At 44.8% G+C, this 1,119,390-nt stretch overlaps 7 protein-coding genes, 4 long non-coding RNA genes, 3 other non-coding genes and 3 pseudogenes across 36 annotated transcripts; 6 read left to right on the top strand and 11 right to left on the bottom strand.

The window, feature by feature from the left end:
• Positions 1-16,264: 16,264 nt before the first annotated feature.
• Positions 16,265-577,598, bottom strand: KIF26B (kinesin family member 26B). 2 transcript variants are annotated; one of them, XM_005539602.5, is made up of 15 exons: positions 577,088-577,598; positions 575,894-576,295; positions 367,595-368,128; positions 311,075-311,241; positions 188,538-188,718; positions 121,032-121,238; positions 116,132-116,225; positions 114,362-114,624; positions 111,920-112,103; positions 77,571-77,730; positions 34,572-34,734; positions 30,162-33,567; positions 21,094-21,296; positions 20,418-20,568; positions 16,265-17,055 (listed from the first exon to the last, which is right to left on the bottom strand). In XM_005539602.5, exons 1-15 carry the CDS (start codon positions 577,148-577,150, stop codon positions 16,907-16,909), a joined length of 6,327 nt encoding a protein of 2,108 aa, XP_005539659.3. In that variant the 5' UTR covers positions 577,151-577,598; the 3' UTR covers positions 16,265-16,906. The 2 variants fall into 2 exon arrangements, with proteins under 2 accessions (XP_005539659.3, XP_005539663.3); XM_005539606.5 differs by lacking the exons at positions 311,075-311,241; positions 367,595-368,128; positions 575,894-576,295; positions 577,088-577,598 and adding an exon at positions 219,348-219,744.
• On the top strand, positions 480,346-486,999 carry LOC135969518 (uncharacterized). Its single transcript, XR_010584788.2, has 3 exons — positions 480,346-480,480; positions 484,838-484,909; positions 486,880-486,999. It is a non-coding gene; the product is annotated as an uncharacterized lncRNA (long non-coding RNA).
• Positions 575,977-588,369, top strand: LOC141409729 (uncharacterized). Of its 6 annotated transcripts, none has more exons than XM_074033462.1 (6): positions 575,977-576,471; positions 576,738-577,047; positions 577,138-578,323; positions 585,850-585,967; positions 587,766-587,929; positions 588,128-588,369. In XM_074033462.1, exons 2-3 carry the CDS (start codon positions 576,841-576,843, stop codon positions 577,594-577,596), a joined length of 666 nt encoding a protein of 221 aa, XP_073889563.1. In that variant the 5' UTR covers positions 575,977-576,471; positions 576,738-576,840; the 3' UTR covers positions 577,597-578,323; positions 585,850-585,967; positions 587,766-587,929; positions 588,128-588,369. The 6 variants fall into 6 exon arrangements, with proteins under 6 accessions (XP_073889563.1, XP_073889652.1, XP_073889610.1 ...); XM_074033551.1 differs by having other exon boundaries at positions 587,766-587,888; XM_074033509.1 differs by lacking the exon at positions 585,850-585,967.
• Positions 588,370-598,299: 9,930 nt separating this feature from the next.
• LOC123570638 (U1 spliceosomal RNA) lies at positions 598,300-598,462 on the top strand. The gene has a single exon (XR_006694919.3). It is a non-coding gene; the product is annotated as a U1 spliceosomal RNA (small nuclear RNA).
• A 39-nt stretch (positions 598,463-598,501) lies between these two features.
• DRC8 (dynein regulatory complex subunit 8) lies at positions 598,502-767,043 on the bottom strand. The gene is given in 8 exon segments (XM_015431792.4): positions 598,502-602,510; positions 602,513-602,614; positions 644,943-645,009; positions 645,149-645,191; positions 646,309-646,388; positions 669,375-669,447; positions 714,425-714,509; positions 766,741-767,043. Coding segments are annotated over 8 exon segments (609 nt in total). The 5' UTR covers positions 766,766-767,043; the 3' UTR covers positions 598,502-602,376.
• On the bottom strand, positions 671,486-675,438 carry LOC135969659 (uncharacterized). The gene is made up of 2 exons (XR_010585022.1): positions 675,316-675,438; positions 671,486-674,818 (listed from the first exon to the last, which is right to left on the bottom strand). It is a non-coding gene; the product is annotated as an uncharacterized lncRNA (long non-coding RNA).
• On the bottom strand, positions 685,638-685,741 carry LOC123570948 (U6 spliceosomal RNA). The gene has a single exon (XR_006695175.1). It is a non-coding gene; the product is annotated as a U6 spliceosomal RNA (small nuclear RNA).
• LOC123570848 (U6 spliceosomal RNA) lies at positions 706,463-706,569 on the bottom strand. Its single transcript, XR_006695065.1, has one exon. It is a non-coding gene; the product is annotated as a U6 spliceosomal RNA (small nuclear RNA).
• Positions 767,044-781,949: 14,906 nt separating the features above from the next.
• On the bottom strand, positions 781,950-782,406 carry LOC102125263 (ATP synthase subunit f, mitochondrial pseudogene; annotated as a pseudogene). The gene has a single exon (XR_012428361.1). The product of XR_012428361.1 is annotated as an ATP synthase subunit f, mitochondrial pseudogene (transcript).
• A 1,555-nt stretch (positions 782,407-783,961) lies between these two features.
• On the bottom strand, positions 783,962-784,061 carry LOC123570945 (U6 spliceosomal RNA; annotated as a pseudogene).
• Positions 784,062-851,022: 66,961 nt separating this feature from the next.
• On the bottom strand, positions 851,023-871,037 carry LOC123572940 (uncharacterized). Its single transcript, XR_010583315.1, has 3 exons — positions 870,266-871,037; positions 853,455-853,560; positions 851,023-851,361 (listed from the first exon to the last, which is right to left on the bottom strand). It is a non-coding gene; the product is annotated as an uncharacterized lncRNA (long non-coding RNA).
• Positions 871,038-875,418: 4,381 nt separating this feature from the next.
• HNRNPU (heterogeneous nuclear ribonucleoprotein U) lies at positions 875,419-897,834 on the top strand. 4 transcript variants are annotated; one of them, XM_065540265.2, is made up of 16 exons: positions 875,419-876,347; positions 877,238-877,349; positions 877,437-877,510; positions 879,513-879,652; positions 880,593-880,692; positions 881,128-881,240; positions 881,691-881,954; positions 882,242-882,361; positions 883,092-883,220; positions 883,323-883,491; positions 883,797-884,051; positions 884,340-884,524; positions 884,898-884,969; positions 891,037-891,105; positions 893,171-893,273; positions 894,505-897,834. In XM_065540265.2, the coding sequence occupies exons 1-14, from the start codon at positions 875,657-875,659 to the stop codon at positions 891,082-891,084; spliced, it is 2,472 nt and encodes an 823-aa protein (XP_065396337.1). In that variant the 5' UTR covers positions 875,419-875,656; the 3' UTR covers positions 891,085-891,105; positions 893,171-893,273; positions 894,505-897,834. The 4 variants fall into 4 exon arrangements, with proteins under 4 accessions (XP_065396337.1, XP_073889873.1, XP_005539674.1 ...); XM_074033772.1 differs by having other exon boundaries at positions 875,419-876,290; XM_005539617.5 differs by lacking the exons at positions 891,037-891,105; positions 893,171-893,273; positions 894,505-897,834 and adding an exon at positions 885,437-886,549.
• COX20 (cytochrome c oxidase assembly factor COX20) lies at positions 896,511-904,649 on the bottom strand. Of its 8 annotated transcripts, none has more exons than XR_012431872.1 (4): positions 904,138-904,649; positions 897,738-897,852; positions 897,521-897,584; positions 896,511-896,760 (listed from the first exon to the last, which is right to left on the bottom strand). XR_012431872.1 is itself a non-coding variant. In XM_015431942.3 (4 exons), the coding sequence occupies exons 1-4, from the start codon at positions 904,632-904,634 to the stop codon at positions 896,625-896,627; spliced, it is 687 nt and encodes a 228-aa protein (XP_015287428.3). In that variant the 5' UTR covers positions 904,635-904,649; the 3' UTR covers positions 896,511-896,624. The 8 variants fall into 8 exon arrangements, 4 of the variants coding, with proteins under 4 accessions (XP_015287428.3, XP_005539672.2, XP_065396473.1 ...); XR_010585108.1 differs by having other exon boundaries at positions 903,946-904,649; XM_015431942.3 differs by having other exon boundaries at positions 904,263-904,649.
• A 64,222-nt stretch (positions 904,650-968,871) lies between these two features.
• Positions 968,872-978,870, top strand: LOC102128199 (uncharacterized). 2 transcript variants are annotated; one of them, XR_010585120.2, is made up of 4 exons: positions 968,872-969,086; positions 970,797-970,878; positions 977,331-977,556; positions 978,690-978,870. It is a non-coding gene; the product is annotated as an uncharacterized lncRNA (long non-coding RNA). The 2 variants fall into 2 exon arrangements; XR_272846.5 differs by lacking the exon at positions 968,872-969,086 and adding an exon at positions 969,298-969,450.
• A 14,407-nt stretch (positions 978,871-993,277) lies between these two features.
• Positions 993,278-1,058,923, top strand: C1H1orf202 (chromosome 1 C1orf202 homolog). 2 transcript variants are annotated; one of them, XR_006697579.2, is made up of 4 exons: positions 993,278-993,467; positions 994,969-995,569; positions 1,023,398-1,023,574; positions 1,058,562-1,058,923. XR_006697579.2 is itself a non-coding variant. In XM_045390991.2 (2 exons), exon 2 carries the CDS (start codon positions 1,023,875-1,023,877, stop codon positions 1,024,424-1,024,426), a length of 552 nt encoding a protein of 183 aa, XP_045246926.1. In that variant the 5' UTR covers positions 995,095-995,569; positions 1,023,398-1,023,874; the 3' UTR covers positions 1,024,427-1,025,115. The 2 variants fall into 2 exon arrangements, 1 of the variants encoding a protein (XP_045246926.1); XM_045390991.2 differs by lacking the exons at positions 993,278-993,467; positions 1,058,562-1,058,923 and having other exon boundaries at positions 995,095-995,569; positions 1,023,398-1,025,115.
• On the bottom strand, positions 1,005,374-1,006,292 carry LOC102129097 (small ribosomal subunit protein uS5 pseudogene; annotated as a pseudogene).
• DESI2 (desumoylating isopeptidase 2) lies at positions 1,043,632-1,106,886 on the bottom strand. Of its 4 annotated transcripts, none has more exons than XR_012432057.1 (5): positions 1,105,922-1,106,375; positions 1,066,610-1,066,682; positions 1,063,946-1,064,039; positions 1,061,267-1,061,403; positions 1,043,632-1,047,082 (listed from the first exon to the last, which is right to left on the bottom strand). XR_012432057.1 is itself a non-coding variant. In XM_005539622.5 (5 exons), the coding sequence occupies exons 1-5, from the start codon at positions 1,106,643-1,106,645 to the stop codon at positions 1,046,849-1,046,851; spliced, it is 585 nt and encodes a 194-aa protein (XP_005539679.1). In that variant the 5' UTR covers positions 1,106,646-1,106,886; the 3' UTR covers positions 1,043,632-1,046,848. The 4 variants fall into 4 exon arrangements, 3 of the variants coding, with proteins under 3 accessions (XP_005539679.1, XP_005539678.1, XP_065396754.1); XM_005539622.5 differs by lacking the exon at positions 1,105,922-1,106,375 and adding an exon at positions 1,106,604-1,106,886 and having other exon boundaries at positions 1,061,267-1,061,408; XM_005539621.4 differs by having other exon boundaries at positions 1,061,267-1,061,408.
• Between the last annotated feature and the right edge of the window lie 12,504 nt (positions 1,106,887-1,119,390).

The raw sequence follows: 1,119,390 nt of genomic DNA on the forward strand, positions 1-1,119,390 counted from the left end.
TTTTGCACATTGATTTTGTATCCTGAGACTTTGCTAAAGTTGCTTATCAGCTTGGAAGATTTTGGGCTGAGACAATGGGGTTTTCTAAATATAGAATCATGTCATCTGCAAACAGAGACAATTTGACTTCCTCTTTTCCTATTTGGATACCCTTTATTTCTTTCTCTTGCCTGATTGCCCTGGCCAGAACTTCCAACACTATGTTGAATAGGAGTGGTGGGAGAGGGCATCCTTGTCTTGTGCTGGCATTCAAAGAGAATGCTTCCAGTTTTTGCCCATTCAGTTTGATATTGGCTGTGGGTTTGTCATAAATAGTTCTTATTATTTTGAGATATGTTCCATCAATACCTAGTTTATCAAGAATTTTTAGCATGAAGGGGTGTTGAATTATCTTGAAGGCCTTTTCTGCATCTATTGAGATAATCATGTGGCTTTTGTCTTTGGTTTTGTTTATATGCTAGATTACGTTTATTGATTTGTGTATGTTGAACCAGCCTTGCATCCCAGGGATGAAGCCAACTTGATTGTGGTGAACAAGCTTTTTGATGTGCTGCTGGATTCGGTTTGCCAGTATTTTATTGAGGATTTTTGCATCAATATTCATCAGGGATATTTGCCTGAAATTTTCTTTTTTGTTGTTGTTGTGTCTGTGTCAGGTTTTGGTATCAGGATGGTGCTGGCTTCATAAAATGAGTTAGGGAGGATTCCCTCTTTTTCTATTGCTTGAAATAGTTTCAGAAGGAATGGTACCAGCTCCTCTTTGTACCTCTGGTAGAATTCAGCTGTGAATCCATCTGGTCCTGGATATTTTTGGTTGATAGGCTATTAATTACTGCCTTAATTTCAGAATTTGTTATTGGTCTATTCAGGGATTTGACTTCTTCCTGGTTAAGACTTGGGAGGGTGTATGTGTCCAGGAATGTATCCATTTCTTCTAGATTTTCTAGTTTATTTGCGTAGAGGTGTTTATAGTATTCTGTGATAGTAGTTTGTATTTCTGTGGGGTCGGTGGTGATGTCCCCTTTATCATTTTTTATTGCGTCTATTTGATTCTCTCTTTTCTTCTTTTATTAGCCTGGCTAGTGGTCTATTTTGATAATCTTTTCAAAAAACCTGCTCCTGGATTCAATGATTTTTTGAAGGGTTTTTTGTTTCTCTATCTCTTTCACTTCTGCTCTGATCTTAGTTATTTCGTGTCTTCTGGTAGCTTTTGAATATATTTGCTCTTGCTTCTCTAGCTCTTTTAACTGTGATGTTAGGGTGTCAATTTTAGATCCTTCCTACTTTCTCTTGTGGGCATTTAGTGCTATACATTTCCCTCTACACACTGCTTTAAATGTGCCCCAGAGATTCTTGTACATTGTGTCTTTTTTCTCATTGGTTTCAAAGAACATCTTTATTTCTGCGTTAATTTTGTTACTTACCCAGTAGTCATTCAGGAGCAGGTTGTTCAGCTTCCATGTAGTTGTGAAGTTTTGAGTGAGTTTCTTAATCCTGAGTTCTAATTTGGTTGCACTGTGGTCTGAGAGACTGTTATGATTTCTATTCTTTTGCATTTTCTGAGGAGTGTTTTACTTCCAATTTTGTGGTCAGTTTTAGAATAGGTGTGATGTCGTGCTGAGAAGAATGTATATTATGTTGATTTGGGGTGGAGAGTTCTGTAGATATCTATTAGGTCCACTTGGTCCAGAGCTGAGTTCAAGTCCTGAATATCCTTGCTAATTTTCTGTCTCTTTGATCTGTGTGATGTTGATAGTGAGGTGTTAAAGTCTCCCACAATTACTGTGTGGAGTCTAAGTCTCTTTGTAGGTCTCTAACAACTTACTTGATGAATCTGGGTGTTCCTGGATTGGGTGCATATGTATTTAGGATAGTTAGCACTTCTTGTTGCATTGATCCCTTTACCATTATGTAATGCCCTTCTTTGTCTCTTTTAAGCTTTGTTGGTTTAAAGTCTGTTTTTTTGTTTTTGTTTTTGTTTGCTTTCCTTTTGCTTGGTAAATATCCCTTTATTTTGAGACTATGTGTGTCTTTGCACATGAGATGGGTGTCCTGAATACAGCACACTGAGGGGTCTTGACTCTTTATCCAATTTGCCAGTCTGTGTCTGGGGAATTTAGCCCATTTACATTTAAGGTTAATATTGTTATATGTGAATTTGATTCTGTCATTATGATGCTAGGTCGTTATTTTGCCCATTAGTTGATACAATTTCTTCATAGTGTCGGTGGTCTTTACAATTTGGCATGTTTTTGCAGTGGCTGGTAGCAGTTTTTCCTTTCCATATTTAGTGCTTCCTTGAGGAGCTTTTGCAAGGCAGGCCTGGTGGTTACAAAATCTCTCAGCATTTGCTTGTCTGTAAAGGATTTTATTTCTCCTTCGCTTATGAAGTTTAGTTTGGCTGGATATGAAATTCTGGGTTGAAAATTCTTTTCTTTAAGAATGTTGAATGTTGGCCCCACTCTCTTGTGGCTTGTAGGGTTTCTGCAGAGAGATCCACTGTTAGTCTGATGGGCTTCCCTTTGTGGGTAACCCGACCTTAGTCCCTGGCTGCACTTAACTTTTTTTCCTTCATTTTGACCTTGGTCAGTCTGACGATTATGTGTCTTGGGGTTGCTCTTCTCAAGGAGTAGCTTTGTGGTGGTCTCTGTATTTTCTGAATGCAATGTTGACCTGTCTTGCTAGACTGGGGAAGTTCTCCTGGATAATATCCTGAAGAGTGTTTTCCAACTTGGTTCCACCATTCTCCCCGTCACTCAGGTACACTAATCAAACATAGGTTTGATCTTTCCACATCGTCCCATATTTCTTGGAGGCTTTCTTCATTCCTTTTCATTCTTTTTTCTCTAATCTTGTCTTCTCACTTTATTTCATTAAGTTGATCTTCAATCTCTGATATCCTTTCCTCTGCTTGATTGATTCAGCTGTTGATACTTGTTTATCCTTCACGAAGTTCTCGTGCTGTGTTTTTCAAGCTCCATCAGGTCATTTATGTTCTTCTGTAAACTGGTTATTTAAGTTAGCAATTCGTCTAGCCTTTTTTCAAGGTTCTTAGTTTCCTTGCATTGGGTTAGAACATGCTCCTTTAACTCAGTGGAGTTTGTTATTACTCCCCTCTGAAGCCTACTTCTATCTATTTATCAAACTCATTCTCTGTCCAGTTTTGTTCCCTCGCCGCAAGGAGTTGTGATCCTTTGGAAAAGAAGAGGCGTTCTGGTTTTTGGAATTTTCAGCGTTTTTGCACTGGTTTCTCCCCATATTCATTGATTTATCTACCTTTGGTTTTTGATGTTGGTGACCTTCAGATGGGGATTTTGTGTGGAAGTCCTTTTTGTTGATGTTGATGCTATCCCTTTCTGTTTGTTAGTTTTCCTTCTAACAGGCCCGTCTGCTGCAGGTCTGCTAGAGTTTGCTGGAGTCCACTCCAGACCCTGTTTGCCTGGGTATCACCAGCGGAGGCTGCAGAACAGCAAAGATTGCTGCCTGTTCCTTCCTCTGGAAGCTTCGTCCCAGAGGGGCACCTGCCAGATGCCAGCTGGAGCTCTCCTGTATGAGGTGTCTGACGGCCCCTACCAGGAGGTGTCTCCCCGTCAGGATACACAGGGGTCAGGGACCCACTTGAGGAGATAGTTCTACCCTTAGCAGAGCTGGAACCCCATGCTGGGAGGGCTGTCAGGCAGACATGTTTAAGTCTGCTGAAGCTGCTCCCACAGCTGCCCCTTCCCCAGGTGCTCTGTTCCAGGGAGGTGGGGGAACAGCCCCTGACTGGGGCTGCTGCCTTTCTTTCAGAGATGCCCTGCCCAGAGAGGAGGAATCTGGACAGGCATTCTGGCTACAGCGGCCTTGCTGAGCTGTGGTGGGCTCTGCCCAGTTTGAACTTCCTGGCGGCTTTGTTTACACTGCGAGGGGAAAACTGCTTACTCAAGCCTCAGTAATGGTGGACTCCCTCTCCAACCAAGCTCGAGCATCCCAGGTCGAGTTCAGACTGCTGTGCTGGCAGCGAGAATTTCAAGCCAGTGGATCTGAGCTTGCTGGGCTCCGTGGGGGTGGGATCCGCTGAGCTGGACCACTGGGCTCCCTGACTTCAGCCCCGTTTCTGGGGGAGTGAACAGTTCTGTCCTGCTAGCATTTCGGGTGCCACTGGGGTCTGGAAAAAATACTCCTGCAGCTAGCTCGGTGTCTGCCCAAATGGCCGCCCAGTTTTGTGCTTGAAACCCAGGGCCCTGCTGGCCTAGGTACCGGAGGGAATCTCCTGGTCTGTAGGTTGCAAAGACTATGGGAGAAGTGCAGTGTCTGGGCCAGAGTGCACCATTCCTCACAGCACAGCCCCTCATGGCTTCCTTTGGCTAGGGGAGAGAATTCCCTGACCCCTTGCACTTCCCAGGTTAGGTGACGCTGCACCCTGATTTTGGTTGCCCTCCGTGGGCTGCACCCACTGTCCAACCAGTCCCAATGTGATGACCTGGGTACCTCTGTCGGAAATGCAGAAATCACCCGCCTTCTGTGTCGATCTCGCTGGGAGCTACAGACCTGAGCTGCTCCTAATCGGCCATCTTGCCATAGTTTTATACGTATTGCAGAACCCTCCGCTGAGACTTATTGGGAATTAATTATTAAACCACATGAAAGTAAGATTTAGGGATAGTGTGATGTATAGCCCCACCTACTTCTAATAGATGGAAGTCACTGATATTTTTAAAAGAATGGGGCCAGGCATGGTGGCTCACACCTGTATCCCAGCACTTTGGGAGGTGGGTGGATCACCTGAGGTCAGGAGTTTAAGACCAGTCTGGCCAACATTGTGAAACCCCATCTCTACAAAAAATATAAAAATTAGCTGGGCATGGTGGTGGTTGCCTGAAATCCCAGCTACTCAGGAGGCTGAGGCACAAGAATCTCTTGAATCCAGGAGGCAGAGGCTACAGTGAGCTGAGATTGTGCCACTGCACTCCAGCCTGGGTGGCAAAGTAAGACTCCGTCTAACAACAACAACAACAACAAAAGGCCGGGCACGTTGGCTCATGCCTATAATTCCAGCACTTTGGGAGGCCGAGGCGGGCGGATCACGAGGTCAAGAGATCGAGACCATCCTGGCTAACACACTGAAACCCATCTCTACTAAAAATACAAAAAATTAGCCGGGCCGTGGTGGGCACCTGTAGTCCCAGCTACTCGGGAGGCTGAGGCAGGAGAATGGGGAGAACCCGGGAGGCGGAGCTTGCAGTGAGCTGAGATCATGCCACTGCACTCCAACCTGGGCGACAGAGCGAGACTCCATCTCAAAAAAAAAAAAAAAAAAACAAGGTGTGGTGGTTCATGCCTGTAGTCCCAGCTACTTGGGAGGCTGAGGCAGGAGGATTGCTTGAGCCCAGGAGTCTGAGACTACAGTGAGCTATAATTGTGCCACTGCACTCCAGTCTGGGCAACAGAGCAAGTCCCTGTCTCCAAAAAAAGTAACATGAGAGAATGAGGCAGGTGCTGAATGAAGAAACTGTACAGCAGGCACAGTCTAGGAAAGAAGTAAAGGCTGCCTGAGGACTCTTGTTCTAATTATCAGAACAAGTGTATGTTATCCCAGCACCTTATGTCTGTTGAGCACTTACCGGATTATGACCTGGTTCTACACACAGCATCTTCTTTCATCCTCAGAACAAGCCCAGGGGAAACTAGGCAAGACAGACTGGGCTTCACTTCTCTTACACAGATGAGGATTTGGAGCCCGGAGATGCACTGAGACTCCCTCAAAGTCAACTACAAGTTGCAGTTTCAAACAAGCACCCAGGTTTCATGACCCCTCAGCTAAGAGTTCTCAGCAAGGGCTGAGATGCATGTGAGAATCTCCAGAAAAGTGTTTCCAGCATATGGGATATCTATCCTGTGTGTAAAATGCCACTCCCTTTGATAGCTTTGGCCGTCGAAACCTGAATCTTAACTTGATTTTGTGCCCAGCATTGTGTTAACCACAGAGAGCCATAAAAAGAGCTCCTACCCTCCTGATGCCTAATATATATTTATACAGATGTGTGTGTATACAGATGTGTGTATATATATAGATGTGTGTATATACAGATGTGTATGTGTGTGTGTATATATATATATATATATATTTTTTTTTTTTTTTTTAAAGACAGTGTCTCGCTCTGTCACCCAGGCTGGAGTGCAGTGGCGCAATCTCGGCTCACTGCAAGCTCTGCCTCCCAGGTTCACGCCATTCTCCTGCCTCAGCCTCCCGAGTAGCTGGGACTACAGGCGCCCGCCACCACGCTGGGTTAATTTTTTGTATTTTTAGTAGAGACGGGGTTTCACCGTGTTAGCCAGGATGGTCTCAATCTCCTGACCTCATGATCCACCTGCCTCGGCCTCCCAAAGTGCTGGGATTACAGATGTGAGCCACTGCGCCCAGTCCTGGTGCCTAATATTTAAGGACAGATAAACATATCCTACAGTAAAATATGATGAAGGATATACTAAGAACCTGGTGCATCTTACAACAGGAACACTGTCCCATGTTGGAGAATTTTTTTTTTTTTTGAGACGAAGTCTTGCTCTGTTGCCCAGGCTGGAGTGTAATGGTGCAATCTGGGCTCAGTGCAACATCCACCTCCTGGGTTCAAGCAATTCTTGTGCCTCAGCCTCCCAAGTGGATGGGATTACAGGCATGCTCCATCACACCTAGCTAATTTTTGTATTTTTTGTAGAGACGGGGTTTCGCCATGTTGGCCAGGCTGGTCTAGAACTCCTGACCTCAAGTGATCCCCGCCTCGGCCTCCCAAAGTGCTGGGATTACAGGCATGAGCCACCGCGCCCAGCCAGAGCTTCTTAATGTATATTTGTAGAATGAATAAATAAGTGAATCAATGAAATAAAAGTTAAGAGAGGAAGAGATGACTCTATCTGGGGCCATCAGGCAGGCTTCTAATCATCATTGAGATTGGACAGTTTAAAGCACAGCCACTCTCCATGTGTGTAAAATGCCTTGTAATCTTTTATTCCTCTTGTTATAGCTATTTTACTTCCAGGAATTTATCCCTACGGACTTGTCAGAGAGGTTAAAAAAAAAAAGATTTATATTCAATATGTGTTGATTTATGTTCAACAGTGTAACTGATAATCGTGAAAAAGTGAAGCAGTCTTACTGGTTCAAGAGCAGGGAACAGTAGCCGTGCGTAGACGAGCGTCGGTCAGTCTGCGTGATGGAGTATTCTGCAGACGTTAAAAGTCATGTTGTCAGAGCACATGTGCCAATTGGGGAAATAAATATACATGGTAGGATTATTAAAGAGGAAAAGGGTTCCAAAAGGACCATATCCAGGATAATCCAAAATTTGTAAAAGCGCATGCACCTGTGTGTGTGTGTGTGTGTGTGTGTGTCTGTGTGTGTATGTGTGTGTCTATTAAATAATAGTGGTTCTCTCTGGAGTGAGATGAAGGTGATTTTTTATTTTCAATTCCCATATTTTCAAAGTGCAGTTTAAAAAGCAGCAGACTTTCTCCCACTGGGCCTTCAGGGACTTTGCGGGTTTGTAGATCTTTGTGGTCTATAAAGGCCTTTATTCTGAGTTTTTCTTCTGAGCACACAAAAGGTGTGTAATATACATCTGCACCCCAGAACCTGCTGGAGAGCGGAGAGCACAGAGGATGGGCTGAGCGGGGGCAATGTAATAATTTTAAAATGAAAAACAAAGGACATGCTGCTTATCCTGCATGCAGGTGGACCCCAAAGTAGCTTCCTCAGGTAGCAGCGGGGTGGCTGCCCAGGGGACAGTCCCCTCCTCCTCAGCCTCCTCAGCTGGCTGGATGCTCACAGTGCGCCCTTCCTGAGCTCTTGGCAAATGCACGTGTGGAACAGCCTGCTGCGGGAAGAAGCTGGAAGCCTCGGGGGTGTAGGGGAGTGAGGAAGGGCTGGACTTCCACAGGAGAAATAAAGTGACTTGCAAGCAACACTGGCTGTCCCCGTTCCCTCCCTGACTTACTGCCCTCTCAGCCTCCTTCTTACGGGGACTCTTCTGGAGGCGAGGCCTCGCTAAGGGCCCAAATTCTAGGAAAAGGGGCCCCTGAGGAGGGTTCGCCCTGCATGGAGGGGAGCACGTTTGTGTGTTTGCAGCAGCGTTTCTGTGTGCCGCCCCGGCTCCCCAACCTCACGGAGTCTTGGAAGCCTGGAAACGGTTTCATTCACTGCAGCCAGCACAGTGTCTGGGGCAGTGCGAGTGCTGTTCAGTGAGGTTTGTTCAGCGATTGTTTTGTACATGTTGAGAAGGAATCCACGAGCTCGAACATGACTCTTTTTCATCTCTTAGAAACGTGCTTTAGGAGGCCTGAAAACCAAGGCTGAGCCATGGCTGTGGCGGTCACGGTTGTGTGTAATAGGCCCAGGGCATGGGTCTGGCCTTGTGCTCCTTCTCCACTGGGAATTAGGGATTAATCCCAGCAGGCGTTTGCAAATGCAGACCTTTGGTCCTCTTGTCAGGGAGTCTGAAATGTTGCAGACCCCTGCCCAGGTTTTTGTTGTTGTCTCTTCTCCCAAATGTGATTGATCGATTCATTCATTCAGCTAATATTGGTTGAGCACCCACTGTGTTCCAGGTTCTGTTCTAGCTGCTGGGGTTATAGAACAAGAAACATTCATGGGTGTTAGGAGCACTGCAGCCACTGTCGGGTCAATGCATTTACACTCCAAGTGCCCTATAGATTTATAAGGGTTTTCTAGAAACACCACCTTCGGCTGGAAAAATAAGTGGAAGCGTCGGACACTGCAAAGGTTCTGCATCGATGCGGAGGCATTTTCTCCAGCCCGGTGCAGGGATAGCCTGATCTGCCATTGCTGGACAATGACATTGCCTTGTTTTGTTTTTTTATGACCTTCTAGTCTCAGGGGTGTCTGACCAAGTGCACCATGGTGCCAAGGTAGGCAGAATGGCCACTGTCCTCCCTGAGACAGAAACAGGATCAAAAAGTATGGAAAGAATAAAAGAAAGAACAATTTGGATAGTTTAATGGTTTGAGAGACAGATATACCTAAGAATTGTATATTTGGATAGTTTTTTCCCTAATGAGAAGTTACTTCTGATGACCACACAACGCACATCCTTCCCAGAGATGAGAGGCTCTGATGTGAACTGGGGACAAGATGTATTATAGGCTGTGACAGGCCAGCAGAGCACTGAGAGAGTCTTCAACTGGGAGGAGTGAGGGCATTAGAAACAATTCTGTAACAGATGCTGCCTTTCCGTTCTCTTCTCCAAGGGGATGATCAGTTTGGCAGCACCTCCACCTGCTCTTCTAGCCGAAGCTATTATGTGTTTAGAAAATCCTCGCGGCTTCTGCTCGGTCGACCCAAAGGGAGCCCAAGGAGGTCTTGTCTAGGATCTGGGGAGAAGAAAAGCAGGGAGCCTGGGAGATGTGTGTGTCCAGGCAAGCGTGGCGCAGGGGGAGGCAGGGACTCAGAGAGGGGTCTCGCCAGGAGTGAAACGTACTTGCTCTGAGTGGCCACCCTGCCCTATCTCTTGGGGCTGTGGAGCACTCAGTTGATTGGATGAATGTGGCACCAGCATCTGGGAAAGTCCCTCATTGCTGTTCGGAGGGAAATGTCTGCAGTAGAGGGAGACTGTCCTCAAGGGAAGGGGCTACCCTAGGAGACCTTTTTCTAGTTCTGATCTGTTTTTACTTTCTTGCCTGAATGTGCCCAGTTACAACTGAGACCAAGCACCAGTGTAGCAGCGGCCCATGCATCCAGGCCCAAGCAATCTACAATGACTGCAAATTCCCTTATTTTATGTGAGCTCCAGAAACACTGGACTGAGGGAGGCCAACACAAAATATCCCATGGTCAACACAAGCTTCTCCACGCTTTTCCCAGCGTCCAACCCTCAGGCGTGCAGCACAAGTCCAGGGACTCTGGGACTTAGCTGACACCTCCACTCACTCCTGGCTGAGCTGCTGAACTTGTTGGGGGCCAGCTCCACAGGGCGACTAGACAGGCCTCATCCCATGAGGTCCTGAGAGGCCTGGGGGCTAGACTTGGGCCAAGGTGGTGCTGCAGTGAGGAGCACCTAACTCTTGAATTGCTTTCCCCCGAGGTACAGAAGGAGAAACTGGATAGAGGAATTCACGACTCTGGGTAGAATAGAAGTGAACATTTAATGCCACCATAGTTTGATTTTAACACCAGATTCTTTTTTGACAACATTTTACACCTCATATGCCACAGAAAGTCAGAGATCGTAGCCAGCAAACAATGTCTTTACACTGGAAAATGCCACACAGCTTAATGGACTCATGTCACCAGTTTGTGAGAACTATAACTCTTTTTTCTGGACTGTTCTCCAGGGAGCCTGCTCATATTTATCATAATCAAGCCAACACCTAACGTTTATATAGCTTGCAAAGGCCCATGCACAAAACCAGCCTGCCAAGGGGCTGCTGGGACCTGCCCAAGTACAGAAGAGTTGAATTTCTGACTATAACAAATGAGTTTTATTAAAGAATTTTAACAGCACACACTTGTGAACTAATAATGTTTTAAATGGCACCAGTCTTCCATCCGGTTAAACAGTGGATTTCAGACAATAACATTAAGCACTACCATTGAATTGTAAAATAAGATTTTATGAACTTATTTAGGAATTCGCTGTTTCTGGCACGATAAATGCACCTGGGCAGGCCTCGCCTCCACGTTTCAAACGGGCCCGTTTCTACAGATAAGCATATTTATATATACATACATACATTACTAATCATGGAATTCGAGATCCAGAGCTTGAAGGAACCACAAAGGTCATCCAGCACAATGTCTTCCTTTTACAGGTTAGAAAACTTAGTTCCAGAGGAGTTAGGAAGTATATCCCGGACAGGATGACTGGCAAAGCTGGATGAGAACTCAGGTTTGCTGTCCTATGGCCTTTTCACCACATCAGGTATCTCCTGTACACACACATCCATGTATGTACACACACCTTAGAGGAATGATATCTGTTCATGTCCACGTATGCCTGGTGCAATATGATCTAATGGGAAGAATCCAACAAGCTGGACTCAAGTCCCCGTTTTGCTATAAAACCACTCTGTGAACTCGGGCCAATCAATGACTAGACTTCAGTTTCTTCATCGGTAAATGATTACCCCCAGCTCCTACACAGAGCTTTAAAGTCTTCGAAGCACTTCCCATCACTTATACCACTTTCTCTTTATGCTCTCCCAGAAGGGCAGCTGTTCTCACCCCTGGTCTTCCACTCGGGAACCTGAGGCCCAGCAAAGTGAAGAGGCTCGCCCAAGGTTGCATAGCTAGTAACACAACCAAGCTGGCGGCCCAGTGTCCTTGCTCCTAGCTCAAGGCCTTTGCTCCTAGGTTTAGCTACCTCTCAAATGAGATTACTGACCCAGCCCCTCCCTGCCTCTTGGGGATCCAGTGAGGGGACAAAATGCCTTAAGGTTGTAAGACTCACTAAAGTGCTTTGGTTTTTCCAGAGGAAAAACAAAAAACCAAAAGAAAAACAGGTACTATACATATCCAAGCTAAGGAACTCTTGGCTGCTTTCCCAAACTCCCTTCGGTAGCACCAGGGGCTGGATGGGAGTCTTAGGGAATGTAGGGAACTAAAAATGTCAGAACTTTCCTCAGAAATTTAATGTCGAACGAGTGGGAAGAGGCTGGATCCTCTTCCATGCAAGCCGGTGGACGTGGATTTCCAAGCCCATTCTCATCAAATTCAAAATGAAGGGGTCTTTCCCATTTGGCTACTTACTACACAAACAGCTTAGATTTTGAACTAAGCCCTGTGCATTGAGGATTGGATCCTAATCCCTATCCTCTTGATTTATCTGTCCTCAACCCATCCCCCAGCGCATGTCTCCACTAACAGACTTTGCTTGAGTGAGAAAAACATGGAAAAAAAATAGCCACAGACAGATCCAGCAAACCTCCACCTCGATGCACGGCACGTGGATAACATTTCCAACCGCGACGCATACGTAAATGAGAGAACACACGCAACGCTGTAAAACAACATCCTGAGTTCACAAATAAATTTTAACTTCTTCATAAATCAACTATGACAGTGTGGGCTGTTAGCAGGATAGGGAATGAAAGAAGGAAGCTTCTTTAGTGTTGAAGGTAATTTCTATGTATGCATGGAATAGATGTGTGAGTGTGGTGCTTCAGTACTCGCCTCCACACGTGTGGACCTTGGGAGCAGCTGTGTTTAGAGAATAAGAATTGTATGCAATGAAGGCTGGATACTGCCCCAAGCCCCACTGTGTCCAGTGTTAGGACGTTGCTGCAGCTTCCGGCCACCCAAAAGCAGAATGTGTTTGTTTAGAGAGGGATAAATTAGTTTCTAGGAATTTTCAGAAAAACATTTTTCTCAGAAGATGAGCTTAAATGACAATAGCTTCTCCTGGATTAGAATTATGCTTGCATTGTGATGGAAATAATGAACAGCCTGTAATTTTAAAACGTGTCATTTTGTCAGGAAGATTGCTAAGCGATGCACTTTATGAACTGTTACCCACCAATGTTGACAGATACTTTCTGGAGGTGGAAAAAGAGATATTAGAATCCAAAGAAACACTGTGTCTACCGCCTGCCCCCCAGCCCCCCCAAAATCTGAGACCCATTTACTTGCATCAGTGGCACTGAACACCCAGCTTGGTTTCATTTGGTGCAGAGAAAAGTGGGCTGTGTGCCTTTCCTCCCCGCCCAGACTCCCGTGTGGTGGCACTGACGAGTGTCCTCCAGTGGGGGCACAGCTGGGCCACACACCCCGGTGGCAGCATGGAGGCCCCAGGGACGGCGGCAGCAGATGGCTTAGCCTCAGCTAATAGCCAACAGGACTTTCAACCTCTTTCTCACTGGCAAGGTTTCAGGGTTTAAGATGTATTGTCTTTAGAAGCGAGGGACTCTGTGTGTGCTCCAAGAACGGGTTACTAGTCTAGCAGGAAAGAACAATGAGTAAAGGCAGGACTCCTTCGTTTTTAGTCTGGAAATTAACTCATCTTTAGTCATTTTACAGTCTAAAAGTCTTTTTGGAATAAGAAACCTAAAAAACCTAGAAACACTCAATATAATCAGCAGTGGCCAATGATATAGGCGGCTGTGTTTGCACTGAACAAATCCGCAGACTTGCCAGCCTTGCCTTCGATCCAGAGAAGGTGGCTGGTTTACAAGGACATGAGATACACACCCAAGTGAGCACAACTGCATTTTTTGTCAATACAAACAGAACTCTTGAGATTTTGTCAGAAATCTGAGCAGCAAGCGTGAGACTTGTAGGTGCGTATAAGACTTTTTGAACCTCCACTCTGGATGGTAGATGCGGCTGGACTGAAGCCACTGCCGTCTTCTAAGAATATAGTAGACTTCAAGTTTAAGGCTAAATTATGACAAACCAGGCCAGATTCCTGCCTGCCGAATTCCCCACGCTGCGATGCCTGGCTTTTTATCGCAGCTTCTCATGCGGGAGCCCCTTCTCCGGCTCAGGGATTCCCACCTTCGTCAAGACGGACACGTCTCTGCATTTGCATCCTAATGCTCCCCCATGTTAAGAACGGCAACTGGCGAATAAACAACAGGCAGAGTGCTCTGATTTCCAACCCGGAAGAGATGAAAGACACAGCTTCCCCATGATGCAGAGGGGAATTCAAGGACAATAAGATCAAAGTTTGCACTCGCGGTGGGAACTGAAAGCCCGTGATGAAGCAAACGCTCACGCCCTCGCAGCAGGCAGCACCATCCTGCAGTGCGACACGGAGGGACTCCCAGGGAAACAATAGCACCATTGCCTGTTTTCAGATCTTAGTTTTGCTCTGCTGCTAATGCTTCCGCCTCCTATATTTGGAGCAGGGGGTGAGGAGGACAGGTTTTAGACAAGGAATTAAGACCTATGCATCTAAATGTGAATTTCAAATATTTTTTTCTAGTCCTTTCGTTTGTGGGTAATGAAATAGAAATAGGTTCTTTGACATTTTGACATTTTCCCCGTGCCTCCTCGGGTTCTGTGTCACCAAAACCGAGAGGCGACCTGGAACTATCTCACGTCTGGTCACTCCGTGCCCCGGACTGCTTCAGAACGGTCAGCCAGAACTCCCTCCTTCATCATCAACATCGTCCGTTTATAGGCAGAGACAGGAACAAGCACATCATAATGTAAAATGCCCGATTTCTTCACCTGGTTTATCAATATTGGTAAATTAACATGTTTGCAGCTTATTTAGGTCAAAAAAAAAAAAAAGCAAAGAGAAGAGAGAGAGAATAGACAACATCAACATCAACATAAAACATTCTCCTTCACCGCGGCCTGCGGGATCCTGCGAGGTGTCCTGTGATGGGCATCTTGGGAAGCCAGTCTGACTTGGTAAGAGAACTCTTGGTTTTATTCAAGCTTCTGTTATAGCATAAAGTTGCTACAAATGGATAAATTCAGGCAGGAGGCAAGCCGAGTGCCACACGCCTCGGAAGGAGTCCATCGGTTTCAGTCCAGCAAGGGCACCAGGCTCTGTCACTGGCTAAAGAAAGGAGGCACAGCATGGAAGGAACCTCAGGGGAGGACGTGGCAGCGGCGAAAACCAAGCTCACCGATGACCCATCAGATGAGTTTGTTTCCAACAAAAACAGAATATTCACCTTTGAAAATCTCCAATTAAAGACTTTTCATGAACTACACGTTTAAAACCAGCCACCAAAAGAGATTGCCCGACGGAAAACTCGAAGGATTGGCTTCCCTTTGGGTCCAGACGCTTCCAAAGATATTACTCTTAAGCAAACTCACTTACACAAGTGCTGTGAGGGCCAGAGGTGAGCCCAGAGCACGCGACTGTCCTGCAGAATGGGGTCAAGGCGCAGGAGCTTAGGGAGGTCCTGCTTCCTAGGGCAACAAACTTATCAGACTTGGGAGATGCATAGAAGGGAGACTGAGCCATGCCAGAGCAGCCTCTCCCTGCAGTTGAGCCTGTTCAGCTGGCAGATGTGGGCATGTCTCCTGTTTGTACAGAAGCAGACTCTTAGGAAAGGTGCAAAGCCAGACTCGTGACCCAGGAGCTGGCTTCCGCCAACAGGGCCACCTGAACCCTGTTCTGATAACAAAGGAGCAGATCATGTGAAGCTCACAAGACTTTGGTTCCCATTTACCGAGTTCAGCCAGCTGTGTGGGCTGCAGCGTCCAGAGGTACACTGAGCCAGAAATGTAGCGTTTTTTCCCCCCTTGGGGAGTGGCTGGGGCTGAGTTGTTGGTTAATAAAGGCAGCCTAGTTGGAAACAGGCTCATGAAGATGTGCTGCGTTTGAGGGCAAAAGGGAAGCGTACTCTGCAAATGCCTAAGCACTGCCCTTGATGTGAAGGCTGCAGGGACTCCTGGCTTCCAGGCTGTTCTATCAGCACCACAGCTTTGATCAGGCAAATCCCTTGACCACTCTGGACCTGGGGATTCTATCGATCACTAAAATGGGTGTAATTCCTAAGGGAATTGTTACAGGGAGGAACACCTAAATTTGAAGTCCTGAGTTACTGGGAGCCAAAACCTGGACATCCATCTCTTCAGCTATGTTCTGCCTCTCCAGGGTTGTGGGAGTTATGGAGGGGAAGCTCTGCCTTTGGGTAGGGGCAAAGACTGATATCCAGGGTTGTGGGAGTTATGGAGGGAAGCTCTGCCTTTGGGTAGAGGGGCAAAGACTGAGAGGACAAGCCCGTCCCTTCTTGGCGTAGAGGCTTTGGGATGTAGGAGAGCTGAAATCCTTGGACTCTGGACAACAGACAAGATGTACCGTCTCAAGAACCCTTGTTCTAATCCAATACAGGTGAAGTCTCTGAACAAGCCTGAGGAGGTCTCTCAGCTGGGGAAAGTCCTACTTTAGTCAATTCACAACACTAGAAAATACAGCTCTGGTGAACTGGTTCCAGCTTTCCTTCAAGTCTTTGGAATAAAAATGAATACGAATTTTGAGGGCCAGGCAAACTGTGGATTTGTGGGTCAAGGGACCATATGTGTGTGAGGACTTGAGGGGGGCAAACTGTCTACAGAACACACAGCCCACCTCCCAGGAGCAGGGAGGACCCAGGTCGCAAAGGACTCCTCCTCCCCGATGCTGCAGCGTCCGGCTCCTCGCCCGTTCTCTAAAGCACCTGCCCCACAATCAACCTTCTGGGTCTGCCCTGACCACGCTGCTTGTTGGGACATGGCATCGAGGTCACCTGCTGCTCCAAACCTACTTTGGAAACACACACACTGGCTCGTGCCGAGGAAGCCTCTTGTTCTGTTTGAGTGGCCTCACCAGAATAACCATAAAAGACAGGTAACATTTATTCATAAGCAATACTGATTAGGAAATAGCTCTACAAACACAACTTACTTAGAAACAGCAAGTCAGAAATAGGATAAAACACCAAGAGAAAACGAGCTGTGAATACATTTCCAAAATGTTTTTGTTTTGTTGTTTTCATCTTGACTAGCACCATCTGTACACAAGAAAGTATGAACATAAATGTTTGGATAATAATAAAGATTTGCAAGGCACTTAATCAGTCATTCTGGGTCTTTTTGTTGTTGTGTTCACTTTCCACAGCAATCCTACATCCGCCCCGCTCCTCTCTCACGAAAGTAAGAGAAGAGTGAGGTCTCGTTCACTAGCAGTTCTTATGTACAAACAAGGTAAGGTTCCTCAAAGTGCTTTTTCAGTCTCGCAGGGCGGACACCCCTCGGGCTTCCCATCCTTTTCTCCTTCCATGGGTGTTTGACGTTTGCGCCTTTCCTACAGAAAACAAAAGAAAACTCGCCTTCGCTCAACGCTCGCTCCAGACTTGCCACCAACCTTCATCCTCATTCATTGTCTTTGATGCCCCGGCACAGAGGGCCTAGGGGCGTGCACCGTCTCTGAAGTCCTGGGGAGCGGGGAACCGCTAGGACAAGGGGCTGGCTCCTCTACCGGCGCCTGGAGGTGATGTCAAAGCAGGTGATCATCATGAGATGGGCCTTGCAGAAGTTGACACGGCTCTCCAGGCGCTCCGTCACACACTCCAGGGCCTCCAGGTACTCCAGGGAATCCAGCTCCCAAACCTGCTCCAAGTCAACTGCAAGAGAGGAAGAGCTTGATGGAGACACAGAGCAAACAGAGTGCAAAGCATCTCCCGACGGCTCAGCCTGGAGCTGCCGCCCCCACATCTACCCCTTGGTCTAAAGGTCTAACTCGCCTGCCTTAGGCCACCGCAGGGTTCCCTCCTGCCCGATCCTCAGCCTCTTTTGGGTGGAACGGAACACTCTTTACCAGTGTTTAGATCCTTAACGTGTGTTTGAGATTCTACTGACTAACACGGGGACATTCTCGCTTCCCCTACCTCCAGCCATCCCCATCGCAGGATTTGAGAGACTCTACCACGCTATTCACTATCAAGTAAATACTTCAAGCTGAGGTGGGGAGAGTCCCTCCCTTCTGGGGGTCTCAGTTGAGTGACAGTTATACTTCTGCCCCCTTTTATGAAAGGATGTTTCTGGATTATAACCCAGATACCTTTCCTGATGTTCAGGCCTGCACAGAGTAAAAAGTCTGTATCCTTCAAGGCCTGAAGAACAAGTATCTGGAATCAACCCCTTCTGGCATCAAGTCCCCTACTTTGTCTAGAGGTGGCTGGGCAGAGGGATGGGCTGCCTGGCCCAGGCTCCAGGGGTCCAGCAGGCTCCCAGTACGAGGAGGAAAGGCATGGACAGCAGCCAAACCTGGAACCCCAGGCAAGAGACGAGCTCTGGGACCTCCACGTTGGCTGACCCAGTGTCCTTAAAAGGAATGTGAGAGTAGTAATTCCTACCCTGCCTGCCCTGAGTTGCTGTGAAGAAAAAATGAGACAATGAACATGAACTTGATTTGAAAACGATGCCACACTATGGAAACATCGGGGATTAGAGTTGACGTCTGCAGAGTGTCTTCTTTCTGCAGATGAGGTCCCTGAGAGCTGGACAGTGACACGACTCAGAGGCTGATGCAGTTAACCAGGACTAGAGCTGGAAGGAGACCGAAGGCCCTGAATACCAGTGTAATATTTAAAAACCAAAACAAAAAGCAAAAGGAGCCATCATTGTATGACCACATCAGACTACATTACTAGACAACCTTGAAAGTGGCATCAGAACGAAGAAATAGAACTAAAAATGGATCTTTCCATGCCAGTCCCCTGCCTCTTGCCCACAGGGAACAGTCAGCAGGCAGCCTCATTGATCCTTTTTTCCATTACTGTTTTCAATTCATCTTCAAGAAACAATCTGTGTTTCCCCTTTCATGTAGCTTTCTGTTCATTTTCTTTCTCAGCATCAAAAACACAGTGATTTTGACATATGTACAAAGACTAGAAGGAAGCGGTTGTTTCCTGGAAGCAGCTAAACACGTACGTATTAATGTTTCAGCTTGTTCCCATCCTGGGAAAAAACACAACTTTGTAAGATGAAGATAATTTTCAAGTCTGCCCTGGGCATAAACAGTTCTTAAAAATAAAATGTTAATGAAAATAGCAAAAATGAAGGAGAACTGACAGAGAACTGACTGAAATTAGGCCCCTGGGATCTTGGAGTGGCCAGGGATTCCTGAAGCAAGGAAAAGGGTATGCGCAGCGGGGGGGATAAGCACAGGACCCCGTGCGCATGTCACGGGCAGACAGTAACCAATGCCCTTGCCCCGTCTGCCCTCCCCATTAGTGCCCTGGATGAAATGCCCTCACAGGACAAGTTCATGTCTTTGCTCACATTTCTAACGAAGATCCAGCTCAGTGCATCAGGCAAGCAGGCATGAAGGAAATGCCTCCTGTTTTTTATTTGTATTTTTGAGACAGGGTCTCACTCCGTCACCCAGGCTGGAGTGCAGTGACGCGATCTCAGCTCACTGCAACCTCAGCCTCCTGAGTAGCTGGGATTACAGGTGCCCGCCACCACACCCAGCTAATTTTTGTATTTTTGGTAGAGACGGGGTTTCACACCACGTTGTCAAGGCTGGTCTTGAACTCCTGGGCTCAAGTCATCTGCCCACCTTGGCCTCCCAAAGTGCTGGGATTACAGGCGTGAGCCACCGCACCTGGCCAGGAAATGTCTCCTGTTGTTGAACTTTGGGATAATACTAATAATTACTAGCAGATCCTGAGCTCTCATCCTGGGCCAAGCAGTGTAATAAGCACCAAGAGGACCAACAGGTACTGATCCACACCTCACAACTGCCCTGTGGTGTAGTCACCATTATTTTTCCCATTTTACAGCTAAGGAAGTCAAGGCTCAGAGTGAAGTGTCTTTCTTACCCGAGGTCCTACAGCTAGTATGTGAGAGAGCCAGCAGCCAAAGCAGGTCTGTATGCCTGTGGCCACAGCTGCAAAGGCTGCAACTTACTATTACAGGATGCTCCATAGACTGTCCCAAGAATCCAGTGAGTCCTTAGGGAAATGTTAGCACCTTTTTCCTAGGGAGAGGCAGCTGCCGGGAGACTGCGGTTACACGTGGCGGCACGGCCGGGAGGCCAACAAGTCCTGCCACTTTCTTCCGCACCTTGACCCAGGACCGTTTCACCCCAATATCTTTTCAACCAGCTGCTTTGGAACATAAACCTAAGCTTCCAGCCTCTGCCTGCAGGCCCTCCGCACTGGCCAGGGAAGACCGGAAGAGGGTGGGGGCCGTGCGGGGGAGGGGCAGTACAAAGGAGGCCTGCCAGAGGCTGAGGGCAGGATGGGAAGGGGAGGCAGAGGGAACCTGAATGGCAGGAATGTATTTGACCCCACAGACTGAGTCGTCCAGCATTAGCTCCTATATCAGTGTAATAGCTGGGACCAGATTGAAGTTTTATTTTGTGCTAAATGGAATGGTCAGGAACAAATAAGTAAGAGACAATTGAATCCATCTTTCAAAGAGAGCAAAATTGTCCTGAATTGTTATTAGATGGTTACGGTCATCCTGGGCTATTAAATGGAAATAATCCTGTGGCTGTCGTTTTTTTTTTTTTTTTTTTTTTTTCACTCAAAAATGTTTTCCTTGCTTTCTGGGTCCTCTGCGCAGCTTTTCTAGGACGGTGCACTCTAGCCTATTAAGGGCTCTATAAATTCTTGTCTATTTCAGGCTAGATATGCAGTGTGATTTGGGGCCGAGGAGCAGATCTGTAACAGTCTTCATGTCTGGGTGATCTTCCGCCACAAGCAGGGGGAAATATCTCATTTTCAGGTGCTTTGGACTGAGACACGTGAGAAATAATCTTGCAAGAGCAATATTCACCACCTCTTGCTGCCCCGGCCCTCCCGCCCGCCCCCGGGGCAGTACGCTGCTCGCTGGGTGCAACTTCCTCCACGTGGTGGGCATCCTGGGACCGAGGAGGTGGACGCAGCCTCTGTCACTGGCTCCCTGGGCTATGCGCCAGGCCTGGTGAGCGGGGGAGCCCAGTAGTTGCGAGGGAGGGAAGGAACCCCGGCCTTACATTCACTGAGCCACTTGTTGGGATCCAGCATCAGGTACTGTTTGGTCGCCTCCAGCTCCTTCATCAGCCACTCGTACTTGGCGCGGACCTCGGCGATCCTCTGCTGGCGGTGTTCCAGAATTTTCAGCTTGGCGTTGAAGCACATGACCTCCTAGCACACAGAGAGGAGAAAGGGCCCTTCTGCTCACGCCCAGCCCACGCCACAGGGAGCACCTGTGAGTATCGTTGATGGAAAACAGGCTGGGGATGGAGACGTGTGGGAGGGACCCAGGTGATCTCGGCCACATTTCTGCCTCGACAGGCCAGTCAGTTCAGACACCTCACAAGGTAGGACTATGACAGGCCATTCTTGGACTATGACAGGCCATTCTTAAATTGAGAAAGCAGGTGGTGGGTGTTTCAAGATGGACAAAGGCTGGTTAAGACGGGGAGCCTCAAGGAGCCAGAAAAGCCCCCAAGATCATCAGCCCCCACCCCTGGCTTTGGAGCCTTTACAACATTTCAGCAAGAGAAACATGGGGCTCTCTCCACAGCCTCTGTCCAAAGGCCCTTTGCTGGGACAGAAGCCCCCTTCCCACCACCCGAGCCAGAAGCCGGCTGGGAAGCCTGGGTCTGGGCCATCTTCCCCAGGGCCCTGCCTGGGCCCCCGTGTGGGTGGTGGGGGAGGCTGCCTCACCTTGCTGGCGCCCCCTCGTCGCCGCTGCAGGCGCTCCACGTCATCGATTTCATAGACTTTAATCTCAAAGGGCTCCCCAAGGCCCCTCTGGCTGCTCCGCAGAGGGCCGTCCACCCAGCGGACGCCTGTGCTATTGGTGGGTTTTCTCACAGGGGAAGAGGTGTCCAGGGATAGTGCTGGGATAAGCCTCCGTCTCTGAGAACCTGAGGAGGGGATTAAGCCCAAAGAGTTAGTCTTTCTGAATTTCAATTTTTTTTTCTTTTTTTTTGGAGATAGGGTCTTGCTCTGTTGCCCAGGCTGGAGTGCAGTGGTGCGATCATAGCTCACTGCAGCCTTGAATTCCTGGACTCAAGCAATTGTCCTGTCTCAGCCTCCTAAGTAGTTGGGACCACAGGTGACACCACCACACGCAGCTTTTTTTTTTTTTTTTTTTGGTAGAGATGACATCTTGCCATATTGCCCAGGCTGGTCTCGAACTCCTGGCCTCAAGTGATCCTCCCCACCTTAGTCTCCCAAAGTGCTGGGATTACCGGTGTGAGCCACTACACCCAGCCTGAATTCAATCTTTTAAATATTTTGTGGATGTAACAGATGAGGTCATGACAAGCACCCCAGGATCTGAGGCAGGACTAAACACTGCCACTTCCCACCACCCACCTCCACCTCTCCTCCCCTAAGCTGACACTTGGGCTTTAGCTCAGCCAACTCCCGGGGGAATCTTTAGAACTGCCTCCTAGTTCCACCTGTGAAACATGCAGCTTAGACCTGTGAGCCACACTGGCACATCCTCAGCATGGATGGGTCAAAAGGTCCGAGCGTTTGATGTCATTACAGGAGTTCCAGAAAACACCATTGATTTGCTTATAACAGCAGCAGCACTGACATGCGCCGGGTACGTGCCAGGCACTATTTCACATGCTTCACACACTGTGACAAGCACTGCTAGTTCTCTCCCAGTATCTATTCTCTTTCTTTCTCAGCAGGAGACCCTGGGTATTAGTGAAACACAAGGCTCCCGGAATGGAGACTAAACTCTTGCATGGCACAGGGGACTGCAGTGTTGATGAACAAATGTCAGTTGAAGCATGTCTCCTCCAGAAGACAACAAGGAATGCTCACTACTGTGTTAATTTTCTCTATGAAGTGAACTCAGGGATCTGAGCTCCTTTTGCTTCATATTAAATCTCACTTTTTTTGACAGGGAGTCTCACTTTGTCGCCCAGGCTGGAGTGCAGTGGCATGATCTCAGCTCACTGCAACCTCCACCTGCTGGGTTTCCCTGCCTCTGCCTCCCGAGTACCTGGAACTACAGGCGCCGCCACCACGCCCAACTAATTTTTTGTATTTTTAGTAGAGACAGGGTTTCACCGTGTTGGCCAGGATGGTCTCGAACTCCTGGTCTCAAGTGATCCGCTTGCCTCAGCCTCCCAAAGTGTTGGGATTACAGGCGTGAGCCACCACACCCGGCCAAAACCTCACTTTTTAGAGCCCAGATTTGATCTTATGTATACACATACACAATCGCGTTTAGTTTCCAACAAAGTGCAGGCCCCAACTAACGAAACTAAGCAACATCGACCACTGGAATAAAGCAACTGTCTGTCTCCTTAGTGTCTGAGACACTTACCCTGGGAAGTGACCAGAGCAGAGTTTTGGGTTTTTTATTTTAAATCAGTCTGATCAAGCTAGCTGACTGTTGGCAAACTGTTTAGCTTTTCTGTGCCTCAACTCTAGCTTCTGTCCCATGGAAAGAACCTGTGAAACGGCTGGTGGGTAACAAATTAACCCCAAACCCTGTGGCGAAAACAGCAAATATTCATCTCACATATTCCTGTGGGTGGGAATCTGGGAGTAGTTTTCGCCAGGTGGTTCTCAGGTTCTCAGGGCCTCTCAGGAATCAGCTGGGGCTGCACTCATCTGAAGGCTTGACTGAGGCTGCAGCTTCCGTTTCTAAGCTCGCTCATGTCATCACGGCGGGAGGCTTTAGTTCACTGCCACGCAGGCCTCTCCTGCACGGGACTGTTTGTGACATGGCAGCTGGCTTCCCCCAGAGGGAGTGACCCAAGAGAGCACGAGGGGCACCCAGCACAGAAGCTGCAGCGTCTTGTATAACCTGCTTATGAAAGTGACATACCGTCACGCTGCCACATCCCACTCGACACAGAGACCAGCTCTGGGAAATGCAGGAGGGTGTGAAGGCAGAGACCATGGGGGCCATCTTGGAGCCTGGCTACCACTCCATCTCCTGCCAATACCCATGCCAGGGCATCATGTGAGATGGGAGTAGAGAAAGTAAAAACACCTGGAGAGTGACATTTCCCTGGGCTACAACAGCTTCATAGAAATATCCTGGCAGGTATCTAATTCCCAATGCCTCCTTTCCATGCCATCCAGCAACCTGGAACTTCCTCACCACATCGATCCCTCCCAAGGTGGGAAGTGAGTGCCCACTGTCAGGTTAGGTGTGGTTTGGGGGCTAGGAATGCCTTCTTCCTGCACACAAATGAACAAGTGTCTTGGATTTTTGTAAACTTCTGAATTTAGGTACCAGAACATCAGTCCCGTGAATGGATTGATATTCCGTTCCTGCACCTCCAGCTGAGGCTCCCTCTCCCCGCGCCTGTCTCCCTCCAGAGGTGCATGTGAGCCTCACTTAGGTAATGATGAGGGTAAGCCAAGTACTGGGACAGGGGTAATGTGGTCAGGCTGAGGAAATGGAGGGAAGTGCCCTGAAGGCAGTTCAGGGGCAGAGTGGTGCCCTCACGTTACTGGAAAGGGCACAGGAAGCGATGGTACTGATATGCCATCCCTGGGCAAAGACCGACCCGAGGACCTTGGTCTGGGGCCCCATGTAAATAAGTGTTCTTAGATTTTCTGCATGCTCCAGCATCTCCACCTTTCAAGCAGATGCCCGGCTTTCTGCCAAGCCCAGTCTCTGCCAGGGATCCCCTCCTTCCAGGCTGTGAGTGGGGTCAGGTCACCATCAGCTCTAAGAAAGGTGTAGGGGGAGCCCCACCCTGGCGAGAGTCGTGCGGTGCCCCACTGGATGCCACCTGTCTGATCGGGGAGCACACGGCCAGGGCCAGCCTCCTGCTGCTGCTGGTGGGCTGGGCTCCCTCCTGCTTCTCGACCCCTCCCTGCTCATCAGCCTGGCATCCGGTCCAGGCATGTACAAGTGCAGTATGTTCAAAGCACTTAGGCTGATACCTGCCAACATAGATTTACCGCATGAAATGGTCCAGATTTGACCTGAGAAAGTCAACACTGATACTTCAAGGAAACTTCCAACCAGGACCTCTCCCACTAGCAGAGGCTGAGCCCACCCCTCGCCCCTCCCGTTCCAGGCCTGGCCGACAGCTGCGTGCAGTAAGAGGGGTGGCGGACCCATCCCAGTCCATCTTCCTGGATCACCTGCAGCGCTGACAGCCCACGTGAGAAGCTGACACTGGGTCTTCTACTCTCAACATCCCGGAGTCCAGACAGAAGCCCCCACACGAGTCTGCAGATGCTGCTGCTGAGGTTAAGTGTCGGGAAGCATGGGCGTTCTGAGTGCTGAGGCCTCTCAGCTCTCCCTGGGGAATATGCTTCTGCCCCCAAGAGCCCTCCAGCATAGCTTTCTGCTCCATCACCCACTGTCTGCATTCCGACTCAAAGTGTGGGCACTAGGAAGACCGTGAGTCAAAAAAGCACGAAGCACTAATATTGAAAGGAACTGTAGATATCAGAGCAGAGAGAAAGAGAACATGAATCAATACATGTGATTTTATTGACCAGCAAGGAGCCAGCTCCGTGATGAAGAATGATGCTGGCTGTGTGGCCTGCTGTCGTGTTGTAGCTGAAAAGGCAAATGGCGCGTGCCAGGGATGAGAAAGAGGCAAGTTCCCCAGCGCCACAAACTCTCCTCGATGCCGGGCGCGGGCTTCCTCCCATGTTCTCCGAGATTCTGAACCCTGCACCCAGGACCGCAGTGCCACCTCACAGCATCACTGCCACCTACTCTCCTTGGGGTTCTCATCTGAAGAGCTTCCTTGGTGTCTGAGAGAATCAATGACTTTCCTCCTTTTTCCCCAACTGTGTAATCAAAAAGGCTCTCATTCTGAACCTACTCTCAACTGGCTCTAGGCTGGTTCTCTTGGAAACATTCTGGAAATCTGAACTCTGACAGCAAGCGGCTTGCCTTCCTCTGATTTTCATTACGCCGGTGACCACTGTGCTGCTAGAATTTTTTAAAACCAGGATGTGCCTGAGAACCAAATGAACACGAGAGGTTGGCAGAGCAAACCACGGTGCCCTCGGGCCTTGGTGAGGAGCAATTAGTCACAAGTTTTTGTGCAGCACTCTGGGAACTGAAGCTGGTAGCTCAATTCACTACAGGTGCAAGTCACAACTCACAAGACAGGCCCATCAGTCAGTAATGTTGACTCAGCACCAACAGAAAGGCAGTGTCTGATGCTTAGAATGACAAATAAAGTAGCAGATTAGACTCAGCACTTAAAGCACCACCAGCAGAACAAGATACGAGAAATACACAGGAAAAAAAATATGAGCAAACTTCTAGGACTATACTGCCAACCAAGCAGCCAGCCCATCAATGAATCAATCAATAATATCCAACGGTAACCGACACCAGCCCAGTGCTCAGCACCAAGCAGGCTGAGTCAAGTGTAGAACAGGCCTTGCTCACGTCCAGGCAGGTCAAGGTCTGGGGCATTCCAAAGCACCATGCCTCCCTGTGGAGCTTCTCTTCAGGCAGACCCTCCCTCCCTCCCTGCAGGGCTTTTCTGGTGCCGAGCCTCCCTGCGGTGGGAATGAATTCAATTCAGGCCAAGGCGCTCATCTACCGGTCAGACTTCCCCATCCAGTCCAAGAAAAGGAAAGCAAGGGAAAGAGTCCGAGGAAGTAACACACCAGGATGAGGGTGCAATGTCAGGGACTGGAGGAAGACGAGAGAATTGACATAACATATAATGGATGATGGGGACCGGGGAGTGCGAGGATTGGGGGCTCAGGGTAGGGGGCTCGGCTGGTGCAATTATGGCATCAACTGTGTATCACGGATTGACACCCTCAGCTGCTGCCATGCGCACTGGCCAGGACACACATTCCCTCCCCACCTGGGCTCATTCTTGGCTCTGGGCTATACGCAATTTCATGGTGCTGACCATAGAGGGGCTGGCAAGGAACTGTGGATGGAGCAATGAAAATCTATCAATCAAAGCAACATCATTTCTCTCACCTTATCACTTCGTTGGTCAAGAGCCTGCAATGACTCCCCACTGCCACCTACAATAATATGTTGTATCTTCTTATAGAACTATGTAGAATATAATGTGTACTGTTCTTGTAGTTCCCAGATGTTCCAGGTGTGACTTGATCTGGGCTTATGTTTCCCAGTGTCTTGCTCTACTTGTTGGGACTATCCCTTGCTTGAGTTATTCTTACTGTGTTGCCCACAGGCCAGGCTCTTGCTGCTGGGAGCTTGTGGTCCCATTCCTGCCTCAGCCTCAGTGCCCTGCACCCTCTCTGCCTATCCCGCTGTAAGCACCTTCCCGGACCAAGCTCAATCCCAACGTTTCTCTGCAGCCTCTGCCTTTTGCAGGATCCTGCTTTGTCTAAATGCTCTCTCCACTTGGGTCTTCACTTCCCCTCTCAGCATCTGGCAGTGCACTCAGTTCACTGTTCTCTATTCCATGCTTTTCACCCTTTCTCTCCAATTAGATGACAAACTTCTTACGGTGGCCTTGTCCCCTGTGTCGGCTGCCTCCACCTCCACCCACACACCAGAAACTTCCACATCACCAAGCTCTAAGAGCACAGAAGACACCTGGTCAACGTTTAACAACTGAAAATAAATCCCACCGACTACAGATTGCTCTAAGGAAAAGACATCACATGACCATCAATATTATTACACTTATCTGCATAGTCTCCTATGATGTGGGCAGCTCAGAGACCATGGTATTATCTACCAATCCTCTCGTTTGACTTGCATATGAGGAAACTGAAGCTCAAAGAGGACAGTGATTCCCCAAAGGTCACACAGCTCAAGATCCTAAGTCTCCTGCTTTCTAACTGAATTCACTGCACCCTGCTGTGGCCGATGGAACAAGCCCAATCCCGTGCACACGCAGCAACAGGGACCTCCAAGAATGAGAAGACAAGAACGAACCATTGTGATGTCTGGTCGTTCCTGCTGTTACACATCCTACGAAGGAATCAGAGAGGTCCAGGTTATTCTCCCCATCATTCCAGTTCGTTTTTACTAAGGAAATAAGCCGTCTCAGACAAAAGGTGTCCCTCTCTGGTTCCAACGCCTCTCATAATTGTGAACTCCAGCCACTAGTTAGGAATCTCCTTGGAGGAGTTTTATAGCTTCTCTTAAAGAAGTTGCTCTTGATTTATGCTGATCACGTCTGACAGCCACCGTTTCTCTTAATAATAATCATAAATAAGCAAGACAAGGTCACCTAACCTGAAACGAGCACGTCTCCACTGCCACATCCATCATGGAGCCTGGATCTACAGCAGCTCATGACAAAGGTCTTCTCTTGGCACTCCACGTGAAATCCCATTTCTAGCACCTGCCCTGGCATTTTAATTTTACACCGTTTTCCTCCAATAGCCTTACCTAACCAGAGACTCCTAGAGGACAGCATTTACGAAAGCACTTAGCCCAGAGCAAGGGCATACGCGGAGCCTGCTGCCTGCTCGTCAAGCAGCTTTTTTTCTTCCTCTTCACTCCAGTGTAACCGCCAAACCAAAAAATAAAAGTCTTGAAAAAAAAAAAAAAAAAAAACCTGTGAAAGCCACGGAAATAATGAAATGGACTGGTAGAAACAAGACAGTAAATTTGAGTGCATGAAAGCACTGTGGGACACTGAAACATACGTGGCCATGTGGCCACACATCGTCTGGACTTTGAAGACCAAGCCTGCGTGGATTAGAATAACAAGTGTTCATTAACCAGGTACTGGGAAGGCCGGCAGCTGCTTTCCTGCTTGTTATTTTTACTACTATCAATACGTTTCAAGCCCTTGGCCCTGGCCATAAGACACAGCAGCCACTATGTCACATGGAATGGCTCTGCCTTTTCAACTTGTCTTAAATGGGGTTCTGCTCCAAGTGCTGTCTCTGCGATGGAGGGGTGAAGTGAAGCAGAGTCAAAGAGCATCAAAGACTGAAGAACCCCACCTGGCAAATAATAGACGTCAAGGTACTGACAGCCACGATGATTCCCTACCATGCTTACAGCCTAACATCCCCATGGCCAAGCTCTGTCATCTGTGATGAGGTGAGCAGATGGGGCTGTCCATATCATAAAACTACATCTGCATACCTACATGGTCCCTTAAGATGGATTTCTTTGATTCTAGGAAGATGACTGTTTTATAATGTTCACTGACCACAGCCCTTACATTTGGGTTGGAACATTCCAGAGTTTGTGCTCGCCTGTGATGGGAGAACAGGAAGAAGCCACCCCATGACTGACAGAACAAGCCTGTGGGGCAGTTGCTGGAGCAGTAGGAAAGGGGAGACCCTACATCTGTCACTCACCCCATCTTTTACTTCCAAAGATGCTGCGGGCACTGATCCCTGCAGGGACCTGGCTTCTGAGAGCGTGTGAAGAGCCTAGTGTTGCACAGAAGGGCAGTGAGAGGGCAGAGGGCAGGCCAGGAGGGCAGGAACCCGGGCCGCCCTGGCTTCAGCCAAGGCATAGAATTGCATGTGGGGCTCTGCGTAAGTTTCATTTCGTTTTTTTAAGCCCTTAGACTAAAGAATGAGCAGGGGCAATTTCTTTGGAAGCCACTTAAGAGCAGAGATGATTCCAGGCAAAATTCTCAAGTAGCTTCAGTTATTCTTGGTACCTTTTGCCTCTGTCTTTTTCTCTCCTTACCATCCTTTCATTTCACCTACCCCAAGACCTCCAGGGCCACCAGCTGTGACCTGGGCCCTCTTCTCCTTGCCCATCATAACTGACTGTCACGTGCCACCCAAAACTCTAATTAACAAGTCAGTGGGCTTTATATATTAGCTCTTCTGGAGTATGTGCCTTTTGATAGGAGATTCTTAAAAATGGCAAAGACTGCCTGGGTGTAGTGGCTCATGCCTGTAATCCCAGGACTTCGGGAGGCTGAGACGGGTGAATCACTTGAGGTCAAGAGTTTGAGACCAGCCTGGCCAACATGGTGAAACCGCGTCTCTACTAAAGATAGAAAAAGTAGCCAGACATGGTGGTGCATGCCTGTCATCCCAGCCACTCAGGAGGCTGAAGCAGGAGAATCGCTTGAACATGGGAAGCAGAGGTTGCAGTGAGGCAAGATCACACCATCGCACTCCAGCCTGGGCGATAGAGTGAGTCTCTCTCTCTCAAAAAAAAAAAAAAAAGAGAAATGGCAAAAACTGTCTCCAAAATCATGCATTTCAGGTACCATGGTATGTGCAGTGTGGAGGGGGGGCACGGCAGCCCCTGTGGCAGGTGTGCAAACGTGACTGTCCACAAGTATGTTTGGGGTGGAGGTGGAGGAGGGGCCTCGACCATTGCACTTTCAAAGGGACAAACTGTGCTTTATCCACATCTCTGAGAGAGACTGCCAGAGTCTTGGAGGCCACCAACCTCACACAAGGGGCATCTGAAGCCACTAGGTCATGAGGGTGGGTACCCTCACCTGATCCCTCAACAGGCGCTGAACAGTCCACAGGATCCTTGGTTGTGGAGCAGAGGGGCACGGGGTGAGGGAACGGAAGGCAGAAGAGCCAGGCTTCCCCCATAGCGAGCAGGTGTGGGTCACGCTGCCGTGTGCATCAGGGCCCCCGCCTTTCCACCCTGCTGAGCACCAAGGGATTCACGGTCCTAAGGCTGATGACGGCACTCAGTCGGGCAGTTTCTCACAGAGGAACCCTCCGCGGTGATGTCCTGGTGGAGCCCTGCAGGGTGCCGGGCCGTGGGAAAGGAGAGGCCAGGCCTGGACGCCCTCTCCCCACGGGCACGGGACAGCCTGGCAGTGGGGTTCGGGCAGCTCGCCCACCCGCCTCCTTCCTCACCCGCGTCCCTGTGCCCAGCCGCCTACCTGGATTGGAACGTTTCTTCGGAGCCTTGAGGCTCCGGCACCTGCCGCCCACGGAGCTGCTGTTCTCGCTCGTGGAGTCCTGCGCCGAGGACGCGCTGCCGGTGGCCTCGCTGTCCCGCATCATGCTCTCGTAGCCGCTGCTGCCGCCGCTGTGGTAGAACAGGGCCGTCTTCCCCATGGCCGGCGGGAGCTCCCCGCTCAGCACGCTGCTGTTGTCGCTGCCGTGGCCGCTGCTGCAGCGGTGGGGCCTCCGCGGGGGCGTGATCTTGCTGTAGGGCGACGGGAGCAGGTGCGCGGCCGCGGGCTTGTCCTCAGCCAGGGCCGCCCCGCGCTCCTCGGCCTCGGGCCCAGCCCCAGCCCGCAGCTGCAAGCCCCGGGCGCCCGCGCTACCCTGTAGCAGCTCCGAGATGCGCCCATTGACGGCCCGCAGAGGAAGCTTGGAGGCCAGGCCTGAGCTCCGGTTCCTGCTGAGGGACTGCGTGGACCAGGACATGTGCTTCCCGCCGGGGGGCAAGCTGGAGCTCTGGCCCACCGCCTGCGGCAGGGACTTGGTGGAGAAGCTGAGGGTTTTGGTGGTGGAGGTGGACAGGCTGCGCGCCTTGGGGCTGGTCAGGAGGAGCTTGCTCACGGCGGAGATCTTGGACTGGCTGGCCTTGGGGGAGGCCCCAGAGCTGGGGGGCGAGGTCCCAGCGCTGCGGCCCAGGCTCCTCCCCGCGCGGGGCATGGTGCTGTCCTTGCCTGCGTGCAGCCGGGAGCTCACGGAGGACAGGCTCTCGGCCCGCTCCAGGGAGAGGCATTCGTAGTGGCTGACCGTCGCCCTGCCCAGGGAGTTGGTTCTGCTGGCCAGCTGCTCCAGCTTGGCACTGAAGAGCTTGCTGCTGCTGCTGGCGTCCTTCGTCTTGCCGCCAGGCTCATCTGGGAGGCCCGCCAGGAAGGCGGCTGGTTGGTTCAGGGGGCTGCTGGTGCCGCTGCTGCTGGCACTGTGCTGAGGGCTGGCCCGGTTCTTCTGGTCCAGGCTGGACTTTCGGACAGGGGGCAACGGGGGAGTCCCTTTGGGCCGAGCCAGGACACAGTGCTTGGGGGAAGCCACCTTCCTCTCAAGGGTAGCCTTGGAGGGCTGGGCGCCCGAGGCTGCACCTACCCCGTTGGTCTCGGCAGCGCAGTAGTAGAAGAGGCTGTCCGGCTCCTCCTGCCGGCTGGCCTTCTGAAACGCCCTGGGAAGGCTGCTGGACTTGACGCTTTTGTTGGGATGCATGGGGCTCTGGGTGGCCAAACCAGGCAGGGCCATCTCACACCCGTCCGCGACCCTCCTGAAGTTGTCAGTGACGGCGGAGGCCGACACCTCCCCGCTGCTGCTGCTGAGCCTGTCGCCCGGGCTGGGCTTTCTGTCCTGCTCCTGCTCAGCTCTGGTCTCCGCGTTCGAGGCGCCCGTGGCAGTCTCACACCTAATCCCTTCTTCGCTGGGATGAGCATTCTCTTTTTTTACTTCCTCTTCTCTTTTCAGCCAGGGGTCCTCAAATGTCATCTCTTTCTTGCTACTGTTTTCCTTACTCTCCTGGGACTGGGCTAATATGGGGCCTGCTTTGGGGGTGGCAGTGGGGGCCTCGGGCTCTTGGACGTTCCGGGGACTCACGGCAATGCAGGGGTAAACCGTGATGTTGGTCTTCATGGGGATGTACCCCTCACAGCTGCTCAGATTGGCCGTGTTGGAGATGGTGACCATGGCCTTGCCCAGGGTGGATATTTTGCAGCCTTTGATGAGGGTTGCTTTGTTGAAAGAGTCATCTCCCATCTCAGATGGGATGAGCAAGTTGTCGGGGCTGGCCTTGGGCCTCTCTCTGCACACCACAGCGCTGTTCTGGATGCCGCTGACGAACTCCGAGGACGTGGGTTCTGCCATTGCCTCCCCGTGCCCAAAACACGTCTGGGCTATGAAACTGTGGCACGACTGCTCCCCCTCACTGCCCGCACTCATCTCGCTCAGCCAGGAGCTGATGGAAGAGCGTCTGCTCCCTGCCTCCTGGGCCTTCTCCTCCAGGCTCATCTTCGGGAGGGGCAAGAACTGTGTGATGCTGACCTCGGAGACGGGGGCCATGCCGGAGTAGCACTCTAGGTCCTCGCTGATGCTGCTGATGATGCTGACGGGCCGCGAGCCCGAGGCCAGGGCCTGCACAGAGCAGTCGCTGTTGAAGCTGATGATGCTGGCGGGGCGGCCGCTGTCCAGGACCCCGCTGATGGTCAGCTCCTCCACCAGCGTGAACACCAGCTCATCCTCACCGTTTAGCTCCAGCGGCTGCTGCACCGTCACCATCGTGGTGCTCAGGATCTCCTTCTCGGACTCTGGAGGAGTAGCTGCCTGCTGCTCATCATCGACAGGAGTTTCCGGGAACCCTTCGCTCCCAGCAGACATGGATTTTTTCAAAACCTGGGGGCTCATTCCAACCGGGGGCGTACGCACCTCGGGCTGCAGCAAGGACTCACTAGACGCCACGCCAGAATCCTTGCCCGAGGAAGGCAGCGGGGCGGGAGATGGTAGGACCCCCTTCTGGGTGTAGACTTTGCATCTCTGGGAAGGAGAGCCGGGTGGCTTGTACTCCGAGGTCTTGGACAGGCTGGCGATGCCCAGCCTGGGGGAGCCCATGGGCCTGGGCTTGCCTTCCACGAAGCCGCAGGAGTTCAGGCTCTCCCGGCTGCTCTGGAGGCTGCGGCTCTGCATGAGCGGAGAGGCGCTCTGCTGGCTGCTACTGCCTGGGATGCTCCTGGGCGAGGCCGGGCTGGGGCTATGGGCGGGTGCTGCGGTGGGCACAGGTGAGTGACTCCTCTGCATCTTGGAGGCTGGGATTTCTGGGCCTTCTCTGTCGGTCCGCTGACCTTCGGACCCATTATCTTCCTTATCAGACTCAGAGAGTGGGCTTGCCCCAGCTGCTTGGCTTAACGGGGGGCCTCTGCTTGCCTGCTCTGGCCCACACTGAGCAGGCACTTCTTCAAAAGAAAACCTGCTGGGCTCCTCGCTGCCGTCGATGCAGTCCAGCCTCTCCTGCAGCTCAGCGAACGTGTTGCACTTCAGGCAGTCCCTTTCTGACTTGCCGGCTGCAGGCTCTCCTCCCTCTGCAGGCCGGCTGTCGCCCCGGGTCTTCTGCAGGGCTGGCACAATAGGGACAAAGTCTGGGGGGCCCTCGTTGTCGGTGAGCTCCTTGTCAGAGAGGGCCGTGCCGTTGGGCCCGATGTAGATGACGGTGTCGCAGGACTGCTCGCTGCTGGAGGAGTAGTCGGGGTCGCTGGACAGGTGAGCGATGGGGAAGTCGGGGTCCACCGTGGCCCTGGTGTGGAAGGGTCTCAGCTGGGTGGGCCTGCGCATGCGGCCTTCTTCACAGGAGCTCTCCCCGCCGGAGGAACTGGATGTGTACTGTGAGAGAGAGCAGTTAACGTGGCGACCCTGTCATGGCAGTTTCCCCGGGAGCCCAGCTGTGTGTGGCAGGTGGTGGAGGCCCCTGACTGGACGCGGGCTACTGACGGCCACCCTGGTTGACCTCCCACATGTGGGCCACTCAGGGGGTGCCATGCCAGCGTGCCCAGTCTCACATCACTGCTGCATTTGGGAAGGGGAAGCCCTGTGTGGCACACTGGGGAAGCAGAAGCTGCTCAGGAAAGGAGGTGACCATCCAGGCCCCGCCTCACCAGCTAAGGGCTGCTGGGTCACCAGTGTTTGGCACCCTGTGCCATGGAAACTGGTTAGGAAGCACTATTTAAAGATAAAGGTACAAAACGGAGAAGGAGAAAAAAAGGCCCCCACATCAGCAGCTGCCCCTGCCACTGAGTGGCCGCGATCACGACAGTTTCCTCAAATACTGGTCACCCTGCCACTGTCCTGGCTTGGCCTCCGCCTGAGAAAATGAGCCCAGTGATTTCTAGCAGACTCGGTATCATCCAGGAACCACTGACTGCCAGGACAAAAGCAGCAGCCAGGGAATGACTCCTGGACATGCAGCAGGGGAGAGGCCCTGAGAGCAGGGAGCTGAGAATACTCTGGCGCCAACCCCGTGAGGGACACAGTCTCCATCTACACAGGACCAAGGCAGTGCATGAGAAACACAGTATTTTCCATCCCTCCAGTGTTTTTCCTCTTGAGGTAGCAATCCATTTATAATCTAAAAGCGGACCAAGTGCTTCCGGTCAGCGGTCCAGGCTGGGTGACCGGGGCCAGCACCAGGTGTGGGGAGGGGACATGACTTTGTATCAGCCCCAAGGTTTCCCTGCCCCAAAGTGGACCCTGAGCCACGTGCTGTCAGCTCCAAGTCGCATCTCCTGATGCTGAGGGATTGGCAACATTGATTTGGCTTTTTCTGACTCCGTTCCAGGGCACAGCTCCAAAGACTCCCTCATCCACCACACCCCACTGTGACTCCTTACCTTCGTCTTCTTTTTCTTCATCCTCAAGACTCGCGATGCAATCTGGATGGTGGACAAGGTCTCTGCGTAGCTCCCGGCCGCGGCCGAGATGTGTGCGATCATGGTGGTACGGCAGTTCATGTTCCCCAGAGACTCCCGCAGCAACATGGCGAGCTTGCTCTCTCTGCCAAACAAAGTGAATTAGGCTGCATTAGCGGCCATGCTTCCCTGTGGTCCTCAGGGCAGGGCTTCAGGCCTGCACATGGCCATTTTGTTGTGGGTGGTGGTCCCCCCCTTTTTAATGGCATACTAATTAGCATCGTTTTCCAGCATGGGGCCATTTGTAGTTGGCAAGCACTGAGCAAGTGCTTCTAACTCCAGGACGGGATTCATGCAAAGCACCTCCCTTGGCGCTTCTGTCCTGGCTGTGATGGGTGTTCCTGTGCGTGTGTGTCTATGACATTACACATAATGAGGCCTGGGAATAGAAACGAGAGGACGGGATCTGGAGAAACAGCTCTGTGACTGGTGACTCGGCATGCTAACTGCACGTGTGGCCTTTCTCCAGGGTTCCCACACACAAACAATCCCACACAAAAAAGAGTCTCCCTACCAGGGGCCTGGATTGAAGATCTATGGGTTTTTAACACCTGCACAGTTCCTTTAGCCAGGAAGCTGCGGCCACTTTATTGGCATTGTCCCTTAACTCGCATATTTGCACCTAGGAGCAGTGAAAGAAAAGGCATTCCTATTCCTGAAGACCAGGGGAGAAACAGAGAGAGAGGCCCAGCCAGTCACTCAATCCACAACAGAAAGCAGCACTTCCTATGGAAAGGCTTCCTCTGGGGACTCTGCAGGTGCTGTGTGGGGCCACTGCCCTGAGTGGTGATAATGAGGCCCTGGGGTTTGCAGGGAGCGTTGCTAAGTCTTTGAACTGACCTGGAAAAATGGTTGTTTTTCTATTCCTATACTCGTCCCAACATTTTTCCTGCCTTGCCTTTAAAGGCCTCTGCTTATTTCATCATCAGCACTCGTTCTCTCAACTGCTGCCAAATGTCATTGCATCTCTGGCACGTTCCCTGATCCTGAAGGATGAGGAAGCCTATTTCCCATGCCGCGTGCTCATATATCTATGCTGTGTCTGCGATGCCAGATGAGAGGAATTTGTCCCACGTCCATGTCTCATCATCCAGCCCCTGCAAAGCTCCCTGGAGAGGGACGATCCAGCTCAGCAGACACTGAGGGAGACTCAGGCCACTGTCAGCAGAGAGCAGACCATCTTACGTGACCTGCTTCTGGCCTCAGGGAGGGAAGACTGTGGGGTAAGAGCAATAGCTTTTCCTTCCCATCGGGGACCAATTAAGGTGTGAGTTTGGAGACGCTGGGCTCACTAAGGCTCAGTTCCAGAGCAATGTAAGAATATACCAGGGCTTCCCTTCCAGCAAAATGACCAGTGATGAAAGTGGTGAGGTACGGGGTATAGAGGAGGAGCAAGAGCTGTGAACGTTTAAATCCCTTCAAAATGTTGTCTATCTAGCAGAAATTCATGGACAGCACACTCAACGAGGAAGCCAGACCCCATTCCTGGAATACATTTTTTGCAGAGACACTGCACCTGGATGCATCTTGGGCTCTGTCTTCCATATGGGCAGTGGAGGGTGAGTTCTGCTCGGCTGGGTTGTGATCATACAGTCAGGTCTTACATGAGTAGTGGAGGGCGAGTTCTGCTCGGTTGGGTTGTGTTCATACAGTCAGGTCTTACATGAGTAGTGGAGGGCGAGTTCTGCTCGGTTGGGTTGTGATCATACAGTCAGGTCTTACATGAGTAGTGGAGGGTGAGTTCTGCTCGGTTGGGTTGTGATCATACAGTCAGGTCTTACATGAGTAGTGGAGGGCGAGTTCTGCTCGGTTGGGTTGTGATCATACAGTCAGGTCTTACATGAGTAGTGGAGGGCGAGTTCTGCTCGGTTGGGTTGTGTTCATACACAGTCAGGTCTTACATGAGTAGTGGAGGGCGAGTTCTGCTCGGTTGGGTTGTGTTCATACACAGTCAGGTCTTACATGAGTAGTGGAGGGCGAGTTCTGCTCGGTTGGGTTGTGTTCATACACAGTCAGGTCTTACATGAGTAGTGGAGGGCGAGTTCTGCTCGGTTGGGTTGTGTTCATACACAGTCAGGTCTTACATGAGTAGTGGAGGGCGAGTTCTGCTCGGTTGGGTTGTGTTCATACACAGTCAGGTCTTACATGAGTAGTGGAGGGCGAGCTCTGCTCGGTTGGGTTGTGTTCATACAGTCAGGTCTTACATGAGTAGTGGAGGGCGAGTTCTGCTCGGTTGGGTTGTGTTCATACAGTCAGGTCTTACATGAGTAGTGGAGGGCGAGTTCTGCTCGGTTGGGTTGTGTTCATACAGTCAGGTCTTACATGAGTAGTGGAGGGCGAGTTCTGCTCGGTTGGGTTGTGTTCATACAGTCAGGTCTTACATGAGTAGTGGAGGGCGAGTTCTGCTCGGTTGGGTTGTGATCATACAGTCAGGTCTTACATGAGTAGTGGAGGGCGAGTTCTGCTCGGTTGGGTTGTGTTCATACACAGTCAGGTCTTACATGAGTAGTGGAGGGCGAGTTCTGCTCGGTTGGGTTGTGTTCATACACAGTCAGGTCTTACATGAGTAGTGGAGGGCGAGTTCTGCTCGGTTGGGTTGTGTTCATACACAGTCAGGTCTTACATGAGTAGTGGAGGGCGAGTTCTGCTCGGTTGGGTTGTGTTCATACACAGTCAGGTCTTACATGAGTAGTGGAGGGCGAGTTCTGCTCGGTTGGGTTGTGTTCATACACAGTCAGGTCCTACATGAGTAGTGGAGGGCGAGTTCTGCTCGGTTGGGTTGTGTTCATACACAGTCAGGTCTTACATGAGTAGTGGAGGGCGAGTTCTGCTCGGTTGGGTTGTGTTCATACACAGTCAGGTCTTACATGAGTAGTGGAGGGCGAGCTCTGCTCGGTTGGGTTGTGTTCATACACAGTCAGGTCTTACATGAGTAGTGGAGGGCGAGCTCTGCTCGGTTGGGTTGTGTTCATACAGTCAGGTCTTACATGAGTAGTGGAGGGCGAGTTCTGCTCGGTTGGGTTGTGTTCATACAGTCAGGTCTTACATGAGTAGTGGAGGGCGAGTTCTGCTCGGTTGGGTTGTGATCATACAGTCAGGTCTTACATGAGTAGTGGAGGGCGAGTTCTGCTCGGTTGGGTTGTGTTCATACACAGTCAGGTCTTACATGAGTAGTGGAGGGCGAGTTCTGCTCGGTTGGGTTGTGTTCATACAGTCAGGTCTTACATGAGTAGTGGAGGGCGAGTTCTGCTCGGTTGGGTTGTGTTCATACACAGTCAGGTCTTACATGAGTAGTGGAGGGCGAGTTCTGCTCGGTTGGGTTGTGTTCATACAGTCAGGTCTTACATGAGTAGTGGAGGGCGAGTTCTGCTCGGTTGGGTTGTGATCATACAGTCAGGTCTTACATGAGTAGTGGAGGGCGAGTTCTGCTCGGTTGGGTTGTGATCATACAGAGTCATGTCTTGTTATTCATGGTAGCGGTGTTCTATAAAATATTTGTGAACACTGAATTTGTAAATACTGGGCCATTGTTCTTAGGGGAAATATAGTTTGGTGTAAAAGTAATTATGGTTTTTGTCATTTCAATTACTTTTTTTTTTTCTTTTTTTTCCTAAGACAGATTCTTGCTCTGTCACCCAGGCTGGAGTGCAACGGCACGATCTCGGCTCACTGCAACCTCCGCCTCCCAGGTTCAGGTGATTCTCCTGCCTCAGCCTCTGGAGTAGCTGGGACTACAGGTGTGTGCCACCATGCCCAGCTAATTTTTTGTATTTTTAGTAGAGATGGAGTTTCACCCATGTTGGCCAGGCTGGTGTCAAACTCCTGACCACAGGTGATCTGCCCGCCTTGGCCTCCCAAAGTGCTGGGATTACAGGTATGAGCCACTGCGTCCGGCCCATTTCAATTACTTTTGCACCAACCTAATATATGGTTTAGGTTTCTGTGAACCTCTGATGATAAAAGTTTCTTCAATGGGTCAATACATAACCTTGTTAATAAGATGCTTTGTTTAATATGTTTCTTCAAAATAATGAATTATATTCAGTATTTCTCTAAAATAAAACACTAGCCAAGAAGGGTTTAATACTTTCCTGCCCTTTGGTAACATGATTAAATTTCTTTGGAGTCTAGCCTCACACCAATGCTATCTATTGCATTACACTTTCTCAACATCTGATAAATCCACACATTCAATCACTTTTTATCTCTTCCATCGCTTCCTCATGTACTATAGGTGTTACCTTAGCACTTTCCAGAGTGGTCCCACATACAGATGGGCCAAAGGCACATGCCCCTATCTCCACGTGACCCTGTGTAAGTCCCCAAGAAAACATACCAAAGACTGGCCGGGCGCGGTGGCTCACGCCTGTAATCTCAGCACTTTGGGAGGCCAAGGTGGGTGGATCATGAGGTCAGGAGATCGAGACCATCCTGGCTAACATAATGAAACCCCATCTCTACTAAAAATACAAAAAAATTAGCCGGGCGTGCTGGCGGGCGCCTACAGTTCCAGCTACTTGGGAGGCTGAGGCAGGAGAATGGACTGAACCTGTGAAGTGGAGCTTGCAGTGAGTCAAGATTGTGCTACTGCACTCCAGCCTGGGTGACAGAGCAAGACTCCATCTCAAAAAAAAAGAAAGGAAGGAAGGAAGGAAGGAAGGAAGGAAGGAAGGGAGGGAGGGAGGGAGGGAGGGAGGGAGGGAAAGTAAAGGAAGGAAGGAAGGAAAGGAAGGAAGGAAAGGAAAGGAAGGAAGGAAAGGAAGGAAGGAAGGAAGGAAAGGAGGAAGGAAGGAAAGGAAGGAAGGGAAGGAAGGAAGGGAAGGAAGGAAGGAAAGGAAGAAAACATACCAAAGACCGGATAAAAGGATGTAATGTAGTGACATCAAGCTGGCTGCCCTGTGCACTTCTTCTTCCTTTTTCTGGGTGTGCATATTTTTGATTCGTTAACACGAGACCCCCCATGAGCACTGTAGCTCCTGCCTGAAAGAAGCATATCTAACACATAGATTTTCTCCATAAGGCACATCACAGCCTTCTTGTGCTTAGGGACCCTAAATAGGACATCAGCACCATTCTTGGGGGCTGTTTACAGCAAAATCACCACCAGAGAGCACAAAAATATGAAAACCAGCACTCAGGAGACTGCAGAAAGGACATGTGTGCACGGTATGAGAGCCCAACGTGAGGGCAGACCTTCGCGCGCTCCATCTCGGCGGGGAACGCATGCATCTGGTGACTCAGTGTCTTCACCGCTCTGCCTCTGTCCGAGAATGGCTGTGAAACCACTGTCTTGACTTTGGGGTTACAAGTACATTTCAGTGAGTAGGTGAATGTGCAAATACAGAATCTGCAAATGATGAGGACTGCCTGCACTCTGAAGTTCCCCGTGGTCTTGTTAACCCACTGCAGGCAGCTGAAGGCACGTCCCCTGGGTCTCCGTGTGACATTCCCCAGGACGACAGACCGAAGACAGAACTGAGAGAGAACATGGTGATAGCAAACTGCCTGTCCTGTGTATTTCCGCGACTCCCCACGCGTGACTCGATCATATGGCAACATGTTTACGGCGATTTTTTTTAAGCCTACACTGTGGAAAGAAGCAGCGCGTGTATGTTGCTTAGCAACCGGCATTTTAGCTCCTTGTGGAAGGCGAAGCGGTGGAGCTGCTGGTGGGCCCTTCACGCGGGCCTCTGCGGACTCTAAAAGACATCCTTTGGGGAGTAAAACATGGTGTACAGAAAGCCGCAGCTTTCCAAACCCACGACGATCATTTAACGTGGAACAAAGACAACCAAGTAAGGGAGGGCAGGGGAGGGAGGGGCAGGGTACTAAAGGCCGCAAACTGTAGGAGGAACTCGGAATCTTTGGATGGAAAGAGACAGGTTCAAAAGAGTTTCCAGGGCAACGGTCAGCACAGACTTAGCCCACTCTTTGCATCAAGTCTGAAAAGAGAAGAGGGAGAAGAGTTCAGGGCCGCTGGCCACTCGCACCCCAGAGCCAGGCGGGAGGGATGGAGGAAGGTGGTGCCTGGAGGGGGCCGGGTGGGGAGGCCCTGGCTATGGAGGACAGGTTGGGCAGGCACAGGAAGGGACTGGGGACGCAGTGGAGCTGACAGGGGCCTGAGGAAGGACCGCGCTGCTCTTTGAAGTAGCTGTGTTTATGCATACATGTTTCACTTCCCGCCTACACTGACCACACTTGCCTTTGAAAATAACATTTATGCTGGGCACTGTGGCTCACGCCTGTAATCCCCACACTTTGGGAGGCTAAGGCCGGCAGATCACCTGAGATTGGGAGTTTGAGACCAGCCTGGCCAACATGGTGAAAAACCCCATCTCTACCAAAAATGAGTATGGTGGCGAGCGCCTGTAATCCCAGTTACTCAGGAGGCTGAGGCAGGAGAATCACCTGAACCCAGGAGGCAGAGGTTGGAGTGAGCCGAGATTGCACCACGGCACTCCAGCCTGGGTGACAGAGTAAGACCTTGTGTTGAAAACAAAAAACAACAGACTTTTAGAAAAATGTCTTTTTAAAATCAGTTAACACTTTTATTAAACAAGAAAAGGGACAAGAATAGGATAATGAACACATTTTAATAAATAATCATTTTGAAAGGCATGAAAGAGCATGTGGCACAGGGGCTGACCAACCAGGGCCCTTCAGGCCCAAGCCAGCACACTGCCTGCTTTTGTAAATAAAGTTTTATTCAAACACATCCACATCTATTTGTTCACATAGTGTCTGTGGCTACTTTTGTGCTACAGTAAGAGTTGACTGGTTGTTAACAGAGCCTATGTAGCCCACAAAGCCAAAAATGTTTGCTGCTTGGTTCTTTGCATAAGCAGTTTGTTGACCCCTGCTCTAGAGTAACGATGAAACAGTATCGTCCCAGACACTGAACCACCAAGCAGAGAATGCAGGTGTCTCTTGACTTCCTGATGACACAACAGTCCATTGCTTTGGGCAGCAAAAACGGAAATAGGCACATGAACTGTAGGCACGCAGCCAGCCACACACACAGGCATGCTCTTTTCTAGAAAAGGGAGAGAGTTTTGTCTTGCTTTTTTTTTTCTTTTTTTCTTTTTTGAGACGGAGTCTTGCTCTGTCGCCCAGGCTGGAGTGCAGTGGTGCCAGCTCACTGCAACCTCCGCCTCCTGGGTTCAAGCGATTCCCCTGCCTCAGCCTCCCGAGTAGCTGCGACTACAGGCGCCGCCACCACGCCCAACAATTTTTGGTATTTTTTAGTAGAGATGATATTTCGCCCTGTTGGCCAGGATGGTCTCAATCTCTGACCTCTTGATCTGCCCTGCCTTGGCCTCCCAAAGTGCTAGGATTATAGGCGTGAGCCACCGCACCAGGCCTGCCTTGCTTTTTTTTTTTTTTTTTTTTTTTTTTTTTTTTTTTTTACAATACCTTGGTTGAATTTAAGGATGGAAACTACACACACACACAGAATTCTTACATGCATGAGATAGCCAAGATTACAACTAATATTTAAATGCCAAGAGAACACTGACTGGTGCCACTCACACTCTTAAGGCCAGCACACTGAACTACATCGATTCCAGTAAGCATCCCACGCTCTATCCACTTCACCTGCAATGTGCCAGAATGCATCAGAGAGCGATGGAGATGCTGGATGAGGGTCGCCAGGTATCAAGCCAGCCCCAAGAGTTCTGAGCTCCCAGCCCTGGGCCCCAAACCCTGAGCCCTGCATTCACCCTCTCACCACCAGGAGGCGCTGCAGAGTGAAGAGGAGAAGGAAGCAAGACCAGAGGGGGGATAGAACCACGGCTTTGAAATACATGCTGGTTATTCAAATCTCCTCCTCGCCACTGACCCTGCCTCCTTCCTATGTACAGCCAACTATCTGTGAAGATCCTTTTCTTTTGTCCCCTGAAAGGTCACCAGTGACCCTTGGAGACCAGCCTGAGATGCCAGGGACCAGGGTCCCAAGATGCCACCATCCCTGGCCCAGTGCTCCTGGCCAAGGTAGGCAGCATCTCTGCAGTTCCTTATCCCTCATGGGAAAGGCTGTTCTCAAGGGAAACCATCACCAGCTCTGCTGAGGGCAGTTCTGCCCTGATGGGTCTCCTAGGTCTCAAGCAAGCATCTTCATTATCTCTGACAGTGCTGAGTTGCGCCAGACTGAAACAATACCTCCAAGGGGGAAAGTCACTTTATTTTTATTTTACTTGAGTTTACTTATTTCTAAGGGACTTGATGATCTGGCTGCCCATGCCTGCTTCCTGAACATTCCTACGTTTGAGGCAAGACTTTACACACCTCCCCTCTGGGGAAGCCATCTGCTCTGCAGAAGTGCCCTTGTCTTGGCAACATTCTCTTCAAGGATGCTAATGCCTTAGGGCATGAATTCTTTGCTTTGGGGTACTAGAGAAGTACCAGAAGCTTGGTATGGGCTGAGCTATCCTGATGGCATTTTCAAAAGGAAAGGTACGTGAAGTTCAAGTACTTCCTGCTCAATTTCAGGTAGATAGTACGCTGTTTGTACTGCGAATGGCATAAGCAGGTCTGTCCTGCAGGATGCTGGGAAGATGACTGCATTAACATTTGTGGGATAGAGAAGCCAAATTCTCAAGTCTTCTGATGAAGGCGACTCTGGTTTGTATAATAAAGTATTGGCAAAAATAGCCGAGTGCAGCATGCATGCTAGAGGTTCTGCACACACTGTCATTTGGCAGTGTGCCAGACGACCAGTTAGCTCATCGAGGAGAGCTTAGAAGAGGACCCTGCAGAGAACCACCATTCTGGCTGAGGGACCAGCCTTTGTGATCCCACCAGCACGCCTCCTATTATGAGGTCATGTCTTGCTTATCCTAAGACTGCTGGTTGGCAGAGGTCTTGAACCATTAAGAGTGCATGAGGTTAATCTAATTATTTGCTCATAGATCTCTTTTATGAGAGAAACTACAGAACTCTGAGGCAGGATAATGCGTGGGATGGACATGTTCTTCCCCACATCATCCTGGTCATTCGGAACTGGCACCATGATGGCTCTGGAACGTTGGTGGCTGTGCCCAGTTGACAGGCAGGAAAGAAGTGATGGTTCCCCATGGCGCTGCTATTCTTGGTGAAGCAGCAGTTGTTTCCAGGAGGACACGTGTGATGAGCATTCATGAGAGCCCTCAGGGACATCGGAAAATACTGGATAGAAAGAGTTTGCACCAAGTGGAGGTTTTATGTTGCAAGTATGGGCTGGAGCCAACAGGTCTCAGTTATGACTTTAATAGTTACCACTGTACGCAGAGGAGGATGAAGTCTGGATGAAATTCGGGCCGCATGAATCCACTGGATCCTAGATACCAGCATTCTACTTATCTGAATAAGATAAAATTCATGGCAATTCAACCTACTTCTTGAGGAAGACCAGCTGTAGACAGCAAACAGTCTCAATAGAACCTTTTAGGAGAAATATATGATGTAACTCAAATTTATAAATAACAGAAGGTTTCAAGTTAAAATCCTAACCAATCTGCTTTGATCTCATTGAACAAGACTCGCCTGCAATGACTGAAGTGAATATAAAACATGAGTTCACTTATATGTGTCCCATGAGAACTTTTATTACTCATTTATCATCCCTTCTTATCTAGAACAATGAATATCATCTCTGTGATAACCATGCAGAACTAGTAGAATCTGAATTACTCTGGTTATTCTAATTCTTAAGTTCTGCTCAGGAAATGCATATTCATGTCAAGGCCATGGCACTCAGGTATGATACCAGAAATTTTCAAGGTAACTCACATAATGACTTATGAAAGAAATAGTCCACTAATTCCAGAATACAATTCTGTCAAGATTGAAAACTCTGTTTAGGGCCACAGAGTATTAGAGTTGAAAGAATTTGGGAGATTATTGTATTTCCTAATAAAACGCACTGCCATGGTAACAGGTGCTCTGCTTTCTGCTTGAATATTTTTAACTGGGGAGAACGTACCATCTCCCAGGACAGGCTGTGTAATATTCTGAATAGTCTTTATTATTAGAAAGCTCTTCCTTCTATTAAACTTAAATCTTCTTTTTAATAACTTCTAACCCATGGGCACTAGCTTTGTTCTCTAGGATTGTATGGGGTAAAAATCATCCCTGTTGCTCACACAGGCTCCTCACACTTGACAAGACGGTTATCATGTGCTTCTATCATGTTACCGAGACAAGGCCACTTCTGCATGGCCGTGCGCTTATTAAGAAATGCAGTAATCTCCCAAATTTTTCAACTCTAATACTCTATGGTCCTACAAATGTTCTGTTGCTTAAGAACATTCCATGTTCCTTCCATTGCTCTTCAGATACTTAGTTCACCATCCAAGCTCACACTAGCCCCTTTCCACCCTCACAATTTAGCACTTCTCAGGTCAGGCTTGGGTAGTAAAAAATTTGACCTTGCCTAAAGATAGATCTGGCCTTTTCCATGAGCTTCTGGGAGGTAAACTACATCACACTCATTGGGAGTGCCTTTGCTGAAGGTGAGGGTTGGCCACATAAGATCTCAGGGTGGGATGGGCCATACCTGATAGTCTTATGGTCCAAGCTGGTTTCAAGAGAAAGATCAACCATGTGATTTAGGGCAGGGGCTCTGGGGTCACGCAGTACCAGTCAACCTGAAGACTGAGTTAGACCACATGGGAAATCAATCCATCAATCATGCCAGTGTAATGGAACCACAATAACAACTCTGGACACAGGGCTCAGGTGAGCCTCCTAGGTGGGCAGTGCTCCACGCGTACACACGGATGCAGGCAAGGTAATGTAATGTGTCCTGAAGACAGTGGAAGCGTCCCTTTTGGAACCTTCCTAGATTCTGACCCATGTGTCTCTTCCTTTGGCTGATTTTAATCTGTATCCTTTCCAACGTAATAAACTGTAGCCATGAGTATTTTCTGTGAATTCTGTGAGTCCCTCTAGTGAGTTACGAGCCCAAGGCCAAACATGCAGTTGTGGGAAGTGACAGTGGTCGGGGGTGGCCTCTTTCTGCTAACTTGGTAGGTGGACCCTCATTGCTTGCAGTTGGTGTCAGTAGTCTTGGGCAGACTTGGCCGACTGGGGGCCGTGCTCTCAAAGTTTGAAGTTTGGCTGATTCTGAGGAGCTCTTCTCAATAAGAGCCTAAGGACCTTGACTGAAAGAGCTGTGTTTTCATTTTGACTTTTCTTTGTAGTAACTCAGCCAATATGTACGACTGATGAGCTCTAGGTCAGAAAGGAGAAAATCCTATACTTATTTTTATTCAATGTAGCATAATCAGGAGCTAGGAATGTCATCACTTTGATGAAAACCCAAAACAACAACTTAGAAAGTAAATTAGTGGACCTTATAGACAAATAGAAAACAATAGATCCATAGATTTCCCCTGAATCAATAGACTGCCAAAACTTACATATTCTAATGAAGTTAAAGATGAAACGAAGATGTACCGAAAGGTTCGGTAACAAGACCCTGTGCACTTACTAGCATGCAGACTGTTCTTTAATAGATGCGTGCTTATTTGATCCACCTGCAGGATCAGATTAGGAATAATGATGTTTATATCATTACTGCAATTTAGAATGCAAATACGACTCTGACATGTTTCACACTGTCTGAAGTTTCACTTCCTTTTAAATTGTATTTGGCCCAAACCATTATCCTGAGTTATCAGTGCTTTGCAGTAGACATTTCCATAGACCTGTCATTTTTTACAGAGCCTTTGCAATGGTATGTGACGAGCTTTACTTGGGGAGGGATATGGAAACATCTCAGTTATGTTGCATTATAACCATTACACATCTGTTGAGTCAAGATGAGCTCATTGTACTATTTAGAAACTTTGATCTCCTTCAGCTTTAAATCATCCTCAGGTTTAGGAGCATGTGTTAATCCCAATGCCAGAGATCTCTGCAGCAACGCAAAAGGGACTTAGGCACCGCTGGGTGAGAAAGATGGAGTCAAGAGTCACGTTGTCATAGTAACCCAGAGACTCTCCCTTGATTTTTTTCTTACTCTTGTCCTTCCCCGGGGACTTTTCAATAATTCTCAGGAAGAAACAAACTGCAGAGCCAAGTGGAATTCTTGGTATAATGAAATCCTGCCCTAGCTTGGCGGCTTCTCTCAGATCTCTCCTCCTGGCTCGCCGCTGCATCATCTCGGAACCTCCTGTGTTGCCTTCGTGATAAACTTGCATTTGTAGAACATTCCTGTGCTTTTCCATGAGTGTGAGTGTTTGTTTCAGCTAAGAAACATACATGAGGTTTATATTTGATGTGGCACTTTGACAGCACCCCCTTCTGTAATCCAATCTACGACCTCCCTTCAGGGTTGACATTAGAAGTGTGTAGAATCTGGCCTTTGAAAATCTGCAAGTGTGTTCAGCGTTCTTTCAAAAAGACGTGTTTACTAAATAAGGCCAGGAAACACCTGGAAGGGTTTCATTTACTCTTTTTTGCCTCCTCCCTAAGCAAAACCCTAAGATGACAGAGCACAGCGGGGACTGGGGACATTACGGGGCTTTTGTTTTCCAGCTCTGCAAACTCAGGTGGGTCCCTCTAGTGTTCTCCAGGCGGTACAAGATGATGCTTCGGGGAAGAAAATATTGGAATTTCTATTTATATGTATTGATCTCTCTTTTTTAAAAAAAAAATGGAGTTGAGAGATACAGTACGGTATTACCAACCAACTTATTCAGTGACTCTCTTATCCCTCCACGTTCCTCGGAAAGGCGAAAAGGAGGTTAAATAGGATTAGACAAAAGGTCTAGGCTTGGTAATTATACTAGATTACAATTATGACTACTTCCAGCCTCCAGAGTTTGGTAGGGCCAATTGTATGCTCTCTATCCAAATAAAATAAACAGACTGGGCAAGTTTGAGCCCCAAGCAGCCGTTGCATTTGTATTCACTGTGTTCTGAGCTTGTGCACACAAAAGGCAGAGAGGTGTAATCTTGCTCTGCTCAATCAGGCTGCATGTCAGTGGGCAGGCCTTGGGTTACAGGGTGACCTTCCAGGAGAGATGACAGAAACCAGCTCATTAGGCCAGGCCAGCTGCATGGTAACATCACCTTGTCAGGAAGGATTCACACTGGTTTGGGAGGATGGATGTGTTGGTGAAATGTCTTTCTTCCTGTGATTTCACACGCCCGTCTTTCCCTGTGCCGTAGCCTTTCTGTTTAGTCAGCAGCGTGAGGCTTAAAACAGGATTCTGATTGTCAAGGTCAGGGCGCTCCTTCCGCCCCTGCTCCCTGCTCCGGACCCGTGGTCCTTCCAGCACTCAGCTGGGTATCCTGAATATGGTTCCAGGAGGCCTGGCGCAGCGCCGATGCCACCAAGGCTGTTATTCCCTGAGATGGGGCCCCCTGGAGCTTGCCTGATGGGCTCAGACCGGCATGATCGTGGTTTCATGTGTTACTTCATTGACTGGCAGTCTGGAAGGACTCCCCCTTATCAGGTGATGGTGACAAGAAAGATGATTTGGTGACTTTGGACCTGGAGCTGGGCGGCTGAGTGAGGAGGATGAAGGTGCCTTCCTACACATCCCTCCCTGCTCTGCAGGCTCGGGGCACACACCCCTCTATTCACCACGCCCTGAACACGCTGTGAGCTTTCGTGCCTTTCCTGCATCGGTGCTTATCCCAGGTTTCAAGTCAGAAAGGCCCTTTCATCTCTATCTATGGAAATTCTTTCATGTCCTGCTCAAATCCATGGATCCACTGATTATTATCCACTAATAATCTTTGTCATTCAGGAAAACAAGGGGAAAAGTCTGACAGAACTAGCAACTCCAAGGGACTTGTGTCCTTAGAAATCAGCTGCCTTTTCCTATTTTTATTGTGGTGAAATAGACACAAAATTTCCTATTGTAACTGTTTTTAAGTGCACAGTTCAGTGGCATTGCGCCCGTTCACATTGCTGTGCAACCATCACACCATCTATCTCCAGAACCTTCCCAAACAAACTCCACCCATTAATCAGTAATTCCCCACTCCCTACTCCCCTGGCCCCTGGTAACTGCCATTCTACTTTGTGTCTCTATGAATTTGCCTGTGCCAGGTACCTTGTGTAAGTGGAATCATATAATATTTGTCCTTTGGGGTCTGGCTTATGTTACTCAACATGCTTGCAAGGTACATCCACGTTATATTAACAGCATGTGTCAGAATTTCACACTTTTTATGAGTGAATAATATATTCCGTTGGATTTGGAAGCAACCTAAATGTCCATCAACAGGTGAATGGATGAAGAAAATATGGTACATATACACAATGGAATACTATTCAGCCATGAAAAAGAATGAGAGCCTATTGTTTGCAACATCATGGATGGAAATGGAGATCATTTCGTGAAATAAGCCAGGCACAGAAAGACAAACACCACATGTTCTCACTTGTTTGTGAGACCTGAAAATCGAAGCAACGGAACTCATGGGTCTGGAGAGTAGAAGGATGGTGACCAGAGGCTGGGAAAGGTAGTGGAAGAGTATGGGGGATGTGGGGATGGTTAATAGGTTCAACCAGTTTTTGAAAGAATGAGATCTCGTATTTGAAAGTACAACAGAGTGACTATAATAACTTAATTGTACATTTTTAAGTAACTAAAAGAGTGTAACTGAATTGTTTGTAACTCAAAGGATAAGTGCTTGAGGGGAAGGAAACTCCATTCTCCCTGGTGTGCTTATTTCACATTGCATGCCTGCATCCAAACATCTCATGGACCCCATACATATATTCACCTATTATGTACTCACAAAAGTTAAAGATAAAAAGATACATTCTTTTCAATGAAATATATATTCCACTGTATGTACATACCACAAATTATGTACTCATCTGTGGATGAACAATTAGGCTGTTCCTACCTCTTGGCTATTATGATTTTTTTTTTTTTTTTTTTTTTTGAGACGGAGTGTCACGCTGTTGCCCAGGCTGGAGTGCAGTGGCGCGATCTCGGCTCACTGCAAGCTCCGCCTCCTGGGTTCACGCCATTCTCCTGCCTCAGCCTCCCGAGTAGCTAGGACTACAGGCGCCCGCCACCGCGCCCGGCTAATTTTTTGTATTTTTAGTAGAGACGGGGTTTCACTGTGGTCTCGATCTCCTGACCTTGTGATCCGCCCGCCTCGGCCTCCCAAAGTGCTGGGATTACAGGCTTGAGCCACCGCGCCCGGCCGCTATTATGATTAATGCTACTAGGAGCACTGGTATACAAGTATCTGTTTCACTTCCTGCTTTCAATTCTTTTTTTTTTTTAGTGAGACATTTATTTTACTACAATACAAAAAAAGGATAACTAGGACAGATAACAGGTGTGTCACCTAACGTGTTAATCATTTCACAATATGTATCAAATCATCACATAATACACTGTAAACTTACACAACTTTCTCAACTAGCTCTCAAAAAGTCCAGGGGAAATATGAGACATTTAATATTGAAGGAAAGGAAACTAAGTTGGTGACATTAGACATATACATTGTATGTGTGTGCACATATATATGGATATACACACACATACGGTGGAATATTATTCAGCCTTTTTTTCTTCATGCCCAAGTTTATTAAAAAGTATTCTTCTAGAAATAGTTACTGAATTTTTGTGTTTATTTATTTTATTTAATAGCTTTAGGGGTCCAAGTGGTTTTTGGTTACGTGGATGAACTGTATAGTGGTGAGGTCTGAGACTGCAGTGCACCTGTCACCCAAGTAGTATATATTGTACCCAGAAGGTAGCGTTTTAATCCTTCATTCCTTTTCCCCTCCTGAGTCTCCAATGTCCACTCCTCTACTCTGTCTGCCCCTGTGGACTCTCAGCTTAGCTCCCACTCACACCTGAGAACATACGGAATTTCGCTTTCCATTCCTGAATTACTTCACTTAGCATAACGGCCTGCAGCTCCACTGCTTCCAGTTCTTTTGGGTACATACCTAGGAATGGAATTGCTGGACCATGTGACAATTCTATATGTAACTTTTCGAGGAACTGCCAAACTCCTTTCCACAATGACTATGCCATTTTACATTCCCACCGGCAACACACAAGGACGGCAGTTCCTCCACACCCTTGTCAACACTGATTTCCTGTTGTTGTTTTAATAGCTACATCCTACTGGATAGGAAGTGGTACCTTCTTGGGGTTTGCTTTGCATTTCTCTAACAACTAATGATGTTGAATATCTTTTCACATGCTCCTTGGCTGTGCATATACCTTCATTGGAGAAATGTCCATAAAATTCCTCTGCCCATTTGTGAACTGGGTGTGGTGATGGTTGTTGACTTACAGGAGTTCTTTATATATTCTGGATATTAATAGTAGACATATGAGTTACAAATATTTTCTCCCATTCTATAGGTTGTTTCTCAATCTCCTGATAGTGTCCTTTGACATACAAGAGTGCCTTTTCATTTGCAGGCAATACTTCATCAGTCTTAAATTTTAACTGATTTTTTTTTGGCATCTGTGGTTCGGAAGCCTTCTAACATATGCTTTACCTGTGAAGACAGCCTAACAATGAGAGTGGCCCAGGATTCCCTGTGCTGTTTTGTGTTAAAGATACTTGTCCAATATGGTCCTTACTAGACGCTAACCACTCATCTGCGGGGGAAAACTTGAGGGGCGATTGTTAAGTGCATTTTCTGAGTATTGTCGAGGAATCAATTTCTTTTGAAACCAAGCATAACCTATGATAAGGAAGATGATGAAGCCAACTCTATTATGATGCCTTCTGGGTATCACGTGTGGTTTAAAGAAACATGATCCTGGCCAGGCACAGTGGCTCACGCCTGTAATCCCAGCACTTTGGGTGATCCGAGGTGGGCGGGTCACCTGAGGTCAGGAGTTCGCGAGCAGCCTGACCAACATGGCGAAACCCCATCTCTACTAAAACCACAAAAAATTAGCCGGGTGTGGTGGTGCATGCCTGTTATCCCAGCTACTTGAGAGGCTGAGGCAGAAGAATCGCTCAAACCTGGGAGGCAGAGGTTGCAGTGAGCCAAGATTGTGCCACTGCACTCTATCCTGGCAACAGAGCAAGACTTTGTCTCAAAAAAAAAAAAAAAAGAAAGAAAGAAACATGATCCACGATCCTACAGTTTTCACAAAATGCACCAACTGGATTGGCACTCGGCACAAAGAACAGTGCATAGTAATTGGGAGGAATTAAAAGGAAATTAAGTTGAAGAATGCTTTCCATCACCAACACAACTCTGAGAAAAGATGTTACACAGAAGCCACAACTCATACGTTAAATAACTTAAGGGAGAATCAACAAAATTTTAAAGAAGAATGATGTGAAGGCATTATGCATTTCTTGAAAAAGAATTAAGAAAGATTAGAGTTTTTTAGTGATGTTTATTTTATTTGAAAAAAAAGGTAGCTATTGTTGCACAATTCTTGCATCTTTTAAGTTGGTAAGCTTGATAGGCTATTAATTTCTGACATGGGATAAATGTAGTTTGCGTTCAGGCTCTAATCACTTTTATCCCTGCAATACCCTAACTGAGCCGTTTCTCGAAGTCCTGCTGCTGATAAGAAGCTAAGGAAATAGGGGCCGGATGTGGTGGCTCACATCTGTAAACCCAGCACTTTGGGAGGCCAAGGCGGGTGGATCACTTGAGGTCAGGTGTTCAAGACCAGCCTGACCAACATGGTGAAACCCCGTCTCTACTAAACATACAAAAATTAGCCAGGCGTGGTGGCGAGCGCCTAGTAATCCCAGCTACCTGGGAGGCTGAGGCAGGAGAATCACTTGAACCTGGGAGGCGGAGGTTGCAGTGAGCTGAGATCGCACCACTGCACTGTACTCTAGCCTGGGTGACAGAGCGAGACTCCATTTCAAAAAAAACAAAACAAACAAAGCAGCAGCTAAGGAATTAGGAATTAATCACATCTGATTCATGCTACTCATGCCACCTCTTTGGTCCCTGTTGTTTGTCTGTTTTAGTTTTGAAACATCTCAGTGCTTTTCTGGAGTGCTGTGAAAGGACTTGGTGGGTTGCCTGGATGGCCCGAACGCCACTCCTGCTGCCTCCTTCCTGGAGAGCTGCATAGGACGGGCAGACGCCACTTCTTTCTGCATAGCCAGGACCTAACACAGTGTCCAGCACAAATCACCTTTCCGTAAGCATTTAAATAAGTATCTACTGGGTGTACCTCTCCATCAGAAGTCTCCAGCTTCCTAACTCTACAACTTCCAAAGCATCACCTTTTCTTTTCCTTCATAGGAGCCACAGTCAGAATAAAACCAAAGCAGGCTGGGCGAGGTGGCTCAAGCCTGTAATCCCAGCACTTTGGGAGGCCGAGGCAGGCCAATTGTCTGAATCCAAGAGTTCGAGACCAGCTTGGGCAACGTGGCGAAACCCCATCTCTACTAAAAATATAAAAAAATTAGCCGGGCATGGTGGCACGTGCCTGTTGTCCCAGCTACTTGGGAGGCTGAGGCAGGAGGATACCTTGAGCCCAGGAGGTTAAGGCTGCAGTGAGCTGAGATCATGCCACCGCACTCCAGCCTGGGCAGAGTGAGACTGTTTCAAAAAAAGAAAGGAAGGAAGGAAGAAATAAAACCAAAGCAGATGCTGCTGCCTTGGGCTGGAATGAGTGCCCAGTATAAGGCTCACGGTCCCTCCTACATCACAGCAGAGAGACGCTTTCAACCTTCCATCACATCCTAGAGGACATGCCATGGCCTGCTCAGTCTGCACAGCTCACAGTCTCCAAGGGTGAAGACACACAGAGCCATTTTACACCAGCGTTACCATCAGGCTCCTCCTGAGGAAGGTGCACAATGTTGCCCGAAGAGGAACAGTCAGAACCGCTGATGTACCCTTAATTTGGGGCCAAGACTCTGGCGAAGTCAGTCCGTCCCCACTGTTAGCTGTGTCTGGGTTGCCACCCCCAGGCTATCCTTATAGTGACACTGCACAGGTACAAAGGTCTCCAGAGCCAAAATGTTTGATCCCAATGGGACATTTGAGTTAAAAGGGCTGATAAGGCCATTTGGTACAGTCAAGTTAAATACCTCTGGCATGTAAAAGAGATGTTTCAAAAAGGGCCACAAGGGTCATCTCTGCTTGCAGAGGAAGCAGCCGCCTACGTGTTAGCCTTTGGAGGGTCTTGTTACAAAGCCTAAACCTGCCCCATCCTCATTCCTTTGCACTTACACACAGAAAGTCTTATTCAAACAAATAAGCTACCTCCGATTGTTCATTCAACAAGCGTGGATTAAGAACCTAGGATACAGGAACCCCTCCGAGGGCTTTAATTCGGCTGACCAGATGCTCTCACTTGCCCAGAAGTCTCAGTGTATGCCTATTACCCTGCATCCTGTCTGGTTTATTTTGTCCTGGATTTTTCATTTCTTTATTCAAAATACAAGTAGTTATTACTAAGACTTATTAAAATGAGACAGAATTGGGCAGACGTTCACTTTCTACTTCAGTGGTCTCATCTAGAACATGTGAGGTATGTGTAGTGAACAGAGTTAGCACTTTAAGACATAATGTCAGGAGTTCAAGACCAGCCTGGCCAATATGGTGAAACCCCGTCCATACTAAAAACAAAAAAATTAGCCAAGTGTGGTGGCACATGCCTGTAATCCCAGCTACTTGGGAGGCTGAGGGAGGAGAATTGCTTGAACCCAGGAGGCAGAGATGCGTGAGCTGAGATTGCACCATTGCATTCCAGCCTGGGCGACAGAGCAAGACTCTGTCTCAAAAAAAAAAAAAGAAGGACTCAATGTTCCAGCCAGGACTTTGGGAGGCCGAGGCAGGCAGATCACTGGAGGTCAGGAGTTTGAGACCAGCCTGGGCCACATAGTGAAACCCCATGTCTACTAAAAATACAAAAATTAGCTGGGCGTGGTGATGCCTGCCTGTAGTCCCAGCTACTTCGGAGGCCGAGGCAGGAGGATCACTTGAACTCAGGAGGTGGAGGTTGCAGTCCTGGGTGACAGAGCAAGACTCAATCTCAAAAAAACAAAAAATTAAAAAAAAAAGATATAATGTTCCAAGCTGAGAAACTTATGATGCTGACATGCACCTGTAATTGATATACATATGTAATTCATAACTGAGCTTAAACACAGTTCTAATTCTACCCAGAGAAGCACAAGCTGTAGTTGTTGAAATTTGTAAAATTTACATAAACTGAGTGTAACTGAACCACAGAAATTTTTTATGAAGTTTAAATTGGATTAAAAACATTTCATCAGGAGAGTGTGCAGTTCTCTCTGTGCTGCCTGTCAACAGCTGGATTTGAGAAATATTTGACACTTGAAATAATGAAATGATAGGAAATTGCTGACATTAGGCAACTTTTAACTTTCAAACATACTTCATGAGTCAATCCAAATGCTCTACAAAAAAAGTATTCAAGTTTTGGAAACAAGTCATCTACATTTTGATGGCATGTGGTTCAAAATAAGTTGTAATCCATAATCAAGTGTTCAACCAATGAAACACAAAAAGCTCAGCCTCTGAAGCCTGTAATGAATTGCAATGATTAAAAACAAAACTTGCAAACGGGGCCCTGAAATAGAGATGATAAGGGCTCAAACTGTATAGAAGATTAACATGTGAAATTCTACAACTATGCTCAGGAAACTGACTTGTGGGAAGAGCCTTTGAAACTAACACACAATATTCTCACTGAATTGAGAAACATATTTCATTGAAATAAACTTGTAATTGGTGGTGGTACAAATAAATTCACAATTATTATTTTTTTTTTTTGAGACGGAGTCTCACGCTGTGTCACCCAGGCTGGAGTGCAGTGGTGTGATCTCGGCTCACTGCAAGCTCCGCCTCCCAGGTTCACACCATTCTCCTGCCTCAGCCTCCGAGTAGCTGGGACTACAGGCGCCCGCCACCATGCCCGGCTAGTTTTTTGTATTTTTAGTAGAGACGGGGTTTCACCATGTTAGCCAGGATGGTCTCGATCTCCTGACCTCGTGATCCACCTGCCTCGGCCTCCCAAAGTGCTGGGATTACAGGCTTGAGCCACCGCGCCCGGCCAAATTCACAATTATTTTTAACCAAACTGTGATATTCTATCAAGAGAAACAGAAGCCACAGTTATCAAAAACAAATGGTTTGATGTGTTAATGCACATAAACATATATGTAAACATAGAGGTAAGGCAGTTGGATTATGTGAAGAACAAAAAGGCCATGACATTAACAACAGAAAAAACAGTGTTAAGAAAAATGCTACTGAAGTGGTATTATAATAAGATAGTGAAGACAATGATTAAAATATACAAAAGTATATTAAGTGATTATTCTGCTTCTTTTTTAATGTCCAGATAAACAATATAAAGCACTTTTAACCTTTTTCTACTTTGATGCCTGTAGGTATTTTCTTTTTATAAGAAAGCATTTTATGTTTGAAAGTAATTTTTGAATAGAACTATTTTATAGGTTCACCAATATAGATGAATGTGTCAAAAAATATTTCAAAACACTAAAGAATAATAATTAAGTGTCCCTTTTCACTCTCAAAAGTGGCTTGGATAATAAACTATATGACCTCCTTACTTATTTAAAAGGAGGAGAGGTGTGTAACAGAGGGGGATAAAAGGAAAGGAGCAATATGATACGCTCGGTTCCTAGGAAAACCTTCTTACCAAGTACGTTAAATGTTGTGGCCTTTTTTTTTTTTTTTTTTTTTTTGAGATGGAGTTTCACTCTTGTCACCCAGGCTGGAGTGCAGTGGCTCGATCTCGGCTCACTGTAACCTCCACCTCCCGGGTTCAAGTGATTCTCCTGCTTCAGTTGCTGGGATTACAGGAATGCGCCACCACGCCCAGCTAATTTTTGTATTTTTAGTAGGGTTGGGGTTTCACCATGTTGGTCAGTCTGGTCTCAAACTCCTGATCTCAGGTGTTCTGCCTGCCTCAGCCTCCTAAAGTGCTGGGATGACAGGTGTGAGCCACCGCGCCCGGCCGTGGATATTATTTTTAAGTCTTAGTAAATGCATTGTTGAACCTGCAAAAAGGTCAAGAATTCTCAGGCCAAAAAAAAAGCAAGTGAAGCTGGGAACTCAAGATAAATAAGCAGAACAGGCAAGCTTTCTTTCACCCCAAGACATCTGCCCAACCAGGTAACACCCTGCTGAGTTTTACGTGGCAGCAAAGCCAGAGGCCTGCCCCACATGTGAATTTTCACAGGAGAATCAACCCCCAACAACGGTCCATTTTAGGTATTCGAGACATGACTGTCTTGAAATACAGCCACTGAGCAGAGGGGAAAGAAACTGTCCTGAGAATTGGGAACCCTGGTCTGAATTACACGCAGGTTTGCAGGCTTAATTCTCCATATCTGGGTGGTCAAAAATATTTCAAGCTGAGGATGTAATTTAGACTATCCTCAACTGGCACCTGGTAGAAGTAAACACAAATGCTATCTGGAGTAAACTCTCTTTATCCCAGAGCTTTCAGAATTCTCACAAGTAAAATGCCAGTGAAAATGAGTAACCCCCAGACACAAATAAACAAACAAAGAAACACGGCACCATGAGAAAGAGCCAGCAGAAACCACAGATGGCAGAATGAGATGTTCAAACCTAAATCACAAATAAACAACAAAAAGTTGATTAACATGTTAGAGACAATTAAACTGTTTAAAGAAATAAAAAAAAAAAATCACGAATGACCAAATTTCTGCTTCTGGCCATGTTTGAAAAATAGAAACTGGATTTACCCTCTAACCTTAAGCAACTAGAAAACCAAACAAACTATAAGAAAAAAAATAGGTTTCTGATACTGGGTAACAAGCAGCAGAGGAAAGTCATGTTTGAGAGAAGGGAAAAAGAGGAGCTGAGCCTTGTAAGTGCCCCAGCTTACTGCCAGGAGAGAGGTTCCAGGCCCCCAAACACAGCAAGGGACTGAAGCAGAGCCAGGCAGCCATCCTTCTGAACAAGGAAAGTCCAGACTTGGGGGAGGCCAGGGCAGCTAAAATTTGTAGGAGCAAATAGCAGAAGGGAAGAATGGAGAGAGATGCAAAGAAAGAATTGGAGAGAGAGAGGAGGGGAGAGAGAATAAGAAAAAAAAAAAAAAAGATGACCTGAGAGCACGCAAGAGCTCTCTGGAGCCCTCTGGTTGAGCTCTAATCTGCACGTGTACAAAGAAACAAGCAAGGCCACAGAAAGGAGAGTCGGAATAATCCTTGAAGGCAAGAAGGGATTGGAAGTTTGTGTTCAAGCAGATGGAGTGAGGAGATCTGCTCATACCCAGGGCATGCGTGTGTGTTTGTATATGTATATCACTGGATGTGTGTGTGTGTATATATATATGTGGTGTGTGTGTGTATATATATATCATTGGATTATATATATATAGGGTGTGTGTGTGTATATATATATAATTGAGTATATATTTTGGGTGTATGTATATATATCATTGAGTGTGTATATATAGGGTGTGTGTGTATATATATGTGTATATATGTATCATTGGGTGTATGTATGTATTGGATGTGTGTGTATACATATCATTGGGTGTGTATATATATTGGGTGTGTGTGTCTATATCACTGGGTGTGTGTATATATATAGGGTGTGTGTGTATATCATTGGGTGTATATATATAGTGTGTGTATATTATATATCATTAGGTATATATATTGGGTGTGCGTATATATTATATATATCATTGGGTACATATATGGGGCGTGTATATATATATCATTGGGTGTATATATATTGAGTGTGTATGTATATCATCGGGTGTGTAGATGGGGGTATGTGTGTATATATATCATTGGGTGTATATATATATTGGGTGTGTGTATGTATATATATCATTGGGTGTATATATATAGGGTGTGTATATATATATAACATTGGGTGTATATATATTGGGTGTGTGTGTGTGTACATATATAACATTGGTATATATATATTGAGTGTGTATATATAAAAAACATTGGGTGTATATATATATATAGTGTGTGTGTGTATATAGATCATTGGGTGTATATACATAATAGGTGTGTGTCTATAGATATAACATTGGGTATATATATTGGGGGTGTGTGTATATTATATATATCATTGGGTATATATATATAGGGTATATATTATGGGTGTACATATATATCTGAGCGTATGTAAATCATTCCTCGGAGTCCTCAGAAGGGTACTGCCCTAATATTATATATATCATCGGGTATATATATAGGGTATATATTGCGGGTGTACATACATGTCTGAGCGTATGTAAATCACTCCTCCGAGTCCTCAGAAGGGTACTGCCCTAATATTATATATATCATCGGGTATATATATAGGGTATATATTACGGGTGTACATATATGTCTGAGCGTATGTAAATCACTCCTCTGAGTCCTCAGAAGGGTACTCCCCTAACAGTGGGGTCACAGCAGCCCTGCTGTGCTGCACCTGACTTTGCAAGGCTTAAAAGGCTCAAGAGGAACAAACTAATTCCATAAGTTAACTGTGGCAATTAGTAAATACATTTCTAAATAACCCATGGATCACAAAATAATTAAAATGGGCCAGGTGCGGTGGCTGACACCTGTAATTCCAGCACTTTGGGGGGCTGAGACAGGGGATGGATCACTGGAGGCCAGGAGTTTGTGACCAGCCTGGGCAACATGGCAAAACCCCATCTCTACTGAAAATACAAAAATTAGTTGGGCATGGTGGTGGGCGCCAATAATCCCAGCTACTCGGGGGGCTGAGGCAGGAGAATCACTTGAACCTGGCGGACAGAGGTTGCAGTGAGCCAAGATTGTGCCACTGCACTCCAGCCTGGACAACAAAGTGAGATTCTGTCTCCAAAAAAAAAAAAAAAAAAAAAAAAAAGAAGCCTGGGATGGTGGCACGTGCCTGTAGTCCCAGCTACAGGAGGTTGAGGCAGGTGGATTGCTTGAGCCCAGCAGGTCAAGGCTGCAGTGAGCCAAGATCGCACCACTACACTCCAGCTTCAGTGACAGAATGAGACCCTGTCTCAAAACATGATAATAATTTAAAAAATGTGAAATGGAAAATATTTTAAGCAAATGATAGTGAAAATACCTGTCATTACCACAACTTTAGGATACAGACAAAGCAGTACTTAGCGAGCAATGTAGGTGCTTATAGAACAAGAAAGGGAAACTGCTAAGCTATATAGCCACCTTAAGATGGGAGATAAAGAATAGCAAAGTATGGCCAGGTGCGGTGGCTCAGGCCTGTAATCCCAGCACTTTGGGAGGCTGAGATGGGAGGATCACCTGAGCTCAGGAGTTCAAGACCAGCCTGGGCAATGCAGTGAGACCCTGTCTCTACAAAAAAAAAAATTTTTTTTTAATTAACCAGGCGTGGTGGTGCACACCCATAGTCCCAGTTACTCAGGATGCTGAGGTGGGAGGATCACTATTGAGCCTGGGAGATCAAGGCTGCAGTGAGCTATGACCACATCACTGCACTCCAGCCTGGGTGACAAGACCTTTGTCTCCCCCACCCCCCCAAAAAAATAAATAAATAGCAAAGAACAGAAATCAAATGGAAAATGAACATGCCTATAAAGAAAATGAGCAAAGCACAATGTTATTAAGACTGAGGTGATGACGCAGGGCTAGAGAGCCCAGAGACAGCTCCACACAGAGGCAAACACTGAAATGACTGAACGATCGTTCCTGGTCAGTGTGGGCTCAATGAGTGGTGCCTGCAGAAGGTATCCAGAATTTACAAAGAATTCCCATGAATCAATAAACAAAAAGCTAAGCAACTGTACAGAAAAGCAGGCAGAAGACACGAACAAGAGCTATACAAAAAGAGAATAATAAACATGAAAAGATACTCAACCTTAGTAGTCATCAGGAAAATTGCAAATTAAAATTACAATGACATACCATTAAATATTCACCTGATGGCCAAAAACGTTAAAAATCAACCCATACAAATATTGACAAGGTTGGGAATAGTGGGAACTCTCATATGTCATTAGACTCTTATCAGCTATCAGGGTTTGACCGAAGAGAGCACATGACCTTACCACAGGGCTTCATGGGAAGAAGGACCCGCAGGAAAGATGCCTTTTGGGGTATGTATAGAGTCAGTTGAGGCCCAGGGCGTTGGGGATTTGCAACAAGGTGGAGGCAGGAGGATGGGGGTGGAGGGTGGCAGCACGGGGCATTCTTGGAGAGCACGAAGGTACCGGGTACCTGTGGGGTGGGGGCTCAGCACTGAGTGGGGAGGTGGTGACGAGGCCCAGAAATCTAACTTGGCTCATTTACAAGTTTGTCCCTTACCAGTTCCACTATCAGTGGTGAGTCAAGAGTGGCTGCTGGTACTTCTGTTACCTGCATCTGCATGCTCCAGGCTGCTGTGACAAAGGACATTTCGAGGAAACCTACTTAGACGCATTTGTGGTACTGGTCCTACAAGACTGCCGTGAACATGCAATAACTGAGTATATATAAAAACACCGAGTCTAGAGCTTGGCACTAGCAGGTGCTGCACTACCAAAGTTTGAGTGATGATGGCGATGATCATGATGGTAAAGCCGGTGATTTCCTGGCACAGTTTGGCACAGAGAAGTAATGAGGCTGAGAAGTATCAAGAGAAAAAAGAACAACCCTCATGACAAATGACACCACCACAAAAATATCCTCAAAGCATGCAAGTCTGACTTCCAGGCCCCCGAGTTAAAACCATCGGCAAGGTGGCTCAGTTGTCACAAGAGGCTCATCTCGTGGCCCTGCACACCCAGGTGCCTAGGAAACGGGAACAAATCATATCAGCCCAGCCGTGGGGGCTCTGCGTTGTCACCCAGTGAGTAAGATCTCAAAACCGATAGAGCCCAATATGGTTTGGATGTTCGTGCCCTCAAAGCTCATGCGGAAATGGGATTCCCAGTGTTGGAGGTGGGGCCTGGCGGGAGGGGGCTGGAGCATGGGGGCAGATCCCTCCTGAATGGCTTAGAGACATCCCCTGTTGATGATCGAGTTCTCGCTCTGTTAGTTCACAGGAGATCCGGCTGTTTCAAAGAGTATGGGACCTCCCCCTTCTCTCTCTTGCACCCTCTGTTGCCCTGTGACACGCCTGCTCCCCCTTCACCTTCCATCACGATTAGAAGCTGCCTGAGGCCTCACCAGAAGCAGATGCCGGCACCACGCTTCCCGTACAGCCTGTGGAACTGTGAGCCAAAAATAAACCTTTCTCCTTAGAAATTACCCTGCCTCAGGTATTTCTTTGCAGTGAGACAAGAACGGCCTACCACATTCCTTTGGAGTATTGCTTGCAACTGGACTGCCCTGGCCTCAACAGGACAGCGGGAGTTTATGCTCTGGATCTCAGGCTTGGGAGCTTCTGGCTCCAGACATTTTCTACTCAAACGTATATAGCAAGAAGGCTCGGCCTGATGGGATTTTGTCATATGCACTCACAACTTCAGAGACAGTTTGAAATGCATCAGCAACCCCTTTCCTATTGTGGATCCTGGGCCTGGACACGTGGCTGGCACCGCTGTCCTCCAGATTCCGCAGGGAAACACCGGCCCCACCGTCTGGCCCTGTGCAATGGTGCACTGAGGTTTGTTTCACCTGCATCTCTGGTGGCCTACAGGCATTCACGTCCCTTTCCTCATGGAGGAACAAGACGGAGGACAGTGGGTTGAATGTGAGGTTGGCCAGGTTGGCCTGAGATGAAAGCTCAGCTGCCTCTGGACACACAGAGTCTATTTTCAGTGTATTAGAGGATGCTGGCTCGGGTCAAACTTGACAATCAAGAAGGCAATGGGAAGTTCTGGTTTACAAACTTGGGTTCGCTGGTACCACGTGCTAAGCAACTTAGCTGTGAGGTTGGTCATATCCTAAGTGGGAACACCCATGTGCTGGGGTCTATATTATACTATGAAAGGCACACAAAAAATCCTGGAAGAGACTTGTACATCATCGTCATCATTCTCAGAGCTCTTCAGTGTACCAAATGCCTTCATCTGCACGATCTCATTCACTCCTCATGACAGGCTGTCTGCCTGTCTGCAGACAGGCCTCTGCATTTTACAGATGGAGCCTCGGGACTCTCAGGTCACACAGGCAGCAGGCGAGGAGCTGGGGCTGGAACTCAGGTCCCCCCAGTCTGATCTGTGTGCTTTTCCCCACACATCATCCAGGGGTTGATGTGGGGACTGAACGGGAAGGTGCTAGAGCCCGACTGTGTTTGAATCCTAGGGAAGGCGCTGGGGCCCGACTGTTTGAATCCTAGGGAAGGCGCTGGAGCCCGACCCGGTTTGAATCCTAGGGAAGGCGTTGGGGCCCGACTGTTTGAATCCTAGGGAAGGCGCTGGAGCCCGACTGTGTTTGAATCCTAGGGAAGGCGCTGGAGCCCGACCGTGTTTGAATCCTAGGGAAGGCGCTGGAGCCCAACTGTTTGAATCCTAGGGAAGGCGTTGGGGCCCGACTGTTTGAATCCTAGGGAAGGCGCTGGAGCCCGACTGTTTGAATCCTAGCTTACCAGTATTGTACATGGGACGGGGGCTCCTTGTATCCGTTTCTTCATCTATAAAATAGGAGTAATCACAGCATTTATCCCCGGGGTTGACGTGAGGGTGAAAAGAGAATCCTCGTCCTGCAGAGAGACTGGGCTCACCCTGGCAAACACTCACACGCTGGCAGCTCTGCGAGGCTTGTTGCTTTTGTACAATGCCCATGACTCCAAGACCACGTGGAGAGGTCCCTGGACAGAGAACTCAGTGCTCAAAGGTGGACTCTGACTCCAACCACAAGGCTTTTACAGGAATCATCACTTCTTTTCATTCACAGACTATAGGCTCAAATGAAGGACTTTGGTGAAAAAAAAACCCTTGGCTTTCGGAAAGGTCAAACTGAATGGTGTTTCAAGGTGGCTATTACCTTTTTCCCCAAGGATATTGTCAAGCAGGGGCCGTTTCATTATTCCAGCAGGAAATCAAGCCAAGAAGCTTTGCTTTTTCAGAATGTGACTGTCAAACAGGCCACCGTGGGCGAGCTCTGGGCTGCGGATTCCGCCGGTTCCCTCGAGTGGGTCAAGACTGAATGACTCAGAAGAGGGACATGCCAGCAGGCAGGGTCCTGGGCTTGAAAACAGAGAAACTCCCATCTCACTCACTCACAATGGTCTTGCAAAACGTTCATTTGAACAGCTGATGAAACTCCATCCACACATAGCCTAAGTGTCCTTCTTGGCACCAGGCACATGGTGTTCTAGATGTACTTCAAAATTAGGGAGTTCAGTATGATATCAAATGGTAGGCTGCCATCCCAAACCTGGGGACATGAACCAGTGAAGGCCCTTCCTTAGAGCTCTAATGCATGCCCAGAGCTTCCCTGTACTTATATCCTTAGGGCACCAGCGCCAAATCCATGTGATAAATGACTATTACAAACAGGTAGTTTCAGTAACTCAAGCTTTGGGGTAAATTCTATGACATATTTGCTTCTGCCAAATTCTAGACACGTGGAGAGTTGTAGCACTAAATGGGAATCTATACCTGCATCTTGCATTTATTATTATTGCCATAGAAAAAATACTCACAGATGACTTGCTGGAACTTTTTTTTCTGAGATGGAGTCTCGCTCTGTTGCCCAGGCTGGAGTGCAATGGCGCGATCTCCGCTCACTGCAACCTCCACCTCCCTGGTTCAAGCGAGTCTCCTGCCTCAGCCTCACAAGTAGCTGAGATTACAAGCATGTGCCACCACGCCTGGCAATTTTTTTTTTTTTTTTTTTGTATTTTTAGTAGATATTGGGTTTTGCCATGTTGGTCAGTCTGGTTTTAAACTCCCGACCTCAAATGATCTGCCCTCCTTGGGCTCCCAAAATGTCGGGATTATAGGCATGAGCCACTGCGCCCGGCCTACCTGCTGGAACTGCTTACCTCTTTCCTTGAATGTACTTGATAATGTGACTTTTAACTGCTTTATGCCTTGCACTCTAATTTGTGTACTGTTTTCCTCTGTCCTACTGGTGCAAAAGCTCTCTGCATCAGCCCTAATGCTTAGACTAATACTGTATATTTTGTAGATGCTTGATAAATTTGTCAAAATAACCCGGTAGAACAAATGTATTTTTGCTATTTGATCTGGCTCAGAAAATAGGGTTATAGCTTCAGTGCCTCTTCTCATCCCAAACAGGCGACAATACCACAAAACATATACTTTATCCTAGTTTAGAATGGGGTTCCAATGGCCACAGGAAGCCTGCGGGCACAAAGGTGTCCTCTGGGAAGCTGGACAGGCTACCACAGAGTTGAAGGTGGGTGTCAGACTCATATCTATTACTACAGATGCAGGGTTTAGATCAGGCTGGTTTCACTCAGACTAGTGCAAAATCATAAGGAAGCTGAAGAACAAGATTCCATCATCACTATTTTTTTGAGACAGGGTCTTGCTCTGTTCCCCAGGCTGGGGTGCAGTGGCATGATCATAGCTGACTGCAGCCTCGACCTCCCAGGCTCACGCAATCCTCCCACCTCTGCCTGCCGAGTAGCTGGGACTACAGACACACGCCACTATGCCTGGCTAATATATTTTTAAATTTTTTTTTGTACAGATGGTATCTCACTATGTTGCCCAGGCTGGTCTTGAATTTGGGCTCAAGTGATCCTCCTGCCTTGGCCTCCTGAAGTGCTGGGATTACAAGTGTGAGCCACTGCGTGTGGCCTCCATCATTATCTTGATGAGCTCATATGATAGGAGAGATGTATGTAAACAAATATTTAAAATAGAAGTGCCTACATTAAAATACCTACAGAATGCCATTGAGATGGAAGACGGGAACTTTCCTGGAGCAAAGAATTAGGAGGGGGGAAAGGAGATCAGAGAAGGCTTGAGAGGGGAGATAATATTTGAGATCAGCCTCAAAGAATAAGCAGGAAGGAATCCAAGAATTTTTAGTATTATTAATGGAAAACTGATTGGCCTGGCGCAGTGGCTCCCACCTGTAATCCCAGCATTTTCGGAGGCCAAGGCAGGTGGATTGCTTGAGCTCAGGATTTCGAGGCCAGCCTAGGAAACATGGTAAAACCCTGTCTCTACAAAAAATACACACTATTAGCCAGGCATGGTGGTGTGCACCCGTAGTCCCAGCTACATGGGAGCCTGAGGTGGGAGGATCACTGGAGCCTGGGGGTGCAGTGAGCCTTGTTTGTGTCATTGTGCTCCAGTCTGGGTGACGGAGTGACACCCTGTCTCAAAATGAAAACTCATAGTGTAACTGACCATATTAAATGATTAATGGAGGAACCAAGTGAGCATCTCATTAGATGCAGAGATAGGTTCGATTAACTTCAACCATCAGTATTTAAAAACTTGTTAGAAATCCACCAACAGAAGAATATTTTGCAATATCCAAATGGAAAAATCATACAGCAATGAAGATTAAGAACCTGTAGCTGTGTATATCAAAAATGAAATACTGATCAAAAGAAGGTATAGAAGGGCATAGAACAGAGTATGATTTCATTTGCGTAATGTTCAACAGCAGACAAAACTAAACAGTATGTTTTGGGGGAGACACACACTTAGGTCGTAAAACTTATAAGACAAGCCAGGGCATCAAAAACAGAAAATTCGGCACTGTGGTCACCTCTGGAACAGGCAGGAGGGTGACGGAAGGCAGACGATCACACAAGAGCACCTAAGCTAGTGAAATGTTCTATTTCCTAACCCGGGTGGTGGCACACAGATTTTTTGTCATTCTATAGACTGAGCAGATGTGTTTCTACATCTGTATATGCAACACATCTTATAATCAAAACATGCCAAAGACATAAGAAGAATCTCACAAATGGAGGAGGAGCTCCAGTGCGGTACTGGAATAGGGTATGTTCTTGGTAACTATTGATTGAATGAATGAATGAATGAATGAGTGAATGAACAGCCACCGGCAGCAGAAGAAACAGCATCGGCAAAGCACGTGACTGTGAGAGGGTGTGGGGTGTTAAGTCATCTCCATGCAGTTTCTGTGGTCAGAAAGGTGGGTGTGGCCCAAATTTGGAAGAGCTCCATAGGCCACAAAAGGGTTTCAACTACCCTATAGCCAACAGGAAGCCACTGAAGGTTTTAAAGGCTGAGAGACATCAGATTTGCATTTTAAAGGGGCCTTCTGGCAGCTATGTGGAGTGCAAAGAAAACAAAAATCCCGTCTTCACCAAAAAGAGTTCTCGTAAGGAAACAGTGGATATGGCAGGTGCCCTTAACGAAGGGAGCAGTGAACTTTGTTCAGGAAACGATATAAAAATACCTTCAGTGTATACAGCAATTGCAATTAGTTCTCAGCATGGGATTTCATGCTCAGGGATGACAAGTCTCATGGCAGAAACAACCCTTGATAAGTGGTTTGAAAGACAGCAACGCGGTGTTTTAAAGACAGACACATTTGACCCTCAGAAAAATTGGCATGTCAGGGCACAAAACTAAAAAATATGTATGCTTATAAATGGGAGGCTGCCAAATCTAGAAATGCCCCCAAGTTTTCATTGATCTCATCAGTAGGGAGTGAAAAGAAAGAATAGTGAGGATAAAAAGAAACAGCAACTGTGGCCATTGCCCTAAAGAACAGAGTATCATGAAGTCTCTTGGAAGCCTGCTATTCCTCAAACCACCTCTACTTCTTTGGTTCTCCCTTTGTCATATCAAAATGAAATTCAGCTCTGTTTTAGTTACAAAATTACTAGGTACATTAGACGATTTGATACAACTTAACTTCTCCACAAATGTAACTATTCAAAAATTGTTCAATTACACACGAAATGAATTATTACCTCATTTGCATGAACAAAAAAAAATCTGTTAATGCTCAATTGGGCCTGAACCAGTTGTGAAACAGGTGAGAATTTATGGCTGGATACTCTGACTGAAGCTCTATTAATGTTCAAGACAGGTTTTTAATGAATTAATCCCCAACTCATTTATATGCTCCATCCTGTCCAATGCCTAATTGTGCCTAAATCAAGCCATCCTTGAATAATCACAGCCCCCCTGTGGGTGCCCAAGGGCGTCTCAGGCTCTCTGCACTGTCCCTGGACTAACCTAAAGCCCTCCTTCTTTGGCTGCTTTCTTTCTAGTTACGACACAACTTGTGATACGATGATTAGTCATCATTAAAGATCACACTTCGCTGTGGATTCGGAGTCTTCCTTTGGCTTAGTGGTTTGTCATGATTTGTGTTGGATCATCTCTATATCAAAGCAGGGAATGACAGAACAGCTGTGAATGACTCAGGCGTTTAGAGGACTGACTGTGGCAAACTCTGGAAGACACAGATGAGCGTGAGTAGAGAATGAGTGGGACTCCAGTAGGACAGAGCTTGAGAGTCACCGCTCTGGGCAGAGAGCCCTCGTGACATTCCTCGGCACCACCAGGCCCCTTCTTTCCTTAGTGCCGATTCAGCGCTGATGCGCGTGTATCACCAGTCACTAGGTGCTCAGTGTCTGTATCCCTGCTACACTGTAAGTTGCCCAAGAATGGAGATCATCTGTTCTATCCCTGGTGTTTATTGTAGGGACCCAATGCATATTTTTGAATGAATGAGTAAATGAATCAATGGAAAACTTAGATTTCTGCTATACATTTCTCAGAGTATTTTCTCTGTATGTTTGGTGACCTCAATGAGGCTTATCATAGAACCAGTTCCTGAAATTCCTCCCCAGTTCTTTGGGGCCAGAATCTACCTTGCCGATGAGAACAGCACTGAGTTCTATGGATGACAGAGTTCAGTGTTACGAGTCACGTGGGGTGTGAGATGTAAAGTGAAATTTATATCAAAGTTGGCCTTGACAATCTCTTTGAATGAAAACCATTCTCTCACTAAGTCCAACACAGACAAGTTTTACTTCAGCATTAAAAACATGCCACCTCTCTAACTGCACACCACAAGTACTCGGCTTGCTTTCAAAGTACTCGGCCGTATGGAAAAGGAGTATCTTTAAATATTCGAATCACGCCGCAGTCACTGGGATACACAGATACAACTGGGGCTGCAGCAGCATCAGAACCCCGCCACCCCTGACTCATTCTCAGGCCCACTGGACTGTTTGAGGGCAGAGTCCTTTGCCTCCTTACATCATGACTTCACCTCCGTGCAGAGCCTTTAGAATTCTCTTAAGTCAAGTATCTGTATCAGGCAGCCACGCTGTGTGTTAGGCACACAAACTCTTGTTGAATAAATGCATGAGGGTTCATTTCAATAGATGGTAATTATAATCCACTTGGCTAAAAAAAAAAAAAAAAAAAAAAAAAAAAAAGAATCCATACTTTCAAAGTCAAAGAATGCACAGAAGATAGGATGGTGTCAGAATCACGTGGGCTACACGATTCTGAAAGATGATAAAACTGTGACTTTTCTGCCTTTGAAGCAGGTCTCTCTGTCTATCACAGACATCGTCCCATGGAACCTACAGTATGTTTCTGAGGTGGACAAGGAGTAAGAACGATTGGGATTTTGCTGATGGAGAAATGAAAAGCTCGGGGAGGGCATCTGAGTATGTGAGGTTAGCCGTGGCAGGGGCCCTAGGACCCATGTCGCCTGGCCTCAGCTCAGCACTAGCTCTGCAGCGCAGGCTGCAATCCGTCTCTTTAGAAAGCACAGCGATTCCACCACATGTACTTCTCTGGGAGCTCAGTCTGAAGAAACTTCCCAAATTCCAGCTGAGAGGTTGATCATCTTATCTGCCAATTGTGGAATTTCCCAAAGCTTCTATTCTTAGCCAGATGTTTGAGGAAAAGCTCATGATCTCACTCGCCAGCCCTGCCATCATTCTCACCTCTCGCTTATCTCTTCCCTACCTTTCTTGTACTCAGCAAAGCTTCAAGGCACAGCCTGGGTGATAACCTCTCCCGCTCAGACCTGAACCTATTCACTCAGGAAGGCGGCTGCATACCCCGGAGGGGCGGGAGATGGAAGCTGTCTTATCAGCGGGCTGTGCCCAGTGTCTGCTTCTCCACTGTGGGAAATGGTCGCGCTTCTCCTGCAGGAGCTGCCCCAGATAGATCAGGAGGCCTTCGTGGGGGTCCTGGAGCCAGAGAGAGCCTGGTGGAGTCCGGCCGTTTCTGCCATCAGTGCGGCGTGGGAAGGGGCTCCATGAACTGTCAGCCTCTTTCACGAGAAAGATTATAGAGATTTTTTTTTTTTTTTAAGGCTCATGAAATAGGCTGAGACTTTCTGAGAGGACACCTTCCATTGGCGGTACCCAGAACATGGGAGCCAGACTGTCAGGCCCCACTGACAGCCACTTCCTGAGGTTAGGACGCCTTCTCATCTACCTGGAGCCCCGCACACGTTCAAAGTCAGGAGTGTCTCGTTGGTTGTTACATTCTTTTTAATTTTATTTTTTGCCCCCTCTCCCCACCCCTCCTCATTAAATTCTTACCTGGTATTTTTGATTTAGCCCTGACAAGTAGCTTGGGTCCTGAAAGGAAGATTTCTTTCCCTTTTTTACCTTTTGTATTTGACATTCTTCATTGCCATGGGTATCTAGCCATCGGCCTGGCTTAGCAATCACAGAAACAGGTGAATGTATGAATTGGCTACCGTCAGCCCTGCCCCTCGGGTCGGTGCATTCATTCATTCATTCACTTAGAGGCAGGGTCTTGCTCTGTTGTCCAGGCTGGAGTGCAGTGACATGATCATAGCTTACTGCAACCTCAACCTCCTGGGTTCGAGTGATCCTTCCACCTCAGCTTCCCAAGTAGCTTGGACTACAGGTGTGAGCCACCATGCCCAGCTAGTTTTTAAATTTTTTTTTTGTAGAGATGAGGCCTCCTTATGTTGCTCAGACTGGTCTCAAACTCCTGGGCTCAAGTGATCCTCCTGCCTAGGCCTTCCAAAGTGCTCAGATTACAGGTGTGAGCCACTGTGCCCGGCCTGTGCTTTTACTTATAATCAACTACACATGTGCAAGCTTTGCTGGTATGTTTGATCTTCTGTTGTACCCCATTTGTTATTGCAACAGATGTTGACCGAGCACCACAATATTCCAGAAACTGTACTCGGTGGGGGTGATAAGCTGGGAGGCAGTGAGGCCCTGTTGCCTATTAGCTGTGTGAACTTGGACAAGATACTCAACCTTTCTGTGTCTCAGTTTCCCCGTCCGTGATACTAGTATGATTATTACAGTACCTATGTCACAGCAGAATTAAATATCCATAAGGCATTTAGCACAGCTTATGAGGCGCAGTAAGAACAACGCCCGAGCTGTGGTGTCCATTATGTGAAATACTGTCCCCGGGGGCTCATTTATGCACCGTGCTAACTACCTTCAGTGTAGCTGAAATGCAAGGAAATAAGTACTAGACATCATTTTCTCCTCCTCCCTATGGTCGAGCAAGTCCAGGAATTAGGAACTTCTACCCCTTTAGCAAGATCGAGACAGAGTTCCTGCTCTCAGCTCTGCCCTTCTATTCACTTCCTCCACGGGAGGAAGGAAGAAGGTCTGACTGCTGAGGCTGGTGAACGTGAGCCTGGGTGTGACAGCTGGCACTGTCTCTCTGTCCTTCCCCTGCAGGCCACGCCATTCTCTCCTCCACTCAGGCCATGGGGGTTGAGGAAGGGGCTGTCTACCCTTTCCTCCTCTGCTAGGATTAGCAGCGTTTTAATTCCCAATCATCCTCTTGTATCTATTTGATCATTGGTTCAGAATTCGGAAAGAGTTTAATAATAACCTCAGACATTAGACACAAAGGAAGATAAACTTGAAAAGCCAAAAGGGAAAGGAAGACGCCTTGCTAGACACCAGGCCTGAGATCGTTACGTCCCGTTATGCCACAGCAGCTGCTGCAATGGACAGACAAAAACATGAGCCGTGGCTTTGCTGCCAAGAGATGACGACAGAGCTGGGACCTGATATTGTTCCCAATTCAGTGAAGCTCTGAGAGGGGCTAGAGCATGGTCCTCTTGAGAATGAAAAGGACGAGGTGTAGAGTTCATGTGTCAAACCAGCGGCTGAACAACCAAAGCTTGAACCCAGGGCTGGTGACCGCAGCCAATCCCCAGAAGGTGTCACTTCTCCCTGAGTGACTGGCGTGGTTCTCTAATGAGCCTGGCAGAATTAATTTAGTGGCAGCTTCTGCCTCAACTCTTAAGAAAATAATAACAACCTCTCGAGATTTCTATAGCTAAATATGAAGATACCACTAGCCAAGGAAGCAAACAGAGCTAAGAGGGGAAAATAAAAGCAAGTGAGAATGCTAAAAATCTCATAGAAAAGGGACTTCGATGTCCCAGTGACATTCTGAACTCACGTTCTCTGCATCCTAACAGTCATTAAAATGTATAAAAATGAGTATTTCTAAAGCAGCAATACTAAGAATTATCATTGCTGCAGTTGCCTGGCAACCTGAGACTTTGGTTATTTTATTTCTAAACAGGGAGTGCTCTAAACTGGTATCTGGAGTTTGTGCAAATAGTTCTAAATTGATATTCTCCCTGTAAATCAGGAGGAGATAATACAGCATTAATATACATTTAAAGGAGGTTAAATATGCATATGTCTCTCTCTCTGTCTCACACACACACACACACACACACACAGATTCTTACATGCACGTCTCCCTGTTTCATGCTATCTTAAACAAATCTGGAGAACTGATACTCCTTTGCATTTTTCCTGACAAATATCTACTTAATTTCATGGTACATCTAAGTAACATACATCCAAGTCCGGAGGAAGAGCCTTTCGTCTCCTGTGTGAGATGGGAATTGAACGCTGTGGCTCCGCACTCCCTAACATTTTGACCTTTCTGGCACCAGGGACAGGTTTCGTGGAAGACAATTTCTCCATGGACCCCATGGGAGTAGGGAATGGTTTTGGGATGAAACTGCTCCACCTCAGATCATCAGGCATTAGATTCTCACCAGCAGCACACAAGCTAGATCCCTCACACGCACAGTTCACAACAGCACGAAGTTCCTATGAGAATCCAGTGCCACTCATCAGGCAGGAGGCGGCACTCAGGCGGTCGTGCTCCCACTGCTCACCTCCTGCTGTGCAGGCCGGTTCCTAACAGGCCAGGGACCTGTACCAGTCTGTGGCCTGGGGGTTTGGGACCCCGCTCTAGCTAACAGCAATCTTGAGCCCCTTTCCCCAGCTTCCCAGACCTTGAGTACCGGGTTCCCAGTTCTGAGAAAGCAGAGACTCAGCCCAAATCTCCATGGGCTCGAGGAAGAAACGCTTCTCCAGGCAAGGGAGGGGAATGTCCGCATCCTTCAGAGGGGCTCGTCCTGAAGTTCCTGCCAGTGCTGGGCCTGCTGCCACACGTGCGACCCGCAGGTGCCAGCGCCCCACCCTCTCTTGGAAGAGAAGACGCGCTTGCATTTTGAAAAAGCTGCCTCTACTTATGAAGTGTCATTTCCTTTCAAGTCACTGACTTGAACCTGAGCTTCTAGTGCTGCCTGCTGCTTGGAATGAACTGCTGTGCTCCGATGCTACAACTTCAAGATGACTTGGTTCCTGGCTCCTCACTGGGGCCTTAGGAGGAAAAGAGTTCCCATGATAGCCCCTGAGGGTGGGCGTCCTCATCGCTTTGTGGAACACAGGCTTCTGGAAGTGGATGCTGCCTGCGGTGTTTGCTTGTGGCCTGCAGCTTCGGGATCCACCACAGAGAGGAGGAGGCGAGCTCAGCACAGCTGCTGAGACCCAAAGTGCCTCAGTGACTGATCTCAACAAACAAGGATTAGGTCTGGATCTGAACCATAGACGAAACCCGTAAGAGGGAGGTGCCGAGACGGATGGCTATGTAGCCATCATTTCCACGACGGGATGGCTGTGTAGCACCATTTTTCAAGATGACTGGGAGAAGCGTCTCAGGCACAACAGGAGAGGGCCACAGAATGACTTTCATGAGTTCTTGTTAAAGGGCAGCCAAGACATTAGCAACTAGCTGTTGTTTAGAAACAGTGTTTAGAAACACCAAGTTGGCAAATAAGCAAACAGGCCATATGACCCATTAAAGGAATTCTTCCTCCATATGGAGTAGCAGTTATAAATGAAGGTAAATGCTTCAGGGCTTGCAGGAGCCCTGTGTGAAAGGTGTGGTTTCTAAGAGTCCATGCCCTTTGCAAGGCAACATCTAAGAGAACCAGAAATTCTATTTTTGAGAGAAGTGGGTTGCGGTTAGAATCCGAGTCTCGAAAGGCTGCGGTCCTTCAGATGAGCTGGGACGTAACACCCTTTAGCCGAAGCTCAGTTCACCCTGACAGATCCTTGTGGCAGTTCTTCTGGGGGCCAACTCCTGTGGGATGTGCCTGAAACACTGGGTTTTGGCCTGAGAAGTCATTTCAATGCTTCTGCCTATTTTTTCTTATCCATTAAATGGGAAGACTCCTAGCACCTTGGTGCCCAAGAGTGGTAAGGAACAGCAAATGACTGTACCGAATAAAGAAGATTTGCAAATGCACTGTCAAAATGCTCAAACGAGGGCAGGGTTCCCTAGATGTGGAGGCTCTCAAAAATTAGAGCGTAATTTGTGCAGCCTGCCAGTGCAGAACTGATGAGGGGCTGGAGCCCTTGGTGGTCTCCCTGCCTTTCCTGCATGCTTTTCTGAATGGTGCCACTGTTTAGGGCCGACTTACGGCACCTGGACTGGCCGGCAAGCCTGTGCCGTGCAATGTGCCTGTGCCATGTAATGGCTGAGGTTGGAAACCTGCTCCACCTCTCTTGCATCTTCAAGGGCAATATCATTTGCAAAGTCAGACCCATTCAGCGCACATGGAGGGTGCCTGTGGGAATGCCTGGGATGGGTAATGAATCCAAACTCACTTTCCGGCTTTGCTCACATGACAAATAGTCTGGTAAAATGATGAAGAGGAATGAAGACAGGCTACAGCCCCTCTGTGCACATTCCAGTGAATTTCCCAGGAGCAAGCACAAGTAACGCAGGTTCCAAGCACAGAGTTGTCTGGGGAGACAAATGGAGAGGTAGTGGGGTGTCTGTGTTTTGGGGGTAGGGGAAGGAAGAGAAGATGGAATTTGGTTTTCTATCTTTGTTTCTATTTTTCTTCCCCCGTCAGTGAGCAGGAGGAGTAACAGGAAACCACAAGGGCAGGAAACTTCCGTTCTCTAAGGCACCCATTGCAAAGACAAGGTGTGACACCCTGAAGGTGTTTAGTATGCTGACAAAATGCTGCATAATGTGGTTCAGAGTGCTGATGGAGCTGATACCAGAAATCTGGGCCTTCCTGCTGTGCTGGGCTCCCCTGCCGTGCGGAGCAAAGGCAGCTCCGACTTTAGAGAGCTTGATGAGAAGGGGGCGTGGGTCTGCAGCTCTGAACTGTCAAGGCCTCTGAAGCTGTGAAAAGGGAGGCAGTTTGATCCCGCCACCCACTGGCCGGGTGATTTGAGTAAATCTTCACCTTATCTTTCTGTACCTCAAAAGAAGACAGTTTCTAGTTGATGAATCACTTTGTAAATGTAAATTTGCAGATGCTAAATACTGAATCTAGGCTGTGGCCCAGATTCAGAGAAAACATGACAGCAAGGGTCTTTTTAAGATCACGCACAGTAAAGGGCATTAAGGACACTGAGGGGTGGCAGAACAAATGCACCGGCCAATGGATGTTTCGGGGAGGACAGTGCTGGCTGGACAGCCAGGCCGCCATGTTTCCGGCACCAGGCAACCCGGCAAGGTCTCGATGAGGTGTGTTAGGCAGGGCAGGGCAAGGACAGCTGGTGAGTCTATACTCACGCCATCAATAGCTCAACCAGGCCACGGGACAGCTCCAGGACTGGGTCTTGTGCTGACACCGCGTGGATGCTAGTCTGTGCTTGAGACCCAGAAACACTTTAACGATCACTCTCTCGGTGCCACAATAGAAGGAAGGGGACTCCTGGAATGAAGGCAGGCAGCTGTCTGCAGGGACTGGTGAGTGCAGGTGTCTCCCAGGAGCGCAGGCGGCCCGGTGGTAGGGCCAGCATGTTAAAAATATGCTTAATTAACAAGAGGCTTGAACAATTCATACAAATTTTTTCTTTTTTCTTTTTTTTTTGAGACAGGGTCTCACTCTGTTGCCCAGGCTGGTGCAGTAGCATGATCTCAACTCACTGCAGCTCTGCCTCCTGGGCTCAATTGACCCTTCCACCTCAGCCTCCCAAGCAGCTGGGACTACAGGCATGCAACACCACGCCTGGCTGATTTTTGTATTTTTGTAGAGACAGGTTTTTGCCATGTTGCCCAGGCTGGTCTCGAACTACTGGGCTCAAGCAATCCTCCCGCCTCAGCCTCCCAAAGTGCTGGAAATACAGGTGTGAGCCACCACGCTGGGCCATAAAAACAATTTTTAATGTTTCCCTACTCATTTATAACAAAACCCAACTCTAACTAAGTTACTTTAAATTAAAAATAGTTTCATGTTTACATGCATCTATGTTCTCACCATCAATTCAACAACTATTTATAGAAATCATAAAAGCATGTCGCCCTGCAGAAACAGTGGAAAATATTTAAGTAAAATATGTAATCGATGACCTCCTAACAAGGTGCAATCTGGAATTTTATTTACACCATGATCTATGAAGTTATGACATTAACAGGCATGATTCTCATTTTATGGAAACCAGTGAGGGCCAGCAACTCTTCCCTTCATCTCCAACTCCAACGGTTGCCCTCCCCTGCCTTTTCTCCCCACCAGTTGAATTTATTCAACTACAGAAATGACATCAAATGAAACTCTATAATTCTTCAACTTAACAATTTTTTCCTATAGAAAAGTGTTGTTACAAGAGCTGGGAACACCATTTCTGGGTTTATCCAACTAGGATTCCAAATTTCTAGAAATGAGATGGACAGGATTGTAACCACCATTTAAGCTCCTAAAGTCGGTCCGTAGGGTTGAGGGAAAGAACTCCAGCACTCATCCTGAATCTCGGTCATTATAGAATACACTGTTCGACCTTTTCCTCCCACACAAGTAACTTAGGTTTTGTAGGATTTTTACAGATAAAACCATGAATCCACATACAGTTAGTTAATCCTCATGGCAACCTTGTAAGGCCAGTGTTTTTTTCCCTTTAAATAGGTGAGGATAGGCTTGACCAGATAGGTGTTACCAGACTTTCATCATAGGTTATTGGCCATAGTGTCCTAAATTCTACAATAAACTTTTATACATGTTTTATCATTTTGAGCCTTATATTTCTGTGATGTAAGTAACATGTATAGCTTTAGCCCTCATTTTAGGAAGAATGAAGGTTCATGCAGCTAGTAAGAGGCTCAGCTGGGCCTTGGCAGAAGCCCGGCCAGCCAGTCAATGGCCCGCCACCACACGGTCCAATGAGAACGCTTAGTTGGGGTGATGGTGGTGGAGTGGCTTTGTCTCTGCCAGACATAGGAGCGGCTGTAATTTAATTGTCTTGGAGCAGCAATAAAGAGACAGGAAGGATCCTGGAAGTGACTAAACATTTGCATGGGAAGGCGGTGCTAATTCTCCCAGCTTTCTAAACTCCCTAGATGGGGCTGCCAGATAAAATACATGACACCAGGAGTGTCCCACGCAATGTTGGGGTGCATACGTATAATACAACCTTATTTGTTGGTTATCTGAAATTCGAATTTGCCTGGATAGCCTGTATTTGTTTGGTTGAGTCTGGTGGCCCTACCCCTAAGGGTAAGCCAGTCTTCCACCCTCATTCTCATCACTGTGAAACAGGCGTATCTTTCTCATGGTGACAATGGCCCACCCCCTTCAGTTGTGAGTGGGGAACTCAACTGAGATAATTTCCTATTTTCTTCTAACTTGAGTAGCCTCAAGTTAGAACTGGAATAGATTTAAGTATTTCCAAAAGTTTTGAATATGGGAGATCATGCATTACACAACTGTTAGCTAAGGCTGGTCTCTGGCACTGAACTTAGAATGGGGTCCAGGCTGTCCTTCTGTGGCACACCTCTCCCCAGATGGCACTAAGCCAAGCGTCCCACACCATGCTTACCCCCACCGCATTCTTTGAGTAGAAGAGTCACTTACTTGTATGGAATGTGTTTGCTGCCATTGACGAGAGCCAGGATGACATTGCCCAGAGCAGACAGCGAGAGGCACAGTCCTGAGCCTCCTTCTCGATTTTTGCTAAGAGCTTTCACACAGCTGCCGAGATCAATGAGATGCAGGCGGCTGCGACCTCCAGACACTGCCACATAAGAGAAGATAAAAGAGAAATGGTTAAGTTCTGACAAACACTCATCTGTTCTTCATGTAGCTCCTTGGGAAACCTGAGGAAAAATGAAAAGGGGGAGTAAAAGGTTGAAGTTCACGACCTACTAGGAAACCCCAGCAAAATCATGCTGGGGTTGCAAATAGCATTGGTCCTCTTAAAATTCTTTTCACCACACACCACTGACCTTCTAAAGTCTACTGACAGTCACACTACAGATAAATGAATTCAAATAATTCTTGCAGGTTGAACTGAATGAGATTTTGGAGAAAATAAATGTCTAATGATAGGAGGCTACATTTCTACCTAAATGCCATTTGAACAGCAGAATTCTGAAACTCATCAAGTTAAAACCTGAATGGCTCATGAGTGATTACCAGCTTTGGTTGATCATTATACAGAACCCAACCTAAAGCTCAGCCAGGAATCAGGTTGCAAACCAAAGGCAAAAATCAGGAAGAAATAACAACCAGGTGCAGAGACAGGGAAGACCCAAATATTTGCTGAGTATCTGCCAAGTGCCAGGTGCTGTACAAACATCAGCCTCATTCAATTCCCATGATAAAATCATAAGCTACATACTATTATCCTTTCTGTATTGATGAGAAAATAACAGTTCCGAAAAGTGAAGTAACTTGCCCATGAGTACTTCTGCTGCCGAAGTACAGGGAGACAAAGGTGGCAACAATTTACAAGACAGAGTACAGCAGAGGAAAGAACTCTAGAGATTTGCAGAAGGTCCATCAAGGGTTCAACTGAGTGCTGGTCAGCACATCTGATATAGTTTGGATGTCTGTGTGCTCCAAATCTCATGTTGAAATGTGATCCTCAATGGTGGAGATGGGTTGTCCACCCCCATGACCTGAACACCTCCCAGCAGGTTCCAGCACTGAGAATCACAGGCCTGGTGTTGAAATGTGATCCTCAGTGTTGGAGATGGGGCCTGGTGGGAGGTGTTTGGGTCTTGGGGGTGGAACCCTCGTGAACAGCTTAGTGCCCTTCCCATGGTAATGAGTGAGTTCTTGCTCTTTAACTTCATGCAAAAGCTAGTTGTTTAAAAGAGGCTGGCACCTGCCCCCTTCTCTCTCCTGCTCTCTCCTGCCATGTGACATGCCGGCTCTCCTTTCACCTTCCACCATCATCGTCAGCGTCCTGAGGCCTCACCAGAAGCAGATGCTGGGGACATGCTTCTTATATAGCTTGCAGAACTGTGAGCAGAATAAGCCTCTTTATAAATCACCAGCCTCAGGTATCTTGTTACAGCAATGCCAAAGGGACTAACACAACATTCATGTGAGAAAACTATTCAAGGCTCAGAAATTAACCACTTAAGAAGATTGGAGATCGTTTAATTTTACATATATTATTCACAAAGCCAGGAATCATGCTACTTCCTAACAGCCAGCCTGGAAAACTTCACGATTCACGGGGCATCGGGTTGAACACCCAGAAGTATTTTCCATACTTAGCCACAGACTGAACACTGACCTGATCCCATCTCACACATATTAAAAGCAAAACAAAAAAAATGATCAAACTCTTTCCAAGTAACACAACTGCATTCTAAAACAAAGCTGGAGAATATTTGCAAAGTGAAGACTTGGGAAAATGAAACCCATAATGAAGAGATCGTTGAAACCAACTTAGAATTAGCAGAGATGTTAGAATTGACAGAAGCAGCTATTTATTAAAACAGTTATTTCATCTGTATTTCAGACGTTCACAAAGTTAAGTAGAAACATGGAATATATATTTAAAAAGACACAAAACTATCGAGACCATCCTGGCTAACACAGTGAAACCTGTCTCTACTAAAAATAAAAAAAATTAGCTGGGTGTGGTGGTATGTGCCTGTAGTCCCAGCTACTCGGGAAGCTGAGGCAGGAGAATGGCGTGAACCCGGGAGGCAGAGCTTGCAGTGAGCCGAGATTGTGCCACTGCACAATTTGCTCTGCCTAGGCGGCAGAGCAAGACTCTGTCTCAAAAAAAAAAAAAAAAAAAGACACAAAACTGAACCTCTAGAGATAAAAACTACAATGTGTGAGATAAAAAAATACTAGATGAGATGAATGGCAGAGTAGATATTGCAGAATGAAAAATCAGCAAATTTGAAGATCTAGCAATAAAACTATTCAGAATAAAGTATACAGGGGAAAAAACAACAACAAATAAAAAACAGGAAAAAAAGAGCTGTAGGACAACTTCAGGTGTCTGCTATGTGTTATTGGGGTCCCTAAAGGAGAAGACACAGAGTGTGCTACAAATAAAACATTTGAGAAAAATAATGGCTAAAAATTCCCCACATTTAATGAATCATAAACCCATGTATCCAAGAAGCTAAGTGAGCCCCAAGCACGAATGAAGAAACTATATCAAGGCATATCATAACCAAACTGCCCAAAACCACTGATATAAAGAAAAATCTTGAAAAGAGCCAGAGGGAAAAAAGCACATTACATATAAAGGAACAAAGACAAGGATGATGGCAGATTTCTCATTGGAAATAATACAGGTGAGAAGACAGTGGAGCAATGTTTTTAAAATACTAAAAACTGTCAAGTTAAAAATATACACCCAGCAAAAGTATCATTCCAAAACAAAAGGGAAATAAAGATATTTTTAGACTTAAAAATCCTAAAAGAATTCACCATAAGCAAAAACACCAGGAATACAGACGAAGGAAGGAAGAGCTTTGGAAATGATAACCACATGGGTAAATATGTAATTTTTATTACTTTAAATCTCTTTGAAAGATTATTAAAACAAAAATCACAATGTAATGTGTGAGTAACATGTAAAATTAAAATGTTTGATAGCAATAACACACAAGTCAGAGGGGAGAAATGGAAGTATACTATTATAAGGTTTTTATTCCTTATATAAGTGGGATATCACTTTAAATTAAATTGTGGTAACTTAAACATGTATGTTACAAACACTAAAGCAATAATGAAACAATAAAAGTAATAGCTAATAAACCCACAAAAGATAGAAATTAGAATGTTTAATAAATAAATCCAAAAGAAGGCAGAAAAAAAAGAGCACAAAGATCAGATGGGACAAACAGAAAACAGAAAAGTAGTATTTTGAACCAAACGATATCAATAATCACATGAAATTGAAATAGTCTAAAATACCCTTATTAAAAGGCAAAAATCATCAGATTGGATAAAAAAGTGAGGCACTACTATATGCTTCCTATGAGAAATGCACTTCAGATAGAAATAAACACTAGTTTAAACGTGTGAGTGTGGATAAGGCAAACAGTAACCAGGAGAGTTGGAATCTACCAGTATTAGACAAAAGAGACTGAAGACAAAGACCTATCCCATTTACGCGAAGACCTGCGGGGAGGCATGTCCAGCACCTCCTGCTGCAGTCATGGAATATCCTACTGATGCAGTGTCCTCCTGGGAAAGACACACCTTCAGATACAAGACTGGGCTCTCTAGCTTCTGTCCCACAGCAGATCCCAAGGGGGCCCAGTCACAGCTCCAGACCCTCCCTCTGCCGTCAGATAACTATTCTATCTGTACAGGAACTTGCTGGGTGACACACATGCCTCTGAGCTGAGACTGAGCCCTTCAGTATCTGTCCCACAGCAGATCCCAAGGGGGCCCAGATTCTGCTCTAGCTCCTCCTGCTGATAGTTGGGGAACTATCCTGTCTATGCAGGGATTTACTAGAAGATGCATGCCCATTTGAGCCAATGTTGCAGGTATGACAGCCTCCATCCTTTTTTTTTGAGACGGAATCTCGCTCTGTCCCCCAGGCTGGAGTGCAGTGGTGCAATATCGGCTCACCGCAAGCTCTGCCTCCCGGGTTCATGCCATTGTCCTGCCTCACTCTCCTGTGTGGCTGGGACTACAGGCTCCTGGCCAGCCTCCATCTTATAGCAGATGGTGAGGAGGCCTGGTCTTGGCTTTAGCTCCTCCTGTTATGGGTAAGAAACTACTCCACTTGTGCAGAGACTTGCTGAGTAACACATGCCTGTCTCAGCCAATGAGAAAGGCCCATCAGCCTCCTCCTCACAGCAGATCCTGAAGGGGTCTAGTCTCAACTTCTGCCTCTCTTGCTATGGTTGGGGACCCAGCCTACCTGTGCAGAGGCCTGTAGGGAAGTACACTGGTCTGGGACACACCTGTGCAGAGGCCTGCAGGGAAGTACATTGGTCTGGGACACTAGGACAGTCTTCAAGATTCCGGTCCCTGGCGGCCAGTGTTCCCACATAACACAAGTCCTGTCCTTGGATCTTCCTCAGGTCCGTTTGGCCCAGAAAGCCATTGTGAGACTCACAGCAAGCCTGGGAATAGAGTATCCTCTAGTGCTGAGATGACTGTGGTGATCACAGATAGGGAACATAATAGTCAGTGGGCTTAGAATCCCTGGAAGACCCTCTGAAGAGGTGCAGGCACAAACAAAGCCAGACTAGGAAGACTAAAATATTTAATCTCTCAATGTGTAGCTATCATCATACTTCAAGCATCAAGAACATTCAGGGAAATACGATGTCAAAGGGACAAAGTAAGGCACCAAGACTGGCCCTAAAGTGATGAAAATGTGTGATCTCTCAAAAAAATAATTAAAAAGATAGTTTTAAGGAAGCTCAGTGAACCTCAAGAAAGCTCAGAGAAACGTCTCAGAGAAAGTTCAGAGAAAAATTTAAAAAATAAATAGAAATCCTGGAGGTAAAAAATTCAATAAATGAAATGAAAAATGCAATAGAGCATAGCAGAGGAATTGATCAAAAAGAAGAAAGGATCAGTGAGCTCAAAGACAGACTATTTGAAAATACACAGTCAGAAGAGAAAAAAAAAAGACGAAGAAATGAACAAAGCTTTTGGGACCTATGGACCAACATCAAAAAAGCAAATATTTGGGTTAGTGGAGTTAGAGAACTGAGAAAGACAAGAGGTAGCAAGCTTATTCAAAGAAATAACACAGGCCAGGCGCGGTGGCTCAAGCCTGTAATCCCAGCACTTTGGGAGGCCGAGGCAGGTGGATCACGAGGTCAGGAGATCGAGAACATCCTGGCTAACACAGTGAAACCCCGTCTCTACTAAAAATACAAAAAACTAGCCGGGCGAGGTGGCGGGCGCCTGTAGTCCCAGCTACTCGGGAGGCGGAGGCAGGAGAATGGCGTGAACCCGGGAGGCGGAGCTTGCAGTGAGCAGAGATCCAGCCACTGCACTCCAGCCTGGGCGACAGAGCAAGACTCCATCTAAAAAAAAAAAAAAAAAAAAGAAAGAAAGAAAGAACACAGAACTTTCCAAACCTAGAGAAAAATATAAATATCCAAGTACATGAAGGTCAAAAGTCACCAATCAGATTAAACCCAAATAAGAAGACCCCAAGACATATTATAATTAAACTCACAAAGGTCAAAGGCAAAGAGGGTCCTAAAAACAGTGAGAGAGTGAGAAAAAAGCAAATAACATACAACAGACATCAAATACACCTGGCAGCAGACTTCCCAGCAGAAATTTTATAGGCCAGGAGGAGATGATATTATTCAAAGTGCTGAAGGGAAAAAAATTGTCCCCCAAGGATACTGCACCTAGCAAAGTTACTCCTCAGAAATGAAGGAGAGATGACTTTCTCAGAGAAAACTTATCACTACCAGACCTAGCATATGATAAATGCTAAAGAAGTTCTTAAAAGCATAGGAAAAATAATGCTAATGTGATTGTTATATTGTAATCATGGCATTTAAACCATTTATATTTTTATTAAGAAGATTAAAAGACAAAACTATTAAGAATAATAACCACAAAATTTTTGAGGTAGGCAAATTTTGATTTTGTGACATCAAAAATTTAAAATATAGGAACACAAGGAAATTAACGTGTATGTGTTTTTTTCTTTTTGATTTGTTTCTTTTCTTCTGCTACAATAAAAAGTTAAATTGGTATGACTTTTAAATAACTTGTTATAATTACAGGATTTTTTTGTAAGCTTCGTGGTAACCTAAAGCAAAAAATCTATAATTGATATACAAAAAACAAAAGCAGCAAATTAAAACATACTACCAAAGAAAATCACTTAACCACAAAAAATAAAAAAGGAAGTAAGGAGGTACACTACATAACAACTAGAAAATAAGTAATCAAATGGCAGTAGGAAGGCCTTACCTATCAATAATAACATGGAATGTATATGGACTAAATTCTCCAAATAAAAGACATGGAGTGGCTGAATGGATTAATAAATAAGACCCAACTATATGTTGCCTACAATAAACACACTTTGCCTATAGAGACACACATAGACTAACGGTGAAGGGATGGGAAAAGCATTCCATACAAATGGAAACCAAAAATGATCAAGACTAGCTATACTTCGATCAGATAAAATAGACTTTAAGTGAAAAACTACATAAAGAAACAAAGGAAATTATTATATAATAATTCAGCAAGGAGTCAATTCTGAAAGAGGATATAACAATTACAAATATATGACCAAATAGCAGGATATATGTGTGTATATATATAGAGAGAGCAAATATTAGTAGATCTAAACAGGAGAGGTAGACTACAATACAAGAACAGTAAGGAACTTCAACACCTCACTTTTGGCAATGGATGGATCATTCAGGCAGAAAAATCAACAAAGAAACCTCAGAATTAAACAATACTCTAGAGCAAATGGACCTAACAGATATTCACAAAACATTTTACTCAACTGCTGCAAAATACACATTCTTCTCATCAGTACATGAAAATTCTCCAGGACAGACCATATGATAGGCCACAAAACATGTCTCAACAAGCTGTAAAAAGTCAAAATCATATCAAGTATCTTTTGTAACCACAGCAGAATAAAACTATAAATTAATAACAAGAAATGCTAGAAACTATTCAAATACATGGAAATTGAATAACATTGTCCTGGATGACCAATAGGTCAATGAAGAAATTAAGAATGAAGTTTAAAAAGTTCTTGAAACAAATGAAAATGGAAATACAACACACCAGAACCCACGGGATATAGAAAAAGTAGCACTAAGGGAGAGGTCGACAGCAATAAATACCTACATTAAAAATGTAGACTCCAAATATAAACAACCTAATGTTGCACCTCGATGAACTAGAAAAGAAAAACAAACCAAACCTAAAATTAGTAGGAAGAAATGAGTAAAGATGGAGCAAAAATAAATGAAATTGAGACTAAAATAATATGAAAAACCCCAACAAAATAAAAAGTTTGTTTTTTGAAAAGCAACAAAATTCTAAAACCTTCAGTTAGACTAAGAAAAAACAGAAGATCCAACTAAATAAAGTCAGAGATGAAGAAGATGACATTACAACTGATACTACAGGTACACAAAGGATCAATAGCAACCATTATGAGTAACTATATGCCAATAAATTGGAAAATCTAGGAAAAAATGGATAAATTCCTGGAAACATACAACCTACCAAAACTCAACTGTGAATAAATAAAAACCTGAATAGGCCAATAACAAGTAATCAATTGAAACAGTAATAAAAAGTCTCCCATCAAAGAGAAGCCAGGGAACTGATAGATTTACTGCTGAAATCTACCAAACATTTAAAGAATAACTAATACCAATTCTACTCAAACTATTTTTAACAATTGAAGAGAAGGAAATACTTCCAAACTCATTCCACAAGGCCAGCCTGACCTTATTTCCAAAACCAAAGATAACAACAAAAGAAAACTACAGGACAATGTTTCTGATAAAAAGAGGCAAAAATCCTCAACAAAATACCAATAAACAGAAGACAGCAATATATTAAAAAGACCATTTACCATAATCAAGTAGGATTCATCCCTGTGATGCAAAGATAGTTCAACATATGTAAGTTAATAAGTTTAAAACATCACATCAACAGAATCAAGGAAAAAAATATGAATTACTTCAATAGATGCTGGAAAGGTAGTTAATAAAATTCAACATCCCTTTGTGATAAAAATCCTCAACAAATTTATAGAAGGAACATACCTCAACAAGATAAGTATCATATGTGACACGCTCACAGCTTATGTCATACTGAATAAGTTAAAATAGAAAACCTTTCACTAAGATCTGGAATAAGAAAAGGATGCTCAGCAGTGAATTATAAACTGTAATTATTCAATATAGTGCTGGAATTCCTAGCCAGCACAATAGGATAAGAGAAAGAAATAAAGGGCATCCAAATTAGAAAGGAAGAAGTCAAATTATTCTTGTTTGTAGATGACATGATCTTATATTTAGAAAAATCTAAAGATTCCACCAAAAAACTTTTAGAACTGATAAATGAGTTTAATAAAGTTGCAGGATATAAAATAAACACACAACCTAATGTTGCACCACAATGAACTAGAAAGAGAAATCAAGAAAGCAATCACATTTACAATAGCTACAAAAACATACCTAGTAAAAATTCAACCAAAGAAGTGAAAGATCTCTATGAGGAAAATTATAAAACGCCAATGAAAGATATTGAAGAGCACAAAAATGGAAAAATATCCCATGCTCATAGATTAGAAGAATTAATATTATTAAAGTGTCTATGCTACCCAAAGCAATCTACAGATTCAATGCAATCCCTATCAAAATACTCATGACATTCTTCACAGAAATAGAAAAGAAAAATCTTAAAATTTTTATGGAATCACAAAAGACCCGCAGTAGATAAATCAATACTGACCAAAAATAACCAAGCTGGAAACATCACATTATCTGATTTCAAATTATACTACAAAGCTATAGTAAGCAAAGAGTATAGTACTGGCATAAAAACAGACACACAGACCAATGGAATACAATAGAAAACCCAGAAATAAATCCATGCACTTACAGCCAACTCATTTTTGACAAAGGCACCAATAACACTCATTGGGGAAGGGACAATCTCTTTAATAACCGGTGCTGGGAAAACTGGATATTCATATGCAGAAGAGTGAAACTAGATCTTCATCTTTTACCACATTATAAAAATCAACTCAAAATGGACTTAAATTTAAACCTGAAACTATGAAACTGCTGGAAGAAAACACTGGGGAGATACTACAGGACATTTGTCTGGCAAATATTTTTGGGGTAAGACCTCAAAAACATAGGCAATAAAAGCAAAAATAGACAAGTGGGATTACATCAAGCTAAAAAGCTTCTACACAGAACAGGAAACAACAAGGTGAAAAGATAACCTACATGTGGAATATGGGAGAAAAATTTGCAAACTATTTGAAAAGGGATTAATAACCAGAATATATGAGGAATTCAAACAACTTAATGGGCCAAAACCCCAAAAATAATCCAATTAAAAATGAGCAAAAGACCTGAATAGACATTCGTCAGAAGAAGATATACAAATGGCCAAAAGGTATGTGAAAAAATGTTCAGCATCACTAATCATCAGGGAAGTGCAAACCAAAACCTTAATGAGCTATCATCTCACCTCAGTTACAATGGCTATTATCAAAATGACAAAAAACAAATGCTGGACAGGATGCAGGAAATGGGGAATGCTCACACACTTGGTGGGAATGTAAATTAGTACAGCCATCATGGAAAACATTCTGGAGGTTTCTCAAAAAACTTAAAGGTAGAACTACCATATGATCCAGCAATCCCACTGCTGAGTATATATCCAAAGTAAAAGAAATCAGTTTATCAAAGAGGTATCTGCACTCCCATGTTTATTGCAGCACTGTTCACAACAGCCAAAATATAGAATCAGCCTAAGTGTCCATCAGTGGGTAAATGAATAAAGAAAATGTGATACACACACACACACACGCACACACACACACACACACACAATGGAATATTATTCAGCCTTAAAAATAATGGAATCCTGTCATTTTAAGTAACACAGATGAACTTGGAAGTCATTATGTTAAGTGAAATAAGTCAGGTATGGAAAGATAAATATCCCATGTTGTCACTCTTATGTGGGAGCTACAAAAGTGGATCTCATGGAGATAGAGAGTAGAAGAGTGGGTACCAGAGGCTGGGAAGGGAAGGGCAGAGGGTAGGATAAAGATAAATTGGTTAGTAGGCACAAACATACAGTTAGATAAAAGGAATGAGTTTTAGCATTCAATAGGACAGTAGAAGAACTATAGTTAATAATAAACATTCCCAACACAAAGCAAAGATCAATGTGTGAAGTGATGAATATCCCAATTATCCTAATTTGATCACTATACATTGTATACATGCATCAAAATATGTGTACTCCAAAAATATGGACAACTATGATATACAATTTAAAAATGCCAAAAAGACTGAAGATGAAAAATGTTGTTAGAGTCAAAAAAGAATGTTCTATAATGATAAATGAGATAATTCATTATTAAGTGGTCACAATTAAAAAATTTATGTGGCTAATGTTCTAATCCATGAAGAACAATCTGACAGAACTGCATGAAGAAACAGACAAATCTTTAATTATAGTTGGCAATTTCAAATACCCCCATGTCAAAATTGGTATGACAAGTAGCCAGAAAACCATAAGGATATCGATTTGAACAATACTATCAAATATCTACTTGACACAGAACATTCAACCCAACAACAGCAGAACAGACATTCTTTTGAAGTGCACACAAGTCATTTACCAAGATACACAGTATTGTGGTCCACAGAACAAGTCTAAATAAATGTTAAGGATTCGTATCACTCAAAGCATGTTCTCTGATACAATGGAATCAAATTAGAAGTCAATGTAGAACAATATCTGAAAAATCTCCAAATATTCTGAAACTCCACAACTTGGCCCCAAACAGCCTATGGTCAAGGAAAAATTCAAAATGAACATTTTGAAGTGTTTTTCAGTGAATAGAAATGAAAATGCAACCCATCCAAATTTGTGAATATCCCTGAAGATGGGTTAAAACAAAACTTAGAGCATTAAATGCCTGTATCAGAAAGCAACTATGGCTTCAAATCAATGACCTCAGCTTCCACCTTAAGAAATTAGAAAAAGATGAGCAAATTATAGACAAAAATAATAGCAGAAAGGAAAAAAAAAAGCAACACAATAGCAGAAATCAATGAAACAGAAAACCAAAAACAATGGAGAAAAATCGATGTGAAATCAAAAGTTGGTTCTCTGAGAAGATCAACAAAATTTGTAAATCCCTAGCACAAATGATCTGGGAAGAAGAAAGACACAAATGATCAATATCAGGAATGAGATGGCCTAATCTAAAGTTTCTATAGATATCAAAAAGATAATAAACATTACACCAGTAAATTAAGCAATGTATAAGAATGGAAAAATTTCTTGAAAGATACAAAATTCCAGAGCTCACTCAAGAAGTAATATATAATAAAAATGGCCTAGATTCATTAAAGAAATAGAATCTGTAGTTCACAACTTTTCCACAGGTAAAGCTCTAGGACCAGATGGAGGCACTGGTGAATTCTACCCACCATTTAAGGAAGAAATAATAATAGTTCTACTCAAAGTCTTCCTGAAAATAGGAAGAAATACTTTCCAAGTTATACTATACTACTCTGATACCAAAAGCAAACAAATATGTTGTTTGGAAAAAAAAAAAAAAAACAACAAATCTGCAGACCAATATCCCTCCTGAACATTGCCAAAAAATATTCTACATAAAATATTAAAGAGCCATATTAGAAAACTGTATCTAGGGCCAGGCATGGTGGCTAACTCCTACAATCTCAGTATTATGGGAGGCTGAGGTGCTTGAGGCCCAAAGTTCAAGACCAGCCTGGGCAACATAGCAAGACCTCATCACTACAAAACAAGTATAAAAAAATTAGGTGGGCAGAGTGGGGCACACTGTAATCCTAGCTACTTGGGAGGCTGAGATGGAAGGAAGGATCGCTTGCGCTCAGGAGTTTAAAATTGCAGTAAGCTGTGATCATGCCACTGCACTCCAGCCTGGGTGACAGAGGGAGACCCCAACTCAAAAAAATAAGTTGTGTCTAGCAACAAATACAAAGGGTTTTATACCATGAGCAAGTGAGGTTTATTTCAGGAATGCAAGGTTGGTTAACAAAAAAACCTAATCAATATAATTTACCATATTAACAAACCGAAAGGAAAACTATATGATTGTTTCAGTAGATGCAGAAAAAGCATTTACCAAAATTCAGCCATTCCTGACAAAAAATCCTCAGCAATATGTAAGTAGAAGGCAATATCCTCAATTTAATAAGAGGTATCTACTAAAAACTATAGCTAACATCATACTTAATGGTAAAAGACTAAATGCCTTCCATCTAAGATTAGGAGCAAGACAAGGATGTCCACTCTCACCATTTCCATTTAACATTGTACTGGAAGTCCTAGCCAAGTACAATAAATGAACGATATCCAGATTGGAAAGAAAGTCAAATGTTCTTCATTGGTGACATAGTCACCTATAGAAAATCTAATGGATGAAATCCACAAAAAAGTTACTAGAACTAATAGGTAAGTTTAGGAAGGTTGCAGGATATGAGGTCAATAGACAAAACTCAATTGCATTTCTTTATCATAGTAACAAACAATTAAAAATTAAAATGTAAGGCTGGGGGTGGTGCCTCACACCTGTAATCCCAGCATTTTGGGAGGCCAAGGCAGAAGGATCACTTAAGGCCAGGAGTTCAAGACCAGCCTGGTCAACATAGTGAGACCCCCACTGCTACAGAAAAATGATACAAAAAGAAATTAGCTGGGTATGATGTCATGTGCCTATAATCCTGGCTACTCAGGAGGCTGACGTGGCAGATCACTTGAGCCTAGGAATTTGAGGCTGCAGTGAGCTATGACTGTGCCTCTGCAGTCCAGCCTAGGTGTCACTCTGTCACCCCAACTCAAAAAAAATTAAAAATACCATCTACAACAACGTCAAACACATGATTTAGAGATATGACTAACATAAGATGCATACATAAAAACTATAAAATATTGCTGAAAGCTATCCTTAAAAAAAGATGAAATATTGCTGAAAGCTATCCTTAAAAAATGAATGAAAAATAAAAGTCTATCCCAAACAAGAAAAAAAAGGAGGGAATTCACTACCACTAGACAGGCCCTGTGAGTAATGCTTAAGGGAGTTCTACATCTGGAAGCAAAAGGACAATCACTACCACTGTAAGAATACACAAGACTAGAAAACTCACTGGGAGAGCAGATACATGAATGAGAAAGAGAAAGGAGTCAACCATCACTACAATCAACTACCAAATCATCAAGGTAAGCAATAAAAGAGGAAGAAAGGAACAAAAGATATACAAAACCATCATTAAACAGTTTACAAAATAACGGAAGTAAGTCCTTACCTGTCAATGACATCCTTGAATGTAAACAGTTTAAATTCCTTAAATAAAATATATAGATGAGATGGATTTATTTAAAAAAAAAAAAGACCCAACTATATTTTGTCTCCAACAAATGCATTTCATTTGTAAAGATGCACATAGAATGAAAGTATAGCTTTCAAGGGGATGGAAAAAATTATTCCATGAAAACAGAAACCAAAAGTGTGCCAGAGTAGCTATACTTATATCAGACAAAATACAGTGTAAGCCAAAAAACATAAAAAGTGACAAATAAGGTCATTATATTAATATAATGATAAAGGGATCAATTCAGCAGGAGACTATAACAATTGTAAATATATATGCACTCAACACTGCAGCACCCAGATATATTATATAAAACAGTTATTATTAAAGCTAAAGGGATTGACTCCAATGCAGTAATAGTTGAGGCCTCCACCACTCCATTTTATTATTATTTTTTGGTATGGGGTCTCACTCTGTCACCCAGGCTGGAGAGCAGTAGCGTGGTCTTGGCTCACTGCAGACTTAATCTCCCAGGCTCAAATGATCCTTCCATCTCGGCCTCCAGAGTAGCCGGCACTACGGGTGCATGCCACCACACCCAGCTAATTTTTGTATTTTTTCTAGAGACAGAGTTTCACCATGTTGCCCAGGCTGGTCTCAAACTCCCAAACTTGAGTGATTGGCCCACCTTGGCCTTCCAAAGTGCTGCAATTACAGGTGTGAGCCAATGTGCCCGGTCCACCACTCCACTTTAGCACTGGACAGATCAACTAGACAGAAAATCAATAAAGAAACATTGAACTTAATCCGCACTACAGACCAAATGGATCTAACAGATATTTGGAGAACATTTCATTCAAGTGCTGCAAAATACACAACGTTATTATCAGTACATGGAATATTCTCCATGATAGACCATGTGTTAGACCACAAAATAATTCTCAACACATTTTTAAAAGTTGAAATCATATCAAGCATCTTAGACCACAGTTTAATAAAACAAGAAATCAATAACAAGAAGAACTTTAGAAATTGTACAAATATATGAAAATTATAAAACATACTCCTACACGAAAACATGCTCCTAAATGAAAGAATGAAATAAAATCTTTTTTTCTTAAAACAAATGAAAATGGAAAAACACCATTCCTAAACCTATGGGATACAACAATAGCAATACTGAAGGGATTACAGTAATAAATGTTTTCCTCAAAAAAGTAGAAAGATTTCAAATCGACAACCAAATAATGCACCTTTAGGAGCTAAAAAAGCCAAACCAAACTGAGCCAGAAATCAGAAGAAATCATAAAGATCAGAGAAGAAATAAAGACTAAAAAAATTTACAAAGGATCAAGAAAATAAAAGGTTGATTTTTGAAAGGAAACAAAATTGATAAACTGTTAGACTAATCAAGAAAAAAGATCCAATTTTTTTTAAAAAAATGAGAAATGAAAAAAATACCACAGAAATACAAATAATGATTAGAGTCTTATGAAAAACTACACCCTAACAAATTGGAAAGCTCAGGTGAAATGGATAAACTCTTGGACACATACAACCTTACAAGATTAAATCAGGAAGAATAAAATCTGAACAAATAATGAGTAACAAGAATTAATTAGTAATAAAAAGTTCCCCAACAAAGAAAAGCCCAGGACTTTAAAAGTTCAGTAGAATTAAGCAGTAAAATAAAACCAATTCTTCTCAAACTATTCCAAAAAACTGAAGAGGAGGGAAGTCTTCCTAATTCATGCAACCAGGCCAGCATTATCCTAATACCAAAACGAGATACCAATATCCCTGATGAACACAGATGCAAAAATCATCTAAAAAATACTAGCAAACAAAGGCCAGGCACGGTGGCTCACGCCTGTAATCCTAGCACTTTGGGAGGCCGAGGCGAGCGGATCACGAGGTCAGGAGATGGAGACCACGGTGAAACCCCGTCTCTACTAAAAAAATAAAAAAACTTAACCCGGTGCGGTAGCGGCGCCTGTAGTCCCAGCTACTCAGGAGGCTGAGGCAGGAGAATGGCGTGAACCCGGGAGGCGGAGCTTGCAGTGAGCTGAGATTGCGCCACTGCAGTCCAGCCTGGGCGACACAGCAAGACTCTGTCTTTAAAAAAAAAAAAACACACAAAAAAAGATATATATATATATATAAAATACTAGCAAACGAAATACACACGAAAAAGATAATACACCATAATGAAGTGGGATTTATCCTAGGGATGCAATGATGGTTCAATGTATGCAAATCAATAAATGTGCACATCACATCAACATATAAGGGACTAAAACCACAAGATCCTCTCAATAGACACTGGAAAAGTATTTGTTAAAATCCAACATCCTTCATAATAAAACTTTCAATAAGTTAGGCATAGAAAAAACATGCTTCAACATATATGACAAACCCACAGCTAACATCGTAAGTGGGGAAAAGCTAAAAGCCTTTTTTTTTTCTAAGATCTGGAACATGACAAGAACGCCCACTTTCACCACTGTTACTCAACATAGTACTGGAAGTCCTAGCTAGAGCAATTAGGCAAGAGAAAGAAAGAAAAGGCATCCAAATTGGAAAAGAGAAAGAAATTGTTCCTGTTTGCAGATGGCATATAATAATTAGAACAACCTAAAGATTCCACCAAAAAATTCTTAGAACTGATAAATTTGGTAAAGCGGCTGGATACAAAAATCAGTAGTGTTTCTAAACACCAGTAACAAATAGTTGAAAAAGAAATCAAGAAAGCTATCCCATCTACTGTAGCTACCAAAAAATACCTAGGAATAAATGTAAGGAGGTGAAATATCTCTGTAACAAAAACTTCAAAATACTGATAAAAAATTGAAGAACATAGAAAAAAATGAAAAGACATCCATGCTCATGGATCAGAAGAGTTAATATTATTATTATTATTTTTACTTTAAGTTCTGGGATACGTGGGCAGAACCTGCAGGTTTGTTATATAGTTATACATGTACCATGGTGGTTTGCTGTACCCATCAACCTGTCATCTAGGTTTTAAGCCCTACATGCATTAGGTGTTTGTCCTAATGCTCTCACTCCCCTTTCCCTCAACCCCACAACAGGCCCTGGTGTATGTTGTTCCCCTCCCTGGGTCCATGTGTTCTCATTGTTCAACTCCCGCTTATGAGTGAGAACATGTGGTGTTTGGTTTTCTGTTCCTGTGTCAGTTTGCTGAGGATGATGGCTTCCAGCTTCATCCACGTCCCTGCAAAGGACATGAACTCATTCTTTTTTATGGCTGCATAGTATTCCATGGTGTATATGTGCCACATTTTCTTTATGCCGTCTGTCATGTCATTGATGGGCATTTGGGTTGGTTCCATGTCTTTCCTATTGTAAATAGTGCTGCAATAAATATACAGGTGCATGTGTCTTTATAGTAGAATGATTTATATTCCTTTGGGTATATACCCAGTAATGGGATTACTGGGTCAAATGGTATTTCTGGTTCTAGATCCCTGAAGAATTGCCACACTGTCTTCCACAATGGTTGAACTAATGTACATTTCCACCAACAATGTAAAAGCGTTCCTACTTCTCCATAGCCTCACCAGCATCTATTGTTTCTTGACTTTTTTATAATATTACCATTCTGACCGGCATGAGATGGTATCTCATTGTGGTTTTGATTTGCATTTCTCTAATGATCAGTGTGTGATATTGAGCTTTCTTTCATGTTTGTTGGCCACATAAATGTCTTCTTTTGAGAAGTGTCTCTCCATATCCTTTGCCCACTTTTTGATGTTTTGTTTTTTTTTTTTTTTCCTTGTAAATTCAGGTTCCTTGTAGATTCTGGATATTAGACCTTTGTCAGATGGATAGATTGCAAAAATTTTCTCCCATTTTGTAGGTTGTCTGTTCACGCTGATGCTAGTTTCTTTTGCTGTGCAGAAGCTCTTTAACTTAATTAGATCCCATTTGTCAGTTTTGGCTTTTGTTGCAATTGCTTTTGGTGTTTTTGTCATGAAGTCTTTGCCTGTGTCTACGTACTAGATGGTAGCGCCTAGGTTTTCTTCTAGGGTTTTTATGGTTTTGGGTTTTACATTTAAGTCTTTAATCCATTTTGAGTTAATTTTGTATGAGGTGTAAGGAAGGGATCCAGTTTTAGTTTTCTGCACATGGCTAGCTTTTCCCAGCACCATTTATTAAATAGGGAATTCTTTCTCCATTGCTTGTTTTTGTCAGGTTTGTCGAAGATCAGATTGTTGTAGACGTGTGGTGTTATTTCTGAGGTCTCTGATCTGTTCCATTGGTCTATATGTCTGTTTTGGTAAACCACGTTGTTTTGGTTACTGTAGCCTTGTAGTATGGTTTGAAGTCAGGTAGCGTGATGCCTCCAGCTTTGTTCTTTTTGATTAGGATTGTCTTTGCTATATGGGCTCTTTTTTGGTTTAATATGAAATTTAAAGTAGCTTTTTCTAATTCTGTGAAGACTGTCAATGTAGTTTGATGGGAACAGCACTGGATCTATAAATTATTTTGGGCAGTATGGCCATTTTCACGATATTGATACGTGAGGATGAGATGTTTTTCCATTTGTGTTCTCTCTTATTTCCTTGAGCAGTTGTTTGTAGTTGTCCTTGAAAAGGTCCTTCGCATTCCTTGTAAGGTATTCCTGGGTATTTTATTCTCTTTGTAGTGATTGTGAATGGGAGTTCATTCATGATTTGGCTCTCTGTTTGTCTGTTGTTGGTGTATAGGAATGCTTGTGATTTTTGCACATTGATTTTGTATCCTGAGAATTTGCTGAAGTTGCTTATTAGTTCAAGAAGTTTTTGGGCTCGGATGATGGGGTTTTCTAAATATAGAATCAGGTCAACTGCAAAGAGAGACAATTTGACTTCCTCTCTTCCTATTTGAATACGCTTTATTTATCCTGCCTGATTGCCCTGGCCAGAACTTCTAACACTGTGTTGAATAGGAATGCTGAGAGAGGGCATCCTTGTCTTGTGCTAGTTTTCAAAGGGAAATGCTTCCAGCTTTTGCCCATTCAGTATGATACTGGCTATGGGTTTGTCATAAATAGCTCTTATTATTTTGAGAAATGTTCCATCAATACCTAGTTTATTGAGGCATGAAGGGTGTTGAATTTTATTGAAGGCCTTTTCTGCATCTATTGAGATAATCATGTGGTTTTTGTCATTGGTTCTGTTTATGTGATGGATTATGTTTATTAATTTGCATGTCCAGGAATGAAGCTGACTTGATCTTGGCTAACTGCAATCTCTGTCTCCCAGGTTCAAGTGATTCTCCTGCTTCAGGCTCCCAATTAGCTGAGATTACAGGCACCCGCCACCACGCCCAGCTAATTTTTGTAATTTTAGTAGAGACGGGGTTTTGCCATGTTGGCCAGGCTGGTCTCGAACTCTTGACCTCAGGTGATCCGCCTGCCTTGGCTTTCCTAAGTGCTGGGGTTACAGGCATGAGCCACTGTAAGCCACCGTGCCCAGCTGAGTTTTCTTTTTCTTGTTGTGTCTCTGCCAGGTTTTGGTATCAGGATGATGCTGGCCTCATAAAATGAGTTAGGGAGGATTCCCTCTTTTTCTATTGTTTGGAATAGTTTCAGAAGGAATGGTACCAGCTCCTCTTTGTACCTCTGGTAGAATTCAGCTGTGAATCCATCTGGTCCTGGACTTTTTCTGGTTGGTAGGCTATTAATTACTGGCTCAATTTCAGAACTTGTTATTGGTCTATTCAAGGATTGGACTTCTTCCTGGTTTAGTCTTGGGAGGGTATATGTGTCCAGGAATTTACCCATTTCTTCTAGATTTTCTAGTTTATTTGCACAGAGGTGTTTATAGTATTCTCTGATGGTAGTTTGTATATCTGTGGGATCAGTGGTAATATCCTCTTTATCATTTTCTATTGTGTCTATTTGATTCTTCTCCTTTTCTTCTTTATTAGTCTAGTGAGCAGTCTATCTATTTTGTTAATTTTTTTCAAAAAACCAGCTCCTGGATTCATTGATTTGTTGAAAGGTTTTTCATGTCTCCATGTCCTTCAGTTCTGCTCTGATTTTAGTTATTTATTGTCTTCTGCTAGCTTTTGGATTTGTTTGCTCTTGCTTCTCTAGTTCTTTTAACTGTGATGTTAGGGTGTCGATTTGAGAACTTTCCAGCTTTCTGATGTGGCCATTTAGTGCTATAAATTTCTCTCTAACACTGCCTTAGCTGTGTCCCAGAGATTCTGGTACGTTGTCTCTTTGTTCTCATTGATTTCTCCCTTAATTTTGTTATTTACCCAGGACTCATTCAGAAGCAGGTTGTTCAATTTCCATGTAGTTGTGTGGTTTTGAGCGAGTTTCTTAATCCTGAGTTCGAGTTAATATTGTTAAAATGACCATCCTACTCAAAGCAATCTACAGATTCAATGCAGTCTCTAACTATATATGACATTCTTCACAGAAATAGGAAAAACAACCCTAAAATCCTTATGGAAACACACACACACACAAAAACCTTGCAGACAAAGCAATACTGAAAAAAAAAAAAAAAAAAAAAGAACCAAGCTGGAGGCATCACACTAGCTGACTTCAAAATATACTACTAGGAAGCTACGGTAACATAAAACAGGCTGGTATTGACATAAAAAGACACATAGACCAATGGGACACAATAGAGAACCTACAGATAAATCTATCTATTTACAGCCAACTCATTTTTGACAAAGTCACCAAGAACATGCATTGGGGAAAGGACACCCCCTTTAATAAATGGTGCTGGGAACTAGATATCCATAGGTAGAAGGATGAAACTAGACCGCTCTCTCTTACCATATATAAAAATCCACTCCAAATTGATTAAAGGCTTAAATATTAAGACCAAAAACAATAAATCTACCAGATGAAAACACAGGGGAAAGGCTTTGGGACATTGGTCCAGGCAAAGATTTTATGGCTAAGACTTCAAAAGCACAAGTAAGAAAACCAATATTAGAAAGACTGGAGTATGTTAAACTAAAATCGTTCTGTACAGCTAAGGAAACATTCAACAGAGTGAAGAGACAACCTGCAGAATGGAAAAAAAATATTTGCAAATTGTTCATTCAACAAGGAATTAATATCCAGGGAACTCAAAACAGCAAAAAACCCAAACAAATCCATTAAAAATTGGACAAAGGATCTGAACAGACATTTCTCAAAGGAAGACATACACATGGCAAGCGGGTATGTGAAAAAAATGTTCAATGTCCCTGCTCATCAGGGACGTGCAAATCAAAACCACAATGAGATATCATTTCACCCCAGTTAGAATGGCTATTACTAGAAAGACAAAAAAACAAACAAACAAACAAACAAAAAAAACCCACCATGAAATCTAGTGAAGATGCATAGTAAAGGGAACTCTTACACACTGTTAGTGGGAATGTAAATTAGTACAGCCAGTATAGAAAACAGTATGGAAGCTTCTCAAAAAACTAAAAATAGAACTACCATATGATCTAGCAATCCCACTACTGAGTGTTTGTCCAAAGGAAAAGAGATCAGTATATCAAAGGGATACCTGTACCCCTCTATTTATTACAGCTCTATTCACAATAGCCAAGATACAGAATCAACCTAAGTGTCCAGCAATGGACGGATGAATGGAATGGGACTCAAGAAAATATGCTATATACACACAATGAAATACTAGTAGTTATATAAAAAAATCAAATCCTGTCATTTGTAGCAAAATGGATGGAACTGGAGGTCATTATGTTAAGTCAAATAAGTCAGGCACAGAAAGACAAATATTGCATGTTCTCACTCATATGTGGGAGGTTAAAAAGTTGATCTCATGCAGGTAGAGAGTAGAATGGTAGATACCAGAGGCTGGGAAGAATGTGTGTGTGTTGGGGAGGGACAGGGGGGACCAGGGGAGGGGGATGAAAGACGTGGGTTAACAGTTACAAATACACAGTTACCTAAAAGGAGGAAGTGGTAGTGTTTGATAGCAGAGTAGGAGACTATAGTTAACAATAATTTATTGTATATTTTCAAATAGCTAGAAGAAAATAATGAAATGTTTCCAACACAAAGAAATGATAACTGAGGTGATGAATCTTCTAAATTCCCTGGTTGATCATTACACATTCTACGCATGCATCAAAATATGACCCATAAATACATGTAATTATGTATCAATAAAAAAGAAATACATTTTTAAATAATTGCTTTCTCCTACTTTAAAAAATTACTGGAGGGAACTAATAAAAACCTAAACTAGAAAGAGATACTGTGCTTCTGGGTCGGAGTACTCAACACTGTGAGGAGGTCAATCATCTCCAAGTTGATCTATAGCTTCAATGCAATCCCAGTCAGAATCCTGGTAGACTTCCTTGACAGAAATTCTTTCTACATGATCCATTTAGAAAGCGACTCTAAAATTTGTATGGAAACGCCAAATAAACTGAATGGCCAAACAACTTTAAAAAATAAGAACAAAGTTGGAAGGTTAACATTACCTAATTTCAAGACCTATTATAAAGACCTATTATATATCCACCATAATCAAGGCAGTGTGGTATTGGTGTAAAGACAGACAAATAGATCAATGGAACAGAACAGAGTCTAGAAATAGATGCACATAAATATGACCAACTAATTCTTGACAAAGGTAATTTAGTAGAGAAATAATAGTTTTTTACAACAAATGATACGGGAAATTTTGGATACTATATCCATATACAAAAAAAACCCTAACCTCCCACCCCCTCAAAAAAAAAACTACTTGAGTGCTTACATTGCAAAATATACAAAAATTAAATAAAAATTGATCAAAGACCTAAATTTGAAGCCTAAAATTACAAAACTTCTACAGAAGGCATAAGAAGAAACCTTTTTGGCCTTGGGTTTGGCAAAGATTTCTTAGATATGACAGCAAAAACATGATTCATAAAAGAACATATAAATTGGACTTCATAAAAAAATGAATATTTGTTTTTCAAAAGACGCTGTTGAGAATGAAGAGAGAAGCCACAGACTGAGAGAAAATATTTGCAAATAATATATCTTATAAAGGATTTGCATCCAGAATACATTAAAAACTTTCAAAACAATTTCAAAAAGGACAGAAGATTTGAAGAGACATTTCACCAAAGAAGAGGTATGGATGCCGAACAGGCGTGTGGAAGGATGCTCCGCATCATTGATTATTAGCAAAATGCAAACTAAAACCACAACAAGATACTGCTACAAACCTACTATGTAAACAGGCAAAACTTAAAAGACTGACCATACCAAATGTTGCTGAGGGTGTGGAGGAACAGGAACTCCCCACATAAAATAGTACCAGCACTTTGGGAAACAGCCGAGAAATTTCTTAAAAAGTTAAACATGTACCATATGGTACATCATTCCAGTTTTTTTTTTTTTTTTCAAATATTCCCAGACATTGATAAGATTCCAGTTCTATTATAGGTATTTACCCCAAAGGAAAGAAAATATATGTCCATATGTATATTAGACTGTTTTCAGACTGCTATAAATAACCACCTGAGAGTGGGTAATTTATGAGGAAAATAGGTTTCATCGACTCACAGTGAAGGAAGACACATCTTCCCATGGCAGAGCAGGAGAGTCAGGGAGCAAGGGGGGAAGTGCCACACACTCTTAAACCATTGGCTCTCATAACTCACTATGATGAGAACAGCATGGGGGAAATCCATCCCCGTGATCTAATCACCTCCCAGCAGGTCCCTCCCTCAACATTGGGAATTGCAATTCAACATGAAATCCAGGCGAGGACAGAGCCAAACCATGTAACCACACACAGACTTGTGCGTGCATGCTCACCCAGGCTGAAGATCCCTTATCCGAAATGCTTGGAACCAGAGTTTGGAGTATGTGCATATATCTAATGACATATCTTGGAAATAGGACCCAATGTAAACATTAAATTCATTTATGTTTCATATATACCTTATATACATAGCCTGAAGATCATCTTAGACAACATTTTTGATAATTTTGTACACAAAACAAAGTTTTTACTGTGACCTGTCACATAAGGTCAGAGGTGGAATTTTCTACTTGTGATGTCATTTGGTGCTCACAAAGTTTCAGATTTGGAGCATCTCAGATTTTGAATTTTCAGATTAGGGATGCTTAAACTTTAGTACTTTTGTCTGTAACATCCCCAAACTGGGCACAACACAAATGTCCATCAGGAGATGAATGGATAGGCCAACTGTGGTATATCTGGACCATTATGCAGAAATATAAATAAATGAACTATTGATACAGGCAATGACAAGATTACATCTCAAAATCATTACGCTAAGTGAAAGAAGTCACACAAAAGAGTACCGACTGCAAGACATGTTTCCTTTTATATAAAATTCTAGGAAATCCACACTAATGTCTAGAAACTGAAAGTAGATCTGGAGCGGGTCTGGAGACAGCAAGGAAGAGGAGCTGGAGGCAGCAACGGCAAGGCTCCCAAGGAAACTTTTGGGGGTGGAGAATATGTTCATTATCTCGATTGACGATGGTTTCATGGGCATATACATATGATAAAACATCAAGTTATATGATTTAATATGTACAGTTTATTGTAGCTCAGGTATATCTCATTAAAGTTGTTAAAAAAACAAAAAACAAAAAGAAACTTGCGCAGGATCCTGCAGCCAGTAGTAGAGCTAGGACTCAAACTATGGATTGTCTGACTGCAAGACCTGAGCTCTCAGCTACATCCTGTGGCCTCCGTCAGTTCCACGAGGCAGCAGGAGAACAGCACCGCCGTTTGGCCCCAGGCCCCACTCTTCCAGAGTGGTGTGTTTCTGGGCACATCACCCACTCCTCGGCTGTCTCCCTGCCCCCGCCTCAGTCCCAGGCAGCAGCGGCCTCTGGATCCCTGTCTTTTTTGTCTCCCTGCCCCCGCCTCAGTCCCAGGCAGCAGCGGGATGCTGCTCCTCCAGGCCTCTGGATCCCTATCTTTTCAGGTGGCCCAGCTCACAGCCTCATACCTGGCCTGCCTCCTGTTACTTGCCAGGACAGCAGCTCTTCCCTCTGCCTTTCCCTATTCTGCACAGAAGGAAAATGGCAAAGGCAGAGATGGAAACTTCCCAAAGCTGTTGTGGAGGCCAAGTAATTTGGGGCAAGATTGAAAGGTGTTGGTACAAAAAGCGAGCAGAGTGTGTGGGACCCGCGTGTGTCTGGACCACATTCGCAGGCGGCATTCGGGGTGCGTGGGCGGGATCAGGGCGTCCACGCATCTGCAGAACAGCCTGAAGGATAGGACTGACGCAGCACTGCGCATGATGCAGGATGACAATATTCAGGAACCACTGTCCTAAGGCTAATCTGCCTCCACCCCTTCCTACCCTCAATTTCCATATCTAGTACGGAGGAAAAAAGGTGAGAAATATTTACAGAAATATTTACAGAAAGCATTGCAATTCCAGCTCTCCAGCTACTGGCACGTCTATGGCAAATAACTTCTTACATTAAGGATGTTATATTTTGCTTCTCTTCAACTATCCCCAGTAAAACCCCTTAAAGGGGAAGATGTAATGTGTCACTTCTGTTTTATGCTATTTTGTACCCTGCAAGCTCGGGTCACAGCAGCGCGCTAGGGAAATAGTTCATTTTAAAGCAAAATATCATCTGTTTTGCAGCCTAATTATATAGACAGGAGAAGCTCAGATATTCCACATGCACCACAGATTAAAGGGCAAAGACAGGGACCAGTTCAGACTCTAATAGTCCATTTGATGTAATGGAATAAAATGTATAATGTACATGTAGTAAAACACAACACGAGAACAAAAGGCACAGTTTAGACTGTGCTGAGGATAATATTATAAAATACCTATAATTATGCCTGCGTGACTCAAAGTAAGAGTCACATTTAGACAATTGAAAATCTACTCTCTGCTCTATACCCATTGGAGTTTCCATAGGCACAGAATTCTGAATTTCACACACGGTGCTTAACTTGAAATAGTACAAGGTGAGTGAGCACAGGCCATTTGCCACTATCAAGAATTTACATCACTTCCAGTGGCTGGGGAGAAAGCATAGTTACATAGCAAATGAACGCAATAGGCGACAAATAATAGCAGGTGAGAAGCAGGTTCCTCACTGACTTTCCAGATTTTGAGGTCAAGCCTGCAGGGTTAAAGGAACATAACTCAGTCTGCCTTGAGTAATCCTTTAGTTATATTCTAATATGCAATATTTTAAGTCTAGACTTTGACCAAACCAAATTACCCACATGCCTTACTCTACCCACAGGAAATAATATAATGTCTCCTACGCCTGAGTCACACTTTATTAAGCACCTGGAAGGTAGCAGGAAATCCTAAATCTCCTAATATCACTTAATTCCTATAATATCCCACAATGCAGAAATTTAGCCCCATTTTACATATAAGGAAACTGAGGCTCATAGATGTTAAATAAACCACCCAAGATCTCATAGAAAATTAATGCTAAATCTAAGATGAAAATCCGAAGCTACCCAGAAAGCATGCAGAAGTTCTTTTAACTCACCTTCCCGCACCGTAGTAGTTCCTCCCAAACTTTGCTGCACAATGGACTCACCCTGAAATCTTCCGAGAGATACTGGCGGCCTGGCTCCCACTCCCAGGCTTTCTAATTTAATTGGGCTGGAGGGCAGCATGCGCCCTCCAGGTGACTCTAATGTGCAGCTAAGTTTGGGAGCCACTGCCGTACCACCTGGCCAGGTTAAGCAATGCCCTGGGTCACCTGCATCAGTGCTGCCTGACGCCCACAGCACGCGGAGGGCTCGTGGATAGTGGAGGCTGTGGTCTAGTCTGTCTGAGCACTTTTGCTCTAAAAAGAATCAGCTGCATAGTTCTTAATAGGTCAGCTGTGTTTCCTCCTAAACCGGTTTCTGCCACTTGTTATTTTAAATAAAAACATAATAAAATACGATATAAGCCAATGAAATGATTTTGTAAAGAGAGTTCATGTTTTTATAAAAACTCAACTCAATGCTTTGAAAAGATGTGATTAAAAAAAAAAAAATGAGGATTTTCTGGACGGGTGCCATTGCTCCCACCTGTCATCTCAGCACTTTGGGAGGCCAAGGCAGGTGGATCGCCTGAGCTCAGGAGTTTGAGAGCAGTCTGGGAAAAATGGTGAAACCCTGTCTCTACAAAAAAATATAAACTATTAGCCAGGCATGGTGGTGCACACCCGTAGCCCCAGCTACGTGGGAGGCTGAAGTGGGAGGATCACTTGAGCCTGGGAGGCAGAGGTTGCAGTGAGCCAAGATAGCACCACTGCACTCCAGCCTGGGTGACAGAGTGAGACCCTGTCTCCAAAAAAAAAAAAAGTGTTTTTAAAGATGTTGAATTTGGTGTGAATGAGGAATTATAGAGTGGAAAATGTTGTAAGAATCTAGAAAAAGTCTATACCCAGTTCGTTGTAAAGTGTTTTTGAAGAAATGTAAAGTAAAAACTGAACTGTTAACATGAACGTAGTTTGTGGAAGTCAACTTTTGAATTGAAGACTCAATGAGAGAGCCTTGGCCCTTTATGGTTCGTAAGATCAATGAACAAAAATACATTTGTATTATTTAAGTTCAGATAACATCCTTATGACATGAATATATCATTTTCTGTAAGTCCCCCGCTAACCCACTTACCCAGGTAGCTGACCACCTCCTGACTGTGTTGCATTATGAGGCTTCTCTGACCTGATACCATCCGCTGACGTGAAAGACAGTTGGGTGGTCTCACTCCTGAACCACAGAGATTCATTTTTATTTTATTTTTTATTTTTCGTTTTTGAGATGGAGTCTTGCCCTGTCACCCAGGCTGGAGTGCAGTGGCATGATCTTAGCTCACTGCAAGCTCCGCCTCCCAGGTTCAAGTGATTCTCCTGCCTCAGCCTCCTGAGTCGCTGGGATTACAGGTGCCCACCACCACGGCCGGCTAATTTTTGTATTTTTAGTGGAGACGAGGTTTCATCACATTCGCCAGGCTGGTCTTGAACTCCTGACCTCAAGTGATCTGCCGGCCTCAACCTCCCAAAGTGCTGGGATTAGAGCGTGAGCCACCACGCCCAGCCCAGAGATCCTTTTTTTTTTTTTTTTCCCTTCGGAAACAGAGTTTCCCTCTACTGCCCAGGCTGGAGTACAGTGGTGTGATCTCAGCTCATTGCAACCCTGCAACCTCTGCCTCCTGGGTTCAAGCAATTCTCCTGCCTCAGCCTCCCAAGTAGCTGGGATTACAGGTGCCCGCCACCATGCCTGGCTAATTTTTCTACTTATAGTAGAGATGGGGTTTCACCATGTTGGCCAGGCTGGCCGAGGTGGGTGGATCACCTGAGGCAGGAGTTCCGAGACCAGAGATTCATTTTTGAAACCACAGCATGCATTCCATTTGGACAAAGGAGACCTGAGCACTGATGCAGCAGACACAGCCCCAGCACTGTGGCACTCTGTCTCAAGGAACCTATAGTCTAATAGGGCTTGGACAAGCTCACAAACAGCCAAAATATAAGGCAGAGTAAGGCAAAGGCGTTAACATCCCCCACACTGCTGAAATTCAAAGAAGACATTACAAAGAGAGGGGAATCTGGACTCTTTGCGGAGGAGGCGATCAGAGAGGAGCGTGGCAGAGGCAAGGTGCTGTTGTGGTTCCTTTCCTTTCCTTTTCCCTCCCTCCCTGCCTCCTTCCCTTCCTTCTGCAGCCCTGACTTTGGTGGGAGGAAAGGCTGAATACATAAGCATGAAAAGACCACTGATGGGGTCCCAGTTGGTGAGGTCCCAGAAGAGGCAGAAGGGGCAGGAGGAAGAACGCCAGGAGACAGGAGCAGCAGGCCTGTGGGAAGGAGCAGGGGGGAAACTGAGGTACAGGAACCAGGAGACTGTGAAGCCAAAAGGAGAGAAGTTGAGGAGTGCACCAGGTCAGCTCTGTCTTCTCATTGGCTTGGATGCCAGTTACCTGCTGAGAGTGGCCAGGAGGCTTGAGAAGATTAGAAATGGATGCAGTGATGGGAATTCCAGGCTGTACTCTTCAGAACAGTATCTCCTGGCCAACGTTTAAAAACATACAGATTACCTAAACCTAAAAATATGAAACTGCCATTTCATTATTGACCAAGCAGGAGATGAGAGCCCTGCAGTGTGTGGACATCCTTGCTGCACAGGGCTTTGCTGCTAGGGACAGCAGGGGACTGGCTCTGCCTCCATTAGAAGCAAGGTTCTTTCCTAGGCCTCTTTTCCCACATTTGCCAGAGTTATATCCACCACACAGCCCTAAATACAGCATTAGTTGATTTAAGCCATTCCACAACATGTAAAGAAAACATTTGCGTTGTCAAAAGAAAACAGATTAGGCTGGGTGTGGTAATCCCAGCACTTTGGGAGGCCGAGGTGGGTGGATCACTTGAGGTCAGGAGTTCGAGACCAGCATGGCCAACATGGTGAAAACCCATCTCTACTAAAAACACAAAAATTAGCCAGGTGTGGTGGTGGACGCCTGTAATCCCAGCTACTTGGGAGGCTGAGGCAGGTGAATCGCTGGAACCCAGGAGGTGAAGTTTGAAGTGAGCCGAGATTGTGCCACTGCACTCCAGCCTGGGCAACAGTGCAAGACTCAGTGTTAAACAAACAAACAACAAAAACAGATTGAAGAGTCTGATCAGACATGTAGACAGACGAGTGTAGCACAGACGTGTGCCCACATGCACATACATTTGTTTGTGTGGACACACAGCAGACCAGCCTACAAAGCCCTCTCATCCTCCCCAGAGGCAAGAAAGTGAATGAACATATCAGAGAACTGGTGTCATTCTGCACCTCGAGCAACAGTTGCTTGCATGCTTAGATTACTCATAATAGTGGGGCTTTTAAAACTATCTTTGTCAACAGGACAGGTAAGATCTCTGTGTCATTAATGCACCAGCCTGAGGTGTCACTAGTCCAGGCTGAGCATCCCTAACCTGAGAAACCTGAAATCCAAAGTACTCCAAGAATCTCACATTTTTTGAAGGCCAATATGATGCCACAAGGGGAAAATTCCACACCTGACCTCTTGAGGGGTTGCAGTCAAAATGCAGTAAAAACTTTGTTTCGGCCGAGCACGGTGGCTCACGCCTGTCATCCCAGCACTTTCAGAGGCCGAGGCGGGTGGATCACGAGGTCAGGAGATTGAGACCAGCCTGGTTAACACGGTGAAACCCCGTCTCTACTAAAAATACAAAAAAAAAAAAATATTAGCCGGGCGTGGTGGCGGGCGCCTGTAGTCCCAGCTACTTGGGAGGCTGAGGTGGGAGAATGACATGAACCTGGAAGGCGGAGCTTGCAGTGAGCCGAGATCCGGCCACTGCACTCCAGCCTGGGTGACAAAGCGAGACTCCGTCTCAAAAAAAAAACAAAAACAAAACTTTGTTTCATGCACAAAATTATTGAAGATCTTGTATAAAGTTACCTTCAGGCTATGTCTATAAGGCGTATATGAAACATACATGAAATCTATATTTAGATTTGGGTCCCATTCCCAAGATATCATTACATATGCAAATATTCCAAAATCTGAAAACAACCTGAAGCCCGAAACACTTCTGGTCCTAAGCACCACCTTGTTTGAGGTGCCTGGTACATGCGCCGTTACAAGCAGCAGCTCTCTCTGATCAGCAGGGCGTCAGGGTCTCTTTCCCAGTGCTGGGATCCCCAAGGAGGCTCTCAAGCTATCACAGATTTGGCTTAGCAAAGCAGAGGAAGGCCTCCATGATGTTGAAGGATCAGTTCCTCCAATTCCAATGACCTTTTAAACAGGGAGATATTTGAAGCTTAACCTAGTGCTATCTGCAAAACAGGGATACATCAACAAAGACTTTCTATTTTGACTGGAAATGTTTAAAACCTTTTTTTGTCTGTCTACATATGGGTAAAATGCATTTGTGTGTAAAATTATAGGTGTAAAATGCATCTGTGTGTAAAATGTATAAAATGCATGTGTGCGTATGAGATTCAGACGTGCGCACACAGCCTATTTAGTTCTTGTGGCAGAGATCTCTTCTAATGGCTTCCCTGCGGGGTGACTAATTAATAAACTTTCCCCTAATTGGGTTCTGGCTGCCAGGTCCGCAGGGATTATTACTTATATCTAAGTAAACAAAATTTCCATTTTAAACAACGCTCCAAATCTCCTCATAATATTTTAAACAGTTATAAATTCACTGAAGTCAAGCAAGTCCCAGGCGGGGAGGCGGTGTGCACTCTGGCCTGGATCCTTTCCCCTCGAGAGGAGAGAGATGTCCCCCAGGTCTGCCGATCCCACGACCCCTGGACTCCTTCCCTTCTTTGTCCTCATCTACTGAAACACTAGGAAGGACCTAACAGAGGTTTTGGAAGCCACGCGTGGTGTTTGCCTTTTCCTTTAACCTGAATGCATTATTTAAAAGCAATTCTCTTTCACAATTTAAAAATAGGAGATGAGTTGGCTATTAAACATTTAATAAGTGTGCAGGATTCCTTAGGTACTGATTTGGGGTGGATCACTGTGTTTAGGGAATGTCTTGGCCTAAACTTTTGTGGAAGCTGAATTTCAGGTTCCTATATTTGAAGTCATTTTATGAACTGTTTCCTTGTTTTCAAGATTTCTCCCTACTTTCAGATTCCAAGTGGAAAGCAGAACCGCAAAAAAGAAAAAAGTACAAAACCCAAAGCAGAGTTGTCCTCAGTTTGGTTTGAAACCCGGAAGGAGGAGAGATTATCCCACCTCCTGAGTTTTTCTCCTCAGTGCCATTTGGGAGTCGTTTGGCTCAAGATTTAGATGTTTTGCAAGTCACTGTTGGCTGAAAGTACAAGAAAGTACTGCAGGCTCTGATAGTGATGATTATTGACAGCTGCGTAAAAGAATAAACTAAACATTCATCAGACTCTCACATTGACAGGGCGAAGACACTACCCAGGAGAAAACAGGGAGGGCAGGGTTCAAGGTCAACTCCCACACAGTCAGGAGAAGTGTGGATACAATTGTGCTGTTGATTTTAAAGGTCTGGATCTCCTCATCCCTATCCGAATGCCTATTTCCTTCTTGAAGAACGTTATTCTAAGCGGAAGCGCTCTACATGGTGTGAGGCTGTTACCGAGAGTAAATCTCCCGAGAGATGCCCGTTCACCATCCTCAGCTCCTCTCCAGTGAGAGTAAATCTCCCGAGAGATGCCCGTTCACTATCCTCAGCTCCTCTCCAGTGAGACTTTGCCCCCCATCACTGGCTGCCAAGAGAGAGATGACCTCGCGCTGACAGGCCACCTCTCTGGGGCGCCCCGCCCGCTGCAAGTGAGGACCGGAACCTCTGGGTTCGTCACAGCAGCCAGTGGAGGCAGCTCAGGGCTGATTTTCAGAGCCATAAAAAGCGGCCCCCTTAGAGCAACTCCAGCCCCAGCTGCGGATATTTTCGTTCTGTCCCGGTGGCAGGGTAGATAGTCAAGCCTCCAGGCCCAGGCAAAACTAAAGGAGAGGCCGGGCGCGGTGGCTCACGCCTGTAATCCCAACACCTTGGGAAGCCAAGGCGGGCAGATCATGAGGTCAGGAGTTCAAGACCATCCTGGCCAATATGGTGAAACTCTGTCTCTGCTTAAAGTACAAAAATTACCCAGACGTGGTGGTGGGCACCTGTATTCCCAGCTACATGGGAGGCTGAGGCAGGAGAATCGCTTGAACCCGGGAGGCGGAGGTTGCAGTGAGCCGAGATCAGGCCACTGCACTCCAGCCTGGGCGACAGAGTGAGTGAGACTTCGTCTCAAGCAAACAAAAAAACTAAAGGAGCAGGCAGAGCAGGCAGCAGGAACCAGAAGAAACAAGAGACGTGTGCTGCAGCATGGAGGAATCTCAAATGCGTTACACTACGTGAAACAAGCCAGACACAAAAGGCCGTGTCCGGGCCACAAGAGTCCATTCCTGTGATATCCTGGATAAACGCAAAACCAGAACAACAATCAGATCCATGGTTGCCAGGGGCTAGAGGTCAGGGGAAGGGACAAAGGGCAAGAGGGAACTTTAGCCTCGTGCTCTATTTGTATAATGGTGGTGGCCACATGACTGTATAGATGGGCCAAAACTCATCTAAAGACACACAAAAGTGATGTTTTAGTGAATGTAAATTATACTGCAATAAACCTGGATTTTAACAACAATAACTAAGGAGTAGGAAGAGAGTCACTGAGGTGGGGGAGGGAGGAGCTTTTGCTTGGGGGCAACAGGAGCCTGCAAGAGCTCTCCCCCCAGGAGTACTATTTTCCAGGTCTTTTGAGCCACGAGGAGGCTTAGGGAGAAAGCAGGGGGATCCTGTCCGTAGATCCCAGCTGGATGTCATTTTATTTTTATTTTCTGAGACAGAGGCTTGCTCTGTCACCCAGGCTGGAGTGCAGTGGCACGATCTGGGCTCACTGCAACCTCCGCCTCCCAGGTTAAAGCAATTCTCCTGCCTCAGCCTCCCAACTAACTGGGAGATGTGTGCCACCATGCCCGGCTAATTTTTTTATTTTTAGTAGAGTTGGGGTTTCTCCACATTGGCCAGGCTGGTCTCAAACTCCTGACCTCAAGTGATCTGCCCCTCTCGGCCTTCCAACGTGCTGGGATTACAGGTGTGAGCCACCATGCCTGGTCCTACTTGGATGTCTTAATTCTAGGTTTCATCTAGAACAGCTTGGTGGACTGTCTCCGCTTTAGTCAATTAGCTTTACAACTTCCAGTCCAGGGTTAGACTCTTAACTCAGTTTTCTGATTGTTTTTCTGGCATCCAGTGTCTTTGAGACAATCATGCAGAAAGCGCTGGCAACCAGTTACCTGTGTATTGAAAGCCCTGCAGAGCGGGACATGGAGGAACCACGGGAGCCACTGCCCGGCCAGCCCAGCAGCCCTGTTACCCATAACCTGCCTTAGGAACCCAGTGAAATCAACAGACCACTTTGCCCCTGCTCCGAGATCCCCACTGGAGACATTCAGCTGATCTGGTGCTCAACTCTGCTGGGCATAGAGTAAACACTACTTCACAGAAGGCAGAGGATTGCACCCCGGCCCGGGCTGACTTTGGAAACACAGCCAAGAGAGGTGCGTAGGGGCACAGTGTCGGGTTCCTGGCAGGGCAGCTCACTCGAAGAGCGGACACTGTGCCTGGGTTTTGACAGTAAACCTTCACCGGTGATTTGAGGGAGGTAGCCAGGGTCTGGGTAGTTATTCAAAACTCTGATTTCTCTGCTATTTAAAAACACATGGCCCACGTAGTGGCCTCAAGCTAATGATAATAACACACTGCCAGGGTGCCTTGGTGGATAAATGTTGGTCTTGATGAGCACTTTTGGGGTCTGTGAACAAAAAGATACTGTTAGGCAGTTGTTTTCTTTTTGTAAGTTTGACCTCTCACATTCTCAGGAAATTTGTAAATCATCTTTACCAAAGCAAACACCTTTCCCTGGACAGTTCAAAAGTAAACTTCAGCCCAGACACTATAATTATCTTGCATTACGAATCACTGAACTGCATATTGTAGTCTAGTAAGAAAAGTTTGGCTAGGCGTGGCAGCTCATACCTGTCATCCCAACACTTTGGGAGACCAAGGCAAGAGGATCTCAAGACTAGGAGTTCTAGACCAGCCTGGGCAACATAGCAAGGTCGCATCTCTACAAAAATAAAAAAATAAATAGCTAGGTGTGGTGGCATGAGCCTGCAGTCCCAGCTACTTGGGAGACTTAGGCAGGAGGATCACTTCAGCCCAGGAGTTTGAGGCTGCAGTGAGCTGTGAGCGTGCTACTGCACTGCAGCCTGGGTGACAGAGCAAGACCCTGACACACACACACACACACACACACACACACACACACACACACACACACACACGTCGTGGTTGTCCGAGGGGTTTCTGGCTAGGGCCAGAGCCGCTAAGGAGGCAGGAGGGTGGAGTGGTCGACTTACTTCCCCCTTTCCCGCTCTTCTCCATCCGGTACTGGTAGATGTGCAGTGTGAAGAACACGTGTGAGTTGCGGGGGTCGTCCTCATCGCAGTCCTGTTGGTGGCTCCTGCGGGAGGCAATGGCAGCGTCCAGGAAGAAGGCAGCCTTCTCTGCGGTGGGGGCCCGCAGCTCGCTCTGGTTCTGCAACTGGAAGACAGAAGCCAAAAGCTGAGGCTGCAGGCTGAGGAGCGCTTGCTGTCCCTCACGCCTGGGTGTCCCTGGCTCCACTCAGCTGGCTGTGCCTTCTGTATAGTAAAGCCACGTGCCTCTCTAAGGCCAAAAACCCTTCTGCAACGAGGTGCTATGCTCATGTGCAATTCTCAGCTTCATTAATTCGTTTCTGAAAATTAATATTGAGCATACTTATTGCATGAAACCTATTTTTACCTATTTTACAACCTAAGTAGAATCTGGAACTAGTGGGTGTGAAAAACTGGGAGCAGATGGCTCATGATTATCTCTGCAGAGGGCGGCAGACCAACACCCCTCGCTATCTATTTACCTAAGAAAGCAGGAGCGATGTGACTGCATCTCGAGTCCAAAGATTAGATTGTGTGGAGACAGGTAGGTTGCAAGATGTGATTTGAGACCTCATAGCAGTGGTGTCCCAAAGATGTAAAAAAACTTGGTTAGCTTTCATTTGACTCCTAGTTTTTCAGTGATTTAATTAAAGCCAATTTTAGGCCATATTTACCAGCATAGTTATAAATAAGAAGCCAGTGTAAAAGGCACCCTGAAACACTCATGATACTTGAATGTCTCTTCTAAATTTAGGAGATATCTATTTTTACCTTTAGTTCCTGAATCCATGCTCCTAGCATACTCATTAATTGACTAAAGAAAGCATAGAGGGTAATGCATCTAAATCTTATGAAAATACTTGGCAATTATTTTAAATCTGAATCACAACAATCACATTAACAGAATTTAACCAGCACTCCTCTTTTTGGAGAGAAAAGGAAACTCATGTTTCTGATTTGTTCAAAGAACTAATTCGCAATACATGTCTTAAGGTTGGTACAAATTCTGACAATTTTCTACTCTATACAAATAATTTTGAACTGTAAGAGCCAATATTTAGAACGTGAGGCCATCAAAATCCTCAAACTTCAAAGAGAGATTCTTCTGTGTTAGCAATTTTGTCTCGCTATGGAAAAATAAACCAAAGAATTTAAAAGATTTTTCAACAGGAGTTAAAGTGAACATTGGTCTTTTCCTCTTTTGCTTAGCCTTCATTTAACCAGATTTTTCACCCCTTAGTGGAACTTCATCAATGAAGTTCTAAAAGCGAATGAAAGCATATTTGAATGTCGAGAAGATGCCTGGAACAGGAGCAGTGGGTCGCGTCCTCCTGATTCCATCACAGACACTGTGTAGATACTGTCTCTGCACATTTTATGCCTCAGAACAGTGGTTTCCAACATGTGGTCCCTGGACGGGCAGCACGAGCACCTCATGGGAACTTGTTGAAAATGCACATTTTGGAGCTCTGCGCTAGACCTACTGAATTGGAAACTGGGTGGGGGGAGTACCCAGCAATCAGTGTTTAAACAAGTCCTCGAGGTGACTGATACAGACGAAAGAGGACTCAGGGAAATGGAAGGATCTGAGGTGCTTTAAGCAGGGGCAGAGCATGGTCAGGTTTGAGTGACGAGTATAACAGGCCAAGGGAGGGATCCTCACCTGTGCAAACAATCCCAGTTGGAAAGAGGCAGGTACTTATCAAACGGAACACCTATCTACAAAAGGAGGCATCTGATAACACGGGAAAATAAAGCCTACTGTTAGAGACTGGAAGGATTGATTATTCTGGATATGAATTGCAGCTTCCAAGTCATTCCTACATCTATTGTCAAACAGCAAAGGAGAGACCCTCCCAACAGGCATAGCATCCTGAAACGGCGAACTGGAGCTTCTCTCGGCTTCCATAGTTCTAGCAATTATATCATGGTTCTAATTAGAAAGTGGTGATTAGTTTTTCCTGCAGCACTGCTAGTCCGGCTGTAAACCAGTGCCCGACACACAGTTTACAGGGTCATAAACAGCCCCCGTAATGGCTCTAGCTATTTGTGCAGAGCAGTAAATATTTCGGTTTGTTGTTAAACAAAAGGAAGATTGTACTTTTTTTTTTGAAAGGGGCATAAAGAAAGTGAATTCCATTTATCCCCCAAATGCTACAACAATTGAGGTTCCTGCTCATTGTCAATTAGAGTCAAGGTACAAATATTTAGATTGGACAAGCAGATGGCCCCGCAGCTGCAGGCCGTAAAGCTCTAGTCCACTTTAAAGTAAACACCTGTAAGCCCCCGAGTCTACAGGCTGAGTGATTCACGAGTTGAGGTGCCCCAGCCTCTGAGGTGGGGAGGGAGCCACCTTGGGGCGAGCCAGGCTTCAGAAGCAATCACCTGCGTGCCGCAGATGGGGTCCTCGCAGAGGTACACGCCTGGGGACTGGCCGTCCTGCAGGCTGCCCGTGGCCACCTCCGACAGCAGGTCCCGCAGGTTCTCCTCCTTCCCCCACACCTCCACGGCCGAAACCCGGACTGAGAAACGGGCGCCGGTCTTTTCCTTGCGTTCGTTTATGAGCTTGAAGAGCCAAGAGATGGCACAGGGAATGATGCCCAGGTTCTGCATGGAATCGTCCTTTCCGATCATGGTGTAGGATTTTCCTGGGAGAACCAGGGAAGGAAGGAAAGCAAGTTCAGTATCCAGGCATCATTCCGTGGAGTCTCCAAAACAGATGCCAAGGATACAGAAGAAAGGCATGGGGAAGGGGAGAAAAGGGAAGAGAAGGAATGAAAAGATGAGAGAAGTAGTATTTGACAACAACGGAAGGCATTATCTGATATTACTAACTAAATGGCTATAATAAAGAATGCTGGCTGGGCTCAGTGGCTCATGCCTGTAATCTCAGCACTTTGGCAGGGCCAAGATGGGAGGATTGCTTGAGGCCAGGATTTCCAGGCCAGTTTGTGCAACACACTGAGACCCTGCCTCTAGGAAAAATTTTTAAAAATCAGTTGGGTGTGGTGTGGCATGCCTGTGGCCCCAGTTGCTGGGGAAGCTGAGGCGAGAGGATCACTTGAGCCCAGGAATTGGAGGTTACAGTAATCTATGATCATGCCACTGTACTCCAGCCCAGGCAACTGAGAGCCCATCTCTTAAAAAAAGAAACAAAGCAAGAGCCCAGACATGTGACAGGATTAAATCACAATGTACCTTGAGGAGGACCCCAGATATCCCATGCTATCCAGTTCCTGCACTACTTTGCACACAGTAGGAAGGCACGGGTTTTCCATCATCATTATAGTTTTTATAGCCACCCCCCAGATGAAGCCCACATATTCACACTTTATATCCTGTCTCGAGTTAAATGCTGTGTATATTTTTATGGCATGAGCAAATTCCATTAAAATCCAGATCACTGTTTAGATCAAGATCAAGAGGAAGGGCTGGGGAGGGCAGAAGTGCAGAGAGAGGTGATGGCTTTCTGTCCTGAGAACTGGTCTCCATGAGCTCTAGCAAGGCCCCTGTTGGAATCTCTGCCAAGGGACACTTTTTGAAGCTCCTCAATTCACTAAACATATCAAGCGTGTGAGGGCGAGGCCAGCGGAGCAGATGGCCGCAGGTCAGAATTAAAACGGGACTGTGGGGGGATTTATGAACCCCTTGCTGGGGGCTCTGCTGCCTCCTTTCCCAGACACTCCAGTGCTGGAGTGTTCCTGATGTTGTGCACTGCTTTCCCCAGACGCGTCCTGGGCTCTGGGCTTTGCTTGGAGGTTGCTCCTCTGGCTTTCACAGGGGTCCAACCACCAACCCACAGCCTCATGGAGGGGGTAGGGCAAGGGGCCTATCTGCTTCCCAAACAGCGGCTGCTCAGGAAATGAACATTTTCCTTTCTGCCTTCTGGGCTTGGCTCTGACCTGGACCAAGTGGGAACAACCCTGCTACTTCTCTGTCCATCTCTTGGACTTGAAGCCTTTCCTACATGAGTGGGTGTCCGCCTACAACGAACATAGGTGTTTGTCTTATAACTTGTTACTGGTTATTCAGCTCAGCATCTAAGAGAAACGCAGCCCTTCCTGTCATCAGAGAAACTCTGGGAGGGAGACAGAGGAATGCATGGGACGACAGGGAGCCCAGCGAGCCGCATGAGAAAGCGAAACTCTCACGAACCCAGCTTGGCGTGGCCGAAACAGAACACGCAGCCATCCGCCCCGTTGACCACAGACTGGATCACCTCTGCCACGGTGCCTGCACACACTTCAGCCTGTCAGACACAAGAGGAGACACAAGCCATGAATGAACCTTGCAGTGGAGGAATCACTAACAACGAAAGTGAGCCCACCTTCCTGGGGCTTCGGGTGTCAGCTGTGTTCCCAGGTGGGTTGGCCTCTGCCATGAAGTTTTGGAGATGCTCAGAACCCCTGGCAACCTTCCGCCCTTTGCAAGCCTGAGCATTACCGCACGTCCACTGCCAACCACCCTTCTGCTAATCCATGGTGCATTTCAGCAAATGCGTCTGTAGCGCAGGCAGGAGCAGGCTGGAATGGGGCAGTGTGTTCACGGACCTCATTCCCTTCCCTCATCGGACACTCTGGGCTCCCGGACAAGACCTTTAAACTCGCCACTCACCCTCTGCTGACACATGTATACACAGAGTTTATGAAACAGGCTGGGCTTTTTATAGGAAAAAGGTGACCCACCATTTCACAAGACAGACCTTGAGAGATGTGGTAGTCCTCACATAGGCAAGAGGTTTGTGATATATATCTGCTTTCTCTCCCGACCTCTTTCCTCGATTTCAATTCACACCTTCCTCTTTTCTTTCTTTATTTTTGAGACGGAGTTTCACTCTTGTTGCCCAGGCTGGAGTGCAATGGTGTGATCTCGACTCACTGCAACCTCTGCCGCCCAGGCTCAAGCGATTCTCTTGCCTCAGCCTCCCGAGTAGCTGGGATTACAGGCGTGCGCCAGCATGCCCGGCTAATTTTTTCGCATTTTTTTAGTAGAGAGGGGGTTTCACCAAGTTGGTCAGGCTGGTCTCAAACTCCTGACCTCAGGTGACCCACCTGCCTCGGCCTCCCAAAGTGCTGGGATTACAGGCATGAGCCACTGCGCCCGGCCCATCCTCCTCTTTTCAAAACCTGCCTTTTCTTTCTTTTGCTACAGATACATTCAACATATAGAATATCAGTCACCACATGGTATGTTATTAGGTGTTCTTTGGCCTGGTGTGTGTGTGTCTGGTCTCCAATTTGATTATTAAATCCTAGACAAGGACGAGGCTCTCGATGATGTATTTCCCCTGAACGCCCACTAACATAGCGCTCTGCAAGCCATCAGAGCTCAGTCAGTTTTGTGGACTAACTTGGAAATCTGGGAAGCCTCCTTCTCTTTGGTTAGCACCTGAGACTTTTCACAGAAGCATTATTGGCTGTGCCCTGTTGCTTTCATTTCTGTCTCGAGGCTGGATTCAGGGCTCGTGGGAGCTCCGGGAGGCGGTTCTAACATGGGGCTTTGCAGTCCTCCGGCAGTGTGCCTCCCGGTGGGCACCTGGCCCGTGAATGTTGTTATTCAGCTGTAAGTTCCAGCAGCACAATGAACCCAAGTATTTGGAAATCAGTTTTCTCTCCTAAACTAAAAATTGAAAAACCACACTTCCAACAACTGTCACTTGTTCCCGGATGGTCCCCAGCAACTCTGCGGGGGGCGGGGGGCTCCTCCTGGGCCAAAGGGGGTGGCAGGACAGGGCTGCTGTGGGGCTCACAGGACCTTTCAACCCCCCCCAGGACTTAGGCAAGGAGAGTACAGTGCTAACCCTGAGACAGAAGCAGTAGCGTCTTGACGGAATTTGCCAGAGGCGTGTCTGCAGAGCGGGCAGAAGGCTGCCCAATGGACTAAGCCTTCTTTGGACATAAAGTGGGACGGGAGGCAGGAGGCTGAGAAATCATCTTAGCTATACATAAAATAAGCTGTATTTGATTCCTGAGCCGCCTGGGACAATGTTGGCTGTGTGTGGACCACGCTGAGTCACCTGTGCAGAGGCCGGGGTGAGAGGACAGCTGCGGCGCCATCACCCCCCGGCACAGTTCCCGCCCGCTCTCCACTGAGAAGACCATGGTCAGTGTGCTGTCCATCTGGTGTGTGTTAAGAGCTGACGGTGGCCCGGAGCCCCCTTGCTGCTTCCCCGTGGACCTGGAGAGGCATGCGGCCTTCCTGAGCACAGACCCGTGGGCAGGGCCAGGTCTGCAGGAAGCCTCCGCCTGCCCACAAGTCCGGGTTCTCCGGCAGAGCTGTGTCCCCACAGAGGCGTGTCCCAACAAGGGCAGCCAGCGACTGCCGAAGCCACTGAAGGGCCATATGGAGGGCTCTCGAAGGCAACCAGGAACCGGGACTGTTCTAATCATTGCTTAGCTTCAGGAAGCTGATTTCCTTAGAAACCAAGAGAAAGCACGATTTCCAACTGCCTGGGTCACTATGGCGGCTGCAGCTTCACAGGCTGAAAATCAGGACTGGAGAGCACAGGCCCACGCCGCACACTCCCTCCTTTTGGGCTTGGGGGCTCCAGGGGTGCCCACCCCGTGGGGCTGAGCTGGCCCTGGCCGGCAGCATGCTGCTATTATTGACAGTGATAACAGTAAAAATAGCCACATTTATTAAGCACTTGCTGTGTTGCTGGCTCTGCTGGGAGCACCTTATGTGTTGATGAATCACACAGCCTGATGAGGAACACTGTGGTCATGTTCTTATTTGACAGATGAGGACACTGCAGCCCAGAGAGGTTGAGTGACTCGCCTGAGGCCACACTGCTAGGGGTCAAAGATACAATAGGATACCGAGCAGGATACAGAGAGGTCAATGGGGGGAATCCAGGAAGGACGTCTGCTCGGGACAGAGACTTTGAACAGGTGACTTAATCTTTGAGTCTTGGTTTCTTTGTGTGTCACATGAAAACATCAATGCCTCCTTCCTACCCCACTGAATTCTAGGAAGAGTCAAATGCGTTAATGTCTCTGAAATATCTTGAAAACTGCGAATTTACACAGACATGTAAATTATAACAACATTGGAAATTTGAATGAAAGTAAGGCATTCTGAAATGAGTGAAACTCCAACATTGAGCATACTGAGCTCTGGAGCCAAGTGTGAAATGTAAACAAAGGCTAGCAATGAAAACAGCCCCTTTTTCTGAAATAAATCTACAACTCATTAATAGTCCATGCTTAATTTAGGGTTTGCTTTGGAATTCTTACAACTTGTGGAGATTTGCTTCTGAAAAGTTTTAACTGTGTTAATGAAATTATTTGTAGGCCATTTATTAGCCCCAATGTCAGGTTTAAATGACCGAGCCCATTGGGTGCTATGCCACACAAAAAATGTAATAAAGAGAGAAACCGTAGAACTGATTCATAAAGTACTTTGTCTTCTTGGGTAAAACTCTTTGGGGAAACCACATGCTCAACTTCTTAATGAATGGAGCCTGTGACACGTGCTACGTGCCCACAGTGTAATAGAGGAGGCTGTGAGAACATCGCCACCTCCTCTACTCAGATGCAGCCTGGAAGAAATTCACAGAGGCTGCAGATGGTAACTATTTGCACTGTTGTCATCAGGTTCTGCTATAGGTTATTAGTTATTATACTATATACTGTTTAATGTAAATCTTGATAAGCACTAGAAACTTATCAGAAAGATGCAAACTCCAGGCAAAGTAGGCCACTATATCCTGTAACCTGGGTTATTCATTTCTGCAATCAGTTCTACATGTGTGTCCCTGCTCCCTCCCCCACAGGAACAGGTGCTGTTTGGTGCTGCTTAGAGGCCCATCTTCACCAAAGCTCCAGGGCGAATCCAAATGAGAACAGATATCTACTAGAAGCTTTAGTTGCAGCATCTGGTGAGGTCTGCAGTTCACTGGCTGCCCATGGCTCAGTAATCTTGGTACCCTGGGCCCCCAAATAGCCTCCCAATTATGCTCACAGTAGAATAATAAAAATGGCCCCAATTCTCTACCCCAGCCTGGCTGCAACCCCCTTGCAATGTAACTTGGAGCTCATCCAATCATTAGAAGCAATCTCTTCTCCATCTTATGAAGCTGGGCCAGTAGAATCCAGCAGAGGTGATATTGGGTCAATTCTGAGCTTAGGCCTCCAGAGACCTGCATGGATGGGTCCTGGATGCTGCCTTGAAAACTAGCCCAAACTAGCTTGCTGGATGATGACAGACAATGTGGAAGAGAGACCAGCCGACCTGGTCAAGGCTATTCTAGACCAGCGGAAAGCCAGCCAACCCCCAAAGACATGTGCCTGTGGTGTGATATAGCATGATTTTATTTCGCCTGGCTAATATCCAGCCAAGATCCACAGAGCTGCCTACCCAACCCACAGCTGATCATAGACATAACAATGAGCTGAGCTGGGACCAGAAGAGCTGCTCAGCTGACCAATGAGCAATAATAAATGCTTATTGTGTTAAGCACTGAATTTTAGGGTGATTTGTAATGCAGCAATTAAGCAAATATAACACCTATCCCTGAGCCTCTCTTCTTCCCCTTCACTCCACTGAGCCAGGCCACAGGATGCATGTCAGCCTCGGTTTCCCTGCCTTGAACTCCGGTTCCTTACCAGGGCTACAGACTCGCCCTCAACCCCAGTGTGCTTATACTGGGTCCTAGGAGATTGCCTCATTCTAATCAGCTCCCTGAAACATTTTTTTCCCTTCGTACAATGCCCAGGCAGGACTAGGGTCCTACTAGATCTGTCACCAGCCCCTTGACGCATTGTCCTTGTCCCTTTCTGTTATCTTCCTGCTTCTGGGTGTGATCCACTGACTGGCTCGCACTTCCTGCTCCTCAAGGACATGTTTTATTGAAATTCCTGCACACTGATCCTGCCCAAAGTCTGACACCAGTAATTCAAAAGCACTGGACCATTCAATGGAGCTCAGATTGACTCCTGAAGGAACTGGTCCATCCGAACGCTCCAGAAGACACCCTCCCAGCTCAAGGGCCCTTGTGAATGAGTAAACGCTTCTTTAATCAACATTGCTGAGCCTGAGAGGGGCTGATACCCACCTGGGAGGCGTCCTGGGGAAAAACTGCATCGAAGGCAAACATCTTTGGAGGAACCTGGTTGCCTCTCTTTTGGAAGGCATTTTGACCTCCACAAGTCAGGGGATCGTACAAGGTGATCTGCTTCTTCCGTGGGTCCACCTTTAAGAAAGAGCTGGATTCTGAGGTATCTCGAGCCAAGGTGGAACAGATGCGAAGCATGACTTTCACCTGTTAAGAAAAGATGGGCAACAGCACAGATGAAGACAGCTGGGTGTCTTACGAAGGAGCACCCTTGTACACTCTGCGATATAAGTGCACATGGCAGCACTGAACTTTCTCAGGGTAAATTATGAGGAAATGCACAGTGAATTAGCGACATCATCCTGGCTGGGTCATGGGAAAACTGATTTATTTATAATTACCAGGTAGAATATTTTGAAATGCCCATTACTTCAATATGGAGCTGGGACATCATGTTCTTTGTCTTCCTATTAATATAAATTGAATATTAACTGTGCCCTTGTGGCCCAATTATGCAGATGAAAAGGTAGTCTGGACTGCCAAACTATAGGGGCTGGTGCAGTTTCCTTGAAGCTCACAGATCAGTAAACCATGCACATAGAAGTTAGCTCTGTAATTTGCTCCTTGGCTCAGCTCATCACGACTCTGGGAGACAAAAATCCACAGTTATTAGTGTCATCATTAAAGAACCGTGAAATGGCCTGCTTTTAATGGCCAGCATTCGAAATGTGTTCCAAGGGGCAACAGTGATAAAAGACTGGTCTGCAACGTGTTATTTGGGATCCCATTAAGTGAGTGCAGAGAAGTTGTCATTTCAGAGAATGGAAGTGCATTGCTGGAGGGAGCAGGAGGCGCTGCCCTTTAACCCACTTTCTGAGTGACTGAACACTGAGCACCTCTGGTGCCCGCCACCAACACCATCCCGCTCCTGCAGGCAAGTGAGGTGCTGATGGAAATGCAGTTTGCCTTGGGGTCCTCAGGTGAACAGAAATCAGGCTGAGGCCTCACACGGGTCTGGAAGCTACAGTCCTGGGAAAAGGGACAGCATTTGCTCTAACTGGCTTTCTATTTCTGTGTTGTGAGCTCAGTCCAACAAATGATGGGCACTTTGAGCACCTACTATGTGCCGGGCACTGTGCTAGGCATGGGGGATGCAAAGATATGTAATGCACAGAGCGGCAGGACAGACACAGATATGGGTAATTTTAGTAATATATGGAAATTCGGAAGGTATGCACAAGGATTATTTCTCTGTTCCTCTCTGTGCCTTGTCCTCCTTGTCTCATTAGCTGTCAGGTCTGATGAAATCTCTGTCACGCAATTTTGGGGAGGAGGGGTGGTTGTACATTTTTAAATAAAATATTTTCAACATATAGAAATGCTCAGAGAATCATATATGTTGTGCGAGACAGAGATCCTCCTGCCGACCTCGGCTCTCTCTGCTGAGCCATGAGGACTCATGTGCAGCATGCAAAGCTGAAGGTAAAGAATTCCAAGGGCGCTGGGTCCCCAGGTGTCCTGCACTGTGTCCCCGCTCTGCTTGCCTTCTAACTTAAGAACAGAACTCCGCGGAGATCCAGAAGCCGGTGTCCTGGTGGAAGGAGCCCGAGGGTGGGATGCGCACCACCTCTCAGGGCTTAGATCTTGCTTCTTCCACTGTGAGGTCATAGAATGATCCCTGCTGTCATCTACACGATCTCACTGAATCCTCCCCGTGCTCCAGCGTGTAGGTATGCCTGTCGGGATTTTACTCATGAGAAAATGATGTTATGTAACTTGCCCCACATCACTGAACCTGTGGGAGGCTGGACTTGGATCCCACCTCCAACGCCTACGCTTTTTCCATCATGCCGGCTGCTGCCTCCCACAAACAGTCACACTTCACAGAGCCCTGTTTCCTCACCTGTACAGTAGGAATAATGATGCCCGCCATATGGGCAGCTGTGCAGATTCAATGAATGGGCATGTAAAGTGCTGAACATGGCCCAGGCTTGTCTTGAACTCCCACCTCTGCCTCCCAAAGCACTGGGATTACAGGCATGGGTGCCACGCCCAGCCTCAAGCCTTACCATTAATGCTGTGACAGGAAAATGATAGGCTATCATGATCCAGGAGGAGGCAAGTCAAGAGAGGAGGGAGGAAGAGATATAGGAATTGAATGCCCACCACGTGGGCAGAGGTGGGAGTTCAAGACAAGCCTGGGCAACATGGCGAGACCCCATCTCTACAAAAAGTTAATTAAAAAAAATAGCCAGGTGTGATGGTGCACACTCACAGGTACCAGCTACTCGGGAGGTTGAGGTAGCAGGGTCACTGGAGCTCAGGAGTTCCAGGTTCCAGTGAGCTATGGTCACGCAACTGCACTCCAGCCTGGGTGACAGAGCGAGACCTTGTCTCTTAAAAACAAAACAAAACAAAACAAAATGGCTGGGCGCAGTGGCTCATGCCTGTAATCCCAGCACTTTGGGAGGCCAAGGTGGTCAGATCATGAGGTCAGGAGATCAAGACCATCCTGGCTAACACGGTAAAACCCCATCTCTACTAAAAATACAAAAAATTAGCTGGGCGTGGTGGCAGGCACCTGTAGTCCCATCTACTGGGGAGGCTGAGGCAGGAGAAGGGCTTGAACCTGGGAGGCGGACCTTGCAGTGAGCTGAGATCTCGCCACTGCACTCCAGCCTGGGCGACAGAGCGAGACTCCATCTCAAAAAAAAAAAAAAAAAAAAAAAAAAAAAAAAAAAAAAAAAGCCTATAATCCCAGCACTTTGGGAGGCCGAAGCGGGCAGATCACCTGAGGTCTGGAGTTCGAGACCAGCCTGACCAATATGGAGAAACCCCGTCTCTATTAAAAATACAAAATTAGCTGGGCATGGTGGCACATGCCTGTAATCCCAGCTACTCAGGAGGCTGAGGCAGGAGAATCACTTGAACCCAGGAGGCAGAGTTGTGGTGAGTCAAGATTGCGCCATTGCACTCCAGCCTGGGCAACAAGAGCAAAACTCCATCTCAAAACAAAACAAAACATGATAAGGTTTTAAAACTCCTTGCCCTGGACTCTGCATAGCGTGAATCACAAACAGGATACTGTGGGGGATTCCCGACAGGCAGAGCTGGTTATTAAGCACTGCGCCCAATAAGGCTCCTCTTAGTAAAACACAGTCAAATCTCACACAGCCGCTACGTACAGGACAGTAACCACTAGGTGTATCTGCATTCCATTCTGGCAATTTTCTTGTTCACCATGACTTTCTAAGGTCTGATTTCAGTTCCATTCATTCCTACAGATCTGCCCCAGTTACACAGCATGTGTGCTACGAGCGTGTATTCAAATCGCAACTTGTGGAAGGTCCGTGGGACCTTCAGGCTTTCTGTAAGCAAATCTCCTAGCCCAGCCCCTGAGCATGCAAGTCAAGGATGATGCAATGCCAGGCAGAGCTGATGGAGCACATGGCCCACTGCTTTTCTATTTCACAATTTTGCATGCAATTTCTGGGTAACTAGAGGTGCTGAATGTAAAATATGAGCTAAGCCAGGCGAGGGCCGACAAGGAGAAGCGGGAAAGAAGGGTCTGAATGAGTCATCGGTCCAGAAGGAATGCTCCTGCGGCTTAACAAAATCCCGAGCCCGCGGCTCATTTTCTGCAGAGAGGCTGAAGATCCCAGTTGCTGTTCTGGCCAAAGAGATACCCAGTTCTTTAAAAACCCATTGAGCTCCGAGCTGGGGGGAAGGCCACGCTCCATTCTTTTCTTTGCAATTCATCTAAATAAATGGACATTTTTTCCCTTTAAAGGAAGGAAATTGAGTTTTCTGCTTCACCTCCTTTGTATCATTATTCCTTTAGTCCAGCACTCCACTTCCTGCTTAATCCGCTGTAATTAAAGTGCTTAGGAGATGCCACTTGCGATCAAGAAAGTCCCTCGGACTTCTTGCCAGGAGTTCTTGCTTTTGTCACTAACACCCTTAGGTTCTTGGCAACATCTACTCCTGCCCCGCCTCTCCCTGCCGCACTCCAGAGAGGGTCCAGGCAGCTGTTAACATGCACGGCCTTCTCCCCAGCTCTCGGGGTCAAAGGGACAGTCACTATTTCACTCCCAAGCATAAACCGGCAGGGAATGGGATCCAGAAAGCTAAAGGAACAGCCTGAGTGGTGGCCAGGATGGCTTGACACCTGGATTCAAGAAGAGACTGGCATTTCCTGCACCCAAGTCCTCACTGGTGGGAACCCCGCTGTGCCCTGTTTGTTTAATTATTCCGTGGATGGAGCGGGACAACCGTTGCTTTGGGCAGCAGTTGTCTTTATGTCCTGCTGATTAATCAGTTCAGCACCTCGTTCTGGATGGCATTGCGGGATTGAGGGAGAAAGGAACTGTGAGACACTCACCGAAAGAGGCCGAGCCTCGCTCCCAAACTACACGGACTCTCTATCAACATGGAGGCGATCGCTGCCACACAGCCTGATTGGAGGCTAACGAGGAGCGGCCCTGTCATCACTCGCCGTGACCGCTACACGTGATACGGCAGACAGATACTCCTGCTTTTCCCTCATCACAGAGCGCAGCCACATGTGCACACCCAGGAGGCTCTTCATGGCCTGTTTCTCCGCCCAGAAGCTGTCCGGCTAGAGGTTGTCTGCAGACTCTAGGGCTCAGGAGGGCTACAGGCAAATGTGACCACGGGAAGGATCCCTCAGCAATGAGAAAAAGACTGCAGATGGTGAGAAGGTGGCAGGAGCAAGGGAGAGCTCCATCTGTCCTTCTCATGCGCGAGCTTTGTTTCAACTCATTTTGTGGATACCCGCAACGAAGGCTCTCTACAGACACACAGGAACCTGAGTCTTGGCCACAATACATGCCCAGTAAGAGTGTGCAAGTGATGATAAATAGTTTTTACCCCTACAAGATTCTAGGCTACGGAGTTAAATTCACCACTGGCCTCTTCTGACCCCTCATCATCTCTATCTGAACTCCCTTTACACGGAATTTTGAGTTCACGGGTTCTCGAGAATCAGCTCAGTAGAAACTGGTCAAGGTGCAGATGGAGGAACCTAACCAGGAACACCATCTGACATCATTTCTGTCTCAATTCCAGCAGTGTCAGAATCATCTCTAAGCCTTCCACATCTAGTCTTCAGTTCCCCCCAAAAAAGGCTGGAACTCGTTCTCCAAGGTCAATCAGCGGTGAATAAGACAGGGTGATCAACGGGAAGAATGGTGGGAAAAGCAGAAAAAGTAAGATTGCCAGAAGGGATTCTAAAAGCCAAGGGTTCACTGAATGAGACACTCAGCAGAGCCAAACTAGGGAGCTGACCAGCAACTAAGCCCGGCGCAGGGTCCTGCTTCCCCACTGCCCAGGAGGGTGGCAGGGACGGCCGTTCTGGGACCCCTCCGGGAGTGTGAGTCGTGGAAGCGTGGATCATGCTCTCTCTCAGCCTCATGTGGGAGAGAGCCAGTGTGTGGGTAAAAGACTGAGCTGAGAGTGCCAGTCACTCCCGAGGAGAGCCGAGGGCAGAAGTGCAAGGCAGCGCCGTGCTGTCCTGGGTACGCACCAGAAGCCCTTCCTGGTTTCCACATGTTTTTGGATGGGATTCAGCTGTAGAGAGAAAAACTTGGAGGGTCCATTGTATCTCCCTGGGTACAGTTACAGGGCGTGTGGGCACTGCAGTGAGGCAGGAGCAGAGACCGGGTTCTGACCCAAATGTCACCACCATTGAGTGACTGTGTGACCTGAGGTATGGGCTTTGCCTTCCTTACCCCTTAAAGCGGGCCTGTCGTGTGAAGAACCAAAAAGATAACAATATACTATAAAGCCGCATACAGATGTAAAGCATTTTTAACTTTCAAGAGAGAAAGAAAGAGGCCGGGCACGGTGTCTCATGCCTGTAATCCCAATACTTTGGGAAGCTGAGGTGGGAGGATTGCGTGAGCCCAGGAGTTCAAGCCTAGGCAATATAGTGAGACTTTGTCTCTACAAAAAAAATGTTTACATTAGCAGAGCTTGGTGGCTCACGCCTGTAATCCCAACACTTTGGAGGCTGAGGTGAAAGGATCGCTTGAGCCTGGGAGGTAGAAGCTGTAGTGAGCTGAGATCGTGCCACGGCACTCCAGCCTAGGTGACAGGGCCAGACCCTGTCTCAAAAAAGAAAAAAAAGAGAGAGCGAGGAAGAAAGAAAGAATGAGAGAGGAAGGGAAGTAAAGGGGAGGGGAGGGGAGGGAAGAGGAGGGGACAGGAGGGGAGGGGAAGGGAGGGAAGGGGAGGGGAGGGGACAGGAAGGGAGGGGAAGGGAGGGGAGGGGAGGAAAGAGGAGGGAAAGAATGTTGGTTTCATTCTGCAAATTACCTGATATAAAATAGACTTTCTGCATCACATTCACAGCAGAAGTCTTTCTCCTAAATGTTAAAATTAATGTTAAAAATTAAGGCAACAATTCTCATTAACATAAGGCAAGACAGACAAAGAACAAGTACTTTCCCTCCCTCCTTCTCTGACCAAAATTGAAGAATATATGGCCTGCTTGCATTTTTTGTAAAGGTGACTAATCCATGCAAAACGTGATCTGAGCATCTAAAAGCTAAATGTGATATTGCCCACATGTGATTCCCGTCACTTCTGTCCTGATCAAGCAATGCAGGGGAGGTGTTCTCCCTCCTGCTTCGGGTACATTAGTCACTTCAGGAAAATTCCCAACCATTTTAAGTAAGATGATTGGAGAAACAGGACACCTAAACAGTGTACGCTTCTCCACATAGATTCTTCTTAACACTATGCTTTTCTGTTTTTGTTTTTGTTTTTTTTGTTTTTTTTTTTGAGACTGAATCTTGCTCTATCGCCCAGGCTGGAGTGCAGTGGTATGATCTCAGCTAACTGCAACCTCCACCTCCCAGGTGATTCTCATGCCTCAGCCTCCCGAGTAGCTGGGATTACAGGTGTGCCCCACCACACCCACCTAATTTTTTGTGTTTTTAGTAGAGACAGGGTTTCACCATGTTGGCCAGGCTGGTCTTGAACTCCTGACCTCAGGTGATCTGCCCGCCTCTGCCTCCCAAAGTGCTGGGATTACAGGCGTCAGCCACCGCACCTGGCCCATGCTTTTCTGCTCTACCAAGAAATGTAAGAAATGCAGCAACCCTCCCCATCCTTCCTTCTAGGCCATGACATTCTGACAAATCTATCATACAAGATTTCAACGAAGTGCTAGTTTCTAAAAACACACTGCGAGAGATTAAGGGTGCAGTTTTCCAGCCATTATTTAAAGAGTCCTTTTTTAAAAAAAAAAAAAAATAATAATATAACGTAAGGTTCTATTGCTAGCCCATCAGCGGCACATGGGACTCTGTAAGTATGACTGCTTTCCCTTTTTAATTTACCCAATGTGCCTGCTTAATTTGACAGGAGAGATGGGTAACAATGTTAAAGTAAATTAAAACCAGGTTTTGGGTGGCTGGCAAGATGGCCAATAGGAACAGTTTGGGTCTGCAGCTCCCAGCGAGATCAGTGCAGAAGGTGGGTGATTTCTGCAATTCCAACTGAGGTGTTCATCTCATTGGAACTGGCGAGACAGTGGGTGTAGCCCATGGAGGGTGAGCAGAGGCAGGGTGGGGCGTCACCTCACCCAGGAAGTACAAGGGGTCAGGGACCTCCCTCCCCTACCCAAGGGAAGCCGTGAGAGACTGTGCCATAAGGAATGGTGCACTCCAGCCCAGATACCGTGCTTTTCCCATGGTCTTTGCAACGTGCAGACCAGGAGGTTCCCTCGGGTGCCTATGCCACCAGGGCCCTGGGTTTCAAGCACAAAACTGGGCAGCCATTTGGGCAGACACCGAGCTAGCTGCAGGGCAGACACCGAGCTAGCTGCAGGGCAGACACTGAGCTAGCTGCAGGAGTATTTTTTTTTCATACCCCAGTGGCACCCAGAATGCCAGCAGGACAGAACTGTTCACTCCCCTGGAAAGGGGGCTGAAGTCAGGGAGCCAAGTGGCCCGGCTCAGCGGATCCCACCCCCATGGAGCCCAGCAAGCTCAGATCCACTGGCTTGAAATTCTCGCTGCCAGCACAGCAGTCTGAACTCGACCTGGGATGCTTGAGCTTTGTAAGGGAAGGAGCATCCACCATTACTGAGGCTTGAGTAGGTGATTTTCCCCTCACAGTGTAAACAAAGCTGCCAGGAAGTTCAAACCACAGCTAGGCAAAGCCGCTGTAGCCAGACTGCCTCTATAAATTCCTACTCTCTGGACAGGGCATCTCTGAAAGAAAGGCAGCAGCCCCAGTCAGGGGCTTATAGATAAAACTCCCATCTCCCTGGGACAGAGCACCTGGGGGAAGGGGTGGCTGTGGGTGCAGCTTCAGCAGACTTAAACAGTCCTGCCTGCCAGTTCTGAAGACAGCAGTGGATCTCCCAACACAGTGCTCGCTAAGGATCAGACTGCCTCCTGAAGTGGGTCCCTGACCCCTGTGCCTCCTGACTGGGAGACACCTCCCTGCATGGGTCAACAGACACCTCATACAGGAGAGCTCCAGCTGGCATCTGGCAGGTGCTCCTCTAGGACGAAGCTTCAGAGGAAGGAACAGGCAGCAATCTTTGCTGTTCTGCAGCCTCCACTGGTGATACCCAAGCAAATGATCTGCAGCAAACTCCAGCAGACCTGTGGCAGACAGGCCTGACTGTTAGAAGGAACACCAGCAAACAAAAAGGAATAGCATCAACATCAACAAAAAGGATGTGCTCACAAAAACCCCATCCAAAGGTCAACAACATCAAAGACCAAAGGTAGATAAATCCACTAAGATGAGGAAAAACCATCACAAAAAGGCTGAAAATTCCAAAAACCAGAATGCCTCTTCTCCCCCAAAGGATAACAACTCCTCACTAGCAAGGGAACAAAACTTGACAGAGAATGAGTTTGACAAATTGACAGAAGTAAGCTTCAGAAGACGGGTAATAACAAACTTCCCCAAGCTAAAGGAGCATGTTCTAACCCAATGCAAGGAAGCTAAGAACCGTGAAAAAAAAGGTTAGAGGAATTGCTAACTAGAATAGCCAGTTTAGAGAAAAACATAAATGACCTGGTGGAGCTGAGAAACACAGCACGAGAACTTCATGAAGCATACACAAGTATCAATAGCCAAATCGATCAAGCAGAAGGATATCAAAAATTGAAGATCAGCTTAATGAAATAAAGCATGAAGACAAGATTAGAGAAAAAAGAATGAAAAGGAACAAACAAAGCCTCTAAGAAATATGGGACTATGTGAAAAGACCAAACCTGTGTTTGATTGGTGGACCTGAAAGTAACAGGGAGAATGGAACCAAGTTGGAAAACACTCTTCAGGTTATTATCCAAGAGAACTTCCCCAACCTAGCAAGACAGGCCAACATTCAAATTCAGGAAACATAGAGAGCCCCACAAAGCTACTCCTTGAGAAGAGCAACCCAAGACACATAATCGTCAGATTCACCAAGGTTGAAATGAAGGAAAAAATGTTAAGTGCAGCCAGAGAGTAAGGTCGGGTTACCCACAAAGGGAAGCCCAACAGACTAACAGCGGATCTCTCTGCAGAATCCCTACAAGCCAGAAGAGAGTGGGGGCCAATAGTCAACATTCTTAAAGAATTTTCAACCTGGAATTTCATATCTAGCCAAACTAAGCTTCATAAGCGAAGGAGAAACAAAATCCTTTACAGACAAGCAAATGCTGAGAAATTTTGTCACCACCAGGCCTGCCTTACAGGAGCTCCTGAAGGAAGCCCTAAATATGGAAAGGAAAAAACGTTACCAGCCACTGCAAAAACATACCAAATCGTAAAGACCATCGACACCACGAAGAAACTGCTAACGGGCAAAATAACCAGCTAGCATCATAATGACAGGATCAAATTCACACATAACAATATTAACCTTAAATGTAAACGGGCTAAATGCCCCGATTAAAAGATACAGACTGGCAAATTGGATAAAGAGTCAAGACCCATCAGGGTGCTGTATTCAGCAGACCCATCTCATGTGCAAAAACACACATAGGCTCAAAATAAAGGGATGGAGGAAGATTTACCAAGCAAATGAAAAAAAAAAAAAAAAAAGCGGGGATTGCAATCCTAGTCTCTGATAAAACAGACTTCAAACCAACAAAGATCAAAACAGACAAAGAAGGGCATTACATAATGGTAAAGGAATCAATCCAACAAGCAGAGCTAACTATCCTAAATATATATGTGCCCAACACAGGAGCACCCAGATTTGTAAAGCAAGTTCTTAGAGACCTACGAAGAGACTTAGACTCCCACACAATAATAGTGGGAGACTTTAACACCCCACTCTCAATATTAGAGCAACAAGACAGAAAATTAACAAGGATATTCAGGACTTGAACTCGGCTCTGGACCAAGCGGACCTAATAGACATCTACAGAACTATCCACCCCAAATCAACAGAATATACATTCTTCTCAGTGTGACACAGCACTTATTCTGAAATTGACCACATAGTTAGTTGGAAGTTAATGCAAAAGAATGGAAATCATAACAAACAGTCTCTCAGACCACAGTGCAATCAAATTGAACTCAGGATTAAGAAACTCACTCAAAACTGCACAACTACATGGAAACTGAACAACCTGCTTCTGAATGACTACTAGGTAAATAACAAAATTAAGGCAGAAATAAATAAGTTCCTTGAAACCAGTGAGCACAAAGACACAACGTGCCAGAATCTCTGGGACATGGCTAAAGCAGTGTTTAGGGGGAAATTTACAGCACTCAATGCCCACAGGAGAAAGCAGGAAAGATCTAAAATCAACACCGTAACATCACAATTAAAAGAACTAGAGAAGCAAGAGCAAACAGATTCAAAAGTTAGCAGAAGACAAGAAATAACTAAGATCAGAGCAGAACTGAAGGAGATAGAGACACAAAAAACCTTTAAAAAAAAAATCAATGAATCCAGGAGCCAGTTTTTTGAAAAGATTATCAAAAGAGATAGACCACTAGCTGGACTAACAAAGAAGAAAAGAGAGAAGAATCAAATAGACACAATAAAAAATGATAAAGGGGATATCACCACTGATCTCACAGAAATACAAGCTACCATCAGTGAACACTATAAATACCTCTATGCAAATAAATTAGAAAATCTAGAAGGAATAGATAAATTCCTGGACACATACACCCTCCCAAGACTAAACCAGGAAGAAGTTGAATCCCTGAATAGACCAATAGCTAGGTCTGAAATTGAGGCAGTAATTAATAGCCTACCATCCGAAAAAAGCCCAGGACCAGACAGATTCACAGCTGAATTCTACCAGAGGTACAAAGAGTAGCTGGTACCAATCTTTCTGAAACTATTCCAAACAATAGAAAAAGAGGGACTTCTCCCGAATCCATTTTATGAGGCCAGCATCATCCTGATACCAAAACCTGGCAGAGACACAGCAAAAAAAGAAAATTTCAGGCCAATATCCCTGATGAACATCGATGCAAAAATCCTTAATAAAACACTGGCAAACTGAATCCAGCAGCACATCAAAAAGCTTATCCACCATGATCAGGTTGGCTTCATCCCTGGGATGCCAGGCTGGTTCAACATACACAAATCAATAAATGTAACCCATGGCATAAAGAGAATCAATGACAAAAACCACACGATTATCTCAATAGATGCAGAAAAGGCCCTCGATAAAATTTAACACCTAAAAACTCTCAATAAACTAGGTTTCTCTAAATAATAAGAGCTGTTTATGACAAATCCACAGCCAATATCATACTGAATGGGCAAAATCTGGAAGCATTCCCTTTGAAAACAGGCACAAGACAAGGATGCCCTCTCTCACCACTCCTCTTCAATATAGTGTTGGAAGTTCTGGCCAGGGCAATTAGGCAAGAGAAAGAAATAAAGGGTATTCAAATAGGAAAAGAGGAAGTCAAATTGTCTCTGTTTGCAGATGACATGATTGTATATTTAGAAAATCCCATCATCTCAGCCCCAAAGCTCCTTAAGCTGATAAGCAACTTCAGCAAAGTCTCAGGATACAAAATCAATGTGCAAAAATCACAAGCATTCTTATACACCAATAACAAACAGAGAGCCAAATCATGAGTGAACTCCCATTCACAATTGCTACAAAGAGAATAAAATACCTAGGAATACAACTTACAAGGGATGTGAAGGACCCCTTCAAGGAGAACTACAAACCACTGCTCAACAAAGTAAGAAAGGACACAAACAAATGGAAAAACATTCTATGTTCATGGGTAGGAAGAATCAATATCGTGAAAATGGCCATACTGCCCAAAGTAATTTACAGATTCAATGCTATTCTCATCAAGCTACTGTTGACTTTCTTCACAGAATTAGAAAAAAACTACCTTAAATTTCATATGGAACCAAAAAAGAGCCTGTATAGCCAAGACAATCCTAAGCAAAAAGAACAAAGCTGGAGGCATCATGCTACCTGACTTCAAACCATACTACAAGGCTACAGTAACCAAAACAGCATGGTACTGATACCAAAACAGATATAAAGACCAGTGGAACAGAACAGAGGCCTCAGAAATAACACCACACATCTACAACCATCTAATCTTTGACAAACCTGACAAAAACAAGAAATGGGGAAAGGATTCCCTATTTAATAAATGTTGTTGGGAAAACTGGCTAGCCACATGCAGAAAACTGAAACTGGACTCCTTCCTTACATCTTATACAAAAATTAACTCAAGATGGATTTAAGACTTAAACGTAAGACCCAAAACCATAAAAACCCAAGAAGACAATCTAGGCAATACCATTCAGGACATAGGCATGGTCAAAGACTTCATGACTAAAACACCAAAAGCAATGGCAACAAAAGCCAAAATTGATAAGTGAGATCTAATAAAACTGAAGAGCTTCTGCAGAACAAAAGAAACTATCATCAGAGTGAACAGGCAACCTACAGAATGGGAGAAAATTTTTGCAATCTATCCATCTGACAAAGGGCTAATATCCAGAATCTACAAAGAACTTAAACAAAATTACAAGAAAAAAACAGCCCATCAAAAAGTGGGCAAAGGACACAAACAGACACTTCTCAAAAGAAAACATTTATGTGGGCAACAAACATGAAAAAAAGCTCATCATCACTGGTCATTAGAGAAATGCAAATCAAAACCACAATGAGATACCATCTCATGCCAGTTAGAATGGCAATCATTAAAAAGTCAGGAAACAACAGATGCTGGAGAGGATGTGGAGAAATAGGAATGCTTTTACACTGTTGGTGGGAGTGTAAATTAGTTCAACCATTGTGGAAGACAGTGTGGTGATTCCTCAAGGATCCAGAACCAGAAATACCATTTGACCCAGCAATCCCATTACTGGGTATATACCCAAAGGATTATAAATCATTCTACTATAAAGACACATGCACATGTATGTTTACTGCAGCACTGTTCACAATAGCAAAAACTTGGAACCAACCCAAATGGCCATCAATGATAGACTGGATAAAGAAAATGTGGCACATATACACCATGGAACACTATGCAGCCATAAAAAAGGATGAGTTCATGTCCTTTGCAGGGACATGGATGAAGCTGGAAACCATCGTTCTCAGCAAACTAACACATGAACAGAAAACCAAACACTGCATGTTCTCACTCATAAGTGGGAGTTGAACAATGAGAACACATAGACACAGGGAGGTGAACATCACACACTGGGGCCTTTCGGGGGGTGGGAGGCTAGGGGAGGGATAGCATTAGGAGAAATACCTAATGTAGATGACGGGTCAATGGGTGCAACTAACCACCATGACATGTGTATACCTATGTAACAAACTTGCACGTTCTGCACATGTATCCCAGAACTTAAAGTATAATAATTTTAAAAAACACAGATTTTATAAAAGGAAAAGGTATGAATATTTTTATGGTAAAATTTGTATAAATGATCTAAAATTACTTCTTCCAAAGGAAGATCTTTTTGATTCCATATGATTGAAAGGTTCCAGGACTTTTTTGGGAGACCAAAGGAGTCATATTCCAGATGGCAATGATCGTGGAGGTCTCACATAACTCCAATGCCAGGAAATACAGGGGACAACCAAGAAGGCTGTGATCCCTCAATTCAGAGAGAGCTTTTAAACGTATTTTACAAAGCCATTGCTCCATCAACCCATAGTTACCATTACAGAATCACAGACGCATGCAAGGACCCCAGAGATTCTAAGCGCTGTTCGGTTATGAGTTACAGAACAAAAGTAAATTGGCTTAAATTTCTTTGCCCAAACAAAACACAGAATAATAATCCTGCATGACACATTCAAAGATCAAGGGGCTTTATTCACCTGGAGAAAGTCCAGAACCACAGGATTCCACTCTGAGTTTGGGGGAGGGGGGGAAGATGAGGGGGCTGAGGTGCCCTCCAAGTCTACTTTGAGGCAGCGACTGCTCCGTGTTGACCAAATCAATCAATCATCCATCAGCAACACCACCACAACTTCTTTACAAGTTTTACAAATCTTACAGTTTATAAAGACCTTTCTCATATCTTACTTCCATTTGGTTCCCCATAACTGCTTTGTTAAGGAAATATGATTATAATGATTATTACCATGTTTCCTATTTTGAGGCTACAGAGATTGGTTTGCTCAAAGCCAACTGCCTGGCAAAGGGCCCTGGCCCCGGACTGCTCTTCCCTCCATGAGCATCTTGGCTAGTAGCCAGAGTGGAGCCACCTCTCAGGAGACTGGGGCGGGCAGTGGGGCCTGGGCCTGCACCCTGGGCAGCTGGCTTCTCAGAGGTGCCACTGGGTGAGCCCCCTTGGTGCCAGACAGCAAATAATGAGCAGCGATGCCATCAGAGAGGGAAGATTTACATTATTAAAAACTGGGCCGGGAAAGGTGACAAGTGGTGGCACAATAAAGCTAAGTGTGAGGGAGCATGTGCAGGATGGGAGAATGGAGCCCGGTAATGAGATGTACTCAATAAAGAAGTGCTTCGGGGAGCGGAGGGGGAAGGAAATTCCCTAAAGCTCTTCATCAACATGCGTCTGTCACCAGGCAAGCCCAGCAAGGGACTGCGTGCTGGAGGGAGGGAGTCAAAACCAAGGAAGAAAGCCCTTCCCTGTGAGGCACTGCTAATGGTCGGCAGGCTTAGGGGGCCAGGTCCCCCCACCAATTAGCATGCATGGGACAGGGTTGGCCAGGCTGCAAGGATGGAGACAGACACATATCAGGGGCTGGTCTGTCAGAAAGGATTGGGACTCTGACAGTGGCCTAGTTAGAAGAGGCCCCATCCTTAGCTTGTGGTATTAGTGAACTTATTTTAAATGGATGAGCGGGTGTAAAGATGCGTCCAGAGACAGGCGTTCTCAGGTGTGAATGAAGTGGGATATGGGATTCTGAGGCCTGCCTGATGACCCACTCCGATCTCAGTGACACACGCTGTCAGAGCATCCCATTTGCGACTTACATGGCACATGGCCTGGAGCCTGGGGGCACAGGCTCTGGGGACAGGCGGCCTGGGTTTGAGTGCTGGCTGTACATCGATTGGTACGTGCCCATGCACGAGTGTTTAACCTCCTCTGTCCACATCTATAAATCGGCCATAATAACAGTACTGGCCTAGCAGGATGACTGTGATCATTAAAAGAGCAAATGCCCATAACATGCCTTTCCACAATGCCAGTGACATAGTGAGTGCTCAATAAATATTAGCTATTATTACTCTTTACTGAGGCTACCAGAAAGACCACGAACTTTGAAGGCAGAGAGATCCTGGCTCTTGGTCGCTGTGCGACCATGAATATATTATTTTAACATAGTTTCCTCTATAGTAACATGGAGATAATAATGCCTATCTTGAAGGACTTACATGACTATTAAGCCAATAATTATCCTAAGCACTTGGCACAAAGTATGTCCTCAATAAATAATAATCACCATCATATTGAACCCACATCCATGAGAGTGCCATAAGAGCCATTCCTCACTGCTTCCCTGGATCTCCCTTTAACCACCTCTGACCTAAGAGTTCAAGAGACCTAATCATTAGGTTCCAAACCATCCTACACTCACCGAGCTGAGGCAGACATCACACTTGCCCAAGGTCATCCAATGTTTTTTTTTTTTTTTTGAGACAGGGTCTCACTATCACCCAGGCTGGAGTGCACTGCTGTGAGCTCTGCTTACTGCAACCTCTGCCTCCCAGGCTCAAGTGATCCCCCCACTTCAGCCTCCCAGGTAGCTGGGACGACACGCGCATACAACCACACCCAGCTATTTTTTTTTTTTTTTTTTTTGAGACGGAGTCTCGCTCTGTCGCCCGGGCTGGAGTGCAGTGGCCTGATCTCAGCTCACTGCAAGCTCCGCCTCCCAGGTTTACGCCATTCTCCTGCCTCAGCCTCCCGAGTAGCTGGGACTACAGGCGCCTGCCACCTCGCCCGGCTAGTTTTTGGTTTTTCTTGTATTTTTTAGTAGAGACAGGGTTTCACCGTGTTAGCCAGGATGGTCTCGATCTCCTGACCTCGTGATCCGCCCGTCTCAGCCTCCCAAAGTGCTGGGATTACAGACACCCAGCTAATTTTTAAATTTCTTGTGCACACAGGGTTTCTCCATGTTGTCCAGGCTGGTCTCGAACTCCTGGACTCAAGTGATCCTCCTGCCTTGGACTCCCAGAGGGCTAGGATTACAGGCCTGAGCCACTGTGCCTGGCCTGGACACCCAATTTTTATAGATGCGGGTTACACTAAGGTCTTTCAACTTCCACCACGCTCTTTTGCCTGATTTTTGGTAAACACTGGATGAGTGACAACTGGAATTTTTCTGAATACTTGATAGAAACACTACTGTGAGTAGGAATGGTAAATATCCATTTGAAAGATAAAATATTTAATAGCACAGAAGGAATTTTTGAGAAAGCAGCAGTGGACGCTCCTTAATTAGAATTTTTTCAGATGTGTTCAGTTTGAATTTTGGCACTTACTGTCAATAAGAGGCCCATTTCCCACTAAAGCTCACTCATGTGTTCCGACTGTCGTTAAATAGCGAACAGTCAAGGATGCTGTGTCTGCAGACACAGACTCGTCTGTCACCACAGAGATGCTGTTTGGCTTGGAGAACAACAGGACCCAGGGAAAGCTGTTTTCTTCTCTGCAGCTCACTTCACGATCAACATGAAAACCTGAGCCTGCTAACATGGCCCCCGATTTAGTGTCTTCTGTACCTCCTTGCCACATTCTCTCCACTTCTGAGAATTTCAATATCCCACTGCTTCTGGCTTTCACCTAGATCAGTAACGTCCAGAACTCTGAAAAGAAGTAACTCAGTCTGGTGTCTGCCCAGAAATACTAGCTACCAGATCCACCGTGGAGTTCGGCAAAGCACCATAATCAACAACCTAGCTATCTAAAGCAAAGAGGCAATGACCACGCTCGCCTAATAATTAGGTATACTGGATGTCTTTCTGGCGTTGTTCCCCAGAGTCCATTTTCTTTATCAAACTGTCTGAGGAAAACAGTCTGTGCTGGCTCCCAAGTTCCATTAAATGTGTGCAGCTCCCATGAGATGATAATTGTGTTCCTGGCAGTGGCACATACAGGGGAGACCTGCAGAAGGGGCTAGGGGTGACAGCATTAGTCCGCTTCTCAGTGCTGCCTCGGGACAGATGGCAGGCACGCAAGTACAGACTGCATTCAGCTCATCATTAAGGCCTTGCGAGATCACAGCCCGGTGGTGAAAAGAAGGCGTCCTTCTCCAGGCCCACTGCGGAGGCTGGGAAGCCCTTTCTAGAATACCCATGGGCAGTGGCCATTTCTCCTGCCTGGGACTCTGCAGCCTTAGTCCCAGGAAGGAGAGGAAGGAAGAATATAAGAAACTAAGGGAATTGCCCTACTAAGGAAAACCACTGAAGGGATCTTTTGGGTCAAGACGTGGAAATCTGGAACGGTCTTATCTAAAATGTAGGATGTTAGGTAAATTTAACTTTCATAAGAGCCAGACATATACTCAATGGATCACTGCACCAAACTTACGTTCCTGTAACTCCCCCACACTAAAAGAGGGAAGAAGAGGGAGTAAGGAGGAGGAACAGAGAAATAATGCCACTATCCCTGGGCCTTGGTACATCTTAGATATTTTCATTCTCATTCAACCAATAAATAAGAGCAAGAACGTCCAGTAACTGGCCGCAGTTACCCCAATTCTTTCCCCATCAGTTCTTCTAAAAGCTCCCTTTCCAAGGACCGCATCTGTTCGATTCCACTCAGCATGTGCTGAACACACAGTATGTGCAATGCCCTGTGCCAGCGAGGGGCAGGAAGGAGGCCCAGAGGATGGGGAACCAGTTGGGTTTATGCATAAAACAAAAGGGAGATGGTGGCATTTCCATGTAAGAGTTCTTTCAAGTTTTAGGTTTGGAACAAAAGCAACTTTAATTTTTGGCTTAGCTCCTATTAGTCCCAATCATCCTGCTGCCATCTTGTTGGAAGGATTGGAGGGAATCTGAGTGCAGGGGACAGCCTGGGAGAAGTGAAGGGTGGGTTGGTAAGAAGAGGGGCCCAGTGAAGCCCAGCTGGAGGAAAGGAGCAAACGCTAATGAGACGCTCCACCACCTCCCGCCAGAGGCAAGCCACTGACTGCCCTCTAATCCCCTTCACCACCCCTCCGCCTTGGCAGAGAAGTGCTTGCTGGCAGGGGGAGACTCAAAGCAGCAGGAGTTCAAAGCAGAATGGTAAGTTCTAATATGGAGGATCATTAGGAGGATGTGTTTTCTCTTTATTTTCTTCTTAAAATGTGTATATGGAAGATCAGATGGCGGTTAGAGAGGGAAGTACCAAGTAAATGTGAAAATTACCTAATCCCAGTCTGTTCCAGTGTGCATTTCATAAGCACTAAAAAAAGCCCCACCAAATTAAAGTATATGCCATATTCCAACAACGATAATCCCCTCTGCCTGAAAGGCTGGGGCTGTGGAGGAGGCTGAGCGGAGTGTTCCCTTGTTCCCTCTGTAGCTGAGGGGCTTGGAAACCTTTAATAAAAGGCACCTGATCAATAAGGCAGACTTCTGCCTTATTTGAGAACTTACAGGCTCCCTAGCACGCTGTCTGAAGGAAATGTCAGAAGCATTTATCATGTGCTGGGATGGATGGTTTGCAGCTGCCGCTTGCCAAACTATAGACGCTGACTTTGCTTCAGCCCTGCAAATACCCCCACCAGCCCCTTTCTCTTCAATATGGGATCAGCTTTCCTCCAAGACCAGAATGAAGTTGGAGGTTTGATCACGGCTCTGTGGAACAGTCCCCACTACCGGGCACTGCAAGGTGGCCTCAGCCTGAAGCTTTGTTTCAGAGCTCTAGCTTACATAGGGCTGTCTGGTCTCGCCTTCAAGGTGAGCCCATACACTACTCTTGTATTTCCAAAGAACTCAAGCTGCTGTTCCCTAACTGAGGCACTGTGCATACTTCATCTTGTTTGGACTCAGAAACCTCAGTCTAGAAGGAACCAGCCCAAGGGATACAGATGGGACAGAACAATGGCCGGCAGCTCTCCCGGACTCCTGGTCACTCCCCAAATGAGTCTAGAAGATAAGCAACCAGGACAGATCCATTCCTTCCTTCATTAAGCATCTGTTAAGGACCCCTTAATCTGGGCCAGGTACCGTGCAAGGCTCTGGGGTTATAAAGAGCTTAAAAGCCAGCTGCTGTCTTTGATGAGCTTACAGTTTATCAGGTGAGACAATAATAAAACCCCAGTATAACAGAGTGGTACAAAAGAGTTGTGTACTGGGGTTCAGTGAGGACCCAAATGAGGGAAGCATTTCCACGTGGGGCCAGGAAAGGTTCCATAAATATGTTCATGAATAAGATTCGGAAGAGGACACAATGTCAGCTGGGCACTCCAGGTGAGCGGGCAGTGTGGCCGAGCTGTAGGGGGCAGGCTGACTAGTGTCTTGGAACCTGCAAGTAGACATGGGGCTTGGGGCAAGGTGCTTCTGTGAGCCTCAGTTTCCTCATCTGTATGATGGGATGGCAGTAATGCCTCCACCTGAGAGATGCTGTGATGAGGAGTAAATGAGATAAGGCAGGAGAAACAAAGAGCCCGGCACATGGGAAGGGCTCAGTGAGGACTGTTTGATGTTTTACTCTGACTGTAGTTTAGGGTAGAGGAGAAGTAAGAAATTTGGCTGGAAGAATAGAGGAATGACAAATTGTGGAGGGACTCCTTTTCCAAACTAAAAAGTCTGTACTTAACCCAGACAACAGAGGGCCACGGAGGGACAGAGAAGGAAAATAACTGGGTGATTACCACTGCTCTGTAATCACACAACTCCAGGTGTTAATCTCTCCATCTGGAAAATAATGCTAATAACACCACCAACTTTCTTCCAATTTGGAGTATTATGAAGTGAAAGATGGGCCAGGTGGCTCATGCCTGTAATCCTAGCACTTTGGGAGGCCAGGGTAGGATGATTGCTGTAGGCCAGGAGTTTGAAATCAGCAACATAGCAAGACCCCAGCTCTATTTAAACACACATACACACACACACACACACACACACACACACACACACACACACACACAGGTCATGGTGCTGTGTGCCTATAGTGCCAGCTACTTGGGAGGCTGAGGCAGGAGGAGCACCTCAACCTAGAAGTTTGAGGTTATAGTGAGCTATGATCACACACCACTGCACTCCAGTGTGACAGAGCCAGACCCTGTCTCTAAAAAAATTAAAAAACTAAAAAAATTTATTTTAAATGAAGTTAAAGATGAAAATGTTTGTGCAACTTGAGCTTCCACAGTGCAGCATTTTAAAATGTGTTGACTATGTGTTCAGTGAGTTTTCTGCAGGGATTGTGTAGATGACACAACTGTGTAGTTAAGAGCTGTATGCATGCTAGTAGCAGCCATGTGATTGACATGAAGGATAATGAATCAGTCAACCAACAAATGAATATTTATTAAATGCTGATGAGTAATGCACTCTCCTTTACCTAGGAAACCTAAGGATGACAATGTATTTGAATTCATGGAAAGAATCAGAGACAGATCTGTTTCGGAACTCTCGAGAAGAGAAAGCTTGTTTTACAGTAGTATACATAAATCCACAGGATGTAGGCCGCACTCCTCTAGCCATGGAACAGAACATACTGGAGGTAGCTAGGGAGCTGCCTGACAGAGAAACATCTTTTTTTTTTCCCCTAGTGGAGTAAGAACGGCAGCCCTGGCTCCTCCATCCTCAGGATTAATTAGCTCACCGACTAGACCGACATTTCTCTGTCCAGCCTCTGACTCACACTCCAAGTCAGTGATTGGGTTTCTGGCTCATAAGGGAAACAGCACAGACTCTTTACTTTGTAAACTTTTATAAGGCAATTGGCCACCTAATTTGAACTCCCTGGACAGGTTTTTGTTTAAATAACTGTGGCTTGCAGGGAATTGGTTTCACATACGCACACAAAGCAAAACTCTTATTTTCTTACCAAGAACGGTGCATAGTTCAAGCTCTCAGACTTAACTGAATGTGGAAACACAGAGTGCTGGGCTCCCCCGCCAGTGTGTCTGATTCAGTGGGTCTGGGATAGGGCCTCACAATTTGCATTTCTAACAGTTTCCAGCCGATGGGGATCATGCTGGTCTGGGGCCCACACCTGAGACCCACTGCTCAGGAGGCATGTGGGCCAAATCCTTGTGGAATCTTTCCCTCAAAATCCATTGCAAATTAAAAACACAATGGAGGTGAATGTTATATCCTGGGAAAATGCCAATCTTATCAATTTAAAAGATTCTGGTAGCTAAAGAAAGAATGTTTCTATGGTGTCAAAATGGAAGTGGCTTCTGACTCTATTCCTCAGTTGTTCTTGAAACAAATTCTTGAGTTCTAAAGTGAAATAAAATAAATGTTTACCTTAGGAAGGATCAACAGGCTAAAGAATTTTTCTTTTAAAACTTGCACAACTCCTGGATCTGTATTTACTTGGTTTTGTAGCTTTTTTCTCCCATTGCTTTTATTACTATCATAGAAGCATAAACTAACTGCAATAGAACCCAAACCAACTCTTCCTATAGGTTCTTTTCTTTTTCTCTTTCCTCAAATAAACAATTCTTTGGAATCGTATCAAAATTATATTCATTAGGAAGCCAAAATGAAAGGAGACCAGCAATTGCTCTGGGGCCGTCTTTCCTCCTAGGGAACGCTGTTCCGGCACTGAAACCATGTGTGCTTGAGTGCGATGGGTGGGTGTGCACATGAGTGTGTTCGAGGATGATCTTTAGCTCTTCCATTCAACAATTTCTAGAGTCAAGAAGCACGTATAGTTGGATAAGATGGTCAATGTTTATTTCATGTGGAAAACGGTTATTGTATTAGGCCGTTCTTGCATTGCCATAAAGAAATACCGGAGTCTGGGTATTTATGAAGAAAAGAGGTGTAACTGGCTCACGGTTCTGCGGGCTGTGTAAGCAGGACACTGGCATCTGCTCAGCTTCTGGGGAGGCCTCAGGGAGTTTCGACTCAAGTTGGAAGGGAAGTGGCAGCAGGCACATCACGTGATGAGAATGGGAGCAGGAGAGGGGGCAGGAAACACACACTTTTAAATGACCGGATCTTGGGTGAACTCACGATCACGAGGATAGCACCAAGTCACGAGGGAACCATGAGGCAGTCACCTCCCGCCCGGCCCACCTCCAGCACTGGGGATTAACAGTTAACCTGAGATTTGGGCAGGGACAAATACTTGAACTATATCAGTTATTAAAATCCGAAAACTTAGGGTAAGTTCCCCAGGGAAAGATCCTCCGCTTCTACACAGGATCCTTTTGTGGCCTGTGAACTGTGAACTGCTTCACAGTTAATCCAGAATGATGTTTGGATTTGGTGGAAGTATTCCAGAATATGCCAGGCCTTCAAAACAGGAGCCCTCACTGCGCAGGGTAGAGGAGATGCAACGTCATGCTTCGCTGGGTAAGCGAACACTGGCAACCTTCCAACTGCTTTTTCCAGCTTTGATACACTGAAAGTGAGGGTGGAGATGTAACCCAGGCCTACTCTGAAGCTTATTCAGGTACCACGGATCTTATTATGATACCATCCACCTATAATACAGCCCCGATGGCAACAGGTCCTCGGGCAGCCTTGGAGAGGGTTCTCTAGTGAACTCCACCTAGAATAAGCTGATTTAACAAACTCTCATTCATGATAAGAAACATTTATCTAGAAAATGGAGTAAATTAGAATATAATGAATTTCCCCCAGCAGGTCAAGGTCAGGCTTGGATGTCTGGGTGGGGACATGATGGTGGTAGGCAGAGAGAGAGAGTCTCTACCAGGCTTGGCCCCAGGGATGGTATTCAAATCTGGAAGCTTCAGGCTCCAGCAAAAAAAAGCTCATTTTCCAATGTGTAAGACTGTGAGTGCCTGGAAAGCAAGCCTGTGTGTTACTCATCTCCACAAGCCCAGTATCACTCACGGTGCCTTTCGTACAACTGGAGCTCAGTTTGGCAGGACCAGAAGATCTTTAACTTAGGGTAGGAAACTGGAGACATGAGTATTCAGCAGTGGGATCTTCCCTGGGAATGCTCCGGAAATGAAAGGAGATACGAAGGAAGAGAAAGAAAGCTCTATAAATAATAATGACAAATTAGATCAAAGGTTGGAAATGTTTTAAAAGCAATCTGCCCAGATTCTAAATCCTTTCTTCTTCTATTTTCAGGGGGTGGGTAGGGAGTGGCTATGCTGGCTGGGCTGTGTGTGTCTGAGTTGTGGCCACTGCCACCTCTGAGAGTGGGGGGTGGACTTGTTTTGCGGGGTGCAGGGGGAGAGGAAGGATGCGACCACTCTCATGCTCCATGTCACTCATGCATTGGTTTAAATTCAGCACGCATCTACTGATGGCTCACCTCTGCCTTGCTCTGTGGCAATCCTGACAGCTGCCCTCTAAGGTGGGCATATTATTGTTAAGTAGGAGACAGGTTCAAAGGAGCAAAAGGCTTCCCTAGGGTCTCATAAAAAGCAGGTAGCAGAAATGGGATTCAAATCCAGCCCTGGCTCTAAGTCCTGTGCATTTTCCTTTCTACCACAATTGTCTACCTGGGAGGACAAGCATAAATCCTCTCGATCAAGCCCAGCCTACTGCATATAAATTGTGCACAAAACAGACCCCACACTGAATATATTTATGGTTGCTTTGCAAGTTTTATGGAACTCTCTAAAGTCGTTTTTCCCTTGTGCTGCTGTGGTTCAGTAATGCTGAAACATATTTCAGCACTTTTTTTTTTAAAAAAGCACAGGCCATGATTAAGTATATTAAGAGACTTTTAAAACTTAGATTAATGGCCTGATAAGTTGTAAAACAACTCAAAATTGTGCAAATTTGTATTCAGGGATTTTCTACAATTATAAGTTATTGACTTCATACATTGTAACAAGTCCTTTGAAACTGGTCTGCTCCTATTATCCAAATCTTTACTGTGCGGTTTATTGACAGATTGAGGAACACAATGACCCCCTTGGTAGGCACATGGTAAATTCACAACTCCTGTAACTCTCACTGAAGAGGACCTGCTCATCATTCAGCAAACACAGACACGAAGTTTAGCATCAGGCTCCCTGGTGTGTCTGATGGATCGGACTTCCAAAGGCTGTAAAGGTCCTTGCTCAAGTCTCAGCAGTTGCCTGGATGTAGCAGTTACACTGAGTACTCGAGTACTAGTAAAATGGCAGTTATTCCACACTGTTCACTTGGAGAATAACTGCCACTTCATGCTTATTGCTTATTGCCTGCCTGCCTGCCTGCCTGCCTTCCTGCCTTCCTTCCTTTTCTTCCTTCCTTCCTCTCTTTCTCTCTCTTTCCTTCTTTGACAGGGTCTCTCTCTGTTGCAGAGGCTGGAGTGCAGTGGCCCAATCTCAGCTCACTGTAGCCTCGACCTTCTGGGCTCAAGCAATCCTCGCACCTCAGCCTCTCAAAGTGCTGGGATTACAGGCATGAGCTACCACACCCCGCCTTGTTGGGTTTCCAGACAAGGTCCCTGAGACCCAGAAAGGTAAAGTGATACACTAAGTTCAATAATTACATGTTGTGAAGCCAGCGTAGCATCCACACCTCCTCCCTCCCCATTTAATGTCTTTTCACCAGAGAGCTGTGGTTAATGAGGCTGTGGTTGTGGACTCTTATAGGAACCAAAGACCTGCAAGACCCATATCCCAGTTAGCCATCTTACAAACAGAAGCCATTCACTGAATATCGGTCCAGGCAAGAGAACAGGTGGCTGTAAGAAAACTGACCCCATTCTTTGAAACAAACACACACAAGCTTCTTTCCCTATCTATCTACCTATCTTCTATTTCTCTATTAATCTATCTGTCTGTCTGTCTATGTATCTATCTATCTATCTATCTATCTATCTATCTATCTATCTATCTATCTTCATCACTATAATGCTCAAGAATATGTTTGCAGCAAAACCCAACGCTATTCTGATCAAGGGCAAAGCCATCAACAGCTCTTGGTTGGAACTTGGGAAAAAACTGGGGATAGAGAGCCTGGTGAATACCCATCCTGGTGGTACCAATTCTTGTAGGTCTGAGTGTGGACCATGTATCTGAAAAAGCAATTGTTTAAATGTTACTCAAAGGGCTAAAAGGATGGATGTCCAAAGGGTGAGCATTTGATTTCTCCTCATGTGTGGAACTTGCCTTCCAGTGACCTGGCTGATGAGTGGCCAACGCTCTTCCTGTGCCACTGTGTCCCACACAGCCAGAATTTAATCATGCAGGAGTTGCTGGAAAGATGCTCTGTGCAGAGGGAAATGAATGAAATGAATTCAGGGCAAAACCCTCATCTCGGGTCTGTGTCACTCTAATAGCAGAACAAACTTCATGCTGTCAGCAGCAAAAGCGATGACTGGAAATCACCTTTAGCTTTTCCATCCATTATGACAGCATGGGCAGAATGAGGAAGGAGGGCAGCAAACAGGATGAGAACCCACAGGTGAGGTGGCAGGCAGGAGGCATGTGCTGTATCCATCCAAGGACAAAGAGACGTGGTGGGAGCTGAGGGTAAGTAACGAGGGTTTTTAGCTCCAGGGAGCAAAAGACTGTCCTCATCCATGCTGAGCCAATTTTGCTCTGTGCCCTCCAGACTTAATCTCCACCCTTTTCCACTCTCCTGGTGTCCAGAGAGTGGGCTGCCTGCACCGCATCAGCAGAACCCCCTTGCCCTCTGGAGGGAGGAGGCGAGTCCAGAGGCTCTGCCACACCTTCCTTTCCTCTGCCTCTCAACATGGTCCCCTCCGTTTGACACTTTGGAGCTAGGCCATCCTGGCACTCTGCTATGACTAGCGCTGGTGTGTCTAATTAGCCCTTTTCATTTTCTACGCCCCATCCATACTTTTCTAAATAGTCCCGATTCGAGGGTGGTGTCTTTCTCCTGTCAGACTCTGAGGGAAACACCTGCTCACTCAGGTAGTATCTTTTTCTCTGTTTGCATTTGCAAGCAAGAGCTGTTCTTGGGGAAGGAGAGGGAGGAGAGAGGAGAGTCTCATTCTGACGTCCCACTGGCAAAGGGAAGAATGTGCCTGGTGGAGTGCAGAAGGGGCAAATGAATAGGAAATATTGGGTAGGCACATTGGGGGTTTTAGCCTGTTACGACGTGGCATTGTTTTGCAAAGGCAGAGTTCTTTCCCAGCTGTTACAGCAGTTGTGCTCAGAGCATTACAGTAATGACAGCTGACACAGTGATTATCGCCACAGTACAACTAGAAAAACATGGCAGAGGGCAGTGGGCAGAGGTGTCCAAACCTCAGGTACCTCAGGGGCAGACCCTAGAGGAAACCCATGTCTCACAGAATGCTCATGTCTCCTTGGCAGAGAGGGTCAGTCCGCCACCACTGTTCCTCCATGGGGAAACCTTCAGAAATACACACTGGTATTCATGAAAATCAAAGCTCCTTTTTTTTTTCTTTTTTTCTTTGAGATGGAGTTTCACTCTTGTTGCCTAGGCTGGAATGCAATGGCACAATCTCAGCTCACCGCAGCCTCCGCCTCCCGGGTTCAAGTGATTCTCCTGCCTCAGCCTCTCAAGTAGCTGGGATTACAGGCATGTGCCATCACGCCTGGCTATTTTTTTTTTTTTTTTTTTTTTTTTTTAAGTAGAGACAGGGCTTCTCCATGTTGGTCACGCTGGTCTCAAACTCCTGACCTCAGATGATCCACCCACCTCGGCCTCCCAAAGTGCTGGGATTATAGGTGTGAGCCACTGTACCCGGCCAAAGCTCCTTTTTAAAATTTATTTTTTTAGAGTCTGGCTCTGTTGCTCAGGCTGGAGTGCAGTGGTACAATCATAGCTCACTGCAGCCTTGAACTCCTGGGCTCCAGTGGTCCGCCTGCCTCAGCCTCCTGAGTAGCTGGGACTACAGATGCACCCTTTTTCAAAACTTAATTTGTTGCTTTTCTTTTTTTCCTAGAAAATTTCAACTGTAGGAATAAACACTAATTTTTCTTTGTGCAAAGTTTCCAGAATGTTCTTCCTTTAACTGGTGGAAAATAAAGCATTGTGATCCACACACCAAGAGCAATGAAATATAGCTAGCAGAATACATCTAATTTGTTTTTCCCTCTGGATTATGACCAGGTGGCTAGGAAGAAAATAACTCAAAGACAGACAATACCGTACTGTTCATTCATTCAAAAAATAAAAAGGAAATAGGACAGGAAAAGTTTAAAAAGGGTTTTTTTTTTTTTTTTTCCTAAAGCAATGATTTATGAGGATAAAAACCACAGTTTCTAGTAGCATAACCAGAAACTATTTTCTCTCAGTTCATTAACTCTGTTCTTAGAGTCTGTTTTTCCAACCCAAAAGTCATTTCATGTAATAGTTCAGTTTCTATTTTGTTATTTCTGGCATCACTAAGACAAAGACTCAGAGAGTTGAATGACGTTGCTGCTTTGCATGTAGGCACAGCCACTAAATGAAATCCTGTCTAGAGGAAAGGCACCTTGGACCAGCCTGGTGGACCCTTAAGAGCTATAGATGGAGCTCAAAAAACAAATGTTAAAATCGGCTCCATCCACAGCCTCAGTAACAGAATTCTCTTACCTTTATAGAAGGGAAACACAGGTTCATACCTGGCTCCAGAATTAGGCCCAGCAGGAAAACTTCTAATCTCTCAGCTATGAAATCCCTGGAAATTACATTTGTCCTCATCTGTCAGAAAGTGGCAATACCCTGGGGCATTCATTACTTGCCACACTTCTCACGTTTCGTGCTATGTGTGTCCTCTACAGCTGTGACCAGGAGAGAAATGTGAGTCGACTTAAAGGGAAAGACAGAAGGGAGCCCTGTGCAGACTGGCTATTTGTTACAGCTGAAGCAAAAGTGCCAAAGAAACTCTGTGAATCAGGACTTGCACACAAGGGTGGAGGTCAGACCCAAGTTGATGTCTACCTGGGTGAGAATGAGTCACACTTACTATATGAGCCTCATGGAGTCTTTGCCAAGGGGCTAGTCCCAGGTTCTGGGCACGTGGGGGGTCAGCATTCATGGGGAGACATTCCTCCGCCTCTTCTGTTCTCTCCCCTAAACCTGTTAACTCCTGACACACATCTTATGAATTTCTAAACCATATCGTCTAGTAGAAGATCACAGATGTTGAGGTTGCGTTAGTGACTCACTGGGCCAGGTTCTATTTGTAGACAGGGAGACTGGCGAGAAGGGATGCATTGCCCAGAGTTCCATAAAGCTCTTCCGATTAGGGGATGCATCGCCCGGAGTTCCATAAAGCTCTTCCCATTAGGGGATGCATCGCCCGGAGTTCCACAAGGCTCTTCCGATTAGGGGATGCATCGCCCGGAGTTCCACAAGGCTCTTCCGATTAGGGGATGCATCTCCCGGAGTTCCACAAAGCTCTTCCGGTGAGGGGATGCATCTCCCGGAGTTCCACAAAGCTCTTCCGGTGAGGGGATGCATCGCCCGGAGTTCCACAAGGCTCTTCCGGTTAGGGGAATTGCCCAGAGTTCAGCTTTTCCGGTGAGGGGATGCATTGCCGGAGTTCCACAAAGCTCTTCCGTGTAGGGGATGCAGTGCCCAGAGTTCAGCTCTTCCGGTGAGGGGAAGCATCGCCCGGAGTTCCACAAGGCTCTTCCGGTTAGGGGAATTGCCCAGAGTTCAGCTTTTCCGGTGAGGGGATGCATTGCCGGAGTTCCACAAAGCTCTTCCGTGTAGGGGATGCAGTGCCCAGAGTTCAGCTCTTCCGGTGAGGGGAAGCATCGCCCGGAGTTCCACAAGGCTCTTCCGGTTAGGGGAATTGCCCAGAGTTCAGCTTTTCCGGTGAGGGGATGCATCGCCCGGAGTTCCACAAAGCTCTTCCGGTGAGGGGATGCATCGCCCGGAGTTCCACAAAGCTCTTCCGGTGAGGGGATGCATCGCCCGGAGTTCCACAAGGCTCTTCCGGTTAGGGGAATTGCCCAGAGTTCAGCTTTTCCGGTGAGGGGATGCATTGCCGGAGTTCCACAAAGCTCTTCCGTGTAGGGGATGCAGTGCCCAGAGTTCAGCTCTTCCGGTGAGGGGAAGCATCGCCCGGAGTTCCACAAGGCTCTTCCGGTTAGGGGAATTGCCCAGAGTTCAGCTCTTCCGGTGAGGGGATGCATTGCCGCAGTTCCACAAAGCTCTTCCGTGTAGGGGATGCAGTGCCCAGAGTTCCACGAAGCTCTTCCACACTGTTGTCTCCGTTGTCTCCTAAACCCTCTTCTCTCTCTGGAGATCTGTGGAAGTGCTCTTGACTAATTCTCTGAGCTCTGTGTGGGTTGAGAGTTTAATTCTGTTGCCCAACCTGGAAAGGGCAGACTGGGGAGTTGAAACACCCGGGTCCTATGCCTGACTGTCATGACTTAGCTATGTGATCTTTAGCTCTAGGCCAGTAGTTCTTCACCAGGGGACATTTCTGTTGGTCACAACTTGGAGGGCGCTGCTGGCATCCAGAGGATAGAAGCCTGAGATCCCAGGAAATGCCCTACAGTACACCAGGCATACCCCTACGACACAATCATCTGGTCCATGACCTCACTCGTGCCCCGGTGGAAAAACTCTGCCCTAGATTTGTTTTCTCACCTATAAACTGAGAGGTTTAGATTAGATCATTTTAAAAATCATTTTCAAAGACAAAGTTTGAAAAGTCAATGGGGAAGCATATAATTTTACATTAAATTTAGATATGAATCATAAAATAAATGATGCTGAAAGGCAAAAATGAATCCCCCAAAGTATATAAGTGGAATGCAGTAGCTCTTATCAATAATAAGGGACTGTGGCCTTGTGGCTAAGGTAGTCCTTTAAGCTATAAAGATGTGAGAAATGGCATTTTATCAACAAGGTATCCAACAAGGCATTCATTTAGAGACAAGGAAAACAATCCCAATTTCCAAATCCCAGGCTTCCACTTAAGAGAGGCTGGTGGGAAAGGATACACACAAACCCCTCTTGTCTAAACAATGTGCCAGACAGAAAAAGGCCAGAGGTGATTCGTGTGGAAATGGATTTTTAGAGGAGCTGCAATAAAGAACCCCCTTTCCCAAGCCCTACTGAAATGAAATGCTAGCTGTATAATCAATGTCATGAAGCAGAAAAGGCCTGGGGAACGCCAGGGAAATCTGTCTACTGGCCAGGCACACGGAGTGCAGGTCCTGAGCTGGTGAGCAGGCTCTCCCACCACGAAGCATGGCAATCATCTCCTGCTGTGTAGCTTGGGGCCCCCTCCCGCTAGGTTGTCACACTGACAGAGGCTGACCTCACAGTCTTCTTGGAGGGTCTCAGCATTGGTATTCATCCCTAAACAACTCACTACATCTCCACAAACACAGCTGATGGCAAATATGATTACAGGGAGTTCTGGGGGAGCTGAGGAGACGGGAGAAATGTTATGAAAGGGAAAATAAAACTCCCAAACCACTAACAATGACACTTCACATATAGATGGCTGCCCAGTGGAATGGGAACACTGTGTCCTGGTAACTCCAGAGCCCATGTTCAAGGTAGATCTAGATAATTTAGAAATATCAGTCTGGGTTCATGAGTGATCACCCGCGTTTGCGATCCTCTGAGGCTTAATTGTTATATTTCATTCTTACAATTTTCAGGTTGGGAGAAAATGGGACACTCAAGAGCCAGTTGGACTTTTCAAAGGTCAGGCTCTGAAGAGCCTGACGCTTAGACACTGGGAGGGACCCTGACTCTCAACACCTCTGCCGGAGTGGAGGTGCAGGCATGGTGGGTGGGGGGTGTGATCTCTGGCTTAGATACCAGCATGAAACACCCCCAGGAAGCATCAGGAAATGGCTTAAATAAATGTCAGGAAGGGGAGGAGGCAAATGAGAGAGTTCAGGCCACAAACTCCACTGACAATTGTCTCATTTTCATAGTTCAACAAGCCATTCATGAACAATGTCACACACACACACACACAAAATTAATAGAAAAGGTAGTCTCCGCCAACGTCTGCTTTCCTCCGAAGGACATTTATGATATTATGATATTGACAGCACTAATAATATTGTGGATTTTGAATCTTCATTTCCTCAACATTCTCACCCACACGGCAAAGTCCCTGTGATTTGGACAAGCCACTCTCTGAGGTGAAAGTTGGAGAATGCAGAAGTTAGTGCAGTCAGCAACTCCAGCAACCTGATATATCTAAGAGTTGGAATATCGAAGGAAAATCTAAAAACAGGTCAGTGAGTCAAATCCGACCTCTACCTAGCCATGAATAAATGATTGTTTTTATTTTTCTACATTTTTTTTTTTTGAGATGGAGTCTCACTCTGTTGCCCAGGCTGGAGTATAGTGGCACGATCTCAGCTCACTGCAACCTCCGCCTCCTGCCTTCAAACAATTCTCCTGCCTCAGCCTCCCGAGTAGCTGAGACTACAGGCGTGCACTGCTATGCCTGGCTAATTTTTGTATTTTTAGTAGAGACGGGGTTTCACCATGTTGGCCAGGCTGATCTCGAACTCCTGACCTTAGGTGGTCCACCCGCCTTGGCCTCCCAAAGTGCTGGGGTTACAGGCGTGAGCCATGGCCCCCAGCCTACCATTTTCTTTGAAAAAGTTATAAAAAAGACAATCTTCCCTAAAGAGCACAATTCCTATTTTCACCGTTCTTTAAAAAGGAAGATGGCAATGTGCAGGGCACGCTTGGGACAACAGAGAAGCCACCCTGACTCCCCATCACACCCACGACGTTAGTCACAACGTTAGGCAGTGCCTTGCCTGGCCTTTGCAACCAGGAGACTCAGGCAAGAGCAGCAGTCAACGGCCCTGCCATGGAGGGGCAGAAGGTGGACTCCAATGCAGCCTGAACTCCAGAACCTTCCAGGGAAGACACCGGCCCTGAAGTAACCAGCCTGTTCGTGGCTCAGTCAGCCTGGCCACACCTTCCTACTCTCAGATCATCTCGCCTGGCTCAGTCCCTTGGTGCTTGGGCACTTATTCAAATTAAATGGTCTTGGCCAGGCATGGCGGCTCACGCCTGTAATCCCAGCACTTTGGGAGGCCAAGGCGGGTGGACCACCTGAGGTCAGGAGTTCGAGACCAGCCTGGCCAACATGATGAAACCCCATCTCTACCAAAAATACAAAAATTAGCCCGGCATGGTGGCACACACCTGTAATCCCAGCTACTCAGGAGGCTGAGGCTCAAGAATTGCTTGAACCCAGCAGGTGGAGGTTGCAGTGAGCTGAGATCACACCATTGCACTCCAGCCTGGGCAACAGAGTGAGATTGCATCTCAAAAACAAATTAAATGGTCTCTAGGAACTACTGAGGTTGGATCTGACTAGCCAAACCAAACATGCCAATCCTCATTCTCAGGTCTTGCAGCAGTCTCCTCTTACCCACGGTTTTGTTTTCCAAGTTTGAGTTACCCACAGTCAACCTCAGTCTGAAAATATTAAGTAGAAAATTCCTGAAATAAATAATTCATAAGTCGTAAACTGCACACCTTTCTGAGTAATGTGATGAAATTTCACCCCATCTCATTTCGTCCTGCCTGAGATATGAGTCTTCCTTTGGCCCAGCACCTCCTGCTGTCTACACTGTCTGCCTGTAAGCCACTCAGTAGCCACCCTGGTTATCAGATCAGAAAAACAGCATATACAGGGCTCAGTACCTTCTGAGGTCTCAGGCATTCACTGGGAGTCTTGGAAGGCTATCTGAGGATAAGGGGGACTACCTTACAGAGGAAATTGTTCCTTTTTTTTCCTTGGCCAGTTTTCAATGAGCAAAAGCAAACTTCCGCCTCGAGAGGGGTCAGTGAGATATCAAATAACTTAAAAAATAAGCAATAAGATGATCCACAAGGAACTGACTGCAGAGGAAGCTAATCTTCACTTCTTCTTCTTCTTCTTCTTCTTCTTCTTATTATTATTATTATTATTATTATTATTATTATTTGAGACAAAGTCTAGCTCTGTCACCCAAGCTGTATTACAGTGGCTCACTGCAACCTCCGCCTCCTGGGTTCAAGTGATTCTTCTGCCTCAGTCTCCTGAGTAGCTGGGACTATAGGCGCGCACCACAACGCCTGGCTAATTTTTTATATTTTTAGTAAAGACAGGGTTTCACCATGTTGAGCAAGCTGGTCTCGAACTCCTGACCTTGTGATCCGCCCGCCTCGGCCTCCCAAAGTGCTGGGATTACAGGCATGAGCCACTGCTCCCGGCCTCATTAATTTTAAAAGCATTGTGACCTCAGTAAACTTTGGGCCTTTAATGTGAAAAATCCGTATTTTAATGTAGATAAAATTTGCTCTGTGAGTCTCACGTGTAACCCTCTTGGGGACAATGACAGAGCATAACCCTTTGTTTCTGGTCTGTTTTTCTTGGGATTTCTCTTTTGCTTTTGCTTGTTATTCCGTGTGTGTTTCAGTTGGGCAAGAAAGGCTTTATTCTTCCTCAGGTTCTGGGCAAAACGTCAAGAACTCTGTTGATATGTGTATTTATAAAGAATTTTATGCTACAGAATGTGTTCAGAGCAGGTGGCAGGAGGAGGTGAGGGCATGTTTCCCCACTTCTGCATGGGACAGGTGCCCTTGCCAACAGAGTGCGCCTGCTCATTTCCCCGCAAAGACACATCGGAGCCACAAGGGGCCTTATAAGTTGATTTGCTTTTGGGCAGACAGGCGGTTCATAGGGTCATGCTACATAAAAACGGACATGCACTATGTGTAGGTAGTAGATTGTGAAGTAAATGTGGGCATTAGAATGGGATGAATGTGAGAAGTAAGGAATAGTATCATCGGGATGATTCCTTCTAGGAGAGGCAACTGAATATTTCATTTTTAAAATTTCATTTTTAACTTTAATTGTGAGATAAAATTCACATAACATAAAATTTCCCACCGTAACGAGTAGGAATTTTCACTGAGTGTTCACCGGGACACGGTAACGAGTAGGAATTTTCACTGAGTGTTCACCGGGAGGGTCCTCTGTGAGGTCAGTGATGGCTATGGTGCTAGCAGCACAGGAGACCGTGCCTGAAAACGGTCTGGAGAACAAGAGAAGTGTGTCCTGCCACCTTTCCTGGGGTCATACCCTCAAACCAGCCACCTACTCCAGTGGCACTTCTGCTCCCAATAAGAGTTAGGAGCTAAGTGATGAATCCCCCAGAACCTCAACGTCCTCAGTGTCTGAAATGCAAAAGCACGTCTACCTCCTCCTGTCTCCAAAAGGGATCACCACCCTGACCGGCATGAAAGGGTGCTCGGAAACATCCGAGGCCGGACGACATTAGGTAAATAAGTCCCGCGCAAGGGCAAACCATTCCTATGGCTACGTAGTAAGAGTCAGCCTATCCCTGTTGGGGCAGGTACACGGGCTCTTGGTCCTACAGCCTTTGCAAAGCGAGGTCGTGAGATCTGGACTCTGTGCACGTTTGCCACACTTGTCATACTTAGCAGATAAAAGCTATTCCCTGAGGATATTGTTCTAACAGAATCCCCCATTGCTAAGGCCAGCAGCACGCTCATCTTGTCTCAATCAAGGCAGAGTAAAGAGGGAAGCCAGCCATGCGTGTCTGTCACTCGGACGATTAGCCCCTTTGATGGTAGATGCCTTTTTGAAAGGCTGGCTCTTACAAGCGCCTGATTTCTCCAGGAAATAATTTTCCTACGTCTCTCAAGGACAGAGAAGGATGAATGTCCTCATAGGGCGTGAACTAGAGGCTCACAAAGGAATCTGTGTAAACATACCGAAGGTTCCCTGGTAACCTCTGACCAAACCCAAACCTTTGAGAAACAAAAGCCACAATATAGAATCTACTGCCTATACAGACAGCTCGTCAGGGTGACTACCCTCCTGAGCTACCACTTAGATTTCTAAAATCGTGAGAAAGGCTTAATTGATTCAAAAGGAAGGCAAAAGCCACTGGACAGCCACCTCTCAAGAAACGCCAATCAGGCAGAAATTACAGAGCAGCTTATACCACATCACTTCTGATCACTTTCTCATCGGTGAAGGAATAGTGGAGATGGAATGACAAACAGGCAGGCTCTATCTTTCTGGAAATCAGACTTATCTGCCCCTTGATCTAGGGAGCAAATAACTCTTCAGAGCTGGGTACGTGTCTTTCTATCAACAGCGTTGACTTGGAAGTCACATGGTATTGTGGTTGAAAACATAGGTGGGGCTTGGGAGGGGAGCCCTGGTCAGTCCTAACACCACCCTCAGGTACATCACTAACATGAAGAAACACAACTCCCATAGGACCAAAGGCAAGTACAGGGCTTTCCACACAAGGGGTACTTACTACGTGTTTTGCTGAATCACTAAATATGTGAACGAATCCAGGTCTTTGTCATGGAGGGACTTAGGATCTAACTGGAGAAGAGGACATGATGAAAACAAGACAGGTTACGATGCAGCTTTGTTATTTCACATGATGAACATGTGGATTAGAAAGCAGGTGCTATTCTTGCTGATATATTTTCACTCATTATGTTAGATTTTAACATGTTAGAGAGATTTGATGACATCTGGAAGGCAATGTGAACACGGAATCAGAAGAAAGAATATGTGGCTCTAACACATAGCACAATAAGACCAATATATCCTCATTCTGGGAAACAAAATAACATAAAACAAAACCAAATACAACAATTTCAGTGTGAGCAGCAGCTGACTTTTGTGACCTTACATTTAATGATGGGCTGGTGGACTCACACAAATTGTCTACCATCCACAGAGGTCCCCAAGAGCAAACATCAAGAGCTGGTGTGAGTTAGAATAAGGTGTAGGGGACACAGGTATGCTCAGAAATCTTTGAAAAGCCTTTCCTGGCCCATGCCTCTCAGAGCCTCTCCACCTCTGTGCCCACAACCCACGGGGATGCCAAACGAAGGGCACAGACATGAATTCATATTCCCAAGATCCAAAACACTTAGGGCAGGCGTCAAGGAGGCAAGACCAGCATGTGGAAGGTAATGGAAAAATCCAGCATAATAGTCCAGAAAGCCCCAGTTGGTATCAGTGGATGTGGTGAGAAAAATACAGATGCCAGTAACATCACGAGGACAAAATTAACAGAATTTGGTGATGGACTGAGTGTGGGATGTGCAGAAGAAACACAAAAATGATGTTGAAGTTTCCACCTGAGTGGCATCATTACCTGAATTTGAATTCTCTCATCTATAAAGTGGAAATTAAAAATATTTTTCTCTATTAACATGTAGGTTTTCCTCAAGGGAAAGATAAGTGATCATTAAAAAGAAAAAAAAAAAGGCCCAAAGAACAACAAAAGAACTATACTTGGTCATCAGTCAAGGTTTTTTGTTTGTTTGTTTGCTTTGAGACAGGGTCTCACTCTGTCACCCAGGCTGGAGTGCAGTGGTGCAATCACGGCTCACTGAAATCTCTGCTTACTGGCCTCAAGTGATCTTCCCACCTCAGCCTCCCGAGTAGCTGGAATTACAGGCATGCACCACCACACCCAGCTAATTTTTGTTTTTTATTTGTTTGTTTATTTGTTTCTTTGAGACGGAGTCTCACTGTGTCGCCCAGGCTGGAGTGCAGTGGCGCAATCTTGGCTCACTGCAGCCTCTGCCTCCCAGGTTCAAGCAATTCTCCTGCTCACTGCAACCTCTGCCTCCCAGGTTCAAGCAATTCTCCTGCCTCAGCCTACCAAGTAGCTGGGATTACAGGTGCCCGCCACCATGCCTGACTAATTTTTTTGTACTTTTTGTAGAGACAAATTTTTGCCACATTGCCCAGGCTTGTCTTGAACTCCTGAGCTCAAATAATCCTCCCGTCTCAGCCTCCCAAAGTGCTGGGATTACACATCCATCCAATCAAAGGCTTCCTGACTAATGGAAAAGCCGCTAGCTGCATCCTTCAGTTCTGTTACCTTTAAGGGAAACTTTTTCTTAAGGCTCAGTGGGATACTTTGGGAGACAGTCAATGTACAATGGAGTAAACAAAGAGAAAGAAAGAGAACAAAGTGGTCTCTGGTTTCAAATTCCAACAATTTCCAGCAAAGGGCTCCAGATCCTCCTTTAATGATCTATCACAACACTTACTCATTGACGACAAGGAATATTCTTCTTCACAACCAGCCAAACCCTGGTTGCAGCTTAAAGCTAGTTCTCGTCTGAGCCCAGGGAGCATGGGGCAAAACCAGTCACGTTCATCTTAAACCTGGAAACAGCTGTAATCTCCTCCTGCTGAGAGTAGGAGATTCACAGGATTTGATCTAGTTTTAGAATCATTTGAACTGTATTGATCTCGTATCTGTTCTGGTTCTGCCCAATTCAAAAGCACAGCTTAGATGAACCTTTAAGATTCTCAAAGATGATGAAACTCCTGGGATTGTTTATTATTTCCCAAATCCTTGACCCTTGCTGTGACACTAAATGAAGAGTCAGAACACGCAAGACACAAAATAAACTACTCTGTGTTCTCCGTTTCTTTTGAGAATTCTCTTAAGGTACCCCCGTGAGACCCTGTGGCTCCCAGGACCAGCGGTGACGTTGCTGGTTTGGACCAGGAATAAGCCCTCCCGCTGGCTCCCTGTTCGTTTTTATGACTTTGTATATAGCAAAGGAAATGCCCAAACTATGTAAGGTCTCACCTGCCTTTCAAGCCGTTTCCTGTTTCTTTTTTGAGACCAGGTCTCAGTCTGTTGCCCAGGCTGAAGGGCAGGGATATGATCATAGCTCACTGCAGCCTCAACCTCCCAGGCTCAAGCGACCCTCCTGACTTGGCCACCCACCGGGACGACAGGCGTGCACCACCACACCCGGCTAATTTTTTAAAAACATTTTTTGTAGAGATGAAGTCACACTATGTTGCTCAGGCTGAACTCCTGAGCTCAAGGGATCCTCCTGCCTTGGCTTCCCAAAGTGTTGGGATTACATGTGTGAGCCACGGTGTCTGGCTCAGGCCCTTTGAGAGATTTTCTTCTTTTTTTTTTTTTTTGAGATGGAGTTTCACTCTGTTGCCCAGACTGGAGGTCAGGGGCATGATCTCAACTCATTGCAACCTCCACCTCCTGAGTTCAAGCAATTCTCCTGCCTCAGCCTCCTGAGTAGCTGGGATTAACCCCGGCAACTTTTTTTTTTTATTATTTTTAGTAGAGACGGGGTTTCGCCATGTTGGCCAGGCTGGCCCTGAACTCCAGACCTTAGGGGATCTGCCCTCCTCCACCTCCCAAAGTGCTGGGATTACAGGCATGAGCCACCACGCCCGGCCCCTATAAGAACTTTTTATTTCCCTTGAATTCAAACCCAAAACTCTTAGCTCAGGTGAAAATTACTGGACCAGGAATGAAGACAATGGGATGCTCCCCCACGACCCCAGTCTACGTGCACTGTTAGTGGTGAAAAGAACGAGTTTGTCCTGGGATGCGGCCGGACAACACTGGAAGGTTGCAGAGGCCTGCTCATGGGGGTCTTTGGTAAATTAGTTGGTGTTCCCAAGGTTTTCACGGTGGGCTACTGGAGGAGCAGCATGGTTTGGTTGGAGCGAACCTCTCCGTAAGGCCTGTATTCCTGCCACGGGTCACCCCCCAGTGCCTTTGGAGGCCAGAGTAAAATGCCAGCATTTGGATGGGGTGGGATGGGTCACTTCAAGCTGTCATTTCTCTCCCATGGGACCTACTCAGCGACTCCTGGGGATGGGAGGGGTGAAGGGTGCTCGCAAGGGGACAGGAGGCTGGAGAAAGCAAGTAGCCCACTGTTTGGGAAGGTGGGACTCTAGGGCACAGCTTCGTCCATCACTGGACGCTGAAACGGTGTCTGAAGAAGCCTCGAAACATTTCCTGAAAAACCCAGAGTCATTTCTGTGGAAGCTCTTCCACACAATGGCATAAATCAGGAGCAGGAAGAGCGCTGGCATGTCACAGTCCACCCGGCAGCATCTGGAATCTCTCCGGGGAAATATTAATTGCTGGCCTTTGTGGGTCTGCTTATTTCTACAGTCTGGCCTGCAGAGACAATAAACGCTGACTGTCCTAAGACAGGAGCCACTTGATTAATCACCAGTTGCTACTTCTGACCCTTGGCCCCGGCTGGGGAGCAGGGCTCTCCACTCTGGGAACCTGGGATTTGTGAGCACACACACAGCACTCTGCAGTTTAAGCCCATGCTCTTGGCTCACATGTGGCTACAGAAAGGAATTTTATTTTATTTTTTATGTATTCATTTATTTATTTATTTATTTTAGACGAAGTCTCACTCTGTCGCCCAGGCTGGAGTGGAGTGGTGCAATCTCGGCTCACTGCCACCTCCATCTCCTGAGTTCAAGTGATTCTTCTGCCTCAGCCTCCTGAGTAGCTGGGATTACAGGCACACACCACCATGCCTGGTTAATTTTTGTATTTTTAGTAGAGACAGGATTTCACCATGTTGGCCAGGCTGGTCTCAAACTCCTGACCTTGTGATCCGCCCGCCTTGGCCTCCCAAAGTGCTGGGATTAAAGGTGTGAGCCACTGCGCCCAGCCCAGAAAGGAATTTTAAAAATCAACATGTTGCACCTGAAAGCTTTTGTTTGGAGGAAGAGAATAGTAATGTAGCCCTTAATTTCTTTTTTTTCTCTTTCTTCTTTAAAACAAAATCTCAGCACAAGCAACCGTATTTGTTTGGCATTGGTTCAATTTTTCATTCATATTTTACCTTATTCTAGAAAGTATTTTATACAGTGAGCACAATTATCATTTAATTTGCCAGTAGCTGGCAGGACCCTGAAGGAATGCAAAATCCCTGAGGAGCCTGTGATTCTTTTGGGTGAAAAGTAGCACCTGGTAGCAAGCCAAAGCGCGTAAAGTGTGAACTGAAAAGAAAGGAGGCATCACAACCGAGATGAAATCATCTTGCCTCTCTGTTGGGGCTGGCCATGACTGAGAAAAAGGCTCACTGATATCCTGTGGGAAACAAAAATCATCTGGCATGAACTAACTACGGTGATATGGCTCGGATATTTGCCCCTCCAAATCTCATGTTGACATGTAATCCCCAGTGCTGCAGGTGGGGCCTGCTGGGAGGTGACTGGATCATGGCCGTAGATCCCTTATGAATGGCTTAGCATCATCCCTTGGTGATCAGTGAGCTCTTGCTCAGTTAGTTCATGTGAGGTCTGGGACCTCCCCCTTCTCTCTCTTGTTCCCGCTCTTGCCATGTGACATGCCTGCTCCCTCTGCACCTTCTGCCATGATTGGAAGCTTCCTGAGGCCTCACTAGAAGCCAAGGAGATGCTAGCATCATGCTTCCTGTATGGCTGCAGAACCATGAGCCAATTAAACCTCTTTATAAATTACCCAGCCTTAGGTATTTTTTTAATAGTAATGCAAAATGTACTAACATATGAGTATCTTCAAAGTAAGGCCACATAAGTGAATGAAATTATCTCCTTTGTCCCATGTGCATATATTTCAGAGATTGAATAATGGTTAGTACTGACGTCATACCCTTAATCTCTGACCTGAAGAAGAACTCACATACAAGCAACACTGTACAAATGACTGGCAAGAATGCATCAGAGGCTGGGCGTGGTGGCTCATGCCTGTAATCCCAGCACTTTGGGAGGCCCAGGCAGGCAGACTGCTTGAGACCAGAAGTTTGAAAGCAGCCTGGCCAACACAGTGAGACCCCGTCTCTACTGAAAATACAAAAAATTAGCCGGGCGTGGTGGTGCATGCCTGTAGTCCTAGCTACTCAGGAGGCTGAGGCAGGAGAATTGCTTGAACCTCTGGGAGGCGGAGGCTGCAGTGAGCAGAGTTAGTGCCACTGCACTCCAGCCTGGGCAACAGAGCGAGAGTCCATCTACAAAAAAAAAAAAAAAGAATACATCAGAGCCCTCCAATTCAGTGTGCTCTGAGGTCCCACCAATAGCTACAGCATTCCTGACAGTGCTATCAAATTTCACCACAGTAAACTCCAAAAAACTATAAGAACACAAATTTTACTCTTTTTAAAAATTCTTTACAGAGAGGGTCTTGCTCACCCAGGCTGGAAAGCAGTGGCACAATTACAGCTCATTGCAGCCTTGAACTCCTGGGCTCACATGATCCCTACATAACAAATTTTGTTCTTTCTAATGGAGGGGGGGGTCCCCAACCCCCAGGCCATGGACTGGTGCTAGTCGGTGGCCTGTTAAAAAGCAGGCCACATAGCAGAAGGTGAGGGTTACCACCTGAACCCTGCCTCCAGTCAGATCAGCACCAGCATTAGATTCTCATAGAAGCACAAAGTCTATCGTGAGCTGCGCACATGAGGGATCTAGGTTGCACGCTCGAGAGAATCTAATGATAAATGGAAGGCACTGGAATCTTCCTGAAATCACTGTCCCCCACCACCACCCTCAGTCCGTGGGAAAACTGTCTTCCCTGAAACCAGCCCCTGGTGTCTACAGGCTGGGGACTGCTGCTTTCTAATGTGGTCCGGAAAGGAAACATTCCCTGGAGTCTTTGACGTTAGCTGTGATGGGAGGTGACATGGATACACCTTGAGTCTGGATTTCAATGAAAAAGCCTTTGTTGATGCTTCGTCTAACGATGCACAGTGAAAGGAGCCCTTCTCATCCTTTTGGATTACTGCAGACGGTGTTTAACCCAAAACTTTCAGTGAGGTGATGCCGTCCCCTCCCCACCAATCAGCAACATTTGAACAGGGAGAAGAGACAACTATGGCACCACGCTGGCTTCAGAGAATGCAAACATGGCCGCGGCCCCGTTCCTGCTCTGGGGAAGGTCTCCATGTGGTAGAAGAGAGTCCAGAACATACAGATCCCGGCAGAGACAGGAACAAACTGAAGAGCATTCTGCCCAGGTCGAATCTGTTCACAGGGGACGTGACAGTCTGTATCGCAGAAAACGGGGGCAAGCTCATTCTAAGTGGAGGGAACTCAGGGGCAAAGACTCAGAGTCACAAGAGGGTCTGGAATGTTCAGTGTGGCTGCAACACAGGGGAGGTGACATTTTAGGATAGGAAGGGACGTTGGGACCCTGACTGGTATTTGGGATTGGACTATGAGCTCAGCATGACCTGCTTAGCTGTTTAAAAGCAATCTAGTTGTGAAAGGAAATGATCACATTTGGTTTGGCGGAACCTAATTCTGGTGGTTCAGAGGACACACCGAAGAGAGTGCAGAAACAGAAGCATGCACTGCCAGGGAGAGAAAAAAGGAACCTGTAGTGGAGTCCCCATGAAAGATGCTGTGGGCCTGACCCGAGGAGGAGAGCGAGGTCAAGTTCAACACTGTCTCCCAGGTCCTGCAGGAGCCCGCTTCCTTCAGAGGGTCTGGGGTCCTCTCGGGATTGCTGGTAACACAGTGGTAACTGTGTTACATATTCTAAATCCAAATATATCTAATCTAAATCTAAACATACCTAAACATAGAAAAGGTATAGTAAAAACTATTATAATCTTATTATAATCCCATAGTGTTATGGGACCACCATTATACCTGCGATCCTTTTTTTTTTTTTTTGAGATGGAGTCTCGCTCTGTCCCCCAGGCTGGAGTGCAGTGGTGCGATCTCGGCTCACTGCAAGCTCCGCCTCCCGGGTTCCCGCCATTCTCCTGCCTCAGCCTCTGAGTAGCTGGGACCACAGGCACCCGCCACCATGCCCGGCTGCTTTTTTTGTATTTTTAATAGAGACAGGGTTTGACCGTGTTAGCCAGGATGGTCTCGATCTCCTGAGCTCGTGATCCGCCAGCCTCAGCCTCCCAAAGTGCTGGGATTACAGGCGTGACCTGCGGTCCATTCTTAACGAAAACGTCCTTCCCATGGTCTCAAGCAGCCCCACTCCCGAGGCCACTGGCTGTCTTCACAGGTCGGAGTTAGGGGCCTCCGGAATCTATCAGCTGTGTGTTTGAGAAGTGGCTATGAAGAAAGCAGAGAAATGGGACATGTGGAGGAATGTGTGAGAGGGAGAAACTTTCAAAGTGTAACTGGAGATGCAGCAACATCATCTAATGAGCAGGAGTTCTTAATGATTCAGGAGCAAGAGGGTATATGCAAAAGACCAATGATCCCTGAGAAGACAGAACCAACCCGGAAACATGAACCCTTGAAAGAAGGGAAAGACACGTCCCCCACTGCAATAAGAAGGGACAAAAGAAATGGGTGGAAACAGGTTGTTTAGTGAATAACAGAAATGTGTGAAAAACAGGTTGTTTAGTGAATAAGAGAAATGGGTGGAAACAGGTTGTTTAGTGAATAAGAGAAATGGGTGGAAACAGGTTGTTTAGGGAATAAGAGAAATGGGTGGAAACAGGTTGTTTAGGGAATAAGAGAAATGGGTGGAAACAGGTTGTTTAGTGAATAAGAGAAATGGGTGGAAACAGGTTGTTTAGGGAATAAGAGAAATGGGTGGAAACAGGTTGTTCAGTGAATAAGAGAAATGGGTGGAAACAGGTTGTTTAGGGAATAAGAGAAATGGGTGGAAACAGGTTGCTCAGTGATAAAATGGGGGATTTTACATCTGATGGGCTCAGGGGGAGTCTTCAGGAAGACATGCTGACTGGCATTTAATGCAAAGCATTTGAATTGTGCTGGTTTCCACCTTCAGTAGACCCGTTTCAGAATCATTGACTGATGACCTCTCGTTCATTCCCCAAACAAACATGTACTAAGTGCCGGCTCCTGTGCTGGCTGTGCCAGGGAGATGGCAGGATGCAAAGATTAAAAGGCAATGATGGACAAGTGTGGTGGTTTACACTTGTCATTCCATCACTTTGGGAGGCTGAGGCAGGAGGATCCCTTAAGGCCGGGAGTTTGAGACCAGCCTGGCCAGCACAGTGAAGGCCCATCCCTTACAAAGAATAACACAGTCAGGCATGGTGACACATGCCTATAGTCCCAGCTACTCAGGAGGCTGAGGCAGGAGGATCACTTGAGCCCTGCTGGAGTTCGAGGCTGCAGTGAGCTATGATTGCACCACCGCACTCCAGCCTGGGTGACACAGCAATGAGATCCTGACTCTAAAAAAAAAGGGCAATGATTTTTCAAATTCTATACAAAGGAAGGTAACTCACACTACCCAAGGGCTCTGAAGGACTTTGCCAAAATTGAGGAGTTGGCCAGACAGAGGGAAGAGCATGGGGGAAGGGGGGGCGGGGGGCTTGACCACGTGCGGACAGGCAGATTCAGTAACTGTTAACACACGGGAAGTTGACGGGTTGTAACAGACAGTGGGGAAATGGGCGTGCGTAAAAACTGGGAACAGCGCGCCTGGAATCCCGAGGCCTGGTCCTGGTTCTCAGAGTGAGGACGTGCCGTCACCACGGAGCCAAGCGTGAAATTTGGGGTAAATTTCTCCCTGAAGACCCCTTTTAAGCAATGTGAGGGTCCTCCTAGATTGAAAGTATAACCTAAAATTGCGATTTGGGCCCCTAGGTTATGTTTTTTGGAAGAGTCTGCCTGTCATACTGAGTATAAGACATTAAAGCCACAAACCGAATTTCTGTCTTCTAATCCTCTGTATAATTTGTGACCTTCCCCGCCCTCCCCAAGTCCCTCTCTGCCTCCAGCTATGCCAACTACAGCCTTTTAAAGAAACTCACTTCTTTTTCCAAAGGTGCCACTAGCACAGCTGAGAAGTGCTTTAAGCCTGAGGATGGTAAAGTCCCTCCGTGGAGACAGAGTAGGGCTGGAGGATGAGTATCAGTGCTGAGTCTGATGTGGGTACACTGAAGTTTCCCCCCAGCCCATTCGGGCATGAAGCAGCTGCAATCCACAATGGCCCTGGGAGAAACCACTGAAGGATGCCCTTCAGCATCCACAGCAGGAAAATGAGGCCACAGAGAGCTGTGAAGAACCTTAGAGATGGAGGCTGAAGAAGATCCAGATAGACCCCGGATCAATTCTCACATCTAGCTCAGTGATGAGCAGGTGGACTGATGAAACTTCTAGTAAACAAAGCACACTACACTTAGGATAGTTGTTATGGTGTGCACAGACATATGTCTGACCCACATCAAACCATCAGAGGAAGCATGCACAGATGACTCCCTAGGCCTCAGTTTCCTCACTAGTAAAAGAGACAACTTTAATGAGTTGGTATATGCAAATAAGTATGTGCAAATGAAATGAGGTATGCAAATGAGTTGATGTACATAAATGAGCTGATACATGTAAATGATTGATGTGTGTGAATGTATTATGTATGCAAATGAGCTGTTGTATGTAAAGCACTTAGACCAGCACTCAGCACCCAGCCCTAGGGAAGAATTTTCAAATATCAATGCTGAGTCAGAAATACAGGTAATAAGTGCTTGACATAGTTCTTGTCACAAAGAGTGACCCAACCTGACTCCTTAGAAAAACAGTTTCCTAACCTAGTTTTTGTGTGCAGATGACTGCCGTTCTCCTTTCAGGTTTGCTCCTGTCCCAGGGAAGAGGGGAGGTACACACACCAAATGGCTTCCCTCTGTATCTGTAGCTGCCCAGGCTGCTCCCCAAATGTCCAACTTGTCTCAGCCACCCACCTACTTACTGTTGATTTGTGCATGCACTATTGCTGTCTCATTATTAATAAGCCAAGATGAAGCTGGAAACCGTTTTGTGCTGTTGAATTTCAGCACTGCTTCCTGTCTGCCTAATGCCCCTCGTGATAAACAGCCATCCATAGGCTGAAAAGATTCCAGCTCCCAGGGCACCTGGTGACTGGTCTCCGGGGTAGCACCTGTCCTGTCTCTGAGGCACTTTGGTTTCTCCTAAGGGGTCTGGGGCCACCTTCTGTTCCTCGCATCTGCACAGGCTGCTATCAGCCGGGTGTCCCATGGGGCTAGAAGGGGCACGGCCTGTATCACGCCTTAGCACGGCTCCCCTTAGCGGCTGCAGTTTTGGAGGTAAGACCACCCAAATCCAGAATCTCTTCTCTCCAGAGCGCACGGGAGTCTGCAGAGGCTGTCCCTGTGCTGTGGGGACAGACAGTGAGGGGCAGTGATGAGAGTGTGGGGAGCGGAGGGAAGGAGTCTTCAGTGGAGACAGCCCATCTGACAGCAGGTTTAACAACTTGAAATTTACACGTCAGGCTTCCTTGAGAGGGGAGAGACTGACAGGTTGACAGGTTTGCATTTCCCACTTTTCCAGAAACTTATGGGGTCCCTGAGAACCTCCGCGAAGTGCGCTGAGATGTTTTCAACCTCCACACTCTGTGAATGCAACACAAAAGCCAAGTTCCTGCTTTACTCTTTTCCTCATGTAATTAGGAACCGAGAGTATCATAAGGAGATCAACACCCAGTAATCTCTGAATCTTAAAACAACCGCCACAAATGTCACGGCAGAATTAAAATAAAGTAATACCATAAGGTACGTTTTTCTCTCACAGGAAAGAAAGAAAAGAGCAAGCTGTCAGGCAGCACTCCACGCGTAGCGCAACAAGTCTCTCTCCTCGCTCAGGAGAAAGGAAACTCCTGAAAGGCAGGACCTATGTCTGGAGGGTATCTGGGTCTCCTTCCAGAAGGGAAAAAGTCCCTGGCCAATAGCAGATGTTCAGTGAATTGACGCAAATGAGCATCTATGTATCCACATGAATAAATGCAAAAAGGGGCAAGTAAGACACAGCCCCTTTCATCCACAACTCACGGTCTGGAGTAGGGGACACAGGCACGGTGCCTGGAGGAGGGACAAGGGGAGGGTTGCAGGTGGCAGGTGACACAGGAGCTGGGCCTGAGGACTGGGCAGCATGTTTCCAGACCAGAAAAGTGAATGAGAGATGAGCATTCCCTGGCAGAGACGACGGCAGACGAACAGACAGGGAGGCACGGGAGGGCCTGCGCGTCAGAAACGTGGGATGTGCCACTAAAATCTGTCTGGAGCCAAAATATTGAAGATACTGATTGGGGGAAAAAAAAAATAGACCAACAGGAACAAATCAAAAAACCTTGTTAGGCTCGGTGTGGCGGCTCACGCCTGTAATCCCAGCACTTTGGGAGGCTGAGGCGGAAGGATCACCTGAGTCCAGGAGTTCAAAACCAGCCTGGGCAACATAACAAGACCCCCATCTCTACAAAAACAAAAACAGGCTGGGCACGGTGGCTCATGCCTGTAATCCCAGCACTTTGGAAGGCCAAGGCGGGTGGATCAGGAGGTCAGGAGTTCAAGACCAGCCTGGCCAAAATGGTGAAACCCCGTCTTTACTAAAAATAAAAAAATTAGCCAGGCGTGGGGACACGCACCTGTCTCCCAGCTGCCTGGAAGGCTGAGGCAGGAGAATCGCTTGAACCTGGGAGGTGGAGGTTGCAGTGAACTGAGATCGCGCCACTGCACTCCAGCCTGGGTGACAGAGCAAGACTCTGTCTCAAAAAAAACCCAAAAACAAAAACAAAACAAAACAAAAACAAACAAACAAACAAAAAAACCTTGTTACTCACTGTAGTAAAAACAGAATTTCTTAAATTTTAATTAATGAATATTCTTTTTTTGAGACAGGGTCTCGCTCTGTGGTCTAAGCTGGAGTGCAGTGGTACAATCACGGGCTCACTGGAGCCTAGACTTCCCGGGCTCAAGTGATTCTCCTGTCCCAGCCTTAGCTGGGATTACAGGTAGGTGCCACCATGGCTGGCTACTTTTAAATTTTTGCAGAGATAGGGTCTCCCTACGTTGCCCAGGCTGGTCTCCACTCTGGGCTCAAGCGATCCTTCTGCCTTGGCCTCCTAAAGTGCTGGGATTACAGGCATGAGCTACTGTGCCTGGCCAAATTTTAATTTAAATACCCCGTGTCTGCACACACACAGACTGAGAAAACACACGATGAGGTTCAGTGTGTACCATATAACAATGAGCAGTTGTTTTTCTTACACAACTAACAAGAACTCTGCCTTGACTCCGGTCAAGGATTTGAGAGTATCTCCTGTAATACTAAATCGCCTAGACAGAAAAATGCATTCAGTCACTCTCTCCCCATCTTTTCACCACTTCTTAAGCCTGGAGGTTGACGAGACGCTGGGTCTGAGGGGCTTCCGAGTGAAACAGTGTCATGTATTTTGCCTTTTGCAAATAAATGAGTTTTCCCCGACATTATGTTGTTGTCCAGGTAAAGAGTAACTGAAGTGACTCACAGTGAACGTTCAGAGAGGGCAGGCAGGACGCCACAGTGGGTTCTCCCTATCCCTGCAACCTTCTGAGCTCTGATCCCTGTGGCTAGACAAACATGTATCTAGCACCTTCCATCATCCAGGAGGGACCTGGTTCACGTAATCCCTGTCTTCAGAGAGCCCTCAGTCTCAAAGGACAAACTCTACACAGAGAAATCAATGCCCACTTAGAACCCACCAGCGCAAGAGGCCTCAGGGGCAGGAGGGAACGTCCTTGGGGAAGTGGGGTGAAGGAAAAACATCGAAATTAAAGCTTGAAGAAGAAGGATGAATTCAGAGCAAAGGAGGAAGATGGGGAGGGCACTGCCCAGGCAGGTCAAAGGCCTGAAGGTGGGAGAGAGTTGTGTCCTCTTTGCAGCACCAAAAACTACTCACTGAAGTCAAGGGGGCAGGCGAGAGAAGCATGGACTAGAGGCCAGGGAGCTCCCTGCAGCCCTGGGCAGGGGGGGAATTTGGACTTTGGACTGAGGGCAATGGAGAGCAAGGAATGGGGGAGCCATGTGACCAGCTAAACAGGAGTGGAGTGAATAATCTTGGTTGGAATGGAGGCAGGGTGGCCGTGGGCTTCTCCAGGCTCAGTCCTCTACTGAGTCCCCTACTGAGTCCTCTACTGAGCCTGGGAGTCACTCCAGTCCTCTAAAGAGAAACCTACGAGGCTGCAGTTGATCACCCACTGGCCCTGTGTCTCAGCTGTCATCTGTTTCATGCTGCTCCAGCTCTGACGCCAGGACCCTACTTTTCTAAGAATCAAGGGCCTTCGCAGTATCCAGGATGGATTTCTTGCTCCTGAAACCCCAGGTTGCCAGTGACCAGCCTCCTAGTAACCGCTGCCATTCCCCCTCAATTCTACCCTCTGCCTGTTTGAGCTTGGAGGGTGGTTGACTAAATGCCTTACCTCTAGTTAGATGGACATTCCCTGAGATTGGCCTCAATTTGGACCTTTAGCCAAAATTACTGTAGCTCACCCCACTTCTGCGGAGGCACTCAGAGGTATTAGGTGAGTGTTCCTGGGTGACACAGGAAGTTAGCACATGGCACAGATGGAGACAGATGTTCCTTGTCCCTCATTCCCAGTGTGTGTTACATGATGTAACCCTCAGGTGGGGTTAATTTGGGAGAATGGGCCCTTCTGACTGTGAGTTCCACGCTGCTGGGAAAATGGGATGACTGTGGTGAGCCATCGCAAGAGTGGGGAAAGGTAGAAATGAAACATTTTTGTAAAGGTTAATGTGCTTGGCTGGGCACGGTGGCTTGTGCCTGTAAGCTCAGCTACTTGAGAGGCTGAGGTGGGAGGATCACTTGAGCCCAGGAGACCAGTCTTGATGATATAGTGACTTTCATCTCAAAAAAAAAAAAAAAAAAAACCTAATTAAAAACAAAATAAAAACAAAAATGCCAGGTGCAGTGGCTCATGTCTGTAATCTCAGCACTTTGGGAGGCCAAGGCAGGCAAATGGTTTGAGCTCAGGAGTTTGAGACCAGCCTGAGCAACATGGCAAAACCCCATCTCTACCAAAAAAAAATACAAAAATTAGCCAGGTGTGGTGGCACATGCTGGTAGTCCCAGCTACCTGGGGGGCTAAGGTGAGAGGATCGCTTAAATTTGGACGTTGAGCCTGCGGTGAGCTGTGTTCACGCCAGTGCACTCCAGTCTGGGTGACAAAGCCAGACCCTTTCTCAACCAAAAAAAAAAAAAAAAAAAAAAGGAGGAGGAGGAGGAGGACGAGAAGGAGAAGAAGAAAAGATTGATGTGCTAAAATTTGGACATTTTTGTTCAACAGCTGTTTCACAGAGGAAGCAGGTCATAGCATAGCCAGCATTGCCAGGCAGATGTAAGACTGTCTACCCGGAGCCAGTGCCCCCAGCAAGCCGGAGCACTGACTCGGGACTGCATCTCCATCTCTTTGGAAACGATGGGCCTGTTAACAAGTCTCCGATTTTCTTGGCAATGCACCTCTCCCTACTCTACTCCCTGGGCAAATCCCTACACAGTCTCCATTCTCTAAGCTGTTTGTTGAATATGCAGGTCACTTTTCTCCCCTAGAAACTGCAAAATGATTGTGAAATCAGTGGTCCACAAAATGAACCCCCCCAAATCGTCATTTCACAGGCTTTATCTATAATTGATTAAACCCCGATAAACCCTGAGTCAATACTTGGTAAATATGGCTGGGTGAAGGGCTTCCCGCCTCCCCAGCACTGGGTTTGACAGGGGTTGCGTCTGGATTTGAGGCCTGTCATTTTCTGTGTAACTTGGTCTTGGCTTGTTCTCCTAAATGCTCGCTGATGCTTCCTACAAACTATCAAAAAATGCAGGGGCGACATCTGTCTGTCCTTCCGGCCTTCTTGTAGGGTAGCGTGTTCCATGCAGGCAGATGCTCCTGAGCACCCCAGTCCTGGTACCCCCTTCATCTGAGCAGTCGCTTCCTGACCGCCAACCGCCTGCTCATCCGAGCCCCCCCTGGAAGTTCTGAGTTTAGGGCCAGAGAGGACAGGGCTCTGCCAGTCTGCTGGTGGCCACTGTAAGAGAGAAAGCTGTCCTGAAACGAAGAATTAAGCCAAAATGTGGGAAGAAGCACAAATAAGAGACGAGAAGAGAAGCGTCCGGAGCACTCGGGAGATCCTAGTTCCGGGCGTTCATGACCTTCTCGTGCTCTGGTTCCACCAGACATCACAGTTTGAATTTCTATTGCTTGAAATGAAAAGAATTCCCTTCTTTCTCCTTTATTCCCCTCCTCCCTTCCCCATTCCAGAATACAGCACCTTCCAGGACACACGTTATCCAAGAATCCCGCCTATCCCTGGTGCTTCTCGCCTATCATAAGAGGGGCATTCTCAGAGGAGACCAGGAAACACTGGAATTTTGAAGGAGATGACGTTTCTCCCTCTGCGGCAAAAGCACAACAAAGAAGGCCCTGGTGTCGCCATTCGATGGAAGAGCATGGCCCGGCTGAGCGGATGACTTTCTATATGACCGTGAGCAAACCCCTCGCTTCAGCCCAGCACAGAGAGGAAAAGCCCAGCTTCCTCATCACATACATTCAGAGGAGTTCTCTGCAGAAGCAAAGCATGTGTGAGTTCTTTGGAGAGGGGTGTGTACGAGCACACATGTTTTCCACGCCATTGTATTCACGCATGTGAACTAACTGCAGGGCAACCGCATGCAGCACATCAAAGCGCTAAAATGAGAGCACAGGTGCAGCCTTCCCTGGCTGCTGCACTATCGGTTGTCCTCACAAGGCGGTATGAATACTGTAGGAATATTAGCGTCTACTCAGTGACAAAGAAGGAGGGAGAAACCTCACCAGGAAGCCAATTATCTGGGACAAGTTTCAGCCTTATCTGCCATGATAAGCCAGAGTGATGGTCATAATAACAGGTATTTTTAGTTTGAGCTATCTACCTAAAGAAAGATTTTTAACTCTTTCTGACAGCAATTTCTGGAATCCTTAAAGATAGAGACCATGTTTAACTCATCGGGGTATTCCCAAAGTAACTAGCACACAGAAGATCCATAATACATGTCTTCTGAATGAATCAATGGATGACCAGATGGACTAAGAGGTGACGAGTAAATGATAGGGAAAAGCAGGGAAAACGTCATATAAGGACTGTGCTATACTCCACATCTTAGTGTTTTTCAGTTCAGGGAGTTCTGTCGGTCTGACATATGGCTGAGCATTTTCAGGGACATGAATGCAATACGAACAAAGATTCCCACCGTCAAGTAGCCTAAAGACTCAGCGGAGGAGAAAACCTGTACCCATGAAGTGGTGACAGCGACAGAGTGGCAAATGGTTAATGAGATAAATCTGGGCAAGGGATAGTACATGAGACAAAACGGAGAAAAGAGGGGGCTCAGCAGGGGACAGGGGTGGGACACTGGAGGAAGAAGGCACTTAGCCAGATCTGGAAAAGTAGGCGGGTTTGGACACAAGAGATAGAGGGGTCCATGATCAAAGGAAAGTAAAAGCAGAGGCCAGACAGGGAAGAAAGCCATGATGGGCTCCAGAAATGCTCCCTCTCCCAGCAGTGTCCCCACAGACCATGGCTCGACAAATACTCACAACACATCTCTTTAAACAAAAGCTGAAATGCAAACATTTCTGTGGTCACTGTCTGGTGCTCTAGACACAGAATTCTCAATGAAATGGAATCACCCAGGTGCCTCCATATAATCTAGGCTGGGACTAAACAGCCCGTCAGCTCCCGGGGTGTGTCCTCACCTTGGCTTCGGCTCTCAGTTTTCACGACTCTGGAGTAGGGCTAAAGATTCGTGGGTTTTCCTCCCACGGAATTTAGGACTTTTGTTTGTTTGTTGTGGTCTTTCCAAAGTCATTTTGAGTATTAATGTACTTTCACTGGTGTGTTTAGGGCAGGGAAACATAAGTCACGCGGCAATCCATATATAAAAATCCGCATAAAAAATCCATTTATGAAACAACACAGTGACAACCGCAAAGCTATCTGAGATGATGAGGGAAAAGAGCCTGGGACGGTCAGTGGCAGAGGAGGATGACCAGCTTCCGCCTCTGCCACAGCCCCCTGCCTGCCACCCCACCAAGGCAGCTGCAGCACACCAGCCAGAAACATTTGCTTACTGTGCCTCTTCTGCTACCAAAATGACCACATAAGGTGCCTAGAGAGAGACCGTCTCAGGCAGCCGTCCAGAGGACAGGTTCCAGAGTTGGGGTTCATAGCCCAGCTCCACCACAGACCAGGCATGTGATGCTGGGCAGATTCCTTAGATCTGGTCCAGCTTCCTCCAATGTAAAAGAGGAGTGGTGATGGTGGAAGCTTCCCACAGAGGTGTCATGAGGATGGAGCATTCTGAACAGTGCTTGGCACAAGATGAATGGCTCATATGTTGTATGATTTGGAAAAGAACGGTAGAAACAAAGATATGGTGTCACTCTATCCACTCAGAAAAGCGGTGTCACCTCTAGGAATTATTTTGCTCTCTATGAATCTCAGTGTTCTCATCTATGGGCAGCACCTAACAAGCCCCTGCCTCCCAGCACTACCCCACCGCCTACCTCTCAGGGCTTTATTAAAAATCCTGGGAGGCTGGGTGCAGTGACTCACACCTGGAATCTCAACACTTTGGGAGGCCAAGGTGGGTGGATCACTTGAGGCCAGGAGTTTGAGACTAGCCTGGGCAACATGGTAAAACCCCATCTCCATAAAAAATACGAAAATTAGCCGGGAGTGGTGGCATGTGCCTGTAATCTCAGCTACTCAGGAGGCTGAGACAGGAGAATTGCTTGAACCCAGCAGGCAGAGGTTGCAGTAAGCCAAGATTGCCCCACTGCACTCCAGCCTGGGCAACAGAGTGAGACTGTCTAAAAAAAACGAAAAAAAATTCCAGGAAGATGATATAGGTGAAAGGGCATGGAAACTGTGAGGCCTTATACAGATGTGAAGGATCATCGTTACAGATTGGAAACCAATGTCATCATTCCATTCATTCACCTAGTGCGATGGTTAATGCGTCCATTTGGCTGGGCCCCAGTACTCAGATATGTGATCATATTTCTGTGGAGGTATTTTTTTTAGATGAGATGAGATTAACATTTAAATCAGCTGAGTTTGAGTAAATCAGACCACCTTCCATAACGTGGGTGGGCTTCATCCAACCAGTTGAAGGCCTGAATAGAACCAAAGCTGACTATCCCTGAGCAGGAGGGAATTCTGCTGGTCGGCTGCCCACCTTTGGACTCCAGCTGCAGCTCTTCCCTGCGTCTCCAGCCTGCCCGCCAACTTCCACAAGCACAGGAGCTAAGTCCTGAAAATCAGTCAATCTCCCACCCCTACTGTCCACACACACACATCCTGCTGGTTCTGTTTCTCTGGAGAACTCTGGCTAATACAACTAGTGTTTACTGAGCACCTATGCCAGTTGGGCACTGTGTAGTGCTCTGGATTCAAAGGGGAATGAGAGGGACACGGCCCTGCCCTCATGGAGCTTACATTCAATATGTAGACCCACGGAACATGGAATTATGCAGATCAGTCATCTAAAGGGTGATGAATGCAATAAGGAGAAACTGTGAGGGGTTACGGAAGCACATGAGGTGGCACCCAACCTGGATAACCTGGGGTGGGGGAGGCTGGCAGGGAACGCCTCCCCGAGGAGTTGGCGTTTCACTGATATCCACAGGATGGACAGGAATCAGCCAAGCAAAGGCCGAGCAGATCCACCCTGGGAGCCTCCAGACAAGAGCCAGCTTCCTTCTGGGCTTCCGGGATCCATTCCTGGCCACATTTCACCATCTGTTCTTGTAACAGAGCGTGACTGCAGGGTCACAGGGCGTGGACATGCGAATGGTGCGTTATTAGTCCTCCAGCACATCTGAACACCCTGTAGGGTGCTACTTTGCTACTTTTTCACTTTTTATAGAATGGGGAACAAGGTAGAGGAAAGGCCGAGCTACAAACCCTGCTCTCTGTTTTTCTGATTTCCAATGACTAGCTTTTCATGGGTTTCTATAAAAATACCTTCCAGCAAGTATCTTACTGATTGGATTTTCAAAACATTGTCCTTCATAGAAAATCTTCTTGTGCAAATACGATAAAATATGTTCTTAAAATATTTAAAACAGGCCATGTGCAGTGACTCATGTTTGTAATCCCAACGCTTTGGGAGGTCAAGGCGGGTGGATCGCTTGAGTCCAAGTGTTTGAGGCCGGCCTGGTCAACATGGTGAAATCCTGTCTCTACAAAAAATACAAAAATTTAGCAGGGCATGGTGGCGTGTGCCTGTGGGCCCAGCTACCTGAGAGGCTGAGGTGGGAGGATCCCCTGAGCTCAGGAAGTTGAGGCTGCAGTGAGCTGTGTCAGGGCCACTGCACTCCAGCCTGGGTGACGAAGTGAGACCCTGTCTAAAATTATATATATACATAAAACAAGGAGCAGATCAAATGCATGATGACGGGACAAAAATGACTGTCCCCCAGCTCTTCACGGGCTAAGGCCTTCCCAGGGCCCTTTGTCCTGCTTCTCAAACTTGAGGGAGAGGGGCACATGGCCAGGCTGTGAAAGCAAATAACCTGTGGGGAAAGCAAGATTCCCCCTTTTCCTGTGAAAACCTGAGAGTTTCCATTGTTGTAAACTCTTCGGGGCTTCCTGCTTTGAAGTTCACACACACACACACACACACACACACACACACACACACACACAAAAGAGCTTGTAGCAACTTATTACTCATGACAGTCTGTGTGAGGAGTTTACAAATTGGTTCCACACTGCCTGATGCCATTCTTGCTTCAGACTCCAGGACATACACACCACTTTTCCGGCGTGTGCCTGGTCCCCAGCAGCTCCTCCACCAATACTGGCTGAACCAATCTCACTACACGGTCTCAGTTCTCTGCTTTTTGCCCCAAGCTGGCCTGAGCTGCTCCAGCCTAACCACCGCGCTGTGGGTTTTCAGGGTACATACAGAAAGGGTCCTAGATGCAGGGCCGATGCTGCTGTTTGGGGAAGAGACAGCTGAGCATTTATGGCAGGCTGCTGGTGGGGAGCCAGGGACGGCCTGGGAGCAGCCGGGATGGAGCAGGCAAGAGCACTCTTCTATAAGGCATGCCGTTGTGATCTCACACTGCAGGAGAAAAGAACTCAGAGGAAACTGAAGAAGCTAGCATTGGAAAACAGACCAACGTTACCATCACCGATTTCAGCGAGAAATAACTCTATTAGCTACAGCTGCAACAGAGCACCACTAACGAAGCCACCCAGCATTCACTGCTGTTGGTTAAGAGGCCTCAACTGAGCTACAAGGGGGCAAAATTGATAATCTGAATCTTTGGTTGTGGCACAGAACACAGAGGCAGACTGAGGGAACTGGAAGAGAGATTTGGCAGGAAATTACTAGCACTTAGTGCTACTGTAATTGTTCTATTTTTCGTTGTTTTTCCTGTAATCCCAGCACTTTGAGAGGCGGAGGCGGCCGGATCACCTGAGGTCAGGACTTTGAGACCAGCCTGGCCAAAATGGTGAAACCCCGTCTCTACTCAAAGAAAAAAGAATGTATCAGAATTATTCTCCCTCTTCATAATACATTTCGGTTCAATGAAGCATTAGAAAGGGATTCAAATATTTTCTATTTGATACGAACGATTCAGCAGGCAAGAACAGCATTTCCTATTCTGTTTGAGGCACAAAGGAAAACTTTCTAATTAACTCAGCAGTTTGGACTCACCATTTTTTTAATATGAAATATTTCTATCAATCCCATTTTAATGGGATAATTATAACAAATCATGCTTAACTTTCCTTTCATCCATTAACAAGAGAAAGACTACAGAAAGATAAGATGCTGGGAATGTTAGCTTAAAATATACCTACTATTTCCATTCTCTTTATATCAGTAATGGTCTAATTGTGCTGAGCTTAACTAAAATGTGGTTTTTGGACAAAGACTGATCAAAAGCCCTATTCTGGCATCATAATCCATCTTATTGCCCTTTGGTTAATTGAGACAGTAGCATTTATTCCAGAGAGAATTCCCTCATTTTTATCTCATGTTTTTATTCCATAAATCAGGATGCTAATTAGGAATTACAGGTATTCCAGGAGGCCCCAAGGCTGTCCACCAATTATGATAAACGTTGCTAGCTTTTAAAAAGTCCCCTTATAAAAATTATCTTTCTTCTCCTACTACTACTACACACTTACACACACACACGTGCACACACATGTACAAGCCTACCATCTCCATTTAATACCTTAAAATAGAGCCAGTAGAATTGAGATCAAAAGTTGCAAAATGGGCCGGGCGCGGTGGCTCAAGCCTGTAATCCCAGCACTTTGGGAGGCCGAGACGGGCGGATCACGAGGTCAGGAGATCGAGACCATTCTGGCTAACCCGGTGAAACCCCGTCTCTACTAAAAAATACAAAAAACTAGCCGGGCGAGGTGGCGGGCGCCTGTAGTCCCAGCTACTCGGGAGGCTGAGGCAGGAGAATGGCGTAAACCCGGGAGGCGGAGCTTGCAGTGAGCCGAGATCCCGCCACTGCACTCCAGCCTGGGCGACAGAGCGAGACTCCGTCTCAAAAAAAAAGTTGCAAAATGGGGCCAGGTGTGGTGGCTCACGCCTGTAATCCCAGCACTTTGGGAGGCCAAGGCAGGTGGATCACCTGAGGTCAGGAGTTCAAGACCAGCCTGGCCAACAAGGTGAAACCCCATCTCTACTAAAAATACAAAAAATTAGCCAGGCGTGGTGATGGGCACCTGTAATCCCAGCTACTTGGGAGGCTCAGGCAGGAGAATCGCTTGAACCCAGGAGGCGGAGGTTGCAGTAAGCCCAGATTGCACCATTGCACTCCAGCCTGGGCGACAAGAGTAAAACTCTGTCTCGGAAAAAAAAAAAAAAAAAAAATGTTGCAAAATGGGGGGGGGGGGGGAAGATTAAGAATCTCTTATTCAAATTCTGATTTACAGTTTTCCACAACAAATCATCTTTTACATTCAAAAGTTTAAACTTTTGTCTTCTCCCACATAAGTGGGTCAACAAGTTAGTGCCTCTTGCTGCGCCTCAGTTTCCTTATGTGCACAATGAGAGGACAGGACAAGATGGTCTTCGAGAAAATGCCTCAGTGAGGGATGTGGACACTGTTTCCTCTTTGCCAGTGTGTGGCATGAAGCGCCATCTTCTTGGTGATGTAAAACCCCAGGACAACTCACACCCTGGGAAGAGCGGGTGGAGCCAAGGACCACTGGGTTCTGGTCATGTCCATGTTTTCACTGTTTCTGCCTCATTTTCGCAGCTGCCTTTTTCAGGACGGACTCTACACAGTGCTCAATGCCCCATCAAGACTTCACAAGGACAGAATAGAATTTTTTTTTTTTTTTTAAGTTCAACCACATTGAGTATCCTTTCTGGCACTAAGCGGGCACTGAAAGGGTTCAAAGATGAAAAGACGATGTTTCCTCCTCCCAAGAAGCTAACAACCTAGTGAGGGAAACTGAAACGAACATTCCACTAGAAACGTAAGGGCTGAACTCTAGCTTGCCCACAGACACGTCTTGTGGAGTATATGTACACATATCAGTGCCTGGAAGGCGTCATGTCCCTGAGACTTCAACAAGAAGGTGTTCAGAAGAGCCTGTCTACTCATATGGAGCAGGCAGGGGAAGTTCAGAGAAGCAGGAAATGCAGGATCTCCACGGAGAAAGTGGATGCTAAATTCGTTTCTTTACTTGCAGCCTGAAAGCTCAAGAACAGACCTGGGATATAAGATAGGACACTCTGGGCTACAGGACCAAACCGGTCCTTCCTGCTCACTGCAGGCCCTTTCATCCATTTTGCTCTGTGTAGGCATCTCTGGCCAGGAAAGCCAGAAAATGAGTATTTTGTATGTAGCGACATGCCATCCTATCAGAAATCTGATCTAATTAAACTGAAATGTGCTGCTTACCCCTTCTTCTCCATTTGATTATGAAGACAACAGAAAATGATATCCACACATCCTCCTTAGCAGAATTAAAGGCAATCATATTAATAATGAAGAATGAAAATGGCTTCACACTTTTTGAGATGGAGTCCCACTCTGTCGCCCAGGCTGGAGTGCAGGGGTGGCGATCTCGGCTCACTGCAACTCTGCCTCCGGGGTTCAAGTGATCCTCCTGCCTCAGCCTCCCAAGTAGCTAGGATTATAGGCGCCTGTCACCACGCCCGGCTAATTTTTTGTATTTTCAGTAGAGACAGGGTTTCACCATGTTGGCCAGGCTGGTCTCGAACTTCTGACCTCAAGTGATCCACCCGCCTCAGCCTCTCAAAGTGCTGGGATTATAGGCGTGAGCCACCGCGCCTGGCTCACGCTTTCTTTATACATGTCCTCGTGATGACTTTCCTGTCCAGTAACCTCTAATGGAGAATAATCTCCTAATAGTTCCCTCTCTTTGCAAGAATGGGGACTGCTAAGTTCAACAGTGGCGTGGCATAGAAGAAAGCGCCTGTGCCTGAGGTCTTCAGGTTTGCCCCAGAAATAGCACGATCCTTCGGGGCAGCGCCACCTGCGCTTCCTGAGCTCCGGGCGCCTGGGGTGGCGCTAGCGTGCATACTGCGCATGTGCGGCCCAGAGGCTGGCGAAATCTACATCCGTGGGAAAAAAGAACCCGCGAAGATGAATGAGTCAGAACATTTTTCCCAAGACGCCTTTCTCTTGAGATACGGGTTGAAGGAAGGCTCAAAATAAGAAATAAAGTAAGACAGGGAAAACCACCACCACCACCAACTCTACGTAAGCTTAACTAGGGCGTTCAACGTCACATGAGTTGATTTCCCAGAAGAGCTAACAATTTAATTTACAAAGCTATCAGGCTAGCTATAGTGATGAACAGGTATTATTTATGCCGTTCCGGCCCCCTCCAACAGCGAACCAAAATAAAAGAGAACTCACAATTCGCTTTTCCCAACTTTAGTGTTTAAGAATGGAGTTGTGAGTGTAGTGGGATCTAGCAGGATCCAGACTCCACTGGGATCTAGTGGGATCCAGAATTATCCATCACATTTAAATTCTTTATGAATACTTGAAGTAACAATGTTAACTCTGGCTCAGATCTTTTCTCTTCTCTTTGGTCATGCTTCAGGATGAGGAGGGGCAGCAATAATAATGAGGAACTGGACAATCTGTGTGTAAATAAACTGCACCTTGGTGGGCTGGAAGGCATGAGATTTTTCCCCTGGATCCATTCTGGCATCACCTCCTGAACAAGAGAGAGGTATCTCCACTGTTTCTACTTGTTGACTAAGTGAATAACAGCTACAGAAAACAGTATTTTAGGGAGGCTGAGGCAGGAGAATCACTTGAGCCCAGGAGGTGGAGGTTGCGGTGAGCCAAGATCGCACCATTGCACTCCAGCCTGGGCAACGAGAGTGAAACTCCGTCTCAAAAAAATAAAAAATAATAAAAACAAAACAAAACAAACACCACAATATGTTAATCTAATTTTTAAAATCTTGTTCTCCTCTTCCTATAAGCAGAATGTAAACTGAAGAGAAATCTTGTCTTTCTCTTCCACACAGTGTCACAAGGACTTAGTAACTAAATGACTTCTACTCTAAAAATGCTCATACATCTGTACAGGAAAAGGGTTTCTGCTAAAAAGCACACATGGTTGTTTTATTCTTTTTTTTCTATGCTTAGTTTACACACTAAACAAAGGACAACTTAGAGTTAAGCTGAATCTAGACAATAAAAGACCTAATGACATGAAGTACATAGTGCCTAAGTGTGTATATATGTTTGTGAGACAGATTAGCAAACATAAGTTTTAATAGACGCCAGAATATGTTGCTACCAGGTTTGGAAAACAGTGCTGAATAAGAGACAGATTACTTAAAATTAATGATTGAGGAGAACAGAGAATAATGGCTCCTGTTTTTATTGGATAAGAAAGATAATCCGGCCAGACATCCGAGTTTATTTCTAAATTGCAATTCTGATAAGCCCACCAAATTGCCTGCTTTCAGGCTTTACTGCTCAGAGAGGATAAATCTCCATCAAGCACTTCAGAAATACCCAGATGGATGGACATGGGTGGTGGTGGGCATGGGTGGTGATGGGCATGGGTGGTGATAGGCTGGTGATGGGCATGGGTGGTGATGGGCATGGGTGATGGGCATGGGTGGTGATGGGCATGGGTGGTGATGGGCATGGGTGGTGATGGCCATGGGTGGTGATGGGCATGTGTGGTGATGGGCATGGGTGATAGGCATGGGTGGTGATGGGCATGGGTGGTGATAGACATGAGTGGTGATGGGCATGGGTGGTGATGGGCATGGGTGGTGATAGACATGGGTGGTGATGGGCATGGGTGGTGATAGACATGGGTGGTGATGGACATGGGTGGTGATAGACATGAGTGGTGATGGGCATGGGTGGTGATAGGCATGGGTGGTGATGGACATGGGTGGTGATAGACATGGGGGGTGATGGGGATTCACTGTTAACAGACACCCCACAGCTCTTCTGCCCAGATGAGGCTAGGCAGGCATCCTAAGGTTGAGAAGCAGCATTTATGGCCCAGGAGTGCTGGCTGAGGCTGAATGCCCATCAGACATTTTCATGGGAGCCTAGAGTTTATGGAGATCAGGATATATCTTCTCCTTACTGTGCCAGAGCAGCCAACCAGTTCCTGTGTCCTGCCCTGTTCAGTGGCACTTACTACAGTACCTGGAAGACAGCAGGTCTTTATAGTGATTTGCTGACTGAATCAAGTATGATAAGCCCTCCTTGACCTATTCCCAGCTTAATTTTCTACAATTCCTCTTCCTGTTGCTCCATTCAATTTTTTATGTTCCTTCCAAATTCTAGAGCGTCTGTTCTCTTGATGCTAGGATTCACCCATCAGATTTTTCTGATTTTACTCAAATATGTTTGGGGGGAAAAGGGGTAGGTGCTGATCATAGTTGTTCTTTTGAGGCATCTCCGGAGATTGTGAAGAGAAAGACGGCTCCCTTTCCCTTCGTGCTTCATGTATTTTCTTTCAGGTATTCTTCTGGGAAGAGGAGAACCAACCAACCTACAGGTTGATTGTTATCAATCCAATATGACCATCACCATTACCTTCTCACTTTTAAAAATGATGATGCACCATGATGTGGCTGCAGAGCCATACACTTAGCAAGTCAAACAGATAACATGCTTTGCTCTGAAAGCTTGTAATCCAAGACAAAAAGCTCTGACATTAAGCTGTGACATACCAACAAATGAACCTTAAACATGGATGTTAAATAATTGTGCAAACAAATTTCATGAAGAACGTTGACTGACTTAGGAGAAGGAACCGTTTTCAAAGAGATTAGAAGCATCATTTACACATAAGCCAAATCAGTGAAGTATAAATGGGGACTAAGCTGCTTTGATTCACTAATCATCTTTATCTGTTTATTAAGAATATCTCTGTAAGACTACTCAGTAGTATAATTTCTTTATGTAACTTGAAAGTGAGACAGAATCATTTTAAGCCTACAATCCTGACTTTTCCTTAAACCAGATTGTCTTTCATATTGGCCCAAATTGGTGAGCTTTCTAAGACTGACTGGAATAAAGCACTAAGTTATAAATGCCGTAAGGACAGGTGCTCTGCCTTGTCCATTATTTCAAACCTAAGCCTACTGCTCAGCACGGTACCTGACACATAGGAGGTGCTTAGTAAATATTTGCTGTGGGCCAGGCATGGTGGCTCACGCCTGTAATCCCAACACTTTGGGAGGCCGAGGTGGGCAGATCACTGGAGGCCAGTAGTTTGACACCAGCCTGGTCAAGATGGAGAAACCCCATTTCTACTAAAAACACAAAAATTAGCTGGGTGTGGTGGTGCATACCTGTAATCCCAGCTACTCAGGAGGCTGAGGCAGGAGAATCGCTTGAACCCGGGAGGTGGAGGTTGCAGTGAGCCAAGAGTGTACCACTGTACTCCAGCCTGGGGGACAGAGCGAGACTCTGTCTCAAAAAACCAAAAAAAACAAAAACAAACAAACAAACAAAAAATATTGCTGTGTATCAGGAAACACTCGAGGGGCAGAGGATCCTGCGATGTTGTGTGTGTGTGTGTGTGTGTGCATGTGCGTGTGCATGCCTCAACTCCAAGTACAGGGAAGTTACCTCCATTTCTTCCATCTCCATGGCCTCCAGAAAAGCTTTTGCCTCAAGAGGTGCTCAGTGGCCGGCAATGACTCCCTGGTGGTGGTTGGGGAGTGGGGTTGTTGCTGCAAACAGCAGGGAGTGGGAAGGAGGGAAAGGATGGGACAGCACACCTCCCTTCTCCCTCATTCTCTGTATCTATTGTAGGCTGTTATTCCCCTTCCTCCCCCAATCCTGACTCTGAAAAGTATGTCTTTCCCCACTGGACAAAGGCAACTGGTTCCCAACGTTATTGTGCTACCACTGTGGTCCCATGACACTCTTGCCTCTACCTCAAATTGTCAAGGTCATGTTTATCTAGCGACAGCCAGTGATACAGTAGGAAATAAAATGGCCAAAAGGTCCTGACTTCTTGCCCTGCTTCTGGAGTCACTGGAAAACCTGTTAGCTTCACTGGGTCTCAGTTTTCTTATTTACTAAATAAGAAGTTGCTCTAAATAAACCCATGAAATCCATTCCTATGGAGGAAGACCTCCCAGGTTTCCAGAGGAAGGTGGTGGGTGGCCGAGGCCTGAGGGGCAGTGGTCGGGCTGGGTGACAACACGCTCACCTTCAGGGCCATCTCAAGCGTTGGCGATTCCTGCTCCCCTCCTCCTCTCTGGGAGGCTCCAGGTCAGGTTTAAATAATCAATCAACTCGCTTTTGGGAATTCAATCAAACTTGTCTACCTCAAACCTGCTGATTTATATATAGCACTAATTATTTATGTTCTATATTAAACTCCACTGTATTTCTTGGTGATATTAAAATATAAATTATGCAACAGAGATAAATTGATGGAAATTTTTCCACATGGGTATAAAGAACTGCTGTTCCTAATTATGGTGCAATATCAGTGGAGGTGGAAAAAGCAGGAGTCTGGGAAGAAGGGCGTTTACTGAGGTCAGGCAGTTTGGCGTCCATATGGTAGGGCAGAGTAAGAGCCTGCTGAAATGGAAGAACCAGATGCTCTGTGCAGGAACAGGCAGGGTCTTGGTAACTTCTTGTTCCTTTTTTTTTTTTTTTCTTTTTTATTGAGACAGAGTCTCACTCTTGTCGCCAAGGCTGGAGTACAGTGGTACAATCTCTGCTCACTGCAACCTCCGCCTCCCAGGTTCAAGCAATCCTCCTGCCTCAGCCTCCTGAGTAGCTGGGATTACAGGTGTGTGCCACCGTACTTGGCTAATCTTTGTATTTTTAGGAGAGATAGGGTTTCACCATGTTGGTCAGGCTGGTCTTGAACCCCTGACCTCGTGATCTGCCTGCCTCAGCCTCCCAAAGTGCTGGGATTACAGGCGTGAGCCACTGCGCCCGGCCAGCTTCTTGTTTCAATCATGGTACACTTTCTCTCCAACTGTCACTTCCTCCCCCTCACTGTCACCCACCCCCCAGAAGCCTGAGCAGGACAGGAGGATGGACTCAGCTGCCATGTGGCCACTGGTCAGACGGAAGCCACACCTTCTGTTATGTTCTGTGACCCCAGGCCGATGCCCCGCTCCAAGACCCAGTCCCATGGGGGAACTCAGGGCTTTGATTGCATTTTGGATTGCAAATGAGTGACAGATATCTTTAATTTAAAAAAAGTGTGACATGCAAACTTTAGTTTACTAACAAGCATAACTCTTCATTGTAAGGCCCCTTACCTGTGGTCACTACATATGGCACATCATGAAATCAAGATCGGACCAGTGTCCTTTGCCCCCCAAATTATTTTTGTGTCAGTGCTGGGTCATCCCGCTGGCTGGGACACTCTGCTGTTTTGGTCCCTGGCCTTGGCACCCTGATGTCCTCGTCTCAGAATTCCAGGGAAGGCATTAGGGATAGAGGAGGAGAGGTCAGAGCCACCTGAAGATGCATCCACATCAACCCTTTTAGGAACCGCAGACAAGGCCAGTACTGTAGATGCAGGAGGATGGTTTCTGATGTGCTTCATTTTGAGGTGCCCTGGACAGGGCTGTATTGGGGTACATGAGCACCCCAGGTTGGCTAATCATCTGACACCTTTTCAAGGGGATACCACCTAAATATTTGCTCACACTTATTCAGAAGAGAAGTGGGGTGTGGCTCAGAGCACAGGAGGGGAAGGTCGATGCACTGACAGCTTGATTTCACTGTGTCCAGGGCAGTTCAGCTCCGGCACCAAAGTTCCAAATCCCTCTTTGCAAAACAAGAGCGCCCATGTATACGTAAAAGCAGTTGAGATGGCACATTTTATGTTATCTCTATCTTACCACAATTAAAAATAAAAAATGTAAAAAAGAATAGAAGATCCCAGCAGTTACTTGGACCCACCCTCCACAGAAGGCAGCGTATCAACCATCCACGATCACACTCGTGTGCCCCTGTGGGGTACCACGGCCCCTCCTCGAGGGCTCCCACCCACTGAGTCCTCTCCTGGATAGGAGTCCTGGTCCACACTGTTTTGTTCCATCTGCTTCCATGTCCAGTGACGCTGGGGCAGGCCCTACAGACAGCCCAGGCGGTCGCCCTGCCTCCGGTGTTTCTTTACCGCGGGGCCTGGGAAAGCCCTCAGCGAAAACCATCTGCCCTGCCCACCGCCATGGAAACTCTGGGACTGGATGCTTCCCGCCAGAGGAAGGACTGCTCTGTTCAATGTAAGTTTTTTTTAAAAAATCCCAGCACTTTGGGAGGCCGAGACGGGCGGATCACGAGGTCAGGAGATCGAGACCATCCTGGCTAACACGGTGAAACCCCGTCTCTACTAAAAATACAAAAAACTAGCCGGGCGCGGTGGCGGCGCCTGTGGTCCCAGCTACTCGGGAGGCTGAGGCAGGAGAATGGCGGGAACCCGGGAGGCGGAGCTTGCAGTGAACCGAGATCGCGCCACTCACTCCAGCCTGGGAGACAGAGCGAGACTCCGTCTCAATAAATAAATAAATAAATAAATAAATAAATAAATAAATAAAAAATAGAGACACTCTGTGACCCAGGCTGGAGTGCAGTGGCATGATCATTGCTCACTGCAGCCTCAAACTCCTGGGCTTAAGTGATCCTCCCTCCTTAGCCTCCTGAGTAGCCGGGACTATAGGCATCTGCCACTGTGCCCGGCTGACTTTTAAATGTTTTTGTAAAGACAGGGTCTTGCTATGTTACCCAGGCTGGTCTCGAACTCCTGGCCTCAACTGCTCCTCTTGCTGTGGCCTCCCAAAGCTCTGGGATTACAGGTGGGAGCCACTGTGCCCGAACTATTCAATGTAATCTTGACATTTAAACTCTTCTTGGGGAAAAGTACCACATGAAGTTAATACCTTCCCAACAAGGTGGGGAGATTGAGGGTGGGAGAGGATGGAAGGACACGGGAGAAACTGGGGAAGGAGAAAAGAAGAGAGGGTAGAGGTTGTAAGGGGAGACTCCAGAGAGACACAGGCCTTCTGATGCCTGGAGACCCAGGCACGACCGTGTTTGGGAACCCAGGGGACTGGCAGTCTGCAATCTGAACAGGTAGAATCTCAGTCCGCACAGTTTAGTAGTTGCTCTGGAGCTTCAGCAAGACTAGCACCTCCGGCCAAATGCAGCCCAGGGCCGGAGTCACGTTAAGTCTGCAAAGGACCAGTGAGGTCGTGTGCGCCACTCCTATTTTTGATAAAAATGGAAAATAAAACCGCCACCTCTTTCTTTCACTACATGTTTGTGTAAGCCCCGGCTTATTCACCAATGATGAGTAAACCATAAGTTACTTCACCCAAACGCTTTCCTCGGAAGGGAGAAAGAATTTAGAAATGACATTTAAAAATAAAGATATCCCAAATGTAGCTGAGCAATAGCTTGTAAGCATGATCCTACATCTCTTTCTAAGCATTTGTAACAATTCGAAATTGCCCTTGTTGGCTAGAAAGGCATGACTGCAAACGCTCCTCACGAATCCCCTCAGTGTTCTGGTTCAAAGCAGGAGTCGGGATTTCTCTGAAGGGGAAGGAAAAACCCAAAAGTGTCATAGGGAAATTACGACGCCTTGTTACATCTCATTTCTGTACCTTATACTGTGGCTTCCCTCGGTCTCCTGCCCCTGCCTCGATACTTTGTGCCTTTATGTCTTTTCTTTAAATAGCTATGATTCTGTCAAACAATGCCAAGCTTATTTTTCCCACCAAAAGCAAATCAGTTCTCTTACAATTTGCATGTCTTAGTTTACTACTTAGTGTATGCAACACATGACAATTTTCAGGACTTTGAAACGAATTTCATGTTGCCTCCTTCTCTCCCTGGTGCCTTCTTATTTTAATACATTGGAGCCCTCGTTTTCTTCTTCCTGAAACTTGATCCAGAACCTCGCACTGGGCAGATGGCAGGGACGGCGGATGGTCCTACCTTGCCCAGCCCCGGGGTGTCCTTCACCTTGTTGACAGCCCTCAGCAGACAGGGCGGGGCTGGGGGAGGGGAGGTCTGCAGGATCCCACTGAAACTGGTGGCAAAGAGCGGTGGTTCGGCGGCGGAAGAAGTGGGCCGACGTTTCTTCTTTTTAGAAGACAGATTTAACTTCTGGGCAGCTCTGGAGGGGAAAACATAAGAAAGGAACAATAAGGGGAAAATGACTGTACAATCAGATATGCTAGGCTTACTTCATTTTTTTTCTCTTAAAAAACCCCTCGTTCTTACTGAGGCGTAATCATTCCTTCTCTCCTCCTGCTCAGTGTCCTCTATAGCAGTCCCTTACCATAACAGGTGCACTGAACGAGCTACCCAGTCGTTTATACAGCAAAAGGAAAAACAAAGCCATCAAATAGCAGGATTCTGCAATCGCGATTTACAAAGAATTGTTTGTTATCCACCAATGTTGAGCTTAAGCAGAACAAAGCTGGGCATCTTTGGGGATAAACGGCACCCATTACGTTCATCACTCTACCGATGAATCACTTCTCTGGCATACGCTCAAGTGCGAGACCTCATGAGCTAATCAAAAAACTCTAACACCTTGTAAAATCCAAACCAGTCTGATGAAGAACCATGTGGAGACCAGTTGAGGCCTGCTCTGTACAGGGCACTGGAAAAACACAAGCCCCAGCGCAACAGAAACAATCAAACTGGTTTTAGAAATATAACACCAAACCAGAAGGTGAACTCCAGCCAGGGTGTAGGGTGCTGAGACTGTGGGCTGCTCACATAGATAAGAGGATACTGTGCAGGGAGGTCTTTAAATACAAAATGCAATTCATGGGTGACCGCAAGGAGTAAGGGGTCAAAGCACTAAAGGGGGCACAGAGTGTGAAGGCAGGGAAAGGTGGGAGGGGAGGCGGCCAGCATCATTCATAACACAGGCTGTTTAAATGACATCGTACAACATTCAAGTATCCTGTAATACTTAAAACACAATAATCTTGGCCAGGCATGGTGGCCCACACCTGTCATCCCAGCACTTTAGGAGGCCGAGGCAGGCGGCTCGCCTGAGGTCAGGAGTTCGAGACCAGCCTGGCCAACATGGTGAAACCCCATCTCTACTAAAAATACAAAAATTAGCCAGGCGTGGTGGCGTGCACCTGTAATCCCAGCTACTCAGGAGGCTGAAGCAGGAGAATCGCTTGAACCCGGGAGGCAGAGGTTGCAGTGAGCCCAGATAGCGCCATTGCACTCCAGGCTGGGCCACAGAGCGAGACTCCATCTCAAAAGAAAAAGCAAAACAAAACCATGATAATCTTATCACAGAAAAGAAGAAAAGAGGGGAAGGGGCAGTGTGAGGTAAAGGCATTTCACAGACTCTTAATATACTTATTTCTGGATTAATTCTTGATGTTTAAACACTAAACTCCTATTCTAAGAATTCTAATTTCCTCATCAAATGTTCGAAACATTTGAGCTGCCACTTAAAATGAAAGGACCACCCTGACTTTATTCTACTGATTAAAACCTTATAATTCATCCAATGTTCTTACCGACTGCAGAGCACATCATGAGAGAGGCAGGTCGGAAAGACAAAAGCAACACCATTTGCACCGCCTCTCCCTCCCCAGCCCCAGTCTCTTTTAATGATCTGGGATAGTTGGTTTTAATTCTGTGTCATTAAGTGTCAGCCTTTTGACAAATTGCGAGCTAAAAAATTGCCACTGCACAAATATATCAAACGGTGTTACCATTTCAAAGCTTAATTTTTCTCATCTGTAAAACTGAAAATCTATTTCACAAGAGTGAAATACAGGGGATGAGATAAGTGAGGAATTACCGATTTTGATGGGAAGATACCCTAAGTCACTCTATGGAAGGATGATGAGAAAGGGAAAGCACGGGACACTTTCTCTTTTCAACCAGTACGAAGAAAAAACTAGGAATACTTTTTTTCATGATTTCATTGCTACCCTTCCTGGCACTTTCCTTCTAAAATCAAGGGTGAAATGGAATTACTCAATGACTAGTCATTCTTTTTGAGATTCTCTCCCTAAATGAACAGTGACTCATCCCAGGTCAGTCACTGGCACGAGGCATCACGTGGCCTTCTGACACCTGCATGCACCTCTGCTCAGTGATCCGTCCCTGCTGTCAAGTCAGACTGCCTATGTCTCAGAGGACTAGAAGAAGGAAGATGGTGATCTGCTAGGAACTAAAAGGTGCTGTTTATCCATCTACATTCAGGGTTCCTTTTCACAGTGTAAAAAGAACCAGGTGGCCGGGCGCAGTGGCTCACGCCTGTAATCCCAGCACTTTGGGAGGCTGAGGTGGGCGGATCACGAGGTCAGGAGATCAAGACCATCCTGGCTAACACGGTGAAACCCCGTCTCTACTAAAAATACAAAAAATTAGCCGGCCGTGGTGGCGGCGCCTGTAGTCCCAGCTACTCAGGAGGCTGAGACAGGAGAATGGCCTGAACCTGGGAGGCGGAGCTTGCAGTGAGCCGAGATCGTGCTACTGCACTCCAGCCTGGCGACAGAGCGAGACTCCGTCTCAGGAAAAAAAAAAAAAGGACCAGGTGATGGCTATGGTTCCCACTTCCCTACCTGCTGGGGTTCCCAGTCCACATGGAGAGACAGACAGGGGAAGGGAGTGACACCGAAAGGCAGCTTAAAACAAGCAGTAGCCTGATGGCTTTTTCCTTTTCTTATCTCTGCCACCCATGCCCACCCCACACATGCCCTGCTGCGGAGAAAAGCAAGGATCCTTGAAAGTAAAGCACACCCCAGGATATCCCTCCAAGGCTTCCCTCCTCCCTCTCCCTCCTACAAACTTTCACGCGACTAGATCATTCCCAACAGCACGCAGATGTGTTGTTACTTCTCTCATCTTAAAAAATAAAACAAATCCTTCTCCTGATTCTTCTTCCCCAGCCAGCTACTGTTCTACTTCCTTGCCCATCCTGGCAGCAAAACTCAGGAAAAGTGTCATCTATGCTGGCCTTGTCCAGTCCCTCTCCTTCCACTATCGATAAGCTCATTTCATTCAGGCATGGGTCCCACGACTCATCTGAAACCGCCCTTGTCTGGGCTCCCGATGACCACCGTGATTGCTCAAGTTAATGGTTCTCAGCCCCGTCTTGACCAATCAGAGCCCTCAGTAGGTCCTTCCTCCTTGATACACTTTCTGCTAGGTTTCTAGGACACCCTGGCCGTTCCTTTCCAGTTTCCTTTGCTGGTTCCTTCTCTTGTGCCCAGCCTCTTCATGACGGCAGCCTCAGGGCTCAGTCCTCGTCCTCTTTACTGCTGCACTCAATCCCTTGGTGTTTTCTTCCAGGATCATGATTTAAATAACATCCTGAATGCCTAGGATTAGTCAATTTTTATTTCCAGCTTAGATCCCTCTCTGGAACTCCTTATTTATGTATCAAAATTACCTCTTCAACAATTCCACTTGGATATCTAACAAACATCTCAAGCTTGCCATCTCTAAAACTGAAGTCCTGATTTTTTTACCTGCAACGCTGTTACACATTCAGCCTTTCCTGTATCAGAAAATGGCAATTCCATCCTTCTAATGACTTCTTTGATGTTGACCTCTCTACTTCTCACACATCTAATCCATCAGGAAGTTTCGTTGGCTAAAACTTCAAAGCAGATCTATGGTCCAACCACCTCTCACCACCTTTACTACCATCTTGGTCAGAGCCACAGACTTCTCTTGCTGGATTGCTGCCACAGTCTCCTAACTTGTCTCCCATCTTCTGTACCCACTCTCCACCTGTCTATTCACACAGAAGCCAGAGTAACTTTTAAAATTTAAGTCTGCTCAAGGCCCTCCGTTTGACTCTCCATATCACTCAGAGTAAAAGCCAAAGTACTTGCAGTGGCCTATGAAGTCTCCATGGTCTGTCCCCTTCCCCCATATCCCTCAGACCACCTTTCCTACTACTCTCTTCCTTGATGATTCTGCTCCAGTCATCCTAGCCTCCAAATACCCTTGGTCCAATCCCCATCTCGGGGCCTTTGCACAGGCTCTTGTGTCAGCCTGGAATGCTCTGCCCAGATGGAGACGGGCATATGGCTCACTCCCTCATCTCCTTTAAATCTTCGCTCAAATGTTACCTTATCCATGAACCTACCTTGCCCATCATGGCAGACAGTACTTTCCAAAGATGGCTGCATCCATGTGTCTCCCACATGCACTTCTTACAACCTGACACTGATACTCTCCCCTTGACAGGTAGGGGTCTATGTTCCTTCTTGAACCCAAGAAAAACTCTGAAACTGCCCTGGCCACAGAATGTCATGGAAGTGATGCTGTAGAGCTTCTGAGCTTCAGACACAAAAGGCAATAATGGCCTCTCCCCGGATCTCTTTCTTGAGACACTCACCCTGGGAACGCAGTTCCCATGCTGTGAGGAAGCCCAGGTCACATGCAGAGGGTCATGTGGAAAAGAACCGAGGACCACAGAAGATGGTCCTCAACTGCCAGACATACGAAAGAATGAGCCTTTAGATTATTCCAGATGCCATCCTTCAAGTGTTCTGCCTGAGGTCCCGGACGTCATGGGACAGAGATAAATCACAGCCACTAAATCTTATCTGAATTTTAGATCCCCAGCAACTACGAGAGATGATAAATGATCTTTGTTGCTTTTAGCCACTAAGTTTTGGGGATAATTTGTCACACAGCCACAGTAAAAAAAAACAAACAAACAAACAAACAAAAAACAAAAACAAAAACAAAAACCACTCACTCCCAGACTCCTAATTTCCTTTATCTTTGTTGTTCACAACCATGACACCTATTATCTTGTAACACAGCAGATGCTTTACTTCGTTACCATGTGTATTGCTTACTATCTGTTTTCCCTCTAGAATGTAAATTTTAGCAGGGAAGAGAGCTCACGGTATGTTTTGAATGAATGAACGAAGACAGAGGAGCTGGGGATATTTAGCCCGGAGAAAAGAAACCTGGAGAAAGAGGAAGGAAAGAGGCTTTCAAAAAACTGTCTTTAATGAAATGAATAAATGACATGTGGAAGGAAGTATCTTTCAAGCAAGGATGCCAGATACTTTCATAAGCCATTTTTTTGAATCTCAAAAGCCCTTGTGAGCAGAACAATATTACCCCCATTTAACAGACAAACAAATGAAGCTCAAGGCAGTTAAATCCTGAGGCCCTTCTGACCTAGTTTGAACATCCAGCTTCCTAGGTGCTAGGTAGATAATCTTAGGCAAGTTACCTAAATTCTGATAATGTTTATAAAGGCCTAAGCACAGTGCCTGGCACATTGTTGTCACATGACAATGCTATCACCATCATCATGACTATTATAAATATGATTATCAAGCCTCAGTTTCTGCATAGTAAGATGAAGCAAAAATAATACCTACATTTTTAGAGTTTTTATGACAATTTAATGACAGTACATGTAAAGCGTTTAGTACACTAATCAATGATCCTTTGAAAGAATATAATCAATCAGAAGTAGTAGAGCCAAGGCTGAATCTGGTCTGTGTCCTGTATTGTACTGTATTATATCTGAATAGGGGTTAAATCTATATAATACAGGTACCAAAGCAGTAGGTGAAACGTAAAAGCATCTTTAGCTTGATAAGTTAAGAGACATTTTTCCAAAAATTGGAGTAACCCACTAGTGATGCGTCGGCTTCATAAAATAGTGAGTGTTTTTTGTCACAGAAAATATCCAAATGGTGGGTAGAAAACCACTTACCGGGAATATGAGGGAGAGGGATGCGTGCAGTGGGGAACCTGAATGGTTTCCAGTATAGAGATTCTGCAATGACTCCTGGACTCTACTCCATTTAGCAAAGCCTCTGTTGGCTTCAATGCAGAAAAATAGTGATAGAAGAAGTCATCTTGAGAATACATATAAAATTATTTTCCTAAAACTTGTGTATAAAATAAATATATCGGGAAATTTTCAGAATACTAAAAATTAATATAAATCACATTTGTATAGCCATAGATTCTATAATGGCTTTTTATTTTATCTTTGACATCATTATAACCAGCTGTTTGATCTTTATTTTATATATTCCAATTTCTTAGAGGTCAGCAGCTTCTGTTCTTTTCATACAGCACTTCAATGACACAGAGAAGAGAAGGTTAAGGTTGAGAAATCATTCATGTATAATTGTATTATTCAGGGACATAAAGGAGAGGAAGTCATGAAAGAACTGAAAAGGTAAAGATGGCCGGGCGCTGTGACTCACACCTGTAATCCCAGCACTCTGGGAGGCCGAGGTAGGCAGACCACATAAGGTCAGGAGTTTGAGACCAGCCTGACCAACATGGTGAGACCCCCATCTCAACTAAAATCCAAAAACTAGCCAGGCATGGTGGCACATGCCTGTAATGCCAGCTACTCGGGTGGCTGAGGTGGGAGAATCGCTTGAACCTGGAGGCAGAGGTCATAGTGAGCCGAGATCGTGCTGCTGCACTCCAGCCTAGTGACAGAGCAACGCCCCATCTCAAAAAGAAAAATAAAGAAAAGGTAAAGACATTTTGACTAGAAGTATATTTTATGTAATTAATGCCTGATAAGTTCTTTCTTTCATAGGGAAAAAAAAAAAAAAAAAAAAAAAAAAAAAAAAAAAAAAAAAAAAAAACAGACGAATGGGTTGTTTTATGATTTCCAGTAGCAGAAAAAAATAGCTTAAAATCTACCATAAGCAATATTTACTTGTCTTGTTCTTACCAAGGATAGTACAATACATTTCCTAAAGCTATTTATCCCAGCATACATCTTTAAACATCCATTAGCTTCATATAATTATCTGTGCCTTATTTCAAGGAAAAAGTCTCTCTATCAGGATGAAATTAATATTTCCTGAACACCTATTTAAAAAAAAAAAAGTGGGCCAGGAGTGATGGCTCACGCCTGTAATCCCAGCACTTTGGGAGGCCAAGGCAGGCAGATCACAAGGTCAGGAGTTCAAGACCAGCCTGGCCAACATGGTGAAACCCCATCTCTACTGAAAATACAAAAATTAGCCAGGCATGGTGGCGCACACCTGTCCTAGCTACTCAGGAGGTTGAGGCAGGAGAATTGCTTGAACCTGGGAGACAGAGGTTGCAGTGAGCCAAGATCACGCCACTGCACTCCAGCCTGGCGACAAAGCGAGACTCTGTCTCAGACAAAAACAAACAAACAAACAAACAAACAAAACAGTGGTGCCACACTGAGCATTATCAGGCAGTGAGGAGAAGAGCAGTAGCCTGTCCTTGGCTAGAATGTCCCAGTGAACTCAGGCCTTGCCTTCCCTCTGAGTGCCAGTCCTTTCTCTCCATAGCCTCACTCATCTCACACAAAAGACAATTCTCCTAATGCATCAATATGACAATATCTGAATTCAAGGATCAGTTTAGAACTGAAATGACCTTCACAATAGGGTGGTTACTTGCTCTCATTGGCCAGATCTCCCCAAACCTAAAAAAATGAGGTCCATACTTATCTGGTGGATTCAATGGGTTTAAGTGCAGGGAAAGTCTTAGGTCTCGGTCATACAGATTAGAGGGGGAACTCGATTTTGACTTTTTTTTTTGTAATTGTGTAATAGACTATTTGTCAGACTCTTACCCTGGATTGTGAGAATTGCAGGGGGTTAAAATGGAAAACCCCTCATTCTAAGTGCATCTCATGAGAATTAAATTGAAACCTCCTATCCTTAGTGTCTAAAGATTACTAAAATATTGACCTAGCAATCTTTTAAAAATTATTGGCTTCATGAAGAATAGAACTTTCCTTAGGGCACAGACAGGAAAATCAGGCAATACGGTCATTTTTAAGGACCTCTACATCTTTAAATGTTTTAGGAATACTGTGTGTTCCTAACCCTATCCTAAGAATATTTCATCTTGTCTGAGGGTTGCTCAAGTGTGGGATACTCAAATAGGTGGGTAAAATGTTTATAAAAATTAAGAGGTCATTCGAGCTCCACTAAATCCAACCCAGGTAATTGATGAGTGAGATATCACTTGAAAAACCATGAGACTCTCAGAGCCGCTGCACCTGCCGAACAGAAAGGGTCCTGACCAGGACGGGGTGGTGGACGGACAGTCTCCCCTGTCAGCATGCAAAGGACAATCCAGGCTGCCATTTCATGTGAAAATGGTCAGTGCTGCCGTGGGCTGCCATGGCTCACGTACCATTATAGAACTATGTCAATGTTCTGAGGATTAAGGCTATCTGACAATGAGCAACAACATCACAGATTACAGCAGCCCCTAGAAAAACCATCCGGTCAATGACACAGGGGGAGAAGACAATAAAACAGATTATAAACAGCAGGGATAGGTAACAAGATCCTATGTTCTGAGGCAGAGCTTCCAGACACAGTAAAGCTACTCATCTACATGTAACGAACACCATTAATGCTTTATTGTGAAATAACACCTACTTAAAAGTATTTGGGTGTAGCCCAGAAACATGCTAGTCATTCTGGAACTTTCCATATCGGGACTAAGAGCATCAGCCTTCACCTTTGTATTTTCTAATTGGCTGTCAGGGAGGTCATTTCTATGTCTCTAGAGACTGAAAAGCATATGGGGCTGGGTTTTTTTTTTTATTTTTATGCAAATCATCTATTTCATGAGTGCAGGAAAGTAATTCAGGACATGACTTCAAATAAAATGTTTACTGCTAGGAGGCAAACATGGTGACCATTAGCCTCAAACAATATCATGTTAAAATACTACAGCCAGGCACTGTTATCATTTGGAAATGGATTGACATTTGCATGTTAATGCACAGTGTTAACCAGTGGTAATCACTGCTGTGAATTTACCCTTAAAATTTTCCCCTCACGCCTGTAATCCCAGCACTTTGGGAGACCGAGGCGGGTGGATCATGAGGTCAGGAGATCGAGACCATCCTGGCTAACACAGTGAAACCCCATCTCTACTAAAAATACAAAAAAGTAGCCAGGCATGGTTACCAGCTACTCGGGAGGCTGAGGCAGGAGAATGGCGTGAACCCGGGAGCCGGAGCTTGCAGTGAGCCGAGATCGCACCACTGCACTCCAGCCTGGGCGACAGAGCGAGACTCCGTCTCAAAAAAAAAAAAAAAAAAAAAACTTTTCCCCATGCTTCAACGATTATACAAGTTGCCCTCACCAATGACTGCAGCCCTCGTGGATCATTGTCCTTTCCCTTGAAGTCTTACAGCAGTTGTCTTTCTGTTGTTTGTTTTCTTTTGTTTTTTTCTGAAGGACAGGGTCTCGCTCTGTCACCATGCTAGAGTGCTGTGGCACGATCATAGCCCACTGCAGCCTCAAACCTCTGGGCCGAAGTGATCCTAGAGAGTAGCAAGGACTACAGGTGTACAGGCACCATCATGCCTGGCTAATTGAAAACGTTTTTTTTTTTTTTTTTTTTTGGAGAGACAGCATCTCACTTTGTTGCCCAGGATGGTCTTGAACTCCTCGCCTCAAGTGATCTTCTCATCTCAGCCTCCCAAAGTGCAGGAATTACAGGTGTGAGCCACTGCACCTGGCCAGCAGTTGGTCTTGAGATGATCTATCTTATGCTTTAATGCTTAATGAGACAGTGCTTGACCATGTGGCCTTTTGCTTCTGTCTCACCACCGTCACTGCACTGTTCACTTATTCAGGGTCCATGCCGTGTGTTTACTTTCTTCTATAGGTGCACACCTGCCCTCTGGCTCTGTGCCCTCCTGGAGGAGGGCCTCCTTCTCAGTCAATCCAACCTTTGGAATTATACTAACAGACTCAGAGTTCCAAAATTAAGTAGCCTGGAATTCCAGACAATGCTTAGACCTTGGATTTCTTTTTCCTAAAATATTTTCTATACATCATCACATCCATTCTTAACCTGGCCCTGGGAGGCAAGCAGAGAAGGTATTTGTACCACACATTCCAGATTGGAAAAAAAAAAGGAAGAAGAAGAGGAAGGCTTGGCAAGTTCCCTGACTTTAGCCATGGCCACAGGACTGCTGACTCTCAGACCTGGGACTAGGATTCATGTTTTCCATCCTCTAATCCTGGGCCTTTCTACTACATCATGTTAATGTTGGTAAATGAAAGCAGTTATTTTATATTATTTGGGCAAAATAAAACCAAATGATAATCATTTATCTAATAATGAAGAGAAAAAACCATTTACATATTTTTGTATGTAACTCAAATCAAATCATATTATACATAAGCACTTACCAATTACTGATCTGGTTGCTTAGCAACATACCTCCACATTATAGGGGGAAAATGTCTCAGTACAGTGAGTTAGGTCGTGGCCAGAATTAGGATATAAAAGGGAAATTATAACAACTACTACCACCACAACACCACATTATTACAGCCACCTTCTACTGCCTCCTGAACCTCCCTCCACACACAGAGAAAGAATGCTGGAAGCTGCTTAAAACGAATCTCAGAGTTCCAGGAAACTCAGTCCATCAGTATTTATTGAATGATAATCATAGACAAAGAACTATGCAATCAATAAGCTACAAATATCACTACATCAATAAGCTATAAATATCACTAAAGCCATCTTTGGTTCACCCAGCAGCTGCTCTGTATTAGAGTCTACTCCTAAACTGCACAGATGAGAAGCATCTACACCACAAATGTTATTGGTAACTTTATATTGGCTCCACAGCAGAGAGAGAGAACTGGGAGAAGCCTGAAGACACACAGCAGGTAAACCCACTACGGCTGAAGAGCTTTACTTTCTGGCGGGAGCTGAAAGCTTTTCCTGAATTGTGTTATCTGGGCAGCACACGTAAAAACATGTGAAGTTTGTTTTTCTGGGCCTTGCTAATTTTACTTAACACAATGACCTCCAGTTCCATCCATGTTGTTGCAAATGGCAGGATTTCATTCTTCTTTATGGCTGTATAGTACTCCATTCTGTATATGTGCCACCTTTTCGCTATTCATTTGTCTACTGATGGATGCTTAGGTTGCTTCCAACTCTCGACTACTGCGAATAGTGCTGCAATCAACATGGGAGCTTGGCTATCTCTCCCATATACTGACCTCCTATCCTTTGGATAAATACCCAGTACTACAATCGCTAGATTGCATGGTAGTTCAATTGTTAGTTTTTTGAGAAACCTCCGAACTGTTCTCTACAGTGGTTGTACAAACCCACAGTGTACGAGGGCTCCCTTTTCTCCACATCCTCACCAGCATTTGTTATTGCCTGATTTTTGGATAAAAGCCATCTTAACTGGGGTGAGATGATAATCTCATTGTAGTTTCGATTTGCATTTCTATGATGATTAATGACATTGAGCACCTTTTCATGTACCTGTTTGCCATTTGTATGTCTTCTTTTTTTTTTTTTTTTTTTTTTGAGACGGAGTCTCGCTCTGTCGCCCAGGCTGGAGTGCAGTGGCCGGATCTCAGCTCACTGCAAGCTCCGCCTCCCGGGTTTACGCCATTCTCCTGCCTCAGCCTCCCGAATAGCTGGGACTACATTAGCTGGGACTACAGGTGCCCACCATCTCACCCGGCTAGTTTTTTGTATTTTTCAGTAGGGATGGGGTTTCACCGTGTTAGCCAGGATGGTCTCGATCTCCTGACCTCGTGATCCGCCCATCTCGGCCTCCCAAAGTGCTGGGATTACAGGCTTGAGCCACCGCGCCCGGCCTTGTATGTCTTCTTTTGAGAAATGTCTATTCAGATCTTGGGCCCATTTTTAAATCGGATTATTAGATTTTTTTTTTCTATAGAGTTGTTTGAGCTCCTTATATATTCTGGTTATTAATCCCTTGTCAGATGGGTAGTTTGCAAATATTTTCTCCCATTCTGTGGGTGGTCTCTTCGCCTTGTTGATTTGTTTCCTCTGCCATGCAGCAGCTTTTTAACTTGATGTGATCCCATTTGTTCATTTTTGTGTTGGTTGCCTGTGCTCGTGGAGTGTTCCTTAAGAAATCTGCACCCAGTCCAAATGCCCTGGTGGGGTTTCCTCCGTGTTTCCTTTTGATAGTATAAACCAGTCTTTAAATAAAAGCTATTCAGTGTAAAACCTTCTCCTTTGTATAAAGCCAAGTACCTGTGCATATCTGCTGAGCCAAGCTCCCTGTGTGAAATAGACAATTTCATACACAAAAATAAAGCAGAAACTATTTAATTTAAAAAACAGCCACTGGCGTGGAAGGCTAAACAGAAGTACAAAGCATGAGTTTGTTATTTCCTAGCTGCGGAGATCTGGATTTTAGAAAGACCAAATAAATACTCTGTCGGTGGCAGAATCCATGGCCTTGCTGGGGGTTTTTGTCTCAGAAGTTGAAAGGGAAGCACCCTCGGCCTCTGTTTCTGATGAGTGTGTTACTGAGAAACCATCTGATGCTGTGGTTTCTCAGGGCTTGGTGAAGCTGCTGCAATGAATATTGGGATTCAAAGCATGTTAAGAATGACTCTTCCACTTGCCTTGCCAGCGGTTAACCCCTCTCGGCTCATTATACAGCAGCTGCTCAGTACCCCGCTGCCCCCTGGTCTCAGCTCACCTCTGGCCAGATGACAGCAGGATAGCAGCCACTGCAGCTGATCTTCGCAGCTTCCTTTAATAGTTTGTATGACAGGGACTCTGATGGAGCTGCCTTACTAATGACTAAGACGCCATCTGCAAGAGCTGGGCTTCAGGACCCAAGAGAAGGTTACGGACTTGTGTACTAACGAATCTAATTTCGTCCAGAACTTGACAAGTTGGTGCCACACTCTATGGGCACCTAAGAACATATCGACTTTCTCATTGCACTTTTCTATTTCTGTCTGTCCAACAAACCTAGTAAGTCAGACCCAAATACTGCCTAAACAACAAGTTCTAGGTCAAGATCTAGAGAAAAACACTCATTAAAACAGAGAAGTTCTGTTTCTGAGACTTGGATGACCTCAGGAAGGTGGCAACTTGCTTTAACCCACAGCAATCACTCATATTTTTAAGAGAGAGCACGCTCCACATTTTTAAGGACATTGGAAGACGAAATAACCCAAAACATATTCCCAATTCCTGTGGAACAGAAAAGTTCAAAGGAACATATTACCAATGTATAAACTGCCTTTGATGCCGTGTGACATACGTGTTGACATGTGATTCCATAGCTTAGAGCTGCTTTATTGCCCGGGCATCAGTGTTTATCTCCACCCACACCTACCAAGCTACCCTTCCTTTTCTCCCTGCTGTCCTGGAGGGGTGGGCTCCCACCTGCCAGTTCCCAGTCACAAAACTTCAGCAGGGAGGAGAAAAGTGGAAGTACGTTGAATACAGATTCCCTGGACAGTGAGAGGTAAACATTCCCTACCTGAGAAAGCACAGCGGGCAGGATCCCTCACACTATCCTACCTGTGCTGCCTGACCTCCTGACAGTGGCTGTGCACCTGGGTAACTGATGACTGGCCACACCTATACCCCAGTTCTTGCTCTTGTTCCTGCTGTTTAGCCTGTGCGGAGCCTTGCGTCTCGGTCTTCCCAGATGCCCCAGCTTCCTTATTTTAGCTTCCTGATCTGCATCTTGGCTTCTCATTGCTTGCCTGACATCCACTTGCAAGCCTCAGAGCCAGCGCGGGTGGTCTCCCTGACTTTCTTTTTCACCTGCACTTAGGTGCACATGTCCTTTTCCCTGTGCCATCTGACCTTTTGACCATCAATCCTCTCTTATCCGATGCTCCCTGACTGCAGATCTCCATGTTCCTGGCCTGATCTGCCCAGCCCCAAGCCTGCTTTGTACCAGGGAAACTTAGTAGCTTCTTGCCCCTTCCTAAGTCCCACCTATAGTGTGCAATCATGCAAACTGGGCTTAATACATAAATTAAAAGAACTGTAAACACCTAAGACATCAGATCCATTTAAACGTGCATTAAAAACCCGTCCCGAAGCCAGATATAAATGATTGTAGTTCACTGACATTATTGCTATCTTTCATGAACATGAATAACAGCGAACTGGCTGGTCTTATTAAACGGAATTGATGAAACCATGTATCTACAACCCAGCTATTTCAGTTGCCTATAAATATAGACAGAGAAAGACAATCACCGGCTAATTAAAGTCCATTCCTCATGGAATGTCAGTGCCTGATTTTTCGGCTGAGAAGCAATTGTCTATAAAATATGTATGCCTATCTTTTCTGGTTTAAGGACTATCCAACTAAAATTAAGATTCCTTCAAGGGATAAGCATATCCCAGATAATCTGATTTCAAGAATCGAATGAATCTAATGTTCTTTTCATTACACCATGCTGCCTTTTAGATGCTAGCTCCAAGTTTCTAGTTAAATCATTTATACATATGCTAATGTAATGCTAAAAGGAAGAAGCTGAATGGTCTACCGTAAACAGAGAACCCACTTAAAAGCCAAGAGTGACCACTAATTCCTTTAGAGCTTTCCTTAGTATTTATCTTCCTTCGCCGTTTGATAGAAAATTATCTTGAACAGCATGAGAAACCGAAAAGAAGTTGTGCTGTTCACTTTTAATCTCTTTATTTTGAAAAGAAATAGAGTTTTATTCTCGCTTTTCCCATATTTCAATTGTGTGAAATTAAAACCTGACATGAAATTACACACTTCAGATATAATTTGTTGCCTGAAGCAGCAAACCACTATCAAGGTGTGAGAGCTAGAAATGGGCAGCCTTAGCAGAGCAAGTAAAGCCTTTAATCCGTAACTCTTTGCTGGGTACCTGTAGCTCTTTCAGAGCAAAGCTAATTAATCGTCAATGCTGGGTGACATGCTCTGTGGTTTGGGGCTTCTTGGTTAATTAAATTTGAATATAAGAGTCTCATTTGCTAGAGGAAGTAATTTATTTTCCCCCCTTTAATTCCAATATTTTTATTTAACAAATTATTTACTGTAGTTGAAACCTGAAGAAATCAGTAAGGTTATTTCAAAGGAAAACAATTTGCCTGGGACCTCTGCACTTTACAAATATGTACCAGACACAGAAGTAGGTCAGAATTTCTGCCCTTGACTCTGCTGAAAAGCTGGACTGCACCAGGGCCTGGGCAGTCGTTTAGATGGTTGGTACCTTAGCAGCCCCACTAGAGGCAGAGAGGTAGAAATTCACAGCCCCTCCTTTCCTGTCTATGCTACCGTCAAGTTACCTGGGCTGGAGTGTTTGCAGATTGCTGAAAACCATGGCAAAATTACACTGGGCAATAAAGAACACTCATCACAGGCAGGCCCAAAAACTGTGAAACAAGGAAAGGAGGCAGCTTTTGTTTTTCATAGAGAAGAAATCTCCAGGAAGATTTAGTTCAAATTTTGTAGTTAATTGTAAAGAAACTGGGCCCTGTTAAACTGCATATTGAGCTAATGTTTACTTTAATGGACATGTTACTTGTAGGTAGGTGACATTTACAATATGTAAGGGTAATTTTTAATGCTATGGATACTGTTAGTTATTCGAATCCTAGGTTAAATAATTTCCATTTTTTTGGCAGAATATGGAGCAAAATTACATTAGTTTAAGTACCCAGGTAGGTTTAAAATACTATCTCAACTTTACTAACACACTGTTAATTATAACTAATCTACAACACTGAATCCTTGGTTAAGAATAAAATCACTATGCCTTATATTATTATGAGAAAATAATATTTATGTTTTGATGGTGCTTCTAGGAATGGATTGTGTGAAAAGAAAATACTTGTTCTCTAAATCAGAAGCCATCCAGCTGTGTCTGTGAATATATTCAGGGGCAACTGGATAGAATGTAACTCATGTTATATAATCAATCAACCAATCAATTGTCTTTTCCTTGTGTGAATTCCCACGTTTACACAACAGCTATGCTTTGACAAGTTGCCTGTAATTTGAGATTTTATAAATTGAATCTTATTTCACATTGATTTCTATTAAAAGTTCACAGACATCTTATCTGTATGTATGTTATTCAAGTGAGAAGGGCTAAAAACACTTTATCTTTAAATAACTGTGCTTTCTCTCTAGCCTGTCCAACAAATCACTAATAACAACAAACACTGAGTCGTTCAATGCTGTATTTAAAAACACACAGAACTGACTCCTAATATATGACTGACTACCAAGAAATGGCTAAGAAATATATAACATTCTTCACTTCCTACATTAGCCTTTGCCTCCATAGACAAAAATAACTTATTTTCAAGATAGACAATCTCGGCTTAGATCTTCATTTAGAGTATTTGGATATAAAAAAAATTTGATTCTGGTTTTCAGATTTGAGAGCCTTCTGCATGAAGCCGGTGGCTGGAGTTATGCGACGGGGTGAGATGACCCAGGGAGGTACAGAGTAGAAGACGAGCAGAAGGTAACCCGTGACAGGTCCATGAAAATCCTCAATACTTCATGAGTGAATATAAAAAGAGAAGATTATAAAGGAGCAGCCAGAGAGGTAAAGAGGAAGATGGAACAAGTGGTTAATAATGTTAAAAGCCCCTGAGAGACTAAAAAAGACAGAATACAGAGTGTCCATTGGATTAGAATTAATGAGTTCATTTTTGACCTTGAACAGAATCAGAAGAAACACGCAGTACATTTCAGTGGGTTGAGAAGTAAATGGGGGTGGAAGAAGTAAAGATAAGGGGGCCTCGGCTATTCTTTTGAGAAATTAAACTATGAAAGAAAAAACATAAAATATTAAATTGTTAGGTATTTACCTAAATGCTTTAGACGGAATTATGAAGCTAAAATATGGCTTTGTTTTTTATAGAGGTTAATAGTTAACATCGACGAATTCATAAAAAATAGTTATTTAGCTTATAAAATTAAAGAAGATATCCTTCATCTTATTATCCATGCATTTATTTACTCATGTTATTCCATAAACACTGATTGAATACCTACTGTTTATAGGTTACTATGCTTTTACCCAATGTTCTCTACATAGGGATCCAGTTTTTTAAAAATTCTCAAAGGAAGACTAGGTATCTCCAGACAAATCATATGTGTCACTTTATTGGGTAAGAATAATAGAACCTAAACCTAGTAAAAAAAATACATACAGGCTTTGGAGTCAAATAGGCTTGGTTCAAATCCTGCGTCTGCCACTTACTTTGATGTGTATGAAAATAATGGCAACCACCTCAGGGTCTGTTGGGAGAATAAAGGGCATAAGGTATGGAAAAGTGGCCAGCAGAATGATCTGCACACAGTGAGAGCACAATAAATGCTTTTGTTCCCTTCCCTATCTTTTACTCCTTTGTGATCCATTTGCCTTATCGTCCATAAAATTCAGAGCCTAAGAAATGTCCACGTACAATACCCGAGTTGGTCTAGGAACTGGTGTCTTTTTCTCTCTCCTTCTAGCTGGTTCCCAGTATATATTTTAAGATTTAATTTATGTTACAAATATTTAATGAGTTGTGTTACATCATTTTGGGAAAATTGGTAGGTATAAATCTTTAAACGGAAGTTATATGTGACTATTCCGTATTTATTAGTCTTCTAGGTGATTTTTTCTCACACTTTTATCAAGTTGCTAAGAGGAGCTCACATCTAATGGAATACTGTATGCTGACATTGGATTAATCAATCCTTGTTCTTTCAAAGTTAGGTGGGTCAAAAATTAGATGTTGCTATGGTCTGAATGCTTATGTCCCTCTCTGAATTCATAAGTTGAAATCCTAACCCACAAGATGATGGTATTTGGAGATGGGCATTTTAGGAGGTGATTAGGTCATGAGGGTGGAGCCCTGGTGAATGGGATTAGTGCCCTTACAAAAAGGAGCCCAGGGAGCTTGTCTGCCCCTTCTGCCATGTGAAGACACAGCGCGAAGGTACCATCTCTGAACCAGAGCGGGCCCTTACCAGACACGGAACCTGATGTTCTCTTGATCTTTAACTTCTCGGCCTCTAGAACTGCACAAAACAGACTTCTGTTGTTTATAAATTTAGACTATGGTATTTTTGTTGTAACAACCCAAAGGAACTAAGACAGGTATTGTCTGTGATTCGAGATTATCTACAAATACTCTGTTTAACTCAATCTAGAGTAGAGAATTGCTCAAGGGCACTTTTAAGCTGATGATTTCAACAGGGCTCATAAAGTCGAAAATAAAATGTGACTGGAGAAAAGAACTGTGTAAATTGAGAATATGGGACGCAATAAATGCTTTAGCAAACATTATTAATAACAGTACTTTAGTACTTCAGAGTTCTCCCAAGAGTGGCAGAAAAGAGAAATAGTCAAGGGTACAGGATGCGAAGCCAATTACCTATCTTCAAATCTCCTTTCTGCCACTCAGAGCTCTGTGGCCATGGTCAAGTTCTTTAACTATCCTGCGCCACAGTTTCCCCAGCTGTAAAACAGGATGGTAAGAGTGGCTAGCCTCATGGAATTGTTGCGAAGTTCAAATAAGATGATCAGAACCGTTCCTCACTCAGAGTAAACACCCGGTAGGTGTTTGCTCCCATTATTGTTATAATAAAACATTAATATGAAAACTATATCCTAAGTGTCTCTTCTTAGACGTTCTTTCTTATCAGCTTCTTAGAATATGAGTCCTAAAGAGCAAGGTGAAAGGGATGCCTTGGCTCTAAGCCCTACTGCATTGCGAGTCAGCTCTGAAGATTCCCCCACACACTGTCAATATCACAACTGGCTGTAGGACATTGACTCCCATGTCAGTTTCAGGTTCTGGACATCCTGAATATAAGTTTTGGTTGTGCAGTTGGCCGAGAGGGTCTCATTTCTAGCTAAGAAAGGACTGAAAAAAGGACATTCTCAATTTGGGCTGATAAATTGGGGTCTTCCACAGCCTTAAATCAGCTGTCAGGGAAATCTCCTGTTAGTGCAGTTACTTTGCCCTGAAAACCGCCAGCTGAAACTAGATTCTTATGTCAACCATGTGTCTGCAGTTTTTGTGTGCTGGAGGCAATTACTTACTTTGTAGTTCCTCCTCTGACAGTGTGTCCTCATGCCAGATGAACAGGGACAGGACGACTGATTGTCAACCTCACCAGGATGCTGTAGGCTGTGTTCTGAGGCACTTAGAGAGCGTGTGCGCAAAATCAATACATATGCAAAAACAAAATGCTGTGTTAAGCCAACTAACACAGCTGGCCCACAATCTAAATTGCGCACAGGCAGTATCATTTTCCTTAATGCACCGGAAATAAGTTGTCTGTGCTGGTCACAAAGGCTGACAGAGCCTGACTGCTATGTCTCTCACACCAGCCAGGCGTCTACCAGCATGGTACACGGTCAAGATGAAAAATGGACCAGTGGCTCACGCCTGTAATTCCAGCACTTTGGGAGGCCGAGGCGGGCAGATCATGAGGACAGGAGATCGAGACAATCCTGGCTAACACAGTGAAACCCCATCTCTACAAAAAATACAAAAAACTAGCCAGGCGAGGTGGTGGGCACCTGTAGTCCCAGCTACCCAGGAGGCTGAGGCAGGAGAATGGCATGAACCCGGGAGGCGGGGCTTGCAGTGAGCCGAGATCGCGCCACTGCACTCCAGCCTGGGCGACAGAGTGAGACTCCGTCTCAAAAAAAAAAAGAAAAATGGACCAAAAGGGTCCAAAGCACCTTACTGCTTCTTACAATGTGCTATAATTATTTGTGTCTTCCTCGCAAGATTGAACACTTCATAAGGTCAGGAGCCATGTCTATCTTTCCTACAACTGCATTCCCCAAAATTGCCTCGTCTATAGTGGGCACTACACAAATACAGATGGGTGAGTGGATGGTCGGAACTGGCTCAAAATCACTGCCACCACCGAAGAAGTAAGCCTTGCTGCATGTCTTCCCAACAGGGTCAGCCTGGCATCCTTCCAGTCTTCCTAGCCACGGAATGGTTGGGAAACATGGGTCTAGGTGGAGGTAGACTTAGACTCAAGGATTGCTCTAGCTCAGAGGTCTTACAAGGCTATGGTTTGGGATGTATCTGCATGTATAAGTATCTAAATATTTTCCAAAACAAGCCTGTCAGATTATATTAAAAGACTCTTCATCATCTGTAGGGAAGATGGTTATTTTTATTGTATAGAAGCATGCGATTCTGTGTATTGCTTTTTAAAAGGGTACAGCACAGTCCAACCCCTTAAGCATTCCCCAGATTCACCAGTATCCTTGCTTTTCTGCCTCCATATCCACACCAACTAAACTACACCCTACAATGTTGCAATGATGTCATCTTATGGGTTAGGATTTCAACTTATGAATTTAGAGGGAGACACAAACATTCACACCACAGGGAACGTTCATCCTACAATGTTCCCTAACGGAAAGGCATGTGGTCAGGGCTGATCATTAATATTGTCCTTTCTGATGTAAGTTCCATGAGAGTGAGGCCTTTTGTTTTCTTAACTGCCAAGAATGGCATGCTATGCAGTGGATACTCAATAAAACACTTACAGAATGAATGGATGGATGGATGGATGGATGGATGGATGGATGGATGGATGGATGGGTAGATGGATGGATGGGCGAGTGGATGGACAGGTGGGCGGGTGGACAGACGGACGGGTGGACGGACGGACGGACGGACGGGTGGACGGACGGACGGACGGGTGGACGGACGGACGGGTGGGTGGGTGGGTGGGTGGATGGACGGATGGGCGGGTGGACGGATGGGCGGGTGGACGGATGGGCGGGTGGCTGGATGGATGGATGGGCGGATGGATGGATGGGCGGATGGATGGATGGGTGGATGGATGGATGGATGGATGGATGGATGGATGGATGGATGGGCGGATGGATGGATGGGTGGATGGATGGGTGGATGGGCAGATGGGTGGATGGGCAGATGGGTGGATGGGCGGATGGATGGATGGGCGGATGGATGGATGGATGGATGGACGGATGGATGGATGGATGTGTGGATGGATGGATGGATGGATGGATGGATGAATGGATGGATGGATGGGCGGATGGATGGATGGGTGGATGGATGGATGGATGGATGGATGGATGGATGGATGGATGGATGGGTGGATGGGCAGATGGATGGATGGGCGGATGGATGGATGGATGGATGGATGGATGGATGGATGGATGGGTGGATGGATGGATGAATAGATTGTGTTTGTCTTTAAGGTTTGCTGACTTCTTAATGATGACAATGCGTAAAATATTTCTTGGCATGGGTTTCTTCAGGCTATCGTGTTCATAAGACAAATACAATTATTGTGTTCATTGTAATAATTGTTCCACATCGTCATTAGTCTGTGCCCAACATGTGTTTTCCCAAGCCTCTGGGAGAGGGGTTTTTTGAAGTTGCCTGTCGAAGCAGATATGCTCAATGGGTTCTTATGAGTTAAAGGTTGTAGACTTGTGCTTCATAAGGACAATTCCAAAAGTCAATTTAATTCGATTATTTTTTTTTTTTTTCCTATTTCTAGCCTTTAGAAATCACTTGCTGCCAGACTAGCCAGGGAGGGCTCTCTCACTCTCGCTCTCTCTCTCTCTCTCTCTCTCTCTCCTGCAGAGGGGGCTCCAAGCCCAGATTCTCCTTGGCTTCTTCTTGGGGTAGTTCTCAGAATGATGACAGCAGTGTCTTTAGCTATTGCTGACATTTACTGGTAACTAACTGAGTTACCAGTTAGTCTAGTATTTAATTTTAGTTTACACTATGAAAATTTAATTTTAAAAAAAGTAGATATTTTTCAAAATTATATTTTCAGGGTAATTAAATCAATGATATTCTTGTACTTGAATAATATGTTCTTATTAGGCTATCAACTAATGACAACAATTCAACAATTAAATTCTAAACTTGTTCTGCATTTCTTCAAAATAAAAACATGGACTAACCCAAATACAGTCACGCACCATATGATGACGTTTCAGTCAAGGACGAACCACATATATACCGATGGTCCCATAAGATAATCTTATTTTTACTGTACCTTTTCTGTGTTTAGGTATGTTTAGGGACACAAATACTTACCATTGTGTTACAGTTGGCTACAGTATTCAGTACAGCGACACGCTGTACAAGTGTGTAGCCCAGGAGCAATAGGCCTGTCCTCTAGCCTCGGTGTGCAGTAGGCTACACCATCCAGATTTGTGCAGGTACACGCTATGATGTTCAAACAACAACAAAATCACCTAATGGTTCATTTCTCAGAATGCATCCCCATCGTTCAGTGACACATGACTGTACTTAATTTTTTTTTTTTTTTTGAGATGGAGTTCCACTCTGTAACCCAGGCTGGAGTGCAGCAGTGCCACCTCGACTCACTGCAGCCTCTGCCTCCCGAGTTCAAGCAATTCTCCTGCTTCAGCCTCCAGAATAGCTGGGATTACAGGCACCCACCATCACATCTGGCTAATTTTTGTATTTTTAGTAGAGATGGGGTTTCACCATGTTGGCCAGGCTGGTCGTGAACTCCTAACCTCAAGTGATCCGCCTGCCTCGGCCTCCCAAAGTGCTGCGATTACAGGTGTAAGCGCGCTGCGCCTGGCCTCACTGTACTTAATTTTTACCTAATCTTTTTTCTCTGTTGGATACTCAAAGCTTCTTAACTAAAACAAATGAGATTGTATAAATCTGTTACTAAATACAGTAGATATTCTATTACAGGACACAATCATCAATTTCACTTGGAAATAAGTTTCCATCTTCTGAACTCTAATAACTCATTATATTTTTAAAATAACTTCCTATTTATATTCTTTACCTATAGGTCTTTGTTTTTTTTTTTTTTTTTTTTTTTTTTTTTTTTTTTTTTTTTTTTTTTTGAGACGGAGTCTCGCTCTGTCACCCAGGCTGGAGTGCTGTGGCCGGATCTCAGCTCACTGCAAGCTCCGCCTCCCGGGTTCACGCCATTCTCCTGCCTCAGCCTCCTGAGTAGCTGGGACTACAGGCGCCCGCCACCTCACCCGGCTAGTTTTTTTTGTATTTTTTAGTAGAGACAGGGTTTCACCGTGTTAGCCAGGATGGTCTCGATCTCCTGACCTTGTGATCCGCCCGTCTCGGCCTCCCAAAGTGCTGGGATTACAGGCTTGAGCCACCGCGCCCGGCCTTTACCTATAGGTCTTACCTCTTTTCAAAGCTCTAAGCTTCCACGGGGTAAGGCCAGTATCTTATTCAAATATTTATCCTCCATGTTACAAGGGCTTTGTGAACACTGGTTGAATGACAGAAATCATGCACAAATGGATCTGGGAGTGAGTGTGTAAGAATGTGGCAGTCCTCACTAACTAGCTCATGGACTCTTAGCAGCTTCCTTACCCAGAACATCATTCTTCAAAGATTTGAAAATCCACAAACTACGTGATCTCTAAGGTCTCTCCCAGCTCTGAAATGCTTATGCTCTGTAACCACCGTGGCGTTCTGATTCATGACTAAAAGCATCCAAAATGTTGTTCCACACTTCTCCGGTGTTTTAGAAGGCTCATCAGTATTTTTTCCCACTATTGTGAGTTTTGGGAATGTACCTTAATAAAGTAACTGGTACCAGAATGCTGGCAGTCAATGTTTACTACAACTGTAAAAAAGCCTTTGAATTGCCTAAAACATGCTATAAAATCCTGTGCTTTTTACTATAGATAGTTTCCCAGTAGTGACTTAGGACTTTTCAAGTGAAATCAGGTTGTTTAGACTTTATCTCCTCTTCTTTCTCCAGAATAGTTTTTCCTTCTCAAGCAAGGATTTTTAGAAACGGATATACTAATACCATCTTAAGATAGATACAATACATTAACAAGTAGCCTAGGTTGACCCAGTCACAAAACCCAGGTGTGGGTCCATTATTGACCCACGAGCCACTGTTTCCAACCAGCTGTGATCAGTCTTCATCATCGTTATAACATCCTATTTAGGGTGATCTATTACTAATCATCGCCTGTTTTGAGAATCTGAAAAACATGTTGTCTTAGTCATCATGAAATATGAATAAAATTACATGACACCTGCTGGGTGCAGTGGCTCACGCCTGTAATCCCAGCACTTTGGGAGACTGAGGCAGGCGGATCACAAGGTCAGGAGTTCAAGACCAACCTGGCCAAGATGGTGAAACCTCGTCTCGACTAAAAATACAAAAATTAGCCGGTTGTTGTGGTGGGCGTCTGTAATCCCAGCTACTTGGGAGGCTGAGGCAGAGGACTGCTTAAACCCGGGAGGCGGAGGTTGCAGTGAGCCGAGATTGCTCCACTGCACTCCAGCCTGGGCGATAGAGTGAGACTCATTCTCAAAGAAAAAAAAAAAATTACAACACCATTCACTTTCATGGTCCTGTTCATACAAAGAGAATCATGCCAATTCCTCTGTCCAAATGCCCTCCCTTCCCAGCTACCTCCTGCTCATTCTTCTAGACCCAACTCTAATATGACTCCTTCTCTCCGAAGCAGAATTATTCATCTCTTCCGTATGTTCTGAAAGTATTGTGCTAGCAGAGCTGCCTTGTGGTTTATCACAGGCGTTACAGTAGGGTTAGTCTGTGTATTCACCGCTCCTCTCTGATGCACTTCTGAATCCAAAACTTTACACAGCACCTATAATACATTAGGCGTTCAATAAATGTTTGTGTGGCAAATATCTGCTCTGCAGGTCGATATTTTCATATTAAACTGTTGACTGGATTTTCCCTAAACTCCTGATAGAGTTTCAAAAGCATAATGCAACGGAGATTAAAATTTGTATTGATTTAGTCATTGTTGCCAAAAGCTACATGCTGGAAACTATTTCTCCCATTTCCTTTTTTTTTTTTGAGACAGAGTCTCACTTTGTCACCCAGGCTAGAGTGCAGTGGTGCAATCTTGGCTCACTGCAACCTCCGCCTCCGGGGTTCAAGCAATTCTCCTGCCTCAGCCTCCCTGCCTCTAGCTGGGGCATGTGTCACCACGCCCGGCTAATGTGCTCGGATTTTAGTAGAGATGGAGTTTTCACCGTCTTGACCAGGCTGGTCTCGAACTCCTGACCTCAAGTGATCTGCCCACCTTGACGGCTGGGATTACAGGTGTGAGTCACCACACCTGGCCCCATCTCCATTTTTATATTCATGTTCAGCTCTTTTCCTATCCCAGTGCCACAATGCAAAGTTTTGCCTACACTTACTAATTAAATACCAAGAGAGAAAGCCCCCCTCTGACCACGGTCGGGTGGGGATGAAAGCACGGTCGGGTGGGGAGCAGCCAGAGCAGTCAGCCCAGCGCCCCCTCCCTACACCCCCACCCCTCCACAATCACCAGCTTTTAGTCCCCAGTATCCAGGGGCAGTCTGGCAACCGGAACTTTTGTGTTCAGCTGAAGAGAATGTGCAAATGACAGTTCTGGCTGTCAGGGAGCTTATTACCTAAGCAAGGAGCTTACATATTTATGAGCTGACATCTCAGATTTGCGGCTTTGCAGTATTCCTCAATTTCCCTTTAGAGCAGCCAATAGGCACAGACAGGCCTTGCGGGCTCATTACTTCACCCCACATCTCCACCCCCACCAAGACACAGCAGGTGGTTCATTTGTGGAGACATCCAGGGTCAAAGGAAAGTGAAAAATGAGCCTACACAAACTCCTGGGCTGGACCTGAAGAGGTGAATAATAGACCCACAGTGTATTCACTATGGCAAAGGCAGCTGCAGCAGGCGCTCCTATCGATGCATGTAATATTAATACATACAGCCCTACAGAGCTGCCTGTTAGCAAATCACGCTCCCGCACATCATTTCATGTCATCCTCTGCACCATCTTGTGGCTCTACATGAGGACTGGCCATGGGAACGGACCATTCCTATTAAACGTTTTCTTGTTGTTGTTCTGCAAATCACATTTTCTGAAGGAAAAACAAACTCTACCACCATGGAGGAGCTTGTTGCATCACGGACCAGAGTTCAAGCATTGCTATGGAAAATGTATCATTCTGCTGATAAAAAGGATAAATCCAGATACGTCCTGCAAGGTTGGGTTCAGAAAGGGAGAGCAATATGGCGTCATTCTCCTTAGTCTTGGATAGTCCCACCAAGAAAACAAACTCAGGGGAGAGGCAGAATCGAATCCAGATACTCCTCCACGGAGAGGACACGTGAGATGTAACAAAAACCCAAGTATCAGGCTATAGTCCAAACCCAGCTTTGTCAGACTCAACCCTCTGCTGCCTCCGTGATGATTCCTTCTCTGTCCGCCTCTGCTTTTAGAAACCATTTTCCCTTCTCCATCCTCCCAGGCAGGGATCTGAACTCCCTCATTCATACCCTGGGCCAAGCCAAGTGACAGAGTGAGCCCTCCCAGTGCCATTGGCTTTCAGAATCTGACCTCTCGTTTTGAAATGAAAAGTTTTGTTGCTGACCGTTTCAACCATCAGAGGTTCCGGTCCACCTAAAGCCTGGCCTGCTTCTATGACAAAGAATGGGCCCACACTGCAAGAATGGCATGAAAGAGAACACTGTTTTGTTTCACTAAAATGTATGAATCTCAGTATCTGAGAGACCAATTAAAATATTGGTATAAGAAATGCTTTGTCCTCATACTAACTTAAAACTGCAGGCAACTGCACAGCGCTGTACTCATCAAAGCCTTCCACACACATGATTTCACTGCATCTTCACTCAAGACCTAAGGCAGGGCAGAGACTCTTCATCCATTCCTTCTGTCATTTACGCATCCATTCGGCAAACATTCATTGAGTGCTGCCCGGGTCTTGACACCAAAGGCAGAGCTTCAAGACAGGATTACAGTTGAGTGGGAAGGCAGACAGTGATGGCTGCGCGGTGATGCATGGAGAGATGTAGGTGCCCTAGGATGGCAGAGGAGAAGCCCTGACCCTCTGGGGCTCAAGGGATCAGGGGAGGTCTCATAGAAGGAGAGAAGAAAGGAGCCAGCCAGGAGGAGGACCCATTGTGCTGAGGGACCGGCATGAGTCAAGGTGAGGAGAGTGGCGGAGTAAGGAGTAACCCACGTAGGGCTGGAGCTCGGAAGAAGGGTGATCATTTTCTCAACATCACTCAAGTGGTTATGCACAGAGCTGGGACTCAAACACCCAGGTCTTGACTTCTACTCTAGCACGCTTTCCATTCTGTCACACTGCCTCGCTGTCTTCCCAGGTCCCCCGTCATTAAGGATCTGGGTCCTCTGCTGGAAAGTGTCTGAGAGACAGACCTACCGCTGACAGGAGAACATGAGGACAGTCCTGACATCGAGGCTATGACCAGACACTAAGCTAAGCACCATGCATTATCTCATTTAATTCTTGAAAAACCTAATGAGATAAGCTTCGCATGCGTTTTACTGGAGGAGAGAACAGAAGCCAAGCAATGTAGCAGTCAGTAGCTCAAATGGAGATAACAGCGCTGGGTCCTACTACATTTAGATGTTCCCTAATTGCCCTCTTCCACTGCCTCCCAGAGGAAGATAGGAGAAAAAAATGTCTAGGAGAGAAGGCAAGTCCTTCCTTTGATCAGGAAAACTTGCAGAGGCATTTTTCACAGCTCATTCTCCAAAGTTGTTTTAATTTTCTTTTTTAAAACCCTTCATTATACAAAAGTCTATTTTTTATGTTATTTTATTATTATTTTTTGAGATGGAGTCTCACTCCGTCACCCAGGCTGGAGTGCGGTGGAGGATCTTGGCTCACTGCAACTTCTTCCTCCTGGGTTCAAGCGATTCTCCTGCCTCAGGCTCCCGAGCAGCTGGGACTACAGGCGCCCGCCACCACGCCTGGCTAACTATTTTGTATTTTTAGTAGAGACGGGGTTTTGCCATGTTGGCCAGGCCAGTCTTGAACTCCTGACCTCAAGGGATCCGCCCGCCTCAGACTCCCAAAGTGCTGGGATTACAGGTGTGAGCCGCTGCGCCTGGCCTTATTTTTTATTTTTTAACTGACAAGTAGAAGTTGTATCTATTTATCATGTACAACACATTGTTTTAAAATACGTACACATTGTGGAATAGCTAGACTGAGCTAATTAACATATGTATTATCTCACATATTTTTTTATGGTGAGAACACTTAAAATCTCCTCTCTTAGCAGCAATTTTCAAGGATGCGATGCATTGTTATTAACTATATTTACATGCTTCTCCCCTGCAGTGTCTCCAGTGGAAGACGTGGGAAGACGAGGTTCGGACGGGGTGCATTCTTTCAGCATTGCCACAGGCTTTGCAGCAAAACTCACCAGGAGCTTGAGAGTTCTCTGCAGTGTAGATGAAATGAGGGAGGAATGGAGTTTACAGGGAGAAAAATGTGGGCCGATGTAAAACTAAGGCCAATTAGCTCAAAGGGCAAAAGTGAGAACGGGCAATGTGTCTGCTAAGACAAGTGAGGCAGGCCCTGATGGAGGCGCTGTTGTTCAGAGTTCAACACTGAAGGCTACGCTTGGTTTTCACAACACTTCTTGGGCTCCCAGCTTTTCAGAAAAGCACCGGTTGTTAGAAAGACAGCTGTCCAGAGAGAACATACCAGCATAGTAGGATTGTTGAGCAAAGCAAGAACACTGGCGGTGGATCTCAAGCAAAGCTTTCTGGCAGAACATCAGGCCGAAACGAAAGCTTTGTTCCGTGTGTAAGGCACTGATCAGTTTAGAACTTTGCTTGAAACTTTAGAGACAACCCACCTCTCTCTCTCCTATCTTTCTCCTCTCTCTCTCTCTCTCTCTCTCTCTCTCTCTCTCTCTGTCTCTGTCTTTCTCTCCTTTCTTTCACCTTGACTCTAGTATTTTTTTTAATTGCTCAGCAGTTTTCCCGATGCCAATCAGCTGCCTCTCTCAAAGACGGTGTGCAGGTATCAGCATATCTGGTCTCCGCTCATTCACTGCTAAAAAGCACTCTCCGTCCCCCACGAAAACACGTGAGATTCTAGAGGGGGCTGCGGGTTGGAGCTGTCCACCAGCGGTACTCCAGAGGCACAGGCTGGGGGCGTGGAGGAGGGGATGTAGGAGGGTGGGGTTGCTTCCTCTGTCAGTGAGCGGAAACTTGAAAAATGGTTTCTTATTTGCCTTTTCTTTTCTATTTCTGGAGCAAGCCTTCTCCTTAGCTCAAAACCAGGGGCACGATGAAAGACTGTCTGTTTCCCCTAACCCAGGAAGGCTATAACTGGTATCTGCTTTAACAGGGAGCCGCAAACAAGGATGAGAACTGGAATTTGGGTAAGAAAATTATTCCTCTTTTAGTCTTTGTTTTTTAATGATTTTCCTTTCCCCGGCATGATTTTTGCTCTAGGTTTTCCACTCTGCTTCAAGCCTCTTCCAGATGCATGAGTCTCACAGAGTCCACGTAAACAAGAAACCAAAACAAAACAGCACAAGATCGAAAGCTTTTCCCCCTTGTGATACAACCACTTTATGTGCAGAGAGGCGCTCACGTGATGCTGCCAACATGTGTTTTCTGTCTCAGATTTCCCTTGATAACAAAGGACATATTTTAAAAGGCGTGGCCCTAGGTGCATTTGGCCAGCAGGAATCTGAGTGGAGTTTGGGGATTTCATTTGGCCTTAGGCTAATTTCCTCGGGTGCCCAATGCTACAGCCCTTGATGATGTTAAACCCCAATTAATAAAGTTAGGAACACTTTGGGTCAGGTTTGTAAGATATGATCTCATTCTACTGCTTACAGAACTGATTTAATATTCAGGAATCAACTGAGCTCATTCATTTCCAAAACTGGCAGCCCTGCATGTTGCTTTACAGTGCTCCCTCTGTCCAAGGCTAGGCAGGGCACATTAAAAGGAAATCTGTAGAAGAGGCTTTCATGATGTTCCAAGACTCAGAGAGAAGGATGGGGGCTGGGAGACAGGCAGGGTGGACAGGTAGGAGGGGCAGTAGCTCTGCCTGGGGTATGAATGTGATAGAGAGAGAAAGGCAATGATAGCTCAGAAAAACTCATGGCTGTTATTGTTAGAAATCCCACTTTCACATCTATGTAAGTTTTAAGAAGCCAGAAATGCTGCATTAACATTACAGTACGGACTTTTAAAAAAAGTTGCAAATGACCATAAAACATATCAGCCATCTCTTTTGATGACTTATCAAAAGAATGATTTGTGATCTTAAAAGCCTCCTTTAAAATACTGCTTTTTAATCAAGAAAGCTTATGTTACTCTTCCGATACAAAATTCACCTCACTTCAGCTTTCGAAGAAAAGGTAGGTCATATCTTTAAATTTCAATTTCTCATCTTTTAAATAGCTGTTCCTTTCTCTTGTGACATAAACTGATTTTGGTCTTCAAGTGACTTGTTTTTCCTCCCTGAATACTTAGGAATTGAAGTGGTTAAACCGAGCCCTCATACAGAAAGATGGAAAAGTCTTTGACTGGTGTAAACTAGCGATGACTAGCTTTCCACTAGACAGTGGCCTGCAACCCAAGAGTGACCAGACATTGTACTCTAGAATGGGGAGATGTCCAACCTCAAGAAAAGTTGAAATGGACGGGAAACGTAGTCAACATTTGACATTAGTTAAAAAACAAAACAAAACAAACAAACAAACAAACAACCCTCACATTTGTGCAGCCAGAAAGAACCTGTTCTGAAAGCCACAGGCTAACTTCATCTTTATGATCCTGTAAAGAGAATACATTTCGGTTCCGTCTTTGATTCTAACATGAGCCAACGTCAAATATTTCAGCAACTCTGAATAAGCCTGATTAGAGCAATGACTGTCAGTTCAGAAACCTTCTTCCTTTATTGCCCATTTTATTCCCATCCACCGGAGGATGTTTATAGCTTCTATGTCAGTAGTTTGTGTCTCTTCTGATAGAACTAGGTATTCTGCAAGTCCACTGAACAAGAAGAAAGCTCGTACAATCTGGAACCTCCTAACTTCTTTGAAATGCTTTATACATTTTATTTTTACTTTTCTCAAAAGGAAACTGAAAAAGTTAAAGTAGAAAAAACTAGCAAGAAAACAGACCACCTAACTACAGCAACATATATAACTGTGTTACTTACACTGCTTTCCAATCCATCATCACTGATAAGTCATGGCTAAATAATCAAGCGCAGAATCCATTTCTTCACGTCTGCTAATAAATAGCTTCTCTCAAATGTGTCTTGCAGATCTGGGGCCATCTCAGGAGAAAGTAAAATTGTGCGAAGGTGAAGGAGAAAAGGCTGGAAAATTCTAAAATCCATGGGGGTCTGAGAACTCTCAGAGCAGACCCTGGTGAAACATTCTTGTGATTCCAGCCTTTGGCTAAACCATGATCCTGGCCTCACTGAGCTCCCAGCCACCTTCCCAGTGCAGATCAGCCCCTGCTCCAACATTGCATTTCCCTCCAAGAACAGGGCATGGATGGGAGAGGAGCTCACAGAATCCTGCCAATCTGTACATGCAAGCACGCTTCTCAGAGGAAGCTGCACCAGTTTCGCTCTGGTGTCTGCTATCTCAGAGAGAGAGAGGGAGGGAGGGAGGGGCAGAGGCAGGCAGGCAGGGAGGGGTGAGACAGGGAGAGAGAGGAAGAGAGAGGGAGAGAGAGAGAGAGAGAGAGAGAGAGAGAGAGAGAGAGAGAGGGGAGCTCTGCTAAAAGAGACAGCCGAGAAAGAAATACTTGCAACAACTCCCATTAACCCACAGTAGCTTAGGGTTCTTGGCACAGCAGCTGCAAAATATACTGTGAAAATCAAACATTTAAAATCTTTAATTGTATATCCCTATACACATTTAGCCATGTATGTGTAGACAAAGCTGACGGAACCCAGGTTTTGTATATGTCTGTGACTCTGCAAGGGAACACTCATAGACAAACAGATGCAGATATATATCCCCATGAGAATAATATCTGCATGCACATGTTTCGTTTTCTAAGTGAAATTGTCTAGTCTCACAGTTTGCATGTCTTAAAACTATTCCAATGCTCTCGGTAACGAAAGTGCAAACCCAACAAACAGCCCTTTGCCTCTGACAGCGTCTCATCTCTGATCGTGTTCTCCTCAGTTTGGTTTGGTCTGGGTTCCTGTTTCTTTTTCCCTACCTCAGGAAAGAAACCCCCAAAACAGAAGAAGGTAGAGAGGCGAGGCAGGAGCTTTCAGTGTGACTGTCAACTGTGCATGCCCCACCCCATCGTTCATGGCACTGCAACCCAGGTCCCTCCACAGATCCAGCCAAAGCCCAGATGATGCCCACGGGAGGGCGTGGCATGGATCAGAGGCGTGAGACCCACAGACGGGGCTCTGTAATAGCACGGGAACTGGTGAAGATGTTTAAGGAAAAAGAAGCAACAGAGAAGCTGAAGGCAGGAAGGGAGAAGGGAGAAAGGCACAGGTGAGGCAGGCTGGGAGGGGCAGCCGTGGTGGCAGGAAGCACAAGGTTGCCTGTGACTGATTCCTGAGTGGTCTCTCCAACCCTCCCTCTCTTTATGAGGACTCCGTTCACCTGTGTTTCTCCATGTGGAGTCCCAGTCATCTGCACTAGAGATACCTGGACCTTACCCCAAAGATTCTGATTGAGCTGGTGGGACCGTCTGCATTTTACCAAGCTCCACAGATCGTTCTCCTGCAGGCGGGAGTTTCTGGAGACCCACTGCTTCATCGATATTGAGCAAATGAATGGATGAAAAGTGAATGACGTGAGAAGAGATCCTAACGGAACACCTATGGGAATGCCAACATTTATGGAGGATGCGAGAGTTGAAAGGAAACTGAAGGCGAATGGTCAGAATGGTGAGAGGGGAGTGAGGAGGGAGAAAAATCACTGAAATGAGAGAAGGAATGACCTGCCCCTTTCTCAAAGGGCAGTGCTTTTATAGCTCTGGGACTACACGTGCTATGCCGTTCACTAACCCAGAATGCTCATCTCCAGGCAAACCATCCCTTAAAACCCAGCTCAAAAGTCTCATCCTCTTGGAAACTTTCCTAACTCTCCCAGGCAGAGGGAATGGCTCCAATCACATCTTGTTTGTATTTCTCATTGTAAGTACCTCTACACACTGCCCTTCTTTATTGGCTGGTTTCTCTCTTTCTCATTCTAGGATGATGAGCTGTTTTATGTAGACTAGATGATCTCTCAGTCATCACTACATGTCCCCAAATTCTGGCTAAAGTAGCTACTCCGTGTGCACTAACTAAATGGCTAAATCTATCACAAGAGGATTTCTTGACCTGAGGAGCTGGTACATAGACATTTGCTCTACAATTGGTCTTTAAACTGAACATCTGCCTCCATTTCACACGCTATTTTCATGCATGATACACTTCACAGTATCACTTTAAATGTTTCTTTATTGAGATTTAGTCTAGAGAGTTATGACTTAGTGGAGAATGAAGAGAAAACGTTACAAGGAACTAATCTAACAAGGAGGTAAACAAGACAAAAGGCAAAGAAAGTACCAGACTGAGGTGAACTCAGTACAAGGTGCAGCACTGCAGATGTGGTTTTTGATAAACTGATACATTTGGGACTCAGAAAGGTGCCACACTTCCATTAATGGTGACAAAGAAATTGCCTAAACAGAGATAAACTGCTCAAAGTAAAACCAAATGTAGTCACTTCTGGAGAAGGACTACCACATTAAGCCCCAATGTAAGAAAATGGTCACTAAATTTGGTGGAACAGAGTTGGAAATGAAAGATACCAAAATAATTAGCAGAAAACAAATCACCCATCTACTTGCCTTAAAAAAAGATTAGAGGAATTATAGATTAAAAGTTAGGGATCACACAGCACTTTGGGAGGCCGAGGTGGGTGGATCACGAGGTCAGGAGATCGAGACCATCCTGGCTAACATGGTGAAACCCCATCTCTACTAAAAATACAAAAAATTAGCCAGGCGAGGTGGCGGCGCCTGTAGTCCCAGCTGCTTGGGAGGCTGAGGCAGGAGAATGGCGTGAACCCGGGAGGCGGAGCTTGCAGTGAGCCGAGATCGTGCCACTACACTCCAGCCTGGGGGACAGAGCAAGACTCCATCTCAAAAAAAACCACAACAAAAAAGTTAGGCATCACACTAATCACTGAATAGATGAATGAATGAATGAATGAATGAATGAATGAATGAAATGGCGAAGGGTCTGGAACATCCTTGGGGAAACACCAGCATTTGAGGGGCATTTCAAATACTGTTTTCATAGTTTTTAAAGTGTTTCATCACTTGGTGTTGAAACACTTGCTCAGTGTTTCAGAAAAGCTGAATGACTTGCTCTTGGTCACACAGCTACTAACTTCCTGGACGAGATCTGGAACCCGATCTTCCACATTCAATCTGCTACACTTTCCACCGCACCGCATTAAGCCCCAGCATATGAAAATGGTCACTAAACTTGGTGAAACAGAGGTGGAAATGAAAGATACCAACAGGAATCCATCTTGAAACACAAGAGAAAGCCATCTCAAGGAACAACCTACTTGTCCAAACATCGGTTGGCAAGTAGCATGCGTAGTGTTGTGAAGCTGGGAATCCCTAACCAGAAGTTTGGGGTGGCCTGGCTGGGAAGGCTGCCCCCCAGGACTCTCCTCTCCACTGTCTCTCGTGTTCAACGATCCCGGGGTCACGTGGAGGGGACATGGAGATGTGCCTTCTAGATCTTGCTTCAAGGGAGGACTTGTTGCCCCGGCTGTGGGCAGTTGCCCTCTAGCTGACAGCTCCTTCAGGATTTGCTTCCACTGAAGAAAGCCACAGAGGGCTGCAGAAGGCCCAGGGCCTGGCCTTCCCACAGTGGTTCACATCCAAAGACTGTGAGTGTGTAAAGCAGTCTTTGGAGGGCAGTGAGGGTATAAAGGCCCAGCCATCAAGTCCAGCGCATGACACAAGCACAGGCCATTTACGCTCCAGCGCTTCCCTGTGGGGCTGGCCAAGGCTTTGTTAGCCTGTTTGGCGGTTTGACTTTTTCCTCGGCACAATCCTGCGTCCTCCTGGTTTCTACAGGTGTGGATTTCCAGTAAACATCCTGCATGCCCAGCTCCACCTGAGTGCTGGCTTCCAGGGAACCCAACCTGCAATCTTCGGCTCTGTTTCCAGACTTACTACCAGCAATCTCCATATACGTGAACCTCTGCTAATTTCAAAGCTTCTTAGCAACAAAAATGGGCTCTTCTTCCCTCGCCAAAATGTTGGGCAGCTAATTTTATCTCTAGAGGTCTCAGTTCTCTCATCTAGAGGGAATTAGAGGCAATGGAGTTCTCGGGCCTCCTGGGAGGTATAAGGAAGTCAACCCTCCCCCGACCAGTACTGACGGTCTCGCAAGATTTCACTTCAGGCTGGGCACGGTGGCTCACACCTGTAATCCCAGCACCTTAGGAGGCCAAGGTGGGTGGATCACCTGAGGTCAGGAGTTCAAGACCAGCCTGGTCAACATGGTGAAACCCCATCTCTACTAAATACAAAAAAAATTAGCCAAGTGTAATTACAGGCCTGTAGTCCCAGCTACTTGGGAGGCTGAGGCAGGAGAATCGCTTGAACCCGGGAGGCAGAGGTTGCAGTGAGCCGAGATTGTGCCATTGCACTCCAGCCTGGGCAACAAGAGGGAAATTTCGTCTCAAAACAAACAAAAAAATTCACTTCAAATAAGGGGTTTGCAATTAAAATATTTTGGAAAAGCACTGGTTCTGATGATCCCATAGACCCCTCCCTCTGTAATATTCTATGATGCTCTGACTGTCTTCAGAAAACACAAACAAGCAGAATAACAAAATGGTACCTAAGGCCATCCACTAATTTGAAAAACAAATCAACTCATATATAAAGACAAGATCGTAATATAGATTAAGAGAGCGATGGCTTTAAGGCTAAATCCTGGTTTATTGGACAGATAGGGAACTATAAATGATGATGGAATTAAGAATAGTTTCCTGAAGGGGTTTGGACAATTTATTACTTTACAGGGCTATCAGGAGGACTTAAGATGGGTAAAGTAAAATAAAAAGTTTCAGTTAAATGAATCAAATTCCATGGTTGAAGTTTGCAATGATCTCTTCCCTCCTGGCCCCCAAACACAGGAGTGTCTGTGACAAAGGCTAACTGAGGGACATAAGAAATTAGGTCCCACTGTCTCTGTTAATATACCCGAGAGACAGAAGTAGTTTCTTTATTCCCCGCGTATAGGAAAATACCATTCCAAGTAACGGTTAAAAAGAACATATAAGCAGCTAAAACTCTATGGAAACACTTTATGTAAAAAAATATATATATTCATATGCAAGAAAGAAAGTCTAATGGTTACTAAATTGTTATAAATAACGAAAAACTCTAAACAAATCATACCCAAATTACCTTAGAATTTCCCTGTGGGAAATACCAAATGTATGAAAATCCTTAATCATTTAAAGACACCAGGATTAAAATGAATCATCCATATTCTGAAAATACAATGCAGAGATGGTTAAAAAGAAATTTGTAAAATTTGTGCTCCTTTATGTGCTGCACCACCAAATCTACACATTTTAGTAGTGTTTATATTTGGCAATTATCTCTAAAATCCATATTGTTCAGACAAAAGGAATGCAGGTACATTACAGTATATAATGACAGTTGTACATAATGCTTTATGTATGAGCCGCAGTGGCTCAGACCTGTAATCCCAGAACTTTGGGAGGCTGAGGTGGGTGGATCACCTGAGGTCTGGAGTTCAAGACCAGCCTGGCCAACATGGTGAAACCCCATCTCTACTACAAATATAAAAACCAGCAGCGCGCGGTGGCAGGCACCTGTAATCCCAGCTACTTGGGAGGCTGAGGCAGGAGAATCACTGAACCTGGGAGGTAGGGTTTGCAATGAGCCAAGATTGTGCCACTGCTCTCCAGCCTGGGTGACAGAGCGAGACTCCCTCTCAAAAGAATGAATGAATGAATGAATGATTTACATCTTTAAAACTTCAATTGTCTATAAATATAGATCTCAAGTCTGCTAATAAGAAAACTATACACCTGACACTATCTGGAATAGTCAGGTCTTGTGTACACCTATTATAGACTTATTTAAAAAAAATTTGTCAGGCGCAGTGGCTCACATCTGTAATCCCAGTACTTTGGGAGGCCGGGGTGGGCAAATCACCTGAGGTCAGGAGAACAGCCTGGCCAACATGGTGAAACCCTGTCTCTAAAAATACAAAAATTAGCCAGGCATGGTGGCACGTGCCTGTAATCCCAGCTACTTGGGAGGGAGGCTGAGGCAGGAGAATCGCTTGAACCTGGGAGGCAGAGGTTGTGGTGAGCCAAGGCAGAGGTTGTGGTGAGCCAAGGTTGTGCCACTCCAGCCTGGGTGCCACAGCGAGACTCTCTCTCAAAAAAAAAAAAAAAAAAAAAAAAGTACTTTACTGCTTAATTTTCCAACTACAAACCATTATTTAGTTTGTCATTCCGTAGGAAATTAGGGATTTATTCATTTAAAATTCATTAAAATTTCACCATTTCTTTTGTAGCCTTGCTCCCTGTTTTCTATGAGGAGATGGAGCCGGCCCTGACCACAGCTACAATTTTAACTGAGAAGAGAAGGAAGGGAAAGAGCAGAGAGGCTGGGCACAGTGGCTTACACCTGCAATCCCAGCACTTCAGGAGGCCAAGGTGGGAGGATCACTTGAGGCAAGGAGTCCAAGACCAGCCTGGGCAACATAGTGAGACACTATCTGTACAAAAAAAATGAAAATCTAGCTGGGAGTGGTAGCGTGGACCTGCAGTCCCATCTACTTGGGATACTGAGGCAGGAAGATTGCTTGAGCCCGGGAGGTCGAGACTGCAGTGAGCAGTGTTTGTACCACTAGGCGACGAAGGGGTGGCACTTCAGCCTGGGCAACAGAGCAAGACCCTGTATCAAAAAAAAAAAAAGAAAGAAAGAAAAGAAAAAGAAAGAAGGAAGAAAGGAAAACACGAAGGGAGGGAGGGAAGGAGGGAGGAGGGGAAGGAAGGGAGGGAGGGAAGAAGGAGGGAAGGAAGGAAGGACAGAGAAAGAGAGAGAGAGACAAAGAAGGAGAGAGGAAACTTTTGGGGATGGAAGGTGGGAAGGGGTTGGAGGAGAAGCTCTAGAATGGAGCCATCTGAGCCCTGGGGAGATGGAGAGAGCAACGTGTGATGTAAAGCTCCCTACACAGAATAGGGGCCCAGGGCCTCCTCTCTTCCCACACTGCGGCACTGACCTCCTGGCCTTGCCCTCACCCGCTCTACTCCGAAAATGTGCAGAGAAGACATGACAGAAAGCTTGGGAACTAGTACTTTACTCAGCAGCCCCTAGGGGATACGAAAACGACCGCAGCAGGACCAGGTTCCTCCCTTAGAAAACCCTGGTGCTGGCGGCACCAGAGCTCTCAGGAGAGAACAACGTTCTACAGAGAGCCTTCGGATCATGGCTCTGACCAACGCCTGCGAAAGGCCTACCGGGGTAGCTGGAGTCATGTGGCATCAAATCCCATAGCACAGATGGGTTGGCTTTGGAAAAGCCACCAGATCCTTACAGAAGAGACTGAAACTCAAAACTTGCATAAGGCCAGACAGCCACCCTGCGGCAACGCCGAGAGCAAAACCAAGTTCTAGCTCCAAGTCCATGGGTCCAGCCGGTGCTTCCAACACGCCCATCACCACCCAGCTCTCCCATACGGACAGTCATTATCCTTCAGATACGTGGTGCTGGGATGCCCTTGATCTTTAGTCTCATAGACTTAAGAGAGGGTTTTTATCCCTCTCAAAAGAACCGAGAAATTCTCTCCATATAGGACATTTGAGAACAGAGCTCTTTTGTTGCAAATAGTCAGAACATCAAACATTTTTTCAAAAAATAAAAGGTCAAATACCTTTAAAATTTAGTTAGATCTTCATGGAACAAAGGAAGTACTTTCAAGAATGTAAATGGTGCATGTGGGACATGCTAATATCTTAAAAACTCATTTGGCATGAGGTATATACAGGGTGGTAGGCACTACCCAAAAGAAGCTTGGCACTTCATGTAAATCATTTAATTCATGTTATGTACATGAAATGTGAAAATCTATACCTAAAATCTATATATTAATTAGCTATCCTTATGAGAAAAATGATACATGAAAATCTAGATGTAACTTTTAAAAGACAAATCAGGAAATGTTATGTGTCATTTAAAAGTTCACCATGGCCGGGCGCGGTGGCTCATGCTTGTAATCCCAACACTTTGGGAGGCCGAGGCAGGCAGATCACCTGAGGTCAGGAGTTCAAGACCAGCCTGATCAACATGGAGAAACTCCGTCTCTACTAAAAATACAAAATTAGCCGGGGTGGTGGCAGCGCCTGTAATCCCAGCTACTCGGGAGGCTGAGGCAGGAGAATCGCTTGAATCCGGGAGGCAGAGGTTGCAGTGAGCCGAGATCGTGCCACTGCACTCTAGTCTGGGTGACAAGAGTGAAACTCCGTCTCAAAAAGAAAAAAAAAAAAAGTTCCCATAAGCTTCTTTTCCAATTAATACAGAAAGTTTTCAGAGATAGCCCCGTCTCATGACAAAACAGTTGGTACCCACGGATGCTCTTTAACCCTCCTACCATTTTATGGGCCTTTACTTATCCAGAGTCATTTTCTTCATACTTAGAGAATATCTATAATCATAACTATTATTTTCATTCATTCATTCAACAAAAACATACAGAGAGTGCCTGAAACAAGAACAACCTAGTTTTGATCTTCACTGAGCTTATAGTCTAAACTAGTCATGGTTTGCCAAGATAATTGTTGCCTCTTCCTCTTCTTCTTTTTTTTTTTTTTTGAGACAGAGTCTTGCTCTCTCTGTTGCCAGGCTGAAGTGCAGTGGCACGATCTCAGCTCACTGCAACCTCCACCTCCTGGGTTCAAGCAATTCTCCTGCCTCAGCCTCCCGAGTTTCTGGGATTATAGGCGTGCGCCACTACAGCCGGCTAATTTTTCTATTTTTAGTAGAGATAGGGTTTCACCATGTTGGTTAGGCTGGTCTTGAACTCCTGACCTCATGATCCACCCACCTCAGCCTCCCAAAGTGCTGGGATTACAGCCATGAGCCACCCTGCCCAGCCTGCCTCTTCTTTTTAAACATAACATCTCCTCACTCCAACTCATTCTCAAAAAGATGTAACAAAGTATGTAATGTTGTATCTAGGTCTTCATTAAATCTGCGGTTGGAAGAAATCGTGCTGCACTCACCGTCCATATCAAGTAGTTCTAAAACAACAGACAAGATTCCTTTTTTATCAGAAAAGCAAAATCTACTTATCTGTCCACCTATACTACAGGTCTGGTGCCTGTCTCATCTGAAGTATGTGCCGCCTTCGTTGGTTTGTATGAAAACTTTGGGTGGTGAACGGCCAAGTTCTCAGAGTATTCTATAGACGTACAGCTGGTGTTCCATCAATGTGCGGCAGTGCCGTAGTTACCAAAATATCAGGCCAGCACAATATGGGCATGATGAAGCAATTGCCTAGTTCTAAAGACGGAAGTGCAGCAGAGCCAAATTTAGCAAAAGGCTCAACAATCCTCCGTCTGTGTGTTGATAAAGGAATAGAATTATTTCAGACTGCTATATGCCTCTAAATATGTGGCTAGTCTTAGCAAACATGCATTTGTTTATACTTTCGGTCACAAAGTCTAATTCTGATATGAATTCTTACTACCACACTAGCCCAGTGTAGCAATTATCCTCCATTTAAAAAGTGCTCTGCGGATAAAAACTAATCTCTGTGATACCTCTGCAGGCGTGATACCTCTTCTAAAGCAGGCTTATCATCTCTTTGTAAATGTAAGAGAAAGAAGACATTCATCCCACTGGCTTCTTAAGAACAGATGACAAAGAACTCTGACCCTAGCATCAAACTAAACTGGGTTCAAATCTCTCACACAGTAAAAACAAGTTAAGTAGCTAGTCCTTACCACATGCCAGGCCAGGTTCTCGGAGCTGTCTATACATCAACTTATTTTTTTTTCTTTTTTTTGAGACGGAGTCTTGTTCTGTCGCCCGGGCTGGAGTGCAGTGGCCGGATCTCAGCTCACTGCAAGCTCCGCCTCCCAGGTTCACGCCATTCTCCTGCCTCAGCCTCCCGTGTAGCTGGGACTACAGGCGCCCGCCACCTCGCAAAGCTAGTTTTTTGTATTTTTTAGTAGAGACGGGGTTTCACCGTGTTAGCCAGGATGGTCTCGATCTCCTGACCTCGTGATCCGCCTGCCTCGGCCTCCCAAAGTGCTGGGATTACAGGCTTGAGCCACCGCGCCCGGCCTATATCAACTTATTTAACCCTCATGACAACTGTGACATCCACGACACTATTATCCTTAGTCTACAGAAAAGGAAATTGAAACACAAAGAAGTTAAGACCTTTTCTGAAGGTCACATAGCTCGTAAGTGGCAAGGCCAAGATCTGGACCCGGGTGGCCGGGCTGCAGTCTCCTCTCAAACTTTTCACACCAGATTGCCTCGTGTAAATTACTGAAGTTCTCTAAACGACTGTTCGGTCCACGAAATGGGGATAATAATGGTACTGACCTTACAGGATGGCCAGAATGTTTAAAATCATGCATCTGAAAGTCCTTAACACATCACATATGCATAGTAGGTGGTCTTGCTTTTAACGAAGCCTGAGTTCATCATTAGCACTCAGGCTGCCTCGAAAGATTCCTCTTTGATTGTCAGGGAAGGGAGGTGGCGTTTTAGGCAGCTCTGGCAACGCTGCTCACAGACTTACCAAGAAAGGGGCAGGATCTATGGAAGGAAATGAATTTCACCATCCTTACTGCAACTCTTGTATAAGATACAAATCAATTAATTCATCACATTCTTATCCCATTCAGCATCTTGCCCTCAAGAGGCCCCTGCCCAGCTCCTCGGAATTCCTCCTCTAATTCAGCTGTGGCTTCTCTAGTTGGCCGGCGCCCAGCCCTCGCCCTGGTGAAGTTCGAGAGCTACATAAGCTGTCTTGCCTTGGATGTTCTTCTGAGAGTTTGGAAGGAACTCTAATTCAGTTTCTGACAAGTTATTGGCAAAAGGAGAGGAAGCGCTTGCCAATTTGCTTCAGGCACCGAGCATGTTAACAGGTATTACACCAGGTGTTATTAATATATTACTTACAACAAACCCAGGTTTCAACCTATTGTTTGGGTTATACAGAGTTATGAATTTTATACTTTACAAAGTACTGTATTTTTTCTAATCGAGAAAACTTGGAATGTGTGTTGAAGAATTCAGTCCTCAGTGTGAGATGTATTTATTACAAATGAGTCTTATTTCAGAATCAGTTTGTGGGTTAAATGACCAATACCATTTCTTCAAATCGATCACTTGCTAAAGCCGAAGACCGGGACAGGTGTCACTCCCAGGGCTCAGCCAGCCAAGCTCGCAGGAATGAGGTCAGTGCCCTGATGAAATGGCTTCCTTTTTCCTCTAAGGAAAGTTGACCACTTTCTCTCAAAGAAATTTCAGAGCTGGAAGGAATAGCTTTGGATGCTCTACACTTGGGGGCTTAGAAAATGAGTATCTAAGACGCAGTAGTCCTAAAACTCCCACTGTTCTTAGCAAGCACAGGGACTGCCTATAATCTCACTGATGATGCATAGCTATCCAGCCTAAAACAAAGCGCACATTGCAAGTCAGAGAACAGGCAGGAAGGAAACGCTTCCGCTCAGCAAATTCCTAGAAGGGGAGAATATCTCCCTTAGGAAAATGGCCCTTTGACACGTTCCACACTGTGTACCTCGCACCCATGACTGCTTTAGCACTTTACCAGGCATCAGACCTACCAGCCGGAATACCACAAGCAGAAGCCAAATCAAATGAAACAAGGCCTCTGTCCAGCTCTATGGCCCTCCAGGCCCAGGCCCAGCAATTGGCTAACAGAGAGCCATGTGTGCTACTGAGCTCTTTCCAGACAACGTGATTTCTGAAGAAATGCTGCTCACTTTGCCTCTCTATCCCCCTCAGATTACTCTAAAGTAGAGGTCTAGAAAATATGTAAGTGGAAACTTTTTGGCTTACTCAAATTATACTATATAAAGTTGTCTATTTATCTGTGGGCTAGGGTTCCAAGCTGTGTGTCCTCAGCCAAGTTTACCTGTCCTGGAATAATAAAATCAGATTATAATTTCTACCTCACTCCAATAGACTATGGCAGTGCAGGTTAGCTATGAATTAGGGACTCTACCTCTATTTGGCTTTACCCCTAGACTTACCATGTAGCCTTGGCTCAAATACCTGTGTATCTGGGCTGATTTATTTAACCTCTTCAGACTATCATGATGTTGGATTAATCTAGGTTATATTTGTAAAGGATGACCCTCTCCAGGAAAGGAAACCACACACACACACACACACACACACACACACACTTCACTATTATTCTAGTGTTCTCTTACATTTTTAATATTAGTCAATGCCAAGGACATTGAGAATTGTCCTGATTTTGAAGCTCCCATACATCTTTCTCTTTGGACAAAGGTAACATGAGCTGCTTGGCATCACTGAAATAAAAGAGATTTTGTCTAGATAAAAACCGATAAAAAATGCAATCCAAGTTGTTCCTTCAGGACTCATACTAGTCTGGCAACCGGCTGCCTCATGAATGTAACTATGTCTGCTTTTCTTAAAGAACACTTGTTAATTTTCCTCTTCCCTTCTAACACACACACACACACACACACAGCCCTTCCCATTTTCCTCACCCGTTCCTCGACTGCATTTGCCATCTGATGCAAGAAGAAGAATGTGAACCCATCAAAGAAACACAGGCAGGGAAGAAAGAGGAGTGAGAGGAGACTAGCCTCATTGCCTCCCCTTCTCCCCAGGTCCTCTCAGATTCTGTACCTGGAAGGACAAAACCAGGAGGCAGTGGGTGGAGACTGGCCTTTCTCACCGCAGCCTGGAAGAGCAGCTGTTAAATTATTGAAAGTTCCTGGCTAAAAGAAAGTGAAATGTTAATGACCATATTATGGAAAGGAAGACAACTTCACAATCCACATAGATTTAAACTATCTTTTCAGGAAGAAAGCTCAGTATACATGACTGAGTGCCCTCAGACACAGCTTGGAAGAAATGATCCGTTTGCTTATGTGCACGCTCTGATTGCCAACTGCTGCGCTCTCTCCCACCCCTCACTTCTTCTGGTGGTTGCTGTGGATAAACAGTTTTCGGCTACGGTTCATAATTTCTATTTTCAGCATGTTCTTCCTTAACCCAGTTGCCTCTCAGGTGAAGATTTTTGCTGGCAGAGTCAAGGATAACATTCCACTAGCTTCTAATAAAACACACGGAGCCGAGACTGGTAACCTTCGCATCCAGGCTGACTTATCTGAGTTGCCCCTGAGGTCTCTGATTCGATTTCCAGCTTCTCTGACCACACTAAAGCAAACTGGGTTAAAAATACTGGAATATAAAGTGTGGCAGACCAGGCTCTCATCCCACCTACCTCCCTCCGCTCCCAGAAGGAAGACTTCTACACAGAAAGGAGATATGCAGGGAAACGGAACAAGATGGCCATTTGATGGATAATCATAAATGATGTTTGAATGGTTGAAAAATCAACTGCAAGTCACATATACAGTTTGAGATGAATGACAATATGATAGAATAAATATGTTTTCAAAATAGCTTCACCTAAGTGTTGCTTTTTAATAATTGGAAATCTCACCTGAAGTGTTACAATTGTTACAATTATCTCCATTCTTGTCACACTATCAGTAATTTACTTTAAAATACAGTCCTTCAGGCCGGGCACGGTGGCTCACACCTGTAATCTCAGCACTTTGGGAGGCCAAGGTGGGCAGATCACCAGGTCAGGAGTTCGAGACTAGCCTGGCCAACATGGTGAAACCCCGTCTCTACTAAAGATACAAAAATTAGCCGGGTGTGGTGGTGCACACCTGTAATCCCAGCTACTCTGGAGGCTGAGGCAGGAGAATTGCTTGAACCCGGGAGGCGGAGGTTGCAGTGAGCCGAGATCATGCCATTGCACTCCAGCCTGGGCAACAGGGCAAGACTCTGTCTCTAAATAAACAAATAAATAAATTACAGTGCTTCAGTATACATAGTACACTAATGTGTGGATTAGTTATTAATTTACATTATAGGAGTAGTTATTTAATATTCGGAGTGCCTTTTTCAGGAATACATACTTCAGGGGTGATTGGTTAGTTGGCGCTTGATGTGTAAAATTTTCATCATCATTTAATTTCCAACTACTGTCTGAAATCCACTGAAATTTCTTCTTTAACCTATTGGTTATTTATAAGTAGATTGCTTAATTTCTAAACATTTGGTGATTTTCTGATTTTCTAATTTTCTATTTTTATGGTCATTGATTTATAGCTTAATTTCTCTCTGGTCAAAAAAAAATACTCTGAATGATTTTAGTCCTTTGAATTTTGTTAAGAATTGCTTTATGAGCCAACATATGGTCAATTTTGGTTAATGTCCCAGTTGTACTTGGAAATGAATTGTGTCATTGTTGAGACATTCAGATCTTCTCTCCTTCTATGATTACAGACTGGTTTCTTCTTTCAATTCTGCACATTTTTGGGTATTTATCATTAGTGATAAATTAAAGATACTTATTTATTTATTATTTTTGAGATGGAGTTTCACCCTTGTTGCCCAGGCTGGAGTGCAATGGTGCAGTCTTGGCTCACCACAACCTCTGTCCCCAGGGTTCAAGCGATTCTCCTGCCTCAGCCTCCCGAGTAGCTGGGATTACAGACATGCGCCTCCACACCCAGCTAACTTTGTATTTTTAGTAGAGATGGGGTTTCTCCATGTTGGTCAGGCTGGTCTTGAACTCCCCACCTCATGATGATTCTTGAAAAGTCTATTTTCTCTGATATTAGAACTATGCCAGCTTATTTTGGTTGGCATTTACAAAGTATATCTTTTTTTTTTCATTCTTTTATCTTCAACTTCTTTTTGTCCTTAAATTTATGAAGTGTATCTTACAAGCAGTATTTAATTAGATTTTGTTGTCTTTAAAATAGTCTAACAATAACTATCTTCTATTAGAGTATTTAGCCAATTTTCATGTAACTCAATTACAGATATATTTGAATTTATAGCTACCATCTTACAGTTGTTTTCTATTAGTCCACCTATTTTATATTCTCTTTCCTCTTCTTTCTTGAATTCTTTTAGATTAATCATGTATTTTTCATTCTATTTTCCCTTTTATGCATTATTTTACTAGTTGCTCTGCAGATTACATTATGTGTCCTTCACTTATTATAGTCTAATAAAATTCTGAGTTTTAATACTTACAGATGTTACAATTTTATTACACTTTAACTCCATTTATCCCCTTTCACTTCCTGTATTATTTTTGTCATGCATTTAATGCTACATATATTTTAGCGCCCACAAAATCCCATTTTTGTTCTTTTATATGGTCAATGTTCATTTATATTTGCCCCATATTTATTTTCTGAACATTTCACAAAAATAGAATTGTATGGTGAATGCCCATATGCCCTTCAGCCAGATTCTTTAATTTTTCCACATTTCTGCACGTGAAAATTTTTTCTACATTTACTTTATCACATATTTATCCATCCCTCTATCCAGCCATCAATACATCTTATATTCTTAATACATTTCAACTTAACCACATGTTGACCTTTTCTGTCAGCTTTCATTCCTTCCTGCACTTCCGGGATCATTTTCTTCTCATCTGCATACTTCCTTTTACTATTTCTTTCAGTGTTCGTCTACTGGTGATAGATTCTTTCCATTTTTGTCCTGAAATGTCTTTATTTCACTTCAATGTTTGATGAATATCTTTGTTAAGTTTGTAAACTTTTAGGTTGACAGTTACATTCTTTCAATTCATGAATACGACATCCCATTGTCTCTTGGCATCCATTGTTTCTGTTGAGAAACGAATTCCTGTCTTATTGTCGCTCCTTTAAAAATAATCGATTTTTTTCTCACGGCTGTAATCATTTTTCTCCTTGGCTTTTGTTTTCAATGGTTTTACTACATTGTCCCCAGCTGTGGTTTTCTCTGTGTACATCCTAGTTGGGGCAAGCCAGGGCTTCTTAAATCATGTTCTGAAGTAGAATTGTAGGCGTTAGAGGCTGAGAAAGGTAGGAAGGAGAGGTGGATGGGGAGAGGTTCATTAACAGATACCAAATTACAGACCCAATTATAGCTAAGTAGGAGGAAGGAGTTCTGGTGTTCGGCAGCACTTTCAGGCGAATATGGTTAATGATGATTTATTGTATGTTTTCAAAAAGCTAGAAAAAAAGATTTTCAATGTCCACAACACAAAGACATGATAAATGTTTGAGTTGATATATATGCTAATTACCATGATTTGATCATTACGCATTGTATACCTATACCAAAATCATCACTTTTTATCCTATAAATATGTACAATTATTATGTGTCAATTAAAAAGAAAATGAAAAAGACATTGCTTCTGCCCCATTCCCTCTTCCCCTCTTCCCCTCTTCCGGGCTTTCCATTATATGTTACATGTGTTCCATACGTCTCTTCTGCTCTTTTCTGTGTTTTGATCCTTTTTGTTCTCCCTGCATCTCTCTGGATATTTTCAATTGATTTGTATTCCATTTCACTAATTCTGTCTTGTACTAAATCTAACCTGCTATTAGAGCCACTTGTTGTGTTCTTAATATCCATTATTTCATTTTTTAAGCTCCAGAATTTCCTCTTTCTTTTCTTTTCTTTTCTCTTTTGTGAGACAGGATCTCTGTCACCCAGGCTGAAGTGAAGTTGACTCACTGCAACCTTGACCTCCCAGGCTCAGGTGATCCTCCCACCTCAGCCTCCCAAGTAGCTGGGACTACAGGTGTGTGCCACCATGCCTGGCTAATTTTTGTATTTTGTATAGAGACAGAGTTTCACCATGTTGCCTACGCTGGTCTTGAACTCCTGGGATCAAGCCATCTGCCCACCTCAGCCTCCTAAAATGCTGTGATTACACAGGTGTGAGCCACCACGCCCAGCCCCAGGTTCTTTTTATGAATTCCAATTTTCTGGTGAAATTCTGTATTGTATCATTTATCTTCCTGAACATATGAATCATAGATATTTTGAAATTTATGTCTGATAATGCTGGTAAACCACGGGTATTTTTCCAATGCCTATTTTTTTTTCTTTTAGGCCTATTTCTTGGTATGCTTGATCATTTTTGATTGAAACAACTTATGGGAAATGTAGAGACTCCTATCTTTCTTCAGTGATCATTCACCCAGTCCTCTGGTGGGCAGCCTGAATGGGAGTGATCAAGCTACACCAATCCCAGACTGAGCTCACTGAGATTTTGTATTGCTTGTCTACTTCAGGTTCACATCTATTTTTAGGGTATGATTCTTCAAGGATCCCAGTGGGGTATCTCCTAGTGCCTCTTCTCCTCACTAAGCTTTGAATGTGATTTTTTTTGTTGATTTGTTTGTTTGTTTGAGACGGAGTTTGGGTCTTGTTGCCCGGGCTGGAGCGCAATGGCATGATCTTGGCTCACTGCAACCTCCGCCTCCCAGGTTCAAGTGATTCTCCTGCCTCGGTCTCCTGAGTAGATGGGATTACAGGTGCCCGGCACCACACCCGGCTAAGTTTTTGTATTTCTAATAGAGATGGGGTTTCACCATGTTGGCCAGGCTGGTCTCAAACTCCTGACCTCAGGTGATCCACCCACCTCGGCCTCCCAAAGTGCTGGGATTCCAGGTGTGAGCCACCGCGCCCGGCCATGTGATTTTTTTTTTTTTAACTTAGCACTGTGATACTGAAAATGCCACTTACAATGGTTTTTTTGCTTAGTCTCTTGCACTATATACAGCCTAAGATTTGGCAAATGCTTCAAAGGAGAAAACCACTGGAGCATCCAGTTCACTTTTTTGTCTCTTCCTCCCAGGATCTTAATCTCTTAAGTCTTGTCTACCTTGGCAGGTCTGAACCCCAAATTTTGTCTCTTAAACCCCATGATACCACCAAAAGGTCTGCTGCCTTCTCAGCAGATGAACAGGGAGAGAAAAGTGCCTACTCCACTCTCTATAGTTCCCTTCTGTCTCAGATCTTAGCTACACAAGACCTGGTTGCCTCGGCAGCTCTCTGAGACAATTCTGGCTCAGTAGGAAGCTTCTGTACAGCATCAGCTGAGGCCAGAATCTGTTCTGATTGCTCAGTGCCTATGCCAGTCCAAGTTACCATCTGAGAGTCTCATCAGAAGGTTACATTCCGAAGGCTGTTGCCACACTGCTTTGGCTATCTCTATTACTGGTCAACGGCAGAGGTTAACTGGAATCATGGAAGTTAGAAATTATTTTTCTGTGGTGCACATGGTTATGTTCAAGATATAGTGATTGGCTAGAAATATTGAGCAGGCATTCCTGCTCTTATAAAACCCAGCAAGCCCAACTAACCTAGGGATTTGAACTGCTTGGCCCATTGTTCGGGTCATTCCAGGAGCACTTTTCTCTGCTTGACTAACTGGATGATTATTCTGGCTCATGCCATTAGTACAATAACCACACTCACCTCTAGGGAACCCGTTATATAAAGTGCTGTAGGATTACCTAAAAGGATAGGGGCACGGCTTTTCATCAAGCTTACAAAACGAATTGTAGGACTCTTCCGGTCAGCTACACGTGTCTGTAAGTATGGCAGAATTTGGCTTAAGACTTATTTCCTGTCCGGGCGCAGTGGCTTACACCTGTAATCCCAGCACTTTGGGAGGCCGAGGCGGGTGGATCACGAGGTCAGGTGATCGAGACCACCCTGGCCAACATGGTGAAACCTCGTCTCTGCTAAAAATATAAAAATTAGCCGGGTGTGGTGGCACGCGCCTGTAGTCCCAGCTACTCAGGAGGCTGAGACAGGAGAATCGCTTGAACCCGGGAGGCAGAGGTTGCAGTAAGCCAAGATCACGCCACTGCACTCCAGCCTGGGTGACAGAGCGAGACTCCGTCTCAAAAACACAGAACAAAAAAAGAGATTTATTTCCTTTGTAACACAACCTGGAAACAAGGTTTTGTAGGAGAAAACCCATAGCCTCACCTACTTTGAACTATGGCAGGCTAATGATATTTACCAAAAATAACTGCAGATACCAAATTGGCTTAGGTCAATTTGAAAAATGTCCTTTGGTCACAAATTGATGCAAAACTTCAGTGGCCATGGTAGCCTTATTTAGTCTGGCTTGCCACCTTTGTTTTGCTTTTAAAAATATCATATGAACTACTGTAATGCTGGCTTATTTTCAGCCCAGTTTACCCACATTCTCTTATTAGCTCTAGTTACACACAAAGAGAAACTGGGGCTATTGAACGGCCTCCCTAAAGTTGATGGTTGATAGTTGAACACTGTATTTAAGAGAACTAACCTCTTCCCTGTCCCCATCAGAAGAAAGCTTATAAAGCTTGTAGATATCATCTTCAACAAAAAGAACATTAGAGAACCTGATGCTGCTTCAATAAAACACCCAGAGAACCCGGGGAGGCCTCCCAGAGTGGCATTTCTGACCATTGTGAAGGGTTTAAATTGTGTTTTAGGAAAGAGCTGACAGGGCTCAGCCCTTGTCTTCAAGGGTTCAGAGGAACAAGCCCCAAGATGCAGACAGTAAAACAGCATTGCTGCTTGTCCTGCTGTGAAAGCAGACATAAGGAAGGGCCTGGGCACAGAGTATCATGGAATCTTCAAACTCTTAAACTTGGCAGGAACTTAAAGATTTTCTGCCTCGTGTCTCCATTTCAGTCAGAGAAACTGAGGTGAAGAGAAATTTGGTAACTTAGCCAAGGTTACACAGGAGGTAAGATCTGACTCAGAATTCAGTTTACTAGACTTTTTCTTTTCTTTTGAGATAATCTTGCTCTGTTGCCCAGGCTAAAGTGCAGTGGAAGGATCTTGGCTCACTGCAACCTCCGTCTCTCGGGTTCAAGTGATTCTCCCATCTCAGTCCCCTGAGTAGCTGGGATTACAGGCACCCACCACCACACCCGGGTAATTTTTGTATTTTTAGTAGAGACGAGGTTTCACTATGTTGCCCAGGCTGGTGTTGAGCTCCTGACCTCAGATGATCACCCGCCTCGGCTTCCCAAAGTGCTGAGATTATAGGCGGGAACCACTGAACCCAGCCCAGTTTACTAGATTTTTAATCCATTGTCCAGTTTATAGCTCCTTGTTTTCTCTACTCCATGAGGAGCTCCCAGAGGCCAGTGGTTCCCGCTCAGGCTATAGGAACATTCCCTGAGGCTTACTTTATGATCCAGGCCAAGTTAGGTCAGGATCATGCTGAATCTGGCACATGAATTTTAGGCCACCTGTGTCCATCCAGCCATCTCAGACATGGAAGAACATCCCAGGCAAGGAAAACAGAATATCCTTATGTGAGCATAACAGGCAACAATGGCAGTGAGTAGGGTGGGCTACATGGAATTCTGAAATATTGATATCAAGTTATCTTCTTTTGAGAAGAGAAATATGAAAATACTGATGCCAGCAAGACAAAGCCACTTATATATAAGCTTTGACCTAAATTTTTTAGGTCCTACATCTCTGGTTGAAATTCATTTCATTCTTTTGATAATATTGGTAGAGAACAAATATGCTGTCTAAAAAATTAAATCTGCTCAGTGATTTCTCATGGGACAAACGCCAATCTCAGCAACAAAATCAAAGAGGAAAAAATTCTTCAGTACCGAAGAGGTGGGTATGTGTTCAAATTTTCCATAAAAAATGAAGCATTGTGAGGATGTGACTTATTCACTACTATTATGGATATTTCAAAACACCATTTACCTGCACTGTTTTGGTTTCTCCAACCATAAGGAGAGTTAATGTATTTCACAAATACAGAAATCACAAAACACCTGGGATTCCTGATAGAAAGGTTCACATACAGCAATAAATGCAACAGAAAACCGTTATCAGGTATTCTCAAGTATTTTTCAACATACATATCATTTTCTAAGAATTCAGTATTGAGGAAGAAAACAAATCCAAGGTAGAATGAATGGAAAACAGGCACTGCTTTCGGTGAGACACTAATATGAAACAGCTGCTTTTTATTTAACAAGTAGCCTACTGACAGGCTAAACATATGAACATGGACTACGTAATAAACATGTGTTCTACAGGCCGGGCGCGGTAGCTCACGCCTGTAATCCCAGCACTTGGGGTGGCTGAGACGGGTGGATCATGAGGTCAGGAGATCGAGACCACCCTGGCCAACATGGTGAAACCCCATCTCTACTAAAAATACAAAAAATTAGCCGGGCATGGTGGCGGGCACCTGTAGTACCAGCTACTCGGGAGGTTGAGGCAGAAGAATGGCGTGAACCCGGGAGGCGGAGCTTGCAGTGAGCCGAGATCGCGCCACTGCACTCCAGCCTGAGTGACAGAGCGAGACTCTGTCTCAAAAAAAAAAAAAAAAAGAATTTGTTCTACAGAAGCCTGATTGGTATGGGGTCCATGGAGAAGTCTCTCATGGACAGTCTGAGAAGAATCTAATATGGGAATAGTAAGTCTAGTTTCAACATTCTTCTGTACTGGATCTACCTATCTCAGATATCACAGATCACTCCCAACACTATTTCCTGCCAAGTTCAATACTCAAGGGAGAGGCCAGGCAAGTAAGATGAAACTGACTTACTGTTCCGAGGAGTCGAACAAATCTACAAACAGCAGTGCAGTGGTTACAAGTATGGGCTTTGGACGGAAAGAACTAGGTTCACACACAGCTCAGTCATTTATTAGGGAGTGATGCCTGGGCATGTTCCTTACCTGCCCAGAGCCTCTGTTTCTTCCTTCTGTCAAATTGGGATATTAACAATATCTACCTCAAAATGTTTCTGTAAAACTCAAATGAGATAACCGGTATAAAGTTCTTAGCAAAGTTCCAAGCACTCTGTAAGCACTCAGTCAGTGTTAGCTATTATTATGAATAGTAGAAGAATAAGAATAACATCAGCAACGTCTAAAGAGAAAGTGTTCTGGCCCATATTAACCTAAGCCACATCACATGATACCATGACGCCTTCTACCCAGCAAGTTTACTTCTGCCTTCTCATAACCCTGGACTTTACATATACATAGCCCTACGAGGAATCAGAAATTAAAAATAAATCCTTTTTTCTGCATTAAAAAAATCACAAACTTAGCTAACACGAAAACTAAATATTTCAAGAAAAAGGCAGTGCTGTATTTAAAATGTTCTATATCTGAATGTCTGGAAAAATGACAGGTTGAGATACTTGCAGACTATCCCAAAGTCACTTCAGCCTCGTGTAGCTGACACCTCTTAGACTTCTACCCCAGGACTTGACTGTGGATTGCACAATTTTAAAAGAAAATGAGCTATAGGATTTACTTCCAGGAGATACAAATATTGTTCCTATACTAGCATCAGAAGTCCAGTCCGTGTTTATTCATAACTGACACGCAACTGCAAATTTCAGAAATGAAACTGCATCCTCTTATCTGCTCCTGAGGATTGAAAAGGATGTCTGAGTTCTCCTTAGGGGGTTTCCATAAGTTTATTCAAGAAAATGCCAGAAATCCGGGAGGACTGCTTTCTAATGAGTATGTTTCTAATGATCAGTAAGTGGCCTTCACCTAGGTCCTCAGTGAAGCGGTTTAGCTGCCAGACGTGGAGCCGGACCATCAGTTCCATGTCCTGCAGTGATTGGAAGAGATACGAATTTGCTTTCCTGTCCATGCAAATCTGCTGTAAGGGATTCTAGAGTACCAGAGCCTGGAGAGTTCTCTGAGATGGAGGGTAGAGGACATTTGCAAATAAAAGAGCCTGAGGCTTAAGAGTCACTCAAGGAGCTTTAATCTTATCAGCATATTTTGCATCTACCAACTGCAAACCCAGCCTAAGGCATAAAGAATCTAGTCTTGGTCCCTCTGTTATTAAGGACTCACTCACAAAATTAACCTCTTAAAGATCTGCCCTCTGATTTTAGTGTCTGAAATGCAAATGAAGCAGCCCTTCAGTGCCTTGAGATAATTATAATAATCTTCTTAAAGCTAAAATGCTTCACTCAACTCTAAGTCTCCATTATAACCCGGATCCCAGTCTTCAGTTCATCAAAAGCCAGACAGAGGAGGATGGGGCCACAGCAGAGGAGTGACAGGGTCTACGGCTCAGATCTGACTCCAGGGATGGACATGGACCAGGAGGTGCCTGTCCCCGAGGCAGCGAGGGTAATTCATTCCCCAGGGGCTGTTTCTTCAGGAACTGCTCAGACGGGAAGTGACAGGTGTCATGGCTCAGTCCCTTGTCCTTCATATCCTCTGAAACAATCCTACACAGCAAGGATTGTACGATTTGGGTAGAGTTTTCAGAGAGCATATCTATTGTTAGGCTCTGTTGGAAAAATTCTGGCCAAATGTCAGGTGGGTACAAAGTTGTTGATGATTTTTTTTTTTTTTCCCGTATGGTTAGAGGGTTCTTTTTTGAAGCTAAGTGAGCCTAAAAGTTGCTATTAAAACAATGAATGAAGACGCTGTACCAGTGGAAAGTATGGGTTGGCCAGTGTGGTGGCTCACGCTGGTAATCTTGGCGCTCTGGGAGGCCGAGACGGGCAGATCGCTTGAGTCCAGGAGTTTGAAACCAGCCTATGCAACATAATGAGACCTCCATCTGTACTTAAAAAAATACAAGGCCGGGCGTGGCAGCTCATGCCTGTAATCTCAGCACTTTGGGAGGCTGAGGTGGGTGGATCACCTGAGGTCAGAAGTTCGAGACCAGCCTGGCCAACATGGTAAAACCCGTCTAAAAATACAAAATTAGCTGGGCGTGGTGGCCAGTCGCCTATAATCCCAGCTACTTGGGAGGCTGAGGCAGGAGGATCCCTTGAACCCAGGAGGCAGAGCTTGCAGTGAGCCAAGATCACACCACTGTACTCCAGCCTGGGGACAGAGCAAGACTCTGTCTCAAAAAAAAAGAAAAAAAAAATTAGCTGGATGTGGTGACATGCGCCTGTAGTACTAGCTACTTGGGAGGCTCAGGTGGGAGAATCACCTGAGCCGAGGTCCAGGCTGCAGTGAGCTGAGAGTATGTCACTGCACTCCAGCCTGGGCACATGGAGCGAGACCCTGTCTCAAAAGAAGAAAAAAAAAAAAAGGATTAGTAGAGAGTTCAGGCCTCAAGACTACCTGTCCTTTAACTCTTTGCCTTTGATTGTGTCAAAGAGTCGTGTGTAGGCAGCTTGGCAGAAAGCCCAGAAGCAGACCGTGAAGGCACGCTGCGAAGCTTTGACCTGAAGAAGGTCTTGTGCTTTTCCACGCTAGAGTGGTGGCCAGCATGCAGGCCCCACGCTCGGTTGACTACTCTGCTGTTGCTGCATTGACACTTTTAATCATTTTTGAGCTAGAGTCCCTCTGTTTCATTTTGCACTGAGCCCTGCAAATTATATAGTTGGTCCTGGAGATGACATGTTTCTCTTTTAGATACATAAGGGCCACCAATCTATTTAAATCTGTTAAATTTGAAACTGCAAATTCAGATGCAAAAGACCATGTCAGAAAGATGTGGGCATGATCACACAACAACACAAAGAGGTATCACGACACAAGCTACACCGGCACAGCACGTCAAGGGCATCTAACCACGCCCCCCCCATTCTCAATTATCCACAATTAGAGATTCATTCCACATATACAGGGAGCCATGAAGGTTTGCTATCAGGAGCCAGCCCCTTGCAACAAACCCATCCCTCAGGCCCAGGACCTCTGACTTTGGGACAGTTCTGTGGACAGGAATGAAGCTCTGCAAAAGTTTAGTTCTTCCTACAGGCTGGGAGGCCTTGAGCAAGCCACTTATGAAAGCTGAACCACAGCCTGGGAAACACAGCAAGACCCTGTCTCTGCAAAAAGTGGAAACATTAGCCAGGCATGATGGGATGTGCCTGCGGTCCCAGCGACTTGGGAGACCGAGGCGGAGGGACTGCTTGAGCCTGGGAGGCCAAGGCTGCAGTGAGCTGTGATTGTTGCCTCTACACTCCAGCCTGGGTGACAGAGCGAGACCTTGTCTCAAAAAATTTTTTAGCTGGGTGCGGTGGCTCACGCCTGTAATCCCAGCACTTTGGGAGGCCGAGACGGGTGGATCACGAGGTCAGGAGATCGAGACCATCCTGGCTAACACAGTGAAACCCCGTCTCTACCAAAAAAGACAAAAAAATTAGCCAGGCGTGGTGGCGGGCGCCTGTAGTCCCAGCTACTCAGGAGGCTGAGGCAGGAGAATGGCGTGAACCCGGGAGGCGGAGCTTCCAGTGAGCCGAGATCACGCCACTGCACTCCAGCCTGGGCGACAGAGCCAGACTCCGTCTCAAAAAAAAAAAAAAAAAAAAAAATTTAATTAAAACAAAAAATGTAAAATAAATAATGAAATAAAATAAAGCTGAACCTTCATTTCTTCACCTGTGAAGTAATAACTACTTTACTGGATGGCTATGAGCACTAAATGAGATAATATGTCTGAAATTATTTTACACATTTAAAAGCCCTATAATAACTACTTTACTGGATTGCTGTGAGCACTAATGAGACACTATATATGAAATTATTTTACACATTTAAAAGCTCTCTATAAAAACCATTTATATAGCACTATATGTGATGGTCTCCTCTTTTTTTTTTTTCCTCCCTTGAATTGCCAACTCCGTCTTACACTTTGCTGAAACTTCTTCTTTCCTAAAAATGATTTATCAAATTGACAGATGCTTTTCTTCCCTCCTTTGCTCCAAATATGACCCTCATAAAAAGAGGCAGAAGCCTTTTTCTGGAATTTCTCACCGATTTTATAAAATGCTTACTGAAGCAGTTTCAGCCCGGATGGACAAAAGGGAAATATTACAAAAGAAGCCTTAAAGACTCTGTACTTAAATTAGAACCAACATTGCTTTGCTTTGCCCACATTAACCCTTGAGAAAGCATACTGTTTTCTATTTGTAATCAGGAAATATGGATTTCTTTAAAGCTCCTTTAGGAAAGGTCAGGTCCTGTTTGAAAAGAGGGCTCACTTAAGTAAATGCCAGTATCTGCAAGAATAGCAGCTAGAGGAAGGGGTTGCCACCAAGAAAAACACTCATATTTAACCCGAAGACAGACTGACTATTGACCAAGATGCAAAGTAGTCAGGAATCGTAACTCCTTCCTTCGTTTATTCATTCATCACAGCTCTGGAGAAAATGTCAGCATCACTCATGTGAAAGGGCACCGTGTGCTATCTGAAAGCCTTGCCCTGCAGGCTCTGGGATCACAGGAAATGGCTACACAGCATCGCCAGTTTATAGGAAGTGGAAGCGTTTTCTCCTAAGGTTACCTTCACATGCAACATTTTAAAAAGTTTTAAGGCCAGGCGCGTGGCTCATGCCTGTAATCCCAGCACTCTGGGAGGCCGAGGCGGGAGGATCACTTGAGGTCAGGAGTCTGAGACCAACCTGGCCAACATGGCGAAACCCCATCTCTACTAAAAATACAAAAGTTAGCCGGCAGTGGTGGCGGGCGCCTGTAATCCCAGGTCCTTGGGAGGCTGGGGCAGGAGAATCACATGAGCCTGGGAGGTGGAGGTTGCAGTGAGCCGAGATCACGCCATTGCACTCCAGCCTGGGCGACAGAGCGAAACTTTGTCTCAAAAAAAAAAAAAAAAAATTATGATGGCAATATAGTTTACAATTTACCATTTTAACCATCTTTAAGTGTACAATTCAGTGGCATTAAGTGCATTCACAACGTCATGCAACCATCATCACTATCAAGTTCCAAAACTTTTCATCATCCCAAACTGAAACTCTGCACCCATTAAATATGAACTACCCGTTCTCCCTCCCCACATCCCCTGTAATCACTACTTCTGTCAGTGTGAATTTGCCTATTCTAGGTCCCCTATTTAAGTGGATTTATATATTATTGGCCTTTTGTGCCTGGCTTCTTTCACTTAGTAGAAGGTCTTCAAGGTTCATCCACGTTGTAGCTTGTGTCAGAATGGCATTCCTTTTTCATTGCTGAATAATATTCTATTCCATGTCTACCCCACAGATTGTTTACCCATCCCTCTGTTGAATACTTGGTTGGTGTTGTGTTTATTTCTATTTCCCTTGGGAAAACACACTTAAAATACCAAGATGCCTGCTTGACTTTTGTTATTCCACTTAATTCAAAGAAAAGCAACTCTCATGGGCCCAGTCACCAGGCCCTCTCACACAAATCATCTCTCTTGGGAGCTTCTCCTTTGAAGAATTAAAAGAATAATAATAGGAAGAAAAGAGAAGAAGAAGAAGAAGAAGAAAGAAGAAGAAGAAGAAGAAGAAGAAGAAGAAGAAGAAGAAGAAGAAGAAGAAGAAGAAGAAGAAGAAGAAGAAGGAGGAGGAGGAGGAGGAGGAGGAGGAGGAGGAGGAGGAGGAGGAGGAGGAGGAGGAGGAGGAGGAGGAGGAGGAGGAGGAGGAGGAAAGAAGGAAGAAGGAAGAAGAGGAAGAGGAGGAGGAAAGATGAAAGAAGAAGGAGAAGGAGAAGGAGGAGAAGGAGAAGAAGGAGAAGAAGAAGGAGAAGGAGAAGAAGAAGAGGAGGAGGAGGAGAAAAGAAGGAAGAAGGAAGAAGAGGAAGAGGAGGAGGAAAGACGAAAGAAGAAGGAGAAGGAGAAGGAGGAGAAGGAGAAGAAGGAGAAGAAGAAGGAGAAGGAGAAGAAGAAGAGGAGGAGGAGGAGAAAAGAAGGAAGAAGGAAGAAGAGGAGGAGGAGGAGGAAAGAAGGAAGAAGGAAGAAGAGGAAGACGAGGAGGAAATAAGAAAGAAGAAGAAGGAGAAGGAGAAGAAGAAAAGAAGAAGGAGGAGGAGAAGCAGCTCCAGATTGTTGGAACAATATCCAAATCTGCAATTTGGACCAAAGTCCAAATCTCCAATCTCCAAACAATGCTCCAAAATCTATTTCATTTTGCTGCAAAATTCCTGTATCAGTTTAATCTGTGGGGCAGTCTCATATTCCAGAGAGGAATCCATCCCAGAAACTACATGGACGAGTGGAGCGCCTGGTCACCATCAAATGTCTTAGAGAAGTGACAGTGTCCAGCGACAGCGTGAGGAGGGGCCTCTGACAGGTGACCTAGATGGGGAGTCTGACTCCTCACAATCCTGCCCCTTTACTTGCTGTTCAGGGCTTGATATGAAAAGCAGTTATGTGGCTCCACTGAATGTTTGGCTCCTAATCTGCATTTGTAAGAGAGCACAGATAGGTAATGGTGGGACATTTCACTAGCACTTCCTTTGGAGAGATAAGATTTAGAATACTGGCCAAAGTGAGTTAAAGTGTAACCCAGCATTATTAACACTTAATAAGGGGGGCAAGGCAGAGAGGTCACAGGTAAAGGGAAAGACAGAGAAGATAGGAAGGTAAAAATCTTTGAGGTGTAAGTAGAAATCAAACCAGAAGAAGTAAAAACATGGCGTGGTATCAGCCCAGTCCTAACAAAGCATCATTAAAGCAAAGAACTAACAATTCAAGAAAGGGCATTAGATTGAGGAAAAACATAAATGTGGAATGAGGAAACTAACTTACAGATTTTATAAAGACATAAGGAAAAGCATAAAGGTGGAATGAGGAAACTCAGATTTTTATAAACACATTTTACTAATACATTACTAAGAGTAGAAAAGAACGAGGAAAAGCATTTGCTGTACTAAGGTAACAGGAAATATGTTTCCTGATTGATTCCCAAGTAGCTGCCCTGTAAGATTAGAGCTTGGAGGTTTCTCCGCCAAACCTGACAAAAATCTGCAAAATGAATGTTCCAGCACTGAGGTGTATTTAGCTTCTCCTTTTAACCTTCTGCTTCCTCTGCGGTTACAAGTGCACTACCCATGCCCCTCATGTATACGTGTGCATTCAACTGCCCACTTGAATGGTACCGTGGCAACATGCACCTGGGCGGACTTGCTCAATGTGTCTCCCTAAAATTAATTAGCAAAATTTCTTGTTAATGATGTAAACTTCATTTCTGCACTTTCCCCGCTCCCCCGACACCAGCTGTTAAGCAGCTATGGTAAAACCAGTGAGACTGTGACACTGACAGGCACTGAAGCCAGGTCAGGAAGCACAGAGGTTCAGAGCTGGGGCTCTGGGGTCAGGCAGACCTGGACTGCAACCCCAGCTGGGTGACCTCGGACAGCAATTTTGACCTCTCTAAGCTTCGTTTTCCTCATCTATGCACAAGGACACTAGCAGAACCCATGAGGACGAAAAGAAATGGTGCACCCAGCACATGCCTTGAGACAAAGCAAATGCTCTATGCACGTTAACTATTGATCATTATTTTTATTGTGACTGGTTCTGAGACAGCTTCTCCTCACCAGGCCCTTGGATTTCACACTGAACGTCAAACACGGGATGCCAATGAAACCCCCTGAGATCTGGAGGGGATGCAAAAGAAGAGGACTCAGAGCTTTGTCCAGCACCTGCTTCCCTACCTTCCAAAATAAATGATGCCCAGGAGTGTGAGTCCTGGCATCTGCTGCCCGGGCCTCCTCACACCGGAAGGGGAAGTTTTCTCCACTGGCTTGGACTCACTGTTCTAACGTGGAACTGATGAAACGTCGTATTGCCAGAAACTGTGCGTGGTGGCCCGGGATTCATCACACCACCCTCCCAGACCGCCAGGCTCCAACAACAGAGACCACCTGGCCTCCACTGTCTTGTTAGAACTGGAAACTCACAGCACACCTCTTCCTCTGAAATCCACGTAGGGAACACATTTGCCTCAGGGTGAACCATTCACTGGTGGGAACACCAGTCGTGATCATCAGCCCACACTGGCTAGGAGGCAAGCGCGGAATGTATTCATCGAGCCTCCACGGCACATCAGTGAGGTGAGTCCTCCACGGGCCCCTTCCCAACCCTCTCCTACCCAGTTGTGCCCTCGCTTCTTATTTCAAAGGAACGTTTCAGGCAGATGGAACATATCACATGCACGCAAGGCAGGGTACCCTCGGGCAGTTTTTTCCCCAAGCTCTCAAGAACTTCTGAGTTTGGTTAATAATGTTTGTATTCAGTCCTTTGTATTATCATATAAAACAACATGCATTTCTGAATACTCATCTAGTTCTAATGTTGATTATAAAGGATTACTCATTGGAAGGTCTTACTTAAAAATAAGTGTCTTGGCCAGGCATGGTGGCTCACGCCTGTAATCCCAGCATTTTGGGAGGCTGAGGCAGGAGGATCACAAGGTCAGGAGTTTGAGACCAGCCCGGCCAACATGGTGAAACCCCATCTCTACTAAAAATGCAAAAATTAGCTGGGCACAGTGGTGCACGCCTGTAGTCCCAGTTACTGGGGAGGCTGAGGCAGGAGAATGGCTTGAACTCAGGAGGCAGAGGTTGCAGGAAGCTGAGATCACGCCACTGCACTCCAGCCTGGGTGACACAGCAAGACTCCGTCTCAAAAATAAAAAATAAGTGTCTTTCCCCATTGAATTGCCTACCTGACCATCTCCATCTTCAATCAAATCTCCTAGAATCAAATATGCTGTCTCATTTGTTATCTTTATCTTCCTTGGCTCTGGGCTTCACTATCTAGGATGGTAAAAATACATACAGTGCCAAGAAGACTGCTCATTGGTTAGATGCTGCTGTGCTACTGGAGAAGGCGAGGACCGGAGCGTGCTGTCAGGTCAAACTAAGGACTGTTCAAAGTGCCAGGGGACGTTGATCAAGGTCTGTGGGGGAGATTCCCAGCCCAGAGGCGCTAGGGGAATTCTGAAGAAATAAACAAAGCTTAGCACTCGGTAATGATAACATGTGTATTCATCTCTTACAATAATAATCAACGCTTGGCCACATCTGTCCGTCCTCACTTGTTGAAAAAGGAAATCTCTTCCTTGTCTTTATGGTGAGTTGACAGGAGGTTTGACACTCCAGGGAAAGAAAGAATTCTCAAATATTAGCTTCATGCAAAAAGATCAAAGATGTGGGAACAGGAATAAGCATTACAGATCTCTGCAGTCTGCAGACCTGAGCGCTCAGTGATGCTGGATACACATGGAGTTTCCTTGTTTAATGCTGCATTCCCAGCCACCATGCTCCTTTCCCCAGGGGAGGAGTTCAAACACAGAAGCCTGAAATTTTATATTGTCCTTTTTACGTTACATTTGAGCACGGGAATGGTTCAGGAGTTCCATTGTTCTCTAGACAGATTGACCGAAACATGGGAACAGAACCTGCAACCATTTGTTGCCAGCTGGGCTGGTGGCCGCGAGCATTCTCCGAGCCCAGAGAGGGCCACAGAGCTGTTAGGAGGCCCTGTGCCAGTTCTTGTTTATGGAGAAATCCACACAGTAGTCAAGATAAGAGAAAAGCCATTTGGTCTCTGCCATTGGTTCAAAGCAGATGCTTCTTTCTAAACGACAAATATTCCAGAGACGGCACTTACAGGTGGCATTTTAAATAGGAAAATGCACACACAATACACGGCCAGCACAGTGCCTGGCACATTATAAGGACTTCTCATATGGTCATTGTTGCCAAATCTTAAATATAATATAATTGTAGATAAAACACTGCAGGGAGAAATAGGAAGGGAAGGTTTGAATCAACCAACTCATCTGGGGTAAACTGCTATCTGGATCTTGCAGACTCCTTTTTATAAAATGAGGAAATCGGCCCAGATGACCTCTGTGGTCCCTTTCCCTGAGGATATTTAATGATTTTAAGGGTTTGTATCCAAACTTCAAACATTTCTCTCTCTCTCTTTTTTTTTTTTTTTTTTTTTAACATTTTAAAAGTGTTAGGGTTAAACTACTTTAGCACTTGGAACACATAAGATAAATAACATCAAGAATCCCAAGTCCGGCCGGGCGCAGTGGCTCAAGCCTGTAATATCAGCACTTTGGGAGGCCGAGACGGGCGGATCACGAGGTCAGGAGATCGAGACCATCCTGGCTAACACGGTGAAACCCTGTCTCTACTAAAAAATACAAAAAAACTAGCCGGGCACGGTGGCGGCGCCTGTAGTCCCAGCTACTCGGGAGGCTGAGGCAGGAGAACAGCGGGAACCCGGGAGGCGGAGCTTGCAGTGAGCCAAGATCACACCACTGCACTCCAGCCTGGGCGACAGAGCGAGACTCCGTCTCAAAAAAAAAAAAAAAAAAAAGAATCCCAAGTCCTCCACAGAGTGAGAACGATTCAGGTACAGAGAGCAGAGAGTATTTCTAAAAGGAAAGAGCACAAACTCCGTCTGTGCACCCGGCCACTCTGCCAGCTCTGACTCTTGGAAAGCATCAGCGTAACACTTCAACTCTAGATGTACTGGTTACATGGTACCAAGCTGGCCTGTAACCCGCTGAAGAACGAGGGCCTGTTTATGTCACTGAATGCAGAAACCCTCAGGCGCCTGCTGGAAATCTGCTGAGCATCATGGAACCGCTAGGCTGGCAGAGCACTCAGAGGCCCTAGCCCAGTACGGCAGTCCCCCTGTTGACCCCTGACTGCGGGTCACCCGCTTCCACATGTTATGTCAACAGGCTGGCCCATGCACTATGCCCAGACCCACCTTGCACGTAGTTTGGCAGCTTTTTTTTCCCCCCTGAGACAGGGTCTTGCTCTGTTGCCCAGGCTGGAGTGCAGTGGCACAGTCATGGCTCACTGCAGCATTGACTTCCCAGGCTCAAGTGATCCTCCCTCATCGGCCTCTCAAGTAGCTGGGACTACAGGTGCACGTACCACACCAGACTAGTTTGTTTTTGGTTTTGGTTTTTTTTTTTTTTTGGAGAGACAGGGTCACGCCATGTTGCCCAGGCTGGTCCTGAACTCCTGGGCTCAAGCGATCCACCTGCCTCAGCCTCCCAAAGTGTTGGGATTACAGGTGTGAGCCACTGCACCTGGCCAGGGAGCTTTAATTATTTGAAAGTTTTTTCTTATTTAAGTAGAAATTTGTCTATTTGCAGTCCTTATCCACGAATCCTAGTTCTATACAGAGCAACAGAAAAGAAGGCTGTGTCCTTTCAAATATTTGCGTATCCTTTCTACTCTCTCCCCTTGGTCTTCCTCAGGCTGAACTCCCTCAGATTTGCCACAGTTGCTACCTGACATGGTTTCTGGACCAGTCAGCATCCCATATGTCTCCTGTTGTTATTTCTTTCTTTAGATTATTCATTTCTTCTTATTATCCTGTATGAAGAAAGGATTGTTTTCTATCATCCTCTGACTTTCTATCATCCTTGACTGTCAAACTACTTTCTCTGTATGGAAACAATGCAAATTAGCCAAGTTAGGTAAGGTGACTACGTACTATTTGCAAATGTCTCAACCAAACAACCATTCCTCCTCCTTTACACACTGATCACAAACCAAGGTATACATGGGAGAACAAAAATAGAACAACAACAAAACTCGAAAGCATCATTAGAAAACAGCTAACAAAAAAGACTTCACACAATATCGATGCATATGCCTCTAAGATATTAATACATGACTTCTGTAGATATACCGTGGGTGCCTATAGCTCAACCAGGTCGAAATATGTATTTCTGGAGAAGCTTATCTGCGATGTGTGTTTCCAGTGATAACAGGAGCTCATTGTTGGAATTCAATAAATAGAAAAGATTACCACTCTATGTCAACATTTATGTTGTTTTGTCCTTTGAATAAATGATAGCCTTAGTGATCTTACTCAGTTTCAGGTTCTAAATGCCATCTATATGCCAATAATTCCCAAATTTATGTCTGCAGCCCAGGCTGCTTCCTGAACTCCAGACTCATCCATCCAGCCCTCTGCTTGATGTCTCCTCTTGATGTCTGATGGGCATCTCCACCTCTGTATTCAAACCGCGCTCCTGATCCCTCATGGCCCCTCCCCCTCTCATTTAATGGCAGCTCCATCTTTCCAACAGGTTATGCCAAAACCCTGGGACTGATTCTTATATCCTTACTTTCTCTCACAGTAATCAAGAATTTTATTGGCTGTCTTCAAAATACATCCAGAATCTGTCAACCCTTTCACTGCTCCCACTCTGGTCTGATCCATCGTCACTCTCACCCACGTCGCTGCCATCACCTCCTGCCTGGTTTCCTTCCTGCTACTCACTGTTCACCCACAGTCGATCCCAACAGGCAGCCAAAGCGACCCTTTTAAAATGCAAGTCAGGGCCGGGCGCGGTGGCTCACGCCTGTCATCCCAGCACTTTGGGAGGCTGATGCGGGTAGATCGCAAGTCAGGAGATTGAGACCATCCTGGCTAACATGGTGAAACCCCGTCTCTACTAAAAATACAAAAAAATTAGCCAGGCGTGGTGGCGGCGCCTGTAGTCCCAGCTACTTGGGAGGCTGAGGCAGGAGAATGGCGTGAACCTGGGAGGCGGAGCTTGCAGTGAGCTGAGATCCGGCCACTGCACTCCAGCCTGGGCCACAGCGAGACTCTGTCTCAAAAAAAAAAAAAAAAAAAAAAGCAAGTCAGATCCTGGTGAAAACCCTGCGATGGTTCCCATTTCACACAGGAGAAAAAGCAACGCCCAAGTCCTTCCACTCCTCAGCAGACACCCAAGAAAGAAAAACACGCCCCCACAGAAACTTGTATATGAACGTTCATCGCACCATTATTCACAATAGCCAAAGTGTGGGAGAACCCAGATGTCCATCCACGGATGAATGCATCACCAAACAGTGGTCTATCCGTACCATGGAATACTAGTCAGACACAGAAAGGAATAGGTACTAATAATGTTTGTTACCACATGGATGGACTTTGAAATCATGATGTGAAGTGAACGAAAACAGACACAGAAGTTCACATATTGTATGATTCCATTAATATGAAATGTCCAGAATAGGCAAGTCTGTAGAGCCAGAATGTTGATTAGCGGGTGCCAGGGGCTGGGAAGAGGGATGCGTGTGGGCGTGTGTGTTTATGGTATGAAATTGCTTTTTGGGGTGATGAAAACGTTCTGGTTGCACAATATGATGACTATACTAAAAACAAGCAAGTTATACTCTTCAAAGGAGCAAATATTATGGTACACGAATTACATTTAAATTGTTAACAAAGGCCAAGTCCTTACAATGGCCTCCTAGACCCTATAGACTCTGACCCTCCTGAGACTTCACCGACTTGCTCTGCTCCCACTCGGCCTCTTTTCCAGCCAACCTGGACTCCTTGCTGTTCCTTGAACATGCCAGGCCCGCTCTCCCTTCCAACCTTTAACCTTGCTGTTTCCTCTGCTGGGAATGCTTTTCCCTCCGAGATATCCAGACATCTGCTTGGTTCACCTCCCCCACTTCCTCTATGCCTCTGCCCAAATCTCACCATCTTTGGGGCCCTAGCTACTCACGCCACCCACACTATTCCACTTCCGCACCTGCACTACCTTGTTCTTTTTCCTCCATAGCATTTATCACCTTCCAAGCTGCCACGGGATTGACAAACCCACTGTGTTTGTGGCGTATGATCTGTCTCTGCCCCTTCCTATCCCCCACCCCCACCAGGATCTAAGCTCCCTGAAGGCAGGAATCTTCATCTTGGTTCCCCAGTGTGTCTCAGGTGCCTGGACAGGGCCCGGCACACGGTGCATGACTGAAAAGTATTTGCTGAATGCACGAACAAATGAATTTTGTGTCTTGAGCTTCAAAAATACGCTTTCTAAGCCAGGATTTAGAACCAAGTGTTTTTGATTTAGAAAAGAGAAATGGGGCTGAGCTAAGAGGGAGCATCAAGCACAAATGACTAATCCCACATAATTAAAAAATAAGGGTGAAACCAGCTCCAGTTTTGCAGTATAATTTTTACAAACTAGTAGCCTGCTAAAGTCTTTATTTTGCTGAAAATGTATTGGCTCACTCTTAGAAATACCATCTCCCACACCTATTTGAGACTTCCACCCTTCACCTCTCCTCTCAAGGTGGAACAATTCTTTCCATCATTTCAGGGACAAGTATTTTTTCTGTTTTTCTCAGACACATCAACACATATGCTCCATTGTTCCTTTGAGCTATGGGGATGCATGTATTGTTTATACCCTGGTTGTTTATTTACTTCTCCATTAACAAAGTATAAAAGGGATGGCCAGGTGCAGTGGCTCTCATCTGTAATCCCAGCACTTTGGGAGGCTAAAGCGAGCAGATTACTTGAGCACAGGAGTTCAAGACCAGCCTGGGCAACATGGTGAAACCCCATGTCTACAAAAATTAGCTGGGCATGACGGCATGTACCTGTAGTCCCAACTACTCAGGAGGCTGAGATGTGAGCATCACTTGAGCCCGGGAGGTCAAGGCTGCAGTGAGCCAAGATCATGCCACTGCACTTCAGCCTGGGTGACAGAGCGAGACCCTGTCTCAAGTAAATAAATAAATAAATGTGTCTTTTAAGACAGTTTCTTAAAAGCCAAAAACAACATAAATTTGCCCTTCCTTGGATTTTAATATTGAGATAAAAGTCACATAACATAAAGCTCACCAATTTAAAGTATACAACTAAGTGATTTTTAATATATTCACAGAGTTGTGCAATCACTATGCATATGATGATGTGATCATCATGGAACACAGAATATCTTCCTCATTCACATCCTTTCACACTCCCTCCTCCTCTCACTCAACACCCCCAGTTCTAGGCATCCGCAAATGTATTTTCTGTCTCTATAGTTTTGCCTATTCTGGACATTTCATATAAATGCAATTTACTATCTGTAGCCTTTTGTATCTAGCTTATTTCAGCTACCAGAACGTTCACAAGGTCCATCCACACTGCAGCATGCATCAGTAGTTTATTCCTTTTTGTGGCAAATAACTTTCCACTGTGCAAATACACCATGTTCGGTTTATTCCTGCATCAGCTGATAGACCTTAGGGTTACTTCCTCTATTTTGGCTATTTTGACTAATGCTGCTGTACATTCGTGTACAATGTTTGTGTGGATGTATGTTTTCAGTTCTCTTGGGTTTATCCCTAAGAATGGAATTGCTAGATCATTTGGTAACTCTGTGTTTAACCTTTTGAGGAATGGCCAGACTGTGCCACAGTCCAGCTTCTCCACATCCTCACCAACGCTCGAAATGCCCCCAGTGCATTATCTGTCTTTTTGATTATAGTCATCCCAGAGGATTTGAAGTGGCATCTCATTGTGGTTTTTATTTGCATTTTCCTAATGACTAATGATGTTAAGCACCTTTTCATGTGCTTATTGGCCACTGATATATCACTGGAGAAATATCAAATGCATGATTTGTAAATATTTTCTCCCAGTCCTCTGATTTATTTGTAAGAGATAGAGTCTGGCTCTGTTGCCCAGGCAGGAAAGCAGTGGTGCAATCATAACCTTGCAATGATTTTTTTCCCACCTACCCAATGACCTTCTACCCAATGACCCAACCAGGGCCCACTTCAGAATGTCCAGTGGTGCCACAGGCTGTCCCCGTTGTAAACAATGGAACCCTGCAGTTTCCTCCTCACTTGTTACTCAACCAAGTCTTTGCTCAGCAGAGCTAAGGCCCGAAAACCTTCCAACAAGCATGGACAAGCAGGACCTCATCCCCATTCAGTGGCAATGAGGCAGCCAATGTCAGGTCAACTGTCTGAGCAGCTCGGTCCAAAAGGCAGAGATGGCCACAGTCTCAGCAAGGCCCAGCAGATGGGTGTTCCAGTGCCAATCAAAAGACCATCAGTCAGTGAGCAAGGATATATGGACAGAGCTGTTTGTCAGAGTTTTTAATTCTGAATGGGCAAATAGGTAGCACTCTACTCAATGAAAATATTGCTATTCACATTACTTTACAAGTTGTCATTTATATAAGCAGTGAAAACCTTTCCTCCTCCCAATTTTTTGTTGTTGTTTTACAAAATATATTCCAACAAGAGAGGAGCTGTACAACATGCATGGAACTAGAGGTCATTATGGGAAGTGAAATGAACCAGGCACAGAAAGACAAATATCACACGTTCTCACTCATATTTGGGAACTAAACAAGTGGAGCTGGTGAAGACAGAGAGCAGGTTGGTGGTTACCAGAGGCTGGGACGAGTAGTGGGGAGGGGGGATGAAGAGAAGTTGTTTAGTGGGTACAAGTATATGGTGTGCTAGAAGAAACAAGACTAGTGTTTGAGGCCGGGCGCAGTGGCTCACGCCTGTAATCCCAGCACTTTGGGAGGCCAGGGCAGGCGGATCACCTGAGGTCAGGAGCTCAAGACCAGCCTGGCCAACATGGCAAAACCCCGTCTCTACTAAAAATACAAAAATTAGCCAGGCATGATGGTGCGCACCTATAATTCCCGCTACTCGGGAGGCTGAGGCAGGAGAATCATTTGAACCCGAGAGGTGGAGGTTGCAGTCAGCCAAGATCGCACCATTGCACTCCAGCCCGGGCAACAGAGTGAGACTCCTTCAGAAATAAATAAATAAATAAATAAATAAATAAATAAATAAATAAATAATAAAAGGCCAGGCACAGTGGCTCATGCCTGTAATCCCAGCACTTTGGGAGGCCGAAGTGGGTGGATCACAAGGTCAGGAGATCAAGACCATCCTGGCTAACGTGGTGAAACCCGCTCTCTACTAAAAATACAAAAAATTAGCCAGGCGAGGTGGTGGGCGCCTGTAGTCCCAGCTACTCGGGAGGCTGAGGCAGGAGAATGGCGTGAACCCGGGAGGCAAAGCTTACAGTGAGCCGAGATCGCGCCACTGCACTCCAGCCTGGGGACAGAGCAAGACTCCATCTCAAATAAATAAATAAATAAATAAAAGGACCTACGGTTTGACAGATCAGTAGGTGACTACAGTTTACAATAATCTATTGTATATTTCAAAATAGCTAGAACAGAAGAACTCAAATGTTTCTAGCATAAAGAAAGGGGAAACATTTAAGGTGATGGGTATCCTAGTGACACCAATTGGATCTTTACAATGATATGAATGTATTAAATTATCACATGCGCCCCCAAAATATGTACCTCTATTACGTATCAATAAAAAAACAGAGAGAGCAGAGCTGCACCGAGGAGGAGCCACTGACGGGCCCCTGGCCCTTTGCAGGGATTCCTGTTCTCTTGAGCTGGGCAATCCCGGCCCCACCTTGGAACATAGTCTGAAAAGCAGTTATTGACTTGGAAATTCACTATGAGAAAATTGGCAGTATAATCCTATTTGTTGTAAAACCTATGAAAGTATTTCAAGTATATTTTAAAAAGTACTTAGAGTTCTACACCAAGATAATAGTAACAGTTGCGGGCATTGAGTGGGTTTTTCTGCTTGCTTTCGTTTCCTTCTTCCTTTCTGCCCCTGACTCCCATTAAGAATGGATGAATTGTGTCATTTAAAAAGCAAGCAAGTGAAAGAGAAAGACAGTCCCTACAGTGCAGAATATAGAATTCAGCCTCCTTTGTTGATGAGGGCACACCCACCTAGCTTGCCACACCAGGAATGTCACCAACACATTCAGATGGCAATGACAGACATTGGTTGTAAACCTTAATGTCTACTGTGTTCCATGCCAAGATGATGAACATTTAAAGCTTTTGGGTAAATGAGAAACATCAATTAAGAAATTGAAAAACATGAGACCATATAAAAGACACATCATGAAAACACTGCATACCAGCCCTCCAAAACAAAGGGGTTTGCAGCTAACCTTCGGTCAGAGGGCCTTTATTGAGCAAGTCAAAGGAGACCACGGTGATCCACACCTGCTCCCTCTGCCCAGTCTCTTACTCTTGACACCTCCGCATTTCCCCACAGGTCTTGCCTGTATTGATTTGCCAGTGTTCTCTTATTGTTTTACAGATTGTTCATTTTCCCTAAATAAAGGGTAAGTTGCACAAGACAGGGAGCAGAGTCCTAAGGGAACGACACACTACTTTCTACACAGGAAGCAAATGGCCAGGCTTGGTGATTTTCATCTCAACAGAAAACAGTTTTTGCACACCTACCTCTTGGTTACATTTGGTAAATAACTTTGTGCCCAGTCTTGAGGAGTCCACTGTTTAGAGAAAGAGACAGACACATAAATGATCATTTCAGTAACACATTGTAGGTTCTTGCAGGGCCAAGGGAACCCTCCTGACCCAGTCCAAGGGCTCAGGGAGGTTGCTTGGAAGAGTTACGGCCTTGAAAAGTAAGAAGGAGTTCACTGGAGTTATCCAAGCGCAAGAGGGTGAAGTGAGCCCAGGGAAAAAGAGCCAACTATGGCAGCCACTTACTTCTCCCTCAAATCTCTTTGGAGGGAAAGTACTACATATTAGTATACAGGCTGAAGATCCCTAATCCAAAACGCTCCAAAATCCAAAACTTTTTGAGCACCAACATGAAGCTCAAAGAGAATGCCCACTGCAGCACTCTGGACTTCAGATTTTCATTTCAGGATGCTCATCTGATATATATAAGTATAGTATAAATATTTCCAACCACCCAAAAATTCAAAATCCAAGAAACCTCTGGTTTCAAGCATTCTGAATAACGGATATTTCAGATATTACTCAACCTGTAATAAAGTTCTAAGAGCCAAGAGTCCACTGGTAAAGGTTTTACAAGCAGGCCCATGAATACATCCATTCACTCATTTATTCCTCAATAAATATGTGGTGAGAGCCTCCCACGGACAAGGCGCTGTGCGTTTATGTACATCTCACATAAGTGGAGACAGGCCTGGGGTGCTCTCCCTCTAGATCTTTGCCTGGCTGGTTCCCATCACAGCTTTTTGACTGGCAGGTATTTTCTGGTTTATTTATTATCTATATTCCTCTATCAAAATATAAGATCTGACTGGGCGCAGTGGCTCACGCCTGTAATCCCAGCACTTTGGGAGGCCAAGGTGGGCAGATCATCTGAGGTCAGGAGCTCGAGACCAGCCTGGCCAACATGGTGAAACCCCATCTCTACTAAAAATACAAAAACTAGCTGGTTGTGGTGTCGGGCACCTGTAATCCCAGCTACTCGGGAGGCTGAGGCAGGAGAATTGCTTGAACCCGGGAGGCGGAGATTGCAGTGAGCCGAGATCATGCATTGCACTCCAGCCTGGGAGACAAGAGCAAACTCCATCTCAAAAAAAAAAAAAAAAAAAAAAAAAAAAGATCTAAGAGAGCAGGAGACGCGTCTTTATTGCTCTGATATACTCAAGCACCTGGAACCATGCCAAGCACAGGCTGAATGAATTGATTAATACGAATATAATACATCCAGAGAGAAAATGCCGACATACAGCTCTAAGAGATATAGAGATGTGTATGACAAGAAGTCACTCATGAGTATGTTTTCATTAATTTAATAGAACATATTATTGTACAGTAAAATAAAACTTTTCCACCAGATAAATATATATTGAAAACACTGTAACAGCAGTTTTCAACACAATTGTGACTTTGTCTTAACTTCTATATTTTTATAAGTGTCTTTTAGTCATCAAGAGTTAAAAACATAACTATCAGACCGGGCGTGGTAGCTCACACCTGTAATCCCAGCACTTTAGGAGACTGAGGCAGGTGGATCACCTGAGGTCAGGAGTTCAAGACCAGCCTGGCCAACATGGGGAAACCCCATCTCTACTGAAAATACAAAAATTAGCCAGGCGTGGTGGTGCATGCCTGTAATCCCAGCTACTCGGGAGGCCAAGGCGGGTGAATGGCTTGAATCTGGGAGGTGGAGGTTGCAGTGAGCCAAGATAGTGCCACTAAACTCCAGTCTGGGTGACAAAGCAAAACTCCTTCCCAAACATACACACACACACACACACACACACACACACACACACAATCAAAATCTAAATAATAGGTTCAACTTTGGTAATCATTTTTACACTGTCCTGCCTGAATCTATGACAATAAATGTAGAAGCCAAAATAAGAATGGCTTTGGCTCTCTTGAAAATACTTCCAGCTAAACAGGTTCAGAACCCATCTTAAAATTCTTGAGCCAGTCATCAAAAAAAAATATATACTATATACCTATGAGAGGAGAGAGAGAGAATATGAAATTGATGAATTGTACTAGGGAGTCCAGAAGGAAATGAGCATCTGGAAGCGACATAGAGATGATTTCCAATTCTGTACCAATAGCCAGCGAATTACGAAGCCTCGCACGACGGCCTTCTAGTCCTTCTAGTCCTTCAGGAGACACACAGCAAAGACTGGGGTCAAACGGGCATTATGCTTCAGAAAAATGGCTTTTCCAAGCAGTGACTGTTTTGCCACCCCTTGCCAATTCTTCCTTTGTAACTTTCCTTTGTAGACCGCTTTCTGCACCTGCTTGATTGTGCAATATTCCACTGCTTTCTTTTCCTGTCTGCCCGATCCAGATTCTCAGTAAGTCCAATCGAGATGACTGTGATAGCCTAACTCACCTCCCTTCTGCCTAACACACGAGCACCCTGGCACTTAAAATCCTTCAGGGAACCCCCTGTCCTTAAAATCTAAGTCTGGGCACCCTGGCACTTAAAATCCTTCAGGGAACCCCCCTGCCCTTAAAATCTAAGTCTGGGCACCCTGGCACTTAAAATCCTTCAGGGAACTCCCCCTGCCCTTAAAATCTAAGTCTGGGTGTCCATGTCATCTCCAATCAGACCCATCTTCCCAACACGTCCTCTGGCTGAGCAAAACAAACTCTGAACAATCAGTGCATGTGGCTCGGAACGCCATCCCATTCCTCAGGTTTGTCTGAATCCTATTGGTTTTTTCAAGGCCTACGTCAAACCCCATTTCTCCCCTGAAGACTCTCTGCAACCAACTCTGATCTACTGTGACCTCCCGTTCCTTTGAACTCCCACAGAATTCCCTTCCAGTACCACTCATTTGGCATGAATCCATAGACTGCTTTCTGCACCTGTTTGATTGTGCAATATTTTATCAAACGCTACCCTGAATTCCCAGCAATCAGAGACTAGATTGTATCCTCCTCACAGAGCACAGGTAGGCAGGAAAAATGTTTTGATTAATGGTTGAAGTGAGCTGGGTTTGGGATGTGTTGCAATAGGGCTCCAAGTTGTCCATTTCATTAAAATAAATACAGTGACAATTCCATTCAATCAACAATAGACAGAAGCATAAGTTTTTACCAGTTTGTGTGGCAGTTTTTAAAAGGTGTGAGTGATTCAAAAACCACTTGAAGATGCTACCAGACACTCTGAGCTGTGCTTAGCCCCACCTGGAATTCAGGTAACCACAGAAAGCATGGCTTTGCCCTGGAGTAAAGGATAACTGATTAAGCCAGGATAGCTCTCATTATAGGTAGGGAATATTAAGAATGCATATTAAATATTAATAAATACATACTAAATGCCTGACAACTATGTCAATCGGTTCTGCTACCTAACCCCCCATCTTTCTTTATAATGGATACCACTGAAGAAAACTGAACCACAAAATCTCCACATTAAAGCCAGTTAATGGCTTGATTTTAATTGAGATGAGAGGCAAGACAATTTCAAGTCAAGGCAGCTCATCCCTGCCTGACATTCTCCCTGAGTGACACCATTTCTCTGGATGCCACCGTGCAGGAGTGCAGTAGGAAGACTCCAGGTACTGTTTCCATGTGAGATTCTGGCGTTGGTGCTCCAGCCACGCTGGTAGGGAACAAGGGAGGTCATTGACGTTGCAGCCAGAGGTCAGTTGAGGAAAGACTCTTAGCATAGCAACCCTTCTCTTCCTACCCCAGCTGATGTTACAACACAAAACAACAAAAATACACACACACGTACATACACACGAATACATACTGTGCGTAAATATTCAAAAATACATATACACAAGGTATGTTTGTATACATAGTCCCAGTTAAAAACAATTACTTTAGCAAGTAGTTTCACTTGCTAAAGGAATAAGAAGTGTTTCCCATGCAAGAACCCTTCATTTAACAGTCCAGACACAAACTGCCAAAAGAGCACAGCTAGGGTGAAAGAAGACACCCCAGATTGCGCTTTCATTGGCAGTTCTACTGCCAGACGCTATAGCTTCATAATAAAGAGAAACGTCACTCAATTCAACAGCAAGCCCCCCCCCCACCTCTCCCTCTCTAAGATACAAGTATTTCAGACCATAACTTTCTCAGCCCAAACGTCCTCTCTTGGCTAACAGCTCCCTTCTTCTCCGCAAAGGCTTTCTTATGTTTCTGTTCTGTTCTTTAACCTCTTCAGGTTCTCATAAAAATCACAGATGACTCCTGGGACATTGTGCGACAGTTCCATTCTTGGAAGAGTGAAATGCTACTACCGTGATAGGCTGCTGCCTGCTCTATAAAAAGGATGCCTGAAATAAGGTAATTACCTCTTTCGTGATGAGAGTGAAGGGAAGAGAATCCTCAGAGGCAATGAGGTGTCTGGGAAGGGGACAGAGAGGGCATAGATATTCTCCCTTCCTCCTCTTCTCCAAACCAATGACCCCCTCTGTGTGGTTCGATGTCAGCAATTAAGGAAAAGTGGTTTATGGTAACTCTAGTGTTCTGTTTTCCATCTAAGAGTCATTGGAGAATGGGTTCTTACCGAAGATAAAAATAGTCTTATGATGGATAAGCAAGGGTGGAAGGTGGAAATGAAGTTGGTTTGAAAGTTTCTGATCATTCCAAATCATTAGAAAGAAATTTAAAGAATTCTAGGTTGCTGCTTCCCACCCCCACCCCCACCCTGCTTTCTGGGAAAGTTCAAAGGAATAGGAGGCCATAGGTCAAACAGCAAATGCTTTAGGGGTGTTCAACCTGGCTCTCACCAAAGGGCCTAGATCTAACACATGATTTAAGTCATTATTAAAGGCAGAGGCTGCTGTATGTGAAGGCCACTGCCAATCCCCAACCCCCACTTCTTTCTTTTTTTTTTTAAATTTAATGACTCTGTTGCCCAGGCTGGAATGCAGTGGCAAGATCTCAGCTCACTGCAACCTCCACCTTCTGGGTGCAAGTGATTCTCCTGCCTCACCCTCCCAAGTAGCTGGGATTACAAGGCATGCGCTGCCATGGCCAACTAATTTTTGTATTTTTAGTAGAGGGGGTTCACCACGTTGGCCAGGCTGGTCTCGAACTCCTGACCTCAGTGATCTGCCCACCTCAGCCTCCCAAACTGCTGGGATTACAGGCGTGAGCCACCGCGCTTGGCCTCCAACCACTTTTAAACCAGATTAACTAAGATATCAGACAGGTGGGGCCCATTAGGAATTCAGATCCAGAGATTTCCATCTACCAGCCAGCCAAGCAGGGAGGAGCTGAGCCTTGGAGGGCTCATTGTGTTTGCAATCACTCCAGAACTGATGGGCTTCTCTGAGAGAAGATAACCTTTCTCAAGGAACCAGATTTTCACCTCAAACTCTCAGGGCAACCAAAGCCAGGGTTTTCAAGAAATGAAGCCTATCAGGCACCACTGCCTGGAGACGTTCTATGAAGGAGCATCTGAATGGGATGAGACCGAAACACAGAATAAAGAGCTTGCATCATCTTGGTGCCACCTTTTTCCTCATTCTTTTATACGACCACATGGTGGGTATAAATGCCTAAGAGTTAACAGAACTTATTTTATTATGGAATGTTCAAAAACATTAACACTCTAGATGAATCCTCAGTTCCAACAGTCCAAGGTGGAAAGCTCCCTGACCTCCAATCTTATAGTGTTGAGCAAACACGGTCTTTTTTAGCATCTGGTTGGACTCAAGACCTTGAGTGACTTTATTATCTAGATGAATGCAAAAATAAGGCTGAGGTTAGACAGGCCTTCTTCTCAAAGTGAGTGTCAATCATTTAAGAAACCAGAAAGGTTTTGTGGGGGGTTTTTTGTTGGCTTGTTTTTCTTTTTGAGACAGAGTCTCACACTGTTGCCCAGGCTGGAGTGCAGTGGAGCGATCTCAGCTCACTGCAACCTCTGTCTCCTGGGTTCACGCCATTCTCCTGCCTCAGCCTTCCGAGTAGCTGGGATTACAGGCACTCACCACCACGCCATGCTAACTTTTGTATTTTTAGTAGAGACAGGGTTTCAACATGTTGGCTAGGCTGGTTTCGAACTCCTGACCTGAAGTGATCCATCCTCTTCGGCCTCCCAAAGTGCTGGGATTTCAGGCGTCAGCCACCGCACCCAGCCAGAACGAGAGGGATTTAAAAGCATGCATGAGAAAAGGCAGTCAAGTATTTAAGTCAAGATCCTCACAACTGTCTGCCCACACATTCCCCTTTCTTTCAAACGAACAAGTAAAGGAAAATGTTTTTCATTGAAAATCCTTTCCTTCCTATGGCTGCTTTGATTTACCTTGTAAATCCCAGCCACAAATTCTGCTTTAAATAGCCCTCATTTTCAACACTCTCTTAAAATAACTTTGGGTTGCAGTCTCCTTCACCAGATCCTTTCTTCTTCTGGACTTACTTGTTCCCTTGAGATACAGAAACGAGAAAAGAAGCATCTGCTTGCTGGACGTCTGACCTGGGAGCCCGCGTGCAGGCCATTTGTTCGCTCAGCTGTTGCAGACTTAAAGGAGAGCACGAACCCCAAGATATTTATCAGGAGAGAAAAAAAAAAAAAAACATTCCCATCGATCTAAATCAGACTCTTACTCTATAGTCTGGTCCAGAGACTGGCTAAGAGGGGTATATGGATCCCCTGAAAACATATGCCACATTTGGCGTGTTTGGGCATTTTTCTGAGAAGTAGGTCCACTGTTTTCATGAGATGCTGGTGCTGGGCGCCTTCTATGAATACTTGCCCATCTAGGTCCGCTCCTCAATCTCTCTACTCTGCTCTGGGCCAGGAGGCAGACGGATGCAAGCTGCCTCCACAGACTTCCTTCTGGCTTCAGGATGGGCTCAGCCCTTGGAGAGCGCAGGAGGAGATGGGAGAGGACAGGGCGCTTGTCCTCCTGGCTCCTGTCCCATGAGGCCACTAAGCCTTCGTGCCTCTCAGCTGATGCTTCCAGGTCCTCCCTCTCGGGGCTGTGGTCCTGGCTTCCCCTCCTACCCTCAGGCCTCCCCAGTGGCTGGCAGGAGCACTGCGCACCACGGCTTGCCGGCACCTGCGACCGCTTTGTACACAGTCCTTTTCAAAACCTCTTCGTTAGACGGAGGGCGCCATCTGCTTTCTGCCAGGACTCCAAGGATATTCAAGGAGTGGATGACCCTAAAGAGCTATGAATATTTACATGCTAAAGGCACCTGTATAAATGGGAAGGAAACTGAACATAGAGAAAAGCAAAAAACCTAAAAGATATTTTCTCTATGGCTCCTTTCCATCCTTTGGTTGATAGCATCTCTCTAAGCCGTGCCTTTAAGTGAACCCCAAGCATGAGGCACAGGGGCTCCTGCCTGAGCAGGGATGCTTTTCCCCTCTCCCCTGGTCACGAGCTTAAGTGATGGCGCCACCGCCTCTCACCAGCAGCTCCCTCATCTCTCACCCAGGAGACTGCAGCGGGAACAGTCCCCACCTCACAGCGGGCCGGAGGGAGAAATGAGGTAATGTGGCCGGGCGCGGTGGCTCAGGCCTGTAATCCCAGCACTTTAGAAGGCCAAGGCGGGTGGATCACGAGGTCAGGAGTTGGAGACCAGCTTGGCCAACATGGGGAAACCCTGTCTCTACTAAAAATACAAAAATTATCCGGCTGTGGTGGCGGGTGCCTGTAATCCCAGCTACTCGGGAGGCTGAGGCAGGAGAATCGCTTGAACCCGGGAGGCAGAGGTTGCAGTGAGCCAAGATCATGCCACTGCACTCCAGCCTGGGCGACAGAGTGAGACTCAGTCTCAAAAAAGAAAAAAAGGGATGAGGTAATGCAGGTGATCTGCGGATACCTGCTTGGGCCGCTTGCAGCAGTGTCCACGTGGCTCCTGTCCATTCAAACCCCATCCTCTGGCTCCGCACATAGCTGCTGCCCTCTGCTCACTGGTTCCCAATTGATTAGTGACCTGGTCTGGACATGACTTGCTAGATTTCATATCAGTGCCCCTCCAGGACACAACTTCAACTGTCTTCTGGACTCTGGTACCACAACCTCAGCCCAGTCAAAAACAGTGTGTGCCAGACACATACATACACATGCACATACTCACACATGTGCACACACACCCACATACACACACGCACATACCCCCACACACACCCACACCCACACATGCACACACACACGCACACACCCACACCTCCCCACACACACATGCACACACCCACACACACGTGTGCGCACACACACACACACACCCCCACACAGGCACACACGCACACACACGCACACACCCACACCTCCACACACACACATGCACACACCCACACACACGTGCACACACCCACACACACATGCATACACCCCCACACACGTGCACACACCCACACACACGTGCCCACACCCACACACACGTGTGCGCACACACACCCCCCCCACACAGGCACACACGCACACACCCACACACGCACACGCACACACCCACACGCGTGCATACACACATGCGTGCGCATACACACATGCGCGCACACACACGCACACACCCCCACACGTGCGCACACACACGCACACACCCACATACACCCACACACGCACACGCACACACCCACACGCGTGCATACACACACGCGCGCACACACCCCCACACGTGCACACACACATGCACACACGCACACATCCACACATGTACACACCCACCCCACACATCCACACACGCACATACCCCCACACACACATGCACACACACACACGCACACACCCACACATGCACACACGTGCGCACTGGATCGGGGGATGGGACACACATTACCTAGGTCTGGCCCATCCTCTCCTGAGACATGGACTCACCCCTCACTGCTATTAAAACAATCCAGAAGAGTCAGGTCTTTGATGCGTCTTCAGTGGGTCAGCAGTAGCCATGTTTGGAATTAGAGACCAGCATATTTTTTGAACATGCATTTTAAGCTCTTGATGTTTATCTCCTAGTGTTTGACTTGGGCTCCTCTCAGAAACACAGGAACTGGTGGAAGTTTGAAGAAAGACTAGAAAGGGTGGGGATGGCATGATTAAATGTGAGCAAAGTCTGGGCATGTTTTCCAGAGGAGGAGGAGGAGGTGACGGTTTTGAAAGCTCTGTGGCAAAGCAGCAATAAAATATCACTAATTGAGGAATGAATCATCAGGTAAAAAATCATTACAGAGAAGCCTTAGATGAAAAACCTCACAACAAGTATTCCCAAGTAGAAAGTAGCTAAAATGGACTTGTCTCTGAGATGTTTACATGCAATGAAATACAACATTCATCCACCACCAGTTTCCTGTAATCAAGTTAAACTAAACTCATACAACACAAATCACTTCTGTTTCCATGTCCTCTTATACCTTGAATCACAATCCAGACAGGCTTTGGTGGCCCCAGCGATGGACAAACAGCAGCTGCATCACAGGACAGCAGGCAATAGGCGGGACTCACCAGTCGTGGGACAAGTGGGTACCGAGTAACTCCAGTAACCACTGACTGCAAAATCCCAGGACGCCTGTGAGGAGCTGACCTCTGCGCTTCCCAGTGATCCAGATACCTTCACGACCATGGCTCCATCCTGCCACTCTCTGGACCATTCTCACCCCCAGCTGCCCTTTCCCACCAGGAAAAAAGAAAATCCATCATGGTACAGATGCTTATCCAGGGGAGACGCAAGATGTCATGGGAACCTCACAGGATGTGAAGGATGGCCACACCATTGCATGAATCCTGGCTCTGCCACTTCTTAGCCATGAGATCTGGCAAGTAGCTTAACCTCCCTGAGCTGCGGGTTCCTTGTCTATACAGCTGCAGTGGTAATCCCTACCTAGAGGGACTGAGGTGAGGATTGGCGAAGTTGATGCGTGCAGCAGATTGGACACCATGGCTGAAGGGCGGCCGGGAGCACACGTACTTACCCGTACTGGCACAAAAATGGGCAGTGGGTGCTGTTCCTACCAGCTTGGTCAAAGAAGCAGGTTCTCTTCAGAGAAGGGCACCGTTGAGAAAGTATGAGTGGAGGACAGAGGGAATTTCGGCAGTCACTGGACCCACCTCATACTGTGTGCTATCCACGTATTCATTCTGGGGAATTTCTGTGTGTGCATCTCGTAGAAAGCCTTGTCTCCACAACCTGAGCAAAACTGGGCAGAAGTTGTCTCCGCATCTCCCAGAGCCTGCCTGCCTCCTCAGGTCTTACTCATTCATGTATTCATTCGTTCGGTCATTCATCCACGCTGATTCCTTCACAGGAGGTTGCTTGGGGCAAGGATGGAGGGCACAGCCTCTGAAGTCAGTCCACCTGGAGCCCAAATCCCAGCTCTGGCAACTTTTAGCAACTAACTTCATGTTCTGTGCCTCATCGTCCTCCATGGTTACTGTGAGCACGAAACAAGAGTGCCTGTAAAGTGCTCGTGAGCAGGGGATGGACACTTGGGAGCACCTGAGACAGGCTGGCTTCATCACTAACACGGTGGGTACCTGGTGAATACACAGTGAAGATGCTACTAAAGGAATCCACTGCCGTGACAGTCACATTCTCCCAGGACAGTCACTGTCTCCTGCTCCACAAAGGAGTAACCTATTCCTGGCCTTGACTTGCTGGCTGAAATACTCAATAACGTAAACTATGCCCAGTCTATATGGGTTAGGAAGTTCTTGCAAAACTCGACTTTAGCACATTGTAGACGAACTTTTCAAAAGCCTCGCCTAGGGGCAAGCACTAAGCGTGCCTATGTAACGGCGGCATTCTTTCCACATGTCTCGAAGCCATCCCCTGTGATTTGGATTTTCACGTAACACCTCCATTCTCAATGGAATTTCTGAGGAATGAGGTCAACTCACAGAGTTATGCAAAATCCTTCCACCATTAACAGTCAAAATCTCCTGCCTTCAAGATGCCTAAAATTAAATTTCTTCTTTTTTTTTTTTTCTTTTTCTGAGACAGGGTCTCTCTCCATTGCCAAGGCTGGAGTGCAGTGGTGCAATCATAGCTCACCTGTAACCTCAAACTTCAGGCCTCCTGCCTCAGCCTCCTGAATGGCTGCGACTACAGGCATGTACCACCATGTCTGGCTAATTTTAATTTCTTCCTCTTCCTTCTCCTCCTCCTTCTCCTTTTCTTCCTCCTCCTCCTCCTCCTCTCCTTCTCCTTCTTCTTCTTCTTTTTTGGTAGAGACAGGGTCTCACTATGTTGTCAGGGCTGGTCTCGAACTTCCAGCCTCAGGCAGTCCTCCAGCCTCAGCCTCTCTAAAGGTTGGGATTGCTGGCATGAGTCACCATGCCTGGACTAAAATTCAGTGTCGGAGGCAATACTGGAAACAATATCTGCATTCTGTCTGCAATTAAAATACTATCTTTGTCGGAAAAGAGTGCACTGCTTAGCCATTCTTGCAGCCAACACTTCGGAGACTACAGGTGCCCTGGAAGATGCAACATAGAGCTCTCAGCTTCCCCGAGAACCACAGGGCAGCATCCCCAGGCAAGCTCTGATGGGTTCTGGTGAAGGATGATGCAGCCAAAGCACAGAGCTCTCAGCTTCCCTGAGAACCACAGGGCAGCATCCCCGGGGAAGCTCTGATGGGTCCTGGTGAAGGATGGTGCAGCTGGAGGTGATGGGAGCAAAGGAGGGACATTAATTTATTTCCTCCTCAGTGGGTTTCTCTCAACAAATGACCCTGCCCTGCTGTCAGAGGGGCACTGTGACATGCCACTGCATGCTTGCGGGACATGTGATGAGCTGATCTAGTTGGTTATAAGACTGGGAAACCATGGTGGTGTGCTACCGTAATCCCAGCTACCTGGGAGGCTGAGGCGGGGGCACTGCTTGGGCCTGGGAGGTCAAGGCTGCGGTGAGCCCTGCACTCTTGCTGGGGTGACAGAGAGAGACCCTGAAAAAAAAAAGATAAAAATTGGGAAAACTCAGCTGACTTTAAGAGAAAGCACAACCAGAGTCAGTCTGGATTTTACCACATCAGCCGTAGGTCACCCAGGCTTCTCCACAGAGTCCCAAATGATGTTTGGGCATTTGAGGTAAGAATATGTTTTCTTCCCAGTCTGCGTCACCTCCAGAGGGAAGGCAACTATCAGAGGCTTCCTGTCCTCACGGAAAAGCCAGGCTCTTGGTTTCCACTCAGCTGCTCTCACGAGAATGAAAGGAAGATCACACCCCAGAATGGCTGTGCGGGGTCCTCTGCAGCCCTCCCAGGGACAGAGAGCTGCTTCCCCGAGCTCCTCCCAGGGACAGTGAGCTGCTTCCCCGAGCTCCTCCCAGGGACAGAGAGCTGCTTCCCCGAGCTCCTCCCAGGGACAGCGAGCTGCTTCCCCGAGCTCTCCATCAGCCTCACTCCTTCCTATTTGTTGTCAGTTACTATTTGCAAAGCAAGCAGAATCCTTCCCCATCTTTGCGTCTCCTGTTCGGAGCACGGCCTGTATGCAGAAACTTTCCAGAAAAATCTGTTGATTTGAACCATGATGGCCAAAATCACTCTGGACGGGGTGGCATCGTTTTGAGCTGCGTGTAAGCACGCGCGTGTGCAGGTGCACATGCCCACACCCATACACGGGCACGCACACCACGGCCCGAGGTCCTCTGCCGCTGGAAGAAAAGGCAGGTTGGCATCTGTCATCTTTGCATTTCTTTGACAAAACATAAACCTTTTTCTCACAACTTTTCTTTGCCAAGCGATTTTTCAAGGACCTTCCCAAACTGACATTCTCTGAAATCTTTCTTTTTCTGTATTCTAAGGGGTGGGCAAACTTTCTGCAAAGGCCAGGGTGGTAAATACTTTAAACTAGATGATGTCTGTCCAACTTCTCAACTCCTGCATTGTTTCACAAAAGCAGCCAGACAGCCTGTAAAAAATGGGGGTGGCTGTGTTACAACGAAATGCTACAAAAACAGGGGACTCCAGGCTGGATTTGACCCTTGGACCATATTTTGCAACCTCTGATTTAAGACAAAAATGATCCAGAGAAGAGATGTACTAATTCTGAAAAAAAAAAAAAAAAAAAAAAAAAAAAAAAAAAAACACCGCTGGGCCAGGCGTGGTGGCTCTTGCCTGTAATCCCAGCACTTTGGGAGGCCGAGGTGGGCGGATCACCTGAGGTCAGGAGTTCAAGACAGCCCGATCAACATGGTGAAACCTTGTCTCTAGTAAAAATACAAAAACTAGCCAGGCACTTGTAACCCCAGCTGCTAGGAGGCTGAGGCAGGAGAATCACTTGAACGTGGGAGACAGAGGTCGCAGCGAGACGATACCATGCCACTGCACTCCAGCCTGGATGACAGAGCGAGACTGTCTCAAAAAGAAAAAACAAACAAAAAACCTCTGAAAGTCATCTAGAGCCTTTCTTGACTTCCTAATTCTCTTGGGCTGCAGGCAGGGAAAAAAAAGGTTTATGAGGAGGAGAGATCTTGAATCATGTTTTTCACGGGGCGGCATCCTGAATCACAGGTCCACATTTCCGAGACTTTCATCCTTTTCTGTGCCACCATCGAGAAAAGACGCCCAGCTCCAGGTCTGCACTACCGGGCTTTTATCCATGTTCGGCCTCTCTTTTTGCTGCCTGAGAGCTTAGTTCCTGTTTTTGCTTTAGAACTGAGTTCTCCCCGTTCAGGTGACCCCAAAGTACCCATTCACTCCTACATTGACACAGCCAATCCTGAGATTCTTTACAGCTGGGTCATATCACCCACACATCCCACCCTGTCTTCCTAGTGACAAACAGTGGCTGGCACACAGGTGGCTCTGTAGGCCACACCAGTGCAATCTTAAGGAAGGTATAAAGGATTTGGTTGTGTTGACTGTTTCTTTCAATAGATAAGGCTGAACACAGGTAAGATCACAGAAAGCTGCAACTGCAAGCCCTGGTCTGCAGGCAGGTTAGAAAGATTCAAAAAAAAAAAAGAAAAAGAAAAAAGAAAAGAAAAACACACAATCGGGTGGGGATAGAAGAGGAGTTACAGGCCCAACCTGAAAAAAAATAAAACCAAAAGAGGGGAGACAGGTGGACAACTAGACCTCCCAGAAACACTAGTGATTAGACTGCTTCATTTTGTGTTTTGCCAGCACACAGGATAGAAATAATGGGCTGTTTGCAAACAAAATGCAGAAACTGGAAATGCTCAACCTAAAGCTATAATTAGCGTGTCAGTGCTGCGTGTCTGTGATATGTGCACAAAGAGAAATGCATTCCTGCCGAAGGGACTTCCTCTTCCACCTCTGTCTTCTCTTTGCAAAATTGGCTTGAATCATAGAAGGCAAGGGGAAGTAAGTCTGCAGTAAGTCCTTTGGTAAGCATGACTCATGACATGCTCCTATCTACTGAGCTATAAGACCATGAATCGTTTTATCACCAACTGTTCCAAACACTGATGCAAGTAATAACCCCAACAAAATTATAGCATGGGGAGATTTAATTCTATGCCCTTATTTGTAGGCTAAGGACGCTAACATCTCTCCTAACTGGGCTCACGTCATATTTGATGAATGTTCAAACATGATTGTACCAGTAGCATTTTCTCTGAAAATTGCAGTGATTACTCATTAGTAAATGAGGGCCCTTGGGCAAAGAATCTGGTCAGAAGACTGAGTACCGCGTTACCAACAGATGCAATAAATTAATCCGGAAAGTTTGGCTCTTAGAATGGGGATTAAAGTGCTGCAATTAAAATGTACATGTACAAGATGATATCCATTACTACTCCTAAAAAAATTTATTTGACCTTTCTATTACAAGCAGTCTACTCTAGGCTAAAAGACATTAAAAGCACATGAAGATGTAGCTATATGCCTTCAGGAATACACAGGGAAGGAGGGAGCAAGGGAGAGAGGGAGCAAGAGAGAGTGAGAGAGCGAGAGCCAGGGAGCAAAGAGCCTGGCAGCCATATGCATCTACAGCCTGGAATTTTTTTTTTTTTTTTTTGAGATGGAGTCTCACTCTGTCGCCCAGGCTGGAGTGCAGTGGCCCGATCTCAGCTCACTGCAACCTCCGCCTCCTGGGTTCACGCCATTCTCCTGCCTCAGCCTCCTGAGTAGCTGGGACTACAGGCGCCCGCCACCTCACCTGGCTAGTTTTTTGTATTTTTTAGTAGAGACGGGGTTTCACCATGTTAGCCAGGATGGTCTTTATCTCCTGACCTCGTGATCCGCCCGTCTCGGCCTCCCAAAGTGCTGGGATTACAGGCTTGAGCCACCGCCTGGAATTTAGTCTTGGATCTGTCACTGATGGGTAGACCTTGGACACACTGAGCAACTCTCTGGTTCTTCTTCCTATCTGTAGAACCGCAATACTCTAGGAAGGCTGCTTCGGTTTGCTGGAGCTTTCTTACAGGCTCGATAGCTGCTGTCTTTGTATCCCTATAAACTGGCATGGGTAGTGTCTTTCTAGCACCTAGAGCACAGCCTGGGGTTAAGAGAGAGGGCTTGAGAACGACACCGCGGAGGGCTTTGAGTGGGCTCCGGCACTCGCTGTAAGACCTTGGCCAAGATCCTCAAGTTCTCTGAATCTCAGTTTCCTCACTTGCCAAATGAATAGTTGAGGATCACATGTGTGGAATCTCATAAAACCGTTAGGACAGTCCTGGCCCATAGGAAGCACTCACAAATATTCACTGGCATCATTTATGTAAAATATCCTTGGGGGAAACTCAGGTATTTACACAATGCATTAAAAATATGAAAAATGATTTGGCTGTTTCTAGAAAAGAAGGAGATCCATACCTATGACTTAGCAATCAATTTCATTTCCACCGTAGAGAAACTTATCTGTGCGCAAAAGGGAGCATGATCAACAACGCTTGCTGCAGCAACATTTGCAAGAGCAAAATATTGGAATGACCATACGTGAGAGTGAATAAATAAGTTGTGAAATCTCCCCATGATGCAATACTATTAAAATGGATCAATCTTGAATATATATTATTGAATGAGAAAAGAAACATTGCAATAGGAAACAAAGTATGATACCATTTGTATGCTTATGTCATAAAAGCATAAAAGCACACACTCAGATAATAAGCACCATATTCAAAATGATAGCCACCTCTGTTACAGATGAAAGGGGATGAGATAAAAGAAGAAAATGCAGAGGTGTCAACAGTTCTGTCATGTTTTACTTCTTTAAAAACAACAGAAAAAAGTGCCGAAACATGAAGATTTGATAAAATCTTTCTAGTATCATTCTATTTATGTTTTGCATGCATGAAATATCATTCAATTTGAAAAAAGCCTCTGAGCTGTACTTCTGTTCTGATTTGCGATATTTGTCCTCCGTGATGTTCTGCTAACATAAGGTCATATGTGGATGTGGAAAATTGTTTTGGGTTTTTTCTTCCAGCTCCCCTTTCTGGGACAATTCACTCTAAAAGCTTTTCTTATTATAACTCCCAACGGACTCAAAATTCTCCTATTATCTCTACTAACCAACACTGCACATCAATTACGTTTAGACAATAGGTCATTCTCTCATTAAACAAGCATTTATGGGCTGGGTGCAGGGGCTCACGCCTGTTATCCCAGCACTTTGGGAGGCCAAGGCAGGCAGATCACCTGACATCAGGAGTTCGAGACCAGCCTGGCCAACATGGTGAAACGCCGTCTCTACTAAAAATAGAAAAATTTGCTGGGCATGGTAGCATGCGCCTGTGGTCCCAGCTACACGGGAGGCTGACGCAGGAGAATCGCTTGAACCCAGGAGACAAAGGTTGCAGGGAGACGAAGGTTGCAGTGAGCCGAGATCATGCCACTGCACTCCAGACTGGGCAACAGAGGGAGATTCCGTCTCAATAAGTAAATAAATAAATAACAATTTAAAATAAGCATTTACGTAGCCCCTTGGGTATGTGTAGCTCCGTGCTGGGCACAAAGCTGGAATTAAGCATTTACGTAGCCCCTTGGGCATGCGTAGCTCCGTGCCGGGCACAAGAGCTGGCAAACAACAACAGAGTTACCTTATAAAAGGAGATCAGCCACAGCAGCTTTGTTAACATTTAAAATATTTTAGTAACTCAATTTATATTTTAAAATAATAGCATCCTAGAGTTCTTAAAAACCACTAAGAAAAACCCAAATATCCTAATGGAAGGAAGAATAAAAGGCACAGAAAAAAATTAGCAGGATAATTTAAATGGCTGATAGACACATGAAAACATTCAACCAAATGAGCAAGAAAAGGAAAAACTTTTTTTTTTTTTTTTTTTGAGACGGAGTCTCGCTCTGCCGCCCAGGCTGGAGTGCAGTGGCCGGATCTCAGCTCACTGCAAGCTCCGCCTCCCGGGTTCACGCCATTCTCCTGCCTCAGCCTCCCCAGTAGCTGGGACTACAGGCGCCCGCCACCTCGCCCGGCTAGTTTTTTGTATTTTTTAGTAGAGACGGGGTTTCACCGTGTCAGCCAGGATGGTCTCGATCTCCTGACCTCGTGATCCGCCCGCCTCGGCCTCCCAAAGTGCTGGGATTACAGGCTTGAGCCACCGCGCCCGGCCGGAAAAAACTTTTAAAGTGAGGTATACTTTTAAACTCTCAAATCTGCAAAGATCACATTCAGTACTGGCATGGGTTCCAGAAACTGGGCATTCACATAGTGCTGGTGTAGAATTTGTGTATTAAATGCCTTAAAAATATCAAAACACCTTGACTGCTAGAATTAGATACTAAGGAAATAAATGGGGGTGTGTACAAAGATTTGTGTGTAAACATATTCATCGCAGCATCATTTATCACAGCAAAACACTTAAATATACAACAATAAGGTATTCATTAAATAAAATATAATTCACATAATGTAATGATCTAGAGTCTTCACAGATATTTATTTTTCAGTTTATACTAAATGACACAGGCAAATGTTCAAGAGATAATTTAGTGGAGAAAATATTGCATACACATAGGAATCTAATTCTGTAAAATAACTACAGATGTATGAAAAAAGATTAGAAGGAAACACACTAAAAAGCCGCTAATGGTTATCCCTGACTCCTGGAATCATGGGTGTCTTTTTTCTTTATACCCTGATATAGTCCAAATTTTTTTAATGGGCCAGATTTGTAATTAGAATAAAACATGAATTATCAGATAATTACGGAAATTTCGATCTAGAAGGGGCCCTTGATTTTGATAGATGGGAATAGGTTAAGGGAAGGTCATACCAAGAGCGGAGTGGCTGAATGTCCTCGGCTGGGCAGCCACGTCCTGAGGGAGACGCAGAGAAGACCAGCCAGGCCTCTCTGGCCGCAGGGGTGCTGGCAGAACAGAACTTCCCAACCAAGAGTCTAGCATCGCTCGGGGCAAGGGTCAGGCTGTCTGTCTCCTTCACGCTCTCAGGCTTCTTGACTATTCATCCGTCTGTATCCAATCAGGATCATCTCAATGACAGGGAGAAGCAGCCAGCTAAAGAGAGATTTTCTTTTTCTTGGCGTGTCGTCACCTTATGCATTTGCCTACATTGAAACTGTAGGTAGAAACTAATGTAGCATGTTTTTTTGTTTTTGTTTTTGTTTTTGTTTTTTTGAGACAGATCTCACTCTGTCACCCAGGCTGGAGTGTGGTGGCATGACCTCGGCTCACTGCAACCTCTGCTTCCCGGGTTCAAGCAACTCTCCTGCCTCAGCCTCCTGAGTAGCTGGGACTATAGGCACATGCAACCACGGCCAGCTAATTGTTGTATTTTTAGTAGAGACGGGGTTTCACCATGTTGGCCAGGATGATCTCGATCTCTTGACCTCGTGATCTGCCTGCCTCAGCCTCCCAAAGTTCTGGGATTACAGGTGTGAGCCACCACACCCAGCCTGTAGTATGGATTTTAAAAAGTGATAGATGCTGAGGGGTTCAGAAATCATTAAATTCAATTAAAATTGCGCAAGGGGTGGTGCAGGGAGAGATCGGATACCAATGCGAACACGATGCAGAGGCAGCCTGCAGAGGCGCAAACAACAGACCAGCAAGTGGTAGCAAAGGACTCGGAAGCAGTAGGTTGATGAACAAGTATTCAATGTTCAGGTGCTTTAGAAAAAGCTACGCACACAACACCTACCATGTGTTTCTCCTTGAGCTCAAACGCTTGCCCCAAATAGTTTGTGATCATCCAAAGTTGAGAGTCCAGTTTTCCAGAGGGGATATGAGATGTCTGGGCATTTGTCCACATTGGGAGACAAAGCTCAGCCTGAGAGTTATTTTCATTTACAGAGAGTTCCCACAATTCTTACAATAGAGAGGAGAGGAAAAAGGAGAAAGAAAAAAAAATTGGGGTAGGAGAGAGGACTTCTCTTCTCCTGCTGGTGGCTCTCCTGCGAGAGAACTAGGGCAGTTTCTGGGGCAGATCAGATCCTTTCCATTGAGGCCTCCTCAATAGTTTTCTCAATGTTTGCCTGAAGCAGGAGTTTGCTGACAAAGTGCTTTCAAATGCATTGTATGAAGGCTCCCAGTGGAAGGTATCAAAGGAAAAGGTGAAGGTTTGTTCGGCCGGGGCTTTCCTACTCTGTTACTGATGCCTCTGAGCACCTCAGAGGGAGACAAAGGGAAGAAAACCAGCTGGACCAAAATGTGCTGTTTTTCTTTCCCATTCACGTATCAAGATGTGCAGAGAAGCCGTGAGTGCATTTGGAAGGGGCTGCTCAGGCCACAGCTGAGCCATATTTTATTTCCATCCTCGTTTGCATTTACCTCTCTAGATGCTCAGACACAGAAACAAGAACTACTTAGAAGAAAAGTAAGAAGGCAACGTTAAGTGCTGCTGTATTACTTGAAGGAAGCCAGGCTGATTAAGTTAGAGGCTATAAGGTTATGGCAAGAATGACAAAAGGGAAAGATAAGGAGACTCTGTATAGTGCAGTAAAACAACTCCCTTCTTCACTCATAAAACTTCTAGTAGCTCTGAAATGGAGCCCTAGGATCTCATTAAAAACAATATTTCAAATATTGAGTGGGCTGAATCATCCTACTTCAACTGACTGGCCTTCCCTCAGCTTCCATCCTTCGTATTTGTATGAGTTGCAGTCAGCCTGAAGGTTACTGAAACCCGCCCTTCCCAGGCCCTGAGGTGGGTTTGTGGCCCATGCCCTGCTTGAACATGATGAGAATATTGACTATAATTTTTATTTATTCCATTTCAGAATGACATCATTTCTACATGGAAATACGCTGGGTTGTTACTTTAGTGTCAGGATTTAGAAGTAATAAACATTTTTAATTTGATGATCATAATTCTTTCAACTATTGCCAGAGTCCTTGGGCCCTGATTTCATTATTGGTAAACTGGAGATGTGTTAGTGTCTTATCTTTTCCCCTATCGTTTGTGATCCTGGTATCAGACAAGGCAGAATCCATGCCAAAAAGTATTATGACAGATAACACTGTAATACAAAAAGCCACAATTTACAGCAAAAGTAAAACACTTGTGAATATTTTTATACAAGATACATGGCAACCGCTTTCAAAAATGCAAAACCAAATGAGCTGCAAGAAAACATAGACAGAAACACACTCAAATCAGGAGCCTTTACCCCAGGGCTGGGACTACAGTAAGATGAAAAGGCACTCTCCCTGGGCACACAATCAAGGTGATGACAAAAACTCAGGAACCAAAATCAATAATATTTAATGCAATACTTTTAAAAATAACAATAAATGCAAAAAATTATGATGAATAAAATGTGAAAATTTTACATTTTATATAAAAACAAGATGCAGTATTACTGATTTTCCTTTTGCCTCAGGCTTCTTTATGGCTCTTCATGATGCTGCTTGAATCTGCCACTCTTAGTTCAAGGTAATTCAGGAAGATATTTTTAAAAATAAAGCTATAGAAGACTGAAGTAACATGATCAATAAAACAGATCTAGTGTTCTGGGACAAGTGGACTTCTACATGCAAATGAAGTTGGGCCCCTACCTCACACCACACACAAAAAATTAACTCAAAATAGGTAAAGAACCCAAATATGAGAGCTATAACTACAAAACTCTTAGGAGAAAACATACAGGTAAATCTTCACAACTTAGGATTTGACAACAGATTATTAAATATGACACTAAAAGCACAAGCAACAGAAGAAAAGATGAACTGGACTTCACTAAAATTAAAAGCTTTTGTGCACCAAAAGACATGATCAAAAAAGTGTAAAAACAAACTATAGAATGGAAGAATATATTTACAAATCACATATATGATAAATGTTTAGTATCTAGAATGTATAAAGAACTTCTAAAACTCAACAATAAAAAGATAACGGATGAAGGATTTGAATAGCCTTTTTTTTCCAAAGAAGATATTCAAATGACAAATAAACACATGAAGAGATGATCAACATCAACTCTTAGTCACTAGGGAAATGCAAATCAAAATCACAACATACCACCTCATATCTACTAGAATGGCCATAACTTTTTCTTTAAAAAGAAAAAAAGGAAAATAAAGATTGGCGAGAATGTGAAGAAAGTGGAACCCTGGTGTGTTGCTGATGGGTAAAATGGGCAGCTGCTGTGGAAAACAGTTGGACAGTTCCTCAAAAAGCTAAACATACAATTATTGTATGACTCAGCAATTCCACTCATAGTTATAAACCCAAAAGAATTGAACACAGAGACTCAAAGAGATACTTGAACGCCACTGTTCACAGCAGCATTATTCATAATAGCCAGAGGTGGAAACAATCCAAGCGTCTATGAACAGATAAATGAATAAAAAAGTATGGTATATATAATACAAACAATGGTATGCTGTCATTCAGCCATACAAAGGAATAAAATTCCGAGTCACACTACAACAGTGGATAAACCTTGAAAATATTATGCTAAGTGAAAGAAATCAGACACAAAAGGATAAATATTGTATGATTCCACTTTTATGAACAGGCAAATCCACAGAAACAGAAAGTGGACTGGAGGCCACCAGGGGCTGAGGGGAGGAGAGTGGAAAGTTATTGCTTAGTGGTTACAGAGATTGTTTGGACGGATGAAAAAGTTTTGAAAACAGGTAGTGGTGACAGTTGTACAACATCGTGAATGTAATTAATGCCACTGAATTGCACACTTAAAAATGCTTAGAATCACATATTTTAGGTTAAATGTATTTTGCCACAATAAATATTTTTTTTAAAAAGATAGATCTTGGCCAGGCAGGGTGGCTCACACCTGTAATCCCAGCACTTTGGGAGGCTGAAGTGGATGGATCACCTGAGGTCAGGAGTTGAAGACCAGGCTGGCCAACATGGTGAAACCCCATCTACAAAAATTACAAACATTAGCTGGGCATGATGGCAGATGCCTGTAATCCCAGCTACTTAGGAGGCTGAGGCAGGATAATTGCTTGAACCTGGGAGGCAGAGGTTGCAGTGAGCCAAGATCGCGCCACTGCCCTCCAGCCTGGGTGACAGAGTGAGACTCCATCTCAAAAAAAAAAAAAAAAAAAAAAGATAGATCTTCTGGATACATATTATACTTTGTTCCCAGACAAAGGAGAATAAACTTTTCTTTTGTGTATTTGAGAAAGGAGAATTTCACTTTTTCCAAGTGAAATTCATAAACATTGACTATACATTAACTAATTCAAAGAAAATCTCAATAAATTTGTAAATTAAAAAGTAAAAACAATATTATCTGATCATAATAGAAGAAAACCAGAAATAAATAAAAGTAATAAAACAAGAAGGCCATTACCCTTAGAAATTTAAAATTTTTATATTAAATAATTCTTGGGTAAATGGAGAAATAGAAACCCAAGTCGCAGAATTTCTAAAACAAAATGTTAATAAAAACACTATCTATCTGAATACATAAAATACAATTAAAGTACTGAACAGTGGGGCATTCATGATATTTACATCAATAAAATTTTTAATTTAAAAAATTTTTAAAAAGCATTAAATTCCAAATTCTAAAAGTTACAAAAAAGAACAACTTAAAGAAAAGAAAGCAGAAGGAAGGAAATAACAACTTAGAAGTAGAAATAAATGAGGTAGCAAATAGAAAAATGGTAGGAAAAAAAATAAGTCAAAATGTCTCTTCAGAAAAACAAAAGTCAAATTTTCTGTTGTGGGAAATGTAATGGCCATGGGCGTGGGGAATTAGTTTCTGTAGGAAGGCACACCCCAAAGCAGTCGAAATCTAGCAAGACATTACTTAGAAGCACATGTTCTATCTTAAAAATTCATTCACATTTCACATTGTTTTCCATACTATATCTCTTTATTTTTGACTGTTTAAAAAATGGTTCCCCTGTCCCCCACCACCAAATTTTCAAAGAAAAACTAATGTCCTAGGAAGATGTGCCATATTGGAAAGTTTCTTGCAGGACCTGGCACATGGCTCTATATTCCTGGAGGTACAGGTGCCCCAATCGGATAAGATCCCTTTCGTCTTTTAGTATAAAAAACACTTTTGACTCTAAACCCTACCACAGAATACAACTAACCCAAGAGGTGCAACATCACCCATCTCATTTTTCCAATGAGAAGATGAAGTCACAATGAAAAGGAATTATTTACCAAAGGCACCAACAGTGAATTGAACGTAGCAGAAACGGAACAGCAGCCCAGTACCCATCATTATTCTGACACAGTCTCAGGCCTGCTAGACAGTACCCTCAACCTACAGAAAGGATCTTTGAGAAAAGATTAGATCATCTTTCTCATCTAATTAACACGACTCTTTTCTCCCTCTAGCATTAAAACTGAGTGGAAATGATTCATTCCACCTTTGAGAACACCTGAGGCAACAGTGAAAATCTTTTCAAATTCGAATCCCAGTCAATGAATGTCAGGGGCAGCAAGTCCCTCAGCCCTGTGAATCCAGCGATTCGGAAGGCGTCATTATGTTGTTTCCAAGCTAGACAGAGAGAGCAACCTACAGATGGATCCACAAGGAACCACAGAATCAATCCTTGAGTACAGATGTGCTAAAGTAAATGGATAGTTATCAAAATTATTTAAATTATTAAAATTCAAAGTAGTTGTGTTATGCAAAAGAGGATTCAACACTTTGCTTCTAGGTTGTGATGCCAATCCCAAATCTACATGACCATCGAACTCCAGACCAAACTGAGAGGAGTCAAGACGGCGTTTCCAGAACACGCCACATAGAGCTGCAAGGCGTCCTCCAGGCTTTTGAGCGTCAGCCATAACTCAGAAGATCCATGTTAATTCCTTCCTACTAAGATTAGTCCTTACCTTAGTCTAGTCCTGCTGCTATAACAAAATACCTTGGACTGGGTAAGTTAAAAACAACAGACAAAAGTAAGAGAAAATGGCCCCCAAAATACCAAGTCGAGGCAACAGTTGATTGCTCCAAGTGGGTCAACAGAATGAGAACAAGCAAACTCACCACGTGAACCACGTTCCGCCCACGTACACCCCAACTGTATTTTAGACGTCAATGCTGGTGCTTCCCAAGGCAAAGCACGCACATCTAAAGACCACGTTGTTCCACTCTTCTCTCCTCATCAATAAATAACACATCTACCACGTATGGACATTCCTCATGCCACGTAGGGTAAGTTCACTTGCAATGAATCCATTAGCAGAACACATTGGCAATAACTGTGTAAGATAACAAGTCAACTGTAAACAGCACATAGTATGAGGATGTCCTTGGGACAAACTGTCATTTAAAATTCATGTTTTTGTCTTTTGCGTTTGTCTATCGTTCCTCTCCAGCACTGAAGGATCAAGGCTATTTTACCTCCTCGTTCAAATGATGGTTTTAAAGTCATCTTGATTACAGAATTCCATAATCTAGACTAAAATGGAAAAGCCATTCTAATTTCTGTCTCCCGTTTTGTCAAATGTAAAGAGCTTCGGGCTAGCCAGGTGTTTGGTGAACACACTTCCCAGCTTATATTCACTTAACTGATTAACTGTACAAAGTGGAAGTGCACGTCAGCCACCGAGAAGGTGACAGAAACGGAGTTCTTGCGGTGCACTGGATCATGGGAATCAGGTGTGGGGAGAAAACACAGCCCCTCCTGATCCAGCGACAGTGGAAGTGATTACTGGACAATTCATAAACAAATGCAATGCACAGGCCAGCCCTCTAAAGCCTCCTCCAAAAAAACTGTTACTGAGAAAATGCATTTCCTTTGTGGTGTGTCCAGCTTGTTTCTTGGCTTAGGCTTGTATACTGCTCTCACTGGTTTTTAGAAATGCCCTGGGTCTTTTCACCCCACTGTTCTCAGCCTACACGAATCACCTGCATATGACAAGGATCTGTGGGGATATAGAGAGCTCAGTAAAAGCTACATCTTTGATGCTGATGGCAGCTGCAGGCTCCAGCTCCTTCCCATTATCGTGATAGACTGTCCGTTGCTGTGTTCATTTTGGTTCCAAATCCACATGATGTTATTCTGAACTCCCAGGCCAGAAGCTGCAACACAGAATCAATCCTCAAGTACAGATGTGCTGAAGTGAACAGTCTCCTTGCTTCAGGCGTTAGAGGTTCTCTACTGGGCATGCTATGGCTGTGAATATTTTATATTGCTTTAAGGATTTAATAGTTTCTCAGTGCTTCCAGTTTTAAAAATCACAAGCTTAACCAAAGCCTAGTAGACCCCAATATCTGGACTCCATAGATGTTCAAGAAATACATTTTTGAGTAAATGGATAGTTATCAAAATTATTTAAATTATTACAATTCAAAGTAGTTGTGTTATGCAAAAGAGGATTCAACACTTTGCCCCTAGGTTGTGATGCCAATCCCATATCTACATGACCATCGAACTCCAGACCAAACTGAGAGGAGTCAAGACGGCGTTTCCAGAACACGCCACATGGAGAGAGCTGCAAGGCGTCCTCCAGGCTTTTGAGCGTCAGCCATAACTCAGAAGATCCATGTTAATTCCTTCCTACTAAGATTAGTCCTTAACTTAGTCCTGTCCTGCTGCTGTAACAAAATACCTTGGACTGGGTAAGTTAAACACAACAGAATTCAGGCCAGGCATGGTGGCTCACGCCTGTAATCCCAGCACTTTGGGAGGCCCAGGTGGGCAGATCACCCAAGGTCAGGAGTTTGAGACCAGCCTGGCCAACATGATGAAATCCTGTCTCTGCCAAAACAAATACAAAAATTCGCCAGGTGTGGTGGGGTGCACTTGTAGTCCCAGCGACCTGGGAGGCTGAGGCAGGAGAATGGCTGGCACCTGAGAGGCAGAAGTTGCAGTGAGCCAAGATCACGCCACTGCACTCCAGCCTGGGCGACAGAGTGAGACCCTGTCTCAAGGAAAACAAACAAACAAACAAAACACAAATAAAACGGAATTTATTGGTCACAGCTGGAGGCTGGGAAGTCTAAGATCAAGGTGCCAGCAGATTTGGTGTCTGGCGAGGGCCCGTTACTAATGCATAGTGCTTTCAATGTGTCCTCACATGGCAAAAGGTGATGCAGGGCATGTGAGCCCCAAAGTCAGGTGAAGGCCACAGGAGTTCTTGGCTTCCCCAGGTAAAATCTCAAGGGCGAGCTGATGGTAGGGCAGAAGAAAACAGCTTTATTTACGGCTCCAGCAGTGTCACAGTTCCTGGCTGCCCCTGCAGAGCAGGGCTACCCCGTAGGCAGTGTGCTGAGAGCAGCAGCTCAGGGCAGTTTTGCAGTCATATTTATATTTACTTTTAGTTACATGTAGATTAAGGGGGAGCTTATGCAGAAATTTCTAGGAAAAGGGTAGGAACTTCTGGGTCATGGGGTCACTGCCATGGAAAGGGGTGGTAACTCCTGAGTGTTACTGGGACAATAGTAAACTGACATGGCACACTGGTGGGCATGTCTTATGAAAAGCTGCTTCTGCCCCTTCCCTGTTTTATCTAGTCCTCATTTCCGTCCGGTGTCTGAGTCCACCTCCAGAGTCGAGTCCCGCCTCCCATCTCAAAGGGAGGGACAAGTTCCCGCTGGCCTCTTTGATAAGGGCAGCCATCCTGTTCATGAGGGTGGAGCCCTCCAGACCCGATCCCCTCCTAAAGGCTCCACCTCTTAATACTACAGCACTGAAGACCAAGTTTCCCACCTGGGAATTTTAGGGGCACAACACACCAACATTCAGATCATTATCTCCTCCCAGCACTAAGCATATTCTTACTCACTTTGTAGATATGCAAAACAAAAAAGTTGGACTGGATTGAATTAGAACATTAAGACTAGAACATTACCCATGAGTCCTTAGCGCCATCAGTCTCAAGTGACTTTGTGCAAAGCACCGTAAAGCACGGCAGAAGCTGTTAATTCAGACGGGCCACGGGTCCTGCAGCAGCAGCAAGCACACCACAAAGGCACCAGCTTGAGAGGAGCCAGCTCCACCCACCACACAGCGACAGGAGGAGGCAAAGCTAGAACAGAACCAAGAGCTGCACCTGTAGGCAGGTTCACACGCAATCAGTCCATCAGATTATACCCTGAGGGTCTCTAGAGTCCATGGCACACATATATTTACAGAAGAGACCACTGGCTGTAATCAGAAACTCTCTCTCCAAATATGAGAGAAAATGAAACTTACTTGCCAAATCATGGAACCTCCTTTTCTCTTTCAGGACCCACAGCGATACTGGTGGGCACTCCCTGTGATCACAGTAACCATTTGTCTCTATGTAATGCAAGGGGCCAGAGTTCTACTTTGATGCTTTGGGGACGGGTGGAGAGCAGAATTACAATTGTGTCGGACCCTCCACCAGGGAGCCTTCTCTATCATGAGATAAAGAGTTCACATAAGAGTTAATTGCTCTACAATAAACAGGTCTTAGAGTTACTCTATTACTCTTAAATCTAAAGGTTACACTCTAGGTTCCTTGTAATTAAACTCCAGAAACTCCATAATGACCAAAAGGAGATGGCGCTGGGGGCTAAAAACACACTTAGGAGTCTGTAGCCTGGGCCCTCAGACATGATGCCTTCCTGAGCCTGTTGTAGAGCAGTCACCTACACGGCCACTCTGTTTCTGAGGTCATGATGTCTGGGACAAATCGCAGCTTCCTATACGTTGCTTAATTTTCTTATACTTTTTTGACTGACACTATATGAAATTTATCCAAGCTCCTTGTATAGAAGCAGCCAGACCCAGTGCGTACCTTAGTACAGTCATCCATCACAGAACAACGTTTTGGTCAATGACAAACTATATGCGCAACTGTAGTCCCACAAGGTGATAACACTGTATCTTTGCTATACCTTCTCTATGTTCATATATGTTCGGATATGCAAATACTTAGCACTGTCTTACAACCGCCTAGAGCACTCAGTACAGTAACATGCTATACTGTTTGTAGCCAGAAGCAATAGGCTACACCCTATAGCTGAGGTGTGTAGTAGGCTACACCATCTAGGTTTACGTTAAGAACATTCCATGAAGTTCACATAATGACAAAATCACCTAACCATGCATTTCTCAGAACCTGTATGTTATTAAGTGACACATGACTGTATCTTTATGTGAGAAAAAGAAATGTGTTGGGGTAAATGGAATAGTAATAGATGATGCCACTCATATGAACACAGTCCCTGGAATTTATGTTAAGAGTAATTCTGCAAGAAACAAGGGAGGGAAGGACATGAATGGAATTGTTATGCTGGGGGCCTGTGACTGGAGGAGTGGGGTTCTGGGAGGAGAGCAGAGTGATAGGTGTAAAGGCAGCCACAGGCTGGTAGCCAGGCTTCCTCACCATCCCTGTGGCAGAGGCCTTATGGACACCTGGGAGAGTGAGGTGGATACTCGGTGACCAGCCTGGCCGGGCGTTTAGATTCTTCTGGAGGGATCTGTGAGTATAAACTATGTTTATGATCTATTTTACCTATTATTATGGAAAAATTTAAACATATACAAAAATAGAATAGCCTGTGTGGCTGTCACCCAGCTTCAACAGTCATCAATTCATAACAAGTCTTATTCCATGTGTACCCCCTTCACGTGCACACATGCACGCATACACACACGCATCCACGCACACACACGCACTTCTCCCTGTAGTATTACTGTGAAAAAAATCCCATAATCAAAGCATTTCATCTGCCAGTATTTTAGTCTATATCACTAAAGGATGAAGACACTTTAAAAATTATTATTCCATTATCATCATATGAACATTTTCATTCATTGCCTTTTAAAATTGTTACCCATGACCCTTTAATGGTGCTGCCCAGGCTGGGGCTGCCTGGAAGACGAGGAATGCCTGAGACCAGCCTGGCTGCGCTGTAATTCATGATGACAGGCCTTGGATTTCGTTCTAGACTTTCCAAACAGCCCAAGGAGGAGAAAAATGCCTTCTTGTCTCCACTTAGTCACAACACTAAAACCATAACACGCTTGCTTCCAGAGTCCTCAGCGTTGATTGATGACAGATACGAAGTGAGCAAAGGACAGAGTCTGCTATAAATTACACAGGAATTTGGGGTTCATGTTCAGCTGGGATACATGGGAGGGACCCCCAGACTCCCTGACACAGTTGACATTTCTTTAACATGGAAGAAATCTGTTTCCACTTAAAATGTTGCTGCTATGGGTTCATATGCTATATCCTTTTTTTTTTTTTTTACACGTAGCTATTGGTTTCGAAGAAAGACACATGTGGATTTTGGAATCTGTGGCACTTCACGTCACAGCATGGTTTCAGATGGGAAGGCTCCCTGTTTTGGGCAACCCCTCATGTTTCATTTTCCCTTTTATTTTCCCACGTTGTAAGAGAATGTGGAAGTTTATTCAGGAAAAACTTCCCTTCGTTCTCAAGAGACATTAGTCTGCCTTGTCCTATTATATGAAACAACATGAAATAATCCACCTTCTGTTTCATGCTGACTTGGTTTGAAAGTGGCTCACCAATCAAAGGCATCTGAACTCAGTGATGAAAAACCACCCCTAGAATTCAGAAAATCAACACCCTTTCTATGGAAATACAGCAGATGGTGTTGCTTGAAAATACCAGGGGTATCTGGTTAATCTTGCAGCTCTTTTCCCATTTCCTCAGCGCCCGCTTCCTCCTGCGAGGTACGGAGGAGGGCGGGTGTAGGTCACCACACAGCCCTCAGCCCAGACTCCTTCTGTGTGCTCCTTCAAGGGCTTCTGCTTCTAACAGTCAGCCTCTTTCTCAAAGGCTTGCCCTCAGGCCACTGGAGTCTGCTTGACCTGCGGGTCTGGAGAGTCACTGAAAGGGCCTGGGATTCACTACCTGCCTCCTCCCCACTACAACCATCCTAGGTGAACAGTGAGGGAGATGTCCACTCTAGGTGAACGGTGAGGGAGATGTCCACTCTAGGTGAACGGTGAGGGAGATGTCCACTCTAGGTGAACGGTGAGGGAGATGACCGCTCTAGGTGAACGGTGAGGGAGATGACCGCTCTAGGTGAACGGTGAGGGAGATGACCGCTCACCTCTGCTGCCCTCCGTCAGGACAAACCCCCGGAGTTCCCCAGTATGGTCAGGCTGAAGCTAAAAGCCACTCCCCGCCAGATTTTGCCTGCGAATGGACTCATCTTTGGGTTGTCTCTTTCCCTTTCTTGCCTCCTTTACTCCCTTCCCGGTTTCCCTGAGGGCCACATTCTTAATCAATCACTTGCAGAGAAATCTCAGTTCATCAAGATCTGCTTCTGGGGACCCCGACCTAAAACAGAAGTCACCGCGGACCCCCATCACTGCTTCTGAGTCTCCTGGAAAACAGCATCCCTTTTCAACACACCTGTGTGTGAACACCCGGTATGAGCAGACGCAGAAGATTCCACACATACCCAGAGCATGGACAGGAAGCAACTCTCGCCTCTTCCTCCATCGTTGCAGCAACAGGGGAAAGGCCACCAGGCCTGGGGATCTCCGCCTCCCACTTGTCAGCCGTGCGCCCTGGGTTATGTTTCTTAAGGAGTCTAGGGCTCTGTTTGCCATAGTATTGTTTTAAAATGGTAATAGCGACCTCACAGTTGTCAGGATTAATGAAATACCCCAAGCCAGTGCCTGGCACCTAGCAAGTACGCACCGGCTACTCACTAAATCTCAATCTGCATTTTGATGGCGATGCCCTGTAGATCAGAAGTTACCCAAAACCCATCAAACGAGCCAGATGCCTCTGCAGTCGGGCTCCTCCCCTGCTTCCGTCTGCCAGCGCCTGTGGATTCCGTGCACTTGCAGGGACAGCAACCAGATGCTATCATAACTGCATGAAAAAAATGGTCCCTCGCCAAGAAAAAAGGCCCTTGACGGACTTTACTGAGGCTTTATGAGCCATCAAGTGCAACAGCTGTATAGTTCCAGGGAATGTTTCCACCCAACGACTGTTAAGCAGCAGGAGATATTTTATTATCTTTTCCCCTCTGTTTAATGTGTTGTTCACCTTCTGCCGGGATTGTTAGCCCTGATTATCAATCTCCACATAAAAATATAGGAACGTCCCATTCTTGTTCCTCTTCCCGGGGTCTGCGTTGCTCGTTACCGTCGGAATCACACACGTTAGCCGAGCGAACTGGAATCTCCCCTCCCAGGAGCCGGCAGATGAAATGGGGGGAGGACAAGGAAGCAACGCTGGCCACGGAGCACCAGAAAATCCTACAATTACAGCAGACAAGATGCCGGCAACAGAGAAAGAGACTCTCTTATGGAGTTGCAGCTGAGGTACAGATATCTTGGGGAAAAGTCAATATTTTTTTCTAAAGCGTACCCTTCCCTTTTTTTTTTAAACAAAACCTGGTGGCCATTTATTTTGGGAGCTATCAGGCTTCCTGCATCCTTCACTTTCAAATGTGAACTTCACACTCAGCCCCTTCCTGGCGACTGGCAGGGGTGTTTAACGCCTACATGCTCCACACCCGTCTTAATTACGGTGGTAGACACCAGCCGGATTGCTCTCCAGGTTCCAGGCACGCAGATGGCTGGAGTTCACAATCCCAAAGCAGTACCTTTGGAATTCCACAGGAAGCCAAGGAGAGAGTGCCAGGCCGTCACCTGTCCTTTTTCTGAGCAACTGCATGGATCTGGATGTTACACCTTCCTGTCTTGCCTCCTTTCGGGCATGAAACAATCCAGGTGCTTGGGGGAAGTGCCTGTCGCATCTGCTCTGCTCATTCCCACCCAAAACATGGGACACCTGGGGTCATCCTACAGCAGCTTGCCTGTGAGTCTGTCCCTAAAAGGAGGTCCCAGGACGTGTTTCCAATCCGGACTTGCCCAAGGGGCTTCTAGATCCTCGCCCGCTTTCAGCTACCTTCAAGTTTTTATGGCAGCTGATGTGTTACTTGATAAAAATGCTCAGAATAATGGAGCCGCTTTAAAAAATGATGTAGAAAAGACTATTTCAGAAACAGACTAGAATGGCTAGTAGATTGGACAGGAGTCCTGTGGCACTTAGCTGAGAATCCCACCTCTTTCTGTGCAAGAGAGGCAGACTGTGACCCTCGAAGGAGTCAGAAGTGGGGGATATGCTCCCACACACTCCTGGCTTTGTCTAAGAGCTTGCAATCAGCCTGCCGTCTGTGGATTAATCTGGACCTGCAGACTGATATTCTCAGTTGGTACTGTGTCTTAGGATTGGAATACAGCTTGTTTTGTTGTTAAGGCTGCTTCTTCCCAGTCTTAAGAGAGTTCCAAGACTTAATGAATAATCTATCCACGTGCCAAATGAGCTACTCAGATTCCACCCTAGCTTGTCACCGAGACTGGGGAGTTCTTCCAAATGCCTGTTCTCAAATGGGAGTCGCTCTACCCGCTCACTAGGCTTTGCACCCCTTTTATATTTACAAGGTGAACTTGTCAGAACTTTTTTTTTTTTTTTGAGACAGAGTCTCGCTCTGTCGCCCAGGCTGGAGTGCAGTGGCCGGATCTCAGCTCACTGCAAGCTCCGCCTCCCAGGTTCCCGCCATTCTCCTGCCTCAGCCTCCGGAGTAGCTGGGACCACAGGCGCCACCACCACGCCCGGCTAATTTTTTGTATTTTTAGTAGAGACGGGGTTTCACCGTGTTAGCCAGGATGGTCTCGATCTCCTGGACCCAAGTGATCCTCCTGCCTCGGCCTGCCAACATTCTGGGATTATAGGTGTGAGCCACCATGGCTGGCCATCATTTATTGGCTTAGTGAAATGTAACTGATATGTAATAAACTGCACACTTTGATGAGTTTTGTCATAGGTATGACACCTGTGAAACCATCACAATCAAGATCATAAACAAATCCATTATCCCCAAACATTTCCTCACACCCCTTTATAATCGGTTCCTCCCTCCCACCCTCACTTCCCATCCACCACTGATATGTTTCCTGTCACTCTGTTAGTTTCTACTGTCTATCCTGCACCGAGAGGAAATCATAGCATATGTAGACTTCCATCTGTAGAGGTGGGATCTGGTTTCTTTCACTTACCATCATTATTTAAGATTCAGTCATGTTGTGTGTAGCAATCGTTGGAGGATTCTGAAAAGTACCTCACTGAACGGACATCCATGTTTTGTCTATTCATCTACCAGTTGGTGGATATTTGGGAAGTTTCCATTTTGGGGGCTTTGCTGAATAACAGTGCCACGAACATTCACGGGCAAGTCTCGACATGAACAAATGCCTTCGTTTCATTTTTCTTTGGTACGTACCTAGGAGTGAAAGGTCTGGGTGGTATAAGAGTGAAAACTCAATTCCCCCGCTTCTGGCATGACACTTTTAAGGTTCTCTAAAAATCAAAATAAAGTACATCCTCTCTTTCTCCTTTACGCATTTTGTCAAAAAAAGTAAGGGTAGTTCTCAAAAAACAAGATGAAGAAGTAAAATATATGAAGACTTGAAGTTGTGACCGTACTTCTTTAGAACTTTCTTTATCCTCCAGGACTGCTCGGTCTTAACCTCTGTAAAGCGGCACACAGCAGCTACGTGGCCCAGGTGAAAAGCAGTCTGGGGGGGACAGGAGGAAACATGATTTCCTCACTCCTGGCAGCTCTGTGGTGTGCAGGTGCCAAAACATTTAAACGGCTCACCAAATTCATCCACCAGCCCAGCTGCGGTGTATTATTTGAGCACGCGGCAGGATTTATGGCTCAGAACGTAGTGGGACGTCAAGAAGACCTTCCCTGTGTTTGGTCTTCTGATGCTGTTAGATTTGTTTTAAAATTTATGTAAAATTAGAAAAAATAAAACAAGAAAGTGAGAGGAGAGAGAAGAGAGTAATGAGAGAGAAAAGTTCGAGGAAAAAATATAATGGGGCTAAATTCTTAGATTTCTCTGTTTCAGACAAGTCACTTCCTTATCTTGAACAAGGTCAAAGACAAGAGGTGAATCACTGTTTGGATTTCACGGCTGTGGTGGAGATCTTGTTTGAGTTGTCACCCTCAATGGCTCTTTTGTGAAAGGGGCGATCACAGAATTAACGGCATGTAATTTTGAAGCTCCAGGTGTATAGGAAATAGTCTTGTTATTTTTAATTTATGAGCTCTTGTAGCAATAGACTTAAGTTAGGATTTCTCCCCCCTGCCTGTGTAAAGAAATACTAGTAATGTTTAAATTTACTGCAGCTTGAACAACACTTTGCTTCCCTCCTCCCATTCCCCAGCCAAGCATGATCTAGGCTCCATAAATCAACGTTCCTCACATGCCCGGGTTTAAAGAAAATAAAGAACATGCAAAGTAATAAATCCGCCACAGATCTTTCAGACTATGGTTGGCAATCAGCACCACAGGAGAAGCGTAAAGATTAATGGTATCTATTTTTACTTTCTCTATCTTTAGTGTGAAAGCCAAAACCGAATGCTCAGGATCCTAAATAATAAATGATGTGGGATTCTCTGATTTATCCAAAAGACATGGGGATTACATTCAACATGTTAACAGATGGGGACACTGAGGAACAAGGGATGGAAGAAGGAAGCTTGGCAGAGGAGAGAATGGGTGAGCACCACCCGGGAGTCTGCAGGTGCAACACCTCAGTAGCCTGAATACCAACAAATAAGTTCCAGGGGCCAGGTGCGGTGGCTCACGCCTGTAATCCCAACACTTTGGGAGGCCAAGGCTGGCAGATCACTTGAGGCCATCAGTTTGAGACCAGCCTGGGCAACATGGCGAAACCCCATCTCTAGTAAAATTATAAAAAATTGCCAGGCATGGTGGCACGTGGCTGTAATCCCAGCTACTCAGGAGGCTGAGGCAGGAGAATTGCTTGAACCCAGGAGATGGAGGTTGCAGTGAGCTGAGATTATACCACTGCACTCCAGCCTGGGCAACAGAGTAAGACCCTGTCTCAAAAAAAAAAAAAAAAAAAAAAAAAGCGAGAGAAAGAAACAAGTTCCAGGAAGAACCTCAGCCAGTCTCAATATGCACTTGATAAACTGCACTAAATACAAGTTGTTTTCATGTTAAACCTAGCGCTGATTCTTGAGGTGGTGAATTTTATGTGTTAACTTGGCTAGGCTATGGTGTCCAGTTGTTTGGTCAAATACTAGTCTAGATGTTGTTGTGAAGGTATTTACTAGATGATATTAACACTTAAAGTCAGTAGACTCTGAGAAAAGCAGATTACCTTCCATTCGTGTGGGTAGGCCTCACCCAATCAGCTGAAGGCCTTAAGACTCCTCTGGACCCAAGGCTGCAACATTAACTCCTGCTGGAATTGCTAGCCGTACCGATTTTGGACTTGCCAACCCCCACAATCACATGAGTCAGCACACGTGAGTCAGCACACAGATCACATGTGGTTTGCACACCACAGTGGGGAGGATGGTGGACAGTTACCTCTCTGAGCCTGTTTACAAAATGTCTACATTCCAAATTCAAACTCTCCTTTCCACTGCCACTGCTGACAACCAGGGGGTTGTGTAGACACTTGGGTGGTGCATCACTCAGCATCAAGCAAGCCCAGGTGGCAGAGGTAGGAGACTGCAAGGAGTGTCTCATTGGCAGAATCTCCCAACTGAGAGTTTAGAATTCAGTGTACAAAGAAAATAGAGAAACTCAGCAAGCTATTTAGAAGAAAACTCTCTCTTTTTTATTTTTTTATTGAGACAGAGTCTCACTCTGTTGCCTAGACTCGGCTCACTGCAACCTCCACCTCCCAGGTTCAAGAGATTCTCCTGCCTCAGCCTTCTGAGTCGCTGGGATTACAGGCGCATACCATCACACCCGGCTAATTTTTGTATTTTTAGTAGACACAGGGTTTTGTCATGTTGGCCAGGCTGGTCCCAAACTCCTGACCTTGTGATCTGCCCACCTTGGTCTCCCAAAGTGCTGGGATTTATAGGCGTGAGCCACTGGGTCCGGCCAACTCCTTTCAGTTGAATAATTCTTGATGCTAAAGCACTCACCTTAGGGACACACTTGGGCAAGCGTCCTTTGTTCCCAAGGAGCAGTGGCTAGCAGGAAGTCGCCACCTTGGACCCAGGGTGGGCAGCACACTTGCTATCCCTCCTGTCCTGAGCAGAGGCTTCCACAGTGCGCTGGAAACACTGCTTCCAGAGTGGAACTTCCGTATATTTCAACATGGATGAGCTTCCTCCAGGAGGAACAGGAGGAAACTGACAAACTTTCCACAGCAGATGCCTTAATGACTACAAGATGCACTCACCAAATGTTTATCATGCACCAGCCTGGCCCCTCTTCTAAGAGTTGAGGAAGCAACAATGGAATAAGCTAGACAGGTACCTCTTTCCATGGATCTTACATTCTAGGGAAGGGGACAGGCAATAGACTAGTAAGCAAGTGAACCAGTAAGACCATTTCTGGTAATAATAGGCACTGGAAAGCCACCTTTAATTAGTAAACAACCTGAAGACACCGGGAGAGCAATACTGGATGGCTTTACGAATTTTTCTGTCCTGAACCTCCATGTCCTTTCTCACTGTCTTATCCTGGGACTGGCTGTCCTGCTGGACTGAGAGCTCCCTGAGGGTGGTGGCTGTCCTCTTGCTCTCCTCGGTGCCTAACACAATACCTGGCACACAGCATGAGCTTACCAAATGCTTGTTGGATGGGTGGGTGGGTGGATGGATGGATGGATGGATGAGTGGGTGGATAGAGAGATAGATGGATGGATGGATGGATGGATAGATGGATGGATGGATGGATGGAGAGATGGATGGATGGATGGAGAGATGGATGGATGGATGGATGGATGGATGGATGGATGGAGAGATGGATGGATGGATGGATGGATGGATGGATGGATGGATGGACGGATGGATGGACGGACGAAAGAGGATATACTTCCAATATCTTATACCAAGTTCCCTCAGATGTATCCTTGTACAAGGATGAGGGTGCTGGTAGGTTAATGGGAGGTGACTCTAGGTAACAGCCATAAGACAGTGAGGAAGGGAGAAGGGAAGGAAGGAAGATACCACAGTCTGTGTTCTCAAGCACCAACTCCTGCCAGTCTTACCTGGGCCTGCTCCCAAGAGGCATTAACTTCCTGGCACTGGCCTGCCCCCTGTGTGGGTGCAGGGGGCTCCCTTGGGCAGAGTCACAGGTGCTGGGCCTTGAGAACCATAAGGTTTTGTGCAAGTGAATGATGAGGTGGCAAGGGATGGGGGAAGAGGGGGACCAGCAGTATCTGCTATGGCCACTCGGTTCTCCCTGCGTATTCCCAAGGGACTTGGAGAGCGTGATGAGTGATGGAGCTGCAGACACAGGGACAGAAAGGAGGTTCCTGCAGCCCAGCTGGACCCTGGCCAGGTCAGACTTTCGGAAATACTGGAATCACTGACTCTCTTTCACTACCTCTCCCAATTTTTAACCTGATACTTGGGAGTTCCTCAAAGGTCGAAACAAAGGTATTATTTTTATTGTTAAACACTTTTAGGTGGTAAGAGTATGCCTAAGAACTTCAGATCAGTTTTTTCATCCCTAGTAAGTGCCTCTAAAATTCAGGATAGCCATGTTAAAAAATATTCTGTTTTCTACACAAATACCACCTTGCCACTTTGATTGAGCACCAAAGATTGAGTGCCGAAGAGATGACTATGATAATAAATGGAAATTTATTAGAGAAAAATGAGCCACATTTATATTCTGAAGCACCAAAAAGACTGGAAAGAAATTTTGAGTAACGGTTTATATTTGTTCACTTTTTTAAAAAATTCAAAGTGGCTTGCCTGGTACTGATTACATCCCTTTTCACTGAGGACCCCCAAGAGAATTTCTCTCTCTTTGTCACTGCCAAGGCCCTTTCTTTCTATTGCTGGGGTTTAAAAGGACAAGCCATGGACTCTTAAGGCTTTGGTTTTTAAGAATGCCAAGAAAATGACATGGGCTATTATTTCTAGGCTCTTGAAATTCTATTTCCCGAATTTCAGTGCACTTCATGAACAAGCACACCAGGTGCCAGAAAAAAAAGCATCTAATTACAATGTGATGCTAAGATCATTTTTGCATATGCTGAGTAAAATGATAGATGATTATCAGAAATAGTGCACTGCTGAGTCTAACCGTGTTGAAATCAACAATGGAAAATATGCCATTTATCCTTCAGAATTATTTTTATCACTAATACTTGGAATGATGAAAACTCTGAAGCTACACAATAAATTGTGCTGCTTGCAAGCACAATCCCATAACTTCTTACTTCTTCTTCTTCTTCTTTTTTTTTTTTGAGACAAAGTCCAGAGTCTTACTGTGTCGCCCAGGCTGGAGTGCAGTGTGATCTTGGCTCACTGCAACCTCCACCTCCTGGGTTCAAGGGATTCTCCTGCCTCAATCTTCCAAGTAGCTGGGGCTACAGGTGCCCAACACCATGCCCGGTTAATTTTTTTTTTTTTTGGACTTTTAGTAGAGATGGGGCTTCACTATGTTGGCCAGGCTGGCCTTGAACTCCCGACCTTGTGATCCACCCACCTCGGCCTCCCAAAGTGCTGGGATGACAGGCATGAGCAGCCGCACATGGCTCCATGGCTTCTTTTAAATATTTGACTCTCTTGAAAAGCAAGAGAGATCTAAGTTTTCAATCATGGTTGATTCATTCTTTCAACATCCATTTATTAATCTCCTACTAGGTACCAGGCATGATGCTCAGTATGGCGGAGGGGAATTAGACTCAGTTTCTGTTCTTGTGAAATCAGATAAAAATAAAAGAAACATTTGTCACAGAGTAATAGGACAGAAGAAATAGAAACATTCATTATTTTCCTTTTACAGGCAAGGAAACAAAAACCTCGCCTTCAGGGACATCTCTCAGTATAAAAAGCAGGGATGCCAACCAGACCTCTCTATGCCCCGGTTTCACCTAATTCTAACCGAATTATTCCGCAGTTCCCCTTACGGTCCTCCTTCCTGTACCCTCAACAAGGAGCCAGTTTCTTATACAGCTGATAGACAACGGCCCTGGACAGACTGGTGTTTTCATCAACCGTGTGATACATAAGCTCGCCGAGCCTCTACCCAACACCACATAATATCATACATCTTTAGTTTCTATAATGTCTTCCACATGATTTTACCCCCAAATGCTTTACATACTTCACTAAGACAGCTATAGAATTAAAATAATAAATCAAGGCAGGGGGACAGAAAGCAAGGAAGTTTATTCAAGGGAAGAAAAGATGGGTTTTCAATGAGACAGGAAAAAGATGGAAAGCCCTGCTTTGTTTGTGCTAGTCCTGTAACTAATAACTCTTTTCTCTGTTTTAACTCTTTCTTTGGTTTATTGTCACAGGCAGCATCCCTTGTTCCATCCCTCAACAAATCCTCATCTTGAAATGACAGCCAGGCACTCCCACTGTAATAAGAATCTCAATTTCCCAATGCTGCTTTTTATCATGCTTTGTTACAAGGCTATCCCCGCAAAACATCTGAAAGCTAAAAGAACACTTTAATTCCTGAGCATGTGGTGTGAACTGAGTGGGAAAATATACAAACTTCTCCAAGCACTTCAATGCAGGACAGTCTGGAAACTTATCTGCCCATCTCCCATTTGTCTGAGATTCATTCATTCAACAAATATTCCTAATGTAGCAGGTGCCATGTGGGAGGGAGGGGTGCGCAGGTGGGATTATTGTAATTCTAATCAGGGAGGTCACGGAGAGCCTTACCAAGAAAGTGGCATTTGAGCAAAGATCTGAAGGAAGGGCTGGTTAAGCCAAGCAGAAGAACAAAGCCTAGGGAGAAGGAATGGCCTTGGCACTTTTAGAGGAAAAGCAAGGAGGTCAATATTCCTAGAGCAGAGTAAGCAAGTGGGAGTGTGGCAGAGGAAGAGGGCAGGGGACAGACGGTGCGCACAGAGCCTTGTAAGTCACTGAAAAACCTTTTGCTTTTACTGCATGAGACTGGAAGCAATATTTTAGTAACTAACAAAATTAGAAGCATAAAGAGTAGTTGGTCAGGCCAGGCGCGGTGGCTCATGCCTGTAATCCCAGCAATTTGGGAGGCCAAGGTGGGTGGAACACAAGGTCAGGAGTTCAAGACCAGCCTGGTCAGTATGGTGAAACCCCATCTCTACTAAAAATACAAAAATTGGCTAGGCATGGTGGCTCACGCCTGTAATCCCAGCACTTCGGGAGGCTGAGGTGGGTAGATCACAATGTCAGGAGTTTGAGACCAGCCTGGCCAACATAGTGAAACCCCATCTCTACTAAAAATACAAAAAATGAGCTGGGTGTGGTGGCAGATGCCTGTAACCCCAGCTACTTGGGAGGCTGAGGCAGGAAAATTGCTTGAAGCCAGGAGGCGGAGGCTGCAGTGAGCTGAGATCACACCACTGCACTCCAGCCTGGGCGACAGTGCAAGACTCCGTCTCAAAAAAAAAATTATCTGGGCATGGTGGCAGGCACCTGCAGTCCTAGCTGCTCGGGAGGCTGAGGCAGGAGAACTGCTTGAACCCAGCAGGTGGAGGTTGCAGTGAGCCGAGATCGTGTCACTGCACTCCAGCCTGGGCGACAGGGCGAGACTCTGTCTCAAAAAAAAAAAAAAAAAAAAAAATAGTAGTTGGTAAATGCTTCCCGCTATGCTTCTGTGGTGCACTTTGCACCCATTCTCTACTTTAGTCTTACATTGAGACCGTTGCATTGAGACTATGTATTTAATGACCCCTATCCATTGCAACCCATCTTGGGTTTGGAGGCAGGAGAACATGGTGGCTAAGAGCATCATCGAGTTATTCAACAAACATTTCTTGAGTGTTCTTTTAGGTGCTGGAACTTCAGCCAAGAACAAAGACACAAATGCCCCCACCTTGTATCTGGAGCTTATATTCTGGTTTGTGGCCTCTGGAACCAGACGCCTGGCTCAGATACCTGCGCATTGCCTGCTAGCTGTTTGAACTTGGTCAGGTTAGTGCTTCAGTTTCCACGTCTAAACAACGGGATAAAAACACGGCCAACTCATGGGGGCTTCTTAAGATTAAATGTGTGTCAAGAACTCAGAATAGTGTGTGGCATATAAGAAACCCTCAAAAATGTAGGCTATTACGATTTTTTTTTTTTTTTCCTAAGAGAAGGGTCTCACTCTGTCACCTAGGCTAGAGTGCACTGGTGAGATCATAGCTCACTGCAGCCTCAACCTCCCAGGCTCAAGCGATCCTCCTGCCCAAGCCTCCCAAGTAGCTAGTTTTACAGGTATGTGCCACTGCACTTGGTTGCTTTTTAAATTTTTTTCCAGATACAGGGTCTTGTCATGTTGCCCAGGCTGGTCTTGAATTCCTGGCCTCAAGCAATCCTCCCACCTCAGTCTCTCAAAGTACTGGGATTACAAGCTGTGAGGCATGGCACCACCGGGCTGGCCATTATGATTTTTAAATGCGTCAGGGCTGAAGGAAGGAAACATGTTATAGAGGTTCTGTATCAGGGTGGTGGTAGAAGTGTAGACCAGGAAACACATTTACACAACATATGCTAGATAAAATTGCATCCTCTCCTCATCCATTGGTCCCTCCTTCAGTTCACAGGTTTCTACTCTGCTTTTTCTGAATCAACTCCATGTCACCCCATCCTCCCTCTTCAGCCCCCAATTCAGATCATGAGGGTATGCACAAAGAAAGAACACTTCCCCTTTTACTTTTATTCACTGTTTTCGTCAATGTCCACTGTCAGTGTCGTGACAATTCCAGCTTGCTGCCCTTGAGTGAGTCACAAAGTTCTATGGGAACAGAATTCTTAAAGCCCTTCCCCATCTTCTTTTTTCCCTTCAGTCTCTTCCATATTGTATGGGACCAGTTTTTCTAGGGCTATAAAACAACAACAAGGCTGGGTGCAGTGGCTCACGCTTGTAATACCAGCACTTTGGGAGGCCGAGTCGGGCAGATCACCTGAGGTCCGGTGTTCAAGACCAGCCTGGCCAACATGGAAAAACCCCATCTCTACTAAAAAATACAGAAATTAGCTGGGTGTGGTGGCAGGTGCCTGTAATCCCAGCTACTTGGGAGGCTGAGGTGGAAGAATTGCTTGAACCCACGAGGTGGAGGTTGCAGTGAGCCGAGATCGTGCCACTGCAATCCGGGCTGGGAGACAAAGCGAGACTGCATCTCAAAACAAACAAAACAAAACAAAAACCAACAAAAAAATGAAACCTCTTCAAAAGATTTAGAAGTGAACAGTGACCTACCTGGAGCTCTGCTACAATGCAGCTACTTGAGGGCAGGTTTCTCTCTCTGTATGGGTCACTGTTCAATCACCAATGGCATCTAATTCATAATAGGTAAGATTTAAGGGCGAATTGCTCTTCAGTTTCTTCTGTAGGTGGTTTTTGTTCTCAGAGACGTGATACCAGATCTATACAACTGCCACAGAAGGCCTGGACAGTCATTAGACAGACGACAAAGGGCCATCTAAACAGCCTGTAAAGGTGGCAACGAAATGTCATCTACTCAAAAGAGAATGTGAAGAATTCACTGAGGACAGAATGCCATCCTTTTTATAGTGAGGGCCATCTTCGCATTATCTGTAGGATTTAGATGAAGTTTACCAAGTACTATCACATTTTCATTTAATCCTCCCCATAATCCTATAAAGCAGACATGATGATCTCCATTTAACAGAAGCAACGGAAGCTTAGCAAGGTTAAGTTCTTGCCTCAAGTCAGAATGTCAGTATCTGGCTGAGAATTCAAGCCTGGGCTTCTCCAGCTTTCTATTTGCTTATTCAATATCCTTCTCTCTTAACCACTGCCCCCACCCCCACCCCCGCCCCCACCACAGCACCAATTAAAAAAAAAAAAAGCAAAATGTGCAGTAAGAACTAGAATCCTTAAACCTGAGAGTATCTTACAAGAATCCCTGGGATTCTTGAGGCTTGTTGAAATTGCTTTCCCTTCAGACATTCACACCAAGACATGAATTGAGTTTTCAACCTAGGCAAAGCTGTGGAAATGATTCCCAGATGTTGGGAGCCCATTGCCAACACCCCAACCAGCCACCAGTCAGACAAAGGACTTGTTTAATCAGAAAATGCCCCATTTGACCACATTCCCTGCAGCAGAAGATGGGAAGGGGCCGCAAACACTGGCCGTTTTCTTTAGCGTAGCTCACCAACTCGGAGTGCTGTACGCCAAGCCATGAATGCCACTTCTGTTACGGTCCGTACCCCCCACAATAGAACAGTTGGGGGTTGCTGGGGTTGGATGTTAGGGTTATCTATTTGAGGTGTTTTAGGCATGTTTTTAGCACAAGGGTAAACAGTGTCGATGTTAAATTACGGCCACTTTTCCTTCCGTGCTTTCGCTGTCTCATAAGCAACTAAGGAGGTTCGGCTTCACACAGTAAATGCCTGAGACGGTTTTCTAGGGCCCCTGAAATCAGATGGTACTAAATACACCCTTAGTTGCTTCTTAATGTTTTCCTTTCATGAGGTGAGTTAAAGTGAAACCATATTCATAGAACTATGACTCCTAAAAATTCACTTCACCATTATACATGAGTGAGAGTCCCTTCTTTTCCAAGAAATCAATGGAGTATTTTCTAAGCAGAGTAAAGCTACGACCCGTCAGGAATAAATGAATACATAAATAAGTAAATAAATAAATAAATAAGAATCCCAGAGGGCAGGGGTTTGCCTTCCAGTTCAGCCCTTCAAAGATCTAAGCCGTGGCACTGCTTGGCCACCAGTGAAGGAGGCCAGGACGACATGAGCCCAGGCATTACCTGCGTCCAAGGAGGAGAGAAGAGCCCCAGAGGAGGTGGCTCTGCCAGGCTGGTACAGTGTTGGACGGATTTAAGCCCCACTCACGCCTACAATTGGGCGCCCTGGTTCTGTGAATAGATGGCACAATTATGCATGTTGGCCCTGACCACAAGTGTCCCACAGGAAGCTCAATGGTGGCCCTGCTTCCATGGGAAGTCCTGGAATAGGCAGACCGAGAGCTGGAATGTGAGAACGAGGGGATCCACTGGGGGAGGGAGAAAAGAACAGACACCAAGTCAGAACGGGACCGTGGCAAGTAAAAGGAGCTAAGGGTAAGCAAAATATGCTTCAGTGAAAACAAAACAAGAAACAGAAAAAAATAATCATGATACAGTGAAGTTGTACAATATGAGCTCCTAAAAGGGTTTTTTGTTTGTTTGTTTGTTTGTTTTGAGACAGTTTCGCTCTTGTTGCCCAGGCTGGAGTGCAGTGGCGTGATCACGGCTCACCGTGACCTCTGCCTCCCGGGTTCATGCAATTCTCCTGCCTCAGCCTCCCAAGTAGCTGGGATTACAGGCGCGTGCCACCACGCCCAGCTGATTTTGTATTTTTAGTAGAGACGGGGTTTCTCCATGTTGGTCAGGCTGGTCTCAAACTCCCGACCTCAGGTGATCCTGCCTGCCTCGGCCTCCTGAAGTGCTGGGATTCCAGGTGTGAGCCACCGCGCCCGGCCTGTTTGTTTTTGTAAGGCGTCATTCTGTCATAATGGAAACAGTGCTGGACATTAACTGTTTCAAGCTGTGAAACTGGAGGCAGAAACCATGCCCTGTCTCTCCATAGTCAATTGACGCCTAGGAGTTGGATCTCAGACACCCAGCTCAGTTTTTCCTCCGCCTAGATCAAGATTATATATGAAAAGCATTTGCTGAAAGCATCACAGCAAGGCGCTATCTGAGTTGCTTGTCAGCAAGAGTGTGGCAATAATGGTAATCAGACCAGTAACAGCTCTCCATATGGTCACATGAGGATACACAGCACGAAGAGCAGGCCCCACAGGGAACTACCGAGAGAAGCCACGTGGTCCTGAAGGCAGAGCCTCGGAGCCAGGGGTCAGTCCTCTCTGCTCAGCCTAGCCCTGACCCCAGGGCCTGAGCGGGGCTTGGTTTAACACCACGCCAACCTCTGGACCCAAGGGGATACTGGTCAGATAAGTCACACAACAGTCAGTGACATGCTCAAGAGGCTTGAAGAATGCTGTTTAGGTAACACAGGGAGCCATTCAAAAACAACGATGGAAGATACCGCACAAGAGATTGAGATGGACAGAAACACAGTCACATCCTGAGAAAGGAATGCGTTTGGGCCGACGGCAAGGAGTCAGAGGAGTCAGTGGGAGAAAGTGAGGGACAGCTTGGCAAGTGAGGAAGAGAAAGCAGACAACAGGGACCCCAGAGAAATGAATGACAGCGACGCTATAGGGAGATGAACACCAACATTCATCCAGAAAATTCCAGACCCAGGATAGACATTTTTCATCAACAGGAAAACACTGTGTAGAGGTAGGAATCTTCAAGAGCAGATGGAAAAACAGGAAGGGAGGAAAGAAGGGAGGGAGGAGGGAGGGAGGGGAAGGGGGAGAGGGAGGGAGAAGCTCTAACTAATGTGACGGAGTCAATATTGAGAAAAAAACAGAATAAAGGATTTGAAGACAGTGAGTAAGTTCTGATCTGAAGTCATCAGAACCTGTGATATCAGAATGGAAAGGCATTTGTTTATATTAGGAAAATTTAAATAAAATCATGGATAATAAAAAAAATGCCCTTAATATAATTTTACTTGGAAATTTGATTTGAATTTGGTAGAAAGGCTGTCAACTGAACATAAAAGCTGAACACTAAAAACATGACAATCTAGAAGTGCCGTCTGAAGGCAGAACTGGGAGTCTCTGTGCTCCTCAATGCCGTGGAACTGGCCACGCCTGCTCTGCCGAAGCGTGACAGTGTCTTTGTCCATTTTCACCATTTTTCAAACTCTTGCTCTGAATGTAGATGAAAATTCTCCAGAAGCTAATTTTCTCCATGAATGAAAAAACACAGCCGGGCGCGGGGGCTCAGGCCTGTCATCCCAGCACTTTGGGAGGCCGAGGCGGGCGGATCAGGAGGTCAGGAGATCGAGACCATCCCAGCTAACACGTCCCAGCTGACACCCTATCTCTACTAAAAATACAAAAATTAGCTGGGCTTGGTGGGGGGCACATGTAGTCCCAGCTACTCGGGAGGCTGAGGCAGGAGAATGGCGTGAACCTGGGAGGCGGAGCTTGCAGTGAGCCGAGATCCCACCATAGCACTCCAGCCTGGGTGACAGAGTGAGACTCTGTCTCAAAAAAAAACAAAAACAACAACAACAAAAAACAAAACAAAACAAAACAAAACATAAGTTTTAATGGTTATATGGCAAAGAAAATCAATGCAAAGATATGAGGTCACCCAAAAGATTCATTTTCTGTTTCAGGGTTCAATTCTATGCATAATCCAGAATCCACTAACTGCTCTTCAAATATGAATGAAGGTTCCACTGCCTCAACCTACAAAGCTAGGGTTTCACCCGAGAGTTTTTATTGGGTTTCATGCACTTCATACTTTATAAAGTAAAGTACATCATTAAGTAAATCTTTATTCAAAGTGAACCATCAGCAAATGGGAAAATCTAATCATATCCTACTTCATCATTTTCTATTAATGTGAAAATCATGCAAAAAAAAAAAAAGTCCCTCGTTTGAAATGTTCTTGATGTTCAAAGCCAGCACATAACAGTTAACCAACTTGATGATCAATTGTTTCTATCTCTTTTCTGGGTGGCTGTTACTATTTTTTCCAGAAACAGTGTTTTTTCTCAAAAAAAAGGGGGGGTACTGAAATTCTGAAGCAAAGACAGCTACTAAGATGCTGACTGTTGAAAGACAACCGTGAGAGGAAGAGAAGCACAAAACAGGTGCTTCACGCTCCGTCGTCCGCTGTAGCAGTGCATCTCAAACTATCTGGGTGAAGGACCACTTTTTCTTTTACTTCTAGTTACACACAAAATGCAAGCCCTGACTTTTTATTCTTAGATTCAACAGACAGAAAATTATTCCATCAGCAGATGTTTCTAAACGCTTCCTCTCAATTTCTATACTTATCACAGACCAGTAACTGTGTGTGGACCAGCACAGACCACACACTGTTTATTCAAAATTGACATTCTTATTTTATAGGCATTGAATTTGAAATGTAACAAGGTCCACCCACACCTCCACCCACAGTTCTAGAAAGTAAGCATTTTTAAAAAAAGGCTAATTCCACAATATGTACGTATTTCAAAACATATTTTTACTCCATAAATATATACAATGTTTATTAGTCAATCAAAACAATACTCAGCACTTTGTGGGGGGCCAAGACAGGTGGATCACTTGAGGTCAGGAGTTCAAGACCAGCTTGGCCAACATGATGAAACCCCATCTCTACTAAAAACACAAAAATTAGCTGGGCGTGGTGGTGCATACCTGTAATCTTACTCGGGAGGCTGAGGCAGAATCTCTTGAACCTGGGAGGCAGAGGTTGCAGTGAGCTAAGATCGTGCCACTGCATTCCAGCCTGGGAAACAGAGCGAGTGAGACTCTATCTCAAAAATAAATAAATGAATAAAGTTTAGGCCGGGTGCAGTGGCTCATGACTATAATCCCAGCACCATGGGAGACCAAGGTGGGAGGATTGCTTGAGCCCAGGTGTTCAAGACCAGCGTGGGCAACAAACATAGGGAGACCCCATCTCTTCAAAAAATAAAAATAAATGAGCTGGGCACCGTGGTGCATTCCTGTGGCCCCAGCTACTCAGGGGGCTGAAGTGGGAGGATCACTTGAGCCTGGGAGGCTGAGGCTGCAGTGAGCTGTGATTATGTCACCACACTCCAGCCTGGGTAACAGAGTGAGATTCTGTCTCAAAAAAAGATTTTAAAATAAAAATAAATACATTTTAAATAAAGATTAATATCACAGAGAAAAGTGGACATCTGCGACCCTCAACAAATTAGGGGTTTTTCTGTTGTTTTTGTTATTGTTGTTCTACTCATTTTCTCAAACAAATTACAGGGCCTACTAGTTTCAAACCTGTTTTATAAGCAATCATCAGTTCATGATTATGGTGAAAAAAAAAACCCTATAATAAAGTGTCTTACTGTGTCTGTTTAGCACAGATAATAGGAACATGGGCTCTCAAGTGAGAGGAAATGAGGATGGATTTCCCACTCCGCCACTCCCGGCTATGTGGCTCTGGGTCAGTAACTCGAGGAACCATCTTCTTTGTCCATAAAACAGAGAAAATGATAGGCTCTGCCTCACAGGGTTACTGTGAGATGAAGGGAGGCTGAATATGAAGAGGTAGTTAATAGTGAGTGATGCCCACTCAGTGCTTGATATACACCAGCCACATTGGCCACAAATTCGGCAAATGCCATCCCTCCCATATAAAATGAAATGGCCCTCAGCACAGCTGCTTCGCCTTCACCCCTCCCTCCCTCCCTCCCTCCCTCCCTCCTTTCCTTCCTTCCTTCCTTCCTTCCTTCCTTCCTTCCTTCCTTCCTTCCCTCCCTCCCTCCCTCCCTCCCTCCCTTCCCTCCCTCCCTCCCTCCCTTCCTTCTTTCTTTTTTTTTTTGAGACTGAGTCCCACTCTGTCGCCCAGGGTGGAGTGCAGGGGCACCATCTGGGCTCACCGCAACCTACACCTCCCTAATAAAGTCATTCTCATGTCTCAGCCTCCCAAGTAGCTGGGATTACAGACATGCACCACCATGCCCAGCTAATTTTTGTATTTTTAGTAGAGACGGGGTCTCACTATGTTGGCCAGACTGGTCTTGAACTCCTGGCCTCAAGTGATCCATCCACTTTGGTCTCCCAAAGTACTGGGGTGAGCCACCACGCCCAGCCCAGGACAGCTTCCTGAGAGCAGGCCACCCTTGTGTCTTGACTTGGAGCTGCAGGAGAGTTCCAGGGCCCTGCAGACTCAGAGGACTATGTCTCCATTGCAGTCAAGCAGGAAGAGTTGAAAGTGGTGAGCACAGGCTGGAGGTGTAGGAGCTGACTCTGCCCCCAAACCCCTATGAGGACAGACACTTATCAAAAGCTGTCATTACCATCACCTTACACAGCTTTGCTTCAGCTAAAACCAAAAGGCTCTTTGAACTCAGTTTACTGACAGCATAAGCTGGGCAGGTTTTGGCTTATCACATGGACATTTGGGGATCTACATGTCAGATACATCCCTGGTTCTGTCTCTTGACAGTATGGGCCTGAAGCCAGTCATTCACACTTCTGCTTTGGGTGCCCTCAGTGACAGGGGGGTTATTAATATGCTGCCTCCCTCGCTGGGAGGTGGGAAAGCCCAGCTAACAATAGTTCTCATCAATAATGATGAGAATAACTGGGCAAAATATGGTCACCAGTAAAGAGTGGGGGGAAAATCCATAGAAAGATTGTTCTTTTTCACCTGGCACTTGTTTCCCACTGTACAGTATAAACCCTTTGAATACAAACCATGTACTTTTAATGCTTATACCATGAAGCTCCAAGTGCTGTCAGCGTTCACTACACAGAAAGTAATAATGAAGATTTGGGGAGCCTTAGGGATCCTTTCCAGCTCTTGGAAAGCTCCTACTGCAAGCCCTTGTCATGCTGAAGAAGTGAGTTTCAAGTCTTTGTTTGCCGCTAGCATCACCTGCAGGGCCTGCCCCAGTTGACATCACTGGCCCGTACCTTTTAGGTTTTGCCTCAGTATCTCCCTTCCACCCTAGGCTTTCACTAGTGATTTGTCCTTCCTTTCCCTGCTGTGTGTGTGCTTGTTTGTAAATCCTCCCCTGATCTCCAGACCTCTGGCCTCAGGCACACCACTCGTCCAGCACTGCGAGGTTCCCAGGCCCGTCTCATTTCCACATCCTTTCCCCAGCTCCAAACACGCTGCTGGTTTCCTTGCAGCAAGAATTTAAGGAGAACCTGAGTTCCCCTTAAATTCTGCCCATTGGGAACCCTCACCTCTTATTTCTTCCTGCTTCAAATCTTCTTTGGGGTTACTTTGTGAGTCAGTCAACCTTCTGGAAAATTCTCTGGATGGAACTGAACGGAAGACTTTCCACATTCAAAGAATTTCAGGTTAGAAAGGCACATCAGAAGTCAATTCCCATCTGAGCATTGAATGTTCCCTCCAGGATCGACATCAACATAGCTTTGATCTCCCTTACGGACACAAATCTCACTCTCTCCTGAAGCCATTGGAATTGCAAGTTCTTCATTCTAAGCTGGGAGGTCCGTCTCCTCCTCATTATTTAGCCTTTGCCTACATACCTGGCTGCTCTACCGAACCAACCAAGTCTCCATTTATACAATAGCCTGAGAGATAGCTGAGGGCATCCATGATGTACCCCAGAGTCCTTCTCTTCTCCAAACTGAACCTGCCATGCCATATGGCTTCTCGGTCAGCCTCCTTTGGACACGTTCTAATAACCTCCTAGGAGCTTGTGTGCTTGTGACATGTCCTCATAACTGTTCCCTCTCTTCATTCTCTCCCTAAACGGCATGGACATGACCTCCCAGTGAGCTTGGACTCCCCGCTTCATGGTCTGGGACAATAAAGAGATTCACGTCCAGACAGGGCTAACACAATGGTCCCCACTGTTGCGTGGCCAGCCTGTGCATATTTCCTGTTACTTCCCACACATTCAAGTTGTCCCAAGTGTTCACAGGACAATAATCATAGCACCAAAGTACAGTGAAGACCCTCAAAGCCGGTCTTCCAACAAGCCCCGTGTGCTGCCTTTAGGGTCCCATCATCCAGGGTCTTAGCCCTCTGACCTTCTCTGCCTTGCCGCTGTCCTAATCAGAGCCCCTTCCCCACATTTGTGTTCTGGATGTTACCATTCATAAAGATAACAAGCAAAGCCACACAATATTCCTTCTTACTGAAATAGTAGTAACCATTTCTACAGTACTTTACAATTTATCACCACCTTATTTTAGTCTTCAGAGAGACACTGCAGAGTAGGTATTATCCTCATTTTATAGATGGAGAAACTGAGGCAGAACTGCCACTTGAACCCAAAGGGTCTTGTGATTTCATATCTGATGCTATCGTATTTATTCTATGTCCTATTTACTCAGGAGCTTGCAAATCTTAGGCGGAGAAAGTTTTCTAAGGTTCAGTTCTAGGCATCAAATTAAAACATGAGTTATACAGAAAAATGTAGAGGAATCTGGTTTCTATTTCTGGCTGTGCTATAAACTCACTCCTAGTTGAACCTTCCTGGTCCTTGGTTTCCTCGTTCATAAATAAGGAGATGGAACCAGACAATTCCTGAAGTCCCTTCCTGCTCAGCTGTCCTTCGTCTCCCGCCCCGTCTCTGCCATGTTGCTAAAATTAGGCAGAAAACATTGTTGAAATACCTTTCTTTTTTGTTTCTTGTATTTTTAAAGTTCCCAAGATTAGCTGGATAGTATTTGATAACGCTCTGGCTAATCTGTCAAGAAGGGGGGAAAAAACCCGCCATCCATTTAATAGCTTTTAAGCAGTTCGATTTCTGTAACGAGAAGATAAATCTGGAAACCCCCGCCAGAAGAATGCCTCTCCAAAGTCCTTGTGCTGAGGAGGACCATCTGCAGAGCCGCACATCAAGAGAGCCGCGGTTATCAACCCCGGGGTTTCCGACAATGTCTGCAGACATTTGGTGTTCACGACATGAGGAGGGTACTATGGGCACACATCAAGGGGTACAGGCCACGGATGCTGCAGCCCTCCTATAACACACAGGACAGCCCCCACCACAGTCAGCTGGCCCAAGATGTCAAAGTGCCAGGGTTGAAAAACCCTGTTTTAATGAATGATGTCACAGAATGGCCCCAAACTCCTCCTAGTGTTTCAGCTGAGCTAGTCCATGTGAGAGGTTAACCAGGTGGGCTCGTCGGAAAGAACCAAGGATCTGAACAGCTCTCCTACCGTGCAAAGAAGGAGGCGGCCACTGACGTGCCTGTGGAAGTCTCGCTGGCCACGCAGGAGCCCTGGGAGGCTGGGACGCCGCAGGCGGAAGGCTTGTCTGCATTGTAGCGGTTCAGTACTGCTTCTGTCAGCCCCTCCCGGCCACTCTCTGTCATCAGCTGGGAGATCTGACAAAGAAAATGGATACGGAGCTCATTACCTGTGGCTCACCGCACTTCCTGACCACTGACAGCATCTCTCTATTTGGGGGAGGGAGGCAAGAGGGAACAGGTTTCCATCCCACCCGCATTCAGTTACACATGGGTGCTTAGGGCTACTAGAAGGCTGTTTTCCAGCATTTTAGCTAGATACTTCCCCGTTTTCATTAAAAATAATGGTATAAAATTATCCCCTGACATTGTAAGTTTCAATTATGTCTGTGTCTTCCCTCCATTTGGAGGGGAAAACATGAACCATTATCCATGCACTCTTTGCAGCCCAAGACGAGAACAGTAACATTAACTAATGCTGACTTCTTACCAGGAATAGCCCCGAATGCTCTGAAAGGGAGGAGTGTGGCAAAGGCATAGTTTCATTAAGGGAGAAGTAAGCCTGCTCATAAAGAACATAAGGAATCAAAATACAACAGTATTTGGTGGGGTGGTGGTGGTGATTTGCTGTGGAAAGTTAATAAAGCAGGCAACACAGAGAAACTAATAAAAATAAATATAGCCACAATGAATTACCAATTTTTTTTGAAGGGTTGAGATCATTTAAACAGACTTCATTTCCCTGCTGGTTCATTAAGATAAATGGCTTCTGTTTTATTTGAAATGATTGCCTTTATAATGAAAGTTCTAGTGGAAGGAGCTGGGTCCATTTTGCCTAAATCTACATAATAAGCTGTGAAGAACCAAACTTTGGGGCAAAACAAGGATCTTATGTAGAAATATACTTTGGGGCCGGGCGCGGTGGCTCACGCCTGTAATCCCAGCACTTTGGGAGGCCGAGATGGGCGGATCACAAGGTCAGGAGATCGAGACCATCCTGGCTAACACGGTGAAACCCCGTCTCTACTAAAAAAAAAAAACAAAAACACTAGCCGGACGTGGTGGCGGTGCCTGTAGTCCCAGCTACTCGGGAGGCTGAGGCAGGAGAATGGCGTGAACCCGGGAGGCAGAGCTTGCAGTGAGCCAAGATGGTGCCACTACACTCCAGCCTGGGCGACAGAGCAAGACTCCGTCTCAAAAAAAGAATATATATATATATATACACATATATATATACATACATACATACATACACACACACACACACACACTTTGGAAAAGTGCTAAACCACACGGCAAATACAATAATTATGCAGGCAGAGTCTAAGTATTTGGAAAACCTGTTACTTTAAATCTTCAGTCTACTTGCAAAAAAAAGAAAAATGTTAGTTTTTTAAAAAAAGAGGAAACTTTAGTTCAAAAAAAGTCACCAATCTATTCAAACCCTTAAATGCTAAGTGGAAAATGTTTCCAATCACCTACTAAATACAAGTGCAGTAAAGCAAAGATCCGGAACAGTTTCCACTTTGTAACTGAGTAGGCCAGCGAGCCCTAAGAGCAGCGCATTTGTGAACCTTTAAAAGTAAAAACATTTGTACTTTTCATTATTAGCAAAATAGCCATTACTCTGAGTCCCATTGACTGGGAACTTTGCTCCACTGAAATTCATGCTCTTACTTGGAAAGCCTTGGCATTATTCAACGGAAATTCTGCCAGCACACACTTTCTTATTCTCATTCATTCAACGCATTGTAAGGAAACTTGACCCAAGTGAGAGAAACTGGAGACAAGGCTGCAAAGGCAGCTGCTGGCCCAGAGGACATTCCTGCTGACTGAGCAGAGAGCCTGCAGAGCCTCTCCTCGGGCTTCCTTTGCTGCTGTGGGGTGCGGGCTCCCATCCACTGGCTGCTACTGTCCCTGCGGAACGGGGCCCCAGCCTGGAGGGTGCAGCTGAGACAACTGGAAAGCTGAGGACACGCGATGCACACCGTCATCCCCACTCAATAGTATTGATGAAGCTCCAGGGGGTGCATCATGCCTCCTGGACCATGTCCAAAGACAAAACAAAACTCCCAAATTCATGGGACTTTTTTTCCCCAAGAATCTAAGACATACATCTGATTTTTGACACATGGTGACATGTGAAACAAGCCAGTCTGCTTGGGTTGTTTCCTTTCGTTACTGTATTTCTCATCTAAAATTTGGAGGGAAGGGATTCCTTATGCATAAACTGTCTTGCAGGTGCCCTGCAAAGCCAGAAAGAAGCCGCTGGAACGCATGTGGCGAATGGCAGGATGCCTGACACACAGTCACAGCTTTCTGGGTGGGTCCAGATTCCCACATCTGCTCCAGAAGGGATGTGAGCAACCTGTGGGTTCACAGCTTTCGAAAATGTCACCAGGCAGATGAATTTCAATGCACGAGCTTCCTGACTAGAGAGCTACTGGCTGTCTTGTGCCAAGCAAGATTGTTTCTCTTACTTTTAAAGAATCGGGGATTAGTGGGCATGAGACACTGAATTCCCAAGGCTATAAATAGAACTATTCAATCATCAACTGTTTTCAAAAATTAGGATCACAGAATGTTCTAGAGCTAGAAGAGATTTCCAACATCATCATCGTCAAAACTCTTCTCCTTAGATAAGACACCTGAAGACCAGAGAAGCGATTTGCCCAAGCCAATCTGTATCTAGGAGCAGCACCCTGACTCCTAAACCATTTCTAGCACCTACCTCCTTCCTCTAACTGCCCCTCTTCTAATTTAAAAAAAAAAAAAAAAAGTCTTCCCCTTCTAATTAAAAAATGTGATATATAGAAAAAAAAAATCAAACAATAAAACATACACATGTATCCACTACCACCATTCACAAATGTTAACATTTTTTACCTTAGAAAATATTTTCTCAAAGAAACCAAATAGTATGTAAAATTAAAATTGCACATCTTCCTAGTCACGCTGCCTTTCCTGCCCCATGTTTCAGACACAGCCAGTATCACGACAGGGCGGGGGCAGGTCCATGTTCTTATTTTTCATGGTGAGTGCTTCCCATCACACTCTCTCCCTCCTTAGAACCTGACAGCTCATTTTTTTGGTTTCTTTTGTGCATTCTTTAGATTTTGTTCTGCTGGTTCCACAATGGGGAGACGGCATCCCTCCAAATGCCTACTCTATAGACTCTCACCACCTAAAAGATCATGTTCTCATTTGTATTTATGCCTAGTATCCTCTTCAGAGATTACAGACTTTCAGAAATAACAGGCCATGATCTGGCTACAGCAACTGCTAATTTACCTCGCCCTCAGTCTCACACTCCAGGGCTCCAGCCTCCGGCAAGGTCCTCAAACCCACCTCCTGCTCCTTCCGCCGTGGGGCCTTTGCCCTCCATGTGAAACGCTCCTACTTTTCCTGCAGATGTAAGCTCAAGCCTCACTTCCTCCGAGAAGCCTTCTTCCAGCCCATGCTTCCTCGGCTGGATGCTTTTACAGCACCTCAATCTCTTCCCTCAGCATCTCCGCTTTGGTTCATATTATGCATTTATTAGTAAGTCATTTTCTCCCACTACACAAAAGCCCCAGGTCTCTAGGTCTAGGGCTGGTTTGCTCTGTATATCACTGTATACCAAGGTCAGTGCAACGGCTGGCACACAAAGATGCTCAAAACATGTTTGTGGAATAAATCTGAGCTATTCTTTTTCTACTGCTCACATGTATCTACATAAATTTTCTTAAGTCTTTTAAGTAAGAATCATTTCTTTAAAACATTTCATTGCTTTTCTATTTTGTTTGATTCTTTTTTTTTTTTTTGAGACAGAGTCTTGCTCTTCTTGCCCAGGCTGGTGTGCAGTGGCGCGATCTTGGCTCACTGCAGCCTCCGCCTCCCACGTTCAAGCGATTCTCCTACCTCAGTCTCCCAAGTAGCCGGGATTACAGGCATGCGCCTCTGGGCCTGGCTAATTTTTTTTTTTTTTTTTTTTTTTTTTTTGTATTTTTAGTAGAGATGGGGTTTCTCCATGGTGGCCAGGCTAATCTGGAACTCCCGACCTCGGGTGATCTGCCCACCTCAGCCTCCCAAAGTGCTGGGATTACAGGCGTGAGCCGCTGCATCTGGCCTATTTTGTTTGATTCTTAAACTATGACAGTCTTTTCTCGCATCCTCATCATTGTCAAAGTATAGGGTTTTGGCTCCACAATGTTTGGGGATCAAGAGCTGCCTCTTTGTTAGTCTACTAGTTCATTTGTTCATTCATTTGTGTGAACAGCCACGTGTTGGGTGCTTGGTATACGTCAGGCAAAAAAAAAAAAAAAAAAAAAAAAAGTAGATGCTGAAGATTCAAGAGGCTCTAAGAAATGTGTAGACATTTCTTGTCAATATCTTGTGCAAAGACAGTCTGCAAGATAGCTCTCCAAAAGCAACTTCCATTATCTCTGTTTAGCTGCATTTTTATAATTCTGAAAAACAGAAGAGCTAGGCTTGCTGTCAGTAGAAGCAGCTGTAGCTTCTTCAACAATTACAATCATGTCCATTGTAGATGATTCTGAGAGAGAAGGAGCCTCCCTGTTAAACCAAGTGTCGTTTTTCCCACACACACTGGTGTGCAGGTCTTTGGAGTGCTGAGTTTTGATGGATAACTTCTTACCAAGGTGCCATCTTGCTTGCCACCAAGATGCTTGTTAACAGGAATTTACTTTTCCTTAGCTCTGCAAACCCTCTCGAGGGTTACAGGGTTACAATACCATCGGTTGTAACTGAATTGTCCTATTAATCAAAGAAACAAAAACAATGACCTACTGTATGAGATCTGGCTATGAAAGAACCACTCCAATCCAAATTCTTTCTGAAGCTCTCTGAAACAGTGACAGTTTGTCCCTGAGTGGTTTTTATGTCAAGCAAAGAATGGCAGTGATCCATATTCTGTGACAATTCAACAGCCATTCACAGCTTAAGGGATGCTCTCAGATGCGTCTATCCCTTTGCTGCTGATAAACCTCTCCTTCCTCATAGAAGGCTCGTTGGAAACAACATTCAGTTATGTAGACAGGTTGGCTATAGTTTCCACTTCACAGATGAGAACACAGAGGCGAGGAGAGGAGTCCGATGATTGGTCCAAAGCCACTCAGCTGTCAAGTAAGGAAGTTCAGCTGGAAACACAGGCCTCTGATTCCCTTTTTTCTTTTCCCTTCCTTCTACCCCCTGACCTCAGTTACTGAAGTTTACTGAATAACCTGAGCACCAGACAGACTTGGGGGATGACAAAAGGTAAACTTTGCTTAGTCTCTGTCCTCAGGAGATTTGAAAGGAAGGTAGATAAACTTGTAGTCAGCCAGAGACAAACGTTCTCTCCCTTTTCTAAAATGAGAGAGAGAGAGAGAGAGAGAGTGTGTGTGTGTATACAAATATTATCTGTGACTTGGAAATGAGGAAGCTTCCAAAATGTGTTTCTCGCCAAATCCTGAGGTCAAAGAGGCCTCTGTGGGGCCAAGAAGGAAGACTCCATATTCCCCTTCTCAGGTCCCATGCGGGAGCCCCACAGCACTGGGCCTGGGTGCCGAGGCCTGGGGAAGAGGGGGAGCTGAAGCTTGGTCACTTCCGACTGTTTCTGAAGGAAAGAGGCCCTGGACCCACGGCTTCAGCCCTGCTCAGACCAACACAAACGGGCCCCACGCACCTCGGGCCCTCACTGTGAACTCCCTCCACTCTTCGGCCTTCCCACCTCCGTCCCTCCGCTCTTCGGCCTTCCCACCTCCGTCCCTCCGCTCCTCGGCCTTCCCACCCCCGTCCCTCGATTCTTCAGCCTTCCCACCTCCGTCCCTCCGCTCTTCAGCCTTCCCACCTCCGTCCCTCCGCTCCTCGGCCTTCCCACGTCCAGTCGGTTCTCAGGAGTGGCTTCCCCTGAATTCTTGGAAGGATTGATTTGAGGAGTTGACCTCCCGCATCTCACCTCCTCAACAGCACTTCTCCTTTTGGCTTTGGAATTTCATCTCAAGGCAGTGGCCTTTCCTACTAGTCAGTGGACTCTCCACACTTCACAGCAAGTCTTTCCAAGAGGGACCTGCTTCTTGCTGCTACCTATAATAAAGATCACTCTGGATGTTATGCTAACTCTACTGGGCGTGGGGATGAGCTCCCGGAGGAACCCTGCCCCTTCTCCCGCCCCATCTCGGGCCTCCAGGCCAGGTGAGCAGCCACAAGACAGAGCTAAGGACGGGCTTTAGTGGATGCATACAGATTCCTCATTGCAGTCCTGAGGCTGTCACCTGTGGATTCCAAGACAATTCAACCATTTCACCAAAGAGGGAACTGAGGGTCAGAGAGGTTGAGCTTCTTCCCCAAGGGAAACCAGCTAGTAGGAGGAGGAGCCAGGTTTGGAATGGTGATCTGTTCAGCTGAGGTGGCTTCTGCGCGGCGTGTCAGCCCTCAATTCAGTTTCCCTCCCTTCACTATCTCCTTCAGGACCACTTCCTAACTCGAGACTGCCCTCAGAGCCCTCCCTACAGTCCACTATTAGAGGGTGTTCTCCTGAAATTTGAGCCTCACTGCATAATTCTGAATCAAGAGGCTTACTTTTGTTATTTATCTATCTATCTATCTATCTATCTATCTATCTATCTATCTATCTATCTATTTTTGAGATGGAGTCTTGCTCTGTCGCCCAGGGTGGAGGGCAGTGGCACAATCTTTGGCTCACTGCAACTTCCGCCTTCCAGGTTCAAGCGATTCTACTGCCTCAGCCTCCCGAGTAGCTGGGATTACAGGTGGAGGCCACCATGCCCAGCTAATTTTTCTGGTTTTTTTAGTAGACACGGGGTTTACCATATTGACCAGGCTGGTCTCAAACTCCTGACCTTGTGATCCATCCACCTCGGCCTCCCAAGGTGCCGGGATTACAGGCATGAGCCACTGTACCCGGCCAAAAGCCTCATTTTTAAAGGACTATGGCTTACATCTGCATGTTAGACTCTTAGGAATTTATTTCTTCTCTTGCAATACTGTGAAAGATACATGATTCTTCCTGAGAAAACCTCCAAATATCCATCTAACACGTTAGAAAACCCTACAGTGCTGGGGAAAGGCCTCATTATCTTGGTTACATGCATGTGTCACTGTCACCGTCTAAGAGCAGTGGCTGAAAACACACTAAGTGGTCCTAATCACAAGCTTTAGGGGGACTAAATTTTCACCAGCAGATTTTACTTGGTTTAGTTCTGATTGAAACCTGTTTTTAGCTCTCCGTCTTGATTACAGGGGACCATTTCACTCCTTAAGAGTATCTGTTACTTTCCAAACAGCACATCATATCCCTCGGGGTGGTGGTAAAATGAATACGGGTGGCAGCAAAAGGGACTAGGCTGCAGAGACAGGGTACACATGTGTGTTTGCACAGGTGTTAACACGTGTGCACGTGCGTGTGCATGTGACATTCTCAATGTGCATGAGAACTCCATGCACCATTAATGAGCAGTGAAAGTCTGCTTGTCACAGATCACATCGAAAGAAAGCTTCTCCCTCTATTTTAACTTTTAATACACGTCTTTCAACCACATTTAAATGTCTACACTGACACCTCAGTATGAGGAGCTTGGTCCTCATCCCCAAAGAGGGAGAGAATCCCAAATGTGGTTACGATCTTGACCACAGAATCAAGATAAGAGACGTGTGGTTCTTCCTAAGGCTGCCTCCACATCACAAATGGCAGTCTGGAAGCCGCTGACCTTTAGCTTCCATACTGAAGGAAGGACTCTGAGAGCTACTGGAGTGTGTCGGCATGGGCATTCGTCCTCAACGGCATTACTGAGCCAGAAAGCCACCTCCCTCTGACTCGGCCAAGGCAGCAGGGAACACCAAACAGTATCTGTTTCCTGTGTAGAGACATCTACGGAGAGCAATTGCTTCCTACTCAGTCTTTAATTAATGACACTTAATGACATCCTCCCCCTCCTCAAATCCCAGAAAATAACATTTAATAACATTTTCTCTTACACAATTAATATCTCACTGCCTTGGGACATCTTTTATTGCTATCTGCTACCTACACTGTTACCTAATGCTTTTATAGTTTTGTAAACAGTGGGTGCTTCATAAAAATTTTTGATCCAGGTAAGGACAAATCAACTCACGATTATCTTGGAAAAGACCATTCACAGCTAATTTGTAAACCCTTAGTATTGTCTTAGGATGTGTCTATGCTGTCAGTTGTTATGCTCTTAGAATATGCCAGAATAGACTTCTGTATATTCTATAAAACATAAATTATGAAAGTCAATCTTTAAAGGAAGAGATCAAACAAGGCACACCCAGATCAAAGTTCAATAATGTAGAGTTGATCACGCCGAGGTTCCACTGCAGTGAGACACAAAATAGAAAGCTGACGACGACAGACAGCGGGCACCTTACTCCAGTCATCGTGATGTAGTGAGAGTCCACATAAGCCTTATTCAGCTTTTGCTCATAGCAGGGACAGAGAGAAAAAAAATGGTGTCCCTTTCTATGCACGAGTCTTTGCTTTGACTGCAGGATCCCCACATCAAGTCACTTCTGGAGCTGACTATAAAAACGTGTCTGGCAGAGGGGTCTCCAAGAACAGGCTCCCGCTAAGGAGCAGATGTCACCTTGTCACCCCACCAGACCCTTCCTTCCAGGCCAAGGGCAAGCAGCTACAGAGGATTCTTGCTGTGACAACCACAGATACCTGCCTCTCGCTTCAATGCCACTCCCCCAGGGAAGTGAAATGCTCCGTTTTATGAGTTATGTTTATTTCATCCTTGCAGGCAGAGAAACAGATGAAATGACCCACTGAGGAGGGAAGCACTGGGATGCCTCCTAACTGGGGACGGCGTCCTCTTCTGCAGTGTATGTGTCTGTCGGTGTCTCCTCTGGATCAGGCAGGCCTCAGTCCTCACTAAGCGATTCCACTCAACTCTTTCTTACCGTGCTTCCTGACCCCGAGGTATCAGGCAAACCTGTTGATCCATTTAGACTTCACTCTCACCCATGTCTTTCCTTCCCGCACACCGGGGCTACGCAGAACTGCGGTGATGCCTTTCCCAGGCAGGGTCAGGCCTGCGGTGGCATGTCATGAAACTTTCCTAAGCAGAATTTGTGATGAGGGCAAAAGCTGGCATCAGCAAGACACGTTTTGGTTTAGAAGTCTCAGTAGACACTGCAGCAGGTTAACTATTGCTGGGTTCTTGCTTGAATAAAATGTACTAAAAACTAGGGCAATAAAATGGATTTTCCCTGAGCTATCTCATCCAAAGAGTTTTTATTTAAAAATAATACAGAAGAGCAAATATTGTATGATTCCACTTATCTGAAGTACCTGAAATAGTCAAGTTCATAGAGTTATTGTTAACATAGGCCGAGTTTTGGTTTGGGAAGATGAGAAAGTTCTTTTGGTGGTGGATGGTGCTGATGGTTGCATAACCATGTGAATATACTCAATGTCACAGAACTACAGGCTTAAAAATGGTGAAGATGGTAAATTTTAGGTTATATATATTTTACCACAATAAAAAAGGAAAGGCCAGGTGGGGTGGCTCAAGCCTGTAGTCCTAGCACTTTGGGAGGCCAAGGCAGACAGATCGCTTGAGCTCACCCTGTCTCTACCAAAAATACAAAAATTCGCCGGGCATGGTGGTGCACACCTGTAATTCCAGCTACTCAGGAGGCTGAGGTGGGAGGATCTCTTGAGCCAGGGAGGTTGGGCTACAGTGAGCTATGATTGTGCCACTACACTCCAGCTTGGGTGACAGAGCGAAACCCTGTCTCAAAAAATAAGAGAAAGAGAGAGAGAGAGAATCCCACAACACCAGAGAGTTACTTGCTCTTAACTTGTTCCACGTGGCTACACACCTGCTGTGCCATTTTAGAGAGTGTGGTCATAAGGACCGTCAATGGTGAGGCCCGAGTCAAGAGAAGAGGGCCAAGAACCCAGAGTTTCTGTCTTCCAGTGACTGACATGCCTCTCTACATGTTACGAGGTGTGTTCTGCAGGGTGGCCTCAGTGACAAGACCTCACTTTGCCTATGCCCCAGGCCTGCGGGAGGAAGAGCTGAGATGGGAAGGAAACTCAAGAGGGGAGCCAAGCTCAGTGAAGAGGCAGGAGATGGGCAGGGGAAAGCCCCCACACAAACCCAACTCTCTGGTCAAACATCATCTGATTTCTTTATACTTGCATGAGCAATATTTGCGTCCTCTTTATCTTCCCTCATACCTGCCAAGTCACACGTGAATGACCAGTTAGCATTCCTTCCCTAATGTAGTATTCCAGAGCTGAGGTGGTTCAGATCTTTTCTTAGGCTCACGATTTGCTTTTAGGCATTTAAATAAGATATAGCTTTTTCGTGCTGCTGTTGGTATACTGTCTGCAGAGAAACAGCAGTTACTGGCCAAGCTGAAGCCTGCCCCAGACCTGGCCTAGTCCGCGCAGCTCATGTGGACACAAATCACCTCTGAGACTCTGAGACTCTGAGGCTGGCCTTGAGTCAGACAGATAAACTCCTCTCTGTGCCGTCCAGCACCCCCAGCCAGCACCCCAGGCCATGATGGGATTCTTATGTCCCAGGGCTGGACGTTTGATGACCCTTATTATCTTAGCTTGCTTTGGCTATAAATTTTATTAGTGGCCATAAAATTATCCATCCACAGCATTTGACTCAGTGACCTCTTGCAAAAGAGAATTCCACAACTGGCGATACGCAGGGCCTAGGAGGGCTGCCTTTCCTTCACCCTCAATTTATAGCCCTACCTCCAGCGCGCTGCCCTGCATGATGACACTCTGCAAACAGAAGAGGCGCTCATGTTTCAGGATTCCCATTATCGGGGCTCAGATCGGGCCCCTCAGCACCTGATAACTGTTTTCTTTCATCCTTTGTGTTGCCAGAAGGTAAAGGGGCAGGGCCGCCCGCCTGCCTGCTCCAGGAAGGACCCAGATGCCCGATTCAGCAAAGGGCCAACTGCATGTCTGTTTGGGGTTCCTCGCTTAGATTTCTTAGTTCCAGCATGTGCGGCTTCAGGTAGAGATCAAGCTTTTTAAAGAGTCTCCTAGAACAGATGACGCAGTCCCACCGTGAAGCTTGTGGTATTTGCACACATGCATGTGAATTCACCGTGCAGGTGTGCTGGATCTCAATACTTCTTCCTCAGTGATGTTCTGGGGTGCGTTTTCAGTGACACAGCCAGGGTGTATAATGAAACAAGGGGTCCAGTTGACATGATGAGATCAGCTTCAGCCTCAGAGGCCTCTGAAGACGTGAAACAGGCGGCCTCATAGGTCATCATCATCACCATCATTACCACTTTTGAGCACTTACCATGAGCCGGCTTCTGTTCTAAGAGCTTTATATGTATTGTCACATTTAATCCTGACAACAACCCTATGAAGTAAGCAGAACTGGGATGGAGTAAGAGCTTCACTTCTGTCTGCCACGTGGAAAGCCCTGGGGCAGGGAAGGCCCGTGGGCCACATCATCGAGAGAATGTGCAGCTCAAGTACAGCTACCCTCTCCAGAACATGTGCTGACAGCAAAAGATTTTATTTTAAAAAAAGAATCATTTGAGGCTGGGCGCGGTGGCTCACGCCTGTAATCCCAGCACTTTGGGAGGCCGGGGTGGGGGAATCACTTAGGGTCTGGAGTTTGAGACCAGCCTGGCCAACATGGCAAAACTCCGTCTCTACCAAAAGTACAAAAATTAACCGGGCGTGGCAGCGCGCTCTTGTAAGCCCAGCTACTTGGGAGGCTGAGACAGGAGAATCACTTGAACCCAGGAGGCGGAGGTTGCAGTGAGCTGAGATCGCACCACTGCACTCCAGCCTAGGCGACAGAGTGAGATTACATCAGGAAAAAAAAAGAATCTTTTTTTTTTAATCATTTAAATTTTTTAATCATTTTTTTTTTAATCATTTAAGAATCTTTTGAAGGCTGGATGTGGTAGCTCACGCCTGTAATCCTAGCACTTTGGGAGGCCGAGGCGGGCAGATCACCTGAAATCAGGAGTTGGAGAGAGAGAGAAACCCCGTCTCTGCTAAAAATACAAAATTAGCCAGGCATGGTGGTGCACACCTGTAATCTCAGCTACTCGGGAGGCTGAGGCAGGAGAATAGCTTGAACCCGGGAGGCAGAGGTTGCAGTGAGCCGAGATCACACCATTGCTCTCCAGCCTGGGCAACAAGAGCAAAACTCCATCTCAAAAAAAAAAAAAAAGAGAATCATTTGAATAAGTGATCATAATTAGGATTATTTGAATAACTGAGCACAATAGGCTCTCTCTATCCAGTGTTTTGTGATGTTTACAATCAAGTGAAAATAAAATCAAATGGTCTGAATCTGGATGTAATTGTTTTCACTTTCAATTTGCAACTCAGCAAACTCAGACTGAGTAGTCAAGATGAAATCACAACCCTAATCAACTCAACCCTGATGTCAGGGCTGGGCCAGAGGCTACTCCTAGGCCAGTTCCTATGTACAGAATCACCTGAGGGTGGCTCTTCTATTGGGGGAAGGCTACCGTTGTTTCTCACCCCCATATAGTCAACCAAGAGCCAGTGCCCCAGGAAGCATGTCTCGACTGCTTGTTCCCCGGACTGAAGGATCAGCACCACCCTCTTCACAGCACTCCACTGACAGTGGACACTGTCAGTGCAATCCCAGGGCCTACAGCACGTCTTGCTTTGTAACTGCCTGTTGTCAGTCTCTCTCCCCAAGTAAATGGTCAACCCTAGGACCTTAGGGACTATGTCTGTTCTCCTTAATATTACCAGCATAGGACAGTGTCTGGATATAGAGTTTATCTAATAAATACATTAATTCATACATTAACAGATGTATAAAAATAGGAATGGACTTAATTTAGTTGGGTTGGGGTTGTTGGAGTTCTGTTTCTTTTTAAGGGATGAACGTTTGTTTTCACTTGATTTTTAACATGGTGAATAAGGTACAGAAAGCTTTATTGAATAAACTAACATGTTTTGGCATATACGTAATTCAATATAGTGGTAGTAAGACAAATTGCTGGAGTCGGGGAAGAAAGGGCAAACAAGGAACAAAGCGAGACAAGAACAAAAAGAAAGAGAGAAACGGGAGAAAGAAGAAAAAAGAGAAAAGCAAAAAGCAATGTACACAAAGAGGTGAAAATGGGGAGAGAAAACCAGTAATTGTTCACCTCAGTCAGTCTGAGTGTGAGATGTGACAGCCAGAGCTGCAGGGCTGGAATTCTCTGGAACACGGGGCAAGTAAACATAGGATACAGGTTCCAGGAGAGGAGAAACCAAGCCCAGAGGCTAAAGCCCCCCACCCTGCCCTGGTTCTTCCCCATACCAGGCATGAGTTTCAGCTACAACCAGAGCTCTGGGGCACTGGAAGCTGAAATGTACAAACCGACAAATTTAAAGACCCTGTCACAAAATTGAGCCATCCTCTTTCTTTTATCCATTTAAAAAATAGACCTGGGCTGGGCACAGTGGCTCACACCTGTCATCCCAGCACTTTGGGAGGCCAAGGCAGGCAGATCACTTGAGGTCAGGAGTTCGAGACCAACCTGGCCAACATGGTAAAACCTCATCTCTACTAAAAATACAAAAATTAGCCATGCATGGTGGTGCACACCTGTAGTCCCAGCTACTCGGGAGGCTGAGGCAGAAGAATCTCTTGAACCCGGCAGGCAGAAGCTGCAGTGAGCCGAGATCGCACCACTGCACTCCAGCCTGGGCAACAGGGCAAGACTCTGTATCAAAAAATAATAATAATAAATAATAAAATAAAATAAAAAATAGACCTAACCTTTGAAGAAAAGAGCTTGGAATTTTTGACTATTGAATACTTGCTTCATATAACTTTTGCAGAATGGCATTGTTTATTAGTTATGCTGCCAAGGGGAAAGACAATGAGATTAAGAGACTGAACATTAGATTAGCTGGAGCTGCTGCAGCATTTAATTCTAATACAGATCATAGCCTTTTCCATCCATGTTTAATCTGCCATGTCTTTCTTGCCTGTGGAGCCCATCATCATGCATCTCTAGGCGGTCCCTTCCCAGGGCCTACGTCACCTCCATGTCCAAGTTCTTCACCTAAGTCTTGGCTAATGCTTGGGAAACGTTCAAGGCAACCAGCAGAGTGTTATACCCTGAGCAACCCCACGTCACAGCCACGAAGGAGATGCCCAAATGGGAGACAGGCTGGACTAAATCAAATTGTCACTGTAATCCCAGTGCCTAGCAAAGGGTGTGTCAGGCATCAGGCCCGTGGTAAATTTTGCATTAAGTGTTAAGAACTAATTCTGGGCCTGGCTTGGTGGGAGCAACATGGGAAGCTGTGGGCGAGTCATTTCCCCTCTCCTTGCCTCAATTTCCCCAGAGAGGGGAACGTGTGAGACTGCACATAGGATGATCGGAGGCCATGTGGCTGAACATGCCCTGTGCTTCCTAAAGTCATAATCCAATCTAAAGCAGGAACATTTACAGATATTCCCATGACATCTCGAAAAGATGCCCCGACTTAACTTTTGAGTGGCCTTTGTGCAAAAACATACAAACATATCAAAAATGCCAAAAAAAAAAAAAAAAAAAAAAAAAAGGCCGGGCACGGTGGCTCACGCCTGTAATCCCAGCACTTTGGGAGGCTGAGATGGGTGGATCATGAGGTCAGGAGGCCGAGACCATCCTGGCTAACAACGGTGAAACCCCGTCTCTACTAAAAATACAAAAAACTAGCCGGGCGAGGTGGCGGCACCTGTAGTCCCAGCTACTCGGGAGGCTGAGGCAGGAGAATGGTGTAAACTCGGGAGGCGGAGCTTGCAGTGAGCTGAGATCGCGCCACTGCACTCCAGCCTAGGCGACAGAGCGAGACTCCGTCTCAAAAAAAAAAAAAAAAAAATTCGCTACCAAACTGGGAAACACCTCCCACACTGCGCACGGTGAACGAGAACTGTTTCAGAGTCAGCTGATTGTTCCAGAGTAATGCCATGGCTTACATGGCTCCAGTTTTGACTTGACACCAAACTTTGTATTTTGTTTACCAACTGCAGGAATACCAAATCCTACACAACTCAGAAAGCAATTTTTCAAAAAGGAGTTGGAAAAGTCCTTAGATCTATTCTAGGCCGTTCCATGCAGAAACATGAAGACAGAGAAGTTGAAATTGGTGGGGTGAGTGATTCCGATTCACACACCTAGTGCATGCCACAGTCCGTTAATTGCAGCACTTATTCATGCATTTAAAAAAAAAAAAAAAACCAATAGGACAGCAGAACTGTGAAATGACTGAAAATCCTAGAAATACAGAGAGGGAGAAAAAGAGTCTCTGTAGATCAGCCACAAGCCAGAGGCTCGGTTCTACCCAAATGACCAGCTGTGGGACCGTAATAAAGTCAATTAACCTCTCTGCATCCTAGCTTGCAAAATCACAGACCTGCCATAAGAATATTAACCAAAACTCTCCGGCATCTTTCTCCTCAAATGAAAATGGCTTAAGAATCCAAACCAATGCTCTAAAGCCTCTAATTGCAAACCTGCACACGGGCGGGCAAACAGTTGTGGGCTGCTCTCGTGAAGATATTTGAAATTGTTCTTCTGCCTATTCCCTTTGGAGTTTCGGATCCCTTACTCTATAAGGCTCACAATCTAAACTTTCACATCATTCCTACATGTCCAGAATTCAAAGAACAGCTTGTCACGGTTGTTTCCTGGGAAACTCTGTTTCAATAATCCTAATTAGGACTGATCCTAATCTTGTCACCAGACCCATGACAGACTTTGCATCTGATGGTTTTCTATACTGGTTTACCCAAGTGCATTTGGAGGATTAATAAAATACTTATTTACACGTGCATGTTTTCATTTTCTATTTCACTAGTAAAAATACCATTAAGAATGCTTTAAGAAGTATGGTAATGTTTTGACTATTCTCCAAGTCCTTCCTTAAACCTGAATTCTCAAATTTAGGGATACGTAAACATCGTGCACCTCAGAAGATACAAAACTAACCTCCAAATTCATTTTTCGCTGTTGTTGGATTTATTAAGGTCTATACAATTTTCTCATCACTTCCCTGCTTTTTGCATCATTAGCATAGAGACAAAGCTCTTCTGTGAAAGTTGACACCAGAGAATTGTATCATCTCATTATGTCTTCACCAAGTAAATATTCTGCTTTTTTTTTCCCTCCTGTGGCTGTAACATTCCAGCCAGTGTCCTAATTTCTCCAGTTGGTGGTTCTGCTCAAATTTCTCCTCTGTTCGTTTAAGATGCTGGTTTTCTCTTCCATTCTGCATGCTACGGCATCTCCCAAAGCCTGGCTATACTTTCCACTTGTTAGAACTTCATAATATGGGTCAGGTCTGGCAAAGTCAATACCAACGGGCATATTGTGAGCGTATCTAACTAGATTCCCCCAGCTAATAAACGCGAGCCAGCGAGACGCATTCCCCGACACCTCAGGGACCCCAGCCCTCGGGGCGCTCTATTCTCAGAGTTGGACCCGGGAGTTCATCTCTTCCATATCTGCCCTTTCGTGACAAACCTTGAGTCCCTGGAGTCTGCTATTTAAAATAGAGCCAATCTTTTGGGATTCTTGTCTTTCATACACGCTTGAAAAGCTATTCATCTAATCCTGAGTTAAAAGACTCTATGCTGCATTTAAAAAAAAAAAAAAATCAGTCTTGTTGTAATGCCTCAAAAATGAATGATCCCTTAACAACGTTTTGAGAGAAAACAGCAACACTACCTCAGCTAAGTGTGTCCTCTTCCTTCACTGTCCCCTCAACCATGATTCCACCGCTCTAAAAACAAAGGAACTTTGAGGTCTGCAGTGTTTCCACGTGTGTAGGGCAATGATACAAAACCATCAGCTTCTCAGATCCAGAGTCTGGAATCAACCAGGCCAATCTCCGAAAAGAAGCCAGTGGCCCCAAACTACAATTTTTGATACAAATTGAGAATACATTGCACTTGTAGTAAGCCCTTATTAGCATGGACAACAAGCTATCTATTATGAAAGGTCAGTTCCATGAGGGCAGGAAATCAATCCTGCCTTTAGAGTAACTTTTACTTCCCTAAATAGTACCCTTGTAGTAAGTCTTAAAAACTGTGCTATTTGCATTTCTACAGAGCTTAACACCAGCAGAAGTCTAAAACATTGGTAAGAGTGAAACATGTACACATTTTGTAATTAGCTTAGGATTTAGTAGAGGTTTCTTTCCCCCAGAGCCTGAGAGGAAGCCAAAGAAGCACACACATACACACACACACCCATTCACACACACGCGTGCACGTGGACACACACACATGTGCGCACGCACACACATACCCCAGAACTGCTCTTCCAACAGGGAGGAGGCCCAAGCAGAGTTTTTCAGAAAGAATGAAAACTACTCCTTTGGGGGAAAGAAAGCAAAGAAATAGCTTACGAAATATACAAAGACACATTTGAGAATCAGTAAACATGCCCACGGAGGAAATACATAGAATAAAGAACCTCAAGTTGGATTAGTCCTTAAAGGAATGCATCCAAAAAGTGGGGTTGGAGGCTATGGAAGCTCCTTCCTTCTATAAATCTTTAAGAACAATACAACTAGCCAAGTTCAGCAGGGTGGTGTGGTCCCCGTAGTCCCAACTACTTGGGAGGCTGAGGCAGGAGGATCACTTGAGCCTAGGAGTTCAAGTTCAGCCTGGGCAGCATAGCAAGACCCCATCTCTAAAAAAATTTTTTTTTAAATTAGCCAGACATGGTGGTGCACACCTGTACTCCCAGCTACTGGGGAGGCTGAGGCAGGAGGATCATTTGAGCCCAGGAGTTCAGGGCCGCAGTGAGCTATGATTGCACCTCTGCACTCCAGCATGGGCAATACAGCAAGACCCCATTTCTAAAAATAAAAATAAATACAACAAGCCAGCTGTCTAGAATTCACTCTAGTACAGACTTAGAAAATGAAGAGATGTGTCAGATGCTAGGAGGAAAACTCTTTGCAGCCATGAGTTTTTTGATGTGTAAATACTTCTAAAGTCTAGAATCTAAACCACTAGAGCCCCTAATCACTAAGTTGTAATTTCATGAATGTCCTAGACCGGCCTTAGCCCAGAGTAAACCTAGTGCATACCAAACTTGCCCTTTTTTTCAGTTGATTTCCATTTAAGACAGCCTTCAGTGTGACATATCTATAACAATCCTATGTCTTTTATTTTTCAGGCTCATTCAGCTTAAAATATTTCTTGCTCTTGTTCCCTGCGTACATTTAGACATGTCGAACCCTGTCTCCTGAATTTGGGTTCAGGGATCGCGCTCACTCTAGTTTACAGACTATTAATTTTTAACTAGTCATTGGGAAGGAAAAGGCAGTATTTATGAAAGATGCTTTATCTTCAAATTCTAGAAAAACTTCCCTCCAATCCAGGTCACCATGGGAATCGTCCGCCACATCCAAGGGTCAAACATACAAAGGCAGCAGTGAGCATGAGAGGCGTGGGCTCTGCATCCAGCGAGCCTGCCAACCCCCGCAGACAGGAGGGACTCAGATGAAGGCACCCGGTTTAAAGGAACTTTGTTCTGTTTGTGCTTTGTTTAAATCCCAGAGTGGGAGATGACCTACAATAGGCCACTTGAACCTTTTCTCTCTGTAATTCTCCAGTTGAAATACAGTAAGTAGGAGTTCTTTCAATGGTAGCTATGCAAGCCTTTTCAGAAGCTAGATTAGAATATACTCCACAGCTACCAACGTGGAGAACAGCTGCTCAACAACAGGCTTGCAAGCTGAGGGCAGGCCAGCCCAGCCTCACCCTATTGCAGTCCCATCAGGCCTAGGGGAGTCTCAGTCCTCCTTACCCACAGGCCAGGAGCCCCAGCCCTGCAAGCACTGACTCGCTCTTCCCTGTTGACTGCTTCTGTTTGCACTATGGGGTGTTTGTTTGTTTGTTTTTGATTTTGTGGTTTTTGTTGTTGTTGTTGTTTGTTTGTTTTGAGATGGAGTCTTGCTCTGTCTCCCAGGCTGGAGTGCAGTGGCGTGATCTAGGCTCACTGCAACCTCCGCCTCCCAAGTTCAAGTGATTCTCCCACTTCAGCCTCCTGAGTAGCTGGGATTACAGGCATGTGCCACCACGCCCGGCTAATTTTTTGTATTTTTACTAGAGATGGGGTTTCACCATGTCGGCCAGGCTGGTCTTGAACTGCTGACCTCAAGCAATCCGCCCACCTCGGCCTCCCAAAGTGCCGAGATTACAGGCGTGAGCCACCGCGCCCAGCCTGCTGTTTGCACTGCTGCTTATCTATTGGAAGCTGGAGTAATAAGAACAAACTCAGCTAAACTAAATTGGTCCTTTGTTTGCCATTATCATAAAAATTTTATGTAGGAACTAATAAAAACATGCTTTACGTGTGCAGTTACATGGGTTTACATGGGCAATAATATCCAGCCAGTTATATCCATAAATTCAGTTATAGACACCTAGGAATAAATATTTTATCTTTCCCAGTGTTTTTGCTTATTGGAAGGAAGCTGTGAACACAGATGCTTATGGCTGATCTGCGGCTTCTAAGGGCCCTTATGTCTCCCTGGATGCCTGTGAGGTAAGAAAGGTCCTTTCAGAAGTTTCTGGATAATTTTCACACTTCTTTAGCCCCTTCAAAACTCTATATTAATCAGACCTCCAATCCATGTAAATGGAAAGCTTTTTACAAAGCTTTCAAAAAAGAAGTCGCTTTTGAAGTGAGTTCAGGATTTTCTTAGAATTTTTAAATTAAACAAAAAGATTCAATTCTCATCTCAGCTGAGAACTTGGAGCAGATTTACAATAGATTTAATTAAAGAAGATTTAATGAAATCCAAACCTAACCAAGAAAAAAAAATGGGATCATTGGTTGTTCAGTTTTCCCTTCTGCAATTCACTCTAAAATACACTGAATGAATTGGTTTTTTGTTTTTGTTTTTTTCTGTATTTTCTTTCCTTCTAGAGCTGAGTTTTCCAACAGAAATGTAATGGGAGCCACAAATGCAAACCACATATGGAATTTGGGGTTTTCTAGTAGCCACATCAAAAAAGTAAAAAGTAACAGGTGAAATTAACTTTAACATTTCATTTAACCCTACATATCCAAAATATTATCATTTAAACATGTAATCAATATTAAAAAAAGTCTACTAATGAGATATTTTACATTCTTTCTTATGTACCAAGTCTTTGAACTCTAATGTGTATTTTATACAGACTAGTCCCATTCAATTCAGACTACCCATGTCTCAATGCTGAGTAGCCCTGTGCATTGTGGCTGGTGGCTCCCATACTGGAGAGCAGGGGTGTAGAGAATCCTCAAGTAGCCAAGGAAAAGGTAATTAAAAAAAAAAACAAAACTCACTATCTATGTGATTGTTTTATGCCCTGTGGGCATATATCCCTCAGGTTATAATTATGAATTTAGAATACTAGAAACTCAGAAAATATTAAAATAATATGCCATTTTAAGAGTCTAAGTTTTTCTTGTCCATAATGCACGGTAAAATAGGTGAAGGTGAAGTAAATCAGGTGAAAAGGATAAATACTTAGGGCAGCCAAAAAGAAAGCCCACATCAAAGTTACCGGAGTCACATTAGAAAATGTTATCAGTCTGACCATCTACCAGCCTTAGGGTTCCCGCAGCTTCTTAAATACAGACCACAGTGAAATATCTCCTATATAAAACTGCACCCTCAGAAAATGAGAAGCCAATTTTCTTTCCATTTAATTTTTTTTTCTTCGAAGAAGCCATGTACCAGATTTCTACAGCCTTTAAAAAAGGAGTGTCTTCTCCCACTCTTTCGCCATGACTCTTTTTCTTAGCATAGATACTAGAAATCTCTATAAAGGGTATTTTGAACGTAGGGGATTATACTAAGAAAGAAAGGAACTGGACATTGGTATTGTAGCTCTGATGTTTTTTAAAGTAAACTTTGGCAAATCATTCAGCTTCCCTGTGATTAAATGCTGCCATCTGAAAAAATCATCTCGATAATTCTAAGTCTGTATGATAGCCTGTGAGTGCTAGGCATAGGTTTTACTTGATGTGTTATTACATGTAATAATGCATATTGGTGCATCTTAAGCAAGTTTTTCTGGAGGGCAGGGACCAGAACTGCTGAACATACCCTTTACCAAGCTAACCAAAGCTCTGCATGCAGAGAAACGCTTAATTATCACGCGTGTTGCTTCTCATAAGATGCGTGAAAGTGCTGAGATAAGGGCTCTAAGTAAACAGAAAGGTATTTTTGTTTCTAGATTCATAAGAGGGTGTTGTCTTGATATGAAACGAAGATTCTCAAAACGATCCTTTCTTCCTCCTCAAGGATGAAGAAAAGACCTTCTGGGCAATAGGTCGGATTGACAACAGGGGAATTTGAAAATGATCTCAAAGGATCTGATCAGTTTTTGTTTGATTTAAGTGAAATAAAGAAAAGTCAACCGTGTACAAAATGTACACCCAAAATTTCTCACCCACATCGCTTCCACCATACACAGGAAACCACTTCACATAGAACGGGAGTGAGTCTGGACTCCAGAGAACCTAGCCTTCATTTTCGAGTGAACGAAAGGATGATTGTAAATGAAATGTACCCTAAATAAGAAATACCTCTGTCTAACAATTTTGAATAAGCTAATAAGATGACAGGTAACAATCATAATGGTACAGTTAAAAGGGCCTCAAAAAGAGACATGACAACTAAATGCAATCTGATCCCAGACTGGACCCCTCACTGGAGGGGAAACAATGCTATAAAGGACATTATCAGGTCAACTGAAAACAAATTGGAACATGCATGATAGATTACATAAAGGTATTCATCAATGTTAATTTTACTGAAGCTGATAAGTGTACTCTGGCTACACAACACAATATCTCATTTCCTAGGAAATATGCATTGAAGAACTTAAGGATAAAGGCTTATGGTATATGCATCTTACTCACAAATGGTCCAGAAAAAATAGTTAATCGTTAACTGAGTGCAGTGAATAAGGGTGTCCTTTGTACTGTTTTTATTCTTGCAACTTTTCTGTAAGTTATTTCCAGGAAATTTAATATAGATATATAATTTATAATTTTATAAAAATTTCATTTAAAAATTCTATAACTTTATAAAAATTATAATTTATAATTTTTGAGGACTTTAATTTCAACAGTGAGCCCCTGGACTTTGGCCTAGAAAATGCAGAGTGATGACTGGGCTCACATCTGGTAAAGGGCTCGCCTCTCATCAACCCACCCTTCCACTGGCTATGAGCTTGGGTCCCTCTGCTTGACTCCCCCATAGAAAGAAGCCTGGGCTTTGGGTGTTGGGTCTCAGGATCATCCCAGGTGTCTGCCTCCTGCTCTCATGTGTGTGGACAGAGATACAGGTGGAGTCTCTGCCAAAGGTCAAAGCAAGCTTTACGGTGGCTCTGCAAGCTGATAAGGCTCTCGGTAAGGAGATAACCACAGGCTCCACGAACCCCGGCTGCCTCCACCTCCCTCGCAGGCAGCCGGGATTACTTTATCGGGGGTCAAGGGACCCGTGGGAACCACCTGGATCAAAGAGTAAAGGAACTGGTTTGTGAAGGTATTTTTATTGCTTTCCCCCACCTCACCCCTAGAACTCCCTGAAACAACCTAATCCTTCAGTTTAAGATGGAAACCTACAAATAAAAGACAAACATGGAAGCAGAGCAGAGCCAAACCCTTGAGGTCAACAAATCCACCTTCTCTCCCGAGGGAGGAGTGTTTTTCAGGGTATTCATTCAGCCCTTTTTCAGATCCTCCAAAGAGGGAAAGCTCCCTACTTCACAAGGCAACACATCCCATGGTTATTTAACTCTTCTCATTAGAAAGTTCTTTGTGAGTCAGCCAAAAATCACTTCCCTAAAATGCAAGAAATTTGAGAGCAGGAAACTTGTCCTCATCTGGACCTCGTCCACATGTCCTTAGAGAGCAGGTGCATAAGAAATAACTTGGAAATGAACAAATCAATTAACGGACAGTCTATTCATTGGCTCCTATTCTATTCTCAGGAGCAATAAAAATCATGTCTGCTGTCTCTTCTAAACTATAGTATCTCAAATATTTGAAGACACTGGCATGTTCCCCTTCTGTTTTCTCTGATCCAGTCCCAAGTCCCCCAATCTTATAACTATGCCACTTACTACACAATTTTAAAAACATCATTAGTTACTGCCACTGACTTTCCTTCACTCTTTCACAATCATTCATTCATTTATTCATTTTTCTACAAGGAATCTGTAGTTTAAAAAGTGGGAGAGTGTGATAAATACAATAAAGTTAATAAGCTAGAAATGAACATGTGGGCTGGGCGCCGTGGTTCACGCCTGTAATCCCAGCACTTTGGGAGGCCGAAGAGGGTGGAATACCTGAGGTCGGGAGTTCGACACCAGCCTGACCAACATGGTGAAACCCCATGTCTACTAATAATACGAAAATTAGCTGGGTGTGGTGGTGCATGCCTGTAATCCCAGCTACTTGGGAGGCTGAGGCAGGAGAACTGCTTGAACCCGGGAGGTGGAGGATGCAGTGAGCTGGGATGATGCCATTGCACTCCAGCCTGGGCAATAAGAGTGAAATTCCATCTCAAAAAAAAAAAAAAAAAACAACAACAACAACAACAAAAAAACACAAACATGTAGAAAACAGGATCAAGAGGATAAATCTACCAGCTTGGGCAACATGGCAAAACTCCATCTCTCCAAAAAATACACAAATTAGCCTGGCATGGTGGCGCATGCCTGTAGTCCCAGCTACTCGGGAGGCTGTGGTGGGAGGATCACTGGAGCCTAGGGTGGTAGAGCCTACAGTGAGCTATGATCGTGCCACCACACTCCAGCCTGGGCAACAGAGCGAGACCCTGTCCAAAAAAAAAAAAAAAAAAAAGGTAGGAATCTAGCATGTCAAACGAAAAGCTTAGACAGTTCTTACGACTGAAAACAAAACTTGATTCTAACATTCCTCTCACGGAGGTGCTAGGGAAACATCAGGCATTTCACAACTCCTTATTAAGAGGATGAAAATGCCTAATTCCTTAGGAGAGACAAGGTTAGTCCTTGTGTCAAGGACAGATGTCTTGTGTAGGTCAGTGTAAGCCAGGAAAATTGAGCCATGTAATGGATAGTTGGCCCCTATATTCACGGTTCATAGCAGACACTAAAGCAAAAGTCAAATAGTTGTTTCTTTTTCTTTTTTTTTTTGACGGAGTTTCACGCTTGTTGCCCAGGCTGGAAAGCAGTGGCACGGTATCGGCTCACTGCAGCCTCTGCCTCTGCCTCCCAGGTTCAAGCAACCCTCCCGCCTCAGCCTCCTGAGTAGCTGGGATTACAGGTGCCTGTCACCATGCCCAGCTAATTTTTGTACTTTTAGTAAAGACAGGGTTTCTTATAATAATTTGCAATAAAGGTTTGAAGGCATAAGATTGGGACACAATTTTGAATGATTATAAAAAGGATAACACTGATCTTGTCCCAATGTACACATATTTTATTTGGTATTTTAATTTTATTCAAAGGTATAACTTAGAATAGAGAGATAATTTGTGAGTCATCCTTTAAATGACTGCCCCTTAACAAAACTGTTCCTCTCATGGGATTTGGAACACTGGAGAGAAGTCTGCCTAAGATTATATTACCTGTGAGAGTCCAAAGGACACTGATCCCATGTTTTTGATTAAGTGGTTTCATAAATTTTGGAAACCCTATAAACAAAAAGTAAAGTTAGTATTTTGTTATAAAAATAAGGACCCTAAGCAAAGGTGCCACAAGTCTGCTGCCAAACAGAAACAGGCCACAGAGGAACCTACTCAATAAAGCCAGCATTTTCTACAGGACATTGTTTTGGGAGAGCAGCCTGTCACGGTTGTTAATTTTTTACCACACCATTGCTAGGAAGAAATTTTTCCTCCTGTTCTACAGATTAAGAAACTGAAGCTGAGGCTTTCAGAGGTTTGCCAAAGGTCACAGAGCTAGAAGTAGCCAAGGAAGGATGTAAATGTCAGGCTGTCTGGCTCCAAAATCTGCCCTTTGCCTATTCTATCACCTGGACTCCCTGGAGCTCACAGTGCAGTGAATAAATACAATGTCATACGGGTAGGCTGGCGTGATTATGCCACTTTGGGGGGTATATCAAATTGCCCCAAGAGTAAAGTCAGGTCTAGACAGAAGCATGCTGGTTAAGATTTAAACACCAGCTTGCCAGGAAAAAAGGTCCTGATTTCACAGCATTTGCCAGTTTCTGAAGTGTAAATCCTCCCATCATGGCATACACTTGGGCTCCAGCACCCCTCCGGGTCTATCCAGGTCTATCTAGCACCCCGCCGGGTCTATCCGGCACCCCTCCGGGTCTATCCAGGTCTATCCGGCACCCCGCCGGGTCTATCCAGGTCTATCCGGCACCCCGCCGGGTCTATCCAGGTCTATCCGGCACCCCGCCGGGTCTATCCAGGTCTATCTGGCACCCCTCCGGGTCTATCCAGGTCTATCGGGCACCCCGCCGGGTCTATCCAGGTCTATCTGGCACCCCTCCGGGTCTATCCAGGTCTATCCAGCACCCCGCCGGGTCTATCCGGCACCCCGCCGGGTCTATCCAGGTCTATCCAGCACCCCGCCGGGTCTATCCAGGTCTATCTGGCACCCCGCCGGGTCTATCCAGGTCTATCGGGCACCCCGCCGGGTCTATCCAGGTCTATCGGGCACCCCGCCGGGTCTATCCAGGTCTATCCGGCACCCCGCCGGGTCTATCCAGGTCTATCCAGCACCCCGCCGGGTCTATCCAGGTCTATCCGGCACCCCGCCGGGTCTATCCAGCACCCCGCCGGGTCTATCCAGGTCTATCGGGCACCCCGCCGGGTCTATCCAGGTCTATCGGGCACCCCGCCGGGTCTATCCAGCACCCCGCCGGGTCTATCCAGGTCTATCGGGCACCCCGCCGGGTCTATCCAGGTCTATCGGGCACCCCGCCGGGTCTATCCAGGTCTATCGGGCACCCCGCCGGGTCTATCCAGGTCTATCGGGCACCCCGCCGGGTCTATCCAGGTCTATCCGGCACCCCGCCGGGTCTATCCAGGTCTATCCGGCACCCCGCCGGGTCTATCCAGGTCTATCGGGCACCCCGCCGGGTCTATCCAGGTCTATCGGGCACCCCGCCGGGTCTATCCAGGTCTATCGGGCACCCCGCCGGGTCTATCCAGGTCTATCGGGCACCCCGCCGGGTCTATCCAGGTCTATCCGGCACCCCGCCGGGTCTATCCAGGTCTATCCGGCACCCCGCCGGGTCTATCCAGGTCTATCGGGCACCCCGCCGGGTCTATCCAGGTCTATCGGGCACCCCGCCGGGTCTATCCAGGTCTATCGGGCACCCCGCCGGGTCTATCCAGGTCTATCGGGCACCCCGCCGGGTCTATCCAGGTCTATCGGGCACCCCGCCGGGTCTATCCAGGTCTATCGGGCACCCCGCCGGGTCTATCCAGGTCTATCCGGCACCCCGCCGGGTCTATCCGGGTCTATCCCGCACCCCGCCGGGTCTAGAGGGCTGCTTCCAGTAGTGGCATCTAAGAAGGTCTACGTGGCACCTGGTTTGTTCTGCAGTGAACAGGAAAGTTCCCTGTTTTCCTTCACTACCACCTAACTTGTTTTTGAAAGTTATTTCCTAATTTGAGCTGTTTCTGGAAAAGGAAAGGGAAAGAAAGAATGGATTATATAATAACCAAATCAAGAACCTAGGAAAAAACCCAGAGCCAACCTACTCCTGAGTAATATCCATCCTGGAAAACCAGAGTATCCTAAAACCCTCCAAGAGTGAGTTTATTTTCAACATCGACACGCGCCCAAATCTACTCCCATTTGAACCGAGTCGTACATTATGAGAGCTCAGTGTTGGAGCCCAAATCAAACTGCTTACTTTTGAATTAGCTCCATAATGTTGCAGACATAGGCAAATGAAGAAACAACGACGACTTTGTTTAAGAAGGAGGAGGGCCTGAATAAATGCTTCTAACTCAGCAATTTCACCTACTAAGAAAATACCTTGGCCGGGCGCGGTGGCTCACTCCTGTAATCCCAGCACTTTCAGAGGCCAAGGTGGGCAGATCACCTGAGGTCAGGAGTTCGAGACCAGCCTGGCCAAGATGGTGAAACCCCATCTCTACTAAAAATACAAAAAAATGAGCCAGGCCTGGTGGCGGCACCTGTAATCCCAGCTACTCGGGAGGCTGAGGCAGAGAGTCGCTTGAACCTGGGAGGCGGAGGCTGCAGTGAGCCGAGATCACGCCATTGCACTCCAGCCTGGGCAACAAGAGCGAAACTCCATCTCAAAAAAAAAGAAAGAAAGGAAAAAGAAAAAAAAAGAAAAAAATCCTTGAAGGTACTTTTTAACACTTTATATTTTTATGCTTTATTTCTTGAGGCAGAGTCTTGCTCTGCTGCCCAGGCTGGAGTGCAGTGGCACAATCTTGGCTCTGTGCAACCTCTGCCTCCCTAGTTCAAGCAATTTGCCTGCCTCAGCCTCCTGAGTAACTGAGACTACAGGTGTGCGCCACCATGCCTGGTTAATTTTTACATGTTTAGTAGAGACGGGGTTTCACCATGTTGGCCAGGTTTAGTCTTGAACTCCTGACCTCAGGTGATCTGCCCGCCTCGGCTTCCTAAAATGCTAGGATTACAGGCGTGAGCCACGGCACCCAGCCTGCTTTTCAAATGTTTAAAAAAAATACTTCTGGTCAAAGACAGTGGATTAAACACATGCATGGAGCACTGCTCTCTCCTGAAACCCTAATAAAATGACAATAAAGGATTTTTAAGATGGCAAAAACTCACAAGGACAAAGAAAATGGGAGAAGAAGCAACTGCAGCAAGATTTTAAAAGCTGGAACCAAGACAGGTGAGTGGTGACTGACTTAGCAGATCCAAAGATGAGTCTCAAGCTAGTGACAGGCAAAGCTGCAACCAACACAGTTCAGACCCCAAAACTCCCAAAAGGCTCAAGAGTTGATGGCCCCAGATACTGCAGGCAGTGGGGACAATGGTGGAGCTAAGGCCAAGGGGACTGACTGCAACTCTGTTTAAGAAGCAGTTAGAATCCCCGATCCCTTCCTCTCCTCCAAGCAGCTGGGTGACTGTAGCTTCCCACCTGGAAGAGATTAAAGGTTTGTTCTTAGAATAAAACCCTGGGCATCTAGGCTGAAACACACTAGGTTCAGTTAGAAGCAGGAAGCTAAAAACAAGGGAATCGAGTCAAAGTTTACACCCTAAATTTGAAATCTCCCTTGTCTTCTTCCTCTTAGCTCTCAAAAACTGGCAGCCAAAATTTACACTCAGCAAGCTGGAAACTAGAAGAGTCTTCCCTGGGAGATCTCAACAACTCAAAAGAAAAGAACTAAAGAAATGGAAGAAAATGGCTTTTTCAAGTCACCACATGGGTAAGACCACACTCAACAATCCCTTCCATGCTCCTCCTTGAGTTATTCTGTGCCTCACTCCTAAATACGATCAGTCAGCCAAGGATCACCAAGTATTTGAGGAAAACATATGATACAAAAGAGAAGAAAACAAAACACATCTGAAGCCATCGTTGCAGAAAGAGAAACAATACAGGAAGAATAAAACTGAAACAGAACAAAACAAAACCAAGCATCAAACATTCTGAGAGATCAATGAAAATATTGCATCCATGAAGCAAGAACAGAACCTCATAAAAAAGGAAGATGCAGAGACAGTAACAACAAAGAGAAGCTCTCGGAAATTAAAAGTATTATAGCAGAAAAGAACATCTCAACCAATTATTTACAAGATGAAGTTTTTAAAAAGTTTGACAAATAGGAAAGAAAAGACAAAATAATAATAATTATTATTATTATTATTATTATTAATTATTATTTGAGACAGAGTTTCACTCTGTTGCCCAGGCTAGAGTACAGTGGCATGATCTTGGCTTACTGTAACCTCTGCCCCCTGGGTTGAAGTGATTCTCCTGCCTCAGCCTCCCAAACACTGGGATTACAGGCATGCACCACCATACCTGGCTAATTTTTGTATTTTTAGTAGAGACGGGGTTTCACAATGTTGGCCAGGCTGGTCCCGAACTCTTGACTTCAGGTGATCCACCCACCATGACCTCCCAAAGTGCTGGGATTGCAGGCGTGAGCTACTGCACCCGGCCCTCCAAAATTTTTAAATTAGACAATAAGACCAAATAATAGGAGTTACAAAAAGAGTAAAAAAGAAAATGCAAGGAAAAACACTGCCAAAAAATAATTAAAGAATATTTCCTAGAACAGGCCAACATGAATTTGTAGACCGAAAGGACTGCCAAGTGCCAGCACAAAGGATGCCATTAGCTCCACGCCAAAAGACATCCCTGTGAAATTTCTCAACACCAAAGAGACAGGCTTCAGGAGAGGAAGGGGCAGGGAAAGGGGGAGACGGAGATGTTTTACATAAATGATCCAGATTTAGACTTTTCAACAGCAACACCAGAAGCCCTAAGGCCAAAGAGAAATGCCTTCGCAATTCTGAGGAAAATGACATCTAACCTAGAACTCTAATACCAAGCCGAAAACCAGCAATCCAGTGTTAAGGCAAATTAGAGAGATATTTCAGATCCAAGGTATCAAAAAATGTATCCCTTATGTACATTTAAATGAAAAGCCACCTTACATAGCTCAGCTGCAAACAGTCTCTATGTATTCAGAGTAATACTTTTATGTAACCTTTACATAAATCATAACATAGAATATTGATCCAACCCAAATCATGACAAATTGTGAGGGCAATGGGAAGACAAGAAGTGAACATTTCTGTGGCATAGGATTGGGGTGGGTGGTGGTGAAAGAGAATTAAACCTTCACGTTTCATAATTACAGAAGGCCGGTGATTCTCAAACTCGTTTCAGGACCTCTTCATAATCTTAAAAATTACCAAGAGCCCCAAAGAGCTTTTCCTTTATTGTTCAATGTTTTTCTCTTGTTTTTTTTTTTTTTTTCCAATTTGCTTTGTTTTCTATGTATTTATTAGGAATTCCATCCAAAACTCTCCTTGTTCTGTAACTCTGCCCTCAAAATGTTGCAACCCAGGAGTTATAATAATCATTACATCTTTCTGAAGAGTTCTTTCCCAGGGTCTCCTGATCTGCTGCAGCTGGACTAATTTACTCTGTCATAAGAGCAACCATAAATACACTCTATACCTACTGATATTCACCATACTAGAAATTAAATGAAAACTTTAAAATATAGACACATTTATTTATTTTAAAATAATAAACCCATCACATGTTGGCATGCATAACATATTTTATGAAATGTAATTATTTTCTAAACAAAAAATTAGTAAGAAAAGTGGCATTGCTGTTTTACATTTTCACAAATCTCTCTCTCTCTCTCTTTTTTGTTTTTAGAGTCAGCTTCTTACTTTGTCACTCAGGCTGGAGTGCAGTGGCATGATTTTGGAAGGCATGACGGTGAACCCCTGGCCCCAAGTGATCCTCCCAAATTGGCCTCCCAAAGTGCTGGGATTACAGGTGTAAGCTACCATACCCAGCCCACAGATCTCTTTAATGAATTGCTTATATTATTTTGGTTACGTGGTTTATGTCTGGATATGTGGTTTCCATTGACATATATAAAGAAAACCCAGCCTCATAAAGACAAGTAGTTGGAATATGGAAGAGTATTTGAATAGGAGTATTCAGATACCTGTGGACACTGTTCTTAGAAACTACACTAAAAATCAAAAAGTGGTAGTTTCTTAAAATTTCACTGAAATGAGCAATCTGAAACTATTAAATATATCAATAAACTTTTAGTACCACATTATACTAAAATCAATTCGGCTACCTTGTACTTTGAATGGATCTTATGTTGCAAGATTTTGTAACATAATGCAAAGGTCATTTGGAAAATATTGGTTTACTGAGTTATCTGCATCTTCCAGATGTTGACCCATTAATATAGTATCAAAAAATCACATTTGTTAATATCACCACAAATCTTACCAGAACAGTATTTTAGTATTGGAAAGCTTTCAGGCCCATGGTGGTAGAATCAAGTTTTCAAAATTTTTATCTTTTAATTGAAAGCTTATGCTTTCAATTTTATGCTTTTTTTTTTTTTTTAAAGACAGGGTCTTGCTATATTGCCCAGGGTGGTCTGGAATTTCCCTAGACTTGAGTGATCCTCCTGCCTGAGCCTCCCAAATGTCTTGGACTAAAGGCATGTACCACATTCTAGGCCAACATTGTATGATTAATAAACAAACCAACTGTGTTAGTTATTTTCCTTTAAGTGGCAAGCTTGCATTCCTTTTGAAAAAATGTCTTCGAAACACCTAGGTCTGAATAACCATGGTTTCGAAATACCTAGGTCTGAATAACCATGGTTTCGAAATACCTAGGTCTGAATAACCATGGTTTGTTGGTTTGTTATTCCTTTAAGTGAAAAGGTATTCCACTGGTGGAGGGGGAAAGGCTAGTAGAGCTTGCAACTAATGCAACTGACTGTCCCATGCACCCAAGTACTTCACATGTCAACAGACGTTTCTTGATTCAATAAAATTATTTTTACTGCCTCATCAAATAAACTCAAGTAGGCTGGGCGTGGTGGCTCGCGCCTGTAATCCCAGCACTTTGGGAGGCCAAGGCAGGTGGATCACGAGACCATCCTGGCCAACACGGTGAAACCCTGTCTCTACAAAAATACAAAGAAATTAGCCAGGCACCTGTAGTCACGGCTACTCGAGAGGGTGAGGCAGGAGAATCACTTGAACCCAGGAGGCGGAGGTTGCAGTGAGCTGAGATTGCACCACTGCACTCCAGCCTGGCAACAGAGTGAGACTCTGTCTCAAAAACAAAAAATAAAATAAATAAAATAAAATAAACTCAAGTAACACTGTACTTCTTAAAAAAAGAAAAAACACCTCCAAACATCCAAATATATGACAATGAGTAATAGCATGAGTAGCATAGCTTGGTGTGACCACCTTGATTCATGGTAAGAAGCCAGCACTTTTATCCACCATTGCCTTTGCACGATTAGAGCAAATGTCAACACCGTAAAAAAGGCAGACGGCGTCGGAGTATTATACGAAAATAGTTTTGATCTCATAAACCCAATGAAAGGGTCTTAGGGACTCAAATGGTCTGTGGAGCACACTTCGAGAACTGCTGTACTAGGAAACCTATAACTAAGTAAATCAAGAAGCAGCAACCTAAGAATGTGAAAATATGGAGATGAATATTAATGAGCCTTGGGACAGGAGGAAACACCTCACTGCATTCGCAGTGTTGGGCTGGCGTCTTTCATATCAAGTCTTATCAAATGACTTAGCTCTTTAAATTATGTGCATGTACCATTTAATTTAAAAACGAATAGAAAAAACCAACATTTAAAAAAATGGATACTTCATAGGTAACTTAAGCATTCCTCCAAAACATAATTTACTGCGTCAAACGTTCAAGGGAGTACAATATCTTTTCAGAGGGTAAACATGGTTATATGCAGTGAGCTCAAAATATAATTTCATTTTTAATGTTGATGCATTATAAGCTATGGCTCCCTATTAGCCAATTCTAGTAATAAAAATGGACAAAATTTAACTCATTCCAGTTCTGCCAGGAAGGCTGTATACTTGCATGCACATGTGAGTGTGTGCACATGAAAATGGGCTTTTTTTTTTTTTTTTTTTTTTTGGGCCAGCCAGGTGCGGTGGCTCACGACTGTATTCCTCCCACTTTGGGAGGCCGAGGTGGGTGGATCACCTGAGGTCAGGAGCTCAAGACCAGTCTGGCCAACATGGTGAAACCCTGTCTCTACTAAAAATACAAAATTAGCCAGGCATGGTGGCACATGCCTGTAATCGCAGCTACTCAGGAGGCTAAGGCAGGAGAATCGCTTAAACCCAGGAGGTGGAGGTTGCAGTGAGCCGAGGCCGAGCCATTGCACTCCAGCCCGGGCAACAAGAATGAAACTCTGTCTCAAAAAAAAGAAAATGGGCTTTTTTGAGAGTGAACACAGTGTGAACCCTCAAATCATTAAGCACTAGAGCTAACAAAAAGGAACTTTCCTGGCCAGAGAGAGAGAGAGAGAGAGAGAGAGAGGGAGAGAGAGAGAAAGAGAGAGAGAGAGAGAGAGAGAGAGAGAGAGAGAGAGAGAGAGAGAGAATGAATGACATTCTTTGGAATAAGCTTTTACTGCAAGCCTGACTTAAGGGGTGACCCTTCCAGCCTCAGCGACACTGCTCTCTCTTCTGCAATGCTTACTGTCCCAGAGTCAATTACAGGAGACTGGCTTTAGGTGAAGGTGCGCACTCTTCAAATCTCACCCCGACTTTCCTTGAAATATTCCTTCGGCTGGTCCAGTGTTCAGAGACAACCCACCAATTGGGTGTCTTCCGCCCAGTAGGCTCAGAGCAGCACTCCTAATAGAAATACAATTCTAGACAAATTGAATGTAAGGGTCAGATTGATCACAGTGTTGAAAGGGCTATGGGAGGAGGGCTGTTAGCCCTTTCCCCCTTGAGGTGCAGTTTAGGCACCATCTTGCCAGCATGACTTAGATTCACTTCTCTCTAGGGAAGGCGGGAGACAGATGTGGAAGGAACGAGGGATCTACTCAGTCACGCTCCTGTTTATGGTGAAAATATCCTGGGCCAGATTAATTAACATAGTCATTATCTTGGCAGTTTTCAAACACGGCAATAAATGCTAACAGCATTGTATGTGCAAGATGAGAATAAAAGAGGAAATCTGGGCCAATCAGGACCAGGAGTTGATGTGACTTAGCATTGCAAGTAGTTTAGCATTGCAAGTAGTTTAGCATTGCAAGTAGCGGCTTTTGCTCCAGTAATTAAAAGTGCATACTGCAAGTGGTACTTTAGTTTCACTTTTCATCAAAGGAAAAATATATTCCATGTGAGCTGTTTTATATACTTTTCCTATTCCTTCCCTCCAGGAAGAAGTATCCGTCCGGAAAGAAAGTGGTCGTGTAAATCTTCTCCTTAGAACGTTTTTTTAAAAAAATACTACAACCAAAAAAACTGACATGTTCATATCATGGTCCTTTCTCCAATGAGATCAACTCTTTCCAAATACTAATGGAAAGTTTCTGACCCAAAACATCTCTGTCACAATAGCTTCCACGTCACTTCTGAAGACAACGCTCGACTCACAGAGATGAGCACTGAAGAGCCGCCAGGGATACAGGTTGTGACTATGCTGCTCGGTTTCCTAAGGGGAAGGCTGGAACCAGAGGACTTTGTAACTCCGGGTTTCAAAATGGCCTATTCTGGCCTCAAAAATAGAAGCACACATGAGACCAAAGTTAGTAACCGCAGCCCAGGACTGTGAACATTTCCTGGTGAATGACCAGAGGTTGGGGGAAGTGGATGAGGGAGAGAGATGGGACCTGTACTTAGCCTTGACGCCTTCCTATTCTCCCCAGACTCCATGAGTCCACACAGACGTCCAGTTACACTTTGGGCAGGTGTCAGAGCAGCCCTGCCTGCTGCTGGTATTGTGCATATAAGGGAAGCAGAAATAGAGGGGATTTTTTTGTTTGTTGGGGTGTTTTCTGAGATAGGGTCTCACCCTGTTGTCTAGGCTGGAGTGCAATGGCATGATCATAGCTCACTGCAGTCTAGACCTCCAGGCTCAAGCGACCCTCTCACCCCAGCCTCCCAAAGCACTGGACCACAGCCATGTGCCACCAAGCCTGGCTAGTTTGTTTTTGTTGTTGTTGTTGTTGTTGTTTGTTTTTTGTTTTTTTTTTGATAATCGGGTTCTTACTATGTTGCCCAGTCTGATGAATAGTTATAAAGCAGGAATCAAGAGTTAGATCAGGGCTGGGTGCGGTGGCTCACGCCTGTAATCCCAGGACTTTGGGAGGCCGAGGCAGTGGATCACCTGAGGTCAGGAGTTTGAGACCAGCCTGGCCAACATGGTGAAACCCCATCTCTACTAAAAATACTAAAATTTGCCAGGTAGGGTGACAGGCATCAGTAGGGCCAGCTACTTGGGATGCTGAGCCAGAAGAATCGCTTGAACCTGGGAGGCAGAGGTTGCAGTGAGCAGAGATCCTGCCACTGCACTCCAGCCTGTGTGACAGGAGCGAGACTCTCTCTCTCAAAAAAAAAAAAAAAAAGGAGCTAGATCAGATAATACAGCCTCTAGTTCACCCTACCATACAATATTTAGTATTTGTTTCTGGATTACCATTCCTATAAACAGTTCATCTCATTCAAAGCTACGAAGCATTCTTTCAGATACCCAGGGGAATTTGTATCTGGCCTTCGTCTCTGCTCCTCCAGCTGACATCTGTGCCCCTGCCATGGCATGTCCCCAGTGTGACCTGCATCACCAAACACTGCGCTTGGTGAGATCCCTCAAGAGAAGGACTAAGCCTATCTCATCTTTGTCCCCCCAGCCGCAAACACCTGGCACGTGGTGGGCATCCAAAAACATTGAATGAACTAAATGCTTAATAAATAGTTCAATGTTTTATGCTGCACTGCTTTTCTCCCCCCAGGATCAGAGAGTGACAAAATAAGTGGTGACATTTGCTGCAGTTTAACCCGATGAAGTTGTTCATTGCATATCTTATCAATGGAGAGCTGTAAATAGGAGGTTGCTTAAGGAGGAAACGATGCTAATGGCGATCTTGAAACCAGGTTCCTGGAGCCCTCTGAGCCTCGCTGTGTTTACCCACACCATGACCGAGATGTGAGGGGGGGCAAACACATTCCATATGGTGGGTGGTCAACATCTAGCTCTCCTCCACAGTGGAGGAGAGTGGCAACCCAGATGGGCAGCTGGAACCCTCCAGCCCTGACTCCAGAAGACTCCAGAAGCGATCTCCCCCATCGCTCAGCAGAGCCTGGGTCAGAGCCCTCGGCCCCCATCAAGGCACCGGAGTCACTAGGCTCAAAGGGTATGAAGCCTCAGTTAGGAAGAATAAATCTGAGTGTGTGTGTGTGTTTTTTTTTTTTTTTAGATCAATTACACAGCACGCTGAATATAGCTAATAATTGAGTGCTGTGCATTTCAATATTGCTAAATTGATAATTTTCTTTTTTTTTTTTTTTTGAGACAGAGTCTTGCTCTGTGGCCCAGGCTGGAGTGCAGTGGTGCAATCTCAGTTCACTGCAACCTCCACCTCCCAGGTTCAAGCGATTCTCCTGTCTCAGCCTCCTGAGTAGCTGGGATTACAGGTGCGTGCCACAATGCCCGGTTAAGTTTTTTATTTTTTATTTATTTTATTTTATTTATTTATTTTTTTTTTGAGACAGAGTCTCGCTCTGTCGCCCAGGCTGGAGTGCAGTGGCCGGATCTCAGCTCACTGCAAGCTCTGCCTCCCGGGTTTACGCCATTCTCCTGCCTCAGCCTCCCGAGTAGCTGGGACTACAGGCACCCGCCACCTTGCCCGGCTAGTTTTTTTTTGTATTTTTTTTTTAGTAGAGACGGGGTTTCACCGTTTTAGCCAGGATGATCTCGATCTCCTGACCTCGTGATCCGCCCGTCTCGGCCTCCCAAAGTGCTGGGATTACAGGCTTGAGCCACCACACCCGGCCAAGTTTTGTATTTTTAGTAGAGACAGGGTTTCACCATGTTGGCCAGGCTGGTCTTGAACTCCTGACCTCAGGTGATGCGCCCAAAGTGCTGGGATTACAGGCGTGAGCCATCGGGCCCAGCTTAAGTTGATAATTTTCTAATGTTTTTAACACTAAAAAAGTTAAATATCTGAGGTGATGGATACGGTAATTCATTTAATCATTTCATAGAGTATTCAAAAATCATAATACCATATTGTACCCCATAAATATCTATATAACTACAATGTGTTGATATATAATAAATAATTAACGAACTTTTTTTTTTTAAAGGAGCATCATTAAGCTGCCTCCCATCCCAGACACACGTTAGAGCAGATCAAGAAAAGGCAATTAGAACAGCCAACTGCCCCCTCTGATTTCCCTACACCAAGACACACCGGTTACAGGCAGAGCCCTACCTCAAGCGTCGGACGCATGGTCCTTTGCGTCCTCAGGAATGAGCACAAGGCCTGCTTCGTGTCTGCTGAATGAATGAATCCTTGTGTGACCCTATACAGCGGCCAGAACATGGTAACACAGCTCATGTCTGTTACAGTATTGACAAGACAGTGGTACCGTGGAGAGGATCCAGAAGAACTTTAAACTTTAGCTGTAGAATCTCTGACCCATGAGGCTCATCTGTACCCACTTCCGACGCACAATGAAGCCTTGCCTCTGACCAGATGCCCACGCACATCTGTCCCGCACGGGACAGCCCCACAGACGCCCCAGAGCCTATGTGCCCAAAACGGAACTCTTCCCTCGTCTGCTCAGCCTTATTCTTTAGACTTTCTCTGCTCCGGTTAATAGTTCACCGTCCACGCAACACCCAGCACAGAAACCAGAGTATCAGCCTCACCATCCTCTCTCTTCTCCCACATCAGCCTCACCATCCTCTCTCTTCTCCCACATCAGCCTCACCATCCTCTCTCTTCTCCCACATCCAACCAATCTGCAAGGACTTTGGGCTTCGTTCTAAATATCTGTGGCACCTGCCTTCGCACACGCAACCCTTCTGCTGCTATCTTCCTCCTAAGCCAGCGGTCTGCCCACCTCCTTCTCTCCATCTGTTGGAGAAACAGCCTTCCCCACTACCTGCCTGAGTACACGTGGCTTCACGTCGCCTAACTACTAAGGGCCGTGTATGTAGAGCTAAGGGATGAAGCCCATGCTTTGCCCTTTTTAAATGTTTTCCCTTCCTTCTCTGCCTCTTCCCCAGCTCCCAAAAATACCATTTTCATGACAGCTCCATGCCGCCCCAGATTTGCTCTTCTTTCCATCTCTTTATAATCCTGACCCCAGAGCTGCCCTCCCAGTGATAACAAACAGGCATGTAGATTCAGGGCGCTGCAATGTGAAAGTATTCCAGAGAGCGTTTAAATGCATGGTTCTTTATTATTATTATTATTATACTTTAAGTTCTAGGGTACATGTGCACAACGTGCAGGTTTGTTACATATGTATACATGTGCATGTTGGTGTGCTGCACCCATTAACTTGTCATTTACATTAGGTACATCTCCTAATGCTATCCCTCCCCCCTCCCCCCACCCCACGACAGGCCAAGGTATGTGATGTTCCCCACCATGTGTCCAAGTGATCTCATTGTTCAGTTCCCACCTATGAGTGAGAACATGTGGTGTTTGGTTTTCTGTTCTTGCGATAGTTTGCTCAACCAAAATTTGGGTTGGTTCCAAGTCTTTGCTATTGTGAATAGTGCCGCATTAAACATACATGTGTGTGTGTATTTATAGCAGCATGATTTATAATCCTTTGGGTATATACCCAGTAATGGGATGGCTGGGTCAAATGGTATTTCTAGTTCTAGATCCTTGAGGAATAGGCACACTGTCTTCCACAATGGTTGAACTAGTTTACAGTCTCACCAACAGTGTAAAAGTGTTCCTATTTCTCCACATCCTCTCCAGCACCTGTTGTTTCCTGACTTTTTAATGATCGCCATTCCAACTGGTGTGAGATGGTATCTCATTGTGGTTTTGATTTGCATTAAACGAGTGGTTCCAAGCATGATGTGTTTATGGCATCCGCGCACTCAGTAGATGATGTCCATAGAGCGATTACGCTAGCAGCATGTATACCTTATAAAACATTTAATGACTAGTTACTGTAATCAATATATTTGTACCAATTAACCTCAAATGTTGCACTGGTCTATTTTCCACTTAGTCTTATTAGTTAGCTGTTAGGAGCTAATTAATTTCTACTTAGAAGAGGTAGAAAGATTTGCAATGTTCAAATAAGTGACTTTCTTTTTAATTACTCTATTTTAGTTCCCATTTTCTTTTCTGCCAAACCTGTTGGGTAAGTTGCCAATAAATGACAGAATGAACTGATTTTCACCGAGTCCTTTTATTTCTGTTGCCCACCTATTCTCCGAGATGCAAATAAATGGATAAAATCCAAAAGAGGGGTGAGGTGAGGGGAAAAGTATGAATAATTTACAAGCTAGATGATTAGGTCATAGAATGATCAACAGGTGATGCTGTAATTTAACGCAAAAAGACGAAAGAAAAAAGACATAAGATGTGCGGGGAGATGTGAGGTGAATTCAGGCTGAGGACTACAAAACTTAATATGAGCAGTCTAAAACCAAATACATATTCTTACCTAAACCTACACATATATCCTTAACGTCTCGAGTCAGACAAAACCAGATCCCCTAAACAAGTTCACCATTAACATAAAACGTTTTATTAGCTCATGGTATTTACCAGTCTTCTTAATTTCAACCAATAACAAAGTCAATGCTCAATAAAACCGTTGTGGATTAAATGTTTAGGACTCCATAAATATGTGATTCCTCCATGCCAGTGGTGAGGTACTGTCTGTTTTTATCAACTTGTACCTCATTTTCCTTATCTTTAAAATGAGAATGGGCCAGGCATGGTGGCTCAAGCTTGTAATCCAGCACTGCGGGACGTAAAAGAGGGACAACCACTTGAGCCTAGGAGTTCGAGATGGCAGTGAGCCGCCATCGCACCACACTATCCAGCTGGGCAACAGAAAAAGATCCTGTCTTGATGAATTAATTAACCAACTAATTAAAATGGGAATAATATACTTACTTCATAGGAATGCTATGAAGCTTGAATGCATTAAAACACACGAAGCCCTCAGCACAGTGCCTGGCATAGGGTAAGTACCCAAGTGGTAGCTACAATTACTATTTTTGTTACTGTAGTAGTAAGTTAGTGATATTCACAGACGGCCCCCAAAGCTGAGAGACCGTGGACGTGGTAACTTTGGAGAGAAAACCAGCGTCGTAAGCCGCAGCACACCGTCAGGGGAACGGGAAGCGGTAGCTGCTCAAAGGCATCTGCTCCAGGCTGAGAAAACAGGGGCAGCGTGGGGCTTCAGTTTTTCTCTGTGCAGGTGGAAAACCTGCCCAAGGTCATACTGAAAGTGGCAGAAGAGGGAACGGAATTAAGATTTTCGTGTTTTGTACTCTCTTTGTTGCCTGCACAGTTTTCCCCAAGGGAAGGCCATTTCAACAGCTGATACACTTTCTGCGAGTTTTAGCAACCCAGGCACACGTTCAGTAACGAGTCGGCAAATCACCTTCTCAGTGGAGAGATCGGCAGCCCTTTTTCTAGAAGAATAAAGGCTCTAAATGACACTTATTAGTGGACAGCACCCCTTGCCCTCATTTTGTTCAGAAAGCACCGGCAACCACCATTCATCTTTTCTACTCATTATTTGTGTGCAAGAACTTTCATTTCTCCATACCGACCCTTCTCTTACCTCCTAATGAACTCAACAAAGTGGCTGCTGCTTCTAAGTTGCAGTTTCATAAACTATGATGAAGCACTGGCCGTTTGAACAGAGTGTTTGGAGAGAGTGGGCCACCTAGCCTAATAGCAGCAGTTAATCCCTGGAAGCACCTGCTTTCTATCAAAAAGGCTATTTACATGAGAAAGTACAATCTGTCTTCAGAGGAAAACAAGAAATCGTTGTCTTGAACAGAAACTCCAATACACAGTCTCAGCTGCCTTTGAAGTAGGCTGGGAATGAATCTCTAAGCTGCAGAGTGGGCCCTGCACGAAGGCTATGTTCAGGATATTCATCATGAGATTACTGCTAAAAAACAGACGGATACTGTGTTCAGACATGAGGGGTGCCTTGATTTTCCAAATTCACCAATTCCACCACTCTTTTTCAGGGGCATGTTAATTATTTTAGGTATGTCTGCCTCACCTTTAAATGTGTTGTTTTCGGGCTGCAATGAGCAGAGAGCCATGCTCTGTGAGTAATCTGTGCAGGTTGGCTTTATAGAGCTTCTCAGGTCAGATTCTGTGCCTCTCTCTCTCTCTCTCTCTCTCTATATATATATATGTGTGTGTGTGTGTGTGTGTGTGTGTGTGTGTGTATAAAATATATATTCCATTTATTTAAAATTATATATAAATTATATATAAATATATGTAAGTATATATTTAGTAAAATGTGTGACATATACAAAATAATTTATATATATAAATATAGAATATATATATATATATAATTTAAAACCAGTGCTAGCCAGGCACAGTGGCTCACACCTGTAATCCCAGCACTTTGGGAGGCCGAGGTGGGCAGATCACCTGAGGTCGGGAGTTCGAGACCAGCTTGACCAACATGGAGAAACCTCGTCTCTACTAAAAATACAAAATTAGCCGGGCATGGTGGCGCATGCCTGTAATTCCAGCTACTCGGGAGGCTGAGGCAGGAGAATCGCTTGAACCCAGGAGGCGGAGGTGGTGAGCTGAGATTGCACCATTGCACTGCAGCCTGTGCAACAAGAGCAAAACTCCGTCTCAAAAACAAAACAAAACAAAAAACAAAACACACACACACACACACAAACCCCTGTGCTTAGTGCACAGAACTAAAAACAATTTATTTCTTTTAGAATAATGAACTTAATCTTCACAGCAATCTTAGGCCATAGATACTATACTAGGGGATAGATACTATCCCCATTCTGTAGAAGAGGAAATTGAGGCTCTGAGTGATCAACTAATTTACCAAATATTACTCAGCTTACCAATGGCCAAGAGGCACGAAAAGATGCTCAGCATCACTAATAATGAGGGAAACGCAGATCCAAACCACAATGAGATGCCATCTCACACCCGTTAGGATGGCTACTGTGAAGAGGAAACACGCATTGGGGAGGATGTGGAGAAACTGGGACCCGTATGCATTCTTGGTGGGAGTCTAAAATGGGGCCACTACTATGGAAAACAGTATGGCAGTTCCTCAACAAATTAAAAACAGAACCACCATATGACCTAGCTGTTCTACTGCTGGATATATCCAAAAGAATTGAAAGCAAGGTCTCAAAGAAACATGTGCATACCCACGTTCACAGCAGAATTCTTCACAAGAACCAAGAGGTGGAAGCAACTCATGTTGACACATTAATGGATAAACAAACTGTGGTATGGACATACACCAGCATACTATTCAGCCTTTAAAAGGAAGGCAATTCTGACATATGACACAATACGGATGAAACTTGAGGACATTATGCCAAGTGCAACAGGCCATTAACCAAAGGAGAAGTTCTGTATGATCCCACTTATATGAGGTACGTGGAGCAGTCGGATTCGTGGAGACAAAGTGGAAAGGTGGTTGCCAGGGGCTGGTGGGAGGGAGAATGGGCAGTGAGTGTTGAAAGGTGCAGAGTTTCAGTCTGGGGAGATGCAGAGCGTTCTGGAGGTGGATGGTGGTGATGGCTGTTGAAAGGTGCAGAGTTTCAGTCTGGGGAGATGCAGAGCATTCTGGAGGTGGATGGTGGTGATGGCTGCAGTCACGCGAATGTACCTAACGCCATGGAAGACTCAGGGGTGTCCAATCTTTCGGCTTCCCTGGGCCACACTGGGAGAAGAACTGTCTTAGGCCACACTTAAAAAACACTGACACTAATGACAGCTGATGAGTTAAAACGCAAAAAGAAATCACCAAAAACATCCCATCACATTTTAAGAAAATTCACGAACTTGCGTTGCGCTGTTTTCAAAGCCATCCTGGGCCTCACGTAGCCTGCAGGCTGCGGGCAGGACAAGCTTGATGAACTGCACACTTAAACATGATTCAAATGACACATTTTTTTGTATGAGGCATATTTTACCACAATTAAAACAACAACAACAACAACAACAAACATTCCTCAGCCCATCGGTAGGTGAGCCAGAACTGACACGCAGATCTGTGTGGTCTTTCTACCAGGCTGAAACCAAGCTCCATCCTCACGGAAGACCTGTTCAGCCACGGGTCCTTGCTGAAGGAGAGATGTTGGGACACCGAAGTTAACCCTTCACTACTCTGTTAAAGACCATGTTACTGACAGGGAGATGGGCCTGTCTCCTCTTATGAAGCTTAGGACATTGAAATACTTTATGGCGGGATTCTACCAGGGCCATTCGGCTTCTTAGGTTGGCCAAAGTATGTCTCACTAGATGGCAGCATTTGCCCACACAGCCCTTTTTTTTTTTTTTCCATTTTTTGACCTATCTCTGTCTTTCGGTTTTAACCCCACCAACCTCCACACCTCCCAGGGAGGAGATACAACACAGTGCATTGAGTGCTACATTGCTGTGCAGAGGAATAAGACATGAAACCCGGCTTGGAAGTCCTAGGCTCCCCAAATTGCCCCCAAAGGAATCACATCAGGAGTGTGTGTGGTAGGTGACCCTCTCCCGGAGGCCTGCAAATCTGACCTATCTGAGGAATGGGTGCCCTTCCCTCCAGAGAGGGGCAGGGGCAGGGGCAGGTGCACGGGAGACCTGAGTTTGACTCCCACTGCTGTCACTTCCCAGCCACGTGACCTGCCACAGGTCACCTGACAGGCCTGGACCTCAGTTTTGTCATTTGTAATTCATGAGGGCTGCCTTCTAGTCTTGCTTCCGACCATGTTTGTTTGCTTGAACCAAAAGGGAGCACGTCATGAACAAGCGGGTGGGGTCAACCTTCCCGGCCACAGTGCCTCGCAGCCTAATGGATGGTGGGGAACAGCCTAGTGAAGGTGATGGAAACCATCAGGCTGGCTCAGATGAGTCATCTAATTAGACAACTCCCAGTCACAGCCTTCTATACAGATGTGGATGCTGCTGTCTTTGCTTTTCATATGGAATCTGTTTTTCACCCCAGTGTCTCGGTCATGCCCAGGCTCTCAGATGAGCAACAGAGGGATATGTTAACTCCTTGGGGCTAGTGGTGCAGCAGAAATGGACCAAGTCTCCAGAGTCCCAAAAGTCGTGACTAATATGCTTCTCAACACCTAAATGACTCCCTCGGTGTGACTTAAGCATATGATATATATGACTCATTAATCCTCACAAATACCTCTATAAGATAGAGGCATGCTAATTCATCACACTAAAGACTGTTAGCACAGTAAAATCTCAATTACCAATGAATTAGGTGTATGTCTGGGGTGGGGTGGGTGAGGACTTTTTTTTTTTTTTTTTTAAGATGGAGTCTTGCTCTGTTGCCCAGGCTGGAGTGCAGTGGTGCAATCTCGGCTCACAGCAGCCTCTGCTGCCCAGGTTTAAGCGATTCTCCTGCCTCAGCCTCCCGAGTAGCTGGGATGACAGTTGCATGCCACCATGCCCAGCTAATTTTTGTGTTTTTAGTAGAGACAGGGTTTTAGCATCTTAGCCAGGCTGGTCTTGAATTCCTGCCCTCAGGTGATCCACCCGTCTCAGCCTCCCAAAGTGCTGGGATTACAGGCGTAAGCCACCACGCCCAGCTGAGGACATTTCAATTTTCCAATTTATAAAAACTTGCAAATTATATAATAATTTTAAAAGAAACATTTATTTGTATGTATGTATGTATGTATTTATTTATTTATTTATTTATTTTTATTCAGAGTCACACTCTGTCACCCAGGCTGGAGTGCAGTGGCGCAATCTCGGCTCACTGCAAGCTCTGCCTCCCAGGTTCATGCCATTCTCCTGCCTCAGCCTCCCGAGTAGCTGGGACTACAGGCGCCCGTCACCACACCTGGCTAATTTTTTGTATTTTTAGTAGCGACGGGGTTTCACCGTGTTAGCCAGGATGGTCTCGATCTCCTGACCTTGTGATCTGCCCACCTCAGCCTCCCAAAGTGCTGGGATTACAGGAGTGAGCCACCCTGCCCAGCCAAGAAATGTTTATATTTTATAAATACATAAAAGAATAAGAAAGCAAATGTATTAATAGTATACCATAAGCATATAAATAAGGAAACCAAGAATGAAAGGGCTGAGTCCTGTGTTTCAAAGAGTTCAATAAGAATCACAAAACAAAAAAAAAAGGATCATAAACTAGGACTGAATTACTTGATATTTCAAATGAATTCCAAAATAATAAAGTTTGACTTGTTTGGGTTATTTTAAATGTGACCTCTCCACTACACTGTAAAATTCTAAATGATTCGAATCTATTTGCTGCTTTCTCTCCTCCCTTAGAAAGGTCCCCAAATACGGGGGAAAGCTGGTCAATGAGCCTTTCAGTATTTTGTTAATTCACTAATGATAAAATGAGATCACGTCTACTTAAAATGCGGCATTCTCACATGAGATGTGATGTACATATGGAAAGTGGATTTTTTGGCAAATATGTCGAGGAGGGAATGTTTTCGGAGGTGCATGATAACATTTATTTTATGTGCTTGATACTCACTTTATGGAATTGGTGATGTTTTTTCATCTACCACTGGCTCTCACAATGGAAAAGAGGGTCCTGATCCATTTAATTTGAGTCACGTGAACTCGAGTTAAGTAAAAGAAATGTCACTCAAGGAATTCAATGAACTTAACGGAGAAGTTGCCACGTGTCACGCACAGTGCTAAGTGTGCAACTCACACCCTCTCACATGATACCATAACAGCTCTGGAAGTTTCCACTCTGCAGAGGAGAACATTCAGGCACACAGCAGTTAAGAAGCCCGCTCGAGGTCACACAGTCAGCAAGGAAGCTGGTGTTTTATTTCTGGTGCATGAGCAGCAAATCCAGCATGACCCCAACCTCTCGTTGTGTGAGACTTGGATAAAATCATGGATGAGTATCAGCCTCTGAGTTTCTAAAACGATCTGTTTTATTTGTCATTAAAATGAAAAAGAGCAGTAGCTGTCGTTTTCCCCTTGGCCAGCTCACTATGGAGCCTGGATACTCCCTGGCTCTTTTCTTCAACCCATAGGAAACTGAAAATTCAGCCTGAGGGAACAAGGTCTGGGAGGGTGGCTGAGTGAGAAAGGATGTGGGCAGCCCTCTACAAGATAACTGTGAAAAGCATCTACATCTAGGCAATCTTCTCTCTCACCTATTTTACCCCCTGTGCAGCAATGCTCAGCTCTGCCCTTGACCCAAGGTTTGCCTGGGAGGGGAAAATAACTCCTCCCTTGCTTGGGTGATAATAGCCACATTCCCACCACCCCTCCCCACCTAACCCCTCTCACCCACATCAAAAAGGGGGGGGATGGTAACTATTAATAGTAACCAAGAAATTCCTCTTTAAGGCACACAGCATCTTACCAAGTGTTTCTAGCCTGTTTTTGGAGCCTTGATAGGTTACTACAGATAAAAGCAAAAAATACAGACCAAACTATCAGCTTGGTCAGTAGAGAAGGAACAAGGCTCCCCCAGCATCAGTCCGATGAGGCTCACAACTTAAATTTATCTGCTCTCAGGTGATGGTCCAAGAAGTGCTGTTTACGTTTATGCCTGTAGTTGTGAAAGCACAAATGACTTATAAGGTATTCTGTGAGTTCAGAAGAGCCTGAGGCTGTTATTCTACGAAAAGCCCACGCGTGTAGGTTGATCACTGACTTTGTCCCTGAGTATTTTTTCATTTTGTCTGGCTCTGGAGAGGTTCCCCTCCAGTGTAAGGATGTATGCAGATATGACACGTCCCTCCCTCTCTCTGCTTGGCCTGGTTTTCTCTTTTCCACTGGTGCCCTTTTTTCCTCCAAGCAAAGAACGTGCATGGGAATCCCCCACTGCTGACCAGCCGTGGATGCTGTATCTGCTCCTTCTTCAGAAGCGGTTCAGCAAGGAAAAAGCCCACATATACCTTTCACCTCTGCACTCCAACTTCACTTTTCTCCTTTTTATTTATCTGTCTTATCTAGCTAGCTAGTTACCTATCTGTCTGTCTATTTAGAATGTGACCTTATTTGGAAACAGGGTCTTTGCAGATGTAATTATTAGATAGTTGCAAAAGTAATTGCAGAGATTGCTATTATTTTTAATGGCAAAACCCACAATTGCTTTTGCACCCATACAATAGTTAAGGATTGAGATGAGATCCTACTGGACAATTTTTCTACTAAAAGTACAAAAATTAGCTGGGTGTGGTGGCACATACCTGTAAACCCAGCTACTCAGGAGTCTGAGGCAGGAGAATCACTTCAACCTAGGAGGCGGAGGTTGCAGTGAGCCAAGACTGCGCCACTGCACTCCAGCTTGGGCGACAGAGCAGGACTCAGTTTCAAAAAATAAAAAAATAAAGCCACATAGTTAGTAGTAAGTTGTGATGGCAGTCGTAAGAAACAAACACCTGTCTCTCAGCCTCTCACTCATCTATCCACATACATTCATTGTCCTCTTCCCTGTACCTATTGTGCCAGCGCCAGATAAATTCTTTCTTAACGCTGTGGTTCTTGGCCTTGGCCAAGTTCAAACCAAGGCCTCGGTCCCACCTGCAGATACTCTCATTTAATTTGTCTGGGGTGTGGCTTAGGCATTAGGATTTTTTTTTTTTTTTAATCTCCCAAGTAATTCTAGTGTGAAGCCAAAATTGAGAATTCCTGCTTTCAGGCAAAGAAATCTTCCCCTTCCCCTGCTCCGAAATCCCCATTGACTGTCTTCTGCCTACCAGATAAAATGCGATACCAGCACACACTTACACGCTGCTCTACAACTTCCAAAGTGCACCCAAGTGCAGGCATTATGAAGATTTTTACCAGATGAGGGAAGAATTACTGCCGGGGCAGTTCTGTGAAATCTCCTTCTATCAGATCAAAAGGCCCTCTAGCCAAGATGAATTCCTTCTACACGAAATTCAGTGAAGGCTCCTTCCCCTCCGGTTCCTTCCATCCTCCCACCCCCAGCTTGGAATGATTTCCGCAGTTTCAACAGTATGAGCCTTATGTAACTGTAATTACTAGCTACCAATGGAGAGTGGCTGTGGTGTGCTGGTTATTATGATTCTACAACAATAGGGAAATCTGAGATAATCGAAAACCGGCGGTGCAGTATGAGTAACCTCTCATTCTGCGGAGGCACCCAAATGAAAGAATCTGACTTGTGCATGGGCCGGCCGACCCGCAGGGTAATGGGGTTTGTTGTGTGAGATGCAAAGCCCACGTTCTTGGCTGTCCTGCAGGTTTCTGCAGGGACTCCTTGGTCTGTAGACCCCATCCCCCTTCTCCTTACCAAGCTTTTCGGTTAGCCAAAGGCTCACCAGGTGTAATAGCCTCCTATTGCTGCTGAAGCAAAATAGCACACATTGAGCAGCTTCAAACAACATAAACGTATCCTCTTAAAGTTCTGGAGACCGGAACTCAAAAATGGCCCTGCAGGGTTCTTCTGGAGGCTCTAGGGGAGAATCAGACCCTTGCCTTACCCAGCTTCTAGAGGCTCCTTCTTCCATCATCAAAGCCAACAGATTTGAATCTCTCTCCCCTCTGACCTCTGCTTCTATCCTTCCATCTCCTCTCTCTGGTTCTGATCCTCCTGCCTCCCTCTTTAAGGATCTTTGTAATTACATTGAGTCCACCCAGATAGTCTAAAATGATCTCCTTGGCCAGATGTGGTGACTCATGCCTGTAATCCCAGCACTTTGGGAGGCTGAGGCAGGCAGATCACCTGAGCTCAGGAGTTTGAGACCAGCCTGGACAACATGGTGAAATCTCATCTCTACTAAAAATACAAAAATTAGCCAGACATGGTGGTCCATGCCTGTAATCCCAAGGCTGAGGCAGGAGAATCGCTTGAACCTGGGAGGTGGAAGTTGCAGTGAGCCGAGATCGCGCCATTGCACTCCAGCCTGGGTGGCAGAGCGAGACTCCGTCTCAAAAAAAAAAAAAAAATTAAATTAAATTAAATGACCCCCCATCTCCAGCTCCTTAACTTAACCACATCTGCAAAGGCCCTTGTACTGTGTAAGGTAAGACATCCACAGATTGTGGGGATCAGGGTGTGGGCATCATTGGGGGGCCCCTCTTCAGTCTACCACACCAAGCAAATGCCCAGATTGAACGTATTTTTGAATTTTCCCAATGAAGTCTGGGTGCTCCCTTCAGACCACGACCCCATCCATAATCATAAGCTGTGACTACCCTTTTGGAATTTCACCCTGAACACTCTAGCCTTGAGAAATGTCTGTCCATGACCGAATATACAAACTGATTCTCTTTCCTGCGTTCATGATTTGTCAAAAAGCATAAAGATACATAACCGAATATCCCTTTGACCATCTATAAACAGGAGAAAACAAAACCCATGGTCTTCAGAATCTCTTCCACGTCATAGCTTGTCTAATCGTGGCATCTTACACTATTGCCTGGCTGGGCAGAAGCAGCGGCAAGAGGAAAGCAAGTGACCCCAGTGCTGGCCCAGGAAGGGGTGCGCTGCATGTTCCAGGGCACGAGTGGCCGAACGAGCCCTCGAGAGCTGGCCCAGGAAGGGGTGCGCTGCATGTTCCAGGGCACGAGTGGCTGAACGAGCCCTCGAGAGCTGGCCCAGGAAGGGGTGCGCTGCATGTTCCAGGGCACGAGTGGCTGAATGAGCCCTCGAGAGCTGGGAAGAACACGGGTGAAAATCCTCCACTCCTGACCTGCTGGAAACAGCCACCCCGTGCCTTCTTGAAAAGTGGTTCGGCCGGGAAGAGCATGTGTCTACCTCATCTCCCGACATCAGCCATACTAGAAAACATGCTTCTGCTTTCCATGAAGCTGCTATAAGCAAAGCCTCTGAGTACAACAGCACTTGGGCCTCACAGAGCCTCACCTTCCTCCTACAGGGGCGCTCGGAAGTCCGCTAGCACCAAGCTCCCCCAGGGCTTCTGATCTCGGAGGAGCAAGTGTTATGCACTGCAGAGGTCCTGCCATTTAGCAAACCTTGATATATTTTGAGGTTGGTGCTGCTTTTACATCCTTTTGTGCCCATATCTTTCTTTTTTTTTTTTTTTTTTTTTTTTAGATAGGGTCTTGGGTCTCACTCTGTCACCCAGGTTGTAGGCAGTGGTACAATCACATCTTACTGCAGCCTGGAACTCCTGGGCTCAAGGAATCTTCTTGCCTCATCCTCCTGAGTAACTGGGACTACAGGCATGCCACCACGCCTGGCTAATTTTTTATTTCTCTGTAGAGATGGGGTTTTACTATGTTGTCTAGGCTGGTCTCTAACTCCTGGCCTCAAGCAGTTCTCACCTTGGCCTCCCAAAGTGCTGAAATTACAGGCATGAGCCACCGTGCCCAGACTGTGCTCATAACTTAAAATATAAATTCCAGTAATGGCTATGTTTCATAGGCATGGTCGTTCCTAAAGCTGTAATAGAGACTACCTCATAATGATTTCAGCCAGAGTTCAGTCCAGCATTATCTCTCATGTTAATTCCAATGGATGTTTTTAGAGAATGCAGGAAAAATTGTATTGAGAGCATTTTCCTCCAACTCAAGGAATGCACATGGATTCTATCAACGGTCTGTGACAGATTTATTACTTGTATATTAATCTAATATCTTCTGAATTTTCTTGACAAGGTCAATTGAGTGAAGTTCTATGAAATAAAGTCCTTCTATCCTTTCAAATGCCCCTGTATTGAGTGTGGCATCAAAATGCCAGCTAGGTTCTTTTCATTGAATCTAAGGATTTACTAAGTATCATTAAGATACTTCAGGTTAAAGATTAGCTTGGAATCGAATGACTGGTGGTTTCCACCAAAATCCTTGGGTTCTAGATAGGTCTTTGGCCTGGAATTCTTTCCTAAACTATGGTCAGTCATAGAAAGTAATTGTAGTGCTCCCCTGAGATAGGAGCTGTCTCTAATAAAGAACCACATTTTCACGTTAGCTGCTGTGAGGGGCATGAGAATAAAATGAGTCCCTGTTGTCCAAGAGTGTGTGATCTAGTAAAAGGGATTCAGCTAGGATTTAGAAAACTCTAAACAAAAGAAGCTTCAAATCTCTCAGCCTAAGGTTTCTCTTCTGGCAAATGAAAGGGTTGAAATAGATAATTTATACGGTATTCCTGCTTTATAGTTCATAAAATATTTTCACACCTTCTTCTTAATTGTTCCCTATAATCACCCTGTGAGGTAGGAATTTAATAGGTAATGAAATAGACTAAGATGTCAAGCTTCTAAACTGGTTTAATAGTTGGTGGAACTACAGGCTTGAACTAGATAAGACTCTGTCTCCAAATCTCCTACCATGATGCAAAAGCCTACATCCTACAGAGGTGCATTCTAACACCAACATCACCAACATCCTATAATTCTGTGTGTACAGTCTTCCCTGCAGTTATTGACTATAAAAAATGCTGATCAGGCAAAAGCAGCTGCCATTCAAAAAGAGGTAACTAATCTGTAGTTGATTACAAGGAACTAATCTAGACACATCCTTTCAAAGTCACAATTTCATGTGGTCAAATGAAGGTTGTTACACATGGCTACAAAGACGGGCAACAACAGACACCAGGCCTACTTGGGGGTGGAGGGTGGGAGGCGGGTGAGGATCGGAAAACCACCTCTCAAATACTATGCTCGCTACCTGGGTGACAAAATCATCTGTACACCAAACCCCAGTCGCAATTTACCCATGTAACAAACCTGCACATGTACCCCCAAACCGGAAATAAAAGTTGTAAGAGAAAGGATGACGATTCTAGAGCAGTGATTCCCAGCCTTTTCAACACCTGGGACCGGATTCATGGAAGACAAATAGGGGGCGGAAATGGGATAAAACTGCTCCGCCTCAGATCATCAGGCATTAGATTCTCGTAACGAGCGTGCACCCTAGATCCCTCACGTGCACAGTTCACAATACGGTTTCCGCTCCTAGAAGAACCTGATGGCACTGCTGCTCTGACAGGGGATGGAGCTCAGGAGGTAATGCCCACCCATCCGCCACTCACCTCCTGCTCTGCAGCTGGCTCCTTAACAGGCCACAGAGTCATATCAATCTGTGGCCTGGGGTCTGCGGACCCCTGTGCTAGAGAATTTTCTGCTTTCTCTGTGTGTATAGATTATGGTAGATGTCTGCAGATGAACAGAAGAAAGTCTTTCTTTGAAAGCCCATCTTATAATCTTCTATTAAATCAAATTTCTAAGGTATTTAATAAGATTTATCTTTGTGGTTTGTTCAACGTTTTTGATGTCATCTCAGTACTTCCTAAATGACTCTTTTTAAAATCTCTCTGGATCGATTCCTATTTATCTGTGTTGCTTACAGGTTCCTGGGCTTTCTGGAGGTACTTTAGAAATGTGAAGGATATATCAAAAGAGAATCGAGAATCTTCCTACCACAGCCTTTGGAGATTATGACACAGTGGTGTGGGTCACAGGGATTGAGGGATTCGCGGGACCATTCTATCACCCGCGTGACGCGGGTCCCACCAGGCTCACTGCTGGAAGGCCTGTCCGCATCCTCGCTACATCTAAATTGCAGGAGGGAAGAGTCATTTTCTAGAGGCTCGGGTTCTGCGGGTGTGGAGTTGCGCCTGTGGTAGTGACAAGGTCTAGATGCTTCTCTGCCCAGGGAACGGCTCTGGCACTGATCCAGAGGCCATCTGCTTTGTGGGGAGGGAAGTGGGAGTACGGGTGAGCAGGAAAAATGAGGTCAGCTTTCAGAGCAGTCAACCATCTCTGACGAGCTGGCTAGACTGCAAACTGCACAATATTTACTGCAGGGAGATGTCCGCAACAGGAGACACTCAGTCTGGCCAGACCCAGAGCCCCCACCCCGGGGCGTCAGGACGACACAGTCACAACACAGGGGACGCGGATTCATAGCCAGGCACCAAATCTCTTGATCCCAGAGAGATTTCCTCTGGTCCCTTTATTACTCAGGGGAAATGCGTGAATCGGTCTGTTCTCAAGTTGGAAAGAAGCAACATAACGTACCCAGGACGACCACAAGCTGGTGGCTCGTGTGAATCTTGGTTGTATCTGGTTGTGCCACATTGGGCAGGATTAGGAGCCTGTCTGCATGCCCCCAAAGCAGTGGGGCATCTCTTCACCTCTGCACTCACCTGCCTTCTGTCCCACGGTGAGGACCTTAGGACGGGAATCAGGGTTTCCAGCCCACGGTTGCAGCCCCACCCACCACCTAGCACAGTGCCTGGTACTTGGTTAGAGATGAAAAAATACTTGTACAGCGAATTCTCTTTCATCTGAGTTTGGGAAGAAAGAGGAGGAAAAGAATCATTGCACAAATAAAAGAAACGCACAAATAATCCCTAACCAGCCGTTGAAGCAGCATCTTCAGTGTTTCCACCTTACACACAAACTTTCACCTCACTTTGAATATTTTATAGGAAGCACCAGTTTCATGCTCATCTGTCCTCGATCATCAGCCCTGGCGCAGTCGCTGAGTCTTCTAACCGGCCCCTGATGCTTAGCGAAATGGCTGCACAGCCAATGTGCGTGTGACACAGAGCTTCGGGGTCCTGGAAGGTGAAATGTGAGTTGTCTGTGTAACATGAGCATGTGGCTCACACAACCCAGGGATGTGTGGAAACTATGGCCTGGGTAAAAGGATGTTCATCTGAGCATTTTATTTACAGTAGCAAAGACCTAAATTCTAATTAATTGATGTTTGGTTATGTATTAGGTTGGTGCAAAAGTCATTGTGGTTTTTGCTGTTGAAAGTAATGATAGAAACCGCAATGAATTTTGCACCAACCTAATAAATTAGGACATCTCCATAGTGTGGATAATATTCATATAATGAAATACACTACTGCTAAAGAGAATATTTTAGGGAAACATGTAACGGCATGGGGAAATGGACCCAATGGATTCAGTGAAACGCAGGTCACAGAATTGAGCCCGGTCACAATTTTACAAATTGGAAGTGTATGAAATGCTAGAAGGAAGTATCCCCAAATGTTACGTAGTTTGTATCTGGGTGACATCAACTTCTAAAGTCTTATTTAAACTTTCTCATGCATTTTAAATTTTGTTTTACAACAAACATGTTACTTTTTATAATTTTGTAAATGGTATATTTTAAAACTGCAAACAAAAAAAAACGCAAATCATCCCATGATGCAAAGAAGCCCTTCTCTGTTCCTGCCCTAGATGGTTACTTCCAAGACTAGACCGTGAAGCACCCCGCAGGACGCCCCTGGTTCCTCATTATATTTACATACACATCCCAGAAAATTCTATCCAAAAGTCTAGGGGCAGTGAGGCCCCGGCAGGTAAAATGAGTTCTTTTCTTTGTGACACAGGTCTGAAAAGGAACCATATCTGGAAAAGATGTTGACAGCTTACTTTGGGGTAGCCTAGGAAAGTTGGAAGAAGCCGTGGTAGGCAAAGCCACTCCCCGGGTATGGGGAGAGCCAGTGCTGGTTCTGCCGTGGGCTGTGCGGCCATTTCACTAAGCAGCATATTCCTTATCTGTAAAAGGAAGATCTAACACCTGCCCCACCTACCTCATAGGCCTACTGTGGGGTTCAGTGAAATCATGTATATGTTAGATTTTGTAAATTAGAAAGCACCCAGTTAAGTGAAAAGTTCGACAATCCAAGAATGCTAATGTCTTAGGATAATGATCAATGCTTCCCACTTTCTTTCAAGATAGCAAGAGACACGAACACTCTCAAACACTCTAGAAAAAGTCACCAGGAATTTTATCAACCACATTTAACTCACTTCATGTTTCCCTATACCTTGTCCAGCATAACAAAACTATGCTATGTGTTCACTCAACTTGTTCCTTTTTCTCCTGGTCTCATGGGTAGACCGGCTTCCCCAGCTTCCCCAGTGGGAAGGTAGGGTCAAGAGACTAAATTGTCTGTCTATTTCTCTCTCTCTCACGCTTCTTTTTTCCTGATTCAGAGTCTTGCTCTGTCACCCAGGCTGGAGTGCACTGGTGCGATCTCAGCTCACTGCAGCCTCTGCCTCCCGGGCTCAAGCAGTTCTCCCATCTCAGCCTCCCAAGTAGGTGAGACTACAGGCGCATGCCACCATACTTGGCTAATTTTTGTATTTTTAATAGAGACCAGTTTTCTCTATGATGCCCAGGCTGGTCTTCAACTCCTAGGCTCAAGCAATCCACCCACCACAGCCTCCCAAAGTGCTGGGATTACAAGTGTGAGCCACCACGCCCGGCAGAGACTGAATTCTTTTTTTTTTTTTTTTTTTTTGAGACAGATTCGTGCTCTGTCTCCCAGGCTGGAGTGCAGTGGCGCGATCTCAGCTCACTGCAAGCTCCACCTCCCGGGTTCACACCATTCCTCTGCCTCAGCCTCCCGAGTAGCTGAGACTATAGGCGCCCACCCCCATGCCCGGCTAATTTTTGGTATTTTAGTAGAGACGGGATTTCATCGTGTTAGCCAGGATGGTCTCGATCTCCTGACCTTGTGATCCACCCAGAATAAAAATGTAAGCAATGTACATGCCTTCCAGGCAAAGCCGGGCCCCAAATCCTCCTGTGAGATCCTCCACACATGCCTTCTCCCCTCATTTCCCGGCTGGTTACAGAAGGTCTGGTGAAGGACTCTTGAGGCCCCTGGAAGATGGTGACACATTTGGTGGAAGAAATCTGAGTCCTCACGTCACAGCGGAAGGCCACCCACCAAACACCCCCTATGACCTAAGTGAGAAAGAACCTGAGCTCTCTAGGATCATTTGCTCTATATACCAACTATCTTCTCTGACTAATACATCCTTGCCCGTGGCCACCTCTCTATTCCAGTGACGGTCAGTGCTCTCTGCTGCTTCCCACACCACTGATGCAGGGGATAGAGGCCACTTACAGTAAAAATCCAGTCCTCATCCAACAGAAAACTCACCCAGGCAAAATCAGATCATCTTTAGATTCCCTGGGAGATTTAAGACCTGTTTTTTATTTCTATGGGGAAACTTGGGGGCATGTGCTAATTCAAATAACTGAAAAGGAAAATGCACTTTTGGCAGCCCAGTACCAATAGTTCTCAAGGTGAGTTGCAAATAGAAAACAGTTTGGGTCTGTCAAGCGAGGAGAGGTTAAGAAGGGCGTCTATACCTCTTTTGGAAGGTACAGACAAAGGAAGCAGAGTGCCAACACGGATCACTGTTCCTTTGTATATTTTATTCTTAGCAATGTCCAACACTTCCACAGGTTGCTTTAAAACCATGATTCCTGGGACTCACAATATCCTTCGTTCAAAAGCCTCTCACTCATCTGCCTTAACATCTAAAATCTCTGTTAACAGGCACAACAATGATTCCCTACTATATGGCAGATATTGGCCTACATGTCATGCAAACACTACCTTATTTAATTTTCATGACTCACATCCATTTATAAATGAGGGACTTGAGCCTAAGACAGGGCAAACCCCTTGTGACAAGTCACACTGCTAATAAGTGGCCAAGTCGGGGCTTGGACCCCAGTTCAAGGATCTCTGTGGCCTACCTCTTCATGGCTATGCCATGTGGTAAACCTGCTGGCTGGGAAGCTGCTGGCATCGTCTGGACCAGCAGGGTCTCTCAGGAAGGAGACACTGAAGAGTGGAGAAAGGGGAGGTGTGGAAGGTTTGGAGGATACAGCAGCACCCTCTCAAAGCAGGCGGGTCTGGGTGGGGCACCTTGATGAGAACTCTGTGGGGGCCACATGGAAACACTAGGCTTTGAGTTCCCAGGAGGAGGCAGAGGAAGGAAGTGCTGCCCACTTCTCTGCTTTGACTCGAGCCAGCCCTGCTCTTCCTGGCTCACCCAGGCTACTTACCTGGTATGGGTACAGGGTGACCCCGTTGGTTCTCGACAGGGACCAGGTGCCATCCAGGTACTGGTGAGCCTGGATGGCCACTGAATTGAGGATGTTCCCATTGCTTGGACTGGTGGCCATCTGGAGGCTGACCTTGGCCTGGTGGGTGGGGGATCCACTCTTCTTTTCCGCCCCATTGCTGACCCCAAGGCTGCTGGGTTTGCTGCTGTGCTTGTTGACGAAGCCTGTGTAGTTGGAGGTGGCATAGGGGGCAGGCACAAAGGCCCAGTCCCTGGGCTGCTGGAGCCCACCCACGTGCCGGGACCCCACCAGGGTGGGGATGTTGGAGAGCGGTGGCGGGGAGCCGGGCGAGGCGTCGTAGTGCTCACTGCCAGCTGCCTGCTCCAAGGCCAGCACCATCTGGATGGCCTCCTGCTTCAGCTGGTTCAGGTGAGTGGCGCAAATGTCACAGCGGTTGTCCCGGTCATTCCATGCCTTCCGGATGGTGTTGGGGACCTGGAGTTTGTCGTGAATCACAGCCGAGAAAGCAGGGTCCTAGAGAACACAGAAGCAGAGGAAAGGGAGATTCTATAACTCCAAGGCTGCTCAAGAGTTTGATAGTTTGATTGGCATTCAACAGAAATGAGAAGCTACATTGGCAGAAAAGCCTCCATTTTTGATAAACACATTTGACAAATGTAAGAATTTTATAGTGAAAACTTTTAAAAAGAAGTTAAAAAAAAAAAAAGACTTCTAAGTATCTTCTTCGCCAGGCCGGTCAAACAAGTACATTTGTTTGTTTGTTTGTTTGTTTGTTTGTTTGTTTTGAGACAGAGTCTCGCCCTGTCTCCCAGGCTGGAGTGCAATGGCACGATCTCGACTCACTGCAACCTTTGCCTCTGGGTTCAATCAGCCTCCCGAGTAGCTGGGACTACAGGCACCCACCACCACGCCCAGCTAATTTTTTGTACTTTTAGTAGAGACAGGGTTTCACCGTGTTAGCCAGGATGGTCTCGATCTCCTGACCTCGTGATCTGCCCGCCTCAGCCTCCCAAAGTGCTGGGATTACAGGCGTGAGCCACAACGCTTGGCAAGAACATTCTTATTCTTATGTCCACTAAAGAATGATAGCCATCCCTGGGCTCTCCCAAGGTGTTCAGTTAGAAGGAACAAACGTTTGTCCAGGCATGACGCGGGGTGAGTGCAATCTGGACTGCTGCACTGAGGCCCCTTGGCCTCCTGTTACCACAGAAAGTTAGTAGCAGACGGAGGTGCAACTTGCAACCTCGAACAGAGATTGTGTTCTAAGAAAATCTTGGCCTTATCAGCATTGTGTGCTAAGTACCACTGGAACAGAAGCAAACCAAACAGATTCTGGCCCAGAGATCCAGCCTGTACCAGCAGCCGAGCAAACTTGTGTAGATTAACTCATGTTTACTATTTGCCGTAGGGAAGCTGGCCATGTCTCTATCCAGGTATCTGATATTCTAACCCACCAAAGCAAAACAGTCCAAGATAGGCTTTCCCTTCAAACTTCATCTAAAACTACTCTTACAAAGTATCAGCTGGGCACAGTGGTTCAGGCCTGTAATCCAAGCACCTTGGGAGGCTGAGGTGGGAGGACTACTTGACGCCAGGAGTTCAAAGACCTGCCTGGGCAACATAGTAAGACCCCATCTTTATAAAACATTTAAAAATTAGCCAGGCACTGTGGCACACACCTGTAGCCTCAGCCACTCAGAAGCCTGACGTGGGAGAATTGCCTGAGCCCAGGAGTCTGAGGCTGCGGTGAGCTAGGACAGCGTCACTGCACTCCAGCCTGAGCAACCGACATGTCTCTAAAAAATATAATCTTGCCAGGTGCGGTGGCTGGCACCCATAATCCCAGCTACTTGGGAGGCTGAAGCTGAAGGATCCCTTGGGGCCAGAAGTTTGAGACCGGCCTGAGCAACATAGACAGAAAACCTTATAAAATACTATATATTATTATTATTATATATATATGTTTATAAAATGTTTATATATAAAATAAAAATCTAGCTCAGAGACCCCTATGAAAAAGAAATCAGAAAATGGATTTAATGAGAACAATGTCGCTTATTTACTTGGCTTAAGGATTACACAGAGAAACGAGCACGAGGAGTGTTCGTTGAGTATCAGATGGTTTCCAGTTCTGCCATTTGTGACATTGGAGTTCTTTTTTTTTATTTTTATTTTTTGAGATGGAGTCTCGCTCTGTCACCCAGGCTGGAGTGCAGTGGCCGGATCTCAGTTCACTGCAAGCTCCGCCTCCCGGGTTCACACCATTCTCCTGCCTCAGCCTCCCGAGTAGCTGGGACTACCGGTGCCCGCCACCACGCCCGGCTAGTTTTTTGTATTTTTTTTAGTAGAGATGGGGTTTCACCGTCTTAGCCAGGATGGTCTTGATCTCCTGACCTCGTGATCCACATGCCTCAGCCTCCCAAAGTGCTGGGATTACAGGCATGAGCCAGCGTGCCCGGCCCAACGTTGCAGTTCTGTAGTGACCTCAGACAACTCACTTAGCCTCACTGAACCTCTCGTCTGTCACACAGGGCCATGGCCTTTCCTGATGGGAAGGACCTTCCAGCTCCATGACTCCATTCATGGGGAATGGGGAGAGGAGAGTATGGTCTGTGCATACATGAACAGGGCTACAATGCCATTTGGGGGGCTCAACAGTCGTTGCAGGTAATGGATAAAGCTCATCTAAGGGCTTATTTCCCTCTAGGACATTAGGGAGAAAATGGGCCCTTCTGAAATTCACTGTCGGCTTGTATGGGGTAGAAGCCCCATCAGAGCTGAAGGCGGTTTGATGAGCTGTAGGCGGGGAAGGAGCTGTGAGGCAGTGAGCGGGGCAGGAAGAGCAGCAGTTGGGAGGTGGTTCTTAATTATGATCCATCTTGATTACAGGCTCCAGCTTTTTGTTTTCCCTGTTTAACTACCCTGAACAGCCCCTCAGTGTGCACTGATTAATTGATTAATAAATCAAGAGGCCTCCTCACACTGCAGCAGCAAGGGGTGGCTCAGGAGGGAGACACAAGACAGCCAGACACAATGATGGGAAGCGGCGGGAGGTTCAGGTCCAGCGAGCCTCGAATCTCATTGAGGAAGTGATGCCTCGAGGTGACTTCCTCAGTGACAGGGCCAGCGAGTCTCCAATCACAACTCAGAGGTGTAGCAGGACCTGAAAGGGCCCCTCAGGGACCGTTCCAGAACACAGTGTCACCTCAGTTTACAGATACACAGGTCCCAGAGGGTTAAAAGCGTGGACTATGCCTAGACTTCTTGACCACCAGTTCATGATTTTTCACTTTAAGCCAAAGAGCCATATCCATCAACAGATTCCTATTCTCTCACAGACACAGAAGGGTTCCAACCCCATGTTTTCACCAGGAAATGTTCATTCATTCAAACGGGATTTGTGCCCCAATATACGCAAAGATACAGTTTCTTGTTTTTCTCACATAACCAATGGCTTATGCTTTCAAGGCACCAAACTGTTTGGTTTCAAAAAGCCTCAGATCAGTTGCTTATTTAGAATATTTTTGTTAACCCAATCATACGGAGGAAGTGCCACAGAAAGGAGGCAGCTCTAAGAGAAGTCATGTCAGCCGGGCGCGGTGGCTCACGCCTGTAATCCCAGCACTTTGGGAGGCCGAGGCGGGCGGATCACAAGGTCAGGAGAGATCGAGACCATCCTGGCCAACATGGTGAAACCCCATTTCTACTAAAATAGGAAAAAATTAGCCAGGTGTGGTGGCGCGCACCTGTAGTCCCAGCTACTCGGGAGGCTGAAGCGGGAGATTCGCTTGAACCCAGGAGGTGGAGGTTGCAGTGAACCAACATCATGCCACTGCACTCCAGCCAGGCAACAGAGCAAGATTTCATCTCAAAAAAAAAAAAAAAAGAGAGAGAGAGAGAAGTCATGTCTGCACATCACAGTTTATTTTCGATGCTAGACCTTGGAGTCTGGATTTGGCTCTGACCTAGGGACACATCCACTCTCCAGAAATCGCATGAGCCACCCCTGGTTCTGAGGGCCCCTCTTCTCTTTCCTCCCTTGATTTCACTCCTCTCCCTTGAAGCACCACCTTCTTTATTCTGCATATTGCCATTTGTGGCTCAGCTGCTGACATTTAATAAGTAGGTATTTTGGTTTCCAGCATGCCCAGCGTTGCCCCAGGCTGGGGCTCTGAGGGTGCACGAGAGCAATACCCGTTCTCTGGGAGTTCACAGTCCAGGGGGCCTTCTTGATTCCTGGACTACCCAATGCCACATGCCTCTGCTGCCACCTCCAGCCCAGTCTGTAGTGACCCACAGGACCAATCCATACATACATGGAGCTCAGTGCTCCCCCGGGGTTCACAAGACATCAGCACCAACTCCCACCCCTCACACCTGTCCTCCACTTAGGCATCCGTGCCAGCCAAAGCAAGCCCAGCAAGCGCCAACACAGCCATTCAGCACAGCTGGGCCCACCAGCCATACGACCACCACAGACAGCCAGGAAGTAGCCAACAACCCATTCCTCTCTCATCCAGGGAAAAGCTGAGATTGAGAGTCTTTAAAGAAAACACGGTTGCTGGCTGATGTCAGAGGAGTTTTTTCAATGAAGCCACCCTTGATCTAAAACCCTTTGTGAGTTCTTATCATCAAAAGGCCTCAGTAAATCAAGTGCTTCTCCACACATTATACATAAACATTTTAGTACAACTCAGAACTTCAAAAAGGAACGGTCAACAGCCATAGCTTACAGAAAGTAAGTGCTGAAATAAAGAAGATACTGTTGCCCAGGCTGGAGTGCAGTGGCACGATCTCAGCTCACTGCAACCTCCGCCTCCCCGGTTCAAGTGATTCTCCTGCCTCAGCCTCCTGAGTAGCTGGGATTACAGGCACGCACCACCACACCCAGCTTATTTTTGTATTTTTAGTAGAGATGGGGTTTCACCATGTTGGCCAGGATGGTCTTGATCTCTTGACCTCATGATGCACCCGCCTTGGCCTCCCAACGTGCTGGGATTACAGGCGTGAGCCACTGCACCCGGCCCTTCCTCAGGAAGATTTTGTTCGTCGATGCTCATCAGCTCCCTGACCTTTGCACCTCATGTTCCGCCTGTGCTTCATGGGCTGTGAAGGACGAAGGAGACACAGAGTATTTCTCACCCAGAGTATTTCTCACCACGAGACTCTCTTCGCCCCATTACCACGCTGAATCTACACAGCAGGAGTTTACCGGCAGCCGGCAGAATGTCAGTGTCCTTGATTCCTGCTGTTCATGGAGACCCCAGACCTACACACAGGCATGTGACCACTTCAAAGGGAAGACCACCGCAGAGGGAAGACCACCGCAGAGGGAAGCCAGGAACCAATCAGAATGTCTGACAAAGGAATCACGTCCCATGGCTCCGGGTGGGGAAGTCACCACCCTCAGGGTTCTGTCGTTCACACTGACACAACATGTACATGGACGAAAGTCCCCAAGCGGCTCACTCTGATTGGCAAAGAGGACACAAGCACAGTGCATTCTCGAAAGACGGGGAAAGAAGAGGGAGGGATATTTGAAAGAACACAGGGTGTGTTAGAATGAGGGTTTGCTCCAGGTGAGGCCTGAGACAGCCAAAATAACAACTGCAGTAGTGACAGCAATGAGGCCATGCCCTGAGATAGCAGGTGCACCCCTGCACCCCTGCTTGATCGCCTGCACCCCTGCTTGATTAGCATAAAACTCAGGTAGAAACTTCCTTCTGGCCTATCCGGAGTCTGAACCCAAGGTTTGTCGTTGTTCCCAGTCTGCTTTGTAAGCCAACAGCCCTTCACCCAGGATGAGGATCACACACGAACACCGCGCTGAGCACGTGAACGCACTGAATGTAAAGGCATAAAGGCACGCTGGGTAATAAGTTCACGAGACAAAAAAAAAGAAAAAAGTACTCTCCAGAGGAAGAAACGTTAAATGTCAGACCGCAGTTGTTCTACATAAGAAACCGAATTATCCTGGGAGGGAGCGGCTGTGCCCAGCCTAAGTGATTCTGCTCGGGATTACTGCAGAGAGAGGTGGTCCCACGAATGACTTCAGTTTGAATGATCGTGTTCCGCAAGTGAGGCAGCTGGGAGGGCCAAAGGCAGGTGGGAATGCAATTAACAGGGCTGCTTGCTGCAACATGTGAAAAAAGTATTGCGGATGGCAAGACTTTTCCACTTCAAAAGAAAAGGGAGATGTTTAATTAGAACTTAACGTGATTAAGAACAGTTCATAAATTACTCAAAAGAATGGGTGAGGCATTTCTCATCACAACCCCTGAAAATGCTTTTATTGATTGATTTTTGAGATAGAGTCTTGCTCTGTTGCCCAGGCTGGAGAGCAGTGGCGTGATTTTGGCTCATTGCATCAAGCAATTCTCTCGCCTCAGCCTCCCAAGTAGATGGGACTACAGGCGTACACCGCCACACCCGGATTATTGTTTTATATTTTTAGTACCGATAGAGTTTTACCATGTTAGCCAGGCTGGTCTTGAACTCTTGACCTCAGGTGATCTGCCCACCCCGGCCTCCCAAAGTTCTGGGATTACAGGCATGAGCCACTTCGCCCAGCCAGTTTTTATGTCTAGGTCTCATTTTTACCAACTAGATGGTATGGACAGTGTTGAGTACTTTGAAAACTTTTGGTTAAGGGTATGGGAGGTTCAAGTCCTGCCTCTATTACTTGGTAGCTGAGTGACCAGAAGCCATTTTTCACAAATCTATCCAAGCTTCAGTCTCCTTATGGGAGTTGATAATTATACTTATTTTATTAAGTAAGAATTAAATGTGATAATATGTGCAACATTTTTAGCACAGACCTGGTCCTTGGTAAATGCTAAATAAATGGTAGTAATTATTATCACTGTTAAATAAATGGTAGTAATTATTATCAATGTGACTAGTCTCAGTATCTAATACAGTAACTTGCATAAATTTAGAACTTCATATAATGGTGGTGATGAGGATAAGGAGGATGGTGACAATGATTTTAGGGCTTTCTTTTATCTAGGAGGATTTAGCGCTTTGGCAATTAAGAACAGAGAGGATGATAAAGAAAGGAACATATGATGTTCACTTAACCACCTCCTACATCTGATCAAGTCAAAGCCTTCTTGAAAGAAATCAGGCCGGGCATGGTGGCTCACACCTGTAATCCCAGCATTTTGGGAGGCTGAGGTGGGTGGATCACTTGAGGTCAAGAGTTTGAGACCAGCCTGGCCAACATGGAGAAACCCCATCTCTACTAAAAATAGAAAAATTAGCCAGGCGTGGTGGTAGGTGCCTGTAATCCCAGCTACTGAGGAGGCTGAGGCACGAGAATTGCTTGAACCTGGGAGGCGGAGGTTGCAGTGAACTGAGATCACGCCACTGCACTCCAGCCTGGGCGACAGAGTGAGACCCTGTCTCAGAATAAAAAAAGAAAGAAAAAAATCACAATAGGCTGGGTGCAGTGGCTCACACCTGTAATCCCAGCACTTTGGGAGCCCAAAGCCAGGCAGGTGGATCACTTAAGCCAGGAGTTCGAGATCAGCCTGGACAACATGAGGAAAACCCATCTCTACAAAAAAAAAGAAATCAAAATAATACTGGGTTCCTGGAGTTCCTGAGCTGACATCTCTGAGCGTGGCCTGAATGACTCTCAGCTTCCTTCTCTATTTTAAAAGATGAAACACTCCAAGAGGCATTCATTTCCATGGAACTAAGAATCTGATACTTCTCATTGTAACAGCCTACTGAAAATTCCTCATTTCTCCCGCAAGAGTGAGTAATGCTTCATGGGGTCTTTGCTAGATGTCCGATTCGAATCACAGACCCAGCAACTAACTGGTCAGTGTCTCCTAGGAGCTGCCAACCTTTTCCCAGGAGATGTAGAAAGAGAAACCTAGGCCAGATGCGGTGACTCACTCTTGTAACCCTCGCCCTTTGGGAGGCCGAGCAGGAGGATCACTTGAGGTCAGGGGTTCGAGACCAGCCTGGCCAACATAGTGAAACCTTCTCTACTAAAAATACAAAAATTAGCCAGGCATGGTGGTGCGTGCATGTAATCCCAGCTACCCAGGAGGCTGAGGCAGGAGAATCGCTGAAACGCAGGAGGCAGAGGCTGCAGTGAGCCGAGACTGCGCCACTGCATTCCAGCCTGAGCAACAGAGCGTGACTGTCTCAAGAAAAAAAGAGAAACCTGATTTCACATCAGCGTATCTTCAACCCTGAAAATCCTTGTTCTCCAGTCTCTCCCTTGGCTGTGGGGAAATAGGATCCCTTCACAAATAGATTCAGAGCTTACGATGGGAAAGTAGGTTCTTACTACAAACTTAAAATGTTTCCCTTAAAGTTCATGCTCAACATGACACAAAAATAAAGTGCTGAACTATACACATATAAGCACTAATCAAGATTATAGTAGAATGCACTAAAATATTACTTCTAAATTCCTAAAGCCTATCTAGACTAGATGTATTTTTTACATATAGGCTTTAATGCACCAGCAGGCAGCAAATGGAATTATTTTCAATCTGCAAGTAGTTGAATTAGTCTAAGGCTATTAAGGATTCTGTTAATTATGCAATTATGAAATTGCTTACTGTTTCTTTTTCTTTTAATTGATTTCATATGCATGAAATACTGCATAAATGTACTTGGCTGTATTTTCTTGTTTTGTTTTGTTTTTGAGACAGAGTCTCGCTCTGTCACCCAGGCTGGAGTGCAGTGGCCGGATCTCAGCTCACTGCAAGCTCTGCCTCCCGGGTTCACGCCATTCTCCTGCCTCAGCCTCCCAAGCAGCTGGGACTACAGGCACCCGCCACCAAGCCCAGCTGATTTTTTGTATTTTTATCGGAGACAGGGTTTCACTGTGCTAACCAGGATGGTCTCAATCACCTGACCTCGTGATCCGCCCTTGGCTGTGTTTTCTTAAACTTACTACAAAAAGATTAAATATCTAAAATTTGGTGGTGTTGCCATTGTTTTTAAAAGGTAAAATTTTGGCCGGGAGTGGTGGCTCACTCCTGTAATCCCTGCACTTTGGGAAACTGAGGTGGGCAGATCCCTTAAGCTCTGAAGTTTGAGACCAGCCTGGGCAACATGGTGAATCCCATCTCTACAAAAAATACAAAAATGAGCCAGATGTGGTGGTGCATGCCTTTAGTCCCGGCTACTCAGGAGGCTGAGGTGGGAGGATCCCTTGAGCCCAGGAGGCTGAGGATGCAGCGAGCTACGATGGCACCTCTGCCGTCTAGCCTGGGCAACAGAGTGAGAGCATGTCTCAACACAAAAAACAAAAAAGATGGAATGTTAACAAATAAATCATTTGACCATGTCCTACAACAAATTTAAGTACTTGCATCATTCCCCTGTGACCTAACTAACCCTTGTGGCCCTACACAATTTTCTTCAGGCCACCTTGTCACACGTCCCTCACTTCCCCCAGGAGCGCCCGCACCAGCCTCCCTCTGTCCCATGGAAGCCCCTACATTTCCCAGCCTCTGCACCTTCGCGTTGGCTCCTACCCTGATGTTAACTCCCTGTCTCCCTCATCAAGCACGAGAAAACTTTTGGGGGTAATGGATACGTGCAGTATTGTAATGGTGGGGACAGCATCATAGGTGGACACATATGTCCAAAAATACCAAAGTGTACGCTTTAAATGTGTACCGTTCACTGGATGTGAATGGTGAATTATGTACCACACTAAAAAACCAAAGTCTTGTTCGTCCATCCTAAGGCCCAGCTCTTCCGTGAAGTCTGACTCCGAGAAGAGATGTCTCCCTTCACTGCTTCGCTGACTCTCACAGTACTTCTCTGCGTCACTCACGGCACTCAGCAAACATTTCCTTACCAGAGCTGTACATGTTCTATCTCCACCATCACGGTAAATTCCTAGGGGGCAGAAACTGTGCCATAATTTGAATAGTCACGATAACTTCTACTCTTGCCCCCCTGGAGTCCACTCTCAAGGCAGCAGCCGAGGTGATCCTTTTAAATCTTAAATCTGATCCTGGCAGTCCTCGGCTTAAAATCCTCCCCTGGCCCCCACCCTACTTCCTTCAGAGTCAAAGTCAATGTCGCTGCCATGGGTTCTGCAGGACTCAGCCTCCTGGTCCCTCTCTGCCCTCAGCTCCTATACCTGCTCCCTGACTCAGCCTGCACCAGCCACGAAAGCCTTCTGGCTGTTCTTGAACACACCAGGAATGTCCACTCCCAGCTCAGTGATGTACTTGCTGTTCCTCCTGCAAAGAATACTTTCACCTGCAGATATCTGCCTGACCATCTCCTACCAGCTTCAAGGTCTCAAGGATCACCTTTTCAATGAGGCCTTCCTGGATCATCTAATGACAGTTGCAAACTGGCCCCAACACTCCCGAACCACCTTTCTCTGCTTTAATTCTCTCTACAGCATGGCCCCCTTCTAACTAGATTCCGCTCATTGTCTGTCTCCCTCTGCAAAATATAAAGTAGGTGACAGCAGGGACATTTGTCTGTGTTGTCCACTGCTGAATGTGTCATGCCTAGAATAATGCCTGAAGTCAAGTAGGCACACAGAAGCCAAGTGTCGAATGAATCGATGACTCGATGAATCCATTTTCAGTGACAGAGGTTCCCACATCAATTAGCTTCATCTTTCTTAGGAATTTTTTAATTTTTTTTTTTTCTTTTGAGACAGTCTCACTCTCTCGCCCAGGCTGGAGTGCAGTGGTGCAATCTTGGCTCACTGCAACCTCTGCCTCCCAGGTTCAAGCAATTCTCCTGCCTCAGCCTCCCGAGTACCCTGGGATTACAGGCGCCCACCACCACGCCCAGCTAATTTTTGTACTTTTAGTAGAGACAGAGTTTCACCATGTTGGCCAAGCTGCTCTCAAATTCCTGATCTCAGGTGATCCACCCACCTCGGCCTCCCAAAGTGCTGGGATCACAGGCATGAGCCGCCACGCCTGGACTTTCTTAGGAATTTTTATCCCTTTTTGCTTTTGTCACGTTTGCCAGTATAGTTGTCTTTCTTGCTTGTTTCTGCTAGACTTTATAGTATCCTGGGAGGACTGGGAGGGCTTGTGTGTTCAGAAAATGCTCTAGGGCCTGTTTCTCAAAGTGTGACCTCACCACGCCCCCCGTGCAGAGTCACTTGAAAAGCTCACAGTGAGGCAGGTTTCCAGGCCCCCTCCCAGGCCCCTGTATCAGAATCTCTGGGGAGCCGGGCTCTGTAATCTGCATGCTGACGAGCACCTCAGGTGACGGTGTGGTGTGCTGTCACAGAGGAGGGGATGGGAAGGAAGACCGAGAGGAGCAGGGAGAAGGAAGAAGTAGACAGGGACACCTGCCTCTCCTGTTCAAGTACCTAACCCCAGCCGCGGCCTTCAGACAGGAGCTGAGGATTTCAGGAGACACTGCCCTCCACCCAATGAATTGCAACTCCTCCAAACACCTGAGCGTGAGGGCTGCTGCTTTTCATAAAAAATAATTCAAGACGATGATAAACAGCCCTGGAGACACAGCCCGCAGACTAAAGGTAGATGCAGATGTCTTTTCGCCAAATTCTCTCCCTACTCCAGCGGTTCTTTTTCTTTTTTCTTTTTTTTTTTTTTTTTTATTGAGACAGAGTCTCGCTCTGTCGCCCAGGCTGGAGTGCAGTGGCCAGATCTCAGCTCACTGCAAGCTCCGCCTCCTGGGTTCACACCATTCTCCTGCCTCAGCCTCCCGAGTAGCTGGGACTACAGGCACCCGTCACCACGCCCGGCTAGTTTTTTTTTGTATTTTTTAGTAGAGACGGGGTTTCACCGTGTTAACCAGGATGGTCTCGATCTCCTGACCTCGTGATCCGCCCACCTCGGCCTCCCAAAGTGCTGGGATTATAGGCTTGAGCCACTGTGCCCGGCCTCCAGCAGTTCTTAACCGCTGGTAAGTTTTTTAAATTCTTTCTTCTTCTTCTTTTTTTTTTTTTTTTTTTGAGACAGGGTCTCACTGTGTTGCCCAGGCTGAAGTGCAGTGGTGTGATCACAGCTCACTGCAACCTCGCTCTCCTGGGCTCAGATGATCCTCCCACCTCAGCCTCCCAGATAGCTGGGACTACAGCTGCAGGCCACCATGCCCGCCTCATTTTTGTATTTTTTGTAGAGACGGAGTTTTGCCATATTGCCCAGGCTGGAGATAGTGATTTTGATGCTCAGGGGACATCAGGAAATACCTGGAGACATTTTTTGGTTGTCACAACTGGGAGAGGGCTACTGATGTCTAGTGAGTAGAGGCCAGGGATGCTGCTAAACATCTTACGCTGTGCAGAGCACCACCCCCCATCCCAGCACCTGAAAAAACAATCACTGGCTGCGCGCAGTGGCTCATGCCTGTAAGCCCAGCACTTGGGGAGGCCTGCGGGTCACCTGAGGTCAGGAGTTCAAGACCAGCCTGGCCAACAAGGTGAGACCTCCGTCTCTATTAAAAAAAAAAAAAAAATTAGCTGGGTGTGGTGGTGGGTGCCTGTAGTCCCAGACACTCAGGAGGCTGAGGCAGGAGAATCGACTGAACCTGAAAGGCGGAGCTTGCAGTGAGCCAAGACCGCGCCAGTGCCCTCCAGCCTGGGTGACAGAGCAACACTCCGTCTAAAAAAAAAAAAAAAAAAATCATCATCATCATCAAGTCCTAGATGTCTGTGGGGTGAAGGGTGAAACCCGGGCCTAGGTGCTCTCCTCTGATTCCTTCTCACCTGCTCTCCTTGGAGATGAATCCCGATGCAGGACAGCAGGGTGGGTGTTCTAAACCCAGACGCCAAGGCTGGCTCTCCTCTACCTCGGTTTGCCTTCGTGTGGAGGTCCTGAACTCTCAACAGCACGCTCTCTTAAATATTTTGACTCTTGCGTTGTAGCCGGCAATGGGGTTAGAATGGTGGGTGTGTATGGCCACGTCCAAGGTGGACACAGCGCCCCCTGGCTGTGAAAACCCCGCAGGCTGGTGGAAGGCAGATCCTGACTGCCTGGCCCAGCCTCCTACTCCCCCCGATCTGGCTACACAGGCCACTGCCCTTCCTGGTGACAGAGGCACCGCTGACAGTGTCACCAGCTGTTTACGAGAGTGTGGTGGAAGAGACTGATGCGGCCCTGAGGTCCTGGCCATGTGAAACCACGGATCTGGTTCATGGCTTACGAGGCTGGTCACTGGGCCTGTCATTGGCATCTCTGCCTCTTGGCCTGGGTTTGAGAGGGGACAGCTGAGGTGGCTTTTACTATGAAATCACTTCAAGCCTCTGGCTGAATTTTCATCATGGTAACTTTGCAGTTTCCTTCTCGGAGCAGCAAAACCAAAGCCACGATAAGGCAGTCATTTTGAAGATATAATGTGGTACACTTCTAGAGAAAACCAAAAATCGCTTTGTTCCCTCATAAAACCACATTTATGTAGCTCAGCCTTCGTGCCAGACTGTGCCAGGATGGGCTTGGTGGGGGGGTGATGACGCCTTTGGCGGGAGGTGCTCCAGGCTGAGGAGACCCTTAGAGGATAAGGACCTGAGCTGCTCGCTTTTGTTTTCACTCACAAACACCAGAAATAACAACACAGCCTTAAGCAGAGGATGCAAAATCCTGGCAACATCTGAACTTAGGGGTCTGTATTCACAACTAACGACTCCAAGACCCACCTGTGAGGTCCCAAATTTCACCGTCCGTCCTGAGACATCTTGTTTGCTTATTTGGGGACTGATTAATTAACCACAGGCTACTCAGCCATACTTCTTACCCCTCTTTCTTTCATAATCTTTACTGCAAAGGTCTGAACTGAAAATTCGCTGAGATGAGCAAAGCATCACCAAAATAGCTTTAAATAAAGCAGGATGGCGGTGGGGAGGGCAGGAGAGGCAGGAAGCCTTTCTCCAAGAACGTGACCACACCTGTCAGCTCCAGTCAGTGACTGTCACTCCTGAGAAGTCAGTTGCAACCAACTATGACACACCCACAAAGTCAGAGAACCGGCCAGCCATTCTCAGCGCAGACTCCCACCTCATAAATCATGACCTGGGTGGCTGCAGGGCATGAGGATTTCTAGACCTGACCACAAAGATGTGCCATGATCCGAACCTTCCTCAGTGTGTGCCACCCCTACCACCCCTCAAATAAATAAAGCTAACCTCTTTAGAGGCTGCCATCTTCACTGGCTTCTCAGAGGACTTTCATGGTAGGGAGAGCTGGCAGAACATCTTGAGCATCTGAGCAAAGGCTGAGGCTGTTGTGAATGATGCTTCTAGGTGTTCCTGCATCACCTCAAACACAAGCCCAAGTTAGTATGTGAAAGAGGGAGAGAGGGTGAGTAAACCCGGACCCCTCTCCCTGCTGCCTCTAGTCATTCCAACACACAGGAGCCTAGAATTTGACAGAGCACAGCAGTACTTCTCTGCTATACTGTTAAACTGATTTGTCCTCACATTTTAAAAGACAGCCTTCTGACTATCTTTAACTGACCCTATAAGACACAGATTTGAATCAATCAATTCATGTACATTGTCTACTTATGTAAATTAATTCTACAAGAAACTTAAAACAACAGCCACTACAACTCCAAAACCTCTAATGTGATAATCTTATGAAGAATATGAGCAAACTCAGTGGAAAAGAGTAAAAAGCAAAAAAGTCTATGAATGCATTCAGAGTAGCAAGAAAGCTACTTCTCACCTTTTTCCCACTCTCCACACTCACACACACACACACGCACACGTACGTCTCTGTGGGAAGAAACCACTAAGGTAGCCCTCGTCGTGGGGCTGGGGAAACCAGCGTGGGGCTAGGAAGACAGGCTCAGGAGTTGGAATTCCCAAAACTGCGAAGAGAACTCACCTCCCTCGCCCCACCTGCCTCTATCACTTTTCCTTGAATCGATTCTGAAAAAGTTAGCTATAGAAATGTTCGTAAAGTGATGGTTGTGCTCCACAAAAGGATTAAAATGACAAAACTGTGCTCCAAGTATTTCCCTGATGACTTGAAACTCGAAGTAGGTGGGCCAGGCACAGTGGCTCATGCCTAGAATCCCAGCACTTTGGGAGGCCAAGGTTGGTGGATTATTTCCAGTTAGGAGTTCGAGACCAACCTGGCCAACATTATGAAAACCCATTTCTACTGAAAACACAAAAATTAGCCAGGCTTGGTGGAGGGCACCTGTAATCCCAGCTAGTCAGGAGGCTGAGGCAGGAGAATTGCTTGAGCCTGGGAGGCGGAGGTTGCAGTGAGCTGAGATCATGCCACTGCCCTCCAGTCTGAGTGATGGAATGAGACTCTGTCTCAAAAAGGAAAACAAACAAACAAAAACTGGAGGTAGGAATTGCAGAATAAAACCCAGAAGACACTGTAAAATCAATTTTAATTTTGGTTTTGGTTACAGGTTTCAACACAATTTGAGAATATTTGAGAAACACGACTATGGACGGGACTTGGACCTTCCCTATTGATAGACAATCAGAAGAAATGAAAGATTTAGGGAAGATCTCTCCCATACACACAGTCACATTCTAAAACTTTAAATCTCATTTTTTCATGCAATACAAATGCAGACAGGTAAGTTTTTGCCTCGTTAATCTATTCATTCAATATATCCATTCATTCACCTCTTCACTCACTAATTTCATGCATTTATAAAAACACTTATTAGGTGTCTAATTGGGCCAGGTCCTTTTGTAGGTGCTAAAAACAAGCATGGTCTGAACCTTCACGGCGTATTACAAAACAAGCTATAATCAAAGTCTCAAAACAGAAAACAGCTCCTCATCTTCATCTGGGGAGCTGACAAAGGAGTCAACAGACTGGCCAGAGCTCTGGACCTGAATTCTGAAGACCTGGGTTTCAGTCCAAGCTTTGCCTTTTCTAGTTTGACAGCCTTGGCCAAATCATTCAGTCTTCTTGAGCCTTAGTTTCCTCATCCGTAAGACTAGGATAACACTTATCCCCTGCTGTTGATGTAAAGATTAAATGACATCAAAGCACTCTGTGAAGAGCTCTATAAACACAACATGTTATTACAAATGCTGAGTTTTCCCTACGTTTAACACATGACGAGGCATAGCCAGGGAAGAAGCCACACACTTCTCATTCAATGCACTTCACAGTTTGCAACTAGGGAGCTCAAGGCCCACATATCAACAGGGATGACAGGACCCAAAAGGGCTCACCCAAGTAAGCCTTTGTTTGGCTCTAGAGAGAGGCAAAGATCAAAGTAGCAAGCCCAGCTCAATGTCTGGCTCATTTTCCAGACACTCCATGCAGACAGGGAAATGCACTCAGCTAAGTTTATCCCAATGCATAGGTCAGAAAAGATAAAGCCGGAAGTGGCTCAGTGTCTTCCCAGGTCTACAGTAAGATCCATGTCCTGTGTGCTCTGTCCCACGCTTGTGAGGAGTCAATTCCTTGCCCTCCTCCCCTCACTGCTGTGGTGACCAGGAAGAGGAGTGGGATTTTCCAGAAGGACAAACCAACAGAGTCCCACATCATCTGAACTTCCATTATAAGCCTACTTATCAGCCAAGGAAAGAGAAACATTAAATGCTTTGGAGATAGTTACCCATGAAGACTTCACACGCATATACACTGGGATCTTGGAATTGTCTCCAAGCAGCGGATCAAAGACCAGAGATGTCCCCTCTCGGGCAGGTCTGGTGGCTCCTCCTGCACAACCTGTGGTCAATAAAATGGAAAGTACCCCCAGGGCATGGCTGGCTAGAAAAACACTTGGGATGCAGCTTAACCCGGGCTTTCATGGACCCAGGTCACATACAAGAGTCTACCCATCGTCAAAGCTGTGGGGACGGCATTCCTGCTCAGGAGATAGCAGCCCAAAGATGAGAAGGACACTTTGCACTGGGATGAGACTGGAATGAACACGTTCTTCAGGATTGGCAGAATGTTCGGTGGCCCAAGACGTAAGGCAGACTTCAGAAAAGGTCAAAGGGTTTCATGGTGGTCTGTGAAGCTCCATAAGGACCTGCTGCTTGCTGAGCCGTTTGTTATCCAGAAGGGGCTGAACTAACACCGGTAAAGTCACCAGACCTCCAGTAGAAAGAAGGAGAATCTGATTTGGCAAGATCTGTGTCTTCATGTGGCCACTGACCAGATGAATGACTCTGTTATGCCCAGAAGGTCCTCAGCCCTGTACACACCTCTGAACAGGCTCAGCTACCCCAGACTCCGGCGAGCCCACCAACCTGGACAGCTCCAGCCCAGCAGTCTTCAGAACCGCTGGCTGAATTTCCTTAGGGGAAATGTGATGTGCAGTATTTATGTAAAAATATATATATATTCTCTGCACTTTTTTATACTCCCAATGATGTGGTCATGAGGATACCAAGAAGAGTTTTAAAAACTGCTCTAAGACAAAGCCTTTGGGAGTGTGATTTTGTAACTGGGTTTTAGGTGCAATTCCTTACTGATTTTTCACAAAAGCTTGTTCTCAAAGGACTGCAGAATTGTGTTCATTATGCTTCAAACAAAGATATGCTCAATATTAACTCCACTGTGTTTAGAAGCTGAAAATAGAGCCCAGCTATAGACAGTGGCTTGATTAATACTAGATCTTTCCACATTATTATTTACAAGGAGAGTTTTAGTTGCTTTTTCTGCAAATAGTATAACCTGATTTATTGTTAACTATGCCTGGCCATTTTTCTTAGAACCTAATTCATTAAGCCAGTATTACTGAGACATTATGAAAAAACCTTTAAACCTGAGGCAGTTAATATCAGAGTGAGTTTTATTGCGTTTTTGTGTTTTTTTTTTTTTTTGAAGTTTATTTCTCTTAAACAAATCAACATTAATGAGTACCGTGTGTTTCATAGGTTTAGGGATGTGGTAAAACAGGATTATTCAAGTTTGTCTTTTAAAATTATTGTGGTCCTTTAGTAAAACAACCTGTTAATGTTATTATTTAAATTATTTCCATCCATTACCATCAACGGAAAAGATGCTGTAAAATCTTCTGGGATCTTTTATTACAATTTCGGGGACATTTACAAGTGTCTTAAAACTTAAAGGAAGAGGAAAGAAGACATACCTTTATGATTTTATTCAATTGTCAATGTGAATCTATTTACAATCAAAGAAATTTACTTTAAAAACAACCAAGCACATGGAGTTTTGAAAGACATATGTCTATGCCTTCCCTGTGGCAACTTCATTCATTCATTCAACAGAATATTTATTGAGCACCTATTATACCCAGCCGTGCAACAGAGCCATGAACAAATCAAGGTCCCTGCTCTCCAGGAGGTCTCTTCTGGAGCAAAACCAGTAAACAAGCACACGCAGGTCATGTCACGTGTGACCTATGGAGAACAGGAAGGCAGGGCATGGGAAAAGGGGCTCTGCGTATTGGAGTGAGGGCCTTTTCCACAGCATGCTCAGAGTTGGCCTCTCTATTCAGGGACACTTGAGCAGAGACCGGAAGGCAGTGAGGCCATGAGCCACAGCAGGCATCGTGGGGAAGCGACCCAGGCAGGGGGGCAGGTAGACATGAAGGACTGGGTGGGGGCGAGTTGGCACAACTGGGAACAGCAAGAGGCCGGTGTGGCTGGAGTGGGATGAATGAGGAGGGGAGATGGTTGGGCATGAGGTCAGAGAGACCACTGTAAACTGAACGTTGTGTCCCCCCACAAAATTCATATATTGAAACCTAGTCCCCAGTGTGATGGCTGGAGGTTAAGCCTTTGGAAGGTGATCAGGTGATGAGGGCAGAGCCATTAGGAATGACATTAGTGCTCTTATGAAAGGGGACCCAGAGAGCTTCCTCGCCCCTTCCTCTGTGTGAAAACACAATAATGCCCATCTATGAACAAGAGGGCCCTCCTCAGACACTAAAGTTGCTGGTGCCTTGGTCTTGGACTTCCCAGTCTCCAGAACTGTAAGAAATACATACATTTCTGTCGTTTATAAGCTGCCCAGTCTGTGGTGGTTTTTTTTGTAGCAGCCTGAGCAGACTAAGACCAACAGTCTCAAGTTCAGGGTCAAGGTCCAGGCTAGGGATACAATTTGCAAATCAATACTATATTGATAGCATTGGAAGTTACAGGACTGGGAGAGATGACACAGGGAGGCAGTGCAGGTAGAGCAAAGGTCTGATGAATGAGCATTCCAGGATTTATTTAGAGCAGATGAGAGGAAACCAGCACAAGATACTGAGAAGGAATAGGTAGTGAGCTAAAAGGAGAAATCAAAAAGTGATCCAGGAAGGAGGATCCAAAAGTGATCCAAAGAAAGTCATCCAGGAAGGAGGGAATGAGCTACGGGCAAATGCTGCAGATAGATCAAGTATAATGAGGACTGAGAATTGACCATAGAACAGTGACTGGCACATAGTAGGTGGTCAACAAATATTTGTAGAATGAATGAACGTCTTATAATGATCAGATCACAATTATTATCTATTACAAATGTTATTTAGTATTGATTATCATCAGTGACCTTCATAAGAGCTTTTTGTTGAGTGGTGGCAGCTAAAAGATAAGTGGAGTGGGTTCAAGAGAGGATAGAGATGAGAAACTGGAGACAGAAAGTATAAACATGCATTTAAAAAATAAATTTGCTGCAAAGACAATCAAAGAATTGGAACAGGCCAAATGCAGTGGCTCACGCCTGCTATCCCTTTAGGGGGAGGCAGGAGGATTGCTTGAGCCCAGGAGTTCAAGACCAGCCTGGACAATGTAGCAAGACCCCATCTCTCAAAAAAAAATTTAAAAATTAGCCAGGTATGGTAGTATGCAACTGTAGTAGCTACTTTGGAGGTTGATGAAGGAGAATCACTTGAGCCCAGGAGTTCAAGGCTACAGGGCTACAGTGAGCTATGGTTGTGCCACTGCACTCCAGCCTGGGTGACAGGGCAAGATCCTATCTCTAAAAAAAAAAAAAAGAAAAAGAAAAGAAAAGAAGAAAGAAAGGAAATGGGACAGTAGTTAATGAGATGTGTGAGGTAAGAGAACTTTTTTTTTTAAGTTGGGAGTTATAATAGCATTTTTGCTTTCTAAAAGGAGTGATTCAATCAAGAGAGAAGAAATGATACAGAAAGAGGAGAACACTCTGCCAGAGGGTGCTCAAGCCCACTAGAAGTTAATGGTCATAAACTGAAAACAGTCACCATAGCTCTGTGTTTGTTCCACCCAGGCTCAGCTGGACATAGACAGGTACAGAGGAGGTGGGCAACTGGGTTTTACCAAGGCTGTAGTTTCGCAAGGAGAGCGGGATGAAGAGAGAGATGGGTAAAGAAGTTAATGTTATAAGGTACTAAAGCAAGGTAATGATTAGATAATCAAGGACCCCAAACTAGATAACGAGAGACCTGAAGACATGAGGTAGGTGAGAAAGGGGGAAAAGATGATAGGATGGATGGATTTTGCACTTCAGTGAGATGGAAGAATTTTTTTCAGTCAAGGTTTTAGGAGGGAAGAAATAGGCGGTGGTCAGAGAATGGGATGCTGGAAATGAGACGATGGAGCTGGAGGAGTAGCAGATAATGACTGCATTATCAGTCTTTACAACTGGTAATAAGCTCTAGGGTATAGTTACAGAAATGGGTGGCTGAGGTTGAGTGAAGAACAAGGTCATCAGAGAAGAGGAGATTAAGGACCTGAGAAGCCAGAGGACCAGACAGACTGGAAGGACTGTCTACAAAACACTGGAATCACAGGCGTTACTGTCTGACAAGTAGAGTTGGTGTACTGATAGTACTCCAGGAGCCTCAATCTGCAAGGAACAAGGTGGCATGGACCAGAGATGCACAGATGACTGCAACAATGATCTGGTGGCCTGAGATGCAAAGCCAGGGGTCTCCAGGAGGAGGGAAGGATGATCGTGGAGCAGTGATCATGAGGAGCTAGCACCAAACGCGGTGGTTCAGGGTGTGGGGACAAAGCAGATGTTGCTTGAGAGGACTTCGGGGAGCAGTTAGGAAGATAAGGTAAAGGGACTGTATTAGTCTGTTCTTGCATTGCTATACAGAAATACCTGAGGGCCAGGTGCAGTGGCTCACGCCTGTTATCCCAGCACTTTGGGAGGTCAAGGCGGGTGGATCACGAGGTCAGGAGTTCAAGACCAGCCTGGCCAAGATGGTGAAACCCTGACTCTACTAAAAATACAAAAAAAAAGAAAAAAAAAATTAGCCAGGTGTGGTGGCAGGTGCTGTAATCCCAGCTACTCGGGAGGCTGAGGCAGGAGAATCGCTTGAACCCAGGGGACAGAAGTTGCAGTGAGCTGAGATCGCGCCACTGCACTCCAGCCTGGGCGACGGAGTAAAACTCTGTCTCAAAAAAGAAAAAAAAAAGAAGAAAAGAAATACCTGAGACTGGGGAATTTACAAGAAGAGAGGTTTCACTGGCTCACTGCTCTGCAGGTTGTCCAGGAAGCATGGTGGCATCTGCTTCTGGGGAGGCCTCGGGGAGCTTCCAGTCACGGCAGAAGGCAAACTGGGAGGAGACAGCTTACACGGTGAAAGCAGGAGCAAGAGAGAGTAAGGCCGGAGGCGCCACACGCTTGTAAACAACCAGATCTCACCAGAACTCACTCACTATCACGAGAACAGCACCAAGGGGAACGGTGCTTAGCCATTCATGAGAAACGCCCCCATGATCCAGCCACCTCTCACCAGGCCCCACCTCCCACGCTGGGATCACAACGGAACATGAGATTTGGGCAGGGACACAGATCCACACCATCACGAGGACCTCTCAGGAAAGGCGCTGAGGGTGTGGGGAATTTCGCTGATAACGTGCTGTGTGTTCCAATGGAAAGGCGTTGTGAGTAGGAGACAGGTGAGGAGGGGGACAAGGATTTCCCGAGTCCCGGCTTCCTATGAGGAGAGCCCTAAGGGGAGACGCAAGGCTCGCGGTGCTCAGGTCTGACGTTTTCCAGACAACCGTCTGTGAGCCTATGAAGTTGCAGAAGGAGGGAGGGGATGAGGTTTCTACCAGGAGTGGCCTCTGGGGCGCCACCTTCGCTCTAGCTGATGGTAAGGCAGAGGTGGTGAGGGCTTGTGGGCTCTTAGGTGCCCTCTTCATTATAAAGAACACCACCAAGGTAATTACCTGAACATCTCACTTGTGCCTGTGGCCCAAAGATGACATTCAGATATGAGTCAATGGTCACAGGGTTGACTGAGCAAGAGAATGCAAGAGAAGGAATCTTACCCTTGCTGCTGGGGAACCGCTCAGGATATGAATGTAGTGCCATCTCCATGTGTAAAGATACGATGGAGCCCTCCATCTCCTCCAGAAGCAGCTACAGTGTGGATGTGGAGGCATCGGGTGGGGTAGAGAATGAACTCAACTCAAGCCGGGGGATAGAATGAAAGACGCAGTATCACCTGTTTTTCCACGAATCAACATAGATCAGTCCGAAAAATATAACTGTGAGCTAAAAAGTCAAGTTGTCAAGGGATATGCCCAGCCCGATACCACTCACACAGCACATGGCTGCGGTATGCAGTCTGTCTGTATCCTCCAGCTTCTCACACACTGGTAAAGATTATCTGTGCGTCTAAGCGGAACCTAAGGCCGCCTGGCGGAAGGCCAGCATCCCAGCAGAAGAACTGGGAAATAGAGAAGGGGTGGAGCCCAGGAGTGTGGCAATTACTGAAGCAAAAAAGGACTCCAGGGTCATCCAAGAAGCCAGAGTGATAGCCCTATTCCAGCCCAGGGAAGCTCATTATCAACATTCCTGTAGAGGATACATTTCTATGAACTGTTTTTAAAGGGGGATATGACCCTTTTTTTCAAACAAAATTGTACACAGAAGTCCAATGAATGAATGAAAGAGATGGAAGAAAAAGAAAGAATGAGAAAGAAAGGAGAGGGATGAGGGGAGGAGAGAGAGACACAGAGAGAAAATAGGGAGAGAAAAAAGAGAAGGAAAGAGAGAGATAGGGAGGGAGACAGGGAGGGGGAAAGAGAGACAGAGAAACAGAGAAAGAAAGGAAAAAAGAGAAGGAAAGAAAGAAAAGAGGAAGGGAAGGAGGCAGTGAGGCAGGGAGGAAGGAGGGAAGGAAGGAAAAAAAAAATCACAGTAGTTCTAGTTAAAGCAGAGCAAGGCCAGAGCCCCACCTGCACCCCAAGAAAGCCCAGAGATTCTGCTAAGGAAGCTCTTGGCCCTCCCTGAATTGCAGCTACAGAGGACTGGATGTGTATGAAGTATTCTGAATTGTATTATTTTTTAACACTGTTACCTTCATCAGTTGTGACAGCAGAACAAAGGTTTTCTTATTTGTTTTCTGTCTTTCAGCACATAAATCAAAACGATACCTCTGCCAATTCTTCTCCTTTACAGGTGGAAGGTTGCAGCTTCATGAATTATAAGTCAACATCTCATGCCCAAATATATCTATTTTACTTGCGATTTTTCTGGCCTGTCAAAACCGTCAAGCACTGACAAGAATAATACACTGGGTTTTGCAGCTGGCACGAATGAAGTCGTTATCAATTATGAGAAGAAAATTTGCGTTGAAATGTCAATTACAAAGATGACTCCTACCTATAACCTACTGCTAAAAATGTAAAAGCTAAAGTTGAAGAATTTAGCATGAACTTTATGAAAACTCTGTATTCATTTTCACAGCAGCCTTCATTATGCTGATTTGAACACAGACCTGAGTGTATACAGGATAATAATTACCCTGGCAGAGCAGAAGCAGAATGGAGATATTCCTCATAAAGACATAAATCGTGGTAGGAAAAAAAAAAAGATTGTATGGAACTGTTGCAGATTTTAAACAGTTTTTATGTGTTAAAGGCATTAGCCGGCCCTGATCTTAAATCTCACGTGATCCTCATGTAAATTTATTAACTCTCTTCTTCCAACACATCACACCCAAATAACTAGTACACTCCACAGACCAAAGGAAGTTATTTTTCAAATTCAACCATAAACAAACTTAAGGTGAAGACAGACACCTGAAATAAATATTTATGGCTCTCTCTTTCCAAAATAAACACTAATCTAAATTCTTTTTTTTTTGTTTTGAGACGGAGTCTAGCTCTGTTGCCCAGGTTGGAGTGCAATGGTGTGATCTCGGCTCACTACAACCTCCACCTCCCAGCTTCAAGCAATTCTCCTGCCTCAGCCTCCCCAGTAGTTGGAATTACAGGTGCCCGCCACCACACCTGGCTAATTTTTGTATTTTTAGTAGAGACGGGGTTTTACCATGTTGGCCAGGATGGTCTTGAACCCCTGACCTCAGGCGATCTGCCGTCTTGGCTTCCCAAAGTGTTGGGATTACAGGCGTGAGCCACGGCACCCGGCACATTTATCTAAATTCTTAATGTCTGACTCTTCTCCAAATCCTACGTCAGGTTGACGTCTCCCTCCCCTTCTTCTCGCCAAGGCCTCACCGACCTACATCATCACCTCCCAGGGGTCTGCAGTACTGAGTTCTAATCCTGGTAAACTGGACTGGATTGCTGAGAAATTGTAGTCTGGTCTCTTTACAGGCCTCCAGCCCCGGGTCTTTGGGAAAAACAGGAAAAAAACAAAAATAAAAACCAGAATTGAATTCAGAAGAAAGGTAGAGAGCAAAACGACTAGAGACCATAGACGGAGGAGCCACCGGAGGGTGACGGTCCCATTCTCTCCTTGTCCATACTGCTCTCCTTAGATGCTTTAGGCAGCATCAACACTCTTAATTACACAGCAACATACTTTTTGCAAAAGCAAATTTATATAAAAACACCGAAGACTGTCTCTGCACTTTTCTTTCTGCACCCCTGGATGGAGAAAACTACACGGCTCACTTCATCTTGGTGCAATGGTTGCTGGTCTTGAAATAAAAACTCACTGAAGACAAGAAGCCATTTACTTGGTTAAATGTGTGAAAAATCGGTTGGGGTGCATTCTACTACTAATGCACACACAATCTGTATTTAATACAGAATTAAACGTCTACGGCCAAAGACTAACAAGGTTTGGAGATGTTTTCTAGTTAGTCACCTGGTTTGGTTTCCCAAGCACAATTTCTGATTTACGGTTCAAGAGGAAACAAAGGATTGCTTTCAACTTGTAGTCTGAGAATTTGAAAATCCAGAACTGAAGTGAAAAGAAAATCAACATCCCTGTGATACAATGTGATGCTAACCCTTAAGGGGGAGGGAGATGGGCGTAGATGGTGCCACGGGAGCCAAGCGACAGGAGATGCAGGAGTTCAGGCACCGCACAGCTGTGTACCTCCCTCTGAGCTCTACCCCAACGGGTGGCCCTCCCTACCCACCAGCCTGCTCAGGAAGTGAGACACAAATCATTTAGATGCTTTAAAAAAGATGAAGGAACTTTTCAATGTGGCGAACACAGTCTCCTGTGTTGAATCAAGTTTATAAACAAGCTTTTGTTTCCCCATGAGTTTCTCTAAGTACCCAGAGAGTTCACCTTCTCTGAAGACTGTATCTTCTCTGAAGACTGCAACATGCTGGGCCCAGTGGCTCACTCCTGTAATCTCAGCACTTTGGGATGCCAAGAGGGGAGGATCACTTGAGCTCAGGAGTTTGAGACCAGCCTGGGCAACCTAGTGAGATCTTGTCTCTACAAAATTTTGTAAAAATTAGCTGAGAGTGGTGGTGTGCGCCTGTAGCCACAGCTACTCTGGAGGCTGAAATGGGAGGATCACTTGAATCTGGGAGGTTGAGGCTGTGGTGAGCCATACTGTGCCACTGCACGCTAGCCTGGGTGGCAAAGCAAGACCCTGTCTCAAAAAAAAAAAAAAAAAAAAAAAGACTGCATCTTTTTAAGCCCTTGGCTTTTCCAGTTAAAGCTCCCAGGAATAATCCCAGAAATAGACTGAAGAAGCCTTCCCTTTAGAAACCAGGGTCACCAACATTACAGACGCAGCTCCAGAGCTCCCCTGTGAGGACCAGCACTTGACTCTGGAGCACTGAATGGGGTTGAGTGAAACCATCTGGCTTCAGTATAGACTCACCCCAAGAGAAAAATGAGAACATCTGAGGCACTAGGATTGGGAAAGGAGGATGAGAGGATGGACTCTAACTGTAGAAATGAAAAGTATCAATAAAATGATGCTAGTCAATTCCATCTTCTAAATATGTCTCAATTCACTGTCTGCATCCACTGATGTCCCCACTTTGGGCATTGAGGCCACCACCATTTCTCACCTGGATGACTGCAGTGCATTTCCCTGTTCCCTTCCTTAGATCGTGGCTGAAACATCGCACCCTCAGAGAAGCTTCCCCGCCTCCAGACTAAGTCTGGCTCCACATTGAGCCTTTCTATCCAAAACCCCTGCACATTTCTTTCAGTGCACATATCACAAGGGTTGCTGTACAACTCATTACGTAGAGTTGCTGAATGCCTCTTATCTTCATTGGAATGTAAACCCGATGAAAGCAGGGCCCTGTCTATCTTACCTCTGTGTTCTCAGGGCCTGGTGCATGGTGCCGTATGGGTCATAGGCTCTCAATAGCGCCTACAAATGAATGAGTGAATAAATGAATGGTCACTTTGCCCAGGGCCACTTAGAATAAGATGTCAGGGATAGGAGCTACAGAAAAGCAAGGCTAGCCCTATCTATATGTTAATACATACTCAACCATCTGTATCCGTGGCTTCCACATTTATGGTTTCAAACAACCATGGATTAAAAGTATTCAGGGGAAAAAAAAAAAAGATGGTTGCATCTGTACTGAACATGTACAGACTTTTTCCTTGTCATTATTCCCTAAACAATACAAAATAACAACTATTTACATAGCATTTGTATTGTATTAGGTATTATAGGTAATCTAGAGATCATTTAAGATATACAGGAGGATGTACATGGGTTATATGCAAATACCATGCAACTTTATACCTGGGACTTGAGCACTGGTGGATTTTAGTATCTGTAGGAGTCCACTGATACTCAGGACTATACCCTCCAGTGAGACTCTAGTTCAGCTGGAACATTTTCTCGTTTTTCTTACGCTTTCCCTGTTTCCTGTAGTGATAAGGACAGTAAGAAAGAAGTCTCCTCATACCCTCCAGCCAGTACTGGGGGGAAATGGGTTTCCAGAAGGTAGGGAGATTGTTCAAACCCCTGGGCCTGAGGTTATGCTAGAGGCTTGGGCCCTGGGCCTTGGTGTTTTCCAACAAGGCTCAATGGGGAAGAGCAATTCAATATGTATATAAAATAAACTCAGGGGACCTAGGACTGTCATAATCCACACTCAGTAAATCCTGTGGCACACATGCCAACTGGTAAATCTTGACAGAGAATACATATGTGAATCTCTGTACAACTGTAACAGCTACTTTGATGTGGGTTACATAGAATTCTTCAAAATGAACCAATCTTCTTATATTTAAAACAAGGTGAAAATATATATTCATGATTTTGTGACTATACTAAAAATTACTTTAAAAGGTCAATTTTATGGTATATGAATGATATCTCAATAATAAAATGGGACTTACTTCCCCATCCCAAATCCAAATCACATTTTAGTACCTATTTTATGATAATATACATATTTTACCCATAGGAGTCTACAGTCTCAGCAACTTGTCTTCCATCATGAGTTCTGGGCTGCTGACGCTAGAAAATGAACGGAGTCCAGTGACGTATATGAGCTAGGCTGTGCAAGGAGTTTGTCAGAGTGAGCGCTAGTGAAAGCTGACACTAATGTGGTATCAGCCACATCCATACGGAATAACAAACCAGCACGGCCGCCTTAGCAGAAGAAACTTTTCCATTCAGTCAGTGACAAGGGCCACAAGAATAGCCTACAAGGCCAGGGGGCGGTGACTCACGCCTGTAATTCCAGCACTTTGGGAGGCTGAGGCGGGTGGATCACGAGGTCAGGAGTTTGAGACCAGCCTGACCAACATGATGAAACCCCATCTCTACTAAAAATACAAAAAAATTAGCCGGGCGTGGTGGCACACACCTGTAATCCTAGCTACTCAGGAGGCTGAGGCAGGAGAATCACTTGAACCCAGGAGGCAGAGGTTGCAGTGAGCTAAGATTGCACCACTGCACTCCAGTCTGGGTGACAGAGCAAGATTACGTCTCAAAAAAAAAACCCTAAAAGCAAAATTCTACCCAATGAAGCATACCTTTCTTGCCATTGCAGTCAACTTCTAGTACCAGTTAAATATCCCACAAGACCCTACGTAGTCTGGGTTACATAACCACTGAATCCTTCCGACTGCTAGGATCTTATGTAAGCTCTGGGTGTGATTAATATGCCTCTACTCAAGGAGCTATTTGGGGATGGTGAATGTACAGGGAGATCTCTGAGGGGGTACATTTCCCCAGAAAGTCTTTGCCCTTTGGGTCAGAGGTTACAACATACTGCTCCATGCCATCAGCTGACTGCAGCAGAAAGGACTCACAGCTAATTTCTTAGAAACTCTGTTCTAGAACTATGTCTGAGAATGTGGTGCTCACACTTAGTTGTGCTTCCTACCACACAGAAATGCGTATGTGTTCACACTCATGTATATGGATCACTTGGTAATGCATGCAAGTGAATCACATGTATACATAAGTACAAACCAACATACAAGAGGAACCCACCATCTAGATCGGGGACTGGCAAACTTTTGCTATAAAGAACCATTAAATATTTTTGGCTCTGCAGGCCATATGGTTTCTGTCTCTACTCAATTCTGCTGAGGGGAAGGAGGAAGTTGCCATCGGCAACATGTAAATGAATGAGCATGGTTGTTTCCAATAAAACTTTATTTACAAAAACAAGCAGCAGGCTGGATGTGGCCTGCAGGGCACGTTTTCTGCCTCCTAGTGTATATAATGGAAGCCTGTACTCTTTAAGAAACAAGTACACCATTCTGAAGGAATCTTGCTGAAGAATTAGAGTAACTTCATCTTCCTACAAAGTTATGAGATATAATTTAAGCTTCTGATGATTCAGTGTCTACTATGAATGTTAATTAATTTCATTCCATGCCGCACGACATAATTTCCACAGGCACAGTGAAGTGCAAAAAGCTGTTTGCCCTGAACCGACGGCTGTACTTAGAGAATCTGTGTCTGCTTTCTGTCCCCTCTCTTCCTGTCAAGCTGTTAGCTGTCGCTTTGTTGGTTTTGCCTTTGTGATTGTCGCTATCTTTAATTTGCCATTTCTGATCTGCTCCCGGCCACGCACACTATCTAAAGGAGACCTGGCTATGAAGGGTGATAAGTTTCTCTTAAAGAAACACGAGCATGAGCTTTGTCACCTTTACGCAGCCACTGCATGGTCTTTTGGACTTTCTAATTTGTCATTTATTTTAAGTACTTATGGTTGCTCGATAAACGACCTATGAGATGTTACTCGTGTGTGTGTGTGTGCACACCTATAAACACACACACCATAGTCATTTATCCATTCATTTAATAAATATTTATTGAATTCCTATATGTGAGTCAGTTCTAAGAATTTGGAATACAGTCATGAACCAAAGATTGGAAAACCAAAACACATACACTCATACATACACACACACACACACACACACACACACACACACACACACACACACTTCTTAAGTACTTCAAGGTCACCAGGCTAAATGAATGGCCGAGCATGGTGGCTCACACGTGAAATCCCAGCACTTTGTGAGGCTGAGGTGGATGGATCACTTGAAGTCAGGAGTTCGAGACCAGCCTGGTCAACATGGTGAAACCTTCCTGCTACTAAAAATACAAACATTAGCCTGGCATGGTTGGGGCAGCCTGTAATCCCAGCTACTTGGGAGGCTGAAGCAGGAGGATCACTTGAACCCAGGAGGTAGAGGTTGCAGAGAACCGAGATCACACCACTGCACTCCAGCCTGGGTGACAGGGCAAGACTGTCTCAAAAATAAATAAATAGATAGATAGATAGATAGATAGATAGATAGATAGATAGATAGATAGATAAAACTTCTAAATGCTCTCCACATCCTCCCAAACATACACACAGGATTACTTCTACTTGATAAACCAAAATGCCCACTCAGTCCAATTTTCCCTTTGTACCTCATTTCCTGCCTCCTTTCTTCCCATGGGCCCCATGGAAGCAAAGGTAAGTCACCAACCTGCTGAAAGGCAGGAGGCCCAGCCGACTACCCAGGAATCCAAGTGGTCAGCGTGTTCTTGGATCATTTAAAACTGCGTCTTCAACTGTTAATGAGGCAATAAATTCCTGTGATCTGGGAGGTGAACCAAAAATCCTAGCCTGGGTTTTAGTTTCATTTCAAATGGACTAAGTAGCAAAGCGCCAGTCTTTCCAGTTTAATGAAGTTGGATTTCCAGTTCCCGGCCACTTTGGGAAAATAAAAGATAAGAATTCACAGGGTATCGGCTGTATTCAGGTGAGGAAGGCCAAAAAGCATGTTGCTACGGAAGGTGAATAGGAAAACGTGGGAAAGGACTAAACGCGGAGGACGCTTCAGGGGCCCTCCCAAGAATGAGTGCTCACAGGGCTGCCGCCGCACGGACCTGCAGAGAAGCAAACCATTATTCCAGAGAGAACCTTTTCCTGCCAGTCCGTCTAGTCCTGATTCCACGTGTGTGAAGAAAGGCAAAACCGCATCCCTCCCCAGAGCAGATCAAGGTCACTGCGACCTTCACAGAGTGGCCAGATCCACCACGCAGCCGCCAGCCGGAGGCACCGCATACCATCACCCTGTCTTGCACCATGCCCCTAACTCCTACAAGCAGGTCTCTTGCATCCCCGCAGCAGTCCTTTTTCTGATGGTCCATTCACTCTATGCACTCCTGTCTCCTTCCTCTCTCTTCTTTCTGAGAACAGGGGATGGTGCTTCTTCTAGATGGCATCCGTGCAGCAGAAAGGCCAGCAGCTATGCAGAGTGGGCCAGCAATCCCCGCGTGGACTCTTCTTTCCCTACGTGGGACTCTCTTTTCCCTGCGTGGGACTCTCCCTGCGTGGGACTCTTCTTTCCCTGCGTGGGACCCTCCTTTCCCTGCGTGGGACTCTTCTTTCCCTGCGTGGGACTCTCTCTGCCTGGGATTCTTCTTTCCCTGCGTGGGACCCTCCTTTCCCTGCGTGGGACTCTCCCTGCGTGGCACTATCCTTTCCCTGCGTGGGACTCTTCTTTCCCTGCGTGGGACTCTCCCTTCCCTGCGTGGGACTCTCCCTGCGTGGCACTATCCTTTCCCTGCGTGGGACTCTTCTTTCCCTGCGTGGGACTCTCCCTGAGTGGCACTATCCTTTCCCTGCGTGGGACTCTTCTTTCCCTGCGTGGGACTCTCCCTTCCCTGCGTGGGACTCTCCCTGAGTGGCACTATCCTTTCCCTGCGTGGGACTCTTCTTTCCCTGCGTGGGACTCTCCCTTCCCTGCGTGGGACTCTCCCTGCGTAGGACCCTCCTTTCCCTGCATGAGACTCTTCTTTCCCCGCGTGGGGCTCTTCTTTCCCTGCAGGCGTTGGTGGGCAGCAAATCCCATCCTGACTCCTTCCCAAGCCTCCTCCCTCACAGTCCAGACTCCTCCAGATTCTACCTCATTCAGATGATGCAGATTCTCAGGCTAAGAAAAGCAACCTCCTGGTCTGTCCTGTTTGGCACTAGAGTGTGTACATGTGTCTGTGTGTGTCCCACAGGTAAACCACAAGCAGGAGCCTGGGATGCCAGGCCAGGGAGGACGAGGCAAAGCCAAAAAGGGGAAGTGGCAATCCAAGGCTGGATTAGACTGAGAGGGGTGCCATGAGGTCAGCTGAGCCTTACCCTAGGCTGCCGGGCCAATCTGCGGTCTGCAATGCCTCAATGATGCCTTCATTTTTAGCACAGAAGTGCCAGTTGGACCGTAGAATCCCGAGAGCAGACGGACAGTCTGAAGTCCCCAGACGCACGCAGGGCAAAAGGAATTCAGAGACGCTGCACTGGCGCTGGGCCTAAGTGACTGTAGCTGCCTCCTGCTTTCTTACGAGTAACTGAAATCACAGCCCCAGAGGAACACGCTGGCCACTCCAGATTACATCCAGTTCTCACCCGACTTAAGGTCATGAGACCTGGGTTCAAATCCCAACTCCAACACCTAATACATGTGTAGACTCGGTCCAGTTATCTACCCTCTTTACCCTTTGGTCTCATCTATGAAAACGGAATGGCAGTCATACCTACTGTATAGGGTTAGTAGGAGGCTGACATGAGAGCAATTATGGAAAGTACTTGACAGACGTAGACACAGAAAAAATGTTGGAAACATCTCACCCTCAGCAGAAAACAGACACACACTCTAAGTTGCACTGCAGGCTCACTCCTCATTCTTGATTGTTTCTGTTCCTCTGTCTGCCCCGCACCCATATTCCTCTGCAGAAGAAGCCCTTCTCCTCCCTCCGGGGAGCCTGGGTCTGGCCCCAGATGGAGGTCACTCTTCTGAAGGCTCCTGCAGGGCAGCTGGCTTTGCATCCTTCCCGTGCACCCGAGCGGCCTCTCACCTGCATGTTTTATGAGGAGGGACTGGCCGATCGGAATTTCACTCTTTGCAGAAGACATGTGTTTTGAGGGCAGTAAAGACCCAGGTGGCACTGTTTTGAAGGCAAAGAAATGAAGGGCAATTACCTTGCCATTAATCAACCAGGATACAAGGACTGAACAGAGTTAGTTAACACCAGGAATGAACATTTTAATAACATTCCCGGGCATTAGGAATGAGCAAAACACAAATTAAGTTAGTAGGCACCTATGAGATTGCTTGAAACACGTCAGTGTGGATTTTAAAGCTGAATGTAGAATGCAAGATGCTAAAGGGAGTTACCACCACTTCCTCTGAAAAATAAAAACACAGACAGGCCATTGCTGCTCACACACACATTGCTTCTTGTCCCCTGCGGTACGGGTAACAGGAGATGACTAACCTTTTCTGCTTCCTTCTATGCCCCAAATAAACTGCCCGCCCCAGCCCACTTCGCCCGACACCCACTCAGGAGATTTTTTTTTTTTTTGACACGGAGTCTCGCTCCATCGCCAGGCTAGAGTGCAGTGATGCGGATCTCGGCTCACTGCAACCTTCGCCCCCCCCCGAGTTCAAGCGATTCTCGTGCCTCAGCCTCCTGAGTAGCTGGGATTACAGGCACCCACCACCATGCCTGGCTAATTTTTGTATTTTTAGTAGAGATGGGGTTTCACCATGTTGGCCAGGCTGGTCTCGAACTCCTGACCCGAAGTGATCTGCCCGCCTCGGCCTCCCAAAGTGCTGGGATTACCCGTATGAGCCACCACACCCGGCCTGAGGAGATATTGAAGTTAAGGCTCTGGAGAGGTTCAAGGTTAGGATCAAAAGATAAAAAATGGAGAGTTACAAGTGTGTGCATGCACACATGTGTGTTTAAAAATGTAACATTAAGTTTACCCTTTTAATCATTTTTAAGTGTACAGTTCCATGGCATTAAGCACATTCACATGACTGTGTAACCATCACCACCATCCACCTCCAGAACGTTCTGTATCTTCCCAAACTGAAAATCTGCACCCACTAGACACTCACGGCCCATCCTCCCTCCAGCCCTCGGAAACCACCAGTCTACTTTGTCTGGCTTGTCTCTATGAATTTGACTGCTCTAGGTCCCTCATGTAAGTGGAGTCATACAGTATTTGCGCTTTTGTGACTGGCTGATTTGATCTGGCGTCACGTCTTCAAGGTTCATCCAAGCTGTAGCGTGTGAACTTCACTCCTTTTCAAGGCTGACACGACATTCTATTTTATGTACAAACCACATCTTGTTTACCCATTCATACGGTGAGGACCCTGGTGTTGCTTCCCTCTTTTGGCTAATGGTGGCTAATGTGCTGTGAGCATGGGTGTGGGAATATCTGCTGGGCCTTCCAGTATTCTCAGTCCAGCCACAGTGTCTCCGTTCTGCTTTTCTCTTGCACGCTGACTCTGATTTCTTCTTTCCCACCAGTCCTTTGATTCTTGCTGCCCGATAAATCCTTGGCACCACCATGAAGGCTTCACGTTGGCACCCCTACCCTACATTTTGCCCTCTTTCTGCTGGATTTGGAGAGACCCACATTGAAAATACAGTGTCTCCCGGAGACGTTTCTGAGCAGTCCTCTTCTCTTCTGCACTTGCCTCAACTCTGCCATCGGTAGCAAAGCCAGTCCCTGTGCAGAGGGCAAGCAGCAAGACGACATAAAAGCCACAGATACCCTCCCAAAGACCGGAAACTCATGAGCCATGACCGGAAGCCAGGTCACAGTGCTGGGAGCCAGCAAACCCGCCGGCACTCGTCGCTGTCTTGTGCAAAGCATGACACACATAAGGGACACCACCACCCTGAGTGAAAACCAGCAGGGCTGTGACTTCCGGGAGACGACTCACGACATGTCAGCAGTGGGGGTGGGAGTAAGCGGTGGGGGGAAAGGCAAGACAAAGGTGGAGGCTGAAACCAACGGGGGAGAGAAAGGTTAGATCAGACAAAATCTCCCTCACTAAAGAATTTGCTAGGGAAAAATAAAAATTAAAAGAAAGAACTTACTTCTGGCATTCAGAGGCTAAAGAAAGAACATTTCAGACTGCAAATCCAGATTTGGGGAGTGCATACTGATGAATTGTGAGAACCCCCATTCTGACCTGAAATGCTATACCCACCTCTCACCTGCCCCCTGGAGACGGGTGGGGGTTATGTCATTTTTCGTCATCTGCCTGAATGAATTTACAACAGCTCAAAGAAACGTTAACCTACACACTCCTCCAACCACCAATACACAAATGGTCTTAGAAGACAGTCTGCAGCAGCATAATCCAGTTCATAACCATCTGCTGACTGCATTTCCTGATGAGGACTTCATTTTTTATTGTTATGTATTTATTTTGAGACAGCTGGAATGCAGTGGCACCATCTCGGCTCACTGCAACCTCCACCTCCTGGGTTCAAGTGATTCTCCTGCCTCAGCCTCCCGAGTAGCTGGGACTACAGGCGCCGGCCACTACACTGGGCTGATTTTTGTATTTATAGTAGAGATGGGGTTTCGCCATGTTGGCCAGGCTGGTATCGAACTCCTGACCTCAAGTGATCTGCCCACCTGACCTCCCAAAGTGCTGGGATTACAGGCCTGAGCCACCATGCCTGGCCTCCTGATGAGGACTTCCGACCAAAGTAAATCTCACTTTTTAAAAATCCCTGCATTTTCTACATACGAAAGAAGTATACACTATCCCATTTTGTATACTGTCTTGTTACTATGCACTATGTAATAACAGTCCACAGTGAACATCGTACAGGGCTGTCTCTCCCTGTATCATCTACAACCAGCTGTTGACCTAAAATCTCACAGTCGCCCAGAGGTCCATGGAAAATAAAGTCCTTCCTCAGCACCCACGCTCCTCGGAAATCCTATCTCACTTAGAGATGAAGTGGCACAAAGGTGTCCGCCACCGGTAGCACCTTACTTCAGGGTGGACACAATGTTTTGGCAAACGTGGGTACCCCAAATTTCCTTCACCAATTTTCAGGTCTGCATTTTCGTTTAAAGTCTTGGATGACTGCAGGCTTTCCTTAAGAGCTCCTTGAGTCGTTTGGTCCTTTGTTTTAAATATGAAGAAAGAGTATCGGGGGCCGTCATTTTTCTCAGTCTGTGCCCTGCCGCTCCTCCAAGGTGGCTTGTAAGGCTCTTCTGAAGCTCCTGGCTCAGGACCCCCACAACTTGGCACCGTGGCGCTGGGAAGCCTCTGGTCCACATGTGCACCCTCCTCCAGCAAGAGCGCGATCCAGGTTCTGGGTCACTCGCACGGAATGAGAAGCCTGTGCCTCCGCAGCAGGCTCTGCTCTGTCACCCCCAGGCCCTTCGTATCTTATGTCATATCGCAGACTCCCACCACCCCTAACCGCGGCTGTGTTCCTGCTCTGAGGCTGCTCCCTCCTGGATATCAGCGTCTCGGGATCATGGTTTCTCCTCACCGTATGTGCATTTTCCAGCTGGCTTCTCCAGAATCTCTAATTGCCCCCGTTTCTTACTTACTACTTGGGTTCTCTCTTTGCAGGGACTTCCCCCACCTCACTGGTGAGCATGACTTTTTAAAAAATCACTTCATTTGAAATCATTAAAGGAAGCAGTGAATACATCAGATCTCCTCCTACACCCCTACTCCTTCCCCAACTCCCTCTTCCACTCCCTCCCCTACTCTTCCCCCACTCCCTCCCACTCCCCCCAGTCCTCCCACTCCCTCTCCCAATTCCCTTCCCCATTCCCCCACTCCCTCCCCCACTCTCTCAGTCTTCCCACTCCCTTTCCCACTCCCTCCCCCATTCCCCCACTCCTTCCCCCATTCCCTTAGTCCCTCCCTCACTCCCTCTCCCAAATCCCTTCCCCATTCCCTCACTCCCTCCCCCATTCCCCCACTCCTTCCCCCATTCCCTTAGTCCCTCCCTCACTCCCTCTCCCAAATCCCTTCCCCATTCCCTCACTCCCTCCCCCACTCCCCCAGTCCTCCCACTCCCTCTCCCACTCCCTCCCCCATTCCCCCACTCCCTCCCCCATTCCCCCACTCCCTCCCCCAGTTCTCCCACTCCCTCTCCCACTCCCTCCCCCATTCCCCCACTCCCTCCCCCAGTTCTCCCACTCCCTCTCCCACTCCCTCCCCCATTCCCCTACTCCCTCCCCCACTCCCCCAGTCCTTCCACTCCCTCTCCCACTCCCTCCCCCCTCCCCCCACTCCCTCAACTCCCTTCCCCACTTACCCCCAGTTCCCCCTACTCCCTCCCCCACTCCCCCCCCACCACGCCAGTTGTCCCTGCTGCTCATCTTCACACGTGGAACACCAGCCTGCCTATCCATGGCCGTCTGCCTGGGATTCTTTATGGAGAATTTCACATGAGGCTGCAGTGAGCGATGACTGTACCACTGCACTATACAGTCTGAACAACAGAGTGAGGCCTGTCTTTTAAAAAATAAAAATAGAAGACTTTTTTAAAAGAAACACTTTTTTTGGTCTTATTGATTGCATACATGTCACTCTACTATTTATTTAACAACGATTTAGTTAGTGTCTACTATGACATCATCTAGCAAACCTTCACCGTACACATGACAGATAGAGTTGGGAGCCTGGGAGGAGAAGGGGCAGGAGAGTGGGAGTGAATGTGTGTGAGGGTGTCATGGCGGCCTCCAGCCATTCAGCCACTGCAGAAGGAGGACCGGAGGGGTCTGGACCCTGTCCTTCCACACATGGAGGGTTGGGCTACACTTCCAGACTCCCTGGGTGCGACTCATTCCCGTGGCCTCACCTGCCTGTGGTTCAAGTCTAGGGAGAGAAAGTGGGGATGAGCACGGAGCTCCAGAGCTGCCGGCAGGAATGCCACGGTGTCTATGTCAATCCACTCTGTCCTTCCTGCTTGCAGCACGGGTGATGGCCGTGGCCCTCTGACTTGTCTCAGTGGCAGGTGACGGGCGGACTGCCCTGAAAAGCAGATGCTTCCCTGAGGCCTGGCAATTCTCGAGTTAGAACGCAGCCCAATCCTGAGACCAAGTCAACAAACGATAATCGATCCCGACTGGGAAACACACTTTGGAAATATTCTCTAGGGACTGGGGGCCACCTCCTATCCTGTCCCCACCTCCAGAAAACAGAAAATCGCAGCAATGGCTAAAGCTTTTCAAACATACGGCCACTTTGAGAGCCTGTGAATTCAGCTGGTGTTTTCTAGCAATATCCAGATGCCTTCATTTTAATCTACAATTTCATGCCTTTTGCACAGAACTACAAAATGACAGAAAATTAGAGAAAATTACCCTCTAATAGAATATAATATACTAATAAGAACACACAATGAATCACAGAATGTGGGTGGACATAAGAACTGCAACAGAGACACAGTCTCAGTACGTGGATGAATGAACTTTCCCGGCTGATTCCCAGGGTCATTGCTCCCCTGTCTGTCCTCACGAGTTCTTGATGAGCGACAGCTGGAGCTGTCTCAAACCCTGTGTCCCTCCTTGTAAGAGAACAGCCCTATCAGTGTGAAGACCAGGCATTGTGACCAGGAGGGCGGTCACAGTGCCAAAATGAGTGTCGTGCCCTTTCCTGCTCATGGGTGCTAGTCCTTTATAAACCAACTACGGGCATCACCACATTCCCTGGTCTTTGCTAGAAGGAGCCTAGTGTCAGCTGGTGGTCACTCCAGGAATTCTGCAAACCACACCACATCACAGCATGAATTAAGGCAGGCAATGCTTATAGCAAATACACAGGCATTCAGGTTAGCTCTATGCTTGACACATCTGGGTAACTAAAAAATAAAACTAATATAAGGTACCTAAAAGAGAAAGTCTTCCAAGGAGAAATTGCAACTACTAATTCTTTCAATATCTTGGCCTGTATGAGAGATCTATGTTTATGAATATGAATAAATAGAAACAGACTGCAGGCCACAAGGAACCCTTAGTCCCAGCATATTCCCTAATTTTACAAATGGTAGGCCTGGGACCTTCCCACACACAAAATAAGTGGCTCCGCCATAATGACATGCTCCAAATGACACAGGCTCAGGCGCCCCCACCTCCCAGCCTGGGTCTCTCTCCTGCCCTCTCCTCAGCTAAACACAGAAACACAGCCCTATCAGCAAAGCAGCTCACTCGGAGGCCCCCTGCCCACCCTCACCTGTCACTCTCCTGACAGGCCGTGACAGGACTCAGATAGTCCCCTCTCTGCCACTCTTCCCTTCAAGCTGGCTAAGTGTGGACTGGCATGTCTAGGATAAAGACATTCCCTCGGTCCCAGGTCAGAACCATTATTGTTTTCTGGAAGTCACAAGTTCCTGGGGTCTGATAAAGCTCCTTTTGCCACTGAAAATATTACTTTCGTAAGAACATAAATGCTGTCTTTTCCCATTGATGTAATGTCTTCAAGCATTAGAAAGTACATTTCATAGGAAAAAATAGCTAAACATGTGTCCATGTGCTGCAGTGATTTTAGAAGAAAAGATGTCAGAGGCTAGACTCTTTCCTTCCCAATGCTACAAACAGTGGTTCTGGACTCTTCCAGGGTCACCAAGCCTGGAAAAATCTGGCATGCAGGAAGCATTCAATACAGGGGAATGGTCATCATTATGAAAACAAGGCCCTCTCTCAGCACAGTATCAGGGGAGTCAGGCCTCATGGATCGCGGAGAAAGAGCTGCTGCTGCCTCCTCTGACAGATGTCGAATTCCAGAGATGTTTCATAGCTAAAGGTTTGGGGAGGGGAGAGACCAAAACGCAAGGGAAGAAAACAAATGAGAAAGAAAAAACCACGCGAGCAATCAATGCCATAACCAGATGGAATAAGTAAGGTCTGCTGCCACGTATTCTGCGTGCTCCGATCATCCAAAAGGAGCCCACTCCATAAAGGAAGGCTTTCTGACTGAAACCCTCAAATCTGGTTCATTTCATATAGGGCATAAGTAAGGAGGAAAGAAAGAAATCGTAATGGTCCTAACCAGAGACTGAATCACTGTAAAGCTAAAGGAAGCTCGAGATTCAGGGGTCCACACCTGCCTGGGTCCCTTCCAAAGCCACGGGAGGGGCCCCAGCAACACATGTACACGGTCATCTGTGTTCCATTTCCTAAAGAAGGTCCCCCGGATTGTAAAAGGCTTAGGTCCTTTTACAAAACTTGGTTCCAACATGGCTGAACCTGGAATAACTTTTTCAGTTCATCAGATTGTAAGAAGTAGGAAAAGGAAAGAGAGAAGTGAAAGAAAACTATAAGCGATAGGAAAGAAAGACTGAGAGATGGATGTGAAGGCAAGAAGAAGGGTTCCCACTAATCCCTTGGCCTCTTGGGGTCTGATCCTTGACGTCCAAAAGGAGAAACTGGACTGGCCAGATGACTTGGACATCACCTCCTGGTTCTATGATATTTCACAGTTATAACTAAATACATGAATTTTTGAAATCCCGAGTATGGTTCTTCGGAACACAGGAATGTCTGCTAAGTCGGCGGAAACCAAAAGCTTGTCCTCCTGACTTTGCTTCTGTGAGAGGCAAGCACCATAGAGGAGGCCGGGCTGTCCCCTGGTCCTTACCAGCTGCTGCTCCTTCTGCCAAGCCCACAAGCAAAGCCTTGGCACACATCTGAACTTTTCTTGGCTCTTTGTAGAAGTCAGCATTTCTGAGCTTTACGAGGCCATGGAAATGGAAAACAAACAGTGGTCCAGAACCTGTGCCTGGCGGTCCTGGAGTAAACTCGGCAGCCGTTGGCGTTTGAATCTCTGGGCCGAGGATAGGGAACTAGCTGGGTGGGAAGAAATAAAGCCACTTCCCTGAATTTGCGAGAGGCTGAACAAATCTACCACTGTCCAGAAATGCCATTTCTTTGCTGAGTAACCCTAAATAACCCACCTAGTAAATCACGTTAATGCTGTTTCTGTTGGAATATTCTGACGGCTTGTTTTCTTTCTAAACAGAACACCTTGTGACAATAAAAAGGAAGTCAGGAGATACACTGTGGCTGCCTGAGGCCTTGTTCACATTCGGAAAACATCAGTTACATTGACTGCAAGGGTGCTCGATGTGCACTGGGAAGAACTCGCCTTACTTTTACAAGAGTCACATGCACTCAAATCTCGTTAGGTATTTCTCATCTTGACTGTGACATGGTTGCCCGTCTGAGTGAGGGGAGAGGCGTTCTGAGTTCCTGCCCATTGCCCTGCATCAAATCCAGTTGACAATGTTGTTGCTTTCACGTTCCTCATTGTCTCCCTTGTATTCCCTCCATTTGGCAATAAGCGAGGCAGCAGCATTTAGCCTTGCATGCAGTAGTGGGAGGTGATGGTCAAGCCTGCAACAGTAGTTCCAATCAGAAAACCTCCGTCACAACCAATAGCCCCCCCCCCCCAACACTGTACCTGGCACACCAAATGCGCCCCAGGATTCATTGGATTGAATTGATGTTCCTATTCCTAGAATCAGAAGGCTGGATGAAATGGATTTTTTTAATTATTATTTTTATTTTTTTTGGACAGAGTCTCACTCTTGTTGCCCCGAGTGTAATGGCGCGATCTCGGCTTACCGCAACCTCTACCTCCCGGGTTCAAGCGATTCTCCTGCTTCAGCCTCCTGAAGGGATTGCAGGCATATGCCACCACTCCGGCTAATTTTGTATTTTTAGTAGAGATGGGGTTTTACCATGTTGGTCAGGCTGGTCTCAAACTCAGACCTCAGGTGATCCACCTGCCTCAGCTTCCCAAAGTTCTGGGACAACAGGTGTGAGCCACCGCGCCCGGCCAAAATGGATTCTTAAGCCTGTCTTTATGAATTCTCTGAGGACAAGGTGGCATGCAGGGAAATAACGTTGGTTTTAAGCTAACGCCAACAAATGATGCTCACGGTGAAAGTAAGAACTTACCCTCCACTGGACTTTAGGCTCTTACCCCCAAATCGGAATGACTTCCAATATAAAACTAACGATTTTGTCATAAGAAAGGACCTCTAGCCAAGTATCTTAAAACATAAATGCTTCACAAAACTTCTACCTCTGTTGGCTATATCTTAACTGGCAGAGGTGTATAAGTTTGCGATGAATGTGACTCACCTACCTGATTCTGATTTTTTTAAATGCAGTTTTTCCTTCGCTGGATAATTGGCCCAACCAGACATTACGTCATGTAGTCAACAGTATAGGCAAAAGAACCTTTGGCCTGTTTTATGCTTTTAATATTTTACTCATGAAACATCTATGATGTGTCAGGTACTGTGTACTGAATGAAGTAGACACACAGGTAAACAATGAAAAGGTCCCATCCCAACATCAACAGTCCAAATGCCACACCCAGTCGTTGGAACTACATGAAACTGCCGATTTTTGCAGGTCAAGATGGTGAATCTTGGCAATTTCATATGGTTCAATTTAATATGTATATAAAGGAACATGTGTACACAGATGTGGAAAGGATTCACTCCACTCTGTGTATATGTGTAAGGAGGTGGGCAATGAATATCATTGTCTTTCTTCCTTTCTTTCTTTTCTTTCTCTCCTTCCTTCCTTCCTTCTCTTCTTCTTCTTCCTTTTCTTCCTTCCTTCCTTTCTTCCTTCCTTTCCTCCTCCTCCTCCTCCTCCTTCTTCTTCTTCTTCCCTTCCTTCCTTCCTTTTCTTCTCCTTCTCCCCTTCCCCTTCCCGTTCCTTCCTTCCTACCTTCCTTCCTTTCTTTCTTCTTTCTTTTTTCTTTCTTTCTTTTTGAGAAAAGGTCTTGCTTTGTTGCCCAGACTGGAGTGCAGTGGTGCAATCTCGGCTCACTGCAATCTCCACCTCCCAGGTTCAAGTCATTCTCCTGCCTCAACCTCCTGAGAAGATGGGATTACACGTGCGTGCCACTGTGCCTGGCTAATTTTTGTATTTTTAGTAGAGATGGAGCTTCACCATGTGGGCCAGGCTGGTCACGAACTCCTGACCTTAAGTGAGCCACCCGCCTCAGCCTCCCAAAATGCTGGGATTACAGGCGTGAGCCACCGCACCCGGCCCTCATTCTCTTTAGGAACATGGTATCTTGGGTTGTGCTGCTGTGTTAATAAGCTTGCCATATCCCCACAGCCATGTGCCTGAGGGACTGCCATGTTTCATGCCTGGCCCTGTGGTTGGAATCTCAGAATTGGATGCTCCAGAGGCAGTGCAGGGCCCCAAAGCAGCAGGGATCTCAAGGGAAGGAAGATATACAAATGACCTGGGCACAAAGCTAAGGAGAAATAACAAAAGAGGAAAAAGAAGGAATCCCAACCACAAGCACTCAGCTTCATTTTCTTCTCCACAGTCTCTGTAATCCTGCAGTACAGAAAATGTTCTCTGAAGAGATTCCCAAGCCTCTGGCAGAGGCATTTCCATGAATTTCATATGAAACATTGTGACTGTTTATTGTCTCCATGGAAAAAATTCTTCTTCCTCCAGCTAAGACACCTCAAAATTCCATAAGAAGAGGAACCTATGTCTTGAAGATGAGATGTCCTGAACAATATATTCTGATTTTTTTCTCAGCAACTCTGTCCACCATAGGGAGTCTATCCCAGGTCTGAAAATATACTTCCTGCTCAGCCTAAACTGTGCAGAACCCACGTCAACTCCACCTTCAACCGCCCCTGGCAGGGCCCACCCCACCTCCACCTCCAACCACCCCTGGCAGGGCCCACACCAACTCTACCTCTCACCACCCATGGCAGGGCCCACCCCACCTCCACCTCCAACCACCCACATCAGGGTCCACCCCACCTCCACTTCCATCCACCCATGGCAGGACCACACCAACTCCACCTCCAACTCCACCGTCTGCTTCCCCTCTTTATTCCCCTACAGCTGGATGTCCTTGAGGACACACAGTAGGAGCTTGGTAAATGCTTTTGAGAGAATGAGCGAATAAACAGATGGGTCGATTAATTATTTAACACATTAATGACTACATGAACAGGTGGTACCTTTGAGAGTGGGTCTTTTTAGAGCCTTTCTTAACTAACAAATTGGAGTAGCACTTTCCGGTGGATGGAAGGGCACTGTTCTGAGGAGAACCTTCCCCGGAAATCCAATCCAATATACAAATCCGCGGCTCAGTAAAAGATGCTGCTCAGTCTTTCCACCAAGAGAGACCTTTCTCAAAAGGCTGATCTTCTTAATTTTGTTCAATGAATTTCTAGCAGCTTTTCCAAACATGTTCACAATTTGGTTACAAAGGCTCTTGAAACTGTGACCGTTGTCTACAATGACGTTATTTTTCCTATATTTCGGAAACTTGGTAATTGTATCAAGTTTCAGGAGCCATAAATTCTCTCAACCACATTTATACAATGAAAGCAAGAACATCCCCTTCTGAGAGATTGTTGAAAGATCAAATGAGGTAATGTCTGCAAAAAAGCTTTACAAAACTGTAAGACACAAAATACATACGTCCCAACCACACATATCTACACAAATCCACACGTGTATATACATCCATACATGTGAACATTAATAAGATAATAGAAATAGAGATCTTTATATATAAGCTATATAACATAAATATTAATGGCACAATGCTTCAGTCTAGAAGACTACTTGAAGTCCAATACAAAACTCTCAGAATGTATAACCTCATTTGTCCTTAGTCAAAGCCAAGAATCAGTATGACTTGCCCAGGGTCACCCAAATATAGTATCAATAAGAGACTTGGGAGCAAATTGGAGAAACGTTGATCCACGAGCTAGAGTTATTTTCTACTAGACTATGCTGCCACCTAACTTACAAGGTTAAAAACACTCACATTTGACTACATTGGCACTAAAAGAATGAGCATTCGTCATCAATGAATCATCGGTTATCTGATCCTTGGTTATCTTTTTAACAAGGTATACTCTGCCCTTGTTAAAAAGCAAGAAGTGTTTTAAGATGTTTATGGTCCTTCGTCTCTTTGTCACTCCAGGCATCTTTAATAATTATAAACAACCACTACCCAAACAGCAGAAAACACAATAACTTTTAAATATGCCATACAAACAGGTAATCCGTTGTTAAACATCAGTTACTAGACACATTATTTGTTCTTCTGTCCATTATAATGCTGACTTTAGAGTACTGTCTCTTCTATCAACCAATGTTAGTATTCATTTCTTCAGTCACAAAAACATTGTGTGCTGATCTGTAGGACATGTGTCTGAGTTGTTCTATTCCTGGATTTGGAGTGAGAGAGAGATGAGATCTAAATGTACTTTCCTTTTTGTGTGTGATTTTTATTTATTGATTTATTATACTGTAAGTTCTCAGATACATGTGCAGAACGTGCAGGTTTGTTACATAGGTATACATGTGCCATGGTGGTTTCCTGCACCTATCGACCCGTCATCTAGGTTTTAAGCTCTGTATGCATTAGGTATTTGTCCTAATGCTCTCCCTCCCCTTGTCCCCCATCCCCCACAGGCCCTGGTGTGTGATGTTCCCCTCCCTGTGTCCATGTGTTCTCATTGTTCAGCTATTGTTGTTCATATTTGAACATTTTATCTACCATTACCGTTTTCTTTAGAAAATCTATTTGTGTCATTCATTTAGAATGTTACTGTTAACTAAGTGTTTTAGGTATACTATTTTATTTGGCCATTATGATGGTCCACCCCGTGAGGTCAGCCAGCTATTTGTTCCAGATGAGAGACGGAGGTTCAGAGCAGCAATGTGACGTGCACACCACAACGCAGTGCTCAGAACAGCAATGTGACGTGCTCTTGAACTCCTGACCTCAGGTGATCTGCCCGCCTTGACCTCCCAAAGTGTTGGGATTACAGGCGTGATCCACTGTACCTGGCCTGTGTTTTCAAATTTAAACAAAAGGCAATCAAGCAGTGACAGTTCATCTCCTGACTTCATTTTTATTGTCACAAAAGTGTTCTGGTTAGAAAGAAAAAAAAAATCACATATCCACCATTACAGTATCACACAGAGTAGTTTCACTACCCTAAAACCCCGTGTTCTCTATGTATTCATCCTTCGTGCCATCCACCCTAATTCCTGGCAGCCAGGGGTCTTTTTCTGTCTGCACAGTTGTGCCTTTTCCGGAATGTCAGATAGTTGTAACCATGTGCTGTACCTTTACCACCATGTTAAGCTTTGATGTGTTTCCTACACTGGTTTTATCAATAACAATGAACATTCACTAGGTTTCTTTCCATTGAAGTTAAATTTTTTTCATGAAGATATGCGCTTAAACAAGTATCTCTTTTTATCACCATCTCCTAGGCCTATTCTTGCTATTGGTTAGAATGTGGCCAATAGATTCACCTCATGGTAGGTAGCAATGTCCTTGCTGAATATAACAAACTTGATGGTTGTCATCTACCAAGAACCTTGTTTCTCTGAGAAAATCAGCAAAACTCTCATTTCAGTTCTAAAATGATGACACCGAGTCTGTGTTTTTATACTCTCAAATCATTCGCACAGAAGGAATCCACAGCTAAGCTACAACAGAGAAACAGCATGGACTCAAAAATCGTATCCTCAAAATGCTTCCACTCACATAGTCTCCAAGCCACAGGGGTGCATTGTCATGCACAGTCTCCAACCTGATTTTAGAAACACCCCAGAGACTTCATAAGTAGTGCATCACAGTATTAAAGTTATTCACATAAAACCTCCCTGGGAAATGACCAACGATTTTAATCAAGATTTATCCCCAGTAATTAATGGAGACATTTTTCTAGGAAGGACAGAGATTGTGTGAGATGCACACACACATGAGAGGACAAAGCTTGGAGGTCACGGAATAGTTTGTAATCCAGATATAGGAACACATTTAATCAGTGTTTTATTTTGATTTAAACACACACACACACACACACTTAGTGTAGTAATTACTTTGCCAAGCACGAAAGACGTAAGAATGAAGTCACCTCAACAATAATTTTTCACAATCACTTGGTGACAAGTTGTGTTGATGGCTGTTTGTCAGGCCTGGCACATGGCCAATGGCAGAAGACTCCAAGACAAATGCTGAGCGGGAAGTGGCCCAGCAAAATGCCACATTGTCACCCACTCTTCGGCAGGCTGTTATTTATGCTAAATGATGACAGCTGTGAAAAGTCTCAAAGTCAGAGAGCCCAGGAGATGAAAGCACAAGGATGAGAGTTCCTAGAAGCGTGAGCAAATAAGTGAATTGGATCTGGACACATTCTACACATACACATGGCTTGAATAATGTTTGTTCAGCTTGTGTTTTGCTTTCCTGGGAGCTGTAACTTAAAGGAAAAGAATACCCATGGCTCTCTACTGGGTTCAACCTCCTTGGGTCTATTTCCTTAGTGGCAGGGTGACTCCATCAAACCCAAAGCCGTAGGCACCCAAAAATATTGCCAATTTGCCCCATTCTAGCTAAAAGCAAATATCCCTGTGTTCTTCCTGTTTACAAAAGTTTACTTCTTCCTAGGAGTAAAATGCAATAGATTTTGTTGTTTGTTTGTTTTCGTTGTTTTTTTTTTTTTTTTTTTTTTCTCATCAATCTTGGCTCAGGCTGATCTCAAACAGTAAAAGTTTCCCTTGTTATTGAGAAACTCTTCACTCTGTTTAGTTAGATCTTGTCTCATTAGCCCATGTTGACCTACTCTGGCCTCATGAAATTTCAGGGATGACAGACACACAGCAGCCTGGGGAATTGAGTTATGTACAGTTTGCAAAGTTTTCAGAGCCACCTTTCACCCTGGAACTCTGATGCACATGCCAGAGTCTCCCAAACTCATCCTTGCTGCTTTCCCTATGAACTTAGGGAGTCACAGCAAAGTCCCTGCTTGGAAAGGCTAGCATCCAGAGGTCACAACACTGGATGGGATAATTCCAGCACTGCTCTATCTGCAGATCAGGAGCCAAGCAGATATTAATGAGCAAGAAGGCAAGTAGCCCTATCAACTTGTATACTTCTCAGGGCAAAGAAGCCCCTTAGAGGAACAATGGAGGCGTTTGGCCATGCCAAGAAGGATGATCAGGTTGGTGCTGGCAGAATTCTCCCTTCCTCCCTTTCCAGAATCTTCTTCCCTCTTCTTGCTGAGGGTAAGTGGAATTCACACCTGTATTTGCCAGTCATTCCTTGTATTGCCTTTACCCCCCAAGCAATGACAAGCGTTGATGTTGACTAATTGATTTGTCTTGTCTCACAGCGCTCTGTCTGTTGCGTGTACTTAATAAACATTTGCCGCATTGACTTGACTTAAAACCTAATATACGGCCGGGCGCGGTGGCTCAAGCCTGTAATCCCAGCACTTTGGGAGGCCGAGACGGGCGGATCACGAGGTCAGGAGATCGAAACCATCCTGGCTAACATGGTGAAACCCCGTCTCTATTAAGAAATACAAAAAACTAGCCGGGCGAGGTGGCGGCGCCTGTAGTCCCAGCTACTCGGGAGGCTGAGGCCGGAGAATGGCGTGAACCCGAGAGGCGGAGCTTGCAGTGAGCTGAGATCCGGCCACTGCACTCCAGCCTGGGCGACAGAGCGAGACTCCGTCTCAAAAAAAAAAAAAAAAAAAAAAAAAAAAAAAACCTAATATACTTAGGGATCTCCTAGATCTCCTCAGAGTTCTTAGTCCTTGCAACCGAGGCAATCTGAACCGAGAAGAGAAACCATGTTCTCGCATCATCTATGCTTCTAAATGAGGGTGCCTCTGGAGAGAGGTCAGGCGCTGCACTGACCTGGAAATCAGGCGAAGTGTAACCTGTAGTGTTAGAGACATTAGCTTGTTAAAAGTGTGAAATCCCCACGTGTGCCCGATATTTTTCAGGGCCACTGAAGACAGAAAGATAAGACCCAGCGGCCACTCCACGTTAGCAAACTTTTCTTGTTTTAGACCTTAACTCGGCGCATCTGAAAATCTGCAAGTTGCTGGGAAGGAAGGCAACACCTGAGCCATCCATGACGTCCTCTCCTGCCCAGCACACCCACCTCTGCCCAGGCCCCTTGGTCCAGCACCAGGCTGTGGAGGAGCTGGGGCAGAGTGACCAGAAATGTGCAGAGAGGGCTGCAGCTCTGGAATGCAGGTTTTCCCTCTCTGAGGCTTACAGAAACCAATTCTCTTTGGTGGCCAAGCCAGAGGCACTCAGTAGCCTTACGTTTGTCATCATCATTTGGCTGCATGCAGCTTCCCAGGTCTGCCTCCTCATTCCAAACAAAAGCCCAGGCTCCATTCAGTTTCTTTTCAAGTAACTTCATTCCCCAAGGTGGTATTTAGGTGATTAGTCTGTTTTTCTCAGCAGTGCCCAAAACAAACGGCCTCCCTTCCAGCTCTGGCCTCAAGCTTAGAATAAACAGATCAATCAACCCTGGGGGACAGCAACGACCCAGATGAAAACCCACAGACAACGAGCCCTCGGGGCTGTCAGACAGGAAAATGTAAGGGATGTGAGGCCAGTGAAGGCTGTGATTTGTTAGCTAGAATTTCAGAATTTCTACAGCTAATTTCTAAGAAGGGACCTTAGCGCAACTCCTTCCTTCTGCCGGGAAGAGAATTAAATTCTAGCTTTTAAGATCTTTTAATGATACAGAATCAAATACAGGATGTCTATTTTTAAGCAGGTTTCTAGATTTATTTTCCTCTTGTTGAACAGTAAAGTGCAAAACAACACAGCAGGAAAATTCCAGGCAGGGAGTACAGAAAATCCAAATCAACCCTGAAATGTTGAAATCGTATATCACCACCATGTAACAGATCCAATATGCACTGCTGACTACAGCATCCATCACCAGGCCTCGGGAGTCCCTCCACCCAGGCTGGACAACCCAGGCGCCAGGACTCTTAAAGGAAACGCACCAGGAAACACACAAAATGCAGGGGTTTTTTCCCTTGAAGGTGATCATGGGGGTCCTTGTTCCCTTGAAGATGATTGTGGGGGTCCTTGAACTAGCTCTGGTTTGTCAAAAGCCCCACGGAAATCACACTTGTATTCATATTTAAGCATTCTATAAAATGTAGCAGTTGCACCAAATCAATGTAGGGAAACTGGCCATCCAAGCCAGTCAAGGACACCACTGGGTGGTGAGATGTGTCTAGGTATTTTAAGCTTGTGGATACCTGGCAAGGATAAATGATTTGTTACTTTATAAATGCAGGAATAGGAAACAGGCTACAACTATCTCTTAAAGCACATTCTGTCAGAAAAAAAATAAAAGAGGCTGATGATGATTCAAAAATAATTGAAAATCATTGAGGTGGATTTTCACCTTTGGGACAAGAGGTGAGAGAATTTTTCTACTGAGCCAAAATTAGTCTCATTTGGGGAATACTTTTCTGAAATAAGAAGCAGCCAGGGGCCTGGTGTGGTGGCTCATGCCTGTAATCCCAGAACTTTGGGAGACCAAGGCAGGCGGATCACCTGAGGTCAGGAGTTCACGACCAACCTGACCAACATGGTGAGGCCCCGTCTCTACTAAAAATACAAAAAAATTACCCATGTGTGATGGCGGGCACCTGTAATCCCAGCTGCTTAGGAGGCTGAGGCAGGAGAATCGCTTGAACCTGGGAGGCGGAGGTTGCAGTGAGCCGAGAACGCACCACTGCACTCCAGCCTGGGCAGCAAGAATGAAACTCCATCTAAAAAAAAAAAAAAAAGGCCGGGCGCGGTGGCTCAAGCCTGTAATCCCAGCACTTTGGGAGGCCGAGACGGGCGGATCACGAGGTCAGGAGATCGAGACCATCCTGGCTAACACGGTGAAACCCTGTCTCTACTAAAAATACAAAAAAAAAACTAGCCGGGCGAGGTGGCGGCGCCTGTAGTCCCAGCTACTCGGGAGGCTGAGGCAGGAGAATGGCGGGAACCCGGGAGGCGGAGCTTGCAGTGAGCTAAGATCCGGCCACTGCACTCCAGCCCGGGCGACAGAGCGAGACTCCGTCTCAAAAAAAAAATAAAAATAAAAAAATAAAAATAAAAATAAAAAAATAAAAAAATAAAAAAGCAGCAGCCAGGGAACCAAAACTTGACTCAGTCTCAGCAATTTTCCTTGCAGTGCGGTCATCCACTAAGCCTGGTGACCTGAAACAGGCTGTGGTCTAGTTAGGCCACACTCTACTGTGTAGTCTGTGCTCTGAGGACTTACTTTGATTGGTATTCTATTTGCATTTGTGAAATTAAGGATATATACTTTAATAGGAATTTATTTTTATTGTGGCGAAGTATCCATAAAATTTGCCATTTGAACCATGTTTTTCTCTCATCTGTTGTCCAGGCTGCAGTGCAGTGGCACAATCATGGATCACTGCAGCCTCCATCTCTGGGGCTCAAATGATTCTCTCACCTCAGCAGCCTCCTGAGTATCTGGGACCACAGATGTGCACCACCACACCTGGCTGATTTTTCTCTTTTTCTTTTCTTTTTTTTTTTTTTTTTTTTGCACTCTTGTCACCCAGGCTGGAGTGCAGTGGTGCAATCTCAGCTCACTGCAACCCCCGCCTCCTAGGTTCAGGAGATTCTCCTGCCTCAGCCTCCCGAGTAGCTGGGATTACAGGCATGTGCCACCACATCCAGCTAATTTTTGCATTTTTAGTAGAGACGGGGTTTCACCATGTTGGCCAGGCTGGTCTTGAACTCCTGACCTCAAGTGATCCGCCTGCCTCGGCCTCCCAAAGTGCTGGGATTACAGGCGTGAGCCACTGCACCCAGCCTTTTTTTTTTTTTTCTTTTAGAGATGAGGTCTCACTATGTCGCCCAGCCTGGTCTCAAACTCCTAGGCTCAAGCAGTCTACCTTGAACCATTTTGAAGTGTAGGTTTCAGTGTCATTAGGTACATTCCCATAGTTGTACAACTGTTGCCATCATCCATCTCCAGAACTGTTTCATCAGCTCAAACTGAAACTCTCTACCCATTAAATAGTAACTCTAATGGGGATTATAGCCAAATAATTTATTATTATTATTATTATTATTATTATTATTATTATTTGAGATGGAGTTTTGCTCTTGTTGCCCAGGCTGGAGTGCAATGGCACAATCTCAGCTCACTGCAACCTCTGCCTCCTGGGTTCAAGTGATTCTCCTGCCTCAGCCTCCTGAGTCGCTGGGATTACAGGCATATGCCACCACACCCAGCTAATTTTGTATTTTTAGTAGAGATGGGGTTTCTCCATGTTGGTCAGGCCGGTCTCAAACTCCCAACCTCAGGTGATCCACCCGCCTCGACCTCCCAAAGTGCTGGAATTACAGGCGTGAGCCACCGCGCCTGGCCTTAAAGCCAAATAATTTAAGTACATAATGCTAATAGCATTTTACCATTCATTATGTATTATGTGAATCTATACCTTGCTAGATAAATAGAAAATGATTTCATATTAAAATGTAAGCCGTTTCTTCAGCTTTTAAGGAAGAGTGCTGGGATATAAGGCAACTGACGAATGGAAGGCACCATACAGGTAGGCGCTGACACCAAAAGCGAGAGCAATCATGGTCAAAGCTGGAAAATGACCATCCTGACTACAGCTTGCAGCACAGCCAACAGAGGTGAGGGTGAGCCGGGAGACTCGTCCCCTCACCCACACAAGCATTCGACTTCACAGACCTCATTTCTCCATTCACACGGCCATTCATTTGCTTATTTAACAAATCGTAGTCAGTTGCTTCCATGTATTAGCTAAGCCCTATGCTGAATGTAAGGGTTTTTTGTTTGCTTTTTTTTTTTTTTTTTTTTTTTGAGACAGAGTCTCGCTCTGTTGCCCAGGCTGGAGTGCAGTGGTGCAATCTCGGCTCACTGCAAGCTCTGCCTCTGGGGTTCAGGTGATTCTCCTGCCTCTGCCTCCCGATTAGCTGGGGTTCCAGGTGCCACCACATCTGGCTAATTTTTTTTTTTTTTTTGCATTTTTACTAGATATGGGGTTTCGCCATGTTGGCCAGGCTGGTCTCAAGCTCCTGACCTCGTGATCCACCCGCCTCGGCCTCCCAAAGTGCTGGGATTACAGGCGTGAGCCGCCGCCCCCCACCTGAATGTAAGTTTTTAAGGGCAAGTGCTTCCAGGAGTCCCTGTCCCTGACCCCAAAGAGTTTGCCATCTACCTAGGGACTCAGATACAAGGGCAGGCCTCCTGAGACCTGGACAGAGAGGGACATGAGTGAGGAGGAAATATCTCAAAGCAGAGGGAACAGCAGGTGGGGACAGCGAGAGGGGGAAGAGAGAAATGCTCCTTTGAGAGAACTGGAAGGAGCTTCCCAAACCCAGATGACAGGAGGAGTGCTGGTGAAAGAAGAGGTGGGGAGGGTATCCAGGCCCGAATCGGGATGCGCCTCAGTCTTGTTAAGGAGCTTTAACAGTTTCAGGACAAGGTGAGTCACTGGGGATTTAATGACGAAAATGGTATGTGCATCACAGGAACCCCGGTCTTGAGCTGCTCATGTGCAGAGACTTAGGAAGGCCGCACCGTGTATATCTGTGAAATATCTGTTAAACACTGCGATGTTCTTCCCAAGTAATTCCAGGTGGTGTGAATGCTTGCCGCGGGATCTGTGACAGGCACATGGTTAAAGGGGAACCCGCTCCACAGAACGGATCTTTTGGCCGCACAGACCTGCAGACTGTGGTGCTCATGGCTAGTGATCGCCAGCATTTCTGGGTCTTCTCCCCTTCGTACACGCTTGGAAGACACAGTTTCACAACCGCCCGTGCATCGGGCAGGGCTGCGCAATTAGACCTGGCCCACGGGCTGTGACTGGCGATGGACTTTCTCTGTCATTTTTGGGCTGACAAACTTAAACGCCCTTTCGACAAAGCTCTTCAGTCCACTTCCCTCTTCAGTGCGACCTAAGTCCTGCGGACACGGAAGTCATGAGCTCTTCCCTGGAGAGTGACCTGGCCCCACAGGGGACTTTGCATAAACCGGTGAAGCCACAGACATCTGGTGTAGCCACAGCTTAACCCAACTTAGCCTGGCTGACGCAGGCAGGTGCAGTGCCAATCCATCTGTCTGTTTGTTTGTTTTTTGAGACGGAGTCTTGCTCTGTCGCCCAGGCTGGAGTACAGTGGCGTGATCTCGGCTCACTGCAAGCTCCGCCTCCCGGGTTCACACCACTCTCCTGCCTCAGCCTCCCGAGTAGCTGGGACTACAGGCGCCGCCACCACGCCTGGCTAATTTTTGTATTTTTAGTAGAGACGGGTTTCACCAGGTTGGCCAGGATGGTCTCGATCTCTTGACCTCGTGATTCGCCCACCTCAGCCCCCCAAAGTGCTGGGATTACAGGTATGAGCCACTGCGCCCGGCCAGTATCAATCCGTCTTCCCTTGAATTTGTTCTCTTGCAGATACTATTATGGTAATGTTTTTGCATTAGTATCACTAGTATTCATATGAGACAGCCGGTGAGGTAGAAAGAGCATTGAGCCAGCTTCCAAAAAGAACTGGCCTCTAGAACTGACTCTACAATCCACCAGCACATGAACTTGGGGATGTCATGTAACCTCTCTGAGACCTACTTTTTTCCATAAAAAGAGGAAGCAGCACTTGCCCCCGCCCTTAAGAGTTGATGTGAAGTTTCAAGTCCAAAGGGAAAATGTGTGTGAGAATGTTAGGCAAGGTACCACTCCTATGACCATTTTCCTACCGTTGCTAATGAGAGTGTCCTAGAGGAGAAGGAATGAGTTAGAATTGTTTTAATCTCCCCTCCTCTCGCACACACACAAACAGAGAGGCAAACGACTCCTATATTTATGTAGATTAAAAATCTCATTTTGTTGCTCAAATCATTTCAGGTTTCTTGAAAGCTCATGTGAAAGTTGATTATCACATGCAGGCTCAGATAATTTCCCCAGAGAGCCAAACAAATTAAAATATATTTTTTAACTCCAACAAGCTGACACGGGCCATCAGTTGCATCCTTAGGACAAGTTCCATCATGCGGCTTTAATCAGAAGCTGGGTATCTCAGCAATATTTAGCTGGCGGGAAGGGAGGTGGTACAAGCAAGGGGCCACGAAGTGGTTCATCAGGATCCTCCAATTCTAGTGCCCATGATTCCCAGATAGCCATCTCCGTGCTGTAGGTAGACCCAGCTGTGCGTCACATGCTGGGCTCTTTACAGGATGACTAAGCCATCAGCCTACCACCCCCCAGAGAAGGTCCTCAATCTGATATGCATAAAACCTCACCTCGGTTCAGCGTGGCTGATTCTGAGTTAAGGGGTGATTTTTTTTTTCTCCTTTTATTTGAGATGGAGTCTCACTCTGTCGCCCAGTCTGGAGTGCAGTAGTGCAATCTCGACTCACTGCAATCTCTGCCTCCCAGGTTCAAGCAATTCTCTGCCTCAGCCTTCCAAGTAGCTGGGGTCACAGGCGCCCGCCATCACACCAGGCTAACGTTTGTACTTTTGGTAGAGATGGGGTTTCCCCATGTTGCCCAGGCTGGTCTCAAACTCCTGACCTCAGGTGATCCACCCACCTCAGCCTCCCAAAGTGCTGGGATTACAGGCGTGAGCCACTGCGCCTGGCCAAGAGGTGATTTTTTAAATTTATTTTTTATTTTTATTTTATTTTATTTTAGAGACAGGGTCTCACTCTGTCACCCAAGCTGGAGTGCAATGGTGTGATCTCTGCTCACTGCAGCCTCGAACTCCGGGCTCAAGTGATCCTCCTGCCTCAGCCTCCCAAGTAGCCGGGAATACAGGAGCAAACCACCATACTCAGCTGCAGGGAGGTCTAACTTCCCCTAAAAAGAGTAGGCAAGTCTAACTTCCCCTAAAAAGCAGCCTGAAAGCTGCGTAATAGGAGACGATGATACAAGAGGGACCAGCCCGGGCTTCAGCAAGCACAGATCTACACATTCATTGCTATGAGAACGACCCTGCAGACCCAACACGGATCACCCTCCCACAATGCAGAGATAGTGGCCATTGCTGCATGGGTCACAGGCACCCTTGCTGAGCTGAGGTCAGCTCCAAGAGATGCAGGTCATCTGAAAGGAACAATCAGGCGGTGAGAAAAACCGGGGAGAGACCAGTCTAGCTTCTCTCTTCCGCCTTGGCTGTTTAGGAACATCTGTGTGTGTACTTTGCTGCCCCATTTCCTTTCTCCTTCTTCAGCTTCACGCTGATGTTTACACAGATTCCTGATAGAAATTCCTGAGGGGTACAGTTGGAACTGGCAAGACAGTGAAGTGGGGTGAGGAAATCAGAGTTTAGCATCAAACAACTTAAATTTCAATCCCTGCTCTGATACTTGTGAGCTACGCATGACACCAGGAAAGTGCTTTGTAAACTGCAAGCAGAGATGGGAAAATTAGTGGTTCATTTGCAGCTGCAGCTCTGCAGGTCACCTTTCCACAGTGCCAGCCCAGCGCGACTTTGCACACATCATAGCCGCTCTCGCAGACGTCCCCCCTCCCATGGGCTTTCTCCCCACCATCCCGGGTTGCTGCTGCTGCCTGCACACACCACATACACAGCCTTCACTGCACACGGGCCTGCTGCTTCCTGCCTTCAGAGAGCAAAGCCTTTGAGTGCAAAAGAAGGCAACATCTGAATGAGCTTCCAATACAGATCTCTCCCCCATTTTCACCGCTGAGAGTAAATGGAAGACAGTTTTATTCAGATGAGGGCCTTGAAAACAGCACATCATCTCCTAGCTAGGCAGCCTTGAACGAGTTTCCTAAGCTCTGAGTGCCTCAGTTCCCTTAGAATATTGTCACAAGGCTAAGTGAGAGAATATATGTAAAGGGCTTAGAAGTATGCCATAAATGTTATTATTGATATTGGTATTATAGGAATAAAGTTAATGGATAAGGGAAAACAAAGCCCTCCCACCACTCCATGATATCAGTTAGAAAGCCCATGAACCCAAAGGTTTACCTCTTCCAATGTGAAAGAATTCTACAACTAGTACCTAAGACCATGCTCTCTCCCAGCATATGGAATGTTTGCATTCGCCAGAGTTCTCTAGAGAACAGGACTAATAGGATATATATACATATAGGGAGAGAGAGATTTATTGATATATACAGTGAGAGATACATATAGTGAGATATATAATTATTGATTTATTATATATTATATTAAATATATATCATAAATAATTATATACAATATAATATATATTATAATTTTACGACTAGTACCTAAGACCACGCACTCTCCCAGCATATGGAATGTTTGTATTCACCAGAGTTCTCTGGAGAAACAGGACTAATAGGATATATATATATTACACATATATGTATATATCAGTATATATAGTGGGAGATATTTATTATTATATATTATATATATATTATATATAATGAGAGAGTTATTTATTGATTTATTATAAGAAACTGGCTCATGTATGGAGGATGACGGATCCCAAGATCTGTAGTTGGCAAGCTGGCGACCCAAGACAGACTGGGTCACCACAGTTCCAGTGACAGTCCAAAGGGCTGAGAACCAGGAGACCGATGGTGTCCTTCCAGCCCAAAGGGCTGAGAACCAGGAGACCGATGGTGTCCTTCCAGCCCAAAGGCTGGCAGCCTTGAGACCCAGGAAGAACTGATGTTTCAGCTGGAGTCCCAGAGCAGCATGTCCCAGATGGAGCAGTCAGGCAAGAGGAGTTCTGTCTGACTCACGGGAAGGCCGGTTCTGCTGAAGCCTTTGACCGACTGGATGAGACTCACCTGTACTAGTAAGGGCTGTTTGTTCACAGACACACCCAGAACAATGTTTGACCAAATATCTGGGCATCCCATAGCCCAGTCAAGTTGACACAGAAAATTAACCATCACATGTCATTGACAGCATTATTGGCACTAATAACCCTTGGTATTCCAGGCAGTCCTGATGCACGTGAACCCCTCCATCCCTCAGCGATGCTCCCTGCACATCCCACGCGCCCCTCCAGAGCACGATGCACGCTTGCTAGAATGTCCTGATTGTCCATCAAGGGTGAGAACCACATCCTCAGAAAAATGGCTCTCAGGCGTCTGTGCTAGAAATGGCCATTCTTCCTCAGGCAACTGGTTTGCTTTTATCTTAAAAGCTCTAAATTCTGTCACTGATTCTTTTACCCACTGTCTATAAAGAAGCTCATGATGCAAGCTGTGGGGCACTTCTAGCCAAAGCTTCCTGCCTAATGGTACCTATTCTACAGGTTGACCCCGTCTTAGAATTGAACCTGTTACTCCCTCTGATCCTCATCTTCCCTTAACCTTCATTTCCTCACCTCATGATGCTTTCTTGTTCCACTTGTGTTTTTGTTTTGGTTTGTTTTGAGACAGGGTCTTATTCTGCTGCCCAGGCCGGAGTGACGTGGTGCAATCACGGCTCACTGCAGCCTCAAACTCAAACTCCTGAACTCAGGTGATCCTCCCACCTTAGCCTCCCATGTAGCTGGGACTACAGGTGCACACCACCATGTCTGGCCAGGTTTTGTATTTTGTATTTTGTAGAAGCAAGGTCTCACTATGTCACCCAGGCTGTACTCATGTTGTTTTTTTTTTTTAAACACACTTGAAGTTTATTTTAGAACAAGGTAGGTATCTACACAAGGAAGACATAAGAATGTGTCTTCACAGGCACATAGACCCAAGTAGGTTATTTAATCTTCCTCTCTCCACTGCCTGGCACCTTGTCATTTTCCTCAAAACTGCTATTCAGTTGGCCTGATCTGCACTTTGATAGCCTGTTAAATTTCACCATATCCGTCATGTAAAAAATGTTCCAGGTGCCACCAAACTTCTGTATTTCAAAGACAGGGCCACACACAGCCTTCTCACGCCTCTCTCTCTCCCAGAATCCCCAGAGTGTGATGACAAGTGCTTCTCTGTAAGGATCTCTGGGGTCTACACTCCTCCCCTCATGCAGAGGCTGGTTTAAACTCTCTCCGGGAAAAATTCCCATTTAACGGGCTTGAAGGTAGATTGCAGAATTCTGAGATTCTGTTATCTCAGAATAATAGAATATAAATGAATAATAGAAATGACTCAGAAACAGTTTTGAAATAGAAAATGGTCTCAAGAGTTAACAATTGATATCAAAGTTGGACTGAAAGATTAACCAGTTAAAGATTCCTGGTAGACCTGGCTAACACGGTGAAACCCCGTCTCTTCTAAAAAATACAAAAAACTAGCCAGGCAAGGTGGCGGGCACCTGTAGTCCCAGCTACTCAGGAGGCTGAGGCAGGAGAATGGCGTGAACCCGGGAGGTAGAGCTTGCAGTGAGCCGAGATCGCACCACTGCACTCCAGCCTGGGTGACAGAGCCAGACTCCGTCTAAAAAAAAAAAAAAAAAGAGACGTTTCTGGTAGAGATAATTGTGGCTTCAGAGGAAAGGGAGGGAGGGGCAATGAGATTTGGGAAGGGAGGGAATGATTCAACTATCTTCTAAATGTTTTTCAGCTAAAAAAAAAAAAAAAATCCAAAGCAGATATGACAAAAACCCAGCATTTGTTAAACACAGGCGGTGGTTTGTTTGTTATATCACTCTCTGTGTATTTGAAGTATTTTTAATTTGATAAATATATTTACTGGAAAAATTCTGTTTTTAAACAAAGATTTCTAGAGAAAATGAGCTTTACGCTGAACTTGAATAGATATTAGGGGCTTATCACCCAGGACAAAAAAAATCTCTGGGGCCATTCATTAGCAGAGCAGCTAAGGAACAGAGCAGAACACTAATTTATTTACCAGATCGCAATTCCTCCTCGCTGAAATGGATTTAAGTGTTTTCACAGAGCTTCTGGCGTCCTAGTCCCTCTTTGTCACGGTCCGGCATATGAGACGGTTTTGTTTACAACTATGAAACGCTGCCAATCTCTTCAAAGACAACTGTACCCAGAAAAAGTGCATTACCTCATCTGACAAACTAATGTGGATGATAAGGAATCTTAAGAGTGCCGCCAAAAGTTAATTGACACTAACTTGAATAGCTACCAGGGTTACAGACAATAGGAATACCCTGCACAGAGTTTTGAGAGTTTCAAAAATGTCTTTATAAGTTTCATCCTGCATTGTTCTTGAAAGACCTCAGTGAACACAGTATCCTATCTGGGATCACATCTAATAATTTCACAACCCATTCATTCTATCAAGCGATAAAAATGTATCATGTACCAGTCAGATAAGATTAGGGGTCAGGTGTCCTGAAGGATGCTAACATGAGCAAGCCGACATCCAGGCCTTAAAGAGCTCTCGATCAGATAGACATAATATGACAGATACAGATACGAATATAACACAAGGCAGACTGTGCTAAGGCTTATACGAGGGATGAAGGAGTATCTTTCTGGAAGGAGAAGACATATCCAGTTTGACGAATTATGGCATTTGAATAACATGTAAGGTTTACAAATGTATAGATGGTGGGGGGCGGGGAGGATTCCATATAAAGAAAAGGCTTTGAAAGCCAAGCTGCAGAGTTTAGAGTGTATCTAGAAGGCAGTGGATACATTTGACAGCACAGACACGTATCTGTGGTCTTCAACACCTTTAAAACAGTTCTATTGAAATATAATTCATCCATTTAAATTGGACAATTCTATGCTTTTTAGTATATTTACAGGGTTGGGAAACCATCATCGATTTTAGAACATTTTCATTATCTCCATATCTCCAGCTAAAACAAATTCCATATGCATTAGCTGCAACTGTCCCAATTCAGCCCCTGAAAACCACTAATCTACATACTGTATCTACAGATTTGCCTCTTTTAGACATTTTATTTCAAAGGAATCATACAATCTGTCACCTTTTGTGTCTGGGTTCTTTCACTTACCATAATGTTTCAATGAATGAACCATACTTCATTCCTTTTCATTGCCAAGTAATATTCCATTATATAGATCATGCCACATTTTGTTTACCCATTCCTCAGTTGATAGACATTTAGGTTGTTTCTATTTGGGGGCTACTATGAAAAATGTTGCTATAAACATTCATGTACAAGGTTTTGTGGATACATGTTTTTTCATTTCCCTTGGGTACATAACAAGACTAGAATTGTTGGGTCGTATGATAACACTGTGTTTAACTCTCTGAGAAAATGCCAAGCTCCTTTCCACAGGGGCTGTATCGTTTCACATTTTCTTTCTTTCTTTTTTCCTTTTTTTTTTTTTTGAGACGGAGTCTCGCTCTGTTGCCCAGGCTGGAGTGCAGTGGCGCGATCTCGGCTCACTGCAAGCTCCACCTCCCGGGTTCACGCCAGTCTCCTGCCTCAGCCTCCCGAGTAGCTGGGACTACAGGCGCCGCCACCTCGCCCAGCTAATTTTTTTTTTTTTTTTTTTTTTTTTTGTATTTTTAGTAGAGACATGGTGTTAGCCGGGATGGTCTCGATCTCCTAACATCGTGATCCACCCGCCTCAGCCTCCCAAAGTGCTGGGATTACAGGCGTGAGCCACTGCGCCCGGCCTCGTTTCATGTTTTCAACAGTGTATAAGGATTCAATTTCTCCACATCCTTATCAACACTTCATATTGTTTATCTTTTTTATTCTAGCCATGCGAGTATAAATGAGGGGTATCTCACTGTAGTTTTGACTTGTGCTTCCCTGATAGCTAAAGCTGCTGAATTATCTTTTCATGTGTTTATTGGCCATGTATAACTTCTTTGAAGAAATGTCTATTCAAATCTTTTACTCATTTTTATAATTGAGTTGTCTTTCTATTATTGAGTGGCAAGAGTCTTTCATATATTCTGGGTACAGCTTCTTTATCAAATATATTTGCAAAAATTTTCTCCCATTCTGTGGGTTGCTTTTGTCATTTTCTGAATGGTACCATTTGCAACAAAAAAAGCTTTCCATTTTGATATAGTCCAAGTCATCCATTTTCTTCCTCTGTCCCTGTGCTTTAGATTTTCCCACATATTTTGTCAGCATACTCTTTGATTTTCTCTTCACATGACAACAATTTTGTTTTATCAATTTTTAGAGAGAAAATAGTAACCTAATTCAGTCCTTTCTCTAGTATGGGGTGGTGATTTTTAAAAGCATATAGTTCAAAAATGTTTCCATATCCTGGTCCTGGCTCTGTGCCTTTTTCCTCCACTATACCCACACTTCTGGCACTGGACACCACATAGCACATTCACATCATGACTCCACCTCTGGGCCTGGGCAAGATGGCACAATGGGCAGGAGGAAACCATTTTTGCACTGAGACCCTCGTAATCACTTTTTTATAAAAAGAAGGATCTCATTCTGTCACCCAGTCTGGAGTGCAGTGGTGCGATCATGAATCACTCAGGTTGGACTGCAGTGGTGTGATCATAGCTCCCTGCAGCCTCAACCATCTGGGAGGCTGAGGTAGGTAGGTATGTAGGTAGACGGATGGATGGATGGATGGATGGATGGATGGATGGATGGATAGATGGATGGATGGACAGATGGATGGATGGATGGACGTACGGATGGATGGATGGATGGATGGCTGGCTGGATGGATGGATGGATGGATGGATGGATGGATGGATGGATGAATGTATGGATGGATGGATGGATGGTTGGATGGATGGATGGATGGATGGACGGATGGACGGATGGACGGATGGATGGATGGATGGACAGTTGGATGGATGGATGGATGGATGGATGGATGTACGGATGGATGGATGGATGGATGGATGGATGGATGGATGGATGGATGGATGGACGTACAGATGGATGGATGGATGGATGGATGTAAGGATAGATGGATAGGCAGGCAGGCAGACAGACAGACAGATGGATAGACAGATAAAAGAAAGGCTTGTAATATTAGGCTACATTTGAATTTTATTTAGACTTGGGCTTGTCTGCAAACTGGTGAAAAATCAATAAAGCAACTTCCCGGAGATATCCAAAGAGAAGGGATATTTCCTCCTCAGAGTCAGTGAAGGCAAATATTTCTGAGGATTCAGGAGCCAAATCTAAAATGAGATCAACTGCATTTTGTTTCATTGGTCAGACATACCTTCCTGAATAAAAACATCCTCCTGATTCCCCAGTCGGAAGGCAATTGGCAGAAGCACTTGACATCAACTATTGAGCCTTGCTCTGGTCTTGTTTAGCAATGGGATTGATCAGAGAGGAGAGTGGGTATACCTGGATATCAATGGGTCTCCATGTTTAGAACCATCTCTAGAGCAAATATATCAAAACCTCACTCTCTGCTATCACAAAAGAATGAGACTGGAATTCATCTGAAATCCCACCAGACTTATTTGTTATTAGACTTTTCTTTCTCCCAAAGACAGTGCAAAATGTGCCCCCTGAGTCTGTGGCTGGCTTATACTCCTGGAACTGGAATGCTTCTTTATTCTTCTTTAGTGTAAAAAGATCTGCAAATCTGTGAGCTTCCCCCGGGATCCTCATTGAAGTAGGGAAGGTGGTGGAGTTGGAAAACCTCCCAACATAGTCATTAACTCGAGAAGTATCACATTTACCCTGTGGAGGAGGCTGCACCTGTACCGAGTATCTTCACAGTCTCACACCTCCTTCCCTCTTCATGTGGTGTCACAGCCAAAGACGATGTCACTTTGTGGCACAAGAGAGAGTAATGATTCTGTGCGCCTCAGTCGGGACTTGCTGAAGGGGGCAGAAGGGCCCAGTGTAGCTGGGGTGCCTTCTGTATATTTTATCAGTGTTTGCCTTAAAGGAGAAGTTCCTTTTAGTTTTGATTTTGGGGGAATTCCATGCTTCCTTCACAGCACCTTTAGTTAATATAAGAAACTACTACTGCTAGATAGTCTTAGGGTGTGCAAGCAATAATTAGCCAGATGCAAACAATTAACAAATCCAAATTAATTCTGCTAAGATTGTGGAAATAAATCATGTAAGTTGATGTACTGAGTTCAATGTCAGGGCTGGAATGGATCTTTAAGAACATTTAATTTAGTTCAACAATTTCATTTTACAGCAGATAAGGGAATTCAGGTTGAGCAAAGTAATGTGTTTAAGGTCACTGAATGTGTTAGAAGTACAACTAAGAACAGAATCCAGATTTCCTGGTGTATTCTAATTTTCACTTCACCATGTAAATGTCCATTTGCCATTTCTTTTTTCTTTCTTTCTTTTTTTTTTTTTTTTGAGACAGAGTCTCACTCTGTCACCCAAGCTGGGCAGTCTCGGCTCACTGCAACCTCTGCCTCCCCACCCGCCCCCGGGTTCAAGCGATTCTCCTGCCTCAGCCTCCTGAGTAGCTGGGATTACAGGCACCTGCCACCACGCCTGGCTAATTTTTGTATTTTTAGTAGAGATGGGATTTCACCATGTTGGCCAGGCTGGTCTCGAACTGCTGACCTCAGATGATCTGCCTGCCTCGGCCTCCCAAAGTGCTGGGATTACAGGTGTGAGCCACCGCACCCGGCCCATTTGCCACTTCTATTGCCATGTACTTCCTTATGTTTTAGAAGAAATAACAAATTCCCTGATACGTTGGGGAATTCCTCCATGTTTCTTACTGCTTCTGTGACACAGAAAAAGGAGGGAGGAGGCGAGGACTGTGATGAGAAAGCTATTAAGTTCATTGCTGCTGAACTGATGGAACCACTTGCCTTCAACAATCTATCCAGGACCCCCCATCTTGAGCTCTCCATCCAAACAATATAATGGCCAGTTTGGGTTGCATGAAACTGGACGCTATCACATGACTCAAGTCATTTGGACAGGTATGTGCACTGTGCAACTACCCCATTCTAGAAATTATCCCAAAACGAGTCCTTCGATATCTTCACCACATCATGAGCTGTCTCTCCCAAGACGAGATTACTGAGGCCCAAAAAAGGCTGTCACCCCTTATGGTATCACGGTAAATATATATTAGATTTTTCTGACTCGTACTGACAAACGTAATCCGGTTGCTTTGATTATACATCAATAAACAGCATTTTGACTGTGAAGCAGCAAATAGACGGATGTAGTATTCACCAGAAATGCAGGAAAGATGGTGGGAAAATGCCTGTTTACAGATGTACTCTCGAACGTTATGACAACAGAGAAAACCAAGTTCTTCATTTCTGACAGTCGAGCGTTGGAGTTTATGGACACGGCTATTCCGCTGACAGAAAACAATGGGAATGGGCCAGAAGGACTGAAACAAAAGTGGATTCTGAGGACACAGGAAGTGAACAACAACTGGGGGTTGATCCTACTCAGCCTTTCAAGGTGCTGGGGATACCATTTTTACACATCTCAACAACGGCTGAATAATCTGGAGGTTGCAATCTTCACATTTATTGATAAATAATTGGGTACTAGAAGGCACAGGGCTTGACCAGGGATTTCTTTGAGATCCAGTTGAGCTTTTGTGGTTCACCCACAGGCTGTTAAGCTTTGAAACAGATTCACTTAGCGGTGAGCATTTGAAATGGTAACAGCAATATAACATTTCCTCTCTTCTGAGGAGCTCTCTGATGCGGGCCTCAGAGAACAAAGCTCATCTGACAGATGAAGTCATGCCTGCAAGTTAAGACACAGGGCCAGTGACAGGGTGACCTGGGACGCCACACCAAGTCCAAGAATCCTGCTGGGTCCGACCCCCAGAGTACCACGAAGCAGCCCAGCCAGACTTTGGCCAGGCAGCCACTTTCATGCACTGCCTGGCTGTCCATTTATATAAACACACAGCTGAAGAGAAGCCAGGAATATCTCCAAAACAAAAAGCCCTGCTTTTGTCTGACAAAGCTGCTCTGACCCCAAAGGAATGCACAATAGGAAATGAAAGTTGGACAGAAAATCAATTCCAACAGGAAACAGGACGATCCCTGCTCAAGCTCAGTTCCAAGATACATCACTGTAATAACGCAGAGCAGCCTGGCCAGGGAGCCCCGGCCTCCACTCCTCGCACGGCCGGAAGACGGGAGAAGAAAGCGGCCCAGGGAAACCACATAGAGCCATGGCAGTCCACTGTCATTTCAATGAGATTTAAATTCATCTGTGCCTCGGCCGGGCACATTGACTCACGCCTCTAATCCCAGCACTTTGGGAGGCCGAGGCGGGTGGATCACCTGAGGTCAGGACTTCGAGACCAGCCTGGCCAACATGGTGAAATCCCATATCTACTAAAAATATAAAAATTAGTCAGGTGTGGTGGCATGCACCTGTAATCCCAGCTACTTTGGAGGCTGAGGCAGGAGAATCGCTTGAACCCAGGAGGCGGAGGTTGCAGTGAGCTGAGATCACGTCACCGCACTCCAGCCTGGGTGACAGAGCGAGACTCCATTTCAATAAAAAAATTAAAAATTCGGCCAGGCGCGGTGGCTCACACCTGTAATCCCAGAACTTTGGGAAGCCGAGGCGGGTGGATCACCTGAGGTCAGGAGTTCAAGACCAGCCTGGTCAATATGGCGAAACCCCATCTCTACCAAAAATACAAAAATTAGTCGGGTGTCGTGGTGTGTGCCCATAATCCCAGTTACGTGGGATGCTGAGGCAGAAGAATTGCTTGAACCCAAGAGGCAGAGGTTGCAGTGAGCCAAAGATCGCACCACTGTACTCTAGCCTGGGCAACAGAGCAAGACTCTGCCTAAAAAAAAAAACAAAAAAAATTCATTTGTGCCTCTATCAATGAAGGCATGATGATTGCGTTTTAAGAGGAACTTGAACCAAAGGAGAGGTAGAAGAAGTAATGAGCTGGCTTGACCGGGGACTCCACACCAAGTCCAAGAATTCTACTGGGTCCACTCCCCAGAGTAGAACGAAGCAGCACAGCCAGACTTTGGCCAGGCAGCCACTTCCATGCACTGCCTGGCTGTCCATTTATATAAACACACAGCTGAAGAAATCTTACTAAAATGAACTTGCATTGAGCAAGTCAATAGACTGTAATTCCCCACAAGAAGAAACTGCTGTCTGCGGAGGTTCCACTCAACAAATAGTTGCTGAATTCCTGTTAGGTCAAGATCTGGGCCAAGTACTAGAAATAGAAAGATGGTAAGATAGACTTCTCCACAAGCCATACCAGGATTTCAGCCAGGCAGCAGGACACTGTGTTTTCACCAAAACGACTAGAAGTCTCTTCACAGAAGGACATTTGCAATGTCTGCTATCCTCCAGTTTCCTTGCTGGAACAATGGGAGCCCAGTTCAAGACGTCAACAGAGATGTTCCCAGGAACCTCTCAGCCTCTCCTCACAATCTCTGACTCACTTTGCCAGCCTATTAAATGAGTCGTCTGCAGACCTTAGTCATGAGAGTTACTACAGTACAAAGGGACTTATTTAGTAAATGGCCTGGTAAGTTGCTGAAAATGGTGGCTATTGCTGATATTATTTACTCAAATGGGATTTTCGTTTCCAGCTGGTATAGCAGAATGGTGGAAAGCATTCTGGGTGTGGACCCAGCAGATACGCTCTCCAGATCCAGCTCTGACCAATGTTAGCTGGGCAAGCTTGGGCACGCCCCCTAACTTCTCTGAGCCTCTGTTTCCTCATATGAGATGGGGACACCTGCTGAACTCTGTCTCAGGACTGTTGTAAGAACTGAAAGAAGTTTTTCATGCAAAAGTAATTTAAAAATTCTAAAATGTTTTGCAAACTACTTAATTTTCATTACAATCTTCCTAATAATGTTTTTCTTATATTAGATATAAAATTAATTTGCCTTCCTATGAAAACACCATCTGATGGTAGGAGGTCAGCTGGGTGAGGAAAAGCTGGCACCACATCAGAAATGATCCTTTATCCTTTTACAACCCATCATGCGGGGGACCCATACTCAAAATAAAATAAAAATCCACAAGTGGATATAAATGCAACATGACAGCCTTTCATTTGATCACACTTATTGGAAAAAGGATTTCATTTTCTGCACTAGACTCTGAGCAGCAAATAGGGCTGAAGGTATTAAAGGCTGGCACCAATGCAATAATAATAAGGAACAGAAGAAAAACAATGCGCCTGTTCAAACTGAGCTCTGGGAATGAGGGTTAAGCTAAAAGGCAGGCGAGAGGCAGCGAGCTGGGTTAGGAACACAAACAGGTTTAGTAATCAATCCAAAATCACAGTTGTGAAAACCACATAAAATGCCATCTGGCCTCCTGGATCGTGTGGAACATTAAGCAAAGGCAGCCTTCCAAGACACATGTTCTCATTTCTCTGAGAACAGCGCTTCTCCTTACCCAATCAACTGTGAAAGAGTTGCCCAGATCCCGGTCCAGTGTTTCCACCCTTGCCAGAATTGTTCGGAACGCTAGTGAAGCAGCTCGCGGATCACGGGCAGCGCAGGCTGTTCATCCCTGATGGGTTCTGGATTCGGAGAGCTAATTGGTGACATGTGGGATCTCTCCTGTGTTCCACACACTGCTGTGACCACTGCCATCTTCCTCCCGCCTTAAAGACATGTCTAAGCATAGCTTGTCAGCTATTCTGAAAACTAATTTTCTGTGTGGTATGTGTAACATGAGATTTGTCAATTTAACCATTTTCAGGTGTGCAATTCAAGAGCATGAAGTACATTAATGCAGAGGTTCCTGTACTGTTTTGCAACCATCACCAATTGCCATACCCAGAACTTTTTCACTTTCCAAAACTGAAACTCCACACCCCTTCTCCCTCCCTCTAGCCGCTGGCAACCTCTATTCTTTCTTTCTCTACGATTTCGCCTATCACATGAGCAAAACCAACAATGTTTGTGCTTTTGTGTTTAGCTTATTTCACTTGGCATAATGTCTTCAAGGTTCATGTTACCGCTATAGCACATATCTTTCATTCTTTCTTCACACTGAAGAATATGCCATTGTATGCATAGACCACATTTTATCTCTTTATCCATCAATGGACTCTAGAAACTAATATTTGTATAGTATTAGCCTACTGGTAGTGAATGAAGGTAAACTTTCCTTATGAGTTAGAACATTAGGGCCGGGCACAGTAGCTCATGCCTGTCATCCCAGCACTTTGGGAGGCCAAGGCAGGCAGATCACCTGAGGTCAGGAGTTCAAGACCAGCCTGGCCAACATGGTGAGAGCCCGTCTCTACTAAAAATACAAAAATCAGCTGGGCGTGGTGGTGGGTGCCTGTAATCCCAGCTACTCGGGAGGCTGAAGCACAAGAATCGCTTGAACCCGGGAGGTGGAGGTTGCAGTGAGCAGAGATCACACCATGGCACTCCAGCCTGGGTGACAGAGCGAGACTCTGTCTCAAAAAAAAAAAAAAAACCAAAACAAACAAACAAACAAAAAAACCAACAGGCATCAGTCTTTCAGATTCACAAGCATACACGACATCTGCCACCATGGTGTCCCATCTCCAAGCCATGAGACTATGGGTTCGGGGAGAACAGAAACGACATCCTCATTTGACCCTAGTCCCACTCCCATCAACTAGCACAGTACAGAATAGACCCTCAAATGTTTGATAAAGAACTAAGTCATACATGTTTTCCTTAGGCAGAGCCTACCCCTTTTCTGTAAGTCAAATTATTTTCTAAAAAATCACAGCTTCTCAGAGGACATTTCCTGCAAAGAAAGGCTTTTTAAAAAAAAAAAAAATTGTGAGTCTAATTTTTCAAGGCAAAATTTATTGACTCAGCCAACCAGAAAGACAGTGTATGGCAGTAGAAAGAATAACGGGCATGGAATCAGCAAAGACTCAGATCCCAGCTCTGCCTTCCACTCGGCTGTGTGACCTTAGTTAAGTCACCTGGCCTCTCTGAATTTCAGTTTCATCATCTGTAAACATGAAAATAATAAAAATTGCTCTTTTTTTTTTTTTTTTGAGACAGAATCTCACTCTGTCACTCAGGCTGGAGTGCAGTGACATGATCTCGGCTCACTGCAACCTCCACCTCCTGAGTTCGAGCAATTCTCTTGCCTCAACCTCCCGAGTAGCTGGGATTACAGGCGTGTGCCACCACACCCGGCTAATTTTCGTATTTTTAGTAGAGATGGGGTTTCACCATGTTGGCCAGGCTGGTCTTGAACTCCTGACCTCCGGTGATCCACCCACCTTGGCCTCCCAAAGTGTTGGGATTACAGGCGTGAGTCACCATGCCCGGCCTTCACAGAGTTACTTTGAGAATCAAATAAAACCTCCAGAACCGATCATCTGTATCACACAGCCCATACTGTTCAGTTTGGGTAGGTCAGTTCCGCTTGCTTCAGCATATACATACAAAAGAAGGCCCGTGTTGCTCTTAAGCGTCCTAGCTAAAAAGTCAGGACATAAATGAAATGGCTCAAAGGTGCTTACGAGTTCTGTGTGGAAAAACTACAAAATGAAGTACTGTCCTGAGATGAGGCCAGAAAAATAATTTTTGAAGAGCTGAACGTTGACTGAGCTCCCTGGGAAAATGGTGGGCATGAATCAGCAGGGAGCAGAGGGGATGGAATTCTAGAACGTGACGGAAAGTTCATGAAGACGAGGACATGGAAGCCAGTAGCTGCGCAGGGAAAAGTGAGGCCCACTTTGTGAGCAAGGATTTTGTTCCTAACATTTTGGGCAACCCATGGCGATGCGAAAGCGGGGGATCTGGAGTCTGAATCTCGCAGGGATGGTCCTTTCGCTGCACGTCCCCCACCCAGGACTGACCTTGGTGCACACTGTGCAGCTCCAAACCCACTTCCAGCAGCTGCCTGGTGGCACTTGTGTTGGATCCCTTCTATCCCCACTCAGATTACGACCCACATCTCTGCACTGTTCTGCTTGCCTCTGGCTCTAAACACACCCCAATCTTGTAATCATGGAGATTCGGAATGTCTTATTAAGGGGTGTCAGTCAGTGAGATGGTTCTTCAGCACCTGTGAGAAGAAAGACTTCAGTTAACACAGGTATTAGTCACTTGCTCCTAAGTGGGGAATGCCATATATAACACTGTACACCCTGGGTCTCTGAATTTACCTTGGGTAAATTTCCTAGCCCAAAAAAAAAAAAAGACAAAACATAAAAGTTCCTGAACCCTAAAACTTCCTTCCCCAAAGTCATAGGTCCTAGCAGCACGTACAACCCAATTCAGTAAACTCTAAGCATCTTAGGCTGGCAAACAACCAAACTCTGAACATCTGATGAACGTCTGTCATGTGACCAACACTATGCTAGATGCAGGAAGTACAAAGATGAATGATGGAGAGGCAGAGAAGCGTCCACATCAGTTCAAGTGTGAACCAGAGCTGTGTCAGGCCAACTCAAGTTCTAAACACAGTTTCAGATCCATTCAGGCTTCCTTATTCCTCAAGCCCATCAGGTCAAGGCAAATCCACCCAAGCCATGCTCAGAATGCGGTCCAAAGAGTTTCTCAGGCAAATCCAGCGTGCTCAGAACTAGTTGGAAGAATTTTTTCTAAATGGACTTACAGCATATCTTACTTCCAATTAGTTCAAGTCCATGAAAAGTAGTATTTCCAGTAAGGACTTAAGAAAATAGTAAATAGAATCATCATCTCTAATGTTCAAATGATCTCTTCCAAGTTCACTCTCATCACCTCCTTCCTGGCTCACCATGTGTGTAAATGCATCAACATCTCATGTGCTTTTCAACACAGACTGAAAACACCACTGAATGTGAAATCAAATGAGACCTTGAGAGGCAGGGATTATGACTTCATTCACTAAATGAACTGATGATATGGACGTGAGGACAGGAACTCATGATATGGACCCACGAGTAGAGTCCTCTGTGTCTTCCTGAAACTTGACCTTAGTCATCTGCCATTGCCCAGTTCAACCTTATTCCTCTAGGCCTGCGTCTGTATCACACAAACGACCAGTTGAGTCAAGCAGTCAACCGGTTACATGTTGTGAAAAATCAATTAAAAAACTGACTGAATTGACCATTTTGTTATTTTGTTGAACTGAAGTACCTAATTAATTTAGCTAAAATTTTAAACCAATGATGTGTGTAAACATTTCCCTAGGATGTATGAAGTTATATCAAATGTTTGAAAAGGGATACTTTCTCTCCATCCCAAATAATGGGTTTTTTAAAAACATGTTTATGCTTCTTTATGTATGTCTTGATTGGTGTCACATACTATACAGACACTAACTCTCTGCAATTTTCCCCATGAGTTAAAAGAGACTAGGATGTACTTTAGAAAATATGAGAGCAGAGTCGAAACCAGAAGCATCTGCAGAACTCAACCTGGTTCCCTCAAGAACCCGGCCGGGCACGGTGGCTCCGCCTGTCATCCCAGCACTGTGGGCGGCCGAGGCAGGCGGATCACTTGAGATCAGGAGTTCGAGACCAGCCTGGTCAACATGGTGAAACCCCGTCTCTACTGAAAATACAAAAATTAGCTGGGTGTGCTGGTGGGCTCCTGTAATCCCAGCTACTCGGGAAGCTGAGACAGGAGAATCACCTGAACCCGGGAGGTGGAGGTTGCAGTGAGCCGAGATCATGCCCCTGCACTCCAGCAGCCTGGGTGACAGAGCAGGACTCTGTCTCAGAAAAAAAAAAAAAAAGACAAGAAAAGAACTAGTCTGAACCCTTTCCTCACTTCCACCTCTGGAAATTCTCTTCTCTCTATTCCTAACACAGCTAGACCCGAAAAAGAAATTCAGCCATTTAGATAAAAAACCAAAAGCCTGCTACATACCTGATTCAGGTTTACATTGTTCAAGGGTAGTCTTATTAACTTTGGCTCCTTAGGAAGACAAGTCAACTCATAAAGCAATTGAGAAAAAGGAAAGGAGTCATTGTAAAATTTTGAAAGGAAAGCTGTCCAACTCCTCCAAAGATGTAAGACGGGTGTGCGCAGAGGAACTATGGAAGGATTGTCCTGCACAGTTAGACCCTCAGGCTTTGCTTCTTGCCTTGAGAACAGAAGAAGAGAGGGAGGGGAGGAGAGAGAGGGGAGACTTGTAACAGATCCTCTCACTTTATGACTTGGAGGGAAATGAGAGCCTAGAGACCCCGTGGGAGGTTTCCAACACAACCGTGCCGCCTTCCATTTCTATAGCTCCTTTCTCTGAAAAACCTCTAGGCGTTTTATGAACCTTGCCTTAGACTCCGTGTCCACAGCCCCTCAGGACACAACACAGGCCACCATTATGGTCTATATTCCTTAAAGGAAGAACTCAAAACAGTCAAACAGACTTACTTCTCACGGGGATTCTGCCCATGGGAAATCAGAGTTTTAACTTGCAAATTCAAAGACTTATTCATATTGATGTTTCTTCCAAGAAAACAAAGCAAAATAACTACATTCCATTTTATGCATTTTCCTAAACAAAAAAAAAGAAAGAAATTGGCTGGGTGCGGTGGCTCATGCCTGTAATGCCAGCACTTTGGGAGGCTGAGGCTGGCGGATCACCTGAGGTTGGGAGTTCAAGACCATCCTGACCAACATGCAGAAACCCTGTCTCTACTAAAAATACAAAATCAGCTGGGCGTGGTGGCACATGCCTGTAATCCCAGCTACTCGAGAGGCTGAGGCAGGAGAATTGCTTGAACCCAGGATACAGAGGTTGCAGTGAGCAGAGATTGCGCCATTGCACTCCAGCCTGGGCAACAGGAGTGAAACTCCATCTCTAAAAAAAAAAAAAAAAAAAAAAGAAAGAAAGAAATCTTCCTTCTTTATGACCAGGCTGTTGCCCCAAGAATCTCTTCACTACCAGTAGCCATCTGCTGGGAGGCTCAATTCTACCTTCAAAGACCTGGAAGCCACCAGGGCTGGGGGAATCAGATCTGGGCACTTTGTTCATTTGTGTCAAGAGCAGAGTCCACACTGGTCATTTGTTCCCCATACCTGACCAAATCCACGCCCCGCAAGGGTCCAACCCCACAACATCTCCTGTGTCTGTCAACCACCCCCTCCTGCAGCACCAGTGCCAATCCCAGCGTCATCTCTGCTGCCAGCTCCCCAGACTCAGTCATCACCGAAACAGACTCATCAGGACATTGCCAAGCAAAAACAAAACAAAAGAGACAAACCAGGTAGAAGACAGAGTGAAAACAAGGTTTTTCTTAGCCTTGGGGATAGGATTAGGAAAGATTAAACACACACACACATACACACACACAAGACTTGAGTCGAAAGCCTCTCTAAATTACATTTCTCGGATTTTATTATATTATCTTTGTGGCACAGTTATTAAACATTAAAGATAATGACTTCATTCTGTAAGTAACCTAATATTGAACATGATTGATAAGCAGACCTGGGCTTTGAAGAAAACTCTGAATGTTAAAATTCAAGAGCAGGGATGGCACAGAAGCAGTTTGGGCCACGAGGTTAATGAACGGTCGGCCAGAGGGGGGCCGCAGACGTTTTATTAGGAAGAAGCTGTGTCATTACCGCATTGCTTCTGTGACCCACCGAGAACCGAGGGAAAGTGGAAAGGGAAATGGCCTGGCAGACGCACATTTGGTTGACTCCACTGACAGCAATCTGCTTCCAGAATCGTTCAGTGAAGTTAGAGAAGCGCTGCCTAAAGACACTCCCGGGAGACAGGGTCAGAAGGGAGGCCCCTGTGTCACACAGAAAACCAGATGCCTAAGGCAGTGAGAAGTGTCGGTGAGTTACCACATTTTTTAAATGACATCCAATGAAAAGGTAAAATAGTACCCAACTGGGGGAAAATGGGCAAGGGGGAAGTAGAGGCAGGTGAAGCACCTGCCTCGAGATCCCGAGGAGAAGGAGCCGTGCACCATCCCCTCTGAAATGAGCCACTTGCAAGGACCGTGAGGACTTATACAGTGACACTGAGCCCCTCTGCCGCCTTGCCAGCCGGCCAGCCCACGTCAGAATGAATGGGGGGGTTTCACCGGGCAGCTGGCAGTGACGGCTCCCTCTCCTCCCCAGTGCACCAGTTTCCGGTACCCCATGTGCACTCAAAGCTGAGAGGACAGTCTGGAACACAGTTCAGAGGGTTTCCCAGACTGCACACTCAGGATTTGAACAAATACCATGACAAGGTTCTCAGTAACTTCAGGGCGAATTCGTGTCATCAGATTGCTTTCTTCCTCACACCCTGCTGGGTAGAGTGTTTTGATGGTGAAGAATGGAAGGAATTTCACATCCAGTCTTGCACGCCTCTAAATGTATTATCTATGCAGCCCAGGATGATTTTCAAAAGGAAATTGGGTCACCTCCCCCATGTCTGTAACCCTTCAACAGCTTTCCAGTCATCTCTTGAGAAAGTCCCTTGGCTCACCCAGCCCCAGGAGACCTGATCAGGCACACCTCTGCCATCCCTCACCCCTGGGCTCAAGCCATTCTGTCCTCTCCCAGTTCCCCGCACCAAGGCCTTTCTGCACATTCCCTCTCTCTGAAAAGCACTCTACCGCACTATCTCTGGGCCCCACACTGTCACTGCCACCTCCTCCGTGGCAAGAACACCCCTTCCTACCCACCCCTTAGGTCGCAGCTTAAATGCCAGGTCCTCAACAAGGCAGGTCCCCTCTGTTACCTGTTCTTCAATCCTGCATGTCTTTGTAACTAATAACACTCATAGTTTCTAGTCAAACATCCATCTTTCCCAGTGAAGAACAGGAATCTGTCTTTCTTGCTCACTGCTGTGGTCTTGTCGGGTGCAGGGTCTAGTTTATGCAAGATGCTCAGGAGAACAGTAGGTGTCCAGGATGTATCACCCATTGAATAGGAGGACCTGGGCACTGACAGCAACACAAGGCCTGCATGCTTGGGTCACAAAGCAGTGGAAGGATCAGGGAATAGGAGATGGGGAACGGCAGGGATTCAGAATGCAACCAAAGAGAAATTTTATCTTCTTTGGAAGATTTTCCAAGACTTGGGCTACATCTAATACTTGTTGGACTCAAAGTAGTCAAGTGCTTTAGAGCTACACTAGGCCAAGAATAATAGATTGTTTGCAAAAATGTCCTCAGTTACTCTCCTCCATGTATCCCTGCCTCTTTGCAACGTACCTTTGCAGTTCCTCCTCTCAAAGAAGTCAGTTTTCCTTCTCTTTAAGTCAGGACTGGCTCTGTGACTTCTTTAGCCAAGAAAATACAGCAGAAGTGATGATGTGCCAGTTGAACTTGGGCCTCAAGAGGTCATGCATGCTTCTGCTCACTTTCTTACATCCCTGCCCAGTTGCCACTGAACAAGCCCAGGCTAGCCTTCTGGAAGATAAAAGATCACAGGGAAAAGAGACAAGACCCCCAGCTGAGGCCAACTTAGAACACCCAGCACTCAACGGCCTGGAAGCTGACCACAGACACATGAGGGAGCCCAGCTGAAACCAGAACTGACCAGCTGGGCCAGCCTAAACTGCTAGTCTGCAGAAGCATGGCTAAATAGCTGCTGTTTTAAGACACTAAGTTTTGTAGTGGTTTGTTATACAGTAACAGATAACTGATACACCAAGTAGGGTCAGAGGCTATTGAACAGAGCAACTCCATCTTGAATAGGAGCTGGGTAAAATGAGGCTGAGACCTACTGGGCTCCATTCCCAGGAGCTTAGGCATTCTTAATCACAGGATGAGACAGGAGGTTGGCACAAGATACAGGTCATAAAGACCTTGATGATAAAACAGGTTGCAGTAAAGAAGCCGGACAAATCCTACCAAGATGGCCACGAGAGTGACCTCTGGTTGTCCTCACTGCTACACTCCCACCAGCACCATGACAGTTTACAAATGCGGTGGCAACATCAGGAAGTTACCCTATATGGTCTAAAAAGGGGAGGCATGAATAATTCACCCCTCGTTTAGCATATCATGAAAAACTAACCATAAAAGTGGGCAACCAGCAGCCCTCGGTTCTGATCTGTCTATGGAGTAGCCATGCTTTTGTTTCTTTACTTCTCTAATAAACTTGCTTTCACTTTGTGGACTCCTCTTGAATTCTTTCTTGCATGAGATCCAAGAACCCTCTCATGGGGTCTGGACTGGAACTCCTTTCCAGTAACAGGAGGTACTGAGGATGCAGAAATGAGTAAAGTATACCTAGGTAAGACAGACACAACTTCCATTCATTCATTCATTCAGTAAAGGTTTGATTAAGCACCTACTGAATGCTAGGCTCTGTATTAGATCCTGGAGATAAAGAGGTGACAAGACACAGTCCCTGACCCCAAGTAAAAGAGAATATAGACCATAAATAGGCAATTCTAAAATAAAGTGGATGAAGTACTAAGACAGGAGTAAGGAAGCCTAACAGAGTTGGAGGAAGGATGGAGGGTAGGGTGGTTTGGGAGGGAGGGTAGTTTGGGGAGACTTCTCAGAGAAAGTGATGTCTAAGAAGAGACCTAAAGGATGGTTTGCTTAGTCAGGAACAACAGAAAAGGATTTTCTAAGCAGGGTGTTGCTGCTTCAATCTATACCACGTGCAGGCAAAAGGAGGATGACACGTATTGTTTCCATTACACTTCCTGATGTTGTTCCTCTCTTTGTTGGTCTTTTGAATGAACTGTGAAAACTCAGGAATAAACTCCCAACTCTCCTGGAGAAGAACTGGGAATTTGGAACCTATCACCACATAAAGAGTTTCAAATGAACATACCCCCACCCCCAAAAAAGGAAAGAAATTCAGATGGATGAGAAAGGAAAACCCAGAGACTCTGATTCTGCAGTGATTCAAGGGGAAAAAAGACTTCAGGATTTAATTTGAGCCACAAAGTCACAATTTAAGTCAGCAATTTTCACCCTTGACGTTGCACATCACTCCTGATTATGCCAATTAATTAAAGTGGGTGTATCTGGTTCTTTCTCATTTTCTGCTATCAGGCAAAGGGGAGCTACTAATGAATGTTTATTAGATGATTTTTTCAAGTCCATACACTTGCTGAGTCGAAAATCACAATAATAATTGACTGGGGCAATAGAAGGTTCCCAATGCCTGGATACCTATAGCATGCCGGTAATTTCTTCGATGATAGTCTTCTCTTCAGCGACAGAAGATGCTTTCAAATCCTGCCCTGTAACCACATTCATGACTAAACCAAAATTCTAATTTCATTATGCTTTATAAAGAGTGTTGTCTGAGTTGATCAATCAGCTCTGGTGAAGATTCCAAAATTAATGGTGATGCAGAGAGAAACATTTTGTCACCGAGATACTGACTGTTAGTCACCAAATCTAACAGCCATTGGCTACAAACCAACCCGACTTCCTCTATATGTAAGTCATGCAGAAAAAGGTAGCATTAACTTCAGAAGCATTCAAATATAATGGAACCCATTATGTTGGCTGCCTGTGTCATAGGCATGGAAGGTTATTTAAAAAAAAAAAGAAACAGTTGTGGCATTGTTGAGATTGACTTTCTTCTTCCCAACAAAAACTCCCTTCCTTGAACCAACAACAGTAAACTGAAAATAGGGTATTGAATTGCCATGAAGTCTTTTAGGGAAAAAGAAATATTTTAGGGAAAAAAAAAATCAAGACCTTCGGGTTATCCTTATTTCTGTAATTATAGGGAGGTTATGAGTATTAATTCACAAACCTATGCATGGTATAGCTCTTCTTCCCCAAAACATAAAGGAACCAGACAAAATTAGAATCAACTCATTTAGACTTAAGCCATTCGGAACCCCATCATCCATGCATTCTGTGACTCTGTCTGTCCGGGAGTCCTACTGGCCCGGCGGCCCACCACAGTCAGGCAAGACTTCATCCCCGATGGACCCCCAATTTTTATGACATACGTTCCCATGTCCTTCTTCCACACGAGTGCCATCTTTCCCAGGGAAATGTGCTCAATACTCTTTGGTGTCAGCTTTCACTGCTGGTTGGAAATATGTTCCAGAAGTATTTAGAACTGATCGTTAAATGGGATGCTGCATTCTCCTCAATCCATTTATGCTGTCCATTTCCCTGTCTTCTGTTGGTTGCTAAGGAGATTAGTGTGAAATGGGGTCCCTGTCCTAAGGGGTTAATCATTTTACACTGCTCACTCCCCACAGAAGTCATAATCCGCTGTGTGTGAAATCACATTCAGTTGCTGTGAAAATGATTACGATGCTCCGAGTGGGACATGATAGCTTCAGGTGGGAGATAAGTAGTCAGAGCAGATGGACTCCGAGAGCGTTCCCAGGAATAATGCTCACTCCGAAAGTAGAGTGGGATGAAAAGATGGTACATATAATATGTAAGAATATGAATATATGAAAAAAAATAATTTGGTACATGGAACTTAACTCTGCTGGTGGATTTCCCAGCTGTTTCCTTTTCTGTTCTTTTTTTTTTTTTTTAAGCCTATCATAGTACTATTGGAATACCCAAAAGATAATTAGCAAAACCCAGAAGATGGTGGGAAAAATAAGTATGAAAGATGGAAAGGAGTTGTCACTTTTCGATGAAATTCCCAAGTAACTACTGAAGTTAGCAATTCCTTGCTCTCCCGTGGGCATGCGTCAGTAAAGAGATCAGGCCGGGCGCGGTGCCTCAGGCCTGTTAATCCCAGCACTTTGGGAGGCCAACGCGGTCGGATCACCTGAGGTCGGAGTTTGAGACCAGCCTGACCAATATGGAGAAACCCCGTCTCTAATAAAAATACAAAATTAGCCGGGGGTGGTGGCGCATGCCTGTAATCCCAGCTAATTGGAAGGCTGAGGCAGGAGCATCGCTTGAACCCGGGAGGTGCAGGTTGCGGTGAGCAGAGATCATGCCATTGCACTCCAGTCTGGGCAACAAGAGCGAAACTCCGCCACAGGAAAAAAAAAAAAGAAAAATAGAGAGATGAGACACACAGAGACCCTCAGATCAAAGGCTCTTAATAATTACACAATCCACCCAATAATTTGGAAGGAAAAAAACAGATTTATATACTTTATAAAAAACTAGAAATAACTAAAACAATATGCAAACAGTGTCCTATTTTAAGACTCAAATTCTGCTTTTTAATGGCTTAAAGTAACAAACATTAACCAGTACATGAAATGAACCATATATGAATCCTTTAAAAAAAGTTTAATAAAAATGAAATGAAATCATTAAAAATATATACCGATCACCACAATGGAAAAATAGCCCCAGACCTGTGAATATTTTCCTGTTATATGTGATAAACAGGTTTCTGAAAAGTTTTAAGAAAATTTTTTTAAAATTTTGTTTTTTTTTTTTTGAGACAGAGTCTTGCTGTGTTACCAGGCTGGAGGGCAATGGCAGGATCTCAGCTCACTGCAACCTCCACCTCCTGGGTTCAAGCGATTCTCCTATCTCTGCTTCTCGAGTGGCTGAGATTACAGGCACATGCCACCACAGCTGGCTAATTTTTTGTATTTTTAGTGGAGATGGGGTTTCACCATGTTGGCCAGTCTGGTCTCAAACTCCCGACCTCAAGTGATCTGCCCATTTCGGCCTCCGAAAGTGTTGCAATTACAGGCGTGAGCCACCGCACCCAGCCAAAATTTTCAAATTGCATGAAATTTTTAATGTTTTGGAAAAGTTTGCTACTTAAATTTACCTTGCACCAGCTCCTTTTATAAAGTGAGGAATCTTTCATTAATTTATGAATAGCCACCACCTAATTTATTTTTCTTGTGAATATACCAAAAAATCTAGATGTCTTGAAAATGGAACAAGTTTGTATCCTGTTATTTTTCAGCACAATTAGGATATAGTTCTTCAGTGGCTTAAGAATCAATATTTAAAATGTGTGAGTTTGATGCGTTTTTATTGTTTTTATTTTCAGATAGGGTCTTATTCTGTCACCCAGGCTAGAGTGCAGTGGTGCCATCTTGGCACACTGCAACCTCCGCCTTCCAGATTCAAGCAATTCTCGTGCCTCGCCCACCTCAGTAGCTGGGATTACAGGTGTGTAATCCAGATTTGGTGTGTAACACCAAATCCCGCTAAGTTTTGTATTTTTAGTGGAGATGGGGTTTCGACATGTTGGCCACGCTGGTCTCGAACCCCTGAACTCAGGTGATCCACCCAAAAGTGGATCTGGCTTCCCAAAGTGCTGGGATTACAGGCATGAGTCACCACACCCAGCCTGAGTTTGAGTTTTGCTTTACCTTGTCCTACTCATCCCAGCCACAGGTTATCCACAGGTACCCCCACAGACTAGGTGACATCCTGATGTATGATGAGTAAGTTGTACAAAATGAGGCTCCCACAGGAACTTCTATTCTCAGGAGCCCTACCCTGCCAAAGTAGCAAAGCTGGGGGAAGCGGTGATCTTCTTGAGTTGGCATTCATTCTCTTGATGTTCTTTTTTCCTTTCCTTTTTTTTTTTTTTTAAGAGAGAGAGTCTTGCTCTGTCACCCAGGCTGGAGTGCAGTGGTGCCATATAGCTCACTGCAGCCTTCAAATCCTGGACTCAAGGAATCCTCCCACCTCAGCCTCCCAAGTAGCTGGGATTATAGCTATGCACCATCACACCTGGCTAATTATTATTTTTCATTTTTTTAAGTTTTTCGGTAGAGACGGAGCCTTACTTTGTTGCTTGCCTGTGAAGCAGACTGAACCCAACCCACAGTGGGGCACCAGGCTGGTCTCAAGTGATCCTCCCTCCCCGGCCTCCCAGAGTACTGGGATTATAGGTGTAAGCCACTACCACACTTGGCCTTTTTTTTCCTTTCAATTTTAGGAAAAATCTCATCTGGAATATCCCACCTGAGAGACTTCAGGAGTAGAAATGAACATACTTGAGTAATAAATCAAAACCTCAGGAAATGTAAACTTTTGAGAATGGAATTCAATGAGCACAGATCTACAACACCAGCAAGCATAGGCAAAGGAAAGCCATTTCCCTGTGGCAAATTGAATTAATGATCAAGATTCTCTACCTGTATCTATACCTTCTGCCATGTGACTTTGCCGTTCCTTCCACTAGAGGCAGAATATGTTTCCTACTGGACTGGGGGTCATGCGAGCGGCTCTAGCTAACGGAGCATGGGCAGAAACGAGGTGCATCCGCTCTAGACCTTAGGAGGCATTGCACGTTTCCGCTCATGCATGTTTCTGCTAGGCACTCTTGGAATAAATTCTGCCACTACCATGAGGAGAACATGCTGTACGGATCTGAGGGGGATGAGAGACGTGTGGAGCAGTCTGAACCCAGCCCACAGTGGGGCACCAAGCAGAGCTGAGCCCAGCCTGGACCAGCAGACCCTAAATGACTCCCAGACACAAGAGCAAAAATAATTATTGTTTTTGTTTGTTTGCTTGTTTGTTTGTTGAGACAGAGTTGCACTCTTGTTGTCCAGGCTGGAGTGCAGTGGCGCGATCTCTGCTCACTGCAATCTCCACCTCCTGGGTTTAAGCAATTCTTGTGCCTCAGCCTCCTGGGTATCTGGGATTACAGACGCGCACCACCACACCTGGCTAATTTTGTATTTTTATTAGAGACGGGGTTTTCTCCATGTTGGTCAGGCTGATCTTGAACTCCCAACCTCAGGTGATCCGCCCGCCTCGGCCTCCCAAAGTGCTGGGATTACAGGCATGAGCCACCACACCCGGCCAAAAGAATTTCTTAATAACTCCTACAACATTCCCCACTGTGGGGATGCCACTAACTGCTGTTAGGGGGTTCTGGGAGACGACTCCTTCTGGCTACTTCCTGCTGAAAAGGGGTGTCCAATGGGGAGCAGCAGCTAGGCTCCTCCTGGGGTCGATCTGGACCTCAAGAGGAGAGGATTGCCCCACTCACAGAAGCAATCAAACTCCAAATGGTTCTGTAAACTGAGCCACACATGGACACACCATTCTTCCAAATTACGCTCTTAAATCACTCAAGGGAGGATCTCCTTACAGAGCAGCCAAAATCAATGAAGCTAAAGATTTACGAGGGAGTCAAGCTAAAAAAATAAATGAAGCAAATGTATAATGAGTTTTAAGCTCATATTAGTTTATGTATATGAGTACTAACTTTGCATAATAAAATGCCTCAGAGCTACAATTTTAAAAAATGATTTAGCACAAGCTAAAAAAAAAAAAAGTGATTACTTGGGGAGAAATGAGAACAGTCAGCTTTTGATGAAGATCTATGTGGCCACTGCTTCACAAAGATAGAATAAAAGCATCAGGCATTAGCCCCAAAACCTCAAAGTGCAATCAAGAAAGTAAATGTAGGCTGGGCACGGTGACGCACACCTGTAATCCCAGCACTTTGGGAGGCTGGGGTGAGAGGATCACTTGAGCCCAGGAGTTCGAGACCAGCTTGGGCAAGATGGCAAAACTCCATCTCTACAAAAAATTTACAAAATTAGCCCCGTGGGATAGTGCATGTCTGTAGTCCCAGCTACTCAGCAAGCTGAAGCTAGAGGATTGCTTGAGCCCAGGAATTTAAGGCATTAGTGAGCCATAATTGTATAATTGCACCATTGCACTCCAGCCTGGGTGACAAAGCAAGACCCCATCTCTAAAAAAAAGAAAAGGAAAGAAAAAGAAGAAAAGAAAGTGAATGCACTCTGTCTGCTGATGAGCATGTGTGCCTAAAACAATAAAGGAGGGATAAGAAGACCCCTTCTCTTGACTTCAGCTAATTATGAGTTCTTTGAGTTCTTTTCAGACACATATGGCTCCAAAACTACCTGGAAGCACATTTCTTAGCACAGTTCCACGCATGGGAACAGTGGCTAACATTCCATGATCCATCCCCATCTCCTTCAAGAAGGCCACGTGCTCCATAAGCACGGCAGAGGCTTCGTAAGAAACTGGCTGTCAGACAGTTGCGCGAAAGCTGGGCTCTAAACAGAATGAATCTGAGGAGAGCCTGGGCTGTGGGCTTAGTATCCAGCTGTTTTGAAATTGATTCATTCCTTACTCCTGCATGGAGGCAAGTCTCATAGTGGTTACTTGGTACTTCACCCATCCAAGAGATCAGTGAGTCTCCATTTCATAAGCCAGAAAACAAAAAGATGAGCTAACTTTCTAAAAGCTAAACAGCAAGCGTGTGGCAGAGCTGGGGCTGGAACTAATGAGCCCAGTGTACTGGGCCCAGGAAGAATACAAGAGATGAATCAAAAGCAGAGTGTAAACATGTGAGGGTAGGAGGAGGTAGAATTTCTTTTCTAGGGAATCCTTATCACCGATTTTTATCTTCATCTTTCCTTCTAACAAATTAAGACTTAGTAAGCATGTTGACTATTCCCCACACTAGACTTCTGGAAAGAAAAATAAATTTCTGATTCAGGAAAGGAAATGCTCATGCCCAACAGAAAAAGCAGAGACCTGCCTTTATGTCAAGGCTATTGATTTAGGCCAGAAATTCTGAATGCAAAGTAATGAAATAAAGGAGTTCTGAAAATGGTAAGTGATGTAAAATAAAGGGTATACTTAATACTGTCCATGATTTGAAAAGAGGACGCTTTGGCAGCAAAATCAGTGCAAAGAAATGAACAGTCAACAGTACCGGATGAAAATGGACGAAGAGTCCCGCTGACTGAAACACGAGAAAGAGGATGCTGATGGCACCCAGTGAACAATACAGGTAAATTGTTCTCCTCAAATGTATGCATGGTGTAGAGTCTGAAGTGTGATTTCTATGGCAATACTTGGGGAAAATTATAGCAGGCTATTGTAGGTACAGTTCTTCCTTTTGTTATTATGCCACCTCCCTTTTTCCCTAACCCTTTTAAAATAATTTTCCTGCCTGCCCACTTTTACTCACTCCCAGTATTTAATAATTTCACCCCACCCCTTCCTAATTTTTTCCCTCCATGCTTTGCCATGAGCCATCAGTGAAATTGAGATACCAGTCTATGATGAAATTATTTGCAAGATGTTGACCATGAAAGGGGACAAGAATCTACAATAGCTATTCATGGCCAGGAATGAGGGCAGCGTACCTCCTTGTGGTTTTACCTGACGCACTAGGGGTTCTTCCAACTCCCATCCTCCCTGCAGTTCTACTCCAAGCCCCCTTCCCACTTCCCAGTCATCATGACTGCAGAAACTGCTGCACCCAAGAAGGGCATTGGCAGAAAATGGTTGGGCAAAGAATGGCGTTAGAAGAGAAAGAAAGAAAGAATGAAACCTGTAGCTTTTCATTAGGTTTCTTTTACTTTTTTTTTTAAGTGGCTTTTGTTGGTTGGTTTGTTTACAAACAAAATCCAATATTAATCCCCCTAAAAATAATTTATCTAAAACTTGTTTTGGTTAATGAGGCCAGGGGTTTAGAGCCACACAGGCTCAGCCTTCACCTAGCACACTCCCCACAAAGCAGCCTGCAGGGCACCTCCAGGGAGCACCAAGAGCACCTTCAGGGAGCCCCAGGGCACAGAGGAAGGCAGTTTGGACATCACTGAACAGAAATCCCTAGTTAAAACACCCATGTGGAAAACAGCCGTAGATACAGGTGGGCTCACATAGAGTGAAGACACAGATCAGGCTATTGACCCATAAAAGTCTAAAATCCTTCTCCTAGACTTTTGGAGTAAAACTCCCAAACTCATTTCCCACATTACATGAGTTCCCTGGGGCTGCCGTAACAAACCGCCACGAGCTTGCTGGCTTAGAACAACAGAAATTCATTCTTCATACTTCTAGAGGCCGAAAGTCCAAAATCAAAGGTGTCAGCAAAGCGAGTTCCTTCTGGAGAGCCTAAGACAGGATCCATTCCACACCTCTCTCCTAGTGTTTGCTGGTGGCCAACAATCTTTGGCATTCCTTGGCCTATAAACAGTCTCTGCCTCCACCTTCGCATGGCCTTCTCCTCTGTGCTTGTGTCTCCTCCATTTCTGTCTCTCACGACACTTATCATTGAAATCAGGTTCCACCCTAATCTAAGATCTCATCTCAAGATCCTTACCTTAATTACATCTGTAAAGACCTTTATTCCAGGAGGTGACTTCAGCAACATGGCAAAATAGGAAGTGCAAGACCCTCTTTGTCCCTAGAGAGACACCAATTCAACAAAAATATATAGACTACTTCCCTCTGTGAGAAATACAGAAACCAGTTAAGAGGCTCCTGCACCTCAGGCTGCTGCAAAACCAGATGATCAAAAAGCTGGCAGAGAAATTCATGGCATCCATTCACCATAGTCCCTCCCCCAGGTCAGCACAGTGTAAGCAAGAGGAAACTTCCAGCTCCTCACTTCGCCCTGGAGAGAGGAAGAGCAGACGGGACCATAGTCCAATGTCCAGGCTTTTCAAGGGGACTGCCCAAGAGATGGTTTAGGATAGGAAAGGGCGCCAGGTCAAGGGATGTTGAGAATAAAGGAAATGGTTCAGATCAGCATGTACTGAATTGCCATAGTCCATGCCCTCTAGCTCAGCACAAAATAAACAGGAGAAAACCCCCACTCCTGGCTTCTCCCCAGGGAGAGAAAGAGTTGGAGCATGCATTCAAAGTTCTAGCTTTTCAGGGAGAATTTTTTTTTAAGATGGAAGTCTCGCTCTGTTGCCCAGGCTGGAGTGCAGGGGTGCAATCTCAACTCACTGCAACCTCCACCTCTCGGGTTCAAGTGATTCTCCTGCCTCAGCCTCCTGAGTAGTTGGGATCACAGGCACCTGCCACCACACCTGGCTAATTTTTTAATAGAGTCGAGGTTTTGTCACATTGGCCAGGCTGGTCTAGAACTCCTGACCTCAGGTGATCCACCCACCTCAGTCTCCCAGAGTGCTGGGATTACAGACATGAGCCACCATGCTTGGCCCAGGGAGAATTTTTAAAACAACAAAAGAAAAGCAACTTGTCACATACAATAGAACCCCTAAAAGGCTATCAGTGGACTTCACAGCATAAACCTTGCATGCAAGAAGCAAGTGAGATAATATATTCAAAGTGCTGAAAGAATAAAAACCTGTCAACCAAGAATACTTTCCAAGAATAACGATTTTCCCAAATAACCAAAAGCAGGGGGAGTTCCTCGCTACTAGACTGACTTTACAAGAATTACTAAAGGGAGTCCTTCAAGATTAAATGAAAGGATGCTAGATAGGAAAATGAAAGCATATAAAAGTATAAAGTTCACTACCAAAGGTAAACATATAAACAAATACAGAATACTATAATACTGTAACAGTAGTGTATAAATCACTTTTAATTCTGGTATACAGATTAAAAGACAAAAGTATACAACCATCTGATCTTTGACAAACCCGACAAAAACAAGCAATGGGGAAAGGATTCCCTATTTAATAAATGGTGTTGGGAAAACTGGCTAGCCAGATGCAGAAAATTGAAACTGGATCCCTTCCTTACGTCTTATACAAAAATTATCTCAAGATGGCTTAAAGACTTAAAGACCTAAAACCATAAAAACCCTAGAAGAAAATCTAGGCATTACCATTCAGGACATAGGCATGGGCAAAGACTTCATGACTAAAAGACCAAAGCAGTGGCAACAACAAAAGCCAAAATTGGCAAATGGGATCGAATTAAACTAAAGAGCTTCTGCACAGCAAAAGAAACTATCATCAGAGTGAACAGGCAACCTACAGAATGAAGAAAATTTTTGCAATCTATCCATCTGACAAAGGGCTAATATCCAGAATCTACAAGGAACTTAAACAAATTTACAGGAAAAAAAATAAACAACCCCATTAAAAAGTGGGCAAAGGATATAAACAGACACTTCTCAAAAGAAGACATTTATGCAGCCAACAAACAAACAAAAAAAAGCTCAGCAGCACTGGTCATTAGAGAAATGCAAATCAAAACCATGATGAGATACCATCTCACGCTAGTTAGAATGGCAATCATTAAAAAGTGAGGAAACAACAGATGCTGGAGAGGATGTTGAAAAATAGGAATGCTTTTACCCTGTTGGTGGGGGTGTAAATTAGTTCAACCATTTTGGAAGACAGTGTGGCGATTCCTCAAGGATCTAGAACCAGAAATATCACTTGACCCAGCAATCCCATTACTGGGTATATACCCAAAGGATTACAAATCATTATACTATAAAGACACATGCACACGTATGTTTATTGCGGCACTGTTCACAATAGCAAAGACTTGGAACCAACCCAAATGCCCATCAATGATAGACTGGATAAAGAAAATGTGGCACATATACACCATGGAATACTATGCAGCCATAAAAAAAAGGATGCATTCATGTCCTTTGCAGGGACATGGATGAAGCTGGAAACCATCATTCTCAGCAAACTAACACAGGAACAGAAAACCAAACACCACATGTTCTCACTCATAAGTGGGAGTTGAATAATGAGAACACATGGACACAGGGAAGGGAACATCACACACTGGGGCCTGTTGGGCAGTGGGGGGCTAGGGGAGGGATAGCATTAGGATAAATACCTAATGTAGATGATGGATTGATAGGTGCAGCAAACCGCCATGGCACGTGTATACTTATGAAACAAACCTGCAGGTTCTGCACATGTATCCCAGAACTTAAAGTATAATTTTTAAAAAGACAAAAGTATAAAAAATAATTACATAAAATATGTTAATGGATACATAATATAAAAACATGTAATTTGTGACATCAACAACAAAATGTGTGGAAAAGCATATAGATTTTGTATGTGACTGAAGTTGCTGTCAGCTTAGAACAGATTATTATAACTATAAAATGTTTTATGTAATCGCCATGTTAACCAAAGAAAATATCTATAACTAAAGAAAATATCTATAGACGATACACAACAGAAAATGAAAAAGTAATCAAAGAACACTGCTAGAAGAAAAATGAGGAAAACAAAAAGGAAGACAGTGAGAGGGAGAAAAGAGCTACAAGGTAGATAAAAAAACAATTCGCAAAATGGCAATAGGAAGTCCTTGCCTATCAGTAATTACTTTTCATGTAAGTGAATTAAATCCCTCAATCAAAAGACATACAGTAGCTAAATGGATTTTAAAAACAAGCTTCAGCTATATGCTATCTACAAGGGACTCATTTTGGATTTAAAAACATACATAGGCTGAAAATGAAAGGGCAAAGAGAGGTAGTCTATGTAAACGGCAACCAAAAGACAGCAGGGATGACCATACTTACATCACACAAAATAGACTCTAAGACAAAAACTGCCACAAGAGACCAGAAACAACATTATTTAATGATAAAAGAGTGAATTTACCAGGAAGATACAACAATTATAAACATGCATGTAGCCAACATCAGAGACCCAAAGATATAAAATATGCACAGAATTGAAAAGAGAAATAGGAAGCAACACAACAATAGTAGGAGATTTCAATATCCCACTTTTGTTTTTTGGGTGTTTTTGTTTTTGTTTTTGTTTTGAGATAAGTCTCGCTCTGTTGCCCAGGTAGGAATGCCGTGGCGCTATTTTGGCTCGCTGCAAACTCTGCTGCCCTTGTTCAAGCGATTCTCTGGCCTCAGCCTCCCACATAGCTGGGATTACAGGCATGCGCCACAACACCCAGCTAATTTTAATTTTTTTTTTTTTAGTAGAAACAGGGTTTCACCATGTTGCCAGGCTGATCTCAAACTCCTAACCTCAAGTGATCCGCCCACCTTGGTCTCCCAAAATGCTGGGATTACAGGTGTGAGCCACTGTGCCAGCTCAATATCCCACTTTCAATAATGTGTAGAGTACCTCAGCCCAACAAAAGGCTAATAAAAAAACAGAGGACTTGAGGAACACTATAGACCAAGTGACCCAACAGACATTTATAAAACATTCCACCCAAAAGCAGCGGAATACACATCCGTTTCAAGTACACATAGAACATTCTCCAGGATACATCACATGTTAACGCACAAAACAAGACTTAACAAATTTAAGAAGTTTAAAATCATACCATATTTTTTTCAACCACAATGGAATGAAACTGGAAATCAATAGCAGAAGAAAACCTGGAAAATTCACAAATATGTGAAAATTAAACAATTCAGTCTTAACCACCGAGTCAAAGAAAAAAATCACCGGGGAATTTAGAAAATATCTTGAAACAAACAAAAATGAAAATACAACATACCAAAACTTATGAGATGTATCAAAAGCAATACTAGGAGAGAAGTTTATAGCAGTAAACACCTATGTTAAAAAAGAACAAAGATCTCAAATAAACAACCCAACTTTACAACTGAAGAAACCAGAAAAAGAAAAAAACAAACTAAGCCAAAGTTAGCAGATGGAAGGAAATTATAATAAAGATTGTAATACAAGGAAATGAAATAGAAAATATAAAAACAAAAGAAAAAAAAAACCCAACCAAACCAAGACTTGATTTTTTAAAAGAAAAACAAAATTAACGATTTGTTTTTTGTTTGTTTTTTAAAGAGATGAAGGGGGTGGGTCTTGCTATGTTGCCTAGGCTGGTCTTGAACTTCTGAGCTCAAGTGATCCTTCTGCTTCAGCGTCCCAAGTAGCTGGAACTACAGGCACACACCACTGTACCTGGCAAAAAATTGACAGACTCGTAGGCAGACCAAGAAAAAAGGAGAAAAGGTCCAAATAAATAAAATCAGAGATAAAAGAGGGGGCATTACAACTGATGCCACAGAATAAAAAGTATTAATAAAAGACCACTGTGAACAATTATATACCAACAAATTAGATAACCTAGAAGAAATGGATAAATTCCTAGAGATATACAAACTACCAAGACTGAATCATGATGAAATAGAAAATCTGAACAGATCTTTTACTAGAAATGGGATTGAATCAGTAACCAAAAATCTCCCAAAAAGAAAAGTCTAAGACAAGATGGTTTCACTGGAGAACTCTACCAAATATTTAAAGAATTAATGCCAATCCTTCTCAAACTCTCCTTTAAAAATGAAGGGAAGGGAACACTTCCAAACTTGTTTTTTGAGGCTAGCATTATACTGATAACAAAGTCAAAGACACTACAAGAAAAGAAAACTACATACAGGCCAATATCCCTGATAAATACAGATGCACAAATTTTCAACAAAATACAAGAAAATTGAATCAAAATTACATTAAAAAGATAATACATTATGGCCAAGTGGGATTTATCCCAGAGATGCAAAGATGGTTCAATAGACAAAAGTCAATCAATGTGCTACACCACATTAAAAGAATGAAAGATAAAAATAATATGATCATCTCAAAATATGGGGGAAAAAAGCATTTGACTGAATTCACACCCTTTCATTATAAAACATTCAAGAAACCAGGAAAAAAAAGGAAATTGCCTCAACATAATAAAGTCCATATATGAAAAGTCAACATCCTGTGTACATGGATTATAAGACTTAATATTTTTAAAATATCTGTACTACCTGAAGTCATGGATTTAATGAAATCCTTATCAAATTCCCAATGGCATTTTTTGAAGAATAGAAAAAAAACAATCCTAAACTTCATATGGAACCACAAAGGACCCTGAATAGCCAAAATAATCTGAAGGAAAAAGAACAAAGCTAGAATTTTCACATTTTCTGGTCTCAAAACATCTTACAAAGCTACTGTAATCTAAACAGTATGATACTGACATAAAGACAGACATATAGACCAGTGGAGCACAATAGAGAGATCAGAAGTAAACCCACATACAGACAGATAAATGATCTTCAACAAGGGTGCTAAGACAACACAATGGGGAAAAAATTGTCTCAAAAACTGGTGCTAGGAAAACTAGATACCCACATGCAAAAGAATGGCATTGGATCCTTGTCTTACACATATACAAATCTCAACTCAAAATGGATTAAAGGACTTAAATGTAGACCTAAAACTACAAACCTCCTAGAAGAAAACAAAGGAGGAATGTTTCAAAACATTGGTCTTGGCAATGATTTCTTCGATATGCCAACAAAAGCAAAAATAGACAAGTGAGATTATATCAAACTAAAAATCTTCTGAATAGCAAAGGAAACAATCAACAGAGTAAAAAGGTAACCTGTGCAATGGGAGAAAATACTTGCAAACCATCTATCTGAAAAGAGATTGATATCTAAAATATACAAGGAATTCCTACAACTCAATAGCAAAAGCAAATAAACCAATTTTAAAAATACATAAAGGAAAGGACTTAAATAGACCTTTCTGTAAGAAAAACATACAAATGACAAGCAGGTATATGAAAAGATGCTCAATATCACAAATTGTCAGAGAAATGCAAATCAAAACCACAATGAAATATCACCCCATGCCTGTTAGGATGGCCATGATTATAGAAACAAAAGAAGAAAGGAAAGGAAAGGGAAAGGGAAGGAAAAAGGGAAGCGAAGGGAAGGGAAAGAAAAAGGGAAGAGAAGGGAAGACGGAAAGGAAGGGAAGGAGGAAGGGAAGGGAAAAAAGAAGGGAAGGGAAGAAGGAAGGGAAGGGAAGGGAAAAAGGAAGGGAAACAAAGAAGGAAGGGAAGGGAAGAAGGAAAGGAAGGGACAGGGAAAAGGAAGTGAAAAAGGAGGGGAAGGGGAGATGGAAGTGAAGGGAAGGGAAGAAGGAAGGGAAGGGAAGGGAAAGGAAGAAGGAAGGGAAGAAGAAAGGGAAGGGAAGGGAAGAAGGAAGGGAAGGGAAATGAAGAAGGAATGGAAGGGAAGAAGGAAGGGAAGGGAAAGGAAGAAAGAAGGGAAGGGAAGAAGGAAGGGAAGGGAAGAAGTAAGGGAAGGGAAGAAGGAAGGAAAGGGAAAGGAAGAAGGAAAGGAAGGGAAGAAGGAAGGAAAGAAGGAAAGGAAGGGAAGAAGGAAGGAAAGGGAAAGGAAGAAGGAAGGGAAGGTAAGAAGTAAGGGAAAGGAAGAAGGAAGGAAAGGGAAAGGAAGAAGGAAGGGAAGGGAAGAAGGAAGGAAAGAAGGAAAGGAAGGGAAGAAGGAAGGAAGAAAAAAGAACAGCAGAAAATAAATGTTGATTAGGATGTGGAGAAATTGACACCCTTGTTCACTGTTGATGAGAATATAAAATGCTGCTGCTATGCAAAACAGAATGGAGGTTCCTCAGAACATTAAAAATAGAACTATCATATGATCTAGTAACCCCACCTCTGGGTATTTATTCCAATAGAATTGAAAATAGAATCTCAAATAAATATTTGCATTCCCATGTTCACCGCATCACCGTTCACGATAGCAAAACAGTGGGAACCACCTGAATGTCCACTGATGGATGAGTGGATAAAGAAAATGTGGTCTATACAGACAATGGAATATTATTCAGCCTTTAAGAAAAAAAGGTGGCAGGGGGCGGGCACAGGTGTGGTGGCTCACGCTTGTAATCCTAGCACTTTGGGAGGCCAAGGCAGGTGGATCACTAGATCAGGAGTTCGAGACCAGCCTGGCCAACACAGTGAAACCCCATCTCTACTAAAAATACAAAAATTAGCTTGGCATGGTGGCGGGCGCCTATAATTCCAGCTACTGGGGAGCCTGAAGCAGGAGAATCACTTAAACCCAGGAGGCGGAGGTTGTAGTGAGCCAAGATTGCGCCACTGCACTCCAGCCTGGGTGACAGAGCTAATCTCTGTCTCAAAAAACAAAAACAAACAAACAAAAAAAGGAAATCCTGTCACTACAATATGAATGAACCTTGAGGACATTATACTAAGTGAAATAAGCTAGTCCCAGAATACAAATACTGTATGATTCTGTTTAGATGAGGTAGCTAAAGCAGTCAAAATCAAAGCAGGAGAAGGTAGAATGGTGGCCGCCACAGAGCAGGGGAGGAGAGGGAGAGGAGCCGTTTGGTGGGAGGAGGAGAGGGAGAGGTGCCATTCAGTGGGAGTAGCATTTTGGTTGTGGAAGATGAAAAATTTCTAGAGATCTATTGTACAACAGTGTCCACAGATCACATTCTGAGACTCTAGGTGGACACATCTTTTTTGGTAGGTCCCTATTCAACTCACTACACATGTATACACAGCTGTGGCTCACCTGTACCAGATACACAAAGTAGTTGTCTGCTAGGACCAAGCATCCCCGTTTGCTCAGAACTGCACCAGTTTTCGCACTGAAAGTCCTGTGTTCCATGCAAACCAGGATGTTTGGTCACCTTAGTGTTGGCTCAGAAAGATTTAGAATTATTATACAGTGTTAACAAAAGAGAAATCAAAACATTTAATCAGGGATGACTGGATGATTGGAGGAGATACCTAGACAGAGGGCTCAGACGGGTTCAAATGTCAGGTCTAATCCTCCTGGGCTCTGATTCCTGTGTGCTGCCTTGTATGTCTGTGCCTAAACCGTTACAGCAATCCTAACAGTGCACTCTGGAAACATGGCTTCTTAGGGCCATGCTGCTAACTTCCCTCACATTGGTCTAAAATCCCAATATTTAAAAAAAAAAACTTTATTATTATTATTATTTTGAGATGGAGTCTCGCTCTGTCACCCAGGCTGGAGTCCAGTGGCGTGATCTCGGCTCACTGCAACCTCTGCCTCCTGGGTTCAAGCAATTCTCCTGCCTCAGCCTCCTCAGTAGCTGGGACTACAGGCATGTGCCACCATGCCTGGGTAATTTTTTTGTATTTTTAGAAGAGATAGGGTTTCACTGCGTTAGCCAGGATGGTCTCGATCTCCTGACCTTGTGATCCGCCCGCCCTGGCTTCCCAAAGTGCTGAGATGACAGGTGTGAGCCACCGCGCCAGGCCTATTGTTATTTTTTAGAGGCGGGGTCCTGCTCTGTCACCCAGCCTGGAGTGCAGTGGTGCAATCGTGGCTCACTGTAGCCTCAACCTTCTGGGTTCAAGTGATCCTTCCACCTCCATCTCCCAAAGTGCTGGGATTACAAGAGTAAGGCACGGTGCCCGGCTCCTGAAATTCCTGTCTTTATCGCCACTCTTTAAAGATCTTCCTAGTGGTTAGGACAAGCTTCTAAATCTGTGTCGAGCAATAAAAAGCCTGGATATAAGGAGGGTCCTAGAATACCCAGACAACCAGCATCAGGCTCCAAGTCTCCTGAATTCATTCTTTAAAGCTCCCTAAAAATATCCCCTGCAACTCAGAAATATGTCACCCCAAAACATTTAAGGAGACGCATTATGTATTCTCACCCGTAAGCCTCGATTTAAGAATTCCTCAGAATGTTCCAAGTCCTTGGAGTTTGTAACTCACTTGGAATTCTTGCTTCTTTTTCACTTTTCTCCGTGTGTGTGTGTGTGTGTGTGCGCGTGCACGCGCATTACTTAGATGTCACCAGTGGTATCTGTTCTTGGCTGCTGTGGCTTAATACATGGCTGAGCACAGCTATCACATATGCCTGCATTTGCAGGTAACTACAGTTGAGCTTTTCTGCACACACCAAAATAAGAAATGAGATTTCAGAAAAGAGTAAATTTATCTCTGAGACTGCTGCACCGTGAAAGGCCACTCACGGGGTTATGCCTCCACTAAATCCATAGATTTAGTCCTCTGCTCTGCAGTATACTTTGCAATGCTGGGCTTGTAATGTCAAAGAAGCAATTAAGATGCCCAGTAATAAAGAGAAAACACATCCTTTCAGAGTAATAGCCTTTTGTTATTCTGCATGTGTACACTACCAGCTGTACACATTCTTGTGTGTTGACACCACAGCTGACTTTCTTAGTAGAGAAGATGGCCACAGTGAGGTAAAAGCAGTGAGCAAGGAATTTCACACGTGAAGAATATTTGTATCATAGCTTAGATGTGGCAGGTGGTGAGAAGGTTTGTGCAGAATGAAATGCATATAGCAGGAGCTGGGCATTTAGGGGAGACCCTGCAAATCCAAATCAAACCTAGCTTTCTTGACTACCTAGTATTAGTATATGCACTGTGGACAGCCATAAAGAAGGAGAAGACCAGGCCCACAGGAAGCCTGCCCTTCAGTCACATGTTAATAAAAGTGTCTGCATTTAGTGAGGTTTACTATATGCCATGAATTTTCAGTTACTAAACACAACATTCTCTCACTGTACAAATGAGGGAACTGAGAAAGTCATAGGCTCAGGGGCACACAACTAGAAAATGGTAAAACAGGCCGGGCGCAGTGGCTCACGCCTGTAATCCCAGCACTTTGGGAGGCCGAGGTGGGTGGATCACAAGGTCAGGAATTCAAGACCAGCCTGGCCAAGATGGTGAAACCCCATCTCTACTAAAAATACAAAAATTAGCCAGGCGTGGTAGCAGGTGCCTGTAATCCCAGCTAATCGGGAGGCTGAAGCAGGGAATTGCTTGAACCCGGGAGGCAGAGCTTGCAGTGAGCCAAGACTGTGCCACTGCGCTCCAGCCTGGGTGAGAGAACGAGACTCCATCTCAAAAAAAAAAAAAAAAGAAAAGAAAAGAAAAAGAAAAGAGAATGGTAAAACATGGATTCAAATCCTGGACTGACTCCAAAGCGCATTCTTTTTCCACCAGGGTCTGTTGCTGGGAGTGGAACAGCAGAACTGTGCGGTAATAGAAGTAAGAATAAATTGCTTTCCAAAGTTGTTGTGCTAACTTACAGTCCTGCCAGCTGTGTATGAGAATTTCCACTGACCGACATCCCTCCCCAGCACTTAATATTATCAGACTCGTATTTTCACCAATCTGGTGGGTATCAAATGGTGTATCATTATGGCTTTAATGTGGGGTTCCTAAATTCTGATGCTTAGGTACCTTTTCATAGGTTTATTAACTATTCCTATTTTCTCTAAAATCCCTCTTCAAGTCCTTTGCCCATTTTCTTTTGAGTATATTTTTCTTATTTATTTTTAATAGTTCTTTATATACTCTAAATACAAATCTTTTTTCAGTTATACATATTGCAAATAACTTCTCTAAGTTTGTGAATCTCTTTTACTTTATGGTATCTTTTGATAAACTGATATTCTTTGTTTAATACAGTCAAATTTAGCAATCCTTAATTCATGGTTTATGCTTTTTGCTTATGCTTTACAAAGTCATTCTTGGGCTGGGAGGGCGGCTCATGTCTGTAATCCTAGCACTTTGGGAGACTAAGGCAGGCTGATGGCTTGAGCTCAGTAGTTCGAAACCAGCTTGAGCAACATGGCAAAACTTCATCTCTGTATAAAATACAAAAGAAATCAGCCAGGTGTGGTGGTGTGTGCCTGCAGCCCCAGCTAGTCTCAGTCCTAGCTGAGGTGGGAGGACCACTTGGGGGGACCAGTTGAGCCTGGGAGGTCAAGGCTGCAGTGAGTGCTGATCACGCCACTACATTTCAACCTGGGTGACAGAGTGAGACCCTGTCTCAAAAAAAAAAAAAAAGTCATTCTCTAAACCAGTCATGAAAATATCTTCCTATATTCTTCCCTAAACTGTTTAGAATTTGCTTTTCACATTGACGTATTTGGTCTACTTCTAATTAATTTTGTGTGTATAGGATATGTGAGGACCTTCGTTGCAACCTCTTGAAAACATGATTTTTAAGTTGTCTCAGCACTATTTATTGACTAATCCTTCCTTCTCCCACTTGTCCACAATGTTTATTTGCATAACCAAGTTTCCTTACATAGAGGTCTGTTTCTAGCTCTCTATTTTGTTCCATCGGTCTATTTCTTTCTCCTGGTGTTAATACCGTCATGTCATAACTATGTATTGCTTCATAATAAGTCTCTCCGTATTTCTCAACCTTTTTTTTTTTTTTTTTTTTTTTTGAGACGGAGTCTTGCTCTGTCACCCAGGCTGGAGTGCAGTGGCGCGATCTCGGCTCACTGCAAGCTCCGCCTCCTGGGTTCCCACCGTTCTCCTGCCTCGGCCTCCCGAGTAGCTGGGACTACAGGCGCCGCCACCATGCCCAGCTAATATTTTGTATTTTTAGTAGAGATGTGGTTTCACCGTGTTAGCCAGGATGGTCTCGATCTCCTGACTTCATGATCCGCCTGCCTTGGTCTCCCAAAGTGCTGGGATTACAGGCATGAGCCACCACGCCCGGCCTGGGGCTCTTTTTTTTTTTTTTAAGAACAATAATCTAGAACCAGTTGGCATGACACCGAGACCAAAAGTTTCCATTTTCTTTGAATAACACTTAAATGGGGTTAACAGTGAAGAGATCACAATAAACTCCAGTTCTTTGTTTGCCCGAACAGAAAACAAAGATGCAGTCAGGTGGGGCAAGAAGCATAAGTTTAACCACAAATCCAACTGTTAGAGATACCATGAAGACAGTCATCAGCACTAGCGAACGTTCACTCTGAACGCAGTAGAGTTTTACGTGCATTGTCACATTTAGGATGTTGCTGAAGATAGAAGAAAGGAAAAAAAAATGGAAGAGACGGAGTATCTTTTTAAAATGTCATTTACCTTAAAAATGTCTTTTTAAAAAGAGCTTCAAATTCTTTGGTGATAGACCCGGTAATATACATGCCAAGCCCTGCTGTTTTATAACACAAGTCTGTAACGGAACACACTGTGAAGACAGAGACAATACACTATTGTGTCTAGCAAAGTTTTGGTCAAAATCTCAGTTTTGCATGTGTTTGTATTTAGAGAAGGAAGTCTGCCTTCACAATTCTTTAATCAGCGGCATAATAGCTTAGAAACTGCCATCTGTGAGTTGAATCATCTACATACTGGAGAAAACTGCTGAAGATCCTGAGGGAAAAGGCTCAGTGTGAGAAAGCTAAGCAGACACACACAGACGGGGACCACAAGATGACAAAAGAACCAGTTAGCTCCTCCAGTCAGCCAAACAGTTATTTCGCATTTTGATGCCTGTTAACTAACTGTGCTTCTCTTCGTGTCTAAATACATTTTTTGGAATCAGCCACGCTGGTGAAATGATGGATGCTAGACTCTAGGAGAAGAATCCTCCACAGTGCTTACCTTTTTTGGGAAAATGGGTCTTGCAAGTCCCATGTCTCCCAAGGGGTCTAGGAAGCCTAATAGTCTATAATCTCCTAGACCAATTAACCTGAGTCCTGAGGGCAGGATGCAAATGAAATCAACAGCAGGCACTGCCTTACATCTTTCTCTCCCTAGTGCCCTCCTAGCACATACTAAGTATTCCATCCGTGTTTGTGAAATGTATCTGCGTGTCTCTTTGAAAAGTTCAAGATGGATGCCTGCAAACTGCTCACTGGAGTATGTCAGTGCATCAGCCGTGCTAACATTATGACTGCTGGGTGAGGAGGGAGGCACTGAAGAGCCAAGAACCCAAACCTAGAGCTCCCTACAGCACCGACGAAGGAGGCGTGGCTTCAGATGCAAGCCCTCTGCCTTCCATTCAGAGTGGAACAAGCAACCAGGATGTGAACCCCTGAGCAAAGAAACACAGGAGTTCAGAGAAAGCAACAGCTTGGAAGAAGGAGCACGAGCAGAGGGTGAAGCAGAAGGCGTCAGCAGCCCACTCTTCACCGCTAACGAGGGACCCACCTCCCAGTGGATGCTTTTCCGACCGCACTGGGCCTACAAAAGCAGTGACCTCTAAGTCTGAGGCAGTCTTCTGAAGTTCGCTTGTCATGACACTCCTTGACTGCACCCCGCCACGAATCCTGACTCGCAAGGATGATAGTAATATCAAGAACAATGAATACTTACAGAATCTTTCTTATGTGCCAGGTATGGTTCTAAGTGCTTTCACATACACACATATGAACTAATGCGGATGAAGTTCTCTCCCTAACTAAACCCTAAACACTGGTTGGAATGTTGCTGGTGTTGAGGTTGCATGTGAATAGAGCAGCCTGCACTGTGCAATGAATATCTGTGTTTCATCCTTCTAAAAATTCCGTTCTACTTCCAGAGAAAGACTTGAGAGTCTCTCATTAAGAACTCATTCCTGGACGGACGCAGCGGCTCACGCCTGTAATCCCAGCACTTTGGGAGGCTGAGGTGGGAGGATCACTTGAGGTCAGGAGTTCGAGACCAGCCTGGCCAACATGGAGAAACCACGTCCCTCCTAAAGATAAAAAAGTTAGCTGCACATGGTGGTGCATGCCTGTAATCCCAGTTACGTGGGAGGCTGAGGCAGGAGAATCGCTTGAACCCCAGAAGGTGGAGGTTTCAGTGAGCCGAGATCGTGCCATTGCACTCCAGCCGGAGCAACAATAGCAAAACGCCATCTCAAAAAAAAAATTAAAAAACAAACAAATAAACAAAAAAGAACTCATTCCCTCACTGCAGACTCTACCTGGAAAAGAAATTAAAAAGTGACGCACAGGCAGATGTTCAGAAGACCGTCCCCATGTCTTCCAATGTCTCCTAAAAGCCAGCGAGGAAGAAGTAGCTCTCACCAAGGAAATAAAACGGTATGCAAAGCACAATTATAGGTAATCAAAATGAGCAGCCCCCAGACTTTTCTTCCACCAGCCGGACAGCTGCTTTGATAGTGGCTATCTCCTGTGTTCTGTACAATAACGATTCCTGGTATTTCCGTGTACATATCACAGGAGAAAACTAAGGCTCTCCAAAGACAAACACAAAGACATGCCCAATCTGTGTGTCAGCATGGGAATCAGAGGTAATAATGTGCTCCACCTGGCGTGTGCCATGCCCCAGTGCAGAGAGGATATTTGAGAAATGTTGACACTTATCAGTGACCAAAGGAGCATGAGGTAAAGTGCTGTGGAGAGAAATAACTCTAATGTCGGATCCAGAGGCCATCAGTAGCTCCCAGATTTTGGACTTCGGCATGTGAAAAGCATCAAGAAACACCAGGGTTGAGCCAGCCATGGGGGCTCACATCTACAACCCCAGTACTTTGAGAGGCCAAGGTGGGTAGATTGCTTGAGCCCAGGAGTCTGAGGCCAGCCTGGGCACATGGCAAAGCCCTGTCTCTACAAAAATACAAAAACTAGCCAGGCATGGTGGCACATGCCTGTAGTCCTAGCTATACGCAGGCTGAAGTGGGAGGATCACTTGAGCCCGGGAGGCAGAGGTTTCAGTAAGCTATGATCACGCCATTGCATTCCAGCCTGGGCAACACAGAGAAAGAAAAGAAAGAAAGAGAGGGAAGGAAAGAGGGAGAGAGAGAGGAAGGGACGGAGGAAGGAAGGGGCGGAGAGAGAGAGAGAGAGAGAGAGAGAGAGAGAGAGAGAGAGAGAGAAGGAAGGAAGGAAGGAAGGAAGGAAGGAAGGAAGGAAGGAAGGAAGGAGAAAGGAGGGAGGGAAGGAAGGAAGGAAGGAGAGAGAGAGAGACAGACAGACAGAAAGAAAGAAAGAAAGAAAGAAAGAAAGAAAGAAAGAAAGAAAGAAAGAAAGAAAGAAAGAAAGAAAGAAAGAAAGAAAGAAAGAAGGAAGGAAGGAAGGAAGGAAGGAAGGAGAAAGGAGGGAGGGAAGGAAGGAAGGAAGGAGAGAGAGAGAGACAGACAGACAGACAGACAGAAAGAAAGAAAGAAAGAAAGAAGGAAGGAAGGAAGGAAGGAAGGAAGGAAGGAGAAAGGAGGGAGGGAAGGAAGGAAGGAAGGAGAGAGAGAGAGACAGACAGACAGACAGACAGAAAGAAAGAAAGAAAGAAAGAAAGAAAGAAAGAAAGAAAGAAAGGAGGGAGGGAGGGAGGGAAAGAAAAGAGTGAGCCAGGCATGGTGGCTCACGCCTGTAATCCCAGCACTCTGGGGGACCAAGGTGAGCAGATCACCTGAGGTCGGGAGTTCAAGACCAGCCTGACTAACATGGAGAAACCCTGTCTCTACTAAAAATACAAAATTAGCTGGGCCTGTAATCCCAGCTACTCAGGAGGCTGAGGCAGGAGAATTGTTTGGACCTGGGAGGCGGAGGTTGCGGTGAGCCGAGATTGCGCCATTGCACTCCAGCCTGGGCAACAAGAGTGAAAGTCTGTCGAAAAGAAGGGAAAGGGAAAGGGAAAGGAAAGGAAAAGAAAAAGGAGGGAAGGAGGGAAAGAGGGAAGGAGGGAAGGAAGGAAGGGAGGGATGGAGGAAGGAAGGGAGGGATGGAGGAAGGAAGGAAAGAAGGAAGGAAGGGAAAGATAGAAACAGACAGAGAGAGAGGAAGGAAGGAAGGGAAGGAAGGACGGGCAAGAGTTGACATCTGTGACTCTGTGACTGCATCTGTTAGCCAATCAGTCATCAATAAGCATCTACAGAGAGCTATGTTCAGAGTCCTAGGCTAAACGACAAGAAGACTATTGAGTTAATAATCTAATAACAAAGATACGGTGGCTGAAGTCCAGGAACTTAATGATGTGTGTCTGCAGTCGGGAGCTTGGTTCTGTCTGTGTGGGTTGAGCACCCACCCCATCCAGGCCCAGTACAAGGGAATGCCAATACAATTAAGACACAGATGCCAGCATGACATGTACACTTGGCAGAAGGTAACAGATGTGTGAGGAGTACTTCCCTCTTCCTGCCAGTCAAAGGAAGGAAATTCCACCAGGTGGTGTGAAGACTGACCACAAACTGGTACACATGCCTCCAAAGTCGTTAATCCTATAGGCCTCGTTGAAATGCATGTATGAAACATGTTCTGTTTATAAAGTGTCGAAGTATTCTTATTGCTGATTCCTTCCAGCTCCCTAGAGAGAGTCCAACAGACTCACTTCTCTTCTTACAGGTGCCTGAATCCCAGAAAAGGTAAATGACCTGCACTTGGGCCAGGAAGTTAGCAGAAAAGCCAGGATAAGCGTCCAGGCACCTGCCCTGGGTGCTGGCCACACCCCACATCTCAGTACTGCACTGGCCTGAATTACATTAGCTCTTCAGTGACAGAAAGGCCCAAGAATGTTGCATACTTACAGATTAACCAGCACTGTTTCCTGATTCTGCAGGCCAAGTTTCTACTGACGCCCATGGGAAATGAAGGGAGGGGCAGGCAAACAGCCCACTGAGAGAGTCCAGCTTCTCACCATCAACTCGACCAGTGTTCTGTTACCTCCTCTCCTCGCCTGGCTCATCAGGCTCTCCTCTGCCCCCATCCCACCAAACAAGCAGCAGGAGGTACATCCTTTCAACTCTCAGCTAAATCAACAGCACCCTCTCCCACTACGCTGTACCTCAGTTGGACACACTTCAAGATACTCAGTAGAGAAAAGCTCACCTTCTTTTTTTTTTTTTTTTTTTTTTTGAGACAGGACCTCACTCTGTCACCCATGCTGGGGTGCAGCAGTGCAGTCTTGGCTCACTGCAGCCTTGATCCCCTGGGCCTAAGCAATCCTGCTGCCTCACCCTCCCAAGGAGCTGGGACTACAGGTGCATGCCCCCGTATCTGGCTAATTATTTTTTTTTATTTTTTTTGTATTTTTTCCAGAGACAGCATTTTGCCATGTGGCCCAGGCTGGTCTTGAACTCCTGAGCTCAAGCAACCCGCCCACCTTGACCTCCCAAAGTGCTGGGATTGCAGGCATGAGCCAGCCTGCATGGCCGAGCTCACCGTGTCCATTTATTATCAACATTCAAGAGGCTTCTGAACATCACAGGAGGTTGATTTGCAGGTTCTCAGCAGGTAAAGTTTGCTTTTAGTGACCAGGCACAGCCAAACCCAGTATTCTCTCCCCTGTTCTTTAGTATCAGCATCCTCATTTCCTTGGGCCGTATTCTCTGGAATCATGACAACTGACCTGACAAGGGTATTTATGTTCATTGAACTGGCCCTCACAGCCCTGCCTGGTAACACGTGTGCATTTCAGTGATGCAGCCTCAGTCCTCACTGTCCAATGGGAAGGAATGTGGTGGCCGCCCAGGGGGGCCAGGGAGATAAGACATTGGATGCCATGATTACTCCTTCTCTGTGCCTCAGTCCGTACCACCTAGGCAGGCACTGTCGGGGCTAAGCTCCAAGAAATGCACAATAATGAAGAGAGAATAATGTACAAAAATGAACAGAAGAATTGAGAGGGAAAAGACCTTAAGAAATCACCCATTCCAAGGCAGCTTCTTTCAGTGATAAGCAGAATGCAGCCAGGACCACCGTGTAACTTCCCACACCCACCCAGCTAGGGGCACAGCGTGAGGTCGAACATCTCCCAACCCACAGAGCAGGCTCAGCGCCTGAGGGGCTGTTGCAGAAACTGGACTGGCACACAGCTGTTGCATGAAGTGAGGGGCACCTGTGATTTTTACATGGCCTTACTTTTACCCTTCATGCCAGAGGCCGATCAACACACCACACACCACAAAGGGCTCACGCACGGGAAAACCGGAGCAGAGATGGGTTAAGCAAGCTGGCAGACACACGGTGAGTCAGCAGTCGTCACTTCTGCCTCTGCCTCGCAGCCACTTGCTCTCGCCCCCACCCATGAGTCCTGCTTGTTCTGATTTCACACCCCCCATGCGGTGCTCCTGTAGCTGCCTTGCTATTGTTATCCTTGGCAAACCCCAGTGTATTGTTACCCCAGGCCCGAGGTCAGATGCTGTGAGAAGGCACTTGGAATGAGACACCACAGCTCCATGCAGAGCAGGTGGAATTTGGAAAGGGGCCAGTTGCTAATCACAGTAAGACAAACTTTCATTTTAGTCTCTATTTTATGGATCCCATTTGTTTACCTGCTCATTTTTGCAGGTTAGCCAGGAATGAGCTTTGATCCTGCTCCAATACCAACACCACTGTTTGCCCACGGCATTCAGCAAAGGAAGCTTGGTGAGAGAGGCAGGTCAGAAAGGAGCTCCTGCTTTGGGTTCCCAGGGCACCCAGGGCCTCCTCCCGCATGCATTCTGGTACCTGAAGTTCACATGTCCCTGGGCCCCAGAGGTCCAGCGTGGTTGTTTGTCTCTTCTGTGGCAGACCTGCCTCTCAGTGGGATGGACAGCAGCTCCTAGAAGGGGCTCTGTCTTACACCTCTGGACGCTGGGCCTTCATGTACAGTGAACTCCATAAACACCGTAGGTGGTGACAAGGAGGAAGAAATCATAATGAAAGCAAGGCGATGACAAACTCAGTACTGTCTAGAACAGTAGCCACGTCAAGCTCCCTAGGACCCCCAGGCCTGGGCTGCTCTCAACTCACCACCGGAGAATGTGTCAAGATCGAGAAGCCGCTGAGCAACGTTTTTTTGTTTTTTGTTTTAAAAAGACAGAGTCTCACTCTGTCACCAGGCTGGAGTGCATGGCGCAATCTCCGCTCACTACAACCTCCGCCTTCCCGGTTCAAGCAACTCTCCAGCCTCAGCCTCCCAAGTAGCTGGGATTACAGGCACCCACCAACACGCCCAGCTAATTTTTGTATTTTTAGTAAAGATGGGGGTTTCACCATGTTGGCCAAGCTGGTCTTGATCTCCTGGCCTCAAGTGATTCGTCCACGTTGGCCTCCCGAAGTGCTGGGATGACGGGCAGGAGCCACTGCACCCGGCCGACCAACATTCTCGATCACAAGTATCTACCCCCATCCTCTGTCACCTAAGCAAGGGCCACTGTGATGTTTCTGGACACCAGAGGGCTTCGGTGGGAAGCCTATTTCTCACGTCCAGCCTTCCTCTAAGCTGATGTGGAGCAACACTTTCCACACAATGGGTCCTGAAGAGTAATCGATTAAGGACAAGAATTCAGGGAACATGGAGAAAAGTGCTCCAGTCTCTTCCCACGAATTGAGAGGTGAGCTGAGATGACATTTCAGATGCCCACCCACGTATTCCCTGGAGGCAGGGGATATAATCTGTCAATCCCACGTAAACAAAAGGAGTCAAACTCTGTAAAATGTTTGAAGAGACTTATTCTGAGCCAAATATGAGTGACCGTGGCCTGTGACACAGCCCCAGGAGGTCCTGAGAACGCGTGCCCAAGGTGGTCGGGCTATAGCTTGGTTTTATACATTTTAGGGAAACACAAGAGGTCGATCAATACCTGTAAAATGTACATTGCTTTGGTCCTGAAAGGCAGGACAACTCAGAGGATTGCTGAGGGGTTCCTGGTCACAGGTGGATTCAAAGACTTTCTGATTGGCAATTGGTTGAGTTTACCTAAAGACCTGGAATCAATAGAAGGGAGTGTCTGGGTTAAGATAAAGGGTTATGGAAACCAAGGTTCTTATTATGCAGATGAAGCCTCCAGGTAGCAGGCTTTGGAGAGAATAGATAGTAAATGTTTCTTATCAGACTTCAAGAAGTCCCAGACTCTTAGTTAATTCTCTCCTGGATCAGGAAAAAGACCTGGAAAGGGAAGGAGATTCTCTATGGAATGCAGATTTTCCCCACAAGAGACAGCTTTGCAGGGCCATTTCAAAATATGTCAAAGAAATATATTTTAAGGCAAAATACTTTTATTTCTTTCGGGGCCTGCTATCTGTCAAGTTGGTATCTCATTGCTACAAAGAGTCTGCTTTGTCAGTCTGAAGTCTCTATTTGAATGTCAGTGCTGGTCAGCTGTGCCTGAATTCCAACGAGAGGAGGCTGTAATGGAGGCATGTCCCACCACCCATTCCCATCATGGCCTGGATTAGCATTTCAGGTTGACTTTAGAATGCCCTTCGCTGAGAGGAGGGGTCCATTCAGTTGGTTGGGGAGCTCCGAATGTTATTGTTGGTTTATACCCACCAGGGTCTTACAAAAAGTCAACCAACTCTCCTAAAAGTGGGAAAGGCTGAAAAGCACTGGCCAGGGGCAAGGACACAGAACCTCATCATTGCATCCCTCAAGGGCTAACCTTGACCTCAGCTTCCTCATCTGGACAATGGGGCTGTTGGACTCAGGGAAGGCAAAGGTCCCTTCTAAAATCTAACATTCAACATCTGCCTGCAGGTGTCCTGAAACAATGTGCACATCAGCTTCTTGTTTACAGCTAGTACATGTCATGGACCCAGGTTACATAAAGTCAAATCAGGATTTGATGTCAAATCCCAAAATGTTAGCAATATTCCTGGTCTGCAGCAGCGGTGACCTGGGAGCCCAAATTTTGTCCTAAATTCACTAGCCATTTGAAGAGAAGGATCTTAGATTTTACAGATGACAAATCTAAGACCTTAAGACGTCAAATAGCTTGTTCGAAGTCACACAACTGAGAAGGACATACCCAAGTCCTGGTCCTTTCCAGCACAAGGCAGGTAGGAAGGAGAGAGGGTAAGCAGTGGAACACCAAAGGCAGAAACCAATAAAAGGGAAGGAAAACTTCCTTACAGTGACTTTAAGTGGCTCATTTAATCTCTTCATGCTTCCTCATTTCTACTTCTCAAGAAAGCATTTCAACCATTTACTAACTTTAAGTACCATGAAGGAATGGGTTATGTGAAACCAAAGAAGAACCATGTCTAACAATTTAGAAATTGCTACTCTGTGGGCAAAAAAATAAGAAGAATACATTAGTGGTACCATCTTGTTAAAGGGAAAAAAAGAATTTCCATGTCCCAGATTTTCTTAAATGGTTTTTATGTGAGATTTTGCATCTATAATATGCTGCTGCCTTCAAGAGTTTGTTTTAACTCTCAGCACAGGAATATCTCAAAAGAAGACAAACTGCTTTTTGTAAGAGAGCCCTGGCAGCACTGCCTTCTGGGTCTCCCTTTACAGCACGAAGCTACTGGGTGAGCTCACGTGTGGGCAGTGGGTTGTAAAGGGCTGTGTAATTGTACCAAGCAAAAAACATACACATGGCATGATGTACAAAGTGCTTTTGAGAATGAGCATGTGAAAATAAGGGAGGGCTCTCTAAAAGGAAAACTCACAACCTGACCATGTTTCTGATTTCAGTCTAAATGGGTTCCACACAGCTCCAATCAGGAATCTCAACAGGAATGCTCAGAGACTTCTCCTCCAAAGGACACCGGCTGCAGTGAAGCTGGACACGTAACTGATTTTGGCCAGTGGAGAGATGGATAGAGGGTGTCTTGGCCCATGTTGTGCTGCTATAACATAATACCTTGGACTGGGTAATTTATAAAAAGCAAAAACTTATTTCTTTGCAGTTCTGGAGGCTGGGAAGTCCAAGATCAAGGAGCCAGCATCTGGTGAGGGTCTTCTTGCTGCGTCATAACATGGTGGAGGGCATCACATGAGCCAGAGAGAGCACAGGAAGACGAACCTCATCTTTTTATCAGAAACGCAAGATAATTCCCACGATAATGACATTAATCCATTCACAAGGGTGAGTCCTCACACCCTCACCATCTCTTGAAGGTCCCACCTCTTAACACTGTAATTGAGGAAGGTGTTTCCAACATGGGAACTTTCAGGGACATATTCAAACCATAGCAGAGGAAATGTTGATTTTTAAAGTAAAAATAGGGTTTGTTTTTGTGAAGAAAATGGACTTGCTATGTCATAAGCCATGCTCCTAAAAGGTATACAGTTCCAAACCTGAAACAGGCATGGCAAAAGGCCACAAAAGGGCAGCTGCCTCCACAGCTCCCAGTGTACGGCACTCCTGAATGCCCTGGCAGCAAAGGGTGAGGGCCCCACGTGGGGCATCAGAACAGCTCCACAAAAAATTACATGTTACGTCACAGCACGTAGCTGAGATCAATAAAACGGGAAAACAGATTTCCTCCCCAGTCACCCTTCCCCCAGAACTAAGAATGTTCCATTCTTATACGCACTTTTGGAAATCGCTACAAATGTCTTTCAACAGAAACTGCTCAGACCCAAAAACCTGAGCTCATCATTTCAGCCAGGATGCCTTTCCAGAATAAGTCATCATTCAAAAAGAATGTGTTATTTTTCCTGTAGCAAAAACGAAAGCCCTCCTCCCCAACCTCCTTTGTTAATTTTCATAGAATTGCCTTTACCCTCACCCTGTAAAACATGAGGAAATTCCAATCTTTCGCTCTGGAAAGTTACAACACCTGAGTAGTTCTGGGCACAATGTCCAGCAGAAATTACTGTATGTCTACCATGTGCCTAGCACTGCTAGTTATGCCACCCTATCCAAGGGACATGCAACCTGATGAAATTCTAGAAACAAAGTTAATCAGAAAGAAAAACGACTGCTAAAGTCAATGCTTTACAGGTCATCTTCTCAGTAAATATTGAATGATGTAGAAAATGCCCACAATGTTAAAGAAAAAAAGCAGGACTTCGGCTGGGTGCAGTGGCTCACACCTGTAATCTCAGCACTTTGGGAGGCCGAGGTGGGCAGATCACGAGATCAAGAGTTGGAGACCATCCTGGTTAACACGGTGAAACCCCATCTCTACTAAAAATACAAAAATTAGCCACGCATGGTGGCGGGCACCTGTAGTCCCAGCTACTGGGGAGGCTGAGGAAGGACAATGGCGTGAACCCGGGAGGTGGATGGAGCTGGTAGTGAGCGGAGATTGCGCCACTGCACTCCGGCCTGGGCGGCAGAGTGAGGTTCTTGTCAAAAAAAAAAAAAAAAAAAAAAAAAAAAAAAGCAGGACTTCAAAGTCTATAGACAGGAAAATTAGAAACAAAACAAAACAACAACAAAAAAATTTTTAATCTGTATATAATTTAAGAATAAATAGAAAAACTGAAAAGTCCTGTAACCATTTTTAAAAATTAAGTTAGTAGTTCAAAATTGACACATGAATAACCCCCATGTCCAAATGGTTTTAGAGACAAATCCTACCAAATTGTATTAATCCAATCTTATGTAAACTCTTCAGAGAGTAGAAAAAGAGGAAACATACCCCAACTTATTTCCTGAAGCTAGTATCATCCTGAAACCAAACTAAATGAAGGGAGTGCAAGTCAAATCCAGCAATATCTTTTTAAATAATAATAATGACCAAAGCATCTTTGATGCAGATAATGTAAGAATCATTTAACATTAAAAAAAATCTCTTAATGTAACTCCTAAATTAACATATTAAGAGGCAGGGTGCAGTGGTTCACACCTGTAATCCCAGCACTTTGGGAGGCCAAGGCGGGCAGATCACCTGAGGTCAGGAGTTTGAGACCAGCCTGACCAATATGGTGAAGCCCCATCTCTACTAAAAATGCAAAAATTAGCCAGGCGGGCACCTGGAGTCCCAGCTACTCGGGAGGTTGAGGCAGGAGAATGGCACGAACCTGGAGCTGGAGCTTTCAGTGAGCCAAGATCGTGCAGGCACTCCAGCCTGGGCGACAGAGCAAGACTCTGTCTCAAAAAAAAAAAAAAAAAAAAAAATTAAGAAAAAAATTATCACCTCAATGGATGTAGAGAAAACATTTCATAAAATTCAATTCTGATCTATGAAATTTAAAAAATATTAGCAATCTGGGACAAAAATGTCCTGACCTTGATTAAAGGGTGTGTACCCACATCACACAGTGAACATCATACTTAATGGCTAAATGATAGAAGCAGTCCCTTACCAAACTTAGAAGTGACAAGGATTCTCACCATCATTACTTCTATCCAACACAGTACTAGAGACCCTAGCTAGAAGAGTATGACAAGAAAATCAATAAGAGAAATTAGGATTGAAAAGAAAGAGACAAAATATTATCTGCAATTATGACAAAAGAGTCATAACTGAAGATATGATAATCTACATGGAATATTCAAGAAGATCTACAAAGCATTAGACTTAATAAAACAGTTCAGTTTGTTATATATCTCATTAATAGTAAAAACCCATATAGGTCAACAGCAATCAATCAATTAGAAAATGTAAGTTTTGGCCGGGCGCGGTGGCTCAAGCCTGTAATCCCAGCACTTTGGGAGGCCGAGACGGGTGGATCACGAGGTCAGGAGATCGAGACCATCCTGGCTAACACGGCGAAACCCTGTCTCTACTAAAAACACAAAAAATTAGCCGGGCGAGGTGGCGGCGCCTGTAGTCCCAGCTACTCGGGAGGCTGAGGCAGGAGAATGGCAGGAACCCGGGAGGCGGAGCTTGCAGTGAGCTGAGATCTGGCCACTGCACTCCAGCCTGGGCGACAGAGCAAGACTCCGTCTCAAAAAAAAAAAAAAAATGTAAGTTTTAAAAAGAATAATCCATTCATAGTAACAAATAATAGCCCTAAAGTACCTAAGAAGAATTCCAACAAAATATGTTAATGCCTTTATGGAGAATATAAACATTTACCAAAAGGCAATAAAGAAAACACAAATGAATGAAGAACTATATAATATGTTCATATATGGGAAGACCAATTTTTTTTTTTTTTTGAGACAAGGTCTCACTCCTGTTGCCCAGGCTGCAGTACAGAGGTGCAATCTTGGCTCATTGCAGCCTCAAATTCCTGGGCTCAGGTGATTCCCCCACCTCAGCCTTCCTAGTAGCTGGGACTACAGATGTGCGCCACCACACCCAGCTAGAAGAGATGGGTTTTTACCACATTGCCCAGACGGGTCTCAAACTCTTGGGCTCAAGTGATCTGCCTGCCTTGGCCTCCCAAAGTGCTGGGATTACAGGCATCAGCCACCAGGCCAAGCCAAGACCAGATATTTTTAAAGATGTAAATTATCCTTACATTAATCTAAAAATCCCAAGCAATTCTGACAGAAAATATACATTAATCCTAATATATACATATTAATCATATATATGTATATATAAACCATATATACATATATATATTTGGCAGAACTTGACAAGCTAGTCATAAGAGCCGAGAATAAATAAGACAAGGCAGGGGACAATTTATGCTATTAAATATTAAAATTTATAAAGTGAGTTAAATGGTGTAGAATTCAGTCCAGAGATAGACAACACAAACAGGAGAACTTGGTATGCCAGAGGAAGCATCACAAATCAGTGAGGACATGACAGACCATTCAACAAACAGTGCAGAAACTACTGGCTACTTTTAGCCAAAAATGAAAAATGAGATTCATATATTTTACCAGTCACAAAAATAACCTCCAATTAGGTTACAGTCTTAAATACAAAAAGGAATGTGTTAAAATTATTAGAGAAAGATATAAGGAGCTACCTTTATGAATGGGATAGGCATTTTTTTGGTATGATATTAAAATTATAAAGCATTGAAGAAAAACAGATATTACTGTTGGATGCGCAAAAGACAATATAAACACAGATTAGGAGAAGATATTTGAAATTAACATAACTGTGCAGAGAAAAGTTAAAATTAGAAAGTTAGAAGACCTACCTGCAAGGTTGACTCTTGGCTGGCACCTGAGAACTTAAAATTTCAGGAGGGTTCCCACCATTCCCAGAACTGATAAGAGGGACTCACTGTGCCTAAACTATTTGTACAAATAGTGTGGTTTATGCTCGACACCTGCTTTCCTTCTGAGAATCTGGAATTTGGGTACAGGCAAGGCAGAGGCTGCCTACATGACCAGCTCCCAACAAAAACCTCGGTCCCTAAGTCTCTAATGAGCTTTCCTGGCAGACAACACTTCACACCTGTTGTCATAACATGATGCTGGGGAAACGAAGTGTGCCCTGTGTGACTGGAGAAGGCTCTTGGAAGCTTGCACAGGGTTTCCTCTGGACCCCACCCTCTGTGCCTTTTCCCCTGGCTAATTTTGCTTTGTATCTCTTTACTGTAATAAATCTTTGCTGTGAGTAGGACTATCGGCTGAGCCTCTTGAGCATCCTAGTGAGTTACTGAGCCTAGAAGTGGTCTTGGGAACCCCCAATATCGTAACAAAAGATTTACATTCAGATATCCTAAAATTCAATTACAATAATGGACATGAATAAGACAATACAATGAGGAAAAACATGGGCAAAGAAAATAGGCAATTCTTAAAAGAGCAAAATCGCATGGTCAATAAAACTAGCAAAAGATGTTCCATCGCAAAACAAGAACACATCGTTTTATCCTCATCAGAGGACGGCAGGATTTTAGAATCTGAAAATATAGAATGGTAGCGAGATTTGTTGAGAAACCACTTTGGAGAACAAACAGGCACCATCTAGTTAAGCTGAAGACTGTGTGTGTGTCCTGTGAGCCAGCACATTACATGAGCAAGACAGGTATGAAGAGTTACTTGCACAAGTTTATTATAGCACTGCTTGTAATCGTGGAACATTGGAAGTCACTTCAGTGTCCATCAAAAGAAGAACAGCTAAGGGAATCATGGGATAGTCATTCATCAGAAAGTAATACCACAGTTCAAATAAACCAAATGGTCAGGCATGGTGGCTCACGCCTGTAATCCCAGCACTTTGGGAGGCCGAGGCGGGCGGATCATGAGGTCAGGAGACTGAGACCATCCTGGCTAACACGGTGAAACCCCGTCTCTACTAAAAATACCAAAAAATTAGCCGGGCGAGGTGGCGGGCACCTGTAGTCCCAGCTACTCGGGAGGCTGAGTCAGGAGAATGGCGTGAACCCGGGAGGCGGAGCTTGCAGTGAGCCGAGATCGCGTCACCGCACTCCAGCCTGGGTGACAGAGCGAAACTCCGTCTCAAAAAAATAAAACAAAACAAAAAAATCACCTTACTCCACCTGTGTTATGGACAGATGCCACATTACCTCCTCTGACACTGCTTCACTTGCCCCCCGCCTTACGCCTTACCCAGCTAAAGCGAAATCACTTTCTTTGTTCTTATTTCAAACCTCTCTCTAAAAAGGTAACCTGCAGGAGTTTCTCCAGAGATATACAATCTCCACAAAGGCTTCTTCAGTACACAAGACAACAGAACGTATTCAGTGCATTCACATCCCACTGACTGGTCTCCACTCGGAGGTACAGACTGATTTACACTTGATATTCTCGGTCCATCATTTACTGGCTATTTCCATAGGAGAAGATATGTCAGAGATATTGGAAAATATCTCAGATGGAAAAGAAGAAATAAACTCACAAATCAAGTTCAGTTTAAACTACTGTGGGGGATAATCATGCGTTCGCTTAAAGAGAGATTTTACGAGGAGGTTTAACCATAAAAGCGAGGAAGTGTTATCTGAACCTGCTGTGAAGAGCACATGAGCTCATTACGATTTAGTTCTTGGCAGCAACAACCTTCGCCACGGCAGAGCATGCAAAAGCAAGAGAGTGTCTGTGACCATGATTAATAATTAGTGGATTTGGTGAGTATTGTTCCCAAGTTCAGGAAATAGCCAGAGTTCAGTCTCTGGCCAAACCTACGTATCTTCACACAGCAAAAGCTGTTCTAGGACAGTTATGGAAGCAGAAGGCCACTCTGGAGGAATCGGAGAAGTCTAGAAGGGAAGTGTGCCTTCTCACAGGCAGGCAGAGGCATGCCAGGCGCCCTCAGTGATGCCGTGCTGAACGATGGCTCTCAGACCTCTGACGGCAGCTCCCTGCAAAAAGTCCTTCCACAGCCAAGACAGCGTTCCAGCTAATACTGCTGAAGTTCCCAAGTAGGTCACAGTATCTTTCTCAATGTGCTCTGTTATTTCGGGGTATAAAAATATACTACTGGCATTTGTATCACACCGAGGGAAAAAAAAAGCCATGCTTCTTAGCTGTAAGCCTCAGACTCACCCAGGCTGTTGAGCATAATGAAGCCATTTGGATGTGCATGGCCGTGATGGCACTGCTGGTGGTGTGACTAATAGAAGTAGTTTTCCCTCATCTTCCCTTATCACCCAGTGAGACTGAGGACTGGAACTAGGGCTAACATGGGCTCTGGTGAGCTGAGGGCATCTGCTGCAACAGCTCCCTGCAGAGAAGTTCAGAAAGGTACACAGTGTAAAAGAAAAAACGGCCAGGATCGCTGCAGAATGTCACAATAAAATAGTGGTTGAGGCCAAGAGGCTCCCGTCTCTGTTCTCTCTTCTCCAAACAGACGTCTTAACTGTTCTGGGGCAAGGCCTGCCTTCTGGTTTAAGAGATGGCTGATATTTCGTCAACATGTCTTAATGATTTTCCTATGAAATTCAAAGTCTAGGTTCCAACCTTTAGGACCCTGCAAGTCCACTCTGCATCCCTCGGGCCTGCTTCCTCTTACTCCCATAAACAAGTTCGCTCCAGTGACAGCCCAGAGCTGCCAAGCTACCGTGCCCTGCTTCTCAGGCAGAGTGTCGGCCTCTTCTCTTTGTTAGCATGTCCTACCTCAAACATTCACCAACTTTCTATTCCTCCAAGCAACTCAAATTTTAATTGTTTTTTTTGGTTTGTTTTGTTTTGTTTTGAGATGCAGTTTCGCTCTGCTGCCCAGGCTGGAGTACACTGGCGGGATCTTGGCTCATTGTCACCTCCCCTGCCCAGGTTCAAGCAATTCTCCTGCCTCAGCCTCCCAAGTAGCTGGGATTATAGGTGCACACCACCACGCCCGGCTATTTTTTTTTTTTTTAGTAGAGACGAGGTTTCACCATGTTGGTCAGGCTAGTTTCGAACTCCTGACCTCAAGTGATCCATCCGCCTCAGCCTCCCAAAGTGCTGGGATTATAGGCATGAGCCACCATGCCTGGCCAAAATTTTAAACATTTAAAAAAAAAAAAAAAAAAAAAAAAAGGCTGGGCACGGTGGCTCAAGCCTGTAATCCCAGCACTTTGGGAGGCTGAGGCAGGCGGATCACGAGGTCAGGAGATCGAGACCATCCTGGCTAACATGGTGAAACCCCCGTCTCTACTAAAAATACAAAAAATTAGCCGGGTATGGTGGTGGGCACCTGTAGTCCCAGCTACTCGGGAGGCTGAGGCAGGAGAATGGTGTGAACCCGAGAGGTGGAGCTTGCAGTGAGCCAAGATCGCGCCACTGCACTCCATTGTGGGAGACACAGGGAGACTCCGTCTCAAAAAAAACAAAACAAATGCCGGGCGCGGTGGCTCACGCCTGTAATCCCAGCACTTTGGGAGGCCGAGGCGGGCGGATCACAAGGTCAGGAGATCGAGACCATGGTGAAACCCCGTCTCTACTAAAAATACAAAAAATTAGCCGGGCGCGGTTGTGGGCGCCTGTAGTCCCAGCTACTCGGGAGGCTGAGGCAGGAGAATGGCGTGAACCCGGGAGGCGGAGCTTGCAGTGAGCCGAGATCGCGCCACTGCACTCCAGCCTGGGCGACAGAGCGAGACTCCGTCTCAAAAAAAAAAAACAAAACAAAACAAAAAAAACTCCTAAGCAGCCACAGTGGCAGGCGCTGTTAAGAACACAGAAAAGTGAGTGATTTACACTCTTACCAGTTTGTCCAGATCTTTACTCTCTGGCCCCTCTGCACTTACAATCTACATCAGTGTCAACGTGGTCACGTGCTGCTTTTTAAAGTTTGGGGGTGTGTGTGTATGTGTGTGTACATAAATAACACACTTTACGTGTACGTGTGTGTGTTCTGCCCTTACAAGCAACCTTTTCAGGGCCCATCTATATATATTATAATGTCTCCAAAGAACTCAGCACACAGCTCTGCAGACTATGGAATTCCTTTGTCTTTTAACCATAGAAAAGAGCCCACATTTTTGTCTTAGGACGACTTGAAATTCACGATATTTAACAACTTTGTGGCATGGGCATCAATCAGAATGGATTCCTCAGTGACGATGGGAATGTGGATTCCTCAATGACGATGGGAATGCTGGGTGTGTGGGTGTCCGTCTGTCTCCCTACTAGAATATAAACCAGCTGGAGTGCTGAACAGAGCCCTGGAGACCCACTGTGGGATCAGGTGTCAACCCTTTCACTGCTGATTTGTGGGGAGGTCGCAGAGATCCTAGAGGCAGGGTCTGGGTGGTGGGGAGACTGGGACTCAGCAGCAGTTCTTGACCAACATGTGTGGCAGTGTCTCAATATTTTAACAGGTGCTGAGTGGTGTGGCCCTCTGTATGTGTGCCAGCTAAATATTCACCTTGCTGTTGATGCTGTTGAAAATGAGGATGATGAAGACAACAGCATCGCTCATCCCCAGACAGATCAATGATTCTGAAGAGCAGAGCCTTGGCTCAGGCGGCGTCTAAGTCACCTGGGTTAACACCTAAAAAGTGGAACTTTATGAAAGGGGTTATTTTCAAGAATGACATTTGAGGAGGCAAAAATTCCAAGGCTGTATTTTTAAGTCCTTTATTCGGCTGTAAATCTTAAGTCCACCCACAGTTGATCCAGAAAACCACACAAAGTTATTCTGCAAACCTTTCTTTTTTTTTTTTTTTTTTTCTTTTTTGAGGCAGAGTCTCACTCTGTCACCCAGGCTGGAGTATAATGGCATGATCTCGGCTCATGGCAACCTCTGCCTCCCAGGTTCAAGTGATTCTCCTGCCCCAGCCTCCTGAGTAGCTGGGATTACAGGCACCCGTAATCATGCCTGGCTAATTTTTTGTGTGTGTATTTTTGTAGAGATGGGGTTTCACCATGTTGGCCAGGCTGGTCCTGCACTGCTAACTTCAGGTGATCTGCCCACCTCGGCCTCCCGAAGTGCTGGGATTACAGGCATGAGCCACCACGCCCGGCCACTCTGCAAACCTTTCAAAGGTCTGCAGTCTGCACTGAGCCAGGTGTGTAAATAAAGCCCTACCCTCTGCTAAGAACCATCAACACGTGTTCCAGGAAACTGAAATCTGACCAGGCATCACCCCATTCAGAAAGGGCAACAGGAAGACCCGGCATTCTCAAACTCCCCACCTTGGGATTGAACCCAGGGGTGACAGCAGTCTGCACCACTGAGGGCTTTGATCATCAGTAGACCACCTGGTGGCTATCTCAGGGAGACAAACAGGCAGATGAGGCATCCGGGACAAAGGCCCGATCGCTCAGACAGACACCAGGCAAAGCCACGGACAGCTTGACATCTGCAGACCTTCGGACCTTCCATTCAGATCGCGTCTGCTAAACAGTCAACTGCCTCCATCAAGTTCTTTTTTATTCTGAGTCTTTCATCAGCCCACCACTGAGGCTCACAGGCCCCCTGCATGGAGCTCTACAGCTTTCAGAAGGAAAAGAAACCACGAACCTCAGGACTGCGGTGACTGGAAATTCTTGAGCGTTTAAAACATTTCATCCTCTTTTCACCCGAATTCACCCTTCTGACTTGTGATCTGGATAGTGACTGCCATCACGAGCAGTCATGATGACCCTCTCCCAACAAGGTGGAAGGGACTTAGAAGAACACAAAGAATCACTCACAGGAGTAACAGGAGGACTAAGAAGCATCCAAGTCCAAAGCTATTCTGTGTGTGTGTGTGTGTGTGTGTGTGTGTGTGTGTGTGTGTGTGTGTGTTCCTTCTCACAAACATTTTCAGATAGTTTGAAGTCGGGTTACAAAGAACACCTAAGATGACAATATGAAGAGAGAGAATAGAGAAGGCCAGTGTCATATGGGAAGTCAGGCGAGAGGAGGGGCGGGGGGGAGGGGAGGGGAGAAGGGAGGGGAGAAGGGAGGGGAGAAGGGAGGGGAGAAGGGGGAGGGGAGAGGGGAGGGGAGGGGGAGGCGACGGGAGGGGGAGGCGAGGGGAGGGGATAGGGATGGGAGGGGAAGGGAGGGTGTCTTGCCATTTCATGAGTCTTTCTCTGTGTTCTATGACGTAAATGTCCCCCTCATTTTCTGGGCCTGGCTCCCTCTCGAACTCAACTAAGTACAATAAAATTGGTCTACAGCAAAAGTCTTTCCCAACTGCAGCTGAAGCTAGAGTGCCATTCCATAGTCACAGAACTTTAAAAGCAAAATATTCATCCTTTCATAGATTTTACCGACCCTATGGTAGTAGAACCGCATATCATGACAATATGCAAGACGTCATTCCGTATTTCTCAATAAGAGACTCTGACATATCTTGGATTGTCTTTCAGAGTAATGGAACAAACGGGCTTTCAGAAGAACATACAGACTAATATTTAGAAGAAAACATAAAAGGAGGCCAGGTACAGTGGCTCACTCCTATAATCCCAGCACTTTGGGAGGCTAAGGTGGGAAGATTGCTTGAGGCCAGGAGTTCGAGATCAGCCTGGGTGACGTAGCAAGACCCAATCTCAATCAATCAATCAATCAATAAAAATTAGCCAGGCATGATGGCACATGCCTGTAGTCCTAGCTACTTAAGAGGCTGAGGCAGGATGATTGCTTGAGCCCAGGGGCTGGAGACTGCAGTGAGCCATGATCACACCACTGTATTCCAGCCTGGGCATCAGTGCACTGCAATCTCCACCTCCCAGATTCAAGCAATTCTCCTGCCTCAGCCTCCCAAGTAGCTGGGACTACAGGTGCGTGCCACCATGCCCAGCTAATTTTTTGTGTATTTTTAGTACAGATGGAGTTTGTATTTCTTAGATAAATCACTCAAAAAGCATAAGCAATACAGAAGAATGGGGGTAAATTTGGCTTTATTGAAGTTAAAACTTCTTTTTAAAAAGACTCTTTAAACACCGTGAAAATTCCAACCACAGACTGGGAGGAGAAACATGTCACACACATAACCAACAAAAGATCCTTTTATGTATATATATATAAAGAACCCATACCCTACATCAGTAAGGACAACACATGCATCGAACAGAAAAATGGGCAAAGGATGTGAACGTTCAGGTCATGGAAGGGGAAACGCAACGGGCACTGGCAAAGATATCGATCTCACCAGGAACCAGGGAGATGCTGGTTCAAACAATGAGCCAGCACTTCTCACCCATGTGACTGGCAAATATTTAAAGTTTGATAAAGACAAGTGTTGGCAAGGGAGAAACGGGATGGGCGTGTCCTACTGGAACAGCCACTTTGGAGAGCAATTTGATAACAAGTTGTAAAGTTGAAGACATGTACAACTTATGACTTGACGGTTTACCTCCTTCCTGCTCTGAATATACCACAGAGAACTTCCATGTAGGTGCAAAAGAATACATATGCAAGAATGCACACAGCAGCACTGTAGGTAACCGAGGGAAAAAACCGAAATGTCCATCCACAGGAGAAGTAAACAAACCACCTACGGCCAGGAGCTGTGACTCACACCTGTAATCCCAGCACTTTGGGAGGCTGAGGCGGGCAGATCACAAGGTCAGGAGTTTGAGACCAGCCTGACCAACATGGTGAAACCCCGTCTCTACTAAAAATACAAAAATTAGCCGGGCATGGTGGGTACACGCCTGTAATCCCAGCTACTCAGGAGGCTGAGACAGGAGAATTGCTTGAACCCGGAAGACAGAGGTTGCAGTGAGCCGAGATCATGCCACTGCACTCCAGCCTGGGCGACAGAGCGAAACTCCATCTCAAAAAAAAAAAAAACATATGTATACAATGGAGCACTATGCAGCTGCTAATACTATGTATGTGTCAACTTGAATAAATTTCAAAAACATCATATTGAGTGAAAAGGCAAATTGCAGATGTCATGCACAATATATCATTTACATACAACTTTTTAATAGTCCAACACAATGTATGTGTTTCGATTTCTTAGGTAGAATATCTAGCTCAAATGAGGACACCATACATGGGCTAGTTAACCCAAGTATAGACATTACCCTTTCTAAGGAAAGAGACCAGGACGGGGAAGGGTACCCTGAGCACCTCAGCTAAATCTTTATTGTTTCCATCTCTTAAAATAAAATGGGATGTGAAGTACATATGGCATAGCAGTAAGATCTGGTAGTGATAATGCTGGACATTCAATATCTTCCCTATTCTTTTGGGCGAGGCATAGAGACAGGGTCTCACTATGTAGCCCAGGCTGGTCTCAAACTCCTGGCCTCAAGAGATCCTCCAGCCTTTGCCTCCCAAAGCACTGGGATTATGTTATTCTCTATTCTTATCTATGTGTCTGAAATATTTTAAAATAATGTGAGCTTTGAGATGCTATTTTAAAACTAACAGTCAGGCATTTTTCTCTTTTGTTTCCCAGGCAAAGACAGACATTCTAGGCAGAGGAAATGGTATGATGAAAAGCACAGAGGCTCTAGGAGATGTGAGAATTTCAAGGAATGACAACGCCTGCATCTTGAATGGCTGGAGATGAGGCCGGGTGAGTCAGGAATGAGCCTTGAAGGCGACCTGAGAAATGGGGACGGAGCTCATAGCACGGGCAAAGGGGAGCCACCAGAGCCGAGTCCCCAAAGCAAGCACCTTCCAGAGGCTGCGCCCAGTGCTACCGCTGCCGCTGTGAAGCACTGCCCACAGGAGGGAGCGGGCAGCCACTTGGGGCTACCATGGGCCCTGGGCGGGGCTGTGTCTGCCGCCATAGCAGCCGTACCCGTGGACCTCCAGCCGTCCACAGGATGACACAGGTGGACACAGGGTGAGTCACTGTCTCCTGAGGTCATTGGGCTGCAAGGAAAGGGCAGGTTTGGGCCAGCTTCTACGAAGGCCCTCGACTGTGACCTATAAGGGACCTGGGAGCCCTTCTACCACTTTGGGGGTCCTGGGATTTTACTGCTCCTGCTTCCTCACATGCTCTGAGCATAGCAGTGCCAGCTGGTGCCCAGCTCCAAGTTCCACCTCTTCTCCTACTTAGAACCAGACCACGGACAGCAGACCAACAGCCAGCAGGCTCTGGAGAAGCCGATCTAGCCGCCTCCCTCTGGCCAAACGAGGATCTAAAACCCACCGGCCGCTTTTCCTCTGTCGGGGCACCCTCTGGCTTCGTGGTCTTCCCCGGGCTCTGGTCATCCTGGTCATTCCACCTCCAGGCTCCCTGCTGATCTCTGGGAATGACACCCCTAAACCCTTCAGAGCGGCACTCAGGAAATACCGACATTCACTGGTCACGGGAAGAAACTCCTCATTGCCCATGATTTTCCTGACAGGTGTATTCCGAGCCAACGAACAGCTGCTTAATAAGGCTGGGCTATACTCTGTTTCCCAATCCCCAGGCCCTGTGAGACCCAAGGGTGGAAAAGGTGGAGATCCATGAGCCCTGGGCAGGGACTGTGGGGGCAGGAACGTTGGGCGGGGCCAGATCCTCTGTCTTTGAGCTCAGGGCACAGAGGAAGCAACTCTCTTTCCACCTGGTTCTCCAAGTCACTTCAGGCTCTCTCCCAGGCCAGTTCTCACCTTCCTCCGGCCTCCCGAACCACCTGGTTCTCCAAGTCACTTCAGGCTCTCTCCCAGGCCAGTTCTCACCTTCCTCCGGCCTCCCGAACCACCTGGTTCTCCAAGTCACTTCAGGCTCTCTCCCAGGCCAGTTCTCACCTTCCTCCAGCCTCCCGAACCACTTGGTTCTCCAAGTCACTTCAGGCTCTCTCCCAGGCCAGTTCTCACCTTCCTCCGGCCTCCCGAACCACTTGGTTCTCCAAGTCACTTCAGGCTCTCTCCCAGGCCAGTTCTCACCTTCCTCCGGCCTCCCGAACCACCTGGTTCTCCAAGTCACTTCAGGCTCTCTCCCAGGCCAGTTCTCACCTTCCTCCAGCCTCCCGAACCACCTGGCCCACAGCCTCCAGCCTCCCTCTGGCAGGTCCCTGTGGCCTCCCAGCTTCCTCCCACAGCAGCATCTCCTGCCTCTCCCAGCTTCTCTAAACGTATTGTTGCTTTTCGGATATGGCTATATCTCACTAAAACTTCCCTTGTTGCTCTCTGCTGTCTCCCCTCCAGCCCTAACAGAGCTTTTGGTAGAAATGTTAATATATCACGAGCCCCCTCCTACCTTTTAGAAATTTTCCCTAGAAGAAAAAAGATGAAATACAATGTCACAAGAGTCTGAGGGCAGTAGTATTTCTACACATCCTATACACACCCGTATGTCTGTACATGTATGTGTATATGCAGCTTCCTCTAAACAAACCAAAAATGCAGGACTTTAAAATTCTAGGACTTACGAAATGGAAAACGAATTCTACAAACCCAAAGTTACGATTTTCAGACATTTCCACACCGAGGTATGTACACTAAGGTGTAACTGATCAACCCAACTCTACAAATTACAGCAACTGTGCCCTGCCTTTTCCCTCCCCTAAGAAGAGAAAACTAAAGCGAGTGTGGCCATGGAAGCTGCGAAAGTGGACTCAGGAAGTCGTTAGGGACCAGAATAACCCCTAGGGATGCAGGAAGACCATGTGGTTTTCACCGGAAATGATTCTCTTTTTTTTTGAGACAAGAGTCTCTGTTGCCCAGGCTGGAATGCAGTGGCACAATCTTGACTCACTGCAGCCTCCACCTCCCAGGTTCAAGCAATTCTCATGCCTCAGCCTCCTTAGTAACTGGGACTACAGGTGGGCGCCACGACACTCGGCTAATTTTTATATTTTTAATAGAGTTTCTCCATGTTTCCCAGGCTGGTCTCGATCTCCTGACCTCAAGTGATCTGCCCGCCTCGGCCTCCCAAAGTGCTGGGATTACAGGCGTGAGTCACCACACCTGGCCGGAAAGTGACTCTTTATATAGTAAAATAAAAATACATTGTCAGGAAAGACAACTTTTGGAAGGAAAAACACTGAAACATTCAGAAAATCATTTTACTGGTCGGGACACCATGGTTCGTGCCTGTAATCCCAACATTCTGGGAGGCCAGATCACCTGAGGTCAGGAGTTCAAGACCAGCCTGCCCAGCATGATGAAAACCCATCTCTACTAACAATACAAAAAATTAGCCAGTTGTGGTGGCAGGTGCCTGTAATCCCATCTTCTATGGAGGGTGAAGCAGGAGAATTACTTGAACCTGGGAGGCGGAGGTTGCAGTGAGCTGAGATTGTGCCACTGCACTCCAGCCTGGGCAACACAGAGAGACTCTGTCTCAAACAACAACAACAACAACAACAAAACCCAAACAAAAGAAAATCATTTTACTAACCATAATCCTAGTCAATGAATCAAAAATGTGTTCTTCATCTATTAATGGCATTTCCTTTAAGTTGTTGATAAAAATTGATGCAAAGAAAGAATCCACTTTCTAGTAAATCATTAAAATGTAGCTCTTCTGGAAAGTGAATCAGAGGGTCATTTTTATTGGCTCATGACCTTTTTTATTGGCCTCATGTCGATATCTGCTTCTTCGCCTTGTGCATCATCATCATTTTCTGAGGGACTGCAGCCTGATATCTGCACGGATGACAGAAGAACATGGAGGCATTCTCTAGAGGAGAATTAACTCCTGCCCATGTCCATCTTCCACTGAATGTCTTGGGCCTCCCATTACACAGGCCATTCTGAGAGGGGAAGTAAAATGAATGGGCTGGGAGAAGGACAGCGATGTGAGGCAGAAAATACAACTCTTGCAGTAGATGGCGGAAAACAAAATTAGACGTAAGAAACCACGTCTCCATATCAATGGCTCCTCAAAGTCAGGTCTACGGAGAGTTTGCTACCAAACTGAGAGTAAGCATTTAGAATTTTTTGCAGAAATATGTATAATTTTATATCAATTGGGTTTTTTGTTTTGTTTTGTTTTTTGAGACAGTTTCGCTCTGTTGCCCAGGCTGGAGTGCAATGACGCCTTCTCAGTTCACTGCAACCTCCGCCTCCCGGGTTCAAGCAATTCTCCTGCCTCAGCCTCCCGAGTAGCTGGGATTACAGGCACCTACCACCACGTCCGGCTAATTTTTTGTATTTTTAGTAGAGACGGGGTTTCGCCATGTTGGGCAGGCTGGTCTCGAACTCCTGACCTCAAGTGATCCGCCCGCCTTGGCCTCCCAAAGTGCTGGGATTACAGGTGTGAGCCATCATGACCAGCCCAATTGTTCTTAGTAATAAAAAAAAATTCAGGACATTTTAATGTCTTTTGGGTTTGGAATTTTTTTCCATCTTTCTATTCATTTTTATTGTCTTTGATGGATATGTTGATCTGCAACACAATATATGGAAGGTTTAAAAACTGGTCCTTCATCACATACAGTTTGAGAAGCACTGCTCTACATGACTCTCCTATGTTAAAAAAGACCAGAGTTTTGTGATTCTCAAATGACTTTTTTTTTTTTTTTTTTTTTTTTTAGATGGAGTTTCACTCTGTCACCCAGGTTGGAGTGCAGTGGTACGATCTCGGCTCAGTGCAATCTCTGCCTCTTGGGTTCAAGTGATTCTTGTGCCTCAGCCTCCTGAGTAGTTGGGATTACAGGTGCCCGCCACCATGCCCAGCTAATTTTTGTATTTTTTTAGTAGACAGGGTCTCACCATGTTGGTCAGTCTGGTCTTGAACTACTGACCTCAGATGATCTGCCTGCCTTGGCCTCCCAAAGTGCTGGGATTACAGGCATGAGCCCACATGCCTGGCCAAATAACAACATTTTTTTCTTTTTCTGAGGCAGGGTCCTGCTCTGTTGCCCAGGCTGGAGTGCAGTGTGTAATCATGGCTCACTGTAGCCTCGACACCCTGGGCTCAAGTGATCCTCCCATCTCAGCCTCCCAAGTAGCTGGGACTATAGGCACGTGTCACCATGCCTGGTTAATTTTTACTTATTTACTTAGTAGAGATGAGGTCTCACTATGTTGCCCAGGCTGGCTCTGAACAACCTTCACACCTCGGCCTCCCAAAGTGCTGGGATTACAGGTGTGGGCCACTGCACCCAGCTACAATATTCTTATTTGGACAAAAATTTGCAGACTCCCTGGATTAATCCAAACAAATGCAGTCCGTACAAAAGACAGTGTTGCCAGCAAAGAATGGAAGTAAATGTGTTTGTTTCCAAAAGGCTGGAAGTGGTAAAGTGGGAGGTCCTATAAAGGCTTTTTTGCCATGATGCTCGTCGACCCCTGGGGTCCCAGCTGCAGGATCATCCTCCACCAGGGTACCATTTTGCTAAGCTAGGGAAGCAGGCCTTACCACGGCTGGGTGATCACAGGGACCATCACCCACCCAAGGCTTCCTAGGTACTGGAGGAACCCTTTCCCCTGTTACAAAAACTCCATCCAGATAGCTTCCAGGAGCCAACGGTACCTTGAAATGGGTGGCAGGAGGGCAGACTAGCTAACAGAGACATAAGATTATGCCATATGTCCAGAGAGAAGGGAAGTTCAACATTCACATCTGCTCTACATCGTAGTCTAAAGATGGACTTTAGAGGTGCATGGTATAAGACAGAGTTGTAGGTACACCTGTCCAGCCCTCGTTTAGCAAAGGACACACCACCAGAGGCAATGGGCAGGAATGGGAGGAAGAAAGAAAGGAAGGAGAAGAAGAAAGAGGGAGCAGAGGAGGGAGGGAGAAAGGGAGACAACCAGTCAGCCAGTGTGTTGCTTAAGACACCACGATCTTCATTGCAGAGGAATTCTGCTGTTTTGTGAGCCTTAGAAGCATTTGTGATCACACGGACCAGAGACTGAGTCCCAGATCTGCCTTAAGTAATTTTAGACAAGTCACTTCACTTCTCTGTGCCTTATGTTTCCATCTGCAAAATGAAGATGTTGGGCTATGTGGTCTCATTCATTTATTCAAGCAACACATACTGATTAGGCACCTACTGCATGCCACCCATGGTGTTCTGCCCTGGGGATAGAGCCGTGAGCAAATCCCAGCCCCCATGGGGCTCCCAGCCATGCACACTCAGTGTTCCTTTCCCCGAGCATTAGCATTCTTGGATTCTGCATCGTGTACTTTTATTTCTACACTCCATTGTTTTCAGGTTTAGACATTCTTACCAAAAATAAGAAAGGACAAGGAAAAATCAAGTTGCATGCATTATAAAATTTGCTTCAAGAAAATACAATATACCAAACTTCAAACTTATAAAACAAATTTAATTCATAACATTGCTAACATTATAGGTTTATAAGAAATTCACTTAAAGTTCCTTTAAATAATAAAAATCCTGCAGTTCACATATTAAGAATTATAATATTGATTGTCAGTTACGTCCCTGGCACTGTGTTAAGCCATTTTATATGCAATATCTTTTATTTTTCCCAATCAATCTATGATGGAGGCAACATTTATTCCCATTTTAGAGTTGAAGATGTTGAGGCTGAATGAGGTTAAAACTAACTTGCCGAAAGCCCCATGGCTGGTAAATGATAGAACCAAGACATGAACTTGGCACTTACATGCTTACCTTTCTTACCTATATACACCTTGTTCATTAAAACACAAGTGATGCCAGAGGCTCACGTCTGTAATCCCAGCATTTTGGGAGGCCAAGGTGGGCAGACCACAAGGTCAGGAGTTCGAGACCAACCTGGCCAGCATGGTGAAACCCCGTTTCTACTAAAAATACAAAAATTAGCCAGGCATGGTGGCACATACCTGTAGTCCCAGCTACTTGGGAGGCTGAGGCAGGAGAATCACTTGAATCTGGGAGGTGGAGGTTGCAGTGAGCCAAGATCATGACACTGTACTCCAGCCTGGGTGACACAGTAAGAGTCTGTCTCAAAAAATAATAACAATAAGTGATGCAGTGTGTACAGGCAGCTTATAGTGGTGGGCTGTTTTGGGAAGGTGATAAGCACTCTTTAACTACTCAAAAACTTATCCAAATGACAAACCCAGTATTTCACTCTCATGTCTTAAAATTGTACACACGGTTCCGGCTTAGCACACTGACTATTTCAGGAGCTTTAGGCTTTACTCCAGTTTTCTGCGGACTTTTCCTTTCTATCTATATTTTGAACCCTTCTTCCCTTCCTCCCTCCCTCCTTTCCTTCCTTCTACATTCTGAACCCTTCCTTCCTCCCTTTCTCTCTCCCTCCATCTCTCTCTTTCTTTTCTTTTCTTTGTTTCCAGAGTCTCTGTCACCCAAGTTCGAGTGCAGTGGTGTGATCACAGCTCACTGCAACCTCAAACTCTTAGGCTCAAGCGATCCTCCCACCTCTGCCTCCTGAGTAGCTAGAGTTAAAGGTGAATGCCACCACACCTGGCTCATTTTTTTCTTGTTTTAGAGATAGGATCTTGCCATGTTGCCCAGACTGGTCTGGAACTCCTGGCCTCAAGCCATCCTCCTACCTTAGCCTCTCAAAGCACTGGAATTACAAGCATGAGCCACCGCACCCAACCCATATTTCTTAACAGAAATTAAAAAGCAAATATTATGGAACTGACATAAATGTTCACTTTGAATGACAAAGGACACCTACCTTTAATTAACTATGGCCTTTGAAGTATAACCTTAAAGCAAGACAGTAATGACCTAATTTATACAAATCTAACATACTCAAAGATTTTCCTGAACACATCAGCTCCACAAAGGAAGGTACATGGAGCCCCTCCACAGGCAGCTAAACCCAGTGCAGTAGGGACAGAGGAGGAGGGAGGCCAAAGGACAGTGTCAGTTGACACTCAGCTCCACCAGGCAGGAGGATGGGGAAGCAGATCTCTCCCACAGACTCTGCCTTCTGAAAGACACAGGGGCAGGGGGCCAGGACGACCTCCTGCAGAGCCAGCCTGTGTGCCACCGGGTGTCCAACAGATTGGCTAATGGGCCCACTGCTGCTGGTGGAGGGCAAGTCCTTTTAACACAACAGGCTTTTATTCTCTTAGAAACGCTTAATAGCAGGCTGGTGTTGCAAGGCCTGGAAAAGGCGCTCCCCTGCTGAGCTCATGCAAGTCAAAGGCTTCCAGTCAAACCAAGCAAATTCCCGGCTGAATAAATCAGTGTCCTTCTCCTTGCTCTTCCTCTTTGCAAGCCCCCAGGAAGAACTTCCAGCTGCAGACTGGAGCACCCCAAGTCAGGAGGCCAAATTGCTGGCCTATCTCCGACCCAGTCCTTCCCACATGTAACCCAGGAAACACTGCTGTCTTACCAGCACGCCTCACCATGCTGGGAAAGTTCTCCGGCCTGGTCGCCCGTAGCCATCTCTTCCAGCACGCAGAAATGCAGAAACAGGGGGTGCACCCAGGGAGCCCTGAGGCCTGGGAGACCCATCTCCATGGAGCACCCCACGAGGCAAGCACAGCACTCAGGCTCACCTGGGGCTGTGCCCCCTGACAGGTGTGCGATGTGTGTGTGGTGTGTGTGTGAGTGCAAGGTACAAGTGTGGGTACCACTCAGCCTGGCAGGGGTGCGTTAGATACCATTTTATTGGGTATTTACTTAAACATATCAAACAAGGGTCCAACAACTAAAAAATTCAGAATTTCCTCCACTGAGAACAGGCCAGGTGTCGAAATTTCTTTTTTCTTTTTTTTTTTCAAGAGGGAGTCTCACTCTGAAGTCCAAGCTGGAGTACAGTGGCACAATCTTGGCTCATTGCAACCTCCACCTCCCAGGTTCAAGCAATTTTCCTGCCTCAGCCTCCCAAGTACCTGGGATTACAGGCGCCCGCCACCATGCCCATCTAATTTTTGTATTTTTTGTAGAGATGGGGTTTTACCCGGCCAGGCTGGAGTCTCAAACTCCTGACCTCAGGTGATCCACCTGCCTCAGCCTCCCAAAGTGCTGGGATTACAGGTGTGGGCCACCGCACCCGGCCCGAAACATTATTTCTAAGTCCTGATTTTCCTTTAAACTAGTATCACGTAAATCATTCACAAAATAACATTTATTTATGAAGCCAGGCACTCTACTGAGCACCACAGATGCGTGATCTCAGTAAATGCTCACTCTCATCAGACAGGACAGGTACTAATAGTGTTCCCATGTTATAATAGTATCTCTACAAATAAGAAAATTATGGCAAAGAGAGAAAATGATATTTGGAATATGTGTCTGTGGTTAAGAGATTTTTTTAAGTGTGGTAGGGAGAAAAAAAGTGGCAGGTGGAAATCGACCTTGTTCTAGCTGGACACTTTTCTCAAACTTTTATGTACGTACAAGTCACCTGGGTTTCTTCATACAATGAGAATTATGTTTCAAGAGATCTGAGATGAGACTGGAATTCTGCATTTTCTAACAAATACCCAGGTAATGTCTTTCCACTGGTCCTCAGGTCACGTTTTGAGTAGCAAGGTACTAAGGATGAGGACAGAGGGAATCACTTTACATAAGAAAGTGTGCATAAAGTTTTGCCATGCCTAAAACTTGAGGTCTATGTGATTCCATGATCTTTCTACAAAGTAGAATATTTCTTGATCACTGCAAAGCTCAATATAACTTAAGGAGTAACACATTCACAAGGCAAATTCTACAGAATCATTCACTCCCTTCTGGGCCCTGTGAGCCTCTTGGAGGATGGGAATGTGTCCTAATCATTTTGTTATGCCCAGAGCCTCATACAGTGTTTGTCATTTACTCAGCGACTAATCAACGCTTGCTGAGAAAGTGTGTCTGTAATCCCGTTAGTCTCCACAAGTGAGATGACGGTGCCAAGTAATCAGACTACAGACCCTACAAGTAGGGCAGGGATAGCAAATCTATTTCAACTTACAACAAATGCAGATAGAGTAGTAACGGCTGCCTCGTGTGCTACGTTGAGTAGAATTCTGAGGCTTCACTGGGGCTCAGTGAAAATGAGAACCATTGCCAAATCACATATTGATGTGCAACGTGACTTTGGAGGAAAGGAATGAAACCGCCGGGCGCGGTGGCTCACGCCTCTAATCGCAGCACTGTGGGACACCTAGGTGGGCAGATCACCTGAGGTCGGGAGTTCAAGACCAGCCTAACCAACACGGAGAAACCCCGTCTCTACTAAAAAATACAAAATTAGCCAGGCGTGGTGGCTCATGCCTGTGATCCCAGCTACTCGGGAGGCTAAGACAGGAGAATCACTTGAACCTGGGAGGCAGAGGTTGTGGAGCTGAGATCGCGCCACTGTACGCCTGCCTAGGCAACAAGAGCAAAACTCCATCTCAAAAAAAAAACCAGAAGGCCGGGCACGGTGGCTCAAGCCTGTAATCCCAGCACTTTGGGAGGCCGAGGCGGGTGGATCACAAGGTCAGGAGATCGAGACCACAGTGAAACCCCGTCTCTACTAAAAATACAAAAAATTAGCCAGGCGCGGTGGCGGGCGCCTGTAGTCCTAGCTACTCAGGAGGCTGAGGCAGGAGAATGGCGTGAACCCAGGAGGCGGAGCTTGCAGTGAGCCGAGATCGCGCCACTGCACTCCAGCCTGGGCAACAGAGTGAGACTCCGTCTCAAAAAAAAAAAAAAACCAGAAATGAAACCACATGTATTTGCTACCATTTCTAGGTAGGAACAAAAAGAGGTAAATAGTGCATCTAGATATTCTCTATACCATAAATAATGAAGTCATAATTAAGGAGTATTAGCTCTTTAATACAATAAAACATTTTTGATGTTTGTAAGAGCTATAAGCCTAAATCTACTTGGGTGCCTTCTCAATAAAATTTACCAAATTCCACATTTCTACCTCTTTTCTTAGAAAACCCTTTCATCTACTCCCGACTGTCCTGCTTCAGGTCTTTTCAAAGCTCCATTAATTACTTGCACTTTTTCCCTTCTCTTGCTTTACAAATTTGGCATCTAGAGCTGCCAAAGCCATATCCTAATCTCTTCAGAGATTCTGGATTTGGTGAAAACATTGCAATCTAGCTCCATTGTTTTATTATTCAAGCTTTCTTGGCAAGGATCTTATGGATGGATACGTCCGATTAATCTCTGAAACATGAAGCCCTCTTTCAAAGTAGTTTTGCATCTTTTGTTCAAACCACCAGTTATTTTGACAAATTTCCTTAGTCTTCTCTCTGTTTGATGGTGCCAACCCTCTGGTATATTCTTTGGGAAGGAGTTGTTAGGACAGTAGTCCCTGAGTTCTTGTAGGATTAAAACTTTTTTTTCTATAACTTTGATATGTGAAAGACAGATGGGATGGATTTAAAATCCTTGATTCATACAGTCCTTACCTTTCTTGAAAACATTGTTCCATCCTTGTCTTGCTTTGCACGCAGCTGTTGGTAAGTCTGATGCCAGTCTACTTTTTTTTTTCTTTTTAAGTGACTTGGTATTTTTACTGGAGGCCCAGAGGTTTGTTTTCTTCCTCCTCTTCCTCCTCATCCTCCTCCTTCTCCCTCATCTTTTAACCACAAAGTTTATGAAGATACATCTAGAATTTAAGCACTCTGGGGCAATTTTCCCAGATACATGTAGAAACTTTTAATACATAGACTCACATCTTCTTTTTTCCGTATTCTTGGATTGTAGTTTTTTTTATTTATTTATTTATTTTTTAGACAAAGTCTTGCTCTGTCACCCAGGCTGGAGCGCAGTGGCACAAACTCGGCTCTCTGCAACCTCTGCCTCCTGGGATCAAGCAATTCTCCTGCCTCAGCCTCCCAAGTAGCTGGAATTACAGGCGCCTGTCACCACGCTAGGCTAAATTTTTGTATTTTTAGTACAGACGGGGTTTCACCATGTTGGCCAGGCTGATCTCAAACTCCTGACCTCGTGATCCGCCCATCTTGGCCTCCCAAAGTGCTGGGATTACAGGCATGAGCCACCCAGCCCGGCCTCTGAGTGGTTTTATTTGCTCTCTTTGTTCATCTTCATATACATCAACAAGAGAATGAATAAAGAAATTTGGAAAATAACAGAAATTGAGATTCAGATAACAGTCCCTTTGTTTTAATCCAGAGTATTACTTTGCTTACGGAATAATCAAACACTACTTTTAACCAGTACCTTCAATAGTTACAGTGCCTGTCACTTATGGGAATAGGATGAGGCTAAAAATGTTAGGAAAATAAACACAAACACAGTAAGTATACATCAGATGAAGGACAGATTAAACACAGTAAGTATACATCAGATTAAGGACAGATTAAACACAGTAAGTATACATCAGATGAAGGACAGATTAAACACAGTATGTATACATCAGATGAAGGACAGATTAAACACAGTAAGTATACATCAGATTAAGGAACAACAGGACGGCCAAGACAAAAGGTACTCGGTACTATCAGCTGCTGATGGGCAGCCGGGATTTTGCTGTAGCACGTAGCTCTGCTTTTACCCGCGAATGTTTCAAAGTTGAAAGTTAGTAAGTCACGGCTCCTTACCTGCGAGAGTTTGAACTACAATGGACCTCTTTTAGAAACTGTACCCTCATCCCTTTAGGCAGAGAATATCCTGCTCTTACAAGATCATTTGGAAGCAAAATTTGCAACCCCCCTAAAAATACGGTTTGGGAGTTTGACAATATATCCTGTCAGAGAGACACGGGTAAGATAAATCTGGCAGGGCGCGGTGGCTCACGCTTGTAATCCCAGCACTTTGGGAAACCGAGGTGAGTGGATTACATGAGGTCAGGAGTTCTAGACCAGCCTGGCCAACATGGTAAAACCCCGTCTCTACTAAAACAAAATAAAAAAATAATTAGCCAGATATCGTGGCACGTGCCTGTAGTCCGACCTACTAGGGAGGCTGAGACGTGTGAATCACTTGAACCTGGGAGGCGGAGGCTGCAGTGAGCCAAGATTGCATCATTGCACTCCAGCCTGGGAAACAGAAGAAGGCCCTGTCTCAAAATAAATAAATACAATAATTATAATAATAATAAATCCCTCTAGCTGGAAGGTAACCTTATTTTCTCTTGTTAAAGCCATCAGGCTACTATTAGGACACAGCACCATACAGCGATTGGAGAATGAACTCCAGTCAGGCAAAGCGAGGTTTCCGAGGTTTCCGCCTCTAGTCCATCACTACTGGGTGTGTCACCTCCAGCGGGGAAGCAACCTTGCTACATTTCAGCTGCAAAATGAGGGTAACGTTATCTCCTGGGATTACTGCGCAGATTAAGTGAGATAACGCATGTAAATTACTAAGTATATCTCCTACACACGGTAAGCACTCAGTAATTGTATTTTATCGTTACCAACATTATTATCACTCTTTCCTCTAGTCCTACTTACAACTGGGGAAACTGCCTTTTGTTTCTTTTTTTTTTTTTTTTTTAGATGAAGTTTTTGCTCTTGTTGCCCAGGCTGGAGTGCAGTGGTGAGATCTTGGCTCACTGCAACCTCCACCTACCAGGTTCAAGCAATTCTCCTGCCTCAGCCTCCCGAGTAGGTGGGATTACAGGCATACGCCTCCACGCCCAGCTAACTTTGTATTTTTAGTAGAGATGGGGTTTCTCCATGTTGGTCAGGCTGGCCTCAAACTCCTGACCTCAGGTGATCCGCCCGCCTGGGCAACTAAGGACACATGGGAAGATACCTGGAGATGCCCCTTGCATGCAAACATCTAGATACAAAGGTGGTGCTAGTTACGGAAATGCACAAGTGCAGGGAATGATCAAAGCTCCTGAAAGAGGGCTCCCTCGGGAGGTGCTAGAGCAATAGGGAGAGCAAGGGAGAGTGAACGGAGGCGGCTTCCTGGTGTCCCAATGTGCTGCAGAATCCATGTTATAAGTGGCATGCATGGGACCCTATTGATACAGGTGGCCTTTGAAGACAGGTCTAAGAATGTTATATCATTGTTTCCACGAATAAATATAGCCACAGTGTGTTGTGTTTTGTTCTGAGGCAGAGTTCCGCTCTTGTTGCCCAGGCTGGAATGCAGAGGTGCAACCTGGACTCACTGCAACCTCCACCTCCCGGGTTCAAGCAATTCTCCTGCCTCAGCCTCCTAAGTAGCTGGGATTACAGGCACCTGCCACCATGCCCTGCTAATTTTTTGTATTTTTAGTAGAGATGGGGTTTCACCACGTTGGCCAGGCTGGTCTCAAACTCCTGACATCAGGTGATCCACCTACCTCAGCCTCCTAAAGTGCTGGAATCACAGGCGTGAGCCACTGCGCCCAGTCTCAGAGTGTTTTTTTAAATGACAACCAAAAGGTTTTGGGAAAATAACCCAATTTAACAGTCTGATACATTTAGTGGCTCAGGAAACAGTGAGTCTAAAACTATAACTGTGTTCTTCCCTTCTCCTATCATGACAAGTTTTGGTGTTTTTTTTTTTGAGACGGAGTCTCGCTCTGTCTCCCAGGCTGGAGTGCAGTGGCGCGATCTCGGCTCACTGCAAGCTCCGCCTCCCGGGTTCACGCCATTCTCCTGCCTCAGCCTCCCGAGTAGCTGGGACTACAGGCGCCCGCCACCTCACCCGGCTAGTTTTTTGTATTTTTTAGTAGAGACGGGGTTTCACCGGGTTAGCGAGGATGGTCTCGATTCCACACCCTGGAGCAAAGCGGCGAGCAAGCTCAGAGGGCAGTGTCTCTGCCCATGAGGAAGCCACATGGCAGACAACCACGATCAAGGGCTGTGTGACAGGGGTGGGAAGAAACGAGAGGCCAATGATGGTGAAGAGGATGGAGGCCGCAGCCTTAGGCCAGGATGCAGAGGTGCCGATGTGTTTCCATGTCACACTGGCTGACCCCATCAACATGTGCTACCTCACATGGGAAATTTTGTTTTGCTGCTAATTTTAGCAACATTATAGACTTGAAATCCTCTGGCTGTGGACAGACGGGGAATTTCTTTCTGGACCTTCCAGGTAAGCAAACCCTGGCTAAACCCACCAAAGGGATAGTCATCCTTCCTTTCTGATCTGCCCACGGTTCAGCTCAATCAGACAGACACACATGCCTCTCTGTAACTGGATCTGGGTAATAATGTCACCGGTACTGAAAAGGCAGCTGTTCCTCAAAAATGCCAAAAAACGACATACAACTGGCCCGTGCTAGGGGTGGATTGAGTGAATGGCCCACCAATCCCTGTGGGTCATTTGAAACAAGCGGCCTGTTTTTCAAGAATCTGAAAGATGCCACCTAACAAAGCAGTGCCATGGCACTGGAGGGCGCCTGAAGACAAGTGGAAATAAGCTGGCTTTACTCAGGCAACGGGCAAGCCCACTGAGCTTCCTTACAGCAAATTAGAAGCTTAAGCCCAGGAACCAGAATGAACATCGTCGTGATCATGCCTGGTAGCACGTGATTCTGCCATCCTACTCTTTTCGCTCCCAAACTCAAAGAGATGCACCTGGCCAGGCGCGGTGGCTCATGCTTATAAATCCCAGCACTTTGGGAGGCTGAGGCAGGTGGATCACCTGAGGTCAGGAGTTCAAGACCAATCTGACAACATGGAGAAACTCCGTCTCTACTAAAAATACAAAATTAGCCGGGTGTGGTGGTCCATGCCTGTAATCCCAGCTACTCAGGAGGCTGAGGCAGGGGATTCGCTTAGAACCCGGGAGGAGGAGGTTGCAGGGAGCCGAGATCACACCATTGCACTCCAGCCTGGGCAACTAAGAGCAAAACTGTGTCTACAAAAAAAAAAGAGATGCACCCTCCACAAGAATACAGACTGAGGGCTGAGATGTCCAAATACAAAGGTGGCAAAGAGAGAAACCTCATGCCTTGATGGTCAGAAAGACTTAGCATTCAGTCTCCACTGGGACAAGAGAACAAGACAATGCAGTTGGCTCTCTGCAACCCGAGAAGGCCAGCCGATCCACAGGCCCCAAGTTCACGTCCTCGTTTGCAGTTTCATCTCTTTCACGATCAGGGGACTTTAGGTGGAAGTGCTGTCACTGGTGGACGACTCTTCCCCACTGGATTCCTGATCTTCCCCACTTTGCCCAACTTCCTTCCGGTCATGAGGGCCGTGAGCTCAGCACTGCTGCTGCCCCTTGTGGGGAACGCTGCTGACTGCGTGGATCGTTGTGAGGATGAAGTGAGATCATGGACATCAACCACTAAGCACAATTTCATGCACACAGTCAGCATTCAACAATTGTTCTATTTTGTTTTTAACATGATGTGCTCCGTGAAACGCAAAACAAATTTGCCAAGAGTTTGTTCCCTTAATCCTGAACGCCGTGTGCATTTTAAGGGAAGCCAGACCACATGGTTCAGATTCTACTCACAAATAAATCAGCATGATGTTTGCTCAGTAAAAGCTGTTTTATGCTCTTGTTTTTATGGGCCTTTTTATCCCAAGTCCTAAAATAATAATAATAATAAAAGCTAGTTGTGTTTTGCTAAGGGTAAATAAACTCGGGCTTAAACCCTCCCATCCCCATGGACCGAGGAAGGGGGAATGCCTCTGATCAAAGCCACATGAGTCCTCTCTGGCCTCCAGCCACCTGCACAGGACTTGGAAGCTAGGGGAAGAACCCCTAGCAAGGAAGGCCAGAAACGTGGATGGGTGAGGGGAGCCCCACAGAAAAGGAGTCATTGACTCCCAATAGGAATCATTAGATGGCAGGAGCAATAGGCCCATTCCTCTTCTCTGACACAGCCAGTGTAAGCATCCTATGCATGTTTTCTCCATTAGCCCTCCTGCAGAGGGCCACAGACTGCTCTTTGCAGGAATCCGGAGCCTCAGCAGACTTAGATACACAGATAATGGACAGGAAAATACAGCCTGTGGCCATGTTGTTAGCCACAGACACTGACACTACAGGAAATAGTTTCCTATGGCCAAGAGCTCCCCCAGGACCCCTCTCCTTGATTTACACAACAGCGTTTTAACTGGCCCTTTACCATGTATACATCTGGCTATGCAGCACTCTCACACCCAAGGTTACTGCCACCTCAAATCCTCCCTGGCTCTTCTTTTTACAAGTAGTATCTCATCTATATGAATTCTGAAATTGTGGGTTTTGCTGTTGTAACTTTGTAAAATGGCTATTATACCCTCAAACACTGTGGTAGAAGTGTAAAATGGTGTAAACTACCTTGGAAACTCATCCGAAAGTTTTCATGGTTGGAGTACATGGAGAAAACTCAAGCCTCACACAGATATGCAGTAGGAGTTTGAAGAACTATTTTAATAGCCTTTTCAGATAATTATGGCTATTCATCTTTGATACAAACCAAAACTTTAAAAGTGGTAGTTTCTTAAAGGTTAGATGCAATGTGGAATCTGAAACTACATCAATACACTTTTTCTACTCCATACGTGGAAATCCATTGGTCTACGTCACAGTTGGAATGGAACGTTTACCTGTGTGTAATTGTATAATATCCTGAACAGGTCATTTAGAAAATAAGTATTCAGTGCGTTACGCATATCTTGCAAATGTTGATGCACGTCATTATATGTTTTTAAATCATATGTCAATATCACCACCAATCTTGTCAGGAAAATGGTTAGTTACTGGGAAGCTATGAAGTTCATGGTGACAAATACAAGTTTTCAAAAATTCTAATTCTTACCTGCAAGTTCAAGTTTTATCAATGGCAACAAATGCTGTCAGTTACTTCCCTTGAAGTGACAGGTTCACTGCCACACACGCAAACCTGAATAACAGTCGCTGGTCAATTGCTCTTCCAGGTAAAAATGGTGTTCCACGAAAAAAGCAGCTAGCTCGGCTGGCAACTCCAACAACAGCGTACATGCCCTCCCTGAAGACAATCGTGCTACTGTGGTGGAGTGGAAGTGCTTTATGGGAACCTTCCATTACATCATACAGAATTTTTTTTTTTTTTTTTTTGAGATGGAGTTTTGTTCTTATTGCCCAGGCTGGAGTGCAATGGCACGATCTTGGCTCACTGCAACCTCCACCTCCCAGGTTCAAGCAATTCTCCTGCCTCAGCCTCCCCAGTAGCTGGGATTACAGGCATGTGCTACGACGCCCGGCTCATTTTTGTATTTTTAGTAAAGACAGGGTTTGTCCATATTGGTCAGGCTGGTCTCGAACTCCCGACCTCAGGTGATCCGCCCGCCTCAGCCTCCCAAAGTGCTGGGATTACAGGCGTAAGCCACCGCACCTGGCCATCATACAGAATATTAAAAGCATATGTATTCAGGGGCTGAGATTTTAAAAGATTCACATCTGTTCTGTTTCACCCAGGGCATTTTTAAGTGATGCGGGCGCCTTTTTCTGTAAGTTGGTAGTGATGAAGAACACAATGACAAAGGTACAGTTTGGTGCTACTGCCTCAATTTACCCACCGTTCCCTTTGCACCATCTACATAAATGTCAGCACAGTGTAGAGGAGAAAAATGTCTCAGAATTATAATGAAAATAGCTGTGACATATAGGACCCCCGGAAGGAGTGTTGGAGAACCCAAGAGGCCTGCAGAACACACTTTAAGAACGGCTGTGCCATGGAGTGAACGAATTCTCACACAAAGGGCACATCTGTCGTTATTCCATTTATATGCCATTCTAAAACAAACAAAACTCTGAGAACCCTGTTCTCATTGCTTTCTATGGTGGAAAAAAAATTAGAATAGTAGTTGCCTCCTGGGGAAAGGAGGCTGAAAGGCTTGCCTGGAGAGGAGCTAAGGGGGATTTTCCAAGCCAATGGTAAAAGGTCCTCTGTCCTGACATGGGTTTGGGCTACACAGGCGAATGCACTGTGGCCAAAACTCAGTGAAGGCACCCTTAAGACTTCTGCATTTCATTGCATGTACATTTCACATCGAAAGACAAACACCGTAAATAAATACGGAAATCTAGTTCATGATATACATGCTTAAATATTGAGGAGGAAGTATACCAGTGTATCCAGGTTTCTCTGAAATGTATCAGAAAATAAGACGGATTCCAGCAAGCATTCCCAGCTTCAGCACTACTGCAATCTGGGGCTACTGATTCTTTGTGGTGGGGGCTTGCCATGTGGAATGCAGGCTGTGACCAGCGTCCCTGGCCTCTACCCACACCAGATGTCAGTAGTACCCCATCCCAGCTGTAACAACTAAAACTGTCTCCAAACATTGGCAGATATTCCTGGGGGGCAAAATCACCCCAAGCTGAGGACTGCTGAATTAGAGGGAATAATGAATGAATATGTGAGAAAGGATACACAGCAAAGTGTGAAAGGAAGAAGCAAGATGATGGGCGTACAGGTACTCACTACAAAATTCTTTCAGCTTTACTGAATGTTTGAAATTTTTCATATTAAAACATTGGGTTAAGAAAGGCTATTGTGTATTAAGTAATGCTTTTCGCACTTAATATTATATTGTAAAGTTTAGACATAGGATTATATGTCATTACAGTCTGTCAATTTGGGGGTATTATTTTTAAAATTTTTGAAAATTTTCTGTGAAAAACTCTACAGTTTATCCACTCTGAATATGCAACATTTGGGTTGTTTCAAGGTTTTGCTGTTGTGCTGCTATGAATATTCTTGTACAAGTAATCTGTAATTCAACCTCAGGCTCATTTATTGATTTTTCTTCCCTTCCATCGTATTTTAATAACGCTTCTCTATTTTGAGATTAAAGATTCACCTATATTTTCTTCTAGTTCTTTCAGAGTTTCATTTTCTACAATTAATTGTGTAAGCCTCTAGAATATACGTTAGTGGTTTTTTTGTTTGTTGTTTTCTTTTTTTTTTTTTTTTTTGAGATGGAGTCTCACTCTGTCACCCAGGCTGGAGTGCAGTGGTATGATCCCGACACACTGCAACCTCCACCTCCCAGGTTTAAGCAATTCTCCTGCCTCAGCCTCCCCAGTAGCTGAGATTACAGGTGCCCACCACCACACCTGGCTAATTTTTGTATTTTTTGTGCAAAAATACAAAAGTTTTTTGTATTGCCATGTTGCCATTTTGCCATGTTGGCCAGGCTGGTCTCGAACCCCTAACCTCAGGTGATCTGCCTGCCTCAGCCTCCCAAAGTGCTGGGATTACAGGTGTGAGTCACCAGGCCTGGCCCAGACCACTTGTTAAGAGGGTCTTTCTCCTGTCACTAAGTTGGTATGTGATATTACTTAACCATGACAACACGCCTTTTCCTCCACAGATAAAAGAACTGAGAATGTACTCTAGAGTTGCACTCTTCACAGCTCGAGAGAAGGACTGTTTCCCTCTCTGTCTCCGCCAAGTGCCACTTTCGGTCATGCATGTCATGCATTGGGACATGCTTGATTCCACGGACATAAATTCCAATTCACATTCTCCATATCCATTATCCATAGAACAGTCAGTCAGACCTAGAAGCCAAGGCTATTGACTTCTCTATACTTCAAAGGATAAAAAGAATCATATTTAAAATTTTACTTCAAAACTCAGAACTGAATCTCACAAATACCAAGCTATCTGGTAAGGCTGCCTGAGTTTGTCAAGGTGAATGCAAACACAAAGTATAAAAGTAGGAAGACTAGGCCAGGCGCGGTGGCCCACACCTGTCATCCCAGCACTTTGGGAGGCTGAGGCAAGCCGATCAAATGAGGTCAGGAGTTCAAGACCAGCCTGGCCCACATGGTGAAACACTATCTCCACTAAAAATACAAAAATCTGCCAGGCGTGGTGGTGGGTGCCTGTAATTCCAGCTACTTGGGAGACTAGGCAGGAGAGTGGTTTGAATGGGGGAAGCGAAGGTTACAGTGAGCTGAGATGATGCCATTGCACTCTAGCCTGGGTGACAAGAGTAAAACTCCATCTCAAAAAAAAAAAAAAGCAGGAAGAATAGAAGCAGAGCAGAATTTTTTTTTTTTTTTTTTTACTTCAGACTCCAGAGAAAGGCCACTTCTGACTGAAGGGCCACCACGCCTGTTAGAAATATCGCTGAGTGTTTTCGGCACGTGAGAAACTCTGTCCGAGGTGTTGCTCATTTACTCCCTTCTTTCTGTGGGTTGACCTTACAAGTTTTGTTGGTGACATTAGCTCTCCTGTTTGCTGTTACTGTTGATGCTATTTCAGAAATATTTGGATATAGGCTGCACGTTTTCTTAAGATTGGAGAGGGGGGAAAAATAATTTCCCATTTACAAACTTATTTATACAAATGTCACTTTGGAACTTAACTGACACCATGTGCCTCCTCTGACACCAGCTGAGGGAAGGCAGTCATTAGAGGCCACACCAAATGGGGCTGTCCTGGGTCACTGTTTGGTTTTTATGGTCACTGTAATCCCTGGGGCCTGCTCCTTCCCGATCCCCTTCTTTCCCAGGCTTCAACTCGAGCACCCTTCAGATAAAACTGAGGACAGTGGAGCCATGTGAAATTCATTACCCATGGGGGACAAAACCACTCAGGCTGTGGTCTTCCCTCCCCAAAAAGCCTGTCCATACCCACCCCAGCCCCCAAAACCCACACCCTATCCTCTTGGAATTCTCGTTGTGTTTGGAAATTTTGTGGCTTTCTGAAACAATGCTGGTGTTTCTGGTAGTTAAAGAAAACCAGCTGCAGAACAGCACAACCTCTTTTTGGAAAGAGACAGTATTTCATGCCTTAAAGAATGGATCTCAGCCTCGCCCACCCATCCCCACCACCCACATGCTTTATTGGGATATTGTACATACAGTCACATGCCTTATTCCTTCGGGTGCCTGACTAGCGAGGGGCGTTCGCCATCGTGCCCTGCGGGGCAGTAGGGAAAGCTCGTCCTCCTGCGGAGGCCTCCCAAACCCAAAGCAAGAGGAGAAATGGAAGGGGAGGGAGCAGGGGGTGTGAAGATCTGGGCCCTGGATCATGGACCCTGGACCTTGGACTCCATCGTCTGGTCACTGAACCTCTCCAAGTCTCAGTTCCCACACTGGTGAAAAGTGGAGTCAGTAATCATTCTTACCATAAAAGCCCACAGGGCTACTGTGAGAATTAGATGGGAACATCCATGGAAGACTTCAGACCCTGGTCAGGATGACATTCCTATCGGTGGTTATTGTTACTATTCATCTAAACTGTCAAAGGGAAAACAACAAGTCTCAAGGAAGAAAACACTAGCTTATTCCTCTGCATTTCTGTTCCCACACCCCGCAAATCACCCACCGGTCTTCAGTGCCACCTGGAACATGGTGCTGCCAGAGGCCGAAGCTCTCCTGGAAACACTCAGCAAGGACCCCTCCTGAAGGCCAGCTGTCCCCCTGGGCTCTCACCTCTGCCCCCTGCATCAAGTCTCCTGTGAAGGCAAGGGAAGGAGCCCACCAGAGTTTGGGCTGTTCAGAGAAGTCAAATAAGGTGGAATTTGCTAGGAACTCCCATAGTATTTTAAGGCCCAGATAGGGTAGTCCCAACGGCCTGGGTGGGAGTCAGCGCTCTGTCCCCCGCCACAGTCAGCTCTTCCCCGGAAAGCGGGGGGCTGGCAGGAGAGGCAGTGATCAGGGTGAAAACACAAAGACGCACCTGGTGTTCTGGTTTCTTTCTTTGTTTTCTTTTTTTGGGGTGGAGGTGACAGGATCTCACTCTCTTGCCCAGGCTAGAGTGCAGCGGTGCAATCACAGCTCACTGCAGCCTTGACCTCCTAGGCTCAGGTGATCCTCCCACCCCAGCCTCCTGAGTAGCTGGAACTACATGCAGGTGCCACCACACCTGGCTAATTTTTTGTATTTTTTGTAGAGATGGAGTTTCTCCATGTTGCCCAGGCTAGTCTGAAACCCCTGGGCTCAAGCGATCTGCCTGCCTCAGCCTCCCAAAGTGCTGGGATTATGGGCACAACCACTGTGCCCAGTCTGCTCTGGTTTCTAATAGAAGTAGGTATTTGCTACCTCCTGTGTGATAACAACGCTTTCACCTCTCAGACGGACACAGAGAAGTAACCCACGGTCAGAACAAGACACTCCTGCCTCTTGGGAGGGGACACCTTCCCAGAGAGTAGATGGGGGCAGATGCTCCCTCCTGGCACACATAGTCTTGGAAGGGTCAGTGCCAACTGAAATGGCAAAGTCAGAAATGCCAACAAGAACCGGGGAAAGGGTTCAGGTCTGGCTGAGTCAGCTGCTTGTCAGGCTTCTACAAAAAGCAGGAGTTAAGAGCCAATAACTTTTTAGTGGTTCATTCTGCCCCAAGCTCCCTTTTTTTTAAAGGCTCATCCTGTTTATTAATTCATAGGTTTGGAAACATAAAGCCCCGCTATGGCAAGGTACCATGTATATTTGTTTATTAAAGTTCTGAGCCAGAGCACACATGTGAAACAGACATTGAAACTGTTTGTTCCAAGGCAGCCCCTCTGAGGCGATTCCACGCAGCACAATGCAGAGCTCCTGGGGTCGCCCTGGGCTACAAACGGGCAGAGGAGAACACCCAGTTCTTGTTCTTCCATAGAGAGTTAAATATTCAGATCTCCCTGCGGATTGAGTGAAAACCTTCGGCCCCACACCCAATACCCTCCTGCTTTTCCTCACTCGCCTCCTCTGCTCTTCTTTTATCTCGCAGGTGGGTGGACAGGTAAACAGGGAGAAGAAAGACAGCCAGAGAGTCCCTTCTGTTTTTCACAAGAGCCCTCCCCTCCCCTCCCTCAGGGTGACAACTGCTGCTACCATCCTGTTCATCTCACGCTAACCAGACCAGGAGACGGAATCCCATCTGCTGAGGGGACCCTAAGGCACCCCACTGAGAAGCCACAGGCACAGTCTGCCCCACACCCTCATGTCACTGCCCTGGTGACATGAAAGCTGGAGTAGTCCCTGGGATTCCCGGCCTGAGTGCTGGGGCCCCCACCATGGCCTCTGGCCTCTGCCCGCTGCACAGGATCCAGACACGCTGAACTGCAGGTGGGCTCTCTTCAGAGCCACCAGGCAAAAAGGACAAAGAGAAATGGGAAATCCTGAGTGACCGCATGGGGGCTTTGGAAAGCGTCCTGGGCTAAGCCCCAGTTCCACCAGCAGCTGGTCAATCTCAGGCAGCTCATTTATTCTCCCTGCGCTTCTGTTCCACATTTGTAAAATTCAGGTGACAGGAAAACCTAACTAGCAGGTTGGTGATGATCAAATGGGATGGCACGTGTGGGTGTGCAACTGCTGGCAGCTATGACTGTTCTGCAGACCCGTGCTCTGAGCTTCGGTTTCCTCATCTGAAAGATGGAGCTAATCATCTTTACCAGACAAGCACTCAGGACTCTTGGCAAGCAAGGCGGGTGTCGTGAGATTACATATCAGGAATAATGTGTGTTGTGATATTAAAATAAAACAATCGGCCGGGCGCAGTGGCTCATGCCTATAATCCTAGCACTTTGGGAGGCTGAGGCGAGCAGATCACCTGAGGTCAGGAGTTCAAGACCAGCCTGGCCAATGTGGTAAAAATCCCGGTCTCTATTAAAAATACAAAAAAAAAATAGCTGGGTGTGGTGACGGGCACCTGTAATCCCAGCTACTAGGGAGGCTGAGGCAGGAGAATCGCTTGAACCCCAGCAGCAGAGGTTGCGAGCCGAGATCACGCCATTGCACTCCAGCCTAGGCAACAGAGTGAGACTCTGTCTCAAAAAAAAATAAATAATAAATAATAAATAAAACAATCACCACCAGAAAAGAGAGTAAGAGTCATCTGTCGTCCAAATTCTAAAGAGACATTTTTTTCCAACTAAAAGCTTCTCTCCTCAGTGCGGCATTTCCTGTTTCACTGCTCAATTGGGTAGAGGTCTTTGTTGTTCTTGTCGTCGTTGTTTTAACCATTTACACCCTTTTCTCCTTTGAAGTTGCACCAGTTTAGGGCAAATGAGACCTCAGTCAGAGGGGAGCTGGATGTCACATTTCTGTCCCCGATGAGCAGACAGTAACGGGGAACCACCCTGCTGAGACAAGTACCCTTCCCTGTGGGCGGGAGGCCTCTGAGGCTGGGTCAGGAAGCAGGAAGCAACAAAGGGCGCTCTCTCAGAAGCTCCAGGGACTGCAGCTCCCTCCCCGCGCTCTGCGTGGCCTCTTTAACAGATGCAGTAGCACAGTGATCTCAAACATGAAATAAGGCAAAAGTGAAACGATTTATATATTAAACACTTAAAAAAAACTGCAGATGCATTCCAGGCAGGAATGTAGCCCTCCTTTGAAGATCACTAAACCTAGCTAACTCTTTCAACACACTGATTTAGCCCAAAAAGAACCAATTTGCGAAAGAACCAAGGTCAAATATGACATTCCACATTGCAGAGCCGGGTGATGCCTATTGCCAGGGAGAGCAGCTCCCTGTCCGACTAAACGAGCTCTTCTTCATTTAAAACCCGGAGATAATTCCAGGGAACATAAAGCATACTTTCCAAAAGGCTACAATAAATCAATTTTTCTTGCCTGTGTACCATCTAGATTTAGCCACTTAGTTCATCTTAATAAACAAGTTACTCATTCAAAGGAAAATAAATGAAATGTTTTGCCTTGAGGGACAGTTTTATTTTTAATAGTTTGGTGCTACGGCAACAGAAGTAATATTCTGCCATCTGAATTACCTTTTGTTCTTCGGGACTTCTTGAGGGTGGAGTGGGGGAGGGCGGGGTAAAGGTTGCCAGTCTCTGAGTTTACCCTGTTCATAAACATAAATGCAAGCTCCTTCTCCTGCCCTTCTTTTTGTTACAGATACATCTGCTGTTGCAAGGAGCTTATTTAAAGAAATGGAAGTTTATTGTCATATCAATGCTGTATCTTTGAAGTTTTTGTGCATTTTTTTTAAAGCAAATAATTTCCATAAAAATGAAACTCAAGGAGAAGGGATATCTCTTAAAGAAATAACAGGTAATATGTTCAACTATGATTTTGGGGTCTGATTCCTACTACTTATTTATTTTTTAATGAATTAATTTTTTTTAGAGACAAGGTCTCATTATGTTGCCCAGGCTAGACTCGAACTCCTGGACTCCAGTGATCCTTCTGCCTGAGCCTCCCTAGCAGCTGGGACCACGGGTGCTCACCAGTGTGCCCAGCTTTGACTTCGTTTAATAGAAAGTCAAATTTTCTTTTAATATGTAATCTTGAAAGGAAGATGAGGTCATGCCAACATTATACCACTCTAAACAGTAGAGAATATAGGGGCACATTTTCAAATTATCTAAGGAGCTCACATTATTAGTCCAAAAGTATTCTGATCATGGAAACCTCTAAAGAAACACAAAAGCACAGAGGCAATACACAGTCACCCAATTTCTTCTATCCCAGCTTTCCAGATCCAACACACACCGTAAAAGGGGCTAGAAGCCTCTCAGGAACAGAGACCAGCTTCGATTCCATTTTCCATGCCCTAAGCCCAGCACCAGGCCTGGCGCACAGCTGACACGGAATGCATCTATGTTGAAAGAATGGATGTGTGAACCTCCAGAAGAGGAGAGGCCTCCACTGGCTTTCAGCGATGGAAGAGGGAACAGTTCTCTCTCCACAGGCCCTGAGGAGCAGCATCTGCTCCACGTCTCAGAGCTGCGGCCTCCCTGGTCTCAGAGAGGCCTGTTCACACATCAGGCAGCTCTGTTCTTCTCAGGAACTAAATCTACTTCACACCAGTCCTGGAAAACACCCTCCCAACGGATCGGAGAAGGGAGGTTACCTGGACCGTGTCATGTTGGGGCCGCTGGCTGGAGGGCACCTGGCTGGTCACCGAGGAGCCGGGCCCTTAGAGTACTCGGCCACCCTTTCTCCCACGGTGGCTGCCATCTGGCACCCAGCAGAAACCCAACCTGAGGACATGTTCCATCATAGCCTGAGCCAAGCAAGAGAGGACAAACAACAGGGGAAGAGCTTTCGTCTGGGAAGGGAAAGAGAAACTTCCCAGAGAAACTTTGGAAGAGAAGCTTAAGGGAAGGGTTAAGGAGATGTATGCAGAACAAACTAGATAATCCTACCGTTCTCCATGGCCCAACTGACATGCCCCCTCCTTCAACAAGTTTGCCCTCATTCACTGATCTCCCACGATGCCTCCCTCTTCTTAACTCCAACTACTCTCATTCTGTTGCTCAGCATTTCCCTTTTACTGCCTATCGTATTCTGTCTTCTATTTCGTAATTGTTTATTTATTTTTGAGATGGAGTTTTGCTCTTGTAGCCCAGGTTGGAGTGCAACAGCGCACTCTCGGCTCACTGCAACCTCCACCTCCTGGGTTCAAGCAATTCTCCTGCCTCAGCCTCCCAAGTAGCTGGGATTACAGGCGTGCACCACCATGCCCAGCTAATGTTTTGTATTTTTAGTAGAGACGGGTTTCACCATATTGCCCAGGCTGCTCCCGAACTCCTGACCTCAGGTGATCCGACTGCCTCACGTGTTCATGTCCTGTACTATCCCATTTTAAGCTTGAAGCTAGGCTCTTCAGCACACCTGCACTGGATGCCTGCTCAGGGACTTGCCCTCTGTCCGGCAAAAAGCCTTCAAATGGGATGGTCATGTTTCATTAGTTAGGACAGATTGTGGATACGGGGTGTTTGTTATATTCTTTATGCTCCTTTGTATTTCTGACAGAGTTTATGATGATATTAAAAAACTTTTTTTAGAGGCAGGATCTCACTGTGCTGCCCAGGCTGGAGTGCAGTGGCCCAATCAGCTTACTTGAACTGTCACCTTGAACTCCTGGGCTCAAGCAATCCTCCCACCTCAACCTCCCAAGGAGCTGGGATTACAGGCACACACCCCTAAGCCTGACTCATTTTTTTTACTTTTTGTAGAGATGAGGTCTTGTGACGTTGCCCAGGTTGGTCTCCAGTTTCTGGTCCCTGAGGTATGCAATGAGCAGTGCTAAATTCAAGGGTACCCGGGACTTCCAGCCACTGAAATATCTGTTTCAAATGGTCTTCCCATTTATCAGGTTTTCACTAAATTACAAACTTCAATGTTTCGGTCCCATGTACACATCGCTCCTTCCTGTGAAACAGATTTCCCTGCTAACAAAATCTCAGCTACTGGTCCCTTTTGAAGAAAAAATAATGTCATGGGAAGGGGCATGGCCAGAACTGTGGGTGTCTCACTGTGTGGAAACTTTAGAAAAATGTACATTCCACGTATAATGACTATCCCGTAATTACCTCAGGGTAGCCCCAGGTTCCATCCTCAATCAGGAAATTCTGTGTCAGGTGGAACTCAAAGTTGGGGCACCACATCTTTCATCATCTAAATAAGGAGTAAGGAACGGGCAGATCAAAGGCACAGCACATGGTCACGTGTGCATCCGCACCACGTAAAACGCGTTCTGATGATGATGAAAGGCTCCGAGGGCTCTGAGGGTGATTGATGCCCACGGTCCGGAGAAGGAAGGCCCTGCTCCTAACACAGACAGGAGTCTGGCCCTACCTTCCCGGCCCATGCCCTTCTTTTCTTCTCTGTCCTCGCACCTCTCTTCCATCACCTCTGCTTTAGGTCTGCCCGGAACAGGCACTGCCATCCCCGAACCCCACCAGCGATCTCTGGGAGTCAAGGGTTTGCTGATCCCTCTTCTCAGGAAGAGAGGGAACACAGCTTTGGCTACAAGACAGAAAGAGCATGGGAAACGGGCAGAACTTCCGTCAGCGTGGTGGCCTGCAGAGTTTATTTAACCAGCCGGCAAGAAAGAAAAGAGGACACCCCCACCAGGGTCTCCATGTGAGCAGATGGCCTGAAGCGGTCATGTGGCCTCTCTCCAGGCCCCCCGCCAGCCTGAGAGTCTGTCTTTTGGGGTTAATTGTGGTAACCAAGCCCCTTTAGGGCCTAGTTAATTTCCTTTCCCTCCAGAGGTTCATTCTTAAAAATCTAAGATTGACCTAAATTGTTTTGAACCAAAAGGAAATCAAACGAACAAGGTTAATTGGAAAAAACACAGCGCTCTGGCTACCTTAGGGTTTTATTTGTTTCCCCCCTTGGAAAACCACACTGATTTAAAGGATATTGGTCAATAGGCCTAAAAATGTGTTAATGCTGTTTATTAAGTCAAGCTTTAATCTAACTGGGTCAACTTCTCACTCAGTGTTAGCTCCAGGGAGAACCCCATCAATGATGATGAGAATCCTTTTGTAATTATAGTCATGAAAAATGCCATGCTGTAAAATAATTTCACTCCATTCATGGGTATGAAGTGCTCCTTGAGTGACCGATGAAGAACAGCAATGGGTACAGTGGGGCGGTTCAGGCACACAGCTGAGTCGGGGCCCGACGGTGACGCCTCTCAGGGCGACAGCACGCAAAGTTATACCGAGTGCACAGGCTTTGGCTCTAAAACCAGGGGGAAACTCGCCGAACTCATGCCAGCAGGAAAACGGAAGTCAGCTGACTGAGATGCTGCTCTCGATGGTATCAAAACAGAGAGGCAAGCCCGTTGGGAGGCAAGCCTGGTACACCCGTAGGATTTGGGGCAAAGCGGAGACAGAAAACCTGCATTTGCTTTTCACCCCTAACTCCCTGGAGGCATCACATCCCACGTGCCAATGTGGGGGGTCTGCAGAGGGAAACACAACAGCTGAGAATGGATCAAGAGCTGAAAAGGGACCTCTCAGGGGTTTGTACCCATCACATGGGAGAGAGAACAGGTGGCACAGGCGGCAGGGTGTCCTGCAGGAATGCAGAATTTCAAATCCCAGCCCCCACCACTTCTTATTTTATCATGAGCAACACTCCTAATCTCTTGAGGCCCCCAACTACCCACCTTTAAAATGGGGATGAGCACTAAAGACACTTCTCTCCCAAGTGGAATTACGAGAAATTACTTCTAAGATGGAGACTCCAACCGTAAACTTACCAGGCACTGGATGGAGGCCAGCCCCACCGCCCACTTCGGCCTGGAGCATCCCAAGCAGGCAGTGTTGTCTGGAAGGGTCTTGGGGGTGGGGAGGCGCAGTGTCCCTGGGCCATGGCTAAGACTCCAAACCGCCATGCTGGAGGGAGTACCACTTCCCACCGGCCCCAGGCCTTTCAGCCCCCTCCCAGGTCCCCCCATGGGGAGGAGTCCGGCAGAGCCCACTGCCGTGGGTGCAGGCCGAATGGAAATCACACGCATTTGATACGGTGCGGTGCTAACAAGCAGACTCTGCATTTTCTAAGAAACTGAGAAGGAAACAAATGCTCCCAAGACAGAACGAAATGGCTCCTGCTAGGAAGTTCTTTCCCTGTTTGTGGGTAAAGTAAGGGAAGATGAGGAAGAGAAGAAACAGAGGATTTAAACTTTTTTCTTTATAAAAAGTTATCATGAGACCAGGCACAGTGGCTCACATCTCTAATCCCAGAGCTCTGGGAGGCTGAGGCAGGAGGATCACTTGAGGTCAGGAATTGAAGACCAGCCTGGGCAACACAGCAAGACCCCATCTCTACAAAAAGTTAAAAAAAATGAATCAGGCTTAGTGGTGCATGTCTGTAATCCCAGCTCTTCGAGAGGTTGAGGTGGGAGGATTGCTTGAGTATAGGAGTTCAAGGTTACGGTGAGCTGACTGGGCTACTGCACTCCAGCCTGGGCAACACAGTGAGACCTTGCCTTGGGTTTTCAAAGCTGGCCTCCAGGGCTGGATCATTTTGGGCCCTGTCGAGGGGCAGACGGCTAGACAGTCGCAGTGGGCACGTGGTGACTCCAGCTGTTTGGATGGTGAGTCTTTTGCATCTCGAGCAGGGAGAGCCTTTCTACTGCCATGACTAACTGGGACAGCCTCAGGCCACACAGGGGCTCAGACACATGTCTGGGGAGCTTGCGGTGACTGCTCCTGTCCCACACCCGGCCAAGCCAGATCCCGGTTTGGCTGCAGTCAGGGCCTTTTTATTCACAAAAGAATACTGCGTTTAGCAACAGTTGGCTAGCCTCTCCCTTTCAGGCGCATCGCTGGGAAATATCACAAGAAAACACAAGGACTCTACAAGCATTCCCTTGGTGTGAGCTTAAAAACCGCCATACTCCTGAGGGATATATTTTTGGTCTGGAAAGACAAATAACGCTGTGGTGTCCCAAGAAGAACAGAACATCACCAGTGGTAAAGAATAATGGGTGGAGCTGTGGAGAGGCAAATGTGTCTTCTGAAAGGGCTTCCTATGTCTGGGAGGTTTGTCTGGGGAAGAAAACATGACAGAAGACCTGGATGCTCCGAACAGCCCTGCAGGACCAGCTGGCTGAGGACAGGCTTGGGAATGTCCTTGGTCCCTGCACTGGGAACTCGCTGATCTCCCCACGCAAGGACAGGGCCTGCCAAAGGCTCTGGGACTCCCCGGCTCTGAGTCCAGCTGCTTCTCCTGGGGTGATGGCCTCCTCTGGAAGCACTCCTACCCTCCAGCTTCATTCCTGTATTTGCATTAAACACTCAATTTATGTTGTATTTTAAAATAAGTTTTTTCCTCCGTGGGGAAAAAAACCAACAATACAATCCAAATACAGTTTAAAAAAAAAAAAAAAGTTTAGGATCTTGGGTTCCAGACAGTTCAAAAACTCTGCCAAAAGATTATATTTACCACCAGAATACCACATGGCAGAACGACTTCAGGATTAGGATATTAAAGTGAAAAATACTGAGCAAAAATACTCAGTGAAAAATACTGATCCTTGACCTCCAGCGGCCGCAAGCCTGTCAGTCCTTCCCTCACTGCAGAGGGGACCTGTGCAGGGTGGTCCCGGCCGCTGCCCTGGCCGGTTGGAGCCCACGGTGCCACCTAGGCAGAGAGGCTGGGGCCAGAGGCCGCGGGTGGCCTGATGTCAGTCTGCGCATCCCTGGAATGAAAGCAGGGCAGAAGCTGCAGCTGCAGGCCTTGGGGGTGGGCTGACTGGTGGAGAGTCGGGCTGTGGGACTGCAAACACCCTGGGAGCTGATGGTCCCAGAGGGGTGGAGCCTGTATCTCCTCCTCTATTCCAACCAGCTGCATGGCACGGAGCTAGGCTGACATCCTTCCTGGCCTCTGGATTTTGATCTGGACTGAGGCTGGAGAGTTTGGTCGCTCTGGCCAACACTCACACCGTCAGCTGATCCCCACAGGTTAACAGTCACCTTCCTTCCCAAGACCCCAGTGTCTGCTTACGGGTGGAGTTTCCAGTGAGCAAATGCCTTGCACCATGCCTCCGGCAGCTGAGTCCCCTGGGTCACGCTGTGCCTGGGGAAACCATGCCGGCCCACAACCTGCCACAAGACCCCCAGGCCCTGTCTCCAATCTGCATTTCCCCTTTGATCTCCAGTCACTTCCTTGCACATACCAAATGCTCAAGTCAAAGCCATAGGTACCTTGCATTATTTCTTATGTGTGTACCACGTTCTCGGAATTTACCCCTGAAATGCTCAACCTCCACTGTCCACCGATGAGAATCTCTCATGCTCCAAGCCAGCCTTTCCATGAAGGCTTCCCAGCTCACCCCAGACAAAAGAAACACCTCTCTCTGTGTCCCACAGCTCTTCCTGCAACCTTTCAGAGCTCCCATTATGTTTTTGTTTTTTCTTTTCCACTTCCACACGTGTTTCTGTACTTGTCTCTTCTCCTCAATTTGATTCATCCATTCGTTAATGTTTTCTTTTCCTTCTTCTTCTTTTTCTTTAGATGGAGTTTCACTCTGTCAACCAGGTTGGAGTGCAGTGGCGTGATCTCAGCTCACTGCAACCTCCACCTCCCAGGTTCAAGCGATTCTCCTGTCTCAGCCTCCTGAGTAGCTGGGATTACAGGTGCACACCACTACGCCCAACTAATTTTTTTATTTTTAGTAGAAATGGGGTTTCACCATGTTAGCCAGGCTGGTGTCGAACTCCTGACCTCAGATGATCCACCTGTCTCAGCCTCCAAAAGTGCTGGATTACAAGTGTGAGCCACCACGCCTGGCCTGTTCATGTTTTTCTAAGTGTCTACTCTGTTCTCAGTTCTATAGAGGATACTAAGAACAGAGAAGACAAGATCCTTGACCTCAAGGGACTTACAGTCTGGTGAAGAACTAAATAGCAATGGCATCTAATAAATACCCAAGGATGAGCGGTTGGTTTCATCTTCATACTCCCTAAGTGCCCAGCACAGAGCCGATGGCCACACAGTGTTTCAACAGACACATGAAAGCAGTGACAGTTTTGGCTGTAAACACTTAAAGAAGGTAGGAGCTGGGCTAGCTGAGCTCACTGTGACCTATAGTGTCTTGCTCTGGTCACCCAGGCTGGAGTGCAGTGGTGCAATCTCCACTCACTGCAACCTCTGCCTCCTGGGTTCAAGTGATTCTCGTGCCTCAGCCTCCTGAGTAGCTGGGGTTATAGGTATGTGACACCATGCCCCGCTGTTTTTGTGTGTGTGTATTTTTTTTTTTTTTTTTGAGACAGAGTCTCACTCTGTCACCCAGGCTGGAGTGCAGTGGCGCGATCTCGGCTCACTGCAAGCTCCGCCTCCCGGGTTCACACCATTCTCCTGCCTCAGCCTCCTGAGTAGCTGGGACTACAGGCGCCCGCCACCACGTGACTCACACGTGTTGCATTTTGAGATGAGATGCTGAAGGACATGTTGGCCTATATCCCCTCCTGGAAACCCTCCCCTGAATCTTACCTCCACTGCCCCCAAACCCTGGCTGCGCACACTAAAAATCAGCTCGACCTGGAGATGTTGGGTCCTGGGTGGCAACAAGCAAAAGAAAGGGAAAGAAGTCTCATTTTCTCACTATAGGTATTCACTTGCCTCCCCAGGCCTCCACTTCAGCATCTTTAACCTGAGGACATTCTGTGCATGTACCCACGGCTGTGCCACCTCTCCTGAGGAAGGAAAATGAGCGTCAAGCAGCAGCAGCCAATTGGCTCTGTGGCTGAGACTAAATCAATCCCGCTCGCCAGCAAGTCTGTTTATTTTATGTCCTTAGAGAGAGAAACACCCCCAAAAATAACCAACTTGTGTCAATTACACAACACAAGGGCCTGGTGTTATCAATGGGGGAAGATAGATGTAAATTACAGCACAATGAACTCCGGTGAATTGGCTGTTTAGTGGGACAATGGGCTAAAAGATGTTGTTTGGAGCACCTCATTAATAAAATTCAAAATTGTTTTCTGCAATTATGTGCAATCATTGCTTATTTTACCCCCAGCCAAGTAGAGTCCCACTGCCAATCTATGGCTTTGGTTTCAATTGCCAAGAAAATTTCCCTGGCAGAGAGGTGAGAATAGAAGAGGGAGCTCAGATTCGGATTTGAGGAGCCCCTGATTAGCTAACAGAATTATCTGTCAGGAGAAGAAACCTGCTGGAAAAGGGAACCAAGTGTCTCTCCGAGGTAGGGCTTGGGCATACAGACCACCTCTGCAGGGGCTTCACCAGATGGTTTTGCAGCCAGACAGAAAAAGGAAGGCTACTCTCTTCTCTGATACTCCCTCCTGCTACAGCTCTTTTATGAGATACATTTTTCAGGAGATCTAACAGTGTTTGCACCTGGTGAGGAACTGACTAATGCAGGCCAGAAGTGGACACATTTCTTTACCAAAAAGGATGATGGTGTGAAAAACGATATGTATGTGTGTTTGGGAGGAGCTGTGGGAAGTGGGCAGTGGAAAGTGGAAACTACCAACCTAGCACGGAGGAGGGAAAAGCTCCTCAAGCCTTCACTGTAGACCATCCCGTGGTTTCCTCTAAAGTGAATGCTCCAGAAATTCTATCATGTTTCTTCCAGGTCCAGTAAGCAACTCTCCCGCTGGTCCTTACCTACAGAGCCCACGTCTGCTACTCACTCTGTAATTTACCCCTCCCTCTGTGAGGACTCTTCCCGCCAAAGCTGTCTTTCAAGTTAGCCAATCAGGTTCAGTTCAGATTGAGCGGTTCAACTCCAGCCAATGGAGGCAGGACACAGCAGTTAGGAATAGGAATAAGGACAAGTTGTGTTAGGAACAACAAAAAAAATCCCTTTCCCTCCTACGTTCGGTGTGCTCTCATGGCAACCAGTCCTGTGAGAAGCACCCTTCTGCAGAAGTAAATTTGCCTTGCTGAGAAATCTCGTTTGAGTGCTTGTTTTCCTTGTGACTCCGAGCTTTGCTTCCAACACAGGGAGTCCTGCCTTAATTCCAGGCATCCTATTCTATTTATTCATCCATTTGCTCATTCAGCAATGCCCCACTCTGCCCTTCTCTGCCAAGTACCTTGCTAGGCTTCTCTCTTCGAGGACCCTAGGCCAAGATCATCAAAGCAAAACACATCCCATTTAAATATCATCATGCTAATTCAGACTTGATCATTATAGCTGGTCAAAATCATTTGGATTCTTAATTCTGTGATCTCTGTATCTTTCTGTATTTTCCACATTCTCTACAATGGGCATATATTACTTTTAAAAACAGAAAAACATTTTCACTTCCTGTTTAAAGTATAATGTTTTATAAACTAACTTAAGATATTTAATTTTTTTAGGGGCAAAGAAGCAAAATGGAACAGAAGTGGCCTGAGGTCAGAGAGTTCATGGAAATTTGCTGGTCCTGCCTTGAACACTCAGACCTGAAGCACACATTCCTTTGCATGGCTGCAGTAAACAGCAGCATCAAGATCCAGGGTTCAAGACACACTCTTCAGTATTCTTCCAGCCTCCTTCAATAGCGATGCATCTTATTCCTCAAAGTAACTATGGAGGTTCAGTCTTCAGATCAATAACTGCCTGCATAGCTATGTGCAACTGTGCATTAGGCTACTCCACAGCCTACAGTTGTTCTCTTAATGACAAGAATACATTCTTGCATGATTATTGGATTAAACAATTGTCTTCTATCCCCACTCCCTTTCCCTACTCATAAGGAAAATCAATTTTTTTTTTTTGAGACGGAGTCTCAGTCAGTTGCCCAGGCTGGAGTGCAGTGGCACATAGTCTCTGCTTACTGCAAGCTCTGCCTCCCAGGTTCATGCCATTCTCCTGCCTCAGCCTCCCAAGTAGCTGGGACTACAGGTGCCTGCCACCACGCCCAGCTAATTTTTTGTATTTTTTTTAGTAGAGACGGGGTTTCACCTTGTTAGCCAGGATGGTCTCCATCTCCTGACCTCATGATCCACCTGCCTCGGCCTCCCAAAGTGCTGGAATTATAGGCATGAGCCACCACGCCCAGCCAAGGAAAATCAATTTAAGGCATATCACATGAAATGTATAATCCTTTGTGCAAAGATAATGGAAGGTGCCCAGGACAGATGCAAAGAGTGGAAGAAGTGGGGACCACTCTGGGTGCAGGTGCAGTGACAGCTGAGGCTTCACATCCCACATTTGTACACAATTATACCATTTCTCCCCACCCAAGCAAAACATTTTCCCAGAGTTATGCTTTAAGCCTTTACAGGGAACTGCAGAATAAGAAGGGACTACTGATAACTTCAGGACATTAAGTTTGAGTAAATATAAGGGAACCCAAGGTATAAGTCAACAAAGGGGGACCCTGGGTGCCCCACCTGGTTCTCTGAGGATGGCAGAGACCAGCTATCAGAAAAGTCTCCTTGGGGGCTGGGCTCAGTGGCTCACTCCTATAATTCCTGCACTTTGGGAGGGTGAGGTGGGAGTATTGCTTGAGGCCAGGAGTTCCAAACCAGCCTGGGCAACATAACAAGACCCCATCTCCTAAAAAAAAAAAAAAAGTTTTTTAAATTAGCCAGACGGGGGCACCTGTAGTCCCGGCTACTTGGTGGGGGTGCGGGTGGGGGTGGGGGAGGGTGCCAAGTCAGGAGGGTCACTTGAGCCCAGAAGGTGTTCAGTGAGCCATAATCCTGCCACTGCACTCCAGCCTAGGCAACAGAACAAGACCCTACATCTTAAAAAAAAAGAAAAAGAAAAGAAAAGAAAAGAAAGAGAAAACGTTCCTCAGGAAACTGTTCTGTTCTGTCAGCCCAGCACGAAATCCTGTGGCAGGAACATCACAGAAGTAGTTTTACGCAGGAAGATTTGGTTGCTAGCATACCAGCCACGTCACAAGGTTGCCAAGTGAGTGTAGCAATTGTGTAATTATTGTGGAAATGTAGTTCGCAACCACATCATTCTTATGGTAATTAGCGTTGCTGGTTGAGCATATTATTATTATTATTGTACACTTCAAGTATTATTCCCCCTAGATTCTTCTAAGATTCAATAAGGCAGTATTATTGCTGTGCTCCAGTTGCTTTTGCCTATAGAATAGGAATTAGTATACTCTCCACACCCCTTAATAATGATACCACTATGAACTCTGGAAAGAATTCCGGCAAACAGTGTGCTTAGAATAACTGCATTTACAAAAACAATACATCTACACTAATGGCCTTTTTAACAGAATGTGGTACCCTGGTATGCACAAAAGCCAGTGTATCAGAGAGACTGTGTTCAGAATGTACTCTAGGCCCATATTTACAGAGGATGCAAAATACACACATGGACTCCATTTCACACCCCAATCAGGCCTGTTAAATGAACAATTAAGAAACAAGGCCCAGCACAGTGGCTCTGTCCATTAATCCCAACACTTTGGGAGTCCAAGGCAGCAAGATCACTCTAGGGCAGGAGTTCAAGACCAGCCTGGGCAACATAGCAAGACTCCATTTCTAAAAAAAGAAATTGTTCAAAATTAGCCAGCAATGGTGGTGTGCCTCTCAGGTCCCAGCTACTTGGGAGGCTGAGGTGGGAGGATCACTTGAGCTGAGGAGTTCGAGGCTACAGTGGGCTATGATTGCGCCACTGCACTCCAGCCTGCGTGACAGAGTGAGACCTCATCTCTTAAAAACAAAACAAAACAAAACAAAACAAACACAAAATAAAGCCCTGGGAAAACTAAAAATTTAAGATTTTAAGGGGATTATTTGTTTTGTGGTTGAGACAAAGCCATAAGAGAAATTTAAGAGATCCTTACAACAGCGGGGTGTGGTGGCTCACGCCTGTAATCCCAGCACTTTGGGAGGCCAAGGCAGGTGGATCACCTGAGGTCAGGAGCTCGAGACTAGCCTGGCCAACATGGCGAAACCCCGCCTCTACCAAAAATACAAAAATTAGCCAGGTGTGGTGGCACACACCTGTAATCCCAGCTACTCAGGAGGCTAAGGTAGGAGAACTGCCTGAACCTGGGAGATGGACATTGCGGTGAGCCAAGATCACACCACTGCACTCCAGCCTGAGTGACAGAGCAAGACTCCATCTCAAAAAAAAAAAAAAAAAAAAAGAAGAGATCCTTACAACAGGGAAGATGCATTTCACTACAGTTTCAAATGAGTACAGTTTGGAGTGATGCTCCAAATAGTGTTTATACTGAGTGTTCTAACTGGAAAGTCTCCTGTACGAATTATTACCATCCATAAAGCCCCAGTGCCGTTTTCATTTGTTCCTCTCCCTAGGCCTGGTGTACCTTCCAGACCCCTTGTGAGAGCTCCTCTCCATGTCCCTAGCCAGTATGTCCCTGCCACCTGAGCCTTGCAGGACAACGACTGCAGAAGGACATATGAAGTAAACCTACAACATCTGTGTGTGAAGATGTAAGCTCGTTGCTGACTCAGAGCTAACTGGTTTGGGGACGGCTTATGGATTTATATTCCTCTGGAGTATGAGTAGGAACTGGACCTAGTTCCTAATTATATTCAAGAAGCTTTGGTTGATAGCAGGTCCTATGAAAACTTTATCCTGAATCTCTTTCACCACCAAAGTTCATGTGGCAGTGCGCGTTCCCCTCTGCTCTAGCAACTGGAATATGAATGTGGCCACAAAATATACAGAAAGTTTTCAGATTCACAGGAATAAATGTCACGGGGGGAAATGCCAAGATGCAAGATGCACAGAGACAGGGAGTGGAGAAGGAGCTGAGGGCCCAGGGAAAAGTGCTTTCATGCGGCACCTCCAGGGAGCAGGGAGAGGAAGCACATCGTAAAAACTGTATGCACCATGTAAAAGTCCACTTCCTGATTCAACAAGGAAGACAAGTAAGAAAATCTTTACGAGTGGACAAATGTTAGCAGTGTGGCAATTGGGGGTCCCAGTAACACAATCCACACACACTTTAAGAAATATCTGTTCCATGGTGTGCTGTGACAGTTTGAAATCCACGCTGTTAGGGCATATGCCCAGCTAAAATTCAAACGTACACATCTTGAAACACCATAAGATGATCAATAAATTCTGTTAAATGAAAACCTATGGGAAAAGTAGGAGAAGGGGAAAGTGATGCATAGTATTAAACATCTGAGAATCCGAAAACATTCTCATGGCAATCCATGCATAAAGCAACAATTGCTGTGCCCATTTTTCTTATGGATCCCAAAATCAGCTTCCTTGTAACTTTAAGCCATTTTCTTTTTTCTTTTTTTTTTTTTTTTTGAGACAGAGTCACGCTCTGTCACCCAGACTGGAGTGCAATGGCACAGTCTTGGCTCACTGCAACCTCTGCCTCCCAGGTTCAAGCTATTCTCCTGCCTCAGCCTCCCAAGTAGATGGGAGTACAGGCGCACACCACCGTGCCGGGCTAATTTTTGTATTTTTAGTAGAGACTAAAAATGTTGTCCAGGCTGGTCTCAAACTCCTGACCTTCTGATCCACCCGCCTCGGCCTTCCAAAGTGCTGGGATTACAGGCATGAGCCACCGTGCCCAGTTTTGTTTTGTTTTGTTTTGTTTTGTTGTTTTGTTGTTTTGAGACAGAGTCTTGCTCTGGTCACCCAGGCTGGAGTGCAGTGGTGCGATCTTGGCTCACTACAACCTTCGCCTCCTGGGTTCAAGTGATTCTCGTGCCTCAGCCTCCTGAGTAGATGGGGTTACAGGTATGTGACACCACGGCCGGCTGTTTGTGTGTGTGTGTGTGTGTGTGTGTGTGTGTGTGTGTGTGTGTGTGTGTGTGTTTTTGAGACAGAGTCTCGCTCCATTGCCCAGGCTGGAGTACAGTGGCATGATCTCAGCTCACTGCAAACTCCGCCTCCCGGGTTCACACCATTCTCCTGCCTTAGCCTCCCGAGTAGCTGGGACTACAGGTGCCCACCACCATGTCTGGCTAACTTTGTGTATTTTTAGTAGAGACAGGATTTCACCATGTTGGCCAGGCTGGTCTCTAACTCCTGGCCTCAAACAATCCACCTGCCTCGGCCCCCCAAAGTGCTGGGATTATAGGCATGAGCCACTGTGCCCGGCTACTTCAACCCATTTTCAAACAGAGAAACTGAGGTTCAGAAAAATGAAGTAATGTTTTCCAAGCTCAGACAGGTAGATCAGATGTGAACCTAGATCTGCCACACTTTAAAGGCTATGCTTTTCCCACTAAACCTGATTAGCCTGTGTATGCCGGCGTAAAAGAACTTCTCATCATTTTCTTGGGACACACTTAGTTAAGGTAGAGGGTACACAGTGAAGGCAGTGAGTAATGTTGTGAGAGATTGGTGATGTAAATGAGAGCTTTCCTGGCTGATAATATTTCTCAGGTCTTACTGAATGTGAATAATAAGAGTGGCCCTCATGAAAGGGCTTGGGGGGAGATGTGGTACAAAGGGCCAAGTCCTCGAAAATGAGATAATTGAGTACATATGGCCTGCCTCGCAATCCTAAATAAAGCTGCTCTGTAATTCTAATGCCCCAAGGCCAACATAACATAGACCAACAGGCCTCCTGCCTTTCAATATTCAGGCTGACCTTATAAAACAGCAACAACCTAAACAAAGGCAACTTTAAAACCCCAAGAGGAAATAAAAGACTTGTCCCAGAGCACGAAGTCAAGCTGCCTCCTCAGACACAATCCTGCTCCTGCGGTGCAGAGTAGCTGGGGGGGAAAAGCATCCCTATTAAAAACAGTCCTGCAGAAACACGGCAAAATGAGAAACGGATCCCCTTTCCCCCGTCCTCCATCCCCCACCCCACGCCTCCTAAAAAGGGGGCTTGCATCCCTCTTAGAACAGGCTTTAAATAGTAGATAATGACTTCTGGTAATGTTTAGCTTTGATTTCTTCAGGTTGTGAATCTAAGGAAGTGGAAAGCTGGTTTTCTGTGAAAGCAGAGATCTAAGACCTGAAATTACAAGTCATTTATTGTAGTTATCCTCTGCCTCTAGGTTGTTGTCTTAAGAGTTCCCAAGGTGCAATTATCCAGGTGGCTAACAACCTTTCTGAATGTAGAATTCCAGTGGTCACAGAAAAAACCATGGCAGGGCTGAAGGTTAGAAGGCGAATGGAGGAATCGAAAAATACTAAGCATTCAGAATCCAGTAACAACCCCTTACTGGCATTTAAATGATCTCTGCATCCTCTCTACTAATATCTAACTGTTAAGGCAGGTCACTGTGCTTGCTCCATTATCAGGATTATTTTATTTCAAGCATATCATCCATATTATAACTGCTATGTTATTTCAAATGTAACTGATCTAGACTATTTGTTCCGTGTTTAACTTGTAATACCTTAAAAATCAGGAGGTGGGGCAGTGGGTGTATTGAGACAGGACTATATTTAACCAAGGGAGGTGATCCAGACCCAAGAGCCAGCTCTGAGGCTCAACTCTAATTCTTTTTTTTTTTTTTTGAGACGGAGTCTCGCTCTGTCACCCAGGCTGGAGTGCAGTGGCCGGATCTCAGCTCACTGCAAGCTCCACCTCCCGGGTTCATGCCATTCTCCTGCCTCAGCCTCCTGAGTAGCTGGGACTACAGGTGCCCGCCACCTCGCTCGGCTAGTTTTTTGTATTTTTTAGTAGAGACGGGGCTTCACCGAGTTAGCCAGGATGGTCTCGATCTCCTGACCTTGTGATCCGCCCGTCTCGGCCTCCCAAAGTGCTGGGATTACAGGCTTGAGCCACCGCGCCCAGCTCAATTCTTAATTCTTAGCTGTGTGGCCCTGAGCAAGCCCGTTAGCTGCTGCCATCTTCAGCTGTCTTGGGTGTAAAGTGAAGATAATCCTGTCTCCTTTTTAGAGTTGTTCTAAAGAAACACTGGGCACAGGGTGTGGGCTTAATACACTTTTTAAGAAATCAGTTACTTTTTCTATACAAGAATAAAGAAGCATCAACAGGAGTCACACAGTGACTTTCACGCCCTTTGGAAAATGTCCTGCGCTGTAGTCCCATCAGTGTTATGCCTTTACTCATACATTATGATTTTAAGAACATTTGAAAAACCCTATACCTTCAATCAGCCCTGCCTATATTTGAAATTCAACAATTAGACAGTCAATCCTTTGGATTAAAGCTTCGTTCTCTATGAAAAGGCAAGTTCCCCCCTGGAAGAGATAACAATAAAAAATTCCAGCCTCTATCAATCATTTATGGTAACAATTTTTTATCCCTTTCTGAAAACAAAGAGAAAAAAATGTATGTTAAAGTAAGCAGGGGCTAAGTAAAAGTCAGCCTCAAAGGGGAAAGAGATACAGAATTGGGAGGCTGGAGAAATTTATGAGTATACATGTACATTTCCATATATAAAGATATTGACACATTCTCTTGGGATGGAGATTGTGCTGAACAGCATCTGGTGTATAACCCTTGCATTAATGATATTCCAAAATATTTAGGATTTTAGCCACAATATTCCTTCCTCAAAGTCCCTAGAGCTGCAGAAGATTTAAATATTTTGTCTCGGAGATTATCAGAGCTCTAGACAAGATCAACTACTCAAGAGACCAGAAGGGAAATAAAGAGCAGTTCGTGAAATTCCATTCCTGGTTGAATGTTGTGTGCTGCTGCAGTAGTCACCCGACATCCTTCGCTGAGCATCTGTGAAAACGAGATTTAGGAGAGAAACGGGATTTGGGAATATCACTGCCCCTATATGGGAAATTAAAGACAAATAAGCCACTAAAGAAATAGCCATGTGGGGTTAACGAGAGTGTGCATTCCTTGTGGGTGTTAGAACAGTCTCGTGTGTTTTTTAAAATCCCATAGCACAATGAGAGCACAGAAGTGTAGACACAGGATATGTTCCTTTCGATTTACTGCTGAACAGACTGTAAACTGCATGAGGGCAGAGGCTGGGTCTGTTTGGCTGACCATCAAAAATACACAAATGTGTGCCTCGTATCTGCCCTCAATAAATATTTGTGGATTGCATGAATAAATGAAGGAACAAGTGGATGGATGGATGGATGGATGGATGGATGGATGGATGGATGGACGGACGGACGGACGAATAGATATGTGGATACCTGGGCCAGGCGCAGTGGCTCACTCCTGTAATCCCAGCACTTTGGGAGGCCGAAGCGGGCAGATTTCTTGAGGCCAGGAGTATGTGACCAAGCCTGGCTAACGGTGAAACCCCGTCTCCATGTAAACACACCACAAAAATTACCCAGGCGAGGTGGCGGCGCCTGTAATCCCAGCTACTCGGGAGGCTGAGGCAGGAGAATCACTTGAACCTGGGAGGCAGAGGTTGCAGTGAGCCAAGACTGCACCATTGCACTCCAGCCTGGGCAACGGAGTGAGAGGCCGTCTCAAAAAAAAAAAAAAAAAAAACCAAAGATATGTGGATGTATGAACATGTGGATGGATGAATTAAGAGACACATGGGTCAGATTATTTAAAACTGGAAACAAATTAGCAGCCTGAATTTTCCCCTAATCGACTACCCACTACCAACCAACATACACCTCTGAGCGCTACCACCCCCAAGAAGGCAGGAGGGAGGGAGAAAGGAGGGAAGTATATATGTGCATACTTGCGTGTATTTGCCCTCTGTTGATACGAGGGCACCCTACTAGGAACAAGTGTAAGGACACTTAGATTTGCATCTGATAGAGATGGAAAGTGATGAAAGTTTGAGGGTAAAGGGTTTTCTCACCAGTGCACCAGGAGTAAGGAGACCTGCGTCTTGCCTTAGCTCTGTCACCAGCCTGTGATCTGGACAAAGCAATTATCTTTCTGGACCTTAGTTTCTTCATCTGTAAAGTGAATGAAGTGAACTTAGATGCCCCGAGGCCCCACCTCGTCTGTCCCCTGTTTGAGACTCCAGCCTCAGCTCAGCTCAGCAGCCACTCTCTCCCCTGCCGGGGCGGCTTCCTTTGCCACCAGCTGCACGCCACACCTTCCTGACCTCCCGGTCTACATTAGAACCCTGTTATACGCTCTAGGGCATCCGTCATCTTTCCTTCATCTCAGTTTAGAACTTCGTAGTCATTTATTACTATTTGTTCAATGTCTGCCCCACCCTGACTGTAAATAACAACATATATTAAGCACTTACTTGTTTTTTCGGCTCACTGCAACCTCCGCCTCCCAGGTTCAAGCGATTCTCCTGCCTCAGCCTCCCAAGTAACTGGAATTACAGGCCCCCACCACCATGCCCGGCTAATTTTTGTATTTTTAGTAGAGACGGGGTTTCGCCATGTTGGCCAGGCTGGTCTTGAACTCCTGACCTCAGATGATCTGCCCACCTCGGCCTCCCAAAGTGCTGGGATTACAGGCATGAGTCACCACGCCCAGCCGAGCACCTACCAAATATTACACTCTGTTTTAATCACTTTACATGCATTATTTATTTTAATCCCTATATTAAATAACCTTGAGGCAGATGCTTTTATCATTCCCATTTCACAGATGAGGAAATTGAGACCAGAGACACAAGCAATTTGTCTGAGGGCACAAAGTGTAGTAAGTACCTGATCTGGAATTTGAACTCAGGCTGTCTGGCTCCAGAGACTGTATGGACTCTGGTATCCTGATTGGAATCTCCCAAAACGCAGGTACTGGAGGTGTGTTTTCTCACCACTGTATTCCTGACACCTGGCACACTGCCTCAGTGAGGTAGCATAGTGAGCCCTCACCGAGTGTCTGCTGCAAAAGGGAAGGATGGGTGGGTGGGGAGAGGAAGGGAGGGGGCAGGGGAGGAACAGACAAGACAGGATCTCATTCCTTAGCTTTTTCTGCCCTAAGCTTGGCTAAAGTCAACTGCTTAGGAGAGAGCTGAGGCCGGAAACCACTGAGAAATGCTCAAATGTGAAAGTAAAATACATCTGTGAAACTGCAGTATGTATGTGAAAATTCAGTATAATTTTGAGGACACCAGAAAAATCACACATTAACTATCCTGGGTAATGAAACTGTGCCTAGTTGTCGTCTATATGGTGAACATCATTTACTTTACTTTTGGGCATTAAAATTTCAAAATATCTCTCTGTACCACTTTATATAAATACATTTCCCCGGGGGTACTTTAACTTTTGACTCTATCTTCTTCTGTGCTATTTTCATTCTTTATAATGAGCATGTATTACTCATACATTTTTATATCAAATACTAAAAATAAATCCTCAAAAATATATACTTTTTCTCCATTGCTTGACCCTGCTTCTCAAATCTTCCTAATGAATAACTGACACAGCCCCATCATTAGCCATGAGACTTCTGAAGTGTATGAGCACGTGTGTGTGATGTGTGTAAAAAAACAAAGTTAGAATTATATTGAACTAAAATAAAAGATCAGTTTCCACCGTCCTCTTCAAAGTGCTTTTCTCTGGAAAAGCAATAACCTGGGAATGAAGCCGGCCCTGCCTCTCCTCAGATCTTCCTGGCTGATGAATTCTATTCAAAGCTAAGTGCTGAAGGATAATAAATAGGTTTAAGCTATGCCACACACCAGTTCATTAAAAATAATAATTGTTCTCCTAGAAGGCCCGTGGTTTATAAGAGGATTACAAGAATAGAAGCAGGAAACGATGCTGAGCTTTCTTCTTATTTCTCAGGCCTGCAACATCTTGAGTGTGGAAAGTTGCTATTCATTCACCAAATATTTATGATGGGTCTACTGTGGACAAGGAATTCGTCGGGTGATGCAGAGGATTCTAATATGAATTAAATCGAATCCCTGCCCTCTGAGTGGCTCAATGCACTTGCCAACACCTTTAAATGCAGAACAGAATCAATAAGAAGTAGGATTTCTTATCTCAAAATTGTTCTTCCGCCAAACACCAAAGGAGCTCTATTTTGTTCCTCTTTAAGAGTTTACCATCCAGAAGGGAAAAATAAGATAGAAAATAAATAACTATAGCAACACAGTACCTCTGAGGAAAGGGGTAATAGGATTGTGGTCAAAGCAGGGTGTGCTCAGAACCATTTGAGGCGACTGGCAATCATTTCCTTAAAGAGTAGCATTGAGAAAAGCTCTAATAGATGGGTAAGATTTTGATGGGATTTTGGTAGGAGCCAAGGAGAGTAATCAAAGTGAAGGAAGAAGCACTTAAAAAAATATCCAAGGAAGAGTTGTGAGGTCCATGAAGCCACACCTGTCTGGCCTGGCTACGGCAGTGGTTCTCGGAAATCACGGGAAACCCATTAGAAATGCAAGTTCTGAGGCCCACCCCAGGTCTACTCTGGAGGTGGGCCCAGCACTCCATGTTTTAGTAAGTCTCCAAGTGATTCTGGAGGAAATTAAAGTAAGAAACACTGGCCTGGAGCACAGTGAATGTAGGGGACATGGCTTGGGAAGGTGGGAGGAGACCGAGAGGTCTGAGGCATTTACACCCAGGTCACCATTCAATAGGAGAGCCAGACAAGGGTTTTGAGCAGATCAGTGATATCATAAGAGCTGTGCTTGAAAATCAACTTGGAACTGTGCTGGAGGAAACACAGTGAAAAGTTGTTTTCAGAGCTACTGGGAATGGGAAGAAATGGACTTAGGGAGGTGGGGTAGAAGCTGAGAGACAGGGGCTGGCATCCCGATCCTTGCAAAGGGAAGTCCACAGGATGCGGCCACAGAGTAGCTGCTGGGAGGAAACAAAAGACTATATATACATCTTGTATCTCATTTACCAGGAAAATAGTGGTCTTGTTAAACGAGGTCTTCCTATAGGGACATCATCAAATCATTGTGTCATTGGATCTGTCACATGATATACAAGGCTCTAAAACCATACAAAACACCAGAAACAAACAGTCCTATCATCCTCCTGCCACAGAAGGACATCCTGAAGGACCTCGAGGATAACCTCAAGCCCCAGGCTAGGGCTCCAGTCCCTCCTTTTTCCACAAAACAGCCTGACAAGCAGATGGGCCTTCCCAGGGCACTCTACATGCTCAGCCTCCTTCCCCCGGCCCTGAAGCGGAGCCCCAGGGGCAAAGAAGAGCCAGCTGTTGCTTAAGTGACCTCCGGATCAAAGGAAGGATCTAGGAAACGAAGATGCTTCTCCCCCTCAATCCTGAAAACTCACAGACTCCTGTTTATGTGACCCATGTCTCCCTAGGAATTCAAGCAATGTGCAGTTCAAAGACCGCAATCCACCTAGCGCAGCTCACAAGGTCAGGTGGGAACAAGGTTGCTCACCATCACGACATGCCTCCTATTTAAGTGACAGTGGAACTGAGGTGCAACAAACAAATAATACTATTCCCATCTCAGAAAGACGACGACTCCCCAAAGTCAGTGCCAAATAAGCACTAAGAAAATATAAGCATGATCGGAAAACACTGCTAGCAGAGATTTTACTCACTTGAATAAAAGTGACAGGCAGCAGTGGTGATCTACCTAGGTGGCAAGTGGAGAAAATAAACCTACTAGGGATTTTCATCGAATGCAACAGGAATACGATGGTGGCTTTCTGAAGGATGTGTGTAAAGGAAGCCCCTCCCCAGCTCACACTGGTTCCTACATAAAATCCTAGCAGAGCCCATAAAAAGGAACAATGATTGAGGCCTCCCAACTAGTTGCCTTTATAAAATAGCCACTATTTAATTTCCCCATATGCTAAATACCTTGGAGCCTTATATATGTTTAGATCATATAGTAACCATGGGCAAACAACTGTCAAAAATCTACGACGCTCTCCTACACACGCCCACACCCACACGCATGTACTTCACAGAATGAAGAAATCACCAGTATTTCTATTACAACAGATTTTGGCTTTTTGAAGAAACGCTAATACTTGATTACCAGCATTCTTATTTTTCTGGCTATATGGGAGCCAGGGCCAGCATTTTCATTTGAGTCAGTTAAACATGGTTAACACTAACAGGCTAAAATATTAGATTTGAAAGTAAAAGGCAGGCCAGGCACAGTGTCTCACACCTGTAATCCCAGCACTTTGGGAGGCCAAGGTGGTTGGATTGCCTGAGGTCAGGAGTTTGAGACCAGCCTAGGCAACATGGCAAAACCCCATCTCTACTAAAAATACAAAAAACGAGCCAGGCATGGTGGCACATGCCTGTGGTCCCAGCTACTTGGGGGCCTGAGGCAGGACAATCGCTTGAATCCAGGAGGTTGCAGTGAGCGGAGTTTATACCACTGCATGACCAAGACTCTGCCTCCAAAAAGACAAAAAAAAATTATTTTGTTTCCGTAGAGTTTTGTTTGCAGTGTCACTATTTTACCAAAGTCTAAGCAACTCTAACCCCATGCACTGTGCTCGGAGAGGGCCTCCCTTTCCATGACTGCCTCCTGCATCAAGCACTCTACGTAAACGGAAACTCTAAATCAATTCCAAATGAGGGGTAAATTTTTAAAATGTGCCACCATGATGAATTAGGCCTCTCCAAACCTGAACTGTAGTAGAAATTAGGTTCAAAGACGAGATAATGGCCTTATATGGAAGAAACTACCATACACCTTCCTACAAAATCACCTTTTCCTACAGAAATCAAATGACCCAGTGTCCTACATGGAATGCTTTAACAATTCTTGTGGTATTATTTTGTTATTATTTTCAAAAGCCCATGGAAAGTTCATAAATGATCACTCAGCAGCAAAAAGAAACTTTCTGGTGTACATGCCATTTTCTTTTTCTTTTCTTTTCTTTTTTTTTTTTTGAGACAGAGTCTCTGTTGCTCTGTTGCTCAGGTTAGAGTGCAGTGGCGCAATCTTGGCTCACTGCAACCTCCACCTGCCGGATTCAAGCAATTCTCCTGCCTCAGCCTCCTGAGTAGCTGGGATTACAGGCACGCACCACCACGCCCAGCTGATTTTTGTATTTTTAGTAGAGACGGGGTTTCACCATGTTGGTCAGGCTGGTCTCAAACTCCTGACCTCAGGTGATCCACCCGCCTCAGCCTCCCAAAGTGCTGGGACTACAGGCGTGAGCCTCCGCACCCGGCCATACATGTCATTTTCTAGCTCCACACGGTCCAGGTCCTAACACGATCAATGGACGCAGCCCTGTCTCTGCTCTGAATCTTTCTCTGCCATTGATTTGCCAGTTGCTTCATCAGATGGCAGCCTTGGCCTACTGTGCCTGAGTTGCTGCCTTCCTAAAGAACAAGTAAGTTGTCATAAATCTGGCACAGCGGAGGGACGCTCTGGCGACAGATGACTCAGGTTTGAACATGGGCTTCTCCATTTACTTAACTTCTCTGTGCTTCAGTTTTCTCATCTGTACAACTGGGGCAATAACAGCACCTACATCTCAGAGGATTGCTGTGAGCATTAAATGATGTAACACATATAAAGTGTTTAGAACAGGATCTGGTTCTTCAAAAGCTCTTAATGCATGGTGACTATTATTACATTCCTAAAATGAGAAAAAAATATGAAATTTTGAAAAAAGGTAATTTAAAAAGTAAAGCCTAAGCTTTCTCGTTTATAAACCAATTGAAATAGACTGAGTCAAATGATTGTCTTTGGTGAACACAATGGCATTAAGAGATCAAGTACCAAAGGAACGTAAATCGTTCTACCATAAAGGCATATGCACGCGTATGTTCATTGCAGCACTATTCACAATAGCGAAAACATGGAATCAAGCTAGATGCCAATGAACAGTAGAGTGGATAAAGAAAATGTGGTTCATATACACCATGGAATACTATGCAGCCAAGATCATGTCTTTTGCAGCAACATGGATGGGGCTGGAGGCCATCATCCCAAGCAAACTAACACAGGAACAGAAAACCAAATACCACGTGTTCTCACTTATAAGTGGGAGCTAAACAATGAGCACACATGGATACTAGGAGGGGAACGATAGATACCAAGACCTACTTAGAGGGTGGAAGGTAAAATAAAGGCGAGTCTCAAAAATTACCTACTGGGTACTGTGCTTACTGCCTAGATGATGAAATAGTCTGTACAGCAAATCCCATGACACACAACTTACCTGTATCACAAACCTGCACAGTGCCCCTGAGACTGAAAGTTAAAAAAAAATTATCTATTGGGTGTAATGTTCACAAACCTGCACAGTGCCCCTGAGACTGAAAGTTAAAAAAAAATTATCTATTGGGTGTAATGTTCACTATTGGGGTGATGGGTACACTAGAAACCTACTCCCCACCATTACAGAACGGGACACGTGCACCTGCACATGTACCTCCCCAAATCTATGATACTAAACAACCGATAAATACATAGAAGAAGTCAAGTATACTCGAGATAAGAGTTCCCAAACTCAGGCCTGTTATCTTTAGACTCCTCTCCCCAAGAAGGAAGAGTTACTATGGGCTCTGCAGTCACCTAAAATAAACATACCTCTGTCCTCCCTCCTGGAAGTTTATATTATTTTAAAAAGTCATCAGTATAGATGTTCATTTAGCAGGATACAGAGTTTGAAAACTATGTAACTTCGTTTATTCAAGGATGATTTATATAATAGATAAATTCTTAAGACAGAGATAAGATAATCAAATTTTTACAAAATATATCAAAATTAAAAATGTTTTTAAAGTAATGTAGGCCCTTTGTAAAAACTTTAGGAAACACAGTTTACTAGGGGAGACCAGCAGCCATCAATATTATTCTCTGCTAATATTGTAGCAAGCATCCATCTTTTTTCCTGTGAAGTTTTAAACTGTCTAGACCAGAAATACTTACACTGATGTTATATCCTGCTTTTTTATCACTTAGCATTAATTATATCATGAGTATTTTCCCTGAAACACAGGAAACATTTTACAAATGTTATTTTAAGAGACCACACAGCATTTATTTGATCAAATAGACTGATCATAATTTCTGTAACCATTTCCCTAATGCTGAACACGCAGCTTCTTTTTAATTCTTTATAATTATTTTTAAAAATGCTTCAGGAAATACTTTTGTGCATTAATCCTGGTAGTCAGGATTATTCCCTTAAGATAGATTTCCAGAAACAGGACTACTAGGTCAAGGAATAAGAATAATTTTAAGGTTCATCACACTGGTTTCCAAAATAGCATTCATTTACCCTTCATTATGTGAAAGAATTGATCACATTTCACAAAATCTGTGTTAAGCTGCATCCAAAATGGTAGCTTCCTGTAGTTTCGATTTGCATGTATTTGATTACTAATGTAGCTGAACGATTTTTCTTGCATTCGGTAAGCCATGTGTGTTTGTTTCGCCTTCTGCAAAGTCAGTTCAACTGACTTTGTCCCTTTAACTACTATGGTCTTAATGTTGACATTAGCAATTTGTATTAAAAATTCTATATTAAAGATATTCATGCTTCATTGTAATTTTTTACATTCTCTGCAGATTGTCGCCTGCCCTTTGATTTTGTCAATGTGCAAATGTTTTCTGATTTACAGAGTTTAATTTTTATGTAGTCAAACCTGTCCATATTTTCTCTGGTGATACCTTCTATTCTTTCAAGCTTAGAAACTTCTTTATCCATATATTTCCTTCTAGACATTTTTTTATATATTTAATCCTTTTTGTTTGCTTGTTTTGAGACACAGTTTCGCTCTTATTGCCCAGGCGGGTGTGCAGTGGTGTGATCTTAGCTCACTGCCCCCTCTACCTCCTGGGTGTAAGCGATTCTTCTGCCTCAGCCTCCCAAGTAGCTGGGATTACAGGCGTCTGCCATCACACCCGGTTAAGTTTTGGATTTTTAGTACAGATGGGGTTTCACCATGTTGGCCAGGCTGGTCTCGAACTCCTGACCTCAGGTGATCCGCCTGCCTTGGCCTCCCAAAGTGCTGAGATTTTACTCTTTTCAATGTTGGGAGATAACTTCTCCTCAGCGTTGTATCCAAATATTGGTGGCATCTTATCACAGGAAGAGCCAGATTACAAATGAACAAATATTCATATTTATGCATATTTGGTTCTTATCTCTTTTTTTCTTTTTTTTTTTTTTTTTTTTTTGAGATGGAGTCTCGCTCTTGTCACCCAGGCTAGAGTGCAGTGGTGCGATCTTGGCTCATTGCAACCTCCGCCTCCCAGGTTTAAGCAATTCTCCTGCCTCAGCCTCCTGAGTAGCTGGGACTACAGGTGTCTCTCACCACACGGGCTAATTTTTGTGTTTTTAGTAGAGATAGTGTTTCACCATCTCGGCCAGGCTGGTCTCCAACTCCTGACCTCAGGTGATCCACCCACCTTGGCTTCCCAAAGTGCTGGGATTATAGGCATGAGCCACCGCGCCCAGCCTGGTTTTAATCTCTTATAGGGAGACTGAAGCATCATAAGCCTAACGGAAAATGACTACTTTCTTTAAATCAAAGAGTATTTCATAAGGGTGCTGAGATTTTAATAGACATCTGTAAGAAATGTAAAAAAACAAACAAACAAAATACATTCAGGGAAAACTTATAGGAAAAGATGTCCTATGTATAAAGCCAAAGTGGATACTGGCACAGGAATTAGGCATTGGTGTTCTCAAAGTTGGCAGAAGGTACTCCCAGGAAAATGAGAAGCTGTTTCCAATGCAGGCCCAGGACCGTGACTGCTTGTGGGATGTGCTAACAGGTACCTATGAGGCTGCTTCCCTGCACCCTCCTATCTAGAATCCAGGCTAAAGACCCCGCAGCCAGTGTTACACCGAAAGATTACAAAGCAAATGGCTTAGTTCTGATAAGACCTAGGCAGAAAAGAAGGAATAAGTTCTGACAAGAGAGTCCCAGCAATCTGAGCACCCGGCTGTGGAGCCCTGGGGGGAACATCCCACAGGCTGCTGATACGGTTTGGCTGTGTCCCCTCCCAAATTTCATCTTGAGGGGTAGCTCCCCTAATGTGGGAGGGACCCAGGGCGAGATGATGGAATCATGGGGGCGGTTTCCCCACACTGTTCTCACGTTGTAAGTCTCACGAGAGCTGATGGTTTCATAGGAGGTTAATTTCATCTTGAATTGTAGCTCCCATAATTCCCACGTGCTGTGGGAGGGACGGGGTGGGGGGGAGATAATTGAATCATGGAGGTGGTTCCCCCCATACTGTTCTCACGATAGTAAGTCTCACGAGATCTGACGGTTTCCTAAGCGTTCTCTCCTCTTTCCCTTCGCTCTCGTTCTCTCTTGTCTGCCACCGTGTTAGACGTGCCTTTCACCTTCCACCATGGTTGTGAGGCCTCCCCAGCCACATGGAACTGTGAGTCCATTAAACATCTTTGTCTTTATAAATTACCCAGTCTAGGCCTGGCGCGGTGGCTCGGGCCTGTAATCCCAGCACTTTGGGAGGCCGAGACGGGCAGATCACGAGGTCAGGAGATCGAGACCATCCCGGCTAACACGGTGAAACCCCGTCTCTACTAAAAATATTTTAAAAACCAGCCGGGTGTGTTGGCGGCGCCTGTAGTCCCAGCTACTCGGGAGGCTGAGGCAGGAGAATGGCGGGAACCCGGGAGGCGGAGCTTGCAGTGAGCTGAGATCCGGCCACTGCACTCCAGCCTGGGCCACAGAGCGAGACTCCTTCTCAAAAAATAAATAAATAAATAAATAAATAAAGTACCCAGTCTCGGGTGTGTCTTTATCAGCAAAGTGAAAAAGACTAATACGACTGCCTTCGGCTTTGTTAACACACACCCTTCCAGCTCGAGCGAGGACAGGCCTCTTCCCTGCCACACAGAAGGCGCAAAGTTCTAACTTCTGGGGGATCACACGGGTGGTAGGGGCTTACCTCTAATTTAGGGGCTTCTTGAGAAAGAAAACTCTCAGCGGACATCTAGAACAAGAACACTCCGCAGCCTGAGGTTCACGAACCCTGAGATCACCCAAACACCCATTTCCAGCACATCCAATTGTTACCATAAAATCGTCTGTGAACATTGCTTCTTTGTGGCTTAAGAATAACAGTGAGATAGACTTTAAATTACAGTTTGCTGTTTTGTTATGGAAACGCTAACAAGGTGTGTTGGGCCTAGGAAACATCATTATCTTTTGTTTTCCTGGGGAAAATGATACTGCAGAGTTAATCAGAGTTAACTTTCCAGATCTGGAATAACAGAAGAAGAGATTTATTATACCATATTTCCCAGAATTTGAACAAAAAGCATCAACGATGCAAGATAATGACAGCTCACCATTTTTATTATGGTAAAATATATGCAAACTTTACTATATTAACCGCCTTTAAGTGTACAGTGGCATTCACTACATTCACATTGCTATGTAACCATCACCACCACCATCTCCAGAACTTTTTCATCTCCCCAAATTGAAACTCTGTATGTTAAACAATAACTCCCCATTCCCCTTAACTCCAACCCCTGACAACCACCATTCTACTTCCTGTCTGAGTCTGATTACTTTATGTACCTCATGTAAGTAAAGCCATATAATATTTGTCCTTTGTGACTGGCTTATTTCACTTGGGATCATGTCTCCAAGGTTCATCCATGTTGTAGCCTGTTTCAGAGTTTCATTCCTTTTCTGAACAATATTCCATTGTAAATACATAGACCACATTTTGCTCATCCATCCACCGATGGACATTGGACTGTTCCCACCTTTTGGCTACTGTGAATAATGTTGCTACGAACATGGGTGTACAGATATTTGTTTGAGTCCCTGCTTTCCATTCATTTGGGTTTATACTCAGAAGTGGAATTGCTGAATCATATGTAATTCCATGTTTAATTTTTTGAAAAACTGTCATATTATTTTCCAAAGCAGCTGCAGGATGTTACGTTCTCAGCAGCAACACACACAGTTCAGTTTTAAAATCTGAACATCTTTGTAAGACGAACTAACTTGGGACCTAGTTCCTTAAAACATATCTTTGTCATCAGTTTGCAAAGCACAGGGGGAAAGTTGAAATGTCTCTCTAAATTGAGCTATTCAATCAAAACTAAACATGATGGTAGGAAAGTAAGATCTTGGGACAAATGGGGGCTATTGAAGAGAGAGAGGTGGGTTTTGCTGGTTCCTGCACTGGCCTCACTTCCTGCCTACTCCCAGCTTCACCAACCACACCTCAGTTCTACCGTGTCTTGAATTTGCCTTTTTTTTTTTTTTTTTTTTTTTTGAGATGGATTTTCACTCTTCTTGCCCAGACTGGAGTGCAATGGTGCGATCCGGGCTCACTGCAACCTCCACCTCCGGGGATCAAGTGATTCTCCTGTCTTAGCCTCCAAAATAGCTAGGATTACAAGCGTGTGCCACACGCCCAGCTAATTTTTGTATTTTTAGTAGAGATGGGGTTTTGCCATGTTGGCCAAGCAGGTCTCGAACTACTGACCTCAGGTGATTCGCCCACCTCGGCCTCCCAAAGTGCTGGGATTACAGGCAAGAGCCACCGTGCCTGGCCTTGAATTTGCCTCTTGATTCCAATTTCAGTGTTGAGTGACCTCATTCATCCTCATCATTCAAACTTGAATTTCCTCAAGATCAGAAAAATAATCCTCAACCACAATTTTCATCATATCATCTAGAGCTCAAAAACATGAATTCCACATCCTTTGCCTGTTCTTCAAGGCCCTTAACCAACTTTCCCTATCATGTGTCTAATAAATGTTCTAATAACTCTTTATTATCACCTCTGATAGCCACGTAAACTGTGTTACACTCTCATTGCCCTCCCCCTATCCAATGTAACTACTCAATCCCACTCAGAAAACGGAAACACCAAGAGCCTTCCAATCCACATTCTCCTAAAGTACAGGTGGGTGTACTGAGCCTTTTGTCAAGACAAGAACCTGAATCATCTCTTTTACCATCTCTCAGGCTGGTTAAAAGAAAGCGACCACAGCAACACTCCTCCGCATCAGCCAAACCACCAGTTACGTCTAGTGTCAAAGGTCTTTCTTTGTATAAATGTGGGGGGTCCAAGTGTAATTTTGTTACATGGATATATTCCATATTGGTGAAGTCAGAACTTTGAATGCATCCATCCCTGGCATAAACTACATGGTGTCCGTTCAGTAATTTCTCATTCCTCATCAACCTCCCCCACCTTTGCAGTCTCCACTGTCAGTCTTTCTCCATTGTCTACGTCCATGTGTACACATTATTTAGCTCCCACTTATAAGTGAGAACATGCAGTATTCGTCTTTCTGTGTCTGACTTGTTCCACTTAAGATAATGGCCTCCAGTTCCAGGCAAAGATCTTATCATCTTTCATTCTGGGGAATTAAATTCCTTAGAAAAGTACTTGGTCTCAGAAAGAAAAAAAAAAAGAAAAAAAGTATTTGGCTTTTTGTCCAACATTACTATAGTTCCTTTGGTGGTGGTGATGATGATGATGATATAATACTCTTTCTGTCTGATGTCACTTTAATTTACAAAACACTTCCGATATTTCATTTGATTCTGTCTGAAAGATAAGCAGGGCAGGTACTAAGATTCCCACTTTACAGAAGGCCAAGTTAGAGATACATAACTTAGTGCCTGGCTAAGTAACAGGAAAGGAAGTTAGACTAAAACCTCCAGGTGTTCGGACTACTGACCTCATGACCTCTCACCTTTGACTGCTACACCCCCCTTCAAGCTCACTTTCTCAGAACAGCTACTGTCGACAGGATTCACTGGGATGCCTTTCACCTCACAGATGTAGGGAGCTTATCATATCCCGGGGAATAGCTTATTAAGTCCGTTTAGCTGGTTTAGTTGCACCCAAATAAAGCAAAAAATGAAGAAACTCAGTAAGGTGCTTGTGGACAACATTTAACCCAAGGTTACGGAAGCAGGATCCATTCTTTGCGAAAGTGGCTTTTCTTTAACTCTCGAGGCTGTAGCCACCATCACTAGAACCCAGCTCAGCCCATGACTCATCGAAGGGGGCATTCTGTTGATGTGGCTGTTATTTAGAAAATTAGCACACGTGGGAGAGGGGACTATCTTAAGAAAATATAGGGCCAGGCGCAGTGGCTCACGCCTGTAATCCCAACACTTTGGGAGGCCAAGGTGGGTGGATCACGAGGTCAGGGGTTCGAGACCAGCCTGACCAACATGGTGAAACCCCGTCTCTACTAAAAATACAAAAATTAGCTGGGCCTAGTGGCGAGCGCCTGTAATCCCAACTACTCAGGAGGCTGAGGCAGGAGAATTGCTTGAACCCGGGAGGTGGAGGTTGCAGTGAGCTGAGATTGCACCACTGCACTCCAGCCTGGACAACAGAGAGACACTCCATCTCAAAAAAATAAATAAATATATATATATATATATATATATACACACACACACACACACACACACACATATGTATATATAGCTTTTCTTTAACTCTCAAGGTTGTAGCCAGCATCACTAGAACCCAGCTCAGCCCATCATCAAAGGGGGCATTCTGTTGATGTGGCTGTTATTTAGAAAATTAGCACACGTGGGAGAGGGGACCATCTTAAAAAAATACAAATATTAGAAATACAAGTGAATAAACTGGTGGTAAATGGAATCCTTGATGTTGGTCCGTAAATTGCCAGATGACAGCTCATTCTGTGACACATGGTTGGAGTGTCCCACTCCTTCAGACTTTGAGAGAAAAGAGAGACCACAGTGTTTGTTGATTGACACAAAGCTGACTTCCGGGGTAATGAGAGCCTCAGAAAGCATGTTTAGATCCACTTAGTCCCAACACAACTTGTATCTTTGGATTTTATCCAGAACCCCCTCCCTTCCTTGTGCTATTCTTGAAGGTTGGAACCAGGTTTCATTAAGTATCTCCGCCACCTGATTACCTGAGGTCAGGAGTTCGAGACCAGCCTGGCCAACATGGCGAAACCCCATCTCTACTAAAAATACAAAAATTAGCCAGGTGTGGTGGCGGACGCCTATCATCCCAGCTACCCAGGAGGCTGAGGCAGGAGAATCACTGGAACCCAGGGGGCAGAGGCTGCAGCGAGACGAGATTGTACCACTGCACTCCAGCCTAGGTGACAGAGCAAGACTCTGTCTAAAAAAAAAAAAAAAAAAAAAAAGGATTTCCACCACCTTAGCACACAGCAGAATGCCAAAAATGTGAGTTGAATAAATTTGAATTGAATGATTAGCATAATCCCAGAGAAGCAATAAAAAATTTGGCTCTGAACACTAACTATGGATTTGGATGTCTAGGATTCCAATCTGGAATCCCCTGATCTCCCATTGTACTGGGCTGCAAATAGCCAGAGAAATGTCTAATTAAGTGCTCTGGGCAGACTTTTGCAGTGCAAGCAAGACATGCTCTGTATCTGCTGCAGCAATTATAAACCTCTATCTGCCATCTCAGATTTAGGAGGGAGCAACCAGGCACCCACATTCACTAAAAACAATTCACCACTCATTACACAGCCACTGTTTTCTCAGAGATAGAAGGTTTGGGTGCACCTCCGTTTATAATCAAAGAACCCTGAGAAGTTCATTTTAATTGCATCAATGAGAAACTGCTCTCTTGAAGATAAACAATGGCTTAATTCTTTTGTGATGAGAAGTAACCCTCCATACTTAATTTGTTGCATGAATTCAGATTTTAAAATTCTGACTCCTGTTTTTACACAGGGCAGATGAGTACATTTGATTTTCAATACTTTCCCCCAAGATTTTAAAATCAAATAGCAGATGAAAGAACATTAAAAGTGAACCTGCTTCCCCAGAGATTATAAAGACACGTTTGTGTACCTGTGCGCACAGATGACGATGTGCATGTGTACACAAACGCCAAGGCCAGAGTCTAAAGCCAACCCAGGGTCCACTCTCCATTCCCACTCAGTGTGCTATAGGGCTGAGCTATTTCTTGCAGTATGTCCAAGATGTTTTAAGACCTGGCCTGGAGCGCATGTTACAAAGTATTAAAGCTCACCTTGACACTCTACCATTCAATTTGCCTTTGTGTTTAGTGCCCCAAAAGGGAATATCCTACAAGGTCATTCCATCCAGTGACTTCTATCTTGTGTCACTAGTCTTGGATTTTGGTAAACATAAGCCTAGCATCTCACCTCCCCCCACTTTCCCAGAGCTGTATCTGATCCTTGGGGGACTTGGAGGAAAACCACAGGCATACTTAAGAAAGCTCCAGGAAAAAAAAAAAACCTCCCACCCATACCTCTTGCAGGAGGAGGTTAGGGGTCAAGATGTAGGAAAAAATCCAATGAAAGCAAGAATGTAGTCAAAAACAGAGAGACGGCTTCATCAAATAACTATATGACAGTACCCCAACATCTGCCCTTCTGACAACCTGCTTGGCAGCTTTGCCCTGGTGCCACCACAGCTTAATCGTGTCACACCGCCAGGCCTTTCTCTGATGCTTAATTTGCTTTGTTCCTCAACCCCATGCGGGTGGAAAGGTCAAGCTTTCTTCTGATGAGTGCCACGGCCCTGGAGTCCATCTCACACCTGCAGGTTGCTTCTGTGACAGTTCTCCCACCCTCAGAAGATGTGTTAGAGATTTTGGCAGGATCTCCAGCTCCAGCTTGCTCATGTGCCAAACTCTTACGTCAGTCTTTGCAATCTTGATTCTACCCAGCATGTGATGGCACTACATATGTTTTGTGAGAAAATAAAGGACGGAAAGGAAAATCCACAATGGTCATTCTGAATCTATTTTCTTGAAACCTGAATGAGTCTGGAAAATGTCTTTATGCAAGAAAAATGAATGATCTTAACTCAAAATGGACCATAGACCTAAATGTTGGAACTAGAACGACAAACTCTTAACACAAAAAATCTAGAAGTAAATCTTCATGATCTTGGATTAGACAATTTCTTAGATACCAAAAGCAATACAAGAATAAAAGAAAAAAAATAAAAGCAATAAAAGAAAAATTGATCAACTGGATCTCATCAAACATAAAACTTTTGTGCTCCAAACAACATCATTAAGAAAGTGAAAAGATAACTCACAGACCAGGAGGAAATGCTGGCCAGTCATACATCTGATAAGAGACTTATATCCAGGATATATCAAAGACTTACAACTCAATAATGACAACAAAAATAGCCCAATTAAAAAACACCAAAAGAGTTGAATAAATATTTTTTCCAAAGAAAATATATGGTCAGTAAGCACACGAAAAGATGCTCAACCTCACTGGTCATTAGTGAAATGCAAATCAAAGCTACAGCGTGATACTTGAATCAAAAGCCTCATCTATTGCTGGGAGGAATATAAAATGGCGTTGCCATTTGGGAAAAGAGTTTGGAAGTTTCTCAAAATGGCGCCAGGCGAGGTGGTTCACGCCTATAATCCCAGTGCTTTGGGAGGCTGAGGCAGGTGGATTACGAGGTCAGGAGTTCAAGACCATCCTGGCTAACACGATGAAACCCTGTCTCTACTAAAAACACAAAAAATTAGCCGGGCGTGGTAGCACGCGCCTGTCGTCCCAGCTACTCGGCAGGCTGAGGCAGGAGAATCACTTGAACCGAGAAGGTGGAGGTTGCAGTGAGCCAAAATGGTGCCACTGCACTCCAGCCTGGGCAACAGAGTGAGACTCTATCTCAAAAAAAGGAAGTTTCTCAAAATGTTAAACATAAAATTGCCAGACCAACTAGCAATTCCACACCTAGGCATCTATCCATAAGAAATGAAACCATATGTCCACACAAAGATTTACACACAAATGGTCATAGCAGCATTATTGATAATAGCCAAAAACTAGAAATAACCCACATAGCCATCGACTGGTGAAAGGATATACAGCAGTGGTATGTTCATACAGTGGAATATTACCTGGCAAGAAAAAGAAATGAAGTACTGATACATGCCACAACAGGGTAAACCTTGAAAACATTGTACCAACTCAAAGAAGCCATCTACAAAAGGCCTCAGATTGTATGACTTTGTTTATGTAAAATGTCTACAAAAGGAAAATCTATAGAGACAGAAAGCAGATTAGTCATTTCCTGTGCTTGGGAGTGGAGTGGGGTGAAGACTGACTGGTAATGGGCCATTTCCTTGTGGAGTGACAGAAATGTTCTAAAATTAGATAGTGGCGATGGCTGCAAACCTGGCAATATATGGAAATGCATTGGGCTGGACATTTAAAACAAGTGAATTTCATGGCACATAAATTGTCTCAATAAAGCCATTTTTTTCTAGAAGAATGATCTCAGATTCCCAACTGACCGAGAATTAGGCCCGCACACATTTAAAACAGGTTAATTTTATGGCACATAAATTGTATCTCAATAAAGCCACTTTTTGGAAGGGAATGATCTCAGATTCCTAACTGAACAACAGTTAGGTCTGCACACAACCTATCTGGTCCTCAAAATTAGCATTAGCTAGACTGCGGTGGCCAGCATCTCCTCTGCCATCTCACTGTCCCTACCTCCTTCCTCTGTCTCTCAAAGCTGAGCATCTCCTCTGCCATCTCACCGTCCCTACCTCCTTCCTCTGTCTCTCAAAGCTGAGCATCTCCTCTGCCATCTCACCGTCCCTACCTCCTTCCTCTGTCTCTCAAAGCTGAGCATCTCCTCTGCCATCTCACTGGCCCTACCTCCTTCCTCTGTCTCTCAAAGCTGAGCATCTCCTCTGCCATCTCACCGTCCCTACCTCCTTCCTCTGTCTCTCAAAGCTGAGCATCTCCTCTGCCATCTCACCGTCCCTACCTCCTTCCTCTGTCTCTCAAAGCTGAGCATCTCCTCTGCCATCTCACCGTCCCTACCTCCTTCCTCTGTCTCTCAAAGCTGAGCATCTCCTCTGCCATCTCACTGTCCCTACCTCCTTCCTCTGTCTCTCAAAGCTGAGCATCTCCTCTGCCATCTCACCGTCCCTACCTCCTTCCTCTGTCTCTCAAAGCTGAGCATCTCCTCTGCCATCTCACCGTCCCTACCTCCTTCCTCTGTCTCTCAAAGCTGAGCATCTCCTCTGCCATCTCACCGTCCCTACCTCCTTCCTCTGTCTCTCAAAGCTGAGCATCTCCTCTGCCATCTCACTGGCCCTACCTCCTTCCTCTGTCTCTCAAAGCTGAGCATCTCCTCTGCCATCTCACCGTCCCTACCTCCTTCCTCTGTCTCTCAAAGCTGAGCATCTCCTCTGCCATCTCACCGTCCCTACCTCCTTCCTCTGTCTCTCAAAGCTGAGCATCTCCTCTGCCATCTCACCGTCCCTACCTCCTTCCTCTGTCTCTCAAAGCTGAGCATCTCCTCTGCCATCTCACCGTCCCTACCTCCTTCCTCTGTCTCTCAAAGCTGAGCATCTCCTCTGCCATCTCACCGTCCCTACCTCCTTCCTCTGTCTCTCAAAGCTGAGCATCTCCTCTGCCATCTCACCGTCCCTACCTCCTTCCTCTGTCTCTCAAAGCTGAGCATCTCCTCTGCCATCTCACCGTCCCTACCTCCTTCCTCTGTCTCTCAAAGCTGAGCATCTCCTCTGCCATCTCACCGTCCCTACCTCCTTCCTCTGTCTCTCAAAGCTGAGCATCTCCTCTGCCATCTCACCGTCCCTACCTCCTTCCTCTGTCTCTCAAAGCTGAGCATCTCCTCTGCCATCTCACCGGCCCTACCTCCTTCCTCTGTCTCTCAAAGCTGAGCATCTCCTCTGCCATCTCACCGTCCCTACCTCCTTCCTCTGTCTCTCAAAGCTGAGCATCTCCTCTGCCATCTCACCGTCCCTACCTCCTTCCTCTGTCTCTCAAAGCTGAGCATCTCCTCTGCCATCTCACCGTCCCTACCTCCTTCCTCTGTCTCTCAAAGCTGAGCATCTCCTCTGCCATCTCACCGTCCCTACCTCCTTCCTCTGTCTCTCAAAGCTGAGCATCTCCTCTGCCATCTCACCGTCCCTACCTCCTTCCTCTGTCTCTCAAAGCTGAGCATCTCCTCTGCCATCTCACCGTCCCTACCTCCTTCCTCTGTCTCTCAAAGCTGAGCATCTCCTCTGCCATCTCACTGGCCCTACCTCCTTCCTCTGTCTCTCAAAGCTGAGCATCTCCTCTGCCATCTCACCGTCCCTACCTCCTTCCTCTGTCTCTCAAAGCTGAGCATCTCCTCTGCCATCTCACCGTCCCTACCTCCTTCCTCTGTCTCTCAAAGCTGAGCATCTCCTCTGCCATCTCACCGTCCCTACCTCCTTCCTCTGTCTCTCAAAGCTGAGCATCTCCTCTGCCATCTCACCGTCCCTACCTCCTTCCTCTGTCTCTCAAAGCTGAGCATCTCCTCTGCCATCTCACCGTCCCTACCTCCTTCCTCTGTCTCTCAAAGCTGAGCATCTCCTCTGCCATCTCACCGTCCCTACCTCCTTCCTCTGTCTCTCAAAGCTGAGCATCTCCTCTGCCATCTCACCGTCCCTACCTCCTTCCTCTGTCTCTCAAAGCTGAGCATCTCCTCTGCCATCTCACCGTCCCTACCTCCTTCCTCTGTCTCTCAAAGCTGAGCATCTCCTCTGCCATCTCACCGTCCCTACCTCCTTCCTCTGTCTCTCAAAGCTGAGCATCTCCTCTGCCATCTCACCGTCCCTACCTCCTTCCTCTGTCTCTCAAAGCTGAGCATCTCCTCTGCCATCTCACCGTCCCTACCTCCTTCCTCTGTCTCTCAAAGCTGAGCATCTCCTCTGCCATCTCACCGTCCCTACCTCCTTCCTCTGTCTCTCAAAGCTGAGCATCTCCTCTGCCATCTCACCGTCCCTACCTCCTTCCTCTGTCTCTCAAAGCTGAGCATCTCCTCTGCCATCTCACCGTCCCTACCTCCTTCCTCTGTCTCTCAAAGCTGAGCATCTCCTCTGCCATCTCACCGTCCCTACCTCCTTCCTCTGTCTCTCAAAGCTGAGCATCTCCTCTGCCATCTCACCGTCCCTACCTCCTTCCTCTGTCTCTCAAAGCTGAGCATCTCCTCTGCCATCTCACTGGCCCTACCTCCTTCCTCTGTCTCTCAAAGCTGAGCATCTCCTCTGCCATCTCACCGTCCCTACCTCCTTCCTCTGTCTCTCAAAGCTGAGCATCTCCTCTGCCATCTCACCGTCCCTACCTCCTTCCTCTGTCTCTCAAAGCTGAGCATCTCCTCTGCCATCTCACCGGCCCTACCTCCTTCCTCTGTCTCTCAAAGCTGAGCATCTCCTCTGCCATCTCACCGTCCCTACCTCCTTCCTCTGTCTCTCAAAGCTGAGCATCTCCTCTGCCATCTCACCGGCCCTACCTCCTTCCTCTGTCTCTCAAAGCTGAGCATCTCCTCTGCCATCTCACCGTCCCTACCTCCTTCCTCTGTCTCTCAAAGCTGAGACTAGAAGGCTCTTGCCATAAAAAAAATAGACCCAAATGTCTGACAGTTTCCCTAAAAATCATGATTTCCCAAGAAAATCAGTCCTAAAAGAAATCAAAGGAATAAACCAAAAACATGAAGTACTTTGAAACCTGTTGCTAGGTTTGCCTACACCTCATAACCAACCCAGCTACAGACACACCACAGGTCCTTTCCGAACATGGTCAGGTGCAGCCATGTCTATGTTTGCTGGGCTATAAAATAATGGAAGAAATTTTTTTTTGGCTTTTTTTTTTTTAAACTTTACTACGTTTTTCTCTCCTGAATTCTCCTGAGCTAATGTGATACAATCTTGAAAATTTACACCATAATGAGATCAAGAGGCATTGGCAACAGCCTCTGCAGTAAATTGGCATCCGTGCTAATCGATAACCTACTTTCAAATGAAAAGAGGCAGACCCCATCCATCCTCTGCACCAAGGCTGCCAAGCAACAGAACACACGGCCTTCTCAGGGTGAGGGCTAACTGCTGCTCTCACAAAGACAGGGGCAATCTTATCCAGGTGATCCATTAGCTGGAAACTACTAGAAAAGGAGCAAGAAAGAAGGGGGAGAAATCAGGGTAAAGAGGTTAAACAGCACAAAAGTGATTTCAAAGGAAAAAAAAGGGCTTGAATTTGTATGTGAAAGAGATAATGATGAGAAACTTTAATGCAGAAAGATCACTGAGAGCTCTGGCAAATTCCTCTCTGGCACAATCATTGTTGCAGCTCTCAGGCCTCTCAAGGTCTGACACGGTCTGTCACAGACTAGGACGGGGAAGAATGGGGTGCACAATGTCCCCCCCACCCCATCTTGCCCACAAAAGAGAGTAAGAATCCTGCAGTTGGTGTTCAAGGTTACAGTGAACTATGATCGCTTCACTGCACTCCATCCAGGGTGACAGAGCAAGACTCCATCTCTAAAAAAGAAAAAAATCAAAAGAATCCTGCAGCAGTGACTCTAGAAGGACCCCAAATCCTGCTCTGGTCACGAACAAGTGTATGAATGTCTCTGTAGCTTGACTTCTTTCTGTTCCCCCACCCCCCGCCACCGCCAGTACCATTTCCGTGGTGGCCACTGTTCCCCCACCCCCCGCCACCGCCACCACCATTTCTGTGGTGGCCACTGTTCCCCCAACCCCCGCCACCGCCACCACCATTTCCGTGATGGCCACTGTTCCCCCACCCCCGGCCACCGCCACCACCATTTCCGTGGTGACCACTGGCCCACGAGCTGCACATCTGCCACAGGCGGGAAAACTAATACAGTACTCCGGACAGCATGAGCACAGCTGAGGATTTTCTAAAGTGACTGCAAATCCCCTCTCTTAAAGGACTGGGCCACATTTAGTCAAGGTCACAGTTCAGGAAATAGAAGTTAGTAATGCATTTACTTGGGCTCAGTATTTTAAAAGAGATGATTACCTCATTTGCCTATAACCCTGAAAGGAAGGTGTTCTCCCCATTTTACAGATGTGGAAGTTGAGGAAGGACAGAGTTGAGTAAGTTGCCCAAACTGCAGCATTATTTAAGAGGACAGCCAGAATTAGAACCCAGACTCCCTGGACCCCAATGGCCACACTCTTAACCACTCCTCTCTTTCTCTCTGTCTCTGCCACCTGCAGGATCTAAAGTCGAATGTTTACCCCGAAGAGAGATACATGAGTCTCTCCCACTCTTAGAAATGGGGGAGGATCTGACATCCTCCAAGATTTCACAGGAAGACAAAAGTTCCAGTGAAGCCAAATGTTTCAAAAGCAAAATATCTCTGATATTTCTTTAAAAGCGTGGCAACAGCCTCTTGCCTGTCTCCAGCTGAGATCTTGCTTCCAAATATCCCTGCTGCTGCCAGCGATTATCCGGGCACACAGATCTGGTCCCCTGCTTACAGTTCTTCATCAGGACACAGGGGGGTGGGGTCCCTGGCCAGGCCCCCCAGGCGCTGCCTCCTCTGCTCACTCCTTGCCCTCACCACCCAGGCCCACACGGGCCCTGCGCCAGGTGCTTCATGCCTCACTGCCTCTGCCCCGCAGCTGCAGCTCTCCAGAACACGCTGTCCACGCTGTCACCAACGCAAACACCTGCTTGTCCTCGTGGCTGAGAGGAAAGGTCCACCCCTGGTCCTTCTGACGCTTCCTGGATTACCTGAATTCGACCCACCCACTCTTGTGCCACAGCCTTTATGACACTTGTTTGCTTGTTTACACACTTATCTCCCCCCTCCTGGTTGGTAAACCTCTCATGACCAATGTTGGGGTCTCCTTCGTTTTTTGTTTTGTTTTGTTTTTGAGTCGGAGTCTCGCTCTGTCGCCCAGGCTGGAGTGCAGTGGCGCGATCTCGGCTCACTGTAACCTCCACCTCATGGGTTCGAGAGATTCTCCTGCCTCAGCCTCCCAAGTAGCTGGGATTACAGGTGCACACCACCACACCCAGCTAATTTTCATATTTTTAATAGAGGCAGGGTTTCACCATGTTGGCCAGGTTGATCTCAAACTCCTGACCTCAGGTGATCCGTGTGCCTCAGCCTCCCAAAGAGCTAGGATTACAGGCGTGAGCCACCGTGCCTGGCCTCCTTTGTTTTTGAATCCATAGTATTTAACACAGAGAAAGTGGCACACATTGGAAGCTTAATAAATGTGTGATAAATGAATACATGAATGAATGATTTAATGAGGTCACTTGGATCTTTCTCTTTAAAGCATTCTCTGGAGAATTTCAAACCCTATTTTATTTAAAACTACCTTAGAGTGGGGAGAGGGAAATGGGAGCCAAAAGAACTAACTGTTGCTTTCACAAAGACGGGGCAGTCTTTTTAAATGTCGTTTTGCCTGTTTACAAGTTTTCATTAAATATCTCTAATGCTTATGTCAAATATGAACATTTGTATACAGCTTAAAGTACAAATGTCAGTAATTATTAAAAAAAAAAAAAAAAAACATGGTTAAGAATTGTTCCAAGTAAATGCTTGATAAGAATTATTTACCCGGAGGCAAGTTCCACATCAGGAGCCTGAGGAGTAAGGGACAGAGTCCTCATCTGCTCAGATGGTTGTAGAGCTGGCCCCACATGCTCTCCACTCAGAAACTGCATGTGGCAGCCCACATCGCAGGCGGTACCGCCAGCCCTTATCCTCAAAACCCAAGGCGACACCAGGCTTGACATGGGCAATCTTACTCTGGTGATCTATTGGTAGAAACTACTAGAAAAGGAGCAAGAAAGGGGGAGGAAATCAGGGTAAAGAGGTTAAACAGCACAAAAGTGATTATTAAACACTTTAATAACAAAAGTTATTGCTTAATGCATTTGGAGTTTTAGTTTGAGATGATGGAAATGGATGGATGGTGGCGATGGCTGTGCAATGATATGAAGGTATTTAAAGCCACTGAACCATATGCTTAAAAAGGAATAATGTGGGAAATTTTATGCTAAATATATTTTACTACAATTAAAAAGGAAAAAAACACTTAGAATAAAGACTACCAAGACACTGATGACTGAAGAGACAGCCCAAGACTTGGATCACTGAAAGGACCAAGAAAAAAACATTTGAAAAAAACACAAAGCCTTTTATTTTAAAATACAGCCCTAAACCCACGATGACAGCTCCGAAGTCAAACTGGGTTATATGGTTGTGCTTGAAAGCTCTGAACTCCTAGCACAGCACAAACACATAGTAGGCTATCTGTTTTCTGAACGTGACTAGCATCACTTGAATAAGTGGCTCAAAGCGTAGGAATTATCCTGATGAACAGGTCTTTTTGCTGTAACAAAGCAGTGATAGTGAGATGTGACCTCTGTGATTTGATACACTCCTAAGGGACAAAATATCTCTGCCCAAAAACATCACAATCTAGCTGCCAAAGATAGCTCTGCCCGCCTGCACAACCTGGCCTCATTTTCAGTCTTCAGATCTTTCCTAGGTGGAGGCTAACCCCGGTCTAAATCCACACCAGATCTTCATGTAACCTTTTTACCTTCTCTGTCAACAAAAAACCGTAATCCCCGCTGCCCAAGTCTTCCATTTTCTCCGCTAAAAACATGGGACCTGAAGCCATGAAACTTGTGATAGGAAAAACCAGGGTTCCAGAGGTTCAGGAGAGCATTTTCCTCCTAGTCTCATTTGAAGGGTCATTTTACTAATCAGAAACAGGCCTAAACTGCCATCACCATTATCCATCACCAGAAGGCCAGGGGAAACACACACACACACACACGCACCCCTAAGGACAAGTAAAATCAAAACCAAAAGGCAATGAATCCTACCCTTCACTTCATATACAGTGAGGTACAGAACGGTGCTACAGCAACTTCATCTGCAGAGACCCAGGCTGCCAGGAAGCCACCTCTCCTGCCCTTTGCTTCACTGGCTTGCTCGGCCGGGCCATTCCTCAGTGTGAGCCGTGTGCACTGTCACCGTAAATGCCCCCAACATCGTCCAGGTTCTTCAGAAGTTTGACACTCCAAAGCCACTCCCACAAAAAATATCTCTAAATAGGGTTTCCTCTTTAAAATAAAATACAGAATAATAAAAAAAAAATAGGGTTTCTTGGCAACACTCTTTTAAGAGATAGTGTGACCCTAGGGGGAAGTAGGAATCAATAAAGGCAGGGTTGTCTTTTTTTTTTCTTTAAAAGGGGCTGGGGGGGGTGGGAGGAGGGGAATGGGCCAGGTGCAGTCACTCATACCTATAGTCCCAGCGCTTTGAGAGGCTGAGGCAGGAGGCTTGAGGCCAGGCATTTGAGGCCAGCCTGGGCAACACAGCAAGACCCCCATCTTTACAAGCAATTTAAAAAATAGCTAGGCATAGATAGCACACACCTGTAGTCCCAGCTACTCAGGAGGCTGAGGCAAGCAGATGGCTTGAGCCAGGGAGTTTGCGGCTGCAGTGAGCTAGGATCGTGCTGCTGCACTCCAACCCAGGTGACAGAACAAAACCCTCTCTCTAGAAATTACTTACTTAATTAAAAATAAAGGGAATGGCCATACCGCTGTGTGTGTGTGCTTAAAGACTGTATGGCAAATAGCTGGCCAAGGCTACCAGAGAGCTCTCTGTAAACCACCAATTCCCAAAAGTACCAGAGGCTGTTCAATGCTTCATCCCAGGTTATATTCAAAAGTAAACACGACCTTTAAAAGTCACAGGAAGACTCATCTGAAAGTCAGAGGCCCCATCACCTGCTAGCCCATCCTGTGAGCCATATTCTTTCCACTACAGATGAAGGCATGGTTAATAGGAGTTGGCCAGGTGACCCCCAGGTGTCCCGGAAGCCTTTAGACTGGGTATGAAAGCACTGAAGTAGGTTCCCTGCCTAGCTGGCATCTTGTGGGGAGTGGCTCACATGGGGCATTTTATGTAACACCCATCAGGGCCTTTGGCAGCTTTCATCCCTCCAACTCCAGGCTTGCCAGCAAGTATGCACCTCCAGGAGCATCTGGGATGCAAAAAAAGAAGGAAATAAATCCCATGATAGACCGGTGGGGAGGATGCTTCCTGAACTCTGGTCTCCTTCCATAAAATATGGCATTCTACTTACTAGTAAGTTCCAGTATGACCTTCATAGATCCGACACTACTTTTCCCTAAACAAATACGTTTTGAAGGTCAGGCGCAGTGGCTCACGCCTGTAATCCCAGCACTTTGGGAGGCCGAGGCGGGTGGATCAACTGAGGTCAGAGGTTCGAGACCAGCCTGACCAACATGGAGAAACCCCCTCTCTACTAAAAATACAAAATTAGCTGGGTGTGGTGGCGCATGCCTGTAATCCCAGCTACTCGGGAGGCTGAGGCAGGAGAATCGCTTGAACCCAGGAGGCAGAGGTTGCAGTGAGCCAAGATCGTGCCCCAGCCTGGGCGACAAGAGTGAGACTCTGTCTAAAAAAACAGAAAAAAAATTTATATACATATATAAAAAAATTTATATACATATAAAAAAATTTATATACATATATTATATATATATATGTTTGTGTTTTGAAAAGAAAATGCCAGTGTCTCACAGAGAATAAACATTGAGGCAAAATTTCTGAGAATATAATTTCTCCACCCTTCAATAAAGCCCGTGACTCTTTTGACTCTACACAGGAAAACAATTAGAAATGGAACAAATGAAAGAGGCTTTTGAGTAAATATGATTACAATAAAAGAGATCATGTGACTTGAATGATGGTCTCTTCACTATTTTTAATCATGGATGGACTTAGTGACTTTCCACACTTTGCCACAAAACTGCATCTTCTAATTTTTTATACTTGCTTTTAAAAAAAATCTTGCATTGATAGAATCTCAAAGGATCTCAACCAACAGAAATGTGCCCTTGGCTGGCATTTGTAGGGCTAGTAGCCCAAAACCTCAAAATAAACAGGCAACCACGCCTGTTTACTTTCCCTCTTCCCAGTTCCTTGTTCTGATTCTCTGTGTTCTCGTCTCCACCTCACCTGAATAGTCCATCATAATCACGTTCACTGCGCATAGGTAATGCACTTTACAAAAGCATCTCTAGAAATTGAAGCTCCATTCTTAGATTTTCCCAGAGTTACTTCTAGCTGCTATCTAGTGTGTATGTCACCCTATCCTCCTTCCTTTCTGTTCTGAAATGCACTGGAGTCTGGAGGCAGATTGGCTCGGGGTTGTAATGGAATATGGAGCCTTTCACCTCCAGGTCACTATGCTGAACCTGGGCCACATCAGCAGCATCTGAAAGCAGTTACTGTACATCTAATGGCCTTGCTTGAGACAAAAGCCACTGTTCTAGCTTTTCACCCTGGTGGGAAGTCTCAACCGGCAGAGACAGTGAGGAACGAGCAATGGGCCCCCAGGAGAAACTCCCAGTTAGCCACAGTCCAGGAGAATGGTTTGAAGGAGTCCTTTGCAAGAGAAGCTTGGAGGCTTCATAATCTGATGACTGTGGTACTTCATCTGTGGCCAGAGACCATGGTATACATTATGATAATTCCCATTCCTTAACCCAGGAAGCATGAGACACCTACGAAAAGGTAGAGAAATTTCAATAAACCCTGAAATCCCACAAGCTCCAAAGGGCCCTTCTCCAGAAAAGCCCTAGGAGGAGTAAAGCCAAAGAATAGGCAGGAGACGTCAGCTCTGTCCTAAGTTCACTGGTGACGCTGATCAAGGGTCCAGAGCCTGGAACAGTGCCTGGCACAGAGTTGATACTGTAAAAATAGTTGCTGAGGGGCCAGGCGTGGTGGCACACGCCTGCAGTCCCAGCTACCTGGGAGGCTGAGGTGGGAGGATCGTTTGAGCCCAGGAGTTTGAGGCTACAGTGAGCTATGATTGTGCCACTGTACTCCAGCCTGGATGACAGAGCAAGGTTCTGTCCCAATAAATACATACATACATACATACATACATACATACATACATACATACATAGTTGCTGAATAGGAGTAAAAAAAGAGTTTCTTGGCCTGTCCTTCTTTTTGTTTTTTGTCTTATACGACTGTTAGAGATGTCCTTCTCTTTTGTCTATTAAATGAATTTAAGAGAGACCACACCACATCCGGCCATGATACTCCGTACAGGGGTGTTAAGAGAAAGATGGGAAAATAGTGGCAATGGCCCAGTACAGTGTGACCTGAAGAAAGCAGCTATATAACTACAAGGTGGTATTAACTTAGCAGATCTTTAAAAGGGTCCATTTGGTCTAATTCCAAAAGAGTCATACACATAAAATGTGTGGGCAAATTTGGAAAAGTTATGCTGCCACTGAGCATATTGCTGTCAAGCACCCAAGAGCTAATAAATCATTTTTTTGGAGTTTACAGCAAAATGTGCGATGCAATTATAGTAATGTATCAGTAACTATTATGCAGGGAACCATTTAATGTGCTGCTCTCACAAAGATTGATTTGCCAGCTTAATGTGTTTACATAGTGATGATGACTGCCCATGTAAAACTTTTCTAACGACCACAGGCACAAATCAAAGAGCCGTCTTGCACTGAGTCCCGCAGAACAGAGCCGCGTGGGTCTGGACCGTGTCACACATCATACCGCGCAAATGCAGAGGGAAGAGCTAAGGGGCTCTTGGCTGCCAGGGCCAGCCCTATTCTCAGAAGGTCCGTGGAAGTAAGAGAAAGGAGAGAAAAGGGTGGGGCGGGGGGGACTCCTGCATCCCTCTACAGCCAATCACCTGGCTCCACTTCTCAATAGCATCCCCTTTCCCTCCAAGGGACTGCAGTGAGCCTCACAGGGAGGCAGGGGGGCAGGGGAGCAGGAAGGGCTGTGCAGTGAGTGCAGGGACCACAGCCTCCCCGGTCCGTGTCGCCAGGCATCTAACCTCACAGAGCTTCTTTACCCGGAAAGTGGCCTATCTCATCGGGTAGATCAAATGTGATACTGCTCATAACGTGCTGGGAAGTCTCTGGTGGCCGGATCAACAAGTATTACCATGATCACCCTCACGAGCCACCACTGGGCGACCAGTCCACAGGATGTCACTTCCGTCAAAATACAGTTTTGTGACACAACTCATACCACTTTCTGTGCATGTGCGCTCAGCAAAACAATATAACATTTACCTCTCATAACAATTTTTCAGTGTGCAGCTCAGTGACATTATGTACGTTCCCACCATTGTGCAACCACCAACACCTCCCATATCCAGAATTCTTTCCATCTTCTCCAATTCTTGGTAACCACCATCCTACTTTCTGTCTCTATGAATCTGACTACACTAAGCATCTCATATAAGCAGAATCATGTAATATTTGTCTTTGCGACTGGCTTATTTCACTTAGCATAATGTCCTCAAGGTTAATCCAGGTCATAGCCTGTGTCTGAATCTTCTTTTTTAGGGCTGAATAATATTCCATTGCATGGATATACCACATTTTGCTTAGTCACTCATATGTCAACAGACACAGGTAGCTTCTACCTTTTGGCTATTATGAATAAGGCTGCTATGAACATGGCTATCATACTGCTGTATTGATGTATTACACGGTATCATCATTTGTTAAAACTGACATATAAATCTTACATTGTCATTTCACATCTTGTGAAATTGATGTGGTGGGCCACCCTCTTTGCTTTTTTGTTTTTGTTTTTTGAGATGGAGTCTCACTCTGTCACCCAGGCTGGAGCACAGTGGTACAATATCAGCTCCCTGCAACCTCCACCTCCTGGGTTCAAGCAATTCTCCTGCCTCAGCTTCCCAAGTAGCTGGAATTACAGGCGCATACAACCATGCCCGGCTAATTTTTGTATTTTTAGTAGAAACGGGATTTCACCATGTTGACCAGGCTGGTCTTGAACTCCTGACCTCAGGTGATCTGCCCACCTCAGCCTCCTAAAGTGCTGGGATTACAGGTGTGAGCCACCGCGCCTAGCTGGGCCACCCGCTTTGGACACCTTCTGTCTGTCAATGCTGCATTTCTTCAGGTTCCTGCAGACCCTCAAGGCTATTTCTGATCTCTAGCTATGAGATTCCTCACCTTCCTCAGTCTTCTCTCACTAACTCCTCTCCATCATCACCCCTTCTAGGAAGCTACCCCTTCCCACTCCCTCCCAGCCATGACACTTCTTGAGGTGGGGCCTGTAAGAAAAGAAAGCAAGCCCAGAACCGTGCTGGCTGCTCCCCATGTGTTGTAACTCTGCACTTACCACGTAGCTTCTGTACCCACCCCACCCACCAGACTAGGAGGGACTTGAGGGCAAGGGCTGTGTCTTAGTCATCTTTACATCCCCACCACCAAGTCTAGCCACACGTATGTACGGTGAAGGCCAAAGAAATGCTAGACAGATAGCTGAGTGGATAAACAAATAGGTGGATGGATAACGAGGAAATGAAAAATGAATGAACTGACTGTGAATGAGATGGAATGAACCCTGGAGTCAGGAGGTCGCTGTCTAAAAGTGTAAGCTTTACTTTTCCCTTCTGGCAGTTTGGGATGGGAGCTTGGATATGCATATTTAACGAGTGACTACCATGCAGCAGACAAAACATGCCTGTGAAGCAGTTATGATGATTAACACCATCGTGCAAGCGAGGAAACCAACACGGAAAGTGGGTAAGGCCTTCTCTAGGTTCCCAGAGCTGGTATGTGGCAGAGCAAAAGATACAAACCTTGATGGGATGGCCAGGCCCCAAGAACCATGCTCTTCATCAGGGAACTGTAATACAACGCTAGACACTCTGTAGGTTCCTTCTATGCCATCGTTCTATGATTACAAAATGCTAATAATTTAAAAGAATACCCTGAAGTTCTCAGGAGAAAAGACTATTTTTACAATGTTAAAATTTAATGGCCTTCATTTCAGTTGACATAGGATGATTTTTGTCCCATGTGAGAATTTTTTTTTTTTTTTTTGAGATGGAGTCTCACTCTGTCACCTAGGCTAGAGTGCAGTGGTGTGATCTCGGCTCACTGCAACCTCTGCCTCCCAGGTTCAAGCAATTCTCCTGCCTCAGCCTTCTGAGTAGCTGGGATTACAGGTGTGTGCCACCACACTCCGCTAATTTTTTTGTATTTTTAGTAGAGACGGGGTTTCACCATGTTGGCCAAGCCGGTCTTGAACTCCTGATCTTGTGATCTGCCCACCTCGGCCTCCCAAAGCACTAGGATTACAGGTGTGAGCCACCGCGCTGGCCCCATGTAAGAATTATTAAAGAGGGTGTGGCAGGTCTGTGATTCTACTAAAAAGATACCAAAAGTTGCTCTTAAATAATATGATGGCCGGGCACGGTGGCTCAAGCCTGTAATCCCAGCACTTTGGGAGGCTGAGACGGGCGGATCACGAGGTCAGGAGATCGAGACCATCCTGGCTAACACGATGAAACCCCGTCTCTACTAAAAAAAAATACAAAAAACTAGCCGGGCAAGGTGGCCGGTGCCTGTGGTCCCAGCTACTCCGGAGGCTGAGGCAGGAGAATGGCGTAAACCCGGGAGGCGTAGCTTGCAGTAAGCTGAGGTCCGGCCACTGCACTCCAGCCTGGGCTACAGAGCGAGACTCCGTCTCAATAAATAAATAAATAAATAAATAAATAAATAAATAAATAATATGATGGACTCTATTTTATTTCTCTTCGGGAGAACCAGCATGACGCTTTCAATATCTGTGGAAAAACCATCCTGCCTCCTTGTCACTTTCCCCAAAAGACCAAAACCAGCTCACTGCATTCCTCCTCTCTCTTCAAACTCTAAGGAAGTCCAAAGCCTTTCAAGGGAGATTTCTTTATTATTCCCATACCCAACTCCATCAGGATGTGATCACATGTTACCATCTCACCAAATAATGGAGACAGTGCAGAATCAATTACCAGATAAAGGGAAATATTAAACCAAACATGAGCACTGTCTGAGGGGCCAGTGTCTGGACAAGTGACCTCACGTTTGCTGCTACATACTGAACACTTCTGTTCCCCCCAAAATCATGTTGAAACCTAACCCCCAAAGTGATGGTAGTAGGAGGTTGGCCTTTGGGAGCGAACCGGGTCATAGGGGCGGAACTCTCATAACTGGGATTCCTGCCCTTACAAAAGAGACCCTGGAGAGCTAACCAGTCCCTCCCAGTACGTGAGGACACCGCAAGAAAGTGCCATCTATGAATCAAAAAGCAGACCTCACAAGACACTCAATCTGATAGGGCCTTGATCTCAGAATTCCCAGCCTCCAGAACTGTGAGAAATCAATGTCTCTGTTGTATATAAGCCACCCAGTTCATGGTATTTTGTTATAGCAGCATGAATTGGCTAAGACACTTGCCCTCTATGTTTGGTTCTGGTAAGTTTCCTCCCTGGAACACCTGGAACCAATTGTAAGCATCCAGAAGGGGAGAAGTGGATATGAGGGCATGAGACTTAGCCAAAACAAGGATATATCAACTAACAAGAAATGCAAGGACCCTCAAACCAGCTGACCCATAAATGCCTAGACTAAGCTCCACCGAGGTGAAGGCGCTGCTCTTACTCTTTGCTCCCTGTGAATTTCACTCTTTGCTGGAATACAGGAGGCCATGTCAGTGGGATGACGTCATGCCACTTCCCAGGGCTCACCCAGGCATCACCCCCCATCCCACCATTTATCACCACCATCCTCTATCATCCTCTTACTTCGCACCAGTGACATTTTGGTTATGCAGCAGTGGACAGGTGATTTTTTTTTTTCAAAAGGCCAGAAATCTACTCGGTGCACAGGCACTGAACAAAAAACAAAGTGAACAAGAGAGGACATTAACCATGCTCATGGAGCGCAGCGTCAAGGAGATCCACATGGTCAAGACAGCAGCATAAATAAATCCTCTTAAATCTCTGATGGAGATTCAGAAGCCAGAGGTTTTCTGGGCGACCCTGGGCACGTCTCCTAAACCTCTTCATCATTTTGTTATCTCCTTCCTGACCACCATAAAGGGGCATTATGGAGGATCCCTAATAATTATGAGCCCTCTATAAAAAAGGTAAATTAGCGGAAACCACCACCACAAAAAGCCTATAGCCGGGCAACTTCCTTTCCCCAAGCAGACGCCTCACACAGGAAGCAGAGCGCCTGGTTGGGCATATTAAAACCATGCCTTTGTATCACATTTACCACCCCGGCTGCAAAAAATGCTCGTAAAGCCATCACGAGAGGACTAGTAGCTGCCAACCGCTTCCTCTGCTCTTAGCCTGCCGAGAGAGTTAGCCATCCTTCTCTGCTGAATGCTCTTTTAATTGCACAGCCCACTTTATTAGCTGCCTTGACCTCCAATAAAAGCTTCGGCCTAACAATGTCTGAAACCTGAAGCAGGATGTCTGCTGCGTTACCACCTTACGTGCTGCCTTCAGGGCCTCCACAAAGTGCTTGTTCATGTACACACACATGCACACACACAACATGGCCCATTAGAAAGTCTTGGGTGCGTGGGCAAACTTAGGGGCAAAGAACAAGAGGAGAAATAAAGGATAGAATGTCTGAGGACACAGGCAAGCTTGTATGGAGGTTTTTGCTGTGAGTTGGATGTGTCTGGCTACAGAATGCTCCATTCACACCCTGGTAAGATAGGTGCAGAGAGGTCAGTGGAAGGACAAGGGAGGGGCACCAACTGGTGTTCCTATGGCTCCTGCTCCTCTGTGCCTGTTCTCAACTCTGCTCCAAAGCCATCATGCGCTCTGGGCTAGTTAAACAAAATGAAGTTCTGGTTTCAATAGCTGTATTCCCTGAATTGTGTTTAGACTCAAACACAAAGTATTAGATTTGAAATAAGAGTCAGCGAAACATTCCCCAGGAAGTAGATATTTTAAAGAGGCAACCCTGGCGAAGTGATGAAAGAGAAAAATAAAATCCATGATAACTGCATGGGCCTCGTTGTCTCGGTGGGCAGCTACCTGCTCCATCCTTTCCCAGACCCCAGCATCAAACACTACAGGGCATTAAACCCACGTCAGGGGCATGTGATATGTAAATACTGGCCTAACCAATATGGCTCTGTCTAGGCATTTGAAAGAGCAGAAAAAAAAGAGAAATCAAAGGGAGCAAAAAGATTTTGGAAAAAAATCAGATGAAGAATGATGAATACAATGTTTAGAGTTCTGGTGTTCCTATGTTGCTACTCAGGAAAAACTCTTCATATATTATTTCTAAATCCTAATCAATATGGCAGAACTTTTAATGTAAAACTAACTACATGACATCCTTATTTCTAAGGCAATACTTTTCTTCAAATACTCCTTGCTAAATTGCTCTTCTAGAATCAATTGTCCTTTTGTTTGTCTAAGTTTATTTCTGCTTGCAAACACAGAAGACAGTAAAACAAATCGCTTTCTTAAGAAACAGGAAGAACCCTGTCAGTCAGTTTATGATCCGAATTCCAAAAGCAGAGGCATCAGCAATGACAGCGCTACTGGTCCCTCCGCTTGCCTTCCGGTCCCTCCGCTTGCCTTCCGGTCCCACCACTTGCCTTCCGGTCCCACCGCTTGCCTTCCGGTCCCTCCGCTTGGCTGGACAAACAAGGAGGTCGCTGCGGCTGACTGCAGATGGGATGGCCCACAAATATGGCAGCCCACAGCACAGCTTCAGCCAGAAACCCATCTTGGATTTTGCCAAGCACATCCCTGGGGAATCTGGGTTCACGGAGTGGACTCCCGAAGCCTCAGGTCTTCTCTTCAGCTTCACAGAGATTCACAGGCTTGGGAGAAGCTTAGAGCCCACCGACTACCATGCTCTTAGATTACAAAAGAAAAATCAAGCACAGGCCAGCTAGGTGACTCTCCCAAGATCACAGTGCTTATTAGTGCTGGAAGCAGGACTGCACCTCTGTCCCCAGATCCAAGGACAGTTCTTTTTGACCTAAGTATCTGGGACTGTAGACAACCTCGGATGCTTATACCACCCATTTCTTTGTTTTCTCGCCCTCTCTCTCATCCGTCCTCCTTCTCCTCCCCTTATTCCTCTCCTTTCTATCCTCCTCCCATCTATCCCTCCGCCCCCATCACCACACTGCCTGTCCTGGTAAAGGACACCTGATGCTCTAATTCCCAGCCATGGTACCATGGGGAAGACACTCTGCCACCTGCTCAGGACTGAGACTTCCCGCTGTGCAAAGTGACACAACTGAACTGGGCAGGTGATTATTTTTTTTAAACAATGGTGGCTGCTTCTAGTTGTTTGTCTGAATTCGGTTGTTTATTTTCTGTACAACCATTTGGTTAGATAGCTCGACAGCTTTTGGTGCTGGTTGTTACTGCTGGCTTCTAATCAGTTAATAGGTGAGTCTCCCATTGTTGTGTGAAGCCACCAGTTAGGTGGAGGAAGGGCTGGGAAGTAATGATTATAACCCCAAGGAAAGCAACCACTCTAAATCGGATGATAGTGTTTCATGGGGAAGTGTAGCTGCTCATCACTGCCAACTCAAAGATGAAATTACACTGCAGAAAAACCTCAAGTTCTATCGGTTCCTAGGTTAGCTCAGAAAAAAAAAATCCTGAATTAGCAATTACAGATCTCAGACATCACTTAGATAAGGACGTATCAAAATAAAAGTTTCTATTTGTCACCCCTGTGATAGGTGGATTTTATTATTTGCAGCTCATACTTTCAAGCAAAAAAAAATGTATATAAAAAGAAAGTTTACATGTACCATCAAAGATTTTAAAACCATGCTGTGTGGAGAGCTAAAATTTGTTCCAATAACTTTTTGTGGTTGGCAACGGTATTGAACTTAAGCTCCAATAAGTAGAAAAGGAAAATAAAAATAGTCCCTCAGCTGTAACCTGGTCTATAACACTTAAGATATATTTATAGTTCTGCGTATTAAAAAAAGAAAAACTTACTCTACCCTCAGAGCCTTCTGCTTTGCTAACCTCTTAGCAACGTTCAGAATATCTCGTTTTTTTGTATTATTGCTCACAGGATCCCTCTCCCCCACAGTCAACTCCAGCCCGGAGAGCTGATGTATGTGCAAGAAATTCTGCTTGGTGGGGGAGGGTGACTTCTGTATTTCCAGACTTCCCATGGGGTCTGGTTGGAATCGATGTGATAGGATCAGCAAAGTACAACTGCAAAGAAAACCGTCTGAGAAAGATAAAGCTGGATTGGAAGGCAGATAAGCCCAAATTCCTGGTGCGGCTCAGATCTGCACATCGCATGTGCAGTCACTGAAGGAAATCTGCTCTCCCTCATTCCCCGGAGCCAAAATGCCAAATGCCACATCTGCAAGGCTCCCTGGAGGGGCTACAAGAGGGGCCGGGCTTAAAGAAGGGATTTCCATCTGTGACAAAAAAAAGTCTCAATCCATATTCATGGCACCTCAACCTAAAGGAGTCGCTGTTTACATCAACTGAGCTCACTTAAACTTTCTGCGGCGACAACTCTACGAATGAATAAATAAGTATGAGATGCTTTATCCACTTGGAGGTGAAGAAACAAAGAAACACGCACTGAATGCTCTCATTTTCTCTGACTGCTGTTTCTCCATTTTGGTGTCAGATGGAAGGAAGGGAGGAAAAAAGGAAGGAAAGAGGGAAGGAAGGAGGGTAGGAATCTTTCATGAAATTCAACTTCCTGTGGAAAGTCATTGGAATAATACCAGAAAGCGATAGCTGAATATCATCTCACAATTTCACGTAATCCTCACGATCCTCCTGGTGGGGCTCTGTCATGACCCCCACTGTAGAGATGAGAATAACCAGGTTTGGAAAGACCAAGGCTTGCCCAAGGCCACACCCTAAGTGACGAAGCCTGGTTTTTATGAAAGTCTGTTGATTCCAGTCCTTCATTTTAAGATAATAAGAGCCTCAAGAAGTGGATCGCTTGTAACTCAGTGTCCTCAGCAACTCAAATGCTGCCTGAGATGTCCTCACTTCTCAATCTACTCCTGGACACAGTGCCATTGGCTTTCTCCAGGGCACCAGAAGTTCTTCCAACAAAGACATCCAATGACCTCCTCCTTGCCAGTTCAAAGAAAACCTCAGTCCTTACTTCCTTGACCTCTCCAGGGCATCAGACCTTTTGTCACCCCTATTCCCTGAAGCTCACTCCTTCCTCAGTTCCCATGACACTGCCTTCTCCTGGGTTTTCTTCCCTCTTTTCCACTCTAGAGTGCCAACAGGAGCCCGGACCATTCCACCTCAAGCTCTAGAGACCCCAACCAAGTTAAGATTCACAGCCATCCTCCAACACTGGACTCAAAATAACAAAACCCCTTCTCTGCTTGTATTCTTCATCTCCGTAATTGGTAGCACCACCCACACACTTTCCCTGGCCAGAAACCTGGGAGAATGCATCATCTTCTCTCCCTCTGGCCCCGTATCTCAGCAGCTCCCCAGGCGGGTTTTCCACATATGATATGGGTCAGGCCTGTGCTGCCTCTCCCTTCCCTCTGGACTGCCCTAGTTCAGTCTATGTCATTCTTCACTCAAGCTACCGGTAGCAAGGGGCCTCCCAACTGGTCTGGTCTCGGTGACACCACTCTTCCAACCCATCTTCTTGCTCATTCTCACAGCAATCTTTTTTTTTTTTAGACGGAGTCTTGCACTGTTACCCACGCTGGAGTGCAGTGGCATGATCTTGGCTCACTACAACCTCCACCTCCTGGGTTCAAGCGATTCTCCTGCCTCAGCCCCCTGAGTAGCTGGGATTACAGGTGTGGGCCACCATGCCCGGCTAATTTTTGTATTTTTAGTAGAGACAGGGTTTCGCCATGTTGGCCAGGTTGGTCTCGAAATCCTGACCTCAGGTGATCCACCCGTCTTGGCCTCCCAAAGTTCTGGGATTACAGGCAGGAGCCACCGTGCCTGGCCAGCAATCTTTCTTAAATGCATATCTGATCATTTCACTCCCTTCGTGAGTGCCCTCCAATGGCTGCCCACGTCCTACAGGATAAAGTCCAGCCTATAGCCTGCAAGCCCTTTCATCCTCCACCTGCCTCCTTTCCAGTCTGTCACGCACTCATGCACACACAGTGTATGATGACAATGTGCAACTTCAGTTCCCTATATGTACGGGGCACGCATCACCCCTTCATGGCCTATGCCTGCTGTTTCCTGAGGCTAGAACACTCATGTTCTGCCACGTTCCTTGCCTGTCTCTGACACTAGACTGTGAGTTGCTCCAGGGCAGGAATTTTAGTATTTTTCCTATTTGGATTATAACATGGTATAGTGCTAGAGCTGGCACATAAACAGGAATCAAAAATGTTCATTGGCATGTGAATATCAAAGCAAAAGCAATAAATGAAATATTAGCAAATTGGATCCAGAAGCATATTTTTAAAAATGCACCGTGGCCAAGTGGGATTTATTATGGGAATATAAGGATGGTTCACTATTAGAAAATAAATAATAATAATTCACAATATTAACAAATCCAAGGAGAAAAATTACATGGTTTTGTCTCTAAATACTGAAAAGACATTTGGCAAAATATAATACCCATTCCTGATAAAATACTAAAGTAGGAATTGATGGATATTTCCTTAACTTTAAAAAATATAGACAGATCTCAGTCCAAAAGCCAACATCTTAATAGAAAAAAAATATACACATGCCCACTATATCACTATTATGTAACATTGTATCTGGAGTATTAGCCAATGTAACAAAAAAGAGAAAACAATTAGAGGCATAAAAATAGCAAAGGAAGAGAGTAATGATATCTCTATTTGAAGACGACAACATTTTTTGAAAATCCGAGCGTACCAATTTTTAAAAAATAAATGAATACAGTAGAATTTAATAAGGCAATGGGATATAAACATATAGATCAATATCCTTCACATATATAATTATCAGTTAAAAGAGATAATGGAAGTGAAGACTCCATTTACAATAGCAACAAAAGCTATAATACCTAAGAAAAAGTTTAACAAGAAATGTACAAAGGCTATATGAAGAAACTCTTAAAAATTGCTAAAAAGTAGACTTGTTCAAATGAAAAGGTATCCCATGTTCTTGGGAAAGCTTCCACACCATAAAGATGCCAACTATTCCCCAGGTTAATGTATACATTCAACACGGTCCTAACAAAAAAAAAAATGGAGTTAGGCAAGGAAACTCTTAGAAAAGAAAGGCACTGTTGGAGGGAGAGAGAGCTAGCCCTACCAAACACTAAAACATGCTACAGAGCTTCCATAATTAAAATAGTGTGGGCCCAGCACGGTGGCTCACGCCTGGAATCCCAGCACTTTGGGAGGTTGAGGCAGGCAGATCACTTGAGGTCAGGAGTTCAAGACCAGCCTGGACAACATGGTGAAACCCCATTTCTACTACAAATACAAAAATTAGCTGGGCATGGTGGTCCATGCCTGTATTTCCAGCTACTTGTGAGACTGAGGCAGGAGAATTGCTTGAACCTGGGAGGCAGAGGTTGCAGTGAGCCAAGATTATGCCACTGTACCCCAGCCTGGATAACAGAATGAGAATATACTAGAAGATCTTGTAATAGGTCCAAATACAACTGTTTGATTTATGACAATGGTGGTATCTTCGATTAATGTGAGAAAGATACTTTTTTTTTCCACAAGAAAAAGTCCACAAGTAATATGAATGTTTTAATAAAGTGGGGACAACTGGATAGACATTTAGAGACACATGAAATTTGATCTATATATTTCATTATGCACCAAAATAATCTCTCAATGGATTAGAGATCTAAATATTAAAGGACGCTATTTAAATACTAGAAGAAAACATAGGTGAGTTCCTTGAGACCTGGAGGTGGACAAACATCTTTTTAACAATGATTCATTTCCAATTTTCTTGGACAGGTTCTGGAGCAGTTCCAAAGGCAATGGTAAGCAAATGATGGATACAAACTGAGTTGATATCTTGAAAAATATTTCAAAAGTATGTTAGGAAGACAGATGTATCCCTAATCCTTCTGCATCTACACAAATGTACTTTAAAATAAGATATTTCTGGCCGGGCGCGGTGGCTCACGCCTGTAATCCCAGCACTTTGGGAGGCCGAGGCGGGTGGATCACAAGGTCAGGAGATCGAGACCACGGTGAAACCCCGTCTCTACTAAAAATACAAAAAATTAGCCGGGCGCGGTTGTGGGCGCCTATAGTCCCAGCTACTCGGGAGGCTGAGGCAGGAGAATGGCGTGAACCCGGGAGGCGGAGCTTGCAGTGAGCCGAGATCGCACCACTGCACTCCAGCCTGGGCAACAGAGCGAGACTCCGTCTCAAAAAAAAATAATAATAAAATAAAATAAGATATTTCTGCCTGTAATCCCAGCACTTCGGGAGGCCAAGGTGGGTGGATCACGAGGTCAAGAGATCGAGATCTCAGCCTGGCCAACATGGTGAAACCCCATCTCTACTAAAATACAAAAATTAGCTGGGCATGGTGGCGGGCTCCTGTAGTCCCAGCTACTTGGGAGGCTGAGGCAGGAGAATCGTTTGAATCCAGGAGGCAGAGGTTGCAGTGGGCCGAAATCATGCCACTGCACTCCAGCCTGGGCAATAGAGTGAGACTCCGTCTCAAAATAAATAAATAAATAAGATATTTCTGATGGGTGCACATAGGTGTAAAAGGGCGATTGGGAGCACATTCTAAACAGTGCTCTTTCACCACAATAACACCATAGACGAGACACAGGAAAGAAAGGATGCTGATGAACAGCTTGTGACTCCAGAGATGGTAAAAAGGAAATTTGTCTTGTATTCCTGCAAAATGACCAAGAACCCTCACAGACACCAGCCAATTTGCAATCTTTTTGAGGACAAAACAGAGCAGAGGTCTGGCCGCCCTGCCGATGGGGCGCTGACACGGCCAGCTGAAGAACTCTTCCTCGCAGAAGGTCGGGACGGAGCCCTTGGGCAGGGTTTTCTGTTTAGGAAGGGATGACAGCAGGGTCTCCACTGAGCGCGTGTAAATATAGGAGGTTCCTTCCCCGGCCCCTTGCATTCCAGCCAAGACAATTACTCACCTCAGAACCTGACAGTCTCACGTACTTTCCCCCAACTCCCCACTCACCGAAAGAAAAATTCCCATCTGTCAGCCCAGGAAAAACAATAACCATCCCGAGCCGGTGCCTCTCACCCCGTCAGTCCTACTCACAGTGACCCTCGGCAGCTTTTGGGGGAAAGTGTGACTGGATTTCTCTGTTCCTTGCATATTTTTTCTTCATGCTTCCTTCTGTGATCTTAACCACATCAAGAACCTGGCATTTCACGGTAAAAAAGAAAAAATCACGTTCATCTTCATTTTTATATATGAGATGATGTGTGTGTGTGTTTCCGTGCAGTTCCTGGTATGCAGGACAACAGTTGTTAGCCATTCATTACATCATTATTATTATTACTATCGTCACTATTGTTGGCCCACGAATGGTACAATCTGTGATATGGTGCCAAATAACAAAAGGCAACTAATGTTGCCTCCATTTTAATTGACTTAATCCTTCCAAATGCTGACAAACTACCAGCCTCAGCCATTTAAAAATCACATTTCTAATGTAGTAATCCTATCTGCAATGGGTGTGGAAGGAATTATTGCAGGCCAGGGATTTTTGCAAAGTGAATTAAGTCACTATAAAAACTGACCATGTTGCTTCACAATTAATAGTCTGGTAGAATGAACTGCCATTATTCCACGGCTTGCTAAGCCTTAACAAGAGATTACTGCTCACATGTCCCTCCTGGGAATGTTTTTCTAAACTCCCAAAATGTTTCAGAAATTTTCAAATGATAAACGCTGCAGGAGTTTTTCATGACTGCTATTATCTATTAACTGCTCCTTTATCTAAAATACTTCTGATATGAGAAAGACTCAAATGAAGCTTTTTGAAAATAGCCACATGTTCTTAGAAGAAAGAGAAGATTTCATCTAGAAGTCCCTTATAATTAATAAGTACTTGAAATGCAATGTCTGTTTTATCCTATCTATAAAATGTTTTATGATGGCTTTGGGGGGACTTTTTGCATCTAGTTATTTTCTCATACCCGTCTTTTGGAGCTGGCAAAATACAGAAATATGTGTGTGGGGATATCTATATCTCCCCAAGTCTAGACTTACTTGGTCTCTGGCTATTTAGAGTCCACGGTTGGCGTTTTTAACCCCTATGACGCATTCCTTTCTTTCATCTCTATGATTCCTGGCCACCCTTCTCAGTATGTCTGGCTAATCTTCCTGATATTTCTGGGGCATAAATGGATTCCGAATATCTGACTGAGAAACAATCAGATAGGAAAATAGTTCTGCACTTTTTTTTTTTTTACATAAAAGATCTTCTTTTATTGATATGGAAATGAACAGATGTCTGATAACCTTTTGCCAACCAGGAGCTTTACTGCTTACTCCGGGGAATTTCGTTGGGCTGATGTTTCCTAGGACTTGCCCAGTCCATTCAAAAGTCCTGTCACAGATATCAGAATGATCTAGGCTAGCCCAAAACTGAGCAATTCGTTCCTTGGCCCCTATTTCTGGCTTAGTGCCTTGACTGTCTATAAAACAGGAATGATGCTCTTGCCATTGGACATGAAATGGTTTTGTATGCACACACTGGAACACTACAACGGGTAAAAGGGCCGTTCTCACTTGAAATCGCAACACTTTACATGTTCACATTCTTTTATCTGACCACTTCTCACCAGCACCAACAGAGAAATGATATAAACCCAGTAAGTACTTTTTGTACTGATCAAAGTAATAAAAGTCAACCTGAGTGTTTTACAGTCTGCCACCAAGCACAAACGTCTACTCACCAGGTAAGTTGCTATCGGAAAGGATGAATAGAGTATCAACAACAGAGCTATGTGAGCCCACAGCTGTCACTTCTACACGCCAGTCTTGAGATAGCCAACAACAAACAGTTTTATTATTAAATCTGCCTCCATGCTCCATCTCTTTCCAGAAAGCTGAGACTCGATGCATGGAAAACCAAACTCATGATCATCCTTCCCTCTGAGCTCCATCCAATTCCATGTCTCCTCCTATTTCCTACCTCAGCCAACACTATCCCCCACACTGTTACATTCAAATCATGTCATTTTGTGCCATGAAGCCCTATCCTCCATTGGAGTGCTCAGAATAGGATGCTTCTTCTCAGGCCACCAGAGCCAGGCACTAGCTCCTGGGACCAACCAGATACCCGGATGGGCTCTCTACTACTTCACCTCCCCTCCTTAAACTGTTCCAAAGACAAAACTGGGGGAATTCGATAGGGCTTGCTACCTACCAACAGGCACAGTGTGAGAACTCATACAGCAGCATGTTTAGAAAATACACAGATGAAATTAGAAACTGACAGGGGTAATAACTTATAAGAAAAACTTTAAATTCTGTAAAACACAAATCTAACAGAATCTTAGCTCATTAATAATCATCAACTCTCATATCTTTTTCTAAAGAATGAAACCTCACCTTAGATCATTTTAATGACATTTTAACAGTCTGAATCATTTTCTTCCTGAGCATATTAATAGGAAAGTTAAAAAGTAGAGAGGAAAACTAATTTACCCAATGTCACAAAATAAATAAGTGGTGAAGGAAGAACTAAAATCAAATCCATCCTAAAATAATAAGGTTCCTGGATGTGCTATTCTGCTTTTGACTTTTAAATATCTACCTAGGAGACATTTAATACCACCTAGTAGAATTTAACACTCTATTTAAGAAAATATTTCCCCAATGAAGGTAAGCATCTTAAGCAAATTACAAAGATGATTTTTGTTAATTACCCCTCAAAAACATGTCTTTATCTTCCAGACTCTTACTCTTCAGAGCAAACTGAGGGAACTTCATATTGGAGTCACAGTGACGCCTCTTGTTCTGATGAAACTTAACTCCTTCTGTGCCTGAGGGCCACAGTGGTCCCCAGTTTGTTCATTAATATTGCGCCAGGAAGAACGATCTTATCCAAGTTATATGGCCTCCATCCATGGTGCACCAGAGAACACGGCAACTGTTTGGCTATAATGTTGCAAATGCTAAAGGTATAATGGAAATTGTACCTAAATGCAAGGTAGGAATGCTTAAAACACACACACACACACACACACACACACACACACGTGTTATTCACAAAGGCTCATTGAGGCCCCACATCTCATTACTAACAATCAGCTGATGCAAAGCACCCTTCTTCCTGGCTAAGCCCTGTCTATGCCCTTGCACCAAATGTCACATTTTATGGTGCTGCTTCACATATAAAACTCAGGCGACTGTGGTACTATGTGACATTCACATATGCACTTAAAGTGATCCCCGGTGACTGCCCCCACGACTACCAGGTCTTCTCTAGATGTCCTTGGATCACTCTGAGTCATTGTAGAGCAAGGGGTTCAGCAAATCCAGTGTTTCTTCTGGGGCCATCACCTCACTCTGACAATACAATACAATCGGTTTACCAACAAGTTTTACCTCATCACAGACATAAAATTGGCAAATATATTGAGCTGCCTCCCATAACACTGTGAGTGAATGTTCCAGGCTGTTTCTGTAAAAACAAAATCCCAGCTGGTCACAAGACTCCATAAAACATGATGGATGCATACGAGTTTCAACATTTGTTTCTTCGGTAGATTTTCCTTCCCCTCCTCTTTTTTTAAATGAGAAGAGTGTATTTGGATTTACCTTTGCATATAGGAACACTCAATGCCACAAAAAGCCTATTATAAGAATGGGTCCTCAAGAAAGGTCTAAAATAATTTGGAAGGCTGTAACATATTAGGACTGCCAAATATCAGCTGTTAGATCTTTAAGAACCAAGGTTCTTCCATCTTTATCAGATGCTCCCATCCACTTCAACAACCTCACAGCATCCTACACTCCCTCCACAAATGTGAAGACATTGTGAACTGTGCATTTTGTGGTTGATATCTGTCTGTATCCTCCACTAGAATATAAGCTCCACGTGGACAAGGATTGCATGAATGGACCTGGTATTTTCATTGCTGTGCCTGGCAGTGCTGGGATGGGGTAGAAAATCAATGAATATTGATGAAGGATCACGAGAGCAAATAAATCTGTGAATGAAGAAATGGTGTTAAATCGGAAGGTCTAGCATGCAAGATCGAAATAAGCTTTTTGATTCCCTGAGATTTATCCTTGGGATGTCATGGCAGATGTATCAAACTACAAAAACAGTACACTGACAACCATCCACGAGTTCATTATTCTTGAGATAAGTTCTGCATTCATAAAACCAATTCTCCTGGTGGTCATTTTCCCCATTTTAAATTTCACAGCATCTGTGGGCATTTGTTGAATTTAACCCTTGCCTATGAAAACATCAACGTGTGTATCTGCATACGCAGATGAGGCCAGCAGATGCGGTCATTCCTAAACGCCTACTGGAAATCACAGTATTTCATTTCTAAAGTCACGGAAATAATAAACAGAAATTGACGTTGAACCAACAGTGTCAAAAACCTTCACAGCAATCCACTCTATTTCCTTGATATTGCTCTCTAACCACTGATAAAAACTCTTTGAAGTGGAAGAGTAAATATTATCATTTGATAGTACATGGACCCAACAGTGCAAATACAATTGCATTGTTACCCTCTGGGGGCTCCCGCCAGTCACACACCGCGGGCAGGGTTGCTATGGAGGAACCAGTGTGCTTGGCGCAGGAGCAGGCCAGGAGGGAGCACTGCTCCGAGGAGCTACCGGCTTCTGGATCTTCCCCAGTCATACACGCAGACTGACAAGGGGGAAATGCTGGCTTTCGAGTATGTTTCTGTTTCTGCAATCACGGAAAGGATGGACCACAAACAGGCAGTGGGAAATGCCAGCTCCAAGCATCAGCTTGCTTTTACACTCCCGCTGACATTTTTGTAAAGGATCACAGGTGGGGGTGGGGAGAAACATCGACAGCGCAGCCTGCAGTCGCCAGGGAGAGCTGGGAGGGGGCGGCAGGAGAGACCACCTGGGGGTCTCCCCCGTGGGCCGTGAGGCCTGTGGCCACGGGCGCCCCTTCGCGCTCGGGACTCGGCCCTCCTGCCCCCGGGCGGCCTGGCTGAGGAAGGTGCATGGGTCGCCCCGCGTGCCAGAGCCCCATGAGGTGTGGAGCAGCCCCAGCGCCGCCGGGGACCCTCGCGTGGACCCGGGGCGCAAGGTCGCGGCGGACTGGGCAGCTGCTGTGGGTGGCGGCCCGGCCCCGCCCTCCCGGCGCCTCCCCAGCCAGCCCCGCGCGGCGCTCACCTTGCCCGGGAAGGGCCCCGGGAGGAGCAGCTTCAGGGCCTGCCTCTTGAGCTCCACCAGGCGGGCGTTGCAGTTCTCGCACCAGACGCCGCGGTCCGAGCCGGGGGAGGAGCCGCCGCCGCTGCCGGAGCCCGGGGAGCCGGTGCCGAAGCCGGGCGAGCCGCCCAGGGAACCCGGCGAACTAGTGCCGATGCCGGGGGAGGCGGGTCCCGGGGAGCCGGTGAAGGAGCTCGGGGACGAGGTGCCCGAGCCGGGAGACGGGGTCCCCGAGGAGCCGAGCGCTGAGCCCGCGCCCTCAGGAGTGGGCCGGCTCCCGGCCCGCGACTCCTCGTATGCTTTGCGGTACCAGCTTTCCGGGGAGAAGGGCGCTGCGGGCTTGGTGGGCGAGCAGACTTCATTCACCTGCGGGGAAGACACGCCGGTATCAAGGGCCGCAAGGCGGCGGGCTGCAGCGCCCAGGAGCTGGGTCAGACGTGCGCCACCAAGTACCCGCTCGAACCGCCCATGGGAGCTGGTTGGGGACCTCTCCAAGCCCTGCGGCCAAATCGCCCTCCATCTGTCTCGTTAATTGTCCTTAAGTGAGTCCCCGCCGCCCGGGTGACCCCTGCGCTGGTCCCGGGTGGCCTCCTCCTGGGGTCAGGACGAGGACTCGCTCGGGGCGGTCTCCACGGCTTCTGCAAGGCCGGGGAGACCCACAGGTTCAGTGCCCCACGCTTCTGAAGCCGGCACCTATTCCAGCAATACCCCAGGAACGAAATCCTGGAAGACCCTATGGGGGGGTAGGGGGAGGGCTGTGATTTCAGGGTTTTTATTCCTACGGGGTCCAACTCTCCGGATACTGCAGGTAAACGAGAGGCTCTCCCGGCTCCAACTAAACGATCCGAGGTACGGCCAAGCATTCATGGGAAACCCTCCCCTTCGGCTTCACTCCGCCTAGAAGCGCAGGAATGCCGCAAAAGTTACGAGTGCGGGGAAAGGAAGGAACGAGAGGACTGAAAAAATTCCGAGAGCGAGGCGAGTGTGCGGGCGTCCCCGCGGCAGACCCGCCTCCGCGCACTCACAGCCCCGCCAGCCCCGGGGGCGCCTCTGCAGCGGGGAGAGCTCGGGGCCGGGGCCGCACGATCCCGGGGAAAGGGGGACCCCCGCCGAGATGGGTCTGGTAACGCGCCTCCGCGTCGTACCGTCACTACTTACCCCGTATTTCTTGCCCCTGGTGGAGACCGCAAGCCTCTCTTTATTCCCAGCTACCGAATTCATGGTGGCTTTTCCAGAGGAGAGTATCTGAAGGTTCCACCAACGCTACATCCGAAGGTCCTCCGACCCAGAAGCGTCGCCCGGCTGCAGGGGGCTGGCTCTCAGCCCTCAAGGCAAGGTTTCTTCCGCGGTGGGGCGGGAGGGAACGAGAGCAAACGGACCCCACAAGTAATAGCACCAACGTGCAGAAAGGGTTGGGGTCGCGGGTTTATTCTTCTCTTCAAAGCATGCTTTTCCTCATCCCCGTCTGCCTGCTCCAGCTGCACGTTCTCTTGTCACGGTCACAACCACAGCACTGGCATTTTCTTAAGGCAAGTCGGTCCGTGCTCCCCCACGAGGGCAGGGAGGGATACGATCGGGGCTCGCGGCCGCCGCGGGAAGATGGGCTGGGCGAGCCGAGCCCAGCCGAGTCGGCGGTGGGAACTTGTCTCCTTCACCGAGCTTGGTAACTGAGTTCAAAGAAATTCTCCCAAAATATAAAGATCCAGACTCGGGGAGGAGCCTCGGCGTGTCGCCGAGCCAATATCCGCCGGCCCGTTTCGCCTGACAGTTGCGCGAGGGCCGGGAGAGGGGCGGCTCCGCAGGGCCCGGGAGCGGTCGGCGGTCAGAGCGCGCGTGTGCGCCCGGGCGCGGCGCGGAGGAGCCTCGGGAACCTGCCGCCCTCGCCGCGCCGGCCGGGATCCATTTTATGTGGCGGCGCTCGTGCCTGACAGTGCGAGGCCTGGAGCCGGGCCGGGGCGGGGGCGGGGGCTCGTCGCTCTCGCTGCGTGCGGGGAAGTTCCTGGCGCGCCGCCCGGGCCCGGGGCTCTAATGAAACGCCGCTGCGCGAGCCTGGAGCTCAGGGGCCGCGCGAGCGAGCGCGGCTGGACGGAAATGCGGCGCCCCAGCCTCCCCCGCCCTCAAGTTCTTTCTCTTCCTGACAAGGCTTGCAGGTCTGTCTTTGAAACGCCGTGCAGAAGGGATTGAGTCACAAACAAGTCCACAAACATGCCGGGTCCTCCCCCCGCCCTTTGTTCTCGGAGACCTGCCCGGCAAACCTTTTCTGGAATGGCCCTACCGACCCCGGGCCGGCCGGGGGCCACCCTCCCCGACCGCAGCCGCCGGACTAGGGCCCTTGGTCCCCCGCCCGCCCGAGCCCCGGTCTGTGACGGACTAAGCCGCCCGGGACTGGGACAGGTGAGCCTGGGGACCCAGCGGGCCGCTGCCGGGCAGGGGAAACTGAGGGCTTCGCCGCGCTGCACGCGGACGACTCTGGCCTGGAGAGGGGGTGTGGCGCGAGCCGGCCTTGGCCTCTCCTTGCGGGGGATCAGCCCCCTCGCCCCCCGCCGCCCGTTTCTTCCTGCGCCTGGGCCCCGCGGGGTCTCCGGAGCACCCCGTCATCGCTCCCTCTCCGATCGCCCCCCCCAGTCCCCCGGAGCAGCGCCCAGGAGCGCAGGAAGCCGGCGTACGCCAGGCTCCACACGTGGCTGCTCTGGGGTGTCATTTTTCATTTCCCGGGAGGACATTACTTCTGGTGAGCCAGCAGGTCTGTTTTGTTGTGACCTTTAATTAACACCCCGCGAGACGCCCCTGGAAGGACCGGCCCGGCGTGGGGATCACGTGGGGTGTAATGGCATCTCCGTGCCCGCGGGGAGCCCCAGCCCGGGGGTGGGCGAGAGCGCGAAGGACGTTCAGGGCTTTCTGGTCGCTGGCTTCCTTCTGAGCTGTGGACGAGGCAGGAGGGGGCAGGAAGACAAAGGTTCGGGGTTCTGGAAGCCTGGGGCCACACCCCCACTCTGCCTTCCTCGGGGAGAATTTCTTCTGTGCCTCTCGTGCTCTGCCCCCCTCCTCCCCGGCTCCAGCTCCTGCGTGGGAATATTTCGCAGCCACCAAAGCGAGGTAAAAAGGTCAAAATGAAGATGTCAAGAACAGAGTGGACGTTTCCATTACGTTCCCACTTCCAATTTAAAAGCGATGCTATCAATAGGGGACCTTAGGGGACAGGTACACCTCCAGGCAGCACGCCCCAGCTCCCACCCGCATCTGTATTCCGCGTAGGTTCCGCGGAACACATCATCGCCATTGGCCACGCGCCGCTTATCAGCCAAAAAGCAGCGTGTGGTAGAAACGAGCCGGCGAGGCCGCGGGTGGGCAAGGTGGGGCGTCGAGGGGGGAGTGTTGGGGAGCTGCGCGATCCACCTTGGAGACCCGGGAGCCCAGAGCTGCTCTGGTTTGCATCTCTAAGTAGCTGGGGGCCCAGAGCTTCTTTGGTGGGCTCCGAGCGCCCTCTGTTGATCCAAGTTTACAACCGGAGGCTCTGCAAGAGTTTTTAAGAAGCTTTCAAAAATTGATGTTTATGTAAAATGTATATACATAAGATGAAATGCACACATTTTAATTGTTCAGTTCTATGAATTTTGATAAACGTGTACTCTGCGTAGGCCGCCACCTCAATCAACATCTATAAATTCCTGTCCCTCTTGAAGGTTATCTGCCTTTTCCCAGGCAATCCCCACCTCTCCTAAGAAACTACTGTTCTGGACTGATCTGGAAGGTTTTAATTCATAGAATGCGTACAGCATGGACTCTTTTGGGTTTGGCTTTTTAAACTTAACACAGGTTTTTGAGTTTCATGTTGTTGCTAGTATGGGTCTGTTTTCTGTCTGTACTCTGTTTCATTCTTCTGTCTCTCGTGCCTTTTTTTGTTAATTGAATAACTTTTCAGTGTTCCAGTTTCACCTCTCTGTTGGCTTTTTAGCTCTCATGATTATAATATGGATTTTTTTTTTTTTTTTTTTTTTTTTTTAGGCAGGAGCTCACTCTGTTGCCTGGGCTAGAGTGCAGTGGCGCTATTATGGCTGACGGCAGCCTCCATCTCCCAGGCTCAGAGGATCCTCTCTCCTCAGCCTCCCTAGTAGCTGGGACTACAGGTGCACACCACCACATCGGGCTAATTTTTTTTAAGTAGAGACGAGGTTTCCCTGTGTTGCCAAGGCTGGTCTCAAGCTCCTGAGTTCAAGCTGTCTTCCCACCTCCACCTTCCAAAGTGCTGGAATTATGGCATGAAACCACCATACCCGGCCTATAATATGAATCTTTAACATTTCATAGGCTACTTACAGTTAACACGGCGCCGCTTCACCTAAAATGTAACTTGCAGCCACTCCATCTTACCTTCTGACTTTGTGCTACTAATTTGATATATTTTCCATCTACATGCATTATAAAACCCACAATACAATCTTATCAATTTTACTTTAAACAATCTGTTGCCTTTCAGTGACACTAGAAAATTTTAAGTTTTTTATATTTACCCGGTTTTATCATGTCTGGGACTCTTTATTTATTTATTTATTTATTTAGCCTTTAGAGCCAGGTTTCTAACTGGGTCATTTCTTTTAGTGTTTCTTATAGCGAGGGTCTCCTGGCAACATATTCTCTCAGATGCTGCTTGTCTGAAAATGTCTGTTTCACTTTTGTGTTTGAAGAATAGTTTAACTAGATGTAGAATTCCTGATTGACAGTTGTTTTTCTTTCAACCCTCTGAGGATGTCATTCATTGCTTTTTGGCCTTCCTTGTTTCTGATGAGAGGTCAGCAGTGATTCATATGGACATTCTCCTGTAGGTAATGTGTCTTTTTTTCTCTGAGTTCTTTGAAGATTCTTTCTTTGCCTCTGATTTTGAGTAATTTGACTATAATATTTCTATATGTGTTACTTTTTGTATTTATCCTGGTTAGGGTTTGCTGAATTTCTAGGATCTATAAATTGATCTGTAAGTTTTTTACCAAATTTGGGGGATTTTCAGCCACTATTTATTCAAATATTTTTTTCCGCCCTGTTCTCTCTTTTTCCTCTCCTTCTGAGACACCAATTACATGTTTGTTATTACAGTGCTTGATATTGTCTTATAGGTTATTGAAACTCTGTTCATTATTTCCATTTTTACCTCTTTACAGACTGAATCATTTCTATTGCTCCTTTATTAAGTTCACCAACCTTTGCTTCAGCTGCCTCCAATCCACTGTTAAGCTGATGCAGCTGATCCAAAAATTGTGTGTGCGTGTGTGTGTGTGTGTTTCCATTTCTCTGTTTCTCCCCCCTTTAAATCCTTAAACATAGTTATAGTAGCATATTTAAAGTTCTTGTCAGAATTCCAACCTCTGACTCATTTGGGGTCGCTTTCTAGTAACTGATTTTTCTACCGACTGAATCATATTTTCCTGTTTCTTTTCATATTCAATAAATGTTAACTGTATATTGAATACTGTAGATGCTACATCATAGAGATGCTAGATTCTATTCTCTTCCTTGAGGAGTATTGATTTTTGTTCTAGCAGGCAAGTAAGTTACCGCTGGGTCACCCTGAACTTGAAGAGGCTTGGTTTTTTGCTTTCTTTGAGTGGTTCTAACTGGCTTTTGCCCTTAGATCTAAGGAAAATCCCTTAGTCCTGGGATTGTTCTTTAGCCCTGAGGCGCCGCCCTTCTGCAGCTTCAGTGGAAAGCCTAAGGGCTTTGCCAGTCCCCTCTGACTTGGAACTCAGACTCCAAGCTCTGCTTTGTGCTCTGGACAGCACTTGCAGTCTCTGCTCAGCTCCTTCACCATGCAGTTTCTGTCTTCTCTCGCCTTCCTGCAGCTCTTCTGGATGTTCAGAGTTCAAATCTATCAGCCAGATTTGAGGGAAATGTTAGTGGATTTCAGGACTGCCTCAGTGTGGCTCTCTCCTTTCCTGGATTCTCCTTCCCCGTCTCCAGCTACTCTGACAGCCCTGAACTTCACCACGGAACGCTCAAACCCATACGAGTGGCTTGTTTCTTGTGGTCTAGTCACAGTGCTCAGCAGACTGGAAGAAGGGCCACATAACCCTTCTTTTAAGGATTAGATCTTTGAACCCCTTCCAGTCTCTGCCTGCTTCTGGCCATCCTCCAGGGCGCTTAAATAGGTTTGTTATTGTTGTTGTCAGTCTATAAGATTTTCTTTGGGAAATTCAATGTCATACATAAGATACTCCCTAATTCTAGTTTTAACGGTGGCTTTTTTAGATCTACCTTGGGCTTTTGGAATTCTTGTTGTTTCAAGGGTTTTCTTTCTATGAGTTAGCAGCCTGTAGCTATAATTTTATTCTCTATTAGACTGAGGAATTTCAGTGTTGCAACTGAAATCTTTACTCATAGATGAATGATATAGATTATAAATATACATGTATTTATTCTTCACATTTGAGGATGCTAACAGTATTACTTCAAGATTTAGGTGCGAAAAGACACTTTAAGAATGAAAAAATTATATACTGGCTTACAAAAGCCAAGAGCTTTTTTTTGAGACGGAGTCTCACTCTGTTCCCCAGGCTGGAATGCAGTGGCAAGATCTCGGCTTATTGCAACCTCCACCTCTCGGGTTCAAGTGATTCTTGTGCCTCAGCCTCCCGAGTAGCTGGAACTACAGGCATGCACCACCACGCCTGCCTAATCTTTGTATTTTTAGTAGAGATGGGGTTTCACCATGTTGGCCAGGCCAGTCTTGAACTCCTGACCTCAACTGATCTGCCCACCTCGGCCTCCCAAAGTCCTGGGATTACAGGCGTGAGCCACCGCGCCTGGTCGCCAAGAGCGTCTATGAACATCAGTGTATTGATTCCATTGATATCCCTGGGTGAAAAGTGTATCTTTCTGGTGTATCCATGAGTACCAAGTGCAAAGAAAGCTAAAGTCCATTACCTGGCTAAGAATGAAATTGTTATCCCATAGTCCTTGTTGCTTAATTATTAAACGGACATAACTTCTTTGGGAATGCCTCACGGGACTTTCATATCTCAGAGAATGCAACTTAGCTTTCCCCTTATTTATACCTCGGGGTGAATAGATCATAAATTTTATAGCTAAAATATATTATATCATTATGTTTTTGAAAGTCTGAAAGTATAAATCAGAAATTAAAAACCAGCCAGCTGCGGTGACTCACACCTGTAATCCCAGCACTTTTGGGAGGCCAAGGCAGGTGGACTCTTTGAGCCCAGGAGTTCAAGACCAGCCTAGGCAATATAATGAGACCTCATCTTTACAAAAAATACAAAAAAAAACTGGGTGTGGTGGTGGGTGCCTGTAATCCCAGCTACTTGGGAGGCTGAGGGGAGGATCATTTGAACCTGGGAGGCAGAGGTTCCAGTGAGCCAAGATTGCATCATTGAACTCCAGCCTGGAGGACAGAGCAAGACTGTTTAAAAAAAAAAAAAAAAGACTGGCAACTTCTAATTGCTAAGTTGAATGTACAATATAGCAGATTTCACTCCTCTTTAATATTTTGTTTTTGAAATAATTTCCATATCAATTCAGGCACCAACATGCCAACAGAGCCAGCGGAGTGCATGTGCTAGAGACGGCTGTGTTTCTCCTTGAAGGATAATTAAAGCAGCTTACCCTGGCCATGTGGTATCTTGATGAATATGCAGTCAATATTTGCATATGATCTTCTGGTGTTCTGAGGACCATATGATCATGCGGGGGCCGCTAGAGAGCCATCAGCAAGCTGATAACATGAATCTGTGTGCTTGGTCCTTATTGTGGTACAAGAGGACGGTTGTTATCCTGCAAGCTGAGAAAGGGTTTCCACTCTTGAAATATCATTTCAATCATTAATCATTTCAGCCTTATAAATTCCTTCCATGCTAAATTCCAAGCCTTGATTTCAGTCTGAAATTGAAAGTTCAGATGATGAAGGTATATATAGAGAAAAGATATGAACCAAATTTGTGTAGTCAGAGTGACAAATTTCTTTTGGTTGTTAATTTTATTTTGTTTTGGGGTTGGCGAAGAAAACTTTAAAAAGATTTTAAAAGACTGTAAGAAGATTAGAAAGAGTGAGGAGGGTCAGACAGTGTGTGCTCAGCCCACTGACCTTGGGGTCCAGATGCTCACAACCTCGACCTGTGCTGCCAATTCCACAGAAGTAACCTGCTTTGCAAAGGGATCACAGCATCCAATGTAGCGCTGTTTATAATGGCGAAGGGGAGTAAAACAGCCTAAATGCACAACAGTGGGGATGGGTTTAATAACTCACAGTCTAGGCCAGGTACAGTGGCACACACCTGTGGTCCCAGCTACTCAGGAGGCTGAGGCTGGAGGATGTTTTGAACCCAGGAGTTCAAGGCTGCAGTGAGCTATGCTGGCGCCACAACACTCCAGTCTGGCCAACATACTGAGTCCCCATTTCTTAAAAAAAATGAACAACTTACAGTCTAGTCAGACAGTGGAATACCCTGCAGCCCTTACAAATGCTCATGAAAGAATAATGGAATGCAAAGATATTGATTATATAGTAGTGTTAAGTTAAAAAGTAAAGTATATACAATATGATGATAATTCAGTAAACCAAAAGATAATTACATGCATATCAGGAAAAAAAGATTAGATTTTAACACCAAAATATTAAAAGCATAACAATTCTTTGTGGGGAGTTGCTAATTCTAATTCTGTTTTCTTTTTACTTTTTTTGAGACAGGATCTTACTCTGTTGCCCAGCATGGAGTGTAGTGGCACAAGCATAGCTCACGATAGCCTTGAACTCCTGGGCTCAAGTGATCCTCCTTCTTCAGCCTCCCAAGCAGCTGGCAACCTCTAGTTGCTGGGCTACAGGCACACACCACCATGCCTGGCTAATTATTTTATATTTTTTTATACAGACAGCATCTTGCTATGTTGCCCAGGATAGTCTCAAACACTTGGCCTCAAGTGATCCTCCTCCCACCTCAGCCTACCAAAGTGCTGGGATTACAGGCATCAGCCACCATGACCAGCCTCTAATTCTGTTTTCTAAGACGAATTTAATATTATTATGAGAAAAAGATTACTTTAAAAGGAAGTTAAAGCAAGTTTCAGTTTGTCAGAAAGGAATCACAAGGAGCTAGAGGATAAAGGATGGGTGTGCCCACAAAGCATCCAGACACACACACACATACACAACATGAGCAACATGCACACATTGCACACACACAGCTGCATGCCTAGCCAAAGCCAGGATACAAAAAATCAGGCTGGGCACAGTGGATCATACCTGTAATCCCAATACTTCGAGAGGCCGAGGCAGGAGGATCACTTGAGGTCAGGAGTTCGAGACCAGCCTGGCCAACATGGTGAAACGCCGTCTCTACTAAAAATACAAAAATTGGCCTGGCGTGATGGCTCACGCCTGTAGTCCCAGCACTTTGGCAAGCCGAGGCGGGCGGATCACAAGGCCAGGAGATCGAGACCATCCTGGCTAACATGGTGAAACCCCGTCTCTACTAAAAATACAAAAAAAAATTAACTGGGTGTGGTAGCAGGCACCTGTAGTCTCAGCTACTCAGGAGGCTGAGGCAGGAGAATGGCGTGAACCCAGGAGGTGGAGCTTGCAGTGAGCCGAGATCGCGCCACTGCACTCCAGCCTGGGTGACAGCGAGACACCGTCTCAAAAAAAAAAAAAAAAAAAAAAAAATTAGGTGTGGTGACGTGCACCTGTAGTCCCAGCTACTTGGGAGGATGAGGCAGGAGAATCACTCGAACCCCAGAGGCAGAGGCTGCAGTGAGTTGAGATCATGCTACTGCACTTCAGCCTGGGCAACAGAGTAAGAGGGAGCCAGGAGTTCAAGGCTACAGTGAGCTATGTTTGCGCCACTGTGCTTCCTGGGCAACAGATAAAAACTCTCTCTCTCTCTCTCTCTCTCTCTCTCTCTCTCTCTCTCTCAAAGGCAAAGCCAAGGAGTGTGCCAGGGAGAAACATAAACCCTTCCTTGGTCCTCAAGCAGGAACCACACACAGCTTAGGATCTGAGCTGGAAGATGTGGGTAGCAGGTGGGGCATAAAAAGGTAAAAAGCTGTGGAAGTCCAGGACTTAGAATAAAACAAAACTGGGCCTAATTGAGGGTGGAGGATGGGAAGAGGGAGAAGATCAGAAAAAATAACTATCGGATACTAGGCTTAGTACCTGGGTGACGAGATAATTGGTACAACAAACCCTCATGACACAAGGTTACCTATGTGACAAACCTGCACATGCACCCCGAACCAAAAATGAAAGTTAAAATAAAGAATAAAAAACCCCACTACCTATATGATTGATGACTGTTCCAATGAATTCATAAGAGAACTAGACTAGGATATCATTCGCTTGGCGGGTGGGTGGGGGGGGTGCCTGGAAACATTTTTATTTAACACTTTTTAAACAGCACTCAAATTACAGGCAGGAGAATTGCTTGAGCCCAGGAGTTTGAGACCAGCCTGGACAACATAGTGAGAACCGTGTCTCCACAAAACTAAAAAATTAGCCAGTTGTGGTGGCACGCGCCTGTATTCCCAACTACTTGAGGGATTGAGGCGGGAGGATCACTTGAGCCCAGGAGGTCGAGGCTGCAGTGAGCCGTGCTGGTGCCACTGCACTCCAGCCTGGACAGGAGAGTGAGACCCTGTCTCAAAAAAAAAAAAAAAAAAAAAGTGATGGGGTGGGAGGGCCTTACAATTCCATAATTAGAAAACAAACAACCTAATCAAAAAGTGGGTGAGAGACATGGACAGATATTTCATCAAAGAAGCTCTGTGTGGGGCTAATAAGCACGTGGAACGAGGCTCCACGTCATTAATCATGAGAGAAATGAAAATTAAAAATACAAAGGACACCACTTCATACCCACTAGAACGACTGTAATCAAAAAGACAGGCAATGACAAGATGGTTGAGGATGTGGAGACACGGGAGCCCTCATGCGTTGCTGGTGGGAACGTCATATGGTGCGCTGCGCTGGAGAACACTTTGGCAGTTTCTCAAAAAGTTAAACATAAAATCACTGTACCGTCCATCAACTTCATTCCTAAGTATCTATCCCAAGAGAAATAAAAGCGTATGTTCACATTCACACACAGACTTGCCCACGAAAGTTCATAGTGGCATTATTTATAGATAGTCAAAAAGAAGCAAAACGTGCCTCAGCTGATGGATGGACAAAACGTGGTGTATCCAAAAATAGAGTATTACTGGGCAATAAAAAGGGATGAAATACTGATACACACCACAACACAAATGAATCTAAAAGTATCATGCTAACTAAAAGAAACCAGACATGAGAGATGACGTAATGTGTGATTTCATCTATATGAAATGTTCAGAAGGCAAATCTGTAGAGACAGAAGGTAGCTTGGTGGTTGCCTGGAACTGGGGATAGGAACAGGGATTAATTGTAAATGGGATCTTCATTGGGATGATGAAAATGTTCTGAAACTGATTTATGGTGATGGCTGCAGCACTCAGTAAATTTACTAAAAAATATTGAACTGTGCACTTGAATAGGGTGGGTTTTATCATATGTAAAATACATCAATAATGCTGTTTTTAGAAAGTGATGGGAGAGGTAAAGGAGGGGTTGGAAATTAGGGATCGATTTCAGAGCTCTCGGCACTCAATCAGCTAGGCTTGGAGACTAAACTGATGTGCAGAGAAGGCAAGGTGATTTTCAGGCATGAGCTGGGCAAGAGAGATGAAATACCATTTCCAACAACAAGAAAAGTGGGAGGTAGATGATGCATTTGATTTAGAAAAGATATGGCCACAATACACATATACACCATGGAATACTATGCAGCCATAAAAAAGAATGCACTCATGTCTTTTGCAGGGACATGGATGAAGCTGGAAACCATCATTCTCAGCAAACTAACACAGGAACAGAAAACCAAACACCGCATGTCCTCACTCATAAGTGGGAAGTTGAACAATGAGAACACATGGACACAAGGAGGTGAACATCACACACCGGGGCCTGTCGGGGATGGGGGCAAGGTAAAGGAGAGCATTAGGACAAATATTGAATGCATGTGGAGCTTAAAACCCAGATGACGGGTTGATGGGTGCAGCAAACCACCATGGCGCATGTATACCTGTGTAACAAACCTGCACGTTCTGACATGTATCCCAGAACTTACATTTAAAAAAGAAAAGATATGGCCACAATAATCCAATTGTCTTTTCCCTCTGAAGCAAAAGTCCCAGAGAGAGAGTTAGCCTGTGTGCCCACTTCAGGAGTCCCAGCATGTCCAGCTGGAGTCCCCATGGGGTCTAGCTGCATGTCGTCTTGGGAGAGGGAACCCCAGCACTGGGAGGACCATGAAAAGACACTGGCTGATTGCTGTTGGAATAGAAGAGCCATTAAAGAAAATGAACTGAGAATGTGTGCTTAATAAATAAATAAATAAATAAATAAATAAATAAATAAATAAAAAGTTGTGATATTCAGAACTCTGTAAAGAACTGCCAGAACAAAGTCGCTATAGCTAGGAGAAAGGCATGGGCTGTCTCCACCTAAGCCATATGAGCCGCAGCAGGTGCAGGAGGAATGGGAGCAGCTGCGGGAGTGATGGCCACCAGAGTCAGCCGTAAGGGTGGTGGGCAGAGAAGCACACACAGCCCGGAGAAGGGCTTCAAAGACCATGGTAGACACTACAGAAGCAACCTGAGGACCTGCTCAGGGGAGAGAGGGACTTGCTGGGGTGTGGGATTCCAGGATTCCTCCAATGAAGGCTTAGAATCAAGACCCATTTTTCTAAGCAGTGCTGTTGTTGCCCTCTAGCCTTGACTGTCATCTCACAGCTGTGTGCTGCCTGAGGCTGGGCACCAGCAGGGAATTGCTAAAGCCTCCACCATCACTGCTGCAAATGCTCCCTTTCCCACTTCCCCCTTCATCTCATCAGCTGCACAGGATCTGCCATCACGTCTCCATCACACAAGGAAGTCCTTTCAATTCTAAAGTTTCACTAGAAAATCGACAGTTCTGATCTACTCACATGGGGCCCATTCAACTCATGAGTTGGAAATGCAGTGTATCTAGACGGATGATGGATGGATGGATGGATGGATGAATGGATGGATGGATGGATGGATGCATGGGTGGACAGACAGGTGGACAGATGGGTGGGTGGACAGATGGATGGATGGACAGGTGGATGGGTGAGCAGACAGGTGGACAGAGTGGGTGGACAGATGGATGGATGGGTGGACTGGTGGATGGATAGATGGAAGACCTATGACCTTGGGTGAAGAAAGAGAGGGATCAGTTGAGAGTAACTGGTCAGTAGATGCTTCTGGGTGGGGACAGTAGCAGCTCACAGTTTCCTATGGAAAGGCTGAGATGGAGATCAAGTTGTGATCCTTCCTGCTGCTTTTCTAATATTAAAAAAAAAATCACAAGATTTAAGTGTAAAGCTTCATTTAAAAACAACAGCATAGGTACGTGTCAGGGAATTCAAGAGTTATGGTTTCCACAGCAACATTCATGTGGCCACCCAACTACTATCAAATAAACGAAATGAAGCATTTCTATTGCCCCTGACATTCAGCCATTTGCTAAGCAGTCACTTTATTAGTTTATAATTTCTCACAGCCACCTGTGAGGGAGGCAGCCTCCTCGCCCCACAGGAAGGATGAGGACACCAAGTCCCAGGAGAAGAACGATGTGCCCAGAGAATCCCGTCATGGGACTAGCCGTGACTAGCCATGACTAGCCGTGACTAGGTAACTAGCCATAACTAGCTGTGACTAGCCATGACTAGCCATGACTAGCTTTGACTAGCTATAACTAGCCATAACTAGCCATGACTAGCTTTGACTAATGACTAGCCATGACTAGCCTTGACTAGCTGTGACTAGCCATGACTAGCTGTAACTAGCCGTGACTAGTGTGACTAGTCATAACTGGCCGTGACTAGCTGTGACTAACCGTGACTAGCCATTACTAGCGTGACTAGTCGTAACTGGCCATGACTAGCCATGACTAGCCGTGACTGGCCATGACTAGCTGTGACTAGTCGTAACTGGCCGTGACTAGCCATGACTAGCCGTGACTGGCCATGACTAGCCATGACTAGCCGTGACTGGCCATGACTAGCTGTGACTAGTCGTAACTGGCCGTGACTAGCCATGACTAGCCGTGACTAGCCGTGACTAGTCATAACTGGCCGTGACTAGCTGTGACTAGCCATGACTGGCCATGACTAGCTGTGACTAGTCGTGACTAGCCGTGACTAGCCATAGCTAATCTGACTCTGCATGTAACAGCAGGCTGCAGAGTGCAATGCCACTCGCCAGGTTGCAGAGAGACGAAGACCAATCATTATTAAATGCCTGCTGTGCACTAGGTCCTGCCAGTGAGTTCTTTTCAAGCCCCTCCCAATGAAGACTGTGTCTCAGGCAATGAAAGCAGCAGTAATAAAACCCAGGGGCCTCAGTGCTCTGAGTGGGCAAGAACAGGTGAAGAACAGGTGAGAGGAAACAGCCCACAGCCCGGGTTCAGCTGTGCTCTCTCATGTCCAGCTTCACTGCTGCAGACAGCTGTGACCATGTCCTAAGAGAAAGAAGGAAAAAACCCACTAATGGTCCAGGAGGATGAGGAGCAAGGAAGAGCCAGGTCCTAGAGAGACGAGGCTGTCTTGCACACTTGATTACCTTTGGACCGTTTCACTTATTCCACAGATGAAAAGGCCCCAAAAGAGGTGAGAGATGTGTACTTAGATAAAACTTTCACTATAGCGAATCTTAGCAAATCTCATCTCCCAGAAGAACACAGGCGCATGGATTGAAAACACAACCAAAGGCTCTGGACCACAGATTGTGACATGTGGCCCACAGTCCCCGGCTCTGGCCTTAGGGCTCATCTTAATGTTCTCTAAGGGGGAATAAAAAGCAACAGATAAAATGCGGGGATGAGCTAAATTGAGAGGTGTTGCCAACACTCCTGCAGAAGGGAAAATAAAGTGTGAAAATACAGAGTCTCAAGAGTATGAGAAAATCAAAAGCACAAAGGCAAGCCAGAAACATCAAACTTCCTACTCAGGAGACAATGACCCCAACTTTGCATGGTAGACATTTAGAAAGCTGTGGGTGCAGTGCATCACACCTGTAATCCCAACACTTTGGGAGGCCGAAGCAGGAGGATTGCTTGAGGCCAGGAATTTGAGATCAGCCTGGGCAACATAGTAAGACCCCATTGCTATTTTTTTTTTTTTTTTTTTTTGAGACAGAGTCTTGCTCTGTCACCCAGGCTGGAGTGCAGTGGAGCAATCTCAGCTCACTGCAACCTCCGCCTCCAGGGTTCAAGCGATTCTCTTGCCTCAGCCTCCTGAGTAGCTGGGACTACAGGTGTCCACCATCACGCCCAGCTAATTTTTGTATTTTTAGTAGAGACAGGGTTTCACCATGTTAGCCAGGATGGTCTCGATCTCCTGACCTCGTGATCTGCCCGCCTTGGCCTTCCAAAGTGCTGGGATTATAGCATAAGCCATGGCGCCCAACTAATTTTTTTTTTTAATTAGCTAGTTATGGTGTACATCTGTCATCCCAGCTACTCAGGAGGCTAAGGTGCGATGATGTCTTGAGCCCAGGAATTCGAGGCTGCAGTGAGCTATGATCATGCCACTGCACTTCATCCTGATCAACAGAGTGAGACTGTCTCTTAAAAAAAAAAAAAAGCCATAAAAAAGCATGAGCATGAGATCATGTCCTTCGCAGTGACATGTATGGAGCTGGAGGCCATTATCCTAAGGAACTAACTCAGAGACAGAAAATCAAAACCGCATGTTCTCACTTGTAAATGGAGGCAAAACAGTGACTCCACATGGACATAAAGATGGAAACAGTGGACACGGGGGCCTCCAAAGGGGGTGGGCAGGGATTTGAAGGGAGCAAGGGTTGAAAATTTACCCATCAGGTATTATGTTCACTCTCTGGGTAATGGGTACACCAGAAACCCAGTGTACAATATACCCATGCAACAAGCATGCCTGTGTACCCCTCAATTTGAAATAAAATTTTAATAAATACATAAAGCAGTTCTCCCTAAAGACAGGCAAGAGATAACAGAATTAATGTAAACTTTAACTTACATTAATTACATGTAGTTAATGTAAACTTTAATTTACATTAGTTATGTAAATAAATAATTTACATTATTAATGAAATTAATTACGTAATTAATGCTCAGAAATAATGTAAACTTTTGCTACATTAAGGCAGGCCCACTTCCTACAGGAAGCGTCTCTCAGTCCCACTCATTCATGACAATCTTCACAGCCCCTCTGGGACTGCAATCTGATCTTCCCTAATCACTAACAATATAGCCATGCATGTGCTATCCATATGTGTTTTTATTTGCCCTTTTCTCTCTATTAAATTGATTACTCCTGAAGAGTTCTAAACCCACTGTGCAAAGCTGAGGTGCAAAATGATTGTTAATTACAGAGCTCTGACTCAAGATTTGAGACATCCATTTAAGGGTTCAAAAATCTATGTATTATAACCATTTGACTATAAGTTCCTTGAGGCCAGTAGCTAGGTCCTTAATCTTTGCATCCCTAACACTCAGCACAGCACTGGGTGTGGCTCCGGTTACAGGTATATGGAGGAACTCAATATGTATCACGAATCCTAGTGTGTTGCTTTTATGTGAAATAGCTCAGTTGAAACTTTTTTTTTTTTTTGAGACAGAATCTCACTGTGTTGCCCAGGCTGGAGTGCAGTGGCACAATCTCAGCTCACTGTAACCTCTGCCACCCAGATTCAAGCGATTCTCCCGCCTCAGCCTCCCAAGTAGCTGGGGCTACAGGCATGCACCACCATGCCTGGCTAATTTTTGTATTTTTAGTAGAGATGAGGTTTTGCCATGTTGGCCAGGCTGGTCTTGAACTCCTGACCTCACATGATCCATCCACCTCGGCCTCCCAAAGTGCTGGGATTACACACTGCACCCAGCCTGAAACTTAATCTAAAATATTGCACTCTGTTCTGAACATCTTATTGCCTGAAAGATAAATGTAGTGTATGATCACAGTAATTAAAGAACTTAGAAGGGATGGCCTCAAAGTGAAGACTGAAACCACTAGAATATGTATAAAATATAAAAATAACTGGTAAAACAAGACTGTTTTCAGGAAGTCCATGTCTAGGGGTGATAACAAAGACAGAAACATACCTAGTTTAGGAGGTTTTGAAGGAGTGATGGATTTTAATTAAAATTAAGAAAGTGTAGGCAAGTTTTCAAGGTAAAAACAATGACTGTAAAATCTAGCAGACTGTGAAGTCATCTTCCTTAGTTACTGGAGGCAAGCCTGTCACTGTTGAATTTTAAATGACACTTGGAAGGTCCTCTAGTGCAACATTCACTTCTCTGCCAGCAGAGAGCATTCCGCGTGAGCAGTTTGGTTTTCAGAATAATTTACACTAAGTGATTAGGACTTCCGCCATATTCTTCTCTGGATAAGGTTAACATCGTTATTTCACTTAGAACTACGAGAAGCCCCGAAGTACAAAAAGCCTACATGATATGCCCAGCACCACCAAAGAAGTTAGTGTGGCAAGGAAAGAGTTAGAATTCCAAGTTGCAAGCCACGCTTCTCTCTACTTACCCCGCTCCAGGCCACAGTGAGCAAGCGACTTTGCTGCTGCAGGACTCCCTGACCCAGAGCGACACACTTCTGAGACCCACTCATGGCTTCTGTTTTGACCTCCCAAGTACTACATTCAGGTCATCTTTATTTTTACGTTATTGACAAATTTACATTGACGTTTAAAACCTTTCCTTCATGTATGCTCATGTAGCTGAGATGCCCAGAACTGGTGTTTCCACTCCTTTGTGGGGGAGGGGGAATGTCATCTACTGTTTAGAAGCTCAGGCTCCAAAGTCAGAAAACCTGGGTTGAAACTGTGGCCCCCACAGCTTTCTAGCTATGCAACCGTGGGCAAGACACCTAAGCCTCAGCTTTCTCTTTCCTCATCTATGAAATGAGGCTGAAGGCCGGGCACAGTGGCTCAGGCCTGTAATCCCAGCACTTTGGGAGGCTGAGGCAGGTGGATCACCTGAGGTCGGGAGTTCGAGACCAGCCTGGCCAACATGGCGAAACCCCATCTCTACTAAAAATACAAAATTAACTGGGTGTGGTGGCGGGCACCTGTAGTCTCAGCTACTTGGGAGGCTGAGGCACGAGAATTGCTTGAACCCAGGAGGCGGAGGTTGCAGTGAGCCAAGATTGCACCACTGCACTCCAGCCTGGGCAACAGAGTGAGACTGTCTCAAAACAAAACAAAAAAAAAATGAAACGAAATAAAATAAAATGAGGATGAATAATAATGCTTGCCTCGTGAGGACTAAATTAGGTAATTTATATGAAAGGCTTAGAATAGTACTGGACACATATACAGCTCAATACACTGAAGCTATAATCATTACCTTTTGCTAATTTGAGGTAGACATTCCCTCCACATGTGGACTCTGAAATCTGACAGACCTCAATCCTTGGAATTCATCTGCATTGGAGAGTCTCTTTCCACCAGAAAGGATAACTGCGGGGAAAGCAAGAAGAGAACACAGGGTGGCATTTCCTGCCTCTGTTGGGTCGTCGGCTGCTTCTCCACTCTGGTGTGCCACCTCTGTATTGGAGAGTGGAAAGCCTGGGGATTACATTTCCCCGTATAACAACTAGGAGCATTCCAACTTAGATTGGGCCACTGAGAGGCACTCGAGTGTTATTTGGAAGATAGAAGAGAGGCAAGCCGGCTTGCTGCTCCCCCTTCAACAGGTGGCAAACATGGCAAGCATGAGTTTGCCCTGGCATTTGAGCATTTCCCCACTGAATCCCACCTTGGTACTGCAGGCAAATGTGACCCTGGCAATGATTTCTGCAGGTTCCAAAACTTGTTTTTCTTGTAGCTGTTGGTTGGCCTGAGAGCAATGAATGGCTTTCCTGAGCCTTTGCACGTCTACCCTTCCAGTGATTTTGCAAACCCTAATTCCTAGATCCCTAAATCTCTCCTTGCTTGATAAAAGAAGAAAACCAGAGAAGTCACATTACCTGACTTCAAATTATACTACAGAGCTATAGTAACCAAAACAGCATGATACTGGCATAAAAAAGGACACATAGACGAATGGAACAGAATGGAGAACCCAGAAGCAAATCCACACACCTACAGTTAACTCACGTTTGACAAAGGTGCCAAGAACATACATTGGGGAAAAGACAGTCTCAAAAGATGGTGCTGGGAAAACTGGATATCCATACACAGAAGAATGAAACTACACCCCTATCTCCTACCATATGCAAAATTCAAATCAAAATGGATTAAAGACTTAAATCTAAGACCTCGGACTGTTACAAGAAAGGAGTCTTGATCCAGACTCCAAGAGAGGGTTCTTGGATTTCGTGCAAGAAAGAATTCAGGGAGAGTCCAGAGAGTAAAGTGGAGGCAAGTCTATTGAGAAAGTGAAGAAATAAAAGAAAAGCTGCTCCACAGACAGAGCAGCCCCAAGGCTGCTCATTGCCCATTTTTATGGTTATTTCTTGATGATGTGCTAAACAAGGGGTGGATTCTTCATGCCTCCCCTTTTTAGACCACATAGGGTAACTTCCGGACATTGCCATGGCATTTGTAAACTGTCATGGCGCTGGTGGGAGTGTAGCAGTGAGGACGACCAGAGGTCACTCTCGTCGCCATCTTGGTTTTGGTGGGATTTGGCCGGCTTCTTTACTGCAACCTGTTTTATCAGCAAGGTCTCTATGACCTGTGTCTTGTGCTGACCTCCTGTCTCATCCTGTGACTTAGAATGCCTTAACTGTCTGGGAATGCAGCCCAGTAGGCCTCAGCCTCATTTTACCAAGATCCTATTCAAGATGGAGTTGCTCTGATTCAAATGCCTCTGACAAAACTGTGAAACAAGAAAACATTGGGGAAAATCTCCAGGACATTGGTCTGGGCAAAAATTTCTTGAGCAATACTTTGCAAGCACAGGCAACCAAAACAAAAATGGACAAATGGGATCACATCAAGTAAAAAAGCTTCTGCATAGCAAAGGATACAATCAACAAAGAGATGAGACATCTCACAGAATGGGAGAAAATATTTACAAACTACCCATCTGACAAGGGATTAATAACCAGAATATATAAGGAGCTCAAACAACTCTATAGGAAAAAGTCTAATAATCTGATCAAAAAATGGGCAAAAGATTTGAAGAGTCATTTCTCAAAAGAAAACATACAAATGGCAAACAGGCACATGAAAAGGTGCTCAACACCATGACCATCAGATAAATGCAAATCAAAACTGCAGTGAGGGCTGGGCGCGGTGGCTCATGCCTGTAATCCCAGCACTTTGGGAGGCTGAGGCAGGTGGATTGCCTGAGCTCAGGAGTTTGAGACCAGCCTGGGTAACACAGTGTAACCTGGTCTCTACTAAAATACAAAAAAATTAGCTGGGTGTGGCAGCATGCACTTGTAATCCCAGCCACTCAGGAGGCTGAGACAGGAGAATCACTTGAACCCAGGGGTTGCAATGAGCTGAGATTGCACCACTGCACTCCAGCCTGGGCAACAGAGCAAGACTCCGTCTCCAAAAAAAAACACAAAAAACTACAATGAGATATCATGTCACCCCAGTTAAAATGGCTTACATCCAAAAGACAGGCAATAACAAATGCTGGTGAGGATGTAGAGAAAAGGGAACCCTTGTACACTGTGGGTGGGAATGTAAATTAGCACAACCGCTGTAGAGAACAGTTTGGAGGCTCCTCAGAAAACTAATAGTTGAGCTACCGTATGATCCAGCAATCCCATGGCTGGGTATATACCTGAAAGAAAGGAACTCAGTATATTGAAGATATGTCTGCACTGCTGTGTTTGTTGCAGCACTATTTACAATAGCCAAGATTTGGAAGTAACCTAAGTGTTCCTGAACAGATGAATGGATAAAGAAAATGTGGTAGATATGCGCAATGGAGTACTATTCAGCCATAAAAAACAGTGAGATCCAGTCATTTGCCACAACATGAATGGAGCTGGAGATCATTCTATACAGTGAAATAAGCCAGGCACAGAAAGACGAACATCACATATTCTCAAAATTAAAATCATAGAACTCACAGGCAGAGAGCGTAGGAGGACGGTTACCAGAGGCTGGGAAGGGGACTAGGGGGGTGGGGATGGTAATGGGTAAAAAAAAAAATTTTTCTTTTTAAAAAGAATGAAGAAATCCTACTATTTGATAGCACAACAGGGTGACTATAGTCAATAATAACTTAACTGTACATTTTAAAATAGTGTAACTGGGTTGTTTGTAACTCAAAGGACAAATGCCTAAGGGGATGGACACCCCATTCTCCGTGATGTGCTTTCATAGGGCGTGCCCGAACCAAACATCTCCTGGACTCCACAAATACACACACATGTGACGCACCCACAAAAATTCACAAGAAAAAGAGAAAAATCTCTTCTCGCTTGAAATACCTACAGTGGCGTCTGTCTTTCTGATCGATTTATTGCCTGAAGGAACGGAAGTCTCAATATACTCATTCAGCAACTCTATATGGAGTGCCTAGGAGCAAGGCCCCGCTCTGGGTGTCAGAAATACAGCAGCCAACCAAACGGAGGGAGACCTGCCCTCCGGGAACTTACACTCTAGCAGAAATAGACAGGAATTGATAAGGGCAGGGCAGGTAGGACAGAGAGTGTGGGGTGGGGCAGGGGGCATCCTTATTTCCTAGGGCATTTGGGGAAGGTTCATTGCTAAGAGGAAATCTGAGCTGGGACATGCAGGAAGTGAGAGCCCTGGGCAGGAGGCTGTGTGGAAGAGCATTTAGAGCCGAGGGGATGCCGGGAACAAAGGCCCCGAGGCAGCAGTGCGCTCGGCGTGGTCTACGTGAGGAACAGCGAAGTCAACGGGCCGCTGCGGCTGCAGAGTCAGAGGAGAGCAGTAAGACGTGATGCCAGAGGGATCTCGACAGCCAGCCTGGACAGCCCCAAGGGGTCATGGTAAGTGCTTTGGCTTTTACTCCAAGAAAGAGGCCAGATGGAGGCTTGTGAGCAGAACAGTGACACATCTGACTTATGTTTTATTCAGATCACTATGACTACATGTTGGGAACATAGTTATGGAGGCAAAGACCAGGAAGGACGTCATTGCAATCATCTGGATGACAGATAAAGGCAGCCTAGACCAGGCCAGTAGCCATGGAGGAGGAGCGCTAGAGATAGATGATATAGATATAGATGTAGATACAGATGATATAGATAGATATTGATGACAGATATCGATGATATAGATAGATATGGATGATATAGATAAATGTATATGTGGGTGTATTTTTTAAATTGTGATAAAGGACATACAATATACTTACCTGGCAGGGGAGATACCGTGATCATGAAGATGGTTTTCCCAGAGTGAGGCTCACCTCCTGCACTCCAGGTATGCTGAGCCCTGCGATTTCTCCAAATGCAGGAAACTAAACCGCATAGTTTGTGGTAGTGCGGGACTTCGTCCATGCTTCCCCTGTGTCACTCTTTGTCCAATGAGAGATCATAACTTGATGTCGGTGGTCTTTAGTGTGTAATTTATTTATTATAAAAAATGCATATAACATAAACTTTAGCATCTTCAGCATTTTTGAGTGTACACTGAGTGGTATTACACACATTCACATTGTTGCACACGCATCACCCCATCCATCTCCAGAGCTCATTTCATCTTGCAGAACTGAAACTTTGTACCCATTAAGCAGTAACCCCCCATTTTCTCCTTCCCAGAGCCCCTGGCATCCACATTCTACTCTCTGTCTCTAGGAATCTGAATCTCCTAGGTACTTCAGAGAAGTGGAATTATACAGTGTCGGTCCTTTGGGGACTGCCTTATTCCCTTAGCATAATGTCCTCAGTATGTTGACTGGTCATATTGTGAAGATAGGATTTGGCAGGTTGGATGAGGAGGGAGAGGGAGAAAGAAGGGAGGCAAGGATGATTCTGAGACTTGGGGCCTGCGCAGGGGAATGGAATGCTTGGGAGAAGTTGAGCTGATACACGAGTCCATGGGGTATTCCCCCATCTCTTCTGTCTCCGCCACACACTGCCCCAGCTCTCAGTGGATAGAGGACTCTCTAGGCCTTACTGCAGCTCACATGTCAACAAGGGATGCTGAAACGTTTTCATCTTTCCATCACCCAAATGAAGGAAATGAGGGGCCGTGGATATTCATCCTCCCCTCTGCCAGTGTAAGTAAAACAGAGAACAGATGAGGGAGGAGTGTCAGAGAACAGACGAGTGTCTTAAGCACGGATCTGCACAGCCTCGGGATCAGCAGTGCACTAGGAACTCCTGTGAGATGGGAAGCTGAGACAGTTGCACACACATTATCTTCACCCAAACAAGGAGTGAACATCCAGCCAGAAAAGCTTTTCCCTGCGCCCAGCCCCACGGCACCAGGCAGCTCAGTCCCTGCTTCACTAGCAAGGGATGAGCCCACGGCTTGCTTCTTTCCTCTTCCCACAGCCATCCCCCTTGGTCAGCCCTCAGTTCCACGTAACTGGGGAGATGGCAGTAGAGACCCATGAAATTTGTCGCATCCTCATTATGTGGCTTTTTTGTTTGTTTTTGAGATGGAGTCTCGCTCTGTCACCGAGGCTGGAGAGTGCAGTGGTGTGATCCCAGCTCACTGCAGGCTCCGCCTCCCGGGTTCCAGTGATTCTCCTGCTTCAGCCTCCTGAGTAGCTGAGATTACAGGTGCGTACCACCACGCCCTGCTAATTTTTGTATTTTCAGTAGAGACAGGGTATGGCCACATTGGTCAGGCTGGTCTCGACCTCCTGACCTCAGGTGACCTGCTCGCCTTGGCTTCCCAAAGTGCTGGGATTCCAGGCGTGAGCCACCACAGGAGCTGCAGATGAATGTTTCCTGGAGCGCAGCTTCGCAGTGCTATTCCCTGCTCAGAGCCTTAGCGGTTCTCATTGTCTAGGGCATCAGTTCTAGGGTAGGAGGGATGCCCCAGAGCACATCAGGCATTTTGGAGGAGCTCTCTCCCACTATCTCCAGCCCCTGCAGCTTCTCTGTGAGCTGGACCTTCTCTCCCAACCTCGGAATGCTGGGTCTGCAGCATCAACTCTGCGTGGCCTTCAAGGCCCTCCTGGAGCCAGCCCCAGCATAACCCCGCTATGCTTAATCTCCACTACTCTCGTCCACAGACTCTAAGGTGCAGCCAAACTGAACTATTAATTACTCCCTGACGAGCTCCCCCCTCCCACCTCTGTTTTGCCTTTGCCTAGAATGGCCTTCCTCCTCTCACCACATATTCATTCAGATCCTTCCTCCTACCATGCCCAGCTCCAATGCTACCTCCTCCAGGAAGCCCTCTCTGATATCTCCAACTGGGTGCACTATCTTGTTCCCCAAACCCCCACGGCCATCTCGTGTGGGCTCCTTTCTTGTGACTGTGATTTCCTATAAAATCCTTCTCTCCTATCAGACCATGAACTCTCCAAGGACGCCATTCAGCCACATTCCTATTGGTTCCCCTCGCAGGGCCTGACATGTGTCTTTTAGGCTTCAGAGTTGGTTAAATCAACAAAGAAATGAGACAATTATTTATTTTACTCAGATATTCAACTTAAAAATCACTCAGCGTGGGCACAGCTGTCAGGATCATGTTCGTTTCCTCGCTGTTTGCCGGCTATTAGCATTGTGTCATCACACACAGCCCGATGAGGGGACAACAGAAAAGCATATCTCACTTCTATCATAGGTTTCCATTCACTTTCGGGTTCTCAATTGCCCTGTGTTTCCTCAGTGATACTTCAGACTTTTCAGATGTTCTCATTGACCCATTCATTTTTCTTTTTTTTTTTTTTTTTTTTTTTTTTTGCAAAACAAAACAAAAGCCAGAAAAGAAAGCATTTTGTCCAACAGTCCTAAGAAATTTTCCCTGTAGAGAATGTCATCTAAGTCAAAACAAGGGTTGAATAGGGGCACCCAAATCAGTTATCACTTAGGGCTGTTATAAGAAATGCCAAGACTGGGTGGCTTAAACAGCAAACATCTGTCTCTCACCATCTGGAGGCTGCAAATCCAAGATCAAGGTGCTAGCATGGTCAGTTCTGGCAAGGACCTGCTTCTGGGCTCGAGAGCATTACCTTCCCCCCACATCCTCACATGGTGGATCTCCAGCCTCTTCTCATAAAGGCGCTAATCCCATTCATGAAGGCTCCACTCTCACAGCGTGATCACCTCCCACAGGCCCCGCCTCCAAATACTGCCACACTGGAATTACGATGTCAACAGAGGCATTCTGGGGGGACACATTCAGTCCATGGCCCCCCGTACACGTGAATGTGATATTTGGAAATAGGGTTTTGTAGATGAAATTAAGGATCTTGAGATAAGATCATCCTGGACTCAGGGTGGGCCCTAAATCCAGTGACTAGTGTCCTTATAAGAGAAAGAAGAGGGAGACTGGAGACACACAGACTCCGTGGAGAAACGCAGGAGAAAAGGTCCTGTGAAGGCAGAGAGGCAGGGACGGGAGTGACGCAGCTGCAGGACGAAGAACGCATGGGGCCAGCAGTAGCTGGAGAGGCAAGGGTGAGCGGGATCCTCCCCTGGGACCTGGGGGAGAGCATGGCCCTGCTGCCATCTGGATTTTCTATTTTGAGCCACCAAGTTTGTGGCAACTCACCCTGGCAGCCTTAGGAAACGAATGCGTTAACTCACTGCATCAGTGCACAAAATAACACCCGACTCATTTCCTGGGCCAGCCTCCTACCTCCTACCTATTAGACCCTACCTCTCATTCCCTTTTTCTGTTGTTATTGTTTTTTTGAGGCAGCTCAGCCTAGAGGTGCAGTGGCGTGATCATGGCTCACTACAGCCTTGACCTCCTGGGCTCAAGCAACCCTCCCACCACCTCGGCCTCCCAAGCAGTTTGAACTACAGGTGCCTGCCACCCTGCCCAGCTACTTTTTGTATTTTTTTTTTTTTTGTAAAGATGGGGTTTCACCATGTTGCCCATGCTGGTCTCAAACTCCTGGGCTCAAGCGATCCTCCTGCATCAGCCTCCCGAAGTGCCAGGGTTACAGATGTGAGCCCCGCGCCCGGCCTCTCCCTCCTTTTTAATATTCCCTCTCCCATCGTCTTCCTTGGCTTTCCTCCTCACACCTCCTGCGTTTGGCCCTCTTCCATTTTCTTTCGTTTCTCTTTCCCAACTTCCCCTCATCATGCCAGGGGGACTCCTGGGCTCCGTGCCACCCCCCTAGAAGTCCCCTGTAATGAAGCAGGATTTATGCCTCACACTTCACCGTGGGACAGCAGAAACCTCTCATTTGAAGCAAAAGGCACTGAAAATAAGCAAACAGTTATGCATTTGTCACTACCGAGTCCTAGCCAGCTTCCACCCCACCCCCCGCCCCCTACCATCTTCCTGCTCGTTCAGGTCATCGTGTCCTCTGATACCCAGTAATTTCCATCATTTTCTACATGCATTTCTGTTGGTCTTCTGAGAATTGTGATTTTCCAAAGTAGAAGAGGCACATCGTCTTTCCAGAGCCTGGAAGGTGCAGGTGTGATGCATTGGGGGAGATCACAGTGTGACAAGGACGGGGTGGGAGTGTGTCACCGCCCTTGCTACCGACCCTCCACAGCGGGGAGTGAGCAGAGGAGATAGAACCTGGGAGGAAGAAGAGATTTCCAATTACTTCCTTCCCGGTCCCTTCTCCACTGGAGCCTGTTATTCCTCTGCTGCGGGGCCTCTGAGTTTCCTCTCACTGAGCCAGGAAAGCGCTTAGTGAATAAAGAACGAGTTGTCCTAGCAGTGCACAGATGTCGTCCACGACAGTCAGTGTGAACGAGGGGTCCTGGAGAATGAGCACCCCAGCCCTGCGGGAGAACGTCCACGCCGGCCCCGCGGGAGAACGTCCACCCCGGCCCCGCGGGAGAACGTCCACGCCAGCCCCGCAGCCTGGTGGGCTCTGCCATTCATCAGTCACCTTAGACAGCTGCATGCGCAAAAGCTCTCTTTTTGTGTCCTTTGAAGCTTTTTTTTTTTTTTTTTTTTTTCTAATCAGGCTGGGTGCATGGCTCATGCCTGTAATCCCAGCACTTTGGGAGGCCGAGGCGGGAGAATCACTTGAGCCCAAGAGGTGGAGGCTGCAATGAGCCATGATCATGCCACTACACTCCAGCCTGGGGGACAGAGTGAGGGCCCATCTCTACAAAAATTTAAAAATTAAAAAATTCTTTATCAAAGAACTACATGTGCAAATAATATCAAAAGGCTTATTTTTAAAAACCCCCTGTCCTGGCCGCCCCTTCCCTCCACGCCTGTCCTCCTCCCCTCTGAGGGGACAATTTTGAGGTTTCTGAGGTATTCACCTCTGCTTTTCTCAATGTGCTGGCTCTGTTGTTTCTTGATTTATCCATTGGGGACATCAGCTCTTTACTCTGTGCTGTGGTGCATGACAATTTAGCTCTCACCACACTCGCGGCTCGCTCCTCCTCCCAACAAGACATGAATAAAAATAGGAACGAGCTCTTATTTCTGGGGCTCTCACTAGGTATCAGGCACTGCTATATTCTGACAGGGTGGCCCCCTTCCCTCTCCACGTGGCTCCCAGGGCTCCCCACTCCCTCCCTCTGGTTCCTTCCACCGAGTCACCTTCCCGGTCTGGGTCTGTCCCTTCTCCACGCCCTCCGAAGGATGGGCACCCAGGGCTCGGTCCTCCGGCCTCTCTTCTCCATCTGTGCTCCCCGCCACTCCTTAGTGGTCTCAGCAGTCTCATGGTTCCGAATATCCTCCCTGTGCTGACACCTCCCACGGCCCCATCTCCAGCCCTGACCCCAGGCCCCTCAACAGTGGCCCAATTTTGAGGCTGTGCCTTCAGCAGACAGAAGCAGCGAGGTGTCTGCAGTCAGGATGGGGCTGGCAGACGGACGTCCTCGTCTAGAACTGGTCCTGCCACCTCCCAGGAGCATGGCCTCTGGTGACTGACTTCATAAACGTTATGCTTTCTCTGTACAAATGTTCTTTCTTACCCTGTGGATTGACTATAAGAATCAAGTCATGGCGAGGGTTTTGTAAGTGGAAGAGCCTTACATTAGCGGAACTGGTTGCTATGATTTCTCTTTTTATTTTTTATTTTCAAGACGTGGTTTTGCTCTATAGCCCAAAGCTGGAGTGCAGCGGTACAATCATAGCTCACTGCAGCCTCGAACTCCTGGGCTCAAGTGATCCTCCCACCTCATCCTCCCAAGTACAGACTACAGGCTACAGGCGTGTCACTACCCTGGCTAATTTTTGGTAGAGACAAGGTCTTGCTTTGTTATCCAGGCTAGTCTCAAACTTCTGGCCTCAATGATCTTTTCACCTCAGCCTCCCAAAGTGCTGGGATTACAGGCATGAGCCACCGTGCCCAGCCTGTTATTATTTCTCCTTGTACTCCTCCACACTCCTTTTTCCCTCTCTTAATCTTTCTCATTCTGTCCTTTGTGATCAGCATTTATTTCACAGCCATTTACTGAGCAGCTAGTACGTGGCGGGCACTGTGGGAGACAACAGGGCTCTCGCTTGCACAGGGGTCACAGCCTCACTTTCCAAAGGCCTGGTTGCACCTCGGTCTTTGTTTTCCTCTCCATTTTCTTTTTCTTTTTTTTCTTTCTTTTTTTTTTTCTTTTCTTTTTTTTTTTTTTTTTTTTTTTTTGAGACAGAGGTGTGCTCTCGTTGCCCAGGCTGGAGTGCAGTGGTGCGATCTTGGCTCACTGCAACTTCTGCCTCCTGGGTTCAAGGGATTCTCCTGCCTCAGCCTTCCGAGTAGCTGAGATTACAGGTGCCTGCCACCATGCTAAATACTGTATTTTTAGTAGAGATGGGGTTTCAACATGTTAGCCAGGCTGGTCTCAAACTCCTGACCTCAGGTGATCCACCCGCCTCGCTCTCCCAAAGTGCTGGGCTTACAGGTGTGAGCCACCATGCCTAGCCTTCCTTCTATTTTCTTTCCCTGTCACCATCATCCTACCTTAACCCTCACTGACTCTGTTCTTTAGTAGGTGTAATTTCATAAATGAAACAGATGCTTTGCTCGTTATATTATTGTTGAAATCCATGTTCCTTTTTAAAAACATGGGTGAACACTGCTTCTTTAAAAATCAAAATCTTCCCGGCCGGGCGCGGTGGCTCAAGCCTGTAATCCCAGCACTTTGGGAGGCCGAGACGGGCGGATCACAAGGTCAGGAGATCGAGACCAGCCTGGCTAATACGGTGAAACCCCGTCTCTACTAAAAAATACAAAAAACTAGCCGGGTGAGGTGGCAGGCGCCTGTAGTCCCAGCTACTCGGGAGGCTGAGGCAGGAGAATGGCGGGAACCCGGGAGGTGGAGCTTGCAGTGAGCTGAGATGCGGCCACTGCACTCCAGCCTGGGGACAGAGCGAGACTCCGTCTCAAAAAAAAAAAAAAAAAAAAAAAAATCAAAATCTTCCCAAAGTAACTTCCTCTCTACTGAAGGGTCTCGTATTTATCTTTTTTTCCCCCAGAACCACTGGCTCTTTCCAGAAATAAGCTTCTTGACAAGTTTGTGTGCACAAATGCAGATATAAATATGCATATTTGTGCAATTTACAAAGTCGTACAATCCTCGAAGTAGTTGATCCTCACTTTCATGTCTTCCTAAACAAAACTGCAATCCAGAAAATAAAAATATCCCTTAGAAAACCCCATCGCTGTCTGAAGAGCTTGTGGTGATGATGATCTCCATGGAGCTGGATGAGCCTCTGGGTCTGACAAGTGTCTTCTAATCTGAAGGTTTACACCCCGGTATTTGTAACTGTGCCCCGTAACGTTCTTTTCATAGTATTAAGCGTGTCCTAGAGCCAGAGTCTGGTTGGCTGGGGGCCTGTTTCTCAAGTCTGCATGGTCCTGTCAGAGGCATTTGAATCAGAGCGACTAGGGGCTGGTAAAATAAGGCTGAGGTCCGCTGGGCTGCATCCCCAGCCCGTCAGGCATCCTAAGTCACAGGGGGAGGTAGGAGGTCACCACAAGATACAGGTCATAAAGACCTTGCTGATAAAACAGGTTGCAGTAAAGAAGCCGGCCAAAACCCACCAAACCCAAAATGGTGATGGAGTGACCTCTGGTCGTCCTCACTGCTCATTAGATGCTAATTATAACGCATTAGCTAAGAGACACTCCCACCAGCTCCGTGACCATTTACAAATGCCACGGCAATGTCAACAAGTTACCCTATATGGTGTAAAAGGGGGATGAACCCTCAGTGCCAGGAATTGCCCACCCCTTTCCCTCATGAATAATCCACCCCTTGTTTAGCATATAATCAAGAAATAATCATAAAAATGGGCAACCAGCGGCCCTCGGAGCTGCTCTGCCTATGGAGTAGCCATTCTTTATTCCTGTTTTCTTAACAAACTTGCTTTCGCTTCACTCTATGGACTCCCCCCAAATTCTTTCTTGGGCGAGATCCAAGAACCTCTCTTGGCGTCTGGGTCGAGACTTCTTTCTGGTAACAGTCCCACTATCTGTGGAAGCCGCAGGGTCCTGCTGAACGTGTGAGGACAATCTGGTTTTCTGGGAAAACCCTCAGCCCCAGCCATTAACAGGGCAGGACATATGGGGAGGAAAGAGCCTTGACATGGTTCCACATATTGAAAACAAAATTGCATTCCAACTATAGTTGCTTCTGCCTTCTAAGATAGGTGTCATGATTCATGTGATGTGAAAATCAAATCCTTGCCTTCCCTTTGGCTTACAAAGCTTGGTGATGTAAAACTGAGAGCATTTGATTGAGCTGCAGCATATGATAACCACCAAGTGTGTGCAGGTGCTCGCAGCCCTGAGGGGAGAGGTGCAGGATGGGTGGTGCCTTGCTAAGCAGAGGCTTTGGAAATGCCGCAGGAGGAGGTGGGAGAGTGGAACTGCTCTGGGAGGTGAGGCAAGGGGCTGACCGTGAGCCAGAGAGGGAGAGTCAAAACCTGGGGGAAGGCGGGGCTACAAAGAAAGGACAGAGCCAGGGAGAAATTTCCCACAGCAGCTATGGTGAAAAACACCTTTTTAAATGGGCGAATATCACGGATGCTCATAGCAACATTCTCATAATAGCCAAAAAGTGAAAACAGCGCAAATGCTCATCAGCTGATGAAGGGATAAGCAAACATGGCATCTCCAAACCGTGGAACGAAGTGGTGTGATCCTGAGTGGGGTCTGTGAGGCACAGCAGGCTCGGCCGGCCACGGTAACCACGATGGGCCCGTTGCTGGATGGGACTGGTCGGCAAGTGAATACGCCGAGGCACAGGGCTGTAGCAGAGAAAGAGGTTTCATCGGAGGGTCGCCGAAGGAGGACATGGGAGGAGACCTCAGAAGCATCTCCCTGAGGAGTCTGGGGTTTTTAAGGGCTGGGGAGTAGAGACTGGAGTGTGGAGATGATCGACTGGTCAAAGTGTGCAGGGTGGAGTCACGGGAGAGGGAGATGAAGCTGTATTTTCACGCAGATCACATTCCTCTGTGGGGGGCTTCAAACTGGTTGGTGTCGGCTGTTTTGCTGGAATTCAGGATCTGAAAAACACCTTAAGCAATTCTTAAACAAAAGCCTTATGATTCTAATGTCAGAGATCCCATCTATTTTAAACAAAAGCCTTATGATTCTCAGGTCAGAGATCCTATCTATAGGAACAACGGGGGTGCAAACGGTATCTGGTGCTACTTCACTGTCGGTTACAAGGAAGTGGGTCAAAGTGCAGGCTGACGGATGCTTAATTACAACTATATTTCTGTCCAGAATTCTTCTTAACCCTGTGAGGATGGCTTCACCATATCGTGCTCAATCATGGTGCCAAAATGCCTGTCCTGGGGCTGGACACCTAGAAGTCCCCTCCAGGCCAAGTGACGGAGTCTGCGAAGCTTGAGAACGTTGCCACTGTCAGCAAGCTGCGGTGCTCATACCATGAGAACAGCCTGGTAAAGGAACCCGTCAGAAGACCCTCAGGGGACCACCTGGAGCTCTCCCTTATTCACTGGCCAACAGGCTATTTTTCCTGTTGGATGGGACAGACAACGTGGTACCTAGTGACACCAACTTCATGGACACGTGGGTGGCCACATGGAGGAGCTGCTAGATGAAGGGCTATGAAAGCTTCTGGTATCTCCAGCTGCTGCCATACCCAGGAGCTGGTAAAGAAACCCGGCTTAAGACAGGTGTGGTGTCTCGGCCTGTAATCCCAGCACTTTGGGAGGCCAAGGAGGGAGGATCACTGGAGCTCAGGAACTCGAGGCTGCAGTGAGCTATGATCATGCGACTACACTCCAGAATGAGTGATAGAGTGAGATCCTGTCTCTAAAAATGTATGTATAAGACAGAAAAAAAGAAACCTGGCTTAAAAACAGTGGTTAACCAGAGTGAGTGCCACCTGCACCCACCTCAGCAGAAGTTAATCCAGGGCTGCCAATCCAAAGGCAAGGTGGTGACTGCCTATAGTCCCCTCAGCTCTTGTGACAGGTCTGGGGGATCCCTGCACCAAAGCAATCACAGCCAAGCACAGTAAAAAATAAAAATAAACAAATAAAAACGCAGCCCAGGTTCTGATCTGGTTTCCCATGCAGAGGAACTTGGTGGTAATTCCTACCATTTCGTGGTGACACTGGAACGCATTGCTGAAAACTTGGAGGTCTTTGACTTTCCGCTGAGCAGCCTGATGTGACCACTGTAGTCAGCGGCAGCGGGGACGGGAGGGCGACGGGAGGGTCTGCGTCTTGGTGAGCTGTGCCTGCTGCAAGGATTACCCCTTCAACACTGAGCTTTAAAGCTGCAGGTACCTGCTCTTCCCCAAGTGCCCGGCACCTCTTTTTCCTGCTTCAGTTTTTCTAGCAAGTGTAGTACGGCCTGTGACCCTTAACAGCGGGTCAGCGACCTGCCGACTGACCAGCAAGGGTGTGGTCAGGTTGATGCTGAGTCCAAAGAGCAGTTTGTGTAGATGAGACGTCGCTTTCAGATTTCTCTGCCCTTTTTCTTGTCCAGCTGGGAGAGGTACATCCTGAACACCCTTTTCCAGTCAAAATGAAGCAAAATCTACGGTCCAAGTAGTGCCACCTGGAGCTACGTTTTGACTGCTGGAACTGTAATCCCTGCGGCCACTCTCCTTGCCACAAATAAAAAGTGCTTTTGTGAGCTTAACAAAAAGGAGTGAACTCAGGATATATATTACAACATGGATGAACCTCGAAAGCCTTATACTAACTGAAAGAAGCCAGACACGAAAGGCCACATATTGTATGATTGTGTTTATATGAAATGCCCTGAAGAGGCAAATCCACAGACACACAGGAAGATGAGTGGTTGCCGGAGGATGAGGGTGGGGGAAGGGGAACTGCTACTGGACATGGGGAATCTTTTTAAGATGATGGAAATGCTTTGTAAGTAGACAGGAGTGATAGTTACACAGCACTGTGAAGATGCTAGAATCCACTGAATTGCACACTTGAAAGGGGTGAATGTTGGCTGGGCACAGTGGCTCACACCTGCAGTCACAACACTTTGGGAGACTGAGGTGGGAGGATCACTTGAACCCAGTTTAGACCAGCCTGAGCAACACAGCCAGACCTTGTCTCTACAAAAAATTTTAAAAATTAGCTGGGCGTGGTGGCATGCACCTGTGGTCCCAGCTACTCAGGAGGCTGAGGCAGGAGGACCCCTTGAGTCCAGGAGGTCGATGCTACAGTGAGCCGTGATTACACCACCTGCGCTCCAGCCGGGGCAACAGTGAAACCCTGTCTCCAGAAAAAAAGTGGGGAAGGGATGGTGAGTGTTGAGGTATGTGAGTGACTATTATATAAGCTGTTTTTAGTAAATGAGCTAATATTAAAATTTAAATTGTGTGCTGTCACATGCTACTAAGTCACTCCCCCTCGTTTCTTCACCCTTCGTTCAAGGTGTACCACATACAATGCCATGCATCCAGGTACTTCTAAGCAAATTAGAGAAGGGTCATGTCCTGTATTTGGATGAATATGGAGAGAAGAGAACAGCTAGACAAAGCAAGATACAGACAGGAGATCAAGAGTTAAGGAAGCAACCGGGCATGGCGGCTCACGCCTGTAATCCCGGCACTTTGGGAGACTGAGGCGGGTGGATCACTTGAGATCAGGAGTTCGAGACCAGCTTGGCCAACATGGTGAAACCCTGTCTCTACTAAAAATACAGAAATTAGCCAGGCGTGGTGGTACGTGCCTGTCATCCCAGCTGCTCAGGAGGCTGAGGCAGGAGAATCACTTGAACCTGGGAGGTGGAGGTTGCAGTGAACCGAGATCGCGCCACCGCACTCCAGCCTGGGTGACAGAGCGAGACTCCGTCTCAAAAAAAATAAAAATAAAAATAAAAAATAATTAAGGAAGCAAAAAAGTAGATGCAGAAGTAGCTCGGAGAAGCCTAAGACCTGTGGGCTCCTGGGGGTATTTTCAGTAGGGGAGCCAGAGGGAGGGGCTGATGGTTTGCCTCCTGTTAGAGGCATGGGGACCGCGGGGATATTTGCTGATGCTGGACAGCCCTCATTTTGGTTCAGATCCATTCCTCTCCCCCACCCGGAACACACACTTTAGGGAAGGCCAGCCCTGCCTTTGGTAGTAGAGGGGCAGCACTGTCTCAGGCCTAAGCCAGGCAGTGATGGTTCCAACAGGGACTTGGCTGATCAAGTCAGAAGGAAGTTCCAGACTGTCGTTTCATGTCTAGGGTTAGAAGTATTCTTTCCTGGTAACCTATCTCTGTAAGGGAAAGGCCATGGGCTGCCTCTGCCATCCTGAGGATATGAGGAAAGGGGCTGCCTGAAAATGAAGCCAACCCAAAGAAACAAATCCAAGAATTGGATTCTGATGATGGCATCTGAGCCCTGGATCAAGCTGCATCTGAAGCTATGTCTGCTTTTAGACTCTTCTGTTACATATAAGCCAGTTACTTCCTTTTATGGGTTCAGCTTTCTGTTACTTGGAACAGCAACGATCACATCTATGGTCAGATGATAATTTTGTAAAATACAAAGACTGTGCAAATACACCTCAGTATTTCCCTATTATATCACTTATTTCTTTGTCACAGGTTTATAAAAAGGGGCATAAAACTTCCTGGAAATTCTGCCTACATAACATTTGTATGAGTTTCATAATTAATAAAAATATACAAAAGTTTCAAAACTAAAGAAACTAAAGAAAAATGTAGTTGACCAAATTAATTTTGAACTATGTTTGCCCTAAATATTTTAAAAATAGAAGTCTATGCTTGACCAATGCAGATGAACCTGGCTTAACACCATTCCTGCCAACACCTCCGCTGTCCGCGTTTGGTAAAAGGCCAGGTGTCGTATTGTTTGAGGCTTTAGTGGCCTGTAAGTCAAAGTGGGCCAAACATCATGTTGCTCTTAACCGGTAATCTGCCCAAACTGCATGATTCCACGTTATCCATGTGTCACCCCCGAGGTGCCTTCCCACTGGAGAAATTCGCTCAGAAGCTCTTCATGGAAGGTGCTAAGTGACAGGTGTCTCTGTATCTGAAGTGGAAATTATAGCAGTTGCTGAAAATGTCACAATCACTGATTGGGTATCCGAGAGACACACCCAAAATAAAATGTTTGAAACATGCTGCAAAGAAAAGGATAAGCAAAAATCTACCAGGCAAAAGAAAATGAAGAAAAGGCTAGAATCCAGTTCTATAGAAACCAGAACAGCCACTGCAACTTAAACCCGAATTTCTGTTCTCAACAGCATTTTTGTCAGGAAAAAAAAAATACAAATAATAAATAAATAAATAAATCAGAGTTTCTGAAAGAAGGAAAACCGCCTCCATATTCTTGAGAAGGAAACTGGTTAAATAAAATATGGCACATTCGTGCAATAGAATATTATGCAGTCATTGAAATCGATGAGGTGGGTATTTATACAATCAGGAACTGAGCGTATGGGACCTGTTGCTTCGTGAGAAAAGTGTGGTGTGTAGAGAAGCATGAAGGGCGCGTAAGGACACCACCTACCTGTTCACACAAGGACTCCCTGGATTCGATGTGCTCAGGAGGGAGGCGTCCGAGTGGTTGTGGGACACATTTATACAGAAAAATTAGTTTTTACTCTATGAGCCTTTATACCTTTTGAGTTTTGTACTACGTACGTTTTACTCATTCAAAAAAATTAAGTAAGTTAGTTTCTTTTTTTACATCTTTTAGATTATGGTCATCCATCTTATTTTAACTAAATGGCCAACAGCCTGTATCTGATGCCCCAGCATATCCACTGGGTTCACTTCCTTACTCTTTTATTTATTTATTTATTTATTTGTTTGTTTGTTTGAGACAGGGTCTCGCTCTGTCGCCCAGGCTGGAGTGCAGTGGCGCGATCTCGGCGAGTCTCCTTAAGCCAGAGTTTTGTTTGTTTGCGTTAAGACACAGCTCAGATGTCACCTCCTAATTTCTAGACTCCTGAAGCCAGAGTTTTGTTTGTTTGTTTGTTTGAAGAGGCAAGGTCTCACTCCATTGCCCAGGCTGGAGTGCAGTGACTCAGTCAAGGCTCACTGCAGCCTCTAACTCTTGGGCTTAAGCGATCCTCACACGTAGCCTGCACTTCAGCTCCCAGGTAGTTGGGATATAGGTGTGAGTAACCACACCTGGCTAATTTTCTTTCTTTCTTTTTTTTTTTTTTTTTTTTGATACAAATAGGATCTTGAGGTCAGGCATAGTGGCTTACGTCTATAATCCTAGCATTTCGGAGGTTGAGGCAGGAGGATCACTTGAGGCCAGGAGTTCAAGACCAGCCTGGCCAACATGGTGAAATCCCATCTCTACTAAAATTACAAAAACACTAGCCAGGCATGGTGATGGTGCCTGTAATCCCAGCTACTCAGGAGGCTGAGGCAAGAGAATCGCTTGAACCCGGCAGGCAGAGGCTGCAGTGAATCGAGATCACGCCACTGCACTCCAGCCTATGCGACAGAGTGAGACCCTGTCTCAAAAAAAAAAAAAAAGAGAGAGAGAGAGATAGGGTCTCACTCTGCTGCCCAGGCTGGTCTCAAACTCCTGGCCTCAAAGAACCCTCCAGACTCAGCCTCCCAAAGCACTGGAATTACAAGTGTGAGCCACAGCACCAGGCCCAGGGTGGTCGTTTTGTTTTCTGTGCTCTGTGCCCATCAGCAGTGCTTTGTCCATCACTCTGCCCTGGTGGTGGCCACTGGTGTGTGATTGGCCTGTTCACACGCCCACCTCCCTCACTAGACAGCCAGCCCCATGAGGGCAGGCACTGTGCACGATGGTCCTTTGAGCCCTGCTATACAGTTTGGTGTGCCGTGCTCAAGGAAGGCACTTACTGATGAATAAATACATGAATGACAGTGGTTGAAAAAATGAATGAGTCCTGCATGTCAGAGGTGGCAAACGGAGCTGAGTTGAGAAACTATTAATCTACTGTCACCAGGTTCCCTGAACTTCATTTCTCACCTGAAAAGTGCACCTTTCCAGAAGGAACAGCCATTCCTGAGGATCCAGGAAGAAACACTCTTCCCTCCCCATTGCTAAAGAGTGGGCAATAATTTTTTTTAAAATAAATAACTTAAAGCCGGGCGGGGTGGCTCACACCTGTAATCCCAGCACTCTGGGAGGCCGAGGCAGGCAGATCGCTTGAACTCAGGAGTTTGAGACCAGTCTGGGCAACATGGTGAAACCCCGTCTCTATAAAAAAATACAAAAATTAGCCAGGCGTGATGGCGTGCCTATAGTCCTAGCTACTCGGGAGGCTGAGGCAGGAGAACTGCTTGAACTGGGGAGGTCGAGGCTGTGTGAGCTGAGATCGCGCCACGGCACTCCAGCCTGGATGACAGAGCAAGGCCCTGTCTCAAAATAAATAAATGAATACATAATAAAATAAATAATTTAAATCCTGACTGGGCACGGTGGCTCACGCCTGTAATCCCAGCACTTTGGGAGGCCGAGGCGGGCGGATCACGAGGTCACGAGATCGAGACCATCCTGGCCAACATGGCAGAACCCCATCTCTACTAAAAATACAAAAATTAGCTGGGCATGGTGGTGGTACCTGTAGTCCCAGCTACTCGGGAGGCTGAGGCAGGAGAATCGCTTAAACCCGGGACGCAGAGGTTGCAGTGAGCCAAGATCACACCACTGCCCTCCAGCTTAGGCAACAGAGCAAGACTCTGTCTCAAAAAAAAAAATAATAATAATAAATAATAATTTAAATCCCTTGATTAATAGCATCTCCCTTTTCACTTTTAAGAAATAAAAAATCTGCCATATTTCACCAAACGAACAGGCAGGCTGTTCGCGCATGGGTGAATTTCCCCTTGAGTGAGTCCTCAGCCCGACATGAAGACTGCCAGGAACCGGCTGCTGGCCAACCGCTTGGCTTTGCATGGTGGTGTCCCCAGGGATGTCATACATGACGGAATCTAGGGACAACTTAGGAAGTCAATTTTTTTTTTTTAGATGGAGTCTCACTCTGTCGCCCAGGCTGGAGTGCAGTGGCATGACCTCAGCTCATTGCAACCTCTGCCTCCCGGGTTCAAGCAATCCTCCTGCCTCAGCCTGCCAAGCAGCTGGGATTACAGGCGCCCAGCACCACACCCGGCTTTTTTGTATTTTTAGTAGAGACAGGGTTTCACCATATTGGCCAGGCTGGTCTTGAACTCCTGACCCTGTGATCCGCCTGCCTTGGCCTCCCAAAGTGCTAGGATTACTGGCGCGAGCCACCACGCCCGGCCCAGTCAGACAATTTTTTAAAAAAGAATCCCAACCAATGAGGCCTAAGCTACCAGTAAGGGACTTGGTGGCAGACCCCAAGCAATGGCGTGATAGAAACAACATCCTCCTTTTGGATCCTTTTTTTTTTTTGAGCCAGAGTCTCACTCTGTCGCCCAGGCTGGAGTGCAGCAGCGCAATCTCGGCTCACTGCAAGCTCCGCCTCCTGGGTTCACGCCATTCTCCTGCCTCGGCCTCCTGAGTAGCTGGGACTACAGGCGCCACCACCATGCCCGGCTAATTTTTGGTATTTTTAGTAGAGATGGGGTTTCACGGTGTCAGCCAGGATGGTCTCAATCTCCTGACCTCGTGATCCTCCTGCCTCGGCCTCCCAAAGTGCTGGGATTACAGGTGTGAGCCACCGTGCCAGGCCTTGGATACTTTTAAAATGAATTGCTTCCTCTTCCTTTTCGCTTCTGTGAAAAATAAAATGTAACAGAACAAAATCAACTCTCTTTATTTCCAGACTAGACATCACGGTGTACCAATGGCTGTCCCAGCAGTGACAAACGCCAGCCTTGGACCGGGAGTCAGGCAGGTCTGAGTGTACCAATGGCTGTCCCAGCAGTGACAAACGCCAGCCTTGGACCCGGAGTCAGGCCGGTCTGAGATGGGAGCCCCACATCATCACTTGCTGGCACCATGCCCTTAATCTCTGAGTGTGTCAGCTTTTCCAACTCAACTGGGGACAAGAGCCGCCACTGTAAGGTTCTTGTTCTTGTGGGGATTAAATGAGATAATGGGAGTAAAGTGTGAGTGTGGTGTTTGACACATGATAGATGCTTTCTGACTGTTAGGTGTTACATTATTATTGTTATTACTCTAATATATTTCCAGCATTCACTCTTGTTCTCATATCTGAACATGTTAATGTTCATGTTGTATGATAAGTGGCATATTAATTTTAGATTAGAAATGACCATATTTTCTATAGCCAGCTCCTCCTTCTACTGCATTTTTTCCCAGGAGCTGCCGTTTCAGGCAATAGCCATGTCTTCAACTTTTCTGTTTCCCACAGTACTTAGCACAGTGCAAACAAACAGTAGACCTGATAAAATGCTGCTGAATTGAATAATGAGAAGACAACAGAGTAACGTGACGATATCGTCTATACTCTAGACATGGCCTGTGGTCAGCAGCCTCCACTAATTAAGATCCCTGAAAGCAACTCTTAGATAAATTTTTCATAGATTTTCTTAGAATCTTTATAAAGGAGTACCTGGAAACCTCATAAAACTGGCATTTTCATCATGTCTTATTTGGCTGACTCACCTAAAAGACACTGTGATAAGCTCTTAAGGGGGAAAAACTTTATAGAAAAAAACAATCTTGGAACCACAGCAGAATAAGCAAACATATTCTTTAAGGACCAAGGTAAGGTGTATCCCGTGTTTTAAAAATATAAGATATTATTATAAGAATCACACTCAAAATAGTATGAGGGGCCAGGTGCAGTGGCTGACGCCTGTAATCCCAACACTTTGGGAGGCCGAGGCAGGCGGATCACTTGAGGTCAGGAGTTCGAGACCAACCTGGCCAACATGGTGAAACCACTGTCTCTACTAAAATTACAAAAATTAGCTGGGTGTGGTGGCAGGCACCTGTAATCCCAGCTACTTGGGAGGCTGAGGCAGAAGAATTGCTTGAACCCAGGAGGCAGAGGCTGCAGTGAGCCAAGACCATGCCACCACACTCCAGCCTGGGCAATAGAGAGAGACTCTATCTCAAAAAAAAAAAAAAAAAAAAAAAAAAAAAAAAAGTATGAAGGAAGAATGGGAGTCACTATTTGAGGGGTATGGAGTTTCCATTTGGAATGAGAAAGTTCTAGAGATGGATCTGGGTGATGGCTGCACGACAATGTGAATTGACTTAATCCTGCTAGACTATATGCATAAAAGTGGTTAAAATGGTAAATTTGATGTTACATATATTCCACCACAGTTAAATAAAAGTATAAAGAAGTTTAAAAGTCACCTGCTTTCACACATCTCTCTAAGCATATGAACACACATATATAGTAAAATTTTCAATAACCTTTTCTCAATCAGCTGTATATTTCTTTTTTAAGCTCCAATAATCTTAAAGGTAACCTTAAATGAAATAAGTAAAGGAATAAGGATCATCCATGAAAAACAAATAATAAGGCCGGGCGCGGTAGCTCATGCCTGTAATCTCAGCACTTTGGGAGGCCAAGGCAGGTGGATTACCTGAGGTCGGCAGTTCAAGACCAGCCTGACCAACATGAAGAGACCCCCAAAAATATAAAATTAGCTGGGTGTGGTGGCACATGACTGTAATCCCAGCCACTCAGGAGGCTGAGGCAGGAGAATTGCTTGAACCTGGGAGGCGGAGGTTGTGGTGAACAGAAATTGCATCATTGCACTCCAGCCTGGGAAACAAGAGCGAAACTCCGTCTAAAAAACAAACAAACAGGCCAGGCGCGGTGGCTCAAGCCTGTAATCCCAGCACTTTAGGAGGCCAAGACGGACGGATCATGAGGTCAGGAGATCGAGACCATCCTGGCTAACACGGTGAAACCCCGTCTCTACTAAAAAATACAAAAAAAACTAGCCGGGCGAGGTGGCGGGCACCTGTAGTCCCAGCTACTCAGGAGGCTGAGGCAGGAGAATGGCGTAAACCCGGGAGGCGGAGTTTGCAGTGAGCTGAGATCCAGCCACTGCACTCCAGCCCGGGCAACAGAGCAAGACTCCGTCTCAAAACAAAACAAAACAAAAAACAAACAAATAAATATCCAGATTATCTTTTTTTCTGAGACAGGATCTTGCTGTGTCACCCAGGCTGGAGTGCAGTGGCTCAAACACTGCCCACTACAGCCTTGACCTCCTAGGCTCAAGCAATCCTCTGGCCTCAGCCTGCAGAGTAGCTGGGACCACAGGTGCGTGTCACACCCAGCTAATTTTATTTTAATTTTTCTAGACACGGAGTCTCACTACATTTCCCAGGCTGGTCTTGAACTCCTAGGCTCAAGTCATCCTCCAGCCTCAGCCTCCCAAAGTGCAGGGATTACAGGCATGAGCTACTGTGCCCCGCCCCAGTTATCTGATGTTGGCCATAGGACAGCAGGGCTTTCCAAAAGTCCCCTTACCCTGCACCCCTTAAACTTTAGGAGGGTTCAGGTGCCAAGAGGCATGATGTTGTTTACACAGGAAATGTCAAGGTCAGAAGGAACAGGCTGCCTTTGATGAAAGTGAAGAGAAGACAGACAAAGAAAGGAGGCCCTGGGAATATGTTCAAGAGGAAACAAAGAAGACAAAAGCCATAAATATGAGTCAAAGACATTCACCACACCGTCATTAGTCTATTCATTTTTGCACCAACTGCACTGTAAACCAAGTGTTCTTTACTCTGTGGAGTCAATATTTTGCAAATGACTTTGGAAGATTTGGCCGGGTTGAGGGGAGAAGCAGCCATACTTTCCTTCTACAACCAGACACTTTGTCCTGTGGTCAGCAGGTGGGCAGAGGCTGGGGGTGCAGCTGTCCCTGCAGGTCACCGGGTATCAGACCCACCCACATGCATTTTGTGGTCTCGACTCAGTGCACGCGAGTTCAGACCTGGGTGAAGAAAGGAGGAGGAGGTCTGGCTCCCGGCTGCCTTTTAAAGGTGTCTTTGCTGCTCTTTCTCATTATCCCCTAGTGCCAAAAAGTAAATTATGAAGTTAATGTTTAGCAGCAAAGCATACGCGGTTTTTGGTCTTTGCTTTTCTGGTATAAATTTATGAGCAGGTTCAGGATTCTGATTGTGAAACCAGGTTTTCATAAGCATGCACATGTAGTTTTTTTATTTAAAAAAAAATATTTTTTCTTAGCACTCTGTGAGCTGGTATACTATAGCTGACATAGGTAGAAGTTTCTTCCCAAAAAGGAGCTTTCTTTCCTCCCATTTTAGAGTGCCTAAGTCCACACTATAACCACACTCAAACCCGGCAAAGCGCTCTGGCTGCTGGTGTCAATGCAAAACCCTGTCAGGAACAAAGGGTGAGGAGGCCACTCACTTTTCCTCTTAATGCCTTCTGTGGCCACAGAGCCGCTGACCGCTGTGACTCACGCATGCCCTATAAACATGTCCCAAACTGCAGAGCCTGAAGAGCGTTCACAGAACTTTTGTGGGTATGTTTTTGCCCTCCATACACAAACTGGGAGAAACGATAGGCTCCTCCGTGATCTGGGCAAAGGCCCTGCTCTGGCCCTCAGCGGGGCGCTGGCTGGCTGGCCGGCCGTCTGTCTGTGGTCCACTAGAGTTGATATTCTTATTTCTTTCCTGCCCAGCAGAATATGCCCAGAAAAGTCAAAACTGGGTCCTGTCTTATTTAAGAAGTCTCATTCCTCAGTATTTGTGTGCATGCTATTGAAACAAAGTCAATATTCACTCCACTTAATTATTTGTTTTATTTTGTTTTGTTTCTTGAGAAGGAACCTCACTCTGTCGCCCAGGCTGGAGTGCAGTGGCATGATCTCGGCTCACAGCAACCTCCACCTCCTGGGTTTAAGCGATTCTCCTGCCTCAGCTCTCTGAGTAGCTGGGACTACAGGCGTGCATCACCACGCCTGGCCAATTTTTTGTATTTTTAATAGAGATGAGGTTTCACCATGTTGGCCAGGCTGGTCTCAAACTCCTGACCTCAAGTGATCCGCCTGCCTCAGCCTCCCAAAGTGCTGGGATTACAAGCGTGAGCCACTGTGCCCGGCAGAATTCAACATGATGCTGTTTTAAAAGTTAATGGAGGCCTTACCTGAGTTACACAATTGGCCAAGCATTGAAGATTAAAATGGGAGGGACTTATGGTTTAAAAGGGAAGTCAGATGAATAAATACACTACAAGATAACACATGTTTAATAAAGGCATCCACATAAAAAACTACCATAGGCTATGGGAAGACAGAGCAGACAGCACATCTATTTAGGTGGGAAGGCGCAAGGACAGGCCACCGCCGAGCTGAGGCAGGAAGTCTGAGGTAGTTCAGCCCCGTGGTTAGTGCCTCACACAGGCTTTGGAGCAGAGATCCGGGTCTCCCAACATGGCCCTGCCACTTGCTAGCTTTGTGCCAGAGGTATTTAGTTAACCTCTCTGAGCTGTGATTTCCTTACCTGTAGAATGGAGGTGATCATTCTTTTTAGCTAGTCAACTCATACTATTATAGGGGTTACATTAAATCAACTAACCTACATAAATGACTCTGCAGGTAGCACGTGTCCAGTACATGCAGCCAGGATTATCAGTTAACCTAAAAGAGAAGGGTGACGTGGGGGAAAGAGCAACGCACACCCAGGCGTGGAGGCGTGAGGGTGCTTGTCTTCTTCAGGAAAGACCTCAGAACCCTTGTCTAAGTGGAGGGAAGCAGTGCAGGGGAGGAGGCCAGAAAGGCCAGCTGTGGGCAGTGAGGATCTCTGGGGATTATTAAGCAGGAGGGTAATGAGGCAGATACTGCCCCTGTCCTTCCATCTGTGCCCCTCTCTAGCCCCGTGAGCCTTTCCATTGTAATAGCTGGCTTGACTTCTACTGCCTGAGGGTTTCATGAACCCCTGACTCCAAGCACTGCAGGAGGGGAATGAACTGCTACAGACACCTCTCATTGCCCGATGAGAGTTGGAGTATAAATAACCCAGCTCTCTCGCCCCTCAGGTGGGACACCTCCGAGGCACATATTCTACGGACTCCTAGAGGTGCCCAGCAAGATTCAGCTCCAGTTACCTGCAGTGGTAAGTGGCTTGACAACACACCCTTTACTGGCTGGCTTCCCTTTCCTATCTTCCTTCCCTACTCACATACTATTGTTTCCTCCCAAATACATCATCTACACCGGAATCCTCGTTTCAGGGTCTGCTTTCAACAAAACCCATACGGAGCTACAAGCCATGACCGTATCTATTTAGAAAAATACTTCTACAAGCAGAGGAATAATGGATCGGACTGGGTAGAGTCTAGAGGCAGAGTTAGGACACTATGGCAATTGTCAAGGCAGGAGGGGATGAGGGCTGGAATCATCTTGTATTATAGGAGTAGAGTGGAAGGAGGGACCCCGGAGACACTGAGGCAAGTCCTAGTGACTGATGCCTGTGGTCTAGGTTGGACAGAAAAGATAGTCGAGAGGAGGAGGAGCAGATTTTGCCGCATATGAGAGACCAGCAGAACATTCAGCTGGAGAAGGTCTCAGTGAAAGGCTGGATCAAAGGTGTGGATCTGGGAGTTCTGGCAAGTGTCGCTGGGGTCATGGGGATGAATGAGGCCACTGAGAGAGATGAAAGAAGTTGAGCTGAAGCTAGAATCCTGGGAACACTAATAGTTAAGGGTGGGAATAGAAAGAGGCCTCAGTAAGACATAGAAGCAATAGTCAAAGAGAAAAGCAATAACCTGGAAAGAATGCGTCTTTTCATCCAAGGAAGAATTTCAGCAAGGAAGAGTCACCAGCAAGCATTAAATGTTGCAGTGAATTCAAAAAACGTAAAGAACTGGACACAGGCTGCTGGGATTGGCAATGGGCATGTCACTGAGGACCTCAGCAGTCTCAGGTAGTGATGGAAACAGAAGTGAGACTGTAGGAGGCCGGGAATGGAAGGGAGGGGCAGACGAGCTCAGGGCAAGGGGAACATTTCTTCAGAATGCTTGGCGGTGGAGGGAGGGAAAGAGAGACTGTGGGTGACGGGTGGGTGACAGGGAGAGAAGTCTAAAGGAGGGGAAGATGTTCTTTGAAAAGATGGGGTGAACTTGACTAAGACTGTGGTCCGAAAGCGATAAGCACAGGGGTGAAGACAAAGTCCAGGGGAGAGCACGGAGGGAATCTCTGGTGGAGGAAGGTCAGTGAGGAGGCAGCCCCGAGTGGGAACAACAGCAGAGGAGGAGTTTGCGTTCAGGAGGACGCGGGGACTTCTGAGAGTGGAGATGAGGAGGTGAGGATGGATGAAATCACAGGTAAGCTTACAGATGATGGCTACTGTGCTCGGCACAATTGTGCTTGGAGGGAATCTGGGCTGGGCTGGGGTTGGTAGTGGAGAGTGTCACCAATTAAAGGGTAGCTCTGAAAAAGGGGCTGAGCCCGGTGCCTGGGGTGGTGCAGAGAGGGCTCTGAGCACCTGGAAACCAAGCAGGACTGGGAACCAGGAGAGGGCAGCGTGGAGGAGGAGCCCCTGCCAGATACAAGCAGCCCTGGGAGCCCGTGTCAGACAGTAAAGGCAGGCAGTGACCTGCGCCACAGTCCCTGCCCCATCAGGGCCCCGCAGCGGCACTTCTGCCCCTAGAGCTCTTAGATGCCATCTCCTCTGTGAAAGGGACATTTGGTGATGTTAGAGGCCAAAGGTTCTACGCTCTCTGCCGAATGAGAGGCAAGGTCCTCCGATCAGAACAGAAGGACCGGGGTGGCACGGCCTTGCTGAAGAGTTGTAAAGATTAACTTAGTGTTTATTAAGGGAAGTTAGTCTTGGGTGCGGTGTGCAGTCCCACAGTGCCTGGGCCGGCGACCCCACTTGCCTCCTTTCTGCGTTCTGGGTGCAGAGTCTCCATTTCTGCCTCTGTGCTTGGCTCTCACGCCTGCCCACTCGACCTTGCTCCTGCCTCACTGCTCTCAGGACCCGACTCCTTGATGTAGCCATATATGTGGGTGACATCATCAGGAAACCAGAAGTGCAATGCTTCTTTGGAATTGGATTATAACTGTTTGGAAACAGTTCTAGTTCCCATGTCATATGAATTCTTTTTTGTTTATTTTTTGTTTTGCTTGTGTTGAGACGGAGTTTCACTCTTGTTGCCCAGGCTGGAGTGCAGTGACTCAATCTCGGCTCACCGCAACCTCCACCTCCTGGGTTCAAGCGATTCTCCCGCCTCAGCCTCCTGAGTAGCTGGGATTACAGGTGCATGCCACCACGCTTAATTTTTGTATTTTTAGTAGAGACGGGGTTTTGCCACGTTGGCCAGGCTGGTCTCAAACACCTCAGGTGATCCGCCAGCCTCAGCCTCCCCAAGTGCTGAGATTACAGGTGTGAACCACCGCACCTGGCCACCATATCATATGAATTCTTAATTCCTAGATCAAGAAAATCTTGAAATTATCTGGTTAATCCTGGTTATTCCTGTAGAAATTTTTCCCAACTTTCTACCTAGCTTCCAAATCCAAATTTATTGATAACCAATTCATATTGATGAATGACAAGACTTAAAATGAAAGAAACATAGATAAAACAAGGTGCAAGTTTGAGTTGTGTGAACATTTTTCTTATTTTAAAATATACACTATTTTAAATATACAATTTCAATATATTAAATATTGAAATATATTTAAATGGTTGTAAATGTTAGTTATTTAACATAGTTAGGGAAGAGTTATATTCAGAATTATTATGGAATTCATGGTGTACTGTCATCATTTATCTACATAATTCTTCTAAATCATCTTTTTCCTTATAACCCTATGATATTTGAAACCTGTTTTATCAGTCTGCAATAGCTTCATTAAATCAAGTCCAAACACTTCACTTCCACCCAGAGAGATTCACTGTGACAGAAATAGCAGTGTAACTGCTAATGCAAACACTGTAAATCACCAGAAACTAATAAGGTAAGAAGAATGTTACCAAGTGTGGTTTGGCTAGCACACAAGCCAAAGGGAGGCTTAGACGTCTCATAAGGGACACAGGCAATTTTAAGGTCCACCTGTGACACACACACACTTATGAAGGTAAAAAGCATGTTTCTGTTTGTTTTCCAGAGACAGGGTCTTGCTCTGTTGTCCAGGCTGGAGTGCAATACTGCAGCCTCAAACTCCTGGGCTCAAGTGATCCTCCTGCCTCGGCCTCCTCAGTAGATGGGACTACAGGCATGTGCCACCATACCCAGCTAATTTTTTTTTTAATTTTTGTAGAGATGGGGTCTCACTTTGTTGCCCAGGCATCTCTCAAACTCCTGGCCTCAAGTGAACTTCCTGCCTTGGCCTCCCAAGGCATTTTGAGCATCCAGCCAAAAATGCATGTTTTCAAGAGAAATCAAGAAATATTTTGCTTGAAAAATTACAGAAAAGCAGCAAACTGCTGTGCCTTTTCTGAGCAAACAGTATTTGAAAGAAGCCAAATAGTTGATGGCAGAATATTATCTTGGGTTTTTGGGTTTTTTTGCTTTTTGAGACGAGGTTTTGCTCTGTGGCCCAGGCTGGAGCACAGTGGTGTGATCATGGCTCACTGCAAACTCCATGTCCCGGGCTCAGGTTATACTCCCTGAGCCCCCTGAGTAGCTGGGACTACAGGCACACACCACCATGCCTGGCTAATTTTTCTGTTTTTAGTAGAGATGGGCTTTCTCCATGTTGCCCAGGCTGGTCTTCAAAAAATTATCTTTAATAGAGGAATTCCATTGCATAAATGAAGAAGGAATGATAGAATCGTTTAAAAAAAAAATCACCATTTTGCAACTCCTACTAAAATAATGTTAATGGCAACCATTAGGTGACAGGTTGATGGAGAGCTTCATACAGCCTAGATCAGGCCGACAGCTACTGAGTCTGAGGAGTGACAAAAAGAGACAATCCAGACATTATGTTACCTCCTGAAGGAAGGCAATAAAAATTCACCACTTCCAATGAAGTTGACTTGCAAAAAAAGAAAAAAAACAAAACTGACTTTGACATTGATCGAGCCGCTAGATATAAAAACTGGTGGGAAATACAGGGAATAGAGGGACGTGTTAAACACAACCACAGAAATGCAATCAGACAAGTCCAACATGTGGACAATTCTACAGGACCAAAGACCAGGCTCTTCAACAAATGAAAGACAAGGACAAAAGGGGAGGAGAATGTTAAAGATTTAAAGACACATCAACCAAATGCAACAAGAGGACCTTGTTGGGATCCTGACTGGAATAAACCAATGATAAAAGCATATTTATGAGACAAAAGCGGAAATTTGAAAATACTGCATATCAGATATTACAGAATTATTGTTAGCTTTTTAAGATATGATCATGGTTTAATGGTTGTGTGGGAAAAGGGGAAGGAGGTCCTTATCTCTACCTTACCTGGTAAAGATAACATGAAAGCATTTACAGATGAAATGATGTGATGTCTAGAATTTGTTTTGAAATAACCAGCAGGGCTGAGGATGGAGGTGAGGGAAACTGTTGAGGGAGAAGAGGTGAAGCAAGATTGGCCATATGTTAATGGCAATGCCTAATAAATACATGGGGGTCCATTTATCCTATTCTTTTTTTTTTTTTTTCTGTGACGGAGTCTCGCTCTGTCCCAGAGGCCGGAGTGCAGTGGCATAATCTCCGCTCACTGGAACCTCCACCTCCCAGGTTCAAGTGATTCTCCTGCCTCAGCCGCCTGAGTAGCTGGGATTACAGGCACACACCCCCACACCCGGCTGATCTCTGTCTTTTTAGTAGAGAGGAGGTTTTGTCATGTTGGTCAGGCTGTTCTCAAACTCCTAACCTCAGGTGATCCGCCCACCTGGGCCTCCCAAGGTGCTGGGATGACAGGCCTGAGCCACCGCACCTGGCCCATTTATCCTATTCTTACGGGTTAACATTTCTGAATAGAAAGTCCCTTTTTAACCACCTATGCTGGTGATCAGTGTCTTGCAAAACCAGCTGCACAATAACTTAGGTTTGGTTGTGCCCCATCCACAGGCTCTTCTCCTATATCCCACATCCCCACCACAGTGAGTACCTCTTCGTATTTCCACTGTCCCAGAAAAGAAAGTTTGAACCAACCAGTCATTGTCTCTGGCTCTGCATATTCAGTCTGCAACTTCCCCGCCTCTTTTTACTCTGTCGTATCCCTAATCCCACTCTCCCTTCTTAGGATCATGTTTACAGATTTTAGACCGAGAATGGGCCTTCTTCTGTCATCACCTTCTCCCCGGTTTCCAGCCATAGCCCACTCCACAAGCTGCCACTCTTCCTCTCCGCACTTTTTCTTTAGTGGATCCAGCTCCAGGCAATAGGAAGCTCTGAGTCAAGCAGTGCCTCCCAGACCTCCTTCCTCTGGTCCCCTATCCTGACCACACAGGACCACCTCTGATCCTCCTGAGCCTCACAGGGTGGAGGACTGAAATAAACAACGCTTGGCCTTTCTGGCTGCTTACTTGTTCCTTCCCGTATGAGGAAGACATCCGATTGGATGTGTGAAGCTTTGCTTTTATCACATTTTATCACTTTTTGAAAGTCTGTAATGGGCCTGCCTCCTACTCTGTTTTGTATGTTTTTTGTTCTACCAACAAATGGGAATTAAAGGCAAATCTGTAAGTACTCCTGCCACTGGGATTTAAAGTGGCCAGGTGCAGTGGCTCATGCCTGTAATCCCAGCACTTTGGGAGGCCAAGGCGGGTGGATCACCTGAGGTCAGGAGTTTGAGACCCGCTTGGCCACGATGGCGAAACCCCATCTCTACTAAAAATACAAAAACTAGCCAGGAGTGGTGGTGCACGCCTGGAGTCCCAGCTACTTGGGAGGCTGAGGCAGGAGCATCGCTTGAACGTGGGAGGTGCAGGCTGCAGTGAGCTGAGATCACATCACTCCCCTCCAGCCTGGGCGACAGAATGAGACTCCATCTCAAAAATCAATCAATCAATCAATCAATCAAATAAAGTTACTAATGACATTGATTATTACAATGGATTCCAAGGTTCTATATACATTGTTTTCCCCATAGATGAATCCTGTCTTGATTTGAGAAATAGTAGGACCACAGTTTGGCCTCAGGCTCCGGACGCATTCTCCGATCCAGCTTGTAGAATCAGGAGGTATTAGGCTGCTCATAAAGTATCCCAGAGATTTCTGTGGTCTCCATTTAACCAGTGAGTTGTGTGTCTGTGCACTATTGTGTAGAAACATGGTGCAAACACAAGTAAATGATCTGTAAATCTCTAACACAAGGCAAACTTTTCCCTCTACTTATTCCCTAATAACACGTCATTAGCAAAGGCCCACTGATGGCCCCGATCTCGTGTCACAAAAGATTGATAATGTCATTGGAAACCAATACAGCACAAGATGAACCTAAATCATCTTATGCCATATATCCAGGAGGCTTTTAGAATCCAGCCTGAAGCAGCTCCTACTATTCAAAAATGCGATACTGTGAACATCAATAAGAATAATGACGACCATGGATTGAAATATACCAAATATTCATGACTTTATAATAATACTAAAAAGCAAAAAATACTTGATATAAATATATTAAATTATCACATGTACCCTGAAAGTATGTACATCTATTATGCATCAATTTTAAAAAATAATTTTAAAAACTACTTGGTTGCTGTTAAGGAATATTGAGAAACCAAATCATTATTTTGAAAACTGATAAAGGAAAATACTTATAAATAAAGGAAATACTAATAAATGAAGAATGATAGAATTAGATCATCACCATTCTGCAATCCCTAATGTATTAATATAGACCTAGTGTTCATCAACAATAGTACTGACGTCATAGAGAGACAATCAGCTATCATGAGCTTCCTGATAGAAGGATACAACACCTGTAAAGTAATTTGGTCCCTCCAAATCAAACCTGAATTTGCTCTAGATCCAACTGCCAACTTATCAAGTAGAGCAGACAGACAAATACAGTAATTACATATACCATGATGATGCCACCAGCAAAACCAGGATGTGGAAAATTCTACAGGACAAACAAGTGGTTCCTTCAATAATTGAACTGCAAGGATAAGACAAAGGTTGGGAGTAAAAATTTTTTTAAAAAAACCTTAAAATAAACTTTAAAAACATGCTAGCCAGGCCAGGCACGGTGGCTCATGCCTGCAATCCCAGCACTTTGGGAGGCTGAGGCAGGTGGATCACCTGAGGTCAGGAGTTCGAGACCAGCCTGGCCAACGTGGTGAAACCCCTTCTCTGCTAAAAATGCAAAAATTAGCAGGGCATAGTGGTGGGTGCCTGTAATCCCAGCGACTTGGGATGCTGAGGCATGACAATCGCTTCAACCCAGGAGGCGGAGGTTGCAATGAGCCGAGATCACGCCACTGCACTCCAGCCTGGGTAACAGAGCAAAATTCCATCTCAAAAAACAAACAAACAAACAAAAAACCCATGGTAACAAATCACAAGATTCACAGTTTGAATCCTGACTCCTAATTCAAACTGTGAGGCATTTATTATTATTATTATTATTTATTTTGTTGAGACAGGGTCTCACTCTATTGCCCAGGCTGGAGTGCAGTAGACCAATCACGGTTCACCTGAACCTCCCAAGGCTCAGGTGATCCTCCTGCCTCAGCCCCCTGAGTAGCTGGGACTACAGGCGTGCACCACCACACCTGGCTAATTTTTGTATTTTTGGTAGAGACAGGGTTTCACCATGTTGCCCAGGCTGATCTCGAACTCCTGAGCTGAGGCAATCCACCAGCCTCAGCCTCCCAAAGTGCTGAGATTACAGGCATGAGCCACTGCGCCAGGCCTCTGTATTTTTTTGAGTCGTTTATTCATTTATGGGAAAACTGATCTTTTCAACACTGGCTATATGATAACATTAAACTATTATTATTATTATTATTATTATTATTATTGTTTTTGAGATGGAGTATCACTCTGTCGCCCAGGTTGGAGTGCAGTGGCGTGATCTCGGCTCACTGCAACCTCCACCTCCCGGGTTCAAGCAATTCTCCTGTCTCAGCATCCCAAGTAGGTGGGACTACAGGCACACAACACTATGCCCAGCTCATTTTTGTATTTTTAGTAGAGACTAGGTTTCACCATATTGGTCAGGCTGGTCTCGAACTCCTGACCTCAGGTGATGCACCCGCCTCAGCCTCCCAGTGCTGGGATTACAGACATGAGCCACCGTGCCCGGCCAAATCATTATTATTTTAAAGGGATGATTATAGTATTATAGGCAATTTTTAAGAGTCTTTATCTTTTAGGTATCTTTTAAATATACCTACTGAAAAAAATTATGAATAAAATAAAATGATGCTTTACATTTGCTTCAAAATTATGAGGGAGGTGACCTCTGGAGATGGGGACAGGATTGGCCTCGAGTTGATGGCCGGCGCGGAGGGTGATGTTACATGGAGATTCACTGTACCTTTGTCTACTAACTCTGTACAGTAAAACATTTTACAAAAACACATTTATTATAGCTTGAAAATGGGAGATTCCTCTCTGCCTGGCAGGATGATTTATGAAGTTACTGTTTTTTGTTTTGTTCTTTCTGCTGTTAAAAGAGAAAAAAACAAAAAGTCATCCTTCCTCACATCCTCTTCTCACCACCCCCTCGAGAAAGCAGCGTGTGCTTTGAGTACCAGAGAACTGGGGCTTCGCTTGCAAACAGGGCAGAATTAACAGGTCTTTGTTTTCAGAAAGCCTTCGCAGGGACAAACGCTGAACTGTCTAGAGAGAGCAGGTGGGGTCTCTGGGCCGGGAACGGGAAGGCTGTTGACAGGGCCTGTGGCCTGTGGGCTGGTGTCGGGGCAGGGCGGGGCTGCATCCCAGCATGAGGAGGGTGACCAGGGCTGGTGGCTGTGCTGCTGGGTGGTGGGCAAACCGGAGAGAAGAACCTCCTTTGTTCTAGGGTTTGGCTTTACACACAGCTTCCTCTCCTCTTGTCTCACTATGGGCTTGACAAACGTCATGTCAATACAGTCCTTTTAACAATCTGTTGAAAAAGCCCCACCTTGAGAGAACTGCTCAAGGTTCTCACTGGTTTCCGCACAGGGTCATTCCAGTTTCCGCAGCGGTGGGGAGGGGACAGGGCTGCTCAGGTGATGACGTAGGTGACTGAGCCAGTTTTGGTGTTCAACAATTGTCATGTTCTTGGTCCATATTGTTAGGTTTTAGAGGTACCACGTAAACCCCCAGGCTTTCTCTTACTATGATTGGCCAGTAAGAGATTGGAGTCACACTTGATTTAGAAAAAATGAAACTGTGTTTCTGGGACAAGCGTGTGATGGTTGCATTTCACACCTGAGAATCACATATTGCCCGTTACTTCTTTTCTGATAGTTTAAAATTAAGAACCCCCAATGTCTCTGCAGTTGCCGTTAAGCACACCATTTTTGTGAAGGGCTTACTTTTGGCAGCCGCCACACTAGCTCAGCTGGATTGAACTCCTTTAATTGGTAATGCAGCCAGAAACAATGGCAGTGAGGCCCGGCCTCGACCCCCGGCCTCCCTACTCAGAGAAGACTGGTCCTCAGGACTGAAGGTCACAAGAATTTCAGAGACACTGAGAAACCATGGGATCAGGACAGTTCACCCTGAATGTGATGAGAAGGGATATTCGTAGATCTCACAAGCAACTGAAAAACACGGCACTACCACAGAGTTGCACACAAAATACATGCAGTATTTTCTAGTCTATGTGAGTGCAGCTTGCCTCAGGGACTCTGAAGGACCATTGAAAAGAAACAACTGGGTGATGGAGGCCCTCAAATGGTCCTGAGGACACAGGATGGGGGACAGAATAGGAACTGGGATTGCCCTGATATCATGTTTGCCTTGTATCTTTTGCTGATCTTTCTCCTTCCCTATCTCTAACTTTGGGTTGCCCACAGGTTCAGCCCTCAGAGCCCTTCTCTTCCCTACTCGCCCTCCCTCCTTAGGTGATCCCATCCAGCCCCACAGCTTTAAACATCTTCTGTACACGGACCACTCCAACCCCAGGCTCTCCGGAGCTCCAGACTTATATAGACAGCCTGGATGTCTGGTTGGCTTCTCAGCTGGGAACACGTCTCCAACCACACTCTTGATCTTCCCCCAAACCTTAACGAATAGTATCTAGTTGCTGAGGCCTAAACCTCGTGATCATTCTTGGAGTCTCTTCCTCTACTTCCAACCCATCCACTGGGAAATCCTGTTGCTTCTACCTTCTGAATAGATCCCAAATCCAACCACCTTTCACTACCCACCATTATCACCCTGACCTGAGACGCCCTCTCCCTTGTAATGTCCCCTAACCAGCTCAGCACCATTCAATGGCTTCTCTTCTTCTCTTCACATTTAGCTCCAAATCCTTTCCTGGCCCACAAGACCCTTCATGCTCGGGGGCCTGCCCACCTCTCCCACCTCATCTGTTTCTCTCTCTTCACTCAGGCTACCAAGGCCTGGGGGCTCCTTGCTGATCCTTCTGGCTGCCAGACACTCAGTGCTTGATGTTCCTCTACAAGGAATGCCCTTTCCCCAAGCTCCTTCATTCCCTTCAGGCCACTGCTCAAGATCCCCTCCTTAGAGGGGCCTTCCATGTCATTCTAGACAGGACAGTACCTCATCACTCTCACCCCTTATCCTGCTTCATTTTTCTTCATAGTGTTAATCCTGACATGACATATGTTTACGGATGTATTATCTGCCTCCTATGGTCAACCTCACAGTCAGAATTCAAGTTCCTTAAGGATGGGGACTTTGTTTTGCTTACTAGCACTGTTTCTTTTTTTTTTTTTTTTTTTTTTGAGGTGGGATCTTGCTTTGTTACCCAGGCTGGAGTGCAGCGGCATAATCTCGGCTCACTGCAGCCTCTGCCTCCTGGGTTGAAGCAATTCTTCTGCCTCAGCCTTCCAAGTAGCTGGGACTACAGGCGCCCGCCACCATGCCCAGCTAATTTTTGCACTTTCAGTAGAGAGAGGGTTTTGCCATGTTGCCCAGGCTGGTCTCGAACTCCTGACCTCAAGTGATCCACCCACCTTGGCCTCCCAAAGTGCTAGGATTACAGGCGTGAGCTACCACACCCAACCAGTTTACTAGAACTGTTTCCAGCATAGAATATCACTAATTAAATATTTTATTGAATGAAGTTAAAATGACACGTACACCCTTTCCATGAAGTCCCTGAGGTCACAAGTTTAGGAAAATGGACTTCCTTACTCCCGGACATCCTATAAACACCTGTACCCAACCTTCTTATATAATTGAAGATATTTACTATATGGAGAAAATATTTATATTCATTCATTCAGCAGATATTTACTCAACACTTTGTTTTTTTGTTTTTTTTTTTTTTTGAGACAGAGTCTCGCTCTGTCGCCCAGGCTGGAGTGCAGTGGCCGGATCTCAGCTCACTGCAAGCTCCACCTCCCGGGTCTACGCCATTCTCCTGCCTCAGCCTCCCGAGTAGCTGGGACTACAGGCGGCCGCCACCTTGCCCGGCTAGTTTTTTGTATTTTTTAGTAGAGACGGGGTTTCACCAGGTTAGCCAGGATGGTCTCGATCTCCTGACCTTGTGATCTGCCCGTCTCGGCCTCCCAAAGTGCTGGGATTACAGGCTTGAGCCACCGCGCCTGGCTACTCAACACTTTGTAATAGTAGATACCACTTACTAAGCCCTATGTGCACAGAGCCCATCATGCTCAGAGTAATCCTACAAGGTAGCCACGGTTTCTGCCACTTTACAGATGGGCAAGAGAGGACAGACACATCACGTGACTTTCCCCAGGTCACATATCCTATACCTGGTACAGCTGGAATTCAGCACTCTTTTCCCTAAGCCATGCTATTAAAAAGCTATTGCAGCATTAGCCTCAAGCCATCTCGTTCTAGAACATTCTCACCCACGAGGTATTGGCAGCAAAATTGCCAATGTGAGCCCATAAAACATTTGCAGTTCATCCTGTCACTTCCTCTATGAAGTCCTCCATGAGTCCCACAGGCAGAGCCAGCTGCTGTCATTGACCCCAATGCACTTGGCTAACATTGCTGAACAACTCTCGCTCAGTGTCATTACTGGTCTTCCTGTCTCTCCCATGAGGCTGAAACCTCTCAAAGACAAGGGCTATGTCTCATACTCATTTTGGCATCTCTGGTGCCCGGCACAGTGTCTGGCACATGGTGGGAATTCAATGAATGCTGACTGAATGAGCAGATGAATTGTATTAGGAAACACTTCCACAGCCTTAGAAGCTGGTATTCTGGCATGGGCGCAGGCGGCCAGTCGGCCCCTCGTTCTGCCTGTGTTGGTCATTCTTCACTTCTTTTGCAGGCTTATTTCCCCAGTTCCTATTTTGTTGCTTGAATATCTGTGACATTTCCTGCTAAGTCTTCTGTGCAATAGTAGCTCATTCTAATTGCCTCCTGCAAATAATACTTGTTCTGAAAGAAACTGTCTCTGGAATTCAGATTCTGCCTGTAATGTTGTGCTTTGTGGCTCCATTTCATAGCAGCTGAGGGGTTTGTTTCTATCTGAAGAAACCATCTGTGAGGCTTGAATTTGGTGCTTCATGGAGCTAATACAATGGAATCCGTCAGTACGCAAGTTGCTGTGGGCCTTGAGAAAGTTCTGGTTATCAATGGAATGCAAATTTTTAAAAGATCAATAAGATACTATTTTTCCCTAACTAATTGCAAAATAAAAAGCAAAAATATGCTGGGGAGGGTTTAGAATATGGGAACAATCTTTCTGCAGGACAGATTGAAAACATGTTAGCAAAGGACTTAAAAATAGATCCCCATCACTTTAAAGGTGGCCCAACAGTTCTGCTTTTTGGAATGTATTCTAAGCAAACAATTAAGATTTAACTAGCAGGATGTTGATCTTAATTTATTATAATAGTCAAAATTGAAAATTATTTAAATTACTAAGAATGAGGAACTAATAGGCCAGGTGTGGTGGCTCTAATCCCAGTTCTTTGGGAGGCCAAGATGGGAGGATTGCTTGAGGTCAGGAGTTCGAGGCTAGAGTGAGCTATGACCGTGCCTCTGCACTCCAGCTGGGGTGACACGGCAAAACCTGTCTCTAAATTAATTAATTAATTAAGGTATAGCCAAACAATTAGATACTATCCAGTCACTCAAAGTTATGTTTTAGGTGAATATACATTATCATGGAAAGAGTGTTCATTATGTATTCACTTAAAATAGCAGATTACATAATAGCATATATGGTCTGATCCTGTAGTATTGTCATGTTTGTTATTTATCTATTTCTCTTCCCCAATAGTACCCTGATTTCTTACCAGAGTATTTGCTCCCTCCAGTGGGGTGTAGCTGGTGGTTGGAGGATTCCTGCCTTCCACATGGCTGCCTAGAAGCAAGGTCCGCCCTTACCCGCCCAGGCCAGACTGAGCTCAGCTTAGCAGGCTGTGTCTTGCAGGCCTTGAACCTGAAGCAGTGCAAAGCCGTCCCCTGCAGCAGCGGCCCTGGACGGGCCGTTCCGGTTATGTGATGTTTGCTATCCTCTTACACCATGCTTCTTTGCCCTCCGATGCCCCCTTGGCTCCTGTTAGCCTGAGCCTGGTGGCCCAGTCCCCAGTAGGCTCTGTAAGCACCCCTTCCTCAGCCCAGGTGCCTTCCAGTGAGTCCTGCTTTCTGTCCTCATGGTCAAGGACCCTAACTGATAGGTTCCACAGTGATATTTTAAAGAAGTTCTACAGAGAGACACATCCCTGGAAAAAGCTTTCAGAAGAGATGAAGCAAAGCATTAGTAAGGGTGGGGAACTTTTGTGGAATGAGGGTGTTTTCCTCCTCTTTTTTGTTTACTGGCATTTTCCAATTTCTCTTTAGTATCTATTGCTTGGGAGCCACTCTAGTAATTGTTAGAGTATTTTATACTTTACATCGTTTTTCCCAAAGGGCCTTTCCTGGGAAGGGTCTCTAAAGCAGCCATCTCAGAGTGAGGTGCCCCTGCAGGGAATGCAAGATGACTCCTTAGGTTGCGGGAAGAAAACCAGGATTTGTTTTAATTTATATTTAGGTTCTGTGTTAGTTAAATCTCACTGACATCCTCCCTGGGTCCACACGGCAGAAACGCACGTATCAGGAAGGCAGGCAGCCGCCGTGAAGGAAGCTCGGGGAGCCTTCGCTCGTGCACTGATTCCATCTTGTTTATTTCCGTGCAATCACTAATTGTACAGGCGGCCCACTGAGCGAGGGATTTACAGATGTGATTTGGTTGTAATGACATCAGCCCTCAAAAACTGATAAGAGACTTAAAAAGTTTCCTAAAAAGTAACCTTGAATTGAAGATAATCCCAACGCAGGGGGGTTTCCTGAGAATGGCGGGGGCGACAGTTCCACCAGGATGAGCTCTGCGTCGTGTTGGGTAAGAACAGACAGGCTTATCGGATTTGATAAAGAAGAACTAAAAAACTTAAACATTATCAAGACTAGCTGGAAAGTAGACTTACCTCTATTCTCATTAACAACAAGCTCTGCCTAAGTACGGATCATGCCTTGAGTTGGTAACCAGGAATGTTACCAGCCAGCCAGACATTTGAAAACTAGGCGTTTAGAGCATGGAAACACATCTTGACGTGCTTAAAAGCCAGATTTAAAGTCATGCAATACCCAACCATACTGCAGTACATTTCCTGAGTTTGGTGATAAATGCTTAGAAGCCTCTTCTGAGATTTCTTTCTTTTTTTTTTTTTTGAGACGGAGTCTCGCTCTGTCGCCCAGGCTGGAGTGCAGTGGCGCGATCTCGGCTCACTGCAAGCTCCACCTCCCAGGTTCCCGCCATTCTCCTGCCTCAGCCTCCTGAGTAGCTGGGACCACAGGCGCCGCCACCGCGCCGGGCTAGTTTTTTGTATGTTTAGTAGAGAAGGGGTTTCACCGTGTTATCCAGGATGGTCTCGATCTCCTGACCTCATGATCCCACCGCGGCCTCCCAAAGTACTGGGATTACAGGCGTGAGCCACTGGGCTTGGTCTGATTTTTCTTTTTTAAGAAAAATAGCAGTTTCTTCAAATGATTAGGAGTGTTTTCTCCACTAGATGAGGTAAATAATTCCTGCTGCTCTAAAAGTACCGTGACAGATAGCACATTTTTAAAAGCAGAAGAAAAAAAGAAACCTCTTAAAGCCTCCTATTTTCACATTCTAGAAGGAAACTTAACGCCTTATAATTAATAGCACCATGACAGCACACGTCGGGTGTCTCCCCACCAGCAGCCCAGGGACGCACACATTCTCTCCAATTAGTTTTCTATTATCTACCTACTTCCCCACCTCTCTGTCCATACCCAGGCAGCAGATCTCCACCCCGCCCCTCCCTCTGTTTTTCTCTCTCCCTCTCTGCCTAGCTGGCTTTCTGTAAATAATAATTTGTGTCAGAGCCTACAGCTTTTTAAACATTTTCACTTTTATTATTTCATTTAATCTTCACGCCAGCCCAGAAAAGTGATTTTTCCACTTTACAAATTAAGATGAAGAAACTCAGCAATATTTTTTGATTTTTTTGAGACAAGGGCTCTGTCACCCAGGCTGAGTGCAGTGGCGCAATCGTGGCTCACCACAGCCTCGACTTCCGGGGAAGCTCAGCGATGTTAAATGTCTGGGCCAATCACGTAATCAGTAAGGAGCAGAGCCTAACTCCAAATCCCACACTTGCATTCAGTATCAGAGCCCCAGGTAGTGCTTTTTACACACAAGCGTGCATAAGGCTCCCCTGAGAACGTTAAAGCTTCCTGGACCCTACCTCCAGACATTCTGTTTTAGGGGTCTGGAACGGGGCACACCCCCGATTTCTAACACCCTCCTCCGGATGCTCCTGAAGCAGATGACTGGCAACCACGCTTTCAGAAACACGCAGGCCTAGGAGGCAGCCACCATGCCTGGCACGAGGGGAGCACGCGCGACCATGAGGCTCTCTGTTTATTTAAGCAGCCCAGGAGGGTAAGGTAGTAACCCTTGATCTTCAGGGAACTGCCTGTATAAACACGGCACTTTCTTATATGAAAGGATTTAGAAAACGGAAAGGAAGGAAGATGGGAAGGTAGGAGACAAAGATCTAAACACATTCCATCCCACAGAAAATACTCCTGCCCTTACCGAACAGTCGTCATCCCAACTAGCCTGCTATCTTAGACTCTCTTTGTCGTGTCTTTTAGGCGTTTGGCACTTAGACACTGGGTGACTGCAAAGGGGACTGAATCTCTGCACTTCTTCTCAGGAGGGAGAAGGACAGAGCCGAGCTCTCTATTTGACAGACAGAGGCGCACAGGAGGGAAGCGCCTGACCCAGAGTGAGTCACACATGGAGCTGGGAGCAGAGCGCAAGATCGCGGACCCTCAGGCCTGTGTGTCGGGCCCTGAGTCACGCACCTTCCCCAGCAGCGTGACAACAGAGACGGCTTTCCACAGGGTCCGGCGAAGCTGTGGGGTATGGCAGGCTCTGCAGAAGCCAGGAGTCATGAGGGTAAGCAAACTTCCCACGCAAGGGACTAAGCACTCTCCCAGTCAGGAACTGGCACGGTGATTTACATCAGATGCTGAGGGCAAGGTCGGTGAGCTGAAGAGGCAAAATACACACTGAAGTGATTTGAGTGTAAAGAAAAATGCTCCGTTTGCAAACAAGGTACGTTTATTCTGCAGCTTAGGAGATAAAGTGAGATTTCTGTGGGGAGTCTATGTTGCGCTTTCTGGTGGCCTTAAAAGAAACAGACAAATTTGTGCTAAAGATAAAAATGAATTACATTCCATAAAGCCAACTTTATGACACTAAACAGAGAAGATTCCCGTGCGACAAGATGTGAAGTTGAACATCAGTCAGAACTTCTGAAAGAATCCTCGAAGACGGGGCCTGGGGCGGCACGCAATCTCGAAGCAACCTTCCTCTACTGCCTTCTGTGCACGACAGCGTCTCCTCAGAGAGAGAATATGATGTCATCACTTGATCATCACGAGATTAGGGTTCATTCACCAGACCGTACTTCTTTAATGGCTTACAGGACTTAACTCAGAGCTGTTTTGTGTGCTCCAAACAAGTCTGTGCCTGGGCTGACGCATCAGGCTGTAGCACAGGCTTCAATGCTGCATGTCCGTGCTGGCCCCTGCCACCGAATGATATGCCCCTGGGTATGCGTCCACCTTGAAGGGTATTTCATATCTCGGCCACCCTCCTTCCCAGCTGCAGTGTGTTCCCATCATAAACAGCCTGTCTGTTGATGTTCTGAGGGTCACCACACTCCTCTCCTCCTCCATCTCCGCCCTGTCCTGAAGGCATGTGGCTCATCCTCATCTCTGGCTGGTGATTCTGACATGCGCGGTCAAGCCAGCGGCACATCAGTTCTCATCTGGACTTTACCTTGGGAAAATCTCAGGTAATCCTAGGGGTGAAAAATGATCTTGGCACAGTAGAGAAGGAAGAAATGCCTTCCGCTGTTACCATTGCTGGAATTATTCGTCAGAAAGCCTTCCAGAAGTGACGATTCCTCGCCTCGTTTTTACTCACTATTTTTTGAATGGGATGACCACATATTAATCATCTAAACTGGAACATTTCTAAGAGTACAAAGGAGACCTGTTAATAATTACACTGGGACGGGTGTAGTCTGGGACTACCCCAGGCAAAGCAGGACAGACGTCCAGCAGGACATCCTACTTCTCCAGGCCATGAGTAGAACAAAGACATGTAGGGCAGAGTCCCAGATGACCCCAGCTGACAAAAAAACATCAACAGAAATAAGTGTTATCCTTGTAAACCTCTGACTTTGGGAGTTCTGTTATCACAACATAACCTAGAAAAAGCTGATACAGTCCCTTACTGCTGTGTAACTTCTTGATTGCCACCTCTGCAACATGGGGATAACTTAACAGCACCTACACCGGTGGTGGATGTGAGGATGAAATGAGTTCATGTAAGTCAAGCACTTAGGACAGTGCCTGCAACACAGACAACAGTCAACAAACATCAGCCACTCTTACTATTTATTCATATAATAACACAGGAGAAGAAAAGAAACGCTCTAAGAACACAGTGAAGTCAAATTTCAAAGGAAACGTATTATCACTCAGGAATGGTAGGAAAGACCACCCTTGCTACCAACACCAGCCACTTGCCCTTTTAGAGCCCCGAGTCCTCTAACCCTCCCATCTGTTAGCCAGTCCTCCTGCCTGGGTCTTTCCCTAACATGTTAGCCACGGACACCCTCGGAACTGTGTTCTTGCAGATTCCTCGGCCTTTGGCTCCTTCCACCTCACCCACATGACAAAGCTTAACCCTGGTAGAACAATCTACCTTTTTTCTTTTCTTTTTTGCTCCTGAGCACAAAATCTTCCAGAGTTTCTTGAAAATCCTTGCATGGGCTCTCTCAACTCTTTTTCCCATTTCCCACAAGAGATATTCTAAAGTTACACCATTCTCTTCAAGCTCTGTAACCTACTACCTTCCTCTCCAAAAGGCAGTAGAGGCCATGAGGTAGGGACCACAGGCGTTGGTTCACTGTTCCTAAATCTCTGTATTGCTCTGGAAGCCGGCCCCTCCCTTCACCCTCTCTGCGGGCTCTCAGCCCTCGGACTAGAAATGAACTTGCTACATCTGCCCATCTTCCAAAAATCACTCCCCCAGCCTGTTGTCTGTTTCCTTCTCTTCACTGCTGAGTAACTTGTCCTCCAGGCTGCAACCTTCTCACATCCATTCCTTCCTCAATCCACACTCAACTCCATACCCTGTTGCTTCCCCACATCTGCTCTGGGAGAGGCCCTCAAAGAACTCTTCCTTGCTACCACCAACGGACGTTTTTTCCGTCTTTAATTTCCCTCTCCTCTCCACTACATCTGGCATGGCCACTGCCCCCTCCTTGCGATTGTCTCTGATCTTGGCATCCAAGATACTTCTTTCCAGCTTTCCTCTTCTCAGGCTTCTCCTTCCCAGTCTCTTTTGTGGGCTCCTCTTCCTCTGCCTTCCCGTAAATGCTGATGTTCCCCATGGTTTTGTTCTAGACTCTCTTCTTTTCCTTTCAAGCTGCTTACATGCTGAGCTCCAAAGGTGTCTGTACCCAACCTCACCATTTTGCTTACCAATGCCCCACTTGCTCCTCAGATTTCTTATCTGAATGAATGGCACTTTTACCCATCGTCTGAGCCAGAAACCTGGGATTCATGCTTGACTTTTCTCAGTCTATCCCCTCCCACCAACCAAATGGCCTACAAACGGGTCTCACTTCTAGTCTTGACCTATCAAATCTATTTTCCCTGCTGCTTACAAATGATCTTTCTCTGTGATCTTCAGAATAAAGTCCAAACTCTCACGCTGAAACCTTAACTCAACACCTAACCCGATATTCTTAATGATACAGCTCCTGTTTACCGCTCCAGTTTCACCTCTCATCATGACCCCCAAATCTCCTACATTCCAAACATACTGAGCTGCTTTCAATTCCCAGGTGGTTCCATGTTTCATGACCCCTCTAGGGTTTCTGGACTTGCCGCTCACCTGCTGAAATGCCCTGTGCCCCGCTGCCCACTTACTAAACTTCTCATTTTAAAGTCAGGTGTTTCCTGTCCTGGGAAGCGTTCTCTGCTCACTGGCACCTTTCATCTCGCAGAAAGCTCCCTCCCTGCACGGCCAAGTAGCTGCCCCTCTGCTGTACTTCCACGGTACCCTGAACGTGCCCCTGTCTGAAATGTGGCTGCTGATGGACTTGCAGGCTTCCTTCACTAAACTGGGACCTGGATTCGTTAGGGACTCTGGTTCCTAGCACATTATCTCATGATACTCATTCAATGTTTCATGAATGAATGAACAGTGACAGTCTCTTAGGTAGCAGCTGCATCTTTCGGAGGCAAGACAGCATGCCTGAGGAAGGCTCCCAGCAACATGAAACGTTTCCATCTATGTAGATACACACATACGGTGGTAAAGCCATCTTTAAATAGAGATCCGTGTGTGTGTGTGTGTGTGTGTGTGTGTGTATTGTTATAAAAGAATATCTAAGTTGGGAAAAGTGTTCATTCTCCTTTACCTTATCTTCCCCTTTGCTTGTAAGTTGCCATATAGTGACTATTTTTCCATTGTGACTGCTTGTGCTCAGAGGCGTCCTTCATTCTGCTCTTTCAGGAGCTGCACATTTGCACACCAAAACATTTCTCAGTATTCTTACTCAGTATTCAGGACAATATTCCCATGACAGATATACCGAGTAGGTGACAATTCTAAAGACAAAGAGAGAATTGCCACTACCTTACACTATGAATTTCCACTCAGCCTTCTTTTCTCTAGTTTCAATGATCTCAACTCCTTTAGCTACTCCATAAATGGTGACATGCTGGATCAGCAAATATAAATGTTTACACTCAGTTATTACAATCCCAAATGACATTCGTAATTGGCACTCATAAAAAATCAATTAATATTTATTTTGATAAATCTCCTTCCACACTCAGATTGATGAAGCATTTGTTATTGTTGAAAAAGGAAGCCTTCATTATATTGCTACTCATTGTCAATTGCTGGTCATTCTGCCCCCTCTTAAGATCTTTATATGTCAAACCTTGGGTCATTACAGTCATTTTCATTTTGTCAGCTTACTTAATTTGAAGGTTACCTGAGTTTTATTACAGAATATAATAATCAATTCTAATGTTAAAATGTTTTAAGAATAGTTTTTAAATAAAGAGTAATTTATCATTCTCTAAGACTAGACATACTAAATTTGTTTTAAAGTGTTATGATCATCTTTAAAAACAAAGTATCTCAAAATAGAAATAGTTACGTCACAAGGTATTAAATATCACATATAGGAATCCTAAGATTCCTTAGATTCTCTTATCTCAGATGTGAAATTAACATGGAGAAGCAATTTCTAACATTGTCCTTTCAATTAGAAATTATCTTTAGAACATTTAATTTTCATCTATCACCATCATTGTTATATAGTCCTTGTAATGAATTGAATTTGATTCTGGATCAATTGCAGCAGACAACATTTCTTCCATTTCCTCTTGAGAAAAAGGCTCACCTCAGAGAGACAAAAAGGAAAATTTATCATTTATGATCATCTGATTTTTTTCTTTCTCTTTCCACTAGTCAGCTTAATAGCCATGGAGCCCCACAAACTCCCACACTGTCACTAGTTACACTCCCTGGAGCTGCAGAGCCAGGATATCACGACAGTCCAGAGGTTCAAAGAGAAGGCTATTGTACACCCTGGCAGATTCTGGACTTCTTTCAGCCTGCAGATGTCACAGATCAAGCAACCTCCAGAACGCGTCATTTCAGGCAAAACAGTAGGAAGACACACAGATATCACGAACAAGGTTATTTATTTAGATGAAAACTTTTGAGATTACCAGAGGATCAACCTGAAGCCCCAGTATTTGATTAAAGATGGAAGGAAAATCACCGCATGGTTAAAGCACAAGTTTGGATTCACATGCTGGCTGCCTCTTACTCGCTCTAAAGTCTTGAGCAAGTCACTTAACTGCCCCACACCTTAGTTTACCTGTCTATAAAATGGAGGTGATAATGACACTACCTATCACACAGGGTTGTCATGAGGATGAAATGTGTTGTGATTTGAATGGGATGTAGAACAGTACCTAGCATATAAGCAGCAACATGTAAGTGTTTGTTTAAAAACTTGTTCTGAGATCTTCCCTCCTGCTAAACACTGTCTGATGCAATGCACATTCCTGGACACTTAGGGACTTCTATCTTGTAGGAACTTGATTCAATGTGATTTATTTTGTTTATCATATGACATCCTGGGCTGTAAGAATGCATATTCTCAAACTAGCTGATACTTTGTGAATATTATGAAGCGCGTGCAAGTAACTTGAATCTATATTGCTATGAAGCATAAATTTACTTAAAAACAATTTGTAGAATTCTGAGGCTCTCAAACTAGCAATTCTTAAGCACCTATTTTACCAAACTAGTCAACTGCTATTACACTTAGCTGATGGGTCCGTTATATTAAATCATAACTTAGATTTGCATAGTAATTTACATCTTACATATTACTTCCAAACATATTGGTTCATATATGTAGAAGGTTTGTAATAACACTTGTTGAATGAATAATTGAAACCATATATATTCTTACTTGAAAATACCTGTCCTATGCTTAGTCCACTGAGATACTCAATAGTTGATCTTTAAGTACCATGAACTATCTGTACTCAATAGGTGATCTTTAAGTACCATGAACTATCTGTAAACATACCATTTTCGAAATTATCACACAGTCCTCCAAGTAAACCACGTGATTGCACCATCTCTGTATACACTGCAGTCTGTTCTGACTTTTCTGTTTTAGTCAGTAGCGTTACCATAATATTTGTCACTGAGGGCAGAGCCTTGATGTTATTTTTGATTCGGCTCTCATCTTTGTCACCTACACTCTGTTACTCATCATGACCCATGGATCCTGCACAGACAGTCCTACTGTACCAATCCCTTCTCCCCATTGCCATTTCTGTTGCCAGGTCAGGCCTTTATTTGGGTGCCTTCAGATGCTGAAATAACCTTCTAACTGGCCTCCCTAGTCCAACCTCTTTCTCATGCATCTAACAAACCGACCAGCACCAGAAAAACCTTCTCACAATCACTCATACACCATGTGACTCATCTGCTTAAAAGCCTATAATACTTCTCCATTGCCCACAGGTGAATTCCAAACTCCTGAGCCTGGGACTCCACAATTTAGTCCTAGTAAATCTACTGAAGTTAATTTCCCACTGTTTGCCAACATTATCCTCTGGGCCAGCTAGGCTTATTTTCTCTCTGAAATAGCATGTTCATTCCTACCTCCCAATTTTTGTTCAGACTGTTTTACATATCAATAATGTCTCCCTCTCATTAGCCCCTTCACCTGGTCTTCATCATCTACTCATTCATTCATTCATTCATTCATTCATTCAACAAACATTTGTTGAGATCTACCGTGTGTGAGGGAATTAAAATGTATCAGAGTTTACCTCTGCCCTCAACTTAACCATATACATTCTACCCTCTCAAAAAAACCTATTTTCTCTTTAAGTCTTCCCAGACCGAGCTTTCCAGGCTGGTCCGGCCCTGGTTGATCTTCTGATATTGATTTTTCTATTGTCTTGTATTGTGAATTATTTTATGTTAGTTTTATCTCCCCAATAAGATTGTAATATCCTTGAGAGAGGAAGATTTCAGTATCATTATACCTTACTACACTTACTGAATCCTAAACATACAGTAGGCACACAACAGTAGGAAAAGCTAACTGTTTGAGCCATTTTGACTAAACTCATGTTGCCTAATACATAACCTAGGATTTACTTTCTTTAAACTAATCCTTAGGATTAAGAAGCTGATGCTTTGAAAGTTGTAACATTCCCATCAAAATTAATCCCTAAGATAATTTTAACAACGGCATAAGAGTTCTTGGGTGGCAGCTCTGATGGTCGTGGCATTCTTACCCTCACTCCCTGTGTTCCGTCTAAAGATGGATCAAGTTGGGATGGTCAAACCAGTCATGCATGTAGATGCAGTCTTAGTCTTCCCTACTCCAAATTACTTGCACTTTTGATTCTGTCACAAGTGATCAGCAACTGAGTCATTCAGGACTCAATGTGTGAACCAGGGAGCTCTAGCTCTGTATGGGAGAAGGCAAGGTGACCAATATGAGGCTGGCTTCAGGAGACTGTCCATCAGGCCACTGACCTTCAGGGTAAACAACTTTACACATCAGCTTAGCAGAGAGAATGCCTAAAGGAAATACGTTGGCATGTATGTAAGTGTGCAGGTTTTACGTGTGTGTGTATGCATATATGTATGATGGGCCATGATCGAAACAAATATATATGGTTCAATTAAAATTAAAAAAGGAAATTTTTAGTGTTAAAAATGACCTCAGTATTCAATTGAGGTTACATTAGCTGTAACTTCACCGACAGAAAAGCTCTTTAAAAAGGAAATTTTACCAGCACTGTGGGAGGCCAAGATGGATGGATCACCTGAGGTCAGGAGTTCGAGACCAGCATGGCCAACATGATGAAATCCATCTCTACTAAAACTACAAAAATTAGCTGGGCATGGTGGCCCATGCTTGTAATCCCAGCTACTCAGGAGGCGGAGGTAGGAGAATCACTTGAACCCGGGAGGCGGAGGTTGCAGTGAGCTGAGATCACACCACTGCACTCTAGCCTGGGCAAGAGAGTGAGACTCTGTCTCAAAAAAAAAAAAAAAAGGGAATTTTTATATACTTATATTCAAATCTTCAATCTAGGAGGAGGCTTTCATTTACAGTGATTGATAGTTCATGTTTTCCACATGGCATATCTTTTATTCTGGAAACGCTCTGAATGGAATGCCGGAAATTATAGAAGTAATCACTATGCTTCACAAAATCCTACGAGACAACAACCCATCTCCCCTTTCCCTACTCTTTGTCCTCTTAACCCCCACAGAACAGAAACCATCCCCAAGCCAAAATAGTAGGAACAGTAAATAACTTTTTAACCAGAACAACTGATTTTAAAGTATCCCCTATAACTTCCACATAACTGTTAACAAATTATTAATTCCTCACATAAGTCACTGTGATAAGTAATAAATCATGCTTACCTTCTTCAGTCATATACTTGATCAGTTCATCCTTAGTAAGAAACCCACGTTTAGCTGAATCTAAAACCTAGGGGAAAAGAAAAGATAGGTATTATATTTTTTCATTTGGTGAATTAAGTTCTACATGATGAATTTTTCATATACATGTGTATATAAGTATATGTATTTATATGTATGTGTATGCACAGAAACTGGAGTTTACATACCTCAAAAGCTCGAAGAAGGACATCTTCTGGAATTGGTCTGTATCTATAATTATGCAATAAAATGAGTAAATGCCACAGTATTTACTGCAGTCTCTACATAATAAATCAGCAGTCTCCAACCTTTTTGGCACCAGGGACCAGTTTCACCGAAGATAATTCTTCCACAGACCCAGGAGGGGGAGGGATGGGTTGTGGATGAAACTGCTCCACCTCAGATCATCGGGCATTAGATTCTCATAAGAAGCGTGCAACCAGTCCCTGGCCTGGTGGTTGGGGACCCCTGTAATAAATGACCACATAAAACAAAAAAAGGCTGGGCGCAGTGGCTCACGCCTGTAATCCCAGCACTTTGGGAGGCCGAGGTGGGCAGATCACCTGAGGTCAGGAGTTCGAGACCAGACTGGCCAACATAATGAAACCCTGTCTCTACTAAAAACACAAAAATTAGCCAGGCGTGGTGGCATACATGCGCCTGTAATCCCAGCTACTCGGGAGGCTGAGGCAGGAGAATCGCTTGAACCCAGGAGGCAGAGGTTGCAGTGAGTGGAGATGGTGCCATTGCATTCCAGCCTGGGTGACAAGAGTGAAACTCCCTCTCAAAAAAATAAAATAAAATAAAATAAAAAATAAAATAAAGGCTGCTGATATACTGGGATGATAATACTCACCTCACTGAAATCTTTTTGGATTTCTGGATATGAAAGTTGAAATACCTCAGCCCCACAGGAAATACTTAGTGCAAAATCACTGACATGTTTGAGGTTATCTATTCGCTTTTTGGAAATCAATTTATCTGGGCACAAGAATTCTATGATGAATGAACTATCGTAAGCTAATGCTATATTTTTGCTAGAAAAATGTTAGGATTCTTACTTATCATTGATAATTCAAAACAGAAGATAATAAGAATGTTGATTTACGATTTTTGTAGCTTATTTACCCTCTAATTATGCTTTGCTTAGGATAACACTAATGTGGTTGATATTTCTAAGCATGTACCAACTGGCAGTTCAGAAGTATCTTGAAAGGTTAGAGGGAGGCCACCTTAAGATACACTGGTTGAGTATAACATACAAAGTGAAAAAGTCAAGCATCCTGAAATGAACGGATTCATAATTCAAACCATTACTTTGCCTTAACAATTGCATTTACTTACTTACCTCCTTTCTAGTAGTATTTCTGTCATCACCGGAAGAAATTTTTCGAATCGAATGTATCCAGTGGGTTCTTCTTCTTCTACCTAAACATTCAATAAGTAAACAGCCATTTATTCACTCAACAAACGTATTCAGCAACTACTTTTTCCAAGCACTGTAACAAGTGCTGGAGACTCCGGATGGTGAGCACGCTCAGGCATGACCCCTGCTCACAGAGCTGGTACTTTATTTTTTTAAGATTTCTCTTCATCATTCAACTTGAACACAGCTGATACTCTGATAAGGGAGACAGACATTAATCAAGAAACACAACACAAATACACTGTGAACTGATGTAAGCACAATGAGGGGAAGGAGCATGGGTCTGTAAGAACAGTCAATAAAGAACACTCGGCCGGGCATTGTGGCGTAACCCCAGCACTTGGGGAGGCCAAGGCAGGTGGATCACTTGAGGTCAGGAGTTCGAGACCATCCTGGCCAACACGGTGAAACCCCATCTCTTCTACAAATACAAAAATTACCTGGGCGTAGTGGTGCACACCTGTAATCCCAGCTACACGGGAGGCTGAGGCAGGAAAACCACTTGAACCCGGGAGGTGGAGGTTGCAGTGAGCCAAGATCGCACCACTGTCCTCCAGTCCGGGCGACAGAGCGAGACTCCATCTCAAAAAATAATAAAGAAAGAAAGAAAGAAAGAAAGAGAACACTTCTTAGACCAGGAGACCAGGGCAGTCATCCATGAGGAGATAACACTCCAGCTGGCTTAGGAAGGACGAGTAGAAGGTGACGAGACAGACACAGCCGGGGAGAGACAGTCACCCAGAGGAAACTGAACATGCTGAGACTCGGTGCTGACGCATGGGAGGCTAGGAGGCTGCAGTACAAGGGGCAGGGAGAAGCCTTCAAGACGAGGCTAGAAAGAGAGACAGGGACAAGGCGGCAGGGCCTTCTTGTCCACGACAGTGGTAAGGTTGCCAGCCTAAGAACAATGGGAAATCGGTGACGGTCTCAGAGATGCAGGTTTTGAAAGAGGACACGGGTTGAGGGTAAGGCAGCTTCTTCAGTAGTCCGAGCAGATATGACAAGGGCGTAGATTGGAGTGACGGCCATCGAGAGAGAAATGGATGGCTTCAAAAAATATTTTAAGAAGTGAAATTGATAGGACCTGGTCCTGCATTCATTATGAATAAGGATGGAAAAAACAGAGGATTCAAGGATGACTCCCAAGATTCTGACTTATACCACTGGGATAAGGCGATGCTTTTCCCTGATAAGGAACCCTGAATGAGGCATCAGGTTAGGGGACCAATCACCATCTCAAGGACCAACTACATCTTAAATCATCATAATATGCAGTAAGTACCTACATGGTAAATAGAACTTTGTCACACCACCACGAGATTAGAAGACTATACCTGAGAAAGAGAAAGTTTGGCACTTAGCACTATTAAATGAGAACGAAACAGATCCCTGCCCGTGGGTTCGACTTGGATGGAGTGGCTGAACAAAACACCATTGACCTTAACTTTTATGTCAGGCTATCTATAAGGAGCTGTAAATTTTCCACTCCCTTTCAAAAATCCTATTAAAAGGCTCATAGATCCCAATTCAGCAGATGAGCTTTGGACAGATTTATTCTTTGAGCAAAAACAAACAAACAAACGAAACACTATAGGTTGCTGCTAAGTGGAACACACCATCATCCAAATGACTCTTATTTTTTCATGTTTATACTAGATTCACACCTAGCATGGTGGAACCCTCAGACTCCACTCTCAGCAGAAAATGCAATGCATTCAATGACAGAACTGTGTGTTTCAGAATTTCTGAGTCCATCCATTCATGAACAATTGTTTTCAGTTGCCTCTAGGTCCAAGGCGAGCATTTTGCAAATTAATGTTCACATGGCTCTGATGCGCTTGAGTAGCACTCTGCAACTCCCTACTCAGGAGCCTCGGACAAATACAATGTAAATCTCATGAGGTTATCTCCAAAGGAGGAATTTTAAAATAAAAATGTTGAGTTGCTATTCTGGTTACTCCAGAAATTTGCTCCAGAAGCGAGAGCAATGGTTTTTTCCCTTTCTTCCCACCACCAACAAACCACTGTAGAGCAGCGGTCTCAACCTTTAAAAGATCAAAACCCCTTTTTAGCTTACATGCACCCTGATCAAGCTACAAACTGTTGTTTGTTGTTCCAAAGGAAGTTCAACTCTATAATTCCATCTCCATCATGGAAGAACTCACAAATGACACATAATATATGCCTCATATCGCTTCCCCGGGTTCCCTCATGACTTTCACAAACCCTCAGGGATGTGAAGATTATGGTGCAATCTCCGCAGACCTTTCTCGCCTAATAGATCTTTGTGGAACCAAAATTACACGAAAATAAGTTAAAACAAAACAGCCAACTAGTCAGAATAGCGGACAAGTCATAAATGTTCTTTGTTATTGTTGTTTTTAAAAGAGGGACAATGAATAAACAGGCCTTGTGGTTAGAAAATAAGAAGAAAAATGGTTATGACCATCTTCAACTTGGGCAGAAATTGTAACATCTTTCTATGACCCAACACTGTCCTCTAGAGGCCATATCCAATTTGTTCTTGAGCACAAAAACATGTATAAGCAATGGCATTAGAAACAATATAATTACATAATAATTCCAAGTACAGCATTCATGGAATGTTTAACATAGACACCATTTTATATTATAAAAGGATGTTTATATTTGAATAACCTTTTGATTTTAGAATAGCTTTAGATATACAGAAAAGTTCCAAATACAATATAGAGTTCCCATATACCTGTCATTCAGTTTCCTCTATTTTTTTTCCAGTCTTATTGAGGTATGATGGACAAATAAAAATTCCATATATTTAAGGTGTACCACATGACATTTTGACATACATATACCTTGTGAAATGATTACCACACAGGCTTATTAACATATCCATGGACTCACTAGTTACCTTTTTTGTATGTATGGGGAGAACACTTGAGATCTACTCTCAGTAAATTTCAAGAATAGAATAATTATTAACCATAGTCACCACGCTGTACATCAGAAATTGTTTTTCTTATCACTGAAAGCTTGTACCCTTTGACCAACATTTTCCCATCTCCCCTACCCTCATGTCTGGTTAACTACCCATCTATTCTGTTTCCATGAGTTTGACTTTTGAAAATGTAACAGAGATCATGCAGTATTTGTCTTTCTGTGTCTACCTTATTTCACTTAGCATAATGTCCTCCAAGTTCATCCATGTTGTTGCAAATAGCAGGACCTCCTTTTTTTTTTTTTTTTTTTTTGAGACGGAGTCTCGCTGTGTCACCCAGGCTGGAGTGCAGTGGCCCGATCTCGGCTCACTGCAAGCTCCGCCTCCCGGGTTTACGCCATTCTCCTGCCTCAGCCTCCGAGTAGCTGGGACTACAGGCGCCCGCCACCACGCCCGGCTAGTTTTTTTTTTGTATTTTTAGTAGAGACGGGGTTTCACCATGTTAGCCAGGATGGTCTCGATCTCCTGACTTCGTGATCCACCCGCCTCGGCCTCCCAAAGTACTGGGATTACAGGCTTGAGCCACCGCGCCCGGCCTAGGACCTCCTTTTTTTAAGGCTGAATAATATTCCATTACATATGTACATATACACACACCTTTTGTTTATCCACTCATTTGTCTATAGATATGTTGTTTCCATATCTTAGTTACTGTGAATAATGCTGCAATAAACATAGCAATACAGCTAGCTCTTAGAGATTCTGATTTTACTTCTTTTGGGATTTATACCCAGAAGTGGGATTGTTGGATGATATGGTAATTCTATTTTTAGTTTCTTGAGAAACCACCATAGTGTTTTCCATAGTGTCTGTGCCAATTTACATTCCCACCGACAGGTTCCTTTCTGTCCACACCCTCGTCAACACTTTTGTCTTTTTGATAGTAGCCATTATAATATGTGTGACGTGATATCTCATTGTGGTTTTGGTTTGCATTTCCTTGATGAACAATGATGTTCATATACCTGTCGGACATTTGTATGTCTCCTTTGAAAAAATGTCAGGTCCTTTTTTCCATTTTTTTTTTTAATTAGGTCGTTTTTGTTTTTGCACCTGAGTTGCCTGAGTTCCTTATATGTATTGGAATATTAACCCCTTATCAAATGTATGGTTTGCAATATTTTCTCCCATTCCATAGGTTGCCTTACATTTTGCTGCTTGTTTCTTTTGCATGCAGGAACTTTTTAGTTTGACGTAGTCCCACTTGTTTATTTTTGCTTTTGTTGCCTGTGCTTTTGGTATCATATCCAAAAAATCATTGCCCAGACCAATGTCAAAGAGTATTTTCCCTATGTTTTGTTCTAGTTTTATGGCTCCAAGTCTCACATTTAAATCTTTAATCCAGTTTGAGTTGATTTTTTGTGTATGGTGTGAGATAAGGATTCAATATCATTCATCTCCATGTTAATAACAGTTTTCCTATCACCATTTACTGAAGACACTATCCTTTCCCTATGGTGTATTCTTGGCACTCTTGCTGAGAATTAGCTGACCATTTATGCATGGCTTCATTTATAAGCTTCCTATTCTGTTCCAATAGTCTATATGACTGTTTTTATGCCAGTACCACACTGTTTTGATTACTATTGCTTTGTAATATAATTTGTAATTTCATTTGTGATAGAATTCATCTATCATTAACTCTTACATTATTATGGCACACTTGTCATAACTAATGAATCAATATTAATATATTATTAGTCACTAAACTCCAAACTTTTTTGGATTCCATTAGTTTTTCTAAAATGCATTTTTCAAATATGGTATATTCCAATGTCATAAAAAAGAACAAGAAGTATAGGGTAGACGTTTAATCATGCTGATACCTTGATCTTAAACTTTCAGCCTTGAGAACTGTGAGACAATACATTTCTATTGTTTAAGCCACTCTGTGTGGTGCACTATCAAAGCAGCTCTGACAAACATTATAACTAACATATATTCTAAATATATGACATATTTTTATCCAAAGACTTTGAATCACTATCATCAAGCAGAAGTCTGATCAAGTTTGAATCACTATCATCAAGCAGAGCAGATACTCAGAATTCAGAACTGTATTTCACACCTGTAATCCCAGCACTTTGGGAGGCCAAGGTGGGTAGATCTCCTGAGGTCAGGAGTTTGAGACCATCCTGGCCAACATGGCGAAATCCCATCTCTACTAAAAACACAAAAATTAGCTGGGCATGGTGGTGTGCACCTGTGGTCCCAGCTACTCGGGAGGCTGAGGCAGGAGGATCTCTTGAACCCAGGAGATGGAGGGTGCAGTGAGCCGAGATCACACCACTCCACTTCAGAGATCACACCACTCCACTTCAGAGCAAGATTCTGTCTCAAAAAAAAAAAACAAACAAACTGTATCTCACAGAGTTGATGCAGAAATGCAGAAAAAATGGTGCAATCTAAACCTATTTTCTCCAGGAGAAAACTCAATTATACTGAAATGAATTCAAGAAAGATTCCGTACATTATATCAGACAGGTATGAAAAGACTACAAAGTCATTGCATTTCTTCATTTAATCAAAGTCGTGTTGGGAAAATGCACTTGACTTCTTTCTGTATTGGTTAGAATCTTTTTTAAAAAATAGATGTTCTACAGGACTAGGTATGAAAAGTAAATACATAGATAAATAATTTAAAAAGACATTACCTTTCTTATAGAGAAAAATCACAATATATTCCCCATGTTAAACCAATAATACTTAAGAATGTTATTAAAATTCATCCTCTAGCTTCAGCATGCTCATGTCTAATACAGGGGGAACAGTAACCTACAGGATGGTTGTGAAGGTTCCATGAGATACAAAGGTGCTTTGTGAACTGTGAGAGTCGATGATGATGGCAATGACGATGATGATGACGATGACGATGATGATGTTCCATGAGATATGAAGGTGCTCTGTGAACTGTGAGAATCGATGATGATGATGATGATGATGATGATGACGATGATGATGATTTCTACCAGCAGTGTATACACTTCTGGTTCTATGACATGCAATGACACTTTTTCCTAAAACACTCAATCACCGGTGCTGAAATTTCAGGCACATCCTCACTGACCCACCATGTAGACCCACCTGTTTATACAGAAGTTTGCCTCTGTCACCTATCCGTAAAATGCCACACGGAATGTGGCAATTCAATAAGATAATGTATGGAATTGCTAGGCACATTTAATACCTTCTCCCTCACCCCTTGTTGCCTCACCCCATGTCTAGAGGACAGGGTATGTGGGTTAGCAGTGATGCCTCCACCTCTGCTGTTTCCCCACATGGCCTCTTTGGACTGAAAAAAAGGCGAGAGCAACAAATATCCACCAAACTCCACATCCCTCTCTTCGAAAGACAGAAGAAACTCACAAAACAAATACATCCTGTTACTGCAAACATGAATGAGACAAAGTAAGTTAAATCTAGTTTGTTTCTTCTAAGAGAAGGGCCAATGTGGAGTGGTAATTTAAAAGTAACCCAGGCAGCATTTATGCATGTAAAGGGAAAATGTCTTCGCCGGAAGACCCCTCGAGTGCAGCCTGCTAAAAGTACCGTTTGCAGGGAATTCATCTTCATAGTGTGCCAGCAGATGCTCACCTGGAAAACCAAGGCCCTGATACGCCTGGCTTCTCCTCCTCCAAAGAATTAAGGTGGAGTAGGTGACCTGAAGAAAATATACTGCCTTCATTGCCACACAAAGGGGCCCAAATTCTGGAGGCTCACACAGTGCCTTCGGGCACGCCACAGTCTCTTTGCTTCCTCTTCCCCAATGTGCAGCCATCTCAATAAATACGGTGTGACTTTTTAATACTATGAACATTTATCTCAGCCTCAAAGCATGTGGCAAATACTGTGTTTCTCACTCTACTTTGGTCTAAATCAATTTTCTTAATCCATTTGGGATTTGAGGAAATACAGGCACAGAGAGGTTAAGTGCCTATCTGAGGGCGTCAGAGTCAGTCAGGTGTTTTGATGGGATCACAGCCTGGAGTTCTTCCATTTCCATCGATAAATCATCAGGCCATCTCTTTTCTCATAACAGCATTAATTTATTTTAATGCTGAACCCACTGAATAGGCACAATAAAACACACCGTGAAAATTCATTTCTCCCCAGTGACATAACAATTAGTCAATAAACTGAACTATTTCATGCTTCACAAAAAACAAGATAATGTCAGTAGTTAAGATGGTTTATAAAGCATCTACATTTCAACTAGTTCTAGGTCACCAAATGAGATATACATGCGAATTTTTTAAAACTATTTGTAGTAAAAAATATAAAAACCACGAGATAGTTCACATTAGGCTCTAAATAGTATATATACAAATTTTGACATAATTATGTTTCAAAACCAAAACACAAACACAATTTAGAAAATATTTCTCTACCTTGGATAGAATAAAATCACAAAAATTGGCATTTACCAAAAATGTTGTCTTTACAAAGAAAAAAATTTAAAGCCACTTACTTTGGAAAAATTATTTATTCTAAAGATTCCAGAGGCTGTTGTGCAACCATAAGACTACACGCACCTTCTGGGTTATAAATTCCTTTCCTATTTCAGTGCAAGTGTTAAAAATAGATGGATCATCAGAGATTCTAAGAATCAACAGGTGGCTAAATCCGGTACTTAGTAAGGTCCCTTCCAACTGAGAGTTTCTCCAATTTGAAGAGATGGGGGAAAGGCTGCATCAGTGCCTGTCAGGCCATTAATTTCCCTGTTTGAATCCTCTGAGGGTGGGGCTTCAGGGGCGCCAGCTACACTAATTGTTTCATCCTCTCCAGCTCCAGTTTCTCTACCGAATTGTGAGTGCCGCTCCCCACGCCAAGTAGAGTTTTCTTGTATTTGAGAGAGGCAGCAGGTGTTGGAACAGTCACCTCACTAACGTACTCTTCAACCCCACTCAGACCAAAAACAATGATGGAAAGCTGTGTTGCAATACGATTGGAGGAAAAGCTTTATTCCGGGTTGCAATTAATTTAAGCAAAGGAGCAGTGGTTAACACAATAAATATCTGAATACAGTGATGAAAAAAAGTGAGCCTCCTTTCCCTAATAAGAAAATCCCCTAAAGGAGTTTTGGTCAAGTTAAATATATAAACTTTACTACGTCCACAGATATATTTAAGATCACGTATGTAACAACGTTAATTTAAAAATATCGCTTTTTATTTTTACATTGCAAAAACCAACTTCATTCAGACTTTCAACATGCATCTTCAATAGTGTCTTTGTGACCACTAGACAACTTTTTGAACGATACAATGCAGTTTTCTTTTCTTCTTGTTCTTGTTACAGAGATAATAATAATAATACATATTCTTTGTGGAACAGTGAAAACCACAGAAGAGCACAAAGAATACAAATCACTCTGGGATTTGATCCTGTCATCTACAGATCCCTTCCGTATATACAGTGCTGGAGAGCTGTGTTGTAGTTTTATATTTATTAATACAATGCTATATCCACATATTATATTTGTATATGTATTATATATAATGTATATATATATTTTAGCAAGAAATAGAATTCTAGCCTCTTTTTATTTATTTTTTTTACTTAACACACTGTGAACATCTTATCAAGCCATTAGTCTTTTTTTTTTTAATTAATAAACTTGAGATTGTTAAGAATAGTTTTAGGTTCACAGCAAAATTGAGTAGAATGTCCAGACAGTTCCCACATACCACACCCCCTCCCCTGGGTTGCTCTCCCCATCCCCAGCCTCCCCGACAATCAGCATCCCCACCAGAGTGGTATATATGTTAAAAATTAATGAAGCTGGCCAGGCGCAGTAGCTCAGGCCTATAATCCCAGCACTTTGGGAGGCCGAGGTGGTCAGATTACCTGAGGCCAGGAGTTTGAGACCAGCCTGGCCAACATGGTGAAACCACATCTCTACTAAAATTACAAAAATTAGCTGGGTGTGGTTGTGCATGCCTGTAATCCCAGCTACTCGGGAGACTGCGACAGGAGAAACACTTGAACCTGGGAGGCAGAGGTTGTAGTGAACCAAGATCACGCCACTACACTCCAGCCTGGGCAACAGAGTGAGACTCTGTCTCAAAAATAAATAAATAAATAAAACTAGATTGATACCTCTTTATTACCCAAAGTTCATAGTTTACATTAGGCTCCATTCTTTGTATTAGGCTGTTCTTGTATTGCTATAAACACTTGAGACTGGGTAATTTATAAAGAGGTTTAGTTGGCTCACAGTTGTGCAGGCTGTACAGGAAGCATGGTGCTGGCATCTGCTTGGTTTCTTGGGAGGCCTCAGGAAGCTTCCAGTCATGGTGGAAGGTGAAGGGACAACAGGCACATCACAAGGCCAGAACAGGAGCAAGAGAGAGAGCGTGGAGGGAGGAGCCACGCAGTTTTAAATGACCAGAGCTTGTGTGAACTCAGAGCTTGTGTGAAGTCATTTATCACCAAGGGGATGACCCAAGCCACGCATGAGGGATCTTCGTCCGTGATTCAAACACCTCCCACCTCCCACCAGGTCCCATCTCTGACACTGAGGATTACATTTTAACATGAGATCTGGGCAGGGAAAAATATTCAAACCATATTGCTCTTGGTGTTGTACATTCAATGGATTTGGACAAATGCATAACAAGTCTCCACCATGATGGTATCACACAAAGGAGTTTCACTGCCCTCAAACTCCTCTGAGGCCAGGTGTGGGGGCTCATGCTTGTAATCCCAGCACTTTGGGAGGCCAACGTGGGAGCCTCACTTGAGGCCAGGAGTTTGAGATCAGCTTGGGCAACACGGCGAAAGCCCATCTCTACAAAAATTTAAAAAATTAGCTGGGCATGGCATGTGCCTGTAACCCCAGCTGCTTGGGAAGCTGAGGTGGGAGAACTGGCACTCCAGCCTAGGTGACAGAGTGAGACCCTGTCACAAAAAAGAAATAAAAAAGGTTTCTTCAATGTATTTTAATGGCTTGATGACTCATTTTAGTGCTGAATAATATTCCATTGTCTGGATGTACCACGGTTGATTTATCCATTCACTTACTAAAGGACATCTGATTGCTTCCAAGTTTTGCCAATTATGAATGAAGCTGCTATAAGCATCCATGTGCAGGTGTTTGTGTGGCCATAACTTTCGATTCCTTTGCATAAGTAAAAGGAGAGTGACTGCTGGGTCATGTGGTAAGTCCTCACCAGCAGGGGAGGGGAGCTCCTGCTGCTCCACTTTCTTGTCAACATTTGTTGTTGTCAGTGCTTTGGATTTTATCCACTCTCATAGGTGTGTGGTGGCATCAGTCTTTTACAACATACTTGTAGTGACTGCACAGCATTCCAATCCACAGACAGACCAAGGTTTGTTCAACCATTTTTGTGTTAATGGACACTCAGGTTGTCTCCAGTTGTTGTTAGAAACAACAGTGTGACTAACACCTTTGAAGTAAAATCTTTGTGTTTGTTCCCAATAACAGTATCTCCTCCAGAAACTGATCAAAGAGCTTGTACATTTTTTTTAGCTTGTTGATAAGTATTGCTAAAATGCCCTCCAGGAAGGGAGTATGAATACCACCATTTTTTACTGCTATTAGCAATGTGTAAAAGTGTCAATGCCAGGAACTTACCACTTTTAGAAACTCTTTGACAATTTCAATATCCAAAGTTCATTATTTCTAAGTTCTGCCTTCCATAAAGCACAGGCGCAGACACAATTCAGACAAGTTCCTTGTCGTGTTATAGCAACGATGTCCTTTCCTCCAGATTCCAATACCTCATCCCTCATTTACGTCTGTGAGCTCAACACAATTGGCTTTACCATCCATATTTCTACCAACATTCTGTTCTTGTCTACTTAGATAATCTCTAAGAAGATTTAGGCTCTCTCTACAGATCTCTTCTCTAAGCCCTCACCAGAATCACCATGAGTGCTCTGTTCACAGCAATCCAGGCTTTTCTAGCACACACCTCAGTCTTCCAGCCTCTACCCATTATCCAGTTCCAAAGCCACTTCCACATTTTCAGGTATTTGTTACAGCAACAATCCCACAAAAATCAACTTCAGTCTTAGTCCAGTTGTGCTGCTATGATGACATACCTTAGACTGGATAAATGTATAAACAGCATACATGTATTACAGTTATGGAGGCTGGGAAGTCCCAGATCAGGGTACCAGCAGACTTGGTGTCTGGGGAAGGCCTGGTCTCTGCTTCCAAGATGGGGCCTTGAATGCTGTGGCCTCCAGAGGGCACGAGCACTGTGTCCTAATGTGGTGGAAGGGACGCCAGGGCAAAAAGGGGCCTAGCTCATTCTCTCCAGCCCTTTTATAGCATTGCTCATCCTGTTCATGACGGATCTACCCTCTTGACTTAACTGCCCCCTGAAGGCTCCACCTCTTAATACTATCTCATTGGGGGTGGTTAAGCTCCAACATATGAATTTTGGAGGGGCTCATACATTCTACCCACAGCATAATAGAAACATGGCAATTAAGTTTTACTGAATAAAAGAGATAAATAAAAGCATTTAGGAAAAAATTACCCAAATGTACAAAGGGCTCCAAGCTGTCAGATATGACCCAGGGAAAGGATGACTATAAAGTACTCCAATCTAACTTCTTACTACCATCAGACTGGTTTGTCTAAAGTACAATCGCATTCAATAAAAACAAGTATGAATTAAAATAAAATAAAATGCAAATCTCGTCATGTTATTCTCATTTAAAACCCTTCAGTAACCCATGACTGCCACGGCTTGCTTCACAAGGCCCTCTGACATCTGAAAAGGCCTATACTTTATCCAATAATGTTTATCATGTGGTATCCATGATATTAAAAATTGTTAGCAACCTTTACCAATAGATGAATGGATATGTAATATGGAATATTCATTTAATGGAATATTATGTTTCTATTTATTAATATGGTTATTGCCATATAATTAAATATTAGGAAGCAATTACACTCCTGTTAGAGCAGAACATTGGCATGGAAAATATTAATGATATTACTATGGGGGTCCCTCTGTATCCATGGTGGATTGGTTCCCAGACTTCTCATGGATACCAAAATCTGCAAATGCTTAACTTCCTTATATAAAATGGCACACTATTTGCATATAACCTATGCACATCCTTCTAACCAATACTTTATTGGTTTATTTTTTATTTTTTTGCCCAGGCTGGAGTACAGTGGTGCCATGATAGCTCACTACAGCCTTAAACTCCTGGGCAAAAGTGATTCTCCGGTCTCAGCTTCCCAAGTAGCTGGGACTATAGGCACCAAGCTCGGCTAATTTTTAAAAATTTTTTTGTAGAGACAGGGTCTCACAATGTTGCCCAGGCTGGTCCCAAACTCCTGGCCTCAAGCAATCCTCCAGCCTCAGCCTCCCGAGTAGCTGAAACTATTGGGGTGCACCACCATGCCCAGCCCACCTTAACCATTTTTAAGTGTACAGTACAGCAGTGATAACTACATGTACATTGTTGTGTAACAGATCTCCAGAACATTTTCATCTTGCAAAACTGAAACTCTATACTCATTGAACAGCAGCTCCCCTTTTCCCCCTCCGCCATTCCCTGGCCACTACGGCTCTACTTTCTGTTTCTAGGAGTTGGGTTATTTTTGGATACCTCCCAAGTGGAATCATGCAGTATTTGTGCATTAATATTTATAACTACAGGTGACCCTCAAACATGGGTTTGAAATCCATGGGTCCAGTTCTCCATGGATTGTCTTCTGTCTCTGCTACCCTGGGACAGCAAGACCAAACCCCTCATCTCCTTGTCCTCCTCAGCCTACTCAGTGTGAAGACAATGAGGACGAGAGCTTTATGAAGATCCACTTCCACTTTTTGGGTAGTAAATATATTTTCTCTTCCTTATGATTTTCTTAATAGTATTTTCTTTACTCTGGCTTACTTTGTTGTAAGAATTCAGTAAATAATACATATAACATACAAAATTTTTGTTAACTGATCGTGTATGTTATTGATATGGCTTCCAGTCAATGGTAGTCTATTGGTTTAAGTTTCAGGGGAGGCAAAATTACACTTGGATTTTCAACTGCAGGGGGGTCGGTGCCTTAAACCCCCATGTTGTTTAAGGGTCAACTGTAGCTTGCTTTGCTTAGCATAATACCTTAGGTTTCATCCATGTTATACTGTAACAGGATTTCTTTCTTAAAATGTTGGTTTCTAAAAACTAGATAACAGAAGGGAAAAATCATTTTGATTTACTACTGAGTGAAAAAGGTAAAACATTCTGGTTGTGTCTGAGTGACGCACAGAAGAGAGATCATTCCCTTCCTTTTTTTTCTTGAGCAATTTAATCAGCATGCATTTTTATAATGAAAACTTTGCAATAACATGGAGATATGATTTGTGATATAATTAGGTGGAAAAAAGCAAGATTCAGAATTTTACCTACTGAATTGTACTATAAGATTATAGTGGCCGGGCACGGTGGCTCACGCCTATAATCCCAGCACTTTGGGAGGCCAAGGCAGGCGGATCACGGGATCAGGAGATCGAGACCATCCTGGTTAACATGGTGAAACCCAGTCTCTACTAAAAATACAAAAAATTAGCTGGGCATGGTGGCGGGCGCCTGTAGTCCCAGCTACTGGGGAGGCTGAGGCAGGAGAATGGCGTGAACCCAGGAGGCGGAGCTTGCAGTGACCCAGATCACACCACTGCACTCCAGCCTGGGCAACAGAGTGAGACTCCGTCTCAAAAAAAAAAAAAAAAAAAAATTATAGTTCTGCCAGGCATGGTGGCTCACATGCTTATACCTGGTAATTCCTGCACTTTGGGAGGCTGAGGTGGGAGGATCACTTGAGGCCAGGAGTTCAAGACCAGCCTGGGCAACACTTCAAGGCCCTGGGTCTCTACGAAAAAAAAAAAACTAGCTGGCAGTGGTGGCATATACCTGTAGTCCCAGCTATTTGGGAGGCTGAGATGGGAGGCTCACTCGAGTCCAGGAGTTCAAGACTGCAGGGAGCTATGATCGTGCCAAACTACTCCAGCCTGGGTAACAGAGTGAGACCCAGTCTCTAAAAAAAAAAGAATGCAATAGCAACAAAAAATTACAGTCCAGTTAAAAACCTACACAGAAAAATAATATGTAAGGAAGTATACCAAAATATTAACAATGATTATACTAAGGTGATGGCGTTGTTGGAAAGGAAATTCCTATTTATTTAAATTTTTTTGTAATCTGGATATTACCTATACAATAAGAAATCTGGAATAAAACCGTATTTATTAGTCTATTGCCGTGATTGTTTCTGTTCTATATAAAAACACATTTTATTTCTCTAATAAAGAAAAAAACACTTTTGCAGATTTCCCTGAGTCCTGTTTTCCTGCTACTGATCATGGTTTTAGCATCATTTAATGTCTTTCTACCAATTACAAATAAGCAATACTCTCAGTATACACTTTTTACAAAATATTATCCTCACTCCCCCAAATTTACCTAATTCTACTCAGAAGTAATGGCTGGATGGTAGCCATTACTAACTAATCTGCAAAGTACCATCAGCTCTATAATTAAATTCCAGCCTCTAACATAAACAAAAATTAGAGCAGATTGATTCCATTCTCCCACATCTCCCAAAGGCAGGACGTGTAGGAAAAATAACAGATAAAACATTTCATATCACCAACTACGTCAAAATAAGAACATAATTACTCCCACCCTGTCTCATTCTCTGAGAAACCTGATACAGTCAAATTCCAAACGATGTGAAGTCCCAGAGCTCTTCCAGAACCTCAATGCTAGAGTCCAGGTACAGGCTGATAGAAATTCCCACTTCACCAGGGTGTAGATTATGTGGATCTTGTTCTACTAACTCAAAAGCCAACTCTGAAGTTTCAAAGAAAAAACAATCCAAGGATACTTACCCAATTAAGAATAACAACAGATGGAGATTTGGGACGTCTGGGGCTTGTGGTGTGCCTGGGGTAGTAGGATACCTTCCCTCCAAGATGCAAAGTGTAGGAAATGACTCAGCAGTGTCATTACATTATTTTAACAGTTACTAGGGAGTATCTGCCATACTTTGACATCACAGTCGTCTCAACAGTATAAATGTAACATTAAACCACTGATCACAGACATAAAAAAAAACTCTAACATTTATTCATGGGTTTCCTCTCTTAGTGAAATGAGTAGGGACTGAATACCATCTCAAATATTTAAAAATGCATGTACTGGGTCAGGCGTGGTCATGTTGGCGGGCGCCTGTAATCCCCGCTACTCGGGTGGCTGAGGCAAGAGAATCACTTGAACCCGGGAGGTGAAGGTTGCAGTGAGCAGAGACCATGCCACCGCACTCCAGCCTGGGCAACAGAGTGAGATTCTGTCTGAAAAGTAAGTAAATAAATGCCACTGCAGTCATTCATGGAGAAATGACAAGGCTTGGACTAAGGTAATGGATGTGAAAATGATGAGAAAGAGTTAGATTTATAATGTGAAGGTATAGATGGCAGAAGTGTTTTGATGTATTATAATACTGGATTTTTTCAGAAGTCCAATTTCAATTTATTTTCACTGGTGAGCCTAATCCAGTTGCATTTATCATAATTTTTTTTTTTTTTTTTTGAGACAGTCTTGCTCTGTCACCCAGGCTGGAGTGCAGTGGCGCAATCTCGGCTCACCGCAAGCTCCACCTCCAGGGTTCACACCACTCTCCTGCCTCAGCCTCCTGAGTAGCTGGGACTACAGGCGCCCACCACTGCGCCCGGCTAATTTTTTGTATTTTTAGTAGAGACAGGGTTTCACCGTGTTAGCCACGATGGTCTTGATCTCCTGACCTCGTGATCCTCCCGCCTCGGCCTCCCAAAGTGCTGGGATTACAGGCGTGAGCCACTACGCCTGGCCTATTATGACTATAAGTACCATTATCTTGTGTTTTCTAGATACCTGATTATTCTATGCTTCTTTTCTGTCTTTTTGGACTGACTGAATGCCCTCTAATTCTTTCATCCTCTATATCAGTTTGGAAGTTATGCATTCAATTTCTACTCTTTTGAAGTCACCCTTAATATTTAAACACACATACTTAATTCGCTCCAATGCTTGTATTACATCTTATATGCTATAATTATCAGTGTTTTAGTTCCAACATTTAGTAACGCTCTCTTTCTAAAGATTATTACAATATTTCATTTAGATTTATATTATTAATGCTTTTCTCGGGAGTGCTGTTGCTATTTTCTGATTAATCCAATGTCAATGAAATTTCTGGGTTAAGGAGGCAAACTGTATATCTGCATCTAACTTTACTCTCTCTCAAACCTTATTAAAATTGCAGTAAAGAAATATTTGTTAAGACAATCATATACCTACTTAGGAAGAATAGGAAAAGATATAATGGAAATAAAATTTTGCAAGCTGCGAAGCAGATGGATGAGTGGCAATAATCTAGTAGATCTAGAAAACGGAACCCAAGACAGTAGTGAGTCAAGAATCCTCAGAAAGAACTGGTTACTTCTGGAAATGAGGGTGAGGGAGCAGGAACTAAAATTAGGGGAACTAGGGTAAAATATGTTTGAAAAGCTATAAATCTCCTCTCAGTTTTCCCCACTGAGTGTCTGCCTCCCTCCATCCCCACAGGAGTTTAGAGATCTACCTTTTAAAGAGTGTAAACAGAAGGTGTCTGAACTGGCAGCTAGATGCTTTTGCCTCCCAAGTAGAAGATTGAAGACTCTATTCCTAAGAATCAAGCCTGTGCGAGAGAAAAATCCCCAAAACTCTGATGCTGGCGATTCCCAGATTACCCAGTGATAAAGTTTAAAGTTGACAAGTTCCAAGCATATGTTTGTTATGAACTGACAGCCAAGGTTTATCAGACAAGGAGAAAAGCTACTAACAAAAACAAAGACCAGAACAGACACAGATACCAACTTGGAGAAAACAGATTACGCAAAGAGAAGAAAACTTCAAATAAACTACCACTATTATCTTCAGAGATCTGAAACAAGAACAGGATGCTATTTAGAAAAGAATATTCAAAGAACAAAAACAAGCTACTGGAAATTTAAAACACAACAGAAATGAGAAACTCAATAAAAATATTGGAAGAGAAAGTTCAAGAAATCTACCAGAGAGAACAAAGAGACAGAGATGGAAAATAAGTTAAAAATAAGAATATTAGGCTGGGTGCAGTGGCTCACACTTGTAATCCCAGCACTTTGGGAGGCCAAGGCGTGTGGATCACTTGAGGTCAGGCGTTCAAGACCAGCCTGGACAACATGGTGAAACACCATCTCTACTGAAAATACAAAAATTAGCCAGGCATGGTGGCATGCACCTGTAATCCCAGCATTTGGGAGGCCAAGGCAGGCAGATCACTTGAGGTCAGGTGTTCGAGACCAGCCTGGCCAACATGGTAAAAACCCTGTCTCTACTAAAAATACAAAAAAAAAAAAATAATAAAAGAGAGAGAATATTAAAGACTAGTCCGGAAATACAAAAATGAATAAAAGGAGTTCCAAAAGAGAAAAAAAAAACCAAAACAAAATAATTGCAAGAAATTTTCCTGAAAACAAAAGATACAGATCACTAGTTTGAAAAGGCCCACCAGGTACCTAACACATTAGATATGTGTTCACACCAAGGTAAATCATTGTGAAATTTCAAACTCTGGGGGAAAAAACTGTCCAGGGTTTCAGGGAAAAAAAAATTTAATGGTTAGATACAAAGGATTGGGAACCGGAATGGATTTGTACAATCTCAATAGCATTACCAGGAACATGAAGAAGAGGAGTGCCTTCAGAACTCTTACTGAAGACCTGAAAAATCCAAATCCATTTAATGAAGAAAAATCCATTGAATGTAGAATTCTATATCCAGCCAAAGATTAGCATAATCAATTTCAAACATACAAATCTCAAAAATTTTACCTCCAAGGCACTCTTTTCCAAGAAGCTATCAAAGAATGTGCTAAAATCCTAGAGGAACTAGAAAGAGGAAAACTTGGGATAGAAAGAAGTGCAACCCAGAAGGAAAACAGTGGCTGCCAGGATTATCACAAAGATCCCAGAGTGATGGCTGTGCACAGAGGTCGAGGTCAACCATCACATGTAAAGGGACAGTTTTGTTAAGGACTATCATTACCATGGTCTCCCTGCCATGGTATCCTCTTTTTATCCAAGAACAGAATTCCAGGATAAGCCTGGCCCAGTTCTTATCTATCACTGACCTATCTTTACCATGTGCTGGTCAAGTTTCTGCTCACTCTTGCCCCACTCCTTGGATCTGATGAGGACCTTCATTTCATTCCTAAGTAGTTTTATGCTTTGATCTAATCCTGAAAGCCAGGGGTAGGCACTAGTGAGTTTAGAAATAAAATAGAGCAGCCAACTCCTTTTGGCCATATTCTACCGGACACTGAACACCTGGTTCACATTACAGCTCTTCCAGATGACAACTATGGCAGCCATGAAAATTCCATTTTCTTCCTTTTAAAAAAAAAAAAAAAAAGTTGAGATCCGGGCCAGGCACGGTGGCTCACATCTGTAATCCCAGCACTTTGGGAGGCCAAGGTCGGTGAATCACTTGAGGTCAGGAATTCGAGACCAGCCTGGCCAACATGGTGAAATCCCACCTCTACTAAAAATACGAAAATTAGCCGGGCGTGGTGGTGGCAGGTGCCTATAATCCCAGCTACTCGGGAGGCTGAGGCAGGAGAATCACTTGAAGCCAGGAGGCGGAGGTTGCAGTGAGCCGAGATCGTGCCACTGAACTCCAGCCTAGCAACAGAGCGAGACTCCATCTCAAAAAAAGAAAGAGTTGAGATCTGGCTTTGTCACCCAGGCTGGAGAGCAGTGAGCCACGATTGTGCCTCATTCCTACACTCAAGCAATCCTCTCGCCTCAGCCTCCCAATGAAATGCACCTCTTAAATCTACAATTGCAGGAAATGTAGTTGAATGATGATCCTAGCCATCATATTTGAGCCAAGGCCATCCTTCCGATGGGCTGCTCCAGGCAATAATGAAGTGTTACATCCCAGCATAATCTGGCTGAGGGAGAGGTGGGCCTAATAAGGAAAGAAAAAGACTATACACTAAAATAGCAAAAGGAATTAGGTAGGAATTGGCTCCTGAAGTAGGAGCTAGGGGAATACCCCTGGGATTGGATGAGAGTGCTTGACCAAGAGGCCTGGAATATAAAACTGGATAAGCAAGAATTCATCAACTTCAGGCACTTTCTCAGGACACAGACTTAACACTCTGGCAAGGACCCTAGGAGATGGGGCTAACTTGCTGCTATGGTGAGACCTGGAACAGGTGAGTGACACCAAACCCTGAGTGAAGTGGCAAACTGCGCTGACAGAAGTGGGAGGGCAGAATGGGTACATAACGAGTCAGAAGACTCACCGGAGGATTCTGTTCCATGGGAGGGCGCAGACGCACTGCTCACCAAGAGCATCAGGCTGGTGAGAAAGGCACTGGTGTCACTAAGTCTGTGATGGTGTCTTCTGCAGGCCAGGGTTGACTAGATTAGGTAATTGTAGACCTGGGTTTGTTAAATCCATGGAATGATTTGCTAGCCAGCTCTCCCATACCCAGGTAACAGAGGCCAAGCAGAGTTGTTTGAGCACAGAAGTTAAGAGGCCTCATATAATGAGCAGACAGATTGAAGAGGGAGTCAAGGGGAAAGGTGGAGATGGTTAATAGAACATAGCATGCTTAGGACCAAAACAGATGGGCAGCCAACAGAGGTGCTGCCTAACATCTACAACCAAAAAAGGGCAAGGATGGGGAAGTGGAGGCTGCAGATGGTCACCCCAATAAAAAGTCATAATCCATGCTTAGTTCCTAAGCCTGAGTCAATAATCTGACCAACACAGGTCTTACTTTTAAATCATCTTTTAGTTCTTCTTTGTAATTAGTTTAAGTTCTCCATAATTCCACTTAGGTTGGACCTTCAAAAGACATAGACCTCTAAATAACCTTTCCATTTGTATGAAAATGCCATTATCTCCTTCCAGCTCCCATACCCTGAAGACCCTAGAAGGCTCTAACTTAATATTAATAGGATTATTTGGTAGCCTATATGTCAGTAATATTTTTCACTAATCCTTCTCACAGTTGCCCGTTTTTGTGATATTCCAAAAGGCAGAAAGTATTTGCAGGAAGTTGCTATTTATAGAATATGAACTGTATGGATCAAAGTTAAATGATTTTTTAAATGATCTATTTCAAGAGAAACACCAGATTTGAAATTGATCTTCAGGAAGCAAAGGGCTAAAAGTTAAAAAAATTGAAGAGAAAAGAATGTGTCTACACTAAAGTTCAAGTACATGACAACCAGAGAATTTTACACAGGTTTCAACTTTTTATAGAACAATTTTTTTGTTTGTTTGTTTGTTTGAGACAGAGTCTTGCTCTGTCACCCAGGCTGGAGTGTAGTGGTGCGATCTCGGCTCGTTGCAACCTCTGCCTCCCGGGTTCAAGTGATCCTCCTCCCTCAGCCTCCCAAGTAGCTGGGATTACAAGTGTGCACCACCACACCCAGCTAATTTTTCTATTTTTAGTAGAGACAGGATTTCACCATGTTGGCCAGGCTGGTCTCAAACTCCTGACCTCAAGTGATCCACCTGCTTCAGCCTCCCAAAGTGCTGGGATTACAGGCATGAGCCATTGCACCCAGCCTTATAGAACAATTTTAAAGCATATACAAACATACATTTAAATAGTTTGATCTCTGAAACTGTTACAGAACATTTAGCAATACGACATTTACCCCTAGATGTTGACTTTTATGGAGCTTTGATTTTCTAAATGTGTTTATATGTATTCACTATTAAATATATTTAAATATGTACAAATACATACTTGTATTCATCAAATTTGTGCTTTTTTATGTGCTTTTTTCCCACTCATTTATTTAGAAAAGTTCTTTAAAAGGTAGCTATACCCAAAGCTGTTTATCAGTATAATTTAATTAGAGTAAATTGTGTTGGTATACAAATACAGAAAAATATTTACAGAGCTTAATAGCTCAGTGGCCACTATTGGTAAATAAGTATTCTAAATATCTGTAATTCTCAAAGGTTGTGTCACGTCCCTAAAAAAGGGTAAAAATAAAATAAAACTTTAGGACCTAAGCACCCACTGTGGCTAATTGCCCAAACCAGTGGAGATATTATCCTAGAGAGCCACCTGCAGTGCAAGCAAACTCAAGTATGTGCTACGTGCCCACCAAGTAACAGTTGATTCCTCGGTTATTAAATTTAATCCTCATAAAAACACTTTCATATTATTATACTCCTTTTGCAGATGTGAAACCAAGCTTTGAAGGATTAAGTGGCTCATGGAAGGCCACATGGCTCTAAGTTGTAACTGTGGAGTTTGAACTCAGATCTTCTAGTATTAGATGTGGTATTTGGTCTACTTTGGCACAGAAGCCCATAGATCAGGAGTTGGCAAACTTTTTCTGCAAATGCCAGATGGTAAATATCTTGAGCTTTCCAAGCCGTAGGTTCTTTGTTGCAACTACTGAACTCTGCCCGTGTAGTCAGTAGTTCTATATCAACCATAGATAATATACAAATAAATGAGTTTAGCTGTGTTTCAGTGAAACTTTATTTACATGCACATGTGGTAGGCAGGATTTGGCCAGGGGCCATGATTTGCTAACTCCTGATAGCGATTAAAACATACAAACAAACCATAAAGGGACTAGACTCTAGAGATCCTCCTTTTCTGACCTTCGGAGGTATTTTTCATTATTGCTCCACTTACTATCCTGAGCATGTGATGATAATGATTTCGCTGTAAATTCATCCTCTAGTTCTTACCTCTTCCACGGTGCCAGCTTGCTTCTCCCTAACACTAGTTCCAGCTTTGTGCAGATACACTTTAAGGCAGCAATCAGTATCTTTTTTTAATGTGAGCACTAATTCAGGAAAAACAAGCTTTTTCTCTTACTCGTGGTAAAAACAGCTTTATAGAACCCCAAAAGGTAGAAACAACGTGTTCTTACAACTTAGATTCCTTACCGAACATTTCCAAATGCTTAAAAACATTGCTACTGCTTTTTGGTCACCAAGGTGCTAATATATGTGCAGCAGAATCATCTTTCTAATCTTCCATTCCTTAACTTTATATGATGCTTTAGGATTCAAAACATGTATTCTTGTACCTTCTTTCATTTATCTTTGAAGCAAACTTTGAACTGTTATTATTATGGAGAAACTGATACTCAACAGGGGTTAAGTGACTCACCACGGTCACAATTCCTTCTCTCCAACTTAATATTGAACAAGCAGGTACTGTGCTAGGTGCAAAATAAACAGATAAAATTCCACTTCCTTCCCTGTCTCTCTTATCCCCTTTGCCATCCCCAGACTTCACCAAAATCTTTGTGCCTAGATAAGCAATTCTGAAAAGATTCTTCTCCTGGCCAGGTAGCTTTTTCCCCCTTAAAGTCTCTGTTGTTGAACCAAATGCTGCATTTGAAACGAGATCAGAGACCTTTCTGGAAAGTCAAACGGAGCATGAAGCGCTCTCATCTCGGCTGCTCATCCACTGCCTTATGCGATCCTTCTCTTCACGGACTCATCTCCACTATTACACATGACTCGTTTTTAAAATTCTTAGACTCTCTGGTCAACGTAAAGTTCATTCTTAATATTTTATTCAGTTTACCATTTGTTCTAAATGTTAGTTTTATTTCCCCAAATAAATAAAAATTCCTTACTGCCTCTGCCAATAGCCTTTCTGCATACAGTGAGCCCCGTGCACCTACTGACCTGTCTTCAGCTGATTTTACAGGGAGGATCATTTCCACAGTGGGTTCTTTATTTGATCAGTTGTGTTACTTGTTCATAGTCATTTCTTCAAGATCTGCTCTTAACTCTTTCAGATTTTATTGGTTGGCTAATATGAATAGTTACCCTAGTATTTCCACTGAGCACATTCAGTAGTTCACGGCATTTTTTTTTAGTTTCAGGTAAGGATTGTTTTTAATTACAAGGAGTAGCTGTCACACAGTGAGCCGGTTGAATGAAACTTTTTCACCCTACTCACCTCTGCAATCAGATCATGCAGCTCTCCTTCAGTAGGGCAGCATCCTAATGACCTGATAATTGTTCCAATCTCTCTGGGGAAAAAAAAAAGTTTTCAATGGTTTTAGAATAGAAACTCTGAAAAGGCTGTGTTTCTCCAAATTTCCTCAGAGCATATTATGTAACATAGGAAACCAAATCCCTCCAATATTGCCTCATGATTATAAAAGATGTTTTCTGGGGAAAGAAAAAGGAAGCTAAGTGAACCAAAGAAATATGAAAGAAATGGCTTCATTGACTGGCAAACACCTTGCCTGAGCCAATATAAAAAAGTTCTAGAAAGAAAAAGAAACGTTGGCCATGTACTAACTGACTTTAAGTGTTACTTAATTCTTTTGAGCCTCAGTTTCCACACCTGTAAAATGGGAATGATAATGTCTACCGCAGAGTTTTGCAGTGAAGTTGACATTAGTATCAGAGTGTTAAAAGCATGGCCTCTAGCACCAAACCACTAGGGTTCAAATCCCAGCTCTGTGACTTACTGGATTGGAGAAGTCACCTACCTAATCAATGTGCACATAAGCCTACCTGGTAGGTAAAACACAGTGACTTCCTTCAAACACTAAGAACCAGGATGGGGGACACACTAAGGGTTAAATAAGAAGAGCTATCATAAAACAAAGCACATCTCCTGGCAGAGCAGCTACTCAATAAATATTAGTTATTCACCTCTCCCTGCCCCAATCATAATGTGGTTCAATTCCACAAATAACCTAAGAAAAGTATAAATGCTATTCAGTACTCTCTGAATATTAAGACAGGGGATGTGTAATTGATTACAAAATACTTCCATTCAAAAATATTAAAATTAAAGTTGTAATGTTTGAAAGTTAATTTAATTTCACAAATATTCACTTAACTAGAATAGTTAATTTCTTTACCATTCTGGATAATTTTAGCAGTATTATATTTACTCCTATTTTACAAAGAAAACATTTTAAATAAGAATTTTAAATTTCTTCACTGAAAGAGGTTGCAGAATGAGTATCAACTTGAAAGTAAAATCTAAAAAAAAAAAAAAAAGTAAAATCTAAAGTCAGTAACTATGGAATATAGGATTCTTTTCACTTACTGATCTTTCTTCTTAATAAATGAAGGGCCAACAAAACATGTACTATCCTCACGTCAAGTATATTTCCTTGTTTCCCCTGTTTTCTTGTTTTTTTCTTTCATATAGTAAAGGTATTATTATTATTATTATTAGAAAGGGTCTCACTTTCGTTGCCCACGCTAGAGTGCAGTGATGCAATCTCGGCTCACTGCAGCCTTGACTTCTCAAAACTCAGGTGATCCTCCCACCACAGCCTCCCAAGTAGCTGGGGCTACAGATGTGTGCCACCGCACCCGGCTAATCGCACGCTCTCACACTTACTGCAGGCAAGAGTTTCGAAGCAGGGCAACACAAATCTCACATTCTCACACTGATTGGAGCTAAATAAGTTGGTCTCAGGGAGGTAGAGAGTAGAATGGTGGTTACCAGAGGCTGGGAAGGGAAGAGGAAAAGGAGGACAAAGAGAAATTGGGTTAATAAGAACAAAAATATAGTTAGATAGAAGAAGTAAGTTCTAGTATTTGATAGTACAGTAGGAAAATTACAGTTAACAATAATTTATTCTATTTCCAAAACAGCAAGAAGAGAAGAATTATAATGTTCCCAACACAAAGATAAACATTTGAGGTGATGGATACCCCAATTACCCTGACTTGACCATTACACATTGTATGCAGTTATCAAAATAGCACATGGACCTCATACATATGGTACAACCATGGTACCTCGATTTTTTAATTACCAAAAAACAAAAAAGATTTTTGAAGGGGACAAGATGGGGGAAAAGACAAATTCTAGGCCTGCGCTAGACCAAACAGCAGCCACCAACTACATCTAGCGATTACGCATTTGAAATGTGATGACTACAAATGGACATGTGTTGCCAGTGTAAAATATACACTGACTTCAAAAGCTTAGTATGAAAAAGAAAATGCAAAATAGCTCATTAATAGTTTTTAATATTGGTTACATGTTGAAATAACATTTTAGACACATTGGGTTAGATAAGTTGTTAAAATTAATTTTACTTGTGTTAAATTATTAGGTTCGTGCGAAATTGTGGGTTTGCCATTAAAAGGGCAAAAACTGCAATTACTTTTGTACCAACCTACAAGTTTAGCCTAAAGCTGACTCCTTACATGTTTTAAGCTTGACCTAGAGGTTTCTGCATACATAGTGAACTGCAGCCTAACTGGACGTTCTAACAGACATAACCTACTCACGCCCCAGTCACAGCGTTTCGGCCAATCACAGCCAACGCTTCAAACCTTGTTCAAAAGAGGCCAACTTCGAGCTGTAACTAGGCCAGCTGCTTCTGCACCGCGCTTCCATTTCCCGCACGTCACTTTCCCTTTTCTTGGAGAGGTGAACTGATTCTCAGATGATTCTTTGCTCAATTAAATTCTGTTAAATTCCATTCGTCTAAAGTTTTTCTTTCAACAACCTGTTTCTTTTTTACTTAAAAAAATGTGGCTAACAGAAAATGGAAAGTGATATACTATGCAAACTCTTTCTGCACAGGGCTTTTCTAGGGAAGAGCTTCCATCAGGAGTCAGACTGTGAGAAGAGAGCAGAGAAGGAGAAAGTGAGAATTACACTGTGCTGCGTCAGCTACAGAAGCCTCCTTGTTCCTCTCTGAGACACTCCCAGCTACTCAGGAGGCTGAGGCAGGAGAATCACCTGAACCCAGGAGGCGGAGGTTGCAGCGAGCCGAGATGGCGCCACCGCACCCCAGCCTGGGCGACAGAGTGAGACTCTTTCTCAAAAAAAAAAAAAGTATTAAGCAAATGTAAGGTGTGGAAATTTGTGTCACAACCTCATATACGGTACGTGAGTAACCTGAGTATAAAATGTCTACCTGGGGTATAGTATTGACAGGATACACGAAGAGCTGGTAACATTCACTGGAGGGTGGAGAATGCCTTGGAGAGAGTGGGTGGCAGGGGCAAAGGCTGGAGGAAGTCCTTTCGCCATCTACCTTTTGAATCGTTTGTATTACAAACAAATGAATACATACATTTTAAATTAGGTAACTTAGTCCCAGCTACTAGGGAGGCTGGGGCAGGAGGACAGCTGGAGGCCACGGGTTCAAGGCTGCAGTGAGCTATTACACACCTGTAAATGGCTACTGCACTCCAGCCTGGGCAGCACAGCAAGACCCTGTCTCTAAAAAGATTTTTAAATAAAACAACTTAGAACTTCATAAAAAGAATATTCTGGCTGGATGATAAAAGGCTATAATTGTCTTAAACACGTTAAGAGAAGCACAGTCTGACCCAGGGATAGGCAGCGAGGGGCAAGAAGAGCAAATGAACCTAAGACAGAGGTGGAAGGAGTCGTCAGACTTCATGAGGGAGAGGAAGGTCAGAAGAGTTAAGAATTTCTTATCAGTTGGTAATGAGTTACCAATATCAAGGACTGCATCAATCACTGAGCTCAGAAAACGGAAGGAGAAACAGGTCAGGCGCAGTGGCTCACATCTACAATCCCAGCACTCTGGGAGGCTGAGGGTGGGAGGATCACTTGAGGCCAGGATTTCGAGACCAGCCTGGGCAACACAGCAAGACCGCCATGTCTACAAAAAATTTTCAAAAGTACTTGAGTGTGGTGGCATGTGCCTGTAGTCCCAGCTACTCAGGAGACAGAGATGGGAGGATCGGTTGAGCCGAGGAGTTCAAGGCTGCAGTGGACTATGATCCTGCAATTGTACTCCAGCCCGGGTGACAGTGTGAGATCTGTCTCTAAAAGAAATACATGTGCAAAATAAATAAAAATAAAATTTTTAAAAGGAAGTAAAAAAGTTTGGGTGGAGGGAGATGAAGAGTTCAATCTGGCATGTGCTGAATTTCCAACATGCTTGTTCTTGCTGGTTATGCCATGAAAACCCTGGCCATCTCTCAGGGTTACGTCGCAGTGAGCAGCCTCGAGAGACGACGCAATGTCTCCCTCCAGGCCAAAGAGCAGGCTTGCTTCCTGCTTGCTATAAAAGCAGTAGATATCCCCTGTTCTGTTCCCTGAAATTCTCTGTTCTGAAAGCTCTGTTCCCTTTCTATAATGCCAACCATTGCCTGTGCAGGCCTCCAGCTGGGCCCATCACCAGGAAAAGGTGAGGGCAGGAGAAACTGTCACCCACAAGCTGATGCTCATGTTGCCTGCTGTGCCAAGAGGAATGAAGTCCTTTGTCACTGACCCAGGAGTCTCAAGTCTTGTGCCAACATCCATGGAACAGTAACAAGCTAACTTACTAGCTTACAAGTGGGGTAAATCAAACCACAGACTTGATACTCCTAAGAGTGTGAAGTGCAGGAGAAGGATCAGGCTGGAGACGTGGATCTGGTCATGAAGGCACAGGAGCAGAATTCCTCTAAGTAGAATGTATTGGCTAGGAGAGACAAGGAAGAGGTCTGAGGAGTACCCACATTCAAGGAATGATCCAAGAAAGAGGAACCTGCACGAGAGACGGAGCACAGGAGCCAGAGAGGGAAGTGAACATCCGGGAGAGGGCCGTGGCACGGAGGCTAAGGAAAAAGAAAATGGAAAGTCATCCTTGGCTTTCCAATGCTGCTGAGAGGTCAAGGGAGGTAAATTCTGAGAAATATCCACTGGAGTTAGTAAAAAAGGAGATCAGCTATGATTTGACAAGGGCAGTCTCTGTTGAAGGTGGAGGAGAAATTAGATTGCAGTGGGTCAAGAAGTGAAGGGGAGAAGTCAGGTGTGGTGGCAGGTGCCTGCAGTCCCAGCTACTCAGGAGGCTGAGGTGCGAGGATTGCTCGAGCCCGGAGGAAGTGGGGGCGAAGGTTGCAGTGAGCAGAGATCACAATGTGAACAGCCAGTGCGCTCGGCACTCCAGCCTGGGCAACATACACAGACCCCCACATTAAATGGGCAACATACACAGACCCCCACATTAAAAAACAAACATACAAAAATCCCAAAAACAAACAGAAGTAAAGGGGAGGGAAGGGGTGTCTGGAGAGGAACATGGTGTTAAAGAGGATGTTTTTTCTTTTTTGATACTGAAAACCTGAAAGATGCAAGCATATTTCAATGCTACTGGGAATGAGCCCTTGCAAAGAAGGCTGACGAGGGCCTTGTTCACCAGGTGGGTGGGCTTCAGGCTGACGAGGGCCTTGTTCACCAGGTGGGTGGGCTTCAGGCTGACGAGGGCCTTGTTCACCGGGTGGGTGGGCTTCAGGCTGACGAGGGCCTTGTTCACCGGGTGGGTGGGCTTCAGGCTGACGAGGGCCTTGTTCACCGGGTGGGTGGGCTTCAGGAGAGGGTGAGAAGGCCTGGGCCACTTAGTGCTCAGTGTTCTTGCAGCTACCCCTATCCTAGGTCCTGCCACCTGCACGTTGCTACATGTAAGAGAACAGCAATTTTTTCCCTATCATAGGAAATTTCCCTCTCCCTCTTTCCACATCCCCTTGAGGAACCCATCACCATCCTCTTCTTTGCTGAGCAAATCTGCTATGGTCTCATCTCACCGGGTAGACCACAGAAAACAAAGCCCACATGATGGGACATCTTCCAGGCAGTAAGCAGCTTCTTTCTCTCTAGTCTCGAATAACAAAGGCCTCATGATATAAGAAAAAAAGGCAGATTATTTTGCTGATGAGGCCAGAGTGGCCTAAAGAACAATAACCATGGCTTCCTCAAGAACTCACCCTGTACACCCACAAACTGCTCCACGAGCTCACCTACATCTCACCCACCTTCTTCTCCTTCTCTGCTGCACTGGACGAGCTTCCTTCCTCTCCACGAGCTCACCTACATCTCACCCACCTTCTTCTCCTTCTCTGCTGCACTGGACGAGCTTCCTTCCTCTCCACGAGCTCACCTACATCTCACCCACCTTCTTCTCCTCCTCTACTGCACTGGACGAGCTTCCTTCCTCTTGTGGAAAGCGAATCTCCTCATTGAGCTCTGGGGCCCTGGAAGCTGTGCTAAGGCTCCCTGTGGCTGGGCCTCGTGTAGACGACATGGATGCTGTCCCTGCCTCAGGCCTAGACAGCTCATGAGCACAATGCTTTTCCTCTCTCCACTTTCTCCCAGAGACTGCACTAAGCCTTGGGGTCCCAGAACAGCAAGTCTTCTCTGAGTATCACTGATGGGTTCTTGGAAACCGCAACTGTAAGCAAAAGGACATATAACAAAACCATTTCTTTTCTCATTAATTTTGTAACAACATTATTCAAAGACTTGCTATACGTCATTTCATTTTAAAGGTGCAGTTTACAACAACTGATTGAAAGGTTAAGAGAAAACTTACTGTACAATATAAGAGACTAAAAGAAGCCACAAAAACTACTAATATTAACTTTTTATTGGTCTTGACAAGTAGGGGTACAAGATTTAATCGGACTTAGAAAAGTAATGTGACTTATCCGTTCTCTCAAGTTGTAGCAGACAGTTCCTATCTGTGCCCCTAGTTTGTCTTTGGAAATGGGATGATGAAGAAACTCGCACATAAAGACTTCGCCGTCCTCTGCGTAGCACAGGGCAAGGTCCTCTGCTGAGAGCGAAAGGGACGGAAGAAAAGAGACAGTCTGAGCTGTGTCTGGGCTCCCTCCAGTACTTAACATCACCACAACTTGCCTCCAGGCCCGTATATTTCAAGATGGCAAGCCTCCTCCTCACTCTCACATTCTACAACCTGCCCTTCTCCTGATGTGCTGGGTATTTCTGGGTGCCCCCTAGAGGCCCCTCTATTCTTCTCCACCTGCCCAGTTTCTCCATCTGACTGACCTCTGCTTTTGTGCCAGGCTCCCTTGCCTCAGGCTCCCTGCTGTGTGCAGTCAACACGAGGCATGGCATGCATCTCCTACTGCTGCATAACAAGCCGCCTGCCACAGAGGGATTGAATCAACAAGGGCTTATTCTTTTCCACCATTCTGCGGGTTGGCTGCCTGGTTCCTCCAGTAGTATGGCCTAGGCTCACTCGTGGAGCTGTGCTCAGCAGTTAATCTACACATGGCTGCTCAATCCTCTACACTCAGCCACTCAAAATGGCCACTGTCACCACCCTGAACTCTCTGGGCCCTTCACCCTCCATCCCGCCTCCTGTTAATCCATAACCCTGAACATCTCTAATTTTCACTTTCTTTGTTCCTGCAAAACACTGCTGCAATAAATAATAAAATAAAATAAAATAAAATAAAATAAAATAAAATAAAATAAAATAAAATACCATGGCCTACTACAGATTCACCCCATCCAACATCAAATCTGTCCTGGCTGTTGCCTGACAGTCCTCTCAGTCGTCTGCTGGCTTCCTGGCAAGCTCCCTCCAAACCGCTATTCTGGAGCATCTCTTGCCTCAAGCTCCAAAGTACTCCCTCCCTTCATCTCAGAAAACGTCCTTATCACCCATTTCACTCAACAGATGTGAACTGCACAATCACTGGGTGCTATGATTAATCCTCATGTCACCTTTACGGTCGCTGACTTTGTACCACTTTAGAGGAATGTCCTATAGCTCTTGCCTCGTGCGCTTAGCCTTGGAGAAATTAAAAGTGCTCCTCCTCAATGAAGCAAATCTACCACTTAGTTTTTCGTTTCCACACTCAGCTCTTGTTCTTCACATGCTTACCTCTCCCTCTCAGTATCTTCATTCTTTTCTTTATTAGCTGTTTCCTCTTTTGCCTTGAAATATTCAGGTATCTTCCTTATCTTGAACAAAACTGATAGGTGCTTTGCCAATCTCAACCATTCTATTTCCAGACTTCCTTTCACTAATCACAGTATTTCTTCTAAATGGCTTGTCTTGTAACTGTCAGCTTCATGTCGCACTCATCCACCCCATGCCTCACCACTCTGCAGAATCCTGCCATCACTAGCCTTCCACTGCTCAGCCAATCAGCCAATGTCTCCCTCCCACTCCCTCCTTTCCCTCCTCATCTCCACTCCCCTTTCTCCCCTAACCTCCTTACTGTCCCCTCCCCCATGCTTCTGGCTGAAAATAATCTCCAGGGTTTTGTCTTCCTTTTTGGTGGGGCGGGAGGGTTGGGTTGGGTTGGGGGGATAGGGTCTTGCTCTGTTATCCAGGCTGGAGAAGTGGCACGATCACACTCACTACAGACTCAAACTCCTGGGCTCAAGTGATTCTCCTGCTTCGGCCTTCCAAGCAGCTGAGACTACAAGTACACATCATCATGCCCAGCTGATTTTTTTTTTTTTTTTTGAGACGGAGTCTCGCTCTGTCGGCCAGGCTGGAGTGCAGTGGCCGGATCTCAGCTCACTGCAAGCTCCGCCTCCCGGGTTTACGCCATTCTCCTGTCTCAGCCTCCCAAGTAGCTGGGACTACAGGCGCCCGCCACCACGCCTGGCTAGTTTCCTGTATTTTTTAGTAGAGACGGGGTTTCACCGTGTTAGCCAGGATGGTCTCGATCTCCTGACCTCGTGATCCGCCCTTCTCGGCCTCCCAAAGTGCTGGGATTACAGGCTTGAGCCACCGCACCCGGCCAGATTTTTTTTTTTAATAGAAACAGGGTCACGCTATGTTGCCCAGGCTCGTCTTGAACTCCTGGGCTCGAGTGATCCTCCCACCTCAGCCTCCCAAAGTACTGGGATTAAAGGTGTGAGCCTGGCCAGGTTGCTACAGTTTAAAATATTAGAGAAGGTGGCCTGGCCAACATGGCAAGAACCCATCTCTACAAAAAATTTTTAAAAAATTATTGGGAGGCCAGGCACGGTGGCTCACGCCTATAATCCCAGCACTTTGGGAGGCCAAGGCAGGCAGATCACTAGGTCAGGAGTTCAAGACCAGCCTGGCCAATATGGTGAAACCCTGTCTCTACTAAAAATACAAAAATTAGTTGGGTGTGGTGGCGCATGTCTGTAATCCCAGCTACCTGGGAGGCTGAGGCAGCAGAATCACTTGAACCCAGGAGGTGGAGGCTGCAGTGAGCCGAGATTGTGCCACTGCACTCTCCAGCCTGGGTGACAGAGTGAGACTCAGTCTCAAAAAAAAAAAATTATTGGGGTGTGGGTGTGGTGGTACATGCCTGTAGTTCCAGCTCCTTGGGGGAGGATTACTTGAGCCCAGGAGGTTGAGGCTGCAGTGAGCCAAGATCGTGGCACTGCACTCCAGCCTAGGCAACAGAGGGAAACTCTGTCTCAAAATAAATAAACAAAATATTACAGAAGGCTGAGAGAATAAGCAGAATCTTAGATCTGGACAAAAAGACCACTGACCTTAATAAGAGCACTTGCAGACAAGAAAAAGAGGAAGAAAAAACTCCAGAAGAGAGCCAGCAAAAAGAAAATTTAGATCATAAGTATAGAGTACACCATGGAGAAATATGGCTACGAAAGAGAATGCACATCCTAACCAACAGCTGAGAGTTCCACAGCACTCACTGTGTGCCAGGGACTGCTCTGACACAGTAACCCACAGATTAACTCATTGAACCCTCACAACGACTAGGAGGGAGGTACTATTATTGTCTCCACTTTACAAATAGAAAGCTAAAGCTCAAAGACATTAAATAATTTGTCAGGGATCACGTATAGTTAATATTCAGGTAGTGACCCCTTAGCACTAGGGAAATACAGGTAAGAGCTGGGGGAGAAGTCTGACAAGAAGGATGAATATAAAACGGGGATGAGGGCCGGGCACGGTGGTTCACGCCTGTAATCCCAGGACTTTGGGAAGCCAAGGCGGGCAGATCACCTGAGGTCAGGAGTTCGGGACCAGCCTGGCCAACATGGTGAAACCCCATCTCTACTAACAAGAGTGAAACCCCGTCTCAAAAAAAAAAAAAAAAAGAAAGAAAAAAGAAAAAAAAAAAAAAAACAGGGATAAGAACAAAAGAAAGCCACTCACAATGGAAGAAAAGTAGATTAAGTAGCTTTCTGGCTCAAGAATGAACATCTCCTCTAGGTCTTCTAGGAGGAACAGTCCTCACATCCTTCTCCCCTTATACCAGGATCATGATCTGCATGGATGTGAGAAAAAATAGCCTCTAGCCATCAGGCTCCTATTAGCAGAATCCAGTTTGACAGTGTCTTATTACGTGTGCCAGACTCTGGTGTAAGGTGCTTTAAATATTCTTCCTCACTTCTTCCTCATGACAGCTTTGTGCGATAGGTACTATTTTACAGATGAGGAAAAATGAACCACAGAAAGGTTAAGAAATTTTCCCAAGATCACGCTGGTAGCAAATGGTAGAAATGGGATTCACACACCCAGTCTAGCACCCACGCCACCCGCCACTGCAACTGCTGCCTCTCATAAATCTCAGTCAAGCATGCAGACTTAAAGGAGAACTTCCTAACTATAGCACAGTGCTTCCAAAGACAGCTGTGGATATTCCATCCCACGGGAGCTCTCGCCATAGATCCAGGGCCGCAAACTGTTGACCCAAGTGACAAACTTGGCCATCAGATATTTTCTGTTGTTGTTGTTTTTGTTTTTTATTTCTTCTTATTTCCATTTTATTTAGTCTAGGATTGGCGTGTTTATTCGTTTAGGTGGGGCATGCATACATGTCATGAGCACTGTATAAACTCTTGATTCTCACTTTTATATCACAGGCTGGCCCCCATAAGAATTTGTGTTTATCACTCCCAGAAAATACCAGTTTTGTACTGTTTAGAAATTTACCTGCAAGAAGCAGAGGAATGAGCCAAATGACATCTTAACCCAAGTGCTCTGACTCTAAGATTATTTTTAAGAAACACACAGACACTGTGGCTTATGTAAGAGAATGTTCTTGTCTTACAAGACCCACACTGAGGCCAGGCACAGTGGCTCACGCCTGTAATCCGAGCACTTTGGGAGGCCAAGGTGGGCGGATCACTTGAGACCAGGAGTTCGAGACCAGCCTGGCCCACATGGCAAAACCTTGTCTCTACTAAAAATACAAAAATTAGCCAGGTGTGATGGTGCACACCTGTAATTCCAGCTACTTGAGAGGCTGAGGCATGAGAATCCCTTGAACCCGGGAGGTGGAGGTTGCAGTGAGTCGAGATCGAGCCACTGCACTCCCATCTGGGTGACGGAGTGGGACTCTGTCTCAAAAAAAAAGAAAGGAAGGAAGACCCCAACGGTGCGCACCTGTAGTCCAAGCTACTTGGAAAGCTGGGGTAGGACGACCACTTGAGCCCAGGAGTTCACGTCCATTTCCCACCTGGACAATATAGCAAGACACCTTTCTCCAAAAAAAAAAGAAAGAAAGAAGATCCACAGTGAAACTTTTCTTACAATGTTTACAATTTACTCTCAAATAGTCTAGCAAAATGGTGATGATGAAAATAACAATAATAAAATGTATAAATACGTACGTGTGTTTGTACATATATAGAGAGAAACGGGGAGAGAGGGAGGAGAAAGAGGAGGTGAAAACAAACGTGGCAGATCATAAGGGATTGGTGAATCTGAGTAAAAGTGTGCAGGAGTTCAGGGCACCACTCTTACAGTTTAGAAGTTTGAAATTTTTTAAATAAAAACACTTTATTTAAAAAAAAAAGATATGCACATTTCACTCTCATCCATCAAAACCACAGTAATAGCAAACAATAACAGAAATCCTGCCTCATATAGATTAACTATTTAAAAAACAATTTACTCTTTTGTGTTACACTATCTGTATCACTTTGGCTTGAAAAGCTTGTTAGGAAGGATGTCTTAATCCTCAGTTTCATAACAAAATATATTAGTTACAACATTTTCACTCAGTACTTCAGAAACTTGGCAACCCTGGAGAGATCTAAAATATTGTTTCCTGAAGTGAAAGTTGAGACGAGGCTGTGTGTCAGTCCACCATTCCTTGCAGGTAAAAGAAAGGCACAGTGGACCCTCAAACAACATGGTGTGAACAGCACAAGTCCACTGAGATGTGGACTTTCTTCTGCCTCTGCCACTCCAAACAACAAGACCAATCCCTCCTCCTCCTCCTCCTCCTCCTCCTCAGCCTACTCCATGTGAAGATGAGAATGAAGACCTTTGTGATGATCTACCTCCTCTTAATGAGTAGTAAATATATTCTCTCTTCTTTTTTCTTTTTTTTTTTTAGACAGAGTGCCTCTCTGTCACCCAGACTGGAGTGCAGTGGCACCATCTCGGCTCACTGCAACCTCTGCCTCCAGGGTTCAAGTGATTCCCCTGCCACAGCCTCTCAAGTAGCAGAGATTACAGGTATGTGTCACCACGTTCAGCTAAGTTTACTTTTTATTTTTAGTAGAGACGAGGTTTCACCATGTTGGCCAGGCTGGTCTCAAACTCCTGACCTCAAGTGATCCACCTGCCTTGGCCTTCCAAAGTGCTGGTGCTGGGATTACAGGCGTGAGCCACTGCACCAGCCCCTCATGATTTTCTTAATAATACACATGTATATATATTTTGAGATGGAGTCTAGCTCTCTCGACCAGGCTGGAGTGCCATGGAGCCACCTCTGCTTGCTGCAACCTCTGCCTCCCAGGTTCATGCGATGCTCCTGCCTCAGCTTCCAAAGTAGCAGGGATTACAGGTGCCCGCCACCACACCTGGCTAATTTTTGTATTTTTAGTAGAGATAGGGTTTTACCATGTTGGCCAGGCTGGTCTTGAACTCTTGGCCTCAAGTGATCCGCCTGCCTCAGCCTCCCAAAGTGCTGGGATTACAGGTGTTAGCCACCATGCCTGACCTAATATTTTCTCTTATTAAAGTAACATTAGTTTACTTTAGTGTAAGAATACAGTAGATAATACATATAACATATAAAATACGTGTTAATTGATGTTTATGTTATCAGTAAGGTTTTCAGTCCACAGCAGGCTGTTAGCTGTGTTTTCGGAGAGTCAAAAGTTACATGTGGATTTTCAACTGTAGGGGAGATCAGTGCTCCAAACCCCCACGCTGCTCAAGAGTCAAGTGTGTATGGAAAAGACGAAGCCCTTTTCATCCTCCATGAACGCTGATGACAGCAGCGCTGTGAGGGGCTCCCTACTGCTGGAAGAGATGAGTTTTGAGATGCACTCGCTGAGCTCCAGGCTCGGCTCATCAGCGGAAGCAATGGCTCGTCCTCTAAAAAGGAGCAATGGCTCCCAGCTGACGGATCACACTGACCTCACCCCAAGGCAGCTCACCGGTCAGGTGCCTTTCAGTGGCGATTCGTTGATGTAGTTGCCCAGTAAAGGCAATATAAGAGAGTAAGTGAGAAGAAAAAAATATAAGGGCAAATGAGGTAGGGGAAGGGAGGTGGTGTTTAAATATTAATCGCCCTTTCTTCTCAAATGTTTCTTTCCTCAAATGATAATGGAATGAGATGCATTTATTTCAAAAGGCCTTCCAAATTCCTTGAGATGAGAATAAAAAGAAATTATAGCAGAAGCAAAAACGACTTAGAGCTTCTCTTGTCCTCCCACGTCCTGAAACATGGGGCTAGAGGCACAAATGACCGAATGATCCTATGCACTATTCTCTCGTCGTAATTCTGGTGCCAAGGACATGGGAAAACAGCAGAAGGGGCCAGGTGGGCCCCGTATATGTCCAGATGGTATCAGGATGGAGCTGGGATCCTGGCCACAATGGAGGAAACCGTATTGCTAACAGTTCGGCCTCAGGAGTAGTGAGGATCCTAAAGGTGAGCTGAGAGTAAAAGAGAAGATGAGAAGGAGAGCACAGGTCGGGAAAAGATCAGGCCATTAATTTTGAGAAAGAGGATCAAGGTCTGCAAAGGGAGACAGCTGAAGAGAAAAATGTGAAAACACTGAAATCGGTGAAAAGAAAGTTACAGGAGATAGGAAAAAAAAACTTCATAGCTTAATGATGAAAATCAAAGAAAGAAGTTTAGAAATAAGAAAACAAGGCCGGGCGCGGTGGCTCACGCCTGTAATCCCAGCACTTTGGGAGGCCGAGGCAGGCGGATCACAAGGTCAGGAGATCGAGACCATCGTGGCTAACATGGTGAAACCCCGTCTCTACTAAAAATACAAAAAATTAGCCAGGCATGGTGGTGCGTGCCTGTAGTCCCAGCTACTCGGGAGGCTGAGGCAGGAGAATGGAGTGAACCCGGGAGGCGGAGTTTGCAGTGAGCCGAGATCGCGCCACTGCACTCCAGCCTGGGCGACAGAGCGAGACTCCGTCTCAAACAAAAAAAAGAAAAAAGAAAAAAGAAAACAAGACATTAGACAGGAACTAGAAAATGAAACAAAAAGATAAAATAACTGATAAAATTATATACAATATTAAGGTTGGTTAACCTTTTTCTACTAAATGAGACTTTGAATGAAGAGAATTGATTAAAGATTAAAGTAAAGCTTTTAGGCCAGGCTGAGGCAGGGGAATAGGGTCTGGAGGCAGGGAACCTAAGGCTGTTTCACACTGACTTCCTAGAACTAAATTGAAAGGAAAACCCTAACTTTCCAGCCTAAGTAACAAAAGGACCAGAGGCTGCTCCCTTTGCAAACTCACTACCTTTTCTGGTAGGCAGATGGGAAATTGGCTGTCTGCAACAAGCCAGACTGATTGCAGGTTGAGTCTTTCTTTGCATCTTTGTTCACTCCAGCCTCTGAATGGTTGCTGTCCACAACCAATCAGACTGATTGCCTGCCAAGTCTTTGTTTGCATAGAGGTGTAACTTTGTACCCTAGCCTCTGATTGGCTGTGAAAACCAACTCCTGTTTGCACAGGAGTGTGACCTTTGTAACTTCACTTCAGCCTCTGGTTGACTGCTTTCTGCAACCATTCAGACTAACTGTGGGCTACCACTTCATTTACATGAGGTGAACATGAAGTGGCCGATGGGAAACTTCTAGCGGGTATTTGGACCCAAGAAGATTTTGCATCTGGACCCCAGAGCTGCTGCTCTGGCCCGCTCCCACACTGTGGAGTGTACTTTCATTTTCAATGAATCCCTGCATTTGTTCTTTTGTTGCTTCATACTTTCTTTGCTTTGCTGGGCATTTTGTCCAATTCTTTGTTCAAAATGCCAAGAACCTGGACGACTTGCAGTCACGACCCTTGACCAGGGACAAGGCAAGGTGGCTCGCACCTGTGATCCCAGCACTGTGGAAGGCTGAGGCGGGAGGACCACCTGTGTCCAGGAGTTCAAGACCACCCTGGGCAATACAGTGAGCCCCCGTTTCTACAAAAAAAAATTAAAATTAGCCAGGCATGGTGGTGTGTGGCTGTAGTTCCAGCTACTCTGGAGGCTGAGACGGGAGCATCACTTGAGCAGGTGAGGTTGAAGCTGCAGTGAGCTCTATGATGGTGCCATCACACCGTAGCCTGGTTGACAAAACAAGACTCTATCTCAACATAAATAAATTAAATTAAATTAAAGAAACCTTTTAAAACTATTTTTAACATTATTAAAATTAGTAAAGAATTTAAAATTATTAAAGTTATCTTTTCAGACAACTATTTAAAAAACTGAAACCAAGCCGGGCATGGTGGCTCATGCCTGTAATCCCAGCACTTTGTTGTGGGGGTGCTGAGGCGGGTGGATTGCTTGAGGTCAGGAGTTCAAGAGCAGCCTGACCAACATGGTGAAACCCATCTCTATTAAACACACACACACACACACACACACACACACACACACAGCCAGGCGTGGTGGCAGGTGCCTGTAATCCCACCTACTCAGGAGGCTGAGGCAGGAGAATCGCTTGAACCCAGGAGGCGGAGCTTGCAGTGAGCTGAGATGGTGCCACTGCACTCCAGTCTGGGTGACAGAGCAAGACTCCATCTCAAAAAAACAAAATAAAAATAAATAAATAAATAATAAAATAAAAAACTGAAACCAATGTAGTAAAATAAAATTAAAATAGCTTTTTAAAGTTTAATAATTCCTTCTTTTGTTAAGTTTCTGGAGTAGAGAAAAAAGATACAAACTCATTTTGCATACAGCAATGGGCTGGTTATCACTGGCTCCTCATTGGCAAAAAGCCCTGATTTGGAGCCTTTTTTATTTCCATTGCGGTTTTATTTCCATTGTGCCAAGATGGATTTCAAGCTGCCAATTACAAACATGAAATCACTAAAGGTGGAGTCTGAAAGAAATGCACAATAGCATACCATTATTATATGGTACATCCACCATACACACACTAGACACAAATAACCTCAAAGCATAAATATGAGTAAAATATAGTAAAGTAATTAAGAAGTGGTAAATTGTGAGTATTTATTACCTTTCTTTTTGTCATTGTTAATAAAAGCATTTATTTTGCATTTTATACAGAATAACCTGAAAAAATATGGGATGCTTCATAAATTTGTGTGTCAGCCTGTGCAGGTGCCATGCTCATCTTCTCAATGTTGTTCTGATCTTAGATAAGTGCTGCTGAAGAAAGCACCGTTATTTTTTAATATAATTGAATTAAGTCTATATAATTTATTTTTAATATAAAGTAGCTTTAAACATTAGTTTGCAGAATTCCTGAAATGTAGCCATTAGCTCTTGTGAGCTGGGATAAGTCGGCACAGTCTGGCTCCAGCACACCACTGACAGTGAGAGTCAAATTCACTCCATTCAGACAGCTCAAGAGGCCTTCCTGGGGCCGTCCCTGTACAGGTTCATCTCCTCAACAGCGAGAGTGGCCAGGAGCAACTCACTCAGTTTTCTACCATGTACACAAAATAGAAATCAAATACTACTCTTGAAAAAAAAATTTTGTCCCTTTGAAAAATAAGTTTCTTCCTTTTAAATTGATTTCATGGGATTAAAAAAATGCTAACTCCTCAATTTTGGTAGGCTTTTGAAAGAAAATGAAAATCAACTGTTCCATATAAAGTATTTAAAATATGCTGAGACATTTGATTTCTTTTTCTTTCTTTCTTTCTGTTTTTTCTTCTTCTTCGAGACAGAGTCTCGCTCTGTCGCCCAGGCTGGAGTGCAGTTGAGCAATTTCGGCTCACTGCAACCTCTGCTTCCCGGGTTCAAGCAATTCTCCTGCCTCAGCCTCCCAAGTAGTTGGCATTACAAGTGCCTACCACCACGCGCAGCTAATTTTTTGTGTTTTTAGTAGTGACAGGGTTTCACCATGCTGGCCAGGTTGATCTCAAACTCCTGACCTCAAGTGATCTGCCCGCCTTGGCCTCCCAAAGTGCTGGTATCGCAGGTGTGAGCCACCACACTCGGTCAACATTCGATTTCTTTTGTCAAAGTAGATGTCTTACATTGATAAGAAGTACAAACTAACTCCAAAAGCCTTTATGGTTACAAGTATAAAAAATGTTTTTCTGTACCTCTACTATATATATAGTAGGGGCTAGGAGTAAGACTATTTCAGAACAAATGATCCCCAATAAGGTGGCCCAATCATGGTGTCATCATTTAATTATGTATAGCATTTGGACCACTTAAAATGCTTGACCCGGGGAAGCTTGGTTCTTGGCAGGCTGGCATTTAGTGGGTGTAGTATCACGTTCCTGACACAAGGGGGAGCCAGTGCCATTGAGCTAGGCTGTGACTTCCGTTTAAGGGCAGCCTAAGGTCAAAAACACCAAAGTGAAGACCAGATTCAGAACATTTCACACAATTATAAGAGACAAAAAAAATAGGCAAAACATTTTACCTGCTCTATTAAATAGCTAACATTATGCTAAGGATAAGAGAACATTTAAAGCAATCCAAAAATGTCTAAGGACAAAGCAGGGTTTGAAAATGGTTTTCATTCATTTAACAAATATTTGAAGCCTGTGATGTGCTGGTATCATTTACAGAACAGCAGAGAACAAAATAAAGACCTCGCCCTTACGGAGGGCATTTTTCACACATGAACCTTATTTTGGAAAAGCCATGAAATGAAGGTAAAATAGTGACCAAATCTCTTTATTCAGCAGAGCTATTCTGTTCAAAAAAGGCCTCTTTTATCCAAGGTCCCTCTAATCAAGAGATCATTTCTCCACTGCTAAAACATGCTTCCTGAACACCTGGTTCTAACTTGCCGTGGTGTTATTTCTTATATAGTCCTATGTGCTAGAGTTTGTAGCCCCCTAATAAACTCTGGATCTTCTGTATGTCATTAAAAACAAAAGCGCTACAAAATACTGGATATTACACAGAGTGACTGAGAAATAATTTAACCACACAGTCACTTTTCATCTGCCATGGCGCAGGCACTCCCCTCGGCGCTGTGATTACTGTGAATTAGACAAAATCCCTGCTGTAATGGAACTTACAATCAAGGGAGTGAAAGAATAAACATAAAGAAATCTAAGCGAATTTTAGGTAGTGATAAATACAATGAAAAAATCACCACCATAACCACCATTTTCATAGTTCTATCAGTTTGCTAGGGCTGCCATAACAAATTACCATAGACTGTGTGACTTAAACCACAGAAATTGATTTTCTTGGTTCCGGAGGCCAGAGGTCCCAGATCAAGGGGTCAGCAGGTTGGCTGCTTCTGAGGCCTTCCTGAATTTATAGGGGCCACTTTTTCTCCCTGTGCCCTCACCTGGTCACCCCTCTGTGCGTGAGCATCCCAGTGTCTCTCTGGGTGTCCAAACTTCCTCTTCTTATAAGGACACAAGTCAGATTGGATTAGGGCCCACCCTAATGGCCTCGTCTTAACTTAATCACCTCCCTTTGGTTTGGGCTTTTTAACTTAATCATCTCTTTAAAGACCTTATCTCCAACTAAGGTTACATTCTGAGGTATACTGGAGGTTAAGACTCTAAAACATGAATTTGGAGGGGACAAAATTTAGCCCATAACAATAACATCTTACAACTCACTGCCACCAAGCTTGCCTGGCCACCATTCCCTCTTGCCTGGACCTCTGCAGTAGACCACAGGCTGTCATTCTGCTTCTGCTCTTGCCGGCCATCTCAATCCATTCTCACAGCAGCCAGAACAATCTTTTTAAAATGAAAATCATAACATGTAATGCCTGCTTAAAACCCTTCAACAGCTTCCTGGTCAACTTCTTCCTGATAAACTGCACTGAGAAACTTCTTTTTCACGGCACGTAAGGCTCCACATCATTTGACCCTGCCAAGCTTTTTGGCGTGATCTTCCACCGCTCTCTAGCGCCCTCACAGGTACACTATCCTCTTTGCTTTACTCCAGCATCCTGACCCTTTCCCCTTCAAAGGCCCTTTATATTTGCTTTCCCCTAGTTCACACAGCCGACTCCTTCTAATCTTAAAGTTCTTACCTCAAAAATTACTTCCAGAGACACTTTCCCTGACCAGAACATTTAAACTATTCCATCCCACCTAATCACACCCCAATTCTCTAATGTATTATCCTCCTTTATTTTCTTTATAGTACATTTTGTTACATCATCCCGTTTTATTTACAGTGTAGCATTTATTACTATTTGAAATTATATTTATTACTTGCTTACTTGTCCATGATCCATCTTTCTCCTCTAAAATATAAGTTCCTTGAGGGCGGAGGCCTTGTCTTTCATTGTTATATTCTAACACCTAGAAAAAGCTCACACTTAATAGGAAATCAGGTATTTGCTGAATAATTCATGTTTGTGTGTTTGTTTTTTATACACAGGGCCTCACTATGTTGGCTAGGCTGGTCTTGAACTCCTGGGCTCAATCAATCCTCCCGCCCCAGCCTCCCAAAGTGCTGGGATTACAGGTGTGAGCCGCCGTGCCCAGCCGATAATTAATGAATTTGTAGAACACTTTATAGTTGAAAAATGCCTTTCAATTAAACAGTACTTTCATATATATTCACTCATTTAATTCTAATGTCAATCTATGTTATATTCCCCATTTTAAAAATAAGGAGACTAGAACTTTGAGACGCTATCTGACTCGCCCTGCTAGTAACATAGCTAGTCTGGGGCAAAACTGGAAACTGGTCCCATCCTCTGACTCCTGGGCGTGTCTCTCAGCACTTTTTGCGGTAACATCTTCTAACAAATCTTGATGGCGAGTGTGATTCAAGGTGAAAAGTAGTGGCAGAGAAAAACACTCAGGTGCAGACCAGACCTTGTGCTGTCTGCATATTTCTCCAAGAGGCCTTGGTCATAACAAGGGTTTCATAAATGTTTACTGAATTAATAGACTACAGCATTTTTCTGTGTTGGGAAAGGCCTAAGTAATTCTAAATTCCACATTGCCCAATGGCTGCCAACTGCCCAAACAAAACAAGAACAAGCCCACTGTCCTGGAATTTCCTTGTTAAAAATGACACCGAAACGCCGCTTGGCAAAAACCGCAGTAAAAACAGTCTCAGGCGAGATCGACCGACAGATGCTACTTGTGGGCCAGAGTCCGGGGGGGGAAGCAATATTTGCACAATCTCGAAGTATCTCTTCCAAGATATTTACCAAATACAAAAGGAAAATGCATAACTTTGCTGTGGGGAAACCTGGCAGACACTATCTTAAGCAAGCAATTAAGGTGAACGTCATCAGTACTAAAGCATAGCAACATCATGGATTCTGACATGATGCTCAGAGAAGGGCACAAACTCACTTGCGTGTAGTGTTCTCGCCAAAAATATACTGCCTCAATCTAATCACAGGAAAATATCTGGCAAACCCAAACCGAGGGACATTCTAAAAAAGAATTCAGCAGGATTTTTCAAAAGTATCAAGGTCTTGAAAGAGGAACTGTCACAGATTGGAGGGCTAAAGAGACAAGACGACAGTGCAGGACAGGGTTCTGCATGGATCCTGGGAGAGAGGACGGAATTCGTGGAAAAACTGGTGAAACTCTAGCACGTCCCTAGTTCAGTTGATGGTACTGAACCAAGGTTAATTTCTTGGTTTTGATCATTGTAGTGTAGTTATGTAAGATGTGAATGGGGGGAGGGATACACAGAAACTCTCTTGAACAATTTTTTTTTTTTTTTTTTTTAGAGGCAGGGCCTCACTCTGTTGCCCAGGCTGGAGTGCAGTGATGCCATCATAGCTCACTGCAGCCTCGAACTCCTGGGTTTAAGCAATCCAACCACCTCAACCTCCTGAGTAGCTGGAACCACAGGCATGAGCCACCATGCTTGGCTTTTTTTTTTTTTTTTTTTGTAGAGACAAGGTTTCATTATGTTGCCCATCCTGGGTACTATTTTTTTGCATTTATATAACTCTAAAATTATTTCAAAATAAAATGTTTTTAAAATACTGGATAATATTTCACTGTGTATACATATCACATTTTCCTTATCCCTTCATTTGTTTGGACACTTACGTTAATTCCCTATATTGGCTATTGTGAATAATGCAGTAAATAAGGGGGTACACTGAAAAGATTAAATTTCAAAATAATAGCATACTAGATTCCTTTTTTCTCTGTGGTCAAGGAATGGAAATTTCTGGTTAATCAAATTTTTTTAAAGAGTTACCACTTTTACACAATATCAGGATTATTAGCCATTTACAATGTAAGATTTTTCTCAAGATATTATAAAATCTCTTGATTTTATAATTCTTTTTTTGGCATAAAATTTTATTACGTAAAATTTTATTAAATTTTAAAATCTTTTTACATCTGGCTTTTATTTTTCCTACTCCAAGTTTATAATGGAATTCATTCATATTTTTAAATACTTAACAAGGTTTTGTTTTAAACCTAGATACTTGTTGCACACAAACTTTATCTTACTATACAGCATGAAGTATAGATCCAATTTTATATTTTTCCAAATAGCTATCCAGTTAAATCTATGTTTTTCCCACACATCAGAGATGCCATTTATATCCTATATTAACTTTCCATATGCACTTGGAACAATTTCTGGATTTTCTATTCTATCTCATTGATCCATTATGCCATACTGTTTTAACAATAGAGGATTTGTAATATGTTTTAATATCAAATAAAGCTAAACTCACCGCCTTACTCTTTATCAGAGTTTTCTTGCCTATTCTTGCTAACTTATTTTTCATATGAAAATCAAAATTCGCCGGGCGCGGTGGCTCAAGCCTGTAATCCCAGCACTTTGGGAGGCCGAGACGGGTGGATCATGAGGTCAGGAGATCGAGACCATCCTGGCTAACACGGTGAAACCCCGTCTCTACTAAAAAATACAAAAAACTAGCCGGCCGAGGTGGCGGGCACCTGTAGTCCCAGCTACTCGGGAGGCTGAGACAGGAGAATGGCGTGAACCCAGGAGGCGGAGCTTGCAGTGAGCCGAGATCTGGCCACTGCACTCCAGCCTGGGTGACAGAGCAAGACTCCGTCTCAAAAAAAAAAAAAAAAAAAAAAAAAAAGAAAATCAAAATTCACTTATCTAGCTCCAGAAAAGATCTGATAATATTTTAATTGAGATTGTGTTAACTTAATGAGTTAATTTAGGATTATTTGGCATCTTTATAATTTCGAGTCTTCTTATCCAAAAACATAGTATGTCTATTTGTTCATCTATTTTTATATATTTCAGGTTATCTGAATGTAGCATATTTTTGTTATATTTTTGTCTATAAATTTTAGCTTTTTTGTTGCTACTGTAAATGAGTCTTATTTTCCATTATATCATCCAACTGGGCATTGTTTGTATAGTTGAACACTCTTTATTTCTATGTATTAATTTTATTCCCTACCATACTTTAGCAAATATTTTTCTTTGTAATTTTTCCATTCCACACATATTTAATCATATATCTGTGAATAAAGATAGTTCTTTCTTCTATCTTTTATACCATTTAATGTCAAATACTTATGTGTCTGTTATCACCTGTCTAATTATATTGGTTAATACTTCTAGTCAATACTAAATAATAACAGCAAATGCGGACATCGTTATCTTATTCCTGACATTAATGAAAATGCTGTTTGTGCCTTCTTTATTAAGTAAGAAACTAGATTTTGGGCTGAAACACACGTATTTTATGCTAAGAAAGCATGTGCTTAATTTCTACTTTATTGAGTCTTTAAAATTATGAATGTGTGAATTCTGTCAAATGCTTCTATAGATCTCTATCTGATCCTATGATTTTTCTTCACAGATCTGTTTCTATGATAAATTACATTAATAAACTTCCCAACACAGAACTATTTTTACATTTCTGGAATAAACCTCCATTTGCTTACATGTGCCACTGAATTTTGTTGCTAATATTTTATTTACAATTTGTGTACAGATATTCATAAGATTGTTTTGTAAGTTTTTTTAATGCAATATTTGTTAGGTTTTTGGTATCAACATTATACTTACTTTGGAAAAAGAATTTGGAAGTTTTCCTTCTTTTCCTATTCTCTGAAAGAGATGAAGTAGCACTAGAGCTAAAATGTTCTTCTTTGATAAGAATTATCCTATGAAACTATCTGGATTGAAGCCTTTTGGTGAGAGAACTCTGAAAACTTGCCTAATGATTCTATGTAAATTAGTGTGTTTAGATTTTCTATCTTTATGAGATCAGTTTGTTTGTTTTGCTCTTTTCATCAATTGATTTTTAAGTGTATAATCCAGTGGTTTTTAGTATATTCACAAGGTTGAGCTACCATCACCACCATCTAATCCTAGAACATTTTAATCACCCCGTAAAGAATCCCCATACCTGGTAGCAGTTATGTCCATCCCTCCCTCCCCTTACCTCCTCACAACCACTGATCTGTATGTCTACAGATTTGCCTGCTCTAGACATTTCATATAAATGTCATACACATGTGGCCTTCTGTGTTCAGCTTCTTTCGCTCAGCATGATGTTTTCTAGATTCATCCGCGTTGTAACACGTATTAGTACTTCATTCCTTTTTATAGCTGAATAATAGTCTATTTTATGAATATATCATGTTTCGTTTATCCATTCATCACCTGACTGACATGTGAGTTGTTGGCTGTTATAAATAATGCTACTATGATCATTCATCCACAAGTTTTTGTGTGGACATATTTTTTCATTTCTCTTCAGTATAAGCCTAGGAATGAATTTGCTGGGTCATATGGTAACTCTACATTTAACTTTCTCAGGAACTACTAAACTGTTTTCTAAAGTGGCTGCACCATTTTATATTTCCACCAACAATTGCTATCTTTCATTTTTAAAATTACAGCCATTCTAGTAGATCTAAAGTAGTATTACAATTTTGATTTGCATTTCCCTGATGACTAATGATGCTTAGCATATTTTCATGTGTTTTTTGGCCATTAAATAATCTTCCTTAGAGAAATGTCTATTCAAATACTTTGTCCACATTTTAATTGGGTTATTTGTCTTTTTATTGTTGTCAATTTTTTATATATTACAGGTACTAGACCCCTTATCAGATAGATGATTTGCAAATGTTTTCTCCCACTTTGTGGCTTGTCTCTTTATCTTCTTGACAGTGTCCTTTGAAGCACAGAAGTTTTTAATTTTGGTGAAATTCAATTTATCTATTTTTGTCTTGGGTTGCTTGTTTGAGGTATCATAGCTAAGAAACTACTGCCTAATCCAAGGTCACAAACATTCACACCAATGTTTTCTTCTAAGGGTCTTACAATTTTAGCTCTTCATTGAGATCTTTTTTTTTTTTTTCTACTTTTTTTGAGACACAGTCTCGCTCTGTTGCCCAGACTGGAGTGCAGTGGTGCAATCTCGGCTCACTGCAACCCCCGCCTCCCGGGTTCCAGCGATTCTCCTGCCTCAGCCTCCCAAGTAGCTGGGATTACAGGTGTGTGCCACCAGGCCTGGCTAATTTTTGTATGTTTAGTAGAGATGGGGTTTCGCCATGTTCGCCAGGCCAGTCTTGAACTCCTGACCTCAGGTGATCCACCCACCTTGGCCTCCCAAAGTGCTGGAATTACAGGCATGAGCCACTGCACCCAGCCCTTTTATTCATTTTGAGTTAATTTTCATATATGGTGTGTGGTAGGGTTCAACTTCATTCATTTGCATGTGGATATTTAGTCATCCTGGCACCATTTGTTGTAAAGACTATTCTTGTTTTCTATTGAATTGTCTTGCCATCTTTATTGAAGATCAACTGACCATAAGTGTAAGGGTTTATTTCCAGACTCTCAATTCTATTCCACTGATGTATGTGTCTAAACTTACATTATTATACCAGTATCACAGTCTTAATTACTGTAGCTTTTCAGTAAATTTTGAGATTGGGAAATGGGAGTCCAACTTTGTTATCCTTTTTCAAGATTATTTTGGCTATTCTAGGCCCCTTGCATTTCTATATGAATTTTAGAATTAACTGTCAATTTCTTAAAAAAAAAAAAAAAGGGCAACCAGGATTTTGATAGAGATTGCAATGAATCTATTAATCAATTTGGGGAGTATTGCCGTCATAACAATATTAAGTCTTCCAATCTATATACATATGACTAGGACTGCTTCCGGCAAATTGTATTTTACTAGAAAGTTGACTGTTTCAGCCAGGTGTTCAAATTCGCTTGTATAGAGTTGTACAAACGACTCTCATTAGATGTGAAATTTTTCCTATGTTTTAATGATTCTGTCTCCCAAGTTATCTTCTATTTCTACTTTCCCAAATAAGATACTGCTAGTGATTTATCTTTCTATTAACCTTTTGCAAAAAAACAAACTTTCATTTATTGGTTCCTACTGTTGCACTGTTTCCCAATCCCATTAATTCTGTTTTTATCTTCATGAATTTCTCCTTTCTGCTTTCTTTCAGTTTACCTTTTTTCCCTAGCGTTTTTGAGTTGGATGTTCTGTTCATTTTTTTATGCTTTCATTTTTCTTTATACAGGCACTTAAGGAGTCTTAATTTGGTTGTATCTCATAGTTCTAACATCATTTCCATTTTCTTTTTTTTTTTTTTTGAGATGGAGTCTCACTCAATTGCCCAGGCTGGAGTGGAATGGTGCAATCTTGGCTCACTGCAACATCTGCTTCCTAGGTTCAAGCAATTCTCCTGCCTCAGCCTCCCAAGTAGCTGGGATTACAGGCGCACGCCACCATGCCTGGCTAATTTTGGTATTTTTAGTAGAGACGGGGTTTCACCATGTTGGCCAGGCTGGTCTCAAACTCCTGACCTCAAATGATTTGCCTGCCTCGGCCTCCCAAAGTGCTGGGATTACAGGCATGAGCCACTGTGCCCAGCCTGTCATTTCCATTTTCAAATCTAGTTTCCATTACTGTTATTTTCTTATACGTTTTCAATTTAATTTTCCTAAAATTTTACCTTTGAACTAAGAAGCGCTCTTTTTATATAGACTTTAAAAATGTTTTCCAGGTTGAGATCCAGATTTAGGTATGGAAGAGATTTCCCAGAAAGGGTGTAAATGAAAAGAAGGATGGAGATGAAACTCTTGCGGACATTAATAGTCCAGATAAAAAGATAATTGTCTCAAAACAGAGGCTGAGAAAAGAGTCAGAGATGTTGGATGAAAACAAAAGACGCTGGGTGCGGTGGCTCATGCCTGTAATCCCAGCACTTTGGGAGGCTGAGGTAGGTGGATCATTTGAGGTCCGGAGTTCAAGACCGGCCTGGCCAACATGCTGAAACCCCATCTCTACTAAAAATACAAAAATTAACAGGGCATGGTGGTGCGTGCCTGTAATTCCAGCTACCTGGGAGGCTAAGGCAGGAGAATCACTTGAACCCAGGAAGCAGAGGCTATGGTGAGCTGAGATTGCGCCACTGCACTCCAGCCTGGGCAACAGTGAGACTCTGTCGAGGAGAGGGGAGGGGAGGGGAGGGGAGATGGTATGAAAAATAAAGGAAGAGGCCGGGCGAGGTGGCTCACGCTTGTAATCCCAGCACTTTGGGAGGCCGAGGTGGGCGGATCACGAAGTAAGGAGATCGAGACCATCCTGGCTAACACGGTGAAACCCCGTCTCTACTAAAAATACAAAAATTAGCAGGCGAGGTGGCGGCGCCTGTAGTCCCAGCTACTCGGGAGGCTGAGGCAGGAGAATGGCGGGAACCCGGGAGGCGGAGCTTGCAGTGAGCCGAGATCCGGCCACTGCACTCCAGCCTGGGCGACAGAGCGAGACTCCGCCTCAAAAAAAAAAAAAAAAGAAAAAGAAAAAGAAAGGAAGAGAAAACAACCTCAGGAAAAACAGTTTGAGCAGGATGGGATGGAGAGATAGAAGTCAAATTACAAATTGCATGTTGAAGAAGTAAGGAGTGCTCAATAAAGAGCAAACTCTTTTTTAAGACTCTTAGCTATAAAGAGAAAGACAATCATAGGGCATTAGCCAGGGGTTTAGTGGGTGGAAATTTTTTGGTTTTGTTTTATATAAAAGGCGTTTGTGGGAGAAGGTATTTGGAAATATAATGGAGGCCTTTTCATCCATAATCCTTTATATCCTTCTCCCAATGTAGACAAGGGCATTCCACGCTCACTGCCTCTGGGAGAGGAGAACTCAGCAGTTGGCAGGGTGAGTGCCCAGAAAAGCTTTGTTATGAAAAGGAATAGTTACTTGCCAGGGTGTGGCTAAGGCACATAAGCTACCCACACCTGCACCTGTGGAGACATCCTTGATTCTGCCTGGCTTTGGGCTGCGGGTTCATAAAGGGCACCGGGTCTGGCTGGGCTGGAGAGCCCCGCCATGTGCCAGCTCTGTGCTGCTCTTTTGCGTGCAGTTCCAGACTAGCTGCGCTGTGAGGCCACTCTGAAGCTCACCCAGAATTAAGAACTACTGCTCTGTTCCGCGTGTCAATGGATCTACCATCCTAAAGCTAGTGTTTGCTTTCTTTTTTGGGCTCCTTTAAAAAAATCCTGAAATCTTGCTCAGGCTGGTCTCGAACTCCCAAGCTCAAGCACTCTTCCGTCTCAGCCTCCTGGGTAGCTGGGACTCCAGGCGTGCACCACCACACCTGGCTAGGGTTTTCTTTCTAAAAGCCCAAATCTCGTCTTATCCCTTTCAGCATTTATGGATGTGCATTGCTTACACAGTGAAATCCAGGATCCTAGAGCATCAAACAAGATGGTTCACTGAATTGCCCCGGCCCACCTTTCACAGATTCATTTCCTAATAACACCACACAACTAGTTACGTACCCGCAGCTAATATTATCAGTTGTATATAGAAAAAAGACAATGTTGTATGCATTACAGAACTCATATAATAAATACATTTTGTCATCAGTAAGTTTATAACTTAGGAGAAATAGAAATATAAGCTTTCAGTAAAAACAAACAAACAAAAATAAAAAACACAGTACTCTTAGAGTTACGTGAGCAAAGGAAATATGGCATAAATGAGCTCTCAGTAGAAACTGGAACTGTTACAAAATGTACTCAGCAGTTTTAAGAAAAAATAAACATTTGAGTGTCACTTCTCAGTAATCAAAAAAATGAAACAGAAGATGGCTATGGGTTAGAAGCTTTAAATTAACCAAAAGCTTACTTGAATTACAGCACTTACAACCTGGCTTCTGGCCTGGCTTTGTGACTGCATGGCACCTGTAAACACTTGTTTCTAACTGCTTTAAAGATAAAAATACTGAATTCCCATGCTACCTGGACCCTGCTACTATAAGCCAATCTCCTCCCTTTGACAGCCACTTCAAGAGCACGCACGCCAGTCTTGCCTTTCTCACCTCGCCCTCTCAGACACCTCGCCTTACTATATATGAAGATGAAATGGATGAAGTTTCTGTTACTTCTTCTATCTGTGATATAGAAAACACTGAATTCTATTGCTACAGTTGACCATGGTAAAGATGGAGTTTACTTGCTGTGTGTATAAAGCAGTACCAGTAGTTACTAACCCCTATCTTCCTGCAAATAAATTCAGAGGCAATTTCAGAAAACCCCTGAACTCTCCCATGAATCTATACAGATGTATGGATATCCACAGCTTGGGATTCGGCGAGGAAGTCTTAAAGAGAGGCTTCTTTATGTCATGCTTACCAGGAGTAGCAAAGCGACGATCGTTCTCCTGCACGCCATCAGCCCTCCCTGAAGGGGGCCATCCTGTTACCCAACTTCCGCCTGGGACAGTGCTCACCAAGATACCTAAGGGACCCCAACCTTTCCTTGGGTCCCTGTGGAGCAAAATCAGCAAAATGCCACTATGTGAGGATAATGGTCACTGCTGTAACAAACTCCAGCCTCCAGTGGCTTAACACAATAGTCATGGAGGTGGCTCACATAAAATCCAAAATGGATTTTCCTGATCGGCGGACGGCTTTCCTCCAAAAACTCATTCAGGGACCCAGCTCCTTCCATCTTGTGGTTCCATAATTTTCAACATATGGCTTCCAATATCACTCCACTGGATATATCGAGCTGTAAAGGAAAAAGTACCTTCCACGTGGGAGGCTTCCATGGACCGGGCCTAGAAGTGGTACCCATCACCTCCATCCACATTTCATTGGTAAAAACTAGGTCACATGGTCTAGCTAGACCATAATTCCCAGCTCCCCTCTATCTGCAAGAGAATCTGGGAATTACAGTATAGCTGTGTGCTCAGGAGGAGAGGAAACAGAATTAGACTACCCAGTCTCCACCACAGACGACCACCATGACATGAATCACTAGCACTACCAGGGAGGGGCATGGCAATAAACCGGTGAGTTGACCACAGAGTTCCAACTGTTGGCCTAGAAACTCCGATGGAACGGCTTAACATTAGGCTCAAACAACCTCATGAGATTTGGGGGTAACTGTATCAGGTGAGCAGTAAGGTCTCTGCCAAATCCACACTTCCCTCCCGAGAGTTTCTGAATGTATAGGTTGCTATGCTTTGTACCATTGGATCTGCCTCCCTAGGCACAGATGCTGGAACCGGAACTGGCTACTTAACCAGACAGGCGCCCTCTATAGGTCTGCAGGGGAGGGGCTGATGCAGTTGAGCTCTGCTCAACAAAGGCACACACTACCGAATACTGACAAATGACCAAAGCAGACTTTCCTTCTTTCTTCCTTGGGAGTTTTAAAGCAAGACATACAGATGGAAGAGGAGTGGCACAGAGAGAAGGCAGGCTGCAGAACCATAAAGCATCTGACCCCATGAGGAGGTAGATGCAAAGGAGTAGGAGACACACAGCAGAGATCAAATCAGTCAGGAGCAAAATAGGAAGAATCTGGAAAAGAAGAAAGAAAAGCAGGCAAGTAGAGTCGCCGGCATGTTAGATTACCAGTTGATGTGGAGTCGCCAGAGTGACTTGAAATATGAGAGCCCCTGTGTTCCCTTAATGGCAATAAATGTCCTTCCAGTACACTGGGGCTGGAATGCCACTGTGGGGACTTTTTGCTATTCCTTACATAAATAAATTCCTTGAGGCCGGGCGCGGTGGCTCCAGCCTGTAATCCCAGCACTTTGGGAGGCCGAGACGGGCGGATCACGAGGTCAGGAGATCGAGACCATCCTGGCTAACACGGTGAAACCCCGTCTCTACTAAAAAATACAAAAAACTAGCCGGGCGAGGTGGCGGGCGCCTGTAGTCCCAACTACTCGGGAGGCTGAGGCAGGAGAATGGCGGGAACCCGGGAGGCGGAGCTTGCAGTGAGCTGAGATCCGGCCACTGCACTCCAGCCTGGGTGACAGAGCCAGACTCCGTCTCAAAAATAAATAAATAAATAAATAAATAAATAAATAAATAAATAAATAAATTCCTTGTATTAAATGGCATAGTATTTGCATATAACCTATGCATATCCTCCCATATACTTGAAATCTTCTCTGGATTACTTATAATGCCTTCTATCACTTATACTTATTTCCAAATATGTCCTTACAAGAAACTTGCTCAAACTGAGAAAACTTAAGAATATTTGGTCCCAACCAACCTGACAGAGCATGACCAACAGAATGATGCAAAGGAGCCCAGTTTCCAAACAAGTCTGGGGCCATAGGAACACACAGTAATACTTTCTTGGTTTGTGTCCCTTCTGTATTTCAAAGCTAGTAAAGAAACTACCATGAGCTGTTCAAAGCTAGTAAAGAAACTACCATGAGCTTCCACACTTTTTGAGTGAATGTAATATTAGATTTCCTCTGTTAAGGAGACCAGGTCGAGGCTGCAGGACGTACAAATCTGGAAGTCACAGAGGGTACACACCCAGAGGCCACAGGAATTTTATACCCAGAGGCCTCAGGAAGTACACTCCCTGAAACCACCAATCCTCAGAGCCTCTGGCTCCCCACTTTTGAAGTCATACAGCAAAATTTGCACCTGATCAAGACAGTCCAATAAGAACAATAGGCCGGGCATGGTGGCTCATGCTTGTGACCCCAGCACTTTCCGAGGCTGAGGTGGGCACATCACTTGCGGCTAGGAGTTCGAGACCGGCCTGGCCAACATGGTGAAACCCTATCTCTACTAAAAATACAAAAATTGGCCAGGCGTGGTGGCGCCTGCCTGTAATCCCAGCTATTCGGGAGGCTGAGGCAGGAGAAACACCTGAACCCAGGAGACGGAGGTTGCAGTGAGCTGAGATCACATCACTGCCCTCTAGTCCAGGCGACAAAGCGAGATCCCATTTCCAAGAAAAAAAAAGAACAACAGACAGAACTGGGCACGGTGGCTCACACCTGTAATCCCAAACACTTTGGGAGGGCTGAGGTGGGCAGATGACCTGAGGTCAGGAGTTCTAGACCAGCCTGGCCAACACAATGAAACCCCTTTTCTACTAAAAATACAAAAATTAGCTGGGCGTGGTGGCGGGTGCCTGTAATCCCAGCTACTCAGGAGGCTGAGGCAGGAGAATCGCTTGAACCTGGGAGGTAGAGGTTGCAGTGAGCTGAGATTGGGCCACTGCACTCCAGCCTGGGCAATAGAGTGAGGCTCCATCTCAAAAACAAAAACGGACAGATACCTGTAATCCACAATCAACCAAAGCTGGCCTCCAAAGATACAGAAATGGTCTTCTTTATTAAAATAGCCAGTAATGGGCCCTGAAGAGGGAAGCCTGAATCCAAATGTTATTTTTCTTGTCACAGTGCCATTCCTATTAACTTCCATCTGTAAAGCCTGGAACATAGCTTACTGGGATATCTAGGACTGACCCCATGCCCTTTGCGATGTCCCCCAATACATTAACCCTTGTGGCATTTATGCCACTTAGCCTAAGCTTGAACTAGAGAGCTACCTCCATTCCAGATCCCCGAACGCTACTGAAAAGCCATAAAAACGAGCTTCATCACAGATGTGACCCCAATCCATGGGAACCATACCATAGTATGAAAGAAAGTAACCATTTCAATAAAAACAGGGTATAAGAAAATAATATACACGCGTTTCCTTGTATCTGGCTAGGATCTGGAGAGATGCCTAGACACTAGTATTCTGGTTGCCAGTATTTTAGAGGGGAACTGGGCGACTGGTGGAAAAGAGTTACAGGGACTTTTCTTTGAGGCAGGAGGATCACGTGAGCCCAGGAGGTCAAGGCTGCAGTTAGCCGTGATGGCACCACTGTACTCCTGCCCGGGTGACAGACTGAGACCCAGTCTCAAAAATATCCATGAGCACTTCCTGAAAAAATTTTAAAAACTGACAAGAGAATCTACACAACAAAAATAAATCAAAGAATTCAAGGATGGAGAAAAAAATGAGAAAATGTGGTTAGTGGCAACTTCATTCAAATATACAAAACTACTAAAAAATGTAGGAACAAAGTATGAACATTCTACCTTGTCAGTGTAAAAATAAAAATATACCTAAGATAAACTGGGGGTTGGGAGAGAAAATGTAGAGACAGAATTTTGGAAATGCTAATGTCCTTATCTTTCACAGCAAGGAATCAACTGACACTTTTTATATTTGAAATAGTTTAAAAAAACACACAAGGACTACAGTCTCTTAATGTTTTCCTCAAAATCTTTTCTGAACTTAAATAATGTCTCTTACGGCTAACAAACATTTGAGATTCCACAATTTCTTCAATTTAGTTTTTTTTCTTTTGTCACATTCAAGTAAAATTAAAGTAAGTCCTTCCCACATGAAGATTATATCCTAGATTTTTCCTTCCATATCTTTTTCCTTCCTTTCCTTTCTTCCTTCTTCCTTTCTTATTAATTCCCCACCTTTCTATCCATTTATTATATTACACATGGGCAGAAAGAGCTCTAGAATAATAATAGTCTAACAGTAACAATTATTATTTCAGGAAGTAGAATTTGGAATGACTTTAAAAAATTCTCTTTGACTCTTTAACTCCGGTTCATCAAAAGGACCATGATAAGCAAACCAATTTTTAACAAAGCAACTACAAAGTGAGATGATAAAGAGATAAGATATAAATCACTCTTTTAAAAATATTTATTTTTATGTGTAGTTGTAAAGTATTTCAGAGAAAAGTACAGGGGAAAATATGACAGCCAATACTAAGATTTAACAGATGTTAACATCTTGCCACATTTTCTTCAGAATTTTTTTCCTAACAAGAAAACATTGCAGAAACAGCTAACATTCCACTCCTCCTCCCTTCTCCTTTCATCTTCAGATGCAACCACACCACTATTCTGAGGATAATGCTTATCATTTCCATGCATATCTTTGTGTTCATAAACAATATTTACTATTATTTTGTCTATTTAAAATGTATATATATGGTAGTATGTTTCTGTCCTTTTGTAATTTCTTAAACTCAACGTTGTTTTTTGAGATTTATCCAAGTTACACATGTAGTCTTAGGTTCATCATTCACTTCATGCATACAGGTGAACAATCACTGCATGAATAAACCTGTTTTTACAATTCATTTCTTATTGAGGGGTGTGTGGACCCAACAATTCCCAATCCTCTTCCATGTTTTTCCATTGCACAAATGTAGACCCAGTATCGATACAGTTTTTACAAAGCTCTCTGAGTAGCTTCCAGCCTTCTCAGATAATAACTGTCTTGGGGACTCCATCCATGCAGTCTCTCCACACTGCCCACACTTTTTACTATCTGATAAACATGAATTGCAAAATGTTGTTGTAATATCTCTTCAAAAACAGCACTATATGTGAAGAAGTAAACGTAGTATTTATGGTACCTCCAGTGCTCCTAGGAAAAGTTATTTCTAATCCATTACAAATAAGTTCTTGTTACTATTTCTTACTGAATTTTACACAGGACCTAGTACACTCAAGGTTCCTGCCAATTGCTAACGAAGCTTAAGTCTCCCTATCAGTAAAAGAAATGAATATTGGATACCATGAGCCTCAGAGACTCATATTGAGTTGAAGATGGAAGCAATGAAAAAAGAGACTCACTATATTAGCAAGTAGATACTTGGTGCTGCTGGACTGCAAAATTTGTCTAAAGATTAAGAAAATATTAAGAAAAATCTCCTATAGATGGGGCAGGTATAAATTAAACACAGTGTACTAGTCCATTCTCATATGACTAATACTGCTATGAAGAAATACCCAAGACTCAGTAATTTATAAAGAAAAAGAGGCTTAATGGATTCACAGTTCCACAGGGCTGGGGAGGCCTCACAATCACGGTGGAAGGTGAAGGAGGAGCAGAGGCACATTTTACATGGCAGCAGGCAAGAAAGTGTCTACAGGGGAGCTGCCCTTTATAAAATCATCTTATTTACTATCACGAGAACAGCATGGGAAAAACCTGCCTGTATAATTCAATTACCTCTTACCAGGTCCCTCCCACAACACGTGGGGATAATGGCAGATACAATTCAAGATGAGGTCTGGGTGGGGACACAGCCAAACCTTATCACACAGAAGAGTCTGGAATACTAAAAATAAGGTCACATTGTAAAGGCATTGAAGCATAGGAACAGGACAGATGGGTGTGGCTTGGGAAAGGGGAAAGATTGGTGCTTTTATGCCAGGATTGGGCCCTATCTCATCTTAGCTCACCAAATTCTTGAGTATCAACCTGTTCTGAAATTGATCAGAATGGAGTGTTTAAAAAAAAATGCAAGTTGATATTTTTTATTTGATATTCTTATACTTGTGTGGTTTAAGTGGTGCAGGTATTTTTATTTCAATTTTATAGAAAAGGAAAATGAAATAAAAAGAGGGTGGCACATAGAAAATCCACGATAGAGCCAGCAACTGACTCTACTGATTTCTAGTGTACTTTTATTCTGTTAGATTACAAAAAATCGGATTTGTGTGTGAATAAGATTATAGTCACTTTCAAATTAAATGTATCAGCTACATGGAAAAGTTCGCTTATTTACCTTAGAGGCACGCCTTGGGGGTGTATTTTTCCCCCACCAAATTAGCTTTATTTAGGGGAACCTAAATTTATTCTACTAAAACTACTCTAAATGACATTTGTTTGTTTCCAAAAATTAAATCCATACTCCAAAGGTGTGTAATTTGACTAAATTTAAAAAAAAATCTGCATGCCAGAAACTAAAAGTAGAGTGAAAAGACACAAGACATACATATCTTGACTAAGGCTGAGAGCTTTAATATATGAAAAGATAAAGAATTCAGTGAGAAAAAATGGGGAAAAATCATGAACCATCAGTTCAAACAAAATGAAATACAAATAGTTTTAAGAGATATGAAAGATGTTCATAATCTAGAAAATGAAAATGAGGCCAGGCACAGTGGCTCATGCCTGTAATCCCAGCACTTTGGGAGGCTAAAGCGGGTGGATCACCTGAGGTCAGGAGTTCGAGACTAGCCTGACCAATATGGTGAAACTCCATCTCTACTAAAAATACAAAAATTAGCCAGGCGGATGGAAGCCTGTGATCCCAGCTACTCGGGAGGCTGACACAGGAGAACTGCTTGAACCCAGGAGGTGGAGGTTGCAGTGAGCTGAGATCATGCCACTGCACTCCAGCCTGGGTGACAGAGTAAGACTCTGTCTCAAAAAAAAAGAAAGAAAGAAAGAAAGAAAAAACAAAAAAGAAAATTAACACTGAGTCTCCATCTTTCACATATCAGATTGGAAAAAAAATCCCAATGCTTGATAATTACAGTTTGTTTCAGAAGGATTGAAGAAACTAGTACTCTCACATGAGTTGAGTGACTATCATCAAGACAGCAACATCTACCAAAAATTGTCAAGCCCTTTGACATACTTCCAATAATTTACCTGAGAAAAAGTTTTCACTTTTGCGAGATGATATGAATGCTAAGATATTCTCTGCAACATGAACTATTATAGCAAAAGCCTGGAAACAACTTCAATGTCCATTAGTGGGGAGATTAATTCAATATATTATGAGATTCATCCATACAATGAAATAAGGATAAATTTTTTTTTTTTTTTTTTTTTTTTGGAGACAGAGTCTCGCTCAGCCGCCCAGGCTGGAGTGCAGTGGCGTGATCTCAGCTCACTCCAACGACTGTCTCCCAGGTTCAAACGATTCTCCTGTCTCAGCCTCCCAAGAAGCTGGGATTATAGGCACCCACCATCATGTCTGGCTAATTTTTGTATTTTTAGTAGAGATGGGGTTTCCCCATGTTGGCCAGGGTGGTCTTAATGGTCTTGAACTCCTGACCTCAGGTGATCTGCCCACCTCAGCCTCCCAAAGTGCTGGGATTACAGGTGGGAGCCACCGCACCCAGCCAATTTTTATATACTAATAGTCAAGATATATTGATAAGTAAAAAAAGCAGAGTGCAGAACAGTTTATATAGTATCATACCCTTCACGTTAAAAATAAACACATATCCTACAACTCAAAAATAAACAAAATAAAACAACCTGGTTTAAAAATGGGCAAAGACTAGAGACTTCTCCAAAGAAGATGTACAAATGTCCAATAAGTACATGAAAGGATGTTCAACATTACTAATCAGGAAAATGCAAATCAAAGCCCCAGTGAGATACCATTTCACACCCAGTAGGACGGTTATTATAGAAACAACAATAACAACAACACCCCCCTCCAAAAAACCAACAGAAATGACAAGTGCTGGCAAAGATGTGGAGAAACCGGAACCTCGGGGCATTGCCGCTGGGAACGCAGCATGGTGCAGCCGCTGTGGAAAACAGTACAGTGGTTCCTCAAATATCCAACACAGAACTACCACGTGATCCAGCAATTCCACTCCTGGATATGCACCCAAAAGAATTAAAAGCAGAGACTCGAACAGATATCTATACACCAACATTCATAGCAGCGTTATTCACAACAGTCAGAAGATGAAAACAACCCAAATGTCCATCAATAGCCAGATGGATGAATAAAATGTGGGATATAAATACAATGGAATATTATTCAAAAAAGGAATACAATTCTGACACATGCAACAAGGTGGATGAACCGTGAGAACATTACACTACATGAAATAAACAAGACACAGGACAAATATTATTTGTTTGTATTTTAAAAATGGAATGCTTCACAGATTTGCATGTCATCCTCCTGCAGGGTCCATGCTAATCTTCTCTGTAGCGTTCCAATTTTAGTGTATGTGCTGCCGAAGCAAGCACAGGAAGGACAAATATTGTACTCTTCCATTTATATATGAGGCATCTAGGATAATGAAACTCATAGACACAGAAAGCAGAACGGTGGCTGCCACGGGCTGCAAGAGGGAGGGGTGTGGAACTATTGTTAAATGGGTACAGAGTTTCAGTTTGGGAAGATGAAAAAGCCTAAAATGGATAGCAGTGATGGTTGTACAGTAATGTTAATGCCACTGCATTCTATACTTAAAATGATAAATTTTAGGTTATCTATATTTTACCACAGTAAAAAAAATACACAAACGTATGCACACAAACGTATGCACACACACACACAAACGCACGCACACACATACTCATACATATTTGCATGGAGAATCTCTGGAAGAATTAGAGAAGACTGTAACAAACCTTGCCTTTAATAAGGGGAACTGGATAGGTAGAAAAGAGATTTATTTATCACTATATATTATTTCTACCTTTAGAATTTTATCCCATGTACATATATCATCTATTCAAAAATTTAATTTTCAATTGGTCTTCTTAACTTCTAAATACAGAGCAGGAAAATACATATAAGTGAAAATGTGGCTGGGTGCAGTGGCTCATGCCTGTAATTCCAGTACTCTGGGAGGCTGAGACGGGCGGGTCACTTGAGGCCAGGAGTTCGAGACCAGCCTGGCTATAATGGCAAAAACCCTGTCTCTACTAAAAGTACAGAAAAAAAAAAAAAAAGAGATAATTACTGGGGAATGGTGGCACATACCTGTAATCTCACTATTCCTGGTACTTGGGAGGCTGAGGCAGGAGAATCGCTTGAACCCAGGAGGTGGAGGTTGCAGTGAGCCGAGATCACTGCACTGCACTCCTGCCTAGGCGACAGAGCAAGACTGTCTTTAAAAAAAAAAAAAAAAAAGGTCTGTGTTTTATATTATATAAGGCAAAATCAGAGTATCCCTAATTAGTGATATTGAAAACCTGCCCAGTGTTTTTCAAGGAGCTGGCTTTCAAAAACTATTTAACAAGGAAATGAAAAAGAAAAATAAAATGCTTTAGATCTTAAGAGATCAATATGGAACATATGGGAATAAGTAAAACGTTCTAGCCAGGTGTGGTAGGTGCTTATAGTCCCAGCTACTCGGGAGGCTGAGACAGGAGGATCGCTTGATCTCAGGATTTCAAGGCCAGCCTGGGCAACATAAACAGAGCTTGTCTCTAAAATAAAATATGTATTTTAAAGTTCTTATGAGAGTTTTGTTACATATAACATAACATTGCTCATCCAGATTAAACAGAGGCAAAACAAATCTGAGTTATTTACTTTAAAAACATAAAATGGGGCTGGGCACCGTGGCTCATGTCTGTAATTCCAGCACTTTGGGAGGCTGAGGCAGGCAGATGACTTAAGGCCAGGAGTTCAAGACTAGACTGGGCAACATAGCGAGACCCTGTCTCTACCAAAAATACAAAAATTAGATGGGCACGGTGGTGGGCACCTGTAATCCCAGCTACTTGGGAGGCTGAGGCAGGAGAATCGCTTGAACCCAGGAGGCAGAGGTTACAATGAGCTGAGATCGGGCCACTACACTCCAGCTTGAGCCAGACACTGACACTCCATCTCAAAATAATAATAATACAAACTATATGTATATAAAGTAGAAAAATTATAATAGCTAATACTGTTCTTAGCTTTAAATCCCAAGCTAATATTGTTCTAAGAGCTTTAAAAATGTCCACTCACAACAGTGGTTCTCAAACTTTTTGGTCTGAGAACTCCTTTTACAAACTATCAAAAATTATCAAGGCGCTCAAAGCGTTTATGTTGTGTGAGTTATATGGATCTATATTTATTATCATATTAGAAATTAAACCTTACATTTTAAAAATATGTATTAATTCATTTAGAAATCATAAATCAACTCATATGTTTACATAAATAATTTTTATTTTTTTAAACTATATTTTCCAAAACAAAAAGTATATTGAGAAGAATGGCATGTTTTACATACGTTCAATGTAAATATGTAACGCCTGGCTTCACAGGGGACAGCTGTATTCTCATATCTAGTTCTGCGTTCAATCTGCTGCAAAACTGCATGTCATGTAGCCTTTGAAAAACTCCAATACAAGGCCGGACGCAGTGGCTCACGCCTGTAATCCCAGCACTTTGGGAGGCCGAGGTGGGTGGATTACCTGAGGCCAGGAGTTCGTGACCAGCCTGGCCAAAATGGTGAAACCCCATCTCTACTAAAAAAAAAAAAAAAAAAAGATACAAAAATTAGCCAGGCGTGGTGACAGGTGCCTGTAATTGCAGCTACTCAGGAGGCTGAGGCAGGAGAATGGCGTGAACCCAGGAGGCGGAGGTTGCAGTGAGCCGAGATCGCGCCACTGCACTCCAGCCTGGGTGACAGAGAGACTCTGTCTTAAAAAAAAAAAAATGAAAGAAAAAGAAAAGAAAAAAACAGTATATACTCGTGGAAAAAGTGAGAATGAAAAGAACAAATACTCTCTTAAATTTATTATGAAAATAGTTCTGACTTCACAGTCCCCTGAAAGGGTCTTGGGAGCACTCTGAGAACTACTTACTTGTACTACGAAACCTCTGAGGCAAATGTACACTGAGGCACAAAGAGAATAACGAAATGACTCGCAGTCACGGAGCTGGGATGGGAAGCCAGGAAGTCTGATTCCAGACCTCAGAACTGGCCCCTAGAGGCGGAAGGGCAGTAGTAGGGGCCCAGCTCATAAAGGTTTTGACAGTGGGCTGGTGGCTGCCCAGCATTTGCAATACCAGACTTTCCCTTTATCTGATGCGATAAAATTTCAAATTAAATATTCCAATTTGTGCAAAGCAGAGATAAGGGAAAGGGAGAGTAGCCACCACAAAACTCTAAGACCTAGACCTCTCAAGGGGGCCTAGATCAGCCCTACACAGGAAGTAACACCAAACCTCCACCTGAGGGATAAAGCAGCTAGGGGAGGCACAGCCAGTGCCTGGGGGGCTCTCCAGGAACGGCTCTCTGTCCTGCCCCCACTGAGTCATTATATATCTCTCCCTCCGTTCAAAGACACTTCTTTCTTTCTTTCTTTCTTTTTTTTAGACGGAGTCTCACTCTGTCACCCAGGCTGGAGTGCAATGGTGCGATCTTGGCTCACCGCAACCTCTGCCTTCTGGGTTCAAGTGATTCTTCTGCCTCAGCCTCCCTGGTAGCTGGAATTACAGGCACACGCCACCATGCCTGGCTAATCTGTGTATTTTTAGTAGAGATGGGGTTTCACCATGTTGGCCAGGCTGGTCTCGAACTCCTGACCTCCGGTGATTCACCTGCTTCTGTAGCAGGATGGGCGGCACACAAAACTCCTCAGACATCGAGTTAAAGAAGGAAGGGGTTTATTTGGCCGGGGGCATCAGCAAGACTCCTGTCTCAAGAGCTGAGCTCTCTGAGTGGGCAACTCCTGTCCCTTTTAAGAGCTCACAACTCTCAGGGGGTGCATGTGAGAGGGTCGTGATTGATTGAACAAGCAGAGGGTACGTGACTGGGGGCTGCATGCACCGGTAATTAGATCTTAGATCGGAATAAAACAAGATAGGGATTTTCACAGTGTATTTCTACACAATGTCTGGAATCTATAGATAACAGAACCGACTAGGTCAGGGGTTGATCTTTAACTACCAGGCCCAGGGTGCGGTGCCGGGCTGTCTGCCTGTGGATTTCATTTCTGCCTTTTAGTTTTTACTACTTCTTTCTTTGGAGGCAGAAACTGGGCATAAGACGATATGAGAGGTGGTCTCCTCCCTTACTTTGGCCTCCCAAAGTGCTGGGATTATAGGCGTGAGGCACTGCACCTGGCCTGAAAAACACTTCTTTACACCACTCAATCCTTGCTTTTTCCCTTTTATTTTTAGTTGACAAATAATAATTGTACAGATTTCTGAGATATACAGAGTGATACGTCAATGCTTTATACAAAGTGTAATGATCAAATCAGGGTAACTGGCATCTCAACCACCTAAAACATTGATCATTTCCTTGTGAACATTCAAAATCCTCTCTTGTATTTTTGGAAAATAAATCAGAGTTAACCAGAGTCACCCTCTACTGCGGCAGAACAATAGAACTCCTTCCACCAATCCAGCTGTAATTCTGCATCCATTAACCAGCCTCCCCAGTCCCTCCTCCCCGTCTTTCCTCTCCTCTGACACACAGCTCTACTCTCTACTTCCAGGAACTCAGTTTTTTTGTTTGTTTGTGTGTTTGTTTGTTTGTTTTTAGCTCCCACATAGAAGCGAGATCATGCGGCATTTCTCTTTCCGTGCCTGACTTATTTTGGTTAACATAATGTCTCCAGGCTCACTCAGGTTGCCACAAATGACAGGATTTCATTCTTTTTTATGTACTTTCCTCAGTTCTTACACAGAATACTGCCTTCAATCCTTAATTAAAATGTTTAAAAAGAAGGATATTAAACTATCAGACATTAAATTATTTTATAAACTGACAACAGTTAATAGAGCATTGAAGGTAAAGTGGTACAGCACATAAGATATGCGCCAAATTAGACCCCTTCTATAAAATGTTGCATATTATAAAGAAGGCCTAACAATTCCAGAAGTAAGTGGAATAAACTGGTAACTTGGAAAAAAAAAAAAAAGTCTATTTAGACCTTCGCTTTAATCAGCTGAAATACATTCTCGATAGATCAACCGCTTTTACAAACCGAGAAAACGCGCTGGGAAAGGCAGGGCCAGACCTCACTCATCCTGCATTCTCAGAGCCGCCCCTGGGGGGTAAACAAACTGGAAAGCGCTGCCCCAAAGAAGAAGCGAACTTGAGTTCCAACTTTGTTGCTAACCTATTGTGTGATCTTGGGCAAGTCTTTTGGCTTCTCCATCCTTACATTTTCTTGTTTGTTTGTTTGCTTTGTTGAGATGGAGTCTCACTCTGTTGCCCAGACTGGAGCGCAGTGATGCAATCTCAGCTCACTGCAATCTCCACCCCCTAGGTTCAAGAGATTCTAAAGCCTCAGCCTCCCAAGCAGCTGGGACTACAGGCGCCCGCCACCACACCCAGCTAATTTTTTTTTTTTTTTTTACTTTTTTTATTTTTAGGAGAGACGAGGTTTCACCATGTTGGGCAGGCTGGTCTCAAATTCCTGACCTCAGGTGAACCACCTGCCTCAGCCTCCCAAAGCTTAGTTTCCAATTTATAAACAGTGGCCAAGTGCAGTGGCTCACACCTGTAATACTAACACTTTGGGAGGCTGAGGAGGGTCTATCACTTGAGGCCAGGAGTTCAACACCAGCCTGGGCAACGTAGCAACACCCCTGTCACTACAAGAAATAATAATTAGCTGGGCGTGGTAGCGAGTGCCTACAGTCCTAGCTGCTTGGGAAGCTGAGGCAGGAGGATCACTTCAGGAGTTCAAGGTCACACACGCTGAGTTATGATCAAGCCACTGTAATCCAGCCTGGAGGACAGAGTAAGACCCTATCTTTAAACGAATTTTTTTTTTTTTTTTTTTTTTGAGACGGAGTCTTGCTGTGTCTCCCAGGCTGGAGTGCAGTGGCGTGATCTCGGCTCACTGCAAGCTCCGCCTCCCGGGTTCACGCCATTCTCCCGCCTCAGCCTCCCAAGTAGCTGAGACTACAGGAGCCCGCCACCACGCCCGGCTAGTTTTTTTTGTATTTTTAGTAGAGACGGGGTTTCACCATGTTAGCCAGGATAGTCTCGATCTCCTGACCTCGTGATCCACCCGCCTCGGCCTCCCAAAGTGCTGGGATTACAGGCTTGAGCCACCGCGCCCGGCCAACTAAACGAATTTTTAAAAAAGAGTGGATGGTAATGATACCAGAAGCATGAGAACATTCATTATAAACTTTAAAGTGCTATACAAATTAACACAGGAATAATGATCAGGAAGCTACATTCATCCATGTTGTCCCTCCTCAAATACACTCAGCATCAATATTTTAATGCTAAAAACAATAACAATGTTCGTAGTAACCATCTTTAACTAATAAAGCAGACCCTTTAAGTTGTAAGAACATCTACTTTCCCTCTGGGCCTCGGTAAAGTTATTTTAACTTTCAGTGGAAAAAAGATTCAGCCCATAAACATGTTTACTTTTACTGAATTGGCCCTTTTACCATAAAAGGCCTGGCCTCGTTGCTCTCAGGATCCAGAGATGTTCTTTTCACGGCTACTGTCAGGAAGCCTGAATGCAGAAGAGAAGCCCCGATGTCTTTAAAGGGTAGGTAGGGGTGGGAGTGTGGGTCACGTAGCATAGCAAGAGACTCGGAGTTAGAAAAACCCTGGTGTGACATGGAGCAAACTATTTACCTTCTCCTTGTCTCCAGAAACCGGAGATGCCAACCCTTAACCCACAAATAAAAAGATTAAAATGAGGTAATCCACATGAAGCCTCTAGCACCCAACTACAGGTAGTGTGTTAGATGGCAAGCCTTAAGCAAATGCTGGTTTCTTTTCTCTCTTTCCCCTTTCTCTCATAACGCCATACTTTCCCTGACTTCTCTAACAATACCTCTGTCCCCTGCCCCCAGGAGAACCCTTCAAGGAGAGGTCTGAGGTCAAGGCACTTGTCATTCATGTGCTTAGTTATTCAAATTGCAGGCCAGGGCTGCCTGCTGCACCCCCTCCCCAACCCTACCACCACCACTAGCACCCCACCCACTCATTTCCTACTGGGGTACCCACAGGAAGGCCTGGTATTCCAGTGTCATTCCCACAGAATGCAATGTGACCAGAGCCACCAGAGCTATGTGGTGCTGCACCTCTGATGGCACTGGTTTATAAGCCTCAAACAGTTCCTTTCCAGAACCGTTTTCAAACCACTTCCCACTGCTGTGCTGGCCTCTTTACTAGGCCCTGGTCTTGAGATTGCAATCGCATCAAATAACCCTCATTTAGCCTGGCCTCCTAAAGAATGGTTTCATTGCCTTTTTTTTTTTTTGGAGACAGTCTCGCTCTATCGCCCAGGCTGGAGTGCAGTGGCGTGATCTCGGCTCACTGCAACCTCTGCCTCCGGGGTACAAGTGATTCTTCTGCCTCGGCCTCCAAAGTAACTGGGATTACAGGCGCCCGCCACCACGCCTGGCTAATTTTTGTATTTTTAGTAGAGATGGAGTTTCATCATGTTGTTCAGGCTGGTCTTGAACTCCTGACCACAGGTGATCTGCCCACCTTGACCTCCCAAAGTACTGGGATTACAGGTGTGAGCCACCGCACCCAGCTTCACTGCCTTCCTTTGATGTGTGTGGCACAAACCCTGCAATTCTTATTAGTGTGTGTAATCTCTTCTGTCTTTTAAGGGGTTGTTTGTTTGTTTTGTTTCAGACTCATGCTGTGTCCTCCATTTCAGACCCAGCAGTATTCATGTCTTCTCTTGTCGTTTCATGTTCTTCTGTTTGGGTTCTTTTTGCTATTTTACAGGGGGAGTGTGCCATCGCATAGGCATTATTAATGTTTCCTTGCAATATCCTATTCGTGGCCTTATAATACATCTTTATGTGTTTTACAAAGCAAATGGCGTTCCTTCACTCGACTACTTCCTGAGTGCCAAATATGCGCCAAGCACTAAAACTGAAATACAGTTCATCTCACTCACAGAGTTCACAATTTATAGGTTGGAACGGGCAATGAGAATACAGTATATTCTTTCTACCAGAGTATGAAGAATAAGAAACAGTACTTATCAAAGCAATAGCTAGCAAAGACCTTTTACAGAGCATGGAAAATAAATACTTAAAACAGCATAATAAATCCAAGGTACAGTGTAAAAAGAAGAGAAAATAGCTCTCTTGTATCTTATGACTTGTGTCAGTAATTTAGAAGTGTAACCAAAAAAAAAATTTCCAAACCTCACATCCACTGTATTATTCGACTCATGGTCAAACACTTCAAATGCTTCCTTGATTTTTTTGTGAAATTCTGCTACTATTATCTCTGCAAAAGACAAAGTAAATAAAAATTATTTTAATTTAGCTTTGAATTGAAAACAAAAATTCTAATAACCAGACTAGCAATCTTAATAAGCAAGCATATGAAGAACTCTTTCCTTATCTTTATGTATCATTTAGCATGTTTAACTTCCTCTGGAGATGTCAAAGGATATATTGTGTTTGTAAACATTTTTTCTGAGGCATAATGTACATATGGTAAAGGTGCACTGATCTTCAGTACACAGTTTAATTAAGTGTTTACACACGCACATACTCATGGAACCACTCCAATCACGGTGATAGAATATTTCCAGCAGCGGCCTCTCTCTCAAGTCCTCTGGGTAGAGTCCTCGCCTGAGAGGCACAGTGAATCCAACACAACAGACACTGTTTGCTTCTCCGCAGTGTTCCCTGCCTACCTTGCCTTATTCTAATTCTATGCTTGCAGAGTTGTGGGAAGAAATGCATAAAAACCAACATGACATTTTCTCAAAGAGCTTTCAAACTAGTTTTGGACTATGACTTACATATATGAAACACTCATATATATATTCAATAAATAGTTACCTAGTACTTACTATGTGGTAAGGTTATGGCAAGGAACAAAATAGAAAAAAAAATCCCTGCCTCTATAGAGCTGCTTTTATTGGGAAAGATATATAAGCTCGTAATATTTGATAAAATACATAGTAAGGCAAATGAAAAATGGAGGAAGGAATAAACAGGGTAGGGACATGAGGGACGCTGGGTGGGGCGTGGGTGGGGAGAACGGGTTGATACGGAGGTCTGAGACAGGCCTACCTCTGCGGTAAGGTGACACTTGGGCAGATACCTGAAGCAGGGAAGGAGCCAGCCTTATGAACAACTGCAGAGTTTTCAGGCAGAGAGAACAGTAAGTGCAAAAGAGTAAGAAATAAGATCAGAAAGGTATGAGTCTGAAGGTGAGGAACAGATTGTCAAGAGGCCTTGGCCAGGCGCAGTGGTTCACACCTGTATTCCCAGCACTTTGGGAGGCCAAGGCGGGTGGATCACCTGAGGTCAGGAGGTCGAGACCAGCCTGGCCAACGGGGTGAAACCCCGTCTCTACTAAAAATACAAAATTAGCTGGACGTGGTGGCGCATAACTGTCATCCCAGCTACTCCGGAGGCTGAGGCAGGAGAATTGCTTGGATCTGGGAGGCGGAGGTTGCAGTGAGCCGAGATTGCGCCATTGCACTCCAGCCTGGGCAACAAAAGCAAAACTCCATCTCAAAAAAAAAAAAAAAAAAGCCCTGTAGGCTACTTTAAGGATTTTGGCTTTTACTCCGAATGAGATGTGAAGGCGCTGAAGGGTTTTTCCAGGCAGCAAAGTGATGTGGTCTGCTGATCATCACTCATCACTCTGGCTATTACGACAAGGGTGGAAGCAGAGAGACCAGGCAGGAGGCCACCGCAGTACTCCAGGTGAGAGACGTGGGCCAGAATGGTAGCAGTGAAGGTGGTGAGACATGTCAGGATTCTGGATATATTCTTTTTTTTTTTTTTTTTTTTGAGATGGAGTCTCTCTCTGTTGCCCAGGTTGGAGTGCAGTGGCTCAATCTCGGCTCACTGCAAGCTCCGCCTTCTGGGTTCAAGCGATTCTCTTGCCTCAGCCTCCTGAGTAGCTGGGCCTACAGGTGCATACCACCACGCCCGGCTAATTTTTTGTATTTTTAGTAGAGACAGGGTTTCACCATGTTGGCCAGGATGGTCTTGATCTCCTGACCTCGTGATCCACCCGCCTCGGCCTCCCAAAGTGCTGGGATGACAGGCGTGAGCCGCTGCGCCCGGCCGATTCTGTATATGTTCTAAAGAGCAGAGCCAGCAAGATTTGCTGACATAGAAAGAAAAGGGTCAAGGCCAACTCCAAGGTGTTTGGCTGAGTGAAAGAATAAAGGAAAATAATGTAATTGAGTCTTAAAATCGTGCTAAGCATGGCAGCTCATGCCTGCAGTCCAGCACTTTGGTAGGCCCAGGCGGGAGGACTGCTTGAGCTCAGGAGGTCGAGGCTGCAGTGAGCCAGGATCACAGTACTGCATGCCAGCCTGGCGACACAGCTAGACCTTGTCTCAAAGAAAAGAAAAAGGTCTCACGATGTATCAAACAGTAAATACAGTAGGACGCCCAGAAAGAAAGACATTAGGAATGAGTTTAGGTAATTATTTCAATTAGAAATATAATACCACCAAACAGAAAATAGGAAATTTTAAAATCACTCACATTCTCTTCCCCCAATATAACCACTCATCATTTTGCTGTATTTTCTTCCAATCTTTCTTCATACATATGCTTTTATATATAGCACTGAATACCATTCATTCATTCAACAAATATGTACTGAATAAACACTACACACCAGGTTCTACATCAAGTACTGTATATACTTTTACAATCATAGAGAAAAAATAAACCAAAGCTCAGAGAGGCTAAGCACCTTTTGCCCAAGATCACAGACTTATTGAGTGGCAGAGCTGGACTGAACTCAGATCTTCCTCCCTTGAACAACCCTGCTCTTCTCCCCCCACACCCCACGCCACCCCACCTCACTCCACCGCACCCCACTCACCTCACTCCACCCCATCTCACCTCACTCCACCCCATCTCACCTCACTCCACCCCACCCCACTCACCTCACTCCACCGCACCCCACTCACCTCACTCCACCCCACCTCACTCCACCCCATCCCACTCACCTCACCCCACCCCACCCCACCTCACTCCACCCCACCCCCACCTCACTCTACCTCATTCTACCCCACTCCACGCCACCCCACTTCACTCCACCCCACTCTACCTCATTCTACCCCACTCCACCCCACCCCACCTCACTCCACCCCACCCCAACTCACCTCACCCTACCCCAACCCACCTCACCTCACCCTACCCCACCCCCACCTCACTCTACCTCATTCTACCCCACTCCACCCCACCCCACCTCACTCCACCCCACCCCACCTCACCTCACCCCACCCCCACCTCACTCTACCTCATTCTACCCCACTCCACCCCACCCCACCTCACTCCACCCCACTCTACCTCATTCTACCCCACTCCACCCCACCCCACCTCACTCCACCCCACCTCACTCCACCCCACCCCACCCCCACCTCACTCTACCTCATTCTACCCCACTCCACCCCACCCCACCTCACTCCACCCCACCCCACCTCACCTCACCCTACCCCACCCCCACCTCACTCTACCTCATTCTACCCCACTCCACCCCACCCCACCTCACTCCACCCCACTCTACCTCATTCTACCCCACTCCACCCCACCCCACCTCACTCCACCCCACCCCACCCCACCTCACTCCACCCCACCCCACCTCACCTCACTCCACCCCATCCCACCTGTTAGTACTTACAGTATAAAATCTTAACTCCTTAATTACTTCACCTAAATGTCATATTTTTCCAGGTTACAACATAATTTACACAACCTTCCATTTTTAACAGTACCAAAAGAATATACCACAATTTATTGATATTATTTTTTCTTTATTATAAATAACACAGCAATGAACTTTTGCTAATTTAACAACAAAGAAAGTTACCTCATTATTTAAATTTACACTGCTTTGATTACAAGTGAATCTCAATAATGATCCATATGTTTGTTTACCATCCGTGTTTCCTATGTTATGAACTGTCTATTCATGTTCTCTGCTCAACCCTACGGGGGTCTTTGATTATTTCTTAACAATGAGCGTGAGCTGTTTGAATAATAAAGACTTAACCCTATGTCGAAGTCACTGCAAACAATTTTCCAGGTCAGTTGTTTGCACTTGTTTTTCTAAAATGAAAACAGCTCCATTTCCTTTCTGATGATCAAAATCATACACAATTACTGGAGGAAAAAAAAAAGACACAGATGAAAGTTTAAGTTAAAATCACTTCAAATTCTACTCAGAGTTAACTACTCTTTTCTTTTTTTCTTTTTTCTTTTTGAGATGGAGTCTTGCCATAATTGCCCAGGCTGGAGTGCAGTGGCATGATCTCGACTCACCACAACCTCCACCTCCCAGGCTCAAGTGATTCTCCTGCCTCAGCCTCTGGAGTAGCTGGGACTACAGGTGCGCACCACTACCACCGAGCTAACTTTTGTATTTTTAGTAGAGATGGGGTTTCACCATACTGGCCAGACTGGTCTCAAACTCCTGACCTCAAATGATCCACCTGCCTCAGCCTCCCAAAGTGCTGGGATTACAGGTGTGAGCCTCCATGCTCGGTCCAGAGTTAACTACTTTTAATGTTGTTCTCTAATCTAATTTCTCACTCAGCAATAAATTGGACCTTTCATTCTCAATAAATATTCATTACCTTATTATTTTTAGCGACTGCTTAATATTCCATTATAGAGCTTTATCAAAATGTATTTAATCAACCCCCAATTGTGGATGTTTAGGTTGTTTCTGATTTTTCATTATTATAATCAATAATCAATTCTTTATTGAAGAATCCTGCCCAATTCATCTTTGTATATTTGTCTTATCTTGTTGAAATTCAGCGAGTTGAACACAGTTGAACTAGCAAGGTTCTTATGAGCCATAACAGGATCTTGGGAAAATCTCTCTGGTTATGAGGCTGTCACTGCACAAAGCTGATATTTGGTTTTTAAATTTAAGGTCATTTTAAAAGTACATTATCCTTTATTTTTAGGTAGTCACAGCTGTTGAGATTTCTTCTCATACTTTAAAGTTTAGAAACTTATCCTGTGAAAGGCCCAAAAGGCACAGAAAGAAAAATCGTCCTTTTTCTAGAGGTCTAGCAAGTACTTAATTCGATTTTCTTCAACAATTTACAGATAGATTTACTGTGGTTTTTTTGTTTTTTGTTTTTATTTTTGACACTGGACAACACACTGAATAATTCATCTGGTTTATTTTGATGTGATTCAAAGTGAAAGGTTAGCTTTTCCTATTTACCAAGTGCTTGATTCCTTTCCTTGCACTTTATCATGTATTATCATCTTTTATGTGATTGAGATTAATTCTATCAATTGTCCATTCTACTGATTCTATTCTGATTTGTATTTCTAGTCTTGTGCCATTACCATAGTGTTTTATTTAATGCCACTCTATTAGCCTCTTTTTAGGAATGTTCATCAATACCAACTTATTATTCCAAAGGAAATACAGAAATCCATATACAATTTAGAAATTCCAAATGAAATACCATTGAAAGTTTTTTTGATATTGCAATCAGCTATGCATTGAGAATTAACATTTTAGAATATTTAGTTTTCACATCTAAGAGATGTATATTTAGATATATATATCCCTTTATAGATCGCTAAATTAAATATGACATATCTTGAGGTTCGTCATGTAAGCCACACACAATCCTCCAAGATGATGCCTGAGTATTTTTTTTGTAGATATTGTGATGAAATATTTTTAGAACCCTGTAATTTCAAGTGTTTGAGGTAAAAATTGAATTTTTGCTATTGACTATATATCTATTTCCTGAAAAAATGTATTAATTAAAATCTTTCCGTTGATTATTTTATATTTTCTAATAATACTTTTTGTATTATCTTCTTATGGTATCTTATTTCTCTGTCATGACAAGGCACTGGCCAGCACTACCAAAGCAACATAAATGCATAAAGTGATAATAATCCATTTTATAAAAACATTATTATTATTTAATAATTTGGAACACTAGTCTTTTACCAATAAGTATAATGCTGACTTTTGTTTTGAAATAGGTAAAACTTATCATTTATAATTTTATCCTTCCATGTCTAAATAACAGGCACTAACTTTATTTTTTAGTTTTCAACCTTTTTATTTGCATATTTTTAAAAGTGTGCATTCCAATAATTAAAAACATGTGAACAAAACACTCTGGCACTCTGATTAAAGTGCACTTACAGCCTTCAAGGCACGAATTTTTAATAACCTCTCATCAATATATTTTCTAAACTGTGTTCTGTTTAATACTCATTCCTCAAGGTGCTTCTCTTGAACTCCTGACCTCGTGATCCACTTCCCTCAGTCTCCCAAAGTGCTGGGATTATAGGCATGAGCCACTGTGTCTGGCCAGAGCTGCTCAATAAAGGGCTTCAGTGATCAAAAATGTCTGCAAAACTCAAATATTATGGTTTATATATAATATTTATATGTGGTTTTATATGGTCATTTATAGTGTGTATTAGTATATTAAAGTCTTTGGAATGTTCTACAATCATGAAACTTAACTTTGTTCAACACAGCCTGTTCCAAAGTCACTTGATCATCAAGCCTCTTTTTTCGAACTATCATCTATCAGGAATAATTAATGCCTTAACTGAAATCTAGGACTACCCTAATTCAGGAATCCTCACCCACCGGACATTGCAATACAAGTTAATCATCCCTAATCTGAAAATCCTAAATCCAAAATGCTCCAAAACCCAAAACATTTTGAGGTCCCAGGCATTTCAGATAAGGATCACTCAACCTGTACAGTATACAGTAACCTTCTAATCAAAACACAGCATTGCAGGCAGAGACTGAAAGTCCGGCGTTTGCTGTTGCTAACAGCTGACACAGGTATTGTGGTGATGCTACTGTGCTGCTTCATTACCTGCAACACATTATTTCTTCACTTCGTGAATGGTACTTCATATTTTTTACTGCCACGTACTTCTGTGTGAATAAGTGTAAGATGATTGCTTATCAACATCAATTCCTATCAGTTTAGGGTCAGGAATGATGCTGACACCAAAGAGCCAGCTTGTCCTCAGGGGCAGCCGACATAGTGATACTTTTGCTTTCTGATGGTTCTATGTATAGAAACTTTGTTTCATCTACACATTATTTAAAATACTGCATAAAATTACCTTCAGGCTATGTCCATAGGGTTTACATGAAACATAAATGAGTTTTGTGTTTAGACTTGAATCCCTTTCCCAAGATATCTCATTATGTATATGCAAATATTTCAAAATCCAAAAAAAATTAGAAATCCAAAATACTTCTGGTCCCAAGCATTTTGAAAAAGGGATACTCAGCCTGTCAAGTGGATGGATTAAAGGGGCACCCCAAAATACTGAACCTCTTATCTCTCATCTCTCAGTGTGGCCAGATGAAGTCGGGCCCCAGAAAGCAGTCTGTTCCAGAGCTTCCCACAGGGGGACCAGGGCAGGACAGGATCCAATGGCAGGCCCCTGGTCTGCAGAGCAGCAAGACAACAAATGCCATCAGGCACCCACTGCTCCACACTGCCATATCACGTGGTCCTCTCCTTCAGAGGCCAGATGCAGAATGCACCATCACCCATCAGAGAGCTCCTGAAGACACTGATGTTCCAGGTGCCCAAAGAGCATAGTGTTCATTCCAGTGTGCACTGCAACTTCTTCAAACTGACAGGGCTCATGCTCTAGGAAGCAGTCCCAGATCTTTATCTTCACATCCTATGGGCTACCTCCCTGCCTCCGCAACTGATATGCCCTTTTAGGAGCAGCCAAGCTTGATGTGTGGCCCTAAAAACACATGCATGAGAGGCTGGGCACAGTGGCTCATGCTTGTAATCCCAGCACTTTGGGAGGCCGAGGTGGCCAGATCACTTGAGGTCAGGAGTGTGAGAGCAGCCTGGCCAACAAGGTGAAACCCTGTCTCTATTAAAAATACCAAAATTAGCTGGACGTGGTGGCACACACCTGTAATTCCGGCTACTTAGGAGGCTGAGCCAGGAGAATCACTTGAACCTGGGAGGCACAGGTTGCAGTGAGCCAAGATCACGCCACTGCACTCCAGCCTGGGCAACAGAGAGAGACTCTGTCTCAAAAACAAACAAACAAAAAACACGTGCATCATATATAAATTCAATCTTCGGCCGGGCGCGGTGGCTCAAGCCTGTAATCCCAGCACTTTGGGAGGCCGAGACGGGCGGATCACGAGGTCAGGAGTTCGAGACCATCCTGGCTAACACGGTGAAACCCCGTCTCTACTAAAAAATACAAAAAAACTAGCCGGGCGAGGTGGTGGGCGCCTGTAGTCCCGGCTACTCGGGAGGCTGAGGCAGGAGAATGGCGTAAAAACCCGGGAGGCGGAGCTTGCAGTGAGCTGAGATCCGGCCACTGCACTCCACCATGGGCGACATAGCGAGACTCCGTCTCAAAAAAAAAAAAAATAAATAAATAAATAAATAAATAAATAAATAAATAAATAAATTCAATCTTCATTACTTTGAAATAATCGATATGAGATAGTTCAACTGGATTAAAAAATCATTTGGATTATTAGAAAATTTTCTAAGTTATATTGGTTAATTAAAGGAAAAGTTTTTAGATGATATAATTTCAACTGGTTTGAAATATTCCAGGCAGGAGTGTCAGTCCCAAAGGCACTGTGAAAAAAGCATAATCCGGCCGGGCACAGTGGCTCACACCTGTAATCCCAGCACTTTGGGAGGCAGAGGCAGGCAGATCACAAGGTCAGGAATTCGAAGACCAGCCTGACCAACATGGTGAAACCCCGTCTCTACTAAAAATACAAAAATTAGCCGGGCGTGGTGGTGGGCGCCTGTAATCCCAGCCACTCGGGAGGCTAAGGCAGGAGAATCGCTTGAACTCGGGAGGCGGAGGTTGCAGTGAGCTGAGATGGTGCCATTGCACTCTAGCCCGGGTGACAGAGCAAGACTCTGTCTCAAAAAAAAAAAAAGTGTGAGAACGTGTTAAGAAATCACATTTTTTGAGATAGGTAGGGGCCTAGTTCATATTTCAATTTTGATTTTTTTAATGGTTGGGAAAAACGCTTTTACACTTCTGCACGAACAGTTTCTCATTGGTAGTAAATGATCAAAAATTGAGAAGCTCATATTAAAGATTTTTTAAAATCAGGAATTGAGTACAACTATTTCAAGCAAAAAGTTTGATACTAAAAAGTAACATTTTGGGAAGCAAGCTCAAGTTCCACTAACATTTTAAATACATTTGGAACTTTTAAAATAGAGTCATCATTTTAAAATTCCTAATACTGTTTTATTTTCTTAAATATTTTTTAACATAATGATTTTTTTAATAATCAAGCCTCATATAGAGTCCCAAAGCTCATCTAGTTTTACCCCAGTGTGCCACAAATATTGTTTTCCACGCTCAGGGTTTGTGTGTGCTTGTTTTTGAGACAGAGTTGTGCTCTGTCACCCGGGCTGAAGCGCTGTGGCGAGACCATGGCTCACGGTAGCATCAAACGCCCAGGCTCAAGCAATCCTCCCGCCTCAGCCACCTGAGTAGCTGGAACTACAGGCACAGACCACCGTGCCTGGCCAATTTTGTTTAATTTTTGTTTTTATTTGTAGAGACAAGGTCACTCTGTGTTGACCAGGCTGGTTTTGAACTCATGGGCTCAAGCGATCCTCCCACGTTGGCCTCTCAAAGTCCTGGGATTACACACATGAGTCACTGAGTCTGGCCAATGTTTAGGTTTTACAGTGATAAAAGCTGAGAAGCACTACCCTAAAGTTATTACCCATCTTGAAGTCCCTTTGAGAACTGGCTGCTCATTCTCCCATGGCTTCCCTATCTCAGGGACTTGAGGAAGGTTGGCAATATAGAGCTCCCCATTGCTGCTCAGAGCCCCATACTCCTAATCTGCCATATTTTTTGCCAGCATCTCTAACGAAGGAAATTTTTAAACATACAGAAAAGTTGAAAGCTTAGTATTACAAACACCTATATACCCACCACCTAAACTATTGTTAATATTTTGCCATTTTTTGATTCCTCCTTCCAAGTCTGTCTGTAAGTCAACTGCAGACAGCAGAATAATTCATCCCTAAATACTTCAGCATATCTCCTAAAAATAAAGACATTCTCCTGCATAATCCCAATGCTATTATGATATCTTTAAAAATTAACAAAAATTCACTAAGATCATCTAATATCTATTCCATATTCAAATGTCTCCATCTGTCCCTAAATGTCTCATAGGTATTTTCTTCATACTAAAACCCAATCAAAGATTATGTACTGTGTTTGGCTGTTACGTATTATTTTGTTCTCTTTGAAACTAAAACAGTCCTGCATCCTTCCCTACCCCTCCCCACACACACGAAATTAGCTTGTTGAAGAGACCGGGCTATATAGTATCATACAGAATGGCCCACATCATGGACTTGTCTGAGAGCATCCTTGTTTGAACTTCGTATGAAAAACTACTACTCTATTAAGGTTCATCCCTTGAGGACACATAATCTACCATTCCTTCTCACTGCTATCTTCTACTGATTCCCTGATCACAGTCCTCCAAATTTCTCATTCTAACAAATTCATCTTCCTAATTCTATTTGATCATCAACACCTTTCAACCCATCTGGGTTTTTTTGTTGATTTTTTTTGAGACGTGAGCCACTGTACCCAGCCATTTACTTATAAACCCTTCTGAACTGTTCTTTCCCTTCCATTTCCATTGTCATTGCTTACGATTAGACACTCACACGCCTGTAATCCCAGCACTTTGGGAGGCCTAGGTGGGTGGATCACTTGAGGTCAGGAGTTCAAAACCAGCCTGGCCAACATGATAAAACTCCACCTCTACTAAAAATACAAAAAAATTAGCCGGGCGTGGTGCCATGTGCCTGTAATCCCAGTTACTTGGGAGGCTGAGGCAGGAGAATCACTTGAACATGGGGGCGGATGTTGCAGTAAGCGGAGATCACACCATTGCACTCCAGGCTGGGAGACAGAGCGAGACTCTGTTTCATACATACATACATACATACATAGACACATCACTTCCAGCTAAATTAATGTAGTCACTTCCTGCCTTTTTGCCTTTAGTCTCCTTTCTCTCACTTCCCATTCCATCATCAAACCACAATCCACATTTTGCTAGGATGATCTTTCTAAAAGGCAGATTCAGTCATTTGACCCTCTGGTTTAAAATCCTCCAACAGTTCGCAAGGCCTTTCAAACTAACATTCAGACTCCTCAACCAGGCGCACAAAGCCCTTTATGAACTAGGCTCCTACCTGTCTCAAAAGTGTGATCTCTTAACACTTCTCCACACAAATGCCCTAGGCAGGAAATCTCTGTAGTGTCCCAGTGATAATGCTTTTTCCCTCTGCCTTTGTGACGGACACTCCTGTCTGGAATACCGTTCTCCTCCTTCCCGGCTATCTCCCATTCGTTACTCACATTTAAGAGTAACTGACCTTCTGAAGGCTTCCCTTCTCCTGTTTTTTTGTTAAGTACCCTCCTATGTAATCATGCAGCGTACATGCTATCTCTATCATAATAGTCTATCAAACCATATGATAATTAGCAGTTTACTTATTTGTCTCCCTTTCCATACGTAAACACCTTGAGAATAACTTTGATAGGCCCTGTAACCTACTAAAAGTTCAGTAAGGCCGGGCGCCAGGGGCTCATGCCTGTAATCCCAGCACTTTGGGAGGCCGATCACTTGAGGCCAGGAGTTCAAGGCCAGCCTGACCAACACATTAAAATCCCATCTCTACCAAAAATTAGCCAAGCGTGGTGGCATGTGCCTGTAATCCCAGCTACTCAGGAGGCTGAGGCATGAGAATAACTTGAACTCAGGAGGCAGAGGTTACAGTGAGCCAAGATCACACCACTGCACTCCAGCCTGGGCGACAGAGTGAGGCTCTAAGAAAAAAAAAAAAAAATTAATACCAATCTACCAGTCCTTCACAAAATCTTCCCAAAAATTGAAGAGATGAGAACACTGCCCAACTCATTCTATAAGGCCAGTATTAACATGATAAAAACAAAACAAAACTGAGACATAAGAAGAAAATTACAAACCAACATCCATTATAAATATAAATGCAAAATCCTCAACAAAACACTTGCAAAACATATCCAGCCACCTTATGGGGGATTATACACCATGACCAAATGGGATTTCTCCCAAGAATGCAACGTATGAAAACCAATCAACATAATACACCACATTAATAGAATGAAGAGGGGGAAAAAACCACGTGTCATCTCAATAGATACAGAAAAAGTATTTGACAATACATAACATCTTTTCATTATAAAAACACTCAAAAAACTAGGAATAGTGATTTGATCATAGCACATTATGTGCACGTATCAAAATGTCACACTGTGCTCCATAAACATGTACAATTATTATGTGTCAATTAAAAAATACTTAAGATTATTGTTTAAAAGAAAACTAGGAATAGAAGGGAACTTCCTCATTACGATAAAAGGTACTTATGAAAAACTCACAACTAACATCATACTTAATGAATGGCAAAAGCTATTCTGCGTGCCTTTAGAATCAGCATGTTTTAGAAAGGAAATGTCTATTTTATATTAATCTGGCACACACATTAAGGGGAGCCTCTACTGTATTTCTTTTTTTTTTTTTTTTTGAGGCAGAGTCTCAGCTGTTGCCCAGGCTGGAGTGCAGTGGCGCGATCTCGGCTCACTGCAAGCTCCGCCTCCCGGGTTCCCGCCATTCTCCTGCCTCAGCCTCCTGAGTAGCTGGGACTACAGGCGCCCGCCACCGCGCCCGGCTAATTTTTTGTATTTTTAGTAGAGACAGGGTTTCACTGTGGTCTCGATCTCCTGACCTTGTGATCCGCCCGCCTCGGCCTCCCAAAGTGCTGGGATTACAGGCTTGAGCCACCGCGCCCGGCCGCCTCTACTGTATTTCTGAGGCTACTCTGGTCTAAGTTTATAGCATAGATGCCAAAAGCATGCAGTTTTGGGAATGTTAGAGAAATGGCCAATATACAAAATATCCTTTTAAAACGTATAATTCGCTGAGTGTGGTGGTGCATGCCTATAGTCCCTGCTACTCAGGAGGCGGAGGTGGGAAGATCACGTGAGCCCAAGAGTTTGAGACTAGGTAACACACCATCTTTAAAAAAAAAAAAAAAGGGTATAATTCTAAGTTTTGTAATGAGAGTACTTTGAGTCAGGCTATTCGTTACTGATATACTGTGTCAGTGTACTTTTGCTGTTCATTTTTTTTTTTGTAGAAAACAAATTCCTAGAGTTTCCTGTATATTTATCTAGAACTATTCTAAAAAATATTTAAGATTAAGAATTATAACAATTTTGTCATGTTAAAAAAAAAAAAATCAATCCAAAGCTGGGCACCATGGCACACACCTATAGTCCTGGCTACTCAGGAAGCTAATAGCTTGGGCCCAGGAGTTCAAGTCTAGCCTGACAACACAGGGAGATCCTGCCTCTAAAAACAAAACAAAAGAGGCGGTAGCTCACACCTGTAATCCCAGCACTTTGGGAGGCTGAGGAGGGAGGATTGCTTGAGGCCAGGAGTTCAAGACCAGCCTGGGCAACATAGTGAGATCCTGTCTCTACAAAAAAGTTACAATTCTAAAATTTAAATTTAGCTGGGCATGGTGGCACATGCCTGTAGTCCCAGCCACTCGGGAGGCTGAGGTAGAAGGATACTTGAGCCCAGGAGGTAAAGGCTACAGTAAGCCAATAGTTCCACCACTACACCCTAGCCTGCTCAACAGAGCAAAACCCTGTCTCAAAAAACAACAACAACAACAAAATCCTCCAAATGATGTCAATCTTCCCCAAATAGGAAAACATAATGTGACATTGTTGATAAGACTGATTATAACAGAGATTACAAAAGAGGCCAGTAAGTATGCATACATTGCTGGTTAAGAGCAGTGACCTGGAGCCAGCCACCATTGGCTTTTCCATGTACTAGCTGTGAGACCTTGGGCAAGTTCCTTAACCTCTCTATGCTCAAGTCTCCCCACTTGCCACATGGTGATAATAATAGTCTCTTCTTTGGACACCAGTAGAGTAGTTCCTCATAAAGTTACACATCAAATTACCATACGATCTAGCAATTCCACTTCTGGGTCAATAACTAAAAGTATTGTAAGTGGGGACTTGAACAGATACTTACATACCAGTGTTTACAGTAGCATTCTTTACAATAGACAGAAGGTGGAAACAGCCCAAATGTCCATCAACAGACGGATAAACAAAATATGGCATACATATACAATGGTATATTACTTAAGCCTTGAAAAGGAAGTTCTGACTCATTCTTAAAGGGTAGATGAACCCTGAAGACATTATACTGAGTGAAATAAGTCAGACACAAGACAAATTATTGTATGACTCCACCTATCTGAAGTACCTAGAATGCTCAAACTCATTGAGGCAGAAAGCAGAACAGTAGTCTCCAGGAACCGGGAGGAGGGGGAGATGTGAAGTTATTGATCAGTGGGCACAGAGCTTTAGTTTGGGGTGATGAAAAGGTTCTGAAGTTAGATGGTGGTGATGGCTACACAACAATTTGAGATACTAATTCTTAGGCGTGCTTTTTAAGTGATTACTCTTTGTATTAACAAGGTTTATTTTTTTTCTTACTTAAAAATAATTCAAAATACTAACAAAAAAAAAAAAAACTTTCAGAAAAGAAACTAAGGCCTGAGCAACATGGCAAAACCCCATCTCTACAAAAAATACAAAAATTAGCTGGGCGTGGTTGTGCACCTGTAGACCCCACTACTCAGGAAGCTGAGGCAGGAGGATGGCTTGAGCCTGGGAAGTCAAAGCTGCAGTGAGCCAAGATCATACCACTGTACTTCAGCTTGGGCAACAGAGCAAGAACGTGTTGGAAAGAAAGAAAAGAAACTAAAGAAACATGAGGAAAAGTTCTAATTCTTGCTCCTTAACTTCCCTATAATGAAACAGAATGAGAGAACACGAGGTGGGGATAGGCTCAAGTTTTTTTAATAAGACCCATTGAAGGAGTTTGGATTTTATCTTAAGGACAATAGCTATCAAATGAAGATCTATAGAGTAGAGAGTATCTGGCTAGATGTATAATCAATGAGGATAACTTAACTGGAAGGAAGCAAGGCTGGCAGTGGAGAGATGGTTAAGGGACTGACACAGTGATGGGGAGGACGTATGAATGCACTGTACCCTATGTTCCCCGTAACACCGTAATTGTGTGATGGTCTCTTCTTCCACCTTCCATTAGATGTTCGATCAGTAAAGTCAGAGGCCTCATCTCATCACTGTCGTATCCCCAGGCCCTAGCATAAAGGAGACACATAAAGAGTACTTGGTGATCAATAAAAATGGTTATATGAGTGATCACGTGATGAAAAAATAAATGATCCGGCCGGGCACGGTGGCTCAAGCCTGTAATCCCAGCACTTTGGGAGGCCGAGACCGGCGGATCACGAGGTCAGGAGATCGAGACCATCCTGGCTAACCCAGTGAAACCCCGTCTCTACTAAAAAATACAAAAAACTAGCCGGGCAAGGCGGCGGGCGCCTGTAGTCCCAGCTACTCGGGAGGCTGAGGCAGGAGAATGGCGTGAACCCGGGAGGCGGAGCTTGCAGTGAGCTGAGATCCGGCCACTGCACCCCAGCCTGGGTGACAGACCGAGACTCCGTCTCAAAAAAAACAGAAAAAATAAATGATCCCTGGTTTCATTTCAAAGCAAAATCTGAGAAAGGACCATGCTTTCAAATAGCATTCAACAAATATTTATTAATGAAAGATGACCTCAAAGAAGAGTCAGTCAGTAAGGAATATTTCTTGAACTGACTGAAACCTTACATTGAGTATAACTATTTCTTTCAAGAAATTAGCTCGGGAAAAGAGAATTGAAAGGTTGGCAGAACTAAGAGAAAAAAAAATTTTAGAAAACTTGAGAATGTGAGCAAAAAGGACGAAATCAGTCAAGACAGCAGTCTAAAGACGTAAGTTCTTATTGCCTGTAACCTGTGTCTTCAACTTCATCCTTCACACTGTTGCTAAAGTGGTGGGCATAACATGCGTATCTGATTACACTCCGCAGCTGTGGTGCGCCATCATCTACAGGGTCAAGTCAAGGATCCGGAGCACGACAAAGGAAAACCTCCCTGGCTAGTCAGCTATTCCTGCCTTGTTCTCGACACCACCTGCAATAACTTCCCAGGGTGAGGGAACCGGCACCAGGCCTGTTACGTGTGAACCACCCCCAAAATATAGACCTATAAGCTCTGCCCCTGGAAACTCTGACTCAACAGGTCTGGGGCATGGCCAGGAATCTGTATTTTTACAAAGGTCCTCAGGGGACTCTGATGAGCCGCCAAGTTTGGGAACCACTCTATATTAGTATAACATGGCATTTATAAAGAGCAACAGGTTTTGCATCCAGAAAGACCCCAAAACAAATCCCTCCTCGATCCTTTACAGGCTAAATGGCCTTGAGAAAGTTAGCTATTTTCCCTAACTATTGCAGAGATTTTTCTTTTCTAAAGTGGGAATAATACCTTAATAAAAGAATACTCTAAGTATTAAATGAGAAAATATATATAAAGTACTTAACATATATACATAAACATATACTATGTATGTATGTAAACTCAATAGATGTTAACTGTTAACAACTCTATTTAACACCCAACTGTTCAAACCATCTCCACCTCCTCACCATTCTCAACTTTTGTTCATGCCTCTCTCTGCCTGGTACTCTCCCCTCATTTTTTCCCCCGCAGGCTGCTGCAATCTCCTCTGCCAAGCCTCCACTGACATAATCCCAGTCTTCCTTCCCTCCTAGGGGAGGGCCAAGCACCTGTCCTCTGTGATTCCACAGTACCCTGTGCTCACCCCTCTTCATTCATTCAATAATATTTATTGAGCATCTATTAGGACTAGACACTGAAGACACATCCTTTTTTTTTTTTTTTTTTTTTTAAGACGGAGTCTCACTCTGTGGCACAGGCTGGAGTGCAGTGGCACGATCTCTGGTCACAGCAAGCTCCGCCTCCCGGGTTCACGCCATTCTCCTGCCGCAGCCTCCCGAGTAGCTTGGACTACAGGCGCCCACAATCACGCCCGGCTAACTTTTTTTGTATTTTTAGTACAGACGGGGTTTCACTGTGTTAGCCAGGATAGTCTCGGTCTCCTTACCTCATGATCTGCCCGCCTCGACCTCCCAAAGTGCTGGGATTATAGGCTTGAGCCACTGGGCCCGGCCACTGAAGACACATTCTAATAGAAAATCATGTATCAAACAAATTACACAAATGCAGTAGTCTCCCCTTGTCCACAGTTTCACTTTCCACAGTTTCAGTTAGCACAGTCAACCGCGGTCCAAAAATATTACATGGAAAATTCCAGAAATAAACAATTCTTAAGTTTTAAGTTGCACGCAGTTGAGCAGTATGATGAAATCTCATGTCATTCCACTCCATCCTTTCTTCATCACAGGAAGGGTGAGTACAGTACAATAAGATATTTTGAGAGAGAGAGAGACCAGTCACATAACTTTTATTACAGTATATTGTCATAACTAATCTGTTTTATCACTGGTTATTACTATTCAGCTCTTGCTGTGCCTAATTTACAAATTAAACTTTATTGGCTGGGCATGGTGGCTCACACCTGTAATCCCAACACCCTGGAAGGCTGAGGCAGGTGCATCACCTGAGGTCAAGAGTTCAAGATCAGCCTGGCCTACATGGTGAAACCCCATCTCTACTAAAAATACAAAAATTAGCTGAGTGTGGTGGCACATGCCTGTAGTCCCAGCTACTCAGGAGGCTGAGGGAGGAGAATTGCTTGAATATGGGAGGCGGAGGTTGCAGTGAGCCGATATCCAAGATTGCACCACTGCACTCCAGTCTGGGTGACAGAGCAAGATGCCGCCTCAAAAAACAAACAAACAAACTTTATCATGGGTATGTATGTATAGGAAAAACCATGGTATACATACGGTTCAGTACTGTCCATAGTTTCAGACATCCACTGGGGGTCTTGGTATGGTATTCCCCATGGATAAAGGAAGGGACCACTATAATTATGATCATGATTAAATTATTACATGGCAATTATTTGTGTCTGTCTTTTCCCCACTAAATAATAAATTCTTCAAAGCTATATCAAATTCATATTTATATCTCCTGCATTCAGCAATGATTAAAAAAAAGGAATATTAATAAATAATCTTAACTAAGAAGGAAGGCTGAATGAATGATCAGGGTCCTGGAGAAGACAAGTGTGGAGGACATCATGAATATAAATGGAAAAACTAGCCTTGAACAAGAGAGGGAAGAGCTCTCCTACTAAGACAACTAAAGGGAGCAAGGAGAAGACAGTGTTGATTAGGTATGTTTAAAGATAGAGGCAACAAGTTAAGGGATTCCAGGCCTAATGGTCCCATTTTTGAAATAAGAAGCAAGATCATCTACTGAGAATTTGGAAGTTAAAGGTGGATCAGGAGGCTTTTTTTTTTTTTCAGGAGGCTTAAAGGCAGACTTCACCCCATTCCCAAGCTAGTAGTGGGTTAAAATAGACATTTGTCAATATTGCCACCTCCTCCTCCACTTTCTTGTTTTTCCTTTTTCTCCTCCTTCTATGCTTCTCCTTCCCTTCCTCCTCTCCTTTTCTTCTTCTTTTTTTTTTTTTTTTTTTTTTTTTTTTGGACCCAGGATCCAAACATTTGTTGTCTTTCGAGGGAATCTTATTGTGTATAATATTGGCAGAAAAGTGTCTATTTTCTCACTAAGTAAGCCAAAGAAGGCAGATCTTTCCTCTCCTAGCTCCCTGGTGGCGAAGGATTAGGCATGTGCCCTATACTCAGCCAATCAGATGTTCTTGTGCAAGATTTTGAATCCTAAGGAGGTAATATAAAAATGTAGAGACAGTGTTAAAATTACTTCTGGGAATGGCAGGAGAAATAACAGCAAGAATGCAGGAGCAGTGGCACATTAACCACTGTCCAAGTGCCATGGCATTAGCTGGGGTACATGCTGCTGGGCCTCTTTGCTTCCTGCCCATTTTCCGAACTGGTTCTCCAGCTTCCCTGTTGGTTTTGTGAGCTACCTACTATCTTCTAATAAATTCCTTTTCTACTTCGTTAGCCAGAATCGTTTGATATTAGCCATTTGTTTGACTGATAAGCTAGCTAGGGGAAGGGGGACAGCCTAGACATCTTGGTAAGATCCAACACCGGTATTACATATGTAAGGGGGCCGGGTGCAGTGGCTCATGCCTGGAATCCTGCCACTTCAGGAGGCCAAGGTGGAAGGATCGCTTGAGCTCAGGAGTTCAAGACCAGCCTGGGCAACATAGCAAGACCTCATCTCTACTAAAAATAAAAAAAATTTTTTAATTAGCCAAATGCAGTGGTGCACACCTATAGTCACAGCTACTCAGGAGGCTGAGGTGGGATGACTGCTTGAGCCCAGCAGTGAGCTGTGATCACGTGTGGGGAAAAGAAAGAGAGATCAGACTGTTACTGTGTCTATATAGAAAGAAGTAGGCCGGGCGCGGTGGCTCAAGCCTGTAATCCCAGCACTTTGGGAGGCCGAGACGGGCGGATCACGAGGTCAGGAGATCGAGACCATCCTGGCTAGCATAGTGAAACCCCGTCTCTACTAAAAAAATACAAACATTAGCCGGGCGTGGTGGCGGGCGCCTGTAGTCCCAGCTATACGGGAGGCTGAGGCAGGAGAATGGCTTGAACCTGGGAGGCGGAGCTTGCAGTGAGTGGAGATCGCGCCACTGCACTCCAGCCTGGGCGACAGAGCGAGACTCTGTCTCAAAAAAAAAAAAAAAAAAAGAAAGAAGTAGACATAAGAGACTCCATTTTGTGCTGTATTTGAGATGCTGTTAATCTGTGACCCTACCCCCAACCTTGTCCTTGCAAGAGACAGGTGCTGTGGTGACTCAAGGTTTAAAGGATTTTGGGCTGTGTAGGGTGTGCTTTGTTAAACAAGTGCCTGAAGGCAGCTTGCTGGTTAAAAGTCATCACCATTCTCTTAATCTCAAGTACCCAGGGACACATACACTGCCAAAGGTCGCAGGGACCTCTGCCTAGGAAAGCTAGGTATTGTCCAAGGTTTCTCCCCATGTCATAGTCTGAAATATGGCCTCGTGGGAAGGTAAAGACCTGATCGTCCCCCAGCCTGACGCCCGTGAAGGGTCTGTGCTGAGGAGGACTAGTATAAGAGGAAAGAAGGCCTCTTGGCGGTTGTTGGCAGTTGAGATAGAGAAATGCATCTGTCTCCTGCCCGTCCCTGGGCAATGGAACATTACAGGGTAAAACTGATTGTATGTTCTATTTACTGAGAAAGGAGAAAACCGCCTTAGGGCGAAAGGTGGGACTTGCTAGTGCAATGCTGCTCTTTATGCACTAAAAAGGTTTATGGAGATATTTACATATGCATATCAAGGCACAGCACTTTTCCTTAAACTTATGTCACAGAGATCTTTATTCATATGTCTTACTGCTGACCTTCTCCCTACGATGATCCTATCATCCTGTCACTTCCCTTTTTCTAAGATGGTAAAAATAATGATCAATAAATACGGAGGGAACGCAGCGACCGGTGCCAGCGCGGGTCCTCTGTATGCTAAGCGCCGGTCCCCTGGGCCCACTTTTTCTTTCTCTATACTTTGTCTCTGTGTCTCATTTCTTTTCTCAAGTCTCTCGTTCCACCTAACGAGAAACGCCCACAGGCGTGGAGGGGCAGGCCACCCCTTCAATCGCGCCACTGTACTCCAGCCTGGGCAACAAAGCAAGACCTGGTCTCAAAAGAAAAAAGAAAAAGAAAATAAACATATACGTAAGGGAGCAGAGCACCACTGGAAATAGGAGATGGTGGTCAGTCAATAGAATGAAGGAGTCAAGATTTCAGTGTCTTACAGTCTAACAGTCACAAGAGTCAGATGTTGGAAAGAAGTGGAAGTGAAGGTCACTGGAGTTGAAAAGAACAAGGATGATGAAACTAGCATGTTGGATGGTAGAGTCCACCTGGCTACTGAAGCCACTCAGAGTGATAGTGGAATCTGAGACGGACAGAAAACTGAGCAAAGAGTGCCACAGTCTTTGATAAACAAGGGATAAGCTACCGACAGATTAATAAATGACAGTGACAAAGAAGGACAGAAAGTGATTAAGATGACACGAATTTCAGGGCCAAGCACAGTGGCTCACACCTGTAATCTCAGCACTCTGGGAGGCCGAGGCAGGTGGATCACCTGAGGTCAGGAAGTCAAGACCAGCCTGGCCAACATGGTGAAACCTCGTCTCTACTAAAAACACAAAAAATTAGCTGGGCGTGGTGGTGGGGGCCTGTAATCCCAGCTACTCGGGAGGCTGAGGCAGGATAATCACTTGAATCTGGGCGGCGGAGGTTGCAGTGAGCCGAGATCGTACTATTACACTCCAGCCTGGGCAACAAGAGTGAAACTCCGTCTCAAAAATAAAAAATAAAAAATAAAAGATGGGATGAATTTCAAAGGAAGAATTTTTATATGAGGGTGAAAGAACAATAATTTGGAACTGGAAGTAGACTGATTCAACTTACTGGCTTGAAGACAAAATGGCATGAAGAACGAACAGCCTTCATTCAAGATGGCCCCCGAAGACTGGCATTCTAGCAGGAAAGCCAGGGTTTAGTCAAGACAAAGAGATGAGAGGGGTAGGCTATAAAAACAGTATTTGTAAAGAAGTTTATTTACGTTAGAGTAAGTCTGACGCTCCAAAGGACTCTATGAAAAGTGCTGGAAGGAAAGTCAGTAGAAGAACGAGATACGATAGGTTAAAAAAAATAAAAAAGGTCAGAGCTACACAATCAGCCCTCTGTACACCCATAGATTCAACTGTATATTGAAAATACTTGGGAAAAAACTGTGTCTGTGCCGAACACGTGCAGTCTTTTTTTCTTATCATTATTCCCTAAACAATACAGCATAAAAACCATTTATACAGCATTTACATTGTATTAGGTATTATAAGTAATCCAGAGATGATTTAAAATATACAAGAAGATGTGCATAGGTTATACGCAAATATTCTGCCGTTTTATGCAAGGGACTTCAGCATCCGTGGACTTTGGTATCCACAGGAGGTCCTGGAGCCTATCCCCGCCACACGCCAAGGGATGACTGCATGGAGAAGGGAATACAAGAAAAAACAGTTGAGCAGAGGTGTCCACATATAAAAGACATTAAACGGCTGCTGCTAAACATAAGTATAATGAAGAAAATGCATATTTAAATACACAGGCAATGATGCTATAGAATATTTATCCACTCCTTTACCTAAGGCCTAGGCTCCCAAGCGTTTATTCCCAGGCTAGATTCGAATCTGTCGTGAACAAGTTACTTCATCTCTCTAAACTTCAGCTGGGGGTAGCAGTTCCTTTCTGGATTGTAAATGCCAAATCAACAACATGTGACAGTCTAACACAATGCTTGGAACATGTAGGCACTCGTGCCCAGTAGGCTACGAAATTCTTCAAGACAGGGTTGTAGAAGACAACGTCCAGATCGCTTCCAGTGATTCCTGCCTCCCGGCCTTCCCACATTCGTGTAGTCCCCTTTTACAATACACCAGGGTTGACCCATGGGACCAACAGAATATGGCAGAAGTAACAGCACATCACTTTCATACTAGATTTTCATGTTGGCCCCCCACACCCCTCTCATCATGAGTCCTGCAGGAAGCCAGCTGCCACACAGTAACAGCACTCAAACAGCCTATGCGTAACCCCACGAAGCAGACTCTCCGCCCAACCAATCCATCAGATTCCGGCAGCCCCAGCCAACATCTGCAACCTCACGAGAGACTCTGAGCCAGAACCACCCAATTAAACAACTTCTAGATTCCTGACCCTAAGAAACTGTGTGAAAAAAAAAAAAAAAGTGTTTATTGTCTTAAGCCACTAAGTTTTGGGGGTAATTTGTTACCACAAAATAGATAACTAATAGGTAATAGTACTAGATAACATCCATAGGTTTGGTACGGGAAAACGGGGGCTGGCATAACACATACCTAAAAATGTGGCAGAGGCTTTGCAGCCAAGTACTACTGGCCCTTCCGTAGGTTCTAGGTTAGAGCTTAAAGGAAAGTGAAGAAAATCACATTGGAAACCGCAAAGAGAGATCCTTTTTATGCAATAGCAGAAATTTTGCAATATTGTCACCTGTATCAACATGGAAAGTAGAAAATAAACTGGGTAATCTAGATAAGGGAATTTCCAGGAAAAGCACTGAAGATGCTACCTGGTTTCTTCCAGTTGCACATAATAAAATACCAGAGATGGGTAGGCTCAGTGACTCCTGCCTGTAATCACAACACTTTGGGAGACTGAGGTGGGAGGATCACAATCACTTAAGGCCAGCCTGGGCAACACAGAGAGACCTCATCTCTACAAAAAATTTAAAAATAGCGAGGCATGGTGGCACCCGCCTATACTTCTTGCTACTCAGGAAGGTGAGGCGGGAGGATCGCTTGAGCCCAAGGAGTTCATGGTTAGCGAGCTATGATCGCACCACTGCAATCCAGCCTGGGGGACAGAGTGAGAACCTGTCTCTCTTTTTTTTTTTTTATTTTTTGAGATGGAGTCTTGCTCTTGTCACCCAGGCTGGAGTGAAGTGGCACAATCTCGGCTCACTGCAACCTCCACCTCGCGGATTCAAGTGATTCTCCTGCCTTAGCCTCCCAAATAACTGGGGTTACAGGCGCCCGCCACCACGCCCGGCTAATTTTTGTATTTTTAGTAGAGGTGGGGGTTTCGCCATGTTGGCCAGGTTGGTCTCAAACTCCTGACCTTGTGATCCGCCCACCTTCGCCTCCCAAAGTGCTGGGATTACAGGCGTGAGCCACTGCACCCGGCTGAGAACCTGTCTCTTTTAAACAAACAAACAAAAAATAAAATACAAGAGAAGAGAGATAACCTAAAGGAAAGCCTGTTAAACAAAAAGGAGCCAAGAATTACTAGTCGTGAAAATTCCCTAGATCTCCAGATGGCAAGAAAATGCTAAGATAAGAAGTGGCTTCTTAAAGATCAAATTTAGGGCACTGCCAGGAAAACCAGAGAGTATGTGGTTTTAGAGTCCTTTCTTAAGACTTCAGAACTATCAAATGTGGTGCATCAAGGCAACATTCAGACTAGCAAAGAATCTCTAGAAAGTTTAAGGGTTTGTCTTACAGATCCTTTCAATCAAACAACAGGGCTTAAGAAGTTTAATGTCCCAGTTGCAGGGGCTCACGCCTGTAATACCAACACTTTGAGAGGCTGAGGCTGGCAGATCTCGAGGTCAGAAGTATGAGACCAACCTGGCCAATATGGTGAACCCCTGTCTCTACTAAAAATACAAAAATTAGCCGGGCGTGGTGGTGTACACCTGTAGACCCAGCTACTTGGGAGGCTATGGCAGGAGAATCGCTTGAGCCCATGAGGCAGAGGTTACAGTGAGCCGAGATTGTGCCACTGCACTCCAGCCTGGGTAGCAGAGCGAGACTCTGTCTTTAAAAAAAAGGAAAAAAAAAGGAAGTTTAATGTCTCTTAGCTATCTTAATCGGAGCCAAAGATAGAGAACAGTGTATCTCAAATAAATCTGTGTATATGGCTTTTGTTCAATGGACAGTAAGATTCTTGAGAGACCTATGAAAAATTTTAAAAGAAAGCTATTTGCAGAAATACCTTCAGCCTGAACTGAAAAAGACAATGAGATTACAAAAGGAAAAACGTTCTTTGGACTCCCAAACCTTCTATTGACAGGAATCAGGCTTAGAAAACTGCTTAGCTATAAACATGTACTACTTCTCATAAAAGAAAAGATCACAGAGTGTAGAACCAAGAGCGCAGGGGACAGAGCAAAAGGCCACCTAGAATCACTTCTGGACAGTAGGACTGAGTCCTAATCAATAAATGTCCAATACTTGCCAGGCTCAGTTTTATGAACCAGCGACTCCTGTGTTCCTCCCATGTCCTTCTATGAAGGAATACCAAAAGTATATGTATCCCCAGAGTTCGTGTGTTGGAAACTGGAGCCCCATGCAAGTGTTAGGAGGTGGAAGCTCAAGAGGTGATTAGGCCACAAAGGCTCTGCCCTCATGAATGGATTAATGCTGTTATCTCAGGAGCAGGTATGTTATAGCAGGAGTGGGTTCCTTATCAAGAATGAGTTCAGCCTCCTTCCCCATCCCCATATGATGCCTTCTACCACGTTATGATGCAGCAAGAAGGCCCTCACCAGATGCAGACCCTCAATCTTGGACTTTGCAGCCTCTAGAAACGTGAGAAATAAATTTATGTTCTTCGGCCGGGCGCGGTGGCTCAAGCCTGTAATCCCAGCACTTTGGCAGGCCGAGACGGGCGGATCACTAGGTCAGGAGATCGAGACCATCCTGGCGAACACGGTGAAACCCCGTCTCTACTAAAAAATACAAAAAACTAGCCGGGCGAGGCGGCGGGCGCCTGTAGTCCCAGCTACTCGGGAGGCTGAGGCAGGAGAATGGCGGGAACCCGGGAGGCGGAGCTTGCAGTGAGCTGAGATCCGGCCACTGCACTCCAGCCTGGGCGACAGGGCCAGACTCCGTCTCAAAAAAATAAATAAATAAATAAATTTATGTTCTTCATAAGCTACCTAGTCTGTAGCATCCTGTTACAGCAGCACAAAACCACGAAGACATCCTCTTTTTTGACAGAAGTGTCTGTGGATGTTACCTTTTGCCATTGTACGCTGAGTGGTAAGGGGCAAGTAACGTCTGTCTAGTTCACAGGTCTCTAAATCAAGAGAAACTACTCAAGAAGTCACACATAAGTAGTTCCAGCCAAGGAACCTCATTTACACCTGGGCTTGATTTTGATATGATATTCTGGACTTGGAGCTGATGCTGTAATGGCTGTAATGGGACGGAAGGCCCATTCTGATCGCCTTTGGAGAGAGTGAGTGCATTCTACATGTGCGAGAAATGTGAATCACTGGAGGCCAGAAGGCAGACTATGGTAGCCAACCTCCGAGATGGTTCCCAATGACCCTCACCTCTTGCTATTTACACATTGTGCAGTCACTACTGATATTATATAGGGTTAGTTTATGTCACCAATACAATAGAGCAAAAGTAATGGTTTGTCACTTCTGGGATTATGTTATAAAAGATATTGTGTGGCCGGGCGCGGTGGCTCAAGCCTGTAATCCCAGCACTTTGGGAGGCCGAGACGGGCGGATCACGAGGTCAGGAGATCGAGACCATCCTGGCTAACATGGTGAAACCCCGTCTCTACTAAAAATACAAAAAACTAGCCGGGCGTGGTGGCGGGCGCCTGTAGTCCCAGCTACTCGGAGGCTGAGGCAGGAGAATGGCGTGAACCTGGGAGGTGGAGCTTGCAGTGAGCCGAGATCGCGCCACTCACTCCAGCCTGGGTGACACAGCGCAAGACTCCGTCTCAAAAAAAAAAAAAAAAAAAAAAAAAGATATTGTGGCTTCTGTCTTATCTCTTTCTGTCTCTTGAATGGCTCACTCTATGGGATACCAGATGCAATGTTGCACGTACAGTCAAGTGGCCCATGGAGAGCCTCATGTGTCAAGAAACTGAGGCCTCCAGCCAACAACCAATAAGGATCCAAGGCTTCCTGCCAAAAGCCATGTGAGTGAGCCCCAGATTATGAGAGGCCCTTAGGCATAATCACCCAGTAAAGCTATAGCCAGAAATTACGAGAGATAATAAATATTTGTGAGTTTTGGCTGCTAGATTTGGGAGTAACTGGTTACAGAGCAATAGCTACTGATACAGGCACTATGTCAAATTCATTCTTTTTGGTTTTTTGGGTTTTTGGGCTTTTTTGAGACACAGTCTCACTCTGTTGCCCAGGCTGCGGTACAGTGGTACAGTGGTACAGTGGCACAATCTCGGCTCACTGCAACCTTTGCCTCCCGGGTTCAAGCGATTCTCCAGCCTCAGCCTCCAGAGTAGCTAGGATTACAGATGTGCACCACCATGCCTGGCTAATTTTGGTATTTTTAGTAGAGAAGGGGTTTCACCATGTTGGCCAAGCTGGTCTCAAACTCCTGGCCTCGTGTAATCCGCCCGCCTGGGCCTCCCAAAATTCTGGGATTACAGGCGTGAGCCACTGCGCCCAGCCTTCAAATTCATTATTTTACTTCTGTAATCCTGGTTGTTTAAAACATTTTGCTAAATTCAATTAATTTTCTTTTCCCTTCCCTCTTTCACTGATTTGTCACTTTCTCAGTAAAGAATTTAAGGTTTGAGGCCGGGCACGGGGGCTCACACCTGTAATCCCGGCACTTTGGGAGGCTGAGGTGGGCAGATCATGAGGTCAGCAGATCGAGACCATCCTGGCTGACACGGTGAAACCCCGTCTCTACTAAAAATACAAAAAACTAGCCGGGCATGGTGGCGGCGCCTATGGTCCCAACTACTCGGGAGGCTGAGGCAGGAGAAGGGCGTGAACCCGGGAGGCGGAGCTTGCAGTGAGCTGAGATCGCGCCACTGCACTCCAGCCTGGGCGACAGAGCCAGACTCGGTCTCAAAAAAAAAAAAGAATTTAAGGTTTGAAAAATTATTGTGGAGGCAGCATTCAAAAAACTTTCCTTCACTAAACACACACTTAACTGTGTTCCACTGCTGCTGCTGTCTATACTGTGAGGAAAATGTGGCCCGGTTTAGCTTTAGAATGAGCAGGATGGGTTTCTGTCTTCTCATACTTTGCCATTTTACTGTAAACAGCCTTTTCAAATTGAAGAAAAGTTTTTCCTTGTTGAAAAATTATCAAGCCTAAAAACAGCGTGCAATCACAGATACGTCTATAAAAAGATGTCTGCCAACTGCATTTGCTAGTTTAGAAGAAAGCTTATTGCAGTTTCCAGCTCCCTGTCGGCTCTTCCTATCTACGGGTTTCGGTTTAAAACACATACTCACAAAATGTTAAAGGCCTTCTATAAACCAACTGATTTTCTCTTGAAGAAATCAGTCCAGACAGTCAATTTTAACAGCTTTCTTTACTTTCTACACTATGAAAACCAGAAAAACCTTTAACAGGCTCGAACCACATGAAAATTACTTAAAACATACTGAATGTCAAGAAAAAAATTTCCTTGTGAATATTTGTTTACTGATTTTAAATAAATATCAAGATCTTTACATGACTTTCTAGAGATTCAGAGCCATTCATATAAAAGTTTAAAAAGGTGGTAATAGCAAAATGCTGACCAAACAGGCCCTGACTCCTACTGCTCTATTTCTTTACCTGCACGGTAAGAATACCTCATAGAGTTGTCACGAAGATTAAAAGTATTAATGTATATAAAGGGCATAAAGCTGGACCACAGTAAACAAGTTACAATAATGTAATCAGGATAATCCAGAAAACCAATACCAAAATAGAACTTATTTGCCCAAAATTCAGACTCATTCCCCCACCCTGACCCCACCCTCCCACCTCCAGACAGGGAAGAAGCCGGGGATTGAGCTCTTCTCGAACGGCCAGTGATTGAACCAACTACGCCTACGTAATGGAACCTCCATAAAAACTCTAAACAAAGAGAGCTTCTGGAATGGCAAACACATCCACATGCCGGGAGAACAGTGCACCCCAACTCCACAGAACAGAAGCTCCTCAACTGGGGTGCCTTGTAGATCTCACCTCACCCTGTATGCCACTCCGTTTCTTCAATTGCATCCTTTATAATAAACCAGTGAATGTTAAGCAAAGTGTTTCGCCTTTATAGCAAATTATGGAACTAAGAAGGGGGTTGTGGAGACCCCCAATTTGTAGCCACATCTAACTGAAGTGTGAGTAACTTAAGGATCCATTACCTTTAATCAGCAGTTAGCCTACTTTCCTGGGGAACGGTCTTGTGGGACCAAATCCTTAACCTGTGGGATCTGTAGTAACTCTGGGTAGTTGGTATTAAATTAAGCTGAATTGTAGGACTCCCAGTTGGTGTCCACAGGGAACTGGAGAATTGTTTGGTGTGGAAAACCCACACATTTGGTGCCAGAAGTACTGAGTAGAACTAGATCCTAGTAGTACTAGTAGTAGTAGTAGTAGTAGAAGTGCAAAAAAAAAAAAAAAAACCACCACCCACATTAGGCCAGGCGCAGTGGCTCATGCCTGTAGTCCCAGCTGCTAGGAAGGCTGAGGTGGGAAGATTGCTTGAGCCTGGGAGGCGGAGGTTGCAGTAAATCGAGATTCCAGCCTCAGCAACAGAGCAAGACACTGTCTCAATCAAACCCCCAAAACCCCACACATTGATGGGCTATGTCAAAGTGACACAGGAGCCAATGGAAAGAGCTCCCAATGGCCAAAGCTGAAACAATTCGAGCAACAAAATGAATAAAGTGGTACTGGCTCATAACCCAAAGTATAAAATAAATATCCAGCGTGTCCACACTGACGCCGTGGCCACACTGACAGGGATGAGCGATCAAGCGCAGCAGTCCCCCTTATCCACGAGGGGTAAGTTCCAAGACCCGCAGTGGGTGCCTAAAACCTCAGATAACACCAAGCCCTATGTATACTATGTTTTCCGCTATTCATACAGGCCTGTGATAAATTAAGCACATTAAGAAATTAACAACAATAACCAATAATAAAATGGAATAATCGTAACAACATACTGTAATAGAAGCTATGTGAATGGCCTCTCTCAGAATATCTTATTGTATTGTACTCATGCATCTTGTCATATGTGAGATGATAAAATGCCCGTGTGGTAAGATAAAGGGAGGTGAATGACACAGAGCACCGTGATGTAGTGTCAGGCTACTATTGACCTGATGATACACCAGAAGGAAGAGCATCTGCCTTGGGAGATCCCAGGTCATCGAGCCATGACATTGTTCATGGTTAAATGTCAGGGCAGAAGATGCCAATGATTAAAGGCAGGTAGCATATACAGTGTGGATAAGCTGGACAAAGGGATGATTCACATCCTGGTAGGACAGAGAGAGATTTCGTCATGATACTCAAAATAGCCTGCAATTTAAAATGTATGAATTGTTTAGTTCTGGAATTTTCCATTTAATATTTTCAGATCTTGGTTGACCCTAGTTAACTAAAACCATGGAAAGCCAAACCATGAATAGGGGGAACTGTAAATAAATACATAGGAGAAAAGATACAAATCTTCTGTTCAGAAGAATTTCAAATAATTCATGTAGATTATCTGTCCTAAAGAAGGGAAGCATAGCTCCATAGTCCTTGAGTGTGGGCTGCACATATGACTTCCTCCCAAAGACTGCAGAATGAGGAGACAGAGTCACCACAGGGGAGAAACCAGACAAACACTACCTCAGCCAGGCAATCGAGGCTAACATCAACAGTGATCAATTGTGTTGATATTCGTAGTACATACTCTTGATGTCATGTGATGAAAATGGTACTTTACCTCTGTGGTCTTCCTCCTAAAATCTCATTTCCACCAGTCTAATCAGGACACAAACATCAAATTCTAATAGAGGGGCATTCTGACCCGTTCTTAAAATTGTCAAGGAGGTCATTAAAGACAAGGAAAGCCTGAGAAACAATCACAGCCAAGAGGAGCCGAAGGAGTCATAGCAACTAAATGGTAACCTGGGGTCCTTGATGGGACTCCAGAGCAGAAAAGGACATTAGGTAAAAATTAAGAAAATCTGAATAAAGTATGGACTTTAGTTAATTTTTAAAATCACTTTATTGGCCTGGCATGGTGGCTCATGCCTGTAATCCCAACACTTTGGGAGACCAACGTGGGAGAATCGCTCGTGCCCAGGAGTTCAAGACCAGCCTGGAAACACAGCGAGTCCCTGTCTCTACAAAAAATAAATAAATAATAACTAAATAAATCAAAATTACTTTATTAACATTGTACTTTGAACAAATTTTGCCACCATTACTAAGTCGCAATACAGTATCATGGTTAAAATCACAGACTCTAGAACCAGACCACCTGGTTTAAAGATCATATTCATACATATTCATATATACATAGCTCTGTAATCTTTAGGATAAATAACTGCTCAAATATTCAATTTTTCTCATCTGTGAAAAGGACAGTATCGAGTATCTAGCTCACAAGGTTTTTTTGAGAGTTACCACCTGAACTATAGGAATATTCAGTCAAAGTTACCCATTATCATTACTGATTTTTTCTAACTTAGGGAAGTTGCCTAGTATCTCAGGAAAGTAAGTTATACAGATTTGATTGAGAGAAAATGAGTTTTCTATTAGTCATTCACAGGAAGCATATATGAAAAGAGAGAAAACAGGCAAAGGTCTAATGTCACACTCAGTGTTGGTTTTTTTTTTCTTTTTTTTTTTCTTTTTTTTTTTTTTTTTGAGACGGAGTCTCGCTCTGTCGCCCAGGCTGGAGTGCAGTGGCCGGATCTCAGTTCACTGCCAGCTCCGCCTCCCGGGTTCACACCATTCTCCTGCCTCAGCCTCCCAAGTAGCTGGGACTACAGGCGCCCGCCACCGCGCCCGGCTAGTTTTTTGTATTTTTAGTAGAGACGGGGTTTCACTATGGTCTCGATCTCCTGACCTCGAGATCTGCCCACCTCAGCCTCCCAAAGTGCTGGGATTACAGGCGTGAGCCACCGCGCCCGGCAACCCGATCTCATTTTAAAAAATAATTAATAGTTCCCTTTTCATTTTAATTCCATATTGGGTGTATCAAAGCCAACAATTTCACACATTTGTTTGTCACCAATGGAAATGCTAAGAAGACTAAAAAACTACATATTGCACTAAGTTAAAATCTAAACCATAGGAGAAAACAACAAAGTTAAACTTAATTTCAAAAGAACAATTTAATGATAATAAATGCAAAAGGAGCAGTCATAACCAAAACACAAGTCAAATCATCTAAGGATACAAGAGAAGTTTTTTTTTTTTTTTTTTTTTTTTTTTTTTTTTTTTTTGAGACGGAGTCTCACTCTGTCACCCAGGCTGGAGTGCAGTGGCGCGATCTCGGCTCACTGCAAGCTCCGCCTCCCGGGTTCACGCCATTCTCCCGCCTCAGCCTCCGAGTAGCTGGGACTACAGGCGCCCGCCACCGCGCCCGGCTAGTTTTTTGTATTTTTAGTAGAGACAGGGTTTCACCATGTTAGCCAGGATGGTCTCGATCTCCTGACCTCGTGATCCACCCGCCTCGGCCTCCCAAAGTGCTGGGATTACAGGCTTGAGCCACCGCGCCCGGCCAAGAGAAGTTTTTTAAACAAATAGTGCAGCTGAGTTTTTTCTAACATGGAGATGTCTATATACATATTTTAATATCTAATTAGGTACTCAAAATGCCACCTACAGAAATTAAGATAAAATAATAAGCCCCTAGGCCGGGCGCGGTGGCTCATGCCTGTAATCCCAGCACTTTGGGAGGTCGAAGCGGGCGGATCACGAGGTCAGGAGATCGAGACCACGGTGAAACCCCGTCTCTACTAAAAATACAAAAAATTAGCCGGGTGTGGTAGCGGTGCCTGCAGTCCCAGCTACCCGGGAGGCTGAGGCAGGAGAATGCCGTGAACCGATGAGGCGGAGCTTGCAGTGAGCTGAGATCGCGCCACTGCACTCCAGCCTGGACGACAGAGCGAGACTCCGTCTCAAAAAAAATAAAAAATAAAAAAATAATAAGCCCCAAGAGAAATACTTACCATGGGAACTGTTTAAAGCATACAAAAAAGAAGGTAAGAAATGCCCTCAAGGTTAATTAACTGAAAGGTCAGATAATGTCATTGTTCCATTTGATCCAATTAATACCAATACATATTCCAGACACATGCTGTTAAAAAAAAAAACCAAGAGGCCAATTCTTGGCCTTCGGCTGGGTGGAGGGGGTCAGGGGAGGGAGATGGTAGGAATAGTTCTTAGTGAGTTCTTTCTTCATAAACAACTTGATCCAAAGACAATATACCACCAAAACACTAGGCTTAAATGAAATACTGTAGCTGGGCGCGGTGGCTCACGCCTGTAATCCTAGCACTTTGGCAGGCTGAGGTGGGCGGATCACTTGAGGTCAGGAGTTTGAAACCAGCGTGGCCAACATGGTGAAACCCCGTGTCTACTAAAAAATAAAAAAAAAATTAGCCAGGTGTGGTGATGCATGCCTGTAATCCCAGCTACTCGGGAGGCGGAGGAATGAGAATTGCTTGAACTCGGGAGGTGGAGGTTGTAGTGAGCAGAGAACGCGCCATTGCACTCCAGTCAGAGTGACAGAGCGAGACTCCGTCTCAAAAAAAAAAAAAAGAAAGAAATACTGTACTCAATCATCTAGTTTTATGTTAATCTGTGCTTTCATTTATCAAATGTTTATTGATCAGCTACCATCTACTATAAATACATTCGAATTTAAAAGGAAAACAGATCAACTATAGTAAATCACAACAGGTCAGTGCTAACACTTAGTGAAGTACATGGACAGCACTACAGAGTGGCACCCACCTCAGACTTGAGGATGGGCCTTAGGTAAAGATGAGAAGAAGGAGTCGGAAGTTGGACTAGAAAGGTGTTCATTCATCCCTGTCTCCTCCAATCCCCACATCTAGTCACAAAAACGTTTAGACTCTCTAGATTCTCAAACCTTCTCCGCCATTTCCTCTGCTACTGTCTAATCCAAGACACCACCATCATTATCTGCTCTTGCCGTGCTCCAACCTTCCAGAGTGCAAGCAAGTCATCTTTTTTTTTTTTTTTTTTGAGACAGGGTCTCACTGCGTTGCCCAGGCTGGAGTGCAGTGGCTATTCACAGGTGTGATCATAGCTCACTGCATCCTCGAACTTCTAGGCTCAAGCGATCCTCCCACCTCAGCCTCCCAAGTAGCTGGGACTCCAGGCTCGTGCCACCACATCTGGCCAAGTGACCTCTTAAAAACATAATGAATTGTATCATTTCCCTGTTTAAAAAGCTTCGATGGCTCCCTCTTGCTCTTGGATAGAAGTCAGATTCCCTGACCTGGTCACAAAGACCTGGTCTCTGCCTACTTTCAAGCTTCATTTCACACCGTTCTTCCCACCCTCACGTCTCCATTCCAGCCACACTGGCCCTCACGCAACTCCTCTAACAAGCTATGCTCCTTTCTTACTTCAGGCTTGTAAATTCACAGCTCCATCTGCTACTATTAGTACTTTTTGGTAGAGGAAATGTCACATTCAAAGCCACTGAAGTAAGAAAAATTTAAATCAGACCGGGCGTGGTGGCTCATACCTGTAATCCCAGCACTTTAGGAGGCCAAGGTGGGCGGATCACCTGAGGTCTGGAGTTTGAGACCAGCCTGACCAACATGGAGAAACCCCGTCTCTACTAAAAAATACAAAATAAGCTGGGTGTGATGGCGCACACCTGTAATCCCAGCTACTCAGGAGGCTGAGGCATAAGAATCACTTGAACCCAGGAGGCAGAGGTTGTGGTAAGCTGAGATCGCGCCACTGCACTCCAGCCTGGGCAACAAGAGTGAAACTCTTGTCTCAAAAAGAAAAAAAAAAAGAAAAAAGAAAAATTTAAATCAGATGTCCCTCTTGTGGAAGTGTGAACTTTTTTGAACTACTTATAATAATTATGTTGTTGTTTTTTTTGAGACGGAGTGTCCCTCTGTCACCCAGGCTGCAATTCTCATGCCTCCGACTCCCAAGTAGCTGGGATTACAGGTGTGTGCTACCACACCTGGCTAATTTTTATAATTTTGTAGAGACGGAGTTTCACCACATTAGCCAGGCTGGTCTTAAACTCCTGGCCTCGAGTGATCTGCCCACCTCAGCCTCCCAAAGTGCTGGGTGCTCCCAAAATGCTCCCAAAGTGCTGCCCACCTCGGCCTCCCAAAGTGCAGGTGTGTGCCACCACGCCTGGCACAATAATTATGTAACTCTTTAATGGTTCTCTTCTCTACAGTAACCTCTAAGAGGACAGGGCCCAAATCTGTTTTATTCCCCAACATGCAGCACCAGGCCTAACACGGTAAGTAAGAACTGATGACATTTCTAGAGCTCTTACTGCATGTGAAGTTCTCCATGACATCCTTTCCCACCACATGGGACAAGCTCTGCTATGCTCCTCATTTGACATGTGAAGAAATTTACTAAATGAAGCCCGGGATAAGGAAGCAATATGAGTACAGCCTAGCACTGTCATTATGGGAACAACAAAGAAATTGTTCTCTATGATGAAGCGTGTAATAAAGTGTAGAATACGTGAATGGTGATACCAAACATGTATTCAGAAGAAGAAAAAAAAAACCTGGAGAAATAAGACATCCTTGTCTGTTTTGTTAGAATTCAGACTATCCTAAGGGTAATGGGAAGACATTACGGGTTTTAGGTAGAGAATTCATTAACCAACAGCCAGATTTATAGCATAAGTGATAAATGAAAACAAGCAAACAAGGTAAAAGGTTTTTGCAATGAGCCAGGAAGTACAGATAAACGTGTATATGTCAGGAAATTGAGGGAGTTTTTTTGTGGGGGGAGTGGGGGGGGTGTTTTTCGACAGAGTCTTGCTCTGTCGCCCAGGCTGGAGTGCAGGAGGTCACTGCAACCTCTGCCTCCAGGTTCAAGCGATTCTCCTGCCTCAGCCTCCCGAGTAGCTGGGATTACAGGCGTGCGCCACCACACCCAGCTCATTTTTATACTTTTAGTACAGATAGGGTTTCTCTATGTTGGCCAGGCTGGTCTCGAACTCCTGACCTCAGGTGATCTGCCCACCTTCACCTCCCAAAGTGCTGGGATTACAGGCGTGAGGCACTGTGCCCCATCAAGGAGTTTCTATTTTATGGCTTGTATTTTCGCTGCCATATAATAAGTGAAGAAGTTTGCAGAGTGAATGAAGAAGGGATAGGATTATCAGTATGAGGAGATTATGAATTTGTGCAGGAGATCAAAACCTTTTCTGAATCAATCCGTGTTCAATGTCACGACAGACAAAGAAAGACTGAGGTTCTGCTCTGGATTAAAGACGACTAGAGACACATGACAACTATTAATAAATGCAGTATGTGATGCTGGATTGAAACTTGTACTAGAGGTGGAAATGCTACACAAAGATATTGACAATTGAGACAACTGATAAAATCAGAATATGGACTATAGAATTAAAAATATCTGGCGGGGCGCGGCGGCTCACGCTTGTAATCCCAACACTTTGGGAGGCTGAGGCAGGCGGATTACTTGAGGTCAAGAGTTTGAGACTAGCCTGGTCAACACGGCAAAACCCCTTCTCTACTAAAAACACAAAAATTAGCCAGGCTTGGTGGTGTGTGCCTATAATCCCAGCTACTCAGGAGGTTGAGGCAGGAGACTCACTTGGTCCACCCAGGAAGTGGAGGTCGCAGTGAGCTGAGATAGCACCACCGCACTCCAGCATGGGCAACAAAGCAAGACTCCGTCTCAAAAAAAAAAAAAAAAAAACTATGTTAAAGTTCATAGAGACTTTACATAAGAGACTATCTTCGTTTTTGGGAAATATACACCAAAATATTAAGGGATAAAGTGGCATGATTGTTTAACATAGTTCCTTCAAATAGTTGAAGGGAAAAAAAATTTTATATGTAGAAACAGAAAGAAAGAATGATTTAAAAAATGGCAAAATGTTAAGAAAAAATAATTTGGACAAAGGAAATGTGGGAATTCTCTGGGTATACTATTCTCACAATTGTTCTGTAAATTTGAAATTACTTCACAAAGTTTATTTCACAAAGTTATTTTGAAATAGTTAGCATTGAATAAGGTTATGTTCCGAGAATGGACTATCTGAATTCAGGATTTCAGAGGTGGCACAATCCTGAATATTGGCAACATCCATGGTTTGGCCATGGAAGTGGGTGGCTGAAGTGTAAGAGATAAAAAGTTGCTAAAATTGAGGTCAGACTTTAATTTTCCTTTCATTTCATAATACAGCATCGTTTCATATGAAATTTCATTGCATTTACTGATTTCACCTGAAGATTTTTTTTTTTTTTTTTTTTTTTTGAGGCGGAGTCTCGCTCTGTCGCCCAGGCTGGAGTGCAGTGGCCGGATCTCAGCTCACTGCAAGCTCCGCCTCCCGGGTTCCCGCCATTCTCCTGCCTCAGCCTCCCCTGTAGCTGGGACTACAGGCGCTCGCCATCTTGCCCGGCTAATTTTTTGTATTTTTTTTAGTAGAGACGGGGTTTCACTGTGTTAGCCAGGATGGTCTCGATCTCCTGACCTCGTGATCCGCCCGTCTCGGCCTCCCAAAGTGCTGGGATTACAGGCTTGAGCCACCGCGCCCGGCCACCTGAAGATTTTTAATCTCTAAATTCTTTTTCACTTTTGAGGCTTTTCATGCTTATAACTATTGTGTAATTTAGCTACTAATGGAAATCAACTAACCATTTAAAGAGGTACACAGCTCTTCTTCCTCATTGCTAATGAAGATCTTAAATAAGAGAATCTCAAATCCCTATAGCTCTGACATATATTAGACATATTGCCATTTTTCAGGTTTATTATCTTGGGCCCTACTCAGAATATTTAACCTCTGTGATAATATTGAATTTAATATAATTTTTAACAATATTTCAGCTACTTTCATTATTACCAAAGATGGTAATAATAACAATGGCACATCATCTCTACCATCTCTGGTAGGTGCTATCATCCCTAAGTCCTGAGCACCTCTGATTTCAAATATTCAAAGTAAACCACCAGCCTTCTGCATGGCTGGAAGGGACTACTGGCCACCTGGTTACTCCAGGGGATGGGAGATTTAATCATTTGCTTTTTGACTTTCATCCAAATCTCCTCGATTTAGCCTGACTCCACATACATGCTTTCTGAGATGGCTGCTGTGTCTAATCGTGAGCCTTTCAAGGCTTTTAAGCTCAAATTGGTTTGTTTCTTTTTGGCTCCCTCTTCTATAAGCTTATACATATTTTCTTTGTTTATGCTAGGTAAATTGCGCCTGGTCCAACCATTTAATAATGCATTATATCTCCTCACTTTCTATCTTTTTACACACCACCATTATCTCCTTTCCTATTTTCTTCATCCCTGTATATTTGTGCCTTTTTTACTTCTTTACTGTCATTTTAGTGTGGTTTCAGGAGTAAAAATAAGTATGTGGGCCAGGCGTGGTGGCTCACGCCTGTAATCCCAGCACTTTGGGAGGCCAAGCAGGCAGATCACCTGAGGTCAGGAGTTTGAGACCAGTCTGGCCAACATGGTGAAACCCCAACCCTACTAAAAATATAAAACTTAGCCAGGCGTGGTGGCGGGTACCTATAACCCAGCTACTTGGGAGGCTGAGGCAGGAGAATTGCTTGAACCCCGGAGGCGGAGGTCGCAGTGAGCCAATATGGCGCCACTGCACTCCAGCCTGGGCAACAAGAGAGAAACTCCATCTCAAAAAAACTAAACTAAACTAAAATAAATACAGGTGCCCAACCACTATGTTGAAGTGGAGGTGCTATTCCAGTCTTTTAAATGATGAGGCTGGATTAAATATGTGATTTGCAATCTGAGCGCCTCTGCAAATGTAATGGTAACTCTGAGCTATTTTCAGTATTTTCTTTTTTTTCTTTTTTCTTTTTTTTTTTCTTTTTTTGAGACGGAGTCTCACTCTGTTGCCCAGGCTGGAGTGCAGTGGTGCGATTTCAGCTCACTGCAACCTCCGCCTCTTCGGTTTAAGCGATTCACCCACCTCAGCCTCCCGAGTAGCTGGGACTACAGGCATGCACCACCACGCCTGGCTAATTTTTTGCATTTTTAGTATAGATGGTGAGTACCTTGTGATCCTTTTGTACTAATTACATTATTTCTTTCCAATTTTAAAGAAATCAATCATAGACCTACATGCTGCCATTCAGAGCTTATGATCAGAATAAAATACAGATTTGCTTATTGTCTCTTTATCCTGTTACAGTGGAAATGACATGAAACCAGACATTTTGTTTCTTTTATTACTGAATCCCTGGATTCAGAAAATGTGTAGGATATAGTAATCACTTGTTTTTGGTTTTTTTCTTTTTTTGTATTTTTTTGGTTTTTTTCTTTTTTTGTATTTTTTTGGTTTTTTTCTTTTTTTGTATTTTTATTTTTAGTAGAGACAGAATTTGGAAATTGGGTTATCCTCTGTAACCAGTAAGAACCATCAGAGATGAGATTCAACAAAATTATTTTTCCCAAAAACAAAAAACTAGCCAGATATGGCGGCACACACCTGTAGTTCCAGCTACTCAGGAGTCTGAGGTGGGAGGATCGCTTGAGCGCAGGAGTTTGAGGCTGCAGTGAGCTAAGCATGGGCCACTGCACTCCAGCCTGGATGACAGAGGAAGATGTCGCTCCAGAAACAAAAGAAATTATTTTTCCAAAGTGGGTAGAGGATGAGGGTCAAAGCTGGGTCAAAAAAAATCCTTACATAAGAACATTTACAACATAACATTTTTAAACAATTTAAATATCTAACAGTTAGGGAAACCTTAAGTAAATTATAGTCCATAAGTCTTAATGTTAGGTCAAGTTGGTGCAAAAATAATTGCGGTACTTCTGATTACTTTTCTTTCCAATTTCTTTTTTTTTTTTTTTTTTAGATGGAGTCTTGCTCTGTTGCCCAGGCTGGAGTGCAGTGGCACGACCTTGGCTCACTGCAACCTCTGCCTCCTGGGTACAAGCGATTCTCCTGCCTCAGCCTCCTGAGTAGCTGGGATTACAAGCATGCGCCACCACGCCTGGCTAATTTTTGTATTTTTAGTAGAGACAGGGTTTTACCATGATGGCCAGGCTGGTCTCAAATTCCTGACCTCAAGTGATCCACCTGCCTCAGTCTCCCAAAGTGCTGGAATTACAGGTATCGGCCACCACGTCAGGCCCGATTACTTTTAATGGCAAAAACCACAATTTCTTTTGCACCAACCTAATATAATGAATGCAACTCTTTTATATGTTTTTAAGACATACTTGTGACGTGAAAAAATGTTTCTAATAGTAAGTGAAAACAGCTGGACATAAAACCATATTCAATATCATCTCAAGTTTATAAAACAAAACAAAATACAAATCTGCCTAGAAAAAGCCTGGAAGGAAATACACTAAAATGGCAAAATTCACTTTAAAGTTTAGATCAATGTTTCTTAACAGCATGCTCATTCTATGGTAATTTGTTAGAAATGCAGATTTTCAGACCCCACCCCCCTTTCCAAATTACTGAGGGTGGGATGCAACAATCTATTTCCAGAAGATTTTCTTTTTTCCCCTCTAGGAGATTGGAGTCTCACTCTGTTGCAATGGCGCGATCTCGGCTCACTGCAACCTCTGCCTCCTGGATTCAAGCAATTCTCCTGCCTCAGGCTCCCCAGTAGATTACAGGTGCCCGCCACCACACCCAGCTAATTTTTGTATTTTTATTTTTAGTAGAGACAGGGTTTCACCATGTTGGCCAGGCTGGTCTCGACCTCCTGACCTCAGGTGATCCACCCGCCTCAGCCTGCCAAAGTGCTAGGATTACAGGCGTGAGCCACCGCACCCAGCCCATTTTTTCAAATATTTCTTCTGCTCTGTTCTTTCTTTTCCTTCTGGCATTCCAATTACATGTTATTTCACACTTTTTAAATTATTTTGGGTGTTGTTTTTTCATTATTTTCTCTCTTTGCAATTCAGTTTGGAAAGTTTCTAGTGACATACCTTCAAGCTCAATGATTCTTTCCTCAGCCACACTGAGCCTATGGACTCCAGGGTTCGAGCGAATCTCCTGCCTCAGCCTCACAAGTAGCTGAGACTACAGGCACGTGCCACCATGCCTGACTAATTTTTGTCTTTTTGTAGAGATGGGGTTTTGCCATGTTGGCTAGGCTGGTCTCACACTCCTAACCTCAAGTGATCCACCCTCCTTGGCCTCCCAAAGTGCTGGGATTACAGGCATGAGTCACCAAGCCTGGCCTGAGCCTTTAACATATTAATCATAGTTCTTTAAATTCCTTGATAATTACAAAACACCCATCATATATCTAAGTCCAGTTCTGATGCTTGTTTTGTCTCTTCAGACTGTTTTTCTTGCCTATTAGCATGTCTTGTCAATTTTTGTTGGAAGCCAGACATGATAGTAATCAGCCACTAGTGTGAGGCTTTACCTCAGTCTGGCTAGGAGTAGGGCTGTGTTTAATGTTTGCTGTAGTTGTAGGTGCTAGATTCCTCTTCAGGCTTCCCTAAGAACTTGTCCTTAGAGTCTCCATCTTCTAGGTCTTCCAGCTGCAAGCCACTGTTAATTGTACTGAACTGTATTCCTGTTGATGTGGTGGTAAGCTATGGGTGAGGAGAATTCTATCATCTTATGATTAAATCTCAGTCTTTTAGTGGACCCGTGTCAATGGGCTGTGACCTTCACAAGAGTTTCAGCTTCTCCCCATCCCTTGAGATAAGACCAGACTAGAGGGCACTGAAGTTGGCCTTTTTATGAAGAATGCACTAGCATATTTCAAAAGGGTTGCCTTCCCCTTCCCCTGCTAAACCAACCTTGCTTGGCTCTTCACCAGAATAACCTGGTGGGGTTCCCAGGAATAAAACCGGAGAAAGTGTGAGGGACCTCCTAAGACTGCAGGCCTCCAGGAGTTTCTCACTCTCATGACAGTCCACGTGCAACCTCCAGCAATTTGTCACAATTCACAAATATTTCTTCCAGTTTATGGCTCCCGGAGCAACTGGAGTGATGACTTCCTTTTGAGCGGAAACTGGAAGTCTGCTTTACCTATCTAAGCCTCCATTTCCTTATTTGGGGAAAGCAGGTAACAGAGGCACATAGATTTACTGTAAGGATTAAAGGACATAATACATGTAAAACATTTAGTCCAGTGCCTATTTGAGAGTAAGAGCTCTATACATGTTAACCATTGGGGAGTTTTCCCAACATTTTTAAGTGCTTCCTTCATGAAATTCTTCCTACCTGGCTTTAGTGACACTATTTGCTCATTTTCCCATGATTTTGCAATTGTGCTTTCAACCTTATTCACAAGTTATTTTTCTCCATTCAATCACTGATTTTCACCCAGAGTTCTGATCCTAGTAATTTCTCCTTTCAGTCAACATTCTCTTTTTTTTCTGGGGGGGGTGGTGGCAGGGGTTCACAGAGTCTCACTCTGTTGCCCAGGCTAGAGTGCAATAGCACGATCTCGGCTCACTGCAACGTCTGGCTCCCTGGGTTCAAGCGATTCTCCTGTCTCAGCCTTCCAAGTAGCTGGGATTACAGACGCCTGCCACCACACCTGGCTAATTTTTGTATTTTTGGCAGAGAGGGGGTTTTGCCATGATGGTCAGGCTGGTCTCGAACTCCCTACCTCGGGTAATCCACCCGCCTGGGCCTCCCAAAGTGCTGGGATTACAGGCCTGAGCCACTGTGTCCCACCTCAGTCAACATTATTTTTTATTGTATCCATTTTCTCTGGACATTCTCAACCATTCCCAAGACTACAACCACTTATAGAGGGATACATTCAAGCGATCCAACACCCATCAGTCTCATTTCTCATTCAATAGATATTTAGGTACCAAGGACATAGCGCTGCCTATGTTATATCCCAACCTGGATGCCTCACAGGCACCTACACTCAACATGTGCAAGACTAGAACTAGTATTGACATAACTCTATTATTCCTCTTTATTCTGCTACCCAACCAGAAACCGTGTCCCTGACCTGACTCAATATTCATATCTGTCCTATTACAAAATCTATCCATTTCCTCTAGCCTATCTCCTTGTTTCATTCCTGACTTCATCACTTTGGTTCAGGGTCTTATCTTTCTGGACAAACCTGGAGTTCCAAACCTGGAGTCCATCTAATCCACTGAACACACTTGCTCAAGTGATTTTTCTAGACAACAAATATGATTGTCTTTTTGTTTAATTTTTTTTTTTTTTAAACAGTCTCATTCTGTCACCCAGGTTGGAGTTCTGTGGCGCCATCCTGGCTCACTGTAACCTCCAACTCCCGGGTTCAAGTGATTATCCTGCCTCAGCCTCCCGTCTTGTTAAAAACTTTTAATCACTCACCAATGCTTTAAGAATAAAAACTCCCACATCTCCTAACCTTTCCTAAATTTCAGGCATATTGAATCTTCACGATTTCAAGTATGTTATTTCTTCTTTTTGTGAAATAGCCATCCCCTACTTGTTCTCTGGGCTATTATACCTTCAAGATAAGCTTGGGGCTGGGAGCCGTGGCTCATACCTGTAATCCCAACACTTTGGGAGGCTGAGGCAGATGGATCACTTGAGGTCAGGAGTTCCAGACCAGCCTGGTCAACATGGTGAAACCCCATCTCTACTAAAAATACAAAAATTAGGCCAGGCACAGTGGCTCATGCCAGTAATCCTAGCATTTTGGGAAGCCAAGGCAGGCGGATCATTTGAGGTCAGGAGTTCGAGACCAGCCTGGCCAACATGGTGAAATCCCGTCTCTACTAAAAATACAAAAAAATGAGCCCAGCATGGTGGCACACGCCTGTAATCCCAGCTACTTGGGAGGCTGAGACATAAGAAGTGCTTGAACCCAGGAGGCAGAGGTTGCAGTGAGCCAAGATCATGCCATTGCATTCCAACCTGGGCGACAAGAGCAAGACTACATCTCAAAAAAAAAAAAAAAAAAAAAAAAAAAAAGATAAGCTTCGGTTATCTCCTTCAGAAAGGCAACTTTTATTCAACATTCAGCAAATACTGAGCTATATGCCATGCTCTGGGTATATAACAGCAAATAACAGCATGAGCATGATCCCTATCCTTTTGGAAGAGTCTAGAAGGAGAAGCAGACATCAAACGACACATCTACAGGTAACTACAAAATATAGAAAGAAAGAGGAAAAAAAAAACCAGCTATGAGAGGGAATAAAAAGTGGCTATAATTTAAACATGGTGTGTGTGAATCAGGTGGCTCTCCCCGGGCACCCAATCATCATATATGTGCAACTATCATAGCATTTATCACATTATTGTATCATTATCTCCTTAGCTGCCTGTCTTCCTCATTAGATGGAAATTCTTCAAACCAAAGGTCAGATAAATTGACACTAACAAGCAAAATCTTAAAAAGAAAAAAAAAGGCAATGTCCAAATTCTAGCCCAGGTTTTTAAACTCCCAATTTTACTAGTGCATTTTAAAAAAATAAAATTATGGGCCAGATGTGGTGGCTCAAGCCTGTAATTCCAGCACTTTGGGAGGCCAAGGTGGGAGGAATGCCTGAGGCCAGGAGTTTGAGACCAGCCTGGGCAACAAAGCAAGATCTTAACTTTACCAAAAATAAAAATGTTAGCTGGGCACAGCGTCACGCCCCTGTAGTCCCAGCTACTTGGGAGGCCAAAGTGGGAAGATCACTCGAGCCCAGAAAGTAGAGGCTACAGTGATCGAGCCACTGCACCCTGGCCAGGGTGACAGAGTGAGACCTTGTCTCTTTTTTTCTGGTTTTTTTTTGAGATGGAGTTTCGCTCGCTGCCCAGGCTGGAGTGCAGTGGTGCTCTCGGCTCATCACAACCGCCACCTCCTAGGTTCAAATGATTCTCCTACCTCAGCCTCCCGAGTAGCTGGGATAGCAGGCATGTGGCACCACGCCTGGCTAATTTTGTATTTTTAATAGAGAGGCTGGGGTTTTTCCATGTTGGTCAGGCTGGTCTTGAATTCCCAACCTCAGGCGATCTGCCCGCCTCGGCCTCCCAAAGTGCTGGGATTACAGGCGTGAGCCACTGCGCCCGACCTAGACCTCATCTCTTAAAAAATAAAAATATAAACTAAAATTACTTTTTTATACTCTTAATATCTATAAAATCCATACTAGAGGTTTACAAAGTATTGTCAAGTACAAGATCTGGTAAACACACTTTCACAAGTGGGTAAGAATAATTTTTAATTATCATATTTAAGTGGGTTTTTAAAGTTTTGTAGACCTGACATTAAAATGAGATTTTAAAAATAAGTGCCCCTAAAAGTCTAATCACCCTGCTATCATCTCCTGGGCTTCCCCATGTAGTCCTTACCCATTTACACATATAATTTTTATATATTTGGCTGCAACTCAACAAGTCAACATACAACAATTTATTTTGTATACCCCATTAGTTGGACATGCAAATTTTATCTATATTTTCAGATTTAAAGATAACTTTACATTGATCATTTTGTGCTTATAGCTTTTTTTATTCTTTTCAGAATATATATATATATATTTTTTTTTTTGAGATGGAGTCTTGTCCAGGCTGGAGTGCAGTGGTGTGATCTCGGCTCACTGCAAGCTCCGCCTCCCAGGTTCATGCCATTCTCCTGCCTCAGCCTCCTGAGTAGCTGACTACAGGCGCCAGCCACCACGCCCAGCTAATTTTTTGTATTTTTAGTAGAGATGGGGTTTCACCGTGTTAGCCAGGATGGTCTCGATCTCTTGACCTCGTGATCCACCCGCCTCGGCCTCCCAAAGTTCTGGGATCAAACACGTGAGCCACCGCATCTGGCCCAGAATATATTTCTAAGAATAAATATCCAGAAGTATATTAAAGCTCAAAGCATGTGGACATCACTTTTTATTATTATTTTAGTTTCAAGGAATGGAAAGTTTAATAGGCAAGAAGGGAGAAGGAAGAAACTTCCCTGTAGAGACAGAGGGAGGGGGCTCCAAAGCCGAGAGAGGAGACCCCCGACTTCTTTATTACTATTTTTTTTTTTTTTTTTTTTAGCAAACAGAAGGTCTCACTATGTTGCCCAAGCTGGTCTCGAACTCCCAGTCTCAAGTAATCCTCCTACCTCAGCCTCCCAAAGTGCTGCGTTTACAGATGTGAGCCACCTTGCCTAGCCATCATCATTTATTCTTTAATACAAATTTCCAAATTGCCTTTGAGAAACAATGTACCATTTTTTTCATTCTGAATGTACTCAACATTTTCTATTAAAATGTGGTAAAATATACATAATGTAAAATGTACTGTATTAACCAGTTTTAACCGTATAGTTAGTTCAGCAGTGTTAGGTACATTCACTCTGCCGTGCAACCAATCTCCAGAACTCTTTTCATCTTGCAAAACTGGAACTCTATACTCCTTAAACAACTTCCCATTTCCCCTCCTCACAGCCCCTGGCAACCAGCAATCTACTTTCTGTCTGCACAAATGTGACTTCTCCAGGTATCTCATGTAAGTGGGATCATCGAGTACTTGTCCTTTTGACTGGTTTATTTCACTTAGCATAATGTCTTTCAGGTTCACTGAAGTGGTGGCATGTGTCAGGATTTCCTCCTTCGAAGGCGGAGTCAGATTTCACGGCATGTACACACCACACTGCGTCTGCGCATTCATCCGCTGACGGACGCCTGGGCTGCTTCCACCTTCTACCTGTGGTGAATACTGTTGCCATGAACATGTTGTGCGAATACCTCTTCAAGACCTTGCTTTCAATTATTTTGGATATATAGCCGTAAGTGGAATTGCTGGGTCAAATGGTAATTCGATTTTTAACTTTTTGAGGAACCGCCATACCACTTTCCATAGTAGCTGCACCATTTCTCATTGCCAACAACAGTCCACAAGGGTTCCAATTTCTCCACATCCTCACCAATACTTATTTGGGGGACTTTTGCTGATAGGCGTGAGGTAGTATCTCACTGTCCATTTGTGTTTTTTGTTTGTTTGTTTGTTTTTGTTTTTTTTTTTTGAGACGGAGTCTCGCTCTGTCGCCCAGGCTGGAGTGCAGTGGCCGGATCTCAGCTCACTGCAAGCTCCGCCTCCCGGGTTCACGCCATTCTCCTGCCTCAGCCTCCCCAGTAGCTGGGACTACAGGCACCCGCCACCTCGCCCGGCTAGTTTTTTGTATTTTTAGTAGAGACGGGGTTTCACCATATTAGCCAGGATGGTCTCGATCTCCTGACCTTGTGATCCACCCGTCTCGGCCTCCCAAAGTGCTGGGATTACAGGCTTGAGCCACCGCGCCAGGCCCTCACTGTCCATTTGATCTTTAAATTTATGACTATTCTTGAGACATTTTTGTAAATTTTATAAATCAGTACAAAAACAAATTTCAGTCCAGTTTTTCTTCAAATTTTGTTTTATTCTGAATAAGAGGAAACAAATTAGGCTTCAAAAAGCTAGTTTTCTTCTTTTGTTAGTCTTAACTGGATATTTATATTGGTCTAAGACAGGAAGAAAACCTATTAAATTACCCCAGAAATATGCAGGAATGCATTATGTATGATCCCAATTGGTAAGACTTAAAGTTTTCTTAATTTTTATGTTTTATTTGTTTTTTTGTTTTGAGACGGAGTCTTGCTCTGTTGCCCAGGCTGGAGTGCAATGGTGCAACCTAGGCTTACTGCAACCTCCATCTCCCACGTTCAAGCGATTCTCCTGCCTCAGCCTCCAGAGTAGCTGGGATTACAGGCACCCACCACCACACCCATCTGATTTTTTTATTTCTGGTAGAGACAGGGTTTCACCATGTTGGTCAGGCTGGTCTCAAACTTCTGACCTCAGGTGATCTGCCTACCTCGGCCTCCCAAAGTGCTGGAATTACAGGCAGGAGCCACCACGCCTGGCCAACTCCTATGTTTTATGTTAAGCAGATAACTAATAATTACTAATTCGCTAGATATGTACCAAACACTTTCCTTCCCATTTATTCAGCATTCCTTTATTTTACTTTATTTATTTACTTATTTGTTTATTTTTTTTGAGACAGAGTTTCGCCCTGTCACTCAGGCTGGAGTACAGTAGTGCGATCTCGGCTCACTGGAACCTCCACCTCCTGGGTTCAAGCGATTCTCCTGCCTCACTCAGCCTCCTGAGTAGCTGGGATTACAGGCACACGCCACCATACTCGGCTCACTTTTTGTATTTTTAGTAGAGACGAGATTTCACCATGCTGGCCAGGCTGGTTTCAAACTCCTGACCTCAAGTGATCCACTTGCCTCAGATTCCCAAAGTGCTGGGATTACAGGTGTGAGCCGGCCTCAGCATTCCTTTGATGCTAGGCACTGTGGTAGGTGCTGGGGATGTAAAATGAGTAAGAAAACATTGTCCCCATTGCATTGTGAAACATTTGGGTATAATTATCCCCACTTCACATCTGAGGAACCTGAAGCTACTTAGGTTTAGCATCTCGGCTAAGATCAGATAATTAGAGCTTGGGGAAAACGGAATTCAAATTCAAGGCTTACTTCAAAGCTCAACCTTTGTGCCGTCCCACAGACTACACTCTATACTATCAACAGCTACTATGAGGCTAGGCAAGGTGGCTCATGCCTGTAAACCCAGCACTTTGGGAGGCCGAGGGAGGCAGGTCACTTGAGCTCAAGAGTTTGAGACCAGCCTAGCCAACACGGCGAAACCCTGTCTCTACACATTTAAAAAATTAGTCGGGTATGGTGGCTTGCGCCTGTAATCCCAGCTACTCGAGAGGCTGAGGTGGGGGGATCGCTTGAGCCCAGGAGGTAGAGGCTGTAGTGAGCTGTGATGGCGCCACTACATTCCAGCCTGGGCAACAGAGCAAGACCCTGTCTCAAAATAAAAGAAGAAAAAAAAAAAACAACGTTATTTAAGGGAACCCTTTTTATAAAGTAATAGGCACCTGTAATTTCTGTTTTTTACTTTGTATTTCCAAATGTTGGGTTTTCAAAAGAGTGGCACAATGAAGGAAATCAAAAACAAAACAACAAACCTTGTAGAACCTTCTCCATCTAGGAGTTGATAATTGAATTAGAGGCACTTTTTCAAGCAATGTTATCAAAGCATGCAAAGTAACAAAGAATAGTTTAATACAAACAAAAATAGTAAATCCTGGAGTGAGCTTTTAATATCTGCAGCTTACTAAAAAGTTCACATACTTTCCAAAGCTCACTGGCTGCCAAAAGTTAGAATTTTATACCTAAGCAGTTTGTTTCCTAGACAGGAATCTAATTACAAACAGAAGATCCTTCCAGTCCTATATAAAATTATCTGAGAGACAGAAACAATAAGATTTAAGGAGCCAAAGAATCAACAATTGCATTGACTCTCCATTTAAACAGACAAAACAAAACAGAAGGAAAAGAAAGAACAAAACAAAAAATATTCTGGCTGAGGAAACTTTGGAAAAATAATAAAACTTCAAAAATATTTTTTTATCCCATTTCAAACATTATTCTTTCAGTTAAAAAAGTGGTTTTAAAAATAATTTGGTTCTAACATTTAAACTTTTAGCTAATATAATTCTGTATAATTTTTAATCTATGAAAAAATAAATTATACTGTATGAAAGCAAAAAATGCTACAAATAACTATAATAACTTCAACGTACATAATCTTAGAGAAAAGTTTTATGAGCACAATAGCCCCTTCTAATTTAGGTAATTTTTCTTATCAATATTCTCAATACTTCTATCAAAGTTAATTTCTAAATGTTGAAGAAGAGTGGATAGGATCAGTACCCTGAAACTTATTCCCCTTTTAGAACTTTTAAAAATCTCAATATTAAAGATGAACTATTTAAAACATACGTGTATTTCTACAATGAGGTCTTTTGTAGTTGTTTCTTAAAGACATGCTAGTGAATACCATGGCGTTGTGAAACAAAACGTTTTGTTGAGCCAGATGGAATAGAAGAATGTACCTTACTGCTAAAGCAGAGGGAAAAAGACCTAAAACGAGTTTTGTGTACTTTCAGGTATAGAATAAGTTTGGGGGAAATAGCTAGGAATGCTTTGGTTAAAACATAAGCTGTCTTCGATTAATTCAAATGTTCTGAATTCAACAAATATTTATTGATTACCTACCATGTTCCAAGCACTCTGCACAACACTCAGTATTAACAGATCAGAAATGGTCCCAGACCTTTTGGAACTTACAGGGTAATGAACACATCCTTCAAAATTATCCTTTCTTTTGTGTGATTCCATGGTCATCAAATACAAATTCACACTACCCAAAGCTTAGTACCCATAAAACAGTATATTACATTACCAAAATCAGCCTGCTGGTCAATGTATATACCCCTATTTAAATTAATAAATCATTCAGGCTTGCACATCAGTCTTTTATGAGTTTAGTTGAGTGAATCCTCAAAACTTAATCAATTCTAATTGGTTAGATGTAATTTCTGAAAATTCAAAATACAGTAGCTGGCAATCAAAATAGTAATGGACTATTTCCATTAAAAGATCACCAAAGTGAGTCTCTACTTAGTTTATCCCCTGACAAAATGCCTTTATTTCATAATACCCTTCAAACTGCAACTAGTTAATCCATAAAACTGTTAACAATAAATGAGATATAGCATATGAGTGCTTCTGGAACTTTTTTTTTTTTTTTTTGAGACGGAGTTTTACTCTGTCGCCAGGCTGGAGTGCAGTGGCGCGATCTTGGCTCACTGCAGCCTCCGCCTCCTCAGTTCAAGCGATTCTCCTGTCTCAGCCTCCCGAGTAGCTGGGACTACAGGGTGTGCCACCACGCCCGGCCTTCTCAAACTTTAATGTACATACAAATCACCCACAGACATGTTAAAATGAAGACTGATTCACTAGGTCGGGGACAGCCAGTGATGTCCAGGCTGCTGTCCACGGACTACAAGGATACACACCTAGCACAGTGGTTGGCACCGAGACTACTCAGCCCAGTTAACTATTCCCTCCCATTTGTATATATCTCATCTCCCTTACTGATCTCACCTTTCTTGGAAGCAAAGACAATGGCTTTTTCATCTTTGTATCTTTCAAAGTTCTAAGTAGAATGAATGCCTTATCTACATAATGGCATTAGATATATGTATTCTGAATGAATGGCATCCACCTTTTAACAGTGATTATTTCTTCTATGAGTTATCAACAGAATTGTTTCTCTGAATTTATTTTAAATAGAAAAATATTGTTCAAAAGCCGAAAAATCAGGAAAACTCTCAATTTTAAAAACCGATAAATACTGTATTTGTACCATACTCCAGTGCGTTTTTTCTCATGCTGACCTAACCTTTTTTAATAAAATAAATATCCATAATTACCTGCTAGTTTATCTCCTAATGGTTTTCCTTTTTTTTTCTTTTTTTTTTTTTTTTTGGTAAATAAAAATAAGCCATCAATTTTTCAGGGAAAGTTTTAAAACTACCCTTTTCTTTGTATGCAAGGGCACCTTTGTAAAGTAATACCTATAAAATAATCCTGGCTTCTCGGATTAATATTATATAAAAATCACAGTATCCTTGTTATCAATAGGTAGACCGTTGGCACAGTTTCATGTGTGTCTTCGCCGATTTTCTGTGATCACCGGAACAAGTGACTAAATATCTCAGGATTCGTTTCTTCCCTTGTAAATATTAGCTGTTAACCTGACCACACTTGGTTCTGTGCAGAGAAAAATGGTTTGAGGGGGTGTTTTGAGCACTCCAGAAAGAAAACAGAGGAGGAATATTTTCACTTCCTACTTGTTTACCTTTACTGTTTTATGGCTTTTGGATATTTTTGGGTGACTCTGCCACCTACCAAACACAATTATTTTTGAGTACCTAAGGGCATGGTAACCAAGGATCGGGTTTTAATCCTACCATTAATCACACCATGAATTGAAAACAACATGAAAGGTCTTGCAAATAAACGTAATCACTTTTTGGCGTCTCCGCACAGGCAACACACCGATGCCTCTGATCTGGCGACCTTAAGCCTCGAAGCGCAGTCCCGCCTCTGCAGGCGGCCACCGCGCGGGGCTGGGTGGTCCCCCGGGGACCGCGAGCGGTTCCAAGGTCTCCGCCAGATTTTGGTTTTCATCTTTATTAAAACTGCTGTTTAGGTGTGTGTCTTTTTTTTCTTTTTTTTTTTTTAAGACAAGACAACAGGCCAGTTGCGCGACGCAAGCCGGCCGCGGGGCAGGCATTTCGGAGCACCGGGAAGCTCGGAGGCAGCGGCGGTGACCTCCAGACCGTCCTCCTGCGTCCTCATTAAGGAGGCAAAATGGTGGCCGCGAACGCCATCAGGCTGCGCCAGGGCGGGGTTTCGGCGCCAACACAGAGGATCCCGCCAGATTCTGGCGGCCAGAACTCCTCCTCACCCAGGCCACCCCCCGGGGCCCACAGCCTGGACAGCTACGGGCGTGGCACCTGCGGCACCGAGACCCCCGGCGAGGGTGTGGAGGCGGCGACGACTTCCCCGCGACAGTGAACAACGACGCCATTATCAGCACCCCCTGCCGGCGCCTCCGGCGCAGCCCGCGCAGGAGCCGAGGCCCGGCCTCCGAGGGAGGGGGAAGGAGGACGCGGCGGGAGGAGAGGAAGAGGGGGAGGAGGGCGAGAGGAGGGGAGAGAGAACAGGGCGGGAGGAGAGAGAAGACGGCGGGAGGAGGGAGAAGAAGGCGGGAGGAGGGAGAAGAAGGCGGGAGGAGGGGAGACAGGCGGAGCGGCAGGCCGGGCTGGCTGCGGGGACGGGGGCAGGGCGGCGGCGGCTGCTGCTGCTGCGGGGTGGCCCCCTCCTCGGGCCACCCTCTCCCTGCGGCTGGGGACTCCAGATGGACGAGGGCCCACCCCACCCGGCGCTTCCCCGTGCGACCCGGTGTCGCGGCGGGCGGCGAGGCCAGCGGCTCCCCGTCGCCTCTACCTTACCTTCCCTGTCTTTCTCGTCCGCCATCTTGCTGCGGAGCCGGTCGCCTGGGAGATGCCTAACGATAACCTCGGCCGCGGTGTCCCGGCCTGCTCAGCGCCCCGCGGCGAGCCTGGCTTGGAGGAGGGGCCGCTCCGAATTCTGGGGGAGGAAGACCCTTGGGCGGGGCGGGGCGGGGAGAAGGCTCCGAGCGCGCGCCGCGTCCCCGCTTCCCGCCACGACCCTCGCGCTGGGGGAAGACCAGAAGCCGCGTCTGCCACCCGGCCCCAACCTTGTCCCTGCAGACCCGAGGCCGGAGCCCGACTAGTCGCGGGCCTAGCAGTGTTACTTCATCACACGCTCCCCAGCCCCCCTTCCCTTATTTCTCATCCATTTGGGGACAGCACGCGCGCGCACACACCCTCGCCCCTCCTGTCCTGTTTGTGCGACGTGGCGTTGCTCGATTTTTGTTGTGAACTGCAGATTTTGAAAAGCGCCGGAGAGCTAGGTGAAGAGCTGGGCTCCCGAGGGGGTGACAGAACCAGCCCGCGGCCCGACCTCCTCCTCCCGCTTCCCATCGGCCCGGCTGCTGCAGAACGGCCGCGCCTGCCCTCCCGGTTTCTCCCGTCCAGTCCTCACCGTCCTTTCCCAGAGAAAGCGGCAGCACAGCCTATGACAACTAAGCTGAAACGGAAAAACTGGGCCGGGCGCAAGAGGAAACCAGAGCCATTCGACTATTATTACTAGAGGAGAGGAATAGCTGTAGAAAAACATGCGCAAAATAGGCACAAACATTGCGTCGTCAAGGCTGCAATGTCTCACAAAATAGAAGGTTCTCATAGCAACAAAAACGTGCCCATGTTGTGCTCAGTGTTAACATGCGTTAAAATGTTCTTAGTTGTGAAATTTGACATGACCGCTGGTTAAAGTTACAATGGAAGTTTTAAATCCTGCTTTCCGGAAACTTTGCAGCCATAGCATGAGGTTAAATTTTTCTTATTTTCAGGACAAGTTTACTTATACTGGAATATAGTAAAGCTCTTTTTATAAAGAGCTTTGAATAAAATACCTAACGATGTGGTTCAAACGAACACATTTTCAAAACTAATTTTAAATGGTATTTCAGTGCATATGTTATGTAAAAGCAATTTATAAACTAAACTAAATTTTAAGAGCCTTCAAAATACAAAGTACTCTTATTTAATGACTTAACAGTTTTAATGCTTTTATTCTGTTTCTATAATCTCTCAGGAAATCCTGACTATATTTTTATTAAAATAACTTTTTCTGTAGAAGATACCCATTTGGTGCTGTGATCAGCATTCTGCCTGAAATTGAATATAAACAACTGAATCATTACAAAATGGCTCATGTTAGAAGATACTTAAAACGAATACAATCTTGTACAGTAAATTTTTAACACCCCAAAATAACGAAAAGTAATTATTAGCATTCATTTATATCTACATCTCAGTCAATATGATCTAAATATTTGTGTTTAAAGCCTCCCTCTCTCCATATAGATAATGAAGGGCTTTGAAATAAGTGTAGGAAACCCTAAGTTTGGTCTCAGGCTTGCTATTCATTCACTATGCTTTTTCGTCTGCTGTTTACAGTTTCCTTTTTCTGGAGCGTCTTTCTCTGCTCTCTCCCCCGCCATCATTTCAGCTTCCCACAAACACACATTTGTCCCCTCCTGGTTGTCATGCAGGATGACTGTCTTTGTTTTTGTTTTTGTCTTTTGTTTTTCGAGACAGGGTCTCGCTCTGTCCTCCGGGATGGAGTGCAGTGGTGCGATCTCTGCTCACAGCAGCTTCCGCCTCCCGGTCTCAAGTGACCCTCCCACCTCAGCCTCCCAAGTAGCTGGGAGGAGAGGCTCGCGCCACCCTGTCTGCTAGTTTTTGTATTTTTTGTAGAGACAGGGTTTCCCCCTGTTGCCCAGGCTGCTCTCAAACTCCTGAGCTCAAGCGATCTGCCGCCTGCCTCGGCCTCCCAAAGTTCTGGGATTGCAGGTGTGAGCCACCGTGCCTGGCCAGGATGACCTTCTCGAAGTCACCTACTAATTGAAGCTCTCCCTCTCAGCCTTTTCCTCTATGGCCCCATACTCATAGAGCCTCCCACATTGATTTGCAATGCTTTCTTTTTTTTTTTTTTTTTTTTTTTTTTTTGAGACGGAGTCTCGCTCTGTCACCCAGGCTGGAGTGCAGTGGCCGGATCTCAGCTCACTGCAAGCTCCGCCTCCCGGGTTCCCGCCATTCTCCTGCCTCAGCCTCCCGAGTAGCTGGGACTACAGGCGCCCGCCACCTCGCCCGGCTAGCTTTTTGTATTTTTTTAGTAGAGACGGTGTTTCACCGTGTTAGCCAGGATGGTCTCGATCTCCTGACCTCGTGATCCGCCCGTCTCGGCCTCCCAAAGTGCTGGGATTACAGGCTTGAGCCACCGCGCCCAGCCTGATTTGCAATGCTTTCGTTCGTTCACTTGTTTCCACCTGCCAAACAGTAAGGTCTTGAAGACAGAAACAGCATTATTCATTCATATATCCCCAGTATCTAGTACAGTTTTTCTGTTTGGCAATATATGTCTTAAAAATTAAGATAGGAATAAGTCTTCTCAATGACTTTTTTTCAAAAAAGACCCAGATTCAGCACGTACTGTGTGTAAGACAGACCTTCCTTTTACATTACGTTTTCTCATCAGTAAAAGTACTGGGCCAGGTGCGGTGGCTCACGCATAATCTCAGCACTTGGGGAGGCCCAAGCGGGTGGATCACTTCAGGTCATGAGTTCAAGACCAGCCTGGCCCACATGGTAAGACCCCACCTCTATTAAAAATAGAAAAATTAGCCAGGTGTGGTGGCTCACACGTGTAATCCCAGCTACTGGGGAGGCTGAGGCAGAAGAATCGCTTGAACCCGGGAGGCAGAGGTTGCAGTGAGCCGAGATTCACCGCTGCACTCCAGCCCACATGACAGAGCAAGACTCCATCTCAAAAAAAAAAGTACCAGCATTTCATGTCAATAAAATAGAATTCTTATATAAACATATATAAATTAAAAATTATTATTTTAAGAGTTGAACAGATTTCTCTGTAAACCCCCCTGTATTTTTATATTTTTAAAACTAACTGTATTCAGCAAAGCTTTTTATTATGTAATTATTCCAAAACACATTAATCATTATTTCTCTGAACTCCTACAGCACATTTAAAACAGTACTGTTTCTCTAGGTGTGGGTGAGTAAAAAAATATTTAATATATGTTAATTAACTCCCCCATCCCCTGACCCTGCCAAGGTTTGAATAGGAGCCTACACCTTTATAAACTCTTTATATACCCACACTACCTAGCCTAATCAGGACACATATTAGTTGCTTCATACATACTTTTCAACTGCCTAATTTGCTGATTAGACATAAAAGTATATAATTCTAGAAAAGTTTCCACAAGGTGAAAATGATTATCCAAATAAAAAAGGCCCACAATGCCAGTGAGTACATTATCTGCATTATGCTAATATTTGCCTCCTTTCAACTCTGTTTGATTGTAGAAAACTGACAGATGATTATATTACACTTTTAACTCTTTAAATATTACTAGCTTGCTTTGGACTGTGGAAAACTAACTACAATCATTTTTATTCCTTAGAATATATTTTGCGGATGGGCACTGTGACTCACGCCTGTATACCTAGCACTTTGGGAGGCCGAGGTGGGCGGATCACGAGGTCAGGAGATCGAGACCATCCTGGCCAATATGGTGAAACCCCGTCTCTACTAAAATACAAAAAAAATTAGCCGGGCGAGGTGGCGGGCGCCTGTAGTCCCAGCTACTCGGGAGGCTGAGGCAGGAGAATGGCGGGAACCCGGGAGGCGGAGCTTGCAGTGAGCCGAGATCGCGCCACTGCACTCCAGCCTGGGCGACAGAGCGAGACTCCGTCTCAAAAAAAAAAAATACAAAAATTAGGTGGACGTGGTGTCGGGCGCCTGTAGTCCCAGCTACTCGGGAGGCTGAGGCAGGAGAATGTCTTGAACCCGGGAGGCAGAGGTTGCAGTGAGCCGAGATCGCGGCATTGCACTCCAGCCTGGGCGACAGAACAGGGACTTAAAAAAATAAATAAATAAAAAATAAATAAAATATATATATATATGTATATATATGTGTGTGTGTATATAGCTTCTGAGCTGTAGCTTGAGTAACTTTTAATATTGTATGCCGCCAAAGCATTTTTTCAGTTAAACATCTCATAATGATTTTCAGAAATTTAGAATCAGAAAATCATTTTTGATCCCACTCATGGATATATAAACTTAGGGCTAAATCAGAAAAGCAAGCACATAGTTTTAGACAATCACACTTATTTGATGCATTACTCCATGGAGCCAGATGGATACGTACAGATTATGTCCTTTTGCATGCTTAAATTGATAGTGAGTTAAATCTGTTCGGACAGCCATCAGTGATGTGCCCATGAGGAACACAGAAAATGTTTCTTTTGAATGCAGTTGACTCAGTTACCTAAGATGTGAGTGAAGTGGGAAGGGTAAGTGGTGTGAATAATGCAAAATGATAGTTTAAAAATCCTTCATGCCATGCTTACTTTCCTAATATGGAGATCATTGAAATCTTGGACTGCGAATAATTTTTTTTTTAATGGATTTTCCTTGGGCATTGCCATTTACTAATCTCATGATCCTGGGCAAGCCATGTAATCTCTTTAAAACTTAGTTAACTCATAAAAATAGAAATAACAATGTCCAAACTTCCTATTTTAGAGTTTTCACGAGATGCAATAGATGTAACCAAAAGCTTTGAAAAGTTTAAAGGACTTGCAAGGAAATCTACTGAAATAAGCCCCCATTCCACCTGGGACGAAGCACTCAGACGCCAGACCCCACCTTCTGTCCTGAAATTCACCTTCCACTAGGACAGTTTGCTTTTCTAATGCTTCAGATGCACAACGGGAGATGTTCTGACTTTGGGGTTTCTACTCCTCACTGCTGTCATCTGCTGCCTGTAGGACATGCAGTCTGGCCTACACCATACAGCTTCTCATCTTCAGCTTGTGGCCCTTCCTCGTTTCCACCTTGCTATTCAGGAGGGCCCCGAAGCGTGTCTAGATTCCTTGAGCTGTAGATGCAGGACAATGAGAAGGAGGTAGTTACTTCTCTGGTCTAATTTCAGTTTCCTGACTGAGGGTACATGCCTTCCCTGAATGATCAACATCAAAAATATCCAGCCCTTCATGGAAGACACCAGCCCTCCTCATAGATGGGTCCCTGAACTTATGATCTCAAAAGGAAATCCTTATCGGAATACAACAGAACAAGGACATAGTTTCATCACAGAGTTATAATAATAAAAATAGTTCTTCTTTATTAAGCTGCATGAGGTACTTTGTATTGTATTAGTATTCCCGTTTCACAGATAAAAATACTACATCTTCACATAAATGGCTTGGTTAAAGCTCACAGCCAGTAATTAAGAGAGCTGGTTAGGAATCTAGTTCTGATTTCAGAGTCACTGTTTTGTTTGTCTGTTTGTTTGTTTGTTGTTTAAGACAAAGTCTCGCTCTGTTGCCCAAGCTGGAGTGCAGTGGTGGGCTCAATGCAGCCTCGACCTCCCAGACTCAAGTCATCCTCCCACTTCAGCCTCCCAAGTAGCTGGGACTACAGGTGTGCTAACCAGGATTAACCATGCCCAGCTAATTTTTTATTTTTTTGTAAAGATGGAGTCTCCCTATGTTGTCCTGACTGGTCTTGAACTCCTGACCTCAAGCAATCCTCCTACCTCAGCCTCCCAAAGTGCTGAGATTACAGGCATGAGCCACTGGGCCCAGCTGTCACTATGTTTTTCTGCTTCTTTATAAAATAAGATATCGTTAGATCCTTTTAATAACCCAAATATTTAGAGAAGAATGTTAAGGGCAAACATTCTCCACAGAATTAGTCACCTCTCTCTCTCTCTGCTTTTCTTTCTTTCTTTTTTACTGCTTCAAAATATGAACCCAGGCCGGGCGCGGTGGCTCAAGCCTGTAATCCCAGCACTTTGGGAGGCCGAGACGGGCGGATCACGAGGTCAGGAGATCGAGACCATCCTGGCTAACACGGTGAAACCCCGTCTCTACTAAAAAATACAAAAAACTAGCCGGGCGAGGTGGCGGGCGCCTATAGTCCCAGCTACTCGGGAGGCTGAGGCAGGAGAATGGCGTAAACCCGGGAGGCGGAGCTTGCAGTGAGCCGAGATCGCGCCACTGCACTCCAGCCTGGGTGACAGAGCCAGACTCCGTCTCAAAAAAAAAAAAAAAAACAAAAAAAAAAAAACAAAAACAAAATATGAACCCAAGCGTCTGGCAGAGACTCTTAGAGACTTTGAAGAAACCAGATAATGGCATGCACTTTGTCCTCGTCTGGAAAGACAACGAGTGGAACTAAACATCTGGCCAGATGCTGGCTCTTGGAAGGCAGGAGTGGAGGTGAAATTTACTCCTCCACCGTGAGCCAGTAGTGGGCTCTCGCCTTCATACTTCTCTTTCCTTCCCGCCTTTCTGCAGCTTTAGGTTTCAGGCCTCTCAGTCAAGAAGGAGAGATTTAATTGTGTTAAATTCTTGGCCCTGGACAAGATCATGTTCAGTGCCAAAGCTCGTTCAGGCTTTCCAGGGAGACCCGGCGCAGGAAGCCCAGGCGGCAGGATTTGTGGGCAGCTTGCAAGTAACACTTACGTGAAACCACAGCTCTTAAAGCATTTGGAAAAGTCACACCCTGGCCCTGTTTCTCTCACAAGCACATGTTCCCTTCTGTTTCTCTTCAGTACAGACCGTGACACAGCGAATCACGATTTAATTCATTCCTCAAACACTTCCTGTCCCAAGCAGCATTTTTCAGGCACACTTATTGCCAGGCTAAGTCTCTGTTCTTTATTCATTGAAAATAAGACCTTAAAGATGAAGGATGGTAGCTGATCCAAAGATTCAATACGTGTTTATGATTGCTCACACAACCTCTTCCTCCTTATATGTAAAAATAGAGGAAAAGTGTAAAAATACGCTGTTAATTGATTTTGGAATGTTTTTTTAGTTCCAGCTCCAAAAATACATCTTCGAAATTAGGTTTCATTTATGTTAACATTTACATCAGGAGGTGACGCTGCATAGAAGAACAAGGAAATGGTCTTAGAAGCTAAAGCGGTCCAGGATTGAATCTCAGTCCACTACTCATTAGCCAGAGACTTTGGAAATGTTACTTCCTCTCTGTAACCTCAGTTTCCCCATCTGTAAAATGGAGATAAGAAGATGATTCACCACTTTTTTTTTTGGGACAGTCTCACTGTCACTCAGGCTAGAGTGCAGTGGTGCAATCTCGGCTCACTGAAACCTCTGCCTCCTGGGTTCAAGCAATTCTCATGCCTCAGCCTTCCGAGTAGCAGAAATTACAAGCGCGTGCCACCATGCCCTGGCTGATCTCAAACTCCTGACCTCAAGTGATCCACCCAACTCAGCCTCCCACAGTGCTGGGATTACAAGTGTGAGCCACCGCGCCCAGCCTCGATTCACCATTTTGGACCTGGAGGCGATCTATAGTTCTCTCTTAACCTGTGGCCGGATTTAATTTTAATTTAAATTTATTTATTAATTTTGTGAGGCACAGTATCACTCTGTCACGCAGGCTGGAGTGCACTGGCACCATCTCGGCTCACTGCAAACTCTGCCTCCTGGGTTCAAGCAATTCTCATACCTCAGCCTCCCAAGTAGCTGGGATTATAGGCATGCAGCCACCACATCCTGATAATATTTGTATTTTTAGTAGAGATGGAGGTTTCACCGTGTTGGCCAAGCTGGTCTTGAACTCCTGGCCTCAAATGATCCACCCACCTCGGCCTCCCAAAGTGCTGGGATTACAGGTGTGAGCTACCACACCCAGCCTTGATTTCATTTCTCTGGACTATGTCCGTGTCACCATCCAGTGACTCGAGGGCCAATAGTGGTAATGTTTGGAGCATTTACTGTGTTTTAGGAAGTATGTCAAGCATTTTACATGGACTATCTTATGTAATCATCACAATAGCCCTATGAGAAATATACTAATATTTCCACATTAAAGATGAGAAACCAAGAGTTAAGATCCCCAAATTGCTTCTCTGAAGGGAGAAGCCTCTCTACTGCTCAGCCCTCCTCCCGGTTTTGCCTCAGAGTCTTACTCTGGATGTTTTCTTTTCCTCCGCGTATCAAGCCCCAGGGGCTTAGCCTGCTTTTCCCCCGGGAGGGAGGCACACACCATCCATGGGGTGACAGAGGAGGGCACTGTGTCTCCCAGTCTTTCTAACTTCCACCCTCCTTGCTACCCTTGAATGTAATCATGTAGGTATTTTTTTTTTTTTTAATTTAAAAGTTTTACCGTTCAGCTATGGGGAAAGAGATAGGATAATAAAATTAGCAAGCACAAATATTATAAAGGTTCTGGAATTTTAGAAAATTTTTACAAATATGCCTCCTGATTCAGAAAGTTCTTGAGTCCCTCTGAGATGGTAAGAGGGTATGTCTGACACATGGCACACATGGCTTCTCTGTCACCTGACCATTCCAATGCTGCCAGTACTATAATTAATTTTCCTCCCCAGAGTTTCCCCAGATGAGTGATAGTTCATGAGGCTCTGATAGGACAAGGGAAAAATATCCTGGGTCTGAATAAATAGTTATAGATACATGTATACAGTATGTGGATTTTTATTTTATTATTGTTATTATTATTATTATTTTGAGACAGAGTCTCTCTCTTTCGCCCAGGCTGGAGTGCAGTGGCGCGATCTTGGCTCACTGCAACCTCCGCCTCCTGGGTTCAAGTGATTCTCCTGCCTCAGCCTCCCAGGTAGCTGGGATTACAGGTGTCTGCCACCATGCCTGGCTAATTTTTGTATTTTTAGTAGAGAGGGGGTTTTGCCATGTTGACCAGGCTGGTCTCAAACTCCTGACCTCAAGTGATCCACCCTCTTCAGCCTCCCAAAGTGTTGGGATTACAGGTGTGAGCCACCATGCCCGGTCCACACTTTTTACTACTTATCTGCTTGTTGATTGTGTATTGCAATTTAAAAATCCACATACTGCCAGGCATGATGGCTCACGCCTGTAAGCCCAGCACTTTGGGAGGCCAAGGCAGGTGGATCACCTGAGGTCAGGAGGTCGAGACCAGCCTGGCCAAAATAGGGAAACCTAGTCTCTGCTAAAAATACAAAATTAGCGGGGCTTGGTGGCAGGTGCCTGTAATCCCATCTACTCGGGAGGCTGAGACAGGAGAATCACTTGAACCCCAGAGGTGGAGGTTGCAGTGAGCGGAGATTGCGCCACTATACTCCAGCCTGGATGAGAGAGACTCCATCTCAAAGAAAAAAAAAAAGAAAAAAGAAGTAAAAAGTGAATTTGTATTATGTTTTGTATTATGGGCAATTACAATACTATTTTGAACTTTAAAATTGAGCAGAAAATTGAGCCAGACACGGTGGCAGTGGCTCATGTCTCCTTTGGGAGGCTGAGAGGCAGGAGGATTGCTTGAGGCCAGGAGTCCGAGGTTGATGATCTTGCCACTGTACTGCCTGCCTGCATGACAGAGTAAAATCTTGTATCTTTTTTTGTTTTTTTAAAGATTGCCTTATACAGGTGGGGCAAGGAAAAGAAATTGAGCAGAAAATGACTCAATGCAGTACCTGACTTTGGCTGTGTAGGCCTGAATTATGGACACTTACACTTAATAAGAGGCTTAAGAATAACAATCAGTTGAGACTAAACATTCTTGTGAGTTGGAAGCTAACTCCTTACTAAAGTTTCACATTACCTAGTAACCACCCTAGAACAAGCATCTGCAACCCCATTTTCTTTTTTTTTTTTTTTTTTTTTTTGTGAGACAGAGTCTGGCTCTGTCGCCCAGGCTGGAGTGCAGTGGCCGGATCTCAGCTCACTGCAAGCTCCGCCTCCCGGGTTTACACAATTCTCCTGCCTCAGCCTCCCGAGTAGCTGGGACTACAGGCGCCCGCCACCTCGCCCGGCTAGTTTTTTTTTGTATTTTTTAGTAGAGACGGAGTTTCACCGTGCTAGCCAGGATGGTCTCGATCTCCTGACCTTGTGATCCGCCCGTCTCGGCCTCCCCAAGTGCTGGGATTACAGGCTTGAGCCACCGCGCCCGGCCTGCAACCCCATTTTCAACAAAGAACATCACTACGCAATGCAGTCCAAACATATAAGGGTAAAAAATCTTCACGGTTTGGCTGGGTTTTTCTCTTCCCCCACCCTTGCCCCCCGCCGCTTTTTTTTTCAGGTCAGCTATATTTTCAAGGAGGTAAGGGAAGGTGTGAGATTTGGAAATGAATAGTGGTGACAGGAGAGAGAGGTTAGAAAAGGAAGTTATTTTTAGGAAGCCTTGGATGGAAGGGAAAAGTGAGTTGCATTTGGGGCATGGAGCTAGGGGAAGTCAGGCCAAGGGACAGCTGGGTAACTGTTGAAGGGTTTACCTCATTCTCTAGTCCCTCTCATTTCTTATGTATTCGTAATCCTTCCTCACCAAGTAGTAAAAGGAAGGCAGGCACAAACTCCTGGGGGGCTCTTGTTCATGTTAGCCTCCCTCCCCGTTGTTGGAGGGGGACGATTCACTCAGCATTCAGAAAATGCTTCTGGAGCACCTACTAGGTGCAGGACTGTCTTCTAGGTCCGATAGGGAGTACACAAACACCACAGCTGCTCTGCAGTTGCTGAGGTCCTTTCACAGCTGGTAACAATGACCCACCAACTTGAAATACTCACCCGCCAAAACTACGTTCTCCTTCAAATGGTGGCCAGCATCCATACCATGCCCTCGCCGTGGCCACAGCATACCCAGCAATGGTTTGTATCTACCTTTTTAGAAAACTACCAACTGGCAACCCAAAACGCCAGAGAAGTGTCATCAGAATAGACTAATATTATCTTTCCCAGGAGACAAGTGGTGAGTTATTCCTATTTGTAAAAAGCAAGGGATTATGGATTTAAGTAATTTGGCTAAGTTTATTCACTAAGTTATTTTATTTTGGTGCCTTAAGTGGGTCTCAAGGCCTTTGAATTCATAGATCTTTAAGTAGAATATTAACTAGAAATTTCATACTAGTTACGGCTTATTTGAAACCAAATAACTGAACCTAGCACTTTTTTTTTTTTGCCTTGATCGTACAATGTTTTTCATGTTATTATATGATTAGGGCAAATACAATTTTTTTAAAACAGGATATAACGAAGAAATTAATACTTTTAAAACTAATGGCAACAAACGCAAAACCTTCCCTGAATGATCTTTAAAAACCACGCCTATGCAGAATTGAGGCTCATGTAAAGCTTCTTTTTAACGCTTTTCTCTTTAAAATATGAGTGCTCACGAGACTGTGACGCTGTTTTTCTTTGTATTGTTATTTTTTAATGATCACTTTAACAATGAACAGCATGACGGGAAAGCCAGGGCCCTAGACACCTGAATTTTATTTCTATTTTTGCTCCAGTGTCATTTAGGAATGCTAGACCTCTGTGCTTCCCTTTCTTTAAAATGGATATGACATTTTTACCACTTAATACTTATGCTTTGAAATCTTAGGATAATCATTGTCCTATTTTCCATAAGTATCACCTAGTAATAACACTAATAGAAGTTGGGGATCAAAAATGTGAAATAGGATCACCGTCTTGATCACTTTAAGGGCAAATTTCACTTCCAATCCAGGGCGTAGACACCTACATGCCCTCCGTATCTGCACTAAACCATAAATGGGCCAAACTCTCCAACCTTGACTGCTCCTGGCCCTTAATGCTTCATCATAGTCCGTAGCAAAACACTATTGCTAAAATAAAGTAGAAGACAGTGATCTCAGCTAGACACAATCCTATTTTTAAAGAGCACCACGCCTCAATATCATTCTATCTTTGCTTTTATCATTAGATTTTATTTTTAGGGCAGATTTAGGTTTACAAAATAATTAAGCAAAATGTAGAGTTTCCCTATGCCTCCTTTCTGCCTGCCTCCCCACCAGTCTTCCCTATTAGTAACATTTTAAATTAGTGTAGGCTGGGCACAGTGGCTCATGCCTGTAATCCCAACACTTTGGGAGGTCGAGGTGGGCCGATCACGAGGTCAGGAGTTCGAGATCAGCCATGCCAACATGGCAAAACCCCGTCTCTACTAAAAATACAAAAAATTCGCTGGGCATGGTGATGTGCACTTGTAATCCCAGCTACTCCAGGGGCTGAGGCAAAAGAATCACTCGAACCCGGGAGACGGAGGTTGCAGTGAGCTGAGATCACACCATTGCACTCCAGCCTGAGTGACAGAGCGAGACCCCCTCTCAAAAAAAAAAAATAATAAAATAAATAAATGAATTAGTGTAACCCCATTCTTTTCATTCTATAACAGGCACCTGTGCATGCACGTATGTGTGGGTGTGGTCTTGAACTTAAGGCCCCAGGCAATCCTCCCACTTCAGCCTCCTGAGTAGGTAGGACTACAGGCACACACCACTGAATCCAGTTTATTTGATAATATTTAAATAATTAGAGACAGTTGCTGCTTTTGCAAATAAGAAAATAAGTATTTTAGTGAGCTTAAGCAGTCAGACCTATTAGCTACCAACAGAATTACTTTGGCACCACTTATACCCAAACTAAAATCATTGTATTTGATAGGTATGCTTATATTTAAATAGCTATTCAGCTAGTTGGGGGCATAATTTGCAACAAACATGGTAAAGAAAGCCCTAAACTTGTAACACTAAACTGTAGACTGAGGTTCTACTCCTAACTCTTCCCTCAGTTGGTGACTTTGGCTGAATCTCTGTGGACTCTGAGTTGGATTAGAAAATCTGCAAGAGGGCCGGGCGCGGTGGCTCAAGCCTGTAATCCCAGCACTTTGGGAGGCCGAGACGGGCGGATCACGAGGTCGGGAGATCGAGACCATCCTGGCTAACATGGTGAAACCCCGTCTCTACTAAAAAATACAAAAAAGAAACTAGCCGGGCGAGGTGGCGGGCGCCTGTAGTCCCAGCTACTGGGGAGGCTGAGGCAGGAGAATGGCGGGAACCCGGGGGGCGGAGCTTGCAGTGAGCTGAGATCCGGCCACTGCACTCCAGCCTGGGCGACAGAGCGAGACTCCGTCTCAAAAAAAAAAAAAAAAAGAAAATCTGCAAGAGACCTTTCCAGTTCAAAATGTTATTAATTGATTAATCCTTTGTTTTCCAAAGTGAGTGGAAGGCTATTTTATGTGGCTCACAATTTTAATTTATTTGTATAGTTGTTTTTATTTTAAGGTGTATTTAAAAATCTGCCTCAAACTCAGATTTCACAAATATCATTGCTTAAGATGAGACTATATTTTAAAACTTGGTCAATTTATGTCAAATTAAAGAAAATGTTGGTATCTAATAGTACAAGTAACATGGACGTGACAAAAATCAGAAGTGAAGGGTGGCTAGGTGCGGTGGCTTACACACGTAATCTCAGTGCTTTGGGAGGCCAAAGGCAGTAGGGTGGCTTGAGTCCAGGAGTTCGAGGCTGCAGTGAGCTATGATCAGGCCACCGCACTCCAGCCTGGGAGGAGACAGAGAGAGAGAAAAAAGAAGTAAAGTGTATTAGTTCATTCTCGAATTGCTGTAAAGAACTACCCAAGACTGGGTAATGTATAAAGAAAAAAGGTTTAATTGACTCACAGTCCCACAGGCTGTACAGGAAGCATGGCTGGGGAGGCCTCAGGAAATTTACAATCACGGCAGAGGGTGAAGGGGAAGCAGCAGCTGTTACAAGGCTGGAGAAAGGGGAAGAGGGAGCAGGGGAAGGGGCTACACACCTTTAAACAACCAGATCTCGAGAGAACTCACTATCACAGGAACAGCAAGGGGGAAACCACTCCCATGATCCCATCACCTCCGGCCAGAACCCTCCTCCAACATGGAGGATTACAATTCAACGTGAGATTTGGGTCGGGGCACAAATCCAAACCATCTCATAATGTATAACTGAAAAACATTCAGGAAATACTGGATTAATTAATATATTAATCCATTCAAGACATCCATCTCCATGTCGAAGAGAGCTGTGTCCCAGAACTCTTTTTTTAAACCTAAATAATTTGGCTCAATTAACGAACAAGTATCTTGGAATTTACAGGTGAAAGAAAGCACAATAAGAAAAGTAGTAGGTTGGTGCAAAAGTAATTGCTGTTTTGCCATTAAAAGTAAAGGCAAAAACCACAATTAATATTGCACCAACCTGATACTATATCAGAGAAATGCTTGCAAGTTAAGTAGCACAGACCAAGAGCGATTAAATCTGATTCCAAAATACCTCCAACATTTCCTGAAATTAGACAGGTCTACGGGGCCAATTTGCAAATAAAGAGAAGTGCTGAATTAACCTGTCCTAACGTTTTTCAGTGTATAACAACCTCCTTATATTATTTGGCATATGTAATCTGACATATTAACCATGAACTTATCCAAGTATTCAAGTTCATCCATAGCTCTTTCCTAAGTAAAATGCTGTCATGATTCTATCTTTAGGCAACCTTATTCCCTGCAGCACCAACTGGTCTTCCATCTGGGAGGGCAGCAGAAATTTCTTTTTACATTTTTTTCATTATTTATTTATTTTATTGAGACAGGAGTTTCACTATGTTGCCCTGGCTGGTCTCGAACTCCTGGGCTCAAGCGATCCTCCTGCCTTAGCCTCCCAAAGTGCTGGGATTACAGGTATGCTCCATCATGCCCAGCTTAGAAATTTGACTCTTACTTTCATATGCGATTTCCTTGCCTTACCTCAAGTATCTAAAGCATGTTTTTTGTTGTTTGTTTTTTTTGTTGTTGTTGTTTTCAGAGACAAGAGTTTTGCTCTGGTTGTCCAGGCTGGAGTGCAATGGCATGATCTTGACTCACTGCAACCTCCGCCTCCCGGGTTCAAGCCATTCTCAGCCTCAGCCTCCCGAGTAGCTGGGATTACAGGCATGCGCCACCACACCCAGCTACTTTTTGTATTATTAGTAAAGATGGGGTTTCTCCATGTTGGTAAGGCTGCTCTCAAACTCCTAACCTCAGATGATCCACCCATCTCCACCTCTCAAAGTGCTGAGATTACAGGCGTGAGCCACTGCGCCTGACCAGCATGTGGTGTTTCTTTAATCCCCATGTGGACCATATAAGTGCAGAAAGAATAATGCGTCTTATTCATCCTTATAAGCCATATATACCTTTTTTCTTTTCTTTCTTTTTTTTTTTACACGTACCAGTCATCTTTTATTTGGAGGTTAATTCCCATTAGGACATGAAAGGATTCAGCAACGATTGAGATTGTGTTCCTCACGGAGGGGCTCGGGCCAAGGTCATGGGGTCGGGGGGTGGTGCAGAGCGTGTCCTCTTCAGTGGTATTTGCGGAGCCGCTCGTGCTTGAGATGCTTGTAGGAAATGCAGTAGTTGAAGAGCACGTAGCATGCCAGCACCATGGTAATCCCCGAGATGCTCCCCTTCCTCACGTTAACGTACTTGTTGTAGTACCGGTAGTAACCTCTTCGAAATGCTCCGAGAATGCCACTAGGGCTAAAGTCCCGCATCAAGATCCAGCTTGGCAGCTCCCCCAGTTTGACCTCCAGAAGTTTCTTGTCCTTCACTGGTACGACTGACGCCATCTTGGAGTCCTGGTGTCCGCTGTGTCTCCATATACCTTTTTTCAATGTCTGAAACAAATACTTGCTGAGCCCAAAATTTAGGTAACTTAATTATGAATAAAGCATGATCCACTTCTGCCAAACATACACTTAAGATATCAGTCATTTGCAAGTTTCATATGTTCAGTTTTCTGGATTTTTCCGTGTCCTAACCATAAGAAGTCAGAAGGCAAAGAATTTGGAGCATATGTCTCAGTTCCGCTACATAAGTTATAATGTAGTGCTCTACCCCTCAGTTCTTTTAGAGAGTGGACAGAAGGCACCACACGTAAACAATTATTTCTGTGGTATGCAAAGCTGTCATTGTGATACCTGCTATTTGATGCAATGTCCTGTATTCAAAGATTCCTTTACTAATCTCCTGTTTAAGTTTGGGCAGTCTTCATTGATGTATGCTGACTGTTTCTTTGTCAGAAAGTAAAACCTTTTTTTTTTTTTTTCTTAGCTCCTAGGAAAATCAGTCCTCAATTACAGTAATCCGCTTATCTCAAGTATTTAGTCATCTGTTGCCTCTGTTACTTTTAGAAAATGGTAATAGCTAATGTTTAGAATTCTATGTGCTAGGATCATAGCTAGCATATAGGACTTTAAGAGTCACAATGACTCTATGAATTGTATACTATGACATTTTAGGACACCATGACCTGGAGAAGTGAGACTTCCTGTCCAAAGACCCACAGTTAGTACAGACCAAACACAAGTAGCCTGACTCCAAAACCTGCACTGCTAACCACTCTCCTGTGTTTTTATCCTCAATTATTTTATTTCACACGGTGTTTTACAAATATATTTCAAGCTTTTTTTTCTTTTTAAAAAGGAGAAAGTTATTGATCCTAAATTATCAGTTGTGTCATAAGTCTTTCTCTATGTTTGTTGTTGTTGTTGTTGTTGTTATTTTTGTGTTTTGTTTTCTTTTGAGACAGAGTCAGTCTCGCTTTGTCCACCAGGCTGGAGTGCAGTGGCGCCATCTCAGCTCACTGCAATCTCTCATTCCCGGGTTCAAGCAATTCTCCTGCCTCAACCTCCCGAATAGCTGGGATTACAGGCATGTGCCACCACACCTGGCTAGTTTTTTGTATTTTTAGTAGAGACGGGATTTCACCATGTTGGCCAGGATGGTCCTGAACTCCTGACCTTAGATGATTCACCTGCCTCAGCCTCCCAAAGTGCTGGGATTACAGGCGTGAGCCACCGCCCCCGGCCTGTTTTGGTGTCTTTTGTTTGTTTGTTTGTTTGTTTTTTTGAGATGGAATCTTACTCTGTTTCCCAGGCTGGAGTGCAGTAGCACGATCTTAGCTCACTGCAAACTCCACCTCCTGGGTTCCAGCAATTCTCCCACCTCAGCCTCCAGAGTAACTAGGATTAGTTACTTGCCACCACGCCCGGCTAATTTTTTGTATTTTTAGTAGAGATGGGGTTTCGCCATGTTAGCCAGGCTGATCTCGAACTCCTGACCTGAAGTGATCCGCCCACCTCGGCCTCCCAAAGTGCTGGGATTAAAAGCGTGAGCCACCGCGCCCAGCCTGTTTTGGTGTTTTTAAAAATATGGAATGCTTCATGAATTCACGTGTCATCCTCGCTCAGGGACCATGCTGATCTGCTCTGTATCATTCTTCTTTTATATGTGTAATGGATCTGCTTTTATGTTAGTATCTTACAGAAAGGTTTATTTGATGTGATGTGCCATTGCTCCAGTTTATAATACACATCCCTCAGTCATTCTCTTCTTGACATACATGGAATAAGATTATGTGATTTAAGGATATACATTTCATGGCTTCCTCCCTAAATAGTCACACCCACAGCTGAAGTACCCACCCTAGCAACTGAGAGAAGAGTAATTGTGTGCTCTAAACAACAGTTTAAAAGTAGGAGGCTGAGGGAGAACCTAAGCTCCATGCCTTTTCCTGAGTCCTTGGCACAGTGATTGGAGTTTTATCTGGCATACCAGCTCCCGGGGTTTCAAGTGACAGAATGGTAGCATTAACCCAGCTTTCTAAGGCTGCCGCTGTAAACTGACTGGGCACAGAGGGGATACGGCTTCTGCCCCCGTCCTTTCTAGTTATCTACCGGTCTAGCCATCTGTGTATCTGCACCCCAAATATTGTAAACATTAACCATCCTCTCTCTTACACCTAAAAATGTTAAGGAACCATATATTGTTGTAGTGTATCTAGTATGTGCTAATAAGTACCAAAACCTCAAAATTAATAGGTTTGTAAATGGTGCTATTGCAGATAAATAGAATGTGTCATCTTAGTTTATTTGCATGCATATATATATGCATGTATGCATATATATGTGTTGTGTGTGTGTTTTCTGCTATGGAGAATAGAACAAACCTGAAATGGAGGTTGGAGAATTTTACCCACATGTAGAATCAGTGTGTGCCTGCACTTCCTTTTCTCTGTTGCAACCACTGTCAACTGCTTTCCATGACTTAGTATCTTAGATTGAATTTCTGCTCCTGCTATGTTTAGAATCTATTTTTAACTTGGCCAACTGATTTACTATGGAGCATGTGAGCGCTGCTATTTTAAAATATATAATAGTTGTCCCCAGAACCCACTCTATAGAAACCCTCTATGGAAAAACCACTGTGGGCCTGTCCCATTCCATGGCACATTTTCCAGAATGTATGATTTTAAAACAAAATCAGCATTTACTGAGTTCCTAATATATATCAGGCAACAGGCTGTGTGCTTATTTATGTTTTCTTAGTTAATCCTCAAAGCAATCCTGTGTTGGTAGAGATTCCTTGCCTTACCAAGCACTTTGTAACCCTGCATGTAAGTATGAAGCTGTGTACTGAGCGCAAAGATTGGGGGCATTCACGCCAATCCATCCCGAATTCAGATCCTATCTTTGCCACTTGTTAGCTACGTGAACTTCAGCAAGTTACCCCACCTCTCTGAGTCTCAGCTTTTTCATTTGTAAAATAAGAACAATAATACTTCCTTGCAGATTGTTATGAAGAAATGTTGACGGAGTTGATGTAGCATATTATGCAGTTCTACAGGGTCCGGCACAAGCAGCAACACAGGAAAAAGGAGTTACTGCTATTCTTTTTTTTATTATTATTCTGAGTTTTTTTCATGTCCTGGAAAAGAAAAAAAAAAATGGGAAGAGTTTGGAAGATGCAGGTTAAAGTAATATGTAGTTAAAGCGTCACTACACTGCTGCTAGAACTCTTTGACCTGGGCAGTTTCCATTTGAGCAGCTGGAAGCTGCAGTAGTCCAGTGTGACTTTTGAACAACTGCCAGGCCTTTCAGTTGGGGCCTTTCGCCTCTGGGAGTCTTCAGACATCTGGAGGAACTTCATGAGTAATCCCTGGTTATTGTTTAACAGAATATTAGCTTTGAACAGGTGTGTCTTTGCCTGCTGGGTCTCTGCACAACTTATGAAGAAGCAACTCGTCATACACCTACAGGGCAAATTCTTGGTTCTTGGATCTGCATCCAGCTGGGGCCGGGTTAAAACCACGTGTGATGATTTCAGAATCCCTACAGCGCTCTCTAGGAGACCAGCTGCGTGCTTTCCGGATCAAAGGCCCAAGGAGCTTTTCTGGATGGTCTTGAGGTGATGTCTTGTGACTTTGAGTTTTCCCTGAATGCCAACCAATAGAACAGGTTTGGTCTACCTCCTCTGCTCAAGTGGCTCTTTCAGTTTGGTTTTCTTTACTACCTGCTATGGAACTGTTACATTAGGAGACATTGATACAGTTTCTTCAGTTTAAAGGCAGGAGTTAGGAAACCTTGGCTACTGAGGCTGATGTGGAAGGAGGAGGCGGTCTTATATTGGCTGGGAACCTACTACAGTGCCAGGAACTTCACAAGGGAGGTAATACCATTGCACCGGGTCAGTTGAGGAAAGTTTTCTCTGCACACAACTATATTTGCTTAGCATCAAATCTCATATGTAGCTTATTTCTGTTTTCTTTTCTCTTTCTTTTCCTTCCTTCCTTCCTTCCCTCCTTCCTTCCTTCTTTCCTTCTCCCTTCCTCCCTTTTTCTCCTTCCTTCCTTCCTTCTCCTCCCTTCCTCCCTTTCTAGTCTTTCTTTCTCTCTTTCTCTGTTTCTTTCTTTCTTCTTTGTTTCTCTTTCTTTCTCTCTTTCTTTCTTTCTTCTTTCCTTTTTAAGACAGGGTCTCACTCTGTCACCCAGGCTGGAGTGCAGTGGCACAGTCATGGCTCACTGCAGCCTGTATCTCCCACACTCAAGTGACCCTCCCACCTCAGCCTCCCATGTAGCTGGGACTACAGGCTCATTCCACCACACCCAGCTAACTTTATGTGTATTTTTTGTAGGATGAGGACTCACTATGTTGTCCAGGCTGGTCTCAAACCCCTGGGCTCAAGCAATCCACCCACCTCAGCCTCTCAATGTGCTGGGATTACAGGCCTGAGCCACCACGCCAGGCCTTTCATATGTAGTTTAAAAGCAAATTGTTTTCTATGACTATGACAAGAAATAAATCATTTTCTTCTGGTTAACGGAACAAAGTGAAAAGAAATCCTTTTTTTTTTTTTTTTTTTTTTTTTTTTGAGACAGAGTCTCACTCTATTGTCTAGGCTGGAGTGCAATGGTGTGATCTCAGCTCACTGCAACCTCCACCTCCCAGGTTTAAGCAATTCTCCCACCTCAGCCTCCCAAGTAGCTGGGGTTACAGGTGTGCACCACCACACCCAGCTAATTTTTGTTTTTTTTTCGAGACAGAGTCTCGCTCTGTCACCCAGGCTGGAGTGCAATGGTGTGATCTCAGCTCACCACAACCTCCACCTCCTGAGTTCAAGCAATTCTCCTGCCTCGGCCTCCCAAGTAGCTGGGATTACAGGCATGTGCCACCATGCCCAGCTAATTTTGCATTTTTAATAGAGATGGGGTTTCTCCATGCTGGTCAGGCTGGTCTCAAACTCGTAACCTCAGGTGATCCGCCCACCTCGGCCTCCCAAAGTGCTGGGATTATAGGTGTGAGCCACTGCACCTGGCCCAAAGTGGAAAGAAATTCTGAGCCATCATCCATTGAGTGTCTATTGATAATCTATGTCTCCTGGCTGGTGTGCAGTGGCTTATGCCTATAATGCCAACAATTTTGGAGGCTGAAGCAGACAGATTGTTTGAGCCCGAGTTCAAGACCAGCTTAGGCAACATGGCAAAACCGTGTCTCTACTAAAAATACCAAAAATTAGCCAGATGTGGTGGCACACACCTGCAGTCCCAGCTACTTAGGGGACTGAGATGGGAGGGTCGCTTTTTTTTTCTTTTTAGACAAGGTCTCACTCTGTCACTCAAGCTGGAGTACAGTGGCACAATTATAGCAAACTGCAACATCAAACTCCTGGGCTCAAGCAGTCCTCTTGCCTCAGCCTCCTGAGTAACTAGGAGTACAGGTGCGTGCCACCATGCCTGGCTAATTTTTGTATTTTTAGTAGAGACAGGGTCTCCCTGTGTTGCCCAGGTTGGTCTCAAATTGCTGGCCTCACGTGATCCTCCCACCTCAGCCTCCCAAAGTGTTGGCATTATATAGATATGACCCACTGTGCCCAGCTGAAATTTTTAACATCTCTCTCATGCACAATCTTGTCTAGAAAACTCTTGTTTTGTTTGCCTTAAATAGATAGTCAAGGTTTATGTAAATTGTTGATTGTTCATATACAATTTTGTCAGCAACAATCAAATATACAATCACAAAGCTTATACAGTTACCCTATATTCTGAAAAAACTATTCTGAAAAAATAGATTTGGAATTTTAATATCTAAATCTAGCTTACCGGCCAGGCATGGTGGCTCACGGCTGTAATCTCAGCACTTTGGGAGGCCAAGGCAGGCAGATCACCTGAGGTCAGGAGTTCAAGACCACCCTGGCCAACTTGGTGAAACCCCATCTCTACTAAAAATACAAAAATTAGCTGGGTGTGGTAGTGGGCACCTGTAATCCCAGCTATTCAGGAGGCTGAGGCAGGAGAATCACCTGAACCCAGGTGGCAGAGGTAGCAGTGAGCCGAGGCTGCGCCGCTGCACTCCAGCCTGTGCAACAGGGCAAGACTCTTTCTCAAAACCAATCAATCAATCAATCAATCAATCTAGCTTACTATCTTGTTCATTGTATCTTAAAAGTGTCCGTGTTTAAAATTTTGGTGTTCTTGGTAAAATATTTGCAATGAATTGGGCATCTTTGTAGAAACAGTTTAGTTTTCATTTGAATATCCAGCAGGCAGAGATTAGAAATTGTTATTAAGTAAATCTATTTTAATGTGGTTCATTTAACTGACTTAATCCATATATTATCAGACTTGAATGGGACTTTTCAGGGAATTTCGTTTGCCTTCTTTGTATTTAAGGCTTTCAGATTTATAGAAGTAAACTCAGTGAAAAGGATAGTATTGTTTAAAATTATTTTTTCACTACTTAAAAAGATTAACTATTTTTTTCAATCAGTGGCTCACACCTGTAATCCCAGCACTTTGGGAGGCCAAGGTGGGCGGGTCACAAGGTCAGGAGTTCGAGACCAGACTGGCCAATATGGTGAAACCCTGTCTCTACTAAAAATATGAAACTTAGTTGAGCGTGGTGGCAGGCGCCTGTAATCCCAGCTACTCAGGAGGCTGAGGCAGGAGAATTGCTTGAACCCGAGAGGCAGAGGTTGCAGTGAGCCAAGATTGCACCACTGCACTCCAGCCTGGGTGACAGAACGAGACTCTGTCTCAAAAAAATAAAAAATAAATAGTAATAATAATATATGCGCATGGTACAAAATTCAAAAGTACAACAGCTATATAGTAAAAAGGCAGCCTGCCTCCCTTCTTCCCCCCCCCCCACCTGATATCCCTCTCTAGATAGAGTTGTCAACTTTTTATTTCTCTCAACTTTTTAAAAACCAGATGCAAATATTTAAGTTCTTCGAGCAGGGTCTTGTTACCTTCCTTTTAGAACAACAACAACAACAAAAATAGCATAGCATAGCATCATTCCAGAATCCTGTACAAGGTGTTTATTTTACATATGAAGCACAGAGAAAATAAAATTTGCTTAGTTTTCACTGAGCCTTGGGAAAGTCTTCTGTTGCATATTAGTGCAACAATGATAGTAAGCTATCATTATATGTAACTACAATGACCGTATGTTGTATATTTTAAATAAATAGAAAACAAGTTTCATTGAAATTAAAGATAATAAAATAGTCTTAATATGTGATAATCATTTTTGTATATACTATTTATCTGATTTGCAAATTCTTGAATTAAAGCTTCTCATGAATTTATATAGGAATTGAAAAAAATCTAATTTCCCCTGACCGGAAATCAATCCTGCTTTTCTAATTTTTTTTACATGCAAGTTCAAAAAGTAGTATGTACTATCTGTGCTCCCAGAGGCTGACCTGAAATAAAAGGAAAAAAAAAGTAGTATGTACCAGACGTTTTAAGTATATTATGTCTAATTCTCATAACAACCTTGCAAGATTGGGTTTGTTGCCCTCTTTGGAGATGAGGAAGCTGAGGCTCTGAGAACTGAAGTGACTTGCCACAGGTTCACAGCAAGAAGTGCAAAGCTGGGATGTACATCTAGTTCAAACCCACTGGTCCATAATGTTGTTAGAAACACAGAATCTACTAGTCTGGAAAAAGGTGGGATGCTTGACAGTGTGGATCTCACTTCATCAAGGCATGTGCCGAAAGCCTGAGGACATGTTCCTGAACAAAATGGAGTCAGGGATGCTAGAGGAAAATAGGTTAGGTGAAGTGATAATAGGTAAAATAACCATGTTCTCATGTTCTCTAAAGAGCTCATTAGCAGCCAACGTATTTCTGGGAGTAGGTGCAATAGGGCTCTGTCCTTGGCCCTGTTCTGATCAACGTCTTATTAATGCTTGAGATCAGAGCAGTGAGTATAATATGGTAGGACTTATAAATAACTATTGAACAAATTAATGAATTAATAAGGATATTTGAGTTGTGCTGATCATATCTTTAGTTTATTTTATTTTGACACAAAGCCTCGCTCTGTCACCCAGGCTGGAGTGCAGTGGCATGATCTCAGTTCACTGCAACCTCTGCCTCCCGAGTTCAAGCAATTCTTGTGCCTCAACCTCCTGAGTGGCTGGGACTATAGGCGCGCGCCACCACCATGCCAGGCTAATTTTTGTATTTTTAGTAAAGATGGGGTTTCACCATGTTGGCCAGGCTGGTCTCGAACTCCCAACCTCAGGTGATCTGCCTGCTTTGGCCTCCCAAAATTCTGGGATTACAGGTATGTGCCATCGCACCTGGCCAGATTTTTCACTGTTGAGTTTCTTGTATATTCTGCATATTAGTCTCTTGTCAGATGAATAGTTTATAAATATTTTATTCCATTCAACAGGTTATCTCTTCATTCTGTTGATTGTTTTCTGTGCTGTGCAGAAGCCTTTGAGTTTAATATAGTCCCATTTGTCTATTTTTGTTTTAGTTGCCTCTGCTTTTGAGGTCTTAGCCACAAAATATTTGCCTAGACCAATGTCCTGGAGTGTTTCCTGTATGTTTTCTTCTAGTAGTTCTATAGTTTTGGGCCTTACATTTAAGTCTTTAATCCATCTTGAGTTGATTGTTGTATACGGTGAGAGACAGAGGTCTACTTTCATTCTTTTGCCTATGGCTGTTCAGTTTTCCCAGCACTATTTATTGAAGAGGGTATCCTTTCCTCAGTGTATGTTATTGGCACCTTTGTCATAAATTAGTTGACTATAAATATGTAGATTTATTTCTGGGTTCTCTATTCTGTTCCATTGGTCTATGTGTCTATTTTTATACCAGTACAATGCTGTTTGGGTTATTGTAGCCTTGTAATATGTTTAGAAGTCAGATAGTGTAATGCCTCCAGCTTTGTTCTTTTTGCTCAAGATTGCTTTGGCTATTCAGGCTCCTTTTTGGTTTCATATGAATTTTAGGGTTGTTTTTCTTTCTGTGAAGAATGTCACCGGTATTTTGGTAGATTCATTAAGCTGTAGATTGCTTTGGGTAGTTTGGCCATTTTAACAATATCAATTCTTCCAATCCATGAGCATAGGATGTCTTTCCCTTTGTTCGTGTCCTCGTTAATTTCTTTCATCAGTGTTTTGTAGTTTTCCCTGTAGATAGCTTTCACCTTCTTGGTTAAATTTGTTTGTAGGGTTTTTGTGTGTACATAGTCACTGTAAATGGAATTGCCTTCTTGATTTCTATTTCAGCCAGTTCTTCATTGGTGTATAGAAACACTACTGATTTTTGTATCCTGATACTTTAATTAATTTGTCCACTAGTTCTAAGAGTTTTGTGGTGGAGTCTAGGTTTTTCTATTTTTTTTTCTTTGTATAAGGAGTCTGATACCATATAGATTTTTCTAAATATAAGCATATCATCTGCAAAGAGGGACAATTTGACTTCTTTTCCAATTTGGATGCCTTTTATTCCTTTCTCTTGCCTGATTTCTCTTGCTAGGATTTCCAGTACTATGTTGAATACGAGTGGTGGAAGCGTAAATCCGTCTTACAACCTTTTAATATAGTACTGTTAAGGTAGGTACAGTTTGTTTCTGTCGCTTGTGATAAAAAAAAAAAAAAAAAAAAAAAACAAGAAAGATACGTATCTACTTGTTCTTTAGGGCACATTGTATATTCAGCGAGGTTCTTGGCTTATGATATCTGCTTGGACAATGACAAAAATAGGTAATCAATGCTGGCTAACATTAGCAAGGAGGAGAAGAAAGTTGAAGCTAGTGGCTGGACACTAGGGCTATTTTTATTCCCTATTATTGTGAGTTTTTGAGAGAGATTCCAAATACTTCCTGAACTAATCCAACATTGCTTGCATTTTGTAGAGAGTTCTATACTAACGTCTATACTACCTACGAACTATTCTTGCCAAAGAAATTGAAGCTGAATCTAATCAAGCTTCTAAAGCTTTCATTTACAGAAAATGGTGGAGAATGTAAAGGAGGAGCAAGTTAAATGACACCAGGAGGGAGCAAACAAGCAAATCTAGGATGTGAGGTATTTTATACAACAACTAAACCAGTATCTTCCATAAGACAATGACATTTTTAAAATAAGTAGGGCCCCATGAATATATACACCTAATATATACCCACAAAAATTAAAAATAAAAAAAAAATTAAATGAGTTGGAAGAAGAGGACTCAAAATCAAAAGAAACTTGAGATATTGTAACAGCCAAATGTGATATGTACATTCTGATTCAAACATACCAATTGTGACATACAAAGAAGAGTACATTTACAAGTAACAATGCAAAAAGAAAATTTCTCTAAAACCCATTGTTGATACAGTGCCATTGAGCACTTTGATGTTAAATAATATGATTTTCATGTAATAGTCATAAAAACATATCCTGCAAAATAGAACACAGTAATTTAAGATGTGTGAGTTCTAATTATGATTATTGTTCTGTGAACTTGAACAAATTACATAATACACTCAGCTATAAAATGGAAAGACCAATACCTCATTAAATGGTTACTCAAAGGACCTAATAGAAGTTATGGTAAAGAACATGCTAAGCATAAGTGCTATAAAGCTACAACTTTCAAATAATAGTCCAATAGTGTAGTGCACAACCTCTGAGGTAGCCCTCGATGATCTTCTCCTACTGAGATTCCCAACCTTATGTAACTCCCTTCCCTTGAGTATGATGTCACTTCAGAAATTAGGTTACAAAAAGGGTCCAGGCCTGTAATCCTGTAATCCTAGCACTTCGGGAGGCCAAGGCAGGTGGATCACCTAAGGTCAGGAGTTCGAGACCAGCCTGGCCAACATGGTGAGATCTGGTCTCTACTAAAAATACAAAAATTGGCCAAGCATGGTGGTGGGCACCTGTAATTCCAACTACTCAGGAGGCTGAGGCATAATAATCTCTTGAACCAGGGAGGTGGAGGTTGCAGTGAGCTGAGATGGCACCACTGCACTGCAGCCTGGGTGACAGAGTGAGACTCAGTCTCAAAAATAAAATAAAATAAAAATACAAAAATTAGCCAGGTGAGTTGTGGCCGGGCACGGTGGCTCACACCTGTAATCCTAATGCATTGGGAGGCCGAGGCAGGTGATCACAAGGTCAGGAGTTCAAGATCATCCTGGCCAACAGGGTGAAACCCCATCTCTACTAAAAATACAAAATATTAGCCGGGTGTGGTGGCAGGCACCTATAGTCCCAGCTACTCAGAAGGCTGAGGCATGAGAATCTCTTGAACCCGGGAGTCAGAGGTTGCAGTGAGCGGAGATCATGCCACTGCATTCCAGCCTGGGCGACAGAGCAAGACTCTGTCTAAAAAGAAAAAAAAAAAAAAAAAAAGAAGGAAGAAATTAGGTTACAAAAAGATTAGGATTCGAGGTTAAGTTACCAGCAAAGTGAATGAAAAAAGTCATCAGTCTATCCCTACCTCTACATAGATTTTGCCTAAAATAATCTCAGATCACGATCTTGAACTGTTGACTGTGGGAGCTGGGTGATGGATAACTGAAAGGATCATTGTATGTTTCACTGGACTATTTTTAAAATCTTAACCATGCTTTTGTTTGAGACGGAGTTTCGCTCTTGTTGTGAAACAACTCCAGAACTCTTTCACCTTGCAGAACTGAAACTCAATACCCATTAACCAACAGCTCTCCTTTTCCCTTCCCATAGCTCCAGGTAACCACCATTCCACTTTCTGTTTTTATGAGCTTGACTCCTCCAGGAACCTCATATAGATGGAATCTACAGTATTTGTCCCCAAGGTTCTTCTGTGTTATAGACTGTGACAGGATTTTCTTCCTTTTTAAGGCTGCATAGTATTCTATCATGTATATATACCAAATTTTGTTTATCTATTCATTCCTTGATGGACATTTGGGTTGCATCCACCTATTGTGAGTAATGCTGTCATGAACATTGGTTTGCAGATATCTGTTTGAGAGCCTTCTTTTATTTCTTTTGGATATGTACTCAGAAGTAAGGTTGCTGGGTCATATGGCAATGGTACTTTTAATTTTTTGAGAAACCATCATGCTGTTTTTCATGGCAATCATACCATTTTGCTATCCTGTCAGCCATTCACAAGGTTTCCAATGTCTCCACATCCCCACCAACATTTGTTATCTTCTGGGGTTTTTTTGGGTGGGAGTGTTGGGGGTAATAGTAGCTATCCTAATGGGTGTTAGGTGGTATCTCCTTGAGGTTTTGATTTGTATTTCTCTAATGATTAATGATGTTAGGTATCTTTTCATGTACCTGTTGGCCATGTGTATGTCATCTGTGGAAAAATGTCTGTACAACTCCCCCCCTGCCCATTTTTTATAGTTTTTTTAATCTTGTTTTCATTAAACTTTTTATCTATTTTAATTTGTTTGTTTTTTTTTACATAGACAGGGTCTTGCAATATTCCTCAGGCTGACCTTGAATTCCCAGACTTAAGTGATCCTCCCAATTCAACCTCTTGAGTAGGTGTTGACTACAGGCGTGCACCACTGTGCCTAGCTTTTTGCCCATTTTTAAATAGGATTATTTGAAATTTTGTTGTTAAGTTGTAGAAATTACTTACATATTAAATAATTGTGGATATTGTAGATATTAACCTCTTACCAAATATATGATTTGCAAACATTTTCTTCCATTTTGTAGGTTGCCTTTTTGCTCTGTTGATTGTCTTTTGATGCACACAAGTTTTCAAGTTTGAGGTAGTCTCATTTGTCTATTTTCTTTCTTTCTCTCTCTTTCTTTCTTTCTTTCTTTTTTTTTTTTTTTTTTTTTTTTGAGACGGAGTCTGGCTCTGTCACCCAGGCTGGAGTGCAGTGGCGCGATCTCGGCTCACTGCAAGCTCCGCCTCCCGGGTTTACGCCATTCTCCTGCCTCAGCCTCCCGAATAGCTGGGACTACAGGCGCCGCCACCTCGCCCGGCTAGTTTTTTGTATTTTTTAGTAGAGACGGAGTTTCACCGTGTTAGCCAGGATGGTCTCGATCTCCTGACCTCGTGATCCGCCCGTCTTGGCCTCCCAAAGTGCTGGGATTACAGGCTTGAGCCACCGCGCCTGGCCTCTTTCTTTCTTTCTTTCTCTCTTTCTTTCTTTAAGAAAGGCAGACTGCCACATGCAGCACCTCATTTGGATGTGTCTGAAGTCTTGGAAGCTTGACTACCCTACGTTCTCCTACAAGTGGACCTTGAGAGCTTGTTTGAAAGTTCTAGCAGAAGACTGCCGCTACTCATATACCCTCAACCGGGGACCAGTCCTCCTCTATCTGGGATGGTTGTCCTCTTAAACCAAACGTACAGCTTCGGGAGGAATGCATATGGGGCAGCGAGGGAGGAAGGGGACACGTGCCTAGTCCGCCAGATCAGCCACATCAACCCTGGCACTCAATGGGGTGACAGGCGCCACAGCCAGATCACCCTCACATCCATATTTTTCTTTTTTTAAACTGTACTTCTGGGGTTGTATACGAGAAGTTATTGTATATGGCAAATCGTTTTTCCCCTGTGTTTTCTTCAAGGGGAAGAAAGTTTGTTTGACAGTTTGAGATTAATTTTAGCTAATCTAATGTAGCATAAAATAAGGGTCTAACTTAATTTTTTTGCATGTGGATATCCAGTTTTTCTAGCACTATTTGTTGAACAAACTGTCCTTTCTTTATCAAATGGTCTTGGCCCCCTTGTTGAAGATTATTTGGCTATGCCATAATTTATCTCTGGGCTCTCTATGCTACTCCATTGGTCTGTGTGTTTGTCTCTATACCAATAGCACACTGTTTGAATTACTGTAGATTCGTAATGTGTTTTGAAATCAGGATGCTTGAGTCTTACAAATTTGTTCTTCTTCTTCAAAATTGTTTTGACTTTTTGGGGTCTCTTGAGATTCCATATGAATTTTAGGATCTATTTTTCTATTTCTGCAACAAACACCATTGATATTTTGATAGGGATTGTGTTCAATCTGCAAATGGCTTCATGTAGTGTTGACATCTTAACAATATTAAGTCTTCCAATTTATGCACACAGAACGTCTTTTTATTTATGTGTGCCTTCTTTAATTTCCTTCAACAGCGCTTTGTACTGTTTAGTGTGCAAGTCATTCACCTCCTTGGTTAGGTAAATTCCTAAGTATTTATTATTTATTTATTTTTAGAAGGAGTTTTGCTCTTGTCGCCCAGGCTGGAGTGGAGTGGGGCGATCTTGGCTCACTGCAACCTCTGCCTCCTGGGTTCAAACGATTCACCTGCCTTAGCCTCCCTAGTAGCTGGGATTACAGGCATGCGCCAGCACGCCTGGCTAATTTTTGTATAGAAGGGGTTTCGCCATGTTGGTTATGCTGGTCTCAAACTCCTGACCTCAGGTGATCTGCCTGCCTTGGTGTCCCAAAGTGCTGGGATTACAGGTGTTAGCCACGGCACCCGGCCAATTCCTATTTTATTCTTTTTGATGTCATCATAAATGAAATTGTTTTCTTAATTTATTTTCCTAACTGTTCGTTGTTCATGTATAGAAACATTCCATTAAAAAAAAAACAGGAGGCCAGGCGCGGTGGCTCACGCCTGTAATCCCAGCACTTTGGGAGGCCGAGGCAGGCGGATCACGAGCTCAGGAGATCGAGACCACAGTGAAATCCTGTCTCTACCAAAAATACAAAAAAATTAACCAGGCGAGGTGGTGTGCACCTGTAGTCCCAGCTACTCGGGAGGCTGAGGCAGGCGAATCACGTGAACCCGGGAGGCAGAGGTTGCAGTGAGCAGAGATCGCGCCACTGCACTCCCGCCTGGGTGACAGAGTGACACTCCGGCTCAAAAACAAAAATCAAAAAACTAAAACAAAAAACAGCAATACAACTTTTCTGTTCAGAAATTTTCATATTCCTGCATTTTGTTCTTTACCGATGCCCCAGAGGAATTGTTTTATGGGCTTGATGTCCGTTTGGAATAAAGGAAGAATTCTGTGGAAATCAGAATGTAAGTAACATACACATTTGCTTAAAAGGTTGAACAGACTCGCAAGTACCCCATATATCTACAGTTAGAGGCGTGAATGGGATCATTCATAACTCACAAGAGACTTGTTTGCATTGCACCAACAGCAGAGAAATTTGGGGGCTGGCTGAGGGGCCCTCTGTGATTACCCAGATCCTTGAAAGGAAATATTAGGCGCCTACATCAGTTGGGACTCTTTTCCTTACACTTGGCAGAAAACCCTTCATAAACTACCTCAAGGGGAAACGAGGATGCGCATAATGGCAACGTCCTGGGGAACTGGATTTGGACTTGGCTTGATCCAGAGTGGAAATAAAGTTAGACACCACGCCCGGCCTTCATTTTTGTGTTTTAATTTTGTGTTTTTGTTTTTTAGTATTTTAACCCCAACAGGGTTTCACCATGTTAACTAGGCTGGTCTCGAGCTCAGGTGATGTACCCATCTCGGCCTCCCAAAGTGCTGGGATGACAGGCGTGAGCCACCGCGCCCAGCCAGATTTTAGAATTTGGTGACTACTGAGTGGAGGGGAATTACAGGAGAGAGGCAGGTACATCCCCAGTGCAGAAGTGCAAGCCTTTTGGTTGCTTCATTTGGCTGCACCAAGCGCGGGCCTGTAGGCCTGTGTCGTCCAACGTCTAAACACGGCCGTTGAATACTTAACATTTAGCTGTTCCAAATTGAGACGTAAGCATAGAATACACACTGGATCTTGAAGACTAGTACAAAAGAAATAAGTAAAATACCTTATTAATCATTTTTTATATTGATGACATATGTATGTGTGTGTGTGTGTGTGTGTGTGTGTGTGTGTGTGTGTGTGTGTGTGTGTGTTTTGAGACAGGGGCTCGGCCAGGCGCGGTGGCTCATGCCTGTAATCCTAGCACTTTGGGAGGCCGAGGTGGGCAGATCACGAGGTCAGGAGATCGAGACCATCCCGGCTAACACAGTGAAACCCTGTCTCTACTAAAAAAAATACAAAATATTAGCTGGACATGGTGGCGGGTGCCTGTAGTCCCAGCTACTTGGGAGGCTGAGGCAAGAGAATGGCATGAACCTGGGAGGTGGAGCTTGCAGTGAGCTGAGATCGCGGCACAGCACTCCAGACTGGGCGACAGAGCGAGACTCCGTCTCAAAAAAAAAAAAAATTAGAGACAAGGTCGCACTCTGTCACCCAGGTTGGAATACAATGGCACAATCACAGCTCACTGCAGCCTCTGCCTTCCCAACTCAAGCCATCCTCCCACCTCAGCCTCGTAAGTAGCTGGAACTATAGGTGCACACCATCATGCCCAGCTTATTTTTGTATTTTTTGTACAGACAGGGTCTCTGTATGTTGGCCAGGATGGTCTTGAACTCCTGGCCTCAAAGGATCTTCCCCCTTGCCCTCCCACAGTGCTGGGATTTCAGGCGTAGACCTCCACGCCTGGTCAGCTACATGTTGAAATGATCATATTTTCATCTTTCTTTTAACTTTTTATGATGTCACTACCAATATTGGTTTAATTACATATGTGACTTGCATTCTATCTCTATTAGGCAGCACTTTGTCTAGGACTGAGTTTCCCGGAAAACCCCGCTCCCCCTCCCTCTGCTCTGGCAGTCTTGGGAGGTGCTTCGAACTGCTTGAAAATGTGATGTGTGGGGAGAGGGGAACCTGCCCACCCCAGCTCTCTGGGTGATTGACAGGTCAGTCCCCTTCCTGGGAATTTGCCCAGCATGACCTGGAGTCAATCCCCTTCCTGTCCAGCTCCCACCATTCCTGACTGGACCCCTTCAGCCGCTGTTGCCTGGGACGTCACAGAGCAGGCGTCCCTAGAAGCTCTCTCGGGACCCACGGGGGCAGCCCCAGGACATGAACATGTTCAGAGTGGTAGAGTGATAGAATGGAATTTTATTTATTTAATTATTATTATTATTATTACACATGAACATGTTCAGAGTGGTAGAGTGATAGAACGGAATTTTATTTATTATTTATTATTATTATTGTTACTTTTTTTTTTTTTTTGGACGGAGTCTCACTCTGTCGCCCAGGCTGGAGTGTAGTGGTGCAGTCTCAGCTCACTGCAACCTCCGCCTCCCAGGTTCAAGCAATTCTCCTGCCTCAGCCTCTCGAGTAGCTGGGATTACAGGCGTGCGCCACCACACCCAGCTAATTTTTTTGTATTTTTAATAGAGGGGGGTTTAGCCATGCTGGCCAGGCTGATCTCACACTCCAGACCTCAGGTGATCCACCCGCTTCAGCCTCCCAAAGTGCTGGGATTATAGGCGTGAGCCACTGTGCCCAGCCTAGAATGGAATTTAATTAATATTGTCATAGGACGGTAAATACTGCAATCCCAAATTCATACATTTCTAGCTAGATTTTTTTCTTCCCCCACACCCCCCCCCAACTTTTTGGCCACGGGTATTTGGAATACAAGGATTGGACCAGACCTTAAGGTGACTGTTAGGAATCTGCCTCAGGCCACGTGCAGTGACTTGAATCTATGATCTCAGCTACTTGGGAGGCTGAGGCAGAGGCCAGGAGTTCGAGACCAGCCTGAGCAACATAGCAAGACCCCTATCTCCAAAATAAAAAATAAGTTAAAACAAAAGGGGGATCTGTTTTAGCCCGAATCTACCCCTGCGCCAACCTACCTGGGATATCCAGAGCTTCCACAGAGACCACTCAGCCTCCATGCAGCTGAGACAACCAAAGTGCACGCTACGTTTTCCATGCTAGCTTTATACTGCATTACTCGTTCTTCATGTAATTATTTGATATGCGATTTAAAGTACTTTTCTAGGTATATGGATTCTGACCTCCCATCTGACTAAGGAGCTTACCGTCTTCCTTACTCTTAGACTATTCCGGAGTGTTGTGGCACAGTGGACACTGGATTGCTATTGACTATCAGTGGAACCTATTATCGGACTCCCCTGGAAACAGGTCTTGGCCACCAGTATGTGCCATTCCACTCTATAACTTCCAGGTCATTTACTGGGCACAAGACCATCAAGACCACTCTAGCTAGCATGCAAAACACAGGAGGCAATATCTGATCATGAGTGGATCATTGCTCTTCATGTCTGATAAAAACAACAATCTGGCCAGGCGCGGTGGCTCACGCCTGTAATCCCAGAACTTTGGGAGGCTGAGGCGGGTTGATCACGAGGTCAGGAGATCGAGACCAGCCTGGCCAACATGGTGAAACCTTATCTCTACTAAAAATACGAAAATTAGCTGGGCGTGGTGGTACATGCCTATAGTCCCAGCTTCTCGGGAGGCTGAGGCAGGGGAATCGCTTGAACCCTGGAGGCGGAGGTTGCAGTGAGCCAAGATTGTACCACTCCACTCCAGCCTGGCAACATAGCGAGACTTGGTCTCAAAAATAATAATAATATTATTAAATAAAATAACATAAAGGCTGGGCGCGGTGGCTCAAGCCTGTAATCCCAGCACTTTGGGAGGCCGAGGCGGGTGGATCATGAGGTCAGGAGATCAAGACTATCCTGGCTAACATGGTGAAACCCCGTCTCTACTAAAAATACAAAAAACTAGCCGGGCGTGGTGGCGGGCGCCTGTAGTCTCAGCTACTTGGGAGGCTGAGGCGGGAGAATGGCGTGAACCCGGGAGGCGGAGCTTGCAGTGAGCCGAGATCATGCCACTCACTCCAGCCTGGGAGACACAGCAAGACTCCGTCTCAAAAAAAAAAAAAAAGAAAAACATAAAATAAAATCTATATGAGAATGTCATGGCGAACAAAGCATGTTTACCTGGCAGTACATGGATGTCAGATCCCCGCCCTGGACTCCAGTACTGTCTGGTTGACCTGCCTTCTGATGACATGTTTCTATCCCTCACATGAGCTGTTGGAGGAGAAGTACTTTTCCTTTCATCTAAGTTGGCTTGGATCTCCATCTGAAATGTCTTTCACATACAAATGGCCAAAAAGTACATGAAAAAAATGCTCACCATCATCAGGGAAATGCAAATCAAAACCATAATGAAATACCCTCCTATACCAGTCAGAATGGCTACTACTATTATTATTATTATTATTGTTTTTTGTTTTTTGAGATGGAGGCTTGATCTGTCACCAGGCAGTGGTGCAATCTCGGTTCACTGAAACCTCCACCTCCCTGTTCAAGTGAATCTCCTGCCTCAGCCTCCCGAGTAGCTGGGACTATGGGCGTGCGCCACCATGCCCAGCTAATTTTTATATTTTTAGTAGAGATAGGGTTTCACTATGTTGGCCAGGATAGTCTCTATCTCTTGACGTTGTGATCTGCCTGCCGTGGCCTCCCAAAGTGCTGGGATTACAGGCATAAGCCACCACGCCCAGTCCAGAACAATTATTGTTAAAAAGTAAAAACATCATCAACAACAACAACAAACAACAGATACTGGCAAGGCTGCAAAGAAAAGGGAACACTTCTACACTGTTGGTGGGAATGTAAATTAGTTCAGCCACTGTGGAAAGCAGTTTGGAGATATCGCAAAGATTTTAATAAGATTGGCCAGGTGTGGTGGCTCATGCCTATAATCCCAGCACTTTGGGAGGCCGAGGTGGGAGGATCACCTGAGGTAAGGAGTTCGAGACCAGCCTGGCCAACATGGTGAAACCCCTCTCTACTAAAAATACAAAAATTAGCTGGGTGTGGTGGCACATGGCTGTAATCCCAGCTACTCGGAAGGCTGAGGCAGGAGAATTGCTTGAACCTGGGAGGCGGAGGTTGCAGTGAGCCGAGATTGCACAACTGCACTCCATCCTGGGTGACAGAGTAAGACTCCATATCAAAAAGAAAAAGAAAACAAGAAAGCTAGAGAATTCGGTTGATGCCAGATTGCAAAATGCTCTGTATCTCATACTGAATTTCTAACGTTATCTACAGATTATAGACAACATCTATAGATTATAGAACTGGGGAGTGACTCAGTCATACCTATGATTCAGAAAGATGACAGGAAGCGGTGGAGAAGCTGGATTCAAGTGGGCAAGACTAAAGGTGGGGTGACTAGTGGGAGGCTGGCTCTTTAGTGAGGGCCAGACAGTAGAGGGCTGCAGTGGTGGGGATGAAGAATAGGAGATTTATATTTGAAAGACATTTGATTTGATTTGATTATAATCTCAACATTTATTTTAGCTTCAGGGGTACATGTGTAGGTTTTTTACCTGGGTATATTGTGTGATGCTGAGGTTTGGGGTATGACTGATCCTGTCACTCAGGTACTGAGCACTGTTCCCAATAGGTATTTCTAACCCTTGCCCCAATCCCTCCATCCCTCCCAATTCCAGTGGTCCTCAATGTCTAGTGTTGCCATCTTTATGTCCATGTGTATTCAACATTTAGCTCCCACTTATAAGTGAGAACATGTGGTTTTTGGATTTCTATTCCTGCATTAATTTGCCTAGGAACTAACGGCCTCCAGCTGCATCTATGTTGCTGCAAAAGACATGATTTCGTTGTGTCTTTATGGCTGCGCAGTAGTCCACGGTGTATATTTACCACATTTTCTTTAACCAGCCTGCCTCTGATGGGCACCTAGGTTGATTCTGTGTCTGCTATAGTGAAAAGTTCTGCAGTTAACCTGTGAGTGCAGGTGTCTTTATGGTAGAACAATTTATTTTCTTTTGGATATATACCCAGTAATGGGATTGCTGGGTTGAATGGTGGTTCTACCTTAAGTTCTTTTTTTTTTATTTTGGGACAGAAAGTGCCCTATAATCCCAGCTACACAGGAGGCTGAGGCAGAAGAATTGCTTGAACCTGGGAGACGGAGGTTGCAGTGAGCTGAGATCACACCAATGCACTTCAGCCTGGGTGACAGAGTAAGACTCTGTCTCAAAACAGAAGAAAAAGAAAAAGCTTGCCGATTGCCGATTGCTGATTTTGCAGCAGGGTCACACACAGGTGAGGAGAGACTCAGAGAGAAAGCGATTCTTGAGCTTGGGTCCCTGAAGAATGAGTAGGATTCTTGCTGGATAGAAAAGCCACGTGCTCTGGTGGAATCCATCTCTCATAAGCCTAGAACCTCAATCCTAAATTCAGAGACTTTGGACTGTTTGCTGCTTAACAGTGAGAGTGCTGCGAAGACAAGTAACAATGAACACTTATTTCATGTGAACTGCATGTCTGGCAATGTATTAACGCATTTAAACTTCACAACAACCTTGGGAAATAAGACACTATTATGATCCCCATTTTAAAGGTGAAGAACCTGTAGAGGTTAAATTAATTGCCCCTGGTTACGTAGCAAGTAAGTGGTAAATTAATACCCAGGATTGTGGCTACAGCTCTTAACTGCTGACATGAAGCCTCTGAAATGAGCGTTTATAAGAAAGCTCTCTTTGTGAATTGCAATGCGCTGCACAAGTGTTATTATATTATGCAAGGAAAAAGGCTTTTCAGGTTAAGAGGACAGTATGAGAAAATCTACAAGATTTTTTTTTTTTTTTTTTTTTGAGACGGAGTCTCACTCTGTCCCCCTTGCTGGAGTGCAGTGGCCGGATCTCAGCTCACTGCAAGCTCCACCTCCCGGGTTCAGGCCATTCTCCTGCCTCAGCCTCCCGAGTAGCTGGGACTACAGGCGCCCGCCACCTCGCCCGGCTAGTTTTTTTTTGTATTTTTTAGTAGAGACGGGGTTTCACTGTGTTAGCCAGGATGGTCTCGATCTCCTGACCTTGTGATCCGCCCGTCTCGGCCTCCCAAAGTGCTGGGATTACAGGCTTGAGCCACCGCGCCCGGCCAAATCTACAAGATTTTAAAGCATTCAGGAATTCCTTTTTGCTAAGGATTTTTGGGGGAAGGAGGGTGGAGGCAGAGCAGGCATATCACTAGGCAGAAAGCTAGAAAATTGGGCTGGGTATGGTGGCTCATGTCTGTAATCCCAGCACTTTGGGAAGCCAAAGTGTGCACCACCACGCCTGGCTAATTTTTGTATTTTCAGTAGAGAGGGAATTTCACCATGTTGGCCAGGCTGGTCTCGAACTTCTGACCTCAAGTGATGCACCTGCCTCAGTCTCCCAAAATGCTGGGATTACAGACGTGTGCCATTGCGCCCAACCTCAACGTGCTTAATTGAAGATGTCATTGATTGTAAGGTGAACCATTGTTTTGTGTATCATTAAGGAAAAAACTTGTCAATAATTGTGAGACCCGGCACAGTGGTTCACGCCCGTAATCCCAGCACTGTGAGAGGCTGAGACAGGCAGAACGCTCGAGCCCAAGAGTTCGAGACCAGCCTGGGCAACATGGCGAAGCCTCGTCCCTACTAAAAATACAAAAAATTAGCTGAGCACAGTGGCGTGCACCTGTAGTCCCAGCTACTCGGGAGGCTGAGGTGAGAGGATTGCCTGAGTCCTCAAGGTAGAGGTTGCAGTGAGCCGAGATCGTTCCACTGCACTCCAGCCTGGGTGACAGAGTGAGACCCTGTCTCAAAATGAATAATAATAATAATAATTGTGAGACATCATCTATTGTAAGATGCATCTGGATTTCAGAGACAACAATTAGAATAGTGCAATAAGGTCATCCTTCCCTTAACTGGGTGTGGGTGGCAGGCTGTGAATATCTCTAACAAGCACACGTTGTACTACATCATAGTTGGTTGTTACCGGGGTTGCTTTCCCTGGTAGATACCAGTGACTTAAGAAAGGGAATATATCTAACTTCCTTTGCTATTTCAGTGCTTACCACTGTGCTTGGCGCAAGATAGATATTCAATACCAATTTGCTTCATGTAAATTGAAATCCTGTTACATAGCATCATATTAGACACTGTGAGGGGTACACTGAAAATGAACGATCTGTGACTGACTTTGCATAGTAAGAAAACCTCAGTGACCCCAGAGCTCGAGCAGACATACATTGGCGAATTGGTCATCTTGCTCTGAGGCACAGAAAAATAAATGATGTCATCCAGGTGCGGTGGGCTCACGCCTGTAATCCCAGCACTTTGGGTGGCCGAGGCAGGTGGATCACAAGGTCAGGAGTTCAAGACCAGCCTGGCCAAGATGGTGAAACCCTGTCTCTACTAAAAATACAAAAATTAGCCAGGCGTGGTGGCAGTTGCCTGTAGTCCCAGCTACTCGGGAGGCTGAGGCAGGAGAATCTCCTGAACCTGGAAAGCGGAGCTTGCAATGAGCCAAGATTGCATCACTGCACTCCAGCCTGGGTGACAGAGCAAGATTCCGTCTCAAAAAAAGAAAAAAAGAAAAAAAAAATTAGCTAAGTGTGGTGGCAGGCGCCTGTAGTCCCAGCAACTCGGGAGGCTGAGGCGGGAGAATCTCTTGAACCAGGGAGGCAGAGGTTGCAGTGAGCCAAGACCGCGCCGCTGCACTCTAGCCTGGCAACAGAGCAAGACTGACTCAAAAAAAAAGAAAAAGAAAAGAAAAAGAAACCGTCAGAAACAATGTCACAGGCTGCCTTCCATATTGGCACTACTTTCCCCAGGCAATAGGGGCCTTACCTTGCTTGGAATTGTTGCAAACACATATACATCTTATGGAGGTTTTCAGAGACAGGTGGACGTTTTGCCAGCAATGATGGTGGACAATATTCCTAGAGGCTTGAAGACGTCTACTTTCGAATTAAACATAGTGAAGGGCCCGTTCCTTCCTACAGCACTTTTGGATACACCTGTTCTATGGCTTCCTTTCCCTCCTTCTGAAGGGCTTCAATGACCTGCCTTTTAAAGTTTAAAAATAGGTGCCCAGACTAGACTTTGAAATAGTTCAAAAACACAGCATCACAGGAATCCCAGATGCTATAAAAATTTTGGCCGCATTTTCTTTTTTCTTTTCTTTTTTTTTTTTTTTTGAGATGGAGTCTCGCTCTGTCACCCAGGCACAGTGGTGTGATCTCAGCTCACTGCAACCTCCAGCTCCTGGGTTCCAGCGATTCTCCTGCTTCAGCCTCCTGAATAGCTGGGATTACAGGCATGTGCCACCATGCCCAGCTAATTTTTGTATTTTTAGTAGAGACAAGGTTTCACCATGTTGGCATGGTGGTCTTGAACGCCTGACCTCAGGTGATCTGCCCGCCTCTGCTCCCGAAGTGCTGGGATTGCAAGAGTGAGCCACCGCGCCCGGCTCGCCGCAGTTTCATCCCTGTAAATACTATGCCCTTTGTCATCGTCTCAAAAGCAATACCACTGTTTTTTATTTTGTTTTGTTTGTTTTTGCTTACCTTTCACCCATCAACTAATCTGTTTTTTTTGTTTGTTTGTTTGTTTGTTTTTTTGGAGACAGAATCTCACTCTGTCACCTAGGCTGGACTGTAGTGGCGTGATCTCAGCTCACTGCAACCTCTGCCTCCCAGGTTCAAGCAATTCTCCTGCCTCAGCCTCCCAAGTAGCTGGGATTACAGACATGCGCCATAACGCCCAACTAATTTTTGTATTTTTAGTAGAGACAGGGTTTCACCATGTTGGCCAGGCTGGTCTCAAACTCCTGACCTCAAGTGATCTGCCCACTTAGGCCTCCCCATGTGCTGGGATTACAGGCATCAGCTACCATGCCGGGCCTCAATTAATCATTTTATTTATATTTTTATGTTTTTGCAGAGACAGGGTTTTCTTATGTTGCCCATGCTGGTCTTGAACTCCTGGGCTCAAGAGATCCTCCTACTTTGGCCTCCTAAAGTGCTGGGATTATAAACATGAGCACTGCATCCAGCTAAACAATTCATCTTTAAACAAAAAGAAAGCTTCCAGTAGTGCAGAAAAGCTGCTTCTGGAACCTTCTCTGTTGTCCTCCAGCATGCACAAGTGCAAACCTGGTGGTCTGGGGAACACCAACTGAACCACCGGGAAAATGTGGTGAGGATGGGCTTCGTCTCTACCGACAAGGACATCGTTAAAGGAGGTTCTTGGCTGGATTTCTTAATGACATGACAACTGTAGATGAATGTTTGTCCTGCTTTCCCTCTTTCTCTTTAGGTGTATAAAGCCAAAGACAGGCCAGGCACAGTGGCTCACGCCTTTAATCCCAGCAATTTGGGAGGCCGAGGCAGGTGGATCACTTGAGGTCAGCAGTTCAAGACCAGCCTGGCCAATATGGTGAAACCCCGTCTCAACTAAAAGTATAAACATTAGTGGTAGTGGGCTCCTGTAATCCCAGCTACTCGGGAGACTGAGCCAGGAGAATTGCTGGAACGCAGGACGTGGAGGTTGTAGTGAGCCAAGATTGCACCACTGCACTCCAGCCTTGGCGACAGAGTGAGACTCTATCCTGAAGAGAAAAATAAATAAATAAATAAAACCAAGGAGAGTGGATGGTCCATGTAATGCTACATATATGCCTTGCCCATATTTTCCTTCTAAGACATGAGTATGCTTTGTGCATGTCACGTTGCTTTGTATTATATAATGCTGTAACCTTGGCCACACCAGACTGTACTCTGAAACAGCTCCACCAAAGCCAGTGGGCTACAAAAGCAGACATCAGTCCATGAGGTGGACTGGTACATGAATCCCCCACCACAGCAGGAGTAATCCATATTGAACGGTGATGAACTGACCTAATCAGATTCTTTGTCTTCAGGACTTTTGAATGTGAACCAAAGAGAAAGCATCAGAAATGGAATCTGAGGGCTGGGAGTGATGTCTCACACCGGCAATCCCAACAGTTTGGGAGGCTGGGGCAGGCAGGAGTTCAAGACCAGCCTGACCAACATGGTGAAACCCCGTCTCTACTAAAAATACAAAATTAGCCAGGCCTGGTGGCACATGCCTGTAATCCCAGCTCCTGTGGAGGCTGAGGCAGGAGAATCATTCGAAACTGGGAGGCGGAGGTTGCAGTGAACAGAGATCACACCACTGCACTCCAGCCTGGGCAACAAGAGAGAAATTCTGTCTCAAAAAAAAAAAAAAAAAGAAAAGAAAAAGAAAAAAGAAAAAAAAGAAAAGGAAAAAGAAAAAGAAAGAAAGAAGTAGAATGGAATTGAATCGAATCTGAGCAAACGAGTCAGCAGCATGGGCGTGATCCCAAAGCAAGTGCAAAAAGCTTCAGCTCCAGAGAGGAGGCCTCTTACCTGCCATTGCTTTTAAGAACACTGGTTGGAGTGTTGGCCTGACCATTTTGGCCAGACTGATCTCGAACTCCTGACCTTGTGATCCACACACCTTGGCCCGGCTGACCTTTGTATTCTTGGTTGTTATTTTGAAAACTTGAAATAGGCTGGGTGCAGTGGCTCACGCCTGTAATCCCAGCACTTTGGGAGGCTGAGGTGGGTGGATCACGAGGTTAGGAGCTCGAGATCAGCCTGTCCAAAATGGTGAAACCCCGTCTCTACTAAAAGGACAAAAATTAGCTGGGTGTGGAGCTGCACGCCTGTGATCCCAGCTACTCAGGAGGCCGAGACAGGAGAATCGCTTGAACCCAGAGGCAGAGGTTGCAGTGAGCCAAGATCTCCCCATTGCACTATAGCAGGGGCAACAAGAGCAAGATTCTGTCTCAAAAACAAAAAAACAAGGGCCATTCTTTTCCTCATAAATTTATATCTTTATGCAAATATTCTATACAGTAGCTTCCTAAAAGTGGAATTTGGAGGGCCAAAGGGAATCTGCACTTAACATTTTAATTGATGTTGCCAAATACCTTTCTACCACTTGAGATCATCGAAGCCTCACTTCCTTTCTTCCATCTAGAGCATGTAGTCAAGGTGGATTCAGCTGCACTGAAGATCAGTTGCCCCATCCCCGTGAAGTTGACTGTGCCCAAGTTAAGAATACCTAGTGGAATGTGGTCCTTGTTACCCGAGGAGCGAAGGTGCGTCTGTTCGGGCTGTCACTCCGTCTGTTTTGCAGCACCTCGCTCAAGTAAGTTACCCTGGAATTAACACCTCCTATATTTGGAAAAATCCTTGTGGTTGTCGTTCAAGTACTGCTATATGCTGGTGTCTGTCCACATAAAAGACAACAGTCAAAAAGACACACACATTGATTTCAAATGTGTGACGCAAGGCAGCAGTATGCACGGATGTCAAACTAAAGAAGATGCATGTTTCACATAAGCCTGCACCAGGGAAATTTTATGTATGGAGCTTAAAGTTAGAAGCCAGCCTCGAAGTCTGCTATTTAAAAGGGCCATGTCCAATGATATTCAAATTAATAAAGCAAAAATTGAATTAAGGAGGCCAAGCATATCCTTTTAAAATGTAGCTGACTAAAGTGCTGATAGAGAAGCAAGGTTTAGGCTAAACGGAAGGTCTTCTTCATTCGATAACGATTCTTAAAAGTCTGCATGCCATGTACCAAGGACTCAGAGACAATCAAGACACAGTCCTCAACCTCAAGCACATGACGGATCTTTGAAACGTGAAATAGGAACACAGAGTTGGGGGCAACTAACCTGTCCTGATGGACCTGGGGTGGGTTTCACAGAGACGATATTTAAGTGGATACTTGAAAGGTAAGTTGACATTTTCCAGGTGCAAAAAGAAGGGGAAAAGCATTTCAGGCAAAGGCACAGGCGTGTAAAAGGATCTGGCAAATCTAAGGGATGTGGGAAACGAGAGAATTTCCATGCTTTTGGAAGACAATGATAACACAGGTTTCGTCAGAAGTGTTCCTGATGAGCATTCTTTATGAGCCATGTCTCAAACTGGGGCCTTTATTTCTGTCTTCTTTCCCTGTCTGGAACGTGCTATCCAATATGGAAGCCACTGGCCACATGTGGCTATTGAGTGCTTGAAACATGGTGAGTATGACTGAAGAACTGAATTTTTAATTTCATTTTAACTTAAATGTAAAAATGCATACACTTGATTTAGTTGCTGGAAAATTTTTTAGCATGTGAAGAATGACTTGGTTATGTGAATCTACTTTTTCAACTATAAATTTTGTGCACTCTAAATACAGATCAGGCCAGGCACAATAGCTCATGCCTATAATCCCAGCACTTTGGGAGGCCGAGCTGGGAGGATCACTGAAGGTCAGGAGTTCGAGGCCAGCCTGGCCAACATGTTGAAACCCCATCTCTACTAAAAATACAAAAATAAAAAATAAAAATTAGCTGGGCATGGTGACGCATGCCTGTGTAATCCCAGCTACTCAGGCGGCTGAGGTGGGAGGTTCCCTTAAGCCCAGGAGGTGGAAGTTGCAGTGAGCCAAGATTGTGCCACTGCACTCCAGCCTGGGTGACAGAGTGAGAATCTGTCTCAGAAACTAAACAAAAAACCCAAAGAATGTAACACATCTCATTGATGACTTTTTATATTGATTACGTGTTGAAATGATATTTCAGCTATTTTGGGTAAATAAGATATATTATTAAAATTAATTTCATTTGTTTTCCTTTTTAAAATGTGGCTACTAACATTTTTTGAACGACATGTGGCTCATTCTATATTTCTACTGACATTGCTGGTCTGGACCCTCCTCACTCATGCTTGGAGCTCTGTAATAGTTCCCTAAATATTCTTTCTGCCTTCTCTTGTTGTACATACTCTCTACGAGTTTAATCCTCTCAAAACACTATTTTTGGTTTTTGAGATGGGGTCTCACTTTGTTGTCCAGGCTGGAGTGCAGTGGTACAATCATGGCTCACTGCAACCTCCACCTCCTGGGCTCAAGCGATCCTCTCACCTCAGCTTTCTGAGTAGCTTGGACCACAGGTATGCACCACCACACCCCGTTAATCTTTTTAAATTTTTTGCAGGGATGGAATCTTGCTATGGTGCTTAGGCTGGTCTAGAACTCCTGGGCTCAAGCAATCTTCCCACCTTGGCCTCCCACCGTGCTGGAATTAGAGGTGTGAGCCCCTGTGCCCAGCCTTTCAAAGCACTACTTTTATCAAACTATGGATGCAAATTCCTAAATCACTTCTCGAGTCCTAGGACATCAGCTCCCTTCTCCCTCATCAGTCCGTTTCATGGGCCTTCTCTATTTCATCCAGCCCTCCCTTCAAAGTCAGCTCATTCTTTCCTTCTCCCTGGCCCCAAACCTCAGCTCCATCTTCTGATTGTTCAAGAAAAGCTAAAAAAAACCCAGATTTCTATTTGGAAATTTCTGATTTGCAAAATGTTGACAACTCCGACAGAGACTGCCTACCCAACAGCCATTTCCCCCTTTTCCTTAGAACACTGCCTTGAACCTGGGCAGCAAGCGTCCCAGATAAACCAATACACTTCCCAGTCTCCCCTGCACCATGTGTGGATAATAAGATAAGCGGAGAAATTAAAGGCAGCCAACTCCGCTGGGAGATGTCCCCTTTTGCCCTCTCCATCTTTCTCCTTCCTGATAGAATGAATGCACATGGCTGGAACCCTGGCAGCCACTTTGTATCGTAACACAGTACTGAGAGTGAAAGCGGTATGTTGAGAATGGTGGAGCAGAAAGATGGGTGCCTGGGTTCTGGCTGACTCTGGAGTCACCATCTTGAATTGCCTATCTTTGGTTTTTCTTTCACATGGGAGAGGAATAAACCTCTATCTTATATAAGCCACTAATTTGGCTTTTCTGTTTATATGTGGCCAAACCTAATTTGACAATTACTTCAATGGTTTAACAAGCACTGTGGGCCGGGCACAGTGGCTCATGCCTGTATTCCCAGCATTTTGGGAGGCCGAGGCAGGCAGATCACAAGGTCAGGGGTTTGAGACCACCCTGACCAACATAGTGAAACCCTGTCTCTACTAAAACTACAAAAAAGTAGCCGAGCGTGGTGGCAGCTGCCTGTAATCCCAGGCAATTGCTTGAACCCAGGAAGTGGAGGTTGCAATGAGTGGAGATCATGCCACTGTCCTCCAGCCTGAGCGACAGTGCAAGACTCTGTCTCAAAAAAAAAAAAAGAAAAAAGCACTGTGAAGATGCGAAGAAACAAAACAAACAAACACAAAACATACCAATGGTGCACCTAAAAGCAAAGCATCTGGGCCTCAGTTTCCCAATTTGAAAAACTGGTTCATTTCATTAAATGATCTATGAAGCCATTTCCAGGATTAAAACTTTTTATACATGTTAATTTATTAATCACATATCTGAGTGCCTGTTATTTACCAGATACTGTTATAGGTGCTGGGATACAGCAGTGAGCAAGAACATAAATTAAACTCCTCTAACAGTTGCACTGTGAATCATTCAGTGCCGAACTTTAAGCCAAGATCAGCCACTCACACAACTGTGTGAACAAGTCACTTAATTTCCGGGTTCTGATTAGTCTACTAACCAAGTAGGGTTAATAATGCTTTAGCTTGGCCGGGTGCGGTGGCTCACGCCCTGTAATCCCAGCCCTTCGGGAGGCCAAGGCGGGTGGATCACCTGAGGTCAGGAGTTCAAGACCAGCCTGGCTAAGATGGTGAAACCCCATCTCTACTAAAAATACAAAAAAATTAGTTGGGTGTGGTGGCGAGCCCCTGTAATCCCAGCTACTTGGGAGGCTAAGGCAGAGAATTGCTTGAACCCGGGAGGTGGAGGTTGCAGTGAATCAAGATTGTGCCACTGCACTCCAGCCTGGGTGACAGAGCGAGACGCCATCTCAAAAAATAAAATAAAATAAAATAAAATAAAATAAATAAATAAATAAATATGCTTTAGCTAGGCCCGGTGTGGTGGCTCACACCTGTAATTCCAGCACTTTGGGAGGCCGAGGTGGGTGGATCACCTGAGATAGGGGGTTCAAGATCAGCCTGGCCAACATGGTGAAACGCTGTCTCAACCAAAAATACAAAAATTAGCTGGGTGTGGTGGTGCAGGCCTGTAATCTCAGCTACTCCAGAGGCTGAGACAGGAGAATCGCTTGATCCTGGAGGTGGAGGTTGCAGTGAGCCGAGATCACACCACTGCACTCCAGCCTGGGCAACACAGTGAGACTCTGCCTAAATAATAATAATAATAATACTTTAGCTCACTAGCGATAGCTAATATATGCATTGAGTGCTTTACATAGATGATCTAATTTAATCCTCACATGAGGTGATCCCCAATTTCTTGAGAAAAATAAGAAGAAATTAGGTAGCTTGTTCACAGCTAGTAAGCACTAGAGCCAGTCTTCAAAACTCGGTTTAATTCTTTGGACACTTTGAGGATCAAATGAAAATAATGAATGTGAATATATTTGGGGAAATTAGCAATTGCATGCAAATTCTTTCTCTAAGGTCACGAGAAAGGTCACTTGAAAGGGAACGAAAATAAAGTTTCTAAGTAGATGATGTGTTACATATATAAAGAGCTAATAGCACTACTCACCTCCTGTCAGAGACATTGGCAAGGGCTTCATATCTACTGCCTACCAGGAATCAAGCAGTGGCCTATGTGCTGAAGACACAGAGATGACTAAGAACAGGTATACTGCAGAAATGAACCCACTGTATATGGGGAGCATGATTTAATGCTGGCATTAAGCCTCAGCAGACAACAACATCCCGCCTTCTTTCTATATAGCCTAACGTGTTTACCAACTGATTATAATTAGCTGGGTCACTGCCCTGATCAATGTCCCTGAGTGACAGTTCCTTAAGTCATTTCACCTTTTGGTTATTTTTTCAGTCTCGGAATAACCTCCACAAAAATGCTATGAGGAAAATTTTAAAATGTTAACTTCTGCAATCCCTGTTACATATGACAAGTTGAACGTAAGTCTTTATATCATCTCTCCCAAAATTCTACTAAAATGAGGAAAACCAGTAACAAGCACATTTAAAATTACCCATGGGTTAGAGACCATTCTGAAGGCTTTTGATGTGTTCATTGGTTTAATCCTCACAATTTTAAGGTACTAATCCAGTGAGGTGGGTACTCATATTATCCTCATTTTCCAGAGAAGATTCTAAAACTTTCTAGAAAGATAAAACAGGTCACACATAAAAGATCAAGAAGGATTGGAATAACACCATATTGTTCTATGTCAACATAAAATCAGCATTTGTTTCCTCAACAGAAGAAATTGAGAGATGCCTTCAAAATTCAGAGGAAACATGCTTTTCAAACTAAAATCAAAATCCCGGCCTGTAGAAGAAAGTAAAATAAAAACATTTTCTACTGTGCTCTTGCACAGCAAAAATTTTATTTGTCCCATGCTTTTTCTCAGCAAGTTACAGGCAGATGTACACCCCTCCCCACCGCAACACACACACACACGGCAAACCAAGAAAGATGAGTACGTGAGAGCCAAGAAACAGGAAATCCCACAGAGCCAGGAGTTCAAGAAAATTTCCAAGTTGTTGGTGAAGAAAAATCCCAGGTGGGTGGTGAGCTCAGAGAGCAGCCAGTCCTGGTTAAAATAGGCAGAGAAGGTTCTGGTAAGAAAGTATTCAAGAAAAAAATAAAACTAATGGGTTATTTAATGTATTTGATCAGTTTACATCTTTATTGGAACATTTAGGGTTGATTTAGTAGTAAGTAGGCAAAAAATGAAGTAAATAAAAAAGTGAGGATGGGAGTTTGAGGCTGGCCTTGGCAACATAGCGAGACCTCATCTCTATAAAAGCAGAAAAACTGGCCGGGGGTGGTGGTGCCTGTACTTCTAGCTGCTTTGGAGGCTGAGGCAGGAGGGTCGTCTGAGTCCAGGAGTTTGAGGCTCCAGTGAGCTATGAATGTGCCACTGCACTCCAGCCTGGGCAACAAAGCAAGACCTTGTCTCTAAAAAAAAAAAACTTTTAAAAATAATTTAAAGCAAGACAATGATTAACCAGGAAAAACACATCTAAAATGTTAAATAAAAAAATCATTAAACAGTAAAAGTTAAAAAACACTAGGAAAAAAACAAAAAAAAAGTGTACAGGAAAAATATAATTAGCTGTGAACTATATAATGACGTAAATGCTAACTATTTATTTAACACAAACAAGGATATGACTACACTGGAAAAATTAGGGGAAGGTAATGGAGCAAGAACTGGAATTACCCTCCTCAAAAAGAAACAAGTACATTCGGCTGGGCACGGTGGCTCACGCCTGTAATCCTAATACTCTGAGAGGCAGAGGCAGGCAGATTACCACCTGAGGTCAGGAGTTCAAGACCAGCCTGACCAAAATGGTGATACCCCGTCTCTACTAAAAATACAAAAAACAATTAGCCAGGCAAGGTGGCATGTGCCTGTAATCCCAGCTACCTGAGAGCCTGAGGCAGGAGAATCACTGGACCCCCAGGAGGTGGAGGCTGCAGTGAGCTGAGATTGCACCACTGGCACTCCAGCCTGGGTGACAGAGCAAGACTTCCTCTCAAAAAAAAAAAAAAAAAAAAAAGGAAAGAAAGAAACAATTACATTCCAATAATCAATGGCTTGAATTGATCATGGTTGCCTCTGGGCAGTGGGTTGGGAAGGTGGGGTAGGACATGCTGTTTTTCATTATAAACATAATTACTCCCATGTCCTAACTTCAATTCTTTAACCTCATGTATACAAATTAAATTTAAAAATTACTATAGCTTACATAAACAATCCCCTGGCTTTTCCAATTGCCCGACATATCAAGTAAAATTCTTCAACCTGACCTTAAAGTTCCTCTACAATCTGTCTCCACCCTCCCTATGTAATCTTTTCTCTGATTTTTTCGCCCATCTTGTACTCTTGGTTTCAGTCAAGAACTATTCACTCAGCCTTCCTTTACCCCTTCCAAACATTATGCACCCAGCCTGGTGCATAATGAAAGGATGTTCTCCCTTTTATCTCATCCAAACCCTTACCAGTGGATGGAAGAAGCCAGCACTAGAGTGAAGGGTATTCTCTGAGAACATTAAGAAGCACCAAAATATCATGAATTAGCTTAGCAGATTGGTGGTTTGATAAGCTGAGAAATAATGAGTTAATAGAAGAGGAATAGTCTATATGTATCTATAAAAGTAAGTTGCTTAATTATTCAACATAAATTCATTAAGTGCCTACCATGTGCCAGAGGCATATTACCCTGGGTGCATATAACAGGAGGACGTATAGTTAAATACCAAGAATTCAGAGGGACAAAGGTATTACAATGAGTCTATCGAGGACTAGAACTTTCTAGAAAAAAAGGAGTCAATGAACTACCACAAATGTCTCATCTACTAAGCAGACATGGTCTCTGTAGAAAGGGACATTACAGGCTTGATGATATTTAGGGAATGGTTTATCAAAGTTCCATTTTAGGCTAGGTGCTTTATATTCATTAAATCTGAACGCACAATAGCTCAATGGGATATCTGTTATAATTTGCAGTTTGCAAATGAACAAACTGCAGCTCACGAAAGCCAAGGTCTCACAGCCAGAGTCAGAGGTGAGATCTTAATGCCCATTCTTGTTCCGCTACAGTCCACGGCCTCCACAGCCAACCAAATCGTGCTTACCAAGCAACCCTCTGATTTAATTTGACGTCACGTGTAGGAAAAAACGCTCTGGTTAGTCAATCTGATCTTACTTTACTAGGCAGTTGTAATAATAATAAAAGTATTGACTGATAGCGTATGCTGAACACTTGTTGGGTGCCAGGCTAAGAATTCCATGTGTGTGAATTAGAAACTGTTATCCCTCCTTTACAGATAAGAAAACTAAGACATAAAGGATGTTAATAACATGCCTTGTGGCACACAACTGGGAAGGCAGAGAGGCTGTGCTCTTGATCACTCCATGTATTGTCATCTAACATACACGGTATTATTGAAAATATGATTTATTCATTTAAATAATATTTAGTGAGCACCTACTCCGTGGCTAGGGGCTTGCTGGGAGTATATCAATGAAGCATAAGACCTAGTCTCTGTCTTGCAAATACGTATACAGTTTAAGTGAACAGGCAAGATATACATAGTAAAATTGTTAGATAACAATCGAGCTTTGTATATAATGAAGTATTAATTGATTAGTGCAACCAATAAGGGCGTTGAGATTTCAGAGAAGAGGAGCTCCTTGAGCGCTGAAGCAGAGAAGAAGCTGGGGTTGAACACAACCCAGCAGAAGAGGGACAGGATTCTAGGAAAGAAATGAGCATGATGTCTGGGGGAAAGGGACCAGCTGGACCCAGTGGGTAGAGCAGTAGGATCCACAGGCAACTTCCTTCACAGCTTTACTGCTGAAATTTTCAAGTTCAGAAGCACCCTTCCTGGGCTGCTGATCCAACGCTCTTTCCAATTCAACTTTTTTTTTTTTTGAGACAGTGTCTCGTCATGCTGCCCAAGCTGGTCTGGACTCCTGCGTGATCCTCCCTCCTGAGGAGCTGGGATTACAGGCATGCATCAGTCTCTGGCCAATTCAGCTTAAAACAAGAAAGTGCCCACACAGTCGCCTGAGCTTCTGTATTTAACCCCTTCCTCTGCCAAATTAGCTCCTCAGAGATTCAAGGACTGGGAGACTGTATGTCACTGGAAGGTAAAGCAAAGTGTGTCTTGTTCATCACCATATCCCAGTGCCTCTAACAGGCCCTGCCTCTGGCAGGTGCTCAATAAATGTTTATTAAACAAAGAAGGAAAGAGCCTGCATAGCTATAGCTGTCAGTGTAGCCCAGTGGTTAATAATGTGAGGGGCAGCAGGGAGGGGTGGAGCCCAAACTCCCAGCTTAAAGGCTGGCACTGCCTTGTGCCAGCTGTGTGATCTTACACAGTCACTTCACCTGTCTGTATCTCAACTTTCTCATCTGTAAAATGGGTCCTATGAGGGTATCTTCCTCATAAGGTTATTGTGAGTATTAATTAATAGACACAAAACACTTAAAACAGGGCTGGCATCTATTAAGAGCTACTTACATTGCTCTTATCAATAGACTGGCTGCAAAGCCAGACCACGTGGTTTGAAGCCTATCTTTGCTGCTTATGAAGAGAGTGGCTTCTCTGAACTTCAGTTCTTCCATTTGTAGTGTGGATATTGTACTAATATAATAGTATCTATCTCATAAGGTTATTGTAAGGATTAAATGAGTTAAAAGCATACAGAGCACCTAGCACAGGCCCAGAGCATCCCTCGATAATATAAGACTGTTATTCTCCTTGCTTAGTCACTGGGCCTTTCCTCTTACTCCACTACTGCAGCTGGCAGGTGGTAGCACATTTCTGAATTAGGCAAGACTTTATTTATGGAGTTTGTGTAGTTCTACCACTATCAGTTCCTCTTCAGCTTCCTTCTAGGGTAATCTGTACTTTAAAATAAATTTTAGACTTTTTATTATGCAATTTCCAAACATACGTAAAACCAGACAGATGAACATAGTGAACCCCCATGTACCCATCTCCCAACTTCAATGATTTATCCATCATAGCACAATTACCTTCTCTCCTTACTCCCACTAGGTTATTTTGAAACAAATTTGAGATATAATTTCATCTATAATATTTCACTATGCGGCTTTAAAATAGAAAGAATATTTTTTGACAGAACCACAACCATATTACCAACTCCTACAGATTTTTATAGTAATTCCTGAATATCATCAAAAAGCCAGCCAGCATTCAAATTTCCTTGATTTTCTCATAAATTATTTTATTTTACTTTTGCTTTCTGTTATTTTTTGAGATAGGGTCTTGCTCTGTCATTCAGGCTGGAGTGCAGTGGTGTGATCCCGGCTCACTGCAGCCTCAACCTCCCAGGCTCAAGCAATCCCCCCATCTCAGCCTCCCAAATAGGTGGGACCACAGGCATGTGCCACCATGCCTGGCTAATTTTTTAAATTACTTGTAGAGACAGGGTCTCACTATGTTGCCCAGGCTGGTCTTGAACTCTTGGCCTCAAGCAATCCTCCTGCCCCAGCCTCCCCAAATGCCGGGATTACAGGCATGAATCACTGTGCCCAGCCAAATTATTATTTTTTTAGTTTATTATTTTTATCGTGGTAAAATACACATAGCATAACATTTACCATCTTCTTCATTTTTAAGTATACAGTGGTATTAAATCCATTCAAAATGTGCAACCTTTACCATCATCCATATCCTTAACTCTTTTTTTGCAATCTAAAAAAAAAAAAAACAAAAAACAAAAAAACAGTATCCAAACAAAGTCCAGACATTGCTTTTGTCTGAAGTTTCTTTCTCTCTTCTGATCCATAGGTTTCACGCCCTCCTTCTTTATCCCCTTGCAATTTATTGTTGAAGAAACTGAATGATGTGTGCTGAGAGTTTCTCACGTTCTAAATTTTGTTGATTTTTGCTTCCTCATGATGCCATTTAATATCTTCCTCTGACCCCTGGAATATTACATAGTCTTTCATAGTAAGTCAAAGATGTCTATGGTTGTGTCTGAAGGACACAGGAGCGCTGGCTGAAAGTGGGGTATTTGGGGCATCGAATAAATAAGTAAATAAATACTGTAGCATATTAAGACACATGAAGTATGGTAACATCCACCGCTTGAGAGTAATGCTCCAAAAATAGATTGGTCACCTTTGGAGAGTGCTAAGGAAACAACTCTTTATTCCAAAAATAAAGAGAAAGGATCAAGTATTTATTCTGCCTTTCCTGTATGAACTGTATTTAGGGTAACCAAATAATCGATGGGAAAAGATCCTGCTGATAAATAAAAGAAATGATAAAATTAAAATATTGCCATTTTGCAACCCCTAATGAAATAAAGTATCTGAGCAATGATAATCAATGGCTGCTAAAACCAGAGGTGAAGAGCTGAAGGGAAACTTTATGAAGGACATACTGGGTTGACGGGATCTGAGCCCACCGATCAATCTTAACATCACTGAGAGACACCCCAGCAGGCATTACGCGCCCTACATGTGACACAGTAGGAAGTTTGTAGCCTATGAAATACACGTGCCAAAAAATCGAATCTGAATCTGAGCAGACCTCTCTGTGAATCTCCCGGCTTGAAGGTAGTTTGTACTTTTTTTCCAAAACGAGCAAATACTAAATAAAAAGCCAACAAAAATCCGTAGGCACATGTCAAACTGAACACCTCCTTATGGTGAGCGCGGTAAAACAGTTCTAGTAAGTACATTTAGGCCCCCCCAGTTATAAAACCGTCACATTCCGGAGGTGAGAATAGCTCTGCATATAACAAGAGGAGACTGCAGAGCGCAGGGGGCTTTGGGCTTTTGGATGAGCACGGGGTACCTTTTTTTATCCTAATCTACAAGGTAAACTCCTTTCACACATGACACGGCTTTCGAATGCACGGTTGCTGCGTTCAGGAACACGGCGTGACAGAGGCAAGCTGGCATCTGACGGCGGAATCATCCGTCCAGAATCCCCGGCCACATGAAAGAGAGTGGAGGTGGCTCTGACGCGCCCACGCGGCTCGGGCCGTCTCCGCAGCCCCCGCGCGCATGTGACGCGGTGTGGGTGTGCGCGCCCCGGAGCTGCCGGCTGCGCCCTGCACGCAGTTGTCAAGTGGGTTGGTGCCTGTCCCCGCCTGCCTCCCCGGGTCCCGCCTGCCTCCCCGGTCCCCGCCTGCCTCCCCGGGTCCCCGCCTGCCTCCCCGGGTCCCCGCCTGCCTCCCCGGGCCCCCCCTGCCTCCCCGGGTCCCCGCCTGCCTCCCCGGGTCCCCGCCTGCCTCCCCGGGTCCCCGCCTGCCTCCCCGGGCCCCCGCCTGCCTCCCCGGGTCCCCGCCTGCCTCCCCGGGCCCCCCCTGCCTCCCCGGTCCCCGCCTGCCTCCCCGGGTCCCCGCCTGCCTCCCCGGGTCCCCGCCTGCCTCCCCGGGCCCCCGCCTGCCTCCCCGGGTCCCCGCCTGCCTCCCCGGGCCCCCCCTGCCTCCCCGGTCCCCGCCTGCCTCCCCGGGTCCCCGCCTGCCTCCCCGGGCCCCCGCCTGCCTCCCCAGGTCCCCGCTGCCTCCCCGGGTCCCCCCTGCCTCCCCGGTCCCCCCTTTCCCCGGGTCCCCCCTGCCTCCCCGGGTCCCCGCCTGCCTCCCCGACTCCCCCCCCTTCCCCGGGTCCCCGCCTGCCTCCCCGGTCCCCGCCTGCCTCCCCGGGTCCCCGCTGCCTCCCCGGGTCCCCCCCTTCCCCGGGTCCCCCCTGCCTCCCCGGGTCCCGCCTGCCTCCCCGGGCCCCCCCTTCCCCGGGCCCCCCCTGCCTCCCCGGGCCCCCCCTGCCTCCCCGGGTCCCCGCCTGCCTCCCCGGGTCCCTCCCTGCCTCCCCGGGTCCCTCCCTGCCTCCCCGGGTCCCCCCCCTGCCTCCCCCGGTCGGTCCCCCCTGCCTCCCCGGGTCCCCCCCCCTGCCTCCCCGGGTCCCTCCCTGCCTCCCCGGGTCCCGCCTGCCTCCCCGGGTCCCCCCTGCCTCCCCGGGTCCCGCCTGCCTCCCCGGGTCCCCCGCCTGCCTCCCCGGGTCCCCCGCCTGCCTCCCCAGGTCCCGCCGCGCGGTGCCCAGGAAGCGCAGGGCTCCTCGCACACGCTGCCGGCCTCATTATTTCTTTAAACCTGTTCATATTTATAATCCGATTCCGGAAAACCCAGGACCCATAGGCTTCTCCCTACGCTCCAGCCTCAAATTCTGCATTCCTGAGTAAAGCCATGTAGATTCGGATCTCATTTTGACAGATAACTAAATTACATATATTTCGAAAATTCGCAACTCCCAAAAGATTTTTACCAGCTGGCCACCAGCGCCCAACATATTGCACATTTTGGAGTTGTTTGGTTCTCCGCTTTCTACTTACGAACACTGGCACCTTTTTTTTTGTTTTTGTTTTTTTAATTTATTTCAGGGATCACATGAAAAAATATGAATTACAAGGAATGAAATCTCAATACAAAACTGAGTCCTAGATTCTTACCTTAGGCGGACTCTATTTTTTAACATATAGGAAGATTTCAAAGTCCACTGGATTCTTACTGACTTTTTTGCTTTTGAATACGTAAAAGAAACGGCCAAATAACACCTTTTCAATCATTTATTTTAAAAAATTATTTTATTCCTGAACAGTAGAATTCACATCTTTTTCTGCTAAGTTCTTCCACAAGCTGGCAAAGGATCCAGGATGTAGCCTGGCATTTATCTTGGTTCTATTTGCCATTCTCACGAAAATGTGATGAATGCAGTCCACTCTTAATGGTCGTATTTAGCCTTGGTTCTGTGAGTTCGATTTTCCTTTCTTTTTTAAAGGAGATAGAGTGGGATACAATACACAGTGGAGCTGAGTCTGAGCTTTTTTGACTTGTACGTGTTGCCTCTGAAGGCAAGTTTCCTTGTGCTGGATGAAAGGTAAAATGTTGGATGCCTAGTTTACCATCAGCTTAGGGCAGAATAATGATTCGAGGCCTGACATTTAATACACCAGTGATCCCAGATATTGCTGCTGAAAGCTTTCTCAACAAAGCAGGAACCAGAAGAACCTTAGGGCACTGTCTAACTTTAATTCACAAAAGTGAGGGAGCTGTGAGGTGAGGGTCAACTATCAAGTGTCTCTTCAACACAAAGGAAAGAACTGCCAAGCAAGGAGAACCATATGTATGTCATCGCTAGGAGCTCACACCGTGCATGGAGCGTTCAAGTGCAATGTCAGAGTCTGCCTGTGAGGAATTGTTTTAGATAGGCTTTTTTCACCCAACCCTGTGGGACCGTGCCTCGTGGAAACAGTGACTGTGCTGCAGTCTCTAAGCAAAGACTAGACTGGGATGCCTCTTGTGTGTTATAGCTGCATGTTTTTTTCTCCCTCTAAGTCGCCTTACCCCAGCAGCTCTCTTTTTATAAGATATCCAACTAGGATTCTTTAGGAGGGGGAGGGAAAATGTGATTCTTAGGTAGAGCAGCTGTCATTTCATGTACTTGTCTTTACGTCTTTGTTAGCGGTGTTTATAACAAAACATTATTAATTACTTCAATTCACTAATTATCTTGTTTTTCAGTTTGTTTTGACAACCAAGGGATATTACTAAGGCTCTGCTTCAAACCAATACCATGATTGTTAAAGTTTCAAATGTGTATTTCATAAGCAATTGTTGCTAAGGATTTTTTGTTGAAAAGGTAAAAAAAAGTATTATTTGTTAAGTATCATCCTTATCATGACATCACTATACTGAATATGACTTCCACTTTTTCCAGTGCATTGGGAAGGCCTGAGCTCCTTGAGGTCATGGCCACCCCATTCCCTTCCAGTGTTCTAACACTGCCAGGACTACAAGCTGTGCTCAGAGAATATTTGCTAAATAGACAAGAGGCTCCTATTTCAACTTAGTTCATTTTTTTTTTTTTTTTTGTTACACGAAGTGGGCACTGGTGAGAAATCATGGAGCACAACTAAAAAGAAAAAAGAAAGCTTTTAAAATTTCAGCTCTGCAGAAACTGTGGGAGGAGAGGAAGTCCTACCTGTGAAATAAAAACTTGTCCTAAAAAAGAAATATAAGGAGAAACTAAAACCTAAAGTGGAGAAATGAGATACTGGGTTTGATTTCATATGCCATCCTTGCCCACAATGAACTGGTTATCTTAATGGAACACAAGAAGTTAATGTATCATGCTGATATTCAAAAAACAAACACGATGATTAGCTCAGGTTCCCTTAAAATAATCTGCTTTTAATTACATGTAAGCAGATATTTATTATGCTGAATTAATTAATCTTAGAATAAATTAATCTTAATGTATACTGATACGGAGCATTATTCCATGTCTGAAAATTAGCCAGAATTTTTTCTTGGTTATGAGAGAGAGCCTGCAGTACTGCATTGAGCCGTAATCTAAGTCTATGTGGGATTCTCTGGCGTACAAAGAAGTTATCAACTTGTAAAGCTGGGAGGAATCTTGGAAATCTCATGCTCCCAGTGGTTCAGTTTATCCAAGAAGGAACTGGAGCCCAGCGTGGTGAGAGGACATGCACCAAAACAAGCAGGTGACTGCAGTGTGAGGGTCAGAGGCTCCAGCTGCTGCCTAGTCATTGATGCAGGTTCTGTCCCAGCGAAGGAGGAAACAGAAGCTCCCTTTGTTGGGACAGAACTATATCAATTACCCCTCAAGTATTTCATCTGGAGTTTTTCTCCCTTTCCAAAACTTTTAAAACACAATAGTAGGCCGGGCGCGGTGGCTCACGCCTGTAATCCCAGCACTTTGGGAGGCCGAGGCGGGCGGATCACAAGGTCAGGAGATCGAGACCACGGTGAAACCCCGTCTCTACTAAAAATAAAAAAAATTAGCGGGGCGCGGTGGCGGCGCCTGTAGTCCCAGCTACTCGGGAGGCTGAGGCAGGAGAATGGCGTGAACCCGGGAGGCGGAGCTTGCAGTGAGCCGAGATCGCGCCACTGCACTCCAGCCTGGGAGACAGAGCGAGACTCCGTCTCAAAAAAAAAAAAAAAAAAAAACACAATAGTAGAGAATGTCTGAATAATAATAGTCATAGAATGCCCTCAAATTCACAGAAGCATTATGTATTATATGCAAAATTATGATATAGAAGATATTTCATGTTTTGAGAGAAATGTATAAAGACAGAAAAATGTAAAAGAGATTTTGTCGAATTTGCTCAAATCAATTTTTTTAGACATTTATTTTGTTTGGTTTTGCTTTTAAGATGGAGTCTCACTCTGTTGCCCAGGCTGGAGTGCAGTGGCTCACTCATGGCTCACTGCAACCTCTGCTTTCCGGGTTCAAGCGATTCTCGTACCTCGGCCTCCCGAGAAGCTGGGACTACAGGTGCGCACCACCAAGCCCAGCTAATTTTTGTATTTTTTAGTGGAGACAGGGTTGGTCTCTACAGAAATCTCTTGGTCAGGCTGGTCTCAAACTCCTGGCCTTGAGCGATCTGCCCACCTCGACCTTCCAAACTGTTGGGCTTACAGGTGTGACCCACTGTGCCCGGCCATAAAGTTTTTGAGATTTAATCATGTGTACCAACATAAAGGATCCAACTGGATAGTAAGATAAGGATGCAGTCTTACTAAATCTAATCTAAACAATTTAAAGAGTGTCAATCAATAATTTTCAAACTTTTATTCTTAAAAATATTGTTCAGAACCCTGAAACACCGTAACAGATAAAAGCGGAGCTGCTCTGGTTAAAGTTGAAAAAAAGAGTCCCAGCGACTTGGCCTCCTCTCGTGTCCTTCAGTGGAGGCTGTATGGCTCAGTTGGAAAACCCAGTGATTTAAAGGAATTCCTAGAAGCAGTCAGACCTGAGCCCAGACAAACAGTGGTGCATGAGTGTGGCTGAGCTGTTTTATTGTGTTCACAACTAGTTTAATCACTGTCGCATGATGAATTTAGTCTCGCCTCTCTGATGGTAAGTTCAAATATACTCTTCTCTCTCTCTCTTTTTTTTTTTTTTTTTTTTTTTTTTGAGACAGAGTCTCGCTCTGTGGCCCAGGCTGGGGTGCAGTGGCCGGATCTCAGCTCACTGCAAGCTCCGCCTCCCGGGTTCACGCCATTCTCCTGCCTCAGCCTCCCGAGTAGCTGGGACTACAGGCGCCCGTCACCTCGCCCGGCTAGTTTTTTTTGTATTTTTTAGTAGAGACGGGGTTTCACCGTGTTAGCCAGGATGGTCTCCATCTCCTGACCTCGTGATCCGCCCCTATCAACCTCCCAAAGTGCAGGGATTACAGGCTTGAGCCACCGCGCCCGGCCATCATGTGATAGCATTTTTCTAACTGAAATCAGCAGCTAACGTTATACTTAGGGGTAAAATCCCATAGACATTCATTTACAAATCTGAAACAAAAGCATAAAGTGTGTTCCCTCATCACCACCATTACTCAATGTTGTTCTGGTAGTTTTAGCCCAGGTAAAAAGATGATGAAAAAATGAGCCTATTAGGAAAATGAGATTAAATGATTCCCTTATTTTTGCAGTTGCTGTGTCTGTGTAGTTAGAAACCCCAAGAGAATCAACTGAAACACTGATGGAAAGAATGAGAGAATTCATAAAGTGGCTGGTTATGAGGCCAATATTAAAAAATAGCTTTCCTATAAACCAGTTACAAAATATAGTGGGAAAAGTCAAAATGTCAACCAAAGAGGATATAAGTCTAAATACAAACAAAATGCGAAGTGTAAGAAACCGTTAGGAAGAAAACTAAGAATCTCTCTGAAGCACACAAAGCCGTCAATCAATGGAGAGCCATGTCCTGTTCCCAGCAGGAAAGATTTTATATTAAAACACTGTCACCAAATTAATCTATACATTTAACTCAATTTCAAATAAAAAATCCAAAAGGATTTTACTGGAAATTAGCAAAGTGACTCCAGAGTTAATCTGGAAGAGTAAATGCATGGCGGTATCCAAATACAATGTTAAATTTGGCAAAGGTCTCTCTTAAAAACGAACATTCACGTTTACTCCTCTCTTCTTCTAACTTTGTAGAGTAGAACTGCCTCCATTTAATTTTCATTTGATAGCTGAGAAACTGAGGCACAGTGTGGCTACCTTTAAAAGGCCATTTCCGGCCAGGTGGGGTGGCTCACGCCTGTAATCCCGGCATTTTGGGAAGCCGAGGCAGGCAGATCGCTTGAGCCCAGGAGTTTGAGACCAGCCTGGGCAACATGGCAAAACTCCGTCTGCACTAAAAATACAAAAAAATTAACCAGGTGTGGTGGCGTGCACCTTTGGTGCCAGCTACTTGTGAGGCTGAGGTGGGAGGATTGCTTGAGCCTGGGAGGCAGAGGCTGCAGTGAGCTGAGATCATGCCACTACACTCCAGCTTGGGCGACGGAGTGAGACCCTGTCTCTAAATAAATAAATAAATAAATAAATGGCCATTCCCCATGAATGCTCATGGGATTGCCGTGCTCTCTCTACTGGACCAGTGCTGTTGTCAGTTTTATTAGGTTTTTCCCCCGTCATTATTTTTATTTTTTTTTTATCTCAACAAATTTTTGACTCAGTACCTGACTATCCCATGGAAATAAATAAAGCCCAGCCCCAGCATCACTTCTGGTATCTCTCATGATGATGCAGACTCTCATCTCTATCTCTCTGAGAGTAATTGCATGGATGCCAGTGACTGTGATTTCTACATGGCTCAAATTGTAACCTATTTTTATAGTTCTCTGCAGACCCACCATGGTTTCCATTCTTCCTTTGTGTTCTCCTTGATCTGGAGTAAAATACAGCTTTCCCATCAGAAGTTATTCTTGCAAGGATTCTGTGTGCTTTGCCTATATTTAGTCACCTGAGTCCTCTTACCTGTTTCAGTTTTCACCATGAAAATTGAACTCATTGAAATATCCACATTTCTATTTCTAGCCAAAGAATCTGGTAATCCCTGGGCCAGGCACGGTGGCTTGCGCCTGTAATCCCAGCTAATCCCAGCACTTTGGGAGGCCGAGGCGGCTGGATCACCAGGTCAAGAGATCAAGACCATTCTGGCCAACATGGTGAAACCCCGTCTCTACTAAAAATACAAAAATTAGCCGAGCGTAGTGGCACATGCTTTTAGTCCCAGCTACTTGGGAGGCTGAGGCAGGAGAATCACTTGAACCTGGGAGGGAGAGGTTGCAGTGAGCTGAGATTGTGCCACTGCACTCCAGCCTGGCAACAGAGGAGACTCTGCCGAAAAAAAAAAAAAAAAAAAAAAAAAAAATCTGGTAATCCCCAAAATGGTGATTACCAAATCATCACACTATAATTTTTAAAATAATTGTTACTGAAAGCACTAAAAGATTCTTGGTAGACCTGAATCAAGTGTGACTTTGTATGTATTTTACTACTACTACTAACAGTAATAGCAGTTCACATGTGTTAAGTGTTCACTGTGTACCACTGCTGCTCTTTCCAAGCGCTTTACATGCATTAACTCGTAATCTCAGCAACCCGATTCTTCAGTTACATTTATAATTTCCATATTACAGATACAGAAATTGAGGGACAGAGAGATAAAAGCCACTTGCTTATAGTAAAAAGTAAACAAATAAACAGGAACAACCATAGCAAAACAACTGCTAAATGACTGGGCTACGATATATTTTTCTCCTTCCATGCAGATTATAACTGGAGCAGTGAAAGCTACTACTGTGCACATTTAAGGCTGCAAATTTCAGATTGTATAGTTTCTTTAGACCTGTTACTCACCCAGAGTACCTGTACTAATTTTGTATTTTAAAAACCCATCATTGGAAATTAAGACTCTATTCCATTTGAAAAGTATATCTGTATATTATGTGGGACAGAGGTCACCCACCCAGGAGTTTGCAAATTTCCCCAAATTGCTTTCTAGTATTAGAAGAGCTTGACACAAATATAAAAAGCTCGTCAGGCTTCCTTTTCTCTCCTGGAGAATGATCTTTCCAAATAATTAACAGTGGAGACCTCTGTTTCCATCTCATGCAAGTGGTTGCTTTTTTTTTTTTTTTTTTTTGAGATGGAGTCTCATTCCGTCGCCAGGCTGGAGTGCAGTGGTGCGATCTTGGCTCAATGTAACCTCCCCCTCCCGGGTTCAAGCGATTCTCCTGCCTCAGCCTCCAGAGTAGCTAGGACTGCAGGTATGCGCCACCACGTCCAGCTAATTTTTTTTTTTTAGTAAAGACGGGGTTTCGCCATGTTGGCCAGGATGGTCTCGATCTCTTGACCTCGTGATCTGCCCGCCTTGGCCTCCCAAAGTGCTGGGATTACAGGTGTGGGCTACCGTGCCTGGTCACAAGTGGTTGCTTTTTAAAGTCTTTCTGCCTGGCCGTGGTATTGGATTTCCACACAGGTACTGTGTTGCGACTCTTCAACCTAGCAGTCAAGCTAGCCATTTTAAAAAATTTATTAAAATGATACTATGCACCTTCTATATAGTTGCTGTTCAGTAATACTTTCCTGTCTGGATGGTTGGTTGGATGCATGGATGGAAGGATGAATAAATAACCTCATTCTTCTTTGTGTACCTTGTGATTTGAGGAGAGGGTCAATTATCAGAATATAAAAGACGAGCGGTCTCCAGGTGCAAAGAAGTAGACTTAATTAGGAGACTGTCCTGGGAAATGTAGTATGGGAAATGTTGAACCTATTAAAAAAAAGAGAAAATACATAGCAGTATCAATAGCAGTGTACGTGCACCAGTGAATTCTGATGTTTGATGGGCTCTGCTCCTTGCTTGTGCCTTGTTCTCCTGTATCACCTGCTTTTGTTTGTTTTTTTGTTTTGTATTTTTAGTAGAGACAGGGTTTCACCATGTTGGCCAGGCTGGTCTTGAACTCCTGGTCTCAAGTGATTTGCCCATCTTGGCTTCCCAAAGTGCTGAGATTACAGGCGTGAGCCACCGCACCCAGCCCTGTATCACCCATTCTCAGCTCAGCTGTGGTGATGAGGATCTCATCACTCTGGACTCCCCGTACTGTTTCCTTCCCTCCTTCCTTCCCGGTCTCCCTCGGTTGCCCAGGCTGGTCTCCATCTCCTGTGCTTAAACTTTCCTCCCACCTTGGCTTCCCAGTGTGCTGGGATTATAGGCGTGAGCCACCACGCCTGGCCTGTGCTGTTTGTGATTGATGGTGACTGTCCCCCCTGCTTTTGGTATCTAAAAGATCATGCACTTCGTAACTGTATAAAATCACTAAAAAGGATTGACTTTGCGATGTCACAATTTTTGTCCATGTAAACGCAATGAAAATCCTGGCAGTAATTTTTCTTAATACCTTTCCTTGGAAGGTTATTTTTAAAAGTTAGTAAAATGGCAACTGGAAGACTGACATCCTTTCCACATATTACTTTTTTTTTTTTTTTAAGACCGTCTCACTCTATGGCCCCCAGGGTGGAGTGCAGTGGCACAATCTCAGCTCACAGCAACCTCTGCCTCCAGGGTTCAAGAGATTCTCCTGCCTTAGCCTCCCTAGTAGCTGGGACTATAGGCGCGTGCCACCACGCCCCGCTATTTTTTTTGTGTGTGTATTTTCGGTAGAGAATTTTTACCATGTTGGCCATGCTGGTCTCAGACCCTGGCCTCAAGTGATCCGCCCCCCTCGGCCTCCCAAAGTGCTGGGATAATAACAGGCGTGAGCGCTCCCAGTCCACACATTACATTGATGTGTAGATTTTTTTTTTTCACATTCCTGTGGATATACTAAATGCCACTGAACTGCACTCTTAGAAATGGTTAATTTTATGTCATGTGATTGCATCTCAGTAAAAAATAATTCACAGCCAGGCGCGGTAGCTCACGCCTGTAATCCCAGCACTTTGGGAGGCCAAGGTGGGCAGATCACCTGAGGTCAGGAGTTTGATACCAGTCTGACCAACATGGTGAAACCCCGTCTCTACTAAAAATACAAAATTAGCCGGGCATGATGGCAGATGCCTGTAATCCCAGCTACTCGGGAGGCTGAGGCAGGAGAATCGCTTGAACTTGGGAGGCTGAGGTTGCAGTGAGTCGAGATCATGCCACTGCATTCCAGCCTGGGCAACAAGAGGGAAACTCTATCTCAAAAATAATAATAATAATAATAATAATTCACATAACAAATTTCAGCATTTTAACCATCTTAAAGTGTACAATTCAGTGGTTATTGTTTTTTAAAGCATATTCACAATGATGTGCAACCATCATCACTATTTTTTTTTCTTGCATCCAAACATCCACTAACATCATCACTATTAATTCCAAAACATTTTCATCACCCCGGCTCCCAAAACCCCATACTCATTAAAAGCAGTCACTGTCCGTTTTCCCCTCCCGCAACCTATACAAATACTAAGCTACTTCTAGGCCTGGCACGATGGCTCACGCCTGTAATCCCAGCACTTCTGGGAGGCCAACGCGGGCATGTCACTTGAGGCCAGGAGTTTGAGACCAGCCTGGCCAACATGGCGAGACCCTGTCTCTACTAATAATACAAAAATTAGCCGGGGCGTGGTAGCGCATGCCTGTAATCCCAGCTACTAAGGAGGCTGAGGCAGGAGAATTGCTTAAACCCGGGAGGCGGAGGTTGCAGTGAGCCGAGATCACACCACTGCACTCCAGCCTGGGCGACAGAGTGAGACTCTGTCTCAAAACAAACAAACAAAAGCTACTAATCTACTTCTGTCTTTACAGATTCATCACTTTGGGACATTTCATAGAAATAGAATCCCAGTATGTGCCCTTTTACTTCTGGCAACTTTCACTTGGCATAATGTTTTAGGTTCACCTGTGTTAGCACATCATTCCTTTTTATGGCTGAATAATATTCTACTGTATGACTTTATCATTTATCATTTTCTGTACCAGTTGATGGACATTTGAGTAGTTTCCACATTTTGGCTTTTATGAATAATTCCTTTTGTTTTTTGAGATGGAGTCTCACTCTCAAGAAGCTAGAATGCAGTGGCGTGATCTCGGCTCGCTGCAACGTCTGCCTCCTGGGTTCAAGAGATTCTCCTGCCTCAGCCTCCCGAATAGCTGGGATTACAGGCTCCTGCCACCATGCCCAGGTAATCTGTTTGTATTTTTAGTAAAGAGGGGGTTTCACCTTGTTGGCCAGGGTTGTCGTGAACCCCTGACCTCAAGGGATCCACCCACCTTAGCCTCCCAAAGTGTTGGGATTACAGGCGTGAGCCACTGCACCCGACCTTTTATGAATAATTCTCTCATGAACATTTGTTTACAACTTTTTGTGTGAATATATGTGTTCAGTTCTCTTGGATACACACCTAGGAGTTGAATTGCTGGGCCACATGGTAACTCTGGGTTTAACTTTTTGAGGAAATGCTCGACTGCTTTTCCACAGCAGCCGCACCAATCTGTATCCCCACAAGTAGTGTACGAGGGCTCCTGTTTCTCCACATCCTTGCCAACACTTGTTATTCCTCCTCCCCCTTTTCTTTTAATTATAGCCTTCCTAGTGGGTGTTATAAGTGCTATCTCATTGTGGTTTTGATTGGCATTTTCCTAATGACTAATGATGCTGAGCATCTTTTCATGTACTTGCTCATTGGCCAGTTGGTTCCTTCTTATTCTTCAGGTTTCATCTTCTCAGAAAGAACTTTTCACAGAGCATGGTGGTGCATGCCTGTAATCCCAGCTACCCAGGAGGCTGAGGCAGGAGGATTGCGTGAGTCCAGGGGTTCAAGGACAGCCTGGGCAACATAGTTAGACCCCTGTTTCAAAAATAAATAAGTAAAAATAAAAAATAACTTTCCTAACAAAGTTTCAAAACCTTTCCCCTCTAGTTATTTCCATATTAATTAGATGGAATTAATTAATGTTGGTGTCCATAGAGTACTGATCACATTCTGTTATGATTTGATCATTTTGTTGACTCCATTTAGCCAAGCACAATGTCTGGCACATCATAGGGGCTCTGTACTTATTTAATGAACAGTGTTAGAACTGGCACTGTGGCTCACTCCTGTAATCCTAGCATTTGGGGAGGCCAAGGCAGGAGGATTGCTTGAGGCCAGGAATTTTAGACCAGCCTGGGCAACATGGTGAAACTCTGTCTCTATTAAAAATACAAAAATTAGCCAGCCCTGGTGGCAGGAGCCTGTAATCCCAGCTACTTGGGAGGCTGAGGCATGAGAATCGCTTGAACCCGGGAGGCTGCGGTGAACTGAGATCACACCACTGCACTCCAGCCTGAGGAACAGAGTGAGACTCCATCTCAAAAAAAAAAAAAAAAAAAAAAAATACAGGAAATCAGACAGATGAAACCAGATAAGAAGCTGACACAGAAAAAGTAAATAGTGGAAGGAGAGTTGGTAGGAAAACTCTCGTGACCACTGAGTTAAGTGTCAAAAGCAAGCCTAATGTAATGGGACAAAACTGGACAAAATATACCTTTAGTCTTAAAAAATGTTCCTTCCCTAGTAGATGTTTTTGTTTTGTTTTGTTTTGTTTTTTGTTTTTTTAAGACAGGGTCTCACTCTGTCCCCCAGGTTGTAGTATAGCAGTGCAATCTCCGCTCACAGTAACCTCCACCTCCTGGGCTCAAGCAATTCTCTCACCTCAGCCTCTTGAGTAGCTGGGACTATAGTCACGTGCCACCATGCCTGGCTAATTTTTGTATTTTTTGTAGAGATGGGGTTTTGCCATTTTGCCCAGGTTGGTCTCGAACTCCTGGGCTCAAGCAATCCACCTGCCTTGGCCTCCCAAAGTGCTGGGACTACAGGCGTGAGCCACCATGCCCGGCCTAGCAGTTCTTTTTGGAAATATATCCTGAGAAAATAATCGGACGTGGGAAAATTTATGTTACGAGTCTCCCCACTGTGGCATTTCACCGTAATATCAGAAAGTTGGAAACAACATAACTCCCGCTCAACAGGGAACGAATGGTTTCATACAGCCACGGTGGCGTGGTCACATGATAAAATACTATGCTGCCAGAACCAATGAGAATATTTACTGAAATATTTAGAATTTAGCTTTGGGCAGAAAGAACACAGAAACTGGGAAATGAAATGTTCAGAACTACTGATTATTAAAAAAAAAAAAAAAACTTCCAGGGCTAGGGCCAGAAACACAGCCCTCAGTCTGAAGGAAGACTGTTGAAACTGGGCGTGGTGACTCACGCCTGTAATCCCAGCACTTTGGGAGGCCAAGGTCGGTGGATCACCTGAGGTCAGGAGTTTGAGACCAGGCTGACCAACATGGTGAAACCCCGTCTCTACTAAAAATACAAAAATTAGCCAGGCATTTGGGAGGCCGAGGCAGGTGGATCACGAGGTCAGGTGATCAAGACCATCCTGGCTAACAGGGTGACACCCCGTCTCTACTAAAAAAATACAAAATAATTAGCCGGGAGTGGTGGCAGCACCTGTGGTCCCAGCTACTCGGAAGGCGGAGGCAGGAGAATGGTGGGAACCCGGGAGGCGGAGCTTGCAGTGAGCCGAGATCACGCCACTGTGCTCCAGCCTGGGCCACAGAGCGAGACTCCATTTCAAAAAAAAAAAAAAAAAGGGGGGGGACTGGTGTTCCTGCAGGGCTGACAAGTCTATCAGTTCCCAGTTGACTGAGGTGGAAAGAAAATATCTTCCCCACGTAAATTTATCTTCATAATTTGGGCCAAGCACGGTGGCTGACACCTGTAATCCCAGAACTTTGGGAGGCCAAGGTAGGTGGATTGCTTGAGCCCAGGAGTTCAAAACCAGCCTGGGCAACATGGCAAGATGCTGTATCTATATAAAAAAAATTGTTTTAAACTTAGCTGGGCGTGGTGGCGGCGCCTGTAGTCGCAGCTACTCGAGAGGCTGAGGCAGGAGAATCGTTTGAACCTGGGAGGCAGAGGTTGCAGTGAGCCCAGATCGCGACGTTGAACTCCAGCCTGGGCAAAAAGAGCGAAATTCCGTCTCAAACAAACAAAAAAAACAAAAAAAGAGAGAAAGCGAGAGAGTCCCTGAGAGTGCCCTAGTCCCCTCCACCGTGAGGACACAGTGAGAAGGTGCCGTCTCTGAACCGGAAGTGCGCACTCACCAGACACGAAATTTGCCAGCGCCTTCATCTCGGAGGTTTCTGCTTTCAACATTCTGAGAAAACACATTTCTGCTGTTTGTGAGCGACCAGTTTGTGGTACTTTGTTATAGCACCTCGAATGGACTAAGACTGAACAGGCTGAGACAGGATAAGGACGAGAGGAAGAAATGGTGCCAGGCAGTGGAAATAGCAGAGGCCAAAACCCTGAGGTGGCAAGAAGTCCAATCTGACTGGGAAGTGGGGTGGGCTGGGAGGAGCGACGTGAAAGAGACTGGATGGGCAGGGATCGCACCATGCAGGACGTTGCTGGCCGTGTTCAATAAAAACTAGGGGTTTGGGACTAAAATCAAAAGCATGTCACTAAAAAATTGCTGTTTGTCTTTCTGGTAAGTGACATGGTAAGAGATCCCCGTCTTCTCAAACTACCTTTTGGGATGCTTGCTCTTTCTTTCCCTTTCTCCCTTTCTCCCTTTCTCTCTCTCTCTCTCTCTCTCTCTCTCTTTCTTTCTTTCATGGGGTATCCCTGCTCTGTTGCCTAGGCTGGCATGAGCATAGCTCACTGCAGCCTGGAACTCCTGACCACAAGCAATCCTCCTGCCTCAGCCTCTGGAGTAGCTGGGACTACAGGCATGCACCACCACACCTGGCTAATTATAATTTTTTTTTTTTTCTTTTTTAGGGACAGGGATTCCCTGTGTTCCTCAGGTTGGTCTCAAACTCCTGAACTCAAGCGATCCTCCCACCTCAGCCTTTCAAAGCGCTGGGATTATAGGCATGAGTCACTGTGCCTGGCCTGTTTTTAGTATGTGGTCTCACACCCTTGGGCCACAGTTTATTGGACCAGAAGTATCTCACTCTAAGTTTCTAACACTTTTTTTTTTTTTTTTTTTTTTGAGACAGTCTTGCTCTGTCGCCCAGGCTGCAGTGCAGTGGCAAGATCTTGGCTCACTGCAACCTCTGCCTCCTGGGTTCAAGTGATTCTCCTGCCTCAGTCTCTCGAGCAGTTGGGACTACAGACGTGCACAACCATGTCAAGTGAATTTTTTGTATTTTTAGTAGAGACGAGGTTTTGCTATGTTGGCCAGGCTGGTCTTGAACTCCTGGCCTTAAGTGATCTGCCCACCTTGGCCTCCCAGAGTGCTGGGATTGCAGGCATGAAACTCGCACCCGGCCTCTAATGCTTTTTCTTTTCTTTTTTTTTTTTTGAGAGGGAGTTTCACTCTTGTTGCCCAGGCTGGAGTACAATGGCGCGATCTTGGCTCACCGCAACCTCCACCTCCCAGGTTCAAGCAATTCTCCTGCCTCAGCCTCCTGAGCAGCTGGGATTACAGGCATGTGCCACCACGCCTAGGCCTACTGAAGTCCTGGGATTATAGGCATGAGCCACCACACCCAGCAAATGCTCAAGTAGACTTTTATCAGATGTGTTTTATAGGCTAAGATGGTTATGTCAAGTATTAGCTTTTAATTCTTAAAGAGAGTAAGCATTTACCTTCTATGAACATTTAAAGAACATCTGAACAGGATCAAACTCTTTTCAGATCTAGAGACGACATGAAAACAACCCCAAAACGAGGGTTGAAGTATTTTCCTTTAACAAGGTTTCAAGGAGAAAAACTCTTTAAAAAAAAAAAACAAAAACTTTTATTATCTGATTTACTTATGTGCTGTTCCAATTAAAGCATAATACAGTTTGTTGTATGAGATTAAAAGTCCATATTCTTGGTCACCCTGTAGGTTTTGGCTGTAACTCCTTGGTCTCCGTACCTCATCTTCCTTCTCCTTACCAAGGCTTTTTTTTTTTTTTTTTTTTTTTTGAGACGGAGTCTCGCTCTGTTGCCCTGGCCAGAGTGCAGTGATACAATCTCGGCTCATTGCAACCTCCGCCTCCCGGGTTCAAGTGATTCTCCTGCCTCAGCCTCCTGAATAGCTGGGATTACAGGCGCCTGCTACCACGCCCAGCTAACATTTGTATTTTTAGTAGAGCTGGGATTTCACCACATTGGGCAGGCTGGTCTCGAACTCCTGATCTCAGGTGATCTGTCCACCTCGGCCTCCCAAAGTGCTGGGATTACAGGTGTGAGCCACTGTTCTCAACCCTTACCAGGCATTTTAGGTGGCCAAATGCTTACCAGAGGTAAATGACTACATATAAAATATTTTTGAGATTTTCTGATGAAGTTTGAAAGTCTGCTTTAGACCAGTGGTTCTCATTCACAAGGAATTCGCCCCCAGGGGACATTTGGCAATGTCTGAGATGTTTTTGATGGTCACAACTTGTGAAGGGTGGTCCTTCCTATATAGTGGATAGAGGCTGGGGATGCTACTGAACATCCTATAAAATATACAGGACAGGCCGGGCGTGGTGGCTCATGCCTGTAATCCCAGCACTTTGGGAGGCCAAGGCGGGCGAATCATGAAGTCAGGACTTCGAGACCAGCCTGGCCAACATGGTGAAACCTCATCTCTACTAAAGATACAAATAAATTAGCCGGGCGTGGTAGCGAGTGCCTGCAAACCCAGCTACTCAGGAGACTGAGGCCGGAGAATTGTTTGAACCTGGGAGGCGGAGGTTGCAGTGAGCTGACATCTCGCCACTGCACCCCAGCCTGGGCGACACAGCGAGACTCCGTCTCAAAAAACAAAACAAAACAAAACAAAGCAAAAACATGACAGCACCCCCTTCCCTGCCCAACAACAAAGAATTATCTGGTCCAAAATAGCAATAGTGCTAAGGTCGAGAAACCCTGTTATAAAGTAAAGAATGAGCCAGTGATCTTCCGGCCATGGAAGGGGTGCTATTTCTCTCTCTCTCTTTTTAATTTCCTTTTACACAGAAATACCATAAGATTTAACAACAACAAAAACAAAAACATTATAAGGATTCCAATTATATGACATTCTAGAAAAGGCAAAACTATGGTGACAGTAGAAAGTTCGGTGGTTGCCAGGGGCTGGGGGAGGGAGGGTTGACTAGGCAGAACACAGAGGACTTTTAGGGCAGTGACATGACTCTGTATATTATTGCACTGGTGGATATATGTCATTATATACTTGTCAAGACTCATAGAATGCGCAGTACCAAGAGTGAACCCCAATGTGAAGTACAGACTTGGGGTGATAGCGATGTGTCTGTGCAGGTTCACTGATTGCTCGTAACAAACGTCCCACTGGGGCACTCTGTGTGTTGATATGGGGGAGTTGGAGGGGAAGGGGTGGGGAGGAGGCATCTGGGAACATTGCTTTCTGCTCAGTTTTGCCCAAATGGCGCTAAACAAATTAAGTCTATGTAAAAAAAAAAAAAAAAAAAGTTAATTGGATAAACAAAACAACATTTCAGAAACATGGTGGATTTTCCACTGTGAGATGTTGAGAAAAAAGGATTTAAAAATTCACAACTAATGTTTATAACTAAACGTATCTTTCACTGTAAAATTCTGGAAGTTGTGTCATTGCTAAAGACCAGATTCAACTGTCAAGGCCCGGGTAGAACAGCAGTTGCCACGTTACAGCCCATGGGACACTAGTTCTGCAGGATGTTAACAGGCCTTACTTGAAGGAAAGTGGGAAATCCAGGTGTCATTTTTTTTTTTTTTTTTTTGTCTTTTTTCTTTCTTGAAGAACTGCTCAGGGCCTTCCAGAAGCTACTGTTCATTGTAAATCCCTATGGGGGTTTATTGCAGGCAGCATTTCCCAAACTTCTGTGACCACAGAACCCTTTCTTTTTAATTAAAAAAAAATTAGGACTGGGTACGGTGGCTCACGCCTGTAATTCCAGCACTTTGGGAGGCCAAGGCAGACGGATCATGAGGTCAAGAGATCGAGACCATCCTGGTCAACATGGTGAAACCCCGTCTCTACTTAAAAAAAAATACAAAAAAAAAAAAAAAATTAGCTGGGCGTGGTGGTAGGTGCCTGTAGTCCCAGCTACTCAGAAGACGGAGGCAGGAGAATCGCTTGAACCCGGCAGGTGGAGGTTGCAGCGAGCCGAGATCATGCCACTGCACTCCAGACTGGGCGACAGAGTGAGACTCCGTCAAAAAAAAAAAAAGTAGATTCAAGGGGGTGTATGTCCAGGTTTGTTACGTGGATGTATATGTAATGCCAGGGCTTGGGCTTCTATTGAACCTGTCTCCCAAACTGTGAACACAGGACCCCCAGTAGTAGTTTTTAACCCTGTCTCCTCCCTGCTGCCTCTTTTTGGAGCCCCCGTGTCTATTGTTTCCACCTTTATGTCGGTACAGACCCAGTGTTTAGCTCCCACTTACAAGTGAAAACATATGGTGTTTGATTTTCTGATAGAACTCTTCTCTTTTTTTTTTTTTTTTTTTGTAGAGATCGGGGACTCCTTATTTTCCCTGGGCTGGTCTCAAACTCCTGGGCTCAAGTGATCCTCCTGCCTCAGCCTCTCAAAGTGCTGGGTTTGCAGGTGTGAACCACTGGGCCCGGCCCATGAACGCTTTTCTTAAGGAACATGTCAAAGGGCTATTTTGGAGACACGATGTTGAAGATACAGGAGGGTCATTCTGGTGGGTTAATGCCGTGGTCTTTATGGCTCAGGCCTTCCCTGTCCCCTTGTTTCCTGACGTGTAGGCCTCCTTGCTTGCTTATTTTGGTTGCTGCCCTCACTGTTCTCAATACTGTTATCTCCAAATCATGCCCCATTCCCCCAGAACACTGAGGGCAGTGCCCACTGTGGGGTACCCCCAGTAGAGGGGATGGCATGTTCCTCAGCAAGTTCATCACAGTGTGGCCAAGGGAGCCTCCCTCAGGGGCGCTTGTGGCCCCAGGCCTCATTCGTGTGTGGCTAGTCCTGGCTGAGTCAAGCTTCCGGCACGCTTGCAGCCTTGTGGGCTCCGATCCTGCCTAGCTGCCGCTACGAAAGAAAGGGTTGAATTTCATTCTCTTCTCATTCTGAAGGAAATTCAAGTCCTTTTTGGGAGTATGGGGTACATTTTCCAGGTGAGCTTCGCTAGGCCTGTCTCCTGGTGCCCCCAGCTCCCCTTGCCTGCATACAGGGGAGCTCCCGTGTTTTTGTAAGTGGGTGAGCCGTGCTATTCTGGTCTTTCTCTCCTGGCTGCCAACAGAGCAGGTGTTTTTCATGGAACATGAGAGCTGCCAGGATCCACGCTGCCTCTCCTTTTGTGCTTAACACTTGTGTCTGGGCTGTCTGGTGCTGACAGAACTGGAGTTTTATTTCTCTATCCTCCTTCTTCTCCCATTGCATGAAAAGATGAAGCAAGCTGTCAGACAGATCCAAAATGTTCTCCTTTGTCTTTTTTTTTTTTTTTTGGAGATGGAGTCTTGTTCTGTCGCCCAGGCTGGAGTGCAGTGGTGCGATCTCAGCCCACTGCAACCTCTACCTCCCAGGTTCAAGCAATTCTCCTGTCTCAGCCTCCCAAGTAGCTGGGATTACAGGTGCGCACCACCACGCCCAGCTGATTTTTGTATTTTTAGTAGAGATGGAGTTTCCCTATATTGGTCAGGCTGGTCTCAAACTCCTGACTTCAGGTGATCCACTTGCCTTGGCATCCCAAAGTGTTGGGATGACAGACATGAGCCACTGAGCCCAGACTCCTTTGTCTTTATAAGGGAGAAAGAATTTCCAGTGTTTGTTTTCTTATTTCAAGTGGAAAATCTGGTCATTCCCTTTAGAAGCATTTTCCCAAAAACACAGGATACTATTTGAATGTGGTTGTCTGCAGTGTTTCGAATCATTAAACATTGAGGAACTACTGTATTCCAGGCACTCTACTGGTGCTGGGGATAAAGAGATGAGTAAGACATAACCCATAACCAGAGGGTACAACCAACAAGAGATAAGCAATTTCCACAGAGTGGGCAGTGCTGTAGGAGTTCTGTGCACGGGGCTTGTGGAGCACAGGGGCAAACGGCCCACCTACCTGGGGGTTTTGTGGGTGAGTGGAGCAGGAAGAATTTTCTTTTTTTTTTTTTTTAGAGATGGGGTGTTGCTATGTTGCCCAGGCTGGTCTTGAACTCCTGGACCCTAAACGATCCTCCCACCTCAATCTCCCAAATAGCTTAGACAACAGGAATACACTACAGCAGCCAGCCTTTAAGAGACTTTTGCTGGAAATTCTAGCATGGTACATTTCGTTTAGCCTACCATTCAGTATTGCATTTTCAACTTCTTTTGTATAACACATACAATTGTGAGCGTTTTACTTATTTTCATCTTGTTTGGGACCTTAAAGGTTATTGCTAGATGGACAGCTGCCAGCACTGAAGTGCTCGTTTTGTCAAAAGTAGCAAGAGAAAAGTCACAACAGAAAAAAAATCTGTCGAGGTGTCTTAGGGATCAAATGATGGTGAATCACATGTGGGGGACATTTTAGAGCTTGCAAAGCACTTGCATATATTGTCCAATTGGATACTGACAATGATCTTATCAAGTAGGTGGGGAGACTGCTGAGTAAACACAGTAGAGTCAGCACAGTGTTTGTCTCCACGCTTCCTGGGGTCTACTAAAATGACAGAAAAGAAATAAAATCAGTCTAAACCCATAGCATCAAAGAGAACAGCAGAGAATATTACAGTGAATGACAGCAGTACATTTTGAGACTCTGGAAGTCATACGAAGCGAGTAACTCACATAGGAGGGAAGTGGCACCAGATCAGAGGAGGACGCTGATGTGTACAAAAAACCGTTAAAGGTTCAGGACTGCGAGGGACAGGTTCTGCCAAGTGGGGCTGGAAACAGGGATGTTGGTTCCAAACCTGTGTAAGATTTCCCGTCACGTTCCCTCCACCTCTCCACATAGCCCCGTGAACACTCCTCCCCTCTACCCCTGCCCCTGCCCTGCCGGCAGGAGTCCAGAAACTAATTTTTGGGGAAATTGAACTGCAGGGGTCCAGATTTGGGAACAGCTGACATTCTGGAAGGCAGGGATGAGGTACCGGGCTGAAAGCAAGAGGGGTTACATGAAGGTGCAGCCAGGCCCTATCCCCGCTTGTCCTCAGAGTGTATGGTAGCCCCACCCCTGTTCTCAGGTAGAAGAATGAGTCTTTCTTGGAAAAACTGTTCCGTTAAAATATTAAATAGGTGGGCCACGCGTGGTGGCTGATGCCTGTAAGCCCAGCATTTTGCGAGGCCAAAGTGGAAGGATCGAGTGAGGCCAAGAGATGGAGGCTGCAGTGAGAGCCTAGGTGACAGAGTGAGACACTGTCTTTAAAAAATAAGAATAATAAATAAATAAAAAATGGCCAGGCGCAGTGGCTCACGCCTGTAATCCCAGCACTTTGGGAGGCCGAGGGGAGAAGATCACTTAAGGTCAGAAGTTCGAGACTAGCCTGACTAACATGGTGAAACCCAGTCTCTACTAAAAATACAAATAATCAGCCAGGTGTGGTGGCCAACGCCTGTAATCCCAGCTACCTGGAGGCTGAGGCAGGAGAATCGCTTGAACCAGGGAAGCGGAGGTTGCAGTGAGCTGAGATCGTGCCACTGCACCCCAGCCTGGTGACAGAGTGAGATTCCGTCTCAAAAAAAAAAAAAAAAAAAAAGAAAGAAAAAAAGAAAAGAAAGAAAGAAAATGAACATAGCTCTCTGGATAGGCATGGCCCTATCACCCTGGAGTGAAGTTCAACATTACCACGCCTTGCTCATGTTTCCTCTTAGCTCTGTAGCGAGTCACGGTTTAATGTGAATGGTCCTACAAGGATTGCTGGCATCCCATGATCCCGTATGAAAAACAGGGACTAAAATAAACAAACGAATGGTGGGGGAAATGTTGAAGAAAAAGGCAATGCAGGAAATGAACAAATACTTCCAGAAATAGATGAAATTGCTGTTCTCAGAGAGAGAGAGATAAGATAAAGTGACAGCAAATTTTATGGAAAACGAGGCAATTTCCCATAATATAGAAATAAATGGACAAGCAACAAGAAAATAACTTAAAAATAAAGGATTTTCCAGATAGTCTAATAGCGAACTAATAGGAATTAATTAATTAATTAATTTATTTTTGAGATAGAGTTTCGCTTTTGTTGCCCCAGGCTGGAGTGCAATGGAGTGATCTCGGCTCACTGCAACCTCTGCCTCCAGGGTTCAAGCGATTCTCCTGGCTTAGCCTCTTGAGTAGCTGGGGTCACAGGCACCCACCACCATACCCAGCTAATTTTGTATTTTTAGTAGAGACGGGGTTTCACCATGTTGGCAAGGCTGATCTTAAACTCCTGACCTCAGGTAATCCGCCCTCCTCTGCCTCCCAAAGTGCTGGGATTACAGGTGTGAGCCACCATGCCCAGCCAGGAATTTAATTAGTAGAATATAGAGAAGAGAAAATTATCGAAGAAAAAAAAAAAAAAAGAACTCAGGAGAACAGCCGTCCAGATTCAAAGGCCCTATCCAGAAAAATAAATGAAAAGATCTACACTAAGTCATATCTTCAAAATATTTCAGAAGAGGCCAGGTACGGTGGTTCACGCCTGTAATCCCAGCACTTTGGAGGCTAAGGTGGGAGGATCACTTGAACCCAGGAGTTCGAGACCAGCTTGGGCAAGATGGTGAGACCTCATCTATACAAAAAATCAAAAAATTAGTCTAGTGTGGTGGTGCAGGCCAGTGGTCCCATCTACTCAGCAGGCTGAGGTGGAGGACTGCTTGAGTCTGGGAGGTGGAGGCTCCAGTGAGCTATGATTGTGCCACTGCACTCCAGTCTGGGCGGCAGAGTGAGACCCTGTCTCAAAAACAAATAACAAAAAAAATTCAGAACACCAGAGATAAGAGAAAACATTAATCCATAGAAGGAAAAAAATAAGTCTTACACATAAAGATTCTAGAATCAGAATGGCAGTGGAATTCTCAAGAACAGCATTGGAAACTGGTAGACAACAAAGCAATGCTTTCAATATTTTGAGGAAAAAATAATTTTTTGAATTAGAATTATCTGCCTCACCAGACCATTAATCAAATGAGAGAGTAAAATAAAGACATTTTCACTTCCTGGCCAGGCGTGGTGGCTCACGCCTGTAATCCCAGCACTTTGGGAGGCTGAGGCGGGCGGATCATGAGGTCAGGAGTTTGAGACCAGCCTGACCAACATGCTGAAACCCCGTCTCTACTAAAAAAAAAAAAAAAAAAAAATTAGCTGGGCGTGGTGACACGCGCCTGTAATCCCAGCTACTCAGCAGACTGAGGCAGGAGAGTCGCTTGAACCCAGGAGGCGGAGGCTGCAGTGAGCAGAGATGGAGCCACTGCACTCCAGCCTGGGTGACAGAGGGAGACCCCATCTCAAAAAAAAAAAAAAAGAGATTTTCACTTCCTGGGCACCTTCTTCCAGAGCCACCAGAGACTACACTCCATCAGAATGAGGGGATAACCCACCAAAGAATAGGACCAGAGTCAGGACAAAGGGGATCTGATCCAGGAGAGAGGCGAAAGGGGCCTCCGACGGCAGCTACACCCAGAGAGAGCCAGTCCAGAAAGGAACAGGGGCCCTGAAGTCCAGGGAAAAACGGACACTGATAGCTAGATTATTTCATGTGTGTTTGACCACATAGATGATCTTATGCAGGGGTTTTGCAATTCAGTTGGAGAGTGTGGAAAGAAAAAGTAATAATGACATGGGAAATTGAGCAAATGGGAAATTAAATAGTATAAGAAAGAGAACGTAATGCAAATGCATTACTTACCTCAACAGTGAACAAGACTCACATAGTAATAATAGGGTCAATAATAAATATTGGCTTAACCAATATCTTGATATAATTATGTTTGCAGGGTTGAGGAAGTAGAAGTGGGAGGCTGGGATGATATGAGAATAGAGGCTAGGCGCAGTGGCTCACATCTGTAATCTCAGCACTCTGGAAGGACTAGGCGGGTGGACCACCTGAGGTCAGGAGTTTGACACCAGCCTAGCCAGCATGGTGAAACCTCATCTCTCCTAAAAATACAAAAAATTAGCTGGGCGTGGTGGCGGGCACCCATAATCTCAGCTACTCAGGAGGCTAAAGCAGGAGAATCGCTTGAACCTGGGAGGCGGAGGTTGTAGCGAGCATAAATTGCGCCATTGCACTCCAGCCTAGGCAACAAGAGTGAAACTCCGTCTCAAAAAAAAAAAAAGAAAGAAAGAGAGTAGAATACCTTCATCCTGGCTGGCGTGGTGGCTCATGCCTATAATCCCAGCAATTTGAGAGGCTGAGGCAGGTGGATTCCTTGGGTTCAGGGGTTCAGAGATCAGCCTGAGCAACAGGCTAAACCCTGTCTGCAAAAAATCAAAAAAAAAAAAAAAAAAAAAAAAGAAAGAAAGAAAAAGAAAAAAAATATCCAGGCATGGTGATGTGTGTCTGTAGTCCCAGCTACTAAGGAGGCTGAGATGGGAGGATCGCTTGAGCCCGGGAAGTCGAGGCTGCAGGGAAGCACGGTCATGCCACTGCATTCCAGCTTGTGTGACAGAGACACTGTCTCAAAATAAATAAGTAGAGAGATGTAACTATCTCCTATTGGTTGTGTTTCTTTGGAGAACCCTGATGAATACAGCATCACTTCTGCCATGCTCTATCAGTCAAAGCAGTCACAAAGATCCACCCAGGTTAGAGGGAGGAAACACACAGCCCCCTGCTCCATTCTGTGGGAGAAATGTCATGGTCTCATTGGAAGAAAAGCATTGTGAGCTGGGACATATTGTGGCCACCTTTGGAAAATACACAGGCAGGGAATTGCTGTTTTTTGTAATAAACCTTATAGTACTATCTCACTATTTAAACAGTGTATGTGTATCATTTTTATAAAATGATTAAAAAATTTAAATACAAGTTTAGTGGATATAGAAGCTATTCTTATCATCCTTTGGGAAAAGAGGAAAATGTTGTCAGAGAGGTTAAGAGAATGTATGAGTTAGGGCTGGGATTTGAATCGGATCCATTGATCTTCATTCAGAGCTCTTTTCTTTATTGCTAACCAGATGACCAAGGAGAGTCACTGTCATTCATATTAATGACCACAGCCTATCTCAATTATAATAGTTAACAAGTGGGCTGGCTCTCCAACCTCAGCATGCTAGCTTTACCTGTTAGCCTGAATATTAATATGAACTTTGAATGCAAATGATCAATCTCAACTAACCAAGATCAAAGCAAAGACACTGCTGCTGTCTAATATGATGCTTCGTGTGTCTGAAAATGGAATTTGCTTTTTTTAGATGGCAGATCCTGGAATTGGAGTTGCACTTAGCATCCTTCAGGGTGATTCTGCCTTAGGCTTGGAATTTTTAATGTCCACTTAAAACACACGCGTGTGCACACACACACACCCCAAACTAAAATAAAACTAAAACAAAAACAGAAGTCTTTCAAATAAGGCTCTGCCTAGATCAGGAATGCTATCCTTGCCTACTCTCTAAACACATACAGGCACAAGCCACCAAGTTTCCCAGGAGAGGACACTGAACTTGGGCCTGTGATGGCTCAAGGCATGAGCCACTGGTCTTCAAATGCATCCCCATTACCAGCACATCGCATCGCTCTGCCCCTGACTCACGCCTTCCTAGGAGCTACCGCTATTCCCAGACCACAGCCAAAGACTAGGACACAGCTTCCGGGTGGTCAGGTATATTGGTCAAGTTTGAACCTGGTCCATGAAGCAAGAATGCCTCATGCAAAAAAACCTGCAAATTGAAACAGGAGGAAGAAGAGGAAGAGCCCCCCCTCCACATTACATACCTGAAATGTTTAATGAAAGGTGCTCTTGCTGGCTTTGTTGAAAATGCTCCTTACAACTTTCTAATTAGACAGATAATGCATCTGAGAATCTGGACTCAAATTATGTGACCATTAGTGGAATTTAGGTAACTGTACCTAGCAGGAGTTGAGTAATTCTAGAAGTTACTTTTGGCTGGGCGTGGTGGCTCATACCTATAATCCCAGCACTTTGGGAGGCAGAGGTGGGCGGATCACCTGAGGTCAGGAGTTCAAGGCCAGCCTGGCCAACATGGCTTTCTTTAGTAGAGAAACCCCATCTCTACTAAAAATACAAAAATTAGCTGGGCATGGTGGTACACATCTGTAATCCCAGTTACTTAGGCGGCTGAGGCAGGAGAATCACTTGAACCTGGGAGACAGAGGCTACAGTGAGCCGAGGTTATACCACTGCACTCAAGCCTGGGTGACAGTGAGACACCATCTCAATAATAATAATAATAATAATAACAACATTAAAGGTACTTTTTTAAAAATGCAGGGCATAGAGAGAAGAAAGGGGAAGCAAGAGTGGAACACGATTTCTCAGAAATTCTGTTGCAAGTTCGGGCACAGTGGCTCATGCCTATAATCCCAGCATTTTGAGAGGCTGAGGCAGGTGGATCACTTGAGGTCAGGAGTTTGAGACCAGCCTGGGCAATAAGGCAAAACCTTGTCTCTACTAAAAATACAAAAATTAGCTGGGTGTGGTTGCAGGTGCCTGTAATCCCAGTTACTCAAGAGGCTGAGGTAGGAGAATCACTTGAACCTGGGAGACAGAGGTTGCAGTGAGCTGAGATCACGCCACTGCCACTCCAGCCTGGGTGACAGAGCAAGACTCCATCTCAAAAAAAAAAAAAGAAAAGAAAAGAAAAGAAAAAAAAAATTCCACTGCAAATATAAGGGCTCACGATAGTCTTCAAAAGAATCCAAGTCCAAAATGTCAGAAAGAAGGGGAAAATGGTTTTGGCAGTGCTAGGCAAGCTGAGTTGGTGGTGAGGCTGTGGCAAGTTTAGGGGTTATAAGGTAGAACAAGGGGTGGGTGTGTGAGGGTCCATAGCAAAAGATGGGATTCCTCTTGAGCCCAAATTAGGGCCACAGGGTAGAGCTCAGCCTTGACATAGAAAATGGAAATGTAGTACCCAAATAGGAGGATAGTAACAGGGCTTTAAGGTGCACCAAGAAGGAATTTATTAGAATTCTGTATGCTCAAAGCTGAGTTAGGAGGTGATATCCTCACTATTCATTATGGGCTGAATTACGTCTCTCCAAAATTCACATATTGATCTCCCAACACCGAGAACCTAAGAATGTGACTCTATTTGGAGATACGGCCTTTAAAGAGGTAATTTTTTTTTTTTTTTTTTTTTTTTTTTTTTGAGACGGAGTCTCGCTCTGTCACCCAGGCTGGAGTGCAGTGGCCGGATCTCAGCTCACTGCAAGCTCCGCCTCCCGGGTTCACGCCATTCTCCAGCCTCAGCCTCCCGAGTAGCTGGGACTACAGGCGCCCGCCGCCTCGCCCGGCTAGTTTTTTGTATTTCTTAATAGAGACGGGGTTTCACCGTGTTAGCCAGGATGGTCTCGATCTCCTGACCTCGTGATCCGCCCGTCTCGGCCTCCCAAAGTGCTGGGATTACAGGCTTGAGCCACCGCGCCTGGCCTTTTTTTTTTTTTTTTTTTTTGAGATGGGATCGCGCTCTGTCGCCAAGGCTGGAGTGCAGTGGCGTGATCTCGGCTCACTGCAACCTCTGCCTCCCAGGTTCAAGTAATTCTCCTGTCTCAGCCTCCCCAGTAGCTGGGACTACAGGCGCACACCACCTCACCCAGCTCATTTTTGTATTTTTAGTAGAGATGGGGTTTCATCATATTGGTCAGGCTGCTCTCGAACTCCTGACCTCAGGTGATCTGCCTGCCTCGGCCTCCCAAAGTGCTGGGATTACAGGCGTGAGCCACCGTGCCCAGCCAAGAGGTAATTAATATTAAATGTGGCGTATGTGTGGGCCCTAATCCAATCTGACTGGTGTACTCATAAATAGAGGAAATGTGGACACACAGATAGACACCAGGGATGCTTGCCCAGAGAAAAGGCGGTATGCAAAAGCAGGGAGAAGGTGGCCATCTGCAAGCCAAGAGAGAGGCCTCAAGAGAATGCAACCCTGCTGACACCGTGATGTTAGACCTTCAGACTCCAGAACGGTGAGGAAATAAATTCTGTCACTTAAGCCACCTAGTCTGTGGTATTTTTGTTAGGGCAGTTCTAGCAAACAAATACACTGTTTTACAACACCATGTAGTTTGTAATCTGAAATTTCCTCTAGTTGTAGTAACATTGAATCATACCCCTGATCTGACTTGGCTGGTGAAACCACAGGGAACATGAAGGAAAAGACAGAATACCAGAGAAGCAGTGGGGGCAGGGTGAAGAGTGAGGATGTCGGTTTTCATTGGAGAAACTGCCTTCCTCTCACTTATGGGACTGCAAAGATGTGCCTCAGACTCCCACAGAGGCAGGAGACGGCCAGCTTCATGCATTTCTTTTCTTTCTCCTTCCCTTCCCTTTCCTCTCCTCCCCTCCCAGCACCTCCCCTCCCTTCCATTCCATTTATTTATTTGGAAGGAGTCTCAATCTGTCGCCCAGACTGGAGTGCAGTGGCGCAATCTCGGCTCACTGCAACCTCTGCCTCCCGGGTTCAAGTGATTCTCCTGCCTCAGTTTCCTGAGTACCTGAGATTACAGGCGTGCACCGCCACCACGACCAGCCAATTTTTGTATTTTTAGTAGCAACGGGGTTTCATCATGTTGACTTGGCTGGTATCAAACTCCTGCCTCGTCCTCCCAAAGTGCTGGGATTACAGGCGTGAGCCACCAAGTCCGTCTCCTTCATGCATTTATCATCCACGTTTTGATGTTACGTCTAGCAAGACCTTTCAAATGCATAGGTTGATACAAATTTTTGATGAGGTTTATTAAAATAAAAGATAAAAATAAAAAATGCACTGCTGATGAATTTATTTATTTTGCTCAAGAGTATGGAAAAGAGAGTTCTCTTGGCCACTAATGCCCTAATTAAAAAATAAAGCACATTGTGATTGGAGAGGCATACTCTATATAAATAATAAATGAGGCCTTAGATGGCGACACAGTCAGAGCTGACTGACTGGCAGGCAGGACATGTTCTTTGTTGCTTCTTTGGTCCTGAGGAAGCACATTTTTTAAGACCAAAAAAATAGATAACCAATTATAATAAAGTGACATGGAAGACTAAATTTTTTTTTTTTTTTTTTTTTTTTTTTTTTTTTTTTGAGACAGAGTCTCGCTCTTTCGCCCAGGCTGGAGTGCAGTGGCCAGATCTCAGCTCACTGCAAGCTCCGCCTCCCGGGTTCCTGCCATTCTCCTGCCTCAGCACAGGCGCCGCCACCTCGCCGGGCTAATTTTTTGTGTTTTTAGTAGAGACGGGGTTTCGCCGTGTTAGCCAGGATGGTCTCAATCTCCTGACCTTGTGATCCGCCCGTCTCGGCCTCCCAAAGTGCTGGGATTACAGGCTTGAGCCACCACGCCCGGCCGGAAGACTAACTTTATAAGTATAATATTCTGAGAGGCCAGAATGGGGAAAATGGCAGCAGAGAAATGTGTCCTCATAGATTTGAACTGGGTCATCTGAGAAGCTTTGACGATTGCTCTAAAGACTTCAGATTTTATTCTGGAAGCATGTTGAGGCATCAGAAGTGACAAGAGCTGGGTGTGATGGCTCAGACGTGTAATCCCAGCACTTTGGGAGAATGGTTTGAGGTTAGGAGTTCGAGACCAGCAACTCCCACGTTGGGTGACATAGCAAGATGCCCCCGTCCCCAGTCTCTTAAAAAAACAAAGTGCCGGGCCGGGCGCAGTGGCTCCCGCCTGTAATCCCAGCACTTTGGGAGGCTGAGGCGGGTGGATCACGAGGTCAGGAGCTCAAGGCCAGCCTGGCCAATATGGTGAAACCCTGTCTCTACTAAAAATACAAAAATTAGCCAGGCATGGTGGTTCCTGCCTGTAATCCTAGCTACTTCAGAGACTGAGGCAGGAGAATCGCTTGAGCCCAGGAGGTAGAGGTTGCAGTGAGCCAATATCGCGCCACTGTAGTCCAGTGTGGGCGATAGAGCGAGACTCTATCCCCCACCCTCACCCCCCAAAAAAGTGCCAAGAGGTAATCATACTGGTAGTTTATTAACTTAACTCTGAAAGCCAGAGGGAAGAGGATGTAGGACAGGTAGGGGCCCAGAAGTAGGAATAAATCAAGATTGAGATAAATAGGAACTGAATGAGGGCAAGAGCCATGAAAATTGGGGAAATATATGGATTTTTTTCAGAGATATTCAAAGATAGAAGCAAGAGGACTAGGTGGCATTAAATTTAATGACATTAAAGACCATTAAATTAAAGGTCTAGGCCACCGCAGTGGCTCATGCCTTTAATCCCAGCACTTTGGGAGGCTGAGGCAGGTCATTTGAGGTCAAAAGTTCAAGACCAGCCTGATCAACAAGGTGAAACCCCGTCTCTACTGAAAATACAAAAATTAGCTGGGCGTGGTGGTGTAGGCCTACAATCCCAGCTCTGCTGGAGGCTGACGTGGGAAAATCGCTTGAACCTGGGAGGTGGAGGTTTCAGTGAGCTGATATTGTGCCATTGCACTCCAGCCTAGGCAACAGAGCGAGACTCTGTCTCAAAAAAATAAAATAAAATAAATAAAAGAAAAAAGAAGTCTAGAGAGACAGTAACGTCAAGGCTTCTGGCTTACATAATATATTAGTTTTCTATTGCTACTGGGACAAATTATCACAAATCTAGTTTCTTAAACAATATACATTTATTATCTAACAATTGTGGTGGTCAGAAGTCTGAGAGGGGTCTCACTGGGCTAAAGTCATGGTGTTGCAGGGCTGTGTTTCTTTCTAGAGGCTCTCAGAAGGAATCTGTCTTCTTGCTTTTTCCATCTTGGAGCAGCTATTCACATTCCTTGGCTCATGGCCCCCTTTCTCCATGTTCAAAGCCAGCAATGGCAGACTGTCCTTTTTCTTCTGCATCTCTGAGCCTTCTTTCACAGTCACCTCTCTGTCTGATCACAGCCAGGAAAGGTTCTCCACTTTGAAGGACTTGTGTTGACTGGACTAGGCCCACCTAGATAATCTGGGAGAATCAACACACCTTAAGATTTGTAACATTAATCACATCAGCAAAATCCCTTTTGTAGGAATTAGGACGTGGACATCTTAGGGGGTCATTATTCAGCCTATTGAATAGCCTATCAAAGGGCCCAGTGTTTCTAACTGACCCATTATCGGGTTGTGAAATCAACTTAATAAGGCACCACCATCGTAAAAAGGGGAATAGAAATTAAGACAGCCCAATGTGTTAGTAAGAGGATTCATGTTTTGTGAAACTTCGATCTAGTTTTTTTATGTGTGTATGTAGCGGATTATGATGTAAATATATTTCTTTTTTTTCTTTTTTTTTTTTTTTTTGAGACAGAGTCTCGCTCTGTTGCCAGGCTGGAGTGCTGTGGCGCGATCTCAGCTCACTGCAAGCTCCGCCTCCCGGGTTCACGCCATTCTCCTGCCTCAGCCTCCCAAGTAGCTGGGACTACAGGCGCCACCACCACGCCCAGCTAATTTTTTTCTATTTTTAGTAGAGATGGGGTATCACCCTGTTAGCCAGGATGGTCTCAATCTCCTGACCTTGTGCTGCACCCGCCTCAGCCTCCCAAAGTGCTGGGATTACAGGCATGAGCCACTGCGCCTGGCCAAAATATATTTCTTACTGGAAGTCACAGGCAAAAATGTTTGAAAGCTATTGACTTAGACGACAGGATGATTACTGTGTTAAGCAAAATAGGACATAACACTAATAGATAACATTTACAGAATGTTTGTACGAGCCAGGTGGGCCTAGTGTTCTAAGGGCTTCACTGGCATTAACCACGCAATCTTCCCAATAACCCCGTAAGGTAGATACTGTCAATATCTCCACATTGTAAATGAGGAAATGGAGAGAGAATGATTGTCTTGCTGAAAGTCACACAGCTAGAAAATGGTATGGCTGAAATTCAATCCCAGACAGTTCAGCTCCGCATTCCCAAACCTGTGTGCTTGACAGCACCCTGCAGTGTCTAGGAGCACCCAAGACCTGAGGAGGAAGGCAATCCTGCCTCTCCGGTTTGTCCAGCTACCCTGAGAACCTTTGTCCATGTATAGTATCCTATTTAAAATAGGAAATACTGGCTGGGTGCAGTGGCTCATGCCTGTAATTACAGTACTTTGGGAGGCTGAGGTGAGAGAGGATCGCTTGAGGCCAGGAGTTGGTGACCAGCCCAAGCAACATAACAAGACTCTGTCTCTATTGAAAAAAAAAAAAAAGAAAGAAAAGAAAAGAAAGGAAGGAAGAAAGAAAGGAAGGAAGGAGGAAGGGAATGATGGAGGGAGGGAGGAAGGAAAAAGAAAAGAAAAGAAAAAGGGCTGGGCGTGATGGTTCATGCCTGTAATCCCAGCTCTTTGGGAGGCAGAGGCAGGTGAATTACTTGAGGGCAGGAGTTCAAGATGAGCCTAACCAGCATGGTGAAACCCCGTCTCTACTAAAAATACAAAAATTAGCTGGGCGTTGTGGCGCGTGCCTGTAATCCCAGCTAGTCAGGAGGCTAAGGCAGGAGAATCACTTGAACTCAGGAGGTGGAGGTTGCAGGGAGCCAACATCACACCACGGCAGCCCAGCCTAGGCGACAGAGTTAGACTCTGTCTCCAGATAAAAATAAAATAAAAATAAAATAAAAAATAAAAAAAAGAAAAGAAAAAAAGGAAAAAGGAAGTACCAACACTGCAGAGCAGAAAACAAATTTCTTACATAATTCTAGGTGTAGGTGTGTGTTGGAGAAGAGGAAGACTCAATCCAGAGTCTACAGTGAGCTTCCGTCTACAGGCTAACAGACTGAACTTCAGCCTAGAAGTTGAGCATAAGTGTAACATTCACCATTAAAACTAATATGTATGAAATTACCATTGTTCCCCAAAGGTCCTTAGTAATAAAGGACCTAATAATAAGAAAACTTTCTTGGAAGAGAGACATGCAATATGTCAGATATCACAGATACACATATACAAACTATGTTTCAATGGAAGGTATTCTACGTATTATCATAGTAACTATATTAATCTATTTTCATACTGCTATGAAGAAATACCTGAGACTGGGTCATTGATAAAGAAAAAGAGGTTTTTTAATGGACTCACAGTTCCACATGGCTGGGGAGGCTTCACAATCATGGCAGAGGGCAAAGAAGAAGCAAAGTCACATTTTACATGGCGCAGGCAAGAGAGCATCTGCCGGGGAACTACCCTTTATAAAACATGAGATCTCGTAAGACTTACTCACTATCATGAGAACAGCACGGGAAAGTCCCGCCCCCATGAGTCAATTACCTCCCTTTAGTCAATTACCTCCCTCCCATGACATGTGGGGATTACGGGAACTACACCTGAAGGTGAGATTTGAGTGGGGACACAGCCAAACCATATCGGTAACCAAAGAAAAATTAAGTGATTAACCACCGTGCTCTCTGGTATGAAAATAGGAGAAAAGGTACTTGATGTGATCCACACATCAAGGTGATAATACCTTCCTTGGAATGGTGATAATTTGATGAGACTAGTATACCAAAATTAATTTGTAAACTGTAGGGTGCTAAGATGTGTGATAACTATATTTGTAATGTCATTTACTTATCAAACATTGATACAATGCCAGGAACCTGGCATTGTTTTAAGTGCTTTGCAAATATTAATTTATTTAATGCTCATAAAACTCTATGGTATATCTTGTTGTTTTCATTTTTTGAATGAGGAGAAAACTGAGGCAGGTTTAGGAAACTTGCCTGAGTTCACAGAGCTAGTAAGTAAAAGAAAAAGGTTTCTTCCTCTGGCAGCCCAGAGCCAGAGTCTGGTACTAACTGGGATTACAGGCACCCGCCACCACACCCAGCTATTTTTGTTTTTTGTTTTTTGTATTTTTAGTAGAAACGGGCTTTCACCATGTTGGCCAGGCTGGTCTCGAGCTCCTGACCTCAGGTGATCTGCCCGCCTCGGCCTCGCAAAGTGCTGGGATTACAAGTGTGAGCCACCGCGCCCGGCCGAGTCTGTGCTGTGCTGTGTCGAATCTACCAGGGATATTAGAATGAGACCTCTGCTTAGATGTCAAAGGCATCAGGCATATGGAAGCCAAATGAGACCCCCAGTTTCTTATGAAACTATTGTCACCTCTCTACTTCTTTCTATTTTGTCTATATCCATTTTGTGTTCTGTAACAGATATCGAAACTGGGTAGTTTCTGGAGGCCGGGAAGTCCAAGGTTGAAGGGCATCTGGTGAGGTCTGCATCTGGTGAGGTACTTCTTGTCACATATCACAGAAGGGCAAGACAGAATAAGAGAAAGAGAAGAGAGAAGAGAAGGGACAGAGTGTGAGTGTGAGAAAGAGAGAAGGAGAAAGAGAAGAGAGGGGCTGAACTCATCCTTTTAGCGGAACCCAGTCCTGAGATCACAGCATTAATCCATTCATGAAGGCAGATGACCTAATCACCTTTTAAAGTTTCCACCACTCAACACTGTTGCTTCGGGGATTCTGCTTGCAACACACAAACTTTGGGGGCCATATTCAAACTACAGCCTTGTCTAGCATTGAAAAGCTGGGTTTGAAGGGGTCCCTCCTCCTGATGGTAGCTACCATATGACATCAGACCTTGAAAATAGGAATTTTATTTTCCCTTTCTTTCTTTCCTTCTTTCTCTTTCTTTCTTTCTTTCTTTCTTTCTTTCTTTCTTTCTTTCTTTCTCTCTCTCTCTCTCTTTCTTTTTCTTTCTCCTTCCTTCCTTCTTTTTTTTTTTTTTGACAGACTCTTGCTCTATTGCCCAGGCTGGAGTGCAGTGGTGCCATCTCAGCTCACTGCAACTTCCACCTCCCAGGTTCAAGCGATTCTCCTGCCTCAGCCTCCCCAGTAGCTGGAAATAGAGGCCCATGCCACCATGCCCAGATAATTATTGTATTTTTAATAGAGACGAGGTTTCACTATGTTGGCCAGGCTGGTCTTGAACTCCTGACCTCAAGTGATCCACCCGCCTCAGCCTCCCAAAGTGCTGGGATTGCAAGTGTGAGCCACCACACCTGCCCAGAAATATTATTTGTCACTCTGATTAACCTCATGTTTTTAGTGTTCCCTTCTTTTTATAATGCCTCCTAATTTTTTGTTATATAGTATGTTGCTTATCTAAAGTATACTTCCTTTCTTTATAAAAACACTGAAGTTGATTATAAAGGAAGAAACCAGAAAACATGACCACCATTTAAACTACAGGTAGTAGACAAGCGGTGTGCAATTCCTTTTTGAAACCGGATGAGTAATACTTGCTGTCAAGGATGCCCAGAAGGTTTTGAGACAGGTGGGGGGGTGGTTCCCAGGACTCTCGGGCATGTGACCGGGTTGGCTTCTGACCAACTGACCTTTATGCTAGTAATGTGTCTTCCACCTCAGAGTCAAATGTAACTGTTTTGGTATAAAATAGAAACATTTGCTGAGATGTGAGGCAATGAGAGCCAGAAATGAGCAGTTGAAAATAGTAACACAAGGATAAAGAAATTGAAGAAGTTGTGTTGATCCAGAAAGTCAGGAAGAGATGGCTGATAACATGAAGGCCAGGTGCTGGCTCACACTTGTAATACCAGAACTTTGGGAGGCCGAGACGGGTGGATCACCTGAGGTCAGGAGTTTGAGACTAGCCTGGCCAACGTGGAGACACCCTGTCTCCACTTTAAAAACTACGAAAAGTAGCTAGGCGTGGTAGCACATGCCTGTAATCCCAGCTAGTCGGGAGCCTGAGGCACAAGAATTGCTTGAACTCGGGAGGTGGTGGTTGCAGTGAGCCAAGATTGCACCACGGCACTCCAGCCTGGGTGACAGAGCGAGACTCCATCTCAAAAAAACAAAACAAAACAAACAAACAAACAAAAAAATGAAGGTAAGGGGAAAGAGAAGAAAGGGTGAAAGTCAAAGAAGCTCAATGGTAACAGGAAATGGATTGTTTGTGGGAGCATTTTGTAATGGGGAAAGGCCTAAACAAATACTGAATTTTTGTCAGTGCACTATTTTCAATTTAGCAAATACTGAGCCCATATTAAGTGCTGGCTGCTTGGGGTATAAAGATAAATAAGACCTGGCTATCTAGTTAAAACATGTTTTACACACAAAGGGCAATCGGATTGCAATTTTTAGTCTATTTTATATACTATTAAATAAGTCCAAGAGTGTACTTTATGTCTTACCAAGAGTAGGCACCCTATGATTGTTTATTTTATTTATTTATTTATTTATTTATTTATTTATTTATTTGAGACAGAGTCTCACTCTGTCACTCAGGCTGGAGTGCAGTGGAGCGATCTCGGCTCACTGCAACCTCTGCCTCCTGGGTTCAAGCGATTCTCCTGCCTCAGCCTCCCGAGTAGCTGGGACTACAGGTGCCTGCCACCACACCTGGCTAATTTTTGTATTTTTAGTAGAGATGGGGTTTCACCATGTTGGTCAGGCTGGTCTTGAACTCCTGACCCCATCATCCACCTGCCTTGGCCTCCCAAAGTGCTGGGATTACAGGTGTGAGCCAATGCGCCCAGGCTTGAATGTTTATTGAATTGAAATATTAGAGTCGGATAGGAGCTGGTTCAAAATTATGTATACATTTATTTAGCACTTTTTTTTTTTTTGAGATGTAGTCTCGCTCTTTCACCTGGCTGGAGTGCAGTGGTGCTATCTCTGCTCACTGCAACCTCCACCTCCCAGGTTCAAGCAATTCTCCTGCCTCAGCCTCCCGAGTAGCTGGGACTACAGGCATGCACCACCATGCCCGGCTAATTTTTCTATTTTTAGTACAGACGGGGTTTCACTTTGTTATCCAGGATGGTCTCGATCTCTTGACTTCGTGATCTGCCCACCTCAGCCTCCCAAAGTGTTGGGATTACAAGCATGAGCCACTTTTTTATTATGACAAAACACACATAATATGAAATTTGCCATTTTAACCATTTAAAATTTTTTTAATTCTTTCTTTTTTACATCAACCTCTTATCCAACAGATACTTTAACCCGTTTTAGGTGTACAGTTCCGTGGCATTAAAGACATTCACACTCTTCTGCAACTATCACCACCATCCATCTCCAGAACTTTTTTTGTCTTCCCAGACCGAAACTCTGTACCATTACATAATAACTCCCCATTCTCCCCACTCAACCAATTTTTTTTTCTTTTTTTTTGAGACAATTTCACTCTTGAAGCCCAGTCTGGAGTGCAGTGGCACGATCTCAGCTCACTGCAACCTCCACCTCCTGGATTCAAGCGATTCTCCTGCCTCAACTTCCCAAGTAGCTACAGGTGTGCGCCACCAGGCCTGGCTAATTTTTGTATTTTTAGTAGAGACGGGGTTTTACCATTTTAGCCAGGTTGGTCTTGAACTCCTGACCTCAGGTGATCTGCCCGCCTCGGCCTTCCAAGGTGCTGGGATTACAGGCATGAGCCACTGTGCCCAGCTCAACTAATTTTTTTATATAGTCCTTCATTCAACACGTATTTATCGGGCACCTGCAATTCAGCCCAGTTCTCACCGTGGGAGGTCTGGGTTACAGGATAAACGAGAGGGTATAATCGAGGAAGAAAGACAAACATAACCAGTAACAATAGGTAAAGAGCTGGCTGGGTGCGGTGGCTCATGCCTGTAATCCCAGCACTTTGAGAGGCCAAGGCGGATGGAACGCTTGAGCCCAGGAGTTCAAGACCAGCCTGGGAAACACAGTGAGATCCCTGCTCTACAAAAATAATAAATATTAGCCGGCTGGTCCATGCCTGTGTCCTAGCTACTTGGAAGGCTGAGGTGGGAGGATCACCTGAGTCTGGGAGGTTGAGGCTGTGGCTGTGATTGTACCATGCAATCCACTGCACTCTAGCCTGGGTGACAGAATGAGATCCTGTCTCAGACAAACAAAAAAACAAACAAAAAAACGGTGAAGAGCTAATGTTTGCAGAATGCTCCCATGAGCAGGCCCTTTGTACTGATGCACTCCTTTGAGGTAGGTGTACAGTCCCAACAGTTCCCAGTATAACAAGCACGACAGAAAGGGAGCTGTGGGCTATGATTGGGTCTGGAGGACATTAGTTGGTCTGGGCAGTCAGGGTTATGCTGAGAGCTAAAGGCTGAGTCCAAGTTACGAGGCCAAGAGTATTTCCATGGCAGGAAGGACACTACGGGAGGCTCTGGGAACAGATGGGTCCCTTCGTCCCTTCCCTGATGAAGCTCGGGGAAGCCTGGGAGAAGGCTGGAGAGGTAGCAGGAGCCACCTCCCTCCAGGAGGGCCCAGGGGAGGGTTCCTGCTCTCCCTCCAGGGCCGTGGGAAGCCGCTGAAGAGCTTGAAGCAGAGCCTTTAAAAGTTCAATCACTCTGCGCCTAGTTAACAAGTGATTCATTTCTCTGCCATTCTTCATTATCGTGCTGACGGCATGTACACTAACTTTGAACCACCTGTGATAGAAAAATCACTAGTAGTTACGCTGTAAAATCTTTGGTTTTATGTCTAAAGTTCCTGTTCTGGGAATTCACATTTCTCTTAAGTAAATGATATAACCAGGCTGGGTGCAGTGGCTCACATCTACAGCTGTAATCCTAGCACTTTGGGAGGTAGAGGTGGGAGGATCGCTTGAGCCCAGGAGTTTGAGACCACCACCACCACAACAGTATAACCAGATTCTGAAGCTCTGACACATCGAGAAAACTGGAAATTAGTCCCATTTTGCAGTCCACCAAACCTCCCCTGTGTTGGGAAGAAATCACAGCACTTCTCTGATAGATACGAAGTATAAGCCTAAAATAAAGCTGGCCTCCCTCCCTCAACTTGTTGATTAAGTCTTCCCTGGGGGAAGGGAGATAAATTCCTGCAGTTCCTTCTGGACTAAGCGTAAATTAAGATTCTGTTTACCAAGCGCTTAATTAGATTGCCTAGGCAATATTATCAATCATAACTTGCAAGAGAATTTGCTTCAAGCTCGTTTGTTATAGGAGTGTGGGGCTGCCTGAGTATATGTGATAAAGTCCAAGTTTGGAAGTTCCGTTTCTGGAGTTCAAAACATAGATCCCTTAAGCACTTCCAAAGTGAAACTCCATTCTGCACCCTGAGACTGCCCTGCTTTTTAGCCAATAGTGTCTTCATGTCAAACTGTGGATCACTGAGGAGTCCCGGGTGAGAGTGGGACGTACAAGTGTATCCCCATGACCAGAAGAAAACCTGTCCCACTGGATGGGCAGTGACTTTTCTTCATATTTTAAAGCACTACACTCTTTTCTTCTTCTTTTGTTTGTTTGTTTGTTTGTTTGTTTGTTTGTTTGTTTGAGATGGAGCCTTGCTCTGTCACCCAGGCTGGAGTGCAGTGGTCCATCTCGGCTCACTGCAACCTCCACCTCCTGGATTCAAGCGATTCTCCTGCATCAGGCTCTGAAGTAGCTGGGATTATAGGTGCCCACCATCACGCCCGGCTAATTTTTGTATTTTTAGTAGAGACGGGGGTTTCACCATGTTGGCCAGGCTGGTCTCGAACTCCTGACCTCAGGTGATCCATCCACCTTGACCTCCCAAAGTGCTGGGATTACAGGTGTGAGCCACCACGCTTGGCTTTAAAAGAACTTTCTAGGCCGGGTGCAGTGGCTCATGGCTGTAATCCTAGCACTTTGGGAGACTGAGGCGGGCAGATCACCTGAGGTCGGGAGTTTGAGACCAGCCTGACCAACTTGGAGAAACCTTGTCTCTACTAAAAATACAAAATTAGCCGGATGTGGTGGCTGGTGCCTGTAGTCCCAGCTACTTGGGAGGCTGAGGCAGGAGAATCGCTTGAACCTGGGAGGTGGAGGTTGCAGTGAGCCAAGATCATGCCATTGCATTCCAGCCTGGGCAACAAGAGCGAAACTGTCTCAAAAACAAAAAACAAAAAAACTTTCTAAACCAGACCTGGTGGTTCACACCTGTAATCCCAGCACTTTGGGAGGCCGAAGCGGGTGGGTCTCGTGAACCCAGGAGTCTGAGACCAGCAACAAGGGAAAACCCCGTCTCTACTTTAAAAATACAAAAAGTTAGACAGACATGGTAGTGCGAGCCTGTAGCCTCAGCTACTCGGGAAGCCAAGGTGGGAGAATCACCTGAGCCCAGGAAGCTGAGGCTGCAGTGAGCCAAGATTGTGCCACTGCGTTCCAGCCTAGGCGATGGGGGTGAGATCCTGACTCAAACAAACAAACAAACAACAAACAGACGAACAAACAAAAACCAAAAAACCTCTGCCTCCCTTTTCTCCAAAAGTCTATGTTTATAAGTAGGTAGTAATTACATAGCATTTTACAGGTTAGAATTTTTACATATGTGATTCTTACACCCCCAGGGTAGACAGGACAGTGGTAATTATCATTTTACAGGTTAAAAGACTGAGATTGAGAGAGGCGAGCAATTTTGCCTGGCTGGTAAGGGGTGTAGTTATTTACTAAGCGACGTCGGATCTACACAGGCTCATTCATTCCATATGTTTCGTGTCCTGAGTGCTTACCCTCCAGGAGACGATAAGGATACAAAACAAACTAGACATCTAGCTCAAGCCCCCATTAGAAGGTCAGTCAGTAGGCGAAATAGAAACAGAGACAGAAAATGATGAAACCATAGGGCGAGAATAACTTCGGAGATTTTGGCCAGGCATGGTGGCTCACGCCTATAATCCCAGCACTTTGGGAGGCCAAGGTGGGTGGATCACCTGAGGTCAGGAGTTTGAGACCAGCCTGGCTAGCCTACTGAAACCCCATCTCTACTAAAAAGACAAAATTAGCTGGGCGTGGTGGCAGAGGCCTGTAATCCTAGCTACTTGGGAGGCTGAGGCAGGAGAATAACTTGAACCCGGGAGGTGGAGGTTGCAGGGAGCCAAGACCGTGCCATTGCACTCCAGCCTGGGTGACAGAGCAAGACCGTGTCTCAAAATAATAATAATAATAATAATAAATTATATATATGACATTAATAATGATACAGCTGGGCACTGACTCAGGGAGATGGTGAGTGGAGAATATGACATCATTACTTCTTGCTTACAACCAAAAACAGTTGTAAAATTCTCTTTCTTTCTCTCTCCAGATCCACCTAAAACACTGTGCCTTCCTTCCACACACCATCTCCTCTGGGACTGCGTTTCCCTTTGTGACCACACTCTTTCAGAACCCTCCTCGGCGTTCCGTTCCATCTTATTTTAATGGTATAAAGGTGCAGGGGAGAAGAAACAATTTCCTAAGCCTCATGTGTTGCTAAGGTTTGCTCTGGTTCTGTGACTAAATTCATGTGCCTTTTAATCTGAATCGGCCACTTTTTGGTCGAGGGGGATGAAAGGAACTGCTTCATGGTTCAATACCTTCATATACACTTGTCCAAAAAGCTGAAAAATCTACACATTGTACAGCCTTTTTCCTCTTAGTACGCACAGTGCCCACAACCACAAAACATTCCCTTTCCTTTCTTTCTTTTCTTTTTTTTGAGACGGAGTTTCACTCTCGTTGCCCAGGCCAGAGTACAATGGTGTGATCTTGGCTCACTGCAACCTCCACCTCCCGGGTTCAAGTGATTCTCTTGCCTCAGCCTCCCAAGTAGCTGGGATTACAGGCATGCGCCACCACGCCTGGCTAATTTTGTATTTTTAGTAGAGATGGGGTTTCTCCATGTTGGTCAGGCTGGTCGTGAACTCCTGACCTCAGATGATCCGCTCGCCTCAGCCTCCCAAAGTGCTGGCATTACAGGCATGAGCCACTCTGCCCGGTCTCCCTTTCCTTTCTAATGGCAGCACTGTTTAGAGAATTAACCCAAGTGATTATAGTTGCCAAGATTGAGTGGTCATGTCAGGGTCCAAAACACCACCGGAGTTTAAGAAAACCCCAGCAATCTTAAGTAATCTTTCTTCACAGTCCTCTTTACCCTTCTCAAGATTTGTTGATCCATTTGACCTGGGTCAGGGTGGCCTTTAGTACTTCTCATCTGTTTTGTATTTTTGATTTTTGAGACAGAGTCTCACTCTGTCGCCCAGACTGGAGTGCAATAGCGCGATCTCAGCTCACTACAACCTCTGCCTCCTGGGTTCAAGAGATTCTCCTGTCTCAGCCTCCCAAGTAGCTGGGATTACAGGCATGTGCCACCATGCCTGGCTAAGTTTTGTATTTTTAGTAGAGACGGGGTTTAACCATGTTGGCCAGGCTGGTCTCAAACTCCTGACCTCAGGTGATCCGCCTGCCTTGGCCTTCCAAAAATGCTGGGATTATAGGCGTGAGCCACCGGGCCTGACCCTCACCTGTTTAAATAACCTTCTAACGGGTCTTCCGGCCCGTGCCCCCTTCAAAATTCTTTAACCCAAGGCTTACAAACATGACAAAAGGTGGTTTTTTGGTTTTGGCCTACATAAGGTTGGCCATCTCTAAAATTCAGTAGATATCATATAAAAATAAAGATTTTCCCACTTCCCTTAAACAAAAAAACGACAATCCTGGGTCCCATTCCCAGATGGTCCTAGGTGATTGCTCCCTTTCCATAGAGGCCCTCACTCCAGCTCACACTCTCCATCACTCCCTATGGCACCACTGACCTGGAGCCCATACATGACCTTGTCATGTATTATTAGATGGCAGTGATTACACCTGTTGCTATTTATTTATGTTTCCTGCTTACGACATGTGTGCACATGTGCGTTCTCAACACTCTGATGCCTACATGATCTTCCTAAAATTCAGACTTGATCGTGCTACTTCTCAGCTTAACATTCTTTAATCCCCTCACTACTCGCCTCTTTATTAGTGGATGAAGCTCCAACTTCTTCGCTTGGCTGGCTGCTTCTTCGTCGATGTCTTTGTCCACTGTAATCATTTCCTAGCCCTGTTCCTGCAAGCATGTCCATTCATCCTGAATTACAGCCACAGGAATGAGCCTCGATGCCTTTGTAAAGGCGGTTCCTCCCGCCTGGAATGCCCTTCCCTCTCAGCCCTGCTCACTCTTTGAAGACTCAACTTAAGTCCCTTTGCCCCCAAGAAGCTCCTTGCTCCATCTCCTGTACCGAACACATGCCTCTGTCACGTATGACTCTTGTCATGTAATGCAATCACTGATTCGCCTGTCCCTTTCTCCAGGACTCTATAGTATAGAATTTTACTGGAACAGACTATGCCACTTACAACTTCGAATTTCTAATGATTGCAACTTTTGGATGCAGGAGAAAGAGCTTGGGCATGAAAGTCAGGCAGCCCTGATTTGATATCTCAGTTTACCATTTATCCATCTTGACCAAGTTTCTTAACCCCTCTGATTCTGTTTCCATATCTATAAATGGAGAATAATAATTCCTACCTCACATAATTGCTATGAGGATTAGAGGGATTTTGTATAAATGCCTGGTACCGTGGCACAGGCACTTAATAACTGGCAGTTAACAGCACAAATAAATGGATCAGGAAGAAACACACCGGACTTAAAAAATAGCCTGTTTAATGTGTGCTTAGATGGAGCAAAATGAAAGCAGGAAAAAGGCGGCAAAGTTATGAGGATGCACAGTGTCTTGGCAACTAGGACGATGCAGGAGACACTTTTAGTTTGATTTTTTTTCCCCAACCTGACAGCTTTTGATGGAAGACCTGCTTAATTATCAGCTGGCAGAAGTCTGCAAATGATAGGCAGCTCTGTGTAGAGAATAATGAATATGACATAAGATAATCTTAGCTAATTACTGTTTACTTGCAAATGTCATACAACTGGCTTCTTGAGTGTGTGTGTGAATTTTTGTCTTGTTTTGTTTTTGCACATGTGAATGTTTGTGTGGGGGGAGGTGTGTGTACAAACCTACACCATAGGAGTCCTGCAGACAACAGCTCAGCAGGTGGTCAGGACGGCTAGCTCCCCTTGCAGCCGGGCTAGTGTTCCATAGTATCTAGTTAAGGCTTGTCGTTCTCTGCAAACTGCAAGCTCCTGGAGGCTCGGGACTGGTCATTCACATCTGCTTTCCTTGCACGTAGTATAATACTTGGTACATAGCAGATGTTCAATGAATATTTGTTATATAGATAAATGGGTGAATTGGGAGTTGACTATGTACGTATCTATGAATATATGATATTTATAGACATTTATGTTGTTCCATGTATATTATATATGTTATGTTTTTTATATATGCATATACACACACACACACATGATCTCACACACTTTTACTCCCATTCTCTCATTCCTGGGGCCAACTTTCCATTTAGTCTGGCTACTGAGTCACATGTAGACTATATAGTTCCATCCTTGGTATAAATCAGACTTTTGAAACAGTCTGTAACAGTGCTATCCCAAAGAACTTTCTGTGATGCTGAAAATACACATTATCCAATATGAGACCGATGACCATGGAGGCCCTTGATATGCTGCTAGTCTAAATGAGGAATTGAATTTTGGATTTTATTTCATTTTAATTCATTTAAATTCAAATAGCTATATGTGACTACTGTATTGGTCAGCGCCAGTCTAGAATCTCTGATATTTCTATGTGCATGTCCAGATAACAGTCATCTGCTAGATCACAGATAGCTCTTTTTGATGGTGCTTATATCTGGACTTGGAAGACTTTTTTTTTTTTGGGATGGAGTCTTGCTCCGTCACCCAGGCTGGAGTGCAGCGGCACAATCTCGGCTCACTGCAAGCTCCACCTCCTGGGTTCAAGCGATTCTCCTGCCTCAGCCTCCCAAGTCGCTGGGACTACAGGCGCCCGCCACTACCCCCTGCTAATTTTTGTATTTTTAGTAGAGTTGGGTTTTTGCCATGTTGGCCAGGCTGGTGTCGAACTCCTGACCTCAAGTGATCCGCCCACCTTGGCCTCCCAAAGTGTTGGGATTATAGGCGTGAGCCACCACACCCAGCCTACATGCACTATTCTTAACACAGTAAAATTGTTTTGAGGAAAAAATCCTTTATGTGTTTGTGAAGCTTTTTAGTTCAGCGAAGCCCAGCTTATTAAGTTGCAAAGGTGCTGGTTCATTCAGGAATTTAAATTCTTCCTCATAGTAGTCTGCACCAAAGTTTCTTATGAACAGGTAGCACTTTTTCCTCAACGACTGGTGCTTTATGGAACTTTCTTGCTTGTTCACATTGGGGTAAGCATTATGTCAGATAGGATCAAAGTCAGAACAAAGAAAAGTGGTTCATTTGGGCTTAAGAAATTTTTTTTTTTTTTTTTTTTTTTTGAGACGGAGTCTAGCTCTGCCACCCAGGCTGGAGTGCAGTGGCCGGATCTCAGCTCACTGCAAGCTCCGCCTCCCGGGTTCACGCCATTCTCCTGCCTCAGCCTCCCGAGTAGCTGGGACTACAGGCGCCCGCCACCTTGCCCGGCTAGTTTTTTGTATTTTTTAGTAGAGACAGGGTTTCACCGTGTCAGCCAGGATGGTCTCGATCTCCTGACCTCGTGATCCGCCCGTCTCGGCCTCCCAAAGTGCTGGGATTACAGGCTTGAGCCACCGCGCCCGGCCTGGGCTTAAGAAATATTAATTAGCCAGGTGCGGTGGCTCATCCCTGTGATCCCAACATTTTGGGCGGCCAAAGTGGGAGGATCACTTGAGCCCAGGAGTTCCAGACCAGCCTGAGCAATATGGCGAAAACCCATATCTACCAAAGTAATAAAAATATTATCAGGGTGTGGTGGCATGCATGCCTATGGACCCAGCTACTTGGGAGGCTAAGGTGGGAGGATCACCCGAGCCTGGGAGGTTGAGGCTGCAGTGAGCGCTGAGCACGCCACTGCACTCCAGTCTGGGGGACAGAGCAAGAGCAAGACCCTGTCTCAAAAAAAAAAAAAAAAAAAGAAAAGAAATATAAACTGAATAGTGGCTGGGCACGGTGGCTCACGCCTGTAATCCCAGCACTTTGAGAGGCCAAAGCAGGCGGATCACCTGAGGTCAGGAGTTCGAGACCAGCCTGGCCAACATGGTGAAACCCCGTCTCTACTAAAAATACAAAAATTAGCTGAGTGTGGTGGCGGGCATCTGTATTCCCAGCTACTTGGGAGGCTGAGGCAGGAGAAAGGCATGAACCTGGGAGACAGAGGTTGCAGTGAGCCGAGATGGTGCCACTGCACTCCAGCCTGGGTGACAGAGTGTGACTCTGTCTCAAAAAAAATAAGGCCAGGCGTGGTGGCTCATGCCTGTAATCCCAGCACTGGGAGGTTGAGGTGGGCGGATCACGAGGTCAGGAGATCGAGACCATTCCGGCTAACACAGTGAAACCCCGTCTCTACTAAAAATACAAAAAATTAGCCGGACGTGGTGGCGGCGCCTGTAGTCCCAGCTACTCGGGAGGCTGAGGCAGGAGAATCACTTGAACCTGGGAGGCGGAGGTTGCAGTGAGCCGAGATCGAGCCACTGCACTCCAGCCTGGGCGACAGAGCGAGACTCCATCTCAAAAAAAAAAAATAATAATAATAATAAAATAAAATAAAAATAAAATAAAATAAAAACAAATAAAACAACTAAGTAGTTACGAGTTGGTGCTGGGAGCCAGGAGTTCATCATCTCATGGAGGAGACAGTAACATAAACAGCCTGAAAACGGTACAGTAGGTGCAAAGGGAGCAGTGTCACAAGAGTGTTTAGTTTTCCATGGAAGCGTCTGTCACAAGTAGGTCAACAGTTCGTCATGTATGAATGCATAATGGTGAATGCATTGGACGCCTGGGAATTTGATCATCCGTAGATAGAACGGTTATTTCCTTTGTGGAAGCTGAGTTTTGGTGAACATTAGCAGTCCTCACCTGGTAAATATTTTAGTTATCAGGAAAGCACGGACATCTTACTATTGATCACGTGATTCTAGTTTTCCTACCACCTTCTTTTCTAATGGGCACATCTTATTTTACAGAAGTTACATAATTTACATGAGGACAGAGATTCATAACATCAAAGATAAGATGACTCAAATAAATGCCATTTACTTTAAAACTTTTAGCCTGTTAAGCCGGGTGCAGTGTGCACCTTAAGTCTCAGCTACTCGGGAAGCTGAGGTGGGAGGATCACTTGAGCCCAGGAATTCAAGTCCAGCCTGGACAAAATTGCAAGATGCTGTCTCTAAAAAAACCTAAAACTTTTAGCATATTGTGGTACACAAATCTCATGTAAATAGGAATATTTTGCACTATTTAAAATTCAAAGCTTATAGTACAGTTGTTCAAATTTCATGTCTGCTAATTAATTGTAAAATACTGTGAGACTCTAGAGCAAAGTTTTAGATATAACAAGTAAAAGCTAAATATGAATAAACTATTATTTCAAAGTTTAACGATGCTTGCCCATTTACAGTCTTCTTCAAGTCAGCAAAAATGAAACTCATGGAAGGTTCTGCTTGAGGGGCCTCTACAAATCTAGTTAACGCCACTTTTTTTTTTCCCTGAAATAGGGTCTTGCTCTGTCACCAGGGCTGGAGTGCACTGGTGTGATCACAGCTCACTGCAGCCTTAATCTCCTGGGCTCCAGGGATCTTCCCACCTCCCTGCTCCCGGGTAGCCAGGACTACAGGCATGCGCCACCACACCTGGCTGATTTTTTTTTTTTTTTCCCAGTAGAGGCAAGGTCTTGCTATATTGCCCAGGCTGATCTCGAACTCCTGAGCTCAAGCCATTCTCCCACCTAGACCTCCCGAAGTGCTGGGATTACAGGTATGAGCCACCATACCCGGCCTGATCTTCTTCATTTGTAGACAAGAAAACTAATATCCAGAGATGTCATGCAATTTGCCCAAGGTCACACAGTTGGTTATCATAACAGCACTGGGCCTAGAAGTCAAGTCTGATCCTAACATTTTAATTTATTTTTTACATTTATTTTTGGAGACAGGGTCTTGCTCTGCTGCCCAGGCTGGAGTGCAGTGGCATGATCATTGCTCACTGTAACCTTTTTTTTGAGACGGAGTGTCACTCTGTGGCCCAGGCTGGAGTGTGGTGGCTCAATCTTGGCTCACTGCAATCTCCACCTCCAGGGTTCAAGCTAGTCAATTCTCCTGCCTGAGACCCCCTAGTAGCTGGGATTACAGGCGCCTGCCACTGAACCCAGCTAATTTTTTTTGTGTTTTTAGCAGAGAGGGGGTTTTACCATGTTGGCCAGGCTGGTCTCAAACTCCTGACCTCAGCTGATCCGCCCACTTTGACCTCCCAAAGTGCCAGGATTATAGGTGTGAGCCACCATGCCCAGCCTGCTCACTGTAACCTTCAACTCCTAGGCTCAAGTCATCCTCCCACCTTGGCCTCCCAAGTAGCTAGGACTACAGGCACTCACCACCATGCCTGGCTAATAAAAAAATAATTTTTTTTTTTTTTTTTAGAGACAGGGTCTTGCTATGTTGCCCAGGCTGGTCTTGACCTCCTGGCCCCAAGAGATCCTCCTACCTCCAGCCTCTCAGAATAGTGAGATCACAGGTGTAGGTCACTGCACCCAACCTACACACTTACGTTTAGACTTTGCTTCACTTATTCCCAGATTGACATCTTACCATGAACAATTCACTGATAACTTACAAAATATGTATAGTTATAATTTCCTTGATAAGATTTAGTATTAACCACTCAATCATAGATTTTTTAAAAATTAATCAATTTATTTAGATGGAGTCTCGCTCTGTTGCCCAGGCTGGAGTGCAGTGGTACAATCTCAGCTTACTGCAACCTCTGCCTTTCAGGTTCAAGCAATTCCCCCATCTCAGCCTCCCGAGTAGCTGGGACTATAGGCGCCGGCTAATTTTTGTATTTTCAGTAGAGATGGGGTTTCACCATGTTGGCTAGGCTGTTCTCAATCTCCTGACCTCAGGTGATCCACTCGCCTTGGCCTCCCCAAGTGTTGGGATTACAGGCGTGAGCCACCATGCCAGCCAGTCATAGATTTTTAACTGACTAAAATTGCTCAGTGTGTCTAATGAAGACTACTATTTTTTGAGCTTTTACTTTGTGCCAAGCACTGTGTTCAGTTATTTGTTGAATTTCCCCAACAACTTCAGGTGGCAAGTATCATTTTTATACATGAGTAAACTCAGGCATGGACAGAAAAATAGCTTGTGCAAAATCACACAGCGACCATGTGGTACAGCCTCGACTTTCTGAGTTGAGAGTTTGCACTTCTAACCAGAACTTGGTACCTCCTCCCTGGCAGCTGGGCTTTCCTGTTTGTCTATGTGAAAATGTCCACTTTAAGTACAGAATACTTTGGAGGTGTTTCTGACTCTTACATCTTTTGTAAAATACATTGGAAAATGTATCTCAGTATATTTTATGCGTCTTTGATTAACTTAAATTGGGCTTGATTGTGCTATACAAAAAAACACAAAAACAAAAACAGAGTTAAGGCCGGGCGTGGTGGCTCACACTTGTAATCCCAGCACTTTGGGAGGCCAAGGCGGGTGAATCACTTGAGGTTAGGAATTTGAGACTAGCCTGGCCAACATGGCAAAACCCTGTCTCTACTAAAAATGCAAAAAGTAGCTGGGGGTGGTGGCACACGCCTGTAATCCCAGCACTTTGAGAGGCCAAGGTGGGTGGATCACTTGAGGTCAGGAGTTTGAGACCAGCCTGACCAACATGGTGAAACCCTGTCTCTACTAAAAATACAAATAATTAGCTGGGCATGGTGGCCAACGCCTGTAATTCCACCTACTAGAGAAGCTGAGGCAGGAGAATCACTTGAACCCAGAAGGCAGAGGTTGCAGCGAACTGAAATTACACCACTGCACTCCAGCCTATGCGACAGAGCAAGACTCTTGTCTCAAAACAAACAAAAACAAAGTTAAATAGAACAGCCTCTTGAGTCCTTTTAATTTAGCATTCTTGTCCCTTCATGTCACTCTGCTAACAACATCCCATGTCTTCCCTCCTCCTGGAGGTGTTTTAGTCCATTTGGGCTGTTCTAACAAACATCGTGAGCCGAGTAGCTTATAAACAGCAGATACTTACTGGTCACAGTTCTGGAAGCTAAGAAGCCCAGGGTCAAGGGCCCAGCGGCCTCAGTGACTGGCGAGGGCCCCCCTCCTCACCCAGGGTGCCTTCTTGCTGTGTCCTCGCAGGGGCAGAAGACGCGCACGCTGGTCTCTTCAGCCCCGTATAACTTTTCTAATCCCTTTGATGCGGACCTAGTTGCCTCCAAAGGCCTCACCTCCTAATATCTTGGGGGATTAGGTTTCAACACAGGAATTTTGTGGGGACACAAACATTCAGTCCATAGCAGAAAGCAGAAGCCAAAGTCCTCTACAAAACCACCCAGGAGGCTGCTGGTGATCTGCGTTTCCTCTCCCCTCTCCTAGCCACTTCCCAAAATTCCCCGCAGGCAGGGGTCTCTTCCCATCATTCCCCGCAGGCAGGGGTCTCTTTCCTCCACCTCTTCCAGGTATTTGCTCCAACGTTACCTGAATTCCTTTGTCGTCCTCCCCTGACCTCCCCAGCTTTATGGAGGTATAATTGGTGTACAAAAACTGCATATAGTCCGGGCACGGTGGCTCACGCCTGTAATCCTAGCACTTTGGGAGGCCGAGATGGGTGGATTGCCTGAGCTCAGTAGTTCGCCACTAGCCAGGGCAACATGGTGAAGCCCCGTCTCTACAAAAATACAAAAAAAAAAAAATCAGCCGGGGGTAATGGTGAACGCCTGTAATTCCAGCTACGAGGGAGGCTGAGGCACAAGAATTGCTTGAACCCGGGAGGCGGGGGCTGCAGTGAGCCGAGCCCGTTCCACTGCACTCCAGCCTGGGCAACAAAGTGAAACTCTCTCAAAAACAAAAAACAAAAAACCCCACAAAAAACTCCCTGCATATGACTAATAAATATATACATATTTGGTGAATGTTTGGACAGATACACACACTCATGTTACCATCACCACACTCAGGAAAGTGAACATATCCATTACCTCCAACAGTTTCCTTGTGTACATTTGTCCTGTTTTTTTTTTGTTTTTTTTTTTTTTTTTGAGATGGAGTTTTCTTTTGTTGCCCAGGCTGGAGTACAATGGCGCAATCTCGGCTCACCGCAACCTCTGCCTCCAATATTCAAGCGATTCTCCTGCCTGAGCCCCTCTAGTAGCTGGGATTACAGGTGCTCGCCACCCAACCCGGCTAATTTTGTTTTTTTAGTAGAGACCATATTGGTCAGGCTGGCCTCAAACTCCCGACCTCAGGTGATCCGCCCGCCTTGGCCTCCCAGAGTGCTGGGATTACAGGCGTGAGCCACTGCACCCGGCCCTTTTTCTTTTCTTTCTTTGTTTCTTTTTGTTGAGACGGAGTCTCCCTCTCTCTCCCAGGCTGGAGTGCAGTGGCGACATCTCGGCTCACTGCAAGCTCCGCCTCCCGGGTTCACGCCATTCTCCCGCCTCAGCCTCCCGAGTAGTTGGGACTACAGGCACAGCCACCTCGCCCGGCTAGTTTTTTGCATTTTTAGTAGAGACGGGGTTTCACCATGTTAGCCAGGATGGTCTTGATCTCCTGCCCTCGTGATCCGCCCGCCTTGGCCTCCCAAAGTGCTGGGATTACAGGCGTGAGCCACAGCGCCCGGGTTTTTTTTTTTTTTTTTTTTTTTTTTTTTTGAGACGAAGTTTTGCTTTGTGCCCCAGGCTGGAGTTCAGGGTTCAGTGGCTCTATCTCAGCTCACTGCAACCTCCGCCTGTCAGGTTCAAGTGATTCTCCTACCTCAGGCTCCTGAGTAGCTGGGATTACAGGCGACCACCACCACGCCTGGCTAATTTTTGTGTTTGTAGTAGAGATGGGGTTTCAACATGTATGTTGGCCAGGCTGGTCTTGAACTCCTGACCTCAGCCTCCCAAAGTGCTGGGATTACAGTGTGAGCCACCACTCCGGCCTTTTCTTTTCTTTTCTTTTCTTTTTTTTTTTTTTTTGGTCGGAGGTGGATAAGAACATTTAACATAAGATCTTAACAAGTTTTTCTTTTTCTTTTCTTTTTTTTTTTTTTTGAGACAGGGTCTCCCTCTGTTGTCCAGGTTAGTGTGCAGTGGTACAATCACGGCTCACTTCAGCCTTGACTGCCTGGGGTCAAGTGATCCCACTACCTCAGCCCCTTGAGTAGCTCGGACTACAGGCGTACCACCACAGCCACCTATTTTTAATTTTTTGTAGAGATGGAGTCTCACTGTCTTGCTCAGGCTGGTTTCGAACTCCTGGCCTCAAGTCATCTTCCCATCTCGGCCTCTCGAAGTGCTGGGATTACAGACATGAGCCACTGCGCCTGGCCAGCAAATTTTAAAATGCAGGATGCTTTGTTAACTGTAGATCTCTGGGACTTCCTCATCTTTATTACTACAAAACGTTTTTGGCTCACGCCTGTAATCCCAGCACTTTGGGAGGCCGAGGCGGGCGGATCACGAGGTCAGGAGATCCAAACCATCCTAGCTAACACGGTGAAACGCCGTCTTTGCTAAAAATGCAAAAAACTTAGCCGGGCGTGGCGGCGGGCGCCTGTAGTCCCAGCTAGTCAGGAGGCGGAGGCAGGAGAATGGCGTGAACCCGGGAGGCGGAGCTTGCAGTGAGCCATCGCGCCACTGCACTCCAGCCTGGGCGACAGAGCGAGACTCCGCCTCAAAAAAAAAAAAAAAAAAAAATGTTTTTGAGAAGGTACTGAAAAAACATTTGCTGAATAAATTGTGTGACAAACTATAGCATTTCCTTTGCTTAAACCTCAAAAACGTAAGTTAGATATGCAGAGCACCATAACTTTGTAATTACCTCTCACAGATCAATTATTCCCAGGTCATTCTCGAATCATTTTTTGTTATTGAGAATTAACTTGTCTTCTCTCCCCCGCGGTATTCTTGGTAGCCTCTAGGATTTCACAAAGGGGGAATTTAAAGTGTCCTGTAGGTCCTTCAGAGATTCACAGGAAGAGACCTGCACTTTAACCGGTCTCTGTAGAGCAGGACTATCATGACAACATTTTTAAAAAATATAAGCAGCAAAAATGATCAATAAGATATCACCATTTGTACTTTGAAGTGGTAACATAGACTATGGAATGGCGTGTTTCCCCTGTTTGTGAAGAGGATAGTACGACGATGGGTCTTTGAGCAGAAACTGTTTTTCTTTCAAATGTCTAAGGCAGCACAATGTAATGGAAAGCCCATTGGTGTGGGAGTGAGCGTCCCAGCTTCCTGGGCAGTAAAATGAACAGGCCTGATGATCGATCTCCAGGCCCCATCCAGCTCTAAAGGTCTCCAAAACTTTTGGAGATAAAGCCACGGAACTTTCTCGTGAGCATCAAAAGTTGTATTTCATGTTTTATTGCAACTGACTTAATGTTCCAAGAGTGACTGTTAGAGATCTAGTATACGTAGATATGCAAACTTTGTTTTCGTAGTTTAGTGTTTTCCAGTAAACGAAATTTGTTTTCATATCACTAATATTTAAAAGTGTAAATAATATCTAGGACACATAAATTTAAAGAACCATCATAATTGTATTTAACTCTGATTCATTAAGGGATTAATTACCTAGTTTGTGAACGTGTAAGCCCCCTGTAGCTCTCTTCCCATTTTTGAACAAAAATAAAGAAGTTTCAAATTCAAGTTGGTGGCATATTTATAACCTTCAAAGACATTATAACCAAAGGCTAAAATGAGATTCTGGCACTGTTTGGAAGTTTCTATTTTGGGGGCTCGCCTCACCACTTAACTTGAACTGGGGATTATCAGTAGTACCGTACATAGTCCATTAATTTCAAGTCAAATCATTTCACAAATGTTAATATTTCACGTATACATGGCTGCAAGGTATGACAGAATGCTTCATAAAAGCCATTGAAAATAAACTTCAAAAGTAAAATGCATCAATCAGTTAAATCCCATTAGCCTATGGGAGAAATTTCAATATGTATACCTCCAAATTTCAAATTAATAATGGGGCAATATTATTGTGCCACCTAGAGTACCAAACAGTGGGTATAAACCATCTCCTTAGTCAGATGGAACACTGGCTGGACACTGCAGATTATCTGGGGTTTAAGACGTTAACTTCTATCACGAATCTAAATTCTGACTTCCCTGTCTAAAACTTCGGGAACATCACATCTTTTATTTAAAGCGAAAAAGTAAACTTCTAACATACAAAATAACGGATTTCTTTTCAAGAGCGATAGTCCTTTTTTTTTTTTTTTTTTTTTTAACAAAATCACTGCCCTTGATTTTTCATGAACTTTAAGTTTCAGAATGATTTGGTCAAGAGTATTTCTACAGGAATAGGAAGAGAATCAAGTGGGCCTATAATCAAAGACCTAGCTGGGTCTCACCCTCATGGTTAACTACTGAGACTTCATAGCCGATGACCAGGTCCTAAAGTGGACAGAACAAGCCTTACTGGAGGTCCGTCTTTGTGGTAGGTACAGAAAACTTGGAAATGCAATTCTGTGGTTTATTTAGGGTTATTAAGAGCATGAGAATAGCCCTGCAAAGGCTGGTAAACTAGGGTTTGCAGTATGGAGTAGTAAGCAAAGCCTCTACTTCCCAGGCCCTGCACCCGGGGTGTGGAACAGACAAAAGAACGGCTCTGCCCTTGCCCTTCTCGAACTTAAAATCCAATTCGCAAAGCAGGACTTACACATATTAAATCAAATACAGCATTATGCTGAAAAGAGCCCCTGCGTGTAACAGTTGCCAATGTGTGTTATACCAGTCAAAACGATTTGAAGGAGTTTTAAACGAAAAGCTGGAGAAACATACAAGAAGGCAGATCTAAGATGGAAGAAAAGGCGTATTCGGGTTGAAATGCCAAGTTGAGGACTGAAGAAAGCATTTGGACAAAGCAGCCTCCAGGCTGGGAAGGCGAAAAGCCAAACGAGTATAGCCACCAAAGACCCAGAAAGGCCAATAGATTGTGCAGTGAGTCGGTTTAACTGAAAGGCGGTTTCCTTTTCCTCCATTTGCTCAGTCCCAATTGGAAGCGCACTGCGCGGCCTGCGCCGCGCTCTCCGCCCGGGTTCGGCGTGGGGGCGGGGAGGTAAGTACGGTAATGGGCGGGGCCGAGCGCGGGCGCGCTCCGGCTTTCCTCCTGCGCAGCGCTCCCGTCAGCGCAGGGGGCGGGGCGCCTATATTACGTGCGCGGCGCCGCCCCTGCGAGAGGACGTTGCGTGCTCGCTCGCGCCAGGCGAGTCTCCGCGTCTCCCTCGCGAACTCGGTGAAAGGAATTGGCGCCGTTCGACACCAGGCGGATCCGCTCTGCAGCACGACCCCATCTCCAGCCGCAGCCGCAGCCGCCGCCCGGGCCGAGGAGCAGCCGCAGCAGCCGCCACCAGTGGCCGAGTGAGCGGAGCCGAGTTTGAGGCAGCGCCTAGCGGTGAATCGGGGCCCTCACCATGAGTTCCTCGCCTGTTAATGTAAAAAAGCTGAAGGTGTCGGAGCTGAAAGAGGAGCTCAAGAAGCGACGCCTTTCTGACAAGGGTCTCAAGGCCGAGCTCATGGAGCGACTCCAGGCCGCGCTGGACGACGAGGAGGCCGGGGGCCGCCCCGCCATGGAGCCCGGGAACGGCAGCCTAGACCTGGGCGGGGATTCCGCCGGGCGCTCGGGAGCAGGCCTCGAGCAGGAGGCCGCGGTCGGCGGCGATGAAGAGGAGGAGGAAGAGGAAGAGGAGGAGGAAGGAATCTCCGCCCTGGACGGCGACCAGATGGAGCTAGGAGAGGAGAACGGGGCCGCGGGGGCGGCCGACTCGGGCCCGATGGAGGAGGAGGAGGCCGCCTCGGAAGACGAGAACGGCGACGATCAGGGTTTCCAGGAAGGGGAAGATGAGCTCGGGGACGAAGAGGAAGGCGCGGGCGACGAGAACGGGCACGGGGAGCAGCAGCCTCAACCGCCGGCGACGCAGCAGCAACAGACCCAACAGCAGCGCGGGGCCGCCAAGGAGGCCGCGGGGAAGAGCAGCGGCCCCACCTCGCTGTTCGCGGTGACGGTGGCGCCGCCCGGGGCGAGGCAGGGCCAGCAGCAGGCGGGAGGTAAGAAGAAGGCGGAAGGCGGCGGAGGCGGCGGTCGCCCCGGGGCTCCGGCGGCGGGTGAGTGCTGCGTTGTACGTTGCGCGCGGCGGGAGGCCCGCGCGGGGTGGGGACCGTGCCCCAGGCCTGCCGGAGCCCCGCAGGGGGAGGGAGCCCCGGGCGGGCGGGGGCCGCGGGGAGGGTGGCGGGTGGGGGAGGGGGCGCGGGGAATCCCAGATTAGCCGAGAGGCCTCGGGCTCGGGGCGTGTGTGCGTGTGTTCGTGTGTGTGTGTGTGTGTGTGACGGCGGTGGCAGCGCCTCCATTATGTGGCTCGAGAGCCGGGGGGAGCTGCAGCTGCCGCTGGAGGGGGAGGAGCCGCGGGCGGGCGGCGGGAGGGAGCCCGGTCGGCCCGCGGTGGCGCCGTCGCGCTGCGTGCGCGCGGTGCGGGCACATGTCTCGGGGGGAGGGGAGAGGCCCCAGGTCCCGGGGCGGGCGCGCTTTGGCGGCTCCTCGCCGCTGTATTGTGCAAGGAGCGCAGGGGCTCGGCGTGACGTCACTTCCTGCGGGAGGAGCCGGGCGGGGCGGGGCGGGGGGCGGAAGATCAGTACAATGCGGCCGCGGGGAGCGCGGGCCCGCGGGGGAGGGGAGCGCCGCCGCGCCGGGCTCGGCCCCTCCCCCTCCTGCGCCCTGGTCGCGATACACGTGGGCTTCGGGCCTGGGCCGCGCAGTTTTTCTTTGGGTTTCTCGAATCATCGAGGAGACTGGCAAAATTCGTAACGTCTTTAGACTGCGTCACTAGCGCTAATCCAATTCGTAGCTGATTGTTCTTCGAATTCACATTTGAGTCCTCGGTTAAAACCTCAGTTAAAAAGCAGGATAAAGTCGAGCTGCTTTGCTTCTCGGAACGGAAAAGCGCTTTTTTGTTGTTGTTTAGCGGCCTGGCCTCTTATGGGGGTCTTGTGTGTTTTAGGGGACGGCAAAACAGAACAGAAAGGCGGAGATAAAAAGAGGGGTGTTAAAAGACCACGAGAAGATCATGGCCGTGGATATTTTGAGTACATTGAAGAGAACAAGTATAGCAGGTATAGGATGCTCACCTAGTTTTACTTGTCATCCCTTATTCGTTCGTTGATCGGAAAGCTGTATCAGGAGACAATTCTGTCTTTCAGAGCCAAATCTCCTCAGCCACCTGTTGAAGAAGAAGATGAACACTTCGATGACACAGTGGTTTGTCTTGATACTTGTAAGTGAAGCTGTTTCTCCCCAATTATGAAATGCGGTGATGGTTTTTATTTTTTTTTTTTGCTTCCAAAATGTTAGAAAACTTAATGCTTAAGTGCAGCAAAAGTTGGGTTAGTTTTTTTTAAAAGCAGGAAGAGATAATGGTTTATATTCAGAACCTAGTAGTTTAATATTTAGCACGGCATCAGTTGTATCAAATGGATTATTTTACAGGCTCTAGGAGTTTCATATTTTTATGACTTGAAAGTTCTCGTTCTTAGGAAATGTAAAATTAATGCCAGTTTCTGACTAGCTAACGGAAACTTGTAACACTACCTATAATTTAGCCTTACAGGCTTCTACAATAAAGTAATTCATTTTTTTGTGGAATTATATTAAGTGAGCTATTTGGGCTAGTTAAATATTTACTAATGACTTCTCCCATTAGCACACAAGTATATTCCCTATTCTAAAAGATTGTAATATTATTTTTTCAATAACTGCTCTTTTGTTCTCAATTCCAGTTCAGTAGCTGCTGCTTTAAACATAAGTTGATTTCTTCCAAAGACCTGAGGCAGCAGCAGTGGGCTATCACTGGGCCACTAGCTTTCTTCAGCAGCGAATGGTATCAATGGCAGTGCAGCACTGTAAATACTGCTACTTCACCCAGTTGGGTTGCAATTGAGTATGAGAAAGTATTGCAAACCTCTAAGTGGGCTTTGACTGTCAGACTTGCATTTTTTTTGTTGTTGTTATAAAAAAAAGTAGTTGGTTTAGTGACCAGAATTCACAACTCTGGGTGTGATAAATAGACCAAAGAATAGAAATACCTGTTTGAAAGTATCAGCTGTGGTGTCAGCCTGCTCTTTTAGATGGAGGGCATTGAAGCTTAGCTTCTCATGTTTTCTTGTACAATTTGGTTTTATTCAGATTTGTAAGAGTGTAAATGTAAAACTCTTTCTTACTGGAATGTCCTTTACAGAAGGTTGAGATAGTCATCTGAGCCTTTTTGAAGTAAAAAACTGCAGGTGAAAAAGGAGTTAGTTGAATTGAAAGTTTTATGTGAAATTCTGGGTTGTGTAAATAAAAAGTTGCTAGGAATTGGCAAGGTAGTGAAGTGGTGACTCATGCAGGTAATGTAATTGTTAGATTTTTTAGCAAATCAGATAGGCATATGTCAATATAAACACAATGTTGAATTCAAACAATCTGTTGAATTAAATTCTGCTGATTACAGTAATTCTAATTTAAGAAAAATTCCAAACTGTAGATTTATTTTTCTCTGATCAGTAAAAAAAAAATTGAATTCCAGCTTGACTTTAGCTGTTGAAGTGAGAAGTCTGAGAAGGTGCATGTTAATGAGCCAGTGACCCATAGGTAGCTAGGTTAAAGACACTTTGGATTTGGATAATCCGGGAAGCAGTTAATCCCTAATTGTTGAACAGGCAGTCCTGGGTAAAGAGGACCTAAAATGCTGCACTATTAACAGCATTAGACGGCCAGGTTTGTACTTCATAGATTTAGGCTGTCTTCTTCACAAGTTTTAGAAGAAGAATTTAGGAGCTAGAGCCCTGGTGCAGGATCAACAGCAGCTCATACTCCTGTTTCAAAATAATTTGGTCGTGGCCTCCCTTCAGTTTTAATGTGGCACTGGTAAATCTACCTGGTTCTGGCATGCTTCACTTTGATTTCCTGCTATCCTCTACTGCTTGCCTCTAAATCAAGGTAAAGAGCAGAGCAGGTATGTATTAATGTCACATTGTCTTGATTATTTTAAATACTTAAAATATACATGTTAAACCTTGGTATTAGTTTCAGAGGCAGTTTACTTTTCAGTACATAATTTAAAAGGAGTGACTTGGTGGGAGTGGGGCTTTAAACTGAAAATTGGAACAACAGCATGATGTGGAGAAAAGTTGTGCAGCGTTAAGTACATGCAAAAATTAAATAACCAAGTTTTCTCTACATAGCATATATGTTTACATTGGATGTCAAAAGTAACACAGTATTTGATATAATTACAGATAATTGTGATCTACATTTTAAAATATCAAGAGATCGTCTCAGTGCTTCTTCCCTTACAATGGAAAGTTTTGCTTTTCTTTGGGCTGGAGGAAGAGCATCTTATGGTGTGTCAAAAGGCAAAGTGTGTTTTGAGATGAAGGTAAATGCAATTTTATGATGTTTTTGTTTGATTTTGGAGACAGAGTCTCACTCTGTCCCCTAGGCTGGATTGGTGTGGTGTGACCCAGGCTCAACTGCAACCTCCTCGTCCTGGGTTCAAGTGATTCTTCTTGCCTCAGCCTCACAAGTAGCTGGGACTATAGGCACGTGCCACCACACCTGGCTAATTTTTGTATTTTTAATAGAGAACGGGGCTCCTGACCTCAGGTGATCCACCCACCTCGGCCTCCCAAAGTGCTGGGATTACAGGCTTGAGCCACCGCACTTGAGCCAGCCTTTTTTTTTCTTTTCTTTTTTTCTTTTTAAAATAGTGACAGGGTCTCACCATGTTGCCCAGGCTGGTCTTGAACTCGTAAGCTCAGGTGATCTGCCTGCCTGGGCCTCCCAGAATACTGAAATTACAGGTGCTTCATACTGCTAAGTTATCAGAGGTACTTATTTTTTGAAGCTTCCTGTAAATTAAAAGAGGAACTTGGAACCTTCATTTTGTTGTGACAGTTAAGTTATGTTAGAACTTGACATGCAGAGCTAGGCAACTTTTTATTTAGGGTACTTCATTTTTATCAAGCATTTGAAAGGGCCACCAAAGAGTGAAAAATAAAATTTGGTTAGATTACAGGTTTTGTTGGCGAGAAAAACATTAAATGTATCCTTTAATTGGCTTTAAGTTGAAGACTGACAACATGAACTGTAAAAATATTAACTATTCTTTTAAGTATGGGTCAAATAAGTATTTAACATTTCAAGTTATAAGCACATCAGTTTAAAGTTCTTACAAATATTAGGGATGGGCTAGAGTGTGCCATCTCTTTGTATTTATAGCTCGAGGAAGATTAGCTCATGACCCTATGAAATAAGCCAGAGTTAAGGGGTTACCTCCTTGGTTTATGATTTTAATTATTTAATGATTCGACTTTCAGGTTACAGAGAAGATCCCAGTAAGGCATTTATATACAAAAGATATTGACATACATGAAGTTCGTATTGGCTGGTCACTAACTACAAGTGGAATGTTACTTGGTAAAGATTCTTTTTGACTGATGTGGGCTCATGAATGTTTAGGAGGGTCTGATATCCTTATTTTTTAACCAGACTAGAAGGCATTCTAAGCCTTTTGTCTGTTTTTATCTATTCTGTTAATACTTCAGACAAGTAATATTAGCACATAGTAGGCACAGGCTACATTTTAGTTTTTGTTCCTTTATTAGAAGTTTATGGTTGAAATAAAATCTTACCCATGATATGCAAATTGTCAACTAATTTGGTCTCTGCATATATATATATCCCTCCTAACTTTCATCAATTCTAGTACAGAGGTAGAAAAGTAATAGTGTCAGTGACAGGTGATTAGGTTATATGCTCATTTCTCTTGTAGCCTACATTTTAAGTAGTGAAATAGATGAGTCTTTGGACTATTTTAAAAATCTGCTTCACGAAGGTTAATTACTTTCTTAGGTGAAGAAGAATTTTCTTACGGGTATTCTCTAAAAGGAATAAAAACATGCAACTGTGAGACTGAAGATTATGGAGAAAAGTTTGATGAAAATGATGTGATTACATGTTTTGCTGTAAGTTAAAGCTAACTTTCTATGTATAAATGGCAAATTAGTAGCTATATCTAGGAACTTTTAAGAAGCTTTATTAAGGTCAATCTTCAATAGGAGCAACATAAATACACCAGTCCCTGGGTTAGTATAAATACTCATTCAGCAGTTGAATTGGGAAAATACAGGACATTTTTGAGGAACTCACTAATTTCATTTTGACTGAAAACAATGAAGATGAAATTGACCTAGAAAATTTAGTCTAACTTCTAGGTCACTATTGTTTCTGGTTCTGGAGATCCGTGCTTCATTGTTTGTAACCATCAGATTTCTTAACTGTGTAGCCCTTAGAGGCCACTTAATAGTTGTTTAACCTGTAGCTCCCACAGGATAAGCTTTGCTCCTAATTTTAATTATTAGTTTTTTAGAAAGTTTACAGGAAGCAGATAACTTGAATTTTTTGCTGTTTAACAGAACTTTGAAAGTGATGAAGTAGAACTCTCCTATGCTAAGAATGGACAAGATCTTGGCATTGCTTTCAAAATCAGTAAGGAAGTTCTTGCTGGACGGCCACTCTTCCCGCATGTTCTCTGCCACAACTGTGCAGTTGAATTTAATTTTGGTCAGAAGGAAAAGCCATATTTTCCAATACCTGAAGAGTATACTTTTATCCAGAATGTCCCCTTAGAGGATCGAGTTAGAGGACCAAAGGGGCCTGAAGAGAAGAAAGATTGTGAAGTAAGTGATTTTTTTTTTTTTTTTAACTGGCATTTGAATATTGTTTGACTGGCACAAAATGACATTTAGAAGAGGTAGATGATTAGTCTGTTTACTTTGTGCTGTACATATTTCTCTTAAGTAACCATTGTTTTCCCCTTATGTTGACTGTTACTCTTTCCATAAACACAAATTTTTGTCCCTTAGTATAAGGGCTATGAAGACTTAGATATTTAAATTGGCCTTAATAGAACAATATTTAAAGAATTATTAGGTGGTGTCTAATGACATTTCATTATTTTCACTAGGTTGTGATGATGATTGGCTTGCCAGGAGCTGGAAAAACTACCTGGGTTACTAAGCATGCAGCGGAAAATCCAGGGAAATACAACATTCTTGGCACAAATACTATTATGGATAAAATGATGGTAAGTAAAATGTTCAGGGCCTGATCTCAGTGTTTAAAATAGACGAGGAGAAGGCTGGGCATGGTGGTTCACGCCTGTAATCTCAGCATTTTGGGAGACTGAGGTGGATGGATCACCTGAGGTCAGGAGTTTGAGACCCACCTGGCCAACATGGCAAAGGCCCATTTCTACTGAAAATACAAAAATTAGCCAAGCGTGGTAGTGGGCACCTGTAATCCCAGCTGCTTGGGAGACTGAGGCAGGGAGAATTACTTGAACCTGGGAGGCAGAGGTTGCAGTGAGTCGAGATCGTGCCATTGTACTCCAATCTGGGCGACAGAGCAAGACTCTGTCTCAGAAAAAAAAAAAAAGAAAAATGATAGACTAGGAGGTATTCTAAGTAAACCTTTTGCCTTTGTCTGTATCCATTTTGTTAATATCTTAAGAAGGTGGGAGGAAAGGCAAGATTAAGTTGGTTCTTTAAGTAAGCTCTGTGAGGGTAAACTGCCTTCCGGTGGCTAGGCTTCTGTGTTTTTGAGCACAGGAGCTGCTAGTGTTTCTAGAAGCTAAAAAGAATTAAGTGTAGGGTGTAGGGTCTTGTTACATAGTTTAAGTGACCCTGTTTTTGTAACAATAATGGACAAAGGTAATGTATGTTGCCTGCTTTACATATAGATGAGAGTTGAATTTTAAAAAGCATAACTTATTAAAATTCACAAGTTCAAGGGGAAATTTTAACTTTTGAATATAGGTGGCAGGTTTTAAGAAGCAAATGGCAGATACTGGAAAACTGAACACACTGTTGCAGAGAGCCCCACAGTGTCTTGGGAAATTTATTGAGATTGCTGCCCGAAAGAAGCGAAATTTCATTCTGGATCAGGTATGCTGTAGCTTTGAAGATGAAAAATATTAACTGATAATTTAGATAGATTGGTGTAGAATTAACATTTAGGGTTGTAAACATAAATTTCTTTTTTTAAAGACAAATGTGTCTGCTGCTGCCCAGAGGAGAAAAATGTGCCTGTTCGCAGGCTTCCAGCGAAAAGCTGTTGTAGTGTGCCCAAAAGATGAAGACTATAAGCAAAGAACACAGAAGAAAGCAGAAGTAGAGGGGAAAGACTTACCAGAACATGCGGTCCTCAAAATGAAAGGCATGGAATTTTAATTTAATTCTGTTAAGTGTGTTAAATCTTTTTTTTTTTTTTTTTCCATGCATATTCTGCTTGTGTAACTTTGTTATATCTATTAGGACTTACTCCTCTGAAAAGTTAACATTTTTTCCAGCAATACTGCTTCAGGAATTACAATTGCACTTGTTAAATATGCATATATGTTTGGTCTATTTCTGTTTGTTTTTAGGAAAATACGTTACTAAACCTTAATAATTTGTTAGCTTTAGGATTGTGGGGATTTGTGGTGGGTTTCTAAGTTAATAATACGACTTTGTTTCCTGCAGGAAACTTTACCCTCCCAGAGGTAGCTGAGTGCTTTGATGAAATAACCTATGTTGAACTTCAGAAGGAAGAAGCCCAAAAACTTTTGGAGCAATATAAGGAAGAAAGCAAAAAGGCTCTTCCACCAGAAAAGAAACAGAACACTGGCTCAAAGAAAAGCAATAAAAATAAGAGTGGCAAGAACCAGTTTAACAGAGGTGGTGGCCATAGAGGACGTGGAGGATTCAATATGCGTGGTGGAAATTTCAGAGGAGGAGGCAAGTTAATTTTGAGTGTTCTGTATTTCAGGATCGAAACAAATGATAATTTTATAGTTTGGATATAGCTGGTTTCTTCCTCATTAATGGTATGCTGTCACAGTAATTAGTATTCATGTAATTTGACAGTAAATACACCTAGGTTATGTTGTTAATGGTTAGAATTAAACATTACTTTTGTCTTTAAACAATTATTTTTGGAGAAAAAGGAACAATCTAGAGGAATCCTGAGTCTTCTGTATAAGTAGGGTACAATGCAATGAAACTAAAACATCCCTTGTTTTTTAGCCCCTGGGAATCGTGGCGGATATAATAGGAGGGGCAACATGCCACAGAGAGGTGGTGGCGGCGGTGGAAGTGGTGGAATCGGCTATCCATACCCTCGTGCCCCTGTTTTTCCTGGCCGTGGTAGTTATTCAAACAGAGGGAACTACAACAGAGGTGGAATGCCCAACAGAGGGAACTACAACCAGGTAATGATTAAAGATCCCTGGAAGCATGATGATATCTGTATAGCTTAATCTGGAAAGTTGTGAGCTTTATGTTGGGGTGTCTTAGTAGTCCATAAGGAACATGATAGGCATTGACATAAGGAAAATTGAACTAGTAATGGTGAAATGAGTCTACTTTTGAGTTTTTTCAGGTGTACTAATTAACAAGTCAGATGCGTTTCTCATAATGAATAAAAAATAAAAACTAAGAAACCAGCAGAGGGTATCCAGAATTTGTATATTGCCCCCTAAGATTAGGGGCTAGCAACCTGTCCATTTCTGCTCCTCTCTCCCACCCCCGCAAACCTAACAAGCGATTGGGCCCAGAGCTCTTAGATCTATTTCCTTTTTGTAGAACTTCAGAGGACGAGGAAACAATCGTGGCTACAAAAATCAATCTCAGGGCTACAACCAGTGGCAGCAGGGTGTAAGTAATTTCTTACGTGGTTTATGTACATTAATTGTATTTTGAGTTCCTAAGATTTATCAGTCTTGAAAAAGATCCTGTCCAGGGATTGAAGTGTTTATAAGTGTTAATAGGGTAAAGTGTGAATCGTGTTGCAGTAGTAGCCATAATCTACCTTTTGAAGGCAAAATAGGTTGAAAATTGCTATAAGTTAAATTTTTTTAATGAAGTAATATTATTTAATATATACAGTTCTTTTTACTGTTAGCTTTAATTGTGTAAACTAACAAATTCATGATGTGTTTCATTTTGTAATGTGTATTGATAATTATGGGATATTAAAACTAAATCTGGTAGAAATCAGAGGTATGACAAGTATAAATTTGTTTCCAGCAAATTACTCTGAATTAGATTCATTGTCATTTCCTAAAAACAGTTTGAGTGGCTTATTGATGTTTTTTCTTTAAAAACAAAATTTTCTCTTACAGCAATTCTGGGGTCAGAAGCCATGGAGTCAGCATTATCACCAAGGATATTATTGAATACCCAAATAAAACGAACTGATACATATTTCTCCAAAACCTTCACAAGAAGTCGACTGTTTTCTTTAGTAGGCTAACTTTTTAAACATTCCACAAGAGGAAGTGCCTGCGGGTTCCTTTTTTAGAAGCTTTGTGGGTTGATTTTTTTTCTTTTCTTTTTTGTACATTTTTAATTGCAGTTTAAAAGTGAATCGTAAGAGAACCTCAGCATTGTGCACGATAAGAGAATGTGTCAGTATTTCAGGGTTCTACATTTTATCTGTAAAATGTGACTTTTTTTTTTTATCACAACAGAAGTAAAATGTTGCTTTGTACCTGGTGTCTTTTATTAAGAATTTACTCCCCCCATTTCTCACAGAGAATAACAGTCGGGAGTCATTGTCACAATATAATAGAAATGTTAGCAACCAGATTCATGTAAGGACTAAGTGGTCCTCATGAATTGCATTAAGACTCTGTACTGCTCATATTACACTCCATCCTCTCTGTAGTTTGCTGGGTAGTGGAGGGGGTAAGCTAAATTGTAGTTTCTGACAATAACTGGGAAGGATTTTTCTTAAATAACGATGGAATTGGTATAATTGGGATTGAAAACCAAAACTTGGAACTAAGATAGAGAAGATGGAGTGTATGTAGAAGGGCTGTTAAAAATGTAAACCTTGGTTGCATTATTTGTGGAGGCTCAAACTTGTGAAGGTTAAATACCATAATTTTTCCATTTGTTCTGCATTTTGATTCTGAAAAGAAAGCTGGCTTTGCCCATTTCTTATTAAAAAAACTTGTTGTAAATCCAGTTGTCTAATGGGATCTATATGAAGTTAGCCATGTCTGTATGCCCTTCTCCCACAAAATACTGTATAACTAGTGTGCTTGTAGTAGTTAACTCCACCATCTTTGTAAGCTAATGAAATTGTGAGTCACCCATTTATATCTTAATTTTTAATCATGTCAGTTCTTGAATGGGTATCTCCTTAGCCTGCTGATTTCTTTTTCTTTCTAAAGAAAGTGGGTGGAGAAATTAATTTAGACGTTTGTTTGCAATAAAAAGAATTCATTTTACTCTTGTTTTGGGATTCTCGCCATCAAGGTTCAAAATCCCTTTAACTCCCAAGAGGAGAAATTTTAAGTGTGTGCTTTCTGGACAGCTTATTTACTCTGCATAGAACATTTAGGTTTTAAAAACTTAAATGTATACTGACAATTGATATATAATTATGAAGTAAAGTTGAATTCTTCCCTTCCCCTCCCCACGAGACAACTTTTAACATATTTAATGAGGGGAAAAGGTACTGGCTGGGAGAAGTTAACACTGAGTTTATCATCTTTACCGAATGCTAATGCTGTCCTCAACTGATTATTTTATATACATATATATGATACATGAAACTCTGGGAACAGATGCTTTTAGAAGCCATCATGCAAGCCAGTCATTGATGTCACTACTACACAACACTGCTAACTTGACTGTAGCTCTGTAATAACATTAGATCCCCTAATTGTAATTATATTGGGTTTGCACAGAACACTTTTAATCTTCCCCTCACCCATGTGAAGTGAGGAATCAGGAGTCAAACTGTAGAACTAAAATTTGACTTCAGTCTAGTGTTTCCTTGGTGTTTTTAGGTTGCTTTTGGTAAGTTTAGGTTTGCTATATTTCTGATTGCTTAGAATTTTGTTTTAGCCCTTTAAAATCAGATCTTAAATATGAATTCATACTTCTAAGGAATTTTCTTGGTGTAAGCTGGAGTTTTAAGTGATGGTGTAGGTTCAGTTGAGACATTTTTGGAACAAAGGCTAATCCTTAGTTAACATAGGATATTTAACAGTTGAAGATAGTGTCATGGATTTTTACCTTTTCTAGCAAGTAATGCTAAGAACCACTGGCCTGAGCTACTCTTCAGTATACCTTATTACGATTGCATAGGCTTACCTAGAGGAACAGTTTCAGGTTTTGATTCTAATCAGCGTTGTGTCCTAAAGTTGTCCTTTGTGCCTTTAAAAAGTCTTGGCTATACCCTGTAGTTTAAAATTGCTTATTAAGGAATTCATTTTATAATTGCAATGGGAAAGTCATGGTCAAGTAACACTAGGTAGACTATCATTCCTGTTTAGCCCAGAGAATTTGGGGAGAGTGTGGTTAAAAATGGTACCCAGAAAAATGTTAAAATTTTTAGTCAAGACTGGAATTAATAGAATTGTCTACACTTGTATGGAAGAAGTAACCTTAAAGTGTTTAAGGGATTCAGAGAAGGGAGTGTACCAAATAGCAAGCAACAGGGAGAAAATTAGGTAAGTTAAGAAATAAGATATGAATGAGAAACCCGATTTATTGCTCATCCTTCCCATGCCTCCCTAATGGCAAGCAAAAATCTGAACAACTGAAAAGGATGTAGTTCTGGACAAATCCTAACTACCCAAAGGAAACTCACTGTGAGATTGCTGTTGATTTGAGGGGTGCTTTCACTAAGAGGTTATATTTGAAAATAGAATAACATGCTGAGTGAAAACTGGCTTTGGATTGGTCAGCTGCAGTAATACAAAAACAGCAGAGAATTTGAGAAAAGAAAACTAAAACTTAGACTGCTGTGAGAAATAAATGATGTAAATAAAATTATATGGAAAGTTTTCCCTCATATACTCACACATCCTTTGAAGGGCTCTGGCTTTGACCAGTTTATGGCCTTGAGCAAGATGAAATCATGAAATTGAGTCAAATCAATTTGACACTGAAATGACAAGAGGAAACTCTTAAATTTATAACAAGCCCTCATTTGCCTAGGACAGATCCTGTCTATAAAAATAAAGATTGAACCTAGATGTTCTGAGCACTAGCAACAAGGTATTAAAGTTTAAAGGAATTTTCTTTGAAAAAGTTATGAAATTATTCTAGGAAACAACCATAATAGTATTTTAAGGGACTTTCACCTGGGGATTTTATATTCATGAATAGAGTGTATTCTGTATTTAAAATGTCTCATTTGTGGGAATTGAATGACATGTTTTTTGATAAATTTATTCACAATATAAATTGACTTTTTATTCTAGGACCATGTAAATAATGGGTTCCATTGCACAAATAAAAATATTTTAATAGCTTTTTAGGCAGTGGTGTAGACATCTTGGATATAAATAATTGTAGACCTTGTATATTTGGTTTTTAAAAAACTAGCATAAACAGTGAGAGAGGCATAAACATATCTTTTAGAGCCCAAGTGGTAGTGTCTAGCATTGGATATAATAAATGGATGTTTTACAAAGTGTTTCCATAATTCTCTTCCTATACATAAATATAAAATGTCTTGTTTTCAAAAGTGGATGGAACTTGGCTGGGTGTGGTGGCTCACGCCTGCAGTCCTAGCACTTTGGGAGGCCAAGGCGGGAGGATCACTTGAACTCAGGAGTTTGAGACCATCTTGGGCAACATAGTGAGACCTGGTCTCTTAAAAAAAAAAAAAAAAAAAAGTGGATGGAACTTGTAGCAGAGAATTTTATCTACTTCTCATCCTGCTTGAGAATACTCATTTGAGATGTTCCCTTGGAAAGATGAACAGAATGCTGCATCTGAAGCCATTTCTTCCCACCTAACATTCTTAAAATGATTGGAGTCTAAACTTTGTCATTCATTCCTAATTCTGGAGCTCTGAGGTTGAGGGGTTCAGTTTGGTGAATAATTGGGTTTAAGTTTTAACATTTTAGTAATAGTTAATAAAAGCCAACATACATATGTTAAACGCTTGACAATACGTTGCAATTCCTATGCATTGGGACTCATACCCAGCATAAACCGTGCTTTGAGCAAGAATTGGTCAACTACCTGAGATCTCTAAAACAGTCATTTGAATTACTAATTATATAAACCACAAGTCTCTTCGAATTGTTAATTGCCTAAATTTACCCTAAAATTTAGTTAACGCTGCAGTGCCTTTATTATTTAAAGCTTTTTTTTTTGGTGGGGGAGGGCCACAGCTACTCCGTAACTTTAAATTTTAAAGCATGAAGGTGGTCTAGCTAGTATTAGTGCTTGAGTTGGTAGTTACATAGGCTGCTCTTGAATCATCCTGTTTTCTTTGCCTAGGATTAGCACTACAGGTACATATTTGTAAAATAAGCATTAAAAGTACTTTGTCCAGCTAACTCATGTTGGAGTGACCTTTGTCTTATTAACCTTTGTTATGAAACTTAATTAGAATAAGCCCTTGAGAATTTGGAAGTGAGCTATACTACTAATGTAGTATGTATCCCTTTGGAGTAGGTGAAAAACCAGGGGTCACCTAGAGTCTATGTTTTTGAAATTGAACAGAAACAATTCATCTTAATACTTAGTTTTCATTATGTTTAGCTTAATATGTGTGCTAGTTTATTTGGCGTCACACTTATGTCAATCTCAAGTCGTGCAGAAATAGCACAGTCTCAGGGAGGAGGTTAGGTGGGAAATTGATGATACGCTTACATTATTGAGTAGGACTATGCTTTCGCATCCTAACCAATTGACTAAAAATATAAATGATTGAAATAATTTTCGTTAGTTGCCCCAGGAATCTTTAATAATAGTTTTAAGGGATAGTAGATTGGAAATAGGCAGATGGGTTATATTCATAATGTTAACCTAGAATTACTCAGAAAATATAACACCTATGTAGTAGAATGTGTTGATTGTAAGCCTAGTGTTAGGCAAACATGTTGAAGATGGGCCAGGACATCAGTAATCACTACTTGGTTAGGCAAGTTATTAGGACAGGGATCATAACCATGTTGTCAGTTTGTAGTTACCTAATTATTGATAAGGAATACTTTCTTTTTCATGCCAGGATTCAGCGTATACTTGTGTCTTGAGCAGGTGCTTTGCTTTTACAGCTGAATCCTGGGCATAAAAAGCTATATACTGTAGTTGGAAGTGTGAAGTAAATGTCAGTGTAGGTTAGTCTCTAGAGAAATGTCTTCTATAGAGATTCAGGGTTTTTTTGCACCGTTATGGTCACTATACTGTGCCAATGACATAGTTACTCATGAGCATGTCCAGTCTGTCTATATTATTGAAAAATAATGCAGATATTACAGGCTGGAGAGTTAGCATCTGGCAGAAGTGCTGCACCATTGTGGATGTTCTTCCTACTAGTTAACAATTCCATTCTGAACCTTACGGGAAGTCAAATGAGTGATATCTAGTAAAATACATGTTGCAAACACTTAAAGCATTGCCACAAATTGGTGTCAGCCGAGACATTTAAAAAAATTTAAAACACCAAGAATAGATGGGGCTGGTATGGACACCAGTTTGTAAGTGTGACATTAATGCTGCAACAGTTAAAGCATATATGGAGGTGAGATAACATTAGTACCTAAAGAGTTATTGGCTTATTTAAATGTCAACTAACAAAAGGAATTTTTTGAGGCAACTTGTATCCTGTATCTCAGTTGTATGTAGTTAAAGATTGGGAGAATCATGGTCAAGTACAAGAATAAAAGATTCCAACGTAACTTTTTTTTTTTCTTGAAAAGTAAAGCAAACAAATGTGCTGATTTACATTTCATCTCCTTTTCCTTAGTCTGTCCATGTGAATGTGCTGTGTGGAAGAGTTAAAGGGTCCAACTAAATGTTCCAGTGATTCCAATAGGTATTCCAAATTAATTGCTGCTTGTACATTTCATAGTTACGTTAGGCTTCCAGAATCACTTTAAATAGGGCTCTATTTTTAAAAGATGGGGGAAGAGAGTAATTGGTAACCAGATGGACAGAGTCTCTACAACAGAAAAAAAGGGTGTTTTTTCTTGCATATCTGAGGTGAAGTGTGTATTCTGTGTGTTCTTAGCAATTGGCAGTCCTCTTGCTTAGGTTTACAGGTGTATGTGCAAATAGACCTGAGTACTTTCAAAGTTAGATCATTTTTCTGATGTCATCTATTAAACTTTTGGCAATACGTTTGTTTTGATCTCCACCCTACTTGGTAGAGTGTAAGTACTTCCTTACAACGTTCTAATGTCAAACAGTGCATAGGAGACCTTTCTGTCCTTGGTTGCCCAAAATCTTTTTCATTTCTATTAAATTCACAAATACTTATTTTTACTAGCTTATGAAAATTTGGAAAATAGCTTGACATCCTTTTGGATAATGAAGTGATTAGTTCATATATTGAAGTACATAAAATCAACTAGGAAGTAAATTCAAGACTGAAGGAATGGGAGGGCTTGTGTGAGCTTTGGTTGTATCAGTCCAGGACATGTAATTTTCCATTTCCCTGAAAAAGACTTTAGAGGAATTTATTTTCCCCACTATACACTCCAGAATGTCTTTAGGTGAACTAAGAGGGCTTGGGCTCTATTCTGATTCCAGATGTAGCTATCAGAGTTTGCTTAATGAAATATGGGTCTACTCACAAATAAAGCAATTTAATGGTTTCTGAAGAGTAGGCAACTTACAGTTTCATAGCCATTTCTGTTCATTTGAGAAAAATCATAAAACTACAGAAAAGGGAAACATTCATTTCAAAAATAAGCTTTGAATTTAGATGGTAAGGCATATGTTTTATTTCACATGACTTCAGGGTATCGGTGAAGAAACATTTTTATGGAAACTTAAACCTTAAGAAGCCAGTATATGCAAAGAATGATTACTTTGATATCCCCTGAGGGTGTGCCATATAATAGGTGACTGATAACATACAGGATTTAATTCTTAGAAGAATTAAGAACAGATACCACCCATTACATTGACCTACCTTTTAAAGTGAACAATAGAAACGTCTCTCAGAATTAGTATTTGCTTATTATCAACATAAAAATACTTAAATGTCCTTATTCTAGAACATGGAAGCATAGGGCAAATGCAATGGTTGAAAGCACTGAAAAATATTTGTAAAACATTTGTAGTGCTCACATTATGAACTTTAATACTTTGAAAAAACTACCTTCATAATTTTTTTGTTCTAACAGCTTCCTTTTTAAGAAAACATTTTAAAACATTTTAAAATGGAACTTAATGTGCAAAATAAGTTGTGTAAAATACCAGTATTTTGGGTGGTAGAGGATATTGGTATATTGACCTGGGTTGATGACGACTGGAGTATTTTAAGATAACTACTTCCAAAAATTATTTTATTCTAGAGGACCACTAAAAATCAGAATTACAGCAATCATTTTAATTTTTCTACTTTCCTTGTTAAGATCTTCTGCTTACCCAAAGAATAGTGTATATCTTAACATGACTTTTAAAGGGGTGTCTTGATCCCCATCACAGATTTTTATCTAGGAATAGAAGGATTGAAACCCTATTTGATCCCTAGCTCTTTGCTGAAAAGTGCATAAACAGGAATCCTGAATTTATTATATAGACCTCCTCGCATTATATAATCGAAGCAAAGGGAAACCAGCGATGGAGTAGAGGTACGTAGACTAAAGAGATGCTTGCAAATCAAATGATGGTACCTAGGGATAGTCACATTTTCTTGTTGCCAAACTCAGTCAATATAAATCACAAGTCCAGAGAAGAGCTAGTTAATTTTAAATTCCCCGAGGTCCTTTTACTGAGATGGAAAAGCACAAGCAGTCAAGGAAAACCAGAGGGAGGGGCGAGGGAAGGGGAAAGTGCATAAAGCACTTAAAAGATTTTTTAAAAGTAGGTATGATAGATAAGCCACAAGAAGTTTGTAAGACTACTAATAACCATAATTCTATTTTAATCAGCTATTTAGCTGGTACCTACTGCTATATCACCTAGTGTGACATTTCGGAATTAATGGAACAATGAAAGAAGCTGTACGCTGGAGGTTCCAGGTGCTCATGGAAGGTAGGTTACTCTTACAGTTTGAAATTGTGACGTGTGAAAGTCTGGATGAGAGAAGGGGAACCTGGGCTATTTTTATTTTTTTTGAGACCGAGTCTGGCTCTGTCACCTAAGGCTGGAGTGCAGTGACACGATCTCAGCTCACTGCAACCTCCGCCCCTCAGGTGCAAGCAATTCTCCTGCTTCAGCCTCCCGAGTAGCTGGGATTACAGTTGCACACCACCATGCCAGACTAATTTTTATATTTCGTTTTTTAGTACAGACGGGGTTTCACCATGGTTGGCCAGGCTGGTCTCGAACTTCTAACCATGTGATCTGCCCGCCTTGGCCTCCCAAAGTGCTGGGATTACAGGTGTGAACCACCGCGCCCGGCCAGGAACCTGGACTATTTTGTCTAGTATTTATTGACTATTTTGTGCCAGATACTTGGATGAGAATGTAAAGATAAAAATGGCCAAGGTTTTTGCCAGTGAGAAACTTAGGCTGTACGTGATGGTACCTGACACTGCTGGTGACCAAGGAAAGCACCAACAATTATAAGACACAAAATAGTGAGAACTTAAAAGGTGATTGTAGTTCCCAGAAGCTAGTGAGCAAAAGAATGGAAAGTTACAGAGAGGAAGTAAAAAAGCCATTCCAAGTGAAACGAAAAAGTGGCAGCGTGGATAGGGTATAAAGGCCATAATGTGCCAGGGGCGGTGGCTCACGCCTGTAATCCCAGCACTTTGGGAGGCTGAGGCAGGCGGATCACCTGAGGTCAGTTCAAGACCAGCCTGGCCAACATGGTGAAACCCTGTCTCTACTAAAAATGCAAAAATTAGCCAGATGTGGTGGCATGCACCTGTAATCCCAGCTACGTGGGAGGCTGAGGCAGGAGAATTGCTTGAACCCGGGAGGTGGAGGTTGCAGTGAGCCAAGATCATGCCACTGCACTCCAGCCTGGGCAACGGGAATGAAACTCCATCTCAAGAGAAAAAAAAGGGTCACAGTGCATTGAAGGTTTAGCAAAACACTACAGTTTGGACGTGAAGTTGGATGGTAGGGTAGACATTGGTAGGAGAGACTGGAAGTGTCTACTGGTTTCTCCTTATTGAGGGTGGGTGTTACAGACTTTAGTAATTTATTAATACACTTGTAAAATCTTAATAGCACAAGAATAAAAGTTATCATGTAAATACATGAAGCATTTAAAAAAAAATCCAACCAAATATGTTACAAATTTGTTTTTATCCAGGTTTCCAGTTTATGCAAACTTCTGTGAAAATGAGCTAACCTTGTTATTGGTGAAGACATTGGAAATTTTACCAGCCAAGAGAGAGCTTCTCTCTTACTCAGGGTAAGATGTAATTGCAGTGTGCTAGTGCTGGAAGGGACCTGTTTTACATGTTACGTATGTTACACGTCAGCCCTCCATGTCCTCCAGTTCTGCATCCTTGGATTCAACCAACCGTGGGTTGAAAATACTGGAGGTAAAGACAAAAAATAACAATGAAACAACAACAAAAAAAAAGGAAAATAATAACTATATTTACAGGGCATTTATTTTATATTAGGCATTGTAAGTAATTAGAGATGACTTAAAGTATATGGGAAAATGTATGTAGATTATATGCAAATATGAGGGCATTTTATTTCAAGGGACTTGGGCCTGTGGATACCAAGGGATAACTAAGTATAAGTGGCCTGTCCACAGTTATCAGATTATTGATTAGTGATCATCAATATTTTCCCACATTCATGCAGTGCTGCCTCTGAAAACATGGTTGAATATCCTATGGATTTTTTTTTTTTTTTTAAATTCGAGAGAGTCTCTATCACCTAGGCTAGAGTGCAGTGGCGCAATCTCGGCTCACAGCAACCTCCGCCCGCCCCACCTCGGGTTCAAGTGATTCTCCTGCCTCAGCCTCCTCAGTACCTGGGACCACAGGCATGCACCACCATGCCTGGCTAATTTTTGTATTTTTAGACAAGACAGGGTTTCACCATGTTGGCCAGGCCGGTCTTGAACTCCTGACCTCAGGTGATCTGCCTGCCTCGGCCTCCCGAAGTGCTGGGATTACAGGTGTGAGCCACCGCGCCCGGCAGAATTTTTTAACAATTATTTGGTTATAACTAATTTGGATAATGTAGACTGCATGCAGCTTTGATTTGTGCCACTAAGAGTGGGCAAACTGTCTTCCTTTTTGTGAATCAGTAAAAATTTTCCCTCAACATGTGTTTGACAGTGTCATTCACTGCTAAGTTAAGGCATTTGGTAAACCACACAGCCTCTGCATCATAACCTTCCTAGCGACAGCCACAAGAAAAGGTGGGCATGGGAGGGAAAATGTTCTTGTGAATTGAACTGGAGCAAGCTCCATTTTTCTTTAGAAAAAGATGTAGATCAAAATAATATTTTCTTTGCTATTTCTGTGCCTTCCATGGTACATCAAAATAATAGGACCAGAAATGGCCACAATCTTGTTGACTGCTGGTGTCTTCCCCCCAGTATTTCTTTAAGCATTTCTTAAGCATCTAGCTTGTGTTTTGTTATATTTAATAGATTTTCTTAAAGTAATTGTACAGATTAGAACCAGGAATAACTTCATTTTCCTAGAAAGGGAGAATTTCTCCAGAGAGTAAATCCTGAGGATTTAGTTAGATGCTGTGGGTATTCTTGTATTTTAAATAATATTTTAATGGGAGCAGCTGATTGACTTTCAAATGGATTGTTTACATTAATAGTAATACTGCAATTATTTTTCTATTGCATCAGTCTGCCAAACAAGTTCCATGTGCATATTTAAATTCAAAACTAATTATACTTAAAAATTTAAACCCTGCATACTTTCCCAAAAATGTTTAGGGCAGTTAAAAACAACTCTTTTGGAAGATGACTCACATTTTAAGAAATGAGAGAATACTGTCAAATGATGAATGCATTTAAAAAATAATTTGCAAAGTGATAAAATCCCTTCGTTTTAAATCTTTTAAGAAGTCAGTAAGTAGTTGCTGCTTTTTAATGGGATACTAATAAGGTTGAGGTTTTTGTTAAGGGAAGTTTACTTATCATTAAACTCTATACTTACTACTACAAGGAAACTCTTTCCAAGTACATTAAACACTAGGTTTTATAATTCTTTCACATTTTAAGTATGACAAGTCCACTATATGTAACATGTAAGAATGCTATCCTGGCAGTAGACATGGGGCCAGAATAAAATGGCAAGTTTTCATTCCATACAAGTGGGGGAAAAAAAATGACTACAACTTAAACTTTATTTATTTGATTGAGAGCTTATTGCACATGAAATGTTTTGTGTGGTTGATCTTAATTAACTTCGTTCACATTGACTTTTCTGTGCTCAAGATTGTTCAATTGCTGCTGTTGCTGTTGTGTTTTCTTTCAGGATCGAGGTGGGTACCTTCATATAATATCTTCTTTTTAATTTCTTCTCTGGCAATTCTTTCCCAGATTCTTTGCTTTGCATAATTATACCTACAATGAAACCTTGGAAGAAAAGAATATGAATAAATTGTTACTATTAAGTCCTAGAGAAATTAATTTATGAAATTCTCTATAAATCACACAGAACTTAAATACTTACAGATGACTACCCTGAGACTGAAAAATATGAATGTTCTAATTTATAGTGCTATTTTTGGGCAGTATTGGTGTCAGAATACTATCAACACATTCTTTTTTATTAGGAAAGAAAAGGATGTCTACATAACAGTTTGTAAATGATAAAATCCATTAGTTTTCAGTCTTCTGATAGCATTGTTTATTATAAGAAACTAGTATTTGCTCTCATTAACAGGATAATAATGCTATGTCTACATATAATTATTTCTATCACCTTAAATAGTTCACTGCAGAAATTCATGTATAAATGGAACCATATAGTATGTACATATCGTACTCTTAGGTCCGGCAAATATTTGAGGCTCATCCATATTTTCACTGATCAGTGGTTATAAACACATTCTTAAAGTAGCATTTTCAGATATGAATAAGCAGGGATGAAATAAGTATTAGGGTAAGGGAAATGGTTGAGGCTTTCCTAAGTGAAGTGTCAAAACCACAGCTTTCTTTTTAATGGAATATCTAATACGCATTTATGCGTTCAAGCATTTTAAGACAGATTTCCATGAAAATGTCCTTAAAAGTCAAGATTCTTCATTGAGGGTGAGTATCTCACAATGGGAGATTGCTCTGAAAACGTGCTTTTTGAATTAGATAACCTATCATGAATACTTAGCAAACATACCAGCATCCCAAAGTCACCAAGATAAACCCTCCTACTCCAACATCACATGATCTTTTAATTCTACCTGTCAAAAATAAGCGTAACAGTCAATTAGAATATAAATGCCTGTTATAGTTGCCTGTTATATACATTACTCCATCTAGAAAAAAAATCTTTCATCACATAGAGAAATGCATTTTTTAGTACATAGAGAAATAAAATAAACACAGATACTCACTAGTGAACAAAAAATGTCCAAAGCCAGCCACAATAGATCCTAATGAACCATACAATATTGAATCCCGGGCACAGGGAATATTTTCAACATCTAAAAATCCTAGGAGCTTAAAGGCCTAGAATGAAAAAAAAAAAAACCTAGATTGAGTAAGAAAGTATTTCATTTTGGGGTGGTTTGGCAAAAATGACAACACCATTTATTTTGTTGTAGTTAAGGGTTTAAACTAGAATATGTGCCATGTGAAAACCTAAATCAGCTTGTATTGTCTTTGTCCAGCTTTGGTGTGCAGTCTGAATCTTTCAATCTGAAAGCCTTAAAAATTGGACCAGAACACCCTTAAGCAATAGGGTAACTTTTATGCCTATCACTGAAATTGAAAGCAGCATAGTTTGCTTCAATAACTCCAATAATTTGGGAAGCAGAAACGGAAGAAGTAATTTGAGTCATGTTTGCTTATGTAGTGCCATTTAAAAACCTTTCATATTTTATTAACTAGGTTAACGTCAACTGTGGTTGTAAGAGTAAATGTTTCATGTTAAGATAAACATGGACAATATATTAAACTCTAGTCTCTTTTCTTGCCTGTGAAGTGAGGCTGCACTTGATTATATTTGATTCTTTGTTCATAATACATGGTAACGATAGCTAGGTGTGGTGAAAAACCCGCGGATCCAAAGAGCGGGATTTTTCTCTCAGATCTGCCGCTAACTTTTGTATTCTATAGGCTACTTTTATCTCCATGGTCTCAATCTATAACATGAACGGATTGGGTTAGGTGACTGAAGTTTCTTCAAGTGCTAAAATGACTTCTTTTTCTACAGTCTTCATTGGATTTATGTATTTCTTTTTCCCAATATGTTCAACTGGGATGTCTGTCACTAGGGCGGCAAGACAGACATTTGAAAGAACAGTCACACTGCTGAACTGGCATTTCTGTCAACACAAAAGTTTAGAAAAGTCATTGTAATTGTTTTCTAAAACTTGATTCAGTATGTATCAGATTTTCAGTAAGGCTGCTTTTAAAAGGAACCACTCTGTCCATTTAAAGGTTTCATAGTTATCTTCAATGGGTTAGTATTTGGGGCAGGACATTAAAACTAGAAGAGGATTCTATAGGATGAGGTGATACCTAGAAGGTAATATATTGTAAGGCAAAAGACGTTAGAAGAAATGGGGAAAGGACAGTAAAAGGCAAGTCAGATTAAAGGTTGAAACATGAAGATATATATTCTCAATTGTATTTCTGCCTATGTTTGCTGCTTTGGCTCAAGCATCTGTTGAAAGAGACAAAATGTGATTTGGTTCATAATAAAGCAAAAATTATTTACTCTTGAATCATTCTATTCCATTTTTTCCCTCTCCCTGTCTGGCCCCCTGCTCCCAACTGCATGCCTAACACAGGATTGTTTCAAAGCTTTGCAGTACAGTTCTTCACATTACCAAGAGGTTGGGGGATTTCATTTAGCAAAAAGACTTTTCTCCTATCAGCATGAAAGCTCAGGTGATATATGATCATGCGGGTAGTGTTATGCAAATGGGGAATGCTGGACTTACCACTCCAGTCCAGGACTACCCCTTAACTAGCCTATTTCCCCAAGGATGGGATGCTGGGGCCAGAGGGTTAGTACCAGTTTTATCTCTAGTCTTAGGTGCAAAGATGCGAGTGCGAGACCAGCTTCTACCACAGGGCAGCACTAAGTATTTTCTAGTCCCACTCTCAGATTCTGATTTAGATTCATTGGAATCTATTTAGAAAACTCCAGGTGGTTTTTTCTGATTGACTATCAGACTGGGCAAACACTGCTTTAGGAAATTTTCATTTTTAACAAAAGTAAATTTGCAAACAATAGGAAAATAGCTCAGCTGGCTTTAAAGGCAAATATCTAAATAGAAGCTACACATCCTATTTAAAATAGTGCCTTCTGAAACAAACCCAATCCCCAACAAAACTCTCTGATCTAAAATAATAGTGGCTGATCTCATAATTAAGAGCTGCTGGTTGTGGGGGTGGGTGGGTAATAGTGCCAGGCTCTCTACATGTTTTGTAATTCTCCAGCCTCTCTGTGAGATTACCTCTGAAACAGTCTCGGGGACTTAAAAGGCTAATAATAAGTGTTGGCAGGAGTGGAGGTAGAAGTCAGTTTCACCCCAAAGCCTATGACATTTCCATTGTGCCAAACCACATCATTAAGAAATAACCAAGGCTGAAGGGTTCCGTGGGCACCTTTCCAGTTGTCACATGTCTAAGAAGTAATACGATTCAGTACATAAATGCCTACAATTTCTATCAAAATGGGAAGAATATGCAACGACTTGAGCCTGTATACCTTTACAGTCAAGTACACTGAACTGTAAAATGCTCAGAAGTGCAGATGAATAAAGGATCCCGGGCATAACTCCCTTTGAAGTATTGTATTTATATATGGAAATATTCTGTTCATAATATACATGCCTTAAACATTTCCATTCCTTAAGTAGCCTGCAAACTTAAGATTTAACTCTTTGCCACTAACAAATAGGAACCCTTAAAAATAAATTAAGGAAATGTTAAGACATTTTTAAAGCTTAAATTTAGAAAAGCAGCTTTACCAGCTCACCCTGATGGATCTAAGGAAAGCTCAAGAGATTTCCAAGCCAGAATGTCAATAAAGTATAGAAACAGATCTGATCAAATTAGAGCCAGTTGATGTTCCACCACTAAATCTGCTTCAGTGCCCGTATTTGTCTTTCCTCTGGTTGCAAAGGATGAATTGCAAAGGAAGACTGTCTAACACTAGTCTTCCCACTTGGGCACTTGATTTCCCTCTCGCGTACTCGGGCTTGGCCTCTGTAGCTACTCCTTTCATTTGTTAGTTTTTTTACTTGCAATAATTTACTATCAACCCTCTTGACCAGGCACAGTGACTCACGCTTGTACTCCCAGCACCTTGGGAGACCAAAGTGGGTAGATCACCTGAGGCCGGAAGTTTGAGACCAGCCTGGCCAACATGGCAAAACCCTGTCTCTACTAAAGTACAAAAAATTAGCCAGGCATGGTGGCACATGCCTGCAGTCCCAGCTATTCGGGAGGCTGAGGCAGAATCGCGTGAGCCCGGGGGGCGGAGGTTGCAGTGAGCCAAGATGGCACCACTGCACTCCAGCCTGGGCAACACAGCAAGACTTCATCTCAAAAAAAACCAAAAATCCTCTGTACACCCCTCTCCCCTCATCAGCCTCCTAAATTACCATCCTTTCGGGGCAAAACTTTCTGAGTTTAAGTGTGCTTTTCTACTTAAAACCTCCCATTCTCCCTTTAACTCACTTGAGTGAGGCATCTATCCACTGAACTTGACACCAGTCAAGACCTCCAAAAGACATCCACTGCAGTCTATCTTAGTCTGCATCTCAGCATATGTAGCACAAATTATCATTTGTTTTTGAAACTTTTTTACTTTTACTTGGCTTCAAATACGTCTCCTGGTTTTCCATTTCATTGACATCTTTGTTGCTGCTGTTCCCTCCTGATGTTGAAGTGCCACTCTTACCTCCTTTGAAATCCAGTCTCTTCCTAGGTCTCTCAAGGCTTTCAATTAAATGCCATTATATCATGACTCCAGATTTCTCAATCAAACCCTAATTTCTCCCAAGCTTCAGCCTCATTCATCTGCTGAATGACACTTTTATGTATAAAAAGCACCTTGAACCTAGTATTTGCAAAATACATTTTCACCTCCAAACCGGCCTCTTAATGGCACACTCACTACTCAACCAATTTTCAGACCCAAAACCTAAGAGTCATCCTTGATTCCTTCATCAAATCCACATTCAATGTATTAACAAGTCTGGAAGGATCTACATTCTAAATACATCCTGAGCCAAACCACTGCCCACCAACTTCATTGCTAATACAGGTTGAGCATCCTAAATCTGAAACTGATAAGACACTAAAAGAAAATGTTTGGGTTTTTTTTGAAGTGGGAAGCTCAACCTGTCCTATCAAATTACCATCTATCAACAGTACCTTTTCAGATCTTGATTCTACTCACAAAAATGTGTACCAGATGACTATAATAAATCCTCTGTAGCCTTCGATTATGCTCAGAATCCTTACCATTGCTCCAAAGGCCCTGCATGATCCCGTGCTCTTTCATATCCCACTCTTGGCCACTAGTCCAGGCACCGTGGCCTTGCCATTCCTCTAACAAGCTGAGACGGTTGTTACCGAACACATGCCGCCTTTCTCCTGATCTCTGCATCACTGGCTCGGCAGAAGTCTTGCTTATTGATTCCCCGAGTAGAATGTCAGCTCCTTAAAGGGATTTTTCCTGTCTCCATCAGTCTAGTACCTAGTGTAGTGCCTAATACTCAGTAGGCACTCTGTAAATATATTTTGAATGGGTGAATTAAGAATTTACCTGAATGTGAATTTACATGTACCAAATTTCACATTTTAAAGTTTCCTGAAGGACAAGAATGTGGCAGAGGACAGATTTTAGGGGCTAGTTCTGTCAAGGTATGCCAGCTTGGTAACTCCCATTTTTACTTTAGGTTTGCTAATTCTTAAAATAATCCTTCTCCCTGGGTTGTGCTGTAATGATCACTGACAAATTCTTTTTAAAAAAATACCACAGGCTTCTTTTCTGACAGTACCTTGGGCTGTTAATTCGTCATAGCTTCTATTAATTAGCTTTTTGATGGGCTCTGATAGGTACTACTGTTTCATGAGCGATTTTTTGTTTTTTGGCCTCCCACCTCTGACCATGCTCAGTTTGAGGCTTATAACTATCTTCATTTCAACAACTACAATATTGTTTTGCTACTTACTGATGGGCCAATTAAATAGGTCAATGTTGATCCTTTTTTTTTTTAATTTCCATGGATTAAACCACCTTTATGACCTTTATAAAAAGCAGTTGTCTCCTACCAAAAGTCCCATTCAGGATTCCAGTGTTTATCACAAAACTGAATCTAGGATTTACTGTGTGTATGCAAGGATCTTTTTTTTTTTTTTTTTAAAAAAAACAAACCACTAAGCTTATTCCAAATGGGCAGTGTATGGGAGAGTAAAAATAGATAAGGCACCAGTAGTACGTAAACTGACAAAACCTGTTGGCTATTAAGTATGAAAACAATTTATACAATATGTGTTAATATTAACCGTATGATCTGATGTCTTGGCCAAATTTAGATGGAAGCCCACCAGAGAAGCAAGCAAGAGCAAGAAGTGAGCACAATTTCCAAGCTGAGAGAATATCTTAAAAGTATATATTAGGAGCCGTTTAGCACACAGTGGGTCTTCTATAAATACTTGCTCATGATTAGCCAATGTTACGATCTCCATAGTTTATATTAAAACTTTTTTCCTCTTCCATTATCCTTTTCTGAATACCTGTTCTGCCCTGAGAATAGAAATTGGGTTCCCTGCTCTTAATAAGGAGCCCACGCAAGATCATTTATTGCCTTCCAATATGATAAGTGTAACGACGTACAGGATGCCTGGGAAGACGGGGAAAGTACCTAAGTCAGCTTTGGTGAAACACAGGAGCCCTTCCAGGGAGAGCGCTTGGTTTAGCTTTACTATACCAAGAATTTGGGTTTTATCCTTAAAGAGTTGGGATGGGCTGCTACGACCGGATGTTAGGCAGAGGGCTGAAAACTGTCCAGTTTACAGACTGGAAGGGGCCAGCGGATAACAGTGGAAGGTGGATTCAGGAGACAGTACAGGGACACCAGCTAGGGAGGCTACTGGTGATGGAGAAGAAAACCCATCATCTCATCGTAGTACAATCAAGTCATCCCTCATCAATTACTTACTCCTGTGTTAAAAGTGATGAATACAACGTGTTAAAGACAAGGCACCTGTCCTCAAGGGAGCTTTAATCTCTATTAGCCTTTACTAGCAAATTACAGTGCAGTGCCCTTAGCAGCAAAATTTTCTCGCCAAAAGATTCAGTATTGTTAGTTTATTTCATAATGACCTGTAGTAAGTCATTAGTACTACTGGTCCCCTCCTCCCCCTAGTTTTGGTCAATTTTGTCCCGGCAACTTAGATTAAAATGTTGGGGGCTGGGGATAAGAACTAGGAACAGTTAAGTTTCAAGCCCATGGGTGGCAGAGAAGCCAGTGGCACGTGCTCCGGGCCTTGGAGCTCCGCGGAGACCGTCCTCACCGCCCACCCGCGGCGCGCGCCCCGCCGACCCCCGGGTTACCTTCCTCTCCTTGGGCTCACCGGGCTCCGGCGCGGCGGCCATGAGGACGACTCCGCGACTCCACCCGCCCTCACCGCCGGGGTCGCCGGAGCAGAAGCCTGGCCAGCCGCGCCCCTCCCCGTCCCGCCCCCTTGAGCCGCCGCCTCCCGCCCCGTCCCCACGCGCCGGCCGCCATTTTAGGGAACGTTCCTAATACTCCGCAGTGGCCGCACCGGGACGGGCTGGTGCCTGGGCTGTCATGTCCTTTGTTCCATCGAACGGGCCACATTTTCTTCCCAGCCCGGCACACAGCCTGCAGGGTCGGGAGCACGGAAGGAGAAGGGTTCGGAAAACAAACCGGCTCCCGGATTCCTGGCGGGGCGGGGGCGGAACCGAGCCAGAGAGCTCCGCTTCCCGCCCCAGCCCCCTCCTCCGCCCCAACCGCCATTTCTAACCGTCTTCTCTGGCGCGCGTGCTCACGTGCACGAGCCCCGGGCGCGCGCCGAGGGGCGGGGCCGCGTTGGAGGGAGCGGGCGCGGCGCCGCTGCTTTGTCCCGCGGGGTGGGCCCCGCTGCGGGGGTCGGCGCAGCCCACAGCCCGCCCCAGCCCACCGACCCGGAAGGCGCTCAGCGCTGGCTCGGCGGCCCTCGTCCCCTAAGTGTCCTTTGTCCTTCCGGCCACGGGACGAGCCTTTGGTGCCGGGGCAGCCACACTCCGCACCAGCAGCCATTTAGTCCCCAGCGCCTGCCTCGCGCAAACGGGGCTCCCACGCCCACCCCACTTCCTCCCTTTTATAGTTTCATTACTAAGTGGCTTTAAAATAGCACGGCGCAGTTCGCCTAAAGGAGACGGGGGACAAAATGGAGGGAGCGGCTCGCTAATGAACTTGCGTCAGGACGTTGGTGTCCGCGGGGAGGGCGCGCGTGGGGCGAAGTCTTCCTGCGTCCCCGAGGAAAAATGCCTCTGCAACGTGCATTTTTGATGTGAAGTCGTGTTCCACGTTTCACTCTTCCCTACGACTGCGCCATAACGTGAAACAAAATACTGCATATTGGCGAGCTCAAATCGAGAACGCGTGCGTGCAGGGTCGAGCCCATTTTTCAGCCATCCAAATAATACAAAGCAATTTTTTCTAGTATTTATAATTTTTCCCCTTTAACTTTATGCCTCCTTTATGTACTTTTACATTTCACGTTCAGGTTATATGTATTTCAAAGGGCACTCTTGGGAGACTGGACTTGTAGAGTATGTCATTGTGCAAAGTCATGCTGCTTCGAACTCTGCTGCTCGCTGGCAGACAGCAAGCGCTCACTGTTAACGATGTCGAATTCATAAGCACTGTTCATTGGGCGTATTCTTATTCCGTAACGACCTTACTTGCATGCCCATTTAATACCTTTCTAGATCCCAGTAAAATACACGGTGTAGGAGGTGTATGTGTCACAGTTAATTTTTTTAAAGTGAGGTGTGTGTGTGTGGGGGGGGGGGGTGTTGGGGTTGTTTTTTGTTTTTGTTTCTGAAATTGTAGTTAGAAACTACATGCTGTGCCGGAACGCGGAGGCTCACGCCTGTAATCCCAGCACTTTGGAAGGCCGAGGCGGGAGGATCACGAGGTCAGGAGTTCGGGATCAGCCTGATCAACATGGTGAAACCTCGTCTCTGCTAAAAATACAAAAATTAGCCTGGCGTGGTGGGGGGCGCCAGTAATCCCAGCAACTCGGGAGCTTGAGGCAGTAGAATGGCTTGAAAACGGAAGGCGGAGGTTGCAGTGAGCCGAGATCGCGCCACTGCAGTCCAGCCTGGGAGAAAGATCGAAGGTCCGTCTGGGCGCGGGGAGAAACTACGTCCTGTTCTACTGTTTGCTAGGGAAAAAGAAGAGAGTCACCCTGCTGGTGATATCCTGCCAATTCTGGGTTCTCCGCTGAAATTCGAATGCTAACTATGCTTTGAACTCCAGATCTGAAAAACAGTGTTGAAGGTAGTAATATTCCGTGAAGGAGCGGGGAATTCTTTCGAAGTGGTTGTTGATTATGTTGTAAAAGGAAAACTGCAAAAGTACCAAGTAAAACACCACTGAGTCATCCTATTTTATTTTTATTGTGACTTTGAAAATTTGCTAGAGTAGACATTGTTGGGGTCCGTTTTATTTGCCTTTGAAAAGTATTTTCACATGGACGATTTAATTTTTTTTAATTTTTTATTATTTATTTATTTATTTATTTTGAGACAGAGTCTCACTTTGTCGCCCAGGCTGGAGTGCAGTGGTGCAATCTCAGCTCACTGCAACCTCTGCCTCCCAGGTTCAAGTGATTCTCCTGCCTCAGTCTCCTAAGTAGCTGAGATTACAGGCGCCCGCCACCACACCCGGCTAATTTTTGTATTTTTGGTAGAGAAAGGGTTTCACTATGTTGGCCAGGCTGGCCTCAAACTCCTGACTTCAGGTGATACGCCTGCTTCGGGCTTCCAAAGTGCTGGGATTACAGGCATGAGCCACTGTGCCTGGGCTATTTTAAAATTTCTATTTTCACAAAATTGCATAATACTTCCATTTTTAATTAACAGTTATAGAATGGAAAGTAAAAATCTCTCTCAGTTCTTTCTCTCCTTTTTAAGGTAAATATAACAGTTTGATGTCTCTCTTTCTAAACTCTTCTTTTTCCTTCTTAAAAAAATTATTTGTAGAGATGGGAGGTGGGGGGTGGTGTCTCACTATGTTGCCCAGGCTGGTCTCAAACTTCTGGACTGAAGTGATCCTCCTGCCTCACCCTCCCAAAGTGCTGGGATTACAGACATGAGCTTTGGCACCCGGCTTTTTCTTTTTCTTTTCTTTTCTTTTTTTTTTTTGAGGCGGAGTCTTGCTCTGTCGCCCAGGCTGGAGTGAGTGGCGCGATCTAGGCTCACTGCAAGCTCTGCCTCCCGGGTTCACGCCATTCTCCTGCCTCAGCCTCCCGAGTAGCTGGGACTACAGGCGCCGCCACCGCGCCCGGCTAGTTTTTTGTATTTTTTTAGTAGAGACGGGGTTTCACCGTGTTAGCCAGAATGGTCTCGATCTCCTGACCTCGTGATCCGCCCGTCTCGGCCTCCCAAAGTGCTGGGATTACAGGCCTGAGCCACCGCGCCCGGCCGGCACCCGGCTTTTTCGTAATTAAATATTATCACATGAGGCCAGGTGCGGTGGCTCGTGCCTGTAATCCTAGCATTTTGGGAGGCCGAGGCGGGTGATCAGCTGAGGTCAGGAGTTCTAGAGCAGCCTGGCCAACATGGCGAAACCTTGTCTCTACTAAAAATACAAAAATTAGCCGGAAGTGGTGGCACACGCCTGTAATCCCAGCTACTTGGGAGGCTGCGGCAGGAGAATCGCTTGAACCCGGGAGTCAGAGGTTGTGGTGAGCCAAGATCGCACTATTGCACTCCAGCCTAGGCAACAAGAGCGAAACTTCGTCTCAAAAAAAAAAAGAAAAAAAATTATCACATGAATACCTGTATTTTGTCTTCATTAAAACAACACTGGAATATATTGGGTAAATAATGAAAGGCTTTATGTCACACTTGCCTCCATGCCTATGTATACATATATCTGTATGTGATACATGCTGAAATGACACGGTACCACATCATTTGCGTTCAGTGACTTACTTTTTGCTATGTATCTGGGAATTTGTTTTATGTACGTACTACAGACTTACCCATTCATTTTAATGACTGCTTAGTAATCCTTTATTTTCTTTCTGATTGACATTTCTGAAAGTTTCCATTTTTTACTAATCCCCCAAAAATGCTTCAGTCAGCATCCATATGCATGCATATATGTGCACATGTTCAAGTATTTCTGTAGGGCAAATATCTGGAAATGCAATAACTGATTTAAAGGAGTACACACGATTTAAAATGTAATACATACTGCTAATTTGTCCTCCAAAAATACTATCAATCTACATTCCCCATCAACTGTATGGGAGAGTTACCTGTTTCCTCACCTTTTCAACACTGCATATGTTCACATTTTTTAATTTGGGGGAGGGTGGGCGTGATGGCTCAGGCCTATAATCCCCTTGCAATTTGAGAGGCCAAGGCAAGAGGATCTCTTCAGGTCAGGAGTTCGAGACCAGCCTAGGCAACAAAGCGAGACTCCTCCCAACACCAATCTCTGTCAAAAAAAAAAAAACAAAAACAAAAAATTAGCTGGGCTCAGTGGCATGTGCCTGTAATCCCAGCTTTTGGGGGGTTTTGGGGGTAGCTGAGGCAGGAGGAAGCATTGCTTGAGTCCAGGAGCTTGAGGACACAATGAGCTATGACTGTGCCACTGCACTCCAGCTTGGGCGACAGAGCACGACCCTGCCTCTGAGCTGAATCTGATGGGGAAAATGGTATCTTATTGCTTTAAACTTTTCCTGGTTGTTACTGTGGTTGAGCATTCTTCCAAATGTTTATTGACCATTCTTTCTCTGAGAATTAACTTTCTATAGCTTTTGTGTGTTTAAAAATTTGGGGACAGCACTTTGGGAGGCCAAGGTGGGAAGATCACATGAGGTTAGGAGTTTGAGACCAGCCTGGCCAACATGGCGAAACCCTGTCTCTACTAAAAATACAAAAATCAACCAGGTGTGGTAGTGTGCGCCTGCAGCCCCAGCTACTCGGGAGGGTGAGACAGGAGAATTGCTTGAACCCGGGAGGTGGAGGTTGCGGTGAGCTGAGATGGTGCCATTACACTCCAGCTTGGGTGACAGAATGAGACTCTGTCTCAAAAGAAAGAAAGAAAGAAAATTGGTTGTGTATGTGATTTCCCTGTTAAAGCAGCTCTTTACAAGTATAGTTTTTAGTCCTGATATATGTAACGAATGTTTTCTGCATGGTCACTTCTTTGTTGTTTTTGTTTATGGGTCTTTTATTTCTCAAACATTTTAACTCTTTTTTTCTTGCAGGATCAAATCTGTCCATGTTTCCTTTTATGGTGCTGAATCTTGTGTCTTGCTTAAGTAGGCATTCTTGACTCATAATGAAAACATACTTTCATGATTTTGAAAATAATCATCCTATACTCCCTTTCTCATTCATAATTTTGAACATTTTTTTCTTCTAAAAAGACCAACTTTTGGTTTTACTGTCTGTTTTTTAATTTCGCTTTCTATTTTACATTTTAAAAATTTACCTGATATATTCTGTTGTCTTTTTTTAGCTTTTTGAATTGACTTCTTCATTCACTTATTCTCCGTCTTTTTTGGTTTCTAATGAATGTCGTTATGACTATAAAATTCCCTCTGAGAATCATTTTATCATTCGTTATATCAGATTATCATAGAGGTAATGTTCCCATTAATCCTTCCTAAATTTTGTGTAATTTCAGCTTTTATTTCACATGTGAGTATGGTTGGATATGCTTTTGTTGTTCATTTCTAGTTTTTGTTTTATTTTGTCTTATACTGTGGCCTGTTTGTTTCTCCTTTTGGGGGTTTATTGATTGTATGGGGGGGGGTGTGGTCTTACCTGAGAGATACACTTCTGGCCTGGTATGTGGCTCGTGTCTGTAATTCCAGCACTTTGGGAGGCCAAGGCAGGTGGATCACTTGAGGTCATGAGTTTGAAACCAGCCTGGCCAACATGGTGAAACGCCGTCTCTACTAAAAATACAAAAAAATTAGCCAGGCATGGTGGTGCGTGTCTGTAGTCCCAGCTACTTGGGAGTCTGAGGCAGGAGAATTGCTTGAACCGGTGAGGTGGAGGTTGCAGTGAGCCAAGATCGCACCACTGCACTCCAGCCTGGGCAACAGAGTGAGACTCTGTATCAACAACAACAAAAAGAGATATAATTTTGTTCATGTTACATGGGGATTTGGAAAGAATGAGCTTTCTCTATAATAGCTTTAAACCAAGCTTATTAATCGTAATATGTTATATGTTATCGTTATATATAATTATGTAAAATACAATAGCATCCAATCAAGCTTATTATCATTCAGCCATCTTTGTATTGTAAGGCTTTTCATTGCAAGCAACAGACTCTGACTCTACAAACAAGAAAAAAAGGTCTTCCGTCTATTGCGAAGATGTGGAGAAACTTACCACATTGAAGGGAAAGCTGAAGAACCAGGTCTGGAAAGGGACGGTATTCAAGATAGGTCTGGCATGAACAAAATGAGTGGCTCTTCAGGGTTCCCTGCTAGAAATCGCGGCAGTGGCCTCTCCAGTCTGCTAAAAACACGCCTGCTATTGTGCTTTGTGTTTTTATCATGTTCTCTTGTGAGACTGACTCCCTGTGTGTCTGGCGGTCAATACAAGTTATGATTCCAGGCCAGGCGCGGTGGCTCACGCCAGTAATCCCAGCACTTTGGGAGGCCAAGGTGGGCGGATCACCTGAGGTCAGGAGTTCAAGACCAGCCTGGCCAATATGGCAAAACCCTGTCTCTACTAAAAATACAAAAAGTAGCCAGGCATGGTGGTGCACTTGTAATCCCAGCTGCTCGGGAGGCTGAGGCAGGAGAATCGCTTGAACCTGGGAGGTGGAGGTTGCAGTGAGCAGAGATCATGCCACTGCACTCCAGCCTGGGCGACAGAGCGAGACTCCGTTTAAAAAAAAAAAAAAGTTATGATTCTAGAAGCCTGTAGTGAGGTGATCTTTTAGCTTAGTGGGGGAGCAGAACCAGAAAAACTCTTCTCTTACTTATTTTAAGATGGAGTTTTGCCCTTGTTGCCCAGGCTGGAGTGCAGTGGCGCAATCTCGGCTCATGATCTTGGCTCACTGCAACCTCTGCCTCCCAGGTTCAAGGGATTCTCCTGCCTCAGCCTCCCAAGTAGCTGGGATTACAGGCATGTGCCACCACGCCTGGCTAATTTTTGTATTTTTAGTAGACGCGGGGTTTCACCATGTTAGGCTGGTGTGGAACTCCTGACCTCAGGTGATCCACCCGCCCCAGCCTCCCAAAGTGCTGGGATTACAGGCGTGAGCCACCGCGCCCAGTAAAAGCTCTTTTCTTAAAGGGGTGCCTTCCCTTCGGTGGCTGTAAGTCCCCTGGGACACCACCCGGAATTTCCACTCTCATTTCCTCCTGTGGGAGGAAGTGCCGTGTCAGGAATCGCATCCCAGAGGTGTGATTATCTGCAGGCTACAGGATGGGCTGAAGGGAAATAGGGATGTCGCTTTAGGGGTTTGGAATGGGGGCTCTGCTGGCAAAACTTAACTTTTTGAGGTTCTCTCTTTGGCTTGTGGGGAGTTGTTTTTAATATGTTGGGATTAGAAATCAATGTGATTCCAAGTGTCTTGTACTCAGAAAATTTTAACTGTCTTGGTTTGCTGCTGCTGCATTCCCCTGGCTTCCTAGCAGTTATCAGCTTATTTACATATATAAATTTATATACATAATAAATAATTATATACATATATACATTTACATATAATACATATATACATTTATATATATATATCCTTTTTCTTTTTGGGACAGATCTTGCTCTGTTGCCCAGGATGGAGTGCAGTGGTGCAATCTCGGCTCGCTGCAACCTTTGCCTCCCGGGCTCAGGTGATCTTCCCACCTCAGCCTCCTGAGTAGCTGGGACTACAGGCACGTGCCACCATGCCTAGCCTAGAGAAGGATTTTGCCATGTTGCCCAGGCTGGTCTTGAACTGCTGAGCTCAAGTGATCCACATGCCTCGCCCTCCCAAAGTGCTGGGGTTACAAGTGTCAGCCACCGTGCCAGGCCTTTTATATTCATTTTGTCATTTCAATAGGTTTTGGAGGAAATTGTGATAAAAGTTTGTGTTCAGTCTTCTGTAACCAGAAGTCTGCCTAAGTAGTATTTGTTTTTTTTGTTTGTTTTTTTTTTTTTTGAGACGGAGTCTCGCTGTGTCACCCAGGCTGGAGTGCAGTGGCACGATCTCAGCTCACTGCAAGCTCCGCCTCCCGGGTTTACGCCATTCTCCTGCCTCAGCCTCCCGAGTAGCTGGGACTACAGGCGCCCGCCACCACGCCCGGCTAGTTTTTTGTATTTTTAGTAGAGACGGGGTTTCACCATGTTAGCCAGGATGGTCTCGATCTCCTGACTTCGTGATCCACCCGCCTCGGCCTCCCAAAGTACTGGGATTACAGGCTTGAGCCACCGCGCCCGGCCCTAAGTAGTATTTGTGTATGTGAGTACTCGCAAGAGCGTGTGCATGTGTGTAAGTCTAATAGTACTGCAGGGCTTATAAAGAAAACCAGCTGGCCGGGCGCAGTGGTTCACGCCTGTAACCCCAGCACTTTGGGAGGCCAAGGAGGGTGGATCACTTGAGGCCAGGAGTGCAAGACCAGCTTTGCCAACATGGTGAAACCCTGTTTTTACTAAAAATACGAAAATTAGCCAGACGTGGTGGCAGGCACCTGTAGTACCAGCTACTCAGGAGGCTGAGGCAGGAGAATCACTTGAACCTGGGAGGTGGAGGTTGCAGTGAGCCGAGATTGCACCACTGCACTCACTTCAGCCTGGGTGACAGAACGAGACTCCGTCTCAAAAAAAAAAAAAAAAGGCCGGGCGCGGTGGCTCAAGCCTGTAATCCCAGCACTTTGGGAGGCCGAGACGGGCGGATCACGAGGTCAGGAGATCGAGACCATCCTGGCTAACACAGTGAAACCCCGTCTCTACTAAAAAATACAAAAAACTAGCCGGGCGAGGTGGCGGGCGCCTGTAGTCCCAGCTACTCAGGAGGCTGAGGCAGGAGAATGGCGTAAATCCGGGAGGCGGAGCTTGCAGTGAGCCGAGATCCGGCCACTGCACTCCAGCCTGGGCGACAGAGCGAGACTCCGCCTCAAAAAAAAAAAAAAAAAAAAAAAAAGCCAGCTGTTTTCTGTCTGCGTGCTTCTCTCTACGCTGGAGTCCTGCAGGTAACAACTTTGGTCTCTTTTGGCTCTTCCTTCTGCCAGTTTACCTTCATATTTCTAAATAAAGTGTTCATTCTGCTATTTCTTCATGTTTTTCATTTGAGGCATTATCTATTGATAATGAATATTTGGCTCCATTTTCTGCCCCCTTCTCTGCCCTCATCCTCTCAGTGTGGTTACATCACGTTTTTAAAAAGTTAATACAGCCAGGCACGGTGGCTGACACCTGTAATCCCAGCACTTTGGGAGGCCGAGGCGGGCAGATCACGAGGTCAGGAGTTTGAGACTGGCCTGGCCAACATGACGAAACCCCGTCTATACTAAAAATACAAAAATTAGCCGGGCATGGTGGCGGGCACCTGTAGTTCCAGCTACTCAGGAGGTTGAGGCAGGAGAATCGCTTGAACCCGGGAGGCAGAGGTTGCAGTGAGCCAAGATCGCGCCACTGCACTCCAGCCTGGGCGACAAGGGCAAGACTCCCTCTCTAAATAAATAAATAAAATAAAATAAAATAAATTAAAAGTAAGTTAAACCAGCATTCAGTGTGTGCATTGTCATGATGGTGTAAATATTGCTCATAGCTGAGCCATGCACAGTACTATGATTTCATTTCTTGTAAAACTTTTTATTATTCCTTCAGTTAATAACTGTTTTGTTTATTTGCTGAATTTTGTTGAAGCCAGCTCTTACTGGCCCTTGAGAGCCGATTGTGGGCATCCCTTGCCAACTCTGTGTGCAAACGTTGGTAGTTTGAAATCAGCTACGGTGGAACTATTTATGCCATGGAAGTCAAACAATGCTGCAAATCAGGGCCTCTTGTTTTTTGGGCCTTTTGTTGTTATTTTTCAGAGAGGTGGTTTACCAATACACCACTGAATGTACCTATCCATCTTTCCCTGGAAATTCTCCTACAGAGTTATAAAACTCTCCACAACATGGCCAAATGTATCACGTGATCCACTTATCAGTATTTTTTGCTTGGAAACATCTCCCCTGGAGTTTTTTTTTTTTTTTTTCCTGAGACAGAGCCTCGCTGTGTCACCCAGGCTGGAGTGCAATGGCACGATCTCAGGCTACTGCAACCTCCACCTCCCGGGCTCAAGAGATTCTCCTGCCTCAGCCTCCCGAGTAGCTGGGATTGCAGGTGTGTGCCACCATGCTTGGCTAATTTTTGTATTTTTAGTAGAGACAGGGTCTCACTATGTTGCCCAGACTGCTCTTGAACTCCTGACCTTAGGTGATCCACCCTCCTCGGCCTCCCAAAGTGCTGGGATTACAGGCGTGAGCCACCGCGCCCAGCCTCCCCTGGAGTTTTTGTTTTCCTGCTCCAGTCAATGACGGCTGCTTTCTAAGACTGATTCCCACTTGTTGTCCTGGAGGTTCTTGTAACCTCAAGCTGAACCACCTGCTCCTTCATTCCACATCTTTCTCTTTCTTGGCTTACTCCTTCATTTTGGAGAAGAGTATCCTTCAGTAATTTCCTGCAGAGAAAGTAAATATTTTAAGATTTTGTATGCCCCAAAATATTTTTGCTCCTTGCAACTTCAATACCTGGTTAAAATTGCATTTCTACAATCATTCTCCACCAGAATGATTATCCCTCCTAGATATAAAGCAATCTCCTGCATAACCATAATACTGTTATCACAGCTAAGAAAACTAGCAATAATTCCAGAATACCATCTAGAATGTAGTACATATTCAGAGTTCCCCAGTTGGTCAAAGAAATTTCCCCAATTGTCCAAGCTTTTGTTGTTTTCAAACATGGATCTACTGCTGCCTGTGGTTGCTATATGGTTTCCTTAGTCCAGGACAATCTCCCATCTTATTTTTTTTTTTTTTATAACATTGAATTTTTAGAAAGTCTAACGCAATTGTTTTGTATAATGTCCCACATTCTGGATTGTCTCTTGGTGTCATTTAACTTGTCCATCTACTCTCCCTTTCTTTCCTCTAACCTAGAAGTTCAGTCTAGGGCTGCCTAATCCAATATCATAGCCACAAGCCTCATGTGGCTCTGGAGCCCTTGCAATGTGGTGAATAAAGCTGAGGAACTGAATTTAAATTTCATTTCATCTTAGTTAGTCTGAATTTAAACTGAAAAGCTGATACTCTTTTCAGTGATAGGAAAAATGTAAGTATGTGTGGAATAATTTGGAGCTACTTTTTCAATTGCAAATTTTATGAAATATAAATACAGATCAAGTATTTCCAATGAAGATTTAGCATCTGAATCGAAATGTGCTTAAAGTGTAAAAATACATGCTGAAAATACATGACTCAGTACCAAAAAGAATATAAAATATTAATTTAAAAATATGGATTACATGTTGAAATACTAATATTTTGGATATACTGGCTTAGCTAAAGTATGTTTTTAAATTAATTTCACCCCAGGCTTTTTTGTTTTGTTTTTACGTTCCAAATGCAGTTACCAGAACATTTTGAATGACATAAGTGGCTCACGTATATTTGTATTGACATGTGCTGGTCTAGAAGCCTGATTCAATTTGGGTTAAACATTTTGGGCAAAAATACTTCTAGATGATGTGGATTTCAAACTGCATCACACTGGAAGGCACATGTGTCAGACTGTGCTACCGTGAGCGGCGCTAGCTTTGATCACTGGGTTAAGATAGAGACTGCCAGACCTCACCATTGTAAAGATACACTTCTCCCTTGCCATTAAAAATCCATGAAAATATCCTGTTCTCAAAACTCTGTTCACCTAATGGTTTTAGCATTTTTTGAAGATCCTTGCCGGGATCAGCGATTACACTGGAGTTAGCAAATGGCAACCTTATTCTGTCAATCCATGTATTAGCTAGCCTTCGTCTATGAAGCACTCCCACCTCCCTTTTCATGTACATATATCTTTATAGGAAATATTTATTTGGCCAGGCGTGGTGGCTCACGCCTGTAATCCCAGCACTTTGGGAGGCCGAGGCGGGTGGATCACGAGGTCAGGAGATCGAGACCATCCTGGCTAACACGGTGAAACCCCGTCTCTGCTAAAAATACAAAAAACTAGCCGGGCATGGTGACAGGCGCCTGTAGTCCCAGCTACTCAGGAGGCTGAGGCAGGAGAATGGCATGAACCCGGGAGGCGGAGCTTGCAGTGAGCCGAGATCCGGCCACTGCACTCCAGCCTGGGAGACAGAGCGAGACTCCGTCTCAACAAAAAATAAAAATAAAAGAAATATTTATTTAATGGGTTTCCATTAATTATGGTTATTCTTTTTGATACCCAAAGCCTTTCCTTGAACGTTCCCTCGCCATTTCTTCAAGGAACTCTTGTTTCTTTCAGTGGGGATTAGGTTGCTTCTTAGAACCACTGGAGATGAATTTTTTTTTTTAAGTATGAGAAAAACATGGAGGCCGGGCACGGTGGCTCACGCCTGTAATCCCAGCACTTTGGAAGACTGAGGCAGGTGGATCACTTGAGGTCAGGAGTTCAAGACCAGCCTGGCCAACATGGTAAAACCCTGTTTCCACTAAAAATACAAAATTTAGCCAGGCGTGGTGACGGGCACCTGTAATCCCAGCTACTTGGGAGCCTGAGGCAGAATTGCTTTAACTTGAGAGGTGGAGGCTGTGATAAGCCAAGATCATGCCACTGCATTCCAGCCTGGGCAACAGAGCAAGACTCCATCTCAAAAACAAACAAAACAAATGAAAAAAACATTGATACAGTGTTATTAAAGATAGTCACTAATGCTTTGTATATACATGTCAGTTCCATCTACATTGCTGATCATAGAATCAAAGCATTACACCTTATTTTTGAGCCATTATTTTCTTTAACGCATATTAAAGCTATATCTGGGCTGGCCTTAGGTTTCATATCTGCAGAACTGACGTTATAATCCATCTCTGAAAATGAAGATAAGAAGTAGAATATGCAGAGTTCTGGGCTCATTCTTGTTGCTGTGTCTCTGGAGACCCAAGCTGGGCAAGCCTCTGCTCCCTCATCATTATCATTGTCATCATCATCATCATCATCTCCCCAGTTCCCAGCTCCTCATTATTACTATTTTTTAAAATTTCTTTTTTTTTTTTTTTTTTTTGAGACAGAGTCTCGCTCTGTCGCCCAGGCTGGAGTGCAGTGGCATGATTACTATTTTTTAAAATTTCTGTTGTCAAAAAAAAAAAAAAGTGGTACGTTCCATGGCTGTATGAGGGTCGTTAGAGTCAATCTTTTCTGAAATATATCCATATGAATTTGAGATTGTTATCTCTAAGTGCATAGAAATTACTCATACTCCTAATACATTTATTAAACACTGATAAAATGATACTCATTACCTTTTTTTTTCTTTTCTTTTTTTTTTTTTTGAGACAGAGTCTGGCTCTGTTGCCCAGGCTGGAGTGCAGTGGCCGGATCTCAGCTCACTGCAAGCTCCGCCTCCCGGGTTTAGGCCATTCTCCTGCTTCAGCCTCCCGAGTAGCTGGGACTACAGGCGCCCGCCACCTCGCCCGGCTAGTTTTTTGTATTTTTTTAGTAGAGACGGGGTTTCACCATGTTAGCCAGGATGGTCTCGATCTCCTGACCTCGTGATCCACCCGTCTCCGTCTCGGCCTCCCAAAGTGCTGGGATTACAGGCTTGAGCCACCGCGCCCGGCCACCTTTTTTTTTTTCTTTGAGACAGAGTCTGGCTCTGTTGCCCATGCTGGAGTGCAGTGATGTGATCTCAGCTCACTGCAACCTCCACCTCCTGGGCTCAAGCAATCCTCCCACCTCAGCCTCCCGAGTAGCTGGGACTACAGGTGTGCACCACCACACCCAGCTAATTTTTGTATTTTTAGTAGAGATGGAGTTTCACTATGTTGGCCAGGCTGGTCTCAAACTCCTGACCTCAGGTGATCTGCCCGCCTTGGCCTCCAACGTGCTGAGATTACAGGCAGAGACACCTCACGCAGCCCAGAATACTTACTAACTTTTTAATATATTAATATTTAAGGACTTTGACATAACTCCTATTGCAAATTTTAAAATTATTTTTTACTACCTAAACCAATATATACATTTACATTTGGTTTATATGTGCATATAAAAACATGCACATTTTGTCTGGGTGTGCTGATGCATGCCTGTAATCCCAGCTATTCAGAAGCCTGAGGTGGGAGAATCACTTGAGCCTGGGAAGTGGAGGTTGCAATGAGCCGAGACAGCACCACTGCACTCCAGCCTGGGTGATAAAGCCAGACTCTTTCTCAAATGAAAACAAACAAACAGACAAAACACAGTCTGATATCCATACTAATTGCATGATTGCATAACCTGGAAGCAAATCTCTTAACATCTCTGACTCAACGTCACACTGTGAGGGAGAGACACTAATACCTCCTTTTACAGAGGAGGAAACTGAGGCCCAGTGAGGCTCAAGGTGACAGAGCTGGAGAAAGGTGAGGTGCAACTGTGGGTTCAAGGTGCTGGCAAGAGGTCACCCAGCTCCCAGCGCCTCCATGGCCCTCACTACCTGCCGTCTCAAACAGTGGTATAAACCCCAGTGCTAATACAATGTAAGGTCCTATTTCTTTTTTATGAGACAGAGTCTTGCTCTGTCGCCCAGGCTGGAGTGCAATGGCGTAATCCTGGCTCACTGTAACCTCAAGCAATTCTGCCTCAGCCTCCCAAGTAGCTGGGATTACAGGTGCCCGCCACCATGCCCAGCTAATTTTTGTATTTTTAGTAGAGACGAGGTTTCTCCATGTTGGTCAGGCTGGTCTTGAACTCCTGACCTCGTAATCCACTTGCCGTGGCCTCCCAAAGTGCTAGGATTACAGATGTGAACCACCGTGCCTGGCTGGGTTAACATTTTTAATGTTATTATTTCAAAATGGAGTTTTCCTTTAAAATATGTGGTTTTCAAAAAGTTTGTTGAAATTATCAAGAATGCTTTTATTCATTTAGGGACTTTTTTTTTTTTTTTTTTTTTTTTTGGCCAAAACTCATGTCTAATTTTAAATTGAAAGTGAATTGAAAAAGAGGATTTTAAGTGGATTTTTTTCTTTTTCTTTTTCTTTTTTTGAGAGGAAGTTTCGCTGCTGTCGCCCAGGCTGGAGTGCAATGGCGCCATCTTGGTTCACTGCAACTTTCGTTTCCTGGGTTCAAGCGATTCTCCTGCCTCAGCTTCCCAAGTAGCTGGGATTACAGGTGCCCACCGCCACGCCTCGCTAATTTTTGTATATTTAGTAGAGACGGGGTTTCACCATGTTGACCAGGCTTGTCTTGAATTTCTGACCTCAGGTGATTTGCCCACCTCCGCCTCCCAAAGTGCTGGGATTACCGGTGTGAGCCACCGCGCCCTGCCCTAAGTGGACATTTTCTTTACAGCAATTCTTTGTGGATTATAGAATGGGAAAATTGTGTTTGTATTTGAAGGCGAATTTTCAAAGGCACAAGGTGTTAAGTCCTAACACTGAGAACTGTTTCATGGGAAGCAATATCAACTAATTAAATTTGAAAAAAGGAAAGACAAAAGGAGAAAAAAATTAAGAAATAACAGCATACAGTTAGGGAGTCATTGAACTTCTGTGCAAATTTATTTGTATTTTTTGTTTGTTTGTTTGTTTTGAGATGGAGTCTCACTCTGTTGCCAGGCTGGAGTGCAGTGGCATGATCTTGGCTCACTGCAACCTCTGCCTCATGAGTTCAAGCTATTCTCCTGCCTCAGCCTCCCGAGTAGCTGGGACTACAGGCGCCCACCACCACACCCAGCTAATTTCTGTATTATTAGTAGAGACGGGGTTTCACCATGTTGGCCAGGATGGTCTCGATCTCTTGACCTCGTGATCCACCTGCCTCGACCTCCCAAAGTGTTGGGATTACAGACATTAGCCACCACACCTGGCCTGTTTGTTTGTTTTTTGAGACGGAGTCTCGCTCTGTCGCCCAGGCTAGAGTGCAGTGGCATGATCTCAGCTCACTGCAACCTCCCTCTCTCAGGTTCAGGCAATTCTTTTGTCTCAGCCTCCCGGGTTACTGGTATTACAGGCGCCCACCACCATGCCTGGCTAATTTTTATATTTTTAGTAGAGACAGGATTTCACCATGTTGGCCAGGGTGGTCTAGAACTCCTGACCTCAAATGATCCACCTGCCTTGGCCTCCCAAAGTGCTGGGATTACAGGCATGAGCCACTATGCTTGGCCCCTTAATTAATTTTATTTATTTTTATTTTTTGAGACAGAGTCTTGCTCTGTTGCCCAGGTTGGAGTGCAGTGGTGTGATCTCAGCTCACTGCAACCTCCGCTTCCTGGGTTCAAGAGATTCACCCACTGTTACTGGAAAAGGGGTCCCAATCCAGACCCCAAGAAAGGGTTCTTGGATCTTGGGCAAGAAATAATTCAGGGCGAGTCCATAGAGTAAAGTGAAAGCAAGTTTATTAGGAAAGTAAAGGAACAAAAGAATGGCTACTCCATAGACAGAGCCGCCTGAGGGCTGCTGGTTGCCCATTTTTATGGTTATTTCATGATGATATGCTAAACAAGGGGTGGATTATTCATGCCTCCCCTTTTTAGACTATATAGGGTAACTTCCTGATGTTGCCATGGCATTCGTAGGCTGTCATGGTGCTAGTAGCAGTGAGTACGACCAGAGGTCACTCTCGTCGCCATCTTGGTTTTGGTGGACTTTGGCCGGCTTCATTACTGCAAACTGTTTTATCAGCAAGGTCTTTATGACCTGTATCTTGTGCCAACCTCCTGTCTCATCCTGTGACTTAGGATGCCTAACTACCTGGGAATGTAGCCCAGTACATTTCAGTCTTACTTTACCCAGCCCCTACTCAAGATGGAATTGCCCTGATTCAAATGCCTCTGACATTTTTCACCTCCCTTTTATAAGAGAATCCTTAATCCTAAGAGTTGCAGAGGGACAAAGATCCATCTTCTGCAACTTCTTCAGGCTAAATAGGGGTGATGATGCCCAACTACTGGGTCTTTTGTATTCAGGGTAGAGAGGAGCTCAGTCAGAAAGCACCCGTGTGGTGAGGGCCATTCATAACTCTTGAATTCCGACAAAAGGTGATATCGTAAGTGTTAAATTTAAGAAAACATTGAGTAAACTTATCCTCATTTTTACACAAAGAGTACAATAACAATGTATTCCACAAGAGTAAAGCAAAATAAGTAAAATTATTACAAGTAAACTAAATTAGAAGGCTTCCCATCAACTGGGCAACTGTTGGAACTAAGCTGATATGGGATTGTTAGCAATTCCAATGCATGCCCAGAATTAGAATACTGATCCAGATTTTTACATTACCCATCCCTGTTTTTCCTTTTTTTGAGCTGCAGCCAGAGAGCACTGGTTGGTTCACAGGAATAAGCAGGGTTAGCCTAAATTGCGGAAACAAACTTAAAAACAATGGATGAAACTAGAATCTAATAACAGGTGTATTATAGTTCTTGAAATATAATTTTCCTGTCTCCAGTTTCCCATTTTTACTAAATACAAATCATGGTAAGACCGATTTGCTTTCTTATACTTGGTCTGATTATTTGTATAAAATACAGCAAGAATAATTATTTTTCACAAAAGGTGTTTTTTTGTTTGTTTGTTTTGTTTTTGTTTTTTTTTTTTTTTTTTGAGACGGAGTCTCGCTCTGTCTCCCAGGCTGGAGTGCAGTGGCGCGATCTCGGCTCACTGCAAGCTCCGCCTCCCGGGTTCACGCCATTCTCCTGCCTCAGCCTCCCGAGTAGCTGGGACTACAGGCGTCCACAACCGCGCCCGGCTAATTTTTTGTATTTTTAGTAGAGACGGGGTTTCACCGTGGTCTCGATCTCCTGACCTTGTGATCTGCCCGCCTCGGCCTCCCAAAGTGCTGGGATTACAGGCGTGAGCCACCGCGCCCGGCACAAAAGGTGTTTTTAAACTGGCTTTTATGGAACTTTGTTCCACAGAAGGAATCTTAGATAAGACTTTTATTATTATTATTATTATTTTTTTGAGACGGAGTCTTACTCTGTCGCCCAGACTGGAGTGCAGTGGCGCGATCTCCACTCACTGCAAGCTCCGCCTTCCCGGGTTCCCGCCATTCTCCTGCCTCAGCCTCCCGAGTAGCTGGGACTACAGGCGCCGCCACCTCGCCCGGCTAATTTTTGTATTTTTAGTAGAGACGGGGGTTCACCGTGTTAGTCAGGATGGTCTCGATCTCCTGACCTCGTGATCTGCCCGTCTCGGCCTCCCAAAGTGCTGGGATTACAGGCGTGAGCCACCGCGCCCGGCCTTAGATAAGACTTTTTCAGAGCCAAGCTCTGCCACGGGTTTGTATCCTCAGATACCTATGAGATGAGTACATTCCTCTCCTCTTGGGGTCGCAAGATAACTTGGGGCTCCTGGGCCTGTTGGAAAGTGACATTCTTTACTTACCACAGGTCAGAAACCCTGTACAGAAACCCTGTACAGGGACTGTGCAGGCAAGGTATGAGGCCAGTTCTACCAAGGGACTTTTATTGGCTCTACAAGTCAAGTTTAATTCCTTAAAGGAAAACACACCATTCCAGTTAAAGCCTTGGTAAAATAACCAGCTTTTCCAATTGTGTCCTGTTATAAAAAAAATTCTTATTGCAATTAGGCAAATAAATATATTGCCAGTTAAGTTAAGAATACTCACAAATAGTTAGCAAATTTTGGAGAAATCAGGTACAGAGAAACAAACGTGCTCCAAAGTTTGTTCATAGGAGTATATTTTACTCAATTGTTAAAAAATGCAAATAGCTCAAAAGAAAAGTTTCCTTGACTCTGAAAAGCAAAACAAAGAATCGATAATGTTTTAAGCAAAGTCAAAAAGATTACTTCAGAATTCTTTAGTTTAGTTTATGCAGTTAACTCCTGTTCTATTTGATACTCATGAACATTCCAGTTCTCCGTGAGAGTTCTGAAAGTTTTTTCCTCTATTTTAATATCACAATTTCCAAAGTTATCAGAAACCTGCATTTAAGAATACCTGTTAGAGTTCTATAGTTGATTATAAACTACCTTTTGAAGAGTATTAAGACAACAATTGTCTGTGGATGGCAAAATGTCTTAGGACAGCCACAGTCAAAAACATGATTGACAAATGATGTATTTCTTTGGCCTGATTATTTGTATAAAATGCAGCAAGAATAACTATTTTTCACATAACCTTTTTTTTTTTTTTTCTTTGAGATGGAGTCTTGCTCTGTCGCCCAGGCTGGAGTGCAGTGGTGTGATCTCAGCTCACTGCAAACTCTGCCTCCAGGGTTGACACCATTCTTCCACCTCAGCCTCCCAAGTGGCTGGGACTACAGGCGCCCGCCACCACGTCTGACTAATTTTTTTGTATTTTTAGTAGAGACAGGGTTTCACTGTGTTAGCCAGAATGGTCTCAATCTCCTGACCTTGTGATCTGCCCACCTCAGCCTCCCAAATTGCTGGGATTACAGGTGTGAGCTACCACGCGCAGCCCACATAAGCTGTTTTTAAATTGGCTTTGATGGAACTCTGTCCCATAAATGAAATCTTAGATAAGACTTTGGTTTTTTGGTTACCTCTGTGGCATACAATGATATTATGTAACAATTATAATGATTAATAACATATACTAAGTCATATCAGAATTATAGGAATTTCCTGTTATTTTGGAACATATGGCAATAACACATTTATAAAAATACAGTCCAAAGAAAAGCAAAAACTGTTCCATATTTGACAGTGTTTCCTGTATGAGTTTTATACAATATAAGCCAGATTTCACCTTTACATTAGTGTACTATTAATGTTAAACCCAATTCTTTTTTTTTTTTCTTTTTGAGGCAGAGTCTGGCTCTCTTGCCCAGGCTGGAGTGCAGTGGTGCAATCTTGGCTCACTGCAACCTCCACTTCCCACATTCAAGCATTTCTCTTGCCTCAGCCTCTCGAGTAGCTGGGATTACAGGTGTGTGCCATCACGCCTGGCTAATTTTTTTTTTTTTTCAGACAGAGTCTTACTCTGTTGTCCAGGCTGAAGTGCAGTGGCATGATCTTAGCTCACTGCAACCTCTGCCTCCCAGGCTCAAGCAATTTTCCTGCCTCAGCATCCCGAGTAACTGGGATTATAGGCACAGGCCACCTTGCCCAGCTAATTTTTTGTGTTTTTAGTAGAGATGGGGTTTCACCATATTGGCCAGGCTGGTCTTGAACTCCTGACCTCAAGTGATCCGCCTGCCTTGGCTTCTCAAAGTGTTGAGATTACAGGCATGATTCACTGCACCCAGCCAAACCCAATTCTTAATAAAACCTTCTAGACATATTTACCGAATTTTAATGTTTGTAAGATTCTCATAAACTTTTTATAACCCTTTACAAATTTTGTTAAACAGCAGATCATAAGCAAATTTTTTGCTTTAGGAAAAACCTGTTGTGTTTTTTTTCCAATGTTTAATTTATGGAGAAACTGAATAATACCCCTTTAACTTTAGCCGATATGTTCATACACAGCAAGGTAGGTAAACTGAACAATTTCCAAAAGTCAGAGAAGCAGTTTATAACCTTAAAGCATTTAGCAAACAATATCTGACCTGCGTAATTTAGACCAAATATTTACCTTTTTGAAGATATTTTTATTTTACCAATAATCTTTAAAACGATCTTTATTTCCCAAAGATTACTTAAGTCACATGAACTAAAAGGCATTAGACTTTATACTTTTCTGTCAAAATATTTGATTTAAGCACTTGTTTTTAAGCCGATCAACCCAAGCTCTTTTATGTGTAAACATCACACACACGACACATATACATAAGCAGACAGACAGAAGATAAAAGCCTCATTCCCTAAGCCAGGAACAGGCCCCGAACCCAGGCTGCCATTGTGAAAAGAGAGAGCACAGCCACATGGTTACAAGGCCAAGCTCCCAAGGACATACAAGACAAGAAGGAAACCTCATTCAGTTTTTTACAGCTACCTGCAGCAAAGGTTTTTTTTTTTTTTTTTTTGAGACAGAGCCTCACTCTGTGGCCCAGGCTGGAGTACCGTGGTGCAATCTCGGCTCACTGCAACCTCCACCTCCCCGGTTCAAGCGATTCTCCTGCCTCAGCCTCCTGAGTAGCTGGGATTACAGGCACTTGCCACCACACCCAGCTAATTTTTGTATTTTTAGTAGAGACAGGGTTTCACCGTGTTGGTCAGGCTGGTCTCGGACTCCTGACCTTGTGATTTGCCCGCCCCAGCCTCTCAAAGTGCTGGGATTACAGGCGTGAGCCACCATGCCCGGCCAAAGTTTTTAACTGACCCGTCCCTGAACAGCGGGCTTACAGGTGTCCTAGGCCCTCATTCTGTCCTAAGATACTTCTCTCCATCACAGAACACAGAAAGACACGCAAAGCACACCAGATTCACTACAGTTTAAGATTAGCCTTGCAAATCCTTTCTTCCATTTATCACAACTTCATAGAGGAGATTTTTACCATTTAATCTGTTTGTACAGAGAGAGGAAAGCATTGCCTGAGGCAGGGTGGGGAAGGTGAGGCGCTCAGAGAGCCAGAGAAAGACCCACCCATTGCAGTGACCCTGAAAAGTTCAGGCGGCTGCTTGTCTGTAGTGAAGGGATCTGTTCCAGAAGTCCCATCAGCTCTCAAGTTTCCCCTTTTAGGGAGAAAAAAGCTCCCCATGACCCATGATCCTGTACACGCTTAATCCTGTCACCCACAGTTATCAGCAAAGAGTGCAAGGCAGATTAATATAAAGACAACAGCAGTTAACATCCCATAGTGCCAAACCCGTTCTTAGCTGAAAGGGGCTTTACTGAGAAGGGCCTGTGACCCCCTAAATCTAAGAAAGGACTCTAACCCTCCCAAGTTGGGCTTCTAACCCAAGGTCGGTCAAGCATCCTTGCCTTTATTTTTTGAGACCGTGTTTTGCTCTTGTTGCTCAGGCTGGAGTACAGTGGCATGATCTCGGCTCACTGCAACTTCCGCGTCCTAGGTTCAGGCGATTCTCCTGCCTCGGCCTCCCAAGTAGCTGGGATTACAGGCACCTGCCACCATGGCTGGCTAATGTTTTGTATTTTTAGTAGAGACAGGGTTTCACCACATCCTTGCCTTTTATTAAGGGGGGCCTCTATCCCACTCTGTCTTAGGAGAGACTCTAATGCCCCTAAGTCGGGCCTCTAATTCAACCCCATCCTTTACCAGAGTGCCCCACCACTTACCCAGAGTCGGCCAGTCAGTGCTTCAATCTATTTCCTTCGGGTCAGGGGGTTTCTTCAGTATCGTCCCTTCCATGGTTTGCCAGAAAGATGTTACTGAACCCCATCACTTACCCAAAGTTCGCCTTTGTGTTTTGTTGTTGTTGTTGTTGTTTGTTTGTTTGTTTGAGACAGTCTTGCTCTGTCGCTCAGGCTGGAGTGCAGTGGTGCGATCTCAGCTCACTGCAACCTCTGTCACTGGGATTCAAGTGATTCTGCTGCCTCAGCCTCCTGACTAGCTGGGATTACAGGTGCGTGCCACCACACCCAGCTCAAAGTTAGCCTTTGGGTCAGGGTTTCCACACTATAGTCTCTTCTGTGATCACCAGAAAGATGTTACCAAAAAGGGGTACTGACCCAGACCCCAGTAGAGGGTTCTTGGATCTCGCACAAGAAATAATTCAGGGCAAGTCCATAAAGTGAAAGCAAGTTTATTAGGAAAGTAAAGGAATAAAAGAAAGGCTACTCCATAGACAGTGCAGCCCCGAGGGCTGCTGGTTGCCCATTTTTATGGTTATTCCTTGATGATATGCTAAACGAGGGGTGGATTATTCATGCCTCCCCTTTTTAGACCATAGAGGGTTACTTCCTGATGTCGCCGTGGCATTCGTAGGCTGTCTTGGAGCTAATGGGAGTGTAGCAGTGAGGACGACCAGAGGTCACGCTCATGGCCATCTTGGTTTGGGTGGGTTTTGGCCCGCTTCTTTACTGCAATGTGTTGTATCAGCAAGGTCTTTATGACCTGTATCTTTTTTTTTTTTTTTTTTTTGAGATGGAGTCTTGCTCTGTCGCCAGGCTGGAGTGCAGTGGCAGGATGCTGGCTCACTGCAAGCTCTGCCTCCCGGATTCACGCTATTCTCCTGCCTCAGCCTCCCGAGTAGCTGGGACTACAGGTGTGCAACACCATGCCTGGCTAATTTTTTGTGTTTTAAAAGAGATGGGGTTTCACCATGTTGGTCAGGCTGGTCTTGAACTCCCAACCTCAGGTGATCTGCCTGCCTTGGCCTCCCAAAGTGCTGGGATTACAGGGTGAGCCACTGCGCCTGGCTAACATATGACTTGTATCTTTTGCCAACTCCTACCTCATCCTGTGACTTAGAATGCCTGACAGGCTGGGGATGCAGCCCAGTAGATCTCAGCCTCGTTTTATGGGTAAAACTATTCAAGATGGAGTTGCTCTGGTTCAAACAACTCTGACACCACCTCCGCCTCCCGGGGTAGCTGGAATCACAGGCGTGCCACCACGCCTGGCTAATTTTTGTATTTTTAGTAGAGACAGGATTTCCCCATGTTGTCCAGGCTGGTCTCGAACTCCTGGCCTCAAGTGAAATGCCTGTCTCGGCCTCACAAAGTGCCAGGATTACAGATGTGAACCACTGCACTAGGCCACCTATAAAAATGTATAATCCAGCCCATGGTAGCTCTTCCCCCACCTCAAAAAGCAGGTTTTTCACTGAGTGTAACTACAGTTTTCTCCGGTGGGTTTCACTCACTCATTAACTCTTTCATTCATTTACTTCAAGATATATTTTAGAGCTGGGCACAGTGGCTCATGCCTGCGTGAAGGGAAAATAAATTTCGGGGCCCCAAAATGACCAAGCAGGGAGTTGCTCAGGGCAAACCTGCCCCCTTTTCTATTCAAAGTCACCCCTCTGCTCACTGAGATAGATGCATATCTGTTTGCCTTCTTTGGAGAGGCTCATCAGAAACTCAAAAGAATGCGACTCTTTGTCTCTTACCTACCTGACTTGGAAGCGTCCTCCTGGATTGGAGTTGTCCCGCTTTGTCCAGTCTTTCCAGACTGAACCCATGTACATCTTACACATATTGATTGAGGTCTCACGTCTCCTAAACTGTATAAAGCCAAACTGCCCCTACCATCTTGCGCACGTGTTGTCAGGACCTCCCAAGGTTCAGTTTAAGAGGCTGTGTCACAAGTGTGTGTCCTCAGCCTTGGTAAAATAAACTTTCTTTCTTTTTTTTTTTTTTTGAGACGGAGTCTCGCTCTGTCGCCCAGGCTGGAGTGCAGTGGCCGGATCTCAGCTCACTGCAAGCTCCGCCCCCCAGGTTCACGCCATTCTCCTGCCTCAGCCTCCCGAGTAGCTGGGACTATAGGCGCCCGCCACCTCGCCCGGCTAGTTTTTTGTATTTTTTAGTAGAGACGGGGTTTCACCGTGTTAGCCAGGATGGTCTCGATCTCCTGACCTCGTGATCCGCCCGTCTCGGCCTCCCAAAGTGCTGGGATTACAGGCGTGAGCCACCGTGCCCGCCCGGTAAAATAAACTTTCTAAGTTAACTGGAACCTGTCTCGGATTTTCAGGGTTCACACCTGTAATCCCAGCTACTCAGGAGGCTGAGGTGGGAGGAATGCTTGAGCCCAGGAGTTTGAGGCTGCAGTGAGCTATAATCATGCCTCTGCACTCCAGCCTGGGCAACAGAGTGAGACCATCTCAAAAAAAAAAAAAAAAAAAGCCAGGCCCAGTGGCTCACACCTGTAATCCCAACATTTTGGGAGGCCGAGGCGGGTGGATCAGAAGGTCAGGAGTTCGAAACCAGCCTGGCCAACATGGTGAAACCCCATCTCTACTAAAAATACAAAAATTAGAGCACCTGTATTCCCAGCTACTTGGGAGGTTGAGGCAGGAGAATCACTTGAACCCGGGAGGCGGAGGTTGCAGTGAGCCGAGATGACACCACTGCACTCCAGCCTAGCGACAGAGCAAGACTCCATCTCAAAAAAAAAAAAAAAAATCGATCATCTGCTATGTGCCTAGCATTCCTCTAAGGGTACAGCAGTGGACAAGACAGACACACTCAGTCCCCGCTTTCAGGAAGCTGATGGGCGATGGGCAAAGGCAAGTAAAAATGTTGAGATGATGCGTTGTGCTGTGAAATGCCACCGTCTTAGGCTGGGGCTCTCTGTTTTTCTCGTCAGAGTTTCACTCTGGGAGAAACTCGGCACCATGTTGTAAGCAGCCCTGTGGGGAGCCCAAGTGGCGAGGCCTCCTGCCAATAATCAGCGGTAAACCCAAGCCTGCCAACAACCGTGCCAGTGAGCTCGGGAGCAGGTCCTCCGCCCTGGCAAGCCTGAAGAGGACCCCAGCCCCGTGAGAGACCTTGGGCAGGAGCTGTCCAGCTTAGCTGCTCCAGGATTCCTGACCCTCAGAGCCTGTGTGCGATGAGAAATCTTGCTGTTTTAAGTTGCTAAGTTTGGATGTAATTTGTTCGGCAACATTGAAGAACTACAGGTCTCGACTCTCTTGTTCAATTATCCTATCCACATCCTTGGTAACCCTCCAGCAGTGGGATGAGCCTGGACCTCCTTGTGAGCTCAGAATCAGGCTGCTGAGTATTGCTGGAAAATTTCACAAAACAGGGCGTGTTGTTTTCATGTCCACTCATGTAATTTGGATCCTTGACACTGCTTCACAGTGTTTTCTAGTGAACTCTCTCATTTTCAAATATTCTTCATGCTTTTTTTTTTTTTTTAATTTTTAGATTTTTTCTTTTTGAGTCAGAGTCTTGCTCTGTCACCCAGACTGTAACGCAATAGTGCAATCTTGGTTCACTGCAGCCTCCACCTCCTGTGTTCAAGCGATTCTCCTGCCTCAGCCTTCTGAGTAGCTGGAATTATAGGTGTGTGCCACCACACCTGGCTAATTTTTGTATTTTTAGCAGAGAGAGGTTGTCACCATGTGGGCCAGCCTGGTCTTGAACTCCTGACCTCAAGTGAGCCTCCCATCTCAGCCTCCCAAAGTGCTGGGATTACAGGCATGAGTCACCATGCCTAGGCTGTTTTGTTTTGTTTTGTGTTTGTTGGTGTGTTTTTTTTGTTTTTTGTTTGTTGTTTTGTTTCATTTTGTTTTGACAAGGTCTTGCTCTGTTGCCTAGGCTGGAGTATGCACTAACCTGATCAGAGCTCACTGAAACCTTGAATTCCTGGGCTCAAGCCATCCTCTCACCTCAGCCTCCTGACTGGTTAGGACCAGAGGTGTGCACCACCATACCTGGGTAGTTTAAAAAAATTTCTTGGCCGGGCACGGTGGCTCACGCCTGTAATCCCGGCACTTTGGGAGGCCGAGGTGGGCGGATCATGAGGTCAGGAGTTCAAGACCAGCCTGGCCAATATGGTGAAACTCCATCTCTACTAAAAATACAAAAATTGACTGGGCATGGTGGCAGGTGCCTGTAATCTGCTGAGGCAGGAGAATCTCTTGAACCCGGGAGGCAGAGGTTGCAGTGTGCCTGGGCGACAGAGCAAGACTCCATCTAAAAAATAAAAAAAAAAAAAAATTTGTAGAGACAGTCTCATCATGTTGCTCAGGCTGGTCGCAAACTCCTGGGCTCAAGTGATCCTCTCATGTTGGCCTCCTGAGTCGCCGAGATTACAGACCTGTGCCACCACGCCTTGCTCCACTATTTCTGGCCTCAAGCTTCTTCGCCTCCACTCCCCACCCCCCCCCTTTTTTTTGTGATAGAGTCTCACTCCGTCATCCAGGCTGGAGTGCAGTGGTGTGATCTCGGCTCACTGCAACCTCCACCTCATGGGTCCCAGTGATTCTCGTGCCTCAGCCTCCCAAGTAGCTGGGATTACAAGCGTGCGCCACCACACCCAGCTAATTTTTGTATTTTCAGTAGAGATGGGGATTCACCATGCTGGCCAGGCTGATCTTGAACTCTTGACCTCAAGTGATTCGTCTGCCTCAGCCTCCCAAAGTGCTGAGATTACAGGCATGAGCCACCGCACCCGGCCTCACTCCCGCTCTTAGTGAATGTCCTCACCATCCAGTCAAGAGGGAAGAGAAAAGCTACCTGCCAGGAGTATGCCCCATCACTCACCTTTGACCACCTGCGCCCTCACTCACCTTCCTTTCTTTCCTTTCCTTCCCTTTCCTTCCTTTTCCTTCCCTTTCCTTCCCTTTCCTTCCTTTTCTTTTCTTTTCTTTTCTTTTCTTTTCTTTTCTTTTCTTTTCTTTTCTTTCTTTTTGAGACAGGGTCTCCCTCTTTCACCCAGGCTGGAGTACAGTGGTGCAATCATAGCTCACTGCAGCCTCAAACTCTTGGGGGTCAAGGAATCCTCCCACCTCAGCCTCCCAAGTACCTGGAACTACACGACACACAACCGATTTTTATTTTGCTTGTGTAGAGACAGTGTCTTGCTATGGTGCAGGCCGGTCTCAAACTCCTGTTCTCAACCTATCCTCCCACCTCGGCCTCCTTGCCCACTTTCTTCTCCCTTTCTTCTGTACCAGAGGAAGAGCTGTTATCAAATTTAAGGCCAGTTTCTTCATCTGGAACCTCCCGCCCATCCCTTCCTACTTTCTCGGGCTCCCTCCTTTTTCAAAAACTTTCCAGTCTGCTGGCTCAGCCCTATCAGGCTATAACCAAGTTCTAGTCCCTCCAGTCTGAAGAATAAAATACCGTCTTCGACCTCACATCCTCCCCTATCTACTCCCTTGCCCCTTCTCCCCTTCAGAGTTAAATTTCTTGAACAAGCTGTCTGTTGCCTTCCCCACTGTCTTGAGAACTTGACCTTTACTTACTCCTTCATCCGTTCAGCCTGGCCTCTGTCTTCATAGGCCACCCAAACTACCCACGCAGAGGTTACTGGTGGTCTCTGTAATGAGAAATCCACAGGCTAATAACTGTTATGGAAACATAAAAAAGCCTTCATTATGGGAAATTTCAAACATCCATATAGGTGGAAGGAACAGTGCAGTGAACTCCCACGTGCTTCATGCGCGGCGTCAGTAGTCACAACTCACGGCCAATCTTGTTGCCACCATCCCCACCTGCTCCCTCTCACCTCACCCTGGATAAGTTTAATGAAAACACCAGACAGCGTATCATTTATCCCTAAATATTTCAGTATGTGTTGCAAAAACATAAGAATTCTCCAAGGCCCATTTTCAAGTCTTTATTTTGACCAACCCTCTCTGACACTGTGGTTTATTTCTTTCTTGAAACACTCATGTCCCTAAACTTCGATGACACTATTTTTGGTGCTCATCTTGGTTGATCTCCAGCCTCTAGTTGACTTTTTTTTTTTTAATTTTTTTGAGACGGAGTCTCGCTCCGTCGTCCAGGCTGAAGTGGAGTGGCGTGATCTCAGCTTACTGCAACCTCTGCCTCCTGGGTTCAAGTGATTCTCCTGCCTCAGTCTCCCAAGTAGCTGGGATTACAGACGTCCACCATCACGCCTGGCTAATTTTTGTATTTTTAGTAGAGATGGGGTTTCACCATTTTGGGCAGGCTGGTCTCAAACTCCTGACCTCAGGTGATCCACCAGCCTTGGCCTCCCAAAGGGCTGGGATTACAGGCGTGAGCCACCATGCCCAGCCCTTAGTTGAGCTTTTCTTTGTCAGCTTTTCCTCCTTGGGGCTTTGCCAGGGCCCTGACCTTCCTTCTTACACTGCCCACCCTTCCCAGAACTGCAGCCACCATCCACAGGCGCGTGGCTTCCGGTGTCAGCCTGTGGCCTCATCCCCTTTTCTGAACGCCAGACACTGCTGCCCAGCTCCCTGCCCGGCGACTGTCCCTGCATCTCTCACAGGCACTTCAACTTGACATGTTTCAGACTCAGCTCATCTGCTGTCTCTTCCACCCAACCTCCCTCTCTGCTGTGTTCCTCCTACTCTGGCCTTCATTTCCATTCGCCAAAATTCATGAGGTTTTAATGTAGTTTACACCGATCACATACGTTTAAATGTGGGATAAAATTTAATTTTTTTTTATTTTGGAAAATTTCAAAAATGCCCCCAATAAAGGAAATAACATAGTGAGTACTCAAACATTCTTGAGCCAGCCTCAACACCCAACGTTTGGCTCACCTTATTTCTTCTGTTTCCCTCCGCTCTTTTTACTAGAATATTTTAAAGCAAATAATATTCATCGTATGACTTTGCCATAAATGCTTTAGTAGCTATCTCTGAGACATACGGGCATTAAAAACAACAACTTAAGGCTGGCACCATTGCTCCTGCCTATAATCCCAAATCTGCACTTTGCGAGGCTGAGGAGGGAGGATGTCCTGAGTTTGAGACTGGCCTGGACAACATAGAGAGAGCCTGTCTCTACAAAAGTATATTTTAAAAAGAGAGAGAGAGGCCAGGTGTGGTGGCTCACACCTGTAATCCTAGCACTTTGGGAGGCCGAGGTGGGTAGATCATGAGGTCAGGAGTTTGAGACCAACCTGACCAACATGGTGAAACCCAATCTCTACTAAAAATACAAAAATTAGCCAGGCGTGGAGAATCGCTTGAACCCGGGAGGCAGAGGTTGCAGTGAGCGGAGATCGTGCCATTGCACTCCAGCCTGGGCAACAAGAGCAAGGCACTCTCAAAAAAAAAAAAAAAAAAAAAAAAAAAAAAAAAAAAAAAAAAAGAGGGAGAGAGAGAAATAACTTCAATGGTATTATTATTATATAATAAAATTACCAATAGTATCAGCTAAAACCCACTTCATGTTCACATTTCCCTGTATGTGGAACATTTATAATTGTTTCATTCAAATCAGAACCCAGATAAGTGCCACAAATTGTCTTTGGTTGCAGCCTCTTTTAAGCCTACTTTATTTTATTTTATTTTAATTTGAGATGGAGTCTCTGTTGCCCAGGCTGGAGTGCAGGGGCACGATCTCCGCTCACTGCAACCTCCACCTCCTGGGTTCAAGTGATCCTCCTTCCTCAGCCTCCTGAGTAGCTGGGACTACAGGTACCTGCCACCACGCCTGTCTAATTTTTGTATTTTTAGTAGAGATGGGGTTTCACCATGTTGGCCAGGCTGGTCTCCAACTCCTGACCTCAGGTGATCCACCAGCCTCAGCCTCCCAAAATGCTGGGATTACAGGTGCGAGCCACTGCACCCAGCCTTTTAAGCCTATTTTAATCACTCCCCTTACCTGCCATTCCCCAATGTCATTTATTTATTTAATTTTTTGAGACAAAGTCTTGCTCTGTCATCCAGGCTGGAGTGCAGTGGTGTGATCTGGGCTCACTGCAACCTCCACCTCCCGGGTTCAAGTGATTCTCCTGCCTCAGCCTCCTGAGTAGCTGGAATTACAGGTGCCCACCATGCCCGGCTAATTTTTGTATTTTTGGTAGAAACGGGGTTTCACCATGTTGGCCAGGCTGGTCTCGAACTCCTGACCTCAGGTGATTCACCCACCTTGGCCTCCCACAGTGCCGGGATTACGGGCGTGAACCACCGTGCCCGGCCAGGAAAGTTCTTTTTCAGTTTCAGTAAGTGGATGTCTTTTCTCCAGCCTGGGCAACAGAGTGAGACTGTCTCAAAAAAAAAAAAAAAAAAGAACTTTCCTTTATGAACTCTTTGGTTACTTTGAAATACAGACTCCTGGGCGTGTGGCTCATGCCTGTAATCCCAGCGCTTTGGGAGGCTGAGGTGCGAGAATCACTTGAAACCAGGAACGTGAGACCAGCCTGGGCAACATAGTGAGACCCCATCTCTCTAAAAAGAGGAAAGAAACAAAGAAAAAGAGAGAAGGAAGGAAGGAAAGGAGGGAGGGAGGGAGGAAGGAAGGAAGGAAGGAAGGATGGAAGGCAGGCAGGCAGGCAGGCAAGGGAGAGAAAGAGAAAGAAAGAAAGAGAAAAGAAAGAAAGAGAGAAAGAAAGAAGAGAGAGAAAAGAAAGCAAGCTGCAGACTGTAGAGACTGTATGGGAAGACACAGGATAAATGCTTGACTCATTCCTTTCATTTGCCAATTTTCAGCACAATATGTTTGTCCCTCTGCAACCTCCAAAGACAACAATGAGGGATTTTTCGTGGGGGTGGAGAGGACTTGATATAATGATGTATCATTACATTTTATATAAATTTAATATAAATTTTTATGTATATTTTATATAAATTTTATAATTTTGTTGTTTTCAATCCATTATAGTGATTATTCTTTCTGATGCTGAAATTGTTCCATTTTTTACTTCATCTAATTGGTTCCTGTATCTCTGATAAGATTCAAAAGGTCTTTGATAGTTTCCTTCCTTCCTTTTTTTTTCTTTCTATTTATTTAAATTTCAAAGACTTGTTTCCCAGTCAGTGGCTCCTTGTGGACCCAAGTTGTCTTACTTTCTGACACAAAGGATATCCCTGGAACATCTTGTACATTTTCTTTTCTTTCTTTTTTTTTTTTTTTTTTTTTTGAGATGGAGTCTCGCCCTGTCACCCAGGCTGGAGTGTCATCTTGGCTCACTGCAACCTCCGCCTCCCGGGTTCAAGCGATTCTCCTGCCTCAGTCTCCCAAGTAGCTGGGATTACAGGCACGCGCCACCACGCCTCACTAAGTTTTTGTATCTTTAGAAGAGACGGGGTTTCACCATGTCAGCCAGGTTGGTCTCGAACTCCTGACTTCATGATCTGCCCACCCCAGCCTCCCAAAGTGCTGGGATTACAAGCGTGAGCCAGTGCACCCAGCCTCTCCTGGTGGATATAGTATTTGGAACCCAAGAACCGGGCCCCAGGAGAGCTCACTGCTACTGAGAACCATTTCGTCTAGGCTCTTCCAGTGGGCAGAGGTAGAAAAAAAGTTTCAAAACTCATGAATTCATATTAATATTCAAATTAGGACATTTACAATCTAGGCACTAAGAATAGTCATTGCTAGTCGGTGTCATTGCTTTTTTTTTTTTCTTGAGATGGAGTCTCACTCTGTCATCCAGGCTGGAGTGCTGCAGCACAACCTTGGTTCACTGCAACCACCTGGCCTCCCAGGTTCAAGCGATTCTCCTGCCTCAGCCTCCCGAGTAGCTGGGATTACAGGTGCCCTCCACCACTCCCAACTAATTTTTGTAGTTTTTGGTAGAGATGGAGTTTCACCATGTTGGCCAGGCTGGTCTTGAACTGTTGACCTCAAGTGATCTGCCCGCCGCAGCCTCCCAAAGTGCTGGGATTACAGGTGTGAGCCACTGCGTCCGGCCAGGTGTCATTGCTTCTTGTCCTTTGTCAGTAGAGTTACTGTCATTAAATGAAACACATATTAATGGGTTGCAGGGGTTTTGCTTTCATGTTCTTTTCCATTCTGCCATGTTATTTGTCAGTAATAACCCTACAACATGTATACTATTTAAGTCTAGAACTTAATGGGACAACCTTGGTGAATCTCAGAAATAGAAGGTTGAACGAAAAGAAGGCAGACAGAAAAATGTGTACACTGTAGGTTACCATTTATCCAAAGTTAAAAAACAGGCCGGGCGAGGTGGCTCACACCTGTAGTCCCAGCACTTTGGGAGGTTGCGGCAGGCAGATCCCTTGAGGTCAGGAGTTGGAGACCAGACTGGCCAACATGGTGAAACCCCAACTCTACTAAAAACACAAAAATTAGCCAGGCATGGTGGTGGATGCCTGTAATCTCAGCTACTCGGGAGGCTGAGGCAGGAGAATCGCTTGAACCTGGGAGGCAGAGGTTGCAGTGAGCCAAGATTGTGCCATTGCGCTCCAGCCTGGGCGACAGAATGAGACTCTGTCTCAAGAAAAAACAAAAAACAACAAACAAACAAACAAAAACCCTCAAAAAACAAAACCAAAAAATCCGTAGTTCAAAAACAAAAATCTATGCCCTAGAAGTTGGAAGGCGGGTCAGTGAGTGGGAGGGCAGCAGTGCTGGGCGCTGGCAATGTTCTTGTGGGTGTTGATCACAGATGCGTACTCACACTGTAAAAGGTCGTTTAGCTGGTCACTTATGATTTGGGCACTTTTCTGTGTGTATACTTTATTAAAGATTTACTCTAGGAAGATGGAACCTGTGTTGCATCCCAGTCCCTAGTCTAAGCATAGTCTCTTCATAATTTTGTTTTGTTTTGTTTTGTTTTGGAGATGGAGTCTCGCCCTGTCACCCAGGCTGGAGTGTAGTGGCATGATCTTGTCTCACTGCAACCTCCGCCTCCCGGGTTCAAGCAATTCTCCTGCCTCAGCCTCCCGAGTAACTGGGATTACAGGCATGCGCCAACCACGCCCAGCTAATTTTTATATTTTTAGTAGAGACAGGGTTTCGCTGTGTTGACCAGATTGGTCTTGAACTCCTGACCTCAAGTGATCTGCCCACCTTGGCCTCCCGAAGTGCTGGGATTACAGGCATGAGCCACCATGTCCGGCCTCATAATCTATTTTTTTGGGGTCATCTTTTCACTTTTTTTTGATTCAAAGAGTTATACATGCCACATGTATATATATATATTTTTTTCTTGAGACAGAGTCTCATTCTGTCGCCCAGGCTGGAGCGCAATGGCGCAATCTTGGCTCACTGCAACCTCTGCCTTCCAGGTTCAAGCGATTCTCCTGCCTCAGCCTCCCGAGTAGCTGAGATTACAGGCGTCCACCACCATGCCTGGCTAATTTTTGTGTTTTTAGTAGAGTTGGGGTTTCACCATGTTGGCCAGTTACATGCCACATAACAATGTTTCTGTCAAGGATGGACCAAATATACAAGATTATATTATGGTAAGATTATAATCTTAGAATCCCATAAGATTATAATACTGTATTTTTACTGTACCTTCTCTATGTTCAGATATATTTAGATACACAGATACTTCCCATTGTGTTATGACTGCTTGCAGTATTCGGTATAGTAACATGCTGTATAGGTTTGTAACCTAGGAGCAATAGGCTGTACCATAGAGTCTAGGTGTGTTCAGATATATTTAGATACACAGATACTTCCCATTGTGTTATGACTGCCTGCAGTATTCGGTATAGTAACATGCTGTATAGGTTTGTAACCTAGGAGCAATTGGCTGTACCATATAGTCTAGGTGTGTGGTAGGAGGCTGTATCATCTAGGCGTGTGTAGGTACACTCTGTGATGTTCACACAATTACGAAATCGCAGCATGATGCATTTTTTCAGAATGTGTCTCCATTCGTAAGTGACACATGACTGTACACTTCGGGAGGCCAAGGCAGGAGGATTGCTTGAGCGCAAGAGTTGGAGGCCAGCCTGGGCAACATGGCAGAACCCCATCTTTTAAAAACAATAGAAAAATTAGCTGAGCGTGGTGGCATGCACCTGTAGTCTCAGCTGCTCAGGAGGCCGATGTGGGAAGATCACCGGAGCCCAGGGAGATTGAGGGTGCAGTGAGCCGTGACCACACCACTGCACTCCAACCTGGGCAATGAGTGAGACTGTCTTAAAGAAAAAAATAAAAAGAATTAAATCATGGTTTCTATCTTCTAGGAGCTTAGAATCAATGTTTGCCATAATCTTCATCATTGGGAAGTGATCACTACATTCTCTCATCCATCCATTCATCTATTAGCATTTATTAAGAATCTACTACATCTCTGAGAGTTTCTTCACAGCTATACAGCAGTCTCTCCTACAGTGCCCCTTAGCATGTTGAAAGGAACTGCGTTTCTAAAACCTGGCATAAAGGTGAGAGCTACATTGTACTTACCATTTATAAGCCAGGAATGACACTAAGTTTATATATATATATATATATATATATATATATTTTTTTTTTTTTTTTTTTTTTTTTTTTTTTGAGACGGAGTTTCGCTCTTGTTGCCCAGGCTGCAGTGCAATAGTGCAATGGGATTACAGGCATGCACCACCATGCCCGGCTAATTTTGTATTTTTATTTTATTTTAGGGATTTCACCATGGTTGGGCTGGTCTCGAACTCCCGACCTCCGGTGATCTGCCTGCCTCAGCCTCCCAAAGTACTGGGATTACGGGCATGAACCACCATACCCCGCCTAAGTTTTAAATATCTTTTCTCATTTAACTCTCACAACCACCTTATGAGGTCAATATTATTATCCTTATCATCCATATTTAATGGAAGAGAGAACAGAAGCTTAGGGAGGTTAAATAGTTTGGCCAGTCACATGAGAGTGGCTGAACTAGGAGGCTGCCTCGGTTCTGTAGAGGCCAGGGCCCCTTTACTTACCTGCTGCATAAGCGCTGGGAGAGGACGTGGTGGCGAAGGCGTCCTAGACGCAGGAGTGGGCCTCTGGGACCTGAGGCTGGCAGGGGCAAGAAGCAGCCTGGAGTTTCAGGACCCTATGGGGGTACTTAACAGACCCAGAACGAAATGTGTTCCCAAAGCTCTGGTGGGTGTCCCTGAATGAGAAAGGCTGGGTTTTGGCTCTGGAGATGAGGCATGGGGTCCGCAGAGAGAACCAGGGTTTAGCAAAAAGCCATGGTGTCCATCGAGTGAGGATTCTTTCACTGCAGCTCTCCAATGTGGTCCTGGAGGTCCCTCCTGTCCTCTTTTCTTTCTTCACAGTCAAGCAGCAGTCCACCTCGGGGCCACCAAGACGCCATCACCGCAGCAGGAAGGATCTGTGATTCCAGGGCACCGCTAATGAACTCATACGTGAAATCTCACAAAATAGTCATTATATATACACAAACATATACATACACACATACACACACATATACACACACATACATACACATACACACACACATACACACATATACACACACATATATACACACATAAACACATACATACATACACACACATATACACACATATATACACACATACACACATATATACACACATACACACACATACACACATACACACATACATACACACATACACACATATATACACATACACATATACACACATATACACACACACATACACACACACATACATACACATACAGACACACACATACACACATATACACACATAAACACATACATACATACACACATATACACACATACACACATATACACACATACACACATATACACACATACACACACATACACACATACACACATACATACACACATACACACATATATACACATACACATATACACACATATACACACACACACATACACACACACATACATACACATACAGACACACACATACACACATATACACACATAAACACATACATACATACACACATATACACACATACACACATATATACACACATACACACATATATACACACATACACACATATATACACATACACATATACACACATACATACACACATATACACACACACATACACACACACACATACACATATACACACATACTGTGTGTATCACAGCACCACACTTTTGGGCCGGCTGGAAAGGCATCAAAGTGAAATAAGAGCAATCAGAGCTAAAGGTTAGGATTTACTGCTGTATTATTTATTGCAGCCTTGTGGAAAAATCAAAACCTCAAAGCTTCTTATTTCTCAGCCTGTGAACAATTCATAAACTTTTTGTTTCCTCAGCAATACAAAGCCTCTGAGGTCTGTGATTACGAACAGGAAGAAGCTGTATCACCTGTTCTTCCCCTGTGAGAAAGATGATGACAGGACAGCTGCTTTCTCAGCGGAGGGGCAGGGCTCGTACCACTAAGATTCTGCGACCGGCAGCCCTTTCCACACCGCAGGGAGGAAAGCCGGCTCTTAGATGACTGGTGGTGACTGGCCTCGCCGCCGCTCGCAAGCCGGGGCCCTGCAGGGCCATCTCTCACTCCGTGTTGGCCCTCGAAGCCTGGCCCGTCGCGGTGTGGTTCTCGGTCCATCCACAGCAAAGTGACACCTTTCAGGGAGGCTCCAAATAGCTCTCACGCGTTTCTCTTCCTCCACCAGTGGGCTGTGGTCTCATTAGAAGACCACCACGGGCCGGGCGCGGCGGCTCACGCCTGTCATCCCAGCACTCTGGGAGGCCGAGGCGGGCGGATCACGAGGTCAGGAGATCGACACCATCCTGGCTAACGCGGTGAAACCCCGTCTCTACTAAAAATGCAAAAAACTAGCCGGGCGAGGTGGCGGCGCCTGTAGTCCCAGCTACTCGGGAGGCTGAGGCAGGAGAATGGCGGGAACCCGGGGGGCGGGGCTTGCAGTGAACTGAGATCTGGCCACTGCACTCCAGCCTGGGCCACAGAGCGAGACTCCGTCTCAAAAAAAACAAACAAACAAAAAGAAGACGACCACCACGAAAACTTTTCACCTTCCATTCTCCACACACTAAGTCTTCAGGGTTTTGGGCTGAGCGCGGTGGCTCACGCCTGTAATCCTGGCACTTTAGGAGGCCAAGGCAGGTGGATCACTTGAAGTCAGGGGTTCGGGACCAGCCTGACCAACATGGTGAAACCCCCGTCTCTACTAAAAATACAAAAATTAGACATGCGTGGTGGCGGGCGCCTGTAATCCCAGCTACTCTGGAGGCTGAGGCAGGAGAATTGCTTGAACCCGGGAGGCAGAGGCTGCAGTGAGCCAAGATTGTGCCATTGCATACCAGCCTGGGCGACAGAGGGAGACTTCCTCTAAAAAAAAAAGTTTAGAGGTTCCTTTTTTACCATGGTTTATGAGGTTTTGTTCTAATAACTCAAGTAAATTGAACCTTATCTTAAAAGAGGATAAAGCTACAGTATTTTCAGTGTGTACCCTGTATGTGCATGTTACATGTTGGACCTGACTTTCCAAACACGACTCACCAGCATTGGCACTGAGGTATGTAGCTCATGCTCAAAGGGCAATGCGTAATCTTGCCTAATCCCGAGACTCGGGTGGCATTACTGGAGCATTTAGCATCCCCCCTACATCAGTGCCAGCGCAGCAGACGCTGCGGGCAACAAATTGTGCACCCTAGTGGCCCACACGAGTATTTCTCATTACAGTATTAATTGTAAAGTGTAAACACCAAGTTACAAAAACCCCCCACGTTTTTATGTTGCTGGGGGAAGATTCCACAAATTTCTGCCATCTACTTTCTTTTTACTCTTTTAAGGCTTTTTTCTTGGGAAAATAAAACATAAATACAGAAAATCATACAAAAATGATTGTATAGCGTAATGAAGGCAAACACCCTTGTAACTACCATCCAGGTCAAGGAATAGAATTTTGCAAGCCACTGAGAGGACCATCCGTGGGCCCCACCCCTGTCATGTCCCAACCACCACCTCCGCCAAGAAACCACGAAGACAATTACTTGGTTGTATTTATTTATAGTGAACACCTGGGACTCTATGGGTGTCCACTTAAAAAAATCGTGGCTGGGTGTGGTGGCTCATGCCTGTAATCTCAACACTTTGGGAGGCTGAGGCAGTGGTTGGAGACCAGCCTGGACACCATAACAAGACCCCATCGCTATTTTTTGAAAATTAGTTATGATTTTAAGTCTCTGAAGCTATAAGTTTCCCCTCTCTTTCTTATCCTGACAATTTATCTGTTGAAAAACCTGAATCCTTTGACCTGTGAAATTTCCCACAATCTGGATGTTACTGATTAAGTATTCTCGGTGGAGTTCAACGTGTTCTGGACTTCCTACGATGTAGCAGCTGGATCCCAAGGTATGATGAAACTTAGGTTCAGACTCTATGGCAAGACTAAGTCACGATTGGATCTTAAATCAGAAAGCACAAAACATTGGTAAACTCTCTTGCTATGTTAATAGTCACTGATGCCCAATGCCTAAAGCCATTAATCCACTGGCAATTACAGAATTGTAATACTCTAATTCTACCACTTTTTTTTTCATTTGTTAGTTGCAATACTTTTTTTTTTTTTTTTTTTTTTTTGAGATGGAGTCTTGCTCTGTTGCTAGGCTGGAGTGCAGTGGCATAATCTCGGCTCACTGCAACCTCCGACTCCCAGGTTCAATCAATTCTCCCGCCTCAGCCTCCCGGGTAGCTGGGACTACAGGTGCATGCCACCAAACCTGGCTAATTTTTGTATTTTTAGTAGAAACGGGGTTTCACCATGTTGGGTAGGATGGTCTTGATCTCCTGACCTCGTGATCCACCCACCTCGGCCTCCCAAAGTGCTGGGATTACAGGTGTGAGCCACCGCGCTCGCCTATTAGTTGCATTACTTTCATAAAGAGATGGCTCCTCTCATCTGCCATTAGGTTACCCAGTGGTACAATCCATGTAGGAAAGTTGGGAAAAGTACTGGATTCTTTTCTCTCATAAGTTTTCTAAGATAAGGAATGAGTCCCCCACCCTCCTCTCCCCAAAAAAGAATTGGTTCCCTAACATCCTCCAAATGTGATGATTAAAAAATTTTGAAGAATTTTTAATATAATTAAGAACTTATGGATTTAAATATGTTTGATCATTTTCAGTCCCTTGGAATTACTGAAGCGTAAATTGTCTCATCTTTAGTGGGTGGATGCCTTTTCCCATTGGCTCCTGAATCCGTTTTACATGGCCCTAGTGGTCTTCGTAGTTTTGTTCCTATCTGACAGGACTAGATGATATGACAAAGGTCAAAATGTATATTTTCTGCCCCAAACCGGGAATCAGTCATTTCTTCATGAAGCATTTGTTTCTTTTAGTGGGAAATGGTATTTGAAGACAATAATCTGGGCATAAGGATGCTGATTGCTACTGTGCTGGTCGTTGCTTTGTTTCTGGGCCTTTTCAGTGAAGATTTTGCATATATACACACATGAAGAGAATAGAAAATACCTCATGCATTCGCACTGATACTTTACATTCAGATTCAGAACAATAGGGAATTTTACTTAACCTCTACTATCTTGAGAATCCTGTATACACGTTCTTCCACGTTGAAAATATGATTCTCAAAACCAGAATCTAGAATGGAATCAGAATACCTCATCCTTGCTCATTTGATTTGTCTACATTACTCATAACAGTGTCGGAGCTGCAGTACTAATATTATCATCACTAATATAATAACTAAAAATGTTTCTTAAAAAGCTTTTTTTTTCTGTGTGCTTTGCCCACACAACATTTTTAAATGTGTGTGCTTGTTTTTTTGTTTTCGTTTGAGACAGAGTCTCGCTGTGTCACCCAGGCTTGAGTGCAGTGGCACCATCTCAGCTCCGTGCAACCTCTGTCTCCTGGGTTCAAGTGATCCTCCCACCTCAGCCTCCCGAGTAGCTGGGATTACAGGCACACACCACCACACCGGTTAATTTTTGTATTTTTGGTAGATACGTGGTTTCACTATGTTGGTCAGGCTGATCTCCAACTCCTGACTTCAAGGTGATCCACCCGCCTCGGCCTCCCAGAGTGCTGGGATTACAGGCGTGAGCCACCACACCCAGCCTTTAAATGTATTTGTAAATGTTCTTGTCCCATTTTTTAAAATGGCAGTACTCAGCTGGGTGCAGCGGCTCACACCTGGAATCCCAGGACTTTGGGAGGCCGAGGTGGGTGGACTGCTTGAGTGCAGGAACTCGAGACCAGCTGGATAACATAATGGGATCTCATCTCAAAAAAAAAAAAAAAAAAAAAAGCCAGGCATGGTGGCATGCACTTGTAGTCCCAGCTACTCAGGAGGCTGAGGTGGGAGGATTGTTTGAGCCTGGAAGGTTGAGGCTACAGTGAACTGTGATTGCGCCACTGCACTCCAGCCTTGGTGACAAAGTGAGACCTTGTCTCAAAAAAATTAAATAAAAAGTGAAAAAATGGCACTACTATACACTATCAGAGCATGTGGTCATTACAAAGTACACTCACTCCCTTTTAACTCCTAGTCTTAATTCCACAAGTAACTACACACTTAATAGTTACCACTAGTTTCTATTTTGATGTCTGAATAGAGCAAAAGTTCTATTTGGGTCAGGTTCATTTTCTTGTAAAAAGAGGAGGGAAAAACAAGGCCAGTTGTGCCCATGTTGAGACGGTTTACACATAGTAGATAACGATGGCATTTTACGATGCCTACTTAATACATTTCCTGAGCTCTTTTGCACATGTATGTTGGAGAATTTCACATTTACGACCCACCGTCCCTTCTTTGTGATTGCTGTTACTGGTGGTCAGGACAGTAGGGAAAAAGGTCTACTTTCCCCCCTCTGTTACGCTAGACCAGTTTCTCAACCTCAGCGCTTTTGGCATGTGGGACCGGATAATTCTTTGTGCTGGGGGTGCTGTCTGTGCCTTGTAGGATGTGTAGCACGTCCCTGGACTCTGCCCACTAGATACCAGTAGCACTCTTCCCCCTAGTCGTGATAACCAAAAATGTCTCCAGACATTTCTAAATGTCCCCTGGAGACAAAATTGCCCCTGGTTGTGAACCCTGCCCCCGGTTGCTGTTTTGACCCTCATAGATTGGACACATTGCAGTTTTAAGCAGTTATCCTTGAGTAAAAGGGACTATTACAAGGTTCAAAATCCAGACTAATGCTGTCTCATCTGCAAGCAATATTAACATTCCTTGATAGGAAATTTGTAGCAGAGAACTAACAATTATCTTTTTTTTTTGAGACGGAGTCTTGCTCTGTCATCCAGGCTGGAGTGCAGTGGCATGATCTCGGCTCACTGCAACCTCCGCCTCCCGGGTTCAAATAATTCTCCTGCCTCAGCCTCCGAGTAGCTGGGATTACAGGCTCACACCACCACGCCTGGCTGATTTTTGTATTTTTAGTAGAGACAGGGTTTCATCATGTTGGCCAGACTGGTCTCAAACTCTTGACCTCAACTGATCCAGCTGCCTTGGCCTCCCAAAGTGCTGGTATTACAGGCATGAGCCACTGTGTCCTGCCAACAATGATCTTTGTTATAATAATAGCTAATGGTGTAATAATTAACATAGTATACCATATTCGCACAATTCTCAAAACACTTTTCACTTATACTATTTATTGAACTAAGTGAGGATTCTTAAATCTTCCCATTCTAAAAATGAGAAAGCCAAAGCCCAAAGCAGTTAAGTGTCTCGCACGAGGTCAGAATAACAGTAAGCAGCAGAGTGAACGCCAGGTTCTTGATCAGGCTCTCATCTTCATTAACTGTGTCTTGGGTCATTGTCCTTAATGCACAAGTATAGACACACACACATGCATGTTCATGCAGACAACCTTTTTCTTGTTGTTAACTTTTTAGAATGGCTCTTACAATTTCCATGTAATTACATTTTATTCCAACAGTAAACCAGGAATCCACCATTAAGGGAGATTCACGATGTTATTGCATATCCTACCACCAGGTGTCGCCATCGTATACTCACACGTGTTTCTTCCATTGGTGAATTCCTAATTTACTAAATGCTCCAAGGAGTGATCAGCTAATTTATTTATTTTTGGAGACACGCCCATGCTGGCGTGCAGTGAGTATTCACAGGTGTGACCACAGCGCACTACAGCCTTGAACTCCTGGGCTCAAGTGATCCTCCTGCCTTGGCCATCCTGGTAGCTGGGTCTACAGGTGTGCACCACTGTGGCCAACCAGCTGGTTTTAAGTAAGTGTGTCCTGCAGCTGGAAACAGTCCAAAGAAAAGAATGATCAAAAGGTGAAGAGGACCAGGTGCAGTGATTCATGCCTATAATCCCCGCACTTCGGGAGGCCAAGGCAGGTGGGTCACATGAGGCCAGGAGTTCAAGAGCAGCTTGTCCAACATGGTGAAACCTCATGTCTACAGTCTATGAGCAGTGTCTAGGAAAGTACAGGCTCACGCCTGTAATCCCAGAACTTTGGGAGGCCGAGGCGGGTAGATCACGAGGTTAAGAGATCGAGACTATGCTGGCCAACATGGTGAAACCCCGTCTCTACTAAAAATACAAAAATCAGCTGAGCGTGGTGGCACACACCTGTAGTCCCAGCTACTTGGGAGGCTGAGGAAGGAGAATCACTTGAACACGGGAGGGGGAGGTTGCAGTGAGCTGAGATGGTGCCACTGCACTCCAGCCTGGTGACAGAGCAAGACTCTGTCTCAAAACAAAACAAAACAAGCAGTGTCTAACCCTTTAAATGTGATGACTTTTTTGCTTCTCTATGGTGGTGGATATCAGGAGAATTATAATTATGCATGGACCTTTCCGTTTTTTTGGAGACAGAGTCTCACTGTGTCGCCCAGTCTGGAGTGGAGTGGTGTGATCTCGGTTCACTGTAGTCTCTACCTCCTGGGTTCCAGCAATCTTCCCACCTCAGCCTCCTGAGTAGCTGGGACTACAGGCGTGCACCACCATGCCCAGCTAATTTTCTTATTTATTTTTTAGTAAAGATGGGGTTTCACCATGTTGGCCAGGCTGTTCTCAAACTCCTGACCTCAGGTGATCCACCTGCCTGGGCCTCCCAAAATGCTGGGATTATGCATGAGCCACTGTGCCCAGCAGTGTTAGTGTATTTTATGTGTGGCCCAAGACAATTCTTCTTCTTCCAATGTGGCCCAGGGAAGCCGAAAGGCTGGACGCCTGTGGAAGGCATCTTAGCATCAAGGCCAAATGACTTTTCAGACAGTAAGGGCTGTGCTGCAGGCTCTGAGATGGAGTTTGATGGGCAGGATGTTTATTAAGGAGTGCCCTTGTGATCAGCACCTATAGAAGAGAGAAGGCAGAAACAGGAGAGGGCAGAGGGAGAAGCTAAGCTGTGATGTTGGCCAACGACAGCCTCGGCCAACCGCCGAGGAGCTCTGCCACAAATATGGCCCTTCAGAGTCTTCTTGAGTTGGGCTGGGATGGCTAGACCTTTATACTCCTGCATTTATGGGCAGTGGCTGTAGGCCACCCTAGGCGAGGTGTGAATATTTGAAAGTGAATATTGAGGGCCGGGTGCAGTGGCTCGTGGGGATCACGTAGCACACGTCTGTAATCCCAGCGCTTTGAGAGGCCAAGGTGAGAGGATCGCTTGAGGCCGGGAGTTCGAGACCAGCCTGGGGAACATAGCAAGACACTGTCTTTACAAAAAAATTTACAAATTAGCCAGGTGTGACGGCAGGTGCCTGTAGTCCCAGCTACTTCGGAGGCTGAGGCAGAGGAATCCCTTAAGCTAAGGAAGCTGAGGTTGCAGTGAGCTATGATGGCTTCATTGCACTCCAGTCTGGGCAACAGAGTGAGACCCTGTCTCAAAAAAAGAAAAAAAAAGGAAGTGAATATTGAAATATTAATACTAAATCAAAATGGCATGCTTTGAGTATTACTGACTTTTATTTTTGTTTTTTATTTTTTTTGAGACGGAGTGCAGTGGTGCGATCTCAGCTCACTGCAACCTCTGCCTCCCAGGTTCAAGCAATTCTCCTGTCTCAGCCTCCTGAGAAGCTGGGATTACAGGGTTGTGCCATCACACCCAGCTAACATTTGTGTTTTTAGTAGAGATGGGGTTTCACCAAGTTGGTCAGGCTGGTCTTTAACTCCTGACCTCAGGTGATCCACCTGCCTCGGCCTCCCAAAGTGCTGGGATTACAGGCGTGAGCCACCGTGCCCAGCCAACATTTTTATGCTAGTAAGAGAGAAGAGCGATCACAGAACCACTGATCAGCCACAGTTCATGGAGGCCATAAACATAAATGACATGGAAGTAGGCTCTTTAGGCTTCCAAAGGTCAAGACTAAACCAAACCCAGTTAGCAGACTGGGGCCAAATGCTGAAACCAAAGTCCGATTTCCATGCATATCTAACCATTTGACCGGAAATCCCACCTCTAGGAATTGGTTCTAACTGGTGGACGTATGTGACCGTGTCCAACATCCATCCTTCCCTCGGGGAATTTTCACCTCGGGCTGGCAGAACCCAGAGTTCCATGGTTCTCAAGCAGCTGGGATGATAAATCCTCCTTTGAAGGGTGGTTGGGTGGGGGCATCGCAGTGTCGCCCATTGGATACAAGAAGTTGTCATCTTCGCGGGGAGGAAGCTATGTGGGTGGGTTGGAGTGACAGCAACCAAGGGTGGTGGGCCCAGAGGGCCGGGGAAAAGAAGGGACACCACAGGGGAAGGGGTTGGGTGTGGAGGGATGGGAGGCAGGCGAGGCCAGGGTGTGTGAGAGGACGCTACAGAAGAGCAACAGTCATATTCTCATTCTGGCTCCCTCCTGTCTTGCTCATTCATGTGGAGGGCGGGGGGTGAACTGAGCTGGGAAGGAGGGAAGAAGGGGAAATTGTCACACAGTTTGTCTCCAGGGCCATCATGTGCTCGATGGCTCCGGCTGTTGCTACCCCTCGATGAAATCTGACTTTGTAACGGGCTGGTCACCAGAAACCAGACCTCCAGGTGGCTCCCTGGCTTCTCCCTCGCTTCGCCAGGTCCCTTCTCTTGCTGCTGAACACCAGGAGTAAATGCTGCCGTGATTTGCTGCGTCTTCCCCACTTGAGTTGATTGTATTGAATCGGTCATGTCTTAGAGCTCGTACTGATCTCAGAAGTAGCCATGGTTTCTGCTGTGTTATTTTAGGTTGTACATAGTCATATATACCCCTCTTGGGGTTCAAAGATAAATGTACACGTTGGAGAAGGTGAAAATGAACTGTAAACATTTATTGCTGTTTTGAAAAGAAACTTGTTTGTTTTAAAATTCGTTGTAAAGATAACATAGGCTGGGCGCAGTGGCTCATGCCTGTAATCCCGGCACTTGGGGAGGCTGAGGTGGAGGTGGGGGATCGCCTGAGATCAGGAGTTTGAGACCAGCCTGGCCAACATGGTGAAACCCCATCTCTACTTAAAAAAACAACAACAACAAAAATTAGCTGGGCGTGGTGGCAGGCACCTGTAATCCCAGCTACCCGGGAGGCTGAGGCAGGATAATCCCTTGAACCTGGGAGGCAGAGGTTGCAGTGAGCTGAGATCGCACCACTGCACTGCAGCCTGGATGACAGAGTGAGACCCCATCTCAAAACCAACCAAACAAACAAAAACCATTTATATCTGTCTATCTAAATTATATTTAAAATTATTACCAGACAGAAAAGTATGAAGAATAAAATGAGGCCAGACATGGTGGGATTACAGGCATTACAAAATGCCAGCATTTTGGGAGGCTGAGGCAGGAGGACCGTTTGAGGCTGGGAGTTGAGCGTGGGCAACAAAGTGAGACCCTGTCTCTACAAAAAAATTTTAAAATGGGCTGGGTGCAGTGGCTCATGCCTGTAATCCCAGCACTTTGGGAGACGGAGGTGGGTGGATCACCTGAGGTCCGGAGTTTGAGACCAGCCTGACCAACAAGGTGAAACCCCGTCTGTACTAAAAATACAAAATTAGCCCGGCATGGTGGTATGCACCTGTAATCCTAGCTACTTGGGAGGCTGAGGCAGGAGAAGTGCTTGAACCCGGGAGGCGGAGGTTGCGGTGAGCCAAGATTGCACCATTGCACTCCAGCCTGGGCAACAGAGTGAGACTCCATCTCAAAAAAATAAAAAATAAAATAAAAATTTAAAACATGAACCGGGCATGGTGTGCACCTGTCATCCCAGCTACTTGGGAGGCTGAGGTGGGAGGATGGCCTGAGCCCGGGAGTTGAGGCTGCAGTGAGCCATGTTTGCACTGCTGCACTCCAGCCTGGGTGATACAGTGAAACCCTGTCTCAAAAAAAAAAAAAAAAAAAAGAATAAAATGAAAATCATCAAAAATATTCCACTTTTATATATGTGTTCATATCCATACATTTAAGTTAGAATCATAATGTATTTGTTTTAGTTTGTACCTTGTTTTTTTACTTCACAGTCTATCAGAAGCATTCCCATGTCATTGAATATTTTTAAAACATAGTTGCAAATATTATGTAATATTCCATCGGTGGATACACTATTATTTACCTGTCCCTTTATGAGATACTTAGTCCACATAGGTAACATTCTTGGCATAGCTGGAAGTGAAACTCCTTATGCACTTGGCATTGGGATTCTATCCATGAATGAAGTACACTGGAACACAGAACCTTGTCTCCAGCCACGGCTGTGAGCCTGGGAGAGAGGAGAGGAAGGGAGAGTACGCCCTTGACCTTGTGTGTAGGGTTCAGCCTCTCTCCAGTAGTCTGAGCAAGGGCCAGCCGGGTGTGAGAGGTTGGGGAGGGCTTCGCTGAGTGGGGAGGACATTTTGAATGTTGCTCAATCTTTTAAGATTTAAAATGTTTGCACTGGCCACATTTCTGCACCTGAGGCAAATCCCCAGTGTCCCTCCCTCGGCGGTGGCTCTGTGAAGAGCACACAGTACAAAAATGACGACTACAGAAAGCCAGATCGCAGAACCTGGCATGATCCTGCTGTCAGCCGGGTTCTCTGCTAGGTCTTATGGCTCAGAGGAAGTGGCACTGGACAGTGAGAAACAGGACACCTGGCTTTTAGTCTCAGCTCTGCCTCCAATTAGCCGTGTGATGGGAGATGAGTCACTTCACTTCCCTGGGCTTTTCTACTTCTTCCTTCTAAAAAAGATGCACTTCAAGTCAGGCATGGTGGCTCACGCCTGCAATCCCAGCACTTTGGGAGGCTGAGGTGGGTGGATCACCTGAGGTTGGGAGTTCAAGACCAGCCTGCCCAACATGGTGAAACACCGTCTCCAGTAAAAAAATAAATGAATGAATAAATAAAAAATTAGTCAGGCATGGTGGCGGGTGCCTGTAATCCCGGCTAGTCAGGAGGCTGAGGCAGGAGAATCACTTGAATCCCGGAGGCAAAGGTTGCAGTGAGCCGAGATTGCGCCACTGCACACACCAGCCTGGGTGACAGAGCGAGACTCCATTTCAAAAAAAAAAAAAAAGATGCGCTTCAAGTGCTGCACAGAAATGGCTTCAGCATAATCCTTGTTCATGACGTAATACTTTAGTCACTGACCCACGCAAAACTCCTTTTCATTCATTCATTACTTCATTTATGCTTTAACATCTATGGATACATCACTCAACACAAAACCAGGTCCCTGTTTGCTTACTACTGCCTAGCAATCCTTCCCCTCTTCCCTCTCCCGGCTCCCCGCTTCCTACCACCTTAGGAGAAAGCACACCCATCATTCCCTTACTTTCCTTTCTATAGAGTTTTGTCACATATACATGTATTCCTAGAAGGTACTTTTGTTGTTGTTGTTCTGGTTGTTTCTAATTTTATAAAAAGGGCAGCCTGTGTGAACAGTCTTTATTATTATTATTAACATTATTATTTTGAGACTGAGTCTCGCTCTGTCACCCAGGTTGGAGTGCAGTGGTATGATCTCAGCTCACTGCAACCTTTGCCTCCTGAATTCAAGCAATTCTCGTGCCTCAGCCTCCCAGCTAGCTGAGACTACATGCGGGTGCCACCATGCCCAGATAATTTTTGTATTTTTAGTAGAGACGGGGGTTTGCCATGTTGGCCCGGCTGGTCTTGAACTCCTGATTTCAAGTGATCCGCCTGCCTCAGCCTCCCAAAGTGCTGAGATTACAGGCATCAGCCGCCGTGACTGGCCCTGTGTGGATAATCTTTTAGTGCCTATTTTTTTTTACTCAAAATTAGAGATTTATCTATATTTGCAGAAGATTCAAGATGGTCACTAATGGCCCAGCTGAGCCCTGCCTGAATTCCTGACCCACAGATTAGAAAATATAAGAAAATGACTGTTTTAAGCAATTACATTTTAATCTAGTTAAATGTTGGGGTGGTTTGTTACACAGCAATAAATAACTGGAAAATATGACCTCATGACGTTGGTATATACTGTTCCATTCTGTGACTACAGCAGAAGGTTTTTTTTTTTTTGAGACGGAGTCTGGCTCTGTGGCCCAGGCTGGAGTGCAGTGGCCGGATCTCAGCTCACTGCAAGCTCCGCCTCCCGGGTTCCCGCCATTCTCCTGCCTCAGCCTCCCGAGTAGCTGGGACTACAGGCGCCACTACCACGCCCAGCTCATTTTTTGTATTTTTTAGTAGAGACGGGGTTTCACGGTGTTAGCCAGAATGGTCTCCATCTCCTGACCTTGTGATCCGCCCGTCTCGGCCTCCCAAAGTGCTGGGATTACAGGCGTGAGCCACCGCGCCCGGCCAGCAGAAGATATTTATCCATTCTGCTGTCAATGAGCTTTTTTGGGGGGTTGTTTCCATGATGTTGCTATTATAAATACGTTTTATATTAAAACATTGTATTAATTAATATAATTAAAATAATATTTTATTATAAATATGTTTTGGTACATATCTTGGGTGTACAAATGCAAGAGCTCCCTTGGGTATATACCTAAAAGTGCAGTGCTGGATTGCAGGATATTGCTTAGCTGGTCGGGCACAGAGGCTCACGCCTGTAATCCCAGCACTTTAGGAGGCTGAGGCGGGCTGATCACCTGAGGTCAGGAGATTGGGACCAGCCTGTCCAATATGGCGAAACTCCGTCTCCACTAAAAATACAAAAATTAGCCAGGTGCGGTGGCGGTCGCCTGAAATCCCAACTACTGGGGAGGCTGAGGCAGGAGAATCGCTTGAACCCGGGAGGCGGAGCTTGCAGTGGGCCAAGATTGTGCCACTGCCCTCCAGCCTGGACAACAGAGCAAGACTCTGTCTCAAAACAAAAAACAAAAAACAACCTGCTTAGCTTTACAAGATAATCTGAAAGTGCTTCCCGGAATGGCTCTGCGCGGTCCCTCTAGCGGTGTATTACTGAGCCTGCCGATCCACATCCTCTCTAGCACTTAGCGCTGTCAGGCATGATTTTTGTCCTTTGGATGCAGTTACCATGTGATCACATTGTGGTCTTGATTTGCATTTCCCTGACTGCTAATGAGATTGAATATTTCTCTGTATGTTTATCAGTCGCATGTGTTTTCTCTTCTCTGAAATGCCTACTCATGTCTTTTGCCTATTTTTTTAAAAACTGAGTTATTTGTCCTTCTTATTGTTGTTTTGTTGCTGTTTTTTATTTTTTGGAGTTTTTTTGTTTGTTTGTTTGTTTGTTTGATGGAGTTTTTGCTTTTGCTACTCAGGCTGGAGTACAATGATGCAATCTCGGCTCACTGCAACCTCTGCCTCCCGGGTTCAAGTCATTCCCCTGCCTCAGCTCCCAAGTAGCTGGGATTACAGGCACACGCCACCACACCCGGCTAACTTTTTGTATTTAGTAGAGATGGGGTTTCACCATGTTGATCAGGCTGGTCTTGAACTTCTGACCTCAGGTGATCCACCCACCTCGGCCTCCCAAAGTGCTGGGATTACAGGTGTGAGCCACTGTGCCCAGCCCACATATTCTTAATACTAATCCATATTACTATTTGTTGCAAATACCTTCTCCCAATTAGTAACATGTCTTTTCACCTTCTTTAATATATCTTTAGTGACTAGATACTATTAATTTTAATATTGTCATATCTATTAATCTTTTTTTTAATAGTTGTATTATTTACACTTTGAGAAATCCTTCCCTGGCCAGGCGTGGTGGCTCATGTTTATAATCCCAGCACTTTGGGAAACTGAGGTAGGAGATCACTGGAGCCCAGGAGTTCAAGACCAGTCTGGGCAACATGGTGAGACCCTGTCTCTATAAAAAATAATCATTTAAAAAAAAAAAGAGCATCAATAAATTGAGGAGAAATGACATCTTTATGATATGAAATTTTCTAGCTCATGAGCATGGTATCCCTCTTCATTTACTCGGGATTTTTTAAAACCTTGGAAACTTTTTAAATCTTTCCCATACGGCCCTCTGATTTTACATCTGTCCATGAAATGTTTGAGTCATTTTCAATTATAAATATTGCCTGGTTTGGCTGGATGCGGTGGCTCATACCTGTAATCCTAGCACTGTGTGGGGCCAAGGTGGGTGGATCACTTGAGCTCAGGAGTTCAAGACTAGCCTGAGCAACATGGCAAAACCCCGTCTCTACAAAAAATACAAAAAATTAGCCAGGCGTGGTGGCGTGCGCCTGTAGTCCCAGCTACTGGGGAGGCTGAAGTGGGAGGATCACTTGAGCCTGGCGGGAGGTCAGGCTGCAGTGAGCTGAGATTGTGCCTCTGCACTCCAGCCTGGGCAACAGGGTGAGACCCGTCTCAAATAAATAAATAAAAATAAAATTGATTTTAAAATATTGCCTGGTTCTACATCTCCTATCACCTAAACTGCATGTTAAATCATTCTGTTGCTACGGTTTGTATGGATCCTGTCACCTCCTTGTGAGACCTATTGTAGAATCATGTTTGGCCTGTTCTATTGTTAGCCATCTTGTGTTCATGTTCATTTCTGGAGAATTATGATACCACCAACATAACTTTAGCACTGTTTCAACCCCAGGCCTGGTCAGGTGTGGTGGCTCATGCCTGTAATCCCAGCACTTTGGGAGGCTGAGGTGGGTGAATTACCTGAGGTCAGGAGTTTGAGACCAGCCTGGCCGACATAGTGAAACCCTGTCTCTACTAAAAATACAAAAATTAGCCAGGTGTGGTGGTGCATCCCTGTAGTTCAAGCTACTTGGGAGGCTGAGGCAGGAGAATCACTTGAACCCAGGAGGCAGAGGTTCCAGTGAGCCGAGATCATGCCACTGCACTCCAGCCTGGGTGACAGACCGAGACTCTGTCTCAAAAAACAAACAAACAAAAAAATAATCCCAGGCCTTAGCGACTACTAAGACAAGCTTAAAGGGATCCCGAGCTGGTTCAGTAGCCTTTGGCAGCATTTTAATAGTCACTCTGGTGGCCTCAGGTTGACAGAGCATTTTTCAAGTGAGTTTCCTTTCTTTTATTTACTTACTTATTTTTATGTTTGATTTTGGTAAATACACATAACACACATAACAAAAGTTACCATCTTGGCTGGGCATGGTGGGTGGCTTACACTTGTAATCTCAGCACTTTGGAAGCTCAAGGTGGGTGGATCATTTGAGGCCGGGAGCTGAAGACCATCCTGGCCAGCATGGCAAAACCCCGTCTCTACTAAAAGTACAAAAATGAGCTGGGCGTGGTGGCGCATGCCTGCAATCCCAGCTACTCCAGAGGCTGAGGTACAAGAATCACTTGAACCTGGTAGGTGGAGGTTGCAGTGAGCTGAGATTGTGCCACTGCACTCCAGCCTGGGCGACAGAGTAAGACTATCTCAAAAAAAAAAAAAAAAAAAAGAAAGAAAGAAATTACCGTCTTAACCATTTTCAAGTGTTGAGTTCAATAGTATTGAGTATATATTCACACTGCTGGAGAAGCAAAGTCTCCAGGACGTTTTCATCTTGCAAAACTGAAACCTTCGTATTAAACAATCATTTCCCATTTTCCCTCTTCCAACCCCTGGCAACCACCATTCTACTTGCCGTATTTATGAGTTTGACCATTTTAGATACCTCATATAAGTGGGATCACACAATATTCGTCCTTTTGTAACTGGCATATTTCACTTAGCATAATGTCCTCCACTTTCATCCGTGCTGTGCCATGTGTTGGAATTTCCTTCCTTTTTATGGTTGAGTAATATTCCACTATCGGTATTTCCACATTCTATATGTCTTTTCGTCCATCGATGGGCACTCAGATTGCTTCTACCTTTCAGCTATGGTGAGTGAGGCTACTGTGAACATGGGTGTAGGTTTCTTTTTCACTCACAGCACACAGAATTAACTTTGAAAGCTCTAAAGCCCACCAGCCGAAGGCTGATTTTCCCCTCAGCACTCGCCTATAGTGAGTGGGGATGTTTCTAAACAGCAATGAAGTGCCCCTGAGAACCAATCCTGAGGCTGTTTTGTTTCAGAAAAACAAGAAAACTTTTTTTTTTTTTTTTTTTCTGGGCTGGGTGCGGTGGCTCACGCCTGTCATCCCAGCACTTTGGGAGGCTGAGACGGGCGGATCACGAGGTCAGGAGATCGAGGCCATCCTGGCTAACACGGTGAAACCCCGTCTCTACTAAAAATACAAAAAAATAGCTGGGCGTGGCAGCGGGCGCCTGTAGTCCCAGCTACTCGGGAGGCTGAGGCAGGAGAATGGCGTGAACCCAGGGGACAGAGGTTGCAGTGAGCTGAGATCGTGCCATTGCACCCCAGCCTGGGTGAGAGTGAGACTCCATCTCAAAAAAAAAAAAGCTTTTTTTTTTTTGAGACAATCTCTGTCTGTTGTCCAGGCTGAAGTGCAATGGCGTGATCTCGGCTCACTGCAGCCTCCGCCCCCTGGGTTCAAGAGATTCTCCTGCCTCAGCCTCCCTAGTAGCTGGGATTATAGGCACCTGCCACCACGCCCAGTTAACGGGGTTTCACTGTGTTAGCCAAGATGGTCTCGATCTCCTGACCTCGTGATCCGCCTGCCTTGGCCTCCCAAAGTGCTGAGATTACAGGTGTGCACCACCACACCTGGCTAATTTTTGTATTTTTAGTAGAGATGGGGTTTCACTATGTTGGCCGGGTTGGTCTTGAACTCCTGACCTCAGGTTATTCGCCTGCCTTGGCTTCCCAAAGTGTTGGGATTACAGGCGTGAGCCACGGCACCCAGCCAGGAACTCTTTTAAAGTAAATATGACTACAGGAGAAGCCCTTTTCTCCAACGTGACCAGCATCAATGATTGGTGAGTGAATGAAGTCAAAGTGAGAATTTAAAAAAAAAAAAAAAGATCTGTATCAAATATTCTAACCTAAAACATAAGGTGAATATTGTTTTTGCTGATCTCTGAATGCAAGGCCAAAGTCTTCTCTTTGAGTATGGATCAGTTGAGTGGAATTCTGTGTACTTTCTTGTGTAAACACACTGATAATTCATCATGAGCGGTATCCAGTCTTGGTTACATAAGTGGAATAAGAATTTAGACAGATGCTAAACAATCTGAGTGCCAAATCCTTTCAGGTTATCACAATTTTTTTATTTTACTTTATCAAGATGGTGTCTCATTCTTTCGACCAGGCTGAAGTGCAGTGGCACCATCTTGGTTCACTGCAACCTCCCCCTCCAGGGTTCAAGTGATTCTCCTGTGTCAGCCTCCTGAGTAACTGGGATTACAGGTGCCGCCACCATGCCTGGCTAATTTTTGTATTTTAGTAGAGAAGGGGTTTCACCATGCTGGCCAGGCTGGTCTCGAACTCCTGACCTCAGGTGATCTGCCCACCTTGGTCTCCCAAAGTGCTGGGATTACAGGTGTGAACCACTGCGCCTGGCCTATTTGTGTTTTTGATTATACTTTTTGAGTGAATGTGAACTGATAGCTCATTGTGGTTTTAATTTGCATTTTCCTAATGGGGCATTTTTCAGTATCTTTTTTTTTTCTTTTTAAGATGGAATCTCATTATGTTGCCCAGGCTGATCTCAAATTCCCAGGCGCAAGTGATCCTGCCACCTCAGCTTCCTGAGTAGCTGGGATTGCAGGTGCACCACTGTGGCCACTGAACATCTTTTCATGTGCTTATTGGCTGCTTGTATATTTCTTTGGAGAAATGTCTCTTCAGATTTTTGACTATTTTAAGATTCTGCTATTTGTCTTTCTTTTTCTTTCTTTTTTTTTTTTTTCAAGTCTGGTGAACAGGAAGTAGTGTTATTTTTCTTTTTGAGTTGTAATAATTCTTTATGTTTTGGATACAAGTCCTTTATCAGCTATATGATGTGCCAATATTTTCTCCCAGTCTGTGGATTGGCTTTTTCACTTTCTTTTTTATTTTAATATATTTTTTATTTTTTTGAGACAGGGTCTCTCTCTGTTGCCCAGACTGGAGTGCAATGGCATGATCATAGCTCACTGCAGCCTTGACCTCCAGGGCTCAGGTCATCCTCCCCTGCCTCAGCCTCCAGAGTAGCTGGGACCGTAGGTGCATGACGTCATGCTCTGCTGCTTTTTGTATTTTTTTTTTTGGAAGAGATAGGGTTTCACCATGTGGTCCAGGCTGGTCTTGAACTCCTGGGCTCCAGCAATCCACCCACTTTGGCCTCCCAAATTGTTGGCATTACAGGCGTGAGCCACTCCACCCAGTCTTTTATTTTTAATTTTTTTTGAGTCGGGGTCTTGCTCTGTTGCCCAGGCTGGAGTGCAGTGGCACCATCATGGCCCACTGTAGCCTCAACCTTCTGGTATCAAGCAATCCTCCCGCCTCGGCCTCCAGAAGAGCTGGGATCACTCTGTGTAACGAGCCTTGTAATAAGACACTGTGCCCAGGCCTTTTCACTTCCTTCATGGCATCTTTTGGAGCAGAAAAATGTCTAACTTTGATGAAGTCCAATTTATCTACTGTTTTCTTTGTCTCTTGTGCTTTTGGTGTCATAGCTAAGAAGGCTTTGCCTAACCTAAAGGCATGAAGCTTTCCTGCTGTGTTTTCTCCTATAAGTTTTGTGGGTTTTGCTTTTATATTTAGGCCTATGATCCATTTGGAGTTTTTTGTGTATGGTGTGAGGAAGAGGATGTCCAGTTGTCCTCGTACAACTTGCTGAAAGGATGATTCTCTCCCCATTGAATGGTCTTGGCACTCTTGTCAAAAACCAATGGACCATAAACGCGAGGATTTATTTCTGAACACTCCACTCAACTCCATTCAATTCCATTCATCCATATGTCTGTCCTTATGTCCATTGCACACTGTCTTGATTTCTGAACTCTGTACTGTTTTGAACTTGCGAAGTGCGAGTCCTCCAACTCTGTTCTTCTTTTTCAAGATTGTTTTGACTATTCTGGGTCCCTTGCATTTCCGTATGAATTCTAAGATCAGCTTGTCAAAAAAGTCAGCTGGGATTTTTTTTTTTCTTTACAATCTCAGCTGAGATTTTGATAGGAATTGTATTGAATCTGTCGATTAATGTGGGGAGTATCGCCATGTTAACAATATTGATTCTTTCCATCCATAATGTGGGATGTCTATTTATTTAGTTCATCTTTGATTCCTTCCAACAATGTGTTGTAATTTTCAGAGCGCACATTTTGTATTTATTTTGTTACATTCATTCCTGAGTATTTTATTCTTTTCAATGCAATTATAAATAGAACTGTTTTCTTAAGTTTACATTTGCACCGTCCGTTGCTAGTATATAGAAATACAATTGATTTTTGTATATTAACATTGTGCCCTGCCACTGAACCTATTTATTAATTCCAGTAATAATTTAGTGGATTCCTTAGGATTTTCTGTATGTGAGATTATGTCATTTCAAATAGAGATAGTATTGCTTGTTCCTTGCCAGCCAGATACCTTTCATCATTTTCTTGCCTAATTGCTCTCCCATCAGATATTTAGGGCTGTTGTTATCATCTGGATTGGCTGAGTCCTTGACATTCCAAATGTTACACATTTAGAGCCATGGGCAGATGTTTGGGCTTCTGGGCTAAGCAGAGCTTTCCTTTTGACAAGCTGACAGCCCGTTCCAGACTGAGGATATCACCTTTTCCCCCAAGCTCTGCTAATTAATGTTTCAGTTGAGGAGTGATCTGTGGTCATTTTCCTCCACAGTCAAAGCAGGTCTCACGCCTTTGAATCCCCAAAGGCACACACACCCTGCAGCTCACGCATGAGGGCCTCTCTGCCTCGGCCATTGCCTTCAGCCACCTCGGTCTTCTTTTTCAGTACTCTCTGCTAATCTCTGCCACTCAACCGCTCTCCCAGGACCGAGCTCCTTTTCTCTGAATACTTAACAACACACTGGAACAGTTCGAAAACTTTTGACAGTAGAGAAATGTGGGTGTATTCTCATGCTGAACTCACAGGAAAGATGTAGGATCCGTGAGATGCTGATGCAACGAAGTGTCAATCGTGCACGTGAACACACACACACACACACACACACACGCACACACACGAGTCGGATTTCCTGACAGAGGGCAGAAACTCTCCACGACTGTCATGGGAGGGAGCAGAGATTTTATCTTCTCTCATGTCACTTTTTGCACAGAACCCACTGCTGTGACATGTGTAGGCAGCAGGCCTCATCCCAGGGAACAGCCCGGCGACCTGGGAGGCAGCATTTCTGAGCCACTTGCAAGCAGAGCGGGCAGGCCCACAGGTGCGCTGCCCACCTAGGAAGCAGAGCAGGGCGGGATGGCCGCCTTCCCCTTCACTGCTTGGGAATCTTGCCATCCGTCCAGCAGGGTGGCCGGGAATACACCAACAGTGGTGATTTTTCCGGCACTGACGATTGTTTGGGGTGAGCCGTGGGCTGCTCTGTATTCAGCTCTCCTGCCGAATAGAATTCAGCCCATGTCTCTGAAGCGCCAATGCCCAGCGCAGAGCAGCTCCGTCCCACATCAGTCGCCCACGCCGCTCTGGGCTCTTCCTCAGTGACGGGGAGAATGAGGGGAGAGTCTGCTGAGCATTTGCTTCCTCGCTGTCCACGGTGAGAGTTTATTTTCCTGGCCAATCTTTGCAGTTAAACTGATCACACTGCAATCTGTAGTCTGACAGGGTGGTAAGCTTTGCATCCAATTTGTGCATAAAATGATAATATTACGAGCACTAGGTGGGGGAGCTTAACAGTTCAGAAAGAAAGGACTTCACTTCCCTCCTCAGCTGTTTACCCCTCAGGCCTGAGAGGCTGATTCTTCTCACAGGAAGTAGCCAAAGGAGTCACCCCACCCCCCAAACCACCTCCTTCCACCGTAAGTGGAATGGCACTTCCTGCCCTTGGCATAGCATCTGCTGCAGATGATGGCGGGCCTCCATTTGCCGTTGAAGTCCAGGAGTAAAACCATATATGGTTGCATCAATTAAAAGTCACTCTTGAATTCAGTGCTAATAAAACTTCCTGCAATGATGGAACTATTCAGTAGCTGCATCGTCTAACATGGTGGTCACCAGCCATACGCGGATACTGAGCACTTGAAATGCTGCCCGTCATTCTGAAGAACTGAATTTTTAACTTTATTTCCTTTTTTTTTTTTTTTTTTTTTTGGTGGTGGGGGGTGTGGTTTGAGATGGAGCCTCGCTCTGTTGCCCAGGCTGGAGTACAGTGGTGCAATCTCGGCTCACTGCAAGCTCCGCCTCCCAGGTTCAAGTGATTCTCCTGCTTCAGCTTCCCGAGTAGCTGGGATTATAGGTGCCCACCACCACGCCTGGCTAATTTTAGTATTTTTAGTAGAGACGGGGTTTTACCATGCTAGCCAGGTTGGTCTCAAACTCCCAACCTCAGGCAATTCGCCCACCTCGGCCTCCCAAAGTACTGGGATTATAGGTGTGAGCCACCACACCCAGCCTTTAATTTTATTTCATTTGAACTTCATTTATTTAGAGACAGGGCCTGCTGAGTTGCCTAGGCTAGAGTGCAGTGGCATGATCACAACTCACTGCAGCCTCAATCTCCCAGGCTCAAGTGATCCTTTCACCTCAGCTCCCAGAGTAGCTGGGACCACAGGTGTGCACCACCACACTCACCTAATTAAAACAATTTTTTTTTGTGGAGATGGGGGTCTCACTATGTTGCCCAGGCTGGTCTTGAACTCCTGAGCTCAAGCGATCCTCCTGCCTAGCTCCCAAAGTGCTGGGATTACAGGTGTGAGCCACCATCCCAGCCATTTAATTTGTTTCTTTTTTTTTCTGACGGAGTCTTGCTGTGTTGCCCAGGCTGGAGTGCAGTGGCACAATCGATCTCAGCTCACTGTAACCTCTGTCTCCTGGCATCAAGTATTCTCCTGCCTCAGCCTCCCAAGTAGCTGGGACTACAGGTGTGCACCACCATGCCCAGCTAATTTTTGTATTTTTTACCAAAGGTGGGGCTTCACCATGTTGCCCAGGCTTGTCTTTAACTCCTAAACTCAAGTGATCCTTCTGCCTCGGGCCCCCAAAGTGTTGGGATTACAGGTGTGGGCCACCACGCCTGGCCTCTAGACATTTAAATTTAAGGAGTCACATATTGGCTGGGCACGGTGGCTCATGCCTGTAATCCCAGAACTTTGGAAGGTCAAGGCAGGAGGATCACTTGAGTTCAGGAGTTCAAGACAAGCCTGGGCAATGTGGTGAAACCCCGTCTCTGCCAAAAATACAAAAACAGCCCGTTGTGGTGGCTTGAGTCTGTGGTCCCAGCTACTTAGGTGGGGGTTGCAGTGAGCCGAGATCGCACCACTCTACTTCATCCTGGGTGACAGAGTGAGACTCCAGAATCACATATGGCCAGTGGCTATGGTATCGGACAGCACAGCTCTGTATAGAAAACATAGACACCAGAGGCCTCGCAAGTCAAAGACACGTCTACTCTTGGGACCGTGTTGCATTAAAAAAGGTATCTTAAAAAGTTTGAGAGATCTGGCCGGGCGCGGTGGCTCAAGCCTGTAATCCCAGCACTTTGGGAGGCCGAGACGGGCGGATCACGAGGTCAGGAGATCGAGACCATCCTGGCTGACATGGTGAAACCCCGTCTCTACTTTAAAAATACAAAAAACTAGCCGGGCGAGGTGGCGGGCGCCTATAGTCCCAGCTACTCAGGAGGCTGAGGCAGGAGAATGGCATGAACCCGGGAGGCGGAGCTTGCAGTGAGCTGAGATCCGGCCACTGCACTCCAGCCTGGGCGGCAGAGCGAGACTCTGTCTCAAAAAAAAAAAAAAAAAAAAAAAAAAAAAAAAAGTTTGAGAGATCTAAATACATTTAAGTGTTTTTTTTTCTTTTTGCTAATGAGGTGAAAGAGTATCAATTCCCTTAAAAAATTTAACCACCAGGCAAAGGTCTTTTTGCAAAGAAAAATTTGGAGTGTTTTAAAAATAATGAGTTTTGTTTTTCTAAGAATTGTATCCTAATAAGTAGAAATTTAACAACAAAAATAAAAAGGTTTTGGGGATTGTGGAAATAATATATGAACAGGGATTATAGTTACAAATGACATAGAATTTGGATTGATCTGAATACTGTCTTTCTTTCTATATAAAGCCTTCTTTCATCTGTCTGCATTTTCCTGAGAAATGAAGTGGTAAAACTCTGCGGCAATAACTTGGATATATGTTAGCTGGGCTATACCAGCGGTTCTCGGCCTTAGTGGTACATTGGAATCATCTGGGCTAGACCAGTGGTTTTTTTTTTTTTTTTTTTTTTTTTTTTTCAGTCTTAGTGGTACATTGGAATCATCTGGGCTATACCAGTGGTTCTCGGCCTTAGTGGTACATTGGAATCATCTGTGCATCTTTACTAAAACACTGGTGCCTGGGCCCCATCCTCAGAAATTCTCATTGAATTCTATCCATGCTCAGCCCAGACCAAACTTTCTAATGACTCCACTCACTAATTACTGATCCAACGCCTCACCACCAAGTGATTCTAATATCCAGCCAGGGCTGAGAGCCTCCACACCTGGCAAATTTTTGAATTTTTTGTGGAGAGGGGGTTTCGTCATGTTGCCCAGGTTGGTCTCAAACTCTTGAGCTCAAGCGATCCTCCCACCTTGCCCTCCCAAAGTGCTGGGATTACGGGCATGAACCACCGCACCCGGCCTCTGTTTTTCTTTTGTAAATTACCCAGTCTGTGGCATTCTGTCACCGCAACAGAAAGCAAACTAAGACAGTTGGTTTATGATGCAGAAGAGCATCTACTTTTTCTAGCTTCAGGAAAAGAGCGTACGTCCCTCCTTCTCATCTTGAAGATTCTTTCACCAGGCGTTAGAGCACAGCCTGCAGTTTTCAGGGCTGAGTGCTTGAATCCCATCAACAAGCACTGAGGAGGAGGATGGAAGCAAGCTGAGAAGCAGAAGACTTTAAATATAGCTACATTTTTTTAAAGGGCAGAGAGGTGTATTAACAAGAGCAGTGTGGGGCTTGCAATATTTTGCCACTGCAGTGTAGACCTGTCAGTTCCCAGCCGTCTGGCCAGCTGCCCCATTTCCCCGTGGAGTTTGAGGCATCCATATGAAAGCGCCGTTTTCATGGCTGTTTCCATCACAGACTTCTCACCAGAAAGCTGCAGGGACTCTGTGACTGGACACACCAGGATATGCCACTTTTTTTTTTTTTTTTTTTTTTTTTGAGACAGTCTCGCTCTGTCACCCAGGCTGGAGTGCAGTAGCATGATCTTGGTTCACTGCAACCTCCACCTCCCAGGTTCCAGCGATTCTCCTGCCTCAGCCTCCCAAGTAGCTGGGATGACAGGCATGTGCCACCATGCCCGGCTAATTTTTGTATTTTTAGTAGAGATGGGGTTTCGCCATGTTGGCCCGGCTAGTTTCGAACTCTGACCTCAGGTGATCCGCCCACCTCGGCCTTCCGAAGTGCTGGGATCTGTGAGCCGCCATGCCCAGCCTGGGCTATGCCAGTCTTTAAGGATCTGTCCTGAGGAGCGGTCACAGCTTCTTTGGAGAAGCCTGCTCCTGTGGCTCCGCCGCCTCATCACACAAGACTGCCATAGGTTGACTTGGCCCCTTGTTGTAGCTCAAGCACAGTTCTTCCCCTGTGGGCTTCTATGGAGATAGCGGGCAACCAGTTTGGGTCCTTGCAATCATCAACAAGCTGTTTTTAAATCGTCTGTGAAATTCTTCCCAAGTCAGGAGCCGAGAACCTACAGCTGCTGTAACTTTTTTTTTTTTTCTTTTTTAAAGAGATGAGGTCTTGCTCTGTTGTCCAGCCTGGAGTGCAGGATGGTCATATGGGGTGATTATAGCTCACTGCAGCCTCAAACTCCTGAACTCAAGCCATTTTCCTGCCTCAGCTTCCCCGGGTAGCTGGGACTGCAGGCATGTGTCACCACATCCAGCTAATTTTTAATCTGTTTTTAGAGATGGGGGGATAGTTATGTGGTCCAGGCTGGTCTCAAACTCCTGGGCTGAAGGGATCCTCCAACCTCGGCTTTAGGAGCGACTGGGATTACAGGTGTGAGCCATCACACCCATCTTCCTATAATTTTTCTTACTAAGAAAAAGAATCTCCATTCTCGAAGTGCCTGCTCTGTGTCATGCACTCTACTAAGTACTTTAATGCACTGTTTCATTTAAGCCTTCAGTAGTCATATGAAGTAGGTAGCATTATTCTCATTTTACTGGTTAAGAAACTGAGGTTTACGGCCGTGCGCGGTGGCTCAAACCTGTCATCCCAGCACTTTGGAAAGCTGAGGCGGATGGATCACTAGGTCAGGAGATCGAGACCATCCTGGCTAACATGGTGAAACCCCGTCTCTACCAAAAAATACAAAAAACTAGCCGGGCGAGGTGGTGGGCGCCTATAGCCCCAGCTATTCGGGAGGCCGAGGCAGGAGAATGGTGTGAACCCGGGAGGTGGAGCTTGCAGTGAGCTGAGATCTGGCCACTGCACTCCAGCCTGGGCGACAGAGCGAGACTCCATTTCAAAAAAAAAAAGACACTGAGGTTTAGTCTCATTTAAGACTGTTTCATTTAAGCCTTCAGTAGTCCTGTGAAGTAGGTAGCATTATTCTCATTTTACTGGTTAAGAAACTGAGGTTTAGCCTCATTTAAGGGTGTTTCATTTAAGCCTTCAGTAGTCCTGTGAAGGAGGTAGCATTATTCTCATTTTACTGGTTAAGAAACTGAGGTTTAGGCCAGGCACGGTGGCTCACACCTGTAATCCCAGCACTTTGGGAGGCTGAGCCGGGTGGATCACTTGAGGTCAGGAGTTTGAGACCAGCCCCGCCAACAAGGTGAAATCCCATCTGTACTAAAAATACAAAAATTAGCTGGGTGTGGTGGCACATGCCTGTAATCCCAGCTACTTGGAAGGCTGAGGCAGGAGAATAGCTTGAACCTGAGAGGTGGAGGTTGCAGTGAGCCGAGATCACGCCACTGCACTCCAGCCTGGACAAGAGTGAGACTGGGTCTCAAAAAAAAAAAAAAAGAAAAAAGAAAAGAAAAAAGAAACTGAGATTTGGCAAGAGGAAATGTTTTTCCCAGTATGAAAATCTGAAGTGCCAGAGGCTGAGGTCAGCCCGGGCCCTGCTGGCTCCCTCCGCACACTCTTCACTGCCTTGCTGTTTCTGCGGTGGCTTGAAGGAAGGGAAGTCGGAGAGGGGCCGGACTGCAGTCGTTTCTCTGCGGTACATGAGGGTGAGGCTCTGAAAACCATCATCATGGGTGACTAAAGATAGTCAGGCTATGGTATCATTCCACTTGCTTCAGCCTAGACCTTCCTGTCCATGAAACTGTACACATTCGCAATCACTCCCCATATGGCTGCCGTGGACGCCCGTGGACGTCGGGACCTGGCAGTGACCCAAACAGAGAAAAAACCCCACTCCCAATGGCATTTTAGAGGGGAGACAGACAATTAACAAGGTTAGCAAGTACAGCATATGGTATTTATTTATTTATTTATTTGAGGCAAAATCTTGCTCTGTCGCCCAGGCTGGAGTGCAATGGCACGATCTTGGCTCACTGCAACCTCCACCTCCCAGGTTCAAGCGATTCTCCTGCCTCAGCCACCCAAATAGTTGGGATTACAGGCACCTGCCACCACGCCTGGCTAATTGTTGTATTTTTAGTAGAGACGGGATTTCACCATGTTGGCCAGGCTGGTCTTGAACTCCTGACCTGAAGTGATCTGCGTGTCTCGGCCTCCCAAAGTGCTGGGATTACAGGCGTGAGCCACTGTGCCCAGTTGCATATAGTATGTTTGATGGCAGTAGTGCTAAGGAGAAAAAACAGCAGGCGGGGTGAACAATAAATGCTGGAGAAGGGTGAGCCTTTTTAGAGTGGCCTGTCTGGGGCAGAGCAGCCTGGGCAGAGGGAGTGGAAAGCACCAGCCCTAAAGCCTGGTCCGTGCTCAAGGCGGGTCAGCGTGGCTGCAGCAGAGGGGGTGGGGGCCAGCAGGGAAGAGCGCGGAGAGATAAGAGGCGGAGTCAGGTAGGGGCTGCAGGCCCACGCTAAGGTCTACGGCTTTTCTCTAACTGAAAATGCCTTTAGAGAAGGCTTTTAAGGAGGGGAGTGACAGAATTGAATCAGATGGTTCTGAAAACTGCTGAGAGTAGGTTGCAGTGGGGCGAGGACAGAGCCGTGGGGTCTGTTAGGACACTACTGAAGTAACCCAGGTGAGGAATGACGGTGGCAGTGGGGAAGATGGAAAGGAATTAGGTTTGGATGTATTTTGAAGGTATTGCTAACAAGACTTCCTAATGAGCTGGCTGCGTGGGGTGAGAGAAGGTAAGTTGAGGAATGTCTTTGGTCTGAGCAACTAGAAGAATAAAGTTGCCTTGAACTGAAATGGGGAGACTGCCAAAAGGCCGGCTGAGTGGAGAGCTGGGAGCTCCATGAGGCTGGAGACACCCAGTGTCTAATGGCAGTGGGTAGGTGGGTGTGGAGCTCAGGGGAAAGGGTCTCCCTGAAGATAAAAATTAGAGAATCAGGTCAGGAGCAGTGGGTCACGCCTGTAATCCCAGCACTTTGGGAGGTCGAGGCAGGCGAATCACTTGAGGTCAGGAGTTCGAGACCAGCCTGGCCAACATGGTGAAACCCCGTCTCTACAAAAATACAAAAATTAGCCGGGCATGGTGGCAGGTGCCTGTAATCCCAGTTTCTTGGGCTACTCGGGAGGCTGAGGCAGGAGAATCACTTGAATCCAGGAGGCGGAGGTTGCAATGAGCCAAGATCACGCCACTGCACTCCAGCCTGGGCAACAAAGCAAAACTCTGTCTCCAAAAAAAATTAGAGAATCATCATTATATCCATCATATCTGTCTACACCTATCAGATACACAGTATTTAAAGCCATAAGACAAGCTGAGATTTCCTCAGTGTTGAGTATAGTTATGCAAGAGAACGGCCGAGGACTGAGCCCTACAGCACACTGACAATTAGAGATCAAGGACAGGAGGATAGGAAAACACCAACAAGGCCAGGTGCGGCGGCTCGTGCCTGTAATCCCAGCACTTTATGAGGCTGAGGTGGGAGGACAGCTTGAGGCCAGCTTGGGCAACATAGTGAGACCTCATCTCTATTAAATATTTAAAAATTAGCCAGGTGTGGTCGTGGGCACCTGTGGTCCCAGCTACTTGGGAGGCTGAAGTGGGAGGATCACTGGAGCCCAGGAGGTCAAGGCTGCAGTGAGCTTTGACTGGGCCACTGCACTCCATCCTGGGTGACAAGGCAAGACCTTGTCTCAAAACCACCACCACCACCACCAAAACCAATAAAGTGCTTGAGAGAGGGCGTCTAGAAAGGCAGGAGGAGAACCGGGAGAGAGCAGCATCCTGGAAGCCGAGAGAAGAAAGCAGTTCAAGGAGGAGATGCGTCAGTTGCATGTCACGTCACCAACGGGTCAAGCAAGAAGAGGGCTGACAGGTGACCGTGGAATTCACCAGTGACCTGCACACCTGTTTAGTGGCATGGCCGGGGCAAAAGCCCAGTTGTGGTGAATTTGAGCGAGGCCCGGGGGAGAGAAATCGGAGGTGGTGGAGGAAGGGCACCCTCCATTCTTTGAAGGAGTTTTGTCGTAAAAGAAAGTAGAGAAACGGAGTGGAAGCTGGAGGGGAAAGTGAAGTGAAGAGAGCTTTGCTTTTTTTCTTCTTCAGACGGGAGAAATACAGTGTGTTTATGAGCGGATGGGACTAACTCAATCGAGAAGGAAAACGTGGAGGTGCAGGAGAGAGAAGACAGCTGCAGGAGCTATGTCCGCGAGTGGGCCGGAGGAGCTGGGGTCCCATCCCACGGAGGGGCCGGCGGGGGCAGGGCAGCTCACCCACGCCGCTGGGAGAAGGTTGAGTACTCGGACACAGACACGCGGGGTGGGTGGACACGCTGGTGAGAGCGCGTAGGAGCTCTTTTCTGACGGCTGCGATGTTCTTGGTGACGTAGGAAGCAAGGCTGTTGAAAGGGAGGAGGGGGAGGAGGTGGTGAAGGTGTAGGGAGAGAAGAGAAGGTATGAAATCATCACCTGGGAGAGTGGGAGACAGAAAAGACAAGAGAAGTATAATATGTTTGTGGAGCACCATTCAGGGCCCACGGGATTTTTATCAGCAATGTAAAGGGTGAACAGAGGCTGACTGAGTTTGTTCTCCAGCCATGGGGCGGTGCAGGCCCAGAGTGGCTGGAGAGCTCCATTCAACCAGAGTTGTGGTTTCATCAGGAGAGAGCCTGAAAGCGAGAGAGGTGAGGAAGTCAGGGGGTCTAAGCAGATGAATGACCATAGTGACTGGATCAGGAGGGAGGGGAGGACGTGGGGGCTGGGGGACAGTGAGAAGGTGGCGAGGTCTCTACAGGGCAGGACTGTAGGTCTTGGTGGACTCATAGGGTTGCTGGAATTGCGGTGCTGAGGGAGTGAGCTGGACAGATAGAGGACACGGTCAGGAGTGACTGGAGAGCGGTGTGGGGGCTGTAGGTCTGGATAATGAGGAGGTTAAGGGTATGAGTCTGGGTGGCTGAGAGGGGAGGGAGGAGGTTCTGGGCCTGGGCAGCCAGGGTTGCTCAGGCTACACTGACGGGTGCTCCTGTGAGCACTGCTGTCCTCTGGAGAGCCTCTAGTGAGCGTCATGCTCTCTGTGTGCAGGTGCCAGCAGCTTTGCTTGGGGAAGGGACCTCATAGGTGCCATTGGGGCATAAAGGACAAGAAGGACAGATGAGAGAAAGGAGAGGGGCAAAACAATCTGGTTTACGTTGAGCACCCCATTTATAATCCCCCTGCTTCACTGTGTCTTTCACTCTGTAACCACAGGCCATTGATGGCTGGTTCTCGAGTGAACGAGTCATCTACTCAAGGAGACAATTCGTGTGAGCGTGCAGCCTCGAAGCACAGCCAGGCTGGAAGCCCAGCCGCACTGAAGGACACTGTGCTAGAAAACTAGCTTTCCCTTTCCTCGAATTCCCAGGGCTTCGCAGGGTTTGTGTTATGCTAGACACTTGTGGGTGGGGAGCCAAGAGTGGTGTGTCCTGTCCCGGGATAGGTGGCTGAGAAGGGTGTGTTTTGGGGGCAGGATAGATAGGTTTAACCCCACCGGTCACCACCGGTTACAGCAGCTGAGGTGAGCTGCTTGTGTCTGCTGGAATCCTCAGTTTGCATGGGTGTCCTCCAAAGCTGGTCCTCCCTGGGGACCTGCAGACCTGGGCAGCTCCTAACTCTGCCTGGGAGTCAGCCGTGCTGTCTCCGGCATGGTACAAACATCTCTGTAAGTTACTGTGCTCTTTGCCGTGAAAAAGTCTAGTGCTCTCACTGTGTTAGCATTTTACACCCACCCTCCATCTCTCTGCTGTGATAACCATGTGGGGTGGTGTCCACTGAACTGAAGAGGGATTTGATGTACTTGACTTGATGTCAAGAGGCATTGTACTTTGGGAAGTCGCTTACCTCTCTTGGGCCTAGGTTTCTCGATCTGTAGAAATGAGTAATAATTTATGTTTTTCCATAGAGCTGCTAAGATGCTCAAATGAGATATTTATGAAAGTGCTTTGTAAACTGCACGCTGTAAAAACAGGTTACCTGTTATGTCTTATCTTTGTAGAAATAACAGCAAACAAGTACAAGAAAGAGAGAGAGAGAGACAGCAAGAATTACAGCCTGTATGGAAGACGACTCTAAATAATGTAAGTCTTAGAGGAGCCAGCCATCCTAGACCAGATTCCCATAAAAATCAAACCAGGAAAAAATAAAGAGGAGAAGTTAAAGTTCACTGCTGGAAAACCATGTTTTTCTCCCTGTGGGAGAGGTTATTATTTTAGTGCAGGAAGAGAACTATAATTCGTTTTCCCAATCAGAGCCTTCTGAGGCGTTGCCATGATTCACAGGCTATGACTCACTTATTAGAGTTCTCACTAGTGTATTACCAATAGTTTATATTCCTTAAAAAGGAGATAAGATGAAGAAGAGAGATTACATAATTATTTTTATTTCAGCTTATACCTTGGGTTTATCTGACATGATAATTTCACACAAAAAAAGTTTCTCTCCACCTGCAAAGGAAAAAAAATTCTCATTACTTTTTTTCAGAAATCACATTTCCAAAATGCTTGTTAACCTCAGTACTTTTGCTGTCACACTTGGTAAACTACTGTGAAGGAAATTAATTTCTTTCGTTATTATTATTATTTTATTTGAGACTGAGTTTCACTCTTGTTACCCAGGCTGGAGTGCAGTGGCGCAATCTCTGCTCACTGCAACCTCCACCTCCCAGGTTCAAGCGATTCTGCTGCCTCAGCCTCCCAAGTAGCTGGGATTACGGGTTCCCGCCACCACGCCTGGCTAATTTTTTGTGTTTTTAGGAGAGACGGGATTTCACTATGTAGGCCAGGCTGGTCTTGAACTCCTGACCTCGTGGCCCACCTGCCTTGACCTCCCAAAGTGCTGGGATTACAGGCATGAGCCACCGTGCCCAACTGTTATTTTTTTTTTTTTAAGAAACTGGGTCTCACTCTGTCACCCAGGCTGGAGTGAGGTGGTGTGATCATAGCTCACTGTAACCTCAAACTCCCAGGCTCAAGCAATCCTCCTGCCTCAGCCTCCTGAGTAGCTAGGACTACAGGCACACACCACCCCACCTGGCTGATTTATTTATTTATTTATACTTTTGTGGAGACAGAGGTGTTGCTTTGTTGCCTAGGCTGGTCTTCCCTTCAAGCAATCCTCTTGCCTCAGTCTCTAAAAGTGCTGGGATTACAGGGTTAAGTCACTGCACCTTGCCAGAAATTATGATTTTTTTTTTTTGAGATGGAGTTTTGCTCTGTTGCCCAGGCTAGAGTGCAATGGCGCGATCTTGGCTCACTGCAACCTCTACCTCCCAGGTTCAAGCGATTCTCCTGCCTCAGCCTCCTGAGTAGCTGAAATTACAGGCATGTGCCACCATACCCAGCTAATTTTTGTATTTTTAGTAGAGATGGGGTTTCACCATGTTGGCCAGGCTGGTCTCAAACTCCTGGCCTCAAGTGATCCACCTGCCTGGGCCTCCCAAAGTGCTGGGATTACAGGCGTGAGCCACCACTCCTGGTCCAGAAATTTTTCTAAAGTCAGCATAAAAATAAATCAGTGTGAAACACCCCAACCCATAAGATTTCTTCACTATCAATAGCCATTCTAAAACACATTCATTAGATATTTTTGAATTACGTTATTGTGAATTATATTTTTCAAAATTAAAAAAATCCACCAGTTCATCAAAACACAAGTAACTAGTCTTTTCTACCACCCACTCATGTCATCAAAAAGATCAATCAAATATAGTATAAACATCAAGCCAGACACACTGAAGTTATTAGAATGGCTGGGTGTGGGGGCTTATGCCTGTGCTTTGGGAGGCTGAGGTGGGAGGATCACTTGAGTCCAGGAGTTTGAGACCAGCCTGGGCAACAGAGCAAGATCCCATCTCTACAAAATACACAAAAATTAGCTGGGCATAGCGGTGTGTGCCTGTGGTCCCAGCTACTCAGGAGGCTGAGGTGGGAGGATCACTTGAGCCTGGAGGTCGAGGCTGCAGTAATTGTGCCATTGCACTCCAGCTTGGGCAACAGGTGAGACCATGTCTCAAAAAAAAAGAAATGAACGTTTCTTTATTCCATTTCATTGATGTCAAGCTCACATAATCACAAATATTCTAATCTGGGAGATTCAAAACCTGTTGATGATTTGAATGTTGTCTAGATTCTATTTAAGTATTTCCTGCAGGCTGTAAAGCTACACACTTCCCACAGAATAAAGGCGTTTATGTGCTTTTTGAGTTCAACCACTTTGACTGCATTAGGCCAGGTCTACACTGACTTCATAGGCTATTGAAATGATGATAATGATGAATGTATATTATTTACCTGAGTAACTACAGTGGTTTAGGCACTTTGCACATATGTTATTTATTTATGTATTTTTTGAGACAGAGTCTCGCTCTGTTGCCCAGGCTAGAGTGCCATGGTGCAAACCTGGCTGACTGCCACCTCAACCTCCTGGGCTAAAGCAGTCTTCCCACCTCATGCTCCCAATTAGCTGAGACTACAGGCGTGCACCACCATGCCTGGCTAATTTTTTTTTTTTTTTTTTTTTTGAGACGGAGTCTCGCTCTGTTGCTCAGGCTGGAGTGCAGTGGCACAATCTTGGCTCACTGCAACCTTCACTTCCTGGGTTCCAGCGATTCTCCTGCCTCAGCCTCCCAAGTAGCTGGGATTACAGGTGTGTGCCACCACGCCTGCTAATTTTTGTATTTATAGTAGAGACAGGGTTTCACCATATTGGCCAGGCTGGTCTTGAACTCCTGACTTCATGATCCACCTACCTCAGCCTCCCACGGTGCTGGGATTACAGGTGTGAGCCACCTCGCCTGGCCCCGGCTAATTTTTTATTAATACTTTTTTGTAGAGATGGTGTCTTGCTATGTTGCCTAGGCTGGTTTTGAAATCTTGGGCTCAAGAAATCCTTTTGCCTTAGCCTTCCAAAGTGCAAGATTACAGTCATGAACCACCATGCCCAGCCTCATATACACATTTTAATTCATCCCACAATACTGAGTTTGAGAACACAGCCTTAAAGAGGTTAAATCATCTACCAATGGTTACTCAGCAAGTAGGCGGGTGAGCCAGAATCCTAAACCATGTCAACCTTTTTCCATCATATGACACAACGCCTAAATAAATGTTCTACCAAATGCAAGGCTAAGCTGAATCTGAAGAATTTTAACAAGGCACTGGATTCAAACCAAAATTTTAATTTGGAGCCCAAATCATTTAGATCAGTTCTCTGCCTTGGTTAACCTAACCAGTGGATGTCTGCTTCACTGGGTGCCAGTGGATTTGGGTCTCAAAGAACATGCATTTGAAAAAATTAGGAGGAAAAAAAATCCTTTGGACAATATGTCTTTAAAAAAAATCAACCAAAACTCCCTTTGGGACTGTGATTTTCCCACAGAAACAGATAGGAATCAGGTCTTACATCAGTTTCTTGCTGCCCGGAAATTTCAAAGCAACAATGTTCAGAAGGAGACTGAGAAAGCATGACAGCAACAAAAATGGAAGGAACTAATTGGCTGCAAGTTTCTGGTGTGATGTGACTTCCTCTAGGTCATCTTTTCCTAGATTGATAGCTGTGGCACCTGCTGTGATTGGAATGGGCTCCTGTACTTTTGGCAGTGCAGGTCCCATAGCCAGAGCTCACTGTTGTCCTTTCTGTCAGGAACTTCTCTTGAGGCGAAAGAGATGCCCCTCGAACTAACTGGGCTTTAACGTAATGGAACCTGGACAGGATCCATGATCCAGCTTCCTATCCAGAGATTCTGAGAGGCTGAAGAATTCTAGCCAAGAATACATAAGCTTGTTGGAAGGAATTTAAAGCAATGTTATCTCCTAAAACATTCCACATGCCCACTCCCATCATCCCCAGTAAAACGTAATCCCAGCACTTTGGGAGACTAAGGTGGGCGGATTGGTTGAGGCCAGGAGTTTGAGACCAGCCTGGGCAACACGGTGAAACCTGTCTGCTGAGACCAGCTCAGTTGTGGAGACCCTAGCAGCAGCACTAGAGGAATTAAAGACACGTAGAAATATAGGGTGTGGAGTGGGAAATCAGGGGTCTCACAGCCTCCAGAGCTGAGATCCCTGAACAGAGATTTACCTACATATTTATTGACAGCAAGCCAGTGATAAGCATTGTTTCTATTGATTATAGATTTACTAAAAGTATTCCTTATGGGAAACAAAGGGATGGGCTGAAACAAAGGGATGGGTCTGGCTAGTTATCTGCAGCAGGAGCATGTCCTTAAGGCACAGATCGCTCATGCTATTGTTTGTGGTTTAAGAACGCCTTTAAGGGGTTTTCCACCCTGGGCCGGCCAGGTGTTCCTTGCCCTCATTCCGGTAAACCCACACCCTTCAGCTGGGCATCATGGCCATCATGAACATGTCACAGTGCTGCAGAGATTTTGTTTATGCTCAGTTTTGGGGCCAGTTTATGGCCAGATTTGGGGTCCTGTTCCCAACACCCATCTCTACTAAAATTATAAAAATTAGCTGGGCATTGTAGTACACACCTGTAATCCCAGCTACTCGGGAGGTTGAGGCAGCAGAATCACTTGAACTCAGGAGGTGGAGTTTGCAGTGAGCCGAGATTGCACCACTGAACTCCAGCCTGGGTGACAGAGCAAGACTCTGTCTCAATAAACAAATAATGATGAATTGAAGCTTAGCATACATTCAGAAAAGGGCATCAATCCCTAGTGGATAGTTCAATAAATTCAATAAATTTTTACAAGGTGAACATACCTGTATAACCAACATCAAATCGGGAAATAAGACATTACCAATAACCAGAAGCCCCTTCAAGCCCCTTCTCTTTCTCTCTAGAGCAGACACTCTCCTGATTTTAATTGTTACGGAATATATTAATTTTGCCTGAGTTTATATTTTATATAATTAGAATTCAATGTTGTACCTTGTGCTGGTTAATTTTATTTGCCAATTTGACTGGGCCACAGGGTACCTAGACGTTTGGTTCAATGGTATTCTGTGTGTCTGTAAGAGTGTGTGTGGATGCGATTAAGAGTTGAACTGGTGGACTGAGTAAAGCAGATTGTGGGCCTCACCCATCAACTGAAGGCCTAAATATAACAAAAGGCTGCTCCTCCCAAGAGTCAAAAAATTCCTTCTGCCTGATTGACTGTTTTTCCTGCCTTTGGACTCAGACTAAAACCTCGGCTCTTCCTGGGTCTTGAGCCTACCAAACATTGGATTAAATCTTCATCATCGGCCGGGCGTGGTGGCTGACGCCTGTAATCCCAGCACTTTGGGAGGCTGAGGCTGGTGGATCACTTGAGTTCATGAGTTCAAGACCAGTGTGGCCGGCCGGGCGCGGTGGCTCACGCCTGTAATCCCAGCACTTTGGGAAGCCGAGGTGGGCGGATCACAAGGTCAGGAGATCGAGACCACGGTGAAACCCCGTCTCTACTAAAAATACAAAAAAAAATTAGCCGGGCGCGGTGGCGGGCGCCTGTAGTCCCAGCTACTCAGGAGGCTGAGGCAGAAGAATGGCGTAAACCCAGGAGGCGGAGCTTGCAGTGAGCCGAGATCGCGCCACTGCACTCCAGCCTGGGCGACAGAGCGAGACTCCGTCTCAAAAAACAAAAAAAAACCAAAAACCAAAAAACAAAAAACAAACAAACAAACAAAAGACCAGTGTGGCCAACATGGTGAAACCCCGTCTCTACTAAAAATACAAAAATTAGCCAGGTGTGGTGGCACGTGCCTGTAATGCCAGCTACTTGGGAGGCTGAGGCAGGAGAATTGCTTGAACCCAGGAGGTGGAGGTTGCAATGAGCTGAGATCATGCCATTGCACTCCAGCCTGAGCAACAGAGTGAGGCTCCGTATCAAAAAAAAACCCCAAAAAAACAAAAACAAAAAACTTCACTATCAACTCTCCTGAGTCTCTAGCTTGCCAGCTGCAGATCTTGGGACTCCTTGACCTCCATGACTGTGTGAGCCAATTCCTTATGATACATCTCTTCATATATCTATTGCTATGGCTTGAATATTTGTCCCTTCTGAAACTTACATTGAAATTTAACCCCCCAGTGTGGCAGTATTGAGAAGTGGGGACTTTAAGAGGTGATTGGGTCGTGAGAACTCTGCCTTCATGAATGGATTAGCCGGATGTGGTGGCGGGCACCTGTAGTCCCAGCTACTTGGGAGGCTGAGGCAGGAGAATTGCTTGAACCTAGGAGGCGGAGGTTGCTGTGAGCCGAGATCGCACCACTGCACCCCAGTCTGGGCGACAAGAGCAAAACTTCATCTAAAAAATAAATAAATACAAATAAAAAAAATTACCCAGTTTTAGGTATTCTGTTATAAACAACAAAAAATGGACTAAGACATCTATATCTACATCCCTTCCCTATTAGTTCTGTTTCTCTGGAGAACACTCATACATACCCTGCTTGCTTTTGCATTTTTACTTAATGTAATGAACAAAGTCTGCCTTCATTAACAGACTTGAACTGAGCACCTACAGTATCTGGAGTGCTTACCAAGCCATCTGTCATGTCTTAAAAATGAAATGTTTATTTTCTCCAGGATGATAATATTGGTGGAATCAAAGCATCTAGAAGACCATGCATTCCATTTTAAATCTAGTTGAGATGGCATAATTCATACCTCCTCAAATTTGGACAATTATAAATGACTCAACCAGCAGGTGCCAGATTGCACCTATACCCTGAGTATACCTGAAGCAACCACTTAAACCCAAGCTAATAGCCAGATGTATGCTCACTGAATGGATAACTTACCTAACCTTGAGGTGAGTTAAGAATCAAACACACTCACAGTTTTAAAAAAATGTTTTTGAAGTGGATTTTATTATTTTATTTTTTTGAGATGGAGTCTCACTCTGTCACCCAGGCTGGAGCTCAATGGCATGGTCTTGGCTCACTGCAACCTGCGCCTCCTGAGTTCAAGTGATTCTCCTGCCTCAGTCTCCTGAGTAGCTGGGACTACAGGCGCATGCCACCATGCCCAGCTAATTTTTGTATTTTCAGTAGAGACAAGGTTTTACTATGTTGGCCAAGCTGGTCTCGAACCCCTGACCTCATGATCTGCCTGCTTCGGCCTCCCAGAGTGCTGGCATTACAGGCATGAGCCACCATGCCAAGCCTGAAGTGGATTTTATGAATAAAGACTTTGTGGCTACCTGTTATCCTATGGAGTCCGATGTGGCCTTCACTTTAATACTTCCTCAAATAGATAGTAGTGAGATGGGAGAGACAGGAGAAATATACATCTGGGGTCAGTGAGTCACCACAAGCATTTCCATGATAATTCTCCACACTGGCCAATTGATCAATCATATATTGGAATATATATTGGAATATAATCCAAATGCTAGTCAAGGCCTCTGTCTACCTGGCTCCTGTTTGCATCTATCTCAAAACCTCACATTACCCTCCATAGAAATCTTGGCCCCTTCACTGGTTCCCAACAGAAATCTACCTAGACAGCTGGTTTTTGAGTTTTAATAGAATTTTACTGAGGGTTGCCAGGCGCGGTGGCTCCCGCCTATAATCCCAGCACTTTGAGAGGCCGAAGAGGGCAGATCACGAGGTCAGGAGATTGAGACCATCCTGCTAGCACGGTGAAACCCTGTCTGTACTAAAAATACAAAAAAATTAACTGGGCGTCATGGCGGGCGCCTGTAGTCCCAGCTACTCGGGAGACTGAGGCAGGAGAATGATGTGAACCTGGGAGGCAGAGCTTGCAGTTATCCGAGATCACGCCACTGCACTCCAGCCTGGGCGACAGAGCAAGACTCCATCTCAAAAACAACAACAACAAAAAAACAACTGAGGGTTTGGGGGTAGGGGCATCTCATTTTAATACAATATACAGCATCCCTGTCTCATTTCTCATTCTCTTTTTGCTTTTCCTTTTTCTCAGAAGCTCCTTAAAGTACTCTCCTGATCTTCTGGCAAATAATTCAGCAAACATCTTTCGTTGCTTGAGAATGCCCTGGGAGGCCTCCTTCTTATCCTCAGTAAGCTTGTCAGTGTGTTTCTTCCAAGCACATACAGCACTTTCCCAAAGAGATCTAATAAAATAAAAACTTTCCTCTTCTCATTATAACTTGAGTGATAACATGATTTCTATTGCTCAGCATTAGTCTAGGCCCAGGGAGATATATAGGAGAACAGAAGATGATTCCTACCCTCAACGCATTTAGAGTCCATGAAGAGATAATTACTAAGCATGAAATAGTTGGAGAATACTTCAGTGCCAGGCTATGTGGTAATGTCCATGCACTGGGGGTTAAGAACAGTGCCAGGTCAGCTCAGCTGAGCCAGGGGAAAACGATCTCCAGGTGGGTGTGTGGGGTGGGTTGAATTTGGTTTGGCTGCCTGGTGGGAGGAGCACAGTTCAGGGTAAGGGCACAGCATTAACAAAGTCAGGAGCGTGGCAAGAGGGAGTGTGAGTACTGACGAGAAATAAACCTGGTTGGGAGAATGGAGTGAAATTAGGGTGCTGAAAGCCAGAGACGTGGACTGTGGGACCAGTGATAATGGAGATTCCCCAGTGGTTCCTTGAGTAGAAAGTGACACACAGAAAACCACACCAAGAGGCCTTGCCTGACAGCCGCGTACAGGATGCACTGGAGGGGGACACGGAGACCATCTGCTACAACCAAGCCCTCAGGCCGACGTGTGGATGGTTGGGATTAGGAGGGGCAATCTGGGCCGGGCGCGGTGGCTCAAGCCTGTAATCCCAGCACTTTGGGAGGCCGAGACGGGCGGATCACGAGGTCAGGAGATCGAGACCATCCTGGCTAACACAGTGAAACCCCGTCTCTACTAAAAATACAAAAAAACTTAGCCGGGCGAGGTGGCAGGCGCCTGTAGTCCCAGCTACTCGGGAGGCTGAGGCAGGAGAATGGCGTGAACCCGGGAGGCGGAGCTTGCAGTGAGCTGAGATCTGGCCACTGCACTCCAGCCTGGGTGACAGAGCGAGACTCCGTCTCAAAAAAAAAAAAAAAAAAAAGGTGAATCTGCTGGCTGGGCATGGTGGTTCATGCCTATGATCCCAGCACTTTGGGAGGCCGAGGTGGGCGGATCACCTGAGGTCAGGAGTTCAAGATCATCCTGACCAACATGGAGAAACCCTGTCTCTACTAAAAATACAAAATTTAGCCAGGCGTGGTGGTGCATGCCTGTAATCCCAGCTGCTTGGGAGGCTGAGGCAGGAGAATCACTTGAATCTGGGAGGTGGAGGTTGCAGTGAGCCAATATTGCACTTATTGCCCTCCAGCCTGGGCAACAAGAGTGAAACTTCATTTAAAAAAAAAAAAAAAAAAAAAAAAAAAGATGAATCTGCAAAAAACTTAAGCATCACTGATCTCTAATTGGTCACAGGAATGGAGGAAAGGGAGAACGACTTGAGGGAGGCAGCCCCTGTCTGGATTCCAAGCCCTGCTCGGAATCAGAGGGCAATGGCGAGAGGTGAAGGCTAAAGGTGCTTTTTAGTCTGGATGCTTGTGTGTCCCTCTGCATCCCTCCCATCCTCTCCCATTGTCATTCTCTCATCTTCTGCGTTAATTCCTACCAGCACATCTATACATGCCACCACTGGTACAGCCTCCTGAGGCTCTGCTTAGGCAAGGGATGAAGGGTTGCCAATGACCCAGCAATAAATGGTAAGTGAATTTGTCTTGCATCATGCCTGCAGGGGAATCTTTCCTAAGTTATTTAGAACCTTGAATTGTTTACTCTAAGGAAGGGCTTCTTAACCTGAGGACTATGGATAGATTGCAAGAGATCCATGGAGTTAGATAGGAAATTCACTAACCTTGAACTGAAATTTAGCATTATTATAAATCCAGGCAATAAATCACGTAGCATTATCGGTCCCAGTGACTTGGTCACCATCAATGGAAATCACAGACATTTTCATATCTTGTTATAATTGTTTCAGAGAGCATGAACTATCTTCTGCACTTACTACTTTGCAGTTTTGTTGTTGTTGTTGAGACGGAGTCTCGCTCTGTCGCCCAGGCTGGAGTGCTATGGCTGGATCTCAGCTCACTGCAAGCTCCGCCTCCCGGGTTTACGCCATTCTCCTGCCTCAGCCTCCTGAGTAGCTGGGACTACAGGCGCCCGCCACCTTGCCCGGCTAGTTTTTTGTATTTTTTTAGTAGAGACGGAGTGTCACTGTGTTCGCCAGCATGGTCTCGATCTCCTGACCTCGTGATCCACCCATCTCGGCCTCCCAAAGTGCTGGGATTACAGGCTTGAGCCACCGCGCCCGGCCTACTTTGCAGTATTAATAGTGAAACTAGACCTCCTGCTTTATCTTGTTATTGAGTGTGTTAATTTCTCACAAATATATGATTGATCAGGAATTTTAAAAATACTTTGGCCAAGTGAGGTGGCTCACATCTGTAATCCCAGCACATTGGGAGGGCAAGGTGGGAGGATCACTTGAGGCCAGGAGTTTGAGACCAGACTGAACAACACAGTGAGATCCCATTTCTGCAAGAACTGAAAAGATTAGCTGGGTGTGATGGCACATGCCTATAATCCTAGCTACTTGGGAGGCTGAGGTGGAAGGATTGCTGAAGCGATGATTGCACCACTGCACTCCAGCCTGGACAACAGAGTGAGACCCTGTCTCAAAAAAAGAAAGAAAAGAAAAGAAAGAAGAAAAGAAAGAAAAGAGAGAGAGAAAGAAAGAGAAATAAAGAAAGAGAAGGAAAGAAAGAAAATGGGAGGGAGGCAGAGCAAGATGGCTGAATAGAAGCCTAACAATTGTCCTCCCTGCAGGAACATCAAGTATCCACACACACACACACCCCTTCATAAGAATGAAAAATCAGGTGAGCAATCACAGTGCCTGGTTTTCACTTCCTGTTGCTGAAGGAGATACTGAAGAGCGTAGGAAAGATAGTCTTGAACTGCTGGCTCCACCCCTCTCCCGTCTCCCAACAGTGGCCGTGTGGCACAGAGAGAGCCGGTGTGTTTGGGGGAGGGAGAGCGCAGTGACTGGGGGACTTTGCACTGGAACTCAGTGCTGCCCCCTCAGAGCAGAAAGTAAAACCAGGCAGAACTCAGCCAGCAATGGAGGGAGCATTTAGATCAGCCCTACCCGAGGGAACTTGCCCATCCCAGTGGTGGCAAGCCGACTTTCGGCAAACCTCGCCACCATGCGCTGAAGTGCTCTGGGATCCTAAACAAATTTGAAAGGCAGTCTAGGCCACAAGGACTACAACTCCTAGGCAAGTCCTAGTGCCACACTGGGCTTGGAACCAGTGGACTTGGGGGCACATGGCCTCCTGAGACACAAGCCTGGGCAGCTAATGGAGAGCTTGTGCCACTTATCCCCCAACCTCAGGCAGCACAGTTCACAGCTCTGAGAGACGCCTTCCTCCTGCTTGTGGAGAGGGAACGTAGAAACCAGCTCAGCCACAGTGGCACAGGGCACCAGGCAGTCATGAGGCCTCCATTCCAGGCCCTAGCTCCTGGACTACGTTTCTAGACGTACCCTGGGCCAGAAGGGAACCTGCTGCCTTGATGGGAAGGACCCTGTCCCGGCAGACTGCATCACCTGCTGACGACAGGGCCCTTAGGCCCTGTATAATCAGCAGCAATACCCAGGGAGTACGTCATGGGCCTTGGGTGAGACTCTGAGATGTGCTGGCTTCAGGCATGACCCCGCACATTTCTAGCTGTGGTGGCTACAAAGAGGGACTATCTTTGCTTGAGAAAAGGAGAAGGAAGGGTAAAGGGGACTTTGTCAAAACCAGGCAGAACTCAGCCTAGGTACCAGCTCAGCCACAGTGGGGTATAGCACCAAGTGGGCTCTTGGGGCCCCTAATTCTAGGCCTTGGCACTTGGATGGCATTGCTGGACCTACCCTCGGCCAGAGGGGAGCCCACTTCCATGAAGGATGAGTCCTAGGCCTGGCAGCGTTCTGAAGAGCCCTAGGCTGTAAGTGAACATCGGTGGTAGCCTGGCTGTACCACCCTGGGTCCACGGTGGTGGTGGCCAAGGGGAGACAATCCTCTCCTGGTGGAGAGGGGAGAGAAGAGTGGGAAGGACTTTGTCTTGTAGTTTGAGTGCCAGCACAGCTACAATAGGATAGAACACCAGGAAGATTCCTAAGGTTTCTGGCTGCAGGTCCTGGTTCCCAGATAGCATCTCTGGACCCACCTAGGGCCTGGGGGAACTTGCCACTCTGAAGGGAAGGACATAAGCCTGGCTTCACCGCCTACTGATTGTAGAGCCTTAGGGCCTTGAACAAACACAGTTAGTAGCCAGGCAGTGGTTATAGCAGGCCACGGGTGAGACGCAGTGCAGTCACAGTGGTGGTGGCCACAGGGGTGTTGTGTCACCACTTCCCTAGCTCCAGGCAGCTCAGCACAGAGAGAGAGAGAGAGAGACTCTGTTTGTTTAAGATAAAAGTAAGGAATGAGAACAAGAGTCTCTGCATGGTACTCTAGATAATTCTTCCAGATCTTATCCAGTACCACCAAGGCAGTACCTCTAAGAATAACCACAGTGTTACTGGGCTTAGGGAGACCCTAAGGCAGATATGGCTGGAGTGACCAAAAGCTTAGATCACAACACTCAAGTCCCATCTAATATGCACAAAGCCTTCCTAAGAAGGGCAGGTACAAAGAAGCCCAGACTGTGAAGATGATAATAAATACTAACTCTTCAATGCCCAGATACCAATGAACATCCACAGGCATCACAACCCTGCATGAAAACATGCGCCCAACAAATGAACTAAATGAGGAACCAGAGACCGATCCTGAAGAAGCAGAGATATTTGACTTTTTGGACACAGAATTCAAAACGGCTATTTTGAGGAAACTCAAAGAAATTCAAGAGAACACAGAGAAGGGATTCAGATTCTATCAGATAAATTTAACAAATAATTGAAATAATTAAAAAGAATCAAGCAGAGATTCTGGACCGGAAAAATGCAATTGGCATACTAAAGAATGCATTAGAGTCCTTTAATAGCAGAATTAATCAAACAGAAGAAAGGATTAGTGAGCTCGAACACAGGCTATTTGAAAATATACAGGCAGAGGAAACAAAATAAGAAAAGACTAAAAAACAATGAAGCACACTTAAAAGGACCTAGAAAATACCTTTGAAAGGGCAAGTCTAAGATTTATTGGCCTTAAAGAGGAGGCAGAGAGAGGGATGGGGTAGAAAGTTAATTCAAAGGATAAAAACAGAGAACTTCCTAAACCTAGAGAAAGCTATCGATATCCAAGTACAAGAAGGTTATAGAACACCAAAGAAGTTGACCTCAAGGCATTTAATCATCAAACTCCCAAAGGGTCAAGAATAAAGAAAGGATCCTAAAGGCAGTAAGAGAAAAGAAACAACGTACAATGGAGCTCCAATACATCTGGCAGCAGACTTTTTAGTGGAAACCTTACAGGCCAGGAGAGAGTGGCATGATATATTTAAAGTGCTGAATAGGCTGGATGCAGTGGCTCACGCCTGTAATCCCAGCACTTGGGAGGCTGAGGCGGGCAGATCACCTGAGGTCAGGAGTTAGAGACCAGCCTGACCAACATGGAGAAAACCCATCTCTACTAAAAATACAAAACTAGCTGGGCGTGGTGACACATGCCTGTAATCCCAGCTACTTGGAAGGCTGAGGCAGGAGAATCGCTTGAACCTGGGAGGCAGAGGTTGCAGTGAGTCGAGATCAAGCCATTGCACTCCAGCCTGGGCAACAAGAGTGAAACTCCATCTCAAAAAATAAAAATAAAAATAAAGTGCTGAAGGATAAAAGACTTTTATCCTAGAATAGTATATCTGATGAAAATATCCTTCAAACGTGAAGGAGAAATAAAGATATTCCCAGACAAGCAAAGGCTGAGTGATTTTTGTGAACATCAAACCTATCCTACAAGGAATGCTAAAGGGAGTCCTTTAATCTGAAAGAAAAAGATGTTAATGAGCAATAAGCAATAATCTGAAGGTACAAAACTCACTGAAAAATGGAATAGTACAACACTGAAACTGTGGTGTGTAAAGTACTCATATCTTAAATAGAAATACTAAAAGATGAACAAAAATAATAACTACTTTTCAAGATGTAGACTGCACAATAAGATATAAATAGAAACAATAAAAAGTTGAAAAGCAAGGAGACAGAGTTAAAGGGTAATGTTTTTTATTAGTTTTCTTTTTGCTTGTTTGTTTATGCAACCAATGTTGTTATCAGTTTAAAATAATGGGTTATAAGATAGTATATGCAAGCCTCATGGTAATCTCAAATCAAAAACCAGCTGGGCATGGTGGTTCAAGCCTGTAATCTCAGCACTTTGAGAGACCAATGTGGGCAGATTGCTTGAGCCCAGGAGTTTGACGCCAGCTTGGGCAACATGGCAAAACCCCATCTCTACAAAAAATACAAAAATTAGCTGGGAATGGTGGCCTGCACCTGCAGTCCCAGCTCCTTGGGAAAATGAGGTGAGTGGACCACTTGAGCCTAGGAGGATGAGGTTGCTGTGAGCTCTGGTTGCACCACTGTACTCCAGCCGGAGTGACAGAATGAGACCCAGTCTCAAAAACAAAGCAAAACAAACAACAACAAAAAACTCAAAACAAAAAAAAAATAGATACACAAAAAACAAAAGCAAAAATTAAATCATACTACCAGAGAAAATCACTTTCATTAAAAGGAAGGAAAGAAGGAAGATAAAAAGCACAAAACAACCAGAAAACAAATAACAAAATGGCAGGAGAAAATCTTACTTATCAATACATTGATTGTAAATGACTCAATTCTGCAATGAAAAGACAGAGTGTCTAAATGGATTAAAAATAAGACCCAGTGATCTGTTGCCTACAAGAAACATACTTCACCAATAAAGATAATCGGAGACTGAAAATAAAAGTATAGAAAAGATATTCCATGCAAACGTAAACTAAAAAAGAATAAGAGTAGCTATACTTATATGACACAAAGTAGATTTCAAGACAAAACTATAGAAAGAGGCAAAGAATCATTATATAATGATAAAGGGATCAATTTAGCAAGAAAATATAACAATTATAAATATATATGCATCTAACACTAGAGCACCCAGATATATATAAACCAAATATTATTACAACTAAGGAGAGAGATACGTCCTAATAATAGATGGAGACTTCAAGACCACACATTCAGCCTTGGACCAATCATCCAGACATAAAATCAACAAAGAAACATTGGCCTTATCTGCACTGTAGACTGAACAGACCTAATTGTTATTTAAAGAACATTTTATCCAACAGCTGAAGACTACACATTCTTCTCCTCTGCACATGGATTATTCTCAAGGGTAGACCATGTGTTAGCTCACAAAACAAGTCTTAAAAATATTTTTTAAGAATTGAAATAATAGGCCAGGTGCAGTGGCTCACACCTGTAATCCCAGTACTTCGGGAAGCCGAGGTGGGCAGATCACGAGGTCAAGAGATGGAGACCATCCTGGAAAACATGGTGAAACCCTGTCTCTACTAAAAAATACAAAAATTAGCCGGGCATGGTGGTGCACGTAGTCTCAGCTACTCGGGAGGCTGAGGCAGGAGAATCACTTGAACCAGGGGGGCAGAGGTGGCAGTGAGCTGAGATCGCACCACTGCACTCCAGCCTGGTGACAGAGTGAGAATCCATGCCAAAAAAAAGAAAAAAAAAAAAAATGAAAGAATTGAAAGAATATCACGTATTTTCTCTGTCCACAATGAAGTAAAACTAGAAGTCAATGACAAGATAAATTTTAGAAACTATACAAATATATGGAAATTAAACAGTATGATCCTGAATGACCAGTGGCCCAAGGAAGAAATTAAGAAAGGAATCAAAAAATTTATTGAAACAAGTGATAATGGAAACACAACATACCAAAACCCATGGATACAGCAAAAACAGTACTAACAGGGAAGTTTATAGCTATAAGTGCCTATATAAAAAAGAGGAAAAACTTGAACAACCTAACGATGCATCTTAAAAAATTAAAAAAGCAAAAGCAAACCAAACTCAAAATTAGAAGAAAAAATGTAATAAAGATCACAGTAGGCAAGGTACAGGGGCTCATGCCTATAATCCCTGCACTTTGGGAGGTAGAGGCAGAAGGATGGCTTGAGCCCAGGAACTCAAGACCAGCCAGGGCAACGTACTGAGACCCTGTTTACACACACACACACACACACAAAAGTCAAAAACACTAAGCCGAGCATGATGGCACATGTCTGTAGTCCCAGATAATTGAGGGGCTGAGGTGGGAGTATTGCTTGAGCCTGGGAGGTTGAGGCTGCAGTGAGCCATGAGTGTGTCAATACACTCCATCTTGGGCAACAAAGTAAGACTGTATCAAAAAACAAAACAAAACAAAAACAAAACAAAACAGAAAACAGAAATAAAATTGAAATGAAGAAAACAATACAAAACATCCATGAAATGAAAAGCTTTTTTTTTTTGACAAGATAAACAAAAATAACCAACCTTTAGCCAGACTAAGAAAAAAGAGAGAAGATACAAATAAATGAAATTAGAAATTAAAAAGGAGACATTACAACTGATACCACAGGAATTCAAAGGATCATTAGAGGCTACTATGAGCAAATGTATGTCAATGAATTGGAAAATCTAGAAGCAATGGATACATTCCAGACACACCAAGATTGAACCATGAAGAAATTCAAAACCTGAACAGAACAAAAACCAGTGATGAGACTAAAGCTACAATAAAATGTCTTCCAGCAAACAAAAGCCTGGGCCTGAATGCTTCACTGCTGAATTCTACCAAACATTTAAGGAAAAATATTACCAATCCTACTCAAACTATTCTGAAAAGTAGAGAATACTTCCAAACTCATTCTATGAGGCTAGTATTATCTTGCTGCCAAAAACAAAGACACATTAAAAAAAAAAAAAAGAAAAAGAAAAAGAAAAAAGGAAACTACAGGCCAGTATCCCTAATGAAAACTGATGCAAAAATCCTCATCAAAGTACTAGCAAGACTGGGTGCAGTGACTCATGCCTGTAATCCCAGCACTTTGAAAGGCTGAGGTGGGCAGATCACCTGAGGTCAGGATTCAAGACTAACCTGCTCAAAATGGTGAAACCCTGTCTCTACTAAAAATACAAAAATTAGCCGGGTGTGGTAGCGCATGACTGTAATCCCAGCTATTCAGGAGGCTGAGGCAGGAGAATCGCTTGAACCGGGGAGGCAGAGGCTGCAGTGAGCCGAGATCTGAGATTGCACCACTGCACCCCAGCCTGGGTGACAGAGCAAGACTCTGCACCACTCCCCCTACCCCCGCCCCCCCCCAAAATACTAGCAAACTGAATTCAATAACAAATTTTTAAAAATTAGCCAGGTGTGGTGGCAGACACCTGTAGCCCCAGCTACTTAGGAGGCTGAGGCAGGAGGATCACTTGGGCCCAGGAGGTGGAGCTTGCAGTGAGCCAAGATTGTGTCACTGCACTCCAGCCTGGGTGACAGATTGATACTCTGTTTCTAAAAGAAAAAGAAACAAAATGGATTAAATATTTATATTTTAGACCTCAAACTGTGAAACTGCTACAAGAAAACAATGGGGAAACTCTCTAGGACATTGAACTGGGCAAAGAAAACAATCAAGAAAGTAAAGAGACAATCCACCAAATGGGAGAAAACGTTTGCAGATTATCCATCTAACAAGGGATTAATAACCACAAAAATTAGCTGGGTGTGGTAGTGGGCATCTGTAGTCCCAACTACTCGGGAGGCTGAGGCAGGAGAATCGCTTGAACCTGGGAGGCAGAGGTTGCAGTGAGCCGAGATCACACCACTGCACTCCAGCCTGGGCAACAGAGCAAGACTCCATCTAAATAATAATAATAATAATAATAATAATAATAATAATAATAATCAGAATATATAAGGAGCTCAAACAATCCTGTAGGAAAGGCCAGGTGTGGTGGCTCATACCTGTAATCTCAGCACTTTGGGAGGCTGAGGTGGGTGGATAGCTTGAGTCCAGGAGGTTGAGACCAGTCTGGACAACATGACAAAATCCCATCTCGACAAAATAATACAAAAATTAGCAAGGCATGGTGGCATGTGCCTGTAGTCCCAGCTACTCAGGAGGCTGATGTGGGAGGATTGCTTGAGCCTGGGAGGCAGAGGTTGCAGTGAGCAGAGATCGCACCACTGCACTCCAGTCTGGGTGACAGATAGAGACCTTGCCTTGAAACCAAACCAAACAAAATAAAACACCCCCCCCCAAAACAAACAAACAAACAAAAAACCTCATAGGAAAATATCCAGTAATCCAATTTTGAAAATGGGTAAAAGATCTGAATAGACATTTCTCAAAAGAAGACATACAAATGGCAAACAGGCATATGAAAAGGTGCTCAACATCATTGTTCATCAGAGATACCCAAATTAGCACTACAATGAGATATCTCATCCCAGTTAAAGAAGCTTTTATCCAAAAGATAGACAATAACACATGCTGGCAAGGATGTGGAGGAAAGGGAACCCTCAAACACTATTGGTGGAAATGTAAAGTAGTACAACCACTATGGAGAACTGTGTGGAGGTTCCTCAAAAAAACAAAATAGAGCTGCCACACAATTCAGCAAACTCAATGCTAGGTATACACACAAAAGAAAGGAATTCAGTGTATCAAAGAAATATCCACTCCCATGTTTATTGCAGCAGTTATTCACAATTGCCAAGATTCAGAAGCAAACCAAGATTCAGAAGCAACCATCCACCAACAGATGAATGGATAAAGAAAATGTGGTACATATACTCAGTGGGGTATTATTCAGCCATGAAAAAGAATGAGATCCTGTCATTTCAACAACATGGATGGAGCTGGAGGTAATTATGTTCAGTGAAATAAGACAGGGACCGAAAGACAAAGTTCACATATTCTCAGTCATTTGTGAGAGAGAAAAATTAAAACCATTGAATTCATGGAGATAGAGTAGAAGGATGGTTTACCAGAGGCTGGGAAAGGTACTGGGGGGCTGGTGGAAAGGTGGGGATGGTTAATGGGTACAAAAATAATAGAAAGAATGAATAAGATCTAGCATATGATAGCACAACAGGGTGACTGTAGTCAACAATAATTTAAAAATACTAAGAGGGTATTTTGCATTTTAAAATAACTAAAAGGGTATCTAATCCCAGCACTTTGGGAGGCTGAGGCAGTTGGATCACTTGAGGCCAAGAGTTTGAGATCAGCCTGGCCAACATGGTGAAACCCCATCTCTACTAAAAATATAAAAATTAGCCAGTTGTGGTGGCACGTGCCTGTAATCCCAGCTATTTGGGAGGCTGAGGCATGAGAATTACTTGAACCCGGGAGGTGGAGGTTGCAGTGAGCTGAGATCATGCCACTGCACTCCAGCCTAGGTGACAGAGTGAGACTCTGTCTCAAAAAAAGAAAGAAAGAAAAGAGGGAGAGGAAGAAAGGAAGGGAGGGAGGGTATAATTAGATTGTTTTTAACACAAAGGGATACCCCATTTACCCCGATGTGATTATTATGCATTGCATGCCTGTCCCAAAATATCTCATGCATTCCATAAATATATACACATACTATGTGCCCACACAAAAAATATTTTTAATTAAAAATGAAAATAAAAAATTAGCTAGCCATGGTGTTGGACACTTGCAGTGTTACCTACTCAAGAGGCTGAGCCAGGAGGATTTTTTTTTTTTTTTTTTTGAGACAGAGTCTTGCTCTGTTGCCCAGGCTGGAGTGCAGTGGTGCGATCTTGGTTCACTGCAAACTCCGCCTCCTGGGTTGATGCCATTCTCCTGCCTCAGTCTCCCGAGTAGCTAGGACTACAGGCGCCCGCCACCATGCCCAGTTAATTTTTTGTAGTTTTTAGTAGAGACGGGGTTTCACAGTGTTAGCCAGATGGTCTCGATTTCCTGACCTCGTGATCTGCCCGCCTTGGCCTCCCAAACTGCTGGGATTACAGGCGTGAGCCACCACGCCTGGCCTATGCAGGAGGATTCTTTGAGCTCAAGAATTTGAGGTTATGGTAAGCTAGGCTTGTGCCAGCCTGGGTGACAGAGCAAGACCTTGTCTCAAAAAATAAAAACAAAATAATAAAAATAAAATATTTGATATGATTTGTTTCCTTTATAATTCTATACATTTTACTTTTAATGTATCTAGAAACATTATTCTTAGAAGAGGTTCATAAACTTCACCAGACTGGCAAAGGGGTCCGTGGCACAGAGCAGGTTAAGAAACCTGCTAAGGTCTCATCAGTGTGGGTCTAAGCTGTGTTCCTCAGCATGAAGTTGCTGCCGTTCACCATAAATATGACTCATGCATCAAAGACCTGCCAAAACATGGGACTCAATGGAACACGGTTGCCTGGAAACTAAAGCCCGATCAGGTTGTTCCTTTTTTTTTTTTAAAGGAAAGAAAGCATCTGATGCCTGTAGAAGGCTGACCATGGTCTCCTGGCTCCTACATACCTCAAAAGACCACCCCCAGGAATTTCCAGCTCCCAGCAGGGAGCGCCCTCTTTCCTCCCCTGCACATTGTGGTCTGCCGCTGGGGGGTGGCGGGACGGCTGGGGGGTGGCGGGACGGGGGATCAGCACACTTAGAAATAATCATAATATGGCCAGGTGTAGGGGCTCACCCCTGTAATCCTGGCACTCTGGGAGGCTGAGGCAGGTGGATCACCTGAGGTCAGGAGTTCGAGACCAGCCTGTCCAACGTGGCAAAACCCCATCTCTACTTAAAAAAAAAAAATTAGCTGGGCATGGTGGCGGGCACCTGTAGTCCCAGCTACTCGGGAGGCTGAGGCAGGAGAATCACTTGAACTCATTGGGGGGGAGGTTGCAGTGAGCCGAGATGGCATCACTGCACTCCAGCCTGGGCATCAAGAGCTAAACTCCATCTCAAAAAAAAAAAAAAAAAGAAATAATCATAATAATTCTCCCTTTCCCCCAATATTTATTAAGTCCTCCCTTTATATAGGGCTATGTGCTGGGTGCTAGTATATTACGATGAGCCTCAGTTTCCTCATGAACTCATAATAATACCTCACTTCTCACTGCACTTCCCAAAGTACTTTCATACCTCCCATTTAATTCTCACCCCTTGAAGTTGATATCGTAACAATCTTTGTTTTACAAATGAAGACGCTGAGATTCAGTAAGGGAAGAAACATTCCCCTAGCAAGTGTCAGAGCCTGGGCGTGAAAACGAGTCCTCCGCGGCTGCTTCTGTGGGTGTGGGGACGCCCCCCGAGCCACCGCTGGAACCAGTTTCTCTGCCGGATGCCCGCTGTGACCCGTGGCATGCCCTGCCGTGGAGGCTGGTTGGATGGGTGTGGCTTGTGACCTCACCAGGGCCCTCGCTTCCCTAGTTAGCCCCATGAGACCAGGGTCAGACGTGACGGTAACAATCGACATCTGGCAGCTTGGAACAGCTCGTGGAGCGTGTCCTCACCGATGCTCCGGAGACTGGCTCTCTTCACAAGCTACGTGGAGAGAAATCCTCAAGACGCACTGGGAAGCCCCTATCCCACAGCAGCGCACGTTCACCTGAGGGTCTGGGGCGGCAGCCCGGGCCTCTGGAAGGTGCACCATGGGGGACGGGCCACATTTCTCAGGCCCTATAGCAGTCAGGGGCAAACATCCTATAGGACCCCCCAGTTCCTTTTGCTTCTCAGGTTATCTTCTTCTTCTTCTTTTTTCTTTTTTTTTTTTGAGACTAAGTTTCACTCTTGTTACCGAGGCTGGAGTGCAGTGGTGTGATCTCGGCTCACTGCAACCTCCGCCTCCCGGGTTTAAGCGATTCTCCTGCCTCATCCTCCTGAGTAGCTGGGATTACAGGCGCCACCACGCCCGGCTAATTTTGTATTTTTAGTAGAGATGAGGTTTCACCTTGTTGGCCAGGCTGGTCTCAAACTCCTGACTGAAGTGACTGGCCCACCTTACCTCCCAAAGTGCTGGGATTTCAGGTGTGAGCCACCGTGTCCAGCCTGCATCTTAGGAGTTTCTCCTTCTTGTTGCCCAGGCTGGAGTGCAGTGGCACGTTCTTGGCTCACTGCAATCTCTGCCTCCTGGGTTCAAGTGATTCTCCTGCCTCAGCCTCCTAGTAGCTGGGATTACAGGCCCCCACCCTCAGTCCCAGTTAATTTTTTGTATTTTTAGTAGAGATGGGGTTTCACCATGTTGGCCAGGCTGGTCTCAAACTCCTGACCTCAGGTAATCCACCCGCCTTGGCCTCCCAAAGTGCTGGGATTACAGGTGTGAGCCACCATGCCTGACCCTCAGGGAACCTTCTAATTGCAGTTTATTTCCCTGAATTCTGACCTCTCGTGGTTGACTTCTGTGGATGGATTATCTCTGTGAATGTTGCTGGAGTGGAAGGTAATGTTGCGTTTAAGGAGACTCCCACGTGAAGTGTCCGGCTGTGAGATGGATGCTGTCACGTTGCATGGAAATATGAACGCTTTGCATTCCTTATAGAAATTCCAGGTACCAACCCCATACTTTTTTGTGGAAACAATTCCTGTGGTAGTTTTAAAATCTGGATGTCAAAGAAAACCAAGTCTTATTTTTTCAGCTTCTCAGCAGCTTCCTGCCTGAAAAGACGCAGTGCTAATGATTTAATTTGCAGACCTTGAGGAATGTTCCAGTTACAAAGGGTGTTAAGTATTCTACTATGAAGAGGTAAAAATTTTAAAATCTATTTGTGCTACTTTCCAGAAATGTTTTTCAAAGTGCAACCTGAGAACTTGTGCTGTTTCTGTCTCTGAGATACCAGGTGAGCAATTCACACTTAATAGATTTTGTCACAGAGATTTTCTCTGTTCTTGTAAATGCTTTTGTAGGCTGGGAAAGCTAAAAATAGAGCTGAAGATAACATTCATCACCTAAAATATACATAATTCTAAAGGTCCGCTGGGTGCAGTGATTTCAGGGCTGGCAATTCTCTGCTGAATGCCGGCTGTTCTGATAAGCCTCTAGATCGTTCAGGTGACAATATGCTCGGCACTTAGCACTGTCGGACATTTAAATTCACATTATCTGGTGATTGAGGTGACGTTATGTGTGGTACTCCTCAGGGAGGAAGCGGTTCTCATTCATAGGGTGTAAGCAACCTTGGATTGGAGAAATCCAAGTTCCAGTTGGATTTTCTAGTGAGTTCCTAAATGACCTTGAGAAACTGGTTCACATGTGAGCTGAAAAATCTTAGTCTCAGCTGGGCATGGTGGCTCACACCTGTAACCCCAAGCACTTTGGAAGGCTGAGGTGGGAGGACCACTTGAGTCCAGGAGTTCCAGACCAGCCTGGGCAATATAGTGAGACTTCATCTCTAAAAAAAAAAAAAAAATTTTTTTTTTTTTAAATTAGCAGGGCATAGTAGTATGCACCTGTAGTCCCAGCAGCTACTTGGGCAGCTGAGGCGGGAGGATTGCATGAGCCCAGGAGTTTGAGATTTCAGTGAGCCTAGGAGAGAGAATGAGATCTTGTCTGGAAAAAAAAAAAAAAAAAAAGTAGTCTGTTCTGTTCAATAAAATGAATATTTCATATTTCTTGCTTGAAACAGTGTGAGTGTATTGAAGGGATAGACACCTCTGCATTTTACATAGAACCCTCCACACATCTATACAGCTTGGGTACAGTGGCAGGCACAATGGTGGGCATGATGGTGCCTTCACCCCTGAATCAACACAGCTTTCCAGCTTCTGCACCCACAGCTACCTAGCCAGAATCTCTGTCCCTATTCCAAGCTCCTGGATGACAAAATTGTTTCTTTTTTAAAAATCTTTTTAAAGAAAAAATAGAGACAGGGTCTCACTATATTGCCCAGGCTGGTCTCAAACTGGCCTCAAGCAATCCTCCCATCTTGACCTCCCAAAGTGCTGGGATTACAGGCAGAAGCTACCAAGCCTGGCCCTGGGAGACAGAATTTCTCTGACACAGTTTGGGTTCTACCCTCTGGCCTGAGAGGAGGGGGGGTCATTTAATAGGGAGGCTGAAGGCCTGGGGCAGTTCTAGGGGGATGAACAGGCACCGAGCTGCAAAAGAAAGCCATGACTAGGCTGCCTCTTCCAAAATCCACCATCTAGCCCCATCTCCATTGGTGGGAAAGTTCTGAAAACCTGGTTCTAACATTTTAGCTGCCGTTATCTAAACCACAGAGATTGAAGCTTTTCTTTCTTTTCAGATACAACATTACTTGCCCACATATGTTTTTCTGAGGCTGTGTTGACTGTTGAGTGTTCAGTAAGGAATGTGTTGGGCTTTCTTAAATAAAACATTTGCCAAAATAAATGCAGCCTTTGGCCCAAGTCCCTTTTGAACAAAGCAGAGTCTGGAGTGAACCACTTATCCTAGCCATTGAGGGCTCAGCCCCAGTTTATTTGAATCACCTGGATTTTCTGCCCAGCAACCTCAGGGTGGGACCCCTTCAGTGCACACCTCAAGAACTTTGAGATTTTGCCGACAGACTCACACGGCGCATTGCCCGAATTCTCCACTTGACTTTGACAGAAAAGGCTCTGGCCTAGTTATCCACAAAAGGCACCAAGGGCCTTGGTGTTGTGTGGGCTGTGTCACCTGCTTTGCTGCTTCGTAGTCACAGCTATACCAAGAGCCTCACGGCTGTCCTTGGACTAGACTGGCCTAGCCTGGAGCCCACATCTTTCTCCCAGGCTGGATGCTCCCTGCCCTTGAACATCAGACTCCAAGTTCTTCAGCTTTGTGACTCGGACTGGCTTCCTTGCTCCTCAGCCTGCAGACGGCCTATTGTGGGACCTTGTGATCATGTGAGTTAATACTTAATAAGCTCCTCTTTATATAGATATATTTTTATATATGTTTTTATATATATTTACATATATATATGGTGTGTGTGTGTGTATATATATCCTATTAGTTCTGTCCCTCTTGAGAACCCTAATACAGTGGCATCTAATACCAAGTCCGTATTCAGACTTACCATTTCACAGCCAATTTATCTAAATCAGTAAACTGACAGGGCCCACTTGTGGTATTGGTTGTTATGACCTCAAAGTTCTGGGGGGAGAACTCAGGGCAAAGGGCAGAGGCAATGGAGGGTGGCTGTGTCTTCCCAGCCTCCTCCCCTCTGAATTTTCTCTTTCTTTCAGAAACTCTCTCTAGATTTGCTCTCCCATTACCTTATCTGGATACGAGCTGTACAGTTTGCATTTAAAACTTTGTCCCTATAACGAACTTTGGGGACTTGGGGAAGGGGGAGGTGACAAGGGGGTTGAGGGATAAGAGACTACACATTGGGTTCAGGGTACACTGCTCAGGTGTGGAGGCACCGACACCTCAGAATTCACACTGTAGAACTCATCCATGTAACCCAAAACTCACCTGTACCCCCCAAACTATTGAAAATTTCAAAATACTACTGTTAAAAAGATGACCCGGCATGGTGGCTCACGCCTGTAATCCCAGCACTTTGGGAGGCCGAGGCGGGCGAATCATGAGGTCAGGAGTTTGAGACCAGCGTGGCCAACATGGTGAAAGCCCGTCTCTACTAAAAATACAAAAAATTAGCTGGGGGTAGTGGCGGGCGCCTGTAGTCCAGCTACTCAGAAGGCCGAGGCAGGAGAATTGCTTGAGCACAGGAAGTGGAGGTTGCAGTGAGATGGCGCCACTGCACTCCAGCCTGCGCAACAGAGCGAGACGCCATCTCAAAAAAAAAAAAAAAAAAAAGAAAACCCAAAAATAAACAAAAATCCCATATCTGTGCCTGATTGAAATCTTCCAGACCTCCTTCTACCTACCCCTGCCTGGTGGTTTCTAGTTGTCCATCCAGGAGGGCAAGTCAAATTCCCAGTTGATCCACCAGGCAGGGTTCTAGCCACAAGCCTCTCCAGGCTAGCCTGTCGTCTCTGCTCAGCTGTAGAGAATTAAGTGGTAATTGGTTGTTTAGTGTCCTCACTTGTGAAATGGGAGTTTCTTTCTACCTATCTCATAGGCCTGTTGTGAGGCTGAAATGAGATCATGTACGCAATGCCCTTACATTACTTAAAACCGCAAGAGTTGGCCAGGAGTGGTGGCTCACGCCCGTAATGCCAGCACTTTGGGAGGCCAAGGCAGGTGGATCATGAGGTCAGGAGATTAAGACCATCCTGGCCAACATGGTGAAACCCCACCTCTACTAAAATACAAAAAGTTAGCAAGGCGTGGTGGCGGGCACCTGTAGTCCCCGCTACTCCAGAGGCTGAGGCAGGGGAATCGCTTGAACCTGGGAAGCAGAGGTTGCAGTGAGCCGAGATCGTGCCACTGCACTCCAGCCTGGGGGACAGGAGCGAGATTTCATCTCAAAAAATAAAACAAGGCCGGGCGCGGTGGCTCAAGCCTGTAATCCCAGCACTTTGGGAGGCCGAGACGGGCGGATCACGAGGTCGGGAGATCGAGACCATCCTGGTTAACATGGTGAAACCCCATCTCTATTAAAAAATACAAAAAACTAGCCGGGCGAGGTGGCAGGCGCCTGTAGTCCCAGCTACTCGGGAGGCTGAGGCAGGAGAATGGCGTGAACTCGGGAGGCGGAGCTTGCAGTGAGCTGAGATCCGGCCACTGCACTCCAGCCTGGGTGACAGAGCGAGACTCCGTCTCAAAAAAAAAAATAATAATAATAAATAAAAAAACCACCAGCAAGAGTTAATGAATGGAAGTGATGATGGTGGTTGTGGTGGTGGTAGTTCTAACGATGCTGACTCAAGAATATGTCTCCCCTCTTCCTCATTCATCCACCCACCACCTGTGATCTTACAGGGAGGTAATCCTGCAAAGGTCTACATTATAACAATAGAAACATACTTAATGTAAGGAGGTGCAAAAGAATCCTTCTTAGGTAGAAATATGTATCTCTACGAAAATACCAAGCATGCTTCAGGGAGGTAAAAGCCTGAAGTCAGCCTACAAGTGTCAAAAAAATCCGTAGAAAGGGAAAACTCCTTTGCCATGAACAAGGGAAAAGGACTAATTTTATTTTAATCCTGAAAGAGGAGAAAGGAGAAGTAGCAGGATTAAAAGAAGTTGGTGGCCAGGTGCAGTGGCTCACACCTTCAATCCCAATGCTTTGGGAGGCTGAGGCAGGAGGATCCCTTGAGCCCAGGAGTTTGAGACCAGCCTGGACAACATAGTGAGCCCTGTCACTACAAAAAATAAAAAGTAAACCAGTCTGGGCAACATAGTGAGACCCCTTCTCTACAAAAAATAAAAAATAAAACATTGGCCGTGCACGGTAGCTCATGCCTGTAATCCCAGCATTTTGGGAGGCCAAGGCAGGCAGATCACGAGGTCAGGAGTTTGAGACTAGCCTGGCCAACGTGGTAAAACCCCATGTCTACTAAAAATACAAAAATTAGCCAGGCATTGTGGTGTGTGCCTGTAGTCCCAGCTACTCGGGAGGCTGAGGCAGGAGAATCGCTTGAACCTGGGAGGCAGTTGTAGTGAACCAAGATCACGCCATTGCACTCCAGCCTGGATGACAGAGCGAGACCCTGTCTCAAAAAAAAAAAAAAGAGAAAAAAACCAAGTTAGCCAGGTGTGGTGGTATGCACCTGTAGTCCTAGCTACTTGGGAGGCTGAGGCAGGAGGATCACCTGAGCCCAGGAGTTTAAGGCTACAGTGAGCTAGGATTGCACCACTGCACTCCAGCCTGGGTGACAGAGCATGACCTCATCTCTTTAAAAAATGGAGATAGGAGACCGTGCAGTGGCTCACGCCCGTAATCCTAGCACTTTAGGAGGCTGAGGCGGGTGGATCATGATGTCAGCAGTTTGAGACCAGCATGGCCAACATGGGGAAACCCCATCTCTATTAAAAATACAAAAATTAGCTGGGCGTGATGGTGGGCCCCTGTAATTCCAGCTACTCCCTAGGCTGAGGCAGGAGAATGGCGTGAACCTGGGAGGCAGAGCTTGCAGTGAGCCAAGATCGCGCCACTGCACTCCAGCCTGGGCGACAGAGCAAGACTCCGTCTCAAAAAAAAAAAAAAAAAAAAAAAAAAAAGGAGATAGGAAGAGTGAGAGAGGCTGGGGTTTGGCCTCCAGGGCTCCACAGAGGTAGAGAATACCTTGGGAACCATGTTTGTTGTTCTTTGGGAAATGGTTTACATTTTTGTGGTGTGAGCCCCTTATCCATTGCCACTTCCAAAATCCTTTTTTTAAATAGAGACAGGGTCTTGTTATGTTGCCCAGGCTGGCCTCAAACTCCTAGGCTCAAGTGATCCTCTTGCCTTGGCCTCTCAAAATGTTGGGATTACAGGCATGAGCCAGCCACTGCCTGGCTACTCCCTCCAAAATCTTGATGACAGTGTATGAATTTCAAAATATTTCATGCTTCCTGTGGGAGAGGGTCCTGTGAAAGTCAGAGAGGAGGTGGAGAGATCACACAGAAAGGGAATGAGGGCCAGGCACAGTGGCTTATGCCTGTAAACCCAGTACTTTGGGAGGCTGAGGCAGGGGGATCATTTGAGGTCAGGTGTTCGAGACCAGCCTAGCCAACATGGTGAAATCTCATCTCTAGTAAATATACAAAAAAATTAGCCAGTCATGGTGGTGTGCCTGTAATCTCAGTTACTTGGGAGGCTGAGACAGGAGGATCGCTTGAACTTGGGAGGTGGAGGTTGCAGTGAGCCAAGATTGCCCACTGTATTCCAGCCTGGGTGACAGAGTGAGACTCCATCTCAAAACAAAAAAAAAAAGAAAAAAGAGGCTGGGCATGGTGGCTCATGCCTGTAATCCCAGCATTTGGGAGGTGGAGGCAGGTGGATCACTTGAGGTCAGGAGTTCGAGACCAGCCTGACCAACATTGCGAAACCCCGTCTCTACTAAAAATACAAAATTAGCCGGGTGTAGGGGCGGGTGCCTGTAATCCCAGCTACCTGGGAGGCTGAGGCAGGAGAATCGTTTGAACCTGGGAGGCGGAGTTTGTGGTGAGCCGAGTTTGTGCCACTGCACTCCAGCCTGGGCAACAAGAGCAAAACTCCGCCTAAAAAAAAAAAAGAAAAAAAAAAAAAAAAGAAAAAGAAAAAGGGAAAAGAAAGGGGAATTAGGAGACAAAAGATTCATCGCAATCTCAGAGGGAATGCTTTGGCGTTCCACAGGCCCTGGATTTGAGAGGCTTCCAAGCAAAGACCCTGTCCCCTGTCTGACATCGAGCTACACTAACATTTATAACATTTCAGTAGCCTTGACATACTGATGAAAGGATCTACCTGCTCACAGTAAAGAAGACAGAATGTGGCTCCCTCACAATCGTCATTATCATAGCATATGAACATTCAAGGCTGTAGTTACCCAATGTCCTTGGATATAGAATTTACTTTCTTTTTTTTTTTTTTTTGAGACGGAGTCTCGCTGTGTCTCCCAGGCTGGAGTGCAGTGGCGTGATCTCGGCTCACTGCAAGCTCCGCCTCCCGGGTTCCCGCCATTCTCCTGCCTCAGCCTCCCAAGTAGCTGAGACTACAGGCGCCCGCCACCACGCCCGGCTAGTTTTTTTGTATTTTTAGTAGAGACGGGGTTTCACCATGTTAGCCAGGATAGTCTCGATCTCCTGACCTCGTGATCCACCCGCCTCGGCCTCCCAAAGTGCTGGGATTACAGGCTTGAGCCACCGCACCCGGCCTAGAATTTACTTTCCTATCATGGGAGCAAGGCCTTTCCTAGGATGCATTTATTTCATCAAAAGTTTATTTCAAAATATCTGGAGAAAACATTTGGTTCTCGTAATAAAGAATGATTTTGAAATGTTTACCTTGCAAAGTCTATATATTAGAATGCAGTCAATATCTAAACACAAATATTATGTTCCAATTCCACAGCCTACGTTTGGCCCAGTCACCCGGGTGGTGGCAGATGTCACTGTGGGTGATCTCATTCTCTCACTTCATATCTCTGCTTACAAATGTGTCCCCATTCACGTATAGGGATGTTACTGACCCCACCTTGCTGGGGCTGAGCACCAGCTTGATCTCCTCATCCCAGGGCGTGGCTGGCACTGCTCCATCCGCACCTGGTCATATGTCAGCAGGTGTCTGAGACAGGGGCAGAGGTGAGCAAGGCAGAGGTGAAGAAGGTGACATGGGTCCCCTTGGCACCGTGCTGTCTCCTACAGAGCTCACTGACCTTTTGCCGTCCATACCACACACAAAAACAGAAGCCATCTGTTCCCTTCTAGGGCACATCTTCGCGTCCCAAGTTTTCCTGGGAGAGCTTCCAGGAGTTTGAGCTCGCCCAGCAAGTCATTACCTCTAGGCTTTCAGAAGCAAAGGCACTGCTGGGGCTCATGTACGAGAACCCACACAGGCTGGGGAGTGTTTGGAGCAGATGTGAGCAGGGCAAAAACGGAGGGGAATCCATGGCTGTGGCAGCCACCAACGATCGAGCACGGGCTTGGTGCCAGGCGCGGTCTTTAGCCCTTACGTGTCCCGTCTCATTCACTCCTCACAATGACACCATAAGAACGGCAGGAATAGGAATCCCGTGTTCTGATGGGACAACTGGGGTTTAGAGTGGGTCTACCACTCACACAAGGCCGTACTGCTAATTCAGAATTGGGTCTGAATGACCCAAAGCTTAGTTCTCAGTTGTACTATTTTTTTTTTTCCCTGGATTTGGGGTACCATGAGCTGTGACCAAATCTGCTGCCACTTCTTTAGAATCCTGGGGAAGAGGAATGAAAGTTCTCACAGCACGTTATTTTATAAGGTGAACTCTTCTCCGTTTTGGAGACTCCGGGTCTCCGTGCTGTGCTGAGTTTCTGTGCTAGGACAGGGTGGCCTGAGAAGAGGCCACCGCTGCTCAGGTTTAGGGAACGTGGAGAGCTCTCTGGCTTCCGGGCAGCTCTTGGTCCAGGAGATCTTCTGAGGGATGTGCAGGAAACCCCCCACCCCGCAAGGTGTCTTATTGAGGAGGTGCTCTCCTACTCTCCTCACGGCCCTGGTAGGGTAACAACTAAAAATACAGGATGCTCAGTTAAACTGGAATTTCAGGTAAACAAATACTTTTTAAGTAGGCTGGCCGGGAGCAATGGCTCACGCCTGTAATCCCAGCACTTGGGAGGCCAAGGGAGGCAGATCACTTGAGGCCAGGAGTTCAAGACCAGCCTGGCCCACATGGTAAAACCCCGTCTCTACCAAAAATACAAGAAGTAGCGAGTTGTGGTGGTGCACGCCTGTCTGTAGTCTCAGCTATTTGGAGGCTGAGGCACAAGAATCACTTGAACCCAGGAGGCAGAGGTTGCAGTGAGTCAAGATGGTGCCACTGCACTCCAGCCTGGGCAACAGAGTGAGCCTTTGTCTCAAAAAAAATTATACATACACACACACACGTCTGTGCAACATCATTTAGGACTTACTTATATTAGAACATTATTTCTTGTTTATCTAACATTGAACTTCAGCAGGGCATCCTGTATTTTACCTGCAAGCCCAGACCCGGGGTACTCTGGGACTAGCCTGAGCAGCTGTGAATGGCAACAGGTGTCTGAAAATTCACATCTTGGCCGGGCGCGGTGGCTCAAGCCTGTAATCCCAGCACTTTGGGAGGCTGAGACGGGCAGATCACGAGGTCAGGAGATCGAGACCATCCTGGCTAACACGGTGAAACCCCGTCTCTACTAAAAAATACAAAAAACTAGCCGGGCGCGGTGGCGGGCGCCTGTAGTCCCAGCTACTCCGGAGGCTGAGGCAGGAGAATGGCGTGAACCCGGGAGGCGGAGCTTGCAGTGAGCTGAGATCCGGCCACTGCACTCCAGCCTGGGCGACAGAGCCAGACTCCGTCTCAAAAAAAAAAAAAAAAAAAAAAAAAAAAGGAAAATTCACATCTCTAGGCCAGACCTGAGGATCTGTCTGCGGCTGCCCCAACCTTCACTAGGCGACCCCGGGTGGCCTGAGAGCATCTGCAGATGCACAGGCCTGGCAGGAGCTACACAGAGACAACCATAGAAGGGCATCTTTGCATGGAGGAGGCTGGGCGCTGGGCTGCTGAGGAGGTGCCTCTTGGTGTCGTGAGGATGGAATGACCTAGCGATAAGAGAGACAAAATGAAATGCAGTTAAATGCCAGTCTGTCAGTGTATTAATTTGCGGAAGCCCCCATAACAAAGTACCACAAATAGGTGCCTTAAACAACTGACATTTATTTTCTCATAATTCTGGAGGCTGGAAGTCCAGCGTCAAGATGTCAGCAGGGTTGTTTTTTCCGAAGCTTCTCTCCTTGGCTTGTAGGTGGCTGCCTTCTTGCCCCGTCCTCACCTGGTTGCCCCGCTGTGAGTGCTCTCTGTCGCCCACGCTGGAGTGCAGTGGTGTGATCTCAGCTCACTGCAACCTCTGCCTCCCAGGTTCAAGCCATCCTCCTGCCTCAGCCTCTGGAGTAGCTGGGACTACAGGCATACACCACCACGCCTGGCTAATTTTGTATTTTTAGTACAGATGGGGTTTCACCATGTTGGCCAGGCCGGTCTCCAATTCCTGACCTCAAGTGATCCACCAGCCTCAGCCTCCCGAAGTGCTGGGATTACAGGAGTGGGCCCCTGTGCCTGGCCCTAATCCCCTCTTCTTATAAGGACAGCAGTAGTATTGGATTGGGGAACACCCTTACGACCTCATTTTAACTTAATTATCTCTTTCAAGGCCCTATCTCAAAATATAGCCCCATTCTGAGGCTTTGGCGGTTACTATTTCAACATATGAATTGGGGAAGGAGGCGCACAGTTCAGCCCATTACAGCCAGAGAAAGGTTCAGGAAACGTGTGGAGTGGTTTGTGCAGGGGAATAGTGCCCTGGGGACCTGGTTCCTACCCACAGGGGCCACAGAAGCCAGGCTTGAATTGCAGTGGAAGGTGAGTCTGGATTTAATCTGATCAGCCTGTGATACTCTGGGAGCACGGGGTCATGGGGGGCTTGTGAGAAGCTGCAAGACCGTTTTCTGCCTGACTCCTTCCTTCCTGAGAGGATGGCACGAGATCATTTCCCATCACTTCTCGGGTTTGAGAAAGAAAAAGAAAACGTTTAATCTGAGGAATGTGAGCACCTTTAAAAGATCAGGCCCAGAGAAACATTGAAAATGTGGCAGAACTTGCCTCTCACTCCTCCTTGAGTAAATAATTTCCTCTTGAAGCCACTTGCTATGTGGGCTCCAGATTCAGTGATGCCAAGTAGCCATAAAATGCCCTACACTGGCACCCTCCCTCAAATGCCATAGCTCAGCAACGTGGAGCCAATCAGCATCCAGTGCCACCCCGCCCTCCAGTGAGGAGTCCTGGCAGACGACCTTGTATCAGCCCACTCCTTGTGCCTTTTGCCTTTAAAAATCTACTTGTGAAAAAAATACAAACACAAAGAAATAAAACTAAAAAAGGAGAAAAACAAAGAAAGAAGAAAGAAAAATAAAAAACTAAACTAAAAAGATAAAAACAACCACAAAAAAATGTAGGCCGCGCTCGGTGGCTCACCCCTGTCATCCCAGCACTCTGGGAGGCCGTGGCCAGCAGATCTCTTGAGGTCAGGAGTTCAAGACCAACCTGGTCAGCGTGATGAAGCCCCATGTCTACTAAAAACACACAAACTGGCCGGGCCTGGTGGCGCGCTCCTGTAATCCCAGCTACTTGGGAGGCTGAGGCACGATAATCGCTTGAACTGAACCCGGGAGATGGAGGTTGCAGTGAGCGAAGATCGTGCTGCTGTATTCCAGCCAGGGCAACAGAGTGAGACTCTGTCTCAAAACAACAACAATGACAACAACAACAATATAAATAAATAAATAAATAAATAAATAAATAAAAGCCTGTTTGTAACAAAGTTCTGATGGTGCACTCCCCAAGGCAGCCTGAAACTGTGTCCCGGGCAGCCCTCCTCACTTCGGCTCACGTAACCACTTTACATTCTATTTTATGCCTCAGCCCTTTCCTTTTAGTTCAACAGGTTCTGGTGGTGTATGGGCCTTCCTCCCTTTCCCTCCCTCACATAGGGCACAGTTGCAGGTGGTAAACTAGTGGCCGCATGGCAGCAGCTCTCCAGCAACAGCATGTGCCACCACTGGCACTGCAGTCAGCTGACCCCTTTTGCTTCAGCATTGCCTGGTGTGAGGGCCATAGGGAGCTAGCATCTTTGCCTGCTTTTCCTTTCACCATCTATATAAGTGATAACCTGAGTTAGGGCTTGTAGTTTCTACCCTCCCAATCTGTCTGTAGGCCTGGCCTTGTGCATTATACCAGGAGGCTGGAGGCGTCGACAGCCTACATACATACAAGGAGGAAGCACCCAGTGGAGAAGAGAGAAGGAGCAAATAAAACATACAGCAATTCTTTCTTTCTTTTCTTTTCTTTCCTCTCTTTCCTCTCTTTTTCTCTTTCTCTCTTTCTTTCTTTCTTTTGATGGAGTCTCGCTCTGTTGCCCAGGCGGGAGTGCAGTGGTGCCATCTTGGCTCACTGCAATCTCTGCTTCCTGGGTTCTAGCAATTCTCCTGCCTCAGCCTCCTGAGTAGCTGGGATTACAGGCACCCACCACGACGACTGGCTAATTTTTGTATTTTTATTTTTACTTTTATTTTTTTATTTTATTTTTTTTTAACAGGCTTAATTCACTTTATTTTTCTTGTATAAAAACCCTATGTTGTAGCCACAGCTGGAGCCTGGGTCCGCTGCACGGAGACTCTGGTGTGGGTCTTGACAAGGTGGTCAGTGAATTCCTGATAGGGAGACTTGGTAAACACAGTCTCCTTCCAGAGGTCAGGGGTCAGGTAGCTGTAGGTCTTAGAGATGGCATCAAAGGTGGCCTTGGCGAAGTTGCCCAGGGTGGCAGTGCAGCCCCGGGCTGAGGTGTAGCAGTCATCAACACCAGCCATCATGAGCAGCTTCTTGGGCACAGGCGCTGAGACGATGCCAGTGCCCCTGGGTGCAGGGATGAGGCACACCAGCACAGAGCCGCATCGGCCCGTCACCTTGCAAGGGACGGTGTGGGGCTTGCCCATCTTGTTCCCCCAGTAGCCTCTGCGCACCGGGACAATGGAGAGTTTGGCCAGGATGATGGCCCCACGGATGGCAGCGGCCACCTCCTTGGAGCACTTAACACCCAGGCCGACGTGGCCATTGTAGTCCCCGATAGCAACAAAGGCCTTGAACCTGGTGCGCTGGCCAGCACGGGTCTGCTTCTGCACCGGCATCATCTTCAAAACCTCGTCTTTGAGAGAGGCCCCCAAGAAAAAGTCAATGATCTCAGATTCCTTAATGGGCAAAGAGAAGAGGTAGATCTCCTCCAGGGACTTGATCTTCATGTCCTTGACCAAGCGGCCCAGCTTGGTGACGGGCATCCACTCCTTATCCTCGGCCTTGCCTCCGCGAGCTCCGCGGCCTCTGCCCCGGCCCGTCCACGGCCGCGACCGCGGCCCCGGATGCCACTGCCAAAACCTCCGCGGAAGCCACCGCGGTTCCCCATCCCAGGGCCCCCAGGGCCTCCGGGCCCCCCCACTGCACCGGCGTCATCCGCCATTTGGTGTTCTCTTGGAGAAGAAGCTAATTTTTGTATTTTTAGTAGAGATGTAGTTTCGCCATGTTGGCCAGGCTGGTTTCGAACGCCTCACCTCAGGTGATCCACCCACTTCAGCCTCTCAAAGTGCTGGGATTACAGGCATGAGCCACCACGCCCTGCCACATACAATAATTCTTTTTTTTTTTTTTTTGAGAGGGAGTGTCACTCTGTGGCCCAGGCTGGAGTGCAGTGGCGGGATCTCGGCTTTGGCTCACTGCAAGCTCCGCCTCCCGGGTTCCCGCCATTCTCCTGCCTCAGCCTCCTGAGTAGCTGGGACTACAGGGGCCCGCCACCACTCCTGGCTAATTTTTTGTATTTTTAGTAGAGACAGGGTTTCACCGTTTTAGCCAAGATGGTCTTGATCTCCTGACCTTGTGATCCGCCCATCTCAGCCTCCTAGAGTGCTGGTATTACAGGCGTGAGCCACGGCGCCCGGCCTACAGTAATTCTTAAAGGGCAATGAATGGAGTGGGGGAAGGGCCAGCTCCTATGCCGTCATGCCAAGGTGAGGGGACAAGCAAAAGACAGTTCGGGTGCGCTCAGAGGTGATGGGAACTGAACACACTCCTGCCCAGATGATTGTGTAGATCAGAATATGCCACCCCAAAATATGCCTCTTTGACATGGTGACCTAAAAGGAAGAAGCTGAAGCATAATTAATATAAGTAAAGAGATTGTTTGGGCCAGGCTTGGGGGTGGCAGCCGGGCAGTGTAGATTCAAGTTGCCCTGAACATACAGTCTGATAAGCAGCAGTTACAAGTGAAGTTTTAAAGACAAAGAAGAGGCGGTTTCTGAGTTGTTTATCAAGAATTTACATTAAAACAACATAAACTATTGATTGATTATACGTTGTTCTTTGTATCACAAATTCCAGGAACATGAAGATAAAGGCTAAAGCAGCTAGTTAGGAACAAAATGGCTTTAAACAACTACCCCTAGGCATGGATGTGCGGGCAGCAGGACTGAGGTCTGTACTCCCGTCTTTTGCGGCTTGCATACCTGACATCGCTCAGACTGCTCCGAGCTACTTTTCTTCCCTCATCTCCCCACTGTGGATCAACAACCTTCCCATGAAAGCATTGATGACCGATCTCTGCTTAGGCGAGAGTGATCGACATCCTTCATAATGCAGCCCTGGGAAGGTTTGTTCCGGAACAGTCCTCAGTCTAGCCTCTAATTTATATAACTGATGTCGCTTGTTGACTCATCTGCAGTCATCAGAATTTCATACTTTTGGTTTTCTCAGAAGAAGTAAAACAACGAGAGATACATAGTAAAAAAAAACCTATTCAATTGGAGATTCAGTCCAAAAGGAAAATGATAATAACTCAAAACAATGGGCAGGGTTAGAATCGAATAACAGGTGTGCTATGGTTTTCTTCTGAAACGTAACTCTTCCCTCTCTGCAGTCCCCATTTTTACCAAAATAAATCTTACTAGGACTAATTCACTTGCAAAATAAGTTTTAGTATTATATTTGGGCTGATTATTTGCATAAAGTGCAAGAATAGTGATCAGCCGTATAGGCTGCTTCAGGTTGGCTTTGCTGAACCCTTCATAAGGAATTTCAAATTAGACTCTTAAAAGCCTCAAGGCTAAGAAACCAAGCCAAGGATTCACCATTAGACTGTACCTGTAATACCTGTACCAGCCGGGTGAACTCCACTCTTCTCAAGGTCTCCAAAACATCTTGATGTTCTTGGGCCAATCAGAAAGTGACTTTTTTTTTTTTGAGACAGAGTCTCGGTCTGTTATCCAGGCTGGAGTGCAGTGGTATAATCTTAGCTCACTGCAACCTCCACCTCCTAGGTTCCAGCAATTCTCGTGCCTCAGCCTTCTGAGTAGCTGGGATTACAGGCATGCGCCACCACACCCAGCTAATTTTTGTATTTTTAGTAGAGACAGGGCTTTGCCATGTTGGCCAGGCTGGTCTTGAACTCCTGACCTCAAGTGATCTGCCCACTTCAGTCTCCCAAAGTGCTGGGATTACAGACATGAGTTACTGCACCAGGCCAGAAAGTAACATTCTTTACTTGCTGCAAGAACAGAAACCTTGAAAGGGAACTGTGTATACAAGGTACCAGGCCAGTTTTTCTTTTCTTTTTTTTTTTTTTTTGAGACGGAGTCTCGCTCTGTCGCCCAGGCTGGAGTGCAGTGGCACGATCTCGGCTCACTGCAAGCTCCGCCTCCCGGGTTCACGCCATTCTCCTGGCTCAGCCTCCCGAGTAGCTGGGACTACAGGCGCCCGCCATCTCGCCCGGCTAGTTTTTTGTGTTTTTTTTAGTAGAGACGGGGTTTCACCGTGTTAGCCAGGATGGTCTCGATCTCCTGACCTTGTGATCCGCCTGCCTCGGCCTCCCAAAGTGCTGGGATTACAGGCTTGAGCCACCGCGCCCAGCCACCAGGCCAGTTTTTCAAAGGGGTTTTTAATTGGCTTTGTAAAGTCAAAATCTCAATTCCTCAAAGCAGTCTCATCATATCTGAAAATATGCTATGAGAGTGAAAGCCTTGGTAAAATAACTAGTGTCTCGACTGGGTCCTGTTACATAAAACAGATTCTTATTGAACTACAAATAACTAGATTGCCATAAAATACAATACTCGTAGTTTCCAGATTTTAGAGAAACGAGGTAGAGAGAAAGACAATTGTTTCAATTTTGTTCCCAAAGTTATGTTTTACCTAATTGCTATAAGCTATAAATAGCTCAAAAGAAAAAAGTTTTATTGACTCTGGAAAACAAATATAAAAAGAATCAGCAATGTTTTTAACACAAAGTCATAAAAATCATTCCAGTCCTCTATCAGGTCAGTCCCACGCAATGAATTCTCGTTCTTCTGGATGTTGGGTTAGCAATCTTCGTGAACGCATCAGTTTATTAGAGTTCTGAAAGTTTTTACTTAGTCCAGTGATATGATCTCCAAAGTTATCAGAAACCCATATCCGGCAGGGCGTGGTGGCTCACACCTGTAAACTAGCACTTTGGGAGGCCAAGACGGGCAGATCACGAGGTGAAGAGATCAAGACCGTCCTAGACAGCATGGTGAAACCCTGTCTCCACTAAAAATACAAAAATTAGCTGGGTGTGGTGGTGCGCACCTGTACTCCCAGCTACTAGGGAGTCTGAGGCAGGAGAATCGCTCGAACCCGGGAGGCAGTGGCTGCAGTGAGCCAAGATCGTGTCCCTGCACTCTAGCCTGGCGACAGAGCGAGACTCCATCTAAAAAAAAGAAAGAAAAAAGAAACCCATATCCAAGAGTACTTGTCAGTGTCCTTTTAATGAATTTAAACTGCTTTTTGAGAAGAATCAAAGTAAAATAATAATTGTCTGTGGCTGACAAAAGAGAAGTCATGGTTAAAGATGCAACTGACAAGGAATTTGGTTATTTCTATGACATACAACAATTTAGGCCGGGTGCCTAAACTGAATTATCACTTGGGCTAAATGACCTATTATTATTTTACAGGCTCAAGCCTATAATGCCAGCACTTTGGGAGGCCGAGGGGGGGCAGATACCTGAGGTCAGGAGTTCAAGACCAGCCTGGCCAACATGGTGAAACCCCGTCTCTACTAAAAATACAAAAATTAGCTGGGCGTGGTGGTGGGCAGCTGTAATCCCAGCTACTCGGGAGGCTGAGGCAGGAGAATCGCTTGAACCCAGGAGGCAAAAGTTGCAGTGAGCCGAGACCACACCACTGCACTCCAGCCTGGGCAATAAGAGCGAAACTCCAACTCAAAAAAAAAAAAAAAAAAAAAAAAAAAATTTAACCATAATTATGTCAGCCAATATATATCAAGACATATCAGAATTTTAGGAATCTCATATAATTTTGGGACACATATTAATAATGTATTCATACAAATATAACTCAAAGAAAGTTAAACACCATTTTTTATTTGACAATGTTTTCTGTATGATTTTTCTGTATGATAGAGAGGAGACTCAGCTTTCCAAACAATCAAAAGACCTTGGGGACCTGGGGGACAGGGAGGGAAGGGCGTGAGGGATAAAGGACTACAAATTGGGTTCAGTGTGTGCTGCTTGGGTGATGGGTGCACCAAAATCTCACAGATCACTATTAAAGAACTTACTCATGTAACCAAACACCATCTGTTCCCCAATAACCTATGGAAATAAAAACATTTAAAAAAACCAATTAATCAACAATGTTTATTTAAAACAACACTAAAAATTGTTGATTTAAACAACAATAACAAAAAACCTAATAAAGATAGCATGAGACTACTAGAATCTGTCTTTCCCTCTTTTTTTTTTTTTTGCAATTTATGCAAAAGATGAACAAAAATCTTTTATTACCCACCCCCCCGCCTTGTTTTTGAGACAGAGTCTCACTCTGTCACCCAGGCTGGCGTTCAGTGGCGTGATCTCGGCCCACTGCAACCTCCACCTCCCAGGTTCAAAAGATTCTCCTGCTTCAGTCTCCTGAGTAGCTGGGATTACAGGCACATGCCACCACTCCTGGCTACATTTTGTATTTTTAGTAGAGATGGAGTTTTGCCATGTTAGCCAGGCAGGTCTCGAACTCCTGACCTCAGGTGATCCACCTGCCTTGGCCTCCCAAAGTGCTGGGATTACAGGTGTCAGCCCCACGCCCGGCCTATTATCTCTCTCTTTTTTTTTTTTTTTTTTTTGAGATGGAGTCTCCCTCTATCACCCAGGCTGGAGTGCAGTGGCATGATCTTGGCTCACTGCAACCTTCACCTCCCAGGTTCAAGTGATTCTCCTGCCTCAGCCTCCCAAGTAGCTGGAACGACAGGCACCCGCCACCATGCCTGGCTAATTTTTGTATTTTTAATAGAGATGGGGTCTCACCAAGTTGGCCAGGCTGGTCTCGAATTCCTGACCTTCAGTGATCCACCGGCCTTGGCCTCCCAAAGTGCTGGGATTCTAGGCGTGAGCCACCACATCAACCTCTTATTAATATCATATGAAAATCATATTCAAAGAGAAAACCAAATTCTATCTTTGTGTCAGTATATTATTCATGCTAAAGCTAATTATGTTTTTGAGAAAGGGTCTCACTCTGTTGCCCAGGCTGGAGTGCAGGGGTGTGAATTTGGCTCACTGCAGCCTTGACCTCCCAGGCTCAGGTGATCCTCCAATATCGTCAGCCTTTGGAGCAGCTGGGACCATAGTTGTGCATCACCAAGCCTGGCTAATTTTTATATATATATATTTGTAGTAGAGACAGGGGCTCACTATGTTGCCCAGGCTGGTCTCGAACTCCTAGCCTCAAGGGAGCCTCCCATATTGGCCTCCCAAAGTGCTGGCATTACAGGTGTGAGTTACTGAGTTCAGCCCTAAAGCTAATGTTAATAAAACCTAGTAAACAAATTAATTCATCTAATCTCAGCCAGCATTGACCACACAGTATAAGATTTCCATGAAACATTTTTTTTTTTTTTTTTTGGAGACGGGGTCTTGCTCTGTTAACCAGGCTGGAGTGCAGTGGTACGATCTTGGCTCACTGCAACTTCTGCCTCCCAGGTTCAAGCAATTCTCCTGCCTCAGCCTCCTGAGTAGCTGGGACTAGAGGCGTGTGCCACCATGCCTGGCTGATTTTTGTATTTTTAGTTTCACCATGTTGGTCAGCCTGGTCTAGAACTCCTGACCTCAGGTAATCCACCCTCCTTGGCCTCCCAAAGTGATGGGATTACAGGTGTGAGCCACCACGCCCAGCCAAACAAAATTCTTTTCACGAGATTAATCTTTCATAAACCTTCAACAGCTTGGAAACCTTCAGCTTTGTCCTATACTTCCTTTCTTATATTGGCACTCCACCTTAAGATAAGAATTTACGACCAGGCACAGTGGCTTATGCCTGTAATCCCAGCACTTTGGGATGCTGAGGTGGGCTCATCACCTGAGGCCAGGAGTTCCAGACCAGCGTGGCCAACATGGTGAAACCCCCATCTCTACTAAAAATAAAAAAAATAAAAAAAAAGAAAGAAAAGAAAAAGAAAAAACATTAGCCAGGTGTGGTGGTGGGCACCTGTAATCCCAGCTACTCTACTCGGGACGCTGAAGCAGGAGAATTGCTTGAACCCGGGAGGCGGAAGTTGCAGTGAGCCAAGATTGCGCCATTGCACTCCAGCCTGGGCAACAAGAATGAAACTCCGTCTCTTTTCTCTTTTTTTTTTTTTTTTTTTTTTTTTTTTTTTTTGAGACGGAGTCTCACTTTGTCGCCCAGGCTGGAGTGAGTGGCGCGATCTCGGCTCACTGCAAGCTCCGCCTCCCGGGTTCCCGCCATTCTCCTGCCTCAGCCTCCGAGTAGCTGGGACTACAGGCGCCGCCACCTCGCCCGGCTAGTTTTTTGTATTTTTAGTAGAGACGGGGTTTCACCACGTTAGCCAGGATGGTCTCGATCTCCTGAACTCGTGATCCACCCGCCTCGGCCTCCCAAAGTGCTGGGATTACAGGCGTGAGCCACCGCGCCCGGCCTAACTCTGTCTCAAAAATAAAAATAATAATAATAAAGGGGAAAGGAAAGTACATTTTGGGTTTTTTTTGTTTTTGTTTTTGAGACAGAGTTTCACTCTTGTTGTCCAGGCTGGAGTGCAATGGCACGATCTCGGCTCATCACAACCTCCGCCTCCCGGGTTCAACCGATTCTCCTGCCTCAGCCTCCCGAGTAGCTGAGATTACAGGTATGCGCCACCATGACCGGCTAATTTTGTATTTTTAGTGGAGACGGGGTTTCTCCATGTTGGTCAGGCTGGTCTTGAACTCCCAACCTCGGGTGATCCGCCTGCCTTGGCCTCCCACAGTGCTGGGATTACAGTCGAAAGCCATGGCGCCCAGCCTGGAGTTTTATTATTACTCAAATCAGTCTCACCAAGAATTCGGGGATGAGAGTTTTTAAGGATAATTTGGTGGGCAGGGGCGGGCAGTGAGTCGGGAGTGCTGCTTGGTTGGGCCAGAGATGAAATCATACGGAGTTGAATCTCGCACTGAGTCAGTTTCTGGTTGGGAAACACAAGTTCACATGAGCCAGTTTATTAATCTGGGTGGTGCCAGCTGATCCATCAGATGCAGGGGCTGCCAAATACCTCAAGCACCGATCTTAGATTTTACAATAGTGATGTTGTCTCGGGGAACAATTTGGGGAGGTTCAGAATCTTGGGGCCTCCAGCTGCATGACTCCTAATTTCTAATCTTTTGGCTAATTTGTTTTTTCTATAAAGGCAGTCTAGTCCCCAGGCAAGAAGGGAGTTTGTTTTGGGAAAGGGCTGTTATCGTCTTTGTTTCTTTTCTTTTCTTTTTTTTTTTTTTGAGACTGAGTCTGGCTCTGTCGCCCAGGCTGGAGTGCAGTGGCCGGATCTCAGCTCACTGCAAGCTCCGCCTCCCGGGTTCCCGCCATTCTCCTGCCTCAGCCTCCCGAGTAGCTGGGACCACAGGCGCCGGCCACCTCGCCCGGCTAGTTTTTTGTATTTTTTAGTAGAGACAGGGTTTCACCATGTTAGCCAGGATGGTCTCGATCTTCTGACCTTGTGATCCGCCCGTCTCAGCCTCCCAAAGTGCTGGGATTACAGGCTTGAGCCACCGCGCCCGGCTTCGTCTTTGTTTCAAAGTGAAACTATAAACTAGGTTCCTCCAAAGTTAGTTCCCTCTACCCCCAGGCATGAACAAGCACAGTTTGGAGGTTAAAAGCAAGATGGAGTTGGCAAGGTTAGATTGCCTTCGCTGCCTCACTTATAATTTTGCAGTGCTGGTTTCAAGTGGAAGGAAATAGAAGAACAAGTGTTAAAAGAGGCAATTTGGGGAGATTCTAAGCTTTCTGAAAGGCCATCAAATTTTACGCTGTTTTTCAGTAAAAATTATGCCAACAAGGTAGGAAGCAAACTGAGGAATCAAACACATTTAAAAAGGGGTTTCAGTCAACTAAGAAAATTCCCAAAGATCCAAAGGAGGAAAAAACCGGGAGGGACTTTTGGTCTTTGTCTAAAAAATGATAGCCCAGATGTCAGCTTTTAATTATGCTGACTTCCGACCCTAAAGCTCTAAAAGCCAGGTGTGGTGGCTCATGCCTACAATCCCAGGACTTTGGGAAGCTGAGGTGGGAGGATCACTTGAGGCCAGGAGTTCAAGACCAGCCTGCGCAACATAGTGAGACGCAGTCTCTCCAAAAAATAAAAAAATTAGCTGAATGTGGGGGTGCACACCTGTAGTCCCAGATACTCAGTGTCTGATGTGTCCGTGTGAAGAGACCACTAAACAGGCTTTGTGTAAGCAACATGGCTGTTTATTTCACCTGTGTGCAGGCCAGCTGAGTCTGAAAAAGGAGTCAGCAAAGGGTGGCGGATTATCATTAGTTCTTATAGGTTTTAGGATAGGTGATGGAGTTAAGAGCAATGTTTTGGGGGCAGGGGGTGGATCTCACAAAGTATATTCTCAAGGGTGGGGAGAATTATAAAGAACCTTCTTAAGGGTGGGGGAGATTACAAAGTACATTGATGAGTTAGGGTGAGGTGGAATGTCATCAGTTAAGGCTATTTTCACTTCTGTGGATCTTCAGTTGCTTCAGGCCATCTGGATGTATATGTGCAGGTCACTGGGGATATGATGGCTTAGCTTGGGCTCAGAGGCCTGACACTCAGGAGGCTGAGGTGGGAGGATTGCTTGAGCTCAAGAGTTCAGGCTGCAGTGAGCTGAGAATGGCCCACTGCACTCCAGCCTGGGCAACAGAGCAAGACCCTGTCTCAAAGAAGGAAAGGAAAAAAAACCAAAAATAATATTTTCAAATATCTTCTTATCAGATTTCGGCAAGGACAAACATAAAGGACGTCTCCCATTCGGTTGGTTTGGGTCTAAAACCAGTGTTTTGGTTTTTTTTTTCCCCCAATTGTGTGTGCAGATGAATTATTTTAGACATTCAGAGAATCTCTCTTTTGGCTACTGCTGCTTGTGGCTCTCCTGGGTTAGATGGTTTCACTTACCTAGCTTTTTACAAGATAATTTCCATCAGTGCTGTACATAAATCCAGCTGATGTCTCTAAGAAGAGCACTTAGATTTTGAAGCTTAATTTCCCATAATTGATGAAAGACGAAATACTTTTTTTGTTTTTTTTTGAGAAGGAGTCTCACTCTGTCGCCCAGGCTGGAGTGCAGTGTCGTGATCTCAGCTCACTGCAAGTTCCACCTCTCGGGTTCACGCCATTCTCCTGCCTCAGACTCCTGAGTAGCTGGGACTACAGATGCCCAGTTAACTTTTTGGTATTTTTAGTAGAGATGGGTTTCACCGTGTTAGCCAGGATGGTCTCAATCTCCTGACTTCGTGATCCGCCCGCCTCCACCTCCCAGTGCTGGGATTACAGGCATGAGCCACCGCGCCCGGCCAATGAACTTTTCAAAAGTGACCAAGGTCAGGGATGTGGTTAGGGTCAAAATGTGACTATACCTGCCAGGTGGCAGCAGAGTGCTCAAGTTGTGGGGGATTGGACCCTCATACCTGTCTGGGAGAGCAAAAAGTGGGTATACTTCCAGTTAGGAATAACTGGTCAGAAATGAAAAGCTAAGTCAGAATTTTCAAGTGATAGAAAACAGCTGTCATCTTAAAAGCATGCTGTGTAGGCCGGACGTGGTGGCTCACGCCTGTAATCCCAGCACTTTGGGAGGCCAAGGCAGGCAGATCACTGAGGTCAGGAACTTAAGACCAGCCTAACCAACATGGCAAAACACCATCTCTACTAAAAATACAAAAATTAGTTGGGCATGGTAGCATGCGCCTGTAATTCCAGCTACTTGGGAGGCTGAGGCATGATAATTGCTTGAACCCAGGAGGTGGAGGTAGCAGTGAGCCAAGATCGCACCCCTGCACTCCGGCCTGCATGACAGAGTGAGACTCTGTCTCAAAAAGGGAAGGAAGGAAGGAAGGAAGGAAGGAAGGAAGGAAGGAAGGAAGGAAGGAAGGAAGGAAGGAAGGAAGGAAGGAAGGAAGGAAGGAAGGAAGGAAGGAAGGAAGGAAGGAAGGAAGGAAGGAAGGAAGGAAGGAAGGAAGGAAGGAAGGAAGGAAGGAAGGAAGGAAGGAAGGAAGGAAGGAAGGAAGGAAGGAAGGAAGGAAGGAAGGAAGGAAGGAAGGAAGGAAGGAAGGAAGGAAGGAAGGAAGGAAGGAAGGAAGGAAGGAAGGAAGGAAGGAAGGAAGGAAGGAAGGAAGGAAGGAAGGAAGGAAGGAAGGAAGGAAGGAAGGAAGGAAGGAAGGAAGGAAGGAAGGAAGGAAGGAAGGAAGGAAGGAAGGAAGGAAGGAAGGAAGGAAGGAAGGAAGGAAGGAAGGAAGGAAGGAAGGAAGGAAGGAAGGAAGGAAGGAAGGAAGGAAGGAAGGAAGGAAGGAAGGAAGGAAGGAAGGAAGGAAGGAAGGAAGGAAGGAAGGAAGGAAGGAAGGAAGGAAGGAAGGAAGGAAGGAAGGAAGGAAGGAAGGAAGGAAGGAAGGAAGGAAGGAAGGAAGGAAGGAAGGAAGGAAGGAAGGAAGGAAGGAAGGAAGGAAGGAAGGAAGGAAGGAAGGAAGGAAGGAAGGAAGGAAGGAAGGAAGGAAGGAAGGAAGGAAGGAAGGAAGGAAGGAAGGAAGGAAGGAAGGAAGGAAGGAAGGAAGGAAGGAAGGAAGGAAGGAAGGAAGGAAGGAAGGAAGGAAGGAAGGAAGGAAGGAAGGAAGGAAGGAAGGAAGGAAGGAAGGAAGGAAGGAAGGAAGGAAGGAAGGAAGGAAGGAAGGAAGGAAGGAAGGAAGGAAGGAAGGAAGGAAGGAAGGAAGGAAGGAAGGAAGGAAGGAAGGAAGGAAGGAAGGAAGGAAGGAAGGAAGGAAGGAAGGAAGGAAGGAAGGAAATTGTGTAAAACAAAACCACTGGTGGCTAACTGCCAATCCTTTGATTTGAACCTCTGCTGTGAGGCAGAGGTAGAATAAAGACAGTTCTCTGCATAGCTCTTTACCCAAATTTCCTGTGCGAGGACAGAGACTGAGGCCCTCAGGCTCAAAGACAAGAAAGCATTTGCAAGACAGCTCTGGTAAAGTCTAGACCTTCAACCAAAGAGTGAGAAGTTTGAATTCAGGAGAACTCACCAGAAACACCCAATAGTGAAACCCACCATTGCAAAATTGTAACTGAGATGGTGGGAGAGATCTCACCTAACCAACTCCATCTTATTTCTAACCTCCAAGCTGTCCTTGTTCATTCCTGGGTGTAGGCTGAACTAACTTGGAGTGGAACTTTTTTTTTTTTTTTTGAGACATTGTGGCACTCTTGTCACCCAGGCTGGAGTGCAGTGGCGTGATCTCGGCTCACTGCAACCTCTGCCTCCTGGGTTCAAGTGATTCTCCTGCCTCAGCCTCCCAAGTAGCTGGGATTACAGGTGTTAGCCACCATGCCTGGCTAATTTTTGTATTTTTAGTAGAGACAGGGTTTCACCATGTTGGTCAGGCTGGTCTCAAACTCCTGACCTTTGGTAATCTGCCGGCCTTGGCCTCCCAAAGTGCTAGGATTACAGGTGTGAGCCACCGTGCCCAGCCAAGTGGAACTTACAGTTTAAAATGAAGATAGCCCTTTCTGGAAACAAAGCCCCTTCTTCCCTGGGGACTAGACTGCCTTTGTGGGACCAACAAACTAATCAAAAGATTGGAAATGATGGTCTAGGAGTCATGCAGCTGAAGGCTACGGGATTTTGACCCTCCCCAGATTGCTCCTGGAGGTAACATCACTGCTATAAAATCTAAGAACAGGGCTTGAGATATGTTGCAGACACCACCCAGCTGGTACCACCCAGATCAATAAATTGGCTCATCTGATCTTGCGGCCTCACCCCCAACCTAGGCACTGACTCAGCACAAGTGTACAGCGTCGACTCCTGACGGTTTCATGTCCAACCCAAACAATCAGCACTCCTGACCCACTGGCTCCCCTCAACCCACCACATTCGCCTTAAAAACTCAGACTGCCAAACGCTCGGGGGAGACTGATTTGAGTAATAATAAAACTCCAGTCTCCGGCACAGCTGGCTTTGCTTGAATAACTCTTTCTCTATTGTAATTCCCCTGGATTTGATAAATCGGCTCTGTCTAGGCAGCAGGCAGGGTGAACCCATTGGGCATTTACAATAGGACTCCTGAGGACAGAGAGTTCACGCTAGTATCAAGGGCCATTTTCAGAAACAGCGGTGGCGTTAGTCTCGCCACCGCACCACAATGTAGCAGCCTCTTGTTGTGAGGTACCACTTGGAGTCCTTTGTCTCAGGACCAAGAAATTAAGGAGTGTGGATACAAAGGGTGAGGCTGGAGCAGACGTTTAGTAAGTGGAAGAAGCAAGCTCTCCGCTGCAGAGATGGGAACCAGAGGAGGGTGGCTGTTTTACAGTTGAATGCAAAGGCTTTTATAGGAAACCGATGAGGGCTGGGCATCTCATTTGCATACGGTGCCAATTTCTGGTAGCTTCGCCCCATCCTCCTAATGTGAATGTGGGCCCTTAGCTTGAGTTACTCCATATTGCTTTGTTCCCCTTATGGCACATGTGTCAGGCGATGGAAATTTCCATTGTGGGCATGTCTGGGCAAGTCACCTGTGTACCCTTTCTTATCTGTGCAGCTGTGGGCACGTCTTAGGCAAGGCCCCCTTGGCAAGTTCCCTCATCTGTGCCTGCAGGCTGTTCTGTGGAAGGATTCAACTGAGGAACCACCGTAACTGCCTGCCTGGCCGGATTTTTCCTTTCTCCTTTCTCAGTGGGGAGGAGGTGGGGGGATAGTCACTCTGGATCCTGCCAGCTACACTGGATATGTCAACTTAAAAGGAAAAAGCAGAGGCAAAACTAATATAGGTAGAGAGTTTATTTGGGCCAAGCTTGAGAACTGCAATCTGGGAGCATAGATTCAAGTTGCCCTGAATATACACTCTAATTAGCAGCAGTTACAAGTGGGTTTTTTAATGCAAGGAAGGCCAGACGCAGTGGCTTGCACCTGTAATCTTAACACTTTGGAAGGCCGAGTTGGGTGGATCATTTGAGGTCAGGAGTCTGAGACCAGTTTGGCCAACATAGTGAAACCCGCCTCTACTAAAAATACAAAAATTAGGCCGGGAGCGGTGGCTCAAGCCTGTAATCCCAGCACTTTGGGAGGCCGAGGCGGGTGGATCACGAGGTCAGGAGATCAAGACTATCCTGGCTAACATGGTGAAACCCCGTCTCTACTAAAAATACAAAAAACTAGCCGGGCGTGGTGGCGGGCGCCTGTAGTCTCAGCTACTTGGGAGGCTGAGGCAGGAGAATGGCGTGAACCCGGGAGGCGGAGCTTGCAGTGAGCCGAGATCACGCCACTGCACTCCAGCCTGGGAGACACAGCGAGACTCCGTCTCAAAAAAAAAAAAAAAAAAAAAAATACAAAAATTAGCCAAGTGTGGTGGCAGGCGCCTGTATTCCCAGTTACTCGGGAGGCTGAGGCAGGAGAATGGCGTGAACCCGGGAGGCAGAGGTTGCAGTGAACCAAGGCTGCACCACTGTACTCCAGCCTGGGCGACAAAGCAAGACTTTGTCTCAACAGAAAGAATAAAAAATAAAGAGAAAGAAGAGGCAGTTCCTAAATTGTTACCAAGAATTTGCACTACAATTGGCTGGGTGTCATGACTCATGTCTGTAATCCCAGCACTTTGGGAGGCCAAGGCAGGCAGATCATGAGGTCATGAGTTCAAGACCAGCCTGACCAACATGGTGAAACCCCATTTCTACTAAAAATACAAAAAAAAAAAAAAATTAGCCAGGCATAGTGGTGGGTGCCTGTAGTCCCAGCTACTCGGGAGGCTGAGGCAGGAGAATCCCTTGAACCCGGGAGGCAGAGGTTGCAGTGAGCCGAGATCACACCACTGCACTCCAACCTGGGCGACAAGAACAAAACTCCTCCGCCTCAAGAAAAAATAGATAAATACAGTAACATTAAGCTATTGGTTGGCCATACATTGTTCTTTGTATCACAAATTCCAAGAACATGAAGATAAAGGGTGAGGCTAGTCAGGAACAAAATTAAATAATTGCCCCCAGGCATGTGTAGGAGCGTGGGATGCGAAGGGTCCACAACTGAAGTCCTGTAGCCTTGTGAATCTGGGCCTGCACACTTCACACAGCTCAGACATCTCTGAGCTAGTTTTGTTTTCTCAGGTATAAAGATTATTTTGAGCTGGTTGTTTTGAGAAGCAGCAGAGACAGGAGAAGCTCTGAAAACAAGAGTGGTTACCCTTTTGTAAGAGAAATTTACATTTGTAAAAAAAAAAATACAGCCGGGCCTGGTGCCTCACGCCTGTAATCTCAGCACTTTGGGAGGCTGAGGCGGGTGGATCACCTGAGGTCTGGAGTTCCAGACCAGCCTAGCCAATATAGTGAAACCCTGTCTCTACTGAAAATACAAAAATTAGCCGGATGTGGTGGCGTGTGCTTGTAATTCCAGTTACTCGGGAGGCTGAGGCAGGAGAATGGCTTGAACCCAGGAGGCAGAGGTTGCAGTGAGCTGAGATCGCGACACTGCACTCCAGCCTGGGCAACGGAGTGAGACCACGTCTCATAAATAAATAAATAAATACTCTCCATTTGTAAGAGTGTCTCCCTCCTGGTACTAGAAACAGAAAGATGACTCTGAGTCACTGGAGACTCTGATTATTGGAGAAGGCACTGATTTAATCTGCATAACAAATCTTACCCTCTTTTACCCTTTTTATCCTAGTCACTTTCTCTTTCCTGGCCTCAACTATACCCTTCTATCTTTGTTTCAGCTGAAGATGGTAGGGCTGGATGCGGTGACTCACACCTGTAATCCCAGCACTTTGGGAGGCCGAGGCGGGTGGATCGCTTGAGATCAGGAGTTTGAGACCATCCTGGCCAACATGGTGAAACCCCGTCTCTACTAAAAAAACAAAAATTAGCTGGGCGTGGTGGCGTGTGCCTGTAATCTCAGCTACTCAGGAGACTGAGGCAGGAGAATCACTTGAACCCAGAGGTGGAGGTTGCAGTGAGCTGAACTCGCACCATTGCGCTCCAGCCAGGGTGATAGAGCGGGGAATAAAAGATAGTATTGGAGCAGGAACTAAAGGCAGTAAAGCACAGTTGAAGAGGGCCAAATGGGCGACCTGAGCGATCCAAGTGCACTGTTCAGCCTTTGACTTGGGATTTTATGTGTTGGCATGCTTCTGGGGCTTTGTGTTCCTTCTCCCAATTCCTCTCTTGAGGTGGGCTGTCTGCGCGTGTGCTGGGCTGCATCTTGCATTTGAGAGCAGGGGCCGCGTGCATAGTGTGTTTACTGAAGTTGTGCGCATACTCATTTGAGTCAGCTGAGTGTTCCTAGAAGGTCCTATACCAGTTAAACTCCGCCACTTTGCCTCTTAGTGCACATACTTGAACCTACTCACCCAACTCCTGAGAACTTATTGGGAAGCTGCTCATCACCAGCGTTAGGTGTTTTCTACCTGTTGGGAGCCTGCCTTTTCCTGATGCCTGCTGTGACCAATTATTATGTTCGAAAGAGTAACAACCACCTGACCATCACCTGGTGGTTGTCTGACATTCCTGGCAGGGGAGGTCTCCTGCCCTGCTCATGTCTGCCCAGCTTCCTGTTCTAAGGAGCAGAGGTTGATCCCTGCTACTGGGAGTGGAGTCTGTCAGGAGACACATGTGGGGATGACCATGGAGAACCCAAGATTCCAGAACCCATTTCAGGTCGTGGGCATCCTCAACAGAGTTCACTTGTGGGGGTCCCAGAGCAGACCCTCAAAGCAAGGTGGAAGGGCCAGGCCCAGATGGTCTTGGGAGGGTGCTGAGTACACAGGGAAGAGCTGATGAAAACGGGCAACTTCAAGGCTGGGTTAGGTCATCCAGACCCTCCCTCTGGCCCTCTGCCTCTCGACTTACCCTCCTCAGGGGCCCTGCCCATCCGGAACAGGGCCAGCAGCAGAGCCCCTCAGCACCACTGCTCTGTGCATGAGTTGTTAAGGAGAAAATAAGAGAGGTGGGGGCAAACTTAAGGAGTGTGGAGTCGTTTTCATCCTTGTGAAGAATGAAACAAGGAAACACGGGCAGAGGCTTGTCCCCAGATCTTCTACCTTGCTCAGGGCACAGTGTGTTGGTCTGGACTAGGTGATGTAGTCACTTAAGGACCGTGAAAGGGAATGCAGAAAGGACACACCTGAGTAGATGTGTTCCTCCAGGGCTGGCCCAGGGTCGGCTGCAGGGCCTCTCCCGAAGGACAGGGACAGAACTCACAGTTGGGCCTCTCTGGTTGGCCTCACGAACAGCCCTGCGGACGTCCTACAAGCTTGTCAGCATCTGGAGATACTCTGCCAGCTCTTCTTTTCCAAGCACTCCCCATTCTTGTAGGAAATGCTGGATTTCCTGGTCTTTGCAAGGAATGGCTCAATTTCATGCTTTTTTGCCAGAATACTGAGATGGACAACCTTGAAGTCCAGTTTCTTCATGTCTATTCAGTGATAAAATTAATTTCCCATTTGGTAGGAGGGCAACAATTTCATTTTTTAAAAAAATTTATTTTCAATATTTGTATTGTATTTTAGTGCATAGCCTGACCCTTCATCCCACTCAGTCTCCACGGGGAGGGGCCCCACGGAGTCAGCTGCCAGAGCAGCTCTGGGTACCGCCCTCCCCTCCCTCCAGGGCTGTGCCCAGAGTAGCTTTTTTTTTTTTCCCATGCCCTGAAATTTTTTTGCATTTTTTGTAGAGACAGGGTTTCTCCATGTTGCCAAGGGTGGACTCCAACTCCTGGGCTCAAGTGATCCGCCCACCTCGGCCTCCCAAACCGCGGAGACTACAGGCATGAGCCGCCGCGACCAGCCCCCAGAGCAGCTATTATTATTTAACTTTGCCTGGAATTGGAGAAAATTAACAAGTATGAAAATATATACAAAAAAGCAGAAAAAAGGAGTATTTTTTGTATTAGTTTTACAAAAATTTCTTCAAAAATATTACGTTTGCAATCAGAAAAAAAAATTATTAAAAAAAAAATCAATCAATCCTACAAGAGGCCTTTGAGTGAGACCAGATGAAGAAAATTAGGTTTTGAGATCTTTCCTGAAACCCTGGTTCCCTGTTAACAGAAAAGGGCAGACCACCTGAAACCAGTTCACAAAACACAAATCTCCAGGCCACACACCTGAGGCTGAAACCCACGCCTTGACCCAGGGAACGCTGCGCAGCCCCCGCTCCTGGACGCCGTGTGTGTTCGTGAACCAGGAGTTGGACCCCAGGAACTTCTAAGATTCCTTCTTGTCCAGGTGAGGCCATATTTGAAAAATCAGTTCGCAGCGAAATTTGGCCGACTTATTTGGGGGATTCCTTGGGTCGTTGGATTCTGGTGACCCCGCCAGCGGCAGAGGGCAAGGGCTCTGCTGGGCATTGTGGGGTCACCGTTGGGGTTTCCTGGGCAACCCAAGCGCGTGGAGGGGGCCTGTGGGCACCTTCCCGGGAGAGGACGCGAGGGGCCCTTTGGAGTCCTGGAGGCAGCAGCGGGGTTGTCCAGCCCGACGGTTCCCGAGACGTGGGCCCCGCGCTCGGAGAACAGGCCTGCGCGGGCCATGGCGGCCCCCCGGCTTGGTGGCCCCCGGCGCGGCGGCGCGCAGCATGAGCTGCTGGAGGAGGCGGCGCGCCTGAAGCGGGGCCCCGCTCCGCGCGGGGAGCCGGAGGCGGTCGGGCGGCGCGTGGTGGCCGGCGACGGCGGCTCCTGCTCGGGCTGCTGGTGCTGGCGGCGGCTGTTCCGCAGCCCGCGCAGGAAGAAGCTCAGGCAAGCTCACGCGCGCTCAGGCAAGGCGGGCCCGGAGCGCGGCCTGTGGGGCCCCTCGAGCCTGCAGAGGCTGCTCCAGAGGCTGGCGACGTGGAGGCGGCGCTACCTGCGGTGCAAGGAGCGGCCCGACCGGCTGGAGGAGATCCCGCTGCTGGTGCTGGACCGCGCGCAGGGCGCCCACGAGGCCGCGGCCCGACCCCAGAGCAGCGCCCCCGGGCGGCCGGAGCAGGCCGCTCCCGCCCGCCAGCCCCGCCGCCGGGCAGCCACGAGGAGCCGGCCCCCCTTTGCGCCGCCTGTGCACGCTCAGCATTGTTTTTTTTTCCTGGTCAACAGAAGCAATAAATGAAAGTAAACCCAGCGCCGTAGGAATGAAAGCACATGGAATGTTGGGGGGATGTGCATGGATCTTGAGGTTCGTAGCGCGCTAAACCGGCCGCGTCCTCCTCGCAGCCTCTCTCTGGCCCGAGGACCTCGGTGCAGTAACTGAAGCCTGCGGGTGCCGCGGAGCCCTGGGTTCCCCCCGCTGAATCGGGGGCGGACTGTCTCTTTCTAAACACTGCAGGGGAGAAGGTGGGAAAGCTTTTTCAATCTCTGCAGTGCCTTTAATTTTTTTTGAGGCAGAAAAAACAAAAAAAAAACTGTGTTGCCCAGGCTGGACTCAAACTCCTGGGGTCAAGCGATCCTAAGCCTCCCAAGTGCAGGGATTGCAGGCGTGAGCTACCACGCCCCGTCAAAAAAAAAAAAACCAAAAACCAAAAAACCGTTTAAAGCAGGATGCTGCGCTTCACATCCCGCTTTGAAGTGAGCGAACTCTACTTTTATGTTTTGTTGACAGGCATTTAGGAACGGTGGCTTGGGCTGGGGTTGGGACAGGGGAGTTTGGAAACTAGTGCTAGACTTGAAAGAACAAAGGGAAGGGACTCCAGGAGGCTCCCGAATGGGTCTTTAACGTCTTCCTTTTCCTCATCAATAAAAACCTGCTAATGATACTCTGGCTGTACAGACTTGTGAGGATGAAAGTAAAACAGTAGAAGTGAAAGTGCTGTGAGGACTCTGAAAGCCCGACACACCTTACAGGTGGTTACTAAACTGTGATAATGGTCTGGTCCCAGACTAGCATCCACCCCTCCCTCTCCCCTCACTGCCTCCTGGGCCAAAGCTGGCAAGCTTTTCACTGGCTTACCCTTTTCTTTTCTTTCCTTTCTTTCTTTCTTGAGACGGAGTTGCGCTCTTGTTGCCCAGAGCTGGAGTGCAATGGTGCGATCTCGGCTCACCGTAACCTCCGCCTCCCGGGTTCAAGCGATGCTCCTGCCTCAGCCTCCCAAGTAGCTGGAATTACAGGCATGCGCCACCATGCCGGGCTAATTTTGTATTTTTAGTAGAGACGGAGTTTCTTCAGGTTGGTTAGGCTGGTCTCGAACTCCCGACCTCAGGTGATCCACCTACCTCGGCCTCCCAAAGTGCTGGGATTATAGGCGTGAGCCACCGCGCCCGGCCCAGCTTACCGTTTTCACTAGCAAGCTAAAAACGCCAAACTGTGAGCCTGGAAGCTCTCTGCTTGATGGTGCTCTGCTGAGGTGGCCTTGGAGTCCCTGGTGCCTTCCAGGCAAGGATTTCCCCTCCCCCTTGACGTAGAGAGTCAATGCTGGGGAAGGGGCCAGCGTTTAGGGAGGTAAAGATGAGAAGATCGTTGGAGGCCAGGCGTTCAAGACCAGCCTGACAACATGGGGAGCCCTCCTCTCCACAAAGAAATTTAAAAATTGACCTGGGTGTGGTGGTGCCCACCTGTAGTCCCAGCTACCTGGGAAGCTGAGGTGGGAGGATGGCTTGAGCCCCAGTGTTGAGCCGCAGTGAGCTACAATTGTACCACTGCAGTCCAGCCTGGGCAACAGAGCCAGACCCTGTCTTTAAAAAAAATCACTGGGGGAAGGGTGGGAGGTGGAGGATCATAATGCCTGATACTTGAATGGTGAACCTAGGAAGATGAAAAATGGAAAAAACAAGGTATACGCCACAGAGCCGGGGCCAGGAGCTGGTGCCCCATAGGGAAGAATTCTCTGTAATTCTGTAACTTGGGGTTGGTTAGGTGCATTTTGTATTTTTCCTAGCTTCTTTATTCTTGCCATTGCCCAGATAGATGAAATTGTTTCATAGGTCTGTGATAGAGGAAGGCGTTTTTACCAGAAAAGCCACTAAACCTCATAGCCAGCCCCATCCTTAGGAGGAAAGCCATCCTGTTATCCTGCCTATAGCTGACTGGGGGTGGGGGTGGGGTGTCCCGTGATGCCTGAATCAAAAGCTGTTCTATAGGTAGCAGCCCAGTGGAACCCTCTCTGCTTGGAGGGGTTGAAGCTAAGAGGCTGGTAAAGAAGAGACCGCTAGAAGAATACCCAATTGCTGAATTCTCAAATCCTAGAATAGAGGTGCTGTTGAATAATGTGTAAGAAATTCCACTTATTTAATGTTTTCTGGGTTTGTTTCTTTCTGAAAGGAAATAGACAAACTACAGTTGATTCGCTGACCCTTAATTTGAATGTAGCCATGCCTTTTTGTTTCAACTGTCTTGTGACCTTCCACAGTACTTCCTCTTCACTAGGCTAAGGAAATTGGCGGATATTGTGTCTCAGTCTGTGCGGACACACACACACACACACACACACACACACACACACACACACACAGGCTTGGCGTATAAGCACGTAGCATAATATAAATGCTCAACTTACTGAGAGAATTTATTAGGGTGGTGTCATATGTGTCTTCTGTCTTCCTAGTTTCACTCTTAGGTACCCACACAAAGCCTTACCTTTTTGGCACTGTGCCATCAGCCTTCAATTGGTTCCTCCTGGCTGTTGATTAGAATGGATCTCTCCCAGGGCAACAGCAGAGCGGTAGCTTCTACCAGATTTGCTGGACCAACAGATGTCTCGCACTAAAGCCCCAATTCAGCAGAAACATGGCCCTTGGATGCAGAGAGAGCACCCAGGCTGCATTAGATTGCTGGGCTTGAGCACCTGCAGGTGGTCCCTTCTGCCACTGCCCCTCCCTGCCCCACCTCCACCCCCAAGCTTAGGAATTTGCAGTATGTCATGGTGACAGCTTTGATCTCTGATCTTGCAGAGCTGCATTAGGACCAGCCTGGGACCTTTTCTTCCTCCCATATCCATCTTCTTTCTAGCTGAAAACCAGTTTTAAACAAAAAATTTTAAATTTTTTAACCAGTTTAAAAAACCAGTTTAAAAAACCAACAAAAATGTAGTGCCTCATTATTCAGCCATCTGTGGTTGAGTGTTTTCTGGTGTAGATATTCCAGAAACGTGTCTCTTGGCCACAGAAGGTAAGTCAGGTTGAGTTTTTGTGTTAGTGAAGCTCTTTTCGTTTCCTCTTTTAGAGACTTTTCTATCTAGCCTCAGATTCCTTTAAGGTAAAGTTACCTTAAAGGGAGGCCAAGCGTGGTGGCTCACACCCGTAATCCCAGCACTTTGGGAGGCCGAGGCAGGCAGATCACAAGGTCAGGAGTTCGAGACCAGCCCTGGCCAACATAGTGAAACCCCATCTCTAGTAAAAATACAAAAATTAGCCAGGCATGGTGGCCTGTAGTTCCAGCTACTCAGGAAGCTGAGGCAGGAGAATCGCTTGAACCCAGGAGGCGGAGGTTGCAGTGAACCTAGACCATACCATTGCACTCCAGTCTGGGAGACAATGTGACTCCATCTCAAAAAAAAAAAAAAAAAAAAGGAATCTAGGGGAAATGTGTTTGTTTGTTATAAGGAAACACTGTACTGAAAATGGGGCTAGATCACAGCCCTGAGGCGTGCTGGAGCTGGGTCCTCCCTGTGGGCCGAGCCTTCCCTCCCTGTTCCCTATGCAGGCCTGCCCTCTTTCTCTCTTCCCATTGATAATCACTCTATCCTCCCAGACAGTTCTGTTGAGGGATGTGGTCTGATTGACTTTGGTAATTACCACATGTGGTCTGATTGACTTTGGTAATTACCACATTGCTATTGGTGAAGCCAGGCTACTTTTGTGGGTATCTTCCTGGGGTCTAGCTGCCTTTGGATCGGGGCCCTACCCTTGGTCCAAACCCCTAGTTAAGAGAAGCCTAGCACTGCTTTCCTGAAAAGGCAGTGAGGGTGTGCTGGGTGCTGCAGAGTTTTCATTAGAATAAACTGTGGGGTAAGACAGGCACCATGATTGACATGTTCAGTCTGAGTTAGTAAAACTCATGGCTATCATTGTGTTGAAGCCCTGAGAGGTGCCCAGCCAGAAAGAAGGAGGACGGCTTCAGCAGTTCTGCACCCTGAGCTCTATGAGATGTGGTTTCTAGAACTGCTTCTGCTCTAACAGGTGGCTTGGCCCTTCCATCTTGCTTCCCCTCTTTCTATTTAACAATAAATTTTGGCCAGATGTGGTGGCTCACACCTGCAATCTCAGCATTTTGGGAGGCCAAGGTGGGAGGATTGCTTGAGGCCAGGAGTTTAAGACCAGCCTGGGCAACATGGCAAGACCCCATCCCGTTTTAAAATAATCAACCAATCTTTTTCTTTAACTATAACAATGACAACATGACTCCTGTGTTCATCGGCAGTTCTTAGGTGATCTGCATATAGTTTTGTGAGTTTGACAGGACAGGGAGTCTTACTAGGTATATATATATTTTTGAGACAGAGTGTCGCTCTGTTGTCCAGGCTGGAGTGCAATAGCTCCATCTTGGCTCACTGCAACCTCCGCCTCCAGGGTTCAAGTGATTCTCCTGCCTCAGCCTCCTGGGTAGCTGAGATTACAGGCGTGCGCCATCATGCCTGGCTGGGTTTTGTATTTTTAGTAGAGGGGTTTTGCCATGTTGGCCAGGCTGATCTTGAACTCCTGACCTCGGGTGATCTGCCCTTCTCGGCCTCCCAAAGTGCTGGGCTTACAGGTATGAGCTACTGCACCAGCTCTTACTATATTTTGAAATAAGAATACAAGGCTCAGAGAGGTTGTACTGACTTCTGACAAAACGGCGATTTGGAAATACTTCTTGAAATAGTCCAGTGCAATTTGTGGATCAGAAAAGCTGTGAAGCCAGAAGGCCTTTGTAAATAGGAAATCATGTTTATAAGTTTCTGGTACATGGTTGGTGTGCTTATCGAGTGCATGAGCCAATGAAAGTACCTCAGGGAAATGGGAAACCTTCCTTCCTTTGAAAACTTTTTTTCCCGAAGGGAGAATGTCATCAACCTCAGAGCTTGAAGGCAGCCCTTTCTCTATTCCACATGGAGCAGGACACACCAAAGGCTATGCCACACAATTTTGGGAACCCATTAACTCCACAAACTGAGACAGCCTGGTACATGAGAATTTCTTTCTTTTCTCAATATAGTTTATTTAGACTTCTGATCTTGAAGGAAAAGAAAAAGTGCTATCTGTGCTGAATTAAATGGATCTAGCCAGCTTGTGGCTGGGGATGAAAGAAGGGCCTCTGGCTAGCAGGACTGCGGCTCCCTACTGACTGTGGGGCCCAGGGCCTGGTGCACCTGAGCAGTCTTGCATGGTGGTCTTGGGGACCTGAAGGAAAGGGCTTGTGGGGGACGGGGAGCCCCATCTCACCTCACCCCCCAATGTCTTCGTGAAGAGGGATGTCAGCCTCTAGCAGACTAGTATCCTAAGTATCTGGTGGTAGTGGCCGGTAGAGGGGGTCGCCCATGTGGGAGTGATAGGGGCCAATCTAGGATGCTGGGGTTCCTTGGAGAAAATAATTCAGGAGACACTTGGAACTGTAGCCTCTGAAGGAAAAGGGGAGGGAGGTGGTACTCTGGGTTATCAGTGATCAGCCCAAGAGGAGAAGCCTCATCTCTGCCCGTAACTGGTCAAAGTGCTTGCTCTGCCACGGTGCTCCAAGGTACATACATACATAGGGCTAGGTCCTGGTGCTGAGGCAGGCTTCTGCCCCTGGGGAGAGAGGTAAGATTTAAGGCAGCCCAACATTTTTATTTATACAGGTACAGGTAGACCTTAGTTTACACAGCACTGGATTCCTGATCATTACTGTGTGACTTGAATTCTTCTTTTCTTTCTTTCTTTTTTTTTTCTTTTTTGAGATAGGGTCTTGCTCTGTCACTCAGGCTGGAGTGCAGTGGCGTGATCTCAGCTCACTGCAACCTCTGCCTCCTGGGCTCAAGCAATTCTCCCACCTCAGCCTCCCGAGTAGCTGGGATTACAGGCGCACACCACCATGCCCGGCTAATTTTTATATTTTTAGTAGAGACAGGTTTTCACCATGTTAGGCAGGCTGGTCTCAAACTCCTGACCTCAGGTGATCCACCTGCCTCGGCCTCCCAGAGTGCTGGGATGACAGGCGTCGAGCCACCACTCCCGGCCGGTCCATTCCTTCTTCAGTGGACATTTGGGTGGGTGCTTCTACCTTGTGGCTATTGTGGATAATGCTGCTATGAATGTGGGTAGACAGGCCGGGCGCGGTGGCTCAAGCCTGTAATCCCAGCACTTTGGGAGGCCAAGACGGGCGGATCACGAGGTCAGGAGATCGAGACCTTCCTGGCTAACACAGTGAAACCCCGTCTCTACTAAAAAGAATACAAAAAACTAGCCGGGCGAGGTGGCGGGCGCCTGTAGTCCCAGCTACTCGGGAGGCTGAGGCAGGAGAATGGCGTGAACCCGGGAGGCGGAGCTTGCAGTGAGCCCAGATCGGCCACTGCACTCCAGCCTGGGCGACAGAGCGAGACTCCGTCTCAAAAAAAAAAAAAAAAAATGTGGGTAGACAAATATCTCTTGGAGGCCCGGCTTTGAGGAACTGCTGGATCATATAGTAATGCTCGGTTTAATTTTTTGAGAAATCGTCATACTGTTTTCCACAGCAGCTGGACCATTTTACATTCCCACCAGCAGTGAACAAGGGTTCCACTATCTTTACATCCATGGCAGCACTTACTGTTTTTAGCACTTTTTTTTTTCCTGTATTTTTGGTAGAGATGAGGTTTCACTATGTTGGCCAGGCTGGTCTTGAACTCCTGGCCTCAAGCAATCCACCTGCCTCGGCCTCCCAAAGTGCTGGGATTACAGGCATGAGCCGCTGCGCCTGGCCCCAGTCTTCTCGGGAAAGCTCTCTGAGAGTCCCTCTAGTGGACTCCACTCGTGTCTCAGTGGCCAGAACACACTCACCTCTAAACCGGACACAGCAGGGGGAATGGGATTAGCATTAATGGCCTAGCAACACCGACCTCTTCCCCTGGCCTGGAGAGAAGGTCAACTTCCTAGGCAGAGGAACAGCGGAGTAAGATTGGGGTTTGAGAGAACTCCAGTTCTTCCAGCTTGTGAGCGGTTTGACTGTGGAGGAGTGATGCAGTCACTGAGCCTCAATTCTACGTCTCTAAAATATGGATGATGATATCTATATAGACTAGTATGAGGACTACATGAAAAAATGTACATGAGAGGACCTGGCTCATAGAAGTGCTCAGTAAACGTTTTCCGTTTCTTACAAGGTACCCGAGACGTGAAAAAGACCACAGGCTTCAGAGTAAGACTTGAGCTCATCTCCAGGCTCTTTGCCTTACCCGAGGCCAGTTATTTTCACTTCTGAGTGAGGTTTGTGTGAGTGATGTAAAGGTGGGAAAGGTTCTCAGCAAATCTTGTTTTCCTTCCTTTGAGGCTCACACAGCTTTACCAGATAATTTGAAATGAAAGAACCAAACAGGGAGATGTAGATGGTCCGGGAAGAAGCTTCCCATGTCTGCTAACACAACTCCCCTCCCTCTCCAGCCTTCCTTATGTTCCTTTAAGCATGGGTGGCAGGTATCTGAGTCAGAAGCACCCAGGGAGTTGCTTAGCCTGGCCTGGTGGCTCGTAATTGCAGCACTTTGGGAGGCCGAGATGGGAGGATTACTTGAGGCCAAGTTTGAGATCAGCCTGAGCAACAGCGAGACCATGCCTCAAAAAATAATAATAATTAGCTGGGCATGGTGGTGCATACTTGTGGTCTCAGCTATTTAGGAGGCTGAGTTAGGAAGATTGCTTGAGTCAAGCAGGTTGAGGTTATAGTGAGCTATGATCATTCCATTGCACTCCAGCAGCCTGGGAGATGGAGCAAGCCCCCGTTTCCAAGAAAAGCATATTCCTGGGCTCCCTCCAGGCCTATTGACTCAGACTCTTGGGGAGATAATGCCTATTGGAACCTGTGTTTTAAGAAGCTTCCCAGATGATTCTTTTTTTTTTTTTTTCAAGACAAAGTCTGGCTCTGTCACCCAGGCTGGAGTGCAGTGGCGCGATACCGGCTCACTGCAACCTCCACCTTCCTGGGTTCACACCATTCTCCTGCCTCAGCCTCCCAAGTAGCTGGGACTACAGGCGCCACCATCACGCCCGGCTAATTTTTTTGCATTTTTAGTAGAGATGGGGTTTCACCGTGTTTGCCAGGATGGTCTCGATCTCCTGACCCTGTGATCCGCCTGCCTCGGCCTCCCAAAGTGCTGGGATTATAGGCATGAGCCACTGCGCCCAGCCCCAGATGATTCTTAGGGATACAGTTTGGGGAGCATTTTGGAAGGGGTAAGAATTGTAGGGGAATAGCCTCAGTGGACCACTGGCTAATTCTCTTCCGTCTCCCAGGCCCACCTCCTGGGCCAAGCAGGCCTTTTCCCAAGGCTGTGCCAAAAGTCAGCAAGCTGCCTGGGCACCTCTAGGCAGAACCAGTAGAAAGCCACTGTGGGGACCAGCAACGTAGCAGGGCCAAACTCAGATTCACAGAGGAGAAGTGTACTTGTTCACCTGTCAGCACTGGGACTAGATCAGAAATTTCCTGTCTTCTATAACACCAGTAAATGGGGCTCTCCATGAAGCTAATGAAGTGTGAGCTCCAGGGCCCTCACTGGCCAGGGCCCTAGAGTTCCAGGTGGGGAAGAGAAGCCAGGTGGCCATCAGGAAGTCTTTCCATGTGCACATTTCTGGTAAACTGCTTAAAGAGGTCCTAAAAACAAAGGGCTGGGCATGTTGGCTCGTGCCTATAGTCCCAGCACTTTGGGAGGCTGAGGTGGGTGGATTGCTTGAGCCCAGGAATTCAAGACCAGCCTGGGCAACATGGTGAAACTTCACCTCTACAAAAAAAAAAAAAAAGTTAGCTGGGTGTGGTGGCACACACGTGTAGTCCCAGCTACTTGGGAGGCTGAGGTGGGAGAATCACCTCTGAGCCTGGGAAGTCGAGGCTGCAGTGAGCTGTGACTATGTCCCTGCACTCCAGCATGGGTGAGGGCGTGAGACCCTGACCCTGTCTCCAAACAAAACAAGAGAACCTGAATGAGACTCCAGAAATTTCTTTCAATTTCTTTTCTCATTCTTAGACACGTATTGACTTTCACATTGTGTGAACTGCAGACCATTCGTTCTGCACACCAGTATTCTAAGATGATGATAAACTTCAGGCTGTTCCTTGCTCCCAAAATGCCCTTTTCTGAAGCAGCAAAGTGGGGAAGGGAAAGGCAACTCTGATACAGTGGCAGCTTCTAAGCACGCCGCCAAGCAAGCCATCCCCAAAACAACGACCAATTATCATGTGGTTTATAACGTAAGTAGAAGCAAAATATACGACGACAATTACACTGTGCATGGGAGAGAGGAAATTGAAGTGTACTGTTATAAGGCTCTAACAATACGCATGAAATATTAATAGTAAAATATTTGAGGCCGGACGCGGTGGCTCAAGCCTGTAATCCCAGCACTTTGGGAGGCCGAGGCGGGCGGATCACGAGGTCGGGAGATCGAGACCATCCTGGTTAACACGGTGAAACCCTGTCTCTACTAAAAAAATACAAAAAACTAGCCGGGCGAGGTGGCGGGCGCCTGTAGTCCCAGCTACTCGGGAGGCTGAGGCAGGAGAATGGCGTGAACCCGGGAGGCGGAGCTTGCAGTGAGCTGAGATCCGGCCACTGCACTCCAGCCTGGGCGACAGAGCGAGACTCCGTCTCAAAAAAAAAAAAATATTTGAATAGCAGTAAACTAGACATGCATATTGTAAACTGTAAGCAACCATTAATAAAACCCAACAAAGATATATAACCAATAAAATAGACATAATAGAATACTACAACATACTAAATCTAAAAGAAAGCAAGAAAAGAGGAACAAAAAACATATAGGAAAAATTGGAAAAAAATAGTTGGTAGAGTTAGATTCAATCGTATTGATAATTGCATTCAATGTAAATGTCTAAGAACTCTAACTAAAAGGCAGAGATTGGGCCAGGCACAGTGGCTCATGCCTGTAATCCCAGCACTTTGGGAGGCTGAGGTGGGCGGATCACTTGAGGTCAAGAGTTTGAGACCAGCCTGGCTAACATGGTGAAACCACGTCTCTACTAAAAATACGAAAAATTAGCTGGGCCTAGTGGACTGTGCCTGTAGTCCCAGCTACTTGGGAGGCTGAGGCATGAGAATTACTTGAACCTGGGAGGCGGAGGTTGCAGTGAGCCGAGATTACACCACTGTACGTCAGCCTGGATGACAGAGTAAAACTGTATCTCAAAACAAAACAAAACAACAAAAAAAACACAAAAGAAACCCAAAAAGCAGAGGTTGTCAGATTGAAATAAAAATGTAAGATCACAATATGCTGTATTAAAAAAACCCACTTTATATATAATGATGTACACAGATTAAAAATAAAAGAATGAAAAAAACTGAAAAAACACTAATCATAAGTTGGTGTCGGTATAGAAATATCAAAGTTGAGTTCAGAACAAGAAATATAAGCCAGGCACGGTGGCTCACTCCTGTAATCCCAGCACTTTGGGAGGCCAGGGTGGGCAGAATACTTGAGGTCAGGAGTTTGAGACCAGGCTAGACAACATGGTGAAACCCTGTCTCTACTAAAATATAAAAATTAGCCAGGCGTGGTGGCGCGTGCCTGTAATCCCAGCTACTTAGGAGGCTGAGGCAGAAGAATCGCTTGAACCCAGGCCTCAGAGGTTACAGTGAGCCAAGATCACGCCACTGTACTCTAGTCTGGGTGACAGAGCAAGACTCCCTCTCAAAAAACAACAAGAAATATAACCAAGGATAAAGAAGATTTTCATAATAAGTAAATGGTGAATTTATCAAGAAGACATAATTATAAATGTGTAGGCACCCAATAACAGAGATTCAAAATACAGGAAGCAAAATTTGACAAAAACTTGAAATGCTGAAAATATTCCTTTTAAGGTCAAGGTAGGCTGGGCGCAGTGGCTCATGCCTGTAATCCCAGCACTTTGGGAGGCCAAGGAGGGCGGATCACCTGAGATCAGGAGTTCGAGAATAGGCTGGCCAACATGGTGAAACTCCGTCTCTACTAAAAATACAAGAATTAGCCAGGCATGGTGGTACGTGCTTGTAATCCCAGTGAGGAGGCTGAGGCAGGAGAATCGCTTGAACCTGGGAGGGGGAGGTTGCAGTGAACCACCAAGATTGTGCCACTGTATTCCATCCTGGGTGACAGAGGGAGACTCTGTCCCTGCCCTCTGCAAAAAAAAAAAAAAAAAAAAAAAAAAATCAACATTGTTTGGGGAGGTCTTGGTCAAAGGCATGCACAAATTTTTTTTAAAGTTACATGGATTTGGGAGGGAGAAACAGAATTGTCATTATTTGCAGATGATACAACTAAGTAGAAAACTCCAAAGAATATCAGATATGCTACTAGAACTAACGAGACAGCTTAGCAAGATTGTTAGATAAAACTCTGTCTATAAAAGTCAATTGCAACTACAGACTTGGAGAAAATATTTGCAAAACACTTACTTGATAAAGGACTTGTGCCAAAATATACAAATAACTCTTGAAACTCAACAGGAAAACAAACAGCCCAATTAAAAAGTAGGCAAAAGATCTGAATAGACACCTTGTTAAAGAAGATAAACAGATGGCAAATAAGCATATAAAAAGATGCTCAGTATCATATGTCCTTAGGAATTGCCAAATAAACCCACTACTCACTTATTAGAATGAATAAAAGCCAAAACATTGAGAACACCAAATGCCGGCAAGCCTGCAGAGCAATAGGAACTGTCATTCATTGATTTTGCATTTTGGGAATGCAAAATGGTATAGCTACTTTGGAAGACATTCTGGCAGTTTCTTATAAAACATGTTTAGTTTAATATGGTAAATTTATGTTTAAATTTTACTATACGATCCGTCAATCATACTCCTTGGTATTTACCCAAATGAGATGAAAACTTGAGTTCACACAAAAATCTGCACATGAGGTGTTTTTTTTTTTTTTGAGACGGAGTCTCACTCTGTCACTCAGGCTGGAGTGAAGTGGTGCGATCTCCGCCTCTTGGGTTCAAGCAAGGTGGATCACTTGAGGTCAGGAGTTGGAGACCAGCCTGGCCAACATGGCGAAACCCTGTCTCTACTAAAAATACAAAAATTAGCCGGGCGTGGTGTCGGGCGCCTGTAGTTCCAGTTACTTCGGAGGCTGAGGCAGGAGAATCGCTTGAATCCGGGAGGCAGAGACTGCAGTGAGCCGAGATCGCACCACTGCACTCCAGTCTTGGCGAGACTTTTTCTTAATTAAATATTACAGGTGCGGTGGCTCATGCCTGTAATCGTGTCTCAAAAGTAAATAAATAAATAAATGGGCAAAAGATAAGACAAACATTTCACAGAAAAAGAAAACTTAAATGCCCAGAAATGTATAAAGAGTTTAAACCTTATTAATAATCAGGAAAATGTAAATCAGAAGCACAGCTAGATGCCAATTTAATACCTACCGGATTGGCAAACATTAAAGACTTGGTCAGCATCAAGTGGCAAGGATATGGAGTAATGGGGACTAAATTTTTCGGCTGGTAGGACCGTCAAGTGTTACAGCCACTTCGGAAAATAGTTTTGATTGATGCTATGAAGCAGGAACTATCAGGTGATCTTTTAAATAATATATCTAGCAGGGTGTCAGAGGCTTTGATTTTTTCATCATGCATGTAGAAGTGCCCAGTCCTCTTCTGATCTTTTCTTTCCTTCCTCCCTCCGTCTCTTTTTCCTTCCTTCCCTCTCTTCCCTCCCTCCCCTCCCTTCCCTTCCTCCCTTCCTTTCTTTCCTTCCTTCCTTCCTTCCTTCCTTCCTTCCTTCCTTCCTTCCTTCCTTCCTTCCTTCCTTCCTTCCTTCCTTCCTTCCTTCCTTCCTTTCTTTCTTTCTTTCTTTCTTTCTTTCTTTCTTTCTCTTTTTCCCTTTCTTTCTTTCTCTTTCTTTCTTTCTTTCTTTCTTTCTTTCTTTCTTTCTTTCTTTCTTTCTTTCTTTCTCTTTTTCCCTTTCTTTCTTTCTCTTTCTTTCTTTCTCTTTCTTTCTTTCTTTCTTTCTTTCTTTCTTTCCTTCTCTTTCTTTCTCTTTTTCTTTCTTTCTTTTTCTCTTTCTTTCTCTTTTTCTCTCTCTCTCTTTCTCTCTTCTCTTTCTTCTCTTCTCTTTCTTTCTTCTCTTTCTCTCTTTCTTCTCTTTCTCTCTTTCTCTGTTTCTTTCGATGGAGTCTCACTCTATTGCCCGTGATCTCGGCTCACTGCAACCTCCGCCTTGTGGGTTCAGGTGATTCTCCAGCCTCAGCCTCTTGAGTAGCTGGGACTACAGGTGTGCGCTACCATGCCCAGCTAACTTTTTTTTGTATTTTTTGGTAGACACGGGGTTTCACCATGTTGGCCAGGCTGGTCTCAAACTCCTGACCTTGTGATCCATCCTCCTCAGCCTCCAAAGTGCTGGGATTACAGGCGTGAGCCACCTCGCCTGGCCTGATCTGTCTTTCAAGTACATATAACTTTTAGGAATATGAAGATGTCATGCACAACATTATAACCGAGACAGCAAATTATCAAGACAAGCAGGCAGAGGTTCCTTTTGGAGGTTATTTTTGCATGGTGGTTATTTGCACAAATATTTTTATTTATCTATTTAATTTATTTCCTAGAGTTGTAGGAGTCTAACAAGACCCTATTGCTCAAACAGAGTTGAAAATAGTGATGAATATTCACATACATATCCACTCTTCATGGAACAAGACAGTGTTTTTTGAAAGTTCTTAACCAAATTAATCAGATTCTTTGAACTGCTTTTGTGATGCTGAGTGTTATCTTTCCCAGTGGCTGCGTGGGAGTTGGGCACCAGTTTTGATCTCTTTGACTCTTTTAGTTAATTATAAAAAACATTTTTAAGGCCAGGTTCTAGAATTTCATTATATGACGTTAGAAAAGAATAACTAGCTTGTGGAGCTGTTTGATTAGAAGATGGAGAGAGGGCTGAGTAAGACTTCATTTAATAAAAGTGTAATATCTTTTTTCCTGCTTTAATAAAATTAAACATGCACTTTCCTTACAATCTGCCAATCCTATGTCTAGAGAAATCATTACATCTGCAGCAGGAGCTATGCATGATAATGTTCATAGGAGCACTGGTCATAATAGCAATACAAACTGGCAATAGTCCAAATATCTGTTAGCGGTAGAATGTATACATAAAACTGTGGTATATTTATCCAACAGAATACTATACAGACCGGGCACAGTGGCTCACACCTGTAATCCCAGCACTTTGGGAGGCTGAGGCAGGTGGATGACCTGAGTTCAGGAGTTCAGGACCAGCCTGACCAACAAGGTGAAACCCCATCTCTACTAAAAGAAATTAGCCAGGCGTGGTAGCGTGCACCTATAATCCCAGCTACACGGGAGGCTGAGACGGGAGAATCACTTGAACCTGGGAGGTGGAGGTTGCAGTGAGCTGAGGTCACGCCACTACACTCCAGCCTGGGCAACGAGAGCGAAACTCTGTCTCAAAACAAACAAACAAAAACCCTATACAGTAGTGAAAATGAATGAACTACAACTATACATATAATATGCATGGATTATAAAAATAATGTAAAAGTTAAAAAAACTGAAATTTATTATTCCATTTCTATAAAGTTCAAAAGAGGCAAAACCAAATCATATAGTATTGTCCGGGGATGCACATGTAGGCACAAAGGAACGATTACAAAAAACTAGGATTGTGGTTCGCCGTCCAGTGGGGGAAGAGGAAGCGGCTGGGGAAGCCTGCATGTGTTCCTGATGTTCTATTTTTTACGCTGAATGGTTGTTCAGGGAGGTGTTCATTTTATCACTTTTTAAACTGTACATATACTGGCTGGGCACGGTGGCCCATTCCTGTAATCCCAGCGCTTTGGGAGGCTGAGGCAGGCAGATCACCTGAGGTCAGGAGTTCGAGACCAGCTTGGCCAATATGGTGAAACCCTGCTCTACTAAAAATACAAAATTAGCTGCGTGTGGTAACACGTGCCTGTAATCCCAGCTACCTGGGAGGCTGAGGCAGGAGAATTGCTTGAACCCAGGGGGCGGAGGTTGCAGTGAGCCAAGATTGCACCATTGCACTCCAGACTGGGTGGCAGAGTGAGATGCCCTCTTAAATAAATAAATAAATCAACCCACCAACTAACATATGCATTCTCTTGCATGCATATTTCACAAGGCATTATTTATTTATTTATAGAGATGGGCACAAATTCAGGTGAGCTTGTAGACTGGGAGATTGCCTAAGTTGTCTCTGTATTTTCACTGAAGCGTAAAGCGAGGTTCTCAGCAAAATGTCCGGGGAAGGTGTGGGAGAGGTGAAGACAGAAGCTATGAGTGTCATCCAGGAGAGCAGGAGAGTAGGCTGACAAGGGACTGTAGTAAACTGTGGCGTGGTGTCATGTGCCCTTGTGAGGTTTGTGGACAGGATCAGTAAACTCTAATCTGTCAGCCTAGTTGTGTGGTTTTTCTTCAACATTTAGCTCATCAGTCTCAGATGCAGAGAGGTCTCAGAACAGTACAGGTTTGCCAGGCTATTAAAATGCAGAAAGGGGCATGGGACTGGAGGGTACTGAGAAGGAAATGATTGAATTATTGGCCATGGAATTTAGGCTGAGTGAAAAGAGAAACGAAGATGGGAGGGAGGTGATGTTAGGATTGATGGATTTGAGATCTTGATAAGTTGAAGACTTGGAATGTAGGGTACTAGTGTGGGCTGGGAAGTTCATGGTTAGTGATGCTTAAAATTAAGATTTTTAGAAGTGGTTTAGAATGTTACTAGTGATGGGCTGGGCACGGTGGCTCACGCCTGTAATCCCAGCATTTTGGGAGGCCGAGGTGGGCGGATCACCTGAAGTCAGGAGTTCAAGACCAGCCTGACCAACATGGTAAAACCTTGTCTCTACTAAAAATACAAAAATTAGCTGGGCATAGTGGCGGGTGCCTGTAATCCCAGCTACTGGGGAGGCGGAGGCAGGGGAGTCGCTTGAATCTGGGAGGTGCAGGTTGCAGTGAGCCGAGATCGTGCCATTGCACTCCAGTCTGGGCAACAGAGCAAGACTCCGTTTAAAAAAAAAAAAAAAGAATGTACTAGTGATGAAAAGTTGAAGGCTTCAAAGAATGGCTGACATGAAATCAAGACATTGAATGGTTCTCAGCTGAGGTCAGGACTGCTGATCCCCTGGGGGATGAAATGGGGCGTGTGCAAGGACACGTGATGCTGCAGACTGTGGAGGGGTAAAGGCTGGTAACGTGCAGGGAGGGTGCAGCGATGCCATAAGGCTCATATTGTGGGGGATTGCCTAGCACAAAAATTGTCCTGCCCCAGATGCCAGAGCCCCAGTTAAGAAGCACTGGGCTAGGGTATTGGACAGATCACCTACGTGAACGTGCAGAGTGACGACAGGGAAATGCTGGAGAGAAAGACAGTATGAGCAAGAAGAGGGACAATGAAGGGGAGTAGCTCATAGAACTGGCTAGCACAGGTTTCACTGGAGCTGGAGGTTTTGAAGGGAAGAGGAGAAATTATTTAGAAGCAGCAATTGGGAGATGGAGGGTACACTTAGGGAGACAGATTCTCAAGGGACAGCCAGGTTTCGGGTAAAGCAGAAAGGTCAAGAAACATTTGAAAACATGGAGTCTACTGGGTCATTTGCCTGTCACAGATTGAGAGTTCCAGAGGGCACATTGGAAAGGGGGGACAGCAAGGATGAATAGGGGTGCCGGCCAGATAAGGGCATGTAGAGAGTTGTTGGGGATGAGTCTGGGGATGGATGGCCTGGGGGGCCTGGGCTTTCCGTGATGACTCAAGTGAACAGGATGGCCGCCTGAAGCGCCTGGCCCTGGCGGTCTCTCACAGGAGGTTGGATCTCAGTTGGCCAATAGTCCTGAATCCTTAGTGCATGGATCAGGGGCTTCTAGGTAACTACTCTCTGTAGAAACACCAGAGGGTTCAAATTCATGGTTCATGTTTATTGGGGTGGGTAGTCCTTGAATAATTTATGTAGCTTGAGTCAAACCCAGTAAAAATCTAGGAAGTCTTACTACACCTCTACTGAGTTTTGGAGGGGAGTCACCTAGCAGGTCCTTCAGATACCCACATGTTCAGGTTGCCTGACATTAACTCATCCAGGAACCACACAGAACCGAGTCTTATGAAATGCAGCGGTGCTTCTTAAACACGAATGTACTCATGACTCACCTGGGGATTTTGCTAAAATGCCGATTCTCATTTAGCAGGCCCGGGGTGGGCAGAATCGTCATTTCAGAGAAGTATGTGCTTGCATGGAAAGAAGAGATGCTTTAGAATTGGCTGAGTTCAAATATGGGCCTTCCCTATGCCATCTGTGTGGTCTTGGGCAACTGTCTTTGTGTAAAGCAGGAATGATGTCATAGGCTGTTGTGAGAATTAAATGAAATAATGTGTGTAGTACTCAGCATGGGCCCAAGCACAAAGCAGAGGTAAAGATTTTCATTTTTTTTTGTTTCATCATCAAAACCCACAACGTGACCTTCTGTGGATTATTAACTGCTTGCCAGGGGGTAATGCCAGGGTATTTCTGTGGCACCTACTCACCGATCCTGGCAGAGCGAGAGGAAGGCTTGAGAGTTTTCCTCAGTCTTTGTTTATGCCTGAGTCTTGTGGCCTGGCTCCCATACATCTTCTGGTTTTTTGATCTGAAAATCCCAGCCCCGCTGAAGTGGATATGCACTGGCCACGTAGACTGAGAGCGCTAGGTAGACCAAACTGCTTTTCTTAGTCTGATTGGTTCTTCACTTCCCTATCAAATGCATCTTCTTCTTCCAGTGGAGCAATGCAGGCCTCATTCACTCCACTCCACTTTGAGGAGCCTGGTGTAGTGGCTTTGGGAACTTCACTCCCAAGTCTACATATTTACAAGGCTGCGAAGACAGCCTCATGGGTGGGGCTTCAGATGTACCTAAAGGCTGCCCAGGTATAAATCCCACAGATCACCTAGAAGTCTGGGGTGTGAAGGAAACAGTCTGGTAGCCAGTGGCTTGCTTAGAACCAGGCAACTGTTCCTAAGGGAGGGGGTCAGGTGTCAGGGAGGCGCTCAAAGATGGGGATTCTACACCAGTCCTCACCAGCACGGGACCGTGACACCTTCCCAGATCACGACAGGGTTCCAGAATACAGAGGGGCTCATCTACTCCCAGGAGGATGAATGCCTCCGAGTATGGTGAGCGGAGGCTCTTTACGTCCCCTGTTGGCTTTGACAGGAAGGAATGACCGAGGGGCAGGTATGAGAGGCCTCAGCAATGCTCTGGGCTTTGACTCAGTAAGTAAGTAAGTAGCTGTCTGCCACTGATTTAATTCCTGAAAGTATAGCCAGAAGCTGTTAATCTTGATTAGCACTGACTTCTGCAAAGTTATTATAGAACAAGGTCAATATCTGGGTGATCAGGAGAACTTCAGGAGCAGGTAATGAAAAATACACAACAAAAGACCCCTGTCCTCCAGATACTTGGCATTCTTTCTCCAAGCAAGATCCCGAAGTTGCTTTACCAGATTTGAATCTGTAACCTCCTTGTGAGAGTATTAGGAACCTGTGTTAGCCTGGGGGAAGAGCTCCCCTTTGCTTATTGTTCTGGAGGCCAGAACAAGTAAGTTGTACATAGATCATTCTTGCTTAGCAGAGCGGACAGGCATTGACGGCTCACAAAAGGCTGGTATTCATTTATTTAACAATAGTTAATTCAAGAGAAATTTTTAAATTAGTAAACTATGACTCCACAGTGTGCAGAAAAGGCCAGTGGAGGAGAAAGGGGAAGGGGCAGGTTGGAGGTGCCAAGCATTGGAGGACAGGTCCGTGGGAAATGAGGAGCTCATTCACTCAGGCTCCTGCTTGCTTTGCTGCTTCAAGACAAGGGAGTGTGTGTGCATGTGTCGGGGCTATTCCTCTGCAGGTCTGTCCCCTGCACTTCGGGGAAGGAGTCCATTCTAGCTTGCCCTTCTGCCTCCATTTCCCAGAAGCCAGGGCTGGCACTCCTACCTGTGAGCAGGTGTGGCTGTGCTCTCTGACAGCTAAGGCACTGGCCCACAGATCTGCGCACAAGAGGAATGCAGGTGAATAAAGGTGCATGTGCCTGTGAGAGGAAGACAGGATGGAGGGGGCTGGCCGTCATGCTCCTGCCGAGCACATGGGAGCCTTGGGTCTTAAAAATATACCTCCCCACCCCGCCCAACACAAATACACAACAGTTGTAATCCGAAAGTCAGAAAGCACTATAAAACATTTCTTATAAAAGTATTTTTTTAATAAATCAATGTATTTCAATGTTGTAACATGATAGCCCAATGCTATATCAAGGTAGCAAAAGTGAAGATTCCTGGTATTGTGATATAAACACTATGAATGACAGTACACTTGCATTCAACTTCACAAGAAATTATCTTCAGGTCCATAAGGATTCTTCGACAGCTGTAACACCTTTCAAACAGTAAAGATGTACATGTATTGAAAGAGTAGACAATGAAAGCCTAATAACTGAGCTGTGCTCTAAAACCATACTGATGAGGAAGAGATACAATGGTTGTATGGCTAGCTTGCTGAACAAAAATCTAAATCTTTTAAAGAAAATACAGCATATATCAAAGTTACAGAGTATCCTACAGAAATGGAGTCATAAGGAGACACACAGATTAGAACCTGAAGCAGTGAATGTGTTTCTACCCGTTTTGTGATGGAAAGAAGCCATGGATCTCGAGTCCTGCAGCTGGCTGTCTGTGGTGCTGAATCTCCTCATACACACAATGCTACCAATGGACTAAAACCAGAATTCCCTGCTCTGTACAAATGCTGGTGATGGGTAACTTGCTCTATTGCTGTGGGTCAGAGCAACAGCTGGCTGGATTCAGGCATCAGGAAGAGGCTAAGATCATACACCACTGCCTTCTATACTCCAACAGTTACACTTTCCAAAACTGATGCTCCCCTTCTAAGGGTGAAAAAAAACCCCAAGGGTATTTAAAACAAACAGCAGAAACCAGAAGCTTCTGACCCTCTACCATGTATTACTGTCCACCCCACCATGAGAAGTATGTCCACCTGGTTACAACAGAGAGACTCCGTACCATATGTATATTCATGACCAGATTGTTCATATAGGATTTTTCTTAACAGAGATCAGGTTGAGAATGATTCTTTTTCTCCAAGGGCAAGAAAAAGCTGGCTAAATGCTAGTTCATTAAATCCATTCTCAATTTTGAACTGTAGAGAAGAACCTGACTTGAATGAGATTTTCTAAGGGAAGACATTTATTTCTCAACCTCAGGTATAATTAGATTATAAGGAGTCTCATGTCCAGAATTTTATCTGCTGATTGTTAGTATGGTAATTGGCCTTAGGACAGTATTTTTACTAGAACCCTTTACATTATTTTTAAACTCCAAATGCTGCAGATGAAAGTAAATACGACACAATAATAAAATCACTTGTGTGCTGACTCGCTGGATTCTGGTTAAGCACAGATGGGATGTTGCTGATATTCACCAAGAAGTGTCTGACTAATGGCTACTGTGGGTGTCAGTAGCCCAGGTTTCAATCATATGTACTTGAATGAATTAGAAAAAAACTGTACTCCTCACATTATTAAAAATATTACAAGCAAACTGTATCCAAGGCTTTGTACTAACCTGGGTTTTGGGGATAGGACTCTTTTTAGTGAACAAGTCACTGCTAGAGCCTTAGGTTTTGCCCGCATCTCAATTTTAGACCTGAACCAAGTCGACATCTCATTACGCTCATATATTCCTTTCTTCTGTCACACCTCTTGAAACAAGCGTTCTGCCCCCTAAAGAACTCAGAGTGATTTGTAAAGGCTTTCCTCTCTGGAAACAGAGCAGTCGAAAGTATTAATCAGGTTAAGTGGCTTCATTGTCCTCAGGCCAATGCTTATAACCCAAGGTTTATTTTCCCTATGAACAGGGTGTGCTTACATTAATAAAATGAATCAAAATCAGCTTATGGAAAAGTTAAAAATATAGTTTACTGAAAGATTATGTATCCTCACACAGAGCAATAGCAAACAATCCAATCTAAAAGTTTAAATAAATGTCAATAACTTTAAAACTATATTTTATATATATAAAGCTGAAGTCACTGCCTTGGATAATTTTACACTGCATCCAATATTTTACGTAGGACATTCATTCTTAAGGCAGAAAAATTGAATTTGACATGTAATGACTTGGTTCTTACATCCAAGGGTCAAACTAGGAGTAGACTGGAGCAGACAGATTCCTTGCTAACAAGGATTTATCTGTGGTGACAATTTCATTCTTAGAGTATGTTACGTAAGAGACATACATTTGAGAGAACATATAAATATGAAAAGACACACAAATATGATTTTTTTAACGATCGGTCAATGAGACTAGGCATTCTATTATGATGTGAAATGACTCCCATGACAAATGCCAACATACTCTTTCTGATATGGTACATAAAGAGTATAAAATATCAAAGAACTACCTTTTTGGGGTGGACTTTAGATTCTAGTTTTCAAGGTTTAGTATAAAAGGTAGCCTGAATAGTTAAAAGCAGTTGAATGTCAACTCACTGCTAACTTGGAAGGCTATCACTTAGGATATTTCTATGCCATCAAAATCCTGTGCAAGGAGGAAATACATGTGTATTAAAATAAAAATGAAGCCCCTCCCCCAATGCATGTGCAACACATTTGTCAGTTACTACCAAGAATATCTTGAATGAAAAACATCTGAACTATAGAATGAGTGGCATCAAAGTCAGAGAGACGTAAGAACACATCACCCCGCCTAGGTGGACGGATAGTTGGCATGAAAGCAGGTGTTCCATGGGCACCTGGGGAGTTGTGCCACTCAGAGTGGAAGGGGGTGTGAAGAGGAACTGGACCCAGGGTTCCAAGCCCTCAGGGCTGTGTGCTCCTTCACCTCAGGCCAGTCTGGTTCTCTGCATCCTGGTGCCAACAACTTGAACAAAACAAACACAAATCTAAAAGACCATTCTTAAGCAGGTGATGGTGACTATAACTGTTTAAGTACCTTTTTGTGTGCCTATTATTTATGCCATAGATCTGGCAATTGTCAGAAGTATACAAAGATTACCTGCCTAATTTTTGAAGACACGAAGATTTTCTCTTTCACGTGGCAGGAGTCCATGCAAGATTTGTAAACAGCGATACAAAATACTGTAAACATAACTTAACAGAGCTTGTATAAAACAGAAGAAGTAAATCCAGATTGACGAGTGGGTAAAAAAAAACAGAGGGCAGCTTCTTACAAAGTTCTCCCTCCTGCGCCAAGTGATTTTTTTTTTTTTTGATTACAAATATAATCCTGAGCTGAAAAACTGGGATTTGGGGGAGAGCCATCTTTGCATACAAAATATCCAAAGGATGCTTCTCTATTGACTTTTCTCTAGTGATATTCGACTGCCAGAGACAGTTCTGAATGTGTGACTTTGGAGACATTTATAGTTTAGTGTGGCGCCCGGGTCTGGAGCCTGCTGCAGCGCTTGCCACGGAAGCGGATGCGGCAGCATCCTCTGCTTCCTCCAGTTCATCCTGGAGCTCTTGGCTGACACTAGACTGCAGGGCTGCGGGCGTGAGCCACTCCTTCGGGAGGCAACTCTGTAGAAAGGGTATACAGGAGCTGAAGTAGGCAAGTCGATTGATCCAGCGAGGAATCTCTTTCCCACAGAGAATCTACAGAAGAGAAAGAGTTCTGTATTAGGTAAGAGAGGTTAAGATTACCTGGTCCACTGCCAGGGAGTGGAGGGTGGGAGGAGGGAGGTGGCTTACAGAGAAGCCACTGCAGAGTAGCCTTCAGTGGTGTTACTCCAGGCTTTTGATAACAAGCAGCTCTTGACTCAGGACATAGGGTCCCTACTGTTGGCTCCATTCCTTCCTTTCTAAAGAACCTTGTCGAGTTGCTTACTTTTCATATCTGAAATCGAACTAATTTCACTTGGCTCCTTTCTTTGATCTCTGCAATTGCTGTGAGACACACTGAAAAGCACTTTGAACACATAGAAGACGCTTGTTAATACAATGTAGTATTAGAGTAACAGAAGCCCCAGGCAATTGGAAGAGTCAATCTTGGATGTTTTCCTATTTGTGAATTCTCCTTTTTCACAGATTCTTTTCGACTTTCCCCTTTCCTCCAGTGTCTATCACTCCATTTTTCCTGGTCTACATTTTACCCCTTTACTTCTCTCCCTGACTCACTTGTTTCAAGGAGCTCATCCTGGTCCAGAAAAAACAGACTGGGTGATAGTGTCTCAAAGAAAAAAAAAAGTATGGGCCAGGTCCAGTGGCTCATGCCTGTAATCCCAGGACTTTGGGAGGCTGAGGCCGGCAGATTACAAGATCAGGAGTTCGAGACCAGACTGGCCAGTATGATGAAACCCCGTCTCTACTAAAAATACAAAAAATGAGCAGGGCATGGTGGTGCACACCCGTATTCCCAGCAGCTCGGGAGGCTGGGGCAGGAGAATCGCCTGAACCTGGGAGGCAGAGGTTGCAGTGAGCTGAGATCACACCACTGCACTCCAGCCTAGGCAACAGAGTGAGACTCCGACACACACACACACACACACACACACACACACACACACACACACACACACACGTTTTCCCAAATGAAGACCTGGCTCCGTGACTACACACACACACACACACACACACACACGTTTTCCCAAATGAAGACCTGGCTCCGTGACTCCTCTGCGGAAGCAGGCCTGGAGTCAGACAAGGCACGGAAGCCTGGCCACGCTTCAGTCTGAAGACACTAGCAGGGGTAGAAACCGGTGCCAGGAGGAACCCTCCCCGCTGACTGATCTGTGTCTGTATTTCCCACTTCCCGCCCTTACACTTTCCTTAGGACTCCTGAACCCTTCCCCCACTCCTATTTCAAATAGTAAGAACTGGGTCTATTCTATGCCCCTAACTTTATTCTTTATTATCCTCTTCCTCTTGTGCAGACAATGGACTGGGCTTCCGTTCATGCCCCACTGCCACTTTGTTGTTTTTGCCTCCAATTATACCCAAGATTATGATCATGTGATCTCAGAGTACCATCTTAGATATCTGCATATCGTAGGTAATAACTTTGGAAAGAGGTTTCAAAGAACCTTATGTCTAAAAATTAGCTAAAATTTAATAAGCTGGCACCTATAATTATACAACGTGTACCTTTTCTCCTAAAAGTTTAGTCCTAACTCTTAATGGTTATTGCATTTATTTTAAATAGTATGTCTCTGTCTTAACTACAGGGAAAGTGAGATGGTCTCACTTGAGGGAAGGTAGTATGTGCTAACCACTTTTGATTACCAAGCACCTATCACACTGCCTGGGAGTACAGACAGGTAGACACTTAAAAATATTTGGGCCGGGTCCAGTGGCTCACGCCTGTAATCCCAGCACTTTGGGAGGCCGAGACGGGCAGATCACGAGGTCAGGAGATCGAGACCATCCTGGCTAACACGGTGAAACCCCGTCTCTACTAAAAATACAAAAAATTAGCCGCGCATGGTGGCGGGTGCCTGTGGTCCCAGCTATTCACGAGGCTGAGGCAGGAGAATGGCATGAACCCGGGAGGCAGAGCTTGCAGTGAGCCGAGATCACGCCACTGCACTCCAGCCTGGGCGACAGAGCAAGACTCCATCTCAAAAAAACAGAAAAAAATAAAATCAATAAATTGAAGAATGTGTACATGAGGCCAGGCACGGTGGCTCATGCCTGTAATCTCTGTACTTTGGAAGTCCACCGCAGGAGGATTACTTGAGGCCAGGAGTTCAAGACCAGCCTGGGCAACATAGTAAGACCTTGTTTATACACACACACACATTCTCACTGGGTGTGGTGGTGTGTGCCTGTAGCCTCAGCTACTTGGGAGGCTAGGGCAGGGGGATTGCTTGGGCCCAGGAGGTTGAAGCTGCGGAGAGCCAAGACTGTGCCACTGCACTACAGCCTGGATGACACAGTGAGATTCCATCTCAAAAACAAAACAAAACAAAAATGTGTATATCAACTACATCTGCTCTTAAAAATGCTGCCAAACAGGCCATGCAGGTGAAGTGGTATCTTACACCTGTAACCCCAGCACTTTGGAAGGCAGAGGTAGGTGGATCACTTGAGGTCAGCAGTTCGAGACCAGCCTGGCCAACATAGTGAAACCTTGTCTCTACTAAAAATACAAAAATCAGCCAGGTGTGGTGGCCCACACCTGTAATCACAGCTACTCAGGAGGATGAGGCAGAATTGCTTGAACCCAGGAGGCAGAGGTTGCAGTGAGCCAAGATCATGCCACTGCACTCCAGCCTGGGTGACAGAGCAAGACTTTGTCTCACCAAAAAAAAAAAAAAAGCACTGGGACATATTTAGGGTTATCTGCATATTTAGAGGTTAATCATGTAAGTCGTGACTAAGACTATCTAAAGTGATAGTGACTGTTGCCTATTCAACAGCCATTTCCCTCATTCTCCTTCCCGAGTCCTAATTTCATTCAGTAATCTACCCTCCTCCATATATCCAAGTGCTACAGGTGAAGCTGACTTCATTCCAACCCCTGAGGGTGTGGCTTGATTAGCCTAAAACAGAGTCCTATCTGTAGCCACCTGGTTTTGTAGATAAAGTTTTACTGAAACATAGCTGTGTCTATTTGTTTATGTATTGCCTATGCCTCTTAGGCTACAATGGCAGAGGCAGAGTTGGGACCATGAATAGTCCACAAGCCTAAAATATTACCTGGCTCTTTCAAATAAAAGTGTACCAATCCTTGGTCAAGCCAAATTTTTTTTTTTTTTTTTGAGATGTAGTCTTAGTCTGTTACTCAGGCTGGAGTGCAGTGGTGCGCTCTAGACTCGCTGCAACCCCTGCTTCCCAGTTCAAGCGATTCTCCAGCCTCAGCCTCCTGAGTAGCTGGGACCATAGGCATGCACCACCACACCTGGCTAATTTTATTTTTAGTAGAGACAGGGTTTCACCATGTTGGCCGGGCGGGTCTCAAACTCCTGACCTCAGGTGATCAGCCTGCTTCTGCCTCCCAAAGTGCCAGGATTACAGGCGTGAGCCACCATGCCGGGCCAAGCCAATGTTTTTAAAACCTTGAGTCATGACCCATTAGTAGGTCATTGAGTATCACTACCTGAATTTTTAAAACAAAACAGATTGTAGGTAGCAAGGTAACCATGACACATCTTAGTTACGTGCCTGTGTGTGTGGAAACTGGGTCACAATGCAAAATCTATTTCTTAGGTGACTAGTGATCAAATAGTATTTGGTTTATATAGCAAAATGAATTTTGCATTTAAGCTCCAATCCAGCAGTCCCTCTTCTAGAAAATCAAGTGTACAGATACAGTGGCAAAAATAAAAAGATGTATGTACAGGGTTATTCATTACAATACTTTTTATAACAGCAAAAGACTAAAAATAACCAAGTGCCATTAATAGGTTGAATAAATTATGGTACATCCACACAAGGAAGACTATTCAGCTAAAGAAAGAAGTGAGGAATATTTCTATATACTGCCACAGAATGCACTCCAGGATACACTATTAGTGAAAAAGGCAAAATGGAGAAAAGTGTATATAGGATGCTCCCAAAATATAATAGTGGAACAGGCAGAGAATAAAATGTATAGACATTCCCATTCCAAAAGGGAGAAAACGGAAGGAAGAAAGGAGTCACTAGTCCCAATTTTAGAATCCAACAAGGGAACGTCCATTAGGTTTCAAGGCCTGGGAATAATCTTCTATGGCCCTTGGTTCTGCCATCTGGAGATTCTATCCTTTGAGTCATCCTTTTTCTCCAGCCAATTACCTGCTTGTAGAATTTTGACAGTCCAAGCACCTTCTTTAATTTTACCCGCCCCCCCCCGTCTCTTTCAGTCCAAGCTGGCAGTGTTTCTGCCAATAGAGCATTCTCAAAACACTGTGGGTCTCTTGCGTATGTCATGGGACTGACTCCATTAGAAAAGATGTTCCTCCACGGATCTTTCCTGAACAATCCCATCTTCATTCTTGGTTTCTGTTGAGATGGTTTAGAGGATCCACGAGTCACATATTTAATTTCTTCAACAGTTAAAGGAAAAAAAAAAAAAGTGGTCTAGTCATACCCTTGGCTTTCTCTGTAGCATCCTTTCCTAATAGTGAAGCTCCTAATTTCAGCATCTTTTGCAATCTGGATAGGCTGAAAAATTTCCTAAATCATTAAATGTTGATTCCTTTTTGTGCTTTAATAGTTCTTCCCTCTATTGTTCTTTTCACATTTTACTATAAGCAACAAGACAGGCTGCATCTTCTACACTTTGCTTGGAAATCTCCTCAGCTAAATATCATAACCCCATAGAAATAAATTCCAATTAACTGTAAAACACATGACTTTTACTGTATCAAGCCACATTCTAAAGATGAAAGTCTAAAGATGAAAGAACGACAAAAAACCTTAACTTTCTAGTACTCCTATTGGTGGTGGTTATGGTAACACTATTATTCTACAGCTGTTTTAGGTATAGAGGAGTAAAACAAATCAGCAATTATGTTTCTTGTTGCTGAGAATTTAGATTTTTGACAAGGGATAGACAAAATGTAGCTATATCATTGATGAGGTTAAGTAAAAACGCTGTAGCCCAAATGTGTAGTAGAAACGTCACTATGAACCTGCCAAAAAAGTCCTAGTTTCATCTACTGGTGGGGGTGGGGAGCTAGAAACAATTATCAGTTCAGTAGTAGTGAGCAACCTAATGCCCAGATTAAAGTTTCTAAATATTTGCTATTAGAAGGAAACAGTTCTGAGGTAGAAAATATGTAGATGAGCCTGGAATATCTTGACATACCAGAAAACAAAAGGCTATAGAAGATTATTAGGGACAAATCAAAAGACTTACGAGCCAACTTGAAGAGGCTCCCATGTATCAAAGATGGGACAAAAGCAGTCATTACACTGATCTGAAACATAAAATACTTTTACATCTAGGGAGGAGATATTCACGATGCTAAATTTTCAAAACAGAAAAAATATTTTGCGGGGAGAAAAAACCAGTTAGAGAATACTAGGGAAGTGTGTCAGGGATCCCCAAGACCCAGTTTTTCCACCTCCAGATTTGATGATTTTAGAGGACTCACAGGACATAGCATATAGCTGTATTCACAGGTATGACTTATCACAGCGAAAGGATATGAAACAAAATTCGCAAGGGAAAAGGTGCACGGGGTAAAGTTTAGAGGAAAACAGGTTTCCACTCCAGCCTGAAAAATTAGTTTGAGTCTTTGTTTCAGAGGGACTACCTGAAGACAGTCAGTTCCATGTTGGTTCATGACATCAGGTTATCAGCCTGACGACTGTGGATGACATCTGGAGGTGTTCTGTGTGGGAAATGCAGGCGCTGAGGCCACTCCCTGCTCTCATAGGTTTGAGCACAGGCTCAGCAGGCTGTTTGAATTCAAAGTGCTTGCAGCATCTTAAAAAGGTAGCATGGGAAGTTTTTCTTTAGGAAGAGGGGAAAGGCAGTATTGAAAAACAAAGATCATCAGTCTGCCTCCTTTGAGATTCCCTAGGTGCCAGTGTTTGTTTTTTGTTATTATTACAAAATCAGTATGTCCCATTTAGCAGTCATAGTTTCACATTTACAAAACTGTCCTCTACTCTCATCCAGACCTTTTGTCTGGAAGGGATGTATTAAAGGGGGACAAAAGTTTTCACAGGATTTTTTTTCTTTTTCGAGACAGGGTCTCGCTCTGTTGCTAGGCTGGAGTGCAGTGGCACAATCCCGGCTCCCTGCAACCTCCACCTCCCGTGTTCAAGGAATTCTCCTGCCTCAGCCTCCCGAGTAGCTGGGACTACAGACCCGCACCACCACGCCCAGCTAATTTTTGTATTTTTAGTAGACATGGGGTTTCACCATGTTGGCCAGGATGATCTTGATCTCTTGACCTCGTGATCCACCTGTCTGAGCCTCCCAAAGTGTTGGGATTACAGGCATGAGCCACTGCGCCTGGCTGGAAAATATTTTTATATCACATAACCAGAAAGACATATGTTTCAGAACTGGACAGAATTAAATCTTGACTTTTCAAAATATTTCAAAATGGTTTGAGAGAGCCACTCACCGCTTTCATCCTGATCATTCATTTAGTAAGTGGCCTATAGCATCATTCCATTTCTGGAGACAGCTGCATTTAGGAATCAAACTGCCTTACTGAGGTGTGTGCACCAGTAGAAAGGTAGCAGAGTAGCAGCAGACTGTAAGTCTGCTGTTGCAAACTGCAGCCTGTCCAGGAAGTCCCAAGTAAACACAGTGAAACTTTCCCGAGAGAGGTGGAGAGTAAGATGGGTAGACACAGGGGTCACTAGTCCTAGTGACATGCTTTCCCCTCAACATGCAGCTTTTGTCAATAATCACAAGTTGGGAATGCAGTCAGTCCCTGTATCAGAAATACAGAACAGATGAGCAGTTCGACTTCGTGTGGTACCACCAGAGAAGCCGGTTCCCACGGACACCTGTGATAATCCCCATAGTTCCGTCAACATCATGCTTTTACAGTGAAGAGCCCCACAGAGTGGTATCCTAAATCTGCCTTGATCCCAAAGTAGAAGTCTTGTTCCCTGAGCCTGTATCTCTTTCAGTTTAACACAGCTTGTGCTAAGACTGAAGTAGTGTGTAGGAGATAATGTCAAGTTTTAGCTCAAGTGTCAAGTCCAAGCAATTAGGATCTATGAATTCAGGATTCCAAAATATGCCAGAGACTTTTCTTTGGCAGCAGTAAAGCTGAGATGCTGAAGGGCCAGTCATGTTTCCAAGGCCAAGCAAAAAGCAAAGCTTTCCTAAGTGCTTTCTAAGACCCACTCAAAATTATGCACATCAGGCTAGAAAATCACCAGCCTCTAGGGTCAGACATCTGATTTTCTATGAGCTCACTTGCAATTAAAAACTGCTCACGCCTGTAATCCCAGCACTTTGGGAGGCCGAGGCGGGTGGATCACGAGGTCAGGAGATCGAGACCATCCTGGCTAACACGGTGAAACCCCGTCTCTACTAAAAATACAAAAACTAGCCGGGCGAGGTGGTGGCGCCTGTAGTCCCAGCTACTCGGGAGGCTGAGGCAGGAGAATGGCGTGAACCCGGGAGGCGGAGCTTGCAGTGAGCGGAGATCGCGCCACTGCACTCCAGCCTGGGCGACAGAGCGAGACTCCGTCAGAAACAAAACAAAACAAAACAAAACAAAAAACTGCTTTAAAAACTCTTAAGTGTTTGTCTTTTTCCAGAGGCTCCAATGGGGAACGATCATAGTAAATATCAGCTGTGAGACATATTTTGCTTTCAACAAAGGATTTAAATTTCCATCTATCCTACAGCAGCAAAAAGCAAGGAAGTTGTGTCCCATTAACTTTTTCTTTGCAGCATTGCCTTATTGAGCTAATCCCTCTACCATCTGCGACATTACAAGCATAAAACATTTTATATCAACTACTATCATATATCCACAGATGTAATAACTGTAAAATACAAGGCCATTAACTGCCCTCAGCCGCCCCACCCTGGCCCGACACCTTCCTCACTGTAGATGTATTCAACCCCTTGCAGTAAATTTAGCAAAAGTTTTAATATTACAGTTGCGGAGGAGACCCTAGTTGGAATGGGGTTGAGGGCGTGCAGGTAGGCTAACTACTGAAGTATGTCCACTGCCCTTTTTTACTTTGCTCCAGCCCTGAGAACTGATTCAACCTTTTTTCCTCCTACTTGTGAGGGAAGCGTGCCATCAATGTTTAACATTTTTGGCCCAACCAAAGCTCGTCTTTGGGAATTTTTGGGCTTTTTTTCTTTCTTCCTGGAGGAGAGAACAAAAACTGAAGGTATTACATTACCTGGGCTATACTTCCTTTTTCTCCTCACCGTAACCAGCATGGCCCAAAGTAGCCAGGTAATCTGGTGAGTCAGTTCTCCTGGAGTTGGATCTGTCATTTCAAACTCCACAGGTAACTTTTACCTTTCACAGGCAACAGCTCAGCTGCTGTTTCAGATCATGGATAACTCCACAGCCATCCAGACATCAAAGGTTTTCCATCCTCCACCCATTTCAGCCTTTCTTTCCTCAGTCCTTTTTTTTGAGACAGAATCTCGCTCTGTCACCCAGGCTGGAGTGCAGTGGCACGATCTCAGCTCAATGCAACCTCCGCCTCCTGAGTAGCTGGGATTACAGGCATGCACTCACCACAGCAGGCTAATTTTTTATATTTTTTATATTTCTGGTAGAGACGGGGTTTCACCATATTGGCCAGGCTGGTCTCGAACTCCTGACCTCAAGTGATCCGCCCGTCTCAACCTCCCAAAGTGCTGGGATTACAGGCGTGAGCCACCGTGCCTGGCCAGTCCTTTTGTTACATTTCTGTGAGTCAAAGGTCTCCACAACCGCCCCCAGGTTTGGTGATTTGCTAGGACTCAGGGATCAGCATAGCATACTCACGACTATGACTTATTACAACAAAAATATACAAAACAAAATCAGCAAAGGGAAAATATACATAGGGCAAAGTCCAGAGGAAAGCAGGCACAAGCTTGAAGGATCTTCTCCTAGTAGAGTCAGGTAGGATGTGCACGCTTAATCCCCCAGCAATGGTTTGTGACATAAGTGAAATGGCTACCAGGGAAGTTCATTACAGACTTGGTACCCAAGACTTTTATTGGGTGCTGGTCATGTAGGCGTCCTCTGCCAAAATCCCAGAGTCCCACAGGGAAAGCAGGTTTTTAGCATAAACCAAATTAGTTGTACCAACAGGTTAGGCAAAGGGAGTCACTCTTCTCAGTTCTAGGAATAAAAACCTTACAGAAGTCCAAGCTCCCAGATGCCAACTTAGGGCCAATCCTGCAGGTAGGCCTTTCTAAGGACAGCAGTTTTAGGCCTATGTTAGTTAACTCTTCTATACAGGAACCAACTTGTTTTTTGAAAACAAGTAAAGGGGGAAAAAAATCAAGCATCTATCCTGCTCTGTCACCCAGGCTGAAATGCAGTGGTGCCATCTTGGTTCACTGCAACCTCTGCCTCCTGGGCTTAAGCCATCCTCTCACCTCAGCCTCCCAAGCAGCTGGGACTACAAGGCGCACACCACCACGCCTGGCTAATTTTTGTATTTTTTGTAGAGATGGGGTTTTGCCATGTTGCCCAAGCTGGTCTTGAACCTGTGTGCTCAAGCAAGCTACCCGCCTCAGCCTCCCAAAGTGCTGGGATTACAGGTGTGAGCCACTGTGCCCAGCTATCTTGCCTTTTCTATGGGGAATTATCTCAGGGTGACCAGCTATATGAACTTTTGTTTAGATCTGGATTCAAACTAACCATTAAAAAATTATGACAACTGGGGAAATCTGAACATTGTTTATTTGGATAATATTAAGAAATAATGTTAGGCCGGGCGCGGTGGCTCAAGCCTGTAATCCCAGCACTTTGGGAGGCCGAGACGGGCGGATCACAAGGTCAGGAGATCGAGACCATCCTGGCTAACATGGTGAAACCCCGTCTCTACTAAAAATACAAAAAACTAGCCGGGCGAGGTGGCGGGCGCCTGTAGTCCCAGCTACTCCGGAGGCTGAGGCAGGAGAATGGCGTGAACCCGGGAGGCAGAGCTTGCAGTGAGCTGAGACCCGGCCACTGCACTCCAGCCTGGGCGACAGAGCGAGACTCCGTCTCAAAAAAAAAAAAAAAAAAAAAAAAAAAAAGAAATAATGTTAATCTGTGGAGTGATAACATAATTTTAGGAGTTAATTTTAGGAGTGATGACATAATGTGGTTATGTTATAAAGAATCTTTATCTTTTAGAGATGCAGAGTGAAATATTGATACTTGAAATTAGGCCAGGCGCGGTGGCTCATGCAGATAATCCCAGGACTTCGGGAGGCTGAGGTGGGAGGACTGCTTGAGTCCAGGAGTTCCAAAGCAGCCTAGGCAATATCATGCAACCCCATCTTCACAAAAAATACAAAAACTGGCTGTACATAGTGGCATGTGCCTGTAGCTCCAGCTAGTTGGGAGGCTGAGGCAGGAGGACTCACTTAAGCCTGAGTTCCAAGCTGCAATGAACTATGATCACACCACTGCACTCCAGCCTGGGCAATAGCAAGACCCTGTCTCTAAATGAAATCTGGGATTTGTTTCAAAACAATTTGGGGCCGGAGTGGTATCTAAGTGACAGTTATATAGGGGCTCACTATATTATTCTACTTTTATATGTTTTGAATTTTCTACTGAAAATATTAATTTTATTTATTTGAGATGGAGTTTTGCTCTTGTTGCCCAGCCTGAAGTGCAACGGCACCATCTCTGCTCACTGCAACCTCTGCCTCCTGGGTTCAAGCGATTCTCCTGCCTCAGCCTTCTGGGTAGCTGGGATTACAAGCATCTGCCACCATGCCCAGCTAATTTTTGTATTTTTAGTTAGAGACGAGGTTTCACCATGTTGGCCAGGATGGTCTTGATCTCTTGACCTTGTGATCCCCCCACCTTGGCCTCCCAAAGTGCTGGGATTACAGGTCTGAGCCACCACGCCTGGCCGAAAATATTAATTTTAAAAAGACATTTAGATTAGACGAGTGGCATTTAGTAATGGTAATGCCAGTCCTTTTGCTAGTGCCAGGTTCATAATTAGGCATCTGACACAATTCTGGCTGTAAAACATGGATGCTTTTGGAAGGTTAGGGAAAAGGGAATTCCAGAAAGAGTTTCACTGTTTCCAAAGGGAGAGAGACATAGTCTCCCTCTGGATGTTGTGCTAAAATTGTTACCTCTATCTAAGACCCACAAAGGGAGCTGGCCCGGGGGTAGGGCCAACATCCCAAGGATGGCGGTTTAGAGAAATGAATAAATACCTTACATCCCTATGACACTCACAGTTGAGACACTGACCACATTGGAATGTAGCCTGCCTTATTCTGGACTTGTGTTGTAAGCTAACTTTCCTCAATGTTTAAGACAATTCGCACCTAATTCGAAGAGACCTATCTTGCAGAGTAGAGGCTGGCAAACTTTTTCCGTGAAGGGTCAAACGGTAAGTATTTTGGGCTTTATAGGCCATAAATCTTTGCTGCAACTACTCAATTCTGCCACTGCAGCCGGAAACCAGTCAAGAAAACAGGTAAATAAATAAGCATGGCTGTGTTCTAATAAAACTTAATGAATCTCTCTGGTCTCAGCCGCAGAAGCAAGGTGACGAAGGCAACATCATCATTTGGAAAGTGTCGCAATAAGATGCACATGTGCCACCGCTGTGGCTCTAAGGCCTACCACCCTCAGAAGTCGGCCTGTGGCAAATGTGGCTACCCCGCCAAGTGCAAGAGAAAGTATAACTGCAGTGCCAAGGTTAAGACAAAATACCACCAGGACTGGTCGAATGAGGCACCTAAAAACTGTGTACAGCGGATACAGGCACATGGTTTCCGTGAAGGAACACCACCTAAACCCAAGAGGGCGGCTGCTGCCGCATCCAGTTCATCTTAGGAACTTCAATGGTTAGTCATGCAATACATGTTCTGATTTAAAAAAAAAAAGAACTTTATGAATACTGAAGTTTGAACTTTACATAATTTATACATGTCACCATATAGTACTCTTTTGGCTTTTTTCAATCCTTAAAAAGAATGTAAAAACCATCTTAGCCTGCAGGCTGTACAAGGACAGATGACACGCTGGTGTTGGTTTGAAGGCCAGGCTACAGTAGTTTGCTAATCCCTGCTGTAGAGGAAGCATCAGAACTGATAACATTATGGTGTTAAATAATTCTTAGAATTTTTACGAACAATATTAACAGAAGAGTACATATATCAACAACCATTAATACAGTGATGATTGTGCTTATTTGCAACTGGTTATACAACATACATCCCCACACTATGTTGTCAAAGAGAAAAGCATACCAGTTTCACTGAACTTCGTCAGAGTGCCCAATATCCATTTACTTGGCTTCATAATATGGGAGTTGCATCCATCATTTCAAATTCCAAAGGTAACTTGTACATTTCACAATAGGCAAGAGCTGATATTTCCATTTAATGGAATATATACCTTATTTTACTAAAATAGCTCCTTATCCCTCACTGGCCAGAATTCTAGTTCCAGCCCTGCCACTAACAGGTGAGGTAACCTTGGTCAAGTCACTTAACTTCTGGGTCTCCCAGTTTAACAATTCAGCACTAGGCCACGCATGGTGGTTCATGCCTGTAATCCCAGCACTTTGGGAGGCTGAGGTGGGCAGATCACCTGGGGTTGGGAGTTCGAGACCAGCCTAACCAACATGGAGAAACCCCATCTCTACTAAAAATACAAACTTAGCCGGGCGTGGTGGTGTGTGCCTGTAGTCCCAGCTACTCGGGAGGCTGAGGCAGGAGAATCGCTTGAACCTGGGAGGCGGAGGTTGTGCTGAGCCGAGATGGTGCCACTGCACTCCAGCCTGGGCAATAAAGAATAAAACTCCGTCTCAAAAAAAAAAAAAAAAAAAAAAAAGAAAATCAGCACTCATATGGGGAAAGGCATAAAAACTGTGGCCTAAAAAGATGGCTCCAGGGACATCTAGAATTGCTCTTTGGGCCCCAAATGCAAAATGGTTTTGGGGTTAGACCAGGGCTGATGTGGTGGTATAGATGCTCAATAAAGTTCTGAATGTTTTTGAAGGACAGAATAAATTAGAACCAGAGGAAGTAATGATAAAGTGTAATAAGCACTGGAGTAAGAAGTCAGGTCTAATCTGAATTCTCCATGACAATCTTTAGTAAGTCATTTTCCCAATTGGGGTCAGTTTCCTTGTCTGAAAAATGAGTAGATTAGGATGCTGTCTATTTCTTCACCAATTTTAGCACTCAGTGGATCTTTGAATGCATTCCATACAAATGTAATGTCTGGGGTCAAGAAAGCTGAGAACTACCTCCCCACTTGTCTGAAAACTGACTAGGTCACTTCTATGGTACTGATACATCCACTAGACTAGAGGTGTTTCTCGAGCTTTTAGGTTCATATGAGTAATTTTGGGATCTTGTTAAAATGCAATTTGCATTCAGTATATCTCTGGTGGGGCAGAGATAACACATATCTAACAAATTTCTAGGAGATGCTGATGCTGCTGGTCCACAAAACACACTTTGAGTAGCATGGTAACAGACTGTTAGAGTTGTTTGAAAGCTGTATTGTAGAAGCCATGAGGGAAGTAAAAAGGGCCAAGGAACTAAGCATTTCTGCAGAGGAGGTCACTGAAATAGCAGCTCGTTTTCTCCTTTACACCCTTCACAATTTCTGTGGTACCTAGATGCTGCCACTGCAACCATCTGCTAAGAATCAGAAAGCTGGGAAGCTGTTTCAAGTGCCAATTCTCTAGACCTTATTTTACAATCTTTTTAATTTCTTTCCTCCATTTTCTTTTTATGGTTCTTTAATTTTGACCTAGTTTTGATCTTCTGCTTGGGATTCAAGAATTGAGAAGGGAAGTAAGTGCCTATGTGTTATGTTAGCAGAAGAAAATTTCAAGATGGAAGACATGAATTACTTATTAATAAGAGCCAGAAAAAAAATTCAGCGAAAGAGAAACCTTAGCGACTAAGCAGCAGAAGTCTCTAGGCATTTACTTTCTTAAAGAGAAAGTTTCAGGCTGTAATAAAATAAGAGACCATTATTTGTACTTACTCTCTACTCACTGCAAAGTAATGAATAGAATTACCATTTAAAACTGTGCAGACTCTCAAGTTACCAACTCTGGAAAGGTCATTCATACAAGATTGAAATACAATACCATATTTCATACAACACAAAAAATCAGAAAAGAAACGAATCAAGTTCGAACATAGTGGGATATCAAGTATAGTGGGACAGCAAATATTTATTTGAAGAACTTTTAGGATAAAATTTAGTTTACCTCTGATAAAGCTGAAGAAAAATGATTGCAGTTTTTATGCATTAAATGATAAGCATTGCCTTTGTATTCTTTTCCCAGTTCTTCTACAATTTTTTCTATATCATCTTCTAGGAAGTCCGTGCTCCCTAAAACAACAGCTTCTCTTAAAGAACAAAAAGAAAAAAAGAGAAAGAAAAATAAGGACGTAGTTGTGTCAAATATTTATAAAAAGCATGTTTAAATACTTGCTTATTTCCAGGAATATTATGATTGACATAACAAATCAGGGTTAATATAACAAGACTAAAAGTGAAACAAGATACTTTAAAAGTGCTATTTTAGTTTCTACTTTTCTGCAATAAATTCTTAAGTATATTACCTATGAATACTACAAAAGCACAAGTCATTTTCTTTATGAAATATATGTCCCTGCGTAAAATGTAATATTACAGTTATTTTCACAACTATCAGTAGTTATATTGTTAGAGAACCAGATCCCTGCTGCAAATATTCCTGCATAATCTCACTTGCCATTGAAGGGCTGGACATCATCTTGCCTAGAAACAAACTTTTATCTGTCACTGTGCCGCAATGAGACAAACTGTCAAACCTGACTAGATGTTTTCTAAAAACAAGGACCCTGGCCGGGTATGGTGGCTCACGCCTGTAATATCAGCACTTCAGGAGGCCAAGGTGGGCAGATCACCTGAGGTCAGGAGTTCGAGACCAGCCTGGCCAACATGGTGAAACCCCGTCTCTACAAAAATACAAAAATTAGTCAGGCACAATGGCAGGTGCCTGTAATCCCAGCTACTCGGGAGGCTGAGGTGGGAGAATCGCTTGAATGCAGGAGGCAGAGGTTGCAGTGAACCGAGATTGTACCACTGCACTCCAGCCAGGGTGACAGAGCAAGACTCCATCTCTAAACAAACAAAAATAAAAAGGACTCCAAACTACTACCTTGGAAAGGCAACAGACATTATCCAAGAGAAAGTGGAATTTTAGTCAGATAAGTTAAGCATCCAAGAAACCTGAAAATACTTAGAAAATCCTTTTATCAAGTAGTCTTGCCAAAAGAGCCCAAAGCAGTGGATTCAGGATGGTATCATAGCACTTCTGTGCGGAAATCTTTCAATTCAGTGATAGGCTAAGAGAACTATGAAGTTAGTAGAGGGCTTAATGTGTAGCTCTCTACTGAAGTTTAATGTTGGAACCCCATTTCACTGTCAATTTTTCACTTGGCAAGCCATCTATTATAGGCCCAGAAGTTTAAAGCTCCTTGAAACTAACATTCTAAATATCACTCTTTTTTTTTTTTTTTTTTGGTGAGATGGACATTTACTCTTGTTGCCCAGGCTGGAGTGCAGTGGTGCAATCTTGGCTCACCGCATCCTCCGCCTCCCAGGTTCAAGCGATTCTCCTGCCTCAGCCTCCCAAGTACCTGGGATTACACGCACATGCCATCACGCCCGACTAATTTTGAATTTTTAGTAGAGACGGGGTTTCACCATGTTGCCCTGGCTGATCTCGAACTCCTGACCTCAGGTGATCCGCCTGCCTTGGCCTCCCAAAGTGCTGGGATTACAAGCGTGAGCCACTGAGCCCGGCCCTAAATATCACTTTAAATACAAACCTCAATTAAGGAATGAAAATTTGATTATTAACATTTATATTCTCATTCTCAGCAAACTATCACAAGGACAGAAAACCAAACACCGTGTTCTCACTCATAGGTGGGAACCAAACAATGAGAACACTTGGACACAGGGTGGGGAACATCACACACTGGTGCCTGTCGTGGGGTGGGGGCCTGGGGGAGGGATCGCACTAGGGGAAATACCTAATGTAAACGATGAGATGATGGGTGCAGCACACCAACATGACACATGGATACCTATGTAACAAACCTGCACGTTGTGCACATGTACCCTAGAACTTAAAGTATAAATAAAAAAAATTATATTCTCACTGCTTTTTATTACTCATAAGACTCCAGTGAACACTTATATCCATATATTTTAGGTTTATCATTACAGGTAATACATGTACCTTAACAATGGATTCTACGCTAATCAACTGTTTAGTTATTTCAAACGTATACAGTGTCCCTTGCATTGGGACAATAAAGACATTTTTAATTTGCTAGGTAGGTCACAATAAAACGTTTTCTCCTTTCAAACAGGAGATTGAGGGGAAGAAATCATTAGAAAGGAGTTTCCTGGGCTGGGCGCGGTGGCTCACGCCTGTAATCCCAGCACTTTGGGAGGCCGAGGCAGGTGGATCACCTGAGGACGGGGTTCAAGACGAGCCTGGCCAACATGGTGAAACTCCGTCTCTACTAAAAATAGAAAAATTAGCCGGGCGTCGTGGCGCACGCCTGTAATCCCAGCTACTTGGGAGCCTGAGGCAGGAGAACTGCTTGAACCTAGAAGGCGGAGGCTGCAGTGAGCCGAGATCACACCACTTCTCTCCAGCCTGGGACAGAGTGAGACTCCATCTCAAAAAAAAAAAAAAAAAAAGGAAAAGAAGTGGGTTTCCTGAGGCAAACCTGAGTTATCTAAAATGTCAGCAATTTAAACAAAGTTAAAGAGACATTTTTAACTTCTTGGGTTTGTTTTGATTTACAGAATGAATTCTGTTTACCTGAAAACAAGCTATGGCACCTACGACAGTGTAATAAAAATTATCCTCCCTACTTACTTAAATTTAAATGTTTCTCCTAGTTCAGAAGCATTTCCTGGGGAAATTTCAAATATTCCAGAAAAGGGGTAAGGATGGCCACCATAAGCAAATTCTGAAAAGAGAAAACTCATGATTTTTAGTATGTATCACATAAAATTTAACCAGAATGCTGAATTAGCTTTAATAACTGAGGACAACAGTGACACCATCTAAATATTTTTCAGTTTATAAAATGCTTTCACAAATATCTCACTTAGCTATTACTCGTATAAACAGTTGTCACAAAAGACCCAAAACTCAAATAACAGAAGACACTCAAAGATATTCTTGACTGCCATATTTCCCTTTCTTATAATGGCAAAAAGAGTGTGACTAACACACAAAGGTAAATACAGTTCTCTCTGCATGTCTATGTCATGCCAATCTAGGTAGGTGGTCAGTTCCGTGTTTTGCCACTTTCTAAATTAAAGTGATTAATTTCAAACACATATCTTACTGGAGAAACTGTCTAGTCACCGTGAGTTCATGGTTTCTGGGATAAAGACTCTTGGTTTACCTTTGAGTAGGGTGGAACATTACTAAACCTAAAACACTACTCAATTCTCTTCATTTAAGAAAAAAATAAACTGCCAAATTAACACATATACCTACCCACCCTCCCATCCAATCTCCACAGCAAGTCTTTTGGCTAGGATAAACTATTTTTTGACTGTACATCCAATACAAACTGTACATCAGATACAAACTCTAGAGAACAAAATGGAGAATAATTTTAGATAAAAAAATTCCTATAATTTTCTGTTATCTCACTTAGATATTTTAGTGGCTAAGTCTTAGGAGACAAATTTAAATTAATTCCAAACCATGTTTAAATAAACTTCATCACTTTAAAAATATAACCGTAAAAGGTCTTAGAACAAAGCACAGGAAAGAACAGGCAGATACTAAATTTACTTTTAATTCAGACCTGTCCAAAAAAAGCAACAATGTAGTTTGAGAAATAAAGTGGCTATTTTGAAATACAATTTTTAAAGTTTTTTAGTGACAAAATTTTACAAAATACTGTAGATTATCACGTTGGAAAGGGTAAGATTATATTTGGATTCTTAACTTTCTCAATTATAACAAGGAGAGTCATAGATCCATTCTTTTATAAAAAGCAATCACTAATTTTCAGAAATATATTAATATTTGATTCTAGCTTTACTAAATTTACATGAACATGTTTTGAAACATGTTTCTAATTATTACTAAATTATTTTATGAAGGGGAGCAATCATTAGGCAGATAATAGAGCCATGGACTAGCATACAGGAATATTTGGGTTCAAGTTTTAGTTAATTATTAGCATTATGACTTTCAGCAGGTTTGGGCCTCAGTTTCTTCAGTTGAAAAATGGAGAAGGTGCCACCTGCCCTTATCTAACCCACCATGATCATGTGGTCCCAAATTTGTGGCATTTTAAAAATGGTAACACATCATACAAATTCAAGAAATACACGTGCAAATGTGGCAAAAGCCAAATCAACCAAAAGAGTAACCCCACAGACTATGATCCCACCCACAGCAATACTCCCAAGCATGAAACTTTCAGCAAGAGCCCCTCAGTATTTCTTGGGATTATTTGGTAGATGTAGACTTTCAAGTAAAATAGAGCTTTAAATGGCAGATTTGTATAGCAAACATTTAATATGCTAAACTGCACCTGGAAACAGGTAAAATGGAATATAAAAAAGAGTGTAACCACCACACGGACACATTGAAGTAAATGAGTCTCTTCTTGATATTGGTTAAAACTGGTGTATAGTGTTCAGGGATAACCCTGAGTAAAGTGCAATGATATATTCTAAGAGGTCACAAAGACTGCCTAGCTGAAGCGAACAAAGGCATTTGTGCTATAGGGTTAGTTTATAATTCAAAATGATAGATGAAATGAATCAGCAATGTGATCTGTCTTACGCAGACCATTACTATTAGTTACAACTTGATCGGGGTAGATTATCTTGCATCAAGAGCAGGAATTAGAACAGAAGAAAAAAAACTGTTGAACACATAGCTGCTTGGTTTGAGTGACTCCTGACATGTTTATCCTAATAAAGGATAATAACAAGAATGAAGAGGGCTGAGTTAGTGACAAAGGGCATGATTAGATGTAATCATGGCCGGATTTGTTCAGCAGTTTTTAGACTTCAAAAACTTATAGATTTTATAGACTTATAGGTCTACAAACCAAATGTATTACTGAAATTCCTTCAGGAAATTGGTATTTCAAGTCTGACACTTTCTATCACCAACCTTTCCAACCAAAATTATTGTTTTTATCATGCTATTTTCGAAGCGCAAGGTTTCTTAGGAGGTCCAATATATATGAGAACAAAACAAACTCACTTTATGACAATCACAAAAGGAAAATATTTTTTAAAACATAGTATTTAGAATAAAAGATAAAGTGAATGAAGTGAATGTATACTCTTGTATTTTGAGTCCTTTCTCCCCAAATACATTCTACTTTGGGCATTTTTCCAAAATGCAGTATAAACGAATATGGGGAGATTTTCTTCTACTTTCTGTAATAACATATGGAAGTGGTTAAAAAAAGAGAAAGACCTATAGTTATGGTTTTGCAACTCCTTTAAAGTACAAAATCTTCAGAGAGTATATTTAGACTGTGTGTACACGTACCTCTGCCATAGACTTCAATTCCTGAATGAAAAACTCCAATTCCAATGGATGAGGTATATTCGTTCATCCAATACTAAGAAAAAAAGAAAGAAAAGTTTCAGAATACCTGTTCATTTACAACTCAACTCCACACTACAGAAGTGACTACTCCCCAAATCGTACACTCTGAAACTCCCATGATAAAGATCCAGTTGGTCCTATCGCTGTGCCTTTGCCTGTATCACATCTGGAATGCCTTCCTGGGTCACAATGATTGTCGCAATTTGAGTATAAGCACATTATCTAAGCCTTATAGGGCAAGCAATACAATTAAAAGTTTGATCAGTTTGCAGGGCGGCGGTGGGGGGATATTATATAAGAGCTCTCCTGTTAGTGACTTAGACACACACACACACAGTGTGCTTTCATATCTACTTTTCTCCTATCCTAAACTTTTCTTCTTATTCTTTGGTGAGCTCCCTGAAAGCAGAAATATTTAATTCTTTTTCAACAAACATTTACGGCATGTATCATGTGTCCTGATTCAGCCCAAAGTTTGATAATGGTAATAATACAGGAATAAATAATGCACAAAGGTTAAAACAACATTCTTACTTCTTACCATTAGCATGAACAAAAACCTCCCAGAAAAGGTAGTATCTGAACTGAGTCTTTAGGAACAAATCAGATTTCCCAGTAAGAAAACTGGGCCATGGGGATGGACAGAAATGCCAGGAAGAGGGAAGAGCATATACATAGGTAATATGATAACAAATTACAGGAAATGGCCGGGTGCAGTGGCTCACACCTGTAATCCCAGCACTTTGGGAGGCTGAGGCGGGTGGACCACCTGAGGTCAGGAGTTCGAGACCAGCCTGGCCAACATGGAGAAACCCTGTCACTACTAAAAAATATAAAATTAGCCGGGCGTGGTGGCACATGCCTGTAATCCCAGCTACTTGGGAGGCTGAGGCTGGAGAAGCGCTTGAACCCGGGAGGTGGAGGTTGTGGTGAGCCAAGATCATGCCATTGCACTCCAGCCCAGGCAAAAAGAGTGAAACTCTGTCTCAAAAAAAAAAAAAAAAGAAAAAGAAAAAAAAAGAAAAAAAAAGAAATTACAGGAAATGACTGTGAAAGGGGTTAAAAAGGTGAAGTGGAGGGGGTTAAACTGAGAAAAAGGTAAATGAGTTAAGAGCTCACTAAATGAACACTTAGGTAACGCTCAAAAGTATTACAAACCTATTGGATTTCTCCCAGGTTAGGGGACAGATAATTTATCTTTAATTGTTCTAGGTTTATTCAAGTCTTAACCTTGGCTCCAGACCCCTAGCCAGTCTTTCCCAGACCTACACACATTCTCATGCATTGCTGGAAGAAGCATAAATGAACAAGTCAGTTTTTTTTTTTTTCTAAAATGTACCTGGGGCAGAGGTGCATAAAAATAAAATTTACCTGGAAGAAGAATTAAGCAATAATAAATAAATATATGAAAAAGAACAAGGAATTTTCCCATCTAGAAACTGAAATATTCATTAAAACAATATGGCACGGTTGCAGGAACAGATCCTGGTACAGACCCTTGTATATATAATAATTTGATATATGATAAAGGAGATATTTAAAATTAATGACAAAGCGTGAATTATTAAAAACATGTTGCCAAAATGGATTATGCATAAAAATAAATTTCATGTATCTAAAAATTCCAGTGTGTCTAAAAATAACTATATAGGGATAGAAGGAAATAGAGTTTAAAAAATTTTAGGTGGGAAAAGACAACCCAAGTAAAGCAAAATCCTAGAATTTATAGAGGAAAACATCAACAGATATTCAACATAAAAATGTACAACTTGGCCGGGCGCGGTGGCTCAAGCCTGTAATCCCAGCACTTTGGGAGGCCGAGACGGGCGGATCACGAGGTCAGGAGATCGAGACCATCCTGGCTAACCCGGTGAAACCTCGTCTCTACTAAAAAAATACAAAAAACTAGCCGGGCGAGATGGCGGGCGCCTGTAGTCCCAGCTACTCGGGAGGCTGAGGCAGGAGAATGGCGTGAACCCGGGAGGCGGAGCTTGCAGTGAGCTGAGATCTGGCCACTGCACTCCAGCCTGGGCCAGAGAGCCAGACTCCGTCTCAAACAAACAAACAAACAAAAACAATGTACAACTTTTTATTTTATAAAACTACATAAAAACAAGATAAAAAGATAAATAATACATAAGAGAGAATCTGTGTGGATATAACAAAGATTCATATGAGAATATAAGTATCCCTCTCGATGTGAATTTTTTGAGTTCCTGATTTGGAGAGACAGAATTTGGATGACAAGTTAGAAAATGAAGGATACTTTTTTTTATGTGAATCAATTTGATTTTGGAAGGAGAGTAGTAAGATTACATACAGTAAGGATTCTTCAAAACATTTACCCAAATCTATGTGATCCTAGAGTCTGGGCAGCAAAAGTTCAGATATGAGTATACTTCTAAATAAAAGCTTCATTAAAAAAAAAAAAAAAACAAATTAGTGGCCAATAAACCTGAACTAACAATCTCAGGAGCAAACAGAAAAACACTAATTAAAACAATGAGGTACCACCCTTCTTTTATCTATCAGATTGGCAAATACTAAAAATACTGCTAATACTGGGTGTTGGGAAGGGTGTGAAGAAGACATTGCACAAGTGTAAATCAATGACAGTGACTTAACCATTTCACCTTCCGGAATCTATTCTATAGAAACACTAGCATATACGCAAAGACATGTCCTAGGACATTAACTGTAGTTGTCTACAATACTGAAAAACTGAAGTCTAAATATCAATAGAGAAATGGCTAATTATGATACATTCATATTATAAACTATCAATCAAAAAAAACAATAAGGTTGACTTGGGAAAATTAGCTGAGTTTAATTTTTAAAAAAGAAAAAAGAATGAGGTAACTCGATAGATATTTAAAAACCACATAAAATAAAAGGATCAAGTCATAATATGTGTAGCATGATCACATTTTTGAAAAATAAGCCTGAGGCTATACTTACATATTAAGTATGGGATGACAAAATAAAACTACCACCAATTGCAACAAAAGAAAGGTTTGAAGCACACAGATCAAACTGTTAACAATTTGGGGGAGAGGAGGACTATAATGCAATACTTTTCAGTTTTAACTCCATACATTCAGGATTGTTTGTTTTTCTACATTTGTTAAAGAGTATTATTTTATAATTAAAAATGTTATTTTAAAGTAAAATGCTATTATCTTAGTTTAATAGGTTTTTATTTGAATTTTTATACTACAGTAAGAGAATAGGTTGCACATATAAAAAATCGTAAACATAAGACTATTAACTGCAGTATTATTTATGTTAGTAAAATGTTGACAACAACCTAAATGTTCATTTATAGGGTCCTAGTTACCTAAACTATGATATATCTATATAATGGAATATTCTTCAGCCATAAAAAGAGGGGGAAGGGCTCAGTGTGGTGGCTTACACCTGTAATCCCAGTACTTTAGGAGGTTGAGGCAGGAGGACAGCTTGAGGCCAGGAGTTCAAGACCCCCCTGGGCAACACAGGGAGACCCAATCTCTTAAAAAAAAGAAAGAAAAGAAAAGAAAGAAAGAAATTAGCCAGGTACCTGTGGTCCTAGCTACTCGGGAGGCTGAGGTGGGAGAACTGAGCCCAGGAGTTCGAGGTTGCAGTGAGCTATGATCACACTGCACTCCAGCCAGGGCAACAGAGACCCTGTCTCTAAAAAAAATTCAAAAAGTGTAGGGGAAGGGGTGATGCTCTTGAAGAACTAAGAGGAAGAGGAAGTAATTTCCAGGATATATTTGTTAGGGAAACAAAAGCAAGTTGCAAAATAATATATGGCAAAGACTTAGACTCCTGAATCTTTTCCTAGGCCCATCTGTACACTTACTTGTAAAATCAGGTTTTAGCAAAGAATCTTGCTAATTCAGTTCAGCAAGAACCCCCAACCTTTGCTATCTGATCACCTCCATATCTGGTCAGGTTCCTCATCCTCCACCATCCCCCGGTGATGTCAGATTACCCTGGCATATCTTCACAAAGAATTGTGTTAGGTTGGTTTAGCCAGAACCCCCCGACCCCTGATGTTTCCTCTTAGAAATTTTCCATCCACTGACCCTCCACCCTGCCCCCTGGCTGCAAATTCCCATTTGCCCACACTGTGTTTGGAGTTGAACACAATCTCTCTACTCCACTGCAAAATCCCATTGCCATGGCCTCTCTACCTATCACAATAGTCTTGAAAAGAGTTTGTTGGCCAGGTGCGGTGGCTCACGCCTGTAATCCCAACACTTTGGGTGGCCGAGGTGGGCGGATCACGAGGTCAAGAGATCGAGACCATCCTGGCTAACACGGTGAAACCCCGTCTCTACTAAAAATACAAAAAAATTAGTCAGGCATGGTGGCGGGTGCCTGTAGTCCCAGCTACTTGGGAGGCTGAGGCAGGAGAATGGCGTGAACCCAGAAGGTGGAGCTTGCAGTGAGCCGAGATCATGCCACTGCACTCCAGCCTGGGCGACAGAGCAAGACTCCGTCTTAAAAGAAAAAAAAAAAAAAAAAACAAAGAGTTTGCCTTACTATGCTTTTAAAAATTTTTTTGTATGAGAATGTCTGTATCTACACCTTACAGCCAGCAAACAACTCCTGCAGGCCAAATCTGGCCCACCTCCTATCTTTGCAAATAACATTTTATTGGAACACAGCCACGTTCACTTGTTTGCAAACTGTCTATGTGGCTTTTATGCGGAGTTGAGTGTGACAGATAACCAAGATATTTACTATCTGGTTATTTACAGAAAAAGTTTGTGTAAGATCCCTGTCATATGCAAATATTTTTTTTTTTTTTTTTCAAACAAGAAAAAGAAGAAAAAACCAGAAAATCATGAAAATAGTTACCTACCAAAGGTGGATGAAAGGGAAAGAGACAGAAGACTTCCTAAGATATCTTTTTATATATAATTTTGACATTTGAACCACGTAAATGTTTTTCACAAAGTTAGACTTAGAAAAAGAAGTGAGAAGTGAAGCCAGCTGGACCTCTTGGGTCGAGTGGACACTTGGAGAACTTTTCTGTCTAGCTAGAGGATTGTAAATGCACCAATCAGCGCTCTGTGTCTAGTTAAAGGTTTGCAGATGCACCAATCAGCACTCTGTAAAATGGACCAATCAGTGGGATGTAGGTGGGGCCAAATAAGGGAATAAAAGCTGGCCACCCGAGCCAGGAGGGGCAGCCTGCTCAGGTCCCCTTCCACGCTGTGGAAGCTTTGTTCTTTCACTCTTCACAATAAATCTTGCTGCCGCTCACTCTTTGGGTCTGCACTACCTTTATGAGCTGTAACACTCACCATGAGGGTCTGCGGCTTCATTCCTGAAGTCAGCGAGACTATGAACCCACCAGAAGGAATAAACTCCGGACACATCTGAACATCTGAAGGAACAAACTCCAGACACACCATCTTTAAGAACTGTAACACCATGAGGGTCCGTGGCTTCATTCTTGAAGTCAGTGAGACCAAGAACCCACCAGAAGGAACCAATTCTGGACACATTTTGGTGACCATGAAGGGACAATCACCAAGCAGTGAGTACCACTGGACCCCTTTCGCTTGCTAATTCTATTTTTCCTTAGAATTCGGGGGCTAAATACCGGGCCAGTTAAAAGTGACTAGCACGGCCGCTGGACTAAAGACATGGGTGTCAGGCTTTCTGGGAAAGGGCTCTCTAACAACCCCTGACTCTTTGGAGTTGGAAGCATTGGTTTACCTGGAACCAGCTTCCGCTTTTCCTGTACTTCTGGGCTGAGCTGAGGGTCGACAGAGAGGAAAGCCATTCAGCTTTGGGGTCTGACAAGTTGGTTGATCCTGCGGCCGTGAGCAGAACTAAGTCATGTCACCCACGCGAGACTCAGCCATCTATCCTATCCATGCTGACCCTTGCCTCCTGGGTCCTAATGCTTGTCAGACAAACTTCCTCTCGCCTCTCTTCTCCGAGGCTAGTCCTGCTTCTAAAAACCACTCCCTGTCTCTGGTGCTTTTCTAGTTTCTCCTGTAAGAATGATTTCTAGTATAAACTTCAGGACTCTGTTCCCTTCTTTAAGCACCCGGGCTCACCAATCAGAAAGACATAATTTTTGCCCAAAGTGCCATTGAGTGGGGAGACCAACTATCCTTTTAGGATCCCTCCTCAGACAAGCAGGCCTAACAAAGCCTATTCCTGAAGCTAGGATATGGGGAGCCTCAGAAATGATATCCTTCCTATTCACATGATGATAAGTGAGGACAAAAGACACTCTTCCAACTCTGGAGATCCCCCCTCCCTCAGGGTATGGCCCTCCACTTCATTTTTGGGGCATAACATCTTTATAGGACACAGGTAATGTCCCAATACTAACAGGAGAATGCTTAGGACTCTGACAGGTTTTTGAGACTGCATCGGTAAGGGTCACTAAATCCGATTTTTCTCGGTCCTCTTTGTGGTCTAGGAGGCCGGACAAGGGTGCAGGTTTTCGAGAATGCGTCGGTAAGGGCTACGAAATCCAACATTCCTTGGTCCTCCTTGTGGTCTAGGAGGAAAACTAGTGTTTCTGCTGCTGCGTCAGTGAGTGCAACTATTCTGATCAGCAGGGTCCAGGGACCGTTGCAGGTTCTTGGGCAGGGGGAGAAACAAACCAAAACCGCAGGTGGTTTTAGATGGGAAACACTCAGGCATCAGCAGGCTCACCCTTGAAAGGCATCCTAAGCCACTGGGACCAATTTGACCCACAAACCCTGAAAAAGAGGCAGCTCATCTTTTTCTGCACTATGGCCTGCCCCCCCAGTATTCTCTCTCTGATGGGGAAAAATGGCCACCTGAGGGAAGTATAAGTTACAACACTATCCTGCAGCTTAACCTTTTCTGTAAGAGGGAAGGTAAATGGAGTGAAATACCTTATGTCCAAGCTTTCTTTTCACTGAAGGAGAATACACAACTATGCAAAGCTTGCAGTTTACATCCCACAGGAGGACCTCTCAGCTTACCTCCATATCCTAGCCTCCCTATAGCTCCCCTTTCTATTAACTAAGCCTCCTCTAATCTCCCCTACCCAGAAGGAAACAAGCAAAGAAATCTCCAAAGGACCACAGAAACCCCCAGGCTATCGGTTATGTCCCCTTCAAGCTGTAGGGGGAGGGGAATTTGGCCCAACTCAGGTACATGTCCCCTTCTCCCTCTCTGATTTAAAGCAGATCAAGGCAGACCTGGGGAAGTTTTCAGATGACCCTGACAGGTACACAGATGTCCTACAGGGTCTAGGGCAAACCTTCTATCTCACTTGGAGAGATGTCATGCTACTGTTAGATGAAACCCTGGCCTTTAAGGAAAAGAATGCGGCTTTAGTGGCAGCCCGGGAGTTTGGAGATACCTTGTATCTTAGTCAAGTAAATTATAGAATGACAGCTGAAGAAAGGGACAAATTCCCTACCGGACAGCTAGCTGTCTCCAGTATGGATCCCCACTGGGACCTCGACTCAGATCACGGAGACTAGAGTTGCAAACATCTGTTGACCTGTGTTCTAGAAGGACTAAGGAGAATTAGAAAAAAAGCCCATGGATTATTCAATGATATCCACCATAACTCAGGGAAAGAAGAAAATCCTTCTGCCTTTCTTAAGCAGTTATGAAAGGCCTTAAGAAAATATACTCCCCTGTCACCCAACTCACTAGAGGGTCGACTGATCCTAAAAGATAAGTTTATTTCCCAGTCAGCTGCAGATTTCAGGAGAAAGCTCCAAAAGCGAGCCCTGGGCCCTGGGCCCCGGGCCCTGAACAAAATCTGGAGGCATTATTAAACCTGGCAACCTCGGTGTTCTATAACAGGGACCAAGAGGAACAGGTCAAAAGGAAAAGCGAGATCAGAGAAAGGCCACAGCCTTAGTCATGGCCCTCAGACAAACAAACCTTGGTGGTTCAGAGAGGACAGAAAATGGCGCAGGCCAATCACCTGGTAGGGTTTGTTACCAGTGTGGTTTACAAGGACACTTTAAAAGAGATTGTCCAATGAGAAACAAGCTGCCCCCCTGCCCATGTCCACTATGCCGAGGCAATCACTGGAAGGTGCACTGCCCCAGAGTACAATGGTTCCCTGGGCCAGAAGCCCCCAACCAGATGATCCAACAACAGGATGGAGGATGCCCGGGGCAAGCGCCAGCTCATGCCACCACCCTCACTGAGCCCTGGGTATGTTTAAGCATTGAGGGCCAGGAAATTGACTTCCTCCTGGACACTGGTGCTGCCTTCTCAGTGTTAATCTCCTGTCCTGGACGACTGTCCTCAAGGTCTGTTACCATCCGAGGAATCCTAGGACAGCCTGTAACCAGGTATTTCTCCCACCTCCTCAGTTGTAATCGGGAGACTTTGCTCTTTTCACATGGCTTTCTTGTGATGCCTGAAAGTCCCACACCCTTATTAGGGAGGGATATATTAGCCAAGGCTGGAGCTATTATCTACATGAATATGGGGAACAAGTTACCCATTTCTTGTCCCCTACTTGAGGAGGGAATCAACCCTGAAGTCTGGGCATTGGAAGGACAATTTGGAAGGGCAAAAAATGCCTGCCCAGTCCAAATCAGGCTAAAAGATCCCAACACTTTTCCTTATCAAAGGCAATATCCCTTAAGGCCTGAAGCTCATAAAGGATTACAGGATATTGTTAAACATTTAAAAGCTCAAGGCTTGGTAAGGAAATGCAGCAGTCCCTGCAACACCCCAATTCTAGGAGTACAAAAAACCGAACGGTCAGTGGAGACTAGTGCAAGATCTTAGACTCATCAATGAGGCAGTAATTCCTCTATATTCAGTTGTACCCAACCCTGATACCCTGCTCTCTCAAATACCAGAGGAAGCAGAATGGTTCATGGCTCTGGACCTCAAGGATGCCTTCTTCTGTATTCCCCTGCACTCTGACTCCTGGTTTCTCTTTGCCTTTGAGGATCCCACAGACCACACATCCCAACTTACGTGGTCGGTCTTGCCCCGACGGTTTAGGGACAGCCCTAATCTGTTTGGTCAGGCACTGGCCCAAGATCTAGGCCACTTCTCAAGTCCAGACACCCTGGTCCTTCAGTATGTGAATGATTTACTTTAGGCTACCAATTCGGAAACCTCATGCCAGCAGGCTACTCTAGATCTCTTGAACTTTCTAGCTAATCAAGGGTACAAGGCATCTAGGTTGAAGGCCCAGCTTTGCCTATAGCACGTCAAATATCTAGGCCTAATCTTAGCCATAGGGACCAGGGCCCTCAGCAAGGAATGAATACAGCCTATACTGGCTTATCATCACTCTAAGACATTAAGCTGCGGGGGTTCCTTGGAATCACTGGCTTTTGCCGGCTTTGGATCCCTGGATACAGCAAGATAGCCAGGCCCCTCTATGTTATAATCAAGGAGACCCAGAGGGCAAATACTCATCTAGTAGAATGGGAACCAGAGGCAGAAACAGCCTCCAAAACCTTAAAGCAGGCCCTAGTACAAGCTCCAGCTTTAAACCTTCCCACAGGACAAAACTTCTCTTTATACGTCACAGAGAGAGCAGGGATAGCTCTCGGAGTCCTTACTCAGACTCCTGAGACAACCCCACAACCAGTGGCATATGTAAGTAAGAAAACTGATGTAGTAGCAAAAGGCTGGCCTCACTGTTTATGGGTAGTTGGGGCGGTGGCTGTCTTAGTGTTGGAGGCCATCAAAATATTACGAGGAAAGGATCTCACTGTCTGGACTACTCATGATGTAAATGGCATACTAGGGGCCACAGGAAGTTTATGGCTATCAGACAACCGCCTAGATACCAGGCACTACTCCTTGAGGGACTGGTGCTTCAAGTACGTACGTGAGTGGCCCTCAACCCTGCCACTTTTCTCCCAGAGGATGGAGAACCAATAGAGCATGACTGCCAACAAATTATAGTCCAGATTCATGCCACCCGAGATGATCTCTCAGAAGTCCCCTTAGCTAATCCTGACCTTAACCTATATACTGATAGTAGTTCATTTGTGGAGAATGGGATACAAAGGGCAGGTTCTGCCATAGTTAGTGATGTAACCGTACTTGAAAGTAAGCCTCCTCCTCCAGGGACCGGTGCCCAGTTAGCAGAACCAGTGGCACTTACCCGAGACTTAGAACTGGGAAAGGGAAAAATAATAAATGTGTATACAGATAGCAAGTATGCTTATCTAATCCTACATGCCCATGCTGCAATATGGAAAGAAACAGAGTTCCTCATCTCTGGGGGAACCCCCATTAAATACCACAAGGAAATCATGGAGTTACTGCACGCAGTGCCAAAACCCAAGGAGGTGGCGGTCTTACGCTGCCGAAGCCATCAAAAGGGGAAGGAGAGAGGACAACAGCAGCATAAGCGGCCGACAGAGGCAGGGAAAGGCCAGCAGAAAGGAAAGAGAGAAAGAGGCAGAAAGACAGAGAGAGGAGGAGACAGAGACAGAAAGTCAAAGAGAGAAGGAGAGAGAGGAGGAGACAAAGAAGGAGTCAAAGAGAGAGAGAAAGAGATTGAAGTAGTAAAGAAAAAACAATGTACCCTATTCCTTTAAAAGCCAGGGTAAATTTCCGTCTACCCAGCCAAGGCATATTCTTCTTATGTGGAACTTCAACCTATATCTGCCTCTCAGACAGTTTGCAAGAAATAATACAATCTATCCTTACTCTACAATCCCAAATAGACCCTTTGGCAGCAGGGACTCTCCAAAACCGCCGAGGCCTAGACCTTCACACTGCTGAGAAAGGAGGACTCTGCACCTTCTTAGGGGAAGAGTGTTGTTTCTGCACTAACCAGTCAGGGATAGTATGAGATGCTGCCTGGCGTTTACAGGAAAAGGCTTCTGAAATTAGACAATGTCTTTCAAACTCTTATACCAACCTCTGGAGTTGGGTGACATGGCTTTTCCTCTTTCTAGGTCCTGGGACAGCCATCTTGCTATTACTCGCCTTCAGGCCCTGTATTTTTAACCTCCTTGTTAAATTTGTTTCCCCTAGGATCGAGGCCATCAAGCTACAGATGGTCTTACAAATGGAACCCCAAATGAGCTCAACTAACAACTTCTACTGAGGACCCCTGGACCAACCTGCTGGCCCTTTCACTGGCCTAAAGAGTTCCCCTCTGGAGGACACAACTGCAGGACCCCTTCTTCGACCCTATCAAGCAAGAAGTAGCTAGAGCGGTCATTGCCTAATTCCCAACAGTAGTTGGGGTGTCCTGTTTAGAGGGGGGAGTGAGAGATGAGGCCAGCTGGACTTCCTGGGTCGAGTGAGCACTTGGAGAACTTTTCTGTCTAGCTAGAGGACTGTAAATGCACCAATCAGCACTTTGTAAAAACGCACGTATCAGCGCTCTGTGTCTAGCTAAAGGTTTGTAAACGCACCAATCTGCACTCTGTAAAAACGCACCAATCAGCGTGGTGTCTAGCTAAAGGTTTGTAAACGCACCAATCAGTGCACTCTAAACATGCACCAATCAGCGCTCTGTGTCTAGCTGAAGGTTTGTAAATACACCAATCAGCACTCTGTGTCTAGCTAAAGGTTTGTAAATGCACCAATCAGCACTCAGTAAAATGGATCAATCAGTGCTCTGTAAAATGGACCAATCAGCAGGATGTGGGCGGGGCCAAATAAGGGAATAAAAGCTGGCCACCCACAGCAGCAGCGGCAACCTGTTCGTGTCCCCTTCCACGCTATGGAAGCTTTGTTCTTTCGCTCTTCACAATAAATCTTGCTGCTGCTCACTCTTTGTGTCCGCACTACCTTTATGAACTGTAACGCTCACCACAAGGGTCTGCAGCTTCATTCCTGAAGTCAGTGAGACCACGAACCCACCGGAAGGAAGAAACTCCAGACATATCTGAACATCTGAAGGAACAAACTCCGGACACACCATCTTTAAGAACTTAACACTCACTGCAAGGGTCTGTGGCTTCATTCTTGAAGTCAGCGAGACCAAGAACCCAGTGGACAGAACCAATTCTGGACACAGAAGTACATCTCAAAACTGAAGTCAAACAAAAACAAATGAACCTAGTTGTGTATCAAATTGATAACCACACAGAAAATAAAAAAGAAATTAACTTCTGAATATAGTAATCTGTCCACATACCCTTACTGAGATATATTCTAAGGACAAAATGAAGTGCAAAGAAATCTCAAACTGAGATGTGTTGCTTATAGTGGTACTGGTGTAATTCCAAAACTATTTGTATGTACTACAGGATGTGTATGTAGCAAGAGGTGTGCAGTTGCGGATGCAAGAGATCTAGGTTGTGCGTTCCTTATGAGAATCTAACAAATGCTTGATCATCTGAGGCGGAACAGTTCATCTTGAAACCATTCTCCCTCCCCCGCCCCAGGTCCACGGCAAAATTGTCTTCCACGAGACTAGTCCCTGATGCCAAAAAGGTTGGGGACTGCTATACTCTAGTACAGAACAAATGAGTACATATGCTGATGGCGGGAACCAGAGTTGTCAATGTAGTAGAGGGAGATACAAAACACGGAAGAGGAAATGGAAGAAGCCCGTGTTACTGGATTGTAACAGGAGGCACACTGAAGTAGAAGCAATGAACATACTGTCCAGATCTTGGTTTCTCTTCCTAAAAGGAATCAGGACTCTGGAGAAATGGTGATTCCAAGTTAGGGCAAAAATGTGTAAGGTGAGAATTGCTCAAAGAATGATGGACACGTGTCAAAATTATAGAGAAGCTGGCCTAAAAGCAGTTTTCATTAGTCAACTTTGGGAAGAGGTGAACATCAAAAATGATCATCATAATGGACTATAGAATATTGAATAAAAAGACTCTCAGAGTCCCTGGTAATGCTTAAAAAAAAAAAAAAAAAGTAAAAGGAGGAAAGCTCTTGTTTTAATGGAAGAAAGCCAGCTAATACAAGTAGATGAAAGGGCAAAATTAGGCAATCACCATTTTGTTGCCACCAGTTGAGTCAGTTGAGTTATGGATGATAACACCATTAGAAGAAAGGCTGTTTAAGAATGATACACACACTGTCTTGAAGTGTCACCTCCTCCTCCCCCACCATTTCTCCCTTTTCGCACTAATGTCACTTGCCAACCCCCACCATTTTTCCTAAATAACAAAGAAAAAAGATACCTTTGCAATGGAAAAATACGTTGTATATCACCTTATCAATACTCAGTGATTAAACTGAGCATCATTAATAGTTGAACCAATTGATATTATGTGCCTTTGGATGTGATGAAATACAAAAGCTACATTTGCTTTGTTGGTTTTCCTGTCAAATGTGTTAAACCAGAAGACAAACATAATGAAAAATCAGGTAAGTCTGGACTATGAGACATTCTACAAGAAAACTGGCCTGTTTTTTTATTTTTTATTTTTTTATTTTTTTGAGACAGCGTTTGGCTCTGTTGCCCAGGCTGGAGTGCAGTGGCCTGATCTCGGTTCACTGCAGGCAGGGCTCAAGCCATTCTCCCACCTCAGTTTCCCGAATAGCTAGGACTCGCACATGCCACCATGCCCAGATATTTTTTGTAGAGACAGGGTTTCATCATGTGGTCCAGGCTGGTCTCGAACTCCTAGGCTCAAGAAACCCACTTGCCTTGGCCTCCCAAAGTGTTGGGATTACAGACATGAGCCACTGTGCCCAGCCAATGCTTCGTTTTTAAAAAAGTATCAGTGACAGCAAAGTCAAAAGAAGGCAGAGGAAGGGTGGGCTATTCTTATGGCGATTAAATGAAGTGAATGAATTTTGATTGGATCCTGGATTTCTTGTAAAAAACAAAAACAAAAACAGGCTAAAAAGAACCATTATTGGAACAATTGGGGAAAACATGAATATAGACTATATATTCAATAATATTACATCAATTAAAAACTTCTTGGGTGTGATAACAGTACTATGATTAGGTAGAAAATGTCTTTTTTTTTTTTGAGATAGAGAGTCTCACTCTGTCACCCAGGCTGGAGTGCAGTGGCGTGATCTGGGCTCACTGCAACCTCTGCCTCCCAGGTTGGAGTGATTCTCGTGCCTCAGCCATGCAAGGGGGATTACAGGCTTGTGCTGACATACCTGGATAATTTTTGTATTTTTAGTAGAGATGGGGTTTTGGCATGTTGGCCAGGCTGGTCTCAAACCCCTGGTCTCAAGTGATCCGCCCTCCTTGGCCTCCCAAAGTGCTGGGATTACAGGCATGAGCCACCGCGCCAAGCCAGAAAATGTCTTCTTGGGAAATACATACTAAAGTAGTTAGGGATGAATTACTACGTTTGTGACTTACTTTCTATGTGATCTATGTGTGAGAGAGTGTAGGACGGGCGTGAGAGGAAGCAAATGTAGCAAAAGGTTAAAAACTGGTACATCTGAATGAAGGGTATATACAAATTGTACTCTTCCTTAAACTTTTTGGGGAAGTTTAAAAATTTTCACAATAAAAAATTGGGGGGAACTAAAGAGAATAATCTAGTTCTTGCCTCCTTACAACAGAGATGTGTTTCTAAGTTTCTTGCTATCCTCCTACTTTCTTCCCCTTTTCACAGAAAAACACCAGCCTGGGCAACATGGTGAAACCCCATTTCTACAAAAAACAAAAAATTAGCTGGGAGTGGTGGTGTGTGCCTGTAGTTGCACCTACCCAGAAGGCTGACATGGCAGGATTGATTACCTGAGCCCAGGAGGTCGAGGCTTCAGTGAGCTGTGATTGTGCCACTGTGCTCCAGCCTGGGCAAGTGAGTGAGACCCTGTCTCAAGAAAAAAAAAAAAGAGAGAGAGAGAGGGAAAGAGTGGAACATACTGGAAGGTATCATGATAGTTCACATAAAAATTTTGTTAGGCTTTTTCCAAGTAGTGGTTTCCTTGGCAGCCAACTTCTAGGACTTAAATTGCCTTTTCCAATTGAGAAATCCCATTGTTTATACAGTTTGAAACCAATAATTTGGTCTGTACACTGCTGATTTCCTTAATGACGGCGCCAAAAGGTTTTTGTTCCAGATGCAGGCAGCTCTATTTTAAAGTGGCCGATTCTCTTTTTGCAGCATAGCTTCTTTTCCAAAATATAGAATATTTTCCAAAAAGAGATGTATACATAATGGCTTGGCTACAATAATCAAAAGGTTTTAAATGCTTAGTAAATTGAACATTTCCATTTTATGTTCAGTATCATTTAATGTTAACGATCTCTTCTGTTCAGCAGTAAACAGCCTTCTGAAAGTGATTTATTGTCAATTTCCATAGTAAGAACCCAAATGTTTTATTAAAAAATGGGAAAGATTTTCATGAAAAAAAAAATCATACCCACATGTTGACTTTTGGTAAAGAATTAGGATGAGAATGAATTTATCAGAGTGGGCATCCTAAACTTAGAAATCTTTTACTCTCTGCCTTTTCACAAATGAAAATAATTTCTTCTATGCTTGGGAATTCCATGCTCAGAATTCCTATATGTTGCCTGAGTACTATACTTCTTCACTCTGAAATTTCCTTGTATTCAAGATTTTACATTCTAAAAAATAAAGGTATTTTTTGACACATTTTGTAAAGGGGAAAACTGTAAAAGGAAACTTAAAAGCAAGGGAAATATTCCATTCAAAAATTTGGTCAGTAGTTTGGAATTCACTATAATGAGATGTGGCCTAAATAAGGTTTCTAAAGAAATGCTGAGACAGTACAATGAAAATGAGTATCTGCTTGCTTTGCAAGTGGTACTACCTCCACTCTCAGATGGAAAGTTGAATAATCAGGTCAAGTGTTTCTGCTCAAGATTATACAAAGCCCACAAGTTGCTAGGAAAATGATTTTTAAACCTAGAGATATATTCCTTTGGACAGTATTAAACAGTGTAAGTCCACCCCTCACTCCTAACACCATCATCATTATTGCTGTTGTTTTTTAGAGACAGGGTCTTGCTCTGGTGCCTAAGCTGGAATGCAGTGGTAGTATCATAGCTCACTGCCTCCTCAAACCCCTGGGCTGAAGCAATCCTCCTAACTCAGCCTCCCGAGAAACTGCCAGGCCAGGCTAATTTTTTAGCTTTTATTTTTGTGGATGCAGGGTCTCGCTATGTTGCCCAAGCTTGTCTTGAACTCCCGGCCTCAAGCAATCCTCCCAACTTGGCCTCCCCAAGTGCTGGGATTACAGGTGTGAGCCATGCCCAGTACTGTGCCCAGACTCATTATCGTTAATTTTTGAAGGCTCTGTTTCAATACTCTGTGCAAAGCAAAAATTAATGTTGATGTTGCTTATTCATTGTTAGCAGTAACAATGATGAACTCAGTAGTTCTTTGTTTTTCATGTTTCCTTGTATTTTCTATCCTTGGAAAGGCCCCACAAAAGTTGAAGAGTTAATTTCTTTGCAAAGTTCAAGTAGTGATCTATTTACTGGTTAGAAATCTATGAAGAGACATCTCTACCGACCTAATGGAAATGAAAAGGATTCCAAGGAAGACTAAGAACTGCATGCCAACAAATTATATAACAGGTGAAACGGACAAATTCACAAGCTACCAAAACTGACTCAAGAAGATACAGAAAATCTAAACAACCTCTAATGAGAAAAGAATGAACTAGTAATTTAAAAACTACCCACAAAGAAAAGCCCAGGATCAGGTGACTTCGCTGGCAAATTCTACTAAATTAAACAAGAATCAATACCAAGTCTTCAGAACCTCTTCCAAAATATAGAAGAAAGGGGAACACTTCCCAACTCATTCTGTGAGGCCAGATAAACCTGACACCAAAACAAAGACATCACAAGAAACAGAGACTAATATCTATTATGAAAACAGACGCAAGGATTATATAACATGACCCAGTGGGATTTATCCTTGGAATGGAAGGTGGGCTTAATCTTAAAAAAAAAAAAAAAAAAAAAGAATGTAATATACCATATAAAGGACAAATCCCCATGATCATCCCAATAGACAAAAGCATTTGACAAAATTCAATACCCTTTCATGATATACATGATATATATGTTTTATACAATATATATAAAATATACATTGTATATTATACATTTTTTAAATCTATGGTGGCTCAAGCCTGTAATCCCAGCACTTTGGGAGGCCGAGGCGGGCGGATCACGAGGTCAGGAGATTGAGACCATCCTGGCTAACACGGTGAAACCCCGTCTCTACTAAAAATGCAAAAAAAAATTAGCCGGGCGAGGTGGCGGCACCTGTAGTCCCAGCTACTTGGGAGGCTGAAGTAGGAGAATGGAGTGAACCTGGGAGGCGGAGCTTGCAGTGAGCTGAGATCGCGTCACTGCACTCCAGCCTGGGCGACTGAGCGAGACTCCGTCTCAAAAAAAAAAAAAATCTATTCAACAGATGGAAATTTCCCTAACCTGATAAAGAATATATATGAAAAACCTCACAGCTAATATCATACTTAATGGTGAAAGACTGAATGCTTTCCCTTTAAAATAAAAAATAAGCGTGTCTGCTCTTGCCACTTCTATTACACACTGTGTTGGATATTCCAGCCAGGGCAATTACTGAAGAAGAAAAAATTAAAGGTATTCAAACTGGAAAAAAAGAAGTAAAATTACCTCATTTTGCAGATAATATGAAATTGTATACAGGAAAACCATAAGGAATCCACCAAAAAATTATTAAAACTAATAAATAAATTAAAAAACACTGCAGGGTACAAGATCAACATATAAAAATCGATTGTAGGAAAGGCACGGTGGCTCACGCCTGTAATCCTAGCACTTTAGGAGGCCGAGGCGGGCAGATCATGAGGTCGGGAGATCGACGGTGAAACCCTGTCTCTACTGAAAATACAAAAAGTTAGCCGGGCGTGGTGGCAGGCACCTGTAGTCCCAGCTGCTCAGGTTGAGGCAGGAGAATGGCCTGAACCCGGGAGGCGGAGCTTGCAGTGAGCTGAGATTGCGCCACTGCACTCCAGCCCGGGTGACAGAGACTCCCTCTCAAAAAAAAAAAAAAAAAAAAAAAAATCGATTGTATTTCTATACACTAGCAATAAGCAATCAGAAAAAGAAATTAAGAAAACAATTCCATTTACAACAGTTACATAAAAAATAAACTTATGGATACATTTAAGAAGTTCACAACTTGTATCTGAAAACTACAAAACCTTATTGAAAGAAATTAAAGAAGACCTAAATAAATGGAAAGACATTCCATGCTCGTGAACTGGAAGACTTAATATTGTTAGGATGCTAATATTCTCCAAGTTGACCTGAAGATTCACTGCCATTCTTGTCAAAATCCCAGCTGCCATTTTTTGCAGAAATCGACAAATTTAAACATTCATATGGAAATTCAAGGGACCTAGAATAGCTAAAACAATCTTGAAAAAGTTATAGGACTCAGACTTCCTGATTTCAACATTTAGCACAGAGCCACAGTAATCAAGACAGTGTATTACTGGCATACAGACAGACATATAGATCAATGAAACAGAATTCAGAGTTCAGAAATAAGTCCCTACATTTATGGCCAATTGATCTTTAACGACGGTGCCAAGACAATTCAGTGGGAAAATAGTCTTTTCAACAAATAGAACTGAGACAACTGGATATCCACATGCAAATGAATGAAGCTGGTCTTCTACCTCATGCCATATATAAAAATTAATTTAATGGATCAAAGACCTAAATGCAAGAGCTTAAATTATAAACTCTTGGAAGAAAAGATAAGCATATCTTCATGATCTTGGATTAGGCAATGGCTTCATAGATATGACACCAAAAGCAAAAGCAACAAAAGAAAAAAATTGATAAAGTGAAAGTTAGCAGAATTTAAAACTTTAGTGCTTTGAAGAACACGATCAAGAAAGTGAAAAAGGCAAACCATAGCCTGGGAGAAAATTTTGGCAAGTCATATACCTGACAAGGGACTTACATGTAGAATACATATAAGAACTCAACAAGACACATAACCCAACTAAAAAATGGGCAAAGGATCTTAAAAAAAGTATTTCTTCTAAGAAGATACGCAAATTAAAACCACCATTATCTATCATGTCATACCCACTCAGATGACTATAATCAAAAAGACAGATAATAACAAGTGTTGGGATGTGGAGAAATTAGAACTCTAATACATTACTGGTGGGAATGTATCATGGGACAGCTGCCCTGGAAAACAGTCTGGCAGTTCCTCCAAAAGTTAAACCTAACGTTACCATGTGACCTAGCAATTTTATTCCTAGGCATATGCCCAAGAGAAATGAAAATATACAGCCACATAAAAACTTGCAATTAATGTTCATGGCAGCATTACTTATAATAGCCAAAAAGTAGAAACAACTACATGTTTATCAACTGATTACTGGATAAATAAAATGTGGTATTATCCATAAAATGCAGTATTATTTCTCAATAAAAAGGAATGAAGTATCTGATGCATGCCACCACAGGAATGAACCTTGAAAACATTATGCCAGGTGAAAGAAGCCAATCACACAAGACCACATATTACATGATTCCATTTACATGAAATGCCGAAAATAGGCTACACAGATGGAAAGTAGATTAGTGGTTCCATGACTGGGAGTTTGGGAAGATAAGGGAAGTGACTGCTAATGGGTATGGGCTTCTTCCTAGGGTGATGAAAATATCCTAAAATTGATTGTGGTAATGATGGCTTCATACCTGTGAATACACTAAAATTCATTGAATTGTACACTTTAAATGGGTATACACTTTATATAATTCATCCAGTATATGAACGGTAGCTCAATAAGGCTGTTAAAAAAAAAAAAAAAAGACTTATGAATAGAAGTAAAGTAAATCAGCCGGGCGCAGTGACTCACGCCTGTAGCTACTTTGAGAGCAGAGGCAGATGGATCACCTGAGGTCAGGAGTTTGAGACCAGCCTGACCAATATGGTGAAACCCTGTCTCTATTAAAATTACAAAACAAAATTAGTCTGGCGTGGTGGTGGGCGCCTGTAGTCCCAGCTACTCGGGAGGCTGAGGCAGAAGAATTGCCTGAACCCGAGAGGTGGGTTGCAGTGAGCCGAGATCGCACCACTGCACTCCAGCCTGGGTGACAGAGCAAGACTCTGTCTCAAAAAAAAGTAAATCTACTAACTTGTACCAAATGGCAAAAGAGTACACCATTCTCTAGTTGGCAAACCTAAACAAAAACTCTTCTATACACACCTTGAGCCCCCAAGAATAAATATTCCTTTAGATACAGAACATACTTTGCTCCTTAAAAAATAACAATTCAGCATTATAACAAAGTTTTTCCTCTGTTAGCAAAATGTGAACCAAGAAATTCACAAAAAGTTTCCATTTCCCTATTAGACATGGTCCAATAAACTTTACTATGAGTGAAATATATAAATTATGGGAATGGAACTTTCAATGGGAAAAAAGTGAAAAAAAAATACTAGCTACCATAAAACATTTTCTAATAACACAAGACAGTCCAATTAGTTTCTTGAACTCTCTATGCCCAAAAATCTTTAAATAGGTTACTTCTTAAATTACGGCTGCATTCCTAATTCTAGCCAGCTGCCTTCTAAAAACATCTGCTTTTAGTCACAAGGAAAACAAGATATAAAAAAGGAATATATCAAGAGCAGAAGAAAACAATTCTAAATATGTATTTTGGTCAGCCACTTCATACATGAACAGTAGCACATTTCTGAATAAATGTTTAGAATATACATTATGAAGAGAATAAATTAGATGTTTTTCTTTGGTGTGACTCTTTTTCTTAACAGATTCAGAGGAAAAGAGGGCTAAGCCCTTCCAGGGAGAGTTGGTCAGAGAAAGAGATGCCCTCCAAATACTGCTTCTCCTGTTAGGGCTTCCTAGATCTATTATTAGAGAACACGCCTGGAAGCCTCGATCTTTACAAACTGGGCAGCCTGCCTGTGGAAGATGCAAATTTAATTCAAGGTCAGTATGCCTTATCAAGTCCTTCTGCCTCAAAGTCCTGCCAAAGCTATGCAGACAATATGGATGATGTCTATTTTAAGTGAATATTTAGTGAGATAACTGTAAAAAAAAAACAAAACAAAAAAGCATATGAGAACTGAGTCTTTTACTGAATGATTTCAGTTGTGAAACTATCCTACTCTCCTACAATAATGATTTACTGTTGGCAGTTATTCATGCTGAAGTAACTGCTATTATTTTATTATTACTATTTTTTTTTGAGACGGAGTCTCGTTCTGTCACCCAGGCTGGAGTGCAATGGCACGATCTCAGCTCACTGCAACCTCTGCTTCCCAAGTTGACGCAATTCTCCTGTCTCAGCCTCCCAAGTAGCTGAGATTACAGGCATGTGCCACCATGCCCAGCTAATTTTGTATTTTTAGTAGAGATGGGATTTCACCATGTTGTCCAGGCTGGTCTCGGACACCTGACCTCGTGATCCGCCCGCCTTGGCCTCCCAAAGTGCTAGGATTATAGGCGCTCGCCACCACGCCTGGCCAACTGCTATTAATTTTTGAAACCAATAGTAGTGTTTCTTAACTATTCTCTAATAGTTAGTCTGGTGTGTTAGTCTAATAGGTGTGTTAGTCTGTTTCTGTGCTGCTATAAAGGAATACCCGAGACTGCATAATTTATAAAGGTTTAATTGCCTCACAGTTCTGCAGGCTGCAGAAGCATGGCTCCAGCATCTGTTTTCGGCGAGGGTCTCGGGAAGCTTCCAATCATGGTGGAAAACAAAGGGACAGCAGGCACGTCACATGGAGAGAAGGAGCAAGAGACAGAGACAAGTGGGGAGGTCCCGGCTCTTTTAAATAACCAGATCTCCCCTGAACTGAGTGAGAACTCACTCATCACCAAAGGGATGGCCCTAAGTCATTCATGAGGGATCTGCCCCATGATTCCAATACCTCCCACTAGGATCACCTCCAACATTTCTTCTTTTTTTTTTTTTTTTTTTTTTTAATAGAGATGGGGTCTTGCTATGTTGCCCAGGCTGATCTCAAACTCCTGGCCTCAAGAGATCCTCCTACCTCAGACTCCCAAAGTGTTGGGTATTACAGGCATGAGCCACTGCACCTGGCCTGGAGGTCACATTTCAATATGAGATTTGGAGGGGACAAACATCCAAATCACGTAATTTGGTTTTATCTTTTGTCATTACGTTTAAAAATTATTTTACTACTGTCAAAACTTATGTCACATAGCGTCTCTTCAGTAAAAACCTCCCTACACAGGTCAAGAGAACTTCTCAAAATTGCTATGAAGAAATTCATGCTTTTGTAGAATACCATGTAATATTGATATGTTTAACCTCATTTTACAAACTAGAAGCTATTTTTCTAACAGAAAATACTATAAATATGCAAAACAAAATCATAGCCAAGAACATGTATCCATAAAACACAAACAAAACAAGCTGGTGAACTAGAAATAACTGGATGTTAGCAAGATTTCTGCTGGATAAGCCTTCATTGCTTTTGTTGTCTCAATAGTAGCAGATGCCAAAAGTTTAAAAACACATACTTGGGAAAAATGGATAATCCAGGGCATTTTTATCCAAATAAAGCCCTAGAAGTTGGCTTTTTATTTGAACTGGGGAAAGACCACTTTTATTTCCAGAGCTTGGTTCAAGTATAAGAGTACAGTTAGTATTAACATTCAGCAGACTATTATAGTTACAGAACTATTGCTCTCAGGCAGTTGCGGAAGGTGGGATGAAGAGTTACATATAATGACACTGGGGGCCGGCCTTGCAGAGAAAGGTTAGCACACAAAAGTGGCGTTGTACACGGGAGGAATGGCACAGAACATTAGAAGCACATGTACTTAAGGAGGTTATATATTCAAGCTTACCCAGTGCCCATGGCTGACAACTAGATCATCCCTCAGGAATTACATGAACAATCACACATTTTCATTTGAAAGTTAGTTTACAGTTTAATTCTTCTCAAACCCTTCCTAACACACCAAAGGAAAACAGTAAAGCAGCCAGATGCTACCACAAAATAGTATCTCTTAAACCACGAAACAATAGAAGAGTTGCCACAAAATCCCTGTCACCCACCTACGTAAACCATTTATACCGAAGATATCATTTGGTCAGTTTAATCCAAGGATCTCTTTCCCTTAGGGTCAAATCAGAAAGCCCACAATGTCCCTCTAGTTCCAGTTTAGATCCCAAGGGCATTTCTTCTATTATATTTTCATTAATCTCAGAGATTACTACTTGAATTTAAAAAAGATTATCCAAGTATTATAACTAACACAAATTGAAGCATTTGGACTGTAGTGAAGAGGGCAATTAGACTGAGTTGGGAGACTTACGTGCTTTGCCTGGGTTTGTTCACATGTATTTGATAACTTTTTAAGGTACTCAATCTGTCTCAAAAAGTGTTTGATTCTAATTCAGAATCCTGGAGCCAGAATGTCTTGGTTGAAGTCCACTATTTGCTAGTTGTATGGCTTTGGGAAAGACAGTTACCTCTCTGTCCCTTGATGTCCTTACTTACAAAATAGGGGTGACAAATACAATCTACCTCAGAGGACTGTTGTGAGGAATAAATAAATCAGTATGTATAAAGTACTGAGAAGACTGCTTGTCCCATAGTAAAGATTATGATGAGTGTTAGTCGTAGCCAAAACATGTATTTATTGGCAACACGATCCTTCCCTCAAATTTTTGTTCTACATATTGGGGAAGATTGTATGCACGTGTAAATAGGCAGATGAGTTCTGGTTATCTGTGCAGTCTCAAAATTTTCAAGAATGTTTGGGAGTTGATGTCCAATTACCAAGAGTAGTGACTCACCAAAATGAATAGCAAACAATGGTGGAGTTAATTTGATTCTACTTAAAGACTCCTACAAGAATTATTTATATTCTGCCGGGCGTGGTGGTACATGCCTGTAATCCCAGCACTTTGGGAGGCTGAGGCAGGCAGATCACTCGAGGTCAGGAGTTCGAGACCAGCTTGAACAATATGCTGAAATCCCATCTCTACTAAAAATACAAAAATTAGCTGGGTGTGGTGGCATGTGCCTGTAATCCCAGCTACTTGCGAGGCTGGGACAGGAGAATCACTTGAACCCAGGAGGCAGAGGCTGTAGTGAGCCGAGACTGTGCCATTGCACTCCAGCCTAGGCAACAAGAGCGAAACTCCGTATCCAAAAAAAAAAGAATTATTTATATTCTTGAGAAGTACAGGTCTCAGTAAAAAGCTTCTTTAAGTAAGACAGTAGTTTTAAAGGACGCCTATATATTAGTGAGGGACATGAGCAGAGGGCTGGAGAACCACATCTCACTTTGGTGCTAGGACCTTACAGCCCTGTACTTCCTTAAGTCCATGGAGATGGTAATTACACAGAAGGTGGCCAAGGAGTAACCACTAACACACTTACCTCCTCTGACACCATCCAGTGTCACTGAAGTCTAGTTTCTTTTTCTTTTTCTTTTTTTGAGATGGAGTTTCACTCTTGTTGCTCAGACTGGAGTGTAATGGCGTGATCTCGGCTCACCGCAATCTCTGCCTCCCGGGTTCAAGCAATTCTCCTGCCTCAGCCTCCCAAGTAGCTGGGATTACAGGCATATGCCACCACGCCCAGCTAATTTTGTATTTTTAGTACAGATGGAGTTTCTCCATGTTGGTCAGGCTAGTCTCGAACTCCTGACCTCAGGTGATCCACCCACCTCGGCCTCCCAAAGTGCTGGGATTACAGGTGTGAGCCACTGCAACCGGCCAGTCTAGTTTCTTTTTTTAAGCAAGAATAAAAAGGTTTTGTTATTAAGATTCTAAAAAGAAGAAAGTAAAATGTACAAGTTTAATAAAAACAGGTTTTCTGGCCAGGCACGGTGGCTCACGCCTGTAATCCCAGCACTTTAGGAGGCCCAGGTGGAAGAATCACTTAAGCCCAGGAGTTCAAGACCAGCCTGGGCCACACAGTGAGACGCTATCTCTACAAAAAAATTGAACAATTAGCCAGGTGTGGTGGTGCATAGTCCCAGCTACTGAGGGGGCTGAGGTGGGAGGTTGGTTGGAGCCTGGGAGGTCAAAGCCTGCAGTAAGCCATGACTATGCCACTGCACTCTAGACCGGGTGTCAAAGTAAGACCCTGTCGCACAAAAAAGGGCCTTTCCTTTTAAAAGATTTTTAAAAAGCATTCTAAAGTATTAATATGATAAAAGGGAAGATAAAAAAATTGTAGAAAAATTATCCTCTTAAAATATGGGGGAAGGCAATAAATACACAAATAAGTACAATTGCTTTTGAGCTCAATCTTGCCTCAATGCAAAAAATTGGCCTAAATATTTCCATTCATTATTTTAAAGTATTGTTTACAGAAATGGATTGTGCTATATTACTGTCATGTTATTCTTCAGATAGAGAACGTCCATTAAACTTCATTTTTGTCAATGATTTGCCTCATCAGTTTAATAAAATTTTATGCTTCTTGCTTGAAAGCAATATTGACAAATGCCATCTCTTTTGTCTGTAACTTAAAACACTTAATATAACCACTTAGGGCCTGGGCCTGACTTCTATAAAAGATAGTATTAAATAATCGGAATAAGTATAAAGAATGACCACTTCTCCTCAAAAACTAGAATCAGTGTTCACGTTAGAGGCTGAGTGAATTGAAGCAAGTGTCTGACTTATTTCTCAAAAAAGGGTGCTCAGTGAAAAGAAGACATTTCAATTTTTGAGTTTTTAAAAAGCCCCATATCAACTGTGACTAGTGGAGATGGTGGGCTAATTACTACAAAGCCATCTCATATGAAACTGTCTTTGATGTAAGTTTACACTGTCAAACTACCTTATGAGGTCTTGTTGGTACTCATGCACTGAATCCAAGATAGAAATTGAGCAACACTCTTCTAGAAAGACCCCCCTAAATTGTATGTCAGTTTAAATCTCATTTTAAAAAGAGAACATACCAGCAAATCTATAAACAAAGCAACTTTGATTGAACAAAACATAGGTATACTTCTTGTGTTGTGTGCAGAACTTTGCTAAACAGTGGGAATACAAAGATGATTAATTCATAGTCCTTGTCCATAAGGAACTCATTAAATATGTAAATAATCACAATTTGATAAGTGTTAAAACAACAAATGTATACATACAGTCAATAACTCATTTTGTGGATGTCACTCTAAAATGTACTTGCAGCTTTTTCTTTCATAATGAAATAGTCCATGCCATGTAAAATATGTAAATTATGTCAGGGATGTTCAGCCAAGTAATTTACCCCAGATGACATAATGAGTGGCTATGCTTCAGCACCAGCAATGGCTTGTCTTTCAGCCCTCTCACTGGCTGTTCACCTCTGGAGGCCTGTTTCTCTATGCTATCCTAATGGATCTCCCTAGCCTGTCAGGTGACAGGTGAGAGCCCTAAACCACTGCACTAGTTCAGAGTAAGAGTCAGGACTGAAGAAAGGTTAGTACTGAGGAGGGGGCAGCAAGAGGCTGTACTTGACCTTTTCCTCCTTGGTCAAGCCTGCTTCCGTTATAGCAAGAGGCAGTGTAATGCAGTTTGTGGTGTAACATGGAATCAGGATGCATGGATTTGTATTGTACGCTCTTTTTAGCTGTGTGACCTTGGGAAAGTGAGTTAACTTCTCTGTGCCTCTCTAAAATGGGAATAGTAATAATGCCTGGCACATAGCATCATTGTAGGGATCGAGTCATTTTAAACCACCTCTTTCATCAGCGTGACCTGGATGTGAGACCTGGAGTCAAAGCATATAATTTTGGAGCTTTAAAATTTGTCTGCCCTACTGGATTTCCGACTTGCATGGGCCCTTTAACCCCTCTGTTTTGGCCAATTTCTCCCATTTGGAATGGTTGTATTTATCCAATACCTGTATCCCCATTATATCTAGGAAGTAGCTAGCTTGCTTTTGATTTTACAGGTTCATAGGAAGGGACCTGCCTTGTCTCATCTGAGGACTGTGGACTTTTGGGTTAATGCTGAAATGAGTTAAGACTTCAGGGAACTGTTAGAAAGGTATGATTGGTTTTGAAATGTGAGGACATGAGATTTGGAAGGACCAGGGGTGGAATGATATGGTTTGGCTGTGTCCCCAACCAAATCTCAACTTGTATTGTATCTCCCAGAATTCCTACACGTTGTGGGAGGGACCCAGGGGGAGGTAATTGAATCATGGGGCCAGCCCTTCCTGTGCTATTCTCGTGGTGGTGAGTAAGTCTCACGAGATCTGATGGGTTTATCAGGCATTTCCACTTTTGCTTCTTTCTCATTTTTCTTGCTGCTGCCACGTAACAAGAGCCTTTTGCTTCCCGCCATGATTCTGAGGCCTCCCCAGCCATATGGAACTGTAAGTCCAATTAAACCTCTTTTTGTTCCCAGTTTCAGTTACGTCTTTATCAGTAGCATAAAAAGGAACTAATATAGACACTGTGTCTGCCCTCATAGTCACCAGAGTGGGAAAGTTAAAAAATCTTGATTGCTGTATTATTGTTTGATACTCACAGATAAAAGAGCAACAGGTCAGAATGAATGAGATTGAATAAAACAGTTCTTGTTCACTTGTTAGACTTAAAAGTAATATATTTCTAGAGAAGGTCATTTAAAAAGACAAACCTTCAGCTTGAGAACATGATGCAATATGGTTGATGGTTAACAGAGATAAATATTAAAGTATATCACTAATTCTACTCAGTTTGAATGAGGACTATAAAATATAGCATATTCATTCACTGATTGGAGTGATAGAGTAGAAAGTAAAAAAAAATTGATGAGGCAGAAGAGAGTGGTGACGATTCTGAAAGAGAAGTCCTTGTATAGATAGGTGAGAGGATGGGGTCTAGGACACAGTGGAAGGTTTCATCTCAGATAGAGACATGGACAATTCATTCCATATGATCAGAGAGAAGGCAGACTACATATGGTAAAACAGTAGTAGTGGAAGGATGAGAAAATTGCCTTTTTTTTTTTTTTTCTCTTCAGTGAAATAAGCTGTGAGGTAATCTCTGAAAATAAGCTGAGAGTAGGGAATGGGGAGAAAGTGTGACATATTGTAGTTGTCTTGGAGAGTGGGAATGTCAACTGACCAGAGAAATAAGGAAGCACTGCTAGACAGTATTTAGAGCCCTCTTGGGGTTTGTGGTCACAATTTTTAAAGGGAGATCTGTCAGTATGGTTGTTTTTCTCTAGCCCTGTTCATTCAGCTGCCGAGGTGTAGATGGTGAGCCGATTTTAACTAGGGAGACAAGTATGACAGAGGGAGTCACACTAACAGTAGACTGCAGAATAGCCTAGATGAAGAGGGGAGCAAAGAAGTGATTATTTTAAGGAGCTGGCTCACAAGACTGTGGGGCTTGGTAGATCTGAAATCTTCAGAGCAGGCCTGTAGGATGCAGATTCAGGGAAGAGTTGATATTGCAGCTTGTCTGGAGCCAAAATTCGTTCTTCCTTGGGGAACTTAGTTTTTCTTTTAAGGCCTTTGACTGGATGAAGCCCATCCATATTTTGGAGGGTAATTTCTTTACTCAAAATCTATAAAATTAATTGTTACATCTAAAAAAACACCTTAGGAGCGTGTCTGACTAAAACTGGGTACCATGGTCTACTCAAGCTGACACACAACATTAACTATCACAGAAATATTCGCAGAAAAGATTTAGGAGGTAGGGCAGTTTTTAGATCACTGTACATCCATGAGTGCCACAGAGTGCAGAAGTTAGTTCAGGGAGGGGTGTAAGATGAGGACAAACAAAAAGAGAATCAGCACATTTCTGGGTTATGGAGGGGATGAGATATGGGAAAAGAAATACAGCATAACGGTTAGGAGCACAGATTTTAGTGTTAAGAGCTCTTGTTCAAGACTGTGCTCTACCACTATGGCATGACTCTGAGCATGCTTTTCAACTAGGCCTCAGTTTCATCAACTTAAAAAGGGACACTAATATAAGGAAATGGCTTAGTATAGTGGCATACTGAAAACACTAAAAAAAAAAAAAGGTATTATGGGAAAATTCAATATTGTAAATGTATCAATTCTTCCCCCCAAATTGTTCATAAATGTAATGTCACTACACTTAAAATTTCACTGAGGTTAACAAATTGCTTCTAAATTTTACTTAAAAATCAATGTGTGAGTAACATAAATTCTGAAAGAGAATAAGAGAAACTTGCATCACTGATATCAAAACTTGCTGGAAGAGACTAGTACAATTCAACATCTAACAACGGTACAGGAAAAGGCAGAAATGAATAGCACAGTCTTCAAATACACCTCAATATCCATGATAATTCAGTACAGCATAAACACAGTATGTGCCAGAAATTAACAGAGGGAAGCATGGATTATTCAATAAACAGCATTGGGATAACTGGCATTCCCCTTGGGAACAAACATGTAGATTATTTCTATCATTTTTTGCAAGGAAAAATCTTTCTAGGGAATGACTGGAAGATGAAAGGTTATAAAAGACCCACAGTTTTGACCTCATATAACAAAATTTCTGTAAGGCAAAGGACATTTATAAATACACTTACCAAGCTTAACAGGGGATTTTAATTTATTTATGGTCATTTCATAACTTATATGCTTGGTCCTACTTGTATTTATTTTTGAGACAGGGTCTTGCTCTGTCGCCCAGACCGGAGTGCAGTGGCACAATCACGGCTTACTGCAGTCTCAACCTTCTGGGCTGAGGCAATCCTCCCACCTCAGTCCCTTGAGTAGCTGGAATCACAGGTGTGGACCTGGCTAATTTATTTACTTATTTTTTGTAGAGATAAGGTCTCACTACCACCCGCCTCAGCCTCCCAAAGCGCTGGGATTACAGGCCTGAGCCACAGTGCCTAGCCTTGTCTTCATTTCATATTTAACTTCTCTCTTTTTTTTTTTTTTATTACACCATATGGATTATGTCTTCTTTGCTCTTTTCCCTCTAGGTTTGATTTTTCTCCCAATAATACATCATTATGAAAAATATTTACACATACACTCAAATATAATTTTCTAAAACAAGAATTAATTATATTTATAACACATCTCCTCCGATATAGGGCTGCTACAAGATTTTACCTCTTCTCCCTCATCCAAGGTTTGTTCAATATAATCTGAAAACTTAATTTTAAAAAATCAACATGCTTATTCTCTTCAAAGAGTAATTCTGGATACTGGCCCTGTTTTTAACCACAATTATAAGATTTAGCTATGTTAAATGAGTATTGATGGCCATGGCCTGTCCTTTTACACTGTAACCACCCCATTGTTAAGTTCTTGAATAATTTTTTAACCCCCAGAAAGGTATCTACATATTGTCTATGTCCTTTTGTACATGAATGACAATTGGAGAAGCTATAGTATTCAGACATAAATCTTTTCCCTTTTAATACTCTGTAGATAATGCTCCACTTTATTATTCAGCCTTTGGTATAATCAAAGAGTAGTCTGAAACTAGCCTGATTTTTGTTCCTGTGTAACTTTTTTGCCTTTGTGTATCTGTAGGATTTTTTACTTTATTCTTAAAATTTGCAGCCAGGCGCGGCGGCTCACACCTATAATCCCAGCACTTTGGGAGGCTGAGGCGGGCGGATCACAAGGTCAGGAGATTGAGACCATCCTGGCTAACATGGTGAACCCCCATCTCTACTAAAAATACAAAAAATTAGCTGGGAGTGGTGGGCGCCTGTAGTCACGGCTACTCAGGAGGCTGAGGCAGGAGAATGGTGTGAACCTGGGAGGCGGAGCTTGCACTGAGCCAAGACGGTGCCAGCGTGGGCGACAGAGCGAGACTGTATTAAAAAAAAAAAATGCAAGTTAAAATAGGCTTTGGTTGAATGGTCCTAACTTTTAAAAAGTTTTGCTTATCACTTGATCCTTTTGACGCTTCTACTTGAATTTCTTTCTAAATCTTATTTTCTCTTTAGTTCCCAATCGAACTCCCTTTCTAGTTACAAATTAGGAAATGATGTTTTTCATTTTTGTGGAATCTATCCTAATCCCAGATTTTTCCCTTTCTGGTAGTACTGCTTGTTCTATTTTCAATGATCCTCCTGAATCTACTTGAGAACTTAAATCAGCAATTCCTTAAAAGCTTCTCATTTCTTGCTGTACATTTACTTAACACGTGGCATGTGGCCTAACTTCCAGCCTTTATATTTGCTTACCCTCTGTCTGGAACACTTTCTCCTTTCTACATGGCACACTTCACCTTTCAGGAACGCCTTCTTGGTAAGGCCTTTCTCGACCACTCTTTGAAACTGCAGTAACCAGTAACTACATCGTCCTGATTTACACCGCCCCTCCCTTTCTTCACTTCCTCGTTAGCACTTATCACCACTTACTATCTCATATATTTTACTTATTTATTAGCTTTATTCTGTTTAATAGACAGTTCAGATAGATGGGTTTGGCATTATTTAGCTATTTTCTGGATAAAAATTTCAAAAAACAAAAATAAAAATCCAGTTTTCATCAATGGGGGTGGGGGGAAGAATATGATAGAAAAGATGTCAGTTCTTCCCAAGTTAATTTATAAGTTTAGTGCAAGCCTAATTAAAAAAATCTATGGACTTCTGGGTATATATCCAAAAAAACTGAAAGCAGGACTTCAATAGACATTTTTACTTTTATAAACCCATGTTCACATACCATTATTCATAACAGCCAAAGGGTGGAAGTAACCTGTGTCTAATGACACTGAAATTAGCTTTTTTGTGGTATATACATACACAGTGGAATATCAGCCTTAAAAAGGGAGGAAATTCTGATACATGCTGCAACATAAACCCTGAGGACTATGCTAAGTGAAATAAGCTAGTCACAAAACAAATACTGTATTATTTCACTTAAATGAGGTATCTTGTCAAATGCACAGACACAGAAAGCAGAATGATGATTACCAGGGACTGAGGGGAGGGAGAAATGTGGAGTTGTTAATGGGTATAGGGTCTCAGTTTTGCAAGATAAAAAAGTTCTGAAGACTGGTTGTACAACAATGTGAATACACCTAACACAGTAGCTTGTATAGTTAAAAAGGTACATTTTATGTTATGTGTATTTTAACACAATTAAAACAAAACGAAAACCTATGGAATTTTTTCAGAGAGCCTTACAAAGTACTCCTAGAAAAGGAAATGAAGGCCAATAAAACTTTGGAATAATAATAAAGGGAAACTTGCCTAATCAGATTCCAAATATGATGTGAAAGTATAATAATTAAAATAGTGTGGTAATAAGGCTAGAATCAACAATTCTGCATGGCTAAGAATTTAGTATTATGATTAAGGATGACATCACAATTTAGAGAGGAAAGACTTTTATTTCAAATAATGTGGGGCCAAGTAGTTGATTTTTAATTTATTGTTTTTAAGTTACTGTCACATCTATACCAAAATACATTCCAGATCAACTAAAACAAAATTATTTTCATGCATCCCATTGTCCTTTTATTATTATTTTTGCCTTTCTTATAGTTTAAGATTATTTTGGCAGTTCTCACTTTACATTTTATTAAGCAACTGGCTGACATCTGCACAATGTTGCTTTGGAATTCAAATAATCTTGTAGAGAATTTGATAGCCAACAAATGGAAAGGGTAAGTACATCCCATCTTAAGAAAAATCTGACTGGGCGTGGTCACTCACGCCTATAATCCCAGCACTTTGGGAGGCTGAGGCAGGCGGATCACGAGGTCAAGAGATTGAGACCAGTGTGGCCAACATAGTGAAACCCTGTCTCTACTAAAAATACAAAAAAACTTAGCTGGGCATGGTGGCGCACACCTGTAGTCCCAGCTACTCTGGAGGCTGAGGCAGGAGAATTGCTTGAACCCGGGAGGCAGAGGTTGCAGTGAGCAGAGATGGCGCTGCTGCACTCCAACCTGGGCGATAGAGCGAGACCCCGTCTCAAAAAAAAAAAAAAAAAGAAAGAAAAAAAAGAAAAATCCATAAAACAAAGAATTCATCTAAATAGTTGGCTCTCTCGTATTTCTAAAGCATCAGATTTACAAGTTTCAAATGTTAACTTGATCCACCGTTATAAATGTGGCCATGGAACTAATATACACTACAGCATGCCACTGCAAGCCACTGCAAGTCTGAAGGGGTTTTAGTCACTAATATGCTTGGACCCTACTGGCATCTGAGTTGTATTTTTCAAATACTTCAACTTTTCCATTTTAAGTTACTAGGTCAATATTTATTCTATGCCAAGTTGAGTGGCTGCTATGATGAAACAATTTTTAATTGAACATTTTTGGGTTTATAAAACACCTTTCATAGATGGCATTGTAGCAGAATGACTCCCCAAAATGTTCCCAGAACCTGTGAACATGTTACATAGCAAAGAGACTTTGCAGATGTCATTGAAATTATGGTCCTCAATATCAGGAAATTATCCTGGAATATCTGGGTAGGTCTCAATTACCTGGGCTCTTAAAAACAGAAAACTTTCTGTGGCTGGAGGTAGGACAGATGTGGAGGAAAGTGAAGTTAGAGGTATTTGAAGCAGAAGGATTCCACACACCTTGCTGGTCTGAAGATGGAGGACTGGACGACACTTGAAGCAACTGAGAGAGGATCCCAGCTGACAGCAGTAAGGAATGGGACCTCAGACCTACAAATATAAGCAACTGAATTCTGTTAACAATCTGAATGAGCTTGGAAGCAGATGTGCCCCCAGAGCCTAACACCTTGATTTTGGGCTTGTGAAGACTACAGCAGAGGAACTGGGCTAACCCACCTGGTCTTCTGATTTACAGAAGTGTGAGATGATAAATTTGTGTTGTTTTAAACCACTACGTTATTGGCAACTTGTTATTGCAGCAATAAAAAACAAATGTACGTATTTATGGAAACTGAATTCTTTTCTCATACATACTAGCTTCCCCCACCCCCCTCACCCCCAAAAAGAAAAGAGGACAAGGCCATAAATAATGCAGGAGGGCAGATGTACAATTGTCCTTTTTGCTTAGCTAGACTCACGGGTCACTATTTGCCCAAGAAGCATATTGACACAAGTAAATTCAGGTAAATTCCTTACTGTTTAAAAAAAAAAAAAAAAAATGGACGACCAGCTCCTATTATTCCTATTAACTAGTTAGTTTATGTTAAAATTCAGGAACTGACAATGTTTTCGGAAATATTATCTTCCAAAGAGTAATTAAGATCCAACTTCAAGAAATAAACTTATTAAAAACATTTCCTCAGTCTAGTCCCATAGTGTTTTAAGTTTGATCAAAGAAAAATATTTGATTTTTTTCTGTCCCATTCCTATAATCCTCCCCTCCCCTTCATTTGGGCACCCTAGTCCAACAATCAAAGCTAAAATCTAGCAATGCACTTAAGTAGAGGTACAAGGAAAGGAAAATCACCCAGAAATAGGTATTTGGCACGAAGAGGAGGATCCCATGATCTTTTCATGCCATTTAAGTACTAGCACCTCTCCTAATAAAAACTGGCTAAAGCCCCACTACTCATTCAGCAGATATTTCTAGAACACTGTCTAGTGACAGGCCCTGTTCTAGACACTGGTAATAGTATGACGCTATCAGAGAACCTACAGTCTGGTGGGATGCACAGGATAATATACACAGCAATGGAGATATGCACAAAGTACAACTAGGGCACAGTAGTTCACTCAAGTCTGAGGAATAAAGACCAAGCTACAGCCAGAAGGAGCAAGCAGGTTGCAGGTGATCAATGTTGGACAAGGCCACTCCAGACAAAAGGATGGGCATGCATAAAGATACGGGGGATGTGACATAGCCTGTTTGGATAGCTAAACAATTTCACTGTGTGAGAATAAAGGGTGTTAAGTAGAAGACGGAGGTGGACCTGTAACTGTCAGCCAGGGGCCACATCATAAAGTGCATTACACTTTATCCTGGTTATGTTTCAGAACGCTTACTTTGGTAACAGAATGGAGGGAGGATTAAAATGAAGTAATACTAGAGATTGAAACTAGTAAGGAGGCTATTATATGAATAGAGATGAGGGCCTGAACTTGAGAAGCATTAGTGGAAATGGGGATAAAGTAACCAATTTAAACAATATCCAGAAAGTAAAATATGTGTCAGGCATCATAGGTTCCCATCAAATTGCCATTTCCAACTTTTTGCCTTCCTCACCCACAACTCAGCATAAAGGTTAGAAACACCAGGTATCAGGACTGGGCGCGGTGGCTCACACCTGTAATCCCAGCACTTTGGGAGGCCGAGGTGGGCGGATCATGAGGTCAGGAGATCGAGACCATCCTGACTAACACAGTGAAACCCCGTCTCTACTAAAAATACAAAAAAATTAGCTGGGCCCAGTGGCGGGCGCCTGTAGTCCCAGCTACTCAAGAGGCTGAGGCACGAGAATGGCATGAGCCTGGCAGGTGGAGCTTGCAGTGTGCCAAGATCGCGCCACTACACTCCAGCCTGGAAGACAGAGCAAGACTCCTTCTCAAAAAAAAAAAAAAAAAAAAAAAGAAAAAGAAACACCAGATATCCACTTACTCAGCTTCATCACAGTTGCACACGAGCCAGTTCTAGATAATCTCTTGGGGGAAGGAGTGTGGCTCTGGTTAAGTTTTTCCTTTCTATTAAAAGAACAGAGGTGCATGTAAAAAAATGACCCTATCTTCTTCCATCTTCCTTCATATACTGCTGACTGAGGATACCACATTTGGTGCTATGGCAGTTACTTTACAACTATGAGAGGACGAACCAAGGGCAACAGCCAACGTGCTGAGGATGGCAGAGTAAAAGGATGGAAAGTCCTGGTTCTTGATGGCACAGCTGAGCTGGTGAACTAACCCAGGGCCTGTTTATCTCTGGACTTAAGTATCCTTCCAGCTTAAGCCACTGACTCTCAAGCTCTCTGTTGCTTTCAGACAGAATCAACCAAACTAAAACAAAGAGACGGGGCCTGCTGACTGACTGTGAAGGGTTTATAATAAAGAGGAATTTAAGTTTACTCCCTGGTTTCCGGTTTGGGAAACTACAACAAAAGTAGTGGCTTTTTGGGCAGTGGCATGGGGCAAGAGGGAAGACTGTGTGGTGTGGGTAGGGGAAAAGGTTCGAAGAAGTTTGTTCCTGGACATGTTGATTTGAGATATGAAGGAATCATTTAGGTGGGATGTGTGATTCTGGAACTTGTTCAGAAAGTCTGAATTAGATCTGCAGATGTATGAGAAGTCGGATCTATCACACCAGCCTGACCTTACACTCTGTTGGAGGAGTCTAATGGAGACAGGCACCAAAAGAACGGAGTCCAGACAAAAATGTCCTTATTTGAAGAGTCCTACAAAGTGGTTCTTTTCTATTCTTTAAAGACTTTGAAGATGTATAGGTACTACTTTATAATAAAACTGGTACAGGCAGGGCACAGTGGCTCATGCCTATAATCCCAGAACTTTGGGAGGGTGAGGCGGACGGATCACTTGAGGACAGGAATTTGAGAAAAGCCTGGCCAACATGGTGAAACCCAACTCTACAAAAATACAAAAATTAGCCGGGCATGAGGGCAGGTGCCTGTAATCCCAGCTACTTGGCAGGCTGAGGCGGGAGAATCACTTGAACCCGGGAGGCAGGGGTTGCAGTGAGCTGAGATCACACCACTGCACTCCAGCCCGGGTGACAGAGTGAGAAAACAAATAAATAAAATAAATAATAAATTGGTAGAAACTTGTTAACACAATGAATTTGCAAACATTATCAAATACCTGCAGATTTTTATTTTATAAAAATTCATTAGTAGTCAAGATAACCTGAAAAGCACAAAATCTGGATCTATGAAAAATAAAGACTGCTAAAATGACTACACCAGAGATTCGTCTCAGTATTTGAAACTAATCTGAGTCACCTGCTTTGCTATGTGTGCCAGTCAATTAGGAATATGTGAACAAGCTCATTCCCACGACTCGGAAAGTAGCTCCAGCACGTTTTTATTGGTGGTAGATTACTCTAAAGTACACAGGGGAACATAATCACCGAGAAGGCAGCAAGCAATAATTCAGGAACACTGTGCATGATTAAGTAAACTTCTGAGGATCACGGTATTCTTCCACGAGAAGGAAGTTAATACTGGTGACCCCAATAGAATTATTTTCGTGCACACGGCAGAGTTACAGGAGAAAAGAAATGATCCGCAGCAGCCCAGTCTAGAGAACAGGACAAACACAATCAGAGCTGGAACGGGCGACCTAACAAAGACACACAAGGACACATGGCAAGAGGTCCCTATAACCGTGATTATAAGGGCATCCCAAAGGTTGATTTTCATATTTACAGAGTTTGAACCAGACAGCTGATGTACTAGGCCTAAACAGGTAACAACTATCCTCATCCAAGGCATCTCTGATGAATAGGAAGAATTACCAAGGATAAAAGGAATTTACGCTTGGTAACAAGCAAAAATGTTTCAAAAACCAAAACTGACTTGAGAAAAATTAGTATAATAGACCAAAATTCATATCTCAATCCGTTAGTCTTCATTCTAAAACAACTGATCACACTGTTCCCCTCCGTGAAAACCATAAATGACTCTGCTGGCTCAAGGAGCCCCTCAGCCCTTCACCCAAGCCCACAACTCATCGGACTAATGAAGTTCTAATCACACTTTGTTTTGTCTCCTTTTATTTACGCTTTACTCTAGCTATACTGGACCAGCTGCTACTTCCCAAATCCCACCTGTGCTTTCCCTAGTCCTGCCATTCGGTTCATGCCAACTGTTCTCTGCCCTTGTGGATGCTACCCATTCTTCAAGTTTCATACCTTTGATTTTTCAGCATTCCCTGATGCTGCAACCACATATAGTCTCCTCCTTTACATCCTTGTCTGCTCTTATCAAAACCGTGCTATTCTGTCTTGAATTGTTACCACTGTTGTGTATCTCCTCTACAATACTCTAAATTCCTTAAAGAAGAAAGGACAGTTAACTCATCCTTGTGGCTTCTACCACGTCAAAAACAGTAAGTAACGGTAGGTTGCTGAATTAGTGACGTAAAACACTCAAAGCCCTCAAAAAAACATGCAAGATCAAGTTTATTAAAAGTCTAATAATTCAACTATTTATCATTCCGATAAACATTCATGTGCTTCATCTCCTGTTCATAAGCAATATAAAGACATAAATGCAGGAATTAGAAGAGAAGATAGTGAATCAGATTTTGGTTGACAAATTCTAGATTATATTTTTAGTTGTTTGGGCAGATCACTTACTCTCTTCCCCGTCTGCTTCATTCTGTAACTACCTATTTTACAAACTTGATGTGAAGAATAAGATCTTGTTAATTAGTCAATATTTTAACATCGTCCAGAACAGTTCCCCCTTTGAAAATACTGAATACCATCTCTAGCTTTTCCCAATCGACCACAATTAGAAAAGATTTTCCTGTATCACAGAATGCCTAAAGTGTAAAGCCCACTATATGCCAAAAAATGCATTTTCATTTTCATATAAAAGGTAAAACTCTCTTCCTCTATTCTCACAAATTCTTCTAGGCTCTGAAACCACGGCTTCTGGCCATTGTATCCTAATTTATAAACGGGTTTGTTTAACAATCTAGGAGAAAAGGCACACTGTGCTCTCAAGAGCAGAATATATTCTGAAAGACAGCAATAGCCTTCATGAATAAAAAACAAACCACACTCAGATGGGGGGGGAGTGGTGCACAGAAAAAGTACAAGGGCAGTAAGAACCTTGAAAAATAAAGGCGTTCAGCTGAACACAAAAAGTTTAAGTCTAGAGAATTATTTCTCAACAGTGACACAGGCCAAAGAATTTACAAAGTGCCATGCTTTTCTAGGATCTTTTGTTTGGCTTATTCTCCTCTTCAACTTTTTCTGTGCTGTTCCACTTTTCTCAGCATGTGAACTCATCTCATCTCCAAGCTCACATCAGAATTCAACAGAGGACTCATCTCAAGTGGCAGGCAGTTCCTACACCCTTCTGACACAATTCCCAGATATGGCCTGAGGAATCCCTTTCTACCCAAGATATAACACTGTAAATGTAGAAACTTATAAATAATACAAGGGAATACAAAGTTTAGAACTGTGTAAGACTCCTGGCCTGTAGTCCTTCTGCTCTCCCGCATCTTTAAGCCAACAAAAACCACGATGGGCAATTTTTCATTTGTCAGTCAACTTACAAGGAATTTTAAGCATTGCAGTCAGAGGTAATCCATTCGACAGAACAAAAACCCATCAACCCAAAGCAAGCAAACGCACCCAGGCATACATCTAACTGCAACGACAACTCTCCACCGGGTGCTTTTTCTGGGGTAATTTCAACTGCAAAAATCAGGCAAACCAGTTCTTGGGCTCGATTCTGCGTGCCTGCCAGACTCCAAAGTTACATGACACAACAAACAACTTCTTCCCTTCCCTCTCCTGTGGTCACGTCACCTGTTGCATCACCGGGAAAGTGGTCTTCAGGGTGTGGGAAAGGAGCACCACCAGGATCTCTGAATCATTCAGCTGGGCTATTTTCTTGAGAAATGTTAGCCTCATTCATATTTTAACGCGGTTGCCTTGAACACACAAGGCAAGGGTGTGTTGGCTCCTGTTCACCTTTGAAGAGATTCTAGCACAGGCACCCGAAAGCTGTGACTTTCTGGACTTGGAGGGGCTTGGGAGTTTTTGAAGACTAAGCCACGGAGAGACACGTACAGCTCGGCAGAAGCAGAGGAGCTGGGAGCGCAGGCGGTCGGGACGGGGGTCCCGGGGCAGCCCCGGGGGCCGGCAAGTGGGGTTGGACACGCAACGGAAGCTTTGCCGAAAGGACACTGCTCGTGGGCCAAGGGGTCGGGCCCAGAGCCAGGGTCGCGGCCAAGCGGAGCGGCTGGGAGAGGTTCCAGCCCACCTGAGCACCGGCCAAAAGCCTCGGGCTGACTGGGTTCACCGGAGCGTCGACGAGTGCGAGGATTAAAAATGAACCACACTCCCTCCTTTACCCCCGGCTTCCCCCGAGAACTAGGCTGGAGGCGGAGACGCGAGGCAGGAAGCGCCTGGGGCCGGGGTCCGAGCCCGACCGGCGAGAGGAAGCCGGCCTGGGCCAGGGCTCGGGGCCGCCAGGGGCCGCACTCACCATGTCGTACACGTTGAGCACCACTAACTGGTTAGCCCCCATCCTCCTCCCCGCGGCCGCCGCCTCGTCCTCAAGCCGCTCCGTCTCCGCGGGGCCGGAGGCCGCTCTCACCCCCGCGGGCGCTTCAGGGGACCCGAGCCGGGCACTAAGCGCACAGCCCGGCCCGCGGCAGCCGGGGCGGAAGCATCGGGCAGCCGAGCCGCTCCCGGGCGCCGCCGACAGGAGCCTCTGTGCGGACGGGGCCGGACCGTTGGCGGCCCGCTCCGGATGAGGCACCTCCCCTAGGCGGCAGACACGTGGGGAAAGGCGGGGCTTGAGCAAGGGGCGGGCGCCAGGCGCCCCGGGGGCGGGGCCGGCCCGGCGCCGGGACTGAGCCCGCCTGCGCTCTGGCTCCCGGCCGCCGCACCTCGGGACCTAAAATGGCGGCAGCTTCGGCGCCTCCGCGTTCTGGAGGCACGGGGCCACAGGAACACTACAGTTCCCAGCATGCAGTGAGGATTCCCCCTCGCTACTATAAGCGCAGAGGCGGAGTCTCAACAGTCCTTCGACTACAACTCCCTGCATGCCGCGGGGGCCGCGGTCCTACCAGACCAGGCCTCCCTGGGAGACTACTGCTCCCAGCATGCAGTGCTTTGGAGCTGCGGCCGATGCCTTGCGGTCCGCGGGCGGTGAAGTCTTCTACCTTCATTCACCCTCTCATCGCGGGTGCTGCTGCTGTTAGTAGTTCATGTCGCGTTGAGCTCGATGAAGCCAACGAAATGTGGCAAAAGACCAGAGTGATGACCCTAAGTTTTCCAAATCCCTCCTCACTTTTTCTTTGGCAAAGGGAGGGGTGGGGAAACAGGAAGACGAGTTACTGGTGTGGGATGAGGTGTAACGTGCATCCAGTTAATCCTCAGTGTGGAATTTACGTTTTGTGGAACTATCCTGCTGAGATGAGAAGGGTCCAGTAACCATAGCTTAGCACAATCCTGGGACGTAGTATGCAGCTCTGCATTAATTTAACAAATATTTGTTGTGTGCTTCCTATGTGCCAGGCAGTGTTGTAGGCCCTCGGGAATATTGTGATAAACAGGAACAGGGACAAACAAATTATCACTGGTATGTGCTTTGCAGAAAATTTAAATAAGGTGAAGTCATTGAGAGTAATCTTAAATTGGCTGCACGGGGAAGATCGCTGTAATGAGATGAGTTTTAAGCTGAACTATGAATGACAAAGCCAGCCCCGCAAATATGAGGGGGAGGAGTATTTCAGTCAAAGGGAACAAATGCAAAGATCTGAGGCATGAAGGAGTTGTCTGTATTCAAGGAAACAAAAGATCACTGTTGCTGGGACACAATAGGCAAGGACACGATGGTGTTAGATGAGCTGGGCAGGTAGGCAGAAGCCAGAGCTCGGAAGGATTTTAAAATTCATAACAGGGGTTGTATTTTGAATGACGCCATAAGTTTGGACCAGGGAGTGAAATGATTGTGCGTGTGTTTAAAAATGATTACTTGGGTTGCTGTGTGGAAAATGGATTTCAGAGAGGCAAAGGAGGTGGAAACAGGAAGATGAGTGTGGCAGATTATCAAAATAGCCACAAATTATTTCCAGTCTCCCAAATTGTACTCTTTGGTGGTGTCTCCCCCCACTGACTGCACTGGACTGTGACTTGCTTTGGACATGGGACATTAACAGCATGCTAGCAGAGGCTTAAAAAACACTTGTGAGTTGGGACTTGCCCTCTTGCTGAACTTGGGAGTCCTGTGGCCACCATCTTAGGAATGAGTGTAGGCTAGCCTGATGGATGATGAGGGACACATGGTCAAGTCATGGCCCACATCCAGCTGACATCCAACCAACTGCGAACATGTGAAGCTCTCCTGGGCTATCCTTCCCTGGCCACAACCACATTGATGTGAGAAATAATGTTTTTAGCCACAAAGTTTTGGGGGTAGTTATGTGGCGAAAGTTAATTGAGTCAACCAATTGGATGCTATTCCAGAAGTGCATGCCAGAAATGGCTTCGTTGTTGCTGATAGTGGTGGAGACCGAAATAATTAGAGTTTAAATATTTTGGAGTAAAGTCTGTGGAACTTGCTAATGAGTTAGATGTTGAGTTGGTTAGGGAGAGAGGATTCAAGAAAACTTCTAGATTTTTGACTTGGTCAATTGAGTGGATAGTTCTGGCATTTATAAGATGTGACACATTTTGGGGAGGAGCAGGTTGAGGGGAGGGAAATCAAGAGTTATGGTTTGATCATGCTAAGTTGGAGATGCCTTTTAGACATCCATGACTGCCAAGTAGTAGACATTTGGATAAACTGGAGTCATGGCCATTATAGACTTGGGGCTTGGTTGGATGACCTAGGAATATGTATAGCTAAAAAGAAGTGGGCCAAGAACAAAGCTCTAGGACCCTTCACCATGTAGAGGTCAAGTAAAGGATGAAGAGGAAGCATGGAGGCAGGAGGAAAATCAGAAAGAACATGATAACATTGATGTCAAGACTATTGGACTCAGCAATATAGAGATCACTGGTCGCTTTGACATGAGCGGTCTCTGGGAGGAGTGAGATTTAAATAACTGCTTTAACAGCTTGAGAAGCAAATGTGATGAAAAAGAGACAACTTAAACTTGGGGCAACAGCTGGATAAGGCTGTGTGGTCAATGGAGGGCATTTTGAAGATGGGAGATGCTGAGGCATACTTGCATGCAAAGAGAGAGAAATTGATAAAGGAGAGGGAAAGATTTGCAAGGACAAAGAAGGGGGAGGGATCCAGGGCACGAGTGTAAGGGTTGCCATTTAGTAGGGGGGATGCTTCATCCATAGTGATGGCGTAGAAGGCAGGTGCAGGTGCATAGTTATGGCACAGAAGACAAGGAGACAGGCGGGTTAGAAATACGGGAGTGTAGGAAATGAGAGTGTTCTTTCCTGGTTTACTTTGATTTTCTCAATGAATTATGAGGCAAGAATATCATCAAAGAGTAAGACGTGAGGAGAGGGGCATAGGGAGTTTGGAGAGAGAGAAGGTGATGTAAAAATAGAGCAAATAAGTAAACTTGGAAAATGCGGTTTTGTCAGGTGGTGTTGGGGAACAGTAAATGCTGTGCACAACATTGTTATTTGGCTGTCCTCTGGAAGGTTGTTGACAAAGTTCTAAAATCTCTTTTTGGTATATCAGCTGCCTTGCTTCTCTTTCCTAGCGTGGCGTTCCTCCCCACCTTAAGCAATTACACAAACTATGTAATCATCTGCTAAGTCCTTTTTCCTGTGAAAGGTGGGGAAAAGGCACTATGCATTTGCACCTTATTTAGTCCTGGCTGCAGTCCCCGGAGGGCTCAAACTGCAGGTTCACTTTTTAACTTTTACTGTACACACTCCCTTTGCCCTTTGTGATCTCATCCACTCTCAGCTGTAACTGTTGCATGTATGCTGAAGAGCCACATGTCTCCATCGTCAGTGCTCTTCTCTCTCCAGAGTGCCAGGCCAGTATAACCTACAGCCTTTTGGACTTCTCTACCAGGATGTATTGGTTTCCCTTGGCTGCAAATTGCCACAAACTTAGTGGTTTAAAATAACACAAACTTATTTTCTTGTAGTTCTAGAGATCAGAAGTCCAAAATGGGTCTCCCTGGGCTAACATCAAGGGCTGTGTTCCTTCTGGAGAGTCTAGGGGACAATCTGCTTCCTTGCTTTCCCAGGTTCTAGAGGCTGCCCTCATTCCTTGGCTCATGGGCCCATCACTCCAGTGCCCCCCGCCATTTCCATCATCATGCCTTCTCTGACTCCCTTGTTTCTCCTTCTTACTTATGAAGAGCCTTGTGATTAGATTGGGCCCACCCGATAACTGAGGATTCTCTCTCCATCTCAGGATCCTTAATCATACCTGCTAAGTCCTTTCTTCCTGTAAAAGGCAACAGTCACAGATTCTGGGGATTAGGATGTGAACATCTCTGGGGGGCTGGGATTCTGCCCTACCATACAGGATGGCCCATGGTTACTTTGAATTTATCAGGTACAAAATAGAATTCATCATCTAATGATGGAATAAGTTATACTGCTCATGTAATTCAGGTATTGATCCATCAATAATGAATCATCCATCCTTCATTCATTGAACAAATGTTAAATGAGTACTTTTGATGTGTCAGCCTCTGCTTATCACTAATTCATCTGCGATAGAACAGATAGATCCTACCTTCATGAAGCTTAGAATTCATTGAAAGACAGGGAAGAATATATATATTCTTATATATATAAAATAAATATAATATAAAAATATATTCTTTTTTTTCTTTTTTTTTTTTTGAGATGGAGTTTTGCTCTTGTTGCCCAGGCTGGAGTGCAGTGGTGTGATCTTGGCTCACGGCAACCTCTGCCTCCCGGGTTCAAGTGATTCTCCTGCCTCAGCCTCCCAAGTAGCTGGGATTACAGGCATGTGCCACCACACCTGGCTAATTTTTTTTTGTATTTTTAGTAGAGACCGGTTTCTCCATGTTGGTCAGCTGGTCTTAAACTCCCGACCTCAGGTGATCCGCCCGCCTTGGCCTCCCAAAATGCTGGGATTACAGGCATGAGGCACCATGCCTGGCCAAAAAGATATTATTCTTATATAATAATATTCTTGTATATTATAATATATAATATGTATTCTATATTATATATTTTATTTATATATAATATATTATGTATTATATATCTGTGTATCACTAATTCACTATGATAGGACATGACCCTACCCTCATGAAGCTTATAATCCAGTGAAAGACAGAAAAGAATAGATATATTTACATATATTGTATAATAAAATATGTAAATTCTCATATATAGAATATAATTATTCTATTACATAATATACAATAGAACGTAAATATTCACTCAATTTTATAATTTAAATTGAAGGAGACAGTAATAGAACATAACACACAGGGCTGGGCGCGGTGGCTCAAGCCTGTAATCCCAGCACTTTGGGAGGCTGAGAGGGGCGGATCACGAGGTCAGGAGATCGAGACCATCCTGGCTGACACAGTGAAACCCCGTCTCTACTAAAAAAAATACAAAAGCTAGCCGGGCGAGGTGGCGGGCGCCTGTAATCCCAGCTACTCGGGAGGCTGAGGCAGGAGAATGGCGTGAACCCGGGAGGCAGAGCTTGCAGTGAGCTGAGATCCGGCCACTGCACTCCAGCCTGGGCGACAGAGCTTGACTCCGTCTCAAAAAATAAATAAATAAATAAATAAATAAATAAATGAACATAACACACAGACTTATTTGAGGTGCTTGTTAGGAAACAGATGAACAAAAAGAATTTAGTATACAGAATTGTAAATTGGGTATTAAGAGGGCTGAAACAAAAAGGGAACAGTGAGGTGTCAGAAAGCTAGAAAAAGCTAGGACACTTAGGTCTGGGGTAATAAAGAGGTCAGAATTGAAACATTTTTGAAGCTTGCAGGAGAGCCCTGTTATGCTGGAGTCACAAACCCTGAAGAGGAGAACTGCTGGTCTCTGGTATTTCTAAAGGGGCACAGTGACATCGGCTCTGGAAAGTTTAAAAAACTTCAAGCTAGGAATCAACCACGGCTGCTGAAATCAAGTGCTACTGCTGCTAGATGAAGAATCCTGCCTACATTGCTGCTGACGGGAAGGTACAAAATAGGAAGTCCCTCCTCCTCCTGCCTTCCAGTTTCCCGCCAATATCCCTTCCTAGATAGAGAGGCCCTGGCAACAGAAAGCAAAGCATAGAAAATCACAAACTATTTCTTAGGTAATCTGGGGGGAGATCTAAGCTGCCCAAACCATTTTAAAGGAAAATTAATTTTAAAGCTTATTGCTCTCTGTGTTGTAGAGATGAACTGAGTCTGTGTTTTATTTATTGTCCTGTTCCAAATTACCCCAAAATATAGCAGCTTAAAACATTGTTTCTGAAGGTCAGGAATCCAACAGCAGTTTAGGTGGGTGTTTCCGGCTCTGAGTCTCTGGTGGAGCTGCAATCGTCTGATGGCTTGACTGGGGCCTGAGGGTCTGCTTCTAAGCTCACTGACAGGTCAGCTGGCAGGAGGCTTTAGTTTATCACCACATGGGCCTGTCTGTAGGGCTGCTCATGACATGGTAGCTATTCCTCCCAGAGCAATTGATCCAAGACAGAATGGGAGAGTGATCAACAAGAAAGCCGCAGTGTTTTATAACCTGGTCTCAGAAGTGAGCTACCATTCCTTTTGCTGTATTCTGTTGATCATACTGACCAACTCTGGAGCAATGTGAGGTGACACTACACAAGGGTGTGAGTACAGGGATCGCTGGAGCCCAGCTTGGAAGCTACCACAGATGGCTATATAAAACTCTGTCACCTCCACTGAGGTGGTAGCCAGAGTGAAGAATGGCTTATGTGTTCCAGAGCCCTGCTGGTTTCCTCTCTGCTCTACCATGGGAAATATTTGAGAGGTCATCCTCAGCTCCCCCCACCCCACTCCCCATTCCCCATCCTCTGTTAGATCAGTCGTTATTGGTTGAGTACACTGACTGCAAGATTTGGAGTCCAGTGTTAGAAGATGGGCATATGAATTCTCCAGTAGATCTTGAAATTGCTTATTTTCCATTTCAAAATGATCAGGTCCCTGAGAAGGTAGCCTAGTTAGACAATTCAGGGGACAATGGTGCTCTTTGTCTTAGGTGTCTTTAGTTATGAAGTTATGCATAATCGGAATTGATATACTTGACTTTTGAAGCCAATGGTAATTGTACCAGGTTGTTCAAATGGAAGTGAAATGTGATTGGCTAGGTTTTTGATAATGCTTTGCTACTCTATATCTGGAGGTTATATTTCAGGCAAGGCAAATAACTTTCCCTAGATAGGTGGTAAGAGTTCAACATAGCTCACTTCTCAATTCTGTGCCTCCCTCCTCTCCAAGAACATGATTCCCTATTGGTGACAAGATGGAGGTCATCCTTGTTGGAACTTGGGCAGTCAGCTTCCCTAGTGCCTTTTCCATTCTTAATGGGTACAACATAACCTGGGGCCCACAACAACATGGCACCTGGGCATCTAGTCTACCATGGCATCTGGTCTACCATGATCAGACCAGACATGAACTTGTTTGCTAGTTTGTTATCTAAATGAAGATATCTACTTAGAAATTCCATAGAATAGGTGGATAATTGAATATTGTTGTTCATGTGAATGTGAACTGTTTCTCATCCTCTTTTCTCACGGGGATGGAAAAGAACAGATTTGCAGAGTCCGTAGTTGCATGCCATATACCCAAGGTCTGATGAATCTGCCCTAGCAGCGATACCATATCTGGCACACCAGCTGCAACTGGTGCTACTACCTGGTTGAGTCTGCGGGAGTCAACAGTCATTCTCCAGGATCCATCTGTTTTCTGCAGACTGGTGATTAAACAAAGATGCAATGGGGACCACCAACCCTGCATCTTTTAGGTCTTTAATGATGGTAATAATATCTGCCTCCCCCTGCAACAGTTTTCTCACTTTGCCGGGATTCGTGTAGGGGCCAGTTTCAGAGGTTTCTGTTTGGCCTTTCCCACTCTGATTGCTCCTGCTTCACAAACCAAGGGCCTCAATGTGGGCTTTACTCCCACAGCCAAGTATATAATTCTAAGTATGTACTTTGGAGACTGGGAAAGGCCCCCAGGTGAGTGGAGCCACTGTGGCTCTCATAAGCCCTCACTCTAAAGGGGAGGCTTGATGACACTTCGGGTCTCTGGGTATTAATGTCAACTGAGACCTGTGTGTAATAGTCCTCAAAATGCCTGGTTATTCCTCTTTCCCCAGTAAAGTCACCTGAGTAGATGGTCATAGATCTCTGGGGGAATTGTCACAGTATATATAATACTTGCCACACTGCAGGATCCTTCTTCCTGGGAACGTGGCCGCCTCTTCAGTCAATGGGCTCTGGGTCTGAAAACGTACTCCAGGTCTCGAGACTGAGCAAGGGACCATGACTTTTTACTGGGGCAATGTTCCTCAGCCTCTTCTTCCATTCTGGTTTGTTATTATTGTAGATGTTAACCAACAGCCTTGTTGACTACCTGACAATTTTGCCATTCTGTTAACTGTCTCCACAACTCCCAGCAAGTTGAGCCCCCTTAGCTGCTCCTTGCCTGTTATTATGGTAATGTGGGCTCCTGCTTCTGAAGTGAAGCATCACCCCCAAGACTGTCTTATTGTGAGGCCTCATCCTCTCCATGGATGTGGATGAACCCAGACCTGTGGCTGCCTCACCAGTAGTCATCCCTAACCTGCAGAGAAAAGCCACCACTTAATGTTTCATTGACACTGGTACCCTCATCAGGATGTCGTTGGGGAGTGATGTGCCAGCTGAACCCTCTCATGGGGCATAGTCCTCAGCTGGGTCTTCTGGCTTCATGTAACATATCCATTCCAGCCTAGCCACCTCCCTGAACCATTTCATTACCTCCTCTACCAACTGCCGGAGGACCCAGGCTTTTTCTACTTTGCTGAGAGTTGGCTGTCACTTTTTTCCAGGCTTCTAAGAGTCACCCCAGCAGTGAGTTCGCCACATCCCCTACAGTCCATGCTGGGATCTTCTTAAATTCCATGTCCTGAGAAAATGCCACTGAGTCCATCAATTCTTGCTTATCCAGTTTTAAAGAATCCGTAGAGGCTGGGCGCAGTGGCTCATGCCTGTAACCCCGACACTTTGGGAGGCCGAGGTGGGTGGATCACTTGAGGTCAGGAGTTCAAGACCAGCCTGGCCAACATGGTGAAACCCCATCTCTACTAAAAAATATAAAAATTAGCCAGGCATGATGGCACACACCTGTAGTCCCAGCTACCTGGGAGGCTGAGGTAGGGGAATCACTTGAACCTGGGACGTGAAGGTTGCAGTGAGCTGAGATCACACCATCGTACTCCAGTCTGGGCGACAGAGTGAGACGCTGTCTCAAAAATAAATAAATAAATAAATAAAAATAAATAATTTGTAGAATCCAATCCCACACATTCCCCTGGCTCCTGCCAGTACATACCAGTACATACATATTAGCTTTTGTAATTCTTCATTCCTTTTGAGGCCCTGCATGTCACCAGCTGGTGTATGCTGGGATTTTCACCCCAGTTTTCAGTCTGCCACACCAAGAAGAGTAGGCGGGGAGAGTTGGGGGGGGGGGCACCCGTGGCCTGGTGAGGCCAAGGCTTCTGCAGCATCTTGTAGCACAGCAAAAGGGCTAACCTTTGATAGGGAGCAGTGGGCCATCTCTGCATGCCCAGAGGCGGGTGGGAGGGGTGGAGGTTGTAGAGTTCAACACCTTCAGCAGCATCCATCCAGATTTTCCTGTCCCAGTTTTTAGGATCAAAAGTTTTCTCTACCAGGGCCTCAGCCGCCCAGTAACAGACCTAAAGTGGCTGTGTGCAAACATTGCTGGAGCCCTGTGACTCCCAGGTCTTCAGCTCAGTGTTCAATTGTGTCTGCCTTTTCACTAGTGGTGACGATGACCTCTTTACAAGAGACACTCTGCTTTTTATTCTTATCCCCATTAGCTGCTGTGGCTCTTGGTCTCCGCTTTCTGCAGGTCATTAGTATACTCAATCACTGTCTTTGTGATCCCCACGTTTTTCAAATCCCTTTCCCATTGCACCTGCCATAGCTTTCCCTTCCACCAGGATGTTTTCTCAGTTCACTACCAATGAGAACATTAGCAATGGAAACACCCCCTAGAGCCAAGGACTACTGCTGACCACATATCCCTTAGGATGGCTTCCTCTCTGCCTTCTGGGTGCTGGGTGAGCCAGTCCCAAATTACCATCTGACTGCCTGGTTTCTCAGACCACTCACTTATGACTTGTGCTAATCCACAAGTCATAGTAACTGAGAAACAGTTACTAACATGGGATTCAATGTGCAATGATTTCATTGAGGAAAATGCTTGTGTGAAAGAAAATAGGGAGCTGTGGAAGTTGAGAGACTACCAGACAGAGAGAGAGCGCAGGAGAGAGATGGTGCAGATTGAGATTGGATAGAGTTGCCTAAACTGCTATGAAATCCGAGGAAGGTCTGGTAATGCCTTCACGAGTGCTTGAGCCGGGCTGTTAAGAGTCCTGTGTCTACCAGCATTGGGTCTTCCTTAGTTTCCCCAATGCACTTGGTCACAGGTGGGGAGCACCCTGAGGGGCCATGGGCTTGGTGCAAATGAGTTTCAGAGGGCAGCAGCTGATGCTCTGGGTCAGTTACACTCCTGCAGTGGGAGACTTGTGAGGCACAATCTCATGGCCTCCAGGAACCACTGATCTTCCTGTGAGCCTACCTACCTCTGTGACAGGAGGGAAGCCAGAGTTCATAAGTAACTTTCACGAAATATTCAGTTCTTAGTTTTCAGCACAAGATCTAATTCTCTCTTGCCGACTCAAGGACTTTGATCCAGTGATTACCTCTTCCTCCTGTATCACCAGTTTCTCCTAGCTACTTGATTATTTCCACCCATATTCAGTAACATCTTCCTGACCTCACTTGTGCTCAGGTGCCTGCCATTTCTTTGCTCCTTGTCGAAAAAAAAAAAAAGTGAGGGGGCATCTTCTTGAAAGAGTTGTCTATACTTTGCCTCCACTTCTTCATTTCCCATCTCTTTGCTCACAGTAAGAGCAGCTTTACTTTTTATAATTAATTAAAACATTTAAGTACAATGTGGTGGGAAGTGGGAAGAAAGCAAATAGCATCTAAAGTTACATCATTTTGTTAGGGGGAAGGGAAGGACAGGGAGCGATTTGTTAAAGCAGTGGTCCCCAACATTGTTGGCACCAGTGACTGCTTTTGTGGAAGACAGTTTTTCCATGGATGGGGCGTGGGGAAGATAGAGGGCGGGAATGGTTTCAGGATGAAACTGTTCCACCACAGATCATCAGGCATTAGATTTTCATGTGGAGCGTGCAACCTCCATCCCTGGCACGTGCAGTTCACAATAGGATTCGCACTCCTACGAGAATCTAATGCCACTGACCTGACAGGAGGTGGAGCTCATGCGGTAATGCTGCATTGGGGGTTGGGGACTCCTGTGTTAAAGCATACAAATTACAGCTAGATAAAAGGAAGAAGTTCTAGTGTTCTATAGCACTGTAGGATGACCGTTAGTTAATAATGATACACAGTTTCAAATAGCTAGGAGGAGGATATTGAATGTTCCCAACACAAAGAAATGAGAAACCTTTGAGACAATGGATGTGCTAGTTACCTGATCTGGTCACTACACATTATACGTATAAAAACAGCACTATGTACCCCATAAATACATACATTATTATGTCAATTAAAAATATTTTCCTAAAAAAATAACATCATTTGAAGTTCGGTGACTTCATTTGTCTTTACATGCATACATACTGGTTTACATAGAAAGAACATTTTCCAGGCTGCTTTTCTATTGTTCCTCTTCACCTGGTTTGGAGGGCCTTGTTTCTTTCTCTTTACATCTCTTGATACAGCCCCACACCCCCTGTCATGTACACACATGTGCATGCCTGCACACACAATGTAAACAGAGTGGTATGTATACTGCTGAAACGGGGAAGGTTCCCTTATCCCCTCGCAGGGCATGCGATGGGCGTGTGGCTTGCTGCTTTGGTGTTCTGCTGCTCACACCTCTGGGGGAGCATGCAGACGGGCAGGTTGTGGGGCTCCGATCACGGGCAGTGTCTAGGGGCGAATGTTTACAGCTGAAGCCCCAGTGGGTGTGTGTTACGGGGTTCTCGTTCAGTTTAGCTGTCTGTAGGCAGCTTGTGTTAATCAGCTCAATGAGACCCCTGCCTTATTGCAAGGACAGAGGCTTTCTGCCTCCTGGGTTTCTTGCCTTGGTGTACCCGAAGAATCAGATCACACATGGGCTTGGAGAATGAATGCGAGGTTTTATTGAGTGGAAATAGCTGTCAGCAGATGGGGGAGCCAGAAGGGAGATGGTTTTCCCCTGGAGTCGAGCACTTGGCAGCCAGGCTCTCCTCCGACCGTCCCGGCCAAACCCCCAAACTCCGCGTGTGCTTCTCTCGACGTCCAGCCGCCTGTGTGTTCTTTTGCTGATGTGTGTTCCTCTCGACGCCCAGTCACTTGTTGTCTCTGCCCACTAGGGTCCTGGGGTTTTTATAGGCACAGGATGGGGTCGTGGCAGGCCAGGGTGTTCTTGGGAAATGCAACATTTGGGCATGAAGGCAGGAGTGCCTGTGCTCACCTAGGTCTGTGCGCACAGGCCCGAGGGTGGATCCCTAGCCAGGGACCAGCCTTTCTCTACCCAGCCCTTCCCTGCCCCCCCTTCCATATCACTGCCAGGCTTTCCTCCATGTTCTCAATCACACAACCTTTATTTTGTTTGCATAACAATAGGATCATACTATAGATGCTTCTCTGTAGGTTGCTTTTCTCCTTTAACAGAACCTTGTGGGAAAATCTTCTAAATCATTTAGCACCCACTATGTGGTCAACGTACAATCATTTATTCAACCACTCCCTGTTCACCTGTTGGTAGGTGTTAATTCTCTATTTCTAGAGTTTTGCCACAGCAACTAATGATGCCATCTCTCTGTCTGTATATCTGTATCTATCTATATGTACAGCATCTCTATCTATTCATCCATCCATCTACACCCACACGCATACACATATCCTGATATATTGGTCCTCCCCATCCCACCATGTGGAACGATTCCTAACGGTGGGGTTGCTGGGTCCAAGAGAGTCTGTATTTTTAATTTTAACAGATTTTGCCAGATTGCTTAAAAAGAAACTATAGCGATTTACATTTCCTTCAGAACTGCAAGATAATTTCCTTCCTATCCCTGACCCC

This window comes from Macaca fascicularis, chromosome 1 (assembly GCF_037993035.2).
Source record: "Macaca fascicularis isolate 582-1 chromosome 1, T2T-MFA8v1.1".
In the NCBI taxonomy this organism is placed as follows: Eukaryota; Metazoa; Chordata; class Mammalia; order Primates; family Cercopithecidae; genus Macaca; species Macaca fascicularis.

Coding starts and splice junctions, on each gene's coding strand:
- KIF26B (XM_005539602.5), bottom strand. CDS start 577,150: ATGAATTCGGTAGCTGGGAATAAAGAGAGGCTTGCGGTCTCCACCAGG. Junction 311,242..367,594: donor TCACCCTGTACCCATACCAG/GTAAGTAGCCTG, acceptor TTTCTTTGTCAG/ATCTCCCAGCTGATGACAGA. Junction 112,104..114,361: donor ACCCCATCTGCGGCACGCAG/GTGATTGCTTCT, acceptor TCTGTCTTCCAG/TTGCAGAACCAGAGCGAGCT.
- LOC141409729 (XM_074033586.1), top strand. CDS start 578,135: ATGCCGGGTCCTCCCCCCGCCCTTTGTTCTCGGAGACCTGCCCGGCAA. Junction 578,673..587,765: donor TACTTCTGGTGAGCCAGCAG/GTCTGTTTTGTT, acceptor TGTCTTTTGCAG/GGACATGGATGAAGCTGGAA. Junction 587,889..588,127: donor GAACACATGGACACAAGGAG/GTGAACATCACA, acceptor TTCCCTCTGAAG/CAAAAGTCCCAGAGAGAGAG.
- C1H1orf202 (XM_045390991.2), top strand. CDS start 1,023,875: ATGGCGGCCCCCCGGCTTGGTGGCCCCCGGCGCGGCGGCGCGCAGCAT.
- COX20 (XM_015431942.3), bottom strand. CDS start 904,634: ATGGCTGCTGGTGCGGAGTGTGGCTGCCCCGGCACCAAAGGCTCGTCC. Junction 897,853..904,262: donor CGCCAGGAATCCGGGAGCCG/GTTTGTTTTCCG, acceptor TTTTCATTCTAG/GCCTTTAAGCTCCTAGGATT. Junction 897,585..897,737: donor TGGACATTTTTTGTTCACTA/GTGAGTATCTGT, acceptor TATTTTTGACAG/GTAGAATTAAAAGATCATGT.
- HNRNPU (XM_005539617.5), top strand. CDS start 875,657: ATGAGTTCCTCGCCTGTTAATGTAAAAAAGCTGAAGGTGTCGGAGCTG. Junction 882,362..883,091: donor CTATTATGGATAAAATGATG/GTAAGTAAAATG, acceptor TTTTGAATATAG/GTGGCAGGTTTTAAGAAGCA. Junction 883,221..883,322: donor GAAATTTCATTCTGGATCAG/GTATGCTGTAGC, acceptor CTTTTTTTAAAG/ACAAATGTGTCTGCTGCTGC.
- DESI2 (XM_005539621.4), bottom strand. CDS start 1,106,026: ATGAGGCTAACATTTCTCAAGAAAATAGCCCAGCTGAATGATTCAGAG. Junction 1,066,683..1,105,921: donor CTTTCCCGGTGATGCAACAG/GTGACGTGACCA, acceptor TTTTTTTCTTAG/TATTGGATGAACGAATATAC. Junction 1,061,409..1,063,945: donor GGAGAAACATTTAAATTTAA/GTAAGTAGGGAG, acceptor TTGTTCTTTAAG/AGAAGCTGTTGTTTTAGGGA.